This window comes from Ovis aries, chromosome 25, assembly GCF_016772045.2.
Source record: "Ovis aries strain OAR_USU_Benz2616 breed Rambouillet chromosome 25, ARS-UI_Ramb_v3.0, whole genome shotgun sequence".
NCBI classification, from domain to species: Eukaryota; Metazoa; Chordata; class Mammalia; order Artiodactyla; family Bovidae; genus Ovis; species Ovis aries.
Window position 1 is genome coordinate 31,746,417 of NC_056078.1, and position 1,107,592 is coordinate 32,854,008.

Below are 1,107,592 nucleotides of genomic sequence, written 5' to 3' on the forward strand. Positions count from 1 at the left end.
TTTGGAGACCGAGATGTGGGAGGCAGCACAGCCCATTTAAGGATCTTCTCCTTAGCCTGTGGCTGAGTTCTGTGCTGCCCTTTCTCAGACTTCAAATGCATTCTAAGTCCTACACTGCATGCCGTTGAGTCTCAGTAAGTATGTGTTGAATGGATGAATAAATCAAAGCAACTGATTTAAACTGGGAACACACTTTAATGTTGATTATAGAAAAAGGAGGTGGGCTCAAATGCTACTAGCCCACAGTATAGAAAGCAATTCAATTACCAACACTAACAGATAATAAACTCAGGCTAAAACATGGCAATCTGATGAGACAGTTGGCTGCAACAACTTTGCCTTTCTTGTCTTGGTTTCTCCTTTCCCTTTCCACCCCCTATTGACTATTTGTAAGCACCGCAGCATGGTATCCCAGCTTTTTTTGCCGCCTGAATCTCCCCATCACTGTGTGGGCTATGGGAAGCCTAAAATGGCTGATGAGTCATTTGTTTTTCTTTTTCCTTCCCATATAGTTGAATAACTCATATGGTCTACAGGCTTAGGTATTTGGCATTACAAACACTGCCCACACAATGAATGGGTACCTTATTTGTTGAGAACTGGGAAATAGAGTTGGGAAGGAGTTTAAAGCACTGAAAGGCTAAAATTTGTCCTGACTCCCTGGTGGTTGAGTAGGTCAGAGAATAAATGTAACCTTAAGATTTCTGGGTCCCTGAAAACAGGGCAAAGGCATTCAGTCTAAGGGATTAGCAAGTCTGTTAGTTAACACATGAAAATGCTTTCACAATCTTCCCTGCAGGAGGTCAGAGAAGGGGTAGGGAAGAGGGATTAGTTGCTGGGAGGAGAACCAAGAGGAGAAAGAAGGATGCTGATTTTTAGACGAAAAGAGAGGACAAAGTCAGATGCACGTTGGGATCTGTCTTTTGGATGATGCAGGGTAGGATGGGACTTTGATCTATATTTAGTCCCCAAAGCTCAGAGCTGCACGGCAACCTTTGTTATGCAAGAGAGACTCGTGTTGGACACCAGAGCAAGGGCAAGAGAGGACGGTGGGAGAGAATTACAGGAGGGAGATGAGGGCTCACAAGGAGGGGGCTACACGGGGGAAGGGGAGCCCTCTCCTCCCCTCCTTTGTGAATATACAGACAAGTCCATCAAGCCCGTGGCAGGCGGCAGTGATGAGAAAGATACATAATATGATAAAGCTTGGTAGCAGGCATGTGTGATTGAACAGACCAATGAAGAGATAACATTTGAAAGCTTTACTGCTCGGAAAGCTGTTAGCAAGCTGGTGTCCCCTTCATCATGTTTAATTTTACTTTTACTACCCTTCATTTGCTTTGACGGGTTGATGTTGCCATGGTGCGGTTGGAATTCTCATAAAAGTGCTGTTACCCTTTCAAGATGGCCATTTTTTTCTAGGGTTTATACCACATTTTATAGTTATGTCAGAAGGTTTACTTGGTTTATGAATTCTCCAAGCTCTAAGATTGCTCTCAAAAAACTCCGGGTTGCCTTCCATTCTTGCCGGTTAATTTGTGATCTTTTCACAACAGTCACATCTTTGGATGATGTCCCGACATAATTAGAAATAACACACACACACACACACACACACACACACACACACACACACACAGAAACCAAGCCCAGTTTTCCGAGGTCGTAAGTCCCTGAATCTGTGCAACTGTCTATATGTGTCTGAATATTGCTTTTGATGCATAAAATGGTAATAAATAAAAGAACTATGACCAACTATAAAATCTAATGATTAATATGTAACCATATAATGATGACTTCTTGATTTCCTCTCTAACAGTTCAAGGCTGGTAAACCATGTGAGAGGAAAACACTCTTTATTAAATCCCTGAGAAGCTCAGGCTGTAGGTTATGAATAAACCTTTGAGTGGTCTTCAACTTCATCAATTAAAACAGTCTATTCACTTATTTAAAGAAATTTAATTACTCATCAGATCTGTGTCTAAGAATTTTGGAAACCGCAGGAATTCAAGGCATAGTGTACCATCATGTGTGAGAGGTCATCCAAACCAATACTGTCAAAAGCAGCACATAATTACAAGACAGTATGCTAAAATCTTTTATGTAAATTCAATGAACTGGAATGTGGTTTTAGGTTAAGATTTGAGGTGAGACTTCAGAAATATATGTTAAAGCCCATCTTTCAGGTATATCCTGGTCAATAAATATTTAGTCCATTGTTTCCACATTGCCTTGCAAAGCCTGAAATATGGAAGCAGTTTAGAGACACGGCAAACTATCCATCTACCTCAGCATCCTATGGGTGCTCTAACTAATTACCACAAACTTAGGACTCAAGTTTATCATCATAGAGTTCCAGAGGTTAGAAGTGCAAAAGGGGCCTCACTGGGCTATAGTCACATTGTGAGCAGGGCAGCATTCCCCTGCAGGCTCTAAGGTAAAATCTGTCTCCTTGCCTTTTCTAGCCTCTATAGGCTGCCTGCATACCTTGGCACATGGTCCCTCTCCTCCATCTTCAAAGCCGGCAGTGTCCCTTGTCCTCTGACTGTTCTTCCAGTCACATGTGCTTCTGACTTGCTCCTCCTACTTCCCTCCTTCACTCTTAAAGACTCTCGTGATTACACTGGACCCACCCAGATAATCCAGGAAAGTTTCCCTTTTGTAAGGTCAGCTGGTTAGCAACCTCAATCCTCCCTGCAAACTTAATGCCTCTTTGTCATGTATAACCACATGTTCATGGGTTTGTGGATTAGGACATGGACATCTGTGGAGGGGGGTCTTTATTCTGCCAATCACACCATCCATGGAAAGACAGCAAGCAAGTCAAAGGACTGCTTCAAGCAGTATGGAGAAGACTCCCACATTAAATTAGAGCTGAACTAAAGGACCAAAGGGCAACTTTCCAGCACAGGGATTATATGACACTTGAAGACTGTACAAGGAACAAATCTGTGTTTAGCTTCCTCACTGCTAAAATGGGTGCAGTAACGTTTTACTACCAACAAGCAAGAGTTTCAAACACTTCAGAGTATAGAGCTTCCAAACTGTAATCATACTTGGTCCAATGGTATGCACATTTTTAGGGATCTTGATATTTTCCAAAATGGCAGCATAGTTGCTAATGTATATCCCGAGGAACGGACAAGACAGGACAGACAAATGAAACTACTGATGCCCACAGTCCATGCCCACAGTCCATGGTTCTTGAGGCATGTAATGGAAGGCTTAATGATACCCAATTTTATATATCATGGCCAATAAATTCAAAGGAGTTAATTCTACAGTGCTCAGTGAAACTCCAGAAAGAAAAAAACCTGTTGCAATTATTATGTAGAAAAATGGCTTAGGATGTCAGAGTTCAGAGAAATTTACAAAGTGCCCCACGATATTCATCATGTGGTAATTTTTATGACACACAGCTCCCAATTACAATGAGATTGAAATCAAACCTCTGGGTGGGACGTAGTTCACTTATACCAGTGAACATATGTACCAGACAAGTCCATTCAATGCATTTATCCAACCATATTTATTGAAAGTCAACTATGTGCCAGGCCTTGTTCTAGACACTTGTGATACATCAATGAACCGAAGGGTCCTGACTTCATGGGGCTTACATTCCAATGGAATAGAGGTGGCTACTGCTGAGTAACTACTGATTAAGGAAGGCATACTTAAAGCTGATTCAACTAACCCTAACTTGGCCATAAATAAGGCTATTGTGTGTGTGCTAAGTAGCTTCAGTCATGTCCAACTGTGTGACGCTATGGACTGTAGCCTGCCAGGCTTCTCTGTCCTTGTGATTTCCAGGCAAGAATACTGTAGTGGGTTGCCATGCCCACCTGCAGGAGATCTTCCCAACCCAGGAATAGAACCCACGTCTCTTACATCTACCTGCATTGGCAAGCAGGTTCTTTACCACTAGTGCCACCTGGGAAGCCCTTAATTAAGGTTAGCGAGCGAGTGAGTTTGTGAAAATCTCTCAATCGTGTTGGCTCTTTGCGACCCCAGGGACTATACAGTCCATGGAATTCTCTACTGGAGTGGGTATCCGTTCCCTTCTCTAGGGATCTTCCCAACCCAGGGATCGAACCTAGGTCTCCTGCATTGCAGGTGGATTAAGCCACCAGGGAAGCCCTAAATAAAGTTAGAGACCCAGCTAAATCACGCCTAGACTTCTGACTTACCCCACCAAAACTGTGAGATGATAATTCTATAGTTTGTTAAGCCACTAAGTTTTGTGAATAACATATTCCTAAGTTATCTCCTAAAAATGTCCATCCTTTAAACTGAAAGTAATGGTGTAAATTGCTTTAAACTACTCAACATCACCTTTTTTCTGGAAATGCTCTGCTCTCGTCACTTGTGATTTTGATGGGCCCGAAAATCATGACTCTTTCCCTTGACTGTGGGGATATCATCCTACCCCCACAGTCAAGGGAAAGCATTGATGCGTTTAAACTGTGGTGTTGGAAAAGACTCTTAAGAGCCCCTTAGACTGCAAGGAGATCCAACCAGTCCATCCCAAAGGAAATCAGTCCTGAATATTCATTGGAAGGACTGATGCTGAAGCTGAAGCTCCAGTACTTTGGCCACCTGATGCAAAGAACGGACTCATTGGAAAAGACCCTGATGCTGGGAAAGATTGAAGGTGGGAGGGGAAGGGGATGACAGAGGCTGAGATGGTTGGATGGCATCACTGGCTCGATGGACATGTATTGAGCAAGCTCCAGGAGTTGGTGATGGACAGGGAAGCCTGTCATACTGCAGTCCATGGGGTTGTGAAGAGTCAGGCATGACTGAGTGACTAAACTGAACTGAATCAGAATCTTTTCCTTGTGATTTAAATATCAGCTTAATCAGAGAAGACATAGGGGAATATAAGCTATGTGGTGCCATGCCACAATACGAAGAGGCCCCAGGGAGGTGGACCCACTGCTGCAACCCCTGGAGGAGGCTTGGTTACTTCCCTTGCTGTGGCCTAGTTATTCTACTCTCCCTGTCAGTCCATGAGCCCCCATGATCCTTCCAGTAAATTTTCTTCTCCCTCAAACAATGATTTCAAACTTTAGTGGGTGAGAGTCCATTTCTGTTGCTTAGAAGAGAGAACCCTGAGAGGCAGACACCAGACGCATTCAGCTGGTGATTGCATTTCGACCATAAAGAAATCCTGTGCGGTTTTCATTAGTACTTCGTTTGATGGGCCCCAAATAAAAACACTTAATGATGAAACTGTAGGGAGCTTAGTCCCCGTCTAAAGTAAACTTATTGCTTTTTAGGGAAGCAAATCTAGGCTCACAGTGAGACGGCAACCTGCCTAAGTTGCCACAAGGAATTACTGGTAGATTCAGAACAGTTTTATATACTTTAGGTCACACCCATATCAATAGCCAGGAGACCAAAAGAGTTGCTATTTTAAATTCTGAGAGAAATAAGGCAACAGTGTAACTTTAATCATTATATAGGAAAAGATTCCATTTCGAGCAGTAACCACGATGATCACACATATGTAGGTAGTAGTGGAAATGAGAAGGAGCACCTATAACTCATGATTCTATTCTTTTTAGAATGATTTTGCTCTAAAAATTGGGAAGGAGGCTATTAATTAGACCTTGGCCTTTCATTACTGTATGAAGCTTGGCCAAGCCTTGAAACCACACTTGCAGTGGTTGACCTTGGAATCATATCTATTTCTAGTGGATGACCTCTAGGATGACTCCCATTGGTTCCCCACCTTCCTGGTATGCACACCCTTGTGTAATCTCCTCTTAAGTGTGAACTGACTGGCCTAGTGACATATTTCTAACCAATAGAACATGGAAAGGCAATGTGATAACAATTCTATGATTAGGTTACCAAAGATTGTGACTCTGTCTTGCTGGCCTGGATGAAACAAGCTGCCGTATTGGAAAGGCCACAGAGTAAAGAACGGAGGGTAGCCAACAGCCAGCAAGGAACTGAAGTCCTCAGTCCAATAGCCCTCAAGACACTGAAGACCAATAGCAGCCAGTGAGTAAGCTGGGAAGCAGATCCTACTGCCTTTAAGCCTTGACTGTAGGCTTTCAGGAGACCCTCAGATCAATGACCTTGCCAAGCTGTACCCGAATTCTTACCCCCCCCCAAAAAACTGAGAGACAACAGTTTTGTACTTTTTTTTAAAGCCACTAAGCTTTGTAGTACTTTATTACATAGTAATAGATTATTTATACAGACCTTGATGGAATACAGTTTTTTGCTCAGTCCTGGGAGACTAAGGCTTTCTTATCATGGTTACATAAGAAAGGAAGTTGGGCTATGGGTTTTGAACACAGTCACCCTAATGGCCCCCGTGCATAGCAGCAGGGAGTGCCTTATGTCTGTTAGAGCCAACTAACTCTAGAGTAACTAAGGACTGTGGATCAGGGAACTAGGATGTGCAACACATCTTGAAAGAAACTTTTGCCACACCTTGAAAGAAACCGCTGCAAGAAAGAAAAAGAATCAAATAGCACCGGTAGGAGAGAGAGTTTTTGAGATATAGTTAGTCTCACCAGTGCCCTTAATTGCACATTTTATTTCGTTTTAGCCAACTGGCAGTTAAACACCATTTTAATTACGTTAGCACTGGAAGAAGAAGAGCACCTAGTTTGAGTTCCTTGTTCCAACTGCTGTTCTTAATTGCCTTTTCATTCAAGCCAAAGACTTACAGTGGCAGCCACAGCCCAGTTGGAAAACAATTCATTGTGTCAGTGACTAGGCCTCATAACAGAGTACCTTAATAAGACCAACTTCTGTACTTCCTGGCTTCCCAAGATGGATTATGTTCATAGTCTATTATTTGAACAAGGGTATCTGACTTATGGCAAATCTATCTGAAACAGCATTGTAGTACTGTATTTTATCTTTAAGAAATGTATTTTATAAAAGTAAGATATTTACTTCTGTTGCAGGAAGGAATTTAAGCAGAAAAATTTCTCTCTAATGTTTGTTGAATCATGGGAGAATGATGAGGGGGAACAGAGTGATACATCAACCAACTAACTTGAAAAACTCAGTTGTATTTTTATTTCAGGAAGAAAGGCTGAGCTAAAGGCGCCCTATGGTATTGCATGAAATACCTTTCTTCTTTCTCCAAGTCATGCATATCACCCAGGAATCCACAAGGGTAGCATCTCTGTTCTCTATTACTTAAATTTGCACAAGCATGCGATCAATTCTTCTTTCCCATTCCTTCCTCTTTAGGGCTTGTGAAAGGAGTTGAAATTTATAGTCTTTGAGGATGGCAACCTTTGTTTGGAATCATAGAATCACAGACTGTAAGAACCAGCAAGGACCTCAGAGATTATCTGGTCTGACCTTCTCATTTTACAAGCAAGGTAACCAAAGCCCTTTAGTGAAAGACCTGGCTGTGCTAGATGATTTTAACAACACCTGTAGCCCTGAACTGGGTGAAAACCAGGGTCAGGATCCACACAGAGCAAGGAAATCATACACGCCAGGTAGGAGTTTTAACTTCATCTTCATTTTTCCTTCTTCTTTGAAGGAAATTAGAACAATAGTAGAGGGCCAGAGTCACACAGACCCTGGGGTCTGTTTGGCTCACCCACTCTCTGACTCTGTGACCTTGGAAAAGTCACTTGACGTCTCAGTTTCAGCCTTGGTAAACCGGGAGAAAAGCAAGGTATGACCAATGTCTTGGGTGGTGGTGAGAATGACGCAATCAAATGTATGTAAAGCTCTTTGCACGGGATAAGAGCTCATAAAATGTATGTAATAATTATTAGCTTCCACTAGTATTATTGGAGAAGATACTGATGCTGGGAGAGATAGAAGGCAAAAAGAGGGCAGCAGAGGATGAGATGGTAGGATGGCATCACCAACTGAATGGGCATAGACTTGAGCAAATTCCGGGAAACAGTGGCGGACAGGGAAGCCTGGTGTGCTGCAGTTCACAGGGTCGTGACGAGTTGGACACGACCTAATGAGCAAACAATAACTAGTATTATGCCGCCTTGACTGTGCTGACCCTTGCCAATTAATTTTACCTGCTGGGCCCCACTTTGGGCACATATAAATAAACGGAAAGAATTTCAGCATTGCAACTCTTTTGATCTTGGGTCATACTCTTCCATTGACCTCAGTTTGAAAGTTATCTCCTAAGCCTTGAACGGTCTCTCCCATCAGCTCCCACCCTAGCTACCTCTACGCCACTGGACCACAAGCACCTTGAGGGTAAAGCTCACAGCTGACCTTTTCCTGTTTTTTGCTCAGACCTAACACAGTGTCTTTGCCTCCCAGGTTCCCATTTTAAATAAAAGCTTTGAATTTTTATTGCTTCTAGAGACAAGCCAAGCTGGACAGCTTCGTGCAGATGCAAAAGAGAAGATTCTAGCTAAATAACAGCTGGGGATAATATAAGAGAGCTCCTAATTAGTGCCAAGAGCTCTGGGAATAGCAGGCTATCAAACGACACAAGGCTATGGGAAAGCTGGTAGGTAAAATATGAAACAAGAACCCAACCAAGTCATCAATTTCAGACTTGGGGTTGAATAGAAAGATCAGTTTTATTGGAGGGGGAGTCTATCGTGGGAGGTTAGAACAGGTTTAGTGGTGGAAAGGGATTCACAAATATTTATTAGTTATTTTTAGTCACTTATCCCTGAGGCAAAAGAAGCATTGGTGCCTTAGTTGATTTTTTTTAAGTACCTGAATTGTAGCTGCAAGCATGAGGATCTTTAGTTTACCAGCATGCCTGTTCCACAGAGTAGCCCCACTGTGATTTTTCACACTTCTTTCTTGCCTTCCACAGAGTTTCCATGACAGGCAAAGGTTTTGGAGAAAACAAAGTACAGTGTGTCCCCTGTTGTCAGGACTTAAATTTTAAATCTTTCTTGTCCGCTCAGTGTGGTAGCCGGCAAAGAGTCTTTGTCAGGGAAAGGTCAGAGGCAGTTATTAACACAGAGTGACAACTGTACTTCAGAAAACAATTGCCCTCATCCATCCCTACAACCTTCACAGAAGCCTTTGCTGACAATCTCTTCATGTCTATACATTGTCAGCAAGACATTTAACAGCACTTTGTTGTCCGGCTTGGCTCTGTCAGAAGTATGACTGAGAGAGCTCAATGTAACTTGGGAAAATAAAGGAGAGAAAGAACATTTTAATCTCTGGCCGGGTCAGTTCAATGCCACTTCAGTGAACATTTTTTTGTTTTTCCTTCTTGGCTAGCAAGACAGAGCCAACTCTAGGTCATAGCCTTTGAGTTTGAGAGCTGGGAAGAGTTCCACTTACCCCCTGAGGAACCCCAAAGAACTCCAGGAATCTGACCCTGTGACCAGCGCTGTCTCTATGGGACCTATTCTCCATCACTCTCACTGCCTGAGATCTCAGTTACTGGTGGACATTCTTGGTTTCTTGGGACCCCAGTCATGCCAACCAATATGTGGCTGTGATTTCTCAACACTGTGCATCCTGGCACTGTTTGATGTTCTCTGCCATCATGAGGTTTAACTAAACCTGTCTTGAAAGGATAAATCAATGGATTTCTCTAGACTTTCAGGACTGGGTCAAAATGATGAACGCTGAGAGGATACTTTGTTCTACAGATGATGGAGAAGCAACAGGGTTAACCCTTCTTGAGCAATCTATGTGTAAGAGGAAGGCTGCTGCTGCTGCTAAGTCACTTTAATTGTGTCTGACTCTGTGAGACCCCGTAGACGGCAGCCCACCAGCTCCCGCATCCCTGGGATTCTCCAGGCAAGAACATTGGAGTGGGTTGCCATTTCCTTCTCCAATGGATGAAAGTGAAAAGTGAAAGTGAAATCGCTCAGTGAAGTCGTGTCCGACTCTTCGCGACCGCATGGACTGCAGCCTACCAGGCTCCTCTGCCCATGGGATTTTCCGGGCAAGAGTCCTGGAGTGGGGTACTATTGCCTTCTCCAAAGAGAAAGGCAGTAATGCAAAATCTCACAGCCTTCTATGACTTTGAGTTATGCATCTGGGTCCAGCTAAACAGGGATTACACATGCAGAGCAGCACACCGTATTGATAATATCCTGTCTAAATATGTGTCTGTGTGTGTGCAAACATGCCTGTGATATGCTCATGGTCCCAAAACCATGTTCCCAAAGCTTTGCGTATGAAGGGAGGAAGAAGACTGAAAGGGTAAAGAGGACTGAGATGGGAATTATTGGCAGTATTATTTTTCATAAGTTCCCAAGTCAGGTAGTGATCATGAATCACCAATGTCTGGTCCGAATATTGCTGCTGCTGCTGCTAAGTCGCTTCAGTCGTGTCCAACTCTGTGCAACCCCATAGACGGCAGCCCACCAGGCTCCCCCGTCCCTGGGATTCTCCAGGCAAGAACACTGGAGTGGGTTGCCATTTCCTTCTCCAATGCATGAAAGTGAAAAGTGAAAGTGAAGTCGCTCAGTTGTTTGACTCTTAGAGACCCCATGGATGCAGCCCACCAGGCCCCTTCATCCATGGGACTTTCCAGGCAAAAGTACTGGAGTGGGGGCCACTGCCTTAGTATCAGTCAAATCCCTCTTCTCAGTGGAAGAGGGCCTCTGTGGGGGCCTCTGTGTCTCTCTGTTTTGTTAACATGCTGCTACTACAGATTCCTGAACCTGGCCAGCCCTGTCTTAGGTAGATTTTATAGAAAGCAATTTCCCCTTCAGATTGATGCTGAAGCTAATGCTCCAAAACTTTGGTCACCGGATGTGAAGAGCCGACTCATTGGAAAAGATCCTGATACCGGGAAAGATTGGCAGGATGAGAAGAGGGTGACAGAGGATGAAATGGTTGGATGGCATCACCGACTCAATGGACATCAGTTTGAGCAAACTCCAGGAAATAGTGAATGACAGGGAAGCCTGGTGTGCTGCAGTCCATGGGGTTGCAAAGAATCGCACACAACTGAGTTACTGAACAACTTTCCTCTTCAGAGCCTATGGAAGAAAGGAAATCTGCTCTGGAGAGCATGTTGAGACTGAACAAAGCTGTAGCATGTGATAAAAAGATGAGTTCCCCAGGAAAATCCCCACAGGCATGTCACTAGCTCTATAATTAATATTGTCCTCATCAGGGGATGTACGTTGCCTTTTTCCAGCCTTTCGGAAGGAACAATATATGATTTGGATATTTCCCTGCTATTGACATATTGGCATTTCAGCTTTTAACAATTTTTAAAGAAACAAGAAGGAGTTTACCGTGCTGGATACTTAATAATCCTGGAAGACAGCTGAGGGAGGTTGCATGGATGCATATTACGTTTTCCCCCAGGCTTCTTTAGGCCGTTAAATGTACCCCAAGCACTTCATATAGCAATTTCACTTATCTATACTCAGATAAGAAGGAGATGGCAACCCACTCCAGTATTCTTGCCAAGAGAATCCTGTGGACAGAGGAGCCTGGTGGGCTGCCGTCCATGGGGTCACACAAAGTCAGACACGACTGAAGCGACTTAGCAGCAGCAGAAGCATACTCAAATAATAATTGCTGATGAGGTGGATTTTCATGGATTTCAATAGATGGGGTCAAGAATTTAAAGTCAAAATCCTTACCACCCTGATTCCTTCCTAAAGATTGGAACTTTATTGCTCTAGTGTGGTATACAGAGCTGATTTGTTTCATAAGGCTTTGGTGTCAGGGACCATAATTTCTTCCAAATCTGCAGAGTAATACGTTTTGCCAAAAAATGGGTTCATCTTTGTTCTATCTACAAGAATTTAGACATAGACACCGCAGGCAGAGGTCATAGTTTTTAAATCACTTTTCAGAGATGTCATTAGTCATCGCCTCTCATTAGCTCCTTATTCTCTAATTGAGTCTGAACCACTTCAGGTCAATGGCAGGAATTTGTTTCCATTTCCGATGTGGAGGGTGCCAAATGAAAAAACGCTGAGTTGAGGTAGGATTGAAAAGTTTACAGCAAAATTCAAAGAAATTTGTCTAGTTTGCAACAATGTTGTTGCTGTGATGGCATCATTTTTTATTCGACTTTTTAAAGCAATGAACTTGTTCCTGTTTACGAAGTTTAGACTCCACTTCTTACACATTAACGATTGTTTGTTTGCTTTGGTTTGGCATAAACACTGAGACCAAAACCAGGAATCCAGTGGCTGTGAGAAAGTATGTAATTTGGGGTGTTGCCGAGTCTAAATAGTACCCAATTCCAATAGCACTGCATTCCTCTATTCTTGAAGATGTTATCACGTGCCACGGAAACCCAAGGCTTCCACCCAAGGTGGTATCTGTTGACACTGGTCTGTCTTGGTGCTTGAAAGCAGGTTCATAGCAAACATTCTTGACCATTTTATCTGCCATCTGCGTTCTAGCATTAATTGAAGTTATTCTCCCTCACACATATTTTGAGTGAAATTGCATGTAATCTATACATAAATTTAGAGAAAATTTTAAAATGGTGAAGACTGAAACTTTTCAAAAATAAACACAGTGTATCTCTCGATTTATTTCTCATGTCTATTAATAAAACTCTTTTGTACATGATGTTCTAAAGCTTTGTTGCTGTTGGGAATGACAATTCTTAAATTGTATTTTTGAATTGGTCATTATCAGCATGTAGAACTAATTTACTAATTTATGAATTAATCACTATTTCTATGTTGATCTCCTATTTAAAAATATTGTTACTTATAATAGTTTGTAGATTCTCCTGAACTTTTTACTGTAGAACAAAAAATTCTCATAACAGGGTTTGCCCCCTTTCTTTCCGATAGTTATACTTTTTGTTGCTTTTTCTAAAGCCGCAACGATTGAAGACCAAGCGCCACAACAAAAGATGCTGCATGTCACAGCAAAGACCCCACATTCACAACTAAGACCCGACACAGACAAAATAAATATTTAAAATCCTATATACAATATTACTAATTGTATGTCAACATATTTTTAAGAAAGAAAATAAAATTTCCCTTTAACTCCTTGAATACATATATCATTACTTCTTTTAATATATGTATAATAGTTGCTTCAGAGTTCCTGCCTGCTAAATATAGCATCTGGGCCAACTTAGCTGTTTCCTATTTCTATATCTTTTTCCTTGACTGGGAGCTATACTTGTCTCCATTTTCCCATATCTGGTGGGTTTTCATTCTCTATTAGATACTGTTGATAATACTTTGGAAAGAATCTAGATTGTATTATATTCTTCTGCAGAAAGTTGCTTTTTATTCAAGTATACAGTTCAATTCTGGTATGACCTAAATCAAATTCCTTATGATGATATAGGGGAATGACAAATAGATTCAAGGTATTAGATCTGATAGACAAAGTGCCTGAAGAACTATGGACTCGCAACATTGTACAGGAGGCAGTGATCAAAACCATCCCCAAGAAAAAGAAATGCAAAAAGGCAAAATGGTTGTCTGAGAGGCCTTACAAATAGCTGAGAAAAGAATAGAAGTGAAAGGCAAAGGAGAAAAGGAAAGATATATCCATTTGAATGCACAGTTCCAAAGAATAGCAAGGAGAAACAAGAAAGCCTTCTTAGGTGAACAATGTAAAGAAATAAAGGCAAACGATAGAATGGGAAAGACTAGAGATCTCTTCAAGAAAACTGGAGATACAGACACCAAGGGAATATTTCATGTAAAGATGGGCAATATAAAGGACAGAAATGGTATGGACCTAACAGAAGCAGAGGATATTTAAAAGAGGTGGCAAGAATACACAGAAGAACTGTCCAGAAGAACTCTTAATGATCTGGATAAACTTGATGGTGTGGTCACTTGCCTAGAGCCACACATCCTGGAGTGTGAAGTCAAATGGGCTTTAGGAAGCATTAATACGAATAAAGTTACTAGAGGTGATAGAATTCCAGCTGATCTATTTCAAATCCTAAAAGATGATGCTGTTAACATCCTGCACTCATTATGCCAGCAAATTTGGAAAACTCAGCAGTGGTCACAGGACTGGAAAAGGTCAGTTTTCATTCCAATCTCAAAGAAGGGCAATGTCAAAGAATGTTCAAACTACTGCACAATTGCACTTATTTCAATGGCAACCCACTCTAGTACTCTTGCCTGGAAAATCCCATGGGGGGGAGGAGCCTGGAAGGCTGCAGTCCATGGGGTCACTGAGGGTCAGACACGACTGAGTCACTTCACTTTCACTTTGCACTTTCCTGCATTGGAGAAGGAAATGGCAACCCACTCCAGTGTTCTTGCCTGGAGAATCCCAGGGACGGGGGAGCCTGGTGGGCCGCCATCTATGGGGTTGCACAGAGTCGGACACGACTGAAGCGACTTAGCAGCAGCAGCACATGATAGGAAGGTCATGCTCAAAATCATTCAAGCTAGGCTTCAACAACACGTGAGCCAAGAACTTCCAGATGTACAGGCTGGATTTAGAAAAGGCAGAGGAACCAGTGCTCAAACTGCCAAAATCCACTGGATCATAGAAAAAGCAAGGAAATTCCAGAGAAACATCTACTTCTGCTTCATTGACTATGCCAAAGCCTGTGACTGTGTGGATCACAACAAACTGGAAAATTCTTAGAGATGGGAATACCAGACCACTTTACCTACATCCTAAGAAACCTGATGGAGGTCAAGAAGCAACAGTTAGAACCCAGACATGGAACAACAAACTGATTCAAAATTGGGAAAGGCTACATCAAAGCTATATATTATCACCCTGCTTACTTAACTTAGGTGCAGAGTACATTTTGTAAAATGCTGGGCAGGGTGAAGCACAAGCTGGAATCAAGATTGCTAGGAGAAATATCAATAACCTCAGATACACAGAGGATACCACTCTAATGGCAGAAAGTGAAGAACTAAACAGCCTCTTGTTGAAGGTGAAAAAGGAGAGTGAAAAAAACTGGCTTAAAACTCAACATTCAAAAAACTAAAATCATGGCATCTGGTCCCATCACTTCATGGTAAATAGAAGGGGAAAAAGTAGAAATAGCAACAGACTTCATCTTCTTGGGCTCCAAAATCACTGCAGATGGTGACTGCAGTCATGAAATTAAAAGATACTTGCTCCTTGGAGGAAAAGCTATGACAAACCTAGACAGCGTATTAAAAGGCAGAGACATCACTTTGCTGACAAAGGTCTGGATAATCAAAACTATGATTTTTCCAGTAGTCATGTATGGGTGTGAGAGTTAGACCCTAAAGAAGGCTGAGCACGAAAGAATTGATGCTTTCAAATTGTGGTGCTAGAGAAGATGCTTGAGAGTCCCTCAGACAGCAAGGAGATCAAACTAGTCAATCCTAAAGGAAATCAGTCCTGAATATTCATTGGAAGTTGAAGCTCAAATACCTTCGCTCCCTGATGCAAAGAGCCAACTCATTGGAAAACAAAAAACAAAAAACCCTGTTGCTGGGAAAGATTCAGAGCAGGCGGAGAAGGGGACAACAGAGGATGAGATGGCTGGATGTCATCACGGACTCAATAGACAGGAGTCTGAGTAAGCTCTGGGAGATGGTGAGGGACAGGGACGCCTGTCTTGCTGCAGTCTACAGGGTTGCAAAGAGTCAGATACGACTGAGCGACTAATAACAATAACTGTTTAATTACGGGTCAGTCAATTTGATTTTATGTAGGCTTAGTTTTGTACTTTCTTGGGGAAGACCTATGAAAATCCTAATCTCTTCCTTAATTAAAAAATTTCTGCTTGGAAGGACTCATCTTTCAAACTCTGCACTCTCTATAGATTTGTGTCAGGTCTTGGCTTTAAACTTTATCAGGGAAGATTAGAGTAGGCCCATGTTCTTAGGTTTGACCTTTTTGGTATCTCAGTTGGATGCTTGAGATGTCAACAAGGAGTTAATGAGAACTTTTCACTACAGCTGAACTTGCTTTGTTCCTAGATTTGCATGACCTCTAGTTTCTCTGTTCTAGTCTCATCTCTGATGAACTTTTTGGAAATCCTCCACTTGTCTTGAGCAAATATAGTCCAACACTTGGTCACAGACTTCTAGGGAATTACTGTGCATACCTATGGGGTCTCATCTCTGCACAACTTCCTCCTATCTTGGCTCTTTCCCACAGACTTCAGCCTCTTCAGCTACCTCAAACCCTTATCTCCACCTCCGTGATTCATCAAGATGACTGAACTTGCTTTGAAGCTTAGCTTACTGCACCATAATCTAAAACTTGCCTTCAGGCAGAGGGCTAAGACAATCATTAAGTGTAGCTTGCTTCAGTTTCTCTTCTTCAGGGGGTCAGTCTTGAGCTCCCTGTTGTCCAATGCTTTATAAGCTTTTGTGGGGTTTCTGTGTTTATTAAAAATGAGAAGGCGAATTCAGCGCCAGTTTCTCTAGCATAGTTAAAAACAAAATCCAGATATAGTATTTTTTAATTCTAGAAAATTTTTTGGATCTTTTAAATAGATTCTAATACTCTAGCAAAATTTTCCTTCTTTTACTTTGGCCATCTTTATCTCTATTGTCTTGAATAAATCCATCACATTGATTTTAGGACTTTGTCACCCAAAGCACAATGGATCTATTTCTATTTTATGCATTGTTTTCTTTGTTTTTGGTTAGAGAGCCCTGTATTTTAGTCCTGTATTTACAAAAGAACTAATATTCTTTTGAATTGATGTACAACAAAAAATTCAAAAATCTTAAGTTCACGATTAAATGAATTATTACCTTTGTGTATAACAGCCATTTAGATCAAGATAATAGACTATGTCTGGATCCTGGAAGACTTGATTATGCTTCCTCCCAGTCACTAGTCCCCTACAGGTAGTCATTAATTTTCTGTCTCTACAGATTAGTTTTTAACTTTCATATAAACATTTTATGTACTCTTCTGTGCCTAATATCATCCACTTTATGATGTCTTTAGAGTCATCCATGCTAGCCTGCGCATCAGTAGTTTGTGTTTTTTCCCACTGTCTGAATTTACCATGCATTACTTACCCCATTCTTGGTGGACACAACAGTTCCTTCCAGGTGGGATGTTTAATTGTAGTTACTATGATTATTCCTGTATATTACTTCTGATAAATATATAAGCTTTCATTTCTACTGGGTTCATATCAGAGAGTAAAGTCATTGGGTTATAGTGCATATGGAACCTTGGTTTTAGAAAATACTTCCCAATAATTTACCAAGTATTTTATTCTTATCACTGTAGAATGCTCTCTGGAAACTCTCAAATAATCTTGTCTTATGCAGGACAGCCCAATTCTCTCTCACAGACCTTCAGGGAATCCCCGTACATAAGGCATTCCATTTGTTCCACATGCTTTCTAACACCTGATATTATCAGGTTGTTTTAATTTTAGGCATTCTCAATGGTATGCCCAAAAGATCCTATCTTGGAAAGGAGGATATATATATATAAAATAGTATCTCATAGTGGTTTTATTTTGCATCCCTCTGATGACTAATGATTTGAGCACCTTTGTACACTTTCCTTTCTGTTTACATGTTCATGTCCAGTTCCATCGATTTATTTAATGAATATATAACAGAAATGTAGACATGCAAGCTGACAGTAACTTCTTATAAAGAATTCCTTTCCCTTCACAGGGAAGGTAGAGTGGAATTTAAAGTGATGATTTCTCTTATAGGTGTTTTCTGGGTTCCTCTGACTATAATCCTGTGATGTGAGAAATATACATCTTCCTCCAGGCCTTTCTGCAGCCTTATTTTGTTGGAGAACTCCTCTTCCCAGGCCTCTCTGCTGGAATCCTGCCACAACTCTAAGAGGTGCTCAGTGGTCGTGGTGCGTTAGTGACTAAGTTGTGTCCAGCTCTTGCAACCCCATGGATTGTAGCCTGCCAGGTTCCTCTGTCCATGGGATTCTCTCGGTAAAAATACTGGAGTGGGTTGCCATTTCCTTCTCCAGGGAAACTTCCTGACCCAGGAATCAAACCCAGATCTTCTGCATTGTAGGCAGATTGTTTACCAACTGAGCTATGTACTCAGTGGTAGAGTTCTTAAATGGTCCCAGGTTCACTCTTTCCCCTGATGACTTACTGTTGATCCACGGGAAACACACAACCCCATGCCTTGTCAGGTGCAGGGTTATTTTCAAATGCAGACTTACTTTTACTTTCCCTTGATCCCAGTGCTCAGATCAGCAGCCACACTTCTTTTCAATATTCCTCAGACATGGAACTGACAGTGGTCAAACTCCAGGGGCATATATCTATTCCCCAGGTGGTTTCCCATCAGGCATTATGTTATGGAGAAGGTATTTCCTCTCCTTTATTTCTTAGGACTTATAGCCCAGCTTTCACCAAAGAAATCCTCAGAATCCACTCTTGACAATATTATACCCAGAAAGCGGTTGAGGGTTTCAAGGGCCAGGAAATCAGCTCAGTTATTTCCCTTGAAAATTTCCATTTTGGTGTGTTAATTTACTTTAAAATCTGTGATACTGTCATAGGCTGAATAACCTCCCTGCAAATGTTTACATGCTCATGCCCAGAATTTTTTAAATGTTACTGTACCTAATAAAAGGAAGTTTATTGGAGTGCAGAACCAACATGGCATAGAAAGACCCTGAGCTCATCTCTTATGAGCACTCCAAAACCATACTACCTGCAGAACCATCATCAATGAAAAAAACTAAAACCTACCTGGAAAGATCTTCTACGTCTAAAGACACAAAGAAGGAACCACAGTGCGATGGGTAGGGGTGCAGACTCATGATATAATCAAGTCCCATACCTCCAGATGGGTAACCCACAAGCTGCAGAGGTTCTGCAAGAATGAGTGTTCTGAGTCCAGTGTTGAGTTTCTTCAGCCCGGGGGTCCTGCACAGGAAGATGAGCCCCCAGAGCATTTGGCTTTGAAGGCCAGCAGGGCTTAATTTCAGAGGTCCCCAAGGACTAGGGGAGAGAGAGACTTCGCTCTTGAAGGGCACACACAAAATCTCACGTGCACCAGGACCCAGCTTAAAAGCAGTGACTCTATAGAAGCCTAGACCAGACCTTCCTGTTGAACTTGGAGGGTCTCCCTGAGGGTGGGGTGGGGTGGCTGTGGCTCACTTTGGGGACAGAGACACTAGCATCAGCCATAACTGAGAATTGGTTCTACCACCTGGAAGAAGCCGGGGCTGGTGGGTGCAGTCTTAGAATTCTTCCTCTACCTCATTTGCACCCAGACCTGGCCCCATCCCACAACCTGTAGATGCGCAGTGGTGAGATTACAGGTATCCTCCACGTCTCAAAAATTTGCTTTACATTGCTCCAATTTTAGGAAAGATCCTAATTAAGTATCACTTTTCAAACTGAAAGAAATCCAAAGATTTTTGCATATACAGAAAAGGTGAAAAACACAGATAGCGTGAGCATTTGTTTTGCAGCAGGCCCTTATAGAGGCATTGCTCACCCTAGGCCGTGAGAGTGGTACCACCGAGCTCCTCCAACAACTATACTCCACACCTCAGTGTCAAGCTGCCAGGACCTTGAACTGTATCTGTGAGCATCTGTGCTTCATCTCCACTTATTTAGTGCATCAATTTGCAAGAGGTGCCTCAAGGTAATAGCTGTTTCATTTTACACATTTTGGCTCATGAAAAATTTCATAGGCTGGCTCTACTTTCGGATAGTGGAGGAAACCGGTATGCTGATGTATGGGGAGATACCAGCGTAGGCAGCAGTCATTGTTTTGAGGTCTCTGAAGGCCTTAGGTATGTTTTCAATAATTCAATTACCCTGGTTTTTCTGTAGAAAAAATGAAAAGACAAAGGATTTCTCATGTTCTAGCCTAGGCCTGCCCTTGGCTAATTGCATTTGGGCCTTTTCCTAATAACTCTCTTCATCATTTGTCTAGAAAAACCTTTAAAAATGCATCCTTGTTGTGTGGAGATATTTTCCTAAATGTGAATGCCAGGTAGCCTATTAAAAACACTTCAAACCTGTGTGTGTATAAATTTATGTATGTTTATATTTGTATGTTCTATGCACATGTTTCATGTATGTTTGTATATACATGTAACACTTTGCTTCTTCCTACCTCAGCTACTCACTCCCAGTGTCACACTCTTAACTTTTGAACAATCTACTACCTTCAGAATCTTTCTTTCTTATAGTCTGTTCTCGAGAAACTGTTCTATATTTCCAGTCCTCACTTTTAAAATTCCTTAGCTCTCATCTGACCTCATCAAAAGTTCAGTCTCAAATTCATGAATCCTACCATTGTCTCATAATCCTTTAGTTCTGTTCTGATATTCTCTCTTCATGCAAGCAAGAGCCTGTCATCTATTACTATAATTCAGTGTTTGCAATCGCAGGAGTTTACAAGGGCAGGCAGAAAACATAAACAAATGCAACAGGCAAGACAGAACACGGCAAGAATGTATACAAACGTGGTGAACCAAATTGACTGTGTTCTACCAAAAGGAATTCAAATGCCTAATTTTAATACAATAGGCAAGCCAAGTAAATCTGTCTCCAGGCTAAACGTGCCCATTCACCTCTTCCCTTATTTCCATTTATTACTATCCTCTAAAACCTCAACTTTTGTTGAACTCACTCTCTGCTTTCTCCATGTCTGCATCCAAGTTGCTTCAGATAGAGAAGAGAAAAATCATACAATGAGGCTGACCATTGACTTTCAATTCACAATCACACCGTGAGACAGGCAGGAGCTCTGAGCAGCCATCCTCCCACACTCCCTAGAAGGCTTTCTGTTCTGCTGTCAGAGGTGACAATTTCACGCTTTCTCCTCTCCATGTATCTACTTATTGAGATGCTTTTAGCTGCAGTAATAGTCACAGTGAGATTTATTGTGAAATAAATTTATAAGAAAGCCCCTCTCTAACTTCAGTTACTTGTTATTTCTTTCTTTCATTGCTGTCATTATAATCTACAATTATTTGGTTTTACTTACTGATTTTTGGTGTGTGTTTTTTAAATTTCCCTCCACCAGAATAAAAACTGCCTGAGAGTCTGAAGCTGGGAGGGATTGGGGACAGGAGGAGAAGGGACGACAGAGGATGAGATGGCTGGATGGCATCACTGACTCAATGGATGTGAGTCTGAACTCTGGGAGTTGGTGATGAACAGGGAGGCCTGGCGTGCTGCAATTCATGGGGTTGCGAAGAGTCGGATACGACTGAGTGACTGAACTGAATTGAGAGTAAAGACCATACCTTTCTTATTTATCAAGTAGCTCCAATGTCTAGAACACTGGCTGCCATAAATTAACTCAATAAAAATTTGTTAAATAAGGAACTGACAAGGTTCAACATGTGTGAAATTCTAAGAAATTTAGTAAAAGTGTTTCAGATAAGATTGAAAACAAGACTTTGCCAACTTTGTTCTACCAAGGGACAGAAAATAAACATTTTCAGCTTTGTAGGCCATACAGTCTCTGTCGTAATTATCCCATTCTTCTGCGATAGTGTAAAAGCAACCGTGGTAATACACAATAAATAGGAGTGTCCAGATTTGGACCACAGTCATCATTTGCAAACCCTTGATCCAGATGAACAGATTCTTTGTACAAACCAAAATCCTGGGCTCATACGGGAGCGGACGGGATGCATGGTGGTCTGGCGGCACGTTGGTTAGCAGGAAGAGCTGGGCCCCTCTGTCCAGTCTGACCCAGCAGTGGGCCCTGGAGGACGAGGAGGAACAGGAGCGAGAACGCCGGTGGCAACTCTGGAACCTGAGATTCACCACGGATGACAAGGACCTGCCGGCCCCAGAGAGGCGTGAGGTGGAGAGAACTATGCAGGCAGCTCTGGACGGAGGGTCGGCAAGCAGAGGGGCTTGGAGCGGAGTCCATATGGAGGCCAGCCAGCCGGCATGGCAGCATGGGGAGCAGCAGGTTCAGGAGGGCATCAGACCCAGCACCAGCATGTGGCTCCCAGCCAGACTGGTCAGATTAGGCCCGAAGCTGGAGCAATACCTCTCAGCCGTACAGAGATCAAAGTCTGTCAGGTATGCAAACTGATTCCACACTGAGTTCCCTGTGGCTCCCGTGGATGTCGCCAGCAAGCACCACCTCTTCTAGAAGGAGCTGGTGGGTCAGAGCCGAGAGGGCCCAGCCTCCAGCTGCAAGAACTTGGAGCTCTCAGGGGTGGTGAAGTCACGGCTCAACCTCTAGATCAGCAGGATCCAGGAGTCAGCACAGCAGGGCCCACAGAACCAGGAGATGCAGAGGGAATTGGCAGCTGGCAGGAAGCCCCAGTGGAGGAAGAAGCCAGAAGCCCCACTGGGTGCCAAGAAGATCTCTGTGGAGGAGAGAGCTGTCTCAGGAAAGAGAGCTGTCTCAGGAAAGAGGGCAGTTCCAGACAAAGCCAGCGACCTAGAGAAGAGACCGGTATCTGAGAAAGCCACCATCTTCAGGAAGACCCCAGTCCCCAAGATGTAGCCAGCCCCAGGCAGGGCTATGGCCCCAGTGCAGCCCCAGGACTGGGAGCACTCAGCCTCAGCAGAGTGCCCGTCCAGCCCCAGGAGGCAGTGGTGCGCTTGGCCTGAGAAGGAGCCCGAGTCCTCCGTGGGGCCTCTGCCCCAGACTGATGGCCTCCCACCCGTCACTCTGCAGGTGAGGACCCCCAGCACAGAGGTGGAGGCCGAGGCCCCCTCACCGACACAGGCCTTGCCTACCTTGAGCAGCACCCTGCAGTGCTCCAGCCCCCGCACCATCTCCTTCAGGATAAGCCCCTGAAGAGACAGCTCAGAGGCAGCCTTAACCTACCGTGGGTGTTCAAGAAATGATATATGCATGCATAAATTACATCTGTACTATCTGAGCAGCATATCAGAGGGATTGAGGGTGGCAGACACTAGAACCTGGTTACTCTGTTTAAGTCCTGATCTTCACATATGTACTTTGTGACCATTGGTAAGTCACTACCCTCTCTGCACTTGTTTACTCATCCTTGAAATAGAGATGAAAATACAGTCTACGTCACAGAGGTAAATGAGGATTAAGTGAGGAATGTGAAACACTTAGAACAGAGCTTGGCACCTGAATACTAGGTGTATTGCATAAACGTAGAATAGGTTCTTGCAAACAACTCTGCATACATAGTCACATACCCTTCTCACAGAAGGCTGAGTATTATTTCCATTTTATTATCTCAGGGATTTAGAGACACTAGGAAAGATTCCATGGTCACACAACTAGTAAGTGATAGTATTAGGGGCAGATAAACACATTTAGAAATAAAGAGCTCTGAAAAGAAAGTACAATGTATTTCTCATCTGCAATATCAACTCAAAATTAGTTCACTTCAGTCACTCAGTTGTGTCTGACTCTTTGCAACCCCATGGACTGCAGCCAGACCTCCCTGTCCATCACCAACTCCCAGAGCTTTCTCAAACTCATGTCCATCGAGTTGGTGATGCCATCCAACCATCTCATCCTCTGTCGTCCCCTTCTCCTACTGCTTTCAATCTTTGCCAGCATCAGAGTATTTTCCAGTGAGTCAGTTCTTGGCATCAGGTGGCCAAAGTATTGGAGTTTCAGCTTCAGCATCAGTCTTTTCAGTAAATATTCAGGAATGATCTCCTTTAGGATGGACTGGTTGGATCTCCTTGCAGTCCAAGGGACTCTCAAGAGTCTTCTCCAACACCACAGTTCAAAAGCATCAATTCTTCTGTTCTCAGCTTTCTTTATAGTCCAACTCTCATATCCATACATGACTACTGGAAAAACCATAGCTTTGACTAGAAGGACCTTTGTTGGCAAAGTAATGTCTCTGCTTTTTAATAAGCTGTCTAAGTTAGTCATAACTTTTCTTCCAAGGAGCAAGCATCTTTTAATTTTTGGCTGTAGTCACCATCTGAAGTGATTTTGGAGCCCAAGAAAATAAAGTTTGTCACTTTTCCCACTGTTTCCCCATCTATTTGCCATAAAGTGATGGGACTAGGTGATGGAATTCCAGTTGAGCTATTTCAAATCCTAGAAGATGATGCTAGGAAAGTGTTGCACTCAATATGCCAACAAATTTGGAAAATTCAGCAGTGGCCACAGGACTGGAAGGACAGTTTTCATTCCAATCCCAAGAAAAGCAAAGCAAAAGAATACTCAAACTACTGCACAATTGCCCTCATCTCAGATGCTAGTAAAGTAATGCTCAAAATTCTTCAAGCCAGGCATCAATACATGAACCATGAACTTCCAGATGAACTTCAGGCTGGTTTTAGAAAAGGCAGAGGAACCAGAGATCAAATTGCCAGCATCTGCTGGATCATGGAAAAGGCAAGAGAGTTCCAGAAAAACATCTACTTCTGCTTTATTGACTATGCCAAAGCCTTTGACTGTGTGGATCACAATAAACTGGAAAATTCTGAAAGAGATGGAAATACCAGATTACCTGACCTGCCTCTTGAGAGATCTGTATGCAGGTCAAGAAACAAGAGTTAGAACTGGACATGGAACAGACTGGTTCCAAATAGGAAAAGTACGTCAAGGCTGTCTGTTGTCACCCTGCTTATTTAACTTATACATAGAGTACATCATCAGAAACGCTGGGCTGGATGAAGCACAAGCTGGAATCAAGATTGCCAGGAGAAATATCAATAACCTCAGATATGCAGATTACACCACCCTTATGGCAGAAAAAGAAGAAGAACTAAAGAGCCTCTGGATGAAAGTGAAAGTGGAGAGTGAAAAAGTTGGCTTAAAGCTCAACATTCAGAAAACGAAGATCATGGCATCCAGTCCCATCACTTCATGGGAACTAGATGGGGAAACAGTGGAAACAGTGTCAGACTTTATTTTTGGGGGCTCCAAAATCACTGCAGATGGTGACTGCAGCCATGAAATTAAAAGACGCTTACTCTTTTGAAAGTAACTTATGACCAACCTAGACAGCATATTAAAAAGCAGAGATATTACTTTGCCAACAAAGGTTTGTCTAGTCAAGGCTATGGTTTTTCCAGTAGTCATGTATGAATGTGAGAGTTGGACTATAAAGAAGTTGAGTGCTGAAGAATTGATGCTTTTGAACTATGGTGTTGGAGAAGATTCTTGAGAGTCCCTTGGACTACAAGGAGATCCAACCAGTCCATCCTAAAGGAGATCAGTCCTGAGTGTTCATTGGAAGGACTGATGTTGAAGCTGAAACTCCAATACTTTGGCTACCTGACATGAAGAACTGACTCATTTGAAAAGACCCTGATGCTGGGAGAGATTTAAAGTGGGAGGAGAAGGGGATGACGGAGGATGAGATGGTTGGATGACATCACTGACTCAATGGACATTAGTTTGGGTAAACTCCAGGAGTTGGTGATGGACAGGGAAGTCTGGCGTGTTGCAGTCCATGGGGTTGCAAAGAGTCAGACACAACTGAGTGACTAAATTGAACTGAACTGAAGCAGGGTGATAATATACAGCCCTGACATACTCCTTTCCCAATTTGGAACCAGTCAGTTGTTCCATGCCCAATTCTAACTGTTGCTTCTTGACCTGCATACAGATTGCTCATGAGGTAGGTAAGGTGGTCTGGTATTCCCTTCTCTAAGAACTTTCCACTGTTGTGATCCACACAATCAAAGGCTTTGGCATAGTCAAAAGCCTTTTTTTTTTTTTCTGGAACTCTTGCTTTTTCTATGAGCCAACAGATGTTGGCAATTTGAGTTTTGGTTCCTCTGCATTTCCTAAATCCAGCTTGAACATCTGGAAGTTCACGGTTCACATACATTGAAGCCTGGCTTGGAGAATTTTGAGCATTACTTGGCTAGTGTGTGAGAAATGTGCAACTCTGTGGTAGTTTGAACATTCTTTGTAAAATTCAAAATAAAAGGTAGCTAATATAGATTAGTGTCTGCACAGGTTTTAAAATATGGCTGCAAATACCCCCTCACTAGGAGGAATCCCTTCTTTTTGAATCTAGGTGGATTTGAGACTACTTTAGCTGATTAGCACAGTGAAAATGACACTGTGCATCTTCCAAAGGGCTGCTCAGCTTTTGCCTTGCTCACTGGCACATAATATCTCAGAACTCTGAACCACCTTGTAAAAATTCCCTGATGCCCACATTTCAAGGATGTCCAAGTCAGGCTCCTGCCATAGGGTCCTTGGGGCTGGAGCCTGGAGATTCATGAGGTCACAGAGAGGGTGTGACTACTGGTTGACTTGGAAGCTAGCCTTATGCACTTGGAGGCACCTCACATACTCCCGTCTTGGAATGTCCTTCTGTCCATTGTTCCCATAGTGGGAGGTGTTCCAAGGACACAGCCTTGAGAGACCAAGGTGTCTGAGACCATCTGGACTGAATATTTGACTGAAGCCAGGGACAAGAGACAAGCTGGCAGAGTGGAATACCTGGGCTCACCTCCTCTCACAAGAGCACGAAAATCACATCTAACTGCTGAACAATCATTAACAGAAAAGACTGGAACCTACCACAAAATATTTTACACCCAAAGACAAAGAAGCCACAATGATAAAATAGAAAGTGTATTTACATGATATAATCAAATTCCATACCCATCAGATGGGTAACCCACAAATTGGAAAATAATCATATTGGAAAATAGATATATTTTCCCACAGGAGTGAGTTTTGAGCCCCACACCAGGTTCCCAGCCTGAGGGTCTGGCATTGGGAGGAGGAGCCCCCAGAGCTTTTGGCTTTGAATGCAGGAGCTCCGTGGGAATGGGAGAAACAGACTCCACTCTTGGAGGAGTCACACAAAGTTTCATGTACACTGGGACCCGAGACAAAGCAGTTGACTCCATAAAAGCCCGAGTTAGACCTACCTGCAGGTCTTAGATGATATCTGGGGAGGTGGAAGTCAGCTATGGCTAGCTCACTGTGAGGGCAAGGATGCCAGTGGCAGATACTGCATGGAATACTCATCAGCATGAGCTCTCCTGGAGGTTACCATTTTGGCAGTGAGACCAGGCCCCATAAAACAGCCTGCAGGCTCCATTTCTGGGACACCTCACACCAAACAACAAACAGGATAAAAACACAGCCCCACCCATCAGCAGACAGGCTGATGAAAGAAGTCCTGAGCCAACACAGCCCTTGACAAACCCTGCTCAACAGAGGGATAAGACCTAGCTCCACCCACCAATGAGAAGAACACCAGTCTTTCCCACTAGAAAGCCTGTGCAAGCTCCTGGAACAATCTCACCCACCAGGGAGCAGACACCAGAATCAATAAGAATTATAATCCTGCAGCCTAAGGACAGGGAACACAAACGCAAAGTTAGACAAAATAAGATGGCAGAGAAATTTATCCCAGAGAAAAAGAACAAGATAAAACTCCATAAGAAAAATTAAAAGAAGTGGATATAAGCAATCTGCCAGAAAAATAACTCAGAATGAAAGTAAAGATGATTCAGGGTCTCAGAAAAAGAACGGAGTCACAGATGAAGAAGATACATGAAATGTTTAATAAAAAGCCAGAAGTTTTACAAAACAGATGAACAATGCAATAATTGAAATGAAAAATATACTAGGACAAATCAATATCAGAATAAATAAGGCAGAAAAATGAATAAGTGAGCTGGAAGACAGATTGATGGAAATTACTGTTGCAGAATAGAAGAAAGAAAAATGAAAAGAAATGAGGACAGTCTAAGAGACATCTGGAACAACATTAAATGCACCAACATTTGTACTGTAGGGGTCCCAGGAGGAGTCGAGAAAGAGAAAGGGATTGAAGAATATTTGAAGAGATAATAGCTAAAAAATGTTCTTAATATGGGGAAGGAAACATCCACTGAAGTTCAGGAAGAAAAGAGTTTCATACAGGATAAACCAAGAGGAACACATCAAAACACATGTTAATCAAAATGACAAAAATTAGAGAAAGAGAAAATACTAAAAGCAAGAAGGGAAATGCAACAAATAACATACAAGGCAATCCCTATAAGGTTATAAGCTGATTTTTCAGCAGAAACACTACAGGCTAGAAGGCAGTGGGATGATATATTTAAAGTGATGAAAGGGAAGAAGCTACAACAAAGAATACTCTGACCAGCAAAGTTCTCATTCAGATTTGACAGGGAAATCAAAAGCTTAATAGACAAGCAAAAGCTTAGTGAATTCAGCACCACCAAACCAGTTTTATGCAAATACTAAAAGAACTTCTCTAGTTGGGAAACACAAGAGAAGAAAAAGATCTACCAAAACACCTTACACCAAACAACCAAAAGGGTAGAAATTGTCCCATACAGTTAAGAAAATGGTGATAGGAACATATATATTGATAATTACCTTAAATGTAAATGGATTAAATGTTCCAACCAAAAGACAGACCAGCTGAATGGATTCAAAAACAAGACCCATATATATGCTGTCTATCAGCATATACAGACAGGGAAATATACAGACTAAAAGTAAGGGGGTGGAAAAAGATATTCTATGCAAATAGAAATAAAAAAGCTGGAGTAGCAATATTCATATCAGACAAAATAGTTTTGAAAATAAAGACTGTACAGTCTTTATTAAAAAAATTAAGAGACAAGAAAGGACACCACATAATGGCCAAGGGACCAACCCAAGAAGAAGATACAACAATTTTAAATATTTATGCACCCAATGTAGGAGCATCTCAATACATAAAGCAAATGGTAACTGTCAGTAAAGGGGAAATCAACAGTAAAAAAAATAGTGGGGTATGTTAACACCCCTACTTGAACCAATGGACAGATCATCCAGACAGAAAATCAACAAGGAAACACAAGCTTTAAATGACACATTAGACCAGAAAGATTTAATTGATATTTATAGGACATTCCATCCAAAAGCAGCAGAGTACTTTCTTCTCAAGTGCAACTTTCTCCAGGACAGCTCACATCTTGGAGCATAAATCAAGCCTCAGTAAATTTAAGAAAATTCAAATCATGTCAAGCATCTTTTCTGACCACAATGCTATGAAATTAAAAATCAGTTACAGGAAGAAATTGTAGAAACACAAACACATTCAGGGTAAACAATATGCTACTAAATAAACAAGAGATCACTGAAGAAATAAAAGAGAAAATCAAAACATACATAGAAACAAATGACAACCCAAACACAATGACCCAAAACCTATGGGATACTATGAAAGTAGTTCTAAGAGGGAAGTTTATAGCAATAGAAACCTATCACAAGAAACAAGAAAAATCTCAAGGAAACAATCTAACCTTATACCTAAAGCAAACTAGAGAAAGACGAATAAAACCCAAAGTTAGTAGAAGAAAAGAAATCATAATAAGAGCAGAAATAAGTAGAGACAAGAAACAATGGCAAAGATCAATGAAACTAAAAGCTGATTTTTTGAGAGGATGGATAAAGCTGATAAACCTTTAGTCAGACTCATAAGACAAAAAGGGAGAGGACTCAGATCAATAATTAGATATGAACAGGAGAAGTTACAACTGATACCACAGAAATAAAAAGGATCATGAGAGACTACTACAAGCAACCATATGCCAATAAAATGGACAACCCAGAAGAAATGGACAGATTCTTAGAAAGGTCCAACCTTCTAAGACTGAACCAGAAAGAAATGGGAAATAGAAACAGGCCAATCACAAGTAATAAAACTGAAACTATGAGTAAAAATCTTCCAACAAACAAGTTTAGGACCAGATGGCTTCACAGGCAAATCCTATCAAACATTTAGAGAAGAGCTAACACCAATCCTTCTCAGACTCTTCCAGAAAATTGCAAAGGAAGGAATACTCCCAACTTCATTCTACCAGGCCACCATTGCCCTGATACCAAAACCAGGCAACAATATCACACACATAAAAAAAATTATAGACCAATATCACTGATGAACATAGATGCAAAAATCCTTAACAAAATACTAGCAAACAGAATTCAACAACACATTAAAATGATCATGCACCATGATCAAGTGGAATTTATCCCAGGGATGCAAGGATTCTTGAAGAGACACAAATCAATGTGTTACACCATATTAACAAACTGAATAAAAACCATGTAAGCATCTCAATAATTACAGAAAAAGCTTTTGACAAAATTCAACACGAGTTTATGATAAAAATGTTCCAGAAAGTGGGCATAAAGTGTACAAACCTTAATGTAAAAAGGCTATATATGACAAGCCCATAGCAAACATCATTCTCAGTTGTAAAAAAACTGAAAGCACTTCCTCTAAGATCAGGAGCCAGACAAGACTGTCGATTCTTGCTAGTACTATTCAACATGGCTTTGGAGTTCCTAACCACGCACTCTGAGAAGAAAAAGAAATAAAAGGAATCCAAATTGGAAAATAAGAAATAAAGCAGTCACTATTTGCAGATGACATGGTATGCCACATAGAAAATCCTAAGGATGCCACCAGAAAACTACTGCTGCTAATCAATGAATTTAGTAAAGTTGCAGGACATAAAATTAATGCACAGAAATCTCTTACATTCCTATACACTAGCAATATCAGAAAGAGAAATTAAGAAAACAATCCCATTTTCTATTGTAACAAAAAGAATAAAATACTCAAGAATAAACTTACCTAAGGAGGCAAAAAACCTGTACAAAGAAAACTATCAATATAAAATTCTGATGAAAGAAATCAAAGACCATACAAACAGATGTAGAGACATACCATGTTCTTGGATTGAAAGAACTAATACTGTGAAAATGATGAGACTATCCAAAGCAATCTACAAACTCAATGTAATCCCTATGAAATTATCAATGGCATTTTTCACAGAATTAGAACAAAAAATTTTACAATTTATATGTGGTGTGTGTGGAGTGACAACAAAGTCACTTCAGTTGTGTTTGACTCTTTGTAACTGTATGGATTGTAGCCCACCAGTCTCCTCAGTCCATCGCATTCTCCAGGCAAGAATACTGGAGTCGGTTGCCATTTCCTTTTCCAGGGGATTTTCCCAACCCAAGGAGTAAACCCAAGTCTCTTAAGTTTCCTGCATAGGCAGATGCGTTTTTTACCACTAGCTCCATCTGGACCCTAAATAGCCAAAGCAGTCTTGAGAAAGAAAAATAGAGCTGGAGGAATCAGGTTCCATGATTGCACACTATACTACAAAGCTACAGTAGTCAAGCCAGTATGGTACTGGCACAAAAGACAGAAATACAGGTCAATGGAACAGAATAGAAAGCCCAGCGATAACCCTCCACACCTGTGGTTACCCAATCTATGACAAAGGAGGCAAGAAAATACAGTGGAGAAAAGACTGTCTCTTCAATAAGTGATGCTGGCAAAACTGAATAGCTGCATGTTAAAGAATGAAATACAAATGCTCCCTAATAGCATACATAAAAATAAATTCAAAATGGAGCAGAGACCTAAATCTAAGGCCAGACACTATAAAAAAAATCTTAGAGGAAAACACAGGCAGAACACTCTTTGACATAAATCAGGGCAAGATCTTTTTTGACATACCTCCTAGAACAATTGGGCTTCCCTGTGGCTCAGATGGTAAAGCATCTGCCTGCAATGTGGGAGACCCAGGTTTTATCCCTGGGTCAGGAAGAGCCTCTGGAGAAGGAAATGGCAACCCAGTCTAGTACTCTTACCTGAAAAACTCCATGGACTGTCTCCTGAGGAGCCTGGTAGGTGACAGTCCATGGAGTCGCAGAGTCGGACACGACTGAGCGACTTCACTTTCACTTTTTTCCTAGAACAATAAAAATAGACAAATGAGACCTAATTAAACTTGAAAACTTTTGAACAGCAAAGAAAACCATAAACAAAAAGGCAGCTTTCAGAATGGGATACAACATTTGCACACTAAACAACTGACAAGCAATTAATCTCCAAAATATACAAACAGCTCATTCAGCTCAATATAAAAAAAAAACAAACAACCCAATCAAAAAAAATGGATGGAAGACCGAAATAGACATATCTCCAAAGAAGGCATATAGATGACCAATAAACACATGAAAAGACCAATATATCTAATTATTAGATAAATGCAAATAAAAACTACAATTAGGTATCACCTCACATCAGTCAGAATGGCCTCATCAGAAAGTTTACAAACAGTACTGGAGAGGGTATGGAGAAAAAGGAACCCTTTTACACTGCTGGTGGGAATGTGAACTGACACAGCTACTATGGAGAACAGTATGGGGTTTCCTTAAAACACTAAAAACAAAGCTACCATATGACCCAGCAGTCCCACTCCTGGGCATATATAGAGGGAGAAAACAATTATTCCAAAAGATACACGCACCCAATGTTCATTGCAGTCTTATTTACAATAGACAGACATGGAAGCAACCTAAATGTTCATCAACAGAGGAATAGATAAAGAATTTGTGGTATGTATATACAGTGGAACATTACTCAGCCATAAAAAGAAACAAAATTGTGCTATTTGGAGAGATGCGGATGGACCTAGAGACTGTCAGAAAGAAGTCATAAAAAGAAAAACATATTAATGCGTATGTGGAATCTAGAAAAATGGTGCAGATTAACCCATTGGCAAAGTAGAATAGAGACACAGAGAACAAACATATGGACACCATGTGGGAAAGGGAGGAGGGGGATAAACTGGGAGATTGCGATTGACATATATACACACCACTATGTATGATATTGATAACTAATTAGAACCTACTGAATAGCACCGGGAACTTTATTTGTTGTTCTGTGGTGACCTAAATGGGAAGGAAATCCAAAAGAGAGGTGATATATGTATGCATATAAATGATTCACTATGCTGTATAACAGAAACACAAATTTGTAAAGCAACTATACTCCAATATTAAAAAAAAAAACTTAATGACAAACTATGCAAGCATATGAATAACCATATGTACCAAAAGATTATACAAGTGACCAAAATGTGCATGAAATGATGGTCAATATTATCACTCATTAGGGACATGCACGTCAAAACCACCATGAGATACCACTGCACACCCACTAGGATGGAATAATCAAGAACACTGGAAATAAAAAGTGTTAGCAAGGCTTTGGAAAAGTTGGAATCCTCTTATACAACTGACTTGCAATAATGCAATCATGCTGGTAAACTCTCTGGCAGGTCCTTAAAAATTCAAACTTAGGCTTTCCATATGACCCAACAATTCCCGTCCTTGGTATACACCCAAGAGAACTGAAAACATGTTCACACAAAAATATTATCCTCAAATGTTCATAGTATCATTATTCATAATAGTCAGAAAGTAGAGACAACCTAAATGTCCATCAGTTGATCAATTTATAAACAAAGCAGTCATGCAATGGAGTGTTACTCATCCATGGAAAGGAATGGAGGGTTCACACTGCAACATGCTCATCCTCGAGGACATTATGCTACACAAAAGAAGTCATTCACAAAGTCACAGCTGCTATACAACTCCATGCATATGAAATGTTCACAACAGGCAAACCCAGGAAGTCCTAAAGTAGTTAGTGCTTTTCAGGTAAAGGAATAATGGGAACTGAAAGTGACTGATAAGAGGTACTGGGTATCATTTCTGAGGTGATGGAAATATTCTGGAATGAGATAGTGGCAATGTTTGAACAGCATTGCACAGATACTAAAAACCAGTGAATAATAATTAATACAACTATATTACATAGTGAGTCGTGCATTTTAAAATGTTGAAATTTTAGGTATTAAATTACATCTTAACTGTAAAATAATAAACATTATCAAACTAGAAAAGACTATACTGAAGTATCACCTCACACTGGTCAGAACAGCCATTAACACAATGTCTACAAACAATAAATGCTGAAGAGAATGAGGACAAAAGGGAACCCTTCCACACTTTTGGTGGGAATGTAACTTGGTACAAGTATTATAAAGAACAGTATGGGGGTCCTTCAAAAACTAGAAATAAAACTACTGTATGATCCAAAAATACCAATCCTGGACATACATCCGGAAAAAATCATACTTTGAAAAGATACAGGCACCCCAGTGCTCACTGCAGTGCTATTTACTATAGCTAAAACATGAAAGCAACTTAAATGTCCAGCAACAGAAGAATAAAGATGATGTGATACATACCTACGATGGAATATTACTCAACCACAAAAATGAATGAAATAATCAAAAAGGATCTACTGTATAGCCCAGAGAACTCTAATCAATAATCTGCAATAACCTATGTTACAAATAGAATACAAAAAGAATGGATATGTGTGTATGTATAGCTGGGGCTTTCCTTGTGGCTCAGACAGTAAGGAATCCGCCTGCAATGTGGGAGACCTGGGTTCAGTTTCTGGGTTGGGAAGATCCCCTGGAGGAGGGCATGGCAACCCACTCCTGTATTCTTGCCTGGAGAATCCCCATGGATAGAAGAGCCTGGTAGGCTACCGTCCATGGGATAGCAAAGAGTTGGACACGACTGAGCAACTAAGCACAGCACATATGTATAGCTGAATCACTTTGCTGAACACTGACGCTAACAACATTGTAAATCAATTATACTTTAATATAAAATAAAAGTTAAATTGAAAAAATGGAACATCCTAGCCACCTTTGAGAAACCATACACAGGTGTGTATAAGTCAATAGTCCCATCTGAGCCCACGTTGGAGTCATTCCTTTTCAGGGACCAGACATGTAAGTTGAAAGTCTTCAGTTCCCAGTAATGGAGCAACTCAAACATTTAACTCTTCCCAGCTAGGCCCCACATATCATAGAGCAGACGGACCATCCCTACTATGACCCTGGTTCTTGAACCACAGAATACATGAGCATGATAAACAATTGGTGGCTTATGTGACTAAGTTTCAGGGTGATTTATTATCACATAGACACACAGAAGGGTCTTTTCCCAGATTTTCCTAAGCTAGAATTATAGTTCCATTTATCAATACTGGTCTTCCTCCTGCATTTCAGTGGCCTCGCTTCAAAGTCTTCTCAGTCGCCCAGCATTAGAAGGAGCTGGGATCTGAACCCAGAAGTCTTCCTTTGGAGCAGGGCTGCTGACCTTCACACACTACAAGCAAATCATTTCATTTTGGGGTCAGTTTCCTCTTCTAAAATGGTGAGCCAAGCCTGCTTTGCAGGACTTCCATGAGAATCATATGATAACCATGGGCATAAAACTACTTTCAAGGAATTTAGATTTCAGATCTATGGCAAAAGACCTGGGGCAGAGGGTAGTTTTAATCTTCCTGGAGTTCCAGTCTTAAAAAGAAGCATATTTGCCCCAACAAATCGACAGTGCTGATGCCACAGCCATCAGAAGAGCAAGCATGCTTCTCACCATACACTGGGGGCTCCTGAAAGGTCTGCATGTGAACGTACGTATGTGCAATTTAATACCAAACCAGTCTGGTGATTTTGAAACAACCCAAGTGTCTGACATGAAAGCAAGTGACAGTACTTGGAACCAGGGCCGTGAAATGCAAGTACATTGCAAATCACTCAGTCGTGCTGTCAAGGGAATCGTAGTCACCATATATATTTTCTTAAATGTAGTTTCCCAGCAAACCTTTCATAAAATTCACGACTGTGGCTGACCCCTGCTGCACGCTTGCCTCCACAGCCTCCCCTTTCCCCTCCAGCGTAAGACACCTGTGGCTGATTGGCTCTGAATCACCATTACCAGCACCCTTCTCCCTTTCTACCTCCTTGCAGATGGTCCTCAAAATTGATGCTTGCCATCCCAGCTTCCCATGCAGCTGGGGTAGCCAGTGTCTGTGAGGATGAAGCAGAATCATTTGGGAAAGGTCATTTGTAAAATATTTCTTCTTTTCTGCTATAAGGGTACATAAAGTCAGAGAAAGCCAGCGCAGGCTTTCTCACTTATCCTTCCTCCTGCCTTGAATGCATAATGGATGCAGCTGCCGCAGCCTCCATGGGACAGTGAGGGAGACCCCAAAAGCGGCATCTGCTTTGATTCCTTTGAACCAACCACTTTTCTTTGGGGAGCAGGGCAGAAAGTCCAATTCGTGTAAGCCACTGGAGCTATATTTTCTTTTACTGGCAGATACAGAAAGTTCTAATATAAAACTTGTGTCATGAGCAATTGAAGCCTTGTCCTGTGTAAGCAGGTAGCTTTCCCTTCCCTGACCTTTGTGATGAAGGTAAAAGCCCTTGAGCGGAAAGTCACCCTAAGAGGCCATGGGTTTCTCTGCATCTGCTGGCCCAGGACCTCACGAACAGTCCCTTCCGTAAAGTGTTGCCACTCTGCTGAGAGCACTACCAAAGCCTCCCTGGGTTTCTTTGGTTCCTAATTCCAGTGCCCTCCCATCCTCTACACTGAAGCCACAGAGGTCTTCCCCAAAGCAGATGTCCATCCAGGTACTCCTGCTGAAGGCAGCGTGCCAGTGCTTGCTCAGAAATGCCTGAACTTCCCCGCTCTGCTGAGAAGACTCGCCCTGACCTGGCCTCTGTGTCCCTCTCCAGCTTCTGCTTCAGCCAGCTCCTCTGCAGTCTCCCCCCTTTATTCTTAGCTCTTGAAACTCTCAGCTTGAATTTTGAAACCCCTTCTCTGACTCTTCTAACCCCTCTGCCTGGGTACCTCAGTCTCACCCAGACTTCTCTGCAGTAGACACACACTCTCTCTCACTCTCACTCTCTCTCTCACACACTCTTTCACACGCTCACTCTTTCACACTCTCTTTCTCATTCTCTCTCACACTCATTCTCTCTCACACACACTTTCACACACTCTCTCAATCACACACACTCTCACACTCTCTCACACTCTTTCTCACAGTCTCTCTCACACACTCTGACCCTTTCACACTCTTTCCCATACTCTCTCACACTCATTCTCTCTCATACACACTGTCTCTCTCACACACACATTCTCTTTCTCAGTCTCTCTCACACACTCTTTCACACTCTCACACTGTTTTTCACGTACTCTTTCTCTCACACTCTCACTCTTTCACACTCTTTCTCATACTCTCACACACACTGTCATACAGTCTCTCTCTCACACATTCTCTTTCTCAGTCTCTCTCTCACACTCTTTCACACACTCTTTCTCTCACACACTCTCACACTCTCACTCTTTCACACTCTTTCTCATACTCTCAGTCTTTCTCTCTCACATACACACTCTTGCACTCACTCTCTTTTTCACACATCTCTCTCACACACTCTTTCTCATACACACAGTCTTTCTCACACACACACTCTCACACTCACACTCTTTTTCACACATCTCTCTCACATACTCTTTCACACTCTCTTTCTCATACTCTCTCTCTCACACACACTGTCATACACACTCTCTCACACACACACACTCTTTCTCAACAGTCTCTCTCTCACACACTCTCACACACTCTCTCTCACGCTCTCTCTCCATAGCACCCTACACCAGTACTTGGAGCAGCAAACACAGAATACAAGCAAATACCTTTCCCACAAGATGGTAAGCTCCCTAAGGGCAAGGCCTGCATGTGTCTTGTTCTCTGTTGTAGTATCGGCACAGGTATTCTGATCAACTTCTATGCACCCCACTGGTGTAGGATGATTCCTTCATTCTAAACAGTAGGTGGCTGAACACACACCACCAGACGCCAGGCAGATCACTAGCCACATGTACTCACAGAGAAGAGGAGGAGGATGCCGCAAGCCAGGCAGGACCACACAAGGATTGTACCTGGGAGCACAGAGAGCCAGCCACGGCCTGAGGAATCGGTCTTTGCAGTGAAGGGAGCGAGGTAACCCTTTGTTCACATGGAGGGATGTGATTGGCTTATTGATATAAGTTCACGATTTGACAGGGAGGTGAAACTTATTAGGCTGAAGACCAGGTGAAGCACAGCTGATTCTGCTGATTGGGGAACTTTCCAGGGAGCGAGGCTTTCCTGCTGGGCTTGGAGTGGGGTTGTAGGTGGCTAAGGGTGGAGCAGAGGGAGGGCGTATATACGGGAACAGGGAAATACAGCTAGACATTGAGGAGCAATGAGCCTCAAAGCTATTAAGGCATCCCTTGACATTTTACATTTTATAATACAAAAGAGAGAAGAGGGGAAGAGAGCAAAGGAGGGAGGAGGAAAATTTCTTTTCATAGTCTGGCTTGACTTGATTCCTATTTTAAGATCAAAAGTTAAACAGGGTGACTTTTCAATTACCACCTGGAGTTAATTATTGATTGGCTGATCCCAGCTGCAGTCCCAACCTCCTTTTCCTGCATCTATTTCCCAACCAGGTCTGGTCATGTGTCAAAGTGCTGGTCAATGGGACACGTGTAGAATCATGCTGTGGGATTTCTGGGAAAGTTTCTGCTGCTTGATTTAGGCAACGTCCTCTTCTCCTTATTCTTCCTACTTAGTTTCTGCTGGAATGTAGATATGATGGCTAGAGCAATAGCAGCCAACTTGTAGCCGTGAGAAATAACCAGGAGAATCATAAAGATGTGCAGTATCTCAAATAATTTACCTTTTATTTATTGCTTTTTAGGAAGTTTTTGTGTAATTGGGTTTTACTTTTTTCCATTTAGGATTTAATTATAAATATTTTTCTATGCCACTAAATAGTCTTTCTAAGTGTCAGTTAAATTGTCCACATGGCAAGAATGAAAATGGGAAGTGAGAAATAGAGTCATCAGTAGAGAAAGCTGTAAAGCGTAAAGTATGTTATGTGGTTGCAATCCATGATGAAGCCACAGACACCGAGTCGATGCAAGGCACCTGTTGCAGGATGCCTGCCTACAATGGTGGGAGTGGATACAAGAGAACTAAGGGACCCTTTTCAGCTAGATAATCCTACTTTTCATTTTTCCTAGTTATTTTTCCAACTTTTGTGGAATTTAAAACTATTTCTACATGAAAAAATAAATTTTAAAAATTGCTCTTACTGAAGTTGGTGGGGGTAGGGGTGGAATTGCCCTATATTCTCTGTTCAGGTGGCTTCGTGGTAAAGAATCCGCCTGCCAATGCAGGAGACACCGGAGACTTGGGCTCAGTCCCTGGGTCAGAAAGATCCCTGGGAGGAGGAAATGGCAACCCGCTCCAGGTTTCTTGCCTTGGAAACCCCATGGACAGAAGAGCCTAGAAGGCTACAATCTATGGCGTCACAAAGAGTCGGACACAACTTAGAGACTAAACACCACACAGACACCCCACCACCTCTGCCTCTTTCTTCCTGCCCCCAGTGGCAGCCATTGAGAAGGCTCAGTGGATGTTAAGGGATCATAGAACAGCCCACATCATTCCTCTGAGCAAAGCCAGGAAAGGGCAATTCACAGTCTTCTGAGAATCTGAGGAAATCTACTGACCCTCTTCTTAGACATTAAAAAAAAAAAGAAGAAATGCCCACATAAAACTGCTCACAATTTCAGAGGGTTAGAATCTCACTTTAAAAACTATAACACAGAAAATCAGGGGCCATAATTGCCACTTTCTCATCTCTTTCTGCCTCTTTCCCACTACTCTTTCTCTCTTATCCATCCACTCCTTACAATTGTGTTCTTGGATCCCAGCCTATGGCTAAACATCCAGACAAGCCAACGGCTTCAGGAAGTGCAGAGGCAGTCTACGGCACACTTGCCTCCCACCAATGAGGCTTGAAGTTGCTTATATCCTACAAGAGTTAACAATTAGAGATGAAGAAATACAGTAAACATTTCTACAGGTGGTCCCCAACTATGTTGAGCATCCCATAATCCACAAGGGAACTCTGTCGCCATCCAGGTGTGATGAACCAGTGCCTTCACACAAATCCCCCCCGCCCTCCACCAGAGTCTTCATGCTCTCGGGACTCCCCACACTGTAGAATATGCCCCCTTTCTTTGGAATAGCCATCAGGAACTCACCTCTTCCTCTCCTTTCTGGGTGTCATTCTGCTTTTCTTTCTTTTTTTAAAATTTATTTATTCATTTTTAATTTTACTTTATTTTACTTTACAATTCTGTATTGGTTTTGCCCTCCAAGGATTCTATTCATCTTTCATCAGGCCTCACTCTAACTTTGTGAAGTGAGTTTTTCCCCCCTGCATTGATCTTCATCCGGACTCAATCTCCAGCTCCTAATTTTCTCTGGGCTCCTGTGCAACTATATTTCTCCATGGGTAAAGCCAAAGGTAGAGATTCATGGAATAACCGGCAAAGGAAGAAAGACTACCAAGTAAATGAAAAAGCCAAGACCTAAACTTGATAGAACAGACAATAAGTACTGCTGATTTCAGAGGAAAACGTAATTAACCAGGACTGTGTAAAACAGGGTAAGTGTCACAGTGATGCCTGGATTTAGGCAGAGAGCCTTGAAGCTTCTACATCTGTAAAGCTTAACTTGTGTTAGGAAACAGCAACCTACTCCAGTATTCTTGCCTGGGAAATCCCATGGACAGAGGAGCCTGGCGGGATGCCATCCATGGGGTTGCAAGAGTTGTACACAGCTTAGTGACTAAACCACCTTCACCACCACCAAATATCTCCCTACACAAGCTCTTGTAATCCTCACAGTATCTCAAGGGAGGAATTATCATGCTAATTTTGCATATGAGGAAACAATCTCAGAGATAGTAAGGAACTTAATTTCACAGAGCTGCGATTTGAACCCAGATCCTTCTGATGCCAAAGCTTTTATAGGACTCCAGAACCTGTGACTGATAGAGCCTGGCACATAGGAACTGCTCTACCAATGTTTGTTAAATGAGTGAACAGAATGAATAAATGAAATAGTCGTGTGAGAATGAGAAAGCTCATATCTTGTAATGTGGATTACACATCCATGGTGGAGAGGGGGGACTTTAAATGGAGGAAGCGGTTGTTCAGCTACTGGATCACTGCTATTTACTGAGCGCTTACTACATGCTAAGTGGTTTAACACACTTCAGGACAATCCTCTGGAAGTCAGCAGAAATATACTGAGCACGAGACATTCTGGCTGGCCCTGTATTGGGCCCTGAGGATGGCAAATTATTCTCAGGCATCCGCAGCCCAAATGTAGAAGAAAGATGTGTAAAATGCTTCACACCACAGATAGGGCTATCTGGGGGTTTAATTTACCTACTCTCTTCTCACCCTCCTCAACCACGAGAAATCCATTAGGAGTTAGGTTTCTTTGGCTGTGGGGGTGTTAGGGTGATCCATGAGCTCTGAAAATAGTTGGAATCCACCCCCCTTTCCCAGTTCTCACAAACTCCTTGTAATAGACTCCATATAGCATGAGCAATTTACAGTATAATGAATTTGTTTTATTCTGGTTCAGTCTGGGCCCCGCGGCCCCCGGCTGCCTTCCTATTGTTTTATTTACTCCTCAGCCACTCTTATCTTTGCAGCCATTCCCTCCAGCGCTCCTGTTTCTGTAAGGTCATTCTAAGGACAGGATGTTGCAGTGGGCAAGATGAGTTGTGAACAAGTGCAAGCTGGGTGTGTGCTGGTGATTCTCTCTCTTTTGGGGAGCTCTCTGAAATCTGGTCCATAAAGAAAAAACATCACGTGCTCAAGATTGAAAGCCCAAATTCCGATTTTGAGGTTGGTGTCATTCAGATGAATGCCCCTGAGCCCAGGCACAACAGAGCAGTTACTGGGAGAGATACGGTGATTCAGTGTCACACCTCGGTGAGCTGTAACTCACCAGGGGTGGGGGAGACATTTTTGTAACCACTAAAATGTGTAAGGCCAGCCTCAGCCCTATATATCGCGGTTTTCCACAATGGCTGTTTCCTGAAGAATCCATCTCTTTCACCACGGGGTGCTAGGAGCATTGAGAATTAGTCAGTTTGCAATACTGGCCTTGTTAACACTTGTGGCAGGACATTAATACAGGATAATAGTCCTCACATGGGTGTTAAATAGTTGCAGTGTGAGGGCAACAACTTTGAATCTCAACTCACTACATTTAATTAATAGTAACGCTGATGGTGGCACCTAGGAAGATGGACTTCTCAGCCTTCTTGTTCAGACAGTATAAACACTCCCATACAAAATGCTTCATTTATATGTGAATGCTAAGTAAGATTAGCTTCTAGTTATTTCTGGCACATGCTCTTTAGTGCCAGAGCCTTTAAGTCACAGCGGTCAAAGGGTAATGCATCATAACAGGTTACAATATCCCGAAGGACTTCTTGATTGACATAAAAAATTTTTTTCCTCCAACTGATTGACACTATGGCAGGTGTGAAGTGATGGCCAAGCTTCTAGATGTCCATTAAAAGATCTCAAATCAAGGAGAATGTGACTTCAGTAATTAGCTTCCACATTTGAGGGTTGAGACCAGCTGGGCTATACATAGCGTTCTTTTAGGAGTTAGGATATCTCAGGAATGGTGGGACAGTCTTTCAGTTGAGTCTTTCAGTGCCAACAACTTGAGAAAAATTTCTAAAATTTCTGGGGTTGTTTGTCTTTTATTTTGCAGTTTTTGTTTGTTTGTTTGTTTGTTTTACTTTTCTGGAGGATCATAAATTGTAGTAAAGCAACAGGATGATCTTGAGCAAGAAGTAGGAAATTTGCCAATAAGAATTTTCCTTTGTCTTTGCAGAAACCTTGTGCAAACAGATGGGAAATGTGTTTACCTTCAAATATTAGAGCACGTATTTCAGCCACTCATTGGGAAAATGAGCAGGTGTTGGGTCTCAGGAACTGTAACATACTGTAACAAAATGGGTATATTTGGGAACAGTTGCAGGCCTGGCACCTCACTGTGTTCTAAAGCTCTGTGTGCCAGGATGACAACATTCCCTTGACCTTCCACAGCTGCTCTCCCATTCTCCTGCAACTTGATCTACATCACTTCTTTCGTTTGGAGAGAAGGTCTTCAAATTGATGTTTGTTCACTGGAACGTGGGAAGTTTTGGAGGCAAGAAATCCATGGATTTGAAACCTGCTCTCCTCTCAAAAACTCCTGGGGAACAAGGACCTGGATTTTCCTGATGTCTGGGACAAATTAGCCAATAAGAAGAAGGAAATAATACTAAGTAAAGATGATTCAAACATCCTGGAAAGGAAACCATATTATTATTTTGCTTAAAAATTAAATCTAGGCATACCTGTTTAATGTGTGTAATTGAGTTAACAGTTCTTAGTCTTCTTGCTTTCAAGTTCTCTACCCAACTAGACCAAATAAAAATTCAGTGTTTCCTATGCATGCTGATGCTATAATCAAAAGAACAAAGGCTGTTCAAGGAGTTCAGTTTGTAATCAAAGAGTAAGATATAATACATATACCAAATGATGAATCTTTAGTGCTAAAGCACTTGGAATCTGCATTCACCAGGGGGTGTGGAAGTACAAAGAAGGAAAGGATTAACTCCTCGGGGAAGAGAGAGTTGATCTACAAACTCAAGGAAAGCTTAAGAGAAGAGCTGATATTTAAGCTGAGCTTGAAAAATGACTATGATTGTGCCAGGTAGAAAACATAACAGGAAAGTGAAAATTCCCAACAGCATGCCCAAGGGGGACCCACAATATCATCACCCAGCAGGATGTGCCAGGAGGGCAGAAAGGAAAGCAGCAGCAAAGCCTCTAAGGGCATACCCATTCACTCAGGAACTGGTTGTTGAGAATCTTCTATGTTCCAAGCACTGAACTATGCGATAAACACTTTTGTGATGTTGTTTTAAAACAGAGAGAGAGAAACCTCAATTAAATAGAATCAGGAGACCAGAGGGGAAGCCCAGCAGGAAGAAGAAAGACTCTTTTTTCCTGGCAGGCACTTGGTTGATGAAAAGCTATGAACTCTTTTACTCTGGTCCCCTCAACTTCCTCCTTCCCTCTATAAAAGAGTCCTCCTTTTCTTGACCTGTAAAGACTTGGATATGGCTCATCATGGCTCACCATGGTTGCAGATGCCAAATTGTAATTATTTGCTGATCCCCAATATATCCATCTTTGTTGGAGAACTATCTGGCAGTCTATTTGCTTTAAGTTAACATCTTGGCAGCCTGTACAAGAAACAGAGAAGACCCTCAAAGGCTCCAGCTGGTGAGCTAACAGGTACAATATCCACAAGTGAGCCCATTGTCACTCACTGCTTTTCTCACCAACCCTGAAGTCTGAAGGTATGTCTTTCTTCAGAATCCCAGTTCATTCCCTCTTTACATTTGAAGCTCTCCAGACTTCTTTTAGGATCTATTTTAAGGTCTTTCTGGTTAAGGTCTTGTTCTGTATGCAATATTCATTTGGCACATCAGTCGGATTTCAAAATCAAAAAAAATTTCAATGGAAGCTGAGAAGCCATCAGTCCATTTCTTAAGAACAGAGGTTGTTGTCTGCAACCTGGCTGAAAAAGTCTTTGACCTGGCTTCTCCAGGACCAAGCTATTTCCTCAGAACTGGCTGGTGTTAGCTTGCAGACTGTTTGAGTTGCAAGCTGTTGGAATTAAGCTGTTTGTGCTGTAAGCTGTAACCCTAACCCTATTTGAAAGTTGCTCTTTTACTCTGGAGAGAAATTTATGAGATATGGAATTTCAATTATATAAATACTTTCAGGGCAACTCTCCTATAGAGACTCAGACTTCTGTGTTGGCTCAGTGATAAAGAATCTACCTGCCAAAGCAGGATACACAGGTTCGATCCTTGGTCCAGGAAGATCCCACATGCTGGAGAGCAACCAACCCTGTGCACCACAGCTATTGAGCCTCTGCTCTAGAGCCTGGGGGCCACGATTGTGAAGGCCATGTTCCACAACTACTGAAGCCTGTGCTCCCGAGAGCCTGCGCTCAGAGACAAAAGGAGCCGCCGCGATGAGAAGCTTGAGCTCCACAGCTGGAGTGGCCCCACTCACAGTGACTAGAGAGAAGCCCAGGATCCAGCAACAGCCCCGAATAAATAAACTGCAGCCCTGGGCTTCCCTGGTGGCCCAGTGATGAAGAATTTGCCTTGCAATTCAGGGAACACTGGTTCCATCTCTGGTCCAGGAAGATCCCACATGCCATGAGGCAGCTAAGCACCACAACTACAGAAAGCCTGTGTGCAAAGCAAAGAGCCAGCACAGCCAAAATAAACATAAAGAAATTTTTTAAAAAGTGTTTAAAAAAATCTTTAAAACCACAGTCCTTCCTCAGGTGCAGTTCCAAATAAACGGACCACCCTGAGCAACAACAATTTAGAATATCAATGAACATTATGGGGAACTTCTGAAATTCCCAAACTTCATTTCCTTAAAACCAAATTGGATTACAATAATTTAAAATTTTCCAGAACAGAGTGGAATGCCTATTTTAATTGATAGTTTGAGGACTCCAAACATTATCAAGAGCCTAAAATTGCCTTTCTATAGAGTAAGATTTTAAGATTAACTGAAGCAAACAAACAAAGAAAAGTAAAATGCCTCCTGAAGCCTCGGACTCCTCTTCTTGGCTTGTGTGTCTCAGGTTCCGCCTCTAGCACCATCTGGTATCTCTCCTGGGCCCCCATGGCTAGGCTCTACCTCTGGAACCATCTTCATCTTCCCTGCCTATGCATCCTCTATACCCTAAATTCCCCTGGACTAATTTTCTCATCAGAACTTCCCCTTTCCTCTGAAATTGTCCCCACTCCCTCTTCCTTTGAACTTGTTAGACCCTATCCCTTTAAAAATAAGCCTTCTGGAGAAAAGGGAACCCTCTTGCACTGTTGGTGGGAATGTAAATTGATACAGCCACTATGGAGAATAGTACGGAGATGCCTTTAAAAACTAAAAATAGAGCTACTGTGTGATCTAGTAATCCCACTCCTGGGCATATACTCTGAGAACCCATAATTCAAAAGGATACATACACCCCAAAGGTTCACTGTAGCACTATTTACGATAGCCAAGGCATGGAAGCAAACTAAATGTCCATCAACAGATGAATAAATAAAGAAGATACGGTGTGTGTGTGTGTGTGTGTGTGTGTGTGTGTGTGTGTATCTATATTATATATATAGGAATGAAACTAGGTCATTTGTTGAGACATGGATGGACTTGGAGTCTGTCATACAGAGTAAAGAAAGTCAGGAAGAGAAAAACAAATAACATATATTTATGCATAAATGTGGAATCTATTTTTTTTAAAAGGTACAGATGAACCTATTTGCAGGGCAAAAAAAGAGACACAGATGTGGAGAAGGGACCTGTGGCCACAGAGGGGGAAGGAGAGGGTGGGGTGAACTGGGAAAGTGGCACTAACGTGTATACGCTGCCGTGTGTGAAAGAGCCAGCTAGTGGGAAGCTGCTGCAGAATACAGGGAGCTCAGCTCAGTGACAACCTACAGAGGCGGGAGGGAGGTCCAAGAAGGAGGGGATCTATGAACACATATAGCTGATTCACTTTATTGTACAGCAGAATCTATCACAACACTGCGAGACAATTATAATCCAATTTTTTAAAAAAAGCCTTCTGAGGATCTAGACGCTAAACCCTTTATTTTTTATATTCCTTGCATTGAAGCTGGATGGGGAGCCATAGTCAAAGATTTTCCCAAAGTAACTGAATATTTTCATAGATTTGTTTAAGGACTTAATACAGTCATTCAAACTTATCAGCCTAGTCTCTCTGAATTATACTGGCTAGCTCATGTACTTATTGATGAAGTCAGGGATCAGTGTTGGATGAAAATCACTGGGAAAGTCCTGGAAGATCGCTAGAATTTTGACTGTTTAGTTTACTAACTTCTGTCACCAAGGCCAGGCAATGGCTAGGAGACTTCATCAAGCAGTTCCTAGAATTGTCTACAGCCTGTTGTTGGAAGAGAATTCAGGCTTGCACACAAAAATCTTATGAACCTGTTTATGACTATTATAATACAACTGTAGACAATTTTTAAAGAAAACTCTGGTCTTCCTTCGGGTGTTGATTCTACCTGCATACCTTTCAACCTATGCTTATTATTGGGCTGAACTGAGACATTCTCTTCCATTAAAAAGAACCAGGATGGAATAGTAAACTATGTCCATTCCAGATTTTACTTAGTTTGGCAAACCAGTTCCCTCCCACTCTAGATGGGTCACCCAAATGGAAGATCACCAACATTCTGGGTTTTTCAACTCTAGCAGATGAAGCTTCCCAAATAGAACCAAACCCTTATAGCTTCTGCTATTATTGCAAAGAACCAGAACATTGGGAAAGAGATTGTTACAAATTTTAGTGTTTCAGGCACCTTCACTCCTCTAATGAACATTAAAAAAAAATTATTTTATAATGGAGTATAGCTTATTAACAATATTATGATAGTTTCAGATACACAGCAGAGTGACTCAGCCATAAATAAATATATTTGTATCCATTCTCCCCTAATCTCCCTTCCATCCAGGCTGCCACATAATATTGAGTTTTCCATAATATTGAGCAGAGTTCCCTGCGCTATGCAGTAGGTCCTTGTTGCCTAACCATTTTAAATCCTAATTAGCCTTTCCAATATCCCCTCAATTCTAATGCTAGGATTCTGAGGAAGTACAAGGCTCCTCTCAATCCTTCCTCTTAATTGGTTTGGGGAAACACTTCTCCAGGATGGGAGTGAGTCTATTCCAGTCCTAACTGACACCAGAGCCACACACTTGGTGCTCAACTCCACTATTATAAAGCAGTTCCTGCCTTTGAGTTAAAAAACAGTTCAAATAGTGGGATCTCCATTGTGCTTCAAGAGGTTCCTGTCTTTGAGCCTATCCCATTTTATTTAGATCCTTTAAGAGATACACAACTTTTTCTCTTTTGTTCTTCAGCGCCCATGATTTTATTAAGCTGAGATCTCTTAGAGAAGTACCATGCCAGAATTTCCTTCTCGCAAAAGAGGAAACTATTCCAGAACTTGGTGGCCTGCAACTCAGGAGACCTGAGCTCGATTCCCTGGAGAAGGGAATAGCTACTCAATTCAGTACTCTTGCCTGGAAAATTCCATAGACAGAGAATCCTGGTGGGCTACAGTCTGTGGGGTCACAAAGAGTTGGACACAACTGACCAACCACATGAATTAAATGACCCTTTGACATCTTTTATTTGTTCCATCTTGGACGGTACTAGAGCTGATTCTGAAAACACTGACAATTTGTCCCTTATCAAATCAGGTACCACATTCCTTAAGGGCAAAATCTCCCAGGACATTGGCAAAATTCACTGTGTGAATCCCATCACGATTCAAATTAGATCCCTCAAACCTTCTTCTGAGGATTAATCAATAGCCAATGAGTAAAGAAGCCTTCAAGGCATAAGGTCCATAACAGGAGACTACAAGGCTCAAGGTCTCATTTTCCCTTGTAACACCCTATTTTACTGGTGAGAATACTGATGGCCAAGGGTGGAGGTCTGTCAAGGATCTCTGAGCACTAAGCCACACTGCCATCCTGGACACCCTGCTGTCTCTTACACTCCTGTGTCACCGGCGTCCATTCCCACTGGAAGTACATTTTTTACTATAATTGACCTATGCAATGCATTCTTTAATATTCCAGGTGATGCAGCTCAAAAATACCTTTTGCCTTCATTTGAGAGAAAAATATTCATCTGGACAGTAATGCCTCAGGGTTTTACTGAGAGTCCTTTGTATTTCTCACAAATCCTAAAGGCCGATTAGGACAATACAAAGCTCCCTAGAGGCTCTATTTTGTTGCTATATATGGATGATTTGCTTCTTTGCTCTACTTCTCAAGCCTCCTCACAGGAAGACAGTGCCCACTTGTTAAAACTTTTCACCTTAGAGAGATATAGTCACCAAAGAAAATTTTCAGTCTGCGTTAATGCTGGTTTGCTATTTAGGGCATCTGCCATCAGAGTTAGAGATACATCTAGATCCAGATAGTCTTCATGACATCTTAAATTTCCCAAAACCCACAACTGAATGTCAACTATGAAGTTTTCCTGGGCTATTTGGTTATTGCCAAAATTGGATCCCAAATTTCTCTCTTATGGCCAAAACTTGCTATGTTTTTACTAAACAATAACAACAATAACAACCATGACAAGCTATGACAAACAGTGTGTTGAGAAACAGAGACATCACTTTGCTGAAAAGGTCCGTATAATCAAGGCTATGGTCTTTCCAGAGGTCACGTATGGCTGTGAGAGCTGGACCATAAATAAAGCAGAGCGCCAAAGAACTGATGCCTTTGAACTGTGGTGCTAGAGAAGACTCTTGAGAGTCCCTTGGACAGTAAGGAGATCCAACCAGTTGGTCTTACAGGAAATCAACCCTGAATACTCACTGGAAGGACTGATGCTGAAGCTGAAGCTCCAATATCTTGGTCACCTGATGCAAAGAGCCAACTCATTGGAGAGAACCTGATACTGGGAAAGATTGAGGGCAGGAGAAGAGGGCATCAGAGGATAAGATGGCTGGATGGCATTACTGATGTAATGGACATGAACTTGGGAAAACTCCAGGGGATGGTGAGGGACAGGGAGGCCTTGCATGTTGCAGTTGGGGTCGTGAAAAGTCGGACATGACTGGGTGACTAGGCAGCAACCCTGACCCAATTTGATGGGGAAAACTGGACAACATAGCTTTCTAGGCCTTAAAAGAGGATTTGATGAACCCACCTGCTCTTGGGCATGGCAATTATCACATTCCATTTTCCTTTTGTATATGAAAAGGATGGAAAAGCTCTCATGGTACTCACCTAAAAACACAGGGACCACCATCAACCCATATGATATTGTAGTCAGGAACTGGACTCTGTGGCACTGGGACACTGCCCTTGCCATAGAACCATTATGACCAGGGCCCTTTTGATTAAGACCTCCAAGAAATTGTGGTGGGATCCCCTTTAACCATGTTGTACCTCATGTAGTGGAAGCCCTCCTGAATTCTCATCACACTCAACATCTCTCAGTCAGCCCCCTCGTTACCTATGAAGTCCTTTTGTTAACTGCTCCTCACATAATCCTTTTCTATTATAGTATCATTAACCATGTTACTCTTCTCCCCTCCATCACTAACTTCCTCATGACTGCTCACCACTGACAGATCACCTCCTGACTCCTCGTTTTGACCTACAGGAAGCTCCTCTGAGTAAACTGGCTTCTCCTGGCTCACTGATGGTTCTTATTGAAAAGGCGACAGTGGCAAATATTGTACCAGGTATGCGATTGCAACTTCTTTGGATGCTGTTAGGCAGCATCTGTACCTATGGCTGTGCTGTGCCGAGTCACTTGTTCATGTCTGACTCTTTGCTATCTCATGGACTGTAGCCTGCTGCACACTTCTGCCCATGGGAATTTTCCAGGTGAGAATACTGGAGTGGGTGTAGGGGATCTTCCCAACCCAGGCTTTGAATCCAGATCTCTCGCATTACAGGCAGATTCTTTACTGTCTGAGCCACCAGGGAAGCCCTTCAGCCCAAAAGGCTGATTTATACACTCCTTTAAAAAAAAAAAAAATGATCAGTTTTATACCTAACCTCTGTATCTTATTCTAACATTCTGTTTCTATTTTTTTTAACCGCCTTGCCTTTAAGTACTTAGGGTGGTTTATTAGCCTTGCCACCCTACTGGTTCCCTTAGTATTTTTTAGTTGCTCAGTCATGTCCAACTCTGTGTGACCCCATGAACTATATAGCCTACCAGGCTCCTCTGTCCATGAAATTCTCCAGGCAGGAATACTGGAGTGGGTTGCCATGCCCTTCTCCAGGGAATCTTCCTGACCCAGGGATCAGACCCAAGTCTCATTGCAGGCAGATTCTTTACCATTTGAGTCACTCGGTATTTTTAAAATTTTATTATTGGATATAATTGCTGTGCGTTAGCTTCTGCTGCACAACAAAGTGAGCCAGCTCTGTGTATACAAATCTCTCCTCCCTCTTGAGCCTCCCGTCACCCCCCACCTGGCCCCTCTAGGTCATCACAGCACTGCATTGTGTACTCTTACAAGGACTTAAAGCCAAGGACAAAACTGCCGTATTTATACAAATAGTAGATATGCTTTTCAAGTAGCTTATGATTTGGGGATATTGTAGAAGCAGTGTTGCTTCCTTATTTCCCACAGAAATGAAATTTAGCACTGCCCCTATGTTCAGGAATCATTGGAAGCAATACTTTTCCATGTCACTTTTGCTATTAGGGTACCAGGGCATTCTACACTTGACTCTCTGGGAACTGAAGGAACTCACCTTGGTAGTATTTCCTCAAGGAATGCTGCCAATAAAAGGGATCTCCAGCAGCTAAACCTCTGTCATGGTTCAGGGGGATATTTCCTCAAATTATATTTTAGAAAACTAGCTAGAGAAGCCAAACAATTGGTCCCAGAATGGAACAAGAATAGAAATTCAACAAAAACAAGAATGGAAATTCGACAATTGTTGGTTTGATAAAAAGAGCAAGCTCTAGTTTAATCCTAACCCAACCCAGTCCTGCCAGAGACTAAAATCCCTGCTTCTCATCACTGCACATGCATTAATTAACCACCAGTCTATGGACAAAATCACAGAATTCACAAATCAATATTGATGGGGAAACACTACCATGGCCACAAAAGGTCCTTACCTCTGTGGTTCCTCAGCTCAGGGAAGTTGGTACTACTCTCAGACACGTGGCCCTTTGAAGTCTGGCAAATGGATTTCCTACAACTCCCTCAATCTCATGTACATAAATATAGTTTAGTCACTGTCTAGACTGAAGACCTTCCTTGCAGACAGGCTACTGGCTCTTTGATAAATAAAGTCCTTATGGAAGAAATGATCCTTACCTGTGGAACTCCTCTGAACTTCACAGTGATCAAGGAATTCATTTTATTAGCCAGGTTCTTGGAAAAGTCTGTACTATTTGCCAAACTTTATAGCACTTTTATTGTGCTTCCCACCCTCAAACCTCTGGTTTATTCTATTGCACTAAAGGTATTATTAAGATTCTATGGGAACAGTTTGTAGAGGCCCTCCAAATACCTAACCCCCAAAACAGTGCCACTGGTCCTTCTAAATCTCAGATTTACCCCTTTTGGAACTCAAACTCTCACTGTTTGAGACAGTCATACGATGCTCAATACACTTGGTTCATTCTTCTTTTGATCCATAACTTATAAAAGGAGAGATACTACAACAGTATAAAGGCCTAATTGCTTCTATTAAAAATAACCATACCTATCATAGTGGAGTCAGAGAAAAAGAAATAGTATATGATAGCCCTTATATGTGGAACTAAAAAGAAACTATGCAAATGAATTTATTTACCAGAGAGAAACAGATAGACAGAGAATGAATTTATGGTTACGAGGGGGCAATGGTGAGGGGATAGGATAGTTAGAAAGTTTGGGATCTATGTGTACACACTGCTGTATTTTAACCGAATAACCAGCAAGGATTTCCTGTGTAGCACAGAGAACTCTGCTCAATGTTATATGGCAGCCTGGGTGGGAGAGGAGTTTAGGAGAGAATGGATACATGTATATGTATGGCTGAGGTGTTTTGAAGTTCACCTGAAACTATCAAAACATTGGTAATCAGCTATACTCCAATATTAAAAAAAAGTTTAAAAAATAAGTATAATCAATCATCACCTGTTATACAAGAGATGTTGCTTGATTAGGGAGGAGATGGAGAAAAAAATAACCATGCTTTGCTAGAGCAATCTTTTCACAGCGCACTCTGTGTAGACCTAAGAGCTTAAGCATAACACCTTGCATCCTGGAGGTTTTGTCTATTGGAAAAGCATCTCCAGAATTAGCTCTCCTCAATCTTGCTAGAGAGGCCTCTATCAGGGACTGTTAATGAACCCTTAGGCCATCAGACTACAAGGAACAGACTCTGGGATTCACATAGCACACTTCAAGACCACACCAAACCCTGACTGGTCTGCACACCATGCAGCGACCTGAAGGTACAGATTTCCCAGGACTGAGCAGATGACATCTGAGGAGACAGCTTTCCCAAGATATCCAGGCCAGGCCAGTTGGAAGTTTGCCACCAAATTTTTGACAATGATGTAACACTTCATTGATCTCCAACGTCTATAATAAAAAATGCCTGACATTTTCCCCTCTTCCCCTGCCTTGTCACTCAAATGTGACCTCAATAGTTTTCCGATCTATACACTTTCCCTGCAATGTGAGACACTACACTAATGAAAGGTCCTTTCTGGCATTGAGGAACTACTGAAACTGGATAAACTGACTCCCCATTACAATGCTTTTAGAAAAATCTTGATTAAAAGGGGAAAATGCTTGAGAAAACCATCATTGAAAAATACACATGTACCCCAATGTTCATAGCAGCACTATTTACAATAGCTAGGACATGAAAGCAACCCAGATGTCCATTGGCAGATGGAGGGATAAATAAGATGTGGTACATATTTACAATAGAATATTAATCAACCATAACAAAGAATGAATTTGGGTCATTTCTAGTGAGGTGGATGAACCTAGAGCCTGCTATACAGAGTGAAGTGAAGTGAAAGTCACTCAGCCGTGTCCGACTCATTGAGACCTCATGGACTGTACAGTCCATGGAATTCTCCAGGCTAGAATACTGGAGTGGGTAGCCTTTCCCTCCTCCAGGGGATTTTCCCAACCCAGGGATCAAACCCAGGTCTCTCACATTGCAGACGGATTCTTTACCAGCTGAGCCATGAGGGAAGCCCAGAGTGAAGTACGTCATAAAGAGAAAAACAAATATCATATATTAATAAATATATATGGAATTGAGAGGGTAGCAGGCAGGAAGGCTAGGGGTCCCCAAGTGGAGGAAATGGACTGCTAGTGTTCCCCTCTCTCTCTTAAGCGGCAGGAGGAAACAAACCTCAAGTGTCAGATATTTTTCCCCCCTTCTCTATACAAAATTGAAAGGCTAGTTTTTAAAATTCTGTGTTGCCACCACTACACCTGGTTCCACCAGAACTTAATTTTCTCAAACCTTGAGCTAACCACTGTGTTTTTCATATGGAAATGTTTTTCTTAAGCTATGTTAATGAAACTACGTATTTGCTTGGAAACCTGCCTTTCTTCAAGATTCATGTTAATTGTTTTATGGCTCTGGATGATTTACTTTACGCAAATGCTATCTCAAAATGTGTGTTGTGGGTGAGGGGTCTGGTGCCACTCTCTCAGTTTTGAGATACTTCCTGTCTTAATTAGCAGCTTGCTAATAGGTATATAACTTCTTGCTATAAACTAGCAAGGGGGGAACACTTTCTGCTCCCTTCTGATGTCTATGTCGGAAGCTTTCTAAATCTCTTTTGTACTTTAATAAAACTTTATTGCACAGAAGCTCTGAGCAATCAAGCCTCGTCACTGGCCCTGGATAGAATTCGTTTCCTCCAGAGACCAAGAATCCTGGTGTCATTCAGGGCTCATAGCAACAACCTTTCAGGATCTAGAAAAATGGAATTGATGAACCTATTTGCAAGGAAGGAATGAAGATGCAGATTTAGAGAATGGATTTGTGGACATAGTCGGAGAAGGAAGGAATTGGACCAATGGAGAAGCTGGTAAGAAGTAGCTGTATAAAACAAGAAGCCCATCACAGCCTGGTGCTCTGTGATGACCTAAAGGGGTGGTATGGGGGAGAAGGGGAGAAGGAGGCTCAAGAGGGAGGTGATATCTGTATAATACGGCCGACTCATGTTGTTGTATGGCTGAAACCAATACAACATGGTAATCTTCCTCCAATTAAAAAATAAATTAAAAAAACAAGAAAGGGGGAAATGTAAAAACAAACAAACAGAAACCTCAATTAGAGTCAAGAGAGAGAAGCTCTCATACCCTGTGAGGCTAGCAGAGCCCAACAGGAAGAAAAAAGATGCCTGGCAAGAAGTCAGCCTATCAAAAGCCAGAAGCTCTTTTATTTACTATAGACTTCCCAACTTCCTGTTCCCCTCTGTAAAAGTGCTCTTCCCTTGCCACCCAAGGACTTGCACGTGGCTTGCCATGGTTGCAGACCCTGAATCGCAATTCTCTGCTGATCTTAAATAAACGACATATGTATTTTCAAAAATGCCTCAATTGGCTATTATTATGCACACTGAACTTTACAAAGGACTGTTATGGAAATAAGAAAAGAAACTGACCAGACATGAGCAAATGGATTAAGAACGTGGGCTCAGGTGAACTAAAGCATGTAAAGTAGCCCATCATCACGATTACCAGATTCTTAACATGAGCTTGGAGATAGAACCCAAAAGAAGGGAGACTATGTTGATCCAGAATACGTGAAATTCACAGGAGCAAAAGGTGAAGACAACGACAAGACTGCGGCGAGTAAGAGGGTGCAGCTGATTTGACAGAACCACGTTAACCACACAGTTATGGCAGAAGTACTTGCAGAAATGAAATGATTAATGGGGAGTCTTATCCAAAGTTGAATGATTTAAGGATGCTGTTCTGTCCCAGTGCCACTTTCCTGCAGTGAATGACAGGAGAGGTGAAGGGAGATGGTCAGATAAAGGTATGGTGGTACAAGTAGGTTGCTGAAGCAGAACAGAGGTAAATGACAGTGTTCTACTCACAATTGATTCCCTGCTTCTCCTGATATAACAAGGAAGTCTGGTCACCAGCAATATGGGGACAAATTACTGGTAAAACAAACAAACAAACAAAAACCCCATCCCCTTTCTGTAATCTCTTCATTGGTTTTATTCATCCATGTCTCATCTCTCCCTACCTTCCTCATATTCTAGTGTTTCCTGAAGGTGAATAAATCTGCAATCCAGCTCCATCTCCCCAAACTGCAAATTAAAATGGAGCTTCAGGATATGCATACACACACAAGCCTTGATTTTCCATGGAAGATTATTTCTTCTTTTGCCTATCTAGAGAAATCACTTGACTTCTGTGTGTTGCGTTAAGCCACTGTCATTAACAACAGTGGTGTCATTTTGACATGCTCTGTGAGGCAGCGGTCACTTTGAAGTTGAAAGATAGAACAGACATGGATAAATAGTACTCTGAGCAGACTGCTATTGCACCATTATTGCCAGCAATTATTTCACCAAGTGACATATCTGATAAAAAGTCAGCCACCTTCCTTCAGGAAGTGTCTCAGTAGCTTCAGCTAGGCACTTCTGCCTGATTTTTTTTTTTTTTTAATGGACAGAGCTTATTAATTCTCTAGCTGGAGGTCTGTGCTCCCTCTTCTTTTGGTTCTGTCTCCATTTCTGGAGATCAAGGTTTTAGATCCTGGCTTCATGGGAGCTAGCATGGATTCAAGGCTAGTTCCTGGGATGGGATGTGCAGTGCCCTTTTGATCGGTCCCTTCCAGGTTTCCCTTTTGCACAGTTCCTCTTCTGCCTGTCGTTATCCTTGACAGCTTTCCATTTCTGGCTTTGGAAAGGCAGATGTGCTGGCTTAGAAACTAACGGCTATGTCTAAAGAAGACAGCATTTGCTGGGCTGTGATTTTGATCATCACGTATAGCATGACGTGCATGATACTGCGTTAAGCAAGGCTACCAATATTAACTCACACAATCTCCATAATGATGATTGGAGGTACTTATTATCCGTATTTTGTTCAGACAGGGAAACTGAGGAACAGAGGTGAAACAGAGGCCAATAGCTCATGGACTGTAAAGCAGGATCCAAATCCAGGCAGTTTGGTTACGGATTACCCAGCTGCCTTCCTGGCTGTGCTGTACTCGGTGGACGATGTGACCTGGCGTCAGTGTGGGAAGAGGGAGATAGTGCACGTAGTGATGAGTTAGAGGGGATGAAATTGGTCCAATCACACAGGCCACTATGGCCGGGACTGGGACACCTGGCTCCTGATTAGAACATTGTACAGGGGAAGGCCTGGATGTCCCATTGATGGGGAGGTAGTTCCAGTGCCAGAGATGGAGGATTGAATCCATGCCGTGAGCCCATGTAGCTGAGAAACATTCAGGAGTGGGGAATATGACCTGAGGCTGGGGTGGTTGTGTCAGAGGCTGGGAAGAGAGCTGCTGGCAGATATTCCTTGGAGCTGGCTGTCTAATGGTTGGTTCTGTAGCCACAACGAGTGGGCCTCCATTCAAATGGGAGTTTCCTGAAACTCCTACATCTCTTCTCCAAACGTGGTGCCAAAGGTAGTCAGTACTTATGTGCAATGTCTTTTTTTTTTTCTTTCGTAACAAACTTGTTATTTAGATTGAATTCCTGCTCTAAGCAAGAGTACCAGGACCTGAGGATTTTTCCCATGCCAGTTCCCTGCATGGGAGACTGTGTGGTCTAATCAGATGGCATATTAATGACAATAGTGAAGATTGAGCACTCTCATCCCATTATCTAGAGTTGAGGACATGTGCCTTATGAAAATAAGCAGAAACCTCAGTTAAAATAGTCCGCAGTAGATAACTGGCAAGAACCTACTGTGTAGCTCACGGAGCTGTATTCAGTGTTCTGTTGTGATCTAAATGGGAAGGAAATCCCCAAAATAATGGATATATGTATACAAATAGCTGATTCACTTTGCTGTATGGCAGAAACATAACATTGTAAAATAACTGTACTCCAATAAAAATAATTTAAAATAAATTAATAAAATAGTGTTATAGAATGAAAAAAAAAAGTGAGGAGGCCAGAAGGGGAAACTCTCACGTCCTACAATGACAGAAGAGTCCAGCTGAAAGAAGAAATGCTGCTGCTGCTTGCCTGGCAAGAGCTCAGCCAATGAGAAACTGCCACAACTCAGCCAGTGAAAAGCCACTAGACTTCAAACTCTCAATTCCTCCAATGGACTCTCTCAACTTCCTCTTCCCCTTTTTAAAAAGAAGTTCTTTTTATTTTCACTGGGGACTTGTTCTTGGCTTGCCATGATTGCAGACCCTCAATTGTTATCCCTTACTGATCCCAGATAAACCCATTTTATTTTTTGCTGGAGAAATAACTAGCAGTCTATTTGTTTTAAGTCAGTAGCCTTTAGCCAGATTTCACTATAAAGTGGCAGAATATTTCTACTTCCTCACCTCTTTCTTTCCTTTCTCTATTCCTGCTAGGTGGAAACTGGTCTTTGGTAAAATTGGCTAAAGAAGTGGATTACCATCTGAAACTTTTAAATTTATGTTGAACACTGGCAAAATAAAGTTAATTCATAGTATAGGTGTTTCAAATTATCAGTTCATTTGAAGTTTGGGTGCATGTATCATAATTCCCACTAATTTTTTAGTATGGATAGAAAAGGAGAAACATATTAAAGAGTTGAAGTTTCAAGAGAGTTAAGAAATCAAAGCAAGAAAGTCATTGAGTTACAAGGCAAATGTGAAGTCAAAGCTTCACAGTGAAAGTAAAACAGAGTTAATCCAAAATCTTTGTGCAACAAAAAGTAAGCAGACTAGATAGGAAGGGTATGAAGAATGTATTATACCCAAAGAACAGGAAAATCAGTTTCTCATCAGTCTTGGGATCTTGAGGCAGGAGGGGGAGGACAGTGGAATAGCTGTGGGGTAAAGAAATACAGTGTCTGCCAACCAGCACTGAGGGTCATCTGAATCCATTCTTGCTTCTTGTGGAAAAGTCTTGCAATTTTCTTGCTCTTTGGGACCCTGTTATCCAAGGAGACACCCTAGCTCCCGATCCAGGGGTGGACAGGATAAGGAATATGTGCCCTCAGACTTTTCTTGGAACAATCATGAATGACAAGTTGCACAGCTACTCAATTATAAGCCTGGAGCTGATGTTGGCCATTTTTCCATCACAGTGGGAGAGCTTACCTGTTAATAAAGTCAACCCAGAGGAAAGAGGAGTCTAGAGACACAGAGACAAAATTCTCGACACCATCTGATTATGTGACTTACACTCCACCTGAAGACATTAGCCCTGGACTTTCAGACCCATAAGCAAATAGTTCACTCTTTATGTTTAAGGTTGTCTTAGTTCTATTTCTGTCCTTTGCAACTAATCCAAACCTGCACTTACTCCCTTAAGACCATACAAAGTTTTACAACTAAGAGTGTTTTCTGTTTCTGTCTCAGAATCAGGAAGATACACCAAGAATTACTAGGAAACAGCATTTAAAGTTTCAAGTGTTGATAAGCAACAGTATATACTGTATAGCACAGAGTATTAGAGCCATTATCTTGTAATAACCTTAAAAAGAGTATTCACTATGCTGTATACCTGAAACTCACATAATGCTGTAAATCAACAATACTTCAATAAAAAAAAGCTTCAGGGATTAACAAGCATTCTCCTCAAGTGTGTATGTGGTGTTTAGCCGTTCCAACTCTTTGCAACCCCTTGGACTGTAGCCCACCAGGCTCCTCTGTCCATGGGGTTCTCCAGGCAAAAACACTGGAAGGGGTAGCCATTTCTCCTCCAGGAGACATTCCTGATCCAGGGATTGAACCCGTGTCTCTTGCATGTCCTGAATTGGCATGCATATTCTTTATCACTGTGCCACCTGGGAAATCTTTCTCTTAAAAGTACCAGATAGCAAATATTTTAGGCTTTACTGAGGCAAAACTGAGAACAGTATTTAAATACTTATATAGCTACTTAAAATGTAGCCATTAAACTGTAAAAATCACTCTTAGCTCCTCTGCTGTAAAAAGAAAAAAAACAAAGTCAGGTTCCTTGATTTAGCCTGCTGGCCCAAGAAAAAAAAATGGCACATCTTACTGTGAATATTCTTTCTGTTTCTGCTTCACAGAAGAATGCATTCTTTTTATTTTCATCCTTCAAGACTCAGCACAATGGTCTCCTTATCAGGGAGCTTCCTATGAGCACCTTGGCTGGGTCTCTTTCCTCTTTCACGCTCATAGTCTACCAAGCTCATAACCTTTATTTTATTCCTTCATTATGCCTTCACACACTTTGACATTTTTAAATTTTTAAACTTCAGACCAAAAAATGATATAACTTAAAATAAACACTTGTGTAATGTGTAAAACCAAGCATAACACTTAATGTAGTTCCAATATATTTGAAGCCCATGTTGTATATTTCCAAAACATGTTTCCTCCCTCCTCTACCAGTAGCTACTATTCAAAATTCAGCGCCAGCCATTCGTTTGCATTTCATTATAATTTTATACAATCTGCAATTAATCCTTTTTAGGTGAATCCTTTATATGTGAGTATAGCATTGTTAAATATGTTTAAAACTTTGTATAAAATATATGGGTTCTTCTAAAAGTTGCTTTTTTCCTTTTTCTTTGTCACCTCAAAATTGTGTCTGTGAGTTGTCAAAGTTAATTTATGTAGTTATAGTTCATTAACTTTTACGGCTCTATTGAAATATATTTGATGAATGTACCATAATCCGTCCAGTTTCCTGTTGATGGACGTTTGTAGTGCTTCCATCTTTTTTCACATGCAAAAGCGTGCTGCTCTGAAAGTATTTTGCCTGCCTCCTCATATCCTCCATCTTTGACAGTACCTCTACAGTATATGTGCAGAAGAGGAATTGATTTGTGGTACATTATGTTCATCTTCAAACATACTTGAGCCTGCTATGAAAGCGAAAGTGTTGGTCGCTCAGTCTTGTCTGACTCTTTGTGACCCCATGGACTGTAGCCCATCAGGCTCCTCTGTCCACGGGATTCTCCAGGCAAGAATACTGGAGGGCGTTACCATTTCCTTCTCCAGCGTATCTTCCCGACCCAGGGATCGAACCCGGATCTCCCGCATTGCAGGCAGATTCTTTGCCATTTGAGCTATCTGGGGAAGCCCAAAAGTGAAAGTCACTCAGCTATGTCTGACTCTTTGCGACCCCATGGACTATATAGTCCAGGGGGACCGTATTCTCCAGGCCAGAATGCTGGAGCAGCTAGCCTTTCCCTTCTCCAGGGGATCTTCCCAACACATGGATCGAACCCAGGTCTTCCACATTGCAGGCAGATTCTTTACCATCTGAGCCACAAGGGAAGCCTAAGAATACTGAAGTGAGTAGCCTATCCCTTCTCCAGTGGATCTTCCCAACCCAGGAATCGAACCAGAGTCTCTTGCATTGCAGGCAGATTCTTTACCAACTGAGCTGTCAGGGAAGCCTGAGGCTGCTATATTTCTCCCCAAAAGTGTACCAGTTACCTGACTTAATAGCATCTACGAGTATTAGTTACTCCAAACCATTACTAAAACTTGGTGTTGTCAAAGAAAATTGTTTTTACAGAGAATTTCAAACATATAAAAAAGGAACAGAATTGTATAATAAACCTTATGTATCCATCACCCAGTTTTAATAGTCACTATCTCACAGCCAATCTTGTGGTAGGAGGGGTAGGCTCATGATAAAATCAATTCCCATCGAACTCCTCAGTGGTAGAGTCTACAGGCCACTGCAGGAGATGCAGTTTCGATCCCTGGGTTGGGAAGATCCCTTGAAGGAGGAAATGGCAACCTACTCCAGTATTCCTGCCTGGGAAATACCCTGGACAGAGGAGCCTGGCAGGGAGAGCTACAGTCCATGGGGTTGCAGAGAGTCAGACATGACTTAGTGACTAAACCACCGCCGCCGCCCCCGCCACCCTGCGGTAGATGACCACAAACTGGAGAATATTTTAGTGCAGAAATTATCTCACAAGAATGACAGTTCTGAGCTGCAAAAGAGGCTCCCCAGCCTGGGGGTCCTGCACCAGGAAAACAAGCCCCCAAGAAATTTGTTTTTATTTTTGGAAATCTGGTTTTGAAGGCCTGTGTGGCTTCACTTTGGGAGCCCCCACAGGACTGGGGGAAACAGATACTTCATTCTTAAAGGGCACACACAAAACCTACACATACCCGGACCCAGGGCAAAAGCAGTAATTTAATAGGAACCTGGTCCAGACCTACCTGCTGGCCTGCCCCCTGGAGAGGCAGGGTGGTGAGGTAGGGGGCTGAGTCTCATGCTGGGGACACAGACAATGGTGGCAACCACATCTGGGAGCTCCTTCTAGTGTGAGAAAACTGGTGCTGGTATGCTATCTTAGGCTCCTCCCTCTTGCTCATTACCTCTGAGACCCGGCCCCACCCACTGCTGCTGGGACGCCTCACAACAAACTGGGCAGGGACATGGCCTGTGCACAAGCAGATAGGCTGTAGCTATTTCTAGACCTGATTCAAGATGTCCCTGCCCACCAGGGCGCCAGGACACAGCTCCATCCCTCAGCCTTCCCACCAGGAGGCAGACACCAATGCAAGAAAGCCATACTTTCCCCATCAGGCCATACCCTACCTTGTGACCAGCTGGGCCTTGGCCCTGTCTGCTAACAGGCCAATACAACCTTAGGATAACCCCTAGACCCTGTACTCAACTGTATCAGAAGCTAGCCCCGCCGTCCCCCCAGTAGAGATCTGACACCAGCTCTGGGGCCACTGGGCTCTGAAACCAGACTCCGGGACCCAGCTCTGCCTGCCAGTACTCTGGCATGAATCTAGGACCTGGCTTCACTTACCAGTGTGGGGGCAACAGTCCTGGAGTTTTCTGGACCCTCACCTGGCCCCCCAGTGAGCCAGCACTAGCCCTGGGCTCCCTGTGGTTCTGCCTTGTGACCAGGCCCCAATAACCAGCAGCTAGCAGCATCCCCACGAAGCAGGGTCCATAAACCAACCTGGCTGAGGGTATTTAAAATTAAGAGGTCAGAAATTTTAAACTGTCATGGATATATATGACTGCTGTACAAAAACCTCATGGTAACCACAAACCAAAAATCTATAACAGATACACACACACAAAAAGAAAAAGGAATCCAAACGTAGCATTAAATATAGTTATCAAATCATAAGAGAAGAGAATCAAAGAAGGGGGAAAAATAAAAAGACCTACAAAAGCAAGTCCACAGCAATGAACAAAATGGTAATAGAGTATACATATCAGTAATTACTTTAAATGTAGATGGACGAAATGCTCCACCCAAAAGATATATAGAGCGCCTGAATGGGTACAGATACAAACATATGCTGCCTACAGGAGACTCACTTCAGATCTAGAGACACACAGACTGAACGTGAGGGGATGGAAAAAGGTATTTCATGCAAATGGAAGTTCAAAGAAAGCCAGCGATAACAATCACTCCAATGTTCATAGCAGCATTATTCACAGTTGCCAGTGTATTAGTGTTGCGTGCTCAGTCGTGTCCTACTCTTCGCAACCTCATGGACTGTAGCCCGCAATGGAATTCTGTCTGTGGAGTTCTCCAGGCAAGAATACTGGAGTGGGTAGCCATTCCCTTCTCCAGAGGATCTTCCTGACCCAGGGATTGAACCCAAGTCTTCTGTTTGCAGGCAGATTCTTTACTTTCTGAAGCACTAGGGAAGCCCAAGGTATGGAAGCAACCGAAATGTCCATCAATAGATGAATGGGTAAGAAAATGTGATACCTATACTCCCTGATATTGAGACAACATAGCCATACTCACTACATCTTTTCTGTTAAAACACTATCCTAAGAGGTTTTCACTAAAGCAATGAGGCCAAAAAAAAGTAATAGAAGTATAATAGTTGAAAATAAATAATACTTCCATGTTGCTAGATATAATTGGGATTGTGTACATAGGACATACAAAAATAAAACCAAATTATTAGAATTGATCAGTAAATTTAGGAAAGTCACTGAATATCTGGTCAATAAACCAAAATGCATATGGATCTCTATGTAAGAAAAACAAAAATAAAAACTATGAATTAAAACAATGAATCCATTTAAAGTCACAAGAAAAAATACTAAATACAAAGTCATAAATATCTTTTGTCACTGTATTTGTAGCTCACCAAGGCCCACAACAAACATTTCATCTTTGAAAAAAAATAGATAGCTTTCCTAGTCGTTCTTCCTGGAACATTTGGAACAGGTTACCAAAAATACAAATATTTCTTAATTTTCCCCCTCTGCCTCCTGCCCTTCCTTCATGATCATTGTTTATGGCTTGGGCTAATTTTCTTCCAAATTTTAATATATGTATAAATATATCTAATCAGTTAACAGTAATGGAGTCCTTCTATATATTATATTTTCTCCCTGTATGTAGTATGGGCCAGGAGTCAGTAAACTTTTTTCTGTAAAAGCTAAGATAGTAAATAATTTAGACTTTACATGCCATACAGTCTCTGATGAAATTACTCATCTCTACCATTTATGGCAGGAAATCAGCTAGAGATGATACATAATGAAAAGGTATTACTATGTTCCAATAAAACTGATTTACAAATAGGCCTCAGGCCTTTGTGATACCATTTGCCAACCTCTGATAAACATGAATCTACTTCACCCTTTGTCCTGAGTGTCCAGTACTTCACCGAATGGATGAATACCTTCATTTAACTCATCTCTCATTCATAGAAATCTGCAACTGTTTCTGTTAAAAATCTTCTTGGGACTTCCCTGGTGGTCCAGTGGTTAAGACTCAGCACTTCCAATTCCGGGGGCATGGATTCGACCCCTGGTCAGGGACCTAAGATCCCACGTGCCACAGGGTGCAGCCAAAAAGCAGAGATGGAAACCTTCTGAACCAAGTACTACTTATCACCCAGCTGGGTTAGCTGCCGCTGGCTCTCCCGCCTCCTGTGAGCACACTCCCGGCTCCCTGCATTGCACTGGCATTTTACGCCTGCGGGCTGCTCCTGGGCCTTCATCAGCTGCCATTACTAGTAGTTCCCAAGCCAGCTGAAACATGTGTGCTTGTTATCGTAGCATGCCCCTGAGGTAAAGAGCATGTTAACCAAAGAAACAGAAGGACCAGAAAGAGATCATTGATCCTACAAAGTTAGTTACTTTTTGAAAGAAGTGATTAAGGTAAATTGCTTTTTACAAAAATCTGTTAAATTAGAAATGGACTCATTGACGTAGGAAACAAACTTTTGGTTACCAAAGAGTGGGAAGGGATAAATTAGAAATGAGGGATTAAAAGACGCACCTTACTATATATAAAATAGATATACAACAAGGAACTACTCTATCACATAGGGAATTATGTTCAATATGTCGCAATAACCTGTAATGGAAAATAACTCAAAAAAGAATAGCTACATATAGATCTATAGGGGTATACCTGAACCATTTGCTATGCACCTGAAACATTTTAAATCAACTATAATTTAAAATTTAAAGAAAGAATATTGACAAAATAGACCTGTCTGTTAGGTATGAGTGAGGCAATTCAACAGACTGAAAAGTGGGAGCCTGAGGTGGGCAGTGAGAAGACCCCCACTTTAGCTCTTGGATGGCACAGGTCAAGCTATGGTGAACGGCTATGGTGAGTCTGGGGCAGGCACAGCCCTGTCTCCTCCTTTCACAGTTTTCAGAAGCTGGCCTGGGCAGGACAACTGTCTTCTGCCTGGCGATACCCAGCGCCCCCACCTTGTCCAATCATTCTTTCCAGGTCTCGGTGGACCTCTTATCTCTGATTCTTGGCCTACATTTTCAGACTCTTTGAACATGAAAGGTTAGTAAGCATAAGATCCTGTTTCTTCTCTCAGAGGCCCGATCCATTAACATTTAAAATAGTCCTGAGTCCATATTTACATTTTGATATCATTCATAATTTATTTCCTTTCGCACCCTATTCTGTTTCCCCACCTCACCCCCAGTTTTTCTTCCAGGCAGAATCTATCTCATCTGACGTGGCAAAGCAGTTAACATTGATTCTGGTGAAAGGTCTACTTTGATTTTTGCTACAGGGAGATTTTAACACAAATTCACATATATTGTTTTCTCAACAAATAGAAAAATACGCTCCACATTCATTGTGCTGTGTATGCCAAGCCTGCTATCCTGTAACTCACTGTCTCTTCACTTTTATTTGCTTTCTCCATCACTGTCGATCTCTTCCTAATACTTCATCCTTTATGCAGACTCCTTCTTTGGAGCCGAATTTGGCAGTGAAGTTTGCCGAACTAATGAGAACCATATGCTCTGCAATTACATTCCCCAACAACGTTCAGATTTGTTAGCAAATATTGGAGAAGGCAAGTTGAGAAACCAGAACCCAAAGGCTGTCAGGAATTGGCACATTCTGACAGGTGAACCTGCTTTTGCTGGAAATGAGTTCCAGTTTGGGCTAGTATTGGCTTATGGAAAACAGGGATTTGTTTCTCAAAGTATCAGTTAATTGGCCGACTGTTCTTGAAATGGCTAAATGCTTCTCTCATGCCTTCCCATTGGCATACCATACTAACCCCTATAGGATAATTTTTAATATGTGACTATTTCCTGTTGATTTGTTGGTTCTATTCCTCCCCAGACTGGAGACTAGAGTCATGATGCTACTCACTGTTGTATCCCCAGCTCCCAGTAGACGAATGTGAACATAATCACTATTCAGTAAATACAGCTCATAAACAAATGAGCTCCTCTCTCAAATACATTAAGAGCCGATCATTGTGCCCGTTACATACATACAACTTGGGTGGCTTTTCTCCATTCTCAGCTCCTCCTCTTCCTCCAGGCTAGATCAGCCTTAAATTTGGGAGTCCAGTCTCCCTAAAACAGTTCAGACTTAGTATTCTGAAGATGATTGAAATCACGGCTCAGAGACCACAGCATCAAGTTTTAAGAGATTTTTTTTTTCTGGTTTTTTTTTTTTTTTTTGCCTTGTGATAAAGTTTCATCAATTGCTCTGTGGGGGTGAGCATGGGGTGGGATGAGTGAAAACGTCTGATGGTTGTCTGGATATGCCAAATGCATGGGAAAGGGGCACTGTTTTGCTGTGCAGGTATCAGGAAGAGAGTAACTAGCTTGGGTACAAGTGGCTGAAGACACATATGTTCTGGCTTCCCATGGGCTACCTAAAAGCTGTCTATCTCTTTAGCAACCTGCATGCTGAAGGTTTCCGCAGGAGCATGTGTGCCCTCTGGCCATGGTGTGACGCTGGAGGGACTGGCTCCTAGGCACCACGTCTAATGACAGAGGCTCTTCCTCTCCTCTGCCATCCATTGCTGTCTTGGGCTGGTACCTACTGACAGTCTCCTGGGAGGTGCAGGGCTGTTTGCACGTGAAGCTGCAAAGGCAATGGGAAGGGCATTCCCATGGCTCCAATCAGTCCACACCTCTGCCGTCACCAGAGAGAGGCACAGCAGCCTGATGGGGACCCCCAGACTCCACTCTCCCCTCCCCCACCCCGCCCATGAAGTGTGGGTGCTGGAGACAAAAGGCACGCTCGCCGATTTAGAACACAAATACATAAATTTTTAATCTGCGAAAAATACAAAATGAAACCATGTACAAGTTATGTACAAACCCTTTTTACAAGACAAGAGAGTTATCACTGGTTGTTACAGATGACAGGGTAGATCATTTCAGAGCACCAGCATTTAATCTCTCCTCCGATTTGGTTAGGTCCTAGTAATCCGCCATCAACATCAACATGCCAACGGTCAAACATTTGAAAGACAGATGGATAAGCCACGCTCTTTTTCCTTAATGAACAAGTAGGCTGACCTCTGTGTAAGCATACTTTTCTTTTTTTCTTTATCCCCTGAAGAAACATTGAGTGTAGGTTTTGGTGTTAAGTAAGGGACGGTTTCTTTTCAGCATCTGGGGGGTGGGATGTGAACCAGAAGTTTTAGGCAGGATGTGATTGTGCCACCTGGGAATGGAACGTTTTTAATTAGGATTTCCAGGCAGACCTTGGTTTATGTTTGAAATGTTGCAGTTCTGGTCGAATGTGTCAGGCTGCACTCAGTGGAAGGCAGAGAGGGGGCAGGCTGCTCTGGGGTGGGGGGATGGGGTGCTTTGGAAATGGGGCTCTGTCAACCTTGGTGGGGCTCCCCTACCTGTCGGCTGCCTTCTCACACTGACCCTGAATCCCAGCTGACAGCCGCTCCGTTTGCCCTGGCAGGCACGTGTTGGTGCCGTGCATATATTTCCATCTAAGATTCTGAGCAGCGGGCCCAGGCATGCTTCCCAAGGCAGGCCCACTGAAGACCTTCGGAGTCACTTCTGTCCCTGCTCTGCCAAATAGCAAGGTGGAGGAGAAGAAACACAGACATCCTCAAGGGGATAAACAGACCAAAGGAAAGCTTTTTAAATTTGAAATCTACCTAGAAATTAAGGTTGGTTTCACCGAGTCAAAAACCCTCTTCTCTCCTCTTGCTGTATGTCCAGAAAAGCCACTGAAGCAAGACTGTTGCGTCTGTTTCAGCAACGCTGAAACCAAAGCCGCCAGGATGTGGGAACGGGGGACAGTGGAAAAACAAGAACAGGGAGGCAACAGGGAAAGCACACCTCAGGATCCCTCCCTTTGGGTCCTTCTCTGGGAAGAGTTCCAGTGGCCTAAAAGTCCTGTGCAAGCTCCCTACAGCATCCGAAGTAACACAGAGCACAACCCGACTGCCTGCCAGAGCCAGGCACCCTGACAAACTCCACAGCAAACACGCAACGTCCCTGCCCTCTTCAACTGAGTCCTTTTACTTATTTCCAAGTCACCGTCTCCTCCATCTCCAGCCTCATGTGTGACCCACCCTCCCTTTCTCTTAACGTTTCCATCTCTATTAGTTCCCCTTTTGCTGATTCTGGAGTAGCTGAGATCTCCTTTCCCAGCAGCTTCTACTTTTTTTTTTTCCTTTTAGCCCGTAAAAGTAGAGTTGCCCTTGCCACATTCTGCTGCCTTCGAAAACCCCTCCACACGCATCCTTCCTCCTCTAGAGACCCAGCCACACTATGTACACATCTCTGTGCTTCTGATGTCCAGATCCCACAGGACCTGCTGTGACCCTCTTCCCAGCTCCATTTTCCTCCATGCCTTTCGACTGCCAGACCTGCCTATGTAGATAACGCTCAGCTTCTTCCACTTTGAACTAATTAATACAACAGTTCTCAGCTGCCTGCATTCTTTTCTGTTCCTCCACAAGTTTCTTGTATTGAGGTCCAAATTAAGTGTTCCTTTCACAAAGGATCATTTCTAGGTTCACAACCATTGCCCCAACCCCCAGCCCTCAAACCAACCTCTGTACTGCCCGCGGAGCTTCTATAGCTATGAGTATCAGTAACACTTATTTGAGGAAGGTAGGACTTCACATGCTGAGTTTTCACTTGGAGTTTGTTTGAGTTGGACGCTCTGACTTTGAGAACTCCATGCTGCTGAGAAAATGTTCAGCATATCTGCCCTTGATGACTTCCAGGAAGAAGTGACTTCTCAAAACATATGATCTAAAAATGAACAGGTTCATTTTTGCACAAGTTCAATTCATCCCTCTTGGCTTAAAACACTGAGTGACTTTCCATGACTTTCTAGATGAAGCCTCAACATCTTAGCTTGGCCCTGAAGACAAGTTAGTTTCTAGTGCCTCCTCTAAAGTCTCATCTTAGTTTCCCTCCGCTTCCATAGAGAATGGACAGATTCTGCAGTGGAATACCATGTCCAATTTAAATGACTGGTTTAGTCACTTATAAGGTAGGGTGACTCATATCCCAGTTGGTTTGTATTTTTTTCTCTCTTTCTACCTCTCTGCCTTCTTTCGTCCCTTCTTTTTTTTAAACTGAGATTCTTTTTGACAAAGAAAAATGGTAGAGAAATGTTAGAAATGTGGCAAAGAAATAGCTGGTTTACTAATGAGAGGGAAAAAAAAAATCAAATAAACAGAGGACAGGAAATGAAGTGAGAAGTAAGACTAGTAACAGACTAGCAACTTCCTAGTGCCTGGATTCATATCCAGAATCTGGGAGCTGTGAGCCTCAAACTACATATTGGAGATATGGGTTAGAGAGGAAGGGATTGATGGAAACTGAGCCAATAAAAAAGGCAGGCTGGGATGAAATTGAGAAGAAAATCCTAGGAATACACAGAAAAATCACATCAAAGTGACTCAGGTGACTTTAAATTTTGAAATTTGTATTTTGAACCTAAAGAGATTCCAAAATGTAAAAAGCAGAGGAACAAATCTAACTACCGTGTGCCCGGAGCGGAAGGGGCGCCACCCTCAGGAGCCCTGCTTGGGCAATGCTGCAGGATGGACAGAACTGGGTTTTCTCCATGCTCCCACTTTTAACTCAGATCACATCCTCTCGGATCTGAAAAGGACCTTAGGAGTCATCTAGATCACTTTCATTTACAAATGAGGTCACTGAGACTCAGAGAGTTTCAAGAACATTTTCTAAGTGTAGAGCTAGTTATCTGCAGATGTAGCTTGTTGAACCATCATAATTAAAACGTAAGTAGGAAACTTGGATTCTTTTGCTTTTAGACATGAAAACATCCCCAATGTTATTGCTTTCTCACTTTCTTCCCTTCTAACCCTAACCAAACAGTTCTAATTCCCTGTTTGTTTAAAGTCCTCAATTAAAATTTTTACAAAGTACATCATAAGATGGCCCAGGCTTTGGAAGGAAAGAGCTTCTGGGTGTTCCGTGTATGCCTTAGTCACAATCACTTTTACTGAAGGTGTTTTATCTTGGCTCAAGACTATTTTAAGATACAAAATTGCTCAGATGAAACTACGAGTTATCTTAAGGAAAAAGATGATGATGATGATGATGCTTTGATAAGTAGGTGCTTTCTGCTTTTGCAATAGCTTGCTGGAGAGTCTGATTCCCAAAGCACTTGAGTTATTAATTTAGGAAAATGGCTTTTCTGGAATCCTAAAGTGGGATGAGACATCAGAACCTTATAACACAGACTACACCAATCATAGCCATCATTGGTCTATGCTGAATGTAGCCAGGAAGAGGGGTCTGTCAGAGGGTGGTAAGGACTTCCTCCAGGCCAGAGAGCTCACCAAATAGAAACAAACCAGGAAGCTCTGGCATTCCTCCAAGCCCTTCAATGATCTCCTGATCTTGTTTCTGTTTTCGTTTCACTTTCCATCTACCAGGTATGAGTTTTTGCCAAAGGAGCCAACAACCAGCCATTTTATAGATTTCCTTTTTTAAAAAAAAATGCATAGCTGTGTTTTCTGGCCCCTAACAATTCATTATGAACAAAGGCAAAACAGCATGACTTTGCTCTACCTTAGAAGGAAATGGATTCTTGCCAACTGAAGGGAAGCCCTTGGCTTTAGGAAACTATCTTTGCCATTTTGATTTGAAAAAAAAAAGTTTATATTCAAACCTCTAGCTGTAAAGAGCATGGAGTTTGTACTTGCGTTTCCACTGTGCCTCGGTTTGGAGAGATGGGGAAGAGAGGGCAGCGGGCATGGGACATTGTGGCCTAACGTTCTCTAATGGAAGGACATTTAGGTGGTGGCCATCACTGCCTGCCAGAGGAGACCAAATAGTTAAGACAAATTCAGAAATGGTTATCAAGTTATCAGTAACCCACTAGGGTTCATGAAGGAAAGAAGAGCGTGGGTTGATGTACTAAGAATGTACACGAAGGTGACCCCAATGCAAAATTATTATGTATAATAGAAGAAGTCCTAGCTTTCAGAAAAGTTGTCAAATCTTAGCAAGGGATCCACCCCCACAAACCCATTTAACTTCTGTTGGAAACCAAGAAATGTGTATAAGCCTGAATAGAGACTGCTGACGTCATTTTAGCCTGCTGAGTAGACTAGTGATTGGTTATAAGTAGTTTTTAAACAATCCAATTGGACATACAGTATATTCACAATACTTTTATAGAACTATTCCTACAAAATGTGACGACAGGGTAACCACAGTCTGACAAGTCACTTCAGGACGACGCCTACAAGGTGGAAACACGACATTGGCTCTGCAGGGACCGGACAGAGTTGGAAGCTCATTTTGCCTATGGTGGTAATTGGAGTACTTAGTGGACATGTTACCATGATGGTTTCATTGCTTGGCTCTGATCTGATTTGCAGTAATATACTATGTACCACGGGGTCATGGCCTAATGGAAGAGATAGCATGGGACTTTGGGGGGATATTTTGGTTAGTTAGTTAGTTTTTTTTTTTTTTGAGTGTCCACAATTAACATTTTTAAGAAAATAAAAATCATACTCATGCTGCTCCAGAGACCCTGATGATTCTATCAAAGACTTATCATTTCGAAGTTGAAAATCGTTTGGAATGGAATGATTGCTGGGATGCTGTAACACTGAGCATGCAAACATCAGAGCTCAGACACATCAGAATTGTGTCTGATGGCTAGAGAAATCTTTTTTGACCACAGTTTGAAGTGGCTGATGCATAAAATTTCATCGCTGGTAATTTTCAAAGGCCTTTTCTAATAGCCTGTATTAAGTGTATCCGTAGCTGTCCTTGTGTTGTTATTTTTAGGTTGCTGTAACAAGTTTCTGTGTTTTGTCCCAGCAACTAAAGGAAAGCCTGCAAAATTTAGATCTGGGCAAAAGTCGTCTCCTCGATCACAAAACTTTTCTGGCTTTTACACAAAAACTCAGTGCATCGCATATACGTGTTATCCCATCCTATTGTTAAGTAGAACTATTAATTGATGTTTACAAACTTTCAGGCTAAAAGCCCTGGACCTGGGAGATGGGGAGAGAGTCCACCAGACCTTACCAAAGTTGAAATTACTTGCTTGGTTGGTTTGGAGGTATGAAATGAGAAGCATAACAGCAGGTAGGAGTCCCCGCCATTGGGACAACAAACAGAGAAATGTCTTCTGTGCATCTGGTCCTCAACTTCCACATCCCAGGCATGCTCACAACCCTTCTGGTATTGTTAGTTGACAGGGTAAACCCGATCTGGCATTTGTAGAAAAGCTGCAAGAAGGTCTTCCCTTTAAATATATGAACAAAAGGATAAGAAATACAGGATGAAAACTAAAACTACAAAAATATGACTTTTGAAAGTGAAAATAAGTGTTTCCATTTATTAAGAGCTGGTGTCAGTGTAGCCAAAATACACATCCATCCAGGAAATTCACCTGCCCCCTTTTGTCTTTTTTTTTTTAAATTTACTAAAATACATGTTTACATTATTGGGTCATTTTAAAATTGTCTTAATAATCCAGTATCCTTAATTACAATTAATTGTGGTGGTGACCATCACTCTCCTCAAAGAAAGAGATAAAGAAGAGAAATATGCATTAAGGAGTCTGGCCACTTAGGGATTTTGATTTTGCATTGTTAGACATAGGGAAGATACTTGACAATGAGAAAAAAGAAAAAATATATATTTTCTTTCTAATAAATAAAAATAATTTAAAATGCTAGAGGCTATACAGGACTATTTTAGTATGTTCATTTATAAATGAAATCATTTTCTTTTCCAAAATACATGGAAGCAATATTCAAGGCAGACAAGGAGAAAGATCTGTCTATTTTTCTTGCAATTCTTGCTTATCCTAACGTTTCCACCAGTGATTCAGCATGTTAAGAGGAAGAAAAGTCACGTCACCATTTATGAAGTTTGTCAGGCTTTAAAAAAAATAGTTCTGGTCTCCTGGGAGTCAACATTCATCTTCAACTTCTCTGATTGGTGGAATCAAGCTGCTTGTGGATTTATATTGGTTGATCTGGTTAGCCATGTGGGTACTCATGGGCTTGATTTGAATGTTTCTGGGATAGGCATTATCCGGTTCATCTGTAAACCATTTCTTTTCTGCTAAAGGGCAAAACGGATAGAGAACAAGAAGGAGAAATTAGAAGCTTAATTAGTCCTAGGCCAAAGATTTTGGAAAGTTCATTGAAAAATGCAAAAAGGTAATCGAGAGAAGCTGACAGTGAGTAGTTGCTAAAAGAGACGGTAAGTGTAGGGAGAACCCCAAAACCTGAAACATACCTCTGTAGCAAGTGACGAACCAACGGGCTATTGGGACCTGGAGGCACCAGGGGTGGACTTCAGAGAATAAAGAGGGGTTGGAAGATTAACTCTGGCAGTGTTCTCTGGGGTTCCTTTGGTGGCCTGAAAAGCTTTGGTGGTGAGGAGATGACGAATATAACAAGAATTAGGCATGGGTGTTGCACCTAAAGAAAGACTTGTGCATCCATTGATTTGAGTGGAGATGAAGGGTCACTGTCCCTTCCACAGACTGAGATCAAGAATCCGCTGCAGGGTTTCCTCCTCCCAGCCTTTAACTGGTTTTGCTTGTACAAGCTCACTTAAAGGTATATCTCAGTTACAACACTCCTTTATTTCTTTTGAAGCCAGTTTTGGGAGTCTTAAAGTAAGCCCATAGATTTTTGCTGGCCAGTGAGGGTGAAACATTAGATTAGCAACCAATGTTTTAAAAGGCTTTTGAGATGGCTTTAATTTCAATAAAACTCTCTGTTGGTATGGAGTTATGAAAAGAATTCCTAGTGGCACTATCTTAACTGACTATAATCACCCAAGCTGTCAACAAGGGAGCTTGACAGAGCCTTGGCATTTCATTCTCACCCTAGATCCAGAGATGGCTGAAGAGAATGCTGAGTCAGGGCATTCAGAGGCTGGGGTGAGGATGAAATGGCCTAGCATCCTCCCGGCAGTTAGTGCTATTTCACAAGACTCAGCCCTTATCCCTACCTCTTTTTGCACTGGAATATTCTGGGAAATCAGCCACGTGTATAGATACAAAGGAACTGGGGCAAACAGTGCATTCTAACTTGAGAATCATATGCCTCATTTTAGTGGCTTTTAGGGAAAGCAAAGAAAAAGGAAAAAGCTTTCATGCACGCCCACTGCTATAGAGACGATGGCCTCTCTGGCCTCCTCTTCTGTCTTTCAGAACAATTCATAACTGCCTTGTCGGTGGTCCTGGCTGGATATGTTAACAAAATTGCTCACCTGGCTTGATCCTGATAGAGGACCATGCGTATGTGTCCCTATATGGCTAATGATCTATGGGTCTGACACCTACGATCAGCTCCTGACCACTCTGCTTGTCTCTCCTTGGTCCATGCTTCCTCTTGCTGTGTCCAGGGCCCTGGGTCCCCAGTGTAGACACTAAACTAAGTTGAGCCTGGAGAAAGCTCACTCACTACCCTTTGTTCAGCAGCTCGGTGTACCCCCTCCTCAGGAAACTTCCTGCCTCTTGCATCATTCTCCACCCCCCTCTCCTTCCTGCACTGGCTCTCTCACCTATTATAATTAAGTTCACTTTGATTTGAACAGATTGGACGATAGGAATTCATAATGCTACATCCTCACAGTGAAGCTAACTGATTAAGTGCTTTAAATTATTCCCCCTGACAGAATGATAAAGTTACAATCTGTTCTGAGATGATCTACAGCTTGCCAGACTCCTACAGCTTCTTTCTACATTCATTTATCTTTTTGTCAAGCAGAGTTTTTTTTTTTTTCCTCCTAAGCTTCAATTCCATAGATCTTTTAAAGTCATCAGCACATCTGAATTATTAATGAGGCTTTAGAGGCAAGGTTCCTGATGGGCTGGTTAAAAAAGGTTGTATAGAAATCCGGGACTGTGTACACATCAAAATAATTTCAGCTCCATTTAAAAAACCATTTAGTTCAAGTGAGACATAGATGAACCATTACGCATTTGTGGAAACCAATTTTTTTGTGATCTACGATTAAACTAACCTTTCAGAGAGGAGTAAAGTATGATGGTTATCATGTTTTAAAAGCATTGCCAGGCCGATGAAACAATTTCAAACTCTGACTTTTTCCAATGGTTTGTGTGTAAGGATGATTTTCAGAAGAGCTGAACCCAGTGTCTGTGCTGTTTGCCTGAGCTGCCCTTGGTTTTGGCTGTACCCTTCTGTGGACTGATTTTGCAAAAGGATTTAGTGCTAGGTTGGACATGCCAGGTTGGAAGGGAGAGTGAACTCTGCTGATGGAAACAAGTAGGTCTTCTGGGTGAAAGACCTAAGACAGCTACAATTTGCTGAAATTTTTACAACTGGTGCAGAGAATAATTGTTCAGAATTTAGTCTTTACAGTTCAACTCAAAGTTGGCATTTTGACCTTTCACGGCAGAGAGAGTATCAATTTCCTTCTGCCGTCTGTAAGAAAGAGAGCATTATTTCCCCATTTAAGTGCCTTTCTCTCTTTCCTTTTACATTTCTTGCCATAAAAATAATCTAAGCAGAGTCATCCCTGTGTTGGCCATTCAGCTTCTGCACAGAAAGGAGTTGTTTTAAAGCATATCCTGGTGATGAGCCTGAGAAACAGGCTTTTTAATTCAGGTGCCTTGTAAGATATAAACAGCTGTGTTGTTGGAGACTTGGTTAGATAAGATGTTGAAGAAATGGAAATAGATGAATGCTAAAATGGGTAGGGGCAAAGGTGCTTCTCCCAAAAGGCTTGATAGGAACCACACTTTAATGACTGCCGGTCATTCTGCTCCAATGGAGAGAGCCTTGCTACGACAATGACACTATGGGTTATCGAACTTTGCCTTCCAAAGAAGGAGCTGCATCACTGGGTGCTTACAAAACTGGCCATAAGGAAGAGTACTCAGGGAAGGAATTCAAGAGAGTGCTGGAGTGGTCCAAGGTCAATCCAAAGCCCTGAGCTGGTCTCCTCTTCCTGTCATATCCCACAAGCCAGAAAGATTTCTGGGGGCTTTATTTTTATCCCTAGAATGAGAAGGGCAATGGATCTGGTTTTGAGGCCCTCCTCCCTGCCAAAGGAAAAGAAATTCATTTGTTAATAAGGTCTTGAAGATGTGATACATGGTGTCGTCACTGTGAGTAGAATGTGTGACGTGCCTCAAGTCAAGGAAGAAGTGGCATTTCAGTCTGTGACAAGTAGGCTGATAGAATAAGATCAAACCCAGAAAATAACTGCAGAGAGTCATGACCCTGCCACTGGGAGGCATCACCTATCAGGACCAGACAGGCCACAAGCCATCCACTGCAACCAAGGAGATGGCAGAGGACCGTAGGTAAGGCCAAGGGCGTCTGGCTCTCTCACATACTAATTCCTGGCTCTGAGTGGGTTGTTACATAACTTATCTTGACTTCAGTTTCTCTTCTGTAAAATGAGGCTAATGATCTTTCTAATGATGTTGTTTGGATGAAAGGGGTTAGTGTCCATGAAGCACTTATCTACGTACACGATACGTCAATGGGAGCTGTTAGGGCTATCAGTATTATTGGTAACATTAGGGGGCATTAGAGCATAAAGTTCATGGACTTTAGTTTTAAACACCTGTCTGGTATCTCCTGGCTGAGTGACTTGGAACAAATCTGTCCCTTGAATTCTGTATCTTTCAGATGGAAATACTAACTGCATGTAATCTGAGGTTGTCTGGAGAACTGAATGAGTTCATATACGTAAAGTGCTTAGAAGAATGTCTGGCTCACGGTAAGCACTTGGAGGGTGTTAGTTTTTAGTTGTGGTTAGTTAACCATGCATAAGGTTAGCATGAATATGAGTACTCTCAGTGCCAAAGGACATAAGAAGAGGTGATACTTGGTGTGATTACAGGGGTGGAGATTACAGTGTGTGATTACAGTGTGAACTAGGGGTGGAGAACTGAGGTGTGTAAACCCGGGTGCTGCCCAGAAGACTGGGGATTGTGCAGCAGAGATGGTGAAGAAGGATTTGACTGGATATCCCTCCTTAGGAAGAGGAGGAAAGGAAGGGGTGGCAGCATTCAGGGGTGCTTGTGTCTTTGAAATATTGGCTTTCAACTTGGCAGGTGCCCTACCCCACCTGCAAGCCATCTGTGTCTTCCGTTGCTACTTTCATCACTGACATTTGAAGGTCTAGAATAAGGGTCAGGACTTCCTCCAGCCATGACGGATCCCAGAGGAGTGGGCTATGGCAGAGAGGGGCTCGTGATCTGGGCTGACGTAACTGCTGGGTTTTCGGCCAGCTGTGGGTTGTCAGTGCTGTGGGATCTGGCCTTTTCTCTCAACACTCCCAGGAGAAGCGCACATGAAAGGGGAGATGATGATACAGCAAAGGTATGTGGACTAATTGGGCCTTTTCATGCTATACCACTAGCTGAGGTTGAAACAGAAAGGGTTTGAAAGGGAAAGATTCCATTTGGATAGAGATAATAATTGAGAACAGTAAGAGCTAACAAAGAGCTCAATCCTTCAAAGGTAATACTGTGTGAGAGCTTCTGAGAGCTAGTCTGGCCTTCACCCTCTGCCCAGCAGACCCCAAGGCCCCAGTGGACCCCACCCACCCCTACTGTCTCCTTTCCTTTCCATGGATAAAGTATGGCTCGAAAGGAAAACTGCAATAGAATCAGAGTAATTTTCCCTTATAAAAGCTGTCTTGCTCCTCTGCAGTTGTCCGGTGTGACCCCTTTTAACTGTAAGTCTGATGCTGCCGTTCCCTAAACAGAACAACTGCTCCCTCCTGACACTCCATAACAACTGACTTTCACTCCTCCCTTTCAAGTGGCAGGGGAATAATCCCTCTTACCTCCCTAGGTGATGGATGTACAACCTCCTGGTGGGACATAGTCTCTACCAGGTTAGTGACAGGTGCCCACATCTACTTCATCACCTTATGGCAAAGCAGTGATGGGCTGAAAGAAGCTGATTGAGACACTGATTTTTTTTTTTTTTTTTACCCTGTCTTGACTTCTGCAGTCCCTGAAGTTTCTGCACCCTCTTCTTTCTCCTTCAGGAGCCTGTTGCTATAGATACCTGGCAGGTTGATTTAATTGTCTCTATTGGGATACAGACACCTTTCAGCTTTTCCCATGCTGAAGAGGAGCCAGTCAAAAGGTTTTTCTGCTCATCTGGGATCTTGATGATGCTGGCAGAAGGCACAGTCACGTCTCTCCTCTCACTAAACTCACAGGACTGTTCCCTTCTCTCAGAAGCTGTGTACTCAGCCCAAGAAAGTGCCAACGGCATGATTGCACTATGAAACACCTCCAGGCATTCCTTGGATTGTTGTAAGATAAGCCAAGGAGGTGAAGATAATTTATCAAATGACTAAAGATATAACAATATTTAAGATCAGTTTATTTCAAAAATACTTATTGAGCACATATTGAGAATAGGGTTCTGGGTCATCGCCTGTATGGTCTTCCCTGGTGGCTCAGATGGTAAAGAATCTGCTTGCAATGCAGGAGACCTGGGTTCGATCCCTGGGTCTGGAAGATCCCCTGGAGAAAGAAATGGCTACTCACTCCAGTATTCTGGCCCGGGAAATCCATGGACTGAGGAGACTGGCAGGCTACAGTCCGTGGAGTCGCAAAAGAGTTGGACACTACTTAGCGACTAAAGAAACTCAGAATTTGAAACCTCTCCTAATCGTGGTAGAAATGTCACTGTAAGGGTCCAAGTCTCTCTCCATCCATTTGAACTGGCTTCAGGAAGGGGCCTGGGCAGCAGCCATTAGGGATGTTGATTTCATGATCACCTGAGTGTTGAAGCTGAGGTTTCACTGGGCCTCCTGGTCTATCCATTTACTTAAGCTTTACCCCTTTCAAAGCCTAAAACAAATTGAACTGAATGGCTTACAAATTGCTTCTCTTTTAGAATGGTGCAGATAATTGCGTTTCTAGCTGTTGTTCTCTTTAAGTACACATACTTTCTCTTCAAATAACCTTTAACTTTCCACCCTGACCTACTTATTTTTTGGGTGGGGAGGGGGAAGAGGAGAGGTATCACATGAAAACCTTGAATACCTCCTTCCTAAGAGAACCTGAAAGAAGGATGAGAAGTTTGGGAGTCACATGGAAAACAATGGAAGAGAGTCTTCATTCAACTGAGGAAAGAACAATATAGTAGTTTGGACTCATAAAAAACAGAAGTAATAATGATACCTTTTTCATCACCGAATATATCATTAGCCAAGTACAATTAGCTTTTAATTGTATGCCTGAAGTCCAGAGAACATCCCCAAATTTCACTGCAAGTCAGTCTGTTCCCACTCCATTCCCATCACAAGATCATCTCATCATAGCTGCTAACAGATTGTATAGAAAATGCATTTTGGATTTACTCCTCTCTATCTGCCCAATCTCTGGTTGGGATTTCACAAATGTCTGAAAGGCAGGTGGGAGAAGAGACCCAGGTAATACAGAGGCTGAATCATCAACCCCCAGATAACTGGGTATGGGCTATTGGGTTGATACATATAGCTGAACAGCTTTAATTTGGGAGTCATTCTGATCCAACTTCAAGAAGACCAATTTTTTTTTTTTTTTTTACCATTAATAATCCTCCTGGTTTAAATCGAAAGGAGGGTAAACTATTCACCAAGAAGCAGGTTTGCCAAGTGGAAGAGCTGCAAATGTTTTCCAGAAAAGTTTATCACTTGGCATTATCACTTGATTTAGTTGGTCTTGCCAAGATAAACACAGAGATGTGGACAGACTGACGGGTACTTGGTTGGGGTGATGGTAATGGGGGGAGGTGGAGGAAGCTGGGTTTCTTGATGGGAAAATGCTTTTGGACTTGGAGCAAGGTACCAAGGTGGGCAGGGAGGCCACGTGCAGATTGAAAGGCAAGCCAGATGGAGAGAAGTTCCCCCCAGATTACCCAACCCCAACCCCAAGAACACCAAAACAAACTCTAAGGGGTCTAGCGGTAGCAGCAGGACAGCCTCATTGCACTGAGCAATTTAGAAAGTGGAGGAAGGGGGAGAAGAAGGAAGGGGAGAGAAGGGGAGGTGGGGAGGGGAGAAAAAAAAAAGCAAAACGAAATAAATAAACCCACAAACAGAACAATAAAAATAAAAATAAACAAACCAATAACAGAATAAAATTTGTAACTCCTTTTTTTTTTTTTAATTTCACAAAAGTTTTCACAAGGACAACGTTATAGAAGAAAACCCCCAGCAGTGGCTAGGTCATGCAGAACCATTAATTGTCATACCTTGGCCCATTCTATTCATCCTTGTTGCACTTTAGAGAGAGAAGTAAGCTATGTGAGTTTTACAACGCTTTTAAACTGTCATATTTCCTGTTGAGCACTTTAACTGGCACATTCTTATAGTTATAAATGTTCTGAGGGCATAACTTTATAACCTCCTTTGCAAAGAATGCATGAATAGCTCTTCATGATCCAAACCTAGGGGATATGTGTGTGTATGTATATATATACATATACATATATATACGTATATATGTGTATATATATAATTATATATAAAAAGATAGTTGTATGTAATGTATAAATCAATACACAGGGACAAAAATAATTTGAAAAAAATCTTCCACTCATAGGGCTTTTTAATATCCATGTATACAATGACTGCCCACTCGAATACTGACTGGAACACTGCCTTGCCCTGTCTTGGGTGTGGGGATGGAGATTTTGACTAAGCCTCACTATTTCGTCAGTAAAAGTGCTTGTCAATTCACACAGCAAGCAGATCTCAAAAACTATCATGCTTGGGGGGACAGGGGATTCAAAATCTAAACCCAAAACATTCACCATAAAAACACCTTTTTAGAGATGGTTACAGCTGTGACATTTTCCTCCCCCCCGCCAACACCTGTGCTGTTCAGTGACATTTGTTTTCAAACAAACATTTCAAATATATATATATATAGCAGCCCAAGGCTAGTCCATCCTCACAAGAATTTGATTATGGCGGAGTTGGCCAATATTTAAGAACTACTGTACTTTGCCTAAAGCATGGTTTGCATGCATAAAATATCTGAAAACTGTATCTCAAAAAAAGGGTATTTCTCTACTTTTTTGCTCATGCTTACTAACTGTTTTAAAAAAGAAAGAAAGAAAATGAAAGAAAAAAAGAATTATACCAAAATGTATTTGGCTCACTGTTGCACTCTTTTTCTTCTCTCCCATCTGTTAATGACAAGGGGTCCTTCTCTATGACTGTCATTCACCTGCCTAAGTAGATTGGCTACGTTAAAGAAACTGACGATGAGGAATTTCTCCCACTGGCTTTCTGCTCTGGAACAGCCAGCATCATGCAGCTGTGCCAACAGTTGAAGCTGGCTTTTGTCTTTGTGGAGTCAACTGTGGCTTGATCCTCCTACATTCTGATTTATTTAGCATGCTGGCTTCTAGAAAAACATGATCCGCCGCTGGGTTTATCTTCCGCTCTCTCTACCACGGCCCCAGCCCTTGCTCCTCCATGGCACTGGGGCCCTAGCTGATCAAACAAAGGGGAGTAAAAAGGTCCCCAGAGAATGCGTGGAAAAATACTTGCTCTTTCCTGAGCATTATTTATTCTGTACATAAGGTAGGTAATTCACCTTTTAAAAGATGTGAAAGTCCCAGGAAGGCAGTTTTTAATGACTTACATCTGATATTTATGATACATATGGCTTTTCATCCCAAATGTCAAAAGTGAGAGAAAAAACATAGCTATTCATATGGCAGCATAAGGAGACAGAATAACAATATGCAATCAAACCTCTTTTCACTTAAATGAAATGACTTGCATTTGATACATCCAAGAAGGGAATACTAGTCTTTCTGCCACAGTAAGAGTAGAAATGTTCCTGTAGACTCCCAAAGGAAGTTAGCTCTGGGACAAAAGGCCTTGGTGAGTAACTAAAAAAAAATCTCCGATGTTCTAACAAGCAAGTGCATTTCATCACCTACCCAAATGGCAAAAAACTTTCAAATGCTTTGAGATACTTCGGCCCAGAGAGTAGAAACAACCGGTAGATATGTTTCTGTTGCTTTTGGGTTGCTTGTTTCAAATATGTGTGTGTGTGTATATATATATATATATAATTGTGTATATGTAAAAAAAATCAAGAGAAGGAAAGAAAGGAAAGCAACAACAAAATCAAAACCCAAAGCACCCTGATAAAACTGATATATCAGAATAAACTTCTCTTCTACGCTAACTAAACTTGCTCTGCATAACTGACGTGGGGATCACAAGCACTCCCTTCTCATCTGTGAACTCATTCCTGCAGTGAGCTATTTATGTCTGGAGCCATGCCTCTGGGTTATTTTTCCCCTAGAATCATAAATAACTTTTGGTCCGTCTGCTTATTTGCTGTTGTGCTCAAGGGTTTTATGGTGGTGGAATAAAAATGACAACCACATGCACACTATCATACATATGCAAATATGTGTAAAAAAAAGGGAGGGACTACAGGGGAAAATGGGGAAAGTTACTGTTGGAAACACCCACTGGGGAAATGAGTGGCAGATACAGTTTCACACACGGAGGCAGTGGATACACACATCAGAGCCGCTCTTCCTGCACGTACTTCTGTTTGTCTCGGGACTCCCGGGACTTGGGCCGGTTCTGTCGGTTTGCCGTGGATGGGATGGAGTGGACGGAGGAGCTCTTCTTGCTAGAGGACTGGGACGAGTGGGAGGAATGGGAGAGGCTGGCCCGGGACTGGCCGGCGTTGTGGTCAAACTGCATTAAGCAGAAGATCAGGTCCGTCGGCACGAGCTCAAACTCGTACGGGGGGTTGGTGATGACATACCTGGATGCGGAGAGCAAAGAAGTCACAGAATGAGGATACTGTGCGGGAGATTTCCCCTCTCTGAACCAGACCAGGTCTACCTGAGGATCCCAGCCAGCCCAAGGCCTTAGACAGTGTCTTCGTAGTGGAATCTGTTTAGCTCCACAGAGGAAGTCAGCCCTCCCAGAGATTCCGAATTGGCTCTAGACAAGCGAGAAACTAGCGGTACTTCCTGCGGTCTATACACCCACTTCAGTACAGCGTCCAGTTCCCTTCCGATCCTGAGACACACAAGCGCAAGCAGGAGGCTTCAAGGGCTGCACTGCCTCTCTTATCCTAGAATGTTACACCAATCTCATACCCATATCGCAGTATCTTTGTTTACCACCATCTAGCAGAACCTTAGTCCTCTCTCCCTCTTTATCTTTTAAAAATCAACGTTGGTGAAGGATTTCACTAAATGGAAAGCTATAAAACACCTCCCTGCCTATGTGTCCCTCAGGCTTTAACTGTTCTCCTCAAAGATCACCTTTTTCCCTGATTAATAGCAGATATGACTAAAAAAATCACCATTTCATTTCTAGTAATGGATCTCAAAAGTGTGGCTCTCAGGCTAGATAGATAATGTAAATTCTTTTTTGTAGCTGATGTATACTTGATTTACAGCAAGGTGTACAGCAAAGTGATTCAGTTATATATATATAATTATATATATAATTTATGTATAATTATATATATATTTATATAAAATTATATATATATATCATCCATTATATATATAACAGATAATTCTCACATTCACCTAACTTTGAGAATCTGCTAGACTACAGAAATTATGTTCAATTCTGGCTCTATTGTATAATCTCTGGGCATTCAAACTTCATACTTTATATATATGAAGTTTTATATATATAAATATATATTTATATTATATTTATATATATTTATATATATTATATACAGTATATTTATATATAAAACTTCATATTTATATATATTTATAATTTATATGTGTGTATATATATGTTCTATTTCAGATTCTTTTCCATTTTAGGTTATTATAAGATATTGAATATAGTTCCCTGTGCTATACAGTAGGTCCTTGTTAAAATGCAAATTCTTAAGCAACTCCACTCAAGTCCTACTGAATGAGACACTCTGGATTGGGGATCAAGCAATTTGTGCCAACAAAGGTCCATCTAGTCAAGGCTATGCAGTGGTCATGTATGGATGTGAGAGTTGGACTGTGGAGAAAGCTGAGCACCGAAGAATTAATGCTTTTAAACTGTGGTGTTGGAGAAGACTCTGGAGAGTCCCTTGGACTGCAAGGAGATCCAACCAGTCCATTCTGAAGGAGATCAACCCTGGGATTTCTTGGGAAGGAATGATGCTAAAGCTGAAACTCCAGTACTTTGGCCATTCATGTGAAGAGTTGACTCACTGGAAAAGACTCTGATGCTGGGAGGGATTGGGGGCAGGAGGAGAAGGGGACGACCGAGGATGAGATGGCTGGATGGCATCACCGACTCGATGGACGTGAGTCTGAGTGAACTCCGGGAGTTGGTGATGGACAGGGAGGCCTGGCGTGCTGTGATTCATGGGGTCACAAAGAGTCGGACATGACTGAGCGACTGAACTGACTGAACTGAGCGACTGAACTGACTGAACTGACCTGAACAGATGATTCTCATATTCACCTAACTTTGAGAATCCGCTAGACTACAGAAATTATGTTCAATTCTGGCTCTATTGTATAATCTCTGGGCATTCAAACTTCATATTTTCATTTCATACCAGTTAAGTCAGGGTAATCAGAGTACTTTAAAAAGCACCCCCAGAGGTTCTACTCTGCAAGTAGGTCTGAGAAACACTCATCTATCTCTATGGCACTGTTTCCTGAGGTATATTATACAAACACACTGACTTTGACAATTCTAGGATGTACTTTTAATTTTAGGCTGCTGTGAATTTAGTTTAACATGTATTAGAGAAATATAACTAGCATACATGAACCAAAATCTTTTTTCTGCTTCAGGCAATAATATACAGTTTTCTTTAAAATAAATATATAAAGTAAAAGAGTGAGTCAACTGAAAAATACATTAAGTAAAAATATATGTGTCCATGAAAATAGAATATTTATATATAACTGAATCACTTTGCTGTGTGCCTGAAACTAATACAACATTGCAAATCAACTATACTCCAATAAAAATTAAATATATATATATGTGTGCTTGTGTGTGTGTGTGTATATATATATATATATATATATATATATATAGAGAGAGAGAGAGAGAGAGAGAGAGAGAGTGAGTGAGAGAGAGAGCTTCCCAGGTGGTGCAGTGGTAAAGAATCCGCCTGCCAAGCAGAAGATGCAGGTTCAGTTCCTGGCTCAGGAAGCTACCCTGGAGAGGGAAATGGCAACCCACTCCAATATTCTTGCCTGGGAAATCCCATGAACAGAGGAGCCTGGCAGGCTATAGTCTGTGGGGTTGCAAAAAGTTGAACACTATTGAGCAGCTAAACAACAATGACAGGTATATATGTATGCGTGTGTGTGTATATATATAGGTATCTATAGATATATATATATGTAGGTATCTATCTATCTCTCTCTATATATATATGCCTAAGACAGGGCAAAGGATCCATTTACCTTAAACAGTAGCAATATGAAATATTTCTATATGAGATACCAACAGAATTATCCCAGTAGTAGGAGTTTGGAAGACATGTTTTCCTTCAGACTTGTGTAATTAGGTGATGGATGGAACTATCCCATAAAACTTGAATTCTCCCCACAATGTCTTTATACTTGCTATTGTAATTAAAGAAAAAAGCTTCCCATAACCACCACCAAAGTCAGCATTGGATTTAATATGGGCAGAGCAATTTGCATGTTGAGAACACGCATGTAGACTTTTGCCCTCATTGTGGGAGACAAGAGAGGGCATTTCTGTCTCTGCCTTTGGGAGGGCAGAGTGGAAACATACTCACCTCTTCGTGCATTGGCTGGGGGTGCTGAGGTGAGCATCTCTCAGCCGATAAATTCCAAAACAAAGCATATTGTATGTTTTCAGAGCTTTGCAGAACAGATCACCATAACAACCACCATCCTGGGAGACAACAAAAGAACAGAGAGAAAAATCATTTTTATTTGCCTGAAAGTAAAGGTCCTGGGGGTGGGAGGGAAGGGCCTTTTCATGAAAGCTCATATTAGTGTCTCCTGAGTCGGAGGGTCTGTGCCGAGGACCAGTGGCTGAAGAAGTTAAATGTGCTTTATAGCCTACGCCCCAATGTTGGTGCCTTTTTAGGATCAAATAAGAATGGGTTTTCCTCTGGTTCTCTCCAGTTTTTCATCCGCAGGAATGAGAGCTCTAAGGAGCTGGTGCCTCTCCTTACTTTAAGGTATGATATAAGCTTGAAAGTCTCAGATGTCTGTTCAGCTAAGGAGAAGAAATCAGCTCTGCAAAATGTTGATGATGTTTAGCCCCAGCTCAGTTGCTACCACAGTGATCTGACCGTGTTGTCAAAACTGCTCAAGTGATAATTAAAATCACTACCAGAAGAAAAGACCCCACCAGGTACTATGGTGACAGGCTCTTTCAGAGAAGGACTGTGTGAAAAGCACAATTTACAGACCTTGGAGATGGCAAGGGTGGAAGAGAATGTGTTTCCCCAGGAGCTGGAGGTCTGCAGGCTGAATAACTGGGATTCACAGTTCTAATCAGTTCACAGTCATTTTCCAAGGGTCTGGGGCCAGATGAGGAATGTGAAAGCAAACTCATCCAGAAGCACTGGCTTCCTGCAGCCGGCTAGCTTCAGGTATTAACACAGGAAGGGCACCAAGGGCTGACTTCACTGGGAATAAAGTGACTGCATCTGTCCTTCCTGTTACTGAAACTGCCAGATGGGCCTCATGCTAGAGAACACGACTGGAACCAGATCTTACCATTATTTAAAGTCTTTGTTCTTTTAAAATGTTGTTGTTTAGTCGCTAAGACATATCCGACTCTTTTCGCTACCCCATGGTCTGTAGCCCACCAGGCTCCTCTGTCAATGGGATTTTCTCAGGCAAAAATACCGGAGCAGGTTGGTTGCTATTTCTTTCTCCAGGGAATCTTCTCAACCCTGGGATTGAACCCACATCTCTGGCATTGGAAGGCAGATTCTTTACCACTGAGGTGTACCAGTGAGTAAATGATAGATAAAAAGAGCCACTAGCTATGGAGAAGACCTTTTAAAGAAGCTCTAAGTCTAACACAGATTTTTGTCCCTCACCAAACTAAAACATGGTGCAAATTAGCATCACGGTTTCGGAAGTCATGGAGAAAGTGACCCTTTCCTTGGCTCCTTCTCCACTATTTGGACTTTCTGGGTGACAGGCAGTACTGTTCATACAATAGGCATACTGGCTCTTAAGACTACTGGTCCAGCCCTTGAATACATTCATGGAGTTGGGCTGGGAATAAAGGTCAATTAACACTTCATACTTTTGCCAGAGTGCCTGAAGCAGGCTGGTGCGTGGAGCCCAAAGGGAGGCCGGGGTCACCTCTGTAGCAGGGAGGGCAGTGGGGGAGTGGCTGAGTCCACATCCACAATTAATAGCCCGCGTGCATGTGTGCTAAGCCACTTCAGTCCTGTCTGATTCTTTGTGACTCTGTCGACTGTAGCCCACAGGCTCCTCTGTCCATGGGATTCTCCACGAAGAGTACTGGAGTAGATTGCCATGTCCTCCTCCAGAAATATAATAGTCCACAGGAGCTTTTAAAAAACACTGATGGCCAGGACTCTGGGCCTGACCATGACATTAGTGGTTTTCAGAACACCATAGCTTATTATGTGCCTCTAGACCCACTGGCCCAACCAATAGTATCTCATGTGGATTCTCTTATGTCTCTAATTCCAGACTGAGGTCTCCTAATTCTGAGGCTGGAACTAGTCACTTTCCCCTAGCCCCGCTCCTCGCTGCAGAGGTGGCCCATGCCTCCCTTTGGGCTCCACATTCCAGCTTGCTTCAGGCACTCTGGCAGACCAATTAACGTGCAGTTGGGGTTAAGTAGCCCTGATCTATGCTAAGACCTGCAGAATGGGTTCCCTAACTTGTGTGCATCTGAAAACACCTGATGCCTCCCGTCTTGTGGCAGAAGATACTCTAGGAGAGTCATGGACTCTGAAGCCAACATTCCTGGTGCTAATTCCCTGATAGGGCCAGTCCTCAGTTTCTCTGAGCCCCAGTTTCCTTAGAGCATCTGATAAGAGAACCTATGCCAAAGGGTCACCGTGGGGATTAAATGAATGACTCCATGTAAAGAACCGAGCCTGATACACAGTAAACCATGAGCATCACCTCTGATAGCTCTTTTCATGTGGAAAGAACCAAAGGCAAGGGTCTAGCCTGACACATTCAGATCTGATCATTTCCAAATAATAGGCTCAGGTGCCCTCTGCCCCCTGAACTCACCCCCAGGTCTGCAAAGGGCCCATCCAGCAGCGCTAACTGGGCCACACGGCAGCGGTCCCTGTTGGCCAGCGTCTGGGGGGTGCTATAGCCCCCACGGAGTGCATTCTCCTCGGCGATCAAAGCCTCCAGCTCTGGCGTGGCCCCTCCAGTCACCAGGGTCCGTATCAGGGTAAGGATGTTGTCATTGAAGTATGTCTGGGAAGAGATGGGCGCGAAGTCCTTTAAGCACACACCCTAAAGTCACGACAACCGACATTCAAATTACAACTTCTCTTGATGTCTCTTGTTTAAAGTTCTGGCCTGTCTCTTCAAACAGTTTTATGTGGGAAGCGAAAAGACAGCAGCCTCCAATTATTTCATGCTTTTCTCTCCTACTTGGTTCTGCCACGAGAGCCTGACTTTAAAACCTGAAATTCAATGGATTTTTATTAAAGGGCTAAAATCGAAATGGTTGGTGTTTATCATAATTGGTGCTAGTAGGGATGTAAATACGGCTTCCTCTCCTGCTTGCTAAGGGACTCTGGGCGTATGTAACAAAATGCAGCCTGACCCAGGCAGGACGGCCTCTGAGTTTCTGCAACCCACATGCCAGGAAGCTGCTTCCCCCAACAAAGGGAGAACTTCTCTCTTTAGAATGAGATGCCAACAGCATCATTAAGGCCATGCGTTCAACAATTTATCACATACTTTGATAATAGGCTAAACCGGAAGTTTCTGTTAATTAAATATGCCAGATAAATGCATGACAAGGTGGATACCCTGGTATTTTTGTCTTTAAGTAACCTCTGTGGTCTGAGACGAATATAGCTTATTAAGGAAGTTTCCCTCAATGTGTACATTTGTCTCCCATCTGAAACATAACAGGTCTGTCAGGAACAAAACAATAGGAGTTTTAAAAAATTAATAGGATGTCAAATAAAAGAGCTCAAAAAGGCATTTTTCACACAGCCTAATTCAAGGGAAATCTCAGTTAAGGGTCTGTTTTCCATTTTCCAGTGTAAGAAGAAATCAAACAGGCTAAATAATATCAAGCTAAAGTTTGCCTGTGGCTTTTGAAGATGGATGGACCTTCTGAAGCAGGTTAGGCAAGACAGCTGCATTTTTACTTCAGCAGTTTTTCGGACAGTTCACCTGGTAAAAATCTAGTGGGTAACAAGCCAGGTAAAGGATGAGTTCTCTACAGCTTGGCCATCATAGTTCTATGTCTCGGAGGAGGTTGCCTAATCTTTCTGGGCTTTGATTTGCTCATCCGTAAAATAAGCACCATCATTAAGATCAAGTTTATATGCAAAGAATTCCAGGAGGATTTCTGAGTTAAAATCATAGCTGCTAGTGAGGCTAGAATCCCTAGGTTATTGAAGTACTCACAAAAGCACCCAAAGTGATGCAAAATCTCAACAGCAATAGGAAACTAGGAATGTGATTCAGAACCAATCAGGCCCTAAGGAGAAGGTATCATCTGCCAGAGCTTAGATGCCCCCTGGGGGGCAGAGAAGCTGAATGAGAACAAATATAGCAGGAACCACTGCTGGTGTGGTTAAGGGGTGAGAGGCAGGCTAGGGGTTCAGCGCTGACCTCGCCACTTAGTAGCTGCATGACTTTGGAAAGTTATTTCTCAGTTTTGTGCCTCAGTGTCATGATCTGCAAAATATAATAGAGTGGGTTACAAGGACTATATAACTGATACATGTGAGGCACTTAGAAAAGTGTTTTGTGCACAGGGAGCACTGAGAAATACTTTCGGGACTGATATCAGAAACTCAGGCCTTTGTCACCTACTGTTTAGTACATAGAACTCTGCTCAATGTTATATGGCAGCCTGGATGAGAGGGGAGTTTGGGGATGAACAAATAACCGTAAATGTATGGCAGAGTCCCTTTTCTGTTCACCTGGGATCATCACAACATTGTTAATCGGCTCTACCCTAGTACAAAATAAAAATTTTAAAAAAGAAACTTGGGCCATTGTTGATGAAAAGACAGGTCAATTCATGACCAATTTTCCCTTTCAAAAAGTCTTTTCTAGCTTTTTTTTTTTTTGGTGCGGTAGTGGGGTGGGGTTGCAAACCAAGGCCATTCATTTTACCCTTGAATCTGCACTTCCCAGGCTGCCTCCATGCTAAGATTCCATTTAGACTTAGCAAAGACCCAGCAAGGGTTAATGGGGACTAGATGCTGAGCTGTGACCAGAGCCATGTGGGCCACCACGGTGAACTCTCATGGAAACTGGTTCAGGGCACACATGTAAAACTTTTCCCAAAGTCGTCAGAGGTAAATTGTCTTCTCTATAGTTCAATAGACCATCGTTCGAAGCAGAAGCCCCCTCAGCTCTGTGGCACATTAAATTAGGGAGTGCCAGACACAGAACTTTGACAAAGGCCTTTGTGCTAATAATTACCCTTCTAGATCAACACCCAGGGAGGAGTTCGCCAGCGTGCGGTATGGACGGCAGAACACTAATGACCTCATGGTGAAACACAGACCTCTGTCTTGCTCAAATGTACAGAGAGAAATAGCTACTATAAACAGTTTTTAATATTTACTGGAAGAAGTGAAAGAAAAATTGAGGAAGCATACGTTTTAGCATCAAAATCAATTTAAAAAAATAGTATCTCTAACAAACAAAAGATCAGACAAGAAAGCTGATTTCATACAACTTATTCAATTCTTTTAAAATGTAAGATATTGAAATTTTTAAAAAATATAATTTTAAAATGCCTGATAAGGATCCAACGCTTTTTCATGATAAACACACTCAAAAAACTAGAAATGGAAGGGAATTTCCTCAATCTGAAAAAGGACATATATTAAAACATCAGACTTATAGGTGAAAGACTGGAAGCTTTCCTTTTACATTAGGAGCGAGACAAAGAAGCCAGCCCTCACCACTTCTATTAAGCATAGCACTGGAGGTCTTAGCCAGGGCTAGAAGGAAATAAAGGTATCTATATAAAAACTGAAGAAGAAAAATTATCTCTATTCAGAGAGGACATGATCTTGTATATAGGAAATCCTAAAGAATCCACTAAGATAATATTCTTGGTAATAAATGAATTCACTAAGATTGCAGAATACAAAACCAATCATTTGTGTATCCATCCATGTGTTTATGTTTATGAAACACATAAAAATGAAATTTTAAGAAAACAATTCTTATTACAATAGCATCACAAAGAATAAAAGACTGAGGACTAAATTTAACCAAGGAGGTATAAGTTTAATACACTGGAAACTAAAAAATATTGTTGAAATAAAGAAAATCTAAATAAATGGAAAGACATCTTATTTCATAAATTGTAAGACTTACTATTCTTAAGATAGCAATATTCCCCCAAACAATCTATAGATTTATTGTAATTGCTATCAAAATCCCAAAGACCATTTTTATAGAAGTGAAGAAGCTCACTTTAAAATTCTTGTGAAATTGCAAGGAGCCCTAAATAACCAAACCATCTTGAAAAGGAAAAACAAAACTGGAGGACTCACACTTCCTGACTGTGGAGCACACCACAAAGCTACTATAATCAAGAGAGTATGGTATTGCCCTAAGGATAGACTTATGGACCACTGGAATCAAATTGAGAATCCAGAGATAAACTCATATGCTTTGCATCAATTGATTTTTCAACAAAGTTTCCAAGATCATTCTACAGAGGAAGAATATAGACTCTTAATCAAATATTGCTACCACAGCTGGGTATCCACATTCAGAAGAATAAATCTGGATCCCTACCTCACACCCTATGCAAAAATTAATTCAAAATGGATTGAAGACCTGAATATAAAAGGCAAAACAATCAAACACTTAGAAGAAAACATAGAAGTAAAGCATTATGCTTTTGATTTGAAAACTGATTCTTAAATATGATACCCAAAGCATAGGAAACAAAAGAAAAAAATAGGTAAATTAAACCTTCAGAATGAGAACTGTCTGTGCACAAATTACACTATCCAGAAAGTGAAAACAAATCCTACAGAGTGAGAGAAAATATCTGCAAACCATATAACCCATAAGGACCTAGTATCCAAAGTATATATTTAAAAATATTACAATTCAACAACATAAAGAAAAGTAACCCAAATTTTAAAATGGACAAAAATGAGCAAACTTTATTTTAAAATACCAGTGAAATATATTAAAACATGGAATTTTTGAAGGATATATTATTATCAAACAATGTAAATGTCAAAAGTAATTCTTGAAAGAAAAAATATGACATAAAATTATCTATCAGTAATCATCAAATCATTTTTAAAAGTCAGAAAAATGAGGTAGGAGAAAGGAGGATGGAAGGAAAGACACATGTAAACTCCCTGATCTTATAAAGGAAGAAATCAAGAATTTTCTAATTTTCTAGATAATAATATAAGTAAAATGTAGCTTCAAATACATTTATAGAGTATCTGGTATCCACTAACTAGAGTTAAAAACAGAATGTATAATTTACACATCATTAGAGAAAATAAGCATACAAAAATAGACCAATGCCCAAGGACAGATAATAAAGGACACAATTATCGAAGCATAAAGTATAATGCAAATTTTAGCATTATAGATTATATAACTAAATATAAATGAACTAAATGATTTGATAAAATGGCAAAGTTCTCAAACTTGTTCAAAAACTAAAATCAAAATCAAACTCTGGTATCTTCAGAGACAGGAAAACACACACACACACACACAGAGCAAAGGAAGGTATATTTAAAGGGAAAACTTTAAAAAATTTTAGTATCAAATTAACTACCTGTTCATAGTTAAAATTTACAAAAAGTATATAACATTTATGGAGAAAATATTATAACTAAAATATAGACAACAAAACTAATTAACCATTATAGTAAAATAAATACGGACTGAGAGTCATATGTAAAAGCAATATGTGAAATATCATTGTGTTTCTTGTTTTCACAGCTCAAACAGGCCAAAAGTATAAGGAAATGAAGGATATAATAATATGAGCATTTAGTACATTTGCGCTAAACTTTATAACATTTTTAGTTAGCTTCCAAGTAATGCTAATAAATCATGATCAATGCCCCAAAGTATAAAATCTCAATATACATACTAAAATATTAGATGTATGGCCTATATTTAAAAAATAAACATAATAGTAGAAAGAAAAGTAAATAACCCAATACTTCAAACTTCTTTTAAAGTATCCTAAATAATTACAGGTCAAGATGGAAATAAAACTCAAGAATATGGAGTATTAAAAAATTAAAGACTATTTGAAAATAACACACAAAAGTGTCATGGATTGAGGCCAAAGCTACAAATTCAGAACCTTAAATGCTTTTATCATTAAATATAAAAGAATGTCAACTAATAATTCTTAAAATAATTGTTTTTGGTTGTCTTTTTTTATCTGAGAATAATAGAAGGTTGAAATAAGAAAGCATCAATTAATGAAGTAGCAAGAGGATATTTAGTGAACTGATACATTTTTAAACTTGATAAAATTATGCTAAATTACCTCTGGAACCAGTTTATGAAACTGTCCTTCAAAGTTTTGAGAACCATACTCTAGTAGTTATAAGACCTTAATACAGGAGTTAGCAAATCAAGGCCATGGGAAGAATGTAGACTGCCAGCTGTTTTTGTTTTTTTAATAAAGTTTTATTGAGATGCACACATGCCCACTTGTTTACTAATGGTTTTTGTGCTATAATGGCAGAATTGAATACTGTCAGCAGAGTCTATATGGCTCTCAAAAGCCTAGAATATTCACCATCTGTCCCTTTATAAAGAAGTTTGCTGTTCCATTTCTTAATACAATAAGGAAAGCATGACACACCCCGGAGAAGGGACGTTTACTCAACAAATGATTCAGGGGAAATTGCTATCTGGAAAATGTTTTCAACAATATGGAAATGATTAAATAAGTAATGATATATTTATGTGACTTACATTGTACAGATATTAATATTATGCTTTCAGAGAGTATTTAACGGCATGGTAACTATTACATGACATAATATTAAAATGTATTAAAAAAGCAGGATCCAAAAATCACTAAGATCTAAAACTCATGTTAAAGTGCAGACCTCCAAAGATATATAGTCATATAAAAATATTTAATATTACGTAAATACTAAATATTTAGTACCCCAAAATTTGACATGGAAATTAATTCCTGGTAACAGAATTCTGATTCATTTTCATTTTTTTCCTGTAATTCATTTTATATATTTCCTACTATGAAAATACATTTACTTAAATTTCTAAGACAGAAAGCAAAGGGAATTTATACAACTCAGTAGCAAAACAAACAAACAAACCCCAAAATTTGATTAAAAAATGGACAAAGGAATGGAACAGACATTTTTCCAAAGAAGATATTCAAATAGCCAACAGGTACTTTATAAAAGATGTTCGACATCACTAGTCATCAGGAAAATGCAAATCGAAACCGTGGTAAGACATCATCTCATACCTGTTAGAATGACTACTGTCAAAAATATGAGAAATAAGTGTTGGCAAGGTTGTGAAGAAAAGGAAATCTTGTAAACTGCTAGTGGGAATGTAAGCTGATACCGCCACTATGGAGAACAGTATGCTGGTTCCTTGAGAAATTATAAGTATAGCTACCATATGACCAAGCAATTCCACTTCTGGGTATATATCCACAGGAGAAGAAATAACTATCTCAAAGAGCTATCTTTTTCACCCCTGTGTTCACTGCGGCATTGTTTACAATAGCTAAGACCTGGAAACAGTCTAAGTGTCCACTGGGAGATGAACCGATGAAGGAAATGTGGCCTATACTTACACAATGGGATATTTAGCCGTGAAAGAAGGAAATCTTGCCCTGTGCAACAACATGGATGAATTCTGAGAGCATGAAGCTAAGTGAAATAAGTCAGAGAAATATAATTTATACTCTCACTTACACGTGAAATCTAAAAAACCCCCGATCCTATAGAAACAAACAGACTGGTTGTTGCCAGGGGCAGGAGGTGGGGGCTGGGAGAAATGGGTGAAGGTGCTCATAGGATATAATTAATAAATTCTGGAGATACAACACACTATAACACAGTGCATAAAGTTAACAATACTGCACTATACATTTGAAAACTGCTAAAGAGAGTAGATGTTTACAGTTCTCAGCAACAGCAAGAAAAAATTGTACCTGGGAGGCGATGGATGTGTTAACTAACTTTACTGTTGTAATCATTTCACAATATATACATCATTGTACACCTTAAACTTTATAATGTTATAATAATGATATAAATCAATGATATCTCAATAAACTTGGGGTGGGAAGGGGGTAAATGTTATAAAATGATGCTGCTGCTAAGTCGCTTCAGTCGTGTCCAACTCTGTGCGACCCCATAGATGGCAGCCCACCAGGCTCCCCCATCCCTGGGATTCTCCAGGCAAGAACACTGGAGTGGGTTGCCATTTCCTTCTCCAATGCATGAAAGTGAAAAGTGAAAGTGAAATCTCTCAGTCGTGTTCGACTCTTCGAGACCCCATGGACTGCAGCCTACCAGGCTCCTCCGTCCACGGGATTTTCCAGGCAAGAGTACTGGAGTGGGGTAGCAGTAGCAGCAGAGGAGCCTGGTAGGCTACAGTCCATGGGGTCACAAAGAGTCGGACACAGCTAAGTGACTAACATACTGACAGGATATCTGATGACTTCTTTTGTTCAGCAAGCAGGATTTAGGCATAAAATCTATAGAAAAATTCCCAAAAGACCATATGCATTTACATGGTTATAGACACAAGTTAAAATTATAGATACTTCAGAACTACCACCAACTCAATTGAAGGACCCCCTAAGGAAGATGATAATCACTGCTCACCAAAGTGCAAGAGATGGCATGTGCACACCAGTGATGGTGGTGCAATGGTATAATTGTTTCTGGGGGATAATCTGGCAATAGATACCAAGAGTTTTAAATATGTTCATATTTGTTTAAAACCCAGTAAGTTTACCTCAAAGTAATGTTTCTTCATGCTCAAAGATTTATGTACTATAATACTTATCACCGGGTTAGTTATTTTTATAATAAAAATGATTAAAAACTGAAATGCCCCACAATAGATAACGTTTATCAAGATTCTGGGACATTCATATGTTTGAGTCTCAGGAAGTCCTACATGGAGACCTTACAATGATTCCCAAGAAAATGACATGATTAGATACTCTGATAAAAATACTAAGTCTGAAAAGAAAAAAAAACCCAAGATATAAAACTGGATGATTCCATATTTATCTAACCATCTGGAAGGAAATATACCAAAATACTAGCCAGGCTGATCTTTGTGTGTTGGGAATATGGTTTATTTAAATTTTCTTCTTTATACATATCTGCACTTTCCCAAGTTTCCCATGGAAAATGAATTCATTTTCTAAGGAAAACAGCCGATGGTTCTTAAACAAAGAACACTCTAAGTTCTGCTTTGCAACAATAAGTCAGGAAGGTCAACATGAAAGGTTATTGTTTTGTCAAATCTTTAAGATTTGACCTTAAAGTGTTTCCCTTTCTGTGCTGAAATCAGTTACACTGAAACAGCTTAATCTTTTTGATCAATCAGTCACTGACATTTATTGAGCACCTACTAATCCCTGGCTCTTGGTTTGGACCGAAATTGTATGCTATTCCAAAAGTGTGTCACTTTCAAAATTGCCCATCAAGGGGTATAATTTCAGGGTGGGTCAGAGGGTTTCAGAGGTCCCTGTACAATTCTAGAACCGCTCACAACACTGAACACAATTCTCTGGCCCCTGAGCTGGCACTGTACCCCAGATCTCTCTCCTTGATTTTTTCATACAGGCATCAGGGAGCAGAGCCATAGGTAACAGTCTCTGCTGTGACGGAGTATAATGACGCCTGTCAGGGAGCACTCTTGCTCCCATTTTGGTGCCTCAGTATTCAGCTGCAGAGAAGTCCTCTGACATTACATACAGGTGTGCTCTGAGCACGTTTCAAGGTCTCTCTGTGATCTGAGCAACTTGGTGGAAAGACAATGCTTCCCCTGATAAAAGATGTCCAGCCGTTCAGGGGGGCAAATTTCTTTATGGGCCTGGGGTACCACTCACAGAACATAGACAGGTCTGCCATTAAGCATTCCATCCAGTGCTTTCTGCTTAGGAAGTGACAGTTTAAGCATCACGAGGGCAAACCAGGTGCTGGGACTTCAAATACCAGTTATCAAAGACTATTACTGCGGAGAATGCGGCAGCTAGAACAAACCCCTCCACAACTCATCTGGCCCAGAAGGCATCATTCTTTCCTTGGGTAACAGAGACACCAGATGGAAGAAACACAGAATTCTGTAACACACAGATGTGTTCCTTAGCCTCCTAAGCTTTTGTACTCCCAGTCTTTCCTGTGTTCTGCGTGGGCTTGTTCACTATACTTGTGCAAGAAGGCTTGTGAGGAAGTCTGGCATGGACTCTCCAAACCGGGCAAGACTAGTCTCCAGGAATGCTTTCAGGTCTGACTCTTTGCAACCCTATGGACCATACAGTCCATGGAATTCTCCAGGCCAGAATACTGGAGTGGGTAGCCTTTCCCTTCTCCACGGGATATTCCCATCCCAGGGATCAAACACAGGTCTCCTGCATTGCAGGCGGATTCTTTACTGTCTGAGCCACGAGGGAAGCCCAAGAATACTGGAGTGGGTAGCTTATCCCTTCTCCAGCGGATCTTCCTAACCCAGGAATTGAACTAGGACCTCCTGCATTGCAGGCAGATTCTTTACCAACTGAGCTATCAGGGAAACCACTTTCAGCAGAAGTGAAGTGAAGCGAAAGTCACTCAGTCGTGTTCTACTCTTTGCGACCCAATGGACTATATAGTCCAGGGAATTCTCTAGACCAGCATACTGGAGTGGGTAGCCTTTCCCTTCTCCAGCACATCTTCCCAACCCAGGGATCGAACCAGGGTCTCCTGCATTGCAGGTGGATTCTTTACCCACTGAGCTATTGAGGAAGCCCTCATTTTTGGCAGAAGCCTTTGCAGTGGCTGTTCCTGTGTCACATGTTTTTTGGGGCCCTAAAGAGAACAGAATTCTCCAGGGTTCTGCTCAGTGCCTGGGATCCAGACACGGGTATAATCTGAATAATATGGGAGTCCCTCTCTCCAGTGCCAAGGTCTGGATTCCACGTCTGGTCTGGGCAGACTTTCACCCAAGTATGGCAACATGGCACCCCTAGATCTGTGTACAGACTTCAGAATTTAGTTGCTATTATTTAAAATCCCTTGCAATAGCTATGACAATAGGAAAGTTGCCTAACTTTTCTGGGTTTTGGATTCCTTATCCATATAACAGGGATTAAAAACAAACAAACCCAGATTATTGGATAGTATTAACTGAGATACTTTGTGTAATTTTAATGAACAACAAATTCAGTATGCTCAGTCATGTCTGACTCTTTGCAAGCCCCTGGACTACAGCCCGCCAGGCTCCTCTGTCCATGGGATTTTCCAGGCAAGAGTACTGGAGTGGGTGCCATGCCCTCCTCCAGGGGATCTTCTCGACCCAGGGATGGGCCCCGTCTCTTTTCTGTGTTCGGCATTGGCAGGCGGGTTCTTTACCACTGCGCCACCAGGGAAGTCCATCAAATGCTCAGTAAAGGGTAGCTTATAAAAAGAGCAACCAGCTGACAATGCAACCAGTTTGGGACACTGCTTTCTGCATTCTCAGCTCCAGTATCAGCTGGCCCAGGTCACTTGAGTGGCCCCTTAGCTTCTAAACTTTGGGGAGTAAACCCAGAAATGCTAGGGAAAGGACCAGCGAGTTACAAGAGGAAAATCTGAGCCCACAGCGCCATCTAGCCCGTTCCTTGGAGGTCCCTCTGTGCCCATGTCTCCAACACACTGGAGCATCTTTCTCTTTTTTATTTTTTTAAACTATAATTACCAGAGCTTATGTTTCACAGTTAATGCTGTCAAGCCTTTTAAACTAATTGGTCTTTTATAGAAAATTTAACTGAAAATTAACACATCTTTTAATAACATTGCCTTAACTTTAATGGCACTTTGCCTTTCGTTTATAATTGCTCTAAAATTGTCATTTTCCATGTCATAGCTGCCATTTTTTATATTTGCTAGTTTTCATGGTGTAGATTTTTATTTTTGGTATTTTTCTTTCATGAGGGATGAGAACTATTCGATCTTTTTTTTTTTTTTTTTCCTATCCCAGCCCTGCCTGGCCTGATTATGATGGCGTGTTCTGAGTTCATCCATCATGCCCACAGTGGTGCTGGCTCACCTGCCACAGCGTGGGTCACAGGCTGCCTGCCTCCTTGTGAACAGTCTACATGGTGACTCTGGAATGGAGTTCAAGGAGGAAAGGCATAGAGGAGGAATTTGTTTATGTAACTAACATCACAGGGCACTGGGCCGCCTGAGAACTCAGCCTTTTCCATAACGCACCTCAAGGGTTCAGCCCTTCATGCAAGTACAGTTAACAAAGTAAACCGTGTGGTTCCCTCTTCCAGAAGGTCCCCTTCTCCAGTCTTAACAACATAAGTTCAGTTATTTCTGGCAAACAGAGAGGTCAGCTCTCTGCCTCACAAAGCTAAAGATCCTCACCCTCAGCTGTCCTCCTCTGGTTTTTCAGTGTAGTTCTCCACACCCATTCAAGCTATTTTGTGTTCTTCAAACTAGTTATCCCTATCTGCTATAACTCAGGTACCCACTGACACAACTACTGGCACTAGGTGGTGACTACCCATTAGAATGACAGTTCAAACCCCAAGAGGGCGTGGGACCACAATCTTTCTTCTTCCAGAAAATACTGGATCCTCAGCATGAACAATAGTGCCTAGGCTTTAGTAAGTGCCCAAAAATGTACTGATTAATAACACTAAATGCATATAGAGCTTGCCATATTGCTTTGACTGTGTGGCTCACAACAAACTGTGGAAAATTCTTCAAGAGAAGGAAATACCGGACCACCTTACTTGTCTCCTGAGAAGCCTGTATGCAGGTCAAGAAGCGACAGTTAGAACCAGACATGGAACAATGGACTGGTTCCAAATTGGGAAAGGAGTACATCTGGGCTATATATTGTCACCCTGCTTATTTAACTTATATGCAGAGTACATCATGCAAAATGCTGGGCTGGATGAAGCACAAGCTGGAATCAAGATTGCCAGAAGAAATTTCAATAACTTCAGATATGCAGATGACACCACCCTTATGGCAGAAAGTGAAGAGGAACTGAAGAGGCTTTTGATGAAGGTGAAAGAGGAGAGTGAAAGAGTCGGCTTAAAATTCAACATAAAAAAAACTAAGATCATGGTATCTGGTTCCATCACTTCATAGCAAATAGATGGGGAAACAATGGAAACAGTGGCTGACTTTATTCTTTGGGGCTTCAAAATCACTGCAGATAGTGATCGCAGCCATGAAATTAAAAGATGCTTGCTCCTTGGAAGAAAAGCTATGACAAACCTAGATAGCTTATTAAAAATCAGAGACATTACTTTGCCAACAAAAGTCCATCTAGTCAAAGATACAGTTTTTCCAGTAGGCATGTATGGATTTGCGAGTTGGACCATAAAGAAGGTTGAGCACCAAAGAATTGATGCTTTTGAACTGTGGTGTTGAAGAAGACTCTTGAGAGTCCCTTGGATACCATGGAGATCAAACCAGTCAATCCTAAAGGAAATCAGTGCTGAATACTCATTGGAAGGAGGGATGGTGAAACTGAAGCTCCAGTACTTTGGCTCCCTGATGTGAAGAGCCGACTCATTCGAAAAGATTCTGATGTTGGGAAAGATGGAAGGCAAAAGGAAAAGGGGGCAACAGAGGATGAGATGGTTGGATGCCATCACCAACTCAATGGACATGAGTTTGAGCAAGCTCCAGATGGTGAAGGACAGGGAAGCCTGGTGTACTGCAGTCCATGGGGTCACAAAGAGTCAGACAAGACTGAGTGACTGAACAACAATGAGCAAATCACTTTACAACCTTAGCTCATTCAGTCATCTCAACAGTCCTATGAGGTGAGTGAGTGAGTGAAAGTCGCTCAGTCGTGTCTGACTGCGACCCCATGGACCATATAGTCCATGGAATTCTTCAGGCCAGAATACTGGAGTGGGTAGTCTTTCTCTTCTCCAGGAGATCTTCCCAACCCAGGGATCAAACCCAGGTCTCCCACATTGCAGGTAGATTTTTTACCAGCTGAGCTACAAGGGAAGTCCTCCTATGAGGTAGGTACTATTAGCAGTCCCATTTTACAGACGAGAAAAATAAGACACAAAGAAGTTAAGGCTATGCAAACAGTAAGTGGCAGTGCTGGGATCCACATGCAAGCAGTCTGGCTCCTGAGGCCCTAATTTTTTTGTTTCTAGGGTAGGTAACTCAAATTGAGGTGAGACTAGGGGAAAGTGGGGGCTGTGTGAAAAAGAAATCTAAAAACCCATGTGCCAGTTTCACCAAGAGGCTTCCTTTCATCTTTCACGTATGTATGAGCAACAAACTGGATGATTCTGAGAAATACATTTCTTGTGATCTTCTTCTCAGAGGCATATATCCATAAGCATACTTTCCCCCTCTCATCATGTGTTTCTGCTGTGGGTTCACAGGAGAAAGCCAGGAGGATATGTTGGTAACATCCCTATCTGTTCTGGGAATGCACGTGATGAATCAGAACATTGTTCTTTTTCACAAATGAAGCAGTAAGCAGCAGGAGTTGAGTTACGAAGGACAATATTCAGGGAATGTTTAGACGCGTGATTAAATGGCAATTTGGAGAGGAGTGCTAGAGAAAGATCATAGACATCTAAACAGATGTGTGTACAGACGTTGTGATGTTGCTCATGAGCAAGTGCCTGAGATGGAAGCTTACCTCTGGCTCCTGCTGTTTGGATTCTCACTTTCTCAATTTATATTCCAGTTACTGCCTTGGTACTAGATAATCCTGTTTTTTCATAAGTTACAATTGTGGTGGAAGGCTAAGAAATCAAAAGCAATCCGTTATCAGAAGGTCTAGATCCAACTGGGTCTGTTGAACCAGATCCAATTTGAGTCCTCACTGTGGAACTTGCTTATCCCAGACAAGGAAAACAAAGCCTGGAATAAGTGGACAGGCATTCTGTTTTATGACTTGAGAAGTCACAGCAGTGGACCAGTTAAATAGGTGTTGCCTCCACACTTAAACCAGGTTGACTCACATTACCGCCTAAAATAATATTGTCCAAAGTAATAATAATGAAGTGCTCTGTACAGTTCTGGACCCTCAATAAATTATGCTGCTGCTGCTCATTACAATGGCGTTATGAGATTCCTGCCACTCCTTCTTCCCAGGGTGGCATTCAGAAGAAGTGCTGCTTTGCTGGCAGGCTGTTGTATTCCTACATACCTTAGCCATGCTCTGTCAAACATTTCAGTTTGCATTTCAAAGGAGATTAGAGACAGATTTTTTTTTTTTTAATTTCACACTTTGATTTCTCAGCTGAGTTTCCAAGAACTGACTCACTAGTGTTGCTGTAGAGAGAGTCATGTAACTCAAATCTAGGTGTACCCCCACTCCTATCCCATGTGCCCCCTTGACTGTGTGGAGGTGAAGTTCTTGAGTCCATTCATTCCTTGCCACCCGGGCTGGTTTGCTGGGTGTGTGGCCTGCATTGTTGCCCAAAGTGCATGCTCAGAAGAGCCCCTCATCTGGTTCAGTGCCCTGCTGTCATCATTTTGAAATTCTTAGTAACTTATGGAAAAGTCACCTTTCAAATTATGTAGCCGGTCTCACCTGGAATATCCTGCATGTCTGATCTATAGGAGCAATTTTGTAAATTTGTATTTTTAAAAAAAATTTGGATCAAGTATTTCTGAAAAAAATCTACTATAAACGGTTTCATCATCTTTTTTTTTTTTTTTTTGGTAAATGCTTAACACTTTTATTGAAACCTCATTGTTTTTTTGTGAGAACAGTCTTCTGAAATCTGTCTGATTAGGATCAGAAGTAAAATGAAACTTCTGAGGAGTTACCAAAATCTGTTTGGTAACTGGATTTGGAGACTGCGTGGCCTATTACAGAGAATACGGCACTGTAATGAGCATATCCTGCTGCTTCCATCAGGCCCTCTGGCCAGCTTGGGGAGTTTGCCCAAACGGGGCCCACCATCACTGGCAGGTAGAAAGATGAGGCTCAGTATCCTCACACCATCAGAAAGGTCATGAGCCCTGGGAAACCAAGATGGCCTTCTCTAGGGATCTCTTGCTCTCTCTCCTCTTTGGCTTGGCAAGTGGTGAGATGGCATGAAGCCCAGTCAACCTTAATTCAGATGAATGTTGCTTCATGTTTATTTTTAAACGCATAATTCTGATTTTTCACTAAGATATGCTAGTAGTTGGACCACATTCAGGAATATAGAATAACTTAAATTAGTCTTAAAAAGCTTTATGATTTTTCTTTCCTCAAATAGAGGTCCTTCTGGGATTAGTTTTAATGAATAGATGAGAATAATGCATAATTAGCACATCAGTTGTTTAACACATGCAGGAGAATAGCCTTCTTAAGCTCTTGAAGAAATGTATGTATATAAAAACTCTCTGGGCTATGTTTACGGTTTTAATGAGTTCAATAAAACTCTTTTTTGTGTATGTGTGTGGATTCTCCAAAGGTCAGTTATTATCTAGCCTATGTCGGTATTTTTACAAATGGTGAAGTTGAAAATTCCAAAAAGAAGATTTTTCTATATAATAAATAAAGCCACTCAGTGGGAACACTTTATAATCCCCGTTCTAGTCTGCTTTGCCTTTTGTAGTTCAAGACAGCTTCTTTAAGATGGTACCTAATTTTTTTTTCTTTAATTTAGATATGCTGGGTCTTAATTGTGATATGCGGGATCTTTAGTTGCTGCATGAGAACTCTGAGTTGTGACATGAGGGAGCTAGTTCCCTGACCAGGAATTGAACCTAGGCCCCCCAGCATTGGGAGGGCAGAGTCGAAGCCACTGGACCACAAGGGAAGTCTCAAGATGGGACATTTTTGTCATTTGATTCTGGTCTCACAAGTGAAAACACAAATGCCTTGATTGTTCGATGCATATCAAGTTATAAAAGAAACTGAAGATGCTCTGGATCCCTCCGCCAGCCCACCATCCTCTCTCGGCCGCCAGTCCACTCCTGCCCTGTGGCAGAGCCCGGCCAGGCCTTGCCTCCCACCCACTCCTCTCCCAGGACTCCATCTCCATGGCTGACAGTGACCTAGGAGTCACCCTTGACGCTCTGACACTCTGTCCTCTTCTGCCTTTTGCTTTATTCGGTCTGTTCCCAAGTCCTACAGCTTTTGCTGACAAACACCACTCAGACGCATCCACCTCCCCCAGCTCTGCGGGCTCTATCCTGCTCCACAGGGCAGGACAGCCCGTTTCTCAGACTTCCTGTGGCCATCTTGCTTCCTAAGCCACCCTCCACACACGTGCCTGGGCAATCCCACAAAACATAAACCTGATCACATTACTTGCCAACTTAAAACCCTTCAGTGCCTCTTCACTGCTGTCAAGAAAAAGACCAAAAACGAGAGATGGGTTTTGAGGTCCTATGGGTCCAGCTCTGCCTTTCCCCCACTTTCGCTCCCTCAGGTCCTGCTACCCAGGCTTTCCCTGTCTCCTCTGAGCCTGGCAGGTACCCTTCTCCCTAGCGGGTCTTTCCCTTTACTGTCCTTCTTTGGGGGGTTACTCTTCCCCACAAGAGCTCCCCTCTCCATTGTTCAGATCCTGACATAAAATAGATACTCTTTCTTTGGAGAATTCTTTCTCTAGTTTCGAGACTGGGTCAAGTGCTCACCTATATTTACTCATAAGTTTCCTTGCACTTTCAAGAATTTATAATCAGGTGTTTATCTGTGTACTAGTTAGATTAACAGCATCTCCTACCAGATGGCGAGTTTGGATGGTTCTGCTCTCCAGTGTGGCTCAAGCTCCAGCCCATGCCCCTGATGCACTGGAGGCACCCCAACCCCACATCCCTGTGTCCCCCACTTACTGCGCTCATGAGTGAATCCAGGACACTGACGGCAAACGCTGTCCCACATGCAAACGGCTGCGTGAGGTACAGTTCTGTGTCGGGGTCATCGTCATCGTCTTGGTCCAAAAACTGAACATTAGTATCGTTCACTAGGAAAAGTATGAAGTAGGAGTTAGCTTGAAAAACTACATGTGGGCAGTAAAGGCCAAGGTTTAGAAACACTGAGGTCACTGGAGAGGAAAGAAAAGCATGGGAGAAGCTGTCGATGGAGCTCAGGGTAGGGGTTGGTGGGACTCAATGGACTGCTCTGAGGCGCTTGCTCAAGGTTCCCAGACCTGGAGAGCAGAGACATCAAGTGGATATGCTCCACGGCAAGCTGGTGGAGCTAGGGTACACTGGTGTTGGTCAATTCTTTGGTATAGCTTTAGGATCATGATGAAAAACACTCTGAAGTGTTTTTTGGTAGCCAAGTCCTTTGAGAAATGGACATCGTTCAAAGATGAGGAGCCATGAGTAGCCATGCTGGGATGGGAAGGTTAGCCACAAGGAAAAGAAAGCCATTTAGATAGGAGCATAGCAAAGAAACTAGCAAGGGATCCGCCCTCAGGCACCACCATGCCTCAGGCATGGATCTGGGTGGTGCCTGGTGTCAAGCCCTGAATCCAGGCCCACACCCAACAGATCCTGTTCAGTATAAAGGGGACTCCAGGTGGGATGTACCCCTGGCTGTCTCGGGCTGTGGCTGACAAAGACTTGCTCTGCATCCCAAGGTGCACAGGGACGCCCACGTTCTCCCTTTCCCCTTCTAAACAGCTCAATCTTTTATGCGCTTCAGCTCAAGCAGACACGGCATTTGCTGTTGTATTTCATTTCCATCTGAGGATTCCTCAAGGCCTCCTCTGGCATGCACGTGCAGACTGACTGGTTGTGTCACTGAGATGTCTTTAACTGATTAAAAATTAAATGACAAATTAATTTCCATTCCCATCTTGGCTTCAGAAATTACCAGTTTTGCAGAGCAAGTAATGGGGAGGGGGAGGGTCTGAGGTGGGGGAGGAGATGAGCACTCGTGATTTCTGGAATAATTATCATGCTTTTAGGAAAAGAATAGATGAGGTTTCCTTTTTCTGAATCCTTTCTAAAGCTGATTCTCTTTTCTAGAGTTATTGTTTTAAATTTTTTTTTCCAAAAGGAATTTTTGAGAGAACTTTTCTTTTTTAAAAATCTTTTATTTATGGTGTGAAGCAGAATAAATGATAATAGGATAAAAGGCTGGGCATGGAATTATTTTTAAATGACAACATCCTGTTTCCCTGGAGAAAGATCCTAATGGGGAAAAATTTTTGCTCTCTGTTCTTCCAAAGTTTATCATGTCTGGCTCCCCATTGTCTTAGCAGCACTAAAGTTACAGGCTAGTGAAAATGCAAAATCCAGGATCTAACAAGTGGACTCTGATTCAGGCTTTGTCACTGATTCTCTTGAGCAAAGCATTTTATCATTCTGCACCTTAGTTTCTTTCTCTGTAAAACGGGGGGACTATTAGCAACTTTCCTGATAGGCCGTTAGGAGGTTCCTATGAGATTCTCCTTGGTGAGCCCAGTTCAGCATCTTGATAAATAGTAGCCTTTCTTGTGATCTCATGAAATTATGAAAATTCCCAGCCTCCCTCTGCCCCTCTCAGAAGGCACAAGGAAGGCCTTGCTCAAGGATCCTACCAGAGTCACGTGGAAGCCAGAAGTATTTTGTGGGTCCAGTTTAGAAGACTAAACTGCTTTGTGAATGGGAAAATGTGAACTCAATATTGTATTGGTTTTGCCATCCATCAACATGAATCCACCACAGGTACACACTTAGAACTGAGGAGGGCGTGTGCATGGACCCTCCCTAAAGGACCTGTTGGCTACCTCTTCTCAAGATGATGGGGAGGGTCTGGTTCTAGACCCGACAGATGGTGAGACTGTCAGCCAGTTAGGGATTCAAATCTTTGGGAAAAAACTCCAGGGCACAAGCCCAGGTTCAATATCTTAGGCACCCTTCTGGGTTACCTAGCCAGTATTACCTGAAACCTATTTCACAGAACGATAATTATGTGGGTGCTAAGAGATGAAAACGATCACCCCCAAGCACTGGTAATCAAATTCAACTGAGAAATGGATTAAAGAGCTTCAAACAAATTTCCTTCATGTGGACCTTCTAGAATCCTTTGACCTGCTAACATCAATTGGGACTCTTCAAGTATGCAAAGACTGGAACACACTACCCAGTTTAACGAGTTTGTTTGACGTTGGCACCTTCTGTGTTTTGGAACCTGTCCTGGTGCAATGCAAAGATATCTCAGAATAAGTAGGTAGACAGTAAATATTTGTGTGGATAAGGAAGGTGAGATAGTCAGAGGGTGATGGTCTAACTGCCAAAAGTGGTATGCCCAGTAGGAAAACTGGTCTTAAGGCAGAGGGTGAAGTTGAAGTGAACACATGGAAGGTTCTCTGGGTTCATAAAAGAAATCTGGTAAGAGACAAAGCCTTTAGGGTACTCAATTATGCTGACTGAATACTTGAATTGTTGGACAGATTGGGGTATCAAGCCTTTTCTTTTCTACTAGTCACAAATCAAGATATTCCAGTTATTTGGCAGTGCATCAATTCCAAACAAATTCCTGGCAATGATGATTTTGAAACACTGCTGAATTTTCCTGAGACAGAGATGTCTGGATGAATTTTCCACCTAGAGGTCTGGGCCACACAAGCTCCCTGGGTCTCTTACCTAAGGTTCTGAGAAGAGCAATCCACCCCTAGGCTTTTAACCAACTTCTCTAAACCTGAAAAAGACACCTGTCCTACTGTTAGAAGCATAAAATAGTGTGCTGCTCCTTGACCTGAGTCAATTTGTCCTGAAAAATAGCCCCATCGACAATAATACAGTGCTGAATGGTGGACGATTTATTCCTTTGTTTCCAGACACCTGGCAAGCAAGATTACTGTGTTAAAAGCCTGCTCTCTTATTTTGAAATATATTTTGGGGCCAAGAAAATGGCATGTGAGTTTCATTTGTGAGCCATTTGAAGGCAGGTGCTCCCTACCTCTCAATTCACCCTCCACTGAACAGCACTTGCTGTCTTTATCTAGAAGATCAATCCCTAGTTCTGAGACCTGCTGCTGATGGGTGCTTTTCATTGAGTTATTAACCAAGTTATAGGGAATTGTGGAAAAGTTTGACAAATGCCGTCATGACCAGAGCCCTTCATCTTCTGGATGAGTCCTCTCTGAATCTCCCAAAGAGGACTCTGGGCCAGTGGGGTGGGGGTCAGAGTGCAGGGCTGGGCCTTGGTGATTGCTAACCTCATCCTCTGCGTCCTTTCTGAAGACCTGGCGTTAGCAAGAAAGGGTCCCCTAGGAACTCGCTGCTTTTATGGCTTCAGAAACCAGAGCTTCTGAGAAAGGGCCAAGTAGGGGGGAAAAAAAGGCAAATAAAGTCAGAATAAAGGAAAATAAACAGCTGCAGGGAAGGCACCGTCTTAGGTTTCTTATCTTAAAATTTTTATATTTCTCCTTTGACTTCCTCTGAGAGTTGTGAAGACATGTCAGTCAAACTGACAGTGTGTTGGAAGAGGACTAGAAGGGAGAAGGTGGGAGGAGGAGCAGGGGGACACATAGGGGGAAAAAAAGAAAAGGCCCAAGCTAAAGGAAATGAATTAGAGCAAAGATGCTTTGGAAACAACTGCCAGGTCAGATGGGTGTGATCAAAGGTTTACTGATGCTGTGCGGGGAAAAAAATCATTAAGAAAGGCCAGAACAAGACAGTCGATTCCAACCAGAGCCACAAATAAAACACATTCAAAGCAGTGCCATGGGGTAGCCGTTCTGCTACAGCCGGTGAAATAAAAAACAAGCTGGTGATAGTCGGAAACACCAACCACAAACAAAAGGAGATACTGATGTGAAAGAAAACAGTGCTTCTTACCCAGTTCGGTTATCATTAGAATGTGAGTCCCACTGTTTTTTTCCTGATTGACTGATACCAAAGGCAACTTGCCAGGTTTAGCTAATTGGATACAGCATTTAGGGTTGGGGAAAGGCAGCGGAGGAAAGTACAAAAAAAGAAAAGAGTGAGGGAATAACAGAAAGCATTCTGAAGTAAAGGGACCCAGGACCATAGGCAGTTAAGTGTTTATCTTCAGGGGAAGAGACCTTGTAGCAGTTTTGCAAATTCACAAATAATCGCAGGAAATGCCAAGGCCAGGCTAAAAGCTGGATCCCACCGGTCAATGACCGCGGCCCTCAAAACCCTGTCATTTTTCTGAACCAGCGTGACAATAACTGAAAATGCCTTTTAGCTGAAGAGTTTAACTAGAATAGATTAAATGTAAAATTATCACACATCAGGCCAGTGTTTCTAAGCAGTTCTCAAAATGGGATTGGCTTAGACCTGAGGCTTTGTACCTCAGGGGAGGTAACTTCCACAGACACTTCCAGTGAGAATCACTGGGAAAAAACCCTGGGACTATACCTATCCTCCCTTCCTCCCCATTCCCGAATGGGGTCCCAGTCTCCAACCCATCATCTCATGACTCTTTGCAAACAGTGACCAGCATGCAGGAAACTGTCTATTCATCTCAGAGGAAAGATGGATCAGTTTTCCTTTGGGTCGTCTGCCACATTTGTAAAAAAAAAAAGCTTCCCTGGTGGCTCAGACGGTAAAGCGTCTGTCTGCCTGTAAGGTGGGAGACCCAGGTTCGATCCATATTTGTACTCATACTCTTCTCCAGTGTTCCCCTAAAAAATACTCGTACTCCCCCCAAAAAGTACACCATTAGAGCCTACCACAGAGAGCTAAGAGACAGGCCAAACTCCTCATATCCTGCATGGTTGGAAGAGAGGACCAAAAAAATCCACCCAAAGCTGACGCTCACTCCTACCTAGTTCAGTGATGATGGGGATGTTGACCCCAGTCGTGATGGAGGGCTGGCGTAACATCCCATGTACCGGGCTGTTATCTGGTGAAGATCGGTCCATTCCTGGAGGTGTGAACCCTAGTGGGAAGGAAAGAGAACAAGGAGAAAAATCAAAACCATGCAAAACTTGGAAATAATGAGAGTACAGTATATATATGCAGTAAAAAAAAAAAAAAAGCATTATTTATAGGTCAAAAATTAACACTCCCAGGATAAACTCTGATGAGTTGTTTTCAAAAGAACAAAGTATGAGACTATTATAAATAATTCTAACCCACATTGACAGATCCCTAAAAACCAGCCTCTACACCAGTTATTGGTCTTGCCCACAGATTTCTGCTCCCTCCACACAGATTGCACCTCCGTGCTTCTGAGAAGTTAGACATGACCGTGTAACACAGGAAATGCTCTGGCCCATGAAAAGCAAACAGACCACGCATATCATCACTCCTGGTATAAGTATTTGACTTGCCATCCCTCTCCCCAGGCTGTGGCAACAGTGAGAACATGGGTTACCATGGAGATGAAGGCTGGGCAGCAGCCCTGGAAAATAACCCAGACACACAAAGCATTCTGAGTGAAAAATCAATCTCTGCTGCTTTAAGCCACTGAGATTTGTTTTGTTGAAGTTTGTGCTGTTGTTGTTACCACAGCATATCCTAACCTATCCTGACTGTTGTCTTAAACCAATTGATTATTTATTCTCTTGCCAGTGAGTGACTTAAACCTGGGTTCTACCCAAGAGAAAGTGAGAGGAAATCTGCCTGGGGCCTTTTAGGAAGTCTTTCCTTGCCCTTAAAAAGAATCATATGAGAAGAGATTCTCTTTTATCCACTGGGCATTGCTTCTGTGCCTGTAGTGAGTGGAACTGTAGCAGACACCTTGTAACTTGGGTGGGAACTAGCCAAGGACAATCCAGCTTAATGAGCTGGCTGAAGCCAAAGATAAAAAGTTTGAAGGACAGGAATAGTTTTCCTTACTGCCTGAATTAACCAGCCCTAGAACCAAAACCAACTAATCTCAGGATTTCTTTACTACAGGAGATTTTATAAATTTATAAATGAGATTATAATATGAAATGCATAATATATATAAAGAGATTTCATATATATTATATACATAATAATGAGATTGTTGTCATTGTTCAGTCGCTAAGTCATGTCTGACTCTTTGTGACCCCATGGACTGCAGCACACCAGGCTTCCCTGTCCCCCACTGTCTTCTGGAGCATCCACTCATGTCCATTGAGTCAGTCATGCTATCTAACCATTTCATCCTCTGCTGCCCCCTTCTCCTTTTGCCTTCAATCTTTCCCAGCATCAGTGTCTTTTCCAGTGAGTCAACTCTTCACATCAGATGGCCTAAGTATTGGAGCTTCAGCTTCAGCATCAACCCTGCCAAAGAATATTCAGGGATGATTTCCTTTAGGGTTGACTGGTTTGATCTCTTGTTGTCCAAGAGACTCTCAAGAGTCTTCTTCAGCACTACAATTTGAAAGCATCAATTGTTTGGCACTCAGCCTTCTATATACTCCAACATCTATACATGACTACTGAAAAAACTATAGCTTTGATTATACAGACCTTTGTCAGAAAAGTGATGTCTCTGTTTTTAATATGTATAGGTTTGTCATAGGCTGTATAGGTTTGTCATAGCTTTCCTTCTAAGGAGCAAGTGTTTTTTAATCTCATGGCTACAGTCATCATCCAGTGATTTTGGATCCCAAGAAAATAAACTCCATCACTGCTTCCACTTTTTCCTCTTCTATTTGCCATGAAGCAATGGGACCAGATGCTGTAATCTTAGTTTTTTAAAATGCTGAGTTAAACAATGATATTTTATATGTGTATATTTATGTACTTTGTATTATGTATTAAATATTTACATATATATACATATACTTCCCATGGCGCAAGTGGCAAAGAATTCCCCTGCTAATCCAAGAGCTGCAGGTTTGATCCCTGGTCAGGATGACCCCCTGGAGGAGGAAATGGCAACCTACTCCAGTATTCTTGCTGGGAGAATTCCATGGATAGAGGAGAATTGACAGGGTACAGTTCATTGGCAGGGTAGAGTTCACTGGCAGGGTACAGTTGCAAAGAGTCAGGCACGGCTGAGCACACATATACTATATATATATACATATATATTTCCCCCTTCTGTTTAAGCCATACTGAAGACTTTACTTGCAACTGAAATAGTCTTGGTTGATGCATATGCTACCTATTTAGAGTGGACCCTTGAGCTTCCCAGTGTGCCTGACGCAAACTTCACATGGTAGAACATAGATGTGGGCACGGTTAACAGAAGAGTAGCCTACTTGGTTTCTGATTTTTGCAGTTTTGGCTTTTTTGGGTTTCAGACCGAAATCTCAATACATATTAGAATGAGTTTGGCACAACCATATCTTCAATATAGGGAAGGTGGGAAAGCATCCCAGCTAGGCCAAACGGCTGCCTCTTTAATGATGTATGTAGCCATACAGACATGAGACGTTTATTTTCTTCATACACTCATTTGGTGAAAATTAATTTTACCAAGTGAAGCCTGTGGCAAGTGGCACCACCAGCACTATGCTGGCCACCATGCCCAACTTCCTCCTCCACCTTCTAGAACAGGCCAACAGAAGTTCAGTTCAGGTCAGTTCAGTTCAGTCGCTCATTCACTTTATCTTCTCTGCCTTTGGTGGATGGCTACCTGGGCTTATCAGTGGATTAGGGAATTACAAAGTCACTTGCTAATTTTCCAAGAACAAAATTTCAAAGATGATGTGACCCGGTTCCTTACTTACTCAGGAATGTGACGAGATTGGGTTGATTTTGGCATTAAGACATGTGTAAATCTGTATCTACCAGAAATGAAATGACAAGTGCATGTAACTGCCTGTTGTTTTGGAAGTGCATCTTGCCTGAGATGCCAGAAAAATATAAAAGACTTTTACTATTTTCTGCTCTCCTGTATATAAATATCATCCAACTGAGTGCCATACTTTCAGAAAGAAAAAAAAAGTTCCACTTACCATTCACTCCCTGATTGCACTTAATTTTATTCTTTATATTGATACACTGTGCACAGGTAAGTAATTTTGAATGACAATATAGGGTCCGTCTTTCTAAGCTTTGGAAAGTGTGTGTTTTCAGCCATCCACATAACCAAGAACATGCAATTGAAATGCTACCTGTTTTCTTCGCCTAGAATAGTGAAGGGGAAAACTAAACTGTTTTCATCAGAAGTTTCATTCAAAAGCATGAAAAACTGCAAGTGACAGCTGTGCAGATTCAGTGGATGTGACGTTTTTGAATTTCTTCAACTTGACAAGTAAACACCTTAAATCGGTAATGCTATATGCATAATACATGGCCTGTATTTTGACATCCATCATCAAATGCTGACTTGAGAAAATACGGGTTTGTACATCAAGGAATAGCACCCATAAAACAGGGAGAAATGCAGGTCACACGGCATTAGGAAAACTGTATTTCATTACAGAACCTGCAACAAACCAAAGCATCCTTTTATTTTATCTTATTTAAAGATTCCATTTTCAGCTGTGAAAAGACTCAATTCCTTTGCATGAAACCTTCATTTAGAAATGACATGCTTGCCTCTTAGGCTTCTTTCATTTTGCTTTCATATTCCATTTTCCCCTTCAGTCACCAAGCCTGGTTCCATTAGCATCTGCAACTGACAAACTATGGTGGATGTCCAAAGACATCTCTCCATTAAAGGTCTTTTTCTCTCCTACACGTGACCCCAAGAACGAGGTGCTTTTGTTGGAAAGAAAACTTCAGCAATGATAATGTCACTTATTATTTGCTACTTTTATAGCCACACGTTTTTACAAGCAAGAGGCAAAGACAAAAGAAATAGATTTTACTTAATTTTTTCAACCCTTCCTGGAGAGTTGTGTTAAAGAGGAACAGAAAGTATTAGCGTTGTTTCTTTATTACAGATTCTAATACAGGAAACTTGTGGCTTGAAATGGCAGGATTGACCCAGATTCCTGAAGTGACCTTGAAAAGAATAGAAAATCAGGCACTTTCCTTCCTAAGGGATGAGTGAATTTGGCCTTTGGTATCATTTGTTGGCAGCTACCCAGCAGCTATTGATCAAGGGACAAGTCTAAGTTGTATCCAGTTCTCTGATTGTCTTGTGCCTCATTCCCTTGTTTGCTGCAGTGGATAACATCTTTGGTTGAACTTTAAGGCCCTCTACATAAAGCGGTTCTCTGGTCCTACACATGAAAGTCCTTGCACATGGAGTATCCTCCAGGGACCCTGATCTACAACTAGAGGATAGTGAAACTGGGAAACGCTCCTTCCATTAGTTGAACTAACACTCAGGAAGTTAATTTTAGAAATGCACTCATTTTGCCAGAAGAGATGATGAGGAATGTTGGCACTGGATGGATAGAATGATAAAGCTCTCAATCAGGAAAAGATTCAAGTTAAGTAATCACAGCCACAGCCCAAGCTTTTACCAAGACGGCCTCCTGGTTCTTTAGATGTGTTCCCATTTCTCTCTGTTGAGTGCGGATATGAGAGGCAGGTTCTGGGCCAAAGATAACTTTAAAGACTACCTAATCTCCTTACATGAAAGCCCTGCCCCATTTCAATCTTCAGGTGCAGATATGATGGGCTTACATTACTTGTTCTATCCCTTTGACATCAGGCAGAAATGGGCCCAACATTGCCCTCTGCCAAGCATGCTTACTCCATACGCTGTAGAAGAACTTTAGGTTAAAGCCTGAATTTTCTATATATTTAAGCATCCCAGACTGTCTACAAATTGCCTGGCCCACAAAGAAGGAATGGAGTGGAATAGGTAAGAGCGTGCGCACTGGAGTCAGCTGTCTTAGGTTTAAATTCTGGCTCATCTACTGATAAGAAATATAACCACAAACATAGCACAGACTCTCCAAACCTCTGTATCTTTGTCTAAATTTGGATTACCTCTTATACAGGGCAGTTGTGAGAATAAGATGAAATAGTATGTTCAAAACATCTAGTACAATGTCTGGTATGAACCAAAAACTTTAAAATGTTGACTACCAATGTTACTATTTTACCAAGCACACAGTAAATATCTGTAGCAGCTTCCCCCCTCCCTATGGATAAAGAACTGAGGTAGCTTTTGGTAGAGATTTTTAAAAAAGAATTTTCACATTGAGGAAAATCCTAAAAAAATTAATGGGAACATTAATTAGTTAACATTAATTAGCATTAGTAGTGTGAACATATTTTAGTAGAAATAATCAGATCAATTCAGTGATTAAAAATATGGTCTAAAATATTTAAGGAAGGAGTATTTTGGATATCAGATGGCTAAGAATTTTTTAGTATGTTGAAAGACTGGTGTCCAGTCTCACGAAAGAAAGCTTCTTAATTCATTATAGCAACTGCAAGGTCTCTGGAGTCTTCTGTTTTCTAGACTTAATTTCTACTTCCTCTATTTATTTAAGGACATGAACTTTCCTATTTTGCTTCCTGGGCTTTTGAAATGGTTTTCACTACTCTCTACATTCTTTTCTAACATTTGTGTCCTCAATCACATACACCACTGTTGGGTTCAGCTCAACAAAATCTGTAGTACTTGATATTCTTTTTATGACTGGTTATTCATTGGTGAGCAGCACTTGGTCTGTATCAGGGAAGTTACTGGAAGATTAATTGACCTCTAGTTAAATATGACAAGGGCATTTCTGTTTGGATGGCTTCACGTGAAAGAATTTAATACAAACACTTGGCCTATGCCCAAAAGGTTCAAGGAGGAGAGACTCGGTAATAGCAAGATTATTAAGGTTTCATTTTTTAAAGTAACTGTTTTGGGTACCGGCTGCATATATGCATACAGACGCAGCATCCAAGGAGCATCCGTGGTTATAAGCAATCACAGGCTCTGACTCAGATAAGATCTACCAGAGGGAATGGCTAGAAAAGGGTTCCTTGGGTAATGAAGTTGTGAGTACATTCAAAAATGAGAAAGACCAATGTCATGTTCCTTATAGAACTCAAAGCAAAGATAAGAATGTTCTAGATCTAGACTAAGATAACTGAGAATGAAGAAGGCAGGCTTAAAGAGAACCTTAAGGAAAAAATAGTAAAGTCCAACACTTACTGAGTGTTCAGTATGTACCAAAACCTGCTCGTGTTTTAACTTTCAGTCTCTCCAACATCCTATCCCTACAGATTGGGATTATAAGATGTAGCTCAGTCAGTAAAGAGTGCCAGCAATGCAGGAGACTTGGGTTCGATCTCTGAGTCAGGAAGATCCCCTGGAGAAGGAAATGGCAACCCATTCCAGTATTCTTGCCTGGAGAATCCCATGGACAGAGGAGCCTGGCAGACTACAGTTCATGGCGTCGTAAGAGTCAGACATGACTAAGCAACTGAAATACCATGTACCAAAACCTGCTCTTGCTTTCACTTTAGTTCTTACCACCATCCTATGTAGATAGTGCTGTATTACAGATGAGGAGATTGAAGAACAATGAGTTAAGCAACTTGCCCCAGAGGATACATCTAGGCCTGCTGCTGCTGCTGCTAAGTCGCTTCTGCTGCTGCTAAGTCACTTCAGTCATGTCCGACTCTGTGTGACCCCATAGACGGCAGCCCACCAGGCTCCCCCATCCCTGGGATTCTCCAGGCAAGAGTACCGGAGTGGGGTGCCATTTCCTTCTCCAATGCATGAAAGTGAAGTGAAGCCGCTCAGTCATGTCCGACTCTTAGCGACCCCATAGACGGCAGCCCACCAGGCTCCCCCGTCCCTGGGATTCTCCAGGCCAGAGCACTGGAGTGGCTGCCATCGCCTTCTCCGACATCTAGGCCTAAGCAGATCGAATCTGCACCTAGGTAAATGGACTCCAGGGCCTCCTCTAATGGAGGCCATGGCATATTCTTTCTTATTACATACCAAAGCTGAGCTAAGGGTTTTTTTCACAGGCCACCTCATTTATTCCTCATAACAAACCTATAAGGAGACCTCACTCCAGTACTCTTGCCTGGAAAATCCCATGGACGGAGGAGCCTGGTAGGCTGCAGTCCAGGGGGTCGCTAAGAGTCGGGCACAACTGAGCAACTTCACTTTCACTTTTCACTTTCATGCATTAGAGAAGGAAATAGCAACCCACTCCAGCGTTCTTGCCTGGAGAATCCCTGGGACAGAGGAGCCTAGTGGGCTGCCATCTATGGGGTCGCACAGAGTCGTACACGACTGAAGTCACTTAGCAGCAGCAGCAGCAGCAGCAACCCTATCAGTACAGGAACTGCTAATACTACCATTTCGCATATGAGGAAAATAAGATTCAGAGGAAGTCAGATAACTTCCTTCAGCATCCCAGCTGGTAAGTGGCACATCTAGGGGGCTATAGCCAGACAGTCTGACTTCAGAGACCAAGGATTAGCCTGTTCCAGGCTGCCTTCCCTCCGTGTGTGATGGCCTCTGTTTCTGTGATGGTCTCTCTTTCTCACGTGCCGAGCTTGGCAGGCAAGTTGGAGGCCTGAGCCAGTGTTACTCTTTTATTGTTTTCACTTTTAAACAATAGCAGATAACAGCTGGGACCCACTGCAGTTATGCTTAACTTGCTTTGGTATGGTAGCATGCACAACTCAGTACATATAATAAATGCTTTATTACAGTACTTTTCCATGGGGGAAAACACAAAGTACTTTCTAAATCTTCCCTGGTTAAATCCCCGAGCTTTTCCAGGGAGAGAGGGAGATGGAAATTCTTATAAATCACCTCCCCTAAAATAGATGGAGAAAGGAAGGTAAGTGCCTCCCCCGCCCCCATAGATTTAACATAAAGGAATTGGTTCAAATGGTGGGGCAAATTATCTTTTATTGTGTGCATATAAATGATGGTTAGAAATCCATATGCTACGTTAAACTAGGGAAATAAATTAGGCAGAGTCATCTAGGTTTGCTGAGACAGGTATTCAATATGAAGTTGTAAAAGGGAAAGATCACCATTAAAAATGATCTATAAAGACATGTTAAAATCAAGAGAAACATCTCATATTACATCATCTAGGAGATGAATTAAATTTCCTGTTAATGCCAGGGGGAAAAAAAAACCCAAAGCCAAATGTCAGATGAAGTGAAGATCAATAAAAATATTTTGATAAGTAAATGCAACAATGCTATTTAACACATGATTGGCAACCACTGAAACATAAATTATCCAAATTTCCCATTGCTGCTTATGGGAAAATTATGCAGATTAGAACTTGATTAGGCTTATATCATGAGACTCAATTTGGACTTTTAATCTATTAAGCTCCAATAAATGAGGCATCTGAATAGCTCCCCTGAGCAAGTACAGTAATAGCCACAGCAGTCATTTTTGCAGTATGTATTCCAACAAATTCTTCAGCAGCTGAAGTAAAGAAAATTCCATATATAGAAGCATGATTGCTTTTTAACTTGTGGGGGGAAAAGTCCACATGCATAGGCTGATTAGGAAATAGTTTGTTTTTTTTTTGTTTTTTTTTAGAAAAGTCTGCAAGAGAAATCTGGCCAAGAGAAAACCCAAGTTGAACCTTGTAATATTTTTTCATAGTCGTTTTCAGTGGTTTTCCACAAAGTTGGAGCCCTGAGTCATGACAGCTAGGAGCTGACCAGTGTTGACTCAATAAAAAATGATTATTTGACAAGGCAGCAACTTCTCCTGACACTGGTCAAAGGCTACTCTGACCACTCTCCACTTAGAAGCAGAAGATGGTGCTGGCCCCCGACAGATTACTGGAAGTCAATGCTGGGGAAGAAGGGGGATGAGAACACCCTTGCTAGTTTCAACTGTGTTATTTTTGCTTTATTCCAAGAAACTCATGAGCTTGGAGCTGATAATTCTTCCCTACCTAGAGCCTAAAGTCAAAGTTTTATAAATTATATTAATAGAGAGCTCTGAGAAAGCTACACCAGTTGGGTCTCTTTTTGCCTCTTTGCCAATCACTCTGTTAGAGATGGAAGAACTTTGGAAACCCTCTAATCATTACTTCTACTTTACAGATGAAGAACACTAAAGCTCAGAGCAGAGAAGTGACTAAGTCCAAGGTCACGGACCAGTTGGTGGCAGAGCCAGAATAGCTGATTTTGTTGTTACTTGCTCCCTTTAAACCTTGTCTGAAGGAAAGTTATGACCAACCTAGACAGCATTTGAAAAGCAGAGATATTACTTTGCCAACAAAGATCTGTCTAGTCAAGGCTATGGTTTTTCCAATGGTCAGGTATGGATGTGAGAGTTGGACTGTGAAGAAAGCTGAGCACTGAAGAATTGACGCTTTTGAACTGTGGTGTTGGAGAAGACTCTTGAGAGTCCCCTGGACTGCAAGGAGATCCAACCAGTCCATCCTAAAGGAGATCAGTCCTGGGTGTTCATTGGAAGGACTTATGCTGAGGCTGAAACTCCAATACTTTGGCTACCTCATGCGAAGAGTTGACTCATTGGAAAAGACCCTGATGTTGGGAGGGATTGGGGGCAGGAGGAGAAGGGGACGACCGAGGATGAGATGGCTGGATGGCATCACTGACTTGATGGACATGAGTTTGAGTGAACTCCAGGAGTTGGTGATGGACAGGGAGGCCTGGCGTGCTGTGATTCATGGGGTCGCAAAGAGTCAGACATGACTGAGCGACTGAACTAACTAACTAACTACATGAGAAACCCATTCCATAGTGTTTGGTATGTGTGTGGTGGTGGTGATGGGGTGTGTTTGTGGAAACTCTGTTCCCACCCTGTTTACAACAGTGGTAACAGGAAGCCAGGCAGTCTGACTCCAGGGCCAGCAAGATCGACCCCATCATCCTGGACATATGGCTAGTCTCCAAGCTGGGGCCAAACTGTTTTCTCCTCAAGACCTGATGGAAAAGATGTTAAAGAAGGATAAAAAGTATGAGGCTGTTGGTGACCATTTAGCTCACCATGGGTCAAAGGCAAGCAGGGGTAAAGAAAGTGAGACAGAGCTCTGACATAGGCTCCTGGGCTCAAACGTGCCCAAAGTCAGAGGCACCCCAGTTATAAGACCTTCTTTTTATTTAAGCCTTTGGGGGTTGGATTTCCACTACTTGTAACAAAAATGCCAAAACAGTACAGTAACTGAGAAAAATCTCTATTTTTTTCTTGGTAAAAGGGTGCATGAATGTCTGAGTTTCTATTGAAACAAGTGACTGTATCTTCACTGAAGCTTTCTTGTTCACTGCCAGTGACCAGGGATGAGACCTGGGTCAATACTTCCCTCTCCATTTCTTTCTTTATAATCGGCAACATTGATATTTTTAACAATACCCTTTTCTAGAGACTGTGATTAATGAAAGCCTTGGGAAGCTGCACAAGGTACTTAATCTTTTTTGGAGTTTCTGTTTGGGTCTAAATTAAACCAAAGGAAACTGAACCAACCAAGCAATCAACCAGCCAAAGTTCTCCATAGCTATTTGCCCATGAAGTTTCGTAAGATATAACCAGCACTTAGGTCTCATGCACTGAAACAAATATGTTTGCAAGAGTTGTCTCTCTAAGCAGTCTCTTTCCTTAAACTTAAAGAGCTTACTCTTCTTAATACCTGTCTTTCAGAGGGGCTGGTGTAGAAAGGAAGGGAGGAAAGGAGAGAAGGAATGAAGAAGGGAGGGAGGAAGGAGAGGAAACTAGCTACAACTCAAGCACAATTAAGACCACAGATTTGGAAAGAAACTTAATATCCACCTGGTCTAACATCTTCATTTGCACAAAAGTTCATGGTGTCTTGATGAATTTTCCACACCTTCTCAATCACTTTTTACCTCCTCCAAATTCATCTTACAACTTAAAAATAAGACATACTTTGGCTGTACAGATCAAATGACTTAAAATCTGACATACCCTTTGGCTTAACAAATTTCATTTCTAAAAATATATGTAGAGCCAATATTTCTTCATATTAAAGATTTGGTTATGTTCTTCATTTGTAGTTATTAAGTAACAATGTTATAATGAAAACAGCATGAATATCCAGTTTTAGGAAACTGATGTCAAGTATGCATCCACTAAAAATAATGCAGAAAATCACTTTATGCATGGAAAAAATGGTCATGATAAAATTGTATGGGGGGAAAAACAGGTACATACTATTATGCGTGATCCATTTTAGAGGAGTAAAATATTTATATCTGCAGAAACAAGACTAACATTAACTTTCTTATGTCCGAATGCTAAAATTATAAGCAATGTGTATTTGTTTTCTCTTTGTTTATACATAGTTGCTAAATTTTGTAAAGTAAATATGTTTTATTTGTGCAAGGAGGAAAAAATTACCAAAATTATAAATCAATGAAAGAAAAAGCATGAAACCTCACAACTTCATGTCATCTTCATGGGCTGAGAACAGTTGATTGACACAGTGGAGGGACTCATACTACTGAGCTGTATCAATCCTAAAAAGGTCATTTTGATCTACTTAAATTTGGGGAAAACAAGATTCTGGGATAGATGTGACCAAAAGCGACAGATTAAGAGGCTTTAGGAAAACACTGTCAAAATAAGAATTTTCAAGGTTCCCAGTTCTCTACTATTTCAACTTCCTACCATTTTATGAGCCATTCAATCTCAGAGCAAAGGATGCTGAGAGCTTACATGGGCCCAAGGCTTCCTTGGTGTCTCAGATGATAAAGAATCCACCTGCAATGCAGGAGACCCAGGTTTAACCCCTGGGTCAAGCAGATCCCCTGGAGAAGGGAATGGCTACTCACTCCAGTGTTCCTGCCTAGAGAACTCCATGGACAGAGAATCCACGGGTTGCAAAGAGTTTGGGCATAATTGAGTAACTGATACTTTCACTTTTCAAAGAACCCCTGGAAAGGTATAGCGCTCTGTTCTTTCAGCCAAAGAGAGGAGCAGTTAGAGCTGGTTTCTAACACGGAAGAGTGGCACTTGCTGATTCCCCTCCCTGCTCCCACCAAGTCTTAACCACCTAAGACATGCTGTCCCCTCGATCTGCCCTCAGCTCAGTTCCCACCCTTCCTTCACCACCTCCAGGAAGCCTACCTTGACCAGCTTTCCTCCCGCTATGTAGTTACTTCATAAAGATATCTTCAGCTGGACTTTTTCCTTTTCCTTTATTCATTATTTTAAAATAAGAATTACTACTGATTATTTACCAATTACTATATACCAGTGGTTAAATTTGTTTTAAGTATCTTTAATGTTCTCTTTTCATATAGCCAAACCTATTGGATTCATTTCAATATGGCATGAACTATATCAGCCTTCTGTATCATTATTATTATTGAACTACATGGAAAATTCTATTGTTTCTACTTTATTATTATTATTACTTTTTAGTTCCTTTTCTGGACCCTCCCACTTTGCTGCCATCACAAGAGGACAAAGGCCATTTTGCCAGTAACATAGAATCTTCTCTTCCATGCTGGATCACATTTCCAGTAAACTAGAGGCATACTATGCCAGGGAAAAGGCAGACGTACACATTGTGAGGCAGCGATACAGAGCGGATACTAGCAAAACACACAGAAACCCTCATGCTGCCAAGACTATATACCGTTTTATTTCCATTACATCAATTTTTTCTCCCACTTTTGTGAGCATTAATCAAAGAAATGCAAAGAGCTCATTAAAGTGATAGATTGACTGAAAATGTAACCACCTTCACATTATAAACAGTTTCTTTATGTTCTCAATGCTGTGGGCTTTGTTTTTCAGCATTTGTCATGTAGTTCAAACGTCCTTTTACATTTAAAACACCAAATGCCACATGGGCCCCAGTTGTTTGGTTTAATACAAACCAATGGCCAGCTAAGCAAAAACCAGGGCTAGGAAATCACGAGCAAACTAAAACACCCGTATCTTAAGCGCCCAGAAAATTAAGTAGCTGTAAAAGATGGATTTGCCAAGTAGTCCAAGGCATTGCCTTGCAATTCAGGAAGAACAGAATCCCATCACTGACAACTCTCTGCCAGCTGTCTCCGACAGGTTCTAGAGACAGGACGCCTGGCTGGGGATAGCGGCTAAGGTTCCAAACATTTGATAGTCTTTTAAAAGAAAGCACTGTAAATGTTTTCTTTGAAGTTTTAAAGGCTTTCCTGCATATATGTTGATGCTGCCAGCTGAATATGTAACTGGGATCTGGCATTTTGAGAGGGAGGCATTCCCCACACACAGATCTTCACTAAAGAAGGGGCTGACTGGTGCTAGTTTGATTTTGAACATCTCTGTTTACGCCATGATCAATATCCTTGGACCACATCCTGAAATGAGCCCTAACACCACGGAACTGGAATTCTGCAGTTAGACTGCTTAGGTTGAGTGCTGCCTCCTTCAGCTTCTAGTTTTGTGATCTGGGGCAATTTAATTTTATGTCTCAGTCTTCTCATCTATAAAATGGAAGCGTAATATGACATGAAGATTAAACGAGTTAAATAATACAGTTATATAGCACAGAGAACTCTGCTCAATATTACATAACTACCTAAATGGGAAAAGAACTTGAAAAAGAATAGATACATTCATATGTATACCTGAATCACTTTGCTGTACGCCTGAAACTAACACGACAAGGCTAAGCAACTAAACTCCAATATAAAATTTATAACATAATAATATTAACACAATTAACAATAATTCCATGTATATTATTATTAATAATATAAAATTAAAAGTTTGAAAAATACAGATAAACTGCTTGCAACAGTGCTCAGCACAGAGTAAGCACTGTATAAATACTACTTTATTTTTGATGATGACGATGTCAATGATAGAGTGGCGATATTGACAGAAAAACAGAGAATCAAAAGACATGGGTTTTAGCTCCAGGTTATCCCCTAAATCCCTGTGAGAATTTAAAGAGATTCAACATGTTACCTAAACTCAGTTTGCCCATGTGTAGAACTGAGGCAGATAAAGCAATGGCTTCCCAATGGCTTCCCAATGGTTTCTGGCTCTCAAAAGTCTAGCATCCTAATTCTGGGGAGCTGTATGCAATATCAGAAGCATGATGACTCTGAGTTTGATCACTCAGTATTCAGGAATGTCTGCAGTCATTTCTGGGATCATCTTTTGAAAAAGTGAGAGACAGTAGCCTTTCCTTCTAGTGTCCTGGCATATGTGCTGTGTGCTCAGACACTCAGTCATGTCTGATTCTTTGTGACCTCATGGATTGTACCCCACCAGGCTTCTCTGTCCATGGATTCTCCAGGCAAAAATACTGAAGTGGGTTGCTATGCTCTTCTCCAGGGGATCTTTCAGACTCAGGGATCGAACTCAAGTCTTTTATGTTGCCTGCAGTACTTCACATCAAAAACATCAGTACAGGCATATGAGAGGCACGTACTAAATGCACGTCGCAGCTCTAGGCATGAGATAATATGGGAGTAGCCCATAAAGCTAGTCTTCCCTCCAGGAGCCCTGCATCCAATCCACTCATTAACACACAGTCCGGTTTCATCTCCTGTCATGTGATCACAGTCAGAGAGGCCACTCTGGTCCTCAGTTTCTTCATCTATAAAATGGGGATGACTCTAAAGTTTCTTTCAGCTCTAAAGTTTGTCTCTTTTAAGAGCCTAAATTTAAAAAATAAGCTCCTAAGAAACTAACAAGAAGAATCAAGAGGATCTCTTCTCAGAGGCCCTCACACTTTGTAGAGTAGATCCTGCATTTCAGTTCTGTTTTATACCTCTGCCAGGAGAATGAAATTTCAGCGCCAAAACCAATGAGAAGGATGTACTTTCTCCAAAGTTGCTATAATGGCTGAAAAGGCCATAAATAACCATTTATTAAACAAACAGTGTGGGCTGAAGGAAGAGAAACTGCCACAATTAGGCCCCTGGGGCCTGCAGGCACAGTACAGAACAGTGGGACTAGCTCATAATCCTGGCAATATGTTATCAGTTGTTCCATTTCCTTGAAGTTATCTTCATAATCAAGATGCTATCCCAGTCATTGTGGGCTTTAGAACTATTTTTAATTTTAATTTAAAGAGCAATTAAAGAAAGACAATGGATATGCGGGATAATAAAGTAAGTGATTAGCAGCATGCAAATGACAGAGGCTTAATGATAATATGGTTCTAGTCTCCAAAGGGCTTGTTGAGAGAAAGCCCTTCCTACATGTGGTTGTTCAGCTAATGTGTCTCAACCCACAATTACAACATTGCTGACACCATTAACCAGTGAAACAACATCACTTCGAGAAATCCTTGTTGTCTCATTAAAATGGAAAGGGTCAGGTAATTTACCAGCGTTGTATGTCTAGTTTTGTTGTTGGTAATTAGCGAACATTACCCAGCATGGACTCCCGCTGGGAGCTGGAGAAACTTTGTGAAATATTAAAGAGGGAGGTCTTTATATTTCACTGGAAAATTGAAAAGAGGTGCAGTAATAGTCTCCCTGTCACTTCTTGGCACTTAGGAAAAGGAGGGAACAAGTGGGGACTCTAACATGGCGAGAAATGTCCAGCCTGTATCAGGAAGGCACTATCCTAGCCTGTATCAGGCAGCATACTGGCCATCAGGGTCTGTGTCCCTATGAAAGGGGGTGGGGAGGAAGGGAAAATTGCAAACTACATCTTCATTGTTCTGACTGAGGTTCTCTGAATTAAACTCCTTGAAATAGAGGAAAGGGGCTATAAAAAGTTTTCTCTCTGGAATGCTTTAATGATTTAAATAAGCACCAGAATTGTTTATTCAAAAAGTTATTTATATATAGTTTTAAATATAGAGATGGGGGAAATATATCTCAGGGCCCTGACTTCCTGCTTCCTAATGAAAACCTCTATAGACACTGGGACTGAGACCCCCGCCCGAAACGCCAGCCAACACTTGGTGTGTTGTCAGGAAGCAGAATGGTATCTTATTCTTTAAATGGAACTTTTGGAACATAAAACACATTCCAATAAATGTGAACAGAAAATTACGAATTCATTAAACTACTTTGGTATCTTGTGCTATATATAATATTTATATTCCGACTACTGTAAAATATGCTTTAATATCTTTAGGCAACTATAAGGACTTAAATATTTATAAAATGGCTAAAGATAAAGTATGGCCCTCTTATTCCTACATACAGATGATGTAAGGCGTGCAATCAAAGACAATAACACTCTCTGCCCATTTGTCATCTTAAAGGAGCCGATCAACACGCCATCCCTCGTGTACCATCTACATAAGAGTTGTTGCCGACACAGGCAACTCCAGAGGAGTTTGCGCCTTAAAAACTACCTAGAGTGCTATACTTCACAGAAAACAGGGCTTTCTGAAAATGGAGACAAAACAATAAATTTGCAGGCAAAACAGCTCCAAGAGGGGCTTCAATATACTGCTGTATTTATCTCTGGGACATCTGGGAATGGGAAGCATTTTGATTTAATATTTCATAACGTACAGGCAATTGCTTCCTAGCATGGTATATAATTAATGTTCATAAAAAAGAGGGCTTTAAAAAAATTCTTCAATATCCTAAATGTAAATAGATAAATAAATAAGTGGATAGATAAATAAATGAGACACACCTGGGCTGCCTTTAGAAATGTGGAACAGCCTTATATAATCCAATAAGAAGAAAGGTATCATGAATTTATAAGCACCCAAGGGCCTATTAAAAGTAGGTTTATAGATTAAGTGTGAAACTTCAACCCTGACGTTCTCTCATTATTTACTGTCCTTCCTTGTCATTAGAACCAGAGTCTGATTGATTTTCAAGAAATTCCCATTTCCTCTGCCGATTAGGCATTCTGAAAATTACCTGCCCCCACCTGCCTTGATCTCTCCCATGCACACTCCCCTACTTTATCTCCTCTGCTCTTTCTGGACTGGAATAGAGTAAGGCTAGAAGTTCAAGAGTCAGTTAGGTGCCCTCCAAAATTCCCAGATATCACCCTTAGGAGGCTGCCAGTCCATGGAGATTTGAGCTTAGTAACTCTGTAGCCCTGCTAGGAGGCTCAGATAGCCACTTTGCATAAAGAAGAACAGAGGCCTGTGCTTCTCAGCTCTAGTTGCCCCTTGGAATCTCTGATGCTCAGAGTCTGACTTAGTCGCTCTGGGATGTGGCCTGGACTTGGCAGGGTTAAAAAAGTCATACAGTTGATTACAGTGTGCAGCTAAGGTGAAAAGACCTTAAAGGCCTGGTAAATTTCTTGAATGCATATGCAAATATTTCTGCACAGACCTATGGCGGGGGTTCACCTGGAAGAGGGCATGGCAACCCACTCCAGTATTCTTGCCTGGAGAATCCCATGGAAAGAGGAGCCTGGCAGGCTACAGTCCATGGTGTCACAAAGAGTCGGACACGACTGTAGTGACTGAATGTGCACGCCTGTGGTGGTGGTGGAGGGGGTTTGGAGGGGCACTAGGGAAGAGACCCATTATTTTATTAGGCACTTAGAAGGATGCAAGACCCCTTTCTCAATGAAGAACAAATCATTCCCTGGGGTCTCAGGCTGAGAGCCTAAATTATACTTTTTGAAGGAAAAACAGGTAAAGGAGGAAGGCTGGGTAAAACCTATCATCTCGCTGGAGCAGCATGGACTCCACCCAGCCAGCAGCAGCTCTGGATTGATGTCATTCCACCCAATTGCCAGCGCTCCTCTATAACCAGCTGCCACAGAGCAGCTGTGTGTGAGGGCGTCTATCACTGAGCGGAGGCCTCGCCTTTCTGCTTCCTAAAAGAGCTCCACTGAGGGATACCACACTGCCCGTCTGTGAGGGAAAACTCCAGGGGTCTCAATCAGTCTGCCTCTTTCTTCTTCAACACTCTGTAGGCTATTGTAAGTCTCCCTAACCTTGATGGCTCACTTCCCAAAGGGGTCTTGGTTTCCACCACTATCAGTGTCCCATGCATATCTACTGATGAACAGAATCAACAAGAAATCTGGTTGACGCATGCAAATGGCTAACCCTACCTTGCTAATTGCTATTTTGAGTGAGCAAATGAAAGAAAATGAAAAATGATCAAATATTAATAGCGAAAATAGAAGAAAACAACAGAATGGGAAAGACTATAGAGATCTCTTCAAGAAAATTGGAGATATCAAGGGAATATTTCATGCAAAGATGGGTACAATAAAGGACAGAAATGGTATGAACCTAACAAAAGCAAAAGATATTAAGAAAAGGTAGAAAGAATACACAGAAGAACTATTCAAAAAAAGAGCTTAATGATTGAGATAATCATGATGCTGTGATCACTCACCTAGAGCCAGACATCCTGGCACGTGAAGTCAAGTGGGCCTTAGGAAGCATCACTACGAACAAAGCTAGTGGAAGTGATGGAGTTCTGATTGAGCTATTTCAAGTCCTAAAATATGATGCTGTGAAAGTGCTGCACTCAATATGCCAGCAAACTGGCAAAACTCAGCAGTGGCCACAGACTGGAAAAGGTCAGTTTTCGTTCCAATCCCAAAAAAAGGCAAAGTCAAAGAATATTCAAACTACGGCACAATTGTACTCATCTCACACACTAGCAAAGTAATGCTCAAAATTCTCCAAGCGAGCCTTCAACAATACGTGAACTGAGAACTTCCAGATGTTCAAGCTGGGTTTAGAAAAGGCAGAGAAAGTGAAGTCGCTCAGTCGAGACTGACTCTTTGCGACCCCATGGACTGTAGCCCACCAGGCTCCTCCGTCCATGGGATTCTCCAGGCAAGAGTACTGGAGTGGGTTGCCATTTCCTTCTCCAGGGGATCTTCCCAACCCAGGGATCGAACCCCAGTCTCCCACACTGCAGACAGACGCTTTAACCTCTGAGCCACCAGGGAAGCCCAAAGGCAGAGGAACCAGAGATCAAGTTGCCAACATCTCTTGGATCACAGAAAAAGCAAGAGAGTTCCAGAAAAAGATCTACTTCTGCTTAATTGACTATGCCAAAGCCTTTGACCATGTGGATCAAAACGAACTGAAAAATTCTTCAAGAGATGGGAATACCAGACCACTTTACCAGTCTCCTGAGAAATCTGTATGCAGGTCAAGAAGCAACAGTTAGAACTGGACATGGAACAACGTACTGGTTCCAAATTGTGAAAGGAGTAACATCAAGGCTGTATATTGTCACCCTGTTTATTTAACTTATATTCAGAGTACATCATGTGAAATGCCGGCCTGGAATCAAGATTGTTGTACAAGCTGGAATCAAGATTGTTGGGAGAAATATCAATAACCTCAGATATGCAGATGATACCACCCTTATGGCAGAAAGTGAAGAACTAAAGGATCTCTTGATGAAAGTGAAAGAGGATAGTGAAAAAATTGGCTTAAAATTCAACATTCATAAAACGAAGATCATGGCATCCAGTCCCATCACTTCATGCCAAACAGATGGAGAAACAATAAAAATAGTGACAGACTCTATTTTGGGGGGCTTCAAAATCACTGCAAATGGTGATTGCAGCCATGAGATTAAGAGACACTTGCTCCTTGGAAGAAAAGTTATGACCTAGACAGCATATTAAAAACCAGAGATATTACTTTGCCAACAGATGTCTGTCTAGTCAAAGCTATGGTTTTTCTAATAGTCATGTATGGATGTGAGAGTTGGACTATAAAGAAAGCTGAGCACCAAAGAATTGATGCTTTTGAACTGTGGTGTTGGAGAAGACTCTTGAGAAGACCCATGCAGTCCCTTGGACTGCAAGTAGATCAAACCAGTCAATCCTAAAGGAAATCAGTCCTGAATATTCATTGGAAGGATTGATGCTGTAGCTGAAACTCCAATGCTTTGGCCACCTGATGCAAAGAACTGACCCATTGGAATAGACCCTGATGCTGGGAAAAATTGAAGGCAGGAGGAGAAGCAGATGACAGAGGATAAGATGGTTGGCTAGCATCACTGACTCGATGGACAGGAGTTTAAGCAAGCTCCAGGAGTTGGTGATGGACAGGGAACCCTGGCATGCTATAGTCCATGGGGTCACAAAGAGTCTGACACAACTGAGTGACTGAACCGACTGAACTGAATAGCAAAAAGGCTAAATGTGCTTGATCTCTAACTACATCCTCGATACTGTTTCATATCCATCCACTCAAGCCATGTATGGTTATGAAGGTCAGATACCGAGCAACAGCTTCCAAGTGGGCATCACTCATACTGTGGACACATTATATTTGCATATTTATTATGATTTTTTTTTCCCAGCAGATGGTAGAAAAGCATACTGTTCAAAGATAATCAGTATACTATGAGAAGTTTTCAACAGATGGAAGTAAAGTATATCAAGAAAGAAGTGACTTTTTCTGACTCATGTAAAGGTAATATATGGACTAGAGAAAGTCCTATATCTCATTTATATCTCAAAGAAATTTGATGGACCAGGTACAGTTAGTGTTCTCAATGAGAAAACTAAGGTACAGAGAGGTTAAATAATTTGTCCCAGCCTAGTAGGTAACAGAGCTGCATTCAAATCAGAGTTTTCAGTTCTAGAGCCCACACACACCATGGTTAACTTGACTGCACAAGGCAATCTCTAAAGCCCTTGATGCTTTATGAAACCACTCTGCAGTCCTCATCTTCTTGGATTCACACACAGTCCCTCAGGATATTTAGGTGGTGCCACTCTAACAAACCCCATTTCTGGGATGAAGAAGTGAAATCAGAGTGCTTATCCAAAGTTAAATGCCACATGACTGACATAAGTAGGATTTAAAACTTGGTTCCTTGACCCTGCACAATGGCGTCACCCCTCTGACAGTCCACTTGAGATTCACCATTATTGTGTTCAGTCGCTCAACCATGTCCCACTCCTTGTGGGCCCCATGGACGGTGGCCCACCAGGCTCCTCTGTCCATGGGATTCTCCAGGCAAGAATACTGGAGTGGGTTGCAGTGCCTTCTCCAGGGACCACACTGACCCCGGGATCTACCCTGCATCTCTTGTGTCTCCCACATTGGCGGGGGGATTCTTCACAACTAGCGCCACCCGGGGAGCCCTCACCATCAATAAGCAGAGCAACAAAACCCATCTGCTGGACTGCCCCTGCCTACTCCCCACCCAGGTGATAGAGCACAGTTAGCTGCCCATCAGCTGCTGAGAGGAGACAGCATCGATCTCCATGTGGCCAGGGAAGCTCCGAGAAACCATTCCAAGCCCCCTAGAGCAGAAAGTAGAGATGTTTTCTGGATGTTACTGAACTTTGAGGCTTTCAATGCTGCAGCCTCCTCAGGCCTTGGGCTGGTACAGTGAAATATACCTGCAGTGAGGCTAGTAAAATGTTGAGGATCAGGAGCTATTAGCATAGATTAAAACAATGGGATGATTTGCACTAGAGGACTCTTAGACAAGTCTGACCATGGCTCTTATTAACAAGTTCAACATCTTTGATCTTTGGGACGCTTGCCCAGTGCCCAGCTATCAAATGAATGGAGAGTGGCTGAAGCCTGGAAGGAAAGGATGTAGTATTTAACAGAGGGATTGAACTGCTTTATCTCATTGGAGGGCAAGCTAAGGCAGAGCAGTCTGCAAACAACAGATATGGGGATTAAATCATGTATCTTCTCACTCCACCAAGCTTTACTGAGTATTTACTAGGTGTGAGGCACTATGCTAGGCATTTAAATGCCTGACAATACATGGGAGCGGGGAGGTCAGCAAGATGCTAGAAAAGGCCATTCTTTGAGAGCCTATCCAAGTTAACAGTGATCTCCCCTACAATCATTTCCTTTGACACTCTGAGATCTTTAAGCCCCTCAGCTATATCATCAGTAGACATATAGCCAAGTGCCCTGTTGTGAATAAACTTGACCTTTCCTGCTCGTATGCCTTTTCTCACTTTGCCCCAGCCCTTTCCATCCGCCTGCAGCCCCTTTACTTACAATAATCACACCTATTTTTAAATTCAACTCCACTGACTCCGGAGCATCACAGCCCAAAGCAACTAACGCCTTCTCATAACACACTGTGTGATGATGGCCATGTGGTACTTAGGATATCCAGAAGAAACTCTTTACAGGAGATATGTAACAAGATGCTCAATGACTACTATACTGCTTTTCCAGTGGGGTAATAATTTCCTCCAGAACATTCCTTGAAGTATAACCACTCATACCCTTAAATATTCTGTCAGTCCAAAACTTAAGTCATTTATAAGTCACTTGACTTCTTTGCAGGGCCATTTTTTTAAAAAAGGAAATAAAGGTTTTAGGACTTCACATGAGTTTTTGCCTATAAAAGGATAAGTAATGAAACTTCCCTGGTGGTTAGGTTGCTAAGACTATGTGCTCCCAATGCTGGGGACCTGGGTTTGATACCTGGTCAGGGAACTAGATCGCACATGTTGCAATAAAGATCAAAGATCTTCAGTGTGGCAACTAAGAACTGGCACAGCCAAATAAATAAGTAAATAAAAAAAATTTTTTAAAGAAAAGGATGGGTAGAGACAATACACAGGATAATTGTACCTGTGTAATTCCTGGGTAATTCCTAGGATCATTTGATAGCCTGAGGCATGCATGCTAATGGTCTCATTCATGCCTCGGCAATTACAAAGGACTCATACCATGCGTTTTGCAAGGTACTCTGTACATTCAAGTTGTGTCTTACAATTCATTGTACACATCTATGTCACTTCTGCCTAGAGATCCCTATAGTGTCTTAATGGCATGGACCACGGAAAGAGCAAGGACTAACCTCAGGCAGCTTAGGAAACTAATGCTCAGGTAAAGATCCTCATACAGAATCTCATCAGGGGCTTCAGTGAATCAGCGAAATGAGAAGATTTCTTTTATCTTCTCTGATTACACAACCACTCTTTCCAATGCAAATAAATAGGAGGAAAACAATAGAATGGGAAAGACTAGAGATCTCTTCAAGAATATTAGAGATGCCAAGGGAACTATTCATGCAAAGCTGGGAACAATAAAAGACAGAAATAGTATGGACCTAACAGAAGCAAAAGATATTAAGAAGAGGTGGCAAGAATACACGAAAGAACTACTCAAAAAAATATCTTCATGACCCAGATAACCACGATGGTGTGGTTATCTGGCTCACCTAGAGCCAGACATTCTGGAATGCAAAGTCAAGTGGGCCTTAGGAAGCATCACTAAGAACAAAGCTAGTGGAGGTGATGGAATTCTAGTTAAGCTATTTCAAATCCTAAAAGACGATGCTGTGAAAGTGCTGCACTCAATATGCCAGCAAATTTGGAAAACTCAGCAGTGGCCACAGGACTGAAAAAGATCAGTTTTCATTCCAATCCCAAAGAAAAGTAATGCCAAAGAATGCTCAAACTACCACACAATTGTACTAATCTCACAAGCCAGCAAAGTGATGCTCAAAATTTTCTAAGCCAGGCTTCAATAGTACATGAACCAAGAACTTCCAGATGTTCAAGCTGGGTTTAAAAAGGCAGAGGAACCAGGGATCAAATTGCCAGCATCCACTGGATCACTGAAAAAGCAAGGGAGTTCCAGAAAAACATTTACTTCTTCTTTATTGACTATGCCAAAGCCTTTGACTGTGTGGATCACAACAAACAGTGGAAAATTCTTCAAGAGATGGGAATACCAGACCATCTTACTTGCCTCCTGAGAAATCTATATGAAGGTCAAGAAGCAACAGTTAGAACCGGATATGGAACAATGGATGGGTTCCAAATTGGGAAAGGAATATGTCAAGGCTATATATTGTCATCTACTTGTTTAACTTCTATGCAGAGTACATCATGCAAAATACTGGCCTGGATGAAACACAAGCTGGAATCAAGATTTCCAGGAGAAATATCAATAACCTCAGATATGCAGATGACACCATCCTTATGGCAGAAAGTGAAGAACTAAAGAGCCTCTTGATGAAAGTGAAAGAAGAGAGTGAAAAAGTTGGCCTCAAGACTCAACATTCAGAAAACTAAGATCATGGCATCTGGTCCCATCACTTCATGGCAAATAGATGGGGAAATAATGGAAATAGTGACAGACTTTATTTTGGGGAGCTCCAAAACCACTGCAGATGGTGATTGCAGCCATGAAATTAAAAGATGCTTTTTCCTTGGAAGAAAAGTTATGACCAACCTCGACAGCATATTGAAAAGCAGAGTCATTACTTTGCCAACAAAAGTCCGTCTGGTCAAAGATATGGTTTTTCCGGTAGTCATGTATGGATGTGTGAAATGGAGCACAAAGAAAGCTGATCACTGAAGAACTGATGCTTTTGGTCTGCAGTGTTGGAGAAGACTCTTGGGAGTCCCATGGACTGCAAGTAGATCAAACCAGTCAATCCTAAAGGAAATCAATCCTGAATATTCATTGGAAGGACTGATGCTGAAGTTGAAACTCCAATACTTTGGCCACCTGATGCAAAGAACTGACCCATTGGAAAAGACCCTGATGCTGGGAAAGATTGAAGGCAGGAGAAGTGGATGAGAGAGGATGAGATGGTTGGTTGGCATCACTGACTCAATGGACATGAGTTTGAGCAGGCTCCAGGAGCTGGTGATAGATAGGGAAGCCTGGCGTGCTGCAGTCCATGGGGTCGCAAAGAGTCGGATACGCCTGAGTGACTGAACTGAACTGATTACACAACCACACTTTCCTCCTATAGGACAATTTATCTGGGCCATTTTTCAGCATAACACACACCTTGAAATCCTAGATTCTGAGAGCTACAGTAATCTGTTCATTCTCTGCCTTCCATGGAAAATTCCACCTGGAAAGTGGGATAAGTAGATAAAACCTGGAAATATATTTCTGAACAAAAGAAAGCAATGTCTGGTTCAACATTTCCACCTTCTTTCTGACAGCTTCAAAATCAAATGTATATTAACCAGAAAATAAGTTCAACAATTATATTGTTCACAGAGGCAGGTAAGAAGAAGTCTTCTCCCAACTCTGCTCTTGTCTGTCCAGTTGTTATGGCAATGAAGTTGGATACCAAGAGGGTCCTAGTGTCTCTGATTGCTGGGGTAGAGAGGGCCAGGGTCACACAAAATGAGGATGTCCAGATACAAGAGCGTGCAGAACAAAGTTAGCCCTTGAGCACAAGAGGCAGTTTGGAAGTCTGGTGTGCCTTGAGTGCTTTCATTTCCCTGAATGCTTGTCCCCAGGGATGCTTCCATGAGCCCAAAAAGCAGATGGATAGATTCAGGCCTGCTTTCATCATAACAACACTTGTTCTCTTTTGAGAACAGACTGATGTGGTAAGAAAAAGCACAGGCTTTGGAATCAGACAGTTTGGGGATCTGAGCTAAGAGACTCTGGTCAAAGTGGCTGTATTTTCCTGAATCTCAGTTTTCTCATCTATAAAATAGAAAGAAATCACATCTGCTTGAGCAGGTTACTGGGGGGATTAAATGAGATATTGTCTATGAACGTGCGTGGTTCATGATTCATCTGAAGATAAAAGGGGGGATTGTAGTGTTTTTAAAAAGAGCATTAACTAGGCACGTGAGTTTTGAGTAGCTAAGCAGCTCATGCAAGCCTGATGCTGGGACAATGAGTTCAGCCACACCCCAACACCTCCCCACATCTGTTTTCTGTCTCTGAAGCTCAGATTTCCTCTCACTGCAATTGTCCCAAGCTGGGCACAGCTTGAGTCAGGAAGCGAATTCTGCTAAGCAGGCCATTGGAAGGAATAAGTGATACTGTCCATTCTGACTTTCTCTTCCCCATTTCCACTCCCCTAATTAGACCTCCTTTTACGGAGGGTCTAAAAGCCTCCATAGGTTCAGAAAGCATCCCTCCTTCCTCGATCTCCTGTTACAGATCGTGATGGTGGTGGTTTTTCCTTGTTTCCTTCACTGTCAGTCAATTGCCAGAATAGTAGATGGCAGTCTTCAGAGCATCTCTCATGTGGTGAAATACGCTGTGTAGGAAAAATTCTCCCAAGTTGAAGTCATTTAGAAAATGGCTGCCATGACTGCTTTGCTGAAACACATGTGCCCCGCTCTGCTGAGATCCATCTCATGATGTCCACGCAAGAAATGGGATGGGGCAGGCCCCTTTCTGTACTTGAGACCCGCTCAGAGCCCTAAGCCAGAGTTTCTTTATTGTTTAGTAAGCTCTTTTAATGAAATGTACTCCTCTTATTATAGAGGACTCAAAATAAGATCTAAATCACAAACCAATAAAAGAAAATTATTGGGCTGGGTATCTAAAGTTACTACCTAGAGGCTACTCCAGTGTGGTATTTATAAATCTCTAAACAGTTAAGTATAATTGTCTTTCTGGTTTTTGGGACGGAAGCCAACAGCCATTTCAGTTACAACTGAAGAAAAATATTTTAGCGCTGAGCTTTGTTCGTTTGGTGGGTATAAAGAGAAATGGCTTCTCCCCCACCACCAGTTCAGAATTGAGAGAGAATATTGTGGTAATGAAATGTTATATGGGAGGCTGAAAAAAAGGCTTCTCTGGTTTCAGGGAGGGAGAATGTGTATGGGATATGTGTATAGGTACACTTGTAAGCAAGAGAAGTCCTGGTGCGCAGGGTGGGAGGGGTGCTTGGGGGAGGGGAGGAGGGGAGAAAACTGGAAAGAGCAGGTGTTCAGGGGTGACATGGGAGTTGAAGATGGGGGTGGTCCGTCAAATTAATGCAAAAGCCAGATGTGCAGCTGCTCACCCCAATGCAGGCCACTCCCCATCTCAGACACAAAGACAGGGCCATTCTGGAAGGGCATGGAAGTTTCCACGAAGAGATCTGGTATGACCCCAATTCTGCCAAAGAGTGTAGCTCTCCTTCTGGAGGAAGACCTTCTAAAACACAGAGCTCTATATCATCAAAATCAAGAAAATAACAGAGACCCACAGTCATAATGGACCACAGAACTCATCTCATTCAATTTCCCTGCCGTCAAAAAGATCATGACAGGAACTTGCCTTTGGCAAATGGTCACATGGTGATAGGACTCTCACCATCGTTTTAGGCAGCCAATTCTGTGCTGGACATGCCTTTCTTCCGCGAGGTTAAAATCTGATTCTCCTTAATCATTAGCCATCAATCCTGGTTTTGTTCCATGCAGCAGAGGCTAAAATCACCCTTTCAAGCCCTAGCCTCATTCTCTTAACTGCTGGGCAAGTGACACGTAGCCAAGCATTTCCCCATTCTGGTTGTCCCTTTGGCAGCATTCCCTGTCTGTCAATGCCTTCCTTCAGATCTTCATAGCTCTTGACACACTCCCTCTCAGACCAGCCAGGATGAAACAATCACTGCTCCAAACAAACTGCACCTCTATCAGCAAGGTTTATCCAGCCTGTCTTGACTAATTATTTGAAACTTAATGCTGAGTGGTCTTCATTCCATTCCATTCCATTCTGTGGATTTTGTCCCATAGTTCCAGTTTAGGAAGCTCCCTTTTGAATCTGGACTCCTGTTGTCCAATATAATTTAGAGATCTCAATTCATATGATCTCCCTCATATATAAAGCAGAAGTCACATTTTCTTCTCTGGAACAGTAAAAGCTATCTCAGACTTTAGGATGTACCCTGTGCCCCCAATTAATGCTGGCTCTCCAAGGACTACAGCCATACTTCCAAAGAAAAATGTCATTCCCTACTTGAGGCTCTTAACCTTTGCTGAAATTCAGACAAAGGAGAGTATCTGCTTCTACATGGATATTACTTAGTGTAACTGTGCCTGAGGGTCATGGAGGGCTGGAGGAACCACGGTGTGTGTGTGTGTGTGTGTGTGTGTGTGTGTGTGTGTGTGTGTGTGTATGCGTGCATGTGTCTCAAGCTTGTGTGCCTGCTGGTATGTTTATGTTAGTCCATTATAAGTTTTTTAAAACTTGTGGCTATAAGGAGGCATAAAACATAAACAAATCTATTTAGAGGAAAATAGGCAGTGGACGTTTGTTCCTAGTTTGTGACCCGCGTTCCTCCTTCCTCAAGGACATTGAGAACTCAGCTCAGTTTGTGACTCTCTGGCTTCACCAATGGTTCCCTCTGTCCTTTCTAACTTGGTCTTCAGATTTCTGTATTTCAGCTTGCTTTCAGGATCCTCTCCCCTGAGGCTCTTCTCCACTCCTAGAACATGAGCAAGGGGGTGGATCTCTAAGTGTGACCCTCTCCTGGATTCAGGATTTCATTTCCACCCACCTTTAGGCCCACCTGGACTTTTCCATTTAGTCCATGCAGAAATGAATCATAACTGAAAGCCAACACAACCAACTGACCAACACTGCTTCCTCCTACAGCCAGTCTCTCCTTTCCACAAGCTTCTTCTTATGCATGGGCCCTGGCTTCTATCACCAGGAAGGAAGCTCGCATTCATTCATGGAGTCTGTTTTACCATCTCATCTCACATGAGATGCTCCCCTTCTTTTTCTGATTCAAGGTTCCTGATCTCCTCCTGGGTAACCACTGCTCCTACACAGTATCTCTGCATCCTCTTCTTTCCAGGCAAAACAATGCTTCATACGACTGCCAGGTCAATCTCTCTAAAGCTCAGGTCCGATCCCATCACTCTCTTGCTTTGAAATCTTCTGTAGCTCCCTAGTGCCTACTGAATTACTTATAACTTCCTAACTCACAGACTCATAAAAAATTATTTATAGCTTCTTAAGTAAAATAAAAAAGTTCCTCAATGCCCAACCCACTCTTCAGCCTCATGCCTCCCTGCTCCCTGATACATACACCGTGTTCCTGCCAAACTGTACTGACTGCTGTCCCTCAAACACATCCCCCTGTACCGCTGTCCTCCCTACTGACATTCTGCTCTCTGACTACAGCCAGTTCTATTTGTTTCCAACTACTGAAAGCCTGTGCACTTTTTCCCAAAGTGTCTCTCAAACCCACTCTCTTTCTCTTCTTGCCCCCAGTGTTAGCCTCAATAGATGGTAATTCTCTCACAGGAATCAACCGGCATCCTGAAGAAGAGTTATATATTTGCTAGGAAGTTGCAAAGACTGAGAATGAGCATTATGACTCTTGACTCCTCAAGAGTGCCTGCCATGCACAGTCTGGGCACATGACAGATGCTTAATAAACGTTTGTGGGACTGAATTGACAACTTCAGGACAGACAGCATGAATCAGACGAATGCAAAGTATATAAGAGGAAGAAGAACAAGAGAGGAACCATAACACCAACAACCGAATTTAGCCCAGGCGTGAAAATATACCCCCTCCATCTTCTTGAAGAGATCCAGACACTGGGAGAAGCATGCTGCTGGCTTTAAGGTAAGTAATGTTGCTATTCAATAGCTGTGTAGTCCTAGATCTCAGCCCTGCCACCTTTCAAAAGCTGTGGTCAAGAAGAAGGTCTGTCTACTGAGCAACTAATATCCTTACCTTGGCATTTTGAAACATATGACAGAAAGCAGATGACAAACATAGCCAGTTGGGCAGAAGACAGAGCCTGATTGCCCACTGCATTCCCATTCCCTCACCCCCTTTTTCGAATCACCCAAAAATATACAAAAGGAAGACTGTAGACCAATAGGTCAAGACAACATGCATACGTGCTTAGTTGCTCTGCTGTGTCCGACTCTTTTTGACCCCAGGGACTCTAGCCTGGTAGACTCCTCTATTCATGGGATTTTCCAGGCAGGAAGTATTGGAGTGGGTTCCCATATCCTTCTCCAGGGGATCTTCCCCACCCAGGGTCATATCTGAGTCTCCTGTGTAAACCTGCATTGGCAGGCAGATTCTTTACCATTGAACTACCTGGGAAGCCCTGTCAAGACAACAGAATTGTTCTAAAGAAACAAAGTGGTTTATAGGTTAGGATTTCCAGGAAAGCAGGAGATTCAGGTTAAAATTATTACTTAGCTTCTCTAAGCCTCAGTTTCTTCCTTTTTACAATCAAAATGGTAACCTTCTTATTTCATGCATCTCCTCTGAGGACTGACAAGAGGAATGGTTCTGGACAGTGGTTCTCGACCCTAGCTGCACCTGGGAAGCATCAGGGAGCTTCAGAAACTCCTGATGCACAGGTTGTGCAACCTTCCACCAGCTAAGTCACAATGGCTAAGGGGCAACCCAGGCGCAGATATATATATATATATATATATATATATTTAACATTTTTCAAGTGATCACAATGTGCAGCGAAAGCTAGAAACTGGTGCTCTAAGAAATGCTTATTGTCTTGGTTGACAAAATACCTACCACAGAATGGCAGGAAATGTTCATAAAGCATAAGCATTATTATGGTTGTTGTTACCAGGGGTGGTGGTGATGGTGGTAGCGATGGTGCTGGTGGCGACCAAGGGATCTTTGCTTTGGGCTCAAAGTCCTTGTGGAGAAGAACTGTTTTCAGGGCAATACCACCAAGCTCTGTTCTGGCTCTGCAAGGAACACTTCATTCTCTGAGGTCATCACATATTCCTCTCTCTATTCAAACCTCCCACCCTTTGGCTCTCCACTTTTTACGTCACAGTCCTGTTCTTTGACCTCACAGGGATTTGTTTCTTGCTTCATTTTTGGCCTATCTGCCTCCAAGCCCCCTCTAAATCTAATCATCTCCTTACATGTTTCCCATGATGTCTGCGCTGACCCTTGATTACCATCAGTTCCCTGTCCAAACCGTCCAACTCCTTAACTCTTCAAGAAAGGCCAAGCTGGTTGCTTCGTAAAGAAAGGAGGAGCCATCAGACTGAAGCTTCCTCCAGCTTCATCTTCCCCATCCAGCCCTCTGACTCAGAGGAACAGGAGTCATTCTTACCCTTTTAAAGGTCACCTGATCTCTCCTGCTTCTCTCTGATTTCCTCTTTATCATTTAACAACTCTGTCCTAGAGCTTCAAACTCTCTCCCTCTTTGGGGCTTCAGCCTAGTCTTATGTAGCAACAACTATGGCGTATTTCTTCCTCTTCTAAAAACAAAAAGGAATTCCTTTCTTTGAGCTCCTCTGAACTATCCCATTTCTCTCCCTATCTCCACTTGAAAGAGTAATAAAGGGTCTCCAAATCTTACCTAACATTAAGGCTTCCGCCGCCTGAATGATGGCTTCTACCAGTAACAAGCTACAGCAGCTGCTCTTGTTAAGATCATCGGGAACTTCCTGAGGGTCAAATGCACTGCTGTCATTTTTAGGCCCTTGTCTATTTGACTTTTCTGCAGTATCTGACAGTGCTAATCACTGTTTCCTTTCAAATCAGTTCAGCCCAGTAAATTCTTCTGGCATGCCAACGCTCTGTCAGGTCCTGTGCTTAGAGAAACTGGAGACATGAAGATGAGCAAGATAAGGAAGAGTCCTTGTTTCTCAGAGAGCCCAGAGTCTACTCAAGAAAACACGTATAGGGACAAACAATAAGGACACTAGATGGTGGCTCTGGAATTTATTTAACTCTCTTCTCATTTACCTTCCTACCACCTACTCCTATTCCCCTAAATCTTTGTCCTCAGCCCTCTCACTGGGTTCTCTTCCTCTGTTTGTCCCTTCAATGTTGATGTTTCCCAAGGTTCCATATTGACCCCTTTTCTCTTAATTGCCCTGCTTGTCTCCCTGAGAAATATCCATCCTCAAGGCCTATACACTGTCTATCACCAATGACCCCCAAGTCTATAATTTCAAACCTAATTTTATCCTTATAACCATATGTTCTTATTTCTTGCTGGATAGTATCCAGAAAATTTCAACACAAATGAACCAAGACAAAATGTTTACCTTCTCTCCCAAGCCTATTTCTTCTTCTGGGTCCTTTGCTTAATCACTTTCACATTTACTCAATGGCCAACCTTGAAATGCATTCCCAATTCCTCATCCTTGCTCATCCACACTTCCTTCCCATCAACCAGTCTTCAACCTTCCTTCCTATCAACCAGTCTTCAACCTTCCTTCCCATCAACTGGTCTTCAATGGCTGTTTTCTCTATTTCAGATCTATCTCAATTTCTGTCATCTTCACAACTAACATCACTAACCTGTCCTGTCGGACCTCATCTGATCCCTTTTAGTCCACTGAAGCAGTCTTCTCATGTAGCTCATGCCACCATCTCTTTGCACCTCTAAACCATGGTCATATTTTTGCTATCATCTTTTTAAAAGATAGATTTAATCATCACATTTGTATAAATCCAAACGCTTAGCAAGGCAACAAACCTATACTTGAGCTCTGCACTGTTGAGTACGGTACTCATTTGTGTTCCGGAAGCTATAGTGCCTGACACATAGTGGCCACTCACCTATTCCTCTTTCTTTCCCTTAAAACTTACTCTTACTAGAAGGTTAAGCAGGAAGAAACTACAGATCCTCATTTCATAACTAGATGTAAATGCATAATAGCAAAAACCTAAAAACAGAACTACCACATAATATAGCAATTCCACTCCTAGGTATACATCCAAAAAAAAAAAACCACAAACACACGCTAATTCAAAAAAATGCATGAATCCCACTGTTCACAGCAGCATTATTTATAATAGTCAAGATATGGAAGGAACCTGAACATTCACCAAAAGGTGAATGGATAGAGAAGATATGCCCCCCCCCCAAAACACACATATACACACACACACACACGAATATTAGCCATAAAAAAATTTAATTCTGCCATTTGCAACAACATGGACTGACCTAGAAGGTATCACGCTTAGTGAAATAAGTCAAAGACAAAAATAGTATGTTATCACTTACATGTGGAATACAAAACATAAAACGTGAATGTACATAACAAAACAGAAACAGACTTAGAGATACAGACAAGAAACTAGTGGTTATCAGTCAAGAGAGGAAAGAATAGGATAAGATAGGAATAAGGGATTAACAGACATAAACTGCTGCTGCTGCTGCTAAGTCGCTTCAGTCATGTCTGACTCTGTGTGACCCCATAGATGGCAGCCCGCCAGGCTCCCCCTTCCCTGGGATTCTCCAGACAAGAACACTGGAATAGGTTGCCATTTCCTTCCCCAATGCATGAAAGTGAAAAGTGAAAGTGAAGTCGCTCAGTCGTGTCCAACTCTTAGCAACCCCATGGACTGCAGCCTACCAGGCTCCTCCGTCCATGGGATTCTCCAGGCAAGAGTACTGGAGTGGGGTGCCATTGCCTTCTCCTAGACATAAACTACTATGCATAAAATAAATAAGCTATAAGGATACATTGCAGAGTACAAGGAATAAAGCCAATATTTTATAATAACTTTAAATGGTGCATCATCTATAAAAATATCGAATCACTCTGTTGTACACCTGAAACTAACATAACCTTGTAAATCAACTCTACTTTAGCAGCAAGAAACACATAATGAGAAACTCAATCGCATGATCCTTCCTTTCAGGGTCTGACTCAAGCAGCTCTCTGAGAATAGACCCTTCCTCCCTCTGCTCACCCTCCACTGAAAGATCAGACTCGGTTCCTATCTTTTAGAACCACAGGGAGAGAGTCTGGCAAGAGCCACTGTTGTACCAGCTGATTTAAATTGAAGTGTTTTCCCCAGATAAATGTGTGCTAAATAATACACCAGCTCTCCAGCCAAAGGGAAGTGACAGGCGCTCTGTAAATAAAGGCACTTAGTTGCTGGTAAAGAGCTGTAAAGTGGTTCTGAGCTGATGTTTGCTGACCAGCAAGAAGCGGCTTCACCTGCTTTATATAATTGTCACTGCAGTCTTGCCTGCTGTATATTAAAACTGCATCTCATAGACTCAACTGTCACATTGGATATACCGTCCAGCATACAGTATGCCGCCTTTCTCTGTAATTGTTTCTGACAACCAGCCATCACATTTCAGATCTTTTCAGAAAGTATCTGGTCCTGAATCCCTATGCTGGCCCAGTCCTGACACCATGTGGGCTAGAACAGTGACACCAAAAGGGAATGTGAAAAGAGAAGAGGAAAAAGAGCTTTTGTGAGTCTAGGAGAGCAAGTAACACGCAATGTCAAGTGTCTGGACACAAATCCCAGGGAAGACTCTGCCTCCTCAATGTTAAGACACATCTTGTTTCATTTCATGTTGGAACAACTTGCCGTAAGGCTGCATGAATACTGTGGCCTCAGAGGACACATGTCTGTCCTGGGTCCACAGTTCTGACCTGCTATGTTCTGGAGAGATGGAAACATAACTCTCCAGGTGAGACAAAGGAATGGATCTCATAAGGACTACAAAATAAAGAGTGATGAAAGTGGGGAGTGGCGATCAACCTCAATAGCTCAGTTGTGTCCAACTCTCTGTGACCCCATGGACTGTAGCCCACCAGGCTCCCCTGTCCATGGGATTTCCCAGGCAAGAATACTGGAGTGGGTTGCCATTTTTTCCTCCAGGGCATCTTCCGGACCCAGGGTAATTCCAATCCACTTGGAGCTTGGTCATGCCAAATGCCCAGATGAAAGGTAACAAAAGTATCTGAGACCAGGGGGGCATTCTAGTGGGTCACCAGGGTCTCAAGGAGGGGGAGCAGTTGGCATCTCAGTTTGTCCATTTGATCCCATGGACTGGGATGAACCCGAGAAGTGGGCTGTACAGTGAGCAACCAGAGGTGAATTTACAATACTCACCTATCAAGGAGGAGTGACTTCCTACATTGATAGCCACCACAGGGCCACTGCTTTTAGAAGGTCAGAGGGTCATCAGGGAAGTGTTAGAAGATCAAGAACAAGAGAGGAGTAGGTAGAATAAGAAAGCAAGGGGGAATATGGACTCAGTGAGGCTACAGCTTCAATAGTCCTTCATTAAGAGTTGAATGAAATGCTTGCTGGTTACTGGGGGATGTACACTCCACTCCAGTGCCAACCAGGAGTCTCTGAAGACTACCACCAGCCATAGAGCACATCCTCTGCCTCTTCTGGGATGTGTGTGTGTGTGTGTGTGTTTACACAAAAGAAGAGCCCCTCTTTATTGCAGAAAAAAATGAGTTCCCTTATTCTTCCTTCTCTCCTTCCAAAATCTACTTTTCTTGCTTATTGCTGTGATAAAAATAGTAAAGAAGGCTTTTGAGATTGAGTGAGTATCTTAGAGGAGAGGGGAAGCATTTTTTTTTTAACCAGTTTGGCCATTAAGTAGGATCTCAGAGTCTAGGAAAAGGTTTAAGAGAGCTGGAAGGAACACCGACGTCAGATGCATATGTGACTATACTGTATGTCAGGATTCTAAACTAGGACCTTGAAAATCATGATTACTGAATTGGGAGGAAACTGGCATGCCGGGGAAAGGGAGTCTTTTCCTGCCCACCTGCCCCCCAATTTGGTTCCTTCTCCACCTGAAGGGAGCACTTCCCCTGCTTCTATTTTTTTCCATTCCCTCTGCTAGCTCCTGCCAGGAGAAGAGGGGCATCTAACTGGGTTGGGTCGTGTGTTCACTGGACCCCATACTGTTAATGTGAACATTTATTACACCTTAAAGTACTGCACACAGTCACCTGGGGATGCTGTTAGGATGCAGATTCTGACCAGGTAGGTCTGGGGGGCATGAGTGTCTGCATTTCTGCATGGTCCCTGTGTGATGCCCATGCTGGGGTATGGGCGGGAAGACACGCTGTGAAGATCGACTCCTTAAAGGCAGAAACCAAAACCTAGCTTGCCTCTTCCTTCTCCAAAAAGACAAGCTCACTGCTTCCTCTCATCCTTTGTCATCTCAGCTCCCTGAGCAGGCTGTGCAGGAGGCGGGAAAGAGTTTAGGCTCTTTCTTAGGGCCTTGGCATATGTCCAGCCGGCATGACTGAGCAAATGGAGACCAAGATTTGAATTGGGGGGCAAGGCAAAGGAGGGTGGAGGGGAGAGGCCAAAACCAAGCTACAGGCTGTATCAACCAGGGTATATCAAGAATAGAAGCTGTTCTGCTACAGGTAAGAGGAAAATTAGAGGCTGACACTGCCTAGAGAAGGGCTGGAGGAGCAGTCAAAGAGGCCAGTATTATCCATTTCACTTGCAGCGCCAAGGGGGAAGTTCTCCTGAACCTCACCAGAACCTCAGGACCCTCAGGGAAACTCGCACCCCAGTCTCCATTTCAAGTAGCAAAGCCAGCGGTTGCCAAAGTTTCCGCTGAGAGTGGCTTTGAACCTTGCATCTATTCAAGGTCTGGCTATAACTACCTCCCAAGAATGAAGGCTTCTTTTTCTCTTCTACCATCTAGAAAGGCCCTAGAGTCTGCTCTCATTGGTAGACTCCAGCCCAGAACCGTGCAGGTAAAGGGATTCTAGGAACTATTGTTCCTGGCTTCATTGTGATGTTGAGGGGACCTCAGAAGGGGGCAGTGGTGATGCTGAGTGGCACGTGGGCCGAGGCTGCAGGATGGAGCTTTATCATGCCACTAAGATGGTGCTTCATGGCCCAGTGGCTACAATTCTCATGGGCTGTGCACCCTCCCCCTTTACTCTTGGGGTGCTGGCGTTCAGGTCCCCATCAGGCACCCAATGCCACCCAGCCAGCAGACTGTGTGTGACAATGATTTTCCAGCTCATGGCAAAGCCACACAAGAGGTGTTACTTGGCAGAAAATACTTCCCATCCTATCCTGTCCAGGCCATGACGAGTGAGCTTGTTTGTTGGAGGGTTTCAGCAGCGCTGCTTCTCTGAGACTCCTAGACAACATCTTTACTTGTTACCATCTGCCCAGGATCCCAGAGCAAATGACAAGAAAGACTGGGGCAGAGCAGAGATGGCAGATGTGTCGTTTAAAGCCATCATGCCTCCTACAGAGAATGCTTTCCGGGCTGACAAGTGTCACCTCTTGCTAAATGACTTTGAGTGTCCATATAGTCCTCACTCTCCAGAGACCACCATTCCCTGATCAGCCGATAACAATGCAAAGCTTAACACCCCCATGCAGCTCTGTCAATGGCAAAAATATGTGTCAAGCAAAAACACTGGAACTGTTTGGCCAGCATCCTTTCGGTGCTCTGACATTTAGCTGGCGACCTTGGTCATGAAGCCACTGTTTGGGAAGGCTGAGGGGGTGGTGTTTTAAGAGCTGGATTATTCTCAGGAAGGCAGTCTATTGTCAGTGTGGGTGTTCAGGTCTCAAGCCCGCTTCCTGGGCTGGCAAGAAGAGGCAGGAGATGCCCCTTTGAAAGCTGTGGCAGCCACAGCAGGTTTCACTACCAGGCAGGCTGATGTGAGCCTCTTTGAATTACTGAGTGAAGGATATCCCTCTTGCCAGCCCCTGTCCCCTGTAGGCACAGCAGAGAAGTATTACAGGCTGTCCTTACCTTGGGAATTAGCCTGCAAGACCCCGATGCTGTCATCAAACTGCATAGATTTGATGTTGAGTGACGCCAAGATGCATTCCTTGTCCTGCAGCGAAGTATCATCAATATTATTCTGATTGGCTGACAGGATAACGCACATGTCACAGAGGTTGATGTTGACGGCCCTTAAATCAGCCCGACTTAATGGCGTACCCTTTGGCATAGAGGAAAGAGAAAGAGAAAAAAAAATGGAGAAGCAAAAATGAGACTGAGGGACGAGAGGAAAGAGGGGGAAAAAATAAAAACAAATTAAAGATTGAGCCAGAGCTCTGGGAAATTATTTAACAAGTATCTTTTTTATGCCTTGACATTAAGCTGGCCTAACTACATTCAAGGGAATAGGAGCTGTGTGCTAATCTAAAGGGTAGTTGGTGCTGATGGCAGCATTTTAGGCTTGCTCTCAATACTCAATCAAGCTATTACTAACTAACGAGGGAGAGGAATAATGCCAGGGTTCTACATCTTCTTCCTGCCTGGAAATTGTCTTGATTTAAGTAACTGTCCTGTGGCAACCTCTGGCTTTCAGAATGTAACAAAGGGGTAGATTTCAAATGCCTGTTTATTTAATAGCAAGTCACTTCTGTCTCAGGCAAAAAGACAGCAGCTCCAACTAGAATTTCCAAGGCGGCCAAGGGGAAATAGGCAGGGAGCATGGTGTGATGAGGTGGGGCTGAATGCAGTGCTCGATTTGGAAGAGGTGGGAGAGAGGGCAATTAATGCGCATCTTGCAAAGGGTGGGTAAAGCTTCATGTCATATCATTTCACTGCATATTTTCAGCAAAAAAACAAACAAACAAGGAAGTCGAGTAATTGTCCAAGAACATAGGCATGGTTAAATACACCATCAGACAGATTTACAGTGGAAGTCTACATAGTAGGTAAAAGGACTGAAAAAGAGTTCTCCGTGTAGGTATTGCTTTGGAAGGATCTCAAAGAGAGAGGAGCAAGTAAAGCAAATTAACAGAAAACAAGTTCTAGACAGTCAGAAAGTATGATTTCATTTACGTAAAAAGACACCCACAAAACAGAACTATATGTGCATGAGTGTATATACGAACTTTCAGAGAGAAAGTTCAGAAAAAGTACACACTAAATTAATAACAGTAATTACCCCAGGGAGGGGAATAAGACTGGAAGGAAAGTTTGTTTTTGACTTTACATACTTCTTTTTTGCTTGAATATTTTATAACAAGAACGTATTTGTATATTACTGGAGGAATTAAAAATAAATAAGCCAGTAAACAGATTTTTTTGAAATGTCCCATAACAACAGAAAACAATGGGGAAAAAATAAAAACAGAGCAAGGAGGGATGACAGAGAGGTCATAAATGTAGCCACTGGTAAAATATAAGGGTTAGGATTGAAGGAATGGGGCACGACCCCCACATGCTCTGTGTCCTCATAGAGGGCTATGGCCAAATAATCTGGCCATCCCACGTAAGAAGGCCCCACAGGCATCATTTTGGAGTTCACGGCCAGCTACCAGCCTCCCTCATCCTCCAGGCTGAATCCAGCTTCCAAGGTGCCTTCATAGAGATCCGAGTTACCTTCAACTCACTGAGCCAGTAGGGAGAGGGTCTGCCAACTGCCTTTATCTCTGGATGCCTTCCTCTCGTTCTCCTTCCTGGAAAGGGGACTTTGAGAATACTAGACTTGGCCACAGAGATCAAGGCCATCAGCCCTCTTTTTATGACTCAGTGGCAGTAATGATTCTATTCTCAGTCTCCAAAATATTGCTTCAACATGAAATTATGGAGGAAGAGGCCTATAGGGTGGGGAAGTTGCTAGTTCCAAGCTCTGGAGCAGGATCTTTTGAGAGAAGAACTCTCCCCTCTTTTCCTGGGGTCTTTGGTGCAAAATAAGTCTGACCAACTTCCTGAATCATTTCACCAATGCATAAGCTGCAACTGCTTACATCCACATTCTTTTAATTTTCACCTTGCAGAAAATCCAGCAGTAATTGTGATATATATGACAATCCCTGTACAGCTGTACACACATGATTTCAAAACTCAAGTAATACAAATGACATACACAGAAACACTTTGTGTTTCTCTACGTGTGCTAAGTTGCTTCAGTCATTTCTGACTCTTTGCAACCCCATGGACCATAGCTCTCCAGGCTCCTCTATCCATGGGATTCTCCAGATAAGAATACTGGAATGATTTGCCATGCCCTCCTCCAGGGGATCTTCCTGATCCAGGGATTGAAGCCACACTTCTTAAGTCTCCTGCATTGGCACGTGGGTTCGTTACCACTAGCACCTTCATACATTGGAGAAGGAAATGGAAAACCCACTCCAGTGTTCCTGCCTGGAGAATCCCAGGGAGGGGGAGCCTGGTGGGCTGCCGTCTATGGGGTTTCACAGAGTCGGACACGACTGAAGTGACTTAGCAGCAGCAGCAGCACCACCTGAGAAGTCCGTGTTTCTTTGGGATGGCCCTATATGTGGGGCCCTGTTTAAGGAATGAAATAGGTGAAGAAAAAGGTGAGGATCCATTTTGTACAAATATGCTGTCTTGAGTGTGCTAAATTTTGGAAGGTTTGAAATAGGAGAAGCTGCAAACAGGAGAACTAGTTCATATAGACATAGGCAGATGAGTAGATGTGTACAAGGGCATGACGAAGGAAGCGCTCACAACAAATATCCATACATAGCAAACATTATACACAGACCACCAACATATACATGGACTCCTGTATCCCAGAAAAACAATAAGCTCTTTACAAAATACTTTTATACCCCAGTCTACTGCTCCCAAGGACATGTAGGAAGGCACAGGTAGGAAAAATAACGGTGGAAATATGTAATCACAACTACCATGTTCCTGAAATTAGCAAGGTATATCTCTGCATATGCTCTTCTGTGTAGGACTATTTGCTTTTCTGCAGGCGGCTATTTTGCACCGCATTGTGTTCATCAAGTCAGTGAGTTTGGGGTCCAGCATCCCAAAGATCTCTGTCTATGTTTTTCTCACTTCTTTCTATATTTATTGTCTATTGTGCTAGGTATATATAAGGATCCATGGTAGCTACAAAATGGCATTGCTTGTGGATAGATTTTTGTCATCCTTATTGAATTATCTTACTTGATTCTTCCCTTTTCTGAGATTCTAGAAGCTAATAACAGAAAAAATGAATTTTAGCTTCAAAAGTGGGGAAAAATCCAGACTTCTTGAAATATAGAAGCGAATTTGTATTCCTCAGTTTTAGGGATATGAACTTCCAAGAAAAATGTTTGGAGACAAGTAGCATTTGCATGGATTTGTAGCTTGAAGAACTATAGGAAAGGTTAAAATGTAAAGTGCTCTCCAATTATTTGGGAATTTATAGAAAATATATTGATTACTAATTAAGGAAGTAGTTACATGACTCTCAAATCATGAATCCCGTGCCCTCACATTAAACTGTGGAGTCCAAAACTGTTCCTTTTATGTGTTTTATAATCAATAATATCACAGGCACACATGGGCACACACGTGTTCGCATGCAATGGCATGGAAACATTACAGGGTTTCTAAATGGCTATGATGGAAGGAGGGGTCGGCCAGCAGAAGGGGTTGGTCCTCTGCACAGCAGAAATAAAAATTCTGTTAAATACATTTAGTTAAAAACAGAACAAGATAAAATAAGATTTCTCCAAGCAGTTATAATGCCATAAATAGAGTGATATAAATAGCTCCATATGTAAATTCCACTATAAGCATTATAATACTGCAAAGCACTGGGTTTGGGTAGGTAAGAGAGAAAGTGTTTAGACACTGATATGGTTAATACATTTGATACCAGCTAAACTCCATGTCTGGTGAGCGACTGAACTTGGCTGCAAATTCCTTTTAATAAGGTCTCTCAGGGTTTGCATATTCCTAGACAGAGTGTAGGGGAAGGGCTGAGTCCTCAGGCCCATAACCAGCTGAAGAAGCAGAGGCATGATCAAAGCTACAACCATTATATTCATCTGGGATTTCTCTTTTGTGAATAAAAAGGAGAAAACAGCATTGATAACGCGACCCTGGACTTACAGGCAAGATGGAAACCTTGGGGAAGTTATGCAGCGTCTCCCATTCCCGCTTGAGGTACTCGATGGAACCCACAAACACAATGTGCTTGAGCTCGTGGTAGTGAAAGTTGCTGGCACGGAGTGGCATCACCAGGTTCCGAAGGCCAATCAGAGCAGAACTGACATCGCCAAAGATGCAGACCACCACGTGGCCGCTCAGGACGGTCATTGCAGCTTCACTTCGGGTCTGCCAGGGGGAGAAGAGCACAAGCATTGGAACAGAAGACCCCACGGGGTTGCGGAAGGGACGGGAACATCACTTTTGTAAAATAGCAAGTAAACAATCACGGAGTGCTTACTATGTACTATTACTTTTTATTCCTTCAATGTTATATTCATGCCATGTGTTAATCACTCACTCATGTCTGACTCTTTGCAACCCCATGGACTAAAGCTCGCTAGACTCCTCGGCCCATGGGATTCTCCAGGCAAGAACACTGGAGTGGGTAGCCATTCCCTTCTCCAAGGGGATCTTCCTGACCCAGGAATAAAACCTGGGACTCCCACATTGCAGGAAGATTCCTTACCATCTGAGCCACCAGGGAATACACACCTATGACTCGAGTATATGTATATAAACTGTACTGATGTAATAAATATGAAGCCCGTGGGGTTGCAAAGATTCAGACTCAACTTCATGGTTAAACAACAAGACAAATACATATTCACACACATCACTACTTTCTTTTAAAAAATATTTAAGGAAGCTATGCCATACATACATATGAACAGGATTCAGGGGGAGAAATAAGAAAGAAGAGCAATACTGACGTCATTTGTAAAAGGAAGTCTTAGTTTCCAGGAAATTGTTGATAAAACTGTTTTCCTTTGGTGCTGAGATGATGATAAAATAGTCAGACTCATGCTGGCCTTGGCTCAAGAGATGAGTTTTGAATTCGAGACTCATCAATGGGATCTCACAGGACATTACTACATCAGAAGGTAGAAAATGATATCCAAGGCCAGGGGCTAGCAAACTATGACTCACAGGCCAAATCTAACCCACTACCTGCTTATCTCTGGCCAGTGAGCAAAAGTTGGTTTTTATGTTTGAAAATTGTTGGCAAAAAAATCGAAAGAAAAATATCTCACACTACGCAAAAATTATATGAAGTTCAAATTCCAAGAAAGTTTTATCACAACACGGCTGGTCTTACTGATTTAGGTATTGCCAATGGCTGGTTTTACATTACAGAAGCAGAGGTGATTAGCTGTGACAGAGACCCTATGGCCAGCAAAGCCTAAATTCTTTGTTATATGACCCTTTATAGAGAGAGTTTGCCGACCACTATCCACTGCTGCCTTAGGGTTTCCAGGGACACAAACTAGAGTGACCACTTGTGTTAAGTCATCAGAGGAAGACTCCCAAACAACCACGAAAAGGATCATAACAGCAAGAGCAACAGGCCCCCATCTTCCCCCCAACTCTAGGCCTATAATTCACAAAGGAAACAAATGAAAGAATAAAATCACCCCAGTTAAAGCTTCCCAGGACAATTAAACCATCAACCCCTGCTGGCCCCTCTGCTTACTGTGTTCATGCAAAGAGCAACACAGGAGGCCAGTTGTGGGTCTTTCTCTGCCTCTCTTTCTGGTCCAATGCCTCCCAACTTCCTTTCTTCCTCCCAGTCCACCCACTGCATGTCTGGATGGCCCCATGTGGCTTACAATGCTTTGGGGAGGCATATTAATGTCCACTGCACATATCAAACTCTGCTCAATTTAATCTCTAGAATTGACCAGTGTATTGATTGTTTAAATGCCAATATTGCAATTCATGACAATGTCAGGGTTATTACAGCAACCCCCAAGGAGAGGAAGAAGCTAGCTTTTACTCCCTGATCGTTAGAATAAAGCAGAGGCTGTCACCATTATTGGTTTCTCTCTGCAACAGTACAGGGACATCTAAGATGCAGGCCATAAAACATGTCTTATAAATGGTGACCAAGGAGAAGCCACTAGGGAGTCACATCCCCATCGCTGCTTCATGGATGAGTGAGTTATCTTGGTTGGATGGAGCATGCATGTCTAGGTATCAGCAGCAGAGGGTCAACCTGTCTGTAATGTGCTGTGATGGGACTCCTGATTAGTTTTATTTGGCCAGGTCATTTGGGAGGCTAGCTCCCTTCAGGAAGCCTGGGAAATACAAACTAAGTTCAGAATAGGGGCCGGAAATCTAGACGTGGGAGCTAGGGAAAGCACCAGTTAGCAGACTGGCCGTTCACTGTGCTAATCCCAGGAGCTTAGATCTGGTGTCCAACACACCAGATCCTCAGACTAACCAGAGCAGTATCACCTGGAGAACCTGGTAAAGACCCCAATTCCCAGGATGTAGCCCTGGGGAGACTGATTCAGTCAGACATTAGACCCAATGGAGAAACTAGTCGAGTGTATCTTCTTTTTCCTATGTATCCTTCAAGGCCTAGTCCATGTGGGGCCTTCACAGCCATTAACCCCTTCTGAACTCAACCTGTTTGTATCTAATAAGATTTCCCTGGCCACTTAAATACATGCTAGAGTGAAACAACATTTTGTGTCTTGTCACGCTTAGCTTTTAATATATTGTTTCATGGTACATTATATCTTTTAATTAGATGGTCATTTTCTCAAATGATAGCCATCTCAAATTTTCTAACTCCCAAAGCAGGTAGTGTCCTACATCCACAAACAATCCTCATGTAGCTGGCTCTTGAAAGCATTCTCATCTCTTTGGGAGGGTTATTTGACAAAGGGTTTTTTGGACCACACTGTCTAAACAGCACCTACAAGTCCCTTTCTAGCCCATGCACGTGTGGGTGCTCCATTGCATCCAACTCTTATGACATGGACTGTAGCCCTCCAGGCTCCTTGGTCTGTGGGATTTCCCAGAAAAGGATACTGGAGTGGGTTGCCATTTCCTTCTCCAGGGTAGCTTCCTGACCCAGGGATTGAACCCATGTCTCTTGCATCTGCTTTATTGGCAGGTGCATTCTTTACCACGGTACCACCTGGGAAGCCCCTTCTAGCCCACATTGCTGCTGTTGTTCAGTTGCTAAGTCCTGTCTGGCTCTTTGCAACCCCATGGACTGCTACAGCATGCTGGGCTTTCCTGTGCTTCACCATCTCCTAGAGTTTGCTCAAACTCATGTCCATTGAGTCAGTGATGCCATCCAACCACCTCATCCTCTGATTGCCCCCTTCTCTTCCTACCCTCAATCTTTCCCAGCATCAGGGTCTTTCCCAGTGAGCCAGCTCTTCACATCAGGTGGCCAAAGTTTTGAAGCTTCAGCTTCAGTCTTTCCAATGGATATTCAGGGTTGGTTTAGCCCATGACCTCATTTTATTTTCTTCATAGCATTTTATCAATATCTAAAATGTTATTACATAGTCATTGTCTATCTTGAGATCTGGTCTTTGTCCCCACTAGAGTACAAGAGCTATGAGACCAGCTGTTGTCAGGGGTTGTATCTTTAGCAATAAGAACAAGTGTCTAACACATAACAGGTTTGTTAAATAGGTTTTGTTAAATGATCCTATTTTTCAGATGAGAGAAGTAGTAATTCACCTCATTAAACTCTTTGGTGCTGGTAGGGTGCTTTGAGTGTCAGCCATGCACTTCTCAGAATTATCTAGGCAAGCCATTGAAAAAGCTTGCATCCCGAAATGCCAATCCAGCTTCTGACATGCCCCAAGGTGGGTAACACCAGGATGAGTTTATATCCCCAGAGCAAAAGTGGGGCAGATACACCATCAGAATATAAACAAAAGCAGCAGCTTTGTAATGAGAACCATTTGTACTCCTTGGAAAGGGTTAGTTCCTGAGAATTCAGACTTTCTATGCTTTTGTCTGCCACTTTCACACCTCCCAAACAGCCTCCAGAACAGAGCTGTATTGGTTCTTAATGCTTGATTATAATTAAATTGAGAAGTCACACACATATTCAGATAAAACACAGGGAAAAACCTAGTGGATTAGAGCACAAAGGCATTCTGAGGAACTGGAACCTTCCTTTCTTAGGAACAGTGGCCATAACATCAGCAATGATAGGATTTTCCTGGCTGACATAAAGGAGCAGGCCTCAGCAATCTGAGGATTAGAAAGCACAAGGGAGGAAGAGCCTTTCCATCTGACCTTCCTGATTATTAATCCATTTTGCATGGATTAGCAAGACAATAAATGGGTAGGAAAGCCGATGTAGGTGTAAAACCTTAAGCTGTTAATCGGACAAGTCTAAAGAATAGCATGGATTATTATCTATTCTGACATTCCTGAGACAGACCAGAAGAAGCCCACTGCTGCTACTGAGATGAGTCAACCAGGAAACAGGGCGATAAGCTCCAGCCTTTCCGAGGTGGATCATGGTCATCCTTGTCGTCATCAGCAAGTGGGATTTGCCTGCCTACCTCGTGAGCTAAGAAGGATCACAAATATGCAAATATATTATCTAGAAAGATACAAGACACTATTATAAACAAACGATGATACAGGTAGCATTCAGATTTCTTCATGGCATTTAATATATAATAAAAATAGGTAAGTTTATGGAGGCCTATTTTGAGTTTTAATCTTCACTACAATTCGATGAGTTAAGGTCATTCTTATCCCATCTTCCTACATATAAGTGACAAAGCGCAAATCCTTCAAGGGACTGGTCCAAGGCCACGCAGCTAAGCACAGGCATGCTCTGGCCTGACAACCACGCCTGCAGGGGTTATGGTACATACTGCCTCCCTCGATGGCTTTCACGCCCTAAGGTAATGAGCCAATACATATTCGGAGATCAAAAATTCCACTCTTGGGTCATGCTCTGATATGAGTTCTAGCTGCTTCAACATATGTCCTGAATATTAATTACCAAAATAATTAGGGCCAGGAACAAACACCCCACCACCCAGCTAGGAAAACTTCATTCACAGCAAATATAATTTGGGACAGGAGCGGATGGCACAGATTCTGCAACCTGTCACTCACCAGGATGACTTTCTCTATCTCCTTGGGCGCACACCAGTGAAACATCCCAGTAGAGTCATATTTCTTCACATTGGAGTCCATGTTGTCAATCTGATCATTGCCAGGAATTAACAAGGGGTCATGCCTGGGGAGAAAAGCACAGGAAAACCTAAGTGGAAAATGTAATAAATTATAAATGGAAAGTGCCCCCTGAGTTACATCTCAGAGGAGGTGGGAGAAGCGGAGGAAGCGCTTGTCACTGAAGGCCAGTCTTTTACTTGCAGAACCCATCCTGTGAAAGGTAACTGCCCCGAACCCCCATCACCTCCTGGACATGCAGGTGACCTGTGCTCGGTAGGAATTCTGCCTTTCTCTCCCATTCCCCTTTCTCTACAATGGACTTCACATCACTTTGTGGATTCAGTCTCCCTTCTTAGGGATGTCTCACTCCTTCTATTCTCATTTACCAGCTATCTGGTCTCTCCATGACACACACACACACGTGCACACCCGAAGGGTTGTTATTAGCATTGGCAATGAAGAGGAAAGAATAGGAATAGAGCCTCATGCTGACTGACTGGCATGAGGATGGAAAGCCAATTACTCGCTCTTTCTGACTACAACTTCTGACGTGATGCTCTTCGCAGTAAAAGCTTTAACAGGCTGCACTTTAAATATTTTAGCAATTTGCCCAATCAGATTTTGCTCTCCCTGGCTGAAGCCCTTTAAAGATTCAGCAGCATGTCACTTCAGAGCAGATTGACTACCAAATGCCCACATCTGGAATACATGATTTCAATGCTAAACAACGCCCTCTCTCCTTGCCTTGACAACTGTATTTGCACGCACTGTCCAATGATGCACTGCCCCCACCTGCGCCTTCACCTCCCACCTGCCACACTCCCTCCATAGAGGAGAGCCTCGAGCTCAGAGGCATCTTAATAAACTTGTCTTGAATTCTCAGAGCTACATTCACTTGCTCTTGCCTTATTTACTGGTGGAGAAAAAAGATGTCTCTGTAGAGGCCTCCCCTCCAGCGGACTGGCAGAGCCTTACCAACGACCGTACGAAATACAATAGAATCAGGCAGCTCTAATGAGCTTACAGCATAAGAAATATAAATCCTGCATCTTGGCCCATATCTGTTGTCTACATTCTATCTCTGACAGAGATTCTGGACCTGCATTTTGAGGGAGGTATTTGAGTGTCTAACACAATGGCCATGTAAAATTAGGACGGTATCCCAGGCATTGCTACCTATCTGTACAGTGGAACTATTTCTCCTGAATAATCTCATCAATTTGAAATAGAAAATATAAATAAGTTGAAACGTCAAAAGTTTAAAGTTATTTTACCTTTTGAACCACCTATTTCAAGCGTAAAAGTGAACTTTCAGTTCTTAACATTTCCTCCTCTGAAATTTCTCTGATGTTTCTCATCTGTATGTTTGGAACATAGACGGTGTAATAGCAGTCCCTCTGTTACGGTCCAGAGACCCAGAATTGAACATTTAGGATTCCTACCACGGCCCTCCTAGCAGGCCTCCCAATCCCACTTAAGGCTGCATTTATTTATTCCTGCGAATTTTCTTTTAGGCTGCACCAAATGACAAATATTGTGCAGGGCAATCCTACAAAGTTATCTTCCATGAACATGCTAGATTACTACAGGAACTGTCATATCTGATCTTAAAAGGAGAACAATCAGCTCGGAATAACATCTCAGTAGCTGGGTTGCTGCAAAGTCTGGAAGTGTCGTAAACCAGCAGGTCACCTTTCAAACACTGAACTCAGCTCCAAATGCTAAAATAAAGAGGCAGTTGCTGATAAGAATGGGTTACAGATCATAGCAAGAGAAAACTTGAATATTTTTGTCCTTGAAGAATTTTTTAGGAGTTCTATAGATATCCACTACTCACCATAAAGAAGGAGTCTGAGAAAATGAACAGAACAGATTCTTTCTTCCTAGCCCTAGAATGTATTTTAGTTGGAAGAGAGTCTTAACAAATTTTCCCTGAAGATACAGAGTCAGTTTGCTTATTGGTTGGAGAGGAAGTATTATCTCAAGGAATACTTCTGAGTATTCCTGCCCCCAATATTCAGGATTTATATTCATATAATATTAGCAAGCAAGCAAATGATGTAGCAAGCTGGCCAAAATTCCTTTTGGAAGATATGTGCCTTGAAAGGGAGGAGATACATTTTGATTTCCTATCTTTCTTGGGAGGAATCATCCCTTGGTTATACTGGTCTCCAACCCTCATCTTAGAAATGTAAACAAGCAAGCCTGATGATCAACTGCCCCTCAATGAGAAGAAAAAGACAGCTTTTTAATGTCAAGCCTCATTAACTAGGGTGAGGATTTGGGTACCCCACGTATTATTTGACACTAGAGCTGCAAGCCAGGATTTGTGCTGGAACATTTAGAAGCATCAGGGAGGTCTCAGAGGTAAACCATGTTGCACTCTGTGCTTCCTGCAAGCCTCTCAGCCTGCCCCAAGATCATTTAAATATACGTCATCCAGGATGTTCCTAAAAGAAGATCATCTGAAGACTGTCAAAAATCTCCCTGAACAAACATATTTCCTTTTCTGACTAGTCATGGTACCTGAAATTTGACCTTTGGTTTCTTGAATCAGTAAAGCAACCAGTAAACCTGAACCCCCTCTTCTGTGCCAGGAATGGAGGAGACTATAATGATGAAGGCTCAGTCCCTTGTTAAAGAAAGGGTTATCATACACTGAGCAAGAGAGAAAATGCCCATCAACAGTGGTGATAACACTGCAGCAAGTGTTATAGCAAAGTAATGTACAAGGTGGCCTGAGAATACCAAGAAAGTTGTCAGTTGCCTGGTATTTGAGTGATCAAGGAGACCTTCACAAAGAAGGTAACATTTGCTCTGAGCCCTGAAAGGTGAGAAGGAATCTCAGCCTATTTTAGTCATGATCCACTAGAAGCCATTCAGAGGATTGAGGCCCCAGAGAAGATCCAAACAAAAGATGTTATCTTGGAGATGTTGTATTGCCTGACCTAAGGTGCAGAAGACTCAGGCCAGGCTCCCAAGTGGCACTCAGACGTGCACTGGGAGTCAAGTGGAAGAGATAGGTTCAGCTGATTGAATGTGACCGATGGAGCTCACACTAGGGTTTGGATAGAGCCCAACTCAAGTTTCCAAAATAGAAGAACGTCATACAAATGGGAAGTATTTTTAAAATGACATGAGTTGTTTCCCAAGGCAGTGGATCGCTCATCATTTGAGACATTCCTAAGAAGCTGTGGAAACAGAGGGGATTTCATTGTAAATGTTGGGTGAGCCTCGAAGATCTTTAAGATTTGAAGCACTATTCTCTCAACGAACAAGAGGTGCCTGGAGAGTTTGTATTTTTTAACCACTAGTGGGTATCAAAAGGCTGGAGGGCACGCAGTAAGCATAGAAAAGTTGTTTTTGGAGCAAAGATGGAGGATAAGTAGCACTAATCCTGAAGACTGATAACTAGAACTACTCCCTATTAACTAGATTCACCAGATGTCTGGGAGGAATCTTAGAACGTGAATGAGAATCTTAGCATGAGAGTCTGTCACTACTCTGGGCCTGACAGGATATGTTTCTTCGCCATGTCTGTTCCTGCACCGGTGCAAGCGACATAGGGTGGCTTAGGCTACTGAGAGATCTCTGACATAGGTGAAGAGTAAAGAGTCAGTCATTCCACAGGAACTTCTGCTCCTTGAGCATGTCAATCAACAGTGCTTTGGTTAGGGGAGGCCCAGGAGAAGAATAAGGCAGTTTGTTATACGTGGAAAGGAGGACCATCAGAAACCTCCCCGAACAGTGAATCTCATCTTTATTAGTTTACAAAATGAGGAAGAGATTCACTTTTACAAGTTCCCAGAAAACTCCTTTAAAGACTTAGCTGGAACCAAGGACCAATCCTAGACACTGCCCTTCGCATCTGAACTATTTTATATGCTTCCTCAACTCACAAAGTAATCCCAACTCCCACCAAATGGACCATAATTGATTCAAGGCTCACTTGTTATTCACCACCTACATGCCTTGTTTTAGGGTGAAACTATGAGGGAAGGATATCTGCTGTGTAGTTGTTACGGACTGAATTGTATCCCCCTCCATCCCACAAAATCTGTATGTTGTAGCCCTAACTCCTAGCATCTCAGACTGTAACTGTATTTTGAGATATGCTCAAAATTAAAGAGGTAGCAGAGTTAAACTGGAGTCACTAGGGCAGGCCGTAATTCGGTATGACTGTTGTCCTTACAAAAGGAGGAACTTCAGGCAAGCATATTCAGAAGGAAGAAGATGTGACGTCACAAGGAGAAGAGGCCATCTACCAGCAAGAAGAGAGGCCTGAAACAGATCCTTCCTTTATGGCTTCAGAAGGAACCAACCCTGCCAACAGCTTGATCTTGAACTTCCAACCTCTAGAGCTACAAGAAAATTAATTTCTGTTGTTTAAGACACTCAGTCTGTGAACTTTGTTATGGCAGCCTGAGCTAATTAATACAGTTGTGTACCTTGAATAAAAATGGGCACAATTGACCAGATGTCACTCCATTGATCACCCCGGCTGTCCTCTTGCACTTTAGGGCTCATCTGTTCATTTAAAGGAAAGAAGTATCCTGCCATCAGTTTAGGAATACATGGAAACATACCAGAAATATACAATATCTTCACGAGAGAGTTTGGGCCACATACATACCCAATTAGATCTGCTCTGCCTGGGAGGCTTCCTGGTCTTTAACTTATGCATTTGAAGATCAATACCTCTGACAACCCCATCCAAAGAAAAAGAAGAAGCCAAGATACCAACCCGTTAATTTGTTCAGTGGAACCAAGAGAGCTGATCCTCCACGGGAGTTTTTGGAAGTGGATACCACCGATAGAAGAAAACCAACTATTTCTTTAGCATAGTGCTTGTGTATACTGGCTTCAGAGCCAAAATGTTTGTCTTCAAATTTTGGCTCATCTACTACTTGCTACATTGTGCCAGTTTCTTCATTTGTAAAATGGGAGTGTTAAATGTCATCATTAACTAACGGTGTCAATTTAAGGACAGTCTGAGTAAAGACATGGTGTGCACCTGGCACAGAGCATGCCCTCACTAAATGTTAACTACTATTATTATTATTATCTTTCTTGATACTTTGCTTACACATCACCAGACAGTCAATACCGAAATCAGATTGATTATATTCCTTGCAGCCGAAGATGGAGAAGCTCTATACAGTCAGCAAAAACAAGACCGGGAGCTGACTGTGGCTCAGCTCATGAGCTTCTTATTGTAAAATTCAGACTTACATTGAAGAAAGTAGGGAAAACCACTAGGCCATTCAGGTATGACCTAAATCAAGTCTCTTATGATTATACAGTGGAATACTGTATAATCTATTTGTAATATTACAAATAGACTCAAGGGATTAGATCTGATAGACAGAGTGTCTGAAGACCTATGGATGGAGGTTCATAACATTGTACAAGAAGTGGTGATCAAAACCATCCCCAAGAAAAAGAAATACAAAAAGGCAAAATGGTTGTCTGAGGAGGCCTTCCAAATAGCTAAGAAAAGAGGTGAAAGTCAAAGGAGAAAAGGAAAGATATACCCATCTGATTGCAGGGTTCCAAAGAATAGCAAGGAGAGATAAGAAAGCCTTCCTCAGTGATCAGTGCAAAGAAATAGAGGAAAACAATAGAATGGGAAAGACTAGAGATCTCTTCATTAGAGATACCAAGGGAATATTTCATGCAAACATGGGCATAATAAAGGACAGAAACAGTATGGACCTAATAGAAGCAGAAGATGCTAAGACGAGATGGCAAGAATACATGAAAGAACTGTACAAAAAAGATCTTAATGACCCAGATAACCACGATGTTGTGACCTAGAGCCAGACATCCTGGAATGTGAAGTCAAGTGGGCCTTCGTAAGCATCACTACAGCAAAGCTAGTGGAGGTGATGGAATTCCAACTGAGCTATTTCAAATCCTGAAAAATGATGCTGTTAAAGTACTGTACTCAATATGCCAGCAAATTTGAAAAAACTCAGCAGTGGCCACAGGACTGGAAAAGGTCAGTTTTCATTCTAATCCCAAAGAAAGGCAATGCCAAAGAATGTTCAAACTACTGCACAATTGTACTCATTTCACATGCTAGCAAAGTAATGCTCAAAATTCTCCAAGCTAGACTGCAACAGTCTGTGAACCAAGAACTAGCAGATGTTCAGGCTGTGTTTAGAAAAGGCAGAGGAACCAGAGATCAAATTGCCAATATTTGTTGGCTCATAGAAAAATCAAGAGAATTCTAGAAAAACGTATACTTCTGCTTCATCAACTATGCCACAGCCTTTGATTGTGTGGATCACAACTGTGGAAAATTCTTAAAGAAATGGGAATACCAGACCACCTTACTTACCTCTTGAGAAATCTGCATGCAAGTCAAGAAGCAACAGTTAAAATCGGATATGGAATAAAAGACTGGTTCCAAATTCGGCAAGGAGTATGTCAAGGCTGTATATTGTCACCCTGCTTATTTAACTTATATTTAGAGTACATCATGCAAAATGCCAGGCTAGAAGCACAAGCTAGAATCAAAGTTGGTGGGAGAGATATCAATAACCTCAGATATGCAGATGACACCACCCTTATGGCAGAAAGCAAAGAAGAGCTAAAGAGCCTCTTGAAAGTGAAAGAGGAGAGTGAAAAAATTGGCTTAAAACTCAGCATTCAAAAAAACGAAGATCATGGCATCCAGTCCCATCACTTCATAGCAAATAGATGGGGAAACAATGGAAATAGTGACAGACTTTATTTTGGGGGGGGGCCCCAAAATTGCTGCAAATGGTGACTGCAGCCATGAAATTAAAACATGCTTGCTCCTTGGAAGAAAAGCTATGACAAACCTAGACAGTGTATTAAAAAGCAGAGATATAATTTTGCCAACAAAGGTCTGTATAGTCGAAACTGGTTTTTCCAGTAGTCATGTATGGATGTGAGAGTTGGACTATAAAGAAGGCTGAGTGCCGAAGAACTGATGCTTTTGAACTGTGGTATTGAAGAAGACTCTTGAGAGTCCCTTGGACTGCAAGGAGATCAAACTTGTCAGTCCTAAAGGAAATCAATCCCGAATATTCATTGGCAGGCCTAATACTGAAGCTGAAGCTCTAATACTTTGACCACCTGATGTGAAGAGCCAACTTTAGAAAAGACCCTGATGCCGGGAAAGATTGAAGCCAGAAGGAGAAGGGACGACAGAGGATGAGATGGTTGGATGACAACACCAACTCAACGGACATGAGTGTGAGCAAGCTCTGGGAGATGGTGAAGGACAGGGAAGCCTGGCGTGCTGCAGTCCAAGGGGTCACAAAGAGTCAGACACGACTGGACAACAACAACAAAGAATGCAGTCATGTGTCTGTAGCTCTTATAATGGTGGAAAGGAGACAGGAAAGAGAGAGTGGTTCCATAATAAAGACGGGTTCTCCTACTATTCCACTGACTACAATATTACTACTGTTGCTACTAACATGAACAGCCCTCCTGGGATGGGCTCTTACAAATGTTGCTGTGGTAAGACTTTGACCTACATTTTGTGATGTACTCATCACAACGATGCCAGCAGTTTCTGTTATTACGATCCATTTGCATGGATGGGAAAGAGAATGTGGGTAAGTATGTGGCTAAGATAACACAGCTAGAGGGAAGAGAATGAGGCTTTGCCGAGAGAAGTCTTCTTAACTGGAAGTCAGTGGTGCTTGGTCCCTATCTCACGCCTTCCCACTTGCAGGAAGCAGCTGGGTCATGTTCATTCCCCGCGGCAGTACCCCAAGCCGCAGTGCCCTATGCTGCAAAGAGAGGAAAAGCAGCATGTCGGGCAGTTATGAAATGCACAGCTGGCGTGAATAATCAGTAGAAAATTTCCCCATGAGCCCCTGTCAGGACAATGTGCTAAGGAGAGCCTCAATAATCAATTAAGGCTAGACATGCTTTTGTCTTGTCCTGATATCTGAAGACTGCATTTAGGAATACCCACATTTTTATAACAACTGAGTTGCCCCAGTGAGAAGCCCCAGTGAGTTAAATTTTTCATAGCTATGCTTCTTGAATCTCAGCTCACACCTCCATAGTCCACAGCTAGAAATTAAGCATGCCTGACTTCAAAAAAAGAATAAAAGATCATTGTTTTGAGGATTTACAGAGCAAGGAATGCCACTTGCCATCAATTAATCTCAGGAAGTGAAATAAATGCCCAGCTACAGCAGACACACAAAAAGCTTGCCTTGAAGACAACAGCCTAAAGCAAAACCACAAATCCCTTCTCTAGCAAACCTGCTGTGAGGAAGCTGGCATTATATTTTAAAGCGCACAGTTCCCCTAAGAAGAGAATCTGAGTTTTTTTCCTGTGGCAGTGGGTTCTGTGCTGGACTTCAGAAATTTATACTAAAGTACAAGGAACCAAAACCAACCAACCAAACAAAAGGTATGAAAGAGAAAGTTACCACATGGCTTTTAAATTGTCTCCTTTCCTTGCTTGATTTTCAGGACCTCACTTCTACTCACATGATGCAGCCTTTTCTATCATTACAGGCATCCCATCTAGATTGAGGCCAATCCTGCGGTGGTCCTCCTGGGAAATGGGAATCTTGATAACATTGGGCGATTTCTCCTGCCTTTGTAGGCCTTTCATCCCAGTGGTAAGAGTGATTTTATTGTGTATCTATTATGTCCCATAGTAAGGGTATCAGGACATTTCTGAAGCCTCATAATTTGCATCAAATGCTCCTCCTGAGCTGTCCTCCTCCATAACCTCAGACAGACATGGCTAGGAACTCTTACAGTTCCTAGTGAGATGTGAGAAGTGAGATGATCTTTCAGAGATAATAATTTGCATGACTGTCTTATCCATTAGTTGGTGATGTTCTTCAGGGCAGGGAACTCATATTTTACTCTCCCACACGTTTCTGGAACCCAGCAGAGGACTTAGTAGATGCTCAATAAACAACCAAGTACCAAGAGAAGTTGATGATGAATGATCTCTAGTCTCTGACTATCTCTTCAACAGAGTACTCCAGACCTTCCAAGCAGACCAGAAAAAGTCCCCAGAGAAAGCCCATTCAACTTCGATTTCCTATAACAGTTTGTTTGGGGAACAGTCAAGGCTCTTGGGCTGTTTCCCACTTTATAGGAACAGCATCTGTAATAGGGCATGGTGACTGGGAGGAAGACCCTATAAATATATCTGTGACCATTCAAGCTACCTGGAAGTTGCCCAGAGCCAGCTGCTGTAACTGATCAGCACAAAGTACTCATGTTTGATGTCCAGTGGTGGTCAATACAGATGTTCTTAACTAAGCAACTATTTAGTGCTCCAGTGCCAGGTCTGAATATTTCTGTGAGAAGGGGCCCCATCACATGAAGTTTCTCCCACTGCTCTGATTCATGTAAGGAGCAGTTCTCAAAGTGTGGCCCCATACCAGCTGCCTCAGCATCACCTGGGAGCTTTGAAGAAATGCAATTCTCCAGTGAAGCCCAGACTTACTCTGTCTTAACAAGGTGCTGTATATCCCTCTGACGCATGCTTAAGTTTAAGGATCGTTGTCAAGTTTCACCCAGATGGATAGGCTTTGTGGTTCGATTCAATCCTATCATAGTTAACATCTATTTGGAACATACAGACTGGAAGGTTATAGTCCTATTCAACAGGGACAGGACCAGAGTGGGACCGTGGAGGGGCGTCAGTGCAGAGTTGAAGGAGATACCTCACGTGCCTCACTCTAGTCCCTGCTTTTCAAATGGAGAATGCAGATTTGGGGACAAAAGCAAATCCAGGTCATCAGTTCTGACACTCTTTCTGTGACTCTCTGGAACTTTAGGGATTGTGTCAACATTTGATGGAAATTTCTAACCCAGATGCAAGTGACTCTCTTGCTGAACTCTATCTCCAAGAGCTAATCAGCAAATAAGCATAAAAAAGTAAATGAAATATTCATTCTTATTAAGTACAACATATAATTCAGTTTTTTACCCTCCTTGGTTTCCATCACTTTCACGCTACAGAAGGCAACCTGGCAGGTATTAACTAAGTCCTTCAGAGCCACATTCAGGAGCAGCAGGTCACACACACGCCTCTCTGGCTGCACCAGTCAGAGAAGACTGGAGGGGGTCTCAGGTGGTCTCCTCTAAAGGGGCCATACTTGGGTTTTCAGTACCATAAATGGTTCTAACTCAATGGATCTGCCGCTTTCTTGGGTACATCTTATTTCTGGGTGGGTTCTATTTCCTGCTATGTTGCAAGGATCCTGACTTTGAGATTCTGGCTCCAACCTTAATTCATCCTTCACCACTGCCTCCACCATCCTGGATAATACCCATCTCTCCTGAGACACGGCTGCCCCTGCCCCCACCCCCAAATCCCACCAGATAGCCATCCTGGGAGCCACCTTGAGAAAACCTTCAGGCCACTCTGGCCACACTTTCTGTATCTCTACTTGCACTTTTTTTTTCCCCTACCCAACAAATAAGCAATCAAGAACTGTTGCTCCTGAGTATGTCATCTCTTGCTAGGCAGCCACTGTTCTCAGAGGAAGAAGGAAATTAGTGCCTTTATGTTTGGGAGACAAGCAAGGAGATCTGACATGTTCTTCAGTCCTGGAGGAGAGTGGACAAGATGCTCTTGAAACCAGGGGATGGGATAATGACCCTCTGCTGTGCATGCTCTGTGTCCAGGGAGCTGTGTCCAATGCACCCCAGCCCTGGGATGACGAGACTCACCATTTCTTTCCTCTCCAGTCCTGTGGGGGCCTGTCACTTGTGATTTGTTTGTGCATTAAGAGGTGAATTTACTCAGCTAAGCTGTCCCGGCTTTCCTTCTTCATTCTGCCCAGTGGACGGAATTGTAAGAATGGCATTCTGTCTCCAACTCTGAGTGGACTCAGGCCACTTTGCCATTTTCCATTACTAAAACCTTTCAAGCTGGCAATCCTAACAGAAAAGACCCAGTGAGAGGTATGAATCAAAAGGGAAGGGATGGAACTTAACAAGCAGATGAGTTTATTTCACTTAACAATCTGTTAGTGCCCACAAGGAAGATAATCTGTTTTTCTCCAATCATATTTCCACTTTCATTCAGAAAACAAGCCGCTCATGTTTCCTGGGTCTTAGGATATGAAGCTCCTTTCACAGTGTTCAATTTATCTCTGGGGCACTGTCATTTATCCTCACTAGTCTGGCTGAGGGCTATCTCTTTGTGGAAAGTGTCTACTCAACACACCCTGGGTGGATCCTCAGGGCCCAGGGCTTCTCATCCCAAGTCCCCCAGCACCTGAGGGAAGCGGTGTAACTGATGTAGGGAATGCTATATGTCCTTCTTGGGAAGATTGTTTAGCCCACATCTGGCCCACAGTTCGGCAGCAGACCCTGAATGATTTGGTACCCAAAGGACTTTGGCAGAGGCCAAGGCGGGGATAAGCCTTCCCTTCACACCTCTGAATTTATATATCATGTGTCTCCAGAAGGCCCAGATGCAGGCTTCTGAACCCTTCCTTAGGCCATCATCAGTGATCCTCTCAAAACGCAAGTTAGGGTACCACTTCCTCAAAAACCTGCAAGGTTCTAGCCTACGACAGGAAAGGCCTTCATGACTAAGTGCCAGAATGCTCTCATATTGTCAACTCTAAGAACCTCTTTCTCCAGCCACTTGCAATGGCCTAAGCACTATCCTTTTGCCTCTAGCAGGTGCAGGAGTGAAGCAGTAAATAAAATGGATGTGGAAACTAAACCATTTAGGTTCATGTCGTCCCAATTAGGTAAGACTTACTAGATTTACTACTCTTTATATCTCTGTGATTCAATTTCCTTATCCATAAAATGAAACAGTGGCCCCTCCTCATGTAGTTACAATTCCATGAAATAACAAGCATAATGCTCTAGAAATGATGCCTGGCACCTGGTAAACAGTGGACAAGGGTGGGTAGTGCTATTAGTCAAGAGTTCTCCTCATCCTTCACAGCCCAGGCTCAGCCTCCCAAACTAGAGGCAATGAGGGCTCTCTCTGTTCTCACAGCCTATGTTGGTAGGTCACCACCCTGCCCTTATTCTATTTTGCTGTATATTCTTGTCTCTCTCCCACATTAAACCAGCAGCCTTTTGAAGACACAGGCCTGAGTTCGATCCCTGAGTTGGGAAGATTCCCCTGGAGAAGGGAAAGGCTACCCACTCCAGTACTCTGGCCTGGAGAATTCCATGGACTGTATAGTCCACGGGGTCACAAAGAGTCAGACACGACTGAGTGACTTTCACTCATTTCACTAAATCCATATACTCTGAAGACTATAACCCACTTTATTTTCATACCCTCAAAGACCTACAACATCGTGAGTACAGCAGATTCTCTCTAAACCTTTCCCAGATAAAAATTAATCTGAGAAAGGAAACAGAAGTGGGCAGCTGAAAGGCATAACCTTTGGGGGTGCATTTGAGGACAGAGCAAAGGAGCCAGGGCATTTTCCCCATACCAGTCTATCCACTCAACAGCCAAAAAGCATCTGTGAAGGCAACCACTTGAAGGTGGTCATGAAATAAACTGAATGTGATAGTACATGGGGCTGGAATTCAGAGAATCCAAGAATGTCCTTCAACTGTAGTCAAAATGGTGTCCAATGAGCTTTTTTATCCCTAGAAAGTCTTTCTAGATAGATTTCATTGAACAGTCAATGGGTCTGTGTACATGCTAAGTCACTTCAGTTGTGTCCGACTCTTTGCTACCTCATGGGCTATAGCCCATCATCCTCTATCCCTGGGGATTCTCCAGGCAAGAATACTGGAGTGGGTTGCCTTGCCCTCTTCCAGGAGATCTTCCTGACCCAGAGATTGAACCTGCGTCTCATATCTCTTACATTGGAAGGGAGGTTCTTTACCACCAGCATTACCTGGGAAGCCCTAATGGGATCTGGCAGCACCCTAATGAAGCCAGAACACTCTCATATTGTCAACTCTAAGAACCTCTTTCTCCAGCCACATCAAGCCACTTGCAATGGCCTGAGCACTACCCTATTCCCTCCAGCAGGTGCCGGAGTGAGGCAGTGAATAAAATGGGTTTGGAAACTAAACCATGTCGGTTCACATCTTCCCAATTAGGTAGGATTTACTAGAGTAAGATTCCTTACTAGATTCCTTACTAATTAAGAACCCTTGACTTGGTTATTCAGAGACAAAGTGCTTTGCTCTAGAGCCTTAAATGGAAGGAAGACACAGCTTTCCTTACAAGGCACACATACACTGAGTAGGGAGAACTGGGCAACAGGTGCTTGGTGATTTTAGAGGGAAGCTAGGAGAGGCTCCTTAAACCATTCCATGTTAAGAGACCAACACTGAGAAGAATAACAGGGCCCCGGTCACCTCCTCAGTCCACTCCCTTGTGGGATCTGAAGCCAAAGGTCTCTAATCAGGACGCACAGACCCCTGACTTGGAGCACAGATGCTTGCCATTGGCTCGGTCTGGTTGTGAGGGCTGTTTTCTGAAAAAACATACTGCCTCAGGATCCAGACACACCGAACAAGGCAGCTCATCTAATGATGGTGCAGAGTGAAGTGACGCTCGGAAGCCAGGGTAGGCCTGCTCCCAGAACAAAGGGGAGACAAAGACCATTAGTACGGAGTCCCTGCTGCAGTTCCTGCTGGCAGATGGCTTGCAAGGACCCCTCACGCAGGAGCATGTTTTACTTGCAGAGGCCACAGTGGTAAATTAGAGCCCAGCCTAGCCCATTCTGGGCTCTCCAGTTTCTCTCGGAAAGTTTCCTATCACTGCCCATAGGCCACTAAAACCTGCCCGCATTCAGAATGATTGATTCTGCTCAAGCAGCAAGCCACAAACTCATGTCGAAACACCCACTTCAAATGAGTCATTAGCCTCCTTTATGGATGTTTCAGGTCATAAGGAATAGGACCTGAGAGTCCCATCTCCTGTAGAGTAGACAGGGAGTGTTTGCAGATGTGGTTTGGGGTGGGTGGGGGGGACTCTGTTTCCTGTCAATCAGCAAGATGAAGCTAGAAAAAAATCAGCCCTGGCAACTTCATGGCCAGAGTCGGTGATTCAAACCCAACCACCCATGGGCTCTTCATTCCTACCCTGGAAATGAAGGGCAACGGGGCTCCAGAGTCTGTGGAGTCTCCACAGACAGACTCCCATCTTGACTCTGTAAAGAACCCGGAACACAGAAAGTTGCAGTCAAGGAGAGGAATGTTGAAGACTTTCTGACGTGTCATGGGACAGCCCGTTCCAACTGAGCACCAATTGAGGTCGTCATGGGCTGGCGGGGTAAAGAGCTCCAGTAACAGCAGCCCCAGCAATAGCAGCAGCCCAAAGGCAGCAACACCAGAAACCTGAGTTCTGTAGCTCGGCAAGTTTCAGCTCACCGCCTGACCCACGTTTAGCAATTCTGATGTACCGCAGAGTAGACAGCCCCAGCCCGGGATGACTGCCTCCCTCAGCCCCTCTCCGACAGGCAATGAAAGCAAGACCCACTTTGAAAATTCTCCCCCATCATGCAAACTGACACAGGCATGCTTTTCAAAAACCCACAGCCAATCTGTTGATCATTACTTATTTACAAAGGCCTTCGGGCAGAAAGTCCTGTAAAAACCATACTTGATACGGTATATACTAGCTTTTTCTGCTTGTGGAAAAAAAGTCCCCCCAAGGCTACCTCAAACCATCACTTTCTATTGCACATAAAATGTAGCGTGTAACACTAAAGTATTTAATATATAGGGTATAATATATCTACAGGAAAGGCATTTGTGTAGAAGTATGTTACCCCGGATTTGGTAATTTGATGTTTTGCTGAAGGCTACGACTTAAAAAAGCTTCCACCTCATACAGAAGACCTGTCATCTTGGTACCCAAGAGCCAACAGAATAAAGAAGTACCCTTAAGCAGCAAAACTTTGACACAGCTTTGAAGCATATGAAAACAGTATAACTCCTCAGAATTATTATTACTCAAGATCAAAGAAATGAGCCATACTTTACATAGCAAACAGGGACAGGGAATTTGGCTCCAAAGGTTTCAGATTTTTCAGACTTCTCTTTATTTATTTATTTGCTTCTCTAAATTTAGGCAAAAGAAAGCGCCTGGGCTTCTGTCTGTTTTCAGTGGATAAAACTATTAGCATGAGATAAGGCGATCACCTAATGGTGAGTCAATAGAGAGTGGATGGGAGCCTGACAAGTGGCATTGGAAAAACAAGGGCTTGGCAGTGGGCACGTTTTATTTCTCCTCATAAACTGTAAACAAGCAGGCAAATCAGCAGCACCCAAGCAAGACTGAGCAAATGGGAAACAGGAAGCACTGAACAGGAAGAGGGGATTGTGATGGAAAAGGACATGGGGCTGGGTGAGTCTTCTGGGACTTGTGTTCTCGACCACATGAAGAACTGCCCTGTCTCCAACCTAGAAAGGTGGCTGTGGAGAGGCAGGAAGAGGCGAATGCTAGGAAAAGGTGGGGAGGGGGAGGAATTCATCCTGATTTTTGTATCAATCATCAAAGGGAGGAGAATAGCGAATGGCAATGAGAAGAAGAAAGCACCATCAAGATGGCAGGTGTTTCCATGGCAGGGAACATTTAGGGAAAGCAGTGCAAACCTGAAATCATTCCTGTTTCACTGAGATGCTGGAGAGTGAGGGTGATGGGGGAAATCAGCACTAGTATTGGCAGACGAATCAGAGACAAAACAAAAAGGGAGAAGAAAGATGAAGAGGCCAAGAAGAGGAACCAAGAGAAGTCTATTGAAAACTGGTTTCACTTCCTTTTCCTAGAGGAAGCTGCAGTCAAGATAAAGAGAGGGGAAGAAAGGAAAGAAAGAAGGGAGCAAGGGAGGGGGCAGAGAGAGGGACAGAAGGAGGGAGGGAAGGAGAGAAAGAGAGCAAAAGAGTGCACACAAGCTCTATTTCATAATTAATATTGCTTTTAGCCTGAGCAGAAGTGGATTACTTTTGAACTTTGCTTTGGCAAGTCCACAGATTATTAGACTTTTTTATCAGTCAAAATCAATTAACAGAAATTTGATTTCAATCGACAGGATAAAGAGAAGGTAATCTTCAGGTTCATTTTTGATTGTGATGATACATCTCACATATGGCCTTAAGTACAGAAAACAGTCCTCGGAGGGACTCCAGCGGGAAGAGACTTGCCGGAGGCAAACTAACCACACGCGCCCCTCTGATTGGCTGCTGCCGTCATTAGTGCCACTGTTGTTTAGGAACTACACATAGACAGGGCATGGTGACAGCTCAGACTTTAAAGCCTATGTATTTTTCAAACAGCTTTTCAAACTGTTTTTCATGACAGAATTTTTTCAGCTCTATCATTAACTGCTGACAAGCTGACAGAATAAATACTCCAGCCTTTAAGAAGCCATCTAACGATCTCGTCCCCTCCTCCCCTGCGAGCTTGCTGGGGGGGGGAGCTGCTGGGCCCCTGAGGGTTGGTGGGGGGGGGCATGAGAGGAGATGGAGCAAGAGAGGGACCCGCCACCAGGGGACCCGCTGCACAGCCCAGGCCCCTATCCATCCTTACCTCATCAGCTTGGGCGAGGTGCTGGGTGAGTTCCGCATGCCTCCGTTGCGCTGCTTTTTTTTGGGTGACAGTGTCGACGGCTGCTCATCTTCAACTGGAAATACAGGCAGCTCATGAGATTATGAACAGTTTGAGGGCAGACTGTGAAATACAGGCAAGATATCAAAGGACACACACTTACGGCTCAGTCACTCACTAGGAATTCGTGGCCGTGTCTTAGGACCCAATGACAAAAACCAAGGCGTTAGTCAAAGAGCCCAGCTTAGAGGAGGTGAGAGCATCACCTCTCAACACTCCAGCATTTGAACATGCACTTTCAAAGACTAAAACAGTTTATAAACACCCTGCCAATAGAAAGAACAGAAATTGCAAAAATACGGATGTATATATATATATATATATATATATATATATATGGGAACACGCCATCATTCTGCTTAGAATTCATTTTGGTTCCTTTGCCTTGCTGGATGACCAAAAATCGCAGCAGCACGAGAGCTGCCACCTGGCTGCTTCTGCAAATGAACCAACAAAACCGGTTCCTAATTCCTGCACGCCAGAGGAAAAGAGCCTTGGAGAGGCAAGGACTGGAGGCCTTAACAGCCAATGTTTCAATCCATCAGGACTGGGAACATTGGTGGGTTTGGGCCCAAGAATCCCAGCCCAATGCAGCTCTTGTCCCTCCACCTCCCAGGAGAGAGGGCCTGTGGAGCTGTGCATGTGGGGTCCTTTCTCAATTCATTAAGACACGAGAAAGGGGCTGCAAGCACCCAAACGAAGGAGCAGGTTGCCATTGAATGATATCTCTGATGATGCGGGGGGTTGCAGGGAGAGGAGTGGTAGGCAGGAGAGCAGGGCAGCAGAGACTATTGGAAACCACAGGTTGTTTTCCAAATGTTTAAACCACACAGATCGCTAAGCAATGTGAAGCTCTGCTCACGAACAACACAGCATACGCTAGTGCTTTTGCCCAAAGACACCCACTAATAAGCTCTGGAGATATAGTAGCCTGCATCGTGCCTCTTTTTTAAGAGAGCTGCTTGATAATTAGCAGATGCATACCCAGCCTGTCACCCAAGGGCACCAGCAGCAAAATCCTAGTCTTCCTCTCCCCACCCCCATGATTCAGGCTAAAGCTGTAATGTCAAGAGGGAAAAACAGGATCCTTGGATTCTTATTGTTGACTGCAACACAGACTGGGAGGAAGCATCCCTGAAACTCAAAATGACATGCAGTTACCTTAAAGCTAAGAGGAGAAATATTAGCAGCGACAACATCAAAAGAAGCTTGATAGGTGTTAAAGGTGCACAAGGCTTAAGTGGGGGAGGAGATGCCATCTAAGCTGCTTGATATTATCCAGGAAGACCCATATCAGAACGTGCATGATATGGTACTTCTCTGAAAACACTAGACACATTTAATTTTATGATATATGGCCTCAAAGAGTTTATAATAATCCAGTGCTAGTGTTAGTCACTCAGTCGTGTCTGACTCTTTGCAACCCTATGGACTATTGCCCGCCAGGCTTCTCTGTCCATGGGATTTCCCAAGCAAGAATACTGGAGTGGGTAGCCATTCCCTTCTCCAGGAGGATCTTCCCAGTCCAGGGATCGAACCCAGGTTTCCAGCACTGCAGGCAGGTTCTTTACAGTCTGAGTCAACCAGGGAAGACCATGATAATACAACTACCCTCTAAATCTGCTTCCAAGTATCACCCTTGGTACACTCCTTTATTCTACTGTTAGTCTGAGGTTGTCTAACTTTTGGCTGACACAAGGAAATGGAACAAGAATGTAGTTGGAAGTGAGAGCGTGACTGGAAGAAATAAAGGCAGATCAATCACCTGTAAATGCCCTTAGCCCTTATACTCTATCACCTGCTGCTCCCCCTGCACAGGCTCCCCTCCCCCACCCACCCCGCCCACCTCAGGCCCAGGCTCAGGTTGTGACCGTTATCAGTCACTTAGGTCTCCAGGAAGGACTATGTGGCTGGAAGGATATCGCATCTTATCAGAAATGAGTATCCACAAGCAAATCACAGAGACTAAACAGCACTTAAAAGATTAAAGGAAATAAATACAAGCCACATAAATGGTATTGAAAAAACTCACTTAGAGGTGATATGCATCTCTCAGTAAGCAAGCAGGCACTCTGTTCTAGACCTGCATTTATCTTCCTTTCATAGGAGAGGGGCCAGGCATCCCAGGCAATGATGGAGTAGAAAGGGAGTAAGATTAAGAGACAGAGAGAATGTGTATGGGTCTAAGTGTACTTTTGCACTTTCCCCACCTTGGGATGGGGTAGAAAGTCTTGCGCTGACTACCCATGTAATACAAAGTCATCTTTTAATATGGGTCACTTGCAAGGGTTGTATTTTGTTCAAGATGACCTGCATTAGTTGAGTGGCATGATGCACTAAATAACACACGTGCATGTGAGTTGATCTAGTAGGAGGTGGAAATTCTTTTCTTCTTATCACACAAGCCTTCTTATGGTTAGGATGAAATGTCCAAACATGTTTTTTACCTACCCTAGGCTAGCTTTATTCAAGCCCACCAGATGTTGCCACGGTTTTGTCCAATTACACAATACGCGTGTATTTGTTGGAAGTCACAGTCTCCGGCATTTCTGCTGGATTCTTTTGCTTAACTTTACTTTCCTCATTTACACTGGCTAATGATACATAACCCTCTCTTGTTAAGTGCCCATTAACCTGGCGCCTGGTCTATCTGTGTACCTGCAGTGATCTTCAGATGGAAGACTTGCAAGTTAATACCTGTTCGCCAGCTCCAGGGAAACACCCAGTTCCGGTGCTAAAGTCAGGCCTCCTACTATGCAAGGAAACGATTTATTTTCATCGCAACTCAGAAAGCTCATCCATCATAATCATACTGCATTTAAACTGGGATTTGTTCTCTTAAATGAAATGCATGTTCAAAGGTTTCCTCGTGTACTGGAAATGCAGATCTGTTCCCTGAAGAGATGGGGCAGGGTAGGTGGGGGTGGGGGGCAGGGAAATGTCTCCAGCTTAAATATACGAACGCTGTGTAATGGAGGCCATTACACGTGGCTTGGATCCCACTAGAGGAGCCGTGATCACTTCTGCCTCCTAAGTAGGATATAAACCATATTTAATTATTATCCTTTTATATGGATTCCATCAATTTCTGCATATATAAGGAAAGCAGATTGAGGAAAACTTTTAGTTAAGCTATAAAATATAATTTTCATCTCGTGGCTTCTGTGACTACATGAGAGGAATAAAAATTGAATTAAAAAGGGAGACTTACTTTGGTGAAAGACAAGTATCAAAGGAATGGGCTACTACCTCATGCCAACACACATGTCCAGGTTCCCAGTTAGTCTGGTTTCTGGCTAATTATAATACACCTCTGTCTCCGGCATTTCCACCAAGGTCCTCCTGCTGCGGAAGCAGTAGGAAGATAAGATCTTTTAAAGGAACCTGACTTACCAGCTTCTTTAAAACACAAACAAGTCCAGGAATCCAATGTGGAATTTTTATAGGAGCTGAACTCCATCCAGTCTCTGAGTACTCATAAAATTCAAGGGCTTGTTTTTGCACATCCCTAAGTATAACACTTAATGTGCTGTTGTAACTTCCCAGTGCTCGCTTGTCTAATAGGCACTGAATCTAACAGTTTTACAGTTTGGGAAGACTCCGTGCTAGAAAAATGTCAGGCAAATCTAATGAGCCTTCAGATCCCTTGGTTTGCGCTGGAGTTTAATTTAAAGTTACAATGATGTTTTAACATGTTTGCTTATACTTGACTAAAGAGGATTCATTATTTCAATGACATAACCTCCAGACAATGTTCTGGGAATTGATTTAAGATGTGGTGGTAATTCCAACAGCCTTAATGCAGAGCTGAACATCTGTAACAACATTTTACTCAACTTTTCATCGGCACTCTTCTCTAAGCAAAACCAAGGCAACGTCTTCCAGAAACACTGGCCAGAACTCCGGGCTCCCTTCAAGATGATCATATACTTTACTGCATTTTTTTAAAAAAGAGAAATCCCTTGCTTTATTGGCCTAGCCAACTTGTAAACACTGTGTCAAGGTTCATCAATGCCTCTCCATGGGCACTTTGAGTAAAATGGGGCAACAACTTCAGCTTGCCTACATAGTCCAGAGCTGACCCAACTCTCAGCTCCAGCCTGGGGCACATTCCTTTGTCCCAGTTTCCTCAGCAGGGTTTAGGGGGATGATGCCCTCTGAGACTTAAAGGTGAGTTTGTTGGCTGCAGTTAAAAAATAGTTCAAAGCAAATAAACTCGGAAATGTAATAAAAGGCAAACAACCCATAAACATGAGTCAACTGGCTATCTCCATTACGTTATTAATCACCACATCTGGCGAAACCCACATCTGCACACACTTAGCAGATCATTAGTAATGTCATATTCACACTGGAATCACTCAGAGTAAGAGGCATGCAAAGTGGTTTGAACGCAGAGGCATAGAACTAACAGGGCTTCCGACTGGAGTCCTGTGCAAGCTGCTAGTTTGGGGGGAGGGTAGTTTTAATGATTATTTATCATTTTGTATGGATTTTCTCTTTGGCATTTTGCTGCCCAACAAGCTAGATGCATGCTGAAATCCACAGTAGCACATCTTCCTTCTCCCCCTGAGCTCAGCATGTTAAGGTAGAACATTAAGGGGTGCAGTTGTTAAAAAGTGGGATAGATTCCAGAGCTCCTTCACCTGGCTCGGTCACAAGCTGAGAATTGTGAGCTGTGTTCTTGAACTCAAATGGGTCTTTGGAATAGCGTGATCTAGCTCCAACCTTGACTGCCAAACAATAACAAAAAAAGAAAACCGAAATTAATCCTTTGTGAAATTTTTCATTGGAAAAGCTCCAAACCAGTTTTCACACTGAACAAAATTATAGTTTTAAATTAAAATGGAAGTTTCTTCCCTCACAGCTAAATTGCAGGGTTTTTCTCTTTTCCCCCCGATGACTTCTTGAAATTCTTTTCACTGCATTATTGTCATCGATGTCAGACGGGATAACGTGTCAGCAGACAATCTTGCTTGTGTCATCATTTCCCCAAATATACAGAGTTCCTTTCTCCCCCCACGATATATACACAGACACAGACAATTCAGTTTTGCCGAAAGACCAAACTCATTATCTTCCAAAACCTGTTAAAATGCATCCTACTGAATAATCATTAGAGTCCAAGCTATCAACCCTCAGTGTGAAACTATCGTTTTCATCTCAGACCACTGGCTTGGTTAGCTCCCTTGGTTGTGAGATTGCTGCTTAACTTGCATTAAATGCCAGGGGTCTGCCACTCCTAAGAAAGGGTGATGCGTCGGTCGCATCTCCTTGTATGGTGAGTGATGTCAGTGAGAATCGGGTGTGTGTTTTCAGCCTTTCAGGACGTGAATGTTGTTTTACTAAAAATGGCAACTTATGAAATTGTGGGACTAGAGATTGAACAAGTGTGCTTCCTGTTTCCTGGGTTTATCAAACTTCCCTTCCTCCCAAGAAAAATCAAGTAAGTTGTAGTAATACAGTCACTTTTCAACAAACTGATTCACGATAGACAAAACTCCCAGGCTGATTCAACCTCTCTATAGGATGACTGCCTCAGACTTTCACTAGGAAATCTGGGCTAGCAAACTCCAAGGTCTTATAGTGTAGCCAGGAAAAAGAAATCCCTGGTTTGCAGCACATAATGGCACCTGTTTTACAAAGAGATGTTTCCTGTCTTACAATTATAGACCACCAGAACCCTGGCTGGCTGTCACTCAAACCGGACGGGTGAGAGAGTATGAATGTTCCCATAAGCAATGAAGGCAAAGTAAGAACAAGAACAACAAACGCCAGATAAATAACCCATCCTGTGACTCTGGTCCTATAACTGCTAAAAAGGAGCACTTAACGATTGTTTCAGGATAAATCTTGTGGTGGGAATGTTATGTGCCATCAATGAGGCTGAGCAGCTACAAAAAAGTAAGACAGGCATCAGAGCCAAGTTCTATGCCTACAAGGTCAGTAGGCAGCTCAAGAACGCGGGGAAATATCCTGGAAGTAAGAGTTTCTGATCTGACAACCTAGTGTGTGTGTGTGTGTGCGTGCGTGCGTGCATGCGTGCGTGCGTGCGTGCTCAGTAGCATCTGACTCTTTGTGACCCCATGGACTGCAGCCCACCAGGCTCCTCTGTCCATGAGGTTTCCCAGACAAGAATACTGGAGTGGATTGCCATTTCCTTCTCCAGGGGATCTTTCCAACCCAGGGATCAAAGCCACATCTCTTGCTTGGCAGGGTGCTTCTTTACCACTGCGCCATATTTTACCAAGAAGTTTGGTGAAGATTTTGCAGTATTATGGATAAAATCAATCCCCCAAAAGCTGATTTGTTTTGAAACATCATGGTGAATATTAATACAGAGATCATTAAAAGATGAAGGCTGCTCCCTACCCAAAGCAATGTGAACACTAATAATATCACCAACACAATATACATAACTCTCTACAACTGGATAATCACTTTACCATGTACAGTATCAGGCAGGATCATTTTACAACTGCTAGCTGAGAAACAGTAAATACATTTATTTGGAAAACCTAGAGGATGGAGGCTGGAAACAACAATGACCTGTTACCATGCAAAATGAGGGTGGGAAGAGTCCCCAAGCTGCCTGAGTCCAGGCGCGGGGAGCAGCACCCCATGGGAGAATGAGGGGCAGGGAAGGGGAGGCTTGTTGGAGCTTTTTCATTTCTGGCTTTTGTGGAGCTAATAGGAGAATGGGGAGGGAGACTTTAAGGAACAATGGGTTATGTAGAAGTTAATCACAGGGTATATTTCTGACTCTATTCACTGCCTAGGAAACCTGAATTGTGTAAGTTTGAGGCCATCAACACAGAGTAATGAAAGAATTCAGCTCTGCATGGGAGAGAGAAGAAATACTATATAAATATATTAACAGAATCCACATGACCTGGTTTGTAATGTTCTCTACAGAAATACTGTGGCCTAACAGATCCTCAAGAATCAAATTTGGTGGAGTAGATGTACCTTCTGTACCGACACACCCCATCTCAAACCACAGCCTCCTGTTCTATATGCGTCCTGGTTAGAGTCCAACATTCCCCAGTCGCCTCTATCTAGAATCACAGCTCAAATACCTTTACTAAAAACCTGACCTGTCATTACAACTTGCCCAGCGCTCTTGCCCTGCTCAGTACTCAGTAGACAATTTCTCTAGGCAATCCAGTTGCCTTTGGTACTTTTCTTTTCTTTTTTTTTTTTTGGAATAACTGTCTCCATCACCTCAAGGGCAAAGAAGGATCTCAAGAAAAGATTACCATGTATAAGCTTCTTAGAGATGAAGACAGAGAAAACAAGGAAAGTTTAAAAGCAAATACACAATGGAAATGAGAACTGCAAGAACATCTTTGAAATTTCACTATGGAGTTGGGAGTTGGGAAGACAGTAGAAGAAAACTTTTACTCTGAATCAAACAGAAAGAAAATGTATAGGAGTTCAACCAAAACAGCCTCTTCTCAACTTTCCTCTCCTTCTCTGCTTGCTACTCCCAGCGCCAATATGATGGTAAAAGCTTTGAGGTCAAAAAGTGTGTCTCACTTCTTTCTGAAACCCTGACACATTGTAGTACATGTTTTGTGGGGACAAGCTTCAAAATAAGGATGAAATCTGCCAAGTTCCTGGCACCAACAGCTGCCGTCTTTCTTTTTATATTTCTCAAGTTCTGGGATCAGCAAACTATACTGTGGAACATATTTATGTAGTGCTTATAAGCTAAAAATAATTTTTACATTTTTAAGTGGTTGAGGAGAAATCTAAGGCGAATAATATTTCATAACACATTGAAATGATATGAAAATTTCAGTAGCTCTAAATAAAGTTTATCACTACATGGCCACAGTCATTTGTTTACCTAGCATCTCTGGCTGTTTGCACTCTACAACACAGAGATAAATAACTGCAATTGAGACTGCGTGGCCTGCAAAGTATAGCGTATTTACCCTTGATAGCAAAGGTTTGCTGATTCCTGCTCCTATCTTCTCACATTTTCCTAGCTTTCCAGTTTTCTAAAAGGACAATGCTCTTTCCAATCTGCCAAGATAGCCAGACAATGAAAGCAACACATACGGAACTCACTTCCAGTGCACAGATGTGGAAAAGTCAGGAGGGAAGTCAAATCAGGAGGAAAGTCGGGAGGGATGGAAGTATAAATAGTTTAGAGCCTCGAATGTCCTTCCCACCAAATCCGCTATTTGTCTGGCAGGCTCCTTTGCCTTGGGGGAGACCAGCCAGGTGAGTTTCTCATTTTCCCATGCAAGCTAAGTTAGAGCCCTCCACTGTGCACTTTGAGAATCAAGGCCAACCACATCCACCATGAGCAATTCCTCGGAGCTGTCAGTGTGTGCTCCAAGTCCACCCGGCAAGAGCCCATCCAAGACAACAGATTAACCATTAGACTAGATATGTTGAAAATATACAGCGTCAACCTTTCCCCAGCTAGCTCAGAGCGATATATAGATGATTATTTCAACCGTCAGCTGCCGCATAGATTTAAACCCCTGCACAATAACTCCCGGATTCATCTGCCCCTTGTCAAACTTGCACAGCTTTACTTGGAGGATACGTGGTGTGGCAGTTTCACTGTGAACCCAGAATGATCCAGACGGCTGCTGTCTTTTTGTTAACAGGAAGCCAAACTGATGAGTTTGTAATGCATTTCTTATCAAAAGTACTTTCAGAAGAGAAAATGTGCCCCATACATTTGGCTAGAATTTCACATCAACTAGATTATGGGCTTAATCAGAACATCTCTGTGATTTTCTTGGGGAAACAGACAACTTCTGCATTCATCCCATTCAAGCCACCTTATGCCCATAAGAGATGTATATATGAATTTATAATTATTCTTGATTTTCCCCCCTCCTGCAGTATACTTAATAAAAATCATCAGCTGGAGTCTACGAAGCTATGGTGCTTAATAGGTTCAAGCGTGCTAGTATATTTTTTAAAGTTAACGCTGTTCTTTTTGAGCTGTGTGTCTGAAATGATCATTGTGAATAAAGGGATTGTAATTTTCAACTCAAATGTTTAACAAAGACAAAATGAACTGTAATGGAATTTATGGAGTCTGTGAAGGAACTCTCTAATATGGTTTATTATCGAATAGATTTGGATTTACTGTAGGACAAACTGGTCTCTCTGAAATGTATCAAGAGAAAATGCCTGGAAGGTGCTGAACACTGTTCCTGGAACAATTCAAGTGCTCACAGATGGCAGAGCTGCCAGTTGTGTTGTGTTTCTTATTCTAACCCCTACTGACTTCTGAAATTCAGTGCTTACATGCCAACACTAAAATCACTATTTGTCCTGCCTTTATTTGCAATTCTAACATTTTATTCATCTTGCATTTTTTTGCATTTTGATGCTTTAGAATACTGCATGCGCCTATTATTTATCTTGGGGCTTCCCTGGTGGCTCAATCAGTAAAGAATCACCTCCAATGAAGAAGATGTGGGTTCAATCCCTGGGTCAGGAAGATCCCCTGGAGAAGGGCATGGAGACCCATGCCAGTATTCTTGCCTGGAGAATCCCATGGACTGAGGAACTTGGCAGGCTACAAGTCCACAGGGTCACAAAGAGTCAGACACGACTGAAGTGACTGAGCTCACATTATTTATCTTGATGACTAAGGTTTTTGGTGACTCCTTAAATTTGGTGCCTCAAGCAAGCGTCTCATTCTTCCCACTCTGGCCGCAGCCCTGCCTGGCCATTTCTCAAGAGTGTTCTAGGTACTGGACTCTGCCTGTGGTTATAGAGAAGTTATCTTAATTTGCCCTGCCTGTGTGTATACATGCTCCCTTGTTCGGAACTGGACAGGCAAATGTAAAATATGACTCATTCTTTTGATCACTTCATGCTGTCTGTATAAGACTGTTCAGGAAAATCCTTGCAAGAAAGGCTTCCTTGTGGATTTACAGATTGTCAGACACCCAAAGGAATGGAGGAAAGATCATGCTGCCTCCGGAATCTGAGATATGCCACCAGCCCAGGGTGAGAAGCAAAGGGTCAGGCCTCTCCCGGACTTAATTTCACACCTCACATCAAATTCTCCTGCTGAACACAATGTGTATTTACATTTCCACTTTGAGGCAGAAGTTTCTATTTGCTTACATGTGTTGACTCAGTGGTTACCTTCCTTCTCTTTTTGCTTTTCCTCCCCCTAAACGGCTTCCAGTAAACAAGACTGGCAGAAGATGTCAATCAGATTTTCATTTTCATTTTCACTTTGGTATTTATGTCTTCAGAATTAATGCTTGCCCCAGTGATTCTATTTGAAGATCAGCCTAGGATCTAATTGTGTGTATGTTAAATTATTTTCTAAACCATAAGACGCTATACAGATAAGGACCATTATTATTATTAATATCATTATTATTATTGGTTCACCCATAAACACCATATCTGCCACTGAGCCAGTTTTGTCAAGAGCCCCCTAGCATTCTAACATGTATTCCACATGACTGCTCTCTGAAACTCAGATAAAGGTAAAATGCATGGGTTTTTAGCGCAACCCAGGCACACTGCGTGGCCTGATGAAGAATGCCCTGCCAGAACACTTTAGAAATACTGTATGCTTTTAACCTTGGGAGGTGAGGACCAGTCTGGATTGTGACTTTACACTAAACATAGCATTTAGTATATTTCCTAAGGGCATAGTCACCTTCTAAAGATGTTCTCAAACTATAAAATCATCATCCGCATTCTACTATAATTTATCTTCAGACACAGCCCGTGCAACATTTGAAATTGGTAGTGCACGGTAGGACATTGCTGGTCAACACAGAGCAAGTGGGATGTAGGTACAGGGCTGGACTGGGTTTAGGCATGAGCAGGCCTGACCCTCCCTGGGCTCAAGGCTATACTAATAATACCAACCCAGGCGCACCCCGGTCTGTGGACTTCTCTTCCAAATCATTACTGCCAGAAGTCTGTTAGTGAGAAGAGCATGCAGACATGGGTTTGTGGAGTACGGTGACCTGTTCAAGTCCTAACTCTGATCTTCATTAGAGGTCTCATCTTACACAAGTTCCTCAACACGTCCAATGTCACAAGATCCATGCTGGACAGATGAGAACACCAAGATCTGGAGATGTTGTGGGCTTAAGTGAGATAACCAGTGACCATATGCTGAGGACAAATACTGTCTTGGTGTGCTCTGCATAGCACCATCCAGCTGCTCCATCAGATTTTATATGTAGGACAATCTTTAAAGATTATCTGTAAAAATATGGATTTTAACTGTTTAAAAACCTTGCAAAAGACTGGACTCCCATCCTGGGAAGGTAACTGTCTCACAGGACATGAGCTCACCAGCTCCTCAAATACCCCCAGGCTGCCTCCTGGACCCCCAGTCACATGGCAGGTACCCCATGTCAGCATCTCGGGCTCTGACTCCAGTGACACTCAAGCGTGCTATTCCTGAGACAAGGAGCATTGGGATGGAAGATCCCTCTACATACATCAACTACTACTGAGCTGCAATGAGGGTAATGGTTAAGCACACAGGCCTTGAAACCACTCTGCTCGGTCTGAACTTGAGTATCTGGTAAATTACCTAAATTCATTTTTCTCACCTATAAGCTGGGAATAATCTTTCCTCACGGGGTGGTGGTAAGGATAGACTGGAAAAAAATGAAGAAAAGGAAATAGCTTGAAAGGTGCTAAGAAGAGTTCCTGGTAGGCTCTTGATAAATGTTACCCATCATTATTATCTTGGCTTTGAGAAGTCAAAGTAATTAGAGCTCTTTCCCATCAGAAGGCCAATCTGCTTTCTTCTGATTTTGTTCTACTCAAATGTGTTCACAAACTCTCCTCTGCCCAAAGCAACTGAGCTGGTATCCAGCCACTGGAATGGGGTGAGATTCACCACTCCACCCCCATTCTCTGCGTCCTGTCGACAGTCACCTTTGGCCCATATTTCATATGGCCCCAATGAACTGCTCAGGTCAAAATAATTAGGCTATGCCAAGTGTCATAAAAACAAGAAAAGCCAGAAAATGTTTAAATGGGCCTCAATTGAAGAAGGCTGGAACCATTCAGAGCAACAACAAATGAAAGTCAGATGGAAACATGGAGAAACCCCACTGTTCCCTCTAAATTACAGGAAATTCATGTTGCCTGATTGTGAGGGACTTTTCCTTGGATTTCTCGTGGGAGGTCATGGGGTTGGGGCAAGTGCCTGGGAGATTATAGGAGGGGCAGGGGGATGATGAGGCAAAGGGGTGGCGACTCCTCATCTGTTCCTTCCTTTCACCTCCCTACTCTAACCACCCTTCAAGAAACAGGTTAGCTTGCTTCTTCAAGCGAGCCTTCCCAGATGACTGTAACAAGGCGGAATCCTTCATTTCTTTAAAAGTCCCTTGGCACTTCTCATCTCACACCGCTTTGATATCTCTCTCTTTTTTTTTTTTTTTTTTGCATTATAATTTGTTTTCCCTTTTCCATGCATTCTCCCCAACCAGACGTGTAAGTTTCTTAATGCAATCTACAAATCTCTGAATCTCTTATAGTGCTGAGCCCCTAGTAAAGTTTCTAAGAAATAACTCCTAGTTACCAAGGAGGTGTCATTGCATAGGGAAAAAGCACAGCCAAGTGGTGAGGAGCCCAGGTCTAGGTCCAAGCTTAGACCCACTGTGTATCCTTGGTAAGACCCTTCCCCTTCTGCAGGACTGGCATTAATTAAGCATAGGAGTTTTTCAGCTCTGCTTTGTAATGGTTCTGGGCTTAACCTTCCCTTCTGTTACTTGCCAGATATCACAGGAGCCAGCCATGGACTGAAGGCCTCATAACCCTACAACCACAAATAATTATCCACAACTTCCTACCCAAAGACTCAACCCAAAGCACCAAAGACTAGGAAAAGCAGGATTTCTGGTCCAAGGGAAATGGTTCTCAACTCCTCCTTTCAATAGAAGAAACTGGAGAACTCTACAGAACACCAAAGCAATTCAACACAAATCCTGAGGGATCAGAGGTTAGGCATTTCTTTTTCTTTTTTTCCAAAATCTTTTTCAAGATGTACAATAAAATAGATCCCCAAGTCTAGCTGGAGTAACAAGCCAACTGTATTAAAGTTATCTGTAATTGGGTAAAATTCACAAGTTGTATGAAATAATGAGGTTGCATGATAATATCAGGTGAGGGCTAAAGGATACCCTCTAGAGAGAAAGGGTGAAAAGGTCTGGGAGGTCAGGGAAAACAAGGCTGGAAACAAGAGTTGGATGGAGAGAGATGTCAGTCTCATTCACCTGTGTATCCCCAGAACCAAACACAGGGCCTGGCACGCTAGGGGCACTCAAGCTGTGATGCTGAATAAACCAGGGGTGGAAAGAGCACGCTGGGTGGGGAGGTGGGCTGGAGCAAAGGCAAGGAAGTGAGGGGTCACTAAGCCTAGGGACTAAAGGAAAAGCAGTTTGGCTAGAGTAGGAAGGTTTATTTAAAGGCACATTTGGGGGACATAGGAACACAGATAGTATACAGGCTTTGAAATCCAAATGGTGGGATTTGGATAATACTTGGTGATAATCTGAATCCTCTGGAAGGCATTTTTCCTTCGATTTCAATACTCAGATCCAGAGAGGACAGTATGAGGTTTGCATCTTGGAAAAGTCTATCAGAAATCCCCATAATTCAGTTTACTTTCTTTCTGGCCACTTAGAAGTTATAAAGGTTCAAGACAAGATGCACACGCATGTACACGGAATTGATAAGGAAGAGGCCCCTGGCAATGGTCCAGGTCTATTGCAGGCCTTGATTTTACTCTAGAGAGTGAAATATTTCACAGGAAAAGAAAGTTATTTAATGCCGGGGAAAGGGGTCCTGTGAAACCCACAGGCTGCTTCCTCAAAGCCCAGCCAGGTAAATCTACCCTTGACCCTGGGTGGTTATTTCCTGTCTTCAACTATACATGTTGATCCCAGTCCATAGAAACAGAACTTGAAGCTACAAAACTGACTGCAATCAATACTTTGAAAAACATTTGCAACAAAGCCAGTGTTTTCAAGTGGATTCCCTGAGAAGAAAATGTTGCCCCCAATCCTATACTTCATGGTTTCACCTAACCAATAAGACTTCAGGATTTTCTCTGCCAAAAGCATATAAGTGGATAAAATAAAAATGTATATGATGTCATCTGGATCCTTAACCCACACCCCTTTAGATCAGTATGCCTAGAAAAAGTTTTTTTAAAAACTCAAAAGAGAAAAATTCCTATAGGATTCCCAAAATTAATGGTTTCAAAGTTCTAAATTACAAAAAGAGTAAAAAATATTTGCATTGAAATGTCTCCATAGTCTGATAGATAGCGTTTGACAATGAAGAAAATAAACCCAATATATAAGTCATCCTGGAATGTATTTTAATTCCCCCCTTACATAATCTCAATAAATCCATTAGCTCCTAAATAAGCCATGTTTATAGCAAACACCCTGTAAAAAAGCAATACTGTAGATTAAAGAAAAAAAAATAGTAAAAATATGTAGTTATGTCTTTAAACAAATTTAAAAGATTGAAAAATTACCTGTGGGTGGATTGAAAACAAAAAACAAGAGTAAGTTTTACCTGTACATTTGTTTTTCCCCCCTCACTGTTGACAAGCTGATCAGCCTTTGTGTGGATAATCTTATCAGAGAACAAAACCAAAACACCCTCTGAGCCTGTTTGTCAGAAATTTAGTACTGGCCCAAGGAGGAAAGCAACCTTCTTTGGTTAACTTGGATTCCAAAGTAATTCTCGATGAAAGAGCATTACGTTAAAATCATTTTTATATAGCACATTAATCCAGAACAAAAGCCCCCTTTATAAAAATGACCCTCATTATCCTGGTATGGAATGAAGCCTAGGGAATTAATTTGTATAAATAAACATTAGTTAAGAATGAGACTTGCTGCATAACAATGATCAGATGGCAGAGGTAATCCAGACTTAGGGGTGAGAATATGGTGTTGCTTTTAACAACAGCAACAGTTATTTAACTAGGACTTGTTCCAAATGAGACTTAAATCAAGCAAGTTGGATTTAAGGAAATCTTTGCAGTTTAAAGGTGTCGCCTTATTTGAGGGCTATCTCCTCAACAAAAAAACAAATGAACATAGTTTTAGAAATTCATTGCGGAGAAATAAAGGAGAGAGAATCTGTAAAAGAAAAAGCAGGGAGTGGACGGGTGAGGGTAGGACCTAGAGCGAGCCAGGAAGGTTTCATTTATAGAAGAGCAGCGCCACCTGCTGGTAGACCGGCATTTCGAGGCCCTCTGCAGTGTGGGGGCCATCATCTATCTTGCAATCTATGCATAAATATACAGCAGTATTTTTCAGCTGCTGTTATACATAAGAATTTTATTACCAGTCGGCAGATTTCTAACACACTGGTTGCAGTTTAATAATCCTCTATTACCTGAAGTATGGGTTATATAAAAACCTAGAATGTTAATTGTTGACAAACCAATTCTAATACGTAAAGCACTGTAAGTCACCCAGTAAATATTCAAATAAATCAAAAGGGATAGCTCTTTTTCCTCTAACAACGTGTTATTAAACACCACAACTTGATCACTTATATAAAAATAATGTTCATACATTTCAATGTACTAAGAAACAAGGAAAAATGCATCATAATCTTACTAATGGAGTTTTCCCTTCATTTACAATTTAGAGGAAAATGTTTTGGCAGAGAATATTTTTCTCATCTTTAAAAACTGGACTTAAACCAATGTGTCACTTAGGAAATTTTCTCATATAACAAAACCTGAGTTATAAACAACTAAGATTGCATCTAAAAAGGTTATATTTTTTAAATGGCACTATAGGAGTCACAGAACATGTAAGTCACTGATAGAGTGAGAAACAGTACCTGTCATTTTTTCCAGGAAAAGATCATACAAACACGATAGCAAAGGAACACAATAAAAGGAAGAAACAGGAATGTGATCAGTGACTCTGATTATATCAGCAAAGGAAACTGTGAAATAAATTAACACCCAAGCACCCAGGAAAGGCATATTGCGGCTTTACTGAAAGTGATCAGTATGTAACAGAGAAGGCTGGTGATTTTGTAAGAACAGAAATAAAGTGTAGGCTGTGAAATCTGGTGGTGATAACTAATGACCGCACTACTTACAACTCTGATTTGATCTCTAACAGAAAAAAATAAAAAAGCACTCTACAGGATAGATGTATCCAATATGAACCGAATTTTTCACTTGAAACGAAAAAACCCCAAATGGGATCAAAGGGCCCCAGAAAATGAAAAATGACACTTCCTATGTTGCTTTGATTTGATCTCAAGCCAAACAACCATGCTGATAACATTCCATAGCTTAAGAAGCAGCTTGGATTATAATGGGAAGTGGGTGAGTGCCACTGCCCATTCAGCTGACGGGAAGCCTGCTCTAATTTCAAAAACTTATTGAGATTTAATCTCTAACAACTACAGTGAAAAAGAAGCTGGTCCAGCAACCAAAGGGGCATCCCTTAACACACACACACATACTCAATTTTGTTATTTCTGATGGGAAGTGTGGAATCCCTGCACATCCCATTCTTCCACCTAAGTTGGGTAAGACATATGTGTAAAGAGAATCAAATGTCAGAATGCCTCCTGTAAGCCTACGGCATCTCCAGTTACCTATCAAAAGGGACCTGAGGAGGAGGGTCTCGAGCATGAGCAGAGAGCATCTTCTCTCCCGTTTCAGCTGGTTCCCACTCATGGGGAGAGACAGGGTTGCCAGCAGCAATTCCAGGCAGATGTGGAGGCTGTGTGGGACTCTGCAATCTAGGGCTGTCGAGACTTGAGTGGGTCATCCAGTGTATTAGCACAGTGAGAGAAGGTCCCTGCAGCTGACTGGGGTCTGAGTGATTAAAGGTACAAGCCCTGCCTTCAAACCAGTTGGGACAAATTCAATTAATGGGGGATCAGAGTTCGATGAAAGCAGCTTGTTTGAGTTAGAAATGTACTGCAGGCCTGAAGGGCTTTGTGAGGTTACTCCAGGAGTGAAACAATGGGTTTGCCACGCATTCCCAAGTTGCACCTCGACCACCCAGACTCAAAGGCCTGATAACACATAGAAGGGAATGTATCAGCATCCCCAGATCTACCGTGGACTCCAAACACTGAGCCCACCAGAGAAGCAGTGGAAGAAAGAAGAAACAGTGGTCAATTCTGGATCCAGCTCTTCAAGAGTAGGAGCAGCTGCTCAGAAGCAAATGTTTTGGTCAAGATGGCTCGAGGAAATGAGAAGCAAGACCTCTAAGCTCAAGCTCCTCTTGTCTCTTGAGATTCGTGCCTAATAAACTGTGCAAACATAATCCCAACACAGTGTATATGTTATTCAGCAAGTCTGTGTTGAATCCCTACTGTGTGCCTTGGCTGCTGTGAGTAATACACTGGGAATCCAAAGACCAATTAGAGTTGTGTGTGCTCACTGTTTATTTCTATAAAGCTCAGCATGAAAACTGCTCTAAATGAGGCTTATAGCAAACTAGATGTCCATCAACAGATGAATGGATAAAGCAGTTGTGGTACATATAGACAATGGAATATTACTCAGCCATAAAAGGAACACAGTTGAGTTCATTATAGTGAGATGGAGGAACATACAACCTTTTACACAGAGTGAAGTACGTCAGAAAGAGAAAAGCAAATATCGTATACTAATGCATATATACATGGAATCAAAAAATGGTACTGATGAGCCTATTTTCAACGAAGGAGTGGAGAATAGAGAACAGACTTTGAACACAGCAGGGGAAGGAGAGGGTGGGATGAACTAAGAAAGTAGCATTGATATATATACACATTGATATATACGTGTAAAATAGCTAGCTAATGGGAAGCTGCTGCATAACATAGGAAGCCCAGCCTAGCACTCTGTGATGACCTAGAGGGATGGGATGGGGTGGGTGAGAGGGAGACTCAAGAGGGAGGGTGTGTGTGTATATATACACATACATACATATATATAGTTATGACTGATTCACATTGCTGTATGGCAGAAACCAACACACTACTGCAAAGCAATTATCCTCCAATTTAAAATAAATAAATAAGGGTTATAGGAACTGTTAACAGAATTGGAGAAGACGCATCCATTTGAGGGGGGTGGGGCAGTGAAGAAAAGTCTTCACAGAGATGGCCATATTTGAACTATGTGTTTAAATCAGGAGTCAGCAAGTGTTTTTCTGTAAAGGTCAGGTAGTAACTACTTTGCTTATGCTCTCTGTTGCAACTACTCAACTTTGTGGTTTTGACTTGAAAGCCGCCATTGATAATATGCAAATAAATGTCTATGACTGTGTTACAATAAAACCTTATTTACTAAAACAAGGAGAAGGGCCACAACTGGCTGGCCTCTGCTTTAAAGGATCGATAAGTTTCTATCAGCTAGAAAAGCAGAGGAATCACAGGCAGAGGAAAAAGTTATAGAAATGTGTATATAATGAAAACAAGACATTTTTTAAAAGAAAAGTTAAATGAAAGATACATGGAGAATGGAATTAGTAAAACAAGTTGAGGTCAAACTGCGAAGGGCTTTGAAGGCTGGAGGTCGCCCTATTGAAAACAAGAAGCCATCAAAAGTTTATTATTTTCTCCTTTAAATGGGATAACAACATGATGGAATCTGTGCTTTAACATAATAAATGTAGTGGCAGTTTAGTAGCAAGAGAGACTAATTAAGTGGAGGGCAGCGGTAGTCTAACAGATGAGAAAAAAAATGAGGGCTTGAGGTTAGCAATGCCACTAAGAAGAAGAGAGGGCTTGAAATGTAATCTGGAGATCAAACTAGATGGCTTGGCCATCAGTAGGATGGAGGAGAGAGCAGGATCACAGAACCCTTAGGATTTCAAAATGTGTATCAATACCCACTCAAGCCATTTCTAGACTGTCCCCACATCAGGTCTGCTCAAAGAAAGAGGCAAAGGTGGGGTGTGGGTATTTGGTACTATTGACCCTGATCCTTGCACTAATCTTACTAACAGGGAAATCAACAAGCAGAAGAGCCCAACTGCTTGTAAAGAAATTTGGAAGAGGTGATGTTATGAAACCTCAACACCACTCAGGCCTCAAAGATCAACTGAGAAGCTGAGATCAAGATCACCATCAAGAAAAGAAATTTTGATGGAATTTAACAGGAAAGAAACGTTCTCTCTCCCAGTCCTCTGTTCCCCTCGTTTGCTCTCCAACCTTGTTCCAAAAACACACTGAATTCACTGTCTCTATATCTACTTTAGAGACGGAAAAGTCATAAGGCAACTTCAGCAAGATAAAGAATGACGAGAAGCTGAGTCACAGTTGGTCCGTGAGGTCCTATTACTGTCTCCCTTTTTCAGAAGAGGAGGCTAAGGAATAGAGAGGTTCTAGAGCTGGTGCAAAGGCCCATGAGAGCAAGGGATGATGTCGACTCTGGGACTGCCTAGATAAAATAAGACAATGCTGGTGCCTTGAGAAGTATAAGGACTTACACATGTATAAGGCGTTATTCTTATGGTAGCAATCAGCATCTGCCAAACATCCATTTGGTGAACAGATCAAAACATGACTGCATCAGGACTGTTCTCTAAGTCCCCAGAAAATGTACAAATCTCACCCCTTCTCTCTTTTCCCCTGCCTTAAGGTTCCCAAGAATTTCAAGCTTTAATTGCCCAGGAGATCACTTAGTTCACTACACAGTGAGTGGGAATAGCTTGGGAGTTCCCTACTATAATGCAGAGAAAAGACAGGAGATGTTAGCCTATCAGAGACCCATCTTTGTGTTCAGGGGAGAATTCTGTGAAGGAGCGGCCCTTCCTGAAACTAGCACCTTGCATATTTCACGTCTACATCCCCAGGCCTCCAGGCCACGTGACCTGAGTCTCTACCTCCTCCCCGTCTGCATTCACAGCAAGCTTCATTCTGTCATTTTCACTGAGCATCTCTTTTCTCTGCAGGTCATTGTACCTCCTTTTTCAGCAACACCTGTTTAGGGCTTGGGCTTTGAAGAATCCCTGTGAATGAGTTCTCTCAGTTGGATAAGTTATAAGCCATATGTGGAAACTGACTCATCTGCACTGAAGAAATGACCAGATCAACCTTGACAAAATGCAGAGAGCAATTCAAAACCACTCAAAGGTAAGGGAACGCTTGGTACCTCCTGAGAGAGCTCTGTGAGCAATGGAGAAAGCTCCCTGCCCACTTCTTACCTTGAGAAGAACACACAGAAATATGATACAATAGAAAATATCCATGAGACATGAAGCCTTCGGACACTTTAAGGTGGAAGGAATTGTCATTCTGGTGCTGTAGGATAGGATTTGCCCACCACAAGTCAGTGTCAATGATCTTAATAGTCATGAAGCGAAAGTGTTAGTCGCTCAGTCACTTCGGACTCTTTTCAACTCTGTGGACTGTAGCCCAGCCTTCCAGGCTCCTCTGTCCATGGAATTCTCCAAGCAAGAATACTGGAGTGGGTAGCCATTCCCTTCTCCAGGATATCTTCTAAAGCCAGGGATAGAACTCGGGTCACCAGCATTGCAGGCTGCTTCTTTATTATCTGAGCCACATGGAAGCCACGAGTGGTCTTAGATGTGTCTCCACATTTCAGCAGGTTGACCAGGTCACCTACAAATAGTCACAACTCTCTACAAATGGGCCCATTTCTCACATGACCCCACCTGATGCATTATTATTTTTGTGTCACCCTGACTCGCATGAAAATGATCAAGTTCATCAAAATTAGTAAAACAACGCAAATACCACAAGTCCTTGATTTTCTGGGACAAACACACTACATACATGAGCATACTTCGTATGGTGGTGTCCCTGTCTTTCCTCATTTGAAACATTGGTGGGTTTTGGCTACTGTGATTTTGGGGTTTTTTTTGGTATTTGTGTCTAGATCTTCTTTCCCAGTATTGAACTTTCACAAAAAATATGGATCGTAACTCCTAGCTGATGATCTGTCAAGATCCTTCAGTTATGTCCTATTTTTTCTTGTTCTTGCTGTATTATTCCCTCTGAATCTTCTTGTATCCTGATTGTGGGGTATGAGAAGATTGTACACCACACACATTCCATCTGTATACCTATATCTGTATAGACGGACATACTATATTGTAAGCGGCTTAGGAAGTTTTAGGAAACTTCCGGATCTGGGGCCATCTGGCTTCGGGCAGACCATCTATCCCTTTAGCCGATGGCTCAGACTCTTTCATTCATTCATTCTTTCATTCATCAGATATCTACTGAACCGGAACCCTTCAGGCCATCTCCTATTCAGGTATTCTCGCCAAAACACAAACTCAGCCAAGAATGCGAGTGTAGTATATTTCTGACCCTGGAGGGAAGGCAGGCAGTCCCCCAGGTCTTTTCTTGACTGAGTGGCAATCCAGCTGGCTCCAGCCCAGAAAGCTGGCAAGGGCCCGAATGGAGATCACATTCAGGCAAGCAGTCGGCTCCACTCCCAGAAGACAGCCCTTGCTTGGTGGTCTACAGAGCGCCCCTGTAGGTACCATCTTATGTGGCTCCAGCTCCGAGGAGCAGTCTTTCTCACTTCACTTCAAAGTCTTTCAGTGTAGCTGATCATCCCTGATGCAGACCAGCCTCAAAAGCTTCTACTTTGTGCACAGGGTTTCCTCTTTAGGAGTATTTGGTGGAACTCATCCTATCCTACAGAACGGGATAAAACCAGGACTTCCCGTTTTATGAGAAGAGGTCGGAAGAGTTTTCCTTTTGCTATTTCCCTTGGTGGTGGGAGGGTAGCTCCTCCTATGGATGACCAGATGAAATGGTCAGAGAAGGAAGGCCACTTTGGAATCTCCAGACCCTTTTTCCCCAGCTCATCTGAGCTAGACATCAGAAGAATGCCTCCTCAGAACAAAAATCTAGGGGTTTGTCTGGAAGCTGTCTGCAAACAAGGCACTATTTATCAAAAAGTCTTTTTGATGCTATCTGAAATTTCAACTGTGTGGATCTGACAACGCTGAACTTGTTTCTGTCCATGCAGATTCTCTTTGAAAAAATGTTTGGCTGGAGAAGCGAAATTTTGGTAAGCAAATGTGAGGATGGATGATTCCCTGGTTATCTAGGTAATTCAACATGATGGAGCACCCAGTGGTTAAGACTCTGCACTCCCACTGCGGGCGGTGCAGGCTCAAGATCCCTGGTCAGGGAACTAAGATCCCATCTCATGTAGCACGGCCAAAAAAGGAACAATGTTGGTTTAGGAGTAGACCTCTGAGAACATGGCATTCTCAGCATGCATGCTCTACCACTGCTTGAGAGCTCAGGATTCGTGTGCTTTTCTGTGCTGTTTAAACTACCTTTTGGGGTTGAAGGTGTGCATAAATCCTCCAAGTCCTGGATGCTCACATACACGCACAGTGAACTCAGATCAAATTCATGTGCACTGAGAAATGAGAAAGAAAAGAAAATTGCACCATGGTACTCAGAAATGCCACCTGACTTCCCTGGATTTTGTGTGGCCATACTTCACAGGAAATGTGTTTTGTATTTCCACTGGAGTCAGATAAGTGGTTGGAAATGACAGTGGATTCTCAGTGAATGGGACGTGAAGCACTGGATTATTTTCTTCCCTCCATAGATGGAAGGAGATGTTCTGTCTTCCTGAGAAAGATGAGAAGAGAAAGAGTTGCCTTGCCGTACACAGGGATTTTTAAAAAGAATTCCCAGGAGCTCTAACGGGAGCCACTGCAGGCAGCTTGAGCCATGCCCCTCAGGGCTGGTCACACGCCCCTCTGGTGGCCCTCCTTGGCTTTGCTTCTGCTGCTCAGCCTGGGTCAAGGCCATTCATGCCAGTGATTCAGAGATGCCTGGCTCTATCCCCATCGACACACTTAAGACGTGGGTCTTGCTGGAAAATGGGAGGCTGGTCAGGGAGGAAAAAGAAATACTGATTCGAAAAAGAAAATTGATGGAGTGGATCCCCAAGACCAAGAGCAGTGGAGGCGACCCAGTAGGTCTCTAGTCCCAGCCATATTGTTATTGTCGTCCAGTCACTAAGTGGTGTCTCTTTGCGACCCCAGGGACTGCAGCATGCCAGGCTTCCCTGTCCTTCACTATCTCCTGGAGTTTGCTCAAACTCATATCCATTGAGTCAGTGATCCTATCTAACCATCTCATCCTCTGCTGCCCTCTTCTTCTTTCCCAGCCATGACTTCAGGAAATTCCCTAGAAGACGACTTCACAGAGCCCCAGTTGGAATCACAATAACTGCTGGGTCAGCTGGGGAGAATTAAGCTCGAGAAATTTAACTAATGTGGAATTCAGCCACTTCAGCGCCATTAATTCAAGTTTCTTTTAAAAGGATTTAATTTCTTGGAATTGTATCTGGATAATGTGCTTCAGCTGTGAGTCCTAGAGGCTGTTAGATTGAGTCTTCCTTCTTTGGGCTTCTGAGGGGAGCTTGCTCCCTCCTCCTCCTGGCATAGCCCCAACTCACTGGTCTTCTTCACTCTCACAGAGGGGTTACTCAGGACCTCCTCAGGTCCAGTCCTTCCTTCCGTGGCTGCCATCGAGGTCTTCCCAAGACAAAGCCTCTATGGCCCATTCCCCTGTCAAATACCTAGAATGCTTTCTATGCTAATAAGAGGGCCCTACTCAACCTGTGATTTTCCATTAGTCATGGACAGATGTGAGAGTTGGATCATAAAGAAGGCTAAGCACTGAAGAATTGATGCTTTTGAACTGTGGTACTGAAGAAGACTCTTCAGAATTCCTTGGACAGCAAGGAGATCAAGCCAGTCAATGCTAGAGAAATTCAACACTGAATATTCATTGGAAGGACTGATGCTGAAGCTTCAATACTTTGGCCATCTGATGCGAGGAGCTGACTCACTGGAAAAGACCCTGATGCTGGGAAAGATTGAAGGCAGGAGGAGAAGGGGGTGACAGAGGATGAGATGGCAGCATCGACTCAATGGACATCAGTCTGAGCAAACTCTGGGAGACAGTGATGAACAGGGACCCCCAGCGTGCTGCGGTCCATCGAGTCACAGAGAGTCAGACACAACTAAGCAACCGAACAACAACTCACTCTTGAAGGCTCTTCTGCTGGCACTCCCAGGCACAGGTCTCAAGCTCCAGCCAAACGGGGTGGCCAGCTGTTAGGAGGCACCGGCCCCCAGCCTCTGCTGCCACACCCTCTCATGCTGAGGCAGGACACTCTCTGCCTCCCATTCTCCAAAGCACATCTGAACTGGTCCATCCTGTGGAACCTTTCCTCAGCTGACCAACAGGAGGTGGCCTCCAGGCCCCTACACTGCCCTCTCTCTCTCACAACAATCTCCACACTACCCCCAGCTTGCAGGACTGGAATCCTCGTCTTCCTTCCCCTTCCTTGGAGACAGACCGACCTATCCATCTTCTTCAGTAAGTCAATCTGCTCCACAGGCTGCAGAACTAACCATCCAGCCTGACCTCAAATCTAGCTCCACCACTGACTCACTGTGTGACTCCTGGCAAGTCTCTTAACCTCTCTGTGCCTCAGTTGCCCCATCTGTCAATGCACAGATGTGTCCATTTCCAGTTGCTTCAGCTGAAAATAAAGATTACTACCTCATGGTAAGGATTAATATTTGTAAAGGGCACAGAACAGCTCCTGCAATGCAGAAAATGCTACATGGCTGTTCAATTTAACAACAACAACAAACACACATGTACACACATACCCCCTTGCAGTGTTAGCAGAGTCCCTTGCATATAGTAAGGGCCTCCCTGGTAGCTCAGTGGTAAAGAACCTGCCTGCCAATGCAGGTGACATAAGAAATGTGGGTTCGATCCCTGGGTCAGGAAGATTCCCTGGAGGCAGGCATGACAACCCACTCCAGTATTCTTGTCTGGAGAATCCCATGGCAAAGGAGCCTGGAGGGCTACAGGCCACGGGTCACAAACAGACATCACTGAAATATACAGTGAGAGTAGATATTATACTAAGGCTAGTCTTAATGTGAATCCAAGTTAAGCAACTGGCCATTTCCCAGCACTGCTACATAAACAAGCCTTGGTTCCCAGATGATGGAGGACATATACACTAAGAGAAGAGGTGTCAGCGTTGCTTCAAAAGGGGAAAGTGATTTTGCAGCAGATCTTAGTAGCCCTCACTCTTCTTCCCTCCTCACCAATGAGTATGACCTGTTTGTACTCTCTACATCCACTCTATTCTGAAGACAGTTCCCATTATGCCATTCTGTGCTTCATCGCTTGTAGGCTTAAACACAAATCAAAGAGACCCCAAACGCTGAGAACTTTCCTATAAGCATGCTGGCAAATGTCCTAAATCTATTGGGCCAGATGACAAACGTCCATCTCAGATCAGGGAAGCATCCAACTCACATGATGGGCACCATATGAGAAGAGAAGTTCCCAAAGCCTGATTGAGACCAGAGCGCTCAGATCAACTGCTCATTTCCGTCTGGATGGGATTTGCAGTGTAGCCCGGGCCGCCGCCCTGCAAGCCTCTCTCCAGTGGCTTTACACCATCCTTGGTCTGATGCTAATTCAAGACAATGCCTCATCGCATCACAACAAATTAGCCACAGACACGCGATAGCAATCAACTCAGGGGGCTGTCCTGAATGCGGGCTGGGGGATTCCCTGTCTCCACGAGCCGCACGCTCCCACAGATGTTTCTAAAAGCCTCTTCCCAGAGGCCCATTTAGAGAGAAATTAAATGCAACTTTGACTTAATTAACGTTTTAAATGATAATGAATACAATGTAGATTCATAGGAGGCATTTACATTGTGTTGTAAAATTGATAAAAATTTAATAACTCTTTGTTAATAAGTTATGTCTCCCCAGACCCATAAAAGCCTAAGGCACTGCAAACTCCAGCCTGGGTCTAATCCAGGCTCCTGGTGCAGGTGGAGGAGGGAGGCAGAGATGGACTTGACATTTGCTCCAAGCCTGCTCTAATTCAAACCTCTGCTTGTTCATCAGGACTTTATTTCATGCAGTAAAGGTCAGGATTTGGGCTCAAGGCACAGCCTTGACAAGAAAGCTCAAGTGAAAGGCGGGCTGGCCCTGGCATCTGTCGCCTGCGATAGGGGAGGAGCGGGGAGATGGCGAGCCAACTGGCCACATCTGCCCTCCACCATGGAGGTAAGAGGCAGAGCCCACTGCCTGGTGGTAGGAGCTGTCAGGGTGAGTATGGTGACAACTGGCCACTGTCCTGAAATAAAAATGCAAACATAATTTCCATGTCACCTTGCATAAGGACTTCTGTTTAGCTTCCTTGTGGCACACACGCCAACGCCTTTTCCGGTTTGTCCTTGAAGAGCCCAGTCCCTTATTAAGGCATCATACGCCTGGGAAGCAAGGAGTCCCACACAAAGCTCCCTCTTCCTCTCCTCAATCTGGCCATTCTACTTCCTGTCTCCCAGCTCTGTTTCAAAGGATTTCTTTTAAAAGCTTGGTTGCTGTTTGCCTACTGTTCCCTTTCTCTTTCATCCACACGTGGTGCCTCTTCACAGCATATTTATCTTGAAGAATTTGATGGCACTGTTTTTGAGAGAAAGAGGAGAGCACATCATGGTCCCCAAATGCAAGTCAGTTGCTTCTAGACCTGCGTCATAATAGAAAAAGCAGCTATTTATTACAAATAAAAAAATGATTTGTATGGAGATGTCCTTAGAGATGGACAATTAAAAGGGTTCATTTCAAGGGAAACTTTGCCCAAACATGATGGTTGTCTAATAAAGTGCAAATTGTCTTACAGTGAGCTGACCACTGTAGGAAAGAATATATTGCGTCACCCTGCTGCTGAATGTGGCTACCAGAAAATCAAGGGACAGACGTGGGCTTCTGCAGTCTTGCCTTCTACCAACAAAAGTGCTCTAAGATTCCCACTGAGGTCCATTATGCATGGAATGATTAAATGGTTTCCCAGGCTGAGTTGCTTTCCTGTTTTCCCCTTCCTGTGATGAAGTGCAAATAGCCAAATCAGGGCACATGGGCCAAGCCTAAAGAGGTAGGGCAGAAGCCAAAAGTTGCTGTAGTATTTGTAGCTGTAAACGGACACTGGGGAGAGAGAGAGGGATAAGGGAGAAAGAGAGATTCCACCAGCAAGTGTGAATAAATGGGAGACACTGTGGACCCAGAATTAATGGGTTTTAAAAAATACAGGGCAAACCATGATTTAGATTGATTTGGGCTGAGTGTGCTTGGACTGTCCTTTTTCTTTCTACCGCTGATGGTGGTCGTGGGAAAAAAGAGCCTTTGGTTTCAAGGTCCAGAGTAAAATAAACAAAATTTAGGATTGGGGAGCTTGAGGAAGTCACCCAAAACTATACCTACAGAAACGGACTGAGATAATTATGTGCTGTTGATTTTTAAAGGCAGCTTATTAAATTAGATCTCCCTGCAACAGGCATTGGTGACAGTCAGCATCGAGTGTGTCCTATTTCAGACACTCTTCTAGAGCTATTTGCACCCCTGCCCTAGGATCTGATTTTATATACTTCAAAATGTCATCAGTGCAGTTGAGTGACTTTAGTTCTACTGACAACATTAATTCTCTGCCTGTACAAACCAAAGTCTACTTTGGATAAGCTGATTTTTGTTTATTATCTCATAAGACTCAAGATTACACTAAACTGATTTTGGTATTTCTCCCGTCAACCTAATCGTATTGGACTTCTCTTGACCAAACCATTAGAGTTGAATGCCTCCTTGTATTATATTTACACCCAAAAGAAAAGTTGTGCACCATTTGAAATTAGCTACAGCAATGCCCAAGTGGGTGTATGTAATTGTGCAGGCTTAAACTATTAGTAAATTGAAAGGCTAGTGTGAGTGATCATACATGTGCTTTAGCTGAATCTATTTCTGAGTGCAAGTCTAAAGATCTATTTCTCTTTGAGCACATGATTAATTGTTCATGCCAGGGTTACTGATGGTTGCAGCCAGTACCATGTCAGGCAGACCTCAGCAGGTCTGAATCAATAGGGTCTTATATTGTCACTGTATCATAATTTGGATTGTCCCCTTTCGATTAGATTTAACAATCAGATATCAGGCAAGGCTGAAATAACAAGAATAAATTCTAAACAGAGAAAAGACACTATTTTACAAAATTATATGGAAGAGAAGTGGAACCGATTAGAACTTCAATCTATATTTATGTGTGTGTGTGGCTACTGTCAGACATATATATGTATGTTTGAGAGTACTAGAACACAGCTACTTGTGAAAAGTCTCGGGCCCATACCATCTGAGCATCTTTTAAGATAGCTGGTACTTCTGTTTAGGATCAGGCAAAGTAGAAGCAGAATCAGAATGATCCAAAAATGGTGCACAGCAATTCTAACCCAGCATATTGCATGGTTCATTCCTGCCAAAAATAGAATAGTCTCGTGATGCATCCCTACTGGTCACTCCTTGTCTAACTGTTCTGACATTGCTTGTTAGGTCTTTTGTAAAGAACTCTTCCTTCTCTGCAAGTCTTTTTGTCAGCACGGTGTTCACGGACATCTCACAAGTTCAATAGAAGGAGACATCTGTGAGAAAAGTATGTGACTTAACAACACAGGGAATGTGTAAAGGGCCACACCTCCAAGGAGAGGTCCGCGGAGCAGGCAGGCCCTGCTGTTAGGAGGCAGATTTTTAAAACTGTGTGAACACTTTTAATATATCGCTGCTCCTCTGGGAACTGGCTACTTCTTTTCCCACTTCAGAAAACACATAATGGGACTTTGCGTTTCAATTTAATGTCCCTTGAAAACAGAAATCTTTCCCCTTATAAGAAAAAAAAAAAAAGTATAGAGGTAGAGGAAAGGCAAAAGAGAGCAAATCAGCGAGTCTCCAAAATACACCAGCTCAACTAGGAAACTGCGACCAAAGCAAGCTCCATAATAGTATAATGACCTTTAATGACTGTCTTGGGAAACAATACAGCCCCAGCATAAAAGACAAAGGGCAAAACCCATCATGGTTCTGCTGACACTAATTCAAGATGATTTTCAGAACAACTAAAGAATGTAAGAGAAGTAATCTGATCCGCCCATCTGACCTCACTTTGATGCAAGGGCCCTTCTGCTGCCATTTCTAATTGTCAAACCCTCTACGTCTCACATCTGTTCATATTTAATGAAAAGCCCACTCTCACCACTGCTTTTTGAGGCAACCAGCCCTGTCCAATGGGCACCACCCAACCCCACCACTAGCTAGGGGAGGCCGGGGATTGCTATTGGAGCTCTGCCAGTGGAATTCTGCATAGACATAGACATCCTTTAATTGGAGAAGAAGGGCTTACGTGGGCCCACAGAGGGGCTCAAATTGGAATGGATTTTTCTAACTTATTATTAATGGTCAAAGGTGAGTGGACTCACACAGGGATGGATGAAATCTGCTTTTGTTTGATGGAGTGACGACGGCGGGGAGGCTAATGAAACAGAGGAGGCAAACCGCCCCCCTGAGCTGTCAGTACCAGTTACGCCTTTGACATACAGCCCAGAGCACCACATTCGCAATAGTGGGGCTGATGCTGGATGCGTAGAAAGACAACAATCTCATGCCCAGGATGTTTCTGAGTAGATGGGACAATCCCACCCTTAATTCTTCTCCTGGTCGCCATCAATACTTGGATTAAATTGCAGAGCTGAGAAATCCCCCCAATTATGGTTTTGCCTGCATAAGATGGAAATTGCACATACTAGGCATCATGGGCCTCAAGCAGGGGACATAGATTTGATGTGAATGGTAGAGGCGGCCAGTGCCAAGACATGACCACAGGCCTGAGTTTAGAGCCCGAGTGGCTCCTTCCTTTTCTCCACTTGATCTCTGGCCAAGGTTTTAGAGCTCGGTGGTTACTTCAAAATAGAAGTTGTGCCTTAGGTGGGTAACCAAGTGGGCTGGTGCTTACATTTGCTGCCATCAGTCAAAGAGACGTGGTCAAACTGGAGCTCACTAGAGCTCACCCCTCCACCACCCCTCCTGCCCAGCTCCTGTCTTTGAACCTGGTGTCCTGCCACACATCACAGACAAACAGGTTCTTTGCATGGTTGTAACCCAGTTCACCGCCATGGTGTCATATGAACTGGAGAGATCTGTGATGACAAGAATGGAGTAAGGCCACATACTGTGGCATCTGAAGATTTCAAAGGAAATTTCCTTTTGAGGATGTTAGGCCACTGTGATTGGGACAGTCCAAAATTCCTCTCACACTACATCTATTCAGTGCCACTGCAAAAACAATTAATCCTGTCCCTTGGCACTGTTGTGAAGAAGCAGTGAATCACAAACCAGAGGCAATGATGATTCTCTGGTCCTAGATCAGACTTTTTCAAAGGCTGCTAAGACTGCTCCCAGCACAGATAACATCTCAGACCTCAACTGTGAGTTCAAAGATCAGCACCGGGCTTGCCACACTCCGATGCGTACAGTGGGATGAGGGCTCCCTCGGCCCAGGACACCCCATGGGCCACAGCCATACAAGCACATCATGCTGGGCTCACCTTCAACACTAGCATGTAAGCCAGCTAACTTCGCATGGGGATAAATTCTCAAGAGTGAACTGCTCTTCCCCCCTGCCCCCCCTGCCCCCAGTGCCAGTATGAAGTAACTGCTGCTGGTGAAAATTTAGTTGAACCAGCTCTGGGCACTTAGAAGAAAATATAATGGATAATATGGTTACCAACAAATACGGCGGGTGCTTCCATGAGGAAGTGATGAACACAGATGGAAGGATTGGCTTCTACCATTCATGCTACCAAATAAGGTGACAGCCACCCTTGAAGGTATCCAAGTCCTCACGCAAACCACAACCTCCTCTGCCCTTAGAAGAGGACCCTCAGTGAATAAGCTGGAACTTTCAGTAATATCACCTACGAACTGTTTCAGTAAAACACCAGCAAAGTCCATGCTGAAGGCAAGGAATGGGGGTGTGGTGAGGCTCAGACGTGCCAACTGCCACTACAAGACCACGAGAGACTCTGTAACACCTCTGAGCTTGTGGGGGCCAAAGACCGACCCCAAGGACTGCACAATGGACACAAGGAAACCAGGGAGATTCTTGGCTTATGATTCTTGCTGTTATTCAGAATCACCATTGTGACAAGACAGCTTAGTTAAACAGGGGAAAAGGGCAGTTAATAATGGACTGATCCTTTGAATGAATCATCACTGGGAGAAAAAAACTCTAGAATCTACCAGCCTGTAAGGCTTGGCAGATTCAGAATATTCTTTTTCAGAGCATTAGGAGGCAATCCGGTACTAGAGGAGTGAGATACAAGTTAGGGAGACACTGTAAAGAAAAAAAACAAAAAAAACCCCATCTGCATGGAAACCCTGTTGTAGTTTGGAAAGTATCTAAGCTCACTAAAAGCACTTTTATGCCAGAGTTGGCTTGTTCTCTCTACATCGTTTTCCTACCTCCTTTCAACCCAATCCAATGTCTAACGCCTTTCCCCAAAGAGTAAGGCATACATTTCCATGCATCTCTGTATCAATTCAGCATCTGATGAGCTGTCACATTAATTTCTTTAAAGGAGAGAGGAATAATGTCACTGGATTATAATATCACAGCTGCACGCTCTTACAAGAAACGCAAGTTCACAGAACAGGGAGGGAAGCCTCCCCAGCACAGAGGGGGACACGTCACCACACACAGCGGGAGGGAACACAGCGCCACGGGCACGACACGAGACGGGGATGACGCCACGGACAGCACAGACGTGGGACTGTGTGTGTTGGGGTTGAACTTACAGGCACGGAAAGTGGTGGAGCAATCACTAACAGAGAGAGAAGAAAGTGGGAAGGCTCTCTCAAGGGTGTCCACGTTACCACGCACACGGCCTGACATGCATGAGCAGTCACGCTCAGAACGTCCGCAATCAAAACAACATGCCCGTCTCATTCTCTTGTAGATGGACATCTTGGCTATAACCACAGGGGTCGGATGGGAGGAGAGGAAGAGCGGTAGTTAATGGCAAAGTCACACACAGCGAGGCAGCTGGAAGGGAGCTGAAGGGATTGAACACAGGTCTTAGTTCACATTAACAGTCTTGACCCAGAAAAAATAAAATGCAGAGAGACTGTTGGTAACAGTTTGGTTGTACATCGAAAAGAGCAGAGAAAGTATCAGTGGCCTGTCGAGTCCTCCAAGGCTGCTGCGTATTATTTCTCTCCCCTATGTAAAGCAAGTGACCACAGGAAGGGCGTGGCTGATGACCATAGTGTTGTTGGATAAGAAGCAGCACATGTTAGAGACAGCAAAAACGCAACCAACATTTTTCCCCCTGGCATGATGAATACAAGAGGACAAAATATACACACAGCCAATCAATTAATTCCTTATGGGTACAATAAATGTGTTTTTTTTTTTTTTTGCAAGATGCAAGAATATCTAATATGTATGCTTTCTAATTTCCATCCATTTCTGGGCATTAGGCAGAGGCCGGGACAAGCTTTCATCAAATTAGATGTGAAACGATTACATGTTAATATCGAATCTGAGGATGCCTCTGTTGAACTTCCCCAGAGTGAATTTACATGATGCCGATAGGAATTTAAATTTACTCTTGACAGAACAAATATCCAAATCTGTCCATGTAAGAAATGCAGCTACTCCAGGCGAACGCTGCATATTTGACATTAAAAGCATTTCACAAATAAGAAATCACCAGAAGCATATGAGATGCTGGTCTGTTGAAATGCACTAAGCTACTCATGGGTGTATTTTCTGCTTACAGCTCAGAGAATGAAAATCGCATCTGCTTTTCTCTCCCCACCCACCAAAAATTCAGAAAGCTATAGGGTTATTGGTTAACAATAATTTTTTCCTATACATAAAATATTGGCTAGCATAGATGAGAAATTATAAAACATGAGATGAGAGAATAGATCCCATGTAAAATATCTTACTGAGATCTGCATGGGGCCTTGAGAGCTTGTCTTAAGCTACTATCATAGGTTCGGCACTGCCTGGGAATCCAACTTGAGTGCTAATCCACAAAACTTGTTGGACCCCACAGTTATAGTTCTCAAGGCGCTTCACCTCCACCCTTCAAGCCAATTTAGATTTCAGTACAACGAGAAGCTTTTGTACCTCATTTTGATGCTACAGCAGGCAAACATCATGACTTATCCTTAGCTCATGCCTGCCTGCTCCTCTCACAAGATGGGAGAAGAATTCATGTTTATTCCAAGCATCACAGCCAAATAGTCAGCTAGATTGGAGAGGTGTTATTCCCTGTGCCCATACCTTTCATTTTGAAAGTCATTTTTACCCCATTTTTTTTTTCTTAGTGGAGAAACGGTTGCACTCTTACTTTAAAATATGGCTCATGGTTTTGCCCTCTTTGAATGTTACCGTCACCAGGAAGAGAGGTTTAAATCTCTCCAATGGGTCAAGTCCTGTTCTAAGACCTTTATGACTTGCCATCCAGTCTATTTGTCAAGCAGGGGGAACGTTATGATTGTGAGGAACAGGCACTGGGGGAGATGAATGAGAGATCTCTTCAGCAGCAACTCCATTCCCGTGATCTTGGCTCACACTTCTAGCGACAGGTTCTGTTAGCATCCTAGCTAGCCAGTTGTTCAGGTCATCACCATGCAGCCCCAGCCCTGTTCGATGCGTCATTCCTGAGCTTAGCTTTTACAAAGAAAAAAAGAAAAAAATTCCACTATAGCATTTGAATCAGAAGAATTTAGAAGGCATGGTATGATTGCCCAGACACCCCAAACAGCAGTTGTTGAAGTCAAGAAAGGGAAAACAGTCTTCGGTGGAAGACATGAAAATCAAGTTATTTTAAATGCATCCAGATCCGGTGCCCAACTCACAGACCACTTGCTTGTTTTTTCCTTCTCAGTTCTTTTACTGGAAATATTGACTTGTTATTTACACAGAGGAGGGAAACGAAGATGATTTTTTGTTTCGCTGTAGATAAATTGTTTTGAAAAAAAATTTTAATCAAATGCTATAGCAGAAGAGAAGCCCATCAAACTCTGAAATGCTATGCTTCTCATTAGCAACAGTGCCTGGTTTTCGTTTTCATACTGCCATTTTGGGTTCATACACAGTAATAGACTCTGACACATTTATAGGGAAAAAAAGTTCTTATATGTATACTGTCTTTAAGGACAAGGGGAGGGCGGAGGGGATGGAATAACTTTTGAAATGGTTTTGTCAGGGGTAAACCCATCATAATGGGTGATTGAAACCTCCTACTTGATAAGAGTTCAGGAGGAAACACAAACTTCAAATCAGTGCCTCTCGGGGACTGTTTGCAATTGTTACTGTTAGCTCTTCTGGAGACCATGCATTGTTCTAAAATTTCATAGTGTTAGCATGCAGGAACAGGCTGAAACTAGTAATCAAAGCAGCAAAAAGGAAAAAAAAAAAAAAAAACTTTTGCTATAAGAAGATTAAATGTTAATTGTCAGCACTCACATTCCAAAGCAGCATATGCATAAGAAAGAAAACATGCCATTTCTTGTCATTCCTTCCCAGTCATCAGTTTTACAGTCACACCAAATCCAAAAGAGAAATCTCAGGAGACAAACAAGCACCACCACACACACACAAAATCAGCGAGAATGATCAATGAGAGGCTGAAAGACAAGACAAAAACAGTTAAAAAAGACTGAGCGCCACACGCTGATAGACCTTTGTGAATTACAGCGTCTAGACCACCAATTAGGAGGTTGGCACTTTTGCTTTACTTCTGAAATAGTCCATTTTCACTGATCCCCCATCGGGTGTCTTCACCTATATACTTCTGGGTCCACTTTCTTACAAGGTAAGGCCCATTCTGACCTCCTTCTGGTGATTGTGATTCATCGAGCTTGAAGGATGTTATGTCCCAGCCAGGAAGAACCTTCCACTGGGCCATGTTATGAGTCACAAACAGGCTCTTTAATTAAAAATGGATGAGGGTGCGTCTCTCTGGTAGTAGCCGTTCCAAGAGAAGTCGATACTCTGTGTGTAAAATTATACTTTCAAGTTGTAAAATAAAATTCTATCAAAATTAAGTCATGGATCTCCAACTTTAGAAAACACCTTCCTCATCCTCCTCGGCTCTCTCTCTCTGCTTCCTAATCCTTTGTTTTTGTTTTAGTGAACTGAGGCTGTTCAGAATTAACTGGTGTTTATTTCCATGTCTCCAAGACTGTTTCCTCTTTTAGAGCTGATGTAGGTTCGAAGGTTAATTTCAGATATCAGAGTGCCACTTAAAACTCCCAAGGTTAGGTTTCAAAGGGCAATTGTGAAAGTTTCAGTATTTATTTAAAACAGAAGTTAAGTTTCCTATCTACTCCCTGGCCACATAGAGTGCCCTCTCTCCTTTGGTGTTTGCTGATTTTCTTTTTTTATCTAGTCACCTAATGCTCTCTTCCCCAATCTCCATCCTCAGAAAAGGGAGTTTTCCACAGGGTCTCAATGGTAATGCTAAGTAGACCTGTGAGGACATCTAGTGGACCTGTGTGGAAGAGCAGCTAGTTAACAGACCACCCAAACAAGCTGGGTGAAGATGCTGCGTGCCTCTAAGAATTGAATCCTGCAGAGTCATTTCAACTCAGTGGCTTCTCCCAATCCACAGAAGATTTTTAAGGAAGAGCCAGGATGAAAGCCAGAGAGGTTCCAGGACAGGGTCCTAGAGTGGTCAAAAGTGGCAGCTTGCATGGGCTGTGCAGTCATGGCCCATAGAGCAGGACCGCTTTGGTACCAGCTGGTTGGGTCTCCTTAGAGCCCATTACAGCTTCTTGAGACAGGGAACAGACAAGAGTGTCGCGGAGAGGTGTCCATGATGCGGCTGCATGTCATTCCATTTCAGCGTTCTTAGAACTTTATGCTCAATTAACTGTCCCCATCAGCTGGCTTAACTCTGGGAAAGCAGAGAAATACAAGCCCCTGGAGACGCCGTTTTCTCTTTGGCCCACATCATAAGGTTCTTGTTCTTGGACTAGTGCCACAGATTCAAAGAGGTTGTGTGGTTGCCAAGAATTAGACCCTAGGTCTCACCTTTCTCCTCTAAGAACTTTGTCCTAGCAGTTTTACAATTTGAGAAAAAGCTGTTATGTCCTTTCCTTCACCACGATGAAGTGCACATTCATCCAAGACTTCCATTATGACTTCCTAGTGCTATTTTTAGAGACAAAAGCATTTTCTGCATGGACATCATCAAAGCTGTTTACTCAAGTGTTGAAAACTGGAAGGTTTCTCAGACATACTCTCGGACAACTTTTCCTATACGTGCAAAGGTCTCGATCATGCAAAAGGAAACCTGTAGAGAAGGGGCCGCTGTAGATTAGCTCGGTTACTGCTCTTTCCTGGTGTCAAGCTGACAGTCAGTTGTCAAGTTCAGGTTCTCTGCTGGTTAGCCCTTCAGAGCCAAGCTTGGAATGGAAGAGGGAGTTGGACTCCATCCCGTTCTCACACCATCTGCCTCCTGAATCAGCAACCAAATTGTCAGCCAATTTCCAATTGTAGAACCTTAATTTCCAGGGTGGGCTGGGAGGGGCAGGAAAAGCAGCGCTCGACTGAAAGGCTCAGGTGGAGTTTTCCAACTGCTGGGAAAAAATATTGTAGGTTTCAAATGGAACAATTCGAGGCAAGACCGGAGTGGAAGAAAAAACAAAACAACAAAACCCTGCTCTTCAATCAGATTGCAACTTCATGTTTAAAATCAGTCCAATGAAGGATGGATTATTTGCTGAAGGCGGAACTCTAGAGCTGCTCTTCGTATGCTTGGCAGCAACTAAAATTTTAAGTCAAAATATCCATGGAAGAAAAAGTCCACTGAGGTGTAAGACGGAGGCATTTGTTTGATGGAACGATGGGAATCTGAGAGCATTCTTTCAAGTCCTATAAACGGGGAATGATGTCTTCACTTGGTGAAATTCTCCAACCAGCTTCTGGAGGGAGGAGAAAGACCTTCCCAGGTAGTTTCCCAGGAATGGAAAGAAGGGAACAAAAAAGCTGGTTAATGATATCAGCAGAGAGCACACTGAGCTAGTAGGGTGATCCGGCCCTGAACACTGTACGGTGGCTGGAGAAGACAGCACAATTTGGCACTAGAGTTGTTTGCGGACTGACACCATGGTTTCCCTCCACTAGATACAGTAGGCAGCTTGGCAGGAAGGAAAGCTGTCCATGTCCTCAAGCCATTTTTCAAGATGTTCTGCAGATAAAGGGAGCCACGGAGCCAATTCTGGCAGAATTTTGCCCCAAACTGAAGGTCACTTTTGTTGGTACACAGAGTATTCCATATCCTCCAGCGACTAGCCCAAACCAGATACCAACTTTCTTCTTCTTCTGCAAAGGAGTAAGAGAGAACCAGGTGCAGAAACATCTCCTCCACATTCCAGGGCTGCTGTACTGAACTGGTCTGTAGGTTGGGTCTCTTGTACACAAGTAAAGTTGGATACTTGTTGCTGGTGCCATGGAAAGCAGCACTGTTCGAAGGCACACATGGAAACACTGGCCTGAACGGTCATCATCAATGGCATCTTGCTGGGAGAGATGGTCCCATTCTTTGAGCAACTTAAGGCTCAAAGACTTACATTTACTCATCCAGGCTTCTACACAGCTCATTAATAAAGTGGAACATACTCTTTGAGCCATCCCTTTCTGCCTTAAACAAGTAAGCAGATCTTGCAAGATGTCTAGGTATACAGGAACTAGGTATGTCCTAGTGGGTATTGCTGAGGGAGAAATTTGATTTTAAAGCAAAGGTACTTCACAGACTATAGAAAATAATTACCACTGTGGAAATACTTGTCTCCAGTAAGGCAATTTAGGTACTTACAGTCCCAAAGTTGGGTGTCCAATTAATTCTCTCTCAAGCACTTACTCATGTAGAGAGGCATGTATGGTGTAATAAATATATCACTCTCTATATATCTCTATGCTTATATATAAAAATGTACATTTTTACATATAAAGTACTGGTACATATCATATATATATATCTCAACATGGGAATATATATGCAGCATATGTTTCCTTCAGGATAGGAATTCAAGCTTAATAGTAGAGGAGACCAAGTATAATTTATCAAAGGCAAGCATGACTATGACCTCCAATTGATGAGGCTTCTAGAGCTAGTGGTAATTACCTCAGCCGACTCAGTGTCCCCTCAAGGTCCCTGAGACAAGGCCTTCAAGAGAAACACTGTTGTCAAGGTCTTATTTTCAAGTGGAAAAATAAGACAATGCCAGAAGCTGGCAAGAGGTTGGCAGGGAGGGGGGAGTATGGGGGGCAATGGAGGGGGTGGGAGGTGGATGAACAGAGAGGGGTTCCCTGCTCGCAGGGTTCTCCAGCTCCAGGCTACTCTGCAGACCAAGTTGGGGCGTGATGTTACTGCTACATGCAACATGAATACCGAAAGAAAAAAGAAACTGCAACTGTACAGAAAATAAAAGAGGTATCTCTTCTAGAGAAAGACAGGGGGAACTGGACTCTGGGCTGCTGGGAACCCGTTTTACTCACAATATATCACTACCAGTGTGCAGTTAAAATAGAGTAGGGGCCGTATTCCAAGGCAGCAATGAGAAAAAAAAAATAAATCAAAAATATGTCAATGATTAGAAGTTAAAGAAAATTCCTTCAAAACACAGCAATTTAGAACATGACTTGTCCCCTAGAAGTCCACCTTTTGGCAAACTTTTAGAAGCTGGGGGAGAAAAAAGGAAATCATTAGACCGGATTTGTTACACAGAAAAAGAAAATGAGTAAATAGCAGATTCTGAGAACTTGCTCCTTGGCCAGACAGCTGAATTTGACTCTCTTCCTGGATGGAGAACTATGAAAAAATGGGAAAAAATGCAAAAGTTAAACTATACTACCACAGAATTTCCAGAAACAGAGTGTCCACACTCAATATTTCTCCAGGTAGTATGACATAAGACGTTTAAGACTGAATGGAGGTGAATGGGGACGTTGGGGATGGGGTGGGGAGATTTAGAAAGGGAAAAGCGAGGTTGGGAGGGGAGGGTTAGAAAACAATAAAATCCAGGGACGTCATCAGCTCTGCCCTCCCAGAGACATATCATTCCAGGATGAATTATTAATACTAGGCCTACCAGGTTTGGACAATGGAGCGTGGGTCTGCCAATGTGTATTCAAAGGCAGGAAACCACCCCGACTTGCATGCATTATTAACACTTCTAGCTCCTGCTAATAAAAGTTTCTTTGCAACCCTAATCTATCTCCCCCAATTTCCTAACCTGCCCAGCATGCCCAGGGAAGTTCAAGTTTAATCACTGATTTTATTCTAACCACCCTGCACACATATGCATGGGCTGCTATGGCCTTTTAATGAGGAAGAATGGTATGTGGACAGTTCTGACCGCTATCAAGCATTAGCCTCACAGCTGAAGGCCTCCATGAGGCCCTCGAGGGGAGAAGGGTGCAGAGAGAGGGAGCGAGGCCCTATCTCACTGCTTGGCTCTGCAGGGACAGTCCTTTTGTAGCAGTCTGTGCTGCCCTGTAGGATGGGAGATCATTCGATTCACTAGCTGAACCGATGTTAAAGGTAATGAGAGTAGAATTATTTCAAACAATTACGTCCCTCTCTCTCCAGGATGAAGCTAAAGCCAGCTGCTGCTTGCTTGCCTGGAATCAAGATGGAAAAATATCCTAGAGGTCAAACCCTCATTTCCAGGGACTTAAAAACCTGACTACTGGGTTCCACGTCAGTGCCCAGTGAGGAACATGTCAGCATCCAAGCAAGAGTCAGCATCCAAGCAGAAGTCATTCCCTGCCATTTCCATTCTTGGCTCTCTAGAGCCTGTTCTCTGTCTAGTCACCAGGGAGATTTTTTAAAACAAGAATTGATGATATCACTAACTTGCTGAAACTCTTGCAATGGCTGTATTTATTACAGGACTAAAACCCAAGTTTCTTCCCATGGCCCCTGCCTGACCTCATCTCCTACCAACCTCTCCCTGGCTCCACCAGCCACACTGGCCTTCCTGCCTTTGCTCAAACACCACCAACTTATCCCTGCCTCTGCCCATGCTGTTTACCTGGACTGGATCTCAGCTTCAGCATCATCTCCCAAAGAACGCCTTCCAGACCTTTCTGGCTAAAGCAGCATCCCCTACAAGATCCCTCACACTCTCAGGCAGTCTCCTCTCTCTGCAGAGCACTTGTCTCTCTCTGAAGGTATTTAATTATTTCTATCTCACTGCTTATCTCCATACACCAGAGTGAAGACTCCAGGAGGGCAGGGATTGTCTTATTCACTGCTCCCTCCCTGGCACCAAGAATCGTGCCTTGCACAAAGAAGGCACTCAAACACATGTGAATGAGTGACCAACAAGTGAAAGGCGCCTTGCCATTTCACTGATACCCCATGGGGCCAGATTCTCTGGCAAGTATCTGGTTAAGGGTTCTTGGCATTAAGACTCTCCTGCATTCCCCAAACCCCTCCACTACAAGGGTTTTCTGACAAGGGTTCATCCTATCCTGCTTGTTTCTCTCCCATGTACTTCTGCCTTGGGATGTTGTGTTCCTTCTGATGGAAGCGATCCAGGCAATGCCTGGTCAACTGAGCTGTGTTTCTGTTTCCAACCAACCGAGCTGAGCCGAGTGGATGTACTGCCCAGTGAGAAGGGCCTTTTGAGTTATGGAGTATGGGGGACTGGATGAGAAGTGAGTTTGTTCTGTGTCTTCACAGGATTTTAGATGCTCTTCCTGGTAGGCTGCCAGAATTAGAGAATTCTTAGGCCCCAAGAAGTTAGAGGTATGGCTACTCTGCATGGTGAGGTGTCAGAGATGGGTAAAGGAGATCGTGTGTTAAGTCAGTGGACCAAAGCTGCCCCAAGCTTGGGAATCAGCCCTAAAATGTTTCTGAAGAAACTTCTCTAGACCAAGAGTGCTTCCCATGAGCGTTTGCCACAAGACTGACACAAGCCCATGTGTTGCTTGTGAAAAAGCATTGTGTGGGGTGATCTTTTATCACTGGGTTCTTACTCTTCAGACCCAAGATCACTCACCCTGCCCTTTTCTCTTACAAAAAAGACTAGGGACCAGCATCAAGATAGGTCTTCAGGTGAGCCTGAACCCCTGTCTGTCGGATCTGTGTGATCTCATCAATCTCATCCTCCCACTACACTTTCCTCTTTCTGTAAAATGGGATTAATAATACCCGCTGACAACTACGCAAGGTTATGCTGAAGATCAAAGATAATAATGATCTTAAAGAGCCCAAGAGCTCTGGAAACATTAAAAACACCACGGGAAGGAAGGAATCACTATTGCTGTTTTCTCCAGGATTGTGAACAACTTCTATTAAACAATGCAATGTAATGACTGCAAGCTTTACGTGACGCCCTAGTGCTTTAGGTCAAGAGTTCACCATCCACCATTCCTGATTTAACATATCCTCCTCAAGAAGTCCCACTGGCTGCTTTGAGCCCAACCTAATCCATCCCAAAGAGCAATGGTGTTTGAGGTTTGGTCACTAGGCAATGGTATATAAAGTTCACTGGGGATGACCAAGTTCTTCCCTTAGGCCAGTCTGAAGGTATCATAGCTGAAAACTCTGACCTCTGGTAACCAATCCAGCAAAGATCCCAAGTGGAAAGAGAGTCAGCTCCCAAACCCTCAGACTCAGTTTCCCTTCAGCCGTAGCACAGCCACCTTTACACTTGACAGCCCCTAGTCCACTGAAAATCACCAGGCGAAAACACTCCCTCCTCCAGGGCCTCGGCTGCCCTCCATCTCAAACATAGATCGCATTTACTGTGTTTGATGGACACAGCTACCTAGGCATCCCTTTAGAGTCAAGAAGTGGGGATTAGGCGTGAGGCTCACACCGAGGTGTTGACGGTGGCGATTTTCCATCCTCTGCTCTGCTCAAGTGAGGACAAGCATTTATTTCATGTCTCTTTAAACTGTGGGGTGAAACATAAACATATTCAAGAACCCTCTTGATGTTTAGTGTTTCTTTAAAAAGAAAAGGAGAAGGGAAATGAATTGGGGGAAAAGAGGAAGGAGAGAGGGAGGGGAGGGGGAAAGAAACACTACTTACGCCGTTTGCAGCCGCATTTTTTTATCCTTTTGGGATCCGTGATGTCATCATGACAGGCCTTGCAGTAAAAAAATGCCCTGGAGAGAGAGAATGGAAAAACTGACACATTTCATAATCCACCCAAGTGAAATGAGGACCACATTTCCTCCACCATGGTGCCAAATTAATGAAACACGCCAGCACTAATTTCCTTTAATCTTCTGAAAGGTTTAGACATTCATAGACGGAAATGTTTGTTGCTAGACCATTTACTTCAAACACAGGATTCTGCAATTTGAGTTAGTGCTTCTTTTCATAAACTTTTATTTGAAAAGGAGCTGGGAGAGGGTTTGCTGACGTGACACACCATGTCTGCCCTCCCTGCTTTCATTTTGGAGAACAGCCCTCAATGCTACTCATCAGAACACTTGGGCAACCAGCTCTGGGCCCTCGGTGGGAGGTTAAATACATCCCTGACATCCTCATGGTCTGATCAAATAGGTATGAAAAGGGCACAAGGATGACATTCCTCAGTCAAATAGAAATATCAGCCTTGTCACTGATATTTGAAAGCACATTCTCCTGTCAGCCAAGGTAAGCAAGGTTGAAGAAGAAGGGAAAGTTGTGGGGGTCCTCTGTCAAATTCCTTCTGGGATTTCATAGCCCATATTTACTCCCAAACAGGCCAGACCCAGTCCCACACTCTCCGGACCTGAGAATACTGCATTAGTGAAGGTTTTCTTCATACTAAGGAGCACAGCTCATTTGACCCCAGGGATGGCTTGGGCAGAGGGTGTTATAGGGTTAGGGTAGAGGACTAAACTTGGGTGGAAAGGTGACCCACAGGCAGCAATCAACAAGAAAGTCCCCTCAGATGACTCAAGTGTCAATATGTGATTACAAGGTGCATTGGCTGTGTTGGAGATATTCTGGATGAGACAAAGCAAGGTCACTGGAGCACTGTTTAAAATGTACAGGGTCTGGAAAAACAGCACTGGGGGCCTGTATCCTTTCAGTACTGGGGAGGGGGGCAGGTACTGTGATAGTGATAAAATTCACCGGAACAACCTTCTGAATAAGGAGACTAACAAAATTTCTGGCTCACCACCTTCATCACTCCCAACATGCAACTGAACGCCAAGGATAAACATGGTCTTTCCTTGACCTAGACTATAAAGAAACAAACACATTTCTTGACCATGTTATTCTCAGTTCCTTTTTGATTTTCATAGGACTTCATTTATGTTTGGCACTGGCTGGAAACCAACTTTAAGGCTTTGGGATCTGGAAGAGATTGTGTAGATCTTGCAGCCGAAGTCCCTGGAACTCAGTGTCCTCATCTGTAAATCGAGGAGGTTGTCATGATCTGCCCAAAGCCATCCTGTCTAGACCTTAGCCAACTCCAGGACTTCTAAAGTCAAGCCCAAAGCTCTTTCTACCTTAGCAGCTCAGCCACTGGTTAAAATGCCAGTTCTCAACCATCTTGCAAAAAATAAAAGGTAGCTGATTGCTTGGCTGAGTGACAGTGTGGCTAAGAATCCAATCAGTGATGACTTGCCTTGAAAGGGGAAGGACAGGAAAGGAGGAAGCAATTTTTCTTTCACTTCCCTTGGACATTTTCTCCCCCATTTGATGTTTCTACACATAATAATAATTGTAACAAAAATGCATTTATAGAGCACAGATTATAGCCCAGGAGCTGTTTTAAGCATGTTATAAGCATTAACACATTAACATATTTGATTCTCAAACAATCCTTTGAAAGAGATATGATTATTATCTCTGAATTACAGATAAGGAAACTGAAGCACAGAGAGGTTAAGTGGCCTGCCCAAGGTCACAAAGAGAAGAGTAGCAGAGCCCAGATTGGAACTCACACAGTCAAGTGGCAGAGCCCAAGGTCTCAACACATCTCCACTAAAGAGATGGTGAGACAATGATGGGTCTGAATAGATGACTAAAAAGGTAAAGTATGATTATTTCATGAATTAAAGCTGGATTCTGAAAATGAAATATGCAAAGGGCCACACATGTAAACTTAATGAGTGAAATGGGAGTGGAGGGGCCTGTGGTGACCTGGAGATGCACTCCCCCAACCGAGGGCAGAGTATCTAAGCTCCAGCTGATTCTTGCTAAGAGGCACTTCTCTGCACTTCCCCACCCATCTCTGCCTTCCATGCTCACCTGGCAAAGCCCTGCCACTCAGTACACCTGTACTCAAGCAGCTGAGCCTTGCTGGGGAAAGGAACACACCTCTGGGCCAACTGATTTTGCTTTAAATCCACGGTTGTGCATGCCAGGGGCCTTTTCACACTTCTCAGGATCCCCTGCCTCATACCTCCTCCTCCCTGTCAACTCTCTCGCCACTCCCTCTCCTCCTCACTGCACCCCTTCTCCAGTTGGTGACCTTGCCCCATCCATCATCAAGACCAGATCTGCATTCCGCAAAGCTGGGCTTTGGGTCTCCTTGTCCTCAGGTTTCCAGTCGTGTTTGGCCAATGGGAGGGGCCGGCAGGAGATTGGAGCGTGAACAGTGGTAGGAGTTGGCAGTGATGAGATTCCTTTACTGAAGGACCGAGCTCCTGCCAGCAGTGTCTCCTACGCTGCAACCTTTCTCTCCACGTTCTGACAGCCCTCCTTTGAGTCTGAAGATCCAGGGCTAAGAGTGGCTCCAGTCTGTTTTGAGCTCTGAGGTGCTTTTTCATCCCTCGATAGTTTTCCTTAACTCTGTGCCCACAGCTATACATGGTCCCTTCATAAAACTCACCTCCCTTTTCCCATTTAAGCATGTCATTTGTTTCTTGCCAGGACCCTCACTGATACAGCACCCACCCAAATGTACCTCTCTAGCCCTCACTTTTTCCCAGAATGCAAGAATCTTAGGTCCTACTGGCTGTATGACATCTCGATGTGTATGTTCAGTGCGTATTGCCTGCTTATCCTAGTCTAGATAAAATTCTTGATTTCCTACCACCCTGAACTTGCTCCTTCCCAATTTACCCTATCTTGGTAAGATGGAGCCATCATTCCCCTCAATAGTGTAAGCTCCAGGTCTAGACTCCATTCTTGATTCCTCTTTTCCCCTCACTTTTTATATCCAGTTCATTAGAGGGTCCTACAGACTCTGTAAAATGTATTCTGAGTTGGTCTTACTTCTTTCCACCTCTACTCACCTCTTGCAGCAGCCCCCAAGTCCATGGGCCTCTTCTCCCCCCACCCCCACTTACCTCCCATTCTCTACCATCCAGATGAAACACCTTTTACTACATCATCTCCAGCTTAAGACCATCCATGATTCCATGTAATAACACAGCCTCTGTATAAAGTCCTATGGAAGCCAGCCCCTGGTGTTCCCTCTAACCTCATCTCACCCCCTCAGTTCCCTAAACACGACAAAATTGTTACCACCATGTCTCCTCTTCCCTTCTGATCCCTGTTCAATGGATTCTTTTTCATCACCTTCATCTCTGCTCAAATATCTCTCCCTCAGAGCAGCCATCACTTTAGTTCAGTTCAGTCGCTCAGTCATGTCCGACTCTTTGTGACCCCATGAATTGCACCACGCCAGGCCTCCCTGTCCATCACCAACTCCTGGAATTTACTCAAACTCACGTCCATCGAGTTGGTGATGCCATCCAGCCATCTCAACCTCTGTCGTCCCCTTCTCCTCCTGTCCCCAATCCCTCCCAGCATCAGAGTCAACTCTTCACATGAGGTGGCCAAAGTACTGGAGTTTCAGCTTCAGCATCAGTCCTTCCAATGAACACCCAGGACTGATCTCCTTTAGGATGGACTGATTGGATCTCCCTGAAGTCCAAGGGACTCCCAAGAGTCTTCTCCAACACCACAGTTCAAAAGCAGCAATTCTTCGGCACTCAGCTTTCTTCACAGTCCAACTCTCACATCCATACATGACCACTGGAAAAACCATAGCCTTGACTAGACAGACCTTTGTTGGCAAAGTAGTATCTCTGCTTTTTAATATGCTATCTAAGTTGGTCATAACTTCCTTCCAAGAAGTAAGCGTCTTTTAAAATTTCATGGCTGCAGTCCCCATCTGCAGTGATTTTGGAGCCCCCAAAATAAAGTCTGACACTGTTTCCACTGTTTCCCCATCTATTTCCCATGAAGTGATGGGACCAGATGCCATGATCTATGTTTTCTGAATGTTGAGCTTTAAGCCAACCTTTTCACTCTCCTCTTTCACTTTCATCAAGAGGCTTTTTAGCTCCTCTTCACTTTCTGCCATAAGGGTGGTGTCATCTGCATATCTGAGGTTATTGATATTTCTCCCGGCAATCTTGATTCCAGCTTGTGCTTCTTCCAGCCCAGCGTTTCTCATGATGTACTCTGCATAGAAGTTAGATAAGCAGGGTGACAATATACAGCCTTGACGTACTTCTTTTCCTATTTGGAACCAGTCTGTTGTTACATGTTCAGTTCTAACTGCTGCTTCCTGACCTGCATATAGGTTTGTCAAGAGGCAGATCAGGTGATCTGGTATTCCCATCTCTTGAAGAATTTTCCACACTTTATTGTGATCCACACAGTCCAAGGTTTTGGCACAGTCAATAAAGCAGAAGTAGATGTTTTTCTGGAACTCTCTTGCCTCTTCCATGAGCCATCACTTACCCGCAATCTAAATCAGTGACAGTTGCATTAATTCTTTGCATCATGAGCAAACAAAACCGCAACTCTCTCCTCCCTAGAATGTGAGCCCATGAAAGCAGTGTCTCCTCCCCTCTGTTCACCACTGCTTTCCTGGCACCTAGTAGTGTTCTCAAAAGCGAGTGACCTGCAGATGTTTGATGAGTGAAGGAGTCAGATAATGCTTGGAGGGCTTCACCCCTCTTTTCCTAAAGCACTGCATCTGAAAGTTTCTCGGAGCTACAATCCATTAACTTTTTCCCAACCCTTTTTTGCAACAGAGGGTGCAAACTCAATACTAGATCATCATAATCTACTTTTCCATTTTAGAAAACTTGTTTAGTTTCCTGCAAACCTCCTATGTCCTTTCTGTGGTTTTCAATCCCCTAACTGACAGCATTTGCTCTTGACACATCACACACCACGGAAAATTACAGGCTGGTGTTGAGGCTGATTGTGTCAGCATGTATTTGTGAACACCATAAAGCACTGAAATGAGACATATTGTACTCCCTAACACAGGAGGTAATTTGTTTTTTGGACTGCCTGGTATCTGTGACATTCATTAGTGAGAGATGCAATAGGAAATAGAATTACATAAATAGGAGCTTCATGTTATATTTGCTATCTGGGAGGTACATGTGATCAATGGTACACTGTGTGCCCCCAGTCCCCTAGGCATGCTCCAGCTTTTGTGTCTTGTGTCTGGTCAAGGGATCAACCTTCTCTCTCAGGAGACCTGGAGGGGCTTCAGTCCCACTTAGCCTCGCTTTCCTCTTGCAGGTGACCCCAGTTTGGTGGGTATTCCTAGAAAAGGTGAGGTTCTATGAACTGGATAAGGAGCTTTTCCTCTTTCACCTGAATAATGACAATCCTGTCCCAATTTGCAGAAGTAAATTTAAGTCATTAGATACCTCAGTCTCAAGGAGTTTTTTCTTTAGCTTCTACACCCCATTTTTTTTTCCTGAGCTTCTTTTTTTTTCTTTTGGCTGTACCACAAGGTATGCAGGACCTTAGTTCCCCAACCTGGGACTGAACCCATGCCCCCTTCATTGGGAGCATGGAGTCTTAATCACTGAACCTCCAGAGAAGTCCCCCTAAAAGCTTTTCTAACTAGTAGGGCTAGTTTTTAAGAGGGGATGAAGAGGAAGAAAATAAGTGTCAGTTGTCAAATCTCATAGGTCTGGGCTCAACATGGCAGATTCACCTCTTGGCAAATAAGAATGTAAGCTTTGGAATGGGACTTACTGGTTTTAAACCCTGGCCCTATGACTCAGTAGGCATGTGGCTTTGGGCGAGTTAATTAATCTGTACCTCAGTTTCCTCACATCTAAATGGCAGTAGCAATGCTCCCTGTCTCACTGTTGAGAGGATTAAATGAGTTCATCAATGTTTGGTATCTGGAACTTAGAACACAGCTGGTGCACGTGGAACTCTGCATACAAATTCACGAATGTTTCTAACTGTGGTCAAAAATTTCCTTAGAAAAGGAAAGACCAGTTCCAGCTGGGCTCTGCCACTTGCTTATATGCTGCATCAGTTCAGTTCAGTTGCTCAGTCGTGTCCGACTCTTTGCGACCCCATGAATCGCAGCACGCCAGGCCTCCCTGTCCATCACCATCTCCCGGAGTTCACTCAGACTCAAGTCCATCGAGTCAGTGATACCATCCAGCCATCTCATCCTCGGTCGTCCCCTTCTCCTCCTGCCCCCAATCCCTCCCAGCATCAGAGCCTTTTCCAATGAGTCAACTCTTCACATGAGGTGGCCAAAGTCCTGGAGTTTCAGCTTTAGCATCATTCCTTCCAAAGAAATCCCTTCAGAATGGACTGGTTGGATCTCACTGGTGTCCAAGGGACTCTCAAGAGTCTTCTCCAACACCACAGTTCAAAAGCATCAATTCTTCAGTGCTCAGCCTTCTTCACAGTCCAACTCTCACATCCATACATGACCACAGGAAAAACCATAGCCTTGACTAGATGGACCTTAGCCGGCAAAGTAATGTCTCTGCTTTTGAATACGCTATCTAGATTGGTCATAACTTTTGCATGGCCTTGTACAAATCATTTGTCTCAATTTCACAGATGAGGAAACTGAAGCCTGAAGAGTTTCAGAAGACCAACCTCACCAGGTTGTTTTGAGGACTAGCAACAAAGACTGTAGAATACCCAGCACCAGCCTGACTTTGACTAGGAGCTCACTGGATGAAGACAATATTCTTATGCTCAGTGGCTAAGTCGTTTCTGACTCTTTGTGACCCTATGGACTGTAGATCACCAGGCTCCTCTGTCCATGGGACTCTTTTAGGCAAGAATACTGGAGTGGGTTGCCATTTCCTCCTCCAGGAGATTTTCCCAATCCAGGGATCAAACCTGTGTCTCCTGCACTGGCAGGCAGATCCTTTGCCACTGAGCCCCTGGGAAGCCCAGTGAAGACAATAGGCTTAATATAAAAATGACACACCTGAACAATTCATCATTTATTTAAGATATTTTATGTGACATTGTCCTTGAGCTGAGTGACCTTTCTGACCTTCTGAGTCACATTTTTCTATCAGTAAATTTTTTCTAGTTCAAGGCTAAAATCAAATATAATAATACTCCATGGTATTCTGCAGAAAGTCCTATGATTTCCTGGGCTGTTTAAACAGGTTTGAGAATATGAACAAAAGTGTCATGAAACATTGAGGCCAATGAAATCCTGGACTGTACCTACAGAGGCTTAAGAGTTAAACCTGACAAAGTCAGACACTTATCTAGAAAGGCCACCAATAGAAATACAGCCAGTTTGGCATTTCATCTGAAATTAATCCAAACTTTTTTGAGATTCCATTTGACACTTACAGTAGAAAATGGAGACTTCTCGAGTAAATTTGCCTGGATAATGTTAAGAGCACTAGATGAGGGGCCATTGTCCTATGTTGTCCTGGGTCATCAGGAATTGGGGTGATCGTTAACAATCGCTTAATCTCCCTGAGACTCAGCTTCTTCACTTGGAAAATGCAAGACCAGGTATCTAGGGTCTCCTAGGTCTAAAATGTTACTATTCTAATTCAAAGGTATGGAACTCATTGTGTGATGAGGAGTCCATGGAAGCATGTCAAAGCACAATTCTTTTTTCCTAAGGTTCAGCACCATCTGATGGAAACAGACATGTTAAGCACTTCTGGGGTTAGGGCCCAGTACACATTGAAAGCATATCTCAGTGCACGGAGATAGGTACAGCTGAGCCAAAAAGGAAGGCAAGTGAAAATAAACTCTTACCTTTTAACTTCTTTGGCATCACTTGCGATGAAAAATCCTAAAGTACCTTCTTGGATCTTAAGATGGTTTCCAGGATTAATTAATATACTGCTCAGTGAAACAAAAACAAACAAAAAAGATGTAGTTATGAGGTCATGTTCTGAAGAAAACCTTAAAGGCTACACCATATTGTTAACTTTATAGGGGGCCCACTAGTCTAATGCTTTCCCCAAAGATTTTGTCTAGAGCCTGATCTCCACGGCCCTACACATCTAATTGGATGATGCCATCATAAAGTTCTGCTGCCAGGTTCCCAGGCTGGCACACTCCCAGTTGCAGATATCAAAGCAAATCCAGATTTTAGGGCTGAGTTTGTACAATGGGATTGCCATGGGCTTCTTGTTTGAGGCAAAGTTCCTAATCATGTATTGTTTGGGAAATTACTGTTGATGGTGTTATTGGTCTAACAGAGCTATGGCTACACTGATCTTCCATTAGATGGCAGGGTATTAATGGGACCCCTATATGCATACAGAAACATACATGTATACACACTACATATTACTGCAGGGAATGGTACGGGATGCCTGTAACCAATGTAGAAGCAAGCGGAATATCTGCATAACATTGATACGGACCTGGAAGTGGATTCCATGTGCAGCCTAGGTAGAAAGAATTGCATCTACCCTGACAATGAGAGAAAAAACAAAAAATGCCAGCAGTTGGAAATACTTAATGATTCCAGTCTGCTGTTTACAAAAAGGTATGAGAGTGTTTGAATAACGTATGTATCTAGTATAACCTGATTGGGGCCAACTTGTAATTAGAAAAAACAAATGCAAATTATCCCTAAAAAAAACTTCCCCCATGGGGAAGTTTTATAAACCTAAATATACACTGTCCTATTTCAAAGTGGTATAAAGAGATTAGCTGACCAAGCTGTGTTTGGACTGACAGAAGAGATAAATGTATCCTAATCTAATAAATGGATGAAACAAACAAACTTAACTGTCTTCAGATCAAAAGCAGAATACAGACTATTTTACACAGAGACAGAGATGAGGCTTTGAGCTTAATGGACACAGAATTGAGGCATTGTAAATGCAGCAGAGTTATTTTTTGATCTGAAAAGTTGGTGTTTATGGTAATAGATGTCTGGAATCAGGCTAAAGGAACTCCTCCACTGTCTAAAACAATCCAAACGGAGGATGGCATTTAAGACGTCATCTTTTACTGCTGGTAAAACCATTCCAGAAAAGTGCCGTGGCTAGCACAGCAAGGCATCCGTAGCAAGACAGGAAGGACCCAGGTGAACTTTTGTTCTCTTTGGAGAACTCAGAGCAGATCATTATTGCAAAATGTTTGCAGTCACAGAAGCATCGATTATTACCAGTAACAAGGCCTGACAGGAGGAAGCCGATCCTGTGAGGTCACTGTGATTAACACTAAATGGCAGCAAGTGTCTATGAAGATTTGAGTGTTCTGCCCTAGAACCATAGGCACCAGTGAGATTCGTCACCAGTCAGGAAGCAGCAGGTCACACTAAAGCAGTTTGCAAGGGGCAGGAGCTCCGTACAGGCACCTCCTGAACACACCCTTCAACTACTCTTCACCTTGGTGTAGCAGCCCTCTGACTTTTCACCATTATAGAGGAAGAGGGTCAGAGCTTATGACAGTTTCAATGGGTCCCTGTTTCAAAGTCAGTTAAATGGGATGTTTTAGAAAAGCAGAAGGCTGGATTTTGCACACTGTCTTATCCTCATGACTGTGCTGTATGGCAGTTCTTCCGTGCCCTAGTTCGGCAATAAGAAATTGGGTCCAAATTCCAACCCCACCATTCAGTTACTGCCTGACTTTGGGCAAGTTACTAATCCTCCCTACAACTCAACTTCCTCACATACAAGATGAAAATAAGCATAGTCTGCTTTACTTTTTTCAAAGGATTAAGGGAGATGATGCATAGAAAGCTAATGTATATTAGCTTTTCTTATTTATTACTGAAAAAAAAGCCAAAAGAGTATTTCACTTTTAATGAAATCATCACTTTAGCTGGCCCCGTAGAATGGAACATAGAACTTCATACCAAAATACCATGGCCATAATTAGATAAAGTTATTATAGGGAGAAGAAAATGTACACTCCAGAATAATATTCAGGAATATACAGGAAAATTCTGGAGTTTAAAGGAACTAATTTCTTGAAGTTGAATAAGCCTACATTTTGATGTGTATTCATATAAGGATGTAAAAGCTTCTGAGTGAAAAAGAAATCCTATCGTAGTTTTAACAATGCAATTCAAAAGAGGAAATTTGACACTCATCAATGTCTAGGTGACACATAGGAGCAAAACAAGCCTCACACAAAACCTGTTTCTTTCTTTTTTTTTTTTTTTTTGCATCATATGCTTCATTAATTGCACTCCAGTGATCAAGCCCATTGTGTCATGGTTCCTATCAATGGAAAGTTTCTTTTCATTTCCTTTGTTCTTTAGCAACAGTGAATAAGAATTGGTGTACAGTGAGGATTTGGGACTGTCATTCTGAAGACAGCGGGTTGAGATAATTTATTACAGCCTTCAAGCTTGCTTTAGTCAAGTCAGTGCGGCGGAGAGGAAAGCTTTTGGGCCCTGATGTCAGGTACATTAGTGTTCAAATCTCAGTTTCGATGCCTGTGCGGGTTAAGTGAACAGGTGTGTGTGTCGGACAGCTGAGGTCAGGTCCTGGCCTTGGGCATGGACCTGCTGATAAACCTCACTCTCCTCATCTGTAAAATGGGGGGAATAATTGCTAGCTTATAGTGTCACAAACAGAATTAAAGTACATACCATACATATTATGTCCTGAGTGAGGGGTCACAAAGCAGGTCCTTAATACATGGTCACTATTATTAGTAAGCAAGGTAATGACAACAACTAGACAAGATGCAGACAATCTCTCAGAGCATCACTGCTCTCCGTTTGATCTTTGGTGCTAATAAACTACCTAGGAGGCATCTTACTGGTACTGGAAGACCTCTGTACTGACTGAGATATCCAAAACATTTTTATCCCCATGCCATATCTGGAGATGGGCTCGTCTGGACCAGCTTTTGGCTGCACAGTGGAGTATCTCCCTGTTCCTTAAACCTCATGGCTGACTGTGTAAGGCACTGTAAGCACCTCCATGGGCATCACTGACCGTGCGATTCTAGGATGCCCCCTTGTTCTCTTTTGGACAGGAGGAGAGGCTTCACATCATCTCTGCGTGAGAGCCAAGGCTGCATCATTTGTAGTATCCTGCTCAGGCTAGGGCACCCTTCTGGGTGGGAATCAAAAGACTGAGCTCAGCTCTTGAGAATAACGAAGGAAAGAAATCTAAATACACAAAGAAGTTTGTTGTGCTGCATTCCACTGACAGATTTAAGGGTCTGGTAAAGAAGCATGTGCCCCTGATTTCAGGGGACCATTGCATATAATAGTTCCTGTGTAAGGGTACAAAGTTTCAAAGTCTCTTTAAGGAAATCTATTACTCTTTTTGATATTTTAGACAGTGAGTCTTCTATCCACATTCCAAATCTAGAACGTTTAAATCCATTAAATCCTCCTTTCTTTGAAACCATAAAAAGATAAGGATCCTAGACAGAAGTAACTCTTTTTGCTGCCAAATGCTTGCTACCCTTAGAATACGCTATTGACCTTCTAATGGGAATATGTAAATCTTTCCAAAGATCTTTGATCTCAAACGACGTTAAGTTTGTTTGGCTTTTATGGCTGCCAAAAGTCTCCCTCCTCGTGCCTCACTTTAAAACAGGCTTTTGCTCCAATTTTGTCTAATTCACCAGCTTATCAGAGATAAACGTCAAGATGTGTCTCGTGAAGAATCAAGGAAATCTCTAAGAAAAAAAAGCCTAAATACCACTTAGCAGAATTCCAATAGGGACATCTTCTTGGCAGGGGTGGATTTTTTCTTAATTCAAGGAACTATAAATGATCCTGTTTTTCTTCTATGACCTTGTTAATTTCAACTGAAAACATTCAGTAACAGCTGGAGGCAAAGGGTTGGTGTGACCTCTTCCCCAAGGATTCTTACTCTCCCTCTCTTTTTCCTAGTTTTGTATTTAGACTTATTTTTTAGTTCCTTATACACCCTATGGAGCAAATATTTATTTTCTGTAGGGAAACCATAATTAAATAAAAGACTGAAAACCATAATCCTATTTTATTTACTTTTATAAGCAAGTTTCTCATAGTAATCAGCTTAAAGCCCTGCCTGCAACAGGCACATTTCAACTCTCTTGAATGAGTGAAAACCATAAGCAGTGGCCTCAGTTACAGAAGTGTCTCTTTCCTTCTCTAATAGAGAGGAAAGTAGTCACAGATGTTCTTCCAAAGACCAAGGTGCAAATCTCACCAGCTGAGCCTACCAAAGGAGTGACCACACTCCTGGGGATTTGTTGCTTCATAGCAAAATGATTCGGAGAAGGCAATGGCACCCCACTCCAGTACTGTTGCCTGGAAAATCCCATGGATGGAGGAGCCTGGTAGGCTCTAGTCCATGGGATCGCTAAGAGTCGGACACGACTGAGCGACTTCACTTTCACTTTTCACTTTCATGCATTGGAGAAGGAAACGGCAACCCACTCCAGTGTTCTTGCCTGGAGAATCCCAGGGACGGGGGAGCCTGGCGGGCTGCCGTCTATGTGGTTGCACAGAGTCAGACACGACTGAAGCAACTCAGCAGCAGCAACAGCAAAATGATTTGTTCCCTTTCTCCACCACTTACGCATAACAACTGGGAAGCATCTAGTTATCCCTTCTTCAGTCATCATAAACTTTACTTGGTCACTATTTCCAGAGACAACCAAGGATTAGTCATTCAACTGAAACACATTTTTTTAAAGCGAACTTTTTATCCATTATGGATAAATATGACAGGTGTGTATTTCTCTCCTCCCTCCCCTCAATTTTGATAGGTGTAGCGTACCATTCCCTGAGCAATTACAAAATATATCACTCACATGAGAAACAGTTTGTACTTGATAACATGGTAATTATATCTGTGTCTAGCAAGCTAATGGGACTTCATGAACTAGGGCAAAAAGATAAAGACATGTAGCTCTTTAGTTCACGCTGTGCCCAGATGAATCGTGCCACTGGGGGGTGGTCTTTCTGACCACACAAGGTCACAGAGATTGCTATTGGGTGGGACTTTGTTTGACCAGTGGTTGCCCTGCAGTTTATGGGCTATGTTCAGGCACAGCCTAAAGAAACCCCAAACCACAAATCTTATTGACTTTCTGGAACTTTTCATTTCTTCTTGGGTTTAAAATAAATTCTGCTAGAGTCCCACACAACTAGACACACACACTTTTCCTATGAAATGTATGTAAGGGCACGGTGGGTATTCCATGCTTCAATATGTTTGAGCCCAATTCACTTACACAGAGACAGCATAATAAAGATTGCTCCCAGTCGATCACACTCAAATGACCACCTCTGTGGTCTGCCAATGACAGGGGCAAGGACTTGTTTAGCCTGAATCCATCTCAGTAATTTTAGAAATGTCATTTTAAAATCTATTTTGCACATAAGGAAACGAGTAGCCTTATGGGATGGGAAAGAGAGTTCGTTTGGGAAGGACCATGCTGGATATCTGGTTCTGGGAGCAAACCGTGTCACTTTCTGATACACTTCAGGACAAGCCATGCCTATATCACAACATGCCTCACCACAAGATAAAAGGACTCAAAGGCCAAAAGCCAACAGCTTAGGTGCAACCACTGTGGGACTTTGAAGATGCAAAGTGTTGCAGTAACTTCTTGCAGTCGGATCATATCAATAATACCAAACTGACAGGAAGCCACCTCTACTCAAGAGAATCACTGAAGAATCTGATTTTGGAAAGAGTTTCAGATAGATAGACACACACACACACACACAATTACAAACAAAAACACATAACAGTGATTACAACCACAGAACAAAACAACTCTAGAGAAGATGAACAAGGAGGCATCTCAATAGTATGTTTTCAACAATACTGTCTTGGAGAAAACAACACTGCAAATATAAGCCCAAAAAGTTGGAGGGGAAAAAAAAAAAATCTATCGATGAGGATTTTGTCGTGCTTCATGCAACATAAAAAGCAGCAAAACAGGGTGAGGTCATGTGGTGAAAACTGAGATACTTCACATTGAGAAATATGCCCAAACACATTGGGAAGAAAGAGAAACATGAGTTCATCTCAATAAACAGTACTCATTCAGTAAACCAAATGCGATGACCTAGCAATTGAGTAGCAGCATTCTAAGTCTGTACTGAGTACTGGCCCAGGGAGAAGGTACATCAAATGTTATCATCAGAATTAGCATACGGAAAGAGAGTTAAGCGTAAGGGCTTGGTCTCTGTTTTGTGGATAAAAGGACACAGATTTGTCTCTACAAACTGGAAACCGGACACAGGGCAGAGGAGGTCACCGGGAACGTGGATGTGGTATGCAGACAAACGCCACCAAAACACATCAGGACAGGACAGAAACAGACACCAAGGGCTGGAGAGACCAGTTCTGCTTTATCAGCTCTACTAGCGTTTGTTCCCATCGCTGGTGCCATGACTGAAAACAGGGTTGGGCCTTGTTTTGTGTAGGTTTCCTGCAAAGAAGTTAGTGCATGATCCAAAAGAATCGCCAAATCAAACAAGAAAAGCAATATGCTACTTCCAGTTTTTATGGACTCTGGTTGGAGAGAGGTTTGTATATAAAAACACATATATACACACATATATATAATATATGTATATACGGGGCTAGACAAGGGAATGAGATTATATATATGTGTACACATATATATAATCTCTATCTTCCTGAATTCTTGGCAAAGGGTTAGTCCTGTGGTTAGACGTGAAGACGGAGGGTGGAAGTTGGGAGGAAAGTTAACGAAGAGAGCATACCGCTTTCGGCTTCTGCAAAACGACAAGAAAAGAATTGAAAATCAAACAATTGGATAATTAATTGACTGACACCAGAAGGAAAGAAGGAATAAAACCTTTGTTTCAAGTTATGTGAAGGATGCATGTGAAAACAAGGTTTTCTGGCAAAGCATGGGAACAGTATCATGGGGGTGAAACAGCAACAAAGGAGGCAGTTCACACAGGTCAGAGGCATGGGGCAGGGGTGGAAAAAAAGAAGGGGGGCGGCCCTCTGAATTTTAGCACCCAGTCACTTAGGAAATGGGAGAGGAAGGCAAATGGGACATTTTTAAATGAAGAACAAAATCAAAATGATTATCTCAGGAAGGGTCAGCAGCTCAGTTCTTTTTAACACGAATATTGTGTTTGAGTCCTGTGTTTTCTTGGAGGCATGATCCACATTCCCTCCAACACACCTTTTTCCACAAGAACCAATGTGCTTCCACACTGAGACCAAGCCATGTTTGAAGATTAAAGCTGGCAGCTATAGACAGAAAGCTAAACCCAAGTCTTATTGGTTCTTTTCTCCCTCTTCTGAAAAAGGAAATTCTAAAAGCTTTCTGTATGTACAAATATGGCTTTGTTGGAGCATCTATCAAATAAAAGATTGTGCCTTCAGGGAGAGCACTGAGTTATTTTTCTTAGAACGGTGACAGCAGATTCACATTGAAACCTTTAACAGTCTTTCTCTCTCCCTCCTTTGTGACCAAGAAGTGGCAGGTGGGAGATGGCTGGTTAAGGTACAGGGTGCAGTCTCCTGCCATGGAATTATTCCAGAATGGCTGAGAAACACTCTTCCACCCACATGATGACATTTTTTCCCTTAGAGATGCACAGAAGTGATAGAGAGCACTAAATTATACAAAGATTTACTAACTTGGCAACATGAGAATATCATTTGCAGAAACCCAGGATACACATTTTCCTCTACACAGGTACAGGGGTATATTGGCAACAACATGGGCACGCAACAATCCCAGAAACATCCACTTTATCTGTTGAACAGCAAATAGCCAAGAACTCTCGGGTGTTTTGCAAATAATATTCTTCACTTTGGCAGCACAGAGAAGAAAAACGTTTATCCACATAAATAGTTGTCAACTGCTAAGACTACGGTCTACCATGTGGTCACCAAATCTACCATTTTGTCTTCCTTTTGGTGGATTTGGATATTCAAAACTAGTTAATATGTGATCAGATTGACTTCGTGAGCAATCTGATCTTGTGGTTAAGGTAACAGAGAACATTGGATTGACTGGCTTACAATCCAGTGTTTGATTTTGTTTGTTTGTTTGCTTGTGTTTGGCTCATAGAGACACGGGCTACATATTTGAAAGTCTGGCTTTATTGAGTCATGCACTCAGAAAATGGAAACTTCTCGAATGATGATAGCAGGAACCTTCTAGTCTTGCCCTGCAGTCAGTTAATAAGGCATATGTTGGAGGATATTTCCACCATTCCCATAGACACCTACAGGTAAACTTTTTAACATGGATGTCAGTTCAAGGGACATAAGCCTGAGCACTTCTCAGTAAGCTCTCCTTCTTCTAAAGCTATTGATAAGAATTGAGGAGCAAAAAAAAAAAAAAAAAAGAATTGAGGAGTAAAAAGTCATCTCTCTTTTATCTGTAATGCATCCAGTACTCCAACAAAAATTCCTTGTTAATGGCAATGCTTCCTCCTTCCAGCACAAACTCATATATTGACTGGAGTGTTATCTATTTTGACCAGACCCGGTCCCTCATCAGTCTGATTTGCACATAATTAAGTACAAAATAAATAAATAAAGAGGGCTCCTGCCTCCAAGCCCTGTTCTCTGGGCTAATTTACATGAAGCTGATATTCTGCCACCTGGATTTCAGTTGCACCAGGAGAAACACATATGGTACACAATAGGCTGCTTGTAATTTGGCTCCAAGAGAGCTGTGATCTCCCATCACGGCTCTGCCCCATGCCTGCTTTGAAGGAGGCCAGAGTCCATCTGCTTTTTGCTCACAGCAGTAAACACAGGTTTAAGGACAGAGTCTGTCCCTCATTTTATATTTAGAGGGTGAAAAGTGTAAGTTGGTGTGATCAGGTGGAGATCTGGATGCCTCATTCCTTTCCCCTGGAGAGGCAGTCTCTCCAGTGGGGTTTGGGATGCCAGGTGTCTCTGGGATAGAAGTGGCAGGGTATAGTTAAATACACCTTGAAATGTGACTTCAAGTCAGAGAAGTGTTGCATTAGGATTCCAAACAAATAAATAACACGTTAAGAAAGAAGTGAACTGAATGTTCCCCGCCTGCATGCTCACCATCATGAATGTCAGCTGGGCGCTGGGTCATGGCGAACTTACCGGCTCTCTCGATTGGCAGACTTGTACTCAATGGCTATCATGAGAAGCTTGAGCTTCACAAAACACAGCCTGCAATGAGACAGAAAGTGCTTCCCAGTCAGTGGTTCCAAATGACCAGAGCCACACAACAAACACTGTTACGACCTTTCCATCTCCTGATGCGGTCATTATCCAAGGGACCCCTATTCGACAGTCTGTGTGCCAGAGGGAGGGGGCTAGGAGCCACACCTCCGCATCCTCCCCATTAAACTTGATTTCTCACAAGTGATAAGGTGCTGAATGTTCAAAGTGCAAATTGCACTCAGGTCTGGATGTCTAGACACACACCCCAAGCAGGGATTTCTGTCTGGGGATTTATGCTGGGCCAGATTCATTAGTTACTCGGTCGGGTAGTAAAATGTTAACTGCAGGGGGAGGGAGGTATTTGGAGCAGCTGGACCTGTTATTTGGATTCCATTTCGGTCTTTTGTACAAATGGCTCATATTGTTGTTCCGAGCAGACCCCTGCGCGCTTGAAATGATGGTAATAACCCTTAGCCTCCGTGTAAGTGCCCAGCACATGATGACGGGACCGCGACTCCTGGCTCCATCCAAGCTCTCTCACTGCATCTGCCGGGCGTTTCTACCTGCAGCCCAGACTGCATGGAGGCCGGCTGGCTCCCGCCTCCAGGTCTTCACCCACACGGTTCCTACCGCAGAAAGCCTCCTCTGCTCCCAACCCAATCTCCAGGCCCAAGTCAAACTGGACCTTCCGTGTAGGCCTTCTCAGACTACTGCCATGCTCTGATTTTCTGTCTCAGAACACCTCCAGCACCTTGTGTGCAACCACGTCGTTTAGCCCTTCATTGATTTTATCCCGGCTGTGGTTGCCTCCTACTGTTTCATGGTCTGAACTTTATCTCCTCAACAAGTGTAACTTCTTTAAGAGTTAGGGACTTGTTTGGAATTCCCCACAGTACTGTACATTGAACCTGCTACAGAAAACTCAAGAAATGAGTTCTGCTTACTCATGTTCAGTTCTAAGAGAACAGAAAAAAAAAAAGTTCAGTAAAATACTTATGCATAAAGATGCTCATGGAAGTACTAATACACAGTAAATAAAAAAAAACTGAAAGTAACCTAAATGTCCAATAAAAAGGCAAAGATAAAATAGCATACAGTATAGTATTTGCATTCAAAATGACTTTTTGAAGAATACTTCAAGGTAGATCAACGAACATTATTTTGTAGGTACAAAGATGTAAATAACCTAACACAGTGAAAATATATATTTATAAACTCGTAGAAATAAAAGCTCACATAAACTAACAAAGAATTATATACATTACGTATCACAGGTTTCCTAAATGGGCATTATCACTCATGCTTTAAGGACTTTTAGATAGAAAAACATTGGTTGACTGACGGATTGAGAAATGAGTTGATGGTTATTCAGCTTTAGCACTGTGATGCGGAGGAGGTGCTGGGTCACAGGTCAGGCTCTTGGTGTTCTCATTTCATCCCCATAATATCCCTAGGAGGGAGATATGACCCCAGTTATTCAGACTTCCATTGGTGTTTCTGGGCTTCCCTAGTAGCTCAGATGGTAAAGAATCTGCCTGCAATGTGGGAGACCTGGGTTCGATCCCTGGGTTGGAAAGATCCCGTGGAGGAGGACATGGCAACCCACTCCAGTATTCTTGCCTGGAGAATCCCCATGGACAGAGGAATCTGGTGGGCTACAGTCCATGGGGTCTCAAAGAGTCAGACACGACTGAGCAACTAAGCACACACTGATGGTTCTATTTTACAAGTGATGAAACTAAGGCTCAGAAAGCCCATGTAACTTGCCCTAAGTCCCCAGCTCATACCTGGCAGGATATACAACATCTTTGTCCCCAGTGAAGCCTATTTTATACTAGGGTAGACAGGCAATGAGCAAATATACCAGTGAATACATGAAACCTTTCCAGATAAGGACAAATACTGTGCAGAAAATAAAACACCTAAGAGGTTAAAGCAGAGACATTACTTTGCCAGCAAAGGTCTGTCTAGTCAAGGCTATGGTTTTTCCTGTGGTCATGTATGGATGCGAGAGTTGGACTGTGAAGAAGGCTGAGCACCAAAGAATTGATGATACTTTTGAACTGTGTTGGAGAAGACTCTTGAGAGTTCCTTGGACTGCAAGCAGTCCATTCTAAAGGAGATCAGCCCTGGGTGTTCTTTGGAAGGAATGATGCTAAAGCTGAAACTCCAATACTTTAGCTACCTCATGTGAAGAGTTGACTCAGTGGAAAAGACTCTGATGCTGGGAGGGATTGGGGGCAGGAGGAGAATGGGACGACAGAGGATGAGATGGCTGGATGGCATCACCGACTTGATGGACGTGAGTCTGAGTGAACTCCAGGAGATGGTGATGGACAGGGAGGCCTGGTGTGCTGCGATTCATGGGGTTGCAAAGAGTCGGACACGACTGAGCGACTGAACTGAACTGAACTGAACTGAAGAGGTTAAAGAGTAACTAGGGAGGTGTGCTATCTGTGATGGTCCAGGGGGTCCTTTCTGAAAAAGTAAAACAATAGCACAGAGCGCTGGAGCATGGTGATCAGGGGCAGGCAGTGAGGGGATCTGGGCAGAGAGCTTTCTAGGGAGTGGAGACGGCAAGTGCAAAGGCCCTGAGGTAAAAGGGAGTCACAGTGTTCAAGGACCAGCATCACGGCCAGTGAGGCTGCAGCTGAGTGAAAACAGCGACAGTGACAAAGAGAAGTGACAGCAACCAGGTCAGGGAGAGAGGTGGGGACAAGGTCGCGAAGACTTTGCCGGCCACAGCTAGGAATCTGCAGCTTCTTCCAAGTGGACTGGCAGATTCTGGGTTGGTTCTACACAGAAAAGTGACACCATCAGATGCACTGAACCTGTGGAGGCGTTGCTTGCAGGTAACGTGCTGGGGAAGGCCTCCGGCTCTCTAGTGGGAACAAGAGAGCTGTTCATTCCTGCCTAGGAAGCCATGGTCCCCCATACTGCTTTCAACAGTCAGATTTCAGAGGACCACTTGCATCCAGGCACTTTGGGACTCTCCCGGTGATTTGCGGGTTTCCTGATTCCTGCCAACAGACTCGAATGGCCTGGGCTCTGTGCTGATCATGCAGATTGCTGAAACACCAACCCACATATCCAACTACAGCTGGACAAGCGCTCTTCCTAAGTCGTGTTTGATAGAGCATCACACTGACACACACCGTGTATGGGGCTGTTACCTCTGGAGCCTCAATTGTTTAAAATATCAGATGGCTTATGCAATATTTGTTGAAATAAATTACCAGATTAAGTAACCACTTTTTAATGTAAATAGCAACCCAGAGCCAAACTGGAGGAGAAGGCTGATCTTAACTCAGTACAGACCATGAAGAGGCTGATTTGCTGAAATCCTTCGAGCCATAGCCACTCCCATTTGGGATTCTGATGCTTCTTGGGATCAAGGACCTTAATTGCTTTAATGACCTGATTGTATTGGTGAGAAGGGAAGAAACAGTTCATAGTTAGGGTGAATCATGTCTGCCTAGCTATTACAATACCACTTTCCAACTCTATATAAAAAGAAAGCCGCTTTATAACTGAGAAAAGTCATTAAAATCTACATGGCTTTGTACATATTCCTCACCTAGCCCAGGGCGGACCAGCAGATCAGAGTCTTCTTTTGTAACTTTCAAATCCATATCTAAAATGATTCTATGTGGCCGTAGAGAGGCCTCTTTCAAGAACTCTTGGACTTAAAATAAGCCTTTGTTCACTGGCCAAAGGGACTAAGAAGGCAGGGACTAAGTGATACAAACAAAGTGATCACAGGGAGATCCTGGCTTCTGTGTGCTTGGTTCCAAGCCACCTCAATAAAGCAATATCACAATAGAGCAAGTCACATGAAATTTTTTGTTTCCCAGTGAATGAGAAAGTTATGTTTACACTATACCATGTCTATTAAGTGTACAATAATAGCATCGTGTCTAAAACATAATGAACATACTGTAATTAAAAAAAAATCCATTGTCAAAAAAACAAAACAATTTCAAGAGTGACATCAAAGATCACTAATCACAGATCATTATAACAAATATAATAATAATGAAAATGTTTGAAATATTGTGAGGATTAGAAAAATGTGACACAGAGAGATAAAATGAGCAAGTACTACTGGAAAAACGGATGGACTTGCTTGAATAGGCTTGCCACAGACCTTCAATTCGTTAAAAAAAAAAATGCAGGGTCTGCAAATGGCAATAAAGACAAGCAAAATAAAAAGAGGTGTGTGTGCAAATGCAAACAGTGTCACAACCATAGATTTTTCAGACTCAGGCACTTCAAGATTGACTGGCCCTGCCCTTCTCACACAGAGGACAAACTGAAGTTCAAAGAGGGAAAAGCAACTTGTTCAGGGTCAAGTGGCATTTAAGAAGAAAAGCCAAAAGCAGAAATTAAGCAACTTGTTCAAGATTAAACAACTTTCATGTAGAAATGTCAAAAGTGGAAATCGAGTCTCAGTGCAGTGTGCTACACAATTGCTTCTTAATAAAGCAGAGAAAATGAAGTGGTTGCCAAAAGCACAAAATGCAGACATATGCTGTTTGGTCAGTACAGCGTTTAAAAAACAATAACAATGGCAAACAAAACACCAGAATTAGATACCAATAAGTGACTTCATATAAAAGCTAGCTTTCAGTTTTCCTTGAAAATCAGATCTGGCCATATTAGAGCTGCATTCCATACGGCTAAAAGGGACTGGACTTTCAAAGCACTTACCCCTCTGGACAGGACATGTGCTCTCCAATGTGCCATAGTCCCCATCACTCCCTAAGGCCCCGGACCTCCTCTTTCTAACTGTCTGTTGCTGTCTGTCCCCTGTAGACAATGTAGTTGTTCAGTCGCTCAGTCATGTCTGACTTTGCGGCCCCATGAACTGCAGCATGCCAGGCTCCTCTGTCCTCTCCTGTCTCCCGGAATTTTCTCAAATTCATATTTATTGAGTCAGTGATGCTATCTAACCACCTCATCATCTGCTGCCTCTTCTTTTGCCTTCAATCTTTCCCAGCATCAGGGTCTTTTCCCATAAGTTGGCTCTTTGCATCACGTGGCCAAAGAGTTGGCGGTTCAGCTTCAGTAATAGTCCTGCCAATGAATACTTAGGGTTCATTTCCCTTAGGATTGACTGATTTGATCTCTTTGCAGGCCAAGGGACTCTCAAGAGTCTTCTTCAGCACACAATACGAAAGTATCAATACTCTGGCATTCAGTCTTCATGATGATCCCAACTCTCACATCTGTACATGACTACTGAAAAAGCCACAGCTTTGACTATAGGGACCTTTGTCACAAAGTAATGTCTCTGCTTTTTAATACGCTGTCTAGGTTTGTCATAGCTTTCCTCCTAAGGAGCAAGTATCTTTTAATTTCAAGGCTGCAGTGACTTGTCTGCAGTGATTTTGGAGTTCAAGAAAATAAAATATCACTGCTTCCACTTTTCTCCCTTCTATTTGCCATGAAGTGATGGAATGGGACGCCATGATCTTAGTTTTTTGAATGCTGAGTTTTAAGCCAACTTTTTAACTCTCTTTTTTCACCCTCATGAAGAGGGTCTTTAATGCCTCTTTACTTTCTGCGGTTAGAATGGTATCATCTGCGTATATAAAATTGTGATATTTTTCCTGGAAATTTTGATTCCAGCTTATGATTCATCCAGCCTGGCATTTTGCATGATGTACTCTGCATAGATGTTAAATAAGTAGAGTGACAATATAGAGCCTTGACGTATTCTTTTCTCAATTTTGAAGCAGTCCATTGTTCCATGTTCAGTTCTAACTGTTGCTTCTTGACTTGCATACAGGTTTCTCAGGAGACAGGTAAGATGGTCTGATACCCCCATCTCTTTAAGAATTTTCCACAGTTTGTTGTGATCCACATAGCCACACGCTTAAGTATAGTCAATAAAGCAAACGCAGATGTTTTTCTGGAACTCCCTTGCTTTCTCCATGATCCAACAAATGTTGGCAATTTGATCTCTGGTTCTACAAATCTTGAGTAATTTACAATTTACACTGGAAACAGAACTACATCTTTCCCTGTTTAAAATGACAGTTTTTCGTTAGTTCCTGCCACATAAAACTGGTGAAAGTCAGGGTATAACCTCTGTTGGGGTCCAGGAGGAAGGGCAAATCAAGGTGAGTAAACAGAGTGGGTGGGGTGTGGTCATAGGTGTTTACTTGTCTCTCTGTCCTCAGACTGAGATTCTTCAGTGTACGACATATGCTTTGTCTCTCTGGCATTTTTCAAAGTGCAAAGAGTACGCTTTCAGTAAATGCTGATTAAACAAATGTATGAAACAATAGGAACCAAAATCTCATGAGCTGCTGGAATGATCCACAACAGATAAAGTGGTGAACTAGACGGAAAAGGATTAGAAGTGAGTCTAGAATTGTGAAACAAGATGCTTTCTAATCTGTGGGTTAGAAGCAGACAGGAAAAGAAAGGTATAGAAGGAACTAACAACAGAAATATGCTCTTGGAATCTAATGTTTGCCTTCAATCTGCTGTGACTTGAGGTAAGCACAATTCTAAGGTACAGACAGTGATTTCTCCTTGGAAATCCCCACAGATCCTGTTACAAAAGATGTGCCTTTGGACTACTTAGAATTGATGTCCTAAAATTAAATATTTACTTGCATCATTTGACACCATTTTTTTGTAAAGCAAAATAGGCTTTGCTTATCTGATCTTCAGAGTCATTCTTATGGCTTGAGCATATACAGACCTGGGGTGGGAAGAGAAAGGAGGCTTAGTGTGAGGGAAAGAACAAGAAGGAAGCCAGGAAGCTCCCGCGTTGAGATATACAAGATAAAATCATCCATAAGATAGCAAGAATTTAATTCTTGTTTTCTAAAATAAAATGTCCCAATATGTTCAAGGCAGGAAGTTGCCAGTGGTTGCAAAAATAATTACAGGGGAATCAAAATGAATTCTTTTTTCAAGGGGGAAAAAAAAAGCACTACTTGTCACAAAAAGGTCTTAAACCAGCAATCTGCAATAAAACTGTTGTAATAACAAGTTAGATTGCTTTCTTGATAATTATTAAGTAGAGGTCTACCAAATTTGACAACATTATACAAAGCCTTTTTTTTATTTTAACTGCCAACATCATCTGTTAACTACAGTAGTTTCAACCCAGATGTTCCTGAACAGAGGCTCTTAAGAATTAGAGTCCAACTGTTTCCACCTACCCAGAGGGAAATAAATTGTTCTTGCTATTAAATCAGCCCCCTTGACTAGAAAGACTGCTTGCTTGTATGAATTAAGCATAGAAACCTGTTGTAGAATTGATACTTTCTAATGTGTTCAGGGAGGGTATGCAAAGATGTTGTTTGGGGCTACTGAAGATGATTCACCCAGGAGTGAAGGGGCAAGGACAGAAGAGGCAGCTTTCACTATGCCCTCCAAACCTAGCTCCACCCTGAGGCGCCAGCCTCTCTTCAGTTGTCCAGAGGCACCCTGGGAATGTCAGGCTGACACACGTAATCAGAGTAGATGAGGCTGTGAACGCTATGCAATGGGAAACCAGATCTTTAGGATCTAGGGGCGAAAACGAAGAGAAAAAAGAGAGATGCACATTTAGGAGCTCTGATTTAAAATGATAAGCTCTCAAAATGAAAACATCTAGTTAAAGAAGGTTTGAACCAGTGGGATTTGTGAGACTCAGTACCAGGAAAATGGAAGTGATTTAAAATGCTCATGAAAAATGTTGTTCAGATTTCCCAGTAGCTTTGATAAAGATGGAGTGGGAGGCTTTAGAATACCCACCTTCAAACATACCCAAACTCACAATATTTCCACTGCACACCTAGGACACTTGAATGTAAATATAATTATATTCTTTCATGTGGGCATTTAACATCTGCCTAAAAATCAGTAAGTGCATTTTCAGAAAGCATCAGTAAGTGCATTTTTTAAGAAAGCTTTGCTAGTATTATTCATCAGAAATATAAAATATAAACTGTGTGTTTCTTATGCGCATCCAGCATCAAGTCAAGTCCAGGCATTTTCTGGTGGACTGCCTCCCTAAACTGTCCTGTAGAGAATTCTAGACTTGTCGTTGCCTCTGTAGCTTTTAAGAGTCTTAATAGATTTTGTGGTCACTGGTTTATTCACATGTTGAAGGATTGCTAGTCAGTTTCTGAATCCCTGTAGTAGAAATAATCATCAATGTTGCATTCCTGTCATTATGTGCTCAGTCCTAATTACAATACCCTCAGATAATTGAATGAATAGGGCTGGTTCTTCAAGGAAAAATATTTTTTAAAGATGAAACTTGAGCTTCTCCATAAATTCTCACAAAATGTTCATTTCTGCAGCCTGGCTAAATAAATCTATCACATAACAATAGAGCCTACTGACTTCTTTCTGTTCCATGTTCAAATTCTGATGTCTTTCTCTAGAAATCACCTCTAATGATTTCACAGAACTCAAGTTAAACTAACTGTAGCTTTCACTGGGCAAGAGACCCAGCTGCCTCTAAAAAAAAAAAGTATGTATGAATAGCTCAGTCATCTCCGGCTCTTTGCAACCCCACCGACAGTACCCCGCCAGTCTCCTCTGCCCATGGAATTCTCCAGACAAGAATACTGGGGTGGGTAGGCATTGCCTTCTCCAGAGGATCTTCCTGATTCAGGGATCGAACCCACGTTTCCTGCATTGCAGGCATATCCTTTACTGTCTGAGCCATCAGGGAAGTTCCAGCTTTCTCTTTGTTGTTTTTGAGTCACTTAGTCGTGTCCAACTCTGAGACCCCATGGACTGCAGGCTGCCCTGTCTTTCACCAACTCTTGGAGCTTGCTCAAACTCATGTCCATTGAGTCTGTGATGCTATGCAACCATTTCATCCTCTGTCATCCCCTTCTCCTCCTGCCTTCAATCTTTCCCAGCATCAGGGCTTTTCCCAATGAGTCGGCTCTTAGCTTCAAGTGGCCAAAACATTGGAGCATCAGATTCAGTATCAGTCCCTCCAACAAATATTCAGGATTGATTTCCTTTAAGATTGACTGGTTTGATCTCCTTGCAGTCCAAGGGACTCTCAAGAGTCTTCTCCAACACCACAGTTTAAAAGCATCAATTCTTCAGCACTCAGTTTTCTTTATGATCCAACTCTCACACACATATATGACTACTGGAAAAACCATAACTTTGACTACATGGACCTTTGTCGGTAAAGTAATGTCTCTGCTTTTTAATATGCTGTCTAGGTTGGTCATAACTTTCCTTCCAAGGAGCAAGCAGCTTTTAATTTCATGGTTGCAGTCACCATCTGCAGTGATTTTTGGAGTCCAAGAAAATAAAGCCTGTCACTGTTTCCATTTTTTCCCCATCTATTCGCCATGAAGTGATGGGACCAAATGCCGTGATCTTCGTTTTTTGAATGTTGAATTTTAAGCCAACTTTATCACTCTCCTTTTTCACTTTCATCAAGAGCCTCTTTATTCCTTTTCGCTTTCTGCCATAAGGGTGGTGTCATTTGCATATCTGAGGTTGTTGATATTTCTCCAGGCAATCTTGACTCCAGCTTGTGCTTCATCCAGCCCAACATTTCACATGATGTACTCTGCATATAAGTTAAATAAGCAGGGTGACAACATGAACCTTGACATACTCATTTCCCAAAATGGAACCAGCCCATTGTTTCATGTCTGATTCTATCTGTTGCTTCTTGATCTGCATACAGATTTCTCAGGAGGTAGGTAAGGTGGTCTGATATTCCCATCTCTTCAAGAATTTTCCACACACAGGTTTTTGTGATCCACATAGTCAAAGGCTTTACTGTAGTCAATGAAGCAGATGTTTTTCTGGAATTCTCTTGCTTTTCCTATGATCCAACAGATGTTAGCAATTTGATCTCTGGTTCCTCTCCCTTTTCTAAATCCAGCCTGAACATCTGGAATTCCTCAGTTCACATACTATTGAAGCCTGGCTTGGAGAATTTTGAGCATTACTTTGCTAGCATGTGAAATGAGTGCAATTGTGTGGTAGTCTGAACATTCTTTGGCACTGCCCTTCTTTGGGATTGGAATGAAAACTGACCTTGTCCAGTCCTGTGGCCACTGCCGAGTTTTCCAAATTTGCTGGCCCATATTGAGTGCAGTACTTTAACAGCATCATCTTTTAGGATTTGAGATAGCTCAGCTGGAATTTTATCATCTCCACTAGCTTTGCATTTGACTTCGCACTCCAAGATGTCTGCCTCTAGGTGAGTAATTACACCATCATGGTTACCTGGGTAATTAGGTGTTTTGTTTTGTTTTGTTTTGTTTTTTTGTATAGTTCTTCTGTGTATTCTCACCACTTCTTCTCAAAATCTTCTGCTTCTGTTATATCCATATCATTTCTGTTCTTTTTTGTGCCCATCTTTGAATGAAACGTTCCCTCGGTATCTCTATTTTCTTGAAGAGATCTCTATTCTTTTCCATTCTATTGTTTTCCTCTACTTCTTTGCATTGTTCATTTAGGAAGGCTTTCTGATCTCTCCTTGCAGTTCTTTGGAACTATGCATTCAGATGGGCATATCTTTCCTAGCTTTCTCTAGGCAGTCTTAAATTTAAGTTTCCTCAAGTGGCTTCCCTGGAAAGATCTGTCCATGCCAAACAGCCCAGGATGAGAGCATGACTTTTTCAGTGTTAGCGTCCCTGAATGCCTGTGGATGAGGGAATGGAGAACTACACCCTGCAGCCCTCACAGTGTTTTAAACCAGCATAGAAGCCTCCAGGCTGGTACCCAGGCTGCAGTGCAAAACTCCAGGTAACATCTGGTTAGAGTTCCTCAAGTCACCCAGGCATGAAATACTCCACATCAAATATGACTTTTAACTGTTCCACCAGCTACAGGGGGACACAGAGAGACATGCAGTATTTTAAACACATCCTTTGTCCTAACCCTTCTGAGCTGTAAAACCGGATACAATTAAGCATCAATTAAGCATTTATATTTTGCTAGTGAGGAGTGTTACATTTCACAGGGGATGACTGACTGGCTAATCTGCCCACCGTGAACTTTGGAACCTGGCACACAGTGTTCCTGCAGTACCAACCTGGGGAGCGTGTGGCTTCCTCCACTCCTCTTTCCCCCATCTCCCTCCTCTGCCCTCATTTTCCTACCTGGAGGTGGGGTGAGAGCATCCTCTCATTTGCTAGTTCTCATGATTAAAAAAACACTATCACAGTTTCTCCATGAAAACATCACGTCAGAAGAACTCGGATTTGTCTCCTTCTCCCATCTAAAGGGGAAATCTCTTTGTTCTTGTTGGAAAATCTCAGATATCTAAGGGTTGAGAGAGTTTTGTGTGGCTCTCAGCCTCCTAGTTCCTTACTGCTTAGAATTCCCTCTTCCCTCTCTTTATTTCTTCTCTGAACCCAACCTCCATACAAGATACACCTCAAGTGTCATCTCTTTCAAGAAGCCTCTTCTGCACCTCCAGCCTACAGGGACCTCCCTGTCCTTGTAGCTCTCAGTCTCAGATGCCTGGTTGTGAGCACTCGTCAAACACTCATCAATGGGCATACTCATCTCTTTCTGAGGATGGGTATTGCTTTCTTTGGCCAGACTGCCAACTTTTAGAAGGCAGTCGCTGTAGGGAAACAAAATCCTTTCCCTGGCATTTGAAAGTATTGGTATTAATCTTTTAAAGAGTATGCATGCATGCTAAATCTCTTCAGTCATGCCAGACTCTTTGCAACCTATGGCTCCTCTGTCCATGGGATTCTCCAGGCAAGAATACTGGCGTGGGTTGCCATTCCCTCCCCCAGGGGATATTACCAACCCAGGGGTCAAACCTGCAGGTCAAACCTGCGTCTCCTGTATTGGTAGGCAGGTTCTTTACCACTAGCGCTACCTGGGATGCCCTTTAATGAGCACAGTGAAAGTGAAGTGAAGTCGCTCAGTCGTGTCTGACTCTTTGCGACCCGTGGAGTGTAGCCCACCAAGCTCCTCCGTCCATGGGATTCTCCAGGCAAGAATACTGGAGTGGGTTGCCATTTCCTTCTCCAATGAGCATATATTTAATCAAATCTAATTGCAGATTCTTCTAGAGACAGCATCATGCCTACACACTGGCAAAAATATCCCAAGATAATTTAATATCAAGCTGATTAACTGGCTGGTGACTGATGGTAGAATTTTCTAAACAATAGAGTAAACAAAACTTGGAAATGCCAGGATATATTTCTTTCTTTCTTTGTGCTTACAGTCTATTCAGTGGGCCAAAATAGAAGGATGGTGGCAAGAAGGCAGCAGAAGAGGGGAAAAGGGCATTATCTGGTACTGAGAAAAGTCCCATCATTTTGATTTCAGAGATAGTCAGGCATCCGACCATCTAAGGTCAGGCAGTTGGTAACTATCAAGAGAAGGATAGGCAGAAATCAAACATCTTGTCCAAATCACATATCCAGCAAGTCGTTGATCTGGGGGTATGACCCTTGCAACTCCACAGCTCACACTTCATGACATCACACGGCACCCTACTATTCAAACTACTCAAAAACAGGACCCTGGGGTGCAAACATAGCCTGATACCCTAGCCCCTAGCTTGGCTGGCCCTGGCCATCTGCACCCTCCACAGTCCCTTGCTGAAGATGAGGAATATGAGGGGAAATGGAGCGGCTTGTTTTCTGGTGTTTAGAGAGCAGTGGATGGCACCCTCTCCTTCAGATCCCCAAAACTCCTCTGCCTTGACCTTATTCCTACACAGACCCAGGGGAAAGCCAGCCATGCAAAAACCAAGGGCAGATGTTCAGGAGTTGCTGGTCCTTAAAAGGAACATGTTAAGGGTATTCTAGGAACGGCCACCATGATGCCCTCAAGGTGAAGAGGTATCTAGCCAGCTGTATCCTAAATTTTCTTTCTCTGCATTTGGTGCTTATCTGAAACTGCTTTATGATCCCCAGTGGACAGAGAGCATTAAAGGGCTCAGTACCCCCATGCCTTTTTCCTATTCTGATTTGGATTAGGTGCAGAGAGTGGGGAGAGCAGCTGCAGGTTGCCTGGCATGGTAGTGGGTAGACTCACTTCTAATGTCCATAGAGATTGCAGAATACCCTTTCATGAAAAAGGAGAGATGGTAAGGAAGCTGCCACAAAGACACAGATCTTAACATTAGCTTATAAGATGTGGCCCACCTACAATTCTATGATTTGGCTAAAATCAGAGAAAAGCATTCCCCATAGCTAAGCCCAGAGTGGGGTAGTTTAGTCTCTAAGTTGTGTCTGACTCTTATGTCCCAGTGAACTATAGCCCACCAGGCTCCTCTATCCATGGGATTTTCCAGGCAAGAATACTGGAGTGGGTAGCCATTTCCTGCTCCAGGAAATCTTCCCAACCCAGGGACTGAAGTGGAAATAAGAGGTTATTTCAGCCTGTGTATGGAGGAATGGGGTCTGTAGGGGTTTTGAGTCATCAGACTTTGGATCAGAATCACCTGACTTACTTGCAAAACAAATGCAGATTTGGGAGGCTTATCCCAGATATAAAAATCTAGAGATGGAGTCTAGAAATCTCCCTATTTAACAAGCTCCCCAGGAGAGTCTTAATTAGCTAGCCTTCAGCTAGCAGCTCCTCCAAGCTGTTCTCAATTGTGTAAGGCCCCAGTATTAGAGGCCTGGCTCTGTTATTTGTCTGCTAAATGTCTTTGGAAGGGAACACCAACATCTCACTGTCTCCTGTCCTCCTTTACAAACCAGGGATGGTGATATTCACAGAAAGGTCACAGGATTGTGGTGAAGATTCATTGAGAAAATGTACATGATATTTATATTTAGAAATGATATTGCATTTTGTCTAAATTATTATTTTTGGAACAAAGCTGTGACTTCTGGTGATGCGCACGTGGAGGCCAATGGCTCACGCAGGTCTCTCCTGAGCCGGAGAAAGCATCACTACGCTTGAAATGCTTAAAAGAGTTAACCTCAGGGGCCTCCTGCCTTTGCTCTCTTATTTCCACATTCTGTTCTCTTGGGGAATGACCTCAAATTTCACCTATTAATCCTGCCTCTTTATCTTTTCACTGCATGACTCTCCCAGCTTCTGAGAAAACTCCAAGCTTTCCGGTGTGGTGATCCTACCCTGCAAGGGGGCACTCCGTCAGCCCAGGGGAAGAGCAAATTTATTTCTTTTCATGCTTCAGGACGTTATTGGCTGCATATTGTTTTAATGCCGTGCATAATTACAGAAACGGCTCTGAAAATCTGTATATTTTATCTGTGTTTTATTATACCCGGAATATTCCCCAATTCTTTTTCTTTTACATGAACCAGCTGAAAATATATTTTGGCATCCTTTATGTCATCTTGAAATTGAATAGCCAATTCTTACTGTAATGAAAATACTTATGCGCCAGCCCAGTGATATACAGCCCCACACTCTAATTACAGCTGTGCTTTAATTAACCTGAATTGAAGAGTCTTATCATTAAACTGCTGGTAACTTTGAGTTATGGCTTTTCTTTAATTTAAAGTAGAAAACACAGATAATTAAGCCTCCAGATAATCAAATGCTTGAAGAGAGCTTCAATGTTTTGGGATGTTCCTAAATCTCATTAAATGTCCTTTCTTTATTGATTATTTCTGCCTCTGTTGTGTCATTGTGTTAAAGGAATAATAGCAGTAAGTTGAGCATATTCTCGCTCACAAGTTTTTCATCACTGTTTTTTTTGTATTCTAGAAGCTGTACCAAGCAAATACTAAATTCTCTGACAACAAGGTATGTCTGAAGGATTTTCTCCTTCTCAGAACATGTTGTCAACATGAAAATCAATCAAGGGGAATATTTACAGACTGGTGTCCAGTTCTTGAGCCGGCTCCAGCGGGCAGAGAAGTTTCACACACCCACTATGTCAGAGAGGGCTAGCTCACCCACGGAGGAGGCCAGGCCCTGATGTAAATGCAAATTTGGCCAGTTGAAGACATCAGGGAGGGGATGATCCTTCACTAAACCCTTCCTTACAGTGAACTGGAGCTACTTAGGCCTCCGTAGAAATGCAGGTCCCACGTTGGTTTATCAAATTCTCAAAAGAGGTTGTTAATCTAGCTTTTATGTGAAAAACCATTTCTTTGAAACACTGGCGACCAAGTTTGAAGCAAGTAAACACTGCGTAGGACAATATGTGAGTCAAGCTGACCCCAGAGATACCCCAGCTGGAACTTCCAGACAGAGCACTCTTAACCCCCCAGGTTAACACTGTTAAAATGAACTGCCTCAGTTCCCAGAAGCAAAAATGAGAAGCAGTCGAAAAGCAGGGGGCCAGGGAGGGGGGCAGCGTTGGGGGACACAGATGAATGGACTTCCAAGGGAGCACTCAGGGTGACACCAGTCAAGTCAGGGAGGCTCAAGAGCCAAAGAAGGGGCTTCGCATAGTCCCCCATCAGGTCCCCAGTGCCACAGGGGACTCCAGGCCCTGGCAGGTCTGCTGTGCGCTCAGACCACCCCTACATTAGACAGAGGAGGCTTCAACTGCCTTGTCATAGAACCAGTTTCTAATACAAGTCCTGAATCCTCCTGGGCTTTCTATCCTAGGCAGTCCATGTTCCAAGGTAGAGAAAACCCCCTGGGACCACCTCAGGGCTCCAGGACCCAGTGCCTCTGAATGGTTAACTCCTTTCTGCGGCGGAATGAGAAATAGCTCTCAAAGAAAGGAACACATGGGAGTTACAATAGGGCATCCATTTTCAGAAAATAACTCCTTCGGAATCAATTACCTATTCGCTTTTCCAGTCCATTTAGCATTTAAACTTCCGCATTGAGACAGGGTGAGAAATCTCAGTAAACAGTCAAACGATTTTGGATTGCTCAGGGTCTGGGCCCGGGGACAGGCAGGGTGCACCTGCTGTGCTCACTGATGGAAGCCACTGACAGGTAAACACCAAGCTACTGGGTGCTCTGGCCCCTCTCTGCTGTTCAGAGAACAGAAAGCTGTGAGGAGCCCAACAGTCCCCAGGACTGTCCTCAGGTCGTCTTTTCAAGAAGGTGGCTTTGGTTTGCAGGCATGCAGACAACACAAAGGAATCTCTTCTTCCTCAGCCCAATGAGTTCCCAGATTTTCCTGTTTCGTCACAGTTTTTATCAGCGAGACTGAGTTTACCAAAGTCTTTGCGACAGTGTCAAAGGATGGGGCTGCATGTTGCAGCATTCCCAGTCTGTGTTTTCATGGGGACAAAGCATCTGTTTGAATTCTGTCCAACATCTGAGCTTCCAGGTGGGGAATCTGAGCCATTGTCCTGGTGAAAGCTTCTTGAGGTCTGGGACACCTGGAGCTCCTGACATCACAGCCCTTAAATGATCACCTGTTCTACCTTAAACGGTCATGCAGGCTAGGGCTACCCCTTGCTCAAATCCCTCCTGTAGAGCCAGTAGAAGGAGACACTAAGGCTTTTTATTGTTATAATGTGGCAGATGTCCACCTTGGGGCTAAATTGCTCAGGACTATTAAAAGCCTCTTTGCATACATTTGGCTCCACGTTCCCTCAGCAAATACTGAAAGCACTTTGACCAGCAGCTTCTCTAACGTCTTTATGATCTGACTTGATTGAAAGAAATTAAAATTTCTTTCATCAAGGGGCTAGCACGACTTGGTCTTGCCCTGGTAAAATCAGAGGCACTGGTTCGTGCCACCCTTCATATAAGTGTCTATATCACAGGGGCATAATTCAAGACATGCAGGGAAAGCTGCAGTTTATAATTTAGTGCATATGAAGGATCCAAGCCTAAGATTCTCAGAACTGGGGGGGGGGCAGGAAAGTCAGCAGAAACCCCCAAAGCAGGGGCCATATAAGGACCAACTTTCCCCTTTGTTGCAGAAGGCTGAGCACAGGACACTAGTAATTGTCAATGCCCACACTGTGCTGGCTATAGGTGAGATATTTTTCCTGCAAGGGACGCAATGAATGTTTGTGAAAGCCAAAGAACATATGGTTAATGGTCACTTACTCACAAACAGTAGGGAAGGACAGACCCACGAAGGCACTGGAGAGATATTCTGTGTACATTTCATTTGAGACTCCTTCCAAGTAGTATTTCTGCCATGTGTCTTCCTCAATCTAAGGGAGAAGAACATAGGAGAAGGGTTTAAGATAGGATAACAGACTGTACAAAGGAAACCAGGTTGTCCCATTTGGCAAACAAATGAATTGGTTGGGCAACGGTGACTCGCTTCGACAACCAGGAACACAACCAAAGGGCCACGTGACGCTTTCCACAGACTAGCTATCCACTCTAGAGCACCACAGCTTCCAGTATTTCTAAGAATGTGGAGGCATGGGCACTCACCACAATTGGTACACTTCTTTGAGAGCAATTTTTAATTGTTACCAACATTTACAAAAGTGCATACTCTTTTTTGTTGTTGTTTAGTCACTAAGTCACATCCAACTCTTGCGACCTCATGAACTGCAGCACTCCAAGCTTCCCTGTTTTTCACTTTCTCCTGGAGTTTGCTCAAACTCAGGTCCATTGAGTTGGCAATGCCACCCAACCATTTTATCCTCTGTTGCCCCCTTCTCCTTCTGCCCTCAATCTTTCCCAGCATCAGGGTCATTTCCAGTGAGTCAGCTCTTCACATTAGGTGGCCAAAGTACTGAAGCTTCAGCATTAGTCCTTCCAGTGAATATTCAGGGTTGACTTCCTTTAGGACTGACCGGTTTGATCTCCTTGCAGTCCAAGGGACTCTCAAGAATCTTCTCCAGCACCACAATTCAAAAGCATCAGTTCTTTGGCACTCAGCCTTCTTTATGGTCCAACTCTCACATCCATACGTGACTACTGGAAAAACCATAGCTTTGACTATATGGACCTTTGTTGGTAAAGTGATATCTCTATTTTTTTAATACACTGTCTAGGTTTGTCATAGCTTTCCTTCCAAGGAGCAAGCATCTTTTAATTTCATGGCTGTGGTCATCATCTGCAGTGATTTTGGAGCGTAATACGCTTTTTACACAATTCCAATTTAAGTATTCATAGCAAAAAAAGTATATAAGTATACACATACATATGTATAAGAATATCCTTCTATCTGTGAAAAATCAGAAACCACAAATGGTAAGTTTATACCATTGGATACAGGAAAGCAATTAAAAATTATGATGAAAGTTTCTTCATAGAGAAAATTACATTAAAAGACACATTACTAAATAGCATATATAGTCTGATTCTATTTTTAAAATATCCTATAATTAACTAAATGTTTGTAAAGCCATAGAAAAATACAGAAAGCTCTATACCAAAACAGTAACAGTTGTTATCTTTGAGACATAGAATTACTATGAAATACAGAAATATATAGATTTCTGTATAGTCTGAAGGCTTTTTCAATAAGCATTATGTATAACACAAAACAATGTATCTATTTTTGCTTTGGGGAAAAAGTAAATTTTTCCAACCCTAACTTGAATATCACTAAAAGTTAAATGTAGTTTCAGAAAGGTCTCAATCCCAACTTCATTTAAATGTCTTTTTTCCATAATTAATCAAGTTCAACTGGTTTTCCCAACGGCCCTCTTCATGCTAGGCATTTCTGGAAGGGATTTACCATGGCGTCAACCATTTAAAACTATATAAAGTGAATAGCAACAAGAACACTGAGCCCCTCTGGGACCTTGGGGATGTCATGGATTCCCACGCCAGGAAAACAAGCAGTCTGTGTGGTTCCTGGGTATCTGTAAGCTGCCACCTCCTAAGTTCACTTCCAATGGAGGTTACATTAGGGGAAGGAAGAAAGAGAGCTTCCCAGCCAATCAGAGAAGTGACTCTTAATAATGTCCTGCACTGGTAATGAATGAAATGTATCTTGCTTATGGCTCAATAATCAGTTAACTGGGGGAGATATAAGAGACTTGGAAACAGTAGGAAATGCACACCTACTATCTACTTGGTGACACTCTGAAATACAAAAGCGAGGAATCATGTAGAAATAAATGGACTGCTCCCTGCTTCTCTGCTATTTGTCTGCTTTGTGCTAGGGCTGGGTGATTAAGTCATGTGGGTTAACCCCATTAGTTTGAGCTGCTTCTAACCTACTCTCACACATTAGACACGTACTACGCAGTATTGCTGGGTATGTTTATTCATCTACACATTAGTTTTCCCTAAAGTGGGGTCTTTTAAAAAAAGAAAGGAGTCAACCTTTTCTATTGCTAAATTTTATGATTTACTTAAAATTAACTGCTATGTGTTTAGCTAAGCACAAACTTTTTAATCTCTCCCATTCACAAGACTTCAATTTATTTTTTCAAAAACATATTCTTGACTTCATAAGCAAAGGTCATCAGTGCTAACTAATCTGAAGAAAGCTTACTCTGCATTAGTAAATAGTTTGAAATATATAATATTTGGGACACTATATTATCATAATTTTTATTGGTAAATAGGATACTACCTGATAGATTGCCAGTTATAAATCCTTACAGTTGAATTTCATGGGCAAATAGTTTTCTTGAAGTAGAATTCAGCTTATTCTTTTAGCAGGGATATTCCTTTTATAATATATTGCTTATGTTGCTAATTTAAATATTCTACTTGATTTTTTAAAATAATGAAAATATGAAACTTTATCTTAATTATTATTCATTATTGACACTATTCCTAAATTAATATGGTTTTAATTTGGCTCTTTTGGTTATGATCACTATTTTCATGCTTTTATGGCCTAATAGAACTACCCTTGAGACCAAATTTTATTGTAGGTTCATCATTAAAATTCTTAAATTTAAGTAGAAACAAATTCTTTGTACAGTATCACTATTACTGTTTTTTTTAACTTAGCATACATTTTTTCATTGATTCATCCTTTCAGCAAATATTTATTGAGCATATTCTGTGTCTTAAGAGTTGTTCCTGCTACTGATTGAATTTTATTTAAACTGGCATACTTTTCTATTTGCCAGGAAAAGCATAACATACACCTAGAAGCTGCCTGCAGTGCAGGAAACGCAGGAGGACTTGTGTTCAGTCCCTTGGTCAGGAAGATTCCCTGGAGAGGGGCATGGCAACCCACTCCAGAAGGGGCGACAGAGGATGAGATGGTTGGATGGCATCACTAACCCTATGGACATGAGTTTGAGTAAGCTCTGGGAGTTGGTGATGGACAGGGAAGCCTGGCGTGCTGCAGTCCATACGGTCGCAAAGAGCTGGACATGACTGAGTGACTGAACTGACTGAACTGACAGACATGTGCAGATTCCCAGCTGGTATTTACAGTGTAAGATGGAGCATTGAATGGACAGTCTAAAAGCTGAGGAGTTTAATGTCATTGTCATAACCCTTTCAGATTTCTATATCTTTAACACAGTCTCCTTACTGATAACAAGTTTTTTCAGGTTCTAATAAATGTTCCCACAAAAAAGAAAACCCCACTGAAAATGGTTAAACGGTAAAATGGTAAATTTTATGTTGTATGTATTTGACCACAATTAATTTACAAGATGATACTATAACATAAGAAAAATCAGTAATTATAATAAACACTTACACCTTTTAATCCTTAAGGGCAAGAATGACAAGGTGTGACAGAACAATGACAGGAAAAGGCCAATCACATCAGGAGAGTCAGGGAGCCAGCACCCAGCCTTATGACACTGGAACATGTCACAACTGAGACAACAGAACATCAATCTTAATCCCGAGGCAAGGGCTTCAGTTACCCCATCGTATCAAAGTTTACTTTTGTAAGCCTCAAGCATGGCACCTTTCACTTACTTTGAAAAGAGCCAAAGCAAAAGTCCACGTTCCTTCTACTTTTGCCAGCAGTAATATGGTATATTATTAGAAAGGGAAAAATTAGTGTGAGATACATTGAGTTTAAAACTTGGCACTGTTCAATGACAGTGAACAAAGAGATCTAGAGAGAGTACAGTGAGTTACTGTCATCATGAGTCCCTTTAACAGATGATAAAACAGAGGCACAGAGAAGTAACCCACCAAAGGTCACAAAGCCAATGAGTGGTATAAACAGGATTCAGAGTTCATGCTATTAACCAACCCCCAAATTATCTCTTGCTAGAGACTGAAGAGGTAAATGTATAAGGAAGCAATGGTACTAGGATTGTGGTGGACTTAGAGGGTTTGCTAAATATAACCTAAGAGGAAAATACCAGAACAGAAGCTCCTCAAGCACTCAATATCTTAAACCCTGGAGCCCCTGACTTTGTCAGAAGTCAGTGAGAAGTATTATTGATTTTGAGTTGAGCTGAAAGGAGAGTTCAGGCCTCCTCTCAGAGCATGACGACATTATTTCTATTCTATAAAATGGAACCATCCCAGCCTACAACTTCTTTCCTGAAATAGGACATGCTGTTCTCCACATTTGTGTTGTCAACATATTTTTAACTGTAATGTGAATACATACTTTCCAGCAGAGAAATGGAGGAATGGGCACAAAATGACTTAGGTAAAGGAGCCAAAATTAACTTGCCAGCCATTCAGCAATCCGTCAAAGGCGAAGCATTTCCTGAGGCAGCAATTTCTCCTCTGGCTGTCTCATCAAACTCCTGCTGCTTTAGAAGAGCACCTAGCAAAGCTGAGCAGGTGATGTGTTCTGGGTCCTTATTCATCAAAGACTCACAGATCTTCAGTGAGAAAAGAGAACCGAGCCGTGGGGCTCGCTCGTCCACACTTCACATGGTCTTATTTATCTGCCCTTCATTATCCAATTTTTCAACCAGCCTAGTTCAATCCCTTAAGTAAATGGTCGTACACCAATCCGTGGGCTGATGGCTCCATCATCAAAGGTACCATCCAACTGGAAACATCAGCCTTGGCTCTGGGGGAAGTAACACCTTCTTGATCCCAGATTCTGCATGTGTTACTAACGGTGGGTCAGTAATGGCACCTTTTATATTTTATGCTTTCTCTGATTAGAGTGAAACTGTGTTTCTCTAATGCTAACAACCCGGTGAATGTGAAAAATCAACCTTCCCAGCTGCGGTATGTTATGATCCCTGTGATTTCTGTTTCCAGTGAAGAGTCTGAATAACCATGTTGATTACAGCTAAATAATTTTGCAAAAGTCTGTCCCTATCTCCAGAGTCATATAAATGATTCCAAAGACTATCATACCTCAATCCTTATTTAATTGAAAACAAGTACATTGTTTTAATCCAAATATATGTTATGTTGTGCACATCAAAAATAATGAACTAAGAGGAAATTATAAAAACCAATGACCATTATGTTAATAGCTGCAATAAGAAGAGGTGAGTCATAACAAACACACCAGCGTCACCTAAAATTGAGAGAAGAAAGCTATTGTCATAGCAGGTATTTATTACATTTATGATTTTTTTTAAACCTATCCAAATTCTCAGTATTTTTCCTTTAAAAGATGCACAGCTTTCAATCATAAGTCTTTAATTAGAATTAACTACATCTGAATATTTGTGCATATAAATTATACTTTATCTCTGTCCTTTGTAATGTAACAGTATAAAACACAGCACTGAGATAGGAACTGGCCAATGTATCTTTAATCCCACAAAACATATTTATTCCCACAAAAAAGAGGGAACCCCCACAGAATGTGTCAAGCTCTTAATTACAATTTTTTAAAAAATGGGATCAGCATTGGTGGGCTCTAGGCTGGTTACTCAGAGGAGGCAATGGCAACCCACTCCAGTGTTCTTGCCTGGAGAATCCCAGGGACGGGGAAGCCTAGTGGGCTGCTGTCTATGGGGTCGCACAGAGTCAGACATGACTGAAGCAGCTTAGCAGCAGTAGCAGCAGCTCAGGTCCTCATGGGTGCCAGAACAGAGAATGCCTCCCTGCACAGCTTTCTAGGGGTGGAAGAAACACGTGATACAGTTGAAATGACAGGAAAGAAGCAGAAGAGATGGGAAACCAATGGTGATTTGCACCTTTTCAGAATATATCTCTCCTCTGTGCCAAATTGCATATCAACGCTGTACTTCTTGGATGTGGACTCAGGCCGGCTGCCCTTCCTAGAATGGCATTGGATTTCAGGGACCCCATAATGATTTGGCATTCCACCATTATGGCCTATTTCAGATTGCATTTTCCAGAGTGAGAGGATAGGACCAAAGGATCTCAGATTGTCCAAAGGCTTCGGTATAATGTCAATTAAAATACATTATCTGGGATTTGATGGAATGCCAGATAATTGGTTGCTTCAGCATTGAACGAATAAATAAACAACTCCAAAGATAAATTTTGGGGTGGACTTGAGCCAAATCTCTTATTCCCAGACTAGTGGACTGCAGACTATCAAATGAGATTTCTTCCATCAGGCATTATGGGGGGAAAAAAAAAATCAGTCCACGTGAAGTGTGCAGAGAGAGGTTAACAGACCACAAAATACAGGGCATTTCCCACCTCCACGCCCCCTCCCATGTTACTCCAGTTCAGGTTATTTCTGAAAACACAAAGAATGCCAGAGGAACTGCAGTTAAAGGAAGGGTTAGCAGAAAGAGTGATATGAGAACTTAAAAAAAAAAAATTACTACTTATAATTTCAGAAAATATCACCTATGTGGCAGGAAACTAGTAATTTTTTCAATATGTAGGTTTATCTACCCTTTCCTTCTTTTCCTCTTCAATGCAGAAAAGGTATTTATGTTTAAGTGATGTCAGACCTTTTTAAAGATGGGCCTATTCACTATCTGTCCAAATAGAACTTCGTTTTGCAATCTTGATAATAGTTAAGAACATTCTCATTTGTACTTCAAATAATAAGGCTCTTAAAATACTACTAAAAATAATTCTCATCTGGGTAGCGCAAGCAGCAAGTGAGTGTTCTCAAGCAGACACCTGCCAAGCAATCCTCAGAAGAGTAATCCAGCCCCTGGCAGGCAGGGTTTTCCACAACAGCCTCTCAACCCATTTGGGGTAAGAGACTGGGTTTTATTTGTATTTCTAATATTCATTGTTTGGCAGACTCAAAGTTCTGCAAAAATCTAACAGAAATGAATTTCTAAAAAAAAAGAATAGACAAGAGATGCAAAGTACAAGCCCAAAATTTTTATCATTAGATTCAACCAATATAAAATGAATTTGTCAAAGATTTAGGAACTTAGAAGTTCTTAAGCACTTCCTCTCATTTCCTGTACTTGACTCTTCCTAGAGGCAAACAGTTCACAGCACCCATCCACAGACTGCATTTGCAGTTACACTGGTCCCACTCTATCTTACAAACCTTACTTCTCACAATTTTCCCCAAATTCCAGTAAAGCGGGATTATTCCTAACCAAGATTTCCCCAAAGTAAACTCAACAGAACTTGCTAACAAGTGTCACCTTGGACACAAGAGAGTGAACAGGGAGTCCTGTTAGTCACCACCAAAATGTAGGTTTTTTTAAAGGCAGAAAAATTCATCTAGTGCCTCGAACAGTGAATGGAACACAGCAGTAGCTCAATATTTGTTGAATGGATGTTGAAATACATTTGGGAAGCAGTGGATTTCACAAAGCCAAACTGGGACTTTTCTTAGTGCAATGCAAAGTGAGTTTTAAATCTCCATAGCAGGAAACGTGATACTTAGTTACAGAATCCTTTATTTTAAGGAGGAACTGGTGGAGACCAGGATGCTATTCTTAATATTCTCTCTCCCTCATCTGCCCACCACTTTGTTGCCCTGATTCTACGGTCAGAATCCAACTCTTATTGTGAAATTCCCATCATATGCCACCTCACCTATGTGGTCTTCCCTGGGTTCCCCAATTTGATGTGCTCTGTCCTGCCTTAATAGGAACATAGTCATGCCCACCTCTGGGGAGTTTGGGAGGGCTAAATAAGTTGATGGATAAAGAACGCTTAGAACACTCCCTGGCTCGCAGGAAGCACTCAGTACACGTTAGTTATAGTTAGCTACCATCACAGCATCTGAGACTTCTAATGACTGGCAAGAACTATAATAAAGTGGAATTTGAAACACAAGCTCTTGGCTAATGCATTCAACTTTGTATCTTCTAGAACAAGCAGCATACTACCCTATCAGGTGCTTATAAGAAGTGCTTAATTAATATTTGTCTACTTGAACTGAGCAAGACAAAACTGGAGGAAGAGAGACAAAGAAGTCTAATTTTTCTAGGCATCCAATCACAAGTCAGTACTGATAACTTCATAACATTTAGTGTAACCATAAAAGAAACCAATTTGTGCCTCTGAATGCTGAAAAATTCTACATTCTTGGTATGTCATAGGCAATGTGTATAATTGGGTGATTTTTAAAGTTCCCAGAACTTACTGAGCAATACATTTTTGGGGAAATTTTGTCATCACAGAACATCTTGGGCTACTTAGTAAGTGGTTTATGATTTTCTAAATTTTAGATCCAATACCTTAGAGACTTGAATATGAAAGGAAGGACTCTCAGGAACTGGTGTATTTGCCACCAATCTAATAGAAGTTCTTGTTCTTACTAGCTACAGTCCCACCACCCCGCCTGCAAAAAGGAGCCCCCTTTGCTCTGTCCATGACTATGCTCTCTTTCCCAAGTGATCCAGCCCTCGGTCTTCTTATTTTACTCTCTGAATTTCAATGTAGGATCAAATAACAATTCAGCAGGAAATAGAGTCCAGCAAAGGCTGTACTTGGCAATCCCACTGCTCCTAAAACTGAGACCAAAAATAACTGTTGGCTATTAATTAACTAATTAATTAAGAATTGGGAGAAAAGGAAGGAGTTAGAGAAACACTTGAATCAGCACAGGAATCATAAGGTTGCTTCTGATGAGACAAATCACTGGAGAATTACCTATGCTTTTAGAAAATCTTCAGTATTTTAGACAGTTTGGGGAGAATCTCACTGAATTCACTGATGTTAATACAGGATAATTTCTTACCAGTGGGCACATTTAAGGCTGTGAATCCAGTGCTTCCCAGACTCTGATGAAAATGTGTTGTCTGTAGTCCTAGCGTAAGGTCTAAGAGCCTGCATGTATAACAAGCTCACAGATAACATCGATACTCCCCAAACATGGACCATACTTGGAGTAGCAGAGGTACTCCCAAAGAGAGTGAAGAACAGGGAACAAGTATTCCCCATCATGCCTTTGAGGACCAGGGAATCAATCATGGCCTAGCAGATTTGAGTAAGAGAAGAAAAAGAATGCTTTCTACAAGTATCACTAAATACTGGAGCCAGTTACAGTGAAAGCTCATGGATAATTAAACACAAGATGGGTATCCCAGTGTTTTGGTTGTTGTGGTCATTAGTCTAAACAATATTTCAGGAATCCAGATTTATCTACTTAGTCTCTCTCCATTGATCCAGGGACCCCAATGATAGCTTAGTCTCCATTTCAATGTGGGCTGTGTAAAGAGGGAACAATGACATGGCTGTATTTAATTCAATTAAAATGACACTTTCAGAAAATGGCTCTAATTTGTATCCCTAATTTTTATTTAACTTTTCCATTTTAGGACAAAGTGTTGAGTGTGAGAATAAAAATGCTTGCCAACTCAGTCCTGTTTTAGTGACAGCAGATTCTGGATACTTATGTCTCCCATCGCTGTACAATATGGCCTAATAAAGTCGGGCCAAAGAGACTAGATTTCATTTCAGAGCAAAGGGTTTCAGCCATAAACTTTGGCTTTCTGGCTGAACAGAGCCATTCAAGCCACAAGCATAAATTCTGCTAGTTTTAGGTATCAGGATGATTGGGAAGCCAAATGGGTTATTTGCGAGCCAGGTATCCAGGGCAGAGGCACCCGCTTTATTGTGTATTCATTGTTATCTAGAAAATCTCTTGCCAGCTAGAGAATATTTTCACAGGAAGTTAAAATGACTTCAGAAATTCCCCTCTGTGGCTTCCTAGAGTGGATTTTGGGCCTCATCAAAAAGACATTCGGTTCAGAGATTGAAGGTGGACAGCTTATAAAATTGCTTAGGTGTTTAGCTGGGCTTAGCAGTTTCTTTTTAAGAGGAGCCCTGATCCCGAGTACAGTAGCAAGGCAGGAAGTAACGAAGCACATGCAGCCTCTGAGTTCAAATCCCATCTCACTGAATGCCCCAGGCCAAAGTGTATAACCTCTCCTAGCCTCGATCCCCTCACCTGAAAAATAAGAACAACAACAGTATCTACTTCTTAGGGAGACGGATGGAATGGAGTGATCCCTGTAAAGCACAAACGTGCTGCTAAGTCACTTCAGTCATGTCCGACTCTGTGTGACCCCATAGATGGCAGCCCACTAGGCTCCCCCGTCCCTGGGATTCTCCAGGCAAGAACACTGGAGTGGGTTGCCATTTCCTTCTCCAATGCAGGAAAGTGAAAAGTGAAAGGGAAGTCGCTCAGTCGTGTCTGACCCTTAGCATGCACTGCAGCCTACCAGGCTCCTCCATCCATGGGATTTTCCAGGAAAGAGTACTGGAGTGGGTTGCCATTGCCTTCTGCGTAGTACCTGACAAATAGCTAATGTTTGCTGAGTGGTTCCTATGTGATAGGTACTCTGGTGGTTTAATCATATTAAAAGATGGCACTTATTGGATGTGTACCCTGTAGATGCTCTATCAATGTTCTAGCACTATAAATAATGAATGTTCGTGATGGTAATGATGTTGGTGATCGTGATGATGCTGATGCTACTGATGATGATGGTGATGATGCCGGTGATGGTGATTATGAGGAAATCTCTATCACTCACACAGAGGAACATAGCTAGTTAGATGCAGGGCCACTGATTCATGGCTTAGCTGCCGGGAAAAAAACCTGGAACATCACTAATCATCCAATGATCCTCTGGATTGAGGAGAAAAACTAAGTACCTTGAGTATATCCCCTAAAGATAGCAGTGTTCCCTGGAGGTCCTCCTTCCTCCTCCCCTTCCCGGGTTCACTCTGAATAGATAGGATGATAAGGGAGACATTAGGCATTTGGAAGAACTGACTGTCTCCCCAAATGGGAGAAAGGTCGTATGTGATCAGAAAGGTCATATGTAATCTGATATAGAAAGACCCAGTCTAGTCTCCTGAAAGGACCCCTGAGACAAAAAGACCCTGATGAGTTGACTGGATTAGCTACTTCTGGTTTCTGGGCTTGACTTCTGCCCACATCCCTCTACGTAGAGACTCACTAGATTCTACTCTTGTTAGAGTTCAGTATTCCCAGAAAATTTCCAGGATGATGTCATCTAGTTGGTATAAGATGAGAAGAAAAAGACTTGTGACGATTTTTTTTGGTCAGGGAGAGGTCTGTCCCTATGCTCATTGGTCCATGAGCAAGTTCAAGTCCATCAGTTCAGTTCAATTTCTCAGTCATGTCTGACTCTTTGTGATCCCATTGACTGCAGCCCACCAGGCCTCCTGGTCCATCACCAACTCCCAGAGTTTACTCAAACTCATGTCCGTTGAGTTGGTGATGCCATCCAACCATCTCATCCTCTGTCATCCCCTTCTCTGCCTGCCCTCAATCTTTCCCAGCATCAGGGTCTTTTCAAATGAGTCAGCTCTTTGCATCAGGTGGCCAAAGTATTGGAGTTTCAGCTTCAACATCAGTCCTTCCAACGAACATTCAGGACTGATTTCCTTTAGGATGGACTGGTTGGATCTCCTTGCAGTCCAAATGACTCTCAAGAATCTTCTCCAACACCACAGTTCAAAAGTATCAATTCTTCAGTGCTCAGCTTTCTTTATAGTCCAACTCTCACATCCATTCATGACTACTGGAAAAACCATAGCCTTGACTAGACGGACCTTTGTTGGCAAAGTAATGTCTCTGCTTTTTAATATGCTGTCTATAGTATATATCAATACTCCAGGCAGGACCCAGGAGGTTGCTATACTCTCAGATTTCTCCATAGGTGACACAGCCCAGCATATAGCTGTTCTTCCAGAAACTGCCACTGCAGGGCTCTGTCCTGGGCAGGGCTGCTCTTGCTAGTTGGAATTTCATTACATATGGGAAAGAACAGTCAGCAAATCTCCATTCACTGAGATACCTGGGAGAAGCCAGATAGGCACACACAGGTTTCACCTGTATATGCAGATAAAAGCTTCTAGCTTTGGGGCAGGGGTGGGTTTTGTCAGAGAACTGAGGGATTTAAAGGACCCAGTTTCACTTAGGCCAATGAATAATGCTGTAGTCCTAGAAAATGCATTCAGGCAAATCATAAGTAATCTAGGGCGGGCTGCCTTGACCCCACCCTAGGGGATAGTTTTGGATAAAGTTCACCCCTCTGTATTCTCCCACCAGTGGCCCAGTCCTAATCCAGTATCAGGCCTCATTGCAAACCCAAACCATACCACCTTAAGAAGGATAAAGAGGGTGAGTGCCATCATATATTGGTAATTTTTCAACAGTCTGTTAGGCTCTTCCACTTCTTACAGTGGGTAGTACGAAGCCCAGAAAGCTTAAGCAAGTAGTGCAAGGTCTTACAACAAATCATGTTCTAAATCAGAGACTTACAGCCACTCCCTCTAACCTAGGCCTCTGCCCACCACACCACTTCACAATTCTGTTCACATTCCGTGAGTGAGGGAGAGCAGGCAGGGTGAGGATGCGGGGGCACACTTGAATAACAGCATGTTCCATGAATCTACTTGGACAGGGAGACACCATCCAAGATTTGTGGATAATCAAGTCTAATACTTCATCCAAATTCTGAAAGAGGCCCCAAATATTCCTCTTTCTCTGGTACTTCCCTCACTAAATTTAAGGAGAAGAAAAATATACCCAACCATTGAAATAAAAGGACTTCTCATCGCCAACAAGAAACCAATAGAAAGTCCTTAAGAAATGATATTTATTTTGTCACAGTCTATGCTATGCTATGCCACTTCAGTTATGTCTGACTCTTTGCGACCCTTTAGACTGTAGCCCACCAGGCTCCTCTTATCCATGGGATTTCTCCAGGCAAGAAAACTGGAGTGAGTTGCCATGTCCTTTTCCAGGGGATCTTCCTGACCCAGGGATTGAACCCGTGTCTCTTACATTTCCTGCATTGGCAAGCAGTTTCTTTGCCACTAACACCACTTGGGAAGCCCCATTGTCACAGTCTAGGGGGAAAAAAAGAAACTGATTAAATCCACTGTCTGAAAAAGAAATGCCATAAATATGGAGGCTCGGCATAAACAGACTTTTCTTGGCAGACTGATCACAGCAAAGAGCTTCTGCACACCAAGGTCAGTGGGCATAGAGCTCTATGCTAGTTCCTGGTAGGCAGAGATACTCTACCTGCCAACAGGGAAAGGAAAAGGGAGGAAGTGATATCTCTCACTTATATAACATCAGTTAATTCCATTCACTTCCTGGTCTACTTCCAAACCCCTAGCGTAGGCAAAGCACAGTGTTGAGGCAGAACCCCCATATTTCTTTGCACCTGAAACTCTAATCAGTGGGCCTGCATCATTCTTGCTACCATGGGATATGTGTGACAGCTAATGATAAAAACTACAAAAATTATACCCAGTTGAAAGGTTTTATTACATGCTGTTTTTCAAGATGGCAGATGGATGCCTAAAATGATCTCAGCATCATTTTACAGGTGTCCCAAAGTTTCTCTAAATCAGCCAAATGAGTCTGAAGTGGAAACAGCTACCTCCTATTGTTCTACCAGGAAATGCATAGGATTCCATTGTAATGCAGCCTGCCAGGTTATGTTATTCATAGTCACTGATGAAAAAGGCTGATTACCTCAAACTCACCCCTAAAGATAGTGACTGCTGAATATGCTAAAAAGATATGGTGATGATAATGATGACACTGCCTTAGAGGCAGTATTCCCCCTGGTCCAGCTATAAAGGACAAACATAGAATATCATTTCTAAAGTGATATCTGGGTTTCTGGCTCTGTATAAAATAGAATAAGGACATTCCATCATGTATCTTTCATTGAATGCATCTATTAGACCCGGAAAAAGTGCATACAGCTGATACTTAAAGACTCTGAGAAATAAACAGTAAGCAGGTTAGGAGAAACGACCAGAATTGGAAGTACTATCTGGTATCCTCTAGCCTGACTTCAAGGAAAACCAAAATCTGTAAATGAAGACAAGAATATGAAAAGAGAAAGCTCCAAGAGAAGCTCTTGCTCTGACTCAAGACCAGTAGAAAGGGTTCTTAATACTCAGAGGAAGAGTGGGGAAAATCATGGCTTAGGATATTTTTTCTTTTCTTCTCTTCTCTTCTCTTGGAACCCAACCCCTAGGCACCCAGTGGTGGCAGTAGCAGTAGTGGCAATGGGAGATACGAGGAGGTAGGAAAAACTTTTCTGGCCTGAGGATCTGAGGTCCCAAGAGAGTCTCTCTTTGTTCTCCCCCTGGTTTGCCCAGGTGAGGAGCCCCAGCTTTCTGGTCAGAGGATAAAAAAGAAGACCCCATGGAAGCTCAAATTCCCCTGGAGATCACAGAGAAAGAGAACTTAAAGTAGCTCCTTACAATTAGTTATGAACTCCTGGGCTTACCCTGAGCTGTGCAAGGAAGAAACTGACCCTACACAGTATATATAGATTTTGAAAACCAAAGCATAAACTATCACCCAGCTTGAGATTGATGTGGGATACATCCAAATAACCCTGCCAATGTTTTGAAAACTCAACTCATATTGGAATTACAACCCATAATAGCTTGGTCAGGACTTGCAGTCTAAAATAAAACAGGGCAATTATACATGCTACTATAAAATTATCAATGTGTTTGCAAGATTTAAACAAGACCTACTACTAACCCTGGGGTTCTCCATTTCTTCTTTTTCTAGTTGCTTTAGGTGTATAGTTAGGTTATTTATTTGATTTTTCCCTTGTTTCCTGAGGTAAGCTTGTATTGCTATGAACCTTCCCCTTAGCACTGCTTTTACTGAATCCCATAGGTTTTGGGTTGTGTTTTCATTTTCATTTGTTCCTATGCATATTTTGATTTCTTTTTTGATTTCTTCTGTGATTTATTGGCTATTCAGAAGTGTGTTGTTTAGCCTCCATATATTTGTATTTTTAATAGTTTTTTTTCCCCTGTAGTTGACATCTAATCTTATCACATTGTGATCAGAAAAGATGTTTGGAATGATTTCAGTTTTTTTGAATTTACCAAGGCTAGATTTATGGCCCAGGATGTGATCCATCCTGGAGAAGGTTCTATGTGCACTTGAGAAAAAGGTGAAATTCATTGTTTTGGGGTGAAATGTCCTATAGATAACAATTAGGTCTAACTGTCCATTGTATCATTTAAGTTTGTGTTTCCTTGCTAATTTTCTGTTTAGTTGATCTATCCATAGGTGTGAGTGGAGTATTAAAGTCTCCCACTATTACTGTGTTACTGTTTACTAGAAAAAGAAGAAATGAAGAACCCCAGGGTTAGTAGAAGGAAAGAAATAAAAATTAGGGCAGAAATAAGTGAAATAGAAACAAAGGAGACCATGGCAAATATCAACAAAGCTAAAAGCTGGTTCTTTGAGAAGATAAATAAAATAGACAAAACATTAGCCAGACTCATCAAGAAAAAAAAGGGAAAAGAATCAAATCAACAAACTTAGAAATGAAAATGGAGAAATCACAACAGACAACACAGAAATACAAACGATCATAAGAGACTACTATCAGCAGCTATATGCCAATAAAATGGACAACTTGGAAGAAATGGACAAATTCTTAGAAAAATATAATTTTTCAAAACTGAACCAGGAAGAAATAGAAAATCTTAACAGATATATCACAAGCATGGCAATCGAAACTGTAATCAGAAATCATCCAACAACAAAAGCCCAGGACCAGACAGCTTCACAGATGAATTCTATAAAAAATTTAGAGAAGAGCTAACACCTATCCTACTCAAACTCTTCCAGAATATTGTAGAGGAAGGTAGACTTCCAAACTCATTCTATGAGGTCACCATCACCCTAATACCAAAACCAGACAAAAATGGCACAAAAAAGAAAACTACAGGCCAATATCACTGATGAACATAGATGCAAAAATCCTCAACAAAATTCTAGCAAACAGAATCCAACAACATATTAAAAGGATCATACATCATGACCAAGTGGGCTTTATCCCAGGGATGCAAGGATTCTTCAACATTTGCAAATCAATCAATGTGATACACCACATAAACAAATTGAAAGATAAACACCATATGATTATCTCCATAGATGCAGAGAAAGCCTTTGACAAAATTCAACATCCATTTATGATTTAAAAAAAAACCTCCAGAAAGCAGGCATAAAAGGAATATACCTCATCATAATAAAAGCCATATATGATAAACCCACAGCAAACATTATCCTCAATGGTGAAAAATTGAAAGCATTTCCTCTAAAGTCAGGAACAAGACAGGGGTGCCCACTCTCACCACTACTATTCAACATAGTTTTGGAAGTTTTAGCCACAGCAATCAGAGAAGAAAAAGAAATAAAAGGAATTCAAATTGGAAAAGAAGAAGTAAAACTCTCACTGTTTTCAGATGACATGATTCTCTACATAGAAAACCCTAAAGACTCCACCAGAAAATTACTAGAGCTAATCAATGAATATAGTAAAGCTGCAGGATATAAAATTAACACACAGAAATCCTTTGCACTCCTATACGCTAACAATGAGAGAATAGAAAGAGAAATTAAGGAAACAATTTCATTCACCACTGCAAAGAAAAGAATAAAATACTTACAAATAAATCTTCCTAAAGAAACAGAAGACCTATATATAGAAAACTATAAAACACTGACAAAAGAAATCAAAGATGACACAAATAGATGGAGAAATATACCATGTTCATGGATTGGAAGAATCAATATAATGAAAATAAGTATACTACCCAAAGCAATGTATAGATTCAATGCACTCTTTATCAAGCTACCAATGGTATTTTTCAGAGAACTAGAACAAATAATTTCACAATTTGTTTGGAAATATAAAAATCCTAGAATAGCCAAAGTAATCTTGAGAAAGAAGAATGGAACTGGAGGAATCAACCTTGCTGACTTCAGACTATATTACAAAGCTACAGTCATCAAGACGGTATGATACTGGCACAAGGACAGAAAAATAGATCAATGGAACAAAATAGAAAGCCCAGAGATAAATATATGCACTTATGGACACCTTATCTTTGACAAAGGAGACAAGAATATACAACGGAGAAAAGACAATCTATTTAACAAGTGGTGCTGGGAAAACAGGTCAACCACTTGTAAAAAAATGAAACTAGAACGCTTTCTAATATCGTACACAAAAATAAACTCATAATGGATTAAAGATCTAAATGTAAGACCAGAAACTATAAAACTCTTAGAGGAAAACATAGGCAAAACACTCTCTGACATAAATCACAGCAGGATCCTCTATGACCCACCTCCCAGAGTAATGGAAATAAAAGCAAAAATAAACAAATGGTACCTAGTTAAACTTAAAAGATTTTGCACAATGAAGGAAACTATAAGCAAGGTGAAAAGACAGCCTTCAGAATGGGAGAAAATAATAGCAAATGAAGCAACTGACAAAGAATTAATCTAAAAAATATACAAGCAGCTCCTGCAGCTCAATTCCAGAAAACTAAGCGACCCAATTAAAAAATGGGCCAAAGAACTAAACAGACATTTCTCCAAACAAGACATACAGATAGCTAACAAACACATGAAAAGATGCTCAACATCACTCATTATCAGAGAAATGCAAATCAATACCACAATGAGGTACCATCTCACGCTGGCCAGAATGGCTGTGATCCAAAAGTCTACAAACAATAAATGCTAGAGAGGGTGTAGAGAAATGGGAACCCTCTTACACTGTTGGTGGGAATGCAAACTAGTACAGCCACTTTGGAGAACAGTGTGGAGAGTCCTTAAAAACTGGAAATAGAAGTGCCATACAACCCAGCAATCCCACTGCTGGGCATACACACCAAGGAAACCAGAATTGAAAGAGACACGTGTACCCCAACGTTCATCGCAGCACTGTTTATAGTAGCCACGACATGGAAACAACCTAGATGTCCATCAGCAGACAAATGGATAAGAAAGCTGTGGTACATATACACAATGGAGTATTACTCAGCCATTAAAAAGAATACATTTGAATTGGTTCTAATGAGGTGAATGAAACTGGAGCCGATTATACAGAGTGAAGTAAGTCAGAAAGAAAAACACCAATACAGTATATTAACACATATATATGGAATCTAGAAAGATGGTAATGATGACCCTATATGCAAGACAGCGAAAGAGACACAGATGCAAAAAACAGACTTTTGGACTCTGTGGGAGAAGGTGAGGGTGGGATGATTTGAGAGAATAGCACTGAATCATGTATATCACCATATGTGAAATAGCCACCAGTCTAGGTTTGATGCATGAGGCAGGGTGCTCAGGGCTGATGCACTGGGATGACCCTGAGGGATGAGATAGGGATGGAGATGGGAGGGAGGTTCATGATGAGGAACACATGTACACCCATAGCTGATTCATGTCAGTGTATGGCAAAAACCACTATAATATTGGAAAGTAATTAGCCTCCAAGTAAAATAAATAACTAAATAAATAAATAAAATGGATAACCAACAAGGACCTACTGGATAGCACAGGGAACTCTGCTCTATGTTATGTGGCAGCTTGGATGGGAGGGGAGTTTGGGGGAATATGGAAATATGTATATGTGTGGCTCAGTCCCTTTATTGTTCACCTGAAACAATCACAATATTGTTTATTGACTATACTCCAATACAAAATAAAATGTTTAAAAAATAAAAATAAACAAGACCTAGAGTTTTATAATAAAATTAGCAAAGTGTCCAGAATATAATAATAATAATAAACTTGGCATATGAATAAATAAAAAAAAGTCTCAACTTGCATCCAATACTTATATGGCACAAATATTAGAATTATCTAACAAGGGCCTTAAAGTAGCTAGTATAAAATCTTCCAATAACTAAGAACACTTTTTTTAAAGAACTGAAAGACAGAAAGCCTTAGTAAAGAAAAAAGGTAAAAGAAAGAATCATATGGAAATTTTAGAATTGGAAAGTGTAACAACTAGCACACTCACTGGATAAGCTCAATTGCAGAGATGAAAAAGGAAAGAACCAATAAACTTATTGTTGCTTTACTCACTAAGTCATGTCCAACTCTTTGTGACCCCATGAACCGTAGCCCACCAGGCTCCTCTGTCCATGAGATTTCCCAGGTGAGAATACTAGAGTGGGTTGCCATCTCCTTCCCCTGGGATCTTCCTGACCCAGCAATCAAACCTGCATCTCCTGTGTCAGCAGGCAGTTTCTTTGCCACTGAGCCACCAGAGACTGCAAAAATGACTAGAGGCTTAGGGCCCTGTGGTATATTTAAAAGTCCAACATTTGCATTATAGAAATCTCAGAAGGAGAGCAGGAAGAGTATGCTGCAGAAGATATATCTGAGGAAATAATGAATGAAAATGTCCCAAACTCTGCCAAGGATGAAGCTAGAAATTCAAGAATCTCAGTGAGCCCCAACAGAATAAATCCAAAAAAATAATGCTTAAACCCAGTGTAATCAGATGACAGACAACTAAATACAAAAAGAAAATCTTGAAAGTAACCAGAGAAAAATGACTCATTACTTATAGGTTAACAATTCCAATGACTACAGATTTCTCACCAGAAACAATGGAGGCAAGAAGGAAATGAAACAAAAATTTTAATTACTGACAGAAAAGATTTCAGCTTGATTTCAGCTGGAATCAAGATTACCAGGAGAAATACCAATAACCTCAGATATGCAGATGACAACATCCTTATGGCAGAAAGTGAAGAGGAACTAAACAGCCTCTTGATGAAAGTGCAAGAGGACAGTGAAAAAGTTGACTTAAAACTCAACATTCAGAAAACTAAGATCATGACATCTGGTCCCATCACTTCATGGCAAATAGATGGAGAAACAATGGAATGTCTATTTGGGGGGACTCCAAAATCACTGCAGATGGTGACTGCAGCCATGAAATTAGAAGATGCTTGCTCCTTGGAAGAAAAGTTATGACCAACCTAGACAGCGTACTGAAAAGCAGAGACATTACTTTGCCAACAAAGGTCCATTTAGTCAAAGCTATGGTTTTTCCAGTAGCCATGTATAGATGTGAGAGTTAGACTATGAAGAAAGCTGAGCACTTACTTGATGCTTTTGAACTGTGGTGTTGGAGAAGATTCTTGAGAGTCTCTTGGACAGCAAGGAGATCAAACCAGTCCATCCTAAAGGAAATCAGTTCTGAATAGTCATTGGAAGGATTGATGCTGAAGCTGAAACTCCAATACTTTGGCCATCTGATGCAAAGAACTGACTCATTGGAAAGACTCTGATGCTGGGAAAGATTGAAGGCAGGAGGAGAAGGGGACAACAGAGGATGAGATAGTTGGATGGCATCACTGACTCAATGAACATGAGTTTGAGCAAGCTCCAGGAGTTGGTGATTGACAGGGAAGCCTGGCATGCTGCAGTCCATGGGTCACAAAGACTCAGACATGAATGAGTGACTGAACTGAACTGAAATGAACTGAAAGAGAAGATTAGTCAACCCAGAATTCTGTGTCCACCAAAAATATCCTTCAGGAATGAAGATGAAATAAAGACATTCTCAGATGAAGAAAAATCATTTATAGGGAAGACAGAATGGAAATGATTCCAAGGGGGAAGTTGGAACATCAGGAATAAAGACAGAACAACTGAAATGGGAAATATTATAGCACTGTCTGATGGAGTTTTCAACAACACAACTACAACAAAAATGGGGAGGGTAAAGAGATCCATAGGTTAGTAAGTTTTTCACATTACACTGGTATACCACTGAATCTAAGAAGATCTGGAAAGTTAAGTATGCACATTATCCCAAGGGTAATCAGTTAAATACTATATAAAGTTATATAATAAAAACATACTACAAATGAAATCTAAACTGTTTATAAGAAGAAAATAAAGAGGAAAGAGGAGAACTAAAACAGAGGAAATTCACAGAAAACAAATAACAGAATATTAGATATAATCCAAACATATCTATAACTATGTTAGATATAAATCATCTAGAGATTCACAGAGTAATTTTTTAAATGATCCAAGTATAAGTTGGCTATAGGAAAATCACTTAAAATTTAAAGAGGTAGTTTGTTTCAAAAAAAATCATGAGAACCTATATATTTCTTCATCAAAACATTAATCAAAAAGAAATCTTGGATGGGTCTATTAAATCAGAACTGAAATCTACTGGACTTTAGAACAAAGAAAACTGCCAAGGATATAGGGACAAAATATAATAACAAAAAGTTCAATTCATCAAGAAAATGCAACAATCCAAATATATATATACTTAGCAGGATTTTCAAAATTCACAAAGCAAAATTTGACAGAACAAACAAATCCAAAATTATAATTGGAGACTTCAGCATTCATCTCATTGTAATAGGTAGACTCAGTAGACATAAAATCAGCAAGGGTATAGAACTGAACACCTTCAGCCAACTGGCCCAAATGAACATTAATAGAACATTGTACCCAACAATAGTAGAATATTCATTCTTTTTAAGCTTGCATTCACCAAGATAGATCATATAAAATACACTTTAACAAATTAAAAAGAATCAAAATCATACAAAGTAGGTTCCCGTACCATAATGGAATCAGAATTTATTATTATAAATAATAATAGAAATATAAGAGGAATAGCTCCAAATACTTGGTGATTAAGCAACAAACATTTAAATAACCCATGGGTCAAAGAAGAAGCCTCAAATGAAATGATAAAATATTTTAACCATATGAAAATACATCATTTCCAAAATTGTGGAATGTACCTAAAGCAGTTCTTAGACTGAAACAGATGGCCTTAAATGCTTACACTAAGAAAGATAAGTCTCAAATCAATAACTACACTTCGTCTTTAAAAGTTAGAAGAGTAAAATAAACCTAAAGCAAGCAGAAAGAAAACAGAAAAATAAAGAAAATAATACAAGCAAAAACTTTGAAAAGATCAGCAAAATTTATGTGCCAAAAAAAGAAAGGAAGGGAGGAATGAAGGAAAGAACAAGACAAATCTAAAAATCAAGAATGAGCAGAGGTCATTGTTATAGACCTTATTATAATGACCTGAAGACGTTAGATGGACAACAGAAAACTACGAACTTATATATATAAATTGAACAACTCAGATTAGTTCAACTAATTTCTATTTTTCAGAAAGTTCAAACTGCAACAACTCACCCAAGATTAAATAATCTAAAGAGATTTTTAACTAATTACATTAGTCTTTAAAAATTTTTGGTAAAATAAATCTAATGAAGTCTACTATACATTTAAGGGGAAAAAAAAAACCCACCATTTCTACATAATCGCTTCTAGAAAGTAGAAGGGAAAGATTTCTCAACTTATTTTATGAAGTCAACTTTACCCTGATACTAAAGACAGACAAAGATCATATAAAAATTCTATAGAAAAATATCTACTCACAAACACAGACATTAAAAAATGCTCATAAATATATTAGGAAATCAAATCTATATATCTACCTGTAGGTATATAGCTATAGAAATAGATAACAGACATAAATAAATCACACTATGAGCAGGTGGGTTCTGTCTTGGAAGGTACAGGGTCTGGTTCAAACTTCTCAAATCAGACAATGTAATCCACAATATTAACAGTGTAAACAAGAAAAGCAACATGATTTATCAATTGATACAGGAAAAGCCTTTGGCAACATTCAAAATCCATCTACCAAAAAAAAAAAATTAAACAAACAAACAAAAAACCTCTCATTATATTATCAATAGAAAAGAACTTCCTCAACCTTAGGGGAACATCTACAAAACACTTACAACTAATATTATACTTAATGGTAAAACAATGAATATTTTCCCCCTAAGAGCAGGAATAAATCAAAGATGTCCACTCTCACTCCACCTATTCAACATCCTGCAAGAAGTGCCCACTGGTAGAATATAGTGAAGGAGTCAATGTCAACATAGAAAAATAATGTTTACTTCTACTTACCACCAATGAACAACTAGAACCTGAATGTTTTTAAAACACCACTTAAAACATCTCCCCCCAAGTGTAATATTTACATACAAACCTAACAAAAATATAGAGAATCTATTTGCTGAAAACCACAAAACAATGATAAAAGAAGTTTAAAGATTATCTAAGTAAATGGAGACACCATGTTCAAGGATTGGAACAGAAGTTCATGAATGCTAATGTTCCCCCAAACTTTTATCTATAGGATTAACACAATTCCAATCAAAATTAGTAGGTTTTTTTAAAATAGATATAGAAAAGCTGATCCTAAAATATATATGAAAAGCCAAAAGCACTAGAATAACCAGAGCAATTTTGAAGAAGAACACCTTTGGAGAAATCACACTACTGATGGCAAATTTTAAGCCACAGAAGATTATTCCCAGATCTAAAAACCCAGTGGAATTTGTTTGGTTGGATTTTGAAGGTACTTGGGGCCAATAGCTCCTTTCTTCCTCCCATTTTTTTTCCATTTGGAATGGCAATGCCTATAACTGTTACGGCTGTCCTGCTATTACATTTTGGAAGCAGAATACCTGTCTCCTAATTTTAAAGATCCATAGGTGCCCTGAAAACACTTCAATTTTAGTCCAGAGAAACTGAATTCAGACTCTGGCCTCCAGAAAAGGAAGAGAAAAAAGATCTGTTGTAAGTAACTACCTTCGTGGTAATTTATTATAGCAGCCAGAGGAAATTAATACATGTGGTTTCATTTCTCTTGGGTAGATACTCAACAGTAGAACTGCTGGATCATATGGAAACTCTCTAACATTTGGGGAAAACCTCCGAACTTTCAAAATTAAAACCGTTACCTGGGAAAGACAGTGTAAGAAAATTTCCTTTCTTCTTCTCAGCACCGTTTAGCTCTGCTGGATCTCATGTCCTTTTATTGATATGATCTCCATGTTGGAAATCCAGCATCTTCATTCTGACCCACTGATACCCTCCTTTAGAGGGCTGGGACTATGGTTTTTAGCTTTTTTACATCCCCGTTCAGCAAACTGGTCATCACCTCCCTCCGTGGATCCAATGCATCACTTGACTTGAGCAACAAATTCTCCCAAATGACAGGCATTATGGTCTTATTAGTCTTGCCTGGGTCTTTTCCATACTAAGGTGCCATGGAGGGAATGAAGGGAGATACATGAATTTCCCCCCTTTGAAAAATATCTTATTTTTCATATCATGTATTTAGGCATGCTTGGAGAAACCTAGGATACTACTTTTGCAAATACTGCAAAGTGATTTCTGTTCTTAGAAGCCATTACTTTGAATACAAAACCAAGCAGTGTTTACGGTTAAAGCAAAGTGTAATTGTCAGGAAAGTACTGAGTGAAGAACATAAGGATCCAGCAGCGATCTGGTCTTTGAACTATCATTCCCATTGGCCATCTTCTATTTTCCCTTCTCCTGTTTCTTCCTACCCTACAGATTAAATGAAAGTATTTTAACTGAAATGCATATCTTCTAAATTCTTAAGTACTATGCACATGTAGGATGCTATGGTAACTTTAAAGATCTTGACAAAACAGCTCCCTTATCAAATCAGTGGTGGTTTCTTGCTTCACACCCCTAGATATGTAGACTGGTCATCTCAGAGGTCCAGGTCCCTCTCATCATTACTCTGGGCATAGATTTATATTTGATACCACTTTATGGCAGGGATAACCAAAAGCTTTAGTAAGGGAATCTGAGATTTTATTCCTAATAGTTTAACAGCATTTTGAGATTATTGCTTGAAAAGTCAGTGATGGTGGTTAGCACCCATAAAACCTAAAAGTTAGAAATTGTAGTGGGTGGGGGGAAGGTGAGGAAGATGTCCAAGTGTACTCAGAAATGCACTCAATTAATTAAAAGCCAATAATCTCTGAAAGAGCTTGTTTTGATGTTGTACCAGAGGCTTGGTCAAGAGGGCCTTCCTTCATGTTAGTGACAATATCCTACCAGCTGATAAGGGCCAGGAGGAATGGCAGCTTCTCCTGGGTTTCACACTGAGTCCTGGCCACTGCAGTTTTTGGGGCTCCATCCTCAACCGGCACAGGGCTTTGCATATTATGTAACCTCTCTGTTACTTCCCCTTTGCTCAGCCCTTGCCAAGAGCCAAATAAAAGAATCCATATGTGATTACAGCTATAAAACCAAAAGGAAAATATTAGACAAAAATATAACATGTTGGGGTTTCCAAGTTTGTTTTACCTTTAATGCTAGGCAGACAGTTTACACAAATCATTTTGCTGCAAAGCAAAGAATAATGAATTAAATGTGTTCCCTGTCACCATCAATCATGTACGTTTGCCTTTGATTGACCAAACATATAAGACACATGAAATGACTTTCTAATCATGTTAGGGGGAAGAAAAGAGGGAGAAGGGGAGAAGATGGGGAAAGGGCGTTTCAACCTTTTTTATTTTATTCAGAAATTCCATTGACATTTTCTGGCAATCTTCTAACACGCTGTATAGGCTTCTCTTTGCTAATAATGTTTGCCTTGAGAATTTGTAAAGGTCTGAGAACTCTTTAATTCAATGTTCTAGAAATTACCAGGGCCAGAGGGGAACAGAATCCCTGTTAACAGTTCATAGATTAATTTTCTCTTCATTTGAAATCGTTTCCAGGGAAGTTGTTCTGCGTTCAGGTGGGTGTTAGTCATCTTGGGTAGAGTCAATAGCAGTGAGGGAGGCAGGTAGAGCCCCTCATCTAATGAGATTAAAGTAGGATGGAAAGAGGGTACACAGTGATGTTGACCCAAATGAGATACTGAAGTTCAGCAAATTCATTTCAATTCATGGGCATGTATTTTGATTTGTGAATTTAAACAACACACTGACTGGATTTTCTGGCAGTCAAAATGGTTTATAACCAAATCTAACCAGACTCTATGCATCCTCACTAAGCATTATAAAGCTTTGAATTTCTAGTTTATATATGGAGTCAAAGCTCTTTAATTTGGCAAAGGAACCACATATAGTAGCAGAGGAAAATGTTTTCAGCACCATAATCACCTCAAATTTTAAGTCTCTGCTGGTCCTGCCCCCACCCAGCTATCTGTAGTAAATGCTGGTAAGACAAGGATCAGACCATTCATTCATTCAAAATGCATATATTGAGAACCTACTGTGAATCAGATGCTGTTCTAGGCACTGGGGAGAAGCAAGTAGCTCTAGGCTTCAGAATGCTTACACTATTTCTGGGAACAGAGGCAATACACAATAAACACCATGGAGAAAAACAAAGCCAAGACAGTCAACAAGGATGTGGATATATGGGGTGTGGAGGGAAGGGGGATGCGCATTTTGAAAATGCAATTCGGATGTTTTTCTCACATGGAAACTTTATTCTCCCCATGAAGTCTAAGAGAGCATATAGATCCTTCCTAGAGAATGTGGTAAAGTAGGACATCTACTCCTTGTGGGGACCCTCAGAAGCTCCACAAAAATTTGTGAAACTTGGTCACTTTCTTCCTGTTTTTCCTACATTTTCCAGGGAAACTGTCGATTCATAAAGCATCCCTTTATTATGTTAAGCATCCCTTTATGTATATATATCCCTATGTATACCATCTTCATAGACAGGAGAACTCAACATTGTAGAGATGTCAATGCTCCCCCTAAAACATCCCCAAAACAGACCCACACATACACTGTCATCTGGCTTAAAAACAGTGGTTCCTAGGGGTACTAATAATGTACTGTTTCTTAATCTAGGCCCTGGTAACACAGAAGTGCAAGTTTGTGACTATTTAACAAGTTGTCCATTTATCAGATGCACACTCTCGTTTGTATATTATACTTTAACTAAAAGTTTGTTTTTAATCCCTTTTTAAAAATGTGATTTTAATGTTCTAGAAAAAGGTCTCCCTGAGAAATTAACACTAAACAAGGACATGAAGGATGTGATAGAGGGCAATCAGAAGCTATCTAGGGGAAGAACATTCCCGTCAGAGGAAGCAGTCAGTGCAAAACTCCCGCTGCTGCTGCTGCTGCTAAGTCGCTTCAGTCGTGTCCGACTCTGTGCGACCCCATAGACGGCCGCCCACCACACTCCCCCGTCCCTGGGATTCTCCAGGCAAGAACACTGGAGTGGGTTGCCACTGCCTTCTCCAATGCATGAAAGTGAAAAGGGAAAGTGAAGTCGCTCAGTCCTGTCCGACTCTTAGCGACCCCATGGACTGCAGCCCACCAGGCTCTGCCATCCCTGGGATTCTCCAGGCAAGAGTACTGGAGTGGGGTGCCATTGCAAAACTCCTAGATTAGCTAAATGGAGTGTGAATGATGTTAAGGAGCAGAAGACTTAGGAGACAAGGTCTGTGAGGCCACAGGAACCTGATTTCATGGGACCTATAGACATTTGTAATAACTTTATTCTGATGAGATGGGACACCATGGAGAGATTTATGCAGAGGGGTGACAGGATCTGACTCATGCTTAAGGATGCTGTATGAGAATAGACCAGACTAGGAGAGGGATAAGGCAAGGCAGGGAGGTCAGTTAGGATGCTGACCTATACTTTAGGAGATAGATGATGGTGGTTTAGATATGATAATAAAGTGGAGGTAATGAGAAGTGCACAGATTCTGGGCTTATTTTGAAAGTTTAACCAAGTGGATTCTTTGCTGAATTGAATATGGTGCATGAGAGGAAGAAAGGAGCTAAGGGGGAATCCCAGGACTTTAGCCTGAGCAATGGGAAGGATAATCTTGCCAACAGTGCAATGGGAGAAGATCAGGTTTACAGAAAAAGAACAGGAATTCAGCTCCGGATAGGTTAGGTCTCAGAGGAGATGAAACGTTCAAATAAAGATGTTAAGCAGCAATTAAACAACACTGGGGTCGGGTTCTAGATGGAGATATAAGTCTGGGAGTCATCTATAGGACTTACGAGAATAAATGAGATTACTGAGAAAGTGAATATACGTGTATTAGGAGCAGCTCTCCACTGGTGATGGATGTCTGTAGAAGTCCACTGTTATACCACTTGTGATCAGGGTGATGTCTCTCTTGGGTATGGAATAAGCAACAGTTTGCATCTCACTATCTAACACCCCAAGTAGGTTTACTTTGCCAAGTGAACCCTCTTCTCTGGCACCATTAGGATTTCCTCCTGGAACAGAAAGCTGCTTGGATCCCAGCCTTATCAGTTGGAGTCTTGGCCCCATTTCAGAGACTCTGTCACCCACCTCTCTCCCAATCCACACAGGGTTGAGCCCTGCTTCTCACATGCCTCCCTCACCTAGATGAATACTTCTGGTCTCCAGAGCTTACACACCCATCAGCCAATAAGAATTGCTGGCTATCTCCCAGAAGCATCTACTTAAGTCAATCAGCTTCACCTCCTGAACAGGCCATGTGTAATGTCATTTCCTTCTTGAGAGCCTGTTCATTTTCCTACCTTGACTCATCCAAGCCTAAGTTAACCCCTCACCTGTTTTAATGCCATGACTTCTGCCCCTATAGAGCTGACCAAAGAGAAAAGCCAACAAAAGCCACAGGATAGAACTGTGCAAACATGTGCCCAGACATCCCAGTCAGAACAGAAGCTTCTTGAAGAGTACCTCTTAGCCATAAGGATAACAGGGTTATTACCACACTGCTTGGAATATGGTAGGTGCCTGGGGAATCTCTATTGAATCAAGAGTTCCCATAACATAAACTACAGAAAGCTAAGGTTCCCTCTTATTGTTTATCTTATTTCTTCTAGAAATACTCAAGGATGGACTTGGAACCAGCATTCCTGGTTTGACATGTGAGTTTGCCAATTCCGAGCTTTACTTTCTCACATAAGGTGCTAAACTTTCCTTAACCCACAGAACCTGTCCCTGTACAGAGGTAATGAAAATAATGCCAAGGTTGGGTGGTTTGTGAAAATTAAATGAGACAAAGCCCATACTGCATTTAGCATAGGGCTTGGCACATAGTTAGAACCCAAAATAGTCTAGCTATTACTAAAGATTCTTGATTTCTATTTCCATCTCCTAAACCATAATGTTTTTATATATGCATACATACAAACACACATATATACATAAATATAACCCAAAATAAAGGTACTGAAAACAATTCCCTTGGCTACAATTAGTACTTGGACTCTGCACTGCTGACAGTTTATCTCAGTATGACAATGGCAATACTGAACAAATGGTTTCTACATACGGCAGAGTCCACCTTGGCCAAGATACAGTCTGAGGGACTTCCCTGGCAGTCCAGCAGCTAAAAGACTCCACACCCTCAAAGCAGGGCACTAGATCCCACATGCCACAGCTCAAGATCCCACATGCTACAACTAAGTCCTGGCGAAGTCAAATTAATAAATATATATTTTTTAAAAAGATACAACCTGAATAACACGGGCCTGATTTCCCTAGTGCTTCCTTATTCAGAAATAGACAATGTGATAGAAGAAACTGTTATGTAATCAATCTTCAGTAAATTTCACCCATAAATTCCAAATCTTGTAAAACAGGGAAAACAAAAGAAGTGCATCATGTGTTCCTCCAATTTCATAATCGATTTATTCAAATAAGAAAAAGTTATGGAATACATACCATGTTTTAGGCTGTGTGTATGTGTAAAACAGTAGATTAGCAGAGCTAAAATCATCGGTGATCCTGAGAACAAATTAAATGTGCTAAATTCAAAGGCAGCATGGATTGAAAAGAAATATCAAGAGTTAATCACTCTCTAAAATACAATACCCACACACATAATTCAGCATGTCCAAGGACAGCTAATCCTAGTAAAAATAATAGCACAATTCACAAAGACAGCAGGTCAAGCCCCAGCTTGAAACCAGGTATTTTGAAGACAAAGTTTAATATTACATGGCAAAACTCTAAAAAAAAATTTTTTTTCTAAATCAATGGATCTTAATTACATCCAAGTGAGGATGCCAAGGAGAGGATACACGTGGCCACTTATCCATGGATGAGGCAACGGCAGATAAGCTAAGCAGTTCATTTGTCTTGGTCGGTCCAGAAGATGTTAGGAAGATACTCATTTGAACCTGACAGGCAGGTGGTAGGAGATCAGATAGCAGTCAATGAACAGGATGTTCTGAGCCCGATTGATAACGTAGATATTGACAAGTCACAGGAATCAGGGTACTTGCCTGCACTCCTTCAAGGCATTCAAAGGTGAGAACTGGGTCCTGGTAGACAAAACGCTTCACCTGCATCATAAGCAACAAGCTGCTGGGCCACAAGACCCCTGAGTGACCAGTCTGAGCTGCTTTCATAAAAGGTACTGACTTATAAAGTTAGAGTGGCTTTGTTCAACAAATCCCAGCACACGAGAAACTACACAGGCCATGTCTTGAAGGTTAAGTGGAGCAAATTAAGGACAAATAGTCAGAAATAAGTCTTTAACAACAGTTAGGAATTCTTAAGGGAACTTAAGGGCTTCCCCAGCAGCTCAGAGGTAAAGAATCTATCTGCAATGCAGGAGTCACAGGCTTGATCCCTGGGTCAGAAAGATCCCCTGGAGGAGGGCATGGCAACCCACTCCAGTATTCTTGCCTGGAGAATCCCATGGACAGAGGAGTCTGGTGGACTACAGTCCATAGGTGTCAAAGAGTCAGACATGACTGAAGCGATTTAGCACACACACACACACACACACACACACACACACACACACGGAAACTTAAGGAATTCATTAACCCCAAAGATATAAGCTTGGAGAAGGCAATGGCAACCCACTCCAGTGTTCTTGCCTGGAGAATCCCAGGGACAGGGGAGCCTGGTGGGCTGCCGTCTACAGGGTCGCACAGAGTCAGACACGACTGAAGCGACTTAGCAGCAGCAGCAACAAAGATATAAGCTAAAACTATAAACAGATTCCTCAAAAGTTTTGATCAATTCAGAGGAAGGCTTTCAGGGGCAATGACTTGGCACCCTAGGGCAAAAGGTCTTTGAAAGTGCCCTTGCTGAAGGGATAAAGAGGTGCTCCCCTGTATTTTCTGGTACCCCAGGGGTGGGTCTCTTTGGTATCTTCCATTTATCACCTTCACGGTCAGGCTCGGCTTTTTGGCCTCATGCATTCCGAAAGCCTGGTGGACAGTCACTGTGACACATGATTCCTGGTTCAGTCTTGTCCTGTCTCCTTTCAGCAGGGTCAGGCTACAACGGATTCCACAGGAGGAAGGAACAGACGTCATATCTGCCCAGGGCCAGGAAGAGGGTGAGCTCACACTCCACCTTCGGCTTCCAGACATGCTAAGCTTTCTCAAGGGATCAGATCCTGCCGAAGCCTCATCCCACCTCCCTCCATCCCTACAGGCCTGCCTCTCCCCATGGAAGATAAACTCTCTACCACAGGACCCAGGGGACACTGCAGAAGGAAGCCATCTCTGCAAACAGTAATCCAGGTATAGATTCTCTTTTCCATCCAACACCCCACATAAGGCTTTGTGACCCCTGGAATGTGAGACAATATATAAAAGATGCCAAAGAGAGCATCATTATGGTGTTTATTATAACCTAAAAGAAACAAGGATCTGGAATGTGGAGGATAAGATAAGAGCACAGAGACAACACTGCAGAATTGGGAGCATGTGCTTCAGATTGTCCTTATTTCAAAAGAAAAAAAAAACATATCGTTTGTTATATACACTTGTTATATACAGGTCATGTGCCTTAGCAAATTCCATCACAAAGATCACCTGAATGTCAGAAGGTGAAGGTCATATTCAAAGAACTACCTCCGAACATGGAGGGGTTGGCCCTGGACACAAATAACATGATAACATGACCCTGGGAGGGAAATGTGTTCTGAGTTATACCAGGGCCCGACGAGGCCTCTCCCGCAGGCTCTTCCTAAATAGGAGCTTGGCAGTGGGATTAGCGAGGGCTGGAGGGGACATCCTTGGCTACAGAGGTGAGGCCCTTTAGGGTCTTGAGGAAATTTGGACAGAAGTTCTTTCTCCCTGCTGGTAATCACACTGAAGGATCAGTGTCACATCCATTTTATTAATTTTCTTGACAGGCAGATCTAGTTTCCACGCAGGCACCACAAAATCAAAACATACGCATGTCAAGTGCCCCATGTGGGGTGGGGCCCTGCCAAGGCCGTGTTCCATCAACACCAGGAAGCAGAGCACAAGTCCCCAGACCATGTGTGCTGGTCCTGTGGGTAATTCCCTGCTGGAAGAAACCACCAGAGCTTTGGACAAGCCAGAGGAGCTCGCTTGGTGACAGTCCTTTATCCTGGTCTGGACTCCTTGTGTTGAGTGCAAGGGCCCTGGGAGACGCCAGGCTACATCTGGCTTTGGGGCTTGTCTCTGAGTCCAGCCACAAAGACCTCCCTGCTGCCTCTATTTGCCTGCATTCAGTTGTATCCAGGCGGGGACTGGCACCCTGGATTAAAGGAGCCATTTAAAGAAAAGCAATGTCCTTATTTGTGAGCTGGGTCTGAGCCAGGATTCTGCAGAATTGAGGTCTCTGGGCACATAGTAAAGTAAAGGATATTTTCATCAAGGCATCTGTCACTAAAGTGATTGAAAGGACTCCAGGATGATTTGTTCTTTTCTGTAACGTTAACTATAAATTGGCTAAATAATGTAAATGAGTTGGGCAGAGAGGGTGAAGTCTGAGATGAAAATCCTATTCTAAGTCACACAACTTATGGATGCTGAGGGTGAGCCCTGACAGGGAGTTAGCTCATCACCTGCATCCCCATCCTCCCTACCCACCCCTGTCTCTGCATCCAGGGTCACCACCAACTGCTGGTGGTGGAGGCAGCAACAATGGCAGCAAAAGGCTAGAGAGTTCACACCTTCGATTGCAGAGTTTCTGGCCCTTTTGCAGGATCTGCTAGTGACTGACTCATTTCCTACCTCAACCATTAGCAATTCAGGAAGCAGAATGTAAATAAACGAATAACAGGGAGGGGAATATAAGGCTAGATCTTGAGCGAATGGCCACCAATGCCAAATCAAGGAGGCCCAGTCTAGACAGGATTTACGGTGCTGGTTTGCTGCCTTGTCTGTCTAGGCTAAGCAATCCAAGGATAAGGATCACCAAGAGCTCTCAAAGCCCGCTTAGCAGAGTCCTGGGTCCTCAACCCAATGTCCTAGAAACACTCCTGGCCTGGCCTGTGAGGACAGAGTTGGGTCTTCCTTTGTCTGAATTAGTCCAGTGGTCAGGGGCCACCTGGGGGACTTTGGAGAGGCTGCCCAGTCATCCTAGGGGGTGAATTGCTGACCGCCCGATGAGTACATCCAGACCGCCCATCTCATGGTGTAAAGGGCCCTGTGGCCCAGAACTCAGTTCCTCCCTTGACTCTTCATTCAAACAACCATGGCATGTCGGCCCTGCTGGCCTCCTTGATTGTGCAGAAATAAATAAATGAATTATGTTGTTGGGGTTTGGGCTTCAGCACAAACACATGGTCTGCATTTATCCGCACAGTGAGAGGTCCAGCAGCCACTTGATGTAAAAGAGCAAAATGATAATTCTTTTCTTTAGGCACTCTGGTGCCATATGGAATGTATATAAATCATATTTTTGTTTTAACAGCGGAGGCTTTGTTGATAGATAAACATGTGGTTTATCTAAAAAAAGAGAGAGGATCGTGCTTTGAACAATCATTTAATGGCCATGGATGTGCCAAATAAAAATAAAAACATAATTTTGAAAGAAGCTGGCCTTGTGCCCAAATCTGTAACAAGGAATTTCTCCTTAACCAGAGTGGTTAAAGCCCGTCGATCTGTTTTGAGTTTAAGTTGTGCTCTCTACTCAACCCCACGACAAATTGAATCCGGGGCTAATGCGCTCTAATCGGACGAGACGTTACCTTTATGAATGACCTCATGGAGAAGAGGTTGGCGAGCATGGTGGAGAGCCCTTGAGCCAGGCAGCTCTGGGCGATGAACCCCAGCTTCAGTTCTGCGAGGCAGATTGCATCATCCCCCTCTTTCCAATTCCAGCTCGGGATGTTTAGCAGATGGGCCTGCGGAAACAAAACCAGGTATGAGACCTCACTTTGTTAAATGTTCAATTGTTTAAAGTCTCCTCTGGGAAATGCAGCATTTCCCAACTGCTCAGGGTCATCCAGACTCCGCCTTCCTTTCCCTTGCCTGGGTCTGGCGTTTCCTGGTTTATTCAGCTCATCTGTGCATTAGATCTCAGTCTCCCTGCAACTCTGCTTTTGCACCTACCAAGTACAAGTCTTCCCCTCGGGTTTGTCACTGAGCCAAACAGAGTCCAGAGAGAATTTTCTCTTGTGACAGACACGTCAACCTGTGCTACTAGAATGAGAATGTCTGGCTAGGTTGTTCTAAATTGGTTCTCCGAAAAACCTTAAGGCTGTCAGATGCCTGTATATTTTAGATTTCTGTTTTATCTGCCTTCCCAGATTTCTCGCTCTATGGCTCCTGAGCTTGAGTGGGCATCCAAATCAACTGAAGGATTTACAAACTGCCACCCTTGCCCCTACAGGTTCTGACTCTTTGGGGGTGGGGTAAGGTCGGAGAATTTTCATTTCTCACAGGTTCGAGGTAATGCTGAGCTAGGAACCATTTTTTGAGAAGCGCTGCCCTAAATTATCAGGCATGTCACAGTGGAGACATGTTACAATCTCTTGCAGATGGACTGATCCTATTCACCAGTGAGGTCAGACCCTGAAACGAGGACCCAGTGGCATAATTATCCAATTATTTTTAAGTGGCATGAAGCAGAGAGCCAGAGATAATACACTAGATGAAAGAATTAAGGCTCAAAAGTTCTCCAGAGTTGGAAAATGGGCCGAAGAAACAACCAGAAAAGATTCAAAAGGCCTTAGTGTCAAGTACAGCACTTAGGTTTAAAAAAATCAATTATATAAATCCAAAATGAGAAGCCCTTATTTGGCAACAGATATGAGGGGACAGGAAAAAAAAAAAAGTGTTTGGGTAAACTAAAAATTTCCAAAAGAGGCCAATCTGTGACAGATTACAGAAAAATCCAACGGTAGTTAGTCAGAAACTGTCTCCAGATCATGGGACATACGAATGTCCTCTTCTGCTGTGAACTGGCCAGGCTACTTCCCCAGCACTTGATCCAGCTGTCAGATTAAAACAGTCAGATTTAAAAAGAGAAGTTGACAACTGAATAACTCCCAGAGAAAAATGACAGGCTTTAAGACGAGACATGGTTTCTAAAAAAAACATCTTTTGAAGAACAGTTAAGGGAGCCAGCAGCATTCAGCCGGAAGAAGCGCCACACCTCCAGGAAGACAGGACGGTTACCTGTACATAGCTCAGGTGCTGCTGTGATGAGGAGAGACCAGGCCTGTCTTGTTTTGGTCCAAGGGCCAGAATTAGGAATGACTGACTGGTGTCTATTATAAGAAAGAAGCTTTTTGGCTTGTTTCATAAAGGTAGTTTTTAAGGATGTAATTTGCCTAATCATTGGAGAAAGTTACCTCCAAAATTGCAAGGTCTTTGTCCCTAAAACTCAGTATGCATTTCTCCAAGACTCAGTAGGTAGACTTATGCTCTGCACAGGAGGCTGAGTCAGGCCCTTCCAGGCTTCTACTAATGCCAAGACTCTATGGCCCTGAAATGACTATTTCTCTCCAGGTATCAGCAAACACAAGGAGCACAAAGGAGGAGTCCCTTCACTTTCAGGGCAATATACGACAGGCATGCTACTAGAAAGAGAAGACTCCACTGTGGAGCCACGACCAAGTCCAACGGCTCCAAGCCTGGCTTTCAGAAATACCACTCTTGTGAAATTCCCTCTTACAAAATCCTGTTCTGTAACAAACTTGTGAATCCTAGTCCAGCGGTGTTTACTCCTGGGAAAGCTGACTGTATCCTCCCCAATGAAAGCAGTTAAAATAGTCCCATGTGTGGGCTATAGCAGATGGGAATTTCTGTCAAGCTAAGTATCAGAGACCTTCGCACATCACAGACTCAATTCCATTAATTACCCTGCCCTTTATCCCATTTCTCTCCCTATCCTTCACTGGCTTAAGAAGCCCATTTTTCCCCTTTACGTCCCTGGCATCATAGAGAATACATCAGGCTAAGTGGAAAAACACTCATCTGCACAAGTATCATCTGAGAAGAATGAGGAGAAATTAAATCTAAGTCATGAACAAATAAATCATAAAGTGTGAAAGGCGATGTGGGTGGTCCAAGCCCCAGACAGACACCATGTGACCTTCATGGCACCTTCAAACAAATAAAAAAATCTTTTTAAGATGGTCTCTCACATCCCCATGTGCCAGTTTTAGGGTTTTAGGTCTTGGGTCCCTCGTGTACCCATCTGGTATTGAGTTCTTTAGACATGCTGTTACACAGAAATGGCAAGTTTGTTTCACTTCTCAGCCTTATTTGGTTATCATATCCTCTCCAATTGTGAGGCAGGGAGCCACCCAGGGACCTGCTAAAGGTTGGAAGGACTGTGTTCACATCCCTGCCCCCGCACACAAAAAGAGACTGATCTAGGAATTCAACTTGTTTGCTTCTGGTGACTCTCTATTTTTTCATTTTAGGGAAAGGTGGGTCCAGTGGGAGATGCCAGCATATTACTATGTAGGAGTCTAGAGGCAAATCCTTTCTCATCTGGAAAACCAGCCCTGCTAAGGCAGGATGAGCAGGACCAGTGCTTTCCTCTGTTTGAGATGAAAGGAACGTGAAAATAGGCTGTTCTGGAAACCAGAACAAACAGATTCCAGCCCCAGTACCATCTCTCACTACACATTCAACTTTGGGGAAGCCACCATGATGAAGAAGGTCGTCTCGGAGCAAACACTTAAACATTTCTGCTCAAGCATAAGGATTTACAGTAAGAAAGCTCAGTGAACTTCCATCTCCATTGGGCCACTGGGACTTGGCTTCAGGTCATAGACAAAGATCTCTTTTTCTAGAGTCTGCTGGGGACATTTTAAAAGTCCATTGATAGTGAAATCATCAGGAGTGATATTTTTCCGAGATGTCATAAACCATCCTTTCCTTCAAGAGTTTTAAGCCATTTGCCCTCAAATAAGACAAAAAAACCAACCCTGCACCATCTCCTTTCCGTGTTGGGGGATGCTGAGGTTAAGGGTTTCTCTCCTTGAATTCTACTGGGGTAAACAGATGGACTTTGGTGACCCTCCTTCTGTAAGTCCTACTCAGAGGAACCACAGTTTGGTTCAAAAGCCTGTGGCTCGACTGAATGAGAGGGTGGCAGTTGGCAGTTCTGCCTCTTAGTTCACTGTCTGCCAAGTGACCATGAGTTACACCCATCAGAGATGCTCTGTCTGAGACAGAACTCAGACCCACGGTCTGCAGTGACACTGAGATACTGAAATGCACGGATGGTTAACTGAGGGTTAAATGAGATGGTAGAAGTCAAAGCTCTTTTAAAGCTGTAAAATATGACACAAATGTCTGAGATGATGACAAACTCAGACCCAGTTTTATATGGAAAGAAGACCACTTCCCTACATCCCTAGATCCTAGAATACCACCATCAACAGATCATGGGGAATTGAAGTTCTTCCTATTTTAAGGGTGGTATTCAATTATGGAATCAAGTATCCTCTGGGATATGCTGACAGTCATGTAAGTGTACATGCATGCAACAGGTTCTTTCCCAAAAGCAAGTTGGTTTTGTTTTGGTTTTTTTTTGAAAGCAAGTTTTAATGGATGGAGATCTATTGGCATCTAGTTGTGGGTAAAGAGAAAGTGCTAAGAAATGAAGAAAAGTAATATTACAAAGGTAGCTAGCAGGATCTTAAAAAACCAACAAAATTGTAAAGCAAGGTGAAGAATGCCTATTTGCAATTCTACAAGGAATGAGATGGCAAATAATGCCCAGTGGACTTCCTGTTCTTTCTCTACAAGAGGAAAAGGAAATGAAAAGAGCCCTATAACAAACTCACTATGCCCCATTCACTCTCACACATACTACGAGAACAAAGTCTTATAAGTGACTTTTCCTAAGCCTGAAACCCAAATAGATCAGGGTGGTTCTAAACAAAATGTGTTTTAAGCAATTAATCATGGGTCGATTGATGTGTTCATCACTGTTTCTGAATAATGACAAGGCAGAGGCTGTAAAAGATGTTCAGCTTGCTCTGGTCACGTGACTACTGACCAGGGACATCTGGACCCTAGGTCCACAGAACTACTTCTGAGTTTGACAAGAATCACAGAACTGAAATTCTCCTTAATTCCTTGAAGATGCTATATCAGCACTCATTGGAAGGAGAAGAAAAGGAACTGACATCCTTTTCTAAACATACAACATTCATTTTCCTATTCAATCTAAATTCAGCCCCAAATCTAAACAATGGCTTAAGGCACTCCCACACTAAATGAAATTTCAAATCGCAGAGGAAGGAGGGAGAGTTCACAGCCTCGAGAGCTTTCACCAGCCACAGCCTTGTTCATAAACTTCACCTCCACCTACAGGGGCTGCTGTCTAAAGACTTCTCCAGATTGGTGCCGATGGGTTACCAACATCCTCACTTTCTCTTTAGCGTCCTGGGTTTTCCAGAGACAAAGAAGTCACTGTGTCTTTGGGTGTCCACCACCCAACCCACTGGCTAGAGCCCACTATAGTCTGCAGGGGAACCACCTGGGAGGGCTCGGCGGCAGTGGGCCGTGGGCAGCATCCCAGTCACTGCCAGCAGGCTCCGGTCCACAATACCTCCGACGGGCTTCCACACAGCGAGAGGGGACAGCACTTGCCAGCAATTAAGAAATAATGGCAGGGCACTGGCACATTTGGCAGAATAGAGTCCTCTCTGGGTCACCTGACTGCCTATTTTGTAGGGAATATGGCTCATAAGACGGGACAAACGCTCACTCACAACCCAGCAGGGAGTCATTCTGCCCAGACAGGACACCTGGCGGCAGGTACTGAGCAGCCTCCAGTTTCTCAAAACTGGTTCCACATCAAACACAGAGAGATGGCACCTTCCCTCCCCCAAAGCTGTTTTCCTTGGAGTCTCCTGACAGCCAAGCAAAGGAGTACTGCCTCTGAATGAGAGACAGGATTGTGGTTTATGGAGAAGGAATCATAAGGAAAACAGCGTAGACTCCAACACTGGTTTTCTTTCTGATCCCCCCTAAACTGTAACACTAGGAAAATCCCTTTATGTTTAATCTCTGGAGAGCCAGCTGTTTTCCTGAATTCAACTGTGCACACTCTCACCTTGAGTTTGAGAACTCCGTGTTCCACATTCTCCACCCCATGCACAGTCAATCCCCCCAAGTTCACCTGGTCTCAGGGAGAAAAGTGCCCTCACTCACCTGGGGCACTCTCCACCTTGACTGCAAAATCCCTGAGCACATACCATTTCCATGTGGGCTTGGAGGAGTCAGGCCAAGTGCTCACCAAGTAGTAGGTATTCGTTAAATACCGATGGGAGAAATGAGTGCAGCACACAGGAATGGAGGTTGTTGGAATGGAGTCTAAGGACATATTGATATTTCTGAGCCCAGGGGACCAACAAATGTTTCCTGAATAAATGAGTCACTACGTGAAGACGTTTCCCTCCAGGGACCACCTGCAAACAAGGTGTCTGGACTGCAGAAATGTCCTGGGAGGCTTTCACCCGTCACTCCTCCTTCTCCAGGTCTCTGGACGGCACTGGTGTGTGTGTGTACATGCAGGCACACACACACGTGTGCAGCTGGACCTCATGCTCATGAGAGCTCGGCCCCCGTCTGGCCCTCTGAGCCTGGGACAGGCTGCTGCCCTACCTTATTGTGATATTGCAGCATCTGAGTGATGATCCTTATCTTCGGGTGGTAGTTCTTTATGGAGATGACTCTGAAAGAGAAGAGAACAAAAGCTGAGCCTGGGTCTGCCTCGCCCTTGGAGTCTGATGGGGAGATTAATTTGATTACATCCAAATGCAGTGACTATGGGGCCAGCAGCCAGGGCCTTCAGAGGGGCTGCAGGCACCAGGCCAAGTTAAACTGTGTTTCCCCCATCATATCCCATGGTCGTGTGAAAAGGAAATCGCAGAGCAGCCATAGACTCTGCCTTAGACGTGAAAGAAGAAAGAGATCCTGTGATGCCGTGGTGACGGCGTGTGTGCACTGGGCATGGGGGGTCTGGGGCAGCGTGTCACGGGCTTACTGCCTACCTAGGCATCTAAATAAAGCAAGTTCTACTCGCGGGGCCAACAGAGGTTTGCCATCTCACATAACCTAGGGAGGAGCCCAGAAACGATTTGCTCTGAGTTCAATATTCCAAGTTAACAACACGAGGCAACGTGACAAATCAGACAAGCAGCTGACAAATGATTCTAATCGCCATGCACACATGGCCACTCTCACAGAAATGGTTTCTGAGCAGGACTCTTAGGAGGGGATCCATGACTCAGCCTTTGATAGTTAATAGCATCTAGATGACGACTTTGATGCTGGTTAGATAAGTGCCAAGGCCTAGAGGAGGTCGTGGTCTGCTGGAAAATTCCCCCGAACTGCTCGCAGTCCATATTTAGTATTAACCACTGCCTGCCCCATCTCAACCCTCCCTTCTGTTCCCCGTAACAATCATGATGCTGAAAGGGGAGGGGCTGGGAACAGAGGACTAGAAACACCTGCATACTGGTCCCAGCTGCTATACTAACAAACGGGGTGACCTCCAGGAAATCCCTGGGCACTCTGTGACTGTTTCCTCATCTGGACACTGGGGGCAAGGGTACCTGCTTTATGTATTTCACAGGCTTTGGTATGAGCAGCACATGAAAAGCCAGATGTGAAAATGCTTTGAAATCATTAAAAGCTCTCTCCATGTGTAAGTTATGGTTTTTGTCATTACCAACTCTGTCAGAGGTGACATTGTACATTTCCTTCTGTGACAAGGAAGGCTAAAGAATGGAATTCCACAGAAGGCCCACCTCCGAAGCCTAATCAGAAATGCAAGTGCATTTATCATGACCACCCCCAGAAACTCCCCACCAGGAAGCGCTCTACGCTTCATCCCTTTTTGTGCAAAGATGGAGAGAAAACAGCCAGGAAGCAGCTTTGTCTGAAAAGCGACCACTTGTGAATTTAGGAAATGGATCATGCAGAAACCTCTCCCTGCACAAATTCACCCTGGGCTTTTACACTTGAAGGATTTCATTTTATTTTTGAAAAAGTGTTGTGTTGGCCCACGCTTATAACTCAAGGACTTTGAGCCTCTGTCAGCTCTCGGAATTCAGTTCACAGCATCAGCCAGTTTTCTGCATTAGCTCATTTCAAACGGATCTTTGACATTTTAATTTCAGAAGGGGCAGATTGGTCTCATTAAACTAAGGAGAAAGGAGGATTATACAAATAAGGGAAAGACAGAGCCCATTTTTAACCCTGAGCTTCCCACTTCCTTCAGCTGGCTGGGCCTTAGTTCTGATTCTGGTCAGTGGACGGCTTAATCACACTTCTGATAGTACCTTCACTCAGTCATTTTTATGCCTTGGCATAAGGTGCCCTATATGTCTTTATGTTAACCCTACTGTCGTCAGGACTTAGAATATTGTGAAAAGAAACGCCCACTTTGAAACTATTATCAATTATTCACTTTAAAAAGTAAAATAAAAGGTAGTACCAGCCCCAAGTTTCTCTACAAGGTCAAAACATTAAGCTTCATCTTCTTTTGGTTTTCCATTTGACATTTTGAAAAACAGTATTCTTTAAAAGCTATAATTGTATCACTGTAAATGACACAAAAATGTGAAGGCTAGAAATCCTAGCTCAAGGAAACAGTCAAGTGATGCACCTTAAGCGGGGGCCACTGTGGTCACTTGGAGCTGTGACTGGTTAGGGGACAGGCCCAGATACATAAGCAGGTCCCCCTTGCACCAGTTCCCTGCAGCCTGGGAAGCCCCACGCCTACAGCAGTTTGCGCACTGACTCTCTTAAGATGACTGCACTACGCATACTGTCAAAGAAAAGGGAGCAGAAAGAGCACACTGGGCCAGATGCCACTTGCCAGACACAAAGACCAGATGCCGAAAGGAGGACGGACGTGCTTCCGAGGAATTCTGCCCCCTCACTGATGGGAAAGTTCATGGCCCTTGGGACCACTGAGGAAAAGCCAAGCCAAGGAGATGCGAGCACTGTAGTGGTGCAAAGGCAGCTTCCCTGGCCTCCACCCCAGGTAAATTCCCAGGACACAGGAAACCAAGCTGCAGGGAGAGGGCAGTCTGGGTCTAGACCCAAAGGATGGCTGTTCACAATTAGCCAAGAGTTCCTGGGAATCTAGTGGGAGTGAAATGTTTCCTCTTAGTTCACCTCTTCTCCAGAAGATTCTCTTTATGATCCCCGCCCAGTTCTCTTAACTACTCTGCAATTTATGCTCCAGCCGAGAAGAATCCAAAAAGAGCTTTGCCTGTCTGGAGCAAAATATCTCATCTTTCTGGTAACTGCATAGCCCCGAGATGTCTGGAACATGGGTCTATGCAAAGAAAAATACGGAATAATTTTCTCCTGAAATGATAAAAAAAAACAATAAGGAACAGAAGTTGGCCTGAAAATGGGCTTAGATGAGCCCAGCCTATTTACAACAAAGGCATTGGGCAGCATTTTCCAAAGACTGGCCGCCACTCCCCCAGCCCCACCAGGAGGCACTCTGTTAAAAAAAAAGGCAGGGAGGGGATTGTAGTCAAATAGGTTTGAGAAACTCTCTACAGAACATTACCTTAGAAATTCATATGAGTATTCAAAGCACTGAGGAGGCTTCCAGTAAAGAAAACTATTTCATTTGGGGAAACTGGTTGAAACAAGCCAATTGCTCAACAAACCCCTCTTTGTGGGAAATATTAATCAGTGTGCTGTGGATGCACTTGGAATGCTCTAACATGGGGCTCCTCATTTGCAGCCGGACAATTTTCTGCTACGGGGGCCATCCTGTGCATTGTAGGATGTTGAGTAGTAACCTTGGCCTCTATCCACCAGGCATGAGCGGCACTGTCCCCTAACCAAGAACACTTCCGGATATTCCAAAAGGCCCCCCTAGTTTAGGCATCTTCCCAGTGAAATCTATCTTTCCTTTGCTAGTCCTGCACCCCAAGTCTGGCTGTGAGCCCTCATATCTTTTAAGGCTGAGCTTTTGGTTGGTGATGCCTTGTGTCATTGCCTTCTGCACCCACCACAGCCTCAGTTCCCCCCACCCTGGGCCTATGCAGGTGGTGAGCTAAGGTGGCTAACGAGGAAAGAAGGTCCTGCAGAGACAGTGCTCTGCAGAGGGACCCAACAGAACAGCAAGTGGCCATGGAGCACCCAGCCCAGAGCCCTCCCTGCCTCCCTGCCTCCCTGAGATTACCTCATGATGTTGGAGGCATCTTCGGCGTCGGGGTCTGCGCAGTACTTATTGGCAAGGATGAGGCACGCATCTGCTGACTCTATCTAAGACACCAAAGAAAATCACAGAACACAAAAATATGAATAGCCATCCTTGGTTGCCGTCTCTCTCTGCTGACAGCTCTGGGGGAACCTGGTGCTTTGCAAGGAAAAGAAAAAATAATAATCCTGAGAGATTATAGTTTTTGTCAAAAGTGTAGGTTGCAAGTTCTTGTTATGGTATAAACATTTCATCTTGTTGCTGCTGGAAGGGACAACGTGTACCTTGGTAATTACACTTTTCATTTTGCCTAGCCTCTTACACAGAAGCTTTCTGTCTTGAGGTAACAATTAATTAAGGCTTTCAGTCCCTCTCCACCTCCTTTCCCGACAATCTGCACCATCATCCTAACTTTTCCAATCGGGAAGTGGTGTTAGGTGGGTGAAACCCCTTCTCTCAGGCTACCAAGTTAACTGGGTCATTGAGGATTCAGAAATTTAGACTCTTAAGTCCTTCATCTAACCTTTTCTTCACATCTTAAATGTGGAAGAAGAGGAAATGAGAGCCCTAACTCAGATAACGGCTAAGTACTGTTTAGTATTCAGTTAGCATTCAGATATTCAAAAGACAACAAATCTGAGTGTGAAATGATATGTTACAGATGACCTTGAAAGACAACCTAAAGACTTAGCTAAACATGTGCCAACGGAAACTTATTCCTTTGAGAGGATCACAAGTTGTGCTAAGAATTGCTTGCAACTAAATCAGGTCCATGGACAATAATTATTTCCCCCAAGCTCTCATAAGATTTCACATTAGACATAACTTGGACCATGTCTGGATAATAGTAACTAGACTCTGTATGTGAAAGAATTCCCATGCTGGCTCTGGTCTGTCCTACTTGGGATGTTGTGCTTACGACAGCCCATTTCTGCATTTGGTGGGAGGGCATGGTTTCCTCCATGGTATGTCAGAAGTTGTCTCCAGTTTTCTTTCTTTCATAAAGCAAAGAATTTGCCCAAATTCTTTTGGCTTATTCATGCTTGCCAATTACATTATTTACTGAATTATGTAGTGACCGCACTGAGATGTCAATGGATTCAGAATATTAATCTATCCCCATTGGCATGCAAATACTGAACATGCTTACAAAATCCATATAAAATGAGTAAAGCAGTGGATGCCATTTTGCTATATCCCTTTAGACGTGTTTATAAGAAGATTCTAACTTAGTAGGCTCTAGACAGAAAGACTAGCTCATTACCAAGTGCTGCCAAATATCTGCATGCTTAGTTTTACACCTTTAGTCTTTGGTGAGGAAAAAAAGGAAGCTCAAAATGTTTGATGGCTTGGGTAAACTTTATTTTATACTTTATCCTTAATGTTCCTTCCTGATATAAATAACAGATTTCAGAGCTACGCTGAGTGCAATTTAAGTATTCAAAATGGGGATGAGTTGATTGCTATGTCATGCATGATACCACTGAGTCCACACAACTGGTCTGCTTCCCTTAGCAGCGCTGATATTGAGGGGCCCAGTGATGTCTAGCATGTCACGTACAAGCAGTCCATGTATGGAATGCTCATAGCTGGTCTACCAAGTGCCAGCAGGACAAAGTCCTGGGACCAGGGCAAGAGTGATACCAAGGTTGGTAGCATCTGATTTATTTTCTAAGGGCTTTGGAAGGGACTCTTGGCCATGTGAGGAGGCATGTCCTGTCACCCCAGAGTCACACACCGCCTGGATGGAATACAAGCAGAAGCCACTCCTTCCTTCTTACCTTGACTCTCGCAAGATCATGCGGATTGAGGACTGAACCCTGATAAAACTCCACCTGAGTAAAATGTCGTTTGAACAGAGCTTCCAGCTCCAGGTTAGGGGAGATGCTGTGCAGGGAGAGAAGAGACAGCTGTTAATATAACAGAGTCAGGTATTCAGCCTCCATGGCCTCCCTTCTCTCCAATTTCCACAGAGAGAGAAAAGGCTTTCACCTTCAGAGCACCCTCTTTCTTGCCATAAATAAGAGGCTCACACTGAAGAGAAGTAAAACCCCAGGCCAACTGAAAATCAAAACCAATACCAAGCTAAAATGAAGAGTTTCACTACCGTTAGAGTCTGAGGCCCATGCGGCAAAATGTCAACTTCATCACAAATGGAATCCCTACTTTTAAAAATTGTATTTCACTCACTGTTTTCTTTTATTGATTGGTTTATTGTCTCTGTCGGGCCTCAGTTGCGGCACGGCGGGGTCGACCTTGCTTCATGCAGGACCCTTCTTTGCAATGCATGGACTTTCCTGGTTGTGGTGCACAGACTCAGTAGTTGCTATGTGTGGTATTAGTTGCTCCACGGCTTGTTGGATCAGAGTTCCCTGACCAAGGATCAAACCCTTGTCCCCTGCATGGCAAGGCGGATTCTTAACCACTGGCCCAGCAGGAATCACTATTTTATGAATGAAGAACAGAGGCTGTCACATCAGGGATCAGCCAAAGGTCTTCCTGGCAGAGCTTCCTGCTGTTCCTTTCACCAAAAGCTTTTTCCCTCCTTTTCCACCTCATGGACTTCTCAACCTCAGGAACTGGATCCAAAAGAGTCTCCTCTGAGTAGACAGACACAGGGTCAATCCATTTCCAGTACTGTTCTTGATTCAGCATGTGGACACTATTTATCCTTCTTAGCCTTGAGCCACACCCTGCAATCTTTCCCATCCCAGGACAAGGATTAAAACATTGGTTAGCCTATCCATTCATTTATTAATTCTTCAGAAATGAGAAACACCTAATCTCTGTTAAGTACTTCACTAGGCCCTGGGAGATCACATTCAGTTAGAACCTACTAGGTGCCAAGGACTGAGTTCATCAACTCTTGCCTAACATAGTACTTAGCAATGATGATAACTGCTAATGTTCTCGAGCATTTGCTATGCAGCAGCCACCATTCTAAGCACTTGACAAATATTAACTCATTTAAACCTCAGAACAACTCTCGAGGAAGGTACGTTATTAACCCACAGCTTGGAGAGGTTAATTAACTGGGCCATGGACGAGAGGGCTGACAATGATAGATGCTGGGGACACAAAGGTAAATCCTAGCAACTGAAGCGTTAGCAGCCAGCTTGTTGATCTGGACTAAAGCAATGGGTGAGAGAAATACATCTGCCTGTGCAAGTCCAACCGGTCTTCCAGATCTGTTAAAAGCAGGGCCTCCTTCTGGAAGCCTGCCTACCCTGGTAATACAAGGAGTGGTGGTCTCTCCCCAGCACAGATGTCCCATGTGATTCTGCCGTTGATTAAACTGACGTCAGTACATTAATAGAACTATGTTGTGCTCTAATTGCTACACACGTGCTCAACTTGAAATGTCCAAGAAGGATGACTTGTCTTCAACCTTCCACGTGCTCAGCAGAGGATGGGCCCCACAGCTGGTCATCAGTGGCTGAGCAGTTAATTGGATCTATGGGTGGAGCTCCTATGTCCGTGGTCTGCCCAGTCCTTTCAGAACTTGGAGAAGTCAGTGCTAAGAAGAAAAATGCTGGTGCTCAAACATGGTTGCCAGTTCCGTATTCACAATGTCAAAAGGAAGGAGATGTACAGGATAACTGTAGGGAAGTCAACCTCAGTGAGACCTCAGAGCAGGACTGAGTCCTGGGTGGTGAGTAACGAGTGGAGCCAACACCAGCATGTGAGCTTTGTCCCTTGGCAATGTGGGGCTAAGACTTGCCCCATGATGACCCCGTCTCCATAAAAGAGGAAGACAGTGCCACCCACGTGAACATGCCTGCGTTCTCCATCTCTCCATCCCTGTGGTGGGCTACCTTTTACCTAAAAGGGGACCAGGCAAAAGATCTCAACAGCACTGAGTGGAAGGGAGATATCTTGGTTTCCTCCCCTATAAAACAAACTTGATTAAGTCCTACCGCCTAAGTCCGCTGTATAGCCTAATATATTTTCTCTCACATGGTAACAGCTAACATTTATTGGGCACTTACTGGGTGTCTGATTCTCTTTATATGTGTGCATGCTACGTCGCTTTAGTTGTGTCCCATCTCCTTGCAACCCTATGGACCATAGCCCTCCAGGCTCCTCTGTCCATAGGATTCTCCAGGCAAGAATACTGGGGTGGGTTGCCATGCCCATCACCAAGGGATCTTCCCAACCCATTGAACCTGCATCTCTTACAACTCCTGCATTGGCAGATGGGTTCTTTACCACTAGTGCCACCTGGGAAGCCCACCTCTCTGTATACTTGGAATGAATTTGCTTTTCATTCTGATAATAGCCCAAGATGGTAGGTAGAAACCATTTTGAACTTCCCATCTTATGGATGTGGAAACTGAGGCCCAGGGACTTAATTGGTTCGGGATTTAGTTGAGCCAGGATCCAGATCGTCCTCTGAGCTGAGCATGCACTCTTACTCCCTCTTCTGATTTAAGGAGAGACTATGGTGACCAGCACTGTGTCCTAAACTGAAGGTTCCTAGGAATGATGGCTGTTGTTACTGTTGTTATTGCCTTGAACCCTGCTTCCTGTTACTTCTGTGTCTTGCTTGGGCACTGTGTTAGTCCTACGTTCATAAAGAATCCACACCAGACACTGGGGATACACGTGGATTGCACAGATCCAGACAGCTTCAGGGACAGTAATGCTGTGTTTGACCAATAATGAACCTACTGTCATTTGCCAGAGAGAGTCACCTCCACAGAGGCAGGTGCCACTCTTATCACCGAACAAGTGGGTTGCTTCCTTCCCATCATTTCTAGGACATCCTCTCCAATGAGCCCAGCAGAGACGGTGGCTAAGTCAACTCTGCCCTGCCCCCCAGTGCCACCCCCACATCACCCTACCTACAGACACTCAGGGGGGCCCCCTTGTGCTGCCTGGTTGGGTGGAGGGTCTCAAAACTGTCGGGGCCTCTTACTTGTGAAGAAAGACGATCTCCACATTGACATCATCCCGGTCCTTGTGCAGAAAGTCCTTCAGGAAGTTGGAGACGCTCTCCAGTGTGATGTGTCCGCAGACCACGATGTGCCTGAAGGGGAAAGGCCAGTTAGATGAGGCCATTCCAGAGATGCCCTGGCACCCGCCCCCAGCAAGACAAGAGAAAAGCGCACAGCTGCAGGGAAGCACTCATGTCCTCCGAGGAGACTTGGTAAAGCCCAGCTCCCTTCCCCAGAGGGCTGTGAGGCAAAGCAGCAGGGCCAGAAGGTGCTCAGAGACTCCTCGACAGAAAAGCATATGGCTTCTCACCTGATGCTACACAAAATCCTATTAAAAGCCCAACTGCTTGGCCAAGTGGTTTTATGCATTTAACAATAAGTGACATTATGCTTGCGCTTAAACGCTGCATTATCAAGCCCCTTGCAGATTCATATCTCTCCCTTTCTGCCCACAAAGCGTCCTCCCGGGAGATTTACCGAATGAGTCTTGGTTTATGACATAGAGCTTATCAGGTAATGAGATAACAAATCTTGCTGAAACGATGATTTTGTGTGTAAGAAAGCGGACTTTTATCAGGGTGGCTAATGTGCGGCTTGACACGTTATGGGCTCTGCTGGCCATAAGCAGTAAAAAGGAAATTTTGCATTTTTCTGCCATAACTCCTCCGACAATGGGAGCATGTAACACTTTACAGTAAGTGAGCATCACTCAGGGCTAAATGCGGGATGGGACACCTATGGAATCTGAGATGGTGCCGCAGGCAGGCTGTGCATCCCCTGACAGCTGCTTCCTTAGGGTGCCTGAGATTTCCACAAGAGACAAAGGAATTTACCTTTGGACAGGGGATGAGGATGGAATGGTTTGCCTTTGTTTTGGGGTGCTTTGGACTTGTCTCCGGAAATAGCGGCTCCCCTTGAGGAGATGAGCCCATCTTCCAGGACTCCTGGAAGAACAGTCCTCACCCCCCTGCACCCCACCAATATCTTTGGCTCCTGGACCAATCTGACTTTGACACCGGCTATACTGTGGCCACTTACATTCGCTATCTATGATGCTCAATCAGGAGTAAGCTCTTTGATACAAAACTATCAAAGAGACTGACTGCGGAGATGAAATCTGCCAGCTTCTAGTAAAGAGACTGTAGCAAAAGGCTCACTCAGCCCAGGTCCCTATGCCTCTCATGTTGACAGTGACAGAGGCTGACTCCCTGGCTGGGCTTTGAGGCATGGGCAGGTGGTGAGCATGAAGCACAGTAATTTTGTGGGAGAAATTTAGAATGGCCAGGCCCCTTGCACTCCATAATTGCTCTGTGCACATTCCAGTAAGGCAGAGAGCTCATTGGCTGGAGGCGACTCCTAAGAGGAGGCAGTGATGATCGCTTATGCGATGTTCCATTAGATGCCATTACAAGAGCCTGCCCTTTTGGTGTAATTTGGTGCTTGACTAAGTATGTGAGAATAATACAGTAAACTCATTGGTGAAAGGATAATGATGCAGAACAAAGAGTAAATCAATAATATGCGCCATGCAGTTAATAATATCACCATTATGGACTGTTATTGTTACGGTGCTGCACTGAGCGATCGGGCAAGTGGAGGCCCTTGTTGGGGCGGGGGGTGTCAATGGGCCTCCTCAGAAGAGACATTTTAATATAACCACTTGACTCTCAAGCCAGTACCTGCTGGGTTAAGGGAGGTCCCCTGGCCACTGATCCCAATCTGATGTCCCCAAATGCATATGAGTAACTCACTTCTGAAATGCACAGTATGTCAGAAAACATGATGCAAATTGAACAACAGGATTATACACATTTTTGTCGGGTCATATCTTGAAAAAATGATTCTTGTGGCAAATGCGCATTTATATGGACAAAAGAGGCTGCAAATGAATGTGCATTTTCTGAAAAAGATTTCTGATTTTGAATTTGCCAAGCATGTTCAGAAACTGACCAAAAAAACAACATCTCCCTCCTAATCTGAGGACAATTCTAATGCTTTCTGCCTACAAACTTCCATGATTGAGAATGAGGCCAGAATGAATTCAATGTACGGGCACCTCTGCCGGACAGATGGGTGAGTGCAACTCTTCCTGATAGTAAGGTAGGTTTGATTCCCTGCTCTGCCACCAAGGATGTGTGTGATTCTGGGCACGCTACTTATCCCCATTCGATAGATGAGGGAGCTGAGAGGTTAATACTACCCATCCAGCCTCCTGCACCAGGCACTGCAAAGCTCAAAGTTCTTTACCCGCATACGCCTGGTTATCATTCAGAGCAGGACTCAAATCAATGATCAGTCCAGGGAAATGCCAGAACATTCATCCTTCCCTATCTGGTACGCAAAGAACCGAATGAACATCTGCCAGCATTCCTTCTTCCTCTTGTGAGATCATTCATCTCTAGGACAGATGTGTGAGAAGCGGAGGGGAAGGAGGTGAGTCCATCCTCTCACCCTTGAATCAAAGACTCAGGCAGCTGATTTATTCAGCCTTAGAAGGAGTCAGGGTTCTCTTAGTTGAAAATGTGCTGGGTACATATAAAATATATCCCAATGCAATCAATATTATCCCTTAAGCCTTTAATTAGCTTTCACCTCTCTTAAGAAGCAGACAAATGTTGGCAGGAGAGGGGAGGGAAAAAAAAAAGGGGGGAATTGACTTTTCTCATTTGATGCTGGCCTATCCAATACCATTCTAGACAATTGAAAAAATATATATCTTTGAGCTACAGCATGATTTCTGAGGTGGAGAGCAGTCTTTATCAAAAAAGGAAGAAAAAAATCTCCCTTCAACATAATTGGTATTTTTGCTCAGGAAAAAAGCAAGATTGATTGAAAGCAGATTGCCTTTTTGCCCAAGAAGAGTTATTAGGTACATTATCATGGCAACCTTGGAGAACCCATATTGTTCCAATCTGTCCTCTATCTGAGTTGAAGATTTACGGCTTCCCCCTTTTGTGCCAATAATCATTTCCCTCCACTTTGTTTTCCATGCAGTGGAAGTTATCAGGGAGTCCACATATTGAAAATGTTTGAATGCAGTTAGAACTGATGGGTGGGGTGAAGCTGCCTCTCTGACTCAGCACCTGCATTAGGAGATCTGCTCCTCACCAGCCCGTAACTGAGGGAGTGAGCGCCAGGGGCCCTGCAGGAGTACAGGGAATGGACGGTGAACTGGGAAACATTCTTTTTCCAGTAATATTTTCAGGATTCTTGAAAATTCCAGAGGCACTAGTTTGAAGAAGGCTGTTATTGCTGGGGAGAAGAGAAGCAAGAATGTCTCATATCTTCAGTGACTGAAAATATAATTGAATATTGTACGATTGAGAGCAGGGTGTGCCCTCCTTGGAAGCATAGTGATGGTTGTTCACCGTGTATGATTTGAAGAACGTCAAAAAGTTCCTCATCCAAAATTATCTCTGTCGGGTTCCTTGACACCTACAAATCTACCATGTGAGATTCATATGTTGATAGCCCTGTGTCAGCTCAGTTCAGACACTAAATAACTAAACAGTCTTGGGCAAGGTACCAATTCTGCATTTTACAATCATAAAGTCAGAGTCTCTGAGGGGTTGGAGCTAGTACCTGATTCATGAGGTTATCTTGAGGATTTATTTAAATAGACAATACATGTGAAGGGTCTACTAAAGAGTCAGGGCCATTGTAAGCATGATTAAACGGTAGGATTCATGTGATGTCTGTAAATCAGGATGTAACAGATATGGAGTGCTCTGTAGCTCCTGGAGTCTCATCTGATCCTCAAACAACCCCACATTCCTACTCTCTGCATCTTTTCAAATAACCTCTCTGAACCTCAATTTCCTTAAGCCACATGCCTGACATCTCACCGAAGGTAAAGTCACTTGCCCAGGACATGATCCGGGTCTCTAACTCTCTCACAAAGACAAACGTGAAGACATGGAGAGAGAGCAGAGACTTGGGTATTTCAGCCGTTACAACAGACAGGAATAGGTCAATGAGAGGTTCCTTCAGACATACAATGGAGGGGATACTGGAGGGTCCTCCCGGGACAGGAGAGAGGCCCTCACTTAAAGCATCGTCGCAGCATGGTATCAACAGATACTAGCTGCATCTAGTCAGCCAGGCCGGCAAGCTCAAGACAGCAAAGGCTGAATGACAGCAGAAACTCAGAACCAAGTTGTTAATTGAAGGCATGCAATTTGGCAAGCCAAAGGGCTGCTGCTGCTGCTACGTCACTTTGTGTCCAACTCATAGCGACCCTATGGACTGCAGCCTACCAGGCTCCTCCGTCCATGGGACTTTCCAGACAAGAGCACTGGAGTGGGTTGCGATAGCAAAGGGCTGCAAGGTGATGTAAATACTACCTTTATAGCATTTTATACTATGTCCAGCCCAAGGATCCCACAAGAGAACAAAAAATCCAATAAGAGATTCACTGACAATAGAGAACATTCAGGAACATTGGCTGTGAAGGGCTCTAATGCTCTTCCCATCTGTGGCTCTGGATTCAAACTTTTCAAGACTACCAGTAATCTTAATGATTGATGTCATTAAGGGCCTGGACACTTGGTTTGTGAAGATGGCTAACAAATCACAAACCATTTCTGGTGGAATGACTTCTTTGGTTTTTAAAGTTCTGTCAAGTCCTGTGAACAACTCTTTCTTGGGATAAACTAATTTTAGCAGCTTGGATTAAAAGATCCATTGAAGTCAGATACATGAGGAAGCATCTTAAATGCCAAAATAGTAGTCGATGGCACTTTGTGGGAAGAAGTTACTCATCCAGTGTAAGAAAGCATGCCTGGTTTGGATAAGGGCTCCAGAAAGAGGGGATGGATTGAATTAGAATGGGCAACACGGAGCAGGCTTGGCATCAGGGGTGGAGTGTGACTTAATCAGAGGAATGATGCTTGAGTATTACAGGCTCTATCACAAAAGTGCTAATTGCTTATTTCATGGGCACATCCTCATTCAATATTCCCTTCCCATTAAGACACATCTCCATTTTCGGAATGAAATCCCACACAGCGTCCTCACTCTCACTATTCTCTTCTTGGAGATGGGCCAAGCATGCTGGAATGCCCCAGTGGAGTTGGAAATTCAATTTTAGAACTCAATTCCACTGGTGTCTTTCTGAATGGATCACTAAGGGGAACTGACTTATGGTAGAAGGTATAAGATGAGGACAGAGAAGGGTCTCCCAGTCAAAGGTTACAGCAAATGAGGCATCTGGAGATGGAATGAGGTTGAGTGTAGCTCAATGAGAACCAATGTCTACACCTTTTGAAAGACTCAGGTAACATTTCTTAAAGCCAGTGGCCTTTGAAAAAGAGATCTGCGACAATGATAGGCTCTTTTCCACGTCCTCCGTCTATCTTAGCATCAGGACAGCCCTTGATGAATGTTTAGTCTGCTGTCTGCATTATTTCAATGTGGAAACCGAGGTCCAGAGCTCAGTGCAAGGTGAATGCTGGAGGAAGGGCAGACCTATCCCCTTGGTTTGATGTCTGCAATACCAAAGAAGCTGGTGCGCCTGAAAGGAGCCTGGGCTAGGACTCAGGAGTCGGGGACCTATGCTGTGTGACCTGGGGCCCAGTCACTAGAAAATGAAGAGACCCAGACTGCTGGGGCTGCACCCACTCAGTATTCCAGCTCTCTGCCCCACCCTGTTCAGACCAGCCTATCTAGTCTAGACATCTGCCATAGCTTCCCAATCCAGTTCCCTGTTACCAAACCCCCACTCTAAAAAAAATTTTTTTAAAAAGCTCTCAAGAGTGAGGACTGAGAATCTGACTGCATCACTTCCCACAAGGGCAGGGAGGTCTCAGATCTCTCTTCAGCTGAGCCTCGCTCTAGGAAGACAATGTAAAATGCACAGCTCTGGGCTGTTTATTTTTTAAGATACTATATCCATTTTTACTGGAACAAGTATAAAGAACTTAAAAAACCCATAGCTATCCTGTCACAATAAATCATACAGAGTAAATTGAAAATCCTATACAGCTTTCCCTGAATACATTGCGCTCACTTTGTCAAAGAGGTAGATGAAATGTGGCGTATATTGATCTAGATGTCTCTGTAAAACTATAATATTTATATCAAATACATATGCTAGAATCTTTCCTGTCTCTCTGCTGAGCCTTCTAATCATGCTTGGCTCGTCCTCGCTCTCACCCCCAACACCTCCCACTACTGGAGACGGTGTCTGATGGGAATGAATTTTAAGAAGGACTTGTCAAGGGAATTCTGCAGCATTTTATCACATAGATGGCAGGGGTGATAAAAGACGGCACATCCCAGATCACACAGTGGTCAGTACCCAAAGTTCACGTCGTCCCTCCTATGTTGAACTGAAACCATCAGGGTTAACATAACTCTCTCTCCAAGACTGTCTCTTATGAGAAAGAGATTCAGGAAGGTTCTGAGTTTTCCATTGTTTCTCACCTGGTAGTGCATCCCCTGATTCGGGGCATGTCCTTTAGAGCAACTATTACCCAGATTTCCCCTTAAGGCTCATAATCCCATTGCCTGAAGGAAGAAGGGTAACCCTAGTCCTGCCTTCCCACTGCCTCTTATACTGGGAGCCCATCCCAAAGGAACTGCCTCCCAGTGGGATGGTCATCTTCAGCAAACAGCTGCTAACTCTGGGCTGCCCTGAGACCCAGCTCAGAACCCCTAAAACTTTCTGGGCTCTCAAGAATTAAGTGTTGATCAGTGGACTGGCTGGCGAAGTATGCTTGGCTTGGACACTCTATGTCATGGGAAGTGTAGAAGACATTTTCTAGTTAGTTCATTGCAAGCCTGCAGGTCATTGGCTGATTCTGCCACCTCTGACCTATCACTGTGTCTCAAGTTTGTAAGAAAACAGTGCATGCAAACAAGACAAAAATGAAAACAAAACAGTTGTGAGTGTGTATGGAGCTCTGGATCCCATGGTTTTAACCATCGCCCATTAAAGAAGATGATAAAACAAAAGCAAGCCAACAACAACCAAAAAAAAAAAAAAAAAAAACCCAAGGAGGTTCAGAGATAATTATCTACCCAGGACCCACATCTAGCACTTTGCTAATCACAAAGGAAGGGAATATCTTCTCCCCCCCAGTGAGGAAGAGAATAAAGTAATCATCTTATCCAGCTGTCAATAGAGCTGTTCTGGAGGAGACAGGCTGTTTGGTTGTTTCCCTAAATGGGGGCAGAAGGCTGAGCAAATAGATTCCAGCAGTGTACCAAAGGCACCTCTGTAAAACACAGCCCCAAGGTCAGAGGACAGACTACTGGCAGTCCCAACAGAGAACACTGGGATGCCCTGACCGGACCAGAACTTTCTGCACGAAGAGGGCACGTCCCATCCTACACAGATAGTCAGGATCTAAACCACCCAGAGGGATCTGTATCTGTACCTCCATCATCCCAAATCATAATTAGACCTCCACAATTATAACAGGCATGAAAGAAAGTGAAAGTGAAGTCACTCAGGCATGTCTGACTCTTTGTGACCCCATGGACTGTAACCTGTGAGGCTCCTCTGTCCATCGGATTTTCCAGGCAAGAGTACTGGAGTGGGTTGCTATTCCCTTCTCCAGGGGATCTTCCCAACACAGGGATTGAACCCGGGTCCCCTGCATTGCAGACAGATGCTTTACTAGGAAAGCTGAGCTACCAGGAAAGCTACCAGGCATGAGGAATGGCCAACACCTTGTGTAGCTTGTTGCCAAAAAGGAACCTCAACCCAAGCCTTAAAAATAAATACTAAGAACCTCAGAGCAGGAGATATTGACTGTGTTCCAGTCTAACATGCACCTTCCTTTCAATAGCACCTCATTTCTTGGGAAAAAGTAAAGTAGTCTACATCTAAATTTTAAAATGACATCAAATGAGGGAGTTCAGGGTTTAGTAATTAATTTTTGATCTTTATTCATTGGATTTGGCTATAGAATGAAATCTGCAGTTACCTAAATGTATAGAATTTTTTTTAAAAAAAGATTTTTTTGATGTGGACCATTTTTAAAGTCTTTATTGAATCTGTTACAATATTGCTTTTGTTTTATAGCTTTTGGGCTGCAAGGTATATGGAATCTTAGCTTCCCAAACAGGGACTGAACCTGTACCCCTTGCACCGGAGGTGGACTGCCAGCAAAGTCCCTAAATGTACAGATTCTTAAATTAGGTGCTAGGTTTGTTTTGGACACACAAACATTCACACTTGTGTGCACACACACTTTTTTGTGTGTGTGTAACAATGTCTTCAAAGTACTTACAAAGAAAAATGCAATAATCGGGACCATGGTGAGGTCCCAGTTCTCTGGTTGTCTAGAATGGCATTCATACTAAAATTAAGCATAAACCTAAACCTTGGACTGGGGAAAGGAAGGAGGGACATGGGGGTGAGGAGGGGAGATGCAGATAAGCCTGCTTCTGCTGCTTGTCCGCATAATGAAGAAGCCGCCCCTCATCTGGGCATAGGTTCTGTCCAATCTAGAGAACAACACCTCGTTTTAAATTTGGGGAGCCACTCCTCCCCAATCAAATACAGTCTTGGGACCTCCAGTCATGGTTCCTGCCCAGACTAGGACAAGCAGTGCTTTCCAGTCTTAAATGAAGTGACACTAAGTTCATGGCGGGAACTGACTGATCCTCATGGTGAAAGCTTGTGAGGACTTTCTCTGAGTCTCTGCTTACTGGACCCCAGTGCTGCTTCTCAGCCTCACCTCTGTCCTTTCTGGCATCTTCAGCTTTTGTCTGAATGCTGTAAGATACTTTCAGCAAGAATAAATTTCAGTTGCCTATAACCAAAGAACTTTAATTGTAGATTTGTTTACCTTTAGTTTCGCACTGAATTCTCACAATAACCCAGTACGCAGGTATTAGCACCACTATTTTGGTTTTATCTCTTTCCTCCTTCCTTCATGGAAGAGGACTTATATAGCTTCTTAAGCAAGCAATTCTATAATTGCCCAAATCTCGTAAATAACACTGGTCCTTCCTTGTGTCTCTCTACAACACCCTCGCCCTTCTGCCTTTTATTCATCCATTACTGCAGGGTTTTGTGGCCTTTGGTCATTTTTAGTAAGCCATTCTTCCTTTGACCTGAGTCTTCCAATTTTAGGTGGTTCTTTGCACTAACAGAGAAATCCAGGCACTTGAACAGCATTTTCCTCTATTCCAATCAAATCAGATCTGCCTGTTTCCACTTGATAATGCTGCTTCTGAACACAAGGCACCAAGAGAAGAGAAGATGAAAGACAAGATCAGCTACACCCTCTGGGGATGAAGACAGAACAGAGGGAGAATGAGTCCAAGCAAAGAAGAGGTTCTTAATTTTGCCTGGAAGAGGGAAAGTATGCTAGCTTTGATGTGCAAACTGACCCCACTGCCTTCCCAAATACCCCTGCATGCCTCATGGCCCTAGAACAGAAGCTGTTGGGATATGGCCCTCCCATAACAACAATTAAGTTGACGTATCCTGACACATCCTTGGGTGTGGCCTCACTCCTCAGCCACACCCAAGGTTGTTGCCCCTGCTAGCTGTGTGCTGCTAGCCACCCACTGTAAGTAGACCCAACACCCTGAGCCTCCATCTTCTGTCTGACACACACACAAGTACTGGGAGAAGTCCACAGGTTCCAGAGCTTGATAAGGCATAAGACACCACAGAGGGATGTTCGCTAGATTGGAAAGGCCCAGAACTCCACGTGGCATTAGCAGCCCCTCTACTTCCTGAATGTCTCTGCACCCCTCTTTTACAGGGTCTGTCATTAGATTTGTAGGTTTTTAGGTCCACAAGTCATCTCTCTGTTACCTTTTCCCTAAACTACTCCAATGGAGACACTTACCAATGTAAATTATCTAATGCTTTTAGGAGCATTCCCTCTAAAAGGCTTGCAGTCTTCATGATTGCCTTATACCTTCATGATTTTATTGAACAAAATTCTTGCCGAAAGAGCGTTTCACGGAGACAAGGCTCCTCTGTAATCCAGCTTCTACATAGCTGCCACTAGCTCTTGGATGGTTCTGATTGATCAAAGTCTCAGGTAAGGCGCAGGGGAGCAAGAATCATATCTTCTTGCTCATCCTTTAACCCACAGCACCCAGCACAGTGCCTGGAACATAACAGGGCTCAAATAATTATTAGTTGAGCAAATATATTGGGATGGGAACTTTCCTAAATCTGTTCTATATACTAGCTAGCATTTGCCTTTGAAGTCAGTGGCTAGGGCCATAAAACCTCTCACGAGATGGGCATACATGTATCTCCGAACATGTGTCCTTATTGACAAAGTATTGGAGGTGAGAGAAGTTTGCTTTTACTGACAACTGGTACTCACATTTGAAGAAGCCCCTATGGTTTGGGGGGTTATGCAATACCAGTACCAGATGTGGAGGTGCAAACCCTGAGAGGCACAGAATCAAGTTTCCATGAATTTTATGCTGCATCAGCTTCTAAAGTTCTTTTATAATAAAAAAGAGACACTGGACTTGGCCAGTTAGAAGGTTTCCTGGTTTATTTTTAGTGTGTGATGGCAGCAGTGGGATGAAACCCCAAATCTACTAGTAATTGCTTTGCACAACTCCGGGAAGATGGCTATCAGAATGAATGACACAGCGGAAAGAGAAAACACAGCGCAACTTAGCCTCGGAGGGTTGTGTTTGTCCTTTAGATTTAGAATCTGCCCAAAAGTAAAAGAGGAGAGTGAAAAAGTTGGCTTAAAGCTCAACATTCAGAAAACGAAGATCAATGGCATCCAGTCCCATCACTTCATGGGAAATAGATGAGGAAACAGTTGAAACAGTGTCAGACTTTATTTTGGGGGGGGCTCCAAAATCACTGCAGATGGTGACTGCAGCCATGAAATTAAAAGACGCTTACTCCTTGGAAGAAAACTTATGACCAACCTAGATAGTATATTCAAAAGCAGAGACATTACTTTGCTGACTAAGGTCCATCTAGTCAAGGCTATGGTTTTTATAGTGGTCATGTATGGATGTGAGAGTTGGACTGTGAAGAAGGCTGAGCGCCAAAGAATTGATGCTTTTGAACTGTGGTGTTGGAGAAGACTCTTGAGAGTCCCTTGGACTGCAAGGAGATCCAACCAGTCCATTCTGAAGGAGATCAGCCCTGGGATTTCTTTGGAGGGAATGATGCTAAAGCTGAAACTCCAGTACTTTGGCCACCTCATGTGAAAAGTTGACTCATTGGAAAAGACTCTGATGCTGGGAGGGATTGGGGCAGGAGGAGAAGGGGACGACCGAGGATGAGATGGCTGGATGGCATCACTGACTCGACGGACGTGAGTCTGAGTGAACTCCGGGAGATGGTGATGGACAGGGAGGCGTGGCGTGCTGCGATTCATGGGGTCGCAAAGAGTCGGACACGACTGAGCGACTGAACTAAACTGAACAAGGATTCACCCAATCAAATGTGAGGTTAGGCAGAAAGAATCTTCAGGGATTATAATTAGAAAAGTTATATTCAGAATTCTTTTTCTTTAATGGAAGAAAGAATATATGAGGGTGAAAGTCAAAGTCTGAATATGACTTTTTATTTTTTAAGGTACACAGTTCATCTCCCACCTACATGTCTATTCTTGTTTTCAGAACAATAGCTGGAACATTTTGACAAGTGTGTGGAAGGGAAGAGAGACAGCAGAAAAGTGGCGGGGTGGTGGGGGGGGCGGGTAGGGGGGAGACAAGCTTTCATTCCATTAGTATTATCAGGAAATAGATTTAATATGCATCCAAGTCTCTCTAAATAGAGCTCCAAGTTTGAAAAGGACTGAAGACGTGGCTTATAAGAATCCAAAGCAGATGCAAAGAAAGAAATGCCCACATCCACACCCATAAAGACCCCTCTCATTGGAAAGGAATACCTGGGCCTTTACATGATATAGCATCTAATAACACTCGTTTTCAGTATCTGCCCCTTGGTACTGAATTTCAGAAGTAGTCAAGGGGTCATTTTTCCAAAGTATTAGGGCAATCTCATTTTTTTTCTTCCCCCCAAAGTTTAATGCTAATCAAAGCAGAATGCCTAATCAGTCCAACATGGCCTGTCAACTTGAATTATCTGTTTGTCTTCCTATTTACTGTAGCTGTCTGTCCACAGTTCTTCATATCTCTGTGAAGATCAGTTATTGGGGCCTGTGTTTTCTTCTGACTAGAATGGCTACCAGATGATCCTTCCTGGTGATATGTTGACGATTTGCTAATTTATGGCTTTTAAAATCTAGGAATCTGAAAACACTGCTGAGAGTTTAGGCTGGGGATCACGTGGGCCCCATGACTAGAGGGCTGAACAGCTTACTTGTTGAGGGATTGAAGTTTGCATAAAAAGCATAGCAGCAGTCACATTTCAGCCAGAGGGATGTCTGTGATGCAGAAATCTTATAGACACCATCCCTCCTAGGAACAGCACCCCATTCACAGGCCGAGGAGGAGGTGGGGGAGTGTTGTCTGCGTTACACACGGACAGGAAGGAAAAGGACACGGGGCTCAACCCAAGACAACACCCTAGGAATTAACCCCATATCCTATTTCTAAGGACTGGGGTCAGACCATCTCAGAATGAGTGGAGGAGAAAGTATTAGTGTAGGAAGGCTCTGACCCCTGGGAACCAAGAAGGGAGGTTTATACAAGCTCTGAGTTTGAACTCCCCAACCACTTTGGCAGCCAAATAATGTAACGTATTGCTGAAGATAGATGTGGCGAATTTGAAGATTTTCATGAGCCTGTACAATGCATCTGGCATGTTGCAAGCACTCAGAAGACAGACATGGATGAGATGAAGATGAAGGCAGGACTCATATTAGTTCTTTTGAGGGGCAGGAAATGGACAATGGGGGTAGATTAAATGAGTCTTTATAAAGAAATAATCCCTGTCCTGGTGCAGCAGAACATTTAAGATCCCAATTCTTTTTTTTAAATGATGGTCTAGAACCAGGTGGGCAAAATCTGAGTGGTGGAGAAAGTGGAATTTCATGTTGATACAAAAGAGCTGGGCAGGAGGGAATAGAATGTGGTCTCAGAGAAGAACAAAAGATGTGAGGGAGATGAAGGGCTTATTTCTGATCAGAGGAAAGACGCAAAATTAAATGACCTCATCATCAAGAAGTAGGATGGCCTTCCCTGGTAAGCCAGTGGACAGCAGTACTGTAGGCAAACGAGGGCCTGAAACACAAATGAGGTTTTTAAAGACCTAGTTCCTTGGAGGTAGTACTAAAGACCAACAGTGGCAGGAGGGGTTCCCATAATATTAATTTTAAAACCTAGAGTGTTAGCTCCCCTCTGTCCAGGCAGTAATGAAAGTTGTTGAGTAGGCCGTAGCAGCCCTTTCTCTGGGGCGTCACCTCCCTAGACCACTTTATCCCTGAAAACCATCCCTGTTTTGCTCTATAACAGAATCTTAGATCATTCTTGCTTGTGTGGCATGTATTAAAATCTGTACTTGGCATTTCCTTTCACTCCTACCCTTGCCATTGCCTGTCAGCTTCCGGACATGTAGCCTCCACGTGACAGATACCACGCATAGCTGCCGGGCACGTGGTCCTGAGAGAGGGTCACAGCCTGAGCAAGTGAGCCAGTGGCGGTGACTGCGAGAGTGGAGAGCGAGGCAGGCAGCTCACTGTGCCCTGTGTTCTTCATCCTTGCAATTCTGTTCTAAATCATTGAATGCTTTATAAAATATGAGCACTGACATCGAAGGATGTAATAAAGTAATCTGCTTCATCTTTATATGGAAAAGCCTGACAAAGTCTTGACATTGTTGTTGTTCTTTAGCCACGTGGGACTCTTTGCAACCCTATGAACTATAGCCAACCAGGCTCCTCTGACCATGGGATTCTCCAGGCAAGAATACTGGAGTGGGGTGCCATGTCCCTCCTCCAAGGGATCTTCCCAACCTAAGGATCAAACCTGGGTCTCTTATGTCTCCTGCATTGGCAGGCAGGTTCTTACCACTAGCGCCACTTGGGAAATTCCCTGATAAAGTTGGCCAACCTCTATGGTATTACGGCGGCTTCTTACAACCCTGAGGCCACACCTAGATTTGAAGGTAGACCACCCAAACTCCTTCCAGGAGGACACTGCCTCCTGAGGGTCAAGATTTTCACTCAAAGCTATGAAATAAACCCAGGGAACCCACCCAGGATTTTCCAAGACGGGCAACTGCTATTCAAATTCCCACTGACAATTAAGAAACCACTATTATAGAAGTGCCCCGAGCTCTGCAGACCAGCTAGGGAAGTGAAAGGCACAGGTAGATATGTTTGCCAGGGCAAAGAATGCCCTTCTTCAGATGACAAGCAGGTAGGCTGTGCCCGGGAGAGAGTCCAAGTCTGGCAGATCAAGATAATCCCACCACAGCTGGCCCCCTAGGAAATGACCTCCTCAGGAAGGATGGAACCAGGAAGCAGCAAGTAGAAACCCACAAATCTCATTTTGGCCAGTGATCTTTCTGCCCATCCTTAAAAGCCCCTCATTGTTAGACATGTTCAAGAGGTAAATACTTTGACAATCTAACCAAATGAGAAAAACTAGGAAGAAATGGTTCTGTCCTCTCTCCACCTTTTTGTCCTTGACCCTAGGGCCAGGCTCCTTAGAGGCACTAGATGAGTAGAAGGGGGAGAAGGGCCCAAAGTGATGCTCAGCCCTTTACCTTCCTCACCATCTTATACGCGGTGTTCTGGCCCCACTGTGGGCAGAGGTGGAAGAAAAGTTAGTGACAGGATCACTGAGTTTAGAGCAGAAAGGAGTCTCAAGGGATGATCTAGAGAAGCAGCATGGCCCAGTGGAGCAGACTGCGCCCAGGTTAAGGTCCCAGATTGACCCTTTACTAGTGTTGTGACGTCAGGCAAGTCACTGCAAATGCAGATGACGGTGACAGCTTCCTTGCACGGCTGCCGTGGGGCTACAGAAGGATGGAAGCACCTGTAGATATTATCATTGCCACAGAAGCCGGTCACAAGACTTGGGATCTGTTGATTCATGCTCTCATTTCCAGAAGTATGTGGCACTCCTCCACCTATATAAGGAGGTCTAAGAGAATCCACTGTACATTTCTGTTTCACAGACAGATTTCATGAATAGGAGTTAGAGCCTATTCATGAAATAGGGGTTCCCCAGCTAGAAGGGGACACAGACTCCTCACCCAGCCAAGGATCCTCCTCCCAGTAAGTTACATTCAGTTCTTGGCCCCCTTTCCATATTCCTCGTCCTTAACTGTCCATCCTTCTCTCTATGTCCTCTGAGCCTTTAGCTACCAGGAATCAATAGAATAATCCAAACCCATCTAGCCTCCTATCTCCCAACCACTTGGCCTGGGGCTGCTTCAGCTTTAGGCCCCAGGAGCCCCATCCTGGGAAGCCCATTGTCTGGATGGCTCCCCAGTCCAGCTGGCTCTGACAAGGGGGTTACCGCAGATGGATTCTTCTCCCTGGCTGATTATTTTCCATGGCCCTTGGCCATGTGACCTCAGACCATGATCTTGTCAGTTCTCATAAACTAACCAGGAGTGGGTTGAGTCACAAGCAGAGAGGAAACCTCTGGGGAAAACAGCAGGAGCTGTGGGAGGAAGGAGAGCAAGCTGGGATCCCAAAGGCCATGGGAGCCTCACCCGTTCACTCTACCACCTCTGAGAGGCTTTGAACTTACAGGAAGGGAAAGAAGTGGAGACAGTGGCCTCGAGGCAGGCTGGGCTACAGGAGGGCTACTCTTCTGAATAAGATCTAAGGTCTCAGCCCAAAGAGACTAATTGTTCCCAAGACCTCAACTTGAGAGACTGCCTGACGAGATACTGATTAGACCTTTGGTTATTGACCAAGTCCCTATCTTAGGGACTACATCATAATGGGTAAACTAGAGAATGACTCTCCTTCTCACACTCACATGCACACCCCTATATCTACTGTTGGCTCTGGGTGTCCTGTAGGAGGTCAGGCCAGGGATGTTGATAAGAACGTGAAAGTGAGCAACTGTGAGCCCTGGATGCTGTGTTCCTGATGAGGATGTTCTGGGGACCCTACATGAACTGTTTCTATTATGCCAACATAGATTAGAACTGAAAATGAGGTGCCACTGAAATTTTCATATTCTCCAAAACCCTGAAATTGAGTGTTGTGTGAACAAAACACCATGGTTCTCTACCCAAATTTTTTTGACTTTAAATAATCTTTGAATTTCCAATTCACGTGTCTCCATGGCTTTGGGTCATGTGTTACCTTGAGTTCTCTGACAAGTCAATGCGTTGTTAGAGAAGTTATATTCCAAGCAAAATTTGCACACATAAACAAATCCCTTAACTATGTATATGTTTAAGTTACTTTCTGGGCATCCATCTGATGAAATCTTAGGGAGAATTGATACATGGACATATGTCCGTGGGTACAGCACATATATTTACGCACACAAGAAAACAGAGGGCAAAGCACACTATTTTAAGTATGAATTCTATCTTTCAACAAAGTTTAGCTGCTTTTCTTTTGCAAATGCATTTAATTTTATCTGGAAACTTTTTGACGTTAGAAATAGAACAACTGTAGTTTCTCATTATGTTTGCTGCCAGAATCCATGCTTGGTTGCTCAACTAAAGACCTTATATTGCTAATTACTACCACATGCCCATATCCCAAGCGAAAGAAAACTTATTGATTCTGACAGCCCATTCTCTCAACACTGAATTCCAAATGAAAACTCAAATTTTGGCCAAACATAACATTTCATCAATCTTGTTCTACTGACTAGAAAAACAACATCAAACAAAGGGTGCTAATGGCCCTTTATTACCGTTCCTTTCCCAAGCTTATATTTTCTGATGAAAGATCTAAGTGACCAAAGGGCTTCTTTAAACTACTTAGTAATTAGCTTTTGAACCAGGAAACAATGCGTAAAGTAAAGCGAACAGCCCCAGTACTGATGACAGAACCTATTTTCTGTCCGCAGGGTCGGGGGACCTCAGAGACCCAGAGGAACATTAAAGGCGGAGTGTGCATTTTCATAAAGGGAGAAGAGAAAAGAGAAAAGACCAGGGTAAAAGTAGTGATAAAAGACGATGGAGATGGAGCCAGAACAAAAGCCGCGGGAAGTCTGTGATCTAAAGCCTTCGACGCGGGGGTTTGAGCAGAGGTGCCAAGGCCAAGGGACAACCGGATGGGACTGGAGTGGGTGAGCGACGTGGGTCTCAGGGCCTCATCTGGGTCACCCGTCAACAAAAGCCCCCCGCCAGCAGGCCCACCCACACTGGACTATGGCAGCTATTTCGGAGGGGAGAAAAAAAATGTACCTGGAGTGAGAGTCGGGAAATATTTTCAACACAGACATCAGGGCAATTGATTTTACTGACATTTTCAGGGGCGGTGAGGGAGAGGGGAAGGCTGGCTGAGACAGTGGCCTGGGGAGGGCATAAAGGCAGCCCGTGTGCCCCGAGTGCCTTCTGCTTTATGGTGACCTGTCCGCACCTTCAAGGCAGAACGAACCGAGAGGCTGTTTTCCTCTTGGCATGGAATAAGTGACCAGAGGAAATCTCTGGACTTATTTGGCCTTTTGGATCTAACCAATGGCCCAGAAATCGGAACAGCTTGGTTCTCATCTCATCCAGGGCTGTTAGATAATAGGAGGAGGAGGGCTCCATCAGAGGGGAGGTGGGAGAACGGCTGCCTCTCCGGAAAAGACGCCAACTGGCCTCCTCTGTCCTCCGTGCCTTTGAAAGGAAACGGGTGTCCTGTGGGTAGTTCAAGAAAATGAGTCCTTTTCCCCACCTCCTCATTTTCCAAACAGAGGACTGGACACCTGAGCTCAGGATGCAGTGGGATCACTGATGGGAGAAGAGGTGGGCTCCTTCCAATGTGACTGTCAGGCAAGGAGGAGGTGGTGGGTGGAAACACGATGCTACTGCTTTTATTTTTCTCTTAAAGAGCAAATAGGCTATTCAAGAGTTCATTTGAAAATGCATAATCATGGCTGATTGTGTTGTTGTATAGCAGAAACCAACACAACACTGTAAAAATTAACAAATATGTATTTAAATTTAATCAAAAGCTCTGGCTCAGATGGTAAAGAATCCGTCTGCATTGCAGGAAACCCAGGTTTGATGCCTGGGTTGGGAAGACCCCCTGGAGAAGGGAATGGCAACCCACTCCAGTATTCTTGTCTAGAGAATTCTATGGACAGAGGAGCCTGGGGGCTCCAGTCCATGGAGTAGCTAAGTCAGACATGCCTGAGTGAAATTTTTTTAATGTATGGGATAAGAACAAAACAAACAAACAAACAAAAAACCCTAATTCCATAATAGGAACTTCCATGACTGGGGAAGGGGCAAAGTGATAAAAATATTCTGTATCTTGGTCTGGGCAGTAGTTACTGGGTGTGTACACAGGTACAAAATCCTTGAGCTGTACATAAAGATGTGTATATCTTACTCTATGGACGTTAAAATGAAAACCAAAACTCAAAAGCAAACAAAATTCAATGCTCAACAAAAGCTTTGAAAGAAAAACAGTACAGAATGCAGTCCACCCTGCCTCCCTCCAATCTTCTCCTTCAAGACAGAGCAGTCAAGGCCTTATATCTACTTAGGAGTAAAACTTCCAGCTGACAGCATCGCCACACACTGACTGTGACGCTGACAAAATGATGTGAGCACAAATCGAAACAGTCCCCGAGAAGAAAGCATTCACGTATGGAAAGCCAGACAAAAGATGCGTCAGGAAGCCCGCGCAGTGCCCTGATAATACTATAAACATATTTCTTGTCCGGAAGGAATTTCAACTGAGTAATGAGTCCCTTTGAAGACCAGCTTGGTGCCTCCTGGCTAAAGAGACTTGGTCTCCTGGTGACCAGCATGCCAATGTGACCTTGATCTTGCCCTCCTTGGGACTTCCCTGCTGGAATATGAGCCCATGGTTTGGCTACACAAAAACCTCATAAGATGGCACCTCTTTAGTCTTAGGGACCAGAATGTAATCAATCATCTAATTAATATAAAGAATGAATAAACTGGGCTTACACATTAGGGATCAGAATAGAAAATATGAGTTCAGTAACACATGGACTCCTTCTAGGACAAATCTATTATGTCTCTTGGAAAGATGGGTGGGGAAGAGAGTTGTGAATGGGATCAGGTCTCAGCAGGTTGTCCTCAGGATAACTTGGAGGGGTCATTCTGACATCATGCCCCACAGAGAATGTGGCCCTTCAGGCGGGGTGTAAGGGGGCAGGACTCGGTCGTCACTGCCACACACACAGAATGCGGCCCTTCTGGTGGGGTGTAAGGGGGCAGGACTCGGCTGTCACTGCCAGAGGGGCTCTGGAAGTCACTCAACCACACCTCTGCTGATGCAACTGACTTACTTTCTGCCTCCGTGTTTGTTAAATGTCCCGCCGAATTTATTCCGATTCAGGATGAGAGCAGCAATTTCGGGCACGTAGCGGGCAAACATTGCCTACATGCATGAAACAAAGAAACAAGAGCCAAAAAAAAAATGGCATGCAGAGAGGATTCTACCGCAGTGGAGGCAGCAACACCTCTTGGCATACTTACTTTCTTCCACTAACCGCACTATAGGAGCCCCCGTATTTCTTGCGGTTTCCTATTAACTCTATGATTTCAGGGACGTAGCTGGCAAACATGGCCTGAGAAGAAGATAGGAAACAGAAGAGAGACTAAAAAGACAGGCCGGAGAAAGGGGGCAACCTTTTCAGAAGGGGGAGGGGGGAAATACTAAGATCTGGAAACACAAAAGGGCTAGAGCTGCAAAGGTACGTATTCATGGGCTGGATTGTATTTAAAAAAAAAAAAAAAAAAAGCAAGCTTCTGAAGTTACACAGGACAAAAAACAAACATTAACCAACCTAGACAACTAAAAAAAAAAAAAACAGAAAAAATCAGTTAAGAAAAATGTAAAGGAGACAGGAATAAATAAATTGACATCTAGCTCTACTAGAGAAATCACACACACACACACACACACACACACGCTCATTCATAAATTTACACACAATTTTAAGAGAAAACCTTTCTAATTAAAATTCAAATGAGAATCCATGCCTTTATGACTGATTAAAGACAATAAACACCAAGAGGAGATTTAAAATATATATAAACTTTTCCGTTAAAAAAAAAAATCACTAAAAAGCACACAAGGTAAATTTAGGAAATCACACGGGAGGAAAGAATAGCGAGGAGAAACACAAATCTGCCATGTTTTGTCCAACAAACATTGTGCTTGTGGCTGGATAATGAGGTCGTGTGAGCTGCAGGGACCTCACGGTACCGTAGGAACGCGGTGAGCATGTACACACCACACGTACATTTACATACATTTCTCAAATGTATATGCCACATGCATACAGAACAGAGAGTGCGTATGCATGAGATAAACGCATGTGCGGTGTACATATGCGAAAGCTGTGTGTGAGTCTAGGTTTACCTTACACACAGCAAAAATCTAAACATCGCATGGGCTACTCTGAAAGACAAAATGCAGTCCCCGCCAGTGAGTGGCCAGAAATCCCCCTTGAAAAGTACATGGTAACCCACCGAGATAATCTGCATAGCCCAGAAAAGCAAACAGTGCGACTTTCTGACTTAAGAGAGTGAGGTTGGAAACACCCACCCGTGTCGCTCTGTGAGGGAGCTGTGGTCTGTTTGCAAAACCATACTCAGCTCACGTGGTGATGTCCACCTGGGGACCAGTGGGCTCTCTGTCCTCTCGGGTGGGGACCCTCCTCTTTAGGCAAGGGCCCAGCCACAGCGTTTGTTGGAAGTTTGGGGAGGACCGGGATGGGGGTGGGGAGCTCTTGAAACCGCAAATTGTCTATAGTATCAACATTATCTACCGGGTCAGGTGACAGCCACTCCTTGCAGAATATCAGAGGCTGAATTCCATTATGAAGGCACAGACCCTCTCACTTGACAAGTGAGCATTCCTTTCTTAAGACAGTTAGGCTTGCTCTGGGCTAAATGGCCGTCCCTCACAAGGACACGGTGCCTGGGTCTCAGGGAAACAAACTCAGTACTCAAACAAAATAGGCAGAAAAGGCACCGTGGCATTTGGGATTGCCTTAACTGGACTGTAATACTAAGGCGGTCACTTGCTTCTAATGCAGAAACACAGGCTCAAATACACAGCCTTCAGAAAATGGATAATAGAAAATATCAATGATCACAAAATCAACATTGTAAGAAAGCGTTTTTACCAGTCCCCCGAGGATGAAGAAGACCATGAAGAGACGCCCAAGCGTGGTTTTTGCATAAACATCCCCGTAACCAACAGTGGACATGGTCACCATGAGCAGATAGACACATTCCCAGTAGGTAAGAGCCTGGTTGTTTTGGAAATTTTCCCACGGGTCCCCTGAATTCTCCACCTAAACCAAGGAGACAGGGGAGAAAAAGGAAAAACATGATAGGCGTAATAAACCAGGAACACCACAACTCCAGCATCTAGGTTACTTTTGGATGTTCTGCATCTTCAATCGCAGGAGTTTGCTGCCCCAAGTGGAGCTCTGTAAGTTGGGCCCACAGCCTCTGAACAGGTAGTGGAAGAAGTGGAGTGAAAGCCACATACCCACCAGGCTGATGGGGGCAGAGAGGGAAGGAACTGATGTACATACCCAGAGTCCATTTTCTTCTCATTGTTAAAGATCTGAGGCCAGCAGAATTTTAGGGCACTGCCTCTGGCCGTGTGTTATAGCATTCTTTTCCAGGAAAGAGCCAGAGAGCCCTGCCCTGGTCTAGAGTTTGCTCAGTCCCAAAGAAATCCTGGACCCTCCCACAGAAAGCCTCCTCCTTTCATCCTTTTGACCAAGGAGATGCCTGGGGGACTCTCCTCCTTCAGATTATGCGCCCAAACCCTGAACAGCATCTCTCAGAGTCTGATGAGGCTCTCCCTGCTTTACAGAAGATCAGGGACCACTCTGCCCTGCAAAGTGCAGTAGCCTCCCTTGGGAGCACAAAATGTGAGCTCAGGAGAACTATCCCGAACCGTACACTCTGTAGACCAAGGACCAGCAAGCTTAGTCTGTGCAGGGCCAGACGGTCAATATTTTCGGCTTTGCGGCCCATAGGGTTTCTGCTTTCTGTGGGGACAACTCATCTCTGCAGGTGTAGCAGGAAATCTCTCAGAGGCAGTGGGTGTGGAAGGCTTCTGCCCCTAACTTCTTTTTGTTCAGTCGCTCAGTCGTGTCTGATTCTTTGCAACCCCATTGACTGCAGCACGCCAGGTTTCCCTATCTTTCACCATCTCCTGGAGCTTGCTCAAACTCGTGTCTTGAGTCGGTGATGCCATCCAATCATCCATCCTCTGTTGTCCCCTTCTCCTCCTGCCTTCAATCTTTCCCAGCATCTGGGTCTTTTCTAATGAATCAGCTCTTTGCATCAGGTGGCCAAAGTACTGGAGCTTCGGCCTCAGCATCAGTCCTTCCAATGAATTTTCAGGGTTGATTTCGTTTAAGATTGACCGGTTTGATCTCCTTGTAGTCCAAAGGACCCTCAAGAGTCTTCTCAAACACCACAGCTCAAAAGCATCAATTCGTCAGCATTCAGCCTTCTTTATGGTCCAACTTTCACATCAATACATGACTACTGGAAAAGCCATAGCTTTGACTGTATGGACCTTTGTCAGCAAAGTAATGTCCCTGCTTTTTAATATGCTGTCTAGGTTGGTCACAGCTTTTCTTCCAAGGAGCAAGCCTCTTTTAATTTCATGGCTGCCAGAACTATCTGCAGTGATTTTGGAACCCCAAAAAATAAAGTCTGTCACTGTTTCCATTGTTTCCCCATCTATTTGCACGAAGCGATGGGACAAGATGCCATGATCTTCTCTTTTTGAACGTTGAATTTTAAGCCAGCTTTTTCACTCTCCTCTTTCACCTTCACTTGCAGTTGCCCATCTCTGCTTTAGATTCACAAAACACTTCCTGTCCTCCCATCACCTATGATCTGCCAACAAATGTGAGGCAGGTAGGAGAGATTTTGCAGAGGAGAGGGGCTCAGCCTTACCATACACCCAAAGGCCAATGCCTGTGACCTGCCAGAATGGTCCCTGTGGATGGCCTGCCCCAAGCCTCCCGCCAGCCCGCCAGCCTGCCTCTGCAGAAAGTTTCCAAGACCTGGCCTCTTTCACACATCAGTGCCTGTCCTCAATGTGCCCTTTCTCGTGGAGGTTTCCTGGTGAAGCAGAATATACTGGGTTGGCCCAAAAGTTCATTCGGGTCTTCCCATAAAATGTTATGAAATGAACTTTTTGTCTAACCCAGTACTTCACACACCAGTAAGGGTGAGGTCACTGCTGACTGAAAACTACCAACTAACCCTCCATATCGGTGCTTTTTGACATTTGGCAGAGTTAGAGTGATTATCTAAGGGTGATTTCATCCAAGAATCCCATCAGCGTAAAAGGGTGGGTAGGGTGGGGAACCATCAGATCCGTAACTGAGTGATAGCTCAGACATTTTCCTTTGAATGCTAATCACAAAAGTCCCAATGGGAGGTAGGTAACAATGCTTCCTTGCATCCATTAAGCAGACTGAAGCTCAGCAAGGGAAGGGCAACTTTACTCAAAACTTTCGTTAGATGATGCTCCTTCCAGGTGTAACAGTTTGTGTTTGTATGAAGCATACGTCTCAAAATAGCTATACTCTCTAAAAGCAGGCAGAAATCTGCCCTGGGACTGTGAGTACAGCTTGACTTCACAATATAAGGCTTTCAGTGAGTTGTTAATTTAAAAGAATTAACATTTTTGAGATGCAAAATAACTTGACAGGTAATCAAGCAAAAGAATCAAAGAGGCCTTTTTGTAAGGGGGAATGAGCAAAAGCTGCTCATTTGTGTCCGACTATTTGCGACCCGTGTACTATACAATCCACGGAATTCTCCAGGCCAGAATACTGGAGTGGGAAGCCATTCCCTTCTCCAGGGGATCTTCCCAACCCAGGGATAGAACCCAAGTCTCCCACACTGCAGGCAGATTCTTTACCAGCTGAGCCACAAGGAAGCCCTTATAAGGGGAAAGTGAAGAGAAACTGAAGAATCTGTTATTTGTTACTTACTAAGAGATGTGTGGCTCAGCTGGTAAGGAATCCACCTGCAATGCGGGAGACCAGGGTTCGATCCCTGGGCTGGGAAGATCCCCTGGAGAAGGGAATGGGTGGGTAGGGTGGGGAAATATCAGATCCAGTAACTGAGTTAAAGCTCAGACGTTTTCCTTTGAATGCTAATCACAAAAATCCCCATGGGAGGTAGGTAACAATGCTTCCCACTCCAGTATTCTGGCCTGGAGAATTCCACGGACTACATGGTCCATGGGGTCGCAAAGAGTCGGACACGACTGAGGAACTTTCACTTCACTTCAGGAGATGGGGATCAGACTTCCAACCTGGTCGCCAACCTTTTCCAGTGATTGCTTAGGAAGCACCGCCATCTTGTGGTTTTCCGGGGTTATTGCAGACAGAATAAAAATTTTAAAAATTTTAAAATTTTTACGGAAGCCCCTGCCCCAGCTATACAGGTGAGCTGAAAAACACAGGTTTAGAGTGTGAACATGACTCACCATTTGGAACTAGTTTGGGGTAAAAGGGTTGGAACCTAGACAACTTGTGTGGTTGTTTTTCCTTTTTATGCATTCTCCAGCAGGGCTGAAGTTTGTCTCCCAGGTAATAAAATGACTTTGAGAGGGTCTTCTTCCAGAAAAGTCAGAACGGAAGCATCTTCAAGGATACTTACCAAATGGATGAACCCGGCTGCTGTGAGCCACGTGCTGATGAAAATGGAGAGCAGATTCACCAGCTTGATGGAATTACTGTGCAAAAGAGACAAAAAGCAAGATCCCCAAGTTACAGAAGACCCTGTTGGGAGTGGCTTCCAGAGCAACAGTGCCCCTTTAAGGAGGAGGCAGCCCACCCCTCAGCCCCCAGTGTTCCTGCGTCATAAAGCAGCAAATGTAGTTCAGGCTGGAGCCTGTAGGAAGATGACATCCGAGTTGCTGAAAGGAGTCCCTAAATAAACCCCTCTGGTTGTTTAAAATTTTTTTTTATTAATATTTACTTTGAACATTTTTATGTCTACAGAAATAGTGAAAGACGGGTGTAATAAACACTGAGATGCCCTTCACCTAACATTTTGACACATTGGCTTTATCTGTATATTTTCTCTCTCTTTCTCTTTTTTTTCTGGATGAAACCATTTACAAGCACGTTGTAGACATCACGACACAACCTTATAAACTCTTCAGCGCTCAACACCTAAGAAGGACACAATGTAAAATAATCATAGTCCAATTGTCCTACCCAAGGAAATTAACACATTCAGTAATGTCATCTAATATTCACTCCCAAGCTAGATTTCTGCAGCTGCTCCAAAACGAGGCTTATTGACGCTCTCAGGTTTTCACCCTAAGGAAGTAAGAGATAATAACGTGCTGCACTTGACTATTATGTGGCTTTAATCTAGGAGTCAGGAAACTTTTCTAACAAAGGGACAGACAGTAAATATCCAGGCTTTGCTGGGACATAAAGACTCTGTTGCAACTATACACAGGAGACCTGTAAAGGAATTAGCTGTGGCTGTGTTCCAATAAAACTTTATTTACAAAGACAGGCAGTGGGCTGACTGGCCCATAGGCTATGTATTTTCCATTCGCTGCTTTATTCTCCTTTAATCTGTATATAACACGCCCCCCCCCCCCCCCCCCCCCCCCCCCCCCCCCCCCCCCCCGCCCCCCCCCCCCGCCACACACACACATACACACACCCTTTTTATTATGTCTTTCTGTGATTATTTTATTTTCTATGCAGCCAAGCCTGCTGTTATCCAGAAAGTTCCATATTCTGGATTTGTCTGACTGTTGCCCCCTGACAAGATCCTGTTTCAATACATCTGTTGCGAATACCTGCCTGGGATGGCATTACATCAGGAAATTTCAACTGTTACACCAGGTTCAGTCACTTGGTATCTGTGGGAGCCCCAGGTGGCGCCACTGAGAGGCACCAGGTTCCCTTTGTAATCAATATGCCAGCCGGGGAGTGGGACTCTGGGGCTGTAGGCATATCCTATTCCCTAACAATCTTACACCTAAAAATTTCAGCTTGCACTGGTGTTCTTTGAGAAGATCAACTGGAACTCACTAGACATCTAGCTCCCTGAGAGTAGAGGCCTTGTCGGCCAGAAGCTGGGGAGTGGAGAGTCCCTGGCACACAGTAGGGCCTCTAAGAATTTGCACAGAGTGAGCTGGTCTCCCCTCTGCATTCTTCCTACCTGCCTTCACCCCGTTTACTCCCACTGGCTGTACAGCTCCTCAACCACTGCTGCCAGGGGGTTGTTCCCCTGTCCAAGGGCCCTCGTGGACTAAAACACTATGTCTACACTGCCTCCGTCCACACCCGCTGAAGTTTCAGATTCTCCCACCACTATTCTTCTACATAAACTCTTGCAACTCCTATCCAAGCCAAAAATATCTGCCAAGTCTTTGTTCACGCTATGACTCAGCTTGAAAGCCCTCCCCAGCTACTGAATATTTCCCTTTCTCCAAAGCTTGGTACAGCCCGTGCTTCCTCCTTAAAGCAACTCTACCCACTGGCAATACAAGGCGACCTGTGGCTCTTTCATCTCCAGCTAATCATTGGACGCCAATCCCACTCTCTTAAGCCATCGCTTTTACACTTCTAGTTGACTCTCTTGTGTTCCCAACTGCATCGTGCAGAAAAGAACCCTATTTTCTATCTTTTTCAGTCTTCCCAGAGGGGTGTAACACTGCCCACAGGCTGGTTCAGCCCATCGGACTTCACAGATTGATCTCTGACCCCTTCCACCTCTTTCTCAAAGGAAAACAAACGACTGGAATTCTGAGAGTTTAAGATCAACCCTAATAAGAATGGCTAGCACAGCTCTCTCACAGGATTTACCATGCGCACTGCCATGTTATTAATTCATCTAATCTTCATGTATATTAATTCATCTAATCTTCATAAAGACTCTATGAGTTGGTCCCAAGGTTAAGAAACTGACCCAAGTTCACACAAGTAGGAGGCAGCAGAGTTGGGATTTGAACCCAGGCAGTTTGGCCCCAAAGACTTCCCTTTTGCCCACTACATTATACAACAAGAATCACAGGCTGGGGTCCACCAGAAAGTCCTCCTTGTCGTGAAAGCAAAGCTGTGACTCCCCCACTCTCTTGTATAGGATATGAAGAGGGTCAGAGGGCACTGCCCCAGAGAGGAGAGAGGTTACCACCATATCCACTGCCCAACCAGTTTCTCAAGGGGAGGCCAGAATAAAGTAAAAGCCTCCTCTGAGGTACATCAACACTGCGGAGTGAGAGACTCACGAGGAACAGGTAATCAGTAGCAAAGAAAGAGATCTCAGGGATGCCTGTGTTGTTCAGCTTCTCAGAAGATAATTAAGTGCTGAGGTGACTCACTTACATAGTCCTGGATGCTGGAACAAAGCAGTGTCCCAACAAGAACTGTGCAGAGCCCTCTTGAGATATTAAAACTATGGGAGTCTCCAGGCCTCGTGGTGCTTTGGAAAATGACCTAATATGGTGATTATTAATCTCTAAGTGATTGTCACAGTGATATTAATAGCACTTAAGGGAGCTCTCTGTTGTGTAGAGAACATTTAATCATTGTTGCTGAAAGAGTCTATTAAGCACTGAAATCTGATTATTTTTATGGCATCTGCATTATTACAGATCCCCAGTATTAGGATTTGCTTTTCAAATTAACCTCTATGACCAGGCAATCATCTAAAAGCTCTATGCAAGAGATACAAGATTAACTCTTGGTGCACTCTCTCCATATTCTAAAATTGAACCTCACCAGGTTGCAAAGAGCTCCCTGGAAGGAGGAAAAGGGTTGCAGGGCAGGTCTGTGGGCTCTGCGTGGACACTGGAGATAAAGACTTGAGGGCCAAGTCCAGAAGTCTGGACTGAACCCTAAGGTCCTAAGGATGAGAGTGATTGGAACAATTCAGATCCTAGCATTCTCGTGATAAGGGATAAAAAGTGTGATCTCTGCCTGATAGCCTAACTTCACTTTTGTGTTTTCTGTTACTGTTTCTGGGCCCCTGGCCCATGAGTTCTCACTAGCCACGAAAGCAGATTATGAATCATTATACACGGGCAGACACAGAGACCATCCTGTTTTTACAGATCAGAGACCTTTCTCAGGACTCTGTAGATACTGAGGGAGAAAGAGAGAGAGAGAGATGGTGTGTGTCTCTGTAGATACTGGAATAATGAATGTCCATCTCTTTCCAAGATCATCACTAAAAGCATAGAACCACGGGGGTTATCTTTGCTCAGTGAATTTACCAGGACATGTTTTGGTTGACACTGAAAATGTCATCCTCCTTCCAGAGAGAAACACAAATTCGTCCCAGTTCCGGTTGATTAGTATCTTCCCCTCTGCTTCTGGCTGAGAATACAGATAGGTACCAATGTCTTTAGCTTGTTTCATTGTTACATTTGCCAGACAGGTGTGAAGCCCCCTCAAAGTCAACTGCACTGTATCCCACGGGGACGAAGGGACTGAGCTATTAAGGCACAAGGTGAAGCCAATTCAAGTTCTGTCAATTCTACGCCTTAAATACAGTTCAATCTCTCTCGCTCTTCAAAGGCCAGTCCCTGTTACCAATGCCTGGACAACTGCCCCCCTGACATCTAAACATCGATGGCTTAGATGTTTCAAACCCACCCACCTTCCACACAATTTCCACGTGGAATTCATGACATCTGAGAGCCTTCATGATGTGGGCTCTGCCTGCAAGTCTCTGTATTGAATATTCTTTTAAAGGACTTTAAACTTGGAGCCATTTCTGAGGCCATTTAGGTAGTACAGTGGTTTCAGTTTCCAAAATGTTAAAAAAAAAAAAAGTGTGTTGTTTAGGTAAATGATGGTAAGTATTGTACATACCATGGAATACTATGTGGGAAATAAGTGACACGCTAGAATAGTTGTTGTGGTTGTCTAGTCACTAAGTCGTGTCCAACTCTTTGTGACCCCACAGACTGTAGCCCACCAGGCTCCCCTGTCCATGGGATTTCCCGGGCAAGAATATTGGAGTAGGTTACCATGCCTTCCTCCAGGGGATCTTCCTGACCCAGGGATTGAACTCACATCTCCTGCACTGGCAGGCAGGTTCTTTACCACTGAGTCATCAGGGAAGTTCCTCCAAGGGCTCTCTTCTCTCACTTACTTTCCTTTTGCAGCTGCCATGACTGGAAGTCAGCTGCACCCTCCCTCCCTCTCACATGCCCAGTCTCCAGCCTCACCAAGATGACACCTGTCTGTCTACAAGGCTTACTGAAGACACCCTCTTTGCCTTGAAAAGATCCTTGACTGCCCCTAACTCAAGCTGAGACTTACTTAACTATTCTCCGCTATGCCTCCCAAGGTCTGCACCCCAGTACCAACCATAGTTGGCTCTCCCTCCCTCAGGGGCTCTCAGAAAGCAGAACTCAATCCTGGCACCCTCTCACTGCTGCACAGATGGGTGCTCGATTCAGGCTTGAACTGACCTACTCACACGGTTGTGACCATAAGCCAAAGGAAGTGGGACAATTCCAAGTGTGAGGCTGAGATGGAAACCATCCTCCAATGACAGAGGAGTTTAATTCCGTGGGAAGTGGGATGCTGGGAAAATGTTTGGGGCTTAAGATGGCAGATTCCATGGTAGCCCGCCACCTCATGACTCTCCCAACTTAGAAAGTCACCTCTTACCCTCACTCATCGCTTCAGTTATTCCCCTCCTCTGCACTGGGAGAAGGAACCGCCTTAATTGTAGAGTTCTCAGGAGCACTGTTTCCCCAAGGGATGCCAGTACTATTTCCTACATCTAAACGAAAGTTTGCGCCCCCCACCCCCCCATCCCAAGAAGTGGGAAATTGGTGGATCTCTTGGCAAAAGCTCAGAAAAGGATATTTAAACAGATGGCTTATCATTCTCCTAAGTCCAGAAAGGATTTGCATGGAGTACAAGGAAGGTGAGAACATAGTTCTTTCTGTGTTATTCCTCGGAGTGATGGCACCTTCTTAAAATGCTGGGGTCCGAGGATTAAAAGACTCCTGAATAAGTAATCACGAAACAGGGAGACAGAGGCACTCTACCATGTTAGACAGTGTGGATAGCTCCATATAACACCATCCCCATGAGTGTCTCTTAAATACAGCCCCTGTGATCCGCACTGGGTCCTCGCCAAGTCTACCTTTAAAAACCAGTGTAGCAAATATGATATAGGCAAACCTGAGGGATGGCTAGCTTTGTCAATCATTTTAATTTCAAGAGTAATATGGGTCCATTGCACACAAGAGTCATAAAATGGTAGAAATGAAGGTTACTGTCACTCAGAAGAAATATGAAGACTAACAATATTCATCCTATATTAATAGTAGTACACACAATGGAGCACCAACAAATTCTGAGCCCAGGATTATGAAAGCAAGGGTGCTGGAACACACTGTAGATGACGTCCATGGCATTCGATGCTCATTTTCTTTTTATCTTGACTAACAGAAAGTGAATTTATTCCCCCATTCACACAGACGAATAGTTAGCAAGGGGAAATCAATCTGGAATTAAAACAAACAAAAATAAACGAAAACCACTAAGACCCTAAGAGGAAAGCCAATAGCCTGTCACACTTGTTGGAGGTGACATATTCCGGAAGTTGAGTCCCAGCCTCAGTTACTGGGAAAACAATGCTAAGTCCAAGTCCCCCTCGCGCTCCCCCCCCCCCCCCCCCCGCCCCGAGTGCAGGTGTATTAATTATAAATCACAAACTCGGAGGTGTCCTGTTTTTCATCATTTATCAAACACGCTAAGGCCAACTGAAGAGGAAATGGAACATTAGCAGTGAGTTTCTCAAAGTGTAATTTCCTATGAGAGAAATTTATGACCTGTACTTATTCTCCATTAAAAGACGTCCAACCTCTTTTATTAGTTTATTCATCAAGGCAGCCCTGGTTTCAGGCCAGCTCTGAGAACCTGCAGGTCATCAGGAAAAGGGTCTCTGGGGAATTTTTTTCTCCTGGTCCAGTAGTGTTTTCCAGATCATAACACAGTTAACAGAAGCAGTCATGGTGCCTTCAGCAGGAGGTTTTTAGGTATTCCCCAGAAGGCAATTCACAGAGCAAGCCCCAGGGGCTACACGGGCTATAAAGTGAACATCCAGAATGTACTTTGAAATGAAATGATTTTCTGTTTGCCGTATGAGGTTTGTGATCGCCTCTCAAAGAGCATTGCTTCCCCTGCTTTTATAGCCAGGTTCAATTTCTTATTTAGTGATGTAATAAAGGGGTGATTTAAAACCTGTGAGCAAGGACTTCCCAATCAGTGAGCAGACCTATCCCTCACCCACTGCGCTCCTCTCTCCCCGATGCTGTGGCTGGTGCCCAAGCAACCCCACGTGGTGCCCCCAAACTGTCTCTACTCCCCACATACACGGCCCTTTCTCTTCTCTTCACAGAGTTCCCTGCCCCACACAAGATCCAACGCTAGGCTCTCCCTGGATTTCTGGATTGGAGCATTGTCTCTGTGCACAAAAGAATGCTAATTTTATCGTAATGAAAGCAAATACACCTGATATTTACAGCTTAGCACTGGGGACCAGAAGGAGGAAAAAAAAAAAATAGGAGAAAGAACATCTCACCTTGTTTTCAGGATATTCAGAAACTGTAAAATTTCTGAAAACTGGATCAGCCTGAGAGCTCTTAAAAATCTCAAACCTGGAAAGAGAAATGAAATTAGAGCTGCATTATTTCCAATGTGTAGTTTTAATGGCCACACTCTGCTGCTGGATTTCGAGCTGCCAAGGTTGCGGGGACACGAAATTCCTGCAGAAGACTGAACCACCCAGTACCTTGGATGTAGTCCTTCATCCTGATCTTGACTGGCTTAATCTCAGCTGGTAACCTGACATTCCCATTAAAGGGGGCCTGTGTGGAGCCAGAGCAGAGGGCTTTCTGGTGGGGAGAGCCCAGTTCACTGAGCTCTCTCGTGTCCATCTCCGATTTAAAGCTCTGTGTCTAAGTTACACAGCTGTTTGAGAGGATTCTGTCTCTGAAAAATACTGGGAATAGCTCAGCGTAACCCTTGTGCTAAGAGCAGATTAGGAACAAATCGGATAACCTCACCTCTTTGGTGAATTTCCTTTCAATTTTTATCTTCAGTCCTGATAAAATGAAGAGCACAGCCCATGGTGTTATCTGTTTCCCACAAAGTTCTATATTTTCCTCCCAATCAAAAAAAACAAAAACAAAAAACCTCAAATCAATAAGATCTCACACCCCATAACTTCAGGATTCAAAACTTCTAAAATTCCATTTTACTGAATGTCAAGATAAATGCTTCTTCTTCAGAAATCAGCAACCTCTCTTGAATGAAGAAGAAGCAGTGTTTCTACATGCGAAGAGAGAGAGGGAAAAGGGGAAGGAAGACCCAACTGAAGATTCAAGGAAATACAAATTATTGTTGGGTTTTAATAGCCATGAGTAAAATGTATTTCTGTTGAGATCAAATTAGTGAGTCAAAAGCAATCTGAGTGGCACAGGACTTTGAAGCTTGGCAGTCTTGCAAGAGTACTGTTCACAAAATACTGATTATCGCAGCTCTGGGACACTTTCCACATCACACCTGCTCTCAAGGGGATAAGTTCTTGTGCGTATTTTCTGAGAGCATTTTATTAAGCTGCCCCATATGTCGTGCGTGGAGCTGTGCACAGAGTGGGCTGAACTGTGAATGGTTAGCTCAGAGCCAGTGGGTGAGACTTTATTTGGCGCCTTATCTGAGGCAGCAAACGGGGAAGGTGTGCAGAGCAGAGAGAAGAGGCTGTGGTGATTCTCTTATGACCCCAGGGTGAATCAAGGAAAGAAGACAGATCAGAGGTGTTCTCCTAAATGGCTCCACACTGGGCCCAGATAGACGATTCTTCATTCAAGCATAAGGTGAAAGAAAAAACTAACATAAAGCACACAGACAGAAGGACGAAAGGATGTGGCTCAAAAGGAAAATTTCTCATCTAAAAGGATTTAACTTCATGGACAGAGGATTTTTCAGAAAACATCGGCCTTCTGTTCTGAATGATATTCATCTTACTTTTATTAAACAAGAAAGTGCAGAGATGAGAAGGGATGTGGATGAAACAAAAGGCTCCAGAGCCCAAAACACAGTCCTAACTGAGCTGATGAAAGGTGGACTTCACACTGCTGAAAACTGAGGCAGAGGGCAAAACGGAGGCGCCGTCTCACGAGGCAGAAAGCACAAGAAAAGGGAGGGGAAAAGATGAAACGTAAGGGAACAGAAACGAAGTGGAGATTACAGAGACCCAACCTACGAGTGAAATGTGTTCCAAGGGGAAGCACAGACGACACGCAGATCATAAATAATGGCCAGGACATCATAGGAGTGCAAGGCAAAATGCATGACCGGCTCTGTAAGACTGACACCAAGAAATCACCTATTCGTATCCTTCAAATTGTAAGCATTAAAATAAATGAAAATATTAAAAAATCACAGTGATGAGGGTGGGGGAGAGGGTTATAATTAATGCAACTAAGATTTTATTATATATCAGTAAGTGTTAAATGACAATTGAGCAAAACTCAGAATTTTAAAACAAAGAGAGTCTGACCCAAGATTTTTATACCCTGTCAAGTAGTTGTTCAACAGTAATAAAGGCAACAAAAAATACTTTCAAATATCCAAGTTTTCAGAAAATGTATTGTTTGTATGAAATGTTTGCAAAGATGTTCTTAAGTCTTATTAAATCACAATGGGCAGAGGGGCAGGCTGAAAAGTGAGTTTTTAAAATAAACGTTCCCACTGGTTCTAAGCACCCAGCCCAACCTGGATGGCTGATCTGACTCCAGCATCACTGTCACATACCGCTGGGAGATAAAATAATAGCACATTCAGAAGCTCGACATGGGCAAGGACTGGCAGTTAGCACTGAAACCAGTCAGGATATAAGGATGTTTCAGTGATGTGTTAGCCACTGATAATTTCATCCTGGAAAATTTGTGTGTGAGTGAATTTTCATTTATGGAAACAAAAATAGAATACAAATGACCCACACTTTCGACGGCATATCTTTCTTTATCGTGAAGCAATGCCTTTTGTAGCCTATGTTATTTGTTGGTCGCTTGTCACATTTTAAAGCAACTCAGAAAAATAAGTGTGTGAAAATAAAGGTAAGGAAAAAAAGAATGCTGCAGTCACTAGGCCCTGTCCTCTCACTGGCTGTAAACTGGAGACCTGGGTTTGAGCACTTTCCTAAGGAGAGCAAGCAGGAAGACACTCTAGGATTAATAATGTACGAAAGAGGAAAACAAGCTGGTTCTCAGGAGAAGAGGAGAGCCCAGGATGGAGACGCAGGACAAAGGTCTCCCTGTCAAAGGGGCTCGGGGTGATGCAGGAGAAACATTCTTACATACTAAACAACTGTGGGCTTTGGTTACTTGACCGCCTTGTGCTGGTCACTATCACAGCATGAGGCTTCACTAGTGCAAATGAGAAACAATATTCTACCCAGGTTAAGAAACAAATCAGTGTTAGGACTTCCTGGTGGTCCAGTGGTTAAGAGTCTGCCTTGCAATGCATGGGATGCAGGTTCAATCCCTGGTCTGGGAACTAAGATCCCACATGCTGCAGAGCAACTAAGGCCATGTGCCACAACTAACCCCTGAGGCAGCCAAGATGAATAAATAAATAAATATTTTTTAAAAATCAGTCTACATGCTCTCCTCAGATTACGCTAGACACTCTGGAGAAATGCATGGTCTGGAGTGTTGATCTTCCAGGCCACACATCACAACAGCTCCCTAACTGCTTTCCCCGCTGGACACTTTGTGGTCAGTCCTCAGCAGGGCAGCCAGAGAGCCTGTCACCAGCTAAAATGGGTCATGCCGCCCCTCTGCTCAAAATCCTCCAACGTGCCCATTCCACAGAGAGTAGAAGTCAAAGTCCCTCAAGGACCTAAAGCAAGGCCAGTCCTCATTCTTTCCAGACCTGCTGACCCCCTCCTCCCTTTTATGCTGTTAATATCAATACTTAACCTCTCAGCTGAATGTCTTCCTCGGTGAACCTGCCTCAGGGCCTTTGCACATACTCTTCCCTCTGCCTGGAAAGTTGTTGCCCAAATGGTGCACTCACTCACCTCCTTCAAGTGTTTGATCAGCGTTAACTTTCTCAGTGAGACCTTCCCTGGCTATGCTGTCTAAAAGCACAATTCCCCCTACAACCCTACCCACCCCCAAAAAACTCTTCATTCCACTTGCCTGTTTGACTTTTCTCCCCAGCATGAAGCACAATTACTTACATAATTCACCTTCTGTCTCCTTATCTATAGCGCCACCTCTAGGAGGAGAGGGACTGATGTTTATTTTGTTCACGGCTGTATCCCACGTACCTAAAATAGTGCCTGGCATAAGGTGGCTACTCAGCAAACGCTTGAATTGAACTGAATGAATCAGACTTCTGAGAAAGAATTAGACAGCAGAGAGCTAAAGATTAGCTGCTCCACTTGTGGAACCCTGAGATTACACACTGTCTACTAGAGGGAAAAGCCATGACCTCTGAAGGTTCACTTGACAGAGGCCAGGGCTGGCATTTAGGAAGTAAGAAGGAGCCCAACCAGGAAAGAGCCTTGACCCACGGTCATGCTGCTGAACCCAGAGAGGTCCTGAAAGAGAATGGACAGCAACCTCACATTCCATAACGAGGCCAAGAAAAGGAAACAGTGGAAAGGGCAATGCCTAAGCAACAAATATTCATCTCCTTTGCTTTATGACATTATATTCTCATAATTTAGTCTACATAAGGTAAAATTTCTCTGAAATAAAATTATATTTTTAGGAGACAGAAAACAGCCATAACAGAGTTGTGAAGAAAATGAAATGTTAATTATGCCCTCCAAAAGTCTACATTGTTCCACGAGCCAGTTCCTTTAAACTATCCAAATACAGTAAACTTCTCTACATACTCCCTAGTATATGCTTAAGTAGTAAAAATGGGCTTTTCTTTTTCTGTACTCTGTATTGGTTAGGAAAGGGGCATTACCTAGACATAGGTACCCCACATATTAAAAGGAAAAAATGACAAGCTCATCACACTAATGACTAAAAACAAGAATCCTATGTGAACTCTGAGACTGTATGAAATGAATAACAAGCATGGGCAGTAGAGGCTGCTGTGGGGCGCAGCCCAGATCCTTTTTCCAGGGATCTTTATTCACCACTGGCTCCTGAAGAGTGACCTTGCCCACAGTCACACCCATCACCAGGGTGGCCCCCACGGCTGGTGGATGTGGGGACAAAGGTCTGCCACCTCGCCTGGGTCTGGAGCGATGCTGAAGGGCTCTCCAGCTGCAGGACTGCAGGGGGGTGACGAGGCCTCTGATGCAGCCGCACGGAAGCCTAGCCCCCCACCCCATCCTAGCTCCCTTCTCTCCCAGTGATAGCACTGAAACCTGCCCTGGAGGCATGGTCCAGAAGCCCAAGGACTCTGCAGAAGCATGCCGAGCACACTGGAAATCCTAAACGAACAGTAATTTCATCACATGAAGCTGTGGAATTGTGAAGCAGCATATTATTGCTCACAATTTCAAAGAAGAGTAAAGAAGACAAAATAGAAAGCCGATAAAGATTCACACACACACACAGAGTACATAGCATTCCTGTTACTTTCAATTATTTGGCGAAATGATGATGTTGGCAATGAGGTAAATCTATTATGATTGATCCTATGTTAGTTTTAATTACTTCTGCATGCCTAACCCTTTAGCTGTATCTTATTTAATTCATACAACATGAGAAAACAGCTAAGAATAAACAGACAAGAGAGTGTGTCCAGTACACAGTGTGTAAGTAACACAGCCAGGTTTCATTCCACATTTGTGTAATGCCATATAGCCCAAGCTTGTAACCACTGCCCTGAAACAGGCGTGGTCGGCCAACCGGTTCCACTTGTAAATATCAGCACTCAAGTCCGCACTTACAGCACTTGTGATCCTCCTGCCAAACTCTCCCAACAATTCACATTTCCATCAGAGGGGAAATGCTCTTTGCCTACAATCCCACCAGAGTCAGTGTGTTGATAAAGAAAAGACAAAAGGAAGGAAATGAAGAGAAGGGAGGAAAAGAATGAAAGTAGGAGTCTCAATTTGACAGGCGCCAACCCCAAACAGAGGGGCTTCCCAGGTGGCACAGTGGTAAAGAATCCACCTGCCAACGCAGGTGCCAGGGCAGGAGACATGAGAAGATGTGGGTCCAATCCCTGGATTGGGAAGATCCCCTGGAGGAGGACATGGCAACCCATTCCAGTATTCTTGCCAGGGAAATCCCATGAATGGAGGAGTCTGGGTGGGCTACAGCCCATGGGGTCACACAGAGTCAGACGTGACTGAGTGACTCGAGCACGCACACATGTAATCCCAAACAGAGCTTATCGCTGTTTCATTTTGTTTTTCTAAGTTAACAAATGAAATTAACTGTGTTCTCATAGAACCACTAATTGTTTTACTTTCTTTTTCAAAGTGGTTTATAGTAGTCTCTGCCAGATTATCTGTGTACTCATCTTATTACTATATTTGAACTATCATAATGAGAATATATGTTGTATATTTTCTCCCACAGTTCACCATTCTTTTAACTTTGCTCAAAGTTTTTTTTTCCCCTAAGTCTAAAATTTATTTAAGGTGTCTTTTCCCCCGGAATTCCAAAGTTTGCTATATGGTCAAATGTATCAGACTTCCAATATTGTTTCTTTGATATTCAAAAATTTCCATTTCCATCATAAAAATAGATTTTTTTAAAATGCACGCACATTTTCCCTCTGTACTTTCAGGGTGCTGGTTCTGAACCTTGGCTGCATATCTAAATCCCCTGGGAAGCTTTAAGAATTATTAATACCCGGGTCTCATTTCCTTCTCCTCAATTTTGACTTGATGGGTCTGAGGTACAGTCAGGCAGAGGGAATTTTAAAGCTCTGAGATGATCCAAATGAGCCATTATGGTTGAGAAGCATTTCAAACTTTTTCTATAAATGGACGGATAGTAAATATTTTAGGTTCTATCACAACTACCCACTCTGCTGTAAATGACATGTAAATGAATGCATGTGACTATATTCCAGTAAAATTATATGCAAATAAATAAGCCATGGAGCCTAGCTTGCTATGCCAGCTTTAGAGACCAGCTATTTAAATTCCATGTGCACATGTATTATCTAGGGTTTGTTAACATTCACACTCTATTCCTTGAGTCTGAAGTGGCGCCTGATGCTCTGCAATTCTAACCAGCTCCACGATGTCACCGATGCTTTTGGTCCAATACCACACCAGTTATGAGACTGCACATCGTGCTTCCCAGACTTTGCTGCCATTAGACTCACTTGGAAATTGTGGAACAACACTGGTGTCTGCCTCCCACCCTCAGATATTCTGATTTAATCGGCCTCGGTGACAACTTGGGTGTAGACAATTCATATAACTCCCCCCTCTTGAAAGTCCCCTGGACTGCAAGGAGATCCAACCAGTCCATTCTAAAGGAGATCAGTCCTGGGTTTTCTTTGGAAGGACTGCTGCTAAAGCTGAAACTCCAATACTCTGGTCACCTCATGCGAAGAGTTGACTCGTTGGGAAAGACTCTGATGCTGGGAGGGATTGGGGACAGGAGGAGAAGGGGACGACAGAGGATGAGATGGCTGGATGGCATCACCGACTCAATGTACATGACTTTGGGTGAACTCCGGCAGTTGGTGAAGGACAGGGAGGCCTGGTGTGCTGCGATTCATGGGGTCGCAAAGAGTCGGACACGACTGAGCGACTGAACTGAACTGAACTGAGATGATTCTAATGTGCAGTCAAGTGTGCAAACCACCCATTTAGGGTATCTTTTCTTTTGACCTTTAACTTGCAAATCCATCTTGACATATTTATTTATTTTAGTTAATAATGTGCCAAAGGGACTAAATTTTATTTTTTCCCCAAATAGTTGGCAAGTTTCCTTTTCCCTTAGTAACCATTTGAATATTCTAAAACCAGTAATATATCCATGAAGCACTCTGCCTCTTCACTTTTAAAGAACATACTAACTATAAACTAGAAGAAATCAGCAGCACAGTAAGAGACTACTTATAAAATAATACATTCAGCTCAAGATCTTAGGAAAAAAGTAGTCTTTACAACCCTAGAATAAAAGATGATTTCTACTTCAGTGTTTATACTTGAATAGTCAAAGAACTAAAAAAGACTAAAAGTGATAAAATTTTCAAATCATTTTGTGGGGGTAAAAAATAACAATAATAAAACAAAATAAAAACCAATAAAGCAACAGATAGAAAAGGAAATCATGTACAATTATAGACTAATAAAACTTGAAATCTGCAGCGAGAGGGACGACTTTTCAAAAACGTAAATTTTGTAAGTTCATACACACAAAAAAGAAAATTACAGGATAATAATTGAAACATAAATTGAAATTTTTTACAGATTGCTTCCCCTCAGAGACTTTGTTCCCATATAATTTATTAAATTTTTAAAAACATGTACATTTTATTGAAATTCTAAACTATTCCATAATACACAAAAAGATGCAAAACTTTGAAACTTGTTATAAGATAATCATAAACCTGGTACCCAAAACTGCCTCTCAAAGCACAAAAGTAAAATAATCTCCCTAAGATTAGTGATACTAAAGTTCCACATAAAATACCAATTATATATAATTCATCCCTGAATTAAAATAATAACCTAGAGCACTGTGGTTAAACTTAACAAATTGGACCGAATAATTTATCTCTGCCTCCTCTCAAAATCTCATTAAAATAATACTAATAATAGCATAATACTGAATGGGGAAAAATAGCAATATTCCATGCGGGCAAAATGAAAGGGAGAAAAACTATAGCATGTATGAGAAAATCACAAACGGCTAGTAGATGAAAAGTGTATATTCTGTTGGAAATTTCCTTGACAGAGCTCAGAAACCTAACTTAACATTTGTATAACATATATAGGTAGAAACATATATGTCTATACTAATTAAAAAAAATATATCAGAAGTGTCTTTAGTCAATAAATTTGATAAGGAATTTCACAAAGACAGATTGTTGGGGTCATTCAGTTCAGTTCAGTCGCGCAGTTGTGTCTGATAGGGAAGGAGAAAGAAACTGTTCAAAGATAAGATGAGGTGACTGACATTGGGAAGAGGGAGGCTGAGACATTCACTGATAGACCGGGGTACCAAATAGGGGCAGCCAGGACAAAGCAGTAAGTGTGAGCTTTTTAGTCATCAAAGCACTATTGCATGAAAGCGGGTGACTCTAAGAAGAAAGAAATTGTCTCCACAGCTACAAGACCAGTTACTGGAACAAAACACACTTCCACATCCCCCATCACTCTTCAGACTAGGCACATTAAGCAAAGACCACACTTGAATAGAAGCTAACAGAAAAATCCCAAATCCAAAAAAAGAGCACAAAACTAAGAATCACCAAATATTTGACGAAAGTCAAGCTTTCTTTGAAGAAAGGTACACAGTCTAGCAAATTTCTACTTAATGCTACATTAACAGTTCAACAATTTTAGAAAAAGCTTGATTGAAAAATAGAGAGTTGTGAGAAAATATGTTAACTCAGCACGAGAAATTTCAATTTTAAACATTAAAACGTTAAAATGCCAACTATTAGGAGAAAGGACACAGTTGCATACAATCTAGACTGTCAAGCAGAGGTCTCTTCATACAAAGGGGAGAAGGAATGAAAAGTACAAAAGGGAGGTTCAGAGACAAGGAAGACAGGTGTAGAATTTTCAGCATTTATGTAATTCAGCTTCCAGAAGGGGAAAATAAAGGGCCACAGGAAGCAGGAAAAATTCCCTGGCAGTCCAATGGTTATGACCCAGTATTCCCACAGCTGGGGAACTGGGTTCAATCCCTGGTCAGGGAATTAAGATCCTACAAGACATGACGTGCAACCAAAAAGAAAAAGGAAAGCAGGAAAACTTTCAAACATTAAAATAAAGTTTCCCAGATCAAAAGGATGCCCTACATCTTCAGACTGGAAAGGTCTGTTAAGTGTCCAGCAAGTTAAATTTCAAAGGACCCAAACAGAGGCATATTACAGAGACATTTCAAAACCAGTTCAAAGATATATACTCCCAAAGCAATGAGAATCAAATTATTGTCAGAATTCTCCTGGCTGCACTGGATGTAAGAAAACAAAGGAAAGATACTGTCACAATTTTCAGGAGAAATTATTCTGAACTAAAAAAGATCGGTAAAGAATCTGCCTGCAGTGCAGGAGACCTGGGTTTGATCCCTTGGAGAAGGATATGGCTACCCACTCCAATATTCTTGCTTGGGAAATCCCATGCACAGAGGAGTCTGGTGGGCTACAGTCCATGGTGCCGCAAGAGTCTGACAGAACTTAGCATCTAAACCACCAACAGGTGAGGAGGGCTAGTACAGGAAGGAGCTCCCGAAGAAGCAGTAGAATCTGGAAGAGAAACCGCTGAGTGACCCTGAATGTTCCTCTGGAAGCTTTCTTTTTTGGACTTCCCTCATGGCTCAGACTGTAAAGAATCTTCCTGCAATGCAAGGGAGTCAGGTTCTATCCCTGGGTTGGGAAGATCCCCTGGAGAAGGGAATGGCAACCCACTCCAGCATCCTTGTCTGGAGAATTCCATGGACAAAAGAGCCTGGCAGGTTACAGTCCATGAGGTCGCAAAGAGTCAGACACGACTGGGGTGACTTAGCAAGCACAAAAAAAGATATACTTAACCAGCTGAAAGAAAAATAAATCCCAAAGAAAAGTGAGATACAGGAAGCAATATGGGAAAAGAGTAAAAGTAATTAGTTTATGTGTTGATTGAACATTACAAAAACTAATAAATAATAATAATGATCTAAAAGTAAAATCTCAAGATGACACCACGTGGAAGATGGAGGAATGCAGGAGAGAAGGTAAGAAAGTTGTACTAAGGTTCTTGTCTTGCTTCAGGAGAAAGTACTAGTAATTATACACATTAATAGAAAATTTTAAGTATGTGTATCAAAAACTTCAGAATTCTAAATCTCAGTGGGGAAAAAAGAGCAAAAGAATTTTATCATGCCAATTAAAGAAAAACAATTGTGAAAAAAGAAAAGAGTATATTAATTAGTATTAATAAAATACTATTGCATCAGCAAACACAACCTAGTTATATTACTAACCACAACAAAATTGAGTAAGTTAAAATTTATCTGCTAATTAACAGACACTCAGATAATATAAAAAAGCAATAATACATTCCACGTGAAATTCACTGAAAACAAGGAAAGTTGGAAATGAAAGGCTGAAAAATATGTACCAGACAAATGCTGACTGAATAAAAAAAAGAAAGAGATTGGCAGGGGCAAACAAACCAATAATGCTATCATATAATTTGGCAGCTACTGTGAAAATGTAGAAAAGAAACAGTAATACTTCATACTGACGTGAAGGAACAATTCGCCAGGAATATGTAACAGTGAAATACACTTTACACAACTAAGACTATATCTTTGAGGTTCGTATACAACAAAATCTGGTAAGAATGTATCAAACAAAAAACTGACAATGTCACATCACAGTGGGGAGACCCTAATGTTCACTTTTCAGAAACTAGCCAAAACAGAAACACAAAAAATGTTCAAATAACATTTAATTCCTTTGGATATATTTGTACATCTCTGTCTGGGTGGATGGATAGACACATGCATATATTATACCCAGTAAATTAGGAATACAGTGTAGAATAGCAACCTTTGAACAGTCATGAAACTATGTATTAGGTCACAAAGAAATTTTACCAAATTCCAAAGTACTGAAATCATATAGGCCACATTTACCACAAAGCCCTAGGATAAGAAAAATCACAAGAGGAGAGGCAGAAGAGATTATATAGAGAAGAATTTAATACATGATAAAGAAGTCATCACAACTCATGGAGAGAAAAGCATTATATAACAATAATGAAACAGCTGGTTAACAATGACATTAAACAGTCACCTCATCCCACAATTGAAATCACATTGAGATTAAAATTAAATATAAATAAAGCCATAGGAAAACTAAAGAAAATAAAATTACATACTTATTAGCCCTCTACAGAAAGCAACAATTTCTAGACTCAGATGTGACAGGAGTCAAAAAAATTTTAAATGTCACCATAAAAATATCAAAATTCTACATGTCAATAAAAGAAATGAAGAAGATCTACTAGAAAAACAAATCAAATATGACATAATAAGGATAAATTCTTCGTAATGTCAAAAGGATGCACCACATCAGTAGTCCATAAATAGGCAAAAAGTCATAAACAGACTTATCATGAAACAGGAAATATAATTAATAAGCAACATTAGAAATTATTACACTTGATTGAAATAAAAGACATGCCAATTAAAAATGTAGTAACTTTTGTTTATTCTACTTAACTAGCAATATGGATGGAGGAGCCTGGTAGGCTGTAGTCCATGCTAAGAGTCAGACACGACTGAGCGACTTCCCTTTCACTTTTCACTTTCACGCGTTGGAGAAGGAAATGGCAACCCACTCCAGTGTTCTTGCCTGGAGAATCCCAGGGACGGGGGAGCCTAGTGGGCTGCCGTCTATGGGGTTGCACAGAGTCGGACATGACTGAAGCAACTTAGCAGCAGCAGCAGAGATCCCTCTACAAGGAGATAGTCTTATATATGATGGGGGAATTGTAAGTTGATATAGCATTTTTATATAAGATCAAACAGCACTTTCAGGGGCTTCCCTGGTGGCACAGTTGATAAAGAATCAGCCTACTATGCAGGAGATTGCCTGCAATGCCAGAAACCCGGGTTCGATCCCTGGGTTGGGAAGATCCCCTGGAAAAGAAAATGGCAACCCACTCTAGTATTCTTGCCTGGGAAATCCTATGGACAGAGGCGCCTGGCGGGCTACAGTCCATGGGGTTGCAGAGTCAGACACAACTTGGGGACTAAACCAGAAATAGCATTTTCAGAAAATAATTCCACATTATAAATCAAAGTAATTTCATTTCTAGGAAAGAAGCCTAAGAAAATATTTTAAAAAATATGGAAAGATGCTACAGAAACAAAGATATTCATTGCAAAATTATTCATTAAATAAGAAAAACAGAAAGCAGCTTGCTATCTAAAAATAAGTCTTCTTAAATATAGCCCCTCTCTTTTTAATGGAATATTATGGTCAAAAAATAATGTAGCAACACAGAATATGCTTATGATACAACATTAAAGGAGATACAGAAAGTATAATGGTGGTCACCAAGGGCTAAGGAGTGTGGGGAAAGAGTAGCTGTTTAATGTGTCAAATTTGCAAGATGAGAATATTCTGGAATCGGTGAAAATATTCACAACAGTGCAAATACGCTTAACACTACTGAACTGAGCATTAAGATGGTTAACATGGAAAAGTTTATGTTATGCATTGTTATCATAATAAAAACATAGCAAATTGGAAACATTTAAAAAATGTAAAGTGTATGCACTCTCTGATAAAACTATGAAAACTATAGGCATATGAAAAATAAAAACTAGAAAGTGCATAAAATAATGACAAGAGTTATGACACCAAGGTAGGATCGAGTTTTTAAAATTATCTATAATTATATAAAATTCCTATTTTATGCATAATTTTTTGTTGCTGTTGTTATAAAGTTAATGGCAAGTCAAGACTGAGGACAGGTCTTCTGATTATGAGCTCTATGTCTTTCTCAAAAATTCAGGAACCCAAGGCCAGTGGCTCCAGGCAGGGAGGACAGCTGGCTACTGCTGGTTCTTCAGTGTCACACTTGGCACCTGGGACCTGATCCTGAGATCCAGTGCCTTGTAATTTTAGTGTTGCTTGGCCAGAAAAGTTAAGGGATTTAGGACTTCTTTCTCAGATGGATGTAGAATTTTATACTGACAGAGACTGAGGGACACGCAGGTAAATGATGAATCATTCACCAAGCAGGGTCCCCATCATCCCAGGGCAGAAAGGACTCAAGCAATTTCTGTAAGCAAGGTCCCACTGCAGTACAAGACTGAGAAAACACAGAAGCAAGCATACCCCAGCCTGGGGTGGAAAGTCGGCCAGGATTTTCCAATTTGCTGTTTTCTATTCCCTTTAACTACTTAATCTTTAAATCCAAAAAGCTGAAAGGTTCAAATAAACCTCTGTCATTTCCAATCCCTCCGCCCCAACATAAATCCCAAAGAGCAATTATTTTTGTGGTGTCTGACAAGGTCAAAGTCATCTGGCCTTGCAGCTTGAGAGCTTACACTAAGGATAAGAATCATCGGGGTAAGGAGGGACAGACCCAAGCCCAGGGAGACCTCTCCAGGGTGGTCCCTGCACCCTGCTCGCATCCTTGGGTACCACCTTCCATCCCTCAGCTCCATCACTGCCCGAACCCAGTTCTCTCCCCACCAACACAGAGAGAATCAGAGCCTCTTTCTCCTAGCTGGAGGAAGAGGACTGTCTTTCCTGTTCTCAAATGCCCCTGGGATTTTGTTTCTCCAGTCCGAATCTGTGTTTTATAAACAGTGCTTGCTTGTCTGACCTTTTCAAAACTTTTCCCTCGATAATTGCTCAGGCTGTTCTGTACCCTACCTTATCCCAGTCCTGCTTCCTTTCTGACAGATACTAAACATCAGTTAATACTCAAACTAGCATTCTCGCCTATTCATTCATTTCTTCATTCCTTCATGCATACACATGCAGTGAGTACCTCTCTGCACCAGTCACTCGCTGTCTTAGACCCTGAAAGCACAGAGATGAAGCTGCACTTTGAGAATCTTCTATTTGAATACAGGAACCAGAAAGGAAACATTTAAAATAAATGAATAAACAAATAAGTCTTGTTGATCCACCTCTTAAATATATATGTTTAAAAACTCATTTTTTTTGTTCTTCGCTTTCCAATGCCAGAATCGTGGTCCAAGCCACTGTTACCTCTAATTTGGCCAGCAGCTTCCAAGCTGGTCTTCACTTTTATTCCTTCAGCCCACCAACCCCCACCACCCATTTCCTAGAAGCAGCCAACATGTTCTTTGCAGACATCAATCAGATCACAACACTCCCAGCTAAAAGCCCTCAGGTGGCTTCCATCTCTCTGGAAATGAAGTTCAAATTCCTCACCCTGCTCTGAAAGCTCTCCATGACCTAGTCTGTACACATGTCATCTCTACTCTCCCCATCCCCACACCCTCCACAGTACAACTCTGCTCCAGAATATCTCCCAGTTTATACTCAGCTCAGGGCTTTCCCTTCCATTCCTTTCTGGAATGTGTTTCCCTTAGATCGTTGCAAGGCTGGCTCAGCTGACACTGCCTCAGAGAGGCCTCTTCTAGCCACCCAACCTGGACTCCACCTCCCATTACGCTGTTCTTTTCTACAGTATTTATCACAATCTACAGTGATCATACTTGCTTGTTTATTTGCCTGTCTTCCTCTAGAGAATGTCAGCTCCACTGTAAGAGCACCCCATCCCTCTGTTCACCACCATGTCCAGCATCTTCCCAAACAGCGATGCCAGGCACACAGTCAGCACTCACTGCTGAAAATGAATGAATCTGTGAGAACCCCTTTCAAGGGTAAAGTAACGAGACTAAATACTAAGTTAAAGCTGTGGGTTTACTTCCTTGACTCTTTCTCAGGAAATGCTCTATTTTCTCTTAGCTTAATAATCCCATCATATGCACTCATCTCTCTAGCAGCTTTAATATTGGCCCCTGGCAATGCTGGGTGTTATAAAGCACAAAGTAGTTCTTTCTTGACCTGAAGAAAGAGGAAACAGAACAATTTGGTCCGCAGATCTAGGGTCACAGACATGGGGGCGTGAATATTTAGATTCCAAATGAAGTTCATGCAGATGTTACAGCTCACAGAGGTCTTTTATGCCAGTTCTAATGAAAACGATCGACGGGGACTCACCTATCCCTTGCTTGCTAATTGGAATTTTGCTCTACATAGTTATATAATGCAGAGACAGTCGAGCTGGGCCCATTCACATCAGAATCTTAAGCTGGGTTTCAAAGGGACTATACTTCATTTTAAAGAAGCTGCTTGTAACACTAACCTTTCTGGAAATAAAAGATATCTCTTCCTACGACTGGAATTTTTAGATCCAGAAATGCAAAGTTAAGCCATTTATTTCAAACCCCCATACATTATAGATGTTCGAATAAAACCAAATCCCTACTGGAAAGCAGTTGAGACAAGAAAATCTGCCAGAGAATATTTCTCATGATCTCTGCTGGGTGAGAATACTGAAATACCAACCAAGACAGGCAAGAAAGCATTACCATGGCCCGATTTGAAAGCAGAAGAAAGCAAACCAAAACAGCATTGTTACCCCTGAAAAAAAAAATACTGTCGACAACTTCAAATGCTTTTCTTAAAAAATGCTGACTCACTATAAATTATTATCACTTAATAAATAAAAAAGGAAGCTGTTTCTGTCATTTGCCAAGCTTTCTCCAACATTTCTAAAATATACTTTTTAATAGCTCAAAAACATTTAGTCGCTCTAGAGACCAGTTATATTCATCTAAGAAGGACGGACCAGGTTTCTGCTTGGCCCAGCACGTCTGTACTCAGGGGGTATGCTAAGCACAGAGGAACTGGAAAAGCCTGTCACCTGTCCACTTGTCCACAGAGAGGCCTCTTCTTTCCTGGGCAGCCTCTCAGAACACAGGATGCTTTTGAGGGGATTCTTACCCCAAGAGGTACAAACTCTGCAGCAAGACACCACTGACTGCCTGAAGCTCTGTGGTTCCTCCTTCTCAGCAGCGCTGGGCCCAGACCTCACCCGGAAGCCGTTTTGGAACAAATCTCCCAGGGACTTTTTGCGGCGCCTGGCAGGTCTGTAGACATCTGTGTTGGAGCTGCTGGGTGGGTAATGGTAGACCAGAATCTTGCTGGAGATCATGGTGGAGGCAGAGAGCTGGGCTGGGCTCCAGGCTCCCTTTAATCACTTGCCCAAGCTGATGCTCTAGACCTGTGTTTCTCTGACCTGTGCTGCAGACAGGTCCTCAAGTCCAGCCCAGTACGGCTCACCAGTATCTATGTCCTCCCTTACCCACCCGCCAAACTGCAAGAATCTCAGAGCATCAATGACATGAAGCACGTCAGAAAGGCAGTCAGGAGGGGAGGGAGGCACATGCTGATCCACGATGTCCTACAAGCTGATCCATCAGCTTCATTCTGTAAATTACCACATAAGCTCCTTTGGACATGGTTTAGGGTAATGGAAGGAGGAAAGGCTGTAATTCCTCAAATCAGGGGGTAGAGAATAGAGTGCAGGAGCTTGGGGTCCCTGGGCCTTTTTTTTTTTTTTTAAATTTTAATGATCCTGTCTAATGATGGAGAGCTCAAAGGAAGGGCTTCTTTATAGGATGTGATGCCCAACTAGAGAGAAAAACCAACGGCCCCCTCCTCCCATCCCACTTCCCACTACCAACATAACCCCAATATTCAAATCCTCTGCTAATCCTTTGCATAGGACTGAGGCAGAGAAGAAACACTGGTCTGAGTAGAGGCAGACAGGAGGAGACACTCTTGTTATGCCCACCCCCACCCCCCTTGCTCCACTCTCTGTCTTATACTTCTTAGCATCTTTCCTCGTGACCGGGGGTGGGCCCCTCTATCCCCCAGGGCACTAAATGTAAACAAAGATGTAGGAGGGACAGAAGGAAAATATGAAAACTAAGAACAAAGAAATATCTAGATTCCGTAACTTGTTAGTCAAGGCTCCCCATAACCTGATCTCTACCTGTTTTTCCACACTGCCTTCTAGCAAAACTAATATTATTAGATGGAATTTTCAAAGAGAACAACTTATTTCTCTTCAGTGTAGACTAGTGCGTTTACCCAATCAGGATGTCTCAAGGATCTGTTATGTGCCAAGCATTGTGATAGGAACTAAGTATTAGCTTCCAACAGGAATAGTACAAGTCCAGCCTTGATGGTGCTTATCATCTACAAAGAGAAAGAAGCAATACAAAGGTTCTATCACAATTTTAAGAAATTAGTAAGGAAAGGAAAGGCATTAAGTAGCTATCTATGTGAGTGTGTGTGTGTGGTATAGGCACATGTGTAGCTGGATGTGTGTGTGTGTGGAATACATTATGATGTGCATATCAGAAGGGGGTCCGCATTAATTCTGAATCCTAATGGTTGACTAGCAAGCAGATGGATAGGTGAGAAGAAATAAAGGTTGTAGTGAGGGGAATTTTTCCAGCTTGTGTCAAAAGCATAACAAATATACTAAAGAGTGAAGAAAATGATCTGTTCCTTTTTAACACCCAGAGTCCTCTAAAAATGAGAGACGTAACTACAGATCCCATAAACATTAAGAAGATAATGAAGGGCTATAATGAACCCTGGAGCTTCCCAGTGGCTTAGGGGTAAAGAATTCGCCTGCCAAGCAGGAAACACAGTTTCTGGGTTGGGAAGATCTGCTGGAGAAGGAAATGGGAGCCTACTCCAGTATTCTTGCCTGGGAAATCCCATGGACAGAGGAGCCTGGCAGGGCCAAAGTCTGTGGGGTCACACAATAGTCGGACATGACTTATGATTAAACAACAATTATGAACAATATTATAGCTATAAGTTTAAAAACTAAATGAAATAGAAAACTTTAAAACAATGACACGAGAAGAAACAGAAAATCCAGACAACCATATATCTCTTAAAGAAATCAAAACTTCAATTAGAAACCTCTCCACAAAGAGAAAATGGAACCCTCCTACACAGTTGGTAGAAATGTAAATTGGTACAACCACTATGGAAAAAATATGATGGTTCCTTAAAAAACTAAAAATAGAGTTGCCATACCATCTAGCAATCCCACTCCTAGGCACATACCCAGACAAAGGATAATTAACTCAAAAAAATACATGCGCCCCTATGTTCACAGCAGTGCTATTCACAGCAGCTAAAAGATGGAAACAGCATAAACATCCATTGACAGATGAATGGATAAGGAAGATATGGTACATATATACGACTGAACATTACTCAGCCATAAAAAGAATGAAACAATGCTATTCACAGCATCATTTGCAGCATAAACCTAGAGATTATCATACTGAATGAAGCCAGAAAGAGAAAGACAAATACCATGTGATATCACTTATATGTGGAGTCTAAAATACAACACAAATGACTTTATCTACAAATAGACTCACAGACACAGAGAACAGACATGTGGTTCCCAAGGGGAAGAAGGGTTGGGAAGGGATGGACTGGGAATTTGGGATTAGCAATGCAAACAATTACATATAAAATGGATAAATAACAAGGTCCTATTTATATTACTGGGACCTACAGTCAGTATCCTGTGATGAAAAAAATGGAAAAGAATATGAAAAGAACATATACATATGTATAATTGAGTCAATTTGCAATATAGTATAAATTAACACATTGTAAATCAACTATATTTCATCAAAATAAAACTTTAAGAAAGAGAACTTTAAAAAAAAATTCTTCTCTCTGATAAACTTTATTTTGAGGGGAAGAAAAATCTCTACAAAGAAAATTTCAAGTCTAGATGGTTTTCACTGGAGACTTCTACCAGCATTTAAGAAGGAAATAATATCGATATTAGATAAATTCTTTTACAGAGTAAAGGAAGGGGAAACAATTCCCAAATTGCTTTATGATGTCAGCATAGCCATGACTTCAAAACCCTACAAGGGCATTACTTAAAAAAAAGAAAAATTAACAGACCGATATACCTCATCAACATAGGTACAACAATCCTTAAATATATACTAGTAAAATTAATCTATAAGTATGTAAAAAAGATCATTAATCAAGACCAATTGGAGTTTATTCCAGGAATACAAGACTAGCTTAACAAATGAAAACCAGCAATGTAATTTACCACATTAACACGTTAAAAAATTCATATGACCATTTTGATAGATGTCAGGGAAAAGTCTGACAAAATGCAACACTATTTTCTAATAAAAACTATAAGCCTACATGTAATTAAGTGTGTTAAGACAGCGTTTTATGGCCTAAACAAAGACAAACTGATTAATGAAAGAGAAGAGGCCAGAAATAGACTCACATGTACACAGAAAGTTGATTTACAACAAAAGTGCCAATGCAATCCATTAGACAAGGGGCATTTCTCAATAAATGGTAGTGGAAATTTTGTATATTTATAAAGGGAAAGAAATGAATCTCAACTCTTTTCTAATAATATACACAAAATTAGTTTGAGAGGGATCACAGAATTAATGTAAAAGCTAAATATAAATCTTGTAAAAAGCAGCAATGGAGAGGATCTAGAGAACAGTGGGGTAGGTAAAGATGTTCTAGGAAACAGAAAGTGCTGTTTTAAAAGGGATAAACAGCATTAAAATGTGAAACTTCTCATCAAGACACTTAAGATCATTAAAAGATAAGTCACTGATTGGGATAAAATATTTGCAATACACTTATCTGACAAAGAACTTTAGGAAATGCACACTGAAACCTCAATAAAATATCACTACAAATCCATTAGGATGGCTAAAATTTAAAAGTTGACAATACTAATTGTTAACAGAGAAACAAAGGAACTACTACTCTCAGACATTAATGGTGGAACTGTAAAATGATACAGTGTCTTTTGAAGTTAAACATACATCTACCCTACAAGCCACATATAAATCTCAAAAACCTGACTGTGAGTGAAAGGGGTTATACACAAAAAAGAATGTCCTATCTGGTTCCACCTAAATGAAGTTCAAAGGTAGGCAAGAATAAGCTAGAATGGCAGACATCAGGATAATGATCACCTATGTTTGAGGAAAGAGGGCAGATATTAAGAAGGGAGCATGAAGAAATTTTCCAGAGTCATGGAAATGTTCTGTATCTTGAGATAAATGACAGCCTATTTCACACTGCTGCATACATCTGTCAAGACTCACTGAACTGCACCATTAAGGTCCATGTGGTTTATGGTATGCCTAACATACCTTACTGGAGAAGGTAATGGCACCCCACTCCAGTACTCTTGCCTGGAAAATCCCATGGACAGAGGAGCCTGGTAGGCTGCAGTCCATGGAGTCACTAAGAGTCGGACACGACTGAGCGACTTCACTTTCACTTTTTACTTTCATGTATTGGAGAAGGAAATGGCAACCCACTCCAGTGTTCTTGCCTGGAGAATCCCAGGGATGGGGAGCCTGGTGGGCTGCCATCTATGGGGTCGCACTGAGTCGGACACGACTGAAGCGACTTAGTAGCAGCAGCAGCAGGAACATACCTTACTAAAAATATTGAGAAAGCCTGCCTCCTAGAAGTCACCAGAGGAATTCAAACAGAGGTGTCTAGTACAACTTGGGGACCACTGACCTTGACGTCTCACACACAGGTCCTCTGCTTTAACCCTCTAAACTCCCTCCCAACTCTGAGGGGACAGGATGGAAGGGAAACTCCAATGACTACAGAAGACAACTGTTTTAATGGACAGCAGAGGATTTGCACCCAAGCTGTACCGTGATAGCCAAGGAGTAGAAACAAGTTACGTGACCCATTCCCCTGCCCCAACCCCAGAGCCTCGCTTTCCTCATCTCGCAAACAGAAGGGTTAAAACTACTTCACAGGCGACTGTCCAGATTAAATAATGTCCCTGAACATAGACTGACAGGAGGTGCTAAATGACAATTCCCAAACCAATCTACCCCAGTCTTAGGGCCTGGCCAGACTGATCTATCTCCCACCCACAGACACCCTATCATTAGCAGGCAACATGGCCTCCCGCCATCAATAATCAAACCCCTTCCTCTCTCCCCAGAACAGGTCTGCCACCTTCTTCAGAAGACCCCATTCATGTGGCCTCTAGAGCCAGACTGCTGGAATTTGGGTCCTGGCATCTCCATGTATGATCCACAGGCTCTTGGAAAATTTCCCAAACTCCGCCTCAAGTCCCTGACCCTTAAAATAGGGGAAAACTTCTCAAAATAAAACTGTCTGCCATAAAAACAGGGTTTTTTAATGATAAATTTTTTTAATATTAAAAGAATTCTATGCAAACATATGCCTGTGTGCCTATTCAGTCGTTCAGTTGTTTCCAGCTATAGCCCCACAGGCTTCTCTGTCCATGGGATTTCCCAGGTAAGAATACTGGAGTCAGTTGCCATTTCCTCCTCCAGGGAATCTTCCCAACACAGGGATCAAATCCACACTTCCTGTGTCTCCTGCATTGGCAGGCAGATTCTTTAACACTGAGCCACCTGGGAAGCCGTGCAAATATATGCACACACTCAAATGAATTTGGTTGCATTTTTCTGGGCATCTAAGTATTATGAAAAATGACCCTGAAAAATGGTCCAGTGTGTCCCATGGCTGCTACCCTATGGGATTCAGTGAGGGTTTTGTTTCTGAAGGCCCACTGTTGCCAACATGGAACATCATCCTTGATCAACAGAATGGGGTTGGGGGTAGTGAGGGAATCAGTAAAGAAAATCATAGGAATATTAATCCATTCTTTCAAAAATACTGACCAAGCATTTAACTGACACAATTGAACCCTTTGGTGAAATCAACAAATACCTAATTCCCTAGATTCTATACAAACTGATGTGATAGCACATTTATTCAACTACAGATTTTAATTAAGCACCTGTTGGGAAGCGAGGCAGAATTCTGGACCCAGAATGATGGGATACAAATTTCAGCTCTGCTATTGCTTGGGAGTGAACATTCGCAAATTCCTTCAACTCACAGTATCTCAGTTTCCTCAACTATAAAATGGGAATAGTAACAGTAACCTACCTACAGGGTGCTTGTTAGGCATAAAGCAATGTATCTATAACAGTTAAAATCATCCTTGGTACATACTGTTAATGAGTGTGTGCTATTACTATTACTATGAGTCACATACTGAGCTAAACACACTGCCGATGCCAGTATGATTAGTTATAAATCCATCCCCAAGGAATCAACCCTTTTGTGGAGCAGTTTATGCTCTACAATTGTATTTAGCTGGAGAGGAAAGATGACTACCTATATACCGTATTTTAGCAGAAGACCCCCCAAATAAATACTTTTCCCCTCACTCACTTGCTGATGACTGAAATTTTGCCATTAGAGCAGCAATATTACATGGTAAGAATGACCTAAGTATCAGATAGATGTGGGTTTGAACCCTGGCTTCCTTCCTTATGCACTGAGAACCTCGGTGCATAAACCCAGGTTTACGGGTTTAAACCTGCAAGCTTATCACTTCAGGTTTCATAAAATATAAAAAAATAACTTTGCCTCTAAGGGGTTGTGAAAATAAATTGATTTAACATATGTTTTTCAATGCCTAACAGAGACTATGTCACATAAGCAGTGCCCATTCCTGGTCTCCTCTGAAGTCCCCATACTTGGTCCCTCTTCCTTGAGTCTAATGATCTGGTCCTATTAAAACGCATGCCTGCCTAGGAATCATAATCCATAGGTTAGAAATAAGGAATTGTTGGGGGTGAAAAAAAAACTAGAGTATTACCTGGGCATGGGGGAGGGGAGAGGGTGCAGAGAATAAAGAAGAAAGGGGCAAATTGTGAACTAAAACCAACTCCACTTATAGGCAAGTCATGGCCCTATTTTTACTTAGCAAAAGAGCCAGCCCATCTCTTAAGGATGGATTTATGACCAGGTACATATTATTTGTACAATAACTTATTTCCCAAATTCCAGACTATTTGAATTAAGTGTCTCCCAGGTCATCTCCCCACAGCCCTACTCTTTTAATATTGGAGATTTGAAGTTTGTGGTGTTTTCAGAGGCCTCAAATTACAAGGGAAAAGGGTCCTTTGCTTTGGTCTCTGGTTCTGCTATTCAAGAAAATTCTGCCTGATCTCCAGCCCATCTGCCTCCCTGCACTGTACACTGTCTTCCTGCATCCCTCCCTCCCTTCTTTTCCTTTCTTCCTTCTTTCCTTCTTTCTTTCCCTCCTTCTTTTCTCCTCCTCTCCCTCCTTCTCTTCTTTCCTCCCAAGAACTAAGCATCTAAGGGGCAGAACAGTCTGAGATTCAGCTTGCTCTGCCCTCCCCAGCCTTCTCATCGCCACCTACTAGCACTGAACTTCCTAATCCCTGCAGTTTCCTCCACTTCCGAAATCACAGGTTCCGTCTGTCCTGACACACCACGTGATACTACAGACAAACAGATCCAGCCTCATCCAATATCCCCTTCTCTTTCTCAACATGAAAACCTGAGCTCAACAAAGAGAACTGGCCTAATCCTCCCTAATCCTACGTCCCAGGCTGAGCCCCCACCGGGAAGCTGACACATGGTCTGTGCCTCCCTCTTGCCTGACATTTGGACCCAGAGGGGACAGATGGCAGTTCCTGGTCACTGAAGTACACACCAATTTGATTTTTGAGATCTGTACCCCTTCCTACTGCAAGGAGAACCCAGATCAATTTGTTGTTGCTTAGTTGCTAAGTCCTATCTGACTCTGCAATTCCATGGACTGTAGCCTGCCAGACTCCTCTGTCCATGGGATTTCCCAGGCAAGAATACTGCAGTGGGTGGCCATTTCCTTCTCCAGGAGATCTTCCTGACCCAGGGATCCAACCTGTGTCTCCTGCGTCTCCTGCACTGGCAGGTGGATTCTTTACCACTGAGCCACAGGGATGCTCTGAATCAGCTTATGTGATCAGAAAACATTCAAAACCTACATATAGGGATAAACTAGGACAGGGCGCCTGCTTTCTGGAAGTAGAGGGGATGGATGCCACCAGGCACCTGCCAGCAACGTGGCAAGAGTAAGGCTGAAGAGGCACCTAGGGCACAAAATTTAAGGAGGTACCACATTTTAAGGCCAACTCCACCTTTCATTGCCCTGAGAATGAGTGCCTCCTTAAATTTTGCACCCTATGCCTCTCGCCTCACCCTAGTCCCAGCTCTGGCACCTGTAGTGAGTCCATTACCAAGTTCCTCTCTGAAATTGGCTCTGCATTTATTCGGTCACCTATGGCAAGAGAGAAACATACCAGGGTTGTGATCGTGAACTGGGAAAACCTATAAAGTCAATTCAGAGATCCACGTTGTCCTAAAATTAAGTTCAAGCAGAATTTCTGTGCCAGAGGCTTTGAATAAAGTCTGAGGAACACCGTGAATTATATCTTCAATTATAGTTTACAAAGAACAGAGGCATTTCCTCCAAACAGGCTCTCTTGATTTACCTCTCTATAAAGGCAGAAAGCAGAACACTGAATCTCAGGTCAGTAAAAACATTTTCATAAGGGCCTCAGGTGCCTTCGGGATTTGGCTATGTTTAATTTTGATGCTCAAAATTAATTTAAGGTAAACTCAGAGGATGAAAATGAAGTGTTTGGTTTGGGGGGAATTAATTTGCCACCAGCTATGCTTTGTTCTGATGCTTTAAATTAACAGCAGGATAAATTTGGATAATTGAAATCAGGGGTGGCAACATTTTTTCGATGAAGGGCCAATAATAACTTTCTCTTGGGCTTCGTGAGCCACACAATCTCGGCTGAAACTACTCAACTTGCCCACTGTAGTGCAAAAACCAGCCACAGACCATAAGTAAGAAAATGAGCTTGGCCGCCTTCCAATAAAACTTTATTTCAAAGATAGCTGGAGGGCCAGATTTAGCCTGCAGGCCCTAGCTTGCCAGCCTCTGATTTAATGACATTTTGGAGGGAGGAAGGAATAATTTGCCAACAGGTGCTTTTTCAAGCTAGTAACTCTTGGTATTTCCTTCTGTTCCCTGTAACACTCATTGTAGTGTCTGATATCATGCTGGTTTTATTTTCCTAGCCTAATTCATGTATTTATACATCATTTTGGACCATGAACTCCTCAAGATCAGGGGTTGTGCCCCTCTTCTTCGTGTATAATCTGTAATGCACAGCCAGGCACATTGCTTTTGTTTAAAATGATTTTTCCCTTGATGAACAAGGGTGATTCACATCCCTGGTTTTGATACTCAAGGAGCTGGAAATCTCCTTAACCTAAGAGGAGAAAAAGTTTCTACCAAAGGATGGCCTGTCATGCCCTTCTCCATGTGCATCATGTTTCTAGTAAGTTCCAAATAAAGCTATGCTAAAGGCACAAACCAATTTGTCCAGATCAAAAGCAAGTCCCCCTTTGTGATTCCAAAGTCCTTGGCTCACGTGCTTTCATCAGCATATTCTTCCAAAAAATAAATAGCAACATAAATTATGTCTCTTTCTGCCCATATCCTCAGTGTCCAGCATATGGTAATATTCGCTAAATATTGTGTTGAAGAAATGAGGAAATGAATATAAGTTGGGCTTAGCTCATAAACCCTTTGTTCTGCTCAAAACCTTTGCCAGCTGGTTCAGGCAGTTACAGTATCTATTAGGCAAGACCTTGAGCTATGGGGCTGCCCAGTTCAAATCTACATTTAGCACTGCTTAGTGGAATAATCCATCTCCAATCTCAGCCTACATCCCCTAGCCCTGATTTGTCCCTGAGCACAAGGAGGTCCCTGATATGAGTTTGAATGGCAGGCTTCATTGACCCCCACCAGTTCCATGGGCCTCACCCATCTCTGCCCATAGGCTCTGAGTGACAGGAGCTGAGGACTGAAATCGTCATCCTTTCACAGAACCAGGGCAGAAGGCACAAAACCATCTGCTTAATGGTCACGTGGCAACAGATAGCATCTCAAAAGTCCTTACAGTATATTACTTCACTGATGAAGATGGATCACACTTAAGCAGCGATTCTTGATCTCTACGAAACAGCTCATCCACAGCAGGACAATCTCAGAGATAAGACAAACAGCAGCAAGCTGGTCTGGGACTATGAAAATGCCTGCCGAGATGTGATTTATGTGAAAATAAATAAGGTGGGTCACTCCTCTATCATCAACAATTAGTGGATTCTTCCTGCCACAGACAAACTGAGGATGTAAACAGACAACACACTTGCATTATTATTTACGCTGTTTTTCTTTACCAATGGCCTGCCTGAAATGTGGGTTTGCAAATAAAATCAACCCACTATTATTCTGGACTGATTTTTCAATTGGGGGGGGGTGGGTAAAAGAGGACAGTCTTGCCCTCTTCTTCCATCAGATACCTTCCTTGTGGCTATTTCACTGACTGCATGAGGGGACAAGAGAGGCAATCAACGGGAACCAGTTTCAAACCCAGCAAACCAAGGGGAAGAACATTGATTTAAAACATGAATTAATCAGCAATAATTCATGGCATCCCTACCATGTTTGGTCCTTTAGAGGGAGCTGTTAGGGCCAGAAACATTGTAAGACATGCTCCCTCCTCTAAAGGAGCACAAACGATAGCAAATAAATAAATAAATAAATAAAAGCAAAAGTGAAAAACAGCAAATAAATAACCATTTATTGGAACTGACTGTGAATATCTTAAGAGTGCTGAGAGCACGGTTCACAAGGCAGAAATCCAGAGATGATGTGAAAGCGATACATTGTTTGATAATGCAGACTTCCTGTCAATAGAATTCTTATGTCTGAAGTGCTGAGAGAGGGAAGAAAAAGCATACAGACTTAAGATTTCTGGTGGGTATGGAAAGAATATCTGTACGAAACTTTGAACTAAGTGGGTTCTAGTTTCAGGAATGTTCCAGCATACCCTGTCACCTTAGACAAGTCATTTTCTCTCCGTATGATTTAGAATTCTCACTTGAGGAAAGAAAGGAAGGAGGAGGAGGGAGGGAGGGAGTGGCAGGCAGCAGAGGGAGGAGGAATCAAGAAACGTGAAGAATTGGTAGTAGATAATCTCTAATGTTGGAGAAGGCAATGGCAACCCACTCCAGTACTCTTGCCTAGAGAATCCCATGGATGGAGGAGCCTGGTAGGCTGGTAGTCCATGGGGTCGCAAAGATTCTGACACGACTGAGCGACTTTGCTTTCACTTTTCACTTTCATGCATTGGAGAAGGAAATGGCAACCCACTCCAATATTCTTGCCTAGAGAATCTCAGGGATGAGGGAGCCTTGTGGGCTGCCATCTAATGGGGTCGCACAGAGTCGGACACGACGGAAGTGACTTAGCAGCAATCTCTAATGTCTCTTTCACATCAAATTTCTGTTAATTATGTCTCTGTGCTTCTAGAGGTCATTCATGAACAAAGAAAGAATATTTTGAAAGTTGCCAAAAAGGAAAACTAAGAGTCATTCTCATAACTCTATAGTTTCTGAAGCTACTCGGTAATGATGAACAGAGGCTACTGTCTGCAGAGCAGGGACTCACTCCTGGAAACTTCCACGTGTCTGTCTTAGGGCCTGCCTGCCCAGCTGGACCAGATGCACTGGATGCTGGAGCTTATTAAGATGCCTAATTTCCAAATGATCCCACTCACACCAGGAGGACAGCTTTGGAATAAGTGTTACATCTCAATGGCCTCACCTTATGGAACAGTTTCTTTTTATAAATGCTAACTGCAACTCATTAATTGAGAAAGATGTTACACTGAGCAGGAAAATCACTGAGTTGGGAGAATCTTGCAATTTTCTCCAGCACTTATCATGAACCAAAAGCCTTTATCTGATACATTTTGGGGTGGCCTAAAGGGCAGTATAGGAGCTGAATATCACAGCTTCTGACACAGGGGTCTGATATGAAAAAGGCCTCCTAGATTAGAAGGGGTCAAGCATCTATGCTTAGAGAGTATGTAGAGTACTCTGGTTAAGGGCAGAGACTCTGAAGACAGGTCTGGACTAATTTATTTCTGTTTACTGTTCAAGACAGAAGGTTCTTTTTTCCCTATCATCTCAGCATCTAGGCTAGTTCCAGGCATATATTAGGTGCTCAATAAATTCATTCATTTAATTTAAATCCTGGCATTACCATTTATAACCTGTGAGTTGGGCTACCTTATGCAACCTCTTGGAGATTTTCAATTTTTCTTTTTATTGTATTTTTGTTTTGCCTTTTTTGTGTGTGTTGGGTGGTGGCGGGGGTGGGGAGGGGAGGGGTCACGTAAAATGAACTATTTCAGTTTGGCTTTCCCCAAAGCAAAACATGAGAAAAGAATTTGGCTGCCCATTATTTATTTGGGAGATGATCTCAGGAAACACCAGGAGGGGAGGCGAGACATGAGAAAAGGATGGGGAAAAAGGCAGCAATGAAAAGTTATCAAGCAAGCATCATGGTGGACTATGTAGAAGGCAGCATTCAAAGCTCTCCACTGGCTGAGGGGACCATTAATCCCTAAGTGCTCATGACCTAGAGGCCCCCAGGCAGGCTTCAGTGACTGGAGAAAGACCCCAGGCAAAGACATGCTGATGCTGGCAATTCAAATTCCAGCCCCCTCCACCTGCAGGATAGGTAAGAGGAAGGGCATGTGGATGGGGGTATCAACAGGGTCTGTTCACCAAGGAATAATAAAACCTACCTCCTGGGTTGTGGTAAGGCTTAAATGAAACAGTATACAGAAATGATGTTGTTGTTTTTAGTCACTAAGTCATTTCTGACTCTTTGCAACCCCAGGGACTATAGCCCACCAGGCTCCTCTGTCCGTGGGATTTTTCTGGCAAAAAAAAAAAAAAAAATGGTGAAGTGGGTTGCCATTTTCTTCTCCAGGGATCTTCCAGACCCAGATCAAACCTGCATCCCCTGCACTGGTAGGCAGATTCTTTACCACTGAGCCATCTGGGAAGCCCACATAGAAATGACCTGGCGATATCACTGCTCTCGGCACTGTGCCTCCACTTCCTGAGGGCTTGTTCCTGCTATGTGAGAACAAGGAGATGCTGCGGCTCTTCCCTAACACCCTTGGAAGGCCATGCCAAGTAGATGAACACTATCCCAAGGCCATCAAAAGAGGTCCAGAGAGGTGCCATGTACTGTTCTTGGAAACTGACAATGAGTACCAGTATGTTAAAGGCTCTGAGAATTCCTGCAGTTAAGAAATCCTTTAATTAAACTAGAAATCGCCAAAGTTACTCAACCATAGTGCTCTTTTTCTGTAATGCTTACCAACTTTCTCTGTAATGTAGAATTCCATGAAGCACATTTCAGGAAAAGAAGGCCTGAGACTGATGAATTTTACCTAGGAAACCGTTCTATAATTTTTAGCTCACCCACCCCCACCAAATTCTGCTGACAAATATGATACTTGCTTAGTTCCACCTAAATCCTCTGATTTCACCTCCTTTCTTGGTGAACTCAAACCCACACTGATGATTCCCTTTCTTTTCATTTCTTAGGCTCATGCTGGTATTAGCTTTCAATTTGAAATTACTCTTTCTGACACCCATATGTTCAGCTCATGCCCCCAAAGAAAGGGCTCCTTGCAAGCTGTCTGAGGTTGGTCGGTGGTTACATCATCCTCCTTTAACTGGCAGTTACCTCCAGTCCTGGCTCTGCCACTTATTACCTGCGAGAGATTAAATAATCTCTCCAGTATCATTTGTAAATGGGAAAATGACTCCAGCCCATAGGTTGCTATAAAGATCGAGCAAAATACAGCACAAAGTATCCAACACTGTGGAGCACACAGCTGACACTCAATGAATGTCACCTGCCTCTCAAATCTCCTGCGTGAACCCCTCCCACAAGGATCCTGACTTGAGTGCTTATTGACTCATAATTGTTATGTGAAGAGAAAAATGGATGAGAGCAGGTAGGAATCCTGCCTGAATAAATCAAGCTATTTGGTGATTACCTATATCTATATGGGCATAAAGTCTGCCTGCTACTTTCTGAGCTCTCAAAAGTGTGTGATTCCACTCAAATCCTCTAACACCAGAATAATCCTGTGAAATGAAAAGTAAGGTATACATCGGTAGGTAGGTTGTTATTGTTCAGTCACCAGGTTGTGTCCAACTCTTTGCGACCCCATGGACTGCAGCACGCCAAGCCTCCCTGTCCCTCACCATCTCCTGGAGTTTGCCCAAGTTCATGTCCATTGAATCAATGGTGCCATCCAGCCATTTCATCCTCTGTTGCCCCCTAACTAGTTAGGCAGGTAGGAACAGAAAGGCAGATGATTGATTGGTAGGTAGATCTATTTTTGCACAGCTATCTGTAGGTACATAGATAAATATTTTGTTCAATAACTGTACGCTGAGGGCCTGCTGGTGCCAGGCATTATATACTGTTCTGTGTAGCAATGAATAAGATAGACATGATCCTAAGCCTCAAGGAATTACCATCTAGAGGGACAGACAGACTATAAGAACAACCAACCAACCAACCAACCAAACAATTACAAATTGCTTCCCGTGGTCACAAAGCAAACAAACTTCTACGGGGGCCATAATTGACTTTGCGGCCAGCCAGGCATACCAGGCCTTTCTAAGGAGGTGAGAGATGGGTGAGAACTGAAGGTGAGGAAGAGCTGCCCTGGGTGAAGCAGCAGGCACCTCATCCAGCGTGGGGAGGGGCAGGTGCAGTGTTCAGAGCCAGGAAGCGGTGAGGACACCTCCTGCCTGCGGTCGGCGGGGCTGGAAGAGGGAAGGAACACCCAATGGCAGGCCTTGGAGGCCATGTGGAGACTACTGGGTTTTAGTCTAAGAACAAGGGAAGGCATAAAAGAGTTTAAAAGCAAGTGAATGACATGATCAGACTGAAAGAGATTTGACATTTTAAAAGATTCCTGAAAATGGTTAGAGAAGGAAGATGCATGGGAGGTTCTTAGAACCGACTTTGCCACCAGCTACATACTGGTCTCCAAAAAGCATGATTTTCTAATAAGAGAAATACTTACAGTGGGTCAGATACCTTTCTAAGCATTTTTAAGCAACTCATTTCATTCCCTCAAAACTATATAAGAGGGGGCAGTAATTTCTCCCCATTATACAGATGCAGCCGTTGAGGCACAGAGAGGTTAAAGAGTTTGCCCAAGCCCACCCAGCAATTAGGTGATGGAGCAGGGTTCACAGCTAGGCAGTCCTGATCCTGAGGTCAACAACACTCCTGCACTGTTTTACTTCCCCTCGGTCCATGACTGGTAGCCACTCAGGCCTCCTGTCCCTTTTCACCCCTCCCACCCGAGAGATTTCATCCTGTATAATCCTGAACCTCAGCTCAAGGATCTTCTTCCCCATACCAGCAGCACTAAACGTGTAAGAAGAAGCTATGCAAAAACAGGACCTCAGCTAAGTATCTCACATCTTAAAATTCTTAACTAAAACCAAATGAAAATGGGAACTCTAGTTCTAGAAAAGAATATTATAAAACCTTGACAAATTACAAATAATAACATAACTAATCTGTGAGGGGAAAGGATGTGGGAGGAAATGTAAATGTGGCAATTTTCACTCCTTTCACAGCAGAAAGTTCATCCTTATTACATCAAATTAAAAAATAAAGTTAAAACATGACTCTACTTCCATCAGTTTTCCTAACTGCTTTCTCCTAATCATACCCACAGCCTTAAGGAACTAAAAGTTACCATGTTTAGCAATTCCTTCACTTCAATTTTTCCTATTATATTCAAATAAATTTAAATTTGACATTTTTATTTTTAAAGCAGCCTGTGCAGTATGAGCTCATTTCATATAAATTTCTGTTTGTCTAACATTCATCTATCTAATACACAGAGAGATGTCTAAAATGATCTTCACCTAATGTCAAAAATTTTATGATGCTTTAGTTTGATGTATTCTTTGCATTTTCTCTGTTGCTTCCATTTCTCTTAAGTGACAGTGTGTCATTTTTATAAAAATTATTTAAAAAATATTTTGGAAGGATATAATTAAGCTATCTCGACTTCTTTTTCTCGACCTCATAAAATAAGATCTTCATGTTGGAATAAAATAAGAGCTTATCTTGGAGGGACTGGAAGCAAGTTCAGGGTTTCTGGGGAAGCAACATGCGAACCGAAATCAAAGCCAGTTATCCTAAGGTCAAGTTCCTCAGGGATGGCCAAAGCCTGGAAGGTTCTGAACAGGACACTGCAGTGTCCTCCAAGCCCCAGTGCCCTGCCTGTCATCCTAAGGTCAAGTTCCTCAAGGATAGCTAAAGGCTAGGAGGTTCTGAACAGAACACCTCCGTGCCCTCCAAGCCCCACTGCCTTTAATGGGAACAGCATCCTGGCACCTTCTCCAGGACCAGTGCAGTTAGCCATAGCCTCTGGTCACCTGCATCCCAAATGGCCCAGCAAGGTCCTTCTGCTCAGCAACGAGCTGCCTCTATTATCCTAGCTTCTGGTGCCCCGTGGGTCGGGGGCAGGCAGGAAATGAGCTAAGGGAGAAGGATCTGGCTAGAGAAGCGTGTGGTCACATCAAGGGAGTACAAACAGGCCCTACCCAGGCAAGAGACCAGATTTTTAACAAGCTCAGAGAAAACAATCAGGAATAAGTGGAAAGACAGAAATGAGACTAAACAAAAGAAAAAGCACTGAGAGAGAAGGAAGTCTGAGTCAGGTCACTGTCCTTGAGACTCTTCACTGAAGTAAAAGGGCTGTGTGCAACGAGAGGAAAACCAAACAGGCAGAACAAGGGAAAAATAATCCGAGCCATAGGCTCAGGACTAAAAGAGGTATTTCCTTTGATCTTTGCAACAACTCCCTTAGGTAGCAAGGGCAAGAGCTCCTGTCCTTTTTACAGGTGAGTTGCTTAAGGTCAACCAGACTGGCAGGGGCCCAGCCTGGACCACAGCGGGGTCTCTGGACTCAACTTGCAGGGCTTCTCACCCTTGATTACTGGGCTGTGGGCTCTCCTCTGCCATCACCTTCTCACAGAAGGAAGCCTTGGATGGATCTGATATTTCCCACAGTCCCTCCTCCACAGGTCCTGGCCTACTCCTGGCTCCTTCCCTTATGCCTTCACAGAGATCAAAACCATACTGACTCGAAAAACATGTTGAAAAAATCCCATTTATGGTTTCCTGACAAGCTGTCCTACAGAAACAATTCCCAGAAAAAGTTAAGTTTCTTGCTAGGGTTTAATGCAAGTCAAGATGAAGCTTTGGTAATGCTTAGTATAATTTCATGGGAAGAAGGGGTTCGAGGGGATGGCTCTCTTTAGGAGACAGTGGGTAGGATTCTGTGTTCTGGATATTGTAGCCCAGCCCCAGTGTATAAGTACTGTAAGTAATCCTCATACCCCCACCCCACCCTGCAAGAACTATGTCAATAACCTTGACCCACAGAACACCACCCCTCCTATCACCGCAGGTTTAGATGAAAGAATTATACGTTAAAAATAACAACACTGTATAAATGTTCTGCTGTGTGAGTATTTTCCCCATTCCTTTTTAAAGCGACTGACTTGGTATATAAATCACACTGTATGCTAAGGACTATATGACACAGCTGTGAATTACAAGGTCACAATTGTGCCAGCAGTTTAAGAAGCTACCATAAGCCATCTAAGGCCTGAAGAGAGCTCTCATACATTTTGATTTTTTCCTAAGCTCCCAGAATGGCATTCTAGCTCAGTTTTTAAAATATATGACATTTCTTGCTTTTGTATTAGGAAAAAACAAAAACAGTCCAGTAGCTCCATCTCCTCCCTTCCTTCTTTTCTTCTACTATATCTCTGCCTTTACGCTTTCTTAAAAAAAAAAAATTATTTATTTAGCTACACCAGGTTTAAGTTGCAGCATGTGGGGTCTAGTTCCCTGACCATGGACTGAACTCAGGCTCCCTGCATCAAGATCACAGAGTTTTAGTCATGGTTCCACCAGGGAAGTCCCCTCTCCTCCTTCTTACATTACTGTCCCATATCTTTCATTCACTCATTCATATATTAATTCGCCTAACACTGAGGGTTTCTTTTACTAACTTCACGAAGACCTAACATAGTGCCTGCAGCACTGTAGGTACGCGATAAAGGGGTGTCAAATGAAACAAAACGAAGTGAAAGGAAGGAGGGAGTCAACAAGTAAGTGATGAATTCCATCTACTGTGCATCTGTAGGAGGTCGTCAAAGAGAAGGAACGGAATAGGGTTAACAGGGAAGGCTCTCCTTGAATTTCCTGATCTTTCTCAAAGAGGGCTTCAACCAGCCTGCCTTACTGGGAGTAAATCCATCTGAGTTACTTCTGCCACCAGCGCAGATCCATCAGCTACCCCGCCCCCCCACACACACACACATACAAATACTCAGAAATATCCACTCATCTACTTGCTGGCTCCCCAAAGAAGCACGCAAACTCCTCCCCCGGCTTACCTTATGCTCTTTTCTGGAACACCCCTCCCCTTCCACTCCACTGAGTCAGACTCCAACTATGCTTTAAGGCTCAACTCAAATCCCATTTTCCCAGCAAGTTCCCACGGAACAGGCACATCTCTCTGCTTTCAACGGCCGCACAAAGGGGGCTCCCTAACCAGAGAATAATTCCCCTCATCTAAACACAAACTGGTCAACACTTAGGAAGGCAGAGCCATGCTATGGTTCTCATATCAGAGCAGGGAGGTGACTGGAAAAAAGAGCCTTAGTTGCAGCCCTAGCCATGTCACTTTCCAGGTGTGAGACATGGGACCAATTACAGACCTCTCGGAACATCCTTATCCACACCTGCCAAGCTAGGGAGAGGAAGAGGCCCTGCTCACAGAGTTGGTTAAACACAACAGCATTCACAAAATGCTTTCATGCAGCGGGACAGTCAGAGAAACGTGTTTCTCACGAAGACACGCCAACGGAAGCCACCCTGCACAGCCCAGCTTCTGTTTGTCATCGAGGCCACTCCTCTCCTATATACACTCCTTCAGCACTGCGACTTCTTTCAAGCTGAGAATTGAATGCTCAAGCAGAAGACTCAACAACTCATAATTCAGGCCTGCTTTCATTCCTGCCACCAAATTCTGCAGGGAGCTGCCACCTTGCTCTTGACTTACAAGCCTATTTTTCTAGGAGGCCCAGTCTCTCCAAGGCTCTTTTGTCCACTCAATAAGGCCGGCCGTGGGCTTGGCTGGTGCCGCGTGATGACAGAAACATTGTCTGCCCGATCCTCGCCCACGTGATGGTCTTCAAGGACAGATGTGCGGTAGGGAAATAAACAACAGCTGTTTTGCTGATGCCGCCCTCATTCACTCAGGGCAAGGTGAGCAGGACAGGAAGAATTTTTCCATTTGGCCCCACCGGTGTCTTCCACTGCTTTTACTATTAGTTACTGCCTTGTGCTCAGACCAGATACCTGATCTGAGAAAGTCAGGCACACAAGCTTCTATCATTTAGTTACTCTCTTCCTAAAAGCTGAACTCAATGATGTGTGTATAGACATGTGTGTGTCTCATGCAATCAACATATGGGTAATATGTGAATCAAATCAAGTAGAAAATGTGTCTATTTACATTTCAATGCACATCTTCTCATGGCTACTCTCCAGTGCTATTATTTAACTGTTTATGTATTCCTCTGCTCTACACAACCATCAGTACACAAAGTGAAAGCGTTAGTCGGCTCAGTCATGTCCAACTCTTTGCAATCTCATGAACTACAGCCCACCAGGCTCCTCTATCCATAGATTTCTCCAGGCAAGGATATTAGAGCGGGTAGCCGTTCCTTTAACCAGGGAATCTTCCCGACCCAGGGATGGACCCTGGGTCTCCTGCATTGCATGCAGATTCTTTACCGACTAACACTTTCACTTACTAATATGTTAAGATGTAAATTTAACCCAATTACTTATTTATGGACAATTTTACTCATTTACATATTTATGTATAAATGTGAGGGTATACTGATATACATTTTACAAACATATATTTAAAATACACTAGGTTCAATCCCTGGGTCAGGAGGATCCCCTGGAGAAGGAAATGGCAACCCACTCCAGGACTCTTGCCTGGAAAATCCCACGGACAGAGGATCCCAGAAGGATGCAGTCCATGGGGTCACAAAGAGGCGGACACAACTGACGACTTCACTTTCACTTGCATATATTAAACTATATTTAATATATGTTAATCTGTTATATATATTGTTATATGTGCGTGCATGCTAAGTTGTTTCAGTCCTGTCTGACTCTATGTGACCCTAGGGACTGTAGCCTGCCAGGCTCCTCTGTCCATAGGGTTCTCCAGGCAAGAATACTGAAGTGGATTGCCATTTCCTTCTCATTGTTATATATATTGTTATATATCTCATACTCATCAAAGACTTTAAGACTTTACACTCCTGTTGAAATGGGTATTTTTAATTCCCCCATTCATAACCAAAATAAGCTACTCTAGGCTGAAAGTGTGTTTTATGTTGTACAGTATCCCATGCAAGGCAGGTGCAGAGCTAAGATTAATACATTATCTGTTGAATCATGTATTAATCTCAAATTGCATCCCCAAATCCTGCTTTCTCTACCTTTTTCCAGGCTCCAAGAGGTACATGGAGTCTCCTCAAATTGTTATTACTTTGATCCCAGTTAAAAGCACCCCAAACCAGCACTCTGAGTAGCCCCATTCCAAGTGTCCTTTTATGTAAAATGAACCAGAATCCTATAAGCGAGGAACTGAAAACTGACGGCAGCAGGGGAATTACTCCCCCATGCAGATAATGCCGTGGACCCAACGGTTCCAACAAGCAAAGAAAATCTCTCAGACAGTTAAGCTGATGTTTAAGGCCATTTGCTCTGAAATCCCCAAAAGAATTTTGAAAGGTGCAAAATTGTTAGTGATGGAGAAATAAACCATTAGTTGGAATATAATAGATTATTGTATTAAAACTGGCCAGCAACAGACAAACAAGAAAAGTATTATGCAAAACCTTTTAGTGTCTAACCTTATGTTACCTGTGTCATTACTAATATTTTCCTGGACGACTTTCCATTGTCAGAAATTAAGACAGACAGAGTTTTATTGTTTTCTGACTACAATGGACAGATAGTGTCTTTGCCTCTAGTTTTGATCACGATGGAGACGGAAAATCCAAGCCAACTGAGAGGAGCTAGGAATGGTTTTTTCTAACTACTTTTACTCTCTAAGGAAATTATCTAAAAACTCAGGGAAAGACAAATATCATGTAATATCGCTTGTATGTGGAATCTAAAAAGAAAGATACAAATGAATGCATTTACAAAGCAGAAATAGACCTATAGACATGGAAAAGAAACTTGCTGTTATCAAAGGGGAAAGTGGAGAGGGTGTGGATAAATTAGGAGTTTGGGATTAACATACATGTGCGTGTGTGCTAAGTTACTTCAGTCGTGTCCGACTCTGTACGACCCTATGGACTGTAGCCCGCCAGGCTCACTCTATCCACGGGCTTCTCCAGGCAAGAGTACTGGAGTGGGTTGCCACGCCCTCCCCTAGGGGATCTTCCAGACCCAGAGATCAAACCCACGTCTCCTGCACCTCCTGCACTGCAGGTGGAGTCTTTACCATTGAGCCACCTGGATAGCCCCCTTCACATACACACACTACTACATATAAAATAGAGGACAAACAAAGACACACTGCATAGCATAGGGAACTCTACTCAATATCTCACACTAACCTATAACGAGAAGGAATATGAAAAAGAATATATATGTATTACTGAATCACTTTGTGCTATACTGGAAACTAATACAGGGATTTCCTGGTAGCTCAAAGGGGAAAGAGTCTGCCTGCAATGCAGAAGACCCAGGTTTGATCCATGGGTTAGGAAGATCCCCTGGAGAAGGAAATGGCAACCCACTCCAGTATTCTTGTCTGGAAAATCCAAATCAACTATGCTTCAGCAAAAAAATAAAATGTAAGAAAAAATGGAAAATAAAAAACATAAAAAATAAAAGTCAATGGAAAGGTTATTTGGGGGGCCTCTACCTAGGTTTCCCTGGCGGCTCAGACGGTAAAGCGTCTGTCTACAACGTGAGAGACCTGGGTTTGATCCCTGGATTGGGAAGATTCCCTGGAGAAGGAAATGGCAACCCACTCCAGGACTCTTGTCTTGAAAATCCCACGGATGGAGGAGCTTGGTGCAGGCTACTATACATGGGGTTGCAAAGAGTTGGGTACGACTGAGCGACTTCACTTCACCTAGACTTCCATGACAGCTCAGTTGCGAAAGAGTCCGCCCACAATGCAAGAGACCTCGATTCAATTCCTGGGTTGGGAAGATCCACTGGAGAAGGGATAGGCTACCCACTCGATTATTCTTGGGCTTCCCTTGTGGCTCAGCTGATAAAAAATCTGCCTGCAATGCAGGAGATGTGGGTTTGATCCCTGGGTTGGGAAGATCCCCTGGAGAAGGGACAGGCTATCCACTCCAGTATTCTGGCCTGGAGAATTTCAAGAGTTGGACACAACTGAGCGACTTTCACTTCACTTCACCTAGATGAGAAATATCTGGAAATTTTAAAACAATGGTTCTTAACAGAATTTGTGAAATTTGCATGGAAAATAAAAACAAATTCCATTCTGCAATGGGCAAAGAATGAGAGAGAGAACTCTCAGGAAGTTTTTGAGCACTATCGAGGCAAACTGACAGTGTGAAAATCACTCCATCTATATGGATTTTCCAATCTGAAAATGGAGAATGTTGGAAAGATGCTTGTGACATTTGAAAGCTGTAGGCTGCAAATCCCTAATTAATTCGAGAGTGCCTCCCATATATTAATGAAGTGGACGGTGTGGTTCTTATTTACTACACAGTCATGACTCATCCTTCAGAGATCCAACCTGCTGAGGGTAATGATCTTGTCTCTACACCGGTGAATAATCATCATTCTGGCTGCCAAGAGAGGCTGGTCATTCCAATCTTTCCCCACTTCTTTCCCCAAAGAAGAAGAGAAGTAATTATTCCTGTTTTACAGATACAGGAATTAAACCTTATGATGAGAACTCTCTTAAAATTCACCAAAGAAGGAAGAACAAAAGATCCATTTACCCTCTCCTAAAACTCGTCCTCCTTCCTGTTGTCTGTGAGGGGGATGGTACCATTCACGAGGGGACATCCAAACCAGTCATTCTAGACTTTTTCTACCTCCCTCATCCTCCACACATCCATCAGCCACAAGGCCCAGCAGGATCTTTTCCCTTAATATTTCTCTTGATCTCCCCAACCCCTCCATAACTCCTGCTTCTGCATTAATGAACACAGACTTCTCCACGAGATTCTGATTCTCAAGCAGACCCTATCTCCAAGCTAACTCCCTCCCGACTTCTCTCCACAGGGTGCTCTCCACATGCCTCCCTGGAGACTGTGCACTCTAAAAGATTTTCAGAGACAGTTCCAAGATCAGATGTGCACACTGCAAACTACTTCACCCAAGACCAAGTCCTGGCAGATACGATCCCTTCCTCCTAGCGCTGCCTTTCCAGGCCTTTGTCATCACATCTACCTGAAGGAGAGGGATTCGGGGCCGACAAAATAAACTGCTTCCGAGCCTTTCTCCATGTGGCTCCTTCCTTGTCTATTTCTAGGCATCGTTCAGACCATGATGTAAAGAACTCCATCTCCATGAACAGAACTCATGAGCCTTTCCCTGTGCTGAGCTTAGGTCACTGCACTACAAATGTTTACTGCATTTTTATTTTTAAAACCTTTTTATTTTATATTGGAGTATAGTCATTTTTATTTTTTAAAACTTTTTACTTTATATTGGAGTATAGTCGGTTAACAATGCTGTGATAATTTCAGGTGCACAGCAAAAGGATTTAGTGAAACATAAACATGTATCCATTCTCGCCCAAACTCCCCTCCCAGAGAGGCTGCCACGCAACAGTGAGCAGAGTTCCCTGTGCTCTAGAGGAGGTCACTGCTGGTTATGCATTTTAAATATAGCAGCGTGTTACGCTTTTATTTTTTAGAAGTATCTTCTTTAATTAGATGCTAAACCATCTGAACACAGACACTGTGTCTTATTTCTGTTATATGTACATTGGTTGGTACACAGCCTGGCACAGAGCAGGTCCTCAACAAATGCCTGAATGGAAGAACCAATCAATCAATTAAAAAATCTCCTAAAACCTTTACTCTAACCATTAATCTACTCCTATACCAGGGGATGCTAAGCTATAGCCTGTGGGCTAAATCTGACCTTGTACCTCTTTCTATACAATCTTCAAGCCAAGAGGGTTTTTTTTTACATTTTTAAATAATTCAAAAATATTATAATAATATTTCATAGACATGAAATTAGATGAAATTAAAATTTCAGTGTTCTTAAAGTTTTAGTGGGATATACCCAGGCCCATACTTTCACGTATTGTCTGGGAGAACTTTTCCGCTGGAAGGCAGGGTTGAATAGTGGTGACAGAGACAGCATGCCCATCCCCATAAAGCCTAAAACATTTAGTATCTGACTCTTTATAGAAGTTTGCTGATCCTTATCTTATGGAATGGAACTTGGGCAGCCTTACCATTTTATTATTTACTTAATGAATATTACCTTTCCTAAATTACACATTCCCTTCTCTAACATGTGTATAGGTGACCCAGATGCAAGACTGTGTACATAGCCTTACTACAGCATATCACATGGTATGTTAATTAGCTTCTTATGTTAGGCTCCTCCTCTAGGCTGGCTGAGTAGGGACCTTGACTCCTGGTTCAGTGGGAAACATGATTTATCCATCTCCATTTTCCAGCCCTCATCCTTTTGGGTTTTTATTTAGTCTGAACAAAGAATCCTTGGTGGAATAGAGAAAGAAAAATGTTCTTCCCTTTGGGGTAACTATTGTTTCACTGTTAGGAATTTTAGACAATATCAGTGAATGTGTACAAATTACTAATTCTGTGGCTATTCTCTGAAATGGAACTTTTTAGTGCACTTAAAATTGTTCTAACTAGAGCTGGATCATTATCATTATCAAGTGTTTTGGAGGGTGCTAGGGATAAAACTGATTAGGGCCCAAAATAGGTACCTGCATGGTGAGACTCATAGTCTGGGTCTGGAGCAGGATAAAGAGACTAAGAAATAACCTTCCAAGTACCATTGTGATGACAAGTCTGATGGGTGCTAAGAAAAGGCACGCAGGCTGACTTACCATTATATACTGATAGTTACTATCATCATTACAGATTTTCAAATCAGTGCCCAAACTGTACAACACCAAGGTGGATCTCTTTTTCTCCTTTCCCCCTTTTTCTGCCGCTAGACTTTGTTTCACAATCCGGTTTCACTTTCAGACTGACTTGTGACAAGCTTCTGCTCCTTGTGTGATACTCATAATCCCAGTGTGGAGAACAAAGCCTGACCCCTGAGAGGCATGCAGGCGTCAGTGCTGAATACAGGGAAGAATTAACTAATTAGAAGAAACGTGGGCAAATTCCTTGGCATCCCTGGGCCTCAGTTTTCTCATACGTACAATAAAGGACATGTTGTTCCCAAGTCCCTCTGGTTTTGCTCTCTGCGATTCCTCACATCCTGAGAGCCAGCCCCCATCTGGCTTTCTGATTCACTCATTTCCGTGGACATAAGGCAGGCTCCGTCTGCCTCTGCAGCCTGATGCACCGTCTCCTGAATGACACATGAACTCTGCCCAAGGCGATGCGGCCCACACCAATCCATTCCACAGATCACTGCTGACAGAGCACAGGGAATATACCTTGGGGTTTCAGCCAAGGTCTGCTCAAGGTCTTCAGCATAAAGGGTGGCTGGGCTGAACACACACCAGCAGAGAAGAGAGATGACGCAGGCTTCATAAACTGGCCCATGAGAGCTAGGAATCATGAAGATTTTCTTTCCACACACACTTTTAGATCACAACTTTGACATGGGCTGCTATTTTAAAACACACACAAACACGCATGAATCAGCCGCTGCTTGTCCTCCTGGACACACACACAGACACACATATATTAGTGATTGTTTTTACAAGATACTGGAACCAATGGGGCTCTCAAAACCTAATTCCAGGATGACTCCAGAGCTCTTTCCCCACTGGAAGCTGTTGTTTTCCTCCGCTACCTACATCCTATGGAAGCGGTTTGGTCAAAAGGAGATTTCCACCCATTGGTACTTGTTTTCCTTGTACTGTGAACCATCTCCTTCGACAGCAGACAGAGCCAGATAACTGAAGTGCCCCTTCACCAATCACAAAGCACCCAGGATTTCTGTTAGCCCTGGAATAAAATGGCCAACTGCTCCAATGCATTTCCCCCTTGAAAACTCCAAACTTTCCATAAGGCAAGAGGGCAACCAGAAGTCTGCTTTTCTTTCTGTTGTAGCTCTCACTCCTTTATGGTTTCTTCCCATCTTTTTTTCCATCTAAAAAATATATATTTTTTCAACTTGGCTGAGATAAAGTCTAGCTAGAGAGTCAACAGAAATGATATAAATGTTATAACAGGAGAAAAAAAAAACTTTCTCTTCCCTGAAATGAGTTGATGCAACTCACGATAAAAAAAATATTCACCATTTTTTCAGTCTCTTTTCATATTATTCTGCATCTACGAGAGGGACCGAAAGCACATTATACGAAAAGCTCTACTATCTTTTATAGAAATGACCTATGAAACCCACTCAATGGTAATCAATGGTAATATTCTGCCAACTCACCTCCCAGGAGGAAAGAATGAAATAATAATAGTTACTAACACAGCAGCGTCTCATTTCAACCCTGCAGTTCTGTTTCATGTATCAGCGCTGCTATATTAAAGTATATGTATTATGACTACACTCAAGTTTATTAATAAAGCTCCTATTTCTGTTTAGGTTTGACAAACATGTATATTCAGAATCTGTGCATTCTTTCATTTTTGGAAGCTAGCAGCTTGATGTACAAAAAGGAAACTGACAGATCTTTTCAATATTTCTTTCAAATCCCAAACCAACTCAGTCAAAAGATGGGAGGAAAATATCCTCCTGGGCCTAACAAGGTTATATAGACAATTGAAGATGGGCCTTCACTTTCGTGAAACAGGTAAGATATTCACTCTGGAATCAGGCTAGAATTTCTCTCCTTGACCTGCGCTGGATATCCACTGAGATTTGTTTTTTTAAGGTGAGTGGTTGTAGCACATGCTTAGCCTAAATACATATGCCGCCTTCTCAAAATCCTAGCTATTGCACTGACTGTCATCTTTTGGGGGCTCTCCACACAGTATAGAGACTCTCTGAGGAATGGGTTATCTTTTCGGCATCAAAAACGTTAACACCTCATTTCAGCCAAGGTTAGTTAACCAGGACTCAGGAAAGAGCCGATTCTGACAGCAGCTCCTGTGGCGTCCATTCCTACTTACCCTCACTAGGGGGCAGCACTGCACAGCAAATCTTTGCAGAACGGTGGCCTGGAAAAGGCAGCGGTGCTGAAGTGAAGGGCTGCAGAGAGCCTCTGAGTTGCTGAAAGGACAGACGCTAGGGGCAAGTGAATGCAGGGAAAAGTGTGTGGCATCTGCATTTCTCACAGGTCCCTTTGTGTTTGCAGTCCCTGCCTCTCCACCAGACTAGGAGTACTTTGCCTAATGGGAGGGAAGCAAATGCGTTATCACCTAAGATGAATTTTAAAAAACCAAAAACTCAGAATAAGAGGTCTTCAAACAATGTACTCATTGCTCCAATAGCCATAACATTTGGGAAAGGATTTCTGACTTGGTTTGCAAAGTCAAGTTATGATGTCTTAAGCTACCTAAGATCACCCACCATATTAAGAATATTTAGTTGCGAATCTGCTATAACCTGGTCAGTGACACCACGTCATGGGCTTTGTAATGATACAGGTCAAGACATGTCATAAAAGGGAATAAAGTCTGAGAAGACCATTTTGAACAAAGAAGACACCAAAATTCCTTGTGTCCCAAGCAGAGAAATAGCCTATATCAGTTTCTAAAAGGCAAGTGGCTGTGGTCAAAAATAATTGGTCCAGAGGAGGGGGAGGGGAGAGGAGGAAGGGGGATGGACAAGAGAAGGAGGAGGGGAAGGAGGAAAGCGGGGTAAGGGGGTGCAGAAAGAGAAGGGGAGGGGGAGGGGAGAAGTTGCCACTGAACATGGGAAGGTGTCAATACAGCAAGAATCGGTCAAAGAATCAGCAGCTATGCTTCCTTCAAGAGGAGTATTCACTCTGCAGCTAGAGACCTCCTTTACCTGGCAGGCTTCACTCATCTGTCATCTTCCTGTCCCTGTAAACATTTGGGTTTACAAGCTGGGCTCTATGGACTTGGCTTTCCCACTTTAGCGGAAAGACAATTTACTCAGTTTAAACTCCAAGGCCAGCACAGCAACACATCACAGTTGTTTCAAGGTTTGTTGAGTGGATAAGAGAAAATAAAAATAATGAAACAATGGCCAATATAATAGTTTCTTAACCAGGGCTGAGATTAGCATAAGGCAAGTGAAGAGCCCAGTGAACAAAATCTAAGAAGGTGCTGGCTTTTAGGGTGACTACCTCCTCCTAGTTCTCTTTTCACCACATGCCAGCTTTGCTTATGAGCCTTATCTCCCTGAATGGGTTTTTGAAGATTTCCATCTCTCATCAATACAGGTTAGTAGTGAACAGAGATTGAGTGTGTGTGTGGTGGGCGGGGGGCTGGTGAGGGGAGAGGCGTCTGCACGTGCACTCCATCACTCAGTCATGTCCACCTCTTTGCACCTATGCACTAGAGCTCACCAGGTTCCTCTGTAATTTTCCAGGCAAGAATACTGAAGTGGTTGCCATTTCCTGCTCTAGGTTATCTTCCCTGGCCAGGGATCGAACGCCGCGTCTCCTGCGTTTCCTGTGTTGGCAGACAGATTCTTTACCACTGCACCACCTTGGCAGCCAGAGCAGTGATTACTTAGTAGTAATTAAAAGCTCGGGCTCTGAGATCACAAAGCCCTGAGTTCAAACCCTTACGGTATCACTTGCAGAAGTCATACTGCTAAGGAGACGGTGCACCTCCCTCAGTTCCAGGTTCTTCTTCCTCGCAGGGCTGTTAAGAGGATGAAATGAGACAGGTGCAGAAAGAGCTTGGGCTTTTACCTGATACAGAATACATGGTACCTTTCATGAAAAGAACAACAGCAAAAGTAAAATTTCACATCATCACTAGAACGTCACTAACTGATATCAGAGGAAAGTTCATGCCTAGTTTATCAAAACTGATTATTAGTTTACCGTGTGCAAAACTGCACAAGAACTTTAAAGGAATGTATAAGGATATAAAATGTAGCTCCTGATCTAGAGGGGTCAGATCACAAGCTTTCTGTAAAAATCCAGGTAGTAAATTGTTTACAGACTTTGGGCACCATTAGTCTTTTGCTGCCAAAGACAATACATGAATGAATGGGTGTGGCTGTGTTTTAATAAAACTTTATTTACAACAGGCAGCAAGCCAGATTTGTCCATTCCTGATCTAGTTTGATAAGCGAGGACTTGTAACATTCCTTATAAAAACACAGCCAATATCCGAAGATCGCCCATGCAAGATTCAGATGTTAATGGTTTTAGAAGAGGCCAGATCTTAACTGGTTGAGTTCAGGTAAGTGTTTAGAGAGGACAGCTAGATAGAGAGACTACCTAAGCCATGGAGTCATGGAGTCACTGGTCTGGGGTGGCACTCAGTAGTTCTGGCTGGAGAAAAGAGGGGAGAAATTCGTAGAGAGGCAGACAACAGGAGTGGAAAGGGAGGATGGATACGAATATAAGGTCAAAGACTGCAAGACTGAATTTTTACAAAAAGGAACAGTTTGCTGTGCCCCTGGTCTGTCCAGGAGTCTGTTTTTCAATCCGCCCAGGAAATAATGAAGTGAACAGTACCCTTTGTGGGGTAGGTTGCTAAATTTTCATCTGGAAAGACAGAAGTTGAATTTAGTCATTGTCATATGGGAGCAAAGCGGTGTCATGCTGGTATTTGGTATTTATTTCTAGTAATACAATGTGTTTCATTTAAAAATGGAGCTCTGCTCATTTGCCCATTACCTGCCCTTAACTTTTGCCAGGAGGCCAAAGTCTCGGCCTGGGCATCTTAGTATCTCCAGGTAGGATGACTTGGAAAGAATATATGCTAAAATAAATCATCCTGGAGGGTGAGGAGAGGCAGGCCCTAACAGAATCCTTCCCTGGAGAAGGGAGCTGAGCTACTGTATCCCAGAGGAGGGAGAAGGACAGGCTTGAGGGAAAGGATGAGAAATGAACCTGGGATCTCTCTCACCACCTCTTCTTTCCAAATCTCCAATACATCCTCTATTTTCCTTAATGAGCCAACTCTACGCCAGTTCAAGGGAGTCTAGGAAGAGATATTAACCCAAACTGGCTCTGGGGGAAATATGAGTGACTAATAAACACAAACAAAGGTTCTTATCTCACTAGCAACACAGGACTTGAAATATCTTAGCACAGAGTCACACATGAAAGATCAGAGGTCTTTCTAGAGAGGGCCCCTCTGTTCAAGCTGAAATTATAATGTGGACTATAATATGCTGGGTATATCTCATGATATAAATGATTCTGATTCTAATTCAAAAAACATACTAAAATAAGGGATTACAACAATAAAGAAACTGATATTTTGGTACCTAAAGATAGTGAGGTTTACTAGAATACAAGAATCCTGGAAACTGGCAGAACAGCCAATACCAGAAGTCAAGTTAGTCTCCTACGAGGCTGGCCTAGTGGCTCTCAGCATGTGCGTGCGTGTGTGTGTGATCAGTCGCTCAGTTGTGTCCAACTCTTTGAGACCCTATGGTCTATAGTCCGTCAGGCTCCTCTGTCCACGGGATTCTCCAGGCAAGAATGCTGGAGCAGGTTGCCATGCCCTCCTCTAGGGGATCTTCCTGACCCAGGAATGGAACCTGCTGCTGCTGCTAAGTCGCTTCAGTCTATACGACCCCATAGACTGCAGCCCACCAGGCTCCTCCGTCCCTGAGGTTCTCCAGGCAAGAACACTGGAGGGGCTGCCATTTCCTTCTGTGATGCATGGAAGTGAAAGTGAAGTCACTCAGTCATGTCTGACTCTTAGCGACCCCATGGACTGTAGCCCACCAGGCTCCTCCATCCACAGGATTTTCCAGGCAAGAGTACTGGAGTGGGGTCCCCTTGCCTTTTCCGAGGAATGGAACCTACATCTCTTGAATTACAGGTGGATTCTTTACCACTGAGTCACCAGGGAAGCCCCTCAGGGTGTGACCCCAGACTAACAGGATCAGCCATTCCTCTGGAACTTGTGAGTGAGGCACGCTCTCAGGTCCCAACCCAGATACACTGAATCAGAAACTCTGGGAATGGGGCCCAGCAAGCTGTGTTTTAACCATCCCTCCAGGTGATTCTGATGCACGCCAAAGTTTGAGAACCACTAATCTATTAATATCCAGAATATGTCATGTGAGTGTTCCAAAGCAACTATCCTTTATCATGATCAAGGATACTCTGACTCAGTAGATCTGGGAAGGGGATCACATGTACTTGTTCTCGTTTCCTAAGGTTTTCAGGCATCCAGCTATGTTTCTGATTACCACTCCTGTGGAGGGCTTCTCAAACCTGGCTGAACACTGGAATTAACCAGGGAATTCTTAAGCATTACCATGGCTGAGTTCTACCCCAGCCATTCACACTTGGTCTGAAGTACAGCCTGGCTTGGCTCAAAGTTCCCAGGCAATTCTCATGTATATTGCCAAGTTTACTATAATATACACTCGTGTACACTAATATATTAGTGTATCTAACATACAGTTCAACACGTATTAAAATCACCTGGATAATTCATTAAACCAAATTCCTTAGCCCCCCTGCACAAAGAATCTATAGGTTTGGGTACGGGCCCTAGAACTTTCACTTCTAAGGAATTCCCAAGTGATGTGCTAACTGATACCGCTCTAGAGGAATCTGCTTACTTTTTAGATACCTGGGATCTACTTTGGGCTGGGACGGCCAACTTTCTATCCTCTGTTCCTCCTCCAAACTCTTATACATTTATCATTCGTTCTTCCTTATAAAGTACCCATCCAGTTAAATTAGCAACATTTTTAAGGCAGAGCTATGCTCTCCCCATCTGTGGGCCACTCATAGGAATCAGTGAGTTGCACTCAGTAGGTATTCAGGTGAATAAGTGCACAAGTGTCTCAGCACCATGTTCCAATGCTTCTTTTCTCCCTACTGGGTCAGCTAGCCAGGCCAATCCATCAGGGGCCCTGATCTCATCGAGAAGAATCGAGACATCTATTTTTCTTTTGAGATGACGGGAAGGTAAATATCCGTCCAGTCCTAGAGATTTAGGTTGCTTGGGGAGACTGTTCCAATAATACCCCAGATGAAGTACAGCCATCTGGAGAGTGTTTGGCATCGATGGAAACCTACTGCTGAATTTGTTCCTGGAAGACATTCATTTTAGAATGTTATTTCCAATTTGGCACATCACAGAGCTGTACAAGTCAGAGAGGATTTAGAATCCCTGCTACCTACAGAGGGCATCTTATTTAAAGCATGTCCCTGACAAAGCAATATCAAGGAAGCACAACTGGAAATCTCCTACAGGAGAATAATCTCTCTACAGCTATAGCAGCTACTGGGACAGCAAAGCTTCCTAAAAAAAACCCTAAACTTTTATCATTGCACTTTGCTGGGGTTGCCTTCTTCAGAGCCCAGTCACAGGAACAGAACTTACTAAGACCATTTCTCTTGTCCCACAACAGCAATCCAGTCTCAATGCCATTGCCAAGATGCATGGAGCCACTGAGGCTTCCCCCACCCCACAAAACAAAAGCTCAGGCAAAGAGTAGAGCCCAGAATCTCTAACAGGATGGTCCATTCAAGATGGACTAACAGCAGGTAGCACCGTGGTGAAGAATCTGCCTGCTAATGCAGGAGACACAGGAGACTTGGGCTCAGTCTTTGGGTCAGAAAGATCCCCTGGAGTAGGAAATGGAAACCCATTCCAGCATTCTTGCCTGGAAAATCCCATGGACAGAGGAACCTGGATGGTGGCTACCGTCCATGGGGTCACAAAGAGTCAGACACGATTGAGCACCACCACCATAGTGCCAAAAGCAATAACATGGGTTATTTCTACTTATTAGGGTACTCATATGGAATAAAGCAAGAAGCTCAGAAGAGGGGGCTGAGTACTTTGGAAGTAAAAAAAAAAAAAAAGTTTAGAAAAGTACTTTGGAAGCTGGTAAGTTACAGAAATTATCATTAACTCAATTTTTCCAAAGAATAGAATGAGTTACTTTGCTTCTCAATTTCCTTTCCCACGGGAGAACCAATGCAATACTGATAGGGAGTCTTTCTGCCTTTTGTCAGGGGACTGGAGCAAGGAAGAAGCTGCATTTTAGTCTTCGATCTTACTGGACAAGACTGCTAGACTAATTTTTAAGGTGTAACTATCGTGGCCACGTACACTTATATCTTGAGCATAGTACATTATTAAGAAACACGGACCTTGAAGGTAGATTGTCCAGGTCCAAAGTCACTTTCACTTACCCACTCTGTGACTTTCAGCAAGCTACTGAATCTCTCCATGCCTTGGTTTCCCCCTTTATAAAATGACACCTATTTCACAGCATCATTTGGAATACTACCTGAGATAATGGTCCATATGTACATGACATACATACATGTACATATACAGATAATATGTATAATATAAATGCATAATATGAATGCATCCATCTCTACTCTGGTTACAGAACTCTCTTTTACAGCATATTCTTTCTCTCCCCCCATTCTCTTTCAACCTCTCTCCACTCTCAAGACACATCTGACCCCAAAAAGAGAAGCTAAACAAAATAACCCAAAACTTTTCATTTTCTTTATTATTATTATTTTAAATAAAATCACTGACCACAGGGAAGAGTTTGCTTCAAAGGCTCTGAGCTTTAGAGACTCTACATGTAGGAGTTAAAAGTCCAGCAATCTCAGTTTTGGAGTAGGTGACCTCTGGGGACTCTCAAAGGCCCTTTCTTCCAGACCTTGGGCACTGTGACCTGGAACCCCCTTGGCCATGGTGGTTGAGTCAAATTATCAGCTGCCAGGTACGTTACAGCAGGGCAAAGTCAGTCTGCCCTTCCCTCTGCTAACCATGCACTGCCCGCTTGACCGTGAGCTCATTCGTCCCCCTTCCCTCTTCTATCAGACTTATCTCACGCTAATCCAGCAAACTCCAGGACAGTCCTGTAGGGGGAGCCAGAGTCCTTTCTTTTCAGAGCTTAAAAGCGAGTTCAGAGTTCTGGAGATAAAGGTGGGGCTGGAGCCAGGGCCTCTATTACAGCTTTTTGCCTACGCAAGCCTTAAGTGCATTTAATTCAGTTTGGGTAGGGTAGTGAGGGGTTTCATTTCATTCACCATATTAATGAATTCCCTAGCATCCATCTAAGAAAGCTATTTAATTCTTTTTGATACAGACTTTGTACCATTAGTATCCTTCCACTAAAAATAACTTCAATAAACATTTGCTAAGCTTCCACTGCATGCAAGAGTGTCCCAGCCGTACAAAAAGTGAAAAAGTTCATAGTACTTTCTGTTACAAGTACATTCTAGAGCAGTGGGGTCCAAGAGAATTTCTATGATGATGGAAACTTTATATCTCCACTAATATCTTAGCCACTAGCCATGTGAAACTCTCAAGTATTTGAAATATGGCTAGTATGGCTGAAAAATTGAGTTTTTACTTTATTTAATTTTGATTGGTCTACATATAGATAGTCAGATGTGGCCCGTGGCTACCCTATTGGACAGCATGGTCTAGACTGGAAAACCATGCTACTTAAGACTGGCCCCCATGATCCCCAGGCCAGAGTATCTGCATCCCCTGTAGCCTGCAGAAAGCAGAGTCTCTGATCTCACTCTATACTTCCTGAGTTAGAAACGGCACTGGAATAAGATTTCCTGGTGTCTCATCTGCACATTGAGTCTTAGGAAGCACTCCTCTAGGGAAGAATCCATTCAACAGTCATAGAAGATGTATCTCTTCTATATCTATATATATCTCTTCTATATATGTACTTATATATGTATGTGTATATGCAAGTGGGTCTCTCAGTCTCTCGCAGTCCCTCAGAGTTTTTGATTTGCTGGGTCTGGGTTGGGTTCTAAGAATCTGTGTTTCTTTACTGCGCTTTTAGATGCAACTGGGGAGTGTTAAAAAAAAAAAAATGCTGAGCCTGGGCCACTGCCTGCCCCTTAACCTAGATCCTCCAATTTAATTTGTTGGAGGTTTGGCCTGAGCATCGAGAGTTTTAAAAGCTCTTCAGGGATTCTAACGGACACCGAATATGAGAACCTTCCCAGCACGGCCTAGGACAGTGGTTCTCAAAACTGGGTGGATGTCAGGATGACCAGGAAGGCTTATAAAACACACATTGCTGGAGTTTTTTTTATTCATTGGGTCTGGGTTGGGGTCTTAGAATCTGTGTCTCGAACAAGTTTTCAGGTAATGCTGATGCTGCCTGCTGGTCTGGCAAGCCCACTCACTCAGTCATTTTTCTTCAAAGCACAGGTTTTAGAATCAGACTGACCTGGGCTGAGCTCTCGATCCACTATTTACTACCTGAAGAATTTAACTAATCCCCAAAGCATAGCTTTTTAAATTGTAAAACTAGATTTTGGGTTGCTGTGAATGCTATTAAATAACTGAGGTAATGCATATGAAGTGTTGAGCCCAGGGTCTGCCCTTAATAAGCAATTAAATTCATTATTCATTATTATCATTAGTGTAAGAAGAGATACCCATTCACTCATTTATTCAATAAGTAAAAACTGTGTCAGGCAGTGCTCCAGATGCTGGGAACATGGCAAAGAAGACCCAAAACAAAACAAGATGGTCAAGGTCTCTGCCACACTATTCATACGACTGGACTTCTAACTGAGAGGAGAAAATGGACTGATTATATAGCTCTTACAACACAAATCACAAGAACGAAGGAAGTAAAGGTCAGGGGAGAATTCGTTCCAACTGGCAGAATGGGGAAGCTTCACCCAGGAGGTGGGGTTAGAGCTGTGCATTCATGCAGAGACAGAGGTGACATTCAGACTGGAAGGGAAAAACTCACTCCTGAGGCAGGCGTGAGGGAAGATGAGCAGGACAGATGCAGCCTGGCGGGGCCGGGGCGGGGAGGCTACGGGGAAGGGGAGCAGGCAGGCACGGCTGTGTGCTGAGCCCTGCCTCCACTCTCTGCCTAAACTCACACCCTGCTTTTGTTTTTTAAATTTCAGTATGCTAAAAATTACCGAAGTCTAGAAAGTGAAACCAGCCAAAGGCTTTCATTCTTTATATATATATATATATTTTTAGTTCTTGGACTTAATTTTTTAGGAAGTACACTTTTTAATTGGAATATAATTGATTTATAATGCTGTATTAGTTTCAGCTGTACAGTGAATCAGCCGTAAGTATACATGTATCCCCTCCCTCGGGAGGGTCCCGCCCACTCTCTCCCACCCTCTCCCACCCTCTCCCACCCTCTCCCACCCTACCCCTCTAGGCCCTCTAGGTCATCACAGAGTACCAGGCTGGGCTCCCTGTACTATGCAGCAGCTTCACTCGAGCTATCTGTTTCACACGTGGCAGTGTAAATATGCCAATGCTGTTCTCTCAATATGTCCCGTGCTCTCCTCCCCCTGCTGTGTCCTAAGTCCATTCTCTACATCTGCATCTCTATTTCTGCCCTGCAAATAGGTTCATCGGTACCATTTCTCAAGATTCCATATACGTGTGTGTGTATTAACATATACTTGTTTTTTTCTTTCTGAATTACTTTTGCATGACAGTTTCTAGATTCATCCACATTACTACAAATGACCCAGATTTTTCTCCTTTTATGGCTGAGTAGTATTCCACTGCATATATTTACCACAACTTCCATTCATCTAGTGATGGACATCTAGGTTGCTTTCATGTCCTGGTTATTGCAAATAGTGCCACAATGAACACAGGGGTACATGTGTCCCTTTAAAGTATCATTTTCTCAGGGTATATGCCCAGCAGTGGGATTGTTGGGTTATATGGTAGTTTTAATGAACGCCAAAGAACTGATACTTTTGAACTGTGGTGTTGAAGAAGACTCTTGAGAGTCCCTTGGTCTGAAAGGAGATCCAACCAGTCAATCCTAAAGGAAATCAGTCCTGAATATTCGTTGGAAGGACTGATGCTAAAGCTGAAACTCCAGTACTCTGGCCACCTGATCCAAAGAGCTGACTCATTGGAAAAGACCGTAATGCTGGGAAAGATTGAGGGCAGGAGGAGAAGGGGACAACAGAGGATGAGATGGTTGGATGGCATCACCGACTTGATGGACATGAGTTTGAGTAAGTGCCAGGAGTTGGTGATGGACAGGGAAGCCTGGCATGCTACAGTCCATGGGGTCACAAAGAGTCAGACACGACTGAGCAACTGAACTGAATTGATGCTAGTTTTCAGTGTTTTAAGGAACCTCCATACTGTTTGCCATGGTGGTTGTGCCAATTTACATTCCTACCAACAGTGCAAGAGGGTAAGGCTTTTATTCTTGACTACTCTCCCTCAGTGCAGAGGGCAGTCAATGAAGATCCTGATATGAACTTCACCTTGCCTTTTGTGGGGTTCTTCAAGCAAGGGAGGGGCCTTGGGACCACATTATAAAGTGGATGGATGACTCAGAGACTCCTGGCACTTCAGCAAAGCCCCTAGAAGACTGACGGCTAAAGGGGAGAGTGTCTGACCCGACACATGGCTTTCCTTGGAAGAGCGGTGACAGGCCGTTGAGCCTCGTCCACTCATCTGGCACTCTGCAATTCTACTTCTCTCCGCCCTTAAGTAAACTCCCCAAAAGCAAGAAAGCATGAGATCTAAGGAAAGAGGGCTTTTAAGCAAAGGAAAGAGAACCCAGACCTCTCTAACTTGCTTACATACAATAACAAGCACATCTGTCTGGTAATTCATCTGTTCCCAGGAAAAGAAAGAAAAGACCCAATGTTCCATAGAAATGCAGGGAGGAGAAAGTCTCAAGCTCCAAACAAGATCTCCCCAAGGGTCTCCTCCCATGATAAGCTGGAAAAATGCAGAGTCAAGGGCCCAGAGGGCCCTAAATGCCTACAAGAGTTTATGGACTCCAATGGACTATGGAGAGCCACTCGCCAGTCTGAACAGCGCATTGGTCCCAGCTCTAAATTTTTCTGGCTTTCTATGACTTTGGGCAAGTGACTCACTCCCTCTGAGCCTCAAAAGTTCCTATTTGGCAAAATGGGAATAATAATAATAATACCCCTTTCGGTAGACAGAAAGAAAAAGTTAAGTTACTCAGTCATGTCCAACTCTTTGCAACCCCATAGACTATACAGTCCATGGCATTCTCCAGGTGAGAATACTAGAGTGGGTAGCCGTTCCCTTCTCCCTTCTCCAGGGGATCTTCCCAACCTAGGGATCGAACTCTCCCACAGTGCAGGCAGATTCTTTACCAGCTGAGCCACAAGGGAAGCCCAAGAATACGGGGGTGGGTAGCCTTTCCCTTCTCCAGGGATCTTCCTGACCCAGGAATCAAACCAGGGTCTCCTACACTGCAGGTGGATTCTTTACCAACTGAGCTATCAGGGAAGACAGAGTAATGGCCCCTCAAAAATATTCATGTTAATCCCCAGAACCTGTGAATCTGGTAACTTACATGACAAAAGGCAATTCAGGTAGCAGGGGAATTAAGGTTGTCAATCAGCTGACCTTGAGATGGGAAGGGCATCCTGGATTACCCCCCAATGTAATCATAAAGGTCTTTAAAAGTAGAAGAGGGAGGAAGCAAAGAGAGGCAGAGAGGGAGGTGGCAACAGAAAGCGAGATCAGAGAGATGCATTGTGAGAACTCCGCCCTCTGTGGCTGGCTCTGAAGATGGAGAAGTGACCGCAAGGAATGTGGGTTGGTTCTGGAAGCTGAAAAAGGCAAGGAAATAAAATCCTCCTTGGAGCTTCCAGAAAGGAGCACAGCCCTGAAGATACTGTTTTGGACTTCTAACCTACGCAACTCTAAGATAATAGATACGTGTTGTATTAAGGTGCTACATTTGCGGCAATTTGTTACTGCAGCAACAGGGCGCTCATGCATCTGTCTGGCAGGGTTGTGAGGCTGATCTGATGCCTGGCAAACTGTAAAGCTACTTTCTTATCTCGGGTGGTATTACCATCCGTGGGCACCTGCCATTCTCCGGACGTGGTAAGCGCCTCTCCCTGCAGAATGCTCACTTCTTCCTGCTCTGCCCATCTCACCTAGCATCACAAGCCTCAGCTGAGCCCCAGCCTGTTGCAGAAGCCTCCTCTCTTTCCTCTGCCCACGTGAGCTTTCTCCTCCGAACTCCCACTGCCCTGACAGCCTGGACCTCGCAATTTCGGACGTAATTATACAGCGGGAAGTGCTACCTGCTGTTGCTGCACGTGTGTTTATTTTGGTTCCAAAACTAAACTGAAACCTTGGTCTCAGACAGGAGCTGTGTTTCGTCCTGTCGTTGTTTTCAAGGACCTGTACTTTTTTTTTTTTACAGTCCTGTTTTAACCACCTTTGACACAAAGAGTCACTGCTCAGGCATACATTTCTAAGCAGATACTCAATCATTTTAATTGTTCCATGACTGGACACTAACTCATTTTTCTATTTTTTTTAGCAAAGTTTTCTATTTTCTAGCAGAGTTTACTAAAAGGCCTAAGGCCAGGTCTGACACAGACTAGGGAAGCAGGTTCAGTTTTTGACCAGTGATTGGAGCTCCTCGTCATACCCTGATCTCAGCAGTCAGAGGGGAGGTGGGCAAGGTTGGAAATCACAGTAACACTAGGAAAGAAGGCGGCCAAGCATGTGTCCCTCTTACCCCAGGACTGAGCACACAGCAGGTACTCAGTAACAGTCAGTTAGATGACTGGCTGATGTCTGTCTATCATTTTTCCCTCTACCATCTGCCTTTAATTCTGTAAGATGCCCCTCAACAAAGACATATCCATAAACCAAGGAGGCACACCCACTGACCCACCCTGGGGACATAGTTCCTACAAGAATGAGAGAAACAGACAAAAGAGTTCTCCCCAGAGCATGTTTTTTGAGTCTCAAAATAAGATCCATCTCTCATTTCAAGGTACATTTATTTTAGGGAGGCAGGATAAGGATTTTGTGAATAAGCTGGTGTGTGGGAACAAGAATTAAAATAAGCATTGACTTGCTGCCTGCCGACGTGGATGTCCTCACATCCCACTGCCTTATTTTTGGTTCCATTCTGGTTTGTTTTCTTCTCTGGGGCTTTAAAATATGACAGGGAGGTTAGAAAGAAAGGCTGTGGATAACCATGGCTTCTGTTCACAAAGCTGATCCTGTGTGCCTGGTCACTTGTAACACTTCACCGAATCCCCACTACACTCATCTCAGGTGAGTGCTATCATTATCCCCATTGGAGAGGCGAGAAGACTGAGTTTATGGCAGGGAAAATGACCGTGCTCAAAGCAACCCATGAACAGTGGCTGAGCACAATGTGAACTGAGGCGGTGGAGCCCAAAACAGGGCTCTGAGCCAATCGGCTCTACTGATCAAGGACCTGCCCCCAGTCTCTCTCTCTCTCTCTTCAGACGGAGCAGGTCCAGCCCCCGGGTTGCTAGGATAGTCTGAGACTCGGGAACCTCCACGCTAGCTCTAGTTCTAGAAACTCGCAGTCGATAAGGGAGACTGAGAAGAGGAGCTACGAGCTGTGTGTTTTTAAGTAAGACCTCTTCCCCTCCCTGCCTGCCTGAAGCAATAGGATGAGTTAGAGAGATGCCAACATAAAGCACTAAACGTGGCTCAGTTATTCCCAACCCAGTCCTCAAAACCCCAAACCTCTCTAAAGGGTCAGAACAGACGCAGAAGAACAGCATAAGAAAACAGGCATGAAGTCAGACTAGATTTTGGGTAAGGAAGGCCTTCCCCTACTCCCAAGCTACAAAATCCTGGACAGGAGAGAGAGCTCCTCTGAGCCTGCATCTCCTTATCTGTAAAATGGGAAAATAATTCCTACTTTACAGGTTTGCTCTAAGAACCAAGTTCACATATGCAAGGGTTTATCACAGGGCCCAGTGCGTAGCACAACCGGAATAAATACTAGCTGTTTTTATTAACAGACTGTCCAATGGACTAAGATGATGCGTGCAAAAAAATAAAGACTGTACTATATAATATGCAAACATGTGTTAAGAGTAGGAAGTCAAATGTGATGCAAGTTATGCTCCAGAAAAGGTAAAGGCAGGGGATGTGATATTTCACTTTTTATCCCCCATGGGGCCAGCTGCAGCACAGTCCTTTGCTCTCGACGGGGCTTCTGAGGTGTTAAGGAACCCACTTGCCAATGCAGGAGACATAAGAGATGCAGGATCAATCCCTGGGTGGGGAAGATTCCTTGCAAGAGGGCATGGCAACCCACTCCAGTATTCTTGCCTGGAGAATCCTATGGACAGAGGAGCCTGGCGGGCTGCAGTGCATGGGGTCATATAGAGTTGGACATGACTGAAATATCCGACACGACTTACCGTGGGCTCAAGAAGCATGTCAGAGAAGGCAATGGTGCCCCACTCCAGTACTCTTGCCTGGAAAATCCCATGGACAGAGAAGCCTGGTGGGCTGCAGTCCATGGGGTCGCTAAGAGTCGGACACGACTGAGTGACTTCAATTTCACTTTTCACTTTCATGCATCGGAGCAGGAAATGGCAACCCACTCCAGTATTCTTGCCTGGAGAATCCCAGGGACGGGAGAGCCTAGTGGGCTGCCTGGGCTCTCTGTCACACAGAGTCAGACATGACTGAAGCGACTTAGCAGCAGCAACAAGCATGTGCAGATTTGGGACAGACTTCAATTTTCCTGCATTTTGTCCTAAACCTCTGCCAGCAAAGGCAGTACTTTTCATTTACTAAGAGGAGGGCAGTGCTTTCTGAAATGCCCTATTTAATAGAATTATTCCTTTTACTTTATAAGCCACACCTCATGGGAATGTTCATTTTATCTCTGGCAGCTCATCAGAACAATAACTGTTTCACGGTGCAATAACCTATGTATTAAATCACAATGGGGACCGCCTTGAAATATTACTATACTGAATTCTCTTCCATAATAGGCAGACCAGTTTTGGATTTCACCCAAGAGGCTTAGTCACCAAAGAACAAAAGTATTTCATTAAATGTGTTTTCTCCTAAAAGAGGAGAAAGGTTATTAGTAGTTATTATTATCTCATAGCCTCAAAGGTTGTTGGTCTTTGTTTCCAGTTTCAATAGCACTTGAATCCCACAGAGGAGGAGGCTGAAGGGCTGCAGTCCATAGCATCACAGAGTTGGACACAATTGAAATGAGTGAGCACTTATGCTTCCGAACATACTATATAATTTACTTATTTATTAGGCTTTTTTTTTTCCTGTTCTTCCCCCACTGCAATGTCAGAGGGTAGGATGCTGCCTACTTTATTCACTCTTGTTTCCTAATCATATGGAAAATGTACCTGGCACATAATAGCTGCTTTATAACATTGTTCAATTTGCCAGCAAATTAAAGCATATTTTAGAGCTTTTTTTTTTTTGAAAAGCTACTACAACTGAAGCAAAGCATCTCTCACTACTCTTCTCTTTTCTGTCCCTGCCCCTTTTTTTGTTTAATTGAAGTATAGTTGGTTTACAATGTTGTACTCGTTTCTGGTGTACAGCAAAGTGATTTATCAGTGCACATGTGCTAAGTTACTTCAATTGTGTCAGACTCTTTGCAACCCCATGGCCTGTAGCCCGCCAGGCTCCTCTGGATTCTCCAGGCAAGAATACTGGAATGGGTTGCCATGCCCTCCTCCAGGGGATCTTCCCAACTCAGGGGTCGAACCTGCATCTCATATCTCCTGCGTTGGCAGGCAGGTTCTTTACCACTAGTGCCATCTGGGAAGCCATATACGTAATTTTTCATATTATTTTCCATGATAGTTTATTACAGGATACTAAATACAGTTCCTTGTGCTATATAGTACACGTGTGTGAAAGTGAAAGTGAAGTCACTCAGTCGTGTCCGACTCTTAGCGACCCCATAGACTGCAGCCCACCAGGCTCCTCCGTCCATGGGAGTCCCTGAGTCATGTCCAGCTCTTTGTGACCACCATGGACTGTGGCTTGCTAGGCTCCTCTACCCATGGGATTTCCCAGACAAGAATACTGGAGTGGGTAGCCATTTCCTTCTCCAGAGGATCTTCCCGAAGCACGGATTGAATGCACATCTCCTGTATTACAGGTAGATTCTTTACCACTGAGCCACCTGAGCAGCTCTGCGCTATATGGTAGGCCCTTGTTATTTATCTATTGTATATATAATAGTTTATATCTGCTAATCCCAAATTTCTAATTTATCCCTCCCCCAACCCCCTTTCCTCTTTCTTCCATTTTCCTGTTTGCGCAGATAGATTTTTACTAGATCAGAACCCCTCCAAAAGTCAGAATGACATCATCCACAGAAAGGAATGGGTTTTTACAAGATTTAAGTCCTCCTGATGGTGAGTATTCAGGGAGACTTTCACTCACGCAAAAAAAGGAGACCTGGCTCCACACCAGGGGTGAGCCCTGCTAGCTGCAGAGTGGAGATGTCTCCACCGCAATCAGGAAGGGGTCCCCTCCATCTTCCAGGAGCACAAGGGACCCTGATATCAAATTCAGGTTTGGAAAGTGCATGGACTGGAAGGTAGTTTAAGTCCAAATCCCCCATTTTTCCAGTGGGAAAACTGAGGGTCCAGAAAAGTAGTGTCTGTTCAAGTGCACAGAGGAAGTAGAGCCCAACCAAGAAGAGAAGGAAGATTCCTTTTCTTCCTCCTCCCTTATTCTCTTTTCCCTTCCATCCTTCTCTCTTTTTCCCTCTCACTCTCTTCCTTCTCTCCCTCCCTTTGCCTGCTTGGGTGGGTGAGTGTGTGTGTGTGTGTGTGTGTGTGTGTGTGTGTGTGTGTGTGTGTGTTGGTTTAGAAAGAGCTCTGGCTAGCAGTCCATACATAACTTTGACCCAGGTATGCTGGTGATTAATTTCACTAACTTCCTGTCCTCTACAACAACCAAGATCCCAAATTTTCTCAAAGTGCCCACGAACAATGCAAGAGGTTTTGAAATTTTCTGAAATGAAAGAATCTTCGAGATCATCTAGCCCAACCTCTATTTTACAGGTGAAAAACAGCAGGTAGAGGGAAGAAAAGTGAGTTCCTCACATCACAAGGCGGGCTCAGAGCTCAGCTGAAACAGCCAGGACCTTGGGCATCAGAGCCACGAAAGGACACTCAGAACGCTTCTCACTTGGGTGTCTGGCTCCAATGGTCTCACCATGCTGGCCAGAAAAATCCCACCTGAGAGAGCACATCTCAGATCAAGGGCAAAAACATTCCCCTTGAGAAAGTAAATGCGACTCAAATGAGAAAACTAGCAGAAAATAGAATCCACATGAGAAACACACATACCTACATACATGTATGTGTTACTGCACACACCATATACAAAAGATTCTTGTTTTAAAAGTACTTGATACTAGGTAGAATGAAGTTACAGGACTAGCAAGGACATCAAAAGTGCTAGCAGAAGCATATTTTGACACAACATTTTTAAAAAGTTATCCGTTAACATCTATAAACTAAAATACACATTCTCTTTGATCCAGCAAGTCCTCTTCCAGGAACCTGGAATTCTCTCTAAAGCTAGAACTATATGGATACGTGGATGACAGTGCTTACTAAACCACTGTTGATAGCAGAAAAGTAAACAGTCATGCGGTGCATCATTTGGGTGACGGCTGAATAAATGCGCTGGAGCCATGTATGGGATTTTGTACAACTGTCATAAAACGAAGCATTACAGAGCTGAAGGGATGGCCGTCACTTACCAGCAGTAAGAGAGTCAACTGCAGTGTGGTGTGACTGATAACAATGATTTCATATGAAGACCACCATCTCTAACACTGTGATGTGTGCACATCTGCGTTTGCTGGTGGTGAAATCAGCACAAAGGAAAGATGTGGAAGTCTGTAACTCTAAGCATCCTGGGGAGAGGGTAGTGATGGATGTGGGCAGAAGAGGTACTTAATATTTTCTTTATACATCTTTCACTATTGATGCTATTATATATATATTACTTTGAAGAAATAGGTTAAGACCAACAATCTCTGAAAAGAAAGACAGAGGGAACCCACAAATAGTCCTCCAAGTCCTATTTCAGCCTCCCCTCTTCCCCTGTAGACTTGTGACAGCAAGAACATTGCGAGGAAATTCCTCAGCGTGGCAAAGAGAACCCAACAGCTGCCTCTCTAAACCTTTAGCCCCTTGACCATCCTCAGAGTTAGTTACTTTTCCCAGTAAATTATCCTAGACTTGATACAGGAAGTGACCTGTCAAGCAAACATAGGAAGTGAGGTGTGAACACAGCTCCAGCAAAAGCTCCTCCATTAACACCAGGAAGAAGCTGGATCTTCCTCAAGGTGAAGGCGTCTTATCCCACCCCACAAAGGAGCTCACAATTTTAATTAAACCACACAGGGTCCAGCCATCAGGAAACTGTGAAGCAGACAGAAGCTAACTCTGGCAGGCAGGCCTCCTGGGGCACCTGAAGCAGTTACGTGAAAAGCTTTGTGCCCATTCTCTGTTGAATGAAGAGTAAGAGGACCGTGAATGTAGAGGTTCTGGCTGGACCATGATGACCACTGGGCTTCAACAATGACAGAACTGCATTCTCTGAAGCACTCCCTGCTCACATTCTTCTTGGCCAGTGCTTGCTTCTGAGAGAAAACTCTCACCATCAACTTCTAAAACTCTGAGCGTTGTTCACACAAATCCAGGAAGGTTTCTTTCCATGCATTCTCAGCCCTCCAATGCATCCCAGATGCACCACCTTATAGATTTCAGCCATGGCTCAGGAGCCAGCGAAAAAGAAGGGAGAGAGATCAACTTACCAAGCCAACTTCTGTTTAAGTACACAGACACAAACACAGGGGGGACCGTGAAGAAATCTACTACAGAGTTCACTTCAAGCCAGAACCATAGCTTATCGTTGGCTGCAATAAACTGGGGGAAAGAAAAAACAAGAGAGAGAGAGAGAAAAATGAGAAGCATGGTGCTGGCATGCAAACCACACTCTTTCTCCCCACCCCACCCCACCCCCAAAAAAACTTATTTATTTTTAACTGAAGGAAAGTTGCTTCTCAGCATTGTGTTGGTCTCTGCGAAACATCAAGATGAGCCAGCCATAGGTATACATGTGCCCCTCTCCTTCTTAAGCCTCCCCTCCACCTCCCACCTCTTCCCACCCTTCAGTTCTAGAAAGTTGATTCTGATGAACCTATTTACAGGGCAACAATGGAGATGCAGATACACAGAGAACAGACTTATGGACACGGGTATGGGGGAGGAAGGAGAGGGTGGGAGGAATGGAGAGAGTAACATGGGAGTATATATACTATCATATGTAAAAGAGATGGCCAGTGGGAATTTGCTGTATGACTCAGGGAACTCAAACTGGGGCTCTGCAACAAACTATACTTTCTTCCGAAGGGTACATTTCAGTTTTTCATGGGGGCCTAGAGGGAGATGTTATGTTATATCTACGCCAGTCCCTTGCTATTTCTGCCTTAGAATTTGGATCCATAGTCCTTTCTAGAGAGTGACTATATGCTCTGAGAGCCTTGGAGAAAGATCAGGGAGTACATTTTTCTGTGGTTTTCAAGAGCATCAGAGGGCAGTTGGAGTGACCTCACCTTTCTTAAAGTCTCTACTGTAAATACTCACCCACACAGTCTGTGTATAGCTCCGTTTATAGACATGGTTTGGATAAATCCTCCATGCCCTCAGTTCTGCCAATCCACCCCCTTGATTCAACCCTCACAACTCACTGTTCTCTCAGGATTCAGTTAAGTGAGCACTGATAGACATAATTTTAAGAGCGGAAGGTTTTTCCTCCTGTTTAAGGCAACCATGCATTCGTGCGTGAAAGGAGACATGAGAAACAGTACACCAGTAAGGGTGTAATAGTCCTTTCAATCCTTATTTCTCCTGCTCAGAATAAAATTAACATATACACAAGGAAATGCTGCCCTAAGGAAAGGGCTCTCTCACAAAATGAAAATCAGAATTCGGTCTCTTGTCTCCCCTGCAAACACTGGGCTTCATCTTGCCTGCGGGAGCAGATGCTGATGGGGAATGGTCCCTACGTACAAGACTCACGCGCTCCATTGTGATACTGAGCAGTGTCATTCAAACTTACCCGCAAGCCAAAGTAGAGAAGGAAGAATACGTTGAAAGCCATGTCGATCTGTAATGTGAAATCTTTGTAGAAATTCTGGCAGGATTCTATTGGGCTATTAGACAGGAAGAAGAGAAAAGCAAGAGGTAAATGAAAAGCATCATCACACGTTCCACATCGCTGTGCAGTGACGGTGCTTAGGGAAGAGGACGAAATGAACGTTCAAAAAATAAAACATTTGGTCTTTGTATCCCCTGTGATCGTCAAGCAAGCATTGCCAAGGGGTCTTTCCATTCAACCAAACAGTCTTTCGCTCTTTGTTTTTGTCATCTGATACATGTATTGTTTCCATCATCATTCAACAGTTGAGCTAAGAATCTAAAGAGGATCATGCAGACACCTTGAAGGAAGGACAAGCAGAAGAGACCAATGAATTCCTCAATTTCATATTAACCCTTAAAGAACTGACTTCTTTCTTTGAGAGGACACAAACCTAAGCTAAAAAGCAGTCCCTCCCACTCTCCAGCAAGTTAGAAATGAAGTCCATTTTCAACTAAACACAGTAGTTGTGTTTTGGACCTTTTAAAAGCCATTGGTTGATTAATGATAAAGGACCAGGAGCATCTTGGGAAAGCCGTGGAGGAGAGGCTCCTGGTGGATGTTCTGGTGAAACTAAATATGGACCTTTATGCAGCACTCTGATCTGGGGAAGAAGCATTGCCCAACTGGTAGAATTCAAGACCATTAAATCAATCTATTGAAGCAGTACTCTAAGGGTTAATTTTTATTTCTTTGGCATGCAGGTTAATTGCCCTTGTGTGTGTCAAGCAGCAAACGCGAATCCCCAGCACATTCTACTTTGCTCGAGAGGAGGCAGTTCAGAAGGGTACAACTATACAAACTGGTACGTGGCTTCCAGGTGCTTTCCTGCATCAAACTGATCAGAGGATCGGAGGGTGAGAAGTCCCAAAGTTTGGGCTGGATGGGAAGTAGGAAAGCCTCATAAGCCTTTCAAAGCTGTGAATGAAAATGTATAGGACAGTGTTATCAGTAAGCCAGTGGAACCACTCAGGCCAGGAACGTCAAGAAGGTGTGGTGAGGGAACAGATAGGGGAGGATGGGGAGAAGTAAAATACTCTCCCCAGATGGGAAGCAACATGGACCTCCAGGATGGGAGAGGGCTAACTTGAGAGGTGCAGGATGGAGGATTTCCAAGTATCACCACTTTGGAAATTGCTGCACGAAATACCAGTTAGTATAGTTGTACTTTAGTAAGGGCAATTCTTGGTTGTTCAACAGGCAGGAGTCTGCGCAGTACAGATATGCAGGGCCCACTTAAAGGGAGGGTGATTCAGTCTGTGGGACTCTCCGATTGTGTTACATGCACCGGATTTATCCATTCTTCATCTGTATGACAAGTCAAGCATGCTGTTTGTCATCTCCCAAATCACAGATATGTGGAAAACCCTACAGACAAGCCTGAAGAGGAATCTATATTTGCATTTACAAACTAAGCAGACTGAACGGAAAACAAACACGGCAAACCATTTGTATAAAGGAAACGGTAAGTACTCGGTTTTCACTAAGGTAAAGTGGGAGGAAAGATAGCGTGGAATTTGCTTCCTCCAATGATGAAAGCAGGCAGGAGCAAAAGAGACTGGACACCATAGCCTGCCACTGCTCTTTGCCTGCTTTCTTACTCAGATTCAGTGAAAAAAAGGAGAATCCAGGACAGGAGTTAACAAGTGACACTTCTGCAGTCCTCAATCTATGATGGAATTTTGTTTTGTTTTAAGAGCAAGACCCACAGGGTCCACAAGTATTAGAGTTCTTTGCTACTCTAGGTGCAGTGGAAAGAAGTATATGAACTAGGTTGACCAGAAGTCCACTATTGATCCCAAGGGATGAGGAGACTATGCATCTCTATACTATGTAAGTTACAGGTATGATGTGCTACCAAAATATTGAAAAGTGGTGTATGTGTGGGTGTAGGTGTGTGCATAAGAGTGAGCAAGAGATTGAGGATGGGGGCAGGGATCCTGCAGGGAAATACAATTTGTACTCATGTCTTCCCTTGTGCCAGCAGTGACTTAGCTATACCTTATAAACTTGTCCATATCAAGATTGATGTGTATATTACCAAGGGGACAGAGATGTCCCAAATCTGTTATGGAAAACCCACTATCACTTCACCGAGGCCAAATGATCACCTTACTTATTGCCCTCACAATAGTCGCTGGTGGCATATTTGGGGGTCCTTGTGAGTTCCTTAACTCCTATTAATTCCATGGCTTCTGCGATCAATTGCATAGTAACCTGGAAACACACTGAGTAGGGGAAGTATTTGCTAGGCTGTGGGAGAGAATGGGACAGCGGGGGAAGAGATGCTAGCTCAATACCATTGAAGACATTTTGGTTCAACATAAATGGAAGCAGATAATTAACAGAGTATAAGGAATTAGGCTGTAGCAACTAATTTCCACTATCCTTTGCCTTCCTTGTCATTTTTGCTGCTGCTGCTGCTAAGTCACTTCAGTTGTGTCCGACTCTGTGCGACCCCATAGACAGCAGCCCACCAGGATCCCCCGTCCTTGGGATTCTCCAGGCAAGAACACTGGAGTGGATTGCCATTTCCTTCTCCAATGCATGAAAGTGAAAAGTGAAAGTGAAGTCGTTCAGTCATGTCCGACTCTTAGCAACCCCATGGATTGCAGCCCACCAGGCTCCTCCGCCCATGGGAGTTTCCAGGCAAGAGTACTGGAGTGGGGTGCCATTCATTGCCTTCTCCAGTCATTTCTGCTACTTCCTCCTATACTGCCCAACCCCAAAGGCAGCCATAAGAGAGCTTGATGGTAAAGAACACTAAGCTGAAAAATATACCTCTACAACACCCTGATTTACCGAAAACAACTTTGAAATCATAATAGACCTTTTCTCTGGTCTTTCAGAATTTTAGAGAATTAATTTAATCAACTTTTTATATCATTCCTTGAGACTTATACTTTGAGCTGAAATAAAAAAGGGAGTAAATTATGCTGCTGGGGCTGGCAGCTTTCCCTCTGGCTGAAGCTCACCAGTAATATGAGCCACTCCGCTAAGATGAAGTAGGAGAGAGACAGGAAGTTCTGAGATGGAAGAGGCTGGCCCCTGGAACCCAGATAGGACCAGAGTGATCAGTCTATTTCTATCCCTCTCAGCTCTTTCCTGGTGGCATGAGAGCCCAAGGAGAAAGCTCCTGCCTCATTTTCTCAAGAGAGATCAGAACTGTTTATCAGGATCCCCTCTGAGATAAATCCTCCAAGTGCCTTTAGTCCACAGACTCATACATCAAAGACCACAGAGCAGAGACTCTAAAGCCCCATCATTTCATTCCTCAGATGGAAACAACCCCCAGAGAAGTTCATTGATCTTATAAAAAGAAAACACAGAATTCAACAACAAAAGGGTTGGCCATACTAGTCAGGATTTATTTCCCTCCCAATGAGACTTTATCTTAATGATTAATGCTCATTGTAGAACGGAGAATGAAATATAAACTCTTCTTCCTTTTTGTATTAAATAGAGTTCCTTGTCTAGAAGTTTTAGGAGTTAGAAATCACTTTTTCTTTTTCCCTACAAAGGGAAGTGACTCTGAATTACACACTTAAATTTGGATTGCCATTCTGATGAGGCATGCCCACATTAGAATAGGATTTTTATAGATATGTTGCCAACAGATAAAAAAGAAGGGTTTTAAAAACTGAAAAACAAAACAAAACAACACTAATCCAGTGGTAGAGCTGACTTTCTGTCAACTGTTCTTGGTTAACTAGTAACTTACTAATTAGAGGATCTAAGATACTTGGTAAGTTGTTGGACCGTTAATTACTAGGCTCCTACAGTCCATGGACCAAGCCTGGTACTAAAACTTTAGGCAAATTTAGCATTTTGATCAGGACACTATGATTGGGGCACCTTCAAAAGAACCTCAATAAAAAGCTCCTTCTGATGGGATAAACATTCAATGTAGAACAGAGACTGAAATACAAACCTCTGTTTCCTCTTGACCATCAACTAAGCATATTCTTAGTATTCAGATGCTGCTATAGAGGAGAATGAGACAGACCAAAGTGGGAAATATATCTGTTTCTCCACCTATTTAACAATACAGATGAAGACCTTTGAGCAGGAAGATCCAGCAGTCCTTGAAGACTGACTTAAGAACTTGTCTTTCCAAAGCATGAAGTAAGCAATGACTGCCCAGGTTGTTTTTCAAAGGGTTAGGGGACTAAGGACAAAGTCTCACCTCTGGCAGTTGTGATGTCTGGACTATCTCCAAGAAGGAAGTAATTGCCTCTCTTCTCAGCCTCTACACTTTTCCTAATGTTTTCTGAAGTCTGTTTCCCTAACTCTCTGAGCCTGGCTGCCCAAACCTTTCAAAATATTTCCCCAGAACCATGTTTCTGAAACTTTAGCATGTACCTAGAGGGCTTGGTAAAACACTGGTGGACCCCATTTTTCAGAGCTCCTGATCCAGTGGGTCTGGTATGGGACCCTAAGAATTTGCATTTCCCAGAGGCTGCTGCTCATCCAGGAGCCACACTTTGAGAATCACAGCTCTTGAAGAACTCTTCTGCAGCTACACATTAGGGATAGGTGTTGCTGCTCGAGGTGATTCCCATTCAGACCTGAATAAAGAGGATTAAGCATTTGGGCCCATCCCTGGACAACCACCTGTCTACTACTTAATTAAGTGCTGTGATCAAGGGGTTAAAAGGAGACCTTCAGTTTCAGATGTGAACAAGGTGGGTGGGGGTGGAGCAGAATTAAGACAATACAAGGAAGTAATTGTTGGGTTGGCCAAAAAGTTCATTCAGGTTTTTCTGCAAGATTTTATGGAAAAACCCAAATGGACCTTTTGGCCAAGCCAATAAATACAACGCCACCATGCAAGCTTCACCAATGACATTCCAGTTAACAACCAGAGAGTGCCTGAGGAGCATATTTTCTGTTTAAGATTAGAAGGAAAAATATGTTTGGGAATGCATGTAAGAATTAAAGATTTTAAAATTTAAAAAATAAAAAACTTAAAAAAAAACAAGAAAAAAAAAGATTAGAAGGAAAAATAATGAGGGCTGGATGGGGAGAGGTTATGGAGACTGTCATTTATAAGAGATAAAGAAATGTTAAGCATCTTAGGAACAACAGCAGCAGCAGCAGACATTTGAAATGATTTAATAAACAACTGCATGAGAGGGAAGGGACTAGCTGAGGAACAAAATAGCACTTTGGGAAATAATTTCCAACATTTCCATTCTCCTCACTCTTGTGGCTAGTCCCTTTTTAAATTGGATGAAACCATCTCAATTCCCACCAGGATTATGGACCACGGGAGTTCAGGCCCACAGAACTGCAGACATGAATGAATACAATAAGTTTAATGGTTCCAGACTCTCCTCCTAGTCTCACCTCTACAATGTTGCCAGATTAATTTAATTAAAAGGTGTCATCCATCCACCACTGCGGCTCTCTCCTGCCTAATGCATCAACTCCAAGTCTGACTGAGAAAAACCTCTAAAACCCAGCCTCAGTCTACATCTCCTGTTTTATTTTCTACCAGGCTCCAGGCCAAAGCTCTTCCTACCAAGAGTTGGTGCCTTCGCCACTTCATGTATGTGACCCTCGTATTCCTAATTCTAACTCGATGCTTTTGCTGCGAACTCTTCAAATGCTCCTTCCTCTGAGTTCAGGTCTCAGGCAGTCTTCAAGGCCAACCAGAAGGCACGCCTTGGCTTCTGCCATCACTGAACTTTCGCATCTTGAATTCTCACAGCACTAAGAAAGAGTAAGGAATTCTAAACTGCTTTGGAATGTTGGTTCTTACTCAATATAATAACACTTGGCAACTGCATAGAGTTTACACATACTATTGCTCTTGTCCTCACAACTTGGCAAAATCAAGTAGCAGATATGTTGGTCTATTCCCCATTTTTCATACAGAGAAGCAGAGGCTCAGAAACCTACCCAAGAGCATGCAGCTATGCGGTAGAGGTGGGATAGAAAACCTCAATGCCCTTCTGCCATACCACCTCCCTTCTCCAGACCAATTGCAGTATCATTGGACAGGAAGAAAGAAGCATAAGGCATAGTATCTGCCATCCACAGGGCCTGGCATGAAGCTTCTATAAATCAATAGGAGTTGACAATGGGGGTGTGACTGATTCATGGAGGAGGTAAAACTGTCCTAGAAAAACATGTATGTGTTTGTGGAATGTTCTGGGAAAATTCAGAGGAAGCTGAACTGTCCAAACTGTATCTAACCCTCTTCTGTAAAGACTGGCATGTGAGATATTACTAATCCCCAAAAGGCCTTCCTGGGACCCTGCCCAGTCGTGGTGTCATGGAGCTTGACCTTAACTGCTGAGGTAAGTTCCTCTGCTTATAGAGAAATAAATCCAATTTTCCACAGTCTTAAAGATGGATACCTCAATTTTCTCCCAGCCTCTCTTATTCTAGAAGAACAAGAATGTATACAGCAATGGGTGGTAATCCTTAGATACTGTTAATACTTCTAATCATGGATTAGACAATGAATAAGTTTTGCATTCCATTCAATCAAAATATAGAAAAATTACATCATATAGTCATGGATATTAAGAAACCTATCTGTGATGAAGAGGGAGTAAATCTAAGTGAACTGTGATTTTTTAGTATTGTTAGGATATATGGGATAAGTAAATGCTTTGGTTTTCTTGCCCACAAAATAGAAATAAAAGCACCCAGCTAATCAGAATATTTGAGACCAAGAAATTCTAAAAGGGAGGCCAGACGTTACAGTATACTCCAAATTAGAAATCAATGTTATTGTTCATATAATTTTCTGTCTCACAAAAGAGACCTAAAATCCATCCACTATTGAGGCTCTCTCCTGCCTCATGCATCAACTCGAAGTCTGGCTGAGAAAACCCAGTCTCAGCCTGTATCTCTAGTTTTATTTTCTACCATGCTCCAGGCTAAAGCTCTTCCTACCATGAGCTGGTACCTTGGGTCTCTTGCAAGAATTTTAGGTCTCTTGCAAGCTAATAACAATAGTGGATTTTGTGAATGGTATAACACTTACTAGTCAATGATAAAGCAAGAATCTTTATGTAGAACATGGTCTTCTAAACTAGACAGCACCCCAGGAGTGCCCAGGTCTTGAATGGATCCAAGGTGAAGGCTTTCTATCTGTTTGCTTTTCTCAGTGTCAAGGCAATCGCTAATCTTTCCAATGTTGGTGCTTTGGTGTTTATACTGGGTGGGGTACGTATTAAGTAAGTTGTGTAGTTTTCATGAGTTTAACCAAATAGAAGTCGACCTGTTCTGTTCATCGTCATGGTGACTTTATCATCGAACATCTTGAAGTTGTTTTCTTCTAAGATATTGTTACTGTTGATGGGTAAATGTGTTCATTTATTCATTCATTTATTCAACACTAACAGTAATAATATCAGAATAGGCCCTTTGTTTCATCTTAAAACACTTTTCTTAGATCTTGCAATGGCTCTGATGTGCACAGAAAACATTTTTTGTTACTTGCAGTACTGCCATACCATGATCTCAAGCCAGCTGGTTAAATGGCTTTGTTGGGAAATCTTCGGTTATGGGTTTGTATCAATCGGCCTATTAATCTTTCTGACAGCAGCAGGCTTCTAATTATGCCTCTGCTCAACTGATGAGATGTAATCCAACAGCCGCAAGCATATGCCTCATTAGGGTCACGTTGAAATGAATTGGAACAAATGGAGAGGTAGTATATAAACCCTCACTACTCGCTGGAATCCTACATGCTCTGTCTTCTTGAGCTTTGAGTGATCCGAGAACCTTCAACAATGGTAGCAGTAGACTTCAGAGTGGCTGTACGGCTCAGGGTGCCTACCTGAATGCTTAGCCCTAATAATTAAGCGTTCTTCTGGAGACAAAGGAAGTGACACAGATTGCTGATGGAGAGAACAAAACATGTCAGTTCCTTACACACTGGATTCTTCAGTGAAACACACAGACGATTTGTTTTCAGGAAACCCCTATCACTGTCTTATGGAGCTCTTCTGAATTTTCTCACAAGATTTCAATACGCTATCTGAGTTTAGGTTTTCTTTCTCATCTTCGTCTCTCCCGTCTTCTAATCCACCAAAGCACTTAAATAAGTAAATCAGAAGTGAAATGTGGGCATTATAAATTGACTTCAAGAGTGGTTAGCAGTTGGGTAGTTTTAGACTTCAACAGAAGAGTTACGATACCAACTCTCCCTTGCTAGCCATACAGAATGGTAAGCACATGATCTGACCTTTCCAAGCCTTGGTTTTCTCATCTGTAAGCTGGATATAAGGCACAAGCCTCAAACATTGTTGTGAGAATGAAATCAGATAATGAGTGAAGACTAATTATGGAACAAGTGATAGTTATCTTAAAAACAAAGATAATAGTAATGATGATAATAAGAAATGTTTGCAGAAAAATGCCCCAAAAGGCAATTCTCCAAATGAACAAAAACAGACAGAATTAGTTATTTCACACTCTATTTTTTTTTTTTTGTATCTGCTTTATTGCCTCCTTATCAGGTGTTGCAATATAATTCAAATGCCCAGTAGGATTTGCAGTGAGCTGACATCTGGTGTGATTCTATATATTACAACATTAACTTTGGGTAACATTGAAAAACAGAAACACCGGGAAAAAGATATTTCCATGAAGGCAGTCATACAAGTCTCATAAATACTAAATAATTAACCAAGATTTCCCAGCATAGAAGACCATGAGTCACTTTAATAAGGGGCCACAGGACATGTGTATTCTCCTTTTTTCGGGTCTTGAGCAGAGGAAAGAGTTTCATTTGCCTGGATGGCTCAGCATGGATCTGGAGGAAAGGGAGGGGGCTGAACCAGTCGCAGGTCTTCTGAATATCTCTTCCAATTCTACGTCCATAAGATTATGTATTTCTTCAGTGCTGGATTCTCGAAATGATATCAAAGACAACCTACCCACTAATGCTTGTTTTCTGCAGTTTATTTACAGACTACAATTATTTCAATCACAGTTGTTACCAGAGTGGAATTACTATTTGCCTTTGCCAGAAACTTTTATGTAATAAATCAGAGTTAAGCTACTGTGTTAAACAAACTCTTGCCAAATGAGCACTGCCTCAGTTTTCACCAAACTGTCTGAAGAGGCTGACTGAGTGATTCTTACTCCCTTGTCTCTCTGCCTCCACTGACTCGAGTCAGCTCCTCTGCAGCGGAGCTCCTCTTATTTTTCCGGTAGAGGGACGTGATGGAGTACATGGTTGAAACAGCCCTTGGTGCACAGACACTCACACACAGATACTGTGAAACAGAGTTCTTCAAGGGCTGGGTCAGTGAACCATGCACAGGCGTGGGGTGGCGCCTGTGGATCGGCACACGCTCGTGCAGGTACCACAGCCTTCCAGCAGCATGCCTGCTCTCTACCCAACTCCAGCTTCACTCTGGGACCGTCCACAACACCAGACAGCCTGGATGAGGTGATTAGAAATGGGGAGAAGAAAGAGAGGAAAAGAAGTCCTGGGTCTGCATGGAGAAGAAAGAATTCAGACATAGTGCCTGGCAGAGGGGAAAGGGGATGGTCAGTAGCGCCTCTGACTCCTGGAGCCTATTCCACTCACGTCTACAAAAGCTTAGACTTGAGGAAGGAAAAAATGAGCAGTCATCCCACCACTGCCTTCTGCGTCCAATGCCTTTTTATTTTTTTCTGGGTGTTAAACGTTTCAACATGTTTTAAGAGGCCCATAAACAATCATTTCTAACTAGTAATAACCAATCATCAGCTTTGAGATACCGGGGAGCAATTGTCTGGTGTGCCTGCTTCTTAAAGAGAGAGCAAGATTGAAGAATAGCCTGGGATAGTCTCAAGGCACTTCAGCCTCAAGGTTGCCCACAGAAGAAACTCTCTGGATTGCCAAAAGTCTTCTAGAAAAAGCATGAGCCCTCTATTTACAAAAGCTGGCTGATCGGGGCAAGGTTGAGCAGGTAGGCTGGGATTTCCACAGTGCAACAGGTTTTCAAATCATCGTGGAATCTCTTTGGGTTATTATTGGATATAGGCTTCAAAATTCTTCTCTCTGACCCTTCTTCTTATATTTGTCTTAGACACTTCTTGGTCATTCATTTGTTTCCTACTTATTCAGCTTATGCCATATGCTTCCATCACTATCTTCCTCCCTGACAAAATCCTGATGCACCTGGACAGCCTGACCTTGGCAATGCCTTCTTGCTATGGGTCTACCTGCCAGGATTAGGGTGGTGAAGCCTGTACTGGGTACCAGCCTGGCAGTCTCACTTGATACATTTAATAAGGGTGCATGAAATAGCTCCCTTTCCTATTCTCTTTGACAAAATGGAATATTCTATCAGCAGCCTAAAAGAACTACTACAGTTTCAACCCTGCTATTCACCCCAGCCACATCAGGACCCAAGCAGAATGGCAAGCACTCCCCTCAGTGGTTTCATTCAAAGGGCTACCCTGTTGAAGAATGCTAACAATGAGGGCCTGCCTGGCACTGACTGTTGGCGGTCCAAGGCCCTTTGGGGGACAGTAATGAGAAAAAATAATTATTTAAAGAAACAGCTGCCCCCTTTACCTGCAACTTGGCTTTGAAGAATAGAAAACACTGTCACATAACATATATCCTCAACACCAGGACCCTGCCATTTGTTAAAAGCTACATACGAATTTTAAGTGATACCAAAGTATAATGATAATAGCTTTGTTTCTGACAACCTGAGTTTTTTTTTTTTCCTCTCTTTCATTTGTTTTTTGGTGTTTGATTTTTAAGAAGACACAGAGAAAGACCTGGTACAAGTCTTTCTGACATCTGGCATACAGAACAATTATACCTTTATTACAAGGAAATAAAATAGCTGTGTCTTAGCTCTGTCTTTGGCTGACAGCTGAGGCATGAAAGTTTCGCAAGTATTCCTATTTAGGAATTTTGTTGAGAGCTCAGCAGCCTCACAGCCAAAAAGGAGAGTCTGAGATGTTGCTGATTAGAAGTCTTGAGTCTGCTGAGTACAAAGCAAGAAGAGTCACAACTTAGGAATGTTATAAAGTGACCTGGGCCATGGAGACCAACCTCTCCATAGAAGTTGCCTTAGAAACAAACCATCATCATTAACAAGGAAAATGGTAACTTGTTAAATCCCATGATTTTACAACCGTATCCTCAAGTATACACTCTTTTATACTATCCTTAACTACTTCATGAAAACAACTTATCTCTTAGAATATTTCTTTTCCTTCATTTAGTTTTCTTAGCATTGGAAATCACTTATTTATCAAAATAGTCCTACTCATGCCTCAGGAAAAAAAAAAAAAAAAAAAAAGCTCTTTCTATCCTATCAATCAATGGTGTCCCCATGATTTTGGATCCAAATTTAGTAAAGAATACCATGAATGACATGTTCTATGGGGTGAAGTTTCTTTTTCCTTCCTTCCTTCTGCAGGTCATCTTTTCAATTATCTTGCTACATCTTTGATTTTTCCTTGAGAATTGTTTTCCCATCACTATAAAACCATCTATGGGAAGGACTCAGGAAGACCCTGGAAATCTGATTCCTTACAATCTTCTCCTTTGTCTCCACGAATGGACCCACTTATCCTCACACTGTGTTGGGTTTCAGAAATTCGTTCATTTTATCCAGGAGCACTGTGGTGTTCAGAGAAAGAGGAATTAGCCTCTTTGCTGAAGAACCTAAAAAGAAGGATCAGTTGTTGCAGATTGTTTTAACCCCCAGATAAAAGCCCTGGGCAAGTGAGAGCATTTCAACATGCTGGGGGGCAGCATCACCTGCTCTGCACAGGTCTGTCTGCACAATAATGCCATCTAAGCTCCTTTCAGAAAGGGAAAGGCCTCCATTCAAAGGACCTTTACACTGGTGACCAAAAGGACATGTTGTGAAATTCTAAGCCAAGCCTATTTATATAGGGTGACTAGGGTATGTTTAATAAAACAGGAGAAAATAGAAGTATGGTAAGAGCTTCAATCTACTAAATCCCCCAGATATAAAGAACTCACGATTCATGAGGGAAAACTAAAAACAAGATACAAAGCCTTCAATTTTGTGTTATTATGACTGCTCAGCGCATAATTTTAATCTAAGGGGTGCCGCCAAGCTAGCACTGCCAAGAATCTCTAGGAATTATTATTCTTACCCTAGGATTATCAGAAGTCTGCTAATGCCCACCTGTCATCCTACTCAATTTACAGCCACTGTAATCTAAAATGTCTCTATTTATATACAATAACAAAAAACTCTAGTAAGAAAACAGTTCCTGACAAGTATGCTTTATAAAAGTCCATTCTGAGAATAAAAGGGAGTGAAAAAGAGGAAACAAAACCTGCTTTTTTAAAAAAGAACACATTTAAAGAAAGCCCTAAGGCAAAATATATTTCAAAGAGAGACAGCGATTGCAATTACTAATTAATAATGCAAATACAATGTCAACATGTTTCAATGGCTATGATCGTCCTTTTCAGTGCTACCAGTCCACATCTTTTAAAGTCGAATTAGTGGTATTCCTGTTAATACAATAATTTAAGTGAAAGATCCATGATCATACTCCCTAGGACATGTAGCTTAAGAGGTATTTTTTAAATTAGGTATATAAATTTAGATCTAAGCAAAAGATTAGATCTAAATGATTAGATCTAAGCAAAAGCAAATGAGCTAACAGTCTTCAGAAAAATGTGATAAAGTATTGTAACTTTGGTCACTTTGGGCACATCTATGCAGAGGGGGGCATCTGTAGGACTGTAGGTAAAACACTATTTGGAAAAATGACTCTCACTTCTAAGTTCTTTGTCATTAACTTTTGCTCAGCCTATCCTTAACAACAGCAGGTTCACTTCTCTCTTTCCCAACTTTCTAGGCTTGATCTTTCAATGGACTGCGTGGCCTTTGTGATATCACAGCAAACTGGGGGCCCTCAACGATAGGCAAAGAGAATCTTAGATCCTAGGACTTTAGTGTATCAGAATGTTCGCCACTTCGATTCCATGCATGCGCCCGGTGCTTACTACATTCAGGTCCGGGCCTGGCGGGGAAGCACGTGACATGCATGGGCAGTGCAGGAAAAGGATCTGGTTAACCTGGAGGCGACAAACCGAAAGGGTGAGGTTGCATCATGCAATGAAAATCACAGCTTGGCCTTAGCTGCCATGCAGAAAAGACCTACATCAAAGAGTCTGCAGTGCGGCTCCTGGGTAAGAGTCGATATGAGAGAGGTGAGTTACTTCAGCAATGAAAGACACAGGCAGAAAAATGTTCAAACCACTCTAAACAAAACACTGTCCAGAGCACTGGCATTACACGCGAGGAGAGGCAGCTCTGGGGCCAAGGAGGGGACAGACAGAGCGGGGAAGTTGGGGACAGAACGAGTCATTACTCAGATGAGATGGTGTCCCTGGCCCACCCAATATATGCAGGTCTTTTTATAATGTATGTTGCATTGAACAAATAACTCATTGGACTCTTTAACATCATCCGTAATTATCAATTCAACGCTTTGAAAATTCAGGAAAAGCAAGGCATCGGTTACATGAAGATACACACCATGATTTCCTGGGTTACGGTTCGTTACAGATGCAGAGCTGAGCTGGTCAGATAAATATAGATGGTTAAGTGACAAAATCCTTAACATACTAATTACAGAGCTCACGGTGACTCCCAGTGTGAAGCATATCAAAGGAACCCATCACTTATGAAAACTCGGGTAGATGCAAGGGTAGGTAACCCTATGGTACTATGATCCCCGAAAGCCACCTATGAGCCTGACTTTAAACCCACTCCTGAGGGGAGCAGTCTTTTCATCATCTCAGCATGCACAACAGGTCAGAAGTGAGTTCACCCCATGTGTACCTTGACCACTTCACAGAACCTTCGTTACAGGTGAGATTTCCTAAAGGTGTTTCTATCAAAATTAGTTGAATAGCAAAAACAATAAAAACAGAAGTTTAAAGTCGCTTTTAAAGAAACAAAAATACTACTGACTCAGCAGGGGCCTATCATGCCCCTCTCTGATATCAAGGCCACAGGCGACAGGAATGATCACTGACAGATTGAACACAACTCAAAGGATGGTGCAATCTAGCCCCAACTCACACTTTCTCTCTCCTGGTTCTGACCAGAAATAGTAGTCCTCTTAAAATGTTCTGGACACATGAGCTCAAACTTCACCTTTCCTGCACCTGTGATTACAGCCATGAATGGGCAGGGCATGCCCTCAAACTGACACGCTCAGAGAGAGCTGGACACCCGCCAGGATCCCTGGAATGTGTGGACGGGGACAGATGCCGGTAGAAATGAAATCCATTTTCCTCCCAGCACCTCTCCTCATGCCTCAAGGTGTAGCTGTTGCCACTTGATTGCAATTGATTCCATTTTATTGATTACAAACTTGAACATTTAAGTTGAATGTTTTCTAAAAACACTACAGTTTTGAACAAAACTATAATAGTCCGTAATTTGGCAATTTTCTCGGAGGTTTTCCTTCTGTGACCTGCACTCTGCTGGTTCCAGGGACACAGATTGATATTCTCTAAAGTAACTGCTACCCGGCTCTTAGCAGACACTCAGGAAATGGTCAGGTACAGTTGGGAAGGCATCACAGTGGGGCAGCCCCTGGACCATGATCTCATTTCAAAAGATAATGTGATAGGTCTGTGTTCTTACTGTGAGTTTAGCTAATCATGTTTTCTTTTTCACAAAGTCTGAGGGCAGAGGGTTCATTTTCTTCATATTAGCATTTGTACGCCTGTCCTGGCTTCATGGAAACTCCAAATTAGAATGAATTTGGAACAAATGAAAATCCACCAGTCAAGCATGATCACATGGTCACAACGGTATATAAACAAAACGTGCCTGTTTCTGCTTCATCATCTGAGAGTACCAAGTCCCCACCATCCTTCTACAAGAAAGTTAAGTGAGCATCGAACATTCTGGGTAACTTCTAAAGGGAAAGTATACTATCAAAAGTGGTGTATTTTCCCTCTTGCTGTCTTGACTCAAACCAAAAGAAAACTACACAGCCCCCTCCCCAGAATTAACATTCTTGAGCAACTTTCTGAGAAACCAACTGGAAAATCACAAGAGATAAGAGCTCCGACCGACGTTCCCAAGTATCTTCCCCAGCAACTCAGTATCTCTGCTTCACCTCCTCCTGCCCACACCTGTGTTCCAGCCAAGAAGTAGTGACAACTGTGTGCACGCCCATATGCGCCCATCCACCTGTGGTATCAGATCGACAGGACACAGTGAGAAGAATTTTTCCGTAGATAGCAAGTTTCCATATTGATCAACAGAAGTGACCAAGGTTTTATTTGGAGAGGCTAAAAAAATGATTTAAACAAAAACCCACATATACCGTGTTCACAAGTAGCCAACTAATTACAATCGTTTTTAGTGGGATTTTAAACCTCAATCTGCCGTTTTGAAACAAGTACCGTTTTAAAATTCATTAATGTGACTTTATGAAAATGTTGGTGTATATTTTTCAATTTATTGATCTTTTTTTAAAGTTTGGCTTCTCTCAGTGGCATTTCTTTGTACTGATGGAAGAATTCTGTATTCTTACTGGAGAGGTTAAAATATAAAAACATGCAATAAAATATCCTCAAACTATACAGGAAAAAAAGTGTTTCTAAAAACCGACAGAAAGCTAAAAAAGGTAGTATGTGAGTCAGCAATATTGTACCGATGTCAGTTTTCTGGTTTAAATAGCATACTATAGCTACGTAACATACAGTACTCAACATACGGTACTCTCATTGGAGGAAATGTGCTCAGTAACTTTGTATTGCTTTTGCAACTCCTTGAAACTATTTCAAAATCAAGTTATAATAGCAAAATAATCAGTTATTTTTGGTTGCTTACAGTTATCTCACCCAGGTGTCAGGCAGGTATTCTATTTACGGTGATCAGTTCAGTTCAGTTGCTCAGTTGTGTCTGACTCTTTGCGACCCCATGAACCACAGCATGCCAGGCCTCCCTGTCCATCCCCAACTCCCAGAGTTCACTCAAACTCATGTCCATCAAGTCGGTGATGCCATCCAACCATCTCATCCTCTGTTGTCCCCTTCTCTTCCTGCCCTCAATCTTTCCCAGCATCAGGGTCTTTTCCAATGAGTCAACTCTTCACATGAGGTGGCCAAAGTATTGGAGTTTCAGCTTTAGCATCATTCCTTCCAATGAACACCCAGGACCGATCTCCTTTAGGATGGACTGGTTGAATCTCGTTGCAGTCCAAGGGACTCTCAAGAGTCTTCTCCAACACCACAGTTCAAAAGCATCAATTCTTCGGCCCTCAGCTTTCTTCAGAGTCCAACTCTCACATCCATACATGACCACAGGAAAAACCATAGCCTTGACTAGACGGACCTTAGTCGGCAAAGTAATGTCTCTGCTTTTTTAATATGCTCCTTAAAATATATATATATAAATTGATTTCTTTAGAAGTCATTTCTTTGGCACCTGTTGTCTGTGTAGTAATGTGTTCAACTCCAAAAGATACAAAAGAGGTACAAGAGAAGCTTGCAATGCCCATCAGTATTAACCAGCTTTCTCCCTTTCTCAGAGGAATATCAATTGAGGCAGAGATGTTGTTTATCTACTATGCAAATATTCACAGACGATCCCTCAAGACAATATCAACTGTCAATAGATATAGGTCACTAATGTGATAGGGAAACTCCTAGATTAACCAGCAGGAATCTCCTCAGGTACGCAGATGTTGGATGACGAGCTTTGTTGAGTGATGCTGCTCATGTTATGATGATCTCCCCTTATTTAAAGCTGCTCCTGGACTAAGCTATCCTTTTGTTTGTTCTTTTTTTTCATCCTCATTTCCCCTCCTGGAGCTCAATACTTCCCATACTAAGGAGCCAATAACTGAGACCTGGTTAATTATGGTACAAAGTGATATGAAGAGATCAGTTCAGTTCATCCAAGCTTCAACCATCTCATCCTCTGTCATCCCCTTCTCCTCCTGCCTTCAATCTTTCCCAGCATCAGGGTCTTTTGCAAGGAGTCAGTTCTTCGCATCAGGTGGCCAAAGTATTGGAGCTTCAGCTTCAGGATCAGTCCTTCCAATGAATATTCAGGACTGATCTCCTTTGGGATGGATTGGTTTGATCTCTGTGCAGTCCAAGGGACTCTCAAGTCTTTTCTAACACCACAGTTCAAAAGCATCAATTCTTTGGCGCTCAGCTTTCTTTATAGTCCAACTCTCACATACATACATGACTACTGGAAAACCATAGCCTTGACTAGATGGACTTTTGTTGGCAAAGTAATGTCTCTGCTTTTTAAAATCCTGTCTAGGTTGTGCATAGCTTTCTTCCAAGGAGCAAGCATCTTTTAATTTCATGGCTGCAATCACCATCTGCAGTGATTCTGGAGCCCAAGAAAATAAAGTCTGTCACTGTTCCCATTTTTTCCCCATCTATTTGCCATAAAGTGATGGGACTGGATGCCATAATCATCATTTTTTGAATGTTGAGTTTTAAGCCAGCTTTTCAGCTCTCCACTTTCACTTTCATCAAGAGGCTCTTTAGTTCCTCTTCACTTTCTTCCATAAGGGTGGTGTCATCTGTGTATCTGAGGTTGTTGATATTTCTCCTGGCAATCTTGATTCCAGCTTGTACTTCATCCAGCCCAGCATTTCACATGATGCACTCTGCATATAAGTTAAATAAGCAGGGTGACAATATACAGCCTTGATGTACTCCTTTCCTGATTTGGGACCAGTCTGTTGTCCCAGTCTAGTTCTAACTGTTGCTTCTTGATCTCCATACAGATTTCTCAGGAGGCAGGTAAGGTGGTCCAGTATTCCCGTCTCTTGAAGAATTTCCCACAGTTTGCTGTGATCTACACAGTCAAAGGCTTTGGTGTAATCAATAAAGCAGAAAAGTAGAGGTTTTTCTGGCATTCTCTCGCTTTTTTCTATGATCCATCAGATGTTGGCAGTTTGATCTTTGGTTCCTCTGCCTTTTCTAAATTTAGCTTGAACATCTAACAAGACCTATGAAGAGATACTTAGATTTTAAAAAAAAATAACCTAAAACACTTTAGGAATGAATTTATAATTGTAGAATTATAAAATTCTAAATTGCAATTTAGAAAGAGATATTTTGGAGTAAAGGTTTTTGCAGAATCCTCCAAGTCACCCAAGCGTAACTATCCACTCTATCTACCAAAATGATGTTGTCCTAGGTAATTCTTCTGGAAGTAAACTCAAGCCAAAGTAAGGCAGTAAAGATAGATCCTTAAAATATCAATGACTTTTCAAGAAATATGTCATCTGTTTTATCTTTCTAAGATGTTTTCTCTAAAACAAAAGAAAAATGGAGAAACGCACAAAGAATAAAATCTCCTGGAACTGAAGCCTCACAAACGAATATCCAGGAAGAGCCAATTCAATCCTTCCTGAAATAGAAGATGTGGCCCTGCTGTTAACCTAACACTGTTATTACCTGCAGGTGGTTTGGGCTTATGAAGCGTCTGAAACTTCCCTCTTTCCCTGGTTGTTTAAAAGATAATCAGAACAGCTCAAACTGGAAATACATGAGTTATTCAAACTATTCCCTGAGGAGCCAGAAGCTCCTACTATGAAGAAGGTAGTTAACTTAACTTAACTGTGTTATATATATATTTTAAGAATTTTTTAACCAGTGGAAGACAGAAGACTCACAGAACTATCCAGCATCCATAAGAATGAACACCAGCTAAGAAAGAATGCTCTGGTGAAGTCAACCGTCTCTTTCATGCCTGTGCTATTCACTTGAAAACTCTTTCTCATTCACCTTGGAACACAGCTCAGTGGTTACCTCCTCCAGGAAGCTCTCCGTAATCCTTCCCTCACCTGGAAGGAGGTGAGCCATTTTCTGGGTTTCCCGTGCTTCATGGGTGTTTTCACTGCAGCACTCCTAACTCACTCAGTGGTCATTCATTTGTTTTCTCATCTCTCTCCCTTTTTTACTATAGATCGTGAGTCCCCTAAGAGAGACTGTGGGGTCATTTTTTGTGTCTGTGTTCCTGCTAGCAAGAAGTAGGCCCTCAACAAATGTTTAAGGAAGAGGAGAAGGATAGAGCCAAGAAATGGATGGATCTAGGGACAATTGATCACAGTCCATTAGCACCTAGATGAGTTGCCAAGCCTTCCAGAGAAATCCCAACCTCTCACTTGACTTTAAATGGGCCCAGAGCTCCCATATGGACTGAGAACTTAACAGTGCGACAATAACTATTGTAGCCATGATGTTATTACCATGCCTAGTGGATGCAGTATCCACGAAAGACTAATTTATGGAGGCCTTCCATGTCCCACGAGAGTTACAGGTTATCTCCCCTAAGATGTATAAGGAGATTTTAAGCCTTAGAATGAGACTGATCTTGGAGATAGCAAGGTTCACCACTCGGTGAGGCCAACTGACCCACTGGCTGTGAAAAGCCAAAACTCCAAAAGGGACACAGGAGATTTTGAATCCTATAATGGGAAGGATCTCCACGGGGGCATTGATTTCTCTGTGTCACTCAGGCATCCCCAAACGAAATGCCTAATGCCAGATTAAACCTCATTTCTCTCAAACTAATGAATCGGTATTTTTCTCTTCATAGAAGGATTGTCTTCTGTCATACGGAGGCCAGCATGAAAAGAATACATAGAGATGACTGGAGTCTCAATTCATTATTCTATTTTTCGTGCTCTAGATTAAGAAGGTGATCCAAACTTGGCATTAGCATATTAGCAGCATAAACTGAAAATCTAGAGACGTCAATGCAGGTCACTCTGTCTGATCCACTTCTCTAGGAACCCAGTAAAGTGTTGAAGTAACAACAGACACAAATTGAGGTTCTCCATAAAAACACAAAGCGGGGGGGGGGGGGGCAAGAGTTTAGATGAGGATTTGAACCCAAAGGGTGTGTTTGCAAACAGATCAGTCTTACTGGATACGCAACAACACTCTCTGCTGCTGCTGCTAAGTCGCTTCAGTCATGTCTGACTTTGTGTGACCCCATAGACGGCAGCCCACCAGGCTCCCCCGTCCCTGGGATTCTCCAGGCAAGAACACTGGAGTGGGCTGCCATTTCCTTCTCCATTTTGTGAAAGTGAAAAGTGAAAGCGAAGTTGTTCAGTCGTGTCAGACTCTTCGCAACCCCATGGATCGCAGCCTACCAGGCTCCTCCATCCATGGGATTCTCCAGGCAAGAGTACTGGAGTGGGGTGCCATTGCCTTCTCGTAACAACATGCTCTACTATTCAAGTAATGCTGAATACAATGCATTCTAAACTTTGAAAAATACAATAACATTTAATATAGTCTTACATCGATGAAGATGGGGCCTATCACAGCTACTCCTCAATACTGCACATCTGGTAAAGGTCCACTTAGAGACTGTCTCTGAACCAAGTGTTAATCATTTAACACTGACTTTCCCTTTAATTTGTCCTCTCAAATCAGCATATATTTTGATGGACAGCTCCTTCTAGCCATGACTCTCCCTGAATAGTAAATTGATTTTAAAAAGTCAGGATTATCTTCTAAAATTATATGAGATTGCCCCCCCCCCAAAATTAAGCTGTCACTAGCTTCTGAAACATTGTGCTTTGTGTAAGTAATTCTAAAGACAATCTGTAGTTATGCATGAGCTAACAATAGTGAAGCAAAGATATGATATTCATTTATTATGAGCAGCAACAAAATTCTATGAATCAAAACACCACTTTGGTTCAGACAAAACTATGAACAGCATGATATCATAGTGTGAACAGAGCAAACACAATAAACGGATCCATTTAGTAAACCCATTTGCAAATGAGCCAGTTCCACCATAAAGAGGGAGAACACTGGTTTAATTTCAAGCTTAAAAACAATCCTATTAAGCATAAAATACTTGTCTGCGTTGAAAAAAATGTATGTATGTATGTGTGCATGAGTGCTAAGGCCATTATATTAGAACAGCATCACCACTGTTTAAAACTGGAAAGAAAAAGTCTTAATGTCATTGTGTCCTCTCTGTTAATTCAATAAAAAGGATTTTTAGAATTATCAGTCTGACATTGAATTCATTGCTTTTCAACTTGATAGAGATGTTTTAAAATCCGGTGAATGGAGTTGTAAGGTTTCAATGAGTTAAAATGTGACAAGCACTTAGACAGTCACTGGAACCTAGTAAGCGCTCACTAGTTTACTTCTGTTGAAGATGTTAAACGTGAAGCCAGGAGCCAGGCCTCCATCTGCCTTGGGTAGGTTTCGCCACACACTGGGCCGCCTCTGCTTCTGCGTTAAGTTTCCTACTCCACATACCACTCTCTCTTGCCAACCAAGATCCAGTCATAAGCATCTTCTTTCTGTCTCCCCAAACCCCCATGTTTTTGTCCAGTCATTGAAATGCAAGCTCCATGAAAGCAGGAAACGTATTTGTTTTATTCTTTGCTTCACCAGAGCCCAAACAGTACCTTGAACACAGTACATGGTAGGACACAATAAACTTTGCTACATGAATAAACAAATAAATGGAGGCCCAAAGGGAGGAATTAAAGGACTGAAAAAGGGGAGGGAGGAAAGCAGCAAGTGAAGAAAAGAAGAGGAAAGTAAGAGCTAGGAAGAGAGAGGGAGAGGGAGAGGGGACTGAAGTCCTAGATCGACCTCAATAAGATTAAGCCTCTGGTTAATAATAGTGTTTCCCTTGTCACACCATGATTATTAGCATGAGATTGCTGCCACCTCACTTCCCATGTATATATGACATTCGTACCCACATCAAAGGCTTTTCATCTCTCTTATTCCAACCTAAGGAGTTTCTTGATAATTTAACAGTCTATAATATATGCACCTGGAAAGATGTGTGACACCTAATTTTTGACTTACACTTAACTACATACTTCCAATCTCACTGGATGGCAAAACAGAACATTTCCTTGTCAACTGCTTTCCTAGGTTATGTGAAGAAGAAATTGCCAGGCTGCCCCAAAGCTCATCTTGTTATGTTCATTAATAAAGGAGTGTCCCAAAATAAATTTGAACCCACCCATGCAAATCTCCCGCACTTTGAAAGTATGCTTACAATGATGAATTATCCAGGATTCTACAGATATTGGTATATAACAGGATGTATCATCTTGGACTTAAGATAAAGAACTCTGGATTCAGACTAGGAGCTCACATTCTGGTCCCAGTTAGTAACTGCGTGACTTCAACTAAGCTTTTTAAATTTGGTGAGGCTCCCTTTCTTCATCAGTCAAGTGGAAAACATCACAATAGTGCTACTGAGTAATACAATGAGATCAGTTCATCAAGGGCTTATCTTTGCACATAGTAAGTTCTCAATAAATACAGAAACCACTTACAGGCCTAGAGAGCGAATATAAGGACTAATGTCAGAATCCCTTAATGACAACAAACTAAGTGGGTGCCTGACACCCTGATTTTGGAAGGACTGATGTTGAAGCTGAAACTCCTATACTTCGGCCACCTATGTGAAGAACTGACTTATTTGAAAAGACCCTGCTGCTGGGAAAGATTGAAGGTGGGAGGAGAAGGGGATGACAGAGGATGAGATTGTTGGATGGCATCACCGACTCAACGGACATGAGTTTAAGTACACTCCGGGAGTTGGTGATGGACAGGGAGGCCTGGCGTGCTGCAGTCCATGGGGTCACAAAGAGTCAGACACGACTGAGCAACTGAACTGAGCTGACCCCCTGATTATCTGATACGTATTGGCTGAAGGAATGGCTGCTTCCTTGTGACTGGCCATGTGGGGGCCCTCTCTTCTCTTCTTTGCTGATACCTGTTAAGGTTGTGTGGTGCTTCGGTGCTTGTGAGATGCCTTTTTGCAGACTCTTTTCCCTTGAGCCGATTATCCCAGAATTGCATACAAACGGTAGAAGCCTAGGTGGGGCAGTCTCTGTAAGACTCTGATGCTGGCTCCTTCTCAAGCCTTTAGCCATCAGCACAGTGCACTTTAATCTCTGAACTGGCATTTCTGGTTAGAAGAACAAACCAGGAGTGGCTAGTGCTGGGCCAAGAATCTGGAGTGCAGATTATGACAGTTCAGTAAGTTGATTTGTGCAAACAGCTTATGTTTCTTTGGCTTTCATTTAGAAAACAGCTTTGGCTGCTTAATACCAGCACATCTTCCATTTCACACACTCTTAAGTTTCTGAGGGTCGAGAGTAGAATACCACACTGCTGCAAACCTGCTGATCAGCACTGCTGTAACCATATTGGAGCTGGTGGATTTGGGGAGATGTAGAAGAGAGATTCGGAGAAGGCAATGGTGCCCCACTCCAGTACTCTTGCCTGGAAAATCCCATGGATGGAGGAGCCTGGTAGGCTGCAGTCCTAAGAGTCGCTAAGAGTCAGACACGACTGAGTGACTTCACTTTCACTTTTTACTTTCATGCATTGGAGAAGGAAATAGCAACCCACTCCAGTGTTCTTGCCTGGAGAATCCCAAGGACGGGGGAGCCTGGTGGGCTGCTGTCTATGGGGTCGCACAGAGTCGGACCTGACTGAAGCAACTTAGCAGCAGTAGCTGCAGAAGAAGAGAGATTTGGGCTCCAAAGTTCGAGCATGACTCCACTCTCTTAATTTCCAACATAACTGTACAGCCCTTTCCATAGCTGAGGGTTGAACTCACTTCCCTGGTGGATCAGACAGTAAAGAATCTGCTTGCAACGTGGGACACCCAGGTTTGATCTCTTTGTCAGGAAGATCCCCTGGAGAAGGGAATGGTCGCCCACTCCAGTATTTTTGCCTGCAGAATCCCATGGACAGAAGAGCCTGGTGGGCTACAGTCCGTGGGGTTGCAAAGAACTGCACTAACACTAGAAACTAGAAAACCTCCATGCAGGACAGAATGCCCACCACAGTCACACAGAAAGTAAAACACATTGCTGGGATTATCTAGAAACCAAAGGACAGACAAATATGTCTAGGTTAAGGTCCCTTAGATTCCACTGTATATATGGAGGCTTCCATAGAAGAACCCACAAGAGAAGAGAATGCATGAATATGCCTTTGTTTAGATATAAATGCACATTTCCCTCCTCATTTGCGCTACTGTTAGCTATGTAGTTTGTTCATTTTTAATGCACAGGCAAGAGCTAACCCAGCACACTGATCCCCCAACCTGACCTGCAATAGCATTAAGACTTATTTTTATAGCAGTGTCGACTACACGCACCAGCCGTTATGTGTACGTTTGAAGTAATCTTCATCCTGTCAACCACTGTAAGATCCCAGAGCAGATGCTAAGCAAGCCTGGTGCTCAGTGGTTATGCAGTACTCAGCCAAGCCCAGCGGATAATTTTCCCTAAGTGTATATGTGCTTAAATGGCACCTACCAATTATATCTCTTTGTTGGAGCACAAAGGCGGCGAGCCCACCCTCCCAGATGGGAGCAGTTCCCACCTCCACAAAGCACTCCCTGCCTCTCCTCTCTAGCAGCCCCAGAGTAGCACTTTTCCTGGACACAGGAGAAGCTGGGAACACTGTGACATTTACCACTGAGCCAGAGGAAACTTACTTTCGGACATGGCCACTCCTCTGGGGTGTCTCCATAGAAAGAAAGCTGGCCCCATGTGATACAGCGACCAGTTCAAGTCGATCTCAGCACCCCAGTTCAAAACTACCCAACCATCCGAGAAAAGGCAAATGAAAAATGATAATGAGTGCCATATTTATTCCATAATCCATATTCCAAATATAGGCTATCTCCTCTATTAACCTCTGGTCTCACAAGTCTTGAAATGACCAGGCTCCTGTCTCTAAAGTTCTAACTTCAAATAACAATCTCAGGATGAATTTGATGAAACAAAATTAAGCAAAAGTCACAAATGCCAGAATGGAGCAGGAAAGGAGCAAGGTAAGGTTCAAAGAAATTGGAATTGTTCAAATTTATTTGATTCTGGGCTCTTTAAGTCATATTGCAGTGTTTTTAATCACTAAATATCAAAATTGCTATAGTCTCTCTCATCAATCTCCTCCTCTTTGCTCCCTCTTTCTCTCTCCCCTTCCCCCTTTCCTTATTAAAGAAATAAAACCTACCTGCTCTTAAAGACACGGCAGAGGCAGATAAATATTCTTGCTTTTGACATCCTTAGTTCTTACCACCACACTTTGTTAGACAGACAGGACACTTCTAAACAAGGGGCTGCCCTGCCATGGTTCTCAAAGATCTGTCCCGACCACATCATTCCTTTCACTTGCTAACTGGTTTCATAAGCCTTCTTCCTTCTCTTGTTTTCTTATCTTGTTTTTGGGGCAATTGCCAATGTAGGCACAGTTCTGGATTTTATTTTAAGTAATTTGTAGTTGACTATCATTTATTTGTGCAATTGGTGTAATTAAATCTAATTACATAATTGGTGAGAGCTTGAGTAATCACATAATTAGAATGTACAATAATAACTGCTGAAATCCCATTGTTATGACATGCAATGATACAATTCTGATGTGCAACAATGTGGCCTGATTCACAGGGCACCCTGCAAAAGAGCAAAAAGCTCTGGTCCTACATGCGTGGAATGCAGCTGAGGTTGGAGACCAGGAAGGTAGCTTTCAGCATCTGGGCTTGCACTTTCTATTCATTTTTCTCTTCTTAATCAAATCCTTGATGTTTATGTTCTATGCAAATTGAAGGCAGCAGCAGAAGAGGCCTGGAGAAGGCTCATGTGAGGGTAGAGGCACCCACATCTCCAAGGACAGGTCACCCAAACAATCACCCTTAAAATATTAAAATAGGAGCTATAAGAGACTAACTTGAATTTCTGAAACTTCGATTCCTGTACATTGATATTAAATTTGAAGTTGTATTCCAGGCACAAGAAACAGGGTGGCAAAATGTATCCTGATCGCACACACAATTACAAGCGGGCGCAAAGGGAACTAAAGACCCAACTCCTGGCTCACGGTCTTCCCCATCCACGCCACTGCCTCTCTTCTTGTAATTACGACACGGATGGATCATCAGAAGAGCTAGCCTCTCAGTTCCCTGCTGTGCTTACGCCTGTGACCTTTCCCTGTACTGCATGCCCCCCGCCCAACCCATGGACACCGCTCTGGACCTGGCCAGTGACAGCAGCTATGGCATGTCTGATACCTGAACCCCAGCCTCTTACCTCCTGGGCTCACTCGCTTGAGTCCCCACTGGCATCATTCTTCAACCTCAGGGAAACCTCCGAACCCCCAGCCCCTAGCCAGCCATTCGCTCCTGCCTCACCTCATGCATCACCTCATCTAGCCTAATTTCCACAATCCAGCCTTACCATCTGGAGCCACCCTCCATCCGTAACAAAAATCATCCCCATGATGGCCTTAACTCTTCCTCTGCTGTACACAGGCTCCTGGGCAGCAAAATTTCCTGGATAAAAACTACACGAGTGAAATGACTAGGTTCACTTTACACGCATGATCTCATAAATCAAACTGACACTCATTAACCGACAAATGGCTATTTCTCTTAAAATGGTTTGTTTTCCAATTTCCCATTATTCATAGTTTCTCTTCCCCCTTCTCATATGCTTTTCTGCACCATTAGCCTCAACTGAAGGTCTCACTTCATATTGTCATTAACAATAATACATGACATCAGATCAAGTTTCTCTTTCCTACCAGCAGCCCTCCAAGCCTGCACCCACAGGCACCCAGTCCCTCTTCTTTGCCTTCTCATTCAGTGGAGCAGGTTCCTCTCCTCCTACAAAAAGCCATGCCCTCCTTGGATGCTCTTTCAGCTTTGTTCCGTCTGTGCTTCCTTAGCTATCTCTCCGTCACTATTGGAACATGGGCACGAAAATATATACTTGCTCAGCTATCTTCCATTGCATAAAGCAAAACTTCCCTTGAGCCCAGATCCCACTCAGATTCTCACTTCATTGTCTTTACAGACAACTTTCCAAAAGCACTCCATCTTGGTCCCCCTCTCCCTACCACTTGCTAAGTCTGCCCCTGTCAGGGATACCAATGACACCTGTGTAGTCAACTCTGCAGATGACTATGAACCCTAGTCCTCCCCGGTGTCTCAGTAGCATCTGGCAGTAGACCATCTCCTCCTCCCTGAAAAACTCACATCCCTTGGCTTCCATCATCCTACCCTCCTGGGTCATGTTCTTTTCTCAGTTTCCCATCCAGGCTGCTCCTACTTTTCCAAGCCTCTAAATGTTGGCAGCCCTCCTCCCTCCACTCTGGGCCACTTTTTCCTCTTTCCTCTGCATGACCCCACCCATTCCCATGAGTTCAAAATCATATTTTTACTTCCTGATAGTATAACTTCAATTCTGAACTCATTCATGAGAAAAAAACCCCAACATTTATCAAACAAGTGTTATTGGCTGGACACTAGCCTCGTAGGTGACTTTGACTTTGAACACATCATTCATTTAATCTTCTACAGCTACCCTTCAGGATAAGCATTATGCTCCATTTTACACAAGAAAATGGGCTGTGGAAAATTCCCACTGTTAGTACCTTGCAGAGCCAGGATTCTAAGCCCTGTGTCTAAGCCTTTTCTCTCCTGCAGCATCATAAATGAAAAGTTCAAAGTGAAAACCTTGAGAGCAGAGGCTTTCCTTATGCTGGTGTTATTGATGTTTTAATAAAGCCTCCTTTTTCAGTATTGGCTATAGAGGTGTAGGGGGCTTCCGTGGTGACTCAGCAGTAAAGAACCCATCTGCAATGAGGGAAACACGGGTTTGATCCCTGGGTCAGGAAGAACCCTGGAGGAGAGCATGGCACCCCACTCCAGTATTCTTGCCTAGAGAATCCCCATGGACAGAGGAGCCTGGCAGGCTACAGTCCGTAAGTAGTCGGTCTGCAAAGAGTCAGACGCGACTGAAGTGACTGAGCGTGTATGCACAGAGATGGAGATGCCAGATCAATCGCCACCATTTCATCCCCCACTTTTTCCTCGACCATCTCTTCCCAGCAACTGGTACATACTAAAGAAAGGGGAATTATGATTCATTTATGATCCACTTATTCAATTATGAAGATTGTTTCTGGCCCTTGTTGGGCTTCCGACACTTAATTTGTGGGTTTGCTATGAAGTCTTCCAAAACTGTAAGGATGCAAACACAGAGATACTTAAAGATGACACAGAACAAAGCAGAAAATGGAGAAAAAAAAAGTGGTATGAAGTACAGCGGTGCACCTCAATTTATGCTGCAGGTGTTTTGCTGAAAATTATGTGTAGATCAAATTGATTTATAAACTAAATCCTATTATAAATTCAACAAGAATACTGTGATAGAACCTTGGGATGGAAATTTTTATAATGAGAAAAATCCTTTTGTGTTGGGGATAGTCAATTCCCAATCTCCATTTTGGATTCTGGTTTTGTTTCTTTTTTTTTTCAAGGGGGGGCTCATCTCTACATAAATACCCCGTAACTCCCTTGGGTCCTTAATGGACAGGAATGTCATGAGACCAAGAGAATTTTAAAAGACTCTGAAAGTATGCCCGTCTACCCTATTTATAATAGTAATTTCCATAATGTTTTAATGGGAGGGATGCAGGAATGCTATCTGAAAAAGGATGAGAAAGTGTAAGCCCTGGGTAAGATTCTAGGACCACCGCTGGAGGTGATGGGATGGAAAGGCTTGGAGAATAAGAGCACCTCCTTCAGATCCCCCAGAAGCTATGAGCCCTTCTCTCTTGACAGCTGAGAGGGCTGTGATGGAAGTTGAAGGAGTATAACCCTCTGTCCCCAGGTGACACCTATGACTGCCTTGCACTTACAAAGTAAGAAGCTCCCTGGTTTTCCTCTATAGTCAAAGGTTACCAGCCACCCATGTGGTTTTTCAAAATCAAAAGTACTGCATTAAAAAAAAAAAAAAGACTGTATCTTCATAATCAGTGGAATCAAAAGATCTGAAAGACTTGTTTCATGTTCCTACTGGGGATTAACTCATTACAGTTGAGTGTGTGTCCCCTGTAGACAAGTGACCCAGTCCCCACCACTCCTTATTGGATTACATCCCACCTGATTCCTATGGGCATTTTCTGCTCAAGCCTGGAAGAAGGAAGAAGGCCCTTCAGAGCTAAGCCCCACCCTGTGGTTCAACCACATCAGTGAGAGAGGCAGTTCAGCTTTGCCCATTCCCACCAATAGCCCACAAACACCTATGATCTCAAAAATCTTGCTCTACTCTGGGTCAGATTTCAACACTTCTAAGACTGGTTTTGTTTTGTTTTGTTTTCCTTTTTTTAAAAAAACAATAGTTTTGTTTGTTTGTTTGTTTTTAAGATCCATCCCCAAATCTTTCACACCCTCTGCTCTTGAAGTGCCTGCCAGGGTCTCTCCGTCTAGTGATCATCATTACTCTACATGGCTGCTGTCACCAGAATCAGCAGTGAAACCACGTCTCCAAAGCTTCTGCTTCACAGACATGCTTAATAAATTAACTTTGTCCTTTTAGAGCACAGAGCCTAGAGAGGAGCACCGATTTTGTTTCTTCCTGCTTTACGTCAGCATAATATAATCTGAAAATCATTCTTCAAAAAAGAACCCTACCCAATACACTCATTTCTTCAAAGCACTATTACCAGAAGCTTAATCGACAAAGGATGAAGACACTCGGGCCCACTGTGCCCTAACTGGGAGGTGGTGGATGGAGACGTAAACCCCATACTCAGGCAGGCCTGGCACCTTGGGTACCAAGATGAGTGACATGCTGCCCGAGGCCTTGTACCTCAGGCACTGCCTGAAGCCACCCAGGACAGGAGAGGTCAAGATCAACATTTTAAGGGTTCTGACCCGCTACAAGGTTTCTCAGCAACCACAAGTCTTAATCCGTGTGGGAACTGCCAAGACCTGCTGATCTGTTTCTTGTCACTGGGGTTATGACCACTGCTGCGAGCACTGATGAACACGAATGCTCCACCCAGCACTGTTCTACGCAACCACTGGCTGTATTTTCTCATCCTCAAGACAGCCTCATTACCATCAGTGCCTTTCTATAAGGAGAACCTGAAACTTAGAGTCTAAAGGATAATAATAAAACTAAAATTCTTTAAGAACACTGTTCTAATCCTCTAAACACAGCAGGCACTGTTCTAAATGCCTCCATATGCTGGTTCAATTAATCCTCATAACAGCCTTAATTGTGTTACGATTTATGTCATTATCTTCCTATTATAGGGGAGGAAAGTGAGGCACAGGGAGGAGGCCAAAGCCAAGCTCACCAAGCCAGCAAGTGATCAGGAAGGATGCGAACTCAGGCAGTTGGCTGTCAAAGCTGTGTTTTAATCTCTAGCCTGTTTGGTCAAGGTCATATACTGGTCAGGGCGAGAGCAAAGTGTCTACTCCACGTGGTCAGAATCTAGACCCACAGCATAGCCATGTGCTCTGCAACTTCTCAAGATCATTGCAGTCAGGTCTCCTCTGCAGTTGTCTCCACTGACTGACCCAGAGGCTCTGGGATGGATGCTCTGCCTCCACAGAGCCAGGCTGAAAGATCTTTCCTAGTCTCATTTATTTGTGAAATCTCAGGAGAACCTCTAGCAGAGGAGATAAGCCATATGAAAGAATTCCATGTCATGATGGCGCCTTTTACATGGGCCACTCTCATAGTAGGGGACCCTCTCAAGGTGTCGTCTCTAAATACAAGAAGCAGAATTATATTAAGTTTCCTTCCTAGGGGGTTGGAATTCTATCTAGTACTGAAACCTGATAGCTCAGTTGGTAAAGAATCCGCCTGCAATGTGGGAGACCTGGGTTCGATCCCTGGGTTGGGAAGATCTCCTGCAGAAGGGAAAGGCTACCCACTCCAGTATTCTGGCCTGGACAATTCTATGGACTGTATAGTCCATGGGGTCACAAAGAGTTGGACGCAACTGAGTGACTTTCCCACATCACACACTGAAATCTAAAACTCCCCAAGCTCTTGGGTCTAACCTTTCTTACCCTCTTTTAGCCATATATTCCAGTTTCTGTGGAAAAAAAAAAAAAAAAGTGTGCCTGAAGACATATAACACACCCACACTCACAACGTTACCTGTTTTCCCTTTCAAAGGAACTAGAAATTCCGGGCTCTGAGAAGCCTCTATCGGCCTGTGACATGGTCACGGGCATCTGGGTCCTACAAACACTGGCCTGCGGAACACAATCAAATCATCAGCCACTCACTCCCAATGACATTAATAGAGAGTGGATGGGGGAAAGTTTATAAATCAGGATGAATCATTTGGTTCACCCAGGGAAAAGATAAATAAACCAACACTCCAATTAATTTTAACCTGAAGAAGAAAGTGCTTGTGAATGGTGCTTCAGCCAAGTCCTTAGGGTCTGAACAACCTTAATTATTCACAATGCAAATTGCTTCTACTGCTTGTTGGATAATTCCTTAATGCCGTCTATCTTTCTTCCTCTTCCCTTCTCTCATCCCCTCTGCATCTTCCCCTCTCCTTTCTTGCTCTTTATTCCTGAAGAATCAATAGGAAATTTCTGGAAAAGGCCTTCCAATTACCCAGTTGTTTTCTCCAAAAACTATTAATGAACTTTTTGCCTTCTGTATCTTTGGCCACGCCCCAAGGAATGTGGAATCCCAGTTCTCTAACCAGACTTCAGTCTCCGGCAGTGAACGCACCTAGTGCCAACCAATGGACTGCCAGGGAATTCCCACGAATCTTTTAATGACGTTTTCCAACCTAATCAGCTTATCCTGACATCCCAAGGCTCAAGGAGGCCTAAATAATCCACAGATGAGGTCCACAGCCCCTTGGACTGCTGGGAATTGAGTGCAAAACTGTAGAGTCTAGCTGTTTCCTGACTCTCTGCTTATCCAGGGGTCTACAATTTTCATAAAACTCTTCAGAAAGTCTATATTCCCCACCACCTTCCAAAAAAGAGCATTAAGCATTAAAGAACTACTCCATACCTACCTAACCACTGTATCACAAGGACATTTAAGATGCAGAATGGAAGAGTCTGGATTTTGGAGCCAGGCAGTCTCAAATCCCAGCTCTGTCACTTACAAGTTGCATGAATTCAGACCGGTGTCCTAACTTCCCTGAGCCTCCTTTCTTCATCTCTAAAATGATGATAATAACATCTTCATTGCAGGATTACTGCTTGATTAAACAAAATAATGCATGAAAGTACATAGCATTCATCTACAGAAGAAGCAAAACAAAAATCTTCTCTACAGGAGAAAAAAGGTATATCTAGGCTCATTCGTGGTAAACTTGCTCTCCTGTCTTTGGGAGGTGCATCCCAGGCTTTGTTACAGATAAAGGTCACTGCTCTATAGAGATAATCAGGCTAGGACGGTCCCTAGGAAATCCACAAGAATCAGATAGTAGGAGACATCTTTTCTGAGCCTCATATTAGATTGTAATTCCTTTTATGGATCTCATAGTGAAATGCCCAATCTGAATTAAAATAAACTTCCAACCTTCTGCTTCCCCACCCACTTTAATCTACTGCCCCTGCGCCCCCCAACATGGTAAGCGAGGTCTGAATATTTCAGTCGTGTAAAATGTGAAGCTGTATCACTGTAAAGACACTAACGTGACTTGGGGGAGTCTGCACAGCCAGTCGCCAGGGGTCCTGCGGCAAGATTCGCATCTCCTCCATCCCAAGGCAGCACGGTCCTACCTGGGTCAGTTGACTCTCTGGGGTGAATGCCAATTGGATGATTCTAGATCCTTTGCCTGCTGGGGCTTCTAGGACAGCAGCAGTAGATTCCGGAAATATCTTGATTAGTTGGCTCCTGTTTTATTGGCCAGATTCCAGGGAGAGAGGGCCAGGAAAACACTGGGGATAAGAAGACCCCACCTCAGCATTTCTGCTTCCCAAAACAAACTTGTCCTGACCGCCAGGAAAAAAACAAAAAAGTCAACATCAACCTTCAGCCTAATTAGCTGAGACTAGGTCAGGGACTGGAACTGATGACTATTCTCTAGATATTTGATTTTATATTACAAACTGGATCTGGTGTGCGCTACTGCAGAGCTGAACGGCATTTAAATACCTATGGCATTTCTCTTTGGCTGCGAGGAACTGTAATTTGGAAGCCATTTATAGTGGTCATAGTTCTTTCTCATCAGACCATGTTGTGACAGAGACTGTGTCGGTTTTCTGGATTACACTGACCCTGCCACTTGCTCATCTTATACTACTCAGGTGATCCTTGCCCACTTGTACTGTCATCCTTAAAGTTCTAATTATCAGCCTCACTCTCCAGCTGAAGAAACCGTCTTTAACGAAACAAGTTTAAAAGAGCGTACAGGAGAGTGAGAGCCTACCTAGAATAAATCAAGAATGAGAACCACGTGCCAGTGGCGACCTCCTGGGATACTTTCTTCACTGGACATGCATACGCGGTGGCAGGAAATGCAGAAAGCAGAAGGGTCAGGCCAAATGTTCTAAGAGCCACTGCTGGGGGAATACCATGCTCCCCTTCCTTCCTCAGTTCTAGGGGTTGTCCCCTGACCAAGGGTCACTTCCCTAAGGCAGCACAGTTTCACAGAGAGTGAGCTTAGGCAGAGGTCATGGGCAAAGGGAAGAGGAGCACCTTGGTAATGCTGACTCACTTGCAGAAAGAACCAAACAGGCCAATGAGCCAGAGAACCGGGGCAGTAAGTATACGGAAAGCGTCACTACTTGGTATATCCACCTGACATCACACAAGTTCCAGAAGAGGGCAGTCCTTGAGCATATCAGCTGCCTCTCCCAGCACAAACCTGGTGCCCACAGAAGGATTTGGATAGCTTTTTCTGCCATGCCTCTGCTATTGGCCTGCTGCTAACACTGGGGCACAGAGCTCTCCAAAGGGGAGCTTTCCATGAGTCTGTCTCAATCTCAGCCTCTGTCTCTCTCCTTTCGTCATATTTGCTATACATGTGGGATGTTATGGTTCCACAGACCCAGACACACCTGGGGTTCTGCTCACCTAAGTGCTAGATGAGTCTGTTCCCAGAATAGAAAGTCAGTGATCCCAAGCTCCATTCTAACCAACAAGGCATGGTCCAAGTTTGTGACTCTTAATCCCAAATTGGGAGAAGAGTCACATTCCTTCTGAAAGGTTCCTAGAAGACTTTCGATCCCACATGACAGTGACTTTGAAAGTCTGTTTTGAAAACAGAGCTGAGCACATGGGTATGCCTGTCTCCTCTCTGCATACAGCTCCCAAGTCTCTGGATCTAAAGGGAGCATACAAAGAAGCACATCTCCTTTGCAAGGCCCTCACAGCACTAGAAAGGCTATGGGGTATTCCAACATCTAGAGCCTGAGCCTAGAGGATGACCCTAAAGACCAGGGTGCCTTGGGGAGACTCAGCACCCAGTTCAAGCATCAGCTCCCTAGAGCAGCTTTTCTTCACCCACCGAGTTGCTGATTGCTCCCTCCTCTTATGCCCATCCTGCCCTAGACCCACCTCTGCTGGAGTACCAATTAGAGCATCTAGCCCTGGAGCTGGAGCTCCTGAGACTCAGATGCTGGTGCTGGCCCCATTATCCACCTAAGAATCTTGTGACACCCCAATAGTTGGTCACAGATAGCTCACAGAGCTGGCCTGGGCTGTTGGCCACCATGTAACCACCACTAGAGAGGCATGGTGGCCCTCCTCCTGTGACTTCAGGAGGAACCTAGGGACTAAGACCCAGGAGGCAGTCGGGAAGCTGTGGTGGCCACATGTCCACAAAAAGGAGGGTAGCAACCTCCTTTGAAACCGAAACTGCTGAGGTCCCATTCGCAGCTCAGACAGCACTCTGGACCCCTCCCAAGGGATCATTATCTCAATTATCTCACCTGGGCCATGACTAAACAACGCCGTGGTGCTACCGCTGAGACCCCAGATTCTAGCTTAGAGGTAACGTCCTGCCGGTGCCCTGGAACTTCTGTTGCCAAGAGATATAAGACTATCAGGCAGGAGGCCCATGTTCTCCCAGAATCTAGGGGAGGAAGAAGGGCTCTGAAAGGCTGGAATAGGCATGCTCTACCTGCCCTTTGTGATTTCAGACATGGTATTCAATCTCTTTTGAAATGCCAAATCATACTGAAGGAGCACATGTTATTTTTATGATTTTTCAGAAAGGGTCATGGACTAATAAGAGGTTGAGAACATTGCCTAGAGGGTCCATGCCCCCGCTGAGTACATGGTGCTGTTCTATTTATAACTGATATTAGTGGCCTTACTCCTAACATGGAAACAACAGCAGAATCCAGAACTAGCAGATGTATCCACCCCTGCAGACTTTCTACTTCTTCTCTCAGGTCTCGAGGATTCTGGATGTTCAGCTAAAAGGTTGCTCACATCAGGAAAAAGGAACTGACCAAATGCACAGTCCAGAAATAAAGGTCCCTGGCCTTCTTTTGTCTTCACGTAGGAGATACCCAATTGGACCCATCCTGCCTGAAGACCCCAGCATCCCACACCCCTCCTGCCACCCTGTCCCCAAGCAGGAGACAGCAACAGAAGATCCCCGGCAGCCACAGACACGTGTCAGGGTGATTTGGTGAGATCCAGCGCTGAAAGCAATTTCTTACTCAGAAAATCATTTATCATGCACAGTCTGTCGAAAACAATCTCATTTCAAACCCTTCCCAGGGAGAGAAGAACTGACAACTAGCACTAAGTAATCTACAGCATGGCCACTGGGAGCCATTTATCTTTCCTTCTCTCAGCCCAGGACTTGATGCATTCAGGAGAGGAGACGAGGGGAATGAGTCATACCAACTCTGAGGACACCCGTTCACCCTGTAAGGAGGGGCTTCAGATAAAAGTGTGGGATGCTATATTAGGACTCCCGGGTGCCTAACTGGAAATTTCTTATTTTCTCCATTTTACTAAGTCAATGCCCAGAAAACAATTTTAGTATCCTAAGAGAGAGTTGTACCTCCCTCAATGCAAAATATGCTCTTTTTGTACTTTTAGTTCATCTTAAGAGCTAGAATTCTCCTTCTTAAGGAGTAATTAAGGGAAAGCTGGTTGCTTTTTCTATATCATCTGACTTTCCTTTTGCCTAGGGCAGTGTTTCCTTTGCCAGACCATAGCATGGAGTTTATGGCATATTAGATAATTATTCTGTGCATGCCATTAGCACTGACGTCAACACCCTGGAAACAGACAGACTATCAAGCAATTTGAGGTCCATCAAGAAAAGCAGAAGGTGGAAAATTTTCCGTTAAGTTCCTGGCACTTTTTGGTAATTAGTTGCAGACAGGAAAAGCGATCAATCACTTTCCTTGCAGAGTGTCTGACTAAATGAAGGTTCAGGTTTTGAGGTTCACCGGGCCCACAAAGATGCCTGTGAACTTCAGAGTTCCGTCCTTTTACAGCTGCGGTCAACCAGTGACTTGGAAAGTCCTCCGACTGCAAATTATGACAGGGATGCTAACTTCCTAGGAAGCAAATTAAAACAGAAACACCTTTTTAGATGCACCAGTTCTCAGAAAGATTTGCGGCATAGATACTTCATGACTGTAGCGATTTTGATTCTGGAATAAATCACAAGGGTGTGTGTATGCGCTGTTGCAGGATGAAATGGTCCCAACGCTGTTTTCATTTGCTATCGTTATCAGAGCATCGGAAATCCTGACTTTGAAAGAAAGAATATGTAATTTTGCCCAAGACAAATGTAGAGATTAAAGTTAAAACTCTGGATTCAAATCCTCCTTGTGTCATATCCTAGCTGCCATTTCCAAACCTCTCTGTGCCCTGGGTTCCTCACCTGTTACTGGCATGAGTTGCCATTTCCTACTCCAGGGGATATTCCTGGCCCAGGGATCGAAACCAGGTCTCCTACATTGCAGGCAGATTCGTTACTGTCTGAGCTACCAGGGAAGCCTTCCTCGCCTAACGTTAGGGGGGGGTAATACTGATGCCTACCTTACAGGCTGCTATGAGGATGAACTGAGGTGACGCAAGCAGCTTAGCACAATGCCTACCACAGAGTAAGTAAGCATTTCATTAAAAACTTCCTGGAAAATTCTCGGCCAGAGATGAAAAGGTAGGCCAACTGGCCAGTTTCCTGGAGGTCAATGTACAAGATGCCCAAGAAATCACTAGAAACATAACAAGATCAAAAAATGGGATTTTCAACAAGAGTACTTACCACACATGATTAGGAAGAATGCTAGAGCAAACCACTTGTGAGAAGGTAAGACTCTGTAAGGATAAATTCGAAGACCAACAGAGGGTCTCCGAACGCCTGGAGCAAGTGGCCAGGGCCTTAGGGGTATCTCTGTAATAGTTTTTTTCCTCCCCTTCCCTCTCTTCCCCAACAGGAAGCTCAGTCTCTTCACTAAAGAAGTATGCAATAAATTATAAAGAATGCCAGTCTGCAGGCATGAACATTTGCTAGCCTGTCCAGGTGTCTCCTTGGTCTACCATGCTCTGAGCTATTTGGGCACTGGACCTAAACACTCTCTCTGCTCTTCTCATTCTCTCTCATTATTTAACCACCCATTAGTGGTCAGAAATTCCAGCTCAAGCCACCTGTAGTCAAGTCACAAGGCATCTCCCTCCACTGGGGCCAGACTCCAAGGGAGAAGTGACCCTCTGCACTCGTGTGAAGACCTACAGCACTTAAGACCAAGAAAAGAAAAATTCACTATTAAAATATTGTTGGGACCTATCAGTGTTATTTAGAAGGTGTGGCTGAAGTTTTTCTGTAGGGATGTAAGTTTACATCGTGAATGATATAAATAGTTGCTGACTTTTCCAAAGTTAATATAGCAGCCTGTGGTCCACAGTTTTTTTCATTTTGCTAGAATGATAAGAAGGCTATGGTCTGATCAATAACTTCTCCAAGTCCATCCTGAACCATGGACACTGTGGAAAGTAAACCAAAGGTGGGTCATCCACCTGGAGAATCTCAAAATCAAAAGGTAGCCCAGTTTATCTTCCTGATTTCATCATGAAGATTTATCTCCTTCACCCTCATCAACAGGTATACACAGAGGATCAGTTCAGTAGAGTAGCTCAGTCGTGTCCAACTCTTTGTGACCCCATGAATCGCAGCACGCCAGGCCTCCCTGTCCATCACCAACTCCCGGAGTACACTCAGATTCATGTCCATCGAGTCAGTGATGCCATCCAGCCATCTCATCCTCCGTCGTCCCCTTCTCCTCCTGCCCCCAATCCCTCCCAGCATCAGTCTTTTCCAATAAGTCAACTGTTCGCATGAGGTGGCCAAAGTACTGGAGTTTCAGCTTTAGCATCCAGTCCTTCCAAAGAAATCCCAGGGTTGATCTCCTTCAGAACGGACTGGTTGGATCTCCTTGCAGTCCAAGGGACTCTCAAGAGTCTTCTCCAACACCACACTTCAAAAGCATCAATTCTTCGGCACTCAGCCTTCTTCACAGTCCAACCCTCACATCCATACATGACCACTGGAAAAACCATAGCCTTGACTAGACGGACCTTAGTCGGCAAAGTAATGTCTCTGCTTTTGGATGTGCTACCTAGGTTGGTCATAGCTTTTCTTCCAAGGAGTAAGCGTCTTTTAATTTCATGGCTGCAGTCACCATCTGCAGTGATTTTGGAGCCCGAAAAAATAAAGTCTGACACTGTTTCCACTGTTTCCCCGTCTATTTCCCATGAAGTGATGGGACCGGATGCCATGATCTTCGTTTTCTGAATGTTGAGCTTTAAGCCAACTTTTTCACTCTCCTCTTTCACTTTCATCAAGAGGCTTTTGAGTTCCTCTTCGCTTTCTGCCATAAGGGTGGTGTCATCTGCATATCTGAGGTTATTGATATTTCTCCTGGCAATCTTGATTCCAGCTTGTGTTTCTTCCAGTCCAGCATTTCTCATGATGTACTCTGCATAGAAGTTAAATAAGCAGGGTGACAATATACAGCCTTGATGTACTCCTTTCCCTATTTGGAACCAGTCTGTTGTTCCATGTCCAGTTCTAACTGTCGCTTCCTGACCTGCATATAGGTTTCTCAAGAGGCAGGTCAGGTGGTCTGGTATTCCCATCTCTCTCAGAATTTTCCACAGTTGATTGTGATCCACACAGTCAAAGGCTTTGGCATAGTCAATAAAGCAGAAATAGATGTTTTTCTGGAACTCTCTTGCTTTTTCCATGATCCAGCGGATGTTGGCAATTTGATCTCTGGTTCCCCTGCCTTTTCTAAAACCAGCTTGAACATCAGGAAGTTCATGGTTCACGTATTGCTGAAGCCTGTCTTGGAGAATTTTGAGCATTACTAGCATGTGAGATGAGTGCAATTGTGCGGTAGTTTGAGCATTCTTTGGCATTGCCTTTCTTTGGGATTGGAATAAAACACAGAAGATAGATATATTAAATTTTCAATTGTTAATTTAATCAAGCATGATTTGACAGGGAACCTACTGCAAAGAGGGCACTCTATGATGAAGTCCAATACCAAAAATAGTGAGAGTTTAAAAGTAGATTATTTGAAATCCATCCCATTCCCATTACTCGCATTCATTGTTAAGAAAGCAGATCATTTATTCAGTCGACTATCTTCTAGGCACGTGGAATGAAGTGGCTCTTTATCTTCACTCAGTGCTAAGGAAGGCAATATCATGGCCAGTGTACAGATAAAATGGTCAAGACATACAGAGATCATAATTTGCCCAAGGCTGCACTCCTAGAAAGAGGCAGACCTGCACTTCCCACATTGCCCTGCTGGCCCACTCCTAAACCTGTCATGGAAGATAGAGCAAACTGCCTCACACGAACCAGGGTGGGTATCAAACGCTGAGCGCGAGCTGCTGCTACTCTAGAAATCACAGAGGAATGACTATACGCAAACAGAAACAAAAACAAAAGAATTGAAAATAACAAGTGTTGGCGAGGATGTGGAGAAACTGCAGTTTTCACACCGTGTTGGTAGGAATGTAAACCTGTACAGCTACCATGGAAAATACTTTCGTGATTCCTCACAAAGTCAAAACTGTTAGATAACCTAGCAAGTCCACTCCCAGATATGTAAGAATTTAAAAAAGGAATGAAAACAAATGCTTGTGTTCAAGTGTTTACAGCAGCAATTAGTCACAATAGCTAAAAGATGAAAACAACCCAAATGCCCATCAGCAGATGAAAGGATAAATAAAAGGGGATATATCCATACAATGGGATATTATTCAGCCATAAAAGGGATGAATCACTGACACAGGCTACAGCATGAATGAACCTTGAAAATATGCCCCGGGAAAGAAGCTAGACACAAAGGTCATATATGTATCACTCTATTTATAGGAAACATCCAGAAAAAGTGAATCCACAGGGACAGAAAGGAGACCTGGAACTGTCAGGGGCAAGGAGGACAGGGAAGCCGGAAATGACTGTCTAATGGGTATGGGGTCTCCTTTTTAGGTGATGAAATATCTTGGAACTAGACAGAGGTGATGACTGAATAACAGGAAATAAACTGAATGCCACTGAATTGGACACTTTCATATGACTAACGGCTAATTGTATGTTATGTGAATTTACCTTAATTTTAAAAAAAAGACAACCAAGGGTGGTAAAGTGTAGAAAATGATCCCTCAATTTCTCTATCCCATTCTGTCCTCTGTGAATGAGGAAAGGGAGCCATGCAGACTTGCCTAACCTACAGTAAAGTCCTACAGTAAAGTTCCATTGGTGAACTTCACTGGGATTAGAAATGAGCCCTCTGTCAATTAATGTAACACAGCTGGACAATGCAGCTGGATATTCCTGCTCCCCAAGGGCACTAGAGGGAAAGGAGAAAAATATTAAGGGAAATATATCTTCTTCAAGCATAACTGATTGTATCCCAACTCCTGTTTCTCTGGCTCAAGGCTAAGGTTCTCTGGGAAGGCTTTCTCCATCTCCAACCCAGGGAGAGAGGCCTTCTATTTCTAGGTAAGCACCATGCTTGGAGAATTCAGCATCATGAAACACTCTTGACTCTCCTCAACAGAGTGATTTACATGCTCAGAAAGAATCTGTTTCATTTGCTTTTGCTTGAAGTGGATAATCTCTATTAACAAAATGATTACTGCTTTAATTTCCAGAGCTCTCATCCATTACTGAAGCCATGCTGTCTCTAGAGAAGAACCCTAAGTAACTTGGGTTTTAACGCACCCAGGATTGATGATTTACTAAGCCTGGGCTTTAGCGGGGGCCAAGTGACTGGAGAAATCATGGTTCTTTTATCCATTATTCTGCTGACATCAAATGACACTTTTCTCTCCTTTACTATTTGTACACGTGACTAGGAGAAAATTATGCTCGATGGACATGTTTAAGATACACAAATTCTCAAGCAGCTTCTTTCCTGCTTGCTCCGATCTGTTTCCACTGAACAAATCTGGATTGGCCTGAGAAGTCATGAGGCGCAGGGCTCATTCTCTCTGCGCTGGCTTGGCTTTCTGAAGTGTGTGGTTTTTACGTCATCGCCTTGAATGCAAGCGTGTGCATGTAAAGATATATGACATGTATACAGTGAATACTTTTCCCTGTTAAAGGTACAGTGAAATTGATGGTGGTAACACCCTGCTGCCCAGCTCCCTGAAAGTTTGTGGTCTTTAGGTCTGCCACTAATCCTCTCAACACTTCTACAGACTGGAACTGAAACTCTGGTCCTCTAGGAGGAAAATACTAGTTATTAAGACTCACAGCCTAGAAGTCATTCTTGAGTTCTATTTTCAACTAAACAGCACGTTCTGGCCATGACACCCCCTAGTATGTCCTCACCACCTCCATCCCTCCTGGCCCAAGAGATAACCTTCTCAGCTGGGACTAATGAAACATCAGCCTCCCAGATATTCTCTTTGTGAGATAAAAATCTTGGGCCTTACACTCTATCATTTGCATCATAGTCAAAAGGACTATTTTTGACAACAGCTCTATTGAGTTACGTACCACACAATTCGCCTATTTAAAGTGTACAGCTCAATAGTTTCTAGTATATTCAGAGTTGTGCAACCATCACCACAATCCACTTCAGAACATTTTCATGACCTAAAAGAAACCCTCTGTGTCCTTTAGCTGTCAATTGCCAATCTTCCCACTCTATAAGGCCTAAAGCTAACCCTAATCTACCCTCTGTCTCTATACACTTGCTTATTCTGAACTTCAACATGAATAAAGTCATATAATCTGTAATCTTTTAGGATTGATTTCTTTCACTTAGCATAATGTTTTCAAGGTTTGTACATGTTGCGGCATCTATCAGTACTTCATTCCTTTTTATGGCCTAATATTCCATTGCATAGATATACCATGTTAGATTAACCCATTTGTCCATGGAGGAGCATTTAGGTTGTTCTCATCTTCTGGTTCTTATAAGCAAATGCTACTATGAACATTCAGGTACAAGTTTCAGCTCAGTCGCTCAGTCATGTCTGACATTTATTTTCATTTCTTTGGGGTATATACCTAGGAGTGGAATAGCCATGTCTTATGGCAACTCCATGTTGAACTTTTTGAAGAAATGCCAGACTGTCTTCCAAAGCTACTGTATCCTTTTACACTTCCATCAGCAGTTTACAAAGGTTGCAGTTTGTGCATATCTTCACCCTTGCCAACACTTGCTATGAGCTCTCTTTTTTATTACAGCCATACTATTATGTGTGAAGTGGTATTTCATTGAAGTTTTGATTTACAATTCACTGATGACAAATGTGCTGATGAACCTCTCCTTGGCTCATGGTTTCATTGTCTTTTTATTACTGAGTTGTAGAGTTCTTTATGGAGTCTAGATACAAACCTATCAGATACACGATATGCAAATGTATTCTTCCATTCTGTGCCGTCTTTTCACTTATTGATAGTGTCTTTTAAGAAACAAAGGTTTTAAATTCCGATGAGGTTCAATTTACGTATTTCTTTTCTTTTCTTGCTTACGCTTTTGGTATCCTACTCAAGAATTAACTGCCAAATCTATTGTCACAAAGGTTTACTCTACTTTCCCCTAAAGGTTAACAGTTTCTGCTCTTGCGTTAGGTCGTTGATCCATTTTGAGTTAATTTTGACTATGATGTAAGGTAAAGGTCAAACCTCATTCTTTTACATGCACCTATACAGTTGTCCCAGCATCTTTTTAAAAAACATACTACTCTTTCAACAGTGCATGATTTTGGCACCTCATCAAAAATCAATCAACTATAAATGTATGGGTTTTATTTTGAACTATGAGTTTTAGTTTGTTAACCTATACATCCAGAATGGCTTTCAAAAGTAGAAATCACATGATTTCTCTCTCAATAAAACAGCTCACCCCCCATCACAAATCACACTCTGTTCCAAAGGTTCTTGCCCAGGGGCCACAAATTCCCAAGAGGTCCTAGGATAATATTCAGGAAGTCCACCAATTTGGATGAGAAAAGTTACCCCTTTATTTTATGAACGTCTAACTCAGATGTGGCATTTCTTTATATGTACATAAAAATGTGAGCAAACTAGAAAAGTATTCATCATACTTCTGACTTTGTTTGTTAGCAATAAAAACCCCAGATATTCACATGGAGGATTATACCTGATGCACATATCTCAAAATACCATTTACATTACTCCTACTTTAAAATTATAGGAGTGTATTAGAACCATTGCTCTTGATCTTCATAATAATGCACTAATCAAGAGGCACATTCAACAATGAACTTTTTTATATTATGATAACGGTATTTCAATATGATTGGTTTTCTTACAATCCAGCGTTTTTATACTACGCATTTATAAATATTCTGAGAGGTGGGGTCATAGTCTTCACAAGACCACCGAAGGACTCCTCAGCACATAACAAGCTAAGGAATCCCAATTTTTCCATTGCTAGTTTTACCTTCTCCACAGCAAGGATCATCAAGTTAAATTATTTATTTTTTGGTTGACATGTTTATTGCCTGTGTTCCTCTGACACTACAATTGGTTAGTGCCTAGTACTTAATGTAGCGCCTGGCATATTATAGCCACTCAATAAATATTTATTGAGCTAATTACTGAATCATCAGTCATCTTCTAAACAAGAGTGAAATCATCATCTTAATGAAAACAAAAATTACCCATACCAAGCTAGTGATGTATATATAATTCATACTGAAAATAATTTCACATTTATATTATCATCACCAGATTTAGTAAGTGCCATTGTGTCCTATGTCCTGTAGCAAGTGCTTTATGTTCAGCGTCTGCTTTACTGTTCTCAGAACTAAGGAGCCAGAATCATTATTATCCATATTTACAGTTGCGGAAATAAAGGCTCAGAGCAGTTATAGTCTTCCCAAGGTCACAGAGCTAGTGAGTAACAGAGTCAGGATTTTGTAACCAGATCTACCTGCCTCCAGGTTATCAGTTTTTTGGTTTTTTTTTTTTTTTTAAACTACAAGAAGACACTTGTAGGGGGACTAAAATAGGAATTTCAGAGAAAAAGAGGGGGATATTTCTGATTGTCCAGTTGAGAAAGCTGAGATCCTAGAAAGTTAAGAAATATGCCCTAGGACATAGAATTTAGCAGAAATGTTCAATAAAACTGTTCTTTCCACTGTCCTGTTTATGAGCCAGAGCAGAAAAACCCCTCAGCAAAAATATAGCAAAACTAGGTGCTAATGGATTGCCTCACATGAAAGGATGAATTTTTGAAAAGGTTTATTTTGCAAGCACAACTAATACTAATAGGCATTAAGCTGAAGTCTGTTCTTTGCTTTCCTGGGGTCCAGTTTGCTTCTCTCAATATTAGGGCTCGGCCTCATTCGGGACATTAAGCACTTCATTAAGCTGAAATCCAAGTTAATTTGATTGCACAATTACAGACTGTCCCTGGCTGGGGATTGTCTCATTTGTCAGGTGGCAAGGGGGCAGCATGGCCTGATGAAATGCCAGATCCGCATTTTATCCCCAGCTTGAGGTCTCGGTGTTCTCCGGTTTTGACCTCATCAAGCCTTATGGTAAGGAAGTTAAACTGGAGCAGGAAGACAGATGCTCTCCTTACCAAATCTGCTGAGGGCACCTGGAGCCCCATCTACCGGGTCTGCAAAAGGACAGGGCACAGGAAGACTGTGGTCACTTTGAGATGGCAGCAAAATGGGGTCAAACCAGGGGCCCCCTGTGCCCGGGGCAGCTCAGTCACGTGAGGAGCATGCCTCCAGCAGCCCCCTTCCTGGCCCCTGTGCCCAGTCTCATTTTTACCAGCTGCAGCCTCACCAGACAAATTATTCAGCTTGGGTGTAGGTGGGTGCCAAGGAGATGGATAATCATGTTCAGTGGCGATTTGCTGACATTAACAGACCCTGGAAACACCACATCTTGTAAAGGAGTATTTCCTTCTCCTCTGCTATTCATGGATGTAGTCAAAGGACCCACTCCCAGCCTCCTCCAAGAGAGACCCCTTCTCCAGCCAGCCCAGTCCCTCCACTGACTCAGCTGCAAAGATGTCAGCCTTGCCCAAGAGACATCTGCCCTTGGCCGTCAGCTGCTGGGAGGCAATCTCTCAGCCCTTGGGATGTCATATCTGAACAAAGTCTTTTGAGGGTCTTGGGTCAGCTGGGTAGGAACAGTAAGATTGGAAGTAGGGAACGGGTGGTAAATCACATGAGAAAGTCCAACAACGTGATATATGGTGGAGGCTTTGGGTCAGGTGGAAGCTGTCAAGCTCCAACGTGGCTGAAGAAGGTCAGCCAACACAAGTTGATGTGATTGAGTCCCAGTAAAAACTCTGAACACCAAGGCTCAGTGAGCTTCCCAAGTTTGCAGAATTCCTCACATGTTGTCATGCATCAATGCTAGAAAGGTACCACGGTCATGACTCCAAAGGGAGAGAACAGTGTGGAAGCTCTGTGTTTAGTACTTCCCTGGGTTGGTCTGCCCTGTGTGCCTCTTCCCTTGGCTGATTTTAACCTATACCCTTTCCTTGTAGTAAATTGGTTATGAGCATAACAGCGTTCAGTGAGTGCTATGGTCCTTCTCACAAGTCAGGGGTGGTTTAGGGAGCTCCCTGAACTTGCAGTTGGTGTCAGAAATGAGTGGTCCTGTGGACAGCTCACCTTCCCCCCTTCTTCTGTATCATCTAAGCTCCACCCACGCCTGGGGACCCAGATCCAGTCTTCTTTCCTACCTGAAGACGTCCTAAACTACTGCAGCCCAGGAAGCATGCCCTCTTCTGGACTTAAAGCTAGTGTTTCTCAAACCACTTTCTAGCAAAACCCAAATGAAGAAATATATCTTACATCACAAACCAGCACACACCTATGTTTATATATTATATAGCGATCTGTGTACATAATTGAGAGAAAAATTTTCATATGATCAACATTGACCTTCCCAAGCAGTATTTTTATCTAAGTCGGTTCAATCTCTTAAAAAAAAAAATGCTTGCTGTGTCCCACTCTATTGCTTTTTACAAATTAGTAATGAATTGAGACTTGCAATTTTAAGCAACTCAGGTCTTGCCCACTACCTCAATAATTAACCACATGGCTGCTTTGTAATACATCTTGTTTTTCTCCCTTAACTTTAATGTGTTTACACCTTGTCCCTTTAAAGAAATGATTAAAAGTTTCAAAATAAACCTCACAAGGAAAACAACAATATTTGATACATTTTTGGCCATGTTCATGCTAGGCAGCATACTAAGAGCTTTTACACGCATCACGTAATTCTTTCCGCACACTACTCCAAGGAAAGTAATATCATCATCCTTCATCACCATTTTCACCCCATTTCACAAGTTTGGAGAGGTTAGCCAGCTTGCCCAAAGACACACAGCAGTAAAGAGGCAGGGCAAGTGAAGCCCAGGAAGGCCAGATCCCAGAGCCTGCTGCTAATGACCAGGAAGTACTCCTTTCCACCCATTCTTATTCCCAGCCAGAGCTCCCAGCTAACCCTGCTGCCCCTCAGTGGACAGGGCATTCATACACACATGATTGCTGAGTCCTGGCCCGGTCAGCTCAGGGAAGAGAGAACTGGCAAAAGTTTCCTCCTCAGTCAATGCTCTTTTTAAGCAAGGGTCAGGAACCTTCTGCCTGCATGCAGCCCCACATGCAGGCCTGTCCGTCACGGTTCCCCTCATTCATCTCCAGGAAATCTCTATCTTCCAGAAGTCCAGTCACCCCTGCCTACTTCTCCCCACCCCTCTCACCTTCCCCGCACCAATTCAGTGGTCATAGTCGACCAGCTTGGAGACAGGTTAAGGCAGCAAGGAATCTGAGGGAGGCAGGGAATTCAAGGGAGATGGGGCTTCTCCAAGAAGCTGCTCTGCTGTTCTCCTGTCAAACTGGTCTGAAGATAGGTTGTATGTGTCCACAATGATCCCCAGTGACTTTCCAGTAATAGGGAAGAGTCACAGTCTCGCAGAGAGGTGGCAGCTGTTTTCTGCATCTGTTTGGGCCCCCCAATGATGCCCAGGTCCTGTGCCCCAGAGCTGCATCTCAGAAGGAGTGGTTTTGACTGGAGAGTATTTGCATATTTGACTCATAGCTCAAGGAGGAAAACTGCCCCTAAGAACAGGTGCTAACTCACAATGTGTAAGAGAGGCAGAACACACAGTGTTTAGGCTCTGCCCTCTAGATTCATCTCACTTTACATACTGCTTCCTGAGTTGCTTGGCATTAGAGGAATAGCTGGGAAGTCTAGGGCCTCCCTTCCCTAGTCACATCAGCATTGCCCCTACGTTTTCAAGATTTCAAATGCAATGAGGGAAGGGGTATGACCCAAGGAGAGGTATACACGACAGAGAGACTCACACTGAGACTTGTCTTGTATGCCCAGGAAGGGGAGGGTTCCCAATCAATCTTGACTTTGGGTATGAAGACTGCCCTCTGCCATGTGATCTTAATGGCAGGAAAACAAACAAACAAACAAAAAAAATGGAGTGAGTGAGCAGGTCAGAGTACCCTAACAGAGCAGGAATCCTTAACTTGGGTCCACGGACTAACTTGAGAATCCCTGACAAGCAAAAATTCCTAGAGCACTCATCAAATCCCCCAAAGGGTGCTTGACCTACAAAAGAACCACCACCATCACGCACGGCAATGCACACACGCTTTCTATCATTTGGTTTGCTGCAGCCCCCAGCTCTCACCCATTTGTGCCTCCTTCAAGCACACACACACACATGCGCAAGACACACAGGCACCAAGTACCCTCTCCTTGCCTGTCTCCCAGCCTCATCACGTACCTGATAACAGATCGTGCTCGAAGGCACAGACAGGCTGCATGGCTCAATTATTAATGCTACTCTTTACAGACCTTGTCTTATTATTGCTGTTCATGCTATTAGGAAGAGGGAAAAATCCTTAATGCAGTCCTTGCCCATTTCCTCCCGCTGCTAGAAGAAAAAGCATGTGCCAGGTGGAGCCACCTAATAACATCATGTTTTCACCTTTCTCTGCAGACAGTACCTGCAGTTTCCTCTAGGGCCTCAAGATCAAGTGTATCTCCAACCGGGCTATGGGCTCATTTTCTGTGGGGACTGGGAAGGCAAGGTAAAAACACCAGCTCTCAAAGGAAGAAATGGGGACTCTGAATAGGATGTCTGCATGAACAGGAATGTGGATACAGTATGTTAACAGGTCGACCCTGGAGCCCTACCTATGGTTTCCTCCTGAGAGAATCACAATCAGTGAAAAATCAGGAGATGGAGCCACAGCTCAGACTTGAGACTATATCTGGAGAGGAAGGTACAGAGATGCTATGCTGTATTTTGTCCTTGAAGGGGTCACAGTGTAAGAATTTCATGAGCTGCCCCTAATGCTCAGCAAATTGGGAACTTTAAGGTTGATGAAACTACACCCAGGGTTTATCTATGTTAACCCATGCTTTCATAACAACATATGTTAAAGATTAAACCAAGTTTCAAATGTGTCCATTTAACCAAGTAAGTCAGAAAATAATGGTGAGCAATTATCACTGACACACTTAGTATAGCCAACTCTCTTTTGGTGAAGTAATACGCTAGCAGAACAGACAGATTTGGACCTTTATTTCTTATAAATAATCTGACAATTTAAGGGGGTTATGTTCGTTTCCATTTATGTCCTGGAAAATAGACTCTTGTGACTTAGCAACCATGTTTAAAAAGCTCTTGCAGTTCTTAAATAAACAGAGTGTATGTTTATGAGGTCCTAACGATGTTATTTTCAGGGATGACGTAGACTTACTGATATGTGTCTTTGGGGATTTACAGTAAGTTGTGGGTGATTTGTTGCCGCAACATACAGTATTTGTCTAGAGAAAGGTGGACATTCACTTATGCAGCGTTTGGAAACATGTTAAATGGGAAACAAGCTGGGGCTTGTTCACCATGGAAAGGGCCCCTTTTTGGGAATCAGAAGGCCAAGAGTTAAGAATATTTTCTGGCACTCAGGGACCAGAGCTAATTCAAGACCAGAAAGAGAGACAGTTTAGAATAGAGATTGAAAACGACCTACAGAGATGTTTTGTTTGGCCTGTAGAGTACTTTTACAAGTGGTAGAGTCATGGGCAATATTTTAAAACTGGAGATTCAACATGAAAGCCCAGTTTCTTCTCTTTTCCTTGAAACAGGGAAGATTTGCCCGCACAAGTCTGCACTTTTTACTTGGGGACAATCAGTTGGGAAGTTATTTCAGGGATGGCTCAGGCTCTCGGCTCATCCTGGTCCTCACATATCTGCTAGCCTCATTTCTAACATCTGCCCACCCCTTTCCACTTGAGCCTCCACGCCTCAGTACAGGAAATGTTCTTTTTTGACTGTGGCACTTTCAGTGAACAGATCTCTTATACTGGCAAGACTCATTTTCAGATATAAGGATAGACAAAGCACATGCGTCTTCAAAACTCAACAGAAAAGCAAGACTATTAGGTTTTTTTTTTTTAATGGACATATCTATAGGGGTCATTTTTATTAAATGATATAAAATGACATTACTATTTCCCAAAGCCAAGTCATAAGACATGGTTTGAAATGGAATGTTTGTTTTTATTTTCTCATCTGAAACAATTAGATGACACCGGGAGGGCTGTGGTATAAAGCATCTGTCTCTGGGCATGTTTTCTTATCTGTGAAATTTTCCAGACGGTTGGGGCTGACAGGGAGGGAGGGAAGGGAGCCAAATTCTCCATCAGGCGCTGCAGACACAGTGACGAGGGCCCACCATGCTTCCAGCGACCCACAAAAATGACTGAGTTCCAATTTCTTCAAAATCAGAAGAAAAAAAATAAGAATATGTCATAAAGACTCTAGCCTGGATTATACTTATCTTTATAGAAAAACAGTAGTAAACTATAACTTTTAGTATTCTTTATAGAGAAATGGACTTAAGAATTCGAAAGCACCCAGAGCCCGTGGAAATCACAGGGCAGCCCTCCAGGCAAATGCTAGTCTCCAGGCCAGCATCTCAGGTGGAGCCGTGGTGGGTCTGCCCACAGCCCCGCCTCCTTAGCCATGACTTTTGTCTCCCACCTCCCCTATGGATGCTCTGTGGCACGTGGCAAATTCATATGTGAGGCCCCTGTAGGGAACGTTACACCCAGACCTCAGTTTCAAAAAGCTGGAACAGATGCCTTTCATCCAGTCCTTTCTGGAAATTTCTAAGTAGAAGTGTCCAAAGGTTTTTCACCACACACAATTGGAGAAGAGTATTACTGCCACCAGGGACAGTTTGCTTTTCTGATTCTGTTCTGCCATCCTGAAAGCATTCTCAATTCTTAATCTCAGTGGCCAATTTTGAGGCAGGGCTTCACTGGACTCAGTACGTACTGAAAAGAAAATCCAAGAAGCCCAAAAGCACGTGCCATAATAAGAGCCCCTTTTATGGATCACTTGAGTTGGTAGGGGGGACTGAGCTTCCTGTTTCCTCAACACAAAATCGTCCCAGAGCCAAGCACCCTATAAAACCCAGCTATCTTTTCAGCTTCTGAAACTTTAGCACTTGTTGTTAACAAAGCTCATTATTAGAAACTGATGATATATAGCCTAGGGATATCTCACTGGTTATCTTGTTTTGTCACCTTATTTTTCCTATATTTATGGCCGTACCCTCGTGAAAATATTTATAATTTAAAAATCTCAATGGAAAATATCTAGCTTCATACATAGTATTTGAAAACACCAGTATCTAGAAAAATACCTCACGTACAATCAGTACTTAATAAGACATCTATTACTTGATCAATGGGCTTCCCTGGTGGTGCAGATGGTAATGAATTTGCTTGCAACGCAGGAGACTCAGGTCTCATCCCTGGGTAGGGAAGATCCCCTGGAGAAGGAAATGGAAGATCCCCTGGAGAAAGAAATGGTGACCCACTCTACTATTTTTTCCTGGAGAATTCCATGGACAGAGGAGCCTGGTGGGCTATATTCCATGGGGTCACAAAGAGTTCCTGATTGATAGCTTTAAGTCAGGTACATGGCTTTCAGCCCCATCTCTGTTATGATGATGAGACTGGGGGCTAATCCTTCCATGCTATACTTTCCCGTCCATTTATAAGTGAGACAAGATAGTCTCCTACATACACACGTGCGTGCACACCCACACACAAACATATACACTCCCTTCTCCCAAATTCTGGGAACAGTGACATGTATATCCAAAAAGTCCCAAGGGCATCCTTGCTGCAAGGGACTCTATTTTTATTCCACAAATGACTCATCACTGACCAGGGTCTCCCCAAAGCTTCCTTTTGTCAGGCTGTCAGGAAGAAGGACAAGAGGAATAAAAGAAGAGGCAGAGGTCACATCTCCACTCCTGTCTGCAGCCCATAAACCCCATGATGAAGCTGTACCCGTCAGCACCACACCTCAGAACAGCCATGGTTGTGTTAAGCATTCGATCTGCCCCTGCATTTGGATCAAACTGTTCTGAACTCTAATATTTCCCTCCAGCTGGCTTTCACGCTGATCTCTCAGCAGCTGCTGAATGCATGCCTGGCTGCAACTTTAGGTAAAGGACCAGAGCTGGGCAATGGGGAGACGATCCAGCCCTCTGGTGGTATAAACACACACTAGTTGCAGAAGACATAAATAAGTAAGTTGGTCTGCTGAAAGGGAATGCATTTTCTTCATTTGCCCTAAAACAATTCTTCTCCCTTTTTTTTAAAGCCAGAGGCCTAAAGGAGGGTCAGATAATCTGAGGTTTTCTTTTAAATTCTAGAGAGTAGTGAAAAGAGAAGAAATACTTCATTCTAATTTTGGAGAGTCGAGTACATATGGATTTATAGACACAGTTACCAGACAGTGTTTTCACAGAGGAAACAAATGAGCAGGGGGGGCAACATGTACTCAAAAGTTACGTGTAACAAATTCCAAACAGGCCAGACCAATGCATTCAGCCTTGTCAACCTCCCACAGCAGAGCTGGACTCTTACCTCCTCTCTGAAATAGTACACACGCACGCACAAAAAGAAAAAGCAGGATCTTAAATTTAAAAAAACACTCAAAGCCTCATGCCAATGAGAATGAAATAAACTAATCCCAAGCACCCACCGGGCTGGGTTTGCTCTTTTCCACCTGGGATTATCTCTGTTCTTTTCCACATCCCTAACATTTCCCCCAAGATAACAGCCTGAAAGTCCAGAATTGTGTAAAAAGTCATTATTGCTTCTGCTATTCAATGGATAATACTGTCACATCTGTATCTTTTATTTAGAAACCCAAAGATCAAGTAGAAAAGAGCCTGGCCTGGGAGGGAAGGACTTTGACTTCCGGCTCTAGTTCTGTCCGTGGTTGGTGGGGTGACCTTAAGAAGGTCACGTAGCCCTCAGTCGGCAGGAGAGGATGCTGAGGCACAGAGAACAGTGAACTCTGTTCCGGGTGAACTCTGAAGCCTCGGCAAGTTCCCGCAATTTGCTCTAAAGCTGTCTTTTGCAGCAAACCTGGAAGGTCTAGCTCCATCTTCCTTCCCACTCCTAACAGCCCTTGATTTTTGCCTCAGGAAATGCTGAAGATGAGCCGTTGCCTGACGTTTCTAGCTGCTATTGCCCGTGGTACCTCTGCATCTCCTACACAGTGAGTAGCAAGTGAGAAAGCCTAGACCCTTGTACAGGGTGGAGGATGGAAGGCGCAAGGTTGCTTACCCTCTCAGCATATTCTCCACCTGTCTTCTCTACCAGGCTTACAGCCCACTGATATAAAAAGGGCAATTTGCAAAAACCATGTCTGAGAATGGAGGGTTGCTATTAAGGTTAAATTGCAAACAGGACTTCCCATTGGGAGTTATTTACAGCCTCTTTGCCCCAAAGGCGTCTCCTCTATCCCAGCCCTCTTTTTGTGGGCTGGCCCCTCCACCATCTGACACACCATTCTTTCAACAGCTGCTGGCTTTCCTGTTGTGTTCCCTTCACAGATGTGCAGCGCTGTTCTGAACATCCTGCCCTTGAACTTTCCCTACCCATAATTTTCCAAACCAAAGCCTGGCAATAAAAATGTCAGTGAGGGATGGAGAAAATTGAGGGGAGTATTTAAAAAGGAAAAGGGAAAAATAGGGAGATGCTTCACACACACAGGGATCTGTATTGACTTCCTCCACAAAGGTTTAAATGCATGCTACGATGTCTTGAAAAGGGCATGAAGGTGGGGAGCTGGAGCCAGTTTCTCAGAACGTTACCTAGAAAGACCAGGTTCCATTAAGGAGCTGGGTCCAGAATAAATGGTGAGCTTCCTTTGCGGTGCGACAGGCTGCCCAGCTGCTCCTGCTGTGGGGATGGGGGGGGTGAGCTACTGGCGACAGGGAAAGTGGCATTTATGGTCCTTTACAGGTTCCAGCTACTATTGTGGGAGTAACGTACATGGTCCTCACAGGTCTGCCAGGTGCCTGCTCGAGGTCAACACCTGTGTGTGTGATGGGCAATAACAAGACCAGAGCTGGAGGCTAGATATCTTACATGGTTTCGAAGACCTACACAGAAACCCACTTGGAATCAAATTTTCCTAAAGTCAACCGGTTTGATGTACACACAATGCTCTAATGAACTCTGAAGCACACAACGCAGAACTGTAACAGATTAACTCTATCCTGAAACCGTCTAAAGAGATAAAAGAAACTAATGGGGAAGCAGAGCCTCTCCGGTTATCTCCTCTTAACCTGCCAAATAACAAGCTCAGAGACCTAGGTAAGGATGGGAAGGCAAAGGGGCTAGAAAGCCAGGGAAGAATTCAACTAGTGGGAGGGGTCTTTAAGAAACAATCAGCTTTCCTTGTTCTTTGCTAACTTGATCTTATTCCATCACAAAATGCTGCCTCTCGACTGAAAGAGAAGACATTCTTTTTTGAGCCATAGTTTAGAAAGAAATGAATCAAGGCTCAAACAGACATCAGACAGTGCATGGTCCAAACACCCCATGTCCCATTGAGGAAGATCACAGGACCCTTGTAAGCATGGCTGCCTTGCAGACTTGGCCCCAAAGGTGCGGAACAGGGAGATGGAGAAAGAAACAAGAAACAGATGAGTTGGCAGGACGAGCCGATGTGAATTCTCCTGTAACATCTACTGAACCCACGGAGACACTTCCACATCTGGAATTTTACTCCTTGACTTGGAAGTGAGGTGACTTTAGACGTGTGGATTCAAATCCACTAGCTACGTGGTTTCATCTGTAAAGGGGAAAAGGTCACAGTCCCCACCCTATCAAGTTCTCAGGACAATTCAATGAGATTGCACATATAATTAATTCTGAAGGCTGCTAAGTCGCTTCAGTCATGTCCGACTCTGTGCAGCCCCATAGACGGCAGCCTACCAGGCTCTGCCGTCCCTGGGATTCTCCAGGCAAGAACACTGAAGTGGGTTGCCATTTCCTTCTCCAATGCATGAAAGTGAAAAGTGAAAGTGAAGTCACTCAGTCATGTCCGACTCTTAGCGCCCCGATGGACTGCAGCCCACCAGGCTCCTCCATCCATCGGATTTTCCAGGCAAGAGTACTGAAGTGGGGTGCCATTGCCTTCTCCGAATTCTGAAGGGCTTAGCACCATACCTCAGCACACAGCCCAGGATCAGTGAATGTTCCTCCGCCCTCTCTCTCCTTTTAAGGAGAATTTCTAGGCAAAGGGATTAGAGGCCTGGCTGTGTAAAGATTCAGGTAGGTAGGTAACTAGCCAGTTCTACTAAAGCTCTGGGTATCCCCATTACATCAATGATGCCTGTGCTATTTTTAGAGACTATGAAAACAGTCTGGTCAATTTCTACTGCAGTCTAGTTTTCCCTAACCATTACCTAACCATAAGCAATTTGGCCATGTGGAAAATATTCATCGAGATCACAAAGAAGTTGTCTCGAATGAATGAACTGAACATAAAAAGAATGAATAACTGAGTACAGACAATATTCTACGGACTGGGGGAAGGCCATTTTCACATCGTAACACCACTGTTTTCCCGGAATCTGGCCCTTGGATCAGGTGTTCTCCAAAACACGTGCCGCTGTCCCTACCCCCCCGCTGCCTAACGTCCACAACCCTCCAGAACAGCACTTCTGACACCAGAAGCAGAGAGCAAAGACCGATGAAATCAGCAGGTGCCCCCCACTGTGCACCAGCCATTCTGGAACAGATAAAGTCATTAAGGAAAATTTTAACAATGCATAACCTTTCAGCCTTACTCTGCTCACGGCAGGTAGCCTGCCTTTTTAGAGACACAAGCCAGCAGTGAAGTTACCAGTGAGCAGGACTTGACCTTCATTTTCAGTGTGTGCAACGTTAAATATTCATAATCCACCTAACTGCAACGCAAGAAGTAGTGGAGTTTACACACCAATCGAAGGAATAAATACCTTCACACCGGTTGAGTCATCTTTCCAAGAATGCTCTTGGAAAAAATGCAAATACCCAGGCCCCTGAGTCTCAGCCTCAGTTCCCTTGGAATTCTAGAAGCAGCAGGAACTTATACATTATGCACTTCGTGGATCCTGCCCTCACACTGACATCGTTGGGTCTTTTTTTTTTTAAGAGAAGAATTACTGTTCCCATGTCAAAGGGAGGAACTAGACAGGGATGGGACCAGCAACAGTGACATGATCACCCACGGGAGGTCTAGGGGCACTTTTGACTACGTTGTACAATTTTTTAAAAAATCTTTGCTTCACAGATGATCAGAGTGTGTAGGAGTAAAAGGGATGTGGGTATGGAGAGACATCAGAATTAGGAGCTGAAGCGCCTTAAATCAGGTACCTTTTAAAAAATGAAAGTCATTAACAGAGTCAATCCTAAGAGTGCTCATCACAAGGAAGAAAAATGGTTTTTCTTTAATTTTGTATCTATATGAGATAATGGGTGTTCACTAAACTTATTGGGGGTAACTGTTTAATGACATACATTAAGTCGAATCATTATGCTGTATACCTTAACTTACACAGGGCTGTGTGTCAATCATATCTCAATAACACTAGGAGGAGAAAAAGAAGGAAAAAGAAATGGAGTTCTCTGGGACAGTATCTGCCTCGTGTGGCCATTTAATGTTTTGAGGGGAGGTGCAATTACTGTGTGCAATGGGCTGAATGCTTCTCTGTGTCTGTTCAGGAACTGACATCTGTGTCCATCCAATCATTGGGTGGACCATCTCCCTCTGCTTGGGTGGTTTCTTAAGAGACTGTTGCTGGGGTAATGAAACATGTTAACACAGTTTCATGTATAATTCTCTTTGGCTTTTCAGACCAGGAGCTCTGAGCACAATCTGTCCCAAGCAGACAGTAACCACTTGAGGCTGCACAAGTGATTCTCCTATGGTGACCACTCTAAGAAAATTAAGCTTCAAGAAGGGCTTCCCAGACCCCTGAGTGAAAAAGACCTGTTTGAGGCTCCATCTTGGCTTAACAATGGAAAAAGAAAGAAATGTAGAAGTCATCTTTGGAAATGACTTACCCACTGCCTCTTGATGGTGCTTACTGCTTTGAAAGGTTAAGAAGATCATAAACCCACCAATGACGACATTTATCTGAACTGCCTGTTTATTCAAACCACCTGCACTGACGGTCCTGCCTTGACACCGAGTCAGCACGATGACCAGTGGAGCCTGATTTCTACGTTAATGTGTATTTCTTGCATGATTTAAAGGGCCAGGTGCAGAGACCCACACATCTTGAACTTGAGCATCCCCCAACATTTTGGTTAAAACTCACTCAGACAAGCCATTTTATGGACCATTCATTGTCTCCCCAATTAGGTTCACACAAGGGAAAGCCTATGCATTGTCTTTCATTTACTTGAAGGGTATAATAAATGCTATAACTGAAATTCATCTGAAGAATACGAGGCACTTTTTTCCAGGGTGATGATTTAGCATAACTTCCAAGAGATGCTTAAAGCTCTCTTTCCAAGATGCCCAGATGGCCAGCCAAACCATGAGTGTGTAAAACTGGTGACAGTTTTGAATGAAAGGGAGGCATTTTAAGAATTTATATTCTGCTTTCTTACTCGCTTTTCATTTGCATCTTATATGTGGATAGAACTTTTTATCTTGCTTACTATGCTTAATTATAATTTGTCTAATGGACTTTCTTTTTATTCTTGGGAATGAATCTGTGGCTTATCATGGAGGTTACCTTATAGCTTCTGCTTGAATTCATCCCCCTACTTACAGGGAGCATCTTTGCTGACTTTCCCCAGGAAGAGTAGACCCTTGGTATCGACTATACTGATGAGGTCACCCATAGACAGACTCCTGAGGTTCGACTTCAGAACCCGATGCAGTAATTCCAATGAAAAGTAGAAAGGGCTACACAAATAAACATTAGATCATCTTATAAACAAAGCCTCGCTATGCCAACCACACAGTTTAGTGACAGAAGAAAGACTGAAGTTAGGATGAGGCTAAAACAGTCCCCAGGGAGAGTGAGGACGGTCTTGGTTCTAAGATTCTTGGCACTTTCGCTTGGAAAAACTGAGCACAGAACCAGAGGTCTATCCATGGAATAGACTCTTTGCAAGTCCATGAAGAAAACCAGAACCAGAGAGGGTTCCCAGGGCTGGCTTTCCCAGGCTCAGCAGAATCACAGCTAAATCCAAAGGACACTGAGGTGGTGCAGGGGACATCCAGGAAAGAGGGCTTTGCCTTGGGGAATTCTATTCCCTTCTATCCTCTCACATGGAGCTGAGAACACCACACCCAACAGAGCCAAAGACCACTCCACAGTGGACACTGTAAAAAAGGACACGGTTCAAATCCATTTTACAAGAGCATTTTATTTCTGAGAAATACAGAGGAGCCAAAAAGGAGAGACAAGGAAAGAAGGCACCAAGGTCCTTCTGACCGATCACCCCATTCCCTTCCACGTAAGCGTCTGCCTGCCTGGGGCTCACAGACTACAAGCCTGAAACTGTTTCCTGAGCCCTGGCATGGAAGCTGACACAGGGTGCACTCCAAGACTTTTGAGAACACTCCTCAGCCCTGGGGGAGAAAAAGCAGAAATAAGACAAGCGGCTGTGGAGGATATTCGGTTCAATTCAAATATGATCCAGAATTCTGAAGAGGAGATATTTAAATGAGGCTTACCTTCAATGACATACCAGTTGGAGTTTTCCAAACTTAAAAAGCTCTTTTCTCTCTTGGCCAGGAAGAGCTGATGGAAAAGTGCATGGAATCGCAATCCTGGAGAACATTTAAGAGTCCACCTGTGGTGGACGAGGGCAGTCCAGCCTTGTGCATGTGGATGGGCTTAGGACCACTGATACTCCAGGTATGGCCAATTCCCAGAGACAGGTGATGAGAGGAGATGTTTTCTTTATCTTCCCTCACATGATTTTGGCTCAGCACCCAAAGGCACAAAATCCTTTGGCTGGTGACCAGTAACTCTGAGAAATTCAGAGTTTAGGCATGCATGAAATTACTACCATCCCGAGCCACAGAAAAAGAACACTAAGCTCAGAATTCAGGCACACCAGGCTCTGAGCCAAAAGGGACACCAAGTAGGTTTCCTCAGATCAACCTCTAGCACCGAGGTGTACTAGGCTGAGAGTTCAGGGTATCAAAAACACTCTCACAGTAGACAATGCAGACAAAGAGCCTAAGGCCACCATCAGGTGTCAGGCTCATGTCCCCACAGAAGGGAGTCAAACCAGCTCAGCTCCAGTTTCCCAGATGCTGTCAATTTCAAGCCTGCAACGGAACAGTTGCAACAAATGACGTACCAGTGGGAGTGGGGGCGACACCTGCAGGAACCAGGGCAGAACTGGCCACCACTGAGCAGCTTTGCTCAGCGCCCTCTTCTGCCTCAAACAAAACCTTTTCTCTGTGTGACACAGACAGACCCCACCCAGAGCACCAGTCCCCTCAGCTGGCATCCCAGGCGTCTGCATGAGTGTCCACTCTAGGAATTCTCAGATAGCCATGGGCCTCCACTCTGGGAGTTAACACAAACTCCTCTGTCCCGTCTCCTTACCTTCACAGGTCAGGAAGCACCAGCCAGCGATGCTTCAGTTGAATATTCAACTACCAGTGCAAAGGATGGCATCATGCTTTCTAAGCTGACCTCCAAGAAGAGTAAGGCATTGACAACCCTAATAAGGAAAGGATTCTAAACCGCCACGGCAAGCATGGCTCATGCCCTCACTGGTTGGACACCATGACCCTCTCAGAGGTTGCAAATTCACATCAGAGCCCTCTTGACTTCTTTCCACCTTCAGCGCAAATACTGCACCAGGAAACAGCTATTTTAAAAGCAGTAACAGCCAGCGAAAAAGCTTGATGACCCCAGATTCCTCTCTCACCCTCCTAGGACAGTATAATCAAAGTAGTCTTTCTCATGAGAGCTTGCTTTCCAGTTCAGAAAATTAACACAGACAGCCCTGCCTTCCTCCAAAAGTCTTCCACACTCAAGGAGGCTCTTCCAAAGGCTGGTATTAAAGATCAGTGTAAAAGTTTGTGATTGTTTTAGAAAAGAGGGCAAGAAAACATATTGAATACTCACTTTGACGAATCTATGAAGTATATTACAAGTGCACCAATGCTGAGAGCAAAGACTAAGACAACCTGCAAAAGAAGAGAAAAACGCCGTCACTTAAGAGCTGACCGCTGGGATGTTTACTTATTTATTTTGTGGAACACCCACCTACAGCTTGGAAACATGGTGCTTTCGGAAGCCTGCTTAGCAGGGTCGTCCCCTTGCTGCACCCACAGACCACCCCCCTTGCTGTTGGCTCCTCACATCACAGTGGAGAGCAACCTCGCTGCTGGCCAACAGAGGTCAGGGCAGACTTCTGTATCCCCTGGCACCAGGTTTTATCTGGCCCTGTTATCTCAGAGTCCGACTTCTCCACAGCTGAAGTCAACAGACCTCAGTGGGAAAAGAGCAGGTAAAAACAACTGCAGTGACACAGTTTTTCCTATTATATGTAACCTAGGCCCCAAAGGAAATCAAAGATAGGGATATCAACTTTTAACAGCTTTGCTGAGATAATTTACATACCATAAACACTCCCATTTTAAGTGTATAATTCAATAACTTTGAGTAAATTTACCAAGTTGTGCAGCCAGTATTTCATCCACTTTCAGAACATTTTCAACAGCCCAGTAAGATCCCTCATGTCCATTACAGTTAATACCTGTTCCTACCCTCCATCCTAAGTGAAGTGAAAGTGTTAGTCACTTAGTCATGTCCGACTCTGCAACCCCATGATTTGTCCATGGAATTCATTAGGCAAGAATACTATAGTGGGTTGCCATTGCTTTCTCCAGGGGATCTTCCCAACTCGGGGGTCAAACACGGGCCTACTACATTGCAGGTAGATTCCTTATCATCTGAGCTACCAGGGAAGCCCAATCCCTAACAAACAATAATTGATTAACAAAAAAATAATAATAATTTACTAACTTACTTTCAGTTTCTATACAAGACATTTTAATCAAAAAGCACAAATTTGGTGTCTGTACAAATGTCTATACATGCGTGCTCGTATGCATGCATATTTATATCCACTGCATCTGTCTGTGTGTGTGTGTGTGTGTGTGTGTTTGCGCACGCACGCACGTGCGTGTGGTTATACAACTTCTCAAGTGTTCTGGAGATAGTTTAAGCGCAGGAAGCCAACTTAGGTAATATGATCGGCCAGGTATATGACAATCCTTGTTCTTCTTTATACTCTTCACTCAAAATTAATCACCATGGATTCAAAAGACGGTTTTGGCATCTCCTTCAAAGAATACCTGTCACGCTAAAGTCTATCAAATGAATATGTAGCAGATGAGGCTGATGCTGATGCTTCTGTCCTCACTCAACATTCCAATTTATTTATTCTTTCATAAAGGAGACTAGGAGTGCAACTAAAAGGATGTACAAAAATAAAAAAGATGCCAAGAGCCAAGAATGAAGTTTGAGAACAAAAAATAAACACCACCATCACATACAATGCCTGAGGCGGGGGTGGGGGGGCTGTAAAATAAGTACCTGGCAGATGTGCTGATGTCCTAAAGGGACTGTGGGGTGAAGGGTGTCAAGAGGTGTCGGCCTCCTCAGCCTATCTACAAACTGACATCCCTGTAGCATTAGCAGGTGGATGGATGTGAATCTAGGTTTACGTGATGATGAAACATAATTGAGTCATGTGTGTGTGTGTGCATGTACGCACGTGTCAAATAGGCTGATAGAAACTGAACTCTGCATACATATTCACTTAAAACATTATAAAGTTTTGTGGAGCTATGTCCATTCATTCCATGGATGGTGGGCTACAAAGCAGACAACTGACAGCTGGAACAACCAGACGTTATAAAAGGACTGCGTACTTTCACAGCATCTGACGAATTCTCCTTAGGAAAGGAAGCATGAAAATAATATACTACTGGGGCTAACTTGATTCTTCCATTTTGTTTTCAAAACTAAAACAGGCTCCAGTTGAATGGAAGGAAACTCCTGCAGTCTGTCAGTAATGACCCGCGGCCCAGGGCTAATCCCCCTGCCCCACCTCCCTCCGCCCCGCCCCTGCCAGCAGACTCACTTCAGTCCCCTCACACATTGATTCATTCATTCCTTGCACGGTTGTACATAAACACAAACAAAAACATCAACGGGCCTCTGCTCTTCCCTCTATTATCTGAATGAGGCAGCGAATCAAATAGCTTAAGATTAATTTTGATCTGTGCTGCTATTTCAGAGACATAAGCAGTTAGTTCCGGGCCCTGACCTCATTCTCATAATGCTGCAAAAAGAAGGGGCGTGGCCACATTAGAGGGAAAGGCCCTGCTCTTCATTCATAAACAGTTGACACAAGAGTCATTTCTATCAATTTTTCTGTGCTTGTGTGTGTGCGTGTGCGCGTGTGCACACCTATGAGTGCAGAGCTTCTGTCAGAGTGGCTGTCCAGGCCTAGGCCATTAAAGCTGGAGAGAGGATGAGGGGAAAGGATGGGAGAGACAGGAGGAGAGGAAGGAAAGAGGAAAGAAAAAGGAAAGGATAAAATTCTCGCAAGTCGCTGTCTACATCATTCTGAAATAAGCTCAATATCTAAGCTCTCCTGCAATGGTGATGACTTCCCAGCATCAGGGCAGAGGAGGTGGGGACAAAGTAGCCGACACTAATGTATCCAAGATACCCCAGCTTGGCCTCTGATGTGGAAAATGTGTAGCTTATTTAAGCAAATCAGCCAGTGAGTGACTGGAGGGGAGCACTCTTCCTAGCCTCTTCATATGCAAACTCAAGTATCAGCATTGCTGTTAGAATCAGGGAGAGAGAAAAATTCAAAAGCTCCCAGGAGCTGAAGATTCTGAGAAGTGGACCTATTCCTGGGTCCACATGTTCAGCAGGAAGGCTTTAAGACTTTCTCTCAATGAGGTTCTGGGTGTCCAAACTGCCCCACCCTGCCATCCCCCACCCACCTGCCTCCAGATACAGGTTGGGGGAGGATCTGCTTCTCTCTGATCAATTGCCTCTATTGAGGCAGCCAAGCATGCAATTTTCAAACTTGCTAAGTGGCTCTTTGTCAGGCTTGATTACACTGTCATCCCAGATCCAGGTGCTGCAGAAAAGGAATCAACCCTTTGAATGTGGCCATGAAAACAGGAACCCAACAGAGGTAAGTCTTCACCAGGGCCCTAGCAAAGGGCTAGTTCTCTCTCGCATCTTTCATTGTCTGAGAACCCTACTCTAAACATGAAAAAATTCAGTCCAACTACACAAAATGACTAGATTTTAGCCTAAGTGGTAATGGTTATGTTAGAGAGTACACCCAAATATTCATCTAGGTATTTATTTCACATTTGCTATGCATAAGGCCTTAGGAAAAATGAAAGATGCCCACTTAGAGTCACAAAATAATGCTCTTTTTCTGGAGAAACACTTAAATAGATGAATCCTAGGCTATTTTGTAGGTCAGGAAGCAACAGTTAGACATGGAACAACAGACTGGTTCCAAATAGGAAAAGGAGTACGTCAAGGCTGTATATCATCACCCTGCTTATTTAACTTATATGCAGAGTACATCATGAGAAACGCTGGGCTGGAGGAAGCACAAGCTGGAATCAAGATTGCCGAGAGAAATACCAATAACCTCAGATATGCAGGTGATACCACGCTTATGGCAGAAAGTGAAGAACTAAAGAGCCTCTTGATAAAAGTGAAAGAGGAGAGTGAAAAAAGTTGGCTTAAAGCTCAACATTCAGAAAACAAAGATCATAGTATCTGGTCCCATCACTTCATGGCAAATAGATGGGGAAACAGTGGAAACAATGGCTGACTTTAATTTTCTGGCCTCCAAAATCACTGCAGATGGTGACTGCAGCCATGAAATTAAAAGACGCTTACTCCTTGGAAGGAATGTTATGACCAACCTAGACAGCATATTAAAAAGCAGAGACATTACTTTGCCAACAAAGGTCCATCTTGTCAAGGCTATGGTTTTTCCAGTAGTCATGTATGGATGTGAGAGTTGGACTATAAAGAAAGCTGAGCGCCAAAGAAGTGATGCTTTTGAACTGTGTGTTGGAGAAGACTCTTGAGAGTCCCTTGGACTGCAAGGAGATCCAACCAGTCCATCCTAAAGGAGACCAGTCCTGAGCGTTCGTTGGAAGGACTGATGTTGAAGCTGAAACTCCAATACTTTGGCCACCTCATGCGAAGAGCTGACTCATTTGAAAAGACCCTGATGTTGGGAAAGATTAAGGGCAGGAGGAGAAGGGGACGACAGAGAATGAGATGGTTGGATGGCATCGCCAACTCGATGGACATGGGTTTGGGTAGACTCCAGGAGATGGTGATGGACAGGGAGGCCTGGTGTGCTGCGGTTCATGGGGTCACAAAGAGTTGGACATGACTGAGCGACTGAACTGAACTGAGGCTACTATGCAATTAGTGCTCAACTGTACGGTATATGTAGAGTCAATATATAGTGAGATATTGAGTAGGTGGTACATACATAAATGGAGTAGCCAGGGAAGGGAAACAATAGGAGTTCTTGTCTCAACAGCCAGTTCTTTCTCAAAGCTTCCCTTCTTCCGACATGTTATGGCTACTTTAGTATCTCTTCAGTGATGAGGAGGGCCGATGGGAATTCCTCCATGAACTTCTATAGTTCCAGGGACCAGGGCCCTGCAGCCCAAGGGACATGGTAAGATGAGACCAAGAAAAGCACAAACATTGAGATCAGAAAACACTTGCCCTTCAGCAGCTGAGTCACAGAACACTCCTTACAGTGAGCACGCACTTCACAAAGAACCATCCCAAACAAGAGTGTGCGGACACAGCTTGACACAGGGGATGAGGCGAGTTGTCCCTCTCAGCATAGCTTATGCCTGCCACGAGAGCCCGATCAGCCTTCCTAACTTTTCAGTCTGCAGTCACCAAATCACCTGGACTACCTTGCGTAGTGCTAATTGCCGTATTCTTAGGTTTACTGCAAACACCCATATGCTGTGTTGTGGTAGAGTCCTGAGTGATATTTACATAGCACCAGATTCCTAAAAACAAAAGCGGTCTGATAAATGTCACCGGAACAATGGTGCCCGTGAGTCATCTATTTTCAAAACTCCAAGATCAAACATGACGTGTTTGCACAGAAGAATGCTAGGAACATACACAAAGAGTGTACTAAAAGAATGTCTATCCCCTAACCCCTGACACCAGGAGTCTGATGATCCATGGGGAGCAAAGAGATGGAAGCCACAGCCATTTTCATGGTGGAAATTCTAGCAGGCCCTGATGACCTTCCAAATGTCTGAGGAAGTGCAGAACAATGCTAAGCAGTATGACAAAGCACGTGGAATATCCTCTCAGGTCACCAGAACTCCCCAAGGAAAAGACAGACCCATGGGTGCGGTATGGAGGAGAATGAAGCTGGAAAGCTGGCTCTTCAGACACGTTGTCTGTTCTTGAACCTGGTTTTCAAGCTGTCAGGTTTAGGCCCAAAAGCTTTGAATCCACACCTGAGGCCACACAGGCCTTCAGACATGGATTTGGAGCAGAGGTTCAGGAAGGTGGCTGCCACTCCAATCTGATCACCCAAGGAGCTTTCCTTGAAACAGAGATGCCCTTACCTCACCCGGGGAACAGAGGGTTGATAGCTGAGGGGAGGAGAAAACTGGGTATCTCTATTTTTAACAAGCTCCTCCAGTGAAGCTGATGTGTGGCCAAGAATGGGAGTCGTTGAATTAAACCCATTAGAGAAAACCACTTAGCTCAAGTCAGACATTAATTTACAAATGTCCCCTTAACAATTGGCCCATTAGAACATATGTATGAGGCCTGTAGGCTTTGAGAATCGTGCAAGGAGTACTCTAAAAAGTAGAGAGGAGAATGCATTAATTCTCTCCTGAGCAGCTTTTACACATTCTGCTCAGCTCATGGCAGAACAAATGACCCTAATTAATGATTCTGCATGTCTGGTAGGGGCCTAGCCAGCTACTGGCAGCAGCGACCCCTCAGAGAATGAACAATTTTCGATACAGGATCCCAAAGGCACATGACTTTTTTTTTTATTATTATTGAGATATAATTTATACACAATAAAATTCACTGTATGTCAAAAAAAAAAAAGACATAAGGACTTCCAAAGCAAAACAATCTGGGGACGGTTTGTTTATGAGGATAACATCATTCTAGCATCCAAATTATAATGTTTGGTCTGGTGAATTTAACAACCCTACAATCAACCTTTATTGAACTCCTCTACAGAAGGCCCAGAGGGAGAGAGAGGGATACAGAAAACTGAAATTGCTAAGTCAGGTCTGATCTTTGCCCTCAAGGATCATGGAATCCAAAAGTTTAAATTGCTCAGGAGTCCTTGTGAATTTTGTAAATGCAACACATATAAATAGACCCTTCTGCAATGTCCAAGGAAGGGGAGGGTGGCTAGAAGTAACACCACTGCCAACTCCCACAGTGAAACAGGAAGAAGGGAATGGAAGACCAACGAGGAGGGAGAATTCCTGACGTTCCAGGCCCACTTGGCTGGCCCAGGAAAGGACAGGCACCAGCTGTATTGGGTGTTTGGCACAGGACTCCAGTCAGGAGGCCCTCCTGGGTTTGAATCTCAACTCTGCCACAACAAGCAACATACTCTTCAGCATATCATACAACGTCCCTGGGACTCAGCTTTCCAATCTGTGAAATGGTGGGATCGCAACAGCTGTATCCAATGGGGACCTTGATAGGTTACTCTAGATGGTGAAAGAATGAAAAACATTTGGCTTGAAAAGGCGGAGCTCTTTTATGCCAACTGCATGTCCTTTGTGCCTAATTATAATTCAGCATGACGTCAACAGTGTGTGACACTGATCTGTGTCAGAGAGGCTTGCTTCCTTCAAAACACCACAAGCGAGGACTCCATGGACATGCAGGTTCAGAGTCTGCATTTCCAGTAGCACGGTTAGTTGTCCCTTAGCTTTTCCTACCACAAAACTAACATCCTAGAGCCAGCCTCTGCCATCTCCTGGCTCTGCCACCTCCATGCCCAACCCTGCCATTGCTATAGGGCACTGAGTGGTGGTTTGCTGCAGCCCCTCTGCTCCCCTCTGTGATTCTCTAGAAGCTCGTTTCTGCCAGTTTTACCCCAAGAAGCTCACACCCTGAGTCTCAATGTTTTCTCAAGGGAGAGGGGGATGGATTTCTTTTTCATCACTATCTGGCAAGATTAGGAGTATATTTTTCTCATCCCTGAACTATTAGTGGTTCTCAGTAGAAGACATCATCTTGCTACCAAAAAAGGTGTTTTTGTTATTCTAAATAACAAAAGATTTGTCAAGTACAAAACCAATATTTTGACAGTGCCAGTTAAACAGCTGAAGAGCCCCCTAAGTTTCCAACCTAACATTCTGGCACATTACATTAGACTCATGCAAGTGCTTACACAAAAATGCCATAAATGGGTTCATTGGAAACCAAGACTCCAAACAATGGCTGAAGCATAGACGTAGTCAAGATCAAAGACAGGAAGGAGGAAAAGAAAGCTTTCAGGAGTTGGTATCTAGAATTACAGCATTAAAATAAAATACATGGGACTTCCAGATAAGAGTGAAACTGTGATTTATTCAAATGTAAGGAAGCCTAGTAAAAATACCTGTGATTTTTGTGGGGATTCAAAGGTGGTATCTCAAAAAATGCAATACGTGAAGTGTAGAATGAACTGGATTTTCAGGACACATAATGGAAAATTCCAAAGGCCTCCCTCAATGACTGCAAATGACTTCCACAGCTTTTGGTATGAAGAAAAACATCCTTGGCACAGCTTAGAAGACCCTGAAAACTGACCATTTTCCTCCTCTCTGACTTTATCTCATACGCTTTCCCTTTCTAACCTCCAATTAATAGAAACTTGAGTTCTTATTCACACATGCACACACGCACCCCCCCAAGCACAGGGTCTTTGCACAGGTACTCTCTTCCTCCTGGAAGACTTACTTCCGCTCAGGCTATTCATCGTTCAGATCTCAACTCCCCTGCCGCTTCCCTGCTCACATAAGGGGAAAAGGTCTGCATGAGTACAGTCGGTACCTGGTGGCACTTATCACAGGGGCAATCTGAAATTGTATGTTTCTTTGTGTAATCATTTGATTAACTCCTCTCTCCTCTACTGGAATGCAAATTCTATGAAGGCAGGGTCCATATCCATTTGTACTCATGACTAAATTTCCAGGAGCCAGCAAAGCGTCTCCATCAACATTTGTTCAATAAAGCAGCACATGGAGAAAAGACTGAAGAATGAGCTGGAGACTGGGTGCAGTGAAAGCAAAAAGAAAGCCAGAAGATACGAACCCTCACCTAGTGGGACTCCAGAATTTAAAGCCCTCCGTGCAATGGCAGCGTGTGGGAGCCCAGCTGAAGGGGAGTGGGGCTGAACAGCATTGCAGCAAGGAGGTGATCTGGGATGCCCAGGAGCCAGCTATGACATGCAAGTGCACAGACTGGAAGGTGATGGCCAGAGGGACCTGGAGGTAGGTAGATGACAGCAGAAGGGAGAGTGAACAGAATGAGGATTTAGTCAGATGGCCGGGACCTCAAGAGAAAAGGTTTGAACAGCATGGAAGAGGCAATGGAGGACCAGAGTGTCCAGTGATCCCTGGGCTATAAAGAAACAAGCCATCTCCACACAGAAAAGTGGGGGAAACTACAACTCCAGGGAAATCCAGTTTGTTAGGAGCGTTACATGAAGAGGCTAAGAATTTAGATTAAGGCAAGGATTAGGAAGGAACCCTGCAGGAACAAAGGGTAGCCCATGTCCTGAGGAGGTGTGATACGGAATAATATCAATGTACAAATGGCGTGAGTCACTCAGTCCTGTCCGACTCTTTGTGAAGCCATGGACCGTAGGCCACTAGGCTCACCTGTCCATGGAATTCTCCCGGCAAGAATACTGGAGTAGGTGGCCATTTCCTTCTCCAGGGGATATTCCCAAGCCAGGGATCGAACATGGCTTTCCCACACTGCAGGCAGACTCTTTACCCACTGAGCCACCAGGGAAGCCCTGTCCGTGAATATACGTGCATGTGCTGGGTTCTAAAAATCACTGTGGACAGTGACTGCAGCCATGAAATTAAAAGACATTTATTCCTTGGAAGAAAAGCAATGACAAACCTAGACAGAATATTAAAAAGCAGAGACATTACTTTGCCGACAAAGGTCCATATAGTCAAAGCTATTGGTTTTTCCAGTAGTTATGTATGGATGTGAGAGTTGGACCATAAAAAAGGCTGAGTACTGAAGAATTGATACTTTTAACACGTGGTGCTGGAGAAGATTTTTGAGAGTCTCTTGGACAGCAAGGAGATCAAACAAGTCAATCCTAAAAGAAATCAACCCTGAATATTCACTGGAAGAACTGACGCTGAAGCTCCCATACTTTGGCCACAGATGCGAAGAGCCGACTCATTGGAAAAGACCCAGATGCTGGGAAAGATTGAATGCAGAAGGAGAAAAGGGCGACAGAAGATGAGATGACTGGATAGCATTAATGATCAATGGACATGAGTTTAGCAAATTCCAGGAGATAGTGAAAGACAGGGAAGACTGGAATGCTGCAGTCCATGGAATCGCAAAGAGTCAGACACGACTTAGCAACTGAACAATGACAACAATGTACACACACACAAACACACAGAAACAAATTGCAAAGAATACAGAGACAAAGGGATAGTCCACAGATCAGTCACAAATGCTGGATCTCTACCAATATTAATTAAGCAGCGACATTCCCTGCAACGTGTCTCTGTCCATTTTCATATTAGGCAGTAATTTCAAAATGACTGTAGATACAGAGAAGCCCTAGAAAATAATAGGGTTCCTTCTCAGTGTAAGCTAAGAACACATTTAATATAAACTATGTGTCTGCTGGAAAACAGACAAATAAAGTACAATAGTGGGTTTTCTAGAGAGGGTGGAGGAGAAATTGATTAATACAGTAGATATAGAGGGGCTGGGTTCTCCTTGGTTTGCTATGTTCTTCAAAGAAGAATCTGGAATGTAAGTGATAAGTCAAGTGCCTCCTCTCTTCTGCTCTGAGGATCCATGTTGGGGGCCAGTTCTGTGAACTTATGGAGGTTAGTGTCCGCAGCTGTCACAGGAGGATCATCTGTCTTATATCCTGGATTTCACTGACCATGCTCATCTCATTCTGTGCAACTTCAAAATATGGAAGAGTTCAATGTGTTCCTCTAAGGTCTAAATCTATTACAATTGAAACAAGAAACTGAAATGATGGAAAGCAATAGTAACAATAAAACAGAAAAGTTTCCCTAAACTGTCTCCTTCCTGAGAGTTGAGGTTTAATGACATTGAAACTTTAGGTCACTGCATCATAAAATTCAAAAGGTTGATTTCTGCATATTTTTACCAATGGCATTAAAACTGATGTCTTGACAAACAAGACAAAAATCTTCCATTCGAGACCTAAAGTTTGAAAGAGCTTTCCTGTCTAATCACTGGAAAATCCAAGGGAAAACCTTCCATCTGCTGGTGGAGTTTCCAATTTTGCAGCTAATGAGCTTTTTAAAAAATTGTTTGGCTTAAAAGCATGTGAGTTTGGCCAATTGGACTGTTAATTTAATTAGGTTTACAGGATGAGAAAACCTCTGGGGCACTATCAGGTCACCAGTTGCCACTTATTGTCACCAAAGACTAAATTTATGGCCATCATGCGAAGAGTTGACTCATTGGAAAAGACCCTGATGCTGGGAGGGATTGGGGACAGGAGGAGAAGGGGACGACAGAGGATGAGATGGCTGGATGGCATCACCACCTTGATGCATATGAGTCTGAGTGAACTCCGGGAGTTGGTGATGGACAGGGAGGCCTGGCGTGCTGCGATTCATGGGGTCGCAAAGAGTCGGACACGACTGAGTGACTGAACTGAACTTGCCCAACTTTTCAAATTTTGCCAGTTTTTATGGCATATTAAAGACAAAAATAGAAATGAAAGCAGGGACTCTAACAGATACCTGTACACTCAAGTTCATAGCAGACAAAGGGCAGAAGCATGCAAGTGCCCACTGATAGATGAATGGATAAACACGATGAGATCTATGCATACAACAGAATGTTATTCAGTCTTAAAAAGGAAGGAAGTTCTAGGGGACTTCCCTTCTGGTGCAGTGGTCAAGATTCCATGCTTCCAATGCAGGAGGCATGGGTTTGATCCCTGGTCAGGGAAATAAGATCCCACATGCTGGGCAGCACAACCAAAAAATTTTTTTAAAAAAGAAAGCACAAAGCAGCAATTTATAGCCATAGCTGATTATTATGGAACACTGCATATATTGGAAATTCCTTGGACATTAAGTCGCCCTTCAACCAATGAGGCATCAAGCATAAGCCACTACTTTGAAAGAGAAGTCAAACATCTGGAATACGTAGAACAGCGCAGACAAATTCGTGAACAGGAAGAGAGAGAAATGGAGCTGGAACTGGAGAAGAAAAAAGTCCAAACGTTTCAGAAGTCAAAAGAACAATTGGAGGCTGAGTTGAAAATGGACTACGAGAGTTATTTGGGACTGGAGAAGAACATCCTCAGCAATCTGGGTCTAAGCAAAGAGAAAGAATCAATATCATACATGGAATTAATATAGAAAAGTTTTCTGTAGAGGTGTTTTGGGGGTCTGTGGGACTTTTCTTTTTGCTCATTATTTTTCATGTAAGGTGAACTAGCAAACTAAACATTAAAAAGATTTACTTGCACATATTAAAAAAAAAAAAAAAAAAGCAAATTCTTGCACATGTTACAACCTGGATAACAATTGAGGACATTCTGCTAAGTGAAATAAGCCAAACACAGAAGGACAAATTCTGCATGATTCCACTTATCTGAGGTACCTAGAATAGTCAGATTCACAGAGACAGAACTGGGATGACAGTTGCCAGGAACTGGAGGGGGTGGGGACGGATATATGTGGCTTAGTGTGTATAGAATTTCTGTTTGTTCTTCTGTAAAGGGCTGAATAGTCAATATTTTAGGTCAGCAGGCTACGTGATCTCTTTTACTACTACTCAAGTCCGATACCATAGTGCAAAAGGCAACAGAGACAGCACATAAATAAATGGGAATGGCTATTGCCAACAAAATTTTACTTATAAAACCAGGGGATAAAAAGAATTTCTGTTTGTGTCAATGAAAAAGAAATTGACAATGATAATGTTTGTAAACACTGCTAATGTACTTAAGCCACAGAACTGTAATGGCTAAAATAATATATCTTATTTTATATGTATTAAAGGAAAAAATGGAAGAAAAATTCAGAGAACTTGCAAGTGGAATCCAGCACTATATTTATATTTCAAATCTCAAACTTAATCACCTTCTCAGGTGAATATTAAGGATACAAATATCTCAGGGGGATACAAATATCTCTCCTTTCAATAGCAGTGGCTATCTCCAAGAAACTTGTATTCCATACATAAGATTCTTTCCTCTCTGGGATGTTTGATCTTATCCCTTAGTTAATTCAAATTTCTCCTTTAGATTCCAGAATCTCTCCCCATTTAGCCATAGAGACCTTATATGGGTCCTTACCTTCCCTTTCTTCTCCCATCCTCATCTTTAACTGATACACAAAGTGGGCTACGACTTTCTTAGGAATCAGGGGCTAACTGCTGAACCCATTCTAGAGATTCTAATTCTGAGGATCTGAGGAGTTGAGAATTTGCATCTTTAAAGATCCAGGTAAGGGCTTCCTTGGTAGTTAAGACTTCCTTCCTGTAGTTAAGACTGCCTTCCAAAGCAGCTGGTGCAAGTTCAATCCCTAGCTGGGGAGTTAAGATCCCATATGTCTCATGGCCAAAAAACCAAAACATAAAACAGAAGCAATATTGTAAGAAACTCAATAAAGATTAAAAAAGAAAAAAAAGACCCAAGTGATGCTGAGGCTCTCAGTGTAACATATGCTGAGAATATTTTGACCCTATTTTGAGAATCCCTGCTTTAAAATCCTCATCAAATAAAAAGTTTTCCTTTTCAGGACATTCTTTCTTTTTGAATATGAATGTAAAAACACCTTAAATTAATTATTTTAGGTATGCACTATTTGCACAAAATTCCCTTAAAATATCTATAAAAACATACTTCAAAGACTTCTGGAAGGAAAAATAAATGGCTAGAACTCTATCTTGAAACATTATTCAAAACCATTTTCACACTCTAGTTCGATGAACTAAACAATGCCAGAAAGATATTGTTGTTGTTTTTAAATTAAGGTGATATATCTTGCCCCATAGAAAGCTACCTCATGAATTTAGATATAATGTCACTACTGCTAATAAGAAGACTGAGTGCCAGATAACTGATGCTTTTGAATTGTGGTGCTGGAGAAGACTCTTGAGAGTCCTTTGGACAACAAGGAGATCAAACCAGTCAATCCTAAAGGAAATCAACCCTTAATATTCACTGGAAGGACTGATGCTGAAGCTCCAATACTTTGGCCATCTGAATGCGAAGGGCCAACTCACTGGAAAAGACCTTGATGCTGGGAAGATTGAAGGCAACAGGAGAAGCGGGTGACAGAGAATAAGATGGTTGGATGGCATCACTGACTCAATGGACATGAATTTGAGCAAACTCTGGGAGATGGTGAAGGATAGGGAAGCATGGTATGCTGCAGTTCATGGGGTTGCAGAGTTGGACACGATTTAATGACTGAACAACAACTGCTAATAAAATGATTAAAACCCTCATTTCCAATATACAGGCTTAGCTATCTGAAGTCCTAGTTCCACACAGGAGTACAGATTTGTAAAGGCTGAGGAGACTTGGTTTCCAAAGATAGTACCAAATGGAAGATGGGAGCTCATCAATAAATGTGCAAAAGAAAAAGCCCTCATAGCCTCTAAAACAAAGAGACCGAAGGCTGTGGTTCTGTGCGTTTTCTCCCTGGAAGTGTCTAAGATAGAGGGAGGCCAGAACAATGCCTTGTTTGGGCTCCACCCCTGCAAGAACCTTCTGGAGGTCATTTGGGTGCCCTATCTTCATTAGAATGCAGGCCTGCTTGGCACCATCTCTCCAACAGCAGTCACTTTATCATCTTGAGTCGCTATTCCAGATTTTGTTGTAAATGCTATTCAATAACACAGGATGGTTGAATGTTTTTAAGCCTTGTTTCTTTTTCCTTTTCTTTTTTGCCTATTTCTACTACTGAAAAATCAAGCCACTCAGATGCACGTGGAGTGACAACTCGTAGTCTTTCGTCCAAAAGTACCTTCCTCTGCTGCTCTGTTGAGGGGGCCTCCGAAGGAGCCTGGGGAGATGGCAAGCATTTTTTCCTGTTCTGTACTAATCACTAGTTTTCTTCTGTCTCCCAAATACAATTTCCCTGAGGGTATAAAGTGTGCTGTTCACATCTGAGTCCTCACCATTCCCTTATTTATTCCACAAAGATGTAATGAGTACAGTAAACATTTACTGCTGCAGAGCAAGCTTTGCGCAATGCCTGGACTTAGCAGAAAATAAAAACGGGCCCTGCCCTCATGTAACTCATTGGTAGAGTCAACCAGCGGTCACATGAATGAATGAAAACTGCACGTGGTAAGAAGGGCGCTAAAGAGGAGAGATGAGCTCTGTTGATTGCGGGGTCCATGAAAGATGTCCCCAAAGAAGAAGGATGAGAAAGAATTAATTAGAGGAAGATGAGCATTTCACACAAAGAAAACAGCATAGCCAAAGGTTCTGAGCAACCATCCTATTTGTGTTTGTTGAGTGAATGGATGGACCAAGATGGTGCTACTCACTCAGCATGACAGCTCGAGGTAAGGGCAGAGGAAACACTGACTGCACTGAGTTGAAGGAAGACCCATTGTCCTCAGAAAGAAAGAGGGTAACTCCATTCTGCAGGTGGACAAACTGAGGCATGGGGAGCTTAAATGCCTTGTGCAATAGGCAGAGCTTTAATGAGGCATAATTGACAAAATTATATATATTTAAGGTGTACAACATAATAATTTGATATATATATACACTGTCAAAATGATTACCTCAGTCAAACTAACACATCTATCCCCTTATATAGTTACCATTTTCTTGTGTGTGTGGTGAGATCACTGAAGACCTACGCCCTCAGCAAAGTTCAATATGCAATACAGCATTATTACCTATAGTCTACATGCTATACACTGTATCTCAAGAAGCTTTCATCTTATAACTCAAAGCTGTACTCTTAGACCGACATCTCCCCCAGCATCACCCAGCCCCTAAAAACCATCATGCTACTCTCTCTGCTTTTGTAAGTTAGACTCTTTTAGGTTCCAGGTATAAGTGAGATCATGAAGTATTTGTCTTCATGGGTCTGGCTTATCCCACTTAGCAGTGTCCTCCAGATTCAGTCATGTTATTAAAAACTGGCAGGATTTCCTTCTTTTCTGTGACTGAGTAATATTCCACTGAAGACAGACATTTACATACATTACATTTTCCTTATCCATCCAACCATCAATAGAGATTTCAGTTGTTTCCACATCTTGGCTATCATGAATAATTCTGCAATGAGCATAGAGGTGCAGATATCTCGTTGATTCGCTGAAGCTGTTTGTTAAAAATACACTTCCAAATATTCTGATTGGACCATTTGCTGCCACCTGAACATCAGAAGCCTGAGCAGTTTCAGCAAACTGGTCCTTGGCTCTGCAGGGTCCTTTGAGCAAGCACAGCCATCTCATCTATTGCTTCTTGGCACCTCTGGGTCCAGGTACAGGGTTTGACCCTCAAGTATTCAGATGGATAGACAGCTGTTTCTTGCCAGTGGCAATGCAGGCCTTGTTCAGTCCTTCCCAAGAAACAGGCAAGAGCAGAAGGTATAAGTTGGATCTGGTTCAGAGATCCCACAACTCAAACCAAATCCACATCTTTCTCAGCAAAATGAAGGTCATGTAAATGCATGAGTTCCCACAAACTTCTAACTTGTGTCACGCCCTTGGCAAAACTTTAGTAACAATATCATATGTTGATCCCTGAGAACCTGGGACAAGAGAGAGGATGGAGAGGACCCAGAAGTCCCTGGAGGGCCTGTCACTGAGGTGATGGCTCAGTGTCCATCCAAACACAACAGCTAGTTCCTATCTGGTCAAGCACCCTATCCAGTGGCATGAGGGCAAAATGTAGGCCAGCACCATGCAACAGAAATAGAATTCAAGCCACATTTGTAACTTTTAACTTCCTAATATCCATTTTAAAAAATTAAAGCAATATTCACATTTTAAATATTTCATATTTAACTGAATATATCCAAAGCACTTAAGGGCATTAAGAGGAAAAGTGAAAGTAGCTCAGTTGTGTCCGATTCTTTGCAACTCCATGGACTCTACAGTCCATGGAATTCTCCAGGCCAGAATACTGGAGTGGGTAGCAGTTCCGTTCTCCAGGGGATCTTCCCAACCCAGGGATCAAACCCAGGTCTCCCCTCATTGCAGGCGGATTCTTTACCAGCTGAGTCACAAGGAAGCCCAAGAATACTGGAGTGGGTAGTCTATCCCTTCTCTAGCAGATCTTCCCAACCCAAAAATCGAACCGGGGTCTCCTGCATTGCAGGCAGATTCTTTACCAACTGAGCTATCAGGGAAGCCCTATTAAGAGGAATGTAACATTCAAAACAGAGCCTCAAGGACTTTGTGGTATTGCAGTGACGGTGTTGGGTGTATAAGTTGTGATAGTAGTCCAGCTGGGAAGATAAAACATATACACAGAAAATAATTAAACATATATATTAAATTGTATGGAATAGAGTGTCCTCAAAATGTGAAAAATGATATGTGCTTTGGAACATCAAGCAAGGAGAAGCGGGGAAATCTATACATCAAGGAGGAAATTCATTCATTCACTTATTCATTATGTCAACATGAACCCGGGTCTCCTGCACTGTAGGCAGATTCACCAGCTGAGCTACCAGTGAAGCTCAACAGGCAAGTATTATTAAAAATGATTAATGAGATACTAAACACAACCTGTGCGCCCAATACACCCACTTCAATACCACAATGTCTTCTGCGATGTCACAATCGTTGCATTCAGTGAAAAGCCGTCCCACTGAAACAACAAAGTAGTGCTTGGCAGAGAAATATTTTGTATTGCCTTAGTTTTGAGTTTATATGGAAATTAATTGAGGTTAAATAAAATTTGAAAATGCAGTTCTTTGGTGGTACTAGCCACATGTCAAAAGCTTGATAGACACATGCTATCACTTTCACTTTTCACTTTCATGCATTGGAGAAGGAAATGGCAACCTACTCCAGTGTTCTTGCGGGGAGAATCCCAGGGACGGGGGAGCCTTGTAGGCTGCTGTCTTAGGGGTTGCACAGAGTTGGACACAACTGAAGCGACTTAGCAGCAGCAGCAGCAGCAGCAGCAGCAGTAGCAGCAGCAGCAGTATGCACTGGATTGGGCAGCACCCAGATGGAACATTTCCTTTCTTGCAGAGAATTCTTTGGTGTAGCACAGCTCTAGACTTTTAAACAATTAGAAAAGGTCCCATTCTTTTTCTACCAGCCCGGGATGACAATGCTTGGACATATCCTGAGTGATACGGATGCTCCCTCCTGTCATGGCAAGGAGCCTGAAGGTTAAGGGCTAGAGCTGTGCACTCACTCACCACCACGTGACCTTGAGCAGATCCTGCTCTGTGCCTCAATTCCCATACCTGCTAGAAGGGAATAAGAAGAGCAGATCCCTCAAAGGATTATGAAGATGAAATAAGTTAATAACTGTAAGACACTTAAGTCTTTACCTTTACCACATAGTAAGTGCACTATAAACAGATGTTAAAGAAATAACTTTTTAGCACGATGTCCACTGATTGGGCAGTAAGCACACTGATACAGTGCATTCCAGGATGCTCTTACTAAAGACGCAAAAAATATCTCTCACCTGCCAATAGCTACTAACCTCCTAGATGGCAGTATCATTCATTGATTCACTCAAGGAATATGTACTGAGTTCTTACTTTATACCAAGGACAGCAACCTCAGGCTCAGATGTGTTCCAGATTGTGAGTCCCTTTCCCATCCTCCAAACTGTATCCTCCTAGCTCTCCAAGGCCAGGATAGAATGCCACCCTCTTCAGGCTCCCTTCCTTATTCAGGTCTGAGCTCAGGTAGGCTCCTCCTAGAAGCCCTTCCTGACTGTACTTCCTAAAGCTGTGTCATGGGTGTGCAAGCAAGCAGGCCTGTGCACACAGGTACACACTGCACAGCCTGCCCCTTACACCACTCATATCCTTTGTTGGCTTATCATTCCCTGAAATTACTTTGCCTGTTTACTTCTTTACTCGTCCACTGCTTACCTAACCTCAAGAGAAGATAAATTCTGTAAGAGAGACCTGGTCTGTTCTGTCCTTGCTACACTCCTTGACATAGATCAGTGGCTGAAAAATAGTAGCTGCTTTATATAAAATTGTTGAATGAATTCCCCCCTTGATTATAGATTCTCCTGCTTCTTCTAGCTTGATGTTCCAATGCACATATTTTTCACATTCTGAGGACACTCTATTCCATACTACTTGATAGAGATGACTAACTATTTTTGTGTAAATGTCTTGTTTCCGCAACTAGAGGTCAAGCCCCTTGAGGCTGTGTACTGAATGTTACATTCCTCTTAATGCCTAGCATAAGGCACACCCTCAGTGAATACTTGTTGATGAATGAATGGGAAGGACAAAGCACAGTCCCTAAACTAAATTTTTTGGTCACACAGAGTGGACTATTTCTACAAATAATAATTTGTAAAATGAAGTAAATATATATATGCACACAGGTATATGTGTGTTATGTTTCACATTCTAATTAAAGGAAGCTATTTTTACAACTGCTTTCCAGCCCAAGAGTAAAACTGTAAAGAATAATATTAAATGTTAGATCACTAAGTCGGCTTTCTTTAATTATATGGCAGTGTTTCAAAAAAGCTTTGAGTCATCTTTAAGATTCTTTGCCAAGGGTACAGCACGCTACATTTAAAACGGCATTTATCTTAGTATATGCACTTCTACTGCAAATGATTTGTTCCAACAAAGCAAATCCTTGGCAAAGAGCTGCCATTCCTTTCAAACCCCCTATCAAGAAGAGATCCATGGGAACATTATAAGGACCAGAGATGAGAAAGCTTGGGAATTTCTCTTTACCAGAAATTACCAGGATACACTTTTAACAGAAGCATCAGTGTGTCCACCCTCTTCAATTTCCAATCGTATGACACTTATTTTTTTGTAAATATTTTCTATAAGATAGCTGCAAGTCCTCAGAACTTATAATAAAAACTTATGGATATCAATATACATACATATTTCCTTTCTCTCTCTTTCATTCCCTTTCTTCCTGCCTGCCTTCCATTTCTCTTCTCTGTTTTTCTAAAAGAGAAATCAGGAGGTCAGTCCCATTTGTTCTTGAACAATTAAGCGCACAGACCAATCATTTGAAGCAGAAAAAAAAATCCCATAAAGGCTAAATTATGTTCTGATGTACTTATTACATGAAGAGTCTATTATGATTAACTGTTATGCATGGGAGATGAATTGAATTCACATTTATGCACCTCATCTATTCCTAGAGAAAAGCAAATAAAAATTTTATAGCAACCTGAAACGTTTGTGAAAATGGATCTTAAAAAAGATCAATACCATAAGGTTTTAATGTCAAATTGAGACCAGAGAAAAGATGGTCCACAGCAAGCGCTCAATTTCTAACAAAAAAATTAAAGAGTTAATCAGGTGAGCAGAGGACAGCGTGGTCATTCAGGTGGGAGCTGTTGAGAAAGGAGCTGGTAGAACCCTGGTTAAGCTAGTAAGGAATAATGGGCAGAACTGGAGGGCGGAAACAGCTCACCTGTGATTTCATTTATCCATGCCTCTGTATTGACCTCCTGTTATATTTGAGATAACACTTCCAGCAGAAGGCACATCACATAGAACAAGGGACAGACAGAGGCCCCTTTCTAGAAATTATTTTTGACAAGATACGCACAATGTGCTGTTTACATGTACATACAGGACAGGGAAGGATTTTTATTCATTTAGATTTTTATGTTGCCTTTCTCTTGAGTATTGAAGGTTTACCTTTATGATGACACCTAGAATTTCTCTAGGCTTTGTGAGATTTGCATTGCAACAAGGAGCTTCCTCTCATGGAGCCTATCTCATCCTTTCTCCTTCCCTCTTGCCATTATTAATCAGGGGATACAGTTAATGACCCTGACAAATCATAAAAGATTTCTCCTAACTTCTTCAAGTGTGACTATCCTGGTCAGAGCCTGCAAGCACACCCAGCTGTGAACCACGTGCTATTTATAGGCTTAAAACCCAGGCAGAATTTGTATCACACACGATGAAAATGCCAGCCTCTCACAGGACCCAGGATCTGAAACAAATCGCTTCTTTCCAAAACCTCCAAAGGATGCCCACATGGTTCCTCCCAGATATGTGTTTAATCAGAATCCCCTCCTCCCCTGCAATCAAGGAACACACAATTACTGAGCTAATCATTTAAATGATGCTAGTGAGAAACAAAGCCATTTTCCTTGTTAAAAATGTGTTTGCTGTCCTATCCATTTATCTGTTTTCTTGGCAGTGCTCTGCATTAATTTATTGCTCAATAAAGCACAGACACCAGCAGACTTGCTGAGCCATGCCTAGTAGAAAGCCCACTATTTCATCCTACAAAGACAGCCTGCGAGCCAAAGGCAGAAACAAAAGTGCACTGGGCCTCACCAACCCTGGCTGGTTAATCCTGGCTCCATTTACTCTCCAGAGACGCGAAAAGAGGCAGGTGTACAGCACTGGGGAGAAGGCAGGTGACTAAACAGTTATCGATTGTCAGAGGAAATGGAGTTAAGTTTGGTCTGTGAGCCAAGTGCCATTGGGTTTCCTTTCTGTTGGATGGTAAACCTCACTGTCACAAGCGATCTTGCGGTGAGCTCTGACGGGAGAGAAGCTAAGAAGGGAAATGATGAAGATGAAGACGGGGTGGGACTTGGCTTGCCAAGGTGTCTGTCATTCCAGGAGATTCTCCCTTTAAATGAAAGTGATGCTTGTGGCTTCCTTTGCAGTTAAGGTACAGGGACTAACCACAAGGCTACTGTTCAGATCTTTGCTTCAGCGCAAAACCTTGGCCATGATTAGCCTGCGTATGGAAGGGTTTATCATCTAAGAATCTCTTTCATGGGTGATCACTGGATGATCAGGTATGGTCAACCACATAGACACAGGTACTTTCTATTTGAAGGCTTTGACCTCAGAGAGCCTTTATCCACTAAAGATTCATCAACAGAGAGTTGAAGGGATGGCCACAAGTGACAGGATTCCCTTCCAGACTTCTTATCGAGCACCAGTCTAGCAGGAGGTTTCCAAGGAGACTGAGCCCAGGAAATCTGGGCTCTGGCTCAGGAGCCTAATAGTGAAGGAAGATGTTTCAGAGCCAAGAAAACTGAGCACCAAGGGTAATTCCAAGGACTCAAAAGAGTCATTGTTAACTTTGATCATCTTGTCCTGGGCCCGAATTTTAGGGGAGAAAACTGGGACCGAGAGAGGAACTGATTTGTCCGGAGCCCTTCTATGAGTCAGTGGTAAAATTAGGAGGATGGATGACAAAGAAGGAGGGGAAATGCACAAAGGGTCTGCCTTCAACTCAGTGGTTGCTGCCCCAGAGAGGGCACACCTGGCCAAACTACTCACAAGCAAGAGACACAAAACCGTAACAAAACCCACAAAACAGATGGACACCCTTCCTCTCTGCAGGCAGTTCTCAGCAAGCTACACTGTATTATCATTACTCAGCAGAAGTATAAGAGGGAGAAGAGAGCCACATATAACACTGTCACCAGGAAAGAAAAACTGCCAAGGGAGGTCCCGCACGGGCCCAGCTCCAATCCATGCAAGCAACCCCATTTCTGCACCTCGCTGCATTAATAGTAAACGGTGAGGAGATGCTGCCTTCTGTCTCTGCCCAAGGGGGCCCTTGGTGAAGGCACAGGAAAGCAATGAGAAACACACTGAGTTTGCAAGGTCTTCAGTTCACCAGAGAGAGGGGGGAAATGCCAGCAGGGGTCCTCACCGCCCCAGTCACATGCCATAGTCCTTTCGCCTCTGAACCTTTCTCGAAGGGTGCCCCCATGCACACTGTCCTCGTCGCTCTCCTCCACAATCACACACCCTACCAGCCTGTGTAGCCCTGTTCATGAACCTTCCTCTAGCCATTCCTGTCCCCACGACAACATCCTCTTCTGAGTGTGGACAATCTCATTGGTTAACTGGGCTGCTTTTCAGAGCAGACACGGCAGACATACACAGAATTTGTACCTGCTAAGTACTTTTATTTAATAAGATGATCACTTCCACAATCAGACCACTTGGGACCTGGGGTCATCCTTTATATGCCTCCCACCATGTGCCTGGAGTAAGCTCTGAAGCTAACATGCAGATACTGCAAACAGAATCTGCATCCAGGTCGGGAATGACAGCCTCAGAGTGCCCCCACTGCAATGGGTGGACAGAGGACACGAGAGAACACTCACTGACCTCGCATAGGCAACACTGACCGTGGAGAGGGGCCTGGGGGTCAGGAGACCTGGTCTTAATCCTGCAGATACCACAGGCATACAGCTCATGGATGTGAAGTTTCCTGCACATATCCAGGTTTAAGTGGTACTCACTTCCAAGGGTTTGTATGAGGAGTGAAATCTGTGTAGGATACACAGAGATCAATCCAGGAACTCCCTTGAACCAAAACCACAATGGAAGGCTAGTGACAGCCTGATGTGGGAGTAAACTAACAACATAATAACCTATAATAACTTAATATAACAGATATAGAACTGATGACATAATAAATTAATAATAGAGTATTACTAGCAGCCACCATATATATGATATATATTTTGTGCCAGGCATTCTTCTAAATATTTTACTTGTAATAACTCATTTAATCAAACCAAAATATTTTAGAAGATAAGTACTATTACTATCATATCCACATTATAAGCTGGGAAACTAAGGCCCAGGACCGTTGGGTCATCAGCCCAACATCCCGCAGCAGTTAAATGGCACAGAGGTGATGTTCTGATAACCGCTCCTCCTTCCGGAAACAGAAGCTGGCTGCATGGTTCATCTCCTCTCTTTGGGTCTCTGCCGTGAGATCTGTAAAGATGTTCTCAGCAAGCAGTCCCTGCCAAGTAGAGAGCTCTGACTTCCCCTGGAAAAAGCCCTCTGTCGCCCAGGGGAACAGAGGAGGAGGTGAGAAGCTGCTATCTCAGTCTATCCCACCCCCCAGCAGGGTTTGCAGGGCTGGGCTCCAGGCCATATCTTAAGAGGAAGAACCATCCCTGTGCTACGCCAGGAGCACAGAGTCCTAGCCCCACCCAATGAAGAAGGTGCCTAATGCAAAACGCAGAGGTGGCACCTGGTAAGCTTTCCCATGATGTGGCCAAGTTCTGGATGAAGGGACTGTTGACTAGCCACTGAGTTTTTAAACTTCTGAATGATTTATGTTGTCTCCGCAAGCAGAGGAATTATTAATAGAGGAAACGATTGCACTGTCCACGTGCCAACCCGACAAAGAAACTGGGACCACAACACGGACACCGGCGCCCAAGATCTGCCCCTGACAGCCCACCTCCGTGAACAGGGAGTGTCTTCAAAGTGAGGGTGATATTCCTCCTCAGGCTTATTCTCTGTGTCCCAGAATCACCACAAAGGGCCTGATCACTGTTCACCACGTAACTGGCTCTACCCTTTAAATACATTCAACAGATCACATTTCTCACCACACATTGCACCAAACTGAGTTCAAGGCACCAGATTCTTCCACTAATCTACTAACGAATCATCCTAATTCTATGCTTGACTCCAAGCACTATGGGTCACTGGGCCAGTATTGATTGTCAAAGTTGCCTGAGAAATTGACAGTTATCCCTATGGAAATGAGTTGTCGAGTCCTTTTGGTTTCTAAGGGTCCCTCCACGGGACAAAAGGATGTTGGAGATATTTCCTTTCCATCTAAACAGTTAAAAAAAGGTTATAGCCTGCCATTGAAGGATGGCATCACCAATTTAATGGACATGAACTTGGGCAACCTCCAGGAAATGGTCAGGGACAGGGAAGCCTGGCATGCTGCAGTCTATGTTGACACAAAGAGTCGGACACGACTTGGTGACTGAACAACGAACAACCCTTTGGTTAAGCAGTGCCATCCAACTCAATCACACAGGCCCCAACACCATTCAAAAATAAGCATGGCTTATTTCTCAAGTCAGTCTGGCCGATCATACGTATATGATCAGCGTGCTTTGACCTTTGTGACAGACAGTCTGCTTAACTCAGTGCACATCTAGCCAATGCAATTTGCATTTAAGAATTTGAAAACAGTTGGCTCAGCATCTGTGGTAACTTGGGCTACCTGCTAGGTGCTGTAGAGAACAAAAGGGAAACATAAAATATGATTCTCTCTTAATGAATACATATGTCCCATGGGCTGACAAAATGAATACTCAACAAACAGCCTGACAATCAGATTGTGTACAGTTAAAAGGAACTATCGGTAGGAGAGATAATAAATGGCTTAGGAATTGAGAAGCAGGTGATCAGTGTGGCTACAATAGCTGGGGAAATAATCTATCAGAAGTAACAAAGGTGATAAATGCGAGAAATGTAATCCTAAGTGCACTGTGTCCTATAAAGCAAAAACATTCAGGGCACTCGATTAAAATGCTGCTGCTGTTCCTCACTCCTGCGTTTGTCTGGAAACCACAAAAAGAAAGTGAAAGTCACTCAGTCGTGACTGACTCTTTGCAATCCCATGGGTTCCTCTGTCCATGGAATTCTCCATGCAAGAATACTGGAGTGAGTAGCAGTCTCCAAAATCTAGCCTCATCCGAGCATTAGGGAAACCTGTCATGGTGATGAAGATAAAAAAAAACCCTCCCCACCACCATACTGGGTCATCCAAAGCAATTCAGGAGCTAAAGCCAGGTACAAGGGATTGGATGTGGTACAAGTTAAGAATCGTGTGACTCAATTTGTAAATGAATATAACCTCAGCTTCCCAAGTGGCACAGTGGTAAAAAATCCTCCTGCCAATGCAGGAGATGCAAGAGACAAGGTTTCCATCCCTGGGTCGGGAAGATCCCCTAGAGCAGGAAATGGCAACCCACTCTAGTATTCTTGTCTGAAAAATTTCATAGACAGAGGAGCCTGTCCATGGGGTCACAAAAAGTTGGACAGGACTGATCACGCACACACGCGACCTCAGTCCAGTGGGAAAATTGAAGGACAGCAAAGTTACTAAAGCTGCACAGCTAAAAGGAAAATAGCCTTCCAGCCACTATTCTCTATCCCATGGCTAGTCCGCTTTGTTAGTGGAAGCTGACTGAGTAGACACACCACACATGAAACTGTGAGTGTTATAGACATTCCTAAATCCTTTTTCTCATAGAGTAAAAATGGACCTGAAGACTCCCTGGTGATTTATAGGAATGGAGTCAATTCTAGGCTCATAGATCTCAGAAATGTTCCCTTTTTTATATTTTGGAAGCTTCAGCATTTTCCTTTCTACCACCTGCAGCACCAGGGCAGGAGAGGCTTGCCTGGTGGAGCTGAAGAATTCCATTAAGCTGTGACAAGACTAATTTTGACTTTATAGCAAGTCTTCTAAGACAACGTGACACTCTACTACATTTAGAATAATTATCCCATCGACTATTTACTTAAACATTTTAAAGGAAAGGAAAGAAACTGAGGTGGGTGTTTTAGGCTTTATTCTAACAGATTTTTTTGAGGGTAAATAGAAAAATCCCAAAGCAGCCATTGAAAATATTTAATCCCATAATGGGGGCCTCACTTGCTACAGTGGAAATTAATGATGGAGAGAGAGAGGCAATGGAAGACAAATCGACCCAGCAGGAATACAAAGGGCAAGCCTGGACAAATTAATAACACCACTTCCCAGCTAACTGGTACTTTTCATCAGGGACCCTCAATGCACTTTACAGAGAATACTTATTTTCCTGTCTCAAAGAGGCAGGGAGATAAATGGCAAGCCCAAAGGTCACATAGGAAGTGTGTAATGATTTTGAGAATAAAATTCAGCCTTATTGCCCAGTCTCTGGTCTAACAGGTTCCTCTCTTCAAACTCCCCTGTGCCTTTCACTCTTGTTCTTTCAACCAACCGCAGTGTCTTTGAAAACATCCCGATTCTTGTTCCTCTAACAAAGGACATTGTACACCAGGGGCCACTTGAGACCTAAGAAAACATTGTCCTCATCTTGGAATCTAATCCATACTCACCAATGTCCCAAAGATAGCATGAATCACCAGTGGAGGGGGAAATGTGTGGCTCCTTAGAAGAAGATGCATTGTCAGACCCTGGAGAACACCCCTTTGTGTTATCTGATTCTGATTGTATGGAAGCCACTTTGCAATTCTGTAAATTGTAGATAAATGATAGCAATGCAAATACAAGTGATAGCAATGCAAATACTTCTTGTCTATAGACATGTAAATTCTGTCCTGTCCAAGAGAGGTCCAATTGATTCTCCCTCCCCCTGTGGAGAAAACAGCTTTTGCACATTTGCACATTCATTCTAATATTTCTGATCTACAAAATACGTCTGTTCTTTTCAATAGGTTATAACATCTGCCTGATTCCCTGATTAGGAAATAGAATAAAATCTTTAGCATGTATTCATTTTGCTATCTGACAGTCATGATTTTACCCTTGTTGTGAAAATTATTTTTTAACACCAATTCAACCACAGAAATGATGTACCCCAAAGTTAGAAACACAGATGGGACCAGCATGAGATGTCAGAAAGATGAGAACCGATGAAAAAAATAGAGAGGTTGAAAATTCCTCTTGCTCATGGTACAGCTGTAGAGCTCTAAATATTGGGTTGATCAAAAAGTCTGAGTTTTCCATAACATCTTAAGGAAAGACCTGAACAAACTTTTTGGCTAATCCAATATAGATTAAGGGATGTTTTTCTTTTGGGAACAAATCCATAAATTTAAAAGCCCCTAGGGACTTCCCTGATGGTCCAGTGGTTAAGAATCTGCCTTTCAAAAATAAAAAAGACTCAGCCTCCCAATGCACGGAACACAGGTTCAGTCCTTCATCAGGGAACTAAGACCACATCTGTTGCCAAGCAACTAAACCTGTACCTCAAGGCTATGGTTTTTCCCGTGGTCATGTATGGATGTGAGAGTTGGACTGTGAAGAAGGCTGAGCACCAAAGAATTGATGCTTTTGAACTGTGGTGTTGGAGAAGACTCTTGAGAGTCCCTTGGACTGCAAGGAGATCCAACCAGTCCATTCTGAAGGAGATCAGCCCTGGGTGTTTATTGGGAGGACTGATGCTAAAGCTGAAACTCCAATACTTTAGCCATCTCATGTGAAGAGTTGATGCATTGGAAAAGACTCTGATGCTGGGAGGGATTGGGGACAGGAGGAGAAGGGGACGACCAAGGATGAGATGGCTGGATGGCATCACCGACTCGATGGACGTGAGTCTGAGTGAACTCCGGGAGTTGGTGATGGACAGGGAGGCCTGGCGTGCTGCGATTCATGGGGTCGCAAAGAGTCGGACACAACTGAGCGACTGAACTGAACTGATATATATAAAATATCTGAGGATCCAATATTTCATCCTCTATCTTATCACTACCTAAATCTTAACTCAAATATAAGCCATGTTAACTGGGTCCAAAAACTCAGCACTGACAAATGTCGATTGACAGGGCAGTCCTGCTAAAAACCTAGACAAAGTTTTATAAGGGTTAGAAAAAGCCCCACCCCACCCCACTGTTACTGGATGAAACAGTCCTATATTGGAGTTTATGGTTTGGCATATGGGATGCAGATTTTATGTGAGCCCTTTCTTGTGCCTTCAGCTGGGTACCTTTGGGCAGTGCTCAACCTATAAAACTGTACACGGTGACCCAGACAGAAGGAATACTCACAGCCCAAGACCCAGAACCATTAGCAGGAATGTACAGGTAGAGAATGGCTGCTGCTCAGCAGGGCAAGAGAGAAACTGAGAGGCCTACGTCCAAGCTGACCCAGTCAAACCAGACCACTGAGATCCAACAGACAATCACTAACTCTGTGGCACCCTGCTCCAACCACACATAGGACTGGCTGACAACTGCCCCACGACTGGATGCTTTCCCTGGGGGCTGGGGGTGGGCGGTGGCGGGGGAGCCGTTCAAGAAGTAGTTCAGCGGCCATAAAAAGGAATGAAGTGCTGATATATGTTGCAACGTGGATAAAATTTGACATCATGATGCTAAGTAAAAGAAATCAGGCACAAAAGATCACATATTGAATGATTCAATTGCTATTCAGTGTCAGAATAGACAAATCTATAGAAATAAAAAATAGACTCATGGTTGTCTAGGGTTGGCGGATGGTGCGGAGATTTGAAGGAGGTTCCCTAAGACATCCCAAGCTGTGTGCCTGGGTGTTGTGACAGTGATAATGATAAGACGATCATCGGGCTTTCTGGGAAGGGAGACTGCAGTGCAGGTTCACAGGAAAGCTGGCTTCATTCTCCCCACGCTTATTACTGGCTAGCGCTGCCTCTATCCTTTAATATGCTCTTAGAAACATATTTTTTATTGCTATCAGAGCCGGTTTGCCTCAATTTTTTCCACTTTCCTTCCACCGCTAAGACCTCATTCCTCACCCCCTTTATTCTTTGCTTGACAGATGGCAGAATAGAATCTGTGCAGACTGGGTCCCTTCACTGTCCTGACATCCAGGTCAGGCTCCAGCCCCCTCTATAGCTCCAGCCACAACAGCCTGTCCTCAGTGACTCAGGTCTGCCTTCCGCCACTCCCCACCAGGCTCGGGCAAATGTGACTGCTCTGTCTGAAACATTCTCTCTGATCCTCTTCATCCAACTCCTTTCTCATCAGGTCACTTATTCATCCCTTCAGATCTCAAGCCAAGGGCCACTCTGGGGAGCCTTTCCTGTTCTTTAATCCACTGGCTCTCACAGCAACACTTCTCTCGTGTGTGTGTGTGTGTGTGTGTGTGTGTGTGTGTGTGTGTTCATGTGTGTGTGCGTTCACACAGGCAGAGCAGGTGCATTTGAATTCTCTAAGTTAAACTCACACATGATCAGATTCTGTTGACCAGATAATGGTCAGGGAATTGGAGGAGGACAGACTCCTGCTGTGGAATAATTTTCACCTGTTTTGCCTTTCTCCATTGCCTCCCAGTCTGCAGCCTGTAGCAACAGACTGATAAGAAACACAAGTGGCCCTAGGGCCAAACACATTCCCACCTCTGTCAGGATGAGCTTCCTTCCCTACCTTTGGAATCAGACCAGGGAGAACAGAAGTTTGGAACCATGTTGAGTGGAAAATATATAAACTTTGGAGCACATAGGCCTGAGTTTAAATAGCAGCCCTTTCCTTCTTTGTTTGTTGTCCACTTACTCATCTGTGATGAGGGATGAATGAAAAGAAACAATGGCTGTGTGTACAGCCTGGTCTCTGCAACACGGTGAGCAGCTTGTAAATGTCTGTTTCCTTTCTTCACTCACATCTTCTTTGTCTTTATCAATAATTTCAGTAAGACTTTATTTCCTCTTCTGGGTTGTCTCCAGTTTGTCTAGATAGAACTTAAAACCACCACTGTCTGACTCGAGGAAGAAGGGAAAAGTGCTAGGATTCCATTTTCCTATCAGCCAGTCCACTGCAGCCTGGCAGTCCCGCAGCCCCAAGGAAACCTGAGTGGCCCCCCACCTATCCAGGATGCTGCTCATCAGGAAAGTGACTCATGGTGTACAGACTGACTGGGACGGACAGCCTCCCTGTAAAGCTCTTGATAAATCCCAGCAAATGCCAGGAATGCTCTGGCCCCTTCACATACTTGTCATATTAGGTCAAAATCAGAAGTCACATTGGTGAAAACTGAAGGAAGATGATGGCGAACAGGATTCCTTGACACTGAGGGCAGAGGGAGAGAACATGCTGATTGTCCAACACTTCCAGCCACTTTCATATTCCAGAAATACTTAACTGAGTGCTTATTATGTGCTGGGCACAGAGTGAGATGCTGAGGATGGATATAACTGTAGCAAAAGCTAGACTGCAGCTGCTCTCAAGGAACTCAACTGATCAACATAGGTAGACACTCATCCAGTAGTCACCCTCAACAAATGAGTGAACCCAAACGGAGATAAGAATGTGAAAGAGCACAGGAATCCCCCGGCACTCCAGTGGGTAGGACTCGGCCAAGGGCCCAAGATCAATCCCTGGTCGGGGAAGTAAGATCCCACAAACTCCATGATGAAAGAAAGAGAGAGAAAGAGAAAATGCGAGAGAAAGAGAGAAAGGAAGGAAGGAAGAAAGGACACAATTCTAGGAGAGCAGCTAACAAAGGAACAGGGTGAAGGGGAGTATCCCAAGAAAGTTGCACTTAAGTTGACTTCAAAGGGAGTTGGAAGTGCTATCCCCATGTGAAAGATGTATGTTGGAAGGGATATGAGAAAAAGAGAAAGAATTCTCCAAACAGAAAGAACAGCATGTTTAAAGCTCAGCGACAACAAACAAAGAGAAGGGTACAAAGTCAACGTGATGGAGCCCAAGCACCCAAGGGAAGAATGAAACCTGGGGCTTATGACGAGGACCGTTCCTGATGACTGGGGGAGGTGACTGGGGGTACACTCTGGGCTAGAAATATACCCCTGCAGTAAGTGCCTAGAACTAAAGTACCAGGACCAAAGTCCTGTAGGCCTCTTGGAGAGCAGAATAAAATGCAACTGAAGACAGGCTGAGATTGACCATCAATAATTTTTTTACATTTCTCAAAATGAGCAGGGTTAATACAGCCATATTAAAATGTTAACATTCAAGCAGAACCAACTTAAAATATATCTTTGACAAGGCATGCTTTTGTAATTTTTTCAGGGGAGATTGTTAAGCTGAAAATGAACTAAATGGCAGCGTTATTTCTCTGCAAACATATGTAATTGCCTTTTAAAGAATTCTCAAATGAAGGTTACAGCAGTGAGTGATAAACATTCATTTATTTCTCACAATATCAGAGAATGGGACCAGCATTAACAAGCTGCCTTTTCCTGTTTTTTTCTAAAACGGTCTCATTTATCGTGAGTTTCTGTAAGCATTAACAATTTGTAAAATGAGTTAATTATATTCTTGGAGGTTTAATAAAATCTACCAACTTGAATAACATCCTGAAGCTCTTGAAATTTACCCACAACAAAAAAGGAGTAAATGCATTTAGCTGAGCAGAACATCCCGTATATTTATAGATAGCATATATTATCCTACAATGGCCAAGCTAACTATGTAAGAACACTGCTGACAGATTCTCAATCACGCTGAGCTGCAAAAGGATCTCTCCTTTAAAGTTTAAAAAATGTTCATGTCAATGTATAAATACTGACAGAGCGCCAAGCCAAGCATTCCGAATCCAAAGACTTTGGTGGTTCAGACTGAGAGAGAGAGAGACAATAATCGAGTTGAATCATTGAAGAGCAAAGCGGGGATTTCAAGACCATCCATTGATCTTTAACAATCATTGGCATGGGGGAAACAGGGAAGGGACCGTGAAGCAGAGGTGAGAATTAAGATGCCACATGGATTACATACAGGAAGTCTTCCCTGGTGGCTCAGAGGTTAAAGCGTCTGACTCCAATGCGGGAGACCTGGGTTAGATCCCTGGGTCGGGAAGATCCCCTGGAGAAGGAAATGGCAACCCACTCCAGTATTCCTGCCTGGAGAATCCCATGGATGGAGGAGCCTGGTAGGCTACAGTCCATGAGGTCGCAAAGAGTCGGACACGACTGAGCGACTTCACCTTCAGCTGTTAATTTTAGGTTGGTGTTTTGTCTCTCTCTCTTCTTTTTAAATGTGTTTTTTTTTTTTTTTCCCCTCACTAGCAACTCAGTTTGGCAACAGGTAGTAAACTGAATGGCTCCAGTTTTCTCTTGGTCCGTGTCCCTGGTCATTTGCCTGGGATGTTACTGGGTGTGCAACGGGATGTGGCGTAAGGGTGAAATACCAGGATCTGGAGCCCAGTTGCCTATGTGCGAATGTTGGGTCTGCCCTCTTCCCAGTCATGTGTCTTTGGAAAGTCAGCCACAACCACATCTTCGAAACAAAGAGACTGAAGCAATACACACCTCATGGGGTTGTTGGAATGATTAAGTAAGATGTACGAAACATACTTAGCTGTAAAGCTTAGTGATCAGCATCCCTCTGCTGGAAAGAGAGGCAGTATTTACAAGGTGGGAGAGGAGCTCATCCCCATCTCCTCCCCACCCCCCTTGAAATCATCCTCGATGGAAGGGTCTCTAACGTCCATCACATCCTATCCCAGGAGACAGCATGTTATAACGATCCCACCTGCACAATTACTTATAAATATGTTTCTCTTGAAACAGCATCTTTCTAAATTTGTTTCTTAAGTGGATCTTTATATTACTGCCAGAAATGGGAAGCCTGACTTACTTGTCATAACTAGGAAGGAACCATAAACATACAACAACAACAACAACAAAAACATCATCCAGATTCTCTTGATACTGTTACCCCAGCAAAGACTCAGAGCTTGAAGCTGATGACCACAAATTAGAGAGGTCCCAAAGAGACGACAGAACCAAGTGGACGGCACACGATGTAAAAGGAAGCGCACCCTCTCACCACGTGAGTCTGCACCATCTGATGCTGGGGCGACCCGCCATGTGAAATCCTGGCAACGTCCATCTCACAATGTCATCTAGAGTGATTTCTGTCACAATTTGTGGGGGTTTTATGGATAAACAAGAGTGTCACATGGCAGCTGAGAATAATTCCAATATTCCCTTGGAAGGAAGGTTCCCAATGCATCCTAGCCCATTCATTTCCAGAGCAGCAGAGTGAGACATTAGAATTTGTGAAATTTACAGACCTGTGAATTCCCCTGGCAAACAGCAATGCATCAGCTACTTAATTTATATGCATAAATTAAGGGAGGTGGGCTACTTAAATTATATGCATCCTCAAGTCAGACCCCCATCTCTCTTGAGGTTAGATTTCTAAGCTGATGGATCCTACTTCCCATCTCTGCCAATCATCTCTATCAATGCCTTCGACCCAAATATCGTGTGAGTCCACCAGTACACATGTCCTTTAAAACACCCCAAGTGGGAACCACTACCCCTTGAGGATTAAAGTAGACGTGTAATCACGTTTCATCCCAAGCTACGGCCGTCATCTAATATAAATGCCACAATCACTTAGGAAGGGTGTCTGTACACTGTAAATTGCAGGGGAGTAGAAGACGCTTTCCTGAATCAGCCTGCTCAGCAAATCTGAACTCATTCAGTCACAGATCCAGCTAATTCACGCTTCAGGGTTTGTACCACTCTAATAAGATGAATGAAAAAGCAAAGACATACACATGGAGGGAGTCCCTTTGCTGTGCATGCAATCAACTTCTGCTTCATGGGAACGTATTACACAGATAATTCAGAAGTACCCGACAAACGATCCGTGCACTTCTGGAGTCTGCCCCAGGAAAGCACACACTCTCTATGTGCACAGAGAGGTGCTTAATCCATGTTAGTTCCTCCTCTCCTGCCTGTCACATTCGCTTTAGCAATGATGGATGATGTTGTCTCATCCAGAAACTCCGTCAGCAACAGGAAATCCCAACCTGGGATTCTAAATTTGACCACAGATCATTCAGATGGACAATGGGAGTTATCTGATTTGTGGACTAAGCGAAAGCCAAAACCTTCTGTGCATCCAAGAAAATGTATTTGTAAGTCAAAGGCATTTATTTCTTAGATGGAAGCTGGCATGAGTACTGTCTGCGAGGAGAGGGAGAGAGAGAGGTTTCCTGGAAGGGGGTGGCAGGCTGAGTGCTGAAGCACAGGAACACGTGTACCAACTGAAGGCACGTCAAGTGCTTTTCCCCACTCCCATCACCTCACACATCAGCTTGGAGGGCTGACAGGTCCCTGATCACTCAACAGGCAGGCAGCAAACTCTGAGGGCAGAGGGAGTTAACTCGGCCTTATCTTGAGCTCCTCTATTAACAAACTTGTCATCACTTAACCAAGTTGTTAGTCACTGGAACAATTGGATGGAAAGAAATTTGTGTCCCAGGGAGAAACAAGTTGACCCAGATGGGGTGGCCCATGGGATCAAGTGGCAATAAACTCTGTTATCTCTCCTAGTCAGCAAACAAAAAGCTAAGTAAACACAGATCATTATGAACAGCTCCACGTATCACATATGGTGGTCATTATGCAGATGAATAAGCACCTTAAAAATACACTTAACCTGAAAACTCCACCGGAGTAAGTGACTTCTTTCACTAGTGACTTGGGTTTGTTGATCTGAAAATTAATTACTCTTGTCTTGACAAGGCATGAGCGGACAAGTTAATAGAAAGTTCCAGTTAACCAAGTACCCAGTTTACACAGATCATCAGTTGTCTGCTTCGCACTGGGAAGAAAGGGATTAAGAGCCAAGGGACATCTCTAGTCCTGGTTCTGCCACTGGACACATTACCAAGCCTTTGTAGACCTCACCTTTCTTCTCTAGAGTGTGAAACTATTAGACTGATGAGCAGTTTTCAGTCTGACTGTAGCAGCACTCTGGTAAAGAGCCCAGATGTAGTCTTCAAAATTAACTTATAACAAAACACTGGCATTTATTAGTTTCCTTAAATGTACTGATTAGTGAAGGAGACACTATTGCCACCCCCATTTTACAGACAGGAAAACCAAGGCTCAGAAAGGTCAACAACTTGCATTAGGGTCACCCAGCCAGCCAGAGGCCAAGGTAGGACTTGGAACCCATGTGGTCTGGCTCTTAACAACTCCACTATATGCCTCAATAATGGTTAATAGCAGTTATTTGTTATTTAGTTGCTAAGTCATGTTTGACTCTTTGTGACCCCATGGACTATAGCGCACTAGGCTCCTCTGTCCATGGGATTCTCCAGGCAAGAATCCTGGAGAGGTCCTCCTCCAGGGGATCTTCCCAACCCAGGGACTGAACACCTATATCTCCTGTGTCTGCCAATGGTCAATCAGTTTTAGCCAGTCAGTTGACAGACTGTCGGCTATAGGAGATTTGAAACTTAAGATGAAAGTCTATTCTCACCAAACCAATTCAACAGGGTTTTGCTTGCTTGTTTTCTTGAGAGACCAAGAGATGGGATTATATAACACAACCTGAGGCTGTGTCACAAAAGCGAACTCAATCCACTGGCTAAACCAGAAGACAGATTGATAGGCATCTGCTGACCGGAAAACATGCTGGTTCCATGCAACTTAGCCATGATTCCTTGGGGCTTTGAGAAAGCAGGCTGCAATATGCTCACTTCCCTTCTGGCAGTACCAAAACCTTGTCTTGAAGCAGTGACAATCCTGGGCCTAAAACAGCGGGGAGGATCTTGACAGGTTTATCTCCTCCAGCTCCTGGGATGTCCCCTGCTAGCTGTCAGATTGAGATCACCAAGACAATTCTCTCAATTACCTCTTTGGCAGGCGATCACACCAGAGCAGCGCATACTCCACCCCGAACCCAGCAGCCTCCTGTCCCCATGCAGACAGCACATTGTTCTGGCAGAGCCCAACTCCAGAGGTGTGGGGCTCCTGAAGGCATTCATGCGGTTCCTGCATGAATATGGTTGGTTCCTCCATGTGGTTGGTCACCACAACCACGTGTGGGCTGTGTTTGAGCAGCCCCATGGCTCCAGAACTCTTGGCTAAGCGGATAATATTCCAGCAGGCACCTGGAATTCCAGCCAGCCTCCCTCCAGGCACACAGCCTACACTTGACTTATGTAAGAGGAATGGACAGCAGCCAGAAATTACTAAGGGCCTCTTAGGTGTCAGTGTCTGGGACAGAAATGAAGGTCTCAGAGCTGTCTACCAGTCCCTGCTGCTGATTTCCTAAGCGCTCCTTTAGAGAACCACTCAAATTCTTCCAAGCTTATACAGGACTGATGCTGAAGCTGGAGCTCCAATACTTTGGCCACCTGATGTGAAGAGCTGACTTATTGTTAAAGACCCCGATTATGGAAAAGATTGAGGGCAGAAGGAAAAGGGGGTGACAGAGGATGAGATGGCTGGATGACATCATCAACTCAATGGACATGAGTCTGAGCAAACCCCAGGAGATAGTGACAGGCGTGCTGCGGTCCATGGGGTCACAGAGAGTCAGACACAACTGAGCGACTGAACAACAATAAAATGAAATGATACAGGATGAGTATGTACTTCAACCAAAACAGGCCCATAAGAGAAGGCAGCCTCAAAATGTCACATACTATGGATTCTACTCATCTGATGCTCAAAAAGACAAAATTATAGTGATGGGAGACAGATCAGTGGTTGCCAGGGGCTATGGGTAGAAGGCAGGAACTTTACAGAAATAAAGGGACACGTGTGTGTCCTGATTATGAGGGTGATTACAAGCAGCTATGCATGTGCTAAAATCCCTAGAACTGCACACAAAGAAGCGGGGAGCCCATCTTACTGTTATGATGTGGGCTTCCCTGGTGGCTTAACAGTAGAAAATCTGCCTACAATGCAGGCGATCTGAGATTGGTCCCTGGGTCAGGAAGATCCCCTGGAGGAGGTCATGGTAACCCACTCCAGTATTCTTACCTGGAGAATCCCATGAACCAAGGAGCCTGATGGGCTACAGTCCACGGGGTCGCAAACACTGAATCGACGCAGCACACACATATGCAACATAAAAAACAAAAATGTGTAAAAGACCCATGAATAGGTTTTCTTCCAGAAAATGACTTTTCTACATCATTTTTTTTTTCTAATTTGAGTCATACTTAGAATACTATTGATTATCTCACACATTTCAATGGTTACAATTGCAGGAGAGACGAAATAACACATTAAAATGATTTTAGAGTAGAAAGGACAGGGAAGATGTCATAGGCCTGGTAGTGCTTGGAGGAAGAAGTCAAATTAGGCTTTACAACCTCCCGTTAGACAAGGGTTTGAGGGCCTGGGTGCCCCCAAGCCCTGCAGCCAAGGGCCGTTGCCCTTGGAACTTCATTTCCTTCATGTGTGGAAAGAGGCGTCTAAGAGGGGATTATTTCTTTGTGCCCTTCAATGCTATTTCACAATTCCTTAAGTGCACAGACCCATAATTGAGAGTTAGTTGTTTTCCTTTAATACTTAAAATAGAACAAGTTTGTCCTTTGAAACTGAAAGTACTAAGGTTATGAATGAAAGCTGATGAAATTCTGGTCTTGTGGGAAATTCCACTTTCTGACAGTCCTAACAGTGCCTCTGACAAAGGAAAACACGATGGCTCTGCTTCTGAAGAGCAGGGTGCAAAAAACCTCAACCGGCACTCCTCAAAGCCCGGAGAAGCCTGCGTCATCCACAAGCTTGACTAAGCCCCGTCCTGTGAATTGATCAGGGAGAGGCTAACTGTTTGGAAAGCTGCGGCGTATTTTTCAGCAGTGTCTCATGAGGCAGACTGGGAGTGGCTGTGGAAAGATGATGAGATTCGACACACAGGATGTTCACCAGACAACAATTTTAAAATACACCCTTCACCTACCGCCATATTAGCGATTTAGACAGATCTTGGAAAATTACACATATACACTCTCCACCAGAACCACATCTTCCTATGCATTTCTTTCTCATGAATTTAGTGCCAGCCCCCATGAGCTGCCACCCTCCAGCCTGCAATTCAATTGAAGTAACTTCCAGAAATGTCCTAATTACAGCTGGGCACCACTAGTACATTAGAGGCTTAAATAAAAGTCTCTGGACTTGAACCTGCAGAGATTTCCAGTAATAAAAGGTACTTAGGAAGTTTTGATAAAGCACCAGTCAACCCTAACACTTAAATGGGAAAAACTGTTGCAGCTCAAAATTCAACCCTTGCGCAAAACTCTGAGGGCAAGGCAGCAAAAGGCACCACCTCAGCAAAAAAGAAAGAGCAAAAGAGGAAGTAAAGACAAAGGAAAAACATGTACTCCACAAATTACTCACATAAATCAGTGTAGGCAGACTACAATTATTTTTAAAGGAAGAAAACCCTTAAAGACAAATTCATAGAAAACCTACAATTACTCCTTTACCAGGGAAAAATGTCACAACAACAAGGAGATATATTAATAAGTGGTCAACCACTGCCTTTGTTCCAACCAAATCCTTCCATGTCAGCAGGAGGAAATCTGAAAATCAAGGCTGAGGCTGGTGTGAGCCATGGGTAGAACCTGGAATAGGGGCCACCTGGGCCACCTCCCAGTTTGGCTGGGGTAGGAGAATGGGGCTTCCCTGGTGGCTCAGACAGTAAAGTATCTGCTCGCAATGCAGGAGACCCGGGTTCTATCCCTGGGTTGGGAAGATCCCCTGGAGAAGGAAATGGCAACCCACTCCAGCATTCATGCCTGGAAAATTCCATGGACGGAGGAGCCTGGTAGGCTACAGTCCATGAGGTTGCAAAGAGTCGGACACGACTGAGCGACTTCACTTCAGGGGAATGGGAAAGGAGCCTCTGGTGCTCTACTTAGAGTGTTTCTTTCATTATCTCATGTTCCTTCCAAGGCATTCCACACTCCAGACAAACAGCTGTTCCTACAAAAGTGAAAGTGAAAGTCACTCAGTCGTGTCCAACTCTTTACAGTCCATGGAATTCTCCAGGCCAGAATACTGGAGTAGGTAGCCTTTCTCTTCTCCAGGGGATCTTCCCAACCCAGGGATCGAACCCGGGTATCCCACATTGCAGACGGCTTCTTTACTGGCTGAGCCACAAGAGAAGCCCAGATGTTGCTATATGTTCAATCAGTTCCCCAAGGTCACCAGATAGAGATCATAGGGAATGTGGGATTCAGCTCTGGTCCCTTAACAGCCTGCAGCCATGAATAAATCCAGGATGCTGGGAAGAGTCTCAAACGTCACATAGGAATGAAAGTTGAAAACTGTCTTCAAAGGAATTCCTCAAGTAATGCAACCCTGCGTATATAAAAGTATCAGCAGGCTCAGATTAAAGGACTCAGGAAAGAGTTATTTTCAGAAATAAAAATCCTTGTCCCTCCCTCTTGGCTAGGGCAGCAGAGAGAAAAGAAACACCTGGCATGGAACCCATCTGGGCCACAAGGAGCAACGGTCAGGCACAAGCCCCAGAGCTGCTCCCTCTTGGGTCCTGGCATTTTAACAGGGATCCACCCTATGAGAAATGATGTCAGGAGTGATTTATGTGGACTCACGTATGCTACTCATTCATCCATTCACTGCTTATTGAGGACCTATTAAGTGCCAAGGGCTTCAGAGATGCTGGGGATGGAGCAAGGTGCCAGTCACAAGAGTCTTCACAGATCTATTCCCTGCCTTTCCCCTGCTGTGTTTTGGTGACAGGGATAACCTCTGCAGGTTATATGTATCCCTGGGGGCAGCCCTGACAACTGGCTCATAGCTGGCTCCAGCCAGTGGGAGCACCAGGGGGAGCTAGAGGCCAGAGGGCAGGAGAGCTTGCTTCTCTGCTGACTGCCTTCCTCTCCCTCTCCTCTCCCTCAGGTGGTGCCTCCAGCAGCGATGGGATCTCCTCCAAATCACCACCTCCATCCTTGGACCCTCCAAGCCCAGGTTCCCTTCTCTTTCTAACCTCTGGGTTTCCCTGAGGTGGCCTAGTTGACCTTTCCACTCTTCCTAAACCCAGGTACCTAGTTCCCCATATTCAATTCCCTCTCTCAATCCATCCTGTTTTCCTGATTGGATTCTGACTCCTACAGGCATTGAAGACGACTAACCAGATCCCCACCCTCTTAGAACTTATATTCCAGTGGGGGGAATCCCAAAGGGCAAGAAAACAACAAAATAAACAAAGAAATAATAGTTCTTGATTGTGTTAAGGGTTATGAAGAAATTAGCAGCAAAGCGGCAGGAGTCGGGGGCACAGGGTGTATCAAATGGCAAAGACACATCTCCCCAAGATCTGAAGAACACAGTAGAATCCACCCATGAAAGGAGGGGAAGAGCACTCAGGCAGAGGAAGGAAAACAAAAGTACAAGTGTTAGTTGCTCAGTTGTGTCTGACTCAGAGACTCCATAGACTGTAGCCTGCCAGGCTCCTCTGTCCAGGGAATTCTCCAGGTGAGAAGACTGGAGTGGGTAGCCATTCCCTTCTCCAAGGGATCTTCCTGACCCAGGGATCAAACCCACGTCACCTACATTGCAGGCAGATTCTTTACTGTTTGAGCCACCAGGGAGGCCCAAACAGCATGACAAAGGTTGAGGTGCAACAACCCGTGCGGTGTGTGTTCAGAGTCAGAATCACTTTGGCCAAGGTCTAGACAAGGTCCCTTACTTGTCCATAGAGACAGAGATTCTCAAATCCCCCTTCTTCAAATTGCTTCCCTGCCCAGATATATCACCCCTTCCAAGAGACAAATAACCATTGTCCCAGCCAACCTGCACAAAGAAGGACAGAGGGGACAGCCACAGCTCCTGAAGTGTGGGTTTTGGTCCCCCTGATAACAGCTCTAATGCGTTCTGAGGTCAAAGGAGAGGAGAGGTTAACACGTGTGTGCATAGTAGCCCATCACTCAAAGGTCTTCATGAGCCCTCCCTCCCTTAACCATTTTGGAAAGTTGCCAGCGGAAAGATAAGCGCGCCTCAGCATACCCTCACATGCTGAGGTGGTCTACCAGACTGTCCAGACTCTGGGGCTGAGACTCTCTCCCCTGCCTCCTTGGACAGGCAGAGAGCTGCAAGCTTCCATGCTTTGCTCTGCTTCTCAGTTCTTTCTCTGCTACATCAGCCAGGCTCTCTCTCATTTTCTCAAAGTGGCAAAGGTATGCTGCCAAACAAAGCTGAGGGAAAGGAGAAAAACAGAAATGTAGTCCCCATTGTGCCTTCTTCCCTGAAATGCTACTAATCTGGCATTTAGGTTGTTTGCTCCTTTCATCAGAATGCCATTAAGAAATCTCTGCCGGGTTTCTGTACACAGTTTTTCTCTAATGAAGCATCAAATCTCTTTCACAAATAATAGCTGTGTCACACCCAAGCACTCTGGCCCCCGCCAACCAGCGGGGCTGCAATCCCCAGCAAATGCAGCGCCTCTTCCAGGGCCGTTCCTTCCAGAATGGCCGGCCACCTGGGCCCTTGAGTCAACGTCTGGAACCTGTCTGGCTCTGGCAACTTGGAGAGACAAGAGCAACTAGTGGTTTTCAAGGAGACAGTGCTGTGTCCCTGGCATCTGTCATAGCATCATGGAAAGTGACCCTTTATGAATATACTTTTGAATGTCCATATCCCTCCTGGTTGCAACTCTCGGTCCAAATCTGCCCCCCAGCGAAGAGACTTGTAAATCCTGGACTGAACCCCTGGATGGCACGGGTGGACATGGTCAGAAACAATCCATAATGCGGTGGCCCAGGAGCAATCGATGCGGGTCACAGCAGGGCCCTGCTAAGCATGACATTTAGCTACGCCCAGAGGCCATGGTCTCCAAGTACGCATTGATATGCTCCTCTTGGAAGGCAATGTGGCGACAGCTATCTAAGTTTAAGATGTACATAACCTGGCACCCATCAATGACACTCATTGGGGATTATGCCATAGATAAACTGGCACACATGTGCAAAATAAAAAAAGTAAGACAGTACTTGCTATAACATTGTTTATTACAGCAAAAGATTACAAACAACCATGAGGTCTCTGAACAAGGGGCTGGCTGGTTGCGTATATTCTGATATACCAATACAATGGAAAACTATGTAGCTGTTAAAAAGGGTAGGTATAGAAATCCTGCTGTGAACAGATCATTCATTGTACCATTTGCAGAGATGAGGATAGATCTAGAAACTGTCATACAGAGTGCATTAAATCAGAAAGAGAAAAACAAATATTGTATATTAATGCATATATGTGGAATCTAGAAAAGGGGTATAGATGAACCTATTTGCAGGGCAGAAATCGAGACACAGATGTACAGGAAAAACGTATGGACACCGAGTGGGGAAAGAGAGGATGGGATGAATTCAGAGATTGGGACTGATGTACCTATGCATACTAGAATCTATAAAATAGGTAACTAATGAGAACAGACTGCACAGCACAGAAAACTCTACTCAGTGCTCTCTGGTGACCTAAATGGGAAGGAAATTCAAAAACGACGGGATATATGTATATGGGTGGGTGACTGGCTTTGCTTTTCAGTAGAAACTAACACAGCCCTATAAAGTAACTCTACTCCAATAAAAATGTTCACAAATGAAATACAGTGGTGTGAAAATGAGCTATCATTTGTGTTTTCCAAAATAGGCAGCTATACATATATACACATGGATGCGTGCACGTATGTTTATATACGCATCGGTTCTCACTAGAAGGGTACACTGGAAAATAAGGATGAACACAGCTTCCACCTCTGGGAAGAAGAAATGGGGAAATGGAACACTAGAAACCAGGGGTGAAGACGTATTTTTCAGTATTTTTTTTTTTCTTTACAAGTACAATTTCTCTCTTAAAAATATATTTTTTTTTAAAGAGCAAATGCAATGCTCCCTGAGGCTTTGGTGACTAAAACAGAGAAATCATTCATTGGAAGTTGGGGTAGACAGGATAACTGTCTCCCAGAGACATCCACATCTTAATCCCCAGAAACTGTGGATGTTACCTTACACAACCAAAGGGCCGTTGCTGGTGTGATGAAATGAAGGCTCTGAAGATGAGGAGAGGGTCCTGGACTATCTGGGGGGACACTAATGTAATCACAGAGTTCTTATTAAAGGAAAGCAGGAGGCTCAGAGTCAGAGAAGGAGATGGGACAACAGGAACAGAGGTCAGAAGAACGTGAGGAAGGGGCCATGAGTTGAGAAATGCAGGTGGCATCTAGAAGCTGAAAAAGCAAGGAAAAGGATTCTCCCCATGAGCCTCCAGCCTGGCCAGCACCTTGATTCTAACTCAGTGAGACGGATTCTAGCCTTTAAACTTGCAGCATGGTGAGATAATAAATTTGTGCTAAGACATTAAATTTGTGGTAATTTGCTATAGCAGTGATTGTAAACTAATACAGACGCATACCTTTAAAACAGTCTAATTGCTGTGTCAGAGGGGGACAATCAGACAGGCTTACCGCGAGTGGTGGCTCATTGGCCCTGACTGATCCTTCTGCTGGAGACAGGTTTTCCATAACTGTCATTTACAATAAAGTCTGATGGATGACAAACATCTCCCTTAGTCAGCCTGCTACAGCAGCCGCCCCAGCCCCACACACGAGTAAACTTAGCATCCATCTGCCCTAACTGCTACTCTCTCAACAGGATGGCATCTCTCCCCTAACACGTGTCGATCCCACTTGTCAGGCAAGAAGAAAGCAGATGAGAGGTCCTGCTTAACAGGAGTTATACAACGCAAGAAGAACGTCCAGGGGGCTCATGTGCAGAAAAACACAAAGCTCTTTCTGGGGCCCTGGTATAGACCATTGTGAACCTGAACTTCCCTCTGCCTTGGAACCATTTGGCTGACTGCACCCAAGACATCTCAGGAGGATGTAGAATGTTTTCAGAAATTAAGACCACCCCCCACTGTGTGACTGAGGACCTAGTTTCTGCCAAGAAGACTTTGCCAAGATACAGAGGAAACTATGAGAGGTAAAGTGTGTAACCACAGCCTCTGGCTTCCAGAGAACCACAGAGCCCAAGACAGAGTCCCATCGTCTCCTGTCCCAAGAATAGAGTCCAAACAGGTGGCCTGGTCACACCCAACACAATGTAACATGGAGCCAAATCGCTTGCCTCAATCGACATTTCACCTACAGGATGCTGTCACCGTAATTCTTAGATATCTTAAACACAAGATTATTAAAGAGCTAAAGATATAATAGCAAGAACCTCAATGGAAACATTATAGCTATTTTTCCCCCCTCTGTTTGAGGAACACAAGCCTTTATCATTTTCTTTCATTCAAGTGACAGCTTCACCCAAGCCCTGGGGTTGCAGTGCACGGCTCTGCTCTGGTGATTTATAACCCATTGAATCATCATCTCATTAAGTCAAAGGAGATTACTATGTGAACCTATTTTGTAAACTGTGAAGCACCACACACAGGTCTGGTGGCAAGACTAGTTAAGCCCTAAATACACACAATTAATTTGGCGGCACACTAAGACAGATGGTAGACAGCCTTTACCTATGTGAAGAGGAGAAAAAAAATAAAACCCATTTTCTTGTTCAGCCAGGTTGTATCTGCTCTCCCATCCCTCAGCCTCTTTATTGCCAGGATGATCTGAAAACCACAGGTGTGGAGAAAGGAAAATGCGCATCCTCTCTTTGTTAATTTCTCCTGTCTGGACTCCAAGAGGGGAACACAAATGAGGAGACCTGGGCATTAACTGGCCCCCAAATGAACGCACACAGTAGTCCCAGCAGTGACACCAAGTGATGATGACTAACCCTCAGGGCAGCAAAATCGGTATCCATCCCAAAGGCCTTTGGCTTACCATTTCCTCCCAAGGCAGGCCCTCAAAGTTGTTGAAAAAAATTAGCAACATCTACTCGTGATCCAAACCAGCAGCATGAATTTTCTCGTAAGAATTCAACAACAATTGTAACCCGGTTCAGTTTGGAAACCAGAGAAAGCTTGTCAACAATGAGAACTAACTGGCTACAGATGCCCAAGAGTGAGGAGGAAGGCGCTCTCAGAGGGACCTCAGAAATAACTGAGAGGACTTCCCTGTTGGTACAATGGATAGGAATCCACCTGCTGACGCAGGGGACAGGGGTTAGATTCTGGTCCAGGCAGATTCCAGGAGCAAGCAAGCCTGTGCACCACAGCTAATGAAGCCCGTGTGCCCTAGAGCCCACGCTCCACAAGAGAAGCCTGTGTACAGTAATGAAGACGGAGCACAGCCAAAAACTAAAAAAAAACAACCAAGAAATGTATTAAATATGCATACTTAGGCACCATGAAATATCTTGTAATGAGTAACAGACATGTAACTCTACTGAAAAATTTTAAAAAAAAAATCCCCAGATGCTTTTAACACCCATCTGAGTTCAGGCCCTACAGAGTCAGGTGATCTGCCAAAGGTCCCCTCAATTAAGGCTCCCTGCCACCCCCTGCCTGACAGTCGGCAAGTCTAGAGAGGAGTGGGCCTCAGCATCTAGGGCTGCCCTTTCCAGTGCTCACAAAGCCCCAGCCACTCTGGGCTTCCATTGTGTATAGGCAGGGAGGACCGTCTGTAGGAGGTCCTCACCACGGGCAGCTGAGCAGAGATGATCCTCAACACCCACTCTCCAAGCACCAAAGAATCTGTACCCAGAGCTTCAGATGATGCTCCCATTTGAGGAGTAACAACACTGTCTTTGAGCAACAGATGTGGTGGCTGTTGTAGCTCTTTCCCCGCAAATATCTGCCCTCCAGCGAGCTCTACAGTCACACAGGCTTATGCACAGGGGAGCCTGGGGGCTTTCTCATCATGCACTTGCCGAGCTCGCAGACTGTGATCATTTATACTGCATGCTTTTGGGGTTGTGATATGGTCTACACCTTCCAACCTTCACCCACCCCCACCCTCCTTACTGCTGCCACCCACATCCCTCATTTAAACATCATCGTAGTGCTAGCTAGACGCTGCACCTGTTGAGTAAACAGTCCTCCCAATCTGAAATTCTCCCCAAAGAGCCACATTTTAAGGCTTTCAGCGTGGGTCTTAAGGAACTGCCACTCTGGCAGCCCAAATGAGCAGCAAAGAAGACCTCCCTTACCAACCCGGTGTCTGGATTTCCCATCTGGCCCATGCCTGGAGCTGCGTAACCCTCTGGCCCTCCTCCAGCGAGCCGCAAAATGTGATTTCATATTCTGGGTCCAAGTGGACACTTTCTGAGAAGCCAGTGTAACCCATCAGGCTTTGGAAACGAGTTTAGGTTGTTTTTATACTTTCCATTACCCAGGTTGCTCTGGAATGCAGCTCCTAAGGGGTGCAGTCTGCCTTCCCGTCAAGGAGCTTAAGAAAAGGGGAAAACAAAGGAGACAATATCTGTGCCAGAGGCCTGGGGTCAGGAACGCAGAGCTGTCTGTTTCTGTGGTTCCCAGCCAGCCCGCCACCCTCCTCCATTTCCACAGTGCTTGTGGATAGAGCAAACTGTGTGGGAAAGCAGAGACTTTCGTCCTGAAAGCTCAGTCGCAAACACCCCAGAGCTAGAAGGACCTCAAGTTTCTTCTGCCTTGTCCTTGTCCATCAAACAGGTCCACTGCATCCTCCATGAAGCTGTGCACAGAGGTAAAAAAGCCACTGGAAAGGTAGGCAGAGCCCTGCTCACTTCCACCGGCTCCTCTCCGAGGGCAGGGCTCCACCATCTCACACGGAACCCCTGTGGAATTAGAAGAAACAAGCCCCTTGAGCTCAGGGCCTCATGCCCTCTGGCCAGGTATCCTTGTGCAGCACACAACAGGAGCAACTATACGGCACAATCCTGCCTCATCAAGGGAAAGCCACCTCCCCGGGCTCTGGAGTAAGAAAGAAACCCGGAAAAGTGCAGCTTTGGCTCTCATTACATTTTCTGGACTACTTTTGAAGACCAAAGTTCAGTTCAAATCCCAGTTCCGTCACTGATCTGTTCTGTGACTTGGATCAGCTTATTTAACCTCTCTATTCCTTAACTCCTTCCCCATAAAATGGGAAAATGGTAGCACTTATTTAGTAGGACTGTCGAGAGGATTAAATGAGCACATGTATTTAAATCACTGTCTCATTATGTTATCAGATCAATTCCAAGAGTCACATTTTCCAACACAGAATGATTATGAAGCCAAGATATATTTTACCTTCAATGAATATTTTAATACATGCCTAATATAGCATTTTCTTCTATGCCTTTCATCCAAAAAAGCAGTTATTAAATCGGTGGTGCATCTTACTAAGCATTATATTTTAGAATCAGGGAAATATAGGAAGGAAATATTTTCATGACCATTTCATGCACAGCAACAGATGCAATGTTCGTTCAAGACTTGCCCCTTCTTGGGGAATTTTGCAGCTTAGTTATATGCCCCTGGGGAGAAAGGTGCCACCCTAGCCAGCACCTCCTTCCTTCCCCAACCCCTCCAGACCCTTTTCCATGCTCTCAAACCCAAACCCTGAGAAACCCTGTAGGAGGAGCAGGGTGTCCAGTGGTTACCCACCCTGACTGCTCCCTGGGATCCTAGGGAACTGGGCCACCCTAGAGGTTCTGATTTAATTAGTGGGAGTGTGCCTGTAAAGCTCCCCAGAGGATTCAAACAGAATGCAGTCAGGATTGAGAATTATGGCTCGACTTAGTCTCATCACCATATGATGTCTGAATCCACCCAGGCCTGGCAGTGAACAATAGCTGGCAGCCTCCTCCCTAATTCCAGGAGAATGGAAGCGCTCACTAACTTAGGTCACAGAACACTACAAAAAAAGACAGGCTCTTCCTCAGGCAAAACCTTTGTTGTTTTGAGATGAGGTGAAGTCCTTAAAGGCATTTTTAAACTCAGAAATGAGGAAAGCTACCTTAAAAAAAAAAAAAAAAGATTCCTTCTTTCTAGCCAGCTAAGCTGAGATACCTGGGTATTAACCTACTTTGAATTTTGACTTACAAATGATCTAATTCTCCAAATCAACCATGTTGAGAATGCGAGATAACTTTAATGCTGGCTGGATGCCATAAAAAATGATGAATGGTGAAGATAATTGTTAGAGGCCAATTTCTTCTAACATGTTAGGTAAATCAGTTTCCAGGTAAACTCGATCCACTTTTGAGGGGTACTGCCTTCCCTCTTCAGAGAAGGCAATGGCACCCCACTCCAGTACTCTTGCCTGGAAAATCCCATGGACGGAGGAGCCTGGAAGGCTGCAGTCCATGGGGTTGCTAAGAGTCTGACACAACTGAGCGACTTCACTTTCACTTTTCACTTTGATGCATTGGAGAAGGAAATGGCAACCCACTCCAGTGTTCTTGCCTGGAGAATCCCAGGGATGGGGGAGCCTGGTGGGCTGCCGTCTACAGGGCCACAGAGTCAGACACGACTGAAGCGACTTAGCCGCAGCAGCAGCCGCCTTCCCTCTTGCATCCATGCCAAGCTTTTCTTTCTGTAACACACCTTGTTTCCCCTCCATGTTCTCTTTTCGGAGCTACACTCCAGCAAATTATAAACGTTACTCATTTCACCGACCACAGAGATACTACCCAACGTTGGAGAATTAGTATGAGCTAGCTTCAACTGCACTTTAATTGACCCCCTAGAGAGGGTGTGCATACAATTCCACGTGTATCCAACATTAGAAACTCTGTGATTGGGCAATAAATGTTTAATTCTCTGAGAAATTGGCAAAAGCTACACGAGTCATCCAAGATGCTTTTAAATCACAATAATGGGAGCACCTCACAACAGCGTAATGTTTTCAGCCGGTCAGAAGGCAGAGTCCCAGACAGTCAGGAGAGCTCGGTGGCAAATCAAAGCCAATTAAAGTCAGGCAGGGTGGCCTCTCATCCCGGACTCCAAGGCCTGGGAGCAAGGTTGCAAAGGGCCAAGTGGAGAAGAGCTGCTGAAGGCACACTGAGCCAGGAGGAGGGTTGGGTCCTACCTATACTTTCCCACTGAACATCCTTGTCACGGTCGCCGGGAGGCAGGTCATAGCAGACCTGGGATTCAGTCCTGCTCCCTCTGATTTCCAAGCCTCTTTCTACAAAATGGTGGGGCAACTTGCTCCCCATCCACAGATCCAGACCTGGGGAACACGGTGTTTCAATGATTCCAGGAGCTCCTGGTTGAGATTTTTTTTTTTTTTTTTTTTTTTTTGCATCTTTGTATTACTCCCCACCTACACTGCTCCTTAAGCAACAATGTCCTGTGACCAATCTTGTGTATAAACCCTGATTCCACCACTGAGAAGCTGTGTGACCTTGGGCAAGTTATCTAGCCTCTCTGACCTCAATTTCTTCATCTTCGAAATGGAAACGATAATACCCAGGATGCCGCAAACATTAAATGAGCTCACCTACAGTGATGGATTACTGCTATTCCCTTCACTGGCTCTGTCTTTCACTGCTCCATTATCCACCTTTTCAAAGGAAAGTGTCTTGTAAACCCCTTAAGGGCAAGTCTTGCTTTTCTTTTATCCCCTCAGGGCCTAGTTCACTGTAGGTGCTTAATAATCATTGTCTTATTCTATATTTGGAAGTCTAATGAGGTTATTTTTCTAAACTGAAGGGACTTTTTTTTTTAAAACGAAGTTTGCATTTTTATTTTATTTAATTAATTAATATCTTTATTTTGGCTGCGCCTCAGCATGGCATGCAGAATCTTAGTCCGCCAATCAGGGATTGAACCAGTGGCCCCTGCAGTGGAAGTATGGACTCTTAGCCACTGGTCCTCCAGGGAATTCCCTAGGGACTTCTGACAAACTACTAAAGCCAACTGTAAACCCCATCCTATAAAAATCCATAAGAGAGGTAAGTCAGTCGAAATCTTAAGTTGCCACTAGGCCCCCACAACTCTGCAGTGTGGACCAAAGAAGGCACATTCCCTCCAATGCTAGGCTCTACCTGCCACTCAGTGTGACCTGCAGACCAGGGGGATAGGCACTCCCTGGGAGCTGCATAGAAATGCCAGTGCTTGGGCTCACCCATAAAAGCTGGGGCTGAAAGACAGAGGCTATTGCAACAAGGTGACAAGACAACCTTTATGAGATGTATGAAGCTGTGGACCCCAAGTTCGACACCCTGGCTGCCCATCAAAATCACCTGAGAGAGACTGTAAAGATACTAAGGAGCAGGTCCCACTCCCAGAGATTCTGATTTAATTGTTATGGGGGGCGGGGGGTGAGGTGGGGGGGGGGGGGGGGATGGAGGGCCCAGGCACTGGGATTTTCCAAAGTTCCCTGATGTGCTCTGACATAGAACTCTCCCATCAGTCCACCTTGGTCCACACCATACCACTAAAATGTCTTGGCCACACAGCTTTCTATTTAAACAACTGGCTTCTAAAAATCTCAATTTTAGGACTTCAAAGACTAGCTGTAAAGCTTAGGGCAATAGAATTTTAGCAAACACTTATATAATACCTACTATATTCCAGGAACTGTTTTAAGTATTAATATATGTTAACCAAAGACTTTTATCTGTTAGCAACTCGAAGGCACAAGTACTCATACTGTCCACATTTAATATATGAAAAAACTAAGGAACAAAGAGGCTGAGTAACTTATCCAATCTAGCAAATGCAGACTCTGAGCCCACATGGTCTGTGCTCTTAACCATTATGCTAATACTGTTTCTTTATCAGCAACAATACTGAGAATTATACTCACTCAGTCTACTCATTTTCAGATCTATTGACTCCAACACATTATTAGCTTTTAATATTATATTAGTTTATCATCCTTTCTTATTTTCATGTCGGAGATAAGACTGGCAGTTGTCTTCATGCCTGGACCCAAAGAAATAACAAAATAAACACTTCAGTCTAATGCTAAGGAATCAATGGGACATATTGATGGGCCAAAGGGCCATAAAAGATCTATGAACTCACACCTCATTTGCCCTTCTCACAGAGCTGGACTACCTCACTACTCAGAAATATAGGAAGGGGAAAAGGCAGAAGGGAATGTGGGAAAGAGAAAGAATGAGGCCACCTTCTTTACCCTGTGAGAATCTTCCTCAACTAAGGAGTTATCTTAGAATGACTGAATGTTATTAGCAAGGGACTGAAAAAATAATATTATCCTGCCATCTGTTATGCCTTAGAAATAGCTAACAAGCATGTCTTAGAGACTCTGAGGTCTCTGGAGAGGACCTCACTCAGGACCCTCATTCATAATGAGTCTCATCTCCTACCTTCACCCCCACAAGAGAAGGAACCTGAGCACTAGGGTCTCCACACCTTCTCTCCCCCAGTCCTTCAGACCTCAGCATTCAGTCCCTGAGGCCAGGAGCAGGGAATACTGACAGCCAACTGGAGAAGGGCTCTCTCCTTGTTTGCTTGGTTCTTCCAGACAAGGTCATTGCTGCGATGGTAAAACGACATAGGGAGGACATTTTGCGGTAGGTACATGGTCAAAGAAATATTTGCCTTTGTCTTAAGTCACCCAGAGGTGAGTTACTGGTTGGAGCGGCCTGATCTGGTTCTTCTGGTCCCTGAAGGATTAGTACTTGAATCCAGCACAGCCCCAAGAAATTAACGTTTGCCCAAAGGGACCTCAGTTACTTAAAGATGTTACTCCTGCTTTTCTGGTTCTAAAATGAGCGGTAGAGTAATTTCCAGAAATACCAATTTATGTTTGTGCTCCCTATGGGCTGCTCATATCTAGCAAATGGATTTTAGGAGAGAATTTTTATAGATGGGAAAATAAAGGTAGCTTGATGACAAAGGCTTTTCTGGTTCAGTGGGGTTCATGGAAGAGATGGTGGTGGAGAGGACCTTTGGGAGCACCACGGAAGAGAGGTAGGAGAAGACGAAGGAGCAGGTAAGCAAGAGATTCACATCCTCCTGGTGGCAGTGAGACAGCAAGATCTCAGACAGGGTGGCTGCATGGTCCCCTGGTGAGGATGTACCACTGGTACAAGTTCCACGTCTGTCCAGAGACTCCTGCTCCCATGCTCCTTCGGCAGCCCAGGTGAGGCAGAGGCCCAAACCCAAAGAAACTCGATGTCACGACAATTTCAGCAAGGACCAGGTGGGCATACATTAGTGACCAGATGCCTGTGACTGGGTGTTTCCTTAGACCCAACAGCTTTGACCAACCCAGAGGAGGGGCAACTCCTCCCAGTAAACACGTGGAGGAAAACGGTCACATTTCAGTTGATTAGAAGATTAAAAATTAGAAATGATTTTGTTTGTACACCTACACTGGTAAACTGAGTCACCCACTACAAGTGCTAGTTATGGATTAACCAACCATCCCATGTCCACTTCCTGCCTTGAAAATTTCCATCCATCAGGTCCAGCTACGGTGCTGTGTCTTTCACGGAGCCCTCCCTTATCCCAAGCGTGTATGGTTCTCTCCTTCTGCCTATGCCATGCAAACCATAAATTACACTCCACCTCATGTAAATGTGGCATTATTTCTATGACTTCAACTCAGTTCACCACTACTTCCAAACTCCTGGAAGGCAGAGCCCATGACATCATTTTTTCTCCTTCTCGGCCTAGCGAAGGGCTAGGCCTAGGGCAGACGATCAACAAGCCCTAGGCTGATGGAAGGAACAGAACCCTGCTCGAAACTTGAACTGAAGGTTCTCTTTGGAAAGTGAGCTGGGGCAGTGTGGCCCTGAAAGATTTGGTTCTTTTTTCAAAAGAAGCTGAGTTCTTGCAGACCCCAGAGACTGGCAGGACTGCTGCACCTTAAATGCAGCATTAGGGGAAATGTCATTACCTCCCTCCTCTAATTGCCCAGAGAGTTAAACTACAGGTAGACCTCATCTGGACACGGGCAGGCTGTGGGTAAAGCCAAGTACAATTCCCACAGTAAATGGGAATTTAAACTAAATGTTTAAAGCCCCTTCTCAAAGGGAAGTCCAACCACCACCTAAAGGACCTTCCCTTCCATCCCTTGCACCTCTGCAGCTCCAACCTCCCGTTTGATGCAAAGACTCCAGAGCCACCTGAGGCACAGATGCCCCTAACTGGGTCTTCAAGATAGAACATATTCAGGCAGAGAATGAAGACTTCAAAGAAGACATGGTAAAGGCAGATGTTAGCTCACCTCTGCAACAGCTTTTGGAGGAATGCCTCCAATGACTGCTCAAAACACGGAGGGGGAGCCCTCCAGGTGAAGGGTCCAGGAGTTGGTCAGGCAATCAGAAAGCAGGTGTATCCAGGGCTGTCTGGACAAGGCCTCCTCCTCTTTCTAAGGGGTCTATCAGCACAAGAACATAGTCAACACTGTTTAACTCCAATACTTTGAGTCTGTGTTTGTCAAACGAGGACGATTAACAACCACGAGAGGCTTTCTCATGGATGATCTCGCCAAATTCCTCAAAAATCTCAAGGCGTGGAGAAGAGAAGACAGGGGCCACATCTGCCCACCGCAGGCTACACTGTCTGGGCCTGGCCCAGTGTCAGCACATGACAGACACTCAACAAATATCAGCAGAAAAAAATAAACATTCCCATTGTAGCGATGAAGATATTTTACCTTCTAAGCTTAAACGACTCGCCCAAGGTCACAGAGCAAATTAGGAAGCTTGAGTTCTAATCTCTTACTTGCCATTTTTACTCAGAGACCTAGGTAGTTATATTCTTGAAGCCGTGATGAGGAGGAGGGAGAGGAGGAGGATGCTAATGGTGGTCTCCGCAGCAAATGCGCCCAGCGATGGTGATGTACGGGCCCTAGAGGTGCTTTTCTCATGTAACTCATATAATCCCCACAGCAACCCTATAAAACAGGTCCTGGTATGCTCGCCATGTACAGAGAAGGAAAATGAGGTCTGATAAATACAAATAACCTGCCTAAGGTCCGTAGGCAAGGAGGCGACAGAGGCCGTACTTTAAGTAATGGCTCCATTGACAGATGCTGCATCAGGCGACCTGGGTTCAAATCCTAATAGAGTCTTGATTCAGAAGCCTGGGCTCTTTTTCCTACTTCACTCTGTTCTCCTCTTGCCAAAGACCACTGTGGTTCAAGATCCCAAGGAGGAACGCCCAAGAAGTGACTGCTGCTTGGAAGCCAACATTGGGTGTGATATTAGGACTGTGAGCATGGCGTGTTAGAGCCAGAAGTTACCAGCGAGCAATGCTTCCCAGACTTCACTGTGCCCACCGACCAGCTGGAGAGCTTGTTAAAACACAAAAGGTTTGGCCGTCCCCACAGAATTCTGAGTTGGGGAGCTGGGGTGGAGCCTGAGAATCTGCATTTCCAACAAGTCACTGAGTGATACTGCTACACAGACCACACTTTAGGTCACACCACTTTCAAAATCAAATCTGTCAGAATCTGAGATGAGAAGGAGAATGCTAATGGTAGTATCAGCACTACCTAAGACAGGGCCTAAGACAGAATCTGGGATCAGAGAGGCTGACTAATTTGCTCAAGGTCACCCAGCATGTTAGTGACAGAGTTGGGACCAAGTGTCCTGATGCTTAGTTTGTACTTTTTTCCTACTGAACCAGGCTTACTTCAAAACAGCAACAATCATAATCATTTTATTACTTCTAGTTCTTTTTGAATACCAAGTGCTTTTCCTATTTCATCTCCTTTATCTTTACAATCAGCCTTTGAGGTTGGGTGGGGGCAGTGGTCAAGATTTACAGAAGAAGAGAGGAAGGGCAAAAAATTAACCAATACAATAAAAATTGGCTCAAGATCACAGGCCAAGGTGCAGAACTGTATCCCACCTGGTTCTGTCTAACCCAGAGCAGCTTCTCCTTACGCCTCCTCAAGCTCTCAGAAGGGAAGCTTTCTCTACCAAGAGTTGAATGGGAGATTCCACACTGCCACTTAGCTAGCAGGAAGGAGGGCCCCCAAAGACTAGAGTAAAATTAAAATAATACGACCGTGAACAAAACTTTTTTAATGTTTAAAAATAATTACGGCTAGGAAGAGAGCTAGAGGAAAGACACTGGCGTCCCAACCACTCAAAGACTACTTATCCTTCTCTTTCCAAAACCTTTTTCAGGGGTTGAAGGCCTGGGTCCACGTCTGACACCCCACACAGCCCTGTAAATCCTGTCCCTAAGAGTCCTGGCTCTCCGCAAATAAATTTAATAGGCTGCAAACTCTAAATGGGTGATTACAATCTATAAAGCAGCCCATAAAATGACATCACGGGGATTCATATTTATTCTCCCCCACCAATTTCCACTATAAATTTGCCCGGTTTATGAGTCAACATAGTTCCCTCTGCTCTGCGTCCAGGCACAAAACTCATCTAAAGGAGAAACATCTGTCCGAGTTGCCTGGAGTTCATTTCAGTTTCCGCGGTTCCCTGGCCTGCCAGGACACACATGGCAGGAACCTGCGAGGAAGCTCTCAAAACTCCAAAGGCTCCAGCACCTCTGTACCCATGCACCGAATCATGCTGAACTGCAGGCTGGAGCTGGGTCCTGAGCCAACAAGATGGGGATAGGTCCTGCCCTCAGGGAACTTGTGAGGGGTCAGGAGGAGGAAAGGAAGGGGAAAACAGACACCAAATGTCAAACAAGCAAACAAACTAAAACCTAACACATGGTAATTCATGAGGTGCTACAAAGGAAAAGCTCAGCAAGCTGAGGGGTCTGGAATGAGAGGTGCCCTCTTGGCCTGGTAAGGGATGAAGCTCATGAAGGATGAACAGGAGGGAGCTAGGCCAAAGGCGCACAGAGAAGGAGAGGAGACACTCCGAGTACAGGGATTCATGTGTGTAGAGGCTGGTTTTTGTGTTTTTTTCGCTTGTGAGATCTTAGATCCACCTGCAGTGGAAGTGCAGAATCCTAACCACTGACTGCCAGAGAACTCGAGGCCAGTTGTTTTTTGTTTTAAAGTTGTATTATGAGAAGCACATAGAGAATGACAAAAGTTCTGGAGCAGAAAATACGTGCCAAGGAGACTGGATTTTAAGTACAAGGGGGACAAATGAAGAGCTTCTTAAAGGGAATTAACATTATTAAAAACCATTTTTATTTTTTTTATTTTGTAATGTAAGTTTCCATGTGACTCTTTCCATACATCTCACCCTCTCCTCCCCTCTCTCCATGTCCATAAGTCTGTTCTCTATGTCTGTTTCTCCATTGCTGCCCTGTAAATAAATTCTTCAGGACCATTTTTCTAGATTCCGTATATGTGTGTTGAAAACCATTTTTAGAAATGTCCCCTGGCCTCTGTTGGAAGAATGGATTGGATGGGGATGGGGGTGTGATGAAGAGGGAATGTCAGGTTTTTAGATCATGATCACTGTTGTCAACACAAGAAGTGATGGGGGCCTGAACTAGGTGAGGAGCAAATGGACCACAGAGACACCGAGGAGGTTGGGCTGATTGGGGTCAGCCTCAACCTGGGCTCCACTGGTGCTCAGCACGACACAGGGCACGGCTCCAGGGAGTTGCATAAGAGCTAAATGGCCATCAGTGACTTGTAACATACTTTGAATGCAATCTCATTAGAGTTGGATTCTAATCCAGAGTCATAGCTGGAAACCACTCGGCAGCCAGTTTTGGTACTGAGTCAAGTGACCACCTATCCAGGCCACGATGGCACTTGTACGGCCAATCCAAGCAGTCCCCAAGCCAGGTGAAACTCTCAGCTTGCAAAATGAAGAGGAAGAGCCGCCCTCCTGCTATTAAACCCAGGCTCCGTTACTGCCTCAGGCTCAAATGCATCAAGCACAGAGTTAGCAGAAGGGACATGGCCCCCCTGCAGTAGGTCCATTTTCCAATCAGCTGTGCAGGCCTCTGGTTTTATATGCCTCATCCAAAGCCAATCATTTCCAGACTTCAGAAGTTTCTCCCTCTTCTAAACTCTAAGAACATTTACATTGGTCCTACATATATCTATCTTGCTTCGATTCAATTCATATCCATAATTTATACTGTCTTATTTTGATCTACAATTGAAACACTTATGAATCATATTTCCCCTAAAGACTTTAAACCACTAGAAGACAGGTATAGTATGCCCAGCAGCGTGATGTCCCATGGGAGTGCCCATATCAGGGAACGGAATTAAAGCAGAAGACAGTTGGACACTGGACACCAATGGCTATTGTGACACTACATGAACTGGGAAAGGCGAGTAGGAAAACAGGCTCAGAGCACTGTGCTGTCCACAGCTGCTCTCATGTACTGCCCAAGACGACGGCCACTCCCTAGGTGACAGTGGCTTCCCTGAGCAACGGATCTGAAAGGAGATCCAACCAGATGCAGTCATCATTTTCACACACTATCCAACCGAGTACCATGCCGAGCACCGCCCAGATGAAATCACTACTTATAGGTGTTACTTAGAGCACGATCACAGGTCAATCCTTTTCACGTCTCACCCCCCATGGAAGGAAAGGCCTTGTTCTCTCTTACTCAGACATTAGCTGGGCTTGAAGAGATGCATCTCCATTTCTTATTGCCTGCTGTGATTCCAGGTAATTCCTCTAAGTGCACTATTAAGTCCCAGCAGCTGTTCCAGATCCCGGCAAAGAAGAAGATTCCGGCTGCTGCCTTGTCGGAGCTCAGGAAATGAAGCAGGCCAGCTGGCAGCCTCCTAGCCCTGAGATGTGGCCAGAAGGGCAGCCCAAGGGGTCACTGTATATACAGGTCTCTCCACCACCACGTGTACCTCTTCACATTATGAGCCTACTCTGAGGCTGAGACTGAGAAGCTCAAAGCTCTGGGCCATTTTCCTCTGAGCTACCCAGCTGTGTTTATCCCTGAAAGCCCATGAGAATGACCCCAGAATTTACACGGAGCCCCTACCCACAAAGCAGCCTCAAGTGTTGTAGAATTGCCCAAGGTCAGTCAGCTGGAAGGCAGCAAAGTCAGGATTTGAACTCTAACCTTGGGTATGCCAAAGCATTGGGCTTCCCTACCCTACTCCAGTCCCTACCGTCCCAGGAGCCACTGTGTGTCCCTTACCCAAAGGAGCCTGGCCATCTCAACTGTCTTTCTTCCCCATCTGGGCCAATCACAGGCCAACCCAGTGCATAAACATGGTTCCCACATCAGCATCTTTGCACCTGCCACTTTCCTCCAGAAGGATTTTTCCATGATGAAATGACAGAATTTGCAGCCAGCAGAGGGGACCGTAGATACACAGGCATATACAAACACATTTATCTCATAGCCTCTTGGCCTGAATAACCCCCTCCAGGTGTTCCTATAATCCAGATGCTTCGAAGGTCCATCAGCAATTCCCAGACAGCAGAACAAGCTTGTCTAAAGAATTTACATTTGAAACAGGTTCTCTAAAACCTAAGCCAAGCAGGTATCTTACCAACAGTAAAACTTCACCTAGCATGTGGGTGAAAGTTCACCCCCTTGCCCAGGGGAGTAAGAAAGAAAGACATCAATGCTTTTCATTTCCCCAGCACTCCGATCCCGGTGTAAAATATGGGGCAGGGGACCTGGATGGGAGACCTCACCCACTCTCACTGCCTGGCTCCAGTTTTCCCAACTGGTGCCTGCTATCTCACCCCAAAAGCGTGCTTTCCCCTTATCCGCCTCCCATCCAAGTGACTCAGCAAGCATGTGCTGGGGTAGGAGGGTGCTACACAGGGTGGGGGCTGACTCTGTTCTAATTCCAGGCTTAAGGAACAGCTTCACCAGTGGGGTACACAGTGGGGCTGGAGAGGGAGGTTCCAGATTTGTTCCAGATGACTGGGACGGCCTGGGAAAAGTCCCTGCCCGCTCTCTGGCCCAGTTTCTTCATCTATATTTCTCAGGCTAAATGCTCTGCAATCCCCTGACTCAGCCAATGGTTCAATTATCCATGCACCAACAACCTTCCTCCCTCTTTCTTCCCTCCTGGAGTAAGGAGGCAGGGCACGAGAGTTATGGGTTTAGGGCTGAATTGTATTGGTGTATGAGGTTGAATTTGAGCTGGGTCTTCCTTGATGGGCGGGATTCAAAAAGGCAGTGAAGGCATGGGTGGAGGTACCAGCGGCACCAAGACGTGGATGTGGGGATTTGCTTGGCATCTCTGAAGGTACCACCAGGGCTCATACTTTAGATAGGAATCACTGGTACCACCAAACATCCTTCTAAAATACTGAAGCCTTTTGTGTTGGTTCGCAAACAGTCAATGGCCAAGCTCCACAAATGTCCTCTCAGCTGCCCCTCCTGCTCCACTTCTCGGTACCCCCAACAACCCTATGATCCAACAATGAAAAGGTTAATAGTTATACTTCAGCTCTTTTTTTAATATTTATTTTTAACCGATGAATGCTTTACAATATTGGTTTGATTTCTGTCATACAGCAACATGAATTAACCATAGGTGTACATATGTCCCCTCCCTCTGGAATCTCCCTCCCTATACTTGAGGTATTGATCCAAAAGGTGCCCGCACCATGGCACCCACCTCCCCAGGCCAAAAAACACAGCACCTTGGGTTGAGCATCACTAAATCTCAGGTGCTGTGTTAGGCATATTTGTATGTATTACTTCCTGTAACCTACACATTGACCTCTTTTCATGAAGAAACTGAATCTTAGAAGAGTGAAGTGGTTTGTGTCCAAGGTCATTTTACCTATGAGTGGAAATGGCCAGACTTGAATAGTGACGAATAGGCCCAAGTTCACACTCATTTCATAAAAATCCCAGCTGCTTCTGAGAAGCGCTGGACCACAGACAGAGAAGCTTTGGAGGCAGCGGGAGGAATTTGGCCCTGCTATAAGGAAGATGGTTTTAAGATCAAGAATTGTTAGACAGTGGAACAAATTATTATGGAGGCTGATGAAGTCACCTTCTCCAGAGTTTTATACACAAGAGGGATTAGAATAGGCTTGGAGGCAGAGGGATGGATGAGCTGACCTAATAAGGCCTTTTCCAACCCCTGAACTCTTCTGTCTCACACAAACATGAAAGCCTATCGATTTCTAAAGTCCCAACTTAACTCCTGGCACATTTAGGAGGTTTAACTATGTCTGAAAGCAAAATAAATTGTTTTCTTTTTTTCTCTTTCCCCCAAATCCAACTCTTCATTTTAAATATTCTTCTGGCAGGTCTGACAAACAGAACCTTCCAGCCAGACGTGCTGTCAGTTCAAAAGTTTAGTACTGGTATCTGAAGACCAAACTCAGCTCAAGGCTGAGCTCTTTCTAAAAAGATTCTTAAATCCTGTTAGAAGTCACTGACAGAGGGGATGCTGATGTAAGAAAGCAAAAAGAATGGCACCAGGCACTGTGGCCCACTTTGCTAAGCCTCCACAATTTATGTTAGATGAGTTCCTCCAGTTTTCTTGCCTAGAAAATATGGTGACTGGCCGTGGCGCCCCCAGTGAGGCCTAGCAGCAGAATCAACATCGGCACCTGTTAAAGCAGCTACAGTTAGTGGGGAGAGCAGCCTGCTCACGCTCTGGGCTGGTTTCCATGGCAATAGATGCTTCTTCTTCTCTGTCTCCTGGCTCCAGGGAAAGACAAGGACACCCAAGAGAAGGTGGTGGCAATGAGCAGGAGGAGAAGTATCAACACATCCCACTTTCTCATAGCCCACGTAGCTGCCACCCCACAGGCTGGCAGTGACAGCCCTCAATGACTTTAGGCAAGTCACGCCCTAGCTCTGGACCTCAGTCTGTTCATTTGTAGAGAAGGGGCTGGACTATAGGTGATCCAGCAAAACCTTTCTAGCTTCAAAGCCACAGAATTCAATGGCTTATTGAACCAGGCCAGTCTCTGGGAATGGCCTCTTGTCTTGTAGACCTCAGTGTAAAAAACAAATACAGCATTCCGCGGGACAGGAATCAATTTGTCTCATTCAGAGGCTCAAGGCTTATTCGTTTCCTAAGCCATGCTGCCTCCCTGACAATGGTCTGCTCTGGAGATCATCTCAGTGAGCTTATCTCACATGTCTAGGGTGCACGGGTCTCCTGGGGCTCACTTAAGCCATGGTCTAGTAGGTTAGTGGGAATGTCAACCCACCCAGCCAATTGCATCCCATCTCAATGACATTGTTAAGTTCAAACCTCAAATTCAGCTCCCTAGTGATGGGCCCCTCTTGTGACTATGCAAGTGAAGGAACTCAGGCAAGAAGAACACGTAAGAGGTCATTCTATTCAGTACGGAGAGTGCCAGGGTGAGCTGCCTGCAGGAGTATGAGGGAAGCCCCAAGGCAAAGCAGGAGGGAGCCCGAGTAGAAGCAGGGGGCCAGGAACTCCAACAGCCCCTTGGGTTTGGGAAAGTATCTGTAATTCTGGCTGAATGACCTAAATGAGAGGGGCCAGCAATGTGATGAGGGTAAAGAGGAACAACAAACACAGAGGAAGACTGTCTGGAGGTCTGGTGACACAGTGGTGTTTCCAGAGCCGGACTGAGGGGAGAAAAGGGAGTTCTTGGGTTGGAGGTACAATCCATGCGCCCAGTGCTGACTTTCTTCAGAGTGGCAGAGGCTGAAGGGAGAGGGTAATGGCCCTTCCTGAGAGCCATGGGTGGTCACTTAGCCCTCCCCTCGAGCCTACTGGAGAGGTGGGGGTGGGCTGATTTGCTCCCATTTTATGTATCAAGGATGAGTAACTCAGAGTCATGGAGTGATGGAACGTAGGCAACCAGCTGCTCCTTTCCAGGAGAATACAGTCTTGCAGGGCAGTAAAATAATCATAAAAAATTTAGCACATGACTCTAAACTGACATGTGGCCACCCTATCAACTGCCCTCAGAAGTCCAGAGCAAAGGAAGGATCAACCCTGACTGGGACGTCTAGGATGAGACTCTCACCATGGCGTGGGCGGGGGGGCCTTGAGGACCATCCAGTGCCCCCTATCTTCTTGGGCCCAGTTCACCTCTTACCATCTGGCAGATGGTTAAACATAACATTTCTAGTATTCGAGTCAAGAGTGCTTCCCTAGCATAAGCTGGTCCACATGAAAGACATCTGATTAGTTCCCAACTCTGAGCCGTCTTGGGCTTGCCAAGTGGCGCAGTGGTAAAGAATCTCCCTGACAATGTAGGAGATGAAATAGACGTGGGCTCAATCCTGGCTTGGGAAGATCCTCTGGAGTAGGAAATGGCAACCAGCTCCAGTATTCTTGCCTGGAAAATTCCACAGACAGAGGAGCCTGGCAGGCTACAGTTCATGGAGTCGCAAAGAGTCGGACATGACTGATCGACTAAGCACGCACGCACACTGAGCCATCTTACTTTGTTAGTCCCTGCAAGTCAGCTCACAGGATCAGTGGTCTCCTTAGGAAATTAAGTATTTAGGGCTCCCAAGAGACTGAGAGGGAAATGACCGCCTCAGCCAGCCTTCGTTTGCTAATATGCGTTCGTGGTGAATTTATTTTTTATTAACAGCAGCATGTTAAACTCTGCTATTGGACTAAGACTTTTGGGCCAAATAGTTCACTCAGTAACATCAAGGAAAATGTGCTGGAGATGAAGTTCAAGGGTCCTTCCTCCCAAGGGGAATGCAGGGCAAGCAGCTGTTTGGACCCTTATAACCCCATCAAACCTACTAAGTGTCCCTATTAACTTTAAACTCCTTGAAGGCAGGAGCCAGGTTTTACTTACTTTACATACCTCACATTACCATAGCCTAGCACAGTAGCTGGTAAATAATAAATGGAATGAATGAGCAAATGAATCAATAATTGATTAAAAGCAGATGGTTTTCAGTCAATCAACAACGTAGGGAAAGCAGCCAAGATGCTGGAGTAGAAAGAAGACCCCGAATTGATGTCCTCTCACGGGCACACAAAAATCACAACTATCTGTGCAACAAATCTTCGATGAAAAAGACCAGAACCTACCAGAAAAGATCTTCCACAATGAAACTCAATAAAGAAAGGCCACAAGGAGACTGGTAGGAGGAACAGACGCGCAAAATAATTAAATCCTGTGCCCTCTGGGTGGGCGACCCACAAGCTGGAGAGGTTCTCCCACAGGAGTGAGAGCTCTGAGCCCCACATTGGGCTCCCCAACTCCCCACCCACCGGGGGCAGGGGCTGGTCCTGCACCTGGGGGACGAGCCCCCAGAGCATTCAGCTTTGAAGGCCAGCAGGGCTTAACTGCAGGAGCCCCCGCAGGATCGGGGCAAATAAAGACTTGACTCTCTTATTTTTATCTTTTTGGTGAAAAAAAAGAACCATTCAAAATTTATTCTCCAACAGGCAGACAGCATCGGCAGGTAAAAACTACAGGGGTTTCTCTGTAGATAATACATTCACAAGGCATTATTAAGCTTAACAAGTGAGAAAGTCTCTGGTCTATTTTCTGTAATACTATCCGCTTCACAGTGTAAATAAGTACTATTATTGTGTTCACTTACAATTCCAGAAGGAAAGGCACAACTTGGCAAAAAACAAAACAAAACAAAAAAAACCTTTTTTGGGGGGAATCCTAAAGTCAGGTACAATTACCAAGGGACAGACTTGAAAACAGCCATGATCCACTCTTCAAAACAGAGGGGCAAAGCCTTCTCCGCCCAGAAATGTGGGTCCTTCTCCTGGCTTGTTAAATCTTTCAAGAGGAATGCGTCATCGTCTGCTTAATATCGCATATACAAAAGGGGGAATTAAGAAGAAGAAGAAAAAAAAAAAAAAAGAATCACGACAACATCCTGAACTTCCAGCTGCTCCCATCAATACATCAACTCTTAGGTTTAGGACACGGTCTAGGAACACTTCACTCTTAAAGGGCGCACACAAACTCTCACAGCCCCCGGACCCCAGGGCAAAAGCAGTAATCTGATAGGAGCCTGGGCTAGACCGACCCGCGGGTCTTGGGGAGGCTCCTGGAGAGGCGGGACAGGCGCAGCTGCATCTCGCCCTGAGGGCGTCAGTGCTAGCGGGGAAGGTGGGGGGCGCATATTTGGGAGCTTCTACCACAGACGCCCCTGCTGGCTGCAGCTCATTAGCAGTACCTGTTACCTGGCCCCGCCCACCAGCCTGAAGGCACAGGTAAGGCGCACGTAAGGCCAAACAACTAACTTGGCGAGGACACCAGCCCCACCCATCAGCAGACAGGCTGCCTAAAGACTTAAGAGCTCACACCGGTCCCTAGACACACGCCAGCCCACCCGAGGGGCGGGGACCCAGCTGCACTCAGCAGGGGACAGGCGTGGCCCCGCCCACCAGGAAGCTTGCACAAATCTCTAGACCAGCCTCACCCAGTAGGGGGCAGACTCCAGAAGCAAGGAAACTACACCCGCGCAACGCAGGACACGCTCTAACCTGGGACCTGCTGGGCTCTGACCCTACCCACTAGCAAGCCAATGCAACCTTCCTGACCCCCTAAACCCCATAGCCAACTGTATCAGGAACCCACCCCCCTAAACAATCTTAAAGGAACTTTAGGATCTTTGAGCCCTGAAGCCAGACTCCAGGAATCAGCTCTACCTACCAGTAGTCTGGTACTAACCCCAGGATCTGGCTTCACCTGCCAGTGGGTGGGCAACAGCCCCAGAATCTTCCAGACCCTGACTCTGCCCACCAGTCAGCTAGAAATAGCCCTGGGACCCTCTAGGATCCAGCAACCAGCTACCAGGCACCACTAACCGGCAGCATCCACACAAGGCAGGCCTGGCAACCAACCAGACTAGGCAAAAAAAGAAAAGGCCACAACTAGAACAAGATAATTATGGACGGAAAAGGCTCACCAGTAAAGGCAAATATACCAGTAAAGGTAATAAACATTCCACACAAAGCTAGTAGGGAGGTTAAAACAACTTTAACTAAGAGCCTGCTGCACACTGAATTTAACATCCGAATACAGCGCTGATTTATACTGGTTTTACAGCATTTGAGGTGGAAAGGGAATCTGAATGTAACCTAATCTGGTGGGGTTCTTTTTAATTGTAACCCATTGGTGGGTCATGAAATTGATCAACTTAATGAGTTCTGACAAACATTTTATAAATACCATGGGAATGGAATGGGTCAGAATGCATCCCATGCAATAAAAGTAAGCATACTGGGTGTATCTTAAGTCCAAACCCACTAACAAATCCAACATCCATCCAGTGGCTTCACTACCTCAGAGCCTACATCTGGGATGTGCGATTATCTAGCCTTTCTAGATTCCTTTTGTCCTAGGAAATGAATTTCATCCAGAAGTTGGCTGTTACAGAGAGTCTGGCTGTGGGGATTCCAACATGGTTCAGAACAAATCACATCAGACACACCCACATGCCCATACACACAAACCAAAATACAGTTTAAATGATGCGATACTATGAGTAATATACTGAGATAAAATAATATTTTATTTCATTCTTTTTCATTTTTTTAAGTGATGTTGGTGATGACCCATTAACTACATTTCACAAGCATACTAACACATCATGGACTATGATGTATTGCTGCTGCTGCTGCTGCTGCTAAGTCACTTCAGTCAAGTCTGACTCTGTGCAACCCCAGAAACAGCAGCCCACCAGGCTCCCCCATCTTTGGGATTCTCCAGGCAAGAACACTGGAGTGGGTTGCCATTTCCTTCTCCAATGCATGAAAGTGAAAAATGAAAGTGAAGTCGCTCAGTTGTGTCTGACTCCTCGCGACCCCATGGACTGCAGCCCACCAGACTCCTCCACCCATGGGATTTTCCAGGCAAGAGTACTGGAGTGGGGTGCCACTGCCTTCTCTGTATGATGCATTAGGCAGTGCCTAATACTCTGAAAGTGGCAGAAAGGGGCTAGGGGAAGAATTTCACATCGATCCCCTTTCTTTTCATTATGTTCATCTGCATGCCCATATTTGTGTGTAAAGGAAGCTAACTGCCCGGTGAGCTGGAGCCCGGCCACTCTGGGGGCCCACAAAGGAGCGGTCACAGTCCCCTGCTCCCTCCTACTGCCCCTGTGGGCAAACTCACTGACAGAAGACAACGTGAGTCTTTTACGGAGCATGCTAATGGCTATTGCAAACACATAATTATTCTTGGTTCTCTTGCTGATAACAACAGAGTAGCCATCACGTGTTTCCTCTTAAGATTTGAGAGCAAAAGCATCTCAAAGATTAAAACTTAGAAGCGAAGTTTGAACGGTGATCCCCCCCCCAACCCCACTGACCCAACTTGGAAGAATCTGTCTTTGGAGAACCAACTTAATCAAATAAAGTGGAATCAATTTACTGGAGACATAATCCAACTTGCAATAATTGTCCTAGCTGGTTTATACCACAGCTGTTCACAAGGACATGGTTCATTAAATAATGAAGTCTTCATCAGACTCTTCTTCACTGATCTGCAGTGCTTCTATCCCACACCACCAAAAAATGCCGCCTTCATTAGTACGCAGTGTCACCAATTACCAGTGGGGTAATTGGGGGAATTTATTTTTATGACACTGTATTAACTAGACATCATCAAACGAACAACCAAAAGCCATTGTACTTTCCCCAGTGGAGAATGGCACCGCTAGATAATCACGCTAGACTGTGGGTTCCTGTGAGCAGGGACCACATCCTTTCATCTTTCTATTCCCAGTCCTAAGCAAAATGCCTGGCATTTGGTGGGTGCAAGATAAATATCTGTTGACTCAAGAAGAAAACATCTCCAGTGTGGGATTCCTAATGGCTTCAAAAGAGCGATGCTTAGAAGTCTGGCAGCAATGAACATTTGGTCCCAAATCATGTCCCCTTCCTTTCAGGTTTGTTAATTTTCCACTTGACTAGACCAAATTGTCCAAGTTCACATGGAAGCAGACGGGACTCTCAGAATCCCCTCTGGCCAACAGAAGGTTCAGCAATGATAATTTCGCTGTCTTCAAGCCCAGAGGCACTGTTAACCCCTCTGGGTGGTGGAAAACCTATGCCAATCCCAGCATTTTGGAATAATTCCACTGTTAAAAGAGGACACCGGAAGCTGGGCTGCTGAGAAGTAGCAGTGACCTTGTAAATTTCCTCAGGTGTGAGAAGTCAGCAAGCTGGTTTACAGGGCACGGCAAGGAAGACTTGCTCTAAAACTGGGAAGATTCATGGCTTAAATAGTTCAGACCAACTCAAATGTATTCCAACACAGATGGCCAGACCCAGCCCTAGAGTTTCTGATTCAGGAATTTGTACCTTTAATAAGTTCCCAGGTTGATACTGCTCTTCCAGGCACCCCACTTCGAGAAACATTGGTTGAGACTGAGGATTATAAACAACACTCTGGAGCCAGCTGGCTAGGTTTGGGCCTTGAAGTCCACCACTTACTAGCTTGTGGCTTTAGGCAAATCATTTAAACTCTTCCAGCCCTGTGATGTCAAGTGTCAAAAGAAAGCACAAGAACATCTTTCTCCCAAGGTTGGTGTGAAAGTCAACGAAGAACACCCCCTGCTTAACAGGTAGAAAGGGCTCCATTAAAGTTACTCAAATATGGAAGAGAGGTGGGAATACAGTCTGATGGAAAGACTATTCGACAGGGGAGCCAGATATCCATTCCAGTTCTAGCCCTGCCACCAGAGACTTACTGTGTGATCCTGGGCACGTGGCTTGTCCTCTCTGGGCTTCATGCCCTCATTAGTAAAACGAGGGCATGTGACATTTTATAATGGACTGAGGATGCCTTTGAGCTAGAACGATTCCAAAGCATTTTGCTCCTCCATTCAGCTCCATACATCAGATTAGCCTCTCCAAACACTCCCTACCACTTCCCACTGCCAGGTCGTCAGCAGGACAACTCAAGACTGCCTTGGACTCATGACCTGATCCTCTGCCCTGAAGTCCTCCCGCTTAGCTATACCCCATCTGACTCAGCTAACACAAGCTAAAAGCCCCAGTTTCTCAGCAGTTCAACCTGGCATTTTTCTTGCTGAAGCTCTATTATACTCCTCCAAGATGTTTTTCCTCCTTCCATCTACAACAAGCTCCACTCACTGATAATTCTTTTATGGTGGCATCCTAGACTGGAAGATGAACGGGGGTACATGAATACGTTCAGAGGGGACAAGTATGGTTTCATCCAGAGTGCTGCATTCAAATGGGTATTGGAGGGTGAGGCATACACTCTCAGAGAGAGACACAGCTCTGAAATTGATTTTCACAGCCCAGTTTGGGGGAGGGACCTAAAGGAGCTTTGAAGTCCAAGTTCCGCATTGAAGATACAAAACTCATTTCTCCTCCCCACCTACATTTTCATCAGCCCCGTCGCAGGCTGCTGCACTAGCTTTCTGCTAACAGCTGATGACAGAGAAAGGGCTCTGGTTGGCACAAGGCCACTGTGCATTTTGCTTTTATCAGATGCTGACAAAATTTCCCCATCAAGGAAGATAAATTCGAGGTGATATTAATAAACCTCCGAATGCAGAGATCAGATCTGGCTGGCACTCTTAATGATCCCATCAGCGGCAAGCCATTTCCAGCCTGGGGAACCCAGAAGTTTATGATTCTGTGTAAGGCAATCTGAAGGCTGGCGTCTCTTCGCCTGGCTCTTGGCGGAACCTGGAGCCCAACTGGGGCTCCAACTGGAAGGTGGGGCTCCTCCAGGCCCCCAAGTGAGGTAGGAGCTGAGAGAGGAGGGGCACTGATGAAAAAACGCCCAGAGTAAATGTCACCGGGCAGTGTTTTGCACCCAGAAAGTGCTAAGCGTTTTGTGCCTATCTTCTCATTTATCATAAGCTGAGTGAGGGAGGTGCTACTTTTAGGCAAGGACGCGCCCACTTAGAGGGGTTATCCTTAGCAATATCAGCGTCTTCATACTGGCTGTCACTTACTAAGTGCTTTCTGGGTGACTGGGCTTAGGATTTTGTCTGAACTTTCACAAGTCTGTCAGCTCAGCCCCATTTTTGAACTGGAACTTGAGGGGTAGAGAGGTTGGATGTGTCGCTGAGGTCACAGAGCAAAGATGCTCAGTGGGCACCAGAATTCACGATTGGATTCCAAAGCCTATGCTGCTGTGTGTTGCCCTCATCACAGAGTACTGCAGGGACAGCACCAGAGGGGACCCTCCGGCCTCGGTCATAGCGCCCACCACTCCAGGCTTCAGCAGATGGCTCACTGTGCTTCCACCTTCCTGGAGGAAAGCTGTGTGCAGTCATGAGCCATGTCTGCCTGGAGGATGCAGCTCAATGGCTACTGTAGGGCCTGGCACTTAGTAGGCACTCTTTAAATGCTCAATATACAAGTAGAAAAATGGGACGTCCCTACACACATCCCCTGGTGGCTCAGTGGTAAAGAATCTGCCTGCAATGCAGGAGACCTGGGTTCGATCCCTGGGTTGGGAAAATCCCCTGGAGAAGGGAATGGCAACCCACTCCAGTATTCTTTCCTGAAGAATCCATGGACAGAGGAGCCTGGTGGGTGACAGTCCAAAGGGTCCCAAAGAATTGGACACAATTGAACAACACACACACCCACACACACACACACACACACACACCGACACACACACACTTACATCCTAGAAGACTGCAAAGGTACCTCACTCCACTTTCCTTTGGGAGGGGTGAAACTTGGCTCAGAGAAACGTGAATTTCAAGTTCACTAAGCTTGGATTGAGGTGGTGAGAACATAAAAGAAAAAAGAACCCAGCAAATCCTGAAGGGGAAAGCTGGGCCCTGAAGCAGCCATCTTCACAGCACAAACACATCAAAGTCCTTAAGTCCTTTCCTGATGCTACTCTAGTTAATCTTCACAATGACCCCATTTTACAGACAGAAAAAGTGAGGCACGGCAGGACTGAAGTAGTTGCTCAAGGGTCCACAGGTTATGAATAGTAGAGCTGGGATTCGAACCCAAGCCGTCTAGCACCAGGGTCCATACTTTGGGTGTCTCCACTTACTATCTGCTGGCTATGGCTGTGTGCAGGGGTGGGGAACCTCAGGGGTCCAGAGAGCCCACCCCACCAGGCCTCAGGCTCAGGCTGAGAGGAGAATGCTCTGCAAAGGCAGCAGCTGGAGGTTAAATTCTGAGTAATTAACATGTTTATCCATCATAGCAGAATTGTTCCCCAGAGAATTCAAGTGTCATTTCACTGTGCCTTTAATCCAGGAATGCTTTATACTGTGTCTTGCCAGCAAATACTAAGGGGGAAGGGGCTGGCAGCTCCTTGACGCAACAAAGAGGAAGCTGGGCTTCTGTCTGGACCCGGTGGAGGATTACCACCTGACCTGTTCTCAAGGAGCCCGAGCTAGGGATGTGGGGGCAATGTGCGTCTGCTTCGGGGGTCCCAAGTCTTGGAGCAAACAGCACCCGACTTATAAGTCACAGTAAGAGGCCGAGTAGGGACTGCACAGTCATGACAGGCAGAGACTCTGGACCTGGGCCGGGTTCAGTCCTGGCTGTTCCACTTACCAGCTGTGTCACCTTGGCAAGTCACTTCTTTTACTGCATATATAAAATGGGGATAATAATAGGAATCCCTCCTAAAAGCAGCCCTGAAGTCCAACACCTGGTACAAGTAATTTATCTGGAAGACAATCCAGGGAAACAACGTGAGGTGTAAGTAAGTGAGACAGGCAAGGGAGGGGACCCGTGCTGGGTGCAATGAGCAATTATTCCCATAGTGGTCCCTGTCCCTCCAGCGGCTCTTCAAAGGGGGTGTCCCACTGAAGGTGAGAGCTGGGTTATCTATTCCACTAACCCACCCATCATTGCTAGAGGGTCACTGCTGGCGCTTCTGGCCTGCCTCTCTGCCTAGAGACAGAGCACCCTAGGGCAAGAGAGGCAGGGAGGCACCTGTGCAGATGGGGTCTACCTTCAGGATTCACCCTCAAGCAACCCCTGGGATTGGGCGAGGGGATATGGGTGGGCACAGGAACATCTGCTTCGGAGCAGGTAAAGTAGTTGACATAGTGCCTGGTAACGGAGGAACACTCTGCCTTAAGTGCCAGCTTGCTGTTATGATGATGATGATTGTGATGCTTATCATTACTACTTCTGGCCTTGGGAGGACAAGCAGGAAAATGAGCCATCCCAGGATAAAGAAGCAATAGCTGATGAGATGGATGCCCCTCCTCACCGAGTCCAGCCCCTGCTCCCACCCATCACCTGCCATGAATCGAGGGGTATCCTGCTGAGAGCAGACCCCCTCCCCCAGCCCCTCTGTGCCCTGGGGGAGGCTCAGAGAAAGACCAGCAGCCAAAGGTGGGTGGTGGCACGACATTCAGTAGGTGGGGAAGCTGGAGGAATACAAGGATTTCTAGGCTGCCAGACTACTTGAGCTGAGAGTCTGGGGACCTGGAAGACAGAGGCTGGATCCTGAATAAATAGACACAGAGTCCAGTGACACGGATGAAAGGCTATTCGTTGGTTCACTGAACAATCCTGGCATACCATCCATCTTTCCAGCATTGTGCTAGGTACTGGGAACGAGGAGGTGAATCAAGATACTGCCCATAGGCTGGAGATTGCAAAAAAGACAGAGGAGGGAGAGAGACAGGCATGAAAGAAGGAAACTAAATGTCTCCTTGAGGAGGGATACCTAAGCGGGCTCTCGCCTACCCGTCATCGTTCAGTGTTTCTCAGGACTCTTCTCCGTGTAGCCAGCCACACCTTTCAATGTGGACATCCCAACACCACCACCCCACTTTTATTCATGCGCTGATATAACACACTTACATAGAGCGATCGCCTGCATTTGCTAGTGCTCCAAGAGCTTCGCAAAATATGAATTCACACCAGCCTTATGAAGCTTTACAGAGAAGGAAAAGGAGCTCAGAGAGGCTAGTTAACTTGCCCACAGCCACAAAGGCAGGAAGGGGAGAACGGTCTGCAGTCAGAATCCACTCTCCTCTACCCCTCACCCCCATCCCACCCCCAGCAGAGCCTTCCCTGCCTCCCCACCCTTCCAAAGCTTGCAGCCTGCTATGAGCACCCCTCACCAGGGGGTCTGACAGCCCCGCCCCCCCCAGCCCTTGGGGTCTCATTGTGTTTTTTATTTCACATGCCTACATTTTGTCTCCCACTAGTTTTTAATCTACCTCAGGAGGAAAACCACACTGTCAATTTCTGTGATTTCCTAGAATAGCATAAATACTTCCAAGTAATAACAACTCCATTCATCCACATGAATGCAAGCTCCCTGAGAGCAGAGACGTCTTTATCTGTTCTTCACTCTATGCCCAGGGTCTGGTGGAATGCTTGGAACAAAACAGACACTCTGAAAATACTGCTGATGATTGAATGAACAAGCACGTTTACTTGCATTCATCACATGCCAGGCATTGTATCAGAAGCTCCATATGCGTTATCCCACCTTATCATCGCAGATGATAGCAGGAATGGATAAAGTCATAAATATGTGCGTAAAGGAGTGAGCAATGAATGAATGAGGAGGTAAGTGAAGGAAGGGATTCCAAGGACAGCCTCTTGTCCATTACCCTCAACACCCAGATATTTCACTCCACTGCCTCGCATCCTCCAACCATGTCCTGTTCCAGGGCCCCTGCACTGCCATGTGCCTCCCACATATGGGTGGAGTCACTCTCCAGAGTCGAATATCCATCGGCATAAGCAAGAACAGTCGAAGAAGCTTTCTGTTTCCCACTTGAAGAGCAGTGGGAGCCTACACTGCTTTAACAGACTCAGAAGTCAGGGCTGGGTGTGGAGTGAGGAGAGCTGCTCGCTGAGTGAAGAGCTTTTCTGGTCCACCCAACATCGCCCTCTGGCTGCAAGCCTACAGCACGGCTTCAGAGCTCAGGGTAGAGAAGGATGGACGTATTCACTCACTCATTCACCCACTAACAAGCCTCAAGCAGTGGAGCACCTACTGTGCCCAGAGTAGTTCTATGTTCTGCAGGGGACATGCATATAAACAAGAAACGGTCCTTGACCTTGAGGAATTTATGATCTAGGAGGAAAAACAACAGTGACATTAGCTCAGATGTCGGCCATCTCTGGTTTATCCAGTGCCTGGTGCCATGTATACAGCCTCTGCTTTTGCCCTGAATGACTTATACCCTGGATGTGGCACTTGTTTGAGGCCTCCCCTCCTGCCCTGCCCTCCAACCCATGCCCCCAGACACAGGCAGCAGAGACCAACAAAGACTGTTGAAGATTTCACAGGTCAGGTGGAGAATGGATTTAAATCGAGCACCTCAGGACAAGTGGGTCTCATAGGAGATTTTGAGTTCACCCAGTTTCTTCAAGGCCATGGTTCGACCAAGGATTTCTTCCCCAACCCTTCCCCATATAGCCCTTAAGGTAGAAGCATGGGCCTAAGAAGCCTAAGTCTCTCACTGTCTCTCTAAAAGCCCCTTGACCCTCATCCTCCCACTAGATAGGGGTTCACCTCTGTGGACATCATTAGGGATATTTATAAATATTGCATTTTTTTCCCTTTTCCTGGGCAATTGGTAGTATATCTTCTAGTCTCCTTTGAAGTTATGTGTTGCCAGCGGTTTGCTCTGACCAATAAATCATGAGCAAAATGATGTATGCCATTTCTGGATGGGAGCTTTCCATCCAGAGGTGCACCACTGTCTTGAACCAGGATGATCCTAGAAGTAAATGCCAAGTTGGAGTTTCTTTCAGCTTGGTTCACTGAGTGACTTTAATAAAGAGTCTTCCCTTCTCCTCCTTTCTGTCCTGGTGATATTATATGTGGAAGGAGCAGGAGATAAACCTATCCTGTGTTATGCCACTGTTGGGGTTGTTTGTTACTGTAGCATAGCATGGCTTAACCTGACTGATGCAGCCTCTTTGATACAGGACAATTCAGCCCTGCCTTGATCTACAGGCAAACTCATACTCAACTAATTCTGGTGCTCACCATTAAAAAAAGATCCTCTAGATAACAGAATCCGCACTCTGCAAAAGGAAGTTGATGGCGTCTTTTGATAGCTAAAGCATTCTCCTTGAGGTCTCACCCCTCATTCTCAAGAGACATTCATCAATGTATTTTTTTCCTAAACAAAATGGCAGATGCTCCCATGGGGAATTCTGGAGAAGGAGCTTCTAACTGGCACAAAAGAAATACGGTCTGGTTAAGTGCTATGAGAAAATGGGTGTCAACACCACGGGGACACAAGAAATAGTGGGACTTATTTGGATATGAGATACCTTTAAGAGGGAGGTGATATCCCCAAAAAACTCATGAATTTTTTTCTGCAAGAAAGGAAGGAAACAATTCCCTAAGAATTGAATCTGAATGTGACTCTGAACTCTGAAGCTGATGCCTGGATCCCAGACAAACTTGCAAGAACAGAAGGAAGGAGGTGCTCTGGTGGCTTTCCAGTGGCCTGTGTCACTGGGCCAAACCCCTCTCACTACACAAACGTCAGAGCTTTGGCAGGCCTGCCCACCCCTGCCATCCTCCCGGTCACTCGCCAGACCAGGATGCATGAAGGAAAGCACTTTCTGATTTGGATTCTGTCTTGCTTCTCTCTCCTCCTTACCTGCCAACCCCACTACATCTGAGACTAAGCAGACAGATCATATGACTTACGTACAGGCTGAAAGTTACAGGAAAAACCTGAATACAACTCTAAAACATTCAGGAAGCCTGAGTTTAATGTGAAAGAAATCAACCTCACAGGACCTTTATGATACACCCACGATCTACCCTGAAAAAATCTGGACTGCTCATAATCCAAACGTACTTCATTGTCCAAGGACAGTGCTCTCGGGCTGCCTGGGGCCTCCACTGCAGCCTCCTGCTCACCTCCCCCAACCCCTGCCACACTCCATCTTTAAGCAGCTCTCCACCTGATTTCCCATCCTCCATAAAACAGATCTGATGGGAGAGGAGCCAGTTCAACTGAGCCAGTTTAACTCACCACCTCTGACAGATGCATCAAAATCACAACTCTGTAGAACAACCATCGAGGAAAAAGACTGGAGCCTACCAGAAATGATCTTATACAACTAGAGGCATAAAGAAAGGACCACAAGGAGATGGGGAAGACGGGTGGACTCGTAATACAATCAAATCTCATATCCCCAGGTGGGTGACCCACAGACTGGAGAATAATTCTAGTGCAGATGTTCTACAGAAGTGAGAATTCTGAGCCCCACACTGGGCTCCCCAGCCTGGGGAGTCCTTCACCTGGAAGGTGAGCCACCAGGGCATTTGGCTTTGGAGGCAGCAGGACTTAATTGCAAGCAGCCCAGGACTGGGGTAAATAAAGACCTTACTCTTAAAGGGTGCACACAAAAAGTTCATGTGCCCCAGGCCACAGGGAAAAAGCAGTCACCAGATAGGAGCCTGGGCCAGACCTACCTGCTGGTCTCAGAGACTTGTGGGGTTGGTTGGGGCTGTGTGTCAGTGAAGCTTACCCTGGGGACACAGACAGTGGCGACAGTCATGTTTGGGAGTCCCTCTGCCTCAGTAGCTGGCACTGGTGGTGCCATTCACTTATTAACACCAAGACTCGGCCCTGCCTAACAATCTGTAGGTGCCAGTGCAGGGACATCTCAGGCCAAATAACTAACTGGGTGAGAACACAGCCTCACCCATCAGTAGACAGGCCGCCTAAAGACTACACTGCTCAGGCCAGCCTCTGGACATGATCCCTAGCTGTGGCCCAGCCCACCAGAGGGCCAGGACCCAGCTCCACCCAGCAGGGGATAGGAATTGATCCCTCCTACCAGGAAGCCTGCACAAGCCTCTAGACCAGCCTCACCCACCAAGGGGCAAGCTCCAGATGGAAGAAAACTACACCCCACAACACAGGCCAGACCCTACCCCTGGGGCCAGCTGGGGCCTGGTCCTACCCACTAGCAGTCCAGTGCAAGTTGCTGGACACCCTGGCCTCATTCCCAACTGGACACCCCAGCCCCACACCTGGCAGTGATCTGACACGAACTCTGGGATCCCTGGGCCCTGCAGCCAGACTCCAGGAGCTATCTCTGCCTCGCCAGTAGTCTAGGACTAATTTGAGAATCTGACTTCACATATCAGTGGATGGGCAATAGCCCCAGAATCTTTAGGACCTTGACTTTGCCCACCAGTCAGTCAGCACTAACCCCAGGGCCCCCTGGGATTCCATGACCAGCCACCTTGTGACCAGGCCTGGAACCAGCAGCGAGCAGCATCCATACAAGGCAGCGCCTGGCAACCAACCAGACTAGGAACCAACCAAGTCTACAGACCCCGCACAGCCAGCCTGCCACAACAAAAGGGCCCACACAGCCCTCTTAGGGGGAGCCCCTAGAGCACACAGCTTGCGTGACGAAAGGGGAGTATACAGCTAGGATGCACAGACACCTCCTACAGACGCCACTTCTCCAAGGTCGAGATACATAAAAATACCTGCAACTCAAATAAAGGTGGCAGAAGAGTATGTTCCAGACGAAGGAATAAGATAAAGCATCAGAAAAGAAGTAAGTGAAGTGGAGGTAGGCAATCTACCCGAGAAAGAGTTCAGAGTAAAGATTGTAAAGACTATCAGAAAGCTCAAGAGGAGAATGGACGCACAGAGCAAGAAGCTAAGTTTTCAACAGAGTTGGAAAACATAAAAAACAACCAAAGAGGATAAACGCAATAACTGAAATCAAAACTAGAAGAAATCAATAGTGGACTAAATGGTGCAGGAGAACGGATCAGTGAGCTGGAAGACAGAGTGGTAGAGACCACTGCTGCTGAACAGGAAAAACAGAGAGACAGGAAATTAGGACAATTTAAGAGACCTCTGGGATAACATTAAGTGCACTAATTCTCCTTTATAGGGTTCCCAGAAGGAGAAGAGAGAAAGACTCTGAACAAATATTTAAAGAGAAAAACCGATCTGATGGTATCCATTCTCTCAGGTGTTTTTCTAAAGAAATTTCAAATTTATGCTGTTAATGACTGACTATTTTGCTGTCTCCAGGAAGGAATTAGGCACATTACTCACAGTGGAAATTTTGGCTATGCGATGGATCACAATGGAAAGGAGACCATTCTGACGTCATGATGCACAAAAGTCCTCTTCTTGGGTACCTTACCCTAAACGTCATTCTATCATATACGCCAAATAGGCCTCTTCCACACAACTCCGAGAATACCGCATGAGTATCCATTTCTAAATAAGTGACCTTTGCCCTTGTCAGAGGAGAAAGGATCAAATCAGATAATTCTGCTACACAGCAAAATTCTCCTGAATAGGAAACTGCTTCTCCCACAGATAGAAAAAGCTGGAAGAAGGCCAAATTCTGAGGATACTGTCAGTGAAAACACACACAGATCGTAGCTAGTTATTCATCAATTAATTCTCAGCTAGCTTTGTCCCATGGAGAAGGAAATGGCAACCCACTCCAGTACTCTTGTCTGGAAAATTCCACGGACAGAGGAGCCTGGTGGGCTACAGTTCATGGAGTCTCAAAGAGTTGGACATGACTGTGCGACTAAGCACCGTTTCAAGTCATCCAGCAGACAGAACGAGAAGATATTTACAAGTTGTGTGCATTTCAATTAATACTTTTAGACATCATGAGTGTGTAATTAATACTTTCAAAGAACACATCCACACCAGATCAGGCGGTGTTGTTTTCTGCCCTTGTCCATATGCTGGTATTTTAAATTCCTTTCTGGAAGGAAGACAACAGTCCTAAGTTTTTTTCTTCTGTGGCTCAGAATAACCATGCTTTTTCTGCTTCAGTAAATCATTACTGCAGCTTGAAAGGGTTCCTAGAAAGTTCTGGTTCCATTCAGTCTTTAGGAGGAGGAGAAGCAGTCTACAAATACTGAGAACTGGAGGCTTCAGGCATAAGGGTAGTTGGCCTCCAGATGATGTAAAGTCCATTAATCAGGATAGGTGAGCTACACTGCACTAACAAAGAAACTCTAAGCTTCCCCAAATTTACCTTTTCATCATTTACTTCTCACTCATGCAAAGTCACTTTGGGTCTGGTGGTTCTCCAACGTAGCTTCTTTAAAAGAGATGACTCAGGAATGCAGGCTGGTTTTATCATGTGATTCTACCAGCTCAGCACACAACTTCTGCCATCGCCACGAGAGGGCAAGAGAGAGCATAAGGAGGCAGGAGGGGCTTTCCATTGACTCGGCTGCATCATTTCTGCTCACAGACCAGCCAGCTGCAAGGGGCTTGGAGGAGTGGGAAAATTCATGGCTATTTGGTGGCCATTAAACGTCTCTCTACAATGGTTATCACTTTGCAGTGTTGGGACACTTTATACCTACTTAGCAATTCTTGAATTCCAGTCCTTAGAGTCTGTGCTCCAAGCTCATTATGAAATCGCCACCAGAGGTGGCAAGGGGATAAAGAATGTTGTGCACCTCATCAGCAATGTGGCACAGCTGTGTTTATTTGAATCCAGGGGTCCTTCTCTTTGTTCTCTGGGTGTCCCAGAAGTGCCCCTTGGAACCACCACTTGTGCTTTGCAAAGAGAAGATGGACCAGAGAAATCACCTTGAGCTTTTGATGAGAGCCCTGCTTAAGATGGACCAGAGGCATAGCCTTGAGCTTTTGATGAGAGCCCTGCTTCTCAAAAAGAAAATAAAAGTTGTCAGGCAGGGGGTGGGAGTGAGGACTGGCTCCACTGTATCCACACTGGGAGGATTTTATTGCAAATTTTCCTCTGCCTGGGAACCACTAGATAAATGAGATCACTGTTTCCAAACCCTGGAAGGAGGACTGAGATGTTAAAAATATATAAAGCCTCTAGAAATTCTAATTTAGTCAATGTAAAGCAGTTCCCAGGAATCTGCATAGTAATAAACACCCTAGATAGTCGCAATAAACAATCATATTTGGCAGCCACTGCCCTGGAGGAAAATGCAAGTTCACCACCAGTAGGATCGATTTATTCAGTCTTAAAATGATAGCCAGGACCAAGCAAGTGGCTGAACCAAACTAAGATCAGCGGAGCACTGGGCTCCTATCAACCTCGGACGGAAGGCAAAGGTCGGAGGCTGGTGTTCATATTGAGAACAGGCTGGTGCGCCACAGAAATAACTGGTTCTCTCATTTGGAAACCAAAGCTCCTAGGAGTTTGATTTTCCCTTTAGAGGCAAATGGGAATCCCTGGCAGGACTGGAAGAATGGTTCTGAGGTGGGAAGAGGTTCGAATGAACAAAGTCTTTGTCAAGGGTCAGCTATGGCCTTTCCTTTCCATACCGACTTGTGAACCTCCTTGGACGCGGGCCCATGGATGGGTCAGAAAGAACAGCACTTTGCTCTGGACATGTTTGCTGCTGCTCTTGGCTGCACTATGACCTCTTCGCAGCACACAGGCTCTTCACTGATGTGCTCAGGCTTTCTCCAGTTGGGGTGTGCAGGCTTCTCCCTGCAGTGGCTTCTCTCCTTGTGTAGCATGGGCTCTGGGGCAAGTGGGTTTCAGCAGCTGCAGCTCATGGGCTCTAGACCAGTCTCAGTAGCTGTGGCACTCAGTGTCAGTTGCCCCACCTCATGCGGGATCTTAGTTACCAGGCACAGAACCTATGTCCCCTGCATTGACAGGCATAGTCTTAACCACTGGACCACCAGGGAAGTCCCTGGGTTGGCTTTTTATACTCTCCCTAAATGCACTCAGGCCCACCCCTTTTCAGTAATATAATTTTACAGCAAGAGATTCACCATGTACCTGCTAAGCTGTGAGAGGGGTGATATGAATGTGTAGATAGCTTTGGAGAGCTAACAGTGATAGCTCAGAGATCACAAAAAAGTTGTGTAACATAAATGTATTTATATATATATTTTTCTATTTCTCTCTCCTGCCTTGCATACTACTGCAAAACTCAGAGGTCAGGTGTCATATCAGGGCTGTAGGATTCCCCTCATAATGTAGAGTGAGGGGCCTGGGGCCTGGGGATTCAGGGGTAGGTGTGTTCTAGAGCTGAGACTAGATGCAAAGCAACAGAACCATCCACTGGCCTATAGCTGTCATGGGTAAGGCCTGGAGGCAATTTCTTCTGTATTTTTTACCTTTTAATTTTATATTAAGAGTAGAGCCAATTAACAATATTGTGATAGTTCCAAGTGGACCGCAAAGGAACTCAGTCATACATCTACCTGTATCCATTCCTGGAGGCAGTTTCTGGACAGAACATTTTGTGAGCTTCTTGGTCCTGAAACAGATATTCAGATGCCTGCCAAGATCCAGTTGCAATAAGCCAAGGAGATAAGAAGCAATATCTTCTCTGAGGATTCTGGGTGCAGCATGGGCATTGAAGCAAAAGGAGTGTTCCCTCCTCCTAACACTCAAGACTCTCCATGGACCACTGCAGGCTTCTGGAGTGGATGCGACCAGAGGAAGTGGTGTGCATTGGATACTGCCCACGCTCCAGACTGGCCCATGCTCCTGCACCAGCAGGATGGCAGCTTTAGAGTCAGGGAGATATAGCATCCTTTCCAGTTCTGGAATTCCCAGCTGAGAACACTGCAAAATTCTCCAGTTGCCTCATCTTTTAAATGGGACCCACTGCATCCTGCTGAAAGCTAAATGATACAATACAGTTAAATAACCCAGTACTGAGTCTGGCACTTTATAACCATCCAGATCTTAGCTTCCGAAGTTAGAATGGCACCCACCCCTCCCACCTCTCCAAGCCACCGGGAAGATGATAAAAGGGCAAAAGCCCTGAAATACTAAAATCCATGCGTGGCTACGTAGATGATTTTTGTCATGTTCTTGGCCTTCCTGAATGCATACAGCAAAATTTCAATCAATGCTCTATCCTGCCTGGAAATGGTTTCATTAGTAGCTGGAAAGCTAGGCCAAGATAGAAGCATTTTAAGGTGCCCAAGTTGTCTGGGCTGGAACTGCAAATTTAGGGTCATCATAGAAGGAACCAGGGAGAAGCGGACTCCTGAACAAATCACTATAGGTCTGGGGTGTGTGTGTGTGTGTGTGTGTGTGTGTGTGTGTATGGGAGAGAGACAGAATGAGAGATATATTAACTCTGAACTGATCAGAAGCCTGCCTTTCATTATCATGCTGATTTAAACTGCCAAGACTTCAGCTGGGTCAGACCACTGAGGAGGAAAGACAATAGGAAAACAGAAGGTGACTCAGGATGCAAACGCCTCATTGTTGCAGCACGGTGAATGGATTCACTCCTTTGCTAAATGTCAAGTTAATATTTCTCTTGGCACCAGCTGCGTCCCTCCCCTCCTTCCCCCTACAGTGAGCCTGGTCTCCCGGAAGCCCGCCCTTTGGCAGCCGCCCAGCCCCAGCACTGGGATTTGAGGAGGGCGGGATGGCTGGCTCGGTGAACACACAGGCCCCCAGCTCAGCTGAGGAGGGGCAGCAGCCTTTGCGTGGAGTAATATCCCCTGTTGGCCTCAAGCTCTGGCTCTGGGGAGCTCTGGGCTTCAGGATGCAGCTCTGGCAGCTGACCACACCGGGGAGTGGCACAAACAGAAGTTTTCCCTGTGCTGCTCGTAGGCAGGGAATAGACAAGGAAAGAGAATGACCTTCAAGGCCAGTTACCAGTTGGAGCTTTGTGCTCCCTGCACTGCCCCTACAGTCTCCAGGCTACCCTCCACAGGATCAGCAGTGTCTCCCTAAAAAGATGACCCACCCAGGTCACCCCCTAACTCAGAATCCTTCCCTGGTTCCCTCTGGTTTTCAATATAAAGCCCCAACCCTCATCAAACCACTGAGGACTGAGGTTGACTCCATTCCTCAGAATTCACATGGTCCCTTCACTCTGCTCCTTGCCCAGACCTTATCATCAGGGTGACGGTTGTCTATTTCAGGGTCTTCTCCCCCATTCGCCAGTGCAGGGTCTATATCTCTCACCTCTGTATGCCCAGTGCCACCTTGCACTTGCTGGGGCCTGGTCAGGGAATGTGCTCAGTAGCACCTAGAAGGCCATTCATTCATTCACTCTTGCAGACCATGCTACACATTATTTCCCCAGTCTACCTTCCACCCTCACTTTGAAAACTATTCAGGCACTCCTCACTTTATAGAGGGTCCTGTCTACCTTCTTCATTTTCACCATCCTAATCAATCTTTGTGGCTTAGCTCAAGGTCCCCTGCAAAGCTCACCTCTGCGAAGCCTCTTCATTGTTCTGTTTTTTTTCTAAGCATCTATTGTACCTGATTAACTGCATCCCCATGTGGAGCTTCATAATGGAAGCTTCTGTAATAGTTACTTATCTCCTCTGAACCTAATCTGTAAGCATGGTTAATAATAGGTCTGCTATAAGTTTTAAATTAAAACACAGTATAAATAAAGCATGTAGCACAGTGCCTGGCATACAATAAGGGTTCAAAATAGGCTACTTCAATGATGATATCTTTCTAAATCTCAAACTCTAGATTGTCAATCCTCTCTTTGAAGAGAAGGACCATGGCTTTCTTTGTCTTGACAAACTTCCAAACATACAGCCCAATGCTCTACTGTTGGTGGAAGCTTTATTGATAATATTAATGTTATTATATGTTACTGAATATTAATTGTGTTTGCACGTTTGATAGCATAGAATCATGGAGAGAGCATTGGATTAGTAGTTGAACACTGAGTTTTGCTTTTCTTGTTTGTTTTGGCTACATTGTGAGGCTTGTGGGATCTTTGTTCACCTAGCTTGGGCCCCCGGAAGTGAGAGTGCTGAGTCCTAACCACTGGACTGCCAGGGAATTCCTCCAAACACTCACCCTGAATGGTTTCAGTCCTGTTTTCCCACTCTGGGACTCAGGTTCCCCTGCTGTGTAGAAAAACATTTTTCTGGAAGGATCTGAAGTTCCATCTCGTAATGATAACACAATTCAGTGGTTATTAATGAGACTCGTTGACACCACACTGAGCTGACCCTCCATCCATATGTGTCATCTCTACTCACTATGCCTTCACACAAAGGCAAATACGCCAGTGCGGAAACACAGAAATTAGGATTTATGTCGGCCAACCAAAAGAACACCGGTCCTCACTGCAACAGGCAACTGCTTTCTGTTTAAAGGTTACTCCAGGCAGCATCAGGGTTGACATTCCCTCTCACAGCAGTGGGTTAGCAACAGATGTTGCAGCAAAATGATCCTGACTGGAGGTGCTTATTAACCCTTCTGCATGGCACACCCGTCTTTGCTTCTGGGCCCACGCCTTATGACTCTTAAGGCAACTTCACCTGCCATCCCTGGCTTCTAGAATATCACTACCCTCCTGCTTGGGTCATTAACAGAACAAAAGACTGAGCATCAAATCTTATCAAATATAATCACATCTCCTATATTTCTGCCCAGAAAAAGGTTATACCTGCCCTTCTATTCTGAGGATCTCATGGGAATAAATACAGGATGACCCTAAGATTCAGAATATGAGCTCTATTCCACTGTTTATGACCTAACTGAATTATCCTGAGCAATTTACTTAGTCTCTCTAATCTCATCTTCTTCATCTATAAAACTGAAATAGATATCCATGTTGCCTAGGACTGTTGTGCTTGTGGGGGTTAAATAAAATAAAATATGCAAAATACCCAAGGCACAATCTGGTTTATAACAAGCACTCAATAAATTTGCATTGTCCTCACTCGTGATATTGAAGAATGGGCAAATGCTTATTTCTTTCTTTCATTTTTAGAACCAACCACATTGAAGGATCAAAATCTCAGGCAGGCAGGCCTCAGTGTAAAGCAAAGGGTCGAGTCCATCAAGTCCCAAGAAGGCCAGAGAAACCAGAAAGGGGCTCATTACCCACTTTGCAGATTACCCTTGGAAAATATTTTAAGCATTGTGCACTCTGATGTCAGCATGTGGGTACTCAGACAACGCTACTGTGACTTCCTACGAGGCTTTGAAAAATGTCCCATGGAAGAGAAACTGAGCCAAGGACATGAGTATAGCGTAGCTAAAATGCTTGCCTGCGCCAACACCCGGGCCCTGTCCATGGTCCTGAAAGAGACAAGTGGCAAAAGGCAGGTAGAAAATTGTGACTTCCAAGAGATGGACAAGGCAGAAAGAGAGACTCTTTGGAATTTTGTTCAGATACATGCAACTATTGAGAATAAATGTTTTTTGACTCATTAATTGGGCTTCCCCATCCATTGTGCTCCTGATTCTAAACTTATCGTCAAAAAGAACCTCACAATGCATACCAGAGCTAACATAAATTACTTGGGGAATCACTGGCTCCCCTCTGCTGGCCTGGATAATAAGAAATTGAACAATATGAATCTCCTATCCTGAAATGAGTTAATTTTTCTCTTCTCTAATTTACCTCCTGCAAAGAAATGGCAGAGAATATTCATTAAGAGTGAGCCTCTGGAATCAAACTGCCTGGATTCCAATCCTAACTCCTCACCTATCAGGAGGTAATTTATTTCACCTCTTCATATCTCAGTTCATTCATCTATAAAAGTAACCATAAAAATAGCACTGAGTTCATAAGTTTACTTAAAAATTAAATAAGGGATATAAATTGCATAGAAAGTTCACTGTAAGAACTCATTAAGTATAAAATTATTATTATTAATATCATAATGTTTTTCATTGTTATTATTATTCCAAGTCAGACTTAACAAAGATGAAAGCTTCTTTATCCCTCCTGCATCCTGATTTGCATGATGCCTTTCACTCTGCCTGCTCCTATTATTGCCTGCTTCTATCTCCCTCTTGAGCAAACTGTGGAGACAGATCAAGTAAGAGATGGGAAAGTTTGTTTACTCACCTACCCACTGAGTTCAACATAAAAAAAGCTCATAAATGTCTTAAAATGAAAGACAGACCCATAAGGGCTACAATTCCCCTAAAAACCATGGAGAAACTTAAGGGCCCATATGACAACAGAGCCACTCTTAACCCCATGCTTGAGACCACCCTCCACTTGCTTTTCCATCACTCTGTCAGCTTCCAGAGCAGCTCAGCAGGCTCACAAGGCTTATACAAGCTGTGCGGATCGCAAAAGCCCGGGCTCCAATAGCTTGGCTCCTGTGAAGAATGCTCAGTCTTCCCAGCCCCTGACCGAGAAAGTTCAGCAGTCAGGATGGAAGACAAGCAATGATAGTGACCCCATTTGATTCTGAACTCACACTACTTTCTTAAACATGGCCATGCACCTTACTATCTTCAATCTTCTTAACACCCCTCCAAAGCAGACAATTAGTGTCATCCCCATTATACAGAAGGGGCTTCCCAGGTGACGCTAGTGGGAAAGAACCCTCCTGCCAAAGCAGGAGGCATAAAAGACACAGGTTTGATCCCTGGGTTGGGAAGATCCCCTGGAGAAGGGTATGGCAATCCACTCCAGTATTCTTGCCTAGAAAATCCCCATGGACAAAGGAGCCTGGCAGGCTATAGTCCATAGGGTTGCAAAGAGTCAGACATGACTGAAATGACTTAGCATGCAACACATTATACAGAAAAGATCACTGAGGTCCACAGATTGATGTGATTTTCTACAAGTCACACAGCTACCAGTGAATGGCAAACTCCAAACAGCCCAGGCTGACTGTGCAGGGAACAAGATTTAGTGAGAAAAGCATGGGAAAGCAGCCAGGGAGAAGTCTGAATCCCAGTTCTACCTCTTATTAGCTGAATGATGTAGAAAAGGTGAGAACCTATGAGGACTCAGTTTTTCTCATCTGTAAAATGGAAATAGTACCTTCTTTTCAGAAGGTTGACAGGTAAACAAAAATGCGGCATAGAGATGGAGGTAAGTAAGGAGACATCGGGGTCATTATCGTCACTGTCAGGCTAGTTCAGTCCTCTTTCCAGTGTCCAAAGCCACGTGGAATCAGACTAAAGGATACTGTAACAACGCTGGCTTCAGACAAATGCCAGTATCCTTTTGTCCCCTCCCTCTCCATCCTCTCTGATATACCTCTGACCTGCTGAAACAGCAAAGAGCTCCCTTATCACATGTGACTTATCTGGAAAACTTTTACATCCCTTACTGACCTGGCTCACCCCACTTGGCACACTCCCAGGCTCCTCGCACTGACTGGCAGCAGATTTGAGCATGAGGAATATAATAACCAACAATTTAGATAACCCTGAACATCCTTTTATTTGGTTTATACAATGTGCCTTATGTTATATGGCACCATGACAACAGTGGGGCAATGAAACACACCCACTTCCACAGACAACTCTTTCCACCTTGACTGGAACCAATAAGGGTGAAATGATACTGCTGGAAGAAGCACAAGCTGGAATCAAGATTGCCGGGAGAAATATCAATAACCTCAGGTATGCAGATGACACCACCCTTAGGGAAGAAAGTGAAGAGGAGCTAAAAGCCTCTTGATGAAAGTGAAAGAGGAGAGTGAAAAAGTTGGCTTAAAGCTCAACATTCAGAAAATGAAGATCATGGCATCTGGTCCCATCACTTCATGGGAAATAGATGGGAAACAGTGGAAACAGGGTCAGACTTTATTTTTTTGGGCTCCAAAATCACTGCAGATGGTGACTGCAGCCATGAAATTAAAAGATGCTTACTCCTTGGAAGGAAACTTATGACCAACATAGATAGCATATTCAAAAGCAGAGACATTACTTTGCCGACTAAGGTCCGTCTAGTGAAGGCTATGGTTTTTCCAGTGGTCATGTATGGATGTGAGAGTTGGACTGTGAAGAAGGCTGAGTGCCAAAGAATTGATGCTTTTGAACAGTGGTGTTGGAGAAGACTCTTGAGAGTCCCTTGGACTGCAAGGAAATCCAACCAGTCCATTCTGAAGGAGATCAGCCCTGGGATTTCTTTGGAAGGAATGATGCTAAAGCTGAAGCTTCAGTACTTTGGCCACCTCATGCAAAGAGTTGACTCATTGGAAAAGACTCTGATGCTGGGAGGGATTGGGGGCAGGAGGAGAAGGGGATGACAGAGGATGAGATGGCTGGATGGCATCACTAACTCGATAGACACGAGTTTGAGTGAACTCCAGGAGTTGGTGATGGACAGGGAGGCCTGGCGTGCTGTGATTCATGGGGTTGCAAAGTCGGACACGACTGAGCGACAGAACTGAACTGAACTGAAGACAGAGGCAGTGAAAGGCATTTGATAATATTTAAACACTGAAATCCTCATTTTTAGTTAGTAAGTATGGCAATGATCAAGAAGATAGATAATCTGCCCCCTTCCCCTATATTGCCCTACAGAAGGCTGCAAAGCCTTAAAGAAATAAATTTTGGATTATCTGAAAATTTTTGGCTTTCTTGGCTATGTTGGCTTTTCCAGGCTGCCATTTCCTCTCATTCAGTGGATAATCAAAAAAGTCTGTAATTAATTAAATGATATCATGAACACAGATGGGATTTACTCAAGGCTACAAATATTCACAGCACCAGGTGTATTTTTCCAGGCTCCAGAAATACAGAGGACAGAACACAGCAGGTGGTTGGCAGGTGCATCAGAGAGGATTGAGGGGGAGGGGGCAGTAGGGCACTGGCATTTCCTGGAAGCCAGTGTATGTCACTGCCTCCTTTCACTAAACTCTGGACACTTAGCTCAAAGCTGAAACCCAAAGAGGGCACAGGAGTCAGCCAGGGGAGGAGAAGGGGGAAATGAGAAGTTGCCCTGAATCAAAGAAACATGTGAGCAAAACCCTATTTATCAGAGAACTTGGCTTCAGTGCAGCCACGCAAAGATGTGAGGTGGTAAGCAAAAAGTGATAGTCCATAAATGCAGTCACCTGCCCAACACAGATCATTGCTTGCTCAAGAGCTGCAGTGGCCCCCAGCTGCTGCCACCTGCTGCCAGAAGGGCTGGTTCCAGGTGAGCTGTTCTGCCCTGGGTCCTGGGTGATTTGCTGTGTCTCCTTCAGGCTCAGCCCTGAAACCCCACCTCCTGCTGTAACCCTAGCTGCCCCTCCACCTGCCTCCCAGGGTGGCAGAATGAACAACTCCACCATCTGCTTCCCTCCCCAGAGCACCAGATATTGAACACTGGGGATTTGTGGGGTCATCAGGCAGAGCTAGGAGAGTTTGGGAGTGACAGGGAATTGTAAACACATCTGTGAGGTGGCAGCAAGGAAGTCAGAAAAGACAGGTTAGATACTGAGAGGAGAGAAGTGGAAACCACAGAAGCATGTGGCTCTCAGAAGAGTCATTTAGTCAGCTTCATCTTAGCTTCCAAATTTCAGACACACTCAGAGAGATACTGGATTCATTCCGTGATGAGCCTCTGTGTTAACCTTGCTAAAGATAACTTTTCTAGTTTTGAAGGTGACGTTAACAAAAGAGCAATTCTTCACTCTTTTGACCAATGGGGCTCTTACATAAAGAATGCAGACTCATCAGCTATGAGTCAAATAAACATGTTATTTTCCTGCTGCTTCCTGTCTGGGGTTCCAGAATGGCTTCACTTGGTTAGGGTGGGTCTCAACTCTGCCAGCCCATCCCATAAAGGGAAATAGTAAAGGCACAGGTGATATATAAGGTAGGATGTGAGTCTTAACACCTTAGATTGTCCTGAGCAGAGGATCTGTTGGTACCTCTCTTAATGGACTAAATGGATGAGATACAACTTCTACCAAGAATAGCCTGGGACCTTTCAAACCACGTCACTCCAAACCAGTCCTGTGCTTGTAGTTCAAAAATAAACTCCATGCCTAAATTCCAACTACCACACTGCAGTGAAATTGCACCATTTTAGCCCTCAACTCATTTTGGGTTCAAAATGATAACAAGCACCTTACCACATCTGCTTGCAGATGCAGGCCTCTTGAGAGGCGTCTCCCCAGGCAACAGCTCCAGTACATCCTGCGTTAGAGGATATTTCCGAGAAGCACTTGTGTTACCTGAGAATATGATAGAGTCACTCTGCAGCTGCTGAAGTGTTGCCTAATTGAGGATCTGCTTTAAAGAGGATGAGGGTGTGATGTACAATTGGCACATTTCTCATGCTTCGGAGACTAAGCTGTGAGCTCCTTGGGCAGGAGAACCCTTAGCTCACCACTGCCAGAAACATGCAAAAGGGTTTCGACACATGTATCTGTTGAATGAATAAATGAATCAAAGACACACGATGTGAGGTGAATGATTGAAACAAGACGATAAAGAGAGTCCCAAGAGACTTGCTCACCTTCTTTAGAACGTTGATCAATGGCTATTTACTCAATTGAGCCCCGTGGAAGATTCCCAAGTCATCCACACGACCCCACTGCATGTTCTCTCCTTTGCCTGGTTTTGTTTTTCCCCAGGCTGCTTACTATGCTATCTGACCTATATACATTTTATCTTGGAAATGTGTTTATTTTCACACGTGGTATAAGGTCCTAAGAGCAGGGACTTTTATCTCATTCATCCACCACTGCAGCCCTATTACCTAGTACTGGCCCATAGCAACAGTTCACTATTAATCACAAGACTTTAAAAAAATGGTTCTATCTCGAAACAGGAATGACTGGAGATATTTCTGCTCCATGTACCAAGGATCTTTATATGCGTAAATTAATCAAGCAATTAAGATGTACTTGAGGATCATTATTCTATGAAATGTAACTGTGTCATCTTGCAGGGTTCTTCAAACCTTTGCATTACAGTCCCAACATAACATTTGAGCTTTATTATATCAACATCATCTCCATCACCATCGTCAAGGACAACTACAGAGAACACCTACTACTTCCTGCTGAGTACAATATGTTTTGATAATAGGTGTTTGGCAGACAGAAAATGAACAGGATATTGAAGTCCCTGTCTTCAAAATGTCTGTCTGTAGGAAACATTAAGAGACAATTACATGTATATGTGAAACATATACTGCCAAAGGAGAGGTTAAACCAGTGCTGTCTGATAGAAACAGAATAATGTGAACTACATCAGTTAAGTTAAATTCTTCTAGTAACCACATTAAAAAGTAGAAAGAAAAAAGTGAAACCAATTTTAGTAATATTTTACATAACCTCAGTAGATATTATCATTTTAATATGCACCAAATATTTTAAAAATTTGTGTCATTGAGATGTATTATTTTCTCTTTTTTGTACTTAATCTTCGAATATGTATATGGTACATGTGTAGGAGAAGGCAATGGCAACCCACTCCAGTACTCTTGCCTGGAAAATCCCATGGACGGAGGAGCCTGGTAGGCTGCAGTCCATGGGGTGGCGAAGAGTCACACATGACTGAGTGACTTCCCTTTCACTTTTCACTTTGATGCATCGGAGAAGAAATGGCAACCCACTCCAGTGTTCTTGCCTGGAGAATCCCAGGGACGGGGGAGCCTGGTGGGCTGCCGTCTATGGGGCCGCACAGAGTTGGACACAACTGAAGCGACTTAGCAGCAGCAGCAGCAGCAGCATGGCACATGTGTGCGTGCTAAGTCGCTTCAGTCGTGTCCGACTCTGTGTGTACACGACACAGCACATCTCAATTCAGACTAGTCATATTTCAAGTGTCTAACAGCCACATGTGGACAGTGGCCACCAGGAGGAACACCACTCTCTTCCCTCCTTTCTTTCTCCTCTTTCCTTCCCTCCCATCCCCCTCTGCCCACCCCTTGGAAGCAAGGATGATGGTGGAAGGGAAGCGTAGGCATCCCAAGAAGAAAAGGAAGAGAGTACCTAGTCCTACCCACGAACCCTGACTCCACTGCATCTCTTGCCTTTATTCTCTTAGGTACAGTTAGGAAAACTAAAACCCCATCCCAGCACTAATGAGAGATCTGGGTCTTTGCCTACAAGCACTAACCCAAGGTTCCTCTGATCTCTAAAGAACAGTACACTCAGGCTTTAGGCAACCCTAGGGAACTGGAACTATTCCCAGCTCTTGCATGCATCAGACTTACCTGCAAGGAATTTTTAAAGTGACAGAGCCACAGCCATGCATCCCCACATCTGATTTAACTCGTCTAGACTGAAGCCTGGGGATTTTGGCACATGTGAGAGGCTCCTAGGTGAGTATAATGGTATTTAGGGCTGAGACCTGCTGGGTTGGAAAGCAGAAGGTACAGAGAAGAAAAAAGGAAAGAACAGCCTGTTTGCTACAGATGCTATTAGGTACAGTGCTCAGCGCTGCACTTTAAGTGCATTTTTTTTTCATTTGATCCATATGAGATACATACCCCTAGGAGATATGTATCACTAACCCCATTTTACAGATGAGAAAACTGAGGCTCTGAGAAACAAAGTGACTTTTCCAGCATTGCACAGTCAGCCACTGGCAAAGAGAGAACTTCAAGCCAGGTCTGACCCCAAAATTCATGCTCATCCTTTATCTGCCCTTGTCTATCCTTCTTTATCAATCCCACCACCCCCTCCAGTCCCCGACCCCAATCTTGGTACAAGGTAAGAAACTGGGATGGGAACAAGAGGAAGAAGGTAACATTGCAGGAAGGGGTTGGGGGCGGGGCGGGTGGAAGATAGAAAAGAGAAATAGAAGGAGATGCATCCATAAAGGAAGTGTCTTCTGCTTTAATTCCGTTCCCTGATATGGGCACTCCCATGGGACATCACGCTGCTGGGCATACTATACCTGTCTTCTAGTGAATTGAGGGCCATTGTTTCCCAGGAGACTCTTGCAACTACAAGGAGACTGAGCACGGAAAGAGCATGGGCGTGGAGGGTGGCAGTACTTATCGCTAAACTTATCTGGTATCATGACAATGAGGAAGATGCCCCAGAAAAAGGAATCATTATCTGACCCCCGCAGAGAAGCCTGCCTTCATTCACCAATGCCTAGACTGGAAAGATGGCCAACAACTAGAGGAGAAGGGATAAAGGGGTTGCAAATAAAGACATGCTCTCTCAGAGTTCTTACTCTCAAATCACCAAGCAGTGAAAAATTAACTCAGGGCTATTTAAAAAAAAAAAAAAAAAAAAACAGAAGAAAGGGGAGGGGAGAGAGAGAGGGAGGGAGGGAGGAAGGGAGAGAGGGAGGAGGCAGGAGGGAAGGAAGAAGAATCTGGTGATACTGGAAATCAGTCTTGCCTGACAGAATTTAAATTGAATGTCTGTGAGCATGGCCCATAATTTTTTAGCAAAAGTAGAAGCTATTAAAGAGTCGGTGCGCAAGATTAAAATTTAGAATGCTGTTTTAATAATAGTGAATTCTACTCAGGTTCAAATGGCTGTCATTTTTAAGCTCCACCAATTTGAGCATATTTGATGGATGGCGTTGGGAGCTGATGGGAAGCCTGAACTTGAAAGGTCCAGCTCAGCTAACACAGCCAGAGAGATGAGCTTCTATCTTTAAGGAAATAAGCTGACCTTGTTAATGCGCCAACTCTAAGGCTGCTTACCTACCTGTTCAATAGGACAGCTAATACCTGCCTTACCTAAAGGAACAGACAGAATAACGGATGAAAGAACCACTGTCAAAAGCAAAGCACTGTGAAGGAGTGCATCATAGACCTGTCACGTGTGTGGCCTGTGCTTGCCACTGGTTCGTGGGCCATTTTTTCTGGAAGGTTCCTCAACCCCATTTTTAATTCCTAATTTAGAGAGTCAATCAACAAGCAAATGGACTAGTGCTAGGACAGAGGGATGCCCAGGGTATTCCGGAAGCCAGAGGGAACTTAACTCATCTGTCAGCTTCAGAAGACCCACCACCCTGAGTGACTGGGATTCTGCTCTGTCTACCAGCAGTGTGCCTGGTACACAGTGTGTGGGTCCTCAGTAAGTATCTGTAGGTCTCTTACCAACATCGTCCTTATTCCTGGGAGTTTTAACTTGGGCCAACAAATATTTTGTTGCTGTTGTTCAGTTTAAGTCATGTCTGACTTTGTGACTTCATGGACTGATGCATGCCAGGCTCCCCTATCCTTTGCTATCTCCTGGAGTTTCCTCAAACTCATATCCATTGAGTCAGTGATGTTATCTCACCATCTCATCCTCTGCCATCCCCTTCTCCTCCTGCCCTCAATCTTTCCCAGCATCAGGGTCTTTTCCAATAAGTTGGCTCTTCGCATCAAGTGGCCAAAGTCCAGATTCTAGTCCTTCCAATGAATATTCAGGGTTGATTTCCTTTAGAACTGACTGGTTTGATCTCCTTGCTGTCCAAGGGACTCTCAAGGGTCTTCTCAAATATTTACTGAACAGCATAATATGGGCATTAATAGAGAGATCATTAGAGAAACTAGAGGAAGAAAACATTTCTCCCTGATCTTGAAAAATCAGTTTAATATCTTCATCATTCATTATTACCATTGTGGTCATCCTTAGAGTCTTTCACAAATATCTCCTGCTTTCCATGTGGGTTATATGCAGGATTATGTTTCCTTGTCCCCTCTGAAGTCAGGCTAAGCCAGGTAACCCACAATGGCCAATGAAATGTCAGCAGAAGTGGTGGGAGTCACACCTTGGCAGAAACTTACAGAGCTGTGCACAGCTCTCCCCACGCTCTCTTCCCCTACCAGTGGAAGCATATGAGAAAATAAGGCTCTGGGGGAAAGACAATACAGGTTCCAGAAGCCTGTACCATATAAAGCATGGAAAGCATATGCACAAGGGGGAAACACGCCTTTGTGGCACCACCCCACTGAGATTCAGGGGTCGTTTGTCACAGAAGCCTTTTCTCATTGACCATCATGTCCAAAAGGGCCCGTGTAACTGTCTGTCCACTGCAGAGGTACCTCACCCTGTATGGGAAAACAGGAGAGGGCTGGCAGGTCTTTGGAGAACAAGGAAAGAAGATTCTAGTCTTTTATTCTTTTGGTCATAGACTCTGCCACTTTCTTTCAGAGATTTGCTCCACTAGGAAACTCCAAAAAGACAAGTTAATTTCCAGAATCTTCTGAGTGAGGAACCCCAGATGCCTGCCCTTTATGTTACCGTCTCCTGCCCTAACCTGTGAACCACGTCGCCTCAAGGCCATTGTGCTCAGTATCAGAGCTGGATTCCTGGCTGAAGACCATGTTCCAACCAGACCTCAAAGAATAAACAGGCCTCCCCAGGGCTTCCTCGCCTTGCCTGGGAGGGCTCCAACCTGGGTTGCCTCAGCTCCCTGGTAAGATTCCTCATCTCCAGCCAGAGTCCCATCTGGACCCTGAGCCTCCTACCTTCCTGCTATTCCCACCACCTGGCCTGCCTCCCCGTCTTATTTCTGGGCCTGTTCCCAACCAGCCCCTCCAGAAAGTGTCGCCGCAGACTCCAGTCCATCCTGCTCCCCACCCCACCAGCTCGAAACCATTTGACACTTGGCTCCATTCTGTCACAGCGGTAGTGTTACCTCCTTCATCTGGGCAAGTCGGGGTTCTTCAAGGGAGGGGTGAACCTCTTAATTGTGATGCCCTCAGTTGTGACCTGTTGGGTGAGAGCGTGTCTATGAGGCACCGCCTTGGTGCCTGGCATAGAACAGGTGCTCGAGAAATGGGAGATTCCTTCCCACTCCCCTTCTGCACAAGGTCTAAGCATAGTGGGTGAGGCCAGTCCTTCCCCTCCCCAAGGAAGCCCATATGTGACCCCAGAGGTGTGTCTACTGCAATATTCTTGATGGGGACATATCTCCTCCAAGGGGGCAAACACGGGTATTAGGGGCGGGGTGGTAAATAAAAAATAAAACCCCACTCCTCTTGGATAAAAGCTTAGATATGCATACAGTACCTAAACGGATATACTGTATATCTATGATATTAAAATTTCATTGGGGGAAGGGTAGAGAAGATGATTAGGGAAAAAAATGCAAAAAAAAAAGAAAAAAAGAAAAAAGAAAAAAGACTCCACAGTCAGGGAGTAATGAAAAATTGGCTGAGAAACCCTGGTCTGATATTACTTCCAATCAAAACACAGGCAGCCTCTCTCACACCCAGCTCAGCCGAGCCTTTTAACACCTGTCTCTTACATTTCCTCTCCCATGTCTCTTCCAAATCAATAATACGATCTTTTTGAAACTCCTGTCAAATCCACATTCATGCCTCCTCGGCTCCCTTCCCAGCCTCTCCCTCCTTCACTGATCTAATCTGCCGCCTCTCCTGGGATGTGAGCCGTGCAACAGGCTGCAGAGAAGGCAGGCAGTGGAGAGCTGAGAGACTCCAGGCTCGGTTTTCCAGACATGACAGACAGGATAGAATTCATCGCCACCTCCAGCAGCAGCAGGGCAGGAAGGAGCTGAGCGCCCTGGCCTCCCCTACCCCTGCCACTTGCCACTACCTGGATGAGGCCGCCAGTCCAGGCTGGCCTGCAACTTCCATGGGAGCTAAAGGCACACCCTCTTGGCAGGGGGTTGTGGGCAGGGAAAGAAGCTTACCACTGGCTGTGGGCTTCACTGGTTTGTTGGAATATTGTAGACACTGCAGTTAGGCTTGCCCAAGGTGGATTTCTACCTGTCCTAGAAGCTTAAAGGCTGCCTACTCACCTCACTGTAGCTTTGAATGGCGATGTCATATACTCTGCATGGGAAGAAGGCTGATAAGGAGGAGGAGGCAGCTTAACCTGATGCTGCCCTTTCTGTTCTTCCCCAAATACACAGTAGTTCTGATGTCACCTCTTCTTCTTGCAACCACGAGGAAAAGCCGAAAGAATCCTGACATTCTAGAGAGGTCGACCTTGTCATGATACAATAGCTGAACTGGCAGCAGCAGCCACCTACGTCCAGACTTCATTTTGTGTAGAAGAATGGTGCTCTCTGATGGTCCCCTGCTGCTGCTGCTAAGGTGCTTCAGTCGCGTCCGACTCTGTGAGACCCCATAGATGGCAGCCCACCAGGCTCCTCTGTCCCTGGGATCCTCCAGGCAAGAATACTGGAGTGGTCCCCTAAAGCATCCTAATAACACGAGGTCAAGGGTGAGATACTTAATGGCCTCCCATCTGCTTTCTCTGCAGTCTCTATACCGGTATCTCTCTACTACAAAAGACAGAACCACATGTCTCTCATCGCGTGGGCCTGCAGCGGGGCTCCGAGGTGCTCCGCCACACTGGTCACACTCCCAAGGTCAGGGCACTTCTGCAGGGGGATAAGCATAGGGGCTGTGCAGTCAAGAGAGCCTGGGTTCTAGTCCTGAGCTCCCACTGAATGCTGTGTGACCTGAGATAAGACGCCTGACCTTGCTGAATGTCCTCTGCCTTTACTACAGAAAACAAAAAAAAGTTGAGAATAGTACTTATACCATCCTACCATTGCTAAGATTAAATGAGCTACAAGACACAAAGTGCTCATCTTGGCGCCTGGAACCTACTCGGTACATACTCGACGGCTATAGTGACCATTTTCTATCCTTCTTCCTGTGAGTCTGTCTGTCTTGTTGTCTGGCTCTTTTCTCTAGTTTTCCCCTCCTCCATTTCTCTGCAGGTCTCTATGTGACTCTTCCCTTGCTGGTCCCCCGCTCCCATTCATTTTCACAGTGGAAGGATGTGGCAATTTGCCTGGTGTTCCCAGTCGCTGAAGACTTCATTCCTTGCAGGCAAAGATCCATCCCCACACAGGCCAGGCCCAGGCTCTTATCACTGCTACTAGGTTTGGCTGAGGCTCTGGACTTGGCAGTGGGGGAAGAGAGTGGTGCCCAAGCCTCCAGAAGCCCACTGTGCCCTCCCTCTAGAGTGGAACCTCTCGGGTGTGGCTCATGCCCCAGGAGATTCTGCTGGAGCAGCTGTGAAGAGCCAGAAAGGACTTGGAGGTAGTGCCCCATTCAGCCTCTGAACTGAGACCAGACCAAACTGTTAGTGCTTCCCAGGACCTCACGGCCCCATCCACACAGGGCCAGGCTGATACTGGCCCCTGGGAATTCACTGAGGACAGGAAATGTGTCCACTTTACAAACCAAAGAGCAAACAACTCCAAGGAAATGGTAGGGGAAAGGTTGGTTTGCTAACTTTCCAGATGTGCTGATGGAATCCTGCCCTTCTGCAGATGAAGGGAAAGCCCTTCCCCAGCTCTCTCAGGCACAGTTCTTTGGATGGCAGTCCCCAGACTCCTTGTGTGTCTAAATGCTGTGAGATGGAGGAGAGGGGAGGGCTGGCTTCCTGTGGACAGGTTGCTGAAGGATTAGGGTATTTATTGGAGAGGGGATGTACTGGTGAGAGAGAGAGGTCAGCTGCCCCTCACCAGGAGTCCCACACCCTTCGAAGCTAGATTCAGCAGCCCAGTCTGGAAGGATCACAGTGTCACAGAGTCCATTCCCAACTCACTTTCTGGCCTGCGGGGAATTCCTGAGCAGAACTCAGAACAGTGTGGCAAGGAGAATTCCTTCTTTCCAGAAGCTTACTGCCCTCAAAGGGAAGCAAAACCTACATAAACTTGCCCACCCCATGGAGACCCCTCTCCCTGCCTGCCTCTCTAGGCCTCCCCTGCACCTCAACTTCCCCCTTTAGTAAGGGAGGCAGCTCACCCATAATAAAGAAAAACAGCCAACCTCCCTAAGCTCCTACCCTGTGTCAGCAGTTTGTTCTAAATGCGTTTCCTGCACTAACTCACTGATGACCAGCTCAAGCCACCCCCAGACTCGAACACACAGACGCATGAAGGGCTGGCCACAGGAACACTTCCTGCTTGGACTCACTTAAGAGCAAAAGGTGCTCTTATCACAGAAGCCAAGGCTGCTTGCAGACTACAGAGGTGACACGAGGTAAATTCATTTCCTTCCTGTCAAGAGAGACTCAACAAGGGTATAATCAGAGGCTAATGTGTGCACCTGTGATTGGGCCCATCGCAGGGGTGGCATGTAATTGAACATGTTCGCTGTGTCCAGAGGAGCATGGTGAAGTCCCATCACTGCAAAGTGTCACTATTTTGGTCAGCGTACCTCAATTTTTAATAACATTATGGAAATACTGCTGAAGGTCAGGGCAAGGACAGCGCCTTGAGGATGTGGCCTCTCTGAGCCATGGAGAGCTTCAACCTTGAGAAAAGGACCTTCTGCCCACATCTGGGTCAGTCATTTTTCCCAGGGATCCTTTCCCTAGACTGAGTGGGGTCTAGGGACCAGGTTTCAGTGCGGCTGTACCTTCTTGCTGAATGGAGCCCAAGGGCCTCCGCCCCCTGCAACATCCCCCCACCCTCCGGTGAGCACTAAGGCCAGGCTTCTTGGTTACTGATGGGGCTGCCCAATGGGCAGACTCTTCTCCACTGATGACTGGTAACAATGACAATTCTTGTGCTGTGCTAAGTCACTCCAGTCATGTCCGACCTACAGACTGTAGCTCACCAGGCTCCTCTGTCCATGGGATTCCCCAGGCAAGAACACTGGAGTGGGTTGCCATGCCCTCCTCCAGGGGATCTTCCTGACCCAGAGATCGAACCCATGTTTCTTGTGGCTCCTGCACTGGCAGGCAAATTCTTTACCACAAGTGCCACCTGGGAAGCCCATAGCGTCTTACTAGGAGTTAAGGCACTTCTCTGAGCCGTTTGCAGCTCACTTGATCTGGAAAACAATTCTAAGGTACTGATCCTCTCAGATTTCACAAATGAGGAAACTGAGGTATGGATGAACTTGGCTAAGGTCACACAGCTGGCACGTTGTGTTGAGGCCCTGGCAGCCTGGCTCTGCAGTGTATCATCCTGACCACACTTTCTACCGTCTATTGAGTTCCCTTGTGGCTCAGCTGGCAAAGAATCTGCCTGCAATGCTGGAGACCCGGGTTCTATCCCTGGGTCGGGAAGATCCCCTGGAGAAGGGATGGGCCACCCACTTCAGTATTCTTGGGCTTCCCTTGTGGCTCAGCTGGCAAAGAATCTGCCTGCAATGCGGGAGACCTGGGTTCGATCCCTGGGTTGAGAAGATCCCCTGGAGAAGGGAACGGCTACCCACTCCAGTATTCTGGCCTGGAGAATTCCATGGACTGTATAGTCCATGGGGTCGCAAAGAGTCGGATATGACTGAGCCACTTTGACTTCAGTGAGTCAGCACAGCCGAGCTGAGGGGCCGGAGAAGCAGCAGGTGGCAGGGAGGTGCCTTCCTGGCAATTGGCACTCATTCATCCACAGTCTTTTTTCTTTCCACTTAAGAAAAAAAAAAGTAAATGAAAGATTCTTTAAATTCTATGGTGCTTTACAATTTTCACAAGTTTCACACACATGATTTCTTATAATCCCCAAATAACCCTTTTTTCCCCTACACCTATCTTGTCCTTCCCACTTTCCTATCCCCTCTCCCGGTAACCACTCATTTGTTCTCTATATCTGTGTTTGCTTTTCTGTTTTATATATTCACATTCTTACTGAGCATCCTCTTTGCCCCAGACTCTGTTCTAGGCACCGAGGAGATGGTGATATATAAATAGATGGAAGATTACAGTCTAGTGAGTAGACAGAAATACATACATATATGTACATATATATATATATATACACACACACATATATATATACACACTCAAATAAGGTAATATCATAGAATGGCAAATATGTGAAAAAAAAATAGAGCAGGGATGTCAGATAGAGTGATTAGGCAGGAAGAGGTGTGGGAATTATTTTAAGAGGGGAAAAGTTAAAAGAAACAGGCCTATCCAAGGCTGACTAATACATTGACGGAGGTTTTTGAAAGCCTACAAAAATACAAGGAGTAACATGTCCTTGAGGCCCAGAGAAGCCAGGAAGTTAGAGATCAATGAAGACAGTGGATTGGGGTCCACTCCATGCTCCCACTGTAGGGCCCAGGCTGACGGAAGCTCTGCCACCTTGCACTGGACTACATGGGTATCCTCTGCCTCCTGGAAGTGATGCCCAGCTCCTAGGTTCCCACATCCCTCCTAACTGTGGGCTCTGGGAAAGATACAGGGGCCATTGGAGCAACTGGTGAGCTTTCCTGCCTCAGCCACGGGCCCAAAGGGGACATGAAGGGAGACAGCAGAGACGCGTGAGGGCTCTCGCCCTGAGAGGCAGGACCCAAGCCAGGAGGAATGGAAAGCCAGCAGTCTAGGAGCTGCGAGTTAATAGATTTCTCCGAATGAATGGTCCTTCATTCTAATTCAAGGAGGTGAGGGGATCAGGTGAAGGAAGCCAGGAGAAAAAGAGGATTAATCCATCTATCAGGGACCTTTGGAACTGAAAACATGAAAAGATGAATTCATTTGTGAACCATAATGATTCACTACCGGGAGAAATAATTATCTTGAAGCTTGTTTGGCCTCAGAATCAATCTTTATTTAACTGTATTTATTTTGGGCTGCTCATCCTGCTTGCCTCTCTTGGAAACTCAGGGAGGGCTTTCTCCCTCCCTCGTGTGTGTGTGTGTGTGTGTGTGAGAGAGAGAGAGAAATTCCAAAAGCTTGCTAATTTCATGGTTTTCAACAGAATGATCTTTGTGTGGGTCTTTCCCTCTCCCTTGTCCTATGTGTTAGTGATCTGCACCTCTAATCACTCACTTCCCAGTATTCTCTTATTTCTTTAAAGCACTTTTCACTATTTTCAAATCTATCAGTTTATTTGCTTTTTAGATAATCTGCCTCTTCTACTGGAACAAAAGACTGGTAAAAGCAGGGACCTTGGCTATCTCCTAGATAGATCACAACATCAGACCAATCAACAGCCGTGGAATAAACAAACAAGAAGATACTAGCAAACACAGGAGCTCATGATCTCTTTTAGTCTTTCTTACAACCCCAACTTATTATTATTGACTATGCCCACTTTACAAATGAGATAACTAACTAAGGAACAGAGAATAATTAAGTAACTTGCTCAAGATTACAAAGATAGCAAAATCCTGCACCAGGATTTGAACTCAGACAGTCTGGCTACAGACTCGTTGCCCCACTGACTTGAGTTTTCAAGAAATGATTCTTGACTGAATGAATAAATCTTCAGTGAATGACTGCCTTGGCTTTCCTGCTTTCCTTCCCAGTGTTACTTGGTTTTAACTTTTCCTGGACCCCCCTACACATCTGGCATGGTCCTAAATTCTCTACATGTATGACGTGGTGGAACCCTCAACCTACTCTGCTCTCCCTGGCACAGGTCCCAAGTCTGACACTTAGAACTGTACCTCATTCTCCAGTTTAGGTCTCCTGGCTCCCCATTACCAGCTGATACTGCCCCGATCCGAAATCATGGACCTAGTTCCTTCAGAAAGAAAAACCAAAGATTCAGGGGGATGTGCCTCCCCAGAGAAGCACGTGGCTGACTGTGGGTCTGGAAGACCTTCTCTCTCTGTTCAGAAACTAAATCCAAAGTGATGAAGTTGTCGGTTTCATGCCCGTGTCCACCCTTCAGGCTGGGGAACAGAGGCAAAATGAATACCAGTTGCTAGAGGCCAGGACAGGAGGGAACGAAGGAAGAAATTGGCTCTGAGAGTAGAGAAGAACCAACCTGAGTTATTAAGGAAGCTTCATCATACAACACAGGTCTTCGACTCCCCAGGGAGCAAGCCCTCCCCTCTGTCTTGCAGCCCCCCTGGCTGACTCTATGAGTGGTTATGAGTGGTCCTGCTTGGCACATCCATCACCAGGCATCAATCTCATCCATCAGGCTTTATGTCCATGCCTGGAGCAGCACTTGGCACACAGTGGGTGCTCAATCAATGCTGGCTGGATCAATGAACGAGGGAGGCACTCCCTTTCTGCCTTGGCTCTGCCTTCATCCCTCACCCCCATGGCTGCACAGCTGTACCTGTCTCCATCCCCACGGACTCAAATCTTGGTCATATTCATGTACTGATTACCCTTGGGTATGTACTCCCATTCTCCACAGAAATGTTTACAGGACCCTGAGTCAAAGAAGGCAGAGTAGGGATATCCAGAGAAAATGTGCTTTCATTCAGTGACAGAACTTGCTATTCTCCACAATCATCCCTGGAACATGAGAATACTACAACAGTTGTTCTTCCCAAATTGCGGGTCTTTACAGACTCAGGCCAACAGCAAGTGATGCTCCACTGAGCAATTTAAAGTCCAGTCGTACAAAGCTGAGTGTGCTTTCTTGTCTAGGAAACAACAATGTTCCAACTGCTCAGCACATCCAAGTCAATACTCCATTAATAACCCAGACTGAATCTTTCGCTGGACTCCAAAAGCCATAGGAAAGCCGTGCTGGTAACCTCACACTGTCCCTTGTGTTCCGTTCTCCCTCCTGTTCTAGTGTCTTACATCTGTATCTCTGGTCATTTGTTTTGTTCTTGTCTTTCGAGTTGAAGGGCATCCATGATTTTGAAATCATTAACTAGAATTTACCTGGAGAATTCAGATCAAGAACTTGTGCCATCCCTCTTTCTCTCTCTCTCACTGCTCTACAATGCTTGGGTTCTTCCTCGATCAACTGGAAGACTGTCTGGGGACTTCTTCAGTTTGTCTTGCTAGAAGGGTCACTTCTGGTCATTTGGATTGTTAAAGAGGTCCACTGGGATTTCTGGGTCCTGTGCTGTGGCACAGATTATGACCCAGCCGAGCATGCATATATGAATGAGCCACCATCTCTGACTGAACTGTTCAACCCAAGACCAGAGTTGGTACTTCCTTCCTGGAGAAACAGTATTAAACTTCTGCTTTATTCTCCTGCCCCAGGAATGCCATCTTCAAGCCCAAATGACAGCACTGTCCTACAGAGACAAGATCAAAGTGTCCACTGCCAGCCTGCCCTTCTGAGGGTCAGCACCAGCCATGTAAGTACATGGCCGAAAGAAGAGGAATGGGGAAAGAGTTTCAACAGAGTAAGGCTGCTGGGGTTTCAACCTCAAGTTCATGATCTGTGGCCTTAGGACCTTGACCAAGTCACTTAATCACACAGTGACTCAGTTCCCCCTCTGAAAAATGAACAGTACAGACCTCCTGGTGGTGTCGAGAAGATTACATGAGATCCTGCATAGAAAACATCCTGAAAGCTGATTCAGAGCATCATTGTGAGCTGGGACTTACTGAATACTGACGATATGCTGGACCTTGTACTTGACACTCACATCCCATGTTATTAGCCTCACTGTGCACAGATGACATGGATATTACCTCTTCTATTTTAAGGGAAGGAGTTAGGGAAGGGAGGAATTCAGATATGGACTGAGGGCTCCCTTGCCATATGAGGAGGATCCATGAAGTGTTGACATCAGCCTCCTGTCTCTGGGGCCCCATAAAGGGCTGGTTGACAAGCAGCTCTACAGAGATGCCGGGGATCGTGGACTTGGAGCTACTGAGTCTTCCATGTGTTGTGTGACTTAGGACCAGCCTCTCTACTGCTCAGGATGTTTTGCTTCCTCTGCCATGAAAAGAGACAACAGCAATTTCCTTGCAAGATTGCTATGAGGCTCAAGTAAAACAATGGTGCTTTGCCATCTTTCACTCCTAGGTAAGATATTCTTACACTATGCCACACTCTGCGATACCAAAAGAAAACAATAACAACCCTCAGCACAGTATTAAAAGACTTTTGTTAGTCACTCATTCATGTCCAACTCTTTGCAACCCCATGGACTGTAGCCCACCAGGTTCCTCTATCCATGGAATTCTCTAGGCAAGAATACTGGAATGGGTAGCCATTCCCTTCTCCAAAGACTTTAGAAAAGTAATAATTAATGAGATGAATAATAATAGCTAACAAACACAGGCCATATATTTCAAGAGCCAAACTAAAGCACTTAACTGTCATGACAATGCTATACTATAAAGTAGGCTACTGCTACTGCTGCTGCTAAGTCGCTTCAGTCGTGTCCGACTCTGTGCGATCCCAGAGACGGCAGCCCACCAGGCTGTCCCGTCCCTGGGATTCTCTAGACAAGAACACTGGAGTGGGTTGCCATTTCCTCCTCCAATGCATGAAAGTAAAAAGTGAAAGTGAAGTTACTTAGTCATGTCTGACTTTTAGCGACCCCATGGACTGCAGCCTACCAGGCTCCTCCGTCCATGGGATTTGCCAGGCAAGTTTCATCATTTCCCTTTTATCGACAAGGAAACTGAAGCGTGTCATGGTTAGGTAACTTGCTCAAGGGCACAAAACCAGATGCTGAAAATTTACAGGCTTGCAATTCCTTTGGATACATGTGAGCTTTATTCAAAGAAGGAGTCAGTCCAGGACAGCAACATCAGGATCCCAACCTCTCGGGCTCCCTGGGAACCACTGGGTAAACAAAGGCAAACTTGTCCAGGTCACTTTACTCTAGGACTTGCATGGTCTTTAAGATGTAAATGTGCATGCAGAATCATCAAGAGGGAGATAGAATACGCAGCCTCCCCAGAATTGGAAGGGGACTAGTATGCCCCAAAATATAATTTCAGAAATATGCATCTAGGTCATTTACTCCAGATAGAACAGTTTCATCAGCTGTTAGCAAAACTGAGCATAATGCCAAAAGAGAGAAAAGGGGAAATGAATAGTCCAATGTCCTTCATCCTCTGTCTTCCGTCCTCTGATCCAGCTCTGTAGAAGTGTGTCTGCCTGCAGGCCTGGATACCCACAAGCCCTACACTGAATGAAGACTCATGGAGGCCCCCAAAAGTCGTGGCAGCAGGAAAAGGAGGTCAGTCTGGCACAGTCCTGGGAGGCAAAGGCTCTGGCCAGAGCCTGCTGGGAATCAATGGCCTGTTTTTAACACAAGTGTGACATTCACCTGCGATGTTGGGACTCATTGGTGGGAAAGAAGGAGGCTTTCATATCCCTGTTTTTACCACAGTAGGCTCCAGAAATGTATTTCAGTAATTCCCTTAGCTGATAAGTATGAAAAAGAGAACACTGAATATTCCAATAGGGATCTGACAGAACAGGGGCACGTTCATTAGCTGCTGAATTTCCCAATGACTCCTAGAAATTGCCACAGTTAGACCAAATTAAATACTTCCGTTCCAAACATAGGCAATCATGGATCATTAGGATATATCTCCGCACTGCTGACCTTGCAAAGGAAGGTCCTAGAATTCCAGAAAAAGCAGCATCTCCTCCCTCCTTGCTCTCTCTGAGCAAAGCTAAAATCCAGTGCCAAATTTCTTGAAGCTGCTTCTAAACCAGGATGGCTTTTCATAAGATTCCTAAAATTGAATCGGCCTTTGAGGAGGCGTTCCTTCAGTCTGCAACTCATGTTCTTCATGAAATCACTGGAATTCTCCCTCATCCTCCACTCGGTGGGCAAAAGGGTAACATCCACACCACATGGCTATGGTAGATATGGAGACGTGGGATGTCATTCCAAACCCACTGGGTGAGTCAACAGGGAAACTGAGATCAATAAAAAAACTTTGTTCCTTTCCTCTCCACCATCAGCTCTCCCCTGTAGGAAACTGACAGGCAGTTCTTTGGCGTACAGAGTCAATCTAAAAATCACTAACGAAGTTTAGACAAGAGGTCACAGCTTTCATCTTTTTTTTTTTCATGTTCAGAACAAAAACAGTAATGATATTTTATGGAGCATGGTAGTTAACCAGTTTGAAGGGAGAGGCCAGCCATTCAACTGTCTGGATCTACAATCAACATTTTCAAAGAGCTTTCATCTTCTAGTGAGCCCTACACATATTTATTTATATACCCATTTCACAGGCGAAAATACTGAAGTATTGGCAAATGGGACTTCCCTGGTGGCAAAGAATTCAGATTACAAAGAATCTACCTGCAATGCAGGAGATCCAGGTTCCATCCCTGGGTTGGGAAGATTCCCTGGAGAAGGGAATGGCAATCCACTCCAGTATTCTTATCTGGAGAATCCTATGGTCAGAGGAGCCTGGTGAGCCACAATCCATGGAGGTTGAAAAGAGTTGGACGTGACTGAGCAACTAACACTTTTCACTTCATTGGCACATGACATGTTACAGAAACAAGAGGCCTTGGAAGACAGCATTCATTCATCCTTGTACATGAGCCAAATACACCCACTAACACCATGCCTGCGGTTGTCCTATTTTTGGCAGCAGCGTGAGAGGCCAGATAAGCATGATGGATCTCCTGAGCCTTGGTGGAGACCACCACAGGGCCGTCCAGATTCCCACACCTGAGTCAGCAAAGCAAGAGGAACTGGAGCAGCCTGAGTGAAGTTCAAGATAGGCTGGAAAACCTCCTGAAGGCCTTCACAGCAGGCTCCGTGAACCACTTTGAAGACAGGCTACATGGAGGCCAGTGCTCAAAAATTCTAACTGGCCTAGGAACTCATGAGCTAAGTTCTATGAGGATAGGCTCTCCTCTAGAAAAAAGCCTACAGAGAATTTAGACCCTACCCCACCAGTGACCTCAGAGGAGTCCCTTCCCCTGCATCCCTGCCATGACAGACATGACTTGAACTGGGCCAAGAAGTATGTGGGTGAGTCTCTCCTCTTCAGCTGCCTCCCCGTTGCTGGGGCAGCATTAGGTCACTGTGAGGAGCAGAAATGATGTAAGGACTTACTGAGTGATGCTCCAGATCACTCATAGGAGACATGGGCTAACTCAGAGGCTAGAGGAAGGCTTAGGGGAGCCGAGCACCAGTGATCAGGGCCCCACCCTTTCTTTCCCTTCAATCATACTCCACCCTTATCTGTACTGTATGTTGCGTTCTAGCTATGATGTCATTTGAGCAAAGATTTTGGAGGAGACTCTCCACTAAAAGAGTTTAAACATCACTAGGATAATGTTGCAAGGGGAGGGAGGTCTCACAATGATACGCTGTTGTTGTCGCTGTTCAGTCACTAAGTTGCGTCCAACTCTTTGTCACCCCATGGACATGCCAGACTCTCACGAAGTTGCTCAAATTCATGTCCGTTGAGTCAGTGATGCTATCTAACCATTTCATCCTCTGTCGCCCCCTTCTCCTCCTGCCCTCAATCTTCCCCAGTATAATATTTTTATAGTATTGTAAACCTTTAAAGAGCGTTCTCAGTGAGAAGAGCCAAGAAAGTCTCCTTGTAATGTCACCACTCAACCTTGGAACACGAAAGGTCAAAGAGTACCAAAAACATGACCCAAAAAGATGACCCTCGAGCTGAAATTCCCAGGACGCCACAATTAACTCATGACTATGAGGACATTTGGGGAAGATTATCCTCTTGTTCTGACACTTCTGGACAGTTCTACAGATATCCTCCACCAGACACCAGCCTATTTGGTAGGCCTGTCATAGACAACCTGTAACATAATGAACCTCACACTCACCAGAGGCTCCAGGCCATGCAGGATAAGACTACTTCAGGCAGGACATCAGCCCTTCCCTGCACTGGGTTCTGAACCTTGGATCCCAGACCTCAGAGGCAGCCCTGGATCCTCCCGAACTTTCTTATTAGCCCAGACAGCCAACACTCTCCTCTGCTTTTCCTTCCTCCCAAGGACAGCAGAATACAGAACCTTTGCCCAAGGATGTGTATTAAGCTATGTAAACTGATTAAATCAGTCATTTTCCAAATTAGGTCTGGTGGGTCCCCAAGAGATCCATGGACTTTTTTGCAATATTCATGCAATGAGGTTTATCCCCTTGATCTATTGAGTCATCTATTGACAGCAATCCAACAGCAGCAAGCATCATCAAAAGCAAGTCTATTCATTTCTGGTGTATGCTTTTTGAGATGAATTAGTAGACTGGGTTGTCCACAAGCAGCTTTGCCCACCCAGTAGTCAACAAAGATGTTATAGTTCTGACTGGATAGGAATATTTACTAGATTAACAGTTTTTCTGAACCCCTTTCTCTCTCTAATATAAGCAAGGCTCTACATTGGCTTTCTGGCTACATCCATACCAGTCACCAGTGGATTGAAACACATGTAATATGCTATACAAGTTCATTATTCATATCAGGTAACAAAATATACATTTGTATTTCTCTCTAAGAGAAAAATTTCCATAGTGGTAGAATGTTTATATTAGATCAGGGAACAATAGTCCTTCATTCCTCCTGTTTTACAGAGGGTTGAAAATTGCAGGGGAAATACATGCAGAGTTAAAAAGGGGAACTGTTTAATATTCATGCCTGGTATTTTGTAGCCAAATGCTAACACCCATGTGCCAGTTGCCACTCCTTTTCTCCCTCATGCTAAATGCTGTCCCACACAACTCTCTGTATCAATGGAAATGTTCTTTCTGTGTCATGCAGGATGGTAGCCACTAGCCACCTGTGGCTATTGAACACTTGAAATGTGGCTAATGCAGCTGGGTAACTAAACTAGTAATTTCATATAAATTTAAATAGCCATACACAACTAGCGGTTACCATATTAAACACTGGACTGATCTGGAATTCAGGACCTTGGAGAGAGTCATGGTGGAGGCGCGGGTGGTGTTAGTGTGTGTACAAGACCTACCATAAATCCCTTCAGTGGGGTGTTTTACAACCCTGAAGAAGACACAAAGATCACTCATCCGTGTGCCGACAAATATTACCATAAACTTTCTTATACCACACTGTTTTCCAAAGAACTCGTCTGTCTTTCCTGAAGACACCCATCAGTGGGAATTCCCTGGGGGTCCAGTGGTTAGGACTCTATGCTTTCATGACTGAAGGCCCGGGTTCAATATCTGGTTGGGAAACTAAGACCCTAAAAGCCAAGAGGCACAGTCCAAAAAAAAAAAAAAAAGAAAGAAAGAAAAGAAACCTATCTGTTCTTCCATAGAAGGCCCTTCTCCCCTCTCCCTCTCCCCCTAGTAAGACAGGTTTATAAGCCTTTGTGCATATGTGCGTGTGCGCTCAGCTATATCCAACTCTTTTGCAGCCCCATGGACTGTAGCCTGCCAGGCTCCTCTGTCCATGGGATTTTCCAGGCAAAAATACTGGAACAGGTTGCCATTTCCTTCTTCAGGGGATCTTCCTGACCCAGGGATTGAACCCTCAGCTCCTGTGCCTCCCAGATTGGCAGGTAGACTCTTTACCAGCTGAGCCACTGGGGAAGCCCCTCGTAAGCGTTTAATCTTCACCATGTAACATGTTCGTTACTTTTTTGGTTGGCGCCTGTGAGCACAGAAATAAACTTTTTCTCTTGTTTAAGGGAAGCGCATGTGTGTGTGCGCGCGCGCACACACACACACACACACACACACACACTGCTCTTTCTCTAGTGAGCACTGTTTTATGGTCAGGGACTGAAGAATATCCACAGTGGGTATCTGAGGTTCCAGCTTCTTGCTGCTCTAAGGTTTCATCAAAATAAATTCCTTAGGGTTCCCTCTGGGTAGCACAGTTCTGCATTCATTAGGAAGAGGAGCACATACACACAGAGAAGCAACAAAAGGTACAGACACATGAGGGCCGAAATAGAGATGCAACCTTGAAAAGTGACAGATAATTCAGAAGGCGACAGCTCTCCCTGACTTAGCTGGAAAGCCAAATGCCAAATGGGAAACAGCAGTCTCTTCACGTCCCTGGAAAACAATCTCCTGAATGTGAAATTAGAACTTGGTGACTATTTCCTGATCCAGCCCTTTGTATTTTTCATGAAGCTTAAAGGAGATTAATGGGACAATCAGGATATTACAGATGAAAACCACATGCATTTCAAAAGAGGCTGTGATAAATGGCTGAGAAGTCTGCAGACTAGGTGGAGACAGGACAGAGAAGAGGTGGGAACTGGGAAATTCCTCTCCATGGGCCCTGTCCAGCTCCCACTAGAACACCCTAGGAAGGCATTCACCCCTATCCTGAGACCCACTGGACAAAAGAAGAAGCCCGTCATTGAGAAGTGGTGAGGTCCAAGGGGGCAATATTGGAAGCAAACATCCCCAAAATGAGCAAGTTCTACTTCAATGACTCACGTTATTAAGCAGTTCAATCAACATAGTTATTATTAATAATGGCTAGCATTTATTAGGTGTCTGCTATAGCTCAGGCACTATAGACGCAATGACTCTAAGGCTCATAGCAGTCCAACAAGACATGTAAGACATGTCTAATTGTCCTTAGTGCTTGCGCTCACTTGCTGCTGTTTTGTTTTCCACATACTAACTCATTTAATCCTCACAACAGCCCTATAATGTGGATATTATTCTCATTCTTATTTTATAGATGAAACAACTGAGGCCAAAGAAATAAAGTGAAAGACGTCACCCTCCCAGGTATAACAGACGGCAGCCTGACAAAAGGACACATCAGAAAACAACCCCTTGAATGAAAGATTAGAACTTGGTGACCATTCCTGACCCAGGTCTAGTAAATGGCAGAGCTGGGACATGAACCCAGGTGAGACAATGAGTGTACACTGAGGCTCAAGGTCCAGCGGAAGTCAACTTACCCACCATCTTGGACCTTTTTGGTTCTAATCAGTTTATGTCATGTCCTAGGGCTATGTCATTCTTTTAAAGGTTGTGCCTTGCCCCCTTCCCTCCTGTTTCACAGTCACAGCTTGAAGACAGGCTCAGGCTCAGACTCCAGACAGTCTGTTTACAGTTGGGATTCCTCACCTCCACATCACACCCATACTGCCTCTTAAACAAGTGATGGCACCACCAACTTGAAACTGGGCCTGCCCACCTCCGACTACTCAGCCTTTCTGGAGCCACCCTGCCTTGGTTATAATCCATGATCTGCCATTTCCTGGCTAATAGCCTTGGATGTTCCTTCTTCTCATCACTGCAAAACATCTTGGGAAGCCCTCTTTTTCACCATTCTATGACTGAGAATAAATTTAGTTCCTCCACTAGGAAGGGGAGAGTGGTGGTCTTGGAGGTTGGGAAGAGTTTTAGAAAATGCTGTCAGTTTTCTTTTTAACCCTCTTATAGGAAAGACATTCTGATGATGGCCTCAAAAATTGGTTGCTATGAAGTTCTAAACCATTCCGGGTGTAATTTATACCTTCCTACTCACAGAACCCTGGTCTGCCCACAAAATTCATTATATTCTAAGAGAGAGTGGGTGTCCTCAGATCAAGTCAAACCGAGCTGGTCAGAGGACAAACTAGGATGAGACAACAGAAAGAAGAAGTAGTTTGTGGCTGGATTGCCCAAGGTCGGGCCTAGAGTTAGAGCATATAGATTTATGAGCAGTGGGTATATGCTACCTTCCCTGATCAAAAGATAGAGAGTGCACAAGCTTGAGTTCTGTAGAGAACATTCTTTACAGTTTTCCCAGAATCCACTGTCCACTTCCTTCTTCCACCAGTCCCCAAAATTCCATTTCAGGATTCATGTAGTTCCAGAGAGACTGACTCCATCAGTGGTGCTGTCTCTTGCCACAGCAATGAGAGCAGGGCTGAGCGCCAGTGACCTAAGCCAGTCCCATCAGAGTGGCTCTCAGGTCTCTGGCTGGGAAAGTTGGAACAAAACCACCGTTCCTTCCAGGTGGTTGTAAGCAAGGAAGACACAGTCCTAGAAGACCTGTCAGTCACCTTAGGGCTCCAAAAGGAGCCGGGCTTTGATTTAAAAAAAAAAATCACTGCATAAGGCAGAATGGGGAGATGGAAGAAACCAGACCCTGGGTGAGAGTACTCAACCAACAGATCAAGGCTCGCCCAGTAGCAGCCCTAATTCTGTGATTTTTTTTAATGAGATGAGACACTAAATCCCCTTTATTGTTTAAGCTACCTTGTATAGTGGTTCTTCTTTGCAAAGGAAAGCATCTGAACTAATACAAATGTATATCATTTTGGTCTTGCAGTAAAATGGGAAGGCAGAGTCCAAGATGATATTACATTTCCTGAAACTAGCAGCTCCAACTCATACAAAACTCATGCAAAACTCAGTTAAAGGACAAATTCCCTCTGTACTGTATCCTCATGGGAAACTCCTACTCACTCATCAAGACCTAGCTCAAATGTCCCTTCCTGCCTCCAAGACTACACTCAGGCAAAATTAATCACTTCCTTCTATTTTATTTTTTATTCCCATAGAAGCATATTACTCATTCTTTTATGTAACTACAAACGCACAGCAGTTCCTTACTGCTCAAGGGCAGAGAACATGGCTTATATATCCCTTTTCTAAGCATCAAGCCCAGGCCAAGACCCAAGCATTCTGCCTGCTCCAGGCTGAGTGGCCTTTGACGGGTCACAGAATACTCTGACCCTGTTTCCTCCCCAGAAAAACAGGGCTAAGTGTGCATCTCACAGGATTTGGGGGGAAGATCTGACTTAATGTTTATAGAGCATATACACAACTGCTCAGCACATAATAAGTACTCGATAATAGGCAAGTATAGGTATTTCATAAAAATGTGTTCAATTAATAAAATTAAATAATTTCAAATGTAAAACTGAATGGATAGATGGACACAGATGGACAGACAGATAGATAATTTTTTAAATCTCCAATAGTTATCACCTCTCAACTGATAGTTTAAAATTTATAATAATCATACTGGGTGGAAGGGGTTTGTTAGCTGCAGTTGGGGAAGACGTGTGGACAAAGAAATTGCCTTGCCTTATATACACCAGATCAACGTGGTATATTAAGCTCTGCATGCTCAATTTCCAATATCTAGAAACAAGATGGCAGAACGGCACCAGCAACTGAGATAGTCTGTAGATATACAAACAGGAAGACATTGCCTAACAGGATCAGTTGGCAAACACAGATCAACCCAGGTTTGACCCCTCAAATCTATCTGACCAAGTCATGTCATAGTGGATAGCTATTTCTTTACCTGCCTAGCATACATGATCCCTCTGGTAAGAAAACAATCCCTCACTTTCAATCTCTGTGGTTCAGCGAGGGCCCCGCCCTCACTCTCCAGTTCCAGGAGTGGGTATACACCAGGCTGACCCAATGAGACCAGCAGACCCATCTTCCTGGCCACGGTAATTGGTTCAAAAACAAGCGTGTGAACCAACCTGTTCTAGTAAGAGTCAGTTTTGGTTATTTTTGCTGGAACTTCTGTATTTAAAAAAAGAAATTGCCTTTTCACTGAGAGTTAAGGGTAAGAAGTGAATATGAAATGCATTTGACTCTGTTGCAGAAAGTATGAAACCAACACAGAGGTACAAATGAGATATGGAAGGTGAAATGGAGTGAGCCAGGAAGAACAGGGACTTGGAGACATCCTTCAGGTGCCTGGGGTCAGCTAGACAGAAAGCCAAACCTAACCTCTGAGGTTATCCAATCCCTCCTCAGCCTTTCCTTTTTGTTTTTATTTTGTGCTTAAGCAGCTTGAACCAGATTTCTCTCATTTGCATACAAAAAAGTCCCAGATGATACATGCACTCATGCTGGAAAGACTTCCCATCCCTTTGCTCCCAGGATTTGCACCCTGACACTCTTGGGTTTTGGGAGGGTCCAGAGAGGGTCTACTTGGCTCTGCTTAGGTAGAGCTCACTGAAAAGGAGACATGATAAATTCAGCCTTGATTTAAAAATCTGGTCTTATAGGTTCCATTCAACACTTCTTCTCTATCCCATAGGTTTCTCTTGAGCTGAATAAAGAATCATTTTATAAGTAAACATCTTCACTGTTTATCCAGCAGAGCTCTCCTCTTTATTGGAAAATGCAATTTATTTTAAAAATTAAATTCCCCATGGGATGCAGTCATTTAAATTAAGGGAAAAGCTAGTATTTCTTCAACTTCAGCTTGCTGTATCCAAAGGGATGTTTTATGGATTCCAGAAACTTCCAAACTTATGAAGACGGCCCTCGGGTTTACTCCTGGGTTCAGATTCTCTTCATTACTTAAAACAACGTGCAAAGGATGAATCACAAGTATAATCTGAAGAAATACAGAAAGAACCACCTAGGAACTCAAAGCTTAAGAAAGAAAGAGGAAGGACTTCCCTGGTGGCCCAGGAGCTAAGACTCCATGCTCCCAATGCAGGGGGCCCAAGTTTGATCCCTGGTCAGGGAACTAGATCCTACATGCTGCAACTCAGACTTGGCACAGACAAATAAAATAAACAAATACTTTCAAAAAGAAAGAAAGAGGAACTTAGAGATAAAAAGCAAGATGAAGTGAAGTGGACTGGTGTCTCTGAAAATATAACGTCCCAAAATCAGCTTAGAGTCCAAGAGCTGCAGGATGATCAGATGCAGGATAGAAAGAAATGCTTTAGTTCCCAAGTCTCTATTCCAAATGAAACATTTAAGCACAAGATGAGCAAAAATATGTAAGTAGAAGAGCTCTCTCCAAGAGGGGGGCAGTCTAAGGAGGAACAGTGAGGATCAGCTGAGAACCAGCCCCCAGGACTCCCTGCAAGCCCAGCTGACGGTCACAGAATCAGTGCTCCCCCCATACTGTTCTCCATCCCCACCCCCCAACTCTAGCTGAGAGGCAGCCGTGCTCATCAGACATTCTTCCAGGAAGCTTTCAGGATGAGACAAGTCTTCTTCCACTGGAATCTTCTGTAGGCATGCATGGTCAAGAGTAGGACTTCTCTTACTGACCTTCTACAATAGATCTGGTTAAATACAGGTAACAATCTCCTTCCCCACTTTTCTACACCCACCACTGCCACTACTGCCCCCCAGCAGGATGTTAACTCTGAACCCGTATCTCCCCAACCCTCCCATCTGGAACATGGCAACAGGACACTTTCTAGGACCTAACACATGATTGCTTCCCCCGCCCCTGCCCTTGGACTCATCTCTTCTTTTCCCTCTCAGAGGCCCCAGGGACCTGGCCCTCCAGCGTCTTTCTCCAGACAGCCCTCTTCCTCCAGGAGCCTACCAAGGAGGAGGACACTCTCTTCCACCCTAACACTCAACCTAGACTTCTCCAAGACGAGTCCACAAACTCCTTTGAGGATTATTACTGCTACATCCACATGGAGGGAGTGATAAAGTACCAAAAACTAGACTGAGTTTATAAAGAAAGATGAAATATTCTACATCATTATAAAATATTTGTCTAACCTTCATATACTTAGACATGAATGTATGCCTCCTTCTTCTCCTCTCATCCCACCACCTCATCCGTCTCTTCATCTGAGTTGCTTCATCTAAATCTTGTTTTAAAGCCATCCTCAAGTTAAGCCTCCCCTCCTTTAGAATATGAGCAGCCCATCCTCCATTCCCCCTTAATACTAAAAGTAAGCCCCATTTTCAATATGTGCCCACACCACTTCCTTAAGCTGTCACTCCTGAAGGTAACAGGGGCCAAGTGAAGCGCTTCCTCTAGAAAGACCCATTCATATCCTGGAGGAGGTGATGTTCTGTGTGTTTTTCCCATTGTGCTCAGAATCAGCCATTCAAGACTTGTTCCAACCTGAAAGGCAGAAATGTGTTTACTGCCCAGCAGGTGCTTACAACCCGCAATTCTGCAGTGAGAGCCTTCTTTACATCTCCTGGGTGCAAATCCTCTTGCTCAAGCCTGTTGGGCATCACGGCACACAGAGGTAACCTGGTCCTGTACCTGCAGCGTGGGAGCAGCAGGAAGGCATCCCCAGCAGGAGGAAAGGCAGGTAAACGAGGGGGCAGTGTCTGAGCCAGGGTGGCAATGACATGGCTGCTGCTGCTGTGTGAGTGTTTCAGCGGGTGCTGCTTATTTGAATGTGGCATCTGTCAAGGCTCAGTGAGGATGACAGATGTCTCTCTGCTCCAGGAACAAAAACCACAGCCCTGTGGGGGTGACACAGACGGGCTCAGCCAAATCAGACTGGAGAATCATCAGAAGACAGCGTGGAGGGATCCAGAATCTACCGCACACCTGCTCCCCTAAAAAAAGCCTGTTCTCATTATGAAACCTGAGAAGTGCCAACTCCAGGAACAAGTGTGCGTGAGCCTAGGTGGCCTCATTCATTACCAGATGAACTGCTCATTCAAGAAAGACTTGAGGTGTACCCAGGCAAGGGCCCCTCACATACTCAACCCTTGAGTGAGCTCCCACGGGAATCTCAGCTCCAGGGGTGACATCATTAAGCCAATGAATTGAGCCTCACCCTAAGTCAGCCCTAATTCTGTGCTTTTCAATTGCATAAGACACTTAAAACTACATATATGCTCATTTCTGCACATCCAGCACCTAGACGAGCGCCCATTGTTGCTCAATGGCTGACGACTGAATAAACAAATCAAACGCCAAGGAGGGAAAAGCAATGGGAAGCAAAGCTATAAAACAGAAACAACTATGGGCAAATGATAATAAGGATAATTAAGAATTCCCACTACAAGGAAAGGGAGAATAATCGGATCTAAGTATGCAAGAGCAGAAACTTACTGTGTATGCTGAATTATGCCAGTGGTATTTTAAATATTTCACGGGACTAAGCACAGAAGAAGAGATCATCCTATGCTTAAAAGAGTTCTCAGTCTTATCTTAGAAAAAATGAGAAAGACATGTATAAAGTTGTAGGGAGACTGTGATGTAGCTGATGTTCCAGAATCAGGTCTGGAGCCATGATACTGGGCAGGCAGGGAAGACTTCCCACAGTGAGTGGGCCTTGGAGGAAGGATGAGAGCCTGGGGGAGAAGCAGAGTAGCCACTGTAGACAGAGAGAGCAGATTCCAAGAACTGTCCCCTCTGTAGGCCCAGGGGCCAGAGAGCTGCTGGCCTACCAGTCCTCCCAGAGATGGGGAGGCCCAGCTCCTGGTGGAGCATAAGGCTTTGTCCAGGCTAAGGAAGCCCTCCTGGTTCAGGTCTCTGATGGTCTCAGGCAAGTATGGAGTCAAGGCTAGCAGAATCTCACTTCACCTTGACCTCTGAGGCACCATGGTGGGCACTGTGCCCCCCTCAGGCCACTCTAAGATGGATATTTCCCTGAGCACTGGGTGGCGGGATGGGCATCCTCTTCCCTTTTGCAGTCTTTAGTCTTCTTTTTCCCTTTTTTTTTTTTTTTTGCTTCTTCTCACCTTCCTATCCATTTTCCAGATGTGTTTCTCAGGGCTCCAAAAGAAAAACTAGGAGTAGCTGGGTCAGGCTGCCTCGAGCCTCTTCATGTCCAGCACTTTCTAGAGTCTGCAGCCCAGCTCAGACAATGGCACACAGGGCGCCTGGTGCAGACATGTGGGGGTAGGGGGCAGTGTGGGAGGAATTAAGGAGCCAGGGCATTAGTATGGTCAGGGGTCTGAGCCTCCTCACTGCCAGAAGGGGGAGCTGGGAGGATCTGAAGCCCTGCCACTTTCAGGGGGTCTTCTGAGTAAGTGACCCTGGGGCTCCCTGAGTCATGGGTCAGAACACCCCAGTGGAAAGAGCTGGGCTTGGGGTCAAAGAGATGTGGGCATAAACTGCGGCTTGGTCATCTTCCCACTGTCTGACTGCTGGCAGTCACTCAGCCTCTCTGAGCATTAACTTTCTTATCTATAAAGTGACTATCATGCCTGTCTCGCAGGGATATTGCTAGAATTATATGACATGGGGTCTACATTGGCACAAAACCAGAGAGTAGTAAATGACAGCTAGTTTGACTATCACTGGTATTAGGATCATCACCATCATCATCATCAAGGTTAGACACATCTCAGACCAGGCCCCTGGCTGCCCAACTCTGAATCCAGAGCCCTTCACTCCAGCAGACGTGAAGGTGAAGGTGGCCCTGAAGTGGAGCAGGCCTGGAGGAGTCCCAGTGTGTGCCCCTAAATCCCAGACCTCCCTCCCAGGGAGGTCACAGTGCCACAAGCCTAGGATTCCATCTTTGCCCCGGGAGCAAGCCCTGGCTAGCCCTGGATATGCCAGCAGCAAAAAGCAGGAAGGCACAGCAAGAACTAATGAGATTCCGAAAGCATGAAGATTAGAGACAATTGGGAGGGTGTTGCCACCTAATTGTTCCAGCACCTCCCACTGCAAACGGCAGAGAAACTGCAAGGAGGAGGTGAGAACAGGGGGAGGAGAGCCGGAGGGGCCGGAAGTCCCAGCGCTGGCTTCAGCTGGGAGCAGCTCAAGGGACTCTCGTGGCTAGGTAGGACAGAGTGACCTCTGCTCCCTACCACTCATGTGGTCCATTTTGGGGGCCAAGAGATGCATGCCAGCTAATCCTCAGCTTTAAGGAGCAGGGATTAGAGGGTCCAGATGCACACCCAAGCAGGGAGCAGCACACCCAGGCACTCCCTCAACTGTGCAAATGGAAGCGGGTGACGTGGGCTCAGGAAACATTGTCTCTGACCCAGCCCAGGCAAAGCGCGGCCTGATTCTCAGTTCCCTGAGAGCTGAGCCCACTTGTGGCTGAGCTAGGACCAAGGTCTCCCTCAGCAGGCTGCTGGCTGTCCATTCGCACCTCAGCCTCCTTCCCTGCGCTCCCTCCTCCCTAAAGAACTTCCACATCCATTAACTCCCACCAGCGCCCAGCGGGCTGGTAAGGGCAGGCCAACAAGACAGGCACGCTGACCCTCCTTCACTGGGGAGAAAAGGACAGCCCACTGACAGGCCAGAGGTGACACTCGGATCCTCCCAATCCAATGCCCCTTCACTGTCCCCTCCCAAGGACAATGTCCTAGCGTCAGGCCAAGCTTGGCAGGAACACGTCACAGACCCTCTCCCCCACATTACACACATACAAGAAGTTGGTATGGTCTAAGAGACAACATAGAAAGAGCCAGAAGGATCTGTACCTTGTGTCTTAGTTTGTTTAAGCACCTATGACAAAAATAAGCTGCACACATTTATTTCTTAGAGTTCCAGAGGCTGCGAAGTCCAAGATCAAGGTGTCAGCAGGTGTAGTATGCGGTGAAGGACTGCCTCCTGATTCACAGACGGTCATCTTTTTTTGTGTCCTCAATGTGGAAAGGGTACAGCAGCTCTCTGGGGTCTCTTTTTTAAGGGCACTGATCCCAAGAGGGCTCTGTCCTCATGCCCTACTCACTTCCTAAAAGCCCTGCCTCCAAATACCATCGACGGTGGGGAGAAGATTTCAACATATGCATTTGGGGGGTGGGAGGGACACAGACATTCAGTCTATATCAACCCCTTCTTGCCCATGTGAATTCGGGCGCGTTATGTAACCACTCTGAGTCTCCACTGTTTCATCGGACCATCACTGGGAAGGATAAATGTGCTCGCCTGAGGAAAGGCCGGAGCCTGGAAGACAGCAGACTCTGAATAAATGTGAGAGCTCCTTCAGAAGGCTCATGGCCACCGTTCCGCCTCAGACCTGGCTGCCCTGCTTATAGGGCAGCTACAGCCTTGCAGGACCTGGGAGCCACTGCCCCTCTGCCCGAGTCACCCTTATCTCACTCTGCCACACCCACTCTTCCAAGAAGGGACTCTCCCCTGGATAGTTAGCTTATAAACAGATACGCATCTGTCCAAGGGGCTTTTGATGAATGTCTCCCTGGACTCCTTGCAGATATAAAGAGAAGGAACATTCAGAAAAAAAAAAAAAGTTGCCGCTTGTCTCCAGGCCAAGACATTCCACTGATCAGGCTGCAGTGGGCACAGAGAACATATGTCCCCTTCAGAGTGTTTAGGGTCAGTGAGAGGAGGAGAGGGACACAACTGACTTAGTTTGAATGACCTTTCTTTTCTTCCCTTGAAAAATACAGGGTGAGCTTCCTTAACCCAGTTTATTCCAGCTGATGCCACAGACTCACCATTCCTCTTCCAATCAATAGTAGAATCAAATCACCAAGCTGGAATTATCCAGTTCAGGCCACACAGATAACAACCTTTGGGATTCTCACTCCTAGGGAGTCCCAAGACAAGGGGAAGTCTACGGCTTCAGTCAGGCAGAACCATACAGAACCCAGAGACTGCAGCATTTCTGAGTTGCCCCCAGCTCCATGAAAGACCAGAGTCAGGGGGAAGCAAAGACTATCAACAACGGCCCGCACCCTTGCCTTCTGCCAGCCCTCAGCACTGAGTGCATGAGCTCTTCCCGTAAGTAGGCACTGTATTCTTAGTAACCGTTTATTCAGTCCAACTGGGTCCTAATAACTAGAATCACATTACTTCTTTGCTTAAAACCCTTCTACGGCTTGCTGTGGCTCCCAGGATAAGATGGCATGCCCGCGTACTCTTACCCTTCTCTCTCGCTGCTTTTTAGCCAGGCCACTCCTTGCTCACTACACTCAGATCCCCCTGGCTTTATTTTTCCTTCCTTGAATTTGTGCACTCAGGAATGGATATGTGTACTTTCTCTTCTTTGTCCAGTTAATTCCCACACCCCACCTCCCTTTCTGGTCTCAGCTCAAAGGCTGCTGCTTCAGTTCCTTAACTACTCCCCAGGACAAGTTGTCCCCACCAACTTCTCTCTTCCAGGTCTTTTAAAAACAGACTGATCAATATGTATGATTGTACATTTCTAGGTTCATTTTCCTCTTCTTCCCTACCATGTAAGCTCTAGGACACCCAGGAAAATATCTAATTTTCTCTATTAGCTCTCATAAGATCTGATGCCTAGCAGATTCTCAATGATCTTTGATGAACACATGTGTTCCTTTATTCATCCCACTCTATAAATTCTGACTTCACATTTAATCAAAGAGCTTCAATGAACCATGAAGTAAGAAACCACTGTCTACTGAGCACTGTCCTAGAGAAATACATGAGCTCATTTGTATTTGTAGTTAGTAATGCTGCCATTTTTAAATGAGTAAATCCTGACTCCAAGAAGCTAAGTAACTTTTATAAGTCATAGAACCAGCAAGTGGCCAAACCAGAATTGGAAGCTCTGGCTCATAACTACTTTCTTTTTCCACCATATAACAGAAGTGATAATCACTTGGGTGCCCGGAATGAATGGTGAGCAAGTCTTAACTGTGTTTGTCTCCAACCCTCTAGCAGCCAGGATTGGCCCCAGTGTGGCATGGTTCCTCCACCACAGCAGAGGGGGCTGCTTGGACAATGAACTAGAATTGGCATGTTTACCTGCCTCTGATTAACCAGAGTTTTTATTTGACAGCAGTTGCTGAAATAACTGAGGCTATAAATAAATAGGAACTGGGCTAGAATCTGAACCTGCTTTCAAAGCAGGTTTCCAAAGGAGCTGCACAAAATCCAATCTGCTCAGGGGAAAAAAATGGAACAAGGGAAAAAATGCTTTCATCTCTGTGGTATGTTAACTAAGGATTAATTGAGGTTGTATGCTGCAAGGAAGCTAGTGTTGAGAAGTCATTGTCAAGAAAACTGAGGTGCAAGAACCAACTGCATAGAGGAATCATCTAAGGTTATCAACCAAAACCACAACTGAAGGCAGTGACGCTTGGAGCAAACAACAGAGGCATGAAACGTCTCACCCCAATGTCTCAACCTAGGAAATAGGTCCCACTTGTCCTGCAGACCCCTGGCTCTTCTCACTGCCATCCTTGGGCAGGCAATGCAATTCATGGACATCTTCCACTCCCAAGCCTTGGACAGCACAGATACCATTTCCAGGGACCTACTAGAGACAAGGTTTTCATTGATTTGCTCAAGATCCCTCAACAAGGTAGCTGTCAGCAGCAGGAGGACGGAAGCCTGAATCGTTTGACTCTAATGAGCCTCTCATTCAACACTGGGACTTTCATGAGGACCTCCTCTAATTGGAGGCAGAGAAAAGACAATTAGGAGTAGGTGATAATATGGCTTTCTGCAGGTTCACCACTTGACAAAGTGCCATCATGTACTTGAACCTAAACTTGACGGTCACATGTGTGAGTTTGCAGCTGACTACCCAGTAGAGTGCTGAGAATCTGCTCCCTGAGCTTTGTGTGTCGTGACAGTTCCGGCCACTTGATAGGCCTCTCATGGGGACCCTGGGGGCTCTGGTAGCCGAGAAACCTGCTTCTGCCTTACTCTTTCACTAACAAGCTCTACGACCTTAACCTTCCAGGGTCTCGTGATTATTACCTGCAAGATACGGAGATGAGCCTCCACCTAGGATCCCACAAAAAATATAAGGTATCTAAAGAGCAGAAGACACAAGAGCTTTGAGAAAAGTAGAAAACTCTGACAGACTATGCTTGGATAAATAACGCAGCGTATCCTCCTTAGATTCTCCTAACCTCTGGAGTTAGTGCCAAGGCAACACTTTGCAGCGTTTTTGTCACCACCAACTGATGAAGTGTTTGTTCAAGTCTTTTGCCATATTTCAATCAGGTTGTCTTCTTGCTGCTGTGTTTTAACATTTCTTTATATATCCTGGCTATATACGAAGTCCTTTGTGAAATATGGGATTTTTAAGTATTTTCTCACAGTATGTAAATGGTCTTTCCATTCTCAAAATAGTGTCTTTCACAGAGCAAAAGTTTTTAATTCTGACCAAGTCCAACTGATCCATTTTTCTTGTATGAATTCTTTTTGATGTCATGTCTAAGACCTCTTTGCCTAACCACAAGCCACAAAGATATCCCCCTGTTTTCTTCTAAAAGTTTTATAGTTTTACATTTATATATGTGGTCCATTTTGAGCAAATTTTTGTACGAGTGTGAAGTTTAGGTGGAGGTTTTTCTTTTTTTTTATTTTGGATGTCCAATTTTTTTAACTTATTTCTAGAAAATATTATCCTTTCTTCATCAAATTGCCTTTAAACCTCTGTCAAGAAACAATTTTGATGTGGGTCTATTTCTGGACTCTATTCTGCTCCATTGACCTACATGTCTATTTCTTTGCCAATACCACACTGTCTTTATTTCTATAGGCTATAACAAATCTTAAAATCAGGTAACGTGATCCTTCCAAATATATTCTTTCTCAAAATTATCTTAGCTATTCCAGCTACTTGCCTTTTCACAGATTTTAGAAATTGGCTTATTTTTACCTATAAAAAATCCTGCTTAGATTTTGACTTGAAATCTGTAGAGAAACTGAGGAAGAATTGACTTATACGTCTTTACTTATAAATCTTCCAGTCCATGAACATGGGATATCTTGTCATTTCTTTAAGTCTTCAGAATCTTCATTTTAACAAGATCTCCAGGTAAACTATGAACATCAGAGTTTGAGAACCACTCTGCTCCAGAGTAGAAATCACAACAACGTCCTCTGGGAAAATTTACAAAACATGGCTGTCTGGATCCCCTCTGGACCAACTGAGTAAGAATATCTGAAGGTGGGGCTTCCCTGATAGATCAGCTGATAAATGCAGGAAACCCCGGTTCAACACCTGGGTCGGAAAGATCCGCTGGAGAAGGGATAGGCTACCCGCTCCAGTATTCTTAGGCTTCCCTTGTTGCTCAGCTGGTAAAGAATCTTCCTGCAATGCAGGAGACCTGGCTTTGATCCCTGGGTTGGGAAGATTCCCTGGAGAAGGGAAAGGCTACCCACTCCAGTATTCCGGCCTGGAGAATTCCATGAACTGTATTGTCCATGGGGTTGCAGAGTCAGACACGATTGAGTGACTTTCACTTTCACTTTCATCTGAAGGTGGGCTTAGACACTGGAATTCTCTTTTAAGTCTCCAGGTGATTCCAAGCATCAGACAGGTGTGAACCTCTACTCTAGACTAAGGTGAGGGCTTATGAGAATCTGGGCTCCTGTCGTCCTGCCTGATGTGCACTAAGTCAGTCCGATTGAGGCCACCGGTCCACTGCTTCTCAGCCCCACTGCACTTCAGAATCGCCTGAGGATGGGAGTCATCTCACTGAGAAGTTTTAAGGAACAATTCTGACTGATGGCTTCACCTAACTCCTTCTATTGGTCTAACGTGTTTCCTATACTTGAAGACTGCCTTTTTCTACCCACCCCAGGAAGTGGAGCAAGATTCCAGAAGCCCATTCTCTTGCTGCCTCTTATCTTCACAGATCTCTCTGGAAGTTACTGAGGCAGCAGGAGACGGAGGAGAGAGACAGCATGTGTGGGCACGAGAGAAATGTCCAATTGCGTAAGTCTGATCAATAAGATCCATGACCCAAAATACTTAGGGAACATCTTTTGCTTTCACATCCACCTCCTTCCCCTGCTGAGTCAGAAAAACAATTCCATATTTGAGAGAAAAACCCTCCTCTAATCTCTAAGGGCAAACAGAAGTTTGGCTGTGTCTTTTTCGGTGGCTCCTTGTAAAGGTTAAATGCGTGTCTCAGCTACGGCAAGGTGGGACATGACACATTGGTCCCCCAGATATGAACCAGTCGGATGTTGCCTGAAGAGAGCTCTGTTTCTGTTATCTTTTAATGGATTTGGGGGAGAGAGGAGCTGATGTAGATAAAACAGATGTAAAACTTAATGCTTCCATTTTGGATGGGCACCAACCCCAGCAAGCCAAAAATAGACATAGCGCATCAATGATATTTCTCTTTTAAGCTGCGGGTCCTTTGGGGAGTTTGCAAACGTTCATAGACTGCAGAAAAGGAGAACGGTGGAAACAGTAGAAGCTGCATGCTAGGCCCCCAGGTTGAGGCCTCAGTGACAGCCATGCTTTTAGACACTCTGTACCTATTTCCTACAAAAAGCCCTTCCAAGAACGATAAGAGCACATTCTCTCCTGCAGGGCGGCCAAGCTCATTCTCAATACTGCTGCCACTGCCTATCTGAAGATGACACATTTCTGATTCCTAGTTCTTTCTTTGAAGCTAAACGTTCAAAGACCTTTAGCATCATAAAATCCCAACATATGAACACTTCAATTGCAGAACCACGGCACCCTGAAGTTGAACCAGGCAGGCCCTAAAGTTTCCTCTCCTGCTCTTCTGTGAGAAGGTGGCAGTGACCTATCCAAGGTCACACAGTCAGTGCGATACGGAACACAGTGAAGGACATCGTGTGGCCAGAGGAGAGGTGGGGACCATGGGAAGGACTTGGCCTGTGCAATCAACTGACCTGGGTTCCAAGACCAGCCTTGCCATCAATCAGCTCTGTGACCTTGACCTTGAACAAGCAGAGTCACAGCATTTTCTACTTTGCATGGCAACTTGGAGAATTAGGAGAAGTCATGAGAATGTGTATGAAGCGGCTGACACGTGATGGGTACTCCATAAACAGCAGGAACTTTTATAACTTGACCTCCCAGTCCCTAGTTTAGTGATCTTTTCACAAGCCCATCTTGTGAACCATTCCAATAAGCCTAAGTGTGTTAAGGGTTAGATCTCCTGCCCTCCTCACATATACAGGATAATACCATCCAGGCTTCTTTAGAGACAAGGAAACTGGATTTGCCCTGTTCACTCACCTCTGACCCTGACACCTCACAACCTTTGCTTCAGTCTTCTGTTCTGGGGCTGTAGTTCCTGGTTGGGCTGAGCCCTGCTCAGTATTAATTGTGACCCCTTGTCACAGCAGACATGGCCCTGACTCTGAAGCTGCCTGCTTCTTGCTCAGTTCTCTAGGTCAGCATCCTCCTCTTCCCTCTGCACTGAGGTACCCAAGCAGTAAGGAACTTCATTGACCACACTGCCTACAGAGAAATGATAAGATGGAGCCCTGCTGACCCACAGAATGACTTTTTTTTTTTTTTCATTTAGTTGACAACATGCGAAAAAAAAAAAAAAAAAGCAACAGACTTCACCAAAATGTACATTTCTTTCTTCCCTTGAAAATTCACAAACTGGTCACATGGCCACATCAGCCAGAGCTCCAGGTCAGCTGCTCCCTCTCTGACCTTTACTCCACAAAGCATGGCCCCCAGCAGGTCCTCTTTCCTCACGGCATGACCTTCCTAGCTCATAACAGCATCTGAGTTTCTAACCTGATACAACATGGACCCCGGTACTTCTGCTGGACATTCATGGTTCTTCACTACCTGACCTATCCCACCTGTTCAAACCCTTCTCCCAGGAACCCTGGGAAATCCCCCTGCTTCCAGGCCTCTCCTGGGAGCATTCCCCTGCCCAGAATGCCTCTCTTCTCTTTTGTTTACCCAACCCAATCAAGAGGGCCTCCTGTCCAGAAATTCTTCCTCACCACCCAAGCCACCAAGAGTTCTCCTCCCCCAAAAGCCTTGAGCCAACAGCCTTCTTGCCCACTATCACACCCTGTGGCTTTTTCCTGTGAGTGTCTCCTGTTTCCCTAGCTGAACTGTAAACTTCCTGAGACAGTTACCAGTGCTTACACTTGCTCCCCTTCCCTAGAAGGCAGTTGCAGGCTCTGTATAGAAAAGCTTTTGGCCAAAAATGAATTCTTTGGTCAAGGGTTATCATCCATACATCGTTGAGCTAAAGGTCAAGCACTCATGTCTCTCCAGCCTGACTTGTCTCCACACCACCCCACCTATTACCCCTTCTCCCAAATGTACCCAAGACCCCAGTCTCCTGGAAACACTCCAGAAGGACTAGGACTTGTTTTCTATGTCACCAGTAAGGGTTCCCATCTCCTCCACTCTCTATACACACCCCAGGGTCAAACAAAGAGAACTTGGCACACATCAAAAGCTCAACAAAGATCCACCCAACAGAAAGCACCTTACATTTTGAAATGATACAAATGAACTTACTTACAAAACAGAAAGAGGCTCACAGACTTAGAGAGTGAACTTAAAGATGTTGGGGGAGGAGAAATTGGGGGAAGAGATAGTTAGGGAGTTCCAGACGGACATATACACACTGCTCTATTTAAAATGGATAAATTACAAGGACCTACTATGTAGCACATGGAATTCTGCTTCATGTTATATGGCAGCCTGGATGGGAGGGGAGTTTGGGAAAGAATAGGATATATGTATATGTATGGCTGAGTCCCTTTGCTGTTTACCTGAAACTACCATAACATTGTCTGTTAACTGGCTATACATACATGCTAAGTCACTTCAATTGTGTCCAACTCTTTGTGACCCTGTGGACCATAGCCTGCCAGGCTCCTCTGTCCATGGGATTCTCCAGGCAAGAATACTGGAGTGGGCTGCCATGCCCTCCTCCAGGGGATCTTCCTGATCCAAGGATCTAACCGGCGTCTCTTACCGTCTCCTGTGTTGGCAGGTGGGTTCTTTACCACTAGAATCACCTGGGAAGTCCTTGTTAATCGGCTATGTGTGCTGTGCTATGTCCAATACAAAATTAAAAGTTTTTTTCTTTTTTTTAAAGAACCTTACTTTTTATTCCCTGTACCTTTGCACCTGCTGTTCACCTGGTCAAGCAGAGTTTTCTTTTTTTCACCAACCACCAGATATGGGGCTTGGAAATTCCATATCTAATGTTCTTGTCTTGGTTCTTTCTCTTCCTCTCCTCTGCCAACTCATCCCTCTGTCTAGGCTCCGGGGCACTCTGCTCTTGCCTGTCCCAGCCATTGCCAAATGGTGGTGCCATTACTTGCACAAGTCTGCGTCTCCTACGGATGTCATGTTCTTCCAGTGCTGGGACTACATGACATTCTTGCATGCACCTGCCCAATGCCAAGCCACATACGAGCAGAACTAGCCCGCGAGGGAGGTATGATGAGCCTTATTTTGCGAACAAGGAAATGGTAGCAAAGACCCAGACTCTATGCTTGGATGAGGAGGGCAGAAAGAAGGAGGAGAGGAATGGGTTTGCTGAGAAGACTTGGTTCTATCATCAGGATTAAAGGAAGAACATTCCTTCAATGTCATATTTGGGGCATTGTTTGACAGCTGCCCAAAGGAATAGCTAATTATACAGGTGAAAGCCCTTTTGTCTGATTTGTCATTTACTTTCAGTGAAAGGCTCAGAGTCTGTCAAGTTGCACGATCACTTGACCAGTAGAAATGCAAATGATTTCTGTTCAGTAGCAAAGATAATCCCAAAGTTTATGATTTTACAGCCTTGTAAAACGTTAACTGGTTTTATATTTAATCTGGCAATCTTACTCCAGTGTTCTTTCCTCAGTGCACATGTAACTCCATGTTGCTGCTTTGTTGATCCCCTCATTAGAGAGCTAAAGGCAATTTTTGACATTCGCACATTCTATATTTGAATGAGTCACATTTTTAACTTCTGAAAATTATATTTTGACACTAAGCCTGCCACCAACTCTGAAAGTGTGGGCAGGTCTCTCCCTTCCCTCTTTTGGATTCAGTTTCCTCATCAGTAACATAAGGCAGTGAGTCTAGATGGGGAAATACAAGCCCTAGAAATTTTTTATTTTAATACATAATCTTCAAAAGAATAATTTTCTCACAGGGTTGAATATCTTACAGAGTTATTTCCAAAGATAACAACAGCAATCACTAACACTTATCCCATCTCAGATATTAATATCAAACGCTATCCCATCAAATTCTCACACAATGAGGTAGGTGCTATTGTTGCTGGTCCCACTGACAGAGGAGGTTAAGAAAGCTGAAACATTGTTGCTATTATTTTAAATCAGGAAACACTACTTTTATCCCTCTATGCATATTTCCTTCTATTCATCTCTTCACCAGTCTACTCACACAGCCAGCCAGCCAGCTGATAAAAAATGAACACGATGCCCACTTTCATACTGGATCTATCTAACTGACGGAAAAGGCAGTTGGAAGAGGCAGCTATTGCTTCTGGCTGGTGGGTTCAGGAAGACATTGTGGAAGAGATGTCATTTCAACTTTGTTCCTAAAGATTCGAGCAGGGCTATTTAGAGAGAGGTCACACAAGCATCCTCAGCAGAAGGAACCCCTGGTGGCAGAAAGGACCAGGGGCAGGGGGACATGCACAGTGAGTGGGGAGCACCGGGGCAGGCTGCTGAGGACGGTGCAGGAAGGGTGGATGGCGGCAGACGGAGCTGGAAAGAGATATTGATTGGTCCTGATGTATGTCAACGTCTTACTGAGCATCACGCTAAGTGTCCTTCATCTAAGCCTCCCCACAATCATCGAGACCTGGAGTACTGTGCACGGTGGTAAGTTGGCCAAGGCAAACCCTTCTCCAGGGCCAAGGCTGGGCACTCCAAAACGACCAGAGTTCTACACCCTTGGATGGCAGAGTGGTCAACAACCACAGAAGGAGATCTGCTCCAAACTCTAGCCTCCCTTCCGGAACACGTGGCCCAGAGCTAACTGAAGCTAGCTTGAGCTCACTCTGCAAGCAGTTGTCACAAGCCACTACATCAGAAGACTCCCAAGGCCCAAATATTTAACAACCAGAACACTCCCTCCATCCATCAGTGTGGTAATTCTGTCCAAGGGGGGAGAAACCTACTGGGGCTTCTTCTCTGGCCTGCTCATTTCTTATAAACACGCCAGGGCCATTTATAGCTCACAACTCACTGTTCTCTAAACATTTACACATTTCTCCCTCTTAATACATCCTTGACCACTTGATTAAGTAGTAGGTGATAGAGGCTGGACATCAAGGCCTTGGGACCTTTGGATTCTGTCCAGACCTGCTTTCAAATCCTTTCATGCCGGTCTCTCCCCTTCAGGAAACATGGGGATCACTGGTCTCCTTCAGCCTTGTTGATGCCTTGATCTGCCCCACACCCGCTTTCACACTTGCGGCTGGGAGGACTGCTGGCAGCCTCTTCAGGGTTTGCTAAGCTGCAAAGAGCTGCCTGGACCAAGGTCACGCCCTTCAGAGGCTGCCCAACTCCTACATGACTGATTGGGGTGAGGAAAAAGAAGCCCATTTCAGCTCATACCAGGGCAATGCTGGCAGACCATGTGAGTTCCAGCTTTCTCTATGGGACTGGGTGAGGCTGCAGTAGGACTGCCTCACAGCCCAACCTCTGAGAAATCCTGGCCTGCTCCCCGCCATCCTTGGACTTTGGTCTTATGGACACTCTCTGATAAATATCCCTGAGAAGCATGCTCACCTGGCCTCTGTATCTGCTTCCCGAGGATGCTGAATGCCACAAACTCTGAATTTGTTGACTGAACACATGTCAGAAACAAGAGTTCTTACCTGCTAAATCCAAAGTAACCCGAATCCCACATGCCCAGACAGCATGTGGTCCCGGAGCCTCTAGATCCTGGGCGCTCTTGTTGCTGGCATGGTCAAGAGAGCAGCGTAGGCAAAAAGGCACATGGTGGGGTGGTGCTCTGACCACCCTGAAGGACCCTGATAGAGACAGACCCTCTCTATCAGAAAAGGCCACAAGGTTCAATTTCCCTGGGTAGCTGGGATAGTCAGTCCTGGGTGGAGAGATAAATGAACCAATGGAATACCCAACAGGGAATGTTGCACCCAATCTGCAATGGGACAGCATCCCCCTCCCCATCCTTTTTTTTTTTTTTTTTTTTTCCAGGAACCACTGAGGACTTTGAATGGCTCAGATAAATGTAAATGATAAAGGATGGTCACCTCAGGGCCTTATGTAGAAAGTCACCTTGAGGGAGAAGAAAGCTTCCATCAATAGCAGAAAAGCCAGATTTTTTTTTTTTTCCTAGAAGATAAATGGCTAATTTCAAAATAATTATTTTATCAAGTGTTGTATGTTTTCTTTTTAAGTTAACTTTTTAAAAAATGAAATGTTTCACTTTTTAAATGAAACATTGGGACATTTAGATGTAAAGTGCCAGTAAGTTAGCTCTTTTTTGGCAGTGAGGTGAGGGATAGAGAGGGAGTTCAAAGAATCCCCAGCATTTAAATGGCTTAAAAATCTGAGAAGAACCAGCATAGTTCTGAGAGCACTCTGTCGTCATCCACCGGAAGCAATGCTGATCACCACAGCCCCAGGGTGCCTGGGAGTCGACAAGCGGTGAAAATAAAATGTACTGACTCTCCCACCCAAAAGGAAGGGTGCCACAGGGAAGTGAGCAAGTGGGGAGGGTGCCGCTTTTCTGAGCTTCCTATGTTTGTACCTCCTCTTTGCCCCACTCCCATCTCACAAGTGCCTGGGGTTTGGGCCAAAGGCTGAGCTAGGAAGAGCTTAAGGCGCCTGCTTTTGTCTTGACTGTTCAGGGAGAGGAAAGAGAATCTGCCTTTTGCTAAGGTGAGGCCCACAAAGCTGCTGAGTTGACCCCCCCACCCCCACCCTGCCGAGTGCTCTGCTTTCTACTTCGAGCACAGTGGATAGGATGAGGACCCGTCAGTGGTCCAGCAGCTTGGCGGACAGGATGACACCTACCTCTGCCATGTGCATTCAGGGAAAAGCCTTGGCTCCCAGAGTCTAGAGACTTGAATTAGGTCAACTCTCATGGTTGATCTGCTGTTGTATGTCGCAAGGCACGTGACATACCCTCTTTGATCCTCAGCTTCCATGTTGTGAAGAGAGATCTTAGTTCCAGCCTCCTTACTTCCAGGGTACTTGAGATGTTCAAATAACAAATAAGATAGCATATGATAGAATACCTTGACAAGTGAATATCAAGTATATGTAAATACGAAGCGCTCTTATCTTCATCATAAACCAACTAATCTATGGTGATCACTTGGCAGGAAGGATGTAAGGAGGTAATTTCAAGACAGAATTATTATTCATTGTAGGATTATTTGTGTAATGTTGTAAGTGACAGCTCTTCACCCCATCCCTGGATTCAAATTAAAAGCCTCATTCCATGGCCTTTACGCACACATTCATTCTCATTGTTCAATTACAAACACTGAGATGAGATGCTGATGACATCCTGGGTAATTGTCTGGTTTCTATTCAGAAGTTCTTGGTTCACGAGCATTGTTTCATTTGATATTTGGGGAATAACTAGGCCTTCCCTTGACACTTAAAAAAACAATAAGTGTTTAACAATTTCTATGTTAAACTGAGTAATAAATAACCAAGAAAGATAATGGACCAAATTCTGTGGTTAATAGAGAACTGTGAGGCTTCCTTCCCACCCCCATCAACTGTCCAATAGGGAATCAAAATATTCTTCTGATACTAATTAAGTTAAAAGGCAATTTAATGTTTTTGTATTTAAAATAGAGACCGACTAAATCATCGAAAATTTTAAAATTAAAGCCTAAAACTCTTTTCTACTCAGTAAGCAATAAGAACACACTTGAATTCTTTTTTCATGGGCATTTGAGGGATACTAATAGGTTCAGAGAGAAAAGGGAAGAGTAAAGAAAACAGCTGGATAAATACCTAAGAGGAGAAAACAAGAGTGATACAAAAGAAAAAAAGAGAAATGGTTACGAAAGGCATCTAGGATGGAGACAGAGGAGAAAATCAGACAAAAGTAAGCAGAAAACAATCAACCCAACGAACAACAACAGTACAATGAAAAATAAAGATAAACTCTCATAAAGCAGCCTCTAATTTTGGACCGTTAACACCAAAAGCTTTGAAAGCTATTTTACAGATTTAGAATGACAGGAATTAAAGAGCATGTAACCTCTTGGTAACCACTTCCTTAATGAGATAAAATCGTATCAAGACTACATCCAGCTCAAGGGCAAGTCGCTCCTCATCCCTATCTGATAAAGGCCATGCTATATGTTTCTCATGTAAAACATGTGATGTCTATGTAGGTCAGCATTTTTATCAGGGCTTCCCCTAACTAAGGCAGGTGACTTAGCTTCCCCATACCACAGTGTCCTCACCTATAGGGTCATGGAATGGGAACGAACATAGTACTTACTTCATGGTGGAGATGCGAGGGTTGAAGACATAACACAGGGAAAATACCTAGTACCTTGCTGCTGCTAAGTTGCTTCAGTCGTGTCCGATTCTGTGTGACCCCATAGACGGCAACCCACCAGGCTCCCCTGTCTTGCCTGGGATTCTCCAGGCAAGAACATTGGAGTGGGTTGCCATTTCCTTCTCCAACGCATCAAAGTGAAAAGTGAAAGTGAAGTCACTCAGTTGTGTCCGACTCTTCGAGACCCCATGGACTGCAGCCTAGCAGGCTCCTCCGCCCATGGGATTTTCCAGGCAAGAGTACTGGAGTGGGGTGCCTTTGCCTTCTCCAACCTGGTACCTTAGGTGGCACTTAATAAATCCTTAATAAATATGAGCATCTGTTATTAGCTAGTGCTACAGTTCACTTTAGATGAAGAAAAAGAAGGAATGTGTGTGTATAGATTTTTTTTTTAAGTATTTTGGATATTGTATAACATCATCTGAAAGCTCTTTCTTTATTAGCTTGAAGGTGTCACACTCAGAGCCGTGCTTGTCTCATACCCTACATGAAGAATGAAGAACATTCTGCATTTTGTATCCTACATCTCCTTCTCATCTCTGGCTTCCACACCCAAGTCTTTTTAGGGATCAGCCCCCAAGTCTTCTTAAAGTCTTAGTCCAGCCTGGACTCTTAACTGTGAGAAGCACTTCTCTTATTTCAATTCTTCATTCAGGCCGTGGTTCAACCCCAGCATCACCTCTGTCTCCTTCCTTCATTTCCCTCATAAAGGAATCCTTTTATCTAAAGCCCTTAGTTTGGCTCCTTGAAAGAGTCTCTTCTTGCATTACTTTCTTGCTCCGCCTACCTTTCCAAAGAATGAAAGCACCTTTTAGGAACCTGCCAAAAAATGCTAGTCCTCTTTCTCTCAGTGTCCTACACATGAACCCTCAAATACTCGTACGCAAGTCACAGGCCCATATTCAACTCAGAGCTTAGCCCATAGCAGGCTTCTGTGTTCACAGCTTGGATTCCAGCATCCCTTCATTTGGAAGACCTGCTCCTCTTCCTCCAACCTAGTGAAGCCTACTGGAATTTGATAGGAAAAAATGCCTTCTCTTTTGAGGGAATGATGCTCTAAGCATCCACCCTGTGTACTGTTTATATCAAGCAGTATAGTGGGTACCATGATGGGAAATGACTTGTCTACTTCAAAAGAGCTCAAAGTTCCAAGACTTATGACCTCGTTGCAATTCATTATTTATAACTTAGTATAGGACAACTCTCTGCTGTTCTGACCTTAGAGTCTCATTTGGGGTAGAAGTGATGGCCCTATATCTCTCCAGAGACTCTGAATTAGCTATATCTTTGAAGCCCATTAGCTCTCAGCCCCTCCTTCAACAGATTCATTCATTCAACACTGACTATCCTCCAGCAAGTAGATGCTAATGATACTGCAGTGATCCAGGCGGACAAAATTCTTGCTTTTATGGAGTTAGCAGGAATTCTAATGCAGATGAGAGAAGATAGATGATAAACAAAATACTGAACAAATAATCAAAGTATATAAATACTATATTAGAGAATTTTAAGTTTATAAAGAAAAAATGAAAGATGCAGAGAACTGAAAACCAGAGTAATTTAAAACAGAAGAAACTTATCGGGGTGGCCAAAAAGTTCATTTTTGTTTTCCCCTAAGTTCTCAGAATGATTGAAAGTTACAGAAAATATAAGGAAAATGCCTTCAGAAAAATGATACTAATTTGCTGTGTAAAAATGGCATGTAGCCTGCTCCCTCCAAGCCTGTTTCCTTCTCTACAGTACTTTGTATGGTACCTTCTAGCACTGAAATTTAATTTCTCTAAGTTGTAAGTAGCAATTTAAACTGAGACTAGAGTTTGCTAAGACCTAATTACTGTGATCTAAGTTCAATGACATAAAGAACACTCCCACGTTCCCCAGAGGTCTCCCCAAATCCACCATGTGTATTCCTGGCCCCAAACAACTGTGAGGGCAATCACAAATTCACTGTGATTTTATTTTCTTCCACTGACTCAGAAATAACTTTAAATGCAGGTCCTGCCTTCCCTCAGACACCCTCCTGATAGGGATGATCCTGAAAAGAGTCAGAAAGTGGACTCTGAGAGCAAGGATGCTGGGCACCCTAGCTTCAAGCAGCAGCTCATTCCAGAGCCATTGGCTTGACTCCAATGAATTCAGACCTGATAAGGGGGCACCCAACCAAGGGTTTCTTCTTCTGGATCTTTTATTATCCTCTGTATTTTCCTCAGAACTGATACAAGGCTCAGGAGGAGGCCCTTCGTCTCGGAAGAGTCATCTTGGGACCATCCAGAGAAGGAAAGCCATCCATCAAGTGCTCATCAGCCGTAACTGATTAAAAGCTCCCTTTGGGGTGATTCCTCTGCTTCTCAGAGTCAGCGCTCTGCCTGCTGGAGGAGCTTTGATTAGCAGGTTAGGAAGGGCCTGAAGGTCCTGGAACAGCCACTGGCCCCCTGCAGTGTGATGAGAGCTGAGCCTTCTCAGGTTCTTCCTATGGGCCAGACACAGTTCTTAGTGCTCTGCGTATGTTAGCTCACAACGCTAGGAAGTGGATTGTTACTGTTATTCCCATAGTACAGATGAAGCAAATGAGACCCAGTAAAGCAGCCTGTCCAAGCTCATCAAGTTTATAAACAGGAGAGAATAGCCTAGACTCTGTGATTAACCACAAACGCTATGGAGCAGCCCTACCAGAAGACATATCATACAAGACACATACGTAATTTTAAGTTTTCTTGAAGGCATTTTTGGGACACTTAACTGATTTATTTACTAGTTTATTGATTGATGTATTTAAATCTGTAGATATTTAAAGACAAATCTTTAAATGGGAGGCCCCTGGACAGCAAGATCAAACCAATCAATCCTAAAGGAAATCAGCCCTGAACATTCACTGGAAGGTCTGATGCTGAAGCTGAAGCTCCAATACTTTGGCCACCTGATGGGAAAAGCCCACTCACTGGAAAACACCCTGATGCTGGGAAAGATTGAGACAGGAAGAGAAGGGGGTGACAGAGGATGAGATGGTTGGATGGCATCATCGACTCAATGGACATGAGTTTGAGCAAACTCCAGGATATAGTGAAGGACAGGGAAGCCTGGAGTGCTGCAGTCCATGGGGGTCACAAGGAGTCGAACATGACTGAACAACTGAACAACAACTGAGGAGGAAATTTCTAAATTGCTTTCACCTGAAGCTTACATAATTGGATTTCTTGTACATCTTTTTTTTTTTTTTTTTCTCTTTGGCTGCCCCGAGCAGCATGTGAGATCTTCGTTCCCCAACCAGGGATTGAACCCATGTCCCCTGCCTTGGAAGCACAGAGTCTTAACCACTGGACTGCCAGGGAAGTCCCGTTTTGTGCATCTTTAAGGCTGCAGTGTTGGCTGCCCTTTCCCTCCTCTTTCTTCAGAGAACCCTGCTTCAGGGATGCAAGTGACTCACCACAGAGACCCTGCTTCACTCCTCGGTAGCCCTCGGCAGTCTCAGCCAGTCACAATGTTGCATTTCTTCACCCGCAATTGGTATAGAACCAGCCATGTGACTCAGTTCTGGCCCGAGAGATAAATGGGGAGGTGTCCTTGGGGCTTTTAGAAAAATGGTCCTAAGAAAGAGGCCTGAAAGAGATGGTTCCTTTCCCATTGGATAATTTTTTCTTTTTGCCATCTTTTAACTACAGTGAAACATACAGTGTAAGATTCATGTTAACCATTTCTAAGTTCAGTGGCGTTAAGTACATTCACATTGTACAATCATCCCCCTATCCATCCAGGAGCATGTTAACAGGTGAAATTAATTTTAATAAGAGCTTATTTAGCCTAGATTAGGTTCTGGTGAGACTGTCCTAAATACTACCCTTTCAAGATACAATCAATATAAAAATTATTATTATCAATAATATTTTGGAGTCTTCCTTTCATGTTAAATTTTTGTGCTCAGTTTTACACTTACAGCATATCTTGATTTGGACTGGCCACATTTCAAATGCTCACTAGCCACCTGGGGTTAGTGGTTCCCATGTGGACAGCCATATCCAGTTCCTCTGGTCCACGCACACTCAGCCAGCCCAAGGCCATCCCCAGGGGAGAACAGTAAGCCATCTGTTTACGTATGCACATCACCACCACCTCTCTAGGGCAGTCTGTGATTCACTGCCAGACCCTACATGGTGTCTGACTCTAATAGTCCTAGATCGGCATCTCTGAGCCCCTCACCCCTCAATTGCCATCATCATGATGACGTCAGCACAAGACCTAGGCTGGGAAGGACAGCGTTTCCTGGTGGGGCAAACTTTGCGTCTCTGGCCAATTCACCTGTGGGTCCGTGTCCAAACTGTGAGGGTGGCCTCAGCAGTGCAGGTGGAGACAGCACCTACGTAGCCACTTGAGCACCCCTGGGCTAAGCCAATGATAAACAAACACATGCCTGCGTGGAAAGAAGGAAGCGTGTGAGCAGAATTGAGGCAAGCGACGGTTGCCATGGAAACCAGCCAGCCTCACTCCAGACTTTTCCCTGATGTCTTGATCATTATTCCGTGGCTGATGAAGCCCAGTAGATATGAAACATTGTCCCTGTACCTACGGAAACCTTCCAAATGGTCGCGTTATGATCAAGGCGGATTAAAGAAGGAACAGTCATCACCACATCCACCTTTTGTCCTAGGTATTACCCAAAGGATCAGAAAATAAGACCATCCTGGCCTCAGAGATAAATGCCTGAAGGGCATCAAGGTAATACAATGGAGATGAGGTGGATCCCAAAACAAAAATGCTAAAAATGCTTGACTGGACAAATGGTTATGGCTTCAGGGGGTTACCACCTTTCCAAGCTGACTGAGAACTCATCCTGTAAAGCACATCCTTGGTCTGATCTCTTCCCAGAGCCATGGGTCTTCGGGATGGTCCAACATAGTCTTTCACACGTCCATTTACTCCTCAGTCATTCATGAATGAGAAGCACCATGGTACAGCAGAAAGAGTCTAGAAATCCAGTTTTAAATTCCAATCCTGATGCTTATTGGATATATTTTCTGAACTAAATTATTTTTTTTAATCTTTGTAAATCAATTATACTTCAATGAAAAATTTAAAAATGAAAATAATGAAAAGTAAAAAATTTTGCGCTGCGCCCTGGTTTTCTCATCTGTAGCATGGGGGTGAGAACAGGATAATATATTTGTCACTTGTCATCCATATAGTCATAGTCAACGTCCTTAGATATTGACTTAAAGTTATATCTTTTCCCCTAGACTGTGAGCTCCTTGAATATTGAAACCATATCTCATTCCATTTGGATCATGAACAAACTGCCAAGCAGACAGCCTGGTACTTCCAGATACTCAATAATATCAGTTGGATGAAGAAGTGACAAAGTGCTTTCCCTCTTTTAATTTCATTCTCACAGCAATCTGGTTCAGGATTATTTTAGCCCAGTGCAAGACAAAGGAGATTATAATATTAAAATACGTGCTTCCTGTTCTCAAGGTATTTACCATTTACTGTATTTAGCAAACAGTTTATATAATATTTGGTTTGTGCCAGCTACTGTTCTAACTACTTTATAAATATTGGCTCACTGAATCCTCATAACACTTCAATACAAGGTTAGGTGCTGCCTGTAGGACTATCACTGGCCCAAGGTCTCATGAGTACATGGCAGAGCAAAAGTCAAATTCAGCTGGTCTGGCTGTACAGCCAGTGCTCTTAACCCCTTGGGCAATGCCTTAAATAGGAGACACAGATCACCTGCACAGTATAAAGAATGTACAAGAGTGATGGGTTACAGAGGAGGCGAAGACCCCACATTGCACTTTCAAGAGGAGAACGGTTTGAACACGCAAGAACATTGGAGAAGAGAAGAAAGGCTGGCTGGAAAGCGAGTAGAAGCCAGATGATGGTCAGCACTGACTGTCTGCATAAACAGTTTGGGCTTCAGGCCATGGCATGCCACTGAAAGTCTCTGAGCCACAGAGGAAGCTAAGCAAAGCTGGCTTTAAGGAAAATTCATCTGACAATGGCATGCAAGGCAGACTGAAGGGAGGAGATGGGGCAAATGGGGAGAGTGACATAGTGACTGATATCATGGGTCAAGGAAGAGGTCTCAGAGTCTAAACCAGGACAATGGAGGCAGAAGCACAGAGGGCAAGTCCACTGGACATGGCTTCTGCCATGATGTAAGATGTCTACATCAGCTTTCCACCAGATCACTCAAATTAGAAACAAGTTCCAGGAAGCTCTTACTGGGTACCTTCCCAGCCATCCAGAGTGGCACCAGGGCAACTTACAGCACCAGTTTCCAGAGAAGGTAAAACTCAGAGCTCTCCTAAGGAGTGCCTGGAAATGTAGGCTGAGCTCTTTCCATGTATATGCAGCTGGTTACTGAAGCTAAGATGGCAAATTCAATCATGACAAAGAATCCCAGGCATTTCAGAGGTGAAAGGCAGCCTAGTACATTGAACTGCTGTCCTGTTACATCACCCTATCCATCACCACCCAGCATCTAAACCCAGCCTGGGTCTTACAGCTAGTGGAACTTTCTATTCCAATTCCCATCGCAGAAGAAGTAAGGAGCAAAATGAGGAATGGGTGAGGAGAGTAGGGGTGAGTTACGGCTCAAGGATGTGATTTGTGAGTTTTCTTCCAAGATCTACCAATTGTCTGAAATCCTTATCTATCCTCAGTGCTGCATGAATTCCTGGGGAAGGTTCTCTCTGACATCAGAATGAAATAGATGCCAGAGAACGCATATAATAGGTTGACTCATAAAACTGGTACAGAGAGCTTTGCTCTGACAAAAGCTTCCTTATTATTTATCTATCACATTTGAAGCCTTGGAATCCCATTTTCATCTTGATGGAAGCGATAAAAGCTTAGCAAACCGTTATGGCTCCCAGGTTGAAGCTGAGGACTCTACCCCCTGTTCCCACCCAGCAATGCTTACAGACTTTTCAATTCAAAGTCAGGGCAGAAATTGCTTTTGGTCAAAAGCAAAATGTATTTATCTTTGTAAGCATAGTCATTAAGATGTGAGCATGAATACCTGAAGAGATAAAACACAAAGGGAGAAAACAGGCAGAAATAGAAAGCGAGGCTTCTGAAGCTAGAGAGAAAATGATGACACATCAACCCCCACTGAAAACTTTTTATGGTGCAAGAGAGTGGGGTGTGGAAAAAGGCATCTTCAGAGATTGGGAGAACGGAACCCCGAGAGTGGGCCAAGGGGACAGCGTTGCAGTAGGAGGGCTGTGATCAGCCTGTGCTCAGTGCTAAAAGAGCTTTGAGAGGAGACCTAATAAAGGGGAAATTTTTGCTTGCATTCCTGTTTGTCTGTAGAATCACTGTGGATCTGAAATCCACCCCCTCCACTTCTTCACACACTGAAGAAAGTCTCTAGATGGAAAAACCTGAAACTAGGCTTCAATATGAAAAAGAAAGAAAAGAAAAAGCTCATCCAGGAAGCTGACAGCTTTCTTCTCCTCTAAGATCTAACCTATGGAGCTCCAGTATCAAATACTAGAGAGAGTCAGGAAACATGGGTTCTTGTCTGTTTGTTGCTTAGGACTGACTGTGTGACCTTGGACAAACTTCACTTAAATCACTTATAGACTTTTTGGAAAATGATCTAGAACAGAGGTAGCAACGGCATAACAAGGCATAAAAAACACTGGCACTGCCATCTCCCAAAACATTGCTCATGGCAGACATCACTAATCAATTCTGTAGAGTAGTAGTCCCAATTACTCTGCCGCACAGCCTGTAATCTTCAGCAAAGCCAACCAATCTGGCCAACCAATTAATCAGAATGGGCCCTGGAGATGAAACCTGTTCACCTTCCCTCAACTAAATCTCTTCTAATCCTTGAATTTCAGAGCTATAAAATGCTACATGTCACATATATTCTCATCACAGATACCCTTGAAAGTGAAACTCACTCAGTCATGTCTGACTCTTTGTGACCCCATGGACTATACAGTCCATGAAATTCTCCAGGCTAGAATACTGGAGCGGGTAGCCTTTCCCTTCTCCAGGGGATCTTCCCAACCCAGGGATCAAACCCAAGTCTCCCACTTGCAGGAGGATTCTTTACCAGCTGAGCCACCACAGAAGCCCAAGAATACTGGAGTGGGTAGTCTATCCCTTCTCCAGTGGATCTTCCTGACCCAGGAATCAAACCAGTGTCTCCTGCATTTAAGGTGGATTTTTTTCCAGCTGAGCTACCAGGGAAGCCCTCAACTAAGATCGATCTTTCTTCTTTTCCTTGGCCTTTTTTCCAAGCCCTAGCAAGGCTAAGGCAAGGCTAAGCCAAGGCTATAACGAAAAAGACTGGCTGGAAGAAAAAGACTGTCTGGAAGGCTCTTCCATTACACCCATGTCTGAAGCTCCGAAGGTGACCCTGTGTATTTTTCTTGGGCCTCTTTACCTTAGATTCCCTCATTCTGCTAAAAAGCTCCTCCTAAGGCCAATGTCCCCTCTATCCTCTTAAGGATTTCATCAAGGTAGAGAATTCCGTTCCTTTTCAAATGCTATGAGATCATGGAAGAAAAGACAGCCTGGGGAAGTTCAAAGACATTTAATTATTATCCTCAGTTCTTTTGAAAATTATTAAAGAGCCCAGAATTAGAAATTCAGATTTCCTCCAGATCCCTGAGAACAAACATCTCACTTGTAAATGGCTTAATGTGTCTGTTTAATGTACACAAAATTGTCTTTCAGGAAAGCGGATTGTTTTTCATGTCATTTTGCATTTCTAAAATATACCACCTATGGCAAAAGGATTGAGATTCAAGGTCTGACAAAATCCACAGCAGAAATAATTAGCCCCAGAGGCTGTGTCTGAGAGTTAAATGAAAGAGAATCGAGCTACTTATTTATTTCTGTTCTATCTGGACCTCTCCATCATAACCTGGGGAAGAGGAACTGTATCTTTGGAGGCTGGAAGGGTATTTTGCTGCGTCGTCTCTCTGAGGTTGATTTGTTGGAGAGAGCCCTGAGCCCCCAACACAGCAACTCCTTCTGGTCCAGAAAGCTATGAAAATCTGCTTCAGCAATGTAACTTTCTAGGAAAAGCTACCAGAAAATTCCACTTGTTTGCAAAGTTTGCACAGATCAGAGGAACAATGATGTTTCATCATTTAGCATCCAAGGAAGGGCTCAGTCCTTACTCCCAAGGACATGGACGGTCTTTTCTTGAACTAAATTGCAAACATCAAAACAGACGGCCAATTGAGGGTCTGTTGTGGTTATTTTTTCAAGTTCATCAAAGAAGTTTACTGAAAATAACGCTTCATTTCGGGGAAACTCTGCAACCTCAAACCCACTAAGAACCTCAGTATCCACACCTTTGCTGTAATTTGGAGCCTGGCAGCTCCTGTCAACCCCCTAGGTGTATTGGGTATAGGTATATTAGGTATATAGGTATATCAGCGACCTTGCTCCCCAAATGAAAAACGACTCTTGCCATGGTACTGTCTCCTCGCTCCTCAGCACCCCTTGGGTGTCTCTGTCGGTCATGACTTTAAATAAATGTGCCTCTTGTGAAACGTTTACAGATATCAGGAGACGGAGCTGCCTCTGCCCTCTGCCCAGAAGAGGAACAGACTTCCAGGAACTCTGGGACTTTCATTGGCAGCAGTTCCATCAAAGCAATGCAAACAGCCAAGGACAGAACCCATACCTCCCCGAGGGCCTCCTCAAGAAGGCTGCTCCGTGGGAAAGAAGGCTCTTCAGTTCAACTTTGGTGCCAGTGGGCTTACCAAATCAGAACGTGATCCCCTCAGGGGTTTCCGACTCTTGGGAGATAACTAGAGGAGTGATTTCCAAGACTGAAGAGGTTTACAGGACGCTTCTTCGGAGAGCAACTGGTCCCCCTTCCTCCTACCCAACTCCACGGCTACAGGCCCTGCTCCTCCTGCCACCTCTTCTCTCTCTGCATATGGTGATGCACCTGGAAAGGAGTCCAGGAGGGAATGAATCATAAGAGATGAGAGGGAGGCAGAGGCCTGACAACACAGGGACAGTTTTTGTTTTTGTCTTAAATGAAGTGCCAAGCCAGGGCAGGGCCAGGAGAATGGGTCCCTGACTATTTTCTGCATCCCTCCAGTTTCTCTGTAAGCTGAGAAAGGACTATTCTTTCTCCTCTTCCAGTTCCCCAAGTGCTGAGCTCATTGCCAAATGCACCACTTGCTGCCTTTGCTGAATAAAGGACAGTAGAAGAAGTGAGAAAACACAGCAACATTTTGAACTGCGAGGGAACAGACTATTCAGTTCAGTTCAGTTCAGTCACTCAGTTGTGTTTGACTCTTTGCAACCCCATGAATCGTAGCACGCCAGGCCTCCCTGTCCATCACCAACTCCCGGAGTTCACTCAGACTCACGTCCATCGAGTCGGTGATGCCATCCAGCCATCTCATCCTCTGTTGTCCCCTTCTCCTCCTGCCCCCAATCCCTCCCAGCATCAGGGTCTTTTCCAATGAGTCAGCTCTTCAAATGAGGTGGCCAAAGTACTGGAGTTTCAGCTTCAGCATCAGTCCTTCCAATGAACACCCAGGACTGATCTTTAGGATGGACTGGTTGGGTCTCGTTGCAGTCCAAGGGACTCTCAAGAGTCTTCTCCAACACCACAGTTCAAAAGCATCAATTCTTCGGCACTCAGCTTTCTTCACAGTCCCCCTTATTTTATCCACAGACACACCAAGACCTTGAAAAGGAATGGACTTATCCAAGGTCACCAGAGAGATTATGGCAGAGCTCAGATTAAGAACACAGTGTTCCGCTGTTCACCATTCTTCACATGAAAGGAAGTGATGATAACCTCTGCTCTCATATCCCAAATCGATCTTAAAACCCCATCACCAATCCCCAAGGCCCAGACAGGTACACTGCACGAAGCTAGGTCAGCAAACTCATTTCCTCCTTCCTAAGGATGTAAGCTTTCTTCCTGGAGAGGCTGAAGGTGGTTGAGAAGCCAAACTGCCCACCTCATGGCTTGGAGAGACAGTAACCTCATGGCAGCTCCCCCCGGAGCCCACACACAGGGGCCTGTGGGAACAAGCAGCCCCTGAAACCAGCCGCTCTCCACTGCAGGAAGTTATCTGTCACTCCAGGCGCACAAGCCCTGGCAGAAGGCTCAGAATTAACTCCAGAGAGATCCAGCATGTCACAGGTTGCCCCTTCCCAGCGGGATTCTGCACCCCACCCCTTCCTGGGCAAGTTGAAGCCCACAGGCTAACAGAACCAGCAGGTCCCTGTGGAGGTCAGGGAGCCGTTAGCTTCTGCCCTGTGAAATGCTACTTTTCTGTCATTCGGCTTTCATTGCAAGCTATTTTTAGTAGAAGCAAAGCCAAAATTTGAGGGAGAGTGATGTGGGAGTGGAGCCTTGTCTTCCTCTCTCCTTTTCCGTGAGCTGCTTGCTCCGATTCCCTGGGGACAGTTGCTTCCTCAACAGCCACCATGAAATGAAGAGGGAAAAAAAAAATGCTGAAAAGAGAAAAATGGGAAAATGGGGAAAAGATAAAAATTCAGCCTCTTCACTAAAAGCAGTCTGGGAAGGTGAAGCTTTTTCAACCTTTCAGCTTAATGGGCTGGATCCTGGCTTTTCCATAGGTACAAGAAACCAGAATGCCCAGTCCATTCACTTTCTGGATTAACTCACCTCCAGCAAACAAGGAAGGCCCAGAGGTCTGCTTGCCCAGGGAGGAGGCAAGTTCACAGGTAACCTGGATGTCCTCAGGTAAGATCTGTGTCCCCAGAGGCTTGTGAACCAGGAAGCGAGCTTCCACTCAAACAGGCCCCTGGCTCCTCAGCTTCGTAGAGCCTTCCATGTCAGCACGGGGCCAATTTTGTGAACTACAGTTAATTAGATGAGCAAAAAAGACAGCCCCAGTGCTTAAGAGGCCTGGGTACATTTAATTGAGTTTTCAAGTGCCCTAATTTCCTTAAGAAAGCCAGAGAAGTAAATGTCCTGTCCTAGTTCCCTCCACTACTCAAACACCTGAGAACATTTTCCACAATTAAATTTTTAGGGCAAATTTTCTGTTGTTGTCATTCTTCTGAAGTAGTCGTTTTTTCTGGGAAAAGCCTCATTCTGAACCCAGACCCTAAAAACAGGGCTTTCAGTGTACCAATTTGGGATGTTTGGGGCCCGGAGGCACGAGCCAGTCTGCCTCCTCCTAAACATAGCCTAGTAAACTAAACCCGGAAGCGTCAGCTCGTGTGTGGTCCTGAGTGTGATTTTCCAAACACGTGTTTCCTGGCAATGACAATGGCTGGCAACTTTGTCATCATCATCTCTATTTTTGAGTCTTCCTGTTCAACAAACTTCTTCACAGCTGAAATGGAGGCTCCAAGGAGAGCCTCAGGCCACCAGGTACTTTTCTGACAAATAGGGGCTGCTAAACTGTGAGCATTTCCCGAAGGCCCTGGGGGAAAGGTGCATGAAAAAGTGTCCCAGCGTGAGATGCATCTGGTGTGTGCTCAGTCATGTCCGACTCTCTGAGATCCCAAGGACTGTAGTCCAGCAGGCTCTTCTGTCCATGGAATTTTCTAGGCAAGAAATACTAGAGTGGGTTGCCATTTCCTATTCCAGGGAATCTTCCCGACCCAGGGGTTGAACCCATATCTCTTGCCTCTCCTGCATTAGCAGGCAGATTCTTTACCACTAGGCCACCTGGGAAGCCCTAGATGCTGCTGCTGCTGCTGCTGCTGCTAAGTCTCTTCAGCCGTGTCCGACTCTGTGAGACCCCACAGACGGCAGCCCACCAGGCTCCCCCGTCCCTGGGATTCTCCAGGCAAGAGTACTGGAGAGGGGTGCCATTGCCTTCTCCAAAGCCCTAGATGGCGGGCTCCAAATACAGATGTTCTGTCTCCTACAGAGCCTCCAGGGGGTGCCAGCTTTTACTAACTGGGAGGGAGGGGAGGGAGGGAGAAAGGAAGAGTGGGAAGGAGAGAGAGTGTGCCAGTTTAACATGAATCATATATTGTTAAACTCAGGCCCCTTGCATCCAGCCACAGAAAGACACGGGACATGTGATCAGGATTAGAAGAGGTGAGTCTCCAGGCCTGTCCGAGGATGGATGGAAAGGTCACAGGCCCTGATTTATCACCAAACTACTTCAAGCATCTTGCCACCCAAAAGCACTGTAAGAAAATGCAACAAAACATTTTCACTTTCAACACCTGGGATGATTGCACTTTGCAGACTTTGCTACAAGAACCCCTATGTGTCCAGTACCTTGAATAGCGTCTGACACCTCTCAGGTGCTGCAGGAGTGCTTGAAGGAATGGGTCAATGACTCGGAGGAGAGTCCAGGCATATACAGTAGAACCTGTGTCCTTCTCTTCTGGTGACTTAATACACCTTCCTGCATCTTTCCAATGGATTTGGGGGTGCTGCCTGCCAATGGATGTTAAAGACACCTCCCTATGTCGGAAGGTACTGACATGCCTTCTGAAACCAGCCCTGTGTTCATCAGCCTCAGCCACATCCAGGGAGGACCGGATATGGGGACCATAGTCAGCACACGTGTCCCTCTTTCCTCAAGACTCATCTGTCAGCCTGCCAGGGTGTTTCCTGTGACACACGTGCCTACAATGTACAGTTCCCAGGGAGAGCCCAGCCAGCCCTCCAGCCCCCAGCCAGCTCAGGATGGCTGTATGAAGTGAGAATTTCCTGGCTGACTTGACAGTGAGGAGTCAGGCTGGCATGAGCCAGCTTCAGAAATGACAGGGCCTGAATTGTGTGCATGGACCAAACATCATTGGCTGGCTGGACCCAAACCTGGGCCCTGGAATACTCAGACCCTATTTAGATGGGCATGTCCAGAGGTGGCTCAGCACTCTTAGATGACGTCTGAGTTTGGCAGTGTCTAAGGGCTCCTCCATTCCTGTCACAGGAGAGGATTTACCCTCCACTCCCTGCCCCTGTGTGTCTCCACACCATCATATTTCCTCTCTGTGATGGTGACCAGGCTCCATTAATACTAACAAAAATAATAATAGCAAATGCTTATTAGCCCTAACCACATAAAAGGCACTATTCTAAACATGTTACATATGTTGATGCATCAAATCCTCCTAACAACATGAAAAGGCAGATGTACACTGCTACATTTAAATGAATAACCAACAAGGACCTTACTGTATAGTACATGGAATTCTACTCAATGTTATGCGGCAGCCTGGATGGGAGGGAGGTTCAGGGGAGAACAGATCCTTGTATATGTATGGCTGAGTCCCTTCGCTGTTGACCTGAAACTATCACAACATTGTTAGTTGGCTATGCCCTAATACAAAATAAAAAGTTAAAATAAACATTAAAAGGTAGAGACTATTATTACAAAGAAAGGCAATGCCAAAGAATGCTCAAACTACCATACAATTGCACTCATCTCACATGCTAGTAAAGGAATGCTCAAAATTCTCCAAGCCAGGCTTCAGCAATACGTGAACCGTGAACTCCCTGATGTTCAAGCTGGTTTTAGAAAAGGCAGAGGAACCAGAGATCAAATTGCCAACATCCGCTGGATCATGGAAAAAGCAAGAGAGTTCCAGAAAAACATCTATTTCTGCTTTGTTGACTATGCCAAAGCCTTTGACTGTGTGGATCACAATCAACTGTGGAAAATTCTGAAAGAGATGGGAGTATCAGACCACCTAACTGCCTGTTGAGAATTTGTATGCAGGTCAGGAAGCAACAGTTAGAACTGGACATGGAACAACACACTGGTTCCAAATAGGAAAAGGAGTACGTCAAGGCTGTATATTGTCACCCTGCTTATTTAACTTCTATGCAGAGTACATCATGAGAAACGCTGGACTGGAAGAAACACAAGCTGGAATCAAGATTGCCGGGAGAAATATCAATAACCTCAGATATGCAGATGACACCACCCTTATGGCAGAAAGTGAAGAGGAGCTAAAAAGCCTCTTGTTGAAAATGAAAGAGGAGAGTGAAAAAGTTGGCTTAAAGCTCAACATTCAGAAAATGAAGATCATGGCATCTGGTCCCATCACTTCATGGGAAATAGATGGGGAAACAGTGGAAACAGTGTCAGACTTTTCTTTTTTGGGGCTCCAAAATCACTGCAGATGGTGACTGCAGCCATGAAATTAAAAGACGCTTACTCCTTGGAAGAAAAGTTACGACCAACCTAGATAGCATATTCAAAAGCAGGGACATTACTTTGCTGACTAAGGTCCGTCTAGTCAAGGCTATGGTTTTTCCAGTGGTCATGTATGGATGTGAGAGTTGGACTGTGAAGAAGGCTGAGCACCAAAGAATTGATACTTTTGAACTGTGGTGTTGGAGATGACTCTTGAGAGTCCCTTGGACTCTCAGTCTATTCTGAAGGAGATCAACCCTGGGATTTCTTTGGAAGGAATAATGCTAAAGCTGAAACTCCAGTACTTTGGACACCTCATGTGAAGAGTTGACTCATTGGAAAAGACTCTGATGCTGAGAGGGATTGGGGGCAGGAGGAGAAGGGGACAACAGAGGATGAGATGGCTGGATGGCATCACTGACTCGATAGACATGAGTCTGAGTGAACTCCGGGAGATGGTGATGGACAGGGAGGCCTGGCGTGCTGCGATTCATGGGGTCACAAAGAGTGGGACATGACTGAGTGACTGAACTGAACTGAACTGAATGGATGAAGAAACTGAGGCACTAGAAGACGAAGCAACTGGAGCAGGGGGAAAGCCCTAGAGCTGAGATTCAACAGAATGACCACAGAGGCTGTGTTCCTAACTGCCCTGCCATACCACACAGAGCAGCCCTCGACGTGCCAAGCACCACTGCATCCCTCCCCAAGGAGGCAGGTCCCAGGGAGACAGGAAAAGCAGGACCTGGTGATCTGGGGATGCTAAGTGCTCCACCTGTCCTTGCTGGTTCCAAATGAATGAGACAACAGGCCAGGTGGGGAGCAAAAGAGAGTAGAAGCCCCAAATCAGATGGTGCTGGATCAGCCCCAGGGCAGGCTGCTGTCTCCCAGTCCAGACAGAGAAGCTGAACCGGAGCCAGCAGACACAAGGGAGAGCCTGAGCGCCCTGCTGTATTCAGCAGGCACCCACTGCCTGGGCGCCATATTCGCTCCTGTGTGCTGGGGAACACCAGCGAAGGCATGTGCATTGGACGGACGGATGAGTGGATAGAAATGGATAAACAAACAGATGGACGAGACAGAAGAACAAAACAGGCACCTACTCCTGGCAAAAGCCCCAGTGGAAAGAGGCAGCAGCGTAAGTACTGGCCACCAGAGCCCAGAGGCTGCGGCAGCCAGGGATGAACAGCCGGGATGAACCTCTGCTCCTGGGCCAGAAGGCTCTTCCTTCCCCCAGGATTCTCTGGGGATTAATTTCTGAAAGTCTCCTTTATTTTCATGGGGGAGGGTAGAGAAGCCAACACACCAGCTAGCAAATTTAATAGCTGCTCTTTGCAGAATGTGCTGGAGAGGCAGGCACACACAGCCTATGCCCCGCAGATTGGCAGCAGAGTTCAGTGGCTGGTATGGCTGAGGCACTTGGCCTGCAGGCCTGGACCAGGGGCATCCACAGTAGGGACCAGACACTGGGCTGCCAGGCTAGGCCTGGGGTGCACTGACTGCAGGGGGGATGCAGGCAGGTGGGGCCCAGGAGACAGAAAGTGACCCTGTTGCACAGTTCTCAGAGATAGTCCACTGACCACGGGAAGCGGAAATTCCTGTGCCGAGTCAGCTGTGGGATTTGGGGGCCTGCCTAGCTCTGTATCCCTCTCTCTCCTGCATCATCTGGTTGGGCTTGTGGAAGTAAATGTAGAGGGTCTCTTCAAGCAGGGACTGGATGGTACATCTCATCCATTGCCTTGAACCGTGGGAACAAGTCCTGGTGGCCACTCCGAGTCCTGTTGGCCACAGAGCAGAAGGGGAACCTGATGGTCTGGTTTGGGAGTCACCAAATGCATTCTGTCCAGGACCCAACAGTAACTCCTCCAGGGTGGTGATTCTTGGACTCTGCGGATACTGTTCAATTCTGCGATGGTAGTGCATTGCAAAAACACCCATAGACAACATGTAAATGAGAACACGGCTATATCCCAATAAAACTTTATGAACACTGAAATATTATTTCACATCATTTTCATACGTCACAGAATAATCTGTTCATTTTTTTTTAAAGCCGTATAAAAATGTAAAAACCATCTTGAGCTTGTGAGCTGTATGAAACAGGCAATGAGCCAGATTTGGCCCATAGGCAATAGCTGGGGTAGGTACAATTTTCCCAAAGTTTGTTCTCTGTGATGCCCACAGATGCTTCATGGGGTAAGGGTTCTATGGTGAAATAGGAGTGGGAAATGCTGGGCCAAAGTCTTTCTTCCTGCAGGACTTACACGGTGATACCCATTGTACAATCTTGAAAACGGGACAAGAAGTCTGTTCAACTTCCAGGGAAGTGTTTTTATTCTGGAGCATCTCCTACATCTAATTTTCTGTGGACCCCAATTAAAGTAATGAGGATGAAATCTGGCCAACCATCAGCAGCAGTGCCACCAATGGAGATCCAGCCTTTCTTTGAACATCTCCAGTGACAGACAGCTCACTACTAACCATGGGTTCCTACTGAATTCAGTGACTTCTCTGACTTGTTTTCCCACCCAGTGATGCTGGGTCCCAAGTAACAAATCTAGTGCAGTCTAGCGCACCCTTCACCACAGATAAACCTTTATGTTTAATAATATAAATAAAGCTTTCCTCATTTGATTTACTGATTCAAACACCAAATATGAACTCCATTTATCCACAGGATAAAATAAAGAGTTGTTATTAAGCCATGGGGTATGGGAGTGTGGATTATCACTCTGTTCCTTTAAAAAGAAGACTCACTTAGGGGAGTTAAACTCAAATTAAATCTCAATTTACTCCCAACTGCATGAAAAGCAGGATATACCATTTCACTATGGGGGCATTCTTACTTTAAAAAAAAAAAAAAAAAAGCCTATGCAAGCCAAGATCTGTCTGCTACACAGGGCGTCATCTGTAAGGGATATAGAAATTTTATGTACATTTGTCTAAAATGTTAAAAAGGGGGATAGGGAAGGAGGTGAGGAAGAGAGTGAGACGGAAATGTGAGGTGTGTGACTCTGCCACCAAGCACCACTGAAAATACAAAGTAGAAGATGCTGATGAGAAATGTCACCAGCACCATGAGGCACTTAAAGGGAGAAATGAAGTCAACGGTGTCACCCATGTGATTAAGCTCTGCCCACGTGCTCTCCATTTTGCTCTACTGGCCCGGTTTCAGGTACAGACAGCACAGCAGTGAATGCACCTATTTAACGCTATTAAGCCAATAGGATTATTTCTCCTTGAAAGGCTTGTTACATATTTTCTATGGGGCCCTAGGAGATAAGGATAGAATGGCCTAGGCTATGTATACTATGTTAATGTAAAATGACACATGCATGTATTTAGGAAGATAAAAGGAAAGACTGGCATTTTTCTTTCTCCTTATTTCAACAAATCACTCCCCAGACAGTAAAGCAAGTAGAATACATTTTCAATTCATGGATTAGATGTGTCTGTTTCCTGAAGCAATATTTAAATATAGCAGCATGGGAATATGAGGTCAATAAGCAAAAGAAAAAGAGTAATTCTAAAGGCTCTATCTTTGTTCAAGGAGCTGATAGATATATTGGCAAAACCAGGCTTTGAAGCGAGCACAAAACACTGAATCTATAAAGGGGCTGAGCAGCTATACAACCCAGCCAGTGTAGACTGTGCTTACGCCTTGAGGTGAGGCCATGCTTGGCCACAATACATAGTTTTTCTAGGAAAATAGTCACTCTGAGATTGCTATGGAAATTAATATGAATATTCAGAAACAAGGTGCTAATGGAGATGGTGGTGTTAGTGGGTGTGTACCTATATCTATCTCTATAACTCTGTATGTCTATAATTTTTCCCATTATAAATGCATTCACTGGTACTGTCACTCTTTTTAAAAAATATATATATATTTATTTTAATTGAAGGTTAATTACTTTACAATATTGTATTGGTTTTGCCATACATCAACATGAATCCGCCACAGGTATACACGTGTTCCCCATCCTGAACCCCCCTCCCTCCTCCCTCCCCGTACCATCCCTCTGGGTCATCTCAGTGCACCAGCCTCAATCATCCAGTATCATGCATCAAACCTGTATTATATTATCTTCGGGAATTCCTACCTAAAATTTTTCTTTCAATTTCTGCCTCTCAATTTCTTTGTTTATGAAATATGAAGTTGAACTAGACCAAGAATCAGTAAACTATGGCCCATGAAACAAATCTGGTCTCCCACCTGTTTTTATAAATAAAGTTTTATTGGAACAGAGTCACACCCATGTACTGTCTGTGCTGATTTCAAACTACGGTGGCAGAGTGGAGTTGTGACAAAGTCTCTCTACAGCTTGCAAAGCCTAAAATATTTATTAGCTAGCCCATTACAGAAAAACTTAACCCTGACTTAGACTATTTCTAATACTAATTTTGGCTTATAAATCCATAAAGTACAACCAAACAATATAAACAAAAGCCTACTCTGTGTGCTTCTTATCCTTTTTATTTATATACAGGCATACCTCACTTTATTGCACTTTACTGATACTGCGTTTTTTACAGATTGAACACTTGCGGCAACCCTACCTTGAGCAAGTCTATAGGTGCCATTTTTCCAACATCATTTGCCCACTTCAGATCTTTGTGTCACATTTTGGTAACTCTCTCAATATGTCAAATTTTTCATCATTTTTTAGGGTGATCTGTGATCTTTTGATGATAGTAAATGACTCACTGAAGGCTCAGATGATTGTTTGCATTTTTTAGTAATAAAGGATTTTAATTAAGTCTCTTTAATTAAGTTTTTTTTTTTTTTAAGCCTCCTGCATTTCAGATGGATTCTTTACCAGCTGAGTCACAATGGAAACCCAGGAATACTGGAGTGGGTAGCCTATCCCTTCTCCAGCAGATCTTCCCAAGCCAGGAATTGAACCGGGATCTCCTGTATTGCAGGCAGATTCTTCACCAATTAAGCTATCAGGGAAGCCCAACATACGTATAATACATTATTTTAAAAAACATAATGCTATCACCCAGTTAACAGACTCCAGTATAATGTAAACATATTTTACATGTACTGGAAAACCCAGAAATTCATGGTCTCTAGCTCTAAAATGACTGGCTCTATTGTGATATTCACTTTATTGCAGTGGTCTGGAATTGAGCTTGCAGTATCTCTGAGGTCTGCCTGTACTGGCTTATTCTTAGAAAAATTTCATTTAGTTCCCCAAACTCTACAGAGCACATAACCACACACATGTAAAGTTCAAATAGTAGGCAAAGGGGAAATGAGAGAAGAGATTCAGAGATGAAATTGGGAGGATGCAAATACAGAATGTTAACCCTGAGACGCTATGTATATTCAATGGCCCATGAACTTGCCTCCCAGCAATCACTACAGAAGAGGGGCCAGTGTCCCTTTCCCAATATAGAGCGTTCACTGGAGGTTAACCAGAAGGACCACAGCAATCCTAGCACAAAGAACTATTTACCCCGAGTCTGTGCTTAAGCAGATAATATGAGATGCAGTGAGAAGAGTCCCCAGAAACACCCAAACAGCTGGGCGGCATCTCACCGGCATTCACTGAGACACTGAAATGTCCCTCAGCATGAACCAGCTCCAGGTCCCAAAGTGGAACTGATCATCAGTTCTCCCAATATATTCCAAACTTTTGAATTAAGCATGCACCAACATTCTAATCAGAAGATAGCAAGTATTTTTGCTTTAAGCAAAAGATAAGAAAGTAGTCATCCTTAAGAGTCTGGGGGTGCACTCTGATACAGAAACCCTCAGCCATCACTCTAAGAGGAAGCCCTACGCAGCCTGGATGTGAGGGAACTTTGGGGAGAATGGATACCTGTGGATGTATGGAGGAGTCCCACTGCTGTCCTCCTGAAACTAGCGCAACATTGTTAATTGGCTCTATTTCAATACAAAATGAAAAGTTAAAACAAATTTTTTTAAAAGAGGAGGCCCTATGAGGTCTCACTGTTTCTGTAAAGCTAAGGCTGAGATACAAGACAAAGATGGGCTATTCTGAGACCTGGTCATCCAGTTGTTAATAGAATTAACAGTTAATTAAAGCACTGGTAAATGGTGACCCTCATTTCTCATTGTTTACACTGAGCGCTACAAACTTTATCTAGTTTAGCAGCGTGAATAATGCACACGCTGAATCCCTGGTGCTCACTGCCCGCTGCCCGGTGCCTGGAATAATGCCTGGTGCAGGTGAGAAGTAAATACTTCCTGAATGAACAGTGTGCTCGTCTGAGAGATCCGGACAACCGGTGAATCCACAGATACGCCAAGGCTGTCTTGGACAATCCTTCCCTGGCTGGGCCTTCCCCGCCTTGCCTGGTTTTGAGACTCACCTGTGACAACGAGACAGGTAAGGGCCCAGATGTGGAGGCCAAGCTCCTGAACTGTGCATCAAGGAAAACAAATTAAAAATTGAAAAGGAAAACTGCACAGCCGGTGTCTAGTCTCACTCGAGTCCCATTGTTGCAAGGATAAACATTTGGACAGTTCAAGACAAACACAGCTTTGGGTTCTGAAAAGGGAGCGCTGCTTCCCCTTGCATGCCGAGACTGCAGTATGAAATCTCTTCCCTGCTCAGAGCAAGGACCTGCCTTCCCTAAAGGAGAGGCCTGCTCTGCAGGTGCCGCCTGTACTCAGAGCTTCCTGCTCTTCAGGCAGTGGGACTGATCCACCCTGAGCGCACCTGAGCAGCCCAGGCCACCTTTTCTCCCAAGAGACCTTCGGAAAACAGCTGGCCTCATGGGCAGTCCCAGCCAAGAAGGCCTGAGCATGCCACGCTAGTCCACGCAAATGTTAAGAGCATCAGAACAAGCAGCCTCAGGACCTAATTGGGCTCAGAGACAGTCATGTCACAGCCAAAGCAACAGATGACAGCGGCTTCTAAAGAAGGCATCATCTTCAGATGGGAAGTGATGACATAGGAAGAGCACTGGATGGGGAGTCTGGAGGCCTGCAAGTACCAGCCTGGCTCTGTCACTTCACTGCCCTTCCTAGGCCTTGATTTTCTCAACTGTAAAATGGACATAAATTCACTGACAAGACTGGCTCTGTGGCTTCCTCATCATGCATCCCTATCACAAAATGGGAGCTATGGAACAAATTCAACACTGTCCTTGCCCTTCAACCTGATCACAACATCTAGGGCTTAGCACAGTGCCTGGCTCCCGAGAGGCTCTCAGTAACGTCATTGTCAGCAGTAGTATCTGACTTTAAAAAGTCTTAAAAAAAACAAACATGATTACATTGACATGAAATGTCCAGTATATGCAAATCCATAGAGATAGAAAGTATATTAGTAGTTGTTAGGGGCTAGGGATGAGGAAATGGAGAGTGACTGCTAAAATAGGGTAAAAGATTTCCTTTCGGGGTGATGACAATTAGATAGCAGTGAAAATAATCCTCAATAAAAATGGGAAAACCCCTCAATAATAACAAACCAATTAGAAATGGGGAAAATATTTGAATAGAAACTTCACTCGAGATATACTGATAGCAAATAAAGATATGGAAAGATGTTGATATTTAAACATGGGTAGCCAAGATCTTCAGGGGATCTTCCCCACCAAGGGATCAAACCTGAGTCTCCTACACTGCAGATAGATTCTTTACCATCTGAGCCACCAGGGAAGCCCCGAACATAGGGAAGTACAAATTAAAACCACACTTAGATATCACTACACACTGCTTAGAATGCTATAGTTTTAAAAACAAACTGATATTACCAAGTACCAGCAGGGATGAAAAACAACCAGAACATTCATACAGTCCTGGTAGGTACAGCTAATTTGATAGTTTCTGGCGAACTTAAACTTACCAGAAAGCAGAACAATCCAATTCCCAGATATTAACCAAACTGAAATCAAAAATCATATTCCCATGAAAATCTGAAGTAGAAGTAGAAACAACCCAAGCTGGTAGATGGAAATACAAGCGGTGATACATCCGTAAAATGGATGATTCCAGTCCAAAGTCCTTAGCTCAGCATCTGAAGACCTGACAAGCTGTCTCCAGCCCACGTTCCTAGCCTCACTGCCCCTCAGGCGCCTCTGTACTGCAGCTCCATCCTCACTGCCTAGCACACCATGGCCCTGATCTTTTCCTGCTGCCCCCTCACTGTGGAGTCATTTCCTCTCCTTTAACTTTTCAGGATCCTAACCCACATTGCCAAGCTCCACTCAAATGCTTTCCGTTTTATTAGGCATCCTTCTCAGCTCCTGGCCCACTAAGTAGTCCCTGTTTTCAAGCTCAGCTATGTTTTTATTTTTTATGTTGTCTCTATCATCAAATGTGCTCAGTTCACCTTGAAATAGACGTTTCGGCTCAAAGGCTTTCCCTCCAGTGAAGCCCTGTGAATTCTTCCTTGACTCCCTACTTCCCCACACTCAGCCTCTCCACCACATACACACTCACATAACATTTGTATTCAGCATTTCTCCTCCAGACATCCTTTCAATACCTTCCAACCATGGTGCAATGGAATTGGGATTATTCATTATTTTTCACAGAGATGATAAAACACCTGGCCTAAAGTTGGTGCTCAGTATCTCTTAGCTGATGAAGATAGACAGAATGGTCCTAAGGGACCACATTGAAGCAGCAGGCATCATACTGTGCAACCAAGCTGCCTGCAATTCCCTCACCCTCTCATTATACTATACACGTACAATGCACTACTTCCATTTCAACCCAGGTGGATGCACAGACCCAGACTCCAACCTCCTTAAATTTCCCACACAGAGTCTACTCACACCCAAGTGTGAGAAAATAACAGAGACTTTACTGAAGACTCTAGAGGGGAGATGAGGGTGATGGTCAGACAACACAACCCACAACAAGCCACCTTCAATTCCTCACGAGACACTCAGGGCTTCCGAGCCTAAGTCCCGCCAACCCAGACCAGCCACCTCCATCTTCCTCCACACAGCAACTGGTCTCACCAGTTTCTCTCTCCTCCTTTCCATAATCCCAGCTTTAAATGTTCCCACTTTCTATTTTGCCACTACTTACCAATAACATAATCTATGACTCCATAACCAGAGTCTTCAGAAGGCACAGCTCCTGGTGGTCCCTCAGTTAACAGAGCCCTGTCCTCCTTGAAGGCTGTTTGGCCACCAGTTTGATGATTTGAACATGACATTTAGTGACTTACTCCTTTCCTCAAGCTGTGAGTGAGATATTTATCAAAAATATAATGTAGAGTTCTCCCCAAGGATTCTGATGGGTGAAATTTCACCATCTCCCAACATCTGGGGTCACCTTCTCACTGAGTTTTTGCCATGAAACATCAAGAGTGATGGCATCTATCTTTCAGCATCCTTGCCTGATCTCTGATACTCCGTAGCCACCAGGATATCCCCATTCATCCTATGTCTAAGCCAAATGACTCTTGACTGAACCCCAGCATCAGGACAAGGAAGGACAGCCCATACAAAACAGCTTCCAGAATCACAGGGAGTTATTTAGAATGTCACATCCTTCTCAAGGAAACTCTTGACTCATCAGACCCAAGACAGCTGGCAGTCAGGGCCACCCAGGGAAGAAGCCCAACCATGGCATGAGGCTGGTCTGATCAGGTGACCAGCTCACGTCTGTTTACCCACAACTTTCCCAGTCTTTGCACCAAAAGAATCATGGTGCAAAGGTTCCCCAGGCAAACAGGGATTACTGGTCACTGCAGGCTTGTTCCACCCACAATAGTCGTCAAGAAACAGGAGCTCATGAAGCCAGTTAATGAAGCCTAGCTCCACACAAGCAGATCAGAGAGAATGCAGTAGCTGCACAGAGAAGGGGAAGCATGAGCCTAGGCTGCAGGTGGGGCTGAGAACAGCCACCGCAGAAATAAAGTCACACAAGCAATGCTCCAAGCATGGGACCAGCGGTCACAGGTGGGCTGCCGCTGAGTTTCATCACCAGCAGGACCGAGGGTTTCCAGCAGGGCATGATTCTGATCACAGAGGGCGGGATTTCTGAAAATTATGGTGGCCAGAGGACAACAGTAACATCTTCAGAAGGCCACCAAACACAGACATGTATACCTGAGAATGCGCAAGCAAACACATACACTCAGAACTCACCAGATCCCATATTTATAGAGCCTCTGCAGAATTCTGAGCACACATGTCTCTGATCCTTTCTTCTCACCACGATAGTCAAGCTGTATGTGTGTGTCTGTGTGTGTACTGTGTGTGTGAGAATGCACACCTACTCTGCTAGCAGAGGAAATGCTCTACATCCTTCCCAACAGGCCCTCTCTGCCCCAGACGCTGGCTCACTCTGCAAATACCCGCCCCCCACCCCACCCCACAGACCACCGGCTCAGATGTGCACAAAGACGCCAGTCTCTCCATGATCCCATGTAAGCACTCACTCTTCACCCCCGCCTCACAGCAGCCAATGGTCTACAGAAGACAGAGTGAAACACCACATCCCCATAAAAGCAGAGATCGTGGACCAGACAGCAAGCCCCCTCATGTGAGGAGGGGGCCAGGGACTCACCAGGACTCTGCCGGTCAGCGTCTGGGCAGATATCATCACCCCTGCCCAGTCTTTCACGGAGGTCATCCAGCCGACCTCGGCTGCCACTGTCTCCTCTTTCTCATCCACTGGCTTGAGAGTGCCATCCGCCTGGCTTGAGCCATTGTTAATCTTCTGGGCCTCCTGGCAACAGAGAGAACAAGGATTGAGTCGTGGGCACCAAGAGGATTTAAAAAACATATTCTACCCAAAAGAATTAAAGCCAGACGGACCCCTGATGAGGTGGAACTGGTTTGAAGGTACAGAGGTCAGGAAGAAGGGATGGATTATGGCTTTGATTTTTTTTTTAAATCTTTTTTAAAAAGAATCTTGCCTTTGTTTCCTCTTAAACTATTTTTGTGAAAGAAAGAAGAATGAAATTATTCTCTTCCCATTTTATAGGAAAAAAAATCAAAAAGCTCAGGAGAGAAACCATCCTGTCTAGGATGAGAGTGGCTAGGAAAAAAGTGAAGTCGGCATTCTATAATCTCCACCTGCCCAGCCTTCATACCCTTCTTACAACTACACCCTATTTTCTGAAGGAAATCTCCATCTTCTCATTCAGTCTGCATGGTTCAAAAGGGCCTAAAGGTACACACTGTCTCCAGGAATGGAGACTGGTCAATCAGACCAGTCTATCCCTTTGGCAATAGCAGTTGGGCCAAGGATGGTTATGTTAACTATGCTGACCCAATACAACTCAAGCCTGCGATTTTGCTGAAAATAGTAAGAAAGGTTACCCTTCTCCGAGAATGAAGCTAACACAGAGGGAACTAGGATAAGTGATAGAATACTAACGTCATCATTGGAACACCTGGATCCAGCTGTACCTGAAATCCACCACAGACTTTTTTAGACAGGAGACAGTAAAGTCCCCTCTTGGCTAAAAATGTGCTGGAGGAAACAAGGCTGACCTCATCAGATAACTGAGCCTCTCATGAGCCCCTAAACTGCATGCTTTTGTGCACGCTCTGTCCTCTGCCTAGAAAACTCTTCTCCCACCAAGGATCATGGCTTACCCCCTCACCTCCCTCAAGTCTTTGCTTCATATATTACCTGTTCAATCATTCTTCTCTGGCTACCCTTTCAAAATTCCAACTATCTTCTAATGATGCTGCCTTTCTGTTTTATTTTTCTACAATGCACCTAAAACTTGTAACTCATTCCGTAGATCTCTTACTTATTTCTTTTATCGTCTGCATCCTCCAACTGCTGAATCCTGAGTGCCCAACAGAGAGCCTGGTATAAAGCTGGCTTAATAAACATGAATGAAGAGTAAAAGGGGTTATGAATGTCATCCCCTCCCTGACTACGGAGCCTGGGCTTAACGGCTGCCAAATAAAATACAGGAAACCCAGCAAAATCTGAATTCCAAATAAACAACAAATAATTTTTCAGTTTAAGTATGTAAAGATTTTAACTCTGAATATTCACTGGAAGGACTGATGCTAAAGTTCCAATAGCTTGTCCACCTGATGCAAAGAACTGACTCACTGGAAAAGACCCCGATGCTGGGAAAGATTGTGGGTAAGAGGAGAAGGGGGCAACAGAGGATGAGATAGTTGGATGGCAACACTGACTCAATGGACATGAGTTTAAGCAAACTCAGGGAGATAGTAAAGGACAGGAAAGCCTGGTGCGCTGCAGATCATGGGGTCGCAAAGAGTCAGACATGATTTAGGGACTGAACAACAACAAAATATTGCATGGGACATACTTATACCTAAAACACATTCATTTAAAATTAAATTTAAATTTAACTGGGCCCCCTACTCAAATAACCACTGAGATTATTTTTGCAGACATGCTGCTGCTGCTGCTAAGTCACTTCAGTCGTGTCCGACTCTGTGCGACCCATAGATGGCAGCCCACCAGTCTCCCCCGTCCCTGGGATTCACCAGGCAAGAACGCTGGAGTGGATTGCCATTTCCTTCTCCAATGCATGAAAGTGAAGTCGCTCAGTCGTGTCCAACTCTTCGCGACCCCATGGACTGTAGCCCACCAGGCTCCTCTGTCCATGGGATTTTCCAGGCAAGAGTACTGGAGAGGGGTGCCATTGCCTTCTCCTTTGCAGACATAGATGTTTCAAAAAGATGTCAGCAAAATTATGGTCATCATTTAAAATGCTAGAATCCATTAACAAAACAAACTGACCCTGGGGATCATTGTAAATTGGAGTGAGGAGGAAAACCCGAAGGCAGAGGTAGAAATCTTCGTCTGTGAGGGGGTGGAACGGAGGGAGGAAAGGAGAGCTGGGAGGCACTGAATGAGTCATCCTCCTGGGGACTTGCAGGCAGGCAGGAAGCTGCTCCTGACGCTCGGTTCTCCCCCGCCAGCCACCCCTGACTCAGGGTGTTGGGAAGCCAGACTGAGCATCAGGTACACCAGGCATTCATGCTTAATTTCCAAGTGTACTGGGCTTCCCAGCACTGGAACAATCCAAAAGGAGCCCTGGGGTGGGGGCACAGGGTGGGTATATGTGGGGGCTGCTTGATGATGTCTTTGGAGCCAGCTACCCAAGCCACCTGAGGCCAAGCCCAATGGCCTGTTAGGGCCCTGAGCCTTGGCCATGAGGAGGCTGCACAGGTGGGTGCCCAGGAAGGGACAGAGACGCTGATCCAGGGGCAACCACTAGTGACTGAAGGTGTGGATTCAGCCACTCTGCCTCAAGGGACCTTCTCTGGAAGACTGCCCGCCCTATAGGTGTTGCTGGGATTAAACAGTGCCCAACGGCACATGATAGCACATGTTTTATTAACTCGTCTCAACACTTCCTGTGCCTCCTGGAACCACAGACACTCTAGCAGTGCTTCTTAAACTTCAACAGCATCACCTGGAGAGCTTGTGGAGAAACAGTGCTGAGGGACTTGCCTGGCGGTCCAGTGGCTGAGTCCACACTCCCAACACAGAGGGCCTGGGTTCAATCCCTGGTCAGAGAACTAGTAGACCCCACATGCTCCAGCTAAAGATCCCTCATGCCACAGTGAAGATGGAAGATCCCTGTGCCACAACTCAGACCCGGTACAGCTACAGTGCTGGGTCTCACTCCCAAACCCCCATTTCTAACAAGTTCCCAGAAAATGCTGATGCAGCTGGTCTCGGAACCCCAGGGTGAGAACCACTGCTTCTAATCACTCTGGCCTGACTTGATCATCCCTGCCCTGATATGAACTGAGATGTGCATCTTAACCCCCAGCTTGATCCCAGCTTCTCCCTCTGCCCAAACAGGGGAAAGATCAGGGCAAGGCCCTCAGATCAGAGGCTTGTGTTTCCTTTTGAGCAGTGCCTCCTAGAGACATTCCTGAACTAGTCCAGGGCCATAACCTGGAGGACTAGCTAGCTCTCTGCTCCTCGATCCTGGGGTACAGACACCCCAACCACTGACTGACTCTGTAGGAAGCAATTGGCATGCAAGAGGCTGGGAGGCAGGGAGTCCTCCCCAGACACAGTGGTTTCATTGCATCAATAATTCAGAGTACAAGAGGTATATGGCAGATAACGCTCTCGTGCCAGCCCGCTTACCTATTGTTTTACAAGGCATTCATTATTTTAATTACTTTATGATAGGAAAGGAAAAACACAGACTAAAGGGAGATAATAGTCTCATTATTATTTGCTTACACTACATGTTGTGAGCATAATTACGTGTGGGAGACAGGACTTGAGGGGGTGATGGCTGGGGGAGCAGGGAGACGGGAACACCACAAAGCCTGATGCTAGGCCGCCAGGTTAGTGTCCTTGGCCTGAAGGGAAAGTCCTGCACCTCTGACCTCACTCTGGCCAAAGCTTCAAAAGCAGGTATAATTTCTGCTTCCAGAGAAAGGGGGCAGAGGCCCACAGAAGTTAAGTGGCCTTGTTGGGTACGTATAGGGGTGGGAGTTGGTGGGAGAGGAAGGGTAAGGAGCAGAGTCCAATATAATAGTGATTAACCATCATTCATCAAGCTACAGCTGGGTACCAGAAACTCAAAATTGTGTCTTCTCTGCATTATCTTCCTTAAACCTAGCAGGTGAAATTATCCCCATTTTACAGACAGGCCAACTGAAAGCAGGTATTTATCAGGGGAAGGCTCACAGAGCCTGAGAACTCCAGCAAACCCATCTGGACTTAGGTCTGCTCTGCCATGTACAAGCTGGCTACCTCGGGCATGTTAGTCCACAAGCCTCAGCCTTCCTCCATGTAAAATGGGGACTGGCAGGCAGACCCCAGGAAGGCGGTGCAAAGCTTATGTGAGATAAGCAGCGCACAGCACTTAGCACAGGGCTAGGGGTGTGGCAGTTACAGCTGGCGTGGCTGAGCACCCACTGACGGGACAGGCTGGCTCCAAGGGTATTCGGTGCACTTAAAACTAAGCTATCAATTGGAGGCCCCGGGAGGGACACCAGACCATAGTGAAAATAATTACAGAAGATAAACAAGTATAGGTTCTAACAGCTATGAGGCTTTAACTAGGAAATGAGCCCCCAGGAGATAAGGCACCCAACTTGTGGAGGTTCCAGCAGGAGCTGCGTGGCACTCCCCCAGGAGCAGGGGTATGGATTCCTACACAGGCAGCCCTGGACCCAGACCTTCTATGCTCCATTAGATCAACTGCCCTTGTGATGAGGAAACTGAGGACGAGAGAGAGGTGGGCCCCTGGGTCCCAGGACACTGCTCTCTCCTGTGCTCCACGACAGGGAATGGGGCTTTGTTCTGAACGGCAGAGTGGGTGTCCTTCCACCTGCCACTGCAGAGAGGACCCAGTTCCTCTGTCAGGAGGACTCAAGTTGGGCCAGACAGGCTCCCCCCTGGTGTCAGGAGTGAGCTGGCCCTGATCCCTGCTCACCGTCTAAGAAATCATGGTGAGGTAGGGTGGAGTATGATAGGGGTGGTGAGTGTGTGTGTAAGAGAGAGAGCTCTGCCAGCTACAGGCTCCAGCTACCCTAGCTTCAGAAAGATCATGAGATTTTCTAAAATGAAGAAAAGGGTGCCTTGGAGGGAAGAGGGGAACAAGGAGGAAGGAGAAGCGAAAAAAAAAAAAAAAAAAAAAGACCAGGTGGTTCCTGGGAGTATCCTGGAAGGTGGAGGTCAGGCCGCAGCTATACCCTCCCACGAACCCAAGGAAAGGGCTCCATTTTGCCCTTTCTCCTGCCAGAGTCTTGTGTAACAGAAGCCACAGCTTCTGGGGGCAACACAGGACAGTTCTAATCTCAGTGCCTGGACTAGAGGACAGGGCAGGCTGCCTCCAGGAGGCTGGAGGGACCCTGGGGAACAGAGTAGCTGGCAGCCCCCTGCCATCACACGCCCACACAGGCAGCTCTCAGCTCTCATGGCCTGGGCCTGGGCACGCGGCCTCACCTCTCCTATGCCCCTTGCGGCCAACAGCCCGACTGGACCACAGTCACCCGCACAATACTCACCGTCCAAAGCACGTATCTGTTAGATGATCGGGCATTTCCTGCGAACCATCAGGTCAGAGACCAAAGTCTGACAAGGGACCTCGGCCGTGACTTTGGATGCCAACCCCGTCATGGAATGGATAAGGACACACAGTGCCTGGGGTTGGGGGTGGTCCACAGGCCCAGTTGCCCAGTGCCGCCCTGCCCCACCCCGTATCCACCGAGCTAAGACACAACCCCCCAGCGAGCTCTATTTCCCTTCCCTTTTGTTGCTCCTGATGGGATGATTCTGCCACGTCTAGCCCAGGGAACCCAGCACTCCCAAGCAGATCCTTGCTCTGCCAGCCTGCAATCTGGAGTCCTCGTGATCCTAGGACTGCAGAAATCTCCACCTGGTCTGATGTGGGGGCCCCACAGAGCAACACTTCAAGGGGCTCAGCTCTCCCCAGCAGTGGGAGTTGCCCAGGCCTAGCAAGGGAGAGCAGGCCTGTGCTAATCCCAGGACCTCATTGCTTCCGGTCCTCTGGTCCAGGCTGTCTCTCTCTCTCTCTCATCCTTCTTACATTGGACCCGGTATACTGGGAGCCTTGAGTCTTCTGTGTGGTAAGAAGAGCTTATCAAAAGATCCTTAAGTCCAGCTTTTCTGGATGGCCTTGGACAAGCCATTTCATTTCTCAAAACCCCTTCTGTAAACATAGACGTGTCCTGCCATATAATATGGTGAGGCAGCGTCCAGCACTTTCTGAAAGTACCATTTTTTTATGAAGGGCGGGCAAAGATGGCATCGAGGCTCAACTCTTAGATACCCACCTGTCACAGGCAGGGCCTGGTTATCTCCCTGGGCACAAACAGGATGTTGGCACTGATAGGTCCTGCCAGGTGGCCTGCTGTGCTGGCCACACCCTCTCTGGGAGCATCAGCCACACCTGCTCCTGCTCAGCTGGACTCATTCACCTCTAGGTGCCAGGTGCCAAGGCCACCCTGGGCACCACACCTGCTGGCTGACTGCCTCGGGGAAGGAGGAAGTTTCCAGAGTCACCTTGCTCATCCCCACTGAGGCCACCTACCCCCTGCAAAGCTCCAAGTCTGTCTTGGGTTTAGTTAACATTTCAGTTGGATCTAGGAAGTTGTTTAAGCAGTGATCATCAGGGAGAAAAGCTATGCTTCAAAATGTAAGTCCTTTTCATCCCACTCAGAGGACAAGTCAGAGACGTCACATAGTCCAACCCACCCGATCTGGCCCGCTTCTGCCAATATCCTACAAGCCTCCCACTCACCCCCCTCGCTCGCTCAGCTTCACTGGCCTCTTTGTGCTGTCAGAATGTTCTAGGCCCACTACCAGCTGGGGCGATGGCACTGGCTGACTCCCAACGCCCACCCCAGATAGCCACGGCTGCTCCCTCACCTTATTATTCATTCAAATCTTCAACCCATCATTGAGAACTCTCTTGCCACCCCCTTGAACCTGACACCCCACTCCTCCACCAGTCCCCTACTCTATCACCCCCATCTATGTTCCATGCCTCCCCGAGTATCTCCTCCACGATCTGGTAACTGGCATACTGTAATCATCACTGGTTATAAGCTCCATGAGGGAAGCATTTCTGTCTCTTTTGTTAACAGCTGTGTCCTCAACAATGAAACATTATAAGCTCAGAGTAAGTAAGCACTTGATGCATCTTGGTGAAAGGTAGGAAGGAAGGGTGAAGGGAGAGGGGAGGGAGGGAGGGAGGGAGGGAGGGAGGCCAGAAGGAGATAAAGGAGGGAGAGAGGGAGAGCTGTAGCAGATGGGAAGTCAGTCATCAGCAAGCACAATATCTAGAACAAATAATATTACTAATAAGTAAGGATGATAATACTCAGAAACAATACCATCGTTTCTGAACATCATCACCGTGACTCTATGAGGCAGGTTTCAATGCACTCATTTGCAGACAAGGGCTTAATCAGCTGGCCCAGGAAGACACAGTCAGAATTTAAACCCAGCTGTCTGACACCAAAGAGAGACAAGCACCTGAGCTGACTTCCTCTCGGGGATAATGTGTGCGGAAGGATTATGGACTATTGCGAAGGGCCCAGGAGAGGTTTGCTACCATCAGAACACTCAATTTGGCCCATGTCTGGGTACTGTGTGTACCACAGAGACCCTTCTTCAAGGCTCCTGTGCCTTAAGAGGGTGGTTAAATCAAAGAGAGGAACATGGTTCCTTTCTTGGCCAAGAACCAGCTTGGAACCCTAAATCACCCTTCACAGAGCAGAGTGTCAGATGGGAAATGAACATGGCCGAGTTGACAGGCTGTGAGCCCTGCTGCTAAGCAAGAGGCTCTCTATGTAGATGCTGCCAGAGGAGGAGACATCTTCTCTTGTGCAGCCTGCATCCCTAATAGGGCATCCTGGCCTGATGCTGCCAGGCCTGGAGAGCCTCTGGGGCGGGGCACTGTCCAAGACCAGAGCACTTCCCATTCCTGGGAGACCCATGTCTGGACCTCTCTCTGGCCAGGGCTGGTGCTATGGAGTACTTCTTGGGTGCTCAACATCCAGAAGGCTGTAGGGGAAGGGAGGACCCAGAAACCTCCATCTGCCCTCCCCTCATGTCTCATAGTTCCACTTCATCCTTGCATTACCCTGGTCGACATCAGAAAGCCATTTCTCCTGAGCCTGCATTGATGGATTCTGCTTCAGTCTGCCTGGAACCCCCACCCTCATTCTTCCCCAGCAGCAGTCCTCTGCCCCTCCATGCCCTCTCTCGCCCAGAAAAACTGAGCCAGAAGCCTGGCAGGCAGCTGCCCTCAGCTGAGCACAAAGTAGGAAACCAGAAATTCTTGTCTCCTGTCAGAGGGATGGTAGCAAGGCTCAGACAGTAAAGAATCCACCTGCGGAGCGGGAGACCTGGGTTGGGAAGATGCCCTGGAGGAAGGCATGGCAACCCACTCCAATATTCTTGCCTGGAGAATCCCCATGGACAGAGGAGCCTGGAGGGCTACAGTCCATAGGGTCACAAAGAATTGGACATGACTGAGCAACTAAGCACAGCACAGCAAGGCCAAGGGCTCTGGGATATGAGTTAGGAAGCCTGTATTCTAGCCCTGGCTTTACCAGGCACAGGATGTGTGGCCTTGACCAGTCACCCAACCTCTCTAAGCAAAGTAAACAGAGTCCCCATCTGGGAACCGATGGGGAGTGGTAGGTTAGAGCCATAGTTTTCTGTCCCTTAAAGGCCAGCATTATGTGTTTTATCAGGTGCCTTAGTGGGGTAGCAAGCGGCAGCAGAGAAGGCAAGGCCTCCAGGCCCTGAGAAAATCAAATCACCGTGACATTGAGCATTTTCACCTATTAAGGTTCTGGGCTAGATTGCACCTGAGTGAAGGGGTTTTCTGCAGGAAAAAAAGCTTGAAATCTACTGAGTAAAAACCTATAGGCCCATTTTAGCTTTTATAAGACGCTCTGTTTCATGGTCAATGTGCTGACATCCTATGCTGCAGCCTGGCCCAAGACCCAGAAATGCCTGAACATCCACACCTATAAACCCACAGGGCTCCAGGACACCCGCACAGACTATCATCCCGTCCCTCTGCCACAGGTCTCCACCAGGCCTAAAAGCTGGGGATCTGCCCTCCAGCCACTCCCACTTCTTCCAAACAGCTCAAGAGGAAATTGTCTCCCACCCCCTCCTGTTGGCCCCTACAGCCTCCTTCATATCCTAGAAGGGTGGCCCAGCCGCAGGATTCTCCCAGGTACCAATAATCCTGCGTATTAGGGATTAGGCCGATTACCTTGAGCAGCTCAAGCAAATAAAGCATAATCCCACCAGCTGGGATTTTCATAGGGTTTTGCAAAGAGAGAGGAGGAAGGAGGTGGGCACCTGAAACTGGGCAGGTGGGGGTGGAGATGAGGCAGGATTGGTTTCTGCCCTTGGGAAGTTCTAATCATCCAACCTGCCCCTGGTAGGAGGGAGCTCCCCCTGCACCGTGTAGCCTCATCAGCCCCCCAGGACCCAGATGTATATGGGGCACCAGATGGTAAAGAATCTTTCTGCAATGCAGGAGACCCAGGTTTGACCCCTGGATCGGGAAGATCCCCTGGAGAAGGGAATGGCAACCCACTCCAGTATTCTTACCTGAGAAATCCCATGAGGAGCCTGGCTACAGTTCATGGGGTCGCAGACAGTTAGACATGACTCAGAGACTAACACTTCCGCCTTCAACCTATCCGGCAGCTATTTCGTCTGTTAACTACAGGTTACATGTCCAGGGAAGGAGCAGCACGTCCACAGAAACAGGCTGCAGGAGCTTAAAAAGAAGCTCGGACAAGGCCAGTTGCTCTGGGATGTCAGAAAACCATCGCATTGCCTGGGTCTCTCTGCTGGTTGTGAGATAACTCATCGTCACGGGCATTTTTAGCTCTGGCTTCCCAGGTACCTTGTCCAGAGTCACACTCCTAGGAGCCCACCTGCATAGTGTGTGAAGACATAGGTCGTCACGGAACGGAAAGGGCGACAGCAGGAAAGGGCCGGGTGCTCTTTAACAAGTCGCTTACCATTCTTGTGCCTCAGGTTTCCTTGCTTCCAATTCAAAGGGGCCATGGAAACACTCCCCGGGGTTCCGTCTAGCTCTGACACCTTGGCCTGACCTTGGCCTCTGGACCTTGAGTCCTGCGCTTCCCTGTGTCCCAGCAGCGTGAGACGCTGGGGAAGCACTGGGGTCCTTACTGGCTCTTCTCACGGTCAGCACTGTGCACCTGTCGCCTGGGGACTGAGAGGGTCAACTGGCTGTTAGGAAATCCGTGACTTCTTGTCTCTACCAGCCATGTTCTCTCCTCGGCAGTCTTACACCATCTTATTTAATCCTCACAACAATCCTGCAAGATAGGAATGTTACGAGGCTCACAGAGGATGGGTACTTTTCAAGATCACTCATCTTTTAAGTGGCAGAGGTGAAATTTTAATCCAGTCTATTCTAAGACCAAAGGCCATGTTTTTTTCCTCTTCCTTGCTGCCTCCGGATAGGCAAAATGTACCAAGAGGAGATGGAATATCCTTATAAAATGCTGCTTATTACTAGCATTGAAACAACTGCCTTATACCCTATGGCTTTTAAATAACAGAATTGTATAGTACAGACATCTGGTTATAATCAGTCATGTATGGATAGGATGTTGGAAAACTGGTCTACGGGACAGGGTGCCAATTAGGGAATAGAGTGACCCATTAGACACTATATCCCATGGTGAGATGTGCCACACTTGTTGCTTAAAATTAATAAGTCAACCCTGTACTTTCAAGACTGATGCTTCCATCTCAGCCTATACACCATGTTTGCAAAATAACGATCTCCTTCTCAATCAATCAGTTTAACAAAATGGGGACAGAGAAGTGACAGTCCAGAGTTCACTCTCTGGACCTCAGAGACTTGGAATTGGATTAGCAGAGACCTCAGCTCTGATCTCTCAGCCAGAGGGGCCAGGCTGGGCCCACAATAGCCTGCTCACATGCAAAGACACGGCAGCTGAGCTACCATGCCAGTCTGAGGGCAGCCTGGCCTGTCCTGGGAGAAGGACTCAAGAACCACCGGCACAAGAAAACCACCACAGGGGCTCAAGTCAGAAGACAAATATCACACTTGTTTTCCAGTTGAGGAATCACTCGTAACCACAGAAGGCAGGTCTGAGGCAGGACCAGATATTCAGAAAGATTGATAATAGATACACAATTTTCTGAATGCCTTGTGTTTGCTTGGTGAATCCTGTTAACAAGATTGTAAGTTAGGCACTATTATGCCCATTTTAAAGGTAAGCAACTGAGGCACTAAGACTGTCTGCGGGTCTATGGCTAGTCCAGTCTTATAAATCCCACTTAGGCCTATATGCGCAATACAAATCCCTTTTCCCTGTAGGAAGCATCTAGCACTGTTTGGGAAGGCAATCCAGAGGGACTTCTTGTTTCAGGGAGAGCACTCAAACCCCTTCAAAAGATTGGTTTCTTTTCTTAATGGAATGCATCTCAGAGTCATAGATCTGTAGACGTCAGAGCCGCAAGGGACCTGAGAACGTGTATAAGGCGGGTTCCTTCCCTTTAGAAAGAAGCCTGGGGTCATAGAAGGGTAGAAGCTTCTTCAAGGAAACACAGCTTGTTCACTTAAAAGACTGAGTAGACCCTCCCCCCGATGGCAAAGACACAGCACAAAAGGGTGGAGGCACAGGGGTCCTTGTCCCCAGAGTCCACTTCCTGACTTCCCCTCGTACCAGCTATACAACGAGTACAAGTCCCTCCACTCTATCCAGCATCAGTGTCCTTTACCCAACAACAGGTGCACAAACACCGTCCTCAGAGAATATCTGCGAGGATCAACTGTGATGATGAATGCAAAGTAGGTGGGGATAACACAGGAAACAGTGTTATCAACTAAGTGCCAGAGTATTCACTTGTGTGACCTTGGACAATGACCTGCCCAAGGTTCCACAGCTAATAGACGGCCCATCAGGATGGGAATCCAGATTTTTCTAGACAGTAAACCCCATCTCTGCCCTCTTCACCAAAGTAAAGGCCAGCTTTGTTTCTAGTCAAAACAGACTGGATAAGGATAACTAAGACCCAGAGGAAATCCAAAACCTTCATTTTCACAAAAGAAGGCAGAAATCTCCATATCATAGCCCGGTTAACTTTTATGACTCACGTGAGTAGGAAAAAGGCAAATGGAATAAAAACAAGAATGTGAACTTGATTGGGAAACAACTGAATCCCATCCAAAGGTACGGAGTTTTGACATCTGAAGGACCAGTTCATCTGGTTACGGAGGTCCTGGGCTCCTCCTCTCTTCCACCTCTCCCAGCTCCTGAAAAGCAGCCCAGGGCAGTTTGGAGTATCCCCACTTCGAGAGAGGAGTTGCTGAGAGAGAGACAGTGGAAGGGTCAAGAGGTGAAAAGTAGAGGAAGGAACGGAGCCCGTGGCAGATTGAGCATCAAGAAGAGGATCTGGCTCCCCTCAGCAAAGCATCCTGCGAGGCTGGCTCTCAGGCGCTCTGGTCCCGTGGTCCCCACCCACTGGGCCACAGAGCAGCGCTGCTCCACGATGGAGTTTAGAAGTGGAAAGCAAGAGCGCAGTGTAATGTGTGTGTGTGGCAGTGAAAAACACCCAACACTCCTCCCCAAGGGAGAAATATCCTTTTCTTTGACATTATGTCATCACTCCTTGGTTGGGTATTAACATGCCCTTTGAATGAAATGACAATGATGCTAGAGCTGGCATTTGACAAGTTCTTTCTTGCTTGAAAAATAAAAAGCTGGCAACCCTCTGAAATGCTCTATGATTTTTAAAGTTTATTGAGTACCCAATGGAAACTCTATGGACCACTCCCCTAGTCTTCAAGCTACAGATGGAAATTCAGGCCCAGAGAGGTCATAGTGACCAGGAACCCAGGGTGTGTCTGTCACAAACCCCCAAGGGACAGCCTTGGGGCCAGGAAAGATAGGACCCAAGGGATGGAGATGAGGTCCCTCGGGGCTCTAACAGCTCAGCTGGAGCAGGTCCCGAGAGCGGAGGGAAGGGAATGCATCAGTATTCAGGGCTCAGGGCCATACCATGGAGTCCTGAGTTCCCAGCCCACTCTGAGTTCGGCAGCAACCCCCTGCTTCTACAGCAGGAAGTGCTCAGAACCTAAACAATCTCCCTGGAAACAGGGGCACTGTTTCTGTGGCCCCAAACCATCATTAAAAAGGCATCTGGGAAGAATGTATTTACCATCAGAGAGCAAGTGGGCTGAATTGCTGATGGTTGGTTGAACAACGCCCTCCAAGTCAACAGACAAAAGCAACGTGGAGTAAAAAGGTGAATGACTGGTGAGCAAAGTCCCTGGGAATGCCAAGGGAAGCAAATTCCTTTCATCCCCTTAGCTTGCAGTATTCTTCCTCATAGCCATTACCACTGCCCAACCTTATACCCGGGGGCACTTATTCCCCTTCAGTTTCCATGAGAGGGTAAGCTCCCACCCATCTCCACTAGAGGGTATGCTCCAGGAGGGAACTGCCTTGGCCAAATCTTCTCTTTCCATATCCCCAAGACCCAGTCTTCAGGCCTACTGGCTGCCCTCCCACTCCTAACTAAGCCCACTCCCCTACCAGCTCTCTCTGGGAGGACTCAGTCCTCGTGACCTCTACAGCTATTCCCATCCCAGGAAAGCCCTCTGCATTTCTCTCCACCCATCTTCATTCTGCTCCATCAAGCCCCAGGAGCCCAGTGATGCCATCTCCCGATGACAGGCAGCCCTCCATGTCCTAATCCCAGTGCCCACAATCCACTCCTCTCTCTCAACACCACATGGGCCCTGGCTGGCAGCCTTAGCTGTCTTCTCATCCATGCATGTCAGAATGCCCCAATTAGCCTGAAAGATCCTTGAAGTCAAGGTCCATTTTTTCAGATATCCAGAGTGTGTGGCAGACAGCAAGGGATGAGCAGGTATGTATACTGAATGAGTAACCTAAAACATGGCTCAAGAGGCATTGGAAAAGCAAGCCCTTCCCTGGGCACCACTGACATCCTGGCCCAACCAGGCCAGTTTCCATGACTTGAACAGGGCTGCTGGCTCCCACACTGCTGTTCCTCCGAGCAGCTACATTTTCAAATACAAACACCAAATCCCAAACAAGAATAGATGTCATGGGGCTTCTGAGAGGCACATGCCTCACTAGGCACGTCAGTCAAAAAAAGATGAATGTTCTTGTTTACAAAAGGATCTGCCCCGTTCCAGGAAAATTTCCACCACAATTTAGGACCTAACCCAATACGTGCCTATAGACCTCACTGACTGAATATTTTTCCACCTCTTCCATTTGCTGAACTTGGATGGGGTTTGGCTTCAGGTCAAAAGAGCTGTTGCAATAAAGGCCATTCCCCCTGCTCCAGAGCCTTTCCCAATGGGAAACATGACCCCTATTCAGGAAACCAAGGCCCAGCAAGTCAGAGAGACCTCAGGAGGCAGAGAGATGGCCAGGTGATCAGGTATATAGATACACTCAGGACCCAGTGATCTTAAGTGTGAGGACCCAGGCACAGATTGCTGGGGGTCTGCAGAGTGGCCTGTCTCCCTGTGCTCTGAGCTTGCACCCGCCTCGGAAGCCTGGCTGGGCTCTGAAACTCCAGCCTCCTATGCCTCTGGGTTCTCACAACCCTAGCCTGGATCTGGATTTCCAACATAGCAGCCAAATGCAAGAGAGTCTGGCCTGGCTGTTAATGTGAAATAATAACAATAATTCAACAGCTGGGGGAGAGGGGAGGGTTCTTCTATTTCTACTGTGTTCTGACAACTGCTTCTCCTTCTTCTACTGCAAGTTGGGAATGGCCAGCACCCCAGCCCTGCAAAGCCTCCACTCTCCACTTGGCACCCCTGAACCCATCAATCTCCTCCCTGTGGCCTGGGACCCCTCCAACCCTGGACGTCGGGGAGAGGCTCAGCAGCTGTGAGAACCTTCTTTCTCGAAGAAGGTTTTTCCAAAATTATATCAGGTTTCCTTCTATCCCGGCTTGTCAGCGGGGGACTCTTTTGCCTAACATGGTTGAAGAATGTCTTAGAAACTGGTGTGATTCAGTCTGGCTTCAGATGAGGTTTTCCACCCAGACAGAACACACCGAGCGTCTGGACGTGGCGGCTCGCTACCCCCGGGGCACCCACACCCTTCCCCTGTCTCCAGACCTCGGTCAGGAGGGCACACTTGACAAAGCAGCAGGTCCAGCCCAAAGATGAAGTCAGAAAGAGAGTCCACAGGAAGCTGAAGAAAAGCGTATGCAACCCACATACTTGCAAACACAGGGGCCTCCCTCCCCACAGGAGCTCTCCCCACCCCCCAATTTTCTGAATTTGCAAATCTAATTGCAGTGCACCCATTATAAACATTGGAGAACTACTGGGGTGAGTGATTCAAGAACTGAAATCTCAAAAGGCACACACGCGGTTCTCCTAGAAGACAGGGCAAAGCCTTTCAGCCTTCTCTTCCGATGGAGATGGCTTTTCCCCTTATGCCTGTTCAGATGGGCCTCCTTTCACAAACACAAACTCTAATGAGAGAGAGGCCCAAGACAATTGTTAGAAAAATCAGCTTGCAAAGATGTCTGAAACCTGCGCGTCATGTTTCCTAATGAATGATTACTGAACTCTTGCTCTAGGTTCTGTAACATTCTCACCTAAGGACCCACAGCCTCCCCTGGACCAAAAGCAGCATTCATTCTTTCCCTCCCATAGTGCTCCATCTACAATACTGAGGTGTGGCTGGATCAGGAGGATGCTGGGAGGAAGCTAACACGAGAGAGCAATCTTTTAAATCTCAGGAGCTTCTTGTTAGAAGTACATAAAAACTGCAATGAGACAAGAGCCCTACAGGATGGGAGCCCCTGTCTGAGTGCTGTGGCCATCACCTGAGCCACAGCACTGTGAGCCCCATGTTTCCATAACAACTGTCAGTCTGACCCCTGGAACTTATGGAGACCAGACCTCCTTTGTGTGGGCTGCTCTGAAGAAAGGTCAGATTGTTGCCTGAATACCAAGGTTCTGTTTTTCTTCTCCTTCTGCAGCTGCTTTTCTGACGGGTAGCTGGACAGACAGAGTTGTTACTAGCGTTCCTCGGCACTGATGCATCAGAGGTGAGAAGCCAGGTAAGGAGAAGGGACATGCAGAGAAGCTCCTGGGGACCCCGGCACCATTCTATTCCTTGATCTGGTTGGTTACATGGATTTTCTCATGATCATTCACTTTTTTGTTGTACTTTTGTATTTTATACACTTTTCTGTGTATTTGTTTTATTTCACAATTTTGAAAAGACGTCTAAAAATAAATCAGCCAAACTGTTTTTAAGGGGCCTGTCATCATCACCCACCTTTATTAAGTATCTTATGATACATGACAGAAGACTCAGACTGCAAGTAACCCTGTGTCACAGCCCTGAAAACAGGACCAAGAACCAAGAAAAACCTCATTAAAAGCCCTTGTATCATTTGAGGAAACATTTGCAACTGATGTGACCAATAATCAATTAATTTCCAAAACATATAAATAGCTCATACATCTCAATATCAAAAAAACAAACAAACAAATCAATCCTCAAAATGAGCAGAAGCCTAAATAGACATTTCTCCAAAGAAGACATTCAGATGGCTGACAGGCACAAGAAGAGATGCTCAACATCACTAATTATTAGAAAATTGATTAAAAAAAAAAAAAGAGGTATCACTTCACACTGGTCAGAATGGCTATTAACAAAAAGTCTAAAATAATAAATGTTGGAGAGGGTATAGAGAAAAGGGAACCCTCTTACTGTTGGTGGAAATATAAATCAGTGCAGCCACTATAAATAACTGTATAGAGGTTTCTTGAAAAAAAAAAAAAAAACAACTTACAGTTGCCATATGATCTGGCAATTCCACTCCTGGGCATATATCCAGAAAAGATGAAAACTCTAACTCAAAAAAGATACATGCGCCTCAGTGTACACAGCAGTACTATTTACAACAGCCAAGACATGGAAGCAACCTAAATGTCCATTGGCAGATGAATGGATAATGAACATGGAACATTAATCAGCCATAAAAAAGAATGAAATAACTCCATCTGCAGCAACATGAATAGAACCAGAGATTATCATACTAACTGAAGTCAGACAGACAAAGACAAATATGATATCACTCATATGTGGATTCTAAAAATATATCTACAAATGAATGTACAAAATAGAAAAAGACTCACAGATGTAGAAGACAAACTTATGGTTATCAAAGGGGAAAGAGGAGAATAAATTAGGAGTTTGGGATTAATATATATACACATTACTATATATAAGACAAATAACAATGATCTACTGTACAGCACGGGGAACAATGTTTAATATCTCATAATAAACCATAATGGAAAAGAATCTGAAAAAGAATAGATATGCACTTGTGTATGTCTGTATAACTGAATCACTTTGCTAAACACCTGAAACTAATCCATGCATGCTCAGTCATGTCCAACTCTTTGCCACCCCATAGACTGCAGCCCATCAGGCTCTTCTGTCCATGGAATTTTCCAGGCAAGAATACTAGAGTGGGTTGCCATTCCCTTCTCCAGGGGATCTTTCTGACCCAGGGATCAAACCTGCACCTTTTGCATCTCCTGCATTGGCAGGCAGATTCTTTACCACTGAGCCACCTAGGAAGCCCCTGAAACCAATACAGCATTGTAAATCAACCATACTTCAATAAAAAGTTATTCGTTTTGGAAAAAAAAAAAAAAAAACATCCCACAGTTTTGAGGGGTAGGCACCACCCAGAAGAAGAATGCCAAAGCAGAAGTCAGAAACAGACACAGCCATGGGATGAATGGGCTAGGAACCCCAGAGGACTTGATAATACAACAGTCTGCTGTTGGATAAAGGGGCTGAGCCTGTAAACAAGGTGATGGGGAGGGGGTGTGTTTTATTGTTTATACTTGCCTCAGGAGGTCATGAAATGAGGTAGGCAGGACCCCTGGCCACGGAGAGAGAGAGAGTCTTCTCTTGCCCTGCAGATTTACTCCTGAGAGTTGCTCATGGTCTCAGCACAGCCTTGATTAAGGTGTCAAGAGTGTTAAATCAGTCAGAAGCCTAGGTCAAGTCCCATGCCAGATCAGGGGCCTCTGGACCACCTTTTCACCTTCCATAAGCTTCCACTCATCACTCACTCCAGCCACACTGCTTCCTGATCCCTTTGCTGTATACATACCTCATACTGTCACAAATACATTGCTTTGCTCCTGTTGGACTAATTACATTTCTTTCCAAATGCAGGACATTATTCAAAACTGTTCAAAGGCACCTCCACCATGAAGCCTCTCCAGATCTCTTAATAAGAATTAACACCTCTCAATGATATTCTCTCAACCCTTACTCTCTGTCCCCTCACAGTATTATTTGTTCCTCTGTTTATCAGCCCTCAATATATTCAAGCATCCATCATCCCTTCCAATTAAGAATTCTGAGGTCAGAAACCTGGCATATTAATTTTCATATCTATAGAATATATATAGGGGCACATCCCTCGTGGCTCAGAAAGTAAATAATCTGCCTACACTGTGGTTGATCCAGGTTTGACCCTTGGGTCAGGAAGATCCCCCTGGAGAAAGGAACGGCAACCCATTCCAGTAGTCTTGCCTGAGAAATCCCACAGAGCAGTCTTGCTACAGTCCATGGGATTGCAAAGAGTTGGACATGACTAAGCAACTAACACTTTCACCTTCACAGAATATATATATATATATTCTGTGAAATATATATTATACATTCTTTAGAATGTATTGTATAAAATACATTGATTATAAATTCTTATATCTATAGAATATAAATATATAGTCTGGACAAATACATACCTACATCTGTAAATATCAATATATAACAAGAATATGTATACTCTTATTAATTATTACATCTATACAGATTCTAAATAAAGATAAATATATCTCTACATCTAGCACTGAGCCTAATGGATATGTAGTAGGTGTGCAGCAAGCAATCAATGCTCATTAGTAAGTCAGGGTCTAAGAAGATGCAGGCCCATCGTGTAGAAGGCCATCACAAAGCACACAGGGTTTGCATTGAATCTATAGATTGCTTTGGGTAGTATACTCATTTTCACTATACTGATTCTTCCGATCCATGAACATGGTATATTTCTCCATCTATTAGTGTCCTCTTTGATTTCTTTCACCAGTGTTTTATAGTTTTCTATATATAGCTGTTTAGTTTCTTTAGGTACATATATTTCTAAGTATTTTATTCTTTTCATTGCAATGGTGAATGGAATTGTTCCCTTGATTTCTCTATTTTCTTATTATTAGTGTATAGGAATGCAAGGGATTTCTGTGTGTTGATCGTATATCCTGCAACTTTACTATATTCATTGATTAGCTCTAGTAATTTTCTGGTGGAGTCTTTAGGGTTTTCTATGTAGAGGATCATGTCATCTGCAAACAGTGAGAGTTTTACTTCTTCTTTTCCAATTTGGATTCCTTTTATTTCTTTTTCTGCTCTGATTGCTATGGCCAAAACTTCCAAAACTATGTTGAATAGTAGTGGTGAAAATGAGCACCCTTGTCTTGTTCCTGACTTTAGGGGAAATGCTTTCAATTTTTCACCATTGAGGATAATGTTTGCTGTGGGCTTGTCATATATAGCTTGTATTATGTTGCGGCATGGCGTGCCGTGATTCATGTGGTCGCAAAGAGTCGGACACGACTGAGCAACTGAACTGAACTGAACTGAATGTTCCTTCTATTTCTGCTTTCTGGAGAGTTTTTATCATAAATGGATGTTTAATTTTGTCAAAGGCTTTCTCTGCATCTATTGAGATAATCATATGGCTTTTATTTTCCAATTTGTTAATGTGGTGTATTACATTGATTGATTTGCAGATATTGAAGAATCCTTGCATCCCTGGGATAAAGCCCACTTGGTCATGGTGTATGACCTTTTTAATGTGCTGTTGGATTCTGATTGCTAGAATTTTGTTAAGGATTTTTGCATCTATGTTCATCAGTGGTATTGGCCTGTAGTTATCTTTTTTTGTGGCATCTTTGTCAGGTTTTGGTATTAGGGTGATGGTGGCCTCATAGAATGAGTTTGGAAGTTTACCTTCCTCTGAAATATTCTGGAAGAGTTTGAGTAGGATAGGTGTTAGCTCTTCTCTAAATTTTTGGTAGAGTCAAGCTATCAAAGGTATTTTTCACAGAGCTAAAGCAAATAATTTCACAATTTGTATGGAAATACAAAAGACCTCAAATAGCCAAAGCAATCTTGAGAAAGAAGAATGAAACTGGAAGAATCAACCTCCCTGACTTCAGGCTCTACTACAAAGCCACAGTCATCAAGACAGTATGGTACTGGCACAAAGACAGAAATATAGATCAATGGAACAAAATAGAAAGCCCAGAGATAAATCCACGCACCTATGAACACCTTATCTTTGACAAAGGAGGCAAGAATATACAATGGATTTAAGACAATCTCTTTAACAAGTGATGCTGGGAAAACTGGTCAACCACTTGTAAAAGAATGAAACTAGAACACTTTCTAACACCATACACAAAAATAAACTCAAAATGGATTAAAGATCTAAACGTAAGACCTGAAACTATAAAACTCCAAGAGGAGAGCATAGGCAAAACACTCTCTAACATAAATCACAGCAGGATCCTCTATGACCCACCTCCCAGAATACTGGAAATAAAAGCAAAAATAAACAAATGGGACCTAATCAAACTTAAAAGCTTCTGCACAACAAAGGAAACTATAAGCAAGGTGAAAAGACAGCCTTCAGAATGGGAGAAAATAATAGCAAATGAAGCAACTGACAAACAACTAATGTCAAAAATACATAAGCAACTCCTGCAGCTCATTTCCAGAAAAATAAATTACCGAATCAAAAAATGGGCCAAAGAACTAAACAGACATTTCTCCAAAGAAGACATACAGATGGCTAACAAACAAATGAAAAGATGCTGAACACCACTCATTATCAGAGAAATGCAAATCAAAACCACAATGGGGTACCACTTCACACCAGTCAGAATGGCTGCGATCCAAAAGTCTAAAGCAATAAATGCTGGAGAGGGTGGGGAGAAAAGGGAACCCTCTTATACTGTTGGTGGGAATGCAAACTAGTACAGCCTCTATGGAGAACAGTGTGGAGATTCCTTAAAAACTGAAAATAGAACTGCCTTATGACCCAGTAATCCCACTGCTGGGCATACACACTGAGGAAACCAGAATTGAAAGAGACACGTGTACCCCAATATTCATCGCAGCACTGTTTATAATAGCCAGGACATGGAAGCAACCTAGATGCCCATCAGCAGATAAATGGATAAGAAAGCTGTGGTACATATACACAATGGAGTATTACTCAACCATTAAAAAGAATACATTTGAATCAGTTCTAATGAGGTGGATGAAACTGGAGCCGATTATACAGAGTGAAGTAAGCCAGAAAGAAAAACACCAATACAGTATACTAATGCATATATATGGAATTTAGAAAGATAGTAATGATACCCCTGTATGCAAGACAGCGAAAGAGACACAGACGTATAGAACAGTCTTTTGGACTCTGCAGGAGGGAGAGGGTGGGATGATTTGGGAGAATGGCATTGAAACACGTATAATATCATATATGAAATGAATCACCAGTCCAGGTTTGATGCATGATACTGGATGCTTGGGGCTGGTGCACTGGGACAACCCAGAGGGATGGTACGGGGAGGGAGGAGGGAGGGGGGTTCAGGATGGGGAACACGTGTACACCTGTGGTGGATTCATGTTGATGTATGGCAGAACCAATACAATATTGTAAAGTAATTAATCTCCAATTAAAATAAATAAATTTATATTTTTAAAAAAAAAGCACACAGGGTCCAGTACAAGGGCGGTGAGTATCACAGAAAGCTTCTGCATCTCAAATCACTCATTTCCCTCTACCCACACCTTCTCTCCCCAGACTGACTGCTAGGCTTCATAATTAATAATGTATCTGCTTTTGCTCCAGTGCCCCATCCATCCTCCACACTAAGCCAGAGAGATCTCACAAAGTTTACATCACTTCTATCATCCCTGTGCTTAAACTCTCCCATGACTCCCCACTGCTCTCAGGATCAAGTTCAGCATCCTCAGCATGGCCTTCAGGGATGTTCTTGGATGTCTGGGTTTTGCCTTATATCTGATCACATATGAAACCACGCTCAGCCTCACCTTCCTTTTTCTCCAGCCATACTGGGCTTTCTTCCCTTCCTTCCATGAGTGGGTCTCCTTTATGACTCATGGATTTGCATGTACCATTCCCTGAAACAACCTTCTCCACGCAGTCATATTCTAGACTTCCCACTCAGACTTAAGCTCTCTCTCCAGCAAGCCTTCCCTAATGGCCCCTCCACCTCCACTGAGTGAGGACAGCTCTTTAATCATGTGGAGCTTTCACTCCTCCTCCAGAACACTCAAGGCATCCACAAATACTTGCTCACAGCCGCTTTGCTTCCATACAGCAGGAGCTGGCAAAGTGTAAAGGGTCAGCTAGTGAATATTTTAGGTTCTGGATGTATGGGTGCTCAAACTTGTCTGACTCTCTGCTACCCCATGGACTGTAGCCTGCCAGGCTCCTCTATCCATGAGATTTCGCAGGCAAGAATACTGGAGTGGGTTGCCATTTCCTTCTCCAGGGGGTCTTCCCAACTCAGGGATTGAACCCATGTCTCCTGCAGTTTCTGCATTGGCAAGTGGATTCTTTACCACTAGCACCACCTGCGAAGCCCTATTTTAGGCTCTGCAGGTGCCTAAAATCTCTTTGGCAACTAATCAACTCTGTCATCACAGAACAAAAGTGGTCAGAAATAAAATGTAAACAAACAAGAGTGGTTGTGTTCCAATCACATTTTATTTATGGACACTTAAATTTGAATTTCATAGAATTTTCACATTTCATAAAATATCCTTTATTAAAAATTTTTTCATCTGAAAAAACCTTTCTGAGCTAGTAGGCCATTAAAAAAACAAACAAACAAACAAACAAAAACAAAAAAAAACAGATGGCAGGGCAGTCTTGGCCCACAGCCTGCAGTTAGCCAGCCCCGGCACAAGTTCTCAGTTCCATGGAGAGAGAATCTATGTCTTCACTGCTCTATTCCCCCAACACAGGGCCTAGTTCTTAGAAGATGATTCATAAAAAGTTTGCTGAATGCCTTCATATGTGGACGAGAGCAGTGTTTCCCAGTGCGTACTCTACAGAATGCCAGTCCAATGGGATACTCCGTACAGAAGGACTTCTTTTATCAATGAAATTTGAAAATGCTACTGTTTCCCTTCCTGGAAATTTTCAATGTTCAGTGCATTAAGCATATCAAAAGCTCAGAGCTAGTCACAGAACTTGTTTGACTTAGACCAAAGAACTATATACTTTTCTCAAAAAAAGATTTTTTGACATAGACCATTTTTTTGGAGAATCTTTTTTTTTTCTTTTTTTTTTTTTTTACTGTATGGCTGTGCTAGGTCTTCACTGCTGCACATGGGCTTTCTCTAGTTGAGGCAAGTGGGGGCCACTCTCTAGTTGTGGTGTGCGGGCTTCTCCTCGTGGTGGTTTCTCTCATTGCGGAGCACAGGCTCTAGGCTCGTGGGCTCAGTAGCTGCAGCTTGCTGGCTGAGTTGCTCCATAGCACATGGGATCTTCCAGGACCAGGGATCAAACCTGTGTCTCCTGGGCAGCCAGATTCTCAACCACTGAACCACCAGGGAAGTCTTTATTGAATGAGTTACAATATCACTTCTTGTTTTATGTTTTGGTTTTTTGACCCCAAGGCATGTGGGATCTTAGCTTCCTGACCGGGGACCAAATCCACACCTCCTGCACTGCAAGGCATCTTAACCACTGGACCAGTAGGGAAGCTCCAGAACTTTTTCTGCTGCTACTGCTAAGTCGCTTCAGTCGTGGCTGACTCTGTGCGACCCCATAGATGGCGGCCCACCAGGCTCCCCATCCCTGGGATTCTCCAGGCAAGAACACTGGAGTGGGTTGCTATTTCCTTCTCCAATGCATGAAAGTGAAAAGTAAAAGGGAAGTTGCTCAGTCGTGTCTGACTCTTAGCGACCCCATGGACTGCCTACCAGGCTCCTCCGTCCATGGGATTTTCCAGGCAAGAGTACTGGAGTGGGGTGCCATTGCCTTCTCTGATTAATATCTACTTTACCCCAAAACATCTTCCAGCATCAACAGGCAATCCCATCCGAAAGCACTACAGTAAGAATAAAAGGCAAGAATGTAGAATAACCCTTGAACCACCCAACAGAGGTAGCTGAGCCCCACTCTAGAGTTTCTGGTTCAGTAAGTCTGGGGTGGGGCCTAAGAACTAACATTTCTCACAAGTTCTCAGCTGATGTAGATGCTGCTAGTCTGGAGACCCCATCTAGGGAAACACAGATCTGGAAAAAAAGGATATTCAGAGCTTAAGCCCTCTACCTGCGGTTTCCTCCTCCTTCCAGGAACCTGATTCCCAGAAGAACGCCAGCTTGTTCACTTCTTCATACTGGCAGAAGAAAGCCTGATCCATCTCTCCAGTGTTCAGACAAGGAGTCTATACATAATGGGTTGCACTGCATTCCCCACCAAATAGGGTTATGTGCTAAACCCCAGTACCTGTGGCCATGACTTTATCCGGAAATAAGGTCTTTGGAGATGTAACCAAGTGAGCCCATAATTCAATATCATGTGCATCCTTATGAAAGGAGAAGAGAGTAAAACAGGGAGGAGGAGGCCCTGAGAGGAGAGAGACACAGGAAGAAGGCCACACGAGGATGGAGGCAGAGACTGGAGTGTTGCAGCAGCAAGCTAGGGAATACAAACAAGGGACGACCACCCTGGAAGCTAGAGCGAGCGAGGACAGATCCTCCTCTACAGGTTTCAGGAATACAGACCTGCAAATCCTTGATTCTGAACTTCTGGTTTCCAGAACGATGAAAAAGTTAATTTCTGTTTATTTAAGTCATCCAGTTTATAGCACTTTTTCCTCTAAATAGGGTATTTCTCACTATTACAGATACCCACCTCCCACCCCCTCAATACACACAAAACTCAGCCAAGCTCCAACCAAGCCCTAAACCTTGGTGAGGGTCCATGTGAACTTCAAGGGAATGATGGGCCTCTGCTCACTGATCCTTCTGTCATCTCTGCGTCACTGTAAGCAAGGCAGTAGTTTGAGCTGGGGTCTCTCTTTGGAAATTAGATTATCTAATTAGTAAGATGTTTTGTTGGATTCCTGCCCCAGGGCTGGTTTTGGCCAAAAGTATGTGATTGTTTTCTAGCCTAAAAAAAGAAAAAAAAGAGTCAATGAATAAATTAAGGAGACTTGGCTTTGCCCATGCTTGCTCGACTGGAAGACACTCACAAAGGGCTTCTCACTAACAAATAGTTTCTTCTCCAGATCTGAGCTAGAAATGACTTCTCTAATTGAGGGCTTCCCTGGTGGCTCAGACGGAAAAGCATCTGCCTACAATGCAGGAGACCCAGGTTTGATCCCTGGCTTGGGAAGGTCCCCTGGAGAAAGAAATGGCAACCTACTCCAGTACTCTTGCCTGGAAAATCCCAGGGACGGAGGAGCCTGGTGGGCTACAGTCCATGGGGTCCCAAAGAGTTGGACACAACTGAGCGACTTCACTTTCACTTTCAATCAACACAGAAACATCCAAGCAGCAGATATTTTCACAGTCTGAGCACCTTGGTTTTAGTCACAAATTATACCCCTCTTGGTTTTGAAAAATAAGGGGTATAACTTTTACTCTGAAAAGAGGCAGACACTGTTGTGCGCCCGATACCTTAGGACGACGCCGAGAAGGGAATGTGGACACAGCGTGTCACTGTTGATGAAGAGAAAGGGGACGCCAGGGGATAGGGACTCTGTATTCTCAAGCTCAGAGGCCACAGAATAAAAATGAGAACCAACCAAATGCCTTCCTTGCCTCTCCAGTCCACGCTAACCCAGGGCTGCCTGCTCACAGAGTCAGTGTGAACTTGGAAAGCTTCAGATATTTCACAGGTAGGTCAAAGCCATGCTTTCTGCTGCAGCAGGTCAGATTTTCAGGATGCTGTCCCCCACCCCAAGGCCCTTGAAAAATAAGAGAGGGGTCTGATTCTTTGAGATGGGCACAGTCCCTCCCCTCCCCAAACCTGGGAGTTAAGTGTTCCCTCCCTCATCCCTTCCAAGGCCAGCATCTAATTTCAAATGTTCAGTCAACCCATGAACAGAATGTTAGTCTCTGTCCGGGAGAGTGGACTTCTGGAACGTCAACATCTCAGCCTCTGACTTAAGAGCTGAGAATTAATCTAGCCAGAGGAATGGTACGCTGTCACAGAGGACAAACAGTCCCAGCTTTGCTGATCTGCCTCATCTTTCGTTTGCTTTGTTTTATAATCTAAACTTGCCGCACAAACTGCAGCACGTTATTTAACCCTTCGAAAACTCAAGTTCCTGAGCTGTAAGATAAAAATGATAAGAAATGCTTGGCAAGGGGGTTGTAATCCTTCTCATCCTCACAACTAGTACTAATATCTCCCGTTCTGCAGATGAGGACCAGGGGCACAGAGAAGTCAAGACACTTGCCCATGGTCACACAGCCAGTAAGCAGCCAAGCGGAGCTCAGACAGGCTGTCGGGGGGCATTTGCTCTCATCACGGGGATCTTCTGTATCTCCATAAAGGGTTAGAAATGAAGGCCAGTATTCATTTATTCACTCAACAATTTACCTTTGCAACACTTACAGAAGGAATACTCACAGGAAGTTCTTGGACAATAAAAACAGCCTCTACTTCCAGGGTGTAAGAATTAATAAGAATGTATATTAATAATATATTAACATATATTATTAATAATACATATTAATGAATAATATATGTTCTTCTTATGTGTTTTTATGTTTTATATTATGCTCAGGCGCTCAGTTATGTCAGACTCTTTGAGACTCCATGGACTGCAGGCTCCTCTGTCCATGGAATTTTCCATGTAAGAATACTGGAGTGGGACGCCATAAACATATATTTATATTTATTTAGACTCTATATTCTACAGTTTTAGATCTATGTCTAGCACTGTGTCTAGTGAATATGCAGTAGGTGTGCAACAAGCAATCAAAGCTCACTAATAAGTCAGGGATCAAAAGGATGTGGGCCCGGCACCCTGGTGGGGCAGGCGGGCTACCCTCCAGCTTTGCCCAGGTGGCAGGACTTCCGCTGAGACCAAAACTGAGATCCTGGGTTCCCTGGAGCTGAGCCAGATAACTAAGCACCCTAATGACTGCAGCCCTTCTCGGGGACCTTCCTCCAAAGGCAGGAGAGCCTTTGAAAATGCACGGGTTTCTGCTAGGCCACGCTTCCTGTTTGGAAGTCTCTTCAGTTCAGCACTTCAAAGAGGAGCTGCATCTGTCATGGGCTCCCAGCCAAGGCGGGGCCTCACATCTCAGACTGAGAGAGGATGAGCCAGGTGTGGGGTACAGCAGGCTGCTGATAACTCTCAGACCCCAGCACAGCCCCCGGCAAGGCTGTCTGGGGGATCCAGCAGCTGTGAGAGCCATCAGGAAGTCAGGTCTCCCCGTGGCTGTGTGAATTACCCCTCAGGGAGGGCTGGGGCACTCCACAGAGCCAGTGTGCTTCAAAACCCTCCTTCTGCCCAGTGGAGAGAACAGTACCCTTTTCTCTGGGCCAGGAAAGGACCAAACCAGCCACATCTTCAAAGAAAGTAGAGGCAGGCGGCAGGCCACAGACAGGATGCACCCTCTGGTTCAAAAGCACAGGTCTTAGAACCAGACCCACCAGGGGCTGGGGCCTGGCTTGGTCCCTCTTTAAGCACGCCACATCACCATCTGAGAAATGGACATAAGAAGCCCTACTTCCCTGGACAGAAGGACATACATGGGAGACTCTGCACAGTGTCTAGACTATTTTTATGATGAGAAAACAGTAGTCATGGATGATCACGTTGGGAAGATGACGGAGTTGGTGATGGAGAGGGAAGCCTGGCGCGCTGCAGTCCATGGGGTCGCAAAGAGTCAGACACGGCTGAGCAACTGAACTGAATGATGGGAAGAAGAATATTAGGAAAATAATCATCCAGGCCTGCTCTAAGTCTTGCCTTGATAAAGCTTCCTGTTAGGCTCTCAGATAAAGCTCATATGCTCACCTTTATGTAACGAGTGTCAGCTACTCAGTCATATCCAACTCTTTGCAACCCCATGGACTGTAGCCCACCAGACTCCTCTGTCTGTGGGATTGTCCAGGCAAGAATACTGGAGTGGGTTGCCATTCCCTTCTCCAGGGGATCTTCCCAAGCCAGGGATCAAACCTGAGTCTCCCACATTGCAGGCAGATTCTTTACCATCTGAGCCACCAGATACAACAAACACACACATACATATACATATATATATATATGGTGGCCTTGGGCCAGGCATTGTTCTGAGCATTCTGTAGATACTAACTCAATCCTCATAATAACTCCACACAGTGTGTATCGTTCTTATGCCCATTTCACAGATGAGAAAATTGAGGCACAGAGAGATTAGGTGACCTACCCAAAGCGGTGAACTATAAGAGATAGATTTGAGCTAGGATTTACATCTAGGCCGGCTGCCCTGGAGTTCATGCTTTTAGCCAGAGCTACATTGCACTGCTCCGTCATTATTCTTGTAGACACTGCCTATGACATCCCCTCACTTTGCTGGATAGAGCTGTTCTCTTGGACTGGAAAGGAAGAACTCAAGGTCAGCAGGGACCTCGTCTCTAACATCATGAAGCCCCCAAAACACCAACAAAGCCCAGTTCAGAGTAGGCTTTCAGCCAACCCTTGCTGACTGACCTGACAAGACCTGCTGTGTCCTTTTTCCCCTTCAACCCACCCACCAAGCAAAGATTCAAAGAGCACACACAGCGTGCCTGTCTCTGTAGCTGGAGGCCTGCCCAACTCCCCTCCTGGGTGGTGCTTTCAAATTTGTAACCTTCACCCGCAGTAAGAAATTTATTTTCCGTTGTGACTCACACACATCTAGTATATAAGTAACTGCAACAAAGGGCTCATGAAACAACATCTAACCTTATTACACGGGATGTACTTTCATATCCTTTTCTTTTTTTTTTTTTGCATTGGTTGTGACCCACTAAATTGATTTTACGATCCGCTTATGGGTTGTAGCCACGACCTGAAAAGTTCCTCTTAGGTTATTTTGGTTCTAACAGGTGAACATGTAATTTCTGAGCACACAACAATCCCTCCTGAAGCTGGAAAGCCCTGTCTACTGCGTGTGAGCAGCATGGTGCTGTCACACTCTAGGTGGTCACTCTGATCCTCCCCAGAGCCCTGAGCCTGGCTGGAGCACTGAGGTTGTGGAGACTGGGTACGAGCTAAGGACCTGAATTCAAATCAGCACTCATGGGAGGCACAGAATTAAGAGTATGGCTTCAGAGTGTGCTGGAAAAATGAGTTGAGGTCTGGTTACAACTTGGGTGGTTCTTAACCTCCCATAAGCATCAGTTGCCTCACCTGGAAATGGAGATTGTTCACTGCAGAGGGTGGCTGAAAGGGTAGCTGGGAGAGTGGATAGAGGATGGCTGGGTGGAGGGTTGGCAGCGGGCTGGGTGGGTGGATGACAGGGTGGGTGACTGAGTGGGTGAATAGGTGGGAAGCTGGGAGGGTTAGCTGAGATACAGAAAGCACTCAGCAAAGAGCCAGAACCTGTAACACCGAACGGGTGCTGACTGTGGTGGTGGGAGATCATTGCTGCCCCCCCGACACCTGACCCAAAACCTTACAGCACCTTCTGTCCCCCTCTCTGTGTCTTGTAGTTGCAGACTCTGCAACCTTCAGAAGAAATAGCAGCACTTCCCTAGAACATGGTTAACACTCAATAAAAGTCTGAACCAATTAAGCAAGAGGCTGGGACTTATTCATCCAATAAGTCACTCATCACTGAGTGTTTTTTTGAAAAAGGTGTTTCCTACAACCCACTCCAGGGCCAGTGGCCAGTAAAATTTGTTGCATTAATTTCACTCATTTGATCTCATTTGACATCTCTGGACACAGGACAATGCACCCCCCGACCTAGGATGGAAAAGAGAGGGGACAGCTTCCACCATGGCTTCCTCAAGACGCTGTAAGTTACCACTGGTGACAGAGCTGGCCTTGCTAAGCCTGCTGATCCTTGCCTACACAGCCTTCCCAGGGAGAAACAAGTGTCTTGGTAAATGGCTTATGCCCATGAAGATAACAAGGCTCCCTGTGATGAGAAGAAGCACAGGATTGATGGGGTAGGAGGCAGGCAGGAAGTGTATATCCACCTTGAGTTGTACTGTTCATGTGGCCCAGTGGTGGCAGGGACTCCTTAGAGGATGTGTACCTTTGAAGCCCAGAAAAGGAAGAGATGCTGCCAACAGTCTACCTTGAGCCACAACAGGCTGATCTCCCTGAAGCTGTACAGGGGAGCATTCACTTCTGTGAAAGGCTAATTAGTCACGACAGCGCCACGCTTCAGACATAATTGCAATGGTCCCATTTGGGTCTCTGTGGGTCAGCTGTGATGGAATTTCCATTACGTATTATGTTTTGGTTACTAGAGGACAATGTGTGTTTGGAGAAGGGGGTGTGGTCAAGAGGAAGCACAAAAAGCCAGAATATCTTGAGTATCTGTAAAACCCATCTCTGATTTTAAAACTTCATAAAGATGATGAATCTCTGTGAGCTGAAGAATCTTCTTGGAATCTCAGCACTGTCTGTGGGAACGGCTCCTGGCAGGCAGTGTGGGCTTTGAAATCCAAGTCTCTCCAGCGACAGAGCAGAGTGAGCTCCCCCAACTTGGCCACTGAGAGTGGAAATAAGATCCAGGAAAGGGAGACTTTGTGTTCTGCTCACCTGGCCACCAGCCCTCGTGCTCCCAGAGATGCAGACCATGGTTATGGATATACGGGTACACGGCTTGTGAGCCAGGAATGTTCAAGTATCAACAAGGATAAAGCAGAATGACCTCATCTCTCCTGCCTTCCAGAGAGCAATGACGTGAAAGGGCCAGACATCCCCCTGGGTAAACAGGTGCACCAAGTTACGGAGTGTCATCAAAAGGCCCACTCCCCCAGACGTTAGAGCTGGGAGGGGGAAGGCTACTTTAGGGACCATCTCATCCAAGGTTTCTCAACCTCGGCACTAATGACATTTTGGCAAGATAAATGCGATGTGGGCATCTGTCCTGTATGTCTTAGAATGTTTAACAGCATCTCTGGCCTCCATCTACTGGAGGCTAGTAGCACTCTTCCGCCCTCCCCAGGTCGTGACAACTAAAATGTCTCCAAACATTGCCAAAAGTCCCCTAGGGTACAAAAATCATCAGGGATTGAGGACCACTTATCTAGACTAGTGGTTCCCGAAGTAGATGCGAAGGAACATTAGTTAGTAGGCTCCTCTCCAACCCAAGTATTCCATGATCAACTAAGTTTGTGAATCACTGCCCACTGAACCCCCCTGCAGTGATTTACTGTATTATTGGATTGGCCAAAAGGTGCATTCAGTCTTTTCCATAACATCTTATGGAAAACAAACTCTTTTTGGCCAACCTCTTAGTATCATTATATTAAGGACCCTGAAAAGTGCCATAGTAAGTAGAAACCTGTTTAATAACTGTAACGGTTTTGTGATCTTTCTCAAATAAGATGCTTTTATTATCCGTTTACATCTTTCAAAGCTAAAGAATATCTTGTGAGATTTTTATATGTACATGTGTATACAGGCACAATACCCCAGGCAACCTTTCTCCCGTTGACCAGAGGAAGGAAAACCACAAGCCAGTCTTGTTCCTAAGTCCCATTAACAGATGCGGGGCAGAGCTACGCCTAGAAGCCTGGAGCCCTGAATCCCAGTCCACCTCCTTCTGCACAAACGGTTTGGGTGCCAGCCACAGCAAAAGTCCATCTTCTCACAACCATGCCACAATATGGTTCTACCAGCACCACTGAGAACGTCCACCTGGAGAGCTGAAGCTAGTGAATATCAGCGCAATACTCCCCAGAAGAACAAACCAAGCAGGCACTTTCTGCAGGTGAAGTCGAGGAGGACCTCACAAAGGTAACGGCCACAACCATGGAGGATACAGGCAGGAGCCAGCTGCTCAACATCACGTCCACACATGCCTCCCCAGCCCACCCAGTGCAATCCCCACCAGAGACGCTTAACTTATCTCTATCTTAATACGGTGCACCTTCATATCGGGGCCGCCACAGAGTGGGCTTTGATAAAGTTTGGAGTGTGCTAACCCACAAAGGTCAAGGGCTGAACCACCGAAGTGCCTTGATTACAGTTCACAGGTCACCACTCCTCTCTGCCCTCTTCACACTTTTCTTGCATCACGTTTCATCTTGGCCTTCTGGGCTGCAGAGAGAACGACTCCTTTTAGAGGCAGCAGCTTTCCCGTCCTCTGAATCATCCGCTGTCCATCTCTGCACCTGCACCAATTCTAAGAGATACGATCAATTTCTAACTCATATCAGTTGACCCGGCATCCCTCCTGGAGGCAGTGTATCAAGGCACGTTTGCCAAGCAGATGTAACAACTGATCATTCACCCTCCTGGTGGTCTCGGCTGCCCAGACTGAGCACTGGAGGGACCACAGATTGGCTCTCATTCTTGGATTGCAAAACAATCAAAATAATGTTAAAAGGGAAACTATTGATGGCACGATGTTCTACGATTTTGCATGAAGATTGAAATATAATTGCACCTCGAGACCTCTGGGGTCCCAGCGTTACTCTTTCAGTCCTAGGGAGCAAAAGAGGATCTCAGGGATTGCTCCTAGCCCTTTGTGACTTTCCAAGCAGAGGGGGTATAAGCACAGGGAGTGGGGAGGGTTCCAAGCTGGAAGGAAGGCCTGGGACCCCTCTGCTGATTTACCCCGGCTCCAGCCAGTCTGAAGCCTACAGCAGTAACTGCAGGCCACTGAGCAGATGCTGAGGGCTCAGCCCCGGCGCAGCTGCAGCCAACGGGTGTCTCAGCAGCTGCAACATGAATACAGCAGCAACTGCAGACTGCCTGCAGCTTCCCCCCAAAATCTGTGCTGTGGAAACAGACAATCAGTGACTAGGAGGCCGGGACCTTGGATCAAAAAAGCACACAGCCAGCCCCTCCCACGTGCAGGATTCCAGACTCAGAGCCTCATCTTCACTCTTGCTTTCTCTTTCCTTTTCCCTGGTCAAGTTACTAGGGTGAGGTCATGCTTACCAAGAAGCCAAAGGGACATTGCCTCCTTCGGGCTTATTTACCACTTCTCACAAAACTCACAGAATCACCTCCTGTTCTTTCACTTCATGAGCCTATTTTTATTGCCACTGTGCTAGGTGCTGGGCCTATGGTGGTGAACAAGACAAAGATGACCTGCTCACTGGTTAATCATATTGTATTATGATACCTGCAAGAAATTCATCCAAAACAAATGGTTGTCCTGATTTGATTTCCTCATTTCACACCAGTGTAACTCAAGCCCAGTCATCCAGGGTCAGATTCAAAAAACTTTAAAATGGGAAGAGACTTTGGAGATTACTTTCGGTGTCCCGTGCCACACCAAGGAGCAGTGGTGACATCTGGAAATAAAGAGACTTATTTGTCTGTCCCCAATCCCTTTGGAGCTTCCCAGGTGGCACTAGCAGTAAAGAACCCTGGCTGATACAGGAGTCGTAAGAGATGCAGGTTTGACCCAGGGGTCAGGAAGATCCCCTGAGGAGGACATGAAAACCCACTCCAGTATTCTTGCCTGGAGACTCCCATGGACAGAGAAGCCTGGCGGGCTACAGTCCATGGGGTTGCAAGGAGTTGGACGTGACTGAAGAGAGACTTGGCACGCATGCATGTAATCCCTTTGAAAGGCCCGTGAGAAAACGGAGCCCCGCATACTTGAAAGGCCCCACATACTGTCCATGGGGAGGCAGTGGTCCTGCCAGGCCCAGGAGGCAGGGAACCCAAAGTTTCTGACAAATCATCACCAACTGTGTCACCATCACAGTGACATCAAGCCTGAGTGGCACCCAGTGTTTTAGCTGTCCCAAGCCTGGAGCCCAGGCCACAGAGATAATTGCCATGCAATCAGGGCCACAGCCAGCCAGCCAATGCCTCCCTTTTGGGAAGATCCACTAAATGTTTTATAGCACCAACATGCCACTGCCTCCAAGGGACCATCCCTCATCCAACTCAGTACTTGTGTGCCCACATCATCAGCTAGCACAAGCTTCTTCCTGCTTCCCAACCATATAAACACAGCACGTGCCTTGCTGAAGTAACACACAAAGGCAAGCCTGAGAGCTGTGTGGACCCCTGAGGAGGGTGGGGGACTAGCATAGCCTCTGATATCTGTAGTAACGCCTAACTCTTAAACTTCTGGACAACTTTCCCCATGGCAGAAGTGACTGCTAGGAAATCAGCTGCACCAGGATCAGCACAAGTCCATCACTATCTGCGTTAAATAGGTGAATAATAATGTGTTGAGGTCCCTGTGAGGAGCGTGGGGTGACAAGGATGCAAAAGATGGTGCCTGGCTTCCCCTGCTCTCCATAACTAGAGAGAAGTCTGAGCAGCAACATAGACCCAGCACAGACAAAAATAAATAGAAACTATTATTATTATTTTTTTTAAAAAAAGACAGTGCCTTCACGTTCAAGGAACTATCTGGCTGGTGGAAGTTACCCCAATGTGACCTATCAATGGTGAGGTCAAAAATGGAGTCGAGGTCAGCAGCTCGGGGAGCTAATCCAGGAGAGGGATTCAGCCAGTGCCTCCTAAGCCACTCACACCTGCCCACCACACACTCTGCCCCACTTACATGCTACCTGCACCATTCACTTCTTCAGCTTTTTCTTTAAGCACACTCATGTTTTTAATTAAATATATCTCAATAAAACCTTAGAACACTGCTATATGTGAAAAACGGGTGTAACTCGTGGAAAAATAGAAGATAACTTTCAAAATAATCACAATGCGAAACAAAACCAGGTCACAAAATTCCAGCCGGATGCCATTGCTGACGGAGGCTCTCAGCCAAGGCTGGCCATGACTTTGTTCAAAGGGAACAAGGCAGAGTGTTGAGAAGTTTTCAAAACACCAAAATGATAAACTTCCCTGGTGGTCAGGTGGCTAAGACTCCGAGTTCCCAATGCAAGGGGCCCCAGGTTTGATCCCTGGTCAGGGAACTAGCACCACATGCTGCGAATAAGAGTTCGCATGCCACAACTAAAGACCCCACCTGCTGGCATGGAGATCAAGGATCCTGTGTGCCACAACTAAGACCCGGCACAGCTGAATAAAGAAATGCATATTAAAAGCAAACACCAAACTGAGATACTCGAGGTGCAATAATCAGGACTGGAAGAAAAGTGAAAAAGGACTCTCTTCTGCCTGGTGATTCAAGGTCTCATCTACGTATCACTGGAAGGTGCCAAAAGCACCCATTGTGTGCTTCCTGCACTTGGAGAAACCTGTAGCCTGAATTGTTTCCATCAACACCTAGAATCAGTAATACCATAAGTTTATGGCTTAACATCAAAGTCAGGCGCGAGGATGTCAGACAATGCTCAAGCAACACGGGGTTGCTGGTTGAATTAGGTTTCCAAATGTTCTGCCCTCCCTCCAATGTTAAATATATCCCATGGGTTGTAAATCAGGACAAAAAAGACCAGAGTTGCGAGAGAAAGAGCCCAGCTCACCCAGCTGGCAGCAACAGAGTGAAGAATCATCAGTCTTCAGTTGTTTGGGACCCAGAATCCGGAAGGAAGAGAGGGCTTTTCAAATGGTTTTGTTCTCAGTTTTAGACCATGAGTGGAATTCCATCAGAGGACCCCCAAGAAGTGGAGGCAGTGAGTCAGTCTTGGCAGGTGCAGAGCATATCTGAACCGGGAAAGGAAGGCAGATCTGGATCCCCTAGAGGAGACTAGCACCATGACCCAGTCCAAAGTCCATTCCTAAGGAAATTAGGAAGACCCCAGCAAAGCTGGCCTTCACAAGCTACATACCCAACTGGAGAAGAGTTCCCAGAATTCCGGGTAGAACTGGGCAAAGAAAACTCAACAGGGTAAGCCAAAGGCTTACCAAAGTTAAAAGCTAAATCAGAGTTGACTGTTTACAAGAAGATTCTTCCCTCTTGAAAAGCAATCCTTTGTAGGCTGAGCTTCCCTGGAACACTTAAGTGTTTGTTAACAGATTATTAACTCCTTGGCAGGTTCTCAAGCTCTAAAGAAAACTTGTAGGGAAAAGAAGAGGAAAGGATGTGGAGTCTCTGCTCTGTTTGCCAGGCTTTTTGCTTGTGCTTCATATCCCGCGCATGCGTACTAAGTTGCTTCAGTCATGTCCAATTCTTTGAGACCCCATGGACTATAGCCCACCAGGCTCCTCTGTCCATAAGATTCTCCAGGCAAGAATACTGGAGTGGGTTGCCATGCCCTCCTCCAGGGGATCTTACCAACCTAAGGATTGAACCTGAATCTCCTGTGACTCCTGTACTACAGGCGGATTCTTTACCACCAAGCCACCAGGGAAGCCCTTACATACCGTATGTCCTTAAATTAACCCTCCCAGCAGGGTTAGGAATGATCAGCTCCATTTTATAGAAAAGAAAACTGAGCACAGAGAAGTAAAGTAACTCCCACAAAGTCACACAGCTACTACAGCACAAAAAGCAATGGCTGTTTCTAGCAGCACGTAGCATGGCCTTCCCAGAGAAATACGATTTGCATAATATTTGCATTTTATGATGACTGTGTACTAAAATATGTCTTCTGGCATATAATTCAATGACTGTTTCAAAAGTATATACATACATTCTAAGAAAGCCATACACAGTAAAGATGACTGTTTGGAATGTATAACTTATTATGAGTCAGAAGTATCAAAAGAAAATTATCTGATTATACCAGGCTAGAAAGGGAGAGGGTTCCTGGTGCCTAAAACTCTATCATTCCAGTCATATCCAATACACACACACACACACACATGATCCCTCAGCTGAAATGTTCCGCTTGAGGAGATGGAAAAGCAAGGGCTAGACGGATGTTTCCAGCTCATCCTTGATGCTGAGCTTCTCCTCTACCTCCAAGGATCTGGAACTTATCTGGCAAGTCAGGGGGCAAAATAGAGAGCTCCATTACCAAGGGTGGGTCTGGGATGCTTTCTGAGCAGGATAAGGCAACTGTATCCTCCTGCAGGAGATAAACTCTGAATGTAGGATGGAAGCATTGTGTTATAAACTCTGAATGTAGGATGGAAGCATTGTGTTATAAACTCTGAATGTAGGATGGAAGCATTGTGCTACTCAGCGGTTATCAGCTGAGGAAAGATAGAAGGAAAGGGAAAGAAAAAGACAGAGAGGGGAGGGAAGGGGAGGGAAGGAGGGTGGAAGGCAGGAAGTCAACCTAAAACACATTGTCAGTGGCACAGGGTAAAAGAAGAAGAGCTTTTCAGTGACTGAAGACATTTTTTTAAATGAACGATAGGGAACCTTCCCAACCCAGGGATCGAACTCACATCTCCTGCATGGCAGGCAGATTCTTTATCACTAGCACCACACATGGGTTTACCATGAACATCATTATATTTCACTGCATGTATTGCTTTATCACAAATCTGTCTGAAAGTTGTCGTCTTTGGCTCTATTTGAAAAGCAGCCTACAAAACACTTTTAAGGCTTAGCTCAGATGTTACAGTTTCTGACCCTGCCCCCCGCCCCAACCAACCGCACTGTCTCCTGGGTTTGGGATGGGGCAATGGGAAAGGGGTGTTGATCCTGGAGGACCTATGTAGCTCACCATACCACATGTCCCAGCCAGCCTCTGATCCCTCTCCTGGCACAAAGCAGGGAGGGAAGGTGTTTGAGAATAGTTCACCACCTTGAAGTGCCTCCCCAGGCCCTGAAGGGTCTTTCAGAAAGTGGCCAGGGGAACATGAGGACAGGCAGTGTACAGGACAGGGAGCCATGCCTCCCTTTGGAGGCCTTTGACCTGTTCAAGTGGGATGAATGGTACACGTTGGCTCTGATGCTTTTGTGTTTCCCAGGTGCAGGAGGCCTCAGGCTCCATCACTAGACCCAGGAGTATGATGGGACGCATCTCAGGATCTCCTTGCACACCTCAAGGGAAGGCCATTCCCATAGAACATGCTGTGAACAATCGATGTGAATGACCCCCCTGGAGTCCTGTAGGCTGGTGGCGCCTTTGCCAACCCCAGCCCATCTGCTCCAGGGAAAAGGTGTTCAAGCATAAAATAACAGCTTTCTCTCAGTGCCTCTTGCAAAGTAAAGCCCCCTCAAGGGGGCAGCATATGAAAAGAAAGGTCTCCCCTTGAAGCGCTGGAATCTCAGCCCTGCCACCTCAGGCTCTCCATCGCTTCCTACCGTGTGACCTTAAGGAACCCCCCTACCCTCTCTGGGCCAGGGCTTTCTCATCTGTACAAATAAGAGAACACCAAATAAAACAAATAAGCAAATCTGGCCCATCTATTCTGTCCATAGCAGTGGGCTGGGGCTGGGTGGAAGGGAAATGGGCATACGAAAGATCTCAGCAGACACTACCATGCCCTGTTCTAAGCCCTTCTTTGCCTGTATCAACTCACTGGATCCTTCCAAACTCTATGAAGTGGGTGCAATTTTTATCCACATTTTATAGGTGGGGAAACTGAGGCACAGAGAGATGAAAACTTTCCTAAGGTCATATGGTCAGGAAGAGGCAGAGCAAGGATGAAACACAGGAGGCTGTGAATCTGCATGGATGAGACCACCACCCCCAGCTGCCTGCTGGAGAAGTCTATGACCCTCTCTGCACCTTCCCACAAGCTTCAGTTCAGTTGAGGTGGCAGGACAGATACGAAGATTTAAATGCTGATGAAATATTTAAATAACACTTTGAGATAATAGTGGGGAAGACACTGCCAGGCATAACAAGATTAATTGCCAAATGAAAGTGTTCAGACAGAATTGCTCTAAAGGTCCAGAAAAAGAAGAAAAATGTGAGATCATGCCGAGATTGGAGGAATCCCAGGAGACTGGAGGTGAACTGGATTTTGCACAATGAGAAGGATGAGAACGGGCAAAGAGGAAATGAGAGGGGATTCCAGCAGAAGTCAAAATTCAAGAGGTAGCCCGCCCCCCCCCACCCAGTTCTAGAGAAGCAGAGAGCCCCAGATGACTGAAGGTGGCTTAGGAGAAGAGGGTACGATGCCGCTGGAAAGGTGAGCTGAGGCCAGGCCTTGGATGCCAGGCTGAGTCTGAACTTGACGGTAGGTAACAGGGAGCTGTGAAGGGTAGGAGCTGCGGAGTGAGGATAGAGAGGGATCTTTACCAGAACGCCTTCAGGTGATACACTGCGTACGCTGGGGGTACTCAAGGGGGAACTCAGTGAATCACAGACATTGGCCAAGGAACTCTGGGGTCTTGAAAAAGCAAAGCAAGACCCAGCTAGGGAGGGTGACACCTGAAGCTTTCTGCTAGGCTTTCTTTCCAGGGCTGTTAAGAGCTGAGCACACTGTTCAAACAGGGAAACAAGCAACTACGATCCAAATAGCCCCCCAGGGTCACGCCCGGTGACAAAATTTTTTCTAAATGCTATTTTTAATCCTTCTGTTGACCAAAAACACACTGGGAAGAAATGAAGCATGAACATCAACAAGAGGCTTTCCAAACTCTCCTCTCTCCTATTAGCCACGTGGCGGCCCCGCAGACTCACCACATGGCCCACCAGCCAGGCAGCCCCTTCTGGTCCAGGACAGGAGGATCTGCTTAGTTATGTGCTGACTATAAATAGAAGGCTTGAGCAACAGGCTGAGATTTGTTTTGTCTCTTATAGCAAGACAGGGTCCCACGGTTGGCCAAGTGAGGGTTGTGGGGGCTCACTCACTCCGTCAAGGCCACAGGAGCATAAGTTCGGAACAGCTTGGAGTCCGCTGCGGACCACCCTCTGCTAGAGAGGCCAGCAGTGGAGGGGACTTGGCCACTCACAGTTCTTAGAGGGGGCTGTGGGGGTCGGAAAAGAGGTGTCCCGAGAGACTAGAAAGACCCATTTTCTCTGAGGTGTCTCCCTACCCATGGGATCAAGATCTGGCTCCAGCCCCCCCAAGGCCATTCCTCTTTGCTACCCACTGTGCCCATGTCCACCCTGCGCTCTGAGTCCCACCGACTCCTAGGCTACAGCAGCCACCCCAAGTGTGAATTCCCCAGACCAGACCCGGGAGGTGAGACAAATGAATATTCAAGGGCAGGAACACCCATCCTTGGTTCGCAGTGCCAGCAAACGTAAGCCTGGCACCCAAGGCCCCCTTCCCCTCACCACCTGTGCCACCTCCCAATGCCATCTCCATTGTCACTCCTGTCCCACAGGTCCTCTCATCCTCCCAGCTGGGCTTTTTGCACTCTATGCAATAGCCCTCTCTTGCCTCAGCTCCTAAGTTACCCACCCAGCCCCTGCAACCTCAGGGGGACCCAGGACTAAAATCAGATGAGCCTGGCCTGGCCTCCTGGACCCGCTACTTCACTAGCTGTAAGACCTTGGCCAAGTGACTTAATCAGTCCATACCTCCATTTACTCAGCTGTGCAATGGCCCAATAGTGTGTGGATCTCCCAGGGTTCCTTATGAGGATGAGCAAGAGAACACAAAAAGGGTTTCTCCTGGAACCTGGCACATGGCAGGGTTCCCTAGGAGAGTCACTGGCAGCTCTCATCCACATCTAGCATGCCCATGTGTGCCCTGACTCAGCATTGTGGGTGGCAGACCCCCCCCCCCACCACCTCGTCTCCTCCACCACCCAGGGGCATGGCAGGAGGCAACAGGAATCAGCACTCTGTACTTGGGGCTCCAGCTCCTGTCTGGTGAGAATCTGAACTCATTTCCCTAAGTGTCTGACGACTGCTATTTACCCCATCATTGACCCTCCTCCTGTCTCAGTCTGGGGAGGCTTCGGGTGGCGGGGGGGGGGGCGGTGGACGGAGCAGTGTGCTGCACAGGAGACCAAGGTGTAGGGAGGATGTTCCTTCCTAGCACGTGTTTCGTTTTCAGTGAATGTGTTTGCCCAACTGATGCCATGATGACAGCCCAGGGTCAGCCAGGATCCTGAAGAGGACAGGTGAGGACAGGTGCGCACAGCAACATGGGCAACCAGGCCAGAGAAAAAGCCCTGGAGGCCACCAGCATCCCACGGAGGGGCCAGACCCCCTCCATACGCATGCTTTCCCACAGGAAAGGTGGTCCCAGCAAGCTCCTGCTGGTCTTGAAGCCCCTGCATCCACAGAGTCTGCCAAAGATACCTACTTCCTTCACAGCCACTTAGGAGTGGTGGTAAGCCTTGGGAAAGTCTTCTTAGGGTGGTTCATCTAGGTTGGACTTGATAAGAGCCAGAGAACCAGGTGAGATACCTGCCCATCAGAGAGAATGACAGCCGTCAGGAAGTACAGAGACCTCAGTTCACAAGGAATCAGGTCTGCCTGGCCCTGCACTGTCTCTGAGTTGCAACATGAAGGGACTGGGGTTTGGAATCAGAGACCAGAGTCAAATCTTAGCTGTGCCACTTCCTAGCTGAGTGAACACTGGTGATCTATTTAACCTCTCTGAGCTTCAATCTCCTCATCTGAGAAATGGGACCAAGAAAACGCCTTCTACAATAGGCTGCTTTGAGAATACAAGGATATAATTTCGAAAGCTGACAAGCACAGAGCTTGCTTAATATGGCTGGAGACTTTCCCGCCTGTGGAATTACTGTGGTGACTTATCAAGACTGCGTTCTGCTCTGGGGGAAGACTCAATCCTGAGAGTCACCCAATGTTTCACCAAAGTTAGTTCTCCAAGGATGAGCAGCAGGGAAGAGAGCGACCTTTTCCCGTCTCTTCTTCAAAAGCTTCGGGCTGCCGGATGAAGAGTGGTGTAGGTGGCCAAGCTGCTAGATCCTTAAATAGCAGCTAATGTCTTTGATTGGAATTACTAATGAAACAGCACCTGTTAGCTGACTCGGAGCCACCTTAATCTGCCACATGGCAGTTATATTCACTATTGTATCAGCTGGTTCGTGAGATATAAAATGCCATGTGATATGCCTCGGTCATCTCCATGCTACAAGGGGGAGACCGTCCCCAGGGTGGTATCAGTCCATGTTCCCAGATGCTCTGGAGGTTATCCTAGGGGCTTCCTAGACAGTCCCAACAGCACAAGGACTCCCTGACCCAGTGAGTGCTGCTGAGGCTGGAGGAAAGCCAGGCAGCCTGTCCAAAGGCAAAGGCTGCCCCTGAGCGAAGGGAAAGCCACCCTCCAAGGGTTCCTGACTTCCCATGGTGGTCACCATGGCCAGGGCCTTGAAACGCCTCGCTAATTAGCACGGGGAATTCTCAGCTCAGGCCATGAGCAAAAAGGTCACCGTCACCGTTGTTCCCAGGTCAGGAGCAGCACATGTAAAACTAAAAAGGCCCCATGCCACATTGTGAGATTTGGTTTCTATAGCAACCCAACTGCAGCTGCAGGAGCACCTATGAGATGCCCAAGGCTTGCCTTAAACAGACCCATGGTGCAGAAACCAAAGGCAAAAACCACCCAGCAGTATTTAGAGACAGAGAACAAGCTTTGTTCAGGTTCAGAAAAACCACAGGGAAAAAAAAAGGAAAAAAAACTTAGCGAGTATCTCAGAGTTCTATCAAGGCAAGCTCCAAGAATATCTTGTGAGCTGAGCTGATGCAGGCCCCATGGGTTAGCTGAGCTGTGTTGGGAGTTTAAAGGGAAACAACCCATTCAGGATCTTCCACAGAAAGATTCTCTCTCTCTCCCCCTCCCTCCCTTTCTCCCTCCCTCCCCGCCCCTCCCCCCACACCATGTACAATGCAAGCACATATGGAAAATTAAAAATTTATCAAGGTTCCTATGATTGATTTCTAGATCAGAAAAAAAAAATCAGTGAAGGACCAATTCCAATAAGACCCTTTAATGAAAATTTCTATTTAACATTACCTTCGGACAGTTCCATCACTGTACCTGCAGAGTAATTGTTATTTCAGCTGTGCAACATTTCCTAAGAGAGCTCAGCATTTAGTGGGAGGGAGTGAGGGTAAGGTTGAAACCCAAACCCCATGCAGGTACAAGCTGGCACACTTAGCAGCCAGCAGTCTGGCTCCCTGATGGCCGATACGGAACAGCTCAGGAAACTCAATCCCACGCGGCTGCACTGGGGACCTGCCTGCTGTCCACACGTCATTGTAATCATCAGTCAAGGCTGAGGGAAGTTAGCCACAAACAGGCCACCAGGCAACCCAACTCTATCTCTCCTCCTTCATCAAATCCCAAAATAACATGATGGCACCCAAGCAGGGCCTCTGAGGATGTGCGAGAGGAAATCCAAGTTTATGGAACAGGGACTCTTAGGTGTGGCCCTCATCGACCAAGGGTCAGCATGGGCTGGAGAATCAGGGGAAGGCAGGAGGCTGGGGGAGGACCAGGGAAAGAGGAGGAGGAGAGGATGCGCAGAAGAGACCTGGCTGGGCACTGGGGAAGCTTTTCAAGGGATGACACTTCTGTTCTCATGCTCTTTCCTTACTGCCCCTGATGTCTCAACAGCCTGGCCAAGGAGACCTCCCAGATCACAGTGAAGCTGAACCAAGTCACCACTTACCAAGATGCTTTCATTCCAGAGCTGACTCAGGAATGAAAACAACTAAGCCATCAGGCCCAGACTTTTTTCATCTGAGGGGCTTCAAGATGCCCAGCGAGTATGATTCCCTGGCCGGCGGCTTCTCCCAGATGCTGGTAAGAGGACAAGGGCTACTTCACAGCTGGGAGTTGGGGTGCTCTATCAGGATCCCCCCAACACCTTCCTCAGAACAGCCATTAACCAAAATGGGTGGCCAGGTCAAGGACATGCTCAAGGCCCTGGTCTGCTGCCCCAGCAATCACCTCCACCTTCACTAGTGATGAGCCCTGAAAATCCAGGCTCTGCATCAGAAAAAGCAGATAACCTCCCCGGGGACCCAAGGTGCTCAGGCTGGAGGACATGGAGCAAAGGCTATCCTGGGGCACTTGGGAAGACACATCCCATAAAGGGGATGGGAACAACAGGCTTCAGAGGATTGCTAGGGAGCAAATACCTGGGAGTGCACACACAAGAGGTACCTACAGGCTGTTTCTCAATGACAATCAGTCTCTGCCTAGACATCCAAGCCACGGTGACTTTCATTCTGACTGTGGCTCCACGTGTGCTCTTTTCCTACCTCCACACCTCTGTCCACACCATTTTACTCCCCTGGAAGCTCTCCCTGTTCCTTCATGACAGCCAAAGACCAAGGTGTTCTTCAGGGTTCAGGCAGAGCTCCAGGTACATCCTCAGCTGTGCCTGCCTGTGGGATGCCCTGGCCCCATCCCCACAAGGAAGGAAGCACTGCCCAGCTCCAGGGAGGGAGGTCAGCTGAGCCCATCAGGGTCAGCCTCAGTTGCAGGGAGTAACTTCATCCAAGATCATGCCCTTCCTGGGATCATGAGCATCTAGGGATGCGAGGCCCAGCCCTTCTGGGCCAATGGAACCGACTCTACTGGGCAACATTCACTCCGAGGACCCTGCTGGGCTGGCTGAGGCTTGGCGGAGGCCATATCACCCTCTCCTCACCCCTCTGGCCACTCCTGCCTCTAGCCCTCCTTTCAAGGGAGTTGATCCCTAATAAACATCCTGTGCCAAGGTCTGTCTCCAGAGAGCCCAGTCCACACCAGTGCCCATGCTCTCATTTCATGCCTGGCCATTAATATTATAACCTTGGTCTCTCCCATAGATGCTCAATAAACATCTGGCAAACAGATAAAAAAATAAAACGGAGAAGGCAATGGCACCCCACTCCAGTACTCTTGCCTGGAAAATCCCATGGGCGGAGGAGCCTGGTAGGCTGCAGTCCATGGGGTCGCTAAGAGTCGGGCACAACTGAGCGACTTCACTTTCACTTTTCACTTTCATGCATTGGAGAAGGAAATGGCAACCCACTCCAGTGTTCTTGCCTGGAGAATCCCAGGGCCGGTGGAGCCTGCTGGGCTGCCATCTATGGGGTCGCACAGAGTTGGACACGACTGAAGTGACTTAGCAGTAAACAGATAAAATAATTTAATGTTTCCACCTGTTGAGGGAGCTCTCACGGAGTCCACCCCTCTTCTGGTAGCTACTGATTACGTAGACAAAATGCTGCTGAGGCTGACTGGTCAGAACACTGTTACAAGAAAAGGCCTTCCTCTGGCTCCCCCAGAATCACAATCCACCCTCACTCTTTCATCTCACACCTGCAGCCTGAGGACCACATGGGATGTTTTGGACCCTGGGATCCAGAACAGTGCTCAGCTGGGCCCCCAGCCTTCTCAGTGATGGGTCATCCTTCTTTATCCTGGGCTGTCGACTTCAGTGGCATCTTCTCATCAGCAGCGCTTCCACTGGGTGCAAACTGCCTTGTTCACCACCACACTTGAGTAAAGATGGCACGACAGCATGGTAAATGTTAAAAAAAGTTATAATGAGAGATGCTGTTAAAAGAACCCAAGGCTCAGTGTTACTAAAGATGTGTGCAGAGTTTAGTGTCATATAAATAGTAGGGTTTATGGTGTCATGCCTACAGTTTTGAGCAGGCTGACACTTCAAGGGGACACTCGGTGAGTGCCCATTTGAGCTGGGACTTCTCTTGCCTTATTCTTCTTAATGCCTGCTTTCTCAGCAATAGTAATCCAAGGCGTGTCTATCTTAATAATGGAGTGATGATAGCCTGCTACTCAAGGGGCCTGGACAACCACCCTACAACACAAACCGAAGCCCAGTGGAACAGCTGCAGCTCCCCAAGCTGCGGGAAACACCATCTCCTGCTTGGGGAGCTCACAGCATGGTGATTCCATCAGCTCAGATTTAAAAGCAATCTTGCAGAGAGGGACCAGTGCTCATCAGAATAAGCGGATTGCTTTTTAGCACGATTTCAGATTGAGGCTGTGGATCACACATCACAGAGAGCAGCAATCCATCACTCAACAAAGATGGTAATTATAACTGTGGCTCCCCCTGGCCAGCGGCTACCTCTCCATACGCCCATTTTCTTCTTACACTATCCGACAAGGCAACTGCTGGCATATCAAGTTTGCAGATGAGGAAACCATATAACTGATCCACCATCACACATCTTGGCAGTAACAGCACCCGGATTCAAATTTAGGTCCATCCAGTTCCCAGTCTGGCTCTATCAAGGCTTACCTCTGAGTAGAGATGGGAAGTTGAGGAGGAAGGGGTGCATTTTATTTTTCATTGCAAGTAAGTACTTCTGTGTTGTTTGAATTTTTTTAATAAAGAGCAGGTTTTCAGGTATTACTTTTTTAATCTTCAAAACATCAAAAGGAACTTATGGGTCAGAAAAATGGTCCTGTTTCTATAGAAAAAAAAGTATCATAATTTGACAGTATCTATCAACAGCTATAATATTTCCTTGCTATAATATTTCTGTTTCTGGAAATCTGTCCTGAAAAAATAAGCAGGCAGGGGGCAATATTATATGTAAAGATGCATTTATTTCAAAGTATTGCTTTTAATAACACACTGGAAAAAAAAACTATATGTTCTAAAGAGAATAGAGATGAGACATCTACATGATGGTGCCACTTAAGATATTATTGAAATATCAGTAGCAACAGGAGGAAATGTTCATTATGGATCTCTAAGGTTGTGTGTGTGTGAGTGTGTGTGTGTTCAATCACTCAGTCGTGTCCGACTCTTTGCAACCTCATGGATCGCAGTCCCTCAGGCTCCTCTGTCCATGAGATTTCCCACGCAAGAATACTGGCGTGGGTTGCCATTTCCTTCTCCAGGGGATCTTCCTGACCCAGGGATCGAACCCTCATCTCCTGCACTGGCAGGTGGATTCTTTACCATCTGTGCCACCAGGGAATAAAGTAAAAAATAAGCCTTAAGTAAAGCTAATATATGCATTTCCCTCTCCACATCCCTCCCCACATCCCTCCCCCCACCCCATGGAGAGATAGAGAATAATCTTAGAAGAGCAGATACTTTTGGAGAAATGTTTCAGGGATTCAGATGGATGGATGGGCAGAAAACTTTTCCTTTGCATTTTATATCTTCATGAATCATTTTAATATTTGTCACATATGCTACTTACATTTTAAATAATAAATATATTTTAAAGCTTTACGTATAGTAGGATCCAATCATGCTTTCAGAATAACATTACATTTTAATAATAAAATACACCGGAACATGATCATTGCGCTGCAGAATTATAGATGATACTGCTTTTGCTCTATGATGCTTTTATTTCCTGAGTTTTATATCATAAACACGTAATTTTATTATCATAAGAAGCCTCTTTTATTTCAGCTTTAAGACAGTCTTTTAATACAAGGATGTACTGCCTCTAACAGAGCTTAGAAATTTCAGGGTGTCACCAGTCATGTCCTGCCCCAAACCCACACCTTCCTGAGCGCAGAGGAGGAAGGGAGCCATCTGAGACCCACGGCAAGAAGCCAGCTAATGCAGCAGGTCCAAACCCTTATTGGCTTAGCCTCAAATCCCAGCTGATGCCACTCCTCATCAGTCCTGGGCCCCTGGAATATAAGGGCCACCGGACCTAGAGGAACCCTAGAATCAAACAGGAAAGCATCACTCTTTTTTTTGACCCTGAGCAATACTCTACCTAATGGACAACATTAGGCAGTTGAAGAAAAGAACCACTGAAGCCTGAGGTAATCTGTCCACCTGTGAGAGGTGGCATCGGCTCCACGCAAAGCACTGGAGGGGTCAAAAAGATGACCTTGACCTAGACCTCGACCCGACCCTCAGCTGAGGGTGCAGACCAGATAAGGATGTAGGAAGGCATGTAACTAACTCAGATCCCAGAAATAAAGTGACCAGAGCCCTAACGTCAGAGACACGGATGGGGCACAACTGGAGTTCAGAGAAAGAAGGTCACTTCCAGCCTGAAGCAGGCAGATGGCTTCTGGAAGTCGTGGCCCATGAACTGAGTTACACGCTGGGCATCCTCAGTCAGAGGCCAGGCGCCCATCCACCTTGGCGTGGGCCATCAGGGGCCGGGCGCCCATCCGCCTCGGCATGGGCCGTCTCCGCAGTGTGGGGACCACATGTTCTAGTGACTGCCCCTCCCGTTCATGGGCAAGGATGCCAGCCATCACCATGTCAGGGCACCTACATATTCACAGACCTGTGTGTTTGTTTTTTTCTTCCTTCCCAGGGAATATACCTCAATTACAAGCCTGCAGTCAGCCAAAGCTCGTGTACTTTCACAAAATGTTCCTGAAATTCACAAGTCTTTTCACCACAGGGAACTAGGCCTAACAAGTACTTTCTGTGGAACACCCCTGACTCTGACAAAACACCCCAGTTAATGTCATGTCTCCTTCCCACCAAAACTTTGCTAACAGCAGTGAAAATCAAAGCACAGACTCTGTATTTGCCTGGTGCTCTGGACACGAGATGGCCTTCCAAGAGAGCAAAGTGCTCTTTTACTAATAACAAAATTCAGCAAGGCTCTTCCCTCCTTTCCCACCCCTACCTTGCCACGAGAAGGAGGAAGTTACCAGATTCTGATCTTCTCCCTGCCTGTTGCCTCCTCCCACCCTGTTCAGTCTGGGTCTCCCATGCAAAGGGGTAAATCTGGTCACATCTCAGACAGGACCACAAACAGGACCCCAGATCGGTGTCAGATCACATGGAGGGAGTCAGACTCGAAGGACAGAGTGAGGCGGCTGCACAGGCGGGCAAAGCGGTGACATTTAACCAGGTTCTTCTCTAGATGGAGACGGAGGTGGGAACAAACTTTTGGAAAAAGTTTATTAGACAATAAAGTAAGTGCGTTAATTTAATTGGAGTGTGAAAGACATTTTGATGGTGATGAGGAGGCGAGGTGATGATTTATTTATAATCGACAAGGTTGTATCCCTCCAGCTACTGGAATAATTATATACTTTAGAAACGCACACTCATTGTGATACAAAAAGCCCCTCCATACAGTGAAGATGGAGGCCATCAAGGGGAAGTCCTGCCAGGGAAGCTGCTGTGACACCACCATCCTCTGACAGTGCCATTGCTACAAGAGCTATTGGCCACCGGCCACCACTAACCCCAACTATAAATTAGGGACTGAATAATCTCTCAGTTCCCTTCTAAAAAATGAGGCCTTTTCCTGGAGTAAGTATCTAGTCTCCATCTGCTTCTGGGGATGTTTTCTTATCTCAGTGCAGGGACAAAGAAGGATTCTTCATCTTGTATCTGATCTTCTGTTTTTGTTTTGCTGAACTGAGTTGAAGTTACAGCTTCTAGATTCTCCCTAATTAAGATGCTAATGAAGATGTTGGGCAATAATGGCATCTCACTGAAGGGCTGGCAGAACCGAGTTCAAACCTGAGATTTGGGAAATATCCTTTATCACCCTGCAATTTCCTCATCTGGAAAACAGGGATACTGGCACCTGTCGGACTGGGTTGCTATAAAGACAAAACCTGGTTCAAGGGAAATCCTGGTATGTACTAAAAATTCATGGCTGTGACTTCAGGTGAAAGAAGGCCTACATGTTGACACTGGCTCCTTAATAACTGGTGGGTCCGGCTTGTTCTGTTTGTATGGAGACCAGGTTGGCACCTGTGACCACTGCTTGCATCGCCAAAGGCTCACAAGCACTCTGCTTAACAATCCAATCAAAAATGTATTCCCAGGGATAAGACGCAACATCATTAGAATAGAAATTCGAAAACTCAACTTCTAACACCCACTAGAAATACGAGCTAGAATGAAAAGTTCCAGAACACTAGAGGTATTCTCCACAATTCAGACTCCCCAGAGGAAGTAACAGGGGGTGTATTTACTTCCTCTAGCGAAACAACTAAAAAAATCAGGTGTGATATTTGAAACAAGAGTTTGCAGACACTGGAGCTCAGACAGGGCAGGACAGTGACCCCTGTGAAACAAACAAGGTGAGCCCATGAATACCCCAGCCTTCAGCCTGGGGAGTATCTGGGCCACAGCTCAGAGGAAGGGGCCCAGGCAGAGCCCAGGGGTCTTGCTGAGTTGAAGAATCAGAGCTGGGATTCCAGGGAAGCCCAGGCACCTAGAGTTCACAGGACAGAGCACCAGAGAGGAGAAAGCTGCCCAGACAACACTCTGAGGATCAGCAGAGAGACCTTCTTGAGTGTTCAGCTAAGTGCTGAAGACTTAACACCCAAGGTGGGGGACAGAAACACCCTGAAGGTGCACAGAGAACAGCCCCTGGAACTCACGCGGGGCCGGGAATAGGCCATGTCCCACCAGCCAGAGCAGGAAAGTCCAAAAATTGAAATACTGTTATGAGCTGAACTGGGTTCCCTCAAAAATCCCTATGTGGAAATCCTTAACCCTACCCCCTTACCCCATGCATCTGAACACAGCTCTATTTGGTCATTAGGGTAGACCCTAATCGAATATGGCTGATAGCTCCAAAACTGTGAAAAAAATAACTTTCTGTTGTTAGGTCACCCAATCAGTGATATTTCATGGCAGCTCTAGCAAATTAATCCAGGTAGTCAGACTGGTACTGCCTCTGCAGTGGGAAAAAATTAGTCCTAGATTAAGGAATCTAAGGGGTTCCCAAGTGGTGCTAATGGTAAAGAACCCACCTGTTAATGCAGGAGACTAAGAGATTCAGGTTTGATCCCTGGACCAGGAAGATCCCCTGGAGGGGGGCATGGCAACCCACTCTAGTAGTCTTGCCTAGAGAATCCTATGGACAGAGGAGCCTGGAGGTCTACAGTCCGCAGGGTCGCAAAGAGTCGGACACGACTAAAGTGAGTTAGCATGTACGCAAGGCATCTAATAAGGCTTGAAAGCAAGACCCAAATGGAGAAAACTGCTTCCATGTGACTTAACTGCATCCTAGAACAAAGCTCAAGACTATTTATAGAAGTACTAAAATATCCAGCACCTACCAAGGTAAAATTTACTATGTCTGGCATCCAATCGAATATTACCAGACATGCAAAATGAGCTTGGAAATACAACCCATAATAAAAAGAACCATCAGTCAAAAGACTCCCCCCAGCAATCCTACCATCACAGCCACACTGTATTTCAAGACCTTGCCAAGGAGCCCACCTGGCCTCAGAAGTGCGGTTTAAAATGAGTCTCCAATTCCCTGCAAGAGACTTGCTCTATCCTTTTTCATTCCAAAGAGGGTCATTCTAGGTGATAGCAGAGAGAAAACAGAGACATGCTCACTTTCTGTTTCGTTTCTTTGCTAACAGTGTCATCTTTCCTGAGGAGTGATACTATCCCCTTTTGTTCATCATCTAACTCTGGGCCTATTGTTTTACAAAGGGCTGTGGCTATCTTTAGCTGTTTTTGCCAGTTTTAGTTCATTTTGTGTTTCAGCCTAGCCTAACCTCTTTCGATCAGCCCTAGCTTAGGTGATTCTTCATCTTGCAACCATTCACCTTAACTTCCTCCCGGTCACTGTTAATACATATTAACGCTAGCTCCTTCAAGTCATAAGGTTCTAGAATAATATACCAGCTTTGATCCCTTTCCATGATGCCTCACTGAAGCAAACAGATAGTGCCTACTATGTGCCTGGCAGCAGTTTCAAGCCCTGTATCCCTCCAGAGCCATCAACCCTGAGAGACAAGACAGATAGGTATCACTCCCCCCACATTAAGAGTGAGGAAGCTGAGGCCTTTAAAAGAGACCAAGTAACCTGCTCCAAGTCACATAGCTAATGAAACGTGGAGCCAACCCAGGACCCCCAGAATCAAGTCTCTTGTGGACATGTCTTGACCACTCACTGTACTCACAGCCCTAAACTGGCCACAGCAATGGGTTGGAATGCCCTCCCCCGACCCAGCCAACTCCGGCCTCCTCAGAATTTCCCATCTGATGTTTGTTTGCAGGCCAGAGGATTAGTAAATTTTCTTCCCAGTTCATTCACATGCTGTAGGTTCACACACACACACAAAAAAAAATTAAAGTGACCTTCAGCTAAACCTACACCTGCCCTCACTGCTAAGGGGACAGGGTAACATCAGGCAGGCCTGAAGCATCCAAGATGAACTCAAGTGGGGCATGGGGCTGCTACACACAGCAATCAGAGACCCTCCACCCCTCCCCTCCCGAGTTCTCTTCAAGGACACTTCCATCAAGCCTGACTTGCACAGAAGGCCTACCCCCCACGAAAGGGCAAGCTGGAGAAGTGACCGGCCAGGGGCCAGAACAGAGAGAAATGCAATTCCCTCCCCCACCACTGCTGTGCTGGGTGGAAACTGGGTCAGAGCCGGCCAGCCCATTCATTTAATCCAAACTCCCCCTCTCCATTCAGCTTTTAGTCTTCAGAGCTTTCAGTCCAAGGAAGCATGATTTCCTCTGCAACATCAACAAAACAAATTAAGCCCATGCTCTTTGATCTCAGAGCTTTTGTGCAGTGGATGGCCTGAACAGAAACAATCCTCCATCCTCCTGGCATCTCAAAGATACCAAAAAAAAAAAAAAAAAAAAAATCAGCCACTGTGTCAGGAGGCAGAATGCCAGCTTCTAGCCACCTGCCAGACACACTGCTGAGAATGGGGCTTGCCTAAGGAAGGGGTGCTTCACCACCCATTCACCCATTAAAGCAAGAAGATCCTATGTGAGGCAGAGCCTGTCAGACAAGTCAGACTCTAAGGCAGGAGCTCTCCTTCGGCCCATTTTGTTGCTGTTGTGGTCCCGGAGCCCCACTCCAGGGCCTTCGCACTGGCTCTTACGCCCATCAAACATGCTTTCTCTCCAGATTTTGGAAAACTGACTCCCTCTTATCCTTCATCTCCTAGCAGAGGCCTCCCCCATCAAAAGTAGCTCTCATACTCAACTCTAAATACTCTATCCCGCCACCTTGTCCTGTTACCTTCTTGGCCTTTATCACCATCAGAAATTACCTAGATTGACTATTCTGTTTATTTTCCAACTCTATCTCTACCCCCATAACAAGATGGATATCATCTATCTTGATTAGCAATGTCTGCCCAGCAGTGAGTTAAAATGCCTGGCACGTGGTGGATGCAAGGCACATGCTTATTGAATGAGGAAGATTGAAGGAAGAAGAAGTGGGTTCCCTCTCCAGCACCAGCTCTCTCCAGCATCCTCCACACACTGGGCTGTGTACCTGCACCAGGATGCAGATCAATGCATGGCTGCTATGGGCTGCAGGAGCATGCCTGTGTGCTTGAGCTCAGGATGGCTGGTTCTGGAGAAGCAGGGAAGGGACTTTCCCTAATAGGTTTGCTCAGCCGGGATGATCGAAGGACAGCAGCCCGTTAGCAGAATATATATTATAGACACAGCTATATATACATATAGATATACATATAGGGACAACGAGAATAGGAAACTATTTTCTAATAGGCTCCTAATAGGAACCTGTCTGTGCCCTTGGATTTCCCATTCATGAGAAAAGATGGTTGGATTATTGATTATGCTGAATCTTTTTGTGGTTTCAGACTAACTTGAGAATCTGAAGAAAGATACTGACTTTTTTGAGCAAAATGCACAAGCATATATAGAAAAATAGTGCCTGCGTTTCCTAGAGGTGCACAGACTCTCTGAACCTCATCCACAGGTCCAGGATGAGAGCATCTCACCCTAAGGCTCTTTCTCAGGCCCCCATGGGAGTCGTCTGCCTGCTTGCCTTCGGACCCAGCCTTGAGCCCCTCTCTACACTCCCCTGACTCCCTTCCTCTGCTAAGTCTTGTCAATAGGAATTTCCAGGTAAAAGACTATATTCCCTGTAAAAACACGAAAACCAGTGTACTTCTCCCCCTCTTGCCAATCTGCATGGTGTCTCTCCCGAATCTGGGCCGCCATCCCTCCCCCAGAGACCCCTTCCTCTGTGGTCCTGCCCAGCCAGCAGGCCTTCCATAGTAGCCCCATCCCCAGGTGTTGCTGGATCCTGGGCTCCAGGAAGCCAACTGCCCCCTGTCCCTCCAACCTGAGGGATGCTAGCAGCTTCCTCCTATTGCCATTTCCTGGTTACCTGTCTATTTCCTGCTTGACTCTGGATCCCTTCCAACACCTCTATACCCAGCTCCCCATAGAAACTCCATCCACTACACTCACTGGCAGGAGCCAAGATTTCCTGAATGGTCCCTGACAGATGCGTCTCCCTCCATCATGGGAGGAAGTTCTGGGAGGCTCTGAACTTCAAGAGAGCTGAAAGAACAAACCCCTAGGAAGTCCTAGAAGAGAGTTGGGAAACCCATACTACCAGCAATGCCACTCTCCTGTTCAGTACCATTTCAGGAAAAAGCTAAAAGTTAAAAGCCTCACACTCACCACCTAGTTAAACTATTTACAGCCTTTTTGTAGACAAGGGGGACAAACTGAGGCTCTGAGCAGCCATCAGTTCATTGTGCCCCTGAGCTGGTCTAACAGCAGCCAAGATGAGTTTTTCCAGTGTTTCTGCTCAGGAGCTCATGCTAGCTGCTGAGTGCTCCCTGCCAAAAAAGATCTAAGCATGCAAAGACAGGCTCAGGCGCCCCCATCTAGGGAGGCCTGGGGCAGCCTGGGAGTCCAGTCCTGTAGCATCAAAGGCACACCGTGTCTGGATCCTGTCATCCATGCTCAGGCATCCTTCCCCCCAGGAAGCGCAGCTGGGACCCTGCACCTGGAAACAGCCCAGCACAGGAGAGCACCTTACATTCTCACTGTGTTCACGTCTTTCAATGAACAGCCCCTTCCGTGAGCTTCCTCATTCCTTCCAAGCATTCTACAAGACAGGTAGAGCAGACAGGCAGATGGGACTGGCCTCACTGAGGACTGAGGCACAGGGAGAGCCAGTGACTTGCCCAAAGATACACAGTTACTTTGAGGCAGAGCCAAGTTTGGAACCCAGAGCAGGGAATGACTTCAACTGCCCTGCCATGCCTTGCACACAAAAACCAACATAAACCTCAACATTCCATGTATGAAGTTGGATTCCACCAGACACTAATCCAAAGTGGGAATTTCGGCGCAAGCTGAATCAGGAAAGTACTGACATTCAACCACTTTTTCAACTAAAACAAGGGGCAATTTCATAGGATTTGGAGAAATGCAAATAGCCTCTGATCTACAATGTTTCAACTTAAATGATTTTTAAGTTTACAATGGAGCAAAACCAAAAACACCTGGCAGAAACCATACTTAGATTTTGAACCTTGATCTTTTTCTGGGCTAGCCATGTATGGAACAACACTCTCTCGTGATGCTGGGCAGCAGCAGGGAACCACGGCTCCCGTCACCCATCCACTCACAAGAGTAAACAACTGACGCACATACCATACTCAGAAAAACCACTCCGTTTTTCACTCTCAGTACAATATTCAATAAACTACATGAGAGAGTCAACATAAAGCAGGATTTGTGTTAGCTGATTTGCCCAACAGTAGGCTGATGGAAGTGTGCTGAGCGCAATGAAGGTAGGTTAAGCTAAGCTGCGGTGTTTGGGTGGTGAGGTGCATTAAATGCATTTTGGACTCAAAATGCATCTCACACACAATGTATTTCAACTCACAATATGTTTGTTGGGCTATAATCCCTTGTGGCTCAAACTGTAAGGAATCTTCCTGAATGCAGGATAACTGGGTTTGATCCTTGGATCGGGAAGACCCCTGGAGAAGGGAAGGGCAACCTACTCCAGCATTCTTGCCTGGAGAATCCCATGGACAGAGGAGCCTGGCGGGCTACAGTCCATGGGGTCGTAAAGAGTTGGACACAAGTGGGCTTTCACTTTTCATTTCAACCCCATCATAAGTCAAGGAAGGCAAAACGTCAAGAAGATCTGTACTTTGGGTGGCAGTTCCAGGCGAAGAAGCAGTCGGGGAGTAGGCAAGGTAAGAGTCCATGCAGAGTCTGATGACAGTTGGGACACCAAAGGTGGTCAACAGACTGGGTCCTTCTGGGGACCTCTGAGAGGCACGGCAGATCCTCCCTGCTCACCATGGCAGGCGCCAGTTACATCTCGCTACTTGACATGACAATTAGTTAAAATTAAAAACTCAGTTCCACAGTCTTACTAGCCACATTTCAAGAGCTCAGTTGCTGCCTGTGGCCAGCGGCTGCCATATTGGACAGCATAGCGACAGAACATTTCCATCATCACAGGAAATTCTGTGGGGGCAGAACATGCCTAAAAGCTGTTCCATGGGAGAACTAGACTCTGGGGTATTTATCCTCCCATCAGAGTCTCTGACTGGGGCTGCTCGTGGGGGTCTGACCCTGGGCACCTCCAGTTGATCTGGCTCACTGTGGCTCCAGGTAGCGAGGGTAGGGGCATGGGAGGCCCTGACCGCATCTGCTAGCCTCACTGACCCCTCCTGCACAGGACTCTCGGCTCTTGTGGAAGGTCCTCTGCATTCAGGCATTTTAACAGCTCCTTCCTGATAAGACTGTGGTCCTGGAATCCTCCAGCCTAAAGAGAAGCCTCTCTCCCTGCACAACTGAGAAAGACACATCCCAGGCCTTCTGTGCATTTATGATTTATGGCAGGCAAGCAAGACAGACGACAGCACGTGGCAACTGAACAAACACTGACCAATAAACCAAATTAGGAAGGCTTTGTGCAGAAGCCCTTGTGAGCAGTGCCCAGCTAATGGTATGCAGCTGTCGCCTATGAGAAGTAGCTAAAACTTAAAAGATACAGTTTGGAGATTGATATTCCCATTAGGCAGGCTAGTCCCTGAATATTCACATTATAGCAATTTCCGAAGCAGAGCTCAGAGACATCGCTGCCCTTGTCCAAAGCCAAGTCTGGCAAGGTCAAGGCAGTGCTCTGAAGCCTGGCACTCAAAATTTTCTCGGCCTGTTCTCCTTCCCTGACGGGCTGCTGTCAGCACAGCACAGTGACCAGGGCCGAGGCCCTCCGGAGTCCAACCACCTGGGTTCACACTCCATCTACTTCCTAACTGTATGGAGTTTGGCACAGTATTTGATATCTCTGAATTCGGGTTTCCTCATCTGTAAAGTGGGCACAATAATACCTTCGCAAATTATGAAGATTAAATGAGTCCATATTTGTAAAGGATATAGAACAGAGTGGTAGACTTTTTCTGGAAAGAACCAAATAGTATTTTAGGCCTTGCCAGCCATATGGTCACTGTTCCAATTTCTCAACTTTCCCCTGGAGCCCAGTGCAACCATAGGCAATATGTAAATGAATGGGCATGTGTGTTCCAATAAAACTTTATTTATAAAGTCAGGGGGTGGACAAGACTACCTAGCAGGCAGTTTCTTAGCACAATGCCAACCTCTATCTTAGAACAACACCTGCTCTATAATATGTGCTATATTAATGCTTGTTAAATGAATGAATAAAGTATGCGCCCTCCTCCCTTTCAGATCCTTCTTGCATTGTTTCCTCTATCTCCCACTCCACTCATTTTTCAAGACCAAGCTCAAGAAGCCTTCCAAGGCCCACCCTCTTTTCTCAGCCTGATTCCCCAGAGCACTGTGCTGGCTTTTCTATCGTGACACCTGTCCCAGTCTGCCATTTGCAGAGTGACTTGTTCGGTTGCAGAATTCAATGGTCCCTGTAAAATGAGAAGATGAGCCAGTGTCTTCCTCTTATAGGTAGGAAAATGAGGCCCAGAGAGGCCAAGTAACTTTTTCAAGGTCACACAGTGAGGATCAGGATCAAACATTGGGTGTCCTGAGTCTTGGGCTTAGTGAGGCTACTATCCTGGGAGGGGTGTGCCAATTCCTCTGCTGTCCACCTACTGTCTAATGCCAAGGGCTGTTGCAGGCTGATTCAGAGCTGTGCTGTCCCTCCCCAGGAGGCTCTCTCCTTCCTGCCACAGCTCCCCTTCAAGCAGAGCACATGCCAGGCTGGTCCCCCACACTTGACAAATCTGGTGCACGCTGAGTCGGCCGTGCATCCAGTGTAGACCAGGCACAGGCTGAATGTAGTGGGGCTGATCCTATCTGTTTCTCCCTCCTCTCACTGCACCTGTGAGTACTGCCCAGTGTCTTCTGCGCAGGAGGAACATCCAGGATAGACCCAAACAGGGACACTCCACACAGGACATGCCCCTGTCCATCCACAACCAAAGTACCCGGGGCAGACTCCAGAGCTGCCTGGACCTGGGGCTTTGGGATGTCTGCACTGTGAGGGTGGATTTCAAAGTGTCTCAGACCAAAGTTAGCCCACAGACACACAAATTCAGACACATACACTCACACATGTACTCACACCTACACACATACACACACAGAGAGACACTGAAATATAGACATATCAATGAATGCCAAAGAATGCTCAAACTACTGCACAATTGTGCTCATCTCACATGCTAGCAAAGTAATGCTCAAAATTCTCCAGGCCAGGCTTCAACAGTACATGAACCGTGCACTTCAAGATGTTCAAGCTGGATTTAGAAAAGGCAGAGGAACCAGATATCAAATTGCCAACATCCATTCAGTCATCAAAAAAGTGAGAGAGTTCCAGAAAAACATCTACTTCTGCTTTATTGACTATGCCAAAACCTTTGACTGTGTGGATCACAACAAACTGGAAAATTCTTCAAGAGATGGGAATACCAGACCACCTGACTTGCCTCCTGAGAAATCTGTATGCAGGTCAAGAAGCAACAGTTAGAACTGGACATGAAACAACAGACTGGTTCCAAATCAGGAAAGGAGTAATCAAGGCTGTATATTGTCACCCTGCTTATTTAACTTATACGCAGAGTACATCATGAGAAACACTGGGCTGGAAGAAGCACAAGCTGGAATCAAGATTGCCAGGAGAAATATCAATAAGCTCAGATATGCAGATGACACCACCTTTATGGCAGAAAGCAAAGAACTAAAGAGCCTCCTGATGAAAGTGAAAGAGGAGAGTGAAAAAGTTGGCTTAAAACTCAACAGTCAGAAAACTAAGATCATGGCATCTGGTCCCATCACTTCATGGCAAATAGATGGGAAAACAATGGAAACAGCGTTTCCACTGTTTATTTTCTTGGGCTCCAAAATCACTGCAGATGGTGATTGCAGCCATGAAATTAAAAGACGTTTGCTCCTTGGAAGAAAAGTTATGACCAACCTAGACAGCATATTAAAAAGCAGAAACATTACTTTGCCAATAATGGTCCATCTAGTCAAAGCTTTGGTTTTTTCCAGTAGTCATGTATGGATGTGAGAATCGGACTATAAAGAAAGCTGGGCACCAAAGAATTGATGCTTTTGAACTATGGTGTTGCAGACTCTTGAGTGTCCCTTCGACAGCAAGGAGATCCAATCAGTCTATCCTACAGGAAATCAGTCCTGAATATTCATTGGAAGGACTGATGCTGAAGCTGAAACTCCAATACTTTGGCTACCTGATGCAAAGAACTGACTCATTTGAAAAAACCCTGTTGCTGGGAATGTTTGAAGTCGGTAGGAGAAGGCAACAACAGAGGATGAGATGGTTGGATGGCATCATCAACTCAATGGATATGAGTTTGAGTAAGCTCCGGGAGCTGGTAATGGACAGGGAAGCCTGGTGTACTGCAGTCCATGGGGCCAAAAAGAGTTGGACACGACTGACCAACTGAACTGAACTGATGCACATTTTAGCCTAAACACACAGGCTCAAATATTCACAGACATATGCACACATATAAACACATATACACACAAACACTGAGATGTAACACACATGAGCACACAGGGACACAGATACATGCACACAGTGACACAAACATGCACACTAACACATAAAGATACATGATAGTAGCATTTACATGCAAACACAAATATGTATGTGCAAAAGGACATAAGCACACACATATACACATTCACACATATCTCTGCACGCACCCAGATCCTGACACAGATCAATACACATTGTATACACATGGATGTACACACACACACACACATACATGAACACACTGACTGATGCTTTTACTTTTACAGATATACACAGCGTGCTTTCCCAGGAAGCTGTCTAAGGCCCCTGAGAACAAGACTGTGCCCTGTTGATGCCCTGCCAGAGGCTTGAACACCCTTAGCATCCTGCCCAGTACTGTGAACACAGCTGACGCTCATCTTTAATTGGTGGAAGAATGGGTGGAATTGTCACATCCGGGGGCGCTGGGTAAAGGGGCAGAGCTTTGTTAAGAAGTCTCGGCTGCTGGCCGTGTCACCCTGCAGCTTTAAAGCAGTTCTCTGCCCCCAACCCACGGAGGCTCCACCAGCCCCGCCAGCTGGGAAGCCAGCCTGCCTGTTGCTGGCTTCCTGGCAAGCGCTGCTCATTAACACCTCCACCCGAGGTGGCAGAGACCTCATGAAACTCAAACCAAGTCATTCGGCCATTTGTCTCGGGCTGGAGTCAAAGGTCCCCTGGGGTAGGAAGAGTGTGGCAGAAACCACAGGCTTAAGTGGCCCTGGCCTCTGTCTCCCAGCATGTGGGTTTTCCAGCTGAACTTTAGAAACAAAATCAGAGCCAGGAGCTCATTCTGCCTGACGGGACCCAGGACATGGCCCCCACCTGGCTTCCTTTCAAATCCCAGTCTTCAAAGCAGTGGCTCGGGGAGAGCCTGGCTCTGCACAGCCTGGGAAGATGCCCTTCTGTCCTGACTTCTCCCCGGTGGGGAGGTGAAGGGTTGAGGAGCCCTCTTCTTTGGCACCATCACCAGGCATGGCCCGAGCTTGCTGACACCCGCTCTGGGCCTCAGTGTTTCCGCCACCTCTACCAAGTGGGGCGGATAACCTCTCCAATCTGAATGATAGGATGTAGCACCGAAGAACAAGGACTCTGACCTCTGGATAGTTGGGAAGGAGGAGGGGGCAGCCTGCAGAAACTGGAGGAAGAACACTCCTTGCTGGCACCTCCCCACTGCACAGAAGAGCTGCTCTGCAAGTTAAGTAATTGATGGAGCACACTCTAAAAATACAAACTAGGTTAGCACTCAAGGTGGTGGATTGCTCCAAGAGGGAGTTAATTCAGGCATCGAATCTCCCTGGAACGGGGACTGTGAGCCTAAAACAGCAGGTGTGTGAGCCAGGGGGGGCCCCCAGAAACTGACTGAGATGTGACGTTCACTGCAGCCCCAAGCAAGAAGGAACCGGAGAAAATGGGCCAGGAAGCACGGGGGCAGCAGCCCAGGCCCTCCCTGCACAAGGAAAAGAAAACTCAGGAAAGAGTCGAGGGTACAGAAGACAGTAAGGAGGCGGAGGAGGTTTCACACAAGAAGAGGGCTCACTCCCACTTGACTGGGCTGCAAAGACCTCGGCCTCCTAGCTCTATGGAACCCCCTGCTACTCCAAGCCATGTCCACAAAACAGTGGCATCAGCACTGCCTGAATCCTGTTAGAAATACAGAATCTCAGGCCCTACCTCGGACCTTCTGATCTGCATTTTCACAGGAGCCCCAGGAGATTCTTGGGTGCATTAAAATTTGAGAAGCACCAAATTGGGTGTCAAAACCCCTGATGCTGGCTCAGCTGTTGTCATCAGATTTCTGTGTGACTTTATGGAAACCGCTGGACCTTTCTGGGCACTGGACTTCCCTCATCTGGACTATGAGGCTTGTTTCTCTCTCATGGGTTCCAGGAGTCTCATGTCAGATCCCCCTTGAAGAAATGGGAAGGCTTTTACAAATAATCATTCCTTTCCTGGGCTTCCCTGATGGCTCAGCAGGTGAAGAATCCACTTGCAAGGCAGGAGACATAGGAGATGCTCATTTAGGACCTGGGTTGGGAAGACCTCCTGGAAGAGGAAATGGCAACCTACTCCAGTATTCTTGCCTAGAGAGACCCATGGACAGAGGAGCCTGGCAGGCCACAGTCCAAAGGGTCACAAAGAGTAGGACACGACTGAGCATTCACACACACATGGATTCCATTCCCACCAGGCCACTCTTTTTCAGCTCTTGACATCTTTGGTGCACAGAGAGGGAGGTCGGGAGACGATCCTTGCAGGACACACTGAGGCCAGGAAGAGAGCCTCCTAATTTCATTTTAGACCTTAATGGAAAAGAGGGGGAGTGGGTGAGAAAGACACAGCTCTTACTAACAGGAAAGCAAAAAATCTGAGGAATGCTAAGTAAGCTAGAGCATTCCATCCAGAAATCCCAGGCCTGACATAGACCCTTCATGCAATTCAGGTATCACTACTGAATACCCATTTGAGAAATGAAGCTTCCTAGGCTCAGAGAGGTTAAATGAGTGAGTCAAAGTCACATAGCCAGTGAGAGGCAGGGCCCAGAAAAGGAGCTGGGCTCCCTGCCTTGTAAGGCAAACTCTCTTCAGGACTTCCGGGTACCGTGTCCTTGGCAGCCAACCCAGGCTGGTGTGCAAACAAGAAGGAGAAAGCCATTCTAATATTGGTCTGAGTTGAACAGAATTGAGAAGATAAATCTGCCACGGGAGGAAATTACATCAGAGGGCTTGGATAGAAAGTCTTTAAATTATTGCTTATCTGGTTTCATTAAATGCATAGCTTCCTTCCATTAGCTCCAGGTGCTGAGATGACCAAGCACCTGTCTTCTATACAGGCCTGCGGTTGTGTGTAAACCCACAGGGGAAGAGAACAAAGGGATATGGCACAAATTCTAAACCAAAACCAGACGAGAGACAAGTACACCCAAAATGGTACACACACACACTAGCAACCCAGAAGTTAAAGTCCGAGGAGGGCAGGCTTGGGTCCTTCTGGTCCTTACCTGGAGACCCAAAACAGTCTCTGATGAAGTTGGTAAGTAGCAGAGACCTCAGCAGAAACAAAACTCTTTGCCCACAGCTCGTTTCCAAGAGCACTAGGGGCAAACTGCTTGGTCTTCCCGAGCTGTGGCAAGGGCTCTTAGGCCAGAGATTCAGCCAAGGGTAAAGCTGGCAGCCACTGGCCCAAGGGCACCAGGCAGTCTACAGCTATAAGCACATTCCAACACAAATGGAAAGAAAGACATGCTGGCCAGGCCCTCCCTTCTGGCTTCAGGATGGCACCCCTGTCCCTGGAGCTGCCTTGCTTTTCCCAGGTCTTGGGAAGCATTGTGGTAGCGTGGAAATATTTGTTGGCTGAGGTTGGGGTGGGGGGGGGGGGCGGGGTTGGAGTTGGAGGAGCCTGAGTTTGGATCCAAACTCTGCTACTTACAAGCTGTACCCACCTTAGATGAGTCACTTAAATACACTGAGCCTCAGCTTTCTCATCTGTACAGTGGGGATAATAACAGTGTCAGCCCCAGAGGGCTATAGGGATATAGATACTGTATATAAAGCATCTTGCTGGCACCCAGCAAACAGCAGGCATTGAATGAGTGTCAATACCCTCCTCCAATGTAAAACAAAAACTTTTCAGGGATGCGCCCTTCCTGGGCCTATATCATATTAAGAGAGTGGGCCAGCCCCTGCCAGGTTTCCAGTTCTATCCCTCAGCCAATGACAACTACAGGGGCACTGCCCACAGTGTGGTCTTAATGCACAGTGCCCCTCACCTGGGGCTAGGCAGTCCGCACCTGTGGAGATATTCATGGGATGCTGGGAGAAAAAGAACAGACCCAAATCAGCCCTCGTAGGGAAGACCACCCCAGCAAGTATTCTGGCGGGGTCTCAGCTAGCAGGAGGGGAAGTCTAGCAAAGGCACAGCCTTGGCAGGAGCAGCAGAAACTGACCACAGCTGCCGAAGATGGAAGCAGAGATGGGCTCAGGGCTGATCCGTCATCCTCGGCTCAGAGCTCCCTGCCTCTCTGAAGCTCAGCTGCCCGCGCCTCACTCCTTACACTACCAAGAACAGGCTCCTCACACAGCCCTTCCCCTCTTTCACCTGGTCTCCTCAACTGGACAAGAAGCTCTCCATGGGCAGGGGAAGGATCAGTTTCACTGTGGTCCCCTACAATGGAGAAAGCCATGTCTGTGTCATCTGATGGATAGCGGTGATGGTTTGGGCAAGTCACCCAGCTATCTGACCGACTCTTCACCTCCAAATGAGACTGACATACTCACTCACCTACCCTCCCAGGGTGTTAGAAAGCCCAAGTGACCTTATACAGTCATTCAACAAGCATGCATTGCGAACTTAGTAAAAACCACATGCTGTGCAAAGCTCCAGGAGAGTAAGAGTGAGAAAGACAGACAGGGTCTGTCTGCAAAGCTCTGTTCTCAAAGAGCTTACACTCTAAGTGAGAGACAAAGATCAAGCACACAAACATAAATATCATGCATGTGTTCAATTATGGCGACTTTCAAGAAAGGTGTCACTGTGGTTTATAATCAATCATTGACGGCTTCAACAGCCATAGAAAGAGCTGCGCATGAGGCAGGATGACTCTGGCTCTAGGAAGACAGTCAGGGGCCAGAAAGGTAAGAGAGAGGAGAGAATATGAGCAAGTAAGCCATCTATGCAAGAGAGATCTCTATGCTGCGATGCCCCTTCACAGAACAGAGGGCACCCATGTTATGACACGTGGAATGGAGATGCCTACCAGGGAGGTGAGCGATCACCTTCGATTTGGAAGCCTTGAAGAAAGTGAAGCCTAAATCACAGAAATAGGACTCACAAGAAAAGAGGGAAGAATGGGAGAGAGAGGGACAAAGGAGAGAAAAATAAAGGAAAAGGAAGGGGGGGGGAGTAAATAAAAATAGAGAAAAGGGAAACTAGAAAGACAGAAATCTGCAGGAGGAAAACCCAGCTGGAAGAACACAGAGCCTCTCTCAAGATCTCAGGGTGACCTCTGGGCGAGACTGTGAAGGACACCATGTGATAAGCGATTGCCACCTCTGTTTGACAGGCGTTGTCACTTCCCATGGCTCCTGGCCTTATACATCCATTTGTTAAATCTTACATCACAGAGGCTATTGCTTCACTGCTGGTAGGACAGGCTCCACACCAAATAAATATACATTAATCAAACCCTCTTGATTGATTGCGTTTTTTCATGATGGAAGGTCTGTCTCCCTTGCAGTCATCCACAATAAGGGTGGATGAGTAGTGTTCAGTGGATATCATGTCTGGTGACTAGAAGACCCAGGGGCTCCAGGTGCCATCGAGGATGATCCAATAGGGTTGCAGACACTGCAGTCAGTTTTGCTTAATATTCAGCCACAGAATCGAGTGGCAGAGCTCTTAGTCACAGCATCAGAGTCGCAGGGATGTCTGGAGCAGCTGGAGCCCATAAAGGTCACCTTTTCCTCCAATACCTCTGTGTGCAGATAGGAAAGTTAAGTGGGAGGCATCTGACCTTCCCAAGGTCACTGCTGCTTCCTGGCAGAGTTGACACCAGAACCCAAGTTTCTAAACTTGGGAGGAAACTGAGCATAGTATTCTAAGACCAGAGACTGGGGAGTCACAAAATTTCAGAAAGTCTGCCTGAAGCAGACAGAGAGGCACTGAGGCCACTAGCCAAGTTCTGCATTCACCGGGGACCTGGAATTTGGACCTCAAAGCCATCCCTGATGAGGTTATGTTTGCATCCAGGGAGATGCAGTCACAGAGTGGATAAAGACACCACTGCTTGTCAAGTTCAGGTTTCATCCTCAGGGCTTACCAGATCTCACTCTTGTAATACTCTAGGGATTAATATTAAGTTTACATATTAAGTAACTGCCCTTTGAATATCATGATCATACTGTACTTGATTTTTTTTTAAAGCACTCCTTTATTTAATTCATGGAAACATTTAAAACAGATCACAGTTTCCATAACCTTGCTTTGGCATGTCTTCATTTTAATTTTTTTTTTATGGACAGAACCAGGGGTTTCTAGAGTCAGGCTGCCTGAACTATAATCCTATAGCCCCGCCACCTCAGGCAAGCTACTTTAGCCCCTCGGTGCTGGTAGTGGGCTGAACTGTGCACCGCTCTAAAAAAATTCGTGTCGCAGTCCCAATCTCCGTGGCTCAGAATGGGCTGTGTTCAGAGATAACATCTTTAAAGAGGTGATTAAGCTAAAATGAGGCTGTTTGGGGGCAATTCCAGTCCAATATGTCGGCTGTCTTTCTAAGAAGAAGAAATCTGGACACGGACATGTACAGAAGAAAGACAACATGAAGACCCAGGGAGATGGGGGCCGTCTAAAAGCCCAGGAGAGACACCTGGAATAAATCCTCCCCTCACGGCCCTAAGAAGGAGCCAATCTTGCTGACACCTAGATCTCAGACTTGCAACCCCCAGAACTGTAAGAAATTTTCATTCTTATTGTTTACACCTCCCCCTCGGTGGTATTTGTTACCGCAGCCTAGCATCCTCACTTTTCTTACTGGTCAATACTTGGGCCTCTTCATAGAGTTGTGCCGAGTGCCCAGCTCCTGGCCTTCTGCAGGCAGCCCATAAATGAATGCTCCTTACACTCACTACTAATGAGGAGGCTTAACCCCACCTGGTCTCGGCAAACTGTCTCCTCTCACCCTTCTGTGGGAGCAGAAGCTTCTCATGAAAGCAGAAAGATAAATTCTGCAGGCAAGCCCAAACTCTTCACAATCCGCACCCCCACCCTCCACCCCAATGAGATCTTCAACCCAGATATCCTAAAGCAAAGCAGTTTGAATCCCCAGATCCACACTGATAGGACCTCCCTTCTGCTCCTCGTTCTCCTCTAGCTGTCGGCTCCCAGCAGTTTGAAGACCTGCCTGTCAAGCCCCACCCTCTCCCCACCCAAGACCACGGAGGCCCCAACAGGAAGCCTGATTCTCCCCCACTTTATCCAAGTTAGACAACGCAGAATGCATCTCCAGAAAACAGAGGTAACAGGAAAACAAGCACACCATCCAAATTCCCAGGCTAAGAGAATCAGAGGCCTGGCCTTCCAGTGTACTGGAAACGGAGGGTTTCTCTATTTTGTGATGAGGAGGGCTGACACAGCTCTGGACAGTTCTCCAGCTACCCAAGGATAGTCCAGCCTATTAGCCGCAGTTTGAGAGAAGTGTGTCTCAATTTGTCTTGAAGAGGCCCTAAACCTAACAGTCACCAGAGGGAACCCTTGAGGACCTAGAACAAGTTAAATGACAGTGATGGAAAACGTCCCCTAGGATGTGAACTTACCTCAAGCTGAGTGAGAAACCACCTGGGACAGGCTACCATGAGACCCAGCAATTCCACTACGGGCCATATACCCACAGAAAACCATAATTCAGACAGATACATGCACCCCAGTATCCACAGCAGCACTATTTACAACAGCTAGGACACAGAAGCAAACCAAATGCGCATTAATAGTGGATAAAGATGTGGCACTCAGAGACGGTGGAGGGTCACTCAGCCATAAGAAGGGATGAAACGGGGCCATTTGCGGAGAAGTGGATGGACACAAAGATTGTCATGCAGAGTGAAGCAAGCCAGAAAGAGAAAAACGAATAGTGTAAATTAATGCATACATATATGGGAAACTTAAAAAATGGTATCAGTTCAGTTCAGTCGCTCAGTCGTGTCGGACTCTTTGCGACCCCATGAATCGCAGCACACCAGGCCTCCCTGTCCATCATCAACTCCTGGAGTTCACTCAGACTCACGTCCATCGAGTCAGTGATGCCATCCAGCCATCTCATCCTCTGTCGTCCCCTTCTTCTCCTGCCCCCAATCCCTCCCAGCATCAAAGTCTTTTCCAATGAGTCAACTCTTTGCATTAGGTGGCCAAAGTACTGGAGTTTCAGCTTTAGCATCATTCCTTCCAAAGAAATCCCAGGGCTGATTTCCTTCAAAATGGACTGGCTGGATCTCCTTGCAGTACAAGGGACTCTCAAGAGTCTTCTCCAACACCACAGTGCAAAAGCATCAATTCTTCGGCACTCAGCCTTCACAGCCCAACTCTCACATCCATACATGACCACTGGAAAAACCATAGCCTTGACTAGATGGACCTTAGTCGGCAAAGTAATGTCTCTGCTTTTGAATATACTATCTAGGTTGGTCATAACTTTTCTTCCAAGGAGTAAGCGTCTTTTAATTTCATGGCGGCAGTCACCATCTGCAGTGATTTTGGAGCCCCCAAAAATAAAGCCTGACACTGTTTCCAATGTTTCCCCATCTATTTGCCATGAAGTGATGGGACTGGATGCCATGATCTTCATTTTCTGAATGTTGAGCTTTAAGCCAACTTTTTCGCTCTCCTCTTTTACTTTCATCAAGAGGCTTTTTAGCTACTCTTCTGCCATAAGGGTGGTGTCACCTGCATATCTGAGGTTACTGATATTTCTCCTGGCAATCTTGATTCCAGCTTGTGCTTCCTCCAGCCCAGCGTTTCTCATGATGTACTCTGCATAGACGTTAATTAAGCAGGGTGACAATATTCAGCCTTGAGGTACTCCTTTTCCTGTTTGGAACCAGTCTGTTGGATGATCTCATTTGCAAACCAGAAATAGAGACATGGAGAACAAATGCATGGATACCAGGGCAGGGCAGGATGAACGGAAAGGCTGAGATTGACACGTGTACATTACCGATACTAAATAGATAACTAATAGGAACTGACTGTACAGCCCAGGGAACTCTACTTAATGCACTGCGGTGACTTAAATGAGAAGGAAATCCAAAAGGGAGAGGATATACGTACATGTGTGGCTGATTCACTTTGGTGTACAATGGAAACAAATATAGCACTGTGAAGCTACTATACTTCAGTAAGGGCTTCCCTAGCAGCTTAGTCAGTGAGGAGAGCGTCTGCAATGCAGGAGACCCCGGTTCAATCCCTGACTTGGGAAGATCCCCTGGAGAAGAAAATGGCAACTGAGTCCAGTACTCTTGTGCGGAGAATCCTATGGACAGAGGAGCCTGACAGGCTACAGCCCATGGAATCACAAAGAGTTGGACACTACTGAGCCACCACCACATACTCCAATAAAAACTAATTTAGAAAAAGAAAAAAAAAAGAAGGGGCACAAAGACCCTCAGAAACCAATAAGGCTTCCAGGGAACCACCCGGGAACCCAGAAGCTTGGCCCAACTGCAAAACCCCAGCACTGCGCTGTCTCAGCGAGTAGCAAGAGATTTGGTGACAATGGAAGCTTCCAAACCTACACGGCATCGGTGATAAAAATTAAGGTCATTTAGAAACCCAGAAACTAAAGCCGGTCTGCCTCTGAAGGGAATTTTAATTTGTTAATGGGTTTTCCAGCTGATGGTTGGGGAGAAAGATAGCAATTCACAATGGGTCTGACGCCAAAAATAGGGCCACGCAAGCCAGCAAGTCTCAGAGTTCTTTCGTCTTTCTTCAATTGCATCAAGAACACGCTGTCCGGGCACGCAGATTTCTGCACTCCCCCACCCCCCGCCCCCCCATTTTAATCAGCTAATAGCAGATGAACACCTAGTGATGCTGCCAAGGATCTCTTAATCCCATCAGTCACGGGGAATGAGGGTACAGAGGGCAGGTGCCTCTGGTGCCTCTGCCAGAGGGATGCGGGATTTGGCAGAAACCCCAGGGGCCAGTTTCTTCACTTGTCACCAGCAGTTTGGAGGGAGCCAGGAAAGAGAAGCAGGTGCAGTTCTCTTCCTTGTGCTTGCTCTGGGGAGGACATCAGCAACAGACGTATGCTCACTTACCCCACATATGATTATGGACTACACTACAATGACTCAGATGAACCCAGTCCCCAAGCTCATGGAGCTGATGGTCCAGCAATGAAAATGAACCTGACTGAGCAAAGCAAGGAGGGGATGCCGCAGAACCACGTTAACAAAGCCCTGCACTCAGTGCAGCAAAGAGAGGACCGGGGATTCTGGGGAAGCACCCAGAGGGAGTCCCCAGGGGGGTCAAGAGAAGAGTTTCAGACTTCCCTGGTGGGACAGCGGACCAGAGTCTGCTGGCCGATGCAGAGGACACAGGTTCGATCCCTGCTCCAGGAAGACCCTATATTCTGCAGAGCAACAGAGCCACTGCACCACAGCTACTGAGCCTGCGAGCTCTGGAGCCCATGCTCCACAACGAGAGAAGCTATCACAGTGAGAAGCACACAGAAGGCAGAGAAGAGTAGCCCTGCCCTCTGTGGCTAGAGAAAGCCCATGCAGCCACAAAGAACCAGCAGAGCCAAAAACAGAATAAAACTTCTCTTTAAAAAAAAGACAGAGAGAGAGAAGAGCTTCACCCAGAAATGTAAACCAAAGGCCACCCACCTTATCCTGAGTGCCCAGAGCTGCTGAGAGGCTCGGCCACCACCTGAGGCCTCTAGGCCTGACCCTCCTCGGGAACAATGCCCATGCTCACAAGGGTGCCTCTATGGTGAGGACAGAAGAGAAAAACCCAATTTCTGAATCTTATTTTTAGCTGCAAGCCAAGCAGAAGAGTAGAAAGAAGCCACTTGACTAGAATCCTGACCACACAGAACGAGTCATTTAATCCTTTTTAAAAGCCTGTCCATGGGATCTGCCATCTAGCTGGCATCTAACTTGGGAAACTCTCATCTCATTTCAAATGACAGGAGTTTCTCTAGAAGAGCCACCAAAAGCCATTTCCCTGAGAAGTGCAATTTCCAGCCATTTGTTTGTCCCGAAACTTGGACTCACACCCACATACACAGTTTTCTTGCCTTTAACAGAAAGCAGAGCTTTAAAAAGAAACAGAGAAAAAGTGGGCTTGGGACAATCAGCCCACTCCTATTATGTATGAAGCTTTTACAAAATATCCTCTGAAGTCTGATTTTCCCACACTTGAAAACTAATTTATTTCTTTTTGCTTCATTGTTGTTGCTAGGCACTAAAATATAAATATCTGCGCACACCAAGGCAGCTTCGCAATCTTTCATCAGTGACATTTGTGGGGAACTTTGAAGCTTGTATGTGAGTATTGACCAGCATCATAGTGTTTCAACCTTAAAACTACAAAGGAAGTAGGGAGAAGCTGGAGATCAGTGAAGTGAGGACGCTCACTCAAGGTCTCAGGAAGGGTTGGTCAGCAGCAGAGCTGGGTCTCAAGTGTACATAATCTAGTGTGTGACACTGTGAGCCAGGGGACACAGCCGTGCATAAGACGCACCCCAGGCTCCTACCATTAGGGTCACCTACAAGTGTGGCTGAAGGGGCTCCATCACTCTTGGGGTGGGCAGAGTGGAGCATGCAAAGCAGAGCTGCCCAGGTGCTCATTTCCCAGGAGGATCACACGTCAGGGTGCTCTGGCCAACTCCTTCTGTGCTATGGCCTGACCCAGGGGCACGGAGCTGCCCCTCACCTGGGTCAGACGCCCACTATCAATACTCAGCCTCCATCTTTCTCCTCACCAAACCAAGAGCACAGGTGCCTGTGGAGTGATTTCTCTTTAGAAGAAGTCTGTTTCCCCCAGAATACCTCAACAAAGGCCAGGTGACTACAACTGGCCAAGTTTCATCTGGACCCAGAACTGGAGCAGTACCATGAGGCAGGCATTCGGGAAGGTACTAGAGCTCAGGACTGAACATTTATTTACATTTTTCAAAAAGCCGAGGGGGAGCTGTATTCTTAGAGGAGCTGCTAAAGGTGAGGTGGGGCCTCGGTCTGGAGCAGTGACAGCCAGCAGATCTTTAGCCCTGACTCCAGGGACTCTGAAGAGCAGTCAAATGGGGGGATGTGTTATCTCCAGCTGTGTGGACCCAGACCAGCTGCACAGAAGATGTAGAAGGAAGTTTCTTCCCACTTTCCTAGGACAAGATGGACCTCTGGGATAGAATATGGGTGGCATTTAGAGGAGGTTGCATGGTCCCTCAATGGGGACACATGCAGTGATACAGGCATCAGGTGGAAGGGTGGGTTGATGTGACCTTGTGAATTTCTTCCAACCCTGAGAGTTTCCAACTGGGCAGAATAAACACAAAGCTCCCAGGAGACCTCCTGGTCACCTGACTGCAGGGCTCTCCTCTGGACCTAAAAATAAGATTCCCAGAGTCCTGATCCAAATTAGATCCTTAATAATGTGTCACCATGGCTATAAATATGTCTGTTCTAGAGCCAGTTAATCTGATTATATTAATCAGCTACGCTCCCTAGAAGGACTACCAGCTCCCTTGCCAGCCCCGAACGCATGCATTCTGAGCAGACTGGGTCCTCCTGTCCTTACTAAGCAGGTCCACTGAGCAGGCACCATGGGGTAAAGGTCAGGATGGTCACGGGTAGGCCCCTCTGCTTTCCCCTCTCCAACACCCCTGGGACACTCATTCCATTTTGGGATCTCTGCTCATCATTCACCAAGACCCCCATAAAGATAGGGCTGAATACAAATGGATAAAAGGTGTAAAATCAGACACACCAATATGAGAAGTGTTAGGGCCTGAATTTTCCCCTCAAATACCTATGCTGAAGTTCTAACCCCCTAGTACCTCAAAATATGACGGTATTTGGAAACAAAGTTTTTGAAGAGGTAAGTGGTTAAAACAAGGTCACCAGGGTGAGTCCTGAGCCAATCTGATTGGCATCCTTACAAGGAGAGGAGATGAGGATACAGACACACAGAGGGAAGACCCCGTGAAGACAGGAAGAAGATGGTCACTCACAAGACAAGGAGAGAGGCCTCGAAAGAAACCAACGCTGCCAGCACCTTGATCTCAGATTTCTACCCCCCAGGACTGTGAGAAAATAAATGTCTGTTCTCTAGCCACCCAGTCTGGGGTGTTTGCTACTGCACCTTGAGTTGACTAATACAGGACGTGTGCTGTGCGCCCTGTTTGGAGACTTCAAATTCTTTGTTTTCCCTTCCCTCAAAGATCACCCAACCAAAAGTCTTGTACCTCACTTTCAGCAGTGTATGACCCCTGCTGGAATGTCAAGGAAAGAAGGGCAATAGGGTGTAAGGGAAAGGGCACTAGGTCCCTGATCAGGAGAGCTGATCATTCCAGGCTCTTTCAACAAGCTGTGTGGTTGTGGGGACTTCCCGGGTAGCTCAGTGGTAAAGAATCTGTCTGCCAATGCAGGATCGATCCCTGCGTCAGCAAGATTCCCTAGAGAAGGAATTGGCAACCCACTCTGGTATTCTTGCCCAGGAAATCCCATGGAAAGAGGAGCCTGGTGGGCTCCAGTCCACGGGGATGCAAAGAGTCAGACACGACTTAGTGACTCAGCAACAACATGTGGTCATGGAGCCACTCGGTCATTTACCTTAGCCCCCATTCCAGCACCAGTTAGCTGAAACAGCCGAGCCAAGCAACACTGAAGCATCCCTCCAGCACGAACGTTCTCTCCTTTCAACTTTAAGGCTTGAGGATACCAGCTAGCAAGGGCAGCTTTGGGGCACAAGCTCCAGGGGAAGAGGCCTGGCAGGCAACACAAGACAACAGCAGGAGAAGCAGCAGAGGTCGGGGGTGATGCGACGGGGCTGTTGGGCTGCCTCCTGCAGCTGGAAGCTTCTGTTTCTGACCGGCCCCTGACCTGTTTCTCAGTTTACTAGCTGCAGGGCCTTGGGTACTATCCCCATATCCTGTAAATAAAGTAAACAAGACTGTACATGCAGTATACCGATAAAACATCCAAGCACACTCCCCATTACTAATGGACAAGAAGGAAGGGCACACTCCTGGGGGTATCTCAGGACTAACACCCGAGTCTCTCTGAGTCCCCACAGGTGACTCCCTGGAAGGCAGCCCAAGTCTTCAGTCAGAGTAGGACCTGGAGCTCCCATCCTCTCCCCAGGACAACCTTGGGCACCAAACTGCTGCAAGAGCCTAAAGATGCTTCAGGAGACCAGCCCTGTGAGGGATGAGACGTGAAGACACTCTGATGTGCCTCTTGCGTGAGTGCAAGGCTGCAGCAACTGCATGGCAGGACCTCACACGTGCCTAGTCCTCCGCATTTTACATGTGTGTGCATGTGCGCGTTCAGTCATGTTTGACTCTGCGATCCCATGGACTGTAGCCCACCAGGCTCCTCTGTCCATGGGATTTTCCAAGCAAGAATACTGGAGTGGGTTGCCATTTCCTCCTCCAGGAGATGTTCCCAACGCAGGGATCGAATCCATGTCTCCTGAGTCTTTGCATTGGCAGGCAGATTCTTTACCACTGAGCACCTGGGAAGCCCTTGCATTTTACACAGAGTTTACCAATACTACGACCTGGGTATTGCCATTTCCATTTTACAGTTAAAGAAACCAAGGCTAGGGAGGTTAAGCAAGACAATGAGGGAGGGTGGGGAAAAAAAAGAAAAACATGGCTTAAGCTCTGATCTTGACTTTGAACAAAGTTACTTTATATCTTGGTATCAGATTGCATGCAAATGAAATCACATAGCTGACTCAGCCAAAGTTACTATGTGATCTGAGGGCTCCAGCTCAGAACTATTTCTACAATTCATGGATTCAAATGATCTCAGAACTGGTAAGGTCCTGGGCAATCACAGCTCTGATTCCCTCGGTCTAAGCAAACTGAGGTCCAAAAATTTCGCTGCCCACAGTCCCACAGGCTCTGGCCAGGCTAGGGTCAGAGCCCAGGGGTCTATCCCTTACTAGTGGTCTCCAACCTTTTTGGCACCATGGAAGTTTCATGGAAGATAAGGAGGGGTTGGGTGGGTGGCGAGGGCTAGAGGATGGTTTCAAAATGATTTGAGCGCGTTACATTTATTGTGCACTTTATTTCTAATCTAATGCCACCAGGAGGTACTAGTCTGTGGCCCAGAGGTTGCAGACCCCAGCTAGACACTTTGCGCTGTCCATTTGCCTTGAAAATGTTCCTCTTTAGAAACCAACAAACCACAAAAGAGCTTCTGGGACATTTGCATTGGATCCCGGGGAGAGGTTGCCATGCCTAGGCCCCAGATCTGGATCCTTGCTCCAGACTGCACTGCTGGCCTCTTGCAGTGACTTTCAGGAGGACTGCAAATGTGTCAAGTGCCCCTCTCACAGGATAAGGCTGCTGGGAGACGCTCAGAGGACTGGAATTAGAAATTCTAATTATTAGAACTCTCGGAATGCACCAAAGGACAATTTATAATTAGCACATGTCAAAAGGCCATCCCCAAAAGGGACGCAATAGAACTCAGAAAATAAAGATGGTCCAGAGAGGGATCAGAGAGCCCAGCTATTGGGCCCCCCCACCCCTCCCTCCAGCCCTAAGATCCAATCTACCTCCCATCCCCCCCACACCCCCTGGTACTGGCCTCTCTCCTGCTGCCCTGCCCCAGCACCAAGTGTGGGGTCCTTGTCCCCCTAGCCCTCCACCCTTTGCAGCAGAGGCACTGCCACTGTTCTGGAAGTCTTTCCTTGCAAGGATCCCTCTAGTCAGGACCCAATCAGATCTAAACCCAGGTCTTGAGCTGGTTAGAGGCTTGCAGGTCCTGCTGTCAATGGCTGCAAATAAAGACATAATGACCAGCCTCTTTGTGGGGAAGAAAGCCTCCATGGGACAGAAAATATCATCATTGGCTGCACAGGTGCCTATGTCAGGGCTGCCTCCTAGCTGGACTGCTCTTGTGATTAAAGCTCAAGAAATACCTTACCCCCAGAAGGGACACAGACAGGCCAGCATGGGAGGAAAAAGAAAGTTCCTTCTTACATACGTGAATGAATGAATGAATGAACGACCCATCTGCTGAGTTACAGGCCATAAATATTTTCTTGAGCATTTCCTGTGTGTTAGTTCTAATACTTGAGATTGAGGTGGAAAAGTAATCAAATATGCAGAAATAAACCATGAGCTTGCCCTAGAGAAATTCCTATTAGCACACACTTGACAGGTTAAAAAAAAATTTTTTTTAAGGCATACCAAGATAACTGGCCCCTGGAGGCAGGGACACCTGGTTTCTAGGGAGAGTTCCTAGCTGTGTGACTTGCCTCACGCGGTGCATTTATCCGTCCTAAGCCTCTATCACTTGCTCCATGGAGATAACACAACCTCGATTAACCAACAGGTGTTGCTATGGAGAACACATGATAAAATGCAGGGATAAGCCCTTCGGGATGTGCATACAACATAACTCATTATCATAACGTGAAATGCAAAGAGGATAGCAAGAAAGATACCTATGCTTTTTCATCTTCACTGGTCCCGCTCAAAAAGGCACTCAGTTCTTTGGACCAACATTCCCAGAGAAAGGCAGTTTATCAGGCTATCACGTCTGTGCCCACCAAGGAACCTTTGCAATGTTGATTTCTTTTCCTGCCTGGTGTTTGTTGCCCATAGGAGAAAGAATGCCTCAATACCCAGGAGTAACAAGAAGGTTTTACTCCAGGAGCAAATATCTGAACTCCATTTGTTTGGCAGTGAGCACTGTGTTAAGAAGGACTCTGAGCCTGTGTCATGGCTTAGCTTTAAAGAGCATCCTGATAGGTTAAGGGTATCTTTTGTCAGGAAGGGATAGGAGGTGGCACCTTGTCATTTATGACAGTGGTACCTCACTCAACCACATTCCTTGTTTGTTTTTATAACTGGATTCACAAGTCATTCAAGAGTTAGCTGAGTATAGGTCAAAACCCTGAACCAGATTCTTCCCTGTGAATTGTTAAAATTAAGTTCTCTGACCCAGGAAAGCTAGAAGCATAACCCCAGGGAGAAACTGTTATCCTTAGGAAATTAGCTGTCTCTCAGCCCCTATTTAAATGTGCAAGCTTGCCTCAATCATGCTGTTTATAAACTGAGAATAATATCTCATAAATTCGGGTGCTATCTTCTAGGTCTAGAGAATGTGGCCACACAAAACCACCCAACTAAAATATTCTGCAGGTACCAGATACCCTTTGAAAAGTGAAAGTGAAAGTTGCTCAGTCACGTCCAACTCTTTGCAACCCCATGGACTATACAGTCCACGGAATTCTCCATGGACTGTAGTGGAGTGGGTAGCCTTTCCCTTAATTTAATACCCTTTGAAAAGCCTTAATTTAATACTCATTGAAAAGTGAAAGTGAAAGTCACTCAGTCATGTCCAACTCTTTGCAACCCCATGGATGGACATGGAGTGGGTAGCCTTTCCCTTCTCCAGGGTATCTTTCCAACCCAGGCCTCTATTTAATTCTGTGGCATCTTTTTAAAGCCTTTGAAGATTTCTGTCTTCAGTGTTTCTCAGGACAATGCAATCTCTGAGTTAATCATGGGCTTAATGTGGTAGGAATTACCCTATATGTCCAAGATCTACTCTGCTCGAGTTTTAAAGGCGACCTCTCTCTTGATTTGTCATCATTTGGTGAAGAGTCTTCCTTCCTAGGTTGCTCTGCTCACCATTTCTGTGCTAATTGCAAACAGAGCTGGGCTGCAGTCAAGCCCCAAATCAGCTATACAAAAAGAGGGCTGAGCTAATGACCGCTGTGATCCCCACCAGAAGGGGAAGGGGACAGGCTCTGTCCAAGCCCATGAGCATCATCCTTGGACCAGAAACACTCCAAACACAGCCTCAGGGAGGTACCAGGAAAGAGGGGCCCTTGGATGATCTTACATTTCCAGTAACAACCACAGACTACTAGAGGCAGGAAGTGGCTTCAAACCCATCTAGTGACTACAGCTGTGGAAACTGAGGCCCAGAACAATGAACCTGCCATGGTCCTATCATAAGCCAGGGATAGTGGCTACAGATAACAGTATCACAAAACCACCTGTTCTTCAGTAGTTCATCTATGTGCCTTTTTGTACTTCAGATCGTTTCCTCCCAAGTCCTCTCATAAGATTCCCGGATCCAAGCGTCTAAAAGCTCTTCTCTCAAGGCTGAAAAGCACATCTTGTACATTATACAAACTCAAAGTTTTTTAAATAAGTGAACAAATGAAGTTATATATATATAATTTATGCATATAATTCTGTAGAAAGATATCCAGTCTAACTCTATGATTATAGCAAAAAAAAAAAAAAAGGAAAAAGGAAAGGAGAAATATGAAGAAAAGGGGTGACTGTCCAAATCATGGGATATAAGTCATTTAAAAATATGTTTATAGAGTTTCCGTAACGCATGGAAATGCTGATAATATGCTGATGTTAAAGATAAAAGCAGAACACTAAATTGCACGTACTCTATGATCTCAGCACTATAAAGAAAAATGAATGGTAATATTGTTAGGAGAAAATAAAGCAGAATGTGAATAGTAGTAGATGTTTCTGATGTGATTATGGATGATTTTATTTCTGCCTCTTTGCACGCTTCTGTTCTCTGCAAATAACTTGCACTGTGCCGGTAGGACCTCCAAAGACAGCAAGAGGGGACTAGGAAATGAAAAGAATGTCCTCAGACACTATGCACCCTTGTTGGGATCTGGAAAGACACAGAATTTCTCTCTTCTCATATAAAGCAGCTAATGAAACAGAGACACAGGTGCTGGGTAAGGAGGCAGGCTCCCCCACAAGCCCCATCCACCAAGGCCAGCTGGTCACTCCTGCTCTGGACATTGGCAGCACTGAGTAGGTGCCGCCTTAGGACATCTCTACCCATGCATCTTGTCTTTGAGGCCAGTACTAGCTGCTGTTGAACCTTTCCTGTGTGTCTCTCTTGCTTCCCTTGACTGGACTGGGGGCTCCTCGGGTGGCGGGGGATATCCCTGCTTGTCATTCCTGTGCCCTCTCCCAACTCAAGCCTGCAGATTTTTTCAATATTCAGCACCTCGAGTCTCAGGAAATAATCTGCTCATTGACTGACTGACTGGCTGAATAGGCGAACAAGGAGAATGGACCCATGGGGCAGGTTGGCTTTCAACCAAGATAGAAGTCCAATGCACCTCCCTGAGGACCCGCTGACCTCACCCACTAGGACGCCAATGGGTATCAAGCGTGACGTAGGCCTTTGCCCTCGGCATCGACGACGAGATCGCAGGGCACTCAGACATCAGGATGTGTCCCTTCCTTCCCACCAGACCTGGGCTGGCTACAGGCCAGTGAAAGGGAAGGGCTGGCCCTGCTGCCTCCCATCTGGCCACAGGATCCGGTTCCAGTTTCGGACCCACATGAGGGTCTGCTGCGGTGACCCAGGGCTCCAGCAGGCAAATCCCAGTTATAAAGCTCCTGTCTGATCCCATCCCACTCACCAGGCACCCTATTACACTCTAGCAGAGCAGATCTTCCAGCTGAGCCAAAGGCACTCCGACCCGGCTGGGTTTACTTTTGCTAAACTATTAGAATGCCCCATGCAAATAAGGAAATGGCTCCTTAATGTCCCCAGGAGCAGGGCAGACCACAAATGCAGGCCTGGGGCAAAAGATTATATCTGATTTGCATCTCTTTAGCCTAAGTCTAACTCAAAGGTGCTACATACTTGGAGACAGTGGGCTGTGGCTCTCCTCTCTAAATTCTTCTGAAACCACTGGGACTTCTGCAGGCTTCTCCTAAGTGCTGGGCCCACACCTCACCCTACCTCTTGGTAAAGCCTTCCTAATAACTCCACCTCTAGTGGCCTCAACTGTTAGGAACCTTTAACTCTCCCTGCGTGATGAACATGTTAAGACACACAGATGTACATACATGGATAGTGTATACATGTTATTTGCCCAAAGAAAGCATATTTTCCTTAGGAGGTGTCCAATTGTTAACGAATGGACCCAACAGCCTTGAATGAATGAATGGACAAAAAGTAGGCTTGTTAAAGGACTGATCAACTGCTAACTCCAAGGAACTGCAGGCAACAGCCTACAAAGCAGGCCTCCAAAATCATGCTTTCCTAAACCCCAGGAGATACTCAACTAAATCACGGAATTATAAAAATAAAATAATAATGATAGTAAAAATTTCTTAGAACCTACCAGATGCCAGGTATGAGACATTTTATATATATATCACACAATCATTTTTTAAGTAAGGTGGTATTATTATTATTCCCATTTTATAGGTAAGAAAAATGAAGACTGAGGGCTACCCAAGGTTGAAGATACTGGAATCAGGATCTGCTGGGACATTGCTTTATCACCTGGAAAGGACTGCTGGTCTTTCAGAGCTGCCCTTCTTGAATACAACATGGGCAAAGTCCAAAACTCTAGAGTATAGAGTTGGTAAAGACACATGGAGCAGGTGGGTTCACCAGGATGCCAGCTGTTCCTGGGGATAGATCCCAGGCAGAAACTAGCTGGCCTGACTCGCCTTTTGCTAAAGTGCTGAGAAGACAATTCCCATCTTTCAATTTTATTTAATCAAAGCAAAGAATTCATAAGAATCTGCAAGCATTCATTCATCAGGCAGTTAAATATTTGATAACCCTGCAGTTGAATTTTTTATGGCTCAGTGTGTGGCGGGAAGCATTGCCAGGGAGGCCACTACTGACCTTGGGACAAAGCAGTGGCCAGAGCAGACAGGGCAGGACTCTGTTCTATGCACGCTCATCTGCCCTGACCACAATAAGAGGCTCCATCTGGATCCCTGGGCCAAAGAGACACAGCTGCTGTTTTCTGAGTTCTTAAAAAGAGTCTAGAAAAGGAAAGAGAGGTTATGGAGAAGGCAGGCTGAGGGCCCGGCAAGGTCAGGGAGGGACCCAGGTGACCCCAAAGGTCCAGGTTCCAGGAAGAGGAGGCAGCCTTCCCCTGCCTCTTTCCTAGGTCACCTAACCACACAGCAGAGAAAGCTTCTGAAAAAAAGAGTATGCCTGGCAAAAGGCCAGTCATCCCCTCCATCTCGCTGCCGACTGACAGAGCCAGGGGAACATTCTGGACTTTTCCCCCCATTTCCAGCAACACTCCTCAGTCACAAAGGACTTCATTATGCTCCTTCTAGCCCTCATGAGGCTTGCAAATCTACAGAGTAGAAGAAGAATTAGGAGGTATCAGTGCTTCACATCCTCAAACGGTTTTCTCCAGGGCTAGAGAGGGTCTGTCTCCCAATCCTCTGCTTCTCATTAAGGTGAAATTCCAGCAGATTTTGCCTTCTCTACCCCAAAATGCTCAAATCTCCTTTCAATTCCCAAACTGCCCCCAACTCACCCCCAGAGCCCCTGTGAGGGACACACACACACACTCCTTCCTCTCTGCCCACCACATGGAAAGAACTGGTATCTAAGCCTTCAGCCGGTCCCCTCAGGTCAACACCCATCCAATTAACTTGCTCAAGGGTTTAGAGGGGCCAGGAGAGGAGACGCCTGCATTCCAGCAGTCAGCAGAGATTTCTGTTTTAATTTCTTTTTAATTGGCTGTACCACTAACGGCATATCAGGAATCTCTCCTTTCTGACCCTTCTCCCCTCCGCTCGTACGGGAGAAGGACGTCCCGACAGTTTGCCAGGAAGGGAGAGAAATGCCACTGCTGAGGCCAACTCATTTTTCCCGCTGTCCTTATTCATCCGCAGCCTAATGAGGAGCCGTGGTTGTGACATCAGCCCTCACCTCATCAACAAGCGGCTCATCGAGGCAGGCAAGCGGGAGGAAACTGACATGCCTCTCCTCCCAAAAAGAGCTGCTGCCTCTGGATGGTAACTCCCGGGGTGGAGAGGCCTCCTCCCCAAGCTCTCCTGCTCCATCTCTGCTCTGCAGACACCCTCTCAGGGCCCTCGGCGCTCTCCGGGGAGGACAGGAACCTTCTAGCAGCCCGTGCTGGACCGGCTCCAGGCCTCTCTGGAGATGGATGTGTTGTCATTGGACACCATCACGGAAAAAGAAGAGGGAGTGTGTGGGCAAGGGAAAGCTGTTCGCCCATTTCCCTCATTTAAGGATCTGGTGAAATTATGAGCAAAGCTTATCTCTGCGCTGGGACAATTCGTGTTGCAAAAAAACAGCACTGAGACACTTACAGGGAGGAGGCAATTTATTTGATGTCTTGGCATGGTCACCCAAGCAATTACTGTAATGGCAGAAGGACATGCCGGACAGTCACCACCACCCTCCCCTCCTCCAGGAAGCCAGGCAGAAGTTTCATGGCTTGCGGTTGACATTTTAATAGAGGCTCAGCATCAGAGCACAGGGGAAGCAAGTTGAAGACAGGGTTTGATGGATAGGATCAGGGTGGGAGGGAAGTGAAATGGTAGGGAGAAAAAATAAAGGGGTCCTGGGGGCAAAAAAGTCTTCTGTGACCCAGCCTGCAGGTCCTCCATGGTGAGATTTTTCACTTTTTCTTTTATTATTTTAGAAAGGGGATATATTTTCCCAGAGGACAAAATACGAGTCACCTCAGTAAGTAAATCCCTAGAAATTTCTTTTATTGGATTATTTTGCAAACTATAAAGCACTTCAGTCATTGGATCCTGTTAGACTGGTGTGGTTAAGCACATTTTATCAGGAAGGAGGTCCACTTGCCCAAGAATCAGAGCTAGTGAGGGAAGCAACTTGGGAACCAGATGTTTCTGGGCCTCCTCCTTACAGAAGCTGCTACCACCCTCATCGCATCCAATTAATGGGAAAAACAATACCTGAGGCTGGATACCGAATACTTCTATTTGCTCTGCATGGTGCTAAGCTGCTGCTGCTAAGTCGCGTCAGTCGTGTCCGACTCTGCATTTTACATCAATTATCCCCTATTTCCATCTTCATACTAAAGTTGGGAGAGAGTTGTTAAAACTCTCGTTAGTCAGATGGAGAAACCAGGTCTGTGAGGAGACCATTAGTAACTTGCCCAAACTCACAGAAGCAGCAGGGACAGAGCCAGGACTCCAACCCCATGCTCCTGCCAGGGTATCTCAGTGGTTCTCACTTTTGCCCACACATCAGAACGATCAGCGGCAACAAGGAGTGCTGGACCCCTACCCCCAGTTGCTGATTCAGGGAGTCTGGGGTGAAACCTAAGAGCTTGCATTTCCAACAAGTTCCCAGGTGATGCTCAATGCTGCTGGTCTGGGAATCTCACTTTGAGAACGCTGCTCTATCAAACACTGCCTCTCATCACTCATCAGCTAACACATTCATCCTATTAAGAGATACGGCACAAGTGTGCAAAGTGTGACAGCAGGAAGCTACCTCTGTGTTGCACAGAACTGCTCTCGAGACTTGTTACCATAAATAGGGTACACACCATCCGTGGAGACACTTAAGTACCATCTGCATCAGTTAAACATCAACAGAGGGATGTTCTAAGCCAATTTACACTGAAAACCGCTCTGTTACTTTTTTTTTTTTTTTTTGGCAGTGCTGTGTGGCTTGCAGAATCTTAGTTCCCTGACCAAGGATTGAACTGGCACCCTCTTCATTGAAAGCACAGAGTCATAACCACTGGACCACCAGGGACGTCTTAAAACCCACTCTGTTCTTCATCTGGACGTCCCCCTGCTGAAAGAGATTCAAACACCTATCCTCCAGCCAAGAAAGTTCATTATCATTAAAACACTTCTTCAGAAATATGGCAAGCATTCTGGAAGAGCAGCTCCCATCAGCATATACCCCCATGTGTATATATATATATACACATATATATATATATATACACATCAAGAGCCATACCATATGAATATTACATACACTGTAATCTGTATACAGAAAGTCACTTAAAAAGCTCACAAAAATAGAAATTAATATTTTAATATTTTCCCCCATATTCCAAAGGACAGTTTTATACATCCCACTTTAGAGGGTGTTGGCCTAGAATGCGTTATTCTCCCAGATTCAACTGAGAATCTGTCAATTGCCCCCATCCCTGCTGAAGAATCACTGTGCCTGTGGTTCAGCAAAAATTGGTTCTTGGGAGACAAACCACGCAGAAGTGCAGTGGAAACGCAAGCCTCTGGAGCACGCCTGACTTCCCCTCAAAGAGTTATCCCAATAAGCCTCCAGTACCTCACAAGTGCACCACCAGGAGCTTTCAGCCAAGGCTTCTTGATTGCACAAGTTATTTCTCCAAAAGAGGATGAGAAGCATCAAGGAATCAGAGAGAAGACAGCAGCTGCCTATAAAAGCTATGTCTTCAGAGCACAGAATGGGAGACTGAGCCTCAGTTCTAGAGGCTGCGGAAGAGAGAGTACCAGATCAGGAGTCAGGGAGCAAGCCTTGGAGTCAGTCTCCATCAAGAATCGTGGCGAGGCTTGAGGCATGCTCTGTCCACCTCTGCCAGGCCCACCCCGCCCACCTCGGGCACCAGTGTCTTCATCTGTCAATTGGGGTACAGGGTGACCAACTGTCCTACTTTGCCCAGGGCTGACTGAGGGTTTTCCCAAGATACCAGACTTGCAGTGCTAAAACCACAACAGTCCCAAGCAAACCAGATAGTTAATCACCCTAGGTGTGGACCATGTACCAGCTCTTGGTGAGCCTCAGTGTTTATCAGCCCCACCCTGATCTCTGCTGTGAGGTGTCCTGGGAAAGCAGGAGGGAGTCAGTGCCTGTTCTCAGGGGCTTTGCAATACTACTAAGACAGAGTTATTGCAACAATAGTAGTAGTAGTAATCAGCAGCAGCATTATTATAATCCAAACCAAATTAAATGTCCACAGCAGATCAAAACAGAGGTTGGAAAGAGGGGCTAATGTAGGCTGTTGCAGCCAGACACACTACGGAGGAAGCCAGGGTCCAGGAGGAGCAGACAGGACACAAACCCTGAAGTCTAATTTCCGCCTTCATCTTCCTCCCATCCCCCCATCCCACCATCGTCTGGAGCAGGACGGGGAACAATTAATCCCGGCGCTGGAGTCTCATGGAATCCAAACCTGATGCTGCCCTTTTATTTTTGGAGCAATTTCAGTAGTTACTGAAATTCTCACAGCCTCAGTATTTTCTTTAAAATAAGGAAAACTTCACCCCCCCACTTGGAGAGTTGTTTTCAAGACTGAATGAAGGAACACAGGCAGAGTGTTTCAGAACTGTGTCTGAGGGCATGCACTCCATCAATATTGACTGTTTTTCACCTCTGTTGACCCTTTTCAATCTATTATAAACCTACACATTATTTTGCCAACAGAGGTCCATCTAGCCGAGGCTATGATTTTTCCAGTGGTCATGTATGGATGTGAGAGTTGGACTGTAAATAAAGCTGAGCACCGAAGAATTGATGCTTTTGAAGTGTGGTGTTGGAGAAGACTCTTGAGAGTCCCTTGGACTGCAAGGAGATCCAACCAGTCCATCCTAAGGGAGATCAGTCCTGGGTGTTCACTGGAAGGACTGATGTTGAAGCTGAAACTCCAATACTTTGGCCACCTGATATGAAGAGCTGACTCATTTGAAAAGACCCCAATGCTGGGAAAGATTGACGGCAGGAGGAGAAGGGGACAACAGAGGATGAGATGGTTTGATGGCATCACCGACTCAATGGACATGAGTTTGGGTGGACTCCGGGAGTTGGTGATGGACAGGGAGGCCTGGTGTGCTGCAGTCCATGGGGTCGCAAAGAGTCAGACACGACTGAGCGACTGAACTGAACTGAAAGGTGTTTTTAAAGGACGGTACTCTGCACACGGCAAGAGATATTATGAATAATTTTGAGATGGATGATGGAGGGAGCAGGCTTCATTCTGTTGCTGTCTGCTACTCCTGAAGTCAGGGAGGACACAATATGAAGGAGAAGTCACAGAGAAGGCGGCCCCTGGCCCTGGGCAAAGCCCAAGGGTCTCTCCCGGCCCTGTTCAGAATAAGGAGCACACTTTCCAGCTGGAGCTCACAGCTTCAAGCAGTTACCACAGAGGGGACCTCCTCCCTCTTCAGCCCTGCAGGGTGTAGAGAAAGAAAGTTACCTGGGTCTGCTGCCCCTGCTGCGAGGGTGTGTCCCCTCAGGCCAAGACAGGTCCCAGCTAAGCATCGGCTCAGGACCACTTCCGGCTCTTGGAAATGAGCTTTCCAAGAACATGGCAAGTTTCAAGACTCTTGCAGGTGAAATGTTCAGCAGTATTTCCCAGGATTTCAGGCAGTGAGTTGATGCTGGAGACCAGAGAGGGTGTCCTCCTGCTTAAGCTGGTCTCTATCCAGGTCAGCCTGAGAAGTGGGCATAAATATTCGAATCCAAATCTGTAAGCTCCTACACACATTTGGGTCTGAAATTCCACCACTAGCATCACTTCTTTGATACTGATATCTCCTCTTTTGGCAAATGCTTTTTTTTTTTGGTTGCCTACCGTGTCCTCAGAATTAGAAAACATTTTAAAAAGGAAAATGGAGATTCACTTCAGCCTCTTCCCTGAGGGTTCCTACAGGTCAGCTGGGGAGACAAACCACACAGAATTGCAATACACAGAGAGAAGGAAACTCTATCATGCTTGCCTTCAAAAAGATCCCTCTCAGCTGCCCTTCTACACCCCTATTGCACTTCCCACATAGCACTCCAGCAGAAGCAAATAGATTAGTTGGCAATTGTTTTTAATGTGCAGTTCCTTTTTGTACTGTGGGTTCCCTGAGGCTGTTTTTTTAACATTTTACCCCCAAATTTGGTGCATGGGATATAGTAGGTATTCAATTTGTCTGATTAGTTACTTAATGAATATTTTAATAAAAATAAAATTGAAATACAAGGCATTTGAGAAGGGCCATCATTTAAGCTGGTGACCCTCAAAGTATGGTGTTGAACCAATTGCATCACCCGGGAATTTGTTAGAAGTACAAAGTCTCGGTCCCTACCCCTGAACTCCGGAGCCAGGAATCCTGAGTTGGGGCCGGTCTCTGTTTTAACAGTATCCAGGTGATGCTGATGCCCACTCAAGTTTGAGAACCAGTGACCTCAACCTTTATCATCAGATACTTTGTACAAAATAGCGTTACTGTGCTCTTCTCTTTCATGTACTGGGTCACATGGACCTACACAGCAAAGTCAGGTGTATCCACTGGTCCTCAGGAGGCCCATGGATGTCCATAAGATGGCAGGCAATGTAGTAAACAAGTTACCCCTGAAGACCCTCAAAGGCTGTTCCTGGTCAACATGAAGAAAAGCCACCATCAAGGCCATAGTCAACTGATCACTCTTCAGGAACGGCCGTGGAGATGAATTCCCGCATCAAGAAGCTGCCCTGGGGAGAGGGACAGGCGGCATCCTGACACCCAGCAAGCCTGGACCTTGGGTGGGGAGGCGGAGGGGATGGAGCAGAGTAGCAGCTGACCCTCTACCGGCTTTGCAGCCCAGTGTCTGGACTAGCAGGCAAAGATGCAGAATCAATAGAGAAGGCAGGACGTGTGAGGTCAAGAGGACGGAGCAGCTGGTCAGCATCCTCATGTCACCTCACTTGTTAACAGCCTCCACCTCTAAGCCTCTTCTGAACAAAGGGGCTGAGGTCATAGACTGGCAGTAGCCGGGCCCACCAGCTCAGAGGCAGCTCTGTGGGTGCATCCTGCCCTGTCCTCTTGCGGAGCTGTCCTCTCCCCTGAGCTGCTGCAGCTGCCCAGCTCCAACCCTGCAGGCAGACCCAGAGTCCAGGCACCAGGAAAAGAGGGCACCGCAGTGCTGGAAGGCGCTGTGGCCCAGCCGAGGAGCCAGTGCCCACAGCCCCGGCACGCCCTGGGCGGTGTTCTCTAGAAGCCAGTGGGATGGGCAGGACCCTGCTCCTGGTTCAGGAGCAAAGTTGCCAGGACTTCCCTAGACCTGGTGTTCCAGGAACACAGCTCACTTGCTGACACTTCACTTAAACTCTTCGGTTATAAAATAGGACATCTCGGCCACCCTCTCAGCTTACAGGCCATTTCCCTGCAGCCCAGTGTGGATGGCCAGTCCCTTCCAGACATCTGTGGGCCAGAGCTGAAGATGTTGGCTCCATGCTCAGGGCCACCCTCCCCTCCCCTGTCCATCTTTCCCCTCCTGGCAGAGGGGTCTCAGAGAAATGCCAGAAGCCTCAGGCAGGGATAGAAAGGTCCCACAGGCTGTGTGTGATCTCTAGATTACAGGGTTTCCAGGTCAAAGCAAGATGCCCACCTATGTTTTTAACTTCAGATAAACAAGAAATACTTTATTAGTAATTTATTAAAATAGTATGTCCCAAATATAGCAGAGGACATACATAACCAAAAGTTCTATCCTGCTTATCTGAAACTCAGGTGTAATTAGGCATTCTGCATTTTTATTTACTAAATCTAGTGACCCTTCTCTATTAGCTAGGTCTAGAATAGTGAAATCTGGCTTTCTCAAATCAGAAAACTTAGGAGACCACAAGAGAAAGTGACTTGAAAGTAATAAAGTATAAAATAAGATCTCAGGAGCATGATTTAAGTTGATTATTTGTTTCATACAATGAGATGAAGGCACTCAAGTATAACAGGAAAAGCTCTGGCCTCTGGTCAACCAACTCAGTTCTGGGTCCCAGGTCCATCTCAGACATTACGTTGGGAAGTCACTTTCCCATGCCAGAACTACTGACATACTGGTCCGGATAGTTCTTTATTGTGTGTGTTTGGTTGGGGGCCGGGGGGTGCTGTCCTATGCATTGTAGGAGGCTTAGCAGCCTCCTTGATCTCTACCCTCTAGGTAACAGAAATATCACACTCCAACTGTGTCCAGTGTCCCATGGGGTGAGACTGGGGGCGCAGTCAAATTCACTCCTAGTCAAGGATCCCTGAGTTAGAAGACTATATATCCTGATGTCTGCAGCCCCTGCCAACTTTAACAATTTCAGGGCTTTACACGTGGGTTTCTGGAAAAGGTTTCTCTGAAATATCCTGCTCCCATAAAGAATCTAACATAGGATGTGATTTACCAAGGTTTCACTACACGGAAACTTTAAAAAATGTACTCTTACCTCCACCCATGCTGGCATTCAAAACTTAGCCTAGCTGGTTTCCAGTAAGTGACTCTGGCTTTCTGGTGGCTTTACAGACAGCCGTGGCTTGATAATGCTCAAAAATGAAATGACCAGCCCCCTGATTGAAAGCAGTGATTATCAGAACTTCTCAGCAGACACAGTTTTTATTAATACTAATATAACTAACGCTACCAATATCTACAACGTGTGGGGCGCCTTCTACACATCAGGACCACCGAGGCACTTTGGATCCAGTCTGCCATTGCCTGGTTGTCCTGCCCTGAAGAGCAGAATTGCAAAGAATCTTGAGAGGTAGGGCGGCCTCATTGTAATCCTCACAATAGCCCTTGGAGGTCAGTACCATGTGGATTCACATTTAACAGCTGGGGAAAAAAAGGGGTTCAGAGTGCTTATGCAATTAGCCCACCTGACTCCAGAGCCTGTGCTCCTTCTATTATATAAACATTCCATCACATACAGATCCCACCAGGAAAGGGGAATTCCCTCCTCCTGGGCCTCCATTCCTGCTGACACATTCCTAAGGCTCTCGCCTCCAGGACCCAAATCTCTAGACGATACAAGGCCAGCAGACACAGTGATGCCGCCAGCGTTCCTCACCTTGGACTGTGCAGAACCCTGGGCCCTCTGGAGCTGCCGCACACACACAGCACACTGTCTTGTGAACGTCTCCAGACCTGGCTTTCACCACGAACCATAACTCCACTGCCAGGCCCACATAAGGCACTCAAAAGATGCTTGCTAAGTGAGTCACTGAATGTGCTTTTCAAACATGGGGACACTGAGGCCCACCTCATTCGATGCAGTTCCAACCTAAAGGAAAAACGAGCTCTGGCTCTCAAATTCCCTTTGCCCTGCATCCAGATTCCCTTCAAGTGCCCATTCACTTTGTTTTTATAACTCTTCAAGGACACCCTCATTCCCTTTGTATTATGAGTGGAAGGAGCACTGGTGGCCCTTGGGGGACCTAGTGGTCCCAAGGACTAGAGACCACTAAAGAATTCTAGAGCCTCAGCCTCGAACCAGAGTCTGGAAAACTGTGCGTCTGTGCCCTCAGTTACTAGGGCACCTTGAGTGGGGCTGCCTGGCTGCTCCGTGGCCCAGTTCCCCCTTCGGAGTGCAGGCTGAGCGAGGTTCCCCCCACGGTGTGCTATTATTACTTGGCACACTGAGGAATGAGGCTGCTGTACAATGAGGCCACCCTGCCCCCCAAGATTCTTCAAAATTCTGCTCCTCGGGGCAGGACAACCAGGCAATGTAGGGCAGCAGCCGCTCCAATTAGCCAAGGACTGGGGGTTGAAGCGGGCATCACGGGGGTGAGCTGGTAAACAGGGCTCTGGGACACCCAGTGACAAAAGGAAGAACCACAGAACAAAAGGGTGAAAACTGGGGGCCTCATCTAGGAGGAAATGAGCTCAAAATTCTCACACACACACACATATACACACATACATACTCTCCAGGGTGTCTAATTTTAGTAGCCATTCGCCCCAGCAAAGCACTTTGCAAGCAGTTATTTTGAGAAATGCTATTAGCCACTGGGATATTTTTAATGCCCCTTGTGGGACAGGCATGTGTGACACAAACAGCAGCTGAAAGGCAATAAGCTTGTAGCCTTGGACGTGTCCAGGGCCTGGGGGCCAGCCTCCTGGGATAGCAGATGGAGGGACTGGGCAAGCATCCCACATGCCCTGCTGGTCCCTCCCTTTGTGAATACCGCTCTGTTCATCAGAAATGGGCGCAGATGTGAATGAATGAGAAGTCGCCCCCATCCATGACAGCCCAACAGCTAACGAGCCAGCAGAGTCTGAAATGATCCCCCAAGAGCATGGCACCCCTCAGAGCCTCCCCACAGCTCACAGGTCATAATTCCCAGCCAAAGTCCCCAACCTAGCTTCCCAAACCCAGCATTCCCACACAAACTCTGCTCCTGGCCCCCTGGCCTGCTGGCTCTCTGCTTTCCTACCTCCCCTACGTTTGCCCAAATGGACACCCTCAACTTGGAACACGTCACCCCCTCTCTCCTAATCCAGCCACACAGAGTTCCATGCTCTAAACACCTAGAGTAAAAGAGCTGTATCGGCCTGTGGGTGTTCTGTATGTGACAGCTTGCATTTCTGGCCACCTGTGCACACACAGGGCTTCCCCATGGCTCAGACTATAAAGATTCAGCCTACAATGCAGGAGGTCTGGCTTCAATCCCTGGGTCGGGGAGATCCCCTGGAGAAGGGAACAGCTACCCACTCTAGTATTCTTGCCTAGAGAACTCCATGAACTGAGAAGCCTGGGGTACTATGGTCCACAGGGTGGCAGAGTCAGACACAACTGAAGCGACTTAGCACACACGGGCACATACATGTGTTTCTTATTGAAAGAACTGCTACCATGTACTGAATGCCTAGGGCGCACCCGCCATCCTCCTTAAACCCTCTACGAAGCTCAAAAAAGTCTCCTAATGTAGGGAGTTTGGGATAGACAGGTACACACTGCCAAATTTCAAAAGGATAAACAACAGTGACCTCCTGTAGAGTACGGGGAACTGTGCCCAGTGTGATGTGGCAGCCTGGATGGGAGGAGAGTTTGAGAGAGAATGGATACATGTATATGTTTGGCTGAGCCACTTAGCTGCCCACCTCAAACTATCATATTATTATTACCTGGCTACACTCCAATATAACTTCCCAGGTGGCATTAATAGTAAAGAGCCTGCCTGCCGATGCCAGAGACATATGAGACAGGGGTTTGATCTCTGGGTTGAGAAGATCCCCTGGAGGAGGGCATGGCAACCCTCTCCAGTATTCTTGCCTGGAGAATCCCACGGACAGAGGAGCCTGGCGGGCTACAGTCCATAGGGTCACAGAGTCAGACACGACTGAAGTGACTTAGCATGCATGCATACTCCAGTATAAAATAAAAAGTTTAAAGAAAAGAGAAAGAGAGAGAAAATTCTCCTAAAGGTCTCAGTTGGCACCCTCACCATCCCAATTTTAAAGATGAGGAAACTAAGAGGTATGGGGAAAAGATGACATAAGGCAAATTGTCTCATATGCTGGTCTTAGCGGAGGTTTAAGGCACAGATCTGGGGCCAGATCGTCAGCATCAAACCCCAGCTTCGCATCCTGGAACCTTGGACAACGCCTCCTAACCAGTCTGTGCCTCTGTCTTTCCCTGAGGTCCTGTGTGAGTGTAGTGACTAGTCCTTATAAAAGCCCCTTTAAAGGCACCTGGCACCCGGCAGGCACCGTCACAGGGTCAGCTCTGATCACTGCAGCGGAGGCAGTGGGGGGGGGGTGGGCACTCTCAACTCCTATTTCCTGGGTCCTGCCAACATGCCATGTGCTCTGCAACTGCTCGCCAAGACCTTGTAGAAGTTTACAAAGAAATTAAGTTAAAAGAAATGAAATCTCTCGCCTCAGAACAAAGCTAGTAGACAGGAATTTGACCGGGTACCCGAACACCAGTCTGAGCGTGTACTAGAGTCTTCCACTGGTCTTGTCTCTCTGGAAACAGTAACTGTGCTTTCACAGTTCCTGGCACGGGGCTGGGTCCTTTAAATGGACTCAATGATAACTCTCAGTTTCTAGCAATGCTTTCTAAATGGGGGGCCCTGGGTGCAAATCACGAGCCCTGCCCCTTCCCTGGGTTGGGGAGGGGGCTTCTCATCCCCTTCTCTACCTGCCCCCAGGCAGGCGCGGTGCTTTGAAAGCAGACGGGAGGCTGTGGAACACTGAAGAAGCCTCACCTTGGGCCAGGGCCCATTCAGATGGCAACGAGCTGCCCATGGGGACCAGAGGCCCAAAGGTCAGGAATTTGGGCCGTGCTGAAGAAGCCCAGAGTTGTAAGGCATCAAGCGTGAGCTGGAGGCTGGATGGCAGAGAGAACGCAGCCCCAGCTGAGCAAGTGAATTATGTGTGCGGTTCAATTTTAGGCACCAGGCAGATGTGTAAAGCTCATCACCCTCCTGCAGTTGCCTGCAAAAGGCCACATGTTGATATCACGCCCGTCAATCAGCACAGGAGGGGAGTGTGTGCCCCAGCAGGGCTGGGAGCACAGGGGCTCAGCAAAGAGGTTACCACTGTCCCTGAAGGTCCGTGGTCTTAGCCAAGGATGTGAGCTTGGCTCCTATGGAACACTTTTGTTGCTATTCAGTTGCTAAGTCATATCCGAATCTTTGTGACCCCAGGGACTATAGCATGCCAGGCTCCTCCGTCCTCCACTATCTCCTGGAGTTTGCTCAAACTCATATCCATTGAGTTGGTGATGTTATCTAACCATCTCATCCTCTGTTGTCCCCTTCTCCTTTTGCCCTCCATTTTTCCCAGCTCAGGGTCTTTTCCAATGAGTTGGCTGTTCACATCAGGTGGCCCAAGTATTGGAGTTTCAGCTTCAGCATCAGTCCTTCCAATGAATATTCAGGGTTGACTTCCTTTAGGATTGCCTGGTTTGATCCCCTTGCAGTCCAAAGGACTCTCAAGAGCCTTCTCAACACCACAATTCAAAAGCATCAATTCTTCAGCACTCAGCCTTCTTTATGGCCCAATCCTCACATCTAAACATGACTACTGGAAAAACTGTAGATTTGACTACACACTTTCATCGGCAAAGTGATGTCTCTGCTCTTTAATACACTATCTAGATTTGTCATAGATTTCCTTCCAAGGAGCAAGCGTCTTTTAATTTTATGGCTGTAGTCACTGTCCGCGATGATTTTGGAGCCCAAGAAAATAAAATTTGTCACTTCTTTCACTTGGAACATTAAGGGTAGCCTTTAACACACAACTCTGACATGGTGCCCATCAAATCACACATTTCCTGTGAGCCTACTTTGTGCCAGGGAGCCGCTGTGCCTAGTTCTGCTTTTGAAACACTGAAGAGATCACTCCAGCCTAGAGTCTTGGTTTCCTCCCCTCCATGAAGAGGATGAGCTTGATCAAACACCCCACGCAGGCCAGCTGAAGGAGGCAAGCCCCAGGCCATGCTGGCTTCCCCTGCGTATAGTGAACAAGACAGGGAGAAGCTTCTGCCCTCAGGGAGGCTGTGAGTAACAAAAGGGATGGAATCGAACACTGAAAAATCAATACAGGGATGGAGGAGATACACAAGATTGACCACGTCTCTCAGCAGAATGGGATGAGCATGGCAGAGACTATGAAAGCCAGAGAAACTCACCACATCGTGCTTGACCTTAAAAGGTAGCCTCTATTTAGTCTGAGTGTCTCACTAACCAGACTGCAAACTTCCCAACAACTAGGTCCTAGCTTTCATCTCCCAGCCCCTCTTGAGCTTAGGGCCAAGGGCAGGCTATGAACTGGCAGCCTCTGCCCGTAGGAGCTACCTGGATCCCCCATGACTCAGAGAGCAGCTTCTGATAGCCAGATTGGGAGGGCTTATCAGAAATGAACTCCTCAAGGGCAGGAGGTCACATACATGATCCTTTGACATCAGTGGAAGCAGTTTTCCAGGGCATGGAAGAATGGGGTCTGGAAAGCTGGGTGTAGTCATCTGCCAAGAGTTGCTGTCACAAAGCTTCAAGAAGTGGGTGGCTGAAATAGCAGAAATTCATTGCCTTGCATTCTAGAGGCCAGAAGTCTGAGATCAAGATATCAACAGGGTTGGATCCCTCTGAGGGTTATGAGGGAGAATCTGTTCCTCGCTTCTCCTCCAGCTCTGGTGGTTGGCTGGCCATCTTTGACCCTCCTTGCCTTGTACGTGCATTACCCTGATCTCTGCCTTCATCTTCACCTGGCCTTCTCCCTGTGTGCCTATCTGTGTTCAAATTTCCCTTTCCTATAAAGACAGCAGTACTAACGGGTCAGGAAGATCCCCTGGAGAAGGAAATGGCTACCCACTCCAGTATACTTGCCTGGAAAATTCCACGGACAGAGGAGTCTGGTAGACTGCAGTCCATGGGGTCACAAAGAATCAGACATGACTCAGCAGGCACACACTACTGGATTAAGGCCCACCCTAATGACCTCAACTTGATCATCTGCATTTCCTATAGATGGCAAACAGACACATGAAAGGTGCTCAACATCACTAATTATCAGAGATATGCACGTGAAAACAGCAAGGTATCTGTATGGGTCAGAACAGTCATCAGTAAGGAGTCTACAGATAACAAATGCTGGAGAGGGACGGAGTAAAGAGAGCCCTCCTACACTGTTGGGGGGGGGGCTGTACGTTGGTGCAGCCACTATGGAGCTCAGTGTGGAGATTCCTCAGAAAACTATAAACAGACCTACCGTATGATCCAGCAGTTCCACTCCTGTGCAGACAAAATCGTAATTCAAAAAAGCAGCACCACTCACAACAGCCAAGACATGGAAACAGCCTGAGTGTCCGTGGATGAGTGATAAAGATGCGGTACGTCTATGCGATGACATGCTTGTTGTTGTTGTGTAGTTACCAAGCTGTGACCGACTCTTTTGCAACCCCACAGACTGCAGCCCACCAGGCTCCTCTGTCCATGGGATGTCCCAGGCAAGAATGCTGGAGAGAGTTACCACTTCCTTCTCCAGAGGATCTTCCCAATCGAGGGTTCAAACCCATATCTCCCTCATTGGCAGGCAGATTCTTTACCCACTAAGCCACCAGGAAAGCCCCAAAGCAATGCTACTCAGCCATAAAAAAGAATGAAACAATGCCATCTGCAGCAACACAGATGCAACTAGAGGTTAGCACACTAGTGAAGTCAAAAAGAGAAAGACAAGTATGATATCACTTATATGTGTAACCTAAAATACGACAGAAATGAACCTATCCCTGAAACAGAAGCAGTGCCACAGATAGAGAAAACAGACTCGTAGTTGCCAAGGCGGAGAGGGTTGGGGGAGGGATGGAGTGAGAGGTTGGGGTTAGCACCCATAAGCTTTTATATACAGAGTAGATAAACAACAAGATCCTTCTGTATAGCACAGAGAACTATGTTAAATTTCCTATGATAAACCATAATGAAAAAGAGTAATAGAAAGAATGCATGTATATATATATACATATATATAATAAATATATATATAACTGAACCACTTTGCCATATAGCAGAATTAATTTAAAATTCTAAATTATACTTCAATTTTAAAAATATATATGAAAAGAAAACAAAGATTGTATTTCCAAATAAGGTCACATTTATAGGTACTAGCAGCTAGGATTTCAACATCTTTTGGAGCAGATATAATTCAATCTGCAATACTTGGGTTCCCTAAAGAAAAAAACAGGTTTTTTTTAAAGCCAAGTTGGAATTCCTAACATTACTAATATACTGGGGCAGAGCCCCAAGAAATAGGCTAGATGTCTGAAAAAACTTCCTGGCTCTGTCCCAGCCCAGGCCTTTGTGGCCTTGTGTCTGTAACACTAGACGGACTCCAAACTGGTTGCCCTGACTTTGGTCGTCTCCTTCCTGTGCCCTCCAGCCTCAGGCTGCCTGACTCTGAGTCATAGCATTGAGTCTCAGCCCTATCATACCACTGTCCTGCTCTTCAAGCCCCCGACGGCTGCCCACCACCCAGAGGACACAGCATGACCTTCCCCTGTTACCTTCTGCACCCCTGGCGAGCACACCAACAAGAACATGAGCCAACAAGTGCCCTTGACTTCTTGGGCCCTGTTGTCTCATTGGTGAAAGGGAGAAAACACAAACTTCCCGGAATGCTCCCCTGAGACGCCCAGGAGGAAGCCCAAGCCAAGGCTTGCTGCCCTAGAGGCTGGTGCAGGTGGACACAGTAGCTGTGCCCTGGCCCAAACCCAAGGGGCTGGGCAGAGGATGGGAAGAGACCTCAGGCCAGAGACAGGCACTGCGTTTCCCCAAGGGGGAGGCAGAGGGCTGCTGAGCCACTCCTGCCTTACTCCCTGTGGTTTCTCACGGAAGGCTGCCAGTCTCTGGAAGTCTTCCTCCCTGGGAAGCTCGCTGGTCCTGAGGCTGCCTGAGACCATCCACCAGAGAGGCTCAGCAAGCATCAGTCTGATAAAGATGCAGAGCCCTCCTTGGAGGCCTTGGAAGAAGGCTCACTGGGAACAGACAGCTTTGAATGGTACATAGTGCTCGATGTGTTAGCTTTGATGACTCTCACCCACCTCCTCTTCTTCGGCCCAGGGCCCCTAAATTATCCCTGAAGCAGCTATACCCACCTGACTACATGGCCTGGCCAGCCCATCTTGGATCCCAGACCCTCCCTGACCATCTCACTGACAACAAAATCCCATCTATGTGTTACCCTTATCATCAAAATCCTCACCAGGGGACTTCCAGCGACCTGAACACCTCATGACTGTTACAAAGAACATTTCGGGGACTTCCGTGGTAGTCCAGGGGCTAAGACTTCATGTTCCCAATGCAGGGGCCCCAGGTTCAATCCCAGTCAGGGAACTAGATTGCCATGCACCAACTAAAGATCCTGTGTGCTGCAACAAAGATCCAGCACAGCCAAATAAACAAAATAAATAAAAACAATAATTTAAAAAAAAAGACTATTCCAGAAAAAGCACCCTTCAAGGAAGAGATATTGAGCAACTTGCCAGACCAGAAGGGACCCAAAGCAACACCATGCTAACTGGCTCTCTTGATTTCACAAAATAACATGAGGAAGCTCTGAACATTCTCATTTTACAGGAAAAGTAACTAGCATTCCAAAACATTGAATGGGTTTCCAGGAAGAGAGCGAAGTAGGGGCCTGATGCTACCCACTGCATCTCCATGGACTTATTTCCCTCCCACTGCCTACTGGCTGTCTTTACCTGGTGTCCCGTGGGTACCTCAAACTCAGCCTCTCCAAACTCATTGTCTTCCCCCTCCTTGAGTTTCCTGCTCCCCTTCCTCATCAGCCCCCTACCCTCTGACCTTGCTCCCCTGGATTCTTCCTCCTCACAAGGTCATCAGCATCTACTATATTGACAAAGCAAACAAAGGGACCAGGGCCCCCACCCCCAAGTCTTTACAGAGGCCAATACATGGCAGTAAGAAGCATCTCAGGGAGCAGACCTCAAACGTGCCTTGGGAGTTAACCACCGACCTGACCATATCCCCTCCTGGTTCTCTGTCCTCTCATTGGAAAAACCCCACCATCACACCTAATGAATTTTCTGAAGGCAGACAGTGCCTAATTACCTACTGTCATTTATGCATATCAACGTCCAGTGAGGAAAGATCATCCTTTCCCAGCCTGGGAGCCAAGGCTGTTTGCTTATCACATGGAATGCCTCTGGAGTGTCAGGTTCCTCAGTAGAAGTGACTGTCAATCAACTAAACCTCAAGGAAGTGAGCGTGCCAAGCACCAGACCCGGATGGATTTGGAAATGGTACACCGAGTCCAGGCTCCGTGAGAATGAGTGAGCACACAATCAGTCTGCGCCTGACCCCACTGCCCTCACCTCCAGACAACGACTCTATGCCACGTGAGCATGTCCACCTCTGGGTTCCAGAAACCCCCAGACAGGCTTCTACATCCTGAGTTCCTGGCCCGAGAGTGATGTGTAAGGAGAGCGGGCAGAGGACCACCTCTTTATTATAAAGTCTCTTAATCTACTGAAACAGACCTCAGTTTTGCCTGACTTCAATCCCCAAGACCCATGCTGCCAGAGTCGTAGAAGCTGTGGCTACAACGGACTTATCCAACTCAACGCGTCAAGTCCAGAGGCCACAGTCTTCTTCTCCTGCTAAGACTGAAGATCTGAAGTGGGGAGAAAGGGAAAAAGTGGAAGAAATAAGTAGAGGAGAAGTCAGGCAGAAGCCCTGACCCATCCCCTCCCCACACTCAGGCACGTAGGAGGTAGAGGGAGAAAGGCCCTTCAACCAGTCTCAGAGGGAACCGTCCATTAATGAGTCACCATGGCAACCTGGCACAGGCTTGTGATGCCCTTCACGTCCAGATTCCTGTTAACATAAGCAAATGAGGACTGCAAGCCTGGGGAACTTGCACAGCTCAGGAACCAGGCACAGGTTCCATCCCTGTGCCAGAAATCTAGAAGAATCTCTGGGGGGAAAGTGATGAGGAAAGAGAAAAGGCAGTGGGCCCCTGGGCAGACGTGCTTCTTGAGAAGTGGCAGAATGGCTGTGCAACCAGGAGCAGAGGACATCAAGACACACACAGCAGAGCTGCCCAGACTGAAGGACTGATCGGGACACGAGCCAGGCACAATGCAGACAAGCCGCACACAACAGGTTCCTCTCATCACAAAGGAGCCTCAGCACAGCCCTGGGAAGCCCCAGGAATCACGTGGCAGATACACCAAGAAGAGAACTGGCTGGGGGCAGGGGCTTGTTCCTGACGCGGCAGGTGGCAGCTCCAGGAAGGAGCACGAGTTCAAGCACAGTTTGTACCCGGCACGGTGGCCAGGCCAAACAGCAAGCCAGATGCAAACAGTTGGCTCTCGGTGCAATAGGCTCACCAAACTGGGGAAGAAATATCACAGGGATTAAGTTTCCCTTCTGGAACAACTCAGAGCTCGAGCTCATGAAGCCTGGCCTTACAGCCCGCTGGATCTTGTAAGACCACGTTTCATCAGCCCGTGCTCTAGTGGAAAAGCTGAGAAGATCATTCTATCAGCTGTGAGGTGGACAGAAGAGGGGACCCAGAAGAACTGGCCCTCCTGATATACGGACAAACACTGTCCACATTTATGGATGAAAAACACAGGAACCTCCCACCAGGGTTGTGAAAACATTCTTCAACCCAAAAAGCTGAGAACACGGCACTCAAAGTTAAGAAAAAGATCTGGAGATGACATCCTGGCTGGGAAGGCATCGTATCAACATGGTTAAGAGCACAGGCTCTGCTGTGAAAACTGCATGACCCTGAATTCCAGCCCCAGCACTCACTAGAGGGTGAAGCTGAGCAAGGTTCAACATCTCTGAGCATCTGTTTCCCCAGTCTATCCAGTGAGTGAGGACACTGGAAGCACAGGCCTCTCAGACTTGTTCTAAGGATTATATGGGGTAAAGCAAGCAAATGGTTATTAGCACTGTGCCTAGGGCATAGTTCCCAGTACCTGAGAACTCCTATGATAACTGAAGCATTAAGAAACCATCTCTTCTCCATCCGCAGTAAAAGTTAAGGGAACTTCTGAAATCAGATGCGTTGTGCAGGACAAGTTTAAAAAGCACTTCCAAAATGAAGAAGAAAGATGTGAGCAGAAACACTGTGAGATCTAAGACTTTCCCTGGTGGCTCAGACAGTAAAGCGTCTGTCTACAATACGAGAGACCCAGGTTTGATCCCTGGGTTGGGAAGATTCCCTGGAGAAGGAAATAACAACCCACTCCAGTCCTCTTGCCTTGAAAACCCCATGGACGGAGGACCTTGGTGCAGGGCTACTGTCCATGGGTGGCAAAGAGTCGGGCACGACTGAGCAACTCCACTTCTAAGCCAGCAGGTTATACAAAAAGATGACACAGCGAAAGGACAGGCAGACAATCCAGAACAAACTGAATTGAAAGCCTCTGAAAATTCCAGAAAACTTGCTAACAGTAAAGACAGAACTAGGTCTGAAGGTCAAAATGCTCACTGATCACTGGGTACATGCTTATTTATGTATTTCATGATGAAAATATAAATGCCTCCAAACAAGATGGCAGATTGCCTATGAAAGAAACAAAACCAAGGCAGGTATCTGACTTCTGCAAAACTCAAGGGCAGGGCCAAGCTGTCATTCACATTGGAAGATACAAGCGCAGCAAACAAGTATACATTTTTCAGGAAGGCTCCACCGGTATTAAGCTTTTCCATTCATGACCAACACATTAATCAAAATAAGGAATTCAATAGTAGGGGATGCCTGTGGGAATAAAGATCTGGCAATGAATACTCACCATTAGGTCTAAGTAACTGCTATAACTGTGACATATCACTAACCAAAATGAAAATTAAAAATAACACTTCCTTAAAGGGAAGATAACCATGTAAGAACTGTTATAACACAGCAGAGATTCAGAATTACATAATAAAAGCACAAATGTAACATTTTACAGGTAGGGGGGTGAAAAGATAGAAAAGCTTCAAGTTATTTACCTTACTTGGTAGGGAGTCAAGAGAAGCTGTTTCATTCTGAACATTAACCATTAGCAAAATATGGTTCAATAACTTTAAGCATCTGAGAAACAACGAAGGTGGAGCTAACATTCTTAGTGAAAAACTATGAAACAAAATTTAAAGTGGTTCATTTGAGCAAGACAAAGGAGTCTACAAAGAAACATTAAAAAAAAAAAAGAGAGAAAGCCAAAATATAGTCACTGTTAGAATAAAACACACACACACAAACATATATATACTATAAAACATGGTATAATGTATGGTGAATAAATATAAAATTAAATCATTGAAAGGACTGATGCTGAAGCTGAAGCTCCAATACTTTGGCCACCTGATGTGAAGAGCTGACTCATGGGAAAAGACCTAGATGTTGGGAAAGATTGAGGGCAAGAGGAGAAGAGGCCAAGAGAGGATGAGATGGTTGGATGGCATCACTGACTCGATGGATATGACTTTGAGCAAACTCCAGGCAACAGTGCAGGACAGGGAAGCATGGCATGCTGCAGTCCATGGGGTCACAGAGTCGGACATGATTTAGCAACTGAACAACAAGACTTTTTATAAGAAATGTACCCTAAACAAATTGATAGAATACAGTTAAAATGAAAAGAAGGGCCAAAAATATATTGGCAAAAATCAAGTCAAAGAAAATAATGCCTTATTGGAGGTGTCAGTGTCCAAATAAAGAGATTTTCAAGGAAAAAAAAAGAGAGAGATTAGACAATGCAAGAGGTTTATATTGAGAAAGCGTATACGCCAGAGTGAACATCTGGGAGCAGGGACTTGATGAACCGAGTAGGAAAGCATCAAAACATACGACAGCAAACTGCCAAGAATAAAAGGAGACAAGTGACAGGAAGGTAGTAGCAGTGGGCGAGCTGACCAAACCGCCATTGCTCTGTCATAAATTGAACTGGCCCAACCTGAACATAATTCTGAATGATTAGAGGATGGCACTTGTCGTAGGAGACTCCAACCCTTTGTTTCACAGGCAAGGAGATGGGATGTGGAAGATGAGTACGGAATAGCGGTCCCAGGTCCATAGCATCAGCATCGCCTGGGAACTTCAAAGAACTGCACATTCTTGGGCTCATCCCAGACCCAATCAGAATCAGCAACTGGGCGGTGGGGGGGAGGCGATGATCCAGTCCTCCAGGTGGTTCCGATAACAAGTTTAAGACCGAGAGTCACTGATGTGGTGACTGAGCCCACAGACTCTCAGGGCCAGGAGCACTGAACCCCATTTAATTACTGCTGGGTGACTTCTGACAAGATGCTTAACCTCTCTGTGCCTCAGGTTCATCATCCACCAACTGAGAAGAATAACAGCGCCTCCCTTCTTGAGATGGCTGTGAGGACGGGATGAGGTCACCTCTGTAAAGCACTCACAGTGCCTGCAGTGAGATCGCACAAGGACGACCCTCGATCTGATTCAGGGCCACATGGCAGAGCTCCCCCTTGAAGCCTGCTGCTCTCCCACCTCCCAGCTCAGTGAACCTTCTTCTGTACCAACTCCTCCATGCTCATGCCCTAGAAGGATGTGCCGCCCCCGTGAGAATAAACCAATGCCATCTCATGGTTGGTCCCTCGCCTTCCGCATGAGGCAGCACCATAACCCCCTCCTCGACTCTCTCCAGCTGCAGCTGATGCTGAGTGACTCACTGAGCTTGTCATTTCAGGGCCTCCATCCCCAGCCCACACCGCCCTCCATCCCTGCCTCCCAGCCCCATTCTTCCTCCCCGGGCACCTCTGCAGAGCTAGGCAGATGCAGACCAAGACTCCAGGTGCTGGTTTCTGCAGAGGCAGGAAAGCCCACACTCAGGGGAGCCCCAGGCACGTGCCAGAACACAGCCTTCGAGTGCCAAACAGGTGCTACCCCAGGGGGGTGGGGAGCTAAGGCGGGCAGGCTAAGGCCTCAGGCCACACGGCAAATTCCGTGTCCGTAAACAGACCAGGGTCAGGTACATCTGAGTTAAATGAAAATGTCCCAGGAGGCAGGAGACGCTTTTTCTACCCATAAAGATGTAATTCAAATTTGAGATACAGCAGGGATTTCACTGTTGCTGTGTGTCATCACAATGAGACCATACACCCAAGCACCTTAGAGCTACAATACAAGTGCCCTAGAAATAACCAGGGTAACCCCCTCCTCTGGCAAGTGAGACCCAGCAAACAGAGAGGCTCGGGGGCAGCCCCAAAGTCACACAGCAGAAAAACCTAACAGCTGGGACTAAAACACACATCTGAGGATGCCAGCAGCTTCTCAGTGCTATCTCAGGCTGCCATGAAGCACAACAGCTGTGGTGCCTGGAAAGAGCGGGGGAAAGTCACGAAAGAAGTTTCTACCTGACACTTCCACTGGTGATCACGCTCTGACACCAGAAACGCCTGTCCTTCACAGCTTCTCACATGAGAAAATGCCTCCCATAGTGCTTCATCTCTAGTTGAATGTGCCAGGAAGATGGGAAGACTGAAGCCAGAATGCTTGAGTAAGCTGCCCCTGAAGCCTTTCTCAGCTTATTTCCTCCACTCAAGATGCCTGTCTCTCCCTGCTACCTGCCCTAAAGAGCCTCCTCCTCCAGGTAGAGTGTTCCATGAAACCCAGAGTTTAGTTTAGGCTCTTAAAGACAAATTCAGAAAAGCCTGGTAGCTTTATTTCACATTGAAGAGGTCATTAAATTCACACCATTTTCGTAAGTAAGTTTCTCAGAGGTACTGAGCACATCCTCTAGGCTCTGGCTGCCCCCCCCCCTCATGTTAATGGATCTGCTTCCAGCATCTGGCCATCAGATAACAGCCCAGTAACTACCCTGAGCCGGGCACTGCTCCAGCAGGTGAGGCTGTGAGGGTGACTCAGGCAAATCCCTGCCCGCACGGAAGCTGGCATTCTGTAAACCATTTCTCAGAAAACCCAAAAGGAGCCAAGGACTGGTCCATCTCCATGTTGGAACTGCAGTGGAAGGTGCTATGGGTTCCTTCAGTGCAGAGAGGGTCAGTTACAACGTATCAAGCACGGAAAAACTTTACTTATTTAACAAGTTGGACTGAGGGCCAGAGCAGGTGACTTGCCCAAGGTCACACAGCCATGGAACATTCAGCACACCTGAAAGGGGGGTGGGGTACAAGGAGGGGACGATCGCAGATCGCAGGGTGCAGAGGTGTGGCCCAGGAGTGTCTTTCCATGAGGGGTACCACTGAGCGGCATCATCAGGTGACGTGCTCCCAGTGGTCCCCTTTGGGGTGATGTTCCTGCCTGAAAGAAATGTTTTTCTCATATGGATCCCCAGAGGCTTACACTGCCCTGGCTATGTCATTTATTCCACATGGACTTTTCAGTCTTACCATGTTTCCAGCTTTTATGTCTCTCCTCTGGAAAGATGGAACACAAATGTCCCTTCTCCCATCGTCCTCTGGATCTGGGGTCTATGCTGCTGGAGGGATTCAAACCCAGCTCTGTGCACTCCTCAAGTCTAATCCTTCATCACAGTCTACACTCTGCTGGAGATCAGCCACGGGGTGGGAAGGCAGGCAGTGATGGGGTAACAAGCAACCAGATGCGAGGGGTGCTGAAAAGCCAGATCACTGCAAACTGCTCCATTACAACCTCCACAGCTATGAAACAGGAACACCAACTTCCTACCTCAGAGCTGGGGCTGCCCGGAAGCAAGGCTTCTGCAGGTAAGGAGTTTCTTTAAAGTGTTCCATTTTCTCTTTTAAAATGCCTACATATTTGCATTACTCCCTGTGATAACTATGATTGAGTATTAAAGAATATGTATTCCCAAAGCCTCGAGAAGGACTGTTTCTCCAGGAAAATATGCCATGTTTATACTGAGGCTCCTCGCACTCCCCATGAGGCCCTGAGTTGTGTGCTTCTAAAGCTGGGAAATGCAGATCTGAGAGATCTGGGTCCCCTGAAATTCCATGACCATCTGTTCATTCATGCCATCCGCTCATTGATTCACAGCCTGGAGGAGCCCCAGGTTAGCGACAGGCGGCTGAGTCAGCAGCTCTCAAGGCAATCACCTCTTCCTCCCTCTCATGAATCACTAACCCGCTGCCCCTTGCTACGTGCCTGGAAATATACAAGCAGGCTTAAGTGAAGTGGTACCTGGGCAGCAAGTTGTTACCAGCAAGAACCAGTCCAAGCGGGGTCAGGGCAAACAGCAGAGCAGGGTGAAAACAAAGGCTGAGCCCCACCAGACACCCTCAGTCACCTGCACATTTACTCATGCAACACTATGGCATATTTGCCATGCACAGGGTGATTCAGATCTTCACAAAGCTCAGGGAGGTAAGACTAGTATTCAGAAAACTAACAGAAGGTCCAAAAGTTTTAGTGCTTCAAGAGAGGGAATGGGGGAGGAGAGTGCTAGTTAGAGGAAGGAGAGATGACTTCTGGACTGAATGCCCAAAATTGAAGCATCCTGGGAGAGCTGGCTTTGGCCCCAGGCTATGAAAATTAGTAGAACTGAAGGGTTAAAAGACAAGGAAAAAAGGACAGAACATCCTACCACACAAGGCAGGAAATAAAGATGCGAGGACAGGGGTATGGAGGGGAGGGCAGACAGGGGTGAATTATGGAGATCTTTGAACACCAAGAAAAGATGTTTGGGCTTTTTGTTTTCCTCTGGCTAATGAGGAGTCAGGAAAGAGCATTTGATGAGGAAAGTGAAATCATCAGCTAACATTTAGAAAGTTTAATTGGGTAGCCAGATGTCTGACTCATCAGAAATGAGAGGTGATGGGGCCATCTGGAAGACTTGCAATAGTCCAAGCAAGCAGCAATGGCAGCCTGAACTAGGCAATGGAGAGAAGGAATGTACACAGAGAAGGACTGGGGGAGAACTGGCTAGGATTTGGCAACAGACTAGAAAAGGCACAGAGGAAGCCAGTCCCTAAAAACCATGCTGCCTGGGAGAGACACTCTCTTTCTCATTTCCTCTTAGAAACCAGTGGAGTGACTCCCCTTCCCTCTTGGGTGAATTCAACCACACTGGCTCATGTGGGGTTAGAAAGCTAATTAAGACTTTCTGCTAAAAGTTCTGAAACAGTGAGCCTCCTTGGACAGACCTGACCACCAGGCCCACAACTCATCCTGTTTCCTTCTATCATCTCCACATCCAAGGGGTACAGCTCAAGGGCACCCCACCCCCTCCCTGGGTATGGTTAAAGCCAGGAAACACATCCTTTTAAGCACAACTCCAAATCAAAAAAATGTTTTGGGGGGCCTTATTAGGGCTTCCTACACCCAGAGAGAAACCAAGGACACAGAGTTGATGTTCCAAGTATTGGCAGGGGGTGGGGGTGGCGGCTTTTTAATGTGGGGAGAGAGAGAAAGGGAGAAGGAGAGAGAGAGATGAAGACAGAGGTCTTCCTCCAAACCCTGCAGCTCCCAGCATCCCCCAGGCTCGGAATTCTAAGCCCCTCCCACCACCCATTGCAGAGCTTAATTCCAAAGAAGCCAGCCATTCATTCCAGGCCGGTGTTTATGCTGTCAGCTCAGTATAAAGAGCAGTACACTAGTTCCCAAATGGGCTAGGGTAGATTTCTACAATCCACCAAAAACATCTAAAAGTTAAAAAACAGAAAATGCTTTGCAGCCTCTCTTTTTCTTTCACTCAAAAAAGAAATGACTATATGGAACATCATAGGATAATATACATTCTTGCAACCTAGTTTAGTTTCCTATCAAACAGAAAAATGTCCATGAGAAAGTAGGCACTGTTTTCTCACTCCTTAAAGTGTAGTACCAGAGTAAACTGGAGAAAAGCAACACAGAGATGGCTTTCAAATGTTCCCCCCACAACCCTGAAGTAAGATCAAAGGGCTAAATCAGAAGGTTCAGTGAACCCCATCTGACTGGCTCAGCAGACTGCCGGCACTGCCCCAGCCCAGAGCTGGCCTGGCAATCAGCCCTGATAAAAATCTCTAGACTGGAACCACAGCACCAGTATCAAAGGATTATCCCTGAACTGGCTGTTCTTTCCCACTCCAAACCCCTGGCTGTTCAGAGCGCTAATCAGCCCTGTCTCAGCTCACTAACCAGGTGACCACTTGCTACCCAAGAGAAGAAGGCCCAGGCCAAGATGCAGCTCTGAGGTCTGCAGGGACCAGGCTGCCTCTCTCTCTCTCTCTCTCTGCATCCTCCAGGCTCCCTTTCAGGAAAGGAGGGAAGCAAATGGGAAAAAAACACTCCTCACACCCTGTGGGTGAGACGGCGTGAAAGCAGCACGATCCTTCTGGAAAGCGACCTGGCAACGTGAACAGAGAATCTTAAAAGTATGCACCATTCCACTTCTAGGAGTCAGTCCTAAAGAAACAATGTGTGATGTGAATAAAAATGGACATACAGATGTTGGCATAGCCCAAACCAGGGAAAAACTGAAGCTAACTCAGAGGACCAACCATAGGGAGACGGTGACATAGGTCAGCCATCTGTTCAAGTAGAATGCTATGCATCTACTTGAAAAACAAATATGCATCATTTAAAAGCATATTTTCAAAGAACTATCAATGAGATGGGAAAGGATCTCTATATGCATCTAAATTCATAGAGAAAAGGCTGATATGAAACATATCCAAATATTAGCAGCAATCGTCTCTGGGATATAATAATTCCTTTCATCTTTATGCTTTAAAAATTGTGATCAAATACAAATACCATAAAATTTACCATTTTAAAGATCTTTAAGGGGTCAGTCCTATGGCATTAAGTATATCCACACTGTTGTGCAAACACCACCACTAACCATCTCAAGAACTCTTTCATCTTCCCCGACTGACAAGCTGGACCCATTAAACAACTCTGTTAATCCTTCCCCACTCCATCCTCACTCCAGTCAACCACCTTTCTGCCTTTTACCTCTATGAATGTGAAAACTCTAGATATTTCATAAAAGTAGAATCGTACAAATGTTAGTGCTTTCGTAACGGGCCTATTATAACTGGCATCATATCTTCAAGGTTCACTCATGGTTACAGCATGTGTCCAAACCTTTTTCTTTTAAAGCTAATACCCCAGTGTATACAGCACATTTTGTTAATCCGTCCTTCTGTCAACAGACACCTCCACTTTTCGGCTATGCTGAATAAAGCTGCTGTGAACATAGGCATACAAGTTATCTGTTTCAGCCTTTGTCTGCATTTCTTTGGGGTATACACCTAATAGTGGAATTGTGGGGTCATATGGTAACTTTATGCTTCATTTTTTAAGCAACTGCCACAGCAGCTGTACCCCTTTCCATTCCCACCAGCAATGCACAGTTTCCAGTTTCTCTACATCCTCAACTCACTGTTTTTTAGTTCTTTTTTTTTTTTTTTTAAAGAAAAGGCATCTTAATTAGGAATGCATTTTTATAGTTTTTTGTATTTTCAGAGTTTTCTTCCAGGAGCATGTGTTATATTTAAGACAGAAAAGTAATTAATGCTGTTTTTTTTAAACTGTGCTGAAGAATGGCTCATCAAATGCTGCCCACCCCATCTATTATCAATGCTGCAGGGCTCAAAGCCTCCTCCAGCCTCCTTCTTCACAGAGTCAACTCACAGCCAGCACTTGAGGTTCTGGTTTTTTGCTCTGAGAGTGGCTCCTGCCTTTACTCCCTGCAAGCGTCATGAGGTCATACAGATGAAGAAAGGGATACAATTTGGGGTCCACATAGTCTTGGAGTGAAATCCCAACTCCACTACCTACCAGCTGTCAGACAAGCAATTCCACTCCTCTGTGCTTCAATTTCCTCATTAGGTAACCAAGACGGATGAGGTCAATGCCTTAAGGCTGTAGGGCCCTGCACTCTGCCTGCCATAGAGGAGGTGTTTGATAAAAAAAAAAAAAAAGAAAGATCCCCCTTCATTTCTGGAATCATTCGTAGCTTCTACCACAGGAAGGAACACAGCGTACCTAGGAGTAAACACTGCTTAATTGACTGATGGAAACTCATCAGTGTGAAGATTTCAATTCAAACACTTATAGCTCCCCCAGAAGCCTCCAGGGAGTGCAATGTTTAACAAACATCAGTCCTGGGATTGGCCTGCACAAAAAGGATTCCACAGTCAAATAAGTGTGGGAAACATAAACATTAGTATCTCCAAAAAGAGCAAAAGAGCAATCAACAGTTTTGTGGTTGTTTAGTCACTAAGTCATGTCTGACTCTTTTGTGACCCCATGGACCATAGCCCACCAGGCTCCTCTGTCCATGGGATTTCCCAGGCAAGAATACTAGAGTGGGTTGCCATTTCCTTCTCCAGAGGATCTTCCCAACCCAGGGATCAAACCTGCATCTCCCACACTGGCAGACGGATTCTTTACCACTGAGCTGCCTGGGAAGCCCAAGCAAAAGTTAAAGGTCTGCAGTAAGGAAATCCACGGTTCTCAAACATAGTGATCACAGACACCTGGCCTAACATCCACTAACATCACGTGGAACTAACTTTGGGAGACGATGCTCTGGTCCTCCTCCCACCTGAAACATCCAGCCTTGGATTTCCAAAAGCAAACTCCAGCTAGTCTATTGGGATCGATGTGGATCGGTGGTCTCCAAACTGACAAAGCATGAGACTCACTGGGAGGATTTGTTGAAACACAGAGGGCTTGATAGACTCCAGCCTCAGATTCTGACTCAGCAGACCCAGGGTCAGGTCTGAGAATCTGCATTTCTAATACATTCTCAACTGAGGCTGATCTGCAACTCCAGGGACCCCATTTTGAGAAACACTGACAGGTTAAAAAACAAAGCCTCATATACAAGTTAAACAGCAGATGTAGATGAAATCTGTCTACTCTCTGCAAAGAAATCAAATCTTCTTCAAAACTTGAAACATCCATTCTCTTTGGGGACAAGTTCTTAAAGGAAGCATTTCATAGATGTTTAACCAACAGACTTTGGGATCAGAAAACAGCATGTGCACAAATCCCCACTCCCACCACTGCCTGGCCGAAGGAGCACAGACAAGTTAGCAAAACTTTCCAAGGTGCAGCTTCTTCATCTGTAAAATGGGGATGATAACAATGATGACACAGAGCTCAGAGAAACTTCTGTGAAGTCAAAATAAGGTATGCAGGGTGACTGGGAGCATACCTGGCACTTAGTAGGTGCTCAATAAATACTGGATATTCTTTCTGGTAACTTTGTTCTTTAAACACCTGACCTGGCGAACAGCTCATCACCCATGTGCTGTCTGGCAGCCGTGAGAGATGCCACTTTTTACTCTCACTCCCAGCCTCCATGTTGTGCAATCACAGGGCACTTGCTGCCTCTGGGGGCCCCATCTCCCCTCCCAGGCTTGTGGTACTGGACTGGACACCTGTACGTGAACACTTGCAAATATCTTAGTGCCGGCTGATCATTATCTAGAGACAAACTGAGTGTGTCAAGGGAGAGCAGCATCTCGTGTAAACCTCATGCTGCCCACAAAGCTGGCTCTCTAAGGACAGAGGCTGTTCAGGATGGAATTGTGTCCTTCCAAAATCAGCACACTGAAGTCCTCAGCCCCAGGACCTGAGAACATGACTATATACCAAGACAGGGCCTTTAAAGAGGTAATCAAGTTAAAATGAGATCATTACAGTGGGCCCTGACTCACTATGACTGGTGGCCTCAGGAGAGGAGATGAGGACACAGACCTGCACAGAGGGAACTCCATGTGAGGTCACAGGAGAAGGCAGCCACCTGCAAGCCAAGGAGAGAGGCTACAGACAGAACCCACCCTGACGACACCCTGATAGCAAACTTCAAGCCTCCAGAACAGTGGAAACATTAACTTGGGTTGTGTGAGCCACTGTTGGAAGAGGTCACAGAGAGGACACAACTGCTGGTTGACCCGTGAGCTGGACCCGGGCAACCAGAAGCTCCTCATTTCCTCCTCTGTCCTTAGAATGAACATTCTGCTGCCATTCCCATCGTGAGAGCTGCTCTAAGGACACAGCCTTGACAGAGCAAGGTGTTGCTGAGACCATCTGGATGGTGTATGTGCCTGAACCCAGTTAAGGCCTCCATAGATACTTTAAGATTCCAGTGGGTGGGTGCAGAGATGTACCCAAGGCAAGCCTGCTTAGTAAGTTCCCTTGCTTATATAATCTGCCACCTATCAAAATGGGGTGCTCTCTCTTTCTTCCATCTCTCCTTACCCTCCATGTACAGTGGCTGGTTTCCAAACTAACAGCCACCCCCCAGTTAGTGGTTTCTGTTATGACAGCAATAATACTACAGTGGCCACAGGGACGCTCCCCACTCCTGCTCAGGACTCAGTATCACACTGTGCAAGACAGAGGTAGGAGGTCTCCTGAGACACCACAGCTGGGAAGAGGAAAGGGTGGAAGCCTTTACCTGGGGGTTCTGGTGGCAACTTTTAGCCCTGCTGCTTAGTGGCCACAGGACAAGTCATAGGTACTCTTTGAACCTCTGTGTTTTCCTTTCTCTCCCTACTAGGGCTGCTGGAAGGATGGAGATGAGTTATCTAAAATGAGCCTTGGAGTCCAATCCATGGTCATGCCATTAGCTTAGCAAGATAAGTGCAGGAACCTCCTAATAGGCTCTCTGCTTCTCCTCCTGCCCTTGCGTCCTGGCCTCACTACCGCAACAGGAAGCTTTTAAAAATGTTCATCAGATCACATGCATAGCTACTTAAACTCTTCCAATAATGCCCCCATCACACTGAGCAGGAAAGCCAGACTCTGCACCATTGCCTGCAAAGCCCTACAAGAAAACAGACACTGCCAGCCTCCTTCTCTCTCCCCTCTCTCATGGCTTAAATTCCATTTGGAGTGGCTTCTTAGCGGTTTCTGAAACAAGCCAGCTTATTCCTATCTTAGGGCCTTTGTACTCTCTGATCCCCCTACCTGAAAGGCTTTTCCCTCAAATTTCCACCTGGTTGGGTCCTGTCTCCTTCTCAGAGAGGCCTTTCTTACTCATCCTAAAGAAAATGGTATCACTTCATGCTGTTGCCTCCCTAGATGTTCTGAGCAGTGGCTTAGTCCCACCTCCTGAGAGTCAGCACCCTTGTCTGTTCAGGGCTGCCTCCCCAGCACTTGTCCAGAGCCCGGAAGGCACTCAGAAAATAGCTGGTGCCTGAAAGTGCTTTGCCAACTGTAAAGTGCTACATAAATGTGAGTGTCACAAGCACCGACCAAGTAATTCAAAGAAAAATGGCATGGAAAAGGAAAGGGAGGATGGAGGATTCAAAGCGGGAATGCGGAGGGACTTTAAATGGTGATTTAACAAATAAACCAAGCAACCCATTTTCTTAAACATATGAGGCTTGTGAGCCAGAGAAGCACAGATCACACTGACGATTATTCATTTATTCTAGTCAGGCTTTATCTGCTCCACCCAGTCATAGGAACCACATAAATTACAGATAGCCACAGTCCTCCCGGAGCCAGGCAGCAGAGCCCCTCCTTGGGGCCACCCGGGAGGGGACCCTGGCCTGGCAGCCAGGCTGACTCACCCTCATCGCATTAGCCCTCCTTCCTGCGTCTGGGCCTGTCTCACTGCTGCCTGCCTGGGGCCTGCGCTCCCACAGCGGGTGGGTCTGTGATTCACAGATGGCCCATCACTCCCGGTGCCAGCAGAGCACCAGCCGAGCCTATCTTTAGAAGCTCTGCAGGCTGAAAAATCAATTTGCCCACCTGGCACCCGTGCCTGGAGCCTCCCTGCTAATATCAGCGGCAGGCAGCCTGTGGTTCCCTCCCACCGCCCTTGCATTCAAAGTGTGGAGGGCCTGGCAGTGCCACCTGATGAGACTTCTGTACCCAAAGACACACTGGCCCGCCCTCAGAGTTAGGCCAGGCCTCACCCAAAACCACAGGCCAACACTAGACCTTGGAAAGCACTGGCAAGGAGGAAGCCGATCACTCTGGGTCCTGGCTGCCCCGCTGGCACTCTCCCCCGGTGGCCATCTGACGCCCCATCCACAAGTGGTCATGCCACAGCAGCTTGCCCAGGCCCTGCGAGCTCTGTCCCCTCCTCAGAGCAAGGACCAGGGGGCAGAACATGACTGTTCACGGCAGTACAGACTCAAGAGGCCAGTTCCCAATGCAGTGCCACCTCCCGACCCACTCCTAGGCTTCCCATTTACTGGAAATGACATGCGAATCCAAGAAGCCAAAGGGAACCCCATGCTCGGGGGAGGGGGTGGCCATCGGGTTAGGCCCTGACCATATCAATCCGGTCTTATTCCTTCCTAGAGAGAGTCACTGGGAAACTGGCTTGGTGAATGGACTGCAAGGAGAGGACAGCTAGAGGGCGTAAGAGAGGAGGCAGGGCGGCCCTGGCTGTCCCCACCCTCTGCACCTGTGAACTCTCTCTCTGCTCGAGCTTTGAGAAGGACCTCTGACCTTCACCTCTTGACCCACATCTAGACACCATTTTTACAGACATTGGGAGATTTGGCTTATGTCTTTCAACAGCGCAGTCTAGAGCCCTGCCCACTCCTGCTTCTTCCCATTATTCCTGATATATAATCACATCCAAGTCAAAACAACTGGGAGGGGCTCCCTCCTACTGACTTCTAGTTGAGAAATGAAAGTGACCCGGAAGAGTCTGAGGGCTCAATCCCTGAGAACTTGCAGAAGTACAATCCTGTGTGTGTTTCCTTGATGCAAAAAAAAGGGTGCAAGCTTGCCCATGTGCCCCTGGGAACCAAGCTGCTGAGGCAAGAAGGGGGCTCTGGGCGGGAGGAGCCCCGGCTGCTCTCCCCCAATCATCGCCACAAGAACACAGGCCCCCGAGTGTCCATCTTCCATCTTTACTCAAGGAAAGCTAGACTGACCTGGGTTTTTATCTGAAAAACTGTTTGTAAACCTAGGTAATTAATGCAAAAAGAGAAATAACCCATAAAACGGTAACCCTTGCAGACCACCATCCTGACCTCGCTGAGAGGGAGAGGGGGGTCCATCCACAGGTCTGCATCTTCCTCTGCTTCTCCCCAGGAAACCCTTCCCGACCTGCCTCTCAAACAGCAGCAGTGGCCAGAAGGTGAGATCAGACCGATGAGACAGGAACTCTAGCTCCCACCATGTTGAGGAGGGAACCAGGACAATGACCGGTAGGGATGGGGAGCAGCGTGGGTCAGGCACTCCCAGTTGGGCACTGGGGAAGGGGACAGGGAGCCCCAGGACTTGTCCCACAACAGCGTCAGCTTGCTTGCCTGGTGAAGGATTTTATACCTGTCTTGTTCCCTTGTTTGCCCAGCACAAACAGAGCAGGAAGGCAAGAGTAAACAGCACTCCTGGAGCCCCCAACTGCTAGGAAGCCTCCACCAGACATTGTGCGTGTGGCATTTCCCAAATCTTTGTGGGTCACCCCTCTGCCTGTAATGTCTTCCCTCTTCTTTCCTCTCACTCAAGGCTAGCCTCTCTTCTTCCTGAAGATTCTGTAAAGTATCAGCTCCTCCAAAGAGCGGCCCCCTCTTCAGTGCCCTGCCGCCAGCCCTGGGTCCACCAGCCTGGAGAACATCTCTCTTGGGCATGCACACTATTCCTGCATCCCACTGGCCACTTCACTAGCCGGGAGCTGCTCCAGGGTCTTTCCATCCGGTCATCATGGAGAGCTCAGAACACAGAAGCAGCCCCGTATAGAACTGAAGCATGCAAAGCATCAAGGAGCAAAGGTTTTCTGAGTTCCAGCCCTCCCCAGTCCTCTTCACAATCCCTCCTTCCCCCAGCACTCATCCTTAGCATCTATCTGCTCAAAATTCAACCTGCCAAAGCGCTTTTCTCACTGCCTTGTGTAAATCAGCACTTCCTCATCAGAACTTTTCCCCTTTCCCTCCTTTACTTGTCCATTTGCACCATCACCATCTGACTTATCCTGTTTACTTAAAGATCCTGTGTATGGTCTGGCTCCCCACTAGAAAGCAAATCCCTGAGCGAAGGGCCTGTGTCTGCTTTGTTCTCTGCAGTGTCCCCAGCGCCTAGGACAGTGCCTGCCACACAGAGGGGCACAGTAAATGTCTAAACGAATGCAAGACCCTCTCAAAAAGCACTGCACGAAGCCAAGGCCTCAGAGACCCTGAGAAGCGGCCAGAACTCTTGCCTCTTCTTCCTCCTCTTCCGCTATCAGTGAGCAGGACACCTGCAGAACTTTCCATCTCTCAGGTCTCATCACATTTCTGTGACTCAGATGCCACAAAGCAGGTCAGGAACCCCTTCCGTGTGAGTGCAAGAGGATACAGTGGGGCGCCCATGTGAGGGGATGGGGTGTAGGGTGAGGATCTGAGTGTGCAGAGGTGGACTGAGGGGGACAGGGTCCACCAAGGAGGCATGTTTGTGGAACTGCAGTGTGTGAGCAAGTGTGCAAGTTTGGGAAGTGGAAATGTTTGGGCACAAGGGAGTGGAGTAGTGGCAGGGGGGCGGGTGGTGGTTGGTCGGGGACCTGGGGATGCAGGTAAAAAAAAAAAAAAGACGAGGAGGAAGAGAAGTAGGCAAGCATGTGTGGGTGTGCACACGAGTGTGAACGCAGGGAAGGTGTGTTGGTGGCTGGAGATGTCGGTGCTTCCTCCTGCTGGTGCAAACTTCAGCTGGACAGACACAGTGGGGATGAAAAGGGTTCTGCCCTGGGTCCTCAGAAAGAATCCCTCCCTCCCTTTCCTGCTCCAGATCTATATCTGTATCGGAAGGAGCTAATATAACCAGAACCCAGGCCTCCTTTATTAAACAACCAGAAGGCAATTACACAGCAGCAACCAGGCAATCAAGTCAGCCCCTCCGAAACACAGGCTAATGCTAAGCACGGGTATCTTCCGGCTCTGTGGGTATGGGGTCACCAGCACCCACCAGAAGGAGCCCAGGCTCCTAGTGATTTTGCACCACACAGAGATCTGGATCCCTGGAGCTTCCAGGAAGCAACAGAGGCACTCGAGCAGGGTATGGGTACGTTACTACCAATGCACAGCTAATAACCTTTGCAGACTCTGGAAACAGCCAGGCTCAGAAGGGCGGCGACCTGCCGGTTTTTTGGCCGGACTGGGGCTCACGGGTCCCTTCCAGCAGGCCAAGACACGATGCCTACGTGGAGGGGGCTGCAGACAGGAGGAAAAATGCAAGAGGCTGCTTTCCAGAACCCAGGACCGGAAGGGAGACTCCGGGCGCAGACCCGGCTCTGCGTTCACTTCCGCATAACCTCACTCAGCACCCATTTCTTCCTGCCTTATTGCTGAGAGGGAGCTCAGTGGCCACCTAAGACTTGGGGCTTCCAGGTGGAGGGTGCGGATCCATTAGGAGAGAAGACAGGTTCGGCTGCCTCCCCACGTTGCCATCAGGGTCAGCAGGTTGGGGGGTTTGAACTCCGCCGTGGCTCCCCAAGACAGTAATAGAAGCAAAATGGGGAAAACCCAACCATGGTGGGAAGCCACGTGCACTTGTATTAATGCACTCTCCGCGGAGATCATCTGCTGGTTGCTAAGCACCGGCCGTACACACAGTTACTATTAGAAAGTTAATCATGGAAAATGCTGAGGTCTCTTTCCCCCGCCCGGCATCTCACGACTCCACGCTACAATTTCATCTTCCATATAACGTTACCGGACAGTGCCACTGGCTCTGTCCGCTCCCTCGTCCCGGGCCTTTGTGACCTTTCCATTCCCTTCAAGCTGCACGCCACGTCAGCCCCGCAGAGCTCGAAGACTCGCTGGCCGGGGCCTGGCCTGGATCAGCCCACTGAGATTTTCCATGCAGCCGCACAGCCAGCAAAATGCTCAGGGGGGATTAAGACAACTTGCTCCATCACCCAAGATGCTTTAGGGAAAGGAAAAACAGCACCAGCTCCACCTTGGCTGCAGAGGAGATCCACACACCATCTGTACCCGAGAAGAAAGGCCAGAGTAAAAACTGCTTCTCCACCCCCAACTTGCAAAGCAAGGATTAACTCCCACCCTGCACTTGCTAAAGCTCACCAGAGATGCTAGTCATACTGGAAGGTCAGCCTCATAAAAGGCTTAGTCCTTATTTGTCAGTCAACACCCCAGGGAACAGATAATAAATTGTTTTTGTTTTATGATTATTTGTGGGCACTGGTTCTCATTTCTTTAGCCTGGATAACAGGGAGGAGAATGCAAAAAAGTATTAAGGCTGAGTGTTCTGCGATGGCCTAGAAGAATGGGCTGTGAAGCAGGGAAGTTCCAAGATATATGTATGGCTGGTTCACTTCATCGTACAACCGAAACTAACATAACATTGTAAAGCAATTATACTCCAATTAAAAAAGAGAGAGAGAGTATTAACATCCCAACCAAGGTCACCCCGCCTGCTGCCTCTCTGACCCAAAGACTGAGTTACTGAGGTATTGTGGCTTTTATTAGTAAAAGCAAGAACAATAAATCCCATGAGTGCTTACAAAGCCAAGTAATTCTGCTAATATCTCAACAGCTACAACCTTCCTTGGTGAAACACAGAATGAGAATTATTTTTCCCCTATAGTTCAAGCTTGGGGTCTTCTGACAATGTAAGTGTCTTCTTCTTAGTGACACTAGAAATAAGAAAAGGGACTTGTTCAAGGGGCTGGATAGTGTGAGGTCTGGAGCTGACTTGAGTGGGGTTCCCAGCTCTACCAGCTATGTGACTTTGGGCAAGTCCTTTCATCTGGCAGGTTCCCACATCACACAGAGTCAGTGAGGACTCAGCGAAAGGATGCACATAGAGGGCTTGGCGTGGCGTCTAGCACAGAGCGGAACTCCCTAAACATTAGCTCCTATCATAAGATATTATGAATTAATATGAGTGTAATACCATCTCAAGCACAATGATGTGATCTCTTTGGTCCCCATGCCACCCAGGGATGGAGATGAAGATGGTATGTCCTCCACTGTCCCAGAGGAGGCCACTGGGCATCCCACACCATACACTCCTCTGCTCCTGGGCGCCAGCTCACCACAAGTTTGTTCCCACACCCTCCCTCCTATCCTTGACTAAGAGCAACAGGCAGCAGCATCTCCATTTTAAAGAGATAGGCTGGGCGTCCCTGGTGGCTCAGTGGTGAAGAATCCGCCTGCTAACGTAAGAAGCAGGGGTTCGATCCCTGATCCGGGAAGATCTCACATGCCGTGGAGCAACAAAGCCCGTGCGCCACAGCTATCAAGCCTGTGCTTTACAGCCTCGGAGCCGCAGCTGCTGAGCTCACCAAGGCAGGTTAGCCAACAAGGACCAAGTAAACAAAGAGAATAATTACAGATCATGATAAGGGCTTTGAAAGAGCCAAAGGGGGTGCTGAAGTGAGTAACAAAAGCATGCTGTAACATTTGTTATATGGTGTATTTATTACATATTTTCTGTTTGTTTCTCAACCGATGAAGCTCCTCAAGGACACTGACTTGTGTCTGTTCATTACTACATGCCATGTCCCTAGGATAATGTGCATGACACACAATATATATTCATTGACTGAGCATTGCTGGATGGTTAGAAGGCTTCTCCATCCCAGTGGTTTTAAGCTAAGACATGGCAATGAGAAGGAACCAGCATACAAAAAGCAGGCAGAACAATAATTCTAGCCATAGAGAACAGCACATGCAGAGGCCGTGAGGTATATCATAGCATGACATGGTTTGGTTTGGTTTTGTTTTCTGTTTCACTGCATTTTTATTTAATTTGATGTTTTTAATAGGTATTATATTTACATATGGAAGCAAAACAATATAAAAGTTATATACCAAGAGTATGGTTCCCACCCTCTTCTCCCCTCCCTATTAAAACACTTTATTAGATTTTTAAATTTGCCTTCCAAGTTTTCTTTATTGGCATGTTCTTTGTGGACAGGATTCTAGAGGCTGATAATGACCAGGATAGACTGACACTTTTTTGACACTCTCATCCAAAAGCAACCCTTAAAAAGTCACAGGAGACACCATCCTCGACTCAGTAAATCTCTGAGCCCTATCCCCTGCTTTCCCCTTCCACATCCTTGCTCTCAGCTGGTTTCCTCAGTTTCCATCCTGGAGCCTCATTCCTGGTGACAGCAAAGTTCAAGGTTAGAGGCAGGCACCCTAGTGCTGGGAAGCCAGGTCTCAACCCCAGTTCAGCCACTTACTGCTAGGCTGACTTGGGGCAGGTTACTTAACCTCTCCCTGCCTCAGTTCCCATTTTGAAACCAAAGGTATGAGAAAATCAATTCTGAGAGCAGTTATAAGGGTAAGACAAATTAAAAGATAAGTTCCTCAGTCAGTTCAGTTCAGTCACTCAGTCGTGTCTAACTCTTTGCGACCCCATGAATCGCAGCACGCCAGGCCTCCCTGTCCATCACCATCTCCCGGAGTTCACTCAGACTCAGGTCCACGAGTCCGTGATGCCATCCAGCCATCTCATCCTGGGTCGTCCCCTTCTCCTCCTGCCCCCAATCCCTCCCAGCATCAGAGTCTTTTCCAATGAGTCAACTCTTTGCACGAGGTATCCAAAGTACTGGAGCTTCAGCTTTAGCATCATTCCTTCCAAAGAAATCCCAGGGCTGATCTCCTTCAGAATGGACTGGTTGGATCTCCTTGCAGTCCAAGGGACCCTCAAGAGTCTTCTCCAACACCACAGTTCTTAGCTTTAGTCAATGACACACAGGAGGCACCCAGTAAATGTGAGCATTGTCAGTATCTATTTTAAGCATCATCATTTTTATTATTAGATTCCTATTCTCTGTTCAGCCCACTGGGAGTGATGATACTCATCCACTCCAGTACCACATCCAGATTCCCGAACACCTGAACCCTCTTGCCTTAAGGGTGGTTATCAGCCAGATATGCCCATCCCAAATCCTAACTCAATACACTGACTTCTGGGGACCCTAAGAGGACTCAGGGCTTCCCATATGTTCCCATAAGCCACTTCCAACTGGCTCCTCGGGGCTGCTTCTGGTTTCTTGGGGCAAAGTAGGGGGTTTTTTTGATCCTACAGAAAGGTTCCACAACCACAACGGACACTTGCACTTACCCCGGCTGACGTTCTTTCCTTTAACTTATTAAAAAGATACCCCCAACATGTTCACCTTTTCAGATTGCCTCTCCTCCCTCCCCGCACCTCCCCACAAATCCCCAGTAGTTTCAAAACTAAGTAACTGCTGGGAATTGTATTTAAAGATGCTAATTTAGACACACACGTCAGACGGCGCTGAAATAGTTTTCTTAGCAACAGCCCCTCACCCACACCTTACAGCTGCTGCTGCCCAGGAGCAGGGCTTGAGGAAGCCTGCAGGAGAGCAGGATTTGGAGGCAGCAGAATTTGAGGAGCCCAGTTTAGGGTCTGCTTCTGGCCTCTACCCTTGGAGGGCAATCTCCGAAGGTTCAAACTCTGCCAAGCCGCCAACTGCATGAGAATGGTTCTCAGGACAACCAATTATTTAGGTAAACCCACTGTATCACATTTTGAACTTACAGAACTGCTAAGGCAGACAGCCCTAATTTCCTGCAACAAACCTCCATCTTCCTTTTGACTCAGCTTCACACATTAAATAGCAGAACCTACCCTCAAAACATAGTAAGACTCCTTTCCGTGTTGTTCACATCAAAATGTAAGCATGAGTTCCATCAGAGTCACGTCTCCAAATGATGGGGACAGAGTAAAAAGGACAACATAAGGGATTAAATAGTTAATTCCACCAAAGGATTGTCAGTAGAAAAAATATGGGAAAGCCCTGTAAATTAATGATTACTGAGGAAAGCATGTTTGCTTAACCACAAAACCATGCCACAGAAACACGCGACATGCCCCAAAACAATAAACAATGGTGGCAAGAGGCCCACATCCTGCCCAGTGCACTCAGTAAGTTAATGATCCCTAGAACATAGTCCAGAGAAGGCAATGGCACCCCACTCCAGTACTCTTGCATGGAGAATCCCATGGATGGAGGAGCCTGGTAGGCTGCAGTCCATGGGGTCGCGAAGAGTCGGACTCGACTGAAGCGACTTAGCAGCAGCAGCAGAACATAGTCTCTGCGCATATAAAAAAATAATAATTTATGGAAGTGCTTATTGTACAGAGACTTGAAATATTTTTTACAGTCCTGGCTTGATCATGTAGAAACAAAAACTCATCTGCCCAACCTAGAGGAGGAGCTGATGATGGCAACATGACATCTACTCAAGAATGAGAAAGTGGTCTTCCCCCTCTCCCCACTTCTCCTGTGATTATAGAACGGCAGCCCACTAAGTTCTCGAGGCACAGCACCCTCTCACCAGCCTGCTTGTAAGCCTCACAAGTGTTCTATTCTAATAAATCCCTTCTTATCTGTCACTTTGCCTCTCACGGAATTCCTTCTGTGCTGACACATAAAGCATGGAGGCCCCCACCCTGAAACTCCACCTAACGGTTTCACAAGTGGCCGAGTAACATGCCCCCCCTTTACAAGCTCTCCTGAACCTCCCTCACCAGCCTCAGACGGGAGCAGTTTTTCCCCCTCCCATCTCACAACTCTTCTCTGATATCTCACTTAGGTGGCAAGTTCAAGGGCAAGCACATTTTGTCTCCCTCTGGACTGGCACATCCTTGAGAAGTAAAGCCATGTCTTACTTGACCTTGGATTATGTCTCCACTGCACTAACATCTCAGATAAACACACAGTATCTTGTCAAAATGCCTGGAGCATAGTAAGTACTTAATAAATAGTTTTCGGTTCCTAAGGTAAGTCATTTTATAAATCCAAGAGAGGAGTCCACCCATTTGAACAGTAAAAAAGGAAAGCAACACTGGTATTATGTAAGATTGCCTGCAGTTGATCTCATTTGTAAATATGGCTTTTCATATGCTGAGTTTTCCTTAAAAGGGGGGTATATGAATATGCATACAAAAAGACAAAGACAGTAGCTGGGACATAGGAAATGCAAGCCAGGTAACCCCTGCATGGGAGAAAAATTCCCCCAGTCTGATGATGAGCAAGCTTGACATGACGGTATCAGAAGGGTGGATTCTAGAATGCAGAAATGTTCCAGAGAGAACACACACATGCCTTGTATCTCAAGTGTTGATTTCAAGAAATTCTGAAGATGTTCTGTTTCCTGATTACATGGGTGTGGTCCATTTGCTTAGATGTCTGGACTCTATGTTATTTATGGTTACTTTTCAAGCATCATGTTACACATCAACTCACAGTAAAAAAAAAAAAAAAAAAAGAATGATTAAACCACATTTCCCCCCAGTGAAATTAACCTTCACTATCCAACTGAAGTCAACATGAGAATTGGATTTGTTTTATAAAAATTCACTGTGTAGAGAGCTCAGCTGTTACCACCTCTAAAGTAAGACAGGTCCCCACTGCACAAAGGCGAGCAGCAGCACCACGTGAGATGCCAGAAGGGAATGCGGAATGCTTGAGCAATAAAACAGATGCAGAGAACTTTCCATCGGCACCACAAGAGAAGAAGCGCTGATGGAACTCGCTCTCCCTTCGCAGACCAACTGGGCTCAAGAATCCAAATGCTGAGAAAGTCAAGAAGGTCCAAAAGACACTCTATCAGAATAATAAGAGGGCTACTTCTTTCTCCTCTGGGAACCTTCTGACACTCTCAAGATGGCACAGAAACCAGAGCCTGATTTTAGAAACCTGGACACGGTGAGCGGGGCAGGAGGGTGGTGATGTTCTGAGTGCTGAACGATTTAGAGCCCTGGTAACTCGGCTCTAGGGGAGAAAACGAAAGAGCCAGGCACACTGAGGCAGCTGTGGGCTGCTTTTCTGCTTTGTTTAGGGTGGCACCCAGGGCCTGAGCTAGCTGTGTGCCAGCTACTCCCCACCCACATTTTCTGCAATTGGCATCAGACCACAATAGACAGCTAGAACCTCCTTGACAATGAGAGAAGGAAGGGTTTGAGGAATGCCTTGGGGGTTATATAGGAGGCAAGATTAGGACACACTTCCTCTAGACACTGGGGTCAAGGGCAATCATGGATGACTTTCAGGGATATGAGCTCCAGGCTTTCTCAGCACCTATGAGCTGTACCCGCATCAAAGCCTGATGCCAGGTTTATACCTAACCATCAAGGCCACATTCCCCAAATGAGGCCACGCGGGTTCATTCTCAGGCAGGCAGGTGGTTTAATATTTTCCTTTGGACCATCTTGTCCAAAGAATCACTATCATGACTTAATTTTATCACCATCTTGTGCAGGTTAAAATAAGAAAATCCGCATTTTCTAGCCCTTGTGTAGCTTCAATTGATGCAACTGGACACTCATTTATGGAGTGCTTATTGTATTTCCCGATAGCTCAGTTGTTAAAGAATCCACTTGCAATGCAGGAGACCCCAGTTCGATTCCTGGGTCAGGAAGATCCGCTGGAGAAGGGATAGGCTACCCACTCCGGTATTCTTGGGCATCCCTTGAGGCTCAGCTGGTAAAAGGATCCACCTGCAATGTGGGAGACGTGGGTTCGATCCTTGGGTTGGGATGATCCCCTGGAGAAGGGAAAGGCTACCCACTCCAGCATTCAGGCCTGGAGAATGCCATGGACCATATAGCCCATGGGGCTGCAAAGAGTCAGACACGACTGAGCAACTTTCACTTTATTGTGTTCCAGAATCAGCTGCAAGTCCTTAGAATCAAGAAGTAAGAATAGGGGGACTTTCCTCGTGGCCCAGTGGCTAAGACTCCACACTCCCAACGCAGGGGCCCCAGGTTTGATCCCTGGTTAGAGAACTAGGTTCCACATGCTGCAGCTGAGAGTTCACATGCCACAGGTAAAGATCCTGTATGCCTCAACTAAGACCCTGCACACCCAAATAAGCAAATAGATATAAATACTTTTAAAAAAGAATATGAAAAATCAGAACTGTCTCCAGAAGAGATCACACGTCAGCTTTGACTCCGCCTTGATGAGTTAAACTTCTTCTCTGGTGGATACTATACTGTTCCTCTTAACACCCAGAGAATGCGAGGTAGAGGCTCAATGGTGGATCGATACAGTCACTGAATGAGAATGCCAGGCCCCACTAATACTTTCCAGAAGGCCTGCCAACTCCTCTCCCACCCTGGGTTCTGGTGCTCTTCCACAAACTGAGTAACATCAGCCAGAAGACCCCACCCGCCCGCAGTGCCCACCCAGTCGGAGCCTGGCTCTCATAGTGGATTGGGTGACTTTGGGCAAGTTGCCCCAACTCTCGGGGCTCAGTTTCTTTATCTATAAAATGAAAGGATTGGGGCAGATTGTCTCCACTCCCCTTCTAAGTTCTAGCATTCCAGGATGCCCCATACATGCAGGTAAATGGGAGCTGTCTTTCGCTACTGATGGATGCAAGAGACACCTGCACATCACCCCCTCTGCTTTTTTAGCCTGGCCCTGTGTTATCAGGTTCCTACTGCTTCCTCACATTGTCCCTGAGGCCTTCGGCAAGCTGAGCCCATTCCCTCTCCAGCTGCTAGGTCCCACATAATCAATATCAATGGGCACCCCCATTCCACTTCCACTGACTGACTCAGGGGCAAGCAACTGGCCTACTTCTGGTCCATGAGACACATAGAAAATGTGAGGGAGGGGCTTCCAGGAAAGGGTTCCTCTCTTTAGAAAGCCTCACCAGAAGGGATGGTCCCCACCCCCCTGAACATTGCTATATCCAGATGTGATACCTGGAGCTCCTGCAGCCATTTTGCAGCCATGAGAGGAACCAGATCAAGGATGAAACTGCCACTAAAGACAGCAAAGACACAGGAGTCAGGACCTCAGACATCACTTGGCCACAGAGCCAGCCACACTGGAGGGCCCCACCTCCACCCCAGCCACCTCTGTTCTCCTTATGGGAGATACACTTCCTTACTGGTTAAGCAGATTCAAGTTAGTGTTTCCCATTACCTGCAGCCAAAAGTGCCCTAACTAACTGAAAGAATAGATGCATTCTGAAGCAAACTTAACACTAAAGCGACACTATATAGAGCTGAATCTTCCTTCAGTGTCTAGGAAAACACTAGAACACCATTTGGATGGAGGTTACACTCTCAAGTAAATCCCTGACACTTCCTTTTCTTCTTCATAAGCCAACAGCATCCAGACATTTGCACTGTGTAATTGCTTGGTTTCTAGAAAAATGTGAGTAGTCCAAATATTCCAACAAGAAACAGCGCTCTGACTTGCCCTTGTCCGTGGACACAATGGAGCACAGCCATGAACTCAATCACAAGAGCAGAAGAGTCAAAACCGGCACTTTGAACAGATGATTCTATGCTGTATCAGTGGTTTTGAGCTTTCAAAGTACTATTCATTTTTGTTTTACCTCTAAAAGAGTCCCAGATTTCTCAATCAGCTTACTGGCTAAGATAGATTTCAGCAAAACATCAGGGAGAGGACAGATGAAGGCATATAGGTTTTCTCCTCTCTCTCTCTCTCACTCTCTCTCCCCTCCCCGCTCCCCAACTTCTCACCAAGGTAACAAAAGAAACAATAATTAAGTTGATGAGCATTAACTGGTGCTACCAAGCGCAATAAAAAAAACACCTCCCGGCTTACACTGCCATTTCCTTTTTAAACCCTTCGGGGGCATTGTGTGCAAATATAGTAAACAGCATTAGAGGGAAATAATGCCGCACATACTTCTGGGAGCACGTCATGTCCCTTTAAGACAAGGCCCACTGTTCAGTTCCATTCTAGGCCAGAGCTCCAGTTTCAAGCCTGCGGTCCCCTTACTGCCTCATGCAGTATTAATAAGGCCCTGGCACGCTCCCAGATTTGCATTGTAAACCATAATCTGGGCCATCTCCCACACAACAAACTGGTTTGGGGCTCCCTCTTCATCTCCCAGGAGGGCTTTCCCCCCTCTCCCCAGCCAAGCCATCCCTTCCTCAGGGTCCTCCACCTTCAGCTTCAGCAAGGGGAATATCATGGGTTCCGAACAAGCCCAGCGTGGAGTATCCTCTGTAAGTGCTGCTAATGCAACAGCCGATGAAGCACACTGCTCTGTGGACTGCCATGCAGCCTGGGAGCGGGGGGCTCAGACACCAGAGCCCAAGCCCAACTCAGGGTCACCTCTGCGGCAGCCCTGGAGGAACCATGAAAACCCCCAGGCTGAGTGGTCCCCTGGGTTCCCCTCAGATCTGCTGAAGGAGCACTTTCTCTCTCCCCTTCCCAACCCCACCTCTATCGAACTACAGGGCAGGGGCTTTCTATGGTATTATTTCTAGAGGAGGTCACAAACCATTTTCATTCATTTAGGTTGGCCCAAAAGTTCATTTGGGTTTTTCTGTAGGATCTTAGGGGAAAAACCCAAAGGAACTTTTTAGCTAACCCAATACTAAAAGGAAAGGTGGTGGTGAGGCTGGCAGCAAGGTGGGTGGAGAGAAGACAAAGTGGGAAAATCAAGGGTACAGCTGAGTGGCCCCCAGAGAGAGAAGCCTCCTGTGGGCTTCATGCAGCACAGATAGCCGCCCACCACAATTCAGGAGCCCACCCCGGGCTCAGCCTGTGGCCCTGTCTGTGCACGCTCTCATCCTGAGGTATCAAGTGGTGTTTCAGGGCAAGACTGGGGTCTGCAGGCAGGCCATCTGGGCTCAAAACCCAGATCCACTACTCACAAGCTGTATGAGCTGGAGTATGATGCTAAAACACTCTGAGTCTCAGTTTTCTGGGGACAGGAGCAGCGCCCACCTCCTGGGGGTGACTAGTGAGGATGCAAACCCCTGCCTGGCACATAGTCGTTGTTCAGCCCATCTCTCAGAGTTTGTATATGTCAACGCATGTGAGCAGGGCATGGCCCTGAGCCGAGTATGGGGCCACAATATACCCTCAAGAATCCTGCCGGTTCCTCGATACATTAAAGACAGAATTACCACTGTAACCCAGCAATTTCATTCCTAGGCATATATCCAGAAGTATTAAAAACAGGTGTTCAGATAAAAACGTGTACACAAACATTTATAGCTGCACGCTTCACAATAGTCAAAGGTGGCAACAATCCGAAAGTCTACAACAGAGGAAAAGACCAATAGAACATGGCATATCCACACAAACACTGACTGAGGGAGCTGGGCAAGAGGCCGTCCCACACCCTGTGTCATTCAAGCCTGCAGAGGCCAGACCATCTTCTAGAGGAGGAAACGCAGGCCCTGGGAGGTCAGTGGCACCCCCAGGTCACAAAGCTAGCCTGAAACACTGCAGGGACAAAAAGCCAGCACTTAACAATTTTAAAATTCATTTCCTCTTCTTCCCATAGGGTCTAAACAGTTAGATCTCCAATCCTCTCACCACAAGGAGAAACATAGGCCATGCTGAAGAGTAGATCCTTATGGTCCTGGACTTACACGTGTTCACTGAAAGAACATCCACCACCTAAAAGTTAAGCACTGTGTTTTATTCAAAGGACTCTGGGGACTCAAACCCAGGAGGTACCTCTCAGATAGTTCAGGGGGACTGCTCCAAAGAGGTAACGTAGGGGCGTTTGCAGCAATGACCAAGCAGTCAGAAGATCAAAAAATTGCTATTAAAGGAAACCAGACATCTCAAGTTACTGAATTTAGCACTATTTCTATGTATGGGAAAATCCAAGAGTCTGGGTTCATTGAAATCATTCCTTTGATATGCACCTTAGCTATCTATGGGCTTCCCTGCTGGTTCAGTGGGTAAAGAATCTGCCTGCAATGCAGGAGAACCAAGTTCAATTCCTGGTTTGGGAAGATCCCCTGGAGAAGGAAATGGCAACCTACTCTAGTATTCTTGCCTGGGAAATCCCAGGGATAGAGGAGCCTGGTGGGCAACAGTCCACAGAATCACAAAGAGTCACACAGGACTGAATGACTAACACTTTCACTTTCACTTAGCAATCTAGGACCAGTATCCTGTTCTTTCCAATCCTGAGTTCCCTCAGGTTCACCCTTGGGGCAATGGTAGCAGCTGATGATTGCAGCACCCTTTGTTTCTTTGTTGCTGGCAGGCAGGCAACATTTTTCATCCACACACAGCTAAGTCTAGGTGGGTCTTGTTCTAAGAGCACACTTCAAACAATGAAGCAGCACAGAGGAAAGAAAGGTCTTCAAGGGAAACACTTAAAGGTTTGTCTCAGCCATTCCACTAATTATTTGCCTGTCTTTGAGTAGGTATATTTCTGAGTCCTTTTTTCGGTAAAATAATTTTTTAATCACTAAAGTCTACTATAAAATGGAGTAGACTGTCTCCAAGACCTCTTCGAGCTCTAAGGCTCTAATTTCATAATGATTAGCACCTGCCCTGGAAAGATTTGGAAAAGTGGCCACCTGGTCCTTATTTAGGATGATGACACACAAAGCTGAGCTTTTTTCTGAGTGTCTCACACCAGCACCCTACATCTCCCCTGCCCCAGGAAAAGACAAGAAAGCCAAGATACACAGATTCTGTTCCCACCATGTACTCTCCATGAGATTTGGAATATAACAGAGCTGGGTAGTACCCAAAATTCTGTCCAACTCATCCACCTTCCCAATTCCAGTCTCCCTGCCCTGCACAAAAATTCACTGCTCATTTTTCCTGAACTCAACTTTAAATTGTCTCACTTTTTGTAAAATTAGCATTGTCCTGAGCAGTAATATCTGTGAAAGCACGAGTTCTGATGTGCCAGTTCTATTTTTTTCACCAACGTATTCAAATACATAACTATAATAAGAAATTTGTCTGGGTCCCACCTAAAAGCATCCCACGGGTGTGGGGATGCTGCAAAACTCAGCTTTCACTCACTCTGTTTTCACCAGCAAACTTCTTAGAGTCCATGCTGTTTTCTACCACTGACAGAAGGTAAACAGATGCGCAGGGGAGGCTCATATTTAAGGTGATACAGCCCAAAGCACCATTGCTGGGCTCCAAACTCGGGTGTGCCTGATTCATTAATGCCACTCTTGTAAGCATCCAGCTCATCTACAGCCTACAGGGGTGAATAAAAAGTCAAGAGGTTGTAAATAATGCTGATGACCTTTATCACCTATTCTACCTAATCCTGTCCTAAGCACTTGACAGCAAGATTTTCCATGATAATCTGAAACAAGAGTAATTCAGCTATGCACAAGCCAAACTGACAGCCCAGAGCACTGGGGTGGAGGGCAGCATGGGCAGCCCCTCACCCACCCTGCCAAGGTCACGGTTGATTCCCCATCCGGGCATCGCTAGTCTCAGGCTGTCCCAGTCTCAAGGCTGCACCACCAGCCCTGCCAGCCTTCCTGAAAATGCACAGCTTGGTCACAAGGGACTCTGGCTGAGCGCGTGTGTGACTCAGCACACATCTATCAGGCCTCCTGGGGAAAACAATGGCAAGACTACTCAGGGCTGACAGTGTCATCTGTGAATGAAGAAGTGCCTGAGTCTTCACACACTAGGCCACCAAAGAAGAGGGCTTCCATCCCAGCCTGGAAAATGTAAGAACTGGGAGGGCCAGTGATCAGTATCATCTGGGCTGACCGCTGGTAGGACAGCAAAAGAAAACCAGAGCCAGGCAAGGGCAGTGAGGGGCTTGCCTGCAGACAATTTGGCTGTGTCAAGCCAGGTCCGGGCAGAAGGGCCCCTGTCTCAGGCAAGAACCTTGCTCCTGGATTGCTACAGCTTCCAGCAGTCAGCATCCCTAGGTTGAGTCCTTCTCTCTGCCACAGTGGGTGGAGGTAATTGTCAATTACAGAGCCATCCCCTAAATTCAGGGATCAATGAAGTGTAAGTGGAGAGCCCAGTTACCCATATGATTTTGACAACAATAACAAAGAAAAATGAAGAGGAAAACTACCCAGCTCATTATCCCTCTCAAACAGTTTCCAGTAACAAGTCAATATGCACCAGAAATAATCACCTACAAAAAGCAGCAATTGGTAGGGGAATGCACTGAATTTCAAGAAGGAAATGGCAACCTATTCCCATATTATTGCCTGAAGAATTCCATGGACAGAGGAGCCTGGAGGGCTACAGTTCACGGGGTCTCAAAGAGTTGGACACAACTGAGTGACTTGCACTCACTCATGCACTGACCAGTGCTGGGAGAGAGGACAGGCTTGTCGTGCCTTATAGCATGATGCAAACCCGGCCGGGTGTCATACAGTATATTAGCTGCAGAAGGATCCCCCAAGCAGGCATGTGCTAACTCATCATTTGTCTCCATCGAGATACCTCTCAGCCTCCCCGTGATGTCAAAAGGGGCGAATTGTCCCCTGCAGGGCAGTGGGCTCTCTGGACCATCTGATCAAGTGAGGAGGGCAAGAGGCCAGCAGCCGATGAGGGGCTGACCAGCAAAGGGAAAGACAGATGTCCCCCATACAAAGCAAGCTTCCACTGGGTGGGAATAACTGAGGTCACTGAACCCTGAAAACACCTCCTTTGAAATCCCTCTGATGGGTACCAAGTAGGGTTTTTCCCCAACCCTGACATAGGAAGAAGGACTATTCCCTGCTTGGGCTTTGGTTGTGGAGAGAACTGCCTGTTACTTGTTGACAACCAAGGGCAGAGATACCAGAGGGGTAAATGTGGATGGAAGGGTCACAAGGGTGCGACTGCTCTTGCCACTGTGCACCTACCTCGACTATCTCTGTAAAACCAAATATTCAAACCTATTTCTGCCTTAAAGAAGAAAGAACCCTTCTCTCTGTCACTCTGTCCACCCTAGGGCTGGCCCACTACAATGCCAAGCACTTGCCTTGGGGAAGGTAGCTCCTGCCGAGGGCACACTTGAGCCAGGCAGCCATGTAACCCCAGGCCAGGCTTCCCATCAGGGAGTCACCAGCCCTTCCCCAGTTTCCCCTGGGTGTGACAAATTCCCAGCCCCACCATGCCCCAGGAAACCATCTTCAAGAGAACTTGGCTCAAAGATGACTGCTTGAGCTGTTTTTTTCACTTGGACATCCAAACAGTACAAACACTAAATACCCCACTCAAGAGAAAGGCTAAGAAATGGTGGTACAGCCACACTGGAATAGCATGCAGTCGTAAAAAATGATTCCAGCCTTATAAGAGCACAGATCTGTTATAGCTGGGGTAAGGGGGAGGCCGCAAACAAAACTGGATAAAGAGTGCAGTCACAGCTAAGGAAATGGAAATAATTTGAAAATCCATACAAAGTAAAGAGGCTTGAAGGAAATACACCAAAAGGGAACCAACCAGAGACAAGGTCCTTCCTCTATGTTTATGTGTATTTATGATAGCAAAATATAAATACTGCCTTTGAAACACATCTCATTTCTCAAAAAAGAACATATACCCAGAAAGATCAGGAATCTTGGCATCAAAAGATCTGTGTTCTAGGTTCAACTGTGTTTGCTACCAAATGCATGTGACTTTAAGAAATGAAAAGCCCTTTGTTCTATTTCTCACCTACAATATATACTTATAGCCTACAACCTACACCTCCAATCTATAACATTTGCCTGTGAGCTACAGCTATAACTTACAACCTACATCTACAATCAATAACCTATACTTAGAGCCTACACCTACAATCTACAACCTACATCTACAACCTACACCTACAATTCACATGAGCAACCTATGCCTACAAGCTATAATCTACAACCTTTATCTATAACCTCTAACTACAAATTATACTTACAAACTATACCCATACCTATAACCTACAACCACAACCTATACCCATACTTACAGCATAAATCTACAACCTTCAATTTTCAGGGCTGCTATTAGGAGTTTGGAGATTACCCAGGTACCAAACTTTACAGGAAGATGTTACATGAAGGTGAGGCATGAAATCGTTATGATTACTTGAGATCTATACACACATACACACTTCAATATCAGCAACATGTCAGTGCACTAAGTGAATCTTGATTCCAGAAGGCAACGCTAACATACCAGAAAATTCCTATCTGGGCTCAAAGGTCTAAATGGCCACCATGTGACTCCTGATTACCTACTTGGCACTTCTGCTCCCATAATTGCAAAAAACTAAAAATTACCCAGCATCCTCTTTCTCCTGACTGAGAGCTTCAGAATTGACTCAGTTATGCCTGAACTCTCTCAATCACTTGTTCCCCAACTCCCCCTCTTCTTCCTTCTTCCTTCCATTCTGCTTTAAAAACAAGAAAGATATACTTTAAGGGAAAACCCTACCTAGCCCTAAGAAACTGGAAACAATCTGTTATTCAGAATATAGCAGCTCCTAAGGATCCAATAAGAGTTTCGGTGGCAATGCAGGTTCCACTGTCACCCAAATCATCACAACGAGCCATTCAGACTGTAAAATGCTGCCTGATCCTCCCAGGGTGTGAACGTTCTTTATGGCTCTCCTTCACTCTAATTTTTTGGCGAGGCTCAGAGGAAATGGAATGGGCTTCCATTATGATGATGGATGAGTGGGCTGCTGGCAGAGCAGGGCCTTTGGAAAGGCACTCCACACACACACACACACACACACACACACACTCACACAACTCTAGACCCACTCTACACCATACACATACACAATCCCCACCCTGCACTCACACACACACACACACCATTTACACACATTCACATAACTCTAGACCCACTCTATACCATACACATATCCAATCTCCACTCACACACTGTCACACATACACACCATTCAGACAGTCTCATAACTCTAGACCCACTCTACACATGCACATACACAACCCCTATGCTTACACACACACACACTCAAGACATAAGCTACACTCTACAACCTACTCACACACACTGAAACACACACTGTATACATGTGCTCTACCCTACCCCCTGCACACACACACACACACACACACACACTCAGACTCACCCTTGGCCACTAGCTTCCAGGAGCTCCCACAGTAGTCTTATGGGCCAAGACTCCTTTCCAAGCTCTTTGGCCTCTGAAGCAATGACCCCTAAGACTCTGGCCCCTTCCAACCCTAGAGTCTTCATTGGTATCATTAACTCTGCATCCCTGCCTTACTCTATAGTTAAGCAGACCTGGGTTCAAATCCCAGGTTACTAGCTGTGTAGCCTAGGCAAAGTCACTTAACCTCTCTCAACCTCAGCTTCCTCATGTTTATCTGGGAGCATGCATATCAGTTCAGTTCAGTTGCTCAGTCGGGTCCGACTCTTTGCCACCCCATGAATCGCAGCACGCCAGGCTTCCCTATCCATCACCAACTCCCGGAGTTCACTCAGATTCACGTCCATCCAGTCGGTGATGCCATCCAGCCATCTCATCTTCTGTTGTCCCCTTCCCCTCCTGCCCCCAATCCCTCCTAGCATCAGAGTCTTTTCCAATGTGTCAACTCTTCGCATGAGGTGGCCGAACTACTGGAGTTTCAGCTTTAGCATCATTCCTTCCAAAGAAATCCCAGGGCTGATCTCCTTCAGAATGGACTGGTTGGATCTCCTTGAAGTCCAAGGGACTCTCAAGAGTCTTCTTCAACACCACAGTTCAAAAGCATCAATTCTTCAGCGTTCAGCTTTCTTCACAGTCCAACTCTCAAAGAGCATGCATATACTCCAGGGCTAATATGAAGCCACTTCTCAGCAGCCCAGCCAGATCATGAGTCCCCAGTCTATGAGCCCCCAAGTACACCAACCCTGGTCCCTCTTCCATGGACCCCTCTGGACCTTCCACAGCCTAATGACTAAAAGGTTAAAGCCTGACTCAGCAGGATCCCACTCCAGTTATACCAGCAAGATCCAATCTGTTCAGTCCATGCCTGTAAAGGGCTGGTCGTCAGGATGCTGATTCAGTCGTATGCCGGATCCTACATGAGAAGGGGTTAGCACAGGGCCTGGCTCCACATCTCTGCTTAGCACAAGTTATCTCCAAGGCTGGGCTGCTTGGCCAGCACGTCCCTGTTCCTGAAGAGTAGCGACCTGTCTTGCCCATACCTCCAATTATAGTCCTGCATCTACTAGTAAGGTGGCTGAACAGATTCAAATACAGGCTGGCCAGTCCAAGAGGATCCCTGGGAAGAGGCTGGGGACTGTGACTTCCATCCATATCCCAGCTCCCCCAACCCTAGGAAAGAAGCAGATAACTCCAAGACTCCCTCTTCTCTTTAACTCTCTCCCACTTCCAGAGCCTGCAAAGCCACTCTCTCATCTGCCGTCCCAATTTCTCTAGCCCAGGTAGCAAGGGCAGATGTTATTAGTTTGTACTTTATAGATGGTGAAGCACCCAAATTAGAAGGCTTATCCAAGATCACACGATGATGGAGATGGAATTAAAACCTAGGTCCCATCTCCTGACCCCTCATCTACTAAAATATCTGCTTTTCTAATTTTACAGGTTAGGGAACAGACATCCAGATGGGATAAGTGAGTGGCCTAGGACTTCCCAGACAATATACTATGGAGGTAAAGCAGAACTGAGGCTTGGGGACCAGAACTCTGTCCTCTCAGGGGTTGATCTAGGAGACATCTTCAGGGATGAGACCAGCTCTGGCAAAGTCCTTCATCCCCCCACATCCAGGTTCCCCCCTAGGGTTCTTCAGATCCAGGCGCTGGGGAACCATGGGCTGAATGCCCAGCCATACTTCTCAGTTCTAAGCTCAGTCTGTGGGCACCCGACATGGGCACTGCCCCCTCTCAGAGTATCTGCAGCACCAACACCTACCCCTGGGAACACTGTGGCCACTGAGCAAAAACTGAGCAAAGTGCGCTGCCAGCCTGGCCCTGCTTAGTAATCTGCCCTTTGCATTGCCAGGGAGCAGTGGGAATACAGCTGCAGTACCTGATGGTACATCTAAAAAAAGCCAGCTGAGGGGGCCCACAGACTCCCACCTGTCCTCTCCCACCCGCCACTCCTGGAGATCAGCGAGGAGCTGCTGTTTCTCTTTTTCTCCCACCCCAAGGAGATCAATATGTTGTGCAAAAACAACTCCATCCAGCAAAGCTCTACTTTACACCTACCTCCATCTGGACCATCCCTCGCAGCATTCCGCTAATTCACCGATAATTCCTCGCAGAATCATCATGATTGATTTCCCAGTGTTGAGTTGCCTCCTGCCTGGCTGTGCCCCAGCCAGGTGGTGCTGAGAGCAGCCACCTCCATGCTCATCCCACAGGAGCTTTGGGTCAGGGGATCAGGGCCAGAGGGATACTCCCCCAGAAATGGCTTTCAGAGGAACACAGTAAGATGACAAGTCAAAATGAGGATGTTTGAAAAGGGAAGTTCAGCTTGGTATCCATCAAACTGTGGCCAATTATGGAACACCTACTGTGTGTGTGCTAAGCACTTGAAAAGACTTATCTCACTGAATACTCAACGTAGCACTTCGTAAACGAGAAGACTCCTGCAAAGAGATGTTGTCATGAGCCCAGACGCAAAATGCACCGAGACACAGTGCTCTTTCCTAACAGACTCTCTTTCGGGAAAAACTGTCACTGCTCAGTGGTAAAGTATATGTCTGCAATGTAGGAGACGCAGGAGACATGCGTTCGATCCCTGGGTCAGGAAGATCCCCTGCAGGAGGGCATGGCAATCCACTCCAGTATTCTTGCCAGGAAAATCCTATGGACAGAGGAGGTTGGCAGGCTACAGTCCATGGGGCCATGAAGAGTCAGACATGACTGAAGAGACTGAGCATGCACGTCACTATTCAGACGAGAAATTCTTCTGAATAATTTTCATCATGTTCTGCTTCTTGATAATGTGCTCATGGATAAAAGTGATGCTCAGCAGCTCTCTGGGTGAAATGATGATATTAATATTAACCGTAGTGTTGGCAATAGTAAGAGCAGAACTAGCCGCTGGAAATTGTTATGCATTTTAATGACTATCAGGCACTTTGCTCAATCTCTTCTATACAGTATTTTATCAATAATATGGTATCACTCCCAATGTTCCTAGAAAAATTTTGGTTAAATATGTATGTTAAAAATGTTCAGAAGAATCACTAAGAGAATAGAACATTATCTCTAGCTTGTGAACCAACAAAGGGAAAAAGGAGTGAGTGTGAAACCAGGCATTGCATAGGACAGGAAAGGTAAAAGAAGACCAAAGGAAAAGATTGATCGACAGAAACCTAAAATCAAACAGTGGGAGAAAACTCGGAAATCACGTCAGCAATGACAGTAAACGTGGTGGTGGTTCAGTCGCTAAATCATGTCCGACTCTTGTGACCCCATTGACTGTAGCCCGCCAGGCTCCTCTGTCCATGGGATTCTCCAGGCAAGAATACTGGAGCGGGTGGCCATTTCCTTCTCCAGGGATCTTCCCGACCCAGGGATCAAACCCAGGTCTCCTGCATTGTAGGCTGATTCTTTACCAACTGAGCCACAAGGGAAGCCCCAATAATAAACATAAGCAGATTAAATTTACCTATCAAGAGACAGAAATTATCAGATTGGATTAAAAAGTTGAACAAAATTTAATATGATTATAAGAGACATGACTAAAGTAAGACCTTATTAAAAGGCTGAGAATAAAGAGACAGTAAATATACCAGGCAAGCACTAACCCAAAAGAAACGGTTATAACATGTAGTTAATGTCATTCAAAATTAATTTGGATCTTCAAAACAACCCTCAAAATGGCAAAATAAGTCCTTATTTTGCATAAAAAGATGGAGGAATGGAGAGGTTAGGTTACTTGCCCAAGATCACTCAGGCAGTAGGGGCACAAAGAGGACGCATGCTCAGGTTTCTATTACTCTAAAGCCCATGCTTTCAACCACAACACACTAGTGTCCTAATGACATTGTGTGGGGAAATATTGAGTGGGTGGAAAATACACGTTCCATTACCAAGGCCTGGAGTGTAAGTAAAGGCAATAGAGAAAGGGCCATGAGTCACTACAGAAGTAAGAACAATCCATTGATTCTCTGGGTTTCTCTAGTGGTGCAAGTGGTAAAGAACCTGCCTGCCAATGCAGGAGACTTAAGAAATTCAGGTTCAACACCTGGGTCAGGAAGACCCCCTGGAGGAGGGCATGGCAACCCACTCCAGTATTCTTGCCTAGAGAATCCCATGGACAGAGGAGCGTGGCGGGCTACAGTCCATAGCGTCGCACAGAGTTAGACATGGCTGAAGAGACTCAGCACAGCACAGCAGTGGTTCTCAATCCTGGCAGCAGGTTAGTTAGCAAGACCACCAAGGAGAGGTCTCAGCAAAGGCCAGTGATTTGGGTCCCATTCGAGACCAATTAACATAGCATCTCCAGGGGTGAGACCCAAGCCATCAGTATTTTCAAAGCTTCCAAAGTGACCCTAATGCTCAGGCAGAGCTGAAGACAACTATCCGTAACACAGACTCAAGTACAGGTCTCCTAAAAGATAGAGGGTACTGTCAGGTCACTGCAGAAAGCAGAAATGAAACTACCCTCCAAACTCATCCCTCCTACCTACCGTTCACAAGAGAAATAATTAGAATAAGAAGAGATATGTGACCCCCTCCTCAATGAGGGGAAACCACGTCTGAGAATATCTGGGGAAAGATATGACAGAATCCCTGTGTTAATGCCCCTCCCTGCTTCTCAAAGAGAACAGAATGAATCACAGAATCTCAGGGGTGGAAAGAACCTTATAGGAAACTTTAAAAGGATCCTACACTTGGGTGATTGTTAAAACTGTCTTGGAAACTTTGTTAAAATGTAGATTTCTCTGCCGCATCCCTAGGGCAATCTGACTCTATGTTTCTAGTTAAAGCATGGGAAAGAGCATTTTTCAGAAGATACTCAAAAGAGTCTTCTGGAGAAAGATAGCACAGTGGAGCCAGATCATAATATTCCCTTTCTCAATAATTAGGCAAAGAAAACACAAAAAAGAAGCAATAGCATAACAAATCAATAAAAACTTTTTTAAAATGAGGGGGGAAAATCAGCAGTGATCAAACAAGGAATGCCTTCTAAAGGGGAGACCTGAGTGAGGGTCAGAGAACAGCATTTGGGAGGTTTCTGTCAATTGATTTTCAGTCCATCCTAAAGGAAATCAGTCCTGAATATTCACTGGAAGGACTGATGCTGAAGCTGAAGCTCCAATACTTTGGCCACCTGATGTGAAGAGCTGACTCATTGGAAAAGACCCTGATGCTGGGAAAGATTGAAAGCAGGGGGAGAAGGGGACGACAGAGGATGAGATGGCTGGATGGCTTCACTGACTCCATGGACATGAGTTTGAGCAAGTTCTGGGAGTTGGTGATGGACGGGGAAGCCTAGCATGCTACAGTCCATGGGGTAGCAAAGAGCTGGACATGACTGAGTGACTAAACTGAACTGGGAGGTCTCTGTCCCACCCCATCCCCCAGAAACATCACTGGTGAGGCCAAAATCAGGAGACTTTTCACTAATTATTACATGTTGGAAAAAAGCAGACTATGTCTCAGTTCAGTTCAGTTGCTCAGTCGTGTCCGACTCTTTGCAACCCCATGAATCGCAGCATGCCAGGCCTCCCTGTCCATCACCAACTCCCAGAGTTCACTCAGACTCACGTCCATCGAGTTGGTGATGCCATCCAGCCATCTCATCCTCTGTTGTCCCCTTCTCCTCCTGCCCCCAATCCCTCCCAGCATCAGAGTCTTTTCCAATGAGTCAACTCTTCACATGAGGTGGCCAGAGTACTGGAGTTTCAGCTCCAGCACCATTCCTTCCAAAGAAATCCCAGGGCTGATCTCCTTTAGGATGGACTGGTTGGATCTCCTTGCAGTCCAAGGGACTCTCAAAGAGTCTTCTCCAACACCACAGTTCAAAAGCATCAATTCTTCGGTGCTCAGCCTTCCTCACAGTCCAACTCTCACATCCATACATGACCACTGGAAAAACCATAGCCTGCCTACATTGCTGTTTTTCCCCTTTTCTGACTTGATATGGAAAAAGTTGAGGCGACTAATCAGAACTGCTAGGAAGAGGGCTGTAAAGCAGTGCTATGGAGCGCTGGGGTCCCTCCCTCTGTCTCGCTCATAGAAGCGCAGACTCCAGGGCTCGATGCCTAACTAAGGAGATCATCTAAATGTCAAGGGCATCTCCCCATGGAAGACGGTACATCCCCCATGGGCGGAAGGAACCCTGGAACAGGACACTTAGCAAACTGTCAGGAGAGCAGCATGCAGCCCTACCCAAAAGAACACGCAGCTCTGAGCCCTGACCCTCCCAGATTCCCACGTTCCCTACAGCGGACATCAGAAGTCATCTCAAACTACAGCTCAGACACCAAGGCAGAGACTTTGAGTAAGCTCCAAAAAGAGTCATAAAGCGTTTGCCCACAGGATCAGAGCAATTAGAAGGATCAGACAATGCTACCCAAGTTCAGCATAAGCAAGTTAAAAAATATCATGGTACTTGTATGTATACAGATACTACAGGAGAAAAACATGGGGTAAAGCATACAGAAGATGAAGAATCCTGTCTCGATAAAAACAGAACCAAAGAAACAGGAAACTTCCAACTAGTGTTTAATACTGCAGCAGACATTAATCAGAATATATGTTCAATAACACAAGAAAGTTGGACGACAAAGAAGTTAGATCAAAGAAAACAAACTGAAGACCAAAATAACAGCCCTTCAGATTGCTGGACAAATTGGAGACAGAAATAATACACGTGAAAGCTGGATTCCTACATAGGGGAAAGGCTCGAGACCAAACAACTTTGGAACTTATTAAATGTCATCAATCTTAACAACATAAAAGCAATACTCTTACTAAAATAAGCCAGAGGCAGAAGGTAAGATGAAGAATATGAATGCTAGAAAGAAAAAAAAAAAAAGAATATGAGTGCTGATTTCTTCATCGTTTAATGGTATGGACTCAAAAGCCTAAAATTCTAAACAGTTAACAGAGAGTGAGTCACTCTGTGCAGCAGAAATTAACACATGTAAATCAACCATATACTTTAGCAAGATTTTATAAAATAAGAAAGTAATGACTCCCACCTCTTAAAATTTTTCATTACCTTTGTGAGATCTTTTAGAAAATTATCTGTTTCAATGGAGAAACATTTATCCAGAGCTCAACATTTCCTTCCAATGTGCCCTATTGGAAAATTAAGCCAAAGAAATTAATACTCTGTTAACATCAGGATGATCCTATTATTCTAAAATTATTCCTGCCAATCTATGATCTATGTATCCTTCCAGCTGTATATACCCATAGAAAGATTCTTTAGTGATTTTGCTCCTCCTGTTCAAGAAGGTTATTTTGAGGTTGTGAGATTATGAATTATTTTTAAAATTCCTCTCTGAACACCAGTGTTACTTGAGTTACTTGCAGTGAATATTTTCAAAAACAACTGTTATTTTTAGAGATGGTTTAGATGGGACAGCCAAGTTTGCGGATCACTGAATCTACTCAGTGGTGATTTCTAAATCTCACCCAGATATCTCCAGACAGCACTCCTGAAAAGAAGGCAGCCTCCCAGCTGTTGCCAAAATCTCCAAGCTTAATGATGCACTCACTACCTCCCAACTGTCCCATCCCACTGTAGGCCAGTTTGATTTTATAGTACAGCTCATTTTTCTTCCTATTGCTACCCTTGCTATCATATGTCCTAGCAATAATGCCCACTCTTTACTGAATTGCCCTAACCATGTACTACTCATATTCTTCTACACCCTCCTTTAAATCTTCAGAGTATGAGGTTATGAGGCTTCATTATAGTTCTCCCATTTTCCTGTTGAAGAGACTGAGGCCCACAGAAGTAAATTTTCCTGAGACTCCCCAGCTAGTAGGTGCTAGATCTGGGCTTCAAGCCATGTTTTTAATCAAAATGCTTTGCTAGAAAGCGATGCTTTGTATTGATCCAATATCTACCTTACTCTGCACTGTGGGGACACACCAAAAAAAGTATAGAAATAATACATAATAATCCCTTTCCAAACAGCACTGCTTTCCAATATAGGAAAACAAAAATCACATGACCCTCATCTGCCCAGCCTTCCTCCCACAAGCCATCCTGCAGCAGGTGCAAAAGATACTGAGGGAAGTAAGTCAGAGAAGGAGAAATATCCTATGACATCCCTTATACGCAGAATCGAAAAAGAAATTATACAAATGAACTCACTTACAAAACAGAAAGAGACTCACAGGCTTAGAGAATGAACTAACGGTTTCCAGGAGAATGGCGTGGGTGGGAGGGGGAGGTTGGGGGGCAAGGATAGTTAAGGAGCTTGGGATGGACATGCGTACACTGCTATATTTAAAGTGGATAACCATCAAGGATCTGCTGTATAGCACATGGAACTCGGCTCACTGTTACGTGGCAGCCTGGAATGAGAGGGGAGCTTGGGGGCAAATGGATGCATGTATATGTATGGCTGAGTTCCTTTGATATTCACCTGAAAACATCACAGCAGTGTTAATCAGCTATACCCCGATACAAAATAAAGTTCAAAAAGAAAAAAAAATTTTTAATACGGAGAAAAAAGATGGCATTTTCTCCTGGTCTGTGATAAACCTCTTGAATGATGAATTTAAACAGAATCAGGAAGTTTCCAAGATGCTCCTATCTATACGCTATCATTTCAGCTCCACTTTGAACAGCTCCTAATAGTTGGGTTCCCTGGGAAGATCTCCCAAGAGACTTTCATGCCACAGATGACTCCTAACTTCCTGGGTTAATGGACGGCTGTACTGATGTGGATCAAGCAATTTATATACGGCACAGATGTGTACTATATGCATTTTTCAATTTATCTTCCCAATTATATTTTTTCATAGATTCAATTCGTATTGAAATGAGTTTCTACTCCCCTAACACATGTTGGCTGGCAGTGGGGGGAGGGAGAGTGGGATGAAAACGTTAAGTAGATTTTCCACCAAGCCTGACTCCTCCCAACACCGTCACCCGTCACCGTCACTGGGAGCTCGCAGGGCTAGGAGGATGCTGGGGGTTTGACGGGGGCCTCCCTGGTTTATAATCACTGAGTCTGACTTTCACACACAGATGGGACAGGCCTTCCAGCGGGGCAGTGCACACGATCTGGCACCTCTGTGCCACAAGCCACAGGCAGCTGGGCACAGGGGCACCCCAGGCCTTGCCGGGAACACTTTCTCCCAGGACTGCGCGCTTCCCAGCAGGGTTCTGTTCCAGGGAAAGATTCCACGGCCCTGGTGTTGCGCACAGGCCGGCAGGCCTCCACCAAAATGCACACCTGTGTTGGCAGCAGGGCCATGGAACAGGGCCTGGAAAACATCGGCCCATGCCTCAGCGAAGGAACAGAGGCCCAGTATAGCTCAGCCCAGACCGAGCTGGGCTGCTGACCCCACTACCCTGTCCTGAAGTCCTCTCCGGCCGTGTCCTTGATATCACCTCCGTGTCCTGAAACCCCAGTGCCCACACAGAGCCCTTCACTTTCTCCTGGTGGCTTTCCTCCAGGGGAAATCAGAACTCACTTCTCCTGGCCCCTCTGTCCCTTGCAAGGGAGCGGGGGACACACAGTGCCACAGCCCAGAAGGAAACTCCGCAGGGAATCAGTCAAAAGACAGACACTAAAATTACATTTTCTCACTCCCTTCTCATTTGGAGGGAAGTCTGTGTGAGGCTGGCTGTGATCACGCACTCTCTGTGGAAGTGAGAGAACCATCTCGACGGCCTCCTCCTCCTCCTGCTGTTTCTCCTCGTTCTGTCCCCTCTCCAGGCCTGCAAGGCCTCCCTCCTCCACTGAACCCTCAGCTCACTGCCTCCCACTGACTTCCTGTGTGCCGGGGGGTCCTGGCTTCCAGAGACCTGTGGAAAGCCGTAGCCTACCAGCCGGGAAAGGGTGAGCGTGGCTCCTGCCCTACACAGATATTCAGGATACAGGAAGCAGGGGAAGTAGACAGTGTTTGGACAGAAGATACCTCACACAGGAGAAGAACAAGGGAACATTCCAGCCTCTAAGAGTCTATAAATACTTTGGTACAAGGTCCAAAGCTAGTAGCCTCTTCAAAACCCCAAAATATATGGAGTCCCAGGCCACTCCTATCACCTTCTTCTGGGAAAGTTCACACAAGAAAGTTATATCTCAAGATTCTCAGACACGTGTTCCTTCTCCAAGTGCTGCCTGGCTCCCAAACTGCCTGAATATATCCATGAGAAAGAGAAAGGGACAGGCTGACTCTGAGAAATGCTTGTCCACCGTGCAGTTGCTGGCCCCTTCAGGCCTCCTTCACATTTCAAAATATTACTGCTAAGCGGTTGTTATGGAAGCACACAGACAACCTCAAGGATGTTGAAACAGATCTGGATAGTTGAACCAAACCTGACTCTTACAACTAAATTATTGTGTTCCTTTATAGGGCACCTCCCTGGTAATGAATCCTCCTGAAATGCAGGCGATCCAGGTTCGATCCCCCGGTCAGAAAGATCCGCTAGAGAAGGGAACAAAAACTCACTCCAGTATTCTTGCCTGGAGAATTCCATGGACAGAGGAGCCTGGAGGGCTACAGTCTGTGGGGTTGCAAACAGTCAGACACGCCTGAACAAGTAACATTTTCACTTTTCATAGGGCACCCACTGTATGTACCCACCAACCCCCATTCAGTCCTCCAGCGACCATGAGGATAGCGCCACCATCCTCTGGTGCAGGTGAGCCCGGAGAGGTTAAGGATCTTGCCCAAGGCCATTATTTGTAGTGTCCAGTGGTCAGTTCATCAATTTAGTGCTAGAAACCACACCAAACGTTTCCCCTAATGAGTGCCCGTAACTCCACAAAGAAATCCAGCCCAGCCTGGATAATCCATCAGAGCCAAGGAAGAAAAGTCCTCTGTCAAAATGAAAGACGCTAATAGCAAGGGTGTTTAGCTGCAAGCATTCAAATTTCCATTAAAAAACTCCCTGGACAAAGATGAAGCTGAAAAAAATCATACTGAATCTGCCTCTTAGAAGCCAGTACCTCCTGGAATCAGGACATCTACTAAAGAGCCCTCCTGCTTCCCCACCGACCTGCCATCCCCACCCTGACTTATTAAGGAATCATGAGGGCTCAGAAAAAGGAATAGAACTGGTCAATTATATATTTTACTCTACCCACTAAACCTGAAATATTATGCCCAAGCTCTGACAGCTCTTGACTTTCGTTTATCTTGGCTTTAAGAAGACAGGGAAGGGGTATGGAGCCAAAAACCCAAGTGTCTGAGCATTCATAGTAACTCAGCCTCACCCAAGCCTGGGCTCCCCGATTCAGGCCCACTACTGCATGGCTTTTCCAGATCACTAGAGTTTGGGGTGACAGCCAGCCTTTCCACACACAGTAAGCCTTCTGCATGGAAAGGCACATGTTTCCAGAACCACCCAGGCCCTCTCCTGAGCAAGTATTCTCACAGAGGGGTTTCAAAGCAGAGACTGGTAAGTCAACATGGAATTGCCATCCCCTTGGATGAACTGACTCAGGCAGTACCCAGAACTTGCAAGACCAAAGGAAATGGGTTGACTCCAAAGACGAGTCAGCAAACTAACAGCCTATGGGCCAAATATGGCCCAGTGTTTGCTTTGGTAAATAAAGTTTTATTAGAATACCGTTATGGTCCTCTGTTGTATATTATCTGTGGCTGATTTCATGCTACAAAGGCATGAGTTTGAGTAGTTGCAACAGCATAGCCAACAAGGTCTAATTTCCTATTTTACTTTTTATATTAAAAAAAATTTTTTTTTGCAACCCTCAATTTAGAAAAACCTTCAAAAGTGGTTGGGGCTATTTCTTGAGAACTTTCAAGAGCAAATGATATCTCTAGAATATTACTGATACAGTCCTGCATGGAGGAAGAAGGATGGAAAAAATATCTCTGGAGGGTCCTTCCAGCACCATCAGTTCAGTTCAGTTCAGTCGCTCAGTCGTGTCCAACTCTTTGCCACCCCATGAATCGCAGCACGCCAGGCCTCCCTGTCCATCACCAACTCCCAGAGTTCACTCAGACTCACGTCCATCGAGTCAGTGATACCATCCAGCCATCTCATCCTCTGTCGTCCCCTTCTCCTCCTGCCCCCAATCCCTCCCAGCATCAGGGTCTTTTCCAATGAGTCAACTCTTTGCATGAGGTGACCAAAGTACTGGAGTTTCAGCTTTAGCATCAGTCCTTCCAATGAGGACACCAATAAAGGGACCAGGTGCCTGATTCTCAGGGCCTCAGGTGACAGCAGTCCTATTCACAGAACAACAATGTGTGAAGAATGAGAAACCCTCCTACACTGTTGGTGGGAATGGAAACTGTCACAACAATTGTGAAAACACAGTAGGGAGGTTCCTTAAAAAACTACAAATAGAGCTGCCATACGAACCTGTAGCTGATCTTTAGGTTTTTTAAGGAACTTCCATACTCTTTTTAGGCTTCCCTGGCGGTTCCGATGGTAGAGAATCTGCCTGCAATACAGGAGACTCGGGTTCGATCTCTGGGTCAGGAAGTTCCCTTGGAGAAAGAAATGACTCCAGTATTCTTGCCTCTGAAAATTCCTTGGACAGAAGAGCCTGGCAGGCTACAGTCCATGGGGTTGCAAAGAATCAGACACGACTGAGCAACTAACAGTTTCACTTCACATGACCCTGTAATCCCACTCTTGGGCATATAGCTGGAGAAAAACATGGTTTGAAAGGATACGCGCACCCCAGTGTTCACTACAGAACTATTTACAAGAGCCCAGACATGGAAACAACCTAAACGTCCATCAACAGGAATGGATTAAAGATGTGGTCCATATATAAGATGGAATATGACTCAGCTATTAAAAAAAAGGATGAAATAATGCCGTTTGCAGAAACATGGATGGATTTACAGACTATTATACTAATGGCAAGCCACTCCAGTGTTCTTGCCTGGAGAATCCCAGGGACGGGGGAGCCTGGGGGCTGCCATCTATGGGGTCGCACAGAGTCGGACACGACTGAAGCGACTTAGCAGCAGCAGCAGCATACTAAGTGAAGTAAGTCGGCCAGACAAAGACAAATATCATATGATATCACTGATATGTGGAATTAAAAAATACAAATAAACTTATTCACAAAACAGAAACACACTCACAGAGACTTTAAAAACAAACTTGTTAGTTACCAAAGAGGGAAGATGTGGGGAAAGGTAAATTAGGAGTTTGGGATTAATATATACCTGCTGCTATATATAAAATAGATAATCAACACGGACCTACTGTACAGCACAGGGAACTATATGCAATATTTTATGATAACCTATACAGGAAAAGAATCTGAAAAGGAATGGATGCATGTATGTGTATAACTGAATCTGAAACTATCAGAATGCTGTATACCTGAAACTAACAGAATACTGTAAATCAACTCTGTGTGTGCCGGTCGCCCAGGCGTGTCTGACTGTGACCCCATGGACTGTAGCCCACCAGACGACTCTGTCCATGGGGTTCTCCAGGCAAGGATACTGGAGTGGGTAGCCATTCCCTTCTCCAGGAGATCTTTTTGAACCAGGGATCCAACTGAGGTCTCCTGCATTGCAGGCAGATTCTTTACTGTCTGAGCCACTATACTCCAGTAGAAAATAAAAATTAAATTACAAATTTTTAAGTTAAACACAACAGCCACCAGTATACATCTTTGGGAGGTCAAACCAACACACTTGGAATGACCACACATAAGGAATTATGCCAAGATGAGAGAACCATGTACTCAAGCTTTGGTTACCATGGTTAGAGGAAAATGGTGTCCCCTTAAAACTGGTATCTTGGTGGTAGCAGCAAGAAGTGAGAAATTCCCCAAGAAAAAGGTAAAACTGGAGAGAAAGTCACTGACATTCAGAGACCGCTGGCCCACTTGATGTATTTTTCTCCATCACCAATGTAGGAGGGTGAAAGTGCTAGTTTATCCAGGGAGATAACAGCTTCACTTTTGGGAAAGGAGGATGGTAAGAGGGGAGAGAGGATGAAGAGGAAAGACTTAAGATTCAGGGGCCATGCAGGGGCCCTGACCCTAGCCATCCAACAGACTGTCCCGAGCCAGGCAGTGGTGCTCATGGCTGGTCTGCTCACCACCAGGGCCAGGGTAGAGTGAAGAACACAGGAAACGAAGGCGGAGACAGAACTGCCTCTGGCAGAAGTCCAGGTGCATCTGGTGGGGAGAACAGGGGTCGGAAAAGACGGAGGACCGGCCCAGCTCCCCGGCAAGACTGGACCACCTCTCCCCAGCGGCTCCCATGTGGCTCTGGCTGGAGCTGGGCCGCGCAATGCCTACGGCGTAGACTCGAGCATGCGCGCCTTGTGCCTCAGCATCTGGAGCTATCTTCATTCTGCTGCTGGGAGCGCTGGAAAGCCCCTGGGGCCTTGGACCCCTCTGGGCCCTTACACTGTTCCCTCCTGCCTGGCTGTCTCTTGTATCTCTCGGAGGAACATACCACTGTGCCATCAACACACTGCTCAACGTGCCTGTCTTGGCGCTGTGACCTCGTGGAGACCCACAGAACAGAAGAGCTAGAAAAGGCTTTGGAAAACACTCCCGAATAAGCACCTTATGCCTCTCCTTAGGGACCCATGCCTATGGAGAAATGAGGCTGCAGAGTGGCAAGGGCTGAGTGGGCTCCTTGTGAGTACATTTTCCCAAATGGGGCACTTTTAAGGTAAGACATTGACGTAACTGTTAAGTCTGGAAAGGAAAGGTCCAAAAACAATGTGAGAATAGAACCCTGAGACAAGCAGAGAGCACAGTAGTCCATGGTGGGGGGTGTGTGCCATTTTTATATGCTGCCCCCTCCAATCCAAGCATGTCCCAACCTCTGCTCCCCAACCTCTGCCTCCCAGAGGTAAGGCTCCAAGATTTTGGTGTTGGCGATCAGCATAGTCACTCAGGGGTCAAACTCATAGAATATAAAATTGACTCAAAGATGAAGGGAGGGAGACCAGGATGGTGGAATAGAAGGACATGGAACTCACATCACCTATAAATACATCAAAAGTACATCTACATATGGAAAAATTTTCACAGAACACCTGCTGAAAGCTGACAAAGGATCTCTTATACAAGCAAAGCTGCAAGAAAAACACACACGTAATTGGGTAGAACAAAAGAGGGGAAAATGTAGGGAGGACATAATTTTTATAATGAATAAAACACACATCTTGGAAAGACAGAATGCCTTGCACAAGTTTATGAAGTATTTTGCACAATGTGGGTGACTCTGGATTTTTCTGCTATATTTTGAGGGAAGAGATGGGGGGGGGGCTCATTTACCTTTATCCTTCTCTCCCCTTAAAGGACTTCAGTAGAAAATTCTTAGAAACACCAAATTTCTTTTTTTTTCCAGCTTCTTTGAGAAATAATATTGACCTACAATACTGTATAAGTTGAACTGTCTTGTTGTACACCCAGTCTCTAATGGTCCTATTTTACAGATGAGAAAACTGAGACCCAGAGAAGGCAAAGAGTAGAAGCAGACTGGATCCCGAGCCGCTCAACCCCATGATCAATGCTCTTTCCAAGAAAGTATCACCCAAAGTTAGGAGCCCCACTCCACCAGGGCCAGGAACTGCTTCCAATTTAACTCATCCTGCCCAGTGACTGGAACAGCACACTATAAGACACAGCCTCCGTTGAATAATTCTGATGGGCACAGTGATGCTCGGAGATTCCAGCCAGGGCTCAGCGGATGCCACAGCCTTGATTCTCCGAGGAAGACCCCTTTCCCTGAGGACGGCATGTTTGGAGCACTGAGGGAGGACCAAGACCCTCCAGTCCAGCCTGGCCAGCTCAGCTACTCCAGTCTCACTATGACGGCAATGTGTATTTGGATGTAATCCTCTCCTTCCAGGGATAGTCCTGATGAGTCCCACAAAGGGGACACCACGGTTTTCAGCTTGCAGATGCCTTCACAGCCCAGTTACACTGAAAAGCCAGAAGTGGTGAGAAGGAGGTCAAACGCCAGCAACAGAGGCCTCCCTGAGGCATCACATGGGTGAGCACCACAGAAACAAGGATTACAAGGAATTCCCCTGATGGGGAGGGGAGGGCACTCAATCCAAGGAAGCAAGCTGGGGGCCTGCGGGGAGATGTGTCTGATGAGCTGAAGGTGCAGGATGAGCAGGACCCTTCCTCACATGCCAGGTGACTTCAAGACAGAGGCACAAGGCCCTTGGTGCTTCTTGGGACCTGACCAGATAAAACTCGACAGATCAAGGGTCGTTTCTGACTCTTATAAGAAATGAGTATCCAGGACTGAAAACACCACATATCTGGAGAATTTAAAAAAAAAAAACAGATAGGTAGACCTTGGAGAAATAACCTGAAAATCAGAATCAAGGAAGGGTCAACCTCTCTTTTAACAGAAAGAAAAAAACATCATTTACTAAAATGACACTTCAGTGACACCTGCTTTCTCAAGCTTCTCTTTCTTAACTGAATGCAAAAAAAAAGCCATGGTAAAACTAAGTTCTGCTGGTTCAGCCAACTTAACGACAAAAAAAAAATAATAATAATAATCCAAGAGCCTCTCATAGCTGTAAGCAGAGTCCTATGCCGAGTGTCTTGAATTGTTCCAAGATCCCAACCTCCAGGCTGGAGTTAAGAATGATGTATGAAGCAATATAAAAACATCATTTTCCATTTGGCACCAAGAACTTGGTATAAAGCTTCGGAGGTTAAACTAAACAGATGAAAAGGGAACAGTACAGAGATCCAAACTCAGCTCCCCTGTGCCCTTTGCACACACATACAAGTCAGAGCGGGACATCCAGAAATGCAGGTGGTCCCACAGGAGTCAGGAATCTGGGCTGTGTTTGGGGGCTCCAGTTCTGTGCTGGAATCAGCGAGGTCAATTCCAACGAACTATCACATTCTTGAGTTACTACCCAAGAATTCACTTAGGCAAACACTGATATTCTATAAAGAATCAGTAGCAAAACACAGGGTTTCAAAAGCATTTGGAGCTGCTCTCAAACAGAGTCGGTCGAGAATCCAGAGTGAATTTGTGCTGTGCCCAGGAAAAGAGTGTGTGTTTCAATTCGGGGTTCCAAGACACTTTCTACCACCTACCATCTGGGGAACTTTGGGACCAATCATCCAACCTCACTGAGCCTGTTTCATCTTCTTTAAAAATAGAATGAGAGCCTTCAAAGTGACTAGGAAGAACTAAAAATCATAATTCAGGGGCCAGACCTCTGTCACCTCAAAAGTGCTCCTACAGAAGTGGTTGTGTTGTTGATGAGGAGGAAGGTGGTGATAGAGTGAGGCAGAGCCTCCACTCCTCACTCATCTTAAAGCCATGATCACGCTGCATCAAGTGGGACCAGGGACCCTGGAGATATGGATCAGATCCATCCAGAACTCAGGCTCGAGATGGCCATGGACACACTCAGCCAAGAGCCCCATACCTAACACCAGAGAGCCATCTTCCATCAACACCCAGTGGTCATGCTGCTGGGATACACATCAGTGAGCCAAAAACACCCTAAGAAAACACAATCGCCGGAGCATTTCCCCAGCTCCAGCTTCTGGCCCGTGGGCCACAGGCACTGTCATACCCCAGTGCCTCCAACCCATCTCCTATGTGCCCTGCCAGGACCTAAACCGAAAGCCACAGAGGCAATCAAGCATACGTTCTCTCAGATGGTCCTCTAGCTCCAACAGCTGGTTGGTTGCAGACTAAAATAAATAACTCACTCAGAAAATTCTGGCAATTAAGTCTGGCAAAAGAGCTGGAGATGGACATGACATACACTAAGTGAAGAGCAGCACAAGAGGCAGGTTTCCGGGAGGTTATGGAGAGCGATGCAAAAAATTTAACTCCAGAGCTGTTTGCAGGGAGTCAGGGGCTCTGGGCTCATTATTTCAATCTTGGCAGCTGTCAATCACAGCCAAAATGCAGCTTAATCTTGCCCTAAAGCTTTCAGAAGCACTAGGAATCAAGGCCCACAGTTAGCTCTTTGATGTTGAGTTCATGAGTTACGGGCATTCACCAAGTGGGAGGGCGTAAGCTTCTCCTGTATGATGTGTGCCCAGGGCATGAAGGATGTGCGGATAAATACAAATACCCAGAGAGCCAGAGGTGAGAGAAACAGGTCCATAATATTAGCCCAACTGAGTTTACGGGAAACAAGTATGCAGTTTGATACTGTTTACGTGGTGAAAGCAAGACTCTTGAGCAGTAACAGAGAATGTAATTCTCATCCCCTTTAGGGCTTCCAAGATGAACTGAAAATGTAGGAGAAAAAAACACTAATAATGTGCTATCAGAAGGGTTGGGAAATCTGGCATAACCCCTCCCCGATATTAAAAAAAAAAATTCATTGTCTGGCGAGGTTCAGAAATTCATCCTGGAGCTTCCCTGGTGATCCAATGATTAAGAATCTGCCTGCCAATGCAGGAGACACAGGTTCGATCCCTGCTCCAGGAAGATCCCACATGCCTTGGGGTACCCTAGAGGCCATGCTTTGCAACGAGAGAAGCCACCACAAGGAGAAGCCTGAGCACTGCAATTCGAGGGTAGCCCCTGCTCGCCTCAGCTAGAGAAAGCACACACACAGCAGCTAAGACCCAGTGCAGTCAAAAATAAATAATAAATAGAAAGAAAGAAAGCCTGCCTGCGAAGTGATTTTTTTTTTTCTCGTTACATCATTTTCTGAACAAGTAAGCAAACAACCCAGACTGGAATTAGAGAAAGACAGCACCAGTCAAAGGAGGCATTTAGATGTTTGGATGAGAAGAAATGCTAAACAATCAAAATAGTAATTAAATAATAATCATTTCTTTCCCCTTGTGCTGAATAATCTGCAAAGCCTTCTCAAGTTCTCAGTCTCACTGGGTCTTCGCAACAAAGCTGTGAAGCGGGCATTCTTAGTCCTCCTGGTTGGGATAAGGAAAAGGCTTCTCATTTCTCTAGGTAGTAGGTAACTCCTGGAATGTTTGTAATTCTAGTCTTTACAAAACACAAGAACACAAAGGAAGGACAGGCACCAGGAGTCAGGTGATGCCTGGGTGGCACCTCCCTCAGCTTGCGGGCTTGCAGAGTCAGGGGTGTTCTGAAGACCACTCTCCTCCCAGCCGTGAGCAGACAGCTATTCCATCAGATCTACTGGACCATAATGATGTCAGGGGAGGGAACCCATCAAAGCTGTGGGACACAGCAACTGAGACCTCAGACCCACGATTTGTCAGCTTCCCGGAAAGCCCCACAGTGTCCCGGAAAGTGTCTCAGATGACAGGTGTCCTGAGGGAAAGAAGCCAGGCTTCTGGCCAGTTCTAGGAAGATAGGTTGCTACAATACTGCTGCTGCTGCTGCTAAGTCACTTCAGTGGTGTCCGACTCTGTGTGACCCCATAGATGGCAGCCTACCAGGCTCCCCCGTCCCTGGGATTCTCCAGGCAAGAGCACTGGAGTGGGTTGCCATTTCCTTCTCCAATGCATGAAAGTGAAAAGTGAAAGGGAAGTCAGTCACGTCCGACTCTTCGTGACCCCATGGACCGCAGCCTACAAGGCTCCTCTGTCCATGGGATTTTCCAGGCAAGAATACTGGAGTGGGGTGCCATCGCCTTCTCCGTGCTACAATACAGCTGGTGTTAACTGGGGACTTTTTTGACCTTAGGCATGCCCCTCCCAGTTGAGAAAACTGCCACATCTCAACAGCAACACTGGGACTCCAAATAAGATCACTGCCCATTCATATGGAAGACAGCAGAGGCCCAGCATATACCTAAGAAACAGAGGCTGGGAAGTCCAGGTCAAGCCAGGCATCTCGACAGAAGTTCTGGCACAGTCCCCACTGGCTGAACCTCAGGGCCTCCCCAAGCAATACACTTTCTAATGAGTCCTTCTTCCTTTAGAGTATTTGTGACCTTAGATGGAGATCTGCTGATGCCACTTTATCATACGACAGCAGTGGACGTTCAGCCTCCAGTGCCACACCAAAAATGCGGTGACTGACTTGAAAAGGCCTGATGGGCTATTTTTGCCTGGGACTTCCAGCCCCAAATATCTAATAATCCTCCATGCCCTTGGTCAGCCCAGCCCTTGTCAATGCCTTGGGAGGCATTCAGATCACCCTCAGCTGATCCTAAGAGGTGAAGTCTCATGGTGGTCTCTTTAAGACAACTGAAGGCAACAGGTCACATGCACAGGGTTGAAACTCAGATGTCTGCACTGGTGCAGTGCTACCAGTGTTAAAATATTGAAATATTTTTTACATGTTAGTAAGCAGCTTCTGTCCCAAACTCTTGCATGCCCACCACCATGCCTCTGATCCCTCTCCTGTGACCCCAGACCTCCCCGTGATTCAGCAACTCCTAAGTCACCACCTGGTGGGGTGAGGGATGCCTTTCCAGGACCAAACTAGTGCCCAGGGTGTGCAGCTGAGAAAGGATGTGAATCCCACCCCCACCTCACCGCCCACCCCCAACATGTGCCCCACCCATGGTGCTGCAGCTGGGTCGCACTGGTGGAAAGGCTGGAGGCGACAACTCTGCTGAGAACCAGTTGGGACCACACTACCTACTGTTCTCCCCAGCTCTCTTCTTCAGCTAGAAATCCTAACTTCATTCCACTGGGACTGAGCATTCTGGAGAAGGACCTATAACCCTACCCAGATTGTCACCATACTTTGGAGTCTTCGTGTTAGTTGCCCAGTCGTGTCTGACTCTTTGCAACCCCATGGACAGCAGTTCACCAGACTCCTCTGTCCATATTATTCTCCAGGCAAGAACACTGGAATGGGTTGCCATGCCCTCCTCCAGGGGATCTTCCCAACCCAGGGGTCAAACCCAGGTCTCCTGCATTGCAGGAGGATTCTTCACCATCTGAGCTACCAGGGAAGCCCTTGTTTTCGAGGAAAAGGTCAAAACAGCAGCAGCAGCTCCTGGCTCTACCTCTGCAATTAAACATCTGGTTGGTATCACCCACTAAACGTTTCACACAGTCTCTGGTCCAACAACCAGAAGCCGCTGCTCCCCCGACTGCTGTCCCAACAGAACCGCGAGGGCCCTCAACTCTCAATTAGCCTGGTGTTTTCAAACTGCAGACTACAACCCATGCGCAGATCACAGAATCAAGAGTTCACAACTGGCATTTTTCAGCTGAAGCAGAAAACCACCTAGCAGCCTAGAAAGCAGGAAACACTGCCTACAGAGAGTGCTCCTGCAGGAAACACTGCCTACAGAGAGTGCTCCTGCATGAAACTCTGAATTACACACCTGGACGGGTGTGCCGGGTTGAAAAAGAAAATGGATCTCTCATTGGGCGTCCCAAGGGAAAATATAGAGCTTGCAAGCCCCTGATCTAGCTAAGTCCACCCTAACAACAATGAAGAAGCTGAGACTGGAAAAGCAGCATGACCTGTACCAGGAGCGTGTAAGTGGCTTCCGGTCCATGCAGGCTGCGGCCTTCACTTCTCTTCTAAGCAGATCTGACTCTGGACACGGGTGTCGGGTTTCCTGGATGCTAAGTAGCTGGATCTTCAGCCATCAAGAGTGGCACTCAAGTGGTCTCTAGTGCGCTGTGACTTCCACCAGCAGACTAAACCTTAGCACTGGACCTCCTGACTCTGACCAGGATGCTCTGAGAGGAACACACTTCTTGGCCCACCAGGCCCGCAGCCAGGCTGGGGCTGGCAACGGTTTGAGCCCAGCCTCCACCTTGAGCCTGCTATGAACTTCCAAAGTGCCTAATGACACCAGCAAGCTGGGGGACCACTGGGCCCAGGGCCTTCCTCAAGTGGAGACTCCAGCAAAGCAACCAGAGCTCTTTATCCAGCCTCCCTGTCCCCACACGTGCACCCCGCATCCACTGGGAAAATGAAGAGTGTGTGACCTTTGGAAGAGTCTAAGACGAGTGAAAGGCTCCTTCTGTTAACATCATCTCACTCAATACAGAGTAAAGCCCTATGACAAAGGTGCGTATATAGCACTTCCCAGGTGGTGCAGTGGTAAAGAATCTGCCTGCCAGTGCAGGAGACAGACAGACGTGGATTCGGTCCCTGGGTTGGGAAGATGCCCTGGAGTAGGAAATGGCAACCCACTCTAGTATTCTTGCCTGGAAAATTCCATGGGGCCGCAAAGAGTTGGAAATGACTGAATGACTGAGCGCGAACACACACACACACACACATACACACACACACACACACAGCTATTCCTTCTACAATGTTTATCCTATTTTAAGCATTTCATATCAGTTCAGTTCAGTTACTCAGTTGTGTCCAACTCTTTGCGATCCCATGGACTGCAGCATACCAGGCCTCCCTGTCTATCACCACCAGCTCCTGGAGCTTGGTCAAACACATATCCATCAAAGTCAGTGATGCCATCTAACCATCTCATCCTCTGTCGTCCCCTTCTTTTCCTCCCTTCAATTCTTCTCAGCATCAGAGTCTTTTCCAGTGAGTCAGTTCTTCATATCAGGTGGCCAAAGTATTGGAGTTTCAGCTTCAGTATTAGTCCTTCCAGTGAATATTCAGGACTGATTTCCTTTAGGATGGATGGGTTGGATCTCCTTGCAGTCCAAGGGACTCTCAAGAGTCTTCTCCAACACCACAGTTCAAAAGCATCAGTTCTTTGGCACTCAGCTTTCTTTATGATTCAGCTCTCACATCCATACATGACTACTGGAAAAACCATCGTTTTGACTAGATGGACCTTTGTCAACAAAGTAATGTCTCTGCTTTTTAATATGCTGTCTAGATTGGTCATAGCTTTTCTTCCAAGGAGCAAGCATCTTTACGTTTATCCTATTTTAAGCATTCCATATATTAATATATTATTCAATCTCACCTTCAGCTCAATAGAGTAAATACTATTATAATCTCCAGGCCTTCCCTGGTGGTTCAGTGGTAAAGAATCTACCTGCCAATGCAGGAAATGAGGGTTCCATCCCTGGGTCAGGAAGATCCCCTGGAGAAGGAAATGGCAAACCACTCCAGTATTCTTGCCTGGAAAATTCCATGGACAGAGGAGCCCAAGGGGCTACAATCCATGGGGTCACAAAGAGTCAAGACATGACTGTGCGACTAAACAACAGTTATAATCCCCACGTTGCAGGCAATGGATCGATGTAAGAAAGGCTATGTGACTTGCTCCCTCCATCAGGTGGTCAGGGGTCTGGACTGAAGACCCCCTGCAGTGCCAAGCCTTGTGCCTTTAGGAGCTGCCTCGTGGGGAGGTCCAGATGCTATCAGGGAAGGCGCCAGAGGGAGGAAGGCATTCACAGAGCTTAGGGAAATGGCTATTTTAACCAGCAGGGGCATTTTTTAAAATGTTATCACGCTTCCCTGGGGGTCCAGTGGTTAAGACTCTGCACTTCCAGTGTAGGGGGCCCAGGTTCAATTCCTAGTCAGACAACTAAGATCCTACATGCTGTACAGTGCAGACAAAAATAATAATAATAATAATGATAAATATTATCATTTTGACCATTACAAACAGCCCAGGTAAGAAACAGCTAATGCTCTTACTTGAATCTTTGAATTTGGGCTTGTTAATTACAGGGTTGGAGATCTGGAAAGGACCCTAGGGCACATGTGATTCAGCACACTCATTTTACTGATGAGGAAACCAAATCTGCTACGTGAATCATCACACTCAAGGTCACACAGCCAGTAAGTGACAGAAATGAAATGAAAACCCAGGGGGCCCGGATTGGGGTTTTGAGGGTGTGTCCATTGTCCCTGCAAAATTAATACGTGTTGATGTGGATGTCTAGAGCCTGGTCCACAGCTGATAATGCCATATCCTAACAATCCTGGGATCCTAAAAGAGGTCAACTGCCCAAATTTCCACCAGAGACCTGGCCAGCCTCCCGAGTATTCAGACTTCTAAGTACCTGAATTTTGTGTGACTGATTTCAGCACCCATTGAAGGCGGCTTCTAAATTTAGAATTAGCATCGGAGACAGTCTGTTGCACAAAAGTATACTTCCTCGGGAAGATGTTGTCAGAAACAGTAAAATCGAAATACGTAAAACAGTTTCTTCATACTTTAATAATACTGAGCTGCAAAAATAGAGTCTCTTAAATAAAACTCTAATCATAATACCCTTCAAAATTAACTACAGTGTCAAGGACTACACAGAATTTCTTTAAATGAAAATTCAGAAGTGTCCCATCCTTATTTTCTCATTTGTCAACACAATTTTCTAGACCTGGCAGTTATTTCTAGACACCTGTCATTACCCTGTCTAGAGATTTAGCAATTAATCTTTTGGGGTACCAATCTGCACTTTATGTGACAAAAATCACCTTTGAAGAAGCTGAAGCTTCTATTAATTTTAATCACCTCCTCTTTTGCCTATTTCAATTAGTTGCTGATATTCAATCACACACATCTCTCCTACACTCTGCATATTCAGTTGGACCTGGAGGAGGGAGAGGGGCTTTCACGGAGGACAGCTTAACCAAGGAAACACTGCAAAGCAAAAACGTAGTGGGACTCACAACTGACATTTCCATGCAACCTTCCATCAAAACGCCTTATCGTCCATTGCCAGAACACATGGAAAAAAAATTACTCTTATGCCCTGAAATTTTCCATTCTTGATCTCAGCCCAAAGGTGACTTTCTTATTTTTAAACTTGAGCAAAAAAAAAAAAAAGTTCAACTATTTTTGATTCATGCCTGGGCTAAAGAAACACACTTCGTTCTTGTTAAAGCAAGGTAAGATTTTTTTTTTTAACACGTAGGTAGCTCAAACAGCTAAGCTTCAAAAGCCCAAGCATTCCAACCAGCTAGTGTTCACAGCAACAGCACCTTCACTATAACTGCAAAACCAACAATCAATTGCCAGGTTGAAAGGGAGCTGGGTTTCCATTTTCTATATACCTTGGCTTCAGCTCCACAAAATAAAGAACCACATGGAATTCTGAAATTTTTCAGCTGAGTGGTGGAGCCTGAAGTTTTTTTCCCCCCTTCTCTCTGGGTGCTAAGGAAACTCAAGAGCTCGTCCAACTCCAGGGAGAGGTGGCAGGTTTCCTGACTGCCCCTGTCCCCAGGCCTTGCTCACCTGCTCTCTGCTCATCCATCCTATCCAAGTTCAGCCCCCCTCCTCACCAGCCCTCTATTCCTTCTAGCCTAGCTCCATCAGCTATTCCCGGTCTCCATAGAGGACAAGAAGGAGTGCCTGGATGACAAGAATTAGGGGAACAGTGCACCCTTTATCCTAACCAGCCCGGGTTACCCCACGTAGCTCTCCGCTCCTTAATGGATGCTCTGGGTTTTGGGTGCAAGAGTCTCCTCTCCACTCTCTCATCCTCCTCTAACACACCTGACACACACTGCAGGCCCAGGGGAGAGCCCACGGCAAAGGGAGTGCGTCCATCCATCCTCCTGTGGGGCTGTGCAGCACACCTGTGGTAAGACACACGTGGCAGGCCCCAGCCCTGGGTCTGCCACTTATGAACTATGTGCCTCTCTGCAAACTGGGGCTGGTCAAGGCTGTCCTGCCTGTCCCCTACCATTGTTATGAGAATCAGGAGAATCACAAATATGAGCATGCTTTATAATCAGACCCCAATATAAACACATATTCCTATTAATAGGCATATGGTGCAGTAGTGTGGTATGTTCATTTAGGATAAAGTCCAAGAGATACTGGCAATAAAAGAAAGGAAATTTTTCAGGGCAGAAAACAAGGCGCTGAAAGAGAAGGACAGAGGCTAGGATCTGTGCAGCTCCAGGACAGAGTGAATGCTCAGTGATGGAGCAATCAGGGAGGGCTTCCTGGAAGAGAAGGCTTTATACACAGCTTGGAGTAGCTTTCACCACATTGATCAAAGGTGCTTTCCTACATGCCCCTACCCTAGACCAAGAGCTCTTCAAGGTCAGGGGACCTGTTTTGTATGTCTCTGTCTCTCCCTAGCCTCTTCCTGCGCCATGAGTGCTGAGTGAATGAAAAATGAATGGAACCCTGAATGAACAAGGAACCTGAACACCTGGGGGAGGAGGAGGGAACCCCAGTTAAGAACAGATGTGTCTTGAGGGCTTGCTCAGGGCACTCTGTGGCCCAGGCCAGGTAGAGCGGGGTTTGGCAGGGGCTGGTTCTAAGGGGTGGGACAGACGAGGAAGATGAAGTTGGAAAGGCAAGTCAGGGTCTGAGGGCAAAGGGCTTGACTTTGAGGCAGAGCTCAGGCTTCTGCGCCCAGACAGGAGGGAAGGGAGTTCAGGGTGACATCATGAAATCAGCATTCAGGAGATTAATCTGGCAGCTGCGTGCAGGGCGGCCTGGAGAAGGCAGTGAAGTAAACGGAGCGGAGCAGCCAGAGGCAACTGCAATAACTCAGGCAGGTGCTGAGAGGGGCCAGGATGCCTCCGCCTCCCCCGCCAGTCACGCTTCTGGCAGCACCAGCTCTGCGACAGTGGGAGCGCCGTCGAAGGCCGCGCTCAGTGACTGTCCTCGCTGGGCTGGACCTCAGATGTCCTCTAGTCCCCCGCCTAACACCGGCTTCCTGCAAGTGGTCACCTTCCCCCTCCTGAGTCCCTGCAGCGCTGAGCCAGTCCATTTTTAGATGACAGCTCCCATAGTACGCGCTCCCTGAAAGGAGATAAACCGTGAGGAGGCAGGGAGGCAGAGACAGAGCTTTCTCTGTGGAGCACACTTCTCCCAAAGTGGCGTCTTCTCAACAACTGAAGGTAATAGGTTCATGTGACAGCTAGGACTGTGATAAAAAGGGGGAGAGAAAAAAGCATGCAAGAAAATGCCGGTGAGTTCAACAGATACTAAAACCATGCCGAGAAGCATTGGGTTGGCCAAAAAGTTCGTTCAGGGTTTTGCACCATCTTACAGAAACCTGAACACACTTTTTGGCCAACCCAGTAAATCCTGCTGGTCAAGACTTGGGGGAGGGGAGCTCTGATGTCATACTACCTTGATTCCATTCAGCCCCTATCACTTACCAGCCTGTGACCTCAGGCCACTGGATTCTTTGTGAGTTAATTATCCCCATCTGTGTGTGTGTGTGTGTGTATGTGTGTGTGGGGGGGAGGCGGCCCTAGAGACTGTTAAACTTGCTCTCAAAGAGATTCCAAGGCATACTAACACTTGATAAGGCCATGTGTGAGGCTTCAGTTGATTCTATTCACATTATTTGGCAGAGCAATTAAAGCGATGTTAATGATCATTCCCACCCAACTGAATAGTCACAAGAATGAGACGAGGTGATAGGGACAGGACTTAGCACTAGGCCTGATGGATAGGTGCCCAGTAACCCATAACCATTAGAGTACCATGCTGGAGGTTGTCTGCTGAAGCATAAACTCTCCCTAACACCCAAGGCTTATGAGCAAGTCCCGTGCACTGCAGCTGCTCTACAGCAGGTGTGGAGGTGTGAGCGCCTCACCCCCACTGGAATCCCAAGATGAAATGTGCCTCCCCACAGCTCCGATTCTCTCATCAGGGGACACACAGACCCAGTCGATGCCTCTTCCCCATTCTAGACCTTCAGATACGGCCAGGCAGATGCTGCCTCTCCCCAAAACAGTCTGTCCTCTAAATCTCTGCGTTCCTCTCTTGCTTCGTTTCTCTTACATTCACCCACTGCACAGAGATGATGAGGCAGCAGAGACAGGAAAAGAAGAAGAAAATACTTTTTAAATGGAATAGCAAAAGGGGGTCTTGAAGAGTATTGCCCAAACGGATCCCATGGGTTCTAAAGGTCTGTTTAAATGGAATCCCACTAACAGAAAGCTGGAGTCCTCTGGGGAATGTCCCTGAATACCACCCCCAGGAGTCCTGCCCCAGGGAAGACGGGGGCTTCATGGCCCCCTGGTGTCCAGGGCAGCCACCTGAAAAATCCCGCAGTAGAAACAATTCTCGCCATGCACAAATGCTGTGGGAAGCCTTTGAAAATAAAGTTTCCAGTTACTGCTGGCATTTCCTGCATGTCCTGCTGCTGGCTGCAGCTGTCCCACGGAAGGCAGGTGACATCATCCGCAGGCCTGACCGTGCTGAGTTCCAAGGCCGGGCTGGGCCCGTGTCACTGCAAAGGGGGGACCTGCCATTTCCTCCCTGAGGCCGGCGCTGCTCAGGTTCACAGCCGCTTCTCCTGGGTAGAATTCCACTGTCACTATTTTGACTCACACCAGAAAAGGTCCAGAAGTTTTCCCAAAGTCCAGGACAACCCCATTTGACAGTTCCTAAAATCTTACTCTGTGCCAAGACTGTTCTGGGTTCAGGCAAGCCCAGATGAGACCTACCCCCCAAATTCTCACTGTACTCATTTCCCAGAGCAGAAAAGCAAACAAAAAAATAGTCTTGCATTTCTCTGCCAAAGAGAAAGGGAAGAGGAAGAAGATTAAAAAGAAAAGAGAAAAAAGGAGAAGGAAAAGAATGCATGCAAAGAAAGTGACAAGAGGAGGGAGAGGTGAACGGGGAAGGAGGGAGAGGGAGACAGGCAGGAAGATGGGGACGCTCCTGCCCGGGTGCCTCCCATCCCCACCTGCCCCCCACAGTCCAAGGCGCTCAGGCCCTGGGACAGTCCTGGCAGACCTCCTGCTGGGAGAGCTGACCAAAAGGACAGGAGACAGGATGTCTGCAGGGTGCTATAACAGAGTCCTGAAGTAGAGTTCAAGTTCAATGCAAAATTCAGATTTCCCAAGGGCTGGGATTAAGTTAATTGGGGATAGGATTTGCAGGCTGTATCTGACCAAAATCCGTATCTGTCAGCATATTAACCACACTCAGGCCCGTCTCAAAGTCAGAACCGTGCCGTCCACCACCACCCTGGGATGGGAGGCTTAGCCAGGGCCTCGCTACCTGGAACTGACCCCCTCTGGTCGGCAGTCAGACTTTCAGTCATCCCAGCCCCCTCCTTATACAGCCCCTAGCTTCCAGATGAATGTGTAGCTCCTGAACACATACAAGTCCCTGGGGGAACTCTCAGTGATTATGACACCGTCCCTTCATTCATCTGAGGAGCTAATTTAATTAAACAGGAAACTGCAGGACCCTTCCCCAGGGAGGAGGAGGTGGGAAAGAGATGCAGTCTCCAGAATCAAAGGAGGAAAAGGGGATCAAGACTCTTGTAAAAACTGTCTAGCTGAACCCTGAGAGCAAAACTGTGGGGTCAGATTACACAAGAGGAAGCCAAGAATCTGAGAGGTTAAGAAGTAACCCAAAATGTCACACAGTCGTGAAATGAAAGATTGCCTGGGTTCCATATCTGTTTTCTTTCTAATGCAGTGTGATGCCTTCAATGGTACATGTGTGCATGCAAAGTCGCTTCCATTGTGTCTGACTCTGCGACCTATGGACTGTAGCCCACCATGCTCCTCTGTCCATGGGATTCTCCAGGCAGGAACACTGCAGTGGGTTGCCATACGCTCTTCCAGGGGCTCTTCCTGACTCAGGGACCAAACCCGAGAGTCCTGCATCTCCAGCGTTGCAGGTAGATTCTTTACTGCTACTAGGGGAGCCACCAGGGGAAGCCCCCTTCAATGGCACAAAATTGTGCAAGTTACCTTTTTTAATGTTGTTCTTGTTGCAGCCTTATTCAGAATTGCTATCTTGATGCTTCTAATAAGAAGAACCAGTGACAGCACATACCTTAGTGCTGAAGACGGTGTGTTCAATTTCAGTTATTATATTTTTCATTTTTGGATGTCCTATTTGTTTTTTCTTCAAATATCTGTAGATCTTTAAAATTAGTATAGTGTTTCCTGCTCATTTTTTCCAATGACTTGTTTTACTTTATTAACATTTAAAGACATTAGATACCCCCATTGGTCTTGTATCTTAAACCCTTGGGGGTCTGATTCTTTTGCTTCTTATTTCTGCTGACTTACATTTATGAGGACTTGCTTCTTCGTCCGCAACTGAGGGTAAAAACTTGTGTTGGAATGGCTGGGTTTTATCTACAGAATCTTTCAGAGCTTGAACTATGAGTATGGGGAGGGAGGTGGGAGCAGGGTTCATGTTTGGGAACGCATGTAAGAATTAAAGATTTTAAAATTAAAAAAAAAAAAGAAAGTGAAATTGAAAGTGAAGTCGCTCAGTCGTGTCCGACTCCTTGCGACCCCATGGACTGTAGCCCACCAGGCTCCTCCATCCATGGGATTCTCCAGGCAACAGTACTGGGGTGGGGTGCCATGAGAATGTATATAAAGCATCTATCAATGAGTGGAGTTCACAGTAAAGCTTTCAATAAATGACAACAAAAACTAAATAAGCAAATATTTCTGAAAGAATTATTTCTTTTCTCCTACTCCCTGACGATTCTCATTTGACTCTGACAGGCACAATGTGATGCTACCAACCTCAAATTATATCAGATTAATTTCACAGCTTGGGGTTTCTTGGGACACACAGGTAGTACAGATTCAAAGCTGAACTGTGACCTTAGATCTGTGTTCATGCAAATTTCCACAGGAGACACTGTTTCATTCTCCTACCCACCACCAAGCCGAAGTCAAAACAGGTTAAGTTCCCTTGTCTGTTTCCTTGGCTCTCTCTTGGCAGGTGTCTGTCTGCTGGTTACCTGTTCCTTGAGGATGGAGCACCCCTGGAGGGGCTGGTTTTATGCAGAAATCTCATTTCCAACATCCCACCCAGCAAGTGCCTAAAGTTTGTCTCCTGGGCCTTGGGAAAAGCCACACTTTGGATCCTGGCTTAAAGTCTGACATGCCCTCAGCCTGATTTCTTTTAGACATCTCCAAGTATTTCTCAGAGCTTGCATCTGTGCCATTTCCTGCAGCTAAATGAACACTGGGTATGCCTTCCTCTAGTCTCAGGAGCCCAGAGTTCCCAAGGCCCTTGAAGGTATAAGCTTTAAAAACTTTGAAGTTCTGAAGGCTTTACTGGGAAAGAGAAAAAGCTGCAGCAGCAGAGAGGTTTAATGACCTGCAAGACTAATAGTTAGAAAGAAAACTGCACACCAGCAAGCAGTCAGCAGTTTCGAGGAAGCGGGCAGCTGAATATTTTAAAGAAGGAAGAACAAAGAGGAAGGAAACAGAAAAACAGAGCAGAGGAGGTATGAGAAGAGTCTGCAATGAATGTAGAGACATTCCCCTCACTCTCGTTTTATTTAGCTTCCTTATTCCTCATCTGTGGCTCAGCAAAATAGAGTGACACATTTTCAGCCTACACACACACACATACGATGTGGGCCTTTGTTCCAGTTGGAAATGAGTGCAAGGTTAGAGACTACAATTCAATTATCTAAGAAACCACACCAAACACCTTGCTTACACCTCAGGATCACTCTAGTTTCCCAAATGCTTTCATAGCCATCAGTCACGTCTCCCCCACAAAACCCTCTGAGCTTAATTTTATAGCTGTTAACAGACAACTTTCTGATAACTGGTCCTCTGCACTTTCTGCCACCTGGCACTCCTTTCCCTCAATAAACATTCACTGATTAATCAGTAACACAGTCTCACACACACGCACTCACACACACACATCAAATATATCTACAGGTCCACAATGCCTTTCCCAAAAACCTGGGGGCAGATGTGTTTTAGAAGTCGATTTCAGATTTTAGAAAATTAACTGTGTTCCTGTGGGGTTTGGACCACATGACCCAGCCACATACACTCCCATTTCTTCAGGGAGAGTACCCACTCTTCACATTGAGCTGGATGAACAAAGATCATCATTAGTCCCACATTAGTTCAGGGCAGGTTTGCCTCCAGATTATGTAAAAAACTTTCACTTTTCAGAGCTTTGGGAATTTTGGAATTGTGAACCAGGGACTGTGAACCCAGATAAATGAGTTCTTTCTCAAAACGCCTACCCTGGAATCCACCATCCCCAAATCTTGAGACTAGGCCTCAGAATCCACACTCTGGTTCTCAGAAGGTGCAGAAAAGATCAGCCACCTGGAGAGGTACCAAGTACTTAGATGAGTGTTGGCCAGAGAGAGCTTGGCAATTTTTCAGGGAGGCTGTTGCTTCCCAGTCTTTGACTGGATTTCCTCCACTCAGGCTAGGGATGCAATGAAATGAATCTAATCCAACAAGCACAACACAGGGGAGAGCATGGCCATCGAGCAAAGCACAAGTAGTACTGCATTCTGAGATGGTGTGGGCTTTGTCATGGTCTGCAGTGCAGCTCAGAAAACTCAAGCTTTCAGTAATACTGTATTAGAACTTGTCTAAAATCACAGCAGCAATGTCTACCTAGCTGAACCACAGTTGCTCCATTTTGACCTTCAAATGCATTCCGCTCAATGGACAAAGCAGATGTATAGTACATGTCTGACGGGCCACAAAATAGGCCACTCTGGTCGGTAAAGCTTAAGTTAAACCATGTATAAGCCAGAATGACTTCCCCACACTTCCACATGTGAAGATTTTCCCGTCAATCTCCCTTCTGATTGCAAGTCTTTCGATAGACCAAAGTATATGTCCCTCAGAGCTGGGATGAGTGCTGCTTGCTTGCCCTGGGGCCAGATCACATGCTCCTTGGCCCTTTGCTGTTGATGTTTAGTGGTTAAGTCGTCTCCAGCTCTTTCATAACCCCATGAACTGTAGCCCACCAAGCTTCTCTGTCCATGGGATTTTTCAGCAAGAATACTGGAGTAGGTTGCCATTTCCTCCTCCAGGGGATCTTCCCAACCCAGGGATCAAATCTGCGTCTACTGCTTGGCAGGTGGATTCTCTACCACGGAGCCACCTGTGCTAGACCCCTTTTATATTTGCCTAGTTATTCATACTGAGGGGGAACCAATCAGATATTGCAAACAGCTCAGAGGTATGTTGATGGGAAAACATTTTAAAGGCTATATATTTTATCAGTCATACCAAATGGTGAACACTGTACGTGTGTTTTCAGCAGCAGACTCAAAGCAAGCAGTGCCATGTGACATGAGCAGCTATACTCTATGACAACTTCACTAAAGAATTCTCTCTCCATCCTGAACATCAGGGCAAAAATATGGCCAACACAGTATCTGTCACAAATATAGACCTCAATCAGCAGAACTAGAATTTAATATTCATTGAAACAGAATATTTTTCTCTCTAAAGTTACCCACATCTCCAGCAAACAGAGCCAAATTAAGACTAATTTATTTGTAAAAACAAATCTGGTCAGTTGACCACATAGCTTGCTCCAAACTGCCTGTGGTGAAATTCCTCAGAAGGCATCTCAGACTGAATTCCCAAAAGGCCTCTCAAAGTCAGGAAAATCACGCTGAAAGCCTGACATGATGCTTTTCCTTGGTGGGTGTCTCTCTTTGAGAGGTCCCCAAAATATTAAAATTCCTGCACATGCCAGGAGACAGTCTTTCCCATGCACCTGGGAAGGCTGCTCAGAACTCAAGCGGCTCCAACTTCTGGAGGGAATAGGAAAAAAGAAAAGAAAAATGTTTAAATTCTACCCACAGGTTTGGTGTACCCAATCAATATCAGTCTTAACTAATTTGAGGGGAAGAGCTTCCCTATATATGGAAAACAGATCAAAACCAGTAATATTCCAGACAAAAACCATAAAGATTTTAACCACATTGACCACTCCACTCAGCACCCAATCCTTTCCCCTTTTTACGAAGCCATCAGGTTTTCCGTTAGGATTCTTTACTTTCTTACCCAGTTCAGCAGTATAACCTGAAGTTGATCAGAGATCTGTACTTATCAAAAGGTCTCCTTATGAAAGTTCTTGAAGATGAAGCGCTTTTGCAGAAGTATCAAAGTACAGCAGCTGTCTACATACGATAAAAGACTTGAAAGAGTGGTTAAACAGCTGGTTACAATGTAATTGATAAAACAAACTTGGCTAGAATAACTAGGAATATAACTGATTATAACTTAACCCTTAAAAAATCTTAATCTCTGGCAAAAACTAAGAAGCAAGTAATTGTTAACTGTTTGTTATACCAGCATCTCCTGTTTGGAAAACTTATGCTTTAGCCTTCCTCTCCTATGAAGGCAAAGGCAGGTCAATTTAGACCCATCCAGCAATGCATGTTTCAATATTTTATCCTATTTGAAATAACCCAGCCAGTTAATGAACTCTCTTCATTTAACTTAGTTTACTTTCAAGTTACCAGTGTCTAGAGAGACTATCATTGACAGACATTCCCCAGACATAATTATATAGGTTTCCTGAAGTTGTACAATGTTAAAGGATCAGCCTGCCAATGCAGGAGACACAAGAGACGTGGATTCGATCCCTGGGTTGGGCAGACCCCGTGGAGTAGGAAATAGCAACCCTCTCCAGTATTTCCGCCTGGAAAATTCCATAGACAGAGGAGTGGGTGGGCTACAGTCCATGGGGTCGCAAAGAATCAGGCACGACTGAGCAACTGAGCACACAGCACAAACATCATTATCCCTGTAGAGTTTCAAAAGACTTTTCTCATTTTTCTTCACCCTAAGAGATCACCTAGGATCTTAAATTAAAATTCCCAAGATTCCAGGTAGATCATTTGCATCTCAGGCACAAGAACAAAAACACCAGTTCCTTCTAAAAAGCTGGCTTAACCAATTACAAAAGGCTCACTTTGATACAACAGCAGAGTCATTAGGGGTCCTTGTTCTCCAGATCTCTTGGAGGCCCCCATTCATCAAGGACGGCCGCCACAGGGCCCCACATACAAGCGGACAGCCGCCGTGGGTTTCCCTTGCACCCTTTGGGCTCTATGTTTTCGTGAAATCTAGCAGAACTCCATGGTCCCTCCCCACCATGTCCTCCACCTGCCTTCTGTGTGTAGAAAAATTTTTGCCAAAGAAGAAGTTTAATCAGAGTAGTGAGAAAATACAGGAAAAAAGCTTTCAAACAGGACAAAACAATAGTCAGTAGCATCGTCAAGAACCTTCAGTTCCTTCTCAAGGGCTACAGATAACATTCTGAGCCAGCCTGTGAGCTGTCTCACAGAGACGGAAACCCCCACCAGGTGGAGAAGTTAAGTACACTATCACCACACTCTAGCCATGATAAAAGTTGCCACAATTCTGAGAACTGGCATCAAAGCAATGGGAACAACCAGCCCTGGAGCTGAAGATTAACTGTACTTAAAACAATCAAGATGACTCTGGTCAAACCATCACATGACCAATTTCAAGAAGACTGTCAGAGCTGATGGTCTTCTTTCTACATGTAGCTCCCTCCACCTATAAATGCTATTGTCTTCTGGTTGTTAGTGGCAGGGAACCGACCTTCGGGCAGGAGTCTACCCTCCCCTCAAGCTGCCCGGCCTCTGAAATAAAGCACACTTTCCTTTCCGCCAACCATGCCCACTGGCTTTTGAGAAGTGAGCAGCCAGACCCCACCTTCAGTAACATTAGTGGATGGGTACCCCGGGATCACCCCTACAGCTCTTGGACCCCAGTTGTTAGTGGACGGCCCTCACAGCTTTCCCTTTCCCGGAGGTCCTTATTTCCCAACATCTCGGTGCTCAAGGGAATTTCCTCGGTCTCTGGGCTAACCCCACCAATTCTGGGGCTGTACCCGCAGGCCTACAAGCCCTGTATTCACTCAACTTCAAGACCTAAGGAAGAGCCCAGAGTCCGAGACAGAGATACCGATGATTTAATGGATGGGAGGGCAGGGTGTGGGATGATTTGCCAGCCTGAAGTGAGGTCCTGGAGTGACACCCCATCCTGCATGGCAGACAGCAGGGAGAACAAGGCAGCAGGCTTCTCTCTGGGGGAGGGGAAGGGGGAGGACACCAGTTAAAGGTAATTGATACCAGGTGGCCTCATCAGTTACTAGGGAAACTAACAGAGGGACATATCCCTCACAGCCTCTTTAATAAGTTACAGGTGGAGATGCTCTGATCTAAAGGTTACAGCACTTTCTAGCTGGAGATGGGGCAAGCTTGTAGGCAGGTCAGGTGAGTAGGGTGTAGACGAAGCAGGGGATACCGAGAGCAAGAAAACAGCCATCTTGGGGGGCCAGATCATACACTGTGGTAGATAATTCCCTCTGAACCTTTCCAGAATGGATATCCTGTGGATTATTTTTCTGGTGTTACATAATCCAGGTATTCTGAATTAAGTCATTCCCAACCAGAAAACATGAAGAGGTTTGACTAAACCTTTTGTTTTTCAAGATATGCTTTAACCACTGGGACCTTATTTTGAATTTTGTCTTTGCTGCTCACTCACTATGATTCCTGGGCATGTACCTACCTGACCTCTGGGTCTTGGTTTCCCCATCTGTGACATGCAGAGGTTGACCATCAGAAACCCCTGAAAGCAAGAGTCACACAGGACTTTGCGACTGGAGAGCAACAACAATGTATTAAAACGGGAGAGATAACAGCACACAGCTTACGGGGTGGTTGTTGAAGATCACAGGAGGTAACACGTAGAATAGTACCTCCAGGCACACGAGAAGTACCATGTAATCTCATCTTTTAACATTAGGTTATGATCACATTCTGCATTCAGTTTCGAATCTAGCATATAATGTACATGCAGCTTGCCCCTGTGTAGTTGGAACTAACGGCTATTTCCATGAGCCCCTAGGTGCTGGCAACCATAACTACCACCCTTCTTCCCGCCTCGTCCCAGCCCTTGGAGGCTTGGCTCACCCCTCCATAAATCACAACCAGAACTCTGTGTTTGTTACCTAGCTTCCTGGGAGACGGGCAGTGGCATAGCAGAGGGATTACTCTGGGTAAATATTTCTGTAAACTTCATTCTTGCCACCACCAGTGCTCAGAGCAAGTGGGCTCAACTCCCCAGCAACCCTTCCATCTTATTCAAAGGGAGCTGGAATGGGGCAAACTTCATCACATCCCCAACACTGAGCAAATGGACCCTACCAAAAGTGAGCCCTAGAACTAGGCATTGGAGGCAGCGAGGGGCAGCTTGCACTGGGCTTTTAAGGAACTAGCCATCTCCTTCCCCAAAACAGAGTTACTGCAGCAAGCAGGGGATCGTCCTCACAGCACCTACTACTTGGGTCAGCCAGCCACCCATGACAGTTCTACCCTTGAGGCCATAGCGGACCTCCAACCCCGCCTCCTCTCAGCACAGTGATCATGGCTGCACCTTCCGGGAAGGCTGTCTCCTGTGTGCTTTCCCAGGTCCCAGACAGCACATGACAGGCTCTCCCTGGCTCCAGGAGTTATCCTACACAATTCTACCCAATTTATAGTTAGAAAAACTGAGACTTAGTACATGTGCCTAAAGCACTGGTTCTCAGTCCTGGCTGCACGTGAGACACCAGGGGAGCCTCTGATGTCCTCAAGGCCCTGCCACATCCAGATGCTCTTCATGACCCAGGTGTTGCCTTCGTTCTTTTTTTTTTTTTTTTTTTTGCCAACTGATTCCAGTGCGCAGCCAGGACTGACAGCCCTTGCTCCTGGTTATCAATCTCAGTGCTTCAGAGCCTCCTGAAAGGCTGGCCCCACCCCAGGGGGTCTCATTCCCCACCTCTGGGGTGGAGCCTGAGGATTTCCATTTCTAACAAGTGAGGCTGATGCTGTTGGTCCAGGGAGAAAAATTGGTGCTCCCCAATGACCCAGGGAGAGAAGTTAACCTTTGAGAACTCACGGCCCATAACAGCCTGAATGTCCTCAGCGGTGGATTGGTAAGAGTGGCTCCTGGCTTACGGAGCACCGGTCTACAACAGCGCTCCTCCGATTTCCATGCCCACAGCTGGCATCTTGTTAAAAAGCAGATGGGGGGCTCAGTAGGTATGGTTGGTACCCAGGCTGCATGCCTGGACTAGTCTGCCTAAATCCCAGGTGGGAGCTCTGCCCAGGCCTCTCCCTTCAAGCAGGCCCAGGGCCCAGCAACTCACCCTCACCCTGACAGAGATCAGGCTCCTTGACACTTGTACCTGATATCCTTGTTCTGAGGCACAGGATAACGGGAATAGGGTCCCTCTCCCGGGAGCGCTCCCAGGTGTCCTGTCCCTACCTCCATGCCCCTGGCTTCTCCATACAAAGTGAACCATTCCTGTCCCTTTAGCTCTTCTTCCTACGTCATGACAAACACAACTCCCCACTGGGATGTGCTTCCTAGGTGCCCACTATGTGCTGTGTTCAGGGCTAGGCACACAGAACCCAGTTGGGGCAGAAGGACAGAGACACAGGAAGCAAAGAGCATTGTTAAGACATGGAACAGGAAGTGCCTAGCCATCCAGTGGTTAGGATTCCACGCTTTCACTGCTTTACTGCCAAGGGCCAGGTTCAATCCCTGGTTGGGGAGTTAAGATCCCACAAGCCACATGGCATGGCCAAAAAAAAAATAAATAAATAACTAAACAAAATTTTTTAAAAAAGAGAAGGTGCCCTGGTGCCCAGGAGGAGGGGCACTAACAGCTAGACAATAAGAACTGCAAAGGAAGGTGACTCAACTCTCATTTTCAGGCTATTGCCCTCTGTCTGCCCCATTCTCCTGGGGACATAACTGCATCAGCCTGGAGATGCTGTGTCTCAGCCAAAGTCACCGGAGAAGAAGAGAATTAACAATAATGAATTACACTGTTTCACATAACTGTAATAGGCATTGTGCTAAGTGCTCTACAGATATTATCTCATTTAATCCTGCTAAAACTCCACAAGATGCTCATTATTTACCGAAGAAGAATGGAGACATAGATGGGAGATAGCATGCCTGATGGGAAGTAACAGAACTGAAATTTCACCCACAGTCTTAACTGTCAGACAGCCCTATGTCACCAAAGGCTGGGAGGGCCCTAGACCCAGTGCTCCTCCAAGATCAAGGTTTACACACACGATGGTTATTTCTGGGCAGGTGGAGTTTGACTGTCCTCATGCCATCTCATACAGTAATAAATAACCAATAATTTTCTTATTCTTAAGATGCAAAGCTTTTTAAAATAATATATGTATACACACACAGATTAATATATAATTCTATATGGGATAATTATGTATTATAATGATTCAATACTTATATAAATCTATATATAAAGTACATATGCTCATTTAATTTTACATCATCCTTATTATGTACATATTATTAAGACCTTCGTTTTATAGATAAGAAAAATTGAAGGACAGAGAGTTTGAGTAACTTTTCTTTTTTTTTTTTTTTTTTGAGTAACTTTTCCAAGGTCTCACAGATATGAAAAGCCAAGACTTGAACTCTCAGAGCCTGGTGCCCAAACCATGCTCTAGACTCCGCCTCCCCCCACTGGCTTCCTCTGACATCTCTATAAATTAAAAGCAAAGTTCAAGGCTTCCAGGTGCTTTCTGCGCCCCCAAAGGCTGAACTCTTTGTAGGTACCTTGATAAGTGCCTACTAATAACCGAACAGGTGCTTCCCATCCTATTTATAGCTACCAGCATGGCCAGTGGGCTATAATTAGCACAACCTCGGTAGGACTGGAGCTAAATTAAACCAGCTGGATGAGAGGCCAACAGCTTTGGACAGTGCCTCAGGCCACCTACAGCCAAGAGCCCCCATGAGACCCAGGAGGAGTCTCTTCCAGGAAGCACCCTGCCTCAGCCAGTAGGCCTCTCTCTTGAGTGGTGTGTGGATCCACAGGGTTTCCTAATGGTTTCTCCAGGCCTATCTCAGCTTTGGGGGCTGATTCCTCCTGGTATCCCACCTAAAAATCTAAAAACGAGTGATCTCTTTTTCTGAGCATCCAGAGTCCAGGATTCTGGTCCTGGCTTGGCATATGATCAGCCCAGTGACCTAGGGACCCAACTTCTCTGGATTTCAGTGTTGCCTCTTGAAATGGAGAGGTACCGAGTCTGCAGCAGTTGGTTATATCTCGGGGTTGAGATAAATGGCTGGAGCATAACAAGCCCATGGTGGATACACTACTATCCCCATTTTGCAAAGGAGGAAGACTGAGTACAACCTGCGTAGTCACACAGGTCCCTGCACTTAGAAAGGCCCCACACTTGGTTGAAGTCACCACCTTAACAGTTCTCTGAATGAGGGGCTCCCATGTTCACTGTGCACTGGCCCTTACAAGTTACGTAGCTGCTCCTGCTGAAAGGCAACTGGCTCAGGTCACATGGCTCACTAGTGACCCCAAGCATCAAACTCTGACACCTGCCTGCGTGACCACGACATAGTTAGCAATTACATCTGTGAAGTGCCTCCCTGATTCCAGGTTCTAGAAGGCAAAGCCAGGGCAGATACCAGGATCCACTGGACACTCAAGCCTGAACAAAGGCTCAGTGGCCTGGGCCAATCAGCCCTGAGCCCAAATCTCCTCCTCCCACTCTCTCCCTCCGTGGGGAGCAGACATCCCTCCTCACACGGCCATCCCATTTATTCCATGATGACCTTGGTGGTGCCTGGGAACACTGCATGGGGGCCACAGGGAGGATGGCCTCGGAAAGCCCACCAGCCCCATCCAGTCTAGCCCTCACTACAGATGCACATGCCCCTTGACCGGTGAAGGGAAAACTTTAAAGAGCATCTGAGTTTAACGGGGGTAGCGGAGAGCCACGACAGAGACCAGTTCTACAAGCCCATGTCCCTCTCCCACATCCGGGCAATGAAGGGAAAGTAAAACCTCCTTTTGAAAATTCAGTAAACCAAGAGACCTGCCCTTGGGATATGGTGCTGAGGCTCCTCTTCTCATATTTTGCAAAGGTTGAAGAGATTGGCAATTTCTCCAGCAAGATCAAACATGTCTTAACCCAGCCTCACCGGGGCCAATGAGGGGTCTTTCCTCAAGGTCATTGACACAGACACTGAGCCCAGTACATGGCCCTGGAGCGAATGGGCCTGGGGTTGATTCTCCCCAACCCCTAAGTCCGTCAGACAGGGTTTTCATGGGGCATAAACATGTTGATATGCATGGAATAAGAGCCTAACAATCGCTAACAATTAGTATTAATATCATTCTCTTCAAGCTGGAATTTAGGGACCAGAGGAAGCGTGCATGCAGCAGGAAGCAGCCACTGCTTGCCCACACCCTCCAGCGGTCCCCTCTGAAATCCCCAAGACAAGCCAGCAGTGTTGCCCTCTCTCGACCAACTGCAAGGAAGCACCTGCCCCCACCAGGACACCCATGAGGGCAGCCCTCAGAGCTGTGCCCCTCTGGGGGGGCCTTGACCTGAGCCGCTGAGGTTTTGGCAGACACCCAGGTGTTTGGTTCCATCTAGCTAAGATGAGACTCTCAGCCGACTTTATTTAACAGACTGTGACTGCTGAGCCATGGGCATGGCCCCAAGGCAGGGGACAAGCAGCCAGCCAGGGAGGCCCCACTTCCCGTGTGTTTTGTCTGCACCCATGCCTGGCCACCAGCCCCATCTGCCAATTTTCAGGGCAAAGGTGACTCTGGCGAGGTGAGAGGATTCCCGCATCTCCATCCCCTCCTGCTTCAATCCGCAGCACTGTGGGCCTCCAACCATCCTCTGGCTACAAATATCACTCACAGGCCCAGGACCATCATGGTTAATAGGCATCTTCATGCCCAACTCATGAGCAGGGCTACTCCGGCTGACCTCTGACCACTGAGAGCCTAGTCCTCATGGTTTTGCCTGCTCCTCCTTGGTCTTGACCCTTTGCCTCTGCTCCCTGGACTCCCAGGCTGGGTTTCTTCCTTTCAGCCTCATGATGGCCTGACCACAGCTGCCTCCACTCTGAGCAACTGAAGATCATCAGAAGTCAGGTTACTGTATCACAGAACGAAGGATGGGGACACAAATGGCCACTGGAATCCAGGGCCTGACAAACTCAGGCTTACTAGAGCCTGGGTATCATTTCTCACACAGGGACATCAGTGCAGAATGTAGGATCTCCGGGGACTGGTTAACAGCCAGAAATTCTAATTCCAAAAAGAAAATGGCTCTACAAGGTTTGACCTTGGAGCCCACGCTACTCTAATTTTCTAACATCTGATATCTGAGTAACGATAATAATCAACTTCTTGACCAAAAAAAGCCCGTCTTTGATGGAAGCTGCTCCACCATTCTCTGATCAGTGACTTAACTTTCCACACGGGCAGAGCAGGGTCAAGGTGAACCCCAAACTGTGGGATGATCTCCTTGGCTCTGTGGCAGAAGAAACGGGTGCTGCCTCTTTATTCTTTGTGGTTCACACCGACAGCCCATCCTTGTCACCTGTCTTCCAAGTTCAGCCTCAGCACTGGCTCAACAGGAAAGGGCAATGCATCCAACCCCACTTCCTAAAGGCCTGGTCTCCAGCCCTCAATCTTGACCACACCCAGGGAGGAGACACTGGGGAGGTGTATATTTTAAAGGAATTTTCCATTTCTGCAAACCACTCCAGCATTCTTGCCTGGAAAATTCCATGGACAGAGGAACCTGGCAGGCTACAGTCCATAGTGTCACACAGAGTCAGACGTGACTGAGCGCATAACACTCACACATATATCTTTTTCAGATTCTTTCCATATAGTCCTTACAGAGTCCTGAGTAGAGTTCCCTGTGGTGTACGCAGGTCCCTGTTGGTTGTCTATTTTGTATGTGGTTGTGTGTATATTGTTAATCCCATCTTCCTAATTTATCCCTCCCCTCTCCCTTCCCCTTAGGTAACCATAAGTTACGGAAGTGACGTCTGCACACCCATGATTACTGACTCATCATTGGTAAGAGGCCACATATGGAAGCCACCAGGTCACATTTGCTAATGTCCACTTTTGGAGGGGGGCGTTGTTTGGTTTTCAATTCTCTGTGCCTTGCACTGTGTGCAAGCATGGGCTGCACTCAGTAAATGACTCCTGACCTAATGAATAAATGACAGTAACTTTTCTCCACTGAAATAAAAGGAATTTTCTATTTCTGAAAAGCCAAGTCTTATTCACAAATGACATATGTTGCAAGGACCTGCTTTACGGATAAGATGATTAACTTGCTTCCTCTTTCATTTGTCATGCTTTATCATCCTTTACCAAGGACCTGACTTGGTGACAACTGGTTGATTTCGTCAGGTACTTAGCTTCGTTACAAAAACTCAGAGGGTATATCTTTGGTACTTTGTATGTGTGTGTACTAAGTCACTTCAGTCGTGTCTGACTCTTTCTGATCCTATGGACTATAGCCTGCCAGGCACTTCTGTTCTTGGGATTCTCCAGGCAAGAATACTGGAGTGGGTTGCCATGCCCTCCTCCAGGGGGATCTTCCTGACCCAGGGATCCAACCCACATCTCTTGCATTGGCCGGTGGGTTCTCTGCCACTAGTGCCACCTGAGAAGCCCTTTGGTACCGTACCAGTCAGCAGCTCAAGATCAGAGGATTGCTGTCAGTCTACAGGCTGGTTCTTTTGTAGTCCCTGAATGCCTTGGGGCAGGTTTGGGCCCCACTATCCACTGCGTCTTCTCCCAACAAGCACCAGTACATGAAAGGAACAGTCATCTGTGAACAATTCTTATTTGCTCTCCAGTCATAGAATGTGGTAACTTGAGTTGCACAATAAATGTTTGTAACAATGGAAGTGCTCCCTGGAGTCCGTGCTGTGGGTCATTCAGTTCCAGCCTTTATCTCTGAAAGAGACACCAAAAAGTGAGTCGGGAGAGGGTTTGACCATCTACTATCACTTCACAGGTTGGAAGTTTAACCTCACCCTTCAGACCCTGAGAAATTGCTCAGAAAAGCCAGCACTCCCAGGTCCTCTAGGCACACCACTGGCTTCCATCTACATCCCCAGCATCACGTCCAGCTCCCTACATGCACTCCACACTCCCGCCTAAGAGGAACTGGCATTCTTCATTCCCTACACTGCCCAGTCACTTACCCACTCCAGCCCTTTGCATTCTTCTCTCACCCAGAAGCATCCTCCCTAACCTTCTCTGAGCTGTCCCTCTAAAGCCAGAAGGTATGCTCACTTTCTCCTTAAAATCTCCATAGAGCATCTTTGGTACTCAGCCTACATTTACCAAGCTCAGGTCACTGGACAGTGTGCTGGATAATGGCAGGACCAAAAGGAATGAACCGTATCCCTGCTCTCAAGCCACTCACACTCTGGCGAGGGAGGTGAGCAGACAGGTGAAACACTGCATCCTGGGAGAGAAGCGGCAGCCCGTGGGGCTGTGGCCCAGACCACAAGCTCCGCGTCAGCCTAGCACTCGTGAGTCCTGGCATTGTGACATACCAACTGCGTGAACCTAAGCAGCTCACTTCACTGCAAGCATCTCAGTTTCCTCTTCTATAATTTGAGAACAAAGATAATTCTTACTTCAATGGGCAGCTGTCATGATCAAACAAATTAACACAATTAAAGACAACATTTATTATTCTCAATAACATCTGTAAGGAGTGAAGGTAAGCACAGGGAATATTACTTGGTTTTGTACCAAGCTCTTATCTCATTCTTCTCACTCGAATGGAGCTCTAGTCACATAACAGGCTCTCCAAATATATTCATTAACCTGCCTCGAACATGCTCTGCATGTGAACACCTTTCTCTCTTCCTTTTACCTCTCTCATCTCTGTTTGCTTATAAAATACATATTCTTCAATGATGGGCTCAGATGCAACCTCTGTAAGTCAGCTTACGTGCTTCGCTTCGTGAGTCCCCGGATGAACAGCTTTCCCGCCCTGTTTTCAGATATCTTCGGCATCCAAGAACACAGGTCTTCACCACCTTTAGTTACACCCTTCTGCGCAGGTGCGCTACATGTTCCTTGAGGGCAAAGACTGAGCTCACTCCTGCCTTCATTCCTCAGCACCAAGACCCCAGGGGTCGAATGATTACAGCAGTGCTACTTCTGCTGGGGAATACGCCAACATTCCTTTCTGAAACCTCCTTCTCAAAGTACATGAGCCAGACTGGCCTTCTGGAACCTCATTTTCATCAAAACTAGAAGCCAATTTTACCAAGCACACTTTCTATCACCATGAAATTGAATGCCCAGATCAAACAGTCTGTTTATCAACACACATCTTCTATCTCCGCTATATAATAAGTGCCTCAATTTTCATGCAACACTTTTTTGAAATCAGTATGTAACGCTCTCCACTTATAAATCTAAAACCAGTCAGTTCAGAACACTAGAGAGATTGCATGCCAGACTGTCTTCACTCAAACACCAGGCCACGTGGTCACTCCACTGAGCTATTCCCACCCGTGCTCCTGGTTCTGAGGACGACAGAGGAAAACTGATTCGAGCAATCAGACACAGGGTGCAGAGTCTCGTGTTTGACAGCCTCATCTTGTGCTCCATGTGAAACATGTCCTGGATCCTGCGTGAACTCCCCTCCCCACCACACACACACTGCTGTCTATGTGCATTGGAGCATAGCCAAAACCCCCAGTTTCTAGCAGGCAATAATCTGTGTTCCATTTCATGAACAAACAGGGATGCAGTAATAAATTAAATGATTTGAGCCCTCATCAGTAAATAGTAAACATTACTCTTTATTAAAAAGCTAATAATCCATTCAATTTTTAATATTTATTTGGCTGCATCAGGTCTTAGCTGTGGCATGTGGGACCTCTAGCCCAGACTCTCTAGCTGTGGCCCGTAGGCTTAGCTTCTCTGCAGCATGTGGCATCTTAGTCCCCCAACCAGGAATCGAACCCACAACCCCTGCACTGCAAGGCAGATTCTTAACCACTGGACCACCAGCAAAGTCCTCCCATTCAAATTTTTTTTAATGAAGCAATAAGCCTTAATATAATACATTGAAATAATTAAGCCTAATGTTAATGGAGTGAAATCATGAGTGAGGGGAGAAATCAGTTCTAAAACCTACATTTTTTCCCCCACATAAACACGCTGATAAGGAAACAACAGGAGAAAGAAGTTTTTATCCACGCGCCATCAGAGCACTTATTTGTCAAAGGCAAGGTTCCTACCTACGCTTAAATGGCTGTAAATATTTAAAGATGTATAGAGAATTCTCCTAAAGCAGGCCTCACTGTTGACTCCTTGTTCTGTTTTTATTTAATTGTTTTTGTTGCTTTATCTCTTTCCATTACAGACTGAGAATTGCTTATTTCAGTTAGAGAGAGTCCTAACCAGGACGCAGGTTTATAACCCTGATGGGTGGTCTATAAAGCCCTTCTCAGAGTATGACAACATGTTCTAAATTTTCTAAATAACCCCACACAATGATTCTAAGCAAAGCACTGTTTGTAATTATTTGTCTGAAATATCACCTTGCTGCCACATCACTGAAAAGAAGACACAAACACCACATCTGCCTGGAGACCCAGCACCGAGGCTGAGCTGTCACACCTGGTGGAAGGCAAAAACCCCCTTCTGAGGCCGCTGAGGACAGGCTCGGGCAAACAGGCAGGAGAACTCTCCGGGCGGAGATGAAACATTTGCACTTCTCTCTGAGCATTTTAAACAGGAACGCGAAACTCATTCTACAAGCTAAAGCCTTTTCTACATTCTTCAGTGTCCAAACAAACTTTTCCCTAGCAAACTGCACTTCTATGGCTTTGCATTATTGGGCTAAGTCAAAGGGGGAGGGAAAAAAGGAGCTTTTGCACTTTTAGGAAGATAAAAGTGAAGAGGACAGAGCTAGGCAGACCCACGGGATCCTGCCTGGTGAGCGCTCTCAGGGGCTGAGTTTCTGGGTCTGTGCTGCTAAGCATGCAGGACTCTAGAGCCATCTTTTGCAGAATCGGTAGAAGGTATACATCAGGCCGGCTTGCAGGGATAATCCCTTGCTTCATAGAGCCTGTTTTGCTTTCCCGAGCACTCTCCTATCTTGTATCGATCAACAAGCAAACATTTACAGAGTGTCTCCCAGATGTAGGGCCTGCTGCGGGAGGTAATCTCACCAACAAATCACCTCCCAGCCCTAATCCTCATATAAATGTGCTACTTTGAAAAACAACAACAACAACAACAACATAAGACCCAGCTCTGCCATCAAGACGATTCCAGTTTATTTGGGGAGAAAATAGAGTCCCAGCAAAAGACAAATATTGCTGTGAAGCACTCTTATTTTAACTTAGCATTCCTCAAACTTGGGTCACCATCATAACCACACTAGGAGATTGTTAATGACAAAGAAGCCTGGATTCCCCCCAACCCCAGAAGATTCACTAGCATGGATCTGGGGGGGCGGTCTGGGCTTCCACTCGTTTTATTTATTTATTTATTTATTTTAACAAGCATCCATAAGGATTGAAAAATAGCAACAAAAAACACTACACTGGGTGGGTAAACGGTAGTTACTCAGGCTGGTTAAGGTCAGATGATTCCAGCAGGGTTAGCATAAAGGGATCTGCAAGACCAGAGAGCAGAGAAGCAGAAATGGGAGCGGGCAGGGCCTCAGGGAAAGATACAATAAATATGCAGAAAATTCTGAATGCAGCAGGTAGCACTGAAGAAGTGGCAGATCAAGGCAGACAGGCAGGTCAGGGTCAAAACAAGAAGGATCAGGAATACCTACTCTATAACACAGAGACTGTTCAATATTCTATAATAACCTGAGTGGGAAAAGAATGTGAAACAAGAACAGATACATGTATATGTATAACTGAATCACTCTGCTGTACACCTGAAACTAAATAACATTATTAATCAACTATAATATAAAATGTAAAATAAATTTTTTTTAAAGAAAAAAGCCCAAGGAAAGGGTCATGAATGAAAGCCTAGTGAGTATTTTCATATGTAAGCGAAGGAAAAAAAAAAGTCACTGAGAGGGTGGTACCAGGGGAGCAGGATTTCAGAAAGAGAAATCCAGTGCTGAGCTAGGTTAGAATCGTCAAGATCAGAAGCTAAGCCAACAGTTCCAGTAAGATTTCTAGTATCCTGCTCTAACCTCACCATAAATCAATGAACTCAGTTTTCTATAGAGAGAAAGCTGGGGCACAAAGTGGTCCAACAGCCCTGCAAGCTCAATCAGGTGACCAAGTGACCAACTGCCTTTCAACACAGATTTACTGAGCACTTACTATCAGAGCACAGAAGATGCAAAGGTGAATGGAACTCCATTCCTGCCATCCAGAAGCTCACTCTCTGGTGCCAGGGCTGGCAAACTTTCTCTACAAAGGGCCAGATAGTCAAAATTGTGGATTGTGTAGGCTGTTGGGTCTCTGGAGCAACTACTCACCTCTGCCACTGTAGTACAAAAGCAGCCGTGGCCAATACATAAGCAAATGGGCACAAATGTGTTTCAATAAAACTTTATTTACAAAAAAAACAGGCAGTGGGCCAGATTGGATCTGCAGGCTCTAATTTGCTAATCCCTGATCCCATATACAAATACTTACAAGAGAGGTCTGCTATAAAGCAACTTTGGTTCATAGACAAAAGAGAGAGCCATTTGGTGACTGCCCAGGGATAGCTGAGGAGGTGACATCTCAGGAGAGATACCCTTTCAAGGTCTTGGTTAAGATGACAAGCATGAACCACAAACACCCTCTTGTCTCAACTGTGGTTCTGTTTGTATAACATGCTGCCTTCCTGCCCAGGGTGTTCCAACAGCACAAGCAATACTGCCTCTCCAAGCTTGCTGATGCCCGCCCCCACCCCCCTTACCTCTAACATCAATTGCTGAATGTCCCTTAAAGGTACTGAAAGTCCTGAATAATTCTGGAAGCTTAAACACTCTCACACACATATGTAAACATTCCTACCATCACTGTGTCATATATCCAAACATAATTTAATTATTTATCTCCCTAAAGGCTTTCTTCCTCGTTCAGAATTTCCCTTTCCAAAAAGACCCCATCTGCTTCCACAGCAGATCCTCTAGAGAGATGGAAACATTCCACCTGACCAAGGGCCAGCCTCAAGGAAAACATGGAGTCAGGAGGAAAGCAAGGGTGGCCACACACCTCATCTGCCCCCGCTGAGCTGGTGCCAGACGGGAAAACAGAAATAGAGCCACGGAGCCCAACAGCAACACCTCCAAGGTTGCCAGCAGGCAGCAGGCACAGCTCAGGCAAATAAACACATCCAGAAAGCCTGTGCACCATGGGCCGAGTCCAGGCCTCAGAGTGACTCGATCCAAGCCAGCCAAGGTCAACTCTTGTCAAAGGCTGAGTCAGACTCCTCTTCTGGGGGCTCAGACTCCCCTGGCTGAGATGGTTCACAGAACCAAGAAGGCCAGACAAGGCCACAGTGAGGTCAGAGGTCAATGGGATGGGGCAAAGGCAGACAAAAGGCACCCACAGCGTGCTTGTGATGGCTGTGTGTGGCTTGATCCCCACGAGTGTAAACCTCACCCCACTCCAGCCTGACCTCCTCCTCCATGAGGCCCTTCCAGTTTCTGCTCATTGGCAGTTGCCTCCTTCTCCTCTGAACATCTAGAGCCGTGGTTCTCCAAGTGGGGTCCCTGGACCAGCAGCATCAGCATCACCCAGAAACTTGCTGGAAATGAAAGTTCCCAGGCCCCACCCCAGAGCAGGTGAACTGGAAACTCTGCAGGTGAGACCTAGCAATCTGTGTTGTGACAGAGTCTGCTGGGTGGATCTAAAGCAGGCTGGAATCTGGGAACCAGTGATGCAGGCTTCAGACTCCAAACCATTAACCATCAGCAGCACGGCCAGTGGCCCTTCTCGGGCATCTTCCTGGACGTTCAGCCCATAGGGAACATACATGAATTTGAGAGCTTCGATGCGCAGTGCCCAGCAGAGGGTTCCACAGCCAGCACATGTTCAGCTAACACGTGTGGAGTTTTATGAACTTGAGCTCATCTACCCCCATCAGGTTATAAAATCACAGAATCTGAGTGATGGAAGAGGACTCAGGGCACACACACCCCAGTGGCCCACGAAGGCTCTGCCAGCACCTGGCCGCTCTGGGTTTCTCTCATTCCAGATCAGATGCCCAGTTAATGCTGGGGAGTTCACCACCTCAGCTGTCACTCAGCAAGTATCAACGCAGCATGGGTGCCAGGCACTCCAGTCGGGGCTGGGGTACATCAGCGAACCAGACAGATCAGGATGCCTGCTCTGGGGAAGCCGGCAATCCAGTTCAGGGGGAGACCCATTAGACAGTAAAATAAAATCAGTACATATTACCTACAAGAAGATACAGGACAAAACATGGGGATACTCTGCAAAAATAAGTGGCAAAGCTTATCACAAATGTCCAAGACACAAAAGATGAAGCCACGTCACAAACTGAAAAGGACCCTGCAAAGGAAAACCGGAGTACATGAACTAATCAGTGACATTGGTAAGAGGTCTGTAAGTGAGTGGGTAGCATTACACCAAAGTTCAGTGCTTGGGTTCCAGCCTTGCTCCACTCTGTGGGTACTAAGATGTGAACATCAGGGGAAGCTGGGTGAAGTGTAGACAGGAACTCTCCATACTAACTTCCAACTTTTCTGTATATTTTGGATGGTGAATCCAGTCCAGAAAGAGAGGTCAAAGTATGGGGGCAGTGAGAGGTGCATGTTGAAATAGAGGGGTTCCTGTAGACCTCATCTAGAAGGTGACATGCGAGCAAGACCAGGAGGCGGTAAAGGGTTCCACCAGGGAAGAAATGAATAAGGAATAGGAAGCCAGAGTCAGTTTTGCCAGAACTTTCTCCCACTGGTCCCTATTCTATCCAGAGTAAGCCTGCTGTCCTTTGAACACAGAGCATCCCCGAGTCTTCTCTCCAAAGGAGGCCTCCCTGTCCTGCAGTCACACCTCCTGAGAGTGCCTGGTGGCCAGCATTCCCTCCCCACTCCAGGGAAGGCAGAAGGAGAGCCACGAGGTCAGCAGGGGCTGATAAAGACCTAGGTCAGGAGCAGGGGGACCTCTTCCTGCCTTTATCTGGAATTGCCCTGGTCTCCTTTCCTTGCTGCCAAGCCACTTCAGTTCCTACTCCCTTCTTTCTTGGACCCTGTGCCCAACCCTCTTGGCATCTGAGCTTCTCCTGTGAGCACTGTCCGAATTTGCCCAGAACCTCAAGCAGTGGCTCTCTGAGTGGGGTCAGTGTGAGCAAGCGGACATGAGTCACAGCAGCAACTCCACCTAATGACTAAGGATAAATGTCCCACCCAAAGCTCCTGGTTTCTAGCCTCTTCAAAAGCACAGGCTATCATAACCCGAAAAGCAAAACCACCCACTCTAGCACTGAGAGTCTGAAGTCTCAAGCTCGGAGCACCTCACACAAGTCCCTTCCCTCCATGTATGTTTCACCACATACAAAGTAGCAAGGTTGGATTAGTTAATCCCCAAGATTCTTTCCAGAACTGACAATCCATGATCATTAAGTACCAAAGGAAACTGCCCTGTAATTGCAGCTTTGTAGCAGCAATGAGAGCTCCGACCCCAAATGAATCACCACCATTGCAAATAGCAGTTGTTACTATTAATATAATACCTTATACTGCAGCATGCTTTTCCATTTACAAAGCACTTTTATACACATTATTTCATGCGACCCTCGTAAGAATCCAATAAAAGTGATGGGAAAGATGGTATTTCTCTTGCACACATTTCTTTTGCACATATCAATTTCAGTGGCCAATCAACTGGAGCAACAGTGCAAAGCCCTGCACACTGGCCTCTTAACACCCCGTCTTCATTCTGTAGCTTGCAGCTATATTTGCTACCTTGAGGATCCACACATCCACCTATGACTCTGTCCCTAGAGGCTCTGACCAGGTTAGCTCAGGTCACTCACCCTACAAGGAAACCCAGGTGCCCACCCTGGAGAAGAAAGCATACACAGTGTGCCTGGAGCCACTTGGCTCCCTCCATCCAGCAGGCTCTTGGAGGCACAGTCCTGACTCAGAGGGGAGGTGACAGCATCATCCCACATTTGTTTCCCTGCTGCTCAAAATAGAACAGACGAGATGTCACAGTTCACATGCTGATCTCACTGCAGCATCAAATGCTTCAAAATAATTAAATACAAGGAAATGGGAGTGTGAAGAAGAGAGCCCCAATTTCCATGTTACCATCAGGCAAAGGGACGGCAGACGGAGTCAAGGGGAGGGACAGCCCCTCTGCAGGCACCAGGTGAGCTCCAGTTCCGCCCTACATGGGCCACCTTGGCCAAGCCTCCCTACCGGTAGCAGTGCAGTCACCCTTCACCATTCGGCTGGTATGGTCAAAGGGTAAGAACCGTCATCCCCCCTCTCGCCACACACCAGGGTGGGGGATACGCTCAGACCAGCCTCCACTGTCCCCTCACCAAACAGTCCCATTCTCCCAGGCACAGAGGTTGGCCCAGGCATGCCCAGCATGGGTGACTGCTCTGTGTTGTATCAGAAAGGGCCAGACAGGTGACAGCTTTGTTCTTGAGCCCACTGTCCCTGCATCTGCGTCAAGACCTAAGTGTCTCGCCTTGCATAGGTGCCAACGTCTCTAGGCTGTGACCCACTCAGCTCCGAAAAGGGGTTAAAAACATCCACCTTACTGCTCCCTCACAGAGCTGTCAAGGGACGGAGTGAAATCACACTTGAGAAGACAATCTGGAAATGCAAAGTCCCACATGGCACTCAGAGATCTTGGCACACCAGGCACCTGGGGTCAGCACCAACCACCTGGGGCACATGCTGGCCTCCACTGCCCAGCCTCCCTCTGGTCAGCGGCATGTGGGCAGGGCAGCTGGCCCATGAAACCTTCCCCCACACAATCCCCTTCTCTCTTTTCCCCTCTGGCAGCTGGGGACACAGAGGCAGCCTCTGGGGACCCAGACAGTGCAGAACCATGGACAGAAGGAACCTGGATCCTTGACCAGACACTTAGGGCGTTGCCTCATCAGGAACACCCACTTGGGTGTTAATGATAAATATCATGGAGGTGGGAGGTGTCCATTATTGTGTTAACAAAGTTGGTGGTCATTGGAGATAGTAGGTAAACCACCTGGACCCGTGGAGTCACTGCTTCAAAAACTCGGGCAATGGAGTTAGTTGCAAATTCAAGCAAAGGGAGCAAAATGTTATAGCAACAGACAGCCAAGTTTCCTCATATTTCCTCCAACCCATGACAGGATAAAAATGAGACCATACAGGAACTTCCCTGGCAGTCTAGTGGCTAAGACTCCACACTCCCAAAGCAGGGGGCCCAGGTTTGATGCCTGGTCAGGGAACTAGATCCTACATGTCAGAACTAAGACCTGGGACAGCCATATAAATAAAGAAACGTTTTAAATGAGACCATAAAAATGATGTTCTCAGACTGATGGACACCAGGGTCCAAGAGTTCTCTATTATGGCAGAGTTAACCAGTTTGAGGAATAGTCAGTACACATACTTGCCCAAATGCAACCAACCATGATTGAGTTTGTGGTTGGGACCTACTTCCTTTCCACCATTGCCTAGATTTTCACTCCTGACAATAAAGATGATGTGGATCAACCTCTAAATAGTCAGACAGATTAGGTTATCCAATCAGAGTGTCAAATGTCCTCATAATGTGGACACACTGTGCTGGAAGGGGCCAGAGAAGGGACTAATAATCCACCAGGAAAATAAAAAGGACAAAGGATCTGAAAGACAGTAAACAAACATAAAACAGAAACATCTCGACTGATGAAGTGTCTGCCCTGACTCCTGGGAAATAGATACAAAATGAAACAGCAGTGAGACACGTCTCATGCATCAGCTTGGCAAACTCAAAACGTGTGACAAGACCCTGTGTGGCCAACGGCACTCTCTTGGATGGGGACACTGGTTCTTCTCCAGAGGGAAGTCGATTTCGTAATATCTATCAACACATAAGTGGCAAATCCCTTTTGATTCAGTGGTTCTGCTTCTAGAAATCTACCCAGCAGATATCCTCATACATGTGCCAAAAGACTCCTGCACAAGATGACTCATTGTTTGAACTGGGACAGATAGGAAACGGCCTAAGTGCCCAACAGTACGACTCACCCAAGTACATACAGCTATAAAACAGATGAGAAGTCAACTTTGAAGTTTACAAGATCCCAATGGGAATGTTGGGGGGTGGGGTATGGGGGTCAAGCACACACCCACCACCGTTCTACCCACATGTGCCAGGCGCATAAGATGAGATGCTGGGAGGAAGCCTTATCCTTAAGACGCTCCGGGAGCACGAGTCAGCACCCCGTGACAAGGTATGACTCTGTATCCATGCTGCTCCTCAAAATAAGCTGCTGCGCTTATTTTCAGCGTATGGAAAATCAACCATAATGCAAACAACACAGCAACAGCTGTGTTTTCATCCTCTTGGTGATCCTGACGTCACAACCGTCAAATGCAAGCTCCCCAAAACAGCAAATGATACTGTTCCCGGCAGCACACTCCGAAACACTACACACCTTCTCACGAGAGAGAGGATTCCAGGGCTGGCCTTTTTTTGTAGGTGTGATTTCCCCTGTTCAGAGCAGCTATTTAGCAACTTGCGTACAAAACCGTCTGAGTCTTAGGAACAGTTCTATCATAGACAGCAGTCACACAGCCTTTCTGGAGAGAAATCGAACACTATCTATTAACATGAAACATACACGTGCCCCCGACCTAGAAATCCCATGCTCCAACAGGGAGAATAGAAGCACCAGAATGGAAGGCAACATGTGCAAGGGTGTTTATTACAGTACTGCCCTAGTGGGTGAAAAAAAACAACCACCTGAAAGTCCATCAGAAGAGAGCAGCTGACAGCGGGGAGAAGGAAGAAGGAAGGGGCAAGAAAGGGGACAGGGATTAAGAGGTACAAAACAGTATGAATAAAATAAATAAGCTACAAGGATATATTCTACAGCACAGGAAATACCGTCAATATTTTACAATAACTTTAAATGGAGTACAATCTATACAGGTTTTGGATCCCTATCTTGTACACCTGAATCGAATACGGTATTGTAAATCAACTATACTTCAGTAAAAATTAGACATAAGAAAAATTAGAAAAAAAATTTAAGAGAATGGCTAAATCAAGCATGACATGAATATTTGGCAACTGTTCTTTTTTATCAATTAATGTATTTATTTTAGGTTGAGCTGGGTCTTCGTCGCTGCCCTCAGGCCTTCTCTAGCTGCTGCAGTTGAGGGCTACTCTTCGTTGTAGTCCGCAGTCTTCTCATTGAAGTGGCTTCTCTCATTGCGCAGCACAGGCTCTAGGGCGCGTGGGGTCAGTAGCCGTGGTGCACAGGGTTAGTTGCTCCATGGCGTATGGAATTTTCCTGGACTAGGGATCGAACCCATGTCCCCTGGTCTCTGTACAAAGTTTGCCTTCTCAGTAAATTCTACCCTGACATCTTCATTCAAAATTATAAAGGGGGGTGGGGGACTTTTTTAGCTTTATTTTTCTCAATAGAACTTAGCATTGGCTGACACTTCAGATATCTCCCTAGTAGATATTTCCTCCTTCCAGATGATAAGCTCCATGAAGGCGGGGATTTTATCTCTGGCTCACTGAGTATCCCCAGCATCTAGCACAGCGTCTGTCAATCCCACTGAATGAAGGGAAAACCTGTTTGCACCAGGAGGAATGACTGGCAAAATGCACGTGAGGCTTTCACCACCGATGGGGTGAAGCTGCAGCAGACAGCTGTCAAAGAGGAAATAAGACCACCTTGTCTTCTGTGATGTTTATTCCCCCAGTTGCAGTGAAGGTATGTTATTGTTATAACTGTTGCAGAGGCATTGAATAAAATTAAAAAGTAAAGATGTAAATCAGACTAAGGGGAAGCCATGGAGGGTTGGGCAAGTCAAACTGGAGGGAGAGAGAATCCAGAACACACCCAACAACTACCACTGGCCTCTGTATTCCCTGTTTCCATCTCAGGCCAGGCACCCTCAAAGCGAGCCCCACTCAGCATGTCACACACAAGCGCTCTAGGAAGGACAAGATGTTGCTCACAGAAGAAATCACAGGGACCTCCCTGGTGGTCCAGGGGCTAAGACTCCCCACTCCCCAAGGGGACCTGGTTCATTCCCTGGTCAGGAAACTAGATCATCCCACAAGCCACAACTAAAGAGCAAAGATCCCGCATGCCACAACTAAGACCTGGCACAGTCGAATAAATAAAAATAAATATATATAAAAGGAAATCACAGAGTACACTCTAACACAAACATAAATGCTTCTGGACCATGGCTGCCACAGAGCCCTGCCTCTGTCAGGGATGAGCAAGGCGAGACCAGCACGTGAAAAGGATGAGGTCTGAAGAGGGCAATCAGGGAGGCAGACCAGGGAAGGAGCACGGAACTCCCCGGGAGGCCACGTCCCAGTTCTGCCCCCAACGCACAGAGTGACCTTGGGAAAGGTCAGTTTAACCTCTTGGAACCACAGATTCCTCCCCTGTGAAAATCAAAATAAAGCCACCTGTCCTTTGTCACACTGCACACAGACAAGGAGACAGTCACCGCCATGGATGCCACATGGATGATGTCAAAGCCCCTCACTACACAGAGCCCTGGTTTCCTCAACTTTGTTTTCCAGTTTTTTGCCATTGGTCTATGGGAAAGGTATGTATTTTCATACATACATGACCTTTGTTCACTTGGCTGAACTCTGTCGCTTCTAATAATTTATAGATTCAGAGTCTAGGATTTCCTCTAACCAGATGGTCAGATCACCAGCAAATAATTACGCTTTTATCTCTTCCTGCCTGTTGCTCACGGCTCTCTTGTGTTTCTCCTGTCTTATTGCGCTGGCTCAGATCTACAGTTCAACAGTGAACAACAGAGGTAACACTGGGGATTCCTGTCTTACTCCTAATCTGAAGGGAATGTGTCCCATGTTTATCTAGTAAGAATAACCTTGGCTGCAGATTCTTGTACGTATCCATCACCAAAAATTAAAAATTCATTTCTGTGCCGAATTTGTGATGTTTTCTCATGAAATGCCAACTGCATTATATTTGAACGCTTTTCCAGCAATTAAAGAGATCATCACATGATTGTCTCTCCCTTACTATGCTTCTGATTTTCATTTTAACTGAGGTATAGTTGATTGTGTTAGTTTCAAGTGTATTGCATATCAATAAGTGTGTGTGTAATCTTCAGATTCTCTTCCTATAAAGGTTATTACAAATATTGAGCACAGTTCCCTGTGCTATACAGTAGGCCCTTAATGTGTTTTAACAGAGGCCTGGACACCCCAAGCCAACACTGACTTTTCAAGGTCAAGATCAAGCCTCTGACCCCAGTCATAATGATGTCATTCTACCTCAACTCTAGAGCTCTCCTAATGGCTGCCTTCTCTCTTCAACCCTACAGCTCCCTAAGCTAATCTCCTCCACCTCCATCCCAAACTCACCAGTTCCTAAAATGCCACAGGCCTTCACCTGTACGAAGGGGATGTCAAGACAAGGTTGAATGTCAACCCATCTCTACATCATGAAAATTCATCCCCCATCCCACATCCCATGGGACGAATTTTCATGATGTAGAGATGGGTTGACATTCAACTGTGGGAAGGGAACCAATCATATGATTTTCTCAAGATGAACAGCTCATTATTGTGATGTAAACACTGCACCCTCCACCTTGGCGCATTTCAAGATTCTCAGAAAACTGTTCCAAACTGGAGAGAATACCTCGGGTCTGGGATTGTAATCAGCTCTCCACCCTCAAGGGTATATAAACAGAGATGGGAATGCCCCCGTCAATATTGTTATACTAGGGAGTGGCCCAAGGTCTTGCCATCTGTGAAGTGAGAGAAACGGACCAATCGAAAGGAAGAGGAAGAGCAGAAAGTAGGATGTATTGAGCATTTCCAAGCAGTTTATACAAATTTCCTCCTGGTCCTCACAACAGCCCTTTTAGGTGTTAGGATGCATAGAGAGGTTGCTCACACACACACACACACACACACACACACACACACACACCCCTTGTTCAAGGTGACAGGGCCCAGGTGTGCACCAGGGCTCTGCTCCACTCCTTACACCTCTTCCATTCCACCACCCTGCCCCCTGCGACAGGGTGTGAAACCGCTTGTTAAGCTGCCTAACACAGCGGCAGCCACCTAATGAGTACTTAATGATTCTGCCCAGACTGAGATGGTCAAAGGTCCCTCCTGCTGAGCAAAGGCAATTTTCTCCTCCACCAAGCCGCGGAGAGACTTCACCCTGGCCCTTCGTGTACAGGAGGTCTGACCGTGAGGCTGTTATGGCCAGCCCTTTCCACCTTTCCAAAATAAATTCAGAAACATGATCTCACCTAAGCATCACATCTCTTGACAAAAAGGGTCACCAAGGCTCACAAGTGAAGGGTCTGCCCAAGGTCCCACAGCTACACCAACAAGTTCACAACCAGGGACACCAGGAACCATGATCTCCATCCCAACCAAGGCCTCGCAGATGAAAAGAAAGGACAATCTCAAATAGGTCATCGAAGAGCAGCTACAGTTAAGGCTATGTTCAAAGCCAAGTTTGTGCTGTAGATGAGTGGGTGATAGGCACTCTATAACTGTCTGGCAACATGGATGAAGAAGCAGACAGCTCATGATTTGGCCAATCAAGCACAAATGATGCCACTACCTTAGACTCAGACGATATAACCTTTAACCCTTGAAGTACAAATCTATGCCTCTTTTGTAATCCAGGAATCAAAATATCTATTGGTAGCTCCTTCCCACCAGCTCCAGGATGAAGCAGCTCCTGCATTTGGAAGTCACAGTTTAGTTCCAAAAGTATCTTTATGGTCAGAGGTCATCTCCACGGTCCCTCCCCTCCCCACAGGCCCTGGTAAGCATCAAGGCCACCTCACTAGCCAGTGACTCAACCAGAAACTATGGGAACCTCAAGGCAATTTCTTGGGCTTCAAGGACATGGCCAAAGTCAAGCGGGTCAAGAGATGTAACAAATTATTTGGACCAAGAGCCAAAGCAGAAGGCATAGACCTTGCTAATGCTTACATATCCAGGAAGAACTGAGTTCCCAGCAAGCAACAGTAGATGCCCAGCCCCTGTTCCTTTGTTTGCAAGGAGACTGATGCCACCTAAGAAACTAACCTTGCTTCTCACCAAAACTATACCATACTAAGGGACACCGAGGAATGAGAGCATCCTTTACACACTTCACCATTGCAGTTGACTGATGGCCTTCTGGATTTATTCTAACTTGTGAGGATAAACTCACCAGTATATGACAGCAAAATCTGATGGCATCTCCCATCTCCACCAGGGCCCTAAAGCCTAGGGTAGGAGAGAAAGATGCCCTTGTGATATGAATGTCCTGGGTTCCAGTGACTCTCATGTCTGTTGCAGACAGAACTGCTCAGAGAAAGGATAGAGGCTCGCTCTTACAGCATGACATGGAGATCAGAGAGGTCACATGCTGTATGATTCCATTTATATGAAATAACCAGAACAGACAAATCCTAGAGATCAAAAGCAGTCTAGTAGCTGCCAGACTGGGCAAAAGGAGACAAAGGGGGGTGACTGCTCAGGGGTAAGGGTTTTCCTTTGGTAGGGGTGGTGACAAAATTGGTCTGGAATTAGATGGTGGTGATGGTTGCACAGCTCTGTGAATACACTTAAAACCAATTTAAATGGGTAATATTTATGATACGTAAGTTATGTCTCAATAAAGCTATGTGATTTTAAATGTTGATGGTGGAGAGGAAATACAGTGAGTGCACCAGGTTAGGAAGTGCTTCTCTGCCTTACATCTGACCCCTGCGCCGGGTCCCCATCCCCTCAGCCCTTGGGGCAGTCCCGTAGCTGTGGGACCAGCATCCTACATGCTGTTCTTCGCTTGTCGAGCCCTCAGCAGGCCCCTCCTGCCAAGCAACCACCCTCATCCCTGCTGTGGACTCAAGGCTTCTAAGCAACCAAAGCAGGCATGGGAACATTCTCACAACAGTCCCAGGAAACACCTCTGGGAATAGTCATTCATCTGGTAGAGAAGCTGGCTGCTTGGAGCCCAGGAAGGGGGAGGGCATGAAACCAGAGAGACAGCCACCTTCCTCCTAGGAGAAGTGGGAGCTGGCAGGAAGTGAGACCCCGAGTTCAATGGCTGACATCATCATCCGTGTTCTTCCAAGCTGTGTCGAAGGGAAAAGTACAGTGTGAGGCTGCAGGCAGGACAGACTTCAGAGCAAAACAAATGAGGCAAAGAAACTGCTAGAGGTTCCATTAGCAAGACAGCAAAAAATTGGATTCCCCTATTCCCCCGTTGCCCTTGGGGCCCCTCAAATTGCTAAAAATAAAGCAACAGGCCCTGGTATTTGTGATGCTAGAGTTCTCAGGAGTCCCTGCAGGGCCAGCCTCCCTCTGGACTTCCTTTGATCATCCTTGCCTCCCTTTCTCTACCACTTCAGCATGGATTTCCACAGCACAAGGAGGGGTCCGGGAATGAGAAAAACATTTGCACTGATCAGAAGGCTGAGAGAGATGTCCCACCACAAGGATGTGATGTGGTCTAGAGCTTGAGAATCAAACATGCAGATCATCAACCGAGCATCTATATTAGTGGGGGTGGGGGACGGGGGATGCAGATCCATTCAGTGATTGAACACCCATCCCTACCCTCTGAGGTCCTGGCCACTTTTACAGGAAGGAGTCATAAATGGGTGCTGGGGGCTTCCTCAGTGGTCTGATGGTTACCAACCAACACAAGGTTACCTGCCAACACAAGGACATGGGTTTCCATCCCTGATCCAGAAGGATCCCACGTGCCGTGGGAAAACTGAGCCCGTGAGCTGCAACTACTGAGCCGCACGCCCGAGAGCCCATGCTCTGCAATAACAGAAGACACTGTAGTGAGAAGTCCATGAACCACAGCTAGGGAATAGCTCTTGCTGCAACGAGAGAAAGCCTGCATGCAGCAATGAAGACCCAGCACAGCCAAACATAAACAAATAAACAAGTTTTCTAAAAAATGACAACTCCTTTACAAGAACAATCTAGAGTTGAGTTAAAACAAAAGTGAGTGGTGGGGGAGAACAGCTGGGGCAATATGTAAGCCTGAGCTCATGCCCACCCTCTCCAATTACACAGCAGGGAGCACCACCTCCTGCTCCTCCCATAGACCCCCACACTCATGCAGAACCAGAGTCTCTTGGAGAAAGAACAGCCTCAGAGCAATACAGCTGGGTGATATGTGTGCACACTTCTATCGGGCTGCCTGGCTTCCAATCCCAGCTCCAGCCCTTCCTACCAGGGTGACCTTAGACAAGATACTGAACCTCAGTTCTCTATCTCTAAGTGGATGATGCAATATTTCCTACCTCACAGAGTTAATCTGAAGCTCTTACAAAACTGCCCAATGCATAAAAATGTACAATAAGCTCCAGGTGTTATTGGGGACCCACTAACAGTGTCTCTCTAAGGGAGCTACCAGCACTGGGGGCTGGGCAACTTTTGTCCGTCTGGGGCTGCCCTATGCATGGCAAGATGCTGACTCTTCCCAGGCCCTGGGAAGGAGCTACTGCTGCTAAGTCGCTTCAGTCGTGTCCGACTCTGGAAAACCCCAGAGACGGCAGCCCACCAGGCTCCCCCGTCCCTGGGATTCTCTAGGCAAGAACACTGGAGTGGGTTGCCATTTCCTTCTCCAGTGCATGAAAGTAAAAAGTGAAAGTGAAGTCGCTCAGTTGTGTCTGACTCTTAGCGACCCCATGGACTGCAGCCTACCAGGCTCCTCCGTTCATGGATTTTCCAGGCAAGAGTATTGGAGTGGGATGCCATTGCCTGCTCACAGTCAAATAATGCTCCTTTAGACTGGGTGGCAGTCAAAGCAGCTGAGTGGGGAGGACAGGATTCACACCATGATTTCTGTGACCCTAAACCCATGCCTTTAACCCTCCACCAAACTGCCTCCTGTAAAACCACAGTGGACACAGAAAGTCTTTCTGTCAAGGATGGTGAGAAACAAAAATAGGAATTGAAATAAAATAAGCCTCTTGAAAAAAAACGATTGGCAGTCATCATTCATTTTTAAAAGTTAACACATTCTACTCTTCAGGTCTTTTGAGGTTACCTGAGGTCAGAGCACAGAAACCAGGCAGTCAAGCCCTTCCTAAAGATTAGCCGATGGCTCTCATGGGAGGTGGGCACCTGGAAATTCAAGGCTTTTCTCTGAGGGCCTCAGGGTGACTGGAAACCCTGGGTCCTGGCTTTACTGCCTTGGTCCTCCCCAGCCTCCTTCTTTCACAGGCGGCTAGGGGTGGCCACCCTATGCCACCACAGCCCACAGATGCTCGGGGACACCCCAGAGGGCTGGTTCCACCTGCAGTGTGGCTCCAAGAACAGTGACCCATAAAATAGCCTGGAGGCTGAACACGAAGGAGCAGCTGTAAAAACGGCGGTTCTAACTGCGGCCACCTGAGCATCTGGAACAAAGAAGCCGCAGAGGGATGCCCCCCTCACCAGGATCCCACCCAACTGCTGCCCGGGCACACGGGATGGTTCCCGCAGGCCACCTGGAAAAAGAGGGCCCCCTCAAGCTGCCAGGGGCTGTACGGGAGGCCCTCCTTCAATGAGGTCAAGCAGATGATGCAGGAGAGAGCTGGCACCCTGCCCATCGCCGGGAAGGACTCCATGAACAGCACCCTCATCTTTCCTAAGCCTAAAAGCATGCCAGCAAGGTGGGTGGGATTCCCACCTTTCAGATCAGGAAACTGAGGCTTGGGGAAACGACACAACTAGGAAGGCACTGCCTTGCACCTCAAGCCAGGTCAGTCTCCAAACATGGGCTTTGCCCACCTTCTTCTTCCAAGGTGGCCCCTAGAGAGGCTGGATGGCAGGGCTTCACAGCTTGTCCACCACACACACACACACATACACACACACATACACACACACAGGGCATGCGGGCTTCTGCTGGGACAGGCCCCTGTGGAGTCTCAGGGGATTGAGTCCCAAGCAGCCTCCCCACACTCTGCCATGGCCGGGGGAGGGGGCAGGCACCATCTCCCACTCCCCTCTCCGGAAAGCTTTTCCACATCCCAGGCCAGGCCCTGCAGGTCCTGGGGCTGAAGAAACACGACAATGTTAACAGAAGCAGCTCACTCTTAGGGTGCTTCCTAAATGCCACGTGCTCCCCCATATTAGCTCACTGCACAGGCGCACACTCCATGAGGAGAGGCCCATTTCACAGAAAGCCAACACATACAGATACGCAGCTTGTCCAAGGTCATGCAGCTGTGAGTGGCAGAGCCAGAGCTGAATCCCCACGACACCACCCCCACTCTGGGGACACAGCCACAGATGCATCCACTCATACCACCTTCCGGCCACGCTGTAAGGGCTGTGGCCTGGGTCTCCTCCTCAGGATCCACCCTTCACCCTTCCCAAGGCCCCCTGGCCTCCCCTGACACCTCTTCCTTTGTCCCTTTGCAGCTAAAACTGCTAGAAGGCCAGGCTGACTCTAAGTGGGGCTCACCCTGTCCCGTTGCCATTCCAGCTGTCAGTAAGGAAAGATGAGACAGTCGAGTACCAGCCCCTCCTCCAGAGAAATGCTGAGACCCCGAAGACCCTTGACATGGCACCCTCCTTAGAGGCAAGAAAGACACGTTTGCTTCTGGAAGTTGCCTTTTTCCTAAGTCCTTTCTGGGGCACCAAGTTGAGAGGTACCGAGCAAATGGCACCGCTCCATCATGGGTTCCCTTGGTGACCTGGAGCCCTCCTTCTCTGAAGCAGGCAGAGCCATCTGGAATTTACCATGCTCAGCCAACAAACTCTTACGAAGGGCCATCTTGGTGTTTCCAGTGCCACCTTGGGCACACTGACCAAGGGGAAGACCCTACAAGAACTCTGGGCTATGGCAGTGGCCTGGCCTCATGCTCTCTCCCTGTGACTGTCTCCAGTAAATTACCCTGGCCAGCTTCGAGTCTGACTCACCTGACCTGACAGGTGATGTGATGGTGGAAACACAGGCCTGGATGATGGACTTGGAAGCTGGAGGAAGGAGCCAGAAGACAAGGAATGCAGGTGGCCCCTGGAAGCTGCAAAACGCAAAGAAAGGATGCTCCCCTTGGAGCCTCCAGAAGCAGCAGCCCTGTGAAGCCAATTACAGACTTCTGATCTCCAGAGCTGGCGGAGAATAATTAGTGGTGTCTTACGCCACTAAATGTATGGTTGTTTGTCACAGCAGCAATAAGATACTGATACACACACTCAGTCCACCTGAGCAGGGAGTGCACTTTCTCCAGACTCTGCCCCATACTAGCCATGGGAGGTTAAGCCACGAGCATCAGAGACCCCTTGCTGCCTTCCTAGGGCTTTGGTCTGTTCCCCTCCTCTGTCTGCCCTCCCAGGGTCCCTGTGGCCTGGACTTCACTGTCATCGCCTCTCTCAGTCCTCCCAGCCTTGCAGCTTCCAGCCCACTCCCTCCATGAAGTGTCACTGGAGCCATGGAGATGTCAAAAAGTACCAACCCCTCTGCACTTTCTTTGCCCACCCTGGCTAGCCAACGCCTCTCTCCTTAGGACTCACTTCTGCAGAGAAGTTTTCCCGGGGCCCTGCAGCAGATGAGAACAGACCCCTGCCACATTCCATGGTCCTCCACCCCACTCTAGACTTCCGTGTGTGTGTGTGTGTGTGTGTGTGTGTGTGTGTGTGTATGTGTGTGTATAGTTGGGAGGAAAGATCTAGCCACAGCATAGAACCCTCACCGCAAAGTCCTTGGGTGGCGTGTTCTGGCAGAGTTGGGAGAGGGTATCGGGGAAAGTGCCCACGAAGAGGACATGACCTGTCTCATCAGGCCCTGACAACGGGATTATTTGGCCCTGAAGGGAGGGATGGTGGATGTCTTGTTCACTCCCGAGCCCCCCCACCGCCACCATCCATCGTGGGCACTTTCCCTGATACCCTCTCCCCACTCTGCCAGAACACGCCACCCCAGGACTCTGCAGTGAGGGTTCTATGCTGTGGCTAGATCTTTCCTCCCAACTATACAGACTCCCTGAAGGCAGGAGCCTCATCTTCCCCTCAATCTACACTCACTGACAGACAGGACTCGGAGCTCCCAGGGGCGAGTGGCATTGGGGGCTCACCTAGACTAGGACAACAGTCCCAGGATTCGGTCGACAGCATGTTTAAAGATAAAGAGCATGAAAGTCGTTGAATGATCACATTCTTTAAAATAAAATAAAATAAAAGCAGCTGATTGGCGCATTCAAGACTAAATCAGAAATAAGAGCAAGTCTCAGCTCAAGTCTCAGAACACAAAAAGAGATAAAGCCCCAAACAGATGCCAAAGCCTTCAGGGAGGACGCTCACCAGGACCTTCAGACGGTGCCCAAACCCTTCCGGAGCAGAGGATGCAGGTAGAGTGCAGCCCCTATGAGGGAGGAACCACTAGGGAAAAGCAGGAACAAGGCGGCAGAGATAACCATCTCCAACTAGAGGACACCACCGAGTCCCACCCTTGGGCCCCACGCCTCCTGCTCCTCAGCCTGGAGCACGTTCTTCCCCCCACTTCTGCCCGGGCACCTCTGTCCTCAAGCTGATCTCAGCTTGATGACACCTCCTCAGACAGGATTTCTCTGGCCACCCACCGAGGGAGCCCTCGAGCACCCTGGATCCCATCCCCCAGTTTTTTCCGGCGGGCCGCTGGAAATAATTCATTTATTGATTGATTGTTATCTGCCCGTCCCTGCTCCCAGCCCAGCCTTCGTCCTTCCTGTCCTCCCAGGACTTCAAACACTGCCTGGTGCATGTGGATGCTCGAGAAGGCAGAATGATTCCTCACTGTCCAGATCTGGAAGATACTGAGATACAGAGGCTCCCCCTCACAGGGCCCCAGTCTGATGGCTTCGCAAAAAGTAAAGAGCCCATCGGTGGAGTCTTCCTCTCTCTGTCTCTTTCTCCCTGTCTCTTTCTTGCACAGAATCTCTTTCTTCTCCAGCCAGCCAGCAGCACTGCCCATTTAATGATGGTTAAGACAGGAATGGAGAATCTTGAAGTTAAGCACAGCAGATCCCAGTCAAAAACAGCTCGCTGGTTAAGTGAAAGAGCCAGACACAAAAGGCCACGTGTTACGGGATTCTGTTTATATGAAAAGTCCAGATTAGGCCCATCCACAGAGATAGAAAGTAGAGGAGCCAGAGGCTGGGAGGAGGGGAAATGGAGAGTGACCGCCTAGCGGGTTCAGGGCTTCCTTTCGGAGGGATGAAACTGTCCTGTAATTAGATGATGGTGATGTTTGCTCAACTGTGCGAATATACTACTACTGAAATTGTACGCTTTAAAAGACTGAATTCTCAGTTAAAAAAAGAAATGGGCGTGCATACTCCATGGTGTTTCTTTGTGACCCGATGGACTCCAGCCCACCAGGCTCCTCTGTCCACGGGATTTTCTAGGCAAGAATACTGGACTGGGATGCCATTTCCATCTCCAGGGGATCTTCCCGACCCAGGGATCAAACTCACATCTTTTGCATTGTGAGGTGGATTCTTTACTACTGCACCATTGAAAACTGCCACGGACTGGGCATGCAAGCTCAGAGTCAGACTGTCCAAACTCATCTCCTCATTTGAGCCACGAGCTGTGTGAACTCTGGAAAATTACTTGGCCTCTCTGTACCTCCTCCACTTCCTTCTCTGCAAATGGGGGGTAATAACTGTGCCAACCTTGAGAGAGTGTTATAAACATTAAATTTGACCCTGATATGTAGGGGACTTTGGTTGACATCTTCCCAAGTGTCCATCTTCCCCCTTTCTTGCAGAACCTATTTTCCATTCAGGGATCTTTAAGGTTCCGACTGTACCACCTGGCCTCAGCCTATCCAATTCGACTGACCTTGGGGACCTGTGCAAGGTATGCTAGAGCAAAGATGCTTTATTTTCTGCCATGCATGAACATAACAGCAAGTGTACTCCGGAGCTGTGGCAGCCATACTGGAAACCAGAGGCAAAGCAACCTCGAGATCAGGCCACTTGTAAAGAAGGTAGATGAGAGAGACAGAAAGAAACTGAACCCTTGGAGACATCATTGAACCCTTGGATCACACTTCACCTGAAGTCCCTTAAATTCTATGAGCGAACGAAGTCCCTTAAATGTTTAAGCATTTCTGTAAAGTTGTCATTTCTGCTACTAGAAATCAAAAGCCTCATAACTGACTCAGCTACATAAAGTCCTTCATTCTGGGTCTGGCACATAGCAAGGTCTCAAAAGTGTGAGCTACTGTGATTTTTTTTCTAAACTTATCCTATACTATTTACCAGGGTCGATGTTCACCCAGACGCCTAGAGATGAATACTATTGGCTTATAACCAGATATCGGCTTATCACCTTATCATCCGATTCCATGTCCCTGTGATGGCAAACCACAGATGCTAAAATGAGTGCACGCAACAAGCACTCCTGGGGTGACAGGACCAGGTGAGCACGGGGAGGAGGATGAGAGAAGAAAAAGGCACGTTACCATAATCCAACAGAGGGGATCAAAGTCTGCAAAACAGCCAAGCATGCATTTGCCTCCTTACATGATTTAAGCGATTCTACAGTAAAAGCTAAACGTGGTCAAGGCAGAAGACGGGAGTCCCAGTGGCTTTCTCCTGTCTCCTGGCTCCCTCTGCTTCCACACAAGGGCCAGATCCAAACATACCCCATCGAAGAACATATGGAGGAGACCACACATCAGGGCCCAGCAGCAGGTCTTATTACCACAAACCCCAAAGACAAGGCACATAGTCCACAAATGTGGCCAGAGACAGCACATCCAGCAACATGTGCACAAACTGTTCAAGGAGTCTAGTCAATTTCCCTTTCCTTAATTTCTTTTCTTCTTCCCTCTTTTCCTCCCAATGCACTAGGAATATGATGCATGAAACAATTATTCTTCAGAACCCAGGGGCAGGTGGGGAGCCACAAATCCAGAGAAAGCAAAATGTGAGTGGTGCAGAAAGAGACCAAGACCCATGAATATTCATCTTCCTTCCCCTTCTGATGGAAACTGATTTGAGAAGGATCATCGAGCTCCATTTCCTCTGAATTCTGCAGAGGAATTCACGGTCAGAACATGAGGACGGGTTCTCGCTTCCAGAAACTGGTGGTTACACAGGTATGTATTTACGTGACTGAAAATTCACCCGCCTCGATATTTAAGATCTGTGTGTGCCCTGTGTGTATTTAGACCTCAATTTTAAAAGTGAAAGTTAAAAGATTGGCAGGTTGATTCTCATCCGTCAAGGCATGTTTCAAATGTGACATTCTAGTGGGGAGAGCCTTCCTCTCTCACCACTGAGAATAAGTCCCTGCCTCCTCACCTTGCCCTGCACACATCTCTGACATAGCTCCTGGCCCCAAACAAAACAATGAAAGTGAAGGGTCCTCTAGAGGCTGTTTGCTCCCAGTAAGACAAACCTGGGGCTGATTCCTTTCTGAATCTGCTGCACGAGGCAAAGGCTTATAGTAATTGTTTATTGTAGGAATAATTTCAAATGGTCTGGAACTTTGTCCCACACAACAGGACTGGAAGCTCTCAAGGTCTGTGTCTTCCAGCTCCAGGGACATCTGTGTGATCCCAGAGGGGTGAATCAACCTCTCTGAGTCTCAGCTCCTGAACAGCACCCACCCTTCAAGGATGCTGTGAGAATTTTATCAGCTAACCAGTCCATTCTGAAGATCAGCTCTAGGATTTCTCTGGAAGGAATGATGCTAAAGCTGAAACTCCAGTACTTTGGCCACCTCATGCGAAGAGTTGACTCATTGGAAAAGACTCTGATGCTGGGAGGGATTGGGGGCAGGAGGAGAAGGGGATGACAGAGGATGAGATGGCTGGATGGCATCACGGACTTGATGGATGTGAGTCTGAGTGAACTCCGGGAGATGGTGATGGACAGGGAGGCCTGGCGTGCTGCGATTCATGGGGTTGCAAAGAGTCGGACACGACTGAGCGACTGAACTGAACTGAACTGAAGATGTAGTAGCCATGTATGGATGCGAGAGCTGCAACATAAAAAAGGCTGAGCACCAAAGAATTGATGCCTTTGAACTGTCGTGCTGGAGAAGACTCTTGAGAGTTCCTTGGACAGCAAGGAGATCAAACCAGACAATCCTAAAGGAAATCAGTTTTGAATACTCATTGGAAGGACTGATACTGAAGCTCCAATACTTTGGTCACCTGATGAGCTGACTGATTGGAAAAGACCCTGATGCGAGGAAAGATTGAGGGCCGGAGGAGAAGACAGCAGCAGAGGATGAGATGGTTGGATGGCATCACTGATTCAATGGACATAAGTCTGAACAAACTCTGGGAGATGGTGAAGGACAGGGAAGCCTGGCGTGCTGCAGTCCATGGGGTCACAAAGAGTTAAACACAACTTAGTGACTGGACTACAACAAAGAGGCAAGGCAGCAGCTCAGAAGGCAACGCATTTCAAGCTCTCAAGAAATAGCAAGGCCCCTGCCCCAACCTTCTCCCAGTCACAGCGCAGGGTTTAAAACTTCCCAGGAGCAGCCCTACCTGGGGTGCTCCGTGTCTCTCCCCAATACATGTTCTGCCTACGTACAGAACTCAAAGCCAATCAGGCCCCAAAACAATGCTTTTGTCTAAAATCAGACCCAGTGGGGCTAACAGCAAATCAGGAAGCCCGTGGGAGCATTTGGGCCAACCAAACATGGATTCCTTAGGGGGGAGGTGGTTCAGGCTACAGGCCAGCTCACACAGCAACCTCAGTGCACACCTAAGGCCTAATTAGCATAAATAGATGCTTCAACTCTCCTCTGTTCTGTCACTCCCCGTGTGCAACAAAAATTATCATCTCTCTGTTCTCTGACAGGATGTTTGTGTTCAAGCTAAAATTGCTTTCTCTGTCCAATTTGCGGTAATTCTGTTCGGCATAGTGTGATGAGGAACTTGGCTCATCTCACCAGAGCTGGTGGCTGGCCTGACAGAGGTCCCTTCAAATAGGGAATGAAAGGAGGAGATGGGGCCGGGGGGCGGGGAGGGTGGAGAAAAGGACGAATTTGTCATTTTACCAAACATAAGCCAAGACTGTCTGTAGGAAAGAAGCCACTGTCTGACACTCAGACACACAGAACACACAAAACACTTTTTCTTCTGGGGAAGTCGGGCGTGAGACACTTCAGGACCCCAGGCCAAGCCACCGGAAAGCAGGGTGGGGAGAGGCTTCCTTTGCACCCACACCCTGCCACCGCCCGGGGCCTGGATGCACGCCGGGTCTCGTCCTGGTGAAGGTGTCCTGAAAGGTTCAAGGGATAATTAAATACCCTCAGTGCTCAAGAAGCCGCAGACAACAAAGAGACTCAGTGCCCAAAATATAAATGTAGCCAGTGTGGACTATTAGTCAATTCATCAACAAGAGTCTATTGAATGCCCCTGTGTTCATTCATTCGGCAAATTCCACCAAGCACCCACGTTGTCTCAGGTTGCGTGCTTGGTTCTGGGGATACAGAGGGAAGTGAAGTTCACAGCTCAGCACCTGCCAAATCCTGAGTGATCCAGAGTTAGGAGCTTACAATCTAGCCAGGGAGCCGGATAAGTGGGCTGGTCTCCATCCCAGACCTAACTCAGCACTTTGTGTGGGGTGACTTGACCGTGGGCCTGAATGTATCTGCTTTGGCTAAATGACATCATTCCACCTGGATCCACACTAAACACAGTGGCCACTACCAACTGACTAGTTCTCACATGCCGGGTAGAACGTTCTCCATGGTCTTCATCTTACAAGCCAAGGAAGCTAAGGTTTAGAAAAAGCAACTTGCCCAGGACCATACAGCCCATCAGCTGGGAAGGCAAGAGCTGCGCCCAGGTCCTGGGTCCCAAATCCCAGGCCCTCCCCATCTCACCGCATAAGCGGAGGAAAGAGCACCCATGTCTATCTCTCACTCAGCCCCACATCTACCGTGGGTTCCCCCAAGGAAGCAACACCACAAGGGATACCCTTGGATCCTCTTCAGAGCCCAGCCCCATAGAGGACAAGTTGCCAGAGAGCAAACCATTTGCTTAACTGAGGGATTGTGGCAGAATCAACTTGAGCTAAGAGGGGGTGGAAGGGGGAAAGAAAGACGATCCGGAAGTTTTCCTGGAGGAGCTTGGTGTACAGAGGATGTTTTTTGATGCTTCAGAACACATAATCCCCAGTGGAGGAAAAAGTCCCAGGACAAATATTAGATGTTACATAAACCTTAAATCAGGCACCTGGCCTGCCTCAGTGGATCAGCAATACATGTTCCTCGATGGAAGAAACTCAAAGAATAGGTAAACCTGGTGTAAGTCAGAAGAAGAGAAATATCAGATATTAAAGTATATATATGGAATCTACAAAAAATGGCACAGATGATCTTATTTGTAAGGCAGAAATAAACACAGCCATAGAGAACAAGCATATGGATGCCAGTGGCGGGGGGGGGGAGTGGGATGAACTGGGAGACTGGGATAGACATGCATATACTATTGATTCTGTGTATGAAAAGATAACCAATGAGACCCTACTGTGCAGCACAGGGGACTCTACTCAATGCTCTGTGCTGACCTAAAGGGGAAGGAAACCCCCAAAAGGAGGCATATATGTATATATGCAGCTGATCCACTCTGCTGTACAGCAGGAACTCACGCAACACTATAAGAAAGAAAAATAAGAAGCAACCCCAGCAAGGAAGCTGAGGCTGGAGAAGGGCCTTCTTCAGGGCCCTTACAGCCCCAAAGATCTCCTGTCCATTCTCAGCCCACTGGGTCCCTGAGGGCATTCACAGGATGAAAAGGCTGCTCAGGACAGAAAAGAGATGGGCCTACCAGACTCAAGAGCCTCTTCGCAGACCCTCAGCCTTCTGGAAGAAGCACCTCTGGGCCTTCCAACACCTTCCATCTCTTTTCTCCCCTTCGCTATGATCTCCATCTGTCTGAGGTTGAGGAGGGGGAGGGGCTGGTGCAGGGCAGAACACTTAGAGCCAAAGCCAAATCCTTACAAAAGCACCAGAGGCCCACAGGACCATCTCATCCAGCTCTCATTTGGTACTCACCGCTGGCGCCTGGCTACCAGGCTCCCTCTAAGGGTCTCTGCCTCCTCATCTTCCTGGCATCCTCATCCAGGGCTACTGATGGAGGAGAGGGATCAAAATAGCACTCCATCTCATCATAGCAGGAGCCATCTGTTAAGCACCTAAGAGGCACTAAGAGCTCAAGGTGATCGTCTCATTTAACCTGCACAAAAGACCCTACATGGCAAGTATTCTCAGTATTCACATTCTACTGCAGAAGAGAGTGAGCTTGCCGAGGATAACTGGCCACAGCTACGGCGCTAGTGCAAGGTAGAGCTGGGACCCAAGCCCATCTTTGTCCAAATCCAAGGCTACATTTAAAGAGACAAAAGTCAACACTCAAAACGTGTGCTTCCCCTCTGCGGTGGGGAGGCTGGTAGGGGAATGACACATTGGCTCCAATGCTGCTAATACTCAAAGCATTTCTAGAACTTTTCTTTGGAAATCGCCTACAGAGGTAATTTACACACCACTCGGAACTTTCAGATTCTTATGTGCAATCATAATTACACATTTAGGGGACCAGAAATACCTTACCCACATTGGCTTCCTCTCTTATTCATTATACTGCAAACTCCCTTGGACAGTTTTCTAAAATCAAATTGACTTTCAAATGCTGAGAGATGTCACCCCAGCAACACTCAAAAGAATGTACCGATGCTATCACCAGCCTGTTCCCAAGGAGAGACCTTCACTTTCCAAGTAAGGATGAAATCATTTGCTCTTTCAGTCCTGCATTTATTCGAGAGGAATTTTGTGATGCTGGACACTAGGTTACTAAGGAAACGGAGATAAACATAAAAAAGACCCTATCATTTTGGAGTCCTCAACATGGGAATGATATTTCAGGCAACTTTCGCATAGGACTTTCAGATGCAAAGATGGACAGCATACAGTCCCAGGCTTCAGTTACACTACATTCCAACATGAGTACAGGCATGCCAGCCATCCTTCTGGAAAATGGAGTTACCACCTAGGAGGTGATTGTAACAGGAAGAGTCAGTCTCCCAAAGGTGACCAAAGTGAAATAACAATATTAACTAACAATTATGTAGCACTTGTGCCAGATGCTACTCTTAAGTAATTAACACACATTATCCTCCCAACAACCACATAAAGTAACTACTATTACTAGTCCCACTTTCCAGGTAAGTAAACCGAGGCTCTGAGAGTTTAGGCAATTTATAAAAGATCTCTTAAGTCTGCAAGGAGCAAAACTATGATTTGAGCCCATGAAGTCTGGCTCCAGATGGCACACTCTTGCTAACTACACCGAGCTAACTGGAACAAGAGATGCTGCCCAGATGAACACGTGTGTTACGGACCATTGAGTTTTAAAAGAGCAGCCACATCACTCACGTTTCCTCAGGTTTGATCCCTTGTTGTCTCAGCAGTGAACTTTTGGACTCACTCTGCTAAACATGACATCTGAACTGGATGGAATGGGCCAAAGGGAAATGACATTTCCTGTCCCATTTCGCCATGGGGCAGCGAGAGAGCCAAGAGACCGGGGAACCAGCCTCTGTCATCCATTCCCCTTCTGCTTTTGATATTCCAATCAAAGAGCCCCATCAAGGTATAAATTATACTCAAAGCAGGAGAGAGCTGAGAAGACAGTTCTTTCACATCAGAGGGAGGGCAGAGACAGCCTCCTGCCCCGCCATTCCACCCCTTACTCTGGTGGAGTAAGGGGTGTCACCTGGGGACAGTAGAGATGGCCTTCTCTTCTGTTTTCTTTGGAACCTGGGGGGAGGAGGCATTTAAACCCCTTGGTCCATTTGTTCCTGAAGGTGTTTAAGAAGCAGAATAACTTATAAGATGAAGGCAGGGACAAGAATGAGGAGAGCCGAGGGAACCCCAGAACAGTGGAAGAAGTGGCTAAGACTTAACACTCTGAAGCCAGAGTACTTTGAGTTCGGATCAGATCCTGCTACTTCCTAAGTGACGTCCCTTGGGCCCATGCTATACCCACAGCAAGCCACAGCGTTTGCTCAGCTACAAAATGAGGCTAATGGTAATAACATCTACAACACGGGCTTTTTGAGAGGATCATGTGAGAAAAAGCAGGTAGAGTGCTCAACAGTGTGTGTGGTACCTAGTAGCACCCTGTGTTAATATTCAGTATTTCTATTCTGAATATTCCATCTTAACACTGAGTATTAATATTCAATATTAACACCCAGAGTGGTTATTGGGTCATGGTCATCGTTAATTGTGGCACAGCCAGCTGTGGATGGCAAAAACCCTCACCCCGGAGCCCCGTCTGGCAGCTGAGCACTCTCCAAATCCACTTCCTACTCCTCCTGGGAACACTACATATCCCAGGATGCCTTGCAGTTAAGGTACCATGTAAAAGTTCTGACCAATGGACCGTGTGGGCAGAAGTGATGGGAATGATTTCCAGGATCACTTTCACACAACCACACCTCACAATCCCTACTTCTCATTCCGTATCTGTCAGATGGGTGCAGAGGATTCAGCAGAGACCTTCAGTGCCCCTTTGAAATGGAAGACCCACAGACATAAGGAGCCAACCCTGGGAATTCCTTGGCAGTCCAGTGGTTAGGATGCCACGCTTTCAGTGCTGAGTACCCAGGTTCAATACTTGGTCAGGGAACTAGGACTCCACAAGCTGTGGAGCGGGGGAGGGAGGAGGGGCAGGGGTGGTGGAAAAAAGGAACCAGCCCTGAATGATTGCTTGGAACAAGTCCCTTACCCCAACCCCCAAAACCCCACACACACTATCAGTGGTACTTTATATGAACAATACATACACTTCTGTATTAAGCCCTCGATATGTTGAGGTTGCTCATTACAGCAGCAAACTAGTCTTATACACAGAATTAATCAAGCCTCAAGATGGATGCACAGGCCCCTCTTAATTCAATGCTTCCATGACCAGAGAATTTAGATAGAGTAATGTGGTCAAAGAGAAAAATTAGTTTATCTGTGACTGGTTAGGTGTGGAAAGCATGAGGAAGAGCCAGCAGTAACTCCAAGGAGCAATGGAAGAACCACTAGCCTAGAAGAAAGGGGACAGCCCAGCACCAGGCTGTGCTCACGATGGGCTCCGTCCTTCATGACAACAGCGGTGGCTGCTGCTGCTGCTGCTGCTGCTAAGTCGCTTCAGTCGTGTCCGACTCTGTGAGACCCCAGAGACGGCAGCCCACCAGGCTCCCCCGTCCCTGGGATTCTTCAGGCAAGAATACTGGAGTGGGTTGCCATTTCCTTCTCCAATGCATGAAAGAGAAAAGTGAAAGAGAAGTCGCTCAGTCATGTCCGACTCTTAGCAACCCCATGGACTGCAGCCTACCAGGCTCCTCCATCCATGGGATTTTCCAGGCAAGAGTACTGGAGTGGGGTGCCATTGACAACAGCGGAGGGCAGCAGAAAGACCATGGTCCCTGAGGCCAAGCAGACCAGAGTCCACGCCTGCACATGATTTACGGAGGGAAATAAGGCTCTCTGAGCTTCAGTCTCCACATACATATAATATGGACAACATACCCGCCTCCTGTTCTGCGCCACCATGCTGATTATCTTGGAATCAGCCACGGTGGGAATATTTACAGACTGACAAACGCCACAAACGTATCGACAAATGCTACAGATTGCGGCTTTCTTGCTAGAGGTTAAACAGGTACCAGCACATCACTAGACAAACAGGAGACGGAGGTCAAGGAGAGAGAATTCCACGTAGAGCGGATGGCGTTTGTGGAGGCCCAGGGGTATAGACACAGAAAGTTTAGCAAAGTGAAGGAAGTCTTCTACGGCTGGGTGCAGAGAGCTTGGGAAGAAATCTAAGAGCAAGCCAGAGAGAGGGCAAAAGTCAGAGTCTGTGGAACGATCACCCTTTAATAGTTACGTGTTCCAGTCATCTAGTTCTAGGATAAAACAATTACCTCAAAATGCAGTGGCTTGAAATAATCACTTTATTTTCTTTATGATGGATAAGTCAGAAACTCAGGGAGGATGAGCTGGCTGGCTCAGCTCTGATTCATGTCAGCTGGAGCTGGACAATCTACTTCCAAGATCGACTCTGCCCACCATGTCTGGTGCCTTGGTGCTCCTTGGAGAGTCTCTCTCCCTCCACGCAGCAGGACATCCCCGGGCCTCTCCAAGTGGCCTGCTCTTCCCAGAGCATGGAGCTCTCAGGGTGGTCAGGCTACTCTGCATGAGCCTGAGTCAGGCTCATGGCCTCTTCTGGAAGATTAACCCAAGGAAGCAGGGGAAGTGCTCAACAGTGTGTGATACCCAGTAACACCCTGTGTGCTTCTTTCTCCAGGAAGCCACGAGGAAAGCTGCAAGGGTGCTTCTGACCATGTCTTAGAAGAAGCAAAACCATTCCCACCACATTCTACTGATTACCAGCAAGTCACAGAGCCAGCCCTGTTTCAAAAGTGGGGCGGGGGGCACTACCCAAGAGTCTGAACAGCAGACTCATGGCTTACTGGGAGCTTCTCTGAAGACAAGCTGCCACACTGTTATTGATCAGCCAACACCTGCTGCCCAGTCCCTGGGACCACCTGGAGGAGGCACAGGAGTTCAAAGAAAGGAAAACCACCAGCCGTGTCCACAGGGAGAATTCGATGGATGATGCTCACACAGGATAGAGGACAAGGTGGGGCTAACAGTGGAGACCAAGCCTCGACTCAGGTGAGCAGAGAAGGCTTCCCAGGAAAGCGAGCTTCCCAGCACATGAGCCAGGCTTGAAGGATGCGGGAGGCAGCGTGGAGGGTAGGAAGGGAAGGAGCAGACCATCTCTGAGGCCACTGCCCAGCCTTCTACCACATCTGGACTAGCCATGGGTGGGGCCAGGCCATCTCCACCATTCCCAGTCCAGGCAGGTGGCCCAGACCTGGGCACTCTGCAGCCATGGCCGGACAGCTCTAGAGCAAAAGCAGCTCCTGCCCATACCAGCCCATCACCAGGCCCATGAGTGTGCCCAACATGCTGGGGCTCGGCGAGGAGCAGTGGACTGTGGACCTGTTTACTCTGGCCTGACCTCCTCACCCAGAGCCAGCAGCACTGTGACCAGCGGAAAGGCTAGTTACGCAACCGCCCCCGTAGCAGCCTGCCAGCCTCTGAGGCCCGGCCCGGCCACCGGGCCTGGTAGCAAGACTGCTTCCGCCTAGCCAGCCAGCCTGGACTCCCACAGCCGTTTTCCGTACAGGCACAGGATGCTCTGCTGACAGACACCTGGAGACAGCAGAGGCTGCAGGAGGGAGCTAAAAATAGCACAGCTAGCAACGGAGGGCTTTTCCAAATCCTCGGGGTCCTGTTATTCCTCGCCCACAGACCCACATGGGCAGGCCCCCAAGCTTTCACCCTTCTCCAAAGCTCATGCTAAGAACAATCATGGGAGGCCTCCTACGTCACAGTGCTCAGAAGTCACAGAAGCAGCCTGTCCTGGAGGCCAGGCCTCGGGATGGGCAGGCTGGGCCCACTTTCACAACCCCACAGCCCCAGCGGACTCTCTCTGGCCAGCCCCATTCTGACCAATTCTCTGTGCTGTCCACCTGTTTGGACTCTCGGATTCTTAACGTTTCTCATACTTGTTTGGCCTTGAAGAATTGTGGACCTCGTGCTGCGTTTTTAACTTCACTCGTATTATATTCACTCAGCCAGATGTCTAGAAAAGTCACACATATGGACATGTGGGTTGCGCAGTGCACAATTCCAGGGGCATCATTCATGACTGTAATGGCAATGGTACCCCAGAACCATGCAATGTGGCTACCGGTGCTGCCAGGGAGGAAATTACGTCTTACACAACCCTGCGTCCCTGGAAAAAGAATGGCCACACTCATAAAGATTCGTGGACTGACCCATTCGTATCTGCTACCAAATATTCTGTGCATGGGGTTTGGCAGGCACAAGGCCACAATGTTCAGTGGTTAGAAAGAAATCCATAATGTGATACAATAATGTATTTTCAGGCCATGGAAGTGAAGGAGGCAAGGGATCGATCTTTCCAAGGCAAGGGAAGATTCACAGCCACTGAATAAGTTACCACTATCTCCTTCTGAGTGTGCAGATTAAATTCTCTGGCCCACCGACATTCAAAATGCACTTTATTTATAGCAGGCCAGGGAATCCAGAGATATTTATTTGCTTTTCATAGAATTTCCTTTCTTTTAATAACACAGTTGCAGAGCTTGAGATATGAGCAAATAGCATGTAGGGCATCATTCCACATCAGGATGCTTGGTTCAGAGTCTACTGAGAAGCCTCTGCTGGTGGGGGTCAAACTATCTCAGTCCTCCACACACTCCTGAATGAGTGCCCCTGCCCTTCCCACGTGTAACTCTCAAGGGGTTTTGGTTTTGTTTTTTCAATTTATTTTTTAATTGGAGTAAAATTGCTTTACAATTTTGTGTTACTTTCTGCTGTACAACTATGTGAATCAGCTTTAAGTACACATCGATCCCCTCCCTCTGAGCCTCCCTCCCATCCCTGCCCCACCCCACTCCTCCAGGTCATTACAGAGCACCGAGCTGAGCTTCCTGCGCTACACAGAAGCTTCCCACTAGCTATCTAGTTTACATTCCCTGGTAGTTCAGCTGGTAAAGAATCCACCTGCAATGCAGGAGACCCCCGCTCGATTCCTGGTCAGGAAGATCCCCTGGAGAAGGGATGGGCTACCCACTCCAGTATTCTTGGGCTTCCCTGGTGGTTCAGATGGCAAAGAATCTGCCTGCAATGTGGGAGACCTGGGTTCTATCCCTGGGTTGGGAAGCTCCCCTGGAGGAGGGCACGGCAACCCACTCCAGTATTCTTGCCTGGAGAATCCCCCTAGACAGAGGAGCCTGGCAGGCTACTGTCTATGGGGTTGCAAAGAGTTGAACACGACTGAGCAGCTAAGCACAGCACAGGGTATACACGTCAACGCTACTCTCTCAATTCATCCCACCCGATCCTTCCCCTCTGTGTCTACAAGTCCGTTCTCTACATCTGCACCTCTATTCCTGCCCATTTGTCACGATTTTTTAAAATACATTTGAATTCTGCATCCTACTCCTAATAGCTTCTGTATATGTGTTAATATTAAAACTATGTTTGTATCCAAAACATCCAGGAAGACTGACGATCAGAAAAATGCCCCAATATGTATTCGATGCCTCCACCTACACCTCATGACAGGGATATGGTATATTTGCCCTATTCCATATGTGAATGTCATCGCCGCCCTGCAGTTGTGCAGTGAGCAACATGCACAGCTACCCACAGCACACCTGCCTGCTGGGTGGAGAAAAGGTGCTTAGCCCACTGACCAGCAAGGGAAACCAAGACAAGGAGAGAGTCAGAGGACTAGATAACCCTTAAGGGTCGTCTCTATCCAGATAGCATAGACCTTTCCGAACTCGTCCAGGGGAATCTCACATTTTATCTAAGGACGGTGACCGCCTCTCTACATACTATATCCTCTTCAGTCCTAGGTCTTCAAAGTTTCCTTCGATACGCGGCAGGGATGAGCGGAGCAGGGCCCACCTGCCTCTGCAGGGGTGGTGACTGTAGGTGGACAGTGCGGGGGTTGGACACATGGGCTGCCCTGCCCACTGCCCGGATTCACATCTGGCTTGGCCCTCACTACCGTGTGACCCTGAGCAAGTCACTCCACCTCTCCACGGCCCTATTTCCTAACCTGAAAAGCGAGGATGAGGACACTGCCTCTGTCTCTGGGTTGTGGCGAGGATTCAATAATATAAAGAGCTTAGGAACCACCAGGCACACAAATGCTCAAAGTCTGTCACCCAAAAAAGAAACAGAAAATTGCATCCTCTATGCCTCAGTCTTCTAATTTGCAAACTGGGAGTCACAGAAAGGTTCTCTCCAGGACTTCCCTGGAGGTCCAGTGCTTAAGAATCGCCTGCCAATGCAGGAGACACGGGTTCGACCCACATGCTGCGGGGTAACTAAGCCACAGCTACTGAGCCCTCGTGCCTAGAGGTCACACTCTCCATGCGTGAGAAGCGCACACACCACAGCTAGAGAAAGCCTGCATGCAGCAACCAAGACCTGGAGCAGCCAAAAATAAATTAATTAATTTTTAAAAAAATGTTCACTCCACAGGACTGTCCTGAGGTTTAAACAACATAATAAACATAAGGAATTTTAAAGGAGTGCTTGATGCTATAGGAACTACTTTTAAAAGTTTCTTAAATTTTTTCCCTAAAAAGCCAGTTACCCCAGTTCACACAGAAAGACTCAGCAAAACAAAAGCACTGGTAAATGTGGAGGTCAATGCAATGTCTGAGGAGGGAGAGAAAAGACCAAGAGAGAATGTTTGAGAACAGGTGCTGTTTTCTACAACAGGTGGTAGACAGGATGTGCTAACAATGACAGGTCTCTGTTCTGAGCGAATCTCTCCAAGGTCAGGAAGCAAAGAGGGGCAGGGGTGAACAGGCATGGTGGGGCGGGAAGGAGAGAATGGGAGGGCTCTCTCGCTGGGTTTTCTTTTCACCATTAAAACTGCTGTCAAGCCTTGCCTAGCATTTAAATAGCATCATCCCTGGAGATAGCTGCTTCAGTTTCATTACAGTCTGTGTTCATAGAGTACAAATAGAAACCTTCGTGATTTTATTAGTTTCCATGCAACTCAGGAGAGATTTGCATGATAACATTTCAGTTCCTGACTTAAAGAAGGGTCCAATTAAAAACAGAGTGCTTGCATCGCCTGTCACTGGAAAATGAAAAGCTTCCAGAGCTTTCAAAAAAATCTCTGTCCTAACTGGCTCATGGCCAGAAATCAACTATTCAGTACTACAGATAAAAAAAAAAAAAAAAAAAAACTACGGTCTTCAATTTTTTTGTTTTGTAAGAAATACTTTCAGGATGCCTGCAACCCTCCAATAAAAGTTAAAATATAACAGAAAATCCAAGGAAAGTATTTTTGTCCTGGCCTCATCAAGTCCTACATCATCACCAATTCTCTCGATAAAGCCCCCACACTACCTGGCACTCTGGATCTGTGACGTATTAACAGAATGTATCTGTGGCAAGTTAAAATTTAATACATGGCCCTGGTCGCGTAATCTGATTAATGTTATATAACCTAAGAGACTATTCAGCAGGTTCTGATGTGCTGGCTATGACGGAGGGGTGGCATTTCAGAAGTTACTGACTCCATCGGACACTCTCTCCTTTGCCACAGACACCGTGCTTATCCCTGATTTTGGCCGCTGCAATGCCGTGGAATACAACTGAGGTGAACATTCTCGCTTTGGAGTTGTCTTCTGGGGTGAGTTAAGGAAAAGCAAGAAAGTAAGCATGACCTCCTCTCTAATCAGATGTTTCTTTTTATTCCCAACCTCAACAAAGCCAGTCTATCATAGTGGGCTGTTTATAGTCTAGTCTGTAATCTAAGTCCATGGGGTCGCAGAGAGTTGGACACAACTTGGCCAATGAACAACAGCAACAACTATAATCTAAGACCTTTTCAGCCTTTCCCCCACACCAGAAGTTAAAACGAAAACTTCAACAACAGTGTGGCTACGTCATTTGAAGTAACAGCACAGTCATAAAAACCTATTTCTCAGACTCTTTTTTCTTTTAATGATAAGTTTCATGGTATTTCTAATGGGGCCTATGTCCCCAGACTAATTCTGAAATATGCCACCTCGTCAAAATCAATATGGAAGTTCTGGGGACAGGTCAATCAAATTTCACTCTGGGGATTCATAGAGGAACCAGACCTGCTCCCTGGACCCACTGCCTTGGGTAAGTTAATTGTAGGTTCTTTATCAGGTAAAAATGATAGCTCTAAAATCCAATTTAAGAAATGGCTGTCCATTAAAAAGAATGAAATAATGTCATCTGCAGCAACATGGATGGACGTAGACAGTGTCATGCTGAGTGAAGTAAGTCAGACAGAGACGCAGAAATATCCTATGACATCTCTCATATGTGGGATCTAAAAAGAAATGATACAATGGACTTGCTTATGAAATAGAAAGAGACTCACAGACTTAGAGAATGAACTTATGCTTGCCAGGCAGAAGGGATAATCAGGGACTTTGGGAGGGTCATGTACACACAGCTATATTTAAAATGGATAACCAACAAAGACCTATTGTATCGCGCATGGAACTCTGCTGAATGCTATGTGCCGGCCTGGATGGCGGGGAGGGTTGGGGGAGAACACATCCATGTGTATGTATGGGTGAGTCCCTTCGCTGTTCACCTAAAACTACCATGACACTGTTAACCGGCTATACTCCAGTAAAAAATGTTTTTGGTGTTAAAAATTTTTTTAATTAAAAAAAAATAGCTGTCTACTGAAATCTCTCTGAAATGAATCAGAGAGCATGTTTCACGTGAGAAAACTAGGGCTCAGAGACAATGACTTGCCTAAGATACCATAGCTGCTTACATGTCAAAATCAAAAACACACTCACTTCCCAGACAGTCCAGTGGTTAAGACTCCGTGCTTCCAATGTAGGGGGCATGGCTTCCAGAACTAAGTTACCACATGCCTCAAGACGGAGGCAAAAAAATTAAAAATCCAGCGTCCTTTAACTTCACACACTATCGAACGAGACTCAGCGGCAGAAAGAGGGCTGCTGGGTCCGTCCCTCTGCTCTCACTGTGGGTACCATCAGGACCAAACAAGGCCAGCGAGGAAACTTCTCCTGGGACTGCCTGTTACCAGACCTCGGAGGAAAGATATCAGCTGCCCCACCGACAAACATGAGCAGCACGGTCAAGAATGTGCTCAAAGATAATGATGACAAACTCCAGGAAGTGGGGTTTAGAGGGATTTTCTTCCTTTCTTAAAAAAATTTTAACAGTGGGAAAATAGACATAAACTTAACCATCTTAACCATTTTCAAGTACACCATTTGGTAATATTAAAGTGAAGTTGCTCAGCCGTGTCCGACTCTTTGTGACCCCATGGACTGTAGCCTACCAGGCTCCTCCATCCATGGGATTTTCCAGGCAAGAGTACTGAAGTGGGTTGCCATTTTCTTTTCCAGGGGATCTTCCAGACCCAGGGATCGAACCCAAGTTTCCCGCATTGTAGGCAAACACTTTACCATCTGAGCCACCAGGGAAGTCCTTTTGGTAATATTAAGTATATTCATATTACCATGCAGAACCTTTTCATCCTGCAAAGCTGAAATTCTATATCTATTAAATAACAACTCCCTCACCTCCCCACCCCAATAACCACCATCCTACGTTTGTCTTTAGGAATTTAGGCGCCTCATATAAGCAGAATCACACAGCATTTTTCCTTCCATGACTGGCTTATTGTACCTCGTGTAATGTCCTTGAGGTACATCCAGGTGGTAGCACGTGTCAGAATTTCTTTCCTTTTTCAAGCTGAATAGTATTTCATTGCATGTACGTACCACATTTTGTTTATCCATTTATCCATCTTTGGACATCTGGGTTGTTTCCACCTATCATGAATAACGCTGATATGAACAGAAACACACAAACGTCTTCTGTTAGTTATGTACCCAGTGGTAGAACTGCTAGGTCACGTGGTGGTTCTGTTTTCAGTTTTTCTGAGGAACCACCCAGTGCACCAGGGTTCCAATTTCTCCACATCCTCACCAACACTTGCTGTTTTCTGGGATTTTGACATAGTAGCCATCATAATGGGAATGCTGCTGCTGCCAATGCCTCTCTGTCCTGCCTACATCTTCTACAGTGAATATATACATACTTAGGATTAAGGACAAAAGTACAAAGCACAAACTGAAAGAGAAATCTTACGGGGAAGACAGGGTAGTACACGAACATTAAGAAATGGATTTCTTCAAGACAGGCAAATTACCGACTTCTCTGATGGGCTCAGCTCAAGACACCATTCCTGTATTCTTCAAGAATCTTACCACTTGGTCAGCTGTGGCTGCCACAATCTATGGGAGAAATGGTCATAATTCATGAGCAGTTAAATCAATGCCGCTAAGCACTATGAGGAAAGCGCTCCCAGATGCACAAAGAAGGCAAACAATGTATTAAGCAGTGGCCAGCTAATGTTGGTCATGAAAATCCTCGGCACTTGGCTGAACCCTTTCATCTTCCAGATCTTTCCTCCGAGCCTCAGGGCCCTTATCTCTGAGCTCTCATTTGCTAATCATTGTACATCTACTTTTTTCCCTTCCAGAGCCACAAAAAGTCTACTTTCCAAAGTCAAGTAAAGAGAAAACTAGTTCATACAGCATCCTCTCCCAGAGAAAAGAACCCTGCTCCTGCGTAAACAGGTGCACAAAGAAGAAAAGCCCCCAGAAACCTTATAACCCCTGGCGTCTGGGTCACAGGGCCGCACACACCTCACATCAGCAGTTAATCAGAGGGAACTTCTCACTTGAAAAGCTAAACTCTTCCAAGAGGGAAAGCACGCTTTCCACTGGTCTTTATATCATTCTGCACACCTTGGGGGTGAGGTCACTTATCATGATTTATTCATTAAGACAAAGGTGAAGAGACTAAAAACAAAATCTATCCAATTACATATTTATCTAACCTGCAGTTCCCAGAAGAGAAATTCTACGTTTCTCTGTGTGAGCATCTTCTGCTCCCCACTGCCCTCCTCCACCCTCCCCTCCTGCATGCTCTCTTTCTGCTCTGATTTGTTTCTGCTCAGCAAAATAGGGAGAATGACAGCAGTGGCATAGAGAAGCCCAGAGGAGAAGAGATAAGATGAGCAGTTGGAGAGGAATAATCTTCAATTCTAGAAGCAGCTGTATTTAAATGTTTCAAAAAGAGGCTCAAGATCGCTGTCTGTTCTCCATCCTAGCCAACACCTAGAAAGCAGAGTCCAACTTGTGCTTCTTAACAAAGGATCCACGCTCCACATCTGATTCCTGGCATCACCCCCAAATCACATCTGCTCTCAGCCAAGCCCAGCACTAAACTCTGAAAGAAGCTGAACTTTGGGAATGCCAGGCACGACCCAGGGACAAAGAGGTGACCGGATGGCTTAGGGACAGCCACATCCTCACCCACAGCGTCCAATAAGACCCAACACAGGGACTTCCCTGGTGGTCTAGTGGTTAAATATCTATCTTGCAACACAAGGGACACCAGTTCAATCCTAGTCCGAGAAGATCTCACACGCCACAGAGAACTGAGCCCACGCACCTCAACTACTGAACCTACACGCTAGAGCCCAGGAGATGCAGCTACGCAAACCTGTGTGCCTAGAGAAGGCACCGCAACGAGAAGCCTGCAAACGGCAATGAACAGTAGTACCCACTTGCCGCAGCTAGAGAAAACCCACAAGGAGCAACAGAGACCCACCACAGGCCAAAATAAATAAATAAGTAAATAAACCTTTAAAGAAAATTTTTCTAGTGCAAACTCTGGGGAACAGGACATGGGGAAACCTCACCACTTCTGGGGAAGAGGGACTAGAGAGTTATGAGAAAGAAAAAGAAGGTGGCCTGCATGGTAGCAACAAAGTCAAGGGAATCCTACATCTCAAGATCATTGCTGACACCTAAACCTAAACCAGTCCTAGGCCTTTCTGGACTGGACTGAATCCAAAATCCATCACCTACCAAGACGTGTGCAAGGAGAAAGACCTTTCCACTCAACGGTGGGTTTGTGCTCCCACAGAATGGTGACTGCAGAAGACCATGAACACCCCCGTCTCCTCTAAAGATGGGGCAGAGGGCTCCCAGCACTGCTCAAAAGGAGGCAGGAACCCGGCCCCAAAGTACCTTTCTATACTTACAACATCACAATCCCACATGCTTCTAAACTTGAGAGATCAAGCCCTTACTTGCTGTCCTGCAAACTTTAGTCCCTCTGCTCCTGGACTTGGCAGGAACCACTAGGGAAGAAGGGAAGTCAGGAAGAGGATGGAGAGCAGGAGAAAGAGGGGAAGGGAGGAACATGGAAGTTCCTGTTAATTACCTTTGAAAGGCCCAGAGTCAACCGGATCTGGTCCCCTGGAAAAGCCTAGTAGGGAGGCCAGTGAAGCAGCACAAAGAATACAAAGTAAATGAGATGTTTTAAATAATTTCTCTTTGGGCCACGTAAAGAAACATTAGTCACACAGGTAATGAGATCTTATACAGAGATGATTCCGAGGCTCAGCTTGACAATGTTAAGTAGATCCATTCTGGACCCGAAGTGCCAATTACATTTCCAAACTGGCAATTAGACACAATGCCCCAAAGACAATCACCAAATAATGTCCCAAACAAAGCAAAGCCCATCTTCAGGCAGCCGTTGTTTTGAAGCTGTCCTTCCATCCCCTGCCTGACTCATACAGCTCAAGAACAAGAGCTCATCATGAACTGATTCTTGCTACCTGCCGGTCAGGGGAGACCAGGGTGGCATGAAAACTTAAAATTCAGAAGGGACTCAAATATCATTTTGTCACTGAATCAAACCTATCTCTTTCACTCAGAGTTTCTCCATAGCTTCTAAGAAATTACCCTAAAGAGCAGCAAACTCTATTTGTACCTATAACATTTCCACACAGCTCCCCCCATGCCCACTCGAAACCACTGTGGGAAGGACCCACCCAACATACATGTTTGCTTATATTTACACAACTCTTCCTGCCCTCAGGCGGGTTTGCAGGCAACTCAGAGACCAGACACGTGCGTACTCATAAGAAGATAACTGAATTTTTCCCTCCCCTCCATCAAACAGACTGGATCTTATTTTTCTTCTAGCACCTATCTTGGTTCCTGGAACACAGGATGCACTTACTACGGAACAAAAGCAAAAACAACAATAATAATAACCATAAGATTCATCTGAGGACTGGGATTTCCCTGGCGATCTAGTGGTTGGGGTTCCATGCTCTCAGGGCAGGGGATGCAAGTTCAATCCCCGGTCGGGGAACTAAGATCTCACATGCCACGCAGTGCAGGCAAATTTAAAAGAAAAAAATTATTTGAGGACCTACTGTGTGCCAGGCATCATGCTAAGGCCTTCATTTAGGCTGAGCATCTGCTCAGGATGAATGTCTATTCCAGGCTCTCCACTTTGACAGCGGAACAACACAGAAAGCACATCTCCAGGAAAAAGCCCCTGCCAGTACCAGCTGTGAGAAACCCGACAGCAGGGTGAGAAAAGGAGCTACTTCCAACAGCCCCTGCTGGAATTCCAGAGGAGTACCCCTGGAGGGCGGAGGAGCTCAGGGCCACCCATCTCTCCACACTCAGTGGCAGGTCTTGAGCCCAATCCTCTCACACTGCGCCCTCTGTGAGAGGGTTTGGGAAGGCCCACCCGGGGTCTCTATGGAAAATCAGGCTGCAGTTTTGCAGCCCGCCGACTTCAAACAGTCCGGAGGGCCTGGCCAGCAGCAGGCTTCCCGGAGCTTCACCACAGAGCAGCCCCCGCTCCACCACGAGCCTCTAATTTTGCAAGAGGGTGGTTTGGCTGAGTTGCCATCCTGGACTTTGGAAAGTCTCACCCCTTGCAGCGGGACCCACTGGCAGGAGGGAGAGCCTGTGGGCGACACTCGGACCACACCCCACACATCTGCAGGACGCTGCCCTGGCCACCGTGACCCAAGCCCAAACCAAGGGCGCTGTGGGTTCCTTGGGGGCAGACACGCCGACAATCAGCTTTAGCAGCAAGGGTCCAGACTGAACTGCAGCAAGGCAAAGAGGCCTGAGCTGAGTTTTCTCGAGCCGGTTGTCCTGGCACAGTGAACCTTCCTCTTCTCATCCCTTCCCACTGCTGAGGAAATGGGAATTTCCATATTTTAAAATAGCCCTGTCTTCAGAGAGGGACTGCCTGGAGACTAAGGAAGGGACCGGATACTTGCTTCTCAAAGCGTGGTCTGCCCAGCACGGGTGTCTCATGAGAAATGCAGAGTCTTGGGCCCCACCCTGGACCTTCTGAGTCAGAATCTGCATCCCACTAGTTCTCCAGGTGACTCGTGTACATATTAAGGTGCAAGAAGCCCCAGGAGCAAACAGACTGATGCTCCCTCCGGCCTTTGGAGGAGGAGATCTGACACCCCAACTGCACAGCCCTGGAGCCTTCTCCCCAGAGTGCACACCCTGCCTCCGAGGCTGGGCCCCCGAGCATCCTTCTCCATGTGCCCAGCGTCTGCGTTCCACCTGGTGCATTTCAGGGACTTCCCTGCTGACCCAGTGGCTAAGACTCTGCGCTCCCCATGCAAGGCGCCCAGGATCCATCTCGGGTCAGGGAAGTAGATCCCACAAGCTGCAGCTAAGAGTTCACCTCCCACAATGAACAGCGAAGATCTGCAACTAAGACTTGAAACAGCCAAATAAAGAAATAATTTTTTTTTTTTTTAAGGAAAGAAGCATTTCATAAAAGAACACTCTCTTGATCTGCTCTCTGCTATGCACAGGAAGGCTCTGGGAGGTCAGAGGTCCTGTGGGAGGCCAACCTTGCCTGACCTCCAGACAGGGCTCACGGAGAAAAGGGTTCCCCGCAGGGTTCCAGGAGCTGTGGCATTGCGGCACCAACACGGCCCCTCTCATGCGAACCACAGGGGCATCCCGGCAGGGGCACCACAGCTCTGATGTCCCAGGAAGATGGTGTTGGCTACTGTGATTCACAGGCTAGCACGGCCACTGCCACTGTGAGCAGGGACACCCCGGCTGCCCACACTGGGAAGGAGGTCCTGGCACTGTAATCCAATGCCAACCTGACTGCTTCAGCACCAGGCTCCTCTCGCCCTGGCCAGAGAGAGACCCAAAGCAAGAACTCCCTGTAGCAGCCACACAGAGGACGTCCCCATCCAGGAAAGAAGGCCCTAGTGATCCCTGCTCTGGGAGTTCTTTCCCCCAAGGCCACACACTAGGGCAGCTCTTTAGGCCCCTGGGCATCCGGGAGCAGGGCCAGAACATGGTTCGCAGTCACTGGTATCCTCCTAGGAAAAGCTATAAAGTGGGGTCCCCTAGAGTACCTATCCCAAGGGGCTGTGCTCTGCGACGATCCCTAGCGTACAGATGAGGAGACTAAGGTACAAAGCGGCAAAGTCCTTGCCCAAGGTCACAGGCTGACTCTGGGATGCTACCCAGTGACCCTGACACCTAGGCTGAGCTGCTCAAAGTGAGTAAGGCCAAGGGCAGTTTACCCAATTCTTCTCCCGCGGAACTTCTCCCAACCTGAGATGTGACTCTCCAAGGGCCCGCAGCTATGACAACTATGGCAGAAAGTCAGCTATGTCCTGACTTTCCATTTCGTTTCACAAGGTAAATTCAAGGCCATGTGCTCCACAGAACACACTGGAGGAAATACGGCTCTGGGGACCATCAGGGTAGAGCTGGTCTGGGGAGAGGGCACCCTGGTGGGGAAACTGTCGCAGCCTCAGGGGAACAGGTCTGTGAGCACTGGACTGGGGATAACGGGTGGAATTCATCCCTTCTCGAGGGACATTAGACAGCCACGCATGGCCACCAAACCTTTCACTTGCTCTAGGTCTGCAGCTCCTGGAGCCACACAATGACGAGGCTCATCACTCTCATCCCCACCATCAAAGCACTAGCCAAACTGCCAAGCTGTCCTCCACATCCACATCCATGTCCAGGGAGCCTTCCCAGGCTGCCCCTCCCCCACCTGCCAGACTTGCAACAGCCAAGAGTCATGAGTTCAAACCTCAGTCTGATCCCTAACTGGATGCTTACCCAAGAACAATCGACTTCAGGGTCTAGAGGTCCCTTTTGGTTTAAAAGTTCTATTTGTTGTCGTTAGTGCCCTTCCAGGGTCAAAAGCTCAAGGACTTAAGGAGAAAATTTTAAACTCGCCACCTTGTGAAGCCATGAGAGCTCCCATTGACAGCCCTGCTAAGTGACAGGCATTTCCTGGGTGGTATATACCCAGTACTGTCCCTCCTTATAAGAAACCTACAAAGGAAGCATCATCACGCTCTTCTTACAGGTGAAGACAAACAGCTTAACAGGGCTGCCAGCCACAGATGCCCAGGTAACAAGCGTGGGCTCTACGATCTGCACTCTGGTCTGTCTGACCGCAGTGTCTCTTTGGAAGCGTGCATTTCCACAGGGAGAGCCAGGAACAAGGAGGAAAAGCTCTCAGGACGAGGAAGGTCACCTGCAGCTCCCCGGTGCCTGGGACCTGAGCGCTTCTCCAAGGCCAGCCTAAGTGATGCCATCAAAGCGGAGCATCTGAAGGTCATCCAGCGCCGCCGATCTCCAGGATGAGATGAGGCACCGGGGCCAATCTGGAATCAAGAATTCTGAGGCTCCGAAGCTCCAGCCCTGATTGGACGCGCCAGGCCAGACCCTGGGTAATCACCAAGCCGTAATGGGATCTGATGTTTATATTAGTCACGAGCCTGACAGAGAAAACGTGTTGTTTTCTCAGACACAGCCATGGAGACAATACCTCCATAATTCATTACGTGCAGACCAGACTTGATCGAACACAAACTTCTACGAGGAGGATGGCTTGCACGGAGAACAGGGTGAGTCTATGCCTGGCCATGTGAGGCCCCTCCCAGCAAATCACACCACCGTAGGAAACTGGCCTCAGTTTCCCCAGGCATTTAAAGCAAAGCAGCCTGTGGGCTGGAGGAAGAGCAGAAGGTGGAAATAAAGACACATAAGTGCTCTGAAGCTGGAGAATTACAAAACGTGTCCTAAGCTAAAGACTTTACCCATAGATCACCAGCTCCTTCCACCGTCCTCCACTGAGTCCCAGGGCTGGAAGAGCCACTAGCACTCACAGAATTCAGTCCCATGTTTCACACAGCAGGACAGAGACCAGAGACACTCAAACCACTCCTTCAAGGTCACACCCTTATTGAGGCTGCCAGAGCAGCTCCTTGTTCACTACAGTCTGCGGCTGGCTTCGACCTGGACACATCACAGCCAAGTGAATGGAGGGCTCTGATGAAACCCACCAGAGAAAAAGACCATGAGGTGAAAAAGTACAGCAAAGAATATAGTACCAGAATGACTGTGCCCAAGTTCCAAACAGCGAGAAAACGGGATTCTTTTTTGTCTTTTGTTCCCTAAAGAAGCCACGTGCCACTCTTTTCAGAACAGTGAAGTCATTCACTATTTGAGATTCGGAGGTCAGAGGGACTAAGGATGAGATGCCTCTTGATGTACACCCAGTTTCGGGTTCCTCTGATCAAAAAGGATGATACAGTCCCAGAGGCCAAATGCTGTGATTCCAGAGCTGCAGCTGAAGCTTATTCCTCTAGAGTTTCAGATGTGAAAAAGACCCTAGCTGCAGGTCAGACCATCTTGGGGCTAAATTAGGATAAGGGTGAACAAATCTGAGAGCTGGTAGAATAGTGAGGGAAAGCAGCCTTGGTTTGCATGGGAAGCCCAGCACTAAAATAATTATTCCAAACTGAAGCCAAGTGCATTCTTCTGAACGGCATCTTGACAACTACTAAATACTTGGAAAGCAACAAGAATGAAGAACCAAAAAAAAGAAAAAAGAAAAAACCAGAGAGAGACTGCAGTAAAAATACAGACCTCAAGGGCAGAAAGAAAAGTTTATAAAAGGCCTAAGTAACTACTATTGGGCAAAATGAGATGGCTACACACACTTGTTTAATTTAGCAAATCAAGGGGCCAGTGATTCCAGGCATGTTTTTAAAAAGGACTCTAAAGATGCAAAAAGTAACCCTATCTCACTCTATACTGGCCTCACAACTTCCCAACCAACTGCAAGCATCTCTCGTCCCAGGCTGATTCTTTGTAGACACTTCCGGTCATGTCAGCTTGGCGTGCATTGGAGCTTCAAAATATAGCTTGATATAAAGGGATTATTCTTTTATAATGATTGTTGCCAAAAAACTATTTTCTTGAGAAAACTTACAGAAGCTATGCTTGGTCATCATTTAGGAAAGAGACTCTTTGCTTGAAATATCCAATCAGCATTTCATCACAGGCACTGCGGTAGCACTGATGTACCTCCTAGAGTAAAAAGACTTCAGAAGCTGCGTTTAAAACCCCAGGATCACAAAAACACTGAAACTTATTTTCACTCACTGAAAAAGAGGTTCTCAGTATGATTAAGCCTGCCCAGTTCCTGAAAGATAAGGAGGTCATTTAAAAGTTCACGAAAATCAGTCTAGAGAACATTTGAGATTTGTACGACTCTTTTCTTCCCCCCAAGGGTAGTCACAGAATCTCCGTAAAGGAAAAACATTCCCAGACTGAAGACTGCTGGGGAGGCAGAGGAGAGGGAATGTGTGAATAAGAAGACACGATGAATAAGCGTGGGTTTCCCAGGTGGCTCAGTGGTAAAGAATCTGCCTGCAATTCAGGAGCTGCGGGTTCTATCCCTGGGTCCGGAAGATCCCCTGGAGAAGGAAATGGCGACCCCCTCCAGTATTCTTGCCTAGGAAATCCCAGGGACAGAGGAGGCTGGCAGGCTACAGTCCACGGGGTCACCGAAAGAGAGTCTGACACAACTTAGCAACTAAACAACATCAACAACCTTAACAGGCGCCCAGTCAGGAGGGCTGGGCAAGGGGCCAGGTCTGGGGGGGCCTCAGGGTTAGGATCTTGTATAACCTGCTGGCTTCTCTGGAATGTGGGTGGTCTTCCACCTTGACAAGTAAGGAGAAACTGCTATGGCCAAGAAGGTAACTCCAGAGAAAACTGGTTGGCTAACATCTGGAGGTCTCAGAGAAGGAGGAGGAGGGACCGGATGATGGCTTTTATTTTTCTCCCTTATTTCCAACACATCCGTATTTTCCAAAACACAAATGTGCTGCCACAAAACACAGCTGAGCCCCAGTACCCGACAGGATGTATAATTAATGATCAGGAGAGAAAGAGAGCTTCCTTTCACCCTTGTGTGTAACCTATAGCGCCTGTCTTACCTGCTCCCTCTCAGAAGCAATTAAGGAGGCTGCTACAAGTTGCCGTGCCCTGTGGAAGTTTGTGGGGTCCTCGGACTAACTTTATTAGAAAAGACGTGAGCATTCCCACCGAGATGGGCTTCTACCTTGCACCGTCGGCTGTCCCTCTCTGATCCCGGGTCCCTCTGAACACGCTAGCACTGGTTAGACCCCTAGATTAAAACGTGGTCTAAACAGAAAGCAGCTCGGTCACTCTTTTTTTTTCCCAGTTCTTTTTTTATTCTGCAGTTTTCTATGAAAAGCTGCCCCCCCCGCACCTTCAGCCAGTGCGGGGGATGGGGGGGTGGGGTGGAGAGAGGACATCTCTAGGGACACGACGCGACAGACCAGGCATTCAGCCTAGCAACCGTGCATAAGGTGTAGTGAGCCTGGGTGCTGGTGGGCGTCTCTGCGCCAGGAATAGCCGACATCCAGCCACCTCAACAACGTCGGGGAGGAGGCTCGCGTGAGAACCGCGGCCTTGGCCGGCTCTCGGTGGTCCACCTCCCGCTCCAGTGCCACGCTGGCGGTGGCATTTTCGCGGACCTAAAGGCGGTGGCCTGGGGGCGAGAACACAGATGCCGAAGAACGTGGAGCGGGGGTCAGTTCCAGGAGAATATCTAAGAGTCACAGAGGGAGGGGATGTCAGGCTTGCCACCTCGCTGCATTCCTAAAGCGGCAGCCTCCGCGGATTGCCTCTAAAAGTGGGATGCTACTCCCCAACTTTCTCTCGCCCCTCCAGGTGCCCCACGCCCTCTGGTCATGTTCCTCCCTTGGGATTCCCTAGTTCCAAAAGAGGTCCTCCCTTGCCTGTAGGATTTTCCTTTTCTGATTCCACCTCCCCAACAGGTTTCTAAAGTGTGAGTTGACGTGCTCCCTCTCGCCCACCACAAGGAGCCCAGCCCAGGCAGGTGAGCCGCGCGGAAAGCTCACCCACGGCCCCCAGCTTGTTCGGTGCCCGCCCGGTGGGCTCTCCCTAACTCCGCACCACCGGCCCCGAGCGGCGCGCGTCCCCCGTCTCGGCCCCAGCCGCTGCCGCAAACAACCCTATAATAAATTAAAAGGTCGGGATGGGGCGTCCGCGTCCCGGAGCGCATCCGTTGGGGGGCAATTCCTCACCCTCGGTGCGCCGGCCGCTGCCCCAGTTGGCGGGCGCCGGGAGAGCGGAGGGAAGGGAAGACGGCGAGGGGCAGGCAGGCAAGGATGGAGGGAGGCACGGCGCGCCGAGGGGCAAGGAGGTGGGCTGCAGGGGACGCCGAGAAGCGGCGGGGCTGGCGCAGGGAGGAGGCGCCCGGGGCGCGCGTTACCTTCGTTTTGCCCCCGCAGTGGCAGCAAACGGTCCACAGGTACTTGAGCGTCCTCCAGAGCAAGATGATGAAGAGGCCGCCGAAGAAAGTCACCATGGAGGAGGCGAGGAAAGCCCACCACATGCGCTGGCCCCGGCTGTCGCACGGCACCTCCATAGTCACCGGGATGATGAGCGCATCCATCTTGGGCTCGTGGACCGAGGACGAGGACGAGGAGGAGGAGGAAGAGGAGGAGGAGGAGGACGCGTCTAGGCTGAGATGGTTCGCGTGGATATTGCTGCTCATTCTAAGACTGCTGCCTCCGCCGCCGCCGCCGCCGCCGCCGCCACCATTTGCCATAGCTAGCAACGGGCAGCCGGCGCAGGGGCTCGGGGGAGCGCCTCCCGCCGCCGGCACCGCCCCGAACACCCCTCAACAGCCATATTGCTGCTGCTGCTGCCGCCGCGGAGCGCGAGAAGGGGGCGGGGAGGCGCCTGGGCTCGGGGCGCTGTGCGCGACCTGGCGGGGTGCGCCGAGATATATACAGCGGGCCGCCGCCGCCGCCCGCCCTCCCCCCGGCCGCCCGCCCGTCCGGGGGGGAGGGGGACGGAGCGCGCGGGCAGATCCCCTCCCAGGCCCGCGCCCCGCTCGTCCCGGGCTGCGCCGGCCCCGAGCGCCGAGAGCGAGGGGGCGCCGCGGGCCGCCGGCGCCCGGGGTCTGCGCCGCCCCCGGGCCCGCCCCGGCTCTGCGCGCCCGCCCGGGTGCCCTCGGCTCCGCGCCGCGCCGCCCGCCGTGCGCCACGCGTGTGCGCCGCGCTCCGGCCCGGGCCCCCTCCCCGCACGCCGCTCGGGCAGCTAGCCCGCCGCTCTGGGCTTATTAGGCGGCGACTCGTTAATAACGTCTCATCAGCCCCCTCTCGGGCACCCCCGCGCCAGCCCCTCCTCTCCCGGCTGCGCTCGGCTCCCGCTCTCCGCCCCGGTGTGCGTCGGGCCGCGGCAGGTTCACCGCGCCTGGCCCGCCGCCGACGCCGCTAGCCCGTGCTCCCGGGATCCCCGAGCCGCGTCGCCACGCCACTGAGCCTCCTCGGCCTTCGTTCGATCTTCCTCTCCGCTTGCTCAGGCTCCTCCTCGTCCCCGTCCTCGCCTCCCGAGCCTCTTCTGCGCGCTCCCCGCGGCCGCCAGCAACAGCAGCTGCAGCAACTGGAGCCGGCGCGGGCTCAGGCCGCCCGAGGCGGGAGGGGAGGAGGCTCGCCAGGCTGGCTCGCCTCAGCTCCGGGCTGGGCAGGGGGCCGGCAGACCCCTTGGCGGCGGCCTGGCACGCACCCCTGAGTCCCAGTGCGAAGGGTACAGAGCCCCAAACCCAGGCGCAGGACCCGACACCTCTCTCCAAGGTGCTGCGCCCCCAGCCGAGCGCCCTGGAGCGCCCTAGGAGGACCGTCGGGCGCCCGTGGCAGGCCGATTTCCCCAAAGCAGACCCCGGTGGGGAGGGGAGAAGTAACCAGCTGTTGATTGCACAGGCCGGACGCCCCAAGATGCTCGGGCTTCGGGAGTGAGGCGGACCCTTCTCCAGGATACACACCCTCGACCGACCCCTATCCATGCCTCCCTGTCGAGGCGACAGGCTCTCCCTGTCGCCTTCTTAGGTGCCCCGGTCCCCCTGCCGGCCTGGCGCTGGCCTGTGCCCTTTGACAGCAGGTGGTAGTTTTTGCTTGTTTGTTGTTTGTGGCCTTTTCCTTGTTAAGCGACAGAGGCTGCCTAAGAAAGTAGCCAGAGATGGGCCGGGGAGACCTGGTCTCAGGCTCAGTGCCAGCTCCTAGAGACAGCAGAGTTCCCTAAAGTCACTCTGCGTTTATCCAGCCTCAGCCTCCATCGTGTGAGCAGCGCAGCTCAGGTTCCGTTCAAGGCCATGTCTCCCCACGTAGGATCTTCCCTTCTCCCCACTTAGAGGTGAAGAAGGCATCCGGGGTTGTTCAGCAGCCTCTGTGCCTTACCACCAGGGGAATTCTCCTCTGATGCTCCCTCTGGACGCTACCCTTCCTCCTGCTACTAGCTGGACCACAGGTTTTCCCAGCGCTAATTAAAAGTGAGATGATCGCACTCTCCCCTCATTGCCCACAGTGGTTTCCCCAAAGTTTCCAGCTCATTAGTTTAAGCCTAATTGGAATTCTCAGGTTCCTTTCAGCCCTTCCTGTGGTGAAGGCCGAGTTAGCATCCTTCACGGTATAGGCCTGTGCTGTTTCTGCCTGAGTCAGAGCTCAGCCCCTCCCCTTGCCCTTGGAGGCCCTAGGATGCAGGGCAGGCTGGGGCAAGGGAGGGCAAGCTGGGCAGCGAGGTTCAAGGGGATGTTTGAAGCTTCCTTCCTTGCTCTATTCAGAACACATTTATTGGGCTTGGGACCCACATCCATTAGAAAAGTTCTCTGTGTTGAGAAACCACTCTGAACACATTCCTGTTGCACCAGTCCCAAGCATGCAGAGGCCCTGGGTCCTTTCCAGCACTGGGTTGAGGGTGTCAGCCCCAAAAATGCTGCGGGGATGTGCAGGAAGGTGGTCACAGCCCAGAGGGTCCTTGATTTATTGAGTTGGCCAAAAAGTTCGTTTGGGTTTGCCAAATGAACTTTTTGGCCAACCCAGTATTAGCCTTCTAAGTGGCTATACTTTGCTGCCTCTGGATCTCAGCATACCAGTAAAGTTAAGGACTTTCCTCAAATTTTAGATTTGAAATTTAAAAGCAAAACACATAAGGATGAAAAGAGCAGCAAAGGATGGAACTGTCTCCCCAGTGGAATATGAAACCCCCAGGATGGATTCCCTTTCCTCACATAATTAAGCTTCTGCAGACCAATGAATCCCCTCCAGGCCTTGCTGGACTTTCCCCCATAGTCTGGGTTCCCCTCAGACACCAGCCGGGGGACGAGGAGCAAAAGGCCACCAGTTGCTGTGACTTCTGTCACCCCAACTGCAGAATCTTCACTGGCTTTCTCCTCCATCATCACCTTCATCATCTCATCATCCTTCCAGGTGCTGGGAAGCCCCTGCGGCATCATCTCCTCTGCTTCTTTTCATCACTTGTCGTCCCTGTGTTGATTAAAGCTTTTTGCGATTTCTGTGTTAGGCACAACCCAGACTAGGCAAGATCCTCAGAGATGCTCACCATCAAAGTCAAGATCCTGTTCTTCCTACAATCTCCAGCCCTCACCACCTCCTGCCTGGTGGGCACCAAATGAAAGAGTGCCTCCACCCACCGGCATCCACCAGAAACAGACTTCATCGGGCCGTGACTCAGCTTTCTCCCTACTGCCTTACCAACCACAGATTTCAGAAAGCCTGGCACCTGGCCTCACCAATGTAGACCTCACACTTAGAGGGAACCTCAAGTACCCCTTCATTCATTGTGTTTTCTCATTTGTAAATTGAAATAGCAACAGGAACTGCCCTGCTTACCTCAAAGGGTTGTTTGTAAGGATGAAAAAGACAACATACAGATCTTTGTGCATATGTTTCACCTCTTGTAGGTATGTCTGCAGGCTGGGAATTGAGGGCCAATGAACGAGAACGAAAAACCTTTACAAAAGTAGAATTCCAACCTCTCCCATTCTGAAAGTAATACTGTGACCCAAAAACAAACAGCCAAACTCAGATCACAGCTTCTGAACCCTAAGCCAGTCCGTGTGTGTATGTGTGTGTGTGTGTGTGTGTGTCTTGGGGGGGAATGTGGGCAAAATTGTCGCTCCCTGACCCACACTTCTGTGCTGCATCCCACGGCCCCTCAGCTGGGTTGAGAACGGAGGCTCAATGTCTCTGCCCTGTGCCACAGCCGTTGCACAGCAGCCCATATGGCCCCCGACAACTGGGCATGAGCAGGTTCCACGGCACAGCAGGACCACTCTGAACCCTGACGTGCATGCCCGCTCCCCACCTTCCCGCTCCCTAGGACAGCCTCAGGAATGCGAGGGCTACGGAGAAGCACCTACAAATTGCCCCAGTGCATTTCACCTCTTGTAGGTATTTCTGCAGGCTGGGAATTGAGGGCCACTGCACAAGAAGGAAAAGTCTTTGCAAAAGTAGAAATTCCAACCTTCTCTGTTCTGAAAACAATACAAGCCACCTGTTTATTTCTCATCACATTTATAAACTTCTCGGTGAGGGGGGCAGCCTCTTCATGTGGGAACATGTGTCCATGGAAGCTTACAAAGCAAGTCCGGGCTTCACATTTCTAAATTATTCGAATCTGAACAATCCCAACCGATTTAAAATAAATAAACAAAAGTCCATAAACAAACTGAAAAGACAGAGAAACTAAAGTAATAGCCAAGGAGAACAAAGAAGCTTATCTACTTAAATGTAGACCCAACATCATAATGGATGTACATTGGATTTCTTTTTTCAGGCCTAGACCCGCTTCCCGTACTCTTGATGTAAATCTGAGTGATTCCGCTCCAGAGAAGTCAGATGGGTTCTGTAAGGGATTTAGCGCCCTCTGGTGGCTCTCTCTGGCAGCACATGACATTATTTTGTTTCAGTTAGAAAAGGGGGCTTATTAAAACAGAAATTTAAGATATGAAAATCCCAAAAAGAAAACTCCAGCTGTAAAAATATACAACCATAATAATATTAATTATCCATCTGTCAGCCCTGGTAGCATATACACTGTTGTGATGAAGGTGCTAACAGAGCTTACATTGTTACCATGATTTCTAAGCTGTAACTACTACTGGGAAAGTGATCAGTTCAGTTCAGTTCAGTCGCTCAGTCGTGTCCGACTCTTTGCAACCCCATGAATCGCAGCACGCCAGGCCTCCCTGTCCATCACCAACTCCCGGAGTTCACTCAGACTCACATCCATCCAGTCAGTGATGCCATCCAACCATCTCATCCTTGGTCGTCCCCTTCTCCTCCTGCCCCCAATCCCTCCCAGCATCAAAGTCTTTTCCAATGAGTCAACTCTTTGCATGAGGTGGCCAAAGTACTAGAGTTTCAGCTTTAGCATCATTCCTTCCAAAAGAAATCCCAGGGCTGATCTCCTTCAGAATGGACTGGTTGGATCTCCTTGCAGTCCAAGGGACTCTCAAGAGTCTTCTCCAACACCACAGTTCAAAAGCATCAATTCTTCAGCGCTCAGCCTTCTTCACAGTCCAACTCTCACATCCATACATGACCACAGGAAAAACCATAGCCTTGACTAGACGGACCTTAGTCGGCAAAGTAATGTCTCTGCTTTTGAATATGCTATCTAGGTTGGTCATAACTTTTCTTCCAAGGAGTAAGCGTCTTTTAATTTCATGGCTGCAGTCACCATCTGCAGTGATTTTGGAGCCCCCCAAAATAAAGTCTGACACTGTTTCCATTGTTTCCCCATCTATTTCCCATGAAGTGATGAGACAAGATGCCATGATCTTGGTTTTCTGAATGTTGAGCTTTAAGCCAACTTTTTCACTCTCCTCTTTAACTTTTATCAAGAGGCTTTTTAGTTCCTCTTCACTTTCTGCCATAAGGGTGGTGTCATCTGCATATCTGAGGTGATTGATATTTCTCCCGGGACTCTTGATTCCAGCTTGTGTTTCTTCCAGTCCAGCGTTTCTTTCTTTTTTTTTTTTTTAATTTTAAAATCTTTAATTCTTACATGCGTTCCCAAACATGAACCCCCTTTACTATAAATGTTTTTTTCTACTTTACTACAAGTATCTTTTTCTACTTATAAGAATAACTCAGACTCCTAAAGTTTCATAAAATAATATAAAATTCACCTAGAATGATCACCATCAACAAGTAACCATTATTAATATTTTTATATATTTCTTTCACACATTTTCTTGGGTGTGTATTTTTGCAAAATTAGGAATAGATCAAACATCTAATTTTTACTCTAGTTTCCCTTAACATTAAATTGTAAGCATTCTCCTCTGTGTCATTAAATATCATAGAAAGCACTTTGTTTTTCCATGAAGTGTTCTGTATTATATGTTGCAGCTGCAAATCTGCCCTCTGAAGCTTTCAGTTCTTAATGACAGCAGAGATTTGGGGTACAGGGTAGAGTTAGACTGACATGTGACTGATGGGGTGCAAGTGTGAGTCTGAGGGCACTGGAACACAGAATTTTCCCAGTGTAGCTTAACTACAAGAAAACATTTAAAAAATAATTGAGTAATATTCTATTTCATGGCCTACTGCTGACATTTAGGTTATTCCAAAACTTCATCTTTTTAAATAAGTCCTAAAGCTTTGTCAGTGATTCATACAAGTCAAAAAGACGCCCTGAAGATTTCTGTGGGCATTCTTATATCATAGACCCAGCGCCTGTCTGCCAGACGGGCGCAAGTCCAAGCCAGCCTGCCTGTGGGCTGCTTCCCAGCCTTGCCCCACATCAGGGGCTTCATATCAGCCAGTTCCAAGTGAAAAGTTTGGGGGCTAGGACAAAGAACCCAAGGAAAATTCTCCCCTCTTCTAACACATCAAAGCCAATGGCTCTGAGGAAAATAGTGTCTGTGGTCCCACCATACCTCCCTCAATCACTGGCCCCAGTGCCAGCCAAAGAATGTAGCCTTCATTCCCCTAAACTACATCCATGACTGGGACAAAGGGGGCCCAACTCATGGACCCTGCTCTGCTTAGAACCCATCTTGCACTTTCATCCCATTCGACTTTTGGAAATTCCTACGTCCCTTTCATCTCTGCGAGCAGTGTCACCCCACCAGAACACCAGTACTGTGGACCTTGTCTCTGGGACATAGGCAGGGCAAAAATTCACCCACCCATTTTCACAGTGGGAAAAAGAAGACACCAAAGGGAAGAGGTCATCCTCAGTACTCTTCACTTGTTCTTCTGACTCTCAGATTGATAGACTTTCTCATCCTCTTCATGGAAGGCCCCTGATTAGATATTTGTGAAAGCTCTGGTTCCGGCTCTGTTTCAAGATCAAGTCTAAAACTCAACTCCTTATCACTTGTGCCCCAAGGTACTCTACTGACTACATTATAAAAGGGGTGGAGGAACTTCCCTGACAGTCCAGTGGTTAATACTCTGCGCTTCCAGTGGAGGGGGCACAGGTTCAATCCCTGGTCGGAGAACTAAGATCCCACATGCCGCAAGGTACGGCCAAAAGAAAAAGAAAAAAAACACAGATATATAAAAATAAAAGGGGTGGACTGTGCAGATGAATCAAGGGATTTAATCCTGCCTCTAACTAGAAACTCTTGCCACTTTGGCAAAAAAAAAAAAAAAAAGGACAATGTGGAAATCATCCGTCCCACTTATAAACCCTCTTGAGAAATAAGGAGAAATGAGTCAAAAGTCAGGCATCTCTGTGGCTTTCATTGGCTTCTAATTTTGACTTACACTGTTGGTGTCTGTTTTTACCATAACATTATCCAAAGCTGGGTCCCTTTGTTTCACACTGACAGCTGGCGCCCTTGAAGTCACATCCCTTCTTCAACTTTAGCATCTATCCCACACTTGCCAAACTTCCTGCTTCCCAAAGGTGAGATAATAATTTAATGGCCTAACAAATTATAAACCATGGTATTTTAATGAGAGGTAAGGCTATCTGTGTGAAACCAAGAAATTCTGCTTTTGCAACATTTCTGCAAAAACAAACAAAATAAGACAAAACTCCAATCCAGCAATATCCTGGGAGTCAAAGAAAACAAGCCATTAAGGAAACAAGGCTTCGAAAACTGAAAGCTGAGTTCAGGAGAGAAATTCATTGCAACTTTTTATGGAAGGAGCTTGCCAGGTTTCAGCAGAAGGCTGTTAGATGTTCAGCATATGTGAAACATTGTCCTAGGAATAGTGTTAGAGGACAAGAAGGCAAGGTAAGTCCTCACCACTGGTCGGGACCTGCGTCCTTGAGTCTGCCACCAGGGGGAATTTTGCACAGTTGTCCTACTAATCCAGAGAGAGCATTGTGCTGATGGCTACCAGTCCAAACACAGAGAGGAGCGACCTCTGGCTTTTCCAGGTGCTGCAGCTGTTTGGGGGCATCCGCTGAGTGCCCCCCACCCTGATCTTCCTCCCTGGGGACTTCTGACATGGGCTTTTATGATCACAAACTTTGGATACTTCAGATACTTCTAGAAAGATATCTTACACTATGCAGATGTGACAGACCAGACTGTTAGAGGCAGATAGTCCCAGGCACGTGGCTAAATCTTTGCATTCAGAAAGCCCCAGGGAGCCCCAGGATGCTGTGTTAGACATATTTCCTGCAAGGCGCTGTTCTGGATGGGAGGTTTAAAGAAACATCCTTTGGCTTATATATAAATTTTGTTTTTGAAAACAAAATTTGTTTAAAAAACAAAATTTTGTTTAAGAAACAAAATTTTCATTTTGTTCTTCCCTTCTTGTAACACAATAGAAAGCTGTGAGTTGAACAAAGTTAACACACAAGCTGCCCGAATCATCTTGGGAACTTCTCGGGTGATGGATAGTCACGGACTTGCAGCTTTTGTTTTCACTTGCTCTTGACTCTTCTCTGAAGATCTGTCTTGGTGACACTATACTGAGACACATTGGTGGCTATGCATAAGTGGCTTTTACGTTATAAGGTAATACATACTCTGTTTAACAAAGTACAATGGCTCAGATGGGAATTCCAACCCCCTTTTCACTAGTGTAGACATTCAATGGTTTCATAATCTGGTGGCCCATTGGAATGACTTTCCATTAAACTCAATGGGAGAGACCATTTGAGTCAGAACTAATCTGAAGACTGAACAGGGTTTATCCCCACGCTGCACTGCCTGCAGGGCTTGCTACAAGGACACGGGTGTCATCAGCACAAGTTGGGAGCCGAGGTGACAGGCAGAGAAATGCCATGTGGCAGCATGTGCCCTTCCTTGGATGGCAGTAATAGTCATGATTACCCACTGGGAAATCCCATGGACAGAGGAGCCTGGTGCGCTTATAGTTCATGGGGTGGCCAAAGAGTCAGACACAATTTAGCAACAAAACAAGGAGTACACCGAAGAGGTCAGGGACCATAGGAAGCACTTGACATGTTGCTAGGTTTAATGCAAACGTTTCCGCTGATTCTTAGATCACCTACACAACTTATACCAGAGCATCAGGCTGCCTTTACTACTACTTAATATTTGTCTCCAAGAGATTGCATTTACTTACTCAAATTTATGTCAAGAGGATATTCTATGACCTTCATGGAAAACCAGCATTACTATGGGCAGAAGACAAATTAAATAAGAAATAAACATTTTTAAAATAAGATAAAATACAAACATGGAAATAAAGAATAAATAGAAGGAAAGCGTGAAAACAGACATTAAATAAAATAAATAAAAACAATGTTATCAAATCAGAACTTGATATTATCAACAGCCAGCCCTTACCCTGAGGCCTGGACTTCCTTTGCTTAAAGGAGAAATTGGTAAGTGATAGAGATGTGTTTGGAGAAGGCAATGGCACCCCACTCCAGTACTCTTGCCTGGAAAATCCCATGGATGGAGGAGCCTGGAAGGCTGCAGTCCATGGGGTCGCTGAGGTCGGACATGACTGAGCAACTTCATTTTCACTTTTCACTTTCCTGCATTGGAGAAGGAAATGGCAACCCACTCCAGTGTTCTTGCCTGGAGAATCCCAGGGATGGCGGAGCCTGGTGGGCCTGCTGTCTATAGGGTCGCACAGAGTCAGACACGACTGACGTGACTTAGCAGTAGCAGAGATGTGTTACAGTCATGCTGACTGTCTCTGTGGCAACTGGATTTAAGAAAGGATTGAGCAGGGCCTGACTCTGTCACTGAGTGCCAGGATGGAAGATGAGCTAGTCAGCCTGGGTACTGCCTGGGGCCATATAGCTTATCCTTTGAGAAACCCTGGGCTTTCCTTCTTGTTTTAATTCTAACAGGATCCCACAAGTGTTACTCTTACTTTACTACACAGAGGGGAAACTGAGGCTCCAAAGGTCACGTACCCACCTCATCCAGAGTCACACACTGCTGGTATTTGTTCCGAGCCCTCCTGGGATCAGCAGCCTCGTGGTCACCCAGCCCTCAGCACTCTCCCAGGACCATCCTAATGCCAGAGCAGGAAGGATTCTAGAGACCATTTTCTCTGACTTTTTCTTTTGAAATGGAGGACTGTGAGACTTGGAGATATTATGTAACCTGCCTGATCTTCATTCACTGGCATCTGAGCTGAAGTTGGAGTCCAAGTCTCCCCCTTTCTTATCTGTGCCTTTCCTGACCTCTCAAATGCCACCTGGGCAGCAGATGGGCCTGCTGGGGGCCTGGGGCTGATGAGCTTCCCTAGCCATCATCCCCTCTGCTCCCAGCAGGTCTCAGCAATCCCTTCTGGCTGACCTTTCTTTAAAATGCTGATCTGGGTCTCTGAGCCCCATGGGGCTCTTTGTTGCATTGAGAGCCCACTGCCAGGGGGCCCCCCACAGTGGGTTAGCAGAGAGGACTTCAGAAGTCCCCTGGGGCTTGTGGTAGGCACCCTGGGAGTTTGTCCCCACAGCATTGGGGCCTCTGGGCACCCTACAGGGGCCGGGCATCCCAGGTACCCCAGGAAACACTCCCCAATGGGGAACTTTAAACTCAGCAGGTACATCTGGCTGCCCAGCTCTTCAGCCTCCCCCTAGAGCCAGGATGCTTTTCAAGAACTGTAAGCTCAAGGAGCTTTGAAGAGCCTCTGTGGGATGAGCCCTGAGGCTGCAGGCAAGCCAGGACCTTCTCAGGCATGGTGGGGTGAGGGACGAGGTGGAATGGGGTGTCATGCTGTGCCTTTGGAGAGAGAGAGGGCTTTGGGAAGTAGAAGGAGAGAGAGAAAAGTTCACAGAAAGCAAAGTGCATGTCCCAGGGGGAGGGGTCGGGAGAGCAAAGAAGGAGGGGAGAAATGACAGGAAAAGTTAAGAAGGGAGAGGGAGAGAGACAGCAACAGAGAGAGAGAGAGAGGCAGGAAGAGGGAGGTGAAGGGAAAACAATGAGGAAACCAGAGACCCAGCGGCCTCTGCTGGGTGCTCCACCCACAGGCAGCCTGCTGCTGTAGAATAAGGGGGCTCCCAGACTTCTGCAGTAAGAAGATATTCCCTTTATAAATGAAAGGCACAAAATCCTGGTGGCGAACTCCTGGCAGTGAACATTCCCACCACCCCCACCCTCCCAATGCCTGTCACTCTGGGTTTTCTCATTTCCCAGGAGAATAAATACTTGAGATGCTGGGTCTACCTGCAAAGCACAGGCCCAGGGAAACCCTACAGCTTGGACATTCCAACCCCAGCAAGTCTCAGGTTCTGCAGTGGTTGAGGGTGAGCCTGGGCTGTGTGTGCAGGAGGTGGGGACAAGGGAGGAGTCCCTCCCTTATGTGGTCTCTTCTCATCACTGAGATGGGGATGATGATAATGGGACTCAGCATGATTGATACCTAAAAACTGTCACTCTGCCAAGGGAGGGTTCAGGCAGCAACTCCTCATTGTATCAGCCAGCAGGATGACATGCTTCTCAAAAATCTCCACCAGCCCAGCCTCCTCACCAGAGAAAGTGCCCAGGGTGCTGGTCCCTCCCAGTGACGACTTTAAAGCCCAGGGAGGAGAAGGGAAGGAGAGCATCTCACCCTAATAGCATCTCACATGCTATTCCACCACTCCAAGGCTCAGCTCCTCAACTCTACAAAGGAAAAAAACATGAGTTGCTTACTAGGCAAGTATTTACTAAGCACCCACCACATGCCATGAGGCCTTCCCTGGTGGCTCAGATGGTAAAGAATCTGCCTGCAATGCAGGAGACCTCAGTTCAATCCCTGGGCTGGGAAGATCCCCTGGAGAATGTTCTGTTCTGGCACAGGATACAGCTGGGTCACATTTCAGCTCTGCTTCTCTCTCTGGCTGTGGGGTATGGGTTACATTTCTTACCTTCTTGAATGGCAGTGTCCTCATCTGTATGTTAGGGAGAATAGAAGTGCCTCCTCAATGAGATGTTATGAGGATCAAAGGAAAGAATCCAGACAAAGCTCTTAGCACAGTCCCTGGCACATGGTAAGTCTTGGCTTTCTGCTGTCCTCTGTCATCATGAACAAAAGTGGAAAGGTGGGGATATACATACCTCTTCCCACCTTCTCCAAGTCTCTAGCCTCCACACCATGAGTGGCCTCCTCCTACCCCATTGGTCCCTCGCCACATTATCCTTGTGTTTCCTCTCCTCTCTCCACCCAGAGATGATGGTGGTCTTGTTCACTCCTCTTTGTCAGCTGCTTGATATTGTCTCTCCTCCTATGACTGAAGGACTCTTCCATCCTCTTTCCCCCCTTTCCAGAACATCACAGGCAGCCTGCAGCCGTAGAATAAGGGGATTCCCAGACTTCTGCAGTAAGAAGATATTCCCTTTATATAGGAAAGGCACAAAATCCTGGTGGTGAATTCCTGGCAGTGAACATTGCTACCACCTCCCACCCTCCCAACGCCTGTCACTCTGGGTTTTCTCCTTTCCCAGGAGAATAAATAGTTGAGATGCTGGGTCTACCTGCAAAGCACAGGCCCGAGGAGACCTTACAGCTTGGACATTCCAACCCCAGCAAGTCTCAGGTTCTGCAGTGGTTGAGGGTGAGCCTGGGCTGTGTGTGTGCTGGTGTCTCTTCTTCTGAGGCCAGCTGCATTTTCTTGTCCCAAGAATGTATGTCTCAACAATAGTAAATTAAAAAAATCTCAGACTCATAAGCAAAAATGCTTAGAGGGAAAGAGGTAGAGAAATAAATCCCCTTCTGGTAAAAGGTGGAGGGTAAGGAGATTCATCTTTCTGTAGGTTGTCCATACCATCAATAAAGATGGTTGAGCATCTAATATACATACTGTGGTTGTTTTTGTTTAGTTAGTAAGTCGTGTCCAACCCTTTGCAACCCTGGAAATCCCATAGACTATGTCTGGAGTGGGTTGCCTTTTCTTTCTCTAGGGGATCTTCCTGACTCAGGGACTGAACCCAAGTCTCCTGAATTGGCAGGCAGATTCTGTACTGCTGAGCCACCAGGGAAGCCCAATAAATACATTAAAGTATATTAACTGACAAGAATAAAAAACTTGGAAGAGAAGATACATATCCTCAACTCAAGATGAGAAAAGCTTTCGAAAGATAAAGCTTCAGTTTCCAAAGATAAAGCTTCAGTTTCCAAAGATAAAGCTTCACTCACAATCCAAAATTTCAAAGCCTATGGAAAACCATTGCATCAGGAGCAAATGTCAATAGATAAAAGGAAAGCAAATCAGCTAGGGCTGCCAAGAACTTCTGGTAAACGAATAATATCAGAGAGAATATAAAAGTAGTAACTTTAAATTATTAAAGGATAAAAGAAGGAAATAGAAAAATGAGGGGGGGGGAAGGGAATACAGTGGAACAAAAGCCAAGCGAATCTGGAAAAGAACCAAAAAAAGCTTCTGGAGAAGATTCAATAGCCACTAAAATTTTAAAACTCACTGAGTAGGGTAAATAGCAATTAGACTCAGTGGGACTGTAAGAGCTAGGCAAATAAAAGTAGATCTGAGAAGAACAGCCAGTTTACAAAAGAAAAAGATAGAAATAAGCGCATTGGCATGGCAGACAGAGCAGATAAAAGGCAAATTTCTCTCATGGATATCTAATGAGAGTTCCAGAAAATGATCATGGAGAATGATGAGAGAGAAGATTCAAAGAGATAATGACTGAGAATTAATGGAAAACAAGACTTCATGAATCAGGAAGCTATGTTCTAGGCAGGATAAATAAAAACCCAGCTAGAGGTGCTTCGTAGCGAAGCCATAATTCACCAGTGTCACAGAGTAAAATATGAAAAGCAACAAGCGAGAAAACAGAACTTACCTTCAGAGGAATGACAGTCAGCAGACTTCTCAACAGCAAAACTGCACCCAGGATCAGCAGAACCACGAAAGGGCTTCAAAGGGCTGAATGAAAACAGCTGTCAACCTAGAACTCTATGCGCAACTACACTGCAACTCAACAGTGAGGCTGAAATAAAACGTTTTTAGACAAATGAAAACTGAAGAGCATCTGTCACCAACAGTGTCTCCCTGGAAGAATTTCTGAAGGATGAACTTCGGGGGGCAAGAAATGGAATGAGGAGGGAGGAATGAGGAAGAAGCCCTGATGAGCAGAGATACAGATTGCCACATGAGCAATACTCGGCAAGCACGAGTTTCTAAAACAATGGCAACAGTATTAATGACCGACTTGGGAAGGGCCAAACAGGCTGGAACCAAATTACTAGACTCAGTAACATGTTGCACAGCGTGTGCATCAGGGTGAGGCACAGCACAGTTCTTAAGGTGTCTGTAAGAGGGTTAGGTGTAAGAATTAACGTGAGATTATGTCAGGTGAATATGTTAAAATTTTAGGAGCTGAAAGAATAAAAATGGAATGGATTGCTCCCAAATCAAAGAGGGGTGGAAGTCAAAGAACAGAAAAGGGAATGGTGGCAGGTGGGGGGAGCAGCATGAGGTAGCACAAACAGAGATAATAAAAGAAAATGATAGAATCTATTCAAACAGAGCCTCTGGATGAGGGTGAAAGAGAAGACTGAAAAAGCTGCCTTGAAACTCAACATTAAAAAACTAAGATCATGGCATCTGGTCCCATCACTTCATGGCAAATAGATAGGGAAAAGTGGAGGCATTGACAGATTTTATTTTCTTATGCTCCAAAATCACTGCAGATAGTGGCTGCAGCCATGAAATTAAAAGACACTTGCTCCTTGGAAGAAAAGCTATGATAAACCTAGACACCATATTAAAAAGCAGAGACATTACTTTGCTGACAAAGTTCCAAATAATCAGTTATGATTTTTCCAGAAGTCGTGTACAAATGTGAGAGTTGGACCATAAGGAAGGTTGAGTTCTGAAAAATTGATACTTTCAAATTGTGGTGCTAGAGAAGACTCTTGAGAGTCTCTCGGACTGCAAGGAGATCAAACAAGTCAATCCTAAAGGAAATCAATTCTGAATATTCATTGGAAGGATTGATGCTGCAGCTGAAACTTCAATACTTCGGCTACCTGATGCAAAGAGCTGACCACAGGAAAAGACCCTGATGCTGGGAAAAAGTGAGGGTAGGAGAAGATGGGGGGACAGAAAATGAGATGATAGGATGGCATCACCGACTCAATGGACATGAGTTTGAGCAAATTCTGGGAGATAGTGAAGGTCAGGGAAGCCTGGTGTGGAGCAGCCCATGGGGTCACAAAGGGTTGAACATGACTTAGCAACTGAACAACAACAACATTCAAACATCTAAAACTACAATAATTGTAAACAGATTCAACCAACCAATTAAAAGACAAGACCACCTGATTGGGTTGAAATTATTTAGGAATGTGCTATTTCCCAGAAACACATCTCTAACTTGAAGATGCAGAAAAGAAACTGAAGGACAGGGAAGAACTGCAGCAGACACATTCTAACCAAAAGAAAGCAGTTGGCTGTTTATTATCAGACAAAATAGACTTTTAGACGAGAATAAGGTCAGCTGGGACTCCCTTGGTGGTCCAGTGATTAAGAACCCACCTTCCGATGCAGGAGACACAGGTTTGATCCCTGGTCAGGGAAACTAAGATCCCACATTCTGCAGAGCAGTGAGCCCAAGGGCCGTAACCGGAGAGCTCGCACGCTGAAACAAGAGCCCACGTGCTCTGCTGTAACTAAGGCCTGATGCAGCTAAAAGTAAATACATTTAAAATTTTTAATTAAAAATAAAAGAATAAGTAGAACTGACATAAGCTTATTGGTGGATAAAGAGGGAAGAGAAGGGGACAACAGAGGATGAGATGGCTGGATGGCATCACTGACTCGATGGACATGAGTCTCAGTGAACTCCGGGAGTTGGTGACGGAGAGGGAGGCCTGGCGTCCTGCGATTCATGGGGTCGCAAAGAGTCGGACACGACTGAGCGACTGAACTGAACTGAACCAAAGGGGTAGCCATTGCAAGCAGAGAAACTGTGTGTTAAAGACACAAAGGAAGAGCCTGCCTAACACATTTTAGGAGCCCAAATTCAAACATGGGCTACAGAGAGATCCTTCTTTGATTGCAACATTACTGTCTGCTATTTTTTAATGTATATTTTTAATATCTAGGTACCTTGTTAATTGCTCCATATACATTATTTCTACTTTGACAAATTTCACAATGTAGGTACTTTGTTACAATTAATACCATTTGGGTTACAGAAAACCAACTCAATTTAAATTGTTCCAAGTGGACAGAGATGGATCTCCCACTGGAAAAACCCCAGGGAAGGGCTTCAGCTGGCAAAGTTTGAGTCACAGCCACACTCCCACCAGTGAGCTCAGGAGGACGGACGACTGTGACGCAACAAGCGTGGCATGTCTGCCTAGCCTGGGGTACGTGGAGTGTTACAATGAAAACCCCCAAGTAGAACCTCACGACCAATGTAGGGAAGGGGTATTTCTCAATGGAAGGAGCCTGACATAAGGGTGGATTCCACAAGAGGAGATTTTATTATTTTACAAATGAAAATCTGAGACTCAGAGGCCAAATGTTTGTCCCAAGCCCCAGCTCCTACACAGATGAGCCAATAGAGAACCAAGCTTTTTTCCTCTAAAGAGTTACACTTTTTCTCCAGGCAATAGGCACAGAACTTTGTATAGAGCAGGTTCTCAAGATACATATGAACTGATTTTAAAGTAGCTATCACAAATAGTGATAACCGACCACTTGTCTTCATAGCCACTACAAGTTGTGGAACAAAGAACTTGAAAGCCAACAGTCCTACAGCATACGGGCCCTCCCAGGGTCTTCCACAGACACTTGGCCTTGTAATTGATTCTCCAGTCTAGAACCCCTTTGCACTGATAATCTGTGCTGTGCAGTTTAGCCCTGAAATCGTCTTTTATTGCTTCAGAGCTGGTCTAGTGCCTCCCTATGTCCCCCACAACCCCCAACTAAGCCAGGAGTGGACATGTAGATAGTTAGCTCTAGGTTATTCGACTAAAATAATTATCCTTAACAGTTTTAAACTCCTGGCTACATCTGGAAAATTGATGAAACCTATGGGATCCCACACCCAGGGATGGAAAAAAATCAATGTCTATTCACGCATATACACAAAACTTTCAGTGACTCTGCAGCCCCCTAAAGTGCATTCAGGATGTATACACTTCATGAATTGAGAGGGTTAAGAATTGCCTCAGGACTTCCCTGGTGGTCCAGTGGTAAAGAATCTGCCTGCCAATGCAGGGGACATGGGTTCAGTCCCTGGTCTGGGACTGACCAGGGGATCCGGGTCCAGGGGCATGACCACGGGACACGTGAGCCCACGTAACACAACTACTGAGCTGTGCTCCAGAGTCCGTGCTCTGCAATGAGAAGCCACCGCAATGAGATACCTGCACCCCACAGCTAGAGAATAGCCCCTGCTCTCAGCAACGAGAGAACCCTGCCCAGCAGCAAAGACCCGACACAGCCATAAGTAAACAATAATTATTTAAATTTATTTTTTTAAAGGAACTGCCTCAGAGAGAGTAGAATAAAATATTATTATATGGACCACTGCCCCCCACCCCAAGAAATAGTACTGCATGCTATTTAATCAACTTGAAAAGATCAGGGCCAATTCACGTGTGACCATCCTAAGTGCCCAGGGTGTGCCAACCCTCAAGCGAGGACACACCCCGTAGTCTGCTGTTGGCTGCATGGATCCCACTCAGAGTACATGAGCTAGGTACTCTGCTGGCCGTGGGGTCTACACACTAGACTAGGACCCTGCCATAGATCCCTAGGAGCTCAAGACAGATGGGTAAGCAACGACCACTCTAACACAGTCAAAGCTACTGTAGAACCATTCAGAGGGAATACTGGTGGGAGGGGGAGGGAAGGGAACATTCCAGTGGAAAGAGAATCAGACGTCTTCTCTTCTGAGGAGGACAGAAGCATCCCTGATGGTAGGAACATGAGCAAAGATGCAGACGCAGGTGGGGTGACATGTGCTGGGAATCCTGAGCAGGCTGGCATCACTGGAGCACTTTCGCTCGTCACATCTGGTGGGGAGGGGTGTTGCTACTGGCATCCAGTAGGTAAAACCCAGGGCTGCTAAACATACTTGAAACAAGGAACAGTCTCCAACAGCAAAGAATTATCTGGTCCACGGTGCCAACAGTGTTGAGGATGGGTTTCACAACGGGAGAGTGGTCACCTGTGTGAGAAACCAAGACCCCATATCCAGGGAACTGCTGCCATCAGACCTGCCTTCCCTAATGCAGAGATACAAGACTTGCATCGTCTCAACAGAAGAAAATAGTGGAAGTGGGCTATTCTGGAGCGTGAAGGATAAATGAACTCTTAGAGCCAGCTTGAGGTCTGGACTCATATCTCAGCTGTGCTTTCTGAACAAAACTATGTGCCACCAAAGGAAAGAGGCCTGGGGGTTATGACGGAGGTGATCTGTACGCCCATCCCAGGGAGCAGCAGGCCAGGGGATTTGCTTTATCCACAGGATCTGGTTCATCCACGGGATCTGGCTCACCTGGTTAGAAGACAGTGGGAATTGGAACTGCTTGTAAGGGCCACCTGGGATCAGACATCATCACCAAGGACTGGTGAATTCTCTCCACCACGTCAGGAACATTCCACTGGGGAGCAAGAAGCTCCAGGTGTAACTGTCTCTACAGTGAGTTCCCAACTCTAGGAGTATGGGAACACGGTCCTCAAAAGAGCTGCCTGGAAGTGCAGATCAAACCTGCAATGAGCTGTCACCTCACCCTGGTCAGAATGGCCACCATCAAAAGTCTGCAAAGAATAAATGCTCGAGAGGGTGTGGAGAACAGGGAACCCTCATTCACTGCTGGTAGGAATGTAAATTAGTACAGCCACTATGGAGAACAGTAGGGAGGTTTCTTTAAAGATTAGAAATAGAGCTGCCAGATGATCCAGCAATCCCACCCTTGGGTAGAAAAGAAAAACTCTAATTCAAAAAGACACACGAACCCTAATGTTCACAGCAGCACTAAAGACAACGGCCAAGACATAGAGGCAACCTAAGTGCCACCAACAGACAACTGGCTTAAGAAAAAGATATATACTACATATATATAGGCTATATAATGAAATATTATATTAATATCATACAATGGATGTATGGCAAAACCAATACAGTATTGTAAAGTAAAATAAAAAATAAATAAAATATTATACAATAGAATATTACTCAGCCATAAAAAGAATGAAATACTGTCATTCGTGGCAACATAGATGGACCTATAGAATATTATACTTAGTTAAGTCAGAATGAGAAAGGCAAATAGCATGTCAGATACATGGAATCTAAAAAAAAGAGTACAAATGAATCCGTATATAAAACAGAAACAGACTCACTGGCATAGAAAACAAACTTAAGATTACCAAAAGGGAAGCAGTTTGGAGGGAGGCGGGGAGAGGGATAAATTAAGAATATGGGATTAACAGATACAAACTATATAAACTAGATAAACAACAAGGGCTTACTATATAGCGAAGGGAATTGTATTCAGTGTCTTGTAATAACCTATAATGGAATATAACCTGAAAAAAATGGCTGAATCACTACGCTGTACACCTGGAACTAGTGCCATATTATAAATCAACTATAATTTAAAAAAAAAAAAAGAAGAGCTGCTGGGAAGCAGACTAGGAACTTTCTATGGAAGATCCATAAAATCGGAGGAATATTATCGCTCTGAGGGGCTCACTGAAAGTTGCCACAGGGAAAAAGAGACTCCCCCCAGCATAGACCACTGAGGACAACCACTACCAGCTGTCCCCAGCCAGGGGGAGACGTCCGGGCCTCACCAACAGCCCACAGCTGCAGCTGGGAACTCCTGGGGAAACAGTGCTTCCGAAGCTTCTGATGGAAACCCCCACCGAGATGGTCAGACTGAGCATCTACTTTCAGAGACTTGTTTCAGAGTTTTCTTCCCCATCCTAGCACAAGCCACCCTGGACATCTTCGTAGAACATAACATGGGTTTTCAACATACCCGTTACCGAAAGGAAAAGCCAGCTCCCCACCAACAAACTTTACCAGGAACAGGTCCAGAAACTCTGGGTTAGCCAGGGAGATTTGGGCTGTTACCCTGTGTTCAGTCTGGGTGGAAAAGATGACCTGAGAGAGATGATATTCTGAGATAACTTGGCTGACAGTTGTAGCAAAAAATCCAACAAACTGACCCACAGCCTTTTCTTCTTCCTACCCCAGTGCTCCAGCCAAACATGCTAGGCTGGCTACAGGAAATCAGCTGAGATAGGAAAAAGAGAACACAAGAAGGCCATTTATCCTGAAACAAACTGGTCCTTCAGTTTCCGCAAGACGTCCCATCACTCATCCCTCCAGGGGAGCACTTGCACGTCAGTTGCCTCGCTTCCTGGGCAGAGAGCATCATTAACTTTAAAAATGTGTAAACTGTGGTGGAGACAGGTCATCAAGCATGGTGCTGGGGAAAGGGTGGTTTGGGCTCCATTTATGGAAACACACTGGGCGCTCACAGGCTGTGAACCTCCCCAATGGAATCTTTTGAAAAGGCTTCTCCTTCCATCTGGCAATCCCACCAGCAGCAGACACGTGCCCTGGGAAATGTAGCCTGGAATTTCCATCTGCCGAATACTGGCGCTTTTGCATCTCAACTTACCCTCAACTCGGGGTCCCTTGAGTGAAGTCATTTGAGGATGGAGCCCACAGCTCTACCTCTGGAACCCTATTTTTAAATATCCTGTGATCTAATTATTTTTACAACCAAACTTCAGAAACCAAGTCAATTTTCTCTTGACTGTTGGGCCTCCTTTGGGACCATGTAATTACCCAGCCCTATTTGCAGGCTTAAGTGTGTGGCTCCAAGGTTGTCCAAGCACAGGAAAAAGTTTTGTTGTGCGTACGTGTGTATAATGTCTTCATTGCCAAGTCATTCCTAAATCGTTAACCGCTTTAAAGACGTGTTCCATAAAAACTTTCTTCTGGGCTCCATCCAAGGCAGTGGAGCCAGCATGGTCCTGGATGGATATTTCAGGAAGGCGAGGAGCAACCGCAAAGAACCGTTGTGCCTAATCATGGCACCTGTCCGGACAGTGTAGGAAAATTGCGACCAAAAATACCTCCTGAAGACAGAATGACTACCCAACCTGGGGCCGGCTGGCGGTGTCAAGGTGTTGGGCTTTCCAAGAATGGCACATAAAGAAGACAAATAAGAGTTGAACTTGGCTTGGAAAATGGCCCTGGCGATGCCAGGAGAAGCGCTGGCAGTGTGTAAAATAAAGACAGCTCTCATATAAGAAAAATCTGCCACGGGGCAATGGGGTGTTGGGGGGTATGGTGCAGTCAAGAGCCACGTGTGGCATCAGAGAGATCTGGGTTCAAATCCCAGCCCTGTGCCTTACTAGGATTGTGGTGCTGAACCATCGAACTAACTTCTCTGATTGTCCGGTTCCTGTCTTCAACAATGAAGATCACTGTGGGAAGAACAAAGATCAAGTATGTAGCGCAGCACCCAGAAGTAGAAGCTGTTAAAGCATTATCATCATAACTATTGTCTCATTATTAACTTCTTATATCTTAGAGTATTTAGAGTTTGCACAGGGCCTTACTAATCTTTTTTTTTTTTTTTTAGAAAAACTAGGTAATTTATTCATGCAATTAAAAAATTGAAACAATATTTAAAAACACAATGAGACTCTAGCGCCCAGCTGGGTCTGTCCACCCACTCCCTTCCTCACTCTTACTCCTTCAGGTAACCACTTTCTTTAGCTTCATATGTCTCTTCCAGTGTTCCTTTATGCACATATGATACACATATATTCAGACATTTCCCCTTCTCTTACACAAAGAGAGCATTCTATTTACACTACTCTATTCTTTGATGCTTTTAACCTCATGATAAATCTTTCCTGTGGACAGATCCTACAACTATATTGTGCTTCATGCTGTGTCTCCATCCTTGTTTCTTTAACCAGCCCCCTCTGGGTGGACACGTGGGCTGTTTCCGAGGCTAGCCTTCTGTTACTCCAACACTGCTGCCATGAAGACCCTCGTCATTTTGCACAAAAGCAGGCACACTCTTAGAATAAACAGAATAAATAATTGTGAGATCAAAGGGCATGGGCATCTGTGATTCTGACCAGTGTTGCCAACTGCTCCCCAGCAGGATTATGCCATTTTGCAGCCCCTCCAACAACAGACAAGATTTTGACAAAGAAACAATCCCTGTGAATGCTTCCATTGTTTGCTCTGCTAGCTACTCACCCCCATGTCTCCAAATGTCATGCCTAGCCGCCGTTTCTTTACTTTTACCATTTTAACCATATTTAAATGTACAAATCAATGACACGAGGTACATTCACAGTATCCTGCAGCATCACTACTTTCCATCTCCAGAATTCTTTCATCATCACACAGCGAAGCTCTATACCCATTAAACAATAACTCCCCATTCCTCCTTCTGGCTATCCTTATCAGTCCTGCCACTTATCCATGTAGCATGGTTTGAAGGGAACCAAGCCTCCTGCCAAGCCCCCTAAAATACTCCCACTTGCTCTCAGAACCATAACATTCTGCAATAATAAGGGAACAGAGACTTTCACTGTATTATGAGAAATTAGCCTCGTAGAAAAACATTGCCCTGGAAGGGGAAAGCAAAGTCTTAAAATTATATGTAAAATCACATTACACACAACTCATTTCTCTGTGCAGCTTTCCATGTAGGTTGGTGGGAATGAGGCTGAAAGAGTGATGATGTTATATGCATGACATGTGCGGCTAAGGGAATCAAAAGGGGAAGGCTGGGACTTCCCTGGTGGTCCAGTGGCTAAGACTCTATGCTCCAAATGCAGGAGGCTCAGGTTCCATCCCTGGTCAGGGAGTGAGGTCTCACATGTCACAGCTAAGATCCTAAACGCTGCGACGAAGACCCAGTGCAGCCAAATAAATTCCATTTAAAAAGTGGGTGAGGAGAAGCCTGAGCCAAAGTAAGCAAGCGCATTTATCTGCCCCCTCCACTAAGGACAAGGCCTGGCTATCAGGTACAGAAAGGCACATTCACTTTTGCGTTAGGCAAATACTTTGCTTCCTAAGCCCTGCCGTTCTGTAGGTACTTCCCTACCAGGACCACCCAGACTCTCCAGCCTTATCCAAATTCCTTGTTTCAGGCTCCAAACATCTCCCCGAAACTACAAGCCAGAGGGTTTAGGGGATAGAGAGAGAAGAGCAGGTAACAGAAGTAGAAGGGAGGCTGAGATCATGTGAATAAAGTGCTTATCTGAGGGCCTGGAGCCTGTAAGTGCTCAGTAAATGGTGACGGTGATACAGATGGTGAAGACAGTGATACTGTAAACGACAGAGAAGCTTCCTCCAGTATCAGCTGCTTGAACGACGGCTCAGCTCCTAACTAGCGCAGCTGCTAACTTCCTTATTCTGACCTGGAACCTGTCCCCTTCCAGCTCTCACCCATGGGTCTCAGTCACCTCAAATCTGATTACCCACACATACACACTACCTACCAGTAGGTTGAAGAGCATGACGGTGGCTCTTTCTGGCATCTTCTCTTCTCCAGTTAGAACATCTCATCCTTCTTCAGACATCCCTCCTAAAGCTTGGTTTCTAGAGGTATTTAGACAGGTTGGAACAGGGAGGCAAGGAGAGAGTGGCTCCTATCACATGGAATATAGAGAAAGGGGCATGGCTGAGGAGCAGGTAGAACTTGAAGGACCCAGAGATTGAAGAAACAGGATGAAAAGTAAGGGATTCCTTGGGTCATAGGCTCAAAGTAATGGTTCCTAAAGCCTCACTCCAGAGTGGAGACCCGTGGGCACCAACACAAGACTCTTGGCTAGGTCAGCCCTGGACCAGGGGATGCCAGGACTTGATAGGCTGAATCTCTGGAGGTTCTGTTATTTAAGTGCGTTATTTCTGAAGTTCATCTCAGGTTCCTGTGAGCTCATCTAAAAGTAGGATATTAGAGAGACTCACAACACCCTCTCAAAGCCACCATATTCATCTTTAGGTAGAGAATGCAGCGGAGATATGATGACTTTGAACTCCACATCCCCAGGCGTCAAGACCCACTTTAACCAGGAGAGCTCTCTCCCTCTCTTCCCTGTGAAAACCTGTTTGTGGGACAGGACAGAATAGAGAAGCAACAGGCCACAGAGGAGGAAGGAGACACTGAGGACAGCTTTCCTCTCTTCCCCTGGGAGTCCCTGCAGACACCACAGCCTGTGGGCCAGTGACAGCATCGGCATCCAAATCAATAGCGGTTAATAGGCTGGCAGATCCCTGGTGCTAAACTCCAATTAGATTATATGTCTATGCACATTTTTTGAGTCCTAGGTGATTTTTCAGCTCAGATTATCCAAGCATGTGTTCACTGCCGCAACTCAGCAGCTTAACTTCCTAAGCCTTCATTCATTCCTCCCCATGCAGAAAATCTTCTGTCCACGATCCTCACTCTTTAAAAACCTCCCCAGAGCAAATGCCCCATGAACACCCTCTTCTCTGTTAAGTCTAGCAACAGTTTCAAGAATGAAGGCACAAGTGAGCTTTGACACACAGAACAGAGCACCAAGAAAGAAATCCTGGCCACTGGTGTCCCCTTGAAGGGCGTCACCACACACTTGTGAGCAGAATAGCCATCACTGAGTCCCTGCTTCTCCTGGTTCACTGGCCACAAGGTCGTGTACCCAGATGCAAGATGCCCGGTTGGTGTGAATAGTCCCCATGATATCAGCAGGCTGGTTACTTGTGCATGCCGGAACAGATCCAGGTGGCTCGGTATTGGGGCCTGGAGGGTTCGTCTACACAGGGTACAGATGTGGAGGTCAAGTTCAGGTTGTGACCCCAGCTGGAGGATAGGTGTGGCCACATATAGCTATTCTCGCTCTTTCCCAGGGGTGGCTGCAAGTTCCTCCCAGCAAAGTACCATCTTTACTGATGCTGCCCAATTTTTCTTCCCATCCACCTTCTCTTTTCTGTCTTGGCTTGGTAGCGACTGCCTGAGTTGGCGCTTATGAGTCAATTCCACCTACTTTTGGTCAAACTCCACTCCTGGCTTGGTGATCTTCCAAGACAAATGCAGAAGCCACAGGAGGCTGGAGAGGTGCCCTGGCGGAGAGTTGCCCAACAGAAGTTCAATTAATTTCTCAAGTCGCCATCAGGACCTCCAACACGGGAGCAGAGGTCAGCATCCAAGGCCTGGTGGGGCTCCTGGCTGGCGTCCTGGGTAGACATTCAGGAGAGCAGGACCTCCCTACCTCTGCCTTTCAATACGAGAGCCCTTTCCTGATTCCAACACTCATACACACGAGAAGAACAAAGCTTTTGAATTCCACTTGTTTCCTAAGACAGGAGGCAGTGAGGAAGGCAGATACAGAGACAGCGAGAACACTGCTTCAGGTCTGGCTCCCGTCCACTTCTCACGCTTAGACCCTTCACGGCACTCAACCCACATCTTTAAATTTATGCCCCTCCTGTTCCCCAGCACCCACAGTGCCTCTGGAATTTTTATATAAGAAATTGAGAATCTGACCGGAAAAGGACCTAGGGAAGTTATTAAGCACAGTATCTTGAGGTTGAGTAAGTACTTCTTGGTGGTGACTGATGGACATGATTGGGGTAGCCCCACTGCCGGGCAATCACCACTCCAGTTGGCTGAGTCATCATTCTCTTTTCTCTCAGCTTATGACACCCATGCCATGGACCTAGCTTTATTCCTCTCCCTTCCTTCCCCTGACCCAGAAGAATACTGCACAGATCTTCCCAGGCCCAGCTTCTCAGTGAGACTCAGTTAAACACATTCAATGCTCATTTAATTGGCAGCTGGGTATGGTGCCAGGATGGATGCCAGGCACTGTCTGCTGCGGCTGCTGCTGCTGCTAAGTCGCTTCAGTCGTGTCCGACTCTGTACAACCCCACAAACGGCAGCCCAACAGGCTCCCCCGTCCCTGGGATTCTCCAGGCAAGAACATTGGAGTGGGTTGCCATTTCCTTCTCCAATGTGTGAAAATGAAAAGTGAAAGTGAAGTCGCTCAGTCGTGTCCGACTCTCAGCGACTCCATGGACTGCAGCCCACCAGGCTCCACCGTCCATGGGATTTTCCAAGCAAGAGTACTGGAGTGGGGTGCCATTCCCTTCTCCGAGGCACTTACAAGACCTAAATCTATTCAAGACTTCGTGATTTGCAGAACTTTCACATTCACCATCTCCTTCAACTCTCACAACTATTTAGAAGAGACGGGGTCATTATCCCACCTTAAAAATGAGGACAGAAACAGGCATGGCAACACAGATTTTAGACATACAGAGCTGACCTGGAAGTTCACCCTAATTGCTATCGCTCTGTGTGAGCGGCCCTGTGTGAGTCTCAGCTTCTCCATGTATAAAGTGGAACTGTAACTACCCACCTTGTAAGATTTTGGTTAGACCTAGATACATTCAAGTGCCTCGCAAAGTACTTGGAACGGAGGATAAGCTCCTAAATGTAACAACTTTGATGATGATGAACACGGTGGAGGTGGTATTGGTGATGATCATGATTATGCTAACCAAGATGCTGGTAGTGATCTTGTTGTTTATATTTTCTAACTTGTCTACAGAAAATCATGACTACTATCATTTAAGGGAAAGAAAAAATGATTCGAGTTCTTTCAAATCCTCCTGATGAGGGCTTGATTCTTCTACTCCAGGGTATCTAGAAAGCCCGCAGTCACGGGCAGGTGCTGTCTGAATGCCCAGCCAAGGCCTCATTCCCCTCACTTGGTCTTGCTCACCATGTATTCAAATCCAGGTAATTTTGCCCAGCAGCTACTGGTGCTCGTGTAATTGTCCCCAAATTGTTCCACTGGCCTTTCTAGGAGGGAGCTCTTTATAATTAGTCCTTTCATCAAGATGCTGAAAGACAAGTGATTATTTGGGGGAATTACTTGTCAGCAAGAAGACAAAGCTCTGATACGACATAATAGAATCGCGTGTTAATTACAATCTGTGAGATGCTATCACATCATTTCTTAATCCACAGCTTATTAGGCATTCCAGCCTCGGCTCCCTGTCATTGCTGTGGGCTTGTTACAGCATGAGAAGCAAACAGCATCTCAAATGAGGACATTTCAGGACTGTGAGAATGCATCCATGTGCAGATGGTCAGCAAGCATCTTCTTAATGAACCTAATTTTGCCTTGGATCCAAAGTACCACCTGTATACCCATGAGGGCAAGAATGCCCACATTTACACAGAGGCAGACATTCTCAGAACATCTTGTGAAAAATATCCAAACGCTTCCTGATTACATTTCTTCTGTTTCGCTTTCTCTGTGTGTGTGTTTTTTCCTTAAGCAACTTGGAATGATTTCTTGAGATAGAAAACCAACACTATCAATCAAGTATTCAAAATTCTCAACCAAGTGCCAAGCCTGCCACAGACACAGGGGCACAAAAGCGATAACAGAGAAGGAGCACATGTGTCCTCATGGAGTTTGTAATCTAGTTAGAAGGGCTCAGGGTCCACAGAACAAGGAGCAAAACAGAGGCAGGAGCAGGAAAGCAGGCAGGTTTAATCATATTCCAAATATTCCTGGCCTTCTGAGAACAGAAAGAGCAGGGAGCATCCAGTGAGACCTAGGGGAGGAGAAACTGGGTTTAGTCTAGAGGAATGGGTCAGATAGGAAGCAGAAGCAGGGAGGACCCTATTCTGTAAACAGAGGGAAAGGGAAGGGATGAAAGGGGTGGAGACAGGATGAGTGTATGAATCTTGATGAGAAACGTGATAGAGCTCCATAGTGTTAATCTGATGTCCTTGTTCTCTGGGGTAGATTAAAGAGTCGGGGGTAAAACAGACTGGGGTTAGGAAGCTAATGATGCCCTTGGACTCAGGAAAGGTTAAGGGGAACTGGCTCCTCCACTCCTTTATAGTTCAGAGCCCCATCGTCGAATTTGTCAGGACCCTTCTCTGTCAATTTTATCCTCGACTAGGAGGTTTTCCTGCTTGCCGAGGGTGTCTGTATTTGGGGATCATTTGTTACCCACAGCTTAAGGGGGACCAAATTCCTAAGGGCAGTGGCCTCAGGTCCATGTTAAGCCAAGTCATTTTAGGATGTAGCCACAGGGGACCAGTGCTGGGTCAGCTCTCAGTGATGGGCTCAAGACTTACAGGGATTAAGGCGAGGCGGTGGACACCAGATTTGGTTTCACTGTGATCTTCACCAGGATATTGGATTGCGGTCAAGGAGGCACTAATGGAGATGGGGTCGGGAGGTGGCCAGCCCTTTGGAAAATAATAACCCCTGAAGATTTTCCATCCTGATAGTGAAATCCAGTCACCTAATGGCGGGCCACCACTCGGGATCGCTGCCCCACTTTGCTTGGTTAGAGGGAAGTCGATGGCACCAGCAGGCCTTGTACCAGGGCCAGGGAAGGCAAAGGTCACCAGCAGCGCTGTCGCCAAGTCAGCATCCGGGGGGAAGGAAGTCATCCACCGAGCCCCCAATCTCCTGAGCCCATGGACCCCCCAATGGAGCAGGCAGAGGTGGCCCCGCCAGACAGGAAGGGGTGCCGGCAGACCCTCCTGCTGGCAGCTTGTCCACCACCTGAACACCCACATTAGTGATTCCTTCTCCACAGACAACCTGGGGATAGGGGTGGCTTTTGGGTTCCAAGGACCCCTTCAGTGGTGTGACTATCCACAGAGGCACAGGAGGAGAGCTTGTGGTTGATTGCAAGGCCTCATGGGATCAGAAGCCAGTCTGGGCTCAGGAAGGGGATGAAAAAGTAGCTAAACTTGATTATCATTTCGCCAAGGTCAGCATTCAGGGAACGTGGCCTTCAGGACTGCTGACTCAGATGTCACCCTCTAACACAGAGAGAGCCTGGGCTTAATCCCCCTCAGCTCTCCTTCCTAGCAGACCATAGTGTTTACCCAGCTGGCTCAGAGCTTGCTGCAGCCTCCTTTCAGCCTTCCCGCGGGGCCTTGCATGCTCCTCCAGCTTGCCTTCCGGGCAGCCTCACTGGTTCCATCCCCTGGTGGGGCCTTGTGCTGCCACTCTGGATCTCTGTCTGCTTTTGAGCACACAGCGAGGGGAAATGAAGGTGTGAAGGCATCACAGCCCAGGGCTGGGACTCCAGCTCTTTGACACTGGTGAGTGGGAGGCAGCTTGTGACCCTCACTGTCTGAGACTCTGTGTGTGGACGTCCTTACAGCCGACTGTCAGGCTGTGGCGAAGACTAAGTGAATGTGATGTAGGTGGGTGACCAACCTCTGGTGGGCCACACGGTAAATGCTAAATTATTTCTCTCTCCAGAATGTGGGCCCCTGAGGGTAAGGACTGGGTGCTTTTCCTTTCTCGTTTGCGCCATCCCTACGTGGCTAGGACAGGGCTGCGTGTTCTAGGAGCGCCAGTGGCCCGCACTCAGAGGTTTGCATTACCCTCCACAGAACCACCAACCCAGGGAGCCAAAGCAGCGTCACTGTCTGGGCTCCAAGACGCGGCAGCCGAGGCCTGTTTACCTGGGTGATGCACTGAGAACTGTCCAGGATGCCACCCCTCTCACCCACCACCGCCACCACCCGCAGCCCTACCCCATGTTCCCAGACCCCCCACACCAACCTACCCTTTGCTGGCAGGGGCAAAATCAGTGGCAGCTTCTGAGGAGCACAGCTCCCCTCACCCATTCCCTTCTTCCCCCTGGGCCAACAGCTTCTTTATAAGGCACGGTTCATTATCAAGATGGAAAATCTCCAGCGCTGCTTTCCAAAGGGTGGCCAACTAAGCGGCAGTGCAGCTCAGTGGAAAGAGCCAGACGCCGCGGCAGGGCCCCACTCTGCCACGTGTTAGCTGAGGAACCTCGAGCCAGCGGCTTAACTTCTCTGAACCTCTGTTTCCATATCCACAAAAAGAGAAGAAGGAAAAGATGTCAGGGTTTTCAGTGAAAGGATAGAGTGAGATAATGTATACAAAAGGGCTTTGTGACCAGAAAGCGCTGTTGAAAAGTGGGAGGCATAGTTGTTAAGGACATTTTTTAAAAATTATTTATTTATTTATTTTAACTGAAAGATAATTACTTTCCAATATAGTGATGGGTTTTGTCAAACATGAATATGAATCAGCCATAAGTATACACATATCCCCTCCATCCTGAGCACCCCTCCCACCTCCCTCCACACCCTGTCCCTCCATGTTGTCCAAGAGCAGAGAGACAGCCTAAGGTTGTCTGCTGTGGGGTCATTTGATCTACTACGTACTGATTGTGTGTCTCCTATGTGACAGGCAGGGCACAAGGCTGGAGGGTAACAGGAGGACATGTTTCTGCCCTGGAAGAGCTTCCATTCTCATGGAGGAGACTGCTGCTGCTAAGTCGCTTCAGTCATGTCTGACTCTGTGCAACCCCATAGACGGCAGCCCACCAGGCTCCCCCATCCCTGGGATTCTCCAGGCAAGAACACTGGAGTGGGTTGCCATTTCCTTCTCCAATGCATGAAAGTGAAACGTGAAAGTGAAGTCGCTCAGTCATGTCCGACTCTTAGTGACCCCATGGACTGCAGCCTACCAGGCTCCTCTGTCCATGGGATTTTCCAGGCAAGAGTACTGGAGTCGGGACAGACAGTCACTATATTCTATGCCATGGGATCCGCGTTGTGAAGGGTGGAGCCACAGGAGGGGAGGGAGCTAAGGAGGCTGGGGCTACTGATATACAGGGCGTGCTCAGAGTGGGCCTTTCCTGCAGGCCCACTGTCTGTCCTCTGGGGGCTTCCCATACTGAACTCCCTGCCTTCCTCTGAGACAGTCTGGCAGCAGCCAATAGAGGATGAGAGACTTCCTCCTACTGGCTGGCAGAGTCTTGCCACCAACATCATGGCTGAACGTCATTATGGAAGTACAAGCCAGTGCAATTAGGTAAAGAGAAAAACGAGAGGCAAGTCCATTAGAAAAGAGGGAGCAGGTGCGATACGATTTCCAGATGATATGACTACACGTGCAATTCACTGAAAAGCGTTAGAAACAAAGCAGAGAACCGAACTGAGCGGTTTCTTCTTATACAAACAACAGCCACTTAGAGAATCTACTGGAAGAAAAGTTCTTATTTATAACAAGAAAAATGATAAAACGCCTTAGAATAAATTTCACAAGAACTGTGCAGGAGCTGTATGAAAAAAAAACTTTTAACAATCCACTGAGGAATTTTAATAATGTTTGAATAAATGAAAAATTATAAATTCTTGAATACAGAATCTCAGTGCTGTAAAAATTTCAGTTTTCCTCTTTCAAAGCAATTCCAGTTAAAGTAGCAATATGATTTTTTTTTGACAAGACGAACTTACTTTAAAGTTTATCTGCAAAAACAAAGATATGAGACTTGCCAGGAAAATGATGGGGGGAAATGAAAACAGACTTCCTCACCAGATATTTAAAAGTATTCATTGTAAATCTATAATAACTAAAACACTTTGCAACAGTGCATTAAAAGACAAACTCAACAGAAGCAAGTCCACATATAAACCCAGATGCATATTAGAATTAGGTATAAATAAAATGCAATTCAAATCAGTATTAAAATTAGATCCATCAATCAAATGGTATGGGAATCAGCCTAATTACTAGGGGGATGGGGGGATGAAGCTGGAAACTTCATACCTTACATTGAAATAAACTACATATGGGGCAAAATTTTAAAGAAAAATGTAAACCTTAAAAGTTCTAGAAAGATACATATTTGACTTAAAAAATAATCTTGGGGTAGGGTGATTTTCTTTTCCTGGCATAACACAAAACCCAACAGTCACTGGAGGGGAAAAAAAAAAGACCATGTAAGAAAAATCCTCAATCCTCGATCCTCAATCCTTTAATCTATATGTTAAAAAAAAAATACAAAAGGTCAAAAACAAAGAGCACACATATTTAGTTCAAAAATTAGAAAAGGCTACTTGCTAAGTATTTTGTGCACCAGTTAGCAGAAGCTAACTACTATTTAAAAAAAAAAAAAAGAAAGAAAGAAAGAAAGAAACTAAAATGTATAATGGCTCCAGCTCAGTGGTTTCAATGAACAGCACAGCTCTCCTCCTCGACTTCATCCAGAGGCCGGGCTGACGGTCTCGCCAGTTTCGACCACTGGCATCGTTGAGGAGGGTTGCTGGGAAACGCCAATGGGCTGGTGCGTATCATCCCTGCTCGCAGCCCATTGGCTGTGGCTCAGTCACATGGCCCCACCTACACTAAAAGGGGCTGGGAAGAGGAGCCCGGGCTGGGAAGAGGAGCCCTAGCTGGCAACCTCCTCCCAAGAGAATTCCACACATCAGAAGACAGAGTACACTCTCCTTCGACGAATACTCAACCATCTCAGCCTCACTGTGAGTTTATGTCACACATAGAAAAGCAAAGGGCAGATATTGTTAACTTAAATACAGCTTCACAAATCTGTTGAAAAAGACAAGCTAAGGATATGAACTTACTGTTCACAGAAAAACAAGCGTCGATACTCATGAAACACATGAAAAGTGGTAAACCCCACCCAAAATGAAAGAAATCAAAACAAACACAAGATACTAAATTCTGTTTATCAGACTGGTAAAAATGAAAATGTTTGGTAACAGGAGGTGTGCAATACACACTCTGAAATACAGCGGGTGTCAGTATAAATCAGTGTGACAATCTTGGAGAACAATTTTCAGTATCAATAAAAAAAAATTTTAAGTACATCTATCTTTTGTTCGACCCAGTTCCAAACTAAGAAATGTGTCCTGGAGATAGACTGATTTTGGAGGCTCATGGAAGCATCTGGTATACTAGCCAAAGACAAAACAAACAGGCAAAAACCAGGAATAATTTCTTTGGCCACAAATAAGAAACATGTGGGTTAAGATACATGGTACAATGGACACTATTCAGTCTATAAAATGAATGGTGTGGAACCATTTGTGATCACGCAAAAAGATGTTCAAAAAACCCAGAGGAAGCTCACTTAATCAGTCTTTTCCTAACAGACTTACCAAATCATTTGATACTCTTAATGCTTCTGTAGAACCCACTATATGATGCCCACAACCCACTCTCCAGCATTCCAAGACTCTTCTTAGAGAAGGATGATTAGAAGGAATCAACGTGTGTTTGTTCCCAAACACATGTATTCCGGTCATACTTGTTATTGCTAATTCATAACTAAATACTATAAAACAATTAAGGGGACTTCCCTGGTGATCCAGTGGTTAAGACTCCGATCATCCATCGCAGAGAGCACAGGTTTAATCCCTTATCGGGGAGCTAAGATCCCACACGCCTCATAGTGTGGTCAAAAACAAAACAAAACAAAACAAAACAAAACACTAAGAATGAGTATAAAAGTGAGTCATTTCTATGAATGCTAAGGTGGATGCCTTGAGAATGCTTGATAAAAGTGTGCTTCTAAAAAAACCCAAATGATGCCAAAATAGTGTGAGTGAGACAACTATAAAAAATGGTGGGGGAGGGTAATAACTACTTTGGAGGATCCTGTCATCATATCTTCCAAAATATCTTTAGATTCTCATTCCACATTAAAAAACTGAAGCTGCAAAGTGTAGATCACGTATTACGAATGTGGTTTTCACTGAAGGCAACAAAGATTGCCAGTAAGCTGATTGCGCACTCCAGAGAAGGGCCTTCACCCCACGCGTAAGTGCATCTGCTGATGTTTGATGAAATGAAAGAGTCAATGATAAATTTTGTAGCTGTGATAATGTTATTGTTATGTTTGGTTGTTTTAAAGAACCCGTATCTTTTAGAAATGCAGTATTGGTTAGCATGGGCTGCCATAACAAAACACCACGGACTGGGTGGCTTAGGCGACAGGAATTTCTCTCTCATGGTTTGAGAGACTGGAAGTCTGACATCAAGGTCCTGGCAAGGTCGATGCCTGGTGAAATCACTATCCTTGGGTGACAAGTGGCCCCCTTCTCACCAGATACTCACATGGCCTTTCCTTGATGCCTGTCAATGGAGAGAGAGGCAAGCTCTTTGATGTCACCTCGTACAAGGGTGCTAATCCCATCATAAGCAGCCCACCCTTATGACCTCAGCTAACCCTAGCTACTTCCCAAAGGGCCCATCTCCAAAAACCATCACCCTGGGGGCTAGGGCATCAACATTTGAATTTTGGAGAAACATAATTCAGCCTGTAACAGATGCAGACTGAAATATTACAAATTAAGTAAAATTATTTACATCTGAGATTTGCTTCAAAGTAATAGCAGGTTGGGAGAACAGATACAAAAGAAACAAACTTGGCTACAATTCAATAATTTTAGAGTTAGATGACAGGCACTGTGGGGTTCATTATACTATTCTATTTTGTATATGTTTAGGATTTTCTGTAATAAAAAGTAAAAAAAAAAAACAAAGTAATATATGCTCCTACTGAGTAAATTAGTAAAACATTTAAGGTATATATATATATATAATTTTTATAATTACCCTCTTAAACTGCTCTTTAACCAGTATCAGTTACATCATTAAAGGAAAAGTAAGTGGGCATAAATCCAGTTATTACACTGCACATAATATGTTAGTAATATGTATCTGGAACATATGTAAGTTTTACCCCAACTCTCAGGCAAAAGCAACATTATTTTCTTTGGTACTTTTCTGAAGCCAGACGTAACCTGTTCAGAGTCCCCAGGCTGCAAGGGTGATAAAAATGTTGGTCTCTGGCATTCTGGGACTTTTGTCTCATCTGGTGGACATTCAGGGAAGGAAATCATTGTTGTCTTCCTCCCCACATGGTCCAGACGGCAATAAGAGGCCGCAACACCCCCAGGGCAGCAGGCCCCACTCCCTTCTCCCAGTGCCAGAGAAGAAGCAGCCTTCCTCAAGTCAAGCCCCAAACAGCAGCCTCCACTGCCCGTTTCTCCTGTCCCCAGGCTTCACGCAGGGCACCTGCAGGGCGTCCTGAGCCCCAGGAGGTTTACAGGGCAGGGCAGGACTTCCTGTTCAACCATTGCACAGGTATGTCTGAGAACTTATTCTCCCCACTCAGGAGGCTGAGAAAGGCAGCTGAGGAAAAGATATAGCGACAAAGCTTGCCTGAGTCATTAAGGGTCTGCAAGGCCCTGCGGGGAAGCCCCTCTGCCCTTACATGTCTCTCCCAAGTACTTTTTTTTTTTTTTTACAACTGATAGTTTAGAAAAGTTCTTTTCAGCTTCACAATTTACTATTGGTAATGTCATGCACATCTTCAGAATTGTTACCACATTTGGGGAGATCTCTATCAAGGCTCTGTCCTACATTAGCTGAAAAATGGAAGGACATTTCAATTTTTCTTAGGTGTACAAGTTGGCGGTTTTTCATGGGTTCCAAATTACCTTTTGAAATGCATTTTTTGAGCCATCAGGCTGTGGTTTCTAAGAGATATCAGTTAAAATGCTGCTTCCTTAAGGGAAGAGGATGCAAGGCTATCCTCTTTCTTGGAAGTAGACATTGGTTTGTAGGTGGGAGAAAAAAAGAGAACCAGCCACTGCCAAATGCCTACTGTGTGCCAAGCTGTGGACATGAGACCCTTTCCATCGCACATATTCTGTCTTCTCTACAAAGCTGGCAGGTAGGGATTATCATCAACTTACTTCTAGATATTAAAAGGGAACTAGTCAGACACACGTGCTGGGACTAGGATCTGAATCCAAGACCATGTAGGTGTCTGGCTTTTGCCGTGGGAACACAGGCCCTGGGACCACAGGCAGCCCGCAGTTCACATGGCGGAAACTTTTCCAGTCCCTCTGCTGGGCGGAGCACTTGTCTAGGGGACCTGGGCCCACCTATATTTTCTCCCCATTTCTATTCAGAAAGATTTCATCATCTGCATTGTTTCGGGCAGCGACCAGAACCTTCTGACCATGGGCAATAACATATTTTAGGAATGATGAATAAAAATTAAAATGTGCAAGGCAGCCACTCACAGTGCCTGGTCCTTAGTAAGTCTTTAATTAATTACAGCTATTAACATAATTGTCAAGAATTCCTTTTTCCCGTTCCTTCTTTCCTTCCTCCCATGAAAGCATTTCAAACTGCAAAGGTTAACTGGCTCCTCCTGCCTCCCAACTATCCAAGTTGGGCTGCTAATGAGCAGATGTTCTTGGAGATCAGAGGGAGCTGGGGAGAGGTAAGACAGGGGCTGCACACAGTGGGTCCCTCTGGGAGACACACCCCCACAGGCCCTGGCCATCTGAGGCCGTGGAAGGGACACCTCTTCTCAACTGCACAGCCAGAGGGCTGGCCTGCATCTCTGCTTCTCCCACTTGTTGGCTATAAACTTTGACTGAGCTGGGCCTGTTTCCTGCCTGTAAAATAAAAGGGTTGGACTGGACAGCATTTACTCTCACATTCAGCCCATTCATTCAAGAGGTGTTCCCCAAATGCCTACTGGGTGCCGGCCCTGAGTAGGCAGTGGGGCAGAGCCGGGATCAAGACTCATCAGGCACCACCCACCTGCTGCTTTGCAGAAAGCTCTCACAGCCTGGGTTCTGGGAACCTGAGGGTCCTTGATGTGTTTCTCCATCCTCTGACTCCTGTTCAGAGGCACTTCCAGGGTCTGGTCTCAAATGACAGAAGGAAAACTATTGAAAGCAGCTGTTAATGGGCCACTCACCCTCCACAAGGAGAAAGCTGGAGGACGTGCCCCATCCACCCAGTCAGGGAGAAAACGGCCCCAGGCCTACGAGTGGCCTGCTCCCTGCCCAGCGAGACTTGGGGTTAAATCTCAGGTTTGCTTTAGGGAAATGCAAGACAAGCCCACACGAGGAGATACAACTTCCCACTCACTAGGATGACTAAAAGAAAAGGGCAGACAATGACAAGTGCTGGTGAGGATAGTGTGAAGCTAGGTTTCTCAGACAGTGCTCGCGGGAGTGCAAAAGGGTGCAGCTGCTGTGGAAAACAGTCTGTCCCTTCCTCCAGAAGTTAAATACAGGATTACCACATGACTTGGCCATTTCACTCCTAGGCACATACCAAGGGAACTGAGAACATATGTCCACACAGAAACTTGTACACAAATGTTCAGAGCAGCATTATTCACAATAACCAAAAATGAGGAAACAATCCAAATACTGAGCCACGGCTGAATGGCTGGATAAAACTTGGCATACTCCTACACTCGTGCTAAGTCGCTTCCGTCGTGTCTGACTCTGCGGCCCTATAGACTATAGCTCGCCAGGCTCCTCTGTCCATGGGATTCTCCAGAAAAGAATACTGGAGTGGGTTGCCATGCCCTTCTCAAGGGGATCTTCCTGACCCAGGGGTCGAACCTAGGTCTCCCACATTGCAGGAGGTCCCTTACCATCTGAGCCACCAGGGAAGACTTATACTACTACAGTGGAATATTATTCTTCAGCCATAAAAAGGAATGAAGTTCTGATGCATGCTACGATATGAATGGCCCTTGAAAATACTATACTAAGTTAAAGAAACCCGACACAGAAGACCACATAGTGTATGGCTGCATTTCTGTGAAATGCTCAGAATAGGCAAATCCATAGGGTCAGAAAGGAGATTAGTGGTTTCAGGAGGAAATCTGTCCCTGAAATGCGTCTGGCTGAAACATGGCCATCATATTAAAATCTCACCACACCAGGGACTGCCTGTTTAAAGGACTTCCTTATAGAAACCGTTCCTACATGAACTGCATAATCACCTAGTAATTTACCTTTCCTTCCTCCAGCCAAGCTTTCACATCATGACCTTGCTTCATGCTGCTGTTGCTATATTCTGGCACGGGCTCTGTTCTTAACAGGGCATCCCTCTGCTGATTGCATGTTGAAAAAAATATTTCAAAACACTTTTCCAAGTTATAAACAAAGACCTGAATGAAACCTGTTTCTCTGTCTCACACTCTGTGATAAATTGACTCCCCCTACCTACCCCTTCTATTGCAAGTGCCCCTGACCAATTAAATAAGAACAGGCTCCATCTCAGAGGCCTGTGTAAGGAGGCAGATGGTCATCCTTTCAGTTCAGTCCAGTTGCTCAGTCGTGTCCAACTTTTTGCAACCCCATGGACTGCAGCACACCTGGCTTCCCTGTCCATCACCAACTCCTGAAGCTTGCTCAAACTCATGTCTATCGAGTTGGTGATGCCATCCAACCATCTCATCCTCTGTCATCCCCTTCTCCTCCTGCCCCCAATCCCTCCCAGCATCAGGGTATTTTCCTGTGAGTCAGTTCTTTGCATCCAGTGGCCAAAATATTGGAGTTTCAGCGTCAGCATCAGTTCTTCCAATGAATATTCAGGACTGATTTCCTTTAGGATTGACTGGTTGGATCTTCTTGCAGTCCAAGAGACTCTCAAGAGTCTTCTCCAACACCACAGTTCAAAAGCATCAATTCGTTAGTGCTCATTTTTCCTTATAGTCCAACTCTCACATCCATACATGACTACTGGAAAAACCATAGCTTTTACTAGATGAACCTTTGTCAGCAAAGTAATGTCTCTGCTTTTTAATATGCTGTCTAGGTTGGTCATAGCTTTTCTCCCAAGAAGCAAGTGTCTTTTAATGCAATCCTATTTTTCAAACCAAGATTTAGCTTACATGAAGCCAGACCCAGACTCAGAAGTGTGGAGATGGGGGCTGGGGTGGGTGGGAGAGGCTCTGGGGAGTTTGGAGATGGAAGCCTAGGAGCAGAGCAGGCTTTCCCTGTGGGGCCAACAGGTACCTACAGTGGAATCCATCTCCCTGCTCGGACAATGGCTGTTGAAAGCCTACCCTAAGAATCACACAGGAGTTGGACAATCCTGTAAGAGTGAAATCCTGTAAGAGTGAAGGTGGGGGGAATGTCACTGCAAGGGACTCTCGCAAGGGTTCACCAGCCAAGCACCTTATTCTACAGACAGTGGAACAGGGGTCGGGGGCATCTTTCCCTAGCCATGTGAGGCTGCAGTGGAAGGAAACAACCAAGGGCAACCACTGGTCCAAGTCGGGGGAGTGATGTCCATACGAGCAGGTATTGGATGGAACCACTTAGGAGCAGCCTGTTCACTTTTTAATTCATTCTGGGTCTTTTTTTTTTTTTTTTTTTTTTTGGCTACACTGGGTCTTCACTGCTGTGCACGGGCTTTCTCTAGTTGTGGCGGGTGGGGCTGCTCTTCACTGCCAGGCTCGGGCCTCTCACTGTGGTGGCCTCTCCTGCTGCAGAGCACAGGCCCTAGTGTAAGGGCTTCGCTAGTTGTGGTGCGCAGGTTCAGTTGCTCCACAGCACGTGGAATCTTCCCAGACCAGGGATCGAACCCACATTCCCTGCATCGGCAGGAGGTTTCTCATCCACTGCACCACCAGGGAAGTCCATCTTTTCTAATGATCTTAAGGGAAGTCTTTCGGAGAGTGGATCTCTCTTTATCATCTAACTTGCTCTCTCCATTTTGACCTAGACAGCAAGGCAAACGATAGTACACAGCCAGGATTTGATAGCACTGTTTTAGATTGTGGTGGTGGTTGTGATGATGATTTTAACCATTACCATCTATTTATACCACACGGTTCTGGTTGTCGTTCATGGTACTGATTGCAAGTTTTCTTTAAACAAATATTTGTGTCCAAAAGAATGAATTATTTAAAGAAAAAATATGTATATATATATATAATTAAATGGGTCCCAGATATTTCAAAAGTCTGGAGGATGGTACATGGAGGGGAAGCATGAATCAAGTGCAAGCCTACAATAGTTGTGTGAACTGTTGCTGGTCACACAACTGTTCCTCCTCTGAAACACACAAACACATACACACAAACACACACACACACACACACACACCCATGGTCCCTGCCAAGCATCTATCCAGTTTCAGGCTGGATATCACCAGTGATGGAGCCTTTACTAGCTCTCTAGTGAGTTTCTACAGTCTAAGGTTGGAGAGCTCCAGCTATTCAAAATGAGAAAGTGCTTCTTTAATGCTTCTCAGCAACAACAACCCTTCCCACCCCACACACCAGCCCTGTTCCCCCCTTTTGTTGAATGGGTAGGATTTGGCCGTCTGCCTGTGATGCCTAGGGCCAAGCTCTGTGGGTCACTGGTGCCCAGAACAGGGCAAGTCTGAGTTTCATGACAGCTGCTTGGTGACTCTGAGATCCCAGCTGGAGGGAAAGAGTTTTTTCTCTCTCTCTGAGTTTGCATTTGGGTTAGGGGAGGGGAGAGGCCAGGCAGGCCAGGTGGCCTCCTGCCTCGGCTGGCTTTGCAGGTGCAACCTGGCTGTGTGCTGTGAGTTCTGGGGCCGCAGAGGGCCTGTGTCAGCCCTGAAGAACACAGATCAGTAGGGCTTCCTAAATTTGGGGGAAGCCTCTGACACAGAGTAACCTTGAAGCTCCTGGGTCAGCCCCCAAGGTTCTCACTCAGTCACACACACACGCACACACGCACGCACGCACGCACACACGCACGCATGCACACACTCACTCATGAAATTCTGCAACAGGAAGCAAAAAAGTTCTCCCTTTCCACTGCTCTCGTCATCTTCTAGCCTGGCCACCGGGCCTTTTCAGGGCTCCTCCCGCTGCCAGGTGAGTCCTTTGACCCCTCCCCCTCCAGGGCCTGCTTCCTTTCCATCAGCTTCAGGGATCTGCCAGGGGACTCTTCAGGGCAGCTCCCAGCTACACCCTTTCTGACTTCCTTCCTCGCCAGCCCCAGTGTCCTTGCTGCCCTCTCTTCCTCGCCTGTGATCCAGGTCACAAGACTCTTTTCTCTCATCCTGACCTAGCTCCTAATCAGTCCACACCCAAGTAGGCCTGACCAACAGACAGCAGGAGGTGACGGTTTCCAGGCTTTGCAGAGAGGTCCTGCCTACTGGGCAGTGGAGCTGTCCCCCACCCTGTCTGATTGCTCAGGAAGCCTCCAGCACCGCACTGCCCCCTCTTCTCAGCTCCCCTGCTGTGGGGCCTCTTCCTTCACCCAGGAAAGGTCGATTAAGGTCATGTCACTCTGCGCCTCTCAGGAGCTCCTGGAATCACAGCTTCTATCCTTCCAGCTGGCTTTTGGCACATGCAAGCCTTCTCAGGCCACCCCCAGGGGACAGCGGACACTGGGAGAGGCTGGCCTCGGGGCAGGCTATGTACCATGGGGATTTTCTAAGACTTGGGGATAATATTCATGCAAAGAGGTGGATTCTGTATTTCCTTCTTGAGCATTTTTTCAACCGATCTGAAACAAAAAGGTAAAATATGGCTCCTCACCAGAATTTTAAGCCAAAAGTAATCTAGAGCTCCCACTTTCCAGCTCAGACGTGATTCAACTCTCCTGTACCCCTCACTACAGGGTCAGAGCCACCAGCGACCAACCAGGTGGTGTGACCTGGAAGCAATGTCCGCTGGCCTCTGACAGTCCTTGGAAGGTGGCAGCCCCTGCCTTTGCTGCCTGCTCCCATCCACCTGGCAATCCTGCAAATGGTGGCAGAAAGCCTGCACTGGGGATGCCAGTCAGACACTCCTAGAAAGGGACACAGCAGGAATTACGCCCAGCCCAGTCCCAGGGGCAGGCAGAAGGGTGTAAGCTCCCTGAAGGTGGGCCACCTTCAAACTCCCAAACACCCACTCTACTCCATGTTGCTTGTCAGATGTAGGAGAAGCTGAGAGGTGGGATAAGAGAAGATAGAAACTGTTAGTCCCAAGCCTCTCTTGTTCTCCTGAGGAGACTGAAAAATGGCGCCCTCTTTCAGGGGACCCTTGGCAATGCCAGTCAAAGTCTCCCATAAACAGGCAAGACTAATTTATGGCTAAAACAAGTGATCTATACAGCAGTGACGGGGTCTTCCCCGGCTCAGACTTGGCGTGCCCAATGCATGGGGCCCAGGTTTGATCCCTGGTCAGGGAACCGGATCCCACATTCCACAACGAAGATCAAAGATCCCACATGTCTCAACTAAGACCTAGAGCAGCCCAATAAATAAATAAAAAATAAAACAGCAATTACCTTTTGGGGTTGGGGGTAGAATGCCTGGGACAAGGCATGAGAGAGCATTTTGGAGTAATAAGATTCATTATATGCAAGTTTTACTGCAAAAGGGGGAAAAAAAAAACAAACCTGTAAACAGATATAAACTCTGAAGCAGCCCGGCCCAACACAACATTCTTGGTGAAGGAAGTGTCCTGTGTCTGTGCTGTCGTCAGTGTCTGTGGCATCAGGCGATGTCAGGACTCAGGTGTTGGGATTTAGTATCTGATTTATACACAGGCTCTCCCGGATCCTCCCAGCCCTGTGACCAGCAGGGCAGGGTGACCTTCTCATCAGAGACCAAGGTGGTTGTGGGCACAGAGTGGGTGGGGCCCTTGCCCAAGGTCACATAGAGATGCAAGATGGCCAAAGGCAGGAAACTCTGACTCTCCCTTTTCTGAGGTGGAGTCCTATCTCCCTCACATCCCAGAGGGAGAGAAAAGCCTTAGAGCTTGGAGGGTAAGGAGAGTCCCAGAGGCTGGAGAAGCCCTGGGAATCTCAAGATGTCAGAGGTTCTGAAGGCCCAGCATAGAGAAGACAAGCTTCTTTCTGAAGGAGACAAGCTTCGGTCTAACGATGGCAATGGTTTCAGTCTATTCTGATATTTTGAATGTGTAAAAGCAGTTTCACACATAGAGTCTTTCATCCCCCTCCTCACAACTTGGAACAGAGCCTTCCTCCTTCCTTCTTTCCTTCCGTCCAAGTGGTGGCAACAAAAAGATGTAGGGGTAAAGCATTCAGACTCTGGAGTCAGAGTGCCAAGGTTGACTTCTGATTTACAAGCATCCGACTCTGTGTCACAGCTTTGTAAGTGACAAGGTGAGAACTGGAGTCTGGCAGGGGCCAGTTCAAAAGCCCAGGAGAGCTGAACTGGAGCTGATCAAACCCCATAGGAGAGGGGAGCTGGAGTCATCAGACCCCTCCTGAGAGGGGGGTGGAGTCGTCAGACCCCACAGGAGAGGTGGGTGGGGTCATCAGCGGGCCTCCCCCCCCCCTCTCGAGCAAGCGCCTGAGCTGTGTTTTGCACTCACCTCTGAGGTGTCTGCCCTTAGAGAGGGATTACCTTTAGCTCGTGGATCTCCCACCTGAAATGGGATGTCACACTCCTGGCCTCACCCTACTGGGGTGATGAATCACCAGGCTCATCACCACAGTATTTGATGATCCTATCTCCTCCTGCCCAGTAAGCAGCGTGCCAGCCTTTTCTTCCTGGAGGCTGCAGTCAAGAGGGGAGCTTTATGGGATCAAAGTGATGTAGGGCCAAAGGACTTACTTGTGGGCCCCCCTATCTTCCCACCAGCCTGTCAGGGTGGAAGATGGAAAACCAGTTGTTAGTAAACCCTGTGTGTGTGTGTGTATGAGAGAGAGAGAAAGTCTTTACATCACATATCATTTAATTTGATCCTTACAAAACCCTAAAGGAACAAGTATTTTTTATTCCTATTTCTTGAGATGAAAATTGAGTCAGAAGGGGCTCAATAATCTGCCCGGTCTGGCTGTATTAAATCTTGGCGTGTGCTATTAGTACCCCATCAATTATGATATGCTTGGAAAGTTCCCTGAAAGTACCACTTTTAATCAAAAAAGGGCCTTGTTGAAGTCTCAGCCAGGTGTCTGTCTATAGGGTCCCCTCTGCTTCATTCTCCTTGGTCCAGGACCCAGGCCTTGCCACTGTGCCGGTCCTCTGAAACACCCGCCCCTAGTTGATGGATGGCACACTCAGCTCTAGGGGATAGGTATTAGGGAGACCCACTGTCCCATTCACTGGGCCCAGGTCATGAAGGGAGAGGGTGCAGGCTGGGGATATAAAGAAACACAGATGCAGGGGCTGACTTCCAGAAGGTAAGAGGCATGTAGGAGCTTAGATGCCAGCACTCCAGACTGAGCTATCACTCATGTCCACAAGTGGGGAGAATGATTTGTTGGTGTTTGGGCTGCAAAGGTACCGCCTTGTAAGTCTAAGTGAGATTCTGTGTCTTAATTATGGTAATAGGTCTCATTACGGAGCACCTCCTGTTTGCTGGGGGAGAAGGAAATGGCAACCCACTCCAGTGTTCTTGCCTGGAGAATCCCAGGGGCAGGGGAGCCTGGTGGGCTGCTGTCCATAGGGTCACACAGAGTCGGACGCAACTGAAGCGACTTAGCAGCAGCAGCAGCCTGATTGCCAGACCCTGTGCTAAGTGTTTTATATAGCATAGCCTTGGCAAAGCCTCAGCTGAATTGACAGAACCTTGCGAAACAGATGCCTCTATCATCACCATCTTACCCAGGAGGAGGTTGATGCCTGTCAGGAATTCCCCTAGTTCGGCTCGGAAGTGGTGGAGCCAGGATTTGAACCAAGGCAATGTGATTCCAAGGTGGGTCTCACGCTGTAGAAGACCTTCTTCTGAGCCTGTGTGCACCTCACACATGTATGGAAATTCAAGGAGTATCTCATTTAAAACTTAGATGATTCGCTTTAGCCATGAAGGTATAGATAAAGTCCGTCTTCATTAGTTTACTAATCCTGTGCCCTTGTCCAAATGAACACTTTGGCCACATTTTTGTCCGTATCAGCGGTGTAAATCAAACAAAACAAATCCTTGTCTATCCGAGCATACAGGGGTCCCAGTTACCCTCTAAGTGCTGAACTTCATTGTTCCTCTTTGTGGTCAGTTCAGAGGACCCCTAGGCTGGACGTCACATCACGCCTGGGATGTATTACCTAGTGAAGGGGGTACTGGGGCTTCCAGCAGGGCTCTGTCCTCTAGCAGCCTGTGTCCTAGGGTAATCACTTCACCCCCATGCGGCCTCCTCTAACCTGTCAAATAAGCTCTAGAGCCCTGCCCTGCCCTTAATCCAGCAGAGATGACACAGCTGATAATAATGATCTGATAACAGATAACTCTTTCACTGACTGATCATTTGCTAAGTGCTAGGCATCGTTCTCGCCTTAGCTAATTTGGTCCACACAGCAACCCTGGAAGGTAGGTACTGTAACAAATTGCAGTTTGCAGGTGGGAAAGCTGAGACCCGGAGGGATAAACGGTTTGTGCAGTTAGATAACTAGTGCGCGGCATGCGCATGTTCATTCTATACAAGGCCTTGCTCTGGAGCCACTGGCAGGTCTGCGGGCGCCCAGCAGAGTGCTGCAGAAGTTAAGGGCTCAGCAGGCGATTGGAAGCACATCCCAGCTCTCAGCACCTGTCTCACTGGGCAGCCTGGGTCCCTGCCTAATCCTGTCCTATTGGTCTTAAGCTGATGCATTCAGAGGTCTAGGAGAATCCAACTCTGCCAGCCTTAAGAGCCCACTTCCGCCTGATGGCACCCATCTCAAGAAACAATACACACTCCTTGATTTGGTAGCCAGCTTTGCACAGCTCTCAGCGCAGAGTCGGTGTCTGAGAATGTTGATACGAGAACCCGTTACTGTTCTGCTCCGTGGCGGTGCATGACCCCTGCCAGATGCTGCTTCTCCAGGCGCTAGGGCAGAATGGCTTGGGGTTCCCCAGCTGGCTCTGGCAGGTCTGTGCCACCACCTGAAGCACATCAGACCGATCGATTGTGAAGCTGCCACTGGTTAGGGTTCACCAAGGATTTGCTTCCTGCAGGACTCAGAGAGCTCCTGGTCCCTAGCCCTCAGCCCATCTTCATCCTTCTTTAACCATCCTCACCCCAAACACCCCTCTAAGTGCACGTGTGTGTGTGTGTGTTAAGTCACTTCAGTCATGTCTGACTTTTTGCAACTGTATGGACTGTAGCCTACCAGGCTCCTCCGTCCATGGGATTCTCCAGGCGAGATTACTGGAGTGGGCCGCCATGCCCTCTGCCAGGGGATCTTCCCAACCCAGTGATGGAACCCACATCTCTTATGCCTCCTGCATTGGCAGGCAGGTCCTTTACCACTAGCACCACCTGGGAAGCCCTTCAATGCATATATGTAGTGCCAGACACTAATAAATACTTGACATGTATTAACTCATTCACCCTCACAACCCCTCTTGACCATTCCACTACGTTTGCTGAGAAAGCTCTGGTTTATGCTATTATATTATCACCATATTTCACCATATTGTTGAATGGGTAAAACAATTACATGGTAAAAACTATGAAAGAGATAAAAGGATATATGTCAGCCCATGTCCAGATGGGTTACCCTGCAACAACCTTTAAATGGGGACCAGAATGGGCCCCTGCTTTTCCCCTGCACAGCTGGCTCTTCATTGACTCCTGGCAGTGACCCAGACAGAGCTGGAGTCTTGCAGCCCTCGGGGCAGGGTGCTTTAGCCTGGGCTGAACTGATGTTTCCCAGACTTGGATCTTCCCAGGACTTTTGTCTCAATTTTTGCCACATTCAACTAGTACCTCTACTTTTTAATCATTTACTTTAAAAAATATATTTAAATTAGCTTTAATTTAAATAATTTTTAAAGGAAACTTAGTATCACTGTCCCAAAGGAGATGGTACGGAGTAGCTGCTAAGAACATGGGCTCTGGATTGAATCCAGGCCTGGCCCTTTTCTCCCTGTGACTCTCTGGGTATTTACTGAAATCCTCTGAACCTCAGCTTCTTTATCTGAAAAACGGGACGTAGGAGTCTCTCATGGGGTTGTTGGTGAGGACTAATTCACAACACTCCTTGGAACTTGGCAAGAGTTCACTACCACTTAGGAGATGACCGCAAAAACAAACATACAGAAAAGCAAGCAATTGATTAAATATTAACCAGACGTTGTCGGCAGCCCAGTGTTCTCTTTGTACAAAGATGAACAAAGATTAGAGCCATTTTGAAAACTTACAAACCCCAAACAAGATTTTCTTGATGTGGTCAGAAGTACTGAGGAGAGTCGAAAGAGGAATAACTATCTCACCTTGTGAGACACTCTTATCACTCCTGCGTCCCGGCTAGAACCATCCTGTGCACTTTCCGTCACTCGGTCCACTCTCTGGGAAAGGCTGAGTGGAGCCGTCATTTCCCAGGGGTAGGGTGAGGGGAGGGGGTGGGGGGAGGCACGTGTCTCCAACAGAGAGATCTGCTGATTCACCCCAACCCCGACTCCTGTTGGCCGCACATGTCTTCCGCAGGTGAAAATTATTGTGTCTGATAAGAGTGTGTTGTTTGTGGGAGAGTGTCACTCATGTGAACAGAGAGCCAAGGAAAGGGCTTTAGACCAGTGTATGAAGGGGCACCTTAGCCGATTTAGCAGACAGGTATGAAGATGGAGCTTTAGGCGTCCTTTGCATGCACTGCAGCGTGTAAGATTTCACGTTCACTTTCTACTGAGTTCACCAATCCAGTGAACCATTCAGGCAGATGATGATAAAACCAAGACAAGCCGCGATTAACTGAAATTGGACAAGGTAATAGGTGACGTTAAGGAACTGGTGTTAATATAGCTGGGTATGATGATAAGCATTTCCCTTAATAAAATTTACTTATTAATTTTTAATGCCATCTTGGGTTTCCTTGATGGCTCAGTGGTAAAGAATCTGTCTACAATGCAGGAGATAAAAGAGATGCAGGTGTGATCCCTGGGTTGGGAAGATCCCCTGGAGTAGGAAATGGCAACCCACTCCAGTATTCTTGCCTGAAACATCCCATGGACAGAGGAGCCTGGTGGGCTACAGTCCAAAGGATTACAGAAGAGCTGGACATGACTGAGCAACTGAACAAATACCATCTTGGTCTGCTTCTTGGAGAACCCAAACCAACATGAAAGCTAAGATGCTCAAGAAGAAACAGTTTGGGGAACACACTCTACTTAATATCAAGATTTGTTATAAAAGCACAGTAATCAAAATAGTGTTTTGACATAGGTTTGGACAAATGGATCCAAAGACCAGAACAGACAGCACAGAAGCCTTGCAATGCACGCACACACACACACACACACACACACACACACACACACACACACACACAATTTAACAAGTGTGGCTCTATGAGAGTGAAAACGGGACAGTATTTTTATAAGTAAAACTGTAATACTGGGTATTTCTATGGGAAGGGGGATGAAATAACACTTCACACTTCATACAAAAATCATCTCCAGGTGTATTCTAAACCTAAAGGTAAAAGAAAACAATAAAACTTCTATAAGATAATATGGGAGACTGTCTTCATGCATCCAGCATAGGAGAAAATTTCCTAATTGGGATACAGATAGCTGTAACAAACGAGGAAAAGACTGCTATTTGGACCCCATTAAATTAAGAACATTTCCATCAAAAACAACCATGTAAAAGTCGGAAAAGGATCTTTGCAACACATATAAGTGGTATTGGGATCATATCCAAAATACAAAAAGAACTTCTACCAAAGAGCAAGAAGCAAATATTCCAACAGAAAAATGGTAAGAGTCTTGAACAAGCAATTCACAGAAGGAGCTCAGCCCCATTCAGTATCAGAGAAATGCAAATTAAAATCACTGTGAGATATCACTCTCTACCCACCAGAATGTATAAGAACAAAAGTACACAGAATGACAGATATCCAGCAGTTACAGAAATACACAAGTGTGTACTATTCAAACTGATCACGCCAAGTGGGGGTGAGGGTGTGAAGCAAAAGGAATTCTCGTGTCGAGAGTAGGGGCATAATTTTGGTACGGCCACTTTAGAAAACAGGTTGGCATTGCATACTGCAATTGAAGATAGCCTACCCTAGAATTCAGCAATTCTACTTCTAGGTGGCACAAAACGCCTATTCATAGAAACATGATTCTTACAGTTCCAAAACAAAAGTTACTCAAATGTTCATTAACAGCAGAATGGATAAAGATAATGTGGTAACTTCAAACAATGGACAACTATACCAAAAGGAAAATGTAGCAGACTGCTATTGCATATAAATGTATGCTGGATTTCTCAAACAAAATTAAGAAATATTTTTTAAAAACATACAGTGCATTTCTATTTATTGAAAAAAAATCAGAATTAAGCAATAGTATGTTGTTCAGCGGTGAATACCCATATATGGCAAATTATAAAGAAGCATAAACACCATAGTCAGGATAGTGGAACCCTCCAGGACAAAGGGAAGGTGGCGTGACTCAGAAGAGGCATGAGGTGGGGCTTCCGGGAAGTCAGCAAAGAGCAAATTAAGTGTGTTTGCTTTTTTGTTATTTATTGACCCGTAAAGTTCTACACAGTGAATGTCCCCGAGTGTCTGTCATATTTTGAAATAAGTAAACTTGACTTGGTTAATTGGTTTGACAATGACAATTAGCTTTACACCTAGAATATCTGGTGAACAGTTTCCAAGGTTTAGATGGAAATGTGTTTAAAGCATTCACGGAGACAAAAGCATTTCATCAAAAATATAGGTAATAATAGGTAATATAGGTAATAGGTAATAAAGGTAAACTGAAATTTATGCTTTCATACTTCCCAACTCTTTTTGGAAATACCAGTTTTCAAAATGTTCCTCTGTAAAGGAATGAGAGGATAATTAAGAGTTATTTGCTAGGTCTCAGTACATAGCCTTTTTGATATACTTCCCAGAAACTGAGAACATTAATTACTCTAATGATTGGGTTGCAAATCCTTTGCAAATCAATGATTTCTAATTCTTGGCTTTCAACAAAACTTGAGGACTTAGTCAAACTATTGGCTGATGTAATGTTAAAAGTGGTTTTTGATGATAGATCACTAAGTGATTTTTAAGAATGCCATCCATAAAAAGTTACAATAAAATACATCCATTCCTATTGTTTATGTGAACAAAACTTTCCAGTGCTTACCTCTACAACAATGTTCAATAAAAAGAGACATTAACTGAACTCTTTCTCATTCTAGCAGTTAGTAATATTCCACAATGGATAAATGAACCAATTAATATTTAAATGCTGAGTTTATATTATTAAGAAATGAATTTCCTTTTTACGTTTATCCTTATCATTTATAAAAATTTTAATTTACTCATATGGCTTTGCTCATGTGCGTATTCATTAAAATTATAGCTTAATCTAGGATGCGATCACAAGAAATAAAAATTTTTTTTTAATTTGTGTGTGTTTAATTTTATTGCAGAGGTGCAAGATAATCTATAAGACGACTTTCAAGCATAAAAAATGTTAGAATGAAATTTTATAAGACATACAGAATAGACTTAAAGATTGTCCATGTATTTTTAAATAAATGATTATATCAGATTACTATGAAATTTAATATCTTTAAACATATTTTATTTTTGGCCACACCACGCAGCATGCGGGATCTTAGTTCCCCAACCAGGGATCAAGTCTGCGCTCTCTGTATTGGAAGCACGGAGTCTAACCCCTGGACCAGCAGGGAAGTCCCTTTGAGATTCTTGATTCTTCTGCACAGACACTGCAGTGACATGGACAGATGGAAGTGGCCTTCCTGCCACCGCAGGCTGTGGGCCGCTGTGATGAGAGCAACCAAGGGAGGAGAAAAAGCCCGGCTTTCCACCGGCTAAACGAGGAGGTGCTGAAGCCCTCTGTCCAATTCCACCCCTCACTTCTCAAGCCTGGCTGACTCCCCTCACCTTAGGTGCCTCTTCCTCCAGGAAGCTCTCCATGATATTTCTTGTGTACTTCCCCCACTGGGGCACTTCTCATACTATGTAGCAACTGCCTTCTCAACCGCCTGTTTCCCCCCTAAACCTCCGAGCCTGCTGAAGCAGTGGGCTGTATCCGTCGAGTTCAGCCCCTGCCAGGGGTCCTGGCACATGGCAGTGATTGGTCATTACTGAATGAATGAATGGAGTGAATGCATAGTCCTAAATCAGGCGGCTCTCAGTAGCCCCACATCTCTGAAGAGGATTCTACATCTTAATTTTTTAAGGAAATAGAGATAGAGGGGACCTTGGAGTCACATAGTTCCCTCCTGCCAGGTGAAGGAAGACCAATCAGGCAAGAGTCAAGGACCTCGAGGTTCCTTGTGCAGAAAGATGGCGGGGCCGGGGACACTGAGGGCACTGGGCTCTGAGGGGTGGGGGAGGCTCAGGCCTCTTCTGTGCTGGAGCCCTGGCATGCACACATGTGAAGACATGTGGCAGTTCCCTTATGGAAGGATGGTTCATCAAACACATTTCACAGCAAGAGTTGTTTCGGCCTGCCGTGCATCCTGTCGGAGGCTCCCTCATCGTACACATGCTCTGGTTTGGACATTATGTCCCAGGCCTGATACGCAGCCCTCCATGCCTGAGGGCCTGGGTCCCAGGGTCCTCTCCCCACCACTGCTCCACACACACACACACACACAGCCCCAGCCCTGTGCTGGGATATGCCTCAGTTATTACTTCTTACTGTTCACGTTCAGGGTACAGGCTGTGCTCAGAGCATCTCAGGCTCAGAAAAATCCTGTTGCCTGGCCCAGGGTGGCCCAGCTCCCCGAGCATCACAGGGCCTGGGCTGTATGGCCACCCTGGCAGACCCCAGGGAAGCAGGAGCCCTGAGCCCTCAGTGCACTTTAGCTGCACTCCCTGCTGCTATCTTGCTGCTCCCCTGGGTCTCTCTCCTTGCCACTCGCCCCTAGATAATGCCAATAACTGGTGCTTCTCCCGTTAGGGCTCTGAGGAGGCCTGAGGCTGCACTGCCAGCTCCAAGCCGGGGACAGCAGCTCTGGTGACCTGGCCTGGCCCGTAGACTGGCGCCACCTCCTGGTGGGAAGCGGGACTAACATGCTCCTTTTCATCGGTCTCCTCCACCCATGTCTCCAGAGTCAGGGGGCTTTTGCAGAGCCCCTGCTGCGTCCCCTGACCTCTGGGAAAGACGGGAGGGGGGCTGAGACTTGAGGCACGATGTCCAACACTCAGAGTCTATCATCCAACCTGAGAAAGCTGCTAGGCCACAGGTGAATAAGACGAAACCCCAACCAGCAGAGGATCAGCTTATGTGCGAGCAGGCCTGCAACTCAGAGTGGGAGAAGCAGATGGGAGGTCCTAGCTTGCCTGGAGAATCCCAGGGATGGGGGAGCCCGGTGGGCTGCCATCTATGGGGTTGCACAGAGTCGGATGCAACTGAAGCGACTTAGCAGCAGCAGCAGCAGCTTTGAATCTCAGCTTCTCCATAAGCCAGATGTGTGATCTCTAGGCAATTACTATTCTCCTCTGAGGCACACATCCTGAATCTGTAAAGCAGGGCTAAGAACACTTGCCTTGCTGTGTTGTGATGATTAAATGATGGATGTGAACCACTTGATAAAGAGCTCAGAATCTGTCCTTGAAGTAATCCATTAATAACAGGGACTGCTCAAGAACAATCACTTTTAAAATATAAATTAGAAGAGATTCAAGTTTATTCCTGTAAGAACATCTTGGTTCTTACTCATATTCTTGAGTAGCAGTAGCAGGAGTACAGTGGCCACCAGCTGAGTAATCAGGTCACCATCTATTTTACTCAAGCTGCAGCCATGGAGAGATGCTGAAAAAAAGTCATCAAGAGCTATAGAGGCAGCGAGGAGCAGACAGATGCCAGCACCAATGGCTTGGGAGATGCACTCACTCTGCCATGTTCTTTGGGGAAGGGAACTCCCTTAATCCTCAAACACCCCATGAGTAAGTGCTATTATTGCTCCTATTTCAGAGATGAGGAAGCTAGGGCACCCACAGATTGGGGGACCAGCCCAAGGTCACACTGCTTTTAAGTAGCAAAACTAGGATTGGAACAGGGCAGTCTGGCCCCAGAGCCTCTCTATTCCCAACTACTAGGTGATAACTGCCTCTGATCTGGGAACTCTGTTCATCCCCATCCCTTAGATGAGAAAGCTGGTGTTCAGAGAGGCAAAGTAAATTTTGCAAGGTCACATAGTAGTCATTGGCAGAGCTAGGACAGGCATGATTTTAAGCTGTGATTTTCAGTCAATCGGGTTTCCTACTTAATTTACCTTGGGATCCAAAGTAAAAGCCAGCCCCCCTCCAGTAGTGGGAACTGCAAAAAGTGAACCAAGGGCCCTGCTGGCAGCCGTGTTTCCCATGCAGGATGTGGCAGAAGCTGGTCTATGGTGAGAGACAGTAAAACCATCACAGAGGAAAGCAAAGATGAGGCTGCCAGCAGATTCGAGCCCTGGCTCCAGCCATTCCTGAAGCCCAGCTGTACCCTTCTCTTTGGAAGATTTGCTGGTTCAAATTTAGGACTTGACTTCAAGAGCCAATAGAGTCTCTCTGTGTCCCCAAGTTGCTATGGTTGAGTGTCAGGCATTTGCCACCAAAATGGGTTCTTGCAGAGAAGGCAGCATGCAGAAACAAGAGGCTGAAACTGGAAGAATGGGGGACCAGCAAGTATGACAGAGGCAAACAGAAGGTGGGAGAAGCAGAAAGCACCAAAAGACACGAGGTTAAGAGAGCCGTTAGCCCGCTTTCCCAAACCTCAGTACTGGCCGGCAGCCCTGAGACAGCCCCCAAAGAGCCAGGAAACGTGCAAGGGCGCTGCGAAACATTTCCTGTTGCAAACGCATATGCGATTCATAGCCCTTCTGAATTCCATGTGTAGACACTCATTTATCCAATTTCTTCTTAGAAATTGTGATTTATTTCCAGTAAATCTTCACACCAGCTAGAAAAACTCCCCCATCCTTCAGAATCTCTCTGTGCTCTCCCTAAATATGTGTTCCTCCGCCGCCCTCCTCTGCACCACCCTGGCAAGGCGCTTCTGTGAAGGCAGATGGTACCAGCTCAGAACTGACCCCAGCCCAGCCTGGAGGAAGGCAGAGCTGTTGATGAGTCAGCAGGGTCTGCACTGAAGCATCTGGCCCCAATTACCAAGATGGAAACGGCTTCCTCACATCGCTCACAGCCCAACAGGAAGCACTCCGCGCGGTCTGCCCCAAGCCTGCTGTTATTCATGCGTGCATTTTCATTTAGCTACAGAAGAGGGATGAGCAAAGAGCATAGAATAATCCTTTTCTTTTGAGAGAGAAAAATGGGATCGAGGGAGGTGACATGACTTTCCTAAGGTCACCGACCAGTCAACAAAGCTCTCGCTGGGGCAGGTTTCCTGGTGTTCAAGCAACAAGCTTCTCAGTGTGGTTGAAATTCGCATGGAGTCACATTCCTCACCTCCTTTTTTCCCCCCCGCCCTAATTTTACTTTCTCCCGGAGCTCAGACTAGAGGGGAGCTGGTTTCATTCCATCAATCTGTCATTTATTGACTCACTCATTCAACATGTGCCGGGCTCAAGAGACCCATGAGTCATCTGACCAAATCCTTCCCATCCAGCGTCAGTGGGCTCTTTGATTCTAAGAAACAGAAACTGACTCTAGCTCACCAAAGCAATTTTTTTTTTTTTTTAAGAAAGAAATGATTTGGAGATAGGGAAGCTCATAGTACTGGAGAAAAACTGAAGACTTGGGTCCCTGACAGGACAGGTTCCAGAGGTCTTAGGAACCGGAATCCTTGGTTGGCGGCTTGAGGGGTCACATGCTCCCAGCCCCCGCACCCTACTCCCCAAGGTATGCAAGACAAGCAAGAGGCCAGTCTCCATTTTGCTGAAATGTTGCTTAACTGGCAACTGGACAAGATCTCCTGAGGCCACACCGGACACCCAAGGAGCATTCATCACCTACGCCATTAGGAACATTCAGACCCTCTGCATCAGCAGCGGCCAGGTGGGGAGGTGGGACTCACAAGCTGAGCAGCAGGCATCGCATCTCAATGATGTAATGTGGAGCCTGGTACTCTTGAGCCTCCCTCAACCACAGCCGATGGGGGCTCCCCTTGCCCTCCTCTTCAAGAGGCTGATGAATGGTCAGCTCTGAGTCAGCGATGGGGGAGGAGATGGCACGACAATCCATCTAGAGCTGGATGATCCTGAGCAATCGCCTTAGTGCAACTGTCTTATTTAACAGAAGACCCTGGGCCCAAGAGGTTCACAGAGCTGATAGATGACAATCAGGATCCAGAAACCAGGTCCCCTCCCATCTTAAAAACACAGTGCTCTCTTGATTACGGGCTTCCCTGATAGCTCAGTTGGTAAAGAATCCACCTGCAATGCAGGAGACCCTGGTTCAGTTCCTGGGTCCGCAGGAGAAGGGTCGACTCTACCACGAGAAGCAGAGGTGGTGAGGCAAGGGACAGACAGGAAAGGGGGCATATTTCCTCATGAACTAGTCTGCTCCGGAGACAGATCTGATCTGATGGTAAACAGTAAACTTTGTCACAGAGAGGCGGGGCAGGTTGCCCAGGGCGCACAGCCGGTGTAACCAAGCTGGGATTGAAGCCGGGCAGTCAGTTTGGCGGGCTTGCTGGGCTGCTGTGGGTCCCCACCATGCCCAGACAGCTCCCCAGAGGACCCCAGGGCTCTGGCTGTCACTGCCCTTTGGGACCTGCCTCTAAGCTTCCCAACTTCAACTGTTGCTGATATCACCACAAAGTACCTCGATAAGCTCTGGCAATTATAAACTTTTGGTTTGTCTGGTTTATTGATTAAAGAGCTCTTATACAGAGCCAGACTGCAATGTTTCAGGTTTCTTAAAAGATACAGAATTTTCACACCAGTACAGAAGAAAGCTGAGCACCGAAGAATTGATGCTTTTGAACTGTGGTGTTGGAGAAGACTCTTGAGAGTCCCTTGGGCTGCAAGAAGATCCAACCAGTCCATCCTAAAGTGTTCATTGGAAGGACTGATGTTGGAGCTGAAACTCCAGTACTTTGGCCACCTCATGCAAAGAGGTGACTCATTGGAAAAGACCCTAATGCTGGGAGGGATTAGGGGCAGGAGGAGAAGGGGACGACAAAGGATGAGATGGCTGGATGGCATCACCGACTCGATGGACATGGGTCTGGGTAAACTCTGGGAGTTGGTGATGGACAGGGAGGCCTGATGTGCTGCGATTCATGGGGTCACAAAGAGTTGGACACGACTGAGCGGCTGAACTGAACTGAACTGATAGTGTATAAGGGCCATTCGTTTTCTTCCCATCTGTTTCATGCCACCCATAATGCACTAAGGAGTTGCATTTGACCCTAAGCTCAAGGAGTGGCCACCTCTGCAACCTAAATAAGCCCAAGGATGATGGGTCCCATTCATCAACACTTCCTAGCATGATAATCTACCAGACACTGAGGGACACCAGGGGGTCAGATATGATCTCTGCATTCAAAGAACGCATAGTCTCCTGGAACCACCGAGCGCAAACAATCGTTACGATACAGCACAGAGTGGCACTGCAGAAGGGTCCAAATGCTCTGATTAGAGAAAGAATGAGAACCCAGCTCTGAGCAAAGAAGCAGGAAAAGAGTCTGAGGAGACTGGGGTTCAACTGCACACAGCCCAGCCGTCCGGACAGCCTCAGAGGAGGTGAGGAGACACTGGAAGGCTCGAGGTGGGGGGTCGGTTTAGGAGGACCATGCTTCTAGATGCACAGAGGGGAGGACCAGGAGGTTAGGAGATGGCTATAGAGCTCAGGTTAGAGACGAGGGTTATGCCAAGGCAGAGGCACTGAAGATGGAAGAGAAACAATGGATCAAGCATAAAAAATCAGAGGTGATATAAATGAGGCTTTTTTTTCTTCCATGGAGTTCACTTCAGCTTCAGATTCATTTGCCATAAAAACAACTTTGGATCTGATTCCTATCATGCTTGAAGAATCGCAGAGACCTGGTTTTTAGGTTAGGTCACTTCAAGCTTCAAGGAAAACACAAGTCAGATTAGAGGACCAGAGTTCAAATCATGTCCATAAAGTCACATGACATGCACCTGGGCAAGTCACTTTCATCTCTGAAACTCAGCGCATCATCTGCAAAGTGAGAATTATGGCTTCTTGCTCTGAGCTTGTTATGGCGTCAGTTCACTTGGGCACCAACATCGTCTCATCTCTTTTTATCTTTCCTAACAACAATAACATCAGCCTGCACAATTTCCTGAGCACTTACTATGTCCAAGCACTATTCTAGCATGCATAACTCATCTAACCCTCACAACAACCTCAGGAGATAGGTACTATTATTATCCTCATTCTGCAGACAAAGAAGCTGTAGCAGAAAGAGATGCCGTAACTTGTCAGTTCCTCATGGGGCAAACAAGGATACGAACCCAGTTGAGCCGCTTGCCGTAACTGTCTAAGCACCCACCTACCCTTCTGTACTTTCTGTACAGAAGCCCTCCCTCCTCCCCTGCCTAAGAAGCCTACTCTATGGGTCCTGCTTCCTGGCACCAGGTGGATAAAAAAAAAGCTCAGCTCCCTGCTGCCACTGTGAGATGTCACCACAAGATGTCACTATTGAAAGTCACTCTTTCTGACTGGCTCAGCTGCTCTCTGAGCTACAGTGGGGCCCCCTGGTGGGGCTCTGCGACTTCAGTTCTCCATTTCTCATCCATATGCTTAGCTAGCATTCTCCAAATCACGCTAGGGCTGGCAGGCTCTGAATCCAACATGGCATCCAGACTCCCCTTTGCTTTCTAGCCGGTCTCTTTTCATTTGACGTCACCAAGTGCCCCTGACTTCAAGTCTCAGGGGGCTACTAAATTTCAGGTCCAAATACCTTTATACACAGGAGACCCCTCTCCCTCCGCCCACCCCAGGGCAACTTGTACAATTTGGTTCACCTCCTCTGAGACTAAGGGAGAAGCAACTAAAGCAACTTTTTTCAAACACACACACACACTCAAAAACAAAACAAAAAGCATGCCCTGTTGTACCCTTTTCCTGGGGTACTGGACAGCAGCTCCCCTTACCCACGCACAGCTATCAGGAGTTCCAGTGACTGCTGTCTGAACAAATGCCTGCTCCACACCACACATTCTGTTCACCAGCAGGCAGAAGCACCAGAAGATTCTTTCTCTGCCTAAAGAGGCGATTATAAACCTTATGTCCATTGGGAACCCTTTCCTACACCAAAGAAAATCTTCCCACAACAGATGTTAGGATGAGCCATGGGGCAACCAAGACTTCATGGAGCGTGTTGAAAGTTTCTTTGTAGATTAATTTCAGAAGTCTGATGAATGTAGTTTCTGCCCTGGGTAGAAAGAATATGAGGCTGAAATCTACCATAGACACAAACATCTTCATAAAACGAAGAGTCCCAACACCAGTCCTCAGCAAAAGCAGGAAAATATCACAGAAAATCGAGAGTGTCCTGAAGTGTAACTATGATGAGCATAGCAGACTTAGCAAGTGAAAACACAAACTATCTGGTTAAATTTGAATTTCATGGGAACAACCAATCGTTTTTAGGATAAGCATATCACCTGCAATACATGGGACATACATTCTCTAAAAAATGATTGGCTGTTCATCTGAAATCCAAATTTAATTGAGCATCTTATATTGTATCCATCAATCCTATTTTTGAAGTATAATCATGATCAGAAGTAAACCCAAGTCCTTAAGAAAGCAAAAGTCAAAGGTACTTCACAGGTCAACAGTTAAAGTCCATCTGGCTACTAAACACTGACCAAACTTTAAAAAATTTTAAAGCAGTGATCCTTTAAGTCTGACTACACACTGGAATTACCTGAGAATTTTTAAAAATATAACTATATAGATGTGCATGTCTGTCCCTGAGGATTCATACTAAACTGAATTCATATCAATTCACATTAAAGCATTCAATTTTAAGAATTAATAATATTTCTATTAAATAGGAGATGTTAATGTTCAGAGTTGAGGACCATTGTTTTAAAGTGAAGAGTTGTCTGTACCTGCTGACCCAGCTGAAAACTTTTCTGAAATGATGAAGGAAATAAGGCTGATGCATTTTATTTGCAATTATTAATATAGGCTTCCTTAAACCTGTAACTCACAGTGAGTTCACACTGATGATAGCCCTCAATATACCGAGGGAAATTTGGCAAAGAGATAGATCAGCTTACTATAAACTGTAGAAAAGTCTGAAGGAGATGGGAATACCAGACCACCTGACTTGCCTCCTGAGAAACCTGTATGCTGGTCGGGAAGCAACAGTTAGAACTGGACATGGAACAACAGACTGGTTCCAAATAGGAAAAGGAGTACGTCAAGGCTGTATATTGTCACCCTGCTTATCTAACTTCTATGCAGAGTACATCATGAGAAACGCTGGGCTGGAGGAAGCACAAGCTGGAATCAAGATTGCCGGGAGAAATATCAATAACCTCAGATATGCAGATGACACCACCCTATGGCAGAAAGTGAAGAGGAGCTAAAAGCCTCTTGATGAAAGTGAAAGAGGAGAGTGAAAAAGTTGGTTTAAAGCTCAACATTCAGAAAACTAAGATCATGGCATCCGGTCCCATCACTTCATGGGAAATGGATGGGGAAACAATGGAAACAGTGGCTGACTTTATTTTTTTGGCTCCAAAATCACTATTGCAGCCATGAAATTAAAAGATGTTTACTCCTTGGAAGGAAAGTTATGACCAACCTAGACAGCATATTAAAAAGCAGAGACATTACTTTGTCCACAAAGGTCCATCTAGTCAAGGCTATGGTTTTTCCAGTAGTCATGTATGGATGTGAGAGTTGAACTATAAAGAAAGCTGAGCACCGAAGAATTGATGCTTTTGAACTGTGGTGTTGGAGAAGACTCTTGAGAGTCCCTTGGGCTGCAAGGAGATCCAACCAGTCCATCCTAAAGCAGATCAGTCCTGGGTGTTCATTGGAAGGACTGATGTTGAAGCTGAAATTCCAATACTTTGGCCACCTGATGTGAAGAGCTGATTCATTTGAAAAGACCCTGATGCTGGGGAAGATTGAGGGCAGGAGGAGAGGGGGACAACAGAGGATGGGATGGTTGGATGGCATCATCGACTCAATTGACATGGGTTTGGGTGAACTCCAGGAGATGGTGATGGACAGGGAAGCCTGGCATGCTGTGGTTCATAGGGTCGCAAAGAGTCAGCCATGACTGAGCAACTGAACTGAACTAGCAGTTTTTGTTGTTGTAAAAATAACATTTCTAATCAATTCCACTTTAGGGTATAAATCCTAGGAAAATATTCATAATTCCAGACAAATAATATGCAAAGATGCTAAACATAATGATAAAATAATGAAAACTGTGCTTCCTGTAAAAAAATCATTTCCATTTTGCCTGAGAGCTTTTTATGATTCCTTGTAATGAAAGTCAGCAAGAGCCAAGTTCTCTCAGCTTTTCTTTGTGGGACAATATCTAATTTTCTTTCATCTTTGAAGTATGTATTTTTAATAATTTTTTTCTTTCAGCATTTTAAAGAAGCCATTCCAGTGACTTCTGGAGTCTACTGTCTTTGATTAGATGTCAGACAACATTCTCATTATTATATCTTTAAAGGTTGTTGTTATTCAGTCGCTAAGTCATTTCTGAGTCTTTGCAACCTCATGGACTGCTGCTCACCAGGCTTCCCTGTCCTTCACTATCTCCAAGTTTGCTCAAACTCATTTCCATTGAGTCAGTGATGCCATCCAACCATCTCACCCTCTGTTGCTCTCTTTTCCTCTTGTCCTTAATCTTTCCCAGAATCAGGGTCTTTTGCAATGAGCCAGGTCTTCACATCAGGTGGCCAGAGTACTGAAGTTTCAGCTTTAGCATCAGTCCTTCCAATGAATATTCAGGGTTGATATGCTTTAGGATTGACTGGTTTGACTTCCTTGCTATCCAAGGGACTCTCAAAGAGTCTTCTCCAGCACCACAGTTTGAAAGCATCAGTTCTTTGGCACTCAGCCTTCTGTATGATCCAACTCTCACATCCATACACGACTACTTGAAAAACCATAGCTTTGACTACACAGACCTTTGTCAGCATAGTGATGTCTCTGCTTTTTTTTCTGATTATATAAAATATTATTTTTTTAGCTTTTGATAACAGAATTGTGGCTAAGATTTTGAGTTATTTTTTAGAGATATATTCTAAAATTTTGTGGGTAAAATGACATGAAATCTTGTCAGAATAACTTGGGGGTCACAGGGTGGTAGGCATGAGCATGTTAGAGATAAAATAATATTGACAGTGTGTTGCTAGTATAAGAAGGAGGCTGGTGGTATGTTGGTTTTATTATTTTCTGTTTTTAACTTGATGGAAATTTTTTGTCTCTTTTTTTTGAAGGATAATTGCTTTACAGAATTTTGCTGTTTTCTGTCAAACCTCATTAATCCATAGGTATACATATATCCCCTCCCATTTGAAACTCCTTCTCATCTCCCTCCCCATCCCACCCATCTAGGTTGATATAAAGACCTTGTTTGAGTTTCCTGAGCCATACAGCAAATTCCCGTTAGCTATCTATTTTACATATGGTAATGTAAGTTTCATGTTACTCTTTCCATACATCTCACCCTCTCCTCCTCTCTCCCTATGTCTGTAAGTCTATTTTCTTTGTTTCTTGACTGCTGTCCTGTAAATGAGTTCTTCAGTACCATTCTTCTGGACTCTGTATATATGCATTAGAATACTATATTCATCTTTCTCCTTCTGACTCACTTCACTCTGTATAATAGGTTCTAGGTTCATCCACTTCATCAGAACTGACTCGAATGTGTTCCTTTTTTATGGCTGAGTAATATTCCATTGTGTTTATGTACCACAGCTTCTTTATCCTTTCACCTGTCGATGGACATCTAGGTTGCTTCCATGTTCTAGCTGTTGCAAATAGTGCTGCAGTGAACAATGGGCTGCATGTGTCTTTTTCAGTTTTGGTTTCCTCAGTGTATATGCCTAGGAGTAGGATTGCTGGGTCATATAGTGGTTTTATTGCTAGTTTCTTAAGGAATCTCCATACTGTCTTCCATAGTGGCTGTATCAATTTACATTCCCACCAACAGGGCAAGAGCATTCCCTTTTCTCCACACCCTCTCCAGCATTTATTGTTTGTATACTTTTTGATGATGGCCACTCTGACTGATGTGAGGTGATATCTCATCATAGTTTTAATTTGCATTTCTCTAATAGTGATGTTGAACATCTTTTCATGTGTTTGTTAGCCACCTGTGTGTCTGCTTTGGAGAAATGTCTGTTTAGTCTTTTTCTCACTTTTTGATTGGGTTGTTTGTTTTTCTGGCCTTGAGTTGTATGAGCTGCTTGTATATTTTGGAAATGAATCCTTTGTCAGTTGTTTCATTTGCTATTCTTTTCTCCCATTCTGAGGGTTGTCTTTACACCTTGCTTATAGTTTCCTTTGCTGTGCAAAAGCTTTTAAGTTTAATCAGGTCCCACTTGTTTACTTTTGTTTTTTATTTCGGTTACTCTAGGAGGTGGATCATAGAGGATCTTGCTTTGATTTATGTCATCGAGTGTTCTGCCTATGTTTTCCTCTAAGAGTTTTATACTTTCTGGTCTTACATTTAGGTCTTTAATCCATTTTGAGTTTATCTTTGTGTGTGGTGTCAGGAAGTGTTCTAATTTCATTCTTTTACATGTAGCTGTCAGTATTCCCAGCACCATTTATTGAAGAGGCTGTCTTTGCCCCATTGTATATTCTTGCCTCTTTAGTCAAAAATAACGTAACCATAGGTATATGAATTTATTTCTGGGCTTTTATTCTTGTTTCATTGGTCTATATTTCTGTTTTTGTGCCAGTACCATACTGTCTTGATGACTGTAGCTTTGCAGTATAATCCGAAGTCAGAAAGGTTGATTCCTCCAGTTCCATTCTTCTTTATCAAGACCACTTTGGCTATGTGGGGTCTTTTCTGTTTCCATATGAATTGTGAAATTTTTTGTTCTAGTTCTGTGAAAAATGTCATTGGTAATTTGATAGGGATCACAATGAATCTGTGGATTGCATTTGGAAGTATAGTCATTTTCACAATATTAATTCTTCTTACATAGAAACATGGAATATCTCTCCATCTGTTCATGTCATCTTTGATTTCTTTCATTAGTGTCTTATAATTTTCTGTGTACAGTTCTTTTGTCTCCTTAGGTAAGTTTATTCCTAGAATTTAATTCTTTTTGTTGCAATGTTGAATGGGATTGATTCTTTAATTTCTCCTTCTGATTTTTTCATTATTAGTACATAGAAATGTAAGTGATTTCTGTGTATTGATTTTGTATCCTGCAACTTTGCTAAATTCACTGATTAGCTCAGCTCAGTTGCTCAGTTGTGTCCAACTCTTTGTGACCCCATAAACCGCAGCATGCCGGGCCTCCCTGTCCATCACCAACTCCCAGAGTTTACTCAGACTCATGCCCATTGAGTCAGTGATGCCATCCAACCATCTCATTCTCTGTCATCCCCTTTTTCTACCACCTTCAATCTTTCCCAGTATTAGGGTCTTTTCAAATAAGTCAGTTCTTCACATCAGGTGGCCAAGGTATTGGAGTTTCAGCTTCAGCATCAGTCCTTCCAATGAATATTCAGGACTAATTTCCTTTAGTTTGGATGGGTTGGATCTCCTTGCAGTCCAAGGGACTTTCAAGAGTCTTCTCCACCACCACAATTCAAAAGCATCAATTCTTCAGTGCTCAGCTTTTTAAAAAGTCAAATTCTCATGCTTGTACATGACTACTGGAAAAACCATAGCTTTGACTAGATGGAAATTTGTTAGCAAACTAATGTCTCTGCTTTTCAATATGCTGTCTAGGTTGGTCATAACTTTTTTTCCAAGGAGCAAGTGTCTTTTAATCTCATGGCTGCCATCACCATCTGCAGTGAGTTTTGAGCCAAAAAAATTAAGTCTGTCACTGTTTCCACTGCTTCCCCATCTATTTCCCATGAAGTGATGGGACCCGATGCCATGATCTTAGTTTTCTGAATGTTGAGCTTTAGGCCAACTTTTTCACTCTCCTTTTTCACTTTCATCAATAGGCTCTTTAGTTCCTCTTCACTTTCTGCCATAAGAGTGGTACCATCTGCATATCTGAGGTTATTGATATTTCTCCCAACAATCTTGATTCCAGCTTGTGTTTCTTTCAGTCCAGCATTTCTCAAGATGTACTCTGCATAGAAGTTAAATAAGCAGGGCGACAATATACAGCCTTGATGTACTCCTTTTCCTATTTGGAACCAGTCTGTTGTTCCATGTCCAGTTCTAACTGTTGCTTCTTGACCTGAATACAGATTTCTCAGGAGGCAAATCAGGTGGTCTGGTATTCCCATCTCTCTCAGAATTTTCCAGTTTGTTGTGATTCACACAGTCCTTTGACTTGCTTTGGCATAGTCAATAAAGCAGAAATAGATATTTTTCTGAAACTCGCTTGCTTTTTCAATGATCCAATGGATGTTGGCAATTTGATCTAAGGTTCCTCTGTCTTTTCTAAATCCAGCCTGAACGTCTGGAAGTTCGCAGTTCATGTACTGTTGAAGCCTGGCTTGGAGAATTTGGAGCATTACTTTACTAGCATGTGAGATGAGTGCAATTGTGTACTAGTTTGAGAATTCTTTGGCATTGCCTTTCTTTGGGATTGGAATGAAAACTGACCTTTTTCAGTCCTGTGGCCACTGCTGAGTTCACAAATTTGCTGACATATTGAGTGCAGCACTTTGACAGCACCATCTTTTAAGATTTGAAATAGCTTAACTGGAATTCCATCACCTCCACTAGCTTTGTTCGAAGTGATGCTTCCCAAGGCCCACTTGACTTTGCATTCCAGAATGTCTGGCTTTAGGTGAGTGATCACATCATAGTGATTATCTGGGTCATGAAGATCTTTTCTGTATAGTTCTCCTGTGTATTCTTGCCACCTCTTCTTAATATCTTCTACTTCTGTTATGTCCATACCATTTCTGTCCTTTATTGTGCCCATCTTTGCATGAAATGTTCCCTTGGAATCTCTAATTTTCTTGAAGAGATCTCTAGTCTTTCCCGTTCTATTGTTTTCCTCTATTTCCTTGCACTGATAACCAAAGAAGGCTTTCTTAGCTCTCCTTGCTATTCTTTGGAACTCTGTATTCAAATGGGTATATCTTTCCTTTTCTCCTTTGCCTTTCACGTCTCTTCTATCCACAGCTATTTGTAAGGGCTCCTCAGACAACCATTTTGCCTTATGCATTTCTTTTCCTTGGGGATGGTCTTGATCTCTGCCTCCTATACAATGTCATGAACCTCCGTCCATAGTTCTTCAGGCACTCTGTCTATGAGATCTAATCCCTTGAATCTATTTGTCACTTCCACACTGTATAATTGTAAGGGATTTGATTTAAATCATACCTGAATAGTCTGGTGGTTTTCCCTACTTTCTTCAATTTAAGTCTGAATTTAGCAATAAGGAGTTCATGATCTGTGCCACAGTCAGCTCCCAGTCTTGTTTTTACTGACTGTATAGAACTTCTCCATCTTTGGCTACAAAGAATATAATCAACCTGATTTCAGTATTGAACATCTGGTGATGTCCTTGTGTAGAGTCTTCTCTTGTGTTGTTGGAAGAGGGTGTTTGCTATGACCAGTGCATTCTCTTGGCAAAACTCTACTAGCCTTTGCCCTGCTTCATTCTGTACTCCAAGGCCGAATTTGCCTTCCTACTTCCAAGGTGTTTCTTGACTTCCTACTTTTGCATTCCAGTCCCTTATCATCTTTTTGGGGTGTTAGTTCTAGAAGGTCTTGTAGGTTTTCATAGAACTGGTCAACTCCAGCTTCTTCAGCATTACTGTTTGGGGCATAGACTTGGATTACCGTGATACTGAATGGTTTGTCTTGGAAACAGAGATCTTTCTGTCATTTTTGAGATTGCATCCAAGTACTGCATTTTGGACTTTTCTATTGACTATGATGGCTACTCCATTTCTTCTAAGGGATTCTTGCCCACAGTAGTAGATATAATGGTCATCTGTGTTAAATTCACCCTTTCCAGTCCATTTTAGTTTGCTGAGTTCTAAAATGTTGATGTTCACTCTGCCATCTCCTGTTTGACCACTTCTAATTTGCCTTGATTCATGGACCTAACATGCTAGGTTTCTATGCAATATTGCTCTTTACAGCATTGGACTTTACCTCCTTCACCAGTCCCATCCATAACTGGGTGTTGTTTTTGCTTTGACTCCATCTCTTCAGTCTTTCTGGAGTTATTTCTCCACTGATCTCCAGTAGCATATTGGACACCTACCAACCTGAGGAGTTCATCTTTCATTGTCCTATATTTTTGCCTTTTCATACTGTTCATGGGGTTCTCAAAGCAAGAATATTGAAGTGGTTTGCCATTCCCTTCTCCAGTGGATCACGTTTTGTCAGAACTTTCCACCATGACCCATCTTGGGTGGCCCTACACTGCATGGCTCATGGTTTCATTGAGTTAGACAAAGCTGTGGTCCATGTGATCAGATTGATTCATTTTCTGTGATTGTGATTTTCAGTATGTCTGCCCTGTGATGGACAAATTCACTGACTAGCTCTGCTAATTTTCTGATACTATCTTTAGGGTTTTCAATGTACAGTATCATGCCATCTGCAAACAGTGAGAGCTGTACTTCTTTTCCAATCTGGATTCCTTTTATTTCTTTTTCTTCTCTGATTGCTGTAGTTAGGACTTACAAAACAATGTTGAACAATAGTGGTGAAACTGGACACGCTTGTCTTGTTCCTGATCTTAGGGAGAATGCTTTCAGTTTTTCAACACTGAGAATGTTTGCTGTAGGCTTATCATATATGGCCATTACTATGTTGAGGTAGGTTCCTTCTATGCCCATTTTTTGAAGAGTTTTAGTCATAAATGGGTGCTGAATTTTGTCAAAGGCCTTTTCTGTATCTATTGAGATGATCATATGATTTTTATCTTTCAGTTTGTTAATATGGTGTATCACATTGATTTATTTGTGTATATTGAAGAATCTTTGTACTCCTGGAATAAACCCAACTTAATCATGGTGTATGAGCTTTTCGATGTGTTGCTGAATTCTGTTTGCTAAAATTTCGTTGAGGATTTTTGCATCTATGTTCATCAGTGATAGTGGCCTGTAGTTTTCTTTTTGTGTGTTGTCTTTGTCTGGTTTTAGTATCAGGGTGATGGTGGCCTCATAGAATGAGTTTGGAAGTGTTCCTTCCTCTGCAATTTTTTGAAAGAGTTTTAGAAGGACAAGCATTAGCTCTTCTCTAAATGTTTGATAGAATTCTCCTGTGAAGCCATCTGGTGATGGGCTTTTGTCTTTTGGAAGATTGTTGATCACAGCTTCAAGTTCAGTGCTTGTAACTGGGTTATTCATAATTTCTATTTCTTCCTGGTTCAGTCTTGGAAGATTAAACCTTTCTAAGAATCTGTCCATTTCTTCCAGGTTGTCCATTTTATTGTCATATAGTTGCTCATAATAGTGTCTTATAATCCTTTGTATTTCTGCATTGTCTATTGTAACCTCTTTTTCATTTCTAATTTTGTTGATTTGATTCTTCTTTTTTTCTTAATGAATCCGACTAAAGGTTTGCCAATTTTGTTTATCTTCTCAAATAACCAGCTTTTAGTTTTATTAATATTTACTATAATTTCTTTCATTCCTTATTTCTGCTCAGATCTCTATGATTTCTTTCCTTCTACTAATTTTGGAGTTTTTTCTTCTCCTATTTCCAGTTATTTTTAGGGGTAAAGTTAGACTGTCTATTCAATGTTTTTCTTGGTTCTTGAGGTAGGATTATATTGCTATAAACTTCCCTCTTAGAACTGATTTTGCTGCATCCCATAGGTTTTGAGTTGTGTTTTCATTGTCATTTGTTTCCAGAAACTTTTTTATTTCCCTTTTGACTTCTTCAGTGATCTGTTGGTTATTTAGAAATGTGTTGTTTAATCTCCATGTGTTTGTGTTTCTTACAGTTTTTTTCTTGTAATTGATACCTAGTCTCATAGCATTGTGGTCAGAGAAGATGCTTGATATGATTTCAATTTTCTTAAATTTGCTGAGATTTGATTTGTGACCCAAGATATGGCCAATCCTGGAAAATGTTCCATCTGCACTTGAGAAGAAGGTGTATTCTTCTGCATTTGGATGGAATGTCCTGAAGATATCAATGAGATCCATCTCACCTAATGTTTCATGTAAGACTTGTGTTTCCTTATCTTCTGTTTTGATGATCTGTCCACCGATGTGAGTGGGGTGTTAGAGCCTCCTACTATTGTGTTACTGTCAATTTCTCGTTTTATGTCTGTTAGTGTTTGTCTTATGTGATGAGATGCTCCTGTGTTGGGTGCATAGATATTTACAATTGTTATGTCTTCCTCTTGGATTGATCCCTTGATCATTATGTAGTGTCCTTCCTTATCTTTTGTAATCATCTTTATTTTAAGGTCTATTTTGTCCGATATGAGGATTTCTAATCCAGCTTTCTTTTGCTTCCCATTTGGATGGAATATATTTTTCCATCCTCTCACTTTCAGTCTGTATGTGTCTTTAGGTCTGAAGTGGGTGTCGTGTAGACAGCATATATATGGGACTTGCTTTTGTGTCCATTCAGCCAGTCTGTGTCTTTTGGTTGGAGCATTTAATCCACTCACATTTAAAATAATTATTAATAAATATGTTCCTATTGCCATTTTCTTAATTGTTTGGGGTTGATTTTGTATATCATTTTTCTTCTGTTGTATTTCTTGACTATGTAAGTCTATTTAACATTTGTTGTAAAGCTGGTTTAGTGGTACTGAATTCTCTTAGCTTTTGCTTGTCTGGAAAGCTTTTTATTTCTCCATCAATTTTGAATGAGATCCTTGCAAGGTACAGTAATCTTGGTACAAATTTTGCCAGGTACAAAAATCTTGTAGATTTTTCCCTTTCAGTACTTTAAATATATCCTGCCATTCCCTTCTAGCCTGCAGAGTTTCTGCTGAAAGAGCAGCCGTTAAGAGTATTGGGTTTCCCTCGTATGTTTCTTGTTGTTTCTCCCTTGCTGCTTTTAATATTCTTTGTGTTTAGTCTTTGTTAGTTTGATTAATATGTGTCTTGACATGTTTCTCCTTGGGTTTATCCTGTATGGGACTCTTCGTGCCTCTTGGACGTGATCAACCATTTCCGTTTCCATGTTGGGGAAATTTCCAACTATAATCTCTTCAAAAATGTTCTCATAGCCTCTCTTTTACTCTTCTTCTTCTGGAACCCTTATAATTCGAATGTTGGTGTGTTTGATATTGTCTCTGAGACTATCTTCGGTCCTGTCTATTCTTTTTACTTTATTCTGCTCTTCAGAAGTTATTTCCACCATTTTATCTTCCAGCTCACTGATTTGTTCTGCTTCAGATATTCTATTGATTCCTTCTAGAGTGTTTTTAATTTCACTCATCGTGTTGTCTTGTATGTTTATTCTTTAATTCTTCTAGGTCTTTGTTAATTGATTCTTGCATTTTCTCCATTTTGTTTTCAAGGTTTTTGATCATCTTTACTATCATTACTCTGAATTCTTTTTAAGGTAGTTTACCTATTTCTTCATTTTATTTGGATTTCTGTGTTTCTAGTTTGTTCCTTCATTTGTGTAGTATTGCTCTGCCTTTTCATTATTTTTTAACTTATTGTGTTTGAGGTCTCCTTTTCCCAGGCTTCAGGGCTGAATTCTTTCTTCCTTTTGGTTTCTGCCCTCCTAAGGTTGGTCCAGTGGTTTGTGTAAGCTTCGTATAGGGTGAGATTTGTGCTGAGTTTTTGTTCGTTTTTCCTCTGATGGGCAAGGCTGAGTGAGGTGGTAATCCTGTCTGCTGATGACTGGGTGTGTATTCTTGTTTTGTTTGTTGTTTAGATGAGGCATCCTGAACAGGGTGCTACTGGTGGTTGGGTGATGCTGGGTCTTGTTTCCACGCATCCCTTGTGTGAGTTCTCACTATTTGATATTCCCTAGGGTTAGTTCCCTGGTAGCCTAGGGTCTTGGAGTGAGTGCTCCCACCCCAAAGGCCCAGGGCTTGATCTCTCCCTAGGATGCCCTCCAACACTGTGCTGATCTCTGGACCTGCTGTGGGGGCAGCTCAGATTCTAATCTGGTCCTACTGCAGTGTGTTCTTACCTCCAATGTTCACAACTATCAGAACGAGTGCACTTTCTTTTATATATTCCATAGAAAAAGAGTCTGCCTAGTTAATTGTGTGGATTTAATCTGCAGCTTGTACAGCTGGTGGGAAGGTTTTGGGTCTTCTTCCTTAACCACACTGCCCCAGGGTTTCAATTGTGATTTTATTTCCATCTATGCATGTGGGTCGTCCACTGGGGTTTGCCCCTGAGGCTGCCCTGGAGGACTTGGGTTTGCCCCTGTGAGGGCCAGGTGTGGAGGTGGTGCAGCTGCATGGGTTGCAGGGTTTCTGGCAGCACCAGGTACTCAGCGGAGTTGGCGGCTAGGACAACAGGAAATAAAGTACTCTAGAAGGGTATGGCAACAAGTAATGGCCAATACACTCCCGTATTCTTGCCTGGAGAATCCCACTCCCTGACAGAGAAGTCTGGCAGGCCACAGTCTACAGGGTCGCCAAGAGTTGGACACTACCAAAGCGACCCTGTGCACATAGACACAAGACTATTTTTTGCCTGTGGCAGCTTTGCCCGAATGAGAGTTGAGCATGAAGGTGGTGCAGCTGCTTGGCTTTCAGGGATCCTGGCAGCGCCAGGTGTGCAGGGGCACAGACTGCCTCCACTGCAGCTATGGCCCTATCGGAATCTTTTTTTGAGCCTCTTGTAGCTAGCAATCAGAAGGTCTCTTTGGCCAGTCTTCCTCCATAGCTTCACCTGTTCAGGCACTTAAGAGGGCTCCCTTTCCTGGGGTCCTTCTCTGCTGTTTAGCACCTCATGCACATAGAGGGGCCCCCTGGCTGGGGTTCTGCTCTGTAGATTGGCACATCAGGCACTTAAAGGGGCACCCTGGGTGGGTCAGGTGTCGGGTGTTTGATGGGCCAGGCTCTCTATTGTTGAGCTGCCAATGCTGGTGTGTCGGGGGTGGGGAGGGGGGAGAGGCTATGGTGATGGCTCCACCCCCTATGCATGACTCAGCAGTATCGCCTTGCTTTCATGGCTGCTCGGCTTTCCTCCACAGGCATTTCCCACCACAATCTCTTCCCTCACATCCCCTCAATCTGTCTCTCTGCAGTCAACAGCAGCCCTCGCCCTGGGATTGCTCCACAATCCCTAAACTCCAGCTTCCAGCTGCTGTGCTTTCCAGGAGACCTGCATCCCTGTCCTGGATGTGTATGGCTGTGGCAAAGACCATCTGATTCCCATTCCATTTAGGCTGTCACAGATCAGCTGTTTGACTCTCAGCCTTTAGCGTTTCTCCTCTGATTCAGACAACTGTCCCAATGCGGGGATCAGACCCCTCCTTCTGTTCCCCCACCCGCCGAGGGCAGGTCCAGTCCTCCTAACACTCCTGTTTTTCCCCCTAGTTCCTTCATTCTACCAAGTTTTGCGAGGTTCTATATATTCTTTCCCGACTGGTCAGGTACTCCTGTCCACTCTCAGCTGGTGTTCTGCATGCACTTCTGTGTCTGAAGGTGTATTCCTGATGTATCCACGGAGAGAGGGAGAGAGATGTACTCCATGTCCATATACCCCTCCATCATCTTGTTCTCCAAAGACATCATCTTGTTTTCCAAAGACGTCTCAAGTGGCCAAAGCAAGTGCCTGTTCCTGCACCACAAAAGCACTGTGGGCCAAGGACGCCAGGGTGGTGACCAGCACTGGGGTCTGTCCCTTGGGTTGTGCTGAAGGAAAGTGCAGAGTTTCTTGTAGAAGTAAGAGTCTGGAACTGCTAATGCAAAAAAAAAAACAAAACAAAACAAAACAAAACCAAACACAACTGTCTCTGCTTTTTAATATACTGTCTAGGTTTGTCACAGTTTTTCTTCCAAGGAATAAGCGTCTTTCAATTTCATGGCTGCAGTCACCATCCACAGTGAATTTTGTAGCCCAAGAAAATAGTCTGCCGTTATTTCCACTTCTTCCCCATCTATTTGCCATGAAGTGATAGGATTGGATGCTATGAGCTAAGCTTTTTAGAATTTTGAGCTTAAAGCCAGTTTTTTCACTCTCCTCTTTAATCTTCATCAAGAGGTTCTTTAGTTTCTCTTCACTTTCTGCCATTCAGTTCAGTTCAGTCACTCAGTCATGTCTGACTCTTTGCGACCCCATGAATCGCAGCACGCCAGGCCTCCCTGTCCATCACCAACTCCCGGAGTTCACTCAGACTCACGTCCATCAAGTCAGTGATGCCATCCAGCCATCTCATCCTCGGTCGTCCCCTTCTCCTCCTGCCCCCAATCCCTCCCAGCATCAAAGTCTTTTCCAGTGAGTCAACTCTTCACATGAGGTGGCTAAAGTACTGGAGTTTCAGCTTCAGCATCACTCCTTCCAAAGAAATCCCAGGGCTGATCTCCTTCAGAATGGACTGGTTGGATCTCCTTGCAGTCCAAGGAACTCTCAAGAGTCTTCTCCAACACCACAGTTCAAAAGCATCATTTCTTCGGTGCTCAGCCTTCTTCACAGTCCAACTCTCACATCCATACATGACCACAGGAAAAACCATAGCCTTGACTAGACGGACCTTAGTCAGCAAAAGTAATGTCTCTGCTTTTCAATATGCTGTCGAGGTTGGTCATAACTTTCCTTCCAATCTGAATGCAGAGTTCCAAAGAAGAGATAAGAAAGCCTTCTTTAGCGATCAATGCAAAGAAATAGAGGAAAACAACAGAATGGGAAAGACTAGAGATCTCTTCAAGAAAATTAGAGATACCAAGGGAACATTTCATGCAAAGATGGGCTTGATAAAGGACAGAAATGGTATGGACCTAACAGAAGCAGAAGATATTAAGAAGAGGTGGCAAGAATACACAGAAGAACTGTACAAAAAGATCTTCATGACCCGGATAATCATGATGATGTGATCACTCATCTAGAGCCAGACATCCTGGAATGTGAAGTCAAGCGGGCCTTAGAAAAGCATCACTACGAACAAAGCTAGTGGAGGTGATGGAATCCCAGTTGAGCTATTTCAAATCCTGAAAGATGATGCTGTGAAAGTGCTGCACTCAATATGCCAACAAATTTGGAAAACTCAGCGGTGGCCACAGGACTGGAAAAGGTCAGTTTTCATTCCAATCCCAAAGAAAGGCAATGCCAAAGAATGCGCAAACTACCGCACAATTGCACTCATCTCACATGCTAGTAAAGGAATGCTCAAAATTCTCCAAGCCAGGCTTCAGCAATACGTGAACAGTGAACTTCCTGATGTTCAAGCTGGTTTTCGAAAAGGCAGAGGAACCAGAGATCAAATTGCCAACATCCGCTGGATCATGGAAAAAGCAAGAGAGTTCCAGAAAAACATCTATTTCTGTTTTATTGACTATGCCAAAGCCTTTGACTATGTGGATCACAATAAACTGTGGAAAATTCTGAAAGAGATGGGAATACCAGACCACCTGACCTGCCTCTTGAGAAATCTGTATGCAGGTCAGGAAGCAACAGTTAGAACTGGACATGGAACAACAGACTGGTTCCAAATAGGAAAAGGAGTCCGTCAAGGCTGTATATTGTCACCCTGCTTATTGAACTTCTATGCAGAGTACATCATGAGAAACGCTGGACTGGAAGAAACACAAGCTGGAATCAAGATTGCCCGGAGAAATATCAATAACCTCAGATTTGCAGATGACACCACCCTTACGGCAGAAAGTGAAGAGGAACTAAAAAGCCTCTTGATGAACGTGAAAGAGGAGAGCAAAAAAGTTGGTTTAAAGCTCAACATTCAGAAAATGAAGATCATGGCATCTCATCTCATCACTTCATGGGAAATGGATGGGGAAACAGTGGAAACAGTGTCAGACTTTATTTTGGGGGGCTCCAAAATCACTGCAGATGGTGACCGCAGCCATGAAATTAAAAGATGTTTACTCCTTGGAAGCCGGATATGCAGTAGTCTCCAATTTTGAGACCTTAGAGGCTAAATCTTTGCCACCAGGTACTTCAGCCCAATTAGCTGAGCTCATAGCCCTGACTTGAGGTTTAGAGCTGGAAAAGGAAAAACAGTAGCCATTTACTCTGACTCCAAGCATACCTTTCTGGTGCTACATGCATATGCTGCTATTTGGAAAGAAAGAGGCCACTTGACCACCTGCTGCTACTGCTGCTAAGTCGCTTCAGTCGTGTCCGACTCTGTGCGACCCCATGGACTGCAGCCTACCAGGCTCCTCCGTCCATGGGATTTTCCAGGCAAGAGTACTGGAGTGGGGTGCCATTGCCTTCTCCTGACCACCTGAGGGTCTCCAATAAAATATGGTGATTAAATCCTTAGGCTCTTGAAGGCAGTCCATCTGCCTGCTGAGGTTTCAGTCTCGCATTGTAAAGGACACCAAAAAGAGAGAGCATAGACATGGCATGAGGGAACCAAGCAGCTGATCAGGCAGCTAGGAGAGCAGTATTACAGAACAATGAACTAATAGAGGTTGCCACCTCGGCTCCACAGACTAATTTGCAAGAAACTCCTTCATATACTGAAGGTGAAACTCTTAAATCTAAGAGTGAGGGCTTTCAAGAAGATCATATGGGGTGGTTCCAAAAGGAGGGACTCCCTTTTTCTGCCTGGGAACCTCCAGTAGAAGTTGGTTAACGTGTTACATGCCCTGACTCATTTAGCTGAAAAGGCCCTCCAAAGATTACTAGAAAGGTCCTTCAGAGGAAAAGGCCTCCAAACAATTATAAGGCAAATGGTCTTCTCTTGCCCCACTTGCCAATTAAACAACCTCCAAGGAGCTTGAAGGCCCCAGTTGGCCCAGCCTGTCCAACAACATGGGGCCTACCCAGGAGAGGACTGGCAGATGGACTTCACCCAGATGCCAGTTTCTCAAGTGTATAAATAGCTATTAGTCATGATAGATACATCCACAGGATGGATTGAAGGCTTTCCCACCTGGACTGAGAAGGCTGAGGAGGTGGTAGAAAAACTGCTCCATGAAATCATTCCAAGATTTGGTCTGCCCAGGTCATTACAAAGTGACAATGGGACGACATTTACTTCTAAGGTCACCAAAGGGGTCTCTAACACATTGGGCATTACTTATTATCTCCGTTGTACCTGGAGGCTCAGTCTTCAGGAAAAGTAGAAAGAGCCAACCAATTCTTAAAATCAGTGATAAAAAAAGATGACCCAGGGGACCTCCCTTGGATGGAAGAAGGCTTTACCAATAGCTCTCCTCCGCACCCGCATTGCCCCTAAGGAGCAGGTTGGTCTTAGTGCTTATGAGATGCTATATGGAAGGTCTTTTGTTTATGTCAATGACCTCTTCCTAGATTCACAGGCTCAGACCCTCCAGTGTTATACCATGGCCGTTGGGTAATTTCCACAAGATATATGCTTGTGGGGTGTCAACCAGGACCCAAAGGATTCTAAGGAGCCACCACTATATGCTCCAGGGACTCAGGTCCTAATTAAAGTCTGGAAAGATGGGTCCCCAGAGGCTCAACTCCAGCTCACATGGAAGGGCCCCACCCTGTAATACTTTCTACCCCCACAGCAGTCAAGGTACGAGGACACGACTCCTGAATTCACTACTCATGAGTCAAGCCATGGAAGAAGACAGAAGAGGACACTCAATACACCTGTGAGCCCCTGGGAGATCTCAGATACCTATTCAGGACTACCAATGAGTGCCATTCCAATGAGCACCCCCAAAATCAATACACCTGTGAGCCCTGGGGGATCTCAGACACCTGACACCTGTTCAGAACTGCAAATGAGTGCCATTCTAATCAACACCCCAAAATCTGGCTTCTGGGGATAAGGTTTCTCAGGATAGCTCTAAAGAGCCAACCATAACTTGGCAGGGGTTGTACTCCAACATAGACAGCAGATAGATCTCCTGATCCGTGGACAAGGAGGGGCTTGCACCATCTTGAATGAGATGTGTTGTTTCTGGATAAATACCTCCAGTCAAGTTAAAAAAGTCTCACAGTCCTCAAGAAAAACATTCAGATCCTACTGGATCTCAGAGAACAAGCTGGAGAGTTCTCAGGGTGGCTATAATCTCTCTTTGGGGGACCCTTCTCCTGCTGAGGGGGAATATGGAGTTGGCTGATGCCCCTGCTAATCTTTGTCATCACCATATTGATGCTGCTTATGATTGCTCCATGTATTATCAATTGTCTAACCTGTTTTATCTCTGCCCAGGTCAGCAAGCTACAACATGCAGTGCCAGTTCAACAAGGATATATAAAACTATAGCTGACCACAGAAAATATCACTCACCCTTAGGTGGACACCACTAGAAGGGCTCTGAGGCTTGAGACTAGCAAGAGAGGGAATGCCCCATTGGGAATGCCCAATGCCCCTTGCCATTCCAGTTCAGGAGGAAGTATCCAGAGAGACCTCAATGCCCCTATTCCCAAAGAATTGGGCCTTCCATCTCTTGAGAGGGGAATGTTAGGTAGTTAGAATAGGAAAAAGGAGTCCAGAATGGTGGTGGCTAAAAAACAAAGAAGGGAAAAGCCCGCAAAAATAGAACAAAGGAAGAGGTCTGAAGACTGGGGTGAGAAACTCAGGTAAAACAAACAGCCCTCCTGGCTAGCCTGATTTAAATAAGGCAAGCTCAGAGGAGAAAAAAACATATTAAAAAGAGGAGCCAAAATTGAGCTGGGGGGGCCTCTCTTCTCTTCACGTCTTTTGGGTCAGCCCACTCTCATGCCTCGAGGACGTATTTTCCTTTGCTTGCCAAATAAAACTGAGCTGTATCACTGGTCCATCCATCACTTCAAATTTTTGCTGCGGTGAGACAGAACTAAGGAAATTACAAACTCCCCTGACACTTTCCTTCTGTTGCATCTAGTCTACGGGTAGGCCCTTCAAATAAAATGTTCATTTCAGCTCTAGAATTTCCACTTTATTCCTTTACAGCATTTCAGATTCTCTGTGGAAAAGATGCCCATCTTTTCATTCATCTTGCCCATCTTTTCCAGTAAACACTTCAACAGTTATAATACTCGAAGATTCTGTTTGCTGATTTCAACATCTGGGTCATTCCTGGTACTGTTGCTATTGGCTATTTTTTCCTCTTAATTATAGGCCAGTCTTCCTGCTTCTCCACATGTCTTCTACCTCTGACCGTGTGCTCACTGGTAAAGAATTGGTAGGCATATATGCCTTGAGGGGTTCTCTCTGTCCTTCCTGACCCTGCTGCTGTTGTGTCCTCAGTGAAGACTTAGAAGCAATAGGTGAGTGCTCCAAGCAAACTCTCTGTCCACCCTGATTTCTATCCTTCATTTTCACCAGGCTAGGGCCATGCAGTTGGTGAAGCCCTACAGATAAGAACTGGTAGATAAATGCCATTTATCATTTAAGGCTGGGGGTGGGGAGAGATTTTTAAACATCATTCCAGCTCATGGAAATGTCAGCTTGTTCGGCTAGCTTCTCAATGCATCTTCAAAAATTTCTACCCACCATATGTACCCCTTTGATGAAAGCAGCCTCATGTCTCACTCTCCTAGCAAAGGCTCTTTCCACTCTGGAATTTAGTTCATTTTAAATTCCTATGAATTTTTAGCAACTACAACTTACTTGCATTGGTGCATAGAGTAATGACTCTTGCAAGTTTCTATATCCTGGAAATGAAAGTCCAGGTGTTTTCCAAAAAGACTTACACATTGAAAATATAGAGAAAGGTTGAGAAGGAACCTCTGACATCTGTAGACTATAAAATTATCCATTTCCTCTTCATATTTAATTGCTAAATTAACTCAGGGAGAACACCCTCAGGTCACTTGGCTAGGTCTGTATCCCTGCTGAGAAAGTCCAGGAAGGCTAATGCATCACATGCCCACTGCCATGAAAACATCTGTCTTTAAAAAAAACACCACCTGTTTTAAAATGGAATGTGGGGGATATGGAGTAAAAACTAATTTGTTCTTCCTTCACCAAATAGGATTTCTGTTATCATTTTAAATGTCCTCATTTCAATATATTTCCACTTCTTATTCCTGCTGAATTGGAACCAAACCTAGAAGACCATTTCTCTAACAAACCTGCTGAGTATGAAGAAATGGTTTAACTTAATACATACCAAAAACAAAAAACAAAAAACCCTGGGTTCAAATAGAGCTTATACTATTTCACATGAAGAAAAACAGAAGAGAAAAAGGAGGCTGATATGAAAGGCTCTTTATAGCAACACCTTTTCTGAAGCAGGAGAGAGAATACAAAATCTGAAACACAAACTTTCTCTCCCCAGAACAGTTAGTCAGCTGCTCTAGGGCTTATGTATAAGGATATAATTGGTAGATTCAGTAAGAAATTACCTAAAAATCCACACTTAATTGGTTTTAAATAGTCCAGAACTTTGTGATCACAAAACCTTTTTTTAGCATCTGATGAGCAGGCACAATGGAGGGGGATACAGCTGATGAGGTTTTAAAATTCCTCAGCCCACTCTCCCCCAGGAACAGACACAATTAGAACTGTAAAAGGAAAAAAAAAAAAAAAGTAGAATAGATAAAGCAGTACTTAGAAGGAAGAAGTTCTAAAAGCTAGCATCTAAGTTTCTACAGTAAGAAAGTAAGAAAGCAAAAAGCAGCTTAAACCCAAAATAAATAGGTGAAAGTAAAAAATGAAGGCAAGAGTAACAATAATGCAACAGAAAATGGACAACTGGTAGCAATTAACCAATTAAACCAAAAGTTGTCTCTTAAAAATGTGATAATATTGATAAACTCTTAGACTTACCAAGACAAAACACAAATTACCAACATTAGAAATTAAAGAGGAGTCATAACTATAGGTCCCGCAAATGTTTGCATGATAAAAGGGAATATAAACAAATTTACACCCCCAAATTCATCAACAGAATGAAATTACCTGTTCTTTAAAAGGGGAAAATTTAAAAAAAAAAAAAAAGGGGAAAATTATAAAACTGACATAAAAGAGATCATCTAAATAATACTATATCCATGAAAAAAATTGAATCCATTAAAAAAAAAAACAAACAAGAAATATACAAGCAACTCCTGCAGCTCAATTCCAGAAAAATAAACGACCCAATCAAAAAATGGGCCAAAGAACTAAATAGACATTTCTCCAAAGAAGACATACAGATGGCTAACAAACACATGAAAAGATGCTCAATATCACTCATTATCAGAGAAATGCAAATCAAAACCACAATGAGGTACCATTTCACGCCAGTCAGAATGGCTGCGATCCAAAAGTCTACAAGCAATAAATGCTGGAGAGGGTGTGGAGAAAAGGGAACCCTCTTACACTGTTGGTGGGAATGCAAACTAGTACAGCCACTATGGAGAACAGTGTGGAGATTCCTTAAAAAACTGGAAATAGAACTGCCTTATGACCCAGAAAGCCCACTGCTGGGCATACACACCGAGAAAACCAGAATTGAAAGAGACACGTGTACCCCAGTGTTCACTGCAGCACTGTTTACAATAGCCAGGACATGGAAGCAACCTAGATGTCCATCAGCAGATGAATGCAAGAAAGCTGTGGTACATATACACAATGGAGTATTACTCAGCCATTAAAAAGAATACGTTTGAATCAGTTCTAATGAGGTGGATGAAACTGGAGCCTATTATACAGAGTGAAGTAAGCCAGAAAGAAAAACACCAATACAGTATACTAACGCATATATATATGGAATTTAGAAAGATGGTAACGATAACCCTGTATGCGAGAGAGCAAAAGAGACACAGATGTAGAGAACAGTCTTTTGGACTCTGTGGGAGAGGGAGAGGGTGGGATGATTTGGGACAATGGCATTGAAACATGTATGATATCATATAAGAAACAAATCACCAGTCCAGGTTTGATGCAGGATACAGGATGCTTGGGGCTGGTGCACTGGGATGACCCAGAGGGATGGTACGGGGAGGGATGTGGGAGGGGGGTTCAGGATGGGAAACACGTGTACACCCATGGCAGATTCATGTTGATGTATGGCAAAACCAATATACTATTGTAAAGTAATTAGCCTCCAATTAAAATAAATAAATTTAAATTTTAAAAAAGTAATAGCCCATTAAAAAAAAAGAGAAGGATGGTTTCACTGGTGAAATCTACCAAACATTTAAGGGGGAAAACCCACCAATTTTACATTAACACTTTCATAAGAGAGGTGAATAGAGCACTCCCACATCATTTTATCATGCCAACATTATCCTGATGAGAAATCTCTTGTGACTATAAATCCTTAACAAAACATTAACAAATTGAATCCAGCAAAATATAACAGGATACTACATGTGACTTAGTGGGGTTTATCCCAGAAAAGTAGAGTTGGCTTAAAATTTGAAAAAAATCACTGTAATTCATTAACAGAACAAATCACCACAAGAAACACAAAAAACTTAACAAAATTGAACTGTTTATGATTAAAAAACAATCTTAACAAAATACTGGAATAAAAGGTATCCAGGAAAAAAAGAAAACAAACTATAGCTTCTGCATGTGAACAGAAAAATAAGCTGAGGGAGGAGAGTTGCCTAAAAATAAAATAAGATATTCCAAAAAAAATTGTAATTCTAATCCCACAGAGGACAAAAAAATAAAGTCAAGATCACAAGCCACTTATGATATTAAATGCTCAAATGAAGAGACAAAATCTATAGGTAAAAATCCTTGTAAGGATCATAAGAATTGCTTCTTTGAAGCAAGGAACAACAATCAAGTGGCAATAAGTTACATGATACATACTCTTAACCTACTAGACACACAGATTGAAAATAGGCAGATTAATGGGCAAATTGGCAGGAGTGCTAGTCCCCTTAAACCCTGGATAAGCCACTCCTCTTGATCCTTCTCCAACTTAACTATAGAGAAACTAAATAGCTGCTATTGGACCAGACTACAATGAAGATGATAGCAAAAGTAATGTGTCTGTATGAGGAGAGTGAACTCCAGGAGAAAGGTCTAAGGAACCAAACAATAAAGCGATGGAGGAAGGGAAAGATCTTGGACACAGCAGCAGTTGGCCAGAGAGGCTCAGCAGACACCAGAGCCAAAAGACCCCCAATCCAAGTATCATTAGATGTGCTTGACAGAAGCCCAGCCCGAAACCACAGTAGCAACAGCACCAGAAACCATATAATACTTAGGAACAAATAACAAAATGGACATGCAAGACCTGTAAACCAAAACACTGCAAAACATCGCTAAGAGAAAGTAAAGAAGACTTAAATAGAGCGATATGCCATGTACATTGTTCAGATGTTGTTTCACTCAAAATTCACCTTACAGATTCAACATAATCCCATTCAAATCGCAGCAAATTTCTTGGTAGGAATTGACAAGCTTATTTTAAAAGTTATAAGAAAAATACAAAGAACATAGAACCATCAGACAAAAAAGGGAAGAACAAAGTGGCAAGACTTACACTACCTGATTTCAAGACTTCCTCTAAAGATATGGCAGTCGAGACGGTGCATAGGCCATTGACTTCCATGAGCACGAGCTCACTGCTCTACTTCAGCTGCTATGAAATAAATTCCTCCGTCAGAAGCAGTGCAGGGTGGAATAACATCTTGGTGCATAACTTGTCCTGTCAATGCACGGATACTAGTCTGGGAAACAATAATGCGGGCAGGGAGAGCAAATCCATATCAAGAGTAAGCACCTGTGTCAGGAAGATCAAAAAGCCATCCCTTCCACGGCAGAGGGGGCTCACTGATTCTCCCAAAGAGGCACTCTGCTGGGGCTTGGTGTTGGCCTGTGTGCTGCTGGCAGCTTGGCCGGGCAGCAGGGACCACAGACAGGGAGGCTTCAGGAGGTGGGCAGTCCACGTTGCTGAGCCTACCCACAGCCCCCATCAGCACAGCCACGGCCACTTCGACCGTGGGGCCTTTGTAACGACAGAGACTGCTGGGAAAAGAAACTAACCTCCAGAGAACAGATGATTTCATTTACTTCTTACTGAAGAATTTCTCTGGCATAATTAATTACTCTTAGGTGACCACTGGGACACAGATCTTCACATTCCGTGGTCATTCAAAGAGATCTATCCACACATCTCTTCCCAAGAACCTTCCCACTGTGATCATTAAGCTGTGTCCTTTTCAAGGCCCTGAGCAGCCAGCCAAACTATTAACCACTGCCCATGTATCATAGTCAATCCACATCTCTGGTTATCTCAGATGGCAGGCAAATGAATGCCAGGGGCACTGGGTCAAGTTCTGCCCCGTGGGAGTATTTTCCTCCACTACTGTCCTTCAGGACCACACCAGAATGGCTTCCTGTTCAGATCTCAGTACAAATAAACAACTACAAAAGGACACCGTGAGATATTGTAAACAGAATATGCACTGATATGAGATTTTATTAAGACAAATAAACAACTACAAAAAGACATCGTGAGAGATTATAAAGAATATGCACTGATAAGAGATTTTATTAAGACAATATTATTAATTTATAAGATGTGATAATGAAGTAGTAGCATTCTTTTTGTTTTTGTTTGTTTTTTTTAATAAAAACCTTATCTGTTGGAGATATATTCTGAAGTATTTAAAGGTAAAAAGATAAGATGTGTGAGGGATTTTACTTAATATTTTTCATGGGAAAAAACAGTTGTAAGACAGCTCAATGGAAGAAGCTGGGCAATAAGTTCATTAAACCGTTTTCTCTGCTTTTATATGTGTTTAAAATAAATATAATAAAAAGCCTAAAAAATATTCTAATGAAAGCTATAGACAACCTCCCTTTATAAATGTACCTAAGTTTGTAATCTAAATGCTACCTAGCCTCACCAGCCTGTGCCCTCAAAAAAAAAAAAAAAAAAGGTTAAATTTCTACTAGGACCTAATTTATGATGACTGTGCGGCCATGCTTGTGTCCCAGGAGCATATTCTTACCATCTCTGGAAGAACTCCATCACTTCAAAAAGTACTCAAAGGATTCCCATATATCAGACCACAAACTAGGCTGAAGCTGACAGCCATTCCTCAGGCTCTGCTGTTCTAGCTACATCTGCTGGCGGAGAAGCTGCTTAAAGAGGCTTAATCATGGCTGCTGTCAACAACAACAAAAAAAGGCATAGGAAGCATTCCAAATTAAAGGAAACTAGAATACACATTCAGTTCAGTCGCTCAGTCGTGTCCGACTCTCTGCAACCCCATGAATCGCAGCACGCCAGGCCTCCCTGTCCATCACCAACTCCCGGAGTTCACTCAGACTCACGTCCATCAAGTCAGTGATGCCATCCAGCCATCTCATCCTCTGTCGTCCCCTTCTTCTCCTGCCCCCAATCCCTCCCAGCATCAGAGTTTTTTCCAATGAGTCAATTCTTCGCATGAGGTGGCCAAAGTACTGGAGTTTCAGCTTTAGCATCATTCCTTCCAGAGAAATCCCAGGGCTGATCTCCTTCAGAATGGACTGGTTGGATCTCCAGAACAAAGGCAACATGTGCCCCTCCGTGGAGTCCTAGACTTGGGGGGAACAAAATGACTGCTAAGTCATTATTGAGGCAGCTGAAATTACCAAAATATGGCGGATTAGATGATAGCACTTTAATGTTAAATTGCCAGGTTTTTATCATTGCATGCTGGTTAAATAAAAGATCTCACCCTCAGCAAATACACACTAAAGAATTTAGTGTTTAAAAACAAAGCATATACATTGAAAATTCTCTATCTTGACCCAGTCTCTCAGTCACACAATTCCTCTCCCCCCACCCCCCGCCCCAGCAGGCAACAGATGTTTTCTCATTCTTGGATACATCCACCCAGAGGTATTTCATACTTTTGCAAGCTAACACATGTTCTAACATCTCCTTTACATCAGAGTGCTTTCTCTGTACTCTGTTCCGTGCTTGACTGTTTTTTAATATATCCTTGGACATCATTTCATCTCAGAACATGAACCATCTCCTCCTTATTTTCTGTAACTGTGTAGTATTCCACTGGGAGATGTACTGTAATTTATTTAGGCAGGCTCCATTTTATGGACATTTGACTCATTTCCAATCTTTTGCTGTCCTTTATTAAGATGTGCAGGATAGGAAACTTCAAGAGATGCAGGAAGACTCAGGAACACAAGCATATAACAAAAGTATGATTACTAACATGGGATCATTTTGTCAGGGACTATATTTTAAGTGGTTACTGATAAATGCAATGTTTTATGTTGTTAACCAGAGAAACAGACTTGAGAATGAATGACTGATGGGTATGAGAAAATAAGAACGTGTGTGGGAACCTCAGTGTTAACAGCCCTCGGTTTTAACCATTAAGCCTGTCTGAAAGAGCACTTTATTTATTCATATTTTTGGCTATGCTCGGCCCTCGTTGTGCATGAGGGCTTTCTCGAGTCATGGCAAGTGGGGGCCTCTCTCTGATTGCAGTGCACGGGCTTCTCATTGCTGTGACTTCTCGTGTTGCGGAGCACGGGCTCTAGAGTGCACCGGCCCCAGTGGTTGTGGCACATGGGCTTAGCTGCTCAAGGCATGTGGAAACCTTCTGGATCAGGGACCAAACCTGTGTCCCCTGCATGACCAGGTGGACTCCCAACCACCTGACCACCAGGAAAGCCCCTGAAAGAGCACTTTAATACAGTGGGATTTTTGTTTTTTCAGAACTCTTATCGGATACTGAATTCAACAAGCAATGATCAAGCACAATAGTAGAACCGCAGATAATGCTGTTACTGCATCATTAAAGGAAGTATTGACTAAAGAGGACTTTGCATTCATCATACGTTCAGCGCATTCACAACAAAAGATCTAAAATCACGTAATGGCATAGAGCCACCGCAACAAATAAAAGTTGCCTTTCACTTCATTCTGCCAAATAGGGCTGTTCAGAGGGGAGGAAGTTAGCAATGAACTTAGAGAGTAGGGTGAGGTATGTACATCCATACCTATACATACCCTGAGCTTGGGGGTAGGATATTTTGCTGTTGTTAATAAATGTAAATTCATACTCATTTTTATCTTCAATATTTTTACTTAGGTTCTTGAATTGCAAAAAACAGTGACTTAACTTGACATAGATTTAGACAATATACCAGAAGCCCAACAACACATAAGCCACTCATTCTGACCTAAAAGCCTCTCTCCTTCCAGGAATCAGAGTCCAGCATCTCTCTGCTCTCACCACCTCCTTTCCCACTACCATAGCCTTTTATGGGTTTTCACTCCTCCAACTGGACAGTTAGCCCTTTGAGGGTAGGAACCACATGTTAATCCTCTAGGCTGTGCCCTACTGGATGAAAGGGACGCAACCATGCAGCCAGGGAGACGGACACAGACTCTCAGCATCAGGCACTAATGCCGTAGACTGGGCCAAGGGCATTCAGGGCGCCCACCCACTGCTGGCTGTCAGGGTGCTGACGCAGCAGGGAGCCTGAAAGTGAAAGTGAAAGTCGTTCAGTTGTGTCTGACTGTGACCCCATGGATTGTAGTCCATGGAATTCTCCAGGCCAGAATATTGGAGTGGATAGCTTTCCCTTCTCCCAGGGATCTTCCCAACCCAGGGATCAAACCCAGGTCTCCCACATTGCAGGAGGATTCTTTACCAACTGAACTATCAGGGAAGCTATCAGAGAAGCAATGGAGCCTAGACCCATGACTTACTAGTCATGAGCCTCAGATAGTGACAACTATCTGAGTCTTGGTTTCTTCATTTGTCAACTAGAGCTTAAATTCCTTGTCCAGACTGCTTCACATGGTCCTCTGATGAACTAACAACAACAACAAAAAAGGTCATGAGAACACTTTATAAACCAGAAAGGGCTGTCATAAAACAAAATTGTTAGCATTGTATTAGGTTGGTACAAAAGTAACTGCAGTTTTGCATTGTTGAACTTTGCCATTTCATGTTGAAACACATTCTTAAATAAATGTGGTTATGTTATACATCATTTTAATGTGCATTTCTCACTTAGCATTTTTGCTAATGACTTATTACTTGCTGTTTTATATTTATTTTAGACTAGGGAAATGATGTTAGACAAAAAAGCAAATTTGAGCAATTTTCTTATTCGAGTGCAAAATGAGTCACAAAGCAGCAGAGACAACTCATAAAATCAACAACGCGTTTGGCCCAGGAACTGCTAATGAACATAGAGTGCAGTGGTGGCTCAATAAGTTTTGCCAGGGAATTGAGGGCCTTGGCGACGAGGAGCACAGTGACTGGCCTCTGGAAGTTCACAGCGACCAACTGGGAGCAGTCCTCGAAGCTGATCCTCACAACTACAAGAGAAGTCACAGAACAGCTCCTCATAGACCATCCTATGGTTGCTCTGCATTGGAAACAAATTGGAAAGGTGAAAAAGTTCAATAAATGGGTGCAACATGAGTTGAACGAACATAAAAATTATCATCATTTTGAAACATAGTTGGCCTCAGCTGCCATATTCACTTGACCTCTTGCTAACTGGCTACCACTTCTTCAAACATCTCAACAACTTTAAGCAGGGAAAATGCATCCACAGCCAGGAGGAGGCAGAAAACGCTTCCCAAGTGTTTGTCAAATTCTGAAGCATAGATTTTTACACTACAGGAATAATCCAACATTTCTCATTGGCAAAAATGTATGGCTTATAATGGTTCCTATTTTGATTAATAAAGATGTGTTTGAGCCTAGTTATAATGATTTAAAATTCACGATCTGAAATCACAATTATGTTTGCACCAACCTAATAGCTGTGAAGATAAACCTTAGCTCTCTAGGAACCTACAATCTAGTTGCAGAACTAAATTAAAATACCTGGAACAATAAAGTGGTAAATCAGGGTAGTATGCATGTAGCATAAAATAGTGTTAGCAAAATCCTTGCAGTAGGTTTTCTGAAACAGCCAGGTGTAGAATGAACCAGATAAAACAAATTTCATGAAAGTAATGGTAAGAATTGAAATGAGTCCTGGAAAAAGAGAAGGTTGCGGAGAAATTGGAAGAAGTAAGGCATTGTGTGAGTGTGTGCTAAACTAAAAGCAAGCAGAAGAAAATAATAATAGCAGAAAGAAATTAAATTGAAAACACACACACAAAAAAAAACGTAGAAAATCAATGAAACAAAAACTGACTCTGAAAAGTTCAATACAATCAACAAAATTCTGCCAATACTGACAAGGAAAAAAGGAAAGAAGACACATATTACCCGTATCAAGAATGAAACATGATATCACCGCAGCCTCAGCAGACATCAAAAAATAAGGAAATACTACAAACAACTTCCCTACAAACAGCTTGGTTGGTAAAGAATCTGCCTACAGTGCAGGAGACCCTGGTTCGATTCCTGGGTGGGGAAGATCCACCGGAGAAGGGAGAGGCTACCCACTCCAGTATTCTTGGGCTTTCCTTGTGGCTCAGCTGGTAAAGAATCCACCTGCAATGTGGGAGACCTGGGTTCGAACCCTGGGTTGCAAAGATCCTCTGGAGAAGGGAAAGGCTACTGGCTTAGAGAATTCCATAGACTGTATAGTCCGTGGGGTTGCAAAGAGTCGGACACGACTAAGCAACTTTCACTTCACTTCGCTCACAAACAACTCTTATATACATACATTTGACAGCAGAGACAAGATGGACCAATTCCTTCAAAAGCACAAACTACTACAAGGCACTCAATATGGTATAGATCATCTGAATAGGCCCATAACTATTAACAAAATTAAATTTCCAGGCACGGATGGCTTCACCGCTGAATTCTACCAAACACTTAAGAATTAACACCATTTCTACACAATCTCTTCCAAAAAAGAGACGATGAGGGAAGCTGCCAATCCATTGTTTCCTGCTTTACTATGGCATAATTGACAAAAACTGTGTGTATACACAGTGTACAACATGAGTTGATCCATGTATACACTGTTAAATGATTACTAAATCAGTTTAAGTAACACGTCTAGAGCTTCCTGGGTGGTTCAGGTAGTAAAGAACCTGCTTGCCAATGCAGGAGATATAAGAGATGTGAGTTTGATCCCTGAATGGGAAGATCTCCTGGGAGAGGAAATGGCAACCCACTCCAGTATTCTTGCTGGAGAATCCCATGGACAGAAGAGCCTGGTGGGCTATAGTCCATAGGGTTGCAAAGGGGTGGACATGACTGAAGCGACTTACCATGCATGCATGCACCTTACATAGTTACCTTTTGTGTGTGTGTATGTGTTCCAAATAGGAAAAGGAGTACGTCAAGGCTGTATATTGTCACCCTGCTTATTTAACTTCTATGCAGAGTACATCATGAGAAACGCTGGGCTGGAAGAAGCACAAGCTGAAATCAAGATTGCCAGGAGAAATATCAATAACCTCAGATATGCAGATGACACCACCCTTATGGCAGAAAGTGAAGAGGAACTAAAGAGCCTCTTGATAAAAGTTAAAGAGGAGAGTGAAAAAGTTGGCTTAAAGCTCAACATTCAGAAAACTAAGATCATGGCATCCGGTCCCATCACTTCATGGGAAGTAGATGAGGAAACAGTGGAAACAGTATCAGACTTTTATTTTGGGGGCTCCAAAATCACTGCAGATGGTGACTGCAGCCATGAAATTAAAAGATGCTTATACCTTGGAAGGAAAGTTATGACCAACCTAGATAGCATATTGAAAAGCAGAGACATTACTTTGTCCACAAAGGTCCGTCTAGTCAAGGCTATGGTTTTTCCAGTAGTCATGTATGGATGTGAGAGTTGGACTGTGAAGAAGGCTGAGCGCCGAAGAATTGATGCTTTTGAACTGTGGTATTGGAGAAGACTCTTGAGAGTCCCTTGGACTGCAAGGAGATCCAACCAGTCCATTCTGAAGATCAGCCCTGGGATTTCTTTGGAAGGAATGATGCTAAAGCTGAAACTCCAGTACTTTGGCCACCTCATGTGAAGAGCTGACTCATTGGAAAAGACTCTGATGCTGGGAGGGATTGGGGGCAGAAGGAGAAGGGGACAACAGAGGATGAGATGGCTGGATGGCGTCACTGACTTGATGGACGTGAGTCTGAGTGAACTCCGGGAGTTGGTGATGGACAGGGAGGCCTGGCGTGCTGCGATTCATGGGGTCTCAGAGAGTCGGACACGACTGAGCAACTGAACTGAACTGAACTGATGTGGTAAGAACACTTAAGATCTACTCTTTTAGCATATTTCAAGTATGCAATATAGTATTTAAATATCGTCACCATGCTGTACATCAGATCCTCAGAACTTATTTCATTTCATAACTGAAAGATTGTATCCTTTGACCAACATCTCCCCATTTCCTTCAGTTTAGACAGAGGAGCCTGGCAGGCTACAATTCATGGGGCTGCAGAGAGTTGGACACAACTTAACAACTAAACCGCCACCAACCAGTCCCTGGCCACCATCACTCTATGCTCTGCTTCTGTGAGTTCTATTTATCACGCAATATTTGTCTTTTTCTGTCTGGATGATTTCACTTAGCATAACATCCTTCAGGTGGATCCATGTTATTGCAAATGGCACGATTTCTTTTTTATAGCTGAATAATATTCCATTGTATATATATAAAATATCATTTTTTACCCATTCACTCATCAATGGACATTTAGTTTGTTTCCATATCTGGGCTATTGTGAATAATACTGCAATGAACAGAGAGCTGTATATAGCTCTTCAAGATCTAACCTCATTTTATAGAGCCAGTATTATTCTAATATCAAAACCAAACAAATATATTACCAAAAACTCAATATCCTTCAAAAATCCTTAACGATTTCCCCTAAATTAATCTACAGAGTCAATGTAATCCCTTATCAACATCTCAGCAGCCTTTTTGTAGAAACTGACAAACTGACTCTAAAATTCACATGGAAATGAAAAGAATCTGAAATAGAATTTAAAGAACTCACACTACCTGATTTTAAGTTTTATTAGAAAGCTATAGCAATCAACAATGGGGGGATTGGTTTAAGAGTAAGCCATGTAGGGACACTGAGTTCAGAAATGGACTCCATATAGTCAGTTGACCTTCAATGGGGAAAAGGAGAAACTTAAATAAATGGTGCCAGGACAACTATACATCTTTCTTAGTTGAGGAGGAAAAGAGGAAGACTCATTCTACTTCTCAAACCATACATAAAAATTAACTCTGGATGGACTGAAGAATGTTTATAACAGCTTTATTCATAATAGAAAATATTATGTATTTTATGAACATTATGAATGTATCAACAAAGTCTTGTCTACCCAAACAAAGGACTGTGAATCACTCAGCCATAAACAGGAGCAAACTAATGATAAACTCATTAATAATAAATTCAACAACATGAGTGAACCTCAAAAACACCATGCTAAGCAAACTCAGATACAAGAGAGGACACACTCCATAATTCTATTTATTGAAGCTCTAGAAAGGGCAAAGCTAATCTGTTGTCCAGGAAAGCAGATCAGTAGGTCTGGGGCTGGGGCTGAATGCTGGAAATTGATTGAATGAAGGAGAAGTCCTTTATCTGAATTGTGATGATGCTTACAAAAGCGTAAACTTTTGTCAAAGCCCTTCAAACTGTACATTTTAAATAGGCCCATTTTATTGTATGGAAATTACACTTCAATAAAGTTGATCTTTAAAAATTCACTGTAAATATTATCATTTTTTGCTCATCCCTGCACATCTATATATCATCGCCCACATCTGTGGTCCTCGAAACATTAGTCACCCAAGAAGCTTATTTTAAAGCTCATCTTTCCAGGCCCACCCCCAGGCATAGGTAGGGGACCTGGGACCTGACATTTGAAACAAGTACCCTAGATAATTCTGACTTGGGCATGCTGAAATCCGCACTTGGGACAACTGGCCCTAAGTGGACTACGGCATTGGATTTTTCTCCTGGATCAGAATCAGGTCACATTTGGCCATCTGGTAGGAGCATCTCTGAGATCACTCAGGGCCAGCATTTCCAGTATACAGCAGGAGCTGACACTGGAGCTGTCATGGCAGATAGAGTGATAGATAGCCTCTCTTTCAGGAGAGGATAATCTGAGTTTTAATCCCCGCTTGAATGACTCTAATCAAGCCATGCCCCTCATCTGTGAAATACAGTTAAGAGTCGTTGCCCCAGCAACCAACTGAAAGTTCTTGAATAACTGTCATCCAATTGGTAGGTTTAGCCCCACCCAACCAAGACTTCAGAGATTGGCCCCACCCCACAGACCACAGTCACCAGTAGAGAGAGGAAGGCCAAGAGGAAGAGCTTCCCAAGAAGAAGCCCTCAGGGGAGCTATTCACCTCCCTGAGGCAGGAAGGAGGCTGGGAGATGGGGAGAAAGGGAAGCAAGTAGTCCCCTTCAAGGGTTTAGGGGGCCAGGGTCCAACATGGGTCCCATATACGCAAAAGCCTCCTAAAGATGCTTTTTTCAGAAGCTGCCTCAGGGCTGCTGATCAGATAGGGAAGGAACCACCATGAGAAGCCAGCTGCTGAGGAGAAAACCCTTTTGCTCAGTCTTCAAGGGAAGAAAGCTCTGCCACCATGAGTCCCCAGTTGCGGGCGGGCCTAGGTTTTTTTCTCATGAAGGGAGTTGATGAAAAGGCATGGGGAACTGTGAAATGAGGGTTCAGCAAAAGCTTCAAACTGACCTATATAAATCTATTAAAATATAACAGAACCAAAGCCTGCTCACACAAGAAGAGGTGAGCCAGTGTGGGAGAGGCCAGGGAGGAGAGAGGGAGGAGAGAAATCAGATCACAAAGAACTGGCCTCAGGAGACTGGAGTTAATGAACTGTGCCCCAACTGTAGCGCTGAACTTCCTGGCAGTGAAGGCAGAGGAAGGAGCAGATGGGTGACATGAGAGTCTTGGACTTCCCTAGTAGAAGGAACAGTACTAATTTTCAGGAAAATGATTTCCTGACTCCCAAGCGAGACAGCAAGCCACAGCTTCTCCTTATGTTTCTCTATGGTTGAAATGAGGATTCAGCATCTGTACATAGCAAAGGAAACTCTTCAAAGCGATGAGAGTGAGGTGTTTCATATCAAGGAAAATGAGGACTAGTTTAGCTCAACAGGGAGGAGGAGGTTGACTAGAAGCTATTGTCTTGAAGCTAATGAAGCTTAATCTCAAGACCCCCTCCACCCAGGGCCTCTCCTAGAGGTCTCTCCCTTTTTTCTGTCTGTCCAACGAAAACTGTATAGACTTTTTTTGTTGGTTTCATTGATTTTACAAATTTTAATCAATCCATGGGCATTGAAGGGGAATTGAAACAAAAGTAAAAGCAGTAACTGCTCTCCTATGAGCCCAGCACATTGGCAAGCTGGCCTGGGGAAACACTTGGACCTCTCTTTTCAGACCATGAGTCTCTAGGGAAGCCAGGAAGAAGCTGGCTGGCGGGACCACGGACACAGGGCCTCACTAGCCACTTGCAGACAGGTCCAGGGTTGGAGGGTGGTGGGCTCAACACCAGGAAGAAGTTCAGCCTTTCCCCACGACCTTACTCTCTGCTGATCTGCACCCTCCCAGCATATCCAGGAGGCCCTGCTGGGATGTGGGGACATTGTAGGCGCAGCACCAGGCCCAGGAGCGCACAGTTTGGACTTCTCTCACGGTACTCACATTACCTTCTCCTTTCATAGCTGTCCATACTTAATCTTCCCAACAACATGTCCCTTGAGGCCAAGGGCAAAACCTTCTGTGTGTCTGCTCCATCCAGGAACTATTAAATGTTGCACAAAATACATATCAACATACTCTTGTGGCTTTGATCCAAATGGAAGTAAAAGAAACAGGAGACTAGAGTGTGAGCTCTGAAACTTCTGGAAGCGTCCTATTGTAACAAGGCACTTGGGAGCAAACTCTGGCCCACAGATCAGTTACACAGCAAATGAGTTACCTACCAATGGTCAGGAGCAGAGGTGGGTGAGAGTTTGGTGTAGGCTGGAAGTCTATAAAATTGGGAGATCTTCTCTGAGAAAAATAATAAAAGATTACAAATATAAAATAAGGCCCAGAGCTTGGGATAGTGGGGCCCTGAAGGCTGAGTTTCAAGAACTTCAAGGATAAATAGCCTGCGGTCTTTGCAAGAGGCTAGCACTAAAGAGGTTAAAGAGATGGGACCTGAACTTGATGATTTCTTGACCAGGCAGCCTTTGGAAAGATCCAACAAAAAGGGCTGAGTGATATGATAAAATGTTAAGAAAGAAATGTATCAATGCCATTCTCCCAAATCATCCCACCCTCTCCCTCTCCCACAGAGTCCAAAAGACTGTTCTATACATCTGTGTCTCTTTTGCTGTCTTGCATATAGGGTTATCATTACCATCTTTCTAAATTCCATATATATGTGTTACTATACTGTATTGGCATTGAAACATGTATAATAGCATACAAGAAACAAATCGCCAGTCTAGGTTCAAGGCAGGGTGCAGGATGCTTGGGGCCGGTGCACTGGGATGACCCAAAGGGATAGTGGGGGCGGTGGGAGGGGGGTTCAGGATTGGGAACACGTGTATACCCGTGGAGGATTCCTGTTGATGTGTGGCAAAACCAATACAATATTGTAAAGTAAAAAATAATAAGAAGAAGAAAGAAAGAAACAGATATAAGAATGCCAGAGATCTGCTGGGAAGCCAGTGAGCAAACCAGCTGGACAGGAACTTTGCAAAGTATAGATGGAGAGAGGCAGGCCAAGAAGCAGCTAGTCAGATAGAGGAGGCCTTGAATGCAGGTTAAGGAATCTGAATGATATCTCACTGGTTAGAGGAGTCATGGATAGTTTTACTTTCTAAATGTGGCTGAGTGAGTTGAACAAAGGAATGTTTTAGGAAGATTAGCCCAGTTGAGTTGTACAAGGCAATAAAGCAGAAACTTTTTTACAAGAGTCCAGGCCTGGGTGATAAAGAGCCTGAAACCTAGGCCGTGGTTGTATGGAAGCAAAAGAAAATAACCAATTCAATGGGCTTTGGTGATTTAGGTACCTAGAGAGGTAAGATTCCAAAATTATTGAGGTTTCTGCTGGGAAAGTAAGAAAGAGCAGATTAGGAAGAGAAAAAACCATAAAAGAGAATTTTATACATTCTGGATTCGAGGCGATTAAAAACTATGGATGTTGAGATAGTCATCCAACACTTTGGAATTTAGGAAAACAGAAGTCTCTGTTGGTACTCAGAGCTCTCATTCATTCATTCCCTGATTCATTCATTCAACATGCAGTTGTTGGTAACCTTTGGCACACCCAGCCCTGTGTTAGGTGTCAAAGGAACATAAAAGTATTTTCTCCTCTGAAGAATTAACTTTAGGATCTCAAGAGAAAAGAGACAGAGGTGAGGCTAGTTAAGTAAAGCAGGGTTTGTTGTGCCTGCGAATGAGCAGCCCAGAGGTGGGGGTGTTGGCTGAGATATTTGTCACTGCATTGCTCTCCAGGTGCGGTGATCCTCTCACGCGGGACCACCGTGCGCCGCCGCCACCGCTTCTCCCCAGCCTCACTTATGTTCCTACCCAAACGGCAGACATGTCTGAAGAGAGCAATGTTCCCAGAGGCTGCGGCTGTCCTCTGGTCAAGCATCCCTTGAGTGAAATGAGTGATACAGACAGTAAAAGCGATGCCACTTCTCAGAATGGTGAGATCCCCCTATGAGGGCAGGGAGAGCTTGGGGCAGTGCTTCCGGGACCCTGGAGGAGGTGGGACTGGATCTGAGTCCGAAGCGACTGAGGGGTTGGCATAAGCAGAGTGGAAGGTGCGGGGGGTGGGGGGCAGACCCGGTCCTAAGAGATAACCACCAACTGTCATCTGCTAGAAATCAAGCTGATATCTGGCAAATCCTCTTCAAAACCTCCAAAACCTCCAAAACCTCAGCTACTAGGAGGAGGAAACTGCCTTCCCAACAGCAGCTATGTCAAAACAAGGAAGGTGATGTGAGACCACAGGGAAGTCCCCATGACTTTCCACGTACCGGTCTCTCCATATGGAGCAGTTTCACCAAGAAGCAAATATAGCAAACTGAAAGAAAGCGAACCGAAGGCGAAAGGTGGGCAGACAGGAGCAACAGGGTCCCAGGGGGAATGGACAAAGATCCAAGATACTCAAGTGAATCCAAACTCCCAAACTCAGCCTTGAAGACGTTTTCTTAGCGAGCTGACCAGAGGTTTTTTTGAAGTGCCTTAAAATAAATAGAGGTGATTTCCTACACAGGGTTTTCTTTGTTTGTTTTTTGTTTTTTAACTTCTGTCACTGAAGTGTGTGTTTCAATTTCCTGAACTTTTTATATGAATGTATATAACACATACATTTAAAAACAGCCACTTTAGAGGGCAAACTGAAATTGAGAGGGCTTGATTTTTCCTCTTAATCGCCAATCAAGTAGTGTGTCCTCAATCTTTTAAGGAAAAAACCGATTCGCCACAGACCTCCCAACATACCCTCCGAGACGCTTTTGTGTTCCCAGAAACACCGTATCTAAAAATCCTGACTTTGTCCCTTCTGGGCTGCCTTTTTGTCTCTTTAGGAGTTTTATTTACCAGCCATGAATTAAGTGAAGACAGGGAAGGATCAGAAGAAGGAAGAAATAGCAATCAAGTTAATTTTGCCACTTATTCCCACCCAGCCACCCAGGGTGCAATCTGATGCTGAGATTGCAAGTCGAATGAGGGTTTGCAGTTGTTTCCCCAAATGGTCACAGGCCCATATTGATGGACAGACGGCCCATCCGACAAGAAGAGCTGCTTGCTTCTTAGACGGTTGAATGGATGCCTGATGACAGGTGCTGAATCAGCTCCTACTCCTTCAGCCAGAGACAAGGGGCTGAGATCCCAGGCTCTTTGCCTTAGAACTTCCATCACTCCATATCCACGAAGCCTAGCTTCCTGTCCCGAAGTCTGAGACACTCTCACACCAAAGAATTTTACCCTTCCTGCCGTAGACGGGGGTGGGGATTGGGGTGTGGGGAAACTTGATCTTACACTTAGAGCTCTTCCTAATTGGAAACAGAAAGGGGCCTTCAATATGAAGTAGGATCCCTTTGTTTACTGATTAGGAAATAAATTAACAAACTGAAGAATATTGAGTATGAATGCCTACCCACCCCACTACTTTACTCTAGCAAATCCAACTATTTCACCCTCCTGGTTTAGATCTTTTTTTTTAACGTAAGATACTACTGGTGTCCATGATGCTTCTATTCGGGCATGAGGGCAAACAGGATAAACAGAAGAGTTTCCTGTAACAAAACGCCTAGAAAATGCTGGGAACAATTTAGAAAACTTAACTTTAATGCATAGTTGAGCTTGCAAGAAGGTATGGGAAACTTCCCTGGGGGCTAGAAGGTCAAAGGAACAGAAATCCAGAGTGTTGACCAATAGCAGCCGCCACACATTGCTGCCTAAGAAGGGGAGAGTGTGGTTGGAAGGGTTATGCTTTAGGAAGCCTGACCTTCAGTGCCCACACAGAGGGAGAGAAGACAGAACCTCTGGCTTTGCCAGGGGGTGCTGGGAACCAGCACTCCTCACACAGGCACATCAAACTGGGATTCTTTAAAAGCAATACTTACTCTTAGATAAAGGGGAAATTTAGAAACATTCACATGGGAAGATGATCCCCAGAGAATTCTTTAACTAAGGTCTAGGACTCAGAGGCTTTAGAGTTTAAATACACACTCACTCTCCTCACACTTGCAGAACTCAAAACATTGACACTGAGCCAATGCTATCCCTAGGTTACCTGGCAGAAGCAAATGAAATATCTCTGTACAGGACTCACCCATAGGCCAGGGCTCCCAAGGATCCCACAGATAAAACTCTGTCAAAGATGAGCTCATTTCAGTCCAGGCGGTAACAGACTGAAAGAAACAATTTACCCCCTGGCTTACATATTCCCACATTTTTCCCAACTACAAGATACCCCTGTTGTGTGATACAAACTGCTCCTGTTTGCAGCAGAATTTGGCCCTAAGAATTGTGTGCCCTTCCTCCTTGAGAGCAACCACTAAATCATTGCTGATTCCCATCCATCGTTTTATACTATACTGAGTGATTCCATAAAGAGCATACACATTTGTTTGCAATCTCGAACTTACAAGAGATGACAGTGATGCTCAGTAAAAGGCCTGCTTTTGCTGGGAGCTTGTCTCCAAATGAAGAGCACACTCCACAGTCTCAACAGAGGCTGAGTGCTCCCCATGACTCTCTGCATAAGGGCAATGAACCCTCCTAGCCTCAGGGTCATCAGAGAGCCACCAGCATCTCAAGGGCAGGGCCCATGTCTGATTCAATACCCTTGGATCTTGAGTACTCAGGAAAGACACTGGCATACAGCCAGGTGGAGACCTAGAAATGGGCATCACACCAATGGCAGTGCCTCCTCACATGGCTCATGCATCCCCACCCCTCAGCTTATGTTTCCTCCCCACACTTGTCAGCTAAACCAGCTGCTCCTCTCCTGCAGCTGTGCCCCACCCTGCCCCACCGCAGTCTCCACCAAGGTTTCCGCCATGGCTGAGCTGATGATGCTCTGTGCCTGGAGAGCTGGGCACCAGAGCAGAGAGAGCCTCTAGAGGGCAGAGACCGGCAGAAACTGAAACACAGCCAGGCGGTAGTGCCCAGGGTTCAAGGCCTCTTCCTACTCCAAACGCTGATGGCAGAGTGACTGCCCGCTGCTGCCCCCCATCTGGGAGGGCCCCACAGACCCTGTCTTTTCTGCTATCATCATACCTTGTCCATCGCAGTGTCCTTCTGAGGTGATGTTCCTCCTGCTGTTGGCCTCTTGAGCCCAAACAGCACACGGTGCGTGGCTTTTGAAACAGGTTTAGTGATGGGAAGGTCAGGAAGAGGAGGGAGGGAGTGAGGAGGTCCAGGGGAAGGAGCACCGAGTTCTGAATTAAACAAGCGTTAGCTCTAAGCTGGCATGAGGTTTTCTGAAACACAAATGTGACTGCGTAAGTCCTCTGTGTTGTAAACTCCTCTGGCGCACTCTAAGGGAAAATGCCCCATTTCTGTGTGTCACCACAAATTATCCCACTTCCTGCCTTTGACATCCTTGAGTTCCTCCTGAAGAGCTGGGCTCCTTCTTGACCGCCGAGTATGTGCTGGTCCTCCTGGCCTTTGCACTGCGCTCCCCTCACCCACCTCCTGCCCAGTCTCCCTGTCATGCAACAAACGCTTCTTACCTGAGTCATGAGTGATCCAAGAAGTGTTAGGTTCTTAGTTGAAAACGTTTCAGACCGAAATCAGTTTTTGTTACTATGGTCAGCATCTCCTTTGATGGCCCTTGTCCTTTGGGGTCCCAAAGAGAAAAGACACAAACCAATCAGACTGGTGAGCCCTTGGGAGACTGCCCGCCACTCCTAACTAGGGCATCACTGAAGAAAGACGTGTCTCAAAGGAGTGTCTTTGACCAAAATTCACCCAACTCACAGGAACCCCTCTCCCCTGCCAAGCAGTTCTCACCACCTGACCCCATTCCTGTCTTGTTTCAACTCCCATAGCCCCCACCAGCTTCAATGATGCTGGCAAGGAGGGTTCTCTCTGCAGAGATGGACTACAACCCTTGTCCACAGTGTCAGAGGACCCTGTTCCCAGAGTTTCCCACCCTGTCTCCTGCTTGTCACTCATCTTGTGACAAAACCTCTGCCTGGAAGCATTCCGGGACCCTGACTGGATGGGTCATGGTGGCCCCTGGGGTCTTGGTCCCACATCAAGTATAAGCGGGACAGGTGCAAAATCCCTGAATTGGAATGACCCTCTGTCCTCAGCAGAGGAGACAGGAAAAGCGCTCTCACCCTGGGGAGTGCTGGCCACACAGAAGGGCTGTGTCATGCAGAGAAGGCACAGGAGCAGAGGGCTGCTGCAACAGACCCCCACTCACTGCATGGCATGACTGTCTCCCAAGATTGTGAACTTCTCTGGACAGGGACCATGTCTTATTCACCTTTGTTCTGCTGTGTCCAGCACGTGCAGGCGTTCAATGAATGAGAGCAATGATTGGCACTTGGAAGGGCAGTTAGGAACCAGGGAGGGTGGGACATGATAAGGAAGGATTCTCTAATCCGAACCTGCACTGCCCACCAGGACTGGTTGGTCTCTGGATGGAAGAAGCAATGGGGGTTTAGGTGGTAAACAAGCACCTGCTCCACAGCCTGATCCCACAGCCCAGCATGAAGACAGGCTAAGAGCCAGAACACAGAGAGCTGGGCTTCTGACAGTCACCCCCAGAGACTGCCTGCCATTCCTGTCCTCTTACCAGATGCTCTGCCTGTAGGTCAAGGCCTATTTCAAACATTTTAGCTTGGAAGGGTCCGGGTTTTTTTTAATGCAATGTCATGAAATTTAGCACATGGCCTTTGTGGCATCTGTTTCACTGCCCTAATTTTTTTTTTTTCCTTTTCCTGTTTGTTTCAGACAACTGAGGTTGCTAGGTAAAAGAATCTGCATGCAAATGAGGTGTTGCTAAATATTCTCAGCCATGATACAAATCAGGGATCCTAAGCTTTTTTTTAATATTAAAATAGTGGTGTAGAAAAGTTCAAACAGATGTGAACTGTGGCCATCACAGAGACAAGGGATGAGGCGGTCTGTAAACAGTACGAAGGGGCAGGTGCTCCCAGAAGCAGCCAGGCAGTCATAGAGTGCAGCCTGGAGGCTCTGCACTGGACCAGCAAGATGTATAGGAGACATCAAGAGGGCACAAGAGGGATGGTAAAAGCATCACGTGGTGCTTTATGGCATTGAACAGCAACATTGCAAAAAAAAAAAAAAGACAGTTTCTCCTTTTTCTATATTGGAGGCAGATATAATTTTTTTGTCAGAGTTCTGATAAAGCTTTTATTACTAATTTAAAAGAAGATAAATATAGTAAGAAAAAAGTCAAGGAAAACAGTTTTTAATCTATCAAAATTTTAAACTGTGTACCATTCACCCCAGAAATCCCACTTTGGGGCATCCATTCGAGGGAAACATTCATGGTAGATAAAGCAGCTTACACCATTTTTAAAGCATTTTATGGCAAAAATGTCTATATCAGTAAGGGAACAATGAACTAGGATAGGACACAGCCAAACTGTTGGAATACTAGGCAGCAATGAAAAAGCGAAAGCTTCTGCTGTTCAGACCCTAGGCTTCTATCAAGCACAGATCTGTTATCACAGGGAGAGCAGAGCACAAATGCAAGTCAGCGTTTGCCTGCCATGAGGAAAAACAAACAGTCCCCAAATCCACACACACAGAGCCTGGCTAAAACTAAGGATGGCCAGGGAAACAGAAATTCTCTTTATCACTCCCCCATGAGCCTGGCACCAAGTAACAAGCAACATCAGTCTACCGCTGATGGGGAAGCAACGCATACAGACACAGCCTCTCTGTGGCATGGATATGACGGGGCTTCTCAAAGCCGATGGTACAGCAGGAACACTGAGAAAGACCTTCTGGTGCCCCAGATACCACTCTCAGGACAAGTTAACAGCAGACCCACTGCTAAAGGAATCTGAAGTCTGTGATGCACTGGGGTAATGATATCACCAAAGAAATAAAAACCTACCTCATCTCATAATCCATACTAACAAGCTGACAGAATAGGCATGCTCATTTCTGGGCACAGATACTGTTTATTAATTTATTCCTCTAAAATGATGTTTAGCATTACATTTAAAGCATCAATACACATTTTTAAAGGCAGATAAAACTACTATCAAAAGGTAGTCATCAGAAATGTACTCAGAGATTGCCCAGATCTTGGGACTTCTCGGAGAATTAACATAACTACAATTAATATGCTACATGATCCAGTGGAAAAGGTGGAAACCTGCAAGAACAGATGGGGGGATTTCAGCAGAGATATGAAACTATAAAATAGTCAAATGGATGGAAATGCTAGAAATAAGAGACACCATGTCAGAAATGAAGAAGTGCTTTGACAGGCTCAGATCAAACGATGCATAGCTGATAAAAGCATTATTGTACTCAACAGGTCAGTAAGAATAAGCTGAAACACAAAGAAAAATGAGAATGGGGAAAAAAGATAATACCCAGAAAAGAATAGTCAAAAGTTGTGGGACAATATCAGTCTAGCATAAGTGAAGCTGCAAGAGGAAAAGAACATTAGAATTATCTGAACTAACGGTCAACATTTTTCTAAAGTCAATGGCAGCAAACCATACACCCAGGAAATCCAGACAATTCAGAACACAGCTGAGCAGTGTCTTTAGAGTAGAAAGGGAAAAAAAAAATCCTCTGTTAACACATCATTTAATGTACAGGCCTCTATCTCAAAAAACTTCTATAACTGTGCCTTGACTTCTAACATGCAGAACAGTTCTGAGTCAGAGCCTTTCTGAGATGCTCTTCCCATCTTATAATCCTCAATTTGGCTCAAACAAAATTTGCATTTCTTTTTAAAAAAAATGTGTGAGGTACATCAAAAAGTTAAACACAGAATTATCATCTGACCAGAAACTTCTCTCTTAGATATATACCCAACAGAATGGAAAGCAGGTATTCACAGAAATATCTGTAAAAGAATGTTCATGGCAGACACACTATTCATAATAGCCAAAAAGTGGAAACAACCCAAATGTCTATCAATGGATGAATGAAAAAATCAAATGCAGTATATCCACAAAATAGAATATTATCCAGCCATAGAAGGAATGAAGTATGATAGATGTTTCAGTGTGAATGAACCTCAGAAAAATTATGCTAAATGAAAGAAATCGGAAATGCCATGTGGGGACTTCTCGGGCAGTCCAATAGCTAGGCCTCCACGCTCCTAATGTTGGGGGTCAGGGTTCAATCCCTGGTCACAAAGGTAGATGGCAACGTGCCGCGGTGAAGGCTGGAGACCCAGTGTGATGCAACTAAGATGCAATGCAGTCAAATAAACGATTTAAAAAACGCCATGTGTTGTTATGACTCCATTTACACGAAATATCCAGAATAGGTAAATTCATAGAGATAGAAAGCAGATTACTGGTTCCTAGGGGCTGGAGGGGAGAATAGGATGTGATTGCCTGGGAACGATGAAAATGTTTTGAAACTAGACAGGTGGCTGTATACACTGTGAGCATAGTAAATGCCACTGAATTGTACTTTAAAACTGTAAATTTTATGTGAACGTCATCCCAATTTTTTAAAAGACACGGATAATCACAGACAAATTATAATCCCTTGCTTTAAAATAACTGTGTACAGGTAATTAAGCTTTATGGTATGGAATATTGTGAAAAGACATAGCTCTGCCATGCACAGATACATTATCCGCAGAAGTAGCTTCACAAACATGACAATAAAATTCACTAAATTTTTTTTTTAAAGATGACTTTCTCATACAACCCAAAACTGAGAAGTCATTGTCATCAGCCCCAAAACTGAGAAGTCGTTGTCATCAGCCCTACAGGAATATTACAAGAAATTCTCCAGGCAGAAGGAGTATGACACCAGACGGAAATTTGGATCTACACAAAGACACGAGAAGTGTCAGAAATGGTGAAAAGAAATTCCTACAAGTCAATTTATTGAAGTCAGTTGCAAGCTTATTTACAATTTGCTCATCAAGACTCACTTCAAGACTCTCTCCTCATTGCTTCTAATTCTAAACCGTTGTCCCGTGACCCTGTGCCTGGGTCTCCAGTCTGCCTTAAACCGCTTGAACCTACAGCCAACACTTTACAACTATCCAACTTCTGACTTTCCCCTTCTGAGATACTGCTAAGACTGTCAAAGTGATGGTCTCTCTTACTGCAGTGAGTTCACATAAATTTAGTTTGCTTTATTTTTTTTTTTTAAGAGAAAGCAACTAATACAGTAAAGTATGATTCCACATATGTGGAGTACCCACCAACCTCTTCCAGCAGTCGCAGTGGGAGAGGACTATTCTGGAAGGTTCTGGGATAAAAAGGAGGATTTGCTTCTTCACACTATATTCTTTTGTGTTATTTGAATGCTTCACAATGAGCATGTATTGTCTCTTTGATTTAAAAAAGTCCAATTTCTAAAAGAATTAGGAACTGCAGCTTGCTCAGGCCATAGAGTTATGAGTTTAGATGGATATGTTTAACTCAAAATGTATCACGCATCAGAAATAATTTTTGCTGGTCAGTACAATAACTTGGGCGGCGAAGTACTTTTATTTTTATAAAATTGTACCTAAGACGTTAAGAAGTATGGGAGTCATGATCAGACTCTCATTTGGCCCACTGGGTCCTAGGAGGTAATAAAATTAGTCAGTGAAGTGGAAGGCTGGCCCCTACTGCAGTAAGTCCTTGGGGCAGGAGGCAGTGGAGCCAGCCCTGCTCTAAAACTTGGGAGAAAAGTACAAGGGGACATAGGAGGGAGGCTCAGCCCAAATCAGAGAGCAGCTGTTGCAGGCAGACCTTACTCTGAGCTTCAGGTCAACCCCACGCAACTTCCCTATGACCCCCCCAACTCAATCCATCCCAGTCCAGGCCCAGAGTCCACACCACATCACACAGCCAGCCACCCTACCCAAAGGGCGAGCAGGCCCCTCACCTGGTGGGCAATTGGCATCAGTTTGGCCATGAGGTCTTCCACAGATTCCACATGGTCAAGGACTCCTTGCAAGGCCAACTGCTGACCTGGGGGGTGGCGGATGCCTTCCATGTTCCCTTTGCCCCAAAGCCTATTTTTACAAATGGGAAAACCAAGACCCAAAGAGCTAGGGTGACTTTATCAGGGTCATAGTAATTCAGAAGCTGAAACCTTTATAACACCAACTCCCTTGACTTGAAAGAAAGAAAAAATTCTGGCATCTGGAAGGGGTTTTTGTATTCAGCAATATTTCCATGCTTCACACAAAAAAGAAAAGTCAAATGGTTTATTCAATACACACACACTAAGCTAGGTCAGAATTCCCACTAATTTCATACACATAGTTTAGTCAGGTTTATTAAGGAAGCCAGGACAATCATTCTGAGTCTCTCTCTAGAAGGAAGCCTCAGATGGAAACATACCAACGATTTTTTTTGCTGCTGTTTCTCCTATTTTTGTGTAGTGTCATGAAGGCTTTATTAAGAAGTCATTTGTAAGAAGTAGGCACTAACTGGTCATCCCAGGCTGTGTTCTCAGCCTGCTCCTAACAGGGCTCATCCTCAGGGACCCAAATGTGCACTCTCGAGAGTCAGGGCAGGGGAGAAGCTGACATCTGCCTCGTCCTGGTTCCTTCTGATAGAAGATGCCCAGCTCTGGGGACTGGGAAGCCCAGAGAGCAGACAAAAGGGTCCCATGTCGTCTCGGACATGGGATCCTTCCATCTGAAAGGGGCCTTGGAGGAATGGGGAATGCGATCTTGAGCTGTTGTGATTTCCCAGACGCGTTCTGTGCGTAGGTTGGGAGCAGCACCCTGAAAACAGAGCCAGGAACGTGCCCAGGGTGAGTCAGACAGTACTGGGGACCCGCGGCCTAGCCAACTCTCGGGTCAGCCAGCGCCCGGCCAGGGGTCTCAGCGTTGTGCTGCACTGCGAAACAGGTATGGTGGTCAGGAAGCTCTTCCCCACACTGAGAAGGAGTCTCCTTTGGGGAACTTCTCTGTTGGGCCAGGTTCTGGTGGTCCTCATAAGCCCAGCATCATTCTCCCCTAAAAAGTCTCTGGATTCATCATCAGGATTTGCTGTAGGGCTGAACTGTGCAAAATCATCAGACTCAGCAAACCTCCATCTATCTCCTTGTCTATCTCCTGCCTGTGTGGAGCATCTGGCCTGCTCTGTGAGGTCAGGGTGGCAGTGCGTTCATTTTATTGTGGCATTTTTACGTAGACCTATTCTGCTTTCCAGATTAGTAGGTCAGCCCCGGATCTCTCCCAACTATCAGCCTAAAGTTGCCCAAGAATCTCCAGAGATTGCTCAGCCTGTTTTCTCCCACCTCCTGGGGTGAGAATCAGAAGTCAGCTGCAGTTTTTAGCTTCCGTAGCTTCCGTGACTTCTGCTGCTTGTATACAATGTTGCCTCTGACCACTGACCCTATATAGTAAGATGCACTCTTGCTCACAAATAGGATGGTGTTCTTGATGGTTCAGATCCCCAACGAGGTCGCAAGTGGGAAACCCAAGAGCCCACATACCCTCGTTTGCTCTGTCCTGTCCTCAGCTTGCCCACAGGGCCGGCCAGAGCCCTCACCATGACACCATCTCTTTGGAGACCCTTTTTTCACAGTGGCTTTCTGCTGCAGAGGCTTAAGACTAAGGGCAAATCCAAGTACCTTGTCTCTCCAGAGGAACGCACATTGAAGCTCATGGTCTCTGAAGCTTGGGGGTTTGTTCGAGACCTTAACACACACACAGGCAGAAGCCACTCATCTCACATGGATATAGCTAAGATGGGCTTCTTGGGAGGTTCCTCCCAAACAAAGATCCTGATCTGGGTCCCTACTGTGCATGGCAGTAACAGGACACCCGGAAGTAGTAGCTTTGTTGATGAAACATTTGAAAAACACATCTATTCCACTAGGCAACTGACAACATATTTCTAACAGTCACTTGTAGTTAAATTCCAAAAAAAAAATTCTTGAATAACTTCTTAAAAGGATTTTGAGAGACCACCTCTCTCACAGTCAGTGGTATCCACTCTGGAAATGGATTGCCTCCACTTCCTAATTATCCACAAGTGGGTGAAGGAGCAAGGGCCAGAGGAGTGGGAGGGAAGAATCTGCCTTCTAAATGCTGAGAGCCTATTGTGAGATGACATTATAAGTACTGGTGTCACTGTTCTAACTGAACAGATACTTCTGTCTGCAGATTGGGCCACACTGACCAGGGCATAGGGTCACAGCCTTTCTGGCCCTTCCCTAATGATGGATGTCAATTCTGTCTCCCTGTTGGAAGTGGACATTGCCAAGGCTGGATATCTGGGGCCTCCAGCCATGGCACTGGCCAGTCAGCACAGAGCAGGCCTGAGGGCTCATGTGCCCCATGGCTAAGCATGACTTCAGAGTCCGCAGTCCTCAGCAGGGCCGCTGAGTGTGAGCCCAGCTTGTGTGTGACCAGAGCTCCTGCTTGGTCCCCTGTCTCTGCCTCCCCCACATCTCTTGGCCAAGCTTTGTCCTCTGCTGAATTAGCACAACTGCCTTCTTCTCCAGACCTCCCCCCGGGTCTGGCCCAGTCACCCAGGCCTGGGTTAGGGATCACCTTCTCCACTGCCTGGCAGGTGTTCAAAGAGAGGATTTGAGAGCCCTGGCATTGCCATTGATTAGCTGCATGTCCTTAACCAAGTTTCTTGGCTTCTCTGTGCCTCAGTTTCCTAATCTGTAAATGGGGATAATAGCACCTACCAAATAGGGTTGCAAGTGAACACATAGGAACTACTTAGGGAAGTACCTGGCACACAATGAGGCCCAATTAACTGCCACCATTACTATGATCACTGCTTGCTCAGGACGTCTCGGCCCTTCGTCCCTCTAGCTGCCCATGGCTATGTCATACAGCTAGGAGAACCTCTGACTGGATACCTAGAGACCAGAGAGACTCAGTGGGCCTTACCAAGGACTTCACTTCGCTTACATTTCTCTCTGTCTTGGTGTGGGGCCTTAACAAGGGGTAGGGAGCCCGCTCCTGGCCTCAAACGGAGCAGAGCCAACCCTCCGACCCCTGCAGTCACGCTGAACCCAGGGATGCCGGGAGGCCACAGCCCCCAGAGAGCAGCAGTGGCCCCTGGAGGGCAGTGAGGCCTCAGATGGGTCCACAAGGTTGCTTCCTTACTCCTAATTTGTGAGGTCAGGATCAGACAATCTCCAGTATCCTTTCCTTTAGTATGACCTGTTAGGATCTGGCTTATTCTAAAGGGTCCCTCAGTTACCTATGGATCGTCTTAATAATCCACAGAACCTAAATTCAGGGATCGTGGGATCTGCCTGAAAGAAGAAGAAATAAGGGTTTGAAATTAGTGTAAAACTCAGAATCAGAAAATGAAGTTCTCCAAACAAATGGTCTGGTTTTCCAGATGACAGATACTCACTTTTCTAAAAAGCACCAAGATGTAGAGCTCAAAGCTACAGAACTGCAGCAAACTCCTCACTCTCTTTTAAGGAAAATTTTCAGAAAAACCAAATTACATGCTGAATTTTAAAAAGTAGTGTGTCGAGGAAAAGCTATGAAGGAAAGCAGAAAAAGCCCTGCTCCACCTCCCAGGGGCACATCCTTGTGCCCCACAGCAGGGGATCACCTGGACTCCGGGGACGGTTGGGGCTGGCAACACTCTGCCCTCCACCCAATGCTGGCTACCCAGGGGTGCCAAGGGGGTTGTTGTCGTCACACTTGTAATCTTTGTACACTGGGTACAGGCGTGATATTTCCCAGCAATAAGGGGTTCAAGAGAGTAGCTAAGGGGTTACTCAAGCAGTTTTCATAACCATTGCTTGATGCTTCTTGTGTACAAAGCACAGCTCAAAAGTCATCCTCATTTTATCAATATGTCATGGTGGCCAGGGATGTGTGCCTCTCAGCCTCCTTCAAGAGAGCCTGCTATGGGCACAGAGCCCCCAGACTAACAGCTTCCAGCTCCAGCCCGTGACCCCGGGGCCCCACCTCCTCCAGGCTGCCCGCGGGCAGTGACCGAGCGCAGCAGAGGTCGTAGTGCTGGCCCACTCCTGCCAAACGCGGGGCGCTCCCAGAGAGACACTTCTGCTCAGGGCCTTTGGCCTGGCTGAGATTTTCTCAGAACTGCACTGCGGTTTGAGGCTCTTCCTACTCAGCCCTTGCCTCCCTCTTTCCTTTCACAGGAGGCAGACCTACCTCCGGTTTGAAGGCTTTTTTCTGCGCGTCTCTCTCCCCCTTGTTCTTCACAGGCATGCCCCCCACAAACCTCCTTGTGTGTCTAATTCCACAGTGGCACCTGCTTCTCAGGGGGCCCAAATAGGCATCTGTGTTACAAGGCTTTTCCCCACACATTCTTTTAAAAATTGAGACCATCCTCAGTGTATGGTTTTGCGTAGCTTTTCATTAGACACTTTGAGTGTTCTCCTGTGCTGTTGAGTGTGCTTCAGAATCAGTGCATAAAAGGGCTGCATGACATTACATGCTAGGGATGCACATTATCTATTTAAAGACATTTATGGATTCACAGTATCTATTTATTATGGTTGAAACTGCTAAAACTTTTGAATACCCTTCCTCCATTTGGGAAACTCTCGACATTAGTGGGACCTGTCTTCCCAGCTAGACACCCTAATTTGCTTTCTCAGGCTCCTTTGCAGCCAGGGTGCAGACAGACAGATGGCTCTGCCAGCCACAGCTGCAGGAACCCTGAATCAGAATGAGAGCAGTGCCTCTTGTGGGACAAGGTTTCTACCAGGGGCGGTGAGTGGTCTCTGCTTGTTCTTCGTTCTATAGAGACATTACCTTCTGGGCTGCAAGGAAGTATCAGCTTTATTTACAGAAAAGGAAACTAAAAACCAGAGATAATTGTTCAAAGTAACTCATCCACCATTAGGCCCCTTACCCTGGCTTGAGGTATTTGGACTCTTAACTGCCCCCAAATTATACTCCAGGTGACAGATCAGTCTCTGGGAGCCCAAAGATAAATCGTTTCCCAAAGGAGTGTGTGCTAGAGGAAAGCCCTGGTTTTAGCAGCCCCATTTCTAGGGCTTTGGAGACATGAACTTGGCTTCAGAGCCTTGTTCTTTCTTGCTTGGCTGTGTGTCTTTGCTCAAGTAACCGGCCTGTTTCCATTGACACTTCCTTGACAGTTTCTCTGCGAGTAGAACTAGATAATGTTTTTAACAGAAAAACTATACAAAGAAATGAAAGTTAAGTCTGTTTAAAAAAAAAAAGTTTACTCATTCAAATAAATACAGTGTGTTGTCATACAGACAGATCCACACGCTCTGATATGGGAAACACCCCACGGCATTGGGTAGGGGAAAACCCAAGTAGCTAGGTTCTGATTTTGTCTAGGTGAAAATTTGAAAGGAAACACAAGTCTATTTTTTGCTTGTGTAGGCATAAATTGTAATGGTGGTTACATGAAGTAAGTAGAACTGAGGTTAGTTCAAAACAGACTCCTTTCTAAGCATTGTTACAAGTTTGAACTTGCTTTCCTATGATGAAAACCCATGTACTCACCATCTAGATTTAAAACTACAACTTTTTGCCATGTCAAGCATCTACATTTCCCTGAACCATTTCAAGGGAAATTAGACACTGTTCCTCCAAAGGAGTTAAGCTTGCATTGCCACACATAGCCCCTGCACAATGCCACTGGCATTCCAACTTCATAAATGATTCCCTCATGTCTTTCAATTCTGAACCCATATTTAAATCTCAGTTGTTTCCCAAATGTCTTACAATTTTTTCCCTCATATTTGGTTACAAAAATCTCTTCATTCTTTTAATCCAAAACAGCCTCCACCCATCTATCCCAACACACACCTTTTCTTTTCATACATAGCATTGAAGAGATGTGGTCATCGTCAAAGAATATTCCTCACTGTAGATTTGCCTGGTGTTTCTTTGTTCCTTAAACTCCCTCAAACCAGCAGCTGGACTGAATGGTTAGTTCAAGAAGCCAAACAGCCCCTCTAACACTTGGCCCCAAATGGCCAAGACTTGATCAACACCTGTCAGCTTCCCTAATTTTTGCCCCAGCTTTTCCAGCTTCGTAGGACCAACCAGAAAAAGCCAAATATGCACTCCTAATCAATCACATAGGAGGCCCCATTGCTAAGTCAGCCTGCCTACAGCTTCCCCAGGCTAACACACTCTGATCAGGGCATACCTGCATACTTTTCCTTTTCCACTACAAAGCCTTCTCACTCTACTGCTTACCTTTGAGTGTCTGACCAAGGCAAGTGATGGTAGCTGATTCCCTTGCTATATATAGCAAGCTGAAAATAGTCTTTGCTTATTCTCACTTGACAGCGGTCTCTATTTCCACGATTGTTACTGATGGCTAAGTGTGATCACACTTAAGATGGTAATAGCCACCTTATTTAACCACTTACATTGTCAGAATGGAATCTGACTTTTTAATTCATGCCCTGCTACAAATTTGCCTATTTTGCCATGTGCCTTTGTTCATATCTGCAAGGAAAAGATGGTTGAATTTCACACACAGAATTTATTTTCACCTTAAGCTAATGCTTTCCAAGAATGTAATTTTTAGTCAAGCTTTACATTTCTGGCCTAATGCATCAATATAATGTTTTGCTGTTTTGAAACGACAGGGTTTGGCCAGCAACTGAACAACAACAACTTAACAAGATTGCCCAGTATCTTAGCCTACAGGCCCCTCATTTATTTATTGCTTATTATTTATTTACATTAAACATGTAGTCAATTAAATTGATCTCATAAAAATGAGTTTAATCTTAATACAATTTGAATAAAAGAAGGCTACAATCAAATAGAAATCATTAAAGATAATAGAGTTTTGACCCTGGGAAAATGTATAGAGCATATGAAAGTCAGTTAGTATAATACATGGCATTAAGGAGGGTGTTCTGCAAACATCAGGGCGCAAGACCACTAGGGGGCAGCACTTCCATTTTCGGGTTATGGTCGATCATGACCTGCAGCCCGTCCCAGCAACAGCCCTGCCACCTCTAGACACAGAGGCATCAGCAAAAGACCAAGGACTCCTCGCAGTGCTCAGAGAAAACTGCACCACCATTTCCTGTGTGGGCGGCCACGACACACTCTTTCCCTTACTTTCCAAGGCTTTTGAAGAAGAACACTTGGTGTCCCTTTCTCCAAGCTCCTCCCTTCGTGCCTTACAGTTTTAGACAAAATACTAGGCTCAGGAAATTATATGGGGATCAACGGGGTGAGGCAAGATGGACACACACACTTTCTCCTTAAATCCCAGCAGAACTCTCCACCTCCAGCCACCTTGCTGCTGCTGCTGCTGCTAAGTCGCTTCAGTCGTGTCCGACTCTGTGCAACCCCATAGACAGCAGCCCACCAGGCTCCCCCGTCCCTGGGATTCTCCAGGCAAGAACACTGGAGTGAGTTGCCATTTCCTTCTCCAATGCATGAAAGTGGAACGTGAAAGTGAGGTCGCTCAGCTGCTTATATTTCGGTGTTGGCCCATCGCGTGGTTCTCTGGATTTTTTTACCCTCTATTTGCAGCAGCGACTGCAATACAGGACAAAAGGCTACACTAGCAGTTTGGGTTATATAAAGAAAAGTACCAAACAGCTCTGCGTACTCTCACTCCTGGGTGAGAAAGGAGACAATCTATACTGGATTTAGCTGGTATTCTGCATCAAGAAGCAGTGGAGAAAAACTGATAAAAATGTGTTGTTTTTCCTGGATAAGGCGTTGAATGAGACATCTCAGTGTATACGTTTTTATCTCTCTTCTACTGCTGAAGCAAAAGGAGAGAAAAAAAACCTCCAGGAAGATCTGATCAGCAAACCCTTCCAGAGCGAGGTCTTCTAAGCCAAGGAGGCACTTTCAGTCCCACACTGGAATCCTGAAATCCTTTATTCATCCATACCCCCACCCCATCACTGGTGTGTTTCTCGCCATGCCCTTTCATGCCATAAGGAAGTCAGGCCTCCACCTGGTCCTGTGGGGTCATCTGAGGCCTGCAGGGGGCAAACCACAACAAACAACCCAAGAACCCTGGGATGAAGGGTGCGCGGGACAAGGGGACACGCAACATCCCCCACTGGGACCCTCTGGCTTGTTTTCATCCTTTTCGTTTTATTTACCTAAAGATTGGTTTGGTTGTCATACCCTGCTATCTCAGCTGGCTTGAGGGCACAGACTGCCTCCTGGGGGCGTCTTGCCTTTGGGGCCCATGCACTCGACCCTGCCAGCAGAGGCAGTGACAAGCCTGGATGTTTTGACCGTAGCTCGTGGTGTCCCTTCCGGGGCTCTGAACCCAGCACGTGACGGTGAGTGCTTCTTGTCTCACTAGTCGGCTGCTGCGGAGAGATCAGGAGACCTTTGCAGTGAGTTTAATCCCTACAGGGGACCTGATAGGTGCCTGCTTATGGGCCTTGACCCCATCTTCTGTGGCCAAGATTGGCTGAGTCTCTGCTGTCACTTGGGGAGCTGCAACTGTCCCACCACTTCAGTGGTTTCAGTACCCCCTAACTGTGTCAACTGCTGCTGCTGGATGACGCACCCATATCTTGTGGGGCTAGTAACTTCCCAGGGGACTGGACTGATTCCATGATGGTGGCCACTACGAGGCTGACTCAGGGCTGCATACTGACCCGATCTGTATTTGGAGCAGACCTCTAAGTGATCAGACTGCTGACTCAATCATTCTGCTTGTGGATAGATACCGTAAAGGCCTTCAACCTCTCGGAGTGATCAGTACTGGAATGACCTCTGCTGACCCCATGACAATGCTGAAGAGTGTACCAGGGACACAAGTAACATATCAAAGCCGCTTCAACTGTGTTACCCTGAGCTCCCATCCTGGGCAGACCGGCTGTCACACTGCCTGCTGACTGGGTCACTAGATGAAGCAGTAATGCCTGACTTCTTGGGAATGCCATCAGCGTTGAGAGCATTGTAGAACCCACCTGTGGCACAGCGTAGGATACTCAAGTCTGCTCTTACAAGACTGAAGGAAGCAGTGAAGGCCAAGTCTTCAGCTCCCCAACACTGGGCTCTCGACCTTGGATGGTCAGGGAAATGAGTGTGCAGCCTGCAAAGGACCCACAGAAGTTCTTCTAATGGGCTTCCATCCAGTGTTCTTCTGCATCTGCAGACATTTTTGACTGGTCCTATCACTGCATTTTTAAGGACCAATTACCTTTGACCTGAAACAAGGAACTTACCTTCTAAGCTTTCATGATTTGTGCAGACATATACCTCTCAGATTCAACTCTGAGATTTTTGGTTTTAAACAATTGTACTTCCCATAAATGAAGATGCTGTCGAGCAGCAGTATCCTTGAGGATCACCTGCTTAGTCTAGACCCTTAAGGTGTAACAAGAGACAAACCAGGATGTCACGAAAGCTAACTTTAAAAAACACGCTGGTTTTTAAGAAGGAGGGAATTGTTTAGAAATTATAAATATTAGCAGAAATATTTATTTCAAATACCAGAGTGTAAATACAAGTTTCTGTACTTCAAGGAAAATGTGAACTTGTAAAATGCAAAAATTAAACATGTATCTTTCCTCTAATTACTAGCAGATAATCTTAATAAAAATAAGCTGTTAGTCAAAAAAGAGCCACTGTCATTTTTAGCAAAATATCTTGCAGCTTTAGACTTATAATTTTTTTTCCATGGAGAACCAACATCAGTACACACCATTGCTGGACTCAAGGCAGGTTTTGTTTGATTCTACTATCATTGCGTGTTCTGAGATGTGCACCAGGTGCCAGCCACACCCCACAATGTGCTCAGGAGCAGCGTGGCCCCACAGAAGCCTGTAGTGCAGTCTGTAAGAGGGCACCCGGGCCAGCCAGTCCCTCCTCTTAGCCCCCATAGTCACCAGGTCCTCAGGGCATCTCTGTCCATCTCTGAAGCAAGCAGGCATAAAGCAGCTTAGATGGTGACCTTTCTCAGAGCAGGTAGCATCTGTGAGGAGCTAAGATCATCTCCAAACTAAGCACAAGTCTGCTCTTGTCCTCAGGGCAACATGGTAATAAGAAAGGTCTGAGACAAGTTCCTGTAACTGCCCAAAGCCAGAAACCCCACAGAGAAGCTTCTACCAAGTTGGATACATCTATATATAAACACAAATCACAATAAAATTAATTCAGACACCCATTTGGGGGGAACCAGTTAGGTAAGTTATTGGTAAACCCACCGTGACAAAGTTTTTTTGATGTGTCAGTTTGACCAGGCCATGGTTCCATTATTAAGCACTGAGCTGGGTGTTACTATGAAGGCATTCTGCAGATATGATTAAAGCCCATCATCAGTCAATAGCAAAGAGTAAGGAAGCACCCTGGATAATCTGGGTAGGCCTGATTCATTTAAAAGGCCTGAAAATCTGAAACCTCCCTATAAAAAGCAGAAATCCCACTCATGGCAGCAGCTTCAACTACCATCTGTGGTGCTCACCCTGCATCCTTTGCTTCCTGCCTGAGCCCGTGAGTCCCACCTGCCCACCAGGTTCTTCCTGCTGCCCTGCCAGCCCAGCCCAGTGGATTTCAGACTGGCCTAGCCAGTATCCACAGTCACAAAAGCCAAATCCTTATAACAAATGGACACATACATTTACATATACATCATACTCTTCCTAATGGTTCTGCCTCTCAGGGCTCCCCCTGTGGATCAGCTGGTGAAGAATCCGCCTGCAATGCAGGAGACCTGGGTTTGATCCCTGAGTTTCGGAAGATGCCCTGGAGAAGGGAAAGTCTACCCACTCCAGTATTCTGGCCTGGAGAATTCCGTGGACTGTATATAGCCCATGGGGTCACAAAGAGTCAGACGCAACTGGGCAACTTTCATCTTCTCAGGCTGAAGCCCAACTGACATAGGAGAACCGGAAGGGGATGCTGCTGTTAAAAGCAACCAAGTACCTAATTCAGGTCCTCTCAAGACCTCAGTGAAAGTAAGATAATAGTAAAGGAACACGAAAAGGTATAAACCTTAATCTCTGTGTTATAAGCAAGCACCTTAGCTTGATACATAAGTTAGATTTTTTTCCATTATTAAAACCTCATTAAAACAAATGAAATACAGTAAAATGATTCCTTTTTAAAAAAAAAAAAATCCAAAAATATGGGGGAGAGCACAGAGGTTTGTAACCACAAAATCATTTTAGAAGCTGAGAAGCAAATGGACCAGTGGTAAACTATTTAGTAGACCTGAGCCAAATCCTAAAACAATGGAGGAAAAAGCAACTGTGGCATTACTTCAGAACTTGGGGTGGAGATGACGGCTTACAGATGGAATTCAGGAAAGCCCAGGAGAAACAGATTCCTGGAGTCCAAGCTACAGGGTTAATGCATTTCCCTGAACTCAGCAGAAGCCAGGAGGCTTTCCTGCCTGGAGAATATTGAGAGAGGATTCCTGGATTAGGCTTCACCAGGCACAGATCAGAGAACTGGTGCCATACTGAAGAGAGACGGAATGATACTGAGTCACCTTCCTCTGCAGAAAGAATTCAGATCAGGGGTTAACCCTCTCTCCTCACAGGCAGCACAAGAAGCAGGAGATCCATCAAAAGACAGAAGAGTCAGAGAAATCAAAAAAACTCCCACAAAACTCTCAGGAAAGCGGAGGAAGTCCCAGGATGAGGGCTCACACCAGACAGAGTAAAAAGTCTGGTCTGGAGTGGGGATTCAAGACAGAAATGTCAAGAGCTATCAGCACCAGGGCCTCTGGCTCTTTTCTTAATGAAGAGAACATTTAAGGTGATCCTGGCCCCATTCTCATTTGCAATGAGATCAAACCAGTCAATCCTATAGGAAATCAGTTCTGAATATTCATTAGGACTGATGCTGAAGCTCCAATACCTTGGACACCAGATGCAGAGACTGACTGGGTAAGATTGAAGGCAGGAGGAGAAGGGACGACCGAGGATGAGATGGTTGGATGGCATCACTGACTCAAGGGACATGAGTCTGAGCAAGCTTCGGGAGTTGGTGATGGACAGGGAAGCCTGGAGTGCTGCAGTCCACGGGGTCACAAAGAGTCAGACATGACTGAGCAACTGAACTGAACTGGCCCCATTCTCACCTCTCCTAGGCTTGATCGACATGAGCTGACGTCCTTCTCACTCCTCAGATCAGCAGAAGAAGTCAGCATTTCCTCCCCCGGAGGGCTCAGCTTTGGCTCACTGCTGAAATCTAGAGGATGGTTGCAGTGAGCATGGAACTGCAGTCAGCAACTCCAGCCCTCTGACTATATTCCTGCCAGACCACGAGGACTTGGTTTGTGCACAGTAGGGACACACACCCCGAGTGTGGTGGCCCCAGTGTCCCCAGGACCCTTTCAAGTCCCTGCTTACTGACTTCCCCAAGAGGAATGGCACTTCAAAATCCCAAGGGAAGCTGAGACTCCCCCTGACCCAGAGGTCACACTGCTTTTCCAGCTAACGTCGTCCAAGAGCAGCAGCGCTGCCCTCTGCTCTCAGAGCTCAGTGAGTGCTTGAAGCCTGGTGTCTTCAAAACCACATACAATATTGTTTCAAAACACCTCCACCGGAGGGTGAAAACAGAAAAAGCGAGGGAATCATTAAACCACAAGTCAGCCCAGTACTCCCTAGGGGAAAGGGAGAATTCAATGCTGGGCATTAAGAGGGCTTTCACAGCAGTGGTGTGGTTCTGTTTCTTAACGACAGACACACTGTCTATTATTCTTTAGACCATATGTTTACATTGTAGATGCTGTTCGGTACGTATGACACATTTCATGGTTGAAAAAAAGACAAAAGATATAAACTCACAATAGCAAGGAGAACTGAAGGCGAAACCGTCAAGAGTCTGGAGACTACATTCCAGAAGGCATGAGCGCACAAGAGAGTCTGCATGATTGAAAATAAGGTCCAGGAAACCCACAGGGAGAAGCGCAGGTGAGGGGGCAGAGGATAAGACCTGGCTGTGCAAGGCCAGACCTCGGAGCCCTATCCCTAAAGAGAAGAGTGTCATCCCATGCCAACTGGTTCCCCACTGTGAGTTCATGCTTGCTCCATGCCCCACCTGGCAACTCCTCGTATTTCTTTCCGTCTTTGGCATTTGTGACCCATGTGGCTCTCTGCACTGTCAGCCCCAGGGAGCAGGGTGCTGGGGTTGGCAGCAGCCTCAGGTTTCCCAGCCCTAAACTCCAGTTGTCCAGCCCTCTGGTCAGCCTCAGAGCCTCACTCCAGCTGAAGAGGCCCAGGACTCGGTCCAGATCCCTTCAGCTTCTTCTCCTGCATTGGAGGTATCAAGGACTCTTCCTGCCTCCAAAAGTCACGTGTCTCGAGGTTCCCAGAGTTGGGGTTTTGCTCAACCTCCCCAGGGCCAGGAAGGAAGTCCTGCTCCCTGCTCGTAACTCAGATGTCAGCACGGGATGGGGCCTCAGAGATTCTCTTGTCTGCCCTGTCTTTGGAGGCCCATGTGAGATGTGTCCAAGGTCTCGAGGCTGCAGCCAAAGTTAGTTCTGCCTTTCCAGAAGGCTCTGAGCCTGTGTTAGGCAGACACCACCTGAGGGCAGAGGCTGTCATCTCCATCCCCTGCCTAGGCTCTGCATGGGTTACAGACAAGCCCTGGTCCCTTCTCCTGCCACCCGGAAACAGGCTTTTGGGCCCAAACAATCTGCCCAGGAGAGTCGTGGGTGGTTTCACACTGCAGCCCCTGGGCCAGGCTGGGTCTTCTTCACCCCTGGGGTGCAGTCTGGACCTCGCCCCCTGGTGGACAGGGACCCACCTGAGATCACGAAGGGATCCTGGTGTCCTTCGAGCCCCTTTGCCTTTCACGGCCCAGCCAAAACCTGCAGATCTGAACATGAGCCCCCAGGGCAGGATTGGAATCTTAACATACATGAGCTGCCTGGTTACAGATGTGTTAGGACCAAACTGAAGCCAGGACAGGCTCTAAGGGGTGGGCTAGGCCTGAGAAAAGCTGAGGCTCTGGGAATTCCCGCAGGCAGTGTAGCTCGACCAATCAGAAAAAAATCCCCGTAGCCCCCGACCGGCGCCAGACCTGAGCCAATCCGGATAGGGATGCGAGGTTTAAAAGTCCCACGCGCGCGTACGGTTTAACCAATCAGCTATGCTGTTACAGAAACAAAGAACCATCTGTATAAAAGTATATGTGATTCAGAGCTTGGGGCCTTTGTCTGATTCCACTGTGCTGGATGAAACATGGGTCCTGGCTCGAGCTGGTAATAAACCCCTTTATGCTTTTGCATTGCTGTGGACGTCTTATTCTCTCAGTTTTGGGGACTTGGACTCTGGGCATAACATTTGGGGGCTCGTCCGGGATCCCTTTAACTGGGAAGAATAACACTCTCCCGGTAGAAGGGGTTTCCTCACTTGGAGGAAAGCTATCTGAACACCTGTGTTAAGTTTGGTTAGCTGGCGTAAGGCCGAGGCCTGGCATCGTGCTGGGAAGGCAGCTGGCTCTGTGAACGCCTTGTTGGTAAGATAACCTAGAGGGATAGGAGGGTTCAGGGGGCCCAGGAAGACCTAGTACTGTGTTCTCGGCCGAGGTTTGTCTCCTCTGTTCGTCGCATCTTTGTGGGTGCCGGCATTGTCACTGCTCTCTGCGTGTTCATCTTGTCTCCTGTGTTCTATCCTGTAATCATGGGGCAAGAGACTTCCACTCCGTTGTCCCTTATGACTGACCATTTTTCTGATTTTAAGTCTAGAGCACAGAATCTATCGGTGCTGGTGAAGAAGAACAGATTAATAACTTTTTGCAGCGCAGAATGGCTGACCTTCCATGTAGGCTGGCCCTCAGAAGGCACCTTTGACTTGGGAACTGTACACCAAGTCCGAGATATCGTCTTCCGACCGCGGATCGGACACCCTGACCAAGCCCCCTCCTTGGGTAAAACCTTTTTGCCTCAACAGGGATGTTCTACCCCTCAGGTGTTGGTGACACATATAAGAAAAAAAAAAAAATCTCAAGGAGCCTGAACCAACGGCACCGCTATATGCCCCATCTTGCAGGGGGAATTGTTAGGGGAAGCACACTGATTGAGACCGCCCCACCCTGGCCAGGCACCATAGTAACCATTTGCATGAGCTGTTTTATGACAGGAGATCCTGATTAGGAATATGGAACTAATAAGCCTCCACCAACCGGAAGAGTTTGGGGAAGGTTTAAAGGAGACACCGCCTGTACATTGTGAGCCACGCGGCAGAGCAGTTCTCCTGTGTTTCCTTACCCTGCCGTTCCCCACCCGGGTACCCTTTCCCAATAAAATCTCTTGCTTTGTCAGCACATATGTCTCCTCGGACAATTCATTTCCAAGTGTTAGGCAAGAGCCCAGTTTTGGGCCCTGGAAGGGGTCCCTCTTCCTGCAACAAATGGTGACTCTGGTGAGATTCTTCTTCGCCGAGACTGACATCCTGACCACTCGGGGTACTCAGGGGCCAGCTTGCCTGCCAATGGGCCAGACCCAGCAGCTGCAACTGGGACCCTTTTGTCCCTGGTCTCCTCCCGACGCAGACAACTGGCCAGAGTGCCCTGACCGGTAAGGAACAAGAGACTTTATTGATCTCTCTCCCCTTCCCTCTCTGTCTCCTCTCCTTAACCCTTCCTATCCTTCCTTGTTTTTCTAGTCCCCTGGTCCTAGACGCAGAAATCTGGTCGAAGGGCCCTCAGCCTGAGCTGAGGATTGGGGACTGATCACCTCCTCTTGGCAGAGAACTCTAATTCTGGTTCTGATTTCTGGTAGGGCCGAGTTCCAGTCCTCCCTTCTCTGGAGGCCCAGGGAAAAGTCCCGTAAGGCCTGGGTATCTGTAGGTGGCAGGAGACGTCTGTAAGGCCACCCCTTTTGCCCCCTCTCCTGCCTCCTCCCCCTTCTTCTTTCACCCTGGCTTCCTTTCCTCCCTTAAAATCTTTGATGTTATGGAAAGGCTTGGTGGGCTACAGTTCACAGGTCGCAAACAGTCTGATATGACTGAGCGACTTCACCTTCACTTTGATGAGGACTGCCGGGTTTATATGTGTGTGTTTTAACTCTGTGATCTGTGTAGTGACTTTTTGATGGCCATTTTGCTTTGTCTGGCCACCATGTGGTTTAGACCTGCGGCCATCTGTTAGAACTTGATTTTCTTTCCCTGTGCCTTGAGACCAGGGCTCTTAAGAACACTTATCTAGACTATCTCTAACTCCTGACACTGGAAAGTAAAAAAAAAAGACTTAAAGCTAAATCTTGCACTGTGTCTGTCTAAATATGTCTTGGTATGTCTCTGTCTCTGGGTAATATTTTTTAAGTTAATTTGTATATGAGATCTATTTATTTGGCTTAAAAAAGATAAGCGCTTACAAATCAAGTAATTCTAAATTAAACAATAAATTCCAGGTTTATGTGAACTGGGAAATATTCAGTGTTAAATACCTGATATTAATGTTTGTTTGTTGACCTATTTAATATAGACATGTCTTTGAGTACTTAACGTTAAAAAAAAATATTTTCATTGTACCTAGGTTTAATATGTTAAATATTATATCTGTTACAAGTTTGTCAACAAGAAAATTACCTCAAGTAAAAAACTTCAAAAAAATGTAAATGAGATATGAGCTTTTAGATAAACTCTATATGCTTTAGGAATGTCTGTCTGAAATAGTCTGTCCAAATTGGGGTAACTTAAATTAAAAGTTCACTGACTAGCTAGCTCACTTCCAAATAAAATAAAATTTTAAAACATTTATTACTGAACATTAGTTTCCTCTTACAAAGAAGCTAAAGAAATTTGGGACTGTTAGTGACTAAAAATAAGCTGGCGCAAAAACTTGAATTTGGCTTTTTCCTCTGTTAAAAGGACACACTTTCTTCAGATGTTGAACTGCATTTGACAATAGATTTAAGTTCATTTGCCTCTTAAATGGTCTGTTCTGTATTTGCCTCTGAAATCCCATATTGTTACTTTGGCTGAGTGAATAGCTATTGTTTCACAGTGACCTATAGTCCCATCTGACTGAGTGCTCGAAACCTTTCTGGTATTTGTTGACAAAACTTACTCTAAATCATTCTATGAAGCACTTTTGTCTTCTAGCTGACTTTGGGGTGCTTCAGAGGGCCCCTGAAGCATCCCAAAGAGAGATATTAAACTGTTTATTTGGTTGGTTAAATTACATAAAAAAAGATTATCAAATGAGTAATAAATCTGCTCATATTATAATGTAGGGTAAAATTACTAATACAGATATCCTAAAAATTATATGGAGTTTTTAACATCCTGATATGTCCTGGTATTTTAATGGAAAACCTGATGACTTCACAAAAGTTAGCAAAAAGACTAAATGAACCAGTGAATATGCTTATAACTTTTATGGTTTCTATCTGAAAAATTATGGGGTTAAATCTTATGTTTTCAGGGAGTAGGGAAAATCTTTCTCTCAATACTTTGGTAAAATTAAACGTTATAAACAGAACAATTATATTTTCTATCTGACTCCTCCAAAAATTGGAAGTTCTTAGGTTCCCAGTAAGTTTATCAAATGAGTTAGGAAGTTTATCTCACGGATACAAAAATCTCAAAAATTTTTTGAGACCTTAAAAGGAAAAAATTCACCTAGATTTGTTAGGCAAAATCTGTGATAAGCCTTTGGTGTGAGTTTCTCAGCCCTGTTTTATTTTAAAAAGTTCAGTCTGAGACTCTATAAATGTTTCAGCAAAATAAACAGCCTATAATCAATTATGGTTATAAAAATCATCAGACCAAAATCAGTGAGAACAGACCTATTTTGCAAACAAACTAGCCTTAATTTGGTTATATTTAATAAAAATAAGGGTAACTTTAAGGAAAAAAGATATTTCGAAATGTTAAATACCAGTTTGTTAATGGAGGTCTGCATCTAGTAAGACTCATCTCTTAGATAGTTCTTTACTGTTATGTAATGCTAATGTAAAATTTAATTGAATTCTTGAAGAACACCCTAAGTTTGTTTCTGAAGCTTATCTCAGTAATCTATCGTTGGATGAAGATCAAATGCCTCCTGACCTGCAACCAGGACTGGAAAAGACATAATTTAAGGGACTGTCGTCTCCAACATGGATGGAAGGACTTTTTTTATCAGGAGAAACTACACTACACCAGGATGAGAAGACGACAACATCAAGGTAGACAGCTTCCCCGAGATGCGGGACCTGATTCGTATGATCATTTATGTTTTCTTGACTTCTTAGACCTTTGCATATAAGTCGAATGCTTTTCTATCATAGGCCTGATCCTATGCTAGTTTCAAAATCAATCCAATTGTTGGGTTTGTGGCCAATTACCTGTGTCTAGTTCTGGGTTATCTTGGTAAATTTCTCTATTACCAGACTTTAACTGGTTGGCCCTGAAAAAATTTACTTAAAAAAATTAAATCGTACTAAAGATAATCAGTCTAGTGACACTAAAAAAAAACTGGGCTATGTTCCTTATAGATGGTGTCAATATATAATTTCCCTGGAAGATAAAGATTCTACAGGGCAGACTAAGTCAGATGATCTGAAGTTATACTGGGCTGCATCTAATGGAAGTTCTTAACATAAGGCTTACTTGTGACTTTACTAATACTGCTGGCTATGTTATCTGTATTTCACCTGTTTCACAAAATTGCTGTTTCTTACACTGTGTGTGTGTGAGGCCTCTAATAAAATAATATATAGTCCCATATGAGATCGATGATGGTAACAGTGTAACTCTAGATATGGCAAGAAGCAACAAGAGGGAATATTTTCCTGGACCAAAAAGCTAGTAAGACAGGTGGTCCAGAGAATTTTAGATACTGTTTTATGGCCTAGTCCAGCAACAGCACATTGAGCGGCCTGTTTACCTGAGAGTGGACACTCTCAGCACCATGGGGTAAAATGGTCATGAACTGCCCCCCTCATAATCATGGTCAAGTTTATGAGCAAAAGGGGCTCTGCCAACTGAAGACTGACACTCGCCATCTGCATCTACGAAGATTAAACCATGGCCGCTGCAACTGCTGACTTTCAACGCCCCTGAAAGAAGTTCAGGGTGAAAATCAGGAATGAGGCACTCTCTGCTCTGGAAAAAAACTGGCAGAACAGGCCTTCAGATAGTTAGATCTTTTCAGGAAAAGATTTTATGAGTCCCAATTCTTGCATGTTCTCATATCTAGAAAAACACTGTCATTAACGGTAAAATCTGCTTTGGCTATTAAAAATAGTTTACAATTAAAAGTCAAAATAGAGGAGCTACGGTTCAGATATCCTGGAAAATAACTAGGTGATGCTATGGGTGTACTTCCAGATTAGAGCTTGTATTGCTCCAAGCTGGGGCAGTCCTATGCCCCATTTTGACAGGAAGTTATCATAGTCATTGTTGCCTAGTTCCCTAAAATTAAAACTGAGCGAGACTCTGTGGGGCTCTGGAGTACAGATCTGCTCTGTGTTCTCCTTTTCTTATCTGTAGGATATAGACTTTGTTCAGCCTCCTTGGCCTTCCCTGAATTCCAAAGCATAGATTCAAACAATTGTTAATCAGGGAAGGGAGGGGATACAAAAACAAAAACTATCAAAGGTTGGTACAGCCTCCAGACAGAGTCCTGGTTCCTACTCAAAGAAATATGCATAGCAATGTCTTTGAGCCCCCACCCAGGTAAAAGATGGTGACTTCAGACTAAACACAAGATTCTTGGAGCACTGCTCTGTTGCCTCACCACCAACCAATCAGAAGGGGTCACAAACCCTGTAACCCTCACCCCAAATGCTGCCTTCTGTTTCCAGGGACCAGAGATGACCATCCTGTTAGGTCTCTGGTTTGGCCCTTGTCTATTTCATCTTTGAGAGGGGCCAACTAAATTGCTGCAACTACAAGGGTAAAAGCTGGTTTCAGATGTGAAAAACCCCAACTTAGATCAGGTAGAGAGACTTCTGCTCTGCTAGGCAGGCCTACGCCCATGCACAGCAGGAGAAATTACAGAAGAAAGAGACCTCCGCCTCAATTCCCAAAAAGTATCCTGAGTATGAAGTCTCTCAGGGGGCCTATGTGCTGTGTTAGGGGAAAAATGTTGTTTTTATGTAAATCACTCAGGGATAATCAGGGAGTCCCAGGCCAAGATAAGAAAAGGGCTAAAAAAAAAAAAAAGTCTCAAAATTAATTTGAGTCCTGGTTCCAACAGTCCCTGTGGTTAACACCACTAATTTCTACCCTACTCAGACCGCTCATTATACTCCTACTCATTCTAACTTTTGGCCCATGTATTTTAAATAAATTGATAACCTTTGTAAAAAAAAAAACAAATCAGTGCCGTTCAGGTAATGGTACTGAGGCAACAATATCAGGCAGTGTCTCAGAATGGAGAGGAAGATTCCTCTCAAGGATAAAAAGACAGGGGGGAATGTTAGGACCAAACTGAAGCCAGGACAGGCTCTACGGGGCGTGCTAGGCCTGAGAAAAGCTGAGGCTCTGGGAATTCCCACAGGCAGTGTAGCTCGACCAATCAGAAAAAAAAATCCCCGTAGCCCCCTGCCCGCGCCAGACCTGAGCCAATCCGGATAGGGATGCGAGGTTTAAAAGTCCCACGCGCGCTACGGTTTAACCAATCAGCTATGCTGTTACCAAAACAAAGAACCATCTGTATAAAAGTATAAGTGATTCAGAGCTCGGGGCCTTTGTCTGATTCCACTGTGCTGGATGAAACATGGGTCCTGGCTCGAGCTGGTAATAAACCCCTTTATGCTTTTGCATTGCTGTGGACGTCTTATTCTCTCAGTTTTGGGGACTCGGACTCTGGGCATAACAAGATGGACACATGGGAGGGAAGGAGGGAGTCAGAGGGGCTGACACTGCAGATGAGAGGGGCGCCCAATCATCGCGAGAGTTGGAGGGAACCTCAGGGAGGGGCCAGCTGCAGCCAAATGCCGTGGGGGTGGGGGACGGCTGTCTCAGACGTAGGAAAAAAGAGCCGAGGAAGCCGGGGAGAGGTGGAAAACGCATGAAACATAGGTGTCTTCACAACGAGTTACAGAAACTGACCTTTATTTATTGTACTAAAGTCTGTTTAACTTTTGATACAAAGGAAGGTTTTAGTACAGAAAACCCCAGTCTGTGAGAACAGTACCCGTGCACACTGTACCATCTCTGTGCCAACCCCAGCCGCCCAGAGCAGCGGCCCCGCGGGCGCCAGCGAAACCCCTCGCCAGCCTGTGGCTGGTCCTAGCTGTCGCAGCCAGAACGCGTGTACCTGTGAAACAAGGGCAGCACGGAGACGGAAACGTGTCTCCTTGCGAACGACTGTGCAAGAAAATATATCCCTTTTTAAAAAAATGTCAGTATGGCTAAACTATAATCTAGTGTCTAGAATTACAAAGAATAAAATGAAATCAGCGATTTCTTGCTAGTAAAATGAAATGTTAGGAACAGTATTAAAATAGAGGTCCTACCCCAGTGACACTTACCCGGAGCCCCGTACAGTACCTATTATTAACAGGACACACAGTTTAAAGGGGAACCACACCAAATCTTCAGCCAGAAACATCTGGCATCAGATGCGTTAAAAAACAAAACAAAACACAGCCATCCTCGTGGAGCTCTGCTCATGTTGTGAGAGCTGAAGCCAAGACTAGATAGATCCCAGCTTCTCTTGAATTTTAACAGTGACCACATTGATCCTTAAGCTTCCGTTAAGAGCTCTCTTTTCAGAGTCTGAAATATGAATTGTTTTTAGATCAAACAGAGCTGATGTCCCTGCCCCATTGTAAAGCATTTGGGGATTACTCTGCAAAATCTGCACTGGTAAAGGCTGTCACTATTCACAGAACCTAAGGAGGACCCAGTGGCATGCCTCAGCCCCAGCCTGACATCCTGTCCAGAATTGGCTGTGTCACAGTGAACCCACGAAGCTCTGAGGACCAGAGAGAATGCTGGAATCATGAACACAGGTGGATGAGAAGTAAGAGGTTGCAGGAGACGAAGTCTGAGGGACGCGCCTACAAGACGGTGGAAGTCACCTTCCTAGGTGCAGGAGGAGAGCGCGCAGCCCCACGAAGGCACTAGTTCCGCACGCAACGACGGTCTAAACAGCCGCAGTCATAGGGCCTTCCAGGAGAGGGGCCGCCGAGGAGCGGGGCATTCGTCAGAGCTCTGGCCCCACCGCTAAGACCCTCCCAGAGCAAAGTAGCCCCCAGTGAGGTTCCAGAGTCGTTTCGTTGAAAGCAGGCACAAAACCAACACCAAAGCGACAGTGAGGAAAAGGGCGGGGGCTGGGCAGCGACAACATGGAGCCATTCAAGTAAACATAAGCCACTGAATACTTAGAAAAGGCTTGTAAACTTGTGATCTGAAAGGTTCTCTTTGCAGCATCTGTTGAGCTGGCTACAAGGAAGGTTGGTGTCGAGTCCCCCACTCCACAGTCTCTGTCTTAAAGCACACACGTGTGGGAGAAGCGCAGTCCGCTGGCCGGGGTCTGGGTCCCGTCCGTCTGCGGCCTTCCGTGTACAGAGGAGGTGCTTCTGGAGCCCCGGTTCATGGATCCCTCCCCTTCGTGTTTACACACAGAGGCATCTATCCGTAGTCACTGCAAAGAGCTGCGCCAGGCGGTCGGGCTGGAGGCCAAGCTACAGTCATCCCCAGCACTGTGTTCTAGAGAGGGCAGGCTGGGATCCACAGGACTTTATTTTGCTCTTGATTGACCACTGCCAAGATCTGAGTACAAATGCTCGACAGGGCTCCTCCCTGGACGACCCCTGCAAGAGAGTCCCCAAACACACACGTCATTGGCTGGGAGGAGGACGCCCAGAAGGAGGCGAGTAAACAGATCTTTCGCTCTTCCTGGTGCTCTGCCTGTTTTCAGCTACTTGGCTCAACTGCTCTACCCCCGCCTCACTTCTCTTTCATCAGCAAGAAATTGGAAAAGAAAAAAAGAGTTGAGTGCAAATCACTTCGGCTTTTTATCTATCCCTCTCGGCAACTGTTCATACGATGTTAAAATCTGGGGCTCACAGGAAGGCTGGGGTCTGATTTTGCCAGGTTGCCCTGACCCCTGTAATAAGGGTGACAGGATGTGACTATGCAAATTTGCCAGGCTCCACAGCAGGGATGACCCGGGCTGGTATGCCTAGTAGTGCAACGGGGAGTCCCAGTATATTGGAACGCAGTCTGGGGTATGTTGTAATGGTCCAGTTGGCAGCAAGCTTCTAGAGGGAACAAGGCTGGGTCTCAAGAGCTGGGCAACCCACGAACCAGAGAAGATTCTCAACAAAGATGATGGGCCATCCCCAGCTCTGGCTCAGGCCTGCTGCTCGGCAAGGTTTCAGCACCACGGCCCAGCAGACACTAGATGAGGGCTCTGTGCGTGCTCCATGGAACAGTGCCATGCCCTGGCTTCTTGCCACAGATACTGACAGTGAACGTTTAGAAATTGCTATGACAATGCGATGGAGCAATTTCACATCTGCTAAATCTGATAAGAAGTCAAAGCCTGTATGTCGTAAGTTTTGAAGTTTTAAATTTTCCTTTCTCTAGTAAATTGCTAAAGTATTTAACTGAAATATAGGCCTGTAATGGATTTGAAATTAAAACACAAACACACACGTACACAGAAGAGCCAGGGCTGGGTTCTGAGACCACATAGTGCATGAGAAGCACCCATCATAACACTCTCTACAAGTTAATTAAAAGCAGTCTCCACCTCTCTCGACCACAATGCTGTTATGCCCCCTACCAATGACTGATTTCATGGAAGAAGTTGGAAGCCACCAAGTACGATGGCAACTGCTAAATTAGAGTTTCTTTTAGTTTGCCTTGTTTCAAAGCTAAGAGACAGTAATGGTGCAGTTTGTCTTCAGATTCCACTGCAAAACTGGCCTACCCTGGAGGATGCCGGGGATAGACGGTCACAGCCACCACTGCTGTGCCACCTGCCTGGTGAATGCTGGAGCTGTGCCACAGGGTGCCTGTGCAGCCATAACTCAAGACCAGATTGTGACCCAAGGACAGAATCCGTGAACTTTACCTTTGGATCGACAAGGCCCCGATGCGGCCCTGTGCCTGCACTGCGATCATCTGTAATGAAAGTGCTCACTGCGGTGGCATCACCAGGCGCCCCGGAAGTGCGGGCTATAACACCTCCAAGAAGGGCATCCTTGGGAAGGCTGTGTCCGTCCTTGCCCCCCGCTCCTCTCTGGGCCTGACGCACACCTACCTGTGAAGTACCTGCTGTACTCCTGTTCAATCTTCTGAGCCGTCTCAAACTGCTCTTTGGAATGCCTCTGAGTCACCTTGTCCTTCAGGTAGATGGGGTCTCTCTGCTCCCTGTCGGGACATCCAGGAACCTGGCTGAGCCTTCTCACCTTCCCCATGCCCTCCTCTCAGCTTCTCTGTCCAGAATAACAGGGCTATTCCCCACCGCCCGTGCGCCCCTGGTGGAGCACAGGGCAGCCTGCTGGCCCCACAGGGAGCTCTGGGCAGAGAAGGGGAAGAGATCAGATGCCCCAGCTGGCCCCCGAGTGCAGGTACCAGAAGACTGGGAGCGCCAAAAGGTAAAGGTCGGTGGGGAGCATATGGGGGCTCGGCAAGTCATTAGCCTAACCACAAACGCTGAAGCTCAGTAAGAGCAAAGGCCCGTCCACATCACAAGTCAGCTCCTGGTAGAGCTGGGCTGCCCAGTTCCTGTGTTGCTGTGAGCACCAGGACGAAAGGTGGGAGAGGGAGAAAGGGCATGGGGGTCAGGAAGGAGGGAAGCAGACAAAATGGCACAGACTTGAGGCGCTGCGGCGGCCCCCCAGCAGCACGGAGAGGACTGGGGGGCGCTGTGCCAGCTTAACACGACTGGCTTAACGTGACTGGTGTGAGACGGGCACGTGGGGGAGGGCCACTCCCACACAGGACGCCTGCTCGACGCCAATGCCCCGCCACCTCCCGTGGCTTCGAGCCAGCAGCCCATGCCCAGCACGGCCCCGCAGGGGCCTGGCACCTACTTGACGTGCTTGGCGCTCTTGTAGTGGATGAAGATGACGATGGGGTAGATATGCATGTGGTGCAGCCGCTCGATGGCGTGGGGGGCGACGTCCAGGAGGCAGTGCCGGTTCTGCGGGGAGGGGGCGGGGGAGCACCAGGCAGGGGCCGGGCTGGGCCTCAGGGACCCAGCCTTCGTCTGCCACGGAGGGGCCCCACTCCTCACCCGACACTGCCCGGCCTCGCCCTACCCGTGAATAAGTCAGGTGCTACTGATGAGCAAGGCAGCTTGTTCATTCTGACACGAAGAGGGCATGTGACACCCAGTGGGGAAACCTCATCCAGGGGGATATCTCTCCCTACAAGGCTGTCGGCATTGATGATGGCCAAGGCTGGGAACGGGGGCCATGTGGGGTCTGGACAACCCAACTCCAAACCCCTTTCCTGCCTTTACCCAGAAAACCATTCTGACATGACGAGGGCATGACGCCCGGTGGGGAAACCCCATCCAGGGAAATCTCTCCCCACTAGGCTGTCGGCGTTGATGATGGCCAAGGCTGGGAATGGGGGCCATGTGGGGTCTGGACAACCCGACTCCAAACCCCTTTCCTGCCTTTACCCAGATACAGGAACGTTCTAAAGCGCCACCCCACTTGGCCTCGGAAACGTTACCCGGAAAGCCGATGGGTACCTTTTCCGTGATCTCCTTTATGGAAGCCACAGTGGTTACGTCAAAGTGGCCACTCCTCCGCTTGTAATCGACAAACAGGCAGTCTTTGACGCCCCGCTCGATGGCCTGCTGGGAGGCCTTCATCACCTCTGCAAAGCACAGACACAGGAATCAGCAGGTCGGGCACCGTGAGCCATCACTGCACGGGCTGGGGAAAGCACTGCACGGAAACCCAGCCCTGCCAGCCTCACTCCCAGAGAAAGAGCCAGAGGCTGAACACTGATGCGACCCAAGTCAGAAGGATGAAAAGACTGTGAGATCCATCCCCAGGAAGCAGCTGAACAAACACAGACACAGACACAGGTCTGAGGGCCGCCCTTACCAAGGGGGCATCTGCAGAACTTGCCGGGCGCCTCGTTCACCAGCATCTCCTTCACGACATCCAGGAAGGGCCCCAGGATCAGGACGGGCCTCAGGGAGGTGCAGTCTACCTTTTGGACCCGCTGATAGGCCAGGCTCACTGAATCTGCAGGGAAGAGGGCAGCAGAGGATGGGTATCCACCCGGAGCAGAGGGAGGGCCGCCGGGGGGGGGCTGGGGACTCACTGCTCCCCTGACCTTGCTTACCCCAGGCAGACCTATCTCCTTCACTCCACAGATCTCCTTCACTCACAGGGACCCAGCTCACCCTGGTCTGCCTGGGACTCGCCCAATTTTAGCACTGAGCGTCCCACACCCCGGGCACACCAGGGCACGGCCACTCCTGCACCGTGTCCCCACTCCTTGGACACCCAAGGCATCGCAGCACTTTACTCTGCTCAATTTCTCTTATGTGTGTTCAGCACACGGTCCCCTCACTACTAGACAGTCTGTTCTCTACACGTGCCACCTCCCCTGAGCGGGGCGGGTCATGTGACCCAGACCTGCCCCATGCAGTGAGCAAACTATCCCCCTTCCCATGAGCTGAAACGGACAGGACCAGGGGCAGTGACCCAGCTCTGATCCTGCAGATGACAAGCACCCTCAGGAAATGACCAAGCCACGAGACAGAAGGGACTTGGCTCCCTGATGGTCCCCAGGACAGAGCTGCCTCCAAGGGACGACCCACCAATCCAGACTCATACGTGGCAGAGAAAGAAGCTTCTTATGCTTCACCCATTGTTATTTGGTCTCAGTTACAGCACTCAAACCAATATCCTAGTTGATACATGTAGTTAAGTCTCCTCTTCCACAAAAAGAATAAAAAAATGCTCACAGAAAGAGCCTAAAACCAGCATGCAAATATCTTCCTGACACCTCTTGGGTACCAATCACTGTGCTAGCAACTCAGAAACACTTTTAAAAACTTTTAAAAGAATAGAAAGCACAGACCCAGAGCCAAGAACTTCCTGCAAGAAGAGATAAAAACATCCCCTCTTTTAAAATTCTGAACGTGACTGGTAAGCTAGGCATCCTCTCCAACCCTCTTTCTCCAGTCTTGGTCCCTGGCAGCTTCCTCTCAACTAGCATCATAGTTGGTTATGAGGATTCAAAGTATATCCCATGGACAGAGGAGAGTGGTGGACTACTGTCACAGGGTCACAAAGAGTTGGACATGACTATAAAGCATATCCTTTTACATGCTCAGAAAACCTAGAAAATACGTATGTCCAACAAAAATGACACAATAAATATTCTGTAACTCCCTCTTCCACTCAGTCTTAGGTTTCTGTTGAAAGCATCCCTGTTGCTTCACACTGATCCTCCTTTATCCTTTGCAGCATCCTCCCACATGAAGGCACCGCACCTCTCCATCTCTCTGGATATGGACATTAAGACCATGTCTTCAACTCAACAGAATCGTCTTCTCCCCTAATGACTATTAACATTCCACACTGAGGGGCACCAATTTAGAAGTTTTCTGATCCTCTCAGAATAATCTGCTTTGTCAGAAGTCCTCATAATAACAGAATCACAGGGTTCCAGAGCCACTCACAAGCACGATATCCAACCAGAGTCAGAGGCCCAGAGAAAATAAACTCCCTGGGAAGGGTAAATATACAAACATATAATCTGGAAGCAACCTAATGGAGGTATGTAGACTCCTTTTAAAACTGGTACAGATATTAAAATCAAAAGCATTAAAGTAATCATATACCTAATACATAATATAAAAGGAGGTAATTGGTGTCATCCATAACAGAAAGGAGTGGGGGGAACACAGAGATGTAGCTTTTATATAAGATTGAAATTAAGCTATCATCAGTTTAAAATGAATTGCTATAACCTAAAGATATTTTATGTAACAATAGTAACCAAAAAAAAAAAACTATAAAATATACACAAAAGGAAATGAGAAAGAAAGTAAAACATGTTACTAAAAAAAAAAAAGAAAATCAATGAAATACAAAAGAAGGCAGCAAGGAAGGAAAAGATAAGATGAAAAAGCAAGAAGACATATAGAAAACAACTAAAAAATAGTCTTTCATGTGGGCAATTAAGTATAAATGGTTTAAATGCCCCAATTAAATGACGCAGATTGGCTGGATGCATAAATAAAAGAGATCCAACTCTATGCTGTCTACAAGAGACTCACTTTAGATCTAAGGACATACATAGGCTAAAAATGAAAGGACAAGAAAAAATAGCTCATGCAAATGGGAATCTAAAGAGAGCAGGAGTGACCATAATTGTATCAGACAAAACAGACTTGAAGACAAAACTGTCACAAGAGACAAAGGACATTACAGTCGGATAAAAAGATCATTTCTCCAAACAGATATATCCAGCATAAATATATGCGCACCCAGCACTAGAATTCCCAAATAAGTCAAGTGAATGCTGATGGAACTGAAGGGAGAAACAGACGATACAGTGTCAGGACAGGGCTTCAACATCCCGAGTTCAATTACGGACGGTACAACCAGTGCTGTGCTGCGTTAAGTCGCTTCAGTCGTGTCCGACTCTTTGCGACCCTACGGACTGTAGCCCGCCGGGGTCCTCTGTCTATGGGACTCTCTAGGTAAGAACACTGGAGCAGCTTGCCATGCCCTCCTCCGGGGGATCTTCCTGACCCAGAAACTGAAGCCACGCCTGTAATGTCTCTTGCACTGGCAGGAGGGTTCTTTACCACTAGCACCACCGGGGAAACCCAGCACAATCAGACAGAAAACCAATAAGGAAACCGCACTCGAACAACATTATAAACCAATGGACCTAGCAGACTCCCTGCTAGAGCCTCCAAGGAAGCACAGACCTGCCAACACCGTGATTTTGGCCCAACAGTACTAATTTTGGACTTCTGGCTTCCAGATCTGTGAGAGAATAAACCCATACTGTGCTGACCACAAAGCTTGTAACGTATGTTGCAAAAGCCCCAGGAAATGAATACACGGTGAAAGCTAGAGGACAACGAATAATATCTTTAAAATGCATGGATAAAATACCGACCCATCTACAATTCTATATCCAGTGAAAATCTGCAGAATCGTGGGAAGATTGGCAAACAGAAACTGAGACTGTCACCAACAAACCTGCATCACAAGGAATGCTAAAGATCATCACAAGGGCACAATCCATGGGGCCGCAAAGAGTCAGACCTGAGTGAGAAGCTGAGTGCACACACACACACACGCAAAGGGCATGTTAACTATAGCTAACCTCACTGTGGTTAATCTTTTGCACCTCATACACATATCAAATTATCGTTTTGTACACCTTAAACTTACACGATAATATATGTCAGTTATATCTCATGTTGGGAAAAAAAAAAGAAATGCTGAAGGGAGTGTACATCAGAAAGAAAAAATCAGAGGGAAAGAGGATGACAGGAAGGAATGAATAATGGAAAGGATAAATATAAGTGAATAACTGATGCGTAAATCAATAACACTGCTGGCTTTAAAAATATGTATAAAATGAAAACGATAAGCAAAAGGTAGGAAGGAGGTAAGGAAGTCATGGTGTTCTGATGTTTTAAAATTATTGGGGAAGTGGTCAAAGCCACGATTCATGTTAGTAGTAAGTCAGATACACATTGTGAGGGCTGCTGTAATCACCACCCCCAAAAGAAGAAAAACTAAGAGATTGAGGAGGGGGCAGAATAATGAAAATGCTTGATTAATCCAAAAAAAGTAAGAAAAGGGAACATAAAATGGGCAGGATAACAGAAAACAAATAGTAAGATGGTAAATGTATCAGTGATGATATCAGTAATTCAGTACTCTGATTAAAGGATAAAAATTGTCACTGGTGCATTCAAACATGAAAATATCTCAGGCTGTACACTTTTCTATAGATGTATTAGCACTTTTCTATACACATGTCTCAATAAAATGAAAAAAGATGAAGTGTCACGGTGAGTTAAAAAAAAACCCTACATGCTGCTTACAGAGCCACGTAAATACGAAGCTGTAAAAAAGTATGAAACGATGGAAAAAGATGAACTATGCAAACACTTAACCAATAGAAAACTGGCGTGATAATTATACTTTAACAGGATAGAGATAGTTTTCTGGCCTTTTTTAAGGCCAGAAACATTACTAGAGATAAAACATTTTATAATGATAAAAGGGTCAATTTAACAGTACGATATAACTATTTAAAGACAACTTCAAAATATGTGTGTGCACACTAAGTCGCTTCAGTAATGTCCGACTTTTTGTGACCCTGTGGACTGTAGCCTGCCAGGGTCCTTGGTCCATGGCTTTCTCCAGGCAATACTGGAGTGGGTTGCCATACACTTCTCCAGGGGATCTTCCCGACCCGGGAACTGAACCGCGTCTCTTATGTCCCCTGCAATGGCAGGCGGGTTCCTTACCACCAGAGCCACCTGGGAACACCCCATAACTTAAAAACATATAATGAAAAAAAAAACACACTGAAGAACTGCAGACTAGACAAGTGGCTATTTTCCAAAGACATCTCCTGGATATACACCACAGACCAGAGATGCTATCTACAGAAGAAAAGAGAAAGGAGGACCAAGCAACTATCATTGTGAAAAGACAGTCTTTTTTTTTAACATTTTAAATTTAAAAATATAAAAACCTATTTTCAGCTTGAAGGCCATATAAGAGCAGGCAGTGAAGCAGATCTGGCCCATAGACTCTGGTTTGCCAACTCCTGACCTGACTATCGTGACCGTGGGCCATGAGCAAGGGCGGGACTCACTCAACTCACTGCGCCGAAGACCTGAAATAACACGTGAGGAAGCAGGGGAGGAGGCGGCCAGCTGTCCTGCCTTCTGAGGCCCACTGCCCCCCAACCCCTACAGCCTGCCTATCAGGGAGGGCACAGCTTCCAGGAAGGAGTCACACCCAGGGCTCCAGGGACCAGCATTCATCAGAGCCTCCTGCTTTACAGGACAAATATACCGCTCCACAGGGTGCCTGACACTCCCTGACATGCAGCCCCAGGACTGGGCGGGTGCCTGGCCCTGGGAGGATCTTGTAAGGATAGACACAGGAGTAAAGCCAGGAAGGTTACCACCAAGCAGCCTGGAATAACCCCACAACATACTAGAGGCAATGCCCCGGGCAAGAACTGCTTTTTGCCCACCCAATACCCATTCTTCCTTTCTTCCTTACTAAGAGAACCTGCTTTACTGAAGCCAGCAGGGCACCAGTGAAAACCTTGCCATTTCAGCCTCCCTTGCAGTTGCAAGCAGTCAACGAGGTGTAAGTGGAAAATGAAGAGTGGGCTTCCAGGCAAGCTGTTTAAAGAGGCACACTGTTGCCATGCCCTTTTCTTCTCCTTGCTGCCTGAATGTGGATGAGATGGCAGGAGATGGGGAGACCGTAAGGACGGAGGACGCATCCTACAGGTGGTACACTCTGAAGGCTGCAGCACCACCAGCCCAGCCCAGACACATTCCTCGACCAATTACGTCTGAAAAAAGCAAACCTCTGTCTTTCAAGTCACTGCAGTGAGGCTTCTGTGGTGAACAGCAAACCTCAGCCTGCAAGCCTGCTGGAGAAGCCAGCTCAGTCACTTGCCTTCGAAGAGTGGAATGGAGTCATTGGAAAAGGTGTCCAAGGCAAGGAGGTCTTTCCCATCTTTGGACCCGCTGCGTTTGTGCTTATGTTTCCTTCGAAAGAAGGATCTGCGTGCAGCCGCCGAGAGCGTCTTTGCGGCGCTGTTTTCATCTTTGACTTCAGACATGCTGAGCCTCCGGGAGAATTCTTGGTCCATTCTGAAGACGAGAGTACAGCAGTGCTGGGAAGGGCCAAGGGACCATCGCCTGTCGCCCTGCCCACCTGCGCCAAGGAGGGTCAACGCCGGGGCTCCAGGCTCCCCCACCACCCTCTGCAGGCTTCCCGGCCACTTCAGCACCCAAGCCCCGGAGGACCCCCTGATGCCAGTACTCTGGGGTGGCACACAGACCAATGCTGGGCAAGTTCTCAGAGCAGGTCAACTCCTATATTCAGGTGAGGGTCAGAGGGCACTGCTAAGACAGCCTTCACTTGTGACACTAAAAGTTATAATTCCAGCCACGAAAAGGAGGAAAGCATAGAAATGTACTGTAACATGGAAGAACCTTGAAAAAAATCATGCCAAGTATAGGAAGTTGGTCACAAAGACCATGTGCTGTATGTGTGACTCCATTCATGGAAAGTCCAGACAGGGAACCTTGTAGAGACAGGTTCCAAGGAGACCAGGGGTGGCTCAGGGTTGGCAACAGGGGGCAGGCAGACAGAACAAGGCAGGTAGCTGAAGGGTACAGGGCTTCTCTCTGAGATGATGAAAATATTCTCAAATTGACTATGGTCATGGTTGCACATATCTGTGAAAACACTAAAAGCTAAGCAATTGCATACTTTGGATCAATCGCCTGGCACATGAATTATATCTCAACAAACATAATTTTAAAAAAGCATGTCTCCTAAGTTGCCGCTACACTTCTGTATAGCACTGACTTGGATACATCACTGACCTAAACTTGGAACAGCTTTTTGAACAAGCGACTCTGGCAAAACTTACAGACCAGAAGCTGAGACGACATCAGAATAAGCCCCCAGCAGCCCAGGCCGTCATCACATGGGACGTCCCCACGGGTGCCGCCCGCCCCTGCCCCAGACTCTAGAACACTCACACGTATTTGCTGGGGATCTGCCCGCGCTGGATTTTCTGGGCATTCTCATCCAGCTGCCAGGCCATCCAGGACCCAAATGAGCCCTGGGGCAAGGTGTCATCCACGTACAGAATGTCGTCTTTCTTAAAGCTCAGCTCGGGCTCCACCTCTGCCAGTCGCTCATACAGGGCCCTGGACAGGGAGACGGAGGGGAAGAGTCAGGCCACAGGCCACCCCTTACAGCCAAGCTCCCAGGCCCACTCTCCTGCTCTAAAGCTCTCCCCAGACCATGATCAGGACCCATCTCTCCCCATTCTAGCAGCAGTTCCCAAAGGAGGGAGCCCGGGCTCCTGGAGATCAGGGCTCCCTCACGCCCATCAGATAAAAGCCTTTTTGCCAAGAACCAAGGCCATATCTCCACTTCCAAAAGAGTCTTTCCCATTTGTACCCCTCCCACATCAAAGTTGATGCTTCCTACACAGCGGAAACATCTCAGAATGGAAACGTGCCATCCTTGACTGAGGAGGGTGTGCCTAGACATAGGGACCCCAAACCTCATGGAGCACAGTCAATCAGTATTTTCCATTCTTGTGTGGCCTCAGATCTCATGAAGAAAGCTGCATGCCTCCTAGAAAATGCCTGATGCCTGTCCCCCACCCCCTACTCCACCCTTTTCCGGCATTACTTCCGGGCACTCTGGATGCTCCGACATCCACAAACACTGCAGAGGGATCTGCCAACCTGAGTCAGGAGAGACCCGGAGAGGGGCACGGGCCACAGGAAAACGAGGCTCAGTGGTCTCAAACTTCCCCAGGCCCAAAACCCTAAAGAGAGAGCCTGTCTCACCCTAGGAGCTTCCAAGGGTTTTTCTAAGTCACAAGCATCTCATCATAAGCTTACAATTTGGGGCCCAAGTAATAATGCTCATAGTCCCATCCCTCAAGGGCAAGAAACACAGGGTCATTCACAGGGAACAACCTCCACCAAAAGCCCCTCCCCAAGTGCCAAGTCCCTGGCAGCCCTGGCCACTGATACCTGATGTAGAAACTGTCGCCAGGCAGGCCCTTGACCTTGGAGAACTCCTCGGGGCGGTACTGCACCTTCAGGCGGACACTGTCCTTGGGCTTTAGCATCTCCACGTAGACCTCCTCCACCGTCTTGCTGCGTACGTCCAGACCGCCGTACTACCCAGAGACGGGAGGCGGGGGTCAGAGGGCAGAAGCAGGGAGGCCTGGGCACCCATGAGGGGCCAGCAGTGGGATAAGGAGGAGATTCAGCATCCCCATCACTGGGCATCCATCTGCCCCACGTCCACAGAGGCTGAGGCCTCTGCCGAGTGCCTGCTCTGCCCTCCACTGCTCCCAGCAGAGACCCTGTTCTAGCCTCCCAGCCAGTAAGGCCCACTGGAAACATGGCACTTCCCCTTGCTAACGCTCCTTGCAGCTTTCAGCACCTACAACCTGCCTCCCCCATCCAACAGGAGACCCAGTGAGAGGGAGATGGCACTCGCCATCCTGGTCCTACTGCTGCCAGGCGCAGAGCATCTGCCCCCCCGATGCCCAGGCTGGGTCCTAATATGCCTGATATGCCTGCTTCCCTAATACTTACCCAGAGTGGGTCTGGGGAGCATTCAACACCCAAGGGGGATGCCAGCAGAGGCTGCGCTCCCCCGCCTCCCATGTCACCTGAGATGGCAGGAAGCCCGACACGTGGGCAGAGGGCAGCCTGGCTGCGGCTCAGCAGCTCAGAACTTACCTCAAGGATGAGGTCCCCGGGCACAAGGCCGTCGGCGCCCTTGGCAGGACTGTCGTCCTCCACCTCGGCCACAAACACCCCGTGCAGGTTCCCTCCACATAAGTGCACGCCAAGCTCCAATTGCGACTTCTTGATGAAGACGACTCGTGGCTCTGGGGTCTTCTTGGTGGCATCTCCCACCGTCCTTTCAGGAAGGAAAACGAAGCTCTTCAATTGTGCACAGGAAGGGAGGCAGGCGCGAAGAGAGATAAAACAGCGGTGACACCCTAACCATTTCCTGCTCCCCTCTCAGGTCTCATAAGGCCCCAGAACCAGGAGCCAGGAGCGAGGCGGACACAGACTCTGCCGCTAGTGGCTCGGTTCATAGGCAGGGCACTAAGATGAGGCAGAGGTGAGCACACAGCCATGGCCACACAGCCACTCAGGGACAGAGTGGACCTCACCGCCGCGATTTCCAGCCCAGCTGTCCAGCACACGTCGTGGGCTGCATCTCACCCACCTGGACTGCACTTGTTTTCCTAACTTTGTTCTCCCGAGAAAGTCAGAGCCGGGGTAACCTCCAGGCCACAACTCATTCGGCAAATGTTTACTGAGCAGTGTCTATGGCCCAGAGGGTGCTGAACCAGAAGCCACCAAGGAACTCACAACACAGGGGCGCTGAAAGGCTAGCAAATAACCTGAGCAGAGGCAACGGGGCAGCAATGGAGCGTGATGAGTGGGACCTCAGGGGAGGAGCCAGAGAGCGACAAAACTTCTGCTGCAGGCAAGTATAGCCAAGGTTGCCAGGAGAAATATCAGTAACCTCAGATACACAGATGACACCACCCTTAGGGCAGAAAGTGAAGAGGAGCTAAAGAGCCTCTTGATGAAAGTGAAAGAGGAGAGTGAAAAGCTGGCTTAAAACTCAACATTCAGAAAACGAAGATCATGGCATCCGGTCCCATCACCTCATGGCAAATAAACTGCAGATGGTGACTGCAGCCATGAAATTAAGAGACACTTGCTCCTTGGAAGAAAAGCTATAACAAACTTAGACAGCATATTAAAAAGCAGAGACATCACCCTGCCAACAAAGGGCCATCTAGTCCAAGCTATGGTTTCTCCAGTGGTCATGTATGGATGTGAGATCTGGACCATAAAGAAAGCTGAGCGCCAAAGAATTGATGCTTTTGAACTGTGGTGTTGGAGAAGACTCGAGAGTCCTCTGGACTGCAAGGAGATCAAACCACTCAGTTCTAAAGGAAATCAGTCCTGAATATTCATTGGAGGACTGAGGCTGAAGCCGAAACTCCAATACTTGGGCCACCTGATGTGAAGAACTAACTCATTATAAAAGACCCTGATGCTGGGAAGACTGAAAGTAGGAGAAGGGGACGACAAAGGATCAGATGGTTGAATAGCATCACTGACTTGATAGACATGAGTTTGAGCAAGCACCAGGAGTTGGTGATGGACAGGGAGGCCTGGCAGGCTGCAGTCCATGGGGTCGCAAAGAGTCAGACATGACTGAGCGACTAAACTGAAGTACACTCAGTGAAGGGTCACAAGAAGAGCCCTAAAGATGCCCCACTCTCCAGCCTATGACTTCCGTGAAGAGTCCATTAACGCCATGCCAGAGAAAGGGCTCCATCCAGGATTGCAGGGACAGCCTCCCAACCCAGCCTGCATAGCCCTCTCCCCTCCTCCCTTCCAGTTCCTGCAAGAACAGGGCCTCCTCCTGCCCACATTACCACTGGTCCCTCCTCCTGACTTCTCTCCATGCCCACCCTTTGCATGGCTAACCCCTGCTCGTCCTGAACACCGTGACTCAGCTCCCAGCCACGCTCCATCATGGCCCCTGGTCCCCCTCCCAGCACTTCAGCTGTGCTGCACACGCCTGTTCACTGATCTGCCACCCTCAAACCAGGAGCTCCTTGGGGGCAACACTGCTGTGGATGGCCAGAGCCCCAGCCTAGAAGGGTGAGGACTGTGGGATTCAATGTCTGAGAACAAGTGAAGTGAGAAGAGGAGGAGAAAAACAGAAGAAGTAGAGCTAAGAATGAGTCAGTGGAAAAACTAGAGAAAAAAGAGCAGGAGAGAGAGAGGGAAAAAGGACTGGCAGGCTCCCCACGCCAAATCCTGACAAGCTGGTGAGCCATCTGCAGTGCGGGGCAGCACTGGGACCCACATCCCTCAGAGGATGTACACAGGCTGCAAAAAATGACCCTCCTGGCCGCCCCGCTCAACCCAGGTGCACTGATGGAAGGCTCTTGGCAGGCAGTTACTGACCTGGAGCTGGGGGTGCTCTGCTTGGCCGGGGGTGTGCCAGGGCCCTCGTCCTGCTCCATCAGCGGGTCGATGACAGAGGGATGCTCTGGGGTGGTGGCACCGCTGCCCTGGAGAGTGGAGTGAATACCGACGGGGTCCAGGTGGGAGCTGGGGACAGAGGACAGGAAGAATAAGGAGCGGCAGGCAGCTGCCCAGAGCCATCCCTCTGTGGTGGTGCTGGGCTCTGGGATGTGAACAAAGACCAGGTCACACAGCTCTGCGATCTGAGTCCTGAGAAGAGCAAGCGCCTTGGCAGCTTGGACTCAGCTGTCCACCTGCATGATCTGCCTGTCCTCAACTTGAGGACAGACGGTGAGCCCGAGGACACATGAATCGGCTGCCCCCCTTTCCTGTGTCTGAGCATCTCAGCCCCTCCCTCCGCAGGCGCTGCAGCGCGGGGGCACCAGTGAGCCCGAGGACACATGAATCGGCTGCCCCCCTTTCCTGTGTCTGAGCATCTCGGCCCCTCCCTCCGCAGGTGCTGCAGCATGGGGGCACTTCTCTTTCTCTGCTTACTTGTCCTGCAACCTGCAGCACAAAGGCAGGTGTCCGGCGTCTGCCCATGGACAGGGGTCGGACTGCTCTATGTGAGAATCCACCAGAGGCCTCAGTGCCTGGCTACCACACACATGTGCCGGGGCTTCCTGCTTCACAGGGTGCCTGGCCACCTGTTTCCATACCCTATTTCAGGAGGGGAAGCCCTCCTTTGATATGTTTCTTCTCCAAAGCCCGAGGCTGCTCAACTCTCCCCTCACAGCAGCAGAATCCCCAAAGCTTGCAGCTGCACGTGGTTTCCTCGGAGCAAGCCACACACCTGCGGCCTCCACTTCTCCTCCCGCAGCCCAGATGCCCCTCAGAGGCCTGGGACCTCACCTGGACCGGGAGTGGCTGCTGAGCTGGTGCATGTGCGGGTTGTACTGGGCCAGAATGGTGATGGTGTCACACTGCTGCCCGATGATGAGCCGGGCCTGCTGCTCTGTGGCGCTCCGCAGGTTGATGCCATTGAACTAGGAAACACCGAGAATGGGCTCAGCAAGGAGAGAGGAGGGCACGGAGGAGGTCCTGGGACTCAGAAAGGGATGAGGGGAGGGAGAGGAGGGTGGCTTCCCACTCACCTCAAGTAACTGGTCCCCATACTCAAGGCCAGCCTGGTGAGCGATGCTCCCCCCGGTCACCTTGGAGACGTAGACGCCGCCCTTCTCCCCACTCACGATGGAGATGCCCAGTGGCTCGGAGCCCTTCTGCAGCTTCACATGGCGTGGCTCCTCCACATAGGGCCTTGGAAGAGAGCCAATGGTTTTGGGGACTCAGACTCAAAGGGAAGGTCTGGGGAGACTCTGAGGTCAGGCATGCATTCGCTATGCAGAAAGGGCCAGGGAACGTGGACGCTCCTATGACGACACAGCTGGATGGGCACACGATGAAGTCCACCTTCACACAGGGTGATGCTCAACCTCATGCAATACAAGCACGACCCCCAAGACGGACGCAGAGGCACCAGTCCCAAAGTCACAGAGTGGTCTGTGTGAACTATAAACACTGATATACGCAGGGAAAGGGCACGTAGGTTTCCACGACAGGAGAGGAACGGCCTCACGATGTGCAATTTACAAACCTCCAGTGGGGTCTCAGACGCCCTCGGAGGAAAAGAAGTGCCTTCTGGGATGATGTTTACCCCCAAAGGGACAATATGAAATATCAGTTTTTGTATTTACCAGTACACAGGGTGATGTAAATTGATCATGAGATTAAGCTGCTGCACACCCGAGGCACTTAAATGGGACCGGGGAGGCTGGGAGCAAGGTGACACCATGCACTCGCTGGCCCCAGGCTGCCACCCACCGCCCTGTGGGTCTGAGGGGCCTGGGGCCTGGGGTGGGGCCCTCCTGCCAGGCCAACCTCAGACTCCTCAGCGAGGAGGACCTGGGCCTGGCAGCCGCAGGCAGTCTCAGGAGGGATCTGTAGTGGCGGATGCATCTGGAAGGTGCAAAGGGTTAGAAAGAAGAGAGGGGTGATTGGAGGGGGAAGACAAGCACAGACGCCTGGAGTGTGCACACAGACAGACAGACAGCTGCACGACGCTGAGCCGCCAGGACCGCACTGCACGCAGCCTGAGCTCCAGGCAGAGCCACCCCCCAGGCCCCCCTCCTCCAGAGCACACGGGTGGGTGTGAATCCACGTGCAGAAGGCTGGGAGGGCAGCGGGGAGCCCTTTTGGAGGTAATCCTTCCTTTTTAACCTCCTGAATGATTTAAACTTTTATAATACGCAGAATTTTGTCAAAACAATAAAGCTTCTTTGTAAAAGAGGTTTGTAAAGTATACTTAATATTACAAATAGCTTGAAACATAACATTAAGGAGGAAATGTTTACATATATAAAATAAGATAAAATGCACTTACACTGTAAATGTAATACTTGTACGTATTACACACACACACACACACCCACCTCAAAAGGTTAAATAACAGCAATTAAATCTCTGGTTGATGATCAGTGGTCCCCAGCCTTTTCAGCACCAGGGATCAATTTCATGGAAGACAGTTTATCCACGAACCAGGGTTGGAGACGATGGTTTTGGAATGATTCAAATGCATTACATTCATTGTGCACGTTATTTCTTATCAACTGCCACCACTGATCTGACAGGAGGTACTGGTCTGAGGCCCAGATGTTGGAGACTCCTGAATTATGCAACTTTTTTTCTTTCTAAATCCTCCTGAAACCATCTCCCCCAACCCTGGTCCATGGAAAAACTGTCTTCCATGAAATATATCCCTGGTGCTGAAGAGGCTGGGGACCGCTGATCATCAGAGATTCAATTGCTGTTACTTCTTTCTACTTTTCCAGTTTACCCAGTTTTCAATAATGACAGTGTATTTTAGACTGAGGAAAAGGGGGATTATTTTTAATGAGTAATCCGTCCTTCAGCCAGGTCGCACACATGTTAAACTTGATGTCGTTTAAGCACCATGAAGGCAGGCGTCATTGACACACACAGGCTCACACACATTGGTTCTCTGTGCCCTGTAGAGGAAGCTGAGGGGATGTCCGACTGCATGTGATTCTAAGGAACCCACCTTACTGGGGGGAAGATCTTGTCCCCTCAAAGATCTGAGCTGGGGTTCAGTAAAACCACACACCCACCCCCTACCCCTTCAGGGCCAGTGTGTGCTCCCGTCTGCACACCGCAGGTGAGGCTGTCATGAACACAGCCATACCCACTGCGCCTGACTCCCCTGGGGGCCTCCTGGCAGTTACAGGCACATGCGGCTCTGCAGTTCACACTTGCTAGGCGTGCTGTCTCACAAGTTCAGACTGTCAAGTCAGAGGAGGTCTCCTTAATGACGGGCCCAGCCAGCAGCATCGTTTCTATGGCTCATAGCCACAAGGGCCCTCGGCTTTTTGGACTGAAGTGGAGGAGAGTAGCTCCAGTCCTTGTAAGTAAAAGTGTTGGTCGTTCAGTTGTGTCTGACTCTTTATGGCCCTATGGACTGTAGCCCGCAAGGCTCCTCTGTCCCAGGCAAGAATACTGCAGTGTGTTGCCGTTGTCTTCTCCAGGGGATCTTCCCGACCCAGGGATTGAACCTGCGTCTCCTGCCCTGAAGGCAGATTCTTTACTATCTGAGCCACCAGGGGAGCTGCAGTCCTTGCAAGGAATTAAATAAAGGTAAGTTTGAGCTTAATCCTATCTCCCACCAGCATCCAGAGAGAACCCTTTAAATAGAAATGTGATCTGGTGAATCCCACTCTGAAGAACAACAGAAGCAGATGAGGAGCCCACAGAGTTTGTGCAGGGAGGGATGGCCCTGAGGAGAGGCACGTCTGGAGGGACAGCTGCTTTTCAAAATGAACCAATAAATGGCCAAGTTGTACGTGTATGCCTCATACCCTTTTTTTTTTCCTATGTGTGTTTTATCTCACAATAAGCGTGGGGGGGCAGAGGTCAAGCAATGCAGCTATGTTCTGGGGTCAAAAAGCAAAGGATAAGAAGGAGCCTGATTCTAATTAGGGTAGGTTGATCGCTAACCAAGTGAGCACAAACAGACTACTCCAACCTCCCCAACTTCAGTTTCCTCCCCTTAAATGGGGTCAATGATGACACTGCTGATCACGGGCTTACACGGGGATTTCACAGCTTACTATGTGGACAGTGCTAAAACAAGGGCCTGGGAGGCAGTGAATGGCATCACTCCATCACCATGTCAGGTCGACGCCAGCATCACTTGCTGGAGCCCCCACCTCTGCCTGCGGGCACTCGGTGGAAGAGCTCACCCTGCCTCTCTGGCCAGCCAGGTGCGCCCCTCCTCCTGCATCAGGAGCACCCAGGATCTCCTCATGATGTCCTGCGGCAAGACCCCAACGAACGCAAGGCGACCCGAGCTGCAGCGGCCTCGCTGGAGGTCAACTCTGCGGGCCCTCCCCAACCCCCGGCACCTCCCAGGACTCAGCGCTGGCCGACTGCGGGGGTGCCCGTCCCCCGGGGCCTGCTCACCTGTCCTTCCTGCGCTCCCCAGGGGCAGCAGGGTTGACAGCAATCCTGGGCAACGTGGCGGCTGAGGTCTGGGGCTGGCTACAGGAGGACAGGCCTTCGACGCTGAGGGGAGACTGCGGGGGCGTGCTGCACTCCGAGTGCGACAGCGAGCCTGCGGGGTGGGCGGGTGCGGCCGAGACAGCCCAGACACACGGCCGTGAGCACAGGTGCCTGAGGCCTGCCCTGCCAGCACTCACTGATGGCGGAGGTGGTGGGGGAGCTGCGAGCGGTGCCCAGAGCCCCCACCCTGAGGACGGAGGGGCCAGCAGGGGAGGGAAGCCCTGAGGGAGGCCTCACCTCTGTCAGACCCCACGACAGACCGCGGGTATCTTGGTGTCGATGGGATTTTAATGCGTTCTGCCTTGAACTGCAAATTGCTCGAAGACCCTGTGGCTCCACAAGAAGACGATAGTTTAGGCCTGCGACTGAACAGCGCCCCTCACTCCCTCCCCACCACCCTAGGCGTCAGGAGAGACACGCGGTTACACAGAAGTAAGCGGGCCTGGCCATTTGTCCCTGGGGGCACCTCAGCGTGGGACAGTCAGGGAAAGCAGACGCTCAGTCCTCAGCATGCGAATAATCTGTGCAGGGGGAGGCTGCCGCAGAACGGCATCAAGTCTGGCTCCAGCCCTGAGCAGACGGTAACCCAGGTGACAGAGGTCACTGTGGCCTTGTCTCCACAAGGCTGGAAGCAGCCCTACAAGAGTGTCCTTCTGGGGTAACTGTCAAGCTCGACTCCGGGTGGCATTCTCTGAGTGAACAGTAACGCAACATCCCCTAGAATGACCTCAGGGTAGTGAGCAAGGCTGCTGGGCTAGAACATGGCCACCGTGGGAAGCTGCAGGAAGGCCACAGGAAAGGGCTCTGGGGGCAGCATGGAGTCAGCCTCGGCCCCCGGTCAGGAGAGGGGCCACCAGGAGGTCTGGGCATGAGGGTGTGGATGCAAAGGAAAGCTGGTGCCCACTCTGGCGAGAAGGCTCCAGTAGCGCAGTTACCGAGGCGGGCGCTGGAGGGCAGGGAGTTGGACCCATGGGAGGCTCTCATGTCAGAGCAGTCGCTGCAGGCCCTGGGGCTCAGGTCCAGGCTGAGGCGGCCCTGGTGCTGGACACTGCGTGAGAAGCAGACAGGTGAGCAGCTCGGGAGGAAGACCAGGATGGGACCAAGTGACTGGCTTTCCCGAGGCCCTCTGCCAGCTCAGAGGAACCCAGAAGACGCTCCCGGGCAGTTGAGGACAGCGATCACCCACAGCCTCATGCAGAGGGCCCTGCAAGCCCCGGGCCAGGACCAGGCTCAGTGGGACAGAGGGCTTTCTACAGGGACTGCAGAAGACTTGAATCCTGCAGGAGGTGGGCAGGGCGAAGCTGGACGGCACCGAGGACAGAGTCCTGCGCCTCCCTCAGGAACGCCCGCCCAGGAGACTGGAGAGCAGAGGGCGGGGAGACGACACAGCCCAGGTCAGGGCTGGCCTGCGGGCAGCCCCAACAGTGACCTCCTCTAGCTGTGAGGCTCCATCTGGTCAGTGCTTGCAGCCTTCCAGTGGTCTTCACTGCACTCAGGATAAAACCCAAACTCTGCATCATGGCCACAGACCCTACAGGGTTTGTGCCTTCCTCCTGACTCACCATCTCTTTCCCGGACTCCCCTCCTCTGTCCCTCGAGCCCATCACCTCTCTCTCAGACACCTGGGCTACGGCACCCACGGCCCTCCTTCCCAGAAGTTCCTCCCCCAAGTCCTGTGCGACTGGCCTCCTCTTGCCCCTCTGGTCACGGCAGCATCTCCCTGCGTGGGGTCCTCCCCATGGCCCAGTTGAACTTCTCACAGCCTAATCTGTTGACATTTTAGGGTCTTCAAGGTCACTCAGCACCATCTGATCTGAGTAGCTCTGTTCTCTCTCTTTTTTTTTTTTTTTACACCCGCCCCCCACCCCCGCACCTTGAACACAAATGGCATAGGAGAGGAAGTTTATCTGCTTAATTCTCCACTAAAACCCTCCAGAACTATTGCAGTCTGTGGCATGTAGTAGATGGTCAATTAAAACCTTAAAATCTGTCAAGTAACTGAAGCAATGCGTGACCTTGCGTCAATCTATTCAGTTTTAAGGCTCCATTCTCATCTATCAACCAAAGACAGTTAAGAGTAAGGTTGCTATAGCAATCAGGTGAGATGATGCTTATAAATGTCCGAGCATACTGCCTGGCACTCAGTTATCAGCTGCCATCACTACCATCTTCCTATAAATACCTTTTCAAGCTCCATGCTGGTAAATGAAGACAGCGACCTTAAAGTTTACTTCCCCTGGAGTCCCACTGCTTCTCTACCAAGTCCCTTCCCCATACAGAGCCCCTCTACGTACAGTGGCTATACACGAGGGTAGGCTGGGACGGCTGGGGTACAGGGAGGCATGAGCGGCCTCACATACCTGGGGTGCAACCCGTGGGGACCAGCCTCTCTGGGGATGGGTGGAGAGCTGCAAGGGCCGACCCTGTGGCTGCGCACGGTGTAGATGGGGTTCCTCAGGACGGAGCTCACAGTGCTCGGGGCCATACTCCGGGGAACCGTGCCTGGAAACGGGTAGGGTAAGACACCTGCCCCGCAACACCCAGCTAGCCCTGGACCCATGCAAGCATCTGGCCCTTCTCCATCATAAAGCAGGAGAACTCTCTTCAGTGCTGCCTATTTCCCAGAGTGCCATGCTCAGAAAAGGCTCTGAAAAGCTAAAAGATGTCACTGATACAAAATGAAAGCCTCCAGGTAGGTCAGCAACTGCTAAATCTTTGGGACTGCTCTGTTGAGGACAGGCAGCAGCTCCCTGAAACGACCGTCTCCGCTCTCCCTGAGGCTGGGTGGCCTCGTGAGCCCATATCGACCCTCCTCCCCAGCCCTGCCCTGCCAGCTCACCCACAGATGCCCTGCTGGGGTAGAACGGAGGGTTGCTGTGCCGACTGGAATGTCCAGGAGAGTAAGGGGACCACTCCTGGAGATCTGGGGAGAGCTCTCCACTGGCCGGGGTGCACTTCTGCTCCTGCAGAACCAAAGGCAAGAGGCAGTGGCTGGAAACAGGGAAACACACGGGCATTGGCAAGCAATTTCTGTCCTCTACGACCTAGCTTCTCCCACTTGGACACACGCAGTGACGCCTGGGAGAGTTCACAGCTCGTTATTCATTCATGTTGTCTTAACACGTCTGGAAGAGCAGAACTTCCTTCAGAAATACTTGGGAAGAAAACCAGACAAAGAATCTGTTCTTTCAAAGAAACAGATTTTCTGTGTAGAAGGTGGAACACGTGTATGCCTGGGGCACACGTCTGTAACAGCTCCACGTGACTTGCCAGCCACGTGAAGCTGTGTCTGCCGACAGAAGCACATTCGTTCTCCTGCTCACAGCCATGTCTCCCTCCAAAAATGACCACAGCACCTGCAAAACCTCACCCGTCCTCCTGCCAGCTAACAGATTCACACAGGCTATACAGTCTCCCTAAGCTCTTCAAGGTAGGTCCCTACCACTGGGTTCCATTGTAAAAGTCAAAAGTTTCTTGCTAGATAAGCAAACCACAGCCCACACCCAATGCCAGTGCTCCTCTCCTGGCTTCATGTTACCACCACCATGCACGCCTCCGGGGACATTCCAGTCTCCTAAGGGAGTCTGTTTCCTGTTGGCATCTACCCGCTACCCTCACCCCCACCCCCAGGCAGGTGCTGAGAGCTAAAACAGAGGAGCCAGGGCTAAGCCTGAGCTGGGGGATGCTGGTACAGGCAAGCATGGGCCCCTTCATGGAGTGCTCACAGCCCACTGCCCCACCCTCCTCCAGTGGGCCCTAATCCCCCCTGGGTCAAGCACCACCTCCAGGAATTGAGCAGGGATCACGACTGGAGCGAGCTTGGGCCGAAAGATGGGCGCGGACTTGGGCCGGCGGCGCTTCTGCCCCAGCTCGTCCGCCTTCTGGGAGGTGAGGTCCTCGTCACAGGACTTCTTGGCTGGCAGGCAGGAGGGGTCCCTGTCCCCTTCGGGGCAGTAACTTGAAGCGATGCGGACCCTGGCTTTGCGAGGGGGCGAGGCGTGCATGGGGTCCCCAGGGTCCATGTCAGGGGGCAGGGCGCTAGGGGGGCTGGTGGACGGGGAGCTGCCCACCAGCGTGGCCTCTGACTCAGAACTGGTTTCCAGCTTGTGCTGGAACTTAATGGAGTCACCTCTCCTGGGAGGTTTTGGGGGCGTCAGAGGTCCCACCCTCTTGGAGGGCAGGGGGGAATGGGCAGGCCCAGAGCCTGGGAGCAAGTAGTCTATTTTGGGGGGCGTCTGGGGGCGTTTGAAAGTGTTTGGGTCAAAGATAGATTTTCTTTGCTTTGGCTTCCTGTAAACAGAGAGCTTCTCGGGCCCCGCCATGGAGCTGAGCACAGCCTTGGGCCAGGTCCCACCGCTGTGGGTGTTGTCAGGCTCTGCCTTGTCCAGGGGGGCCTCTGCCGCCCCACAGGAGCCCACCTCGGTCTCGAAGGGCAGCAGCGGCCGCCGGCTGCGCACGTCTGCCGGCCCGTAGCCACGCTCCCCCGAGGCATCTGAGCGGAAGGAGCTCAGGCTGCGCTCGGACGCGCTGGGACAAGCCTGGGGGGAGACGGAGAAGGGTCCCCCGGAGAACGGCTTGTGCAGGAAGGAGCTGCTGCCTCCAGGGGGGCCCAGCTCCTTCCTGTCCTCCAGCCTGTCCGCGTAGAAGATGTCTGTCTGTGTGGAGTTGTTGTGCTGCATCAAATTCCGTTTATTCTGAGCCTGGACCTCTGGGCCGTGGGCTCGGTAGCTCAGCATCTTCTCAGAGTCCTTGATGTTTTCAAAGATATTCTGGCCGCTCCACGAGGCGCTCTGAGGGAACACCTAAGTAGGGGTTGCAAAGGAGTGAGGGAGAGAGCAGGTGAGACAGCAGCACCTGGAGCTGTCACGGAAAAACCCCCCTGGAGGTAAAGCCGTGGTAGGGAATGGGCCACACAGCCCAAAGTCGGACAGATGGACAGACGTGCAGGCGCACGCCTCGCCCGTGGGTGAGGCCTGTTTACAGCCTGGCCGCTAGGAACCCACAGGAGAGGCACAAAGTTCCCCGGCTTTGAGCGTTTTCTGAAATCATGTGCACTGTGTTCTGCTTAATTTTTCAAACGATTAAACAAAATGTAAAAGCTTCATTCTTAAAAGGTATTTCTTATAGTATGCCAAGGCAACGGCATATTATTCAGCAATAAAAAGAAACAACCTATCAGGCCACGAGAAGACACTCAGGAGCCTTAAATGCATATTACAAACTGAAAGAAGCCAATCTGAAAATGCTACAGAGTCCAGCTATATGACATTTTGGAAAACACAAAACTACAAAGATAGTAAAAAGATCAGAGGCTGCCAAGGGTTACGGGGAAGGAGGGGATGGATAGGTGAAGCCCAGAGGATCTTTAGAGCAGTAAAATTATTCTCTACGGTAGTGTGCTGGTGGATACATGTCCTTATACGCTTGTCCCAACCCATAGAATGTACTCCAAAAGTGAATCCTCATGTCAAATGAACACTTCAGTCAATACTAATGTATGAATACTGGCTCATCAGTGGCAACAAATGTACCCCCACTGACACAAAATGAACAGTAGAGATAGTGGATAATATGAGAACTCTCTGTACTAACATAACTTTTCTATAAACCCCAAACTGCTCCCCTAAAGGTCTGTTAATTTTTAACTAATACTTTAAAATATCTCCTAATGAAGTAGATGAGCCTATTTCCAACCTTCTTAGAAAAGTTGACAGGAAAGCACAACGAATGCCCTTAAATCCACTCAGATTCAAAATATTCTGCCAAATTGTCTATACCTATTTACCCTGCAGAACATTTGCCAATGAGTTACAAATATTATGACATTTCACCCCAACAGCTTCAACATGCCTTTCCCTCAAATAAAGCCATTCTCCCGTATAATCTCAACACCATTATCATACCCAGGAAAAGTAAAAATTTCCTAAGATCATCTAATTATCTAGTCCAGATCCAAACATCCTTCATAGCTGGGTTGTTTGTCCGTTTTGGGTTTTTAAACCAAGATCCAATCAGGGTTAGTGCACATCCTAGACTTAGAAATCAAGACTTTTCCCCCAAGGATCCCAGTGATGTGGAGAAGCAGCTCGGGAACATGGAGCTGAGGCTCTGCCCACCCCACAGATGGTGAGAGCAGAGCCAGGGCAGGGTGGGGCGCTTACCTTCAGGAGGGACAGGGTCAGGGAGTCCTGGCAGCTCCGCAGCAGAGACTCACACTCATTCAGAGACTTGTTGTCCAGTGCAATGCCATTGATCTAGGGCCAACAAAGAGCCGGTCAGACTCACGCCAGGCCAGGGGTTCTGCCCAGCTGCTGACCCATGCTGGACAGCGGGCCTGGTTATGTAAGGTGCCCATGTCTGGAGCTGGCAAAGGAGAGAAAGCCCCTCGCCAGTAAGGCCCTCAAAGTCCAGTCATGGGGCTTCTGAAGCAAATGAAATACACAGCCTTAAGAGCACTCTGGGGATGGGACTCATCTGGCTGGGACCAGAATACCAGGGATCCCAGGGAGCATCCCACCCCTGCTGCTTCCTGCTGTGTGATGCTGGACCACGGCTCAGAACTCCTTCACACGCAAAGAGGAAGAAAAACGTGTTTGAGCCCCCAGGAGTGGGAGGAGACTGAAAATGAGGTCCCGGCGTGGGAGGCCACAGAGGAGCCACGTGACAGCAAGCAGCATCACAGAGACTCCCACAGCCCCACGTGCCCGAGTCTCTGCCCACGCCCCCCTCAGACTTGCTCCAGTCCTTTTTAAAAGCGTACACGCAGTAGACGACCGGTGATACTGGGGTGGTGCTCTTGATGGAGCACCACTCGGCATCACGGACCACGACATCAGCACAGCCGACCACGTGACAGAGCTCACAGCATAAAGCCAAGTGAGAAAGGCCATCTCAGATGGGCACACACTCTAAATCCTACTTACATAATATCCTCCAAATGACAGAATGATGGAGCTGGAGAACAAATTAGTTGCCAGAGTTATGACAGGGGGTGGGGGGCGGAACATGCTGAGGACTGTGGAGGTTAATATAAAGGGTAATTCATTGTGAAGTATGACGGAAATCAAACCAATATTGTAAAGCAATCACCAATCAATTAAAAGTAAATAGAATTATAAAAAATATAAATAAATGTTAACATGAGGGAGATCTTTGCAGTATTGGACAGTTCTGTATCTTGATTTTTTTTCTTAATCTAAAATGTGATAAAACAACAGAAATCTATACATAGACACTGTGCCCGCATCAACCGTCTGGTTTTGATGCCACAGTTACATAAGATGTAGCCAACTGACGTAACTAGAGGATGGGTATAGAGGACCTTCCTGTATTATCTTTGCAACTTTTTAAATACTCCTTAATATCATAACTGAGCTATCTCAGCAATTATTTGAAAATCAAAACTTAAAAATATATATTCAGAGTGATTATCTTGGAGTGGTAGATTAATTTTTTGTTTTTTATCTTGGAAGGGTAGATTAATTTGGTTGGTTTTGTTTTTCTTTATAACTTTCCTACATCTTAAAAATTTTCACAACGGCCGTAAACTCTAGCTTGCCCCCATATCTGAAAAACCGCTGGCAAAGACGTGACATAACAAGCTACCCCAAACACTGCAGATGAGACTGGAAAGGCCACAGCTTCCTTGGAGCACACGGAGAAAGGTCGCCACGTCACAGGATAAATGCTTACAGCCTCTGATCCACCAGTTTCCCCCGCCCCCCCCAGAACTATACCCCATGGGAATACACAGCAGTGGCCACACAGCACTGCTATAGAAGCAAAAATGTCCTGACCGTGCATCAGGGGACTGGCTCAACAGCCACTACGGAGCATGCAGTTTATTGAAACGACCAGATTTAAAGATGCAAATCTGGAAGAACCTCAAGGCATGCTGTTAAAAATAAAAAGCAAGGTTAGCAGTAGCACAGTATATTAGGACCACATCTGAAGTTTAAAAAAAAAAAAAAGTGGGAGCTTAAACTGTAAGATAATAAACATTTGTTGCTTCAAAAAAAAGTGGGAGATACAAGTTTTGGAGAGAAAAACACAAGGAGTTGTTAAAAGTGGTTGCCACCAGGGTGGGAACTGGGAGACAGGGAGTCTAGAACCGGGAAAAAGAGTTCCCAAGACTTACGGCCACGATCCTGTCTCCCACGGCAAGGGACCCCTCCTTCGCAGCTGGGCTTCCGGGCACCACGGCGGCAGCATACACTCCATTCTCGAGACTGATGCCACTGTCTGCAAACCACAGAGGCCCACAGTCAACCCCCGCCAGGGTCAAACAGCCCTCCGGCTATCTCCCCTCATCTTTGTGAGATCAACTTATAAAAGGGATGTTGGCAGACTATGAACTATCCATCTCAGCACCCACCCAGGTCAGACTATCCATCTCAGCACCCACCCAGGTCAGACCATCCAGGGGCCTGATCACGTCTGGTCTAGTGAATCAGTCAGTCACAGCAAGACGCAAGACCCAGACGGTCCCCCGGCGGGAAGCACACACACTGCAATACCTTGTTCTGGGAGTAAGGTACGCTTGAAAACACTCGCACCCTCTCTGCACAAGAAAGGGTACGCTATCCATCTCCACGGCCCCTACCTTTATGCCCGCTCAGGTTGATGTGCAGTGGTGTGACCACCTTCCCACCCAGGGACTTCCTCCGACGCACAACCATGTTGATGGCCCCCTCCCCATTGAGAAGTGCCTTGATGGCCTGCTTCTTGTCCTTGTTGATGAGGTCCACGTCGTTGATTCTCAGCAGCCAGTCATTGACCCTGAGGAGGGGCACAGCCAGGTCACTGCCTGAGAAAGCCTTGGGACCAGGGGAATGCCTGTTGCTCCTCTCGGGAGCAGAACACCAGAAAGCAGGTACCCCACAAACACATTCAGAAAGATTTCCTCTTCCGAGAGGGTAGAGTAGTTAACCTTGTAGATGTTGCAGCCTGGGTTCAAATCCACGTGCTGCAACTTACTGGCAGTGTGACGTAGCCCCTCTGGGCCTCAGGGTTCTCATTTGTAAAATGGAGGCAACAAGCACCTACCTCATGGAATTGCAAAGGTTAATGAAAAGTGACTGAACTTATATAAAGTGATTGAACTTAGCAGTTCACAAGCACTATGTAGGTGCTAATTGTTATCATTGCTATGTCATGGGATGAGCAAGCAATGCATATTCTAGACTCTCACACACACCACCTGAGTCCCCCTTTAACACACAGAAGTAAAAGGAGAAAGATCAGATTCAGAGGCAATTTGGAGTCGGTGTGTCCTTTAAGAATAGGGTTAACAGTTGAACCTGCAAGCTTCAGGTTGCTTCTAAGAGCCCCCCAGATCCTAGGATGCATTCATTTAAATGCCAGCTGGTGGTCTCCCTGGTGGCTCAATGGCAAAGAACCCACCTCTCAATGCAGGAGACAAAATGTTTGATCCTTGATCCATGAAGGTCCCACAGGCCATGCAATTACCAAGCCTGCGAGCCACAGCTATTGAGCCTGTGCTCTAGAGCCCAGAACTACCACTACAGAGCCCGTGTGCCCTACGGCCTGTGCCCTGCAACAAGAGAAGCTGCCGCAGTGAGATGCCTCCACACCACAAGCAGAGAGCACCCCTGCTCGCTGCAACTAGAGAAAGTCTGTGCAGCGAGGAAGACCCAGCACAGCCAAAAATAATTTCCTTAAAAAAGAAATATCTTATCAATGTCACCTGGCTCTCCTCCAGGTCCTCTGCATTAGGTCAAAGGGAAACGTCCCCCTCCCCGCCAGAGCCGGGGTCCTGACGCTTACCGTAAGCGGCCATCAGCGATGCTTCCTTTGTCCACCTTAGTGACAAATATGCCACAGTCCCCCGGCAAACAAGGCTCGTTCACACCTTCTGCCATATCGAACCCAAGTGCTTTCAAGTCAATATCCTCCTGCCAAGAACAGCAGCAACAGCTCACTTTAAGCAGGGGTGAGAAACACTTGGCACATACACCTCTGGCCACTCACTCCAATGCGGGGGTTGTCCCTTCACTCTGACGGGGCACTTGGTCCCCAGGATGAAAGCTCTGAGCAGCTGTGATCCACCCCTCTCTGCCACTGCAGACGCACAGCCCCCTCGTGCTCTGCTCTCCATGCACTGCCAACATCTGCCGGGGGACACAGGAGGCCAAGCTGCGGATGCTACCTGGCTCGGACAAGTGCTGGCAAAGGATGCATCTGCGCCCTGGGAGCAAAAGCTGACCTCCCAACTCGCAGCCATGAAGCTGGAGGGCACTGTGAGAGGGCCGGCCCCCTCTCACTTCCGTCCCAAGCCTGCATGTTGAGGAGAGCTGGGGAGAAAAAGACCTGCGGGCAGTTTACCGTCTCCCTTTCGAACTCCACAACTTCTGTTTCCCACTCCATAGAGTCTGTGTCGATGGCCGAGTCGTGCGAGCTGTGGGCCATCAGCTGCCGGAACCGGGCCTCCTTTTCCAACTGGGATTCCATCTGCTCCCTGCAGACGAAGAGAGAGTCATGCCAACGGCCCTCTGGGAGGCAGAGTATCCCAGCCGAGTCCACTGCGAAACGAGGTGGACCACGCCCATCTCCCTCACACTACGCACCAGCTTCCTAATAAATCCGAGGGTCAGGTCAAGGCTTCCTGAATCAGTGGGTTTTCACAGTTTTTAAGCCTCAGAAATTTGCCCCAAATTTATCTAGGTAGGGGTTTAACGCAATTCTGATAGAAATGCCAGGAAGACTTTTAGAATAGCCAAGACTATTCTAACATGTATATAGAAAGGCAAGGAATTAGAATGACTAAACTGATTTTTAAAATAAAGAATAAAATGGGAGGGATCATTCTACTTGATTTCAAGACTTATACAGCTACAGAAATCAAGGCTGTGTGGAATTGCCAGGAAGACAGAGACATGGATCAATGGAACAGAATAGAAGACCCAGAATCAGCTCCACAAAGCACAAAAGATACAGAAGTCATTCCATAAAGAAAGCACCGTCTTCAACGAATGATGCTGGAGCAAGTGGACATCATGGCAACAGACTCTCAACCTAAAGCCCATACCTTATGTAAAGATTAACTCACGATCTATCATAGATTTAAATGTAAAACTATAAAACTTCTAGAAGGAAAGTATAGGAGAAAATCTTTGAGATCTAAAATAGATTAAGGGTTTTTCAGACATAACATAATCCATTAAAGTTTTTAAAAAATCAATACATTGGATTTTATCAAAATAAAAAGCTTTAGCTCTCAGAAAGACTCAGGGAAGAGGATGAAAAAAGACTCAGAAACCTTGTAATCTTCCCCAGCAACACCCTTCTTCCTAAAACCTGGGCCCAGATGGCCTTCCGACTTCATCATCACTGCCCTGACACCCTCGTGCTGCACGTTCACCGCACGTGGCTCAGCTCTCGCCCACTATGCAAGTGTGCTGCTTCTGCAGACGGGGGGCTTCCTGGGCAGCAGCACCAAGTCCCTTGCCTGCACCCCACCAGTTAAGAGAACTCAGCACCGAGAAGGCGCAAATACAAATGTGCTGAACAAACAAACAAATGGAACTTGACATTTCTCAAAAGTTCCAGGCAACTCTGGCTCAATTACTGTACGAAACCTCTTCCCGTGCTCAAGCACCCCAGGGCTCCAGGCTTTGCTCTAATTTGATTCTACCGCTTGCTAGATCCAAACTGGGTCCCTGGAGAGCCTGCCTTTTTGCCTCTTAACCTCCGGGATTTTCTTAGAGTGCCTAAGTCCCAGGGCTTCTGGGTTTTCATTGAGCAAATGAAGCTGTTTGTCTCATGTTAAGAGATGCTGTTGAACAGGGAGGAAGGGGAAGCAGTCACCCCCACTTCTGGAAGGCTTCGCTTGAATGTGCGAGGCTTGCACACCCACTAGCTTCTCACCACCCTATCGGGTTGGGAGGTCTCACGAACAGACAGAGAGCCACTGCTTCTCAACTACAGAGTCTGGTTCCTGTTCTGAACTGCAATGATGGCTGTTGGGATCTGCCAGTTTCTCTTTTTCAGCTTGGATCTTTATATTTTCTATACACTGGGAGAGGCTACCAAGTCTGAAGTGACGTCCCTGGAGCAGCACTGCAATCAAGTGTCTGACGCCCCACACAGCACAGTCAGAGTAGACTGGAGTGGTAGTAACAACCACCTTCAAACGCTGCTTCACAACCTGTCATCTTTCTGGCCCATCGCATACTGGTCTCTCAGATGGCCCTGCCTTGGGTCCACCTCCATGTGCTGTGAGCCCCCACAGGAACCGATGGCTTGTGCCTCCCCCAGGGCCTGGTCCACAAAGAACAGGTACCTTGCAAATCCTTGCTGAGTTGGCGAATGAACGAGGGAGGGAGAGGGGGAATAATGGACAACACATGCTTGCCTGTCCCCCAGCGGACTGCCCGGGACAGGGGCCTTCCTTCCGATGCCCCTGTGCACACGGTGCCCGTCCACCTCCACAGGCTCACCAAAGGGCCGCTGCCACTTCTGTGCTGGTCTGAGGATTTCTAATTAACTCTCAACGTAGAGGCAACACTGGGACACATTTTATGGACTGACCGAGTAAGGGGACCGGCGGCCAGGCCTGCCCATGGGGCTGCTGTGCTCTGGTGGGAGGGGGCCCCGTGCTCCCTGGGTGCCAGCTCATCCCAGTAGCGCCCACCCCAGCATACTTGAGCTCCTTCAGCTCCCGGCTGACATCGTTCTTCTGTTTGCGAGTGTCGTCCAGGCTGCGCAGGGCCTCAGCCAGCTCGCTCACTGCCCGGTCCCGCTCCCGCCTCAGGTTGTCACAGAGCGTCCTGACAGAGGGGGCAAGGGGCAAGGTCACTGTGAGGGGCAGGGGCGGAGGACTCATGGCCTGCAGTGAAGCTTGCAGCCCATGCTCCTAAACACCCCGGATGCCTGCCTCGGCCCCAAATGCATGAGAGGAGTGCTTGAGAGTCTGGAGACAAGACCTCCCAGGCCAATCCCACACAGGGACAGAGGGGACACCTTGGATCTGGCAGAGGGGACAACCCCATGGTTACCAGGCAACAAGCATCTCATTCTGCAGTCCAGAGTTCATCCCACAATTTCACCCTCAGTATACCTGGGGTCAAACACCATGCTCCCGCGCTCCCAGCCCATCTGGCAAGCCCCAGTGCTCCAGCACCGACCACATGCTTCATGCAGGTTTTTCTAGAGTTGCCCTCCACCCCACAACTAGATGGAGCCCCCCATTTGGACAGAAATCATGTCTTACGCATCTCTGCAGCCCCGAGCCCTGTGCAGGTAGGCTTAAAAAGTCTCTACTAACAAATGTATGGCCTCTGGGATCCCAGGATCAGCTTGGTCAGTCAGACAGGAGGTGGGGACAGGTGACCCAGCAGCAGGGGAGTCTGTGCTCTGTGCCACCTGCAGAACTGCATCCTGCCACCGGACGGACCCTGAACGGGCAGGTCCCTTCCTCTCAATGGCCCCAAGTCCCCTCCAACCCTGAACCTTTATCTCCCGATCAGCCCAGAGTACATCTGTCTCTCCAAACGGCCACAAGTTACAAAAAGTCTCACTGACCGGGTTCTCAGTCATCACCAGCAACACCACGCCACTAGGGCCTCTCCTGGCTTTACTCCAGGCCAAGCTCCAAGTCTACACTCAAGGGCTCCCCTCCAGCGGTCCTCACCACCTGCCCTCAGGAGCCCTGTCGGCCGTTTCTCCTACTGACTCTGGAAGTGTGCACCCCACTCATGCCACACCCAGTCCCAGGCCTGCCCTGAGTTCACCAGCCACCTTTGTTCATGATGGTCCCTCAGGCTGCAGGACCCATCACCTTCCTCCATTTAGAAAAAATGCCACTCAAGCTTAAGTTCTGGCTCGAATGCCATGCTTCCTGGGGAGACCTCCCTACCTGCCCCCCAGTTCCCTGCACACCCCCACGGGTTTACTGTTCACGCATCTCCCTCCCCGCATTGCCCTGTTCCATGACGTTGCTCGGCCCCCGCACAGGCATCACACACGCCCAGGAGCCTAAAAGGCTATTTCTCTCCCAGGGTCTCCTTAAAGCTCAAGGGACACTGGTTGTCAACAACCAATGAATACTAGCTGTAAGAATGCAGTTCTGTGATACAAATGAATTTACTTACCAAATAGAAAGAGAGAGAAACTTAGAGTTACAGAATGAACCTCTGGTTGCCGGGTGGGGAAGGGAAGGATGAGCGGAAGGGAAAGCTAGGGAGTTTGGGATGGACATGTACACAGTGCCATATTTAAAGCAGATAACCATCAAGGACCTACTGCGTAGCACAGGGAACTGTGCTCAATGAGATGAGCCAGCCTGGATGGGAGGGGAGTTTGGGGGAGAGTGGATACATGTGTATGTACGGCTGAGTCCCTTCACTGTTTATCTGAAACTATCACAACATTGTTTGTTAAGCAGCTATACCCCAATACAAAATACAAAGTTAAAAAAAAAAAAAAAGAATGCATTGCTGAAATGTCAGTTGCACCAGAAGCCCCCTAAGCCTGGCCTTGCGCCACTTCACGAGGGTCTATGCTCTGGACACAGCATGCACTTGGACATCTAGGGTGAAGGCAAACAGGAAGTTGAGATGCAATGGAAAATTCCAAACTTTCACTATGAGGCGAGACTGGGGCATCACCTAGAGTGAGAAGGACTCGGGTCACTCCCACCAGACCTGGAAGTAAGTGGTAAAGACTCTGACACTCCCACAGACCCACTGCGTTGTGGGGAGACCTGAGCCCGTGGGGGCCCCAGCGCCCATACCGAATGCTGTCCCGCTCAGCCACGATCTTGTCCCGCTCCTGGAATGCCCAGTCCCGCCGGCACTTGGCCACGTCTGCCTCCTGGAGGGCTTCCTTCAGCTCCTGGCACAGAGCCTTGCACTGCTTTCGAAGGATTTCAGCCTCCTTGTTGGCTCTCCCGGCGTCCATCGTCACTGTGTCTTTGATCTGCAGGGGGACAATGAGCGAGCAGAGGGGGAGGTTACTGGGCCTTCTGGTCCACAAGTGCCCTCCGACTGGTGCAGGAGCTGGGGCTGCACTCTTAGGAGCCGGATGGAGGGAAGTGCTGGGATCCCAGCCAGAGCCCATTCCGACACACCCCAAACCGTGACGACACGCTCCACAGCCATGCTCAGACCCCTAGCGATGCTGTACTTGTGTTCACTCAAACTCTCTCAGCCCCTCACAGAGCCAGGACTGGAAGCCTGGCCCCTCCTCTGTCCTGGTCTCAGAGGCCCAGGTGAAATGACCCCCAGAGGGCTCCTCCTAAACCCCACCTGCCACTTCCGGGATGTGTGTCTTGCAGAGAGCCCTCTGCATCTCTCTAGACAGTGCTTGTGGCAAATCGTGACACGAGGCCCCACTGCAGTGAAGGGCGCAGCACTGGTCACGGCACTTCCCCACCCGCTGCGTCTACAACACAGCTGTCACACTCTGGCACACAGTCATTGCTAAGTCTGAAAATCCACTGACTGCTATGTTTGCTGGGGAAGTCCTAGGTGTCTCAGTTCCTTTAAAAAGCTGAAATCTAAAGGATCTGCTTCTAGACCTGTTTCCAAAGCACGACATGCTCCGTTAAAATTTCAAATCAAACTCTTTGAAGCATTCATACAGAAAGCTCCCTCTGTGCTTCCACAATCCTCAGAAAACATGAAGAATATGAGAGACAATGAAGTGAGTGCCTACTGCTAGAGTAACTCCTAGTCCAGCTCAAACGCTTTCTGAAGAGGTGAAATACACACAAGGCGAGAATGCTCCTCTGGGTCATCGTCCACCTCCCCCAGTGCCTCGCCTCCTATCCCCCTGCTCCCCACTGCTCCTTCCTCACTTCACACAGTACCTCCCCGCTCATACCATGCTCCCCAACTTTCTACCAAATTCAATCCCCCAAGCAGGACTGGACATCAGAGATGCAGCTGCGTTCAAGGAGCAGTAGAAAGCACTGCCAGTCCAGGTGGCCAAGCTTGCCTTTCAAGGGGACAGCGGCTCTGTCAGACGGGCCTGTCTTAGGAAGCGACCCAGTCTCCGGAAGGACCTCTGTGAAAGGCAGCAGCGCCCCATGGCTTCCCTGGGGCAGCAACCAGTTTCCATGTCCTCCTGAAGCCAGCAAGCGTTCACGGAACCTGGCAGCCCATGGCCGGAGGTTGGATGCCGGCCCAGGTGAAGGAAGTCCCTGGCTGTGCCCTCTCTCAAAGGTGGGAAGCAAGGAAGAGAGGTGGCAGAGCTGACCGGGTGTCCAGAGCGAGGCAAAAACCCTGACAGGGCCCCCACCTGCTCTTTCTTTGCACAACCCACTCTGGAGAAGACAATAGGGTGAGTGGGAGGCAATGAAAGAGAAAAGAGGGTAAATAAACTGGAGGTACAGAGAGGAGGTGGGGAGCATAGGAAGGCACACGTGTCAGAAGGAAAAAGAACCACCAGCCCTGTTGAGCAGAACAAAAACAGTTCTGAGATCTGGGCCCTGGCCTGGCTCAAGGTCCATCTCAGGTGACCCCGCAAGAAGTGGCTGCTGGAGAGGGGTGGGAGCAATCCTTAGGGGCCTCGCAGGCCATGGGGAGATAAGACCCTCCACGCCCATACCTCAGAGCCAAGATGGCCCAGGCCAGAGACTTAGTTAGCCTCTTCTGTCCAGACGGGGAGTGGTCTTGTCCCAGAACCCAGACAGATTCCAGAGGGAGCCGATGGTTTCAGCTGTGGAAGCTACAGGGGTGGGGGCTGGGCTGTCCTCACCTTCTGACTGGGATGGGTGCCCAGAAAAGATTCCTGTCTCAGCGGACAGGCAGACCTCATGTGTGGCCAGTGCCCCCTGTGAAGGTTCAGGGCTCCAACTGGAGGCACACGTGAGCCCTGGCAGAGTGGGCGACACGGGCCACCAGACCGAGCACTGCGGGGCAGCCGGGGGTCTTCCTCCACCCCCGTGCTTCTGCATTCCTGCCAAGAGCACAACTGACCTCTATCATCTCAGCCAGGTGGCTGCTGGCCTATCACAGCCTCACCTTCAACGGCTTTAACACACTGTCCTTGACGTTGTAGTTCAGGGACTGACTCAGGCATTTCTGATGTTTTTACTCTTCATCATTTTGTTTTCCTTATTTGGTATCAACATTTTCCCCAACAATTAAGCTCTCATACCAGAATATGAAAATGAGGTTGATGTTTTCTCCAGGGCAGTCACCAAGCCACAACATATTATATTTGCTTAGTAAGAATCTCTTCAATTACCTAGAATAATAGTCCAATTCAGAGTCAGACAGTACGTTGGTAGATAGATGTCAGGAGCCGTGGGTGGGGGTGGCGGAGGGATGGGGAGTTAGTGTCTAATTGGGACAAAGTTTCAGCTTAGAAAGGTGAAAATTCGAGAGATGAATGATGGTAAGAGCTACATGACAATGTGAATCAACTTAGTACCACTGAACTGTGCAGTCCAATACCATTAAAATAGTTTGTTTTATATTATGTGACTTTTACAGCAATTAAAAAAAAAAAGAATATCTTCATTATGGTCTTTTATTCATCAAAGAAAAAATATTCCTTTTCACGATGGCTTTCACCTTGATGATGTGGAGAAGTCTCACTCTCTCTGCATGAAACTGTCATTATTTGGCCCATTTTTGCCTATAAAAACAATTTCATAGGATGCACCCTAATCCTAACAGGGTGGTAAAGTTCAGATGGGCATAAAAATAACCCTGATAATAAAGACTTAACTCATCCCTACTTTACGCAGATACTATTCTAAGTGTGTTTTCAATGTTAATTCAGCTGATGGTTGCAACCACCCTGTGAAGCGGATGCTGTAGATGAGGCAACTGAGAGGCCCAGAGCTCTGAGAGAGGTAAGAGGTCACGTGGTTGAGGAGGTCTGCCCTCCAAGCACTGCTCCCAGCACTGCCAGGGCCTGAGGCAGCATCACTGTCCAGAGAGAGGCTCCCCAGGCCCTGGCCACCCCTCGGGTATCAGCCCTGGCCGCCCCTGGGGTATCAGCCCCGCCTCAGGCTCAGTCCAGGGGGCTCTGGCTGCAACAATCCATGCATACACTCTCTCTGCCCAAACCGCCCGACCTTTAACACCTTCTTTTCACTTTTCACAGGCCAGTTTTCAAGCCTTTATTCTAATGGACCTGCAGAGCAAAGTAGAATTGAGAAGAATGAATGGAGAACTACTCCAGTGGAAAGACAATCTGCTCTGATCAAGTTCAGCAGCAACAGAATGCAAAGGCAATCTCAAATAGGGAGAGTCCACGGGCCTATGTCCACGGTCCTGTGCTCCGACTCAGCAGAACACACCTGGTCATAGGAGTAAGCAGTGTCAGCAATGAGGCCTGGGTGGCGAGGCAGGAAAGATGCAGAGATGCCACACTGGTCACTCAGCAGTCAAGCTCAGCAGCTCAATTTGGATGCTCCTGAGCCCCACTCTCTGCAGATATGTCCCCCAGGAAGCAAGGCTTGAAAGGGCCCTTGGACTCAGCCTAGTAGACCATCTTCCCATCAGGAGCCCAACTACCCCTCCACAGAGCAGATTCCTCAGATGTCGGGGGAAAGGAACACTGAGTGTGCTCTTCCTGACTCGCAAGGCCAGATGTATCTATGGCTCTGGGACCCTAGCCTTGGGATATCTTCTTAATGAGCAAGTCCTTGAGCTGACTTCCAGCTGGAGACTCATCAACCATCACATCCCCAAGGGCATGGGGGAGCGTCTGCATGTGTCATCCAACCTTCTTCCTACACTGTCAGCTCCAGATACCCGGGACCATAGCTGGACCTCACCTGTGTCCGATGCAGCCTGACCAGAGCCTGGCACCGAGTGTGAGCTCAGCAGCCGCCCAGGCGACATCCGACAGCCCAGCCAGCAGCAGGCCTAAGGCGAGAAGCCATCAGCTCCCCGCTGCTCCAAGCAGCAATGCACCACAGCCCTTGCTCCCTCACCACCTTCCTACCTGCCGCAGTGCCTCCATCTCCTCGCTGGCCGCCTTCTTCTCAGATGTGCTGCTCTTGAGCTTGGACTCGGCCAGCTCTACCTCGGTCTGCAGCTTGTCCAGCTCGGAGATGACCTGGTCGCGCTCGCTCATGATGAGCTTGTACTCGCTGTACACTGCGTCCCGCTCCTCCTTGTACTTCTCCGACTCCTTGGCGGTTTTCGCCTGTGTGGTCCTCAGCTCCGTCAGCTCTGACTGCAGTAACTCCATCTCCCACTGCAGGTCCTTGTTCTGGGCCGTGGCTTTGTTCAGCTCATGGTGAATGGCCTCGAACCTGGGGCAGAGGGGCAGCCAGGACGTGGGGGATGGGGACCTGCCCAGCCAGCTCTGCTGTGCTGGACAGTGAAGCACGAAGATTTGAGAGAGGTCATTCTCCACACCCCCAAGAGAGAAAAGTCATGAAGGACCAGTGCCCCTGGACCCAGACTTTTTCTCAACCTTTTACACATACGGGAAGTTCCACGGAAGACTTCACTGCCTCTGCTCTACCAGAACAACAACAACAAAAAAACCCCAGAATTCTTTCTTTCTTCCATGGTCAAGCTACATTATTTTTATAAATTAAAAAAAATAATACTAGAATCGCAGCCTATGAAAGATAAAAGTGGCCTGAATGATCACTGAGTCTGGCCACCTCATTTCACAGATACAGATGATAAGGCTTTGAGATACAGGTGACTGGTCCAAGGTCACCAGGTTGGCATCAGGGCACAGCTCAGTCCTTTCAGGCAAGGAAGATCCTTCCATGAAGGTAGCCCTGCAAATTAAAGCCTGCAGCTCCAGAGCAGCATGTCTGAATGTGGGTTCCTTGGAGCACCAACCCTGCATGGTGCTCCACTGAAGAAGGTGTGCCCTTTACGGACCGATGTTTAGGAGACATTGCATCTGCCCCTCCTGGGAGAATCTAGTGCCCAGTACCAGAGTAAAGGCTCTGAGAAGTCCTGCAGGGCAGACACCTGTTTATGTGCCAGCTGGCAATTCCCAAACCCCCTTACAGCCGGAGACTACCTTTCATATAAAGCTGATAGGCAACTCAGAGGACAGCTATGCTGCAGAAATGTACTTAAGAAACACTGTTTGAGGGCTGCGGTCAGAGCCCTACAGATTATCTACCTTAATAAAAAGTAGAACTTTTGGAAGAAATACTGCCTAGGACAATTAACTTCCCTGTCTGTTAGGTGACTGAGAGACAGGGAGGGAGAGGCTTGTGGGGCAAGCTCAGAACCAGGATGGTCAGAACACCTGAGCCACTCAGACGGGAGACGAGCACAGTGCCCGCGGCATGCTGAGAGTCAGGAAGGTGGTTTCTGGAGATGTGGCAGGGAGCCTCGCAGATAACCAAGAGCCCACAGAGGAGAGAGTGGTCCCTGGCAGGGAAGGCAGCACTCGGCCCTCGGGCCATTCTCCGAGAATGAAAGACAGGCCAGCTGCTGCCTCCCGTAGCGGCCCAGGCTCCTACCTCCTCAGGGAGAGGGCACACTGGTGCTGCAGCTGGATGGCCGTGTCCCTCTGCTGGGTCAGCATCTCCGTCTGCTTCAGCAGGCGCTGGTTCTCCTCCTCCAGCTGCTCCAGGCGGCTCAGGTCCGAGCTGTGGATGGCGACTTTCTCGCTGTACCGCTTCCGCAGGGCATCATAGTCCTTCTTCACCACCTCCAGCTTGTCCAGGGCCGTGTCGTACAGCTTGTTGAGGATTTCTGATGACCCGTTGTGCTTCAGCACCTGGGGGCCAGAGAATCATGCTAACCAAAGGTTGGAGGGCAGGAAGCAGGACAAACTGGCCTCCGTCTGTCTGGGGGAAGGACTGTTGACAAGGGAGGAGAGGTTATACCCTGTGGCCTTCAGGAGTCTCACGGTCTGATTCCACAGGCCCTGCAGTCACACTGAGCTGATTCACTCATTCACAAACATTCCTTCAGTAATGTTCAGGAAAGAGCTATTATAGCAGGTCTGAGACGTCTAACCTTAGGGAGGCCTGCTTGCAAGCTGACCCTTGGCTGGTGTCTGGCAACATGAATGGTAAGTAGTCCACTGCACTGATATAAAACTTTTCCCAAGTGATCGGAAGGGTTTTCCATGACTGGAGTGGATGGACAGTGAGTCTTGGGCTTTCTTCTGGGAGTCCTGAATTTCATAACATGCTAAGCAAGGGGCTATGTATATGGCCACTCCCAGTAAAAGCTTCCTGGGCAGGGAGAATCTCATGGGCTTCCCTGGTTAGGAGTCTCACGTGTTGTCATGATTCAGTGCTGGGGGAACTAAGCCTGTCCTGTGTGACTCCACAGCAGGATTCTCAGAACCCATCAACCAGTTTCCTCTGGACTTTGCCCCATGCAACCCTTTCCAGGAGAAAGGAGCAGTGACCCCACAAGAAACTGACCTAGACTTGCCCAGGAGTGTCCAGGAGTCTCCAGCAGAGGCGTGGGTCGGTGGTGGCCGGCTGCAGGGTTGGGGGCAGTGAGTGCAGGGTGCATGCATGGGATCTTTTGAAGGAGGTCACCATTATCTTCATTACCTCCACCATAGTTTTGGCCCCAGGTAAATAGCAGGGAGGGAACACAGCCCAACCCATCAACAGAAAACTGGATTAAAGATTTACTGAGCATGGCCCCACCCATCAGAATAAGACCCAGTTTCCCTCTCAGTCAGTCTCTCCCATCAGGAAGAGATGAGCCTCTTATCTTTTTCCAACAGAGGGCAGACAGACTGAAAACCACCATCACAGAAAACTAACCAATCTGATCACATGGACCACAGCCTTGTCTAACTCAGTGAAACTATGAGCCATGCCATGTAAGGCCACCCAAGACGGAGAGATTATGGTGGAGAGTTCTGACAAAATGCGGTCCACTGGAGAAGGGAATGGAAAACCACTTCTGTATTCTTGCCTTGAGAACCCTATGAACAGTATGAAAAGGCAAAAAGATAGGACACTGAAAGATGAACTCCCCAGGTTGGCAGGTGCCTAATATGCTACTGGAGATCAGTGGAGAAATAACTCCGGAAAGAATGAAGAGATGGAGCCAAAGCAAAAACAACACCCAGTTGTGGATGTGACAGGTGACAGAAGCAAAGTCTGATGCTATAAAGAGCAATATTGCATAGGAACCTGGAATGTTAAGTCCATGAATCAAGGTAAACTGGAAGTGGTCAAACAGATGGCAAGAGTGAATGTCGACATTCTAGGAATCAGTGAACTAAAATGGACTGGAATGGGTGAATTTAACTCAGATGACCATTATATCTACTACTGTGAGCAAGAATCCCTTAGAAAAAATGGAGTAGCCATTATAGTCAACAAAAGAGTCCAAAATGCAGTACTTGGATGCAATCTTAAAAATGACAGAATGATCTCTGTTTATTTCCAAGGCAAACCATTCAATATCACAGTAATCCAAGTCTATGCCCTGACCAGTAATTAATGCTGAAGAAGCTGAAGTTGAACACTTCTATGAAGACCTATAAGACCTTCTAGAACTAACACCCCAAAAAGAAGTCCTTTTCATTATAGGGGACTGGAATGCAAAAGTAGGAAGTCAAGAAACACCTGAAGTAACAGGCAAATTTGGCCTTGGAATGCAGAATGAAGCAGGGCAAAGACTAATAGGGCTTTTCCAAGAGAACGCACTGGTCATAGCAAACACCCTCTTCCAATGACACAAGAGAAGACTCTACACATGGACATCACCAGATGGTCAACACCGAAATCAGATTAATCATATTCTTTGCAACCAAAAATGGAGACGCTCTATACAGTCAGCAAAAACAAGACCAGGAGCTGACTGTGGCTCAGATCATGAACTCCTTATTGCCAAATTCAGACTTAAATTGAAGAAAGTAGGAAAACCACTAGACCATTCAGGTATGACCTAAATCAAATCCCTTAGGATTATACAGTGGAAGTTACAAACAGATTCAAGGGATTAGATCTGCTAGACAGAGTACCTGATGAACTATGGAAGGAAGTTCGTGACATTATACAGGAGACAGGGATCAAGACCATCCCCAAGAAAAAGAAATACAAAAAAGCAAAATGGTTGTCTGTGGAGGCTTTACAAATAGCTGTGAAAAGAAGAGAAGCAAAAAGCAAAGGAGAAAAGGAAAGATATACCCGTTTGAATGCAGAGTTCCAAAGAATAGCAAGAGATAAGAAAGCCTTCCTCAGTGATCAGTGCAAAGAAATAGAGGAAAACAACAAATGGGAAAGACTAGAGATAGCTTCAAGAAAATTAGAGATACCAAGGGAATATTTCAGGCAAATATGAGCACAATAAAGGACAGAAATGGTATGGATCTAACCGAAAGCAGAAGGTATCAGGAAGAGGTGGCAAGATTACACAAAAGAACTATACAAAAAAACATCTTCACAATCCAGATAATCACGATCACTCACCTAGAGCCAGACATCCTGGAATGTGAAGTCAAGTGGGCCTTAGGAAGCATTACTACAGACAAAGCTAGTGGAGGTAATGGAATTCCAGTTGAGCTATTTCAAATCCTAAAAGATGACACCAGCAAATTTGGAAAACTCAGTTGTGGCCACAGGACTGGAAAAGGTCAGTTTTCATTCCAATCCCAAAGAAAAGCAATGCCAAAGAATGTTCAAACTACTGCACAGTTACACTCATCTCACATGCTTGCAAAGTAATGCTCAAAATTCTCCAAGCCAGGCTTCAACAGTACATGAACCAAGAACTTCCAGGTGTTCAAGCCGGATTTAGAAAAGGCAGAGGAACCAGAAATCAATTTGCCAACATCTGTTGGATTATCAAAAAAGTAAGAGAGCTGCAGAAAAACATTTATTGCTGTTTTACTGACTATGCCAAAGACTTTGACTGTGTGGATCACCACAAACTGTGGAAAATTCAAGAGATGGGAATACCAGACCACCTGACCTGCCTCCTGAGAAACTTGTATGCAGGTCAGGAAGCAACAGTTAGAACTGGACATGGAGCAACAGACTGATTCCACATAGGAAGAGGAGTACGTCAAGGCTGTATATTGTCACCCTGCCTATTTAACTTCTATGCAGAGTATACCATGAGAAACGCTGGGCTGAAGGAAGCACAAGCTGGAATCAAGATTGCCGGAGCAACATCAATAACTTCAGATATGCAGATGACATCACCTTTATGGCAGAAAGTGAAGAAGAACTAAAGAGCCTCTGATGAAAGTGAAAGAGGAGAGTGAAATAGTTGGCTTAAAGCTCAACATTAAAAAAGCTGAGATCATGGCTTCCGGTTCCATCACTTCATGGCAAATAGATGGGGAAATAGTGGAAATGGTAACAGACTTTATTTTTGGGGGCTCCAAAATCACTGCAGATGGTGACTGCAGCCATGAAATTAAAAGATGCTTACTCCTTGGCAGGAAAGTTATGATCAACCTAGATAGCATATTAAAAAGCAGAGACATTACTTTGCCAAAAAAGGCCCATCTGGTCAAGGCTATGGTTTTTCCAGTAGTCATGTATGGATGTGAGAGTTGGACTATAAAGAAAGCTGAGTTCCAAACTGATGCTTTTGAACTGTGGTGTTGGAGAAGACTCTTGAGAGTCCCTTGGACTGCAAGGAGATCCAACCAGTCCATCCTAAAGGAGGTCAGTCCTGAGTGTTCATTGGAAGAACTGATGCTGAAGCTGAAACTCCAATACTTTCGCCACCTGATGCAAAGAGCTGACTCATTTAAAAGACCCTGATGCTGGGAAAGGTTGAAGGTAGGAGAAGGGGATGACCAAGGATGAGATGGTTGGATGGCATCGTCAACTCAATGGACATGGGTTTGGGTAAACTCCAGGAGCTGGAGATGAGCAGGGAGGCCTGGCATGGTGCAGTCTATGGGGTTGCAAAGAGTCAGACATGACTGAGCAACTGAACTGAACTGACCCCTTTCCATGGCTGATTTTGTGTCCTTTAACTGAAATAAATTTTATCTGTGAGTACAATTATATGCTAAGTTGTACAAATCCTTTTAGCAAATCACCAAACCTGGGGGTGATACTGAGTACCCCAACACAAGTACCTAAGATGTTCTAGTCCTCTCTAGATGCTGGTGATGCTGGTCAGACACAGTGACTGTGGTCTCAGGCCCTCTTAACCTGATGGGATGATACAGACATACACAGGGACAGAGATAGGTAGTTAGTTAGAAAAACAGGCCAAATAAAATAACCTGAGTGTAAGAAGAGCTGTCAAGGAAATAAAAAATAAAATAGAATAATAAGCTGGAGAGAGATTTTTGAGCCACAGAGTAGGTCAGGAGAGAAGCTAAAGCCTGAAGAGGAGTCTCTCAAAAGGTGAATTCTGAGCTCGGGTGCAAACGAAGAGCGGCAGCCAGGAGCACACCCGGCAGAGGAGCGAGCAGGTTCAAAGGCCCTGAGGCAGGAGCCACCAGCCACCCTCCACGCACAAACAGAAGGGCAGGGCAGAGGGACTGGAGCCCAGTGAACCAGCAGGAGTGGACACACACAAAAAAGGCCAGAGAGGCGGACACGGCTGCAAGGCGTACAGCAAAGACTGTATCCCGAGTGACATGGGAACCACAGGAGGGTTTTAAGCAAGAGTGCTCTACTCTGACTTACAAACTACACGATGAGCTAAGAGATGGTCAGGGTCTGCTGACCTCCGCTAAGCACCTCAGGGGATCTGAGCCCTTGCGTGGGTTTATTTCCTTATTCCTCAAATGATAGCACTGAACCAGAAAAGCCTGTTTAACTGTTCCAGCTCCAGTCCAGGAATCACCTGGCTCCATCCAACATGGATTCTGGGTTATCAGAAGATCTTTGCAGTCAAGAAAAGCAAAACCTAGAAATACTGAATATTCCCTTTGGAGGGAATAATAAATATGATTAACAAGAAAGAGCTCATTCAAATGTCAGAATTTTTCAGAGACAGGGAAAGTGAGTTCACCCCTCTGAGACATTATCTCCTAGGGCTGTGGACTATGGGAGGAAAGGGAATCACAGAAATCAGCTCACTCAGGGCTTTCAGTCTTCTTCCTTTTCTTTTCTCCTTTTTTCTTTTTTTTTTTTTTAAGGCAAAACCCTTTCCTTCAAAGGAAATTTTACAACACTAAACTAGAAACCTCATTTTAAAAAACAGTACCCAGGCTCCTCAGGTGATTAAAATCATCAATAGTTTCATAAAAATGATTCGCTACTGCAGATCAGGACTGCATGCTGAGAAATGGTCAGAAAACCACTGATGGAGCCTCACTTCATCATTTAAAGTCTTCTTAAAAAACAATGCAGTATCTTCCAAACATACAGTAAAGCACAGCAAATAATGCAATAAAATGATAAGAACCCACTACTGTGCTCTCATCTTAAGGCAGTCAATGAGGGATTGATTCCAAGACCCCTTTCAGATACCAAAATCCATGAATGCTCCGATCTTTTATATCACGTGGTATACGCGTGTCTGACTCTTTGCGGCCCCATGGACTGCAGCCTGCCAGGCTCCTCTGTCTATGCGCATGCTCCCTATCCTTTACATCATCTCTAGATTATGCATAATGCCTAACACAATATAAATGCTTCGGAAATAGTTGCCAGCAAGGCAAATACAAGCTTTGCTTTTCCAAGCTTTCTGGTATTCCCCGCCCCCCCCCCAATTTCTGGTTGGTTGAATCTTCCGATGTGAAACTCAAGGATATAGAGGGCCAACTCTACTTTGTCACATATCTCAAACTGCTTTCCGAAGATATAAATTATTACAGATGCTTAGCCAAAGCCCTCAATATATCCTTCTCTTACTCAGTACCCCTCACATCCCCCTCCAGAATTGCTCCCCTATGTTTGCTATCAACCATCAGAATGCATATTTTACTTCCACTACTTAGTACTCTTGCCTGGAAAATCCCATGGATGGAGGAGCCTGGAAGGCTGCAGTCCATGGGGTCGCTGAGGGTCAGACACAACTGAGCGACTTCACTTTCACTTTTCACTTTCATGCATTGGAGAAGGCAATGGCAACCCACTCCAGTGTTCTTGCCTGGAGAATCCCAGGGACGGGGGAGCCTGGTGGGCTACCGTCTATGGGGTTGCACAGAGTCAGACACGACTGAAGCAACTTGGCAGCAACTAATGTACTCATGAAAATTCCTAATGGTGTTACATGTGCTTCCTTGTATGCAATTCTGCTTTTGAGGCTTAGGCAGTGGTGCAGGCTGTATTTCACTGTAGAAGTACATCATACATTTTTAGATTTTTAAAAATTCTATTAAATATAACTGATTTGCAGTGTTGTATTAATTTCAGGTGTATAGCAAAGTGATTCGGTTATATATATATATATATATGTAGTCTATGTAGTCTTTTTTTAGATTCTTTCCCGTTACAGGTTATTATAAGATATTCCAAGTATAGCTCCCTGCGCTGTACAGTAGATCTTTGTTGGCTATCTATTTAAAATATAGTAGTGTATGTTGTGGACAGATTTTTTTAGGTTGAAGTATGGTGGCTCAGACAGTAAAGAATCCTCCTGCAATGCGGGAGACCCAGGTTCCATCCCTGGGTTGGAAAGACCCCCTGGAGGGGGGCATGGCAACCCACTCCAGTCTTCCTGCCTGGAGAATCCCCATGGACAGAGGAGCCTGGCGGGCTATCGTCCATGGGGTCGCACAGAGTCGGACACGACTGAGCGACTCAGCACATACACACAGGTGATTTACAGTGTGCTATTTTCTGCTATACAACAGAGTGAGTCCGTTATACATAAATACAGAGGTTCTTTTTTACATTCTTTTCCACTGTTTTATCACAGGACGTTAAGTGTATGTCCCTGTGCTGCACAGTATGACCTCACTGTTTATCCGTTCTACATATAACAGTTTGCATCTGCTAATCCCAAACTCCCAGTCATCCATTTCCCACCCTTTTTCCTCCCTCAGCGACCACAAGACTGCTCTGCATCACGCCCTGTCACTGTGATAGATGTTTGCTGCTGCTGCTCCTGCTAAGTCGCTTCAGTCGTGTCCGACTCTGTGCGACCCCATAGACGGCAGCCCGCCAGGCTCCTCCGTCCCTGGGATTCTCCAGGCAAGAACACTGGAGTGGGTTGCCATTTCCTTCTCCAATGCGTGAAAGTCAAGAGTGAAAGTGAAGTCGCTCAGTCGTGTCCGACTCTTAGCGACCCCATGGACTGTGGCCCACCAGGCTCCTCCGTCCATGGGATTTTCCAGGCACGAGTGCTGGAGTGGGGTGCCTTACATTGTCTTTACTTTCTTTTTCTTTTTTGCTGTTATAAATGATACTACTGTGAACCCTGTCCATATCTCCTCTCTCACATCTGCGAGATGCTCCCCTAGGGTGGACATCTAGAAGCAGAGCTGAAGGTCATAATATGGGCTTTTCCCCACTGACTGGATGATATAAAACTGCTCTCCGAGTTCATACACCACCAGCTCTGGGCAGGAGTTCTGAGAGTCACTGTCATCAACACAGCCTCACCAAGATTTCAAACACCAGGTTTTCCTTTTAATTTTTAATTGAGATAAAATACACATAACATAAAATTGTCGCAGCCAGCTCTCACCCTCTGAGTACATATTTCAGTAGTGTCACATATATTCACACTGTTGTGCAACCAATCTCTGGAACTTTCTCATCTTGCAAAATTCTGTCCCCATTAAACAACAACCAGCTTTCCCCTTCCCCCCGTCCCTGGGTGCCACTCTTCTGCTCTGCGTCTATGAATCCAGCGGCTCGAGAGGTACATACGCTATTTATTAATGGAATCACACGTTACTGATCTCTTTGTAACTGACTTCCTTCATTTAGCATCATGTTCTCAAGGTTCATCCAGGCTACATTACATGACAGGATTCCCTTCCTTTTAAAAGATGAATAATACTCCATCACATATGTGTACAGCCTTTTATTTGTCCATTCATTAGTCAAAAGACACTTGGGATGTTTCCACCACCTCTTGGAACCCATGAAAACAGTCAGATTTCTGAAGTAATGCCTACCTCATGGACCAAAAAATGTCTTTAAAAAAAAAAAAAAAACTTGCTTTCCTGATTACTAGAAAGGGCAACGCTCTCCTTATGTTGACCTTAGGTTTATTGTCTATACACATTTCCTCTTCCATGAATTGCTTGTTCATATCCTTTATTTTCCTTCCCCTCCTGCCCCTCCCTCCCCCACTTCTTTCTTTCTGCAGGACTTTTAAATTCCAGGTACTAACCCTTTTCCAGTTATATTCATTACAAGTATCTTTTCCCAACATATAGCGTTTAAATTTTCTTAGTGTCCCTTGTTTCTAAAATTTCACATTTTAATGTGATAAAACTCACTCAATCATTTCCTTTATGGTTTGCGCTTTGGCTGCTTTATTTAAGAAATTCTTTCCTTCCAAGGATAAAGAAGATGTGGGACACATATATGATAGAATATTATTCAGATATTATAAATAATGAAATAATGCCATCTGCAGCAACATGGATGGACACGGAGATTGTCACACTGAGTGAAGTAAGTCAGAGAAGGAGAAGCATCATATGACATCCCTTATATGTGGAATATAAAAAGTAATGATACAGATGAACCTATTTATGAAATAAAATGAGACTCACAGACTTAGAGAATGAACTTATGGTTGCCGGGGGGAAGGAATAGTTAGGGAACTTGAGATAGACAGGTACACACTGCTATAATTAAAATACATAACCAACAAGGACCTACTGTGTAGCACAGAGAACTCGGCTCAATGTTATGTGGCAGCCTGGACTGGAGGTGAGTTTCGGGGAGAATGGATACATGTGTATGTATGGCTGAGTCCCTTTGCTGTTCACCACAACCTGGGAAGCCCTGAGACTATCACAACATTATTAATTAGCTATACCCCAATACAAAATGAGAAGTTTAAATTTTAAAATGAGAATACATTTGAATCAGTTCTAATGAGGTGGATGAAACTAGAGCCTATTATACAGAGTGAAGTAAGCCAGAAAGAAAAACACCAATACAGTATACTAACGCATATATATGGAATTTAGAAAGATGGTAACGATAACCCTGTATGCGAGACAGCAAAAGAGACACAGATGTATAGAACAGTCTTTTGGACTCTGTGGGAGAGGGAGAGGGTGGGATGATTTGGGAGAATGGCACTGAAACGTGTATAATGTCATATATGAAACGAGTCGCCAGTCCAGGTTCAATGTAGGATACAGGATGCTCGGGGCTGCTGCACCGGGAAGACCCAGAGGGATGGTACGGGGAGGGATGTGGGAGGGGTGTTCAGGATGGGGAACACGTGTATACCTGTGGCAGATTCATGTTGATGTATGGCAAAACCAATACAATATTGTAAAGTGATTAACCTCCAATGAAAATAAATAAATTTATATTAAAAAAGAAGAAATTCTTTGCTTCCTACCTTGAGATCATGAACATATTCTCTCATTAGTTTTTCTAAAAGGAGTTTTATATTTCACATGTAAACCTCTAAACTACTTATTTAAAATATATATTTTTATGTATGTTGCAAGATGGAGATAATAACATTATTTCTTTCCATAAATCACTAGACAAAGGAGAAATAACCCCCCAAGTGCAGAACGGACCAAGGACCCCTGAATTTGTCCAGGCACAGACGAGGTCTGGAGTACCCCAAGGGTATCAGCTGACACAGAGCCCACCAGTGAGGGGTGAGAAAGGCATCCCACAAGGATGTGCCCACACATGCCCAGAATACACAGAGCCAGTGGAGAGCTCTCCTGACTTCAGGCTCACATCTGGAAACGATCCAGCTTCTGGACCAGATTTCCCTGTCTTCTGGGCAGTACCTCAAACAGTCCAGTTAAAAATCACTCCAAACATTTTATACTCTAAACATCCCCAAGCCAGGTAAGAACCATGGAACAAAGGCATTGCTGCCATTCCCAGAGTTTTCCACGAGGTGGCAGCCCTGCGTAGAACAGCCAAATGCACCCCCATAGCTGTCCAGCCTTCCAAGCTTCATTAAGAAACAAAGCTCATTTAGCTCTCATCACAAGAAAAACTTTTACCTGTGTAAGTTGATGAGTGTTAACTAGACTTACAGAGGTGAGCTTGTCACAATGAATACAAGTATCAAATCATTATGTTGTAGACCTGAAACTAATACAAGGTTACATGTCAATCATACCTCCGTTAAAAAAATAAGGAAACAAAAATGATGTTAGCCCAATATTAAGATAAAACCTAATTTTAAAGGCGGCTTTGAAATGATGCAAAGAAAAACCTTGTTGTGAGCATTAGCCCAGCAGAGCCCACCAGCACCAGTCCACACAAAAGCTGGACTTGGCCTCTCTTCACTGGGAAATAGTCCCCAGATGCCCACCATAAGGAGCTTGGATGGGGTCTGCATGATGGCCCAGGCACAGCTTAGCACCAGTGAATCCGCTGCCAGGATGGGTCACAATTTCCCATTGAGACAGGGTCAATCAGAGAAAACCACAGAACAGACCCAGGGATCTTTTCTGATGCCCAATCCAGCCGGCTAATGCACTAGGCTCTGGGATCAGAAGGAGCCCTGGGGAGATCAGGCTGATACCTCACACTGTCCCGGCCGAGGCTCTGCCCATTCCACAGCTGAAAGCTCTGCACAAGAGGGTTCTGCTTATTGTGTGCTGAAATCTACCTTTCTCAACTCCTAATGTCTTGTCCGAGCCCTTAAGGCACAAAAACAGTCCCTTTCCCACAGGACGGCACCGAGACACTCAGAGGCTCACGGGGCCCCTAACACTTCTCAGCTTTTCTCTACAAACAGGGCTGAGAATCCTGCCTGTGCTAATGTGCTCAAAAGCCTCTGGAGAAATTTTGGAAAAACCACAGCCACAGTTAACACCAGAGGATTTAAAAGACTATCCTATCAGTCTAGAATTTTTCCTTTTTATGGTTAGAAGATTATGTTCTTAGTAGGCAGTTCAGCACAAACACACTAACCATCAAACTAAACGTTTAGCTTCCCAGCTAAGGCTAACAGCAGTCTGAGAGAGAATATTTACATTTGGCCCAGAGTTCTGAAGTGAAAAAGCTGATACACTTCTCAGCTCAGGCAGGCGGCAGTCTTTAGAGATGACTCCCGTCCGGCCTGTGAGGAGGGGGTGGAAGTGGCCCAGGGGAGGCAGAAAGCCAGGGCCTGGTCCCATTCACACAGCAAGACAGCCACAGCCTGAGTTGTTCCCCACAAGGAGGCCAGGAACAGCTGTACTCACATCCTGCTCCACGCTGGTCAAAAACACGCTGGGCTTCTCTGAGAGCCAGGCCCTTTGGAGACTAAGAAACCCAATTCCTGGGTTATCGGGGAAAAGAAGTCAACTTCCATGAATCATCAGGGAAAAAAGTATATTTAAAGAACGGTAACAGGGCCAAAAGGAAGAGAGGGAAGTTTCCTGGAGACTCAAGCTTCCCAAATAAACTGGTAGAACCAACTTTTTTTTTTTTTTAAAGAAAAGCATTACTTTGAACCTTCCAGGGATATCTCTAAGAACCAAACTTTAGAAAAACACGCACAAAGGAACACAATGATATATGTAAGGGTGCCCACTAAAAAATTATTTCTAACAGGAAAAAGTGCAGACTACTATGATGCTCAACAAACAGAATGCTGTTCATAAAATACTGACAGCTAGCCTATAAAATATCTTGTTGGATGTTTCAAATTTACAGAAAATATAAGGAGACCTATGATATACTGCAAGTTAAAAAAAAAAAAGGCAGGTGGCAGAAAATAAAGACAAAACTTTGTGTGTTAAGTATGACACAGAAAATGTCCACATGGAAATATCCCATGGGGTTCAGAGAGGTTGGTCACCTCTAGGGAGTGACACCAGGGCTGAGTGACTTCACTACACTGAAGGTTTTTTTTCTTCTTTAACCAGAGATCAGGTAGGTACTACCGTAGTCAAGATAGAAGATGCAAAAATATCCCCTACGTTGCCCCTCCCCGCCACCAAGGCTTGGCCATCTCTGCCCCAAATCACTTGGGCATCCAGATAGCGCATTCTGACTGCAGTCCCTTGGAGACAGAACTGCTACATTATGCCCGCCCCCCAAAATACACATGCAAGCAAACACACGCAGCCACACACAAAAAGCCACCTGTCTGCCACTTCTAGAGAGGGAGAGGTCCTGGGACCCCAGCCCACAGCACCCTCCCCACCAGCTGCCTCATTTCCTCTGAGATAAATCACACTGAGGGCTGGGGAGCCCACAAATCCCTCGAGCAAACACGCAAGTCAAACAGCACCATTTACCTCGCAAGGGCCTCTTCAAGTTAACAAGGCGTGGGAGGATCCCGGCAACAAAACCGGCCTTGTCCAGGGAGGTCGGCCTTTGCCCCAGGGAGGAGACCTACGGCCGCCCCCGTGTCCCCGCTTCCTCAGCTGTTGGCCTACCCGAGACCTGAGCTTTTCACAGCCCAGACGCCCACCTCAGACCTGGTAAAGAGGCTAAGGCCCTGGCCTGGAGAGCAGGCGGCCTGGTGGCTCAGATACACCCCTGACCCCCGCACTGGTGCTGGGTTTCCTCTCCTGGCGGGGTCCCGAGGTGGCTCCCAGGCCACTTGCTAAGGGGCACTGGCATAGCTAAAGAGAACTGGGGATACTCACTGACCACTGTAATCAGCTGCCTCACCCCAAGGGTCAGAGCTATGGGAAGAGAAAGAAGAGGAGTGGGCTGGAAGAGAGCCAACTGGGCTCCTGATACCCTGGTCTTTGTTCTTACCTCCCTGCTTCCAGGAACCTTCCTGTTACCATCGCTGGGCCAGGCCCACCCACTCCCACTGCCAGACTTGCTGCCACATAACCAACCCCTCTAATCAGAGGCTCTCTGTCGGTGACTGCAGCCAAGAAATTAAAACACGTTTGCTCCTTCCACTTGGAGGAAAACCTATGACAAACCTGGACAGCAGATTAAAAAGCAGAGACATCACTTTGCCAGCAAAGGTCCATCTAATCAAAGCTACGGTTTTTCCAGTAGTCATGTACGGATGTGAGAGCAGGACCATGAGGAAGGCTGAGCACCAAAGAACTGATGCTTTTGAATTGTGGTGTTGGAGAAGGCTTCTGAGAGTCCCTGGGACAGCAAGATCAAACCAGTCAATCCTAAAGGAAATCAACTCTGAATATTCACTGGGAGGAATGATGCTGAAGCTGAAACTCCAATCCTTTGACCACGTGATAGGAAGAGCCACTGGAAAAGACCCTGAGGCTAGGGAAGATTGAAGGCAAAAGGAGAAGAGGGCAGCAGAGGATGAGATGATGAGATAGCATCACTGACTCAATGGACATGAATCTGAGCAAACTCAGGGAGTTTGTGAAGGACAAGGAAGCCTGGTGTGCTCTAGTCTATGGGGTCACAAAGAGTTAGACACAACTTAGCAGCTGAACAACAGCAACAAATCAGAGGGCTCGCAGAAAAGGCTCTAGGTATCTCCAAGTATCTCCAGCTTAGGGGCCTGCCCTGAGCCTGCAGTGGGTTAATTCCACATAAGGTGTCAACAAATATCAGAGAAAGAAAATAAACCATAGAAACAAATTTTTCAATAGAACATAGCTTGTGACAGGAAAAGACTGAAAATAGTCCAAGGGTCAGTCAATAGGAGACTAGTTAAATCAATTATGCGGCTTTTATGTAACTCAATAATCTGCAGCAGTTAAAAACAAGGAAGTAGAATTTGTACTGAAAAAGAAAGATGCACATGACATATTCAGCCAAAAAAAACATGCTAGCCATAAAAGCACTGTGCGATTCCATTTTGTCGAATATGTTAATAAGATATAAAGTATTCCATGTGTACAGATAAAAGTCTCAAACTTTTCATGGTGATATACTCATGGTTAGTTATTTCTGTGGAGTGAGACTACAGGAAGAATTCTTTTATTTTTTAAATGTCTGTGTTGATTTTTTAATTATTTACAAAATGTATATTAATGTTAACAAATTTAAAAAAGTACAAAAACATGAAGAAAGCACTGCCCTTCCACTTTTTGAACTATTCAATCTAACAGTCATTCGGTAAGGCAGAGCGGGCCAGGAGGCTGCAGCGGGTGAGGGGCACCCTGGAGTGGCCATCAGGGCCTGTACACACAAGCAGAGGCCCTGCAGAGGCACATGGGGACCCAGCAAAGGGTGACAAGGGGAATGGTGTGGGAAGGGAGGCAGCAGAGGGAAAAGCAAGCAGGTACACATAGAGCCACTAAGTAAATAGATTAAGAAGAATCAAAACCAGATTTCTCACTGCTGGAAAAGGGAGATGCGAAAATGGAAAGGAAGAAGACAAGAATGAACCCTTCATATTGTGGTTCTGCGCTGGAATGAAAAATGTGAGTGTGAGCTCATGGTTTCCAATATACATATTACATATTGAAGATACAGGTATGTTAGGAAGAGAGACAGAGACGCATGGCAAGAGATATGAGCGGAAGTGTGTGTGGCTGGGATGTGCTCAGATACTCTCACTCTGTTCCCTCAAAGGTCCTGGAAACCATTACCCCCAGGAGCTCTGAATACACCAAGTACACCCAGCTTTCAGACCTTGCTTCTATTCTCCACTAAAAAGAATGTGAACTCCTAGGATACACATCTGATTTCCAGGACTACAGCAAGATAATTATAAAACAAGCCTGAAACATCTTGTGCCAGAGAACAAGAACGTGCTCAAAGAATGAGGGGATGTGGAGAAAAGACAGAGAAGGGACTTCCGTGGTAGACCAGTGGCTAAGAATCTGCCTTCCAATGCAGGGGACTTGTCCTGGGTGAGGGAACTATGATCCCATGTGTCACAAGCAGCCAAGCCTGTGAGCCACAATAAGGGAAAAGCCGAACACTGCAACTAAGATTGGACACAGTCTTAGTTGAATGAATGAATAAACAGAGAAGCAAGCCTGAAGTGGTTCCCACTGGCCATAGGGGTAACCCACTAAGTAGAACAGGAAGCCGTGGGAGGGACAGAGAGAAAGAGAGACAGAGAGACAGAGAGAGAGAGAGAGACAGAGAGAGAGAGAGAGAGAGAGAGAGAGACAGAGAGAGAGAGAGAGAGTAAAGGAAAAACAAGTATCACTACAGTGGTGAAGCCTAGAGACACCACCTTAGTCAAATGATCAAAGTGAACATCCTTAGTAATAAGTCATATCAAGCCAAGTCCCAGTCAACAGGATGCAACAAGAAAAGGCAGCTTCGGCCTGTGAAAGTCCTGCCTAAGATGAAAAACTCATCCACCCATGGAAGAAAGAAAGAAAGTGAAGTCGCTCAGTCGCGTCCGACTCTTAGCGACCCCATGGACTGCAGCCTACCAGACTCCTCCGTTCATGGGATTTTCCAGGCAAGAGTACTGGAGTGGGGTGCCATTTCCTTCTCCAGGGGATATTCCCAACCCAGGGTTGGAACCCGGGTCTCTCACACTGAGGGCAGACGCTTTACTGTCCAAGCCACCTGGGAAGCCCCAACCATGAGGACCAGACAAATCCAGACCGAGAGACTACCTAGAAAATAACTAACCTGTAATCTTCCAAAGCATCAAGGTCACACAGGTTACAGCCTGGGGAACTGTTCCAGGTTGAAGGAGATCAAAGAGAAACAACAAGTAAACACAGCGCTTTGTTCCAAACAAGCTCCTTTTTCTGTTAAAGACACTATTAAGGCAACAACTGGCAGACCTTGACCAGGGTCTGACGGTTGGATGGTGGTACGTAGCAACATTAATGCCTGATGGGTTACTGTGATACGGGAGAAGATCCTTGCTGGCAACAAGTACACATTTACGTGCTATGGGGTGATGGGACATCAGGCTGGCAACTTAAGAAAAAAGGGAAAAATTCTTTATACTGTACTCGCAGCTATTCTGTAAGCCCGCAGCAGTTTCATAATTTAAAAAATTTATTTGCAAATGGAAGAAACCTAGTGCTAACAGGTGAGTTCAGATAGTTATATACCAGGTTTGTGTCAATCAAATCGTAACAGTCCTCCTTTAACTGGGGAACCATAAATGCTTCTGATGGGGAAGGGGCTCTGCTTAAATCAGACCTCTGACGCAGTGCTAGGAGGACACTCTGCCTCCTCCTGGGACTTTCTTCCAACCCAAAAGGTCCAACCATCTACAGACACAGAGCGTGTCAGTCCTTGCCATGGCCCTGCAGCCCAGGCAGCTTCAGACCATAAACTGCAAGAGAAGGGGCACTGGCCACACCACCCATAGCAAGCGGTGTTCTGAGTGGCCTGCTCCTCACACCTCTGTCAATGCGAAACAAGAGCTGAGCAAAGGGAAGAAACTGACTCCTAATGCAGAGAGCAGCAAGAGAAACAGGACACACTCCCACCCCCAAACCACAATGGAAACGGTGCCACCTCGTACTTGCAAAGAGATTTAATGTTTCCAAGCTTCTCTCCGTCTATAAGTTCACACAAAATCCATACAAAGAAGCTATAGACGCTCAGGCTCTCAGACTAAGTCAAATTCCTGTTACCCAGCACACATACCACAGAACACCTCCTTGTTAGCCCTAGCAACACTCATAATGATACAGAGTGTGTGTGATTATTTGATTAACATTTGTATCCTCCATCACACTGCAGAGTCCAGGACCACAAGGGTTCAGTGTTTGCTCACAGATAGCCCAATTCCTCACAGAAAGCAGACACCAGAAATACTTGCTAAGTAATCACATGGATGCGTGGGTGGTGGATAAGCAGGTGGTAAGTGGACAGACGCATAGATAGATGGCGGGTGATAGGTGGGCGGGTAGGTAGACGGATGGATGGATGGATGGAGAGTGGTTGGGTGGGTGAGATAGCAGGTGGGTAGATGAGTAGGTGGAGGGGGGCTGGTAATCGGACTGTGAGTGGGTGGATGCCTGACCTTGGCCTGCTCCCGCTGCCCAGCCTGGTGGTACCTGCTGCTGCTGGGCCCGGAGGTCGCCAATTTCCTTCTGGTCCTCCTCGTGGAGCCGCTTCATGTCCTCCCACGACTGCTGGAGCAGGTTGCGTTCCCGTAGCAGCTGTCCATTCTCCCGCCTCAGCATATCCACGTCGTCCTTCAGCTGGGTCTGGTCGCTCAGGAGCCGGCTGTGGAGTGTGCTGAAATGCCCCCAACACAGTGAGCCCAGCCAGCCTCCAACTCCCACCAAGGTACCACCTCCTCCTCCACCAGGTCCCAACACCCCGAATACACCAGACAGGCCACTCAAACCCTGGTGTCAGCCGTGTGGCCCAGGAAAGCAGATTAGCCCCCAGCTGGTAGGGACCCAGCACCTTCAATGCTGAGGGCTGGGCCAATGTCAGCAGGTGGGCAGGCAGATGCCCTCGGAGGGGCCCCAGGAGAACAAAGGGGAAGATGCCCCATTGGCCTCTGTGGACCAGAAGCCCAGCAATCTGCCTGGCTCACGCATTCAACCACTTTCCTACCGACCATGCTTCGGAAGCTGACCGCGGATGCGGTATGAAAACTGAGGTCCAAAACCACACACCTACTAGGTGAAGGCCCACTGCTTGCTAGACAGCAAAGACAGAACCAGAAGCCCAGGCTTTGGGTCCAGAAATAAAGACTGGCAAGAGGCAGCAGCTGGGAGCCCCAGGCACTCACTGGTAGAAGTCCGTCTCCTTGGCCACCTCCTCGCACCTCCTCAGGGCATTGGTGTGCTGGCTCTGCAGACTCTGCAGGTCCGACATGGCCCGCACGCACTGGATCTTCAGCCTCTCGTAGTCTGGATTCAGCCTGTGGTAGGGCCTGGCCCAGACAGCAAACAGCCCAGTGAACACGGCGCTCGGGATCACCATGACAAGGACGTCTCTCCCTGAAGAGCCATGTCCTAGGTCACTCCAGCCTAGCGGTTCCCAAACACCGGCCACCTCCACACCACCACATCTACCTGGTGCCCTGCTGAGCCCAGAAGTCCTGGCCACACCCAGACAACCGGAATCAGAACCCCCAGGACGGAGGGCCCCTATTGCTTATCTCCCTGGGTGGGCCTGGAGAGCTGGGAGGTGCTCTGGATCTCTGGGAGCCTCCAGGAGGCCACGCGACCAGCCTGCACACTGGTCTACCAAGTCCCTGTGACGAAGCTCCTCCTCTCCTAAGAGCAGGGATTCTCAATCCTGGGTGCATAATGAAAGACCAAGGCCCAGACCAATTACATCAGCATCCCTGAGGGCAGGACTCAGACATGGGGATTTTTTTTTTTTTAAACCCCCTCAAGGGATTCCAATGTGCAGCCAAGATTGAGAAAAATAGCCAGGAGCAGGAGTTCTCAAAGTGAGGTTCCCAGACCTGCAGCATTGTAATCACCTGGGAATTTGTCAGAAGTGCAAATTCTCAGGCCAGCCCCAGACCTCCGAAATCAGACACTCAGGAGGGAGGGAGGAATGGCCAGCAATCTGTGCTTTACAAGCCCTTGTGGGTGGTCCTGGTGTGAGCTCCAGTCTGGTACCCCCTGCTCTAGGGGGCATCAGCAGCCTCATATAGAAGGGCTAGTCTCTGTGTAGCCACTCCTCTGCCTTGGTGACACGAAAGCGGCTAAGGACAGTTCACACTCACGCCCAGCCCTCAAGCTGTCTGACCAAGAGACAGGTCTTCATAAAAGCCACCCAGGAAAACCTTCCTTGGGGTGAGGCACATACCCCTGATGCTTTCAAAGGAAACAGATTAAACCGAGCCTGCTCCCGCCTCCCTCAGAACCCTGTCAGAATCTCCCCAACCCTTCCTTGCTATCTACCTCTTAATCCCAACAAAAGAAGCAGCCAAAGGTGTTCTTCAAAATAACAAAAAGTCAGGTGGGACCAACCCTTTTTAAAGTATGTATGTGGCGGGAAACAACTAACAGGTCGACAAACCACATAAAGATCTACTCAACAACGAAGCAGGCTAGGGTTCCCAGCAGACAGCAGCGCCCCTGCACAGAGAAACACGGATGCGTGTGGACGCACAGGTCAGTCAAAGGCTCAGCGACGGGGCGACTGGGGCAGGGGATGCCGCGGCATCAAGGCAGTGCCCTTGTCCAGCAGGGGAGGTGCATGGTGCCCACCTCTTGTCAAAGGTGGTCCCGTGGGTGGCAAAGGCCAGGCGCTTCCTCAGCTCGTTCCTCTCCCGGGTCATCAGCCGCAGCTGAATGGAGAGGTTCTCCACCTTCTCATTCACCTGCCGGTCGCTGAGCACAGGCGGTGGGGATGGCGCCTTCCCGGTGGTGCCTGCAGGAGGAAGGTGACACAGTGAACTTGCTTTTGTCCAGCCCTCACCAGCAGCCAGGTGCCATGCTGGGCTCTCAGCTGGCCTTCACTCCTCACACCCACCTTCCCGGGTGGGTCCGGTTAGAACCCTCTTTCCCAGATGACACCCCCAAGTCAGAGAGCAAGAGGCAAGGCAGGGACCAGAGCCCAGGCAGACTGGCTCCAGCATCTGCTCCCGGGGCCCTGGCTGAGGACGCCGGGGCCCCCCCTCTCTCTCCCCAGTCTGGCTTTGGCACCTCCAGGATGGCCCAGCCTCATCTTTGCATCTTTGCCTGCTCTGCTACCACCAGCTGTCACCTTCCTCTGGGCAAAGAGGCCGGCCTAAGCCCTGAACAGAGTGGAAGACACAGCCTGAAGAGGAAGGCACGGTTGCAATCCAGAGAGGGTGGCAGAGAACAGAGGCAGCCCGTTCCTAAGCTGGGCCCATGGGCCATGTTCTATTCTTCCCTGATCAGGGCCGGACAGGTCTGTATGGCTCCCTCTTCCAAGCTGCCCGACTGCTTGAGGACCTGCTCCACCAGCCCAGATATGCAGCTTAGAGGAGGTGCAGGGACAGCTGCCCATGCCCAAAGGGTGCAGGGAAGCCCCAGGGCCTCTGGTGGCCCAGCCCACAGCAGGGCCTCCTCACGTATCCCTGGGACTAGACATGTTCTGAGAAGGAAACCCCACGCCGTATGCCGTTAGTTAGGAAAAGTGGCCACCACCAACACCTCTGGTGAGACCCCAATCTGTTTCTAGGAAGAATGCACCTCACTCAAATGTCCCAGAAAAAGAGACAAATCCATGGTACTGGTATACTTGTATATTTAAGTATATACTTGCATATTTATATATTATATATTTATATATATATACTTTATATTTAAGTATCTCTACCTCTCATGGATCCTCAGTGGGGTAAGCAAAACCCACAGCAGTCACCCCAGCTCATGGATGGGATCCAGAAGCTGACTCACCCCAGAAACACAGTATCTGGGTCCCCAGGAGCCCTGTAATATGCAAAGGGCAAGACACATGTCCTCTGACTCAGTGTCTCCTGACCACTGCCCCTCAGCTGACCCTTGTCGGCGGATCTGTTCATGTAAACCAAGTGTCCCCCAAAACGGGGACTCAGGTGTGACCTTGCGTCTTCTGGGAGTGCCGGGGAGGATGGAAAGCTTGACACTGTGGGCAACAAGGCAAGCCACGGTCCGAGGCAGGAGACTTCGCCATTACCCAGGATCAGCACCCCAACCACCAAATCTACTACCCCTTGCAATGCATGTTATTTTAAACCCAGCACCACCATAACATCAGGATTTCTGTGCTCAGACCAGAACTCTGGGGCCAGAATATCTCTAAGGTGGGGTCCAGGACCACCACCAATGAGCATCGTCCTCCCTGCAGGGGTTCTACTCTGCAGTGGGAGAAGCCTTCCCTCACCCTTCTCCAAAGACCCTGGATCCTCACCCTTGTCCCCAGGGCTTCTGGAAGACAGGCTGGTTACATCTCTGTGCAGCTATGTGACTTGACGTCTTCCTCTCTGCAAACGAAGGCACTTCTACCAGCTCTAGTCCTGACTGTTTTCTGATTTGCACTAACTTACCTGGCTCTCTGACACATGGGGCTGCCTCTGGATATGTGCCTGATACTCCTTCCAGAGAAGCCCACAACTCACTCAGCCTCTAACCAACCCAGGGGGATGCGATCTGTGTAAGACTGACGAACCCAAGACAGGGGATGAACAGACTAAACAGACTCCGACTCAGCTCGGAAGAGAAGGATTTCAATGTAAACTGTCACAACCAACCCACACAACAGCCACCAACACAGATGTCCGGGGCATTCATTTAATCTTCCCAGCAACCTTGGAGGTGATAAGAATATTATCATCTCCATTTTACAGGTGGGAAGGCAGGCCAAGCAAGGTCAAGGAATTGACACAAACAGCGAGTGATGCCCCGGATGAGAGCCCAGCCATCTGTCTTCAGAGCACATGCTCTTTGCTGCAGTCCAGGCCTTGCAGCCCCACAAAGACAACCGTGAGTAGCACTCATGTATGCCTGGCAGTTTCTAAGACGCTTTTCATACATTATCCCATCCCATCCCCTTAAGGAAGATACTGCTGTTATTCCCGTTTTACAGAACAGGAAACAAAACCTTATCAAGCTTAAATAATGGGTCCAGGTCACCAAGCCAGTAAATGACAGCATGGCATATAGAGTGCCCTTTGCCTGACCCCAGTGCCCAGGGCCTCAACCTAAAGGTTCTTAAATGTTTTGATCCTAGGACCTTCTTTATACTTAAAAATGACTGAGGACTCCAAAGAGCTTTTATTTATATGGTTATGCCTAATAACATCTACCAGATTAGAAATTTCAAAAGTATTTTTAAATATTTTCTAATTTTAAAATAACCAGACTTGTTACATATTCACATAAGATGTCTTTTGTAAAAAATTAACTACCCTCTCCATCACCAAACACAAAACACAGCGAGAAGAATGGCACTGCTCTGGGTCTCTGTGACGCTGTTTGATGTCTGGCTTAACGGAGACAGCTACAGTCTCACACGTGTGCAGCATCGCGGATGGAACCTTTAGAAAACTCCACTCCACAGTGGAGTTTGTGTGAGGACGAGCGTGCAAAAGGCAAGAGACACCTTAGTAGCATCACAAAAACAGTTCTGACCGCACTGGCTCCCTGCAAGGACCTCAGGGACACCAGACCATGCTTTGAGAATGACCTGACCTATGGTCAAGTTCAAAAAAAAAAAAAAAACCAGAGAAACATCATATCTCAATTTCAAAACTGAAAAGCATCAGCAGCCCCAAAAACCTGCCTCCAGAGAGATAAAGAATTCGCACCCCATTTTAAAAGTGAACCAACAGAAAGACGCAGTCCTCAGCTTTTGCGGAGGCTAGAGAGAGAAGGTGCAGCACCACAGAAGTGGGGGTCAGACCTGTCACCACACACAGCCGCCGCCTCCTGTCTGTCTCCAGCAGGAGGAGGCCACTGGCCCTGCAGCTGGAAAGGACCCGGGGCAGCTGGTCATGGGGACAATGACGTGAGCGCTGTCATTTGCTGGGGGCAGCCTAGGTACTGGGTTCCATGCTAAATGCACCTGGGTCCTCACCTCATTGACCCCAGGGTACCCTCCCAAGTACACGCTGTGATCACTGCGTGAGAAACTGACATCTAGCAAGACTGCACAGCTAGGAAACGTGCAGACACCCACACAGACCCGGCTCCGGCTCCAGACCCAGGGCCTCACTCGCCGTGCTGCAGTCTCCCAGCAGGACTGGCTTCTGGTTCCCTTCCCCTGCCCCGAAGGCTTGCGCATACATGAAACCCACAGAAAGGAAGGTCACCCAGGCCTGTGAATCCATGAGATAGCAGGCTGACGTAGGGAAACTGCTGCCTGGATGCTCCGGTCCTTTCACAATAAGGAGGCAAGAGGGCAGAGGAGGACCACAGGGGACCTCAAGAAAAATCCCAAGATGGGCTAAGCCAGGAAGTCCCAAAATAAACAGCAAGTGTTGCCGAAAACCTTTTCCATACCCATCCAATTCAAAATAAAGTTTTCCCCTTCTACTTGCATCTCAGGGCTGAAAAACGTTTTGAGGATGATGCAGTCCTTTCAAGAAAATGGTTGCTGGAATCCTCTAAGTAGCTAGAGGACTGTTTGAGTTCTAGCACAGTGAGGGAGCTCCCTACTTCACAGCAAAGCCCATCTAATCTCCCCCCAGACAATTACTCTGTGAACCAAGCCAAGATCTTTATTTCTCCCACCGACCCTAGATCTACCCCTAAGGCCACAAGGTACAACTGTAATTTCTCTTCTATACCACAAACAGGCAAGCATTTGAAGACAACTGCCAAGTCCCTTTATCATTACCAGAATGGCTAAATTTTTTAAAAAGTAACACCACCAAACGCTGGCAAGGATGCAGAGAAACTAGGATTTTCAAACACTGCTGGTGGGGCTATGAAATCATACAGCCACTTCTGTCAAAGAAAACACTTTGACAGTCTTTTATAAAGTTAAACATGCACTTACCATACCACCCAGTAATCCCCCTCCTAGATATTTACACAAGAGAAATGAAAATTTATGTTCACACAAAAGCTAGCACATAACTGTTTACAGCAGCTGTTGAATGGATAAATGACAGTGTTATTATATTCATATAATGGAATACATCTCGGCAATAAAAAGGCTCTATCACACAAACTGCTGGTACATGCAGGGCAGAGGGAATGGGGAACCTTGAACGCACTAAGCTGAGTGGAAGAAGCCAGACTCAAAAGGCCACACACCGTATAATTCCATTTACATGACATCTGGAAAAAGGCAAAACTACCGAGGCAGGAGAGAGATCAGTGGTTGAAGAGGGCTAGAGGGAGTGGAGGCAAGAAAGGCTGACCACAAAGTCACAGAAGGGAATTCTTCAGGGTAGGGCGATCGCTCTGTGTCTTAATTGTGGCACTGGCTAAATGACTAATGTGTTTATCAAAACTCATCAAACTATACACTAAAAGGATAAATTTTACTGTGCATACCTCAATGAACATGACTTAAAAAAAAAAAAAGTTTTGATATTAAAAAAAAAACTCATGGTGCCCTAAAACTGAAGCAACCATTCCAGGAGAGGTGTGGCTTGTCACCCCCACTCTCATCAGTCACTGTGCTTTTAGGAAACAGTTTAAAGAAGCAAAATTAAAACTAATGTCAAACGAGTTGCCCACAGACGCCTCAAACGCTCTTTGCGCAGCTGTTCTTTTAGATTCAAATGCAAAACTGTCCACTCTCCCCCACAACTTCACTCCTTCCTCTTCCCAGATCTGGAACCCACTTGAAAAGAAAGCAGGGGACCTCTCTGCGGGTCAACATTTGGTGCTTTCACTGCTGAGGCCAGGGTTCAATCGCAATAGGGAAACTGAGTCAAGGCTATGGTTTTTCCAGTGGTCACGTACGGATGTGAGAGTTGGACTAAAGAAAGCTGAGCACCAAAGAACTGATGCTTTTGAACTGTGGTGTTAGAGAAGACTCTTGAGAGTCCCTTGGACTGTGAGGAGATCCAATCAGTCCATCCTAAAGATTAGTCCTGGTGTTCACTGGAAGGACTGATGCTGAAGCTGAAACTCCAATACTTTGGCCACCTCATGCGAAGAGCTGACTCATTGGAAAAGACCCTGATGCTGAGAAAGATTGAAGGCAGGAGAAGGGGACGACAGAGGATGAGATGGTTGGATGGCATCACCGAATCAATGGACATGAGTTTGGGTAAACTCTGAAAGTTGGTGATGGGAGGCCTGGTGTGCTGCAGTCCATGGGGTCGCAAAGTCGGACACGACTGAGCGACTGAACTGAGCTGAGGGAAACTGAGCCTGCAAACTGAGCAGCACGGCTAAAATAAATAAATAAATATTAAAAAATAAACATTTAAGGCAGATTTTCTTTTTCCTTTTTATGTCCAGGGTAAGATTCTGGGGTTAAGCAATTTGGACTGGACTAAAATGGCCCCAAAAGGAGTGCTAAAAGATGCCAGGAAAGCTGGCATGGGCCCTGGAGTTTAGAGAAAGTCATCACTCTTCCGGGCCTTGGTGTGAGAGGGGGCACCGGTGAGGGAAGCACAGCCTGTTGGCCATCATGAGTCTGGGCCCCTCCTCCTGGTTACCCTGACTTGTATTGCCTCCTCTGTGGACCACTGAGGCTCAGTGAGAGCCTGGCAGCTGATAGTCTTCTTGGTTATAAGCTCCTATGCCACACCACAGCCGACCCTGAAGGCCATCCCTCAAGTCTTATTTACAGCTAGACAGGTCACAGCTCTGCTTCTGAGCCCTGCTGACCCGTGGTACCAGAAGCCAAGGAGAATATAGGCACTGGCCAAAGGTGGTCAGGTAGAATGGAGATGTCCAGGTGAACTGCTCAGCCTCCTTCAGACCCTGACCATCAGGAGCAAAGCAAAGCAAGAGAACATGGTCACCACCAGCCTCAGTGAGCAAAACCAAGCCATCCTCATCTCCAGCCCAGAAGAGCCAGCGCCACCGGGGAAGACACAATTCCACCCACAAAAGCAGCTCAGCTTCACAGAGCTTGTTAGAAACACTCATTTCCAGCCCCACCCAGACCTACCAAGTCAGGAACCCTGGTGGGGAAGCCAACAGCCACCTCCAGGTAAATCTGATTCCCCATAAAGTGCGAGAACCTCTGGTGTGAACCGAAGTTGCACCAGCTGCCCAGAGTGGTTTTCCAATCCCTTGACCTTTTGGCCGTCCAGGATCCACTACATTGAAAAGCATCACCCACTGACGTCCAGGGGATGCCCTGCTTGGTCAGCACAGGACTGCAGCTGGGCTCCCTGTGGACTTGGAGAGGAAGGAGGTGAGATTCCAGGGCAGCAGCAGCCGCCTCGCCAAGCTCCCAGATCTCCCAGATCAGCTACTTGCTCTTGAATCCTTGACTCGGGGTCAGTCTGCAGAAACCCAAATCAAGACAGACAGCAAGGGCCTGTTGCTTTCAGGCTGCTCCTGCATCTAGAACGCCATTCCTGGAAGACCCCACTCAAGGGCCACCTCCTCCCTAGAGCTTCCTGACACCCCTCATTAGACACAGCTACTCCTTCCCCTTGGTTTCCTTGCTCGGTCAGTCACTTCCCTCTTTAGGGCTATGGCCCACATGGTGGTGTGCCCCACCAAGTTCCCATGTTGAAGTCCTTACCTCCCCAGGTGTGGTGTTAGGAGGTGGGGCCTTTGGGAGGTGATCAGGTCATGAGGGTGGAGCCCACATGAATGGGATTAGTGGCCTTATTAAGGAGACCCTAGAAAGCTCTTCCCTTTCCTGCCATGTGAGGTTACAAGGGGAAGGCACCATCTGTAAACCAGGAAGTGTCTCCCCAACCCAGGACACTGACTCTGCCTTGATCTTGACTCACAAGCTTCCCAGGATGGTAAGAAATGCATGTGCGCTGTTCCTGAACTGCCCAGTCTAGGCTCTGTGACAGCCTGGGCAGACTAAGACAGCTGGCTAGCCTGTAAAACCCGGAGCCAGGTCCTCTGTGATCTCTGTGAGTGTGGAGCACAGGCTCCACGGGGACAAGGCGCTCCCATCACTTCATCAGAAGTGAAGTGAAGTCACTCAATAGTGTCTGACTGTGTGTGACGCTATGGACTCTAGCCCACCAGGCGTCTCTGTCCGTGGGATTATTCTGGCAAGAATACTGGAGTGGGTTGCCACTTCCTTCTCCAGGGAATCTTTCCAACCCAGGGATCAAAACCAGGTCCCCTACATTCAGACAGATTCTTTACCATCTGAGCCACTAGGGAAGCCTGTCCATCTGATAAACTGAGAAAAAAACAGCCACTGGGTCCAAAAGGACCAGAGAAGGAAGGGTCAGAGGGCACAGGGTCAAGGTGCAACCCTGCCTCGATGCTCATTCACCCCACTATCCTTTCAACCGGAAGCTGGACTTTAAAGGAATCCTTGCTGGGATAGTAAGGAAGCCCTCCAGCTCTTTTTCCTGCCAATAAACCAGGACATCTCTCTCTTTAAGAAGAAAGCTCCCCTGTTACTTTAATTTGTATGAAATTTAAGGCTCACTTTGTAAATGTCGCCTCCAAATCTCTCTTCTTCTTAAAATTTCTCGTTACCCAAGATGAGGGGGGGAAAAAAAGGCACCTGAGAAATGAGGTCAGGATGAATAGGGAGGAAAAAATATGATTGCCTGAAAAGAGTGTGCCTCCCCTGGGCAGATCCATGGGGCCTACTTAAATAACAGTCCAGCTACTTAAATGACAGGCCACATGGGGTGGGGAAAGCCTCAAAAAAGCCACATGTGCTCAGCTGATGAAAAATGCCTAGAAAGATATGGCAACATTTAAGTCTGTTGGTATGTTGTTAGCAGGGTGAGGCTGGAAAGCTAAAATGGACAGACTACCTGAGGACCTAATGGAAGCTGGGAAGAGGTGAGGGACAGCCAGGTACCAGCTGTTACAGGGAAAATGCTATACCCAAGATTCCACCTATCAATTTTCTCTTAGCTGTGTATAACTTGCTCTTTTCCCAAACATTCTTGGTTAGGGAGATAAAAGCGGGAAAGTGAAAATTATATTTTTATTATAAGACCTTGCCTTTCCTTAGGTTCATGGAGAAAGACCATAACAAACAAAAGCTGCCAGTCTCCATCTGACTCATCAGCCCCTCAGCCAGGGCCATGGTGCGCCTAAGACAGCCAGGAAGGAGGTGCTCTGCCCATCGTTAGGTTCGGCTGAGTCAGGAGGAATTCCTCCTGAAGGTGCTGCAGTGGGCCATGGCTGACCCTCCGTTCATTCCATTCCAAGGGACTGGTCCAAGCTGGCCACAGACATTCCAGTGCCCTTGCCTGGGACCAGGTTAGGTCAGCTCATCTCCAAACAAGAGGGCTGTTAAAAGTGGATGCTGAGACCCGTCCTCAGAGCTTTTGAAGCCCAAGAACCTGCATTTCTATCATCTATCTGGGTGCTGCTGGTCCAAGGACCACACTGCATGAGCAGTGGTGGACACAGACAAGAGACAGGGGCTGGGGACTGTGCTGAAGACCTTCTGGGAAAGTCTTCTTTGCCCATCAGGAGACACAAGAGGCGATGACCTCCTTCATCCTCTGGGCCACTAGTGATGATAGAGACGTTCTTTTATCTGCTCTGTCTACCACAGTAGCCACTAGCCACAGGTGCTATAGAACACTTGCAATGTGGCTAGTGTGTCTACTGAAACTAGCGATTTAAATTTCATTTCACATTAATTCACTGGAATTTAAATAGCCACATGTGGCCAGCAGTTCCCACAGTGAGCACTGTAGCCCTGGACGCTGTCAGGTCCAGATGTGACGGCTGCCCCTGCCATCAGCGGGAGGGAAGACACCACACAGAGGCCCGCAAAGTCACCCTTGACGTACTCAGCCCACCCTCAGCACCTTCACCACGCAAGATCACACATTCCTCTCATCTAGGGCGGTATGAATAGGTATTCCGTACTGCTGCAGCCAAAAGCCTCTGGCCAATACAGCCATGGGGACACTGAGGTCAGCCTGCAGAGAAAGGGGCTCCTCACCCCAAGGTCAATGCTGACTCTATGCAGAAAAGCAAGAGGAGGAGAGCTTGGCTGCTGGGGAACTGGAGAGGTTTTGACCTGAAGGGATGCACGCGGATCTTGAACATCCGAGATCTGGGCACAGACAGTGAAGTGCAGCACAACACTGCTCTCTGCCGGCCTGCCGACACGCATCCAGGGACACGGGTGACCCCTCCATCAAGGGCCAACTGGCGGGTCACTGACATGACGCTTCTTCCAAAGTACACAAAGGTCCGGCCGCACAAAAAATAACTTCCTACTCATGCCTGAAATTCCACCATTAACAATAACTGCTGTGGTTTAAGCACTCTCTCTAGAATCTCCTTTTAAAATGCAAATGCTCCTAGGAAAGGCAACACTTTAATGTGAATGGGTTGGTCACTGGCCACTGTACCTTGTTCCCAAGGGAAAGACAGAGCTGGAAAAGGGTGGGACAAGAGAGGTACGCTCAGAGCTCAACCAGCTCAGTTTTACAAAAACCCATCTTAGCGCTGCATTCAACCTGACTGCCCCACCATGCACTTCCTGAAAGCCAGTCCCACGTTCAAAATCCCCGCAACTCCACCACTCAATCCCTGTATCTCACTGACCCAAAGCGGGCAGGGCAAAGTGAACTGTGGTCTCAGCAGAGTCCTCCCTGAACCCTAAGGAGGATGTGGGGACCTCTGAGGGGCTGAACTTTGCCCCACAGATGGATGCTAAAGTCCTCATTCCCAGTAAACGTGAATGTGATCTTACTAGGAAACATGGTCCTTACAGATGATCAAGTTAAGATCATACTAGAGTAGGGCAGGTCCCAAAACTAATGTGAACGGTGTCCTGTTTTTAAAAGAAAATTTGGAGACACATACAGAGAGAGAGCACCATGTGAAGATGAGAGTGGTGCACCTACAAGCGAAGGATGATCTGAGATAGCCAGCACGCCGCCAGAAGGAGAGACCCGCTCCTGGGGTCCTCGCCGAAGGATGATCTGAGATCGCCAGCACGCCGCCAGAAGGAGAGTGGCCTGGGAAAGACCCGCCCGCTCCTGGGGTCCTCGCCGAAGGATGATCTGAGATCGCCAGCACGCCACCAGAAGGAAAGCGGCCCGGGAAAGACCTGTTCCTGGTGTCCTCAAGGGCACATGGCCTTGCGGACACCTTGATCTCAAGACTCTGGCCTCCAGAGTTTGGACAGAATAAAGTTCTCTAGTGTAAGCCACTCAGTGTATGGTGCTTTGCTAGGACGGCCCTAGAAAATGGATACAATCTTCCCTCTGGTACTCCTCTCATCACTCTGACCTTACTTACAGTGCCTACTCACCTATCGCCCCAGTAGACCCTAAGATCCATGAGCACAAGGACTACATCTGCCTACTCACCACTATATCGTAAGCCCACGTCTGCCACCCTGGAGGTCCTCTGGATCAGTCAGATTAACTCACAAGAGGCCTTTCCCTGGCTAGTTCCAGAATCTCAGACATGAGACGTCCCCTCTCTGAGTGTCCATTTCCCCATCTGTCTATTGCAGGAAAAGGAAAGAATTGGACCAGATCACATCTGTGAGCCCTTCTGACTCAAAACCTCTAGCACTCACCACCAAAGGTGTCAAGGTCAGACCAGGACACAGAGCCACACTAGGGTGTTACACACAGCACAGGTGGGACACAGGGGACAGGCCACGGAGATGCGGGAAGACTGGAAGACTATGACAACTTTCCTCCCCTGAGACATCTCCAGTGACAGCAGGGACGGCCTCCCTCTATGGCTTCTGGAGCCCAGGTGCAGAGACTCACACCTGATTCAGCATGAACTGGCGACTCCTGCCCTCAAGGCAACACTCACTCCCTGTGGGCTGCTCCTGCTCACAAAGGACAGTTCCCAAAGGGGTCGGTCTCCTGGACAGCAGGCACTAGGCGCTACGAGGCCGGGGGCTGAGGGCAGGGGACAACAGGCTCTCTGAGAAGTCCTGTGCCCTGACAAAGTGGAGGAATGGTGACACGGGTACCTCCCCAGCACGTACGCCCCTGCTAACAGCAGAGTTCTGCCCTCCTCCAGTAAGAGGACGTGCCGATGAGGAACAGGTGAATAGAGATGACTCCACGAGGGAGGTGACAGCCAACTTCCCACCCATGTACCCAGCGCTGCCCTGGCTCGCCCCTAGCCCCCCGCCTCCCTAAGGTCCTCCAGAAAGGAGGGGTCCCCAGGAAGGAGGTACTCACCCACACTGCTGAGTGAGCTGCTGCTCTCCGAGTCTGAGGGCATGATGGACAAGACGCTGTAGGTGGAGCCTGCAGGCAGAAAGAGGGGCCATTTGTTACTGATCCCAAAGGGCTCTCTTGTCTACACCCCAAACCACTGTCAGACCAACTGACTTCAGTGAGCGCCAGGCTGAGAACCAGCACGGCACCAGGCACTAGACATCAGAACCACGGGCCAGGCAGGGGAGACGTGGTCGACAGGCTCTCCTCTGTGGTGCTTCTGTGCCAGCTGCCGCCTCACCTTTGGCCACCTTCTGAGTGATCTCTGCACGCGCAGAGGACAGCTTAGAGTCAGTCAGCTGGCTTCTTGTCAGGACATCTGGGGAAAGGCTTACCTAGCAAGGGAGCCACACATCCAGGTGACAAGGGGCCTGGGGATTTCCTACAGGTTTATATCAGGGTGATTCTGGCTTCCATATAGAGAGTAACAGAGCCTAAGTAAGCGTCTGTCAACCTTTTGTTCTTCATGCCAGACTGTTCTGCTCTTAGGTTCTAACTGTATTCAAGCTCAGTCCTCAATAATTTAGTCAGTGGCCACCCCCTGATTAACAGTTACTCATAAAATTGTGAGCAATTACACAGTCACCAAAGCTGGGGGATAACAAGTTTTTCAGGGGCAGAGAGGTTGACACTTGTTGATTCCTAGTGGCAGACACATAACCACCATGGTTTGCGTTGAATTCAAATATCTTCAAAGCCAGGATGTTACCTGCCTGGCATCAGGAAAAACCTCTGGGTCAAGAAATCCAGGTCTAAGCCCAGCTCTTATCCACATGTGAGCAGCTGGCCAGTGGCCTCCGTTTTCTGGATCGCTATTTCTCAAGTCTGTAACATGAAGGGGTTCTCAACCAGATGGCTCAGGAGGTCCTTTCCCCTGACGCATTTCAGAGATAATGTTTCCCATGATGAACGGAAACAAAGGTGTGCTTTGCTCACCAAGACTACAGATGACACAAAAGCAAAAGGGTGAGCGAATCAACCCAGAGACTGAATGGGAGTTGAAAAAAGCACAACATGCAGAGATGGTGGGTCAAATAAAACAAGACAATGGGAAGAATGCAACGTTTTGTTCTTAGAACCAAAAGAACTACACAATGAAGGCGTGTGTGTACCGGGCAAAGTGGGTGAGCCAGAGATGAGATTTTTGCAATAAAGCCTTTGAATGAGCCTTAAGGCTTTGGTGTCAGAAAACAACCAAGAATTAATGAGACCGTGGACTCCAGGATCAAAAATGCAGGGTCACATCTAAGAGGTTCCCTCCCATCTCAACTGTCGACTAGCTACTCTATACCTGTATACCCTCAGAGGGGAAAGAAGAGGGATAAAGACATGGAGTGAGCAGGGGAGAAGGAGAAGAGCAAGGAAACTCATGGAGGAGGGGAGGAAGAGGTGCACCAGGGGACAGGGAAGACCCTGAAAGGATGGGAAAGACATGGAGGGGAAAGATGAAGACTACACACAGCGGGCAGGGCAACGAACAGCCCTGGCATAACAGACAGCGTGCTGGGGAGCTAGTAAGAGCAGGTGTGCCCACCAGAGAGAGACGAAAGGAGAGAGGGGAAAAAAGAGAAAATTAGAAAACAGCGACTTCGGTAAAGGCAAGCAGTGCAACAGTGGCCTGGAATGGCCAGTGGCCTCATTACCACATTTTCTGAGAATCTCTGATGAACCTCTGGCTGTGTAGCATGGATGGAAGAGGCTCGCTCAGGAAGTGGAAAGGACCCCCCAAAGGGATTCAACTTGTTCAACTGGCCTCCAACAGCACCCCTGAAACAGCTGCTGGGTGCAGGGCAGCGTGGCCTGGCGGTCAGTACTGCCTCGGTCCGAGAAGACCCAGGTGCTGGGGGCTCTCACGACACATGCATTCACTCCGTGCCCACCTGGCAGGGATACCATAGGTGGGCTCTGTGCATCGTCTGAAGGGAGATGGAACCCGAAAACCCCCGGCAACCCAGCAAGTCCTCTGTCGATTCTACTAAAAGATATGTAAGCGATGTTCAGTGAGCTATATCCTGCATTTCAAATTCAACCCACACGATTCATTTCTGTCTCAACAATGAGCATCACAGACTTCTCACAGCATTCCTCTTCCCCTATCATAAACATCAAGCATGACATAAAGATCTATGAAATAAAGTCAGGTGCAATGCAGCCAATCCATGGGTATCTTCAAAAACCAAGAATACCACAGCATGCCTATCTGCTAAACTCAACTGCTACTTTCTTAATTATTTTTTGCTGCTGTTATGGGGGGAGGGGGTGGTTAAAGGGGTTAGGGAGTAATATACCAAACCAGCCGGTGTGTTGGTGGACTGTTTTCAAAAGACAGCTACTCAGATAAAGCAGGCACCGCCTCCCGCTCACACCTCCGAGATCTGAACTCAGCCCAGCCCCGCTCATGACACCACAGGCTGCGCTCTGGTGATGCTCCCTGCAGAACGCTGCGCCTCTTTCTCACTATTGGCATCAGCAGCGGCCCATCTTCCAGTAAACCGCCCCTCCCCTGCAGATTGTCTCTCTCCTCCCCCGTGGTGAGTTTCCACTGTTAATTAAACTTGGCAGACACCCTTCCCTCTCTCCTCCCACCTTCCCCCCTGGCTGGGAGGAGTCAACTAGCCAACCAACACATTCTGTTCCTCTTCCCTGCCCCCTATGTCCTGACCTGATGGGGCTGTGGGGCCTGACCCGGGGGCGGTATGACATCTTTATCTGCATCTCCGGGCATTACCTCCCCCGAGCTGGCTGGCAGGGCTCCTGGGAGCCAGTGCTGGGGCTGCCAGGGGACGATGAAAATTGGACAAGGCCCAGTTTCTACAATGTTCCCAGGGCCTTAGACGTCATTCGGGGGGGGAAAAAGGTCCGAAGACGACACTGTCTTGGTCATGCTTTGTCTCTGTGGCTATTGTTGTCTTTAAAAGCCAGTGTGGTCAGGACTGTCGGGAAAAGGCAAAAGGAGTCACTTTCCTCCAAAGTCACGCGGTGTCTTTGCTAAGCGATGGCTTCCGAGGGGTGAGACAGACGTCACCTACCCCTGGGATTTCACAATCCAATCTGGAGGCCGACAGGGGTCCCATCTCACCGTGCCCGCTCCCCTGCCCCGCAGAGCCCCTCACCCTTGGCCATGTGAGCAGGAAGGAGTCCCCTTGAAGGCACCTGCACCCCCTGCCCGCCCACCCTGAACCCGAAGGCACACCCTCCACCTCTCACAGAGGTCTGGATGAACGAGAGCCAGCTTCCCACACCACTGCTGCCTCCACCGCCTCCCCCTCCACCCCCACAGAACAGCAAGGCACTGACCCTCAGGACGGTCCCACAAACTCAGACAAGCCAGTGCAGAGGTCCCAAGAGGACCCGGAGAACGTCGTATGATTGTGAGAGTTCCAGAGGAGAGCAGAGTGGGGGCCAGGTTCTCATGGCCATGTGGAGCAGAGTGATGATACAAGGGGTTCCCTGCACAGCAATTACCTGGGGAACCGGTCAAGGTGCAGGCTCTGGCTGGGGAGACCTGGGGTGGGGCCTGAGACTCTGCATTTCTAACATGCCTGCAGGGAGTGAGGTCCACAGGGGGACTGAACGCAAGGCTGACCCGAGTCAGCAGGCAGGCAGGGATGCGTGTGGGAGCCAGGCAGAAGCCCTGGGAGAGAGCTGGCAGACGGGACTGGCCTGGGCCACAAGCATTGTCTGCGTCCTTCCCCAGAGGCCGCAGTGCTAATTGTATTTACTCTGTGACTCAGCCCCACTGGGTCACAGAGACCACTTCAAAAGAACTTCCAGTAAAATCACCCAAGCGGTAACAGAATGCCCAGCCCTCCGAGGCCCCCTCCTGGGGCCTGGGCACCTCCCCCCCACCCGTCCGGCCCCCCCAGAACACACCCCTCCATTCACCTGGGGCTTGTAAAGGCCCTGGTGACTCACGCTTCCTCCCCATGAAACCAAGACACTGAAGGGGCTTGCTCCAGCCTCCAGCGGCAGGCAGAGTCCGCTCAGTGCTCCAGCCTGAGGCGACCCAGCTCTGGGCACTCGGAGGACACGCACCTCCCCCAGCACCCGGGAAGGGGAGAGAGGCAAGCCGCTCTTCCCTGGGAGCTCTGCGACAGGGCGGGGAGGGTCACCACCAGGCCACCTGTCCCAGCCCAGAACCCTCCCTCCGGCTCAGAGCTGACCACCCACGGACGGCCGAGGGCAACCAGTCACTCTCACGCCCACGTGCGTCCAACAGAGTCCCAGCACACAACTGAGCCCTGCGAGCCCGACACTGGGCTGGGTTCAAGAGGCAGAAGAGAAGCCAGGGGCTCGGGAGGCGACGTGCCTGCTGAGAGCCTACGGAAGGCCCTTCCCCTCGCTGATCCTGCGGAGCAGTGACCAGAATACTGACGGTACCAGTCGGCCTGGGTTCAACTCCCAACTCTGCCCCTCAGCGGCTGTGTACCCTCAGCCTCTGCCTGCCTCCACGTGCGCATCTGTAAAATGGGACAAGAGCAGTACTACCCTCACAGCGTATCAACTGAGCTAATATGAAAGGGCCGTGACACAGCTCGCGGCCCCGCGTGTCAGCTGCTGCTCCTGCAATCACACCAGACCTTCCAGCCCCACCGTCCTCAATCCCTGGGCCACCCATAAGGAAAGAGGTCTGCCAGGGTGACAAGGCTGAACAGTCCACAGTGACAAGCTGCTGGCCTGCAGAGCACTGATAACAACACCACCGGTCATAATAATAGCAGCAGCTGATACTGAGCCCTGTAAGTGCTGGGGTGTACTAAACTCTGCACGTATTCTCTCAGTGAATTCCCACACTAACCCTGAGGTTGTCATTACACCTGCAATGGCAGAGGAGAAAACAAAGGGTTAGAACAATGAAGTAACTTGCTTAAGGTCATGGGGTGAACAGGATACAAACCCAGATAGTCCAGCTCAACGTCTGTGCTACTGATCCCTAGTCACAACACTGCTGCCCAGCTCTAAAGGTCTGGCAGTCCGGGGAGACTTCATGGAGGAAGGGGCCTGGAGGCCGGTGGACTTGGACAAGCACCAAGAAGCCAGATCAGCCTGGAGGAGATGTAGGCCCCACCCCTCTGTGTAAGTGAGAAGTCTCAGAGCAGGGCCGCCCCTGTCCAGGACCTCACAGTTTGGAATCCCCCAGAGTGGGCTTGTCCCCTTCATGACAGACACTATGAGCTGAGTGGGGCCTGGGGACTAAAAGTGAGAAGAAAGAAAGAGGGATGAACTGTGGCTTTATGGCCCTGCATGTGCTACTCCTTCCTGCCCATCCCAATGTCCAGACCGTGCTGGGTGCTGAGACACTGGACTCCATGAGCTGCAGGGATGAGAAGGAGGCAGGCAGGTGAAAGTGCTGTGTGCTGAGCCTGCCTCCCCTGCTTCTAAGGACCTCGGGAGCTGCTGGGAGGGTGGGCACCTCTGGCTGCTGAGCAGCCCCGTTGCAGAACCACAGTTCAGTGCAGCTATGCCCCTCCCTAGGGCCTCAGCTTCCTCCTCCTTTAACAACATGGCCCCAGATCGTGAATGCGGAGACCCACGGTTAGAGGCTGACAAGTCCAGACATTTCAGGAGATGGGGAGTGACCGGGGCCCTGGAATGGAGCAGCCATGGAGCCTGGCACATTGATCAAGAAAGCCCTGCTTCAGGTACTTGACTCGCCCACCTCCGGGGGAGGGGGGGGGGGAAGCACCTTCTCCCTGCCTTGCACGAGAAGGCTGGTGCCTCTTGGCCAGGCTGGGTGACAGTTGTCACCTGACCTAGAAAGCCCAGGAAGTGGCCCAAAGCAGGATCTGGATGGCTCAAGGAAGGGAGGCTGAGCTGGTCATCATTTCCACCCTAGAGGGTAGGGAGGAGACTGATACAGACTTCAGGAGTCTCCTACTAAAACGCAGTGATGTAATGGAGCGTGTTCGTCATCACTGAGCACAGCCACACCTGATGGGCACCCCAGAACAAAGGATACAGATGAGAGAGAGACGGGGCCGGCTGCGGCGTCTCTGCTCTGCTGCCCTCCCCAGAGCTCATGCCCCTAAGTCAGCAGCCAAGAGGACACGCTGAGGTGGGACAGGAAATGGTGCGGCACAGGCAGCCAGGCTTCCACTGCGCTGCAGCCAGACACGGCACAGTGAGCACGTGTGCCCTGGAGTAAACTTCCGATCCGCACCAAGAGTCCGACAGACCTGCACCCTCCTCTCTGTCTGGCCTGTGCCTGCGTGGCCTGTGCTGCCCTCTACCACAGCCTTGCACCGCAGGCTGTTGCTACAACAACAGGCCCTGGGCCCACACCCCCTAAGCTCAGCCTTGCCACCTACCCGCAGTGTGACCTAAGCAAGCTGCTTCCACTTTCTGCCCTGCATTCCCTGGTTTATGAAACAGTTAGAATTATGGGCCATAAGAACTGAATGAGGAAAGGTAAAGCCCTGGGGACTGAGCCAGGCACACAGACAAGCGTTCCACCAACGCTAGTTCCCATTCTTGTTACCTGACTCTCAACCTTGAGTGTCCGCTCCCAATACCTGAATCCGGCCCTGCTATGCCTTTGTTTTCTTCCCCTCAGGATAAGGAAGCCTCCCATCCCCTTCCATCATTCTGCCCAGCTATGGCCAGTTTCAAGCCTTTCCAGCCTCGCTTGCTGATCTCTTGTCCTCTGAATCAAACAGAACAAGACAGAGTGCTCACTGTGTGCTGAGCCTCACACCAGGCCACGCTCCAACCTTCTCATGACCCTCACCTGCACATATATGGGCACTGGTCAGCCCTTCAAGAGAGATGGAATAACGGTGCTCTGCACAGACACCATCCCTTAGTAGGCATGCCTGCCCTGGGAACACAAAGCCCACTGCTTCACCAAATGCTTAGTGAGCAAACTGGGGATGCAGCAGAGAATAAGACAGAGAGAGTCCCTGCCCTCATGGCGTTCAAAGGAGTGCAGATAGCAGAGAAACAACTCAACAAGCAACTGCATTAGGTAGTAAGCGCTATGAAGAAAACTAGAGCAGAGTGAAATGTAGGGTGAGTGGGGTACGCAGAGAGGTGGCTGTGGTGGGACAAGGGTCAGGGGAGGGCTCTCTGGTATGTCACATCTGAACAGAGACCTGAAGGAGTCTGGAGGAAGCTGAGTGCTGGAGGAAGACTGTTCCAGGGAGAGGAACAGCAAGTGTAAAGGCCCTGGGGTCAGACCAGGAAGTGGGCAAGGACATGACACCCCAGGCTGGACAGGTCAGGGACATTCAGTCCACAGAGGCCAAAGACGGTCATTACAAAGGAAAGGCCTTGTCTTCATCAGCAACGAGTTGCCATTCGCCCCCCTCTTCCTTCAACAGCATTGACACCTCCCCCTTGCATGCTTTGTGTGATGCCTTGGCTATTACTGACCACCAAGGCAGCTCCGTCTGGGTCCCCAGGACTCTGAGATCGAAAAGGAAAGCCACTTACCCTCCCACCAGCCCAACAGCCCTGCTGGGTCTGAACCTGCTGAGACACCTGCCACAGGGATGCGAGGGACAAAGTGACCGTATGCTGCAAAGAGCACAGGAGCAGAAGCTGGATGGACCTGGGCTCTTCCACTCTGGCCACACACGCAGGAACTCCGAACAGCCAAAACAATCTCGGGAAAGAAGAGTGAAGCTGGAGGACTCACACTTCCTGATTGGGGACAAAGCTGCAGCGATCAAGACAGTGTGGTACTGGCTCAGAGGCAGACACACGGACCAATCAAACAGAACACAGAGCCCAGAAACTAACCTTTGCATAATGGTCGAGTAATTCTGACAGATTGCTGAAAGACAATCCAATGAGGGAAGAAGAGTGTCTTCAAGAAATGATGCTGGGAAAACTTGATATCCACGTGTAAAAGGGGGAATTTGTACCCTTTCCTAACAGCATATGCAAAAATTAACTCAAAAGGAAATCAAAGTCTTAAAGACAAGAGCTAAAACTAGAAAACTCTTAGCAAATGCCAAGATACTGAATTTGGCAGTGATTTCTTGGATATGACACCAGAGACGCGGCAACAAAAGAAAAAGCAGACATGCTGGACTTCATGAAAATGTTTAAAACGGTAAATGGGAAAATGCTATCAACAGGGTAAAAAGGCAACACACAGAGTCAGAGAAAATATCTGCAAATCACATATCTGATAGCGAATTAGTATCAGTATGTGAATGCTAAATCGCTTCAGTTGTGTCCAACTCTTTGCAACCCTATGGACTGTACCCTGCCAGGCTCCTCTGTCCATGGGATTCTCTAGGCAAGAATACTGGAGTGGGGTGCCATGCCCTTCTCCGGGAATCTTTCCAACCTAAGGATTGAACCCGTGTCTCTTATATCTCCTGCACTGGCAGGCGGGTTCTTTTCCACTAGCACCACCTGGAAAGCCCCTCAACAGAAAACTCCTAAAACTCAACAACAGAAAATGTTCAAAATTAGGCATGACTTGATAGACATTTCCCCAAAAAAGATAATAAGCAATACAAGTGTCTACTGATGGATGAAATGATAAGCAAAATGTGGTATAAACATACAATAAAATATTACTCAACCTTAAAAAGGCAAGAGATTTGGGTGTCTTCTACAACATGGATGAATTCTAAGGACATTATGCTAAGTGAAATGAGCCAGTCACAGAGACACAACCAACCAGTGATTGGTTCCATTTCTATGAAGTACTTAGAGCAGTCAAAACTGTAGAGAAAGCAGAATAGTGGCTGCCAGGGTGAAAGGGGGAAACGGGGGTCACTATTTAATGGGTGTAGTTTTAGTTTTGCCGGATATAAACAGTCTTGGAGATGGATGGCAGGGATGGCAGTACACTGTGAATGTTTGTATTAATAACATTGATGGTTAAGATGGTAAATTCTAGGCTTACTTTACCACATCAGAAAAACTGGTAGCAAAAAGCAAAACAAATGAAAAACAGTGGGGGCAGGGGGCGGGGGCAGGGGCGCGCAGAAGGCACCTTTCTCTCCCTCCCTCTCCATTAAAGTAACACAAAATCTCTGGGACTTCAGTGTGATCCAAACCCCACCAAGCATCACAAAATCCTACAACAACTTTGATCCAGCAAAGCCCCAGCCCCTCAGTCCTAGAAGTCAAGAACGCTGCAAGCTTCTGAGCACAGGAGTAAGACAGCAGAGATGAGCGTCAGGAAAATGTCTCCAGCACCTGTGAACAGGGTGGGTGGAAAGAGGGAAGGCCTGGAAGTCAAGAGAACAGTTAGGATGCTTCTGCAAGAGCTCCCCTGAACCACTGGTCAGGGGTGCGAGCTGAGCAGGGACAGAGAGACTGCAGAGGGGAGGACAGGCTAGGATGAAGGAACTGTGGGTGGGGAGAAGTGGAGGGTGATACTGGGTCGGGGTGAAGGTACTGGAAGGTACTTCAGTTAACAGAGGCAGAGGACTGAAGAAGGCTGGTGAAGAGAGATGAGGAGACCCTGCTGAGGCTCAGGCTGAATGAATGTGCTAAAGGAAATCTCTGCGGGGGTGGCCTGCTGCCACCTGGAGCTGGGGAGCCAGGTTCAAGCTAACACAGTCACCCCGTAGAGCGTGGGGGATATGAGTGCCAAGCCTAGAGTGGCTCACTGGCAATGTGAAGCCCTTGGGTAAGAAAAAAGCGAGGGGAAGGGGAAGGTCAGATCTAGGACTTCCTAAATAGCACCCACACAAGAAGTACTGTTCTACGCACTGTGTTGTTGGTGAAGTCACTAAGTCACTTCTGACTCCATTGCAACCCCATGGACTGTAGCCCACCAGGCTCCCCTGTCCATGAGATGTCCCAGGCAAGAATACTGGAGTGAGTCGCCATTTCCTTCTCCAAGGGATCTTCCTGATCCAGGGATGGAACCCAAGTCTCCTATTTGGCAGGTAGATTCTTTACCACTGAGTCACCTGAGCAGCTTACCGTTCTAAGCATATACAGGACAAAATCCTAGGACATGTAACCTGTGGGGACAGGAGAAGGAATACAAATTTCAGAGAGAGACACAGAAAGACTACTTGGGGAAACAGGAGGAACAAGAGAATTAAGTCTTCCAGAAGGCAGTGGGGTAGAGTGGTCGGAGGGGCTGGTCTGCCATGCCAAATGCTAGGCTAGGACACAGAGCACAGACATTTGATTCAGTCATCTGGAGGTCAGTGATGTCCTGCTAATTAAGTATGGCTATTGATTGGCTTTGGTTTCTCCATCAAAACTGCGGGGCTTGGATTAGACCAGAAAAGGCTAGAGGTTCATCATGAAAGAACAGCCATGGCTTGTGACAGCTGCCTGCTGTGCTTAAGGAGCGTGAGGCTACACCTGTGCTTAGGAAAGGAGCCCAGGATGGATCAGCGATGTCTGCCAAGGGCAAGACCAGGGGGTATGCATTGCTCCTGATCTATGTTGTTCCTAAGGGCCAGTCCACCAACAGAAACACTATTTCAAGGTTCCCAGCTCTTAGCAAGCTTACTACACTCAATCACTGACCAGAATTAACTCTAAAATCCAATCAGTTTCTCCAACATTCTTTAAATGCCCAGGACTGAAAGGGCCCTCCGGGAGAATAAAAGGACAAGATCTCATCTATTCTTTCCTTGAGGCTCTGAGAAACAGAGCACAGAAGAGTGGGGCCCTCCGGGGAGCCTCTCAGAGGCCCTGCCCCAAGCAGGCGGCTGTCCCACCCAAGAGCCCTGGGACACTTTGCCGGCCTTTTCTTCTTGGATAAGGTGACATCACCCAGAAAGATTCACACTTATTTGCACAATGCTTTTATGGATTTTGAAAGGACCTTCAGAAGAAGATGAAAGGAGTCCATTTTCAAAACCACAGGGACGTTTTACAAAGTTTTACAAAAAGGACAGCTACATGTACTGGCCTGCAGGAATCTGCTCAGGTACCAAATGCTGAAGCTGAAGCCCCAATACTTTGGCCACCTGATGTGAAGAGCCGACTCATTAGAAAAGACCCTGATGCTGGGAAAGACTGAAGGCAGGAGGAGAAGGGGAGGACAGAAGTCAAGATGGTTGGATGGCATCACTGACTCAATGGACGTGAGTTTGAACCAGTTCCGGGAGATGGTGAAGGACAGGGAAGCCTGGCGTGCTGCAGTTCATGGGGTCGCAAAGAGTCGGACACGACTAAGAGACTAAGCAACAACCAGATGTTGTCAAACCCCAAACAGGGGAGAGGACTTGGGCTGCAACCCACTCACTCAAGCAGTGTTCTCCTTTCGCCAGCCATCTCCTGCACCCCGCCACAAATAAAGGTGAAACATCGAGAGCATCCTTCTCCCTAGGATCTCGCAACAAAGCCTTCCATCATGCTCCAGTTTCTAACCTATAATCTCATCAAATCCGGCGCTCACATTTACCTTCAGCCTGAGTGCATAACCAACCACCTACTCTAAAGCCCAGAAGATGGGCCCATGGCCACTCTTTCCTCAAATGAAGAAATAATAGTTCCCCCCACACCCTACCCCGAGCAAAATCTGGCCACACACTGTCTACGAATTGTCCCAAATCAGCCCCAGGAAATGGGGGAGGTATGATCACAGAAGGATTTTAGGTTTGGAGATGGATGGCAGGGATGGCGGCACACTGTGAACGTTTTTATTAATAACATTGACAGTTAAGTTGGTAAATCCTAGGCTTACTTTACACCACATCAGAAAAACCGGTAGCAAAAAGCAAAACAAATGAAAAACAGTTGGGGGGTTGGGGTGGGGAAGGCACCTTTCTCTCCCTCCCTCTCCATTAAAGTAATACAAAATCTTTGGGACTTCAGTGTGATCCAAACCCCACCAAGCATCACATAATCCTTCAAAGACTTTGATTCCGGAAAGCCCCAGGCCCTCAGTCCTGGAAGTCAAGAACGCTCCAGGCTTCTGAGAAGGGGGAGGAGATCACAAAAGTATTTCAAATGCACAAATGTGGGTTACCTTTCACACACACAGGCAATCCTTACGAGACAAAGTAGATCGTGATAACAAAAGAAGGTATTTCACTTTCTTGTGCAAGGAGGAAAAAAAAAAAAATCCACATTTACAACCACAGAGTAAAGCAAATGAAACCAAAGCACACCAGTCCCCAAAGACCTCAGGGTCCACCCAGCTCCAGGCACACTGGCCACCTGCAGGAAACCCTGATAGCACAGCACACGCACCCAGGGTCCTTCAGTCAATGGGAATCCCCACGGCAGTGTCACTGTGCTGTGCCTGCCACGACCGGCCCCAGCACAAGGCCAATGCTCAGTTAAAGCCTGAAGAGTAACTGCTGGATCCTCATTCTCAGTTGCACTTCAGCCTCTTTAGAGCCTATGCCACCCAGCCTTGACCTTCTACAGATGTCCAGAGGAGACACACGGAGCCAGGTCACGTGGCGAGGTGGAGACAGTGCCAAGGCCAACTTCAGGGTCCCTCATCACTACGGAACCACACATAATAGAAATAATCTGTGAAGGGCTGAATTGTGTTCCCTCTAAAATTCAAATGTCAAAGTCCTAACTCCCCAGAATCTCAGCATTTGGAGATGGGGTCTTCAAAGAGGAAATGCAATTAATACCAGGTCAGTAGGGTGGGCCCTAATCTTTCTAAGAAGAGGGAATCTGGACATAGACAAGTGCACACACACAGAGGAAAGACCCTTGAAGATACAGAGAGAAGACAGCTCTCTATAAGCCAATGCAAGAGACAGGTCTCACAAGAAACCAGCCCTACTGACACCTTGATCAGGGACTTGTAGTCGCCAGGACTGTGAGACAATAGATACCCATCGACTGAGCCCCCAGGTCTGTGGTCCTTTGTTACGGAAGCCCTTCCACACTAATCCAGTTGCTACTGCGCCAGGCTTTGCACAGCCCTACCCAATACGGACATCGTCCACAGTGAAAGCCACGGAAAACTGTCAGATGAATCCTTTATCCTGGGTTTCCCTGGTGGTTGAGCAGTTAAGAATCTACCTGTCAGTGCACAGGACATGGGATCAGTCCTTGGTTGGGGAAAGTCCCAGATGCCGAGGGGCAACCAAGCCCAGGAACCACAGCCACTGAAGCTCAAGAGACTGGAGTCTCTCCAGCCATCACAAGAAGCCATCACAAGAAGTCCACGCAGCAGAACGAAGAGTAGTTCCCCTTGCTGCAACTAGAGAAAGCCCACACGCAGCAATGAAGACGCAGCGCGGCCAAAAATAAATAAATCAATCTTCTTTATAAAAATGCTATCCTACTTAAAACTCACAGCACTCCAGAAAAGGGATACTGCTATCAGCCTCAATTTACCAACAAGGTTCCTGTAGCTCAGAAAGATGAAGGAGCCAGACACAGATTATTCAGCTAGACTTGGAACAAATGTCCCCAGTTCTGGGGCCTGCACCTTTACTCCTAGCTGCCTCTAAGCAAACCCTGCTCCCTCAGCCTGTCCCCCACCCATTCAGCAGCTCCAGTATGATCCCAGAATGGCTCTGTCCACCCAGACCACTGATGACCACCATCTGAGACCACTGCCTTCCTCGTCACCCTCAGACCTCCCAACAGCTACTTAAGGAAACTCTGTTGTCCACTATGAATAGCTCTGGTGTCTTTTCTTCTTCTTTTTTTAATGAATACTGCTTTCATCATCAGGAAAAAAAAAATTATTCTTAAAAAGTTAACACTGTTAATGAATTCTATAGACTCTTCAGCCTGTGTGTAAATAAGTAAATGATCAAAAGGAATATCTTTGGAAACACAATTAAGAATAAAAAGGGGGAAAAAATACAAGCAACCTTTGCCAGTGTCCCATCAGCCAAGATGAGATAAGGGACTCACGTGGCAAAAATAAGACCGTCACGGCCAATAACCCCAGTCAGGCCATCTCCCGAAAATATCTATTTTTAAAAGCATGTTCCATTTCATCACGTTTCAGAAAAACAAAGAAGAGACCTTGAGGGGCAGACAGGCAGGCTCCAAAGCGAAACGCAGCACGCTTACAGCTTACAGCAGCGGTGTGGTCGCCCGTGGCCAGACAGTGATTTTCATCTGAAAAATGCGAATCTCCAGTGACAGATGGAGCTCAGATACAGAGCTACCATCAGCATGCAGCCCAACAAAGCGCCAATTTTCATATCTCCTAGGGCCTGCTGGGCCCCCAACTTCTTAGTTTAAATGGAAACTGTCAGACCAGATTTTGTGCAAACATGCGCTTTCCTTGGGGGCAAACATTCTGAGTCTACAACCTGTTGTTTCATTTTCTCAGCTTTCTGTCCATGGCAACCACATCAAAGATGAGAGAGGCAGGTGGGGGGAGGGCTGTCAGGAGCACCCGAGAACAGAGCAAACACAAAGTGTAGCAAGAGCCGGCTGAATAACTAGGAGGCATCGTGCAGCAGGCGCCTCTTTACTCTGCCCCTCGCTGTCAATCACAGGCAAATGACAGGGCGGGGCCACATGGGAAGAGAGCTCCCCTTCTCCTGCAGCTCCTGCGTGGATGTACCAGTCTGTGTTAGCACAGCTCCCCTCCCGATAAGCTCCAAGGTCCCGGAGAGGGAAACGACACAACAAAATATGCGCACACACAAACACACACACACACACAGACCCACACATACAGAACTGCTGGGGTGGGGAGAGGCGGCCACGCAGACAGTGAGAGCAGAATTCCCATATGAACAGGATTAGATGACGGGGTTAAAAGTATGACTAATATTCACAGGAAAAGCTGTTGGACACAGTTTCAGCTGCTGATACTGATTCTTCTGAACCACTTTAAAACGCCAGTCACTTTTTCATTCTAAGCGTATTCATTGGAGCCTGTTTAAACCATCTCAAAACACAGATAGGCCTCTGCCCAAACTCACCTTCACGCCATCGGCATGCTTCAGGCAGATGGAAGGAATTCTGAGGCAGGGACATCTGTAAGGACCATTCCAGCCCCTGTTACTAAATACATCTTCCTCTAAAGTCTCATGCACTAAAAACCTCCTTAAGCCAAGTCACCTACTACAGACCGCATTCCTCTGAGGTGTGTGGTCTTCAGTAGCCTGCACGGTGTGTCTGGGGTTTGTGTTTGGTGGGGAGTGATGGAGAGGCTCCCTCAAGATAACTGAGGAAGAACTGCCAAAACTGAAACACTTCAATCTTTCAGAGTCTCATTTCCCAGTGTGTCCGTATCTCAAGCAGACAAGTCAAATCCCGGCCGTGAGGAAGGCTCACAGCCCACAGGCAACCTCCCAGACCTGGGCCTGTGCCAGGAGAGTAACCAGTGAGGTTTCTTGATACGGGCATGATAAAAACTCTAGGAAACATCATTTTTAATAGCAACCAAAAAGGGAGAGCAGCAGTCCCCAAAACTCTGTGTACCCCAGAAAAACAAAGAGACCTTGAGAGGCAGACAACAAAAATGGAGGTTGGGGTGGGTCTCCCAGCTCAGAGCCTGCTGCCCAGGGCCCCACCCAACCTGGAAGCCTGCATGTGCAGGCACCTCTCCCATGCTGACGGCCACTCTGTCCACCGGCTCACCACAAAGGCCACTTGTTTCCCATGAGTGCCCAGAACAGTGGCTCAACCAGTTGGCCCAGTCAGGGACTGTGGTCCTGGTGGATGGGTGGTGACAAGGGCTGCTGTGACCTCAGCAGACAATTAGCAAGGTAGTGTTGAGTTTCCAAGCTCTGGCAGGTCACCCACCAGGCTGGGAGAGCGTGTAGGAGTCAGCTTGCAGACCCAGGAAGGGGTCAGGCAGGGTCAGCTGCAGGCTATTTCAACTCCATGCCTGTCCCTCCACACTGAGCATTGCTTCCTCTGACCCTGGCTGAGGGTAGGGGGGTGTGCAGGAGAAGAGAGGTGATCACAAGGAATTTAGAACCTGTCACACGAGACCTTGTCACATGAGGTCTTGGAGCACAGGATACAGGAGGACAGCAGGAGGTTGGAAATGTGTGGGGACACGGTTCAGTGAATGTATGATGAGGAGGGCCACTGTGGACCCCTGGGGGTGGGGGCCAACGGTAATGACCATCTTAAACATGCAGGGAAATGCAACGCCCTACAGCATCTGCTGGACACTCTGAAAGTCAGATCAATCTATCTCGGCTGTTCTAACCATACCTGAATATGGTGGTTCAGTATGGTTAGAACAGCCAAGATAGATCGTGTCCGACTCTTTGCAACCCCATGGACTACACAGTCCATGGGATTCTCCAGGCCAGAATACTGGAGTGGGTAGCCTTTCCCTTCTCCAGAGGATCTTCCCAACCCAGGGATCGAACCCAGGTCTCCCTCATTGCAGGCGGATTCTTTACCAGCTAAGCCACAAGGGAAGCCCATATTTGACATAAAGCCACAATAATTGTGGGAGGTGGAAAAGAACCAAAAGCTGCAAAAAGGAAAAAATACGAGGTCTGAAGGAACAGACTACTCACTGTCTTTACAGGGCCAAATGGAGATGATGAGAAAAAGGGAAAATGTGGAGACAGTTTAGGGCCAAAAGATCAAGAAGTAAAACTGGCCAGACTTACCCCAAGAAAGGCGAGCACCTTCTCAAAGTGGGGTGCCCCCACTGCTGTCACAGAGCTGCAAGAGACGGCCACTTACCAGGGCTGCAGGGTGTCTTCAGCTGTGGGCACTCTTGACTACGAGGCCCACTCAGGCGCCAACATCCACCCGACCTACCTCCACACCCCTCACCAGTCCCTCCTTGCTGTTGCCACCATCCAGGGGATACCTCCCAGCTCAACTGTTTCTTCTACCTCCCGACTCGCCTTGAGTCTCCAGGGTCCCAGCTCTGCCACCTGCCCCTGCAGACAAGGCCCACAATACCTTCCCATACCCGGTTTCCTCATGCACAATGGCTCCAGAGGGTTCAGGGAATAACCAGGGTCAAGAGTCATTCTGAGCTTCTGGAAACCCAGCAAGCACCACCTCCCAAAAGCGCTTCCCAAGGCTCAGCTCTGTGCCATCTCCAAGCTTCCGGGAAGTCCTGGCTACAGAATAAAGTCTGCCTTGAGGCTAGCATCCAAGGGTCTTCTTCAAGGGCTGGGCCCAGCCTGCCTGCCTGCACCCTCTCCCATTGCTCTCCTCACCATCCAGGCCTCCAGCCTGGCTAACGGGCTATGCCCTCATCACTCCCTGCCCACGCCCACATATCCTGCCTCCACCATGACCACCACCTCTACCAAGGTCTACACCGTCCCTCCAGTGCGCACACATGCACGCTCAGTCATGTCTGACTCTTTGCAACCCCATGGACTGTGGCCCATCAAGCTTCTCTGTCCATGGGATTTCCCAGGCAAGAATACTGGAGTGAGTTGTCTTTTCCTCCACCAGGGGATCTTCCCAGTTTTAAATGGGCCCTCTCCAAGGAGCCTTCCCAGACCTGTCCATCTGGAAATTATCTGTTCTGCTATCAGCCTGCTTATACCTCCCTATGGTTCTAACCAACATCTAGCAGGTCTGGCTGCACCTGTGAGAATGGGTCCCAAGGCCAACATTACGGCTGCACGGCCTGCACAGTCTCACGAGGCCCTCCACTTGGCTTCATGCTCTGCTGTTGCTGTCTTAAAATTACTAATGATTTACAAGTCAAGGGTCCTGCAATTTCACTTTGCACTGGGCTGCAAATTAAGTACCCAGTCCTGCTGAGGACTTCACAAGGAAGAGGCTTTTGTTTATGTCTGCATCGCTGCAGTAGTGGGCAGTGGGGCCTGTTATCTAGCAGGAATTCACAGGAAGAGGAAAGGGGTAAGCGTCTAGTGTCTCTGCCACCTCGGGCAGCTCATCCATACGTGTGCAGCTCACCTTTCTCCCTTCCTTCCTGCTCCCCCCCACACACACACATACGCAGCAGAGCACAGAGCAGCAATTGGCCTCAGATCATGCCCAACACCTATCTTCCCTCCCATCCCCACTATGAAGCACTCCACAGGACACCACAAAAAGAGTCCTCTGACTCTCCCGAAACCCAGCATCTTAAGGACACACTGGTCTGCTGAACAGCTCACCCCTGAAGAGCTTTAGGACCCTGATTCAGGAGTCAACCCTGCTCTGCTGCTTACCGACTGTACCACCTTGACCATGAGGCCCAGAAGGGGGACGTGTGGACAGCCCTCTCCAGCCTTCCCACCTGCCTCCCTGCCCTCCTTCAGACCTGGATGCAGCCCTGTCCCTTCCTGCCACCTGGCTGGATGGCAAGGGCCCACTGTGACCACCTTAACCTGCTCTCACAGTCTTTATCTGTGGTGCCCACAAGCCCCAGAGTCAGGAGAACAGGACAGACATAACCACAGGCCAGACACGGCCTTAGGAACCAGGGAAGGTGGCCACTTGCCCTCACCAGTGGACTCACCCTCCGTGCTGGCTCAGACCTGCAGGAGGTCTGGCACATGCCCTCAATCCCCCCTACCCCGTGACCCATAAGCAGCCTGCTGGCACCGGCACTCAGCCCTAAGCCAAGCCAACTCGTGAGAAAAACTCCCTGGCCGTAAAAAAACAAATGCATTTGGCCCATTATGGAAAGATAAAGATAGAGAACATAATAGAGTCCTCCGTCTTCATCTGATCTGGGGCCACTAAACAAAAAGTTTCAGCTTAAACACACACTAGGTGTGTTTCAGCCCCCAAGATAACACTGTTTTCATGAAGAATCACAAAACGTGTAAGACAGAGGGTAGATAAACAAGGTCCTGTTGTATAACACAGGGAACTATATTCGATACCTTGTAATAACCTATAAAGAAAAAGAATATGAAGAATATATGTGTGCGTAACTGAATCACTGCTGTACACCGGAAACTAACAACACTACAGATCAACTATACTTCCGTCAAAAAAAAAAACACAGAAGGTGGCAACCCCAAAGAACAAGTAATCCAATGTACCCGTTTGTCAGATGAGGAAACAGGGGCTCTAGCAGGGTCAGAACTGCCTACCTCTGAGCCCCTAGAACCCCACCATGCTTCACTTGGACACTACATCCGTGCACTGTATTGGCACTAGCTGTTTACAAGCCACCTCCCACACGCCTCTGTGAGTTGCTGGAGACTAGGGTGTTAACTGTTTCACCTCTGCCGATCCAGTATCACTGCCCAGGCCTGGCAACCATAGGCAACTCAATAAAGAAACAAACGACCCACAGAGACATAGAGAAGGCCAACAAAGCTGGGCCTGGAGCCCTAGTTCCCATGTGGCCACCTTCCCATTCTTCTCTCAGACTGAATGCAGTGGGTGCTGCTGCGTAACTTGGGTGAAGGAACAGGAGCATGGCAGGACCCGTATGCTGTACACGGCCCCGTTAGGATGCTAGCCTGGGGTCAGACTTGTTTCCAGCCCTGCCTGTGACCACACGAACTGCCCTCTCTGAACCTTGGTTTTTTCCATTGTCAATTGAGTATGGACTGATGATAACACGCAGGTGGAGCTGAGCGCGCCCAAAACCCACGTCTCCCTCACCATCAGCGCACAAGTTCTCCCCTAACCCTGGTGGCCTGTGAGAACAGACACCATCAGCGCCACTGTACAGATGGGAAAACACGGTCTTGAGAGGCCACGCTGCTCCTGCAGTGCCCCCCTCCCATGCTCACCAGGGTGCCAACAAGAGCCCCAGGCCAGGGTAGGGGCAAGAAAGGGCTCCAGGAGCACCTGCCTCTCAGAGAGCCACACCTGCCAGCCCCACATTGAGCTGGACAGCAGCCCCTGACTGTGACCTGCTAAGTCCACAGCCAGTCCCTGGGTGCCACGGGGAAGCATCAGCTATAGACCCTTCCATGCTGTGGACAGGAGTCCAAGGAAGCTCAGATGGCCAAGCAGAAAATACGGCCTAGAAGTCACAGCAGACACTGTTACCTGGTTTTCTGGTTCTCCCCAGAGGAGACGTTGTTAATGGCAGATGGAGGGAGGGCAGTTTCAGCACGTACCTGCCCCTGGACTTGAGCTGGGACATCCCCTCTTCCACTCCCCACTGTGTCTCCTTCACAACAGAGCGATCCTGGGTCCCTCCCACGGTGGGGCTGACTTCTCTATCCTCGGGTACCAGAGCAGGTAGACAAAGCCTGTTTCTAAACCCACAGACATCAACCAAGACTTTAGTACAAGGAGCTACGGGGAAGAATATGGTCCCGGTAGACAGCCATGTGTATCTGTATCCACTGCATGGTGACTGGGGTCTCCATTGCCCACTGAGAGGCTGAATCCTGGCCTAGGTGTGTATGTGGACGCGTCAGTTATCTGCTGGGATGATCAGTATCCCCGAGGCGATACCTGCGTGAGCCCTGGAGCCCACCTGCCTGCCAGGAATTCCAGCTCACACACATTCTGTATGACTCCAGGCACCTTCTTTAATCTCTCTGTGCCTTGCTGGTGTCTCCCGTAAACAGGGATGATAACAGTATCCACCTGCCAGGGTTTTGGAGACGATGAAACGAGGTAACATTTGGTGCAATATTTAGCATATAATAAAAGCCCCATTTTCCCCCAACACGATGTTAACAGAGTGGCTTCCAGGACTTATGCGTGCTTTTCTTTTGTCTTCTTCATTAACTGAATTTCCTACATGAATGTACATGTTTTACTGTCAGCAAAGAATAAAGCCTTTTTTCTTTTTAAGCTAGGGTAGGAAGAATCCCAAGTAACCCTTTCCTCCAAACACACGGGGCCGAAGCAGTCCTGTCCCCGCTGGTCTGTTCTGAGAGAGTTTCGAGAGGCCCTCTTTGGGGCAGGGCACTCTACTGCTCAGGGAAGCCCCAGGCCTTTCTCCTCCCTGACCCATGCTATGCTTCTTTTCCACCCTGCCATCCAGCAGGACTCAAGCCTGACCTCATCCAAGAAGCCCTCCCTGTAGGCCCACCCTGCAACCTTCCTCCCGGGGAACATTAGCCTTCCCTTCACCCGTTCCCCTGTCTGAAGCTTGCCCACCCCACAGCAAGCCTCTTTTGTGCCAATCTGAGAGTCCAGCGGTGAGACTCCCACCAACCCCCTGGACGGATAATCTTGAGGGCAGGGCCACCTGCTTCCTCTGCGATTTCAAAGCACTCACCAGACTTCTCTTCTCGGGTCCTCACTCCATAGCCCACGAGTAGGGGAGGGGTTCAGGGACGGAAGTCATAAGTGGGCCCTGCCACTGGATGAAGGCCACTCTGACCAACTCCAATCAAGGGCTCATTCCCAGTACAGTACTGCATCCCAGGGGAGGCACGGCCAGGCCCCTCAGCCAACAGACCCCAGGGCTAACGGAACAGCCCAGCTCCACAGGGCAGAACAGCACTGGCCACCGCAGCACCTCCCTGTCCTCCCCCTCCCATGGCTCACATTCCTCCCTCCTCTCCCCTGGCTGGGCTTTGATCCTCAGCCGCCCCATTGCAGGGCCTGGTCCTTCTGAGGATGCCCAGACCTAAGGACACAGTGAGCCACGCTAAACGGGGGGGAGGGGGAAGAGGCTTTGAGCTCTGTACAAAATGCCTCTGGTTTTTCTCTGTTTTATGTCAAATGACCTATAACGCCCCAGGCAACGGTACATTTGAGCCCTGGGTGCTTAGAAGAATTTAGCAGGACGGTTTAAAATGTCCTGACTTGAAGGTGTCAGATTTCGTAAAGCGAGGAAATTTGGAACACATATGCAGACCTCAACGCTGGGACGCTCGAAAGGTCTCTCAACTGTCCAGACCAGACTGTGTAAAGACAAAAGAGCAGCTCTCCCGAGCTCCTCCCAAGTTTCAGGAATTCTAAGATTGCCCAAGGGATAGCAATCAGCAGTGTGCGTGTGTGTACACACATCTATAACAATGTCTTCTAACAAAAACATGTCAGTCACGGACAATCAAGCTTATAATACATGTCGTTTTTTAATGACATGAGCATAACAACCAAATACAACATGTTTGTTAGAATTTTTAAAAATCTATAAAAAGCATATGTAGGACAAATGTTGTGGTTTAATCACTAAGTCCTGTATGACTTTTTGACCCCATGGACAGGCTCCTTTGTCCATAGGATTTCCTAGACAAGAATGCTGGAGTGGGCTGTCGTTTTCTTCTCCAGGGGATCTTCCCGACCCAGGGATCAAACCCATGTCTCCTGCATTGGCAGGCGGATTCTTTACCACTGAGCCACCAGGGAAGTCCACGTAGGACAATTCAGGAGAGTGAAATGCACTGCCTACTAGATAATGTGACTCTATCAGTGCTGAATTCTTGGATGTGATAATGGTGGAGAGGTATGTAGGTGCACGTCCTGGCTCACAGGTGACACACGCTTCAGTGTTTAGGGGTAAAGTATTCCAATATCCACCACTTTTTCCAAAAGAATCAGGAAAAAATTATATGTGAATAAAAATGGAATGACAATGAGAAGAAAAACAAAAAAACAAGTATGCCAAGCTGCTACCCAGCGACGATTCTAGGTGAAAACTATATACATGTTCACTGTACTATTCTTTCAACTTCTTTGTATATCTGAACATTTACAAATGGAGTATCCGAAAAAATAGTATCATTTGAAATTTGTTTACAACAGAAAATTTTGAAGAAAAATAAAATGGCTCATAATTCTACTGTCTAGGCGATTTTTAAAAAATCTTGCTATTTAACTACTAATTTAAAAACATGCGAGCAGGACTTCCCTGGTGGTACAGCGGCACCTGCTAATGTAGGGGACACCGGTTCAATCCCTGGTCTGGGAAGATTCCACGTACCTTGGAGCCACTAAGCCAGTGTGCCACAACTTCGGAGCCTGTGCTCCAGAGTCTGCAGGCCGCCGCTACTGAAACCTATGTACCTAGAGCCCATGGTCAGCAACGAGAAGCCACAGTGAGAAGGCCGAGCGCCGCAATGCAGAGAAGCCCCCACTCACCGCTACCAGCAAGAGCCCGTGCAGCAACGAAGACCCAGTGCAACCCCCCAAAAACAGGTAATAATGCCGTATGTGTGCACTTACAATGCTGTAACATCTACCCAAGAAGGAAAACATTCAAAGAGGATTTTTTTCTCTTAATAAACTAATAGTTTAGACAAAGAACAATCGAGAAAAAAGCTTACTGTACCATTTCTTAACAGCAGAATGGACCTTTTATTCAAGTACGTGATTCCCAAAATGAGGGCCTATCCAAAGATAAGAAGACATGGGGAAGAAGTATCAAAAATGTTCTACCAAAATATTCTGGACCCCTTTGCCTCTGGTTCAGCTGATGATGGTGGAATTTCCAGGCAGGACTCTCCCCACATCTCCACCACCCACAGATAGGACTGCCCTCTGGGGCTTCCCTGGTGGCTCAGACAGTAGAGAATCCGCCTACAATGCAGGAGACCCAGGTTCAGTTCCTGGGTTGGGAAGATCCACTGAAGAAGGGAATGGCAACCGATTCCAGTATTCTTGCCTGGAGAATTCCAGGGGCAGAGGAGCCTGGTGGGCTACAGGCCATGGAGTTGCAAAGAGTCGGACACAACTGAGTGATTAAAACACAGTGGGGCTCCCCAGAAATCCCTGAGAGTCCTGTGATTGCCTATGCAGGTCCAGGAGTATGGGGGACCGTCCCCCAACAAAACACCCATGATCCCACCAGCTTCAGGAAGCACTTTCCTCCCACCTTCCTGGAGTACTTGAATTTCCTCAAGGCACCAGAAAGGCCCTTCCATCAGGTTTAAGAGACAAGGGCTCACAGTCGCCCCCTCACACTTAGGCTAAGTTGACCCTATCTTCCCCACCTCCATAAAGGCTTGGACACAGTCTGCTGATGTCCACCCTGCCCCACCACACCTCCCTCCCAGCAACAGACTTATCATCAGAGACGGGGAGTAAAGGAAAAGAAAGCAAATCCTGCTGAATTGCTCATTAAGATTTTGAAAATGAGGGATTTCCCTGGCGGTCCAGTGGTTAACACTCCATGCTGACAATGCAGGGGTCCAGGTTTGATCCTCGGTCAGGGAACTAGAACCTGCATGCCACAACTAAAGAGCCTGCCCACATGTTGCAACTGAGACCTGCCACCGCCAAATTTTTTAAAAAAATAGGATTTTGAAACCTGTCCACAGAGAGGAGGCTGGTGACAACGAGAAGGAGGCAGAGGTGCAGGAGCATCTGAGAAGAGTCGTCCCGGCAGGAGGAGAGCGAAAGGAGAGGCAGAGGCGTCCAGGAGCGGGGCCAGGAAAGCTTGCACAGAGCCCACCACTGGCCTGGCTCCTAACACCAGGAGAGGGCTGCTCTTCCTGCCAACAGAGTTATCTTTTAATCCAACCCCCGGATGACACCATCTGGCAGGAGCAGCTCCTCGGGGCACACAAGTCACGCGGCTAGGCCCTGTCTGTCCCTTCAGGCCGGGGCTTGCCCTGCGATCCCAGGAAGCACAGCCGCTGCCCCTCCGAGGCCTGGCTTCCGACAGGCCTGTGCATGCCTGGGCGGGTGAGGCAGTAGGTGAGGAAGTGGAGAAAGCTGCCATGCCGGGCAGGGTCACCAAACACAAAGACCCAAGAAGGGAAGGCAGTGGCTCCAAGTCACCGGGCAGGTTGGCATCATGCCAGGAAGAGGCAGCCACCCTAGCATCTTCCTTTTCCCCAGATGTAGTGAAGAGCTTTGCAGCTTAAGAACAGCTGATATCGAGTGGCCGTGGCGGGCTGCCCGGAATCCCGCGCAGGAGGAATCCTGTGGCCCTGGGCAAGCAGAGCAGGCCAGAGCGTGCTGACAGATGCTGAGACCAGTGAGCGGCGCTGCCCAGCCTGCCTCCACTCCACGCACTCCTGACAACTCAAGGACCAGCCTGGAGCTACGTGCTACCTACTGGGAGGATTTCTGAGGCCTCTCTCGTCACCCAGATACAAAAGCCACGTTCTCTTAGAAGCAGCAGGCTTGTCCCCACCTCCACACCAGAGTCTGTCTGGGCGCCTGCCTCTGTGAACATCCAAGTCCCACCCACGCCTCCAGCCCCAGTTCAAAATCCCAGCTCCCAGGGGGTGTGGGTAAGACATGGGGGACGTGGAAGTCTCGAGGCTGGCAGGGAAGGGGGACATGTAATGTGTGCCCTCCAGTTCCGGCAGCACCTGGCAGGCAGCCCTGCAGGTCCTCCCGGCCTCGGGCACGCCGTCGCCACAGGCAGCCGTCCCCTTGCTGACCAGCTCTCCATGCGCAGTGTCCTTCCTTGTGGGCACCTGAAATCTGCCAGAAGAAACCAGGACCCAAAAGTCCAGATCTAGCGGCCCCAGAGGCTGCTCTGATTTCCCACCATAGCTCAGTGGGTGTGCCCTCTGGATCCCAACCACCAGATGTGAAATCCTAACTCACCAGCTTAGACTCTGGGCAAGTAGCTTGCCCTCTCTGTCCCTCAAGTCCTCGCATCTGTAAAATGGGGGAAATAAAAGCCCTTCATCTTCGGGTTGCTGGGACAACCCCTGAGACATCCGTGTCAGCCCCCTGGCACGTGCTGTAAGTGGTCAGTAACTGTCTACAACACTTATCATCTACTGCACTGCTCCATCAGGCCTGTTCCCACGAGCTCTGTCGTGGCCCAGCCTCTGCCCGCTCCTGACACTCATCCCACTTTCTCAAGACCAGACTCACACTTGGCAAGCATCCAGTTCTACAGCCTCCGTTAGGAGGAGCCAGCTCTCTGGGGACACATTTCAAACCCTAGCCTCTCCCGCAAAACCTTCTGCGCAGAGCTCAGTTAGGCCATCTGAGTAGCCCCGTGGAGCCAGCAGACAAGAAATGTAGCACAAGACAGACCATGATGGGGAAGGGTTCTCTTCACCCCTCCCAGTCTAGGCCCGAGTCTCTAGCCTCTCCACCCTAGACCCCAAAAGGCATCCACCATCAGACCATCGAAGATCTCTTAAAAACAGACACGCACCCAAGCAAACAGATGCAATCTTGGTAGTTCCCTGCTCTCCAGCCTTCCATGTCTCCCTCTAGCCTATTAGGGTAAAGTCACAAAGCCTCACCCCAGCACTGAGAAGAAGGAAATACATACTTGTTAAGCATCTAATTCTCTGCCCAGTTCTCAGCTACATACTTTATATGTATTGCACCACTTAATAACTTCCTCCAAGGCTGGTCTTGTTACCACATCTCACAGGGGGAGGAAGGCACGGCTCCAAAACATTAAGCCTCGCCTAAGCCACATGGCTCAGCAGCATCAGAAGCAGACCTGGAGGCCAGGTTCACAGGCTGAATCCCGGCTCCTGCTTCCTTCTGCAGCTCTTCTGCCCCAGTCCCCGCTGACCAGACAGACCACTGTCCAGCCAGCACAGTGCCCACGGTCACCCAGCACACCTGGCTCCTGCCAAGCTCCTCTCCCCTTGCCTGCAATATCCCTACCCATCACCTGACAACTGCTACTCAACCTTCAAAGCCTGGCCCTCAAGTCACCTCCCCCATGAGACCAGCCCTCAACCAGCTCTCCCTTCTAAGAGACTAAGCCAGTCCCTTCCTTGAACATGCTCCCCCGGCACCTTGTCTCTACCCACTTTAGAGCACGACTCACCAGTCCCCAAGCCAGCCACGCTGCTATCTGCTCCCTCATGTGCATCTCTCATCTGACGCCACCACACCTCAGTATGTCTGCTTCAATAAGAGAATGATCTTCCTTCTAGACTTACAGACCAGCAAACAGAGGATAGGCAGAGACTCAGCTTCTGCAGGGACAACTGGTAAACAGCCCATCTAAAGTGGCTCCCTTGAGGTTACACCTGGCCAAGAGTCCATCCCTAGGTGCGTACACCTGAACAAGCTCGTTGGGACCAGCAGCTCCAGTGTTAGGAAGCAGCCCATCCAAACGGGCAGCTGTGATAAAAGGCAACATGGGTGACTTCTGGGAGCTGCGGTGCTGGAGAGAGACCTCTGGCCCTTCTCCAGGCCCCCGCACTGGCAGGGAGCCCCACACAGGACTCACTCCTACACACAGGGAATGAGCAACAAGCTAGGGGCAGAAGCAGCTCCCCCGGTTGGCCTGAACAGAAAGACGCCAGGGCCTGAAGGGGGCCACAGCACCCTGTTCCAGCAGTGTATCAGCCCCACATCCCTGTGGGGAAGAGGAGGAAAGATGAGCTCCATCCTGACCCACTTTTCCCAGAGCTCCCTTCCCAGGTCTGGCCGGGCCCAGGGAGTTCCTTCTCACCTGGTGACGTCGGTAAGTGAAAACACTCACGCGTGTATTCATACACGGAGGACACCCAGCTCATCAAAACAGTAGAGACTCCCACTTAACAGATAAGAGAAACAGCAGCCAGCGGTAGGTCCCTAAACAGGACACTTCCCACTTCCCACAAGCACATCCCAGTTCTCCCTTAGATGGGAGAACAGACGCTTCCCTGCTTCCCTTCCCTGAGCAGGCTCAGACGCTGAGAAAGCACCATGCGCTAGGGGAAGGCTCTCCCGGGCGCTGGTGAAATGAAGGTGAGAGGCAAGCCCACTCTCGGGTTCTGTTTCAGGAGACCTAGGGAGGGGCTAGGGAGTCTTCACTTTTCAGACGCTTCCCAGGGGATTCTGAAGATGAGGACCCAAAAACCTGCTTGGAGAGGAACCTAGGAGGAACTCAGAATCAATGCCACGAGCCTGGTGATTTTTATCACCAGACTTAAAGATGTTCACACCCTTTGACCCAATAGCCCCACTTCCAGATAGGTACCCCAAGGAAATGAAAAAGTACACAGATCCTCATGGCCACATGATATATGCTGAAAAGTAAAAGTGAAAGTGTTAGTCGCTCAGTCACGTTGGGCTCTCTGCGACCCCATTGACTGTAGCCCACCAGGCTCCTCTGTCCATGGGGATTTTCTAGGCAAGAATACTGGAGTGGGATGCCATGCCCTCCTCCAGGGGATCTTCCTGACCCAGGGATTGAACCCAGGTCTCCTGCATTGCAGGCAGATTCTCTACCATCTGAGCCACCAGGGAAGCCCAACTGAAAAATTAGACATTCCTAAATTTCCAATCAAGGGGGACCGGTGACATATTCTGATATGTGCATCCATAGAAAACGATTCCTTTGTTCACTCTTTTAAAAAAGCTTTATAGTATTTAGCTCCAGTTAGTAAAAGTATCTGCAAAATAAAAGAAGGTAAAAGTACCTTCTTTTGATTACCTGCATTTTCCAAATTCTCTACCACGAACATGGCTAATTATATTTTTTAACTGATTATTTTAATGACCAGCATCAGACTTAAAACGTGAAGCCCAGTTCAGTTAGGGGAGGAAGGACGGCAGACAGCATCTAGTTCAACCATGAACATCAGACAAGAAAAACACCTTCCCTGCCACCCCCGAGGTTCTTCTTGAATACTTAAAGCAGCTGGGAGCTCACTCCCTTTCCTAAAGCAGTGACTGCTGGCAATTAAAAAGTTGCTCCTTACCCTGACTATTGCTTCTGGATCCACATACAGGTTTCTCAGGAGACAGGTAATATGGTCTGGTACTCCCATCTCTTTAAGAGTTTTCCACAGTTTGTTATGATCCACACAGTCAAAGGCTTCAGCGTAGCCAATGAAAGAAAGGTAGATGTTTTTCTGAAATTTCCTTGCTTTCTCTATGATCTAGCAAATGTTGGCAACTTCAGCTCTGGTTCCTCTGCCTCTTCTAACCAGCTTGAATATCTGGAAGTTCTCAGTTCATGTACTGCTGGACTCTACCTTCCTGTAGCTAAAACCTCCATCTCCCTTGCAGCACATGGCATCAAAAGCTCAACAAACACAACAGAGCTGTCTTTCTAAAGAACTGACTTCAAGGGTGACTACCCACACTTTCCCACTATGGCCAAGAGGCGAACGTGGGCTACTGCAAGCACTGCTGACACAGATTCCCAACACCACGTTTAAACCAAGTGTTGATCAGGGTCGGGGCGGGATGACCTGGGGGATTGGGATTGCCATATATACACTGTTGATCCTATGTACAAAATGACCAACGAAAGCCTACTGTATAGCACAGGGATTCTACTCAATGCTCTGTGGTGAGCTAAATGATAAGGAAATCTAAAAAAGAGGAGATATATGTATATGTAGGGCTTCCCAGGGGGCTAAGTGGTAAAGAATCCACCTGCCAATGTAAGAGACGCGAGTTCAACCCCTGGATTGGGAAGATCCCCTGGATGAGGAAATAGCAAATCCTTATTCTTGCCTGGAGGATCCCATGGACAGAGGAGCCTGACGGGCTACAGTCCATGGGTCGCAAAGAGCCCAACACAACTGAGCGACCGAACAAGCACGCATCCATGCATATGTATATATACAGATGATTTACATTGCTGTATAGCAGAAACTATTAAAATACAACACTATAAAGCAACTATAATCCAATAAAAATTTTTTTAATTAAAAATAAGAGTTGGTCACCTCCCCACAATCACCTAGATGAATATCATAAACACCCACATCCCTTTGGAGTCACTGAGTCAACTGTTCCACAAACTACAGCTGCCCCTCCCCTACTAGTGACTACGGCAGCCCTGCACTGCCTTGGGAAACTCTTCACTGAGGCCATTTTTGGGTGAGCAATCTGCCTGAGGTTGCCAGATCAGCCAAAACACACAGATGCTACACCATCAGAAGCCGGGCCGTCTGGAGCAGCCCAGTCGGGAGCAAGCAAAAGACCTTTCCCTGGAGGACAGCAGCCCCTAGAAAAGTGATGTTTCCTTTTCACCTCTCGTCTTATTTATTTCCTTTTACTCCCATTTCTCTTCCACTCTTCTCTCCCAGGCACAGAGGCGACCACTGCTCTTTTCCTTTGTGTTCTTGCAAAATGGGCATTGTTTCGTCTTATTAATTTACACAGCACTGCAGTGTCCACCTCGCTCTACTCCCTACTTTTTCACCAAGCACTGTGCTTTACACTCCATCCCATCGCCATGGGTGTGTCTCAGTCATTCGGATGCACTGCACTGTCACCTCTCCCAGGGACGGATGCCACCCACAGAGCTCTGCAGCACCCCTGCAGGGACTGGGAGGGAGCCTGGGGCGCTGGCATCCAGGAGAGGGCCTGCAGGGTCAGGGCTCAGCAGCAGCCCTGCCAGAGGCTACAGGACAGCTGTCCCAGCAGGGGTGAGTCCCCACCACCCCACACCCTGCCGTCCACTGACATCATCTAGCTTTCTAGTTTCTGCGAAGTCTAAGAGGTGGAAAAGGAGCGTTCATTGCCAATTCTTACCAAACCTGCCAGAACCATGCCTACTAGGAGAGCAATAAGAAAAGCATTTGCCATGGTAAGCGTCAGCGGCACTGATGGAAACAATTGCTCCTTAATGAAAACCTCCACTGGGAAAGCTCACTACAGACTGACAAAGCACAAACATCAAGCACCGCCTTGCAAAACATCCTGGGTCCCACCCGCTCCGGTGGGCGGAGGATCCTCGCAAGGACACGACTGTTCAAGAATAAGCGACAAGGGGTTCTCGGGCTCCTTCACTTCTTTGTCATCACACAGTTGCACCACCGAGCACTGCTATGCACAGTTCCTACCACACGTGACTCCCCGTGTGATCTGACAGCACCTGAAGCAGTCTACCTGTTCAATGCGTCCCAGCAAGGTCAAACTGCTTTCAAGATTGCTAAATGCCGATTCCAATCTCTGTGCTAACTTCATCGTGGATCAGGAGCCAAGAGTTTACAGGCCAGCACTGGTTTGTGGACCATACCCTGAGCATGAGACAGAAGGGGGAACAAACCAACCAAGCTGCCCCAGAAGTCAGTGTAGGGTGGTGCTTAAGAGCCCTGGGATTGGGGCATCAATAATAAAACAAGTTACAGCTTACATAGTGTCTACTGGGTGCAAGGAACTGCTCTCAACACTTCACAAATAGTAGCTCCTTTAATTCTTACAAGACAAGGTCCTATTATGCTTCTTATTTCACAGATGAGGAAACCAAGGCACAGAGAGGGAAAGTGACTTGCCCATGGTCAGAGTAAGCAGAGATCCAAGATTTGAACCCACTTCCTGACTCAGACACAGGTGCTTGGCAATTTGACTAACCTGATTCCTGAGTGACCTAACCTCTCCCATCTGTCCCCTCACCGTAAGGTGGAGTAAGGACCCCCAAAGTGTGACCGAGGTCAAATGAAAAAATACAAAACTAGACAAGTATCCTATGCAACAGAAACACCTATCACCTGCACAGCACACCTGCAGGGCACACAACCATCCACGTGCATGGGACCATTTGCCCACATCACGCACCTGCTTTCACACCAGCTCAGAAGGTGACATCGCAGTCCCCACCAGAGACAAGGCTTGCCGAGCCTATATGAGATAGCCATGGGGACACAGCTAGAGGGCAGTGATCACTTGTTCCCCCTCAGCCAATTCACTCTTCAACCACTCCCTTCTCCTCCCCAAAGAGAAGGCCAGCAAATGGGAATGGGTCTCAAGTCTCCTGGAGAACTTGGAAAGTATGAAAAGTGTTAGCTGCTCAGTCACATCCGACTCTTTGGGACCTCATGGACTGTAGCCCACCAGGCTCCTCTGTCCATGGGGATTCTCCAGGCTGGAATATTGGAGTAGGGTGCCATTCCCTTCTCCAAGGGATCTTCTCAACCCAGGGTTTGAACCCGGGTCCCCTGCATTGCAGGCAGATTCTTTACCATCTAAGCCACCAGGGAAGCCCTTGTAACCCATTTCTAAACATCCCAGCTATAATTCTCAGACTTCAAACTTAGGAGGAAAAAGAAGGCCTTCTAATCCATCTAACAGCTCACAGAAAGCCAACGATTTCAGGGATTCCAAGGAGGCTGACCAGTCGGTCTGAACCCCCTCCCCCCACCATCTTCTGGCCACAGTGCCCTCTCCCACACTCCACAAACCACCCTCCTGCCCATGCCAACTCCACCTATTCGCCTAGGACGCCCGGGCTCAGGTGGCCTCACAGAGGTGCAGGTGCAGGCAGCATGACTGGATGTGACAGCCAGCCCTCCCCTATGCCTTCCGGTTATCCTGACCCCACTTTCCCAGGGCCTGCTGAGTACATGGTCTAAACAGGAGCTCGGAATTCCCATGAAGACCCACTCTTCATAGAATGAATTTTCTCCCAAGCCTGCTGCCCCTACTGTGCATGCTGCCTCATTAGGCCAGCCTTCCTCCTTGCCCCTCTCCAGCGCCCACCCAGCCTGCCAGCCGCCCACCCGCACCAGCTCATCGTACACCGACCTTTAGGCGGCCTTCTCTATGCTGCATGACCTGCCCAGCTGGATACCGGCTCCCTCGGGCTTGGGCTTTCCAATGAGATAATAAACTCCCGGTGGGCAGCAGCCATCTTCTCAGTCACCCTTTCGAGAATCTTATAGATTTTTGTAACCAAACACAGTCGCATCTGCTTTACAAACCACAAAACGGAAGGTGAGGAGTAGGAAGTCGATAAGCTAAGCTGATTACTTTTCAGGATTTCTAAAAGCTCCAGTCTAGACAGTGCAAGCAGAAATGAAAACCTTTGAGGAAGAATAGGACATAATTTCCATCTGAAAGGGCAGATCCAGGTCGGGGTGTCCAGTATGGGACTGTGGTTGTCGTTCACGAGCGAGGCTAACGTGCTCCTCTCTGCAAGCTCCACATTTAGCGCCTGGGTGGAGCACTGACCAGGTGCACACTGGATGGATGACGGGTGGGCAGACGAGTAGGTAGCCGGTCCCTGCAGATGGACGGATAAAACCTGGCTCCACTTCTGTCTGGGCTCTACCCCAAAGGCTGAATGATCTCATGCAAGACACTGACTGCCTCCGCTGAGTCTGCATATGAGAAGCCTTAATGTACAGGAGACTCAGGGCAGAAACAGGAGCCTATGTGAAATTCCACAACTCCCCGTGGAAAGCAAAGACAAACGGTCTCTGTTTTGTGTCCTCTCCCTGAGTTCATAAAATGGGTGAGAATATACGACAAGATTCATAAAAGCGGTCTGCCATTTTCTATCAGAAATGAGTTGGGAGAGGGGCTTCCCTGGTGGTCTGGCGGTTAAGAATCTGCCTTGCAATGCAGGGAACACCCTGGTCCAGGGAGATCCCACATGCCACAGGACAGCTAAGCCCACGTGCCCACATGCCCCAGCTGCTGAAGTTTGCCTGCTCTAGGGCCCACGCGCCATAAGAGCAGCCACCACAATGAGACGCCGGTGCGCCACAGCTAGAGAGTAGCCCCCTGTTCGCCACAGCTAGAGAATGCCCGCACGCAGCAACAGAGACCCCTAAATAAATAAATAAATAAAAACAACCAAAAAGAAATAAAAAGTTTAAACAAAAATTTAAAAAAAGAAATGAGTTAGCAGCATAGACAGTCCCTGCATAAACCCGCACTCAGGCCATAAATTCTAAGCTGTTTCAGGCTCAGCTATATTTTTTCCAAGAGAAGGACCCACAGCCAGCACATTTTAGTTTTGTTTATTTTCTTGCCGTTTCCTGGATCCAGTTTCCACTGAGGTTGGCCGTGGGGGTGGGCCAGCTCAGTGTTCACAAGGCCTTTACCCTCTTATCTTTATTAAAGGCTGTCCTTCTGAGGCAAGAGGCTTGGTGGCGTCATTCTGCTGCTTGAACTCTGTCCTGTGACTAAGCACTAAGAAGCCACAGCAGTCAGCGCTGGAAGTTTTTGCTGTGTCATATAAAGAATGAGACAAGGAGGTACCTCCTGCCAACATCAGACCCATTCTCTGACTCAGCACTAAATGTAGTTGTCACGTCCTACGTTTGCATCCAAACAGTACCCTCTGTGTGACAGGTGCTCAGAACATGTCTGCTGGATGAATGAACACTGTCATGAAGAAGAGAAAGGGTGCCCAAGGCGTGGGACACAGAAATCTCAATGGGAACCTTCCCAGGATGGGCCAGGGTACAGGACAAATGCAGACTCTCTAAAGAAACGGACACGGACTCCAAAGCCTACCCAGTCTCCTCTCAGCAGCTGGAGGCCCCGAGAAGCTGAAGAACTTCTTTTGGCCTAGTCCACCCATTAGTGGAACATAAATATTAATACCACCTGCATCATCTGATTTTTCTTAATGGTCAGGAAGGAGAGCTGCAGTACAACTCATGAACTGCTGTGATGCCCTGTCACATGCTGGAAAGGCTGCTGCCTGCAAAGCCAGGCCCAGATCAGGAAAAACGAGCCAAGGCTCTGAGACTCCCCGCCCAGGCTGTGGCTGGCAGAGAAGACTGGGAAGGAGTTCTGGCCTGCGGAGAAACCTGGACCCTGCGTCCGGCTCCGCCAGGGCACACTATGAGCGCCTGGGGGAGCCCCTTTGTGTCTCTGGACTGCTAGCTCTCATTTCTAAAATCAGCAGTCTGGGCAAAGTCATCTCTAAGATCCCTTCCAGCCGTGATACTCAACAATCTTAAGCTGCTTAAGAAACATAAACAGGAAATGAAAGTTCTGGCCAGATAAGACGAAAAAGAGGTTACCCTGAGCAAGAAGAATGGAAGTTATCGTGACTATTAAAAAGGTCATTATATTTATTTAGAAGTATGCCTTCTTACATCATAATTTAAAAATACAATTAAGTTTCTTCCCATGTGGTTTGTTATCCTCTCACTCAGTCTTGGCTGGATAGATTTTCATCACATTTGAACAGCAGATTTACAATGGTCAAAGTGATAGACAAGAATATTTGTCTGGGGATCCCAGGCCATGTTAAGGAGTTAGTTACCATCCAGACAAGTAACCTGAAATTGACCCAGAAAGAAGCCTGAGAGCCACCAGGGAAAGAGGCCACACCTAAAAAAACACGGAGGGCAGAGAAAACACACCCTGGCTTGAGACAGCCACCAAGGCCACAGCTCAGAGTCACAAGCGATGATCTCTGCTGGCTTTCCACACAGGCAGCTCCAGGAACCCCACCTGCAGGCTGCAGGTCAGAAGCAGCTTATTTATGCATCAGCAACTAACCGTTCTCTTAGGCAATGTAGGGGTAGGGCCAGTCAGTGATGTTATTTTTTAAAAAATAATTTTTCAAAAAAGGTAACCACTTTCCACCTGACCCCATCTGATGAGGTTTCACTCTGCTCCTTCCCATCACTGCCTTGGGTAACAGAGAATAGTTTTTTTAAGTAGTTGGTCATTTGTCATTTTTGAGAGCATGGTTCATCCCCAAAGAAAACCTACAAAGGTAAACAGAGGGAACAGGCAAAGACAAGAGTATCTGGTGCAAAAACAGCCTCTGCATCTAGTTGTCACTCACTAACCCAGCTCAGTTCAGGTAAAAGAAGGTGAGACTTTGGGTGGCTCTTCACTTCTCTCATCATAGAGAGCATCTTACAATAAAAGCATCCAAGCACAGTGGTTTCCAAACTCAGTTCCAAGGAATCCTGAGAACCCAAAGAACCCTATGGAGGCACCTCAGGGAGTCCACAAGGAAAAGGGGCAAGCATCAAGCCTCCATGGCCCCTGTCTAGCTTATATATCTGGCTTACTCACCTAAGAGTCCAGTTAGTGAAAAAAATCCCACAGCTAAAAAAATAAAATAATCTAACTCACATAAACAGTTACATTTCACATATGTTGTTTCCATTTAATTGTCTGTTACACTCCCGTGAGGAACCTGGAGCTACATGGGTTTGTGATCAGACTCCACAATCCGCTCCTTAACATAACCACCCTATGCTCATCCAGCATCTACGTGGACTCTCAGGGAAGGAATGTCACCACCTTCCACAGTCCACTCCATAGCTGGATGGCACAGACCATGAAAACAAGCTCTTCCCTAAACAAAAAGCCCAGGGAAGGGTCCCAGGCAACCTTATTAATGTGTGGACCTTATTAAAATCCTGATTTAAATGAACCATCAATAAAAAGGCATTCCTGCAATAAGCAAAGTGTGAAAGTCACTCAGTCGTGTCCGACTCTTTGCAACCCCAGGGACTGTAGCCCACCAGAGCCTCTGTCTACGGAATTCTCCAGACCAGAATACCAGAGTAGATAACTGTTCCCTTCTCCAGGAGATCTTCCCAACTCAGGGATCAAACCCAGGTCTCCTACATTGCAGGCGGATTCTTTACCATCTGAGCCACCAGGGAAGCCCATTAAGGAAAACTGAGTATCAGTTGGATATGAGATGACATAAATTGTTAATACAGTCAGCTGTAAAAAAAAAACAAAAAACATTTTTTTAAGATTTTATCTCTTAGAGACACTTCCTTAAGTATTTATGGAGAAAGCAATATGATGGCTGGGATTTGTCTGAAAATATTATAGAAAACAAAAGTTTGGGAGCTGGGAGTTTGTAATCTCTGCACATGTTTGAGTATTTTATAATATATAGTTTCAAATGAAGATAGGAGGGAGAGAGAAAGGTTCTTCCTTATATTGGACTCAATTCGATCTCCCAGTATCTTCTACCAGTTAGCTCTCTGGGGTCAGAAAAAATCAGGTCTCATCACCCGTCCATGTCCATCTGAAAACAGGCATCCAAGCCCCTCTAAGTCACCTTTCCTTTAAAATAACTCTTCCTGGGTCCTTTTGGAGCTGAACTCCTCACAGCTCATGGCAATGCCCTCCTTAACTGCAGACCCCAGGACCAAAGCACTGTGAAGGTGTGTTCTGAGCAGCCCCAGGAATGTGAACTTCCAGGTCCACGGCACACTCTCCACCCTCCCTTGAGCATCTCTCTGTACCCTATGACACTTCCTGATTCCAAGGACAGTTAGGGGATTGGCTCTCCACTCAAGGGCAGGTACCTCCTAGAGCAGAAGCAGCAGCAATAGCTTCCCCTCACTTCACATAAATCTCCTAGATCCTCACCAAAGCCCTACGAGGAGAATGTTAGTCCTTTGACAGATAAGGAAAAAGAAAACCCACAGAGGTTAAGCGATTTGCTAAAATCACATAGCCTAAGATGGAAGACCCAAGATTTAAACTTGTGGGGGTTCCCCAAGTTTGGGCTCATGACACTCAGCTCTTTGTGGCCTTACTCCTGGGCTCCAAACCCATCAGTGACGCTCAGGCTACCTGGTCATTCAGCTGTATCACCCATCTTTTCAGAAGTAACATCATTCTCCAGGCCATCTTCCAAATCTCCAGCCCAACAACTCCCCAGGGCTCAGAAAGATTCGCACAACAGTTAACCAATCCCGAACCTACAGTCACCAAACCACCAGGACAGGTCTCTACAAATCCTTCCAAGGTTCCCCTCAGAAACCCCAACTATGGACCAAAGCTCAGTCTTAGAGAAGACGACAAGAGGTTTAACCATCTCAAACACTAATCATCATGAACAAGACCATTCTTATTGAGCTACATTAGGGAAATGAAGGCCCAGAGAGGTCACACTTCTTACTTAGACAGGATCACACACTCTTCCCTAAAAATCTACTGGTCCCAGAATCCACTACACGTCAGAATCAGGAATGTAGCAAAAAAAAAAAAAAAAAAATCCAATAGCCCCAGAATCATATGCCCATTTCAGCTGGTATCAGAATTTAAGGTTTTTGGTTCCTTGAATGAAAGAGTTGTGAGAAAATTCAAAAAATGATGGTATACATTGATGTTCCAACTCCCTGCACTAATGCTAAAGTTTCCCGAGAGAGCACTTCTCAGAACACTTATGTTGCAAGATGCTCAATGAAAAAGGGCTTTGTGGTCAAATCAGTTTGGGAAACACTGCAGTGAACCCACTCCAGTGAAGTCCCAAGACAGGCTTACTGGTGGCTTGAGAGGCTCCCACTAAAGGAGCCTGCAGGACCTTCTCAAAACAACACTGCTCAAATGTACTTAACCACAGGACCCTTTTACAAATACCATCCCTGACATCCCACCAAACTACTGTTTAGAAGATGTTTTGGTGGGAAATGCTGATCTAGGTTTTTCTAAAGAAAAATCTTAACAGCCAGTTACCCTGGATTCAAGTCTATATAACCAAACTAACCCTGAATGGGATAAAGAGCAAGTGTCTACAAAGCAGAAATAACTAACATACTTCTAGGCCTCTGGGGATGGAGATATGAGCATTGCAAACATGAAGGAAATGTGTGAACACCTCCTGGCCAGATATGAGCGCTGCTGGGATGCTATGGTCTACAACTCCTGTCCTCAAAAGAGCCACAGATGACTACTAAAACATTTAAAGTCCAAAAGGAATGTCTCGAGACTTTCCAAAATGAGTCTGGGGGGAAAAAATTACACAATTTTTAGAAAATAATAAAACATACACTGGGACTCCAGGCAGGACACTCACCCCTGAGTCAAGGTGCTGTAGACAGTAGGAATTCCTTTAATTAAAACTCAAAGCAAACAGTATGGAAATTCCTTAAAGAATTAACACAGAATTCCACTCCTGGATGTATAACCAAAAGAACTGAAAGTAGGGCCTCAAAGAGGTATTTGTGCATGAATGGTTCACAGCAGTTTTAGTCACAAGAGGTGAAAGGAACCCAAGAGTCCATCGGCAGATGAATAGATACACAGAATGTGGTATATACATGAAATGGAATATTATTCAGTCTTTAAAAAGGAAGGAAATTCTGTCACATGTCACCACATGGGTGAACGTTGAGGATATTACCCTAAGTGAAATAAGCCAGTCACAAAAAAGACAAATGCTGTATGATTCCACTTACACAAGCTAGCTAAAGGAATCAAATTCACAGCAACCAAGCAGAAGGGTGATTCCCAGAGGTGGAGGAGGGAGGAAGGAGGAGTTATTGTTTAATGGATACAGTTTTAGTTTCGCGAGATGTCAAAGTTCCAGAAATCTCTTACTCAACAATGAGAATACACTTAGCACTTCGGAACTGCACATTTAAAATGGTTAAGATGGTAAATTTTATATTATGTGTTCTTTAAATATTTAAAAATTAAATGGAAATTCTGACATGGATGACCCATGAAGACATGATGCTAAATGAAAACAAGCCAGTCACAAAACGATGAATACTCTATGATTCCATTTCTATGAGATACCTAGAACAGTTACATTCAGAGACAGAAAGGATAATAGAATGGTTGCTAGAGGCTGGGGGGAGGGGAGAATGGAGAGTTATTGTTTAATTGATAGAGTTTCAGTTTTGTAAGATGAGAAAAGTTCTAGAGATGGATGGTGGGGATGGTTGCACAATGAGAATGTACTTAACAGCACTGAAATGGACACTTAATAGTGAACAAGATAATTATTTTAATGTTACAGATATTTTGTCATAATGCAAAAAACAGCAAAAAATGTTTCAAATGGTAAATGTTATGCTATGTATATTTTACCACAATATTAAAAAAAAGTACAAAGCAAATGGATTATGACCCTTAGTGTGAAATGAAACATCAAGGTCAACAGTCACCCCACAATTACCCACCAAGGGTTCAAAATTGGATGGCAAACATGGAACACTCAAAGTATCTGTTTAATTTAAAATATTTCTGTAGCACTTTCATGGAACTCTGTCTCAAACAGATCAATAGACACACACAATCCAGAGATATGCAATCTGCCCCAGGGAAAAAGGTAGAAAAAAAGAAAGAAAAAAAAAAACAGTATCTCCGCAACTCAATCCCATTTCTCCCCCCCCCCTTTTTTTTTTCCTCAATCCCATTTAAAATTATTTTCTGAACACGTTCAGCCTCCCTACTGCACAGGACGACAGGCAGTTCAGCCCTCTTGCTCTATGCCCACTATCTGCGTGGCTCACATCTTCCTAAGATAAACGAAATAAAGAGCCCCCTCATGATGGTGGGTGGAATGCTGCCTCTGCTGCTAAGTCACTTCAGTTGTGTCCGACCCCATAGACGGCAGCCCACCAGGCTCTTCTGTCCCTGGGATCCTCCAGGCAAGAACACTGGAGTGGGTTGCCATTTCCTTCTCCAATGCATGAAAGCAAAAAGTGAAAGTGAAGTCACTCAGTCGTGTCCGACTTAGGCACCCCGTGGACTGCAGCCTACCAGGCTCCTCTGTCCATGGGATTTTCCAGCAAGAGTACTGGAGTGGGTTGCCACTGCCTTCTCTGGTGGTTGGAATGAGGTGGACCAAAAAAACGAAGACAAAATACTTCTCCTACACTGCTTAGTTTTTCAGGAAATAGAAAGCCAGAGTACAAAAATCACTCAACACTAATGCTAAATCAAAAAATAGTGAGCGTGGTACAGAGCTAGAAGAAGTCTCAGAAGTCTAATCCAACCCCATCACCAAGTTTCCTTGGACCTAATGCCACCTTGCAAGTTCTGAGAACCCTGCACCAGCACCTCCTGTCAGATCAACAGTGGCATTAGATTAGAAATTAAGTGCACAACGAATGTAATCTGCTTAAATCATCCCAAAACCATCCCCTCCCCATCCCGTGGAAAAGTTGTCTTCCACGAAATCGGTCCCTGGTGCCAGAAAGGTTGGGGACTGCTGCCCTAGAGGACCAAGGCAGTCCTGAACTTCTTCCAACTTTACCTCATCTAGCTTTTCACTGGGAAAAAAACAAGCCCTGGATAGTTAAGAGGCTCATCAAAGGTCAAGACATTGCACAGTTAGGAGCAGATTCCCATCCAGAACTCTTGGTAATGGGGTTGCCCCACAGGCCTCCTGGCAGCCAGTCCCACAGTGCTGGCACCTGAGGCGTGACTTGGGGACTTCCGACACCAAAGTCACGCCATCTGCTTCCATCACAGACAGACAGTGGGAGGGGATGTCCGTGTGTGCATCTGGAACTCACCCTGGCCTTCCCGCACTTTCACAGCCCTCTATCACTGTGAAGTCACCACCTAGGAATCTGCACCTATTTCTGAAGAGGATCTGGACTTCACAGGGACACATCACTCATTCGCCACACCAGCTGAATAGTTATCCATGCAATAGAAATTTACTGAATGCCCATCCTGGGCCAGGCTCTATTCTAGGCATTGGGAATACAACAGCAAATTTGGCTCATGGAGGCTACATTCTACTCTTGGCGATCCACAGCCACAGTAAAAGCAACCCCGGCATCCGTTTATAAGGAGTTTATAAGGAGTTCTCACATAACCCTCAGATACATCAGGAGAATCCCAAGCTTCTGGTTCTAAGGCTGGTTCCAGGCTTCATTGCCCACCACAGTAATAGATGCTCCTTTTTTCCTACCATGGATTGTCAAATAGCACAGTGAAGTAGTTATTGTTTTAAATATTCTGTAGAGAGAGAGGAGATCAAATCAGTCAATACTAAAGGAAATCAATCCTGAATATTCATTGGAAGGACTGATGCTAAAGCTGAAACTCCAATACTTGGCCACCTGATGCGAAGAACTGACTCCTTGGAAAAGACCCTGATGCTGGAAAAGATTGAAGGCAGGAGGAGAAGGGGATGACAAAGGACAAGATGGTTCCATGGCATCACCAACTCAGTGGACATGAATTTCAGCAAATTCTGGGAGATGGCAAAGCACAGTAAAGCCTGGAGTGCTGCAGCCTATGGGGTCACAGAATCAGACACAACTGAATAACTGAACAACAGAGAGGGAGATGCGTTCAGTAAGGCTAACTGTCTTGCTTAAAATCTTAAAGTCCAGTTGACCTATTTCAAATCCTAAAAGATGATGCTGTGAAAGTGCTGTACTCAATACGCCAGCAAATTTGGAAAACTCAGCAGTGGCCACAGGACTGGAAAAGGTCAATTTTCATTCCAATCCCAAAGAAAGGCAATACCAAAGAATATTCAAACTACTACACAATTGCACTTATCTCACAAGCTAGCAAAGTAATGCTCAAAATTCTCCAAGTGAGGCTTCAACAGTACGTGAACCGAGAAATTCCAGATGTTCAAGCTGGATTTAGAAAAGGCAGAGGAACCAGAGATCAAATTGCCAACATCCATTGGATCATCAAAAAAAAGCAAGAGAATTCCAGAAAAACATCTACTTCTGCTTCATTGACTACGCCAAAGTCTTTGACTGTGTGAATCACAACAAACTGTGGAAAATTCTTCAAGAGATGGGAATACCAGACCATCTTACCTGGCTCCGGAGAAATCTGCCTGCAGCTCAAGTAGCAATAGTTAGAACTGGACATGAACACAACAGACCAGTTTCAAATTGGAAAAGGAGTAAGTCAAGGCTGTATATTGTCACCATGCTTTATTTAACTTATATGCAGAGTACATCATGCGAAATGCCAGGCTGGATGAAGCACACACTGGAATCAACATTGCTGGGAGAAATATCAATAACCTCAGACATGCAGATGACACCACCCTTATGGCAGAAAGTGAAGAGGAACTGAAAAGCCTCTTGATGAAAGTGAAAGAGGAGAATGAAAAAGCTTCAAGTCAAAAGCTGTGGTACATATACACAATGGAATATTACTCAGCCATTAAAAAGAATGCATTTGAATCAGTTCTAATGAGGTGGATGAAACTGGAGCCAATTATATAAAGTAAGCCAGAAAAACACCAATACAGTATACTAACACATATATATGGAATTTAGAAAGACGGTAATGATAACCCTGTATGTGAGATAGCAAAAGAGACACAGATGAATAGAACAGTCTTTGGACTCTGTGGGAGAGGGCGAGGGTGGGATGATTTGGGAGAATGGCATTGAAACATGTATATTATCATATGTGAAAAGAATCGCCAGTCCAGGTTCGATGCATGAGACAGGGTGCTTGGGGCTGGTGCACTGGGATGACCCAGAGGGATGGGATGGTGAGGGAGGTGGGAGGGGGGGTTCAGGATGGGGAACACATGTACACCCGTGGCAGATTCATGTCAATGTATGGCAAAACCACTAAAATACTGTAAAGTAAATAGCCTCCAATTAAAATAAATAAATTCATATTTTTTAAAAAAGCTTCAAGTCTAAAACCTAGTAAAATCTGACAACCTCTCCCACCAGCCCACACCAAACTACATCATCATATGAAGATGAGACCACATGTAGCAGACATACTGGTACAAGCTGCCAATCAATCACAGCATCCCATCACGCTACCCTATTGGTTGGGCCAATCCTCTAGCCCTAGCCACAGAGGCTGGATCTCACATGGACACGTGACCATAGTTAAGCCAATCAGAATCCTTCCATGAGACTTTTCTGCCTGGTTTAGTGGAGTCAGCTCCCTTTATTCTCTGGTCAGAGGCTGTGAAGATGAAGCCAAGAGGGGCCTGAGGTCATGTTCCAGGATGACATTAATAGAAAACGCCCACGGCATTCAGGATCAATCACCCAAAGGCCATTTACCCCAATCCATTCCAAGGTTTTGGAATATTATACAATCAATCCCTCTTTCCTGTCTAATACAGTTTGAGCTAAGTTTCTGTTGCCTGCGATCATAGGTGCCTGATCTAATACATAGAGGGATAAATAATAACTGCCTTTCTGTTAGAAATCTCATTTCAATCATTACTTTCAAGCTCTTCTATCACTTCCTCTTAACACAATTAAAATAACCAAAGGAGGGCTTCCCTGGTAGCTCAAGGGTGAGGAATCTGCCTGCCAATAAAAGGTCCAGATAACCTCTAATGAATAATAGATAATCCACACCTACAGTCAGCAGCCAACTGCACTCCTCCTACCAGAAACGCCTGGCAGGGTTATTCCTTTTTAGAAAACTCCTTCAGCTTTAATTCCTGACAAGTGTACAAAGCCTAAACTCCAAGTGGTGTATAAACCCCTCGCTCCGCCTAGCCATCATGGTCCTTCTGATTACCTCTGCATCCCCACCCATCTAGAGCCAATGCCAAAGCCCTGCTCACTCAGGCTGGTCTAATTTCTACAACCTGAAAACATACTGCTCCTCTCATGGTCTCTGCTCTTGTTTCTCCCACCCAAAACTTCCTCCTTCCCCTCTGCACGCTCAGAGAACCCCTTCAACACCGTGCTCAAGCCACAACCCCTCCTCGGAGCCTTCCTCGGCTTCTTCAGCAAACACTACTGTCTCCATCCTCTTGATTTGAGCGAAGCCAAGTCAGTCAGCTCACCAGGAAACTCAAGAGGAGGCACAGAGGGCACGAGAGGAGACACTCGGCTCAGGACACACAGGAGGGAGGGCAGCCAGCAGTCGCCCTGTTCTGCCACTTTTGCACCGCTTGAGAGGCCTGCTGGGAAAATAGTCTGGGGAGCCCTCCACGTGTAGATGGTAACTAGAGCCACCGGAGGTGGATGAGTGGGGAGAGCGAGTGGTAGACAAAGTTAGGATGATGATGGGGTGCATGCTCAGTTGTGTCTGACTCTTTGCGACCCCACAGACTGCAGCCCACGAGGATCCTCTGTCCATGGAATCTTCCAGGAAAGAATCCTGGAGCAGGTTGCCACTTCCTCCTCCAGGGGATCTTTCTGGCCCAGGGATCAAACCTGCATCTCTCTCACTGGCAGGCAGATTCGTTACCATCAAGCCCATGGTATTTCTATCGCTCAGTTGATCTGTCTCATAACGTCCCTCTTCTCAGTGTCCCATTCCCCCACCTAGGCAGCAAGCGGCAGGCTGGAATTACATCCTACACACCCTGGCCCTGTCTGCACCAAGTGCAGGACCAGACACTTCAATCCTCCTCAATCACATTTTGCCTCCCAGTAGCTTAGGCAGGCCATGAAGCCCCAACTCACAGACGAGGACCCTGAGGCCCAGGGCCAGGCGGTTGAGGAGCTTCAAGAGAGAAAACCCAGATGCTGGCAAATGAATCAAAGAGAAAAAACAAAGGACCTCATGGGTTCCAAGTGAACAAATCTGATCCTGGTACAACTGCGGGAAAAGCTAGAGACCTGAGCCAGTCAGAAGAGAACAGTTCTCTCCTCTCTACCACCAGCAGGGACAAAGGTACCTACTCCTTTCTTAAATATTCATGTACTGGGATAAGGGAAAGCTACAAAATTCCACAGAGCTCCCAATGCAGGAAATGGCTTGAAGCTGTAATGGGAGGGCCTACCCAGGTAATAGGAAAAACCACCAAGGACATGGAGCGCTGCACTTAGCCTGACTCCAGCTCCCTTCTGCCCTGCGACTTCCAGTCTGTCCTCAGATCTCACAGACAGGCCTAGAACCCTGCGTCCACAGGAAAGGCGGCACTCATGCCACGGGGTGCCACAGGATTCAGTGAGATATTAAAGTATGCTGTAAGATTGAAAATGCGCAATAGCAATGTGCTATCAATTCTGTTACAGAAGTCCCCCTTGCCCCCAGAATAAAACCACACTGTGGTTTCTTAGTCACCTTCAAACTCCAGGCCTAAGCATGGTAGATTATAAATGTCCGGGCTCTCTCTCATTGAGCATGAGCAGAATAGACAAGTTCGATTTGCTTACCTGCCCAGTGCCACCTAGGCCAGTTTCCCCCAGTTCCAGACCCCACATGGGGAGCTGTCAGACATCATTTCCCTGCACCACAACAAAGTCCCGCTTCCCTGGTGGCTCAGAGGTTAAAGCGTCTGTCTGCCTGCAATGCGGGAGACCGGGGTTCGATCCCCTGGAGAAGGAAATGGCAACCCACTCCAGTATGCTTGCCTGGAGAATCCCATGGATGGAGGAGCCTGGAGGGCTACAGTCCACGGGGTCGCAAAGAGTCGGACACGACTGAGCGGCTTCACTTTCCCTTTCACAACGAAGTCCCACAGCACACAAGCGCTAGTACCCAGGGGATGGGCATTCCAGGCCAGGGGTCCACGTGGGATGCGGAATCCAGCAAGGGAGCCCTTAACTGGGTGCTGGCAGCACCTTGGATGGAGAAACAGTGACAAGGGCGCCTCCGCTTGAGGCTGTGGGTCCTTGGGAAGCCAACAGGCTCCTCCCTGGAGCTCCCACAAGAGCCCTGCACTAAGGCTGACGGACAGGGAGCGCTGTGCACCTGTGTGCCAAGTGGAACCTGCTGGGAGAGCAAAGACCAGGACACAGGGCTGAGCCTCCCTGGCTTTGGCTCCTCGGGGATGAAACCAGTGCTTCTATCCTTTCAACCTGAGCAGTCCTTTTAGGCACTGAGCTTTTGCACCATACGAGGGCTCCCTGGCTGCAAGAAAATATGCTGGAAAATCACTGCACAGCAATTCATCCTTTACAAAGATCCCAAGGCTCTGCGGTTTATGTTACACCATGTCATCCCTCACCCCCAAAAGCTCTACATGGCATCTTACCAGGTCAAATGCCATCCTGTTTTTTTCTAAACTATTAACTAAAATTGGGCTTCCCTTGTGGCTCAGTCAGTAAAGAGACCGCCTGCAATGCAGGAGTCCCAGGTCGATCCCTGAGTCGGGAAGATCACCTGGAGGAAGAAATGGCAACCCACTCCAATATTCTTGCTCGGGAAATCCCATGGACAGGGGGAGCCTGGTGGGCTGGTGGGTTACAGTCCATGGGGTCGCAAGAGTCGGACACGACTTAGCGAACAACAACCAAACCAAAATGAACAACTTTCTTTTGAAAAGCTACTACACAGCTCTACACTGTGTTAAAACTAGGGTCTGAAAAGCTGCCCTTGAGAATAAAATCCAAACCTTATTCCATTCTTTCCTTAGAAGTCAGACCAGCTTCCAGAACTTCAGCTCGGAGAAGCCCCACCTTTATCCACCAGGCATGGAAAAGAGAGGGACCTAATTAATGACAATTCATCTATTCCAGAGATTAAAGCTAGCACTGATTCAACACATCCCACCCAGAACTTGAGGCTGCATTCTTTCACCAGCTTCCAGCTTCCTTGATCAATTTCTTCCTTCAAACACAGACAGCTAGACAGACAGCAAGCAATTAAAAAGATACTATGTATAAAATAGGTAAATAACTGGAGAACCTGCTGTGTAACACAGGGAATTCTACACAATGCTTTGTTGTGACCTAAATGGGAAGGAAATGTACAAAAGAGGGGCTATAGGATATACCCTTAGCTGACTCACTCAGTAAAGTGAGAAACTAACAGCAGAAACTACTACATTGCACTCCAATGAAAAAATTAATTTTAAAAAAAGAAAAGAATAAAAAGTTAGCCCAAAGAGATTTCCCTCTGACCTTATTATCCTCATAGCCACATCCAACAGCTCTTCTTAACATCTTCCAAACCATCATCCCAGGAGAGGACTAGGTTGACCAGCATAAATGATCGTAATTGGGGGACAATGCAGATTTGAGAGACGAAAATGCTAGAGTCAGAAACCCACAGTAGAGACAGAGGGCCACCAATGAAACGATCTGCTGTGTAGCCAGCAGTTCGGTCTCTGTATGTCAGCTGCCTTCACTACAAAAAGTTGGTTGAGATGGCCAATATCCAACGGAGCTGTTACCAGGAACAGCTTATAAAATCATCTTAATAACTCAGGCTTTTAACAGCCAAATAAACGGGTCTCATCAGCCTGTGGCCTACAAGCTGTTACAGGCAGTTTGTCAGCCCTCTCCATTCACTTTAAAACAAAGACAAGACACAGAAAAGGTGGCACTTGCTGCTTCCTGGCTCCAAAGGGGTTAAATAAAACAATGGGTCATAATTGGAAACTCCTGGTGCCCAATACTTTGAGCGACTTAACCAGTCCAAGCTGGAGTTTTCTCTCTGGAAAAGTAGGAATCACAGCTCACAGAGTGGTAACAATTAAACGTGACAAAGCAGAGTGCCTGTCACAACAGTAGGTGCCCAACAATTGCGGGCTCTTCCTTCCTCAGAGCTATGCTTTCCTCAGCTTCCCTGTCTAAAAGCCTGGCTTTCCACAATCCCCAAACAGGCCACGCCAAGCCTACCAGTTGTCACCAACTCTCAGTAATACCCACCTACACACACACACACACACACACACACACACACACACACACATACACAGGAATACTCAAGGATTCATCACCCACCATCCAAGGGTACCAGCCACCAGCCTTCCCTCTTCAAACAGCTAGCGCACCCTCAGGGAAAGACCTGAGCCCCAGCAGCTACTACTAAGATTTTCCCATGGTGCAATGCAACTCCCCCCAACTTTTCCCGGCCCAGTTTCCAAAGAAACCTAGCAGGCATTGTGCACAGTCAACCACAAGTCTCGCCGAGCAAAACAGACTTGAGCTCAGAGCAGAGGGAGCTAAGAAAATCAGAAAGTGAAAAGGCACGAGCGGTCCTGAAACCGGGTGCCAGGGACCAAAATTCAGGAGTACCAGCCCTGGCCCGGGTTCTATTCTTTTAGACCTTAACATTGACTGAAGGCTAGCAGAGGTTCTCAAAGGACTGGTGGATGAAGAGTCTTAGAAAAGGGACTGACTAGACATACCTCCGAGGTCGCCCCGCAGGCTGGACCCGGTGGTCTCTAGTGGACCCCGCTGCGTGCCGCGGCACCTGGAGAATGAAGGCCTACAGTGCCGGGCATTGTTCACAGCAAGGGCGGGATTGCAGGAGGTGGGAAGCGGGGGACGGTGGGGGGGTGGTCCACGCACCAGCCCCTCCCCCGGCGGGCTGAAGGAAAGCAAATTTTCCGCGCGGCCAGCGCCAGGTAGATGAATGGCCCTCGCGACCTCCCCTCTCGGAGAACCGGAGAGAGGAGTTGCGGAAGGCGGATGCGAGGGGCCGGGCAGAGGGGTCTGACACTCACCGGCGCCCTCGGCGGGCTGCGGCGGCCCGACGACGCCGTTCAGGTAGAGGATGGGCAGCAGGTGAGGCTGCGTCTTCTCCAGCGCCGCCCGCAGGTCGTGGAAGTGGTCCCGCTCCTTGGCCAGCAGCAGCTTGAGCAGCAGCTCCGCCTTGGCGCCTCCCGCCTCCTCGTCCAGCTGCCGCCGCTCGCCGGGGCTCAGCGCTCCCGCGGCCTCGAGCAGCCCGAGCACGGCCTCCACCTCCGTCATGGCCTGGGCCAGGCTCTGCTGACACTGGGCGAGCAGCTCCCGGCGCTGGGGCTCCATGGTGGCGGCCGCCCCGCCCCGCCCGGCCGGACGGCTCCCGGGCTCCCCGAGGCCGGCGGGCGCGCGCGCGCAGGCGGGGAAGCGGGCGGGCGGGCGGCGTCGGGACCCGGGCGCCTCGGGGCGGCGAGCGCTGGCGGTCGCCCTAGCGCGCCGGGAGCCGCGAGGCCGCGGGGGCCATGCGCCGGGGCCTGGGCGGGCTGGGGGCCCGGGCGGCGAGAGCGCTCAGCAGCGGCCGCCTCCCGGGCTCAGGAGCGCAGCCATGTTGGCGGCGGCGGCGGCGGGACTGGAAGAGGAGGAGGAGGAGGAGGAGACGGAGGAGGAGAAGGAGGAGGCGGAGGTGGGGACGGCGGCCGGGGCGCGCCCCGAGGCCCGGCTCCAGCCGGGCATGCTCCCCCTCCCTCCCCCCCCCTCGGTGCGCGCCGCTCTCTCGCCGGCCCCGCGAGGAAAAACTCGCCCCGAAACGCCGCCCCCCGGACGCAATCACAGCTGCGAGAGGACAAGCGGCGCGGTCGTGCTCGCCAGGCCCCCTCGACGGCTCAGGGCCCGCCCCGGCGCGGCCCGCTCCGTGCGCCCCGGCGCGGCTCACCGGGGCCCCGCGGCCGCCGCCCGCTCCGCCAGGCCCGCGCCCCGCCGCCGCCGGTCTGTCCCTCCGCCCCCCTCTTCTCTCCCCTCCCTTCCCGCGGCCGGCCTTTCAGGAGCCCGGGCGGCCGGCCCCGAGGGGATGGGCGAAGGGGAGGGGTCCCCACCTCCCCGCCCCGAGCCCGCCTGGGAGGCGGGGACACCGCGCGCGCTGGCCCTCCGGGTCTCCGAGGCCCAGGCTCCACCCGCGGTAGAGTTCGCGGAGTTAGGGGCCGGGTGGGAAGCAGCCCGCCCCCTCAGCTAGGCACATGGCCAGCCCCCAAGCTATTGGAGACCCGCTTCAAACAAAGCCCTGCCCCCCGGTCTAGCGTTTTCTAATCTGAAATACTCCACAATCAAGCCTGGAGACAACTGAGGGCATGTCCCCTAAACTTGGCCACCTCCAAATTTAGACCTCCCCCAAATCTGTGAGCTATCCCCACTCACTGTAAGGAGCTCTTATATAGAAAATGATGGTGGTTTAGTCGCTAAGTCGTGTCCGACTCTTGCGACCCCGTGGACTGTAGCTCGCCAGGCTCCTCTGTCCCTGGGATTCTCCAGGCAAGAATACAGTCCCAGGGACAGAGGAGCCTGGCGGGTACTCTTGCCTGGAAAATCCCAGGGACAGAGGAGCCTGGCGGGCTACAGTGCATTGGTAGGCAGATTCTTTACCGACTGAGCTGGGAGGGAAGCCCTATATAGAAAATATCCCAGCGTTATCCCCTGAGACCGAGTTAATCAGGATTTATGCCTCACCCGCATTTTAGATGGTTGGTCCCCAGTGTCTAAAGAAGCGGGATGTTGGAGCAAGAGATGGAGGGATGGGTTGCTGGAAGAACAAGAGAGCGGTGGGGTGTGCTGTGGAGCCACCGCGTCTCTTTGGCAAGAGAAGTGCTCTCCTTCCTAGATGTCACCCCAGATTCCAGCTAGTCTCTGGAGAAGGTAAATCCATGGGCTGCAGAAGCCTTGCTTCCCTGATGGCCTCAATGAGGATCTACACTTGGGCTCCAAGTTCAAGAAGGTCTCCTGCCCTTGCGGACACATACCATTTACCTCCTGACCACAGGAGGAGGTCCTTAAGAGCTGGACTCCCAACTGGGCACTTCCAATAATCCCACCCGGCTAGTGTAGAGTGGAAATCCCAGGGCTGGTGCATTCATTGAGTGAAGCTCATTTACAAACCCTGGGGATCACAGGGGCCTTCTCTGCTGTCACACCCACCACCAGCATCGCCACTTCCCCGCTTCCCCTCATCAGCAGCTTTCTTCCATGCTGCTTCTTTAGGGGGAGGAGTCACTTTTATTCAGTGGAAACAAACTCTATGTATAGTGATTGGAACAAAAGTACCAGAGTTTGCACTTCGGTTTTGGATTTCCTTTTAAGTAGCTACATGGTGTGGAAGCAAATCAATTGCCCCTGGCTGTTCTCAGTTTTCTCCTGAGAAAAACAAGATGAGGGGAGAGTGTATCCCATCAGGGGATATGAACAAGCTCAAGGGTGTCGATGAAGCTTTTGAAATTATCTAAACCTTTTTTGTAGACACATGTTGTCTACAATGGGCTTCCCTGATGGCTCAGGGGTAAAGAATCTGCCTGCCAATGCAGAAGACGCAGGTCCAATCCCTGGGTCGGGGAGATCCGCTAGAGAAAGGAATGGCTAACCCACTCCAGTATTCTTGCCTGGAGAATTCCATGGACAGAGGAGCCTAGCAGGCTACAATCCATGGAGTCGCAAAAGAGTCAGACACGACTGAGTGACCAGACAACAACAACAACAACAACAAATTGTCTACAATATGTATTTTTCTGGGACAGGAGTCCGTGACTTTCTTCTAATTCATTAAGGGCTTCACGACCCAAAGTGGACCCAAAATGGTGGAACTCAACTCTTTTCAGAGGACTCCCTTCTTAGGTAGTATGGGCTTCTATAACTGAGCAAAGTTCTAGGGGATGGGAAGGCTATTCTATTGCCCAGTGCCCGGGGTCTAGACCAGCTCCCTCCCTGCCCTTCCCACTCCTGCCCCTGAAAGGTGGCTCCCCCTTCTGGTGACCTGTTCCCCTACATCCTAAATCATCTGCAAAGGCATCCACTCTTCCGGACACACTGGGAGCTCTGTTCCTAGCTGGATTAACTAGAAATCTAGGGGTGGGAGGGAGGTGGAACGGAAGAGGAGAAGTTTGGGAGACTAATTTGGTCTGTGGTTAGAACAAACTGTGACTAAGTCCTAGGTCCAAAGGGTGCCTGGGTAGGAGAGGGAAGGAGGGAGGTACCATCTCCCAGTAACCCCTAAAAAGAGGTGAGGAGCTTGGGTGCTGTGTCCCTGGAAGCTTTCCCAGGAAGCAGTGAGGAAGTCCATTTGCTATGCGTGCTTTCTCCCAGGGGCTACAGAGTGATAGATGATTACTTTCAGCAGACCCTTTATTGGAAACTCGGGGGTTTTATGCAAAACATAAATTCTGGAGGAAATCATTTACTTTATAAACATATTCAACCGTAGGAGTTCTTTAGCCAGTGACCTTGATATGACCTTGCATTTCTGTAGCATTTTAACTCCTCTAGGGCATCTTCCCTCACACCGTTCCCTTTGTGCCCTGTTCTAGGTTGAATTGTGTCATCCCCCTCTCAAAAAAAAAAAAAAAAATGTTTGAGCCCTGACTTCCAGCACCTGTGAACATGACCTGATTTGGAAATAAGGTATTTGCAGATGTAATCAAATTAAAACAAGGCCATGGGACTTCCCTGCTGGTCCATTGGTTAAGAATCTGCCTTGCAACGCAGGGGCCACGGGTTTGATCCCTGGTCAGGGAACTAAGATCCCACATGCCGCAGAGCAATTAAGCCCATGCACCACACTCCCGTCAATGTGTCACAATGAAAGATCCCACATGACACAGCAGAGCTCCCCCGACTAAGGCCCGACACAGTCAAATAAATATTTTTAAAATGACATTATATTGGATTGTTGTTTAGGCACTCAGTCGTGTCCAACTCTTTTGTGACCCCATAGACTGTAGCCCACCAGGCTCCTCTGTCCCTGGGATTTCCCAAGTAAGAATACAGGAGTGGGCGGCTCGATTAGGGGGCCCTAATCCAGAATCTAATGTTCTTAGAGAAAAGGGAAATTTGGGCACAGACACACATAAGACCATGTGAAGACAGAAGCAGAGGTTGGAGTGCTATATCTACAAGGCAAGAAACGCCAAGGATTGCCAGCCATCTCCAGAAGCTGCGGAAAGAGGCCTGAAATAGACTCTCCTGCAGAACTTCCCAGTAGGAACCAATTCTGCCAGCACCCCTATTTCTGACCTTCAGCCTCCAGAACTGTGAGCTAGTAAGTATCTGTCATTTTAAGCTCCCCCAACAGTTTGTGGTAACCCACTCCAGTATTCTTGCCTAGAGAATCCCACTGACAGAGGAGCCTGGTGGGTCCATGGGGTAGAACAGAGTCAAACACGACAGAGCGACTGAACAACCACAACAGTTTGTGGTAACCTCGTACAGCAGTCCCAGGAAGCTAACACAGTCTCATTACAGTGGACAAAGACTGCTGTCCCCGTTTTCCACATCTCCTGGTCTCCTCACTCTTCTTCTGCCTAAGAATTTCTCTATGGATTTGTAGACCTTTCCTCCTTCTGATCTTAGAGGAAGAGGGCCGCTCCTCCTTGACAACAGCCCTCCAGACTCTGGAGAGAATCTTTGCACGCCCTCCCTGCACACAGACACACACACAAATGGCCTCCCTTTCCCTTTGTCAACAAACAGGCCTGAGTCTCCCCATTCTCAAAGGGGCCCTTCCCTCTCTTGTGTCCTCAGGAAAGAACCAGTGCCTGACAACAGAACCTCCACATGCTCATGGACCCCATGTCCCTCGGTTGGCGCTTTGCAAACTGACTGCTGAGAACAATTCCCCCTAGAGAACTGCTCCCCCCACTTAGGTCTCCTGACACCACCCCAAGGCCTTTCCTTCACTCTGGAGCAGGACAGACTTGAGCTCAGATCCCAGCGCTGACACTCACTCCCTAGATAACCCTGGGCTAGTTAACATTTCTGAGCCTCCATTTCTGCCTCTCAGCCTTGGGACTGAACATTCCCCTTTGGTGGAGTTACTAGGAGTATTCAGTGATAGGACTTATACGAAGCCCTCAGTATGTGGCAGGCATATGAACCCCGTAACGCAGTGCTTGATCAGGCAACTACAGCAGTGGGCATGCCTGATTTATTTACTTTTTAAATATTTACTTGGCTGCACCAGGTTTTAGCTGTGGTATGCAAATTCTTAGTTGTGGTATGTGGGATCTAGTTCCCTGACCAGGGATCAAACCTGGGCCCTCTGCATTGGGAACATGGAGTCTTAGGCACTGGGCCACCAGGGAAGTCCTAGAATGCCTGCCTTGTAGAATGGCTTTGCACCTTGTTAGCTGGGTGGTTGTTGTTGTTTAGTTACCAAGTCATGTCTGAGTCTTTTGAGAACCCTGTAGCCTGCCAGGCTTTTTTGTCAATGGAATTTCCCAGGTAAGAATACTGGAATGGGCTGCCATTTCCTCCTCCAGGTGAATCTTCCCAACCCAGGGATTGAACCTGGGTCTCCTGCATTGCTGGTAGAGTCTTTACCACCGAGCCACCTGGGAATCCTATCAGCTGGATGACACTGGATAAACCTCTTTGTGCCTCAGTTTCTTCATCAATTGATGAGGGATAGTGTCAAGCATTATATCAAAGGAGTTAATGCTCAATCAATAGCAGGCTTCCACCATCTCATCTGTCTGTCTGAAAGGAAAGGCTCCCTGTAGCAAGTAGCAACAGGTTTTCAGCAGTTGTTTTTAGGCTTCTGAAAGCATGGTGTGGGCTCCAGCAGAAAGACGTCTATTTCACTTCTATTCAGAGGACAGGTGAGGACAGGGGCCCTTTCTCTGCTGTTCTCTGCTGTACCCGCCTCCCATAATGCCTGGCATGTGGTGGTGGGTGCTCAGCTGATACTTTTTAATTAACAAGTGAACAGAATGAATGAATGAATGAATGAATGAGTTGTGCACTAAGGCCCTGCTTCAAAATATTATATGTGCTTAAAAAAAATGGAAAGATGAGGAAAGAGAGCCTCTGGAAAAGGAGCAGCATCAGAAACATCGTAAGAGAGGTTGTATTCTTGCTTGGAAGTTTCCACAGGCAGAGGAGCCTGGCAGGCTATAGAAGGTGGGGCCGCAAAGAGTTGGACATGACTGAGTGACTGAGCACCGAGAGGGGGCCACATCTGCAGGCAGGGGGCAGGCTGGGGGCTCCAGGCAGAGCCACCACCCCTGGAGGGCTAAGCACCAGGACCCCATCCTCTCCTGCACTGTCCTGCCCTGTCCTGCATACATCCTTGGCTCACAAGACCCCACTAAAGATGCGTCTCCTCAGAAATCCATTCCCCAGCTTAGTGTAAGCCCTGAGGGTGGGCATGGCCCACTCCACGTTTCTGCAAGCACAGTCTTACTGAGAATTTTAACCCTTTGATTCAGAGTTGATTCTTCACATTTCAACTTAGATGTTACCAGCTTTAGGAAGGTAACATGCTTTACATGCCTTCCTGACTTCCTCTAGAAAGGGCTAGATGTTTCTGCTCCTAGCTAGACTGCAACTTTTTACCTCCCCTTTATTAACATTTATCAACACTCATCCTCAAAATTGCTTCCCAGGTGACTCAGTGGTAAAGAATCTGCCTGCCAGTGCAGAAGATGCAGGTTCAAGCCCTGGATCAGGCAGATCCCCTGGAGGAGGAAATGGAAACCCACTCCAGTATTCCTGCCCGGACAATCGCATGGACAGAGGAGCCTGGCAGGCTACAGTCCATGGGGTCACAAAGAGTCAGACGTGACTAAGCGCGCAAGCATGTATGTGCATCCTCAAAACTGCCCGTTTACTTCTCTCTATCCCCTTGGTACACAGAATGCACCCTCACAAAGATGTCCATGCCCTAGTCCTCAGAGCCTCCAAATATGAAATATATTATGTTCCACAGCTGAAGGGACTGAGCAGATGTGACTAAAGCGACAAACTTTGAAAGCGAGAGCACAGCCTAAATTATCCAGGTGGGCCCGATCTAATCAAAGCAGAGAATTTTCTCAGGCTGGAGCCAATAGAAGGGGAAACTGGAGAGATTCCAAGCATAAGAAGGATGTGACATGCCTTTGCCAGCTGAGCTATAGGAGTCCACATGCAAAGGGGGCAGAGAGAGGGTCTAGGAATGAAAGGTGGTCCCCAGCTGGCAAAATAATAGGGATAGCAGTCTTGAGACAGCAAGAACCTAGGTTCTGCCCACAATCGGAATGAGCCTGGAAGTGGATTCTTCCCATGACCGACCAATTAGAGCCCACCTGGACAGCGTCTTGGCTTTTACCCTGGCGAGACCCTGGGTGGAGAAAACCAGCCCAGCTGTCTGGACCTTGGACCCACAAAGCTGTGAGATCTTAGATGTAGGTTGTTGTAAAGTCTGTAGCGATGTTGTTATGGCAACAGAAGACTAAAGCTCTTCTGGGACAGAAACAACACCCACTGGAGAATCCCCAGTCGCTGCCAGAGTGCCTGCCCCCTGGTAGGCCCTCAAAAAACGGCAACCTGCTCCTCCACCAGGGCTTACTTTGGGGGTAATTTTTTATGGTGTCTTTGGAAAACAGAATCCAGTCCTCCAACAGCAACTGGTGGGGAAGTTTTCAAAGGAAGATCCTTAGAAACCGGGCCTTCTCTGCAGGCTGAGTGAGCTGGAGCCCCAGAGGCCTCTTGACCCTGGACTTTCCCAGTGGGTGAAAGACAGCTGTTCCTTGGAGAAGAAACAGATCCTTGTGTCTGCTCCCTGGATGCAGCCCCCTCAGAGGTAAGCAAGGCTGCCTTCGAGAGGGAGTATGTGCGCGTGTGAGCACATGCCCAAGAGTAAGGGCGTTGTGGGCAGGAATGGGGCTGTTCCAGTGTGAGCGTGGTATGAGCGGAGAAGCAAGACTTCCCAGGATCCTTTTATCGTTATACCCTGGAAATTGCAGGTGGCGCAACCTCTGAGATATGACATTTCAAAGGATTTCCTTGAAGAATTCCTTAAAAGAATGAACTCTCCTGGGATGCCAAAAGTGGAATTCTATTTATGAAAACACCACCTTTCACATAGCTCTTTAGGAATGCTATGATGATGAAGTGAACTACACCTGTTCAGAAAAACACTAGCTTCAGCTTGGCTCTTGGTAGCATCTCAGATTGTGAAGACATTTTTCTTCCAGACTGTTTTTGCTCTTAGTTCAGGAAAACTCAGAGGCAAATGCTCTAAGATTTTGAAACAAGTAATCGGAGAGTGGCTCATACCTAGTGATGAAGCTTGCCTGGAGTGCAAGGACAGGTTGAAATTCTGAGTGAGATCAGAGATTCAAAGCACTTAAGAACCTTAGAAAGGAGCCCACCTGCTCCTGGTGCCCATCACCATGCTCAGGAATGCCCTAATGGAGCGCTTCCATCTTTCTGGTCTAAGCCAAGGACTGACGCTAGTCTGAGAGGTCCACTGTCTCAAAGAGCAAAGGATGACAGTTGCCCTTTCCTGAGTGCTAAGTACACACTGGGCACTGTACCGAAGGCTTTCCGTACCGTCCGAATTCCTCTCACTACACCCATGGGCCATAAGAACTACGATCAGCTCCCTGTTACAGAGGAGGGACCCAAGGCCGCTCCCAGCCCTCCTAGCTGTGTCTCCCATCTTGCAGGAGAGAGAAAATCCCTAGGGTAAGAGAGTGGCTGAGAAGCCTCAGAAGAGTTTTTTTAAAAAATAATCATTTCTTTATTTTTGGCTACACTGGGTCTTGGTTGCGGTGTGCAGGCTTTCTCTAGCTGCGTGAGTGGGGGCCACTCTTCATTGTGGCGCGTGGCCTTCTCATGGTGGTGGCTTCTCTTGCTGCAGGGCACAGACTCTGGGTAACACACAGGCTCAGAGTCGCAGCGGGCAGGCTCCAGAGCCCGGGCTCAGTAGCTGGGGCACGTGGGCTTTAGTGGCTCCACGGTGTGTGGAGTCTTCCTGGACCAGGGATTGAACCCATGCCCCCTGCACTGGTAGGCAGATTCGTATCCCCTGCACCCCTGGGGAAGCCCTCAGAAGAGCTTTGGACAGTGCGTCAGTACTACCCCTGCCAGAATGTATAATAAACTGGTATAGCCACTATGGAAAATAACATGGAGTTTCCTCAAAAAACTGAAAACACAGTTGCCATATGATCCTACAGTCCCGCTCCTGGGCATGTACCCAGACAAAACTACAATTCAAAGAGACACGCGCACCTGTACGTTCATTGCAGCGCTATTTGCAATAACCAAGACATGGAAGCAACCTGAGTGTCCATCGGCAGATGAGAGGATAAAGAAGATGTGATACACGTCCACAATGGAATACCACTCGTCCCTAAAAAAGAATGAAGTAATGCCATGGGCAGCGCCTCGGATTGCTGGAGATTAGCATACTAAGTGAAGTAAGTCAGAAAGACAAGTACCGTATGATATCATTTGCATATGGAATATGAAATACCAGACAAATGAACATATCTACGAAACACAAATAGTCACAGACATAGGAAACAGGCCTGTGGTTGCCAAGCGGAGGGAAGGATTGGGAGTCTGACATTAGCAGATCCAAACTATTACATATAGGATGAATAAATAACAGAGTCCTAATGTATAGCACTCTACAGGAACTCTTTTTAATATCCTGTGGTAAGCCATAATGCAGGAGAAGATATATAATTGAATCACTTTACTGTACAGCAGAAATTAAACACAACACTGTAAATAAACCATACTTCAATTAAGTAAAAAAAAAAAAACTACTCTTGCTTTCAGAGGAATGGAATCCAGCCACTACAAAACAAGCTAGAAATCAATAGCTGTCCTGTCTGCAGACACATGTAAATCAGATGCAAATGGACCCAAGACCTAGTAAGACTCTTGGAGGTGGTGGGAATGAACCCGAGTCAGAAGCAGCGTGTTAGAAGGGACGGAACACTGGCTTTCAGTTGCCAGCCGGGAACCACCAGCGCTGTGCCGTTTTACTGGAGTTGTTCCTGGGTGGGAGAGTCCCTCTGTGGGAGTCCTTGTTTAGGCAAGCACAGACACACAAGGTGTTCCTGCATCAGTGGCCACAGGTGACAGCACAGGTAGTGGCTTCAGTGGAAGGCCGTGGAGACCTCTGAGAGACTGAATGTGCGAATGGACGATGGCCAGACCACATACAAAAATAGAACTCTGACCCACAGTCTGAAGCAACCAGTTTAGAAAACCAGCTGATCTGTCTGCAGAAACCAAACAACCCCGCTAGCAATCAGCCTCAAAGAGCCAGGATTTAATAACTGACTACTTCCCTAATTTTGTATCTTCTTATAACTTCGCACCAACAAGAGAAAGCCAAATATGCTCCCCTAATCAATTACATAGGATGTGTGTGTGTGTGTGAAGTCACTTCAGTTGTGTCCAGCCCTTTGCCACCCTATGGGCCATAGCCCGTCAGGCTCCTCTGTCCATGGGACTTTCCAGGCAAGAATACTGGAGTGGGTTGCCATGTCTTCCTCCAGGGGATCTTCCCGACCCAGGAACTGAACCCGCATCTCTTACAGCTCCTGCATTGGCGGGCAGGTTCTTTACCTCTAGTAAAGAAGAAGCCCTACACAGGCTGTCTACTAGTTAATGCACCCCATGCCAACAGCCTCCAATCAGAGCATACCTGAAGTCTTCCCCTTTTTCCACGAAAAAACTTTATCCCTTCTCTGCATACCAAAAGCAAGCGATGTTGGCTGACTCGCTTGCTATAGCAAACTCAGAGTATATAGCCTTTGCTTATTCTCATCTGAGTTATCTTTGTGTCTTTCCACATTTCCTAATTGTTGAATTTCTTAGTGACTCTGTTTTCTTACTTGTAAACCTAGGATACTAGTTTGGGGCATGAATCTTGGGGGATGAAACTGACTAGATTGTTGGAGAGCCTCCTGATAAGCCCCCTACTCCCTGGGTCACCTCTGATCTCCATGCAGCAGCCACATACCCCACTCCCTTCTTGTTCTCTGCACATGGAGGTGCATCCACACGCCCAGTTCCTTCACTGTTCTCAAGGGAAGAGCCCGAAACCCAGGTGGGAAAGCTGCCTGCTTACCCAAGGTCCTCTCCTCTGGACGTCTTGGAGAAACCAGTCCTCGGTCTTCAGTTTCTCCCCTCTGACTCCCAGACTCTGAGAGCAAGCACGGGAGCCCTTTTAGGAGTCCCACGGGTGTGAGCTTATGCCTCTGGTGAAACTGAAGCTGACAAAAGAGGGCAAAAGTCCACGCAGTACCGAGCTGCTGGGAGCCATAGGAACTTCCCAACCAGGGAAGGCCAGTCATTGCCTGTACACAGCGCTCTGCTCTCTGGAGGGAGTTTTCCTCTGGTTTCAGGGTGCCCCACCCAGCTTCTCTGAGTCTCTTTTATTCGGGGAGGCCAGTTGACTCCTGAGGAATTCCTTCTTTCCTGAGGTTGGCTCCACCCAAGGCTGGCCCCACCTTCTCACCACAAGACAAAAGCCAGAAAAACACAATAGTAACAGTTACCATTCTTGTTAGCATGGTGCCATGTGTGGACTGTGTTCATCCTCAGGAAAACCCTGTGAAGTAGATACTATAAATGGAGTCACAGAGAAGTCAAAGGATGTGCTCAAGGTCACACAGTAAGTAGGAGAAGAGCGATGAGGGCCCAGGTCTGGAGGTAAATCCTGCACCCCTTCACTTGACTGCTCCTGGATGTCTTCAAATGAACCCAGGTGCTAAGAGAAGAATCTTTAGGGTGTTCTAAAGTCGGGAGCAAGATTTATTTACATTTCAAAGAAAGGCTAGTTTCTCTCTTGTTTACTAATGTTGGTTCCATAAACATTTGTCAACCCAAGAGAAATACCAAGAGAACTGAAATGAGGACCTTCTCCACCTCACTTTTCTAAGAATGAGGAGGCCTCCCTGCTAATCCCCCACCAGTCACTTCATGGCCTCCCAAAGAGGGAAACATCATACGTTCCAAAGAGAGAAGAATGTACATCTCACCAGACAATACATGTGACGCCAGAGCGGTGATTTTGACATCCAGGTTCCTGGGCCCCAGCCCAGAACCCGCAAGGCCAGATCCTCCAGGGCAGAGGCCCAAGGACCTGAGTTTTTAACCAGCACCCCAAGTGAATCCTGTCTATAGTCTAGGAAACAGTGAACCCAAAGCTGGGCCTCTCTGAACTCCCTTCCTACTTGACACAGCTTGTGTTTTAGCCTGAAGAGCTTCATGCTAACTTGCATACCCACCCTACCAACATCCCCTGAGCACTGTGCTAGGCGGGTGGAGAGACTGCAGAGATGCAGGCAGGGCACCCGCCCCCTCCACACACGCACACCCTCCTCTGCTCCAGTGCTGCCATTTTTATCAGAACCCAGGCCCTGGAGGCACAGGACCAAATGAGACCGCATTGTTGGGGATCTGTCTTTCTCCCTGATGAGGTTCTACGCTATGGGAGGAAAGAAGCCTGGTTCACTCATTTTTATTGGTTAACTCCCTCCTGTCACCCCCTCCCTCCGGCTGACACTTTGGAGACTTTCAGTAATTGTCAGCTGAATGAATAAATTGATGACAAAGGGAGACAGACGTGTTAACAGCTAACAGTAATTTGAGCAGAATGGAGTAAGTGCTAAATGGTGGTGGAATGAGTCATTATTGCTGACGGGGAAGGAAGAGGGGGAAAGATATTCATACTCTCTCCCCTGTACTGTCAAAACAGAATCTTAACTCTTCCTCCCTTCCCGTCTCTCCTGCATAGAGAAGACAGCAGAATGCGCACGTGTATGGTTTAACTGATTCCAAAGCACACACCAGCATCGTCACCCCATCTCCAGCTCCCCAGACTAATTATGAAATAGAACCTTGCTAGAATCCCAGAAGTTTGAATGCAGAAGCTTGAGCTCCTGTGTTCCCCTCATGGCAGCCCATCACCCCTCTCTCTTCCCCCTCATCCAAACTCTGTCCTGAATCTGGTGTGAACCATTTTCTTGCTTTAATCATTGAACTGTGAATGCATATACATGCCCACTCAGTTGCTAAGGCATGTCCAACTCTTTGGGATCCCATGGACTGTGGCCCGCCAGGTTCCTCTTGTCCAAGGCATTCTCCGGACAAGAATACTAGAGTGAGTTGCCACGTTCTCCTCCAGGGGATCTTCCCAACCCAGGGATTGAACCCGTGTCTCCTGCATCGGCAGGCAGATTCTTTACCGCTGAGGCACCTGGGAAGCCCATATAAACGCATATACCCCTAGACCACACGCTGTCTAGAGTTACCTGGCTTTCAGTGTTCCACACTGGCACATTTTCTTTTGTGGCGTGCCCATTTTCTGGAGTTTTGCCCACGCCATCATGGTTCATTCCTTCTCTCTGCTGTGTGGTCCATTTTATTGTATAAACACAGCCCCCGTTTCCTTGGCTTGCTTCTAGTGATGGTCACTAGGACAGCGTCAAGTCTTTGGTGATGCTAGCAATGCTGGTGTATGCAACTCCTATGGTATCAAGGCACATGCGCCCATCTCTTCTATATTTAAGAGGAATTGCTGAGTCATGGGGTATGCAATGTTTACCTTTACCAGGTGATGCCTGTTTTCTGAAGTGGTTGCAGCCAAAAAAAAAAAAGTGCATTCTTTTCCCACATAAATGAAGACAGTAAGTCAGCTGGTTTGGTACCCCATGGTATAGGATCCTTCCACTGGGCTTCATTCTCCTCTGCACAGGGCTTGAGCTGCTTAAACTCCCAGAAGACTGCTTGAGCTCCAGCCATCACATCTAAATTCCAGCCGACAAAAAGGAGGAAGAAAAAATGTTTCACCCTTTTTCTTTGAATATACTTTCAGAAATTCACGCAAGCCACTTCTTCTTATTTCCCAGTGGCCAGACTTAATCTTATGGACACAATAAACTGCAAGTGATTGATTGTAGGAAATGTAGTTTTTATTCTCGGTACCAACACGCCCAGCTAAAAGTTGAGAGTTCCATCATTAACGAAGAAGAGAGAATAGATTTGTAGGACGATGAACAATGTCTGCCATAGACTGGCCTAGCCCAGAAGAGCACTTGTAAGCAGATCTGCCTAATTGCTTCCCCGGGTAAACATACACACTGACATATCCCACGACACAAAATACTGGAGGGTAAAATACGTCTTTAACAAGGCGACATTCTTAAGCGTTGCAAGTTACACTATCTGTTCGCCTAGAAACCTAGGTAGTGCCCTCATGGTCAATTTTACAGTAAGTATTTTTCTTCCGGCTATAGTGTTGCCATCCTTCTCTCTGGGTCCTCTACTCCTGATTTTTTAAAGTTAGGGCTTTTCTCCCAGACCTCTCCTAATTAACTGGTATTTAATGTCCCTTTGAAACATGAACACTGCATTGAAACCAAATGGGATGGGCCCAGAAGCCCATCCATCCAGCCTAGGTAAATAAGGTAAGCATATAAAATTAAGTGCATGCAAATACATTTTTAACAACCCAGAAATTCTCCATCTCAAAAGTCTTCCAAGGCTTCTGGCTAGAAAAATATGACCAAACTTTTGGCTCCCCAGGCCCTTTGTAATCTGACCCTGACCTATCTTTTTAGCTTTAACTTACCACTGTCCAAATGGACTTCCCAGGTGGCACAGTGGTAAAGAATCTGCCTGCCAATTCAGGAGACACAAGAGCCACAGGTTCGATCCCTGGGTAGGGAAGATCCCCTGGAGAAGAGAATGACTACCTCCTCCAGTGTTCTTGCCTGTAAAATCCCATGGACGGAGGAGCCTGACGGGCTAGAGTCTATGGGGTCGCAAAGAGTCAGACACGACTGAGCAACTGAGCACACACCCATTGTCAAAAATGGGCCAAAATATAATAATGGCAATGATGACGATGACGATGATGATAACAATAGCAACGATACTGGAAGTTACCATTAAACGAGTGTGTATTATGCGCCAGTTAGTCTTAGCCTATTGACATACATTTCCTCATTTAATCTATGGTGTTGGTATTTTTGCTTTTTTACATATGAGGAAACTGAGGCTCAAAGGGAGTTTCCTCAAAGTCCTAAAACTGATGTGGTAACCAGAATTCTCTGGTTTGGTCAAACCCACTGTTTGAGAATATGGCTCAAATGACCTTTTCTCCATAACCCACCCCTCTTCACCCCTGAGCAAAATGCCTCTGTGCATCCCTGTAACAGCTCCCTTCTTGTTTGTAGTCCTCTCCACCAAGTGTTCAACAAATCGTCACTGGGCACCTATTACATGTCAGGTGTTGTGTTGTGTGGCCATCCTCCTGTCTCTCTGCCCAGCTAGATCTGGGAATGTTGGTGGAGGAATTGTGTCTCTTCTAAATAAATAAAAGTCAAATTATGATTATTATAATTACACTTAAAATATCTGTAACATAAAAATGATCATCTGAATTATTTTAAAAAGCATGCATTTATTTACTTTTGACGGCGTTGGGTCTTCGTTGCTCTGCACAGGCTTCAGCTGGTTGCAGTGAGTGGGGGCTGCTCTTCCTCGCGGTGCGTGGACTTCTCGCTGCAGTGGCGTCTCAGGGCTTCAGCAGCTGTGGCGCTTAGTTGTACTGTGGCATGTGCAGTCTTCCTGGACCAGGGATGGAACCCATGTCCCTTGCATTGACAGGTAGAGTCTTATATCTAGTGCGCCACTAGGGAAGTGGGAAGTCCCTTCTTAATCACTTCTAAGTATACAGGTCAGTAGTGTTAAGTATATTCACACTGGTGTGCAAGCGATCTCCAGAACTCTTTTTCATCTTGCAGAACTGAAACTCTACATGCATTAGAGGACAGCTTCCCAATCCCCTCTTCCCTCTGCCCTTGGCAACCCCCATTCTACTTTCTGTGTCTGTGACTCTGACTACTCTAGGTATACGGCATCATATAGGTGGAATCATACAATATTTGTCCCCTTGTAACTGGCCTGTTCTACTTAGCGTAAGGTCCCCATGGTTCGTCCATGTTGTAGCATATGACAGGATTGCCTTTCTTTATAACCCTGGATAATATTCTGCTGCATGTATTTACCACATTTTGTTTATCCAGTCATCTATTCACTGACACTTGGGTTGCTTTCACCTCTTGATTATTGCGAATAATGTTGCTATGAACATGGGCGTACAGATACTTCCGTGAGATACCACTTTCAATCCTTTCGGATGTATACCCAGAAGCAGAATTGCTGGATCAATATGGTAATTCTCTGTGTAATATTTTCAGGAACCATGATACTGTTTTCCACAGTGACTACATCATTTTCCATTCCCACCATCAGTGAAAAAGGGATCCCATATTTGCACATCCTCACTACTGCTTGTTATTTTCTGGGTTTTTCTTTTTATACTTTCTTATTGAAGCAAAGTGACCCATGAACAAGGCAGGATTAATCCTTGTATAATTTATAGTCAGCTCTCCATACCTTAGGTTCCTCCGAATCCTTAGATTCATCCAGCCATGGACCATGATAGTAACTGTAGTATTTACTATTGAAAAGTTTTGTGTCTAAGTGGACCTGTGCAGTTCAAATCCATGTTGTTCAAGGGTCAATTGTATAGTTGACATGCTTTTTGAGTAGTAGCTATCCTAATGGGTGTGAGGTGGTTTTGTTTTTAAATTCTCGCTAAATAATCCCTGATTTTGGCATACAGAATGTTTGTGGAGTGACTGAATGATTTCACCACAAACGGATGGGATAGTTGTGTTTCCCAGGGTTTTTTCCATGAAGAAATAGTCAAGAACCTGAATAGAATTAACCGTGAGACCGCACACCCTCTACAGAACAGTGGCTTTCTTCTGAGCCCCAAGGGGTTTATCCTTGCCTATCAGGTGCCAACAACCCACCCTCAGTCACCTTGGTGGGCAGCTCCTTAGGGGTAAGCAAGAGGTGGCCAGTCCCTAGGGCGACCTCTCCAACCTGGCCTCACTCTGCATAAAGCAAGCAAATCTAGGAGAAAGAAACTCACAGGCATGCCAAGTCCAAGGACTCCCAAGCCCATCCCTGCCTCCCACTCTCCCCTGCTGGTCCCACCAGAGATGCTCTGGGAGTGGAGGAGGGGAGCAGGAGCCCAGCCAACTTTCCCCTCCACCCTCTGTGCTCAGTGGAGCAGAGCGAGTCACATTTCAGCAACGCTCCCAGGCCAACTTGAAAGCCGAAACAAGCGGCCACACTGCCTTGTGAGAGCTCCTCCGGATGCCTGCAGGCTTATGCTGGGCTGAGTCACTTCCTCACCTTAATTCTCTCCTAATTCCTTCCCTTTCTCTGCAGCTTCACTCCCGGCACCACTGTCTGGGTGTGGAATGTCTGGGGAAGCTGCACAGGTGGGTCGGCTGGGCTGTCTGCCTAGATACTGCAAACATGACCATGACTGGGGATAGAGGACGTGGGGGGCAGGAGTGGGGTGCAAATCCAAGCCAGGTTTGTCTGCTGGCTCTGAGGAGCATCCTAATCCCTGAAGCCAATTTGATCTCTGCAAGTCTGAGCGCAGAGTTGTCACCTCCTGGCAGGATTCCTGAGGGGCCCTGAGCAGGGGCTGCTGGAGGAATGGGCAGACGATGGAGGGGAGCAGAGGAAAGGGTCGGGAGTCGTGACTGCTTTTGCATTCCAGGGACATCCATCCCACAGTGCCTGCCCTGGAGAACAGGGCTGCCTCCTGGAAGGTCAAGTTCAAAGGTGGTCTTCTATGTGCCAGTTTCCTGGAGGTCACAATAGTTAGCTTGGGCCAGCCTGTTTCTGGAAGCACAGCTGTTCCTCCTACCTGTGTATACTGTTTCTTCCCCTGTCTACAACGAAAGTTTTCTTTTTGGATCCTGGATTCTATGTCTGTATCTCTTTTGCACTGTTTCCTGTGTCTGCCTGCCTCAGCTTGTATATCCTAAGATAGAAATCAGAGCATAGTTTTAATTTTCATTACAGTTATTCATTCACGTTGCTCCAAGAGGCAAATAGTGGCGCAAAACTTATGAAAAAGCTCTCTCCCTCATGAGAGCTCTCCTTCAATTTCTATGACTCATTCTTGAGGCATTTGCCATAATTTCCTAAATAATATTGTTTTATTACTACTTCAATGATTTTTTCAGCTTTAGGCACTACTTATTATTGTCTTCTCCATTCCAACAACCCACTATCCCTTCCTGGCCTCCATCCTCCCAATATAACCGTATAATGATTTGACTAGAACAACAGTTGCTGTTTATATTATTACCAGTTGGTGAACACTATTCCCATGTGTTTATGCTAAAAGCCATGGCATGGATTATGATTACCTCTCTTTTCATGCATAAGCTTTTATATTCCCTGCAGTTACTAATCATCCCCCTGACCCCGATTCACTTAGTTTTCTTTGTACTCAATGTCAAACTCTTCCAGTTGCTGAAATCTCCCCTCATTACCTTTAGATGATGTTCTATCAGGTTTATTTTCTTGAAGCAATCTCTCCTGGAGCTTCCTGACCTAATCAGATTTAGGCTAGGTGTTGCCTGGGCCTGTTGTACTATTTTTATCTAGCGATCTTTCTTCACTAACATCTTCTGAGTTAGATTCCTGCCGTCTTTTTATTGCTTTACAAACTTATTTTGGTGAAACATATCTTCCAAGAGCCTCTTGAATACATGAAAAAAATTTTTTTTTCTAATCATTTAACAGCATTTCAATCACAGGAAATGTCTTTTTTTTTTTTTAATTTCAAACTTGATCGATAGTTTGGTTGGATATAAAAGTTTAAGTTGTGGGTAATTTTCCTGGAGAATTTTGGAAGCATTGCTGAAGGGTCTTCTCCCTTTTGGTGCTTCTGTTGAGACTGTTCAAGCCATTCCAGTTTCTGACCTGATCTTCCGTTCTTTTGGAGAGATCTCTTTGCTTTCTGTGTTCTGAATTATAATGATTTGTCTTGGTATGGGTTGTCTATTTTCATTCATTACATCAGGTACTCAATGGGCCCTTTTAATCTGGAAATGCATGTCCTTCAGTTTTGGGGAAAAAAAGTTTAAAAATATTTACTTATGTATTTATTTTTGGCTGTGTTGGGTTTTAGTTGCAGCGCATGGGATCTTTCGTTGTGCTTCTCAGACTTAGTTGCTTTGCGGCATGTAGGATCTTAGTTCCCTGACTGGGGATTGAACCCACATCTCCTGCATTGGAAGGTGGGTTCTTAATCACTGGGCCACTAGGGAAGTCCCTGGAAAATTTTCTTCAAGGATTTCTTTGATCATTTCCTCCACTCCATTTTCTCTGTTGTTGTTGTTTTTGCTAGAACTTGGCTTTCTCGTTTACAAAACAGCGAGAGTAATACCAGCTTCAGAGGATCGTTGTAAGCATCAACAGTCACAGCATTGAGTAGGTTTAGCAGGGTGCTGCGTACATGGCAAAACTACAGAAGATGGAGACCGCTGATCATTATTTTTATGGACATGATGCTTTGTACACTGTTAAGTACTTGGTGGGCATCACCTTTTCAACAGCCCAGCATCTAAATCCCCCTTTTCTCCATTGAGTGAGGGCCTCCCATTGACTCCCATTCCCCAGGACAGAAATGAAAGCCCCTTACTACCTCTGTCCCCTGGTCCCTGCTGGCATCATGACCAATTGCATGCTCCTGTAAACAGAATGGAGAGCCTTATTTTGGCAGCAGGGACTAAGGCAGCACCAGGCCCACTGGCACAGTGCCTTGGGTCCCTAGATTCTCTGTCACCATTTACCCTTGGGTTTTGCCCATTTTCTCATTGTGGGTTTCCAGTCTTCACAATGATTCTCGAAGCTGCCTGATATGTTTCCAAAGACAAAACAAGACTTTTCCACGTCATTGGCAGGATTTGGTTTCTGTTTCTTGTTACCAGGAACTCTGGTTACAAAGGCAAAGGAAGTTATCAAAACTAGGGCAATGATGTTTGAAACACCAATGGGCTAGGAAAAAAGTGCTCCCACCTGCTCTCCTGGATAATCCTGTGTCATTAAGAACAGGCAGCTTGTGAAAAATGAAAACAAATGGTCAATAAAAAGTTGAGTCTTGGGAGAAGACAAAGAAATCCCAATTAAAACAGACATCATTTTCTACTGTCCTATTAGCAAATGCACCCGTACGTGTGTGTGTGTATGTGTGTAATTAAAGTATAATCACTGGTGTGGGCAAAGCGTCTCACCCATGTCACAGAGTGCTCAGCCTGCCAGTCCCAAGGGAGTCTAAACAAGTGTTGTGACCTCACCAGTGTGGAAACAGTTTAAAGATCATTTCCCACTGCCTTGCACAGTTTTGCTATGGGACAAGGTGGCGAACAGTAATTATTGCCACATGCATGGATTTGTTGGGAAGTACGACTTGGCTGTACTTTCAAAAAACTTGTGGTAAAATAGACATAACATAAATTTACCATTTTAAAGGGTATAGTTCAGTGGCATCCAGTACATTCTCTTTGTTGAACAGTCGATCTCCACGACTTTCTCATCTTGCAAAATTGAAACTGCATCCTTAGACAATAACTCCTCCTTCCCGCCTCTCCTCAAGCCCTGACGACCACAGCCGCTGTCTCTGAATCTGACTGCTCTAAGTACATCCTGTAAGCGAAAATCGTATAGTGTTGTCTTATTGCTACTGACTCTTTTCACTTAGCATAATCTTCTCAATGTTCACCCCTGTTGTAGAATATGTCAAAATTTCCTTCCTTTTTTCTTTCTTTTTTTCCTTCCCACTTTATTGATTTAATTGACATACAGCACTGTTTAAGTTCAAGGTGGACAGAATAATGATTTGACTTGAAATGATGAAATGATTACCTCTATAAGTTTAGTAAATGTCCTTTATCTCATACGGACACAGCACTAAAGAAATAGAAAGTTTTTGCCTTGGGATGAGAACTCAGGATTTACTCTTAATAACTTTCGTATATAGCATACAGCAGTGTTGATTAGAGTTATGTTGTACATTACATCCCTAATACTTATTTATCTGATAACTAGAAGTTTGTATCTTTTGATCACCAAGTCCCTCTCCTCCTACCTTCTGTCTATGATAACCACAAATCCGATCTCGTTCTCTATGAGTTTGTTTGTTTTTGAATATAATTGACCTACAACGCTGTTAGTTCCTGGTACACAAAATAGTGATTCCAGATTTCTATACATTTCAAAATGATCACCATGATAAGTCTAATTGTCCTCTGTTGCCATACAAAATGATAACATTGTTATTGACTGTATTTTCTATTCTGTACACTTCATACTCATGACTCATGTGTTTTGTAACTAAAAATTTATGTCTCTTCATTTTCCTCACCTATTTATTTCCTGCATCCCTTCTCTGGCAGCCACCTGTTGGTTCTCTGTATCTGTGATTCCATTTCTGTTTGGTTACACTTGTTCGTTTGTTTCTGTTTTTAGATTCTATTTATACGTGAAATCATACAGTATTTGTCTTTTTATTTATTTTGGACTGTGTTGAAATCATATAATATTTGTCTTTCTCTCTTTTCGTTTGTTTATTCCTGGCTGTGCTGGGTCTTTGTTGCTGCGTGCGGGCTTTCTCTAGTTGCAGGGAGCAGGGAATGCTCTTTGTTGTGGAGGACGGGCTAGAAGGGCACAGGCTTCAGTAGTTGGGACTCTCAGCCTCTAGAGTGCAGCCTCAGTAGTTGAGGCACTGAGCCCAGCTGCCCTGCAGCATGTGGGATCTTCCCGGACTGGGATCGAACCTGTGTCCCCTGCGTTGGCAGGCGGATTCTTAACCAGTGGACCACCAGGGAAGACCAGTATTTGTCTTTCTTTGTCTGACTTATTTTACTTAGCATAATACCCTCTAGGTTCTTCCATGTTCTTGCAAATGGCAAGATTTCATTCTTTTTAGAGATGAGTGGTATTGCCTTGGATAGAAACACCACATCTTCATCCGTTCATCCATCAGTGGGCTCTTGGGTTCCTTCCATTTAGCAATGGGAATAAAGCTGCTATGAATGTGATCATACAAATCGTACAGATACCTGTTCATTCATAGCCTGGGTGTTAACTCAGGTCATCTTCCTTTGAGTCAAATAAAATCAACTTGAGGTATGCCTACAGCCCCCATCCCTAAAAGTGAAAAATGGAAGCCTTCCTTGATGTCATCACAGTAGCTGGAGCCCCCTCCTGCCTTCCAGAGACCACAGTGACACTGCTTCTGCAGCGCTAGGTGCTGTCCTAGGTGCTCCACTTCTCTTCCCCCTTTTAATCCTGACGGCAGCCCCAGGAGGTGGGCCAGGACCGTTGCTGAACCATTTGGGTCTTTTTAAAAAGTAGGATGAGATGCTCATTCCTCCTGGCAGATCCATAACTCGGCAAGCAGAGCAGGGTCTGGATGGGAGTATCCACTTGGGCCTTTGGCACAGCCCCCCTGTGCAAGCCACAGACAGTTATATATATACAACACGATAATATATGAGGGCCCTTAGGCAGGCTCAGCGGATAACTGGGTAACCGGGTTTATGGATGAAGAAAGTGAAGCATGGAGGTGAAGGAGTTTGCCTGAGGTCATAAGCAGCCAAGGCAAGCTTAGAGCAGAATGAAGCCTGCTTTATTTTGTTTTTAAAATGTTGAGGTCTGCTTTAAAAATTGTAGATCTTATTTAGATATGATGAGGCCAGCAGATCAGGAGATGATCGTCATTGAGAGGATAGTATGTGTACAGCTTGTTGACTACTCTTAACACTGCACTGTGTATTTAAAAATTTAAAAATTGCTAAGAGGGAATTCCCTGGTGGTCCAGTGGTTAGGACTCCATGCTTCTTCCACTGCTGGGGGCCCAGGGTCCCATCCCTGGTCAAGGAATTAAGATCTCACAAGCCATGGGGTTCAGCAAAAAAAAAAAAAAAATGTTGCTAAGAAAATAGACCTTAAAAATCCTCATCACACGCACAAAAAAATCCTCATCACAAGAAAAAAAATTTTTTTTGGTATGGTGACACACATTAACTAGACTTATTGTGGTGATCATTTTGCAGTCGTAGTCACCTGTTGGTATTTTCTCTGGATTGGCTCCAGGACCTCTGAGAATATCTGGGTCAAGTCCCTTATATAAAGTGGTGTAGTATTTGCATATAACCTATGCACATCCTCCCTTAAATCATCTCCAGATTATTTATAATGTCTAGTTCAGTGTAAATATCATGTAAATAGTTATAAATATAAATGTAAATAATTGTTGGTTCAACAAATTCAAGTTCTGCTTTCCAGACCTTTCTAGAATTGTGTGTGTGTGTGTGTGTGTGTATGTTTGAATATTTTTGTCCATGGTTGGTTGAATCCATGGATGCTGAACCCTTAGATATAGGGGGCAGACTATATGCAAATACTAAATCTCTATGTTATACAACTGAAATTAATATAATGTTATATGTGTGAGAGTTGGACTGTGAAGAAGGCTGAGCGCCGAAGAATTGATGCTTTTGAACTGTGGTGTTGGAGAAGACTCTTGAGAGTCCCTTGGACTGCAAGGAGATCCAACCAGTCCATTCTGAAGGAGATCAGCCCTGGGATTTCTTTGGAAGGACTGATGCTAAAGCTGAAACTCCAGTACTTTGGCCACCTCATGCGAAGAGTTGACTCATTGGAAAAGACTCTGATGCTGGGAGGGATTGGGGGCAGGAGGAGAAGGGGACGACAGAGGATGAGATGGCTGGATGGCATCACGGACTCGATGGACGTGAGTCTGAGTGAGCTCCAGGAGTTGGTGATGGACAGGGAGGCCTGGCGTGCTGCGATTCATGGGGTCGCAAAGAGTTGGACATGACTGAGCGACTGAACTAAACTGATGTCAGTTCAACCTCACTTTAAAACAAGGAAAGAAAGAAAAGATAGTATTTTACTCACCATGCAGGGTTGCACCAGCAAGCACTGGGGTCAGTCAGGAGGCAGAAGGGGAGAGAGAACATGAGCAAGAGCCTTTACTGTGGTTTCCTCAGGAGCACAGGGGAGATAAGAAAGCAGGCATAAGACTGACTAGTTTGAAAACTTTCAGTGGGCTCTGGGGCATAGGGCTCTCTACTTGTCTGATCCTGGGCTCTGGACTGATTAGGGCAGGGAAATAGCTGCCTAGACTGAGAGAGCTTTGTAAGGACTTGATGAAGAGAATGCTTGGGGTATGGGATCTGAATTGATTGGTTTGTGTGTAAAAGCTGTGCTCACTGGAGAGCCCTTGACTACCTGTGCAAACTGGCTAATTCTGGGAGGCACAGTCTCTCCAGGGTCAGCAAGGCCCCAAGATGTCAAAGCATCAGAATCAGAAGAGATGCTTCTTACAAGGCCCATGCTCAGGTTCTTAATCACTTTGCTTTCCTCCTGAAAAATACTGTCTCTGGTCGATGGCTTTCAAACTTTTTTCTTTCTTTTTGGCAGTGGAACTCTTTCTCCAAATGAGATCTTGAGGCTGCCCAGTTTACAAAAGAATGCTGCTCTGATGCTAACAGATGATAACTAGATTTACTGTGATCGTTTCATGATACATAATATATAAAATACTGACTCACTAGATTGTACACCTGAAATGAATACATTGTAAGTCAAATATATATATTTCAATCAAAGAGAAAAAGAATGCTGCTGTGGCTGGGGGCAGGGGGTGGGCGTCACAATCTGCAGCCCTCAGTAGTTTGCACCTGCTCATTTTGGAAGCAGACGTAGAGGCCCTTCTGGACACCCTTATAGAGAACAGAAAGAGTGGGAGGAGGCTGCCTGGGAGGTAGGTCTTAGCTCCCTGGCTGCTAAGGCTGTGTAACCTTGAGCAAGTACATTCCCTCTCACTCCCTATTCCTTTTTGTTTGTTTGTTTTTGGCTGCACCACATAGCTTATGAGATCTTAGTTTCCTGGCCAGGTCCTTGGCAGTGAGAGCTCAGAATCCCAACAACTGGATCTCTGGGGAATTCCCTCACTCTTTTAAAAATAGCTTTATTGAGATGTCATTCACACACCATACAATTTAGCCATTTAAAGTAAACAATTTAGTGGCTTTTAGAAGCCAGTGCCAGTGGTAAAGAATCCACCTGCCCATGCAGGAGCTATGAGACAAGGGTTTGTTCCCTGGGTCAAGAAGGTCCCTTGGAGGAAAGCATGGCAACCCACTCCAGTATTCTTGCCGTGATAATCCCATGGGCAGGGGAGCCTGGTAAGCTACAGTTCATAGGGTTATATGACAAAGAGTCAGACACGACTGAAGCAGCTGAACACGCACGCAGAATATTTAGAGTTGTGCATCAGTCACCGCAATCGATTTTAGAACATTTACCCCCACAAGAAACCTCATACTCATTAACAGTCACCATCCAATCTTCCTATCCACCCAGGCCCAGGCAACTACTGATGTCCTTTCTGTCTTCATAGATTTTCCTATTCTAAACATTTATTGGTCATGTGTGGTCCCTTGTCAGAGGCTTCTTTCATGAAGTAGAGTGCTTTTGAGGATCATCCCCACTGTAGCATGTGTCAGTACTTCTTTCATTTTTGTGGCTGAATATATCGTGTTTATGATATACTCATTGTATGTCACGTTTTGTTTATCTGTTCATCCACTGATGGGGATCTGGGTTGCTTCCACTTCTTGCCTGTTATGGATAACGCTGCCGTGAGCATTCGTGCACAAGCTTTCGTGTTACAATGTTTTGCATTCTCTTGGGGACGTACCTAGGAGTGGCATTGCTGTATCACATGGTAAACCTATGTTTAACCTTTGGTGTAACTACCAGACTGTTTTCCCAAAGTAGCTTGTTACAGACTAAGTGTTTGCCTGCCCCGCTCGCTTTAATTCATAGGTGAAGCCTTAACCTCCAATGTGATGGCATGAGAAGGTAGGGCTTTGGGGACATAATTAGGTTTAGATGAGGTCATGAGGGTGGAGGCCACATGATGGGATTAGTGTCCTTTTAAGAAGAATAGACACCAGAGCTTTCTCTCTCCACCCTGGATCCAGCAAGAAACTAGCTATCTGCACATCAGCAAGACGACCCTCATGAGGAACCAAGCAGGCTAGGACCTTGATCTAGGACTCCAATTCAGTTGCTCAGTCGAGTCTGACTGTGCAATCCCATGGACTGCAGCATGCCAGGCTTCCCTGTCCATCACCAACTCCCAGAGCTTGCTCAAACTCACGTCCATCGCGTCGGTGATGCCATCCAACCATCTCATCCTCTGTCATCCCCTTCTCCTCTTGCCTTCAATCTTTCCCAGCATCTGGATCTTTTCCAGTGAGTCAGTTCTTCATATCAGGTGGCCAAAGTATTGGAGTTTCAGCTTCAGCATCAGTCCTTCCAATGAATATTCAGGACTGATTTCCTTTAGGATTGACTGGTTTGATCTCCTTGCAGTCCAGGGACTCTCAAGAGTCTTCTCCAACACCACAGTTCAAAAGCTTCAATTCTGGGACTTTCCTGGTGGTTAAGTAGTTAAGACTCTGTGCTTCCCCTGCCGGAGGCATGGGTTTCATTCCTGGTCAGGGAACTAAGATCCCACATACCATGCTGTGTGGCCAATATATAAATAATGTAACATTAACAAATAAAAATACATAAATAAAAAATTTTTTTAAAGCATCAATTCTTTGGTGCTCAGCTTTCTTTATGGTCCAAATCTCACATACATACATACATACATACGTGACTACTGTAAAAACCATAGCTTCGACTAGACGGACCTTAGTCGGCAAAGTGATGTCTCTGCTTTTTAATACGCTGTCTGTTGGTCATAGTTTCTTCAAGGAGCAAGCGTCTTTTAATTTCATGGCTGCAGTCACCATCTGCAGTGATTTTGGAGCCCAAGAAAATAAAGTCTGTCACTGTCCAAAACTGAGAGATGACTGTCTGTAGCTTAAGCCACACAGTCTGTGGGGTTTTGCTGTGGCAGCTCAGACACAACTGAACCATTTTACAGCTGTATATGAAGTTTCTGATTTCCCCACCAGCAGTGCACGAATGTCTCAGCTTGGCAAACACTTGTTACTGTTTCTCTTTTTAGATTGTAGCCATCTTAATGGGTGTGTGGAGGGATCTTAGGGTTTCCCTGGTGCCTTACCTTTCATCCTGTCCAAAGTGCCAAGCTCTTTTATAGGTGAGGAAATTGAGCTCCAGGGGCCAAAGTTACCTAAAGTGCTCAGTGTGGCACTGGCAGATCAGAGGATCCAGACTTGCTTAGAGGTGCTGGAGAAACTTGGGTTTGATTCCCACTCATCTGTGTGTCTGTGGGCCTTTCTGAACCACCATTTCCCCATCTGTGTAACAGACATGATACCTACCTTATGGTGCTGCTCTGAGGATGTAAAACATCTAAGGTAGTAAATGCTTTGTAAATGACTTTTAAAATTTTGGAATATTTAATACCTACATACCTCTGATAAAAGAAATTAAAATAGTACACAAAGGACCATACGGTGAAAAATCTCTCTCCTCTTCTCCCTTCTGGAGGGCCACCAATTTTACTAGTCTCCTGTCTTTTCCTTCAGATATATTCTGTGCACACAACAGAAGTTATTTATCACATGGGCCCCTAGACTTGGTGGAGATCATTAACTTGCCTGCCTTTTTAAGCTGGTCTTTCCCATTCTGCCCCTTCACCCCCTCCGCCTGCCAGCACACAGAACCGTGGGGCTCCCTTCTTTGTCCAGCTCCCCCTTCCCAAGCCCCATCCACCTGGTAATGATTTCCTAGAGAGTCTCCCAGGGGTCTCCATGGGGACGTTTCCTGCTCCGATCTCCATGGCAACTCTCCAGGTTGCCATGGTGACACTTAAGTGATTATTTGGAGACCCTTAAATAAATCACCCACGGTGGTATATGCTAGAAGCATTTGGCTCTGGCTCTTATGTTTGGGGCCAGGGTTGGGGCCCGAGCCTGCAGGCAGAAGTGGGAGGAGGGGAGGTGGCAGTGGTCGGGGCCCCTCACCCTTGGTTCTAGCCCTGCAAGGGGGCCTCTCTGGGCAAAGGTGGAATTGAGCCTTTGGGAAGCGATGTGAGGACAAGCAGCAGTCAGGCTCCTGCAGTCCTTGATCAGATCCAGCAGCCAGCAGGAGACCCTCCACGGAGTTTGGGCTCAGGACTAGGGGTGGCTAGCTGCGAGGAAGCTGGAAAATGGGGCAGGGATTCAAATCCACACCTCCGAGGCTCCAAGGCCCTCACTCCTAGATTCCAGCTGCTGAGAGGGGGTTCCAGGCAGAATCCACTCCTTCACTTGAGATAATATTTTTAAGTCTTTAGTACATACCGTGCTAAACACTGAGGTTACAGCAGAGAGTAGAACAAATACCTGTCCCTCTGGAAGTTAAATTCTGCTGGGGGAGATAAAAGAATGAACTCTGTAGGCTAAAGTGTGGTTTAAGTACAGTATTAGGGAAGGGGGCTCGGGAGTGCCAGGATAAGCAGTGGCATACGCTGCCACAAGGGGCCAGGACCCCTGGGACTCAGCTTCTGGGACTCAGCTTCTGGGACAGTGGTCTTGGGACCATTCCCCCAAGGGACGAGAGTGAGGCATGAGAACTGGTGGAGATTGGAGGCTCCATCAGCAGTGACTGGCTCCTTTCAATGTTCTGGCAGCATGGCTAATGGTTTAGTCTTCCAGCTTCCTGGATGCCTCATAAGAAGCATTATAGCAGACAGGCATGGCTGAGGGTTTAATCTGTACAGACTGGGAAACTGAGACCAAAAGCAGGAGGCGGTGTGCTTAAGGCAATGCTGCTAATGGCAGGCAGAGTGAGGACGACAGTTTGAGTCTTGGAAAGTCCAAGGCCGTTTCTGCTGGACCCATGGATTTATCAGCAAATCTGCAAATTTGTGCCCACACTGAGCATTGTGCCCACACTGAGCACTGTTTTACAAAAGGCTGACGATACTGCTTGTCTTGAGTACCTGGGAGACTGCTGGAGTCGATCCAGGGAGTCTGGTTTTGTTTACTTCTGTCAAGCTCCGGTGTATGTGACGGCCTGTGCTCTGGTGGTGGTGCAGAGGAAGGGCATGGCAGGGTGATTCTTCTAACTCCTGGCTTCCCCTGGATGCAATCTCCCTTCCAGGAAATGCAGAAGTTTGGAAGCCCAGGTCCAAGTGCACACAGTGTATACAAAGTGTGTACTCTGTGCCAGAGAGCTTCCTGAGGCAGCAAGAACGAGGCTTTCAGTGCTAGGCTCTGACTTCCGAGTATAGGTTGCTGCTGCTGCTGCTGCTAAGTCGCTTCAGTCGTGTCCGACTCTGTGCGACCCCATAGACGGCAGCCCACCAGGCTCCCCTGTCCCTGGGATTCTCCAGGCAAGAACACTGGAGTGGGTTGCCATGTCCTTATCCACCTTTAAACAGGTCTTGGGTTTGGGGCCAGGTTCAGAGGCAACAGAAAATTATTTGGGGCCAGTTTAAGCCTTGAGAGATGTTCACTGATGGTTCCTTGGACAGTGAATGGAGGAGCTGAGTGGGCAGCTTCAGGAAGGACAGGAGACTGTGGACATTCTCGGGGGCCCGGCCTCGGCTCACTCCCAGGTCAGATCTCTAGTAGAGCATGGGGCTGGTCTCCCACCAGCAGCCCTCCGGGGACCAGCTCCCTCCTCCCATAAGCCCTCCTGCCTGGCGGACCCTTCCGCTTGCTCTGCTCATCCTTCAGGCACCAGCTCGGGCCCTGCTCGCAGCGGCTGCCCCTTCCTCCTCACTGCAGCTGTCTCCTGATTCTTAGTGCCGTTCGTAATTGTCCATTTGTTTGCTGCCTCTTTCAGACTATGCTTTTCTTTCTTCTTCTTTTTAAAAAATTTTTGGCGGCGTGGCTTGTGAGATCTTAGTTCCCCGACCAGGGTTTGAACCTAGCTCCTCAGCAGTGAAAGTGCAGAGTCC

General features: G+C 45.5%; 2 protein-coding genes, 1 long non-coding RNA gene and 1 other non-coding gene across 25 annotated transcripts; 1 reads left to right on the forward strand and 3 right to left on the reverse strand.

Annotated features, from left to right (window-relative positions):
- Positions 1-21,171: 21,171 nt before the first annotated feature.
- Positions 21,172-37,479, reverse strand: LOC121817944 (uncharacterized). The gene is made up of 2 exons (XR_006058024.2): positions 37,348-37,479; positions 21,172-22,229 (listed from the first exon to the last, which is right to left on the reverse strand). It is a non-coding gene; the product is annotated as an uncharacterized LOC121817944 (long non-coding RNA).
- Positions 37,480-66,611: 29,132 nt separating this feature from the next.
- Positions 66,612-834,276, reverse strand: KCNMA1 (potassium calcium-activated channel subfamily M alpha 1). 13 transcript variants are annotated; one of them, XM_060406328.1, is made up of 31 exons: positions 833,786-834,276; positions 608,189-608,350; positions 451,497-451,558; positions 391,716-391,809; positions 390,409-390,520; positions 328,450-328,525; positions 321,529-321,604; positions 318,003-318,173; positions 316,345-316,436; positions 296,819-296,929; positions 293,682-293,787; positions 291,883-291,965; positions 288,330-288,399; positions 282,443-282,598; positions 248,685-248,794; positions 231,705-231,773; positions 222,448-222,534; positions 214,561-214,637; positions 211,014-211,022; positions 204,290-204,463; positions 172,524-172,617; positions 155,963-156,086; positions 150,974-151,198; positions 146,912-147,104; positions 109,896-110,009; positions 104,999-105,129; positions 88,044-88,238; positions 85,577-85,695; positions 82,373-82,597; positions 80,046-80,074; positions 66,612-72,912 (listed from the first exon to the last, which is right to left on the reverse strand). In XM_060406328.1, the coding sequence occupies exons 1-31, from the start codon at positions 834,122-834,124 to the stop codon at positions 72,761-72,763; spliced, it is 3,837 nt and encodes a 1,278-aa protein (XP_060262311.1). In that variant the 5' UTR covers positions 834,125-834,276; the 3' UTR covers positions 66,612-72,760.
- Positions 633,572-633,643, forward strand: TRNAC-ACA (transfer RNA cysteine (anticodon ACA)). The gene has a single exon. It is a non-coding gene; the product is annotated as a tRNA-Cys (tRNA).
- A 123,425-nt stretch (positions 834,277-957,701) lies between the features above and the next one.
- Positions 957,702-1,078,371, reverse strand: DLG5 (discs large MAGUK scaffold protein 5). 10 transcript variants are annotated; one of them, XM_027962304.2, is made up of 32 exons: positions 1,077,804-1,078,371; positions 1,029,467-1,029,535; positions 1,017,975-1,018,137; positions 1,016,537-1,016,680; positions 1,015,848-1,016,031; positions 998,431-998,690; positions 996,933-997,245; positions 992,761-992,945; positions 990,671-990,796; positions 988,353-988,485; positions 987,795-987,922; positions 986,611-986,786; positions 986,146-986,249; positions 984,170-984,262; positions 982,427-982,810; positions 980,848-980,971; positions 980,369-980,510; positions 978,944-979,056; positions 978,246-978,335; positions 977,910-978,060; positions 974,531-974,693; positions 974,289-974,422; positions 973,377-973,523; positions 971,109-971,292; positions 970,389-970,537; positions 969,375-969,545; positions 968,278-968,474; positions 962,686-962,829; positions 962,325-962,452; positions 961,657-961,766; positions 960,882-960,991; positions 957,702-959,424 (listed from the first exon to the last, which is right to left on the reverse strand). In XM_027962304.2, the coding sequence occupies exons 1-32, from the start codon at positions 1,078,105-1,078,107 to the stop codon at positions 959,321-959,323; spliced, it is 5,127 nt and encodes a 1,708-aa protein (XP_027818105.1). In that variant the 5' UTR covers positions 1,078,108-1,078,371; the 3' UTR covers positions 957,702-959,320. The 10 variants fall into 10 exon arrangements, with proteins under 10 accessions (XP_027818105.1, XP_014959950.2, XP_042096916.1 ...); XM_015104464.3 differs by having other exon boundaries at positions 981,791-982,810; XM_042240982.1 differs by lacking the exon at positions 1,029,467-1,029,535 and having other exon boundaries at positions 981,791-982,810.
- Positions 1,078,372-1,107,592: the final 29,221 nt, after the last annotated feature.

Bases quoted from the DNA above. Each gene is read 5' to 3' on its own strand.
- KCNMA1 (XM_060406328.1), bottom strand. From the start codon at position 834,124: ATGGCAAATGGTGGCGGCGGCGGCGGCGGCGGCGGCGGAGGCAGCAGT. The intron at 391,810-451,496 runs GTGAGTATTCAA...CCTGTCTAATAG, and splicing joins TACTTCATAGATTCGTCAAA to CCCAATAGAATCCTGCCAGA. The intron at 147,105-150,973 runs GTAAGTCCAGGG...TCTATGCCAAAG, and splicing joins CCAAGGTTTCCATCTTGCCT to GGTACGCCATTAAGTCGGGC.
- DLG5 (XM_060406549.1), bottom strand. From the start codon at position 1,078,107: ATGGAGCCCCAGCGCCGGGAGCTGCTCGCCCAGTGTCAGCAGAGCCTG. The intron at 1,016,681-1,017,974 runs GTGGGCACCATG...TGTCTGGGCCAG, and splicing joins GGGACCACCTTTGACAAGAG to GCCCTACCACAGGCTGAATC. The intron at 968,475-969,374 runs GTGAGTGTTCTA...TCTCGTCTTCAG, and splicing joins CAGATCCCCAGCAAATACGT to AATGGACCAAGAATTCTCCC.